A 1,153,433-nucleotide genomic window follows, 5' to 3' on the forward strand; every position below is an offset into this window, starting at 1 on the left:
GCGTGCTTATATTTTCATTTAGTGTCTAGAAAGAACCCTGATCTTGAAATTCAGGTCTTAATTATATGCTCTCCAGAAACCACATAATCTCTCACTGATCCCCAGTTTCTTCATCTGTCAGACAAGGGCACTTTTAATCTTCAAGCTGATTGAGATTCTGTAAAATGAGGGAATTAATTCTTGCCTGCAAGCTCACTGAGTTTTGTGAGGGTCTAAGGAGATCATGCACACGTATGTGCTTTGAAAACAGTAAAATATATACAAATATATGCATACAACAGACACACATTCCACCTGAACTGTATGGCAAACAGTCAGCTAGGTGCTAGCCAAACAAAGATGAATAAGACGTGGCCCTTTTTCGAGACAGTGCTCAGTACAAGTTGGGAGACAAATAATGAGCAGGCTGTGAGAATATGAGTAAGCTCTGAGCAAAAATGAGAGCAGTAAGTACCCTAAGCACTATGGAAAGGATATACTGGGAGAGAGAGAAGCAACAATTCTGGCTGATTATCATTATTCACATCCCCTAAATCAAACAATAGAAAGAAGTTGAATCATGGACAATAACAACAGAGTATGTGCCAGGGCTTTGCACAAAATATCAAACCTCATTCAATAAGTTAGGGTGAAAAGAATATACAGATCCTTTGGCCACTTGAGTAATTCTTAACAACATATGTTATCATGGATATACATTGGAGTGGCTTGATTTATAATTCTAAAAGCCATTTCAACACAAATCCCAGACTGTGAAGTCCAAGAAAGTTGACTTTTTGTCTTTTGGTTTCCTGATGTATTCTCAGCACCAAATAAATAGCATGTTTCTGGACTTAGGATTTGAGCTCCCTAATTGAAAATTTACTCTATCATTCTCCCCTTGTGTTGATTCTGGAGAGTTATTTTAAGGACTGAAAGAGAAAGTAAGAGGAAGTACAAATCACCATATATCTTTGCAAAGAGTCGGACATTTTAATTATTGTTTCTAGTAGTGGCAAATTCAATGCTTTTAGCTTATGTCTACACAGGTATAGAAAATGAATAGTAAATAACTTATTATCTGTTATGAAGGATGAGTAACTATTGTCTCTGCAATAACATTTGTGACTTTCTATTTGAGATATGTATAAATGTAAAATAAAAGTCACTCAGTCGTGCAAGAAAAGCTATGACCAACCTAGACAGCATATTAAAAAGCAGAGACATTACTTTGCCAACAAAGGTCCATCTAGTCAAAGCTGTGGTTTTTCCAGTAGTCATGTATGGATGTGAGAGTTGGACTATAAATAAAGCTGAGCACTGAAGAATTGATGCTTTTGAACTGTGGTGTTGGAGAAGACTCTTGAGAGTCCCTTGGACTGCAGGGAGATCCAACCAGTGTATCCTAAAGGAAATCAGCCCTGAATCTTCATTGGAAGGACCAATGCTGAAGTTGAAACTCCAATACTTTGGCCACCTGATGTGAAGAACTGACTCACTGGAAAAGACCCTGATGCTGGGAAAGATTGAAGGCAGGAGGAGAAGGGGACAACAGAGGATGAAATGTTTCAATGGCATCACCGACTCGATGGACATGAGTTTGAGCAAGCTCCAGGAGTTGGTGATGGACAGGGAGGCCTGGCGTGCTGCAGTCCATGGGGTTGCAAAGTCGGACACGACTGAGCAATTGAACTGAACTGAACTGATTTGAGATATGTAGAAACATTTTTTTAAAATGTCCTTAATCTCTTTTATTGCTTTGGTAGATAATGACCATTCTTGTGCTGTGCTTAGTCACTCAGTCGTGTCTGACTCTTTGCAACCCCATGGACTGTAGCTGGTCAGGCTCCTCTGTCCTTGGGGATTCTCTAGGCAGGACTACTGGAGTGGGTTGCCGTGCCCTCCTCCAGGGGATTTTCCCAACCCAGGGATCAAACCTAGGTCTCCGGCATTACAGGGGGATTCTTTACCGTCTGAGCCACCAGGGAAGCCATACTTAGGTCGCTTGAATAACTGTCTGGATCACTCCTGTACCAGCCACAGTGTTTCATCAAGGTCAGTATACTTGATCTATTCAAGTATACTGAATATGCTTTGCTGATTGTGTTTTAATTAGGAAATTATCAAAGACACCTGTGATTATACTTTTATCTTAGCTATTTGGTTACACAGTCAATGCACTTTTTCATTAAATTATATGTAGCAATATACTTCTGTGGCATCTTTATTTTCAATGAAATTCATTAATTCAGAAATACTTACTGAACACTTTCTGTGTGCCAGGATTGGGGCTAGGTTGGTTTCTCTTTCCTTATCTTTTCAGCCTAGAGGATTAGGTATTATTATACTGTTTTATAGATAAGTAAACTGAGACTCAGAAAGGCTAAACAACTTGCTTAAAAATAGTAGCACCTGTATTCAAGAGTCCCTGTTTGTTCTACTGAAAAATACACTTCATGTTGCACTATTCAAGATTTAGTGATTTCAGCCTTTTATTTCAGAGTGTGTGTGTGGGGTGTGTGTGTGGAGGTGTGTGTGTGGGTGAGTGTGTATACTTTATCTTTTCATGTTATGCTTGAGATATATGCAAAAGAGAGAAGAAATGCATGGAGGAAATTTAGGTCAAACAAGGAAAGAACTACAATACTGGTTCCATTTTATATAAATACAGGTTAATATTAAAATGACTATCTACTTTGAATATAAAATCTGTTCTTGTTAAAAAATTCATTCAAAGTTACGTTAAGGTCTGTTTCACTTGTTTGAATCTTTGTGAACTATATGACAAAATCTAGAGAAGGTTTGCATAAAGCATTAGCATACTAAGAAAATGTGTTTAGTTAGATTATAAATGTAGTATAATAAGCACAGTTTCATATGAGGAAAATAGCACCTTCAAACTGGAATTCTTTCAGCCTTGGGTGTTAGAAATTATTTTTGACTGATTCAAGATATTACGTTATCTTCTTTAATTCTCACAGCTTAGTCAAAATAGTGCTAGATTAAGATGAAGTGCCAACCTATACTTTGGAATATAAATGTTTGTGTGTTTCTTTTTAAAATAATCATTGAGACTCTTATTGTATTTATTTTTCCTTAGACTTTTTAAAAACTGAGTGGCAAATATATTCATGGCAAAATATCTGAATCTTAGACTTGTTTAATAACTATTATCTGTTTGTTCATTCAATAAATACTCTACTTACTGTATCTCAGATGCTGTTCTAGGGCACCGCTATATTGTAGTGAACACGAAAAGGCCCTGTTCTCACATGGCTTATATTCTATAAGGGGAGAAAGACAATAAACAAACTAAGAAACAAACAAGAAAGAGATTAATTAATGACTATGTGTTGTGCCAAGAATAAATAAAGATTGAATTGAATCTAGAATAATGTCGGAACTACAAAAGACAGAGATAAGGGAAAGGGGCATTCTGAGAAACAGGAGAGAAAAACCAGGGATGGAAAAGCGGACATGGTGTATGTTTGGGCAAAATAGGCAGTTCAATTTGGAGCATAAGAAAGGAGCCTAGAGAGGGCCATGGAGGGTCAGGTTGTGACAGATAATGTAATTAACAGAAGTGTAATGAACCTTTCTTGAATTGCTTTGTGCCCATCATACAATGAAATGAATGAACTGTACAAAGACCATCTAGGTTAAGAAGAAAAAAATTGTGTTGTAGAATCTAGATTAAAAATTACTAACATCAGAATGAGTTACTAATTCAGTGTTGGATGTTAGAAAACGGAAGATGCAATAAAAATATAAAATGTCAATTTAAATTATTTTTCATTTCCTTCAAAAGCAATTTTTTAAAACTCTGAACGAAATATGAAATCTGAGTAATGAATCTTCACTTGAGGGTCTTATTTGCATTATTTTACATTATCTGTTATGCAAATAATGAATATAATAATGTTTGCTCTAATTCTACCATAGGCAATAGCACATATGATAGGTGCAAAGGCTTCTTGGTAATAAAATGTTTTATTTATGCCTGTTTAACTCATAAAATATAAAATGATGTTTTGTTTCATTTTGAGATGAGCATTTTTCTATTTTCACAGTTAGAAGTTATGGCTGATATTTTATAATGAGTTCAAATTCAAAGCTTGTCACTTTCTTTATGCATTCCATCCTCGTATTTTCACCTTTGGGAAAGCCTAATAGACACAGAGAGGCAAGAAAAATGACTTTTAAAGGTGGTACTGGACTCATCTCTTTCTCACATCTACTCAGGAGATGTTTCTGAACTTTTAGAATCCACAAATTTTAATGCCTTTTTAAAAATATTTGTATTATCATTACATTAAAAAATTTTAATATATTCAATTTTGACTCTATTAGTTATACTTTTATCCAGCAAATGTTTATGATGCACCTGCTATAAACCAGACACTGTTCTATGTTCAATGGTATACACAGGGAATGCCTCTCCTTATGGAGCTTAGTTTTTATGAAGAAACAGATAAAACACAAATAAACAATAAATCAGATTATCTTCAGTTCAGTTGCTCAGTCGTGTCCGACTCTTTGCAACCCCATGAATCACAGCACACCAGGCCTCCCTGTCCATCACCAACTCCGGAGTTCACTCAAACTAATGTCCGTCGAGTCGGTGATGCCATCCAGCCATCTCATTCTCTGTCGTCCCCTTCTCCTCCCGCACCCAATCCTTCCCAGCATCAGACTCTTTTCCAGTGAGTCAACTCGTTGCATGAGGTGGCCAAAGTATTGGAGTTTCAGCTTTAGCATCAGTCCTTCCAATGAACAACCAGGATTGATCTCCTCTAGAATGGACTGGTTGGATCTCCTTGCAGTCCAAGGGACTCTCAAGAGTCTTCTCCAACACCACAGTTCAAAAGCATCAATTCTTCGGTGATTAGCTTTCTTCACAGTCCAACTCTCACATCCATACATGACCACGGGAAAAACCATAGCCTTGACTAGACGGACCTTGGTTGGCAAAGTAATGTCTCTGCTTTTTAATATGCTATCTAGGCAATGGTAAGAACCACAAACAGTGATATGCCTGTTTACACTGTTATGTGAGGTCCCGTTATTGTGCCTCTTGCCCCAATATCATCTTTTGTGACATCACATTGGTATCTTTAAACTGGCCAAGGTAGGAGTATTTACCTTTCCTTCTTTCTTCTGGAAAGCTGGTTGTTAAATATTTACCAGCATAACATAAAGTCCACAAAGAAAATAAAATAGAAAGTTGTGATGGAGTATACAGCAGGGAACAGGCAACATTAGAATGATCAGAAAATAAGTCACATTGCGCTTGATAGAAAATTTTCAAAAATAACATATCTATCCAGTATTTGACGGAGTATTGACTAGAACTCTGGACCTGGGATGGAATTAGAAGAAATAGGAGTCATTCATGTTATTTTTGAGGAATTACAAAACATTTGGAAAGAAAATAGAAGCATCAATGGAAAATCAAAGATTTAATTACACAATGATATATCAACAAGAATAAGGGGCAGTATAAATCTCTATGTGTTAAAGGCATACAGAATCAAAGGAAAGTCCAGATTCTTTGAATGCTTCCTGGAGGCAGTTTACAATCACTTTTAGAGGAAACTTGGATGTATTTTCTCTGCTGTATGCAGATAATAAAATATCACACCTTTGAGGAGAAAGCTACACTGTGCCATTTTGAATCAAAAGATTGCTAACCAAGTGGACCAGGATCTTCTACAGGATTTTCTGAGAACTAAAGAAAAGGAGGGACATGATTATTGTAATTGAGTGTCTTTGTTGCTAGAGAATCTTACCATGGTGAGGGAGAACTCTATTTCCTTGACCCGTAAAAAGGACACTAATTATGGTTAAGACTTAGTTGTTTCGGACTTTGGCTTTATTTAAAATTTGGTTTCAATGGCTTTTTCTTTTCAACTTAATTCCTGATTTTTTTTTCTTAATCCTGCCCAATTTATTCATTTCTCTCAAATTCTGGTACTATGGAATTAGTTAGAAATAGTAGGAACAGGTGAAAAGCGCATCTTCAAGGTCTTCCCAGATTGTGACACTGTACAGTAATTGAGGCAGTAACAGAATTTACTGTAGGTGTGCTGAGGGCCATACTGCCAGTAATTAGCAAGCTTGAGAGCAAAATGCAACATTAACATGGACAGCATGTTCAGGAGAGAGTTATAAACTCTTGTTTTTATCCTCCAATGCTCTAAGCAAAAATGATTACAAATTTAATTGGTTTAATATGATCTTTCTGAGGCTCAAACTGAAGCATAAAGATCAATTTCCTAAACTTCTCAGTAGAGTCAAATTATGCTTTTATTAAACTAAGTGTCTCATTCTCTGCTTCTCTGTCTTCCCTCCTTTCCTGGTCCTCGATTAACTCTCATCCCCTTGCTCAAGCAGGTGAATCTTTCTGTTGCCTATAGTCTTATTGTGCCATTCCCCGAGTCCACAGTTATGCAAGGTAGATCCACTTACTGAAATACCATCCCTGAGAAATTTCCTCTTTCAGAGATTTTTTAATTTTACTTCTTGCTCAAAGCATTGACTTGTATCAGTTCAGTTCAGTCACGCAGTCATGTCAGACTTTTTGCAGACCACAGGACTGTAGCACACCAGGCCTCCTTCCATTACCAACTCCCGGAGCTTACTAAAATTCACGTCCATCGAGAGTCAGTGATGCCATCCAACCATCTCATCCTCTGTCGTCCCCTACTCTTCCCGCCTTCAATCATTCAGAGCATCAGGGTCTTTTCCAGTGAGTCAGTTCTTCACATGAGGTGGCCAGAGTATTGGAGTTTCAGCTTGGGCATTAGTCCTTCCAATGAATATTCAACACTGATTTCCTTTAGGATACACTGATTGGATCTCCCTGCAGTCCAAAGGACTCTCAAGAGTCTTCTCCAACACCACAGTTCAAAAGCATCAGTTCTTCGGTGCTCAGCTTTCTTTATAGTCCAACTCTCACATCCATACCTGACTACTGGAAAAATCATAGCTTTGACTAGATGGACTTTTGTTGGCAAAGTAATGTCTCTGCTTTTTAATATGCTGTCTAGGTTGATCATAGCATTCCTTCCAAGGAGCAAACGTCTTTAATTTCACGGCTTAGTTTTCTGAACGTTGAACTTTAAGCCAACATTTTCACTCTCCTCTTTCACTTTCATCAAGAGGCTCTTTAGTTCTTCTTTGCTTTCAGCCATAAGGGTGGTATCATCTGCTTCTCTGAGTTTTGATATTTTCCCGGCAATTTTGATTCCAGCTTGTGCTTGATCCAGACTGGCATTCCGCATGATGTACTCTGCATATAAGACAAATAAACAGGGTGACAATATGCAGCCTTGAGAGGAGAGTGAAAAACTTGGCTTAAAGCTCAACATTCAGTAAACTAAGATCATGGCATCTGGTCCCATCAGTTCACGGCAAATAGATGGGGAAACAGTGGAAATAGTGACAGGTTTTATTTTGGGGGGCTCCAAAATCACTGCAGATGGTGACTGCAGCCATGAAATTAAAAGATACTTGCTCCTTGGAAGGAAAGTTATGAGCAACCTAGACAGCATATTAAGAAGTAGAGACATTACTTTGCCAACAAAGGTCTATTTAGTCAAGGCTATTGTTTTTCTAGTAGTCATGTAAGAGTTGGACTACTAAAAAAATTGAGTGCCAAAAATTGATGCTTTTGAACTGTGGTGTTGGAGAAGACTCTTGAGAGTCCCTTGGATTACAAGGAGATACAACTAGTCCATCCTAAAGGAGATCAGTCGTGAATATTCATTGGAAGGACTAATGTTGAAGCTGAAACTCCAGTACTTTGGCCACCTTATGCAAAGAGCTGACTCATTTGAAAAGACCCTGATGCTGGGAAAGATTGAGGGCAGGAGGAGAAGGGGGAGGCAGAGGATGAGATGGTTGGATGCCATCACCGACTCAATGGACATGAGTTTGAGTAAACTCTGGGAGTTGGTAATGGACAGGGAGGCCTGGAGTGCTGCAGTCCATGGGGTCGCAAAGAGTTGGACACGACTGAGTGACTGAACTGAACTGATGTACTCCTTTCCCGATTTGGAACCAGTCTGTTGTTCCATGTAATGTTCTTACTGTTGCTTCTTGACCTGCATACACATCTCTCAGGAGACAGATCAGGTGGTCTGGTATTCCCATCTCTTGAAGAATTTCCCACAGTTTGTTGTGATCCACACAGTCAAAGGCTTTGGCATAGTCAATAAAGCAGAATAGATGTTTTTCTTTAACTCCCCTGCCTTTTCAATGATCCAACAGATGTTGGCAATTTGATCTTTGGTTCCTCTGCCTTTTCTAAATCCAGCTTGAACATCTGGAAGTTCACAGTTCATGTACTGTTGAAGCCTGGCTTTGAGAGTTTTGAGTATTACTTTACTACCTTGTGAGATGAGTGCAATTGTGCGGTAGTTTGAGCAGTCTTTGGCATTGCCTTTCTTTGGGATTGGAATTAAAAACTGACCTTTTCCAGCCCTGTGGCCACCTCTGAGTTTTCCAAATTTGCTGACATATTGAGTGCAGCACTTTCACAGCATCATCTTTCAGGATTTGAAATAGCTCAACTGGAATTCCATCAGCTCCACTAGCTTTGTTTGTAGTGATGCTTCCTAAGGCCCACTTGACTTCACATTCCAGGATGTCTATCTCTAGGTGAGTGATCACACCATCCTGTTTGTCTTGGTAGTGAGGATCTTTTTTGTACAGTTCTTCTGTGTATTCTTGCCATCTTTTCTTACTATCTTCTGCTTCTGTTAGGTCCATACCATTTCTGTCCTTTATTGAGCCCATCTTTGCATGAACTGTTCCCTTGGTAGCTCTCATTTTCTTAAAGAGATCTCTAGTCTTTCACATTCTAATTTTTTCCTCTATTTCTTTGCACTGATGACTGAGGAAGGCTTTCTTATCTCTCTTTGCTATTCTTTGGAACTCTGCATTCAGATGCTTATATCTTTCCTTTTCACCTTTGCTCTTTGCTTCTCCTCTTTTGGCAGCTATTTGTAATGCCTCCTCAGACAGCCAGTTTGCTTTTTTGCATTTCTTTTTCTTGGGGATGGTCTTGATTCCTGTCTCCTGTATAATGTCATGAACCTCTGTCCATAGTTCTTCAGGCACTCTGTCAGAACTAATCCTTTGAATCTATTTGTCAGTTCCACTGTATAATCGTAAGGGATTTGATTTAGGTCATACCTGTATAGTCTAATGGTTTTCCCTACTTTCTTCAATTTAAGTCTGAATTTGGCAATAAGGAGTTCATGATCTCAGCCACAGTCAGCTCCCGGTCTTGTTACTGCTGACTGTATAGAGCTTCTCCATCTTTGGCTGCAAAGAATATAATCAATCTGATTTCAGTACTGACCATTTGGTGATGTCCATGTGTAGAGTCGTCTCTTGTATTGTTGGAAGAAGGTGTTTGCTATGACCAGTGCGTTCTCTTGGCAAAACTCTTGGCAAGAATTATTAGACTTTGCCCTGCTTCATTCTGTACTCCAAGGCCAAATTAGCCTGTTACTCCAGGTGCTTCTAAATTCCTACATGTACATTCCAGCCCCCTGTAATAAAAAGGATATCTTTTTTTGTGTTTTAGTTCTAGACAGTCTTATATGTCTTCACAGAGCTGTTCAGCTTCTTCAGCATTACTGGTCGGGGCATAGACTTGGGTTACCATGATATTGAATGGTTTGCCTTTGAAACGAACAGGGATCATTCTGTCATTCTTGAGATTGCATCCAAGTACTGCATTTCAGACTTTTTTGTTGACTATCATGGCTACTCCATTTCTTCTCAGGGATTCTTGCCCACAGTAGTAGATATAATGGTCATCTGAGTTAAATTCACCCATTCCAGTCCATTTTAGTTCACTGATTCCTAAAATGTTGATGTTCACTCTTGCCATATCCTGTTTGACCACTTCCAATTTGCCTGGATTCATGGACTGAACATTCCAGGTTCCTATGCAATATTGCTCTTTACAGCATCAGACCTTGCTTCTATCACCAGTCGCACACACAACTGGGTGTTGTTTTTGCTTTGGTTCTGTCTCTCCTGAAAAATGTAAGGCTTGATAAATGCCAGAGCAGTAAAACATGAACAAGGGATTTCATGGAACATGGTTGGCATCATGAAAGAGAAGGCATTTATCCTGGGTTTTTAAGAATAGAAGGATTTCTTTAAAAAAAATTGTGTATTTGGCAGCATCAGGTCTTAGTTGTATGTGGGATTTCTTAGCTGTGGCATGTAGCATCTTGTTTCTTGACCACAGATTGAAATCAGGACCCCTGCATTAGGAGTGCAGAGTCTTAGCCACTGGACCACCAAGGAAATCCCAACAAAAGTGTTTCTTAAGTGGAGGCAGAACTGAATAGACTTTCAGTTGAACTGAACAGAATGTATAAATGTATGCCTCAGAAAGCAATGGCATGTATGTTATTATTGAAACAGTATGAAGATGTGAAGGAAGTAGTAAAATAGTAAAATTAGGAAAAAGCTGGTAGGGAAAAGGTACCATAGAGGGCTTGTGAAGTCACTCAAAAAAGTTCAGAATTTATTCAAAAGGCCATTAAAGCTTTTTAAGCAGGCAGGTGATATGAGGTTCTTCTTGAAATTGTATATTAAAATTTATTATATAAAATGATTATAAATGCTGAATAGAAGAGCAGAAAGTCAAAATTATCCCTATCAACTGATGACATTCTCGTCACACATGAAGAGAACAGACCCATTCTGAGGTCACACAGACAGGCCTTCACACAGGACTATAGCTTGGTTGAATGGTTGGAGAGCACTCAGTGCCATCTTCTTCACTGTCATCATGGCAGATCAGCAGCCCACTCTGGTATGCTTGCCTGGATAATCCCATGGGCAGAGGAGCCTCATGGGCTACATACAGTCCACGCGGTCACAAAAGAATTGGACATGACTGAGCAACTAAAAAGCAACAAGACATAGAAGTAATGCTGGTATACAAAGGAAAAGTGATCAGTGGCTTAAATTTGAAATTCTGAGGACTCAGAATGTCTTAACACCTCACACCTTTCCTAAAACATCACTATTTATACCCCAAGTAACTCTCTGCTCTTTTGTGAACTCCTACTAACTGTCGTAGCTTATCTTCAGGTAGTCTAAAAAGAACAATGAAGTAACAGGAAAAAATATGAGAGATTCTGTTATAGGTAGGATGTGATGCAGATACTGGTATTACATCAATAAGAAGATATTCATTAGGACAGATTTTAGGGAATAATTCAGAAAACTTGTTCATTCCAGTATAAGTTTTGAAGTAATGATATGTTAATTCAGTTGAGATGTTTTGAAGAAATGAACTAGATGAGGACAGGAAGTGGTTATAGAGATTTAAATGGTGGTGTCTATACTGGGTCATTTATGTCCATTGTAATTATTATTAACACCAGTTTTAAAATTAGAGACAAACCCTGAAGAAAAATATGGAATATATCACAGAGCCTGTAGAAATCCTAACATCAGGTGGGAGGTATTTTCCTTTCCTTACCCCAAGTCTTTTTGTACAACATTCCCACGCTTGATTTTCAGCATCATAATGTTAGTGTATAGTGACTGGCATTTTTATCCAGATTAGTTGTCATAGAAAACTAAGATTCATAGGTGTGTAAGACATATTTTAAGCATAGATATGAGATTTTTAATCTTGTATTTTCATACTAGGTATATATAAATGTTATGATGTCAGTGGAACTTTTACAGTAGGAGATGAGATAAAATATTTAGGGACTAGGAGAGATGGTAAATGAGCAAGTTAACAGTTTTGTGTTATGTGCGGCTCATAATTGTAGCTCTGTGAAGAGCTCCCACTGAGTCAATGGGAGGTGTGGGTGGAGGTTAGAGCCAGGTTAATTGTTGCATTCAACATCATTCAGGAGAAAAAGTGGAGATAAAATTGCAGCATTTATATTTCTGCCCTTCAATTTTCCTTCATCTCTATACTTGTATTTTCTTCACTCGTTATTATTTATTTCCCATGTCTGAATTTTTTCCTCCCTTGACTCCTTTAGGTTATTGAAGAAATGCAGTCCATAAAGTTGACTTTCAAGGTGTTTTAAAAATAAAGAAAATGCCAGTCATCTACTCATTTTCAGTACAGTGTTGGAAATATAGTTCCTCAGAAAATATTACCAAGTAATCTGATTGAAGAATAGATTTTGGGAGGAAAGAGGTACTTTGCTACATGTCTGTCTGGCAAGCTGGGGACTGCAGTGCGCCATCACTGCTAGGCCTGCAGGTATTTTAATTATCATCCGACAGGTCATTTTTCTTTTTTAGTAGTTCTCTAGTCCTTCGGGATCCACCTTCTCAGTGACTATTAGTTTCTTCTATGTAAGGAAAGAACCTCTGACTCCAAACATGCAGCTTCAGGAGTTCGGCCTTCGTCTTCTCTGCCCTGTCGTCTTCACAGCGTGATTTAGATCTGGGTTATAGTACAATAATGTGTCAAGGATACTATTGCCTAATTATCACCAACGCCAGGTAGCAATTCTCTTACATTTGAGACTTTAAAATGTTATCAGTGTTCTTTCACTACTTTGTTAGTTTAGAAAGTTAACATTTGTGTAGATTAAAGAATGCCTGTATTTTGCTTCTTGTCTTCTTGAGAATTATTTTATTCTTCTCACTCTTCAAATTTTCAACTTCTGTGTTGGCTTTTATTTTCACCCAGGTTATTTTACCAATATTAATATTGTCTTTTGAAATTTTTTTGAGATATTCCATTGCTAAATTTGGAAAGCATTTATACAAATCCTGAGGGAACTGAAGGTATCAGAAAGAAATATAAAACATTTTATGGACTGTTAAGTTGTCATGCTTATTAAATGCAAAAAATCCTTTCAAAGAGGAATAAACAAAAGTTTCTTTTGTGTCTTCACCTTTCAAAGAGAGCCCTGGAAAACAACTTTCCATCAAGTTACAAATTTTATTGTGTAATTTAGTGAAACAATCACACAAACCAAGTTTGTTAGCTTTGGGCATTAAATGCACATGTGTATAAATTTATCATTACCTTGTTTATCACACAATTTAAGTTTTTTGACAGAAAAAGTCTATATTGATTTTTAAAAAATCACTGAAAATTGTCTTTTAATGTTTACAAACCTGAATGTATTCTGTCGTAAAAAGGGTTGTATTTGTGTCACTGGATTATTGGTAACTTTCATTTTTTTTTAACTTCATAGAATCCATGAGTCATACATTCGTTTTCCTGGATATACAACATATAAGCTCATTGTAAAATTTAAACAAATTAAATATATTAAAATGTCTTTCTAAAACTTGGCAACACCTCCATTAGATGAGATCTTCTCAGATGGGCATTACTTTATGGCACTTAAGAACTGTTTAATTGTGTTTCCTCCAGAATGAGATGTAGGTTGAACTTCCTCATCTTATTGGTCTAGAATCTCCATCTCCTACAGAGTTTATTTAATAATATTCTAATGTTACTCATGTCTTAGAAGTTTTCATTTGTACATGGTAGCATTTGGGCATCAAACTTGTCTGATTTTATTTGTATCATTGGAACAGTTTAGAAGCTAAAATCCAGGAATTTTTATTAAGAAAACTTTAAATGTAGAAATTTAAAAGCAGAATATAGAGAACGAAACTAATTTCCCCAGCTTGATAACAGATAGACATTTTTAGGGCTAAACACATTATTTCTACTATCTAGAATTAAAAGAAAATATTGTGATGACAAACACATTTACCCAATTCAAATAAGATTTTTATAATCCTTATCTTGTACCAGAATTTTACCCATTAGAGTTCTAAAATATTAATATGAAAGCATAATTCTATGCATTTAAAATTTTTGTGTGGTTTTAGGCAAAAGATCCAGTTCCACTAATGAACACTGGGCATGTTTCTAAGAGTTAAGCCAATATTGAAAACTATGAAAGCTCCTTATTCTTTTGAACGACATAAGCTGAACATGGACAAGACTATGTTTGCGTTTCATTTTTTTTGTTTTAATTTGTCTGCATACCTAACATATAGTAGTGAATGAATAATAAATAGATCGAAAGAAGGAAGGAAAAGAGGAAAGGGACAAATGAACAAACAAATGAAGAGTGATCAAAACTTGTCTGAAAAGGCAACACTGCTAATAAAAAATATTTCTAAGTATTTATTTTATATCTTAAATATCATACACTAACTGCAATACGGCAAGTGGACTAGTGTTACCTAAAAACTTCTGAGTCCCAACAAATAGATAAGTTATCTGTAATTGGCATATCCCAGCACTGTGTTAGGGAGGACGGACTTCCACTTACGTTTCATTTTCTTCACAGGCTGGCAGTGATCTTGCAAATTACAGCGAGATCGCTTCTTTCTAGGGTTAAGTTCTAAAGTCAGCTAGTAAGATAAAAAATGCCCTTGAAAAATCCTATCATCTATAAAACTTGATTTGGGGTCTATATCCTTATACAGTGGACTTCCCTGGTGGCTCAGACGGTAAAGACTCTGCCTGCAATGCAGGAGACTCGGGTCTGATTGCTGGGTCAGGAAGATCCCCTGAGAAGGGAATGGCCACCCACTCCAGTATTCTTGCCTGTATCATTGCTTGGACAGAGGAGCCTGGCAGGTTACAGTCCATGGGGTCACAAAAGAGTCAGACTCAACTGAGTGACCCACACTCACCTTCACCCTGATGCAGGCATTAAAGTTTTAGGAGTACTGTGCTAAACTTAAGTCAAAACAAAGCTGAAACCCTCAGGAGTGAATGAGCCAGTGCTCAGTGAGATGGCTTCAAGATAAGAGTCTCTGCTTTGATACCAGCCTGCTGTCTGAATCCTAGATCCAGTGATTAGAACCTGTGTGACCTTGGCTAAATGATGGTTTGTCTTACTCTGTTTCCACATCTGCAAAACTGGATTACCTAATAGGTTGTTATGACCTAATAGGTTGTTATGAAGGTCAAGTGAGATAATCTGTGTAAACTGTTTGAAATGGTCTGGCATGCAGTAAGGGTGTTTGCTATTCTTCCTGACTTTATGACAACTATAAAATTCCTAATAGAGAACAAATGATGGATGAGAATTAGAAAATGTTTTTGTTTGCCTGAAGGATTTACTCCTTTATGTTTTAATAAATCAGCCTCTGTAAACTTAATGAATGTAAATAAATGTGTCTTAGGAGGAGGTAACAAGATAAAGTGTCACTGGCACACAGTAGGCAACGCTCACTGGATTTTAACCAGAATTTTGCATGTGAGCGGTTGGACATACATGCCATTTTTGAAAAAGATAGGGCGATGACCTTGACAGCTTACATCTATCTTTCCGGACTGTCAGTATCTATGACGATTAGGTTCTAAATTCCACTCAAAAGTTGTATTCCTATTAATATAATTTTCCTGCCCGATTCATGGGGTCGCGGAGAGTCGGACACGACTGAGCGACTGAACTGAACTGAACTGAACTGAAAATGTACCGGTTTACTCCTGCATATATATATATATGTTTTGGCTACTTGACCAAAGAGCCTCCCCTACCATTACACCTGGCCAAGTTTCAATCACATATGTAGCCCCAGCTAGAATTCCAAAAAATGGTTCCATTATCTACTCTGCACCTCCCTACCTAACACACACACACACACACACACACACACACACCCTCTGTAACTGTAGCTCTTAAACTTCAGTCGTGTCAGACTCTTTGCAACCCTAAGGCTGTGACCCTCCAGGCTGCTCTGTCTGGAAGATTCTCCAGGCAACAATATTGAAGTGGGTTGCCATGTCCTCCTCCAGGGGATCTTCCCAATCTAGGGATTGAACCCTCATCTCTTGAGTCTTCTGCACTTGCAGGCAGGTTCTTTGCCACTAGCGTCACCTGGGAGGCCCAAACTTCTACCCCTTTGTCATATCCCCTCCCTTGAGCTTTTGCCTGAGGAGTGCCTGCCTCTGCATGTGTGTAAGGACAACCTGTATCTCTTCCTCCTGAAACACGGTAGCAGATGTGATCCTTGCATACCTAGTCTGAATATTTCATTCATTCAACCAGTACTAAGTCAGTATGGCCGCACACCAGGGATGATACGGTACACTTAGGATACTGACAGGTGAAGAAGGTACACTGGTCTCATGGCACCTTTGAGCTGGGAAGAAAGAATGAAAATCATATTAGTGAAAATTTCCCAGAACATATGTCATCAAAGCAAAGCTGTAGCTAACTTTCTTTTGTAGGATAGCAAGACTGGAATACATCCTGCATAATTATGAAATACTTGTGAGCATTCCGATACACTATTTGTATTTGAGTGGCAAGTGTAGTCATTTTAAAAATAATCATTTTTCTGTGTTCTACTTTTCATCTATGAAGAAGAGAAGGTCCAAAAGAATTTGACATTTTTCTCATTCTACTAGTTGTTATATGATCTCATTTGGAGTGACTGTTTCTTTTTTGTTTTTTAAGTGAGAAATGAGGAAAACACTGTTTCATGGACACTGTACCTCTGGCGTATTTGAGTAGAAATATTATTTTTCCTCACTTTTTCTCATGCAGGTCGGAGCCAAGTTTTTAGGATATGAAACTGTTGACCAAAGCTGATCGTGAATTTTTAAAAGTATCTGGACATCTTATAACATCACAAAGTGTTGCTTTTTTAACTGATGTTTTTAGTTATATTATAAAGTAAGGTTCCAAAATAACAGATATAATGATAGTGATAGTGACTGAGGGCCCATTATGTGGCAGGGACACACAGATATTAACTACTTTTCATTTAATCTTTGCTGAATCTCTAGGAAGAAGATATTATTACTCTTTATTTACAAATAATAAAATCAATACCCAGAGAAGCTAAGGAATATAACCACCCTTTATCATGAGCCTAATTTCAAAGCTTACCTTTTCTCATTCTGCATTACCCACCCCTCCCAACCAAAGTGACATTTAAAGACTGGCTATGAACCATATCAACCTTTCACCATTATTCAAAAACTAATTTATCTATTGCCTTCCCAGTCTGTTTCATGTTGATAGTTCTGATATTAATAGTCAAGGTTGGCAATTGTTTAAATGCCAGCAGGTTGCCTGGCCAAGAGGATCTGAATTGATATGAACACTTGTTTGAATAAGACTCTAATGTGGACAAAGCAGATAGAGACCCTGTAATTATATAAGACAATGTAAATCAGTGAGGAGATTGATTTATTTGATGGTACAGTGGATTAGTTGTGGAAAACTAACACTCTCAAAAATATTTTTCTTAGCTTTTGTTACATATGTACCTTGGCTTCCCTGGTTGGTAAAGAATCCACCTGCAATGCAGGAAACCTGAATTTGATCCCTGGGTCGGGAAGATCCTCTGGAGAGGAAGTAACAGTCACTCCGATATTCTTGCCTGGGAAATCCCATGGACAGATTATCCTGGGCTACAGTCCACGGAGTCACAAGAGTTGGACATGACTCAGTGACTAAACCACCACCACCACCAACAACAACAAAGATGTATATAATTTGTCCTAAGAATTGCCTAGCGGTTTGAATGCACCACATACATGGAGGAAAATCTTGTTTCTTTTACATTTCGATCTCTTTACTCATTTAAACAGTGTCCATATTCTGGTTTCTGTTGTAAAACCTTCAAGTATTCTCAAAGTGCAGAACCAATGCCTTAAAAATTATTTGCATTTTACATTCAGCTATTTCAACTACAGTGAATGACTTCCTTTAGTTTTTGCTCTGTCTTTATGCTTTGTTCTGTTACCCAAATTGCTTTGAAAAGTTTAGCGTGGAAAACAGCAAAGGACCAGATGCTTTAATTTTCTTAGCTGGCTCCATCTATCTTAATAGTATTTCTTGTCTGGATTCAAAGTAACTTTTGTCATATTTATGTTCTCTAATGTGATAGCTTTAAACCAGTATAAAGCAGGGACATAGATGTAATATCTCCAAGATGTTCTCTGAAACTATTTCCTCACAGAATCCCTTATTCATGTCTCTCCTACCTTATTTTTTATATTCTTTTAAACATTGTACTGTGTAACTTCATTATTGCTAAAAATGCACTGAATGAATTCAATTCATGTGTTTAAATCTTAACCCCCAATATGATGGCATTTGGATGTGGGGCCTTTGGGAAGTGATTAGGTCACGAGGATGGAGCCCTCATGAATGAGATCTGTGCCATTATAAAGGAAACCCTAGAAAGCTCCCTCTCTCTCTCCACCATATGAGGACACAGAGAGAACATGGCGATCTGAGAACCAGGAAGAGGGCCCTCCCCACAGACAGAATCTGCTAGCACCTTGATCTTGGACTTCCCAGACTCCAGGACTGTGAGAAATATATTTCTATATATGTCACCCAGTCTCTGATATTCTAGTACCAGTCTGAATGAACAAGACAATTAAGAAATTTTATGTATCAACATATCAAAAATAGTTAACAGAAAACTTTTTAACTTGCAGTCAAACTTATCTGTCCTATAAATGCCAAACATTCAAGTTTATCATTTCACCCTTCTTTTTGTATTTTTTTTTATTTCCTCAATGTGAAAATTTTTTATAATAGTTTTATTGAGATATAATTCACATGTCTTAAAAATTACCCATTTAAGTATTCAGTTACGCACACTCATAAAGTTCTACAGCCATCACTACTATATAACTTCGGGCTTCCCTGGTGTCTCAGATGGTAAAGAATCTGCCTGCAATGTGAGAGACCTGGGTTCGATCCCTAGGTTGGGAAGATCCCCTGGAGAAGAGAATGGCAATCCACTCCAGTATTCTTGCCTGGAGAATTCTATGGACAGAGGACCCTGGTGGGCTACAGTCCATGGGGTCACAAAGAGTCAGAGATGACTGGGTGACTAGCACTTTCACTTTCACTATATAACTTTAGAGCATGTTCCTCACCACTCCCCATTTTCACCTTCCTAGACCCTAGTCGCTAAGGGTCGGACACGACTGAGCGACTTCACTTTCACTTTTCACTTTCACACATTGGAGAAGGAAATGGCAACCCACTCCAGTGTTCTTGCCTGGAGAATCCCAGGGACGGGGGAGCCTGGTGCGCTGCCGTCTATGGGGTCGCACAGAGTCGGACACGACTGAAGTGACTTAGCAGCAGCAGCAGCAGACCCTAACAACCACTAAACTTTTACCTCTCTAAATATGCTAACCTGGACACGTAATATAAATGGAATCATACAATATATGCATTTTTATGTTTGGTTTTACTCACTTAACATGTTTCAAGGTTCATCCATGTTATAGCATAGGTACTTAATTCCTTTTTACTGACAAGCACTATTCCTTTATTTTTTAAAATAAAGTATATTTTAATATGTAAATTATTTGTATATATGTTGCTGCTTGTGGGCTTTTTCTAGTTGTGGCAAATGGGGGCTACTCTTTGTTGCAATGTATGGCTTCTCACTGCAGTGGCTTCTCTTGCTGCTGAGCCCAGGCTTTCAGGCACCTTGGTTTCAGCAGTTGTGGTTCCTGGGCTCTAGAGCACAGACTCAATACTTGTGGAGCACAGGCTTAGTTGCTCCGCAGCATGTGGGATCTTCACAGACCTGGGATTGAACCCATGTCTCCTGCATTGGCAGGCAGACTCTACCACTGAGCTACCAGGGATGGCTTAGTCTTTACCTCATACCTGGGCAGAGAGCATCAGTGTAAGTCAAAGGTGAAATGTTAGGGCATTCCAAGGTCATTCCTGGGGATATGCACAGTCCTGCATATGAACATCACCTTCTAGATTTTTAGGAATTTTTGGACTCTTTCAAATCCCCCAATTGGGGATTGGGGAATCTCATTCCCCTTTTCTTTTTTTGAGATTTCTGGTCAACCTCTTGTTAGCTACAGATGGTATCACTGCCTCAGCTAGCTATAATATCAAACAATTACTTTTAAATATTTTCTACAAGTATCCTGGAGATAAGAGTCACACAGAGGGAGTTCTGGGTTAAGTCAAATAAAGGCAAGTTCTAAGAATGAAACTTTGCCTAGGAACTGCTGCTGCTGCTGCTGCTGCTGCGTCACTTCAGTCGTGTCCGTCTCTGTGTGACCCCATAGACAGAAGCCCACCAGGGTCCCCCGTCCCCGGGATTCTCCAGGCAAGAACACTGGAGTGGGTTGCCATTTCCTTCTCCAATGTGTGAAAGTGAAAAGTGAAAGTGAAGTCGCTCAGTCGTGTCCAACCCCCAGAGACCCCACGGACTGCAGCCCACCAGGCTCCCCCGAAAGGTCAAATAATAACATTTCTCTGGAGATGAGACTTTAGGAAAATCCAAGCCAGATTTTCCTAAATTTTCTATCAAAATCCAGATTTAAGAAAATCTGTCCCTCCAGTGGCTGCTAGACTTCTGGTTGCTACAGCTGTGTAGTTGTGAGTCTGCAAGTTTTCAGTTCTACAACAGAGCTGAAAAGGGTGTCATGGGAGTCAGACAAGGTAAAATGCCACAATGCTTATTCTTCTTACTGAGATCTAGTCATTTTTATTGCATAATAGCTTCTGTAATTGTTGCAAGCCTTTAGTTAATTTCAGGAGTCTTTAAAAAGTTGACTTTGAGAATAATTGCTAATGTTCTCATTGTTTTTACATGGAGCAGATTTTTGGAGATCTTAACTCTGTCATTCTGGAAGTGCTCCTTTCATCATCCCTTCTTGTATGTTTCAGTGGTATCTTAAAATGAACATCCCAAAATTGAATCATCAATTACACACCACATTTCCCCATATGTTAACAATCTTCTTTTATAGGCTATCTTCAATACCCATGAGGCTGTACTAACCAGAAGTCTCTTTTATCTCCCACCGCCTTATTCAACCCATCAGCAAGTCCAGTGTATATTATTTCCAAAATGACTCTCAAATCTATCCATTTTTAGCAGTTTCAGTAAAAACATCATGCCTCCTCTTCTCAAAAACTGACTTCTAAGTGCTATAATAACCCTTTGAGCAATCTACCTGCATCCAACCCAGCCTTATCTCACCATTTAGCCACACATAGACTGCATGACATTTTTTTAGATGCAAAAATAATTATGTAACTTTGGGTAACACTCTTAAAACACTTTCCCTGTCCTCTTAAAGGCAAACATTTTTACCATGATATTCAAAGCTTATCCATGGTCCAAACTTTTTCTGATTTTGTTTACAATTGCATCCTCTGAGTTTTAGCACAATAGCTGATGCAAATTTTGCCATCAGTAAACATTTGCTAAATAAATGAATGTTAATAAATGATCTATTTTAAGGCTATAATTGAATAAGCAAAATTAATTCCTTTAAGCCAAGAAGTTAAACAACATAACTATCAAGCAATCAAAGGAATCAGTCTGTCTATTTCACCTTTAATGCTTTACTCTTCATTGAAAGAAATATTAGTTGTTTTAAAAAAAAAAAAGTTCAAACTGTGGACATCAAGCCACATGTGGACAAAACAAGCATATATAGAATTTATATATTCAATTTGGAGTTAATCAGTGAAATCAGATTTTGAAAATTACTTTGATAATTAAGTTCATAATAGCACATTGTATAGATTTTCTACACTTAACAAATAGCATAGAGTACCAATAAACTAATAAATATATTCTATTTAACAGATATTATCTGATCTAGCATCACAAAATAGATACAGTTAAGTCACTTGAGTTGCTTGAGGACTATCCATTTAAAAAATCTAATTTCTACACAATGGCAGGGTGGGTCTGATTTTTTTTTTCTGTTATGTCAGAGGAAACCCTTGAAATCACTCATTGTGGTTAACTACATTCCTAATAATATGTCTTTTGAAAGGACTATCATAGGTCTTCTAAATGATTAGATTGCTTATCTTCAGGTAGATTGAAAAGAGAGTTGGACTTTAAAGATGCTGAGTGCCAAAGAATTTATGCTTTTGAACTGTGGTGTTAGAGCAGGCTCTTGAGAGTCCTTGGACTGTAAGGAGACCAAAGCAGTCCATCCTAAAGGAAATCAGTCCTGAATATTCATTGGAAGCACTGATGTTGAAGCTGAAGCTCCAGTACTTTGGCCACCTGATGCAAAGAGCCAACTCATTAGGAAAGACCCTGATGCTGGGAAAGATTGAAGGTAGGAGGAGAAGGGCATGTTAGAGGATGAGATGGTTGGATGGCATCACTGATTCAACGGACATGAGTTTGGGTGGACTCCGGGAGATGGAGAAGGACAGGAAAGCCTGGTGTGCTGCAGTCCATGGGGTCGCAAAGAGTCAGACACGGCTGATCGACTGAACAAGATTGAAAAAGATATTTGCTGAGGGTTAACTCAGGGTCTGTCACTTTGCCTCTAGCATCAGCAGCCCGGGATATCCATGATACCTTATTCCAACTTGATATGACTTAGCACTTGTGAAGTATCAGTTACTCTTTCAGTAAGATTGCTGGGATCACTTAATTTGGCTTCAGACCATCAGCATGTTGTCACGGATTTAAAATGCTTCAGATGACAGCTTTGGATTTCTTTGCTTAAGTTAAAAAACTTAAGTATTCAAACTTTAGCAATCTCTTCACTGAATTGTGTGTCAATTTTAGATGTATTCTTGACATAGAATTGCCCTTGCATTTCAAGCAGCACATTATAAGCTGCATATTTTCTACCTGGGAGATATTTATTTGGGAAATATATTCATGATGTCGACTATTTTTTTCCTTTAAATGTGGAAAAACTTGTTTTCTTTCTTATTATGCTGATTCCCGCCCACCCCCACCCCCGCAAATATACAAATGTACTACCATTCTATTGTAGCACTCTGATTTCCCAGATGTTACGCTAACTCTTACTGCTTTTGGGTAGTTTCCAAAACACAATACTTGGATTAAATGTGTCCCTGGTACGTTTTACCCTTTAGCTGTGTCCTTCTCTCCTTTTTATATTGCTATGATATAGAACCTCTCAGTGACTTTATTATATTTCAGCGTATTACTGCTATTTCCTGTTATTTTTGTATTTTCTACTTGAAAAAGAATTTCTTATTTCTCTAAGATTTTTAGGATTGGAGACTATTAGTTATATATTCAAAAGGCACACATTTTTCATGTAAAACATGTTAGTATGGTATATGACTGTGAAAGAATAAACATATTTGGAATTCTGTCTTCATTTTGTTCTGCTTTGTTGGATCTATATGGTGAAATAATTTCTGTATCAAAATGTATAATTTATGGTCATCAAATCAAGCATTCTGCCAAATATTAAAACATATTGTGTTACAATAGTTTTAGATTTGCAGAAAAATTACAAAATAGAGCAGAGTTCATGTATACCCCAAACCTAGTTTCCACTATTATTAATAGCTTATATTAGTATTAAACACTTGTTACAATTAATGTGGAAATAAATCAAAACATTATCATTAACTAAAGTCTATAGTTAAAGATTTCCTTAGTTTTTACCTAATATTCTTTTTCTGCTCCAGAATTACATCCAGAAAAACACGATGCATTTAGTAGTTACATCTTCCTAGCCTACTCTGGGCTGGAGACACATTCTCTGATTTTCCTTGTTTTTGATTACCTTGACAGTTTTGAGGCATATTAGTCAGATATTTTGCAAAATATCCCCCTATGTGTTTTTCTTATGATTAGACCTGGGTTATATATTTTGTGGAAAAGACCAGAGAGGCAAAGTATAATTCTCATTATATCATATCAAGAGTACATTCACATCAATCTGACTTATTATTGATGATGCTGACCTTGATCATCTGGCAGAAAGAGTGTTCTTCAAGCTTCTCTACTGTGATGTTACTCTCTTTTCTTTCCCTTTTCTCTGCTGTAATTCTTTGAAGGAAGTCACCATGCACAGCCCACTTTGAGAAGTAGACAATTCCGCTTCTCAAGAGCAGAGTATCTACATAAAGTATATGGAAGTTTTCTGTACCGTAGATTTTTCTACCACCCCCATCATTTATTTATTGAATCACTTATCGATATCAGTATGGATTCATGGAGATTTATTTTAGACTTTGAACTATAATTGGATAAAATCTATTTATTTATTTACTCAAATTGTTAGCTTTGAGAATTGTCTTATGTCTCCTGTGTCTTGTTGACACACTCCTGCTTTTGTCTGTTTAGTTTTTATTTTTTGCATTTCTTTAATTTCTGAAACTACAAGATGCTCCAGGCTCATGCTACGTATTTCCTGCCTCAGCCTATAGAATCAGACATTTCTCCAAGGACCTCTGGATCCTTTTATTAGAAACCAAGATCTGGGCACTAGATGTTCTGTTGTATTGTTTTTGTTGCTGAAGAAATGAGACTAAAATTTCTTGAGCTTCTACTATTATTTAAGCCAGAGATAAGCAAATATGTTCTCTAAAGGACCAGATCGTAAATATTTTAGCCTTTGCAACCTATCATCTCTCACAATGACTTTGTTGTGAAAACTGACTTTGATGTGAAAACTGACTTTGATGTGAAAAAACAGCCTTAGGCCATATGTAAACAAGTGGATGTGACTATTTTCTAATAAAGTTGTATTTACAAAAACAAGTGACAGGCTGAATTTGGCCTGTGGATCATAGTCACCTAACTTAAGATATAAGCTGTAGGTGTGGCCTATGTGGTGTTTATGTGTAATAAGGAGGGGGATAGAGGGAAAGGGAGAAGCAGGTAAACAAGATGTGAATTCATCCTTAGAGTGAAAGAGTCAGGGACTGAGCTCAAATGATCTGATTACAAAGACGGTGTTATTTTTCTTTTGCCATACTGTCTTCTGGGCTTCCCCAGTGCCTGCCAGTGAAGGAGATGTAAGAGACACTGGCTCAATCCCTGGGTCAGGAAGATCCCCTGGAGGAGGACATGGCAACCCACTCCAGTATTCTTACCTGGAGAATCCTATGGTCAGAGAAGCTGGCAGACTACAGTCCATGGGGTCGTAAAGAGACATGACCGAAGCGACTTAGAACAGCATACATACTGTCTTCTAATCAATGATTCTTCAAATTATATCCCAGAAGTTCCTTGTATTTTGTTTTTGCAGCTTGCAGAAAGTCTCACGCATAGACTAATCAGATGTCTCAAGTGGTATAACTATAATAATGATGCTGGCTTACATGTCATACCTGGACATCAATCTTATTTACTTTTAGTCACACGTTGTATAGTTACAAACTCTAGGATATTAATAAAGAGGTCAACATAGCCAAGCAAGTTGTTTGCTGAAATAAACTGTTGGAAAAATTTCATTCAAAGTAAAGACATTTTCCAACTGACATGGTTCGTGACCAGCTATATTGTGTAACTGTGTAATGAGGAGTCTGTTGCTTGCCAGCAAAAACCAGAGTAAAGAGATGACAATTCAACAATAGTCTTCTCCAGAGACTAACAGAGAAAGACAACGAGAAAAGATAAGTATGGCTGTTTCAAAACAGAACTCGACCATTCAAGAAAAGGAAGAATTAGAATAAAGGAAAAACGTGAGCCAGATCGATCTCTTTGAACATTTCAAGTTAATCGTTGAGGTACATTCCCTTTAAATCAATTCTGTCTTTTACAGACCATTTTCCAAATTATTCTCCAGTTTTAAGCTCTCACATTCACAAATCCTTCTATGAATTTGTAATTCTGGATGTTAGATCCATTGATCATAGTTTCTCTTACCAAGGCATTTTCCCTTACTACGTCAGCTTCAGCTGTGAAACAAAGTTACTTAATGGTATATGTTTTCTCCTTCAAACTGTTATAAGTCATGGGTAATCAATAAAGAGCTGGAGAAAGATAATGTATTAAAGGTTAATCACACAGTATGCCTTATATAGGACATAAGAACTCTCCTGTTATTGATTATACATTTTTTAAATTGCTTATAGTCCATTCTCCAAAATAATATGATCTTTCTTAGACTGATGTCTAAGAAATAAATCTCCCTACTTACTAGGTCATCAATCAGTGACAGATATACACCTCAGTTCAGTTCAGTCGCTCAGTCGTGTCCGACTCTTTGCCACCCCATGAATCACAGCACGCCAGGCCTCCCTGTCCATCACCAACTCCCGGAGTTCACCCAAACTCGTGTCCATCGAGTCGGTGATGCCATCCAGCCATCTCATTCTCTGTCATCCCCTTCTCCTCCCACCCCCAATCCTTCCCAGCATCAGAGTCTTTTCCAATGAGTCAGCTCGTCACATGAGGTGCCCAAAGTATTGCAGTTTCAGCTTCAGCATCAGTCCTTCCAATGAACACCCACTCAGACGCGAGAGACGTGGGCTCTGGCCGCGCAGACGAGAGAGACTCGGGCGCAACCGACCACGCTCGGAAGCGCGGCCGAGAGGAGCTGCCCCATGTCCAATAGGCGGTGGCAGCGCGAGCGCAGGAGGGCCGAGAGGAGCTACTTCACGTTCAGGTCGGGAGGGGCGGCCCTGAGGAGATACCCCTCGTCCAAGGTAAGGTGCAGCGGCTGCGCTTTGCTGGAGCAGCTGTGAAGAGATATCCCACGCCCAAGGTAAGAGAAACCTAAATAAGACGGTAGGTATTGCGAGGGGGCATCAGAGGGCAGACACACTGAAATCATAATCACAGGAAACTAGTCAATCTGATCACATGGACCACAGCCGAATGTGGTCCACTGGAGAAGGGAATGGCAAACCACTTCAGTATACTTGCCTTGAGAACCCCATGAACAGTATCAAAGGGCAAAATGATAGGATACTGAATGAGGAATTCCCCAGGTCGGTAGGTGCCCAGTATGCTACTGGAGCTCAGTGGAGAAATAAATCCAGAAGGAATGAAGGGATGGAGCCAAAGCAAAACCAATACCCAGTTGTGGATGTGACTGGTGATAGAAGCAAGGTCCGATGCTGTAAAGAGCAATATTGCATAGGAACCTGGAATGTTAGGTCCATGAATCAAGGCAAATTGGAAGTGTTCAAACAGGAGATGACAAGAGTGAATGTCGACATTCTAGGAATCAGTGAATTAAAATGGACTGGAATGGGTGAATTTAACTCAGATGACCATTATATCTACTATTGTGGGCAGGAATCCCTTAGAAGAAATGGAGTAGCCATCATGGTCAACAAAAGAGTCCGAAATGCAGTACTTGGATGCAATCTTAAAGACGACAGAATGATTTCTGTTCATTTCCAAGGCAAACCATTCAATATTACAGTAATCCAGGCCTATGCCCCAACCAGTAATGCTGAAGAAGCCGAAGTTGAACGGTTCTATGAAGACCTACAAGACCTTTTAGAACTAACACCCAAAAAAGATGTCCTTTTCCTTATAGGGGCTGCTGCTGCTGCTGCTGCTAAGTCACTTCAGTCGTGTCCGACTCTGTGTGACCCCATAGACGGAAGCCCACCAGGCTCCCCCGTCCCTGGGATTCTCCAGGCAAGAACACTGGAGTGGGTTGCCATTTCCTTCTCCAATGTGTGAAAGTGGAAAGTGAAAAGTGAAAGTGAAGTCGCTCAGTCGTGTCCGACCCTTAGCGACCCCACGGACTGCAGCCTACCAGGCTCCTCCATCCATGGGATTTTCTAGGCAATAGTACTGGAGTGGCTTGCCATTGCCTTCTCTCCTTATAGGGGACTGGAATGCAAAAGTAGGAAGTCAAGAAACACCTGGAGTAACAGGCAAATTTGGCCTTGGAGCACGGAATGAAGCAGGGCAAAGGCTAATAGAGTTTTGCCAAGAGAACGCACTGGTCATAGCAAACACCCTCTTCCAACAACACAAGAGAAGACTCTACACATGGACATCACCAGATGGTCAACACCAAAATCAGATACACCAATAGTAGTGTATTTAAATTATAAACCAGTTCATATAACGATTGATCATTCACTCTATATGCTTCTGGCTCAAGGATGAAATCTGTAGAAAAAATTACTAGAGTGGTATATTGGGAAAATTGGGTAAAAAGTTTATATTTTTAGAATTTTTGTTCATAGATAATGTTTCAGAGGATATTAATAATAACATCAATAGTATAATTGACATTAATAATGGAAATAATTTATAATATAATAATGGACACAGTAGTGACTGTGTCCATCAGTCAGACAAAAACCACTCTAGATATTTTAAGTGTAAAGGGATTTAATGCACAGAATTAGTTAAAAAATTATTGGAAAAGCTGGGTGAACCAAAGAGTTTAGTGCTCTATCCATTGATATAGAGCTGGTGCCATTCCCGGGCTGAAGCCTTGCCATGCCACTACTGTGACAGAGGCTATGTCCCCGTTGGTACTGCAGCTGAGTGGGAACCTGGGAGCCGCATTCCCACTGCAGAGCCTGGGTGGCATGACCACTACCCCTGCTGGAGGCATCTCCAGAAGCAAAGAGAGACAGCGTCGCTCTTCCTCTTGCTTTCCAACATGCTGTACCCAGCTAGACAGGGAAATGCAGTTTGCAGGCTCCTACTTCTACAGCTCAAAAGTGAATGAAGGATCGGAACTTATGCCAAGAGATTACCAAAATGCATACAATATGATGGGCACCATTTTAACTATTTTTCAGATAGATTTCATAACAACCCTGTGTGGTAGATATGCTTTATACTTATTTCACCGAGGAGGAAACTGAGGCATAAAGAAGCTAGATAGTATCATGCAACTATTAAGAGGTGGAATTAGGATTTGAACCAGGACATAAAACTAGTGTTCATACCTAAAATCATGGTACTACAGTTCAACAAGCCAGGTATTCTGACCCTGTTTCATTTGTCCAAAGTAAAAAGCTAATCTTTTTCTAGGACCCCAATCCAAGTATTTGATACATACCTGCCCAAGTAGCTCAGATACATGTCTGCCCAAGTATTTCAGGTGACTGATATTCGCTGGTATTAGCCACACTTGATCAGCATAGCGCCTCTTTTTTGCATGGCCAACAATTTCAATGGTGAGTAATTTCTCTTGCTAATCATCCCCTTTAGCCACTGCTGCTGTCACTATTCTGGCATCAACATGAAGAAAACCACTGTCCTTCCCCTTTTACTTCATGCCTTACATGGATACCTCACACAAACAGAAAAGAGACCCTCTCTTTAAGTTCCCACAACACAGCTAAATATGAGGCTATAATACTACTTGGCTGGATTTTATTGAAGGTTGGAGATAAAGGATTTGAAAATACAGAATAAATTGTAATTACACTATAACAAGGTTGCTCTTGGAGTGTGCCCGTCCAGGCTCATCTCTGAAGAGTCCCAGTCCCAGGGCCCCTCCTGGTATTGTGTCAGACCTGTCTCTAAATGGCTGGGACCAACTTCCTCTTACCATGTGGCATGTTTTTGAGTCTGTCTCCATTCACAGAGTCCTGGCCCACTGCCCAAGCTCCAGTTAGAGAAGTCCCTCTCAAGACTGAATTCCCAGCTTTTCTTTCTTTTCCTTTACTAAAAAAATATCCAAAACTTGGGATGCAATATTTAACAGGTCTGCTCGAGGCTTATCTAATTCTCTAAGAGGACTCAGATTTGTCTGATTAACAATTTACTATTGATAAAGTTCTGCACTCTATGCAGTTAGAAGTTAACCTTTGAAGTTAAAGTGAAAGTGAAGTCGCTTAGCCATGTCCGACTCTTTGCGACCCCGTGGACTGTAGCCCACCAGGCTCCTCTGTCCATGGGATTTTCTAGGCAAGAGTACTTGAGTGGGGTGCCTTCTCCAGGGGATCTTCCGGACCCAGGGATTGAATCTGGGAGTCCTGCATTGCAGGCAGATGCTTTACTGTCTGAGCCACCAGGGAAGCCCTTGTTAACCCTTAGAAGATTGTTAAATAGTTAACGATTTTTGTTCATTTGAGATACAAGTGATTTCTGTCTAATTGAAAAGATAATCCTAAAGGTTACATTTTATGGTCATGGAAGCTATTAAACAGTTTTGCATTTCATTCAGCAATGTCATTTCAGTATTTTTCTTTCTCTGACTAATATATACTTTGTCCTTTCTTGTATTGCATTGAATCACTTTAACATTTGACTTAATCCCTCACTAATGTTTTTGATTTGAGTTTACTTTTTGTTTCTGTGAGTTATATTTTTAACTTTTAGAAAATTATACTTTGATACTTTGATTAGTTTCTTCACAAGATTAGTAAAAATAGAAATGACTACTTCCTTCAGAGCAAATCATCCTGATATTTATGCCTAATATTTGTGGGACTTGGAAAATATTACAAATGTAGGTCTATATATAGTAAGACTAAATGTTTGAAACATAATTTATGACTACAGGCTATTAAATGAAATATATTCTTCTCTCCTCCTTTGACAAGTGTCACTTCATAATAGGGCTTCCCTGGTGGCTCAGACAGTAAAGAATCTGTCTGCAACGCAAGAGACCTGGATTCAAACCTTGGGTTGGGAAGATCCCCTGAAGAAAGGAATGGCAACGCACTCCAGTATTCTTGCCTAAAGAATTCCAAGGACAGAGGAGCCTAGCAGGATAAAATCCTAGGGGTCACAAAGAGTTGGATGTAACTGAGCAAATAACACTTACTTACTTTATAATCAGTTCAGTTCGGTTCAGTTCAGTCACTCAGTCGTGTCCGACTCTCCGCGACCCCATGAATCACAGCACGCCAGGCCTCCCTGTCCATCACCAACTCCTGGAGTTCACTCAAACTCATGTCCATCGAGTCGATGATGCCATCCAGCCATCTCATTCTCTGTCGTCCCCATCTCCTCCCACCCCTAATTCTTCCTAGCATCAGACTCTTTTCCAGTGAGTCAACTCGACGCATGAGGTGGCCAAAGTATTGGAGTTTCAGCTTTAGCATCAGTCCTTCCAATGAACACCCAGGATTGATCTCCTTTAGAATGGACTGGTTGGCTCTCCTTGCAGTCCAAGGGACTCTCAAGAGTCTTCTCCAGCACCACAGTTCAAAAGCATCAATTCTTCGGCAGTCAGCTTTCTTCACAGTCCAACTTTCACATCCATACATGACCACGGGAAAGACCATAGCCTTGACTAGACAGATCTTGGTTGGCAAAGTAATGTCTCTGCTTTTTAATATGCTATCTAGGTTGGTCATAACTTTCCTTCCAAGGAGTAAGCGTCTTTTAATTTCCTGGCTGCAGTCAGCATCCACAGTGATTTTGGAGCCCCCGAAAATAAAGTCTGACACTGTTTCCACTGTTTTTCCATCTATTTCCCATGAAGTGATGGGACCAGATGCCATGATCTTTATTTTCTGAATGTTGAGCTTCAAGCCAAGCTTCCTCTTTTCACTTTCATCAAGAGGCCTTTGAGTTCCTCTTCACTTTCTGCCATAAGTGTGGTGTCATCTGCATATCTGAGGTTATTGATATTTCTCCCAGCAATCTTGATTCCAGCTTGTGCTTCTTCCAGCCCAGCGTTCCTCATGATGTACTCTGCATAGAAGTTAAATAAGCAGGGTGACAATATACAACCTTGACGTACTCCTTTTCCTATTTGGAACCAGTCTGTTGTTCCATATCCAATTCTAACTGTTGCTTCCTGACCTGCATACAGGTTTCTCAAGAGGCAGGTCAGGTGGTCTGGTATTCCCATCTCTTTCAGAATGTTCCACAGTTGATTGTGATCCACACAGTCAAAGACTTTGGCATAGTCAATGAAGCAGAAATAGATGTTTTTCTGGAACTCTCTTGCTTTCTCCATGATCCAGCGAATGTTGGCAATTTGATCTCTGGTGCCTCTGCCTTTTCTAAAACCTGACTGAAAAATATCCATTAGGCTCTGGTAATTTTTATTACCGAAGGTCAGCAAAATACCAAAAATAAATAAGTTTAAACATTATGATGCATACTTGGTTAGTCCGTTGAAAAGAGGAAGATATTTGGATGAATAATAAAGCAAAGCAAATTGCAAATTATATATTTATTTCCTATAATTTAATATTTTAGCCCTCAGCAAAATTACTTATTACATTGTTATAATCAAGGTTTTCATATAATTTGTATTCTATTGACAGTAATGCCAAATTGGAGTTTCAGCTTTAGCACTTCCAATGAACACCCAGGATTGATCTCCTTTAGAATGGACTGGTTGGATCTCCTTGCAGTCCAAGGGACTCTCAAGAGTCTTCTACAGCACCACAATTCAAAAGCATCAATTCTTCGGTGATCAGCTTTCTTGGTTGGGGGCAGGAGGAGACAGGAACGACAGAGAATGAGATGGCTGGATGGCATCACCGACTCGATGGACATGAGTTTGAGTGAACTCCGGGAGTTGGTGATGGACAGGGAGGCCTGGCGTGCTGTGATTCATGGGGTTGCAAAGAGTCGGACATGACTGAGCGACTGAACTGAACTGAACTGAATGCCAAATTAGATCTTGGCTGAACATTATAGTTCTTAAATATGTTTATTTGCTTTAAAAACTTCAATTTGGAAAATTTTGTCTGGAATTGTTTATAAAGTTATAACGCAATACTTGGAATTAGTCTATAAGTTTCATGTTCGAATAGTTTAATGGAGGTAACACTTGAAAAATTAACACTCCACAGAAACTCTCATCATCTTATGTGACCCTGACTTGTCATTTTATTTCATAAGTAACTTTCCAAAGAAGAATACACAATGTCTACAAAGCAAATACTTTGGCATTGCAGGGCATCTTGCTGTAGACATATTCAAACAAAAGAGAGAAAGACATTTTGGACAAAAGAAAAATCAAGTAGAGCTTTGATTTAAAAGGTCCAAATAATTGTACCAGTTTCCCTCAAGAATAAAAAATAGGAGGCAGAGTGCTTGCTTTATTTATGTGTAACTGAATAGCCTAATGAGGTGTTTCCCTTCCCCAAGAAAGCAATCAATGTCTTAAAGGACTATTTGAATTCCATCACTTTCTCTAAAGTTCCTTTCCAAGCCTCTCTTTCTACTTTTATCTAATGCCAGAATAAAAGAGTAACATTCTTTTCCAAATTGAGATCTAAAATGGTCAATGAATTTTTTAATTCATTCATTCAAATATTTTATATTACATTAATTCTATCCCACCACTACTCTAGTTTCTGGGGGTTAAACTTCACAATCCATGTTTTTGATCTTTTAAAGGATATACGCCATTGTCTGACTTATTTATTTGTCCAAGTTAAAATATTTCTGAAGGCAAGGTGCCTTGGGAGAAGAAGGATCTATTAGACAAGCAGGCATAACATCCATTCCCAGTGCTATTTCTCCAGAGTAATGAGAATTAAATTCAATTCCCTATATTAATCTGCATTCATTTTCTGACTGTTGATGACCTTGAAACCATGAATAGCCACTGGCAAGGGGGTTGAAGAGCACAGATGGGACTCCCCTTCAATAATATACTAAAGACATAGAAAGAAGAAATTCATCCTAGTAACAGTCACATTTTTACAGTCCCCATAATGGTCCCCACTGTACACAACTGCTTATTCTGTGGAAAGGATCAATGGATTATCTGTTGTTTCTGATAACTTACATCATTATTTCTCTCTATTTAGAAATAAAATGGTGGATTTAAAATAAGATTAAGATTGAAGTTAACACAATGACTTTTAAAAGTTAATGTGAAGAATATAATTTGTTAACTCTAGATAGCCACTGACTTAACTGTTGATAGTTGTAACTCAGGGTAGGAGGGTATGGGTGTGTTTCTGATCTAGGCTCAACAGACCATAAAATGTGCTAGTGAGTGTTGGCCTGTGAGGACTTCCTAGAAGGATCAGAAATAACAAAGTCAGGAGGAAATGAATAGCATTTATTCTGAATCACCTGAATCAGGGGATGTGTTACGCCACTGATTCTTTTACTGAAATATGTTGAATATATTTGTGAACTTTTCTTTAAAGTATAAAAATCTTATTAGATGCTCATTCTATAGCTCCTCAACAAAAATTAACGTTAGCCACATTCTAATTTATATATTCTTTCAAATTGTCCCCAAAGCATGCTCACATACATTATTCCAGGTATCTTTACAGCAGCACCTAGGAGATACAGAGGGGTTATTATTATTACCACTTCCTTGGAAACAGGAATGTGAGGGAACAATAGCTTAAATTAATAGAGGCAAGCATAAATTGATTCACAGTTTCAAAGCCCTGCAAAATAAAAGCATGCTTAGTTTACAATTTATTTTTAGAAATTATAGTTTCCCAGGTGTTTTAAAAGCAATATTTATCACTTAGACTTTATCTGATAATTGTAAAATGTAGTGGCATTTCAATTTCCCTAGAGGCTTTTATTTTATTTCTGGAGACACACTGCACATAAGAAAATAATGCCAGAATGATATATATCTTAATATTAACAAGCTCTTGGTCAATAATTAACATAAGAAGATAATTCAACAATTTTTCCTCATGCATGAATACTTGAGTAATTAATTTATGGATAAATGTCAAAAACGCAATCCACATTTCCCAGTACAACTTTACTATTCTAAACATACCTCACACAATCATTCACTTTCAAAAGTGTCATATTGAGAGATTTCATGAGGATGTAGAATGGCTAATATACAATTCAGATCACTTTTATAACCTTGGTTCAAATGAAAACATAGGAGAAAAAAGTCCATTATACTATAGTTACAAAAAGAAACAACAAAAACCCAGACAATAAATAAGTCCCTCAACCTTGCATTAATAGACAGTCTGCTCTTGTGAGGCAACCCTTGGGGGATGGATTAATTCATGTCCTAGCCTAAGGGTGTACGCTGCAGAGGCTCTCAACCGGCATTCCAGCGTTTGGTTCTTCCCTTCATCTCCTCCCAGTATTGACATTATCTTTTCGTTGCTGATCTTACCTTAGAAAATGCCTTTCTTAAAAAAATTAGAGGCAAGACAATAGAATCCTTTGTTTCCTTTCTTGTCCTTTATTTTCTATTTCTTTTATCATAGATATTATGCATGTATAATTTGGATGTGGTTACAGCACAGAATTCTCCATCTCTTAAATACAGTCTCTATATTGATTCTGTAAATATGCACTTTTAATCTTTTATGAGTTTGTATTTACTTGTCTTATGGGAATATGCACACTGCCCTCCTGAACTGATAAACTATAACTGCAGCAATGGAGCCTCCCTGTCCATGTCCCAGTAAACGCTGCAGAATGACCTGAACACAACTGAAGAGTCTGTGGAAGGGCCAGGGTTGATACCCTGGTAAAATATTCCAGTTGGAAATGGAAGGGCACCTGGGATGAGTAGCCACCAAAAACACTAAATAAAAAGTGGTTATCTTTTCCTTCTTTCCTTCAGTCTGTAGGTGTCAGCTAAATGATTGTCCAGCTTTTGAAAAGTCATCCTCTGTATGAGCATGAGTGAGAAATTCAGAGGGAGATTTTTTAGCTTTCCACGCACTTAGGCTCAATAACTGCCCTCCTAGATGTCAATGAAAGACTCAAATCCACTGTGCATTAAGTCTTGTTGACCACGTAATCCACACGCTGTTAGTTTTTCTAAAGGACTATTTCATTTACTGTTGACACAGAACAAAATGTCTTTGGTAGCCCCAAGGCACTTGAACTTTTTTCATTAACTTTTTTAAAAGTTTGGTTTTGATTAGAATAATATGCCTTTTCATATCTGTCAGTAAAAGCTCAGTGATGAAGTTGAGGGTCTTTAGTTATTATAATACTGATGATATTTTCAGATCTGAAGTGAATTGGCTTTACACGTCTCCAGGCTTGGGGCATCACTCAGAGCCAAATGCAGGGTCAGAATGCAGTATGATTCACCACTTTCATAAGTCCTGATCTTGTTCTGGTGGAAATTTGTGGCTGGATTTGGATCAGGCCTGACTGTTGGAAGGTGGGCCTGGCGTGCGTAGTAACACAGATTCTCTGGAGTCGATCTGGTCCTAGTTCTTCCCCAATTCACTAATATCTTGGAGGGTAGTTTTCTATCTGCTACTATTTTTGTTTTGCTTCCAGGTGTGTACTCATCTGGATGAGCCCACAAATAAAGCAAGGAGTCTTTGCTGACCACCCAGTCTAAAGTGACCACCCCCAGGCACTGCCTAGTCCAATAACTGTTCCATTTTATTTGTAACCCATATCACTATCTGACATTTTCTAGTTCCTCTGGCTTCTTGTGTAGCATTTATCTGTTTTCTCCATGAGGGCAGGACCACCAGTACTTAGAAAGCTACCTAAACTACTGTCATTAAAGAGCAAGTACTTATGTCAATAAATAAATGAAGAAAGCAAAGGGGTTTAAGGGTTTCCTCCATAGGAAAGTAATTATTGTTGTCAGGCTGATGGGGTTAATTTAGTTTAGAATGGTTAGGTAGTTAGAATAGCAAAAAGGAATCCAAAATGGCGGTGGCTAAAAGAAAAAGAAGGCAAAAGCCCACAAAAATAGAACAAAGGAAGGTCCGAGGACCTCAGGCAAAACAAACAGCCCTCCTGGATAGCCCAATTTACATAGGGTAGGCTCTTGGGGAGGAGAGAAAACATATAAAAAGAGGAACCAAAATTGAGCCAGGGGCTTCTCTTCTCTTCATGTCTTTTGGGTCGGCCTGGCCTCATGCCTCGAGGATATATTTTCCTTTGCTTGCCAATAAAACCGAGCTATAACGCTGGTCCATCTGTTGCTTCAAATTTTTGCTCCGGCAAGACAGAACTGAGGAAATTACAAACTCCCCCAACAGAACTATAGACACATCCCTGGGAAACAAGGAAACAGTTCTGCTCCTGTTACACTCTTCATTTTCCTGCAGTGAGAAAAAGGAAACCAGAATAACCTAGCCTTCTACATTTCTTAAAATCTGTAAGTAACTACAGCCACATTTAAGTACTATGAAACAGAAACCAAAGGAATGCTGGGCTATATCAGATCATAGGAGCTAGGCTGGAACTGAATATAATTAGAAATGCAAAGAACCCAAAAAAATGATTGATGGTAATTATTTTGAGAAGGTAGAATTTATTTGTTAAGAAGGGTGCTGGATAGGAAAGCATTCTTTTAGTCATAAGGCTTTGTCTTTTATCAGGGTAAAAGTTAGAATATCAATAGAGAGAAATAGTGGCTATTTAATGGGGCATGCAACCTTCCTTTTCACTCACAAGTATCAAAAACGTTGATAAAGAATTTCTGCCAAGACACTGAGAGATAGACCAATAATACTGTGTGGTCAGGCTGAAACTCAGTGTAACTAATGACTTGTGTAGCCCAAGTCATCAACTTTATGAAAGATATATATGTCTAGGAAGTTTCAATAATGTTTACTCTTTATTTATGTTACATATATGAACTTGGGTTAGCCAGAAAACTGTGCATTTCATGGTGACACAAGGATATGCTAGTTTACAAGTTGCTCTCTTAGCACAATGCTTCCGTATTCACCCTGGCAGGGAAGAGACAATGAACATTTGCTCTCTGTTTGGAAATGCTTCTATCCAAAAGAAGAAAACAGACACTCATTACTGCTGCTCACATGTAACGGACCTAAGCAAGTCACATGGCTGTTCCTGATTTTAAGAGGACCTGTTTTCTTCTGGTCTATCCAGGAAAGCTCTAGTTATGTCTGCCATAACAGCTCTGAGTATAAAAGAATAGTTACAAGAGAAACTGGCTGTTGCAAGGTAGCATAATGTAAAAAGATGTGGAAGGAAAAAAAAAACAAAACACTCTTCAGCAAACAATCCAGAGGTATAGGCAACAGGAAAGTGAAGGTGGGCATGGTGAATTCAGTAAAAGGGAGAAATGTCACCTCCAACCATCTCTTCCTTTCCTTTCTTTACCTTGACTTTCTTTATTTCTTCCTTCCTTCCTTCTTTCTCTTTCCATTTGTCCCTCTTCCTCTCTCTTTTCCCCTTTTTTACTTTTATCTTTCACCCAATGTCTGACGTGGCACAAATATACTGCTAAGAATTGTGGCTATAAAGATTTTTTTTTAAGTGCATTAGTGATGTCTAAGGATGTTACTCAGGTTACAGACCTGACTCCATGTCTGTGTCAAGTTCTATGCTTTAGTCAGATGATGATACCTTTATCAGCATGTTGTCATGGCAGCCAAGGATCAGGCAAGGAGCTTTTGTGGCTCCATTAAGCTGTTTCTGAAAGCAGGTCTGGTACCACCACCTTTCAGATAGCTGAGCAATTGAAACCATGTTTCTCCTCTGGATGACCAGAGATGCTGAGCTGGTTCACTTCAATTCTTCCCAGTCCATCATGCTATTTAAATACAAAGCAACATGTACATCCTCATGTACATGCATTGAAGACAAACTGTCTTCAATAAGAGCCTAAGGGACTTCCTTGGAGGCTACCTTACAAATGCAGGGAACAAGAGTTCAATCCCTGGTCTGGGAACAAAGATCCCACATGCCGCAGGACATCTAAGCCTGCGCACCACAGTAAAAGACCCCGAGTGATCTGACAGAGGTCCCATCCCGCAGGTCACAACTAAGACCCGACGCTGCCAATAAATAAACCTTACAAACAGGGGCCTAAGAACGTTTTCAAAATTTTCAATTTCAAGTTGCCAAATTTGTCAACCATCTAGACAGTCTTTGGCAGAGGTAACTATTAGCCATCAAGCCCTGCCTAGAATATTCCCAGGATTTTCTCTGGTCAGAAACACAAATACTATGTAAAAAGAATTTGTAATATAAAAGGTAGAAAAATTAAAAGGTGGAAAGCTATAATAAGGGCTAAAAATTTCAATGTGCCAATTTTATATTTTTGGATACTGCTTATAATAAAAACACAAATAATAACAAATATTTTGATGAGCATTTACTGAGTGCTAGGCATTCTGTTGAGTCTTTTACATGGACAATTAATTTCCACAGTGAACTTATGACCGAGGCATAGTTTGTTTACACACATATACAAGAAGCTGTGAGAGCAGAGGAAAAGTTCTGTCCAAGTTTCCCTGAAGAAATAAAATCATAAGAACCTTCACAGAGAAGGTGCTCTTTGGAGGCAAGACATGAAGAATGATTAGGAGCTTGCCAGTCATGTAAGAATTGCAAGACAGAGGGAAAACATGGTAGAATAAGATATAGTTTAGAGGAAGGAAAAGGAAGTAGACAGTAGGTTCTGGGGGTCAAATAACTAAGTGTGGTATGTATAGTATAGTATAGAATGAAATTTAAGCCATACTAAAGAGTGTAGGTGGTAGGGAACCTCTGAAAATTTATGAGCAAGAGGTGACTATATTAGTTGTTTATGAAAAAAAGCATCCCATGATAATGGAGGATGGATCAGAATAATATAGGGGGAAGGCATAAACTTCCTTAATAAAGTCATAAATATAGACTCAGTCCTCCCATAAGGAGTCAGAGAAGGTTCTATATATCATTCATGAGAAGACATCTGGTGAAAATAGAAAGAACATTCTATGGACTATGGCTTTTCAGGGGATAGAAAGCTAAACCCATTATGCCACAGGGACTAAGACTCTGATCTCAGCAAGGCATATGAGTGGAAATTTTCTTCTCTTTTGTTGATATTCCAGATGAAGCTACAGCAGTATCAAGGCAAGGGAGATGGCAGCAAGAGAAAGCTTCTTAAGATAGTTAAGGCTTAAAAAAATCTTAAATGTGGGAGTATAATTTTGATTCCATGGTACTTAAAAATATGTGTGTGGCATATCTTTCAACATAAACATATCAGTTATCCTTGAAAAATAAACACAAAAATTACTTTAAATAATCTAAGAGGAAGAGATTTAATATAAAGAATTAGAAGCTTGGAAAATCATCGTCTATGTTGGACGAGTAAAGGTAAGAAAAAACTACCATAACTTTCAGATTCACTGCTAGCTTTCTGAGAGGCCATTTCAGGAAATTGTAGGAATCTACTATGTAGATTTACAGTTGCCTGAAGCTCCAAGGCAGATAATTTGCAGAAAAATTCTTAGAGGTTATTGCAAAATTTCACATCCACTGAAGCTCAAATACATCCCACTGTTGATCAGGAGCAATGCTTTCGTTTCTCACATGAGAGGCTTTCTTGGTAAATCTAGGCCACAATCTTGTTGGCAAGGGAAACAGACAGTGAATAGAATGACTCAGAAATGGTCCTAAGTTTCCAAAAAACATAGATGAGGGAAAATGACATTTATACTAATCCAAGTAGGTACACGCTAAGCAAGATAAAGGCATTCACAAAGTTTTGGCCTTTTTTTAAAAAGAGAAGAATTAAATTTACTTTTACTGATACACGTACTTTCAGTATTATTTATTTATACTGTTATGTTAAATATATATATATATTTCATAGATAAATAACAAGCAAATAGAAATGCTGGTTGTAGGCATTAACAATTAGGATAGTCTTTCAGCAGAAAAACACTAGGAAAAATGGATATCTACATGCAAAAGAATGAAATTGAACCCCTACCTCACATAATATACAAAAACTAACTCAAAATGGATCGGAAACCTAAATGTAATAGCTAAAACTATAAACCTCTTAGAAGAAAGCATAAGAGTGAATCTTCAATTTTGGATTAGGCAATGGTTTCTTAAATATGACACCAGTAGTATAAGTAGTAGAAGAAAAAAAATGGTAGAAGAAAAAAAATGGATTCAGTTCGTTTTCATAAAAAAAAAATGCTTAGCTTCAAAAAACAGAATCAATGAAATAAAAAGACCACCCAAAGAGTAGGAAAAAATATTTGCAAGAGGGAATAAAATTTGCGAATCATATATCTGATAAGGGAATTGTATCAAGAATATACAAAAGACTCTTACAACTCAACAATAAAAAGCCAAATCATCTAATTCTTAAAAGGGCAAAAAATATTTTAATATAGATAAACCAATGAGAAAACAAATACACATGAAGAGGCACAACACCATCATTCATTCATTGTGTGTGTGTGTTAGTCACTCAGTCGTGTCCAGATCTTTGTGATCCCCATGGCTGTAGCCCACCAGGCGCTCTGTGCGTGGAATTCTCCAGGCAAGAATACTAAATTGGTAGCCATTCCCTTCTCCAGGGGATTTTCCTTACCCAGGGATTGAACCCAAGTCTCCTGCACTGCAGACAGATTCTTTACCATCTGAGCCACCAGGGAAATGCCCACATGTTAGCGAAATGCAAATTAAAATTACAGTGAGGTACCATTTCACACTCACGCTGCTGCTGCTAAGTCGCTTCAGTCGTGTCCGACTCTGCGACCCCATAGACAGAAGCCCACCAGGCTCCCCCGTCCCTGGGATTCTCCAGGCAAGAACACTGGAGTGGGTTGCCATTTCCTTCTCCAATGTGTGAAAGTGAAGTTGCTCAGTCATGTCAGATTCTTGGCAACCCCATGGACTGCAGCCTACCAGGCTCCCCCATTCATGGGCTTTTCCAGGCAAGAGTACTGGAGTGGGGGTGCCATTGCCTTCTCCATCACACACACTAGGAGGGCTTAAACAAAACAGATAATGCCAAGTGTTGGTTAGAGTGTGGAGGAACAGGAACCCTCATATACTGTTGATGGGACTGTAAAATGCTACAACCACTTTGAAAAACTGCTTCACATTTTCTCAAAATGTTAAACATAGAGTTACAATATGATGTAGCATGTCCAGTCCTACCTACATATAGACATACTCAACACAATTGAAAACACAAGTCCACAGAAAAGCTTGCATTTGAATACTTATAGCAGCATTATTCATGGCAGTCAAACTGTGGAAACAACCTAAATGTCAATCAACCGACGAATGGATAAACAAAACGTGGTATAATCCTATAGTCCTATTCACCCTAAAAAGAATAAAGTACTGATACATGCTAGAGCATGGATAAGTCTTGAAAATATCATTGTAAATGAGTGAAACTAGATTAAAAGATCACATACATGATTTCAAGCCAGTCAATCCTAAAGGAAATCAACCCTGAATATTCATTGGAAGGACTGATGCTGAGATGAAGCTCCAGTGTTTTGGTTACCTGATGCAAACAGCCAACTCATTGGAAAAGACCCTGATGCTGGGAAGGATTGGGGGCAGGAGGAGAAGGGGACGACAGGGGATGAGATGGTTGGATGGCATCACCGACTCGATGGACATGAGTTTGGGTAAACTCTGGGAGTTGGTAATGGACAGGGAGGCCTGGTGTGGTGCAGTCCATAGGGTTGCAAAGAGTCAGACATGAATGAGTGACAGAACAACAAATATGCGATTTCATTTATATGAAACATATTGAATGGAAAAATCCACGGAGACAAAAAGTGGATAGTGATTTCTAGGGACTGAGGTAAAGGAGGAATGAGTAATGATTGCTACTAGGTTTCTTTTGGGAATAATCAAATGTTCTAAAATTAGATAGTGGCGAATATGCGAAAAACTACTGAATTTTACACTTTAAGTAACTGAATTTTATGGTATGTGAATTATATTTCAATATAATTGTAATTTTAAAAATGGCAAAGCTGAAATCTGAAAATAAAAACAAAGAACAGACTGCTAGTCATTTAACCTTCTACTCTGACAAACACTTAGAATTGTAAGCTATAAAACACAAAACAAACTATAAAACAATGAAATGAGATTCTAAAATTTTATTTACTCGTTTTATATAAAATGAGGAGGGATATGGAGTGGCTTATAAATTTGATTACATGCTACCAGATGAAAATGAGCACTTATGCTTTATATTATATTTAACATGATGTCAACTCTACAATATGGATGCTTAATATGAACTTTTAATGATGCTTCTCTCTCAGCTTCTTCCAGCACTGCAGTATTAAGAATGTGAAATTCTGAAACTTTTAGACTTAGTGAAATTAAATAATCTAGAAATATATTCTGATTTTTAATAAGTCCGCTATTTGCTCATTACCATAAAATAAAGGTATAAAATGTGAATTTTAAAATAAACAAAATAATTATTAAATAACATTAAATTGGAAGAAACTGGGGAAAATATGTTTTTGTCTGTGTCATGTTAAAGCTGAACTAAAGAAATCTTTTTTTGAAACTAGCAATATCTTTCTGATTATGACAGCATGAAGGTGACTAACTTTACTAGGAGAGAAGGACATTGAATTGTTCAAGAGAAATATTTAAATTTTTTAGAACAATGGCAACTAAGAAAGTGAAATAATGCATCAGCATATTTCAGTTTTAAATATCTACATAAAGATGAACACTGGGCACATTTAAATTTCAAATAAAACCTATGATTTTGCTGCATCAGCATTGTAGCAAAATGTTAATTTTTTCCATACCAGTCATATTTGCTTTTAGCACCGGGGATATTTTCCCTTTCATAGACACTAATTTTTTAAAAATAATTATAGTAGACAGAATAATTCATAAGTGGATTATCCCAGCATTCTTTATAATCATTGCTTTTTTTTCCCTTGCCTTACCCACAATTTTGCCTTATATTCAGTTCAGTTCAGTTCAGTTCAGCGCTCAGTCGTGTCCGACTCTGCAACCCCATGGACTGCACCACACCAGGCTTCCCTGTCCACCACCAACTCCCAGAGCTTGCTCAAACTCATGTCCTTCGAGTCGGTGATGCCATACAACCATCTTGACCTCTGTCATCCCTTTCTTCTCCTGTCTTCAATCTTTCCCAGCTTCAGGGTCTTTTCTAATGAGTCAGTTCTTCGCAACAGGTGGCCAAAGTATTGGAGCTTCAGCTTCAGCATCAGTCCTTCCAATGAATATTCAGGGTTGATTTCCTTTAGGATTGACTGGTTTGATCTCCTTGCATTCCAAGGGACTCTCAAAAGTCTTCTCCAAATTCATATTCATTCTCTCTCTAAAATTCAATTTTAATTTCTAACTTCTATCCTATGATCCTATTTGTTAGCTCTTGCCATTTTACATGCTTACTTTTTCTTTTTACATAATACTTTTATCCTATTCTTAGATATCACTTTTATTCACTGGCTTTATTTTGAAAATCTGCTTATTAGATATGAAAATATTTTTTCATCCAGCTTTGAATCTTTCTAAAGCAGTAATTCACATAAAACCCTGTAGTCTGTCTTTGAAGTTAAACTCATAAAAAATATTGCTAGTAGCAGTTTTGGCTTTTTTTCACCTACCAGGATTATTTTAATTTTCTACCTCACCACAGGAATTCTCTATAAAAATCTTAATCATCTCTTCAACCCATAGTGTTTGGGGTTTACTAACTGATAACATCCTTTGAACATCTAGTAGGTTGATATACCAACAAATATCTCAGATGCCTTGGCATTACAATGTGCCAGAAGCTGAGTATTCCAGGACTATTCCAGGACTTGTTATCTTGGTGAAGTTTCTGAAGTGTCATTGGCCTATGTCTTGGTGACATGGTCCTTCCAGAGTAAAAGACCCATTGCTTCATCTTGCATCTCAACCACTTATCATTGAGAAAAAGGCTCCTCTAAATTTCATAGGCAACCTGCATTGCCACAACTCCCTCCACATGCTTTGTGACCTCGTGGGAAGGTTCTTAGAGCTAGTTGTATGAGAGAAGAAACTTTGAAGGATGGTTTACACAAGAAAACAGAACTCAGCCGGTCAGAATGATACAGTATACCATAACAACTCCCCTCAGTTGGGGTCCTAGAAGACACAGTGAGACCTGCCTAGTGGGCAGAAGCTTGAGCTACAGTATACTTAGTGTTTCACTTGGCTGGTAATAGAAATAACAAGATACATGGAAACACATCTTCCTTGTCTTATAATGGCATTACATCTTGATAAATCCACTGTAAATTGAAAACACTGTAAGTTGAAGATGTTTTTAGTGTCCCTTACCTATCAAAAATCATAATTTAACCTAGCCTATCTTAAATGTGCTCAGAATACTTATACAAGCCTACAGCTTGGAAAAAATCATCTAATACAAAGTATATTTTATAATAGAGTGTTGAATATCTCAGATAATGTGTTGAATACTGTAATGAAAGTGAAAAACAAAATGGTTGTATGGACACAGAATGGCGGTAAAATTGTCCATTGCTTATCCTCACTTGACTGACCAGCATCGCTGGAGAGTATCAGATTGCATATCACTAGCCTGGGAAAGGGAGAAGGTGATGGCACCCCACTCCAGTACTCTTGCCTGGAAAATCCCATGGATGGAGGAGCCTGCTAGGCTGCAGTCCATGGGGTCACTAAAAGTCCGACACAACTGAGTGACTTCACTTTCACTTTTCACTTTCCTGCATTGGAGAAGGAAATGGCAACCCACCCCAGTGTTCTTGCCTGGAGAATCCCAGGGATGGCAGAGCCTGGTGGGCTGCAGTCTATGGGGGTTGCACAGAGTTGGACACGACTGAAGCAACTTAGCAGCAGCAGCAGCAGCCTGGGAAAAGATCAAAATTCAAAATCTGAAGTAGAGTTTTTATTGGATGTGTATCCCTTTTGCACCATCATGAAGTTGAAAAATCATAAGTCAAACCATCATAAGTCTGTATATACCAATTAATAGATGGTCTCAATGAATTTACTGAGTAGAAGGGGACGACAGAGAATGAGATGGCTGGATGGCATCACCTAATCTATGGACATGAGTTTGGGTGAACTCCGGGAGTTGGTGATGGACAGGGAGGCCTGGCATGCTGTGATTCATGGGGTCACAGAGAGTCGGACACGACTGAGTGACTGAACTGAACTGAACTGAATGAATATGGAAGGAACATAATTGGAACATAAGTAATAGGGAAGTCAGAGGAGGAAGAAAATGGGAAATCAGCAGAAGAGAACCTGTTAGGTAATTACTGAGTGTGAAGGAATTTGTATCCCATATATACCCTGTCTCATCAAAGGGCATACAGTGCCAAGACTCAGTCATCAAGTAGATAAGATGACATGACCTATAGATGTTAATCAGTCTCTCTCAACAGCCACCCCAGTGTTTACTCAATGATTAAAGGACAGTGTCCAAGTCCATTCAGATGGAAGTACAAAAGTTGAGCCACATGGGCATCCTTTCTCTAAGGGCAATCTGGCCAGTGAACACTATTGCTGAATACGCAGTCTGTCAAGACTTGAGATGAAAGCTGAATCCCTAGTATGGCACCATTTCTCAGGACCTGCCACTCACCTGGGGACAAACTGACCTGTTGAATTTTTATGTCTTATTAAGGGTGGCAATTTGAGTTCTGTGAAACAGACATTTCAGTTTAGTTCAGTTCAGTCGCTCAGTCATGTCTGACTCTTTGCGACCCCGTGGACCGCAGCACACCAGGCCTCCCTGTCTATCACCAATTCCCGGAGTTCACCCAAACTTATGTCCACTGAGTCGGTGATGCCATCCAACCACCTCATCCTCTGTCGTCCCCTTCTCCTCTTGCCTTCAATCTTTCCCAGCATCAAGGTCTTTTCCAGTGAGTCAGTTCTTTGCATCAGGTGGCCAAAGTATTGGAGTTTCAGCTTTAGCATCAGTCCTTCCAATGAACACTCAGGACTGAGTTCCTTTAGGATGGACTGGTTGGATCTCCTTGCAGTCCAAGGGACTCTCAAGAGTCTTCTTCAACACCACAGTTTAAAAGCATCAATTCTTCAGTGCTCAGCTTTCTTTATAGTCCAACTCTCACATCCATACGTGACCATTGGAAAAACCATAGCCTTGACTAGATGGACCTTCGTTGGCACAGTAATGTCTCTGCTTTTTAATATGTTGTCTAGGCTGGTCATAGCTTTTCTTCCAAGGAGCAAGTGTCTTTTAATTTTATGGCTGCAGTCACCATCTGCAGTGATTTTGGAGCCCACAAAAATAGTCTCTCACTGTATATGACTATTCCTTATTTCTGTAATCCTTTCCCAAAGTTTTGAGCCCCTGAATGTCTTATTCATTGTCATGGAATCTCAAGCATTGTTTCTGACCAAGAAGCTCATTTACTGTGCAATGTGATGCAATAAAATAAAACCCTAGGATTCAATGACCTTACCGCTCCCCAATCATCTAAAAGTACAATGAGAACATGTAGGTGTGGAACTAACAGATTAAGTGGAAATGATTCAAATCAGTACTGTTTCAATTCCTGTGCTAATAACTTCGGGCTCCCTGATAGGGAGGAACACTCCTACCCTGGAACTAAACAAACTTTCTATAAAACTAGAAGGTGAGATAGCCAATGAGCCAGCAGGCAAAGGAGAGGCTTAGTGAATAGTCTTAGATAAAGGGTCCCAATAAGGAAAAGTAGGTTTTCGCTACACAGTGGAGTGGCCTGTGATGTAGAAGGGATTCTCTGGCAAACTCTTATTGCTTCCATTTAGGGTGGAAGAAATGAATGGAGAATTACAGCCGCTAAGTGAAGGTGGGGACCACAGAATTCTTTCCCTGGCACCCCACCAGATAAAGAGTCAGAAGAGCAGCCGAGGGAGAAGGGGACAAAGACCAGCTACCGAGAAAGGAAGTAACTAATATCAACTGTGGACTCACTTCCAGGTGCAGAAATCACCATAGTGCCCAGGTATGGTTTACTTTCTTGCTTAATTTGCTATGAATATATTTACGTATATTAACCTATGTCATTTTCTCACTTTCTCCTATTTCAAGTATTTTGGTGGTGATTAATTTTATCACTTATTCTTTAAAGTTTGGGCTATTTATACCAAAAGAATTGTGACCAAGCTAGAAGGATAAGTATATCACCTAATTTGGATAAAGTAACTGATGGAATTTGGGACCATACCTTTACAGGGAGAGAACTAGCATATATTTATTTGAAGAAGAAATAATTATAATATGTCAGAGTTAATAATGTTATTTTAAAATTTGAATATGGGTAGAAGCTTCTATTCCAGTACTCTTGCCTAGAAAATCCCATGGATGGAGGAGCCTGGTAGGCTGCAGTCCATGGGGTCGCTAAGGGTCAGACACGACTGAGCGATTTCACTTTCACACATGGGAGAAGGAAATGGCAACCCACTCCAGTGTTCTTGCCTGGAGAATCCCAGGGACAGGGGAGCCTGGTGGGCTGCAGTCTATGGGGTCACACAGAGTCGGACATGACTGAAGTGACTTAGCAGCAGCAGCAGCAGAAGGTTCTATATGAATGCTGAATTATTTTAGGGGAACCAACCAGCCTGCACTCTAGTTTCTTTTCTTTGCTGTCCTTATGCCACAGTGACTGGAAGCCTAAGAAATACATTTCCCAGAATCTCTTGTCAGTAGGTTTCTGGTTTAGAGTCCACCAGGTAGAGGCCACAAAGTTTGAAATGCCAAGGGAAACAGAAACCATTTCTCTTCATCAAATCAGGAGACCTCCTGGGCTTCAACAGGAGATGTTTGCAGCTCCACTGCATCCTCCCGGAAGTTGTCTGGTGTAGCGGTGACCTGAGATCATCACTGGAAGTTGCCTGGGATCCTGGAAGTTCCTAATGCCCTTATGGCTGGGGATGCAGTAGTGACTAATAATGAATGCTTTCTATGGTCACTGCTTCTCCAGCCCTTCTGATGTATTTTTAAGCCACTAGTTCACTGTATTAAATGTCTTCTTGCTTGCAATACCAGACTTATTCATTTTTATGATTGAATTCTGACTGACACCATGTAATTACTTAAATCAATTAAAAAATTTTGAGGTTTGGCAATACTGCTTATTTTAGCCTCAATTTTGAAATGAAGATTTTATAGATCAATGCTTACCACACTAAACAAAAGCCTTAAACAGGCTTTGCAGGGTAAGAAATGAGAGAACACTATTGATTCTTGGGGAATATAAAAAATCTATGATATTTTATAATTATATTGAGTTAATGCTTACTTTGTGTTGGGCTGTTTTCTGAAAGCTTTACAATCCTCACAACAATCCTATGAGGCAGGCACTATTTTTACTCCTATTTTAAGGATATAGTAACGGAGGCTCAGATAGGTAATTTGCCTGACATTGTAGAATTTGAAAATGGTACAGACTACATCTGTGATTCATGGGGTTGCAAAGAGTCGGACACGACTGAGCGACTGAACTGAACTGAACTGAACATCTGTATCCAGGTATTATGACTCCAGAGACGTGACTTGTATTTAAAATTTTTTTACATTTATTATTATTATGATGTTGGTTTTAAAACAGATATTTATTGCTTCACAGTTCTGGAGGCTCAAAGTCTAAAAGTCTCAAATCGAGGTGTCAAGAGGTTTGGCTCCTGAGGGCTCTGAGAGAAAGATCTGTTCGAGGCCTCTCTCCTTGACACCTTCTCCCTGTGTCTCTTCACATCATCTTCCCTCTCTGACAGCTTCAGTGTCCAAATTCCCCTTTTTACAAAGACTCCCATCCTGTTGGATTTGGGAACACCCAAGTGACCTTGTGTGTGCGTGCTAAGTTGCTTCAATCATGTCTGACTCTTTGCGACCTCATGGGCTGTAGACAGCCAGGCTCCTCTGTCCATGGGATTCTCCAGGCAAGAATAATGGAGTGGGTTGCCATGTCCTCCTCCAGAGGATCTTCCTGACCCAGGAACTGAACCCAAGCCTCTTATGTCTCCTGCAATGGCAGATGGGTTCTTTACCACTAGCTCCATCTGGGAAGCCCCGTGCATGCTAAGTTGCTACTCTGCAATGCTATGGACTGTAGCATGCCAGGCTCCTCTGTCCATAGTTTTCTCCAGGCAAGAATATCAGAGTGGGTTGTTGTGTCCTCCTCCAGGGGATCTCCTGACCCAGGGATCGGACCCACGTCTATTAATATCTGCACTGGCATGTGGGTTCTTTACCACTAGCGCCACTTGGGAAACCCCACAAAAAGGAAGGGGTTTAGGGAATCCCCCTAGTGACCTCATTTTAACTTTACTTCTGTAAAGACCTTGTCTTCAAATAAAGTCACACTTTGGGGAACTGGGAATAGGACTTCAGCATATGAATTTGAGGGGCCACAATTCAACCCTTAACATTTCTCAAAGGAAAAGTCTCTAGCACTATGAGAACTCATAAGAAGGGGTTTGATGTAGTTAGAGTGACTGAGGAAGGCTTCCTAAAAGAAGTAAAGCTGAGTGGAAACCTGAGGATGAATGGGCATTTACTAGCAAAAGCAAAAAGAGAAGGTCGCTAGCCACAGAAATCTTTTGGCGAGTGAGAGCACAGTGACCACAAGCAGCTGAAAGAAGGCTAGAAAAGCTGCAGCAAGGCAAAAGAGTGATGTGACTTCCATGATTTAAAATATTTTTTAGAAAAGCTTGTTGCTGTGGTTCAGTTGTTAAGTCATGTCTGACTCTGCGACCCCAAGAACAGCACACCAGGCATCCGTCACTCTCTCCCGGACTTTGCTCAAACTCATGTCCATCGAGTCGGTGATGCCATCCAACCATCTCATGCTCTGTCATCCCCTTCTCTTCCCACCTTCAATCTTTCCCAGCATCAGGGTCTTTTCCAATGAATCATTCTTCCCATCAGGTGGCCAAAGTATTGGAACCTCACCTTTAGCATCAGTCCTTCCAATGAACATTCAGGACTAATTTCCTTTAGAACAGACTGGTTTGATCTTCTTGCAATCCAAAGGACTCTCAAGAGTATTCTCTGGTACCACCATTCAAAAGCATCAATTCTTTGGCACTCAGCCTTCTTCATGGCTCAACTCTCACATCCATAGATGATTACTGGAAAAACCATAGCTTTAACTATGTGCACCTTTGTTGGCAAAGTGATGTCTCTGCTTTTTAATACACTGTCTAGGTTTGTCATAGCTATTCTTCCAAGGAACAAACGTCTTTTAATTTTGTGGCTGCAGTCACTGTATACATTGATTTTGGAGCCCAAGAAAATGAAATCTGACACTATTTCCACTTTTCTCTCAACTATTTTCCATGAAGTGATGGGGCCAGATGCCATGACCTTCATTTTTTGAATCTTGAGTTTTAAGCCAGCTTTTTAATTCTCCTCTTTCACCTTCATCAAGAGGCTCTTTAGTTCCTCTTCACTTTCTGCCATTGAAGTGGTGTCATCTGCATATCTGAGGTTGTTGATATTTCTCCTGCCATTCTTGATTCCAACTTGTGAGTCATCCAGCCCAGAATTTTGTATTATTTCAATTTAAATAAGCAGGATGACAATATACAGCCTTGACATACTCCTTTCCCAATTTTGAACCAGTCCCTTGTTCTATGTCCAGTTCTAACTGCTGCTTCTTGACCTGCATATAGGTTTCTCAGGTAAGGTGGTCTGGGGTTCCCATCTCTTTAAGAATATTCCACAGTTTGTTGTGATCCATATAGCCAAAGGCTTTAGCATAGTCAATGAAACAGAAGAAGATTTTTTTTTTTAATTTCCTTCCTTTTTCTATGATCCAGAATATGTTGGCAATTTGATTTCTGCTTCCTCTGCCTTTTCCAAATCCAGCTCAAATATCTGGAAGTTCTCAGTTCATGTACTGATAAAGCCTAGCTTGAAGGATTTTGAGCATAATATTGCTAGCATGTGAAATGAGTGCAACTGTGGGGTAATTTGAGCATTCTTTGCCATTGTCTTTCTTTATGCTTGGAATGAAAACTGACCTTTTCCAGTCCTGTGGCCACTGCTGAGTTTTCCAAATTTGCAGGTATAATAAGTGCAGCACTTTAACAACATCATCTTTTAGGATTTGAAATAGCTCAACTGGAATTCCATCACCTCCACTAGCTTTGTTCATGGTAATACTTCTTAAGGCCCACTTGACTTCACACTCCAGGAAGTCTGGCTCTAGGTGAGTGACCACACCATTGTGGTTATCTGGGTCATTAAGACCTTTTTTTGTACAGTTCTTCTGTGCATTGTTGCAAAAGTAGGAAGTGAAGAGATATCTGGAATAACAGGCACATTTAGCCTTGGAGTACAAAATGAAACAGGGCAAAGGCTAACAGTTTTGCCAAGAGAACGCACTGGTCATACTAAACATCCTCTGCCAACAATGCAAGAGATGACTCTACATATGGACATCAACAGATGGTCAGTACCAAAATCAGACTGATTATATTCTTTGTAGCCGAAGATGGAGAATTTCTATACAGTCAGCAAAAATAAGACCTGGAGCTCACTGTGGCTCAGATAATCAGTTTCTTATTGCAAAATTCAGGCTCAAATTGAAGAAGGTAGGGAAAACCACTAGGTCATTAAGGTATGACCTAAATCAAATATCTTATGTTTATACAATGGAGGTGACTAATAGATTCAAGGGATCATATCTGGTAGACAGTGTGCCTGAGGAACTATGGATGGAGGTTCGTAACATTGTACAGGAGATGGTGACCAAAACCATCCCAAAGAAAAAGAAATGCAAGAAGACAAAGTGGTTCTCTGAGGAGGCCTTACAAATAGCTGAGAAAAGAAGAGAATCGAAAGGGAAAGATATAGCCAACTGAATGCGGAGTTCCAGAGAATAGCAAGGAGAAATAAGAAAGCTTTCTTAAGATAAAGAAGCTTTCTTAACTGAATGACGCAAAGAAATGTAGGAAAACGATAGAATGGGAAAGACGAGATCTCTAAGAAAATTGGAGATACCAAGGGAAGTGAAGTGAAGTGGCTCAGTCGTGTCCGACTCTTTGTGACCCCATGACTACAGCCTGCCAGGCTCCTGTGTCCATGGGATTTTCCAGGCAGGAATACTGGAGTGGGTTGCTATTTCCTTCTCCAGGAGATCTTCCTGACCCAGGGATCGAACCCAGGCCTCCTGCATTGTAGGCAGACGCTTTACCGTCTGAGCCACCAGCGAAGTCAAAACAAACATCAGATGGTAGCTAACTCTACAGTGAGCTGAGCCACAAGGGAAGCCCAAGAATACGGGAGTGGGTAGCCTATCCCTTCTCCAGGGCATCTTCCTGACACAGGAATCAAACCGGGGTCTTCGGCACTGCAGGCAGATTCTTTACCAACTGAGCTAGCAGAGAAGCCCTACCAAGGGAAAATTTCATGCAAAGATGGGCACAATAAAGGATAAAAACACAAGACCTAACAGAAAATCTTACCAAGACCTTACTTTTAAACATTGTAATGTGCTGCTTTTTTATACAAGCGATAAAGTTAATCCACAGAGGTATAGTCAATGAAAGTAGTTAAAATGTATAATGTAGGTGAGCATATTAAGTTGGAATGTTTTCAGAGACTGTCTCTTGTAACATAATTATGCTCCTTTGCCCGTCTTTATGCACCCTCCTTCTCTTGATTCCCACCATTATTCTGGTATTGGCTATTTTTTAAAAAATGATGATGGCTGTGTTAATAATTAATGTTTATTGAGCAGATATTGGCCAGGTACCATGCCAAGCATTTCAAAAATGTGTATTATTCAACCTTATTACTGCTCTCATTTTATAGACTAAAAAGTTGAGGCTTAAGTGATTGAGTGATTTTTCCATGTAGATGACAGTATCAATAATAGCCCAGCCTACTCTCTCCAGAGCCTGGCACTTAATCAGACTATCATGTTCGGAAAACTGTCACCATGAAGGAAATCCATACATTCCTGCGCCTAAGAGAAAGCCTCAGTATCTTGAAGGCATTGCAGAAATTAAAATGTAAACTTCTCTCGTTTTTCTTCTTCCCTTTATAAATAAACTCTGTGAAAATAAACTCATGCCCAGGGCCTAGATTAAATGAAAGTGGCAAAGAAAATGAGGACAGGAGGCCTAAAAGAAAATCTACTTTCTGCTTTGTGGATAGTGAGATTTTTATAGGACACTGCTTCTTAAGGAGAATTTTGGATTTATTTCGTGTAGGTGAGAACTTTTATTCGCTTAGTTTAAAGAAAGTGGAACTAACCAGGGGAGGCTGCGGAGATATATATAAGGCAGAGTTTTGCAGATATCTTGATGTTTGAAGCAAGCAGAAGGCATGCATTTGCCTTTCCTTTCCTCTCATTCTCAAGTGAAATGAACACCTATTTGGGGCTGGTGAGGGGAAGAAACCTGGATCTTAGCTCTTTGAGGTTTCAGGTTCCAGAACTCCAAGAGGAAGTGAGGATTAACACAGCATTTTGATGTCAGCAAACTGGCACACCACACATTAACCTGTGCCTCAGTTTGATCTGCATTTAACATATCAGCTGGATAAGCCCTGTACCCGTCAGCTGCCAGCCTTAAGAGTGATCCAGATTTCATCTTAGCATTCCCCTGAAACACACACTGCTTCTCGCAGAGGCAGTTATCTGCCAGGTGTCTCGTTACGTGATCCCACAGCTCCCTATTAAACTTTGTGGCACTTGCTGCAATTGTTCCATTTGTAAAATTATTCTCTCTGTATTTGTCTCCCCTTTGGCCTGGAGATCATGTTCTACTGTAGACTAAAGAAATTGATTTAGTTGTAACTGTTGTAAATTAACAATCAAAGGCAATAATCATATGGTTAAAAATAAACAGGAAAAAAACACTTTTTCAGGGGATGAACTAGTGAACGTAGGTTTATGTTTTAGAACTTTGGTGACTATATCACTGAGCAGGAAAGTGAAAAACAAACAAAGAGATTTTAGAGCAGGCTTTATCAATAATTCTAATTCTATTGACACATTAGTATTTGGGAGCTGTCAAACCACTGGGTTAAAAATAAAAGGAGTTTGGAGATGCTACGTGTAGATTCAGTTATGGTGTAAAGAATAAAGAATTTTAGGCTTGGAAGCTAGCCAAATGATGGTCAAATCTTCTCATTTTACAAGTGAAGAAATTAGGTGCTCAAAGTCACACAGTTATTTAGTTTCAAAGCTGAAATTAAAAGTAGAGAGGACTTCCCTGGTGGCTCAGTGGCTAAGGCTCTGAGCTCCCAATGCAGGGTGTCCAAAGTTTGATCTCTGGTCAGAGAACTAGATCCCAAATTCTGCAATTAAGAGTTCACATGATGCAGCTGAACATCCCGCACGCCACAGTGAAGATCCTGCCTACCGCAGCCAAGACCTGGTGCAGCCAAATAAACAATTATTTTTTAAAATGATGACTGTATTCAACCAGAATGAAAGGCAGTAAAAAAAAGTTAAAAAAAATAAAGTAGGTGTATTCATATTAACACCAGTACCTTTTGCAATCAATGAAAGAGATCGGTAAGTTCCACAGATCTGCATCAGCCAGTGAGTGCCCTCTATTGTAAGCTATAGAAATGAACTCCAATTTCACTCAAATGAAATTGACAGAACAGTGTCAGGAACTGTGAAATAAAATCACCGTGGACTTGTCTTCAGTTGGGCCATCCGAGAGGCAGACTTTGGCCGGAACGCAACCAACCATTTGCCTGCAGTTAACTCTTATTCTCACTCTCTGTAGGGGCAGTCTGGGATACTGGGCATTAACGTGGCTCAGTTCAATTGGGTAACCAGTCACAAGTCATCTCCAGGGGAGCAAATGAGTAGACCCATATGAGCAGATTGAGGCCGCACACTGAGTGAACCAGGACTCTGAGAAGGGTGCTCGCGGTGCTCCCTCCAGCGCAGTCTCAGGGTACACTGCTCCCTCTTTTGTGGGGCATCCTCTGTTTCCACACATTTGCACACATACATATCAAAGCTCTGAAGCTCTCTGAGTCTGTGTGAAGCATGCTGATATACGGCTCCAGTTGGAAGCCTGGAGATCATGAGTATGATTGGGCCATTGGATATGAGGAAATTGATTTAACTGTCTACAGGATACTCTCATGCAAGGTGATTAGTTGTTAAGCAAATGAAAAGGATTTTTTAAATCTGGTTAATAGGATTGGATAATGAGGGTACGTTTTCAAATCCTAATAATCTCACTTATATAACCATACTTACTACATCTTTACTCTTTCTGAACCAGGGCCATAAATTTTGAGCCAGAAATGTGAGTTTGGCACCCTAATGTTCACCACAGCACTATTTACAATAGCCAGGACAGGGAAGCAACCTAAATGTCTATCAGCAGATGTACGGATAAAGAAGATGTGGTACATACCCACAGTGCAATATTACTCAGTGATTAAAAAAAGAATGAAATAATGTCATTCGCAGCAACATGGATGAACCTAGATTGTCACACTGAGTGATGTAAGTCAGACAGAGTGAGACAAATATATGATAGACACAGGGCCTGAAGAACAGGGACAGGGGTTTGTAACATTTTACAGGATCGGTGAGCAAAGCCAATCTCAAGAAAAAGAAATGTAAGAAGGTAAAGTGGTTGTTTGAGGAGGCTTTACAAATAGCTGAGGAGAGAAGAGAAGCAAAAGACAAGGGAGAAAGGGAAAGATATACTCAAGCGAATGCAGAGTTCCAGAGAATAGTAAGGAGAGATAAGAAGGCCTTCTTAAATGAAAAATGCAACAAAATAGAGGAAAACAAGAATGAGAAAGACTAGAGATCTCTTCAGGAAAATCGGAGATACCAAGGGAATATTTCATGCAAGGATGGGCATGATAAAAGACAGAAACAATAAGGAACTAAAAGAAGCAGAAGAGATTAAGAAGAGGTGGCAAGGATATACAGAACTATACAAAAAAAGGTCTTAATGACCTGGATAACCATGATGGTGTGATCACTCACCTAGAGCCAGACAACTTGGAGAGTGAAGTCAAGTGGACCTTAGAAAGGATTACTATAAACAAAGCTAGTGGAGGTGATAGAATTCTTGCTGAACTAAGTAAAATCCTAAAAGATGATGCTGTTAAAGTGCTGCACTCAATATGCCAACAAATTTGGAAAACTCAGCAGTGGCCACAGGACCAGAAAATGTCAATTTTCATTCCAGTTCTCAAGAAAGGCAATGCCAAAGAATGTTCAAACTACTGTACAGTCTTGCTCATTTCACATGCTAGCAAGGTTATGCTCAAAATCCTTCAAGCTAAGCTTCAGCTGTACTTGAACCAAGAACTTCCAGATGTATAAGCTAGATTTAGAAAAGGTAGAAGAACCGGAGATCAAATTGCCAACACTCAATGGATCATGGAGTAAGCAAGGAAATTCCAGAAAAACATCTACTTGTCTTTCACTGACTACACTAAAGCCTTTGACTGTGTGGATCATAACAAACTGTGCAAAATTCTTAAAGAAATGGGAATACCAGACCACTTTACCTGTCTCCTGAGAATCTTGTGTGCAGGTCAAGAAGCAACTGTTAGAACCAGACTGGGACAATGTACTGGTTCAAAACTAGGAAAGGAGTACTACAAAGCTGTGTGTTGTTACCCTGCTTATTTAACTTATATGCAAAGTACATCATGCGGAATGCTCCGGGAGGTGACTGACAAGCTGGAATCAAGATTGCCGGGAGAAATATCAACAACCTCAGATATGCAGATGACACCACCCTAATGGCAGAGAGTGAAGAGGAACTAAAGAGACTCTTGATGAGGGTGAAAGGGGGAGTGAAAAAGCTGGCTTAAAACTCAACATTCAAAAATATAAGATCAAGGCATCCAGTCCCACCACTTCATGGTAAATAGAAGGGGAGAAAGTGGAAGTGGTGACATATATTATTTTCTTGGGTTCCAAAATCACTGTGGATTGTGACTGTAGCCATGAAATTAAAAAATACTTGCTCTTTGAAAGGAAAGCTATGACAAACCTAGACCACATATTAAAAAGCAGAGACATCACTTTGCTGACAAATATCCATATAGTCAAAACTATAGTTTTTCCAGCAGACTTGGGTTCTATTCCTGGGCCAGGAAGATCCCTTGGAGTAGAAAATGCCAACCCACTCCAATACTGTTGCCTGGGAAATCCTATGGACATAGGAGCCTGGTGGGCTACAGTCCACGGGGTTGCAAAGAGTCGAACATGACTGAGTGACTAGACAGCAGCAGCAGCAGCATGTTGTTAAATACTTTCAATTTTAAAAATTATATTTTGGTTTTAATAAGTCAAATTTTAAAAAATCATAATCCTTCATAAGGTTGCCAATGTTAATAGTTTGGTAGGATTTTTTTTCTGTGCCAGGAGTAAAATTTTAGAGGCTCTCTGACTGAATTATTTTGAAGTGATAAACAAAGCCTTCATAAACTCTTTATCTTTGTAATTTTGATGTTTTCAGAATTTTAAAGTTGCTAAGAAAAAATAATTTAGTTTTGAAGACAGCTTTAAAAAAGCGTTAAAAATTTTTGTTATGATATAAAGGCAATGGTATTCAATAATTATTTTTAGTGCAAGAGGAAGACAGTCACAGAACTTACCATTTATATTAATTTCAGTGTCACTGTACTAGGATTTCAGAGAAGCCAATGGCAATCCACTCCAGTACTCTTGCCTGGAAAATCCCATGGACGGAGGAGCCTGGTGGGCTGCAGTCCATGGGGTCGCTAAGAGTCGGACACGACTGAGCAGCTTCACTTTCACTTTTCACTTTCATGCATTGGAGAAGGAAATGGCAACCCACTCCAGTGTTCTTGCCTAGAGAATCCCAGGGACGGGGGAGCCTGGTGCGCTGCCGTCTATGGGGTCGCACAGAGTTGTACACGACTGAAGCGACTTAGCAGCAGCAGCAGCAGTACTAGGATTTAAAATGCATTTTTATTGCCATTTGTCATGTTGTCAGTTTCAAAGGTTAGAAAAAATGATGTATATTATGCCCCAATCTTTCCCATGTTTCGTTTTCTCCATGTAATGAAATGTAAAATTGACAGGACAGTGAGCTCTGTAGGATCAAGGGATCCCACATCACAACCTCATCACAACCAACTAATAAAGCCTCTTAATCAAGAGAACTGTATACAGGACATGGCACAGCTGAAGTGTGATTCGGGGGCTGGCAGACATATAGCAGTGAAGAACTAGGGACATTTAAAAATGAGTTGCAATCCAGTCTTGATTGACTCTAAACGGAAAATGACACAAGGAAATTCAGGTGCTAAGTGTTGGAAGCTGTAGTCTGTTTTGTTTCAGTACAGATTTTCAGGTAATCAAAAACATTCATTGACACCTAACAGAGTTTACGATTAGGACAATACTGCAGAGTCATAATGTAAAGATAAGTCTAGCATTACCAAGAAACCAGTTATGATTTTATTCTATTTTTTATTAAGTGCCTGCTATGAGTACATACCAAATACATAATGTTAAAACCACATACCAAGGTAGTTAATTCCACTTCCTTGCAATGGTTTAAAATGCCAGTTTGGTACATGTGTCCCAGCTGATTACAATGGGAGTGATTTGAGGTACTCAGCCAGCTAAGTGACTGCCCCCCACCTGGCATCTGGCTGCTTTCTTCATTGTGTACTAGTGGCACAAAGAGCCATGGTTTTAGCTGCTCTGCTACTGATGCGCCTGCCTTCTCAGTTTTAGAACATTTTGCTTCGTGAAACCCCAAGGAACACCTTAAATACTAGGGACTCCAACTATATCAAGGGTTTTTATTCCCCAGAGTACCGTCCATGCCAAAGACAGGAAAAGAATCAGCCGGATCCGAGCTGTCTTGTATCTTTCAAGCAGAGTATTCTTTACAGTGGGAGGCAAGCCATGGTGAGGATGAGCGAATGGGACCCAGCATCTGAAGGGAAAAGGAGAAGCAACCTAAGACAAGCATAACTGAATCAGTTTTCTGGTTCCTACTACATTCTCAGCCCTTCATAGCCCATGCTCAGATCACCATTTCACTACTAACTTCACATCTGTATTGTAAACACGAATCCAGATTACTGAGATTTCATTCGTATTTTCTATCTCAAGATTATGCCAAACGTTGCTGCTGCTGCTACTGCTGCTGCTGCTGCTGCTGCTAAGTCACTTCAGTCGTGTCCGACTCTGTGTGACCCCATAGACGGAAGCCCACCAGGCTCCCCTGTCCCTGGGATTCTCCAGGCAAGAACACTGGAGTGGGTTGCCATTTCCTTCTCCAATGTGTGAAAGTGAAAAGTGAAAGTGAAGTCGCTCAGTCGTGTCCGACCCTTAGCGACCCCACGGACTGCAGCCTACCAGGCTCCTCCATCCATGGGATTTTCTAGGCAATAGTACTGGAGTGGCTTGCCATTGCCTTCTCCGCTTTCTTTATAACACCCCTGACACTTTCAATGTATCTTTTTCTGTAAGGTCCATATTATTCTGCTTTTTTTTTTTTTTTTGGCGTGTGTGTGTGTGTGTGAAGTTGCTAAGTCGTATCTGACTCTTTGCGACCCCATGGACTGTAGCCTACCAGACTCCTCCATCTGTGGGATTCTCTAGGCAAGAGTACTGGAGTGGGTTGCCATTTCCTTCTCCAGGGTTTTTTGGTTTAGTCAACAAATATTTATTGAGCACCTACTGCATTCCAGAAACTATTCTGGCAGCAGAGACCGGAACATGGACAGAGCACATATTATTCCTGACATCAGAAAACGTAAATTCTAAAGAGGAAAGGCAGACAACAGATAAGTAATTAAGTAAAACAGACATTATCAGAGGATGCTAAATGCTACCAAGCGGGCTTCCCTGGTGGCTCAATCGCAAAGAATCCACCTCCAGTGCAAGAGACGTGGGGGTTCGATCCCTCCTCTGGGAAGACCCCATGTGCCATGGAACAACGGAGCCTGTGCACCACAGCTTCTGAGCCTGTGCCCCCGAGCCTGGGAGTCACAGCCTCTGAGCGCATGTTCCGCCGCTGCTGAAGCCTGCGTGCCCTAACACCTGTGCTCTGCGACAAGAGGGGTCACCGCAGTGAAAAGGCCACACACTGCAATCAAGAGCAGCCCCTGCTCATTGCAACTAAAGTCCTCACAGCAGGCCCAGTAAAGCCAAAAACTAAAGAAATAAGTAGAAAATTTAAAAAAGATGCTATGGAGCAAAATATTTCAGGATAGAGGATATGGGACATTGGAGGTGTATTTTTAAATAGGATGGCTAAGAAAGATGTTGCCAAGAATATTACACTTGAGTTACGCCGTGAAGGAAGAGAAGGATTGAACTTTGTAATCACAGTTATATTATTAACAAGAAAATGGGTTTGTGCGATTGGTGTGAACTGCATGAAAATGTATTAATGAAGGTATTATAGAAATTATTAATGTAATTGCCACAATGCTATTGTAATACTTTTGACAGAAGTATCCAGTTTATTCTTAGCAGAGTCCATAGAGCCTCTGCAAACTAGTAATCAAGTTAACCATGTATGTGTATGCGTGTGTGCTCAGTCAAGTCTGGCTCTTTTGTGACCCCATGGATTATAGACCAGCAGGTTCTTTGGTCCATGGGATTTTCCAGGCAAGAATATTGGAGGGGGTTGCTATTTCCTCCTTCAGGGATCTTCCCGACCCAGGGATTGAACCTTCCTCTCTTGAGTCTCCTGCTTTGGCAGGTGGATTCTTTACCACTAGCACCACCTGGGAAGCCCCAGGCAAGTAACCATGAAAGGTATGAATTAAAATTGTAAAATAAGTGTAAAACAAAACAAAACACAATATGTTGTGTTCAAAACTATAACCAAGGACTTTCCTGCTGGTACAGTGGATAGGAATCCGCCTGCCAGGGCAGGAGACACTATTAAGATTAACATCCCTGCGCTAAGATTCCACGTGCCTGGGGCAACTAAAGCCCTTGTGTCACAACTACTGGAATCTGTGCACTCTTGTCCTGGGAGCCACAACTACTGAGCCTATGTGCTACAACTACTGAAGCTCTCGTGCCTAGAGTAGGGGCTCCACAACAAGAGAGGCCGTCCGTGTATCGCAACCAAGAATAGCCCCCAATCATCACAAGTAGAGAAAGCCCTCATGCAGCAAGGAAGATCAAGTGCAACCAAAAATAAATAAATTAATAAAAAAAACCCGAAACCAAAATATAGTGTTGGAAGTGAGCCAAGAAAAAGGTTCAGTTCAGTTCAGTTCAGTCGCTCAGTCATGTCCGACTCTTTGTGACCCCATGAATCACAGCACGCCAGGCCTCCCTGTCCATCACCAACTCCGGGAGTTCACTCAAACTCATGTCCATCGAGTCGGTGATGCCATCCAGCCATCTCATTCTCTGTCGTCCCCGTCTCCTCCCACCCCCAATCCCTCCTAGCATCAGACTCTTTTCCAGTGAGTCAACTTGTCGCATGAGGTGGCCAAAGTATTGGAGTTCAGCTTTAGCATCAGTTCTTCCAATGAACACCCAGGATTGATCTCCTTTAGAATGGACCGGTTGGATCTCCTTGCAGTCCAAGGGACTCTCAAGAGTCTTCTCCAACACCACAGTTCAAAAGCATCAATTCTTCGGCGCTCAGCTTTCTTCACAGTCCAACTCTCACATCCATACACGACCACGGGAAAAACCATAGCCTTGACTTACTTGGTTGGCAAAGTAATGTCTCTGCTTTTTAATATGCTATCTAGGTTGGTCATAACTTTCCTTCCAAGGAGTAAGCGTCTTTTAATTTCCTGGCTGCAATCAGCATCTGCAGTGATTTTGGAGCCCAAAAAAATAAAGTCTGACACTGTTTCCACTGTTTTTCCATCTATTTCCCATGAAGTGATGGGACCAGATGCCATGATCTTCGTTTTATGAATATTGAGCTTCAAGCCAACCTTTTCACTCTCCTCTTTCACTTTCATCAAGAGGCTTTTGAGTTCCTCTTCACTTTCTGCCATAAGGGTGGTGTCATCTGCATATCTGAGGTTATTGATATTTCTCCCGGCAATCTTGATTCCAGCTGGTGCTTCTTCCAGCCCAGCGTTCCTCATGATGTACTCTGCATAAGTTAAATAAGCAGGGTGACAATATACAACCTTGAGGTACTCCCTTTCCTATTTGGAACCAGTCTGTTGTTCCATGTCCAGTTCTAACTGTTGCTTCCTGACCTGCATACAGGTTTCTCAAGACGCAGGTCAGGTAGTCTGGTATTCCCATCTCTTTCAGGATTTTCCACAGTTCATTGTGATCTACACAGTCAAAGGCTTTGGCATAGTCAATGAAGCAGAAATAGATGTTTTTCTGGAACTCTCTTGCTTTCTCCATGATCCAGCGGATGTTGGCAATTTGATCTCTGGTGCCTCTGCCTTTTCTAAAACCAGCTTGAACATCTGGGAGTTCACGGTTTACATACTGCTGAAGCCTGGCTTGGAGAATTTTGAGCATGACTTTACTAGCGTGTGAGATGAGTGCAATTGTGCGGTAGTTTGAGCATTCTTTGGCATTGCCTTTCTTTGGGATTGGAATGAAGGCTGACATTTTCCAGTCCTGTGGCCACTGCTGAGTCTTCCAAATTTGCTGGCATATTGAGTGCAGCACTTTCACAGCATCATCTTTCAGGAGTTGAAATAGCTCAATTGGAATTCCATCACCTCCACTAGCTTTGTTCGTAGTGATGCTCTCTAAGGCCCACTTGACTTCACATTCCAAGATGTCTGGCTCCAGGTGAGTGATCATGCCATCGTGATTATCTTCATCGTGAAGATCTTTTTTGTACAGTTCTTCTGTGTATTCTTGCCACCTCTTCTTAATAACCTCTGCTTCTGTTACACAGAGATGCTGGCTCCATGCAACCGACCGCGCAGAAGCGTGGCCGAGAGGAGCTACCCCACGCCCAAGGTCAGGGTGGTGGCCGAGAGGAGCTGTCCCACATCCAAGAGGTGGTGGCTGCACTGGCACAGGAGGGCCGAGAGGAGCTACTCCACGTTCAAGGTCAGGAGGGGCGGCCTTGAGGAGATACCCCTCGTCCAAGTTAAGGTACAGTGGCTGCACTTTGCTGGAGCAACTGTGAAGAGATTTTCCACAACCAAGGTAAGAGAAACCCAAATAAGATGGTAGGTTTCACGAGGGGGCATCAGAGGGCAGACACACTGAAATCATAATCACAGGAAACTAGTTGATCTGATCATATGGACCACAGCCCTGTCTAACTCAGTGAACCTAAGCCATGCCGTGTGGGGCCACCCAAGACGGAAGGGTCATGGTGGAGAGGTCTGACAGAATGTGGTCCACTGGAGAAGGGAATGGCAAACCACTTCAGTATACTTGCCTTGAGAACCCCATGAACAGTATCAAAAGGCAAATGCAAAAGGTAACAACTTTTAAATGTAATCATATATGATAGTTTGAAATGTGCATGCAATTTAATATTATGAGACAGGCTAGTGCTCACTAATATAAATCTTCCACTAGAATTTTTAAAGACAGTTTTCTTAGCTGGAAGAGAATTTATGTTATTGTGTTGAATAATAAGTTTATATGTAGCAGGCTCATGTGTAGCTTTGGTTAGAGTGGATCTTGTGTATAGTTCACTATTTATAGCCTGTAACCTAAAACTTGAAAATCTGGATCTCAGTAATACTCTTTTAGTGAAAGATATTTTTAAACTTACATTAATAAATATTAATACCTTTCCTCCATTTAGAAATCTGGATGGACTTTCATTTTATATTTAAAAGCTAAAAAAGTCTAAAATACATGGTGATTTGATCATATCATACATACAAATTAATCAAATCAAACTCAGAAGTCAAACAATAATACTTCACTAAGTCATGTAAATAACTGAGTCCAGGATAAAAAATAGATTATTCTAGCCATTTACTTAGTTTTCTAAGCATTAAAAACATTCAGACAAAATGCTTTATAATCTAGCTACCACTGTTGGTATAATTCCCTAGGTATAAAATCGATTTAGTTTTTAAAATGTTAATCATACATTCTCTGAATAGATACAGGATTCCTGAACATTAATTAAGGTTAGATTAGTTGATGAAAAAGTTTAATTTAACATTAACTTTAGTAGTAATGAGACACTATAAAAAGTATATTCATATATTCAATGAGCAGAGACTTTGGTGGAAAGAAAAGATTCTTTTTGCAGTAGCAGATTTATTAAGTTGCTATAAATATTTTACAAATTCAGTCTCCAAAAAATAGCAGCAACGGCTTAGTTGTTGATCTTCTCATTGCTCTTCTAGAAACCATAGAGAGCATCAGGGAGAATGGAGAGGGGAAAAGGAGGAATTTACAAACCATATTTTCAACAAAACTAGGAAGATTGGAGATTGTGGAAACCACACGTGCATATAAAGAAAGCATATGAGGACTGTGGAATCTGAAGGAGAAACTGCTGGGTGCAGGATGTCAGGGGAGAAAAGGAAGTTCTGATTGGCTAGTATTAAACATTGATAGGAAATAATCTCTCTCAGGAGAGAGCCCTTCAAAGGGTAAGAATTTAAAATTTTAATTGAATTGTTCAAATAGAAAATAAGATCTGCATTAAAAAACTTCTTAGACAAAAAGAAAAATAAGAATTTAGGGGATACAGTCAAATGTATACTCAGAAGTAAAATAACATTCTTCAAAGAGGGCATCATGTTTTAAAAAAGAAAACATTAATAAATTATTCAGATAAAGAATATAGAAGAGATGAAAATAGTTTATAGAAATATGAGAACAAAAATAAATGGGATCAAAGTGGAAAGATGAAAATTTTGTAAATATTAGAAGAGAAACAATTCATAAGTAAATCCAGAATTTGTGATTTCTGTTGTGCTTGTCTTTGTTTTTGTGTGTTTGTGGAGAGGTGGGATAGAAAGAATGTGTAACACACAGAGCATAAGCTCTATAACAAATGTGATGAAAGAAAAGGTTAAGTTTAGACATAAAATAGGAGATAAAATCAGCGATATGAAATTTGAGACCCTTCATAGACCGACTAATAAATTTGAAAATATTATCAAAATTGGCAATTTTCTGAAAAATTACCAATATCGACTCCAGAGTAAAATAAATAAATGGAATAATAACCATGGAAAAATTAAAAAATACATTATTAAATTTATTAAAGAATTCTTTCCTTAATGGCTTAATTGTAGATGCAACTGATTCTATACAAACTACCACAGGTTAGAAAAACAGAACGTTTTTCTGTCATTTTCAAAGTGAACATCCTCCTGAGCTCAGATTATTGTAAAATTCTCTCTCCCTCACTCACTGCAGACAAACCTGCTTATGAATATGTAGAATAAAAAAAGCACCTTCGGGATTCATTAAAAAATCACAACACAAACAGATACAGACTCACAGAAAATAGCCCTGTGGTTGCCAAGGGGGACAAGAAGGTGGGGAGGACCGAATTGGGAGTTTGGAACTAACAGATGCAAACCATCATATAGAGAATAGAGGAGCGACAAGGCCCCATTGCAGAGCACTGGGGACTATAGTTAATACCCTGTAATAAGCTATAGTGGAAAAAGAAAATGAATCACTGTGCTACACACCAGAAACTAACTCAACACTCTGAGGTGGCTCAGGGGTAAAGAATCCTCCCACCGAGGGAGACACAGGAGACCGGAACTCAATCCCTGGGTCAGTAAGTTCCCCTGGAGTAGAAAATGGCAACTCACTCCAGTATTTTCACCTGGATAATTCCATGGACAGAGGAGATTGCGAAGAGTCAGACACGACTGATCGACTGAGCACATGCTTCAGTAAAAAAATCACAACAAGTTAGTAACCCTCTACAACCACATAGAATTATCCATAGGAATTCAAGGATATATTAGTATTGTGAAAGATATTGATACTACATAATCAATGTATTACAAAAAAACATCACCATCTCAATAAATTACCAAAACTATGTGATAGAATTACACATCTAGAAGTTGATGAACCGGGAGGAAAATTAGGCAAATATGGCATTATAGAAATGTACAGAAAAATGGTTCAGTAACGGGTTGGGTTTTGGTTCTAAAAGTTGAAATATTATGAAGATAGAAAGAAAGCAATTGCGTTAAGATGGCAAGAACTGTGGCCAAGATAAGCAGAGTTTCGGTGGGATGCAGGGCACAAAAGGGAGAGGAGAGTACAAACACAGAAAGGAAATATAGATAAACCTATGATATTGGCTATGAGGTCAACAACATATACATAATGGGATTATGTGGCAAACAATACAACTACTTTAATACCAAACTTTGGAATAGCTAGAATTTAGAGGATTGTACACCCAACTGGTGATGGACCCGGAGGCCTGGCGTGCTGTGATTCATGGGGTCGCGGAGAGTCGGACACGACTGAGCGACTGAACTGAACTGAACTGAACACCCAACTAGAGATTCTATCATCTATCATATTCACTCATTCTTTCATTCACCAACAGCTGAGCAGCTACTCGAGAGAAAACACTGTAGCAAAGGATTCCAAATTATATTCTGTTCATGAGGAGTTTGTATTCCAGTTTGGGAAATTAAGATAATAAAAAAACATAATGGAAGGTTTAGGGGTATAATAAATTTTGTCCAGGCCAAACACATACATCCATGCTCATGCAGCAAAACACTTTTCATAATTATTTCCTCCAGACCATAGTTTAAAGCATATTCCAGAAAAATGCACACTAATACTTTTAAAATCATATTTTAGCTCAGAAAATAAAGGTACAGATATTTAAATATATTATACCATGAAAAAGTGTAAGTCTAAACAAAAGGCAATTACTTGGATGCTTCAGGCATAGTGAATGATTAAATGAAGTCATGAATCTTTCAAGGAAAATTGTTGGTTGTTCAGAATTTGTTTGGCTATCACAAATCTCATTTTCTATTTAAATATTGACCTAACTTTAGTAGTTTTTTGAAGAATATAAGTAAATCAAAACCTAAAAATGCCAGGAAAAACAGAACTGGACTAGGAAAACAAAATTGTGTAAGCTGGAGAATGATAGGATCCATAGTGCAGATAGCTAATCCAGAACTACTTTTTATTTGTTAATTAACTGCAAACATGGATTCTGAAAAGATTGTTTATTATTACCTGTGTAAGCTATTGTAACATGCAATAGGAAGAATACATAAAGGAAGCAAAAACAGTCTGTCCAGTCACATTTTACAAAGTCTTCAGCATTTCCAGTAGTGTAGATATCTGAAATGAATTCAGTTTTGGCTTATCTGAAAAAAAGTGTTTTTTATTCTTACTGTTAAAAGAATAATTTTCAAAACATCAAATTCTGATTTCTTAAAGCACATAGAATTCTGATTTCTCATTAAAGATGCTATTGCATTTTGTTTTTTTTTCCTAATGAGAAACAAGTCCACTTAATTAGCTATTCCTCTGAATGTAATGTATCTTTTCCCCCCTCTTGCTACTTAAGACACTTTCTTTGTTTTTGATACTCATTTGTAGGTTGATTATGATGTCTCTCGGTGTATTTTCTTTGTATTTATCCTGTGTGGAGTTAGCTGAACTTCTTGTTGGTTTCCACACTCGTGAAAAATTTCTCCAATTAATCTGCCCTAAAGAGTCGGACACTGAGCGACTGAAACTGAACAGAACTGAACTGATTTTCCCTCTTAAATTTCTAGAACTTCATTTGCATGTACGTCAGATCACGTAGTATTATCATAGTTCAGTGATACTCTTTATTTATTTATTTATTTTACAGTTTTTTCCCTCTATCTGCATATTGGAGAATTTCAGTTGATCTATGTTCAATTTCATTGACATCTTTTTCTGTTGACTCCAATCTGCTGTTAAGCCCACTGAACATATGTAAAACCCTTATCTGCTATGTTCAATACATCAGCCATCTTAGAGTTTTTTCCTACTGAATACTTAAAATTCTGTTTCTTGACAATGAATCACTTTTTCCTGATTCTTTGAGGTCGAGTACTTTTTTAGTACGTGTTAGACATTGCGGGGGAAAGATGTAAAAACGGAATTCTGTCATCTTCCTCTAAAGTGTTTACTTTTGTTCTAGCAGTTAAATTATTGTTCATTCACCTTGACTTTATGGAGGTTTAATACATTACTACTTTGTTTTAAAATCGGAAACTTGTCATTTTAATGACATATTTCAGTAAATCTAAGTAAGATACAGTTAAGAGCAATTACAATAACAATAACGAAAACACTTGACAATCACTTTTAAAAGGTATTCAAATAGAAAGAGAGAAAAGAAGAAAGAAAACAAGTCGGTTGCCTTCCCCTTGCCCTTAGGATAAATGCAATCTCCCCAAATTGAGATATATCACTCTTTATAGTCCCATCTCAGAGCAACATTCCAGTTTTCCAGTCTTTTCTGTCTTCTAACACCCAGCAGTAGAATCTAACTCTGTTCAAGCCTCAAACTTTTGCAAATGCTGTGTTCTACACCAAGAATAGGCTTATGGCTAATATCTTTTCAAAACTACTCACAAATTACTTAAAAAAACATGTAATTCTATTAGACAAGGTTAGGTCCTGCATCCTGAGACCCTCAACAATACTTTTTCTTGTGTCCATAACAGATTTTATCTCATCATATCAGTTCTCTAGTGGAATTCTTGAACATTTATTCATTTATTCAACAACAGCTATTCCGTACATAAGATGTAAGAGGTGTTGGTATAGGTGCTCAGGATACCATGATGAAAACAATGCTGCTGCTGCTGCTAAGTCACTTCAGTCGTGTCCGACTCTGTGTGACCCCATAGACGGCAGCCCATCAGGCTCCCCCGTCCCTGGGATTCTCCAGGCAAGAACACTGGAGTGGGTTGCCATTTCCTTCTCCAATGTGTGAAAGTGAAAAGGGAAAGTGAAGTCGCTCAGTCATGTCTGACTCGTAGCGACCGCATGGACTGCAGCCTACCAGGCTCCTCCGTCCATGGGATTTTCTAGGCAAGAGTACTGGAGTGGCTTGCCGTTGCCTTCTCCAGATGAAAACAATAGAAATGACTTTTTACCTCAGAATGTATTGGGTGTTGTGTTCAGATTTTCTCTTGAGAATCAGTACTAGGCAATGGTTAAGGGAACAGACTTTGGAACTAGACTGCACTGTTTGAAGCCCTTCTCTACTATTTACGAGATAAATAGCCTTGAAAAGTTACTTCCCTGTGCCTCATTTTCACCATTTGATAATTGTCAATAGTATTTCATAGTTTCCATGTGAGCTTAAAATATGTAAACCAGTAGAATGGAGCCTGGCATACAAGAACTCAATAGATATTTGATATTATTTTCCTCTCATGCCTATATTATGATGTCTAAAATATTGTAGGTGCAGACAACATATTGTTGAATGAATGAATACCTATGTTTCTGTATTAAAAGATACATATCACTTATTGAAGAAATTTTATATTGCTTCTCTGTTTTTTTCTTAACCAATAAGGAGCTATATAAGAAGTCAGAACTCAGGCTAAGAAATATTAAAAGTGGATTTGTTAATAAAATAATAGCATTTGTTTCTTTTCTACTTGCTCATTCAACAAAATTTTTTTGCTCTTCATTAAAAACAAAAAACGTAATTGTTCTTTTCTTTGGGAGTTTATAAGTTAGATGGGAAATTGATATATATTTAATTACATATAATAAAATGTAGGATACAATGAGGATGTGACGGAATGAAATAAATCACACATTTGAAAGCATGCATGAACTGCTTGGCATATATTAATTTGAATTATATAAAACTACCAATATGTATGGATGTGAGAGTTGGACTATAAAGAATGCTGAGCACAGAAGAATTGATGCTTTTGAACTGTGGAGTTGGAGAAGACTCTTGAGAGTCCCTTGGACTGCAAGGAGATCCAACCAGTCCATTCTAAAGGAGATCAGTCCTGGGTGTTCATTGGAAGGACTGATGCTGAAGCTGAAACTCCAATATTTTGGCCACCTCATGTGAAGAGTTGACTCACTGGAAAAGACCCTGATGCTGGGAGGGACAGGGGGTAGGAGGAGAAGGGGACAACAGAGGATGAGATGGCTGGATGGCATCACTGACTTGATGGACATGAGTTTGGGTAAACTCCGGGAGTTGGTGATGGACAGGGAGGCCTGGCGTGCTGTGATTCACGGGGTCACAAAGAGTCGGACACGACTGAGCGACTGAACTGAACTGAACCAATATTTTAATGGTTTGACTAGTCAAATGGCAATTTTATATGATTCAAAACAATAGCAGATAATAAATACATTCATGTATCAGAATAATATGTTATTCAGAAGAGGGGAAAACTTTCAAGGATTCCACTTTTCAGGATGACGAATAAAGCTTTAGAATAAGATGCAATTGGAATAGATTTGAAGAAAAAGTAGATAAAAATCAAGTGATTCAGTGATTCTTAAAATGTGGTCCCACAATTTTAGATGAGCATAGGAAGTAGTGCCCATAATACAGCTAACCTGAAAGAACAGTGGTCAGATATTTTTTAAAAATATTTCTTTAATTTCATTTACTTTATTTTTGCCATAGTTTCCCATTTTCTGAAGTTGGAAGGGGAGAGGAAAATTGCTCAAGACAGAGTCTTTCTAACTAATAAATGTTCCTACAATTAAATTTTATAGATCTAGAAATTTTATAAATCTAATATTTTTACTTTTATGTTTGGAAACTCCACACAGCTGGCGGGATTTTGGTTCCCCAACCAGATGTTGAACCCAGGCCCGCCAACAGCGTGAAGAAAGTGTGAAGTCCTAACCTCTAGACTGCCAGAAAGTAGCCTATAAATCTGACAATTTTACACGTCTATGTCTATGTACTTTATGATAATATTTCCTCCCAGTTATTCTTACATAATATAACTTCTAAAATATAGTGCACTAAAATATTCTGTGTTAAATCAGAAGAATTTAAGTTTATTTTCTTGATCTACTTAGTCATTCACTTAGTAAAATGCAACAACGTGCATTTCAAGAGTCAGTTCTTTGTTCAAAATATTCATTTAATGAATAAAAGAATACAGAGCTGCAGGACACTCAATACTTAAAGCTGCATAAAATTAAAAACACTGAGTGAATTTAAACTAAGGATTTTAGTAACGTTTCATGCTTTAAAGTGCAAGTAATTTGAACTGTAATTAAAGACAGATGGTTTATTAATATTTCTCACCTCACTTGAATACTTGGATTTATGCTTTTTAAAATGGAAATTCCAAATGATATATGTGTTATGTATAAGTCCACTTAGCCAAGGAGAATTTTGACTAGATTTTATATTAATTTATATGCATTTAATACTGATAATGTCATTTCAGCATCTTCACATGACACGAAAATAAGTAAATAATTACTTAGTCTTTGAACAAAATATACACTAAAACATATGATTTCTACCTCTGATACTAATAGCTAGTCAATTTCTACCTCTGATACTAATAGCTACTTTGTCTAAAGCACTTCCTCAAAAATTACCCCAATATGCTAACTAATTTGAACATTATTGTCTTATAGATATTAGTTCCATCCCTGAAACAACTATAAATAAAAATAAATATGCAAGGGAGACAATGGCATTTTGATGTTGTGGAATCACCTCTGAACTGGGATTTAGGAGATTGTTCATCACTTGGGAAATGAGGGCTGTAAATTAGATTGTCTTTATCAGCTCTAAAGTTTCATGACGCTGATACTAGATTGCAAAGATTCTGAAACAAGGGCTTAATGGAAAACACAAAGGGTTTGCCAGAAGGTAAGCTGTGTATCTTACCTTTTTCTTTCCCATAGTTTAATCTCAGTCTGTATATATCTACTGTGTTTAGAAAAAAATCTTTTATGCACAAAGAAGAGGTATTTGTTTAACTGAAAATCTTTCAAATATAGCAGAGAGGAGAAATAACTCTTCTCTTCATTTAAAATAACCCATATGAAAGGATTAAAAATATAATCTGCAACTTTTATCAAAGTGTCTTTTTTAGTTGATCCCACTTGCAAAATAAATGTATTTTGTCAAAATCAACATAGGTAAATACATGACAAATCTGCAGGAAGACAGCTTTCTGCATCCCAAACATTTAATCTTCATGCTGGGCTCCTCCATTATCAATATATTTTCTAACCTTGGCAATAAGGTTTTTTGCCCACTGACACTAGTTTTCAAATGATTCCTCTCTATAAGGCAAGTGTTCAGCAGTGTAAGGTAATGAACCTACCCTGTGAAATACACGTGGATTTTAACAATGAGGACAAAAAGGGGATGAGTACTTAAGTGGTGGAATCTGAATACTATAGTATATTCAAGCAGTGTTCTCGTTCATCAGGCCACCAAATAGTTACTGACCGAGAAAGCTGGTCATATATTTGCACCTCTGTATTAAACAGTTACAGATCTATTTCCTTGGGTTTTTAGGCACCAACTCAGGTTTACCTTGGCATAAGAAAATAAATGGTGTAAACCATTTAAGCATTAAAGATATGGGTAATGAGGGACTGAGGTCTAGACAGAGGCCATCAAAGGAATGTTTGGCAGCAAGCGGAAAGAGTAGTTGGTGTCAGCTGAATATCAGCCGGAACCTACCCAGGCAGAGGGTAAAGCATTGAAGTGTACAGAAGGGACAGCCTTTTGTCGGGCTTCAGAGCAAACACAGTATATGTACCTGGTGTGTGAAACGCTGATGACACTTATGACACAGCTCAGAATATTTAACTCATACATATCCTTGTCTGAGTATGCATGCCCTCCATCTGATCCCTCACTAACCCAACAGCTTGCTGTATCCTTCCAAGAGTACCTAAAACAAAGCAAGAGAGTGAAAACACCAATCAACCAATAAACAAAATCAGGTAATTTTTATTTGCCTGACTTTTGTTTTTTACTTTATATGGAAGAGTATAAACTGAAACTTTGTTTCTTTATACTTTGTAAAAATAAGTATCTCTCTAGTTGATTAGACAAAAGGATGATATAGTATTCTAAGATTAGTTTCAAACAAGTAAAATTTTGGTACAATTATAAGTGTTGGTAATAAGTAAAAACTAAAACACATAATAAAGAATTAAAACTCAAAATTCCCAAATGTTTAGTCTAATACCGTCATTTCACAGATTCATAAATTATTCCCAATCTTTAAAAAATATTAAAATAGTATTTACATAAGCATTAACTATATGGTAATAAGTGGCTTCCCTAGTGGCTCAGGCAGTAAAAAATCTGCCTGCAATGTGAAAGACCCGGGTTTGATCCTTGGGTAGTGATTCTCTGGAGAAGGAAATGGCAACCCACTCCAGGATTCTTGCCCGGAGAATTCCATGGACAGAGGAGCCTGGAGGACTGCAGTCCACTGGGCTGCAAATAACTATAACAGTTAGTTGAACTGAGCAACTAACACACACACACACACACACAGTAACAAATTCCAGATTTCCCCAAATTCAAGTGTGTTTGCTAAGGTGACTCCATGGTAAAGAATCTGACTGAAATGCAAGAGATGCAAAGACGTGAGTTCAATCCCCGGATGAGGAAGATCCCCTGGAGCAGGAAACAGCAACTTACTCCAGTAATCTTGCCCATGGACAGAGGAGCCTGGGGACACAAAAGAGTCAGACAAGACTCAGTGACTAAACAACAACAACATATGGTAACTAATTCCAGATTTCCCCAAATTCAGGTATATTTCCTAATACTCCAGTACCCATGTATGGAAGTATCTCTAGAATACTTAATAATATATATCCATATAATGAATGGACTAGTCAAAACATCATGTATTTTAGGTGGAAGCTATCAATATTCAAATGGTTATTCAGATTTTTCACTTTTTATTAGGACGTTTTGACATTATGAAGACATGAAAAAATTCATTTTTATTATAAGGTATATCCACATTTGGTGACTTATTGAGAGGATATTTAGATGACTAATTCATGACAAACTGCAGTGGATGGAGTAGCCTGCAAAGAACAGCCTGAAATCCTTTCAAACTTTTCACTAGCTCTCTGACTTTAGCTACTGAGATTTCACTTAGCAAAATTCATAGAAACAAAAATTTCTTTTAAAAAAAGGATTTAAAAGACACTAAATATAAACAAAATTTACTTGATTATTGTTTATGGTCAATACAGAAATGGAAAAATTTCAAATATATCAAACATTAATAGTAAGCTTACTTAACAGCTTCAAAAGAGTTTATGTCAATAATTAACTTACTCTTATTGGTAGTTGAGTAGGGGTGGAGATTCTAGAAGCCTGGACTGAGACTAACACAGAAGGATGATGGGGTAAATGACAGGAAAAATCCCTTAACAAAGATAATTTACAAAAGATAACATAATAAAAAACAGTTTCTGAACAGTTCTATATCTATGGAAGACAATGAATCTATAAATTAACATTCACAAAAATATAAATACCAGCCGATACTTGTGAGTCCTTCTAAATACACAAAAAACACATAGCATTAATCAAAGCAAAACCTTCCTTGGCATATAAAGAAAGGGACTACTTTCCAGTGTATTTTATGAGGTCAGAATAAATCTGATACTAAAATATGACAAGGACAATGTAACAAAGAAATATTACAGGCCAGAAACTCTCATGACATGTAGGCAAAATCCTTAAATAAACATTAGCAAGTCAAATAAAGTAATATATAAAATATATGATGTGTTATCATGATGAATTGTGATTTGTTTCAGGAAAGCATGTTTGCATTAATATTAGAGGAGTTAATATAACTAACCACATTAAGAGAATGAAAAATAAAAATAATTTAACTAAATCAATAAATGCAGAAAAATCGTTTGACAATATTCAACATCAATGATGATAAAAAAAATTCTATGAATTGCAATGGAGGAAAGCTTCTTAAATTTCATAAAGGATATTTATTTTAAAAAATCCGCAGCTATGATTACATTTAATGATGAAATATTTAACATTTTTTCCTTAGGTTGGAAAAGGCAAGAATGCCATTATTACCACTTCTATTAAACTCTGAATTGTAGCTTCTGTCCAAGTCAAAAAGTATTGGAAAAGGATAAAGATGGAGAGACTAAAGGGAAATGGATGACATGATTGTGTATCTTTATAAAATCTAGTAATATTTCCAGATAAACTAGGAGAAACTTATATTATAATTTAAATTTGGCAAGATTCAAAACTAATAATAATATACAAAAGTAAATTTTATTTCTTTATGTTGAAGACAAAAAATAGGAAATAATATTGCAACTATCACAATATTTGTTCATTGGTTATACTTGAATACAAAATAAAAAGTTTAAGAAAAAAGGAAAATAACAACAAAATGTCATTTATAACACCAGAATGTAGAAAGAGACCAAGGTCTCAAATTAATAAAGAGAAATCACATAACCCATGAGCTGATAAGGCCCTTCATAACATTTACCATGTTTGATGCAGGGGTCAAGTAAGTATTATTGCCCCCAATGATTCAGGTCACAAGCAACTCCCAGATTCACCCTACACTGACAGTTCAGGAGATCCTAGAGCTCATTAAGAACTCTGTTTACTGTGTCCAGTTCCACAGGTTGAGTGCCTTTGACCCCTATTCATCATTCAACTTGATGACCTAGCTTTGGGCTACCAACTGCTCTATCAGATCATGCAATCCATATTCCTGTAGGTCAGTTTTAGCCCTTAACTACTACTGTAGTTACTACTGTACCACAGATGTTGTTGTTCAGTCATCCAGTCAGGTCCGACTCTTTGGGATCCCATGGACTGCAGCACACCCGGCCTCCCTGTCCCTCGCCATCTCCTGAAGTTTGCCCAAGTTCATGTCCACTGCATCAGTGATGCCATCCAGCCATCTCATCCTCTGATGCCCTCCTCTCCTTATGCCCTCAATCTTTCTCAGCATCAGGGATTTTTTCAATGAGTTGGCTATTTGCATCAGGTGACCAAAATACTGGAGCTTTTTCAGCTTTAGCATCAGTCCTTCCAATGAGTATTCAGGGTTGATCTCTTTTAAGACTAACTGTTTTGTTTTCCTTGCTGTCCAAGGGGCTCTCAGGTGTCTTCTCCAGCACCACAGTTCAAAGGCATCAATTCTTTGGCACTCTGACTTTTTTACAGCCCAGCTCTCACAACCATTCATGACCACTGGGAAGACCATAGCGTTGACTATACAGGCCTTTGTCAGAAGAGTAATGTCTCTGCTTTTCAACACACTGTCTAGATTTGTCACAGATTTCCTGCCAAGAAGCAATCATCTTCTGATTTCATGGCTGCCGTCACCATCCACAGTGATTTTAGAGAGCAAGAAGAGGAAATCTGTCACTTCTTCCACCTTTTACCCTTCTATTTGTCATGAAGTAATGGAGCCGGATGCCATGATCTTATTTTTTTTAATATTTAGTTTTAAGCCAGCTCTTTCACTGTCTTCCTCCACCCTCATCAAGAGGCTCTTTATTTCCTCTTTGCTTTCTGCCATTAGAGTAGTATCATCCGCATATCTGAGGTTGTTGATGCTTCTCCCATGTGTCTTACTTCCAGCTTGTAACTCATCCAGCCTGGCATATCTCATGATGTGCTCCACATACAGGTTAAACAAACAGGGTGACAGGAGACAGGAGCCCTGTCGTGCTCCTGAACCAATCAGCTCTTCCATACAGGGTTCTAACTGTTGCATCTTGACCTGCATACAGGTTTCTTAAGAAACGGATAAGATGGTCTGGTAATCCCATCTCTTTAAGAGCTTTCCACAGTTTGTTATGATCCACAGAGTCAAAGGCTTTAGCATAGTCGATTAAACAGAGGTAGATGTTTCTCTGGAATTCCCTTGCCTTCTCGATGATCCAGCAAATGTTGGCAATTTGATCTCTGGTTCCTCTGCCTTTACTAAATCCAGCTTGGATGTCTGGAAGTTCCTGGTTCTCGTAATGCTGAAGCCTAGCATGCAAGATTTTAAGCATGACCTTACCAGCATGGGAGATGAGTGCAACTGTCCAATGGTTTGAACTTTCTTTAGCCCCACCCTTCTTGGGAATCAGGATGAGGACTGACCTTTTCCAGTCCTGTGGTCACTACAGGGGCTTCCAGATAGCTGACACATGAGCTTCACTACGAGCATCTACCACTTCAACTTGGTCCGCCTTCAGCCTTAGGGCTTCAGGAGCATCCAAGAAATCAACAATAAAATCACAGTCCAAGTCTATAAGACCCAGGTGAAATTAATATTTGAGTTGATCCAGAGTATTAACATATGTTTGGGGCCACTTTCACACATTCACAAACTGTGAGGTTGAAGAGCCAACTGTATTAGGGGTACCTGACCCTGGCACAGGACTAACCTAAAAGGGAAAGCTTATGTTGATGAAACTGTTAGTCAAAACCTCATTGTAAAAAAAAAAAAAAGCAACAACCCTCATTGTAATACTTTGCCTACCTGCTTACTTCTAAACTCATCCAAGAACAAGATCAGGAGGTAAGGGAGGGCAGCGGGAACCTGGTTCTCCCTCCATCCAACTTCTCCACCCCTCAAGTTAGTAGTTTTCTGCCCTCCCACCTCCATCTTAGAGGGTATCTGGCTTCTTTGCTTTATGCTGGTTATTTAACTACTCCACCCTCCAGGTCTGACTTATCAAATGCAGATTTGAAAAATCTGAACCAGCTTTTACCTGTTGAAAGTGTTTAATTCAGGTCACTCTTGCTGGGTGGCTTTCTCCAGGGCTTATATATTTCCTCTTGCTGTAAATTCCTTTCCTCTTTTGATCTCCTCTCTTCCAGGATTATTTAGTTGTCTCTTCGTTTGTTCTTTACTGCTCTCCATTCCATCCCCTATCCTCCAATTTATTTTACGTCCGGAGCAAATTGTGATGTTACCTCAATTGTTAAAACAATCAGTCAAATAAAGTGCTCTATGCAGCAAAAATGGTAAACGAAGGAAGAAGAAATGAATACTTAAAAGAGGACCCTGAGTTTGTGATCAGATCCCAGACTCTGCCAGCAATTTGACTGCAGCCTTGTGAGCCCTGGCTTTGGGTAGAGCACCCAGATAAGCCATGCATAGACTTTGAATTATGGAAAATGAGATAATTAATGAGTGTTATTTTAATTCCCCAAATTTGTGGTAATTTGTTATGCAGCAATAGAAACCCAAAGCGCTAACATTTCTAAATCACACCCAAGTTAATCTATAAATTTAACAAAATTCCAATAATAATCCTAGCAGCTTTTTAAAAAATTAAAATTAACAAGCTAATTCTAAAACTTTATTAAAAAAATGCAAAAAAAAATGAGTCAAGGAAATCTTGAAGAAGAATAAAGCTGGATTACTTATATTCTCAGACATCAATGCATAAATCTACAGAAATATTGATGCAAGGATAGATATACAAATTAAAGAAACACAACAGAGAGTTCTCAGATAGATTCACATGTGTGTGCTCATTGAAATCCCAGGTGGCTCAGCGGTAAATGATATACCTGCCGTTGTAGGAGACGCAAGAGATATGGGTTCCATCCCTGGGTCAGGAAGATCCTCTGGAGAAGAAAATGGCAACCCAGTCCAGTATCTTTGCCGGGAAAATACCGTGGAGAGAGGAGCCTGGTGGGTTGCAATTCATGGGGTCACAAAGAGTTGGATACGCCTGAGGACGCAGGCACTACGACTCCATGTTTGGTGATGAGAACGTCACTGAAGTTTGTTGTACAAAAATAATCTTTTCAGTAAATGGTGCTGGGTCAGTTGAATATTCATAAATAACGTGGATAAACCTTGACCCATAAAAATTTAATTTGAGATGGATCATAGATATAAAATGATCATAATAAACCTTTCAAAACAAAATATAGGAGGTCTTCAAGTGCTTGAGGTACTCAAAGATCCCTGAAACAGTTCACAAAAACCAAATGATGAAAGAAAAAAAAAAAAAGTTGGTTTTGATGAAATTAAGAAAACCTGTTCCACACTGTTTTGAGGGTGGAGAGATAACCCACTGGCTGGAATAAGATAACTGCCTCACATACATCCATCAGAAAACTTGTCTTCAGAATACATATACCTCTTATTCAATAGAAATCAATCAATAAGATTAAGAAAATCAATCAATAAGAAAACCACAGATCATGATTTTATAAATGGGGAAAAGGTAAAGGCTTACAAAGAGAGGAGATTCAAGTGACCAAAAATGTGAAATCATGTTCAGCGTCATTCAGTTCAGTTCAGTCGCTCAGTCGTGTCCGACTCTCCGCGACCCCATGAATCACAGCACGCCAGGCCCCCCTGTCCATCACCAACTCCCGGAGTTCACTCAAACTCATGTCCACAGAGTCGGTGATGCCATCCAGCCATCTCATTCTCCGTCATCCCCTTCTCATCCCGCCCCCAACCTTTCCCAGCATCAGAGTCTTTTCCAGTGAGTCAACTCGTCGCATGAGGTGGCCAAAGTATTGCAGTTTCAGCTTTAGCATCAGTCCCTCCAATGAACATCCAGGATTGATCTCCTTTAGAATGGACTGGTTGGATCTCCTTGCAGTATAAGGGACTCGCAAGAGTCTTCTCCAACACCACAGTTCAAAAGCATCGATTCTTCGACGATCAGCTTTCTTCACAGTCCAACTCTCACATCCATACATGACCACGGGAAAAACCATTGCCTTGACTAGACGGACCTTGGTTGGCAAAGTAATGTCTCTGCTTTTTAATATACTATCAAGGTTGGTCATAACTTTCCTTCCAAGGAGCAAGCGTCTTTTAATTTCATGGCTGCAATCAGCATCTGCAGTGATTTTGGAGCCCAAAAAAATAAAGTCTGACACTGTTTCCACTGTTTTTCCATCTATTTCCCATGAAGTGATGGGACCAGATGCCATGATCTTTGTTTTCTGAATGTTGAGCTTCAAGCCAACCTTTTCAGCGTCATTAGTCATCAGCACAATGCAAATTAAAAATATAGTGAGGTGTCACTGCACAGAAATAGAAATTGTTAAAATTAGAAGACTAATAATACCAAATGTTGCCTTCTTTAAAAGAACATGGATAAGAGATAAACTTCAGATTCTTGATTTGAATTCAGTTTAAATTGATAATGCAGGCTCTCCAAGGGTCTTATTAAAATTTATTGTGTTGGTTTTTGCCATATATCAACATGAATCAGTCATAGATATATGTATGTCCCCTCCCTCTTGAAACTTCCTCTCACCTGCCACCCCATGCCACCCTCTACGTTGTCATAGAGCACCAGGTTTGAGCTCCCTGCACCATACAGTAAATTTCCACTGGCTATCTCATTTTACGTATGTTAGAGTGTGTATTTCAATGCTACTTTCTCAATTTGTCCCACCCTCTCCTTCCACCTGCATTCATAGTCTGTTTTGTATGTCAATGAAGGGTTTTTGTTTTTGTTTTTAATTGGAGGCTAATTACTATACAATATTGTATTGGTTTTGAAATTCATTGACATGAATCCGCCCCAGGTGTACATGTGTTCCCCATCTTGAACCCCCCTCCCACCTCCCCAGTCCCTATCAAGCTACCAACGGTATTTTTCACAGAGCTAGAACAAATAATTTCACAATTTGTATGGAAATACAAAAAACCTCAAATAGCCAAAGCAATCTTGAGAAAGAAGAATGGAACTGGAGGAATCAACCTGCCGGACTTCAGGCTATACTACAAAACCACAGTCATCAAGAGAGTATGGTACTGGCACAAAGACAGAAATATAGATCAATGGAACAAAATAGAAAGCCAGAGATAAATCCATGCACCTATGGATAATTTATCTTTGACAAAGGAGACAAGCATATTCAATAGAAAAAAGACCATCTCTTTAACAACTGGTGCTGGGAAAACTGATCAACCAAGTGTAAAAGAATGAAACTAGAACACTTTCTAACACCATACACAAAAATAATGCAGGGTTTTATTCTTTCTTTTACTGCACACGTTAATATTCTCAGGGAACACTACAGATGCTAACTAGTAAGCTTTTTTGGAAGGAAATCTGTGGTTCTTCATGTTAACAAAGAAAACTCTGGTATTCTTCAGTCAGTGGGGAGAAAGCGCAAACAAGACCGGAAGAGAGGGGTTCACAGGAAGCTTCCGAACAGAACTCAGTCACCGCGTATATTTCTCTCCACGAAACGGTGTGAAGAGACTTCTACAGGCATCATGTCCAGGGAGCGGATTATTGCACTTCTGTGGTTTGCTCGCCTTTACCATCTTTCTTCAATTCTTTTCTTGTAGAAACTAAAAAATAATAAGTATAATGGCAGAATACTTGCAGACAGCAATGTATCATCACTGCAGTGTTCTACAAATTCTGCTAATTATGTCATCTGCGCTAGTATAAGAATATTAGCTATAATTTCTGATGGAAGTTTCTATTCCAATATAAATTTATGACAATATTAGGATAGTTTCTTTGACTCAAATTATGAGAAATTGAGTGAGAATGATTCAACTCACACTACAGAGGAAAACAAGTGTGCTGTGCAGTTAAACACAATTAAATTACTTGAAATAATTCATACATTTTCCACGCTCGTCACTAAAGCACTTGCTCAGACCCTTAGACATAAAATGAAGGACTCTGCCTTATAAAGTATCTTTCCTTTTCCCTTGTTCAGGCTCTGCTGGTTTCTTGTATGTCCCAATTTCCTACAGTCCCACTAAGCACTGATATAAAATTGCTTTCTTTTATCAGAGGCATTATTACTAACAGCAAAAACTGATGAATCTATAATGTATTTTCTCCTCATCCTGCTCCTTTCTGTCCCCTTTCTTCTCCTTCTTCTTCTTTTAAACTATAAGAGTCCTCCTCCTGGATATAGCTGAGTGACTCATATATGGACACTTGACCTAGCTAGGTCAATTTGATTCTCTGTTCCAGGAACTTGAAGCTATGATTCAGGGACAGGTAGGCAGTCTCCGTGTGTCAGTCAGTTCAGTCACTCAGGGTTAATCTGTTAATCTCTGCAACCCAAGGACATGCCAGACTTCCCTGTCCATCACCAATTCCCAAATCCTGCTCAAACTCATATCCATTGAGTTGGTGATGTCATCCAACCATCTCGTCCTCTGTCATCCCCTTCTCCTCTTGCCTTCAATCTTTCCCAGCATCAGGGTCTTTTCCAACGAGTTAGTTCTTGGCATCAGGTGGCCAAAGTTTTGGTGTTTCAGCTTCAGCATCAGGCCTTCCAATGAATATTCAGGACTGAATTCCTTTAGGACTGACTGGTTTGACCTCCTTGCTGCCAAGGGATTCTCAACAGTCTTCTCCAATACCACAGTTCAAAAGCATCAATTCTTCATGTGTTCGTGGATCCAAAGTTGTAACTTCAGGAACTGCAGAGCTCCTGTGTATGGAGATCGACGCTAGTTAAAGAGCTCGAAACTTGGAATGAAGTAACTCAGAAAGAGAAACGCAAATAGCACATATTAAAACATGTAAATGGAATCTAGAAAAATGGTACAGACGAATTTATTTGCAGGGCAGGAACAGAGATGCAGACATAGAGAACAGACGTTTGGGCACAAGTGGGATGGATTGGGAGATAAGGACTGACATATATTCAGTGCCATGTGTAAAAGATAGCTAGCGGGAACCTGCTGCACATCACAGGGGGCTCTGTGATGGCGTAGGTGAGTGGGATGCGCAGGTGTAACGGAGGTCAAGAGGGAAGGGGCACATGTGTTCATACAACTTATTTAGTTGTTTGTTGTACAACAGATGCTAACACAGCCAATAAAAATAAATTAAGAGCTGGAGACTTACTACATAGAATTGATGCATGCATGTGTGTCTGTGTGTGTTTGTGCTAGAGGACGACTGTGAAAGCACTCTCTCTCATAGTAATTGATTCAAACTTTAAAGATAACTTCGTAAAGCATACATTGTATTAAAAGATAGACATACTCAAGGGTTCACAAATAACAATGTGTGCTACATCATAAAGGGCCATAACAGCCTTTCACCAGAAAGGTCACCAGTTTGAGGTTTAAAGGAATCAACGCATATCAAAAATTTTAAACGGTCTGTGAGAAGTAATGGGTACTCAATAAATTTTAGCTGTTATTATCATTATGGAAAACTGGATTTGGTGAATCCCTTACAAACGTAAGAAGGAAAGTGAAGAAGAGAAAAATGACATTTTCATCAGAACATGTGACAAATTTGCCCTGCAAGTCCACGAGAGTGTGGTGGCCACAGTAGAAAAGCTCTGAAGTGGATAGCCGAACAACTGTGAAATGAGGGTTTTCGTCCCTTCAATTTTCTGAAGTGTGCTTTAAAAAAAATCCCCCATTTTCTTTTAATCCCTTTAAGTATTCAGCCAAAATTGATGCATTTGAAAGTGTATCATGAATACATGCAGTTTGAGAACCAACAGACTAGTTAATGAAATTACTGTGGTTTTTATTGGCAAAGCAACTGTTGCTGAAAGATTAATTTAACATATAAATATTTTTCATGGAATAAATGAAGGAGGATGAGAGCAAAAAACAAAGCCCAAATCCAACACATAAAGTTACAGCAGTCTAATTTAGTTATATAGAATTCCCAGGGACGGAGGAGCCTGGTGGGCTGCCGTCTATGGGGTTGCACAGAGTCAGACACGACTGAAGCGACTTAGCAGCAGCAGCAGAATTATATCCTAGAACAATTATTTTTAAGATACTGCATCTAATCTTTCCTTCAATATATTCATCTGCCTCCTAATAAAATTATCAAATCAACTAAAAATAAAAACAGTAGCAGGATATTATCTGACATTTCTGTGTCTTTTACTGTGTATCGAAAGCTCTGCTTGGTGCATCACATACATGATTTCTTTCAGTCTACAACTGCCCTCATACAGCAGGCCGCATGGGACACTGATTTGGGCGTCCTCAGCGATCGTTTCTCTTTTGTCACTGTGAAGCTGCTATGTGCTTAAGACTGAACGCAGCCCCAGATCAACACATTGCTCTAAACCTGAAAGAGCACTCTTTGCCATTTTTCCTCTGACAGAAGTGATTTTAAAGGGTAGGCATGAGCCTCTAGATGATTAAATCCAGATGAAGTCTGAAGGACTTATATTTGACATTTGTGGGAAGAGTAGGGCTCTCTGACTCTGGAAGGAACAGGGTGGAACAAGAGGATCACAACAGCTAGACATTTGCCTAGTCCACAGTCAGCCAGCACTGGCACACAGCCTTGTAAAATTGGAGCCAGAGCTGTGATCAAAGCATTCTTGAAACTTTTGAAATCTCAATTTACCCAAGCTAATACATTTTGGCTATTCAAATTAGGGGGGGTAGTTTTTTGAAACTTATAATCAAGAATCCAAAATGATTCAGAGATGTATTATTATCTCCATTATACACATGGGGAAAATTAAATTTGCTATGTCATTGCCTAAGAATGTAAGTTCTAAAAGTAGAATTTGGATTCTGGAAGTCAGAACTCTAGAGTTATAGTGTTCAGCCATTACAATAGATGGTCTTTTTAATGATGCTGGGAAACATTGTAGCATTTACTATCACATTCAAAAAAGTTTAAAGAAGTATTCTTCTATTATTTCTTCATCTAATTGAAAAAATTTTGATGGTGAGGTTGGTTTTTGTTTGGGGTTTTGGGGTTTTAGGTTTTTTGTTTTGTTTTGTTAATTTCTTGGAGCAATGTGAAATAAAGGATAGACATAATGATTTGGATGCTTTGGAATTCAAATAGTTGGACCACTCTGTATAAAAAAAGGAATTTTCAAAGTATGAACAGTCATAACACTTCTTGCATTTTTCTAACTTTGAATCATTGTTGGGGTCTTGCAAGTCCTCTCTATTTGATGTATTGAGCAATTGATTTGAAATAGTGGAAAGAGCATGAGTTCAGAGGAGTTTGGAGACCTTAGATTAAATTCTGATAAATCCCTGAAAGGCTCTATGATGTTGATTAGTCTTTGAACTTCAGTATCTTCTATAAAGAGTGGTTAATAATACTTTTAATAGTTTTTCTTTTCTTCACTGGCATGTTGAACAGATGAAATGTGATAAAAGGACTGTAACTGGCAGAAAATGAGCCTTCAGTGAATGGTATCTAAATCATAAAAGATTTTTGTAAATTCTAGTAGGTTAAAAGTACCACAATTGCTTTTGTGCCAACCTAATATATACTCCAGGAGTTGGTGATGGACAGGGAGGCCTGGCGTGCTGTGATTCATGGGGTCGCAAAGAGTCGGACACGACTGAGCGACTGAACTGAACTGAACTGAATATATCACTGTGTGAAAGTGAAGTCAATCAGTCATGTCGGACTCTTTTGAGACCCCATGGACTGTAGCCTATAAGGTTCCTCCATCCATGGAATTTTCCAGGCAAGTGTCCTGGAGTAGCTTGCCATTTCCTTCTCCAGTGGGTCTTCGCAGCCCAGGGATCAAACCCAGGTCTGCCACATTGCAAGCAGACGTTTTACTGTCTGAGCCACCAGTGTTCCTTAGGTAAATGGTGTTGGCATATATTCATTTCTTCTCTACAATATAGAATAGCATTAAGAGCACACTTATGCTCTTAATGAACACATTTGCACATATTATCACCCTTAGTCAAAATTTCCTATTTACTTCTGCTTGTTGCATGGTGTTTTAGATAGGATAGGACACAGGCTTTGTGCTCATACAGACTAAATATTTCAAATCTTGATTCTGATCCCAACTTTGATACCAACCATGCAAACAAAGGAATTGCTAACTTGTCTCAGGTCTTTTGTCAAAAGAAGAATGCTTTTTTCTTTTTAATGAAATGAGTGGATTACAAGAGACAGAATCAACCACAATAATAATATAAATATGTGTAAAGTGCTCAGCATAAATTAGTCATTAATGTTCATTTCTATTTGTTTCTCTTGTCTATCTCCTTCCCCATTGTCAACCTAAGCACCACATCAGGGTATTTTATTTTTATGTGTGGAGGAATCAGCACTTTTCTCCTTTAATGAGTGAACGTTATTCCCTTTGAAATCTAAGGAAATTGAAAAATTTAGAGTTATACATCTTAAAGATACCCACTTAAAGTGTTCAAAGTGACCAAAACTAAATCAGACAATATTTCTCCCTATGTTTAAGAGAAATTAATGGATTCCTTCCAAATACCACTGGATAATGTTGCTTCCAAAACTACACTGGGCTTAAAAAATGCAGGGTTCTTTGAAAATCTTTTATTTACTGTAAAATTTAAGATCAAATTTATCATGAGCATTGGAATATCAAGATTATAATTTCATGTATTTTGCTGTGTATGCACATGCACACACACAAAAAGGAAACTATACATAAAATGATGTATCCAAATTATATAGAACTAAAGTCTTTCTCTTTTTATTTATATTTTTATCAGGATTTTTAATCTGAAAAGCAGGAGTAAATTACCTTAGTTCTCCATTTTTATGCATTTCATAGATCAACTTTAAATTTCGCTTTCAAATTAACTTTGCTTGCTGTCCCAATAGAATAGTACCACATAGCATATATTAAATATGTAAAAAAGGTGCTTTATAATGCATTATCTTCAACAAAGGAAATTAACGCTCTATTCCAATGGAAAAGAATGTCTGTGTAGAATGCTAATAAGTTAAATGTTTGATTTTATGGCAACCATTTCTATTATAAACAATAGTGGTTCTTTAAAAGGAAAAAGAAGAAGAAGGAAAAAAAGCAGCAGAACAAAGCAGTAGTCTATAAAATAAAACCTGAGCAGGTGCAGAGAAATACAGTAACCTCTGCCTTTGGGTATTTGTCATCATTTAAATACTTGGAATTAGTGTGGTGTCTGTAGGAGATTAATTTACATGAAGAAAGCCAGATTGGAAGTAAAGGCCTCTCTAAAGGAAATGTATATTACGTAGGGACTATCTATCATTTTGTGTTCTGAGATTGGTTCTAACAAGGGGCCATATTAGTATGCAAGCCCTTGTGTTTTATTCCTTTTCTAGTTTTTATTCTTGGAATGAGGTATTCCCATGAAACTCATTAAACTTCCATTTCTACAGCTGGCACACCACTCAGGCATGAATAATCTAAGGGGTAAATAGAAAGTTGATATAAATATGCAAATATTTTTGATAAAATATAAAATAATAGGTAGCTAAAAACTGGAAGTGACTCACTGACACAAAAAAAGAACATTTTATCACTTTTCCTAAGATTTAGTTATGAGACACTCTGATCTGAGTTTTAAATTCTTGTCTAAATGAATGTTCAGTTCAGTTCAGTCGCTCAGTCGTGTCCGACTCTTTGCGACCCCATGAATCACAGCAAACCAGGCCTCCCTGTCCATCACCAACTCCCGGAGTTCACTCAAACTCATGTCCATCGAGTCGGTGATGCCATCCAGCCATCTCATTCTCTGTTGTCCCCTTCTCCTCCTGCCCCAATCCCTCCCAGCATCAGAGTCTTTTCCAGTGAGTCAACTCTTCGCATGAGGTGGCCAAAGTATTGGAGTTTCAGCTTTAGCATCAGTCCTTCCAATGAACACCCAGGACTGATCTCCTTTAGAATGGACTGGCTGGATCTCCTTGCAGTACAAGGGACTCTCAAGAGTCTTCTCCAACACCACAGTTCAAAAGCATCAATTCTTCGGTGCTCAGCTTTCTTCACAGTCCAACTCTCACATCCATACATGACCACTGGAAAAACCATAGCCTTGACTAGATGGACCTTTGTTGGCAAAGTAATGTCTCTGCTTTTTAATATGCTATCTAGGTTGGTCATAACTTTCCTTCCAAGGAGTAAGCGTCTTTTAATTTCATGGCTGCAATCACCATTGCAGTGATTTTGGAGCCTCAAAAATTAAAGTCAGCCACTGTTTCCACATCTATTTCCCATGAAGTGATAGGACCAGATGCCATGATCTTAGTTTTCTGAATGTTGAGTTTTAAGCCAACTTTTTCACTCTCCTCTTTCACTTTCATCAAGAGGCTCTTTAGTTCCTCTTCACTTTCTGCCATAAGGGTGGTGTCATCTGCATATCTGAGGTTATTGATATTTCTCCCAGCAATCTTGATTCCAGCTTGTGCTTCTTCCAGCCCAGTGTTCCTCATGATGTACTCTGCATATAAGTTAAATAAGCAAGGTGACAATATACAATGTTAGAACTCTTAAATATTGTCAAGGGCTGAGGACACAGCAGGGGAAGGAGAGGGCGGGACATATTGAGAGACTAGCATTGAAACATGTACATCACCACTTGCGAAACAGATAGTGGGGAGCTGGTGTATATCGCAGGGAGCTCATCCCAGCGCTCTCTGACAGCCTAGAGGGGTGGGTTGGGGTGGGTGGTGGGAGGCAGGCTCAAGAGTGAAGGGGTATATGTATACTTATGATTGATCCACAATGTTGTATGGCAGAAACCCACACAACATTGTAAAGTAATCATCCTCCAATTAAATATTCTTTTAAAAAAATTGTCCAGTGCCCATGCAGATATGTTAGTAATAGTAGTATGAATATTGAAAGCATGGGCATGAGAAAATTCAAATAAATAATCATAAATTCCTTTTCCTTGATCTTCTGTAAAACAGTGTCTTACATACAAGGTAACAATGCAGGGGAGAAATGCTTAATACCTTCTTTGGGATATTTGCTTATGACTCTGAAAGAAGTAGACTAGGATTCACAAATCATACAAATTCAGAAAACAGACAGCCCACTTTGAATTTGAAGTAATTATATATTTCAAGAAAACAAATTGAAAGAAACAATCTTTGTAAAATGACTACTGGTAAAACAATTAGTATTCATCAGATTGGTTCAAATTAACGTCTGATGACACTCATAGAGAAGCAGAATTCATACTTTGTTAGTGATTGTGTCAATTCAAAAATTCCATTAGGTGAATAATTTCTTAATAGCTACTGAATGAAAAAATGTGCATCCTTTGCATCCCCTCCCTCCACTTCTAGGTGCTCCCATAAGGAAGCACAGCGGTACCAGCTGCAGCATTGTTTGTATTAGTGAAAATTGGTTTCCATGTGGTTATTGATATGCAAACATAAATTATTAGAACCATACCTTACATTATACCTAACATCTATTCCACATGGGTTAAAGACTCTAATGTAAAAGCAAAACTTAATAAAAATGTTCAAGAATTTATAGGGCATTTATTTTGGTTACTAAGGTAGGAGAGAAAAAAAGCACAAAAACGTTATACCACAAACCATGTATGAAAACTTACTGAAATATACACTATATTAAAATTACAAGGTTTATTTTGAGAAGAGATATTATAAACTAAAAGGATGTACTTAAAAAGATCCTTAGCTTAAAAAAATACTTAAAATCTATATCACAGAATATACTGTTTTTCAGAATAAATAGAAGAATTATTATGAATCAATAAGAAAAACAGAACCAACACAGAAGAAAAATAAAGGATGTGAGCAGATAACTCAGAGAAAGCTTGATAAGATTACATTAAAAATGCTCATTGGTAATCACAGAGATAAAACTTTAAATAATATTTCGATACCGTTTCACACCCAATCGATTGGAAACACCACAGCAGGCTGACAGAAGAGGCGGGTAATAAGTACAGAACTGCTGATTCTCTAAGACACTGATTGAGTGTGAACTAGCGCAGCCATTTTAAATGGCCACCTGGGAACATTGAAACGAATCTGAAGACGTTCACATTCCTTGATAGAGCGGTCTCCCGTCTAGGCACACGCCTCGGTCAGACTCTAGCACATGTGTTCCGAGTTAAAGGTACAAAATATTTATAAGAGCATTTAAAAAGTCAAATTGAGGTTTTTTTTTTAGTTCTGTCATATCATTGCTGAGAGTTTCCAATTCTGATTCCATGTTGCATCTTTATTAGTGTATTTATTATGTCTTTTTCTTGATATCTTCTAGCTCACTCAGCATGGTTTTAATATTTATCTATCTATGGTATGTCTTTTCTGGGGTCTTTGAATTGTGTAGATGTTCTTCCATTTCTTTTTTATTCTTTTTATTTATGAGATTCACACATTATTTTTCTCTTACTCATCTTTTTTCTGTGAAATTAATTTTCCTCAATTTTTAAAGGAAGCTTTCATTTGATTTCATTGGTTCTCTGATCTCACAGAGCTCACTCTTCTGTGGTTTCCTGTAGCAACTTGTTTGCTGACATACCTGCCTCTCTTCTCTCCCCGACTATTACCTGAACACCACTTTTCCTTCCTCTCTGTTATCTATGTCATGCTAAATTTGGGTTCCACTTTCAGAAGTTACTCCCTGGGGGCCCTGCCCTGGAAGGTGGCCTTGGCGGGTCAATTTCAAGCCTTCTTCGAATGTCCCCACTCCTTCAGACCTTGCTCCAGCTCTTGCACTTTCCCACATTTGGAGCATGCCGACACGCCCCACAGCATCAGTTCTGGTTGTTGCTATCTTGCAGGGTTTTCCCTTCTCATGCCCTGTCCTGCCTCCACTGCTTGCTTCTACTTCCCCTCCACTGGCAGCCTCTTCAACCATACACAAACACACCCGTGCACGTGCATTATTAACGTATTTCTTATTCTGTGTAGCTCCTTATTTACATTACATTCTCTCTCTGTCATAGAGCCCTTGTTTTAGAAGAAGCAAGCTGCTATGTTATTGGCTTCCCTATAAAGAGGCCCATCTGGCAAGGAAGTAAGGAAAGCCTCTAGCCAGTAATCCATGAGGAACTGAGGCCCTCAGTCTAAAAGTCTTTAGGGATCTGAATCTTACCAACAACCATGTGAATGAGCTGGAAAGCAGATCCTCCCAGGCAGGCCTTCAAATGAAGACACAGAACTGGCAAATCTAAATTTGTACAGTCTTGTGAGACTTACTGAGGCAGAAGACTCTAGATAAACTCTGCCTGCATTCTGGGTCCACAAAAAATGTGAGATAATCAATGCTTATCAATTTTAAAATGCTAATTTATTATGTTATAATAAATAGCTGATATAACTCATATGAGGAGGACATGGAAACCCACTCCAGTATTCTTGCCTGGAGAACTCCATGAACAGATGAGCCTGGTGGGTTACAGTCCATAGCGTCACACAGAGTTGGACATGACTGAAGAAGTGACTTAGCACCCATCCATGACTCATACAGGCAAAATTATATATGTATGTCATATGTTGATGCATTATTTATAATTGCTAAAAAATAGAGGCAATATAAGTGTACATTAATAGAATAGTAGTTAAATAATTGGAGGTTCATTCAAAAATAAAACACGATGCTACACCAAAAAAGGATAAGAAGGCTCTTGATGCACTGATATGAAAAGATAATCAATAAGTTACTAAATGAAAGAGCAATGTACAAAATAATACATAACATGCTAACATTTATTTATGCCTATAAAACTGTTCTGGAAAGACACAGAACAAACTAGTAACCATGGGTACCTATTTTGGGGGACTGAGGTGGGTGGAAACTGAGTGGCTTGTCAGTACAGAAGTGGGAGGGAGACTTTCAACTCTGTAGTTTTTATGCTAATTGACTTTGGAATCCATGTGAATGAATTAGCTGTTTCACAAATTAATTAAAGGTTTAAAGGGAAAAATAAGTAAAATGTTTAACAGAAATTCATTTTCTTTTTCTAAAACAAAACATAAGATTGAATAAGAAAAAGAAACTTGCATTCTGTGTGGTGCATGTATATTTTTTTACAGTAGGCAAACATTACATAACTTACTGACACTGTTTATGTTTTATATAAGTAACCTTACTGGATGTATGTAAGGCTTATTGCTCCTGTGCCCACCTTCTCATTTTCCAATCCGCATTTCAGTCCTTTCTACTGCCCAATCCTTTGATGCCACTCACCAGTCCATCCTTCTCTGATTTCTCACTGTCCACTCCCAATTCTGCTCTTACTGTGTCCTCTCTCCTTGCCTAGATCAAGATATAAAATAACACTTGTTGCATCTTAAATAATAGCAGCAGTAAAATTAATAGTCCAAGCTAAGCTGGAATCAAGATTGCAGGGAGAAATATCAAAAACTTCAGCTATGCAGATGACACCACCCTAAAGGCAGAAAGTGAAGAGGAACTAAAGAACCTGTTGATGAAGGTGAAAGAGGAGAGTGAAAAAGTTGGCTTAAAACTCAACATTCAAAACATTAAAATCATGGCATCAGGTCCCATTACTTCATGGCAAATAGACAGGGAAAAAATGCAAACAGTGAGACACTTTATTATCTTGGGCTCCAAAATCATGAGGACAGTAAGTGCCGTCATGAAATTAAAAGACGCTTATTCTTTGGAAGTAAAGCTGTGACAAACCTAGATAGTGAATTAAAAAGCAGAGACATCACTTTGTCAACAAAGGCCCATATAGTCAAAGCTATGGTTTTTCTGGTAGTCACATATGAATGTGAGAGTTGGACCACAAAGAAGGCTGAGCCCCAAAGAATTGATGCTTTTGAACTATGGTGCTAGAGAAGACTCTTGAGAGTACCTTGGACAGCAAGGAGATAAAACGAGTCAATCCTAAAGGAAATCAATCCTGAATATCCATTGGAAGGACTGATGCTGAAGCTGAAGCTCCAATACTTGGGCCATCTGATGCAAAGAGCAGACTCATTTGAAAAAACTTTGATCCTGGGAAAGGCTGAGGGCAGGAGGAGAAGGGGCTATAGAGGATGAGATGGTTAGATGGCATCAGTGACTCGATGGACATGAGTTTGAAGAAACTCAGAGAGATAGTGAAGGACAGGGAAGCTTGGTGTGCTGCAGTCCCTGGGGTTGCAAGGACAGGACTGAGTGACTGAACAACAACAATATATAACTCAATAATAATATGTAATCAATAATATGCAACTTGATACTTGCTTCCATGATAATAACTTTTAATGCATGGGAATGATAAATTCCAAATTTAGGCTAACAGTTATTTCTGGAAAGAGAAAGATATGAATAAAATTGGAGAAGAAGCGAGGTGACTTCAACTGTATCTTTCACATTCTCATTTCAAATTAGGTCACACAGATTGAAAAAGTACAGAGATGTAAAGAAGTGGGGAAATACTTCATGCTTTTGGGTAAAGGAATTATTGCAGGAAAGCCACTTAAACATATTTTATGTCTTGATGATGGAATTCTGTAAAAATCAGCATGAATTTAAAAATGGCTATACTGTATAGTTATTGGACCTATTTTGAGGGAGTTCACATGAAAAACATAAAAGCTCATGTATCTATTTTTGATATTAGGAACTATCAAAGTAAAAACACATCATTCTGACATACTGGGTGAGAAAGTGAGCACTGAGCATGGGTAATTTTTTCGATAGCCACTCCTTGAAGTTACAAATCTACACTTGATAGACTGAACTCAATCAAACAGCCCTGCCTAATTTATTGGGAAATGTAACTGAGTTGTGTGCACAGGGAAGGAAATGAGATTTCAGTTCAGTTCAGTTCAGTTCAGTCGCTCAGTCGTGTCCGACTCTCCGTGACCCCATGAATCACAGCACGCCAGGCCTCCCTATCCATCACCAACTCCCGGAGTTCACTTAAACTCATGTCCACAGAGTCGGTGATGCCATCCAGCCATCTCATTCTCTGTCATCCCCTTCTCCAATAATCTCAGATATGCTGATGACACTACCCTTATGGCAGAAAGTGAAGAGGAACTCAAAAGTCTCTTGATGAAAGTGAAAGCGGAGAGTGAAAAGGTTGGCTTGAAGCTCAACATTCAGAAAACAAAGATCATGGCATCTGGTCCCATCACTTCATGGGAAATAGATGGAAAAACAGTGGAAACAGTGTCAGACTTTATTTTTTTGGGATCCAGAATCACTGCAGATGCTGATTGCAGCCATGAAATTAAAAGACGCTTACTCCTTGGAAGGAAAGTTATGACCAACCTTGATAATATATTAAAAAGCAGAGACATTACTTTGCCAACCAAGGTCCATCTAGTCAAGGCTATGGTTTTTCCCGTGGTCATGTATGGATGTGAGAGTTGGACTGTGAAGAAAGCTGATCGCTGAAGAATTGATGCTTTTAAATTGTGGTGTTGGAGAAGACTCTTGAGAGTCCCTTGTACCGCAAGGAGATCCAACCAGTCCATTCTAAGGGAGATCGATCCTGGGTATTCACTGGAAGGACTGATGCTGAAATGAGATTTAGTAAGCACAAAGTATTGTCTCTTCCACAAGCAATGACAGCTGCTCAGCACATGGAATGCTGACCTGTGAGGCCAGGCCTTTCTATTTTTTAAGAACAGATAGAGATTCAATTTTCTTTTCTTTTTTTTTAATTGGAGGCTAATTATTTTACAATATTATATTGGTTGGTTTTGCTATACATTGACATGAATCTGCCCCGGGTGTACATGAGTTCCCCTTCCTGAACCCCCCTCCCACCTCCCTCCTCCCCTTATCCTCCCTCTGGGTCATCCCCACTCACCAGCCCCGAGCATCCAGTAACATGCATGGACCCTGAACATGCGTTTCGTTTCACATATGATAATATACATGTTTCAATGTCATTCTCCCAAATCATCCCACCCTCACCTTCTCCCACAGAGTCCCAAAGACTGTTCTATACATCTGTGTCTCTTTTGCTGTCTCGTATACAGGGTTCTCATTTGCATCTTTCTAAATTCCATATATATGCGTTAGTATACTGTATTGGTGTTTTTCTTTCTGGTTTACTTCACTCTGTATAATAGGCTCTAGCTTCATCCACCTCATTAGAACTGATTCAAATGCATTCTTTTTAATGGCTGAGTAATACTCCATTGTGTGTATGTACCAAAGCTTTCTTATCCATTCGTCTGCAGATGGACATCTAGGTTGCTTCCATGTCCTGGCTATTATAAACAGTGCTGCGATGAACATTGGAGTACATCAATTTTTCTTTAAAATTTGATATCTCTGATTTTTATATGTTGGCAACTAAATCATTCTTTTAATGACCTTATATGAGTCAAACAAAATGTCTCCAAGCTGGATCCGGTCTATAGGGCAATAGTCTACAAACTTTGATGGTACTAAATAAAATATCCTATAAATGAACACGGGGCGGGGGGGGGGGATCAGAGTTCAAGATCTCTTTTCCTGTGGATTTTGGGTACACAGTGTTCCAAAATTACCACATTAGTTGGCACTTATAAGAAGAGTTGGGCAGTGATGCCACAGAAGCCAAGGGGTAAGACAAGATTACCCCCAGTAAATTAGGATGTGGACTCAAAGACCATTGGATCGATCCAGCAAATCAAAACCTAGGGCCAGCCACAGCCCTGTAATAAAGTTATACTGCCTTGCTTCTTGAAACTTGCAATGCTGTTGTAGAAAGGCCTCACAGACACAGAACCATCTATGATACAGTATAGCTCAGACTTTGCGGTATAGTCTGGACATCAAAATTAGAGAGCTATATCCTCATTTTGAGATGTGGTTGTTAGGAAAAACTTCGTGAAGTAGGGGAGATGTGAATTACAGTTTGAAGAAAGTAACAAAAAAGAACCTTGAGTATATTCACAGAGTAAGTGGAAATGTGAGAAAGAAAGAAAAAACAGGGCTTCTAATGAGCTGAATTAAATCTCAAGTTCTGCCTTCAGTAGCTACCTGAGTACAGAGGCTTCTAATTATCTCCTAATTACTATTCTTCCTTTATTCTCAATGTTTAGCTGGGCACGGAGCTTCCTTGCCTTTAAGTATGATCGTATGTCTAAGTATTAGCAAATGACTATAAGGAGAACAGGCTGCACAACTTCTAGAAAATGCTTTTAAAGAGGATCCTTTTATCCTTCTCTTCTTGCTGGTTAAAATAAGCACCTAAATGCTGAGACTCTAACAGTTATCAGGGACCTTGAGGTGGCCTTGGGAATGGAAGTCCTTTTTAGCATAGTAAAAAGAAAGGCAATGTAAGCCACTCCAGTACTCTTGCCTAGAAAGTCCCATGGATGGAGGAGCATGGTGGGCTGCAGTCCATGGGGTCACTCAGTTGGACACGACTGAGCGACCTCACTTTCACGCATTGGAGAAGGAAATTGAAACCCACTCCAGTGTTCTTGCCTGGAGAATCCCAGGGACGGGGGAGCCTGGTGGGCTGCCGTCTATGGGGTCGCACAGAGTCGGACACGACTGAAGCGACTTCGCAGCAGTCGCAGCAGCAAGAAAGGAGCCTAGGCTGGAAACCTTTGGGCTCTCTGGGTGTGTGAAAGACATAAGCTTCTCTCATTTATGCCATTTTGCTTTAAAAAATACTTCAAACTTGAACATATTTTACCTCCGTGAGCTGGAATTTCCTTAAAATGATGGAGGTAAGTTTGTTAAGATAGTCCCATTGATATCTTCATACTTAACATTCTGTATGATTTGGCAAGAAATTTTTAAAAAATCTATTCAAGCAACTGCGCCATGTCACAGTTTACATCAACACATCTCACATAAAAGTAAAAAGTTCAATTACTCAGGTATTCTCAAATGTAGGGAAGCTTCTCTTTGAGAAAACACACGATAACATACAAAACACCTAAATGGAATACAACATACAGGTGTCTGCCTCTTTTCAAGTTTGCTTAATACCACTTTTCTTTTACAAAAGACCCACATTAACACCTGTTTTACAAATCTTAAGAAGGTTTTCCTTTTAAGAAAATGAAAGAAAAAAGGCAAAAATGACCTAAGTACTCAGTATTTGTTTTACAGGGATCCAGGTGGAGAGGCAGTGCTTACCCCCCAGCAGCAAAAGGGCACCTCGAAACTCCTTTCCTGGGACTATGCTCAACATCTCCATGTCAGGCCACCATAGCTTTGAACTGTCTGTGAGCATCTGTGTTTTATCTCTATTTATTTTTGTATGCTGTTAACAAGATGTGCCCTAGGGTAATTGCTTTTTTACTTTACTCTATTTCTGCTAACCAAAGTTTTCACAAAAACATTCTACTTTTAGATAGCGAAAGAAGATAGCAATAGAAGTTGGAATAGAAAATTATTTCAAGTGTGCTCATTCATTAACATCACACTTCGAACAAAAATTACATCATTAATGATACTATAGAAAACTTTTATAATTGATTGCTTAAAATAGATGATTAATATTACCTCCCTCATGGTCAACTTTTCCCAAAGTATATTCATTTGAATAAAAATCTTGACAAGAAATCAACAAAATACATATACTGGGGTGAAAGAACTGTTTATACTACTTCAATCCATATTTCCTTTTGAGAAATTCACCAGACACATTAGAATAGAAGTCCTGAGCCATGGGGTCACAAAGAGTCGGACACAATTGAGTGACTGAACTGAACCTGAGCCATCTCAAACAAGCAGATAAACAAAAATGTTTATCTGTGTTTAATCAGTTATTTCTACAATACATTTGACCATAATAATGTTTTTCTTTAGAAGAGTGGTTGGGAAACAGTTCTAGATGGTATACTTTTCCAGGATTCTTTCTTTACATCCTGCTGCTTCTCCATTTAGGAAAGTAAACACAGCCCCAAGGTAACAGATAAGTTAAATTCCATTTGCTATTTCACAGCACTCCCTGCAAGAAAACTGTCTGTAAACCACAGCTTGAGAGTCTCAGAGGGAAAGAAGAATGATCAGTGAGCTCAGTTTAGACACTGCACATTTAATTTTGTCTTCTGGGCTCTGTCTCTTGTAGCAAAGATCAGCTTTAAATTAGAAGTACCATTATCATATTATGAGCCTTAGAAAGATATTTGACATTCACCCTGGACTTAAATGTCCTTGGGGAGAGATTTCAAGAAGAGAATTTTAGTGATTGATTTTAGACCTCTCCTTGTCTATAAACCTTACAGTTTACATAGGCAATAAATATTTTTTGAAATCAGTAAAAATGGAAGCAAGAGACTAACAAGTGAGGGAAGTACAATACAAAAACAAGCAGTGAGTACATGGAAATGTCTCCTTTTCGGTATAGCATAATTTTTCTGCTGTTCTTTTAAATGTTTTGTCTACCAAGAGAACAGAAATCTTCTGACCAGAAGATGCCATCTGGTGATTTCACACAATATCATTACTGAAAAAAGCTCTATTTTCCCAATTATAATCGGTCTAAAAATGCATTCTTTTGAGATTTCAGTGATAGGGTCCAGAAAAACACATTTTTCTTTAATTCTTTTTTAGCATTAAGCAAAATAAGCTAAAAGTTATTTTCATTATTTAAAATACTTGTATAATTTATAATATAAAATAAGGAATGGAAATCAAAACTCATCAGATCAAGAAACATAAATTCATAAAATTGCTGAGAATCCAAAATAACTTGAGAATATAATAAAAATTATATTAATATATTTCCTCTGGAAATCATAGCTATCAAAAAGCTATAAAAGGCCATGTTACAAACGTGTGGATTTTTAATCCACAGAACAGATGGCAGGTTTTCATTTTATTCAATTGTTTTACAAATGGATGAATCAAACATCCAGTAGAATTTTTATTATTTCATTTGAACTTATAACTATAATTATAAATAATGGAGTGCTAAGAACAGTTAGAATGTTTTTACAGGAACATAACAATAACAATGTAGGATTATTAATTCAAAACTGCCATTTCTGGGAAAAGTCTAGAAACCAGTAGGTGGCAAGTAAAAATGAAACATTTGCTCAGAAACAGTTGTCAGCTTTACATATCAAAATATATGGATGGTCATGTGTAGTTGTTTTTGTTAATGATTAGTACTGGTGCCTGTCGTTAGGTTAAAACAATGGATATATTGTACAGAGAAGAAAGGACATTTATAGAAGATCAGATTGCCAATTTTGGTTTTTAGCCAAATTCAATTTCACTGGGTTGTTAATAACTTGATTGGAGGTAACTGTTGTTTATTTCGGGAACCTGTGAATTTTATATGGTCACAAAATGGGTTAATGTATATATAGCTCAGACTGAAAAAACACGATGCTGCAGATCTGAGGGATAATTTTTCCATTTTGATTTAAACGTTTTCTTGTACACAGTGGTATTTTATGAAGCCCCTGAACTTATGAACCCATGCCCGTCTACATGGTTGGTTTAACATGTGCCATGTTTGATTGTTCTTCTGAATGACCACTAATATTATTTTGTGTACATAATTCACAATATTCTATTTTGAAATCCAGCATAACATTTCATTTCAGTCTGGGGATTTAGTCCTCTAGGAAGGACAGAGACTTAAATTTTCAAAGCTTCACAGTGCTATTCACGTATCTAATAGAAATAGCCAATTGAAAATAACCGCTGTGGTTTCTCCTGGGAACCTAGCTGTGCTTTGTCTCACAGTGTCCATTTTCTGACACATAATGCAATCAACATTAATCTCAAGCTTATTAACTTTCTGAACCAGCCTTTAGGGGTGACTATTTTTATAAGAATACACTCTGCTGCTGCTACTGTTGCTAAGTCGCTTCAGTCGTGTCCAACTCTGTGTGACCCCATAGACGGCAGTCCACCAGGCTCCCCTGTCCTGGGATTCTCCAGGCAATAACACTGGAGTGGGTTGCCATTTCCTTCTCCAATGCATAAAAGTGAAAAGTGAAAGTGAAGTCGCTCAGTCATGTCTGACTCGTAGCGACCCCATGGACTACAGCCTACCAGGCTCCTCCATCCATGGGATTTTCTAGGCAAGAGTACTGGAGTGGCTTGCCATTGACTTCTCTGAAGAATACACTCTAAAAGTTCCTAAAGAAGCAGTGAGACACTGCCTGTTACTAATGTCATACACCTGCTGCTGTTATGAATTACTTTGCTTCAATCAATGAACTTCAGATCAAACTGTTTCTTTAAGTATGAAGAATAAACTTTTAAAATAATATGTATTCCAAGTTATGAGTCTACTAACCTGAAAATACAATATTATTTTTTACTAAAATAAAGACACTTACCTGCTTTTTTTAAGCAGAAAATATCAAGCATAATTTAGGTCTTCTAACAATTAGAGTCATTTTTACAATCATCAGTTTTAAGCTTGGCTTTAGTATGGTTGCTTCTCTATTTCCTCTCTTACTATTATTTAGTTATTAAACAAAAATTTAGTTTGTCAGTGAAGTGCTGAGCACATGAGAAGTTTTAAAAAATATTTATGGAATTAACACACAAATTCTCAGATGAAGCTCTTACTAATGTAATGTGGACAGAGAGGTAAGATACCCAAGTGTGGAAAGTGCACACTCATTTTATCTGACGTTGACTCAATGGTCTGGCCAGTAGACAAGACACATGAATCTTAGAATACTAGGCATTTCAGTCAATCAGAACTTTATCCATTTACTATCAGGTTCTCAGATTTGTTAGATGTTGAATTTACCAAAGATTGATCACTGAATATATCAGATGTTATTATCAATGAGAAATGACACGTGGAAATAATACATAGTGCTCTTGGGCAATCCTACTACATTAACAAGTATATGAAAAGTGAAAGTCGCTCAGTCGTGTTCCACTCTTTGTGACCCCATGGACTGTATAGTCAGTCCATGGAATTTCCCAGGCCAGAACACTGGAGTGGGTAACCTTTCCCTTCTCCAGGGGATCTTCCCAACCCAGGGATCAAACCCAGGTCTCCCACATTGCAGGTGGATTCTTTACCAGCTGAGCCACCAGGGAAGCCCAAGAATACTGGAGCAGATAACCTAACCCTTCTCCAGAGACTCTTCCCAACCCAGGAATAGAACCTGGGTCTCCTGCATTGCAGGTGGATTCTTTACCAACTGAGCTGTGCTTTGCCTTAAATGAATTTTATATTTAGCTATTGATTTAGCTATAAAGAAAAGTCACACATCAACTTTACAATTTGCTGTCTTTCCATGTGTAAGGCCAGAATCAATAGTATGCAATGGTACCCTGAGAGGATAATGTGGTATATAAGTTGAAAACTGCCATTAGTGAGCATCCTTTGGGAACTCTCTGACTTTCTTTATATATTCCCAAACAATTCTCTGTTTTTACTCATACTGATATCTGCAGGGCTGAAAATATTACCTTGTCTCTGTAATATCTATGTTACAGAGGACTTCAATGTATCTCTAATACTCCTTTGTTTTCACGTACATGAAGACTATTCCTAGACCCTAGTGATGTTAATTTGATTAAGTCAGTGATAAATCAGAAAACAGTGACCAAAAAACAAGTCAAAAAAGCAATGTGGTTAGATAATTAATTTTAGAAAACATTTGTGTACCGAAGCAATACTCTTTTCATCTAGATTGTTGGAGTCCCTATGAAAATATAATTTAATTAGAACAATTATATTTCTATATTTTTATTCATTCTCTTGTAGTTTTGGTACATTTATTCTTTAATAAAGTTTTTAAAAACTGAATTGATACCAAAGTACTAAAAATTGTTCTGAATTTTAACCTACAATATTGGTTTTGATAATCTTAATTTTCCTCATGATTTTTCTTGAAATTTCTCAATAAACTGGCAGATTACTTAGAAATGGTCATAACTATTTTGATATTTTTAATGCATCTCCAATAAAATTCATTTTATGAACAGTAGTATAGACTTATTCTCTGGAGAATAATGTAATCTCTAGTTCATGACTGTCTTGGGTTTAGATGGCATCTGTCTAAAAGTTGGGATGTGCACTGCTTATCCTGAAGTTAGGATCTTCAGCCCACCTGGATCTGAGGAGGTATTCTGTGGTTTTTAACAATCATTTCACTGTACAGTTTTAAAAAATTTGTGCTGCATTCTGTGTATGTGTGCTGAGTAGCAATGTTCTTATTAAGTCCTAAATTCAACAGCAAAAAAATGAAAGTTGAGAAAAAAGCAGCATCAATTTTCTGCATTTTAAAGAATGTTGAAAATAACAGAGGCTACAAGCTCTCTGATGGCTGGTTCCCACTGCTCATCATTCCTAGTCTCTATCCCAACCCTAGATTGTTTTAAGCACAACCCTGCAAACAGGGAGAGCTGAAATGTATTTAAGTTGTGAATTATTGACCTAAAGAAGAAACTATGGATTTTCACTTCCTTGCCTTAAGAGTGAAGAAATGGTGTTTACCAAATCCATGAGAGAAGTCTCAAGAAGTGCCACCACCAGAAATAGGAAGTCAATACTGGTATCTTCAACAATATTGGTATCTTACTACCCAGGTGATTTGTTTTCTTATGCAGCATACTTGTTGATTTATGCATATCTGTTCAGAGGTAAGAGAACTAGATTATGGCTATAAAGTGAATGTGATTTACTTAAAATTTCCTATAACTGTACACTTACCATGTATTTTTTCTAGAACCAGTTGGTTCAATATGATCTGTAATTCATCAAGATGCAATAACTATAAGTACATTTTATTAAAATATATAATAATTTCTTAGAAATGTGTCTCGGTGAGATTATTTAAAAATATTAGTTAATGTATGCAAAGATGACTATGTCATATTTCTTAGTGTTAGAATATTTTTTATGTTACTTAGCATTAGAATGCAACAAGTTCACATCAATTCTATTTCAAATTTTTATAGTTGTATAGATCAAAAATGGCTTTTATAAACATTTTGGTAGGAATGACAGTATTTTTTAATATAAATATCACTCAACTTTTTGAATTCTTTTTCTTTTTAATTTTTATTGGAGGCTAATTATTTTACAATACTATATTGGTTGGTTTTGCCATACATTGACATGAATCTGCCCCGGGTGTACATGAGTTCCCCTTCCTGAACCCCCCTCCCACCTCCCTCCTCCCCTTATCCTCCCTCTGGGTCATCCCCTCATACCAGCCCCGAGCATCCTGTAACATGCATCGACCCTGAACTGGCAATTTGTTTCACATATGATAATATACATGTTTCAATGCCATTCTCCCAAATCAACCCACCCTCATCCTCTCCCACAGAGTCCCAAAGACTGTTCTATACATCTGTGTCTCTTTTGCTGTCTCGTAAGGGTCGGACATGACTGGGCGACTTCACTTTCACACATTGGAGAAGGAAATGGCAACCCACTCCAGTGTTCTTGCTTAGAGAATCCCAGGGACGGGGGAGCCTGGTGGGCTTCCATCTATGGGGTCACACAGAGTCGGACACAAATGAAATGACTTAGCAGCAGCAGCAGCAGCATACAGGGTTATCATTTGCATCATTCTAAATTCCATATATATGCATTAGTATACTGTATTGGTGTTTTTCTTTCTGGCTTACTTCACTCTGTATAATAGGCTCTAGTTTCATCCACCTCATTAAAACTGATTCAAATGAATTCTTTTTAATGGCTGAAAAAATACTCCATTGTGTATATGTACCAAAGCTTTCTTATCCATTCATCTGCAGATGGACATCTAGGTTGCTTCCATGTCCTGGCTATTATAAACAGTGCTGCGATGAACATTGGAGTACATGGGTCTCTTTCAATTCTGGTTTCCTCGGTGTGTATGCCCAGGAGTGCAATTGCTGGATCATATGGAAGTTCTATTTCCAGTTTTTTGAGGAATCTCCACACTGTTCTACAAAGTGGCTGTACTAGTTTGCATTCCCACCAACAGTGTAAGAGGGTTCCCTTTTCTCCACACCCTCTCCAGCATTTATTGCATGTAGACTTTTGGATAGCAGCCATTCTGACTGGTGTGAAATGGTATCTCATTGTGGTTTTGATTTGCATTTCTCTGATTATGAGGGATGTTGAGCATTTTTTCATGTGTTTGTTAGCCATCTGTATGTCTTCTTTGGAGAAATGTCTGTTTAGTTCTTTGGCCCATTTTTGATTGGGTCATTTATTTTTCTGGAATTGAGCTGCAGGAGCTGCTTATATATTTTGGAGATTAATCCTTTATCAGTTGCTTCATTTGCTATTATTTTCTCCCATTCTGAAGGCTGTCTTTTCACCTTGCTTAGAGTTTCCTTTGCTGTGCAGAAGCTTTTGATTTTAATTAGGTCCCATTTGTTTATTTTTGCTTTTATTTCCAATATTCTGGGAGGTAAGTCTTGGAGGATCCTGCTGTGATTTATGTCGGAGAGTGTTTTGCCTACATTCTCCTCTAGGAGTTTTATAGAATCTGGTCTTACATTTAGCTCTCTAATCCATTTTGAGTTTATTTTTGTGTATGGTGTTAGGAAGTGTTCTAGTTTCATTCTTTCACAAGTGGCTGACCAGTTTTCCCATAACCACTTGTTAAAGAGACTGTCTTTTCTCCATTTTATATTCTTGCCTCCTTTGTCAAAGATAAGGTGTCCATAGGTGCATGGATTTATCTCTGGGCTTTCTATTTTGTTCCATTGATCTATATTTCTGTCTTTATGCCAGTACCATACTGTCTTGATGACTATGGCTTTGTAGTAGAGCCTGAAGTCCGGCAGGTTGATTCCCCCAGTTCCATTCTTCTTCCTCAAGATTGCTTTGGCTATTCGAGGTTTTTTGCATTTCCATACAAATTGTGAGATTATTTGTTCTAGTTCTGTGAAAAATATCATTGGTAGCTTGATAGGGATTGCATTGAATGTATAAATTACTTTGGGTAGTATACTCATTTTCACAATATTTATTCTTCCAATCCACGAACACGGTATATTTCTCCATCTATTAGTGTCCTCTTTGATTACTTTCACTAGTGTTTTATAGTTTTCTATGTACAAGTCTTTTGTTTCCTTAGGTAGATATATTCCTAAGTATTTAATTCTTTTCGTTGCAACCGTGAATGGAATAATTTCCTTAATTTCTCTTTCTATTTTCTCATTATTAGTGTATAGGAATGCAAGGGATTTCTGTGTGTTGATTTTATATCCTGCAACTTTACTGTATTCATTGATTAGCTCTAGTAGTTTTCTGGTAGAGTCTTTAGGGTTTTCTGTGTAGAGGATCATGTCATCAACGAACAGTGAAAGTTTTACTTCTTCTTTTCCAATTTGTATTCCTTTTATGTCTTTTTCTGCTCTGATTGCTGTAGCCAAAACTTCCAGAACTATGTTGAATAGTAGTGGTGAGAGTGGGCACCCTTGTCTTGTTCTTGACTTTAGGGGAAATGCTTTCACTGTTGAGGATAATGTTTGCTGTGGGTTTGTCATATATAGCTTTTATTATGTTGAGATATGTCCCTTCTAGTCCCACTTTCTGGAGGGTTTTTATCATAAATGGATGTTGAATTTTGTCAAAGGCTTTCTCTGAATCTATTGAGATAATCATATGATTTTTATTTTTCAGTTTGTTAATGTGGTATATTACGTTGATTGATTTGCAGATATTGAAGAATCCTTGCATTCCTGGGATAAAGCCCACTTGGTCATGATGTATGATCTTCTTAATGTGTTGTTGGGTTCTGATTGCTAGAATTTTGTTAAGGATTTTTGCATCTATGTTCATCAGTGATATTGGCCTGTAGTTTTCTTTTTTTGTGGGGTCTTTACCGGGTTTTGGGATTAGGGTGATGGTGGCCTCATAGAATGAGTTTGGAAGTTTCCCTTCCTCAGCAATTTTCTGGAAGAGTTTGAGTAGAATAGGTGTTAGCTGTTCTCTAAATTTTTGGTAGAATTCAACTGTGAAGCCGTCTGGACCTGGGCTTTTGTTTGCTGGGAGATTTTTGATTACAGTTTCAATTTCCGTGCTTGTGATGGGTTTGTTCAGATTTTCTATTTCTTCCTGGTTCAGTTTTGGAAAGTTGTACTTTTCTAGGAATTTGTCCATTTCTTCCAGGTTATTCATTTTATTGCCATATAATTGCTGATAGTATTCTCTAATAATCCTTTGTATTTCTGTGTTGTCGGTTGTGATCTCTCCATTTTCATTTCTAATTTTATTGATTTGGTTCTTCTCCCTTTGTTTCTTGATGAGTCTGGCTAGTGGTTTGTCAATTTTATTTACCTTCTCAAAGAACCAGCTTTTGGCTTTGTTGATTTTTGCTATGGTCTCTTTTGTTTCTTTTGCATTTATCTCTGCCCTAATTTTTATGATTTCTTTCCTTCTACTGACCCTGGGGTTCTTCATTTCTTCCTTTTCTAGTTGCTTTAGATGTAGAGTTAGGTTATTTAGTTGACTTTTTTCTTGTTTCTTGAGGTGTGCCTGTATTGCTATGAACTTCCCCCTTAGCACTGCTTTTACAGTGTCCCAGAGGTTTTGGGTTGTTGTGTTTTCATTTTCATTCATTTCTATGCATATTTTGATTTCTCTTTTGATTTCTTCTATGATTTGTTCATTATTCAGCAGCGTGTTGTTCAGCCTCCATATGCTGGCATTTTTAACAGTTATTCTCCTGTAACTGAGATCTAATCTTACTGCATTGTGGTCAGAAAAGATGCTTGGAATGATTTCAATTTTTCTGAATTTACCAAGGCTAGATTTATGGCCCAGGATGTGATCTATCCTGGAAAAGGTTCCATGTGCGCTTGAGAAAAAGGTGAAATTCATTGTTTTGGAGTGAAATGTCCTATAGAGATCTATTAGGTCTAACTGGTCTATTGTATCATTTAAAGTTTGTGTTTCCTTCTTAATTTTCTATTTAGTTGATCTATCCATAGATGTAAGTGGGGTATTAAAATCTCCCACTATTATTGCATTGTTGTTAATTTCCCCTTTCATACTTCTTAGTAATTGTCTTACATATTGCGGTGCTCCTATGTTGGGTGCATAAATATTTAGAATTGTTATATCTTCTTCTTGGATTGATCCTTTCATAATTATGTAGTTTCCTTCTTTGTCTCTTTTCACAGCCTTTGTTTTAAAGTCTATTTTATCTGATATGAGTATTGCTACTCCTGCTTTCTTTTGGTCTCTATCTGCATGGAATATCTTTTTCCAGCCCTTCACTTTCAATCTGTATGTGTCCCTCATTTTGAGGTGGGTCTCTTGTAGACAACATATATGGGGGTCTTGTTTTTGTATCCATTCAGGCAGCCTTTGTCTTTTGGTTGGGGCATTCAACCCATTTACGTTTAAGGTGATTATTGATAAGTATGATCCCGTTGCCATTTTCTTTATTGCTTTGGGTTCGAGTTTATACACCCTTTCTGTGTTTCCTGACTAGAGAAGATCCTTTAGCATTTGTTGAAGAGCTGGTTTGGTGATGCTAAATTCTCTCAGTTTTGCTTGTCTGTAAAGCTTTTGATTTCTCCTTTAAGTATGTCTTGCCATCCCCTCCTGGCCTGAAGAGTTTCTGTTGAAAGATCAGCTGTTATCCTTATGGGAATCCCCTTGTGTGTTATTTGCTGCTTTTCCCTTGCTGCTTTTAATATTTGTTCTTTGTGTTTGATCTTTGTTAATTTAATTAATATGTGTCTTGGAGTATTTCGCCTTGGGTTTATCCTGTTGGGGACTCTCTGGGTTTCTTGGACTTGGGTGATTATTTCTTTCCCCATTTTAGGGAAGTTTTCAACTATTATCTCCTCAAGTATTCTCTCATGGTCTTTCTTTTTGTCTTCTTCTTCTGGGACTCCTATGATTCAAATGTTGGAGCGTTTAACATTGTCCCAGAGGTCTCTAATATTGTCCTCATTTCTTTTAATTCGTTTTTCTTTTTTCCTCTCTGTTTCATTTATTTCTACAATTCTATCTTCTAGCTCGCTTATCCTGTCTTCTGCCTCTGTTATTCTACTGTTTGTTCCCTCCAGAGTGTTTCCGATCTCATCTATTGCATTATTCATTGTATACTGACTCTTTTTTATTTCCTCTAAGTCCTTATTGTCTGCACCGCCGGGGCCGGCATCTCTCACGGGCGCAGGAGGGCTGAGAGGAGCTACTCCACGTTCAAGGTCAGGAGGGGCAGCCTTAAGGAGATACCCCTCGTCCAAGGTAAGGTACAGCGGCTGCACTTTGCTGGAGCGGCTGTGAAGAGATTTTCCACAACCAAGGTAAGAGAAACCCAAATAAGATGGTAGGTATTGCGAGGGGGCATCAGAGGGAAGACAAACTTAAATCATAATCACAGGAAACTAGTTGATCTGATCACATGGACCACAGCCGAATGTGGTCCACTGGAGAAGGGAATGGCAACCCACTTCAGTATACTTGCCTTGAGAACCCCATGAACATTATCAAAGGGCAAAATGATGGGCTACTGAATGAGGACTTCCCCAGGTCGGTAGGTGCTCAGTATGCTACTGGAGATCAGTGGAGAAGTAACTCTAGAAAGAATAAAGGGACGGAGCAAAAGCAAAACCAATACCCAGTTGTGGATAACACCGGTGATAGAAGCAAGGTCTGGTGCTGTAAAGAGCAATATTGCGTAGGAACCTGGAATGTTAGGTCCATGAATCAAGGCAAATTGGAAGTGGTCAAACAGGAGATGGCAAGAGTGAACATAGACATTCTAGGAATCAGTGAACTAAAATGGACTGGAATGGGTGAATTTAACTCAGATGACCATTATATCTACTACTGTGGGCAGGAATCCCTTAGAAGAAATGGAGTAGCCATCATGGTCAACAAAAGAGTCCGAAATGCAGTACTTGGATGCAATCTCAAAAACGACAGAATGATTTCTGTTCGTTTCCAAGGCAAACCATTCAATATTACAGTAATCCAGGCCTATGCCCCAACCAGTAATGCTGAAGAAGCCAAAGTTGAACAGTTCTATGAAGACCTACAAGACCTTTTAGAACTAACACCCAAAAAAGATGTCCTTTTCATTAAAGGGGACTGGAATGCAAAAGTAGGAAGTCAAGAAACACCTGGAGTAACAGGCAAATTTGGCCTTGGAGCACGGAATGAAGCAGGGCAAAGGCTAATAGAGTTTTGCCAAGAGAACGCACTGGTCATAGCAAACACCCTCTTCCAACAACACAAGAGAAGACTCTACACATGGACATCACCAGATGGTCAACACTGAAATCAGATTGATTATATTCTTTGCAGCCAAAGATGGAGAAGCTGTATACAGTTAGCAAAAACAAGACTAGGAGCTGACTGTGGCTCAGATCATGAACTCCTTATTGCCAAATTCAGACTTAAATGGAAGAAAGTAGGAAAAACCACTAGACCATTCAGATATGACCTCAATCAAATCCCTTATGATTATACAGTGGAAATGAGAAATAGATTTAAGGGACTAGATCTGATTGATAGAGTGCCTGATGAACTCTGGACGGAGGTTCGTGACATTGTACAGGAGACAGGGACCAAGACCATCCCCAAGGAAAAGAAATGCAAAAAAGCAAAATGGCTGTCTGAGGAGGCCTTACAAATAGCTGTGAAAAGAAAAGAAGCGAAAAGCAAAGGAGGAAAGGAAAGATATAAGCATCTGAATGCAGAGTTCCAAAGAAGAGCAAGGAGAGATAAGAAAGCCTTCCTCAGTGATCAATGCAAAGAAATAGAGGAAAACAACAGAATAGGAAAAACAAGAGATCTCTTCAAGAAAACTAGAGATTCCAAGGGAACATTTCATGCAAAGATTGGCTCGATAAAGGACAGAAATGGTATGGAACTAACAGAAGTAGAAGATATTAAGAAGAGGTGGCAAGAATACACAGAAGAACTGTACAAAAAAGATCTTCACGACCAAGATAGTCACGATAACATGATCACTGACCTAGAGTGAGACATCTTGGAATGTGAAGTCAAGTGGGCCTTAGGAAGCATCACTACGAACAAAGCTAGTGGAGGTGATGGAATTCCAGTTGAGCTATTTCAAATCTTGAAAGATGATGCTGTGAAAGTGCTGCACTCAATATGCCAGCAAATTTGGAAAACTGAGCAGTGGCCACAGGACTGGAAAAGGTCAGTCTTCATTCCAATCCCAAAGAAAGGTAATGCCAAAGAATGCTCAAACTACCGCACAATTGCACTCATCTCACACACTAGTAAAGTCATGCTCAAAATTCTCCAAGCCAAGCTTCAGCAATATGTGAACTGTGAACTCCCAGATGTTCAAGCAGGTTTTAGAAAAGGCAGAGGCACCAGAGATCAAATTGCCAACATCTGCTGGATCATGGAGAAACCAGAGAGTTCCAGAAGAGCATCTATTTCTGCTTCATTGACTATGCCAAAGCCTTTGACTGTGTGGATCACAATAAACTGTGGAACATTCTGAAAGAGATGGGAATACCAGACCACCTGACCAGCCTCTTGAGAAACCTGTATGCAGGTCAGGAAGCAACAGTCAGAACTGGACATGGAACAACAGACTGGTTCCAAATAGGAAAAGGTGTACGTCAAGGTTGTATATTGTCACCCTGCTTATTTAACTTATATGCAGAGTACATCATGAGGAACGCTGGGTTGGAAGAAGCACAAGCTGGAATCAAGATTGCTGGGAGAAATATCAATAATCTCAGATATGCTGATGACACTACCCTTATGGCAGAATGTGAAGAGAAACTCAAAAGCCTCTTGATGAAAGTAAAAGAGGAGAGTGAAAAGGTTGGCTTGAAGCTCAACATTCAGAAAACTAAGATCATGGCATCTGGTCCCATCACTTCATGGGAAATAGATGGAAAAACAGTGGAAACAGTGTCAGACTTTATTTTTTGGGGCTCCAAAATAACTGCAGATGCTGATTGCAGCCATGAAATTAAAAGACGCTTACTCTTGGAAGGAAAGTTATGACCAACCTTGATAATATATTAAAAAGCAGAGACATTACTTTGCCAACCAAGGTCCATCTAGTCAAGGCTATGGTTTTTCCCTTGGTCATGTATGGATGTGAGAGTTGGACTGTGAAGAAAGCTGATCACCGAAGAATTGATGCTTTTGAACTGTGGTGTTGGAGAACTCTTGAGAGTCCCTTGTACCGCAAGGAGATCCAACCAGTCCATTCTAAAGGAGATCGATCCTGGGTGTTCATTGGAAGGACTGATGCTAAAGCTGAAACTGCAATACTTTGGCCACCTCATGCGACGAGTTGACTCACTGGAAAAGACTCTGACGCTGGGAAGGTTGGGGGCGGGAGGAGAAGGGGACGACGGAGAATGAGATGGCTGGATGGCATCACCGACTCTGTGGACATGAGTTTGGGTGAACTCTGGGAGTTGGTGATGGCCAGGGAGGCCTGGCGTGCTGTGATTCATGGGGTCGCAGAGAGTCGGACACGACTGAGCAATTGAACTGAACTGAACTGAACTGAAGTCCTTATTAAACCTTTCTTCCATCTTCTCAATCCTTTTCTCCATGTTATTTATCTGTAACTCCATTTTGCTTTCAAGATTTTGAATCGTGAAAAAATTTGAAATTCTTTATCAGGTAGATTCCCTGTATTTCTTCTTTTGTTTGTGTTGGTGGGCATTTATCTTGTTCCTTTACTTGCTCGATATTTCTCTGCCTCTTCCTCTTGCTTATATTGCTTTGCTTGGGGTGGCCTTTCCCTCTTATGGCCGTGTGTGGAGTTCTCTTTATTATGTAGTTTCCTCGCTGTGTGTGGTGTTGGATGGGTGACTTGTCAAGGTTCCCTGGTTAGGGAAGCTTGTGTCGGTGTTCTTGTGGGTGGAGCTGGAGTTCTTCTCTCTAGAGTGCAATGAAGTGTCCAGTAATGAGTTATGAGATGTCAGTGGGTTTGGAGTGACTTTGGGGAGCCTGTATATTGAAGCTCAGGGCTTTTTTCCTGTATTGCTGAAGAATTTGCATGGCATGTCTTGCTCTGGAACTTGCTGACCCTTGGGTGGTTCTTGGTTTTAGTGTAGGTATGGAGGCGTTTGATGAGCTCCTATCAATTAATGTTCCCTGGAGTCAGGAGTTCTCTGGTGTTCTCAGGATTCGAGCTTAAGCCTCTTGCCTCTGGTTTTTGGTCTTATTCTTGGAGTAGTCTCTAGACTTCTCTATCTGTCATTTCCAAGATGATTCCCTCTGTTTTAGCTTCTGTTTGCTGGTCTCTTCAGTGTGTAATTTCCACCCTGACACTAGGGGGCGGGTGGACACTTTAAGGCTCAGTTGTTCAGTCCTGTTCTGGGAAGGGAGGAACGCTGCAGACAAATATCTCTGGCATCTGTGGGGAGTGCTCGCAGCGTCTCGGCCACACTGGGTCTGCCCCCACTCACAGCACGTGTGCTGTCCCAGTCTACACTGCACAGGCTCTAGGTTGCTCTGTTGGGAACTGTCCGAGGCCAGCGCTGGGTTGTATGCACTTCCCAGGTCTGAGCGGCTCAAGTTCAGGTTCTCGGGTAGTCCACAAAGGCACAGACTTGGTTGGGTCGTTTTGTGCCTTCCCCGATCCGAGCAGCTCAGGTGACCAGGTGTTTGGCAAGCGCGGTCGCTGCGACTTATCGCCTCCCCAGTCCCTGCCACTCGGTTTTCTGGGTGTACAACTGGCGCACCTTCTCAGGCGGATATCGACTGGCCCATGCCCAAGAAGTCTTGATTAGCAACGAAGCCTGCCTGCAGTTTGGTATCAGATGCCTTTCTGGGGCCGCGGTTGCCCCCTCCAGCTCTTGGCTGCCGTCCCTTGCCTGTCTTGGTGGGGGGATGGGGGATGGGCCAACCGCATCTGGCTCGTTCTGCTCAGTCCTTTGTTCTGTAAGTGGGGCTGGCCGAGTCTTAGTTTAGAGCTTTCCACCTTTTCGTGGGGAAGCTATCCCAGTCTGCTTTGCTATCCCCAGTTCTCTCAGATTGTTCTCGCAGCAGTCAAGCCCAGTCCTGTCTCTAAGCAGTTCAGCCGGCTCCTCCCTGCCCAGCCCCCGCTGCTAATGGCGTATGCAGGTGTCTGCACTGCTTCTCCTCTGGGAGTTACCATTTGGCGGGTAATCTGTGGGTTTTAATTATTTCTTTCTTTCCCCTCCCGGTTATGTGGCCCTCTGAGGTTCCAAGGCTCACCACAGACTTGCCAATGAGAGTGTTTCCTGGTGTTTGGAAACTTCTCTCTTTTTAAAAGCCTCCCTTCCCGGGACGGAGCTCTGTCCTTACCTCTTTTGTCTCTCTTTTTATCTTTTATGTTTTTTCTACCTCCTTTTGAAGACAATGGGCTGCTTTTCTGGGTGCCTGATGTCCTCTGCCAGCATTCAGAAGTTGTTTTGTGGACTTTACTCCATGTTCAAATGTTCTTTTGATGAATTTGTAGGGGAGAGAGTGGTCTCGCTGTTCTATTCCTCCGCCATCTTGTTCCTCCCCCTTGAATTCTTTTTATAAGTAAAAATAACATTATTATCAAAAATTGTTGTTAATTATCTATTTTCTCATAGCTCAATTAAGTCCTCCTTCAATTTTGTCAAATCTAAACATTTGAAAAACACTGACCAAAAGAATTTATTACCTCATGGTCAAAATCATTTACTTTCTTCATTTCTGGGAAATATATTAGGAATACTAATTATATTCCTGAAACTCCAATACTTTGGCCACCTCATGCGACGAGTTGACTCACTGGAAAAGAGTCTGATGCTAGGAGGGATTGGGGGTGGGAGGAGACGGGGACGACAGAGAATGAGATGACTGGATGGCATCACTGACTCAATGGACATGAGTTAGAGTGAACTCCGGGAGTTGGTGATGGACAGGGAGGCCTGGCGTGCTGTGATTCATGGGGTCTCAGAAAGTCGGACACGACTGAGCGACTGAACTGAACTGAACTGAATTATATCAGGAATCATATGAAATTGCTATAATTATAGGTCAAAAGTGATTGAACACAGAAATTTCATACAATTTAACCTATATCTTAACCTTTCACTCCTTGTCACAGCCTTATGGATAGGTCCTGTTGATATTCCATTTTAAAGACAAAAACTGAAGTACAGAGAGGGTAAGTCATTTGCTTGATATTTCTTGGCGAGAAAGAAATAAACAGGTCATCTACTCTGGTTTGTTCTCTTATCAATGAATTAAAAGTTGCTCCTCAGTGTACTCAGAAATATTTGGAAAATAAAAGCATTCTCAATTTCAATACATACTTACCAATATAATAATTTTTGATAAAAGGTTTTTATCTTGCCATGTGCTTTAAATAGACTTTAAGAAACTTTGGAGTGCAGATTTAGCTAAATTTGATTACCAAGCAATTTAATTAGTAAAGTCAGTTCTCATTGTCAAAGTAAAAAGCCACTATCATGGAAAGCCTAACTTAATTTTTCTAGTCAAATAAGTATGTCAATACTTATTTTGAAAAGTATTTCAAAACCACTGAAAAATATAGTGTATAACATATAAGATAGCATCCTCTTAAGACAAGATTAATTCATACAATTTTATAGTTCATAAAATAAAATTATAAAGCAATATACTATTTCTTATTAGTTATTTTTAATAATGCAATGTATCACACAGTTCAGATCATAACTAATTTATTTACCTAGAAATATTTCCTTGTTAAATCTACGTATACATGTATCAAACTCTGATGCTTGGTCATTTGAATAAATAAAGAATGTGTAAAACCAGAAGGAACTCCATTAATTTTACTAGCTATCATGATCAAACAAACTTATCCTGTATCTAAACAGAGAAACTTCTCTATAGCCAACACTAACAAGTCTGGCTAGCATTTACTTTTACTTTTTATTAATAGAAGGTAGAAAATATAGTCATTTCATAAGATGAAATAAGAGGAGAATTAAATAACTCACAAGATGACTTGACTTGATAAAATAGGTTTTAACTACTTTGAATAATACATACCAAATCTGAAAGAAAGCATAAAGATTTTTGCCCATGAGTTTTATCCAGTGTATCTTGACAATTTTGATAATCTCAAAAAATATTCCAATTATGTTAAAAATATTCCAATTATGATCTACTTCATTAAGCTAGAGTGCTCCAACTCTTCAAAGTTTTTTTTTTTCTTTTTTAGCTAATGATGTTTCCCAAGGATGAGTCTTAAGAATAGCTGAAAAGAACAGATTATATTTAAATACACGAAGGAAAAAAAAACTATTTTTGTTTTTTAATGTTTCTTAAGTATGTTATTTGCTTTGCTCTTCTGGAACTACCATAAAAATTGATGCTTTCTTTCACAATATGAAAAGCTGGAAGAAATGAAATCTTTAAGCAACAATTATCAATACTGATGCATTTTAAACACCAGTTTTTCACTTGTAACACATTATTGAGCTGAGACGTATTAATGTCATAGGCATTAGTTTCTGGAAAAATTCCCCTGTCAGTAGTAATGTGTTAACAGAAATATCTGCAAGAACGAAAGAGACATATATCCTGAGGTGGTCTGTATTTCCTTAGCTATCCATTGCTACTGATTTTTTTCCTTACACCAATATTTTGAAGTCACTTTCTTGGATGTCCAGAGAGATTTTTGATATGTGTGCCTTTCTTCTGTGAAGCAGGATAGAAGAGATAGGGAGAGGAAAGTGGAAGGGAGGAAACTGCCTCGAAGTCTTTTCTACAGTCACTCTCAGCTATATCTGTCCAGGAAAGAACACATTATTGCTCCATTATTCCTTTTAAAGTCTTGGCATTATAGTGGTTTGCATACAGAGGTTTAAAAACTGCTCCAGAGAGTATTGTTAAGCTGGTGATTTAAAAAAACTAAAGCTCTCTATTTGTACCCAACGAAGTCTAGAGTCTTCAATAACTGAAAAAACAGATAGATTTGCATGTATGGGAGATCCAACCAGTCCATTCTAAAGGAGATCAGTCCTGGGTGTGCATTGGAAGGACTGATGCTAAAGCTGAAACTCCAATACTTTGGCCACCTCATGCGAAGAGTTGACTCATTGGAAAAGACCCTGATGCTGGGAGGGACTGGGGGCAGGAGGAGAAAGGGATGACAGAGGATGAGATGGCTGGATGGCATCACCGACTCAATGGACATGAGTTTGAGTGAACTCCGGGAGCTGGTGATGGACAGGGAGGCCTGGTATGCTGTGATTCATGGGGTCGCAAAGAGTCGGACACGACTGAGAGACTGAACTGAACTGAATACACACATTTTAGATCATCTGATGGATTATTTTTTTTCATCTGATAGACTATTTTGTCATCATGCAATTGTGTTGTACTTTCCATGTAAATTTGTGTTTCTGGTTTTATTAGACCAAGATATTACCAAATGAGACATATGTGCTGAGTAGAAATTTTAAACATGTGTTTAATATTTAATTACAGTATTTCTCAATCTAGAGTCCATAGACTCTTTGGGATCCACAGAAACATTCTCAACAATCTGTAGGGCTTCAGGTCTGAGAAATTTTGGTTAATGGACTGTCATTAAGAGCTCCGACCATCAGAGTCAATCTCAAATTGCAGTTCCCCACCTTACCAGCTGTGGATCCTTGGGGAAGTTTCCTTCCTTCTTTGAATCCCAGTTTTCTCATCTGTAAAATGACAATGTAAAATGCTCATATCCTCTTAGGTTGAATTAGTTAAGAGAAATACTTCATTTACCCATAAAATCAATAAGTCAAAAATGCTATTTCAGAACAACAGAGACTTATTATTTGGGTTCTGTGTATAATTAAGTCAAAGTAGTGCACACCGCTTCAAAAATATCTGTACTATTTTTGTTAGCCATCAGGACCATTTTTTGTGTGTGCATTTAAAGAATAAGAAACTTTATATTGCTAAAAATTAATCAGTCTGATAGCTAGCATAAAATTGTGGTTTTCTAATAGAAAATATATTCATTTTATAAGTGCAAATAAATTGAGGGTTAACTCTAATGGAAATGAGTTTTAACTACCAATACAACTTTTAATTAAATCAGACTCCCAAGAATTCCAAATTGTGCTTTTTCTACTGATAGGAAATTGTCTTAGCAGAAAATATGGCGCTTGTGCGAGAGGAAAACATCAGTAATCTTTAACAAAATCATTTCAGTGTTTTGTGGCACAAATGGAATATTTTAGCCCTATGGTAAGCACTGTATAATTATAAATTAGACTTACATTTCTTATTGCAGAAATGCCGGAAACAAGTGATAAATAGATTTCCTAGCAATATCCAGATCAAAGCTACTCTTATTTAGACCAACTGGTGCATAATTGGGGCTTCCCTGGTGGCTCAGAGGTTAAAGCGTCTGCCTCTAATGAGGGAGACCCAGGTTCGATCCCTGGGTCGGGAAGATCCCCTGGAGAAGGAAACGGTAACCCACTCCAGTATTCTTGCCTGGAGAATCCCATGGACGGAGAAGCCTGGGAGGCTACAGTCCACGGGGTCGCATAGAGTCGGACACGACTGAGCGACGAAACGGAACGGTGCATAATTAATGATACTTTCATATGCAGCAAGGTTAAGGATGTTGAGAGGAAAACATGAGACACACTGAATCTTTGGGGTTTTCCTCACATCCTCTGTATTATTCAGGTTAGACTACCTACCAAAACAGACTATCCCTAAATCTTAATGTCCTAACACAATAGAGGTTTATTTCTCACTCACGTCCCATCTAACCAAGGAAGCGGTAGACTCCTAGGACATAGATTACTGTCAGGCAGCTTTACCATTTTCTAAGGTCTTAGAGTCTTCCATAGAACTTTTGCAGGCAGACAGCAGACATAGAAAAAATTATTGAGAGTATCTCATTCAAGGGTTTGGGACCCAGCTTAGATAGTATGCCTGCATACATACTAAGTTGCCTCAGTTGTGTCCAACTCTTTGCGACCCTAGGACTGTAGCCCACCAGCTTCCTCTGTCCGTGGGATTCTCCAGTCAAGAATACTGGCAAGGGTTGTCATGTCCTCCTCCAGGGGATTTTCCTGACCCAGGGATTGAACCCCATCTATTACATCTCCTGCACTGGCAGACGGGTTCTTTACTGCTGGCACCACCTGGAAAGTCCTTGGATAATACACATCATTCCAAACAAAGATAACATTGATATTAGTCCCAACTGGATGGGCTCTGCTAATCCTCTATAGAAAGTCAGGATTTGGTTTAAATTCAAAGATTCTTGTTGATTTTTGTTTTCTTTACAGATGTTTCTGTTACATTTGGAAACTTTTTATTTAATCATAATTGATATTAATTCATTCATTTCTAACTCTGTGAGATTCTGAACAGCCTTGTATACATATTGACTTAATTCTACTGTAAAGAAATTGCATCTGTTATAACAAGATCAATTAAGTAATTGCCAGCTGGTTAAATATGAATGATTTAAAAATTTAATTTCCTAAAAAGAATCCACAAAGATTAAGTACAATTTTCCATAATACTCAAGTAAACAAGCATCAAAGCTCAAGGTTAATAATAAAAATGACAATCATAAAAGTAAAATCTCATAAGAGACCTTCTTGCAAATAAATTACTATATTTATGGGTGATAAGACATAAATCTTATGATGACAGGATCTAACAAGAAGGAAATAACACCCAAACCTTGCTAAGTTAAAGGTATTTGAAGTATAGTCTTCATCATCTATTGTACTACTATTTACCAGATGTTAAAGCCCAGTAAATACAAAAAAAAAATTTGTATTTTCAAAATATTTGTATCAAGAACTTTAAGTTTTACTTTAATTCTCTCAATATTCTACTCACTCAAGCTTGGAGGTGTCATTTACATTTATTTTAATTAATGTGCATTAAAAATATTAGAGATATAGATTTTTAAAAAATACCCACTCCTAAAAATATGTTTACTCTGAGTAAAGCCAGACAAATGCTGTTGGTTAAAAATGGTGATATTTGTTTATCAGCAGATGTAGATTTGTTGTAGTTGTTCTGTTGCTAAGTCATGTAAGACCATTTGTGACCCCCATGGACTGCAGCACGCCAGGCTTCCCTGTCTCCTGGAGTTCAGTCAAACTCATGTCCATTGAGATGGTGATGATATCCAACCATCTTATCCTCTGTCCCCCCCTTCTGCTCCTTCCCTCAATCTTTTCCAGCATCAGAGTTTTTGGGTCAGGTGGCCAAAGTATTGGAGCTTCAGTTTCAACATCAGTCCATACAGTGAATATTTAGGGTTGACTTCTTTTAGGATTCACTGGTTTAATCTCCTTGAAGTCCAAGTGATTCTCAAGAGTCTTCTCTAGCACCACATTTTGAAAGCATCAATTCTTTGGCGCTCAGCATATTTTATGGGCCAGCTTTCACATCCACACATGACTACCGGGAAAACCATAGCTTTGACTTTGCAGACTTTTGTCAGCAAAGTGATGTCTGCTTTTTAGTATGCTGTCTAGCTTTGTCATAGTTTTCCTTCCAAGGAGCAAGCGTCTTTTAATTTCATGGTTACAGTCACTGTCCAAAGTGATTTTGGAGCCCCAAAAATTAAAATCTGTAACTGCTTCCACTTTCTCTCCTATTTGGCTTCTCTTGTGGCTCAGTTGGTAAAGAATGAGCCTGCAATGTGGAAGACCTGGATTTGAGCCCTGGGTTGGGAAGATCCCCTGGAGAAGAAAATGGCTACTCACTCCAGCGTTCTGGTCTGGAGAATTCCATGGAGTGTATAGTCCATGGGGTTACAAAGAGATGGACACGAATGAGCAACTTTCACTATTTGTCATGAAGCGATGGGACTGGATGCCATGATCTTAGTTTTTTGAGTCTTAAGGTTTAAGCTAGCTTTTTCACTCTCCTCTTTCACCCACATCAAGGGGCTCTTTACTTCCTCTTCACTTTCTGCCATTAGAGTGGTATCATTTGCATATCTGAGGTTGTTGATATTTCACCCAGCCATCTTGATTCCAGATGGTAATTTATCCAGCCTGGCATTTTTCATAACATAATCTGCATAAAAGTTAAATAAACGGGGATGGGGTGGGGTGTGACAATATACAGACAGCCCTGCCGTACTCCTTTCCCAATTTTGAACCAATCTATTGTTCCCATGTCCAGTTCTAACTGTTGCTTCATGACCTGCATGGTATTCCATCTCTTTAAGCATTTTCCACAGTTTTTTTCTCATCCACATGGTCAAAGGCTTTAGCATAATAAATGAAGCAGAAGTAGATTTTTTTTCTGGAATTCCCTTGCTTTCTCTATGATCCAACAAATGTTGCCAGTTTGATCTCTGGGTCCTCTGATACACATGGCCCTGCACAGGTTAGCTTATAGCTTCACTGATTTATGCAACCCCCTTTACCTTCACAAGGCTGTGATCCATGAAGGGGAGATGTAAGATATCTGGGGCTGAATTTCCAACTCTCAGCTTTCCCACAGTGAAATAAATCATGATCACATGACTCACTGTATGCTTTGGATCATGTGGTCCATGACCCACTGTTTGTTTGGGTAAAGCATTTACTCAAGATCCAAATACTAGGTGGACTACAATACTTTTACCCACATATTTTCAAACTTAAAAAAATGCAATAATTTTATCATGTCCATAAAACTGTGTAAAACCAAAGTTTATACTCATATCAAAGGTGACCATATTTATTTCACTGTAAATATCAATACATGTGAGTCTACTTAGTAATCGAAGTTCTACTGCACTTAACAATATTTTTGTATTTACATTTTACTCTATAACTCAAAACCTTTTCATTTCTGATTTGATTCTAGTCCAAGCTCTTCATGGCAAATAGATGGGGAAACAATGAAAACAGTGACAGACTTTATTTTCTTGGGCTCCAAAATCACTACAGATGGTTACTGCAGCCATGAAATTAAAAGACACTTACTCCTTGGAAGAAAAGTTATGACCAACCTAGATAGCATATTAAAAAACAGAAATATTACTTTGCCAACAAAGGCCTATCTAGTCAAAGCTATGGTTTTTCCAGTAGACATGTATGGATGTGAGAGTTGGACTATAAAGAAAGCTGAGTCCCCCAAAATTGGTGCTTTTGGACTGTGGTGTCAGAGAAGACTCTTTGAGTCCCTTGGACTGCAAGGAGATCCAACCAGTCAGTCCTAAAGGAAATCAGTCCTGAATATTCATTGGAAGAACAGATGCTAAAGCTGAAACTCCAATACTTTGGTCACCTGATGCGAAGAACTGACTCACCCTGATGCTGGGAAAGATTGAAGACAGGAGGAGAAAGGGATGACAGAGGTCAAGATGGTTGGATGGCATCACCGACTTGAAAGAAATGAGTTTGAGCAAACTCTGGGAGTTGGTGATGGAAAGGGAGGCCTGGTGTTTTGCAGTCGATGGGGTCGCAAAGAGTTGGACGCGACTGAGAAACTGAATTGACTGACTGACAAGCTCTTCTAATACTATGAGTTTAGTCTTTAGCAAGGTATTGATTTTTCAGATACCACTCTAATGACAGAACTTGAATAGGAAGTTAAAGAGCCTTTTGATGAAGGTGAAAAAGCTGGCTTGAATATCAACATTCAAAAAACTAAGATCATGGCAACCAGTCCCATCATTTCATGTCAAATAGAAGTGGGAAAGGTGGAAGCAGTGACAGATTTTATTTTCTTGGGCTCCAAAATCACTTCAGACAGTGACTTCATCAATGAAATTAAAAGAGACTTGCTCCTTGGAAGGAAAGCTATGACAAACCTAGATAGCATATTAAAAAGCAGAGACATCACTTTACCAGCAAAGGTCCATATAGTCAAAGCTATGGTTTCCCCAATAATTATGTATGGATGTGAAAGTTGGACTATAAAGAAGGCTGAGCACCAAATAATTGATGCTTTCAAATTGTGGTTCTGGATAAGACTCTTGAGAATCCCTTGGACTCCAAGGAGATCAAGCCAGTCAATCCTAAAGGAAAGCAACCCTGAATATTCATTGGATGGTCTGATGCTGAAGCTGAAGCTCCAATACTTTGACCACCTGAAGAGCTAACTCATTGGAAAAGACCCTGATGCTGAGAAAGATTGAAGGCAAAAGGAGAAAGAGGAGGCAAAAGATGAGATGGTTAGATAGCATCATCCACTAAATGGACATGAATTTGAGCAAACTCTGGGAGATAGGGAAAGACAGAAAAGCCTGGTGTGCTGCAGTACATGGGGTTGCGAAGTGTTGGACATGACTTAGGAACTGAACAACAACAATTTTTCTGAGGTTTAAATTCCTTGCCTATAAAATAGGGATAAACCTATCATTTTAACAAGGTTTTGTAAAACTTAAATAAGATGAGCGGTAAACGCTTTGTAAACACTGTGGGCAAAGCATCAAGAGTGTCTTGCTTTTTCTTTTTTATCCATGCTCTTGAAGTTTTTTTGTCATTTTGATTTTTGACTTTTTGTGTGTGGTTTTTTTTTCCTTATCAATTCACTCACCCATTAACTCAATTGGCAAATCAGATATGGCCTCCAAAAACACTTACTAAATATCTACTATGTAACAGTACCACACTAGATATCATGGACATCAAGGTAAGCTTGATGATTACCCTCACAAGATGGAGTTTATTCTGGCAGAGGGTGGAGTGTGATGAGTGCTAAGACAGTGGAAGCAGAGGAATCTGCTGTATTTAGAGCTTCTTGGAAGAGGCAAAGTATAAGGAGAGATCTTAAGGCGATGGAGGAATTATCTCAGAAAAAAAAAATAAGTCAGGCAAAATAAAATACTGTGTATTAGCAGAGAAGTATGAGAACCAGCCATAAAGAAACTGAAAGTCTAGGGAACCACTTGGAGATGTAGTAAGAGATGAGGAAGGGGACCTAAAGAGAGGTGAGGTCATGGAGGGTCTTGTAAGTCAGGTTGAAGAATTTTTAGTCTATTTGGAGTGCAGTGTTGCTGTTGTTCAGTAACCCAGTCATGTACAACTCTTTGGGATCCCATGGCCAGCAGCACGCCAGGCCTCCCTGTCCCTCACCATCTCTCGAAGTTTGCCAAAGTTTATGTCCATTGCATCAATGATGCCATCCAACCATCTTATCCTCTGACACCCTCTTTTCCTTCTGCCCTCAATCTTTCCCAGCATCAGGAACTTTTCCAATGAGTTGGCTGTACACATCAGGTGACCAAAATACTGGAGCTTCAGCTTCAGCATCAGTCCTTCCAGTGAATATTCAGGGTTGATCTCCCTTATGGTTGACTCGTCTTATCTTCTTGATGTCCATCCAAGGAGTGGAATAGGCAAATCAAATCATTTTTCCAGTTCCTCTTCTGTATCTGACCTGAATTTCTTGGGTCATAATTTAGCTTTGGTAGCTCAGACAGTAAAGAACCTGCCTGCAATGCAGGAGTCCTAGGTTCAATCTCAGGGTCAGGAAGATCCCTTGAAGGGAATAGCAACCCACTTCAGTATTCTTACCTAGAGAATCCCACAGACAGAGGAGCCTGTTGGGCTACATCCACGGGGTCACAAAGAGTCGGACACACTGAGTGACTAACACTGTCGCTTTAGCATAAAGTCCTCTGTGAGTTTTCTTAGGGTAAAGTCATGTGTCTGTTGTCACTGCCATAGCAGTCAAAAAACTGAGATCCTGGCATCCAGTCCCATCACTTCATGGCAAATAGAGGGGGAAACAATGAAAACAGTGACAGACTTTATTTTCTTGGGCTCTAAAAATCACTGCAGACGGTGACTGTAGCCATGAAATTAAGACTCTTGGTCCTTGGAAGAAAAGCTATGACAAACTTAGACAGCATATTTAAAAGCAGAGATGTCACTTTGCTGTGAAGGTCCATATAGTCCAAGCTATGAGTTTGAGCAAGCTCCAGGAATTGGTGATGTCCAGGGAAGCCTGGCATGTGGCAGTCCATGGGGTAGCAAATTGGACACGATTGAGCGACTGAACTGAACTGATATATTCTGCACATCTAAACATTTGTACCCTGTTGGGTACAGTTTTCATTCCTGATTCACATTATCGGTCTAGTATCACAGCAGATACTGTTTTCACATTGACCGTGGACTAATAAAGTATAATGGGGAGTATAACCCTCCAAGAAACAACACTGTCACACACACACAGCTACATGCACATGTATTTTAAAAAATTTCAACTTCCTGTGATTTTGTAGATAAGTTCCATATAATTTTAAGTGGCTTAAAAGGCATTAATATTAGGTTGCTGCAAAAGTAATTGAAGTTTCTGCATTTTTGAACTTTGACATTTGATACTGGAATACATGCTTAAGTGATTGTGGTTACGTTATTTTAATGTATATTTCTTGCTTTATGTCTTTTTTCTAATAACTTATTTCTTTTTGCTAGGGAAATGATGTTAGACAAAAAACATATTTGATCGATTTTCTTATTCAAGTTCAAAATGGGTCATAAAGCAGTGGAGACAACCGGCAACATCAGCAACGCATTTGGCCCAGGAACTGCTAATGAACATACAGTGCAGTGTTGGTTCAAGAAGTTTGGCAAAGGAGATGAGAGCCTTGGAGGTGAAGAGCTTAGTGGCATGAAACAGCTGGATAAGTGGGTACCTCATGAACTGACCACAAATAAAATAAATCATTGTTTTGAAGTGCTGTCTTCTCTTACTCTACACAACAACAATAAACCATTTCTTTTTTGGGTTGTGATGGATGATGAAAAATGGATTTTATATGACAACCAGTGATGACCAGGGTCAGTGGTTGCACTGAGAAGAAGCTCCAAGGCACTTCCCAAAGCCAAAGTTAGTCACTCAGTTGTGTATGCCTCTTTGTGACCCCATGGACGGTAGCCCACCAGGATCTTCTGTCCATGGGATTCTCCAGGCAAGAATACCGGAGTGGATTGCCATTTACTCCTCCAGGGGAATCTTCCCAACCCAGGGATCTAAACCAGGTCTCCTGCATTGCAGGTAGATTCTTTATCATCTGAGCCACCAGGAAAGCCCAAACTTGCACCAAAAAAAGGTCATGATCACTGTTTGGTGGCCTACTGCTTGTCTGATCCACTACAGCTTTCTGAATCCTGGCAAAATAATTACATCTGAGAAGTATGCTGAGGAAATCAATGAGATGCATAGAAAACTGCAATGCCTGCAGCCGGTACCAGTCAACAGAAAGGGCCAAACTCTTCTCCACAACAACACCCTACAGTAAGCTGCACAACCTAAAGTTGAAGGAATCGGGCTAGGAAATTCCTAGCAACCCATATTCACTCATTCACCATATTCACATGACCTCTCGCCAACCGACTACCGCTCCTCCAAGCATTTTAACAACTTTTGCAGGGAAAGGGCTTCTGCAATCAGCAGGATTCGGAAAGTACTTTCCAAGAATTTGTTGAATCCTGAGGCATGGATTTTTGTGCTACAGGAATAAACAGACTTATTTGCTGTTGGCAAAAATGGGTTGATTTTTACAGCTCCTATTTTGTTTAATAAAGATGTATCTGAGCCTAGTTATAATGATTTGGACCATTAAAATTCATGGTCCAAAACTGCAATTGCATTTGCACTGACCTAAGGCAATCTTTTAAGTCCTGGCCACATCTTCACTTGACCATTAGTGACAACCTCTGTGTTACAGTGAGTGTGCAGAGGGAGAGTACAGCGCGGCTCAAGTGTGCTCCACACAGAGGTTACAGCACATGAAAATGGCCAGAGATGAAGAGGAGAGAAGCATATGCCTATCTGAATCTCGAAAAAATTACAGCCGTTTTCATAAGCTTTTTCCTCTGTCTGGAACACTCTTGCACCTTGTTTCCCGCTCAACCCGTCTGTCCCTGCATTTCTAGCTTAAAAATCATCTCGTTCAAGCAGACTTCTCTGGCTTACCTCCTTTCCCAACTTTTTCAAGAATTATCAAGTGCTTCCATACTCCCACAGCCCTTTTCTTGTAATTGATTATTTTAATTTATTCTTATTAAACTATAAATTCATGACAACAAGAATCTTGCTCCTGTGATATTCCAAGTAGCCAAGAGAAAGCCTGACATATCCCTGATAACTAAACAAAATATGCTGGATGAATGAATAGGAAGAACCGTCTGTTTAGCGCCAATTATGCATTAAGCTCTTTACCAAGCGCTTTATCTACACTCTCACCTAGCTCCCAGGTAGTGTTCCCATTTTACACGTGAGGAAACTGAGTCTTAGAATAAGAAAGTGAAAGTCGCTCAGTCATGTCCGACTCTCTCCAGGCCAGAATACTGGAATGGGTAGCCATTCCATTCTCCAGGGGATCTTTTCAACCCAGGTATCGAACCCAGGCATCCCACATTGCAGGTGGATTCTTATTAGAATAAGAGACTTGTTCCAGATCATACAGCTAGTAAGCAGCAGAGTAAGGACTGAAAGCAAGGACTGTCTTACCCAAGAAACTGAACTTCCGTCCTCTCTATTACAGAATTTCCCCTTGTTCTTCCTGTTGTGTGTGCTTTGTGCTTCAGTCGCTTAGTCGTGTCCCACTCTGTGTGACCCCATGGACTGTAGCCTGCCAGGTTCCTCTGTCCATGGAATTTTTCAGGCAAGAATACTGGAGTGGGTGGCCATTCCCTTCTCCAGGAGATCTTCCCAACCCAGCGATCGAAACCGCATCCCTTGTGTCTCCTGCACTGGCAGGCAGATTCTTTACCACTAGTGCTACCTATTAGGCTTCTGGGTTCTTTTTCTTAAGAGGACAGGTTACAGCTAAGTTTAGAGTTAAAAGAGTTATGCTCTTTTGCTCTTAATAAATCTGTTTTGACTGCATATCAATTGTATTATTATTTTTAAATGTTTTTTAACCTATGTTCCATTTCCAAAGAGAAATCTGAAGTGGGTTGTGTTCGTTCCTTGGCAAGCTTTTCTGATTGTTATCTTTCTAACCTGAACTGATTAAGCATATTTTTGTGAGACAGAACAATACTGCCTGCAAATCCCAAATCTCTTAAATCTAGATCTTGCACAAAAATCTTGGTCAAATTGCCAAAAGTAAAACTGCAGCAAGTTCAGTTAAAGATTCACAGGATTATTTCTTTTGAATTGATTTAAAACTGTACTGCAATAAGTCACTTAAATGATGCTTTCTAATAATATCTGTGGAGAAACAAGTCAACTTTGGGGTTATCATAACAATCATGAAAATATTTGGTTACCATTCAGTTATATACAACGTAACTAAAACCCCTAGGATAGATTTAATTTAGTTTTTATTGTAACTATCTTTACTCTGCTCTACAGGGATATTTTGAATTTCATAGAAATTTAAGAATTTTGTTACATATGTTAATTACACCTTGATTATAATAGTTTGGTCATTCTAATTACCACAAATGCACTTGCAGTGTGAAGGCTCAAATTTGTTTTACTTCTATAGAGTCTTATAGAGTGCTACTACATGCAGCATTGTTTGACTCAGTGGGCACTGCACATGAAGTAAGTAACAAACAACACAGAGCAAAAGTTAGGCACTTTTCTATTATTGCTTATTACCTAATTCTGAAAAGAATAAATGTGTATGTTTAAGAAAACTGTGTTTTTTGAGTTAAACTTTTAATTCAGATATTGATTGTGGTCTAAGTGTCATTCAAAACAGTATTGTTCAAAGACAAAATAAAGGTTTAGTTCAGTTTTCAGTGCACCTGATCTCTTCAATTATAAATTACAAAGGAGGCATCCACTTAACTGAGTTTCTGCCTCTTCCGTACTTGTTTATACAAAGTGACTCCTGTTTGTTTTCACTGTTTTCTCATCACAGAGAACATACATGCGAAAAGCATGGTCTTGATAATGTTGCCTGTGACTGTGGTTTCAGTCTGTCTCCCTCTGATGCCCTCTCTCAGCGCCTACTGCCTTACTTGGGTTTCTCTTACCTTGGACGTGGGTATCTCTTCTGACTTTATATTTCTGGGCTTCAAAATCACTGCAGATGGTGATTGCACCCATGAAATTAAAAGATGCTTGCTCCTTGGAAGGAAAGTTATGACTAACCTAGATAGCATATTAAAAGCAGAGACATTACTTTGTCAACTAAGGTCTGTGTAGTCAAGGCAATGGTTTTTCCAGTGGTCATGTATGGATGTGACAGTTGGACTGTGAAGAAAGCTGAGCACTGAAGAATTGATGCTTTCGAACTGTGGTGTTGGAGAAGACTCTTGAGAGTCCCTTGGACTGCAAGGAGATCTGACCAGTCCATCCTAAAGGAGATCAGTCCAGGGTGTTCATTGGTGGCACTGATGTTGAAGCTGAAACTCCAATACTTTGGCCACCTGATGTGAAGAGCTGATTCATTTGAAAACACCCTGATGATGGGAAAGATAGAGGGAAGGAGAAGGGGACGAAAGAGGATGAGATGGTTGGATGGCATCACTGACTCAATGGACATGAGTTTGAGTGAGCTTCGGGAGTTGGTGATGGACAGGGAGGCCTGGCATGCTACAATTCATGGGGTCGCAAAGAGTCGGACATGACTGAGCGACTGAACTGAACTGAACTGAATATGGACAAGACAAGAGAATCAGCAAAGGCTGACAATGATTGAAGAATTAAGTGCCTGTCTATACAACGGGTAAAACTGGGATATAAGGTCTAGGAGAAAGAGCTTCCTAAACTTGAGTCAATGTGGGACTCAGTATTAAAATTTTGTGAAATGCAAACATCATAGATAAAAGGAGACAGTGTGTCACTAGCAAACCCAAACTCCCTCTTTGAAGGCCTTTCGTTATAGACATAAGGACCAGAATGTGTGTTTGTGCTCATTCATGTCCAGCTCTTCACGACCCCATGGACTGTAGCCTGAAAGGCTTCCCAGTCCATGGTATTTTCCAGGCAGAATACTGGAGTGGTTGCCTTCTCAGGATCTTCACCACCCAGGAAGTGAACCCATGACTCCTGCATTGGCAAGTGGATTCTTCACCACTGAGCCCTCTGGGAAGCCCCAAGGACCAGAATCAGTTCAGTTCAGTTCAGTTCAGTCGCTCAGTCATGTCTGACTCTCCGCGACCCCATGAATCACAGCACACCAGGCCTCCCTGTGCATCACCAACTCCCAGAGTTCACTCAAACTCATGTCCACAGAGTCGGTGATGCCATCCAGCCATCTCATTCTCTGTCATCCCCATCTCCTCCCACCCCCAATCCCTCCCAGCATCAGACTCTTTTCCAGTGAGTCAACTCGTCGCATGAGGTGGCCAAAGTATTGGAGTTTCAGCTTTAGTATCAGTCCTTCCAATGAATACCCAGGATTGATCTCCTTTAGAATGGACTGGTTGGATCTCCTTGCAGTACAAGGGACTCTCAAGAGTCTTCTCCAGCACTACAGTTCAAAAGCATCAATTCTTCGGTAATCAGCTTTCTTCACAGTCCAACTCTCACATCCATACATGACCACGGGAAAAACCATAGCCTTGACTAGACAGACCTTGGTTGGCAAAGTAATGTCTCTGCTTTTTAATATGCTATCTAGGTTGGTCATAACTTTCCTTCCAAGGAGTAAGCGTCTTTTAATTTTATGGCTGCAACCACCATTGCAGTGATTTTGGAGCCTCAAAAATTAAAGTCAGCCACTGTTTCCACATCTATTTCCCATGAAGTGATGGGACCAGATGCCATGATCTTAGTTTTCTGAATGTTGAACTTTAAGCCAAATTTTTCACTTTCCTTTTTCACTTTCATCAAGAGGTTCTTCAGTTCTTCACTTTCTGCCATAAGGGTGGTGTCATCTGCATATCTGAGGTTATTGATATTTCTCCCAGCAATCTTGATTCCAGCTTGTGCTTCTTCCAGCCCAGTGTTCCTCATGATGTATTCTGCATATAAGTTAAATAAACAGGGTGACAATATGCAGCCTTGATGTACACTGTTTCCCATTTGGAACCAGTCTGTTTTTCTGTGTACAGTTCTAATTGTTGCTTCCTGTCCTGCATACAGAAATCTCAAGAGGCAGGTCAGGTGGTCAGGTATTTCCATCTCTTTAAGAATTTTCCACAGTTTATTGTGATCCACACAGTCAAAGGCTTTGGCATAGTCAATAAAACAGAAGTAGATGTTTTTCTGGAACTCTCTTGTTTTTTGATGATCCAGCGGATTTTTTAAAATCACAACCCACATCTTTATCTCAAATAATATTTATGTATTGTGTTATAGTGTATGCTAGGTTATTTTTTTCTATATCTAATCACTAGAATGTAAACACCATGAGATCTAACAAAAAGTTTCTGTTTTCCATATACTCCTGACATAAACTGATATTCAATAGCTCTCTGCTAAAAGGACTGAAAGGTTATTGCTGAACCATGAAAGACCCTGGGATTCTTGGCCTCCGGAGGAGAAGAATTCAATCCAGAGCCAGTGATGAGGCTTGATCGCTCAGAGCTTTTGTGTAATGGAGTTTTATTAAAGTATAAAAGAGATAGAGAAAGTTTCTGACATAGACATCAGAAGGGGACAGAAAGAGTGCCCAATTTCTAGTCTTTAGCTGGATGTTATAGAGCTACTGCTGCTACTCCTAAGTCACTTCAGTCGTGTCCGACTCTGTGTGACCCCATAGACGGAAGCCCACCAGGCTCCCCCGTCCCTGGGATTCTCCAGGCAAGAACACTGGAGTGGGTTGCCATTTCCTTCTCCAATGAGTGAAAGTGAAAAGTGAAAGTGAAGTCGCTCAGTCGTGTCCGACCCTGAGCGACCCCACGGACTGCAGCCTACCAGGCTCCTCCATCCATGGGATTTTCTATGCAAGAGTACTGGAGTGGCTTGCCATTGCCTTCTACTAGTAAGCTGTTAATTATAGAAAGGAGATGTCTCAAAACTCGGAGTGGCACCAGGCCCCTCACCCACAACAGGCATTTTGAGATAACATTGGCACCAGGTGAGTCCTCATGGGCAATAAAACATTTGGCATGAATCTTGAAGAGAGGCAGGTTTCCAAGTAAATATATAGTTTCATTAACATAGGTTAGGAGAACAATGTATGAGTGAAACGTGGTTTGTTGAGCCCTTATCAGTTCTGAGTCTTCAGTGGAAACAACTTGAAGAAAGACAGAGTCTAGGTTAAATACAAAGTTCATTAACATGACTTAAGAAAAACATTTCCATAAGAAAAATACACTGGTTAGCTAAAGGTTGAGAACAGTGAAATTCAGGTGGAGTTAGGTGTCATCCTGGCAACACAGAATTTTAAGCAAAACCTCTTTTTAAATTTTTATAGAGAAGGGGAAAAATCTAACACTTGTTTGCTTTCTCCTGCCACTAAAGAGAAATGAAAAATGTCTGACACTTGCAGCCTCTTTCCTCCGTTTGGAGACCCCTGGCCTTCCTGTCTGTTACCCTCTCAAGATTACCTGAATAAATGAGTTAGGCAGTTAGAATAGGAAAAACGAGTCCAAAATGGTTCTGGCTTAAAGACAAAGAATGGAAAAGCCAGTGAAAAAGGAACAAAGGAAGGTCCGAGGACCAGAGTGAGAACCTCAGGCAAAACAAACAGCCCTCCTGGCTAGCTCAATTACATAGCGCAGGCTCAGAGGAGAGGAGACAAATGTATAAAAGGAGGAAGCCTAGAAGGATTGGGGGCTTCTCTTCGGTTTGTGTCTTTTGGGTGGACCTGCCATCACACCTCTAGGATGTATTTTCCTTTACTTTCTAAATAAAACTGAGCTGTAATATGGGGCTGTAACACTAGTCCATCTTCGCTTCAAATTTTTGCTGTGATGAGATAGAACCGAGGACATTACAAACTCCCCTGACATCTATGGTGCTGTTACTCAGATTTAACCTGGCTGAAACAACCTCAGCTTGGCCACTGGGAGGCAGAGGTCAAGCACAGCAGAAGCCCAACACGGCAAAAGCTCCCGCGGTGAAAGGAGAACACAAAGAAAACCCAGCGCGGGGAAGTGACAAGAAGCCCAGCGTGCTGGAAACCAGACAGCAAAAACAAACTTGGCAGAAAGCTCACGTGGCTCAGTCTCAGATTCCAGAAGACCTCTGGTTAAGGTAGGAGGTCCTTGCTCCGATGGCTGGAAGGACATGTGGCTAAAAAAATCTTAATTACTTTACAACCTCGTGTCTCTTGTTTCCTCAACCCCCCCCCCCCCATGAACAGGTGAGAAGCAGTGGGTGCAATTGAGGGACTCTGGCAGGGGCTACTCCTCAGTGTGTCCCAAAGGCTCCACTATCTGCTGGGCCCCAGTAGCTGTTGCCCAAGTGGGTAGGGGCCCTTCTGTCCTTACTTTTCTTTATACCAAGGATCAAACCAATGAAAACTGTGGGCCTGGGTCAGGTATATAGCAGATTTTCTGGCAGTAGTTATGAAGGGGATTCCTCAGCACGTTTTTCCCACAGCTTTTTCCTCCCATCCTTCAGCTCCTCTCTCCCGGGACTTGACCCCAAAGAAAACCCACAGTGCCTGGCCTCAGGACCTAATGAAGCTCAGGCTCTGATGTCTCATTGCAAAAATTCAGTGAGTGACACAGCATAGGTAAAAGGTAGATTTGTTTGGATTTAGAGAGAAACACACCCCACAGGGTGTGGGCCATTGCAGGAGGAGAGTGCTTCAGTCATGGAATGTGGTGTGATTTCCAAGCTGGGTGATCTCATACACTAATGAGTAGCAGGATCATTCCAACAATTCCACCTACTCCTTGGAACTGTCCTGGCACCTCTGGGTGTGTCTTTTGGCTTACAGATAGGGGATCAAGGCTTAGTTTAATTTCACTGTCATCTTGGACCCACTTGATTTTAATCAGTTTATGTTATGCCCTTGTGCTATGTCATTCTTTCAAAAGTTGTGCCCTGCCCCCTTCCCTCCTGTTTCATGCTCTTTTCCTGAGCCCTGTCCAGGCTCACAATGTTGCCTCTACAATCTTCTGGAGGAACAACCAGAAAATAGCTGACCCTTGGGAGGGAAATACTGTATAATATCCAGACCCTCTAGATATTCAGGACTTCATCTTCCATGTTTCCTACAACACGTGCAACAACAGCATTTCTCAGTGAACCTGCTAGGGTGGGTGACAGGCACGCCTGCTAGAAGTCCATCTGTTGGCATCCCTTCAAGAGCAATTGGGGTTCCAGGGATAATGTTTGCCACTTTGGGAGTTAACCTTGCAAGCTGTTTGGGCCCACTTACCACCCTTCTCCTAAAAGTTACAAACATACCCCTGGATCAAATCTCCACTCCACTTTTATGGAACATTTGGTCTGTTGCCTCTTATCAATTTGTTCTTAAGCCACTTACTAACTCCTACAACCAGGACTCCGCCCACATGTAGGCAACATCACTCCACCCCACTTATTATTAAAATACTCTTAATGCCCCTAACAGGACCAGATAGCCCACTCCTTTGCCATTACTTCTGTTATTACCTAGAATGGGTCTATGACAATGTTTACCATTGGAGACACCCTAACCTGCTCTTATGGAAGATTAGGGGAGGAAATCAGTGACTTACATTCCCCCAGAGCAATAAGAGGATAAGGCTTATGGCTATTTCTCCAGGTTCCCAGTCTCAGGGACGGGCTTGGGTTGCTTTACATCATGGTATCTATTCCTATCTGTGGTGGACAAGCCAGCAATAAGTTAAGATTACAACCCCTTAATCCTACCCAATGCTAGTCACATTGGAGACTCTGGGGATGCCCAACTCCAGCCTGGGGATCCCAGGAGGTCGACCTGCCTTGAGCTGACTAGGGATCTGGTCCTCAAAAGGTTGTCATGCCTCAACCTGCTCAGGGATCTGCCAGTCCAGGGGTCCCAGGAAGTCGACATGCCTTGACCTGCCCAGGGATTCGAGCTCCGGGAGGCTGTCATGCCTCAGTTTGCCTAGGGATCTGCACCCTGACCTGGGGATGCCTGGCTCTCAGGTTGCAACAATACTGGGTAGGATAAGCTTCAAAAAGTCTCACCCCTAAGGAAGTCCACCCATGGAAACTGAAGGAGGCCTATTAGTTTTTTCTTTTCCTCCCTGTCATCACTCTCTTTCAGAGGGGAAATGAAAGAGGGGAAATCTGTCACTTCCCAACAGATGCCCTTGAGATGCATCCTTAATAACTGGAAGTTGTTTGATCCTCTGTCTCTAAGAGTGGTGGTGGTGGTGGTCTAGTCGCTAAGTTGTGTCCGACTCTGCGACCCCATGGATGGTAGCCCACCAGGCTCCTCTGTTCATGAGATTTTCCAGGTAAGAATACTGGAGTGGGTTGCCATTTCCTTCTCCAGGGGATCTTCCCGACCCAGGAATAGAACCCGGGTCTCCTGCATTGCAGGCAGATTCTGAGGAGATTCTATCTCTAAGGAGAAGTTCCTTAAAATTCTTTGGTACCACTGCGTGGCCACGGTATCCTCTGGGGGACAAGGAACACTGGCCTGAGGATGGGAGCTTAAGTTACAAAACCATCCTGTAGCTAGACTTATTTTGCAAAAGACAAGGGAAGTGCACAGAGATCCCCTATGCCCAAATTTTCTTCCAACTAAGAGACATGAAGGAACTCTGTCTTAACTTATGGGATTGTTTTATGCCCTAAAAGTGAGAGTACCAGGCAGATGGTGTCAGGCACAGACAACCAAGAGAAGGAACTTGTGGCCCCCAAGTTGTATGGTCCTCCTTCCTTGTATCCAAGCGTGCCCCCATATCTGGGAGCACTCCCTCCACAAAAGCCAACTCGAGTATGTCCCTTAGTCAAAATTGGAGCTGAAATTGGACCAACCCGGGTCTGTAAGCCCTTCTCCCTCTTAGAACTAAGACAGATCAAACAAGACCTGGGCAACTATACAGATGACCCAGACAAATATATAGATACATTCCAACACATTACCTTGGTCTTTGACTTGAAGCGGAAGGACATCATGGTCATATTTCGTCAAACTTTATCTGACACTGAGCATGCTAGGATCTTAAAGGAAGCTTGAAGGTATGCTACGGGGCTTCACATGTCAAGTGATAAATGCCCTGTAGGGAAAACTTTGATCCCCTCCTCACATGCTCATTGGAATTATAACGACCCTGAGCACATTTGGGAAAGGGATCATTTTCTGATCTGTGTAAAGGCAGGACTAAAAGCATCCCAGCAAAAAGTAATCAGCTATGCCTCGGTCTCAGCAATAACTCAGGAGCCCAATGAGAACCCGATAGCCTTTCTGGAAAGGCTAAAAGAGGCCCTCCAAAAGTTTACTAATATGGACTTGGACTCTTACGAGGGACAGGTGATTTTAAAGGACAAATTCCTGTCCCAGTGTGCATCAGACATCAGGATAAAGTTACAACAGCTACAGCAGCAGGACTCTGTTGCCTCTTTAGATGAGATGGTCCAGACAGCCACCAATACCTTTTATAACAGAGAACAGGAGAGGAAGGCCAAGGCCCAGGAAAGGGAGAAAAGGAAAGAGACAAGGCATGGCCAGACACTGGTCGCCCTCCAGGGAAGCCCTATGGCAAACCCTGAGACCTTGAAGGACAAGGCACGAGGCAAATGCCTAATCTGTAGACAGGCAGGACAATGGGCCAAAGAGTGTCCAAACTGAAACAAGCCTCCTAAAACGGCTTGTTACAAATGCCATCAGTTCGGACATTGGGTGGCACTGTGCTCTCAGGACCCAAGAACCTCCAGGTCAAGCGCCAAGACTTCCCTCACGATGGTTCAACAAGACCTTAGCTGAAGCTGCCAGCTCTAGCCAGCCTGCCTGGCACAGAGAACCATCATGGGGCTGGGGCCAAAGGTGCAACTGCATATGGCAGGTAGGTCCAAGAATTTCTTGGTTGACACAGGGGCTACCTACTCTGTCCTGACCTCCTACTCCGGAGCCTTCTCCTCCCAAACCTGTACTATTTTGGGTGCTACAGGGAAAAAATGACAAAAATATTCACCTGAGCACTTCTTTGTTGCTGGGGTGGACAAATATTTTTCCACCAGTTTCTGGTGGTCCTTGAGTGTCCTATACTCCCTTATTGGGAAGAGATTTTTCCCTGCCTTCGAAATCTTGCAGATATTGCATTCCTGATAGAAGATGCTTTAAAACTCTCGCCTGGGGGCAAACTGACTATTTTTACCAGCCAGCAAGTGAAACAACTCCGAATGGGAGAAGCCATTTATAGATGTCTGATCAAAGGACCCTCAGATATGCAGTAGTCTCCAATTTTGAGACCATAGCAGCTAAACCTTTGCCACCAGGTTCAGTTCAGTTCAGTCGCTCAGTCGTGTCCGACTCTCTGCGACCCCATGAATCACAGCACGCCAGGCCTCCCTGTCCATCACCAACTCCCAGAGTTCACTCAAACTCATGTCCACAGAGTCGGTGATGCCATCCAGCCATCTCATTCTCTGTCGTCCCCTTCTCCTTCCGCCCCCAACCTTTCCTAGTATCAGAGTCTTTTCCAGTGAGTCAACTCGTCGCAAGAGGTGGCCAAAGTATTGCAGTTTCAGCTTTAGCATCAGTCCTTCCAATGAACACCCAGGATTGATCTCCTTTATAATGGACTGGTTGGATCTCCTTGCAGTACACTTCACCCCAATAAGCTGAGTTCATAGCCCTGACTCAAGCTTTAGAGCTGGGAACAGGAAAAAGAGTAGCCATTTACACTGACTCCAAGTTTACCTTTCTGGTGCTACATGCACATGTGGCTATTTGGAAAGAAAGAGGCCACTTGACCACCTGAGGGTCCCCAATCAAGTATGGTGATCAAATCCTTAGGCTCTTGGAGGCAGTCCACCTGCCTACTGAGGTTTCCGTCTCCCACTGTAAAGGACACTGAAAAGGGAACACAGAAGTGGCACGATCAGGCAGCTGATCAGGCAACTAAGAGAGCAACATTACAGAAAAATGACCTAATAGATGTTGCTACCTTAGTTTCACAGACTAATTTGCCACAAACTCCTTCATATACTGAAGGTGAGACTCTTAAAGCTAAAAATGAGGGCTTTTCAAGAAGATCATATGGGGTGGTTCCAAAAGGAGGGATGCCTTTTTCTGCCTGGGAACCTCCAATGGAAGTTGGTTAACTCCTTACATGCCACCACTCACTTAGGGGAAAAGGCCCTCCAAAGATTACTAGAAAGGTCCTTCAGAGGAACAGGCCTCCAAATGACTATAAGGTAAGTGGTCCCCTCTTGTCCCACTTGCCAGCTAAACAACCCCCAAGGAGCTCGAAGAACCCAGCTGGCCCAACCCATACAATGGTGTGGGACCTACCCAGGAGAGGACTGGCAGATGGACTTCACCCAGATGCGAGTTTCTCAAGGGTTTAAATACCTATTAGCCATGATAGATACATTCACATGATGGATTGAAGGCTTTCCCACCTGGACTGAGAAGACTGAAGAGGTGGTAAAAAACTGCTCCATGAAATCAGTCTGAGATTTGGTCTGCCCAGGTCATTACAAAGTGACAACGGGACATCATTTACTTCTAAGGTCACCCAAGGGGTCTCTAAAGCATTGGGCATTACTTATTATCTCCATTGTGCCTGGAGGCCTCAGTCTTCAGGAAAAGTAGAAAAAGCCAACCAATTCTTAAAATCAGAGCTCAAAAAGATAACCCAGGAGACCTCCCTGGGATGGAAGGAGGCTTTACCAATAGCTCTCCTCCACACCCATATTGCCCCTAAGGAACAGGTTGGTCTTAGTCCTTATGAGATGCTATATGGGAGACCTTTTGTTTATGTCAATGACCTTTTCCTAGATCCAGAAGCTCAGACCACCCAGTCTTATACCATGGCCATTGGGCAATTCCAACAGGATATACACTTGTGAGGTGTCAACCAGGACTCAAAAGATTCTAAAGAGCCACCACTGTATGCTCCATGGATTCAAATCCTAATTAAAGTCTAGAAAGATGGGTCCCCAAAGACTCAACTCCAGCCCACATGGATGGGCCCCTACCCTGTAATACTTTCTACCCCCACAGCAGTCACAGTTCCAGGACATGACTCTTGGATTCACTACTCATGGAACTGTGGAAGAAAACAGAAGAGGACACTCAATCCACCTGTGAGCCCCTGGGAGAGCTCAGATACCTATTCAGAACTAAAAATGAGTTCCATTCCAATGAACACCCACAAAATCAAGTTTCTGGGGATAAGAATTCTCAGGATAGAGATAAAGAGCCAACACAGCTTGGCAGGGGTTGTACTCCAAAATAGAGAGGAGATAGATTTCCTGATCCCTGAACAAGGAGAGACTTGAGCCATCTTGAATGAGACGTGTTGTTTCTGGGTAAATACCTCCAGCTAAGTTAAAGAAAGTCTATAGTTCAGTTCAGTTCAGTCACTCAGTCATGTCCGACTCTTTGCCACCCCATAGACTGCAGCACGCCAGGCCTCCCTGTCCATTGCCAACTCCCGGAGCTTACTCAAACTAATGTCCATAGAATCAGTGATGCCATCCAACCGTCTCATCCTCTGTCATCCCCTTCTCCTCCTGCCTTCAGTCTTTCCCAGCATCAGGGTCTTTTCAAATGAGTCAGTTCTTCACATCAGGTGGTCAAAGTGTTGGAGTTTCAGGCCTCAAGAAAAACATTCTAGATCTTGCAGTACCTCAAAGAATGAGCTGGAGAGTTCTTGGGGTGGCTACCATCTCTCTTTGGGGGGTCCTCCTGGCGATGGGAAATTTGGAGTTGGCTAATGCCCCAATAGTCCCTGTCATCACGATATTGATGCTGCTTATGATTGTTCCATATATTAGCACTTGTCTAACTTGTTTTGTCTGCCCAGGTCAACAAGCTACAACATGCAGTGCCAGTTCAACAAGGATATATAAAACTACACCTGACCACAGAAAATATCACTCACCCTTAGATGGACACTGCTATATGGACTCTGAGGCTTGAGACTAGCAAGAGGGGGAGGTCCAATGCCCCTCACTGTCCCAGTTCAGCAGGAAGTAGCTAGAGAGATCTCAACGCCCCTATTCCCAAAGAACTGGACCTCCCATCTCTTGAGAGGGAAATGTTAGGTAGTTAGAATAGGAAAAAGGAGTCCAAAATGGTGGTGGCTAAAAAACAAAGAAGAGAAAAGCCCACAAAAATAGAACAAAGGAAGGTCCGAGGACCAGATTGAGGACCTCAGGTAAAACAAACAGCCCTCCTGGCTAGCTCAATTTACACAGGGCAGGCTCAGAGGGGAGGAGACAAATGTATAAAAGGAGGAAGCCTAGAAGGATTGGGGGCTTCTCTTCTCTTCACGTCTTTTGGGTCGGCCTGTCGCCCCGCCTCTAGGATGTATTTTCCTTTACTTTCTAAAGAAAACTGAACTGTAATATGGGGCTGTAACACTGGTCTGTCCGTAGCTTCAAATTCTAGTTGTGATGAGACAGAACTGAGGAAGTTACAAACTCCCCCAACATGTTGAGCCAGTCATATCTCCAAACTGAATATCAGACGTATTTTGAAGCAGGTGAAGGTCCAGGAAGTCACCAACATCTGGAACATTTGACAGAAGTTTGTCAGGGTACATTCATGACTGGCAGGCTGAATCTTTCATAAAGAGAAATTCATGAAAATGGACAATTCTGGAATCCAGCACAAGGAGCAAAACTCCGAGCCCTGGTAGGATATTAAATTATTCCTAAATAGCATAGGTACTTTTGTTAATAAACTAATCCTAAGGTAAATGCATTTGGATATTACATTAGCTCTTTTAGAATAGAAAACTTCAAGTTTCATAGCTTCAGATTGCTCTTGCCCATAACCTGGCCCATTTGGTGCTTGTAATATCTCTTTTAGGATAGTAACCTTTTGATCTATTACTGCAGATTCATTTTAATAAATTCGAGTGGCTGTAGCAGATTTAGAATTTGTATTAACTCTTTGAGCTTAACATTTAAACATCATTAAATGCACTGAAGCAGAATTATTCTTTCTTGATTTAGAGAGGATCTTAAATTCTTTACCACGAACATTTTCTGAAAAATAAGTATATTAATCAGGTAGTGCCTCCTGAAATTCATAGACATGTCTACGAAAATATAACTTTCAGCTATCCTTTTGGCAAAGATAGAAAACATTTATTTAAAAAATAGATTATGGGATATGAAGGCAAATTTGTACTTTAATAGGAAACAAATGGAACAAAGCAGAGTCTGCATTGAAACAGAGCAGATCAGCTGTTCCCAAGCTTTTGCATTCTGCAGTTCTCCCTTAAGTGGCATCAGCCTGGCATGCTCACATGCACAAACACAGACAGCATGCCACTAAGTTGGTTATTCATTTAACTAGCTTTTTTTATTGTTTTCCATGTGTGGTAACTGTGTAAGGCCTGGGGACACTGACAGTAAACTTGTAACACACATTACTGCAGAGGCTCACAATCTTCTGAAGGAGAAGGTAATAATTACAGCAGTGTTATAGATTATATAACAAATATATGGATAGGGCAGAGAACAGCAAGGGCTCATCTGCTTAATGCCATCAGGGGACACATTCATGAGATGGAGAGATTTGCAAATATTAAATCCTAAAGAGGAAGTTGGAACGGTTGCCAAGGTGAAGAAGGCACTGCAGTTGAAGGAAGATTTGTGGAAGTTGAAGGACTGGGATTTTATAGGGAACTGTAAGAAGCTAGGTACAAATAGAGCCAGGTGTGAATATGTAGGAAAAGGTAGTGTACACAAGTGTAGAATAAGAATTTGGCAACACTGTTGGCAGCTCGCTAGGGGGTCATAATTCTTTCCTGTACAAGATTTTAATATCCCTGGTCTTTGCCCATGTTAATAAGTAAACTCCAATCATTATGAAAAGCCAAAAGTGCTTGGCAGCCAGCCTCTAAGATGGTCCCCAACCGTTCAAACACTTCCTACTCACACCCTTGTATAGTCTCCTTCCACACTGTACCAGTTTGTCTGTGTGACCTACACCATAAAGCAGAAGTGATAAACTGACCTTCTGAGGTGGGGCTGGGAGTACAAGATGGTGGAGCAGAAGGACGTGCACTCATCTTCTCCTGCGAGAACTGCAAAATAACAACTTGCTGCTGAACAACCATCGACAGGAGAATGCTGGGTCCCACCAAAAAAGGGCAAAGTAGAAGCCCCAGCAAGATGGTAGGAGGGGTGAAATCACGTTTATAATCAAACCCCATACCCACCATAGACACTTGGAAGGCTCAAACAAAACATTGTGCACTCCGGGAAACCCCACAGAGACTGAGCCAGACTTGCCTTTGAATGTCTCCTGTGGAGGTATGGGTCAGCAGTGGCTTGCTGCAAGGGCAGGGGCTCTGGTGCAGCAGACCTGGGTATGGCATAAGCTCTCTTGGAGGAGGTTGCCACTAACCCACCATAGAGCCACCAGAACTTACACAGGACTGGGAAACAGACTCTTGGAGGTCACAAACAGAAACCTGTGCTCACCAGGACCCAGTAGAAAGGAGCAGTGACCCCACAAGAGACTGACCCAGTCTTGCCCATGAATGTCCAGGAGTCTCCCACGGAGGTGTGGGCTGGCAGCACTGAGGTCGGCAGTGCAGGCTGACCTCCTTCAGAAGGAGGTGTCTTCATTACCTCCACAATAATTTGGGCTCAGGTCAAACAACAGGGAGGGAACACTGCCCTGCCCATCAATAGAAAATTGCATTAAAGATTTACTGACCATGGCCCTGTCCATCAGAACAAGAATCAGTTTCTCCCCCAGTTAGTCTCTCCCATTAGGAAGCTTCCCTAACCTCTTATCCTTATCCATCACAGGGAAGACAGAATGAAAACCACAAATACAGAAAACTAATCAAGCTGATCATATGGACTACAGCCATGTCTAACTCAGTGAAACTATGAGCCATACTGTGTAGGGCCACCCAAGATGGACAGGTCATGTTGGAGAGTTCTGACAAAACGTGGTCCACTGGAGAAGGGAATGGCAAATCACTTTAGTATTCTTTCCTTGAGAACCCTATGAACAGTTCAGGTCAGTTCAGTCGCTCAGTCATGTCCGACTCTTTGCGACCCATGAATCACAGCACGCCAGGCCTCCCTGTCCATCACCAACTCCCGGAGTTCACTCAAAATCATGTCCATCGAGTCGGTGATGCCATCCAGCCATCTCATTCTCTGTCGTCCCCATCTCCTCCCGCCCCCAATCCCTCCCAGCATCAGAGCCTTTTCCAGTGAGTCAACTCGTTGCATGAGGTGGCCCAAGTATTGGAGTTTCAGCTTTAGCATCAGTCCTTCCAATGAACACCCAGGACTGATCTCCTTTAGAATGGACTGGTTGGATCTCCTTGCAGTCCAAGGGACTCTCAAGAGTCTTCTTCAGCAACACAGTTCAAAAGCATCAATTCTTTGGTGCTCAGCTTTCTTCACAGTCCAACTCTCACATCCATACATGACCAATGGAAAAACCATAGCCTTGACTAGACGGACCGTTGGCAAAGTAATGTCTCTGCTTTTTAATATGCTATCCAGGTTGGTCATAAATTTCCTTCCAAGGAGTAAGCATCTTTTAATTTCATGGCTGCAATCAGCATCTGCAGTGATTCTGGAGCCCCCCAAAATAAAGTCTGACACTGTTTCCACTGTTTCCCCATCCATTTCCCATGAAGTGATGGGACCAGATGCCATGAACTTAGTTTTCTGAATGTTGAGCTTTAAGCCAACTTTTTCACTCTCCTCTTTCACTTTCATCAAGAGGCTCTTTAGTTCCTCTTCACTTTCTGCCATAAGGGTGGTGTCATCTGCATATCTGAGGTTATTGATATTTCTCCTGGCAATCTTGATTCCAGCTTGTGCTTCTTCCAGCCCAGCGTTCTTCATGATGTACTCTGCATATAAGTTAAATAAGCAGGGTGACAATATACAACCTTGACGTACTCCTTTTCCTATTTGGAACCAGTCTGTTGTTCCATGTCCAGTTCTAACTGTTGCTTCCTGACCTGCATACAGGTTTCTCAAGAGGCAGGTCAGGTGGTCTGGGATTCCCATCTCTTTCAGGATTTTCCACAGTTTATTGTGATCCACACAGTCAAAGACTTTGGCATAGTCAATGAAGCAGAAATAGATGTTTTTCTGGAACTCTCTTGCTTTTTCCATGATCCAGCAGATGTTGGCAATTTGATCTCTGGTGCCTCTGCCTTTTCTAAAACCAGCCTGAACATCTGGAAGTTCACGATTCATGTGTTGTTGAAGCCTGGCTTGGAGAATTTTGAGCATGACTTTACTAGCATGTGAGATGAGTGCAATTGTGCAGTAGTTTGAGCATTCTTTGGCATTGCTTTTCTTTGGGATTGGAATGAAGACTGACCTTTTCCAGTCCTGTGGTCACTGTTGAGTTTTCCAAATTTGCTGGCATATTGAGTGCAGCACTTTCATAGCATCATCTTTCAGGATTTGAAATAGCTCTGCTATAATTCCATTACCTCCACTAGCATTGTTCGTAGTGATGCTTTCTAAGGCCCACTTGACTTCACATTCCAAGATGTCTGCTCTAGGTGAGTGATCACACCATCATGATTATCTTGGTCGTGAAGACCATTTTTCTACAGTTCTTCTGTGTAGTCTTGCAACCTCTTCTTAATATCTTCTGCTTCTGTTAGGTCCATACCATTTCTGTCCTTTATCAAGCCCATGTTTGCATGAAATGTTCCCTTGGAATCTCTAATTTTCTTGAAGAGGTCTCTTATTTTTCCTATTCTGTTGTTTTCCTCTATTTCTTTGCATTGATCACTGAGGAAGGCTTTCTTATCTCTCCTTGCTATTCTTTGGAACTCTGCATTCAGATGCTTATATCTTTCCTTTCCTCCTTTGCTTTTCGCTTCTCTTCTTTTCACAGCTATTTGTAAGGCCTCCTCAGACAGCCATTTTGCTTTTTTGCATTTCTTTTCCTTGGGGATGGTCTTGGTTCCTGTCTCCTGTACAATGTCACGAACCTCCATCCAGAGTTCATCAGGCACTCTATCAGATCTAGTCCCTTAAATCTATTTCTCACTTCCATTGTATAATCATAAGGGATTTGATTGAGGTCATATCTGAATGGTCTAGTGGTTTTCCCTACTTTCTTCAATTTCAGTCTGAATTTGGCAATAAGGAGTTCATGATCTGAGCCACAGTCAGCTCCTGGTCTTGTTTTAACTGTATAGAGCTTCTCCATCTTTGGCTGCAAATAATATAATGAAACTGATTGCGGTGTTGACCATCTGGTGATGTCCATGTGTAGAGTCTTCTCTTGTGTTGTTGGAAGAGGGTGTTTGCTATGACCAGTGTGTTCTCTTGGCAAAACTCTATTAGCCTTTGCCCTGCTTCATTTCGTGCTCCAAGGCCAAATTTGCCTGTTCCTCCAGTTGTTTTTTGACTTCCTACTTTTGCAGTCCAGTTCCCTATAATGAAAAGGACATCCTTTTTGGTTGTTAGTTCTCAAAGGTCTTGTAGGTCTTCACAGAACCATTCAACTTGGGCTTCTTCAGAATTACTGGTTGGGGAATAGGCTTGGATTACTGTAATATTGAATGGTTTGCCTTGGAAACGAACAGAGATCATTCTGTCATTTTTGAGATTGCATCCAAGTACTGCATTTCGGACTCTTTTGTTGACCATGATGGCTATTCCATTTCCTCTAAAGGATTCCTGCCCACAATAGTAGATATAATGGTCATCTGAGTTAAATTCACCCATTCCAGTCCATTTTAGTTCACTGATTCCTAGAATGTCTACGTTTACTCTTGCCATCTCCTGTTTGACCACTTCCAGTTGGCCTTGATTCATGGACCTAATATTCCAGGTTCCTATGCATTATTGCTTTTTATATCATATGAAAAGGCAAAAAGACAGTACACTGAAAGATGGACTCCCTAGCTGGGTAGGGGTCCAATATGCTACTGGAGATAAGTGGAGAAATAATTCCAGAAAGAATGAACAGATGGAGACAAAGCAAAAATAACACCCAGTTGTTGATGTGACTGGTGATGGAAGTAAAGTCCAAGACTGTAAAGAACAATATTGCATAGGAACCTGGAATGTTAGGTCTGTGAAACAAGATAAATCGGAAGTGGTCAAACAGGAGATGGCAAGAGTGAATATCGACATTTTAGGAATCAGCGAACTAAAATGGACTGGAATGGGTGAATTTAACTCAGATGACCATTATATCTACTACTGTGGGCAGGAATCCCTTAGAAGAAATGGAGTAGCCATCATAGTCAACAAAAGAGTCTGAACTGCAGTATTTGGATGCAATCTCAAAAACGACAGAATGATCTCTGTTTGTTTCCAAGGCAAACCATTCAATATCACAGTAATCTAAGGATATGCCCCAACCAAAAATGCTGAAGAACCTGAAATTGAATGATTTTATGAAGACCTATAAGACCTTCTAGAACTAACACTCAAAAAAGTTGTCCTTTTCATTATAGGGGACTGGAATGCAAAAGTAGGAAGTCAAGAAACACCTGGAGGAATAGGCAAATTTGACCTTGGAGTACAGAATGAAGCAGGGCAAATGCTAATAGAGTTTTGCAAGAGAACATACTGGCCATAGCAAACACCCTCTTCCAACAACGCAAGAGAAGACTCTACACATGGACATTACCAGATGGTCAATACTGAAATCAGATTGATTATATTCTTTGCAGCCAAAGATGGTGAAGTTCTATACAGTCAGCAGTAACAAGACTGGGATCTGACTGTGGCTCAGGTCATGGACTCCTATTGCAAAATTCAGACTGAAATTGAAGAAAGTAGGGAAAACCATTAGATCATTCAGGTATGACCTAAATCAAATCCCTTATGATTATACAGTGGAAGTGAGAAACAGATTCAAGGGGTTAGATCTGATAGACAGAATGGCTGAAGAACTATGGACAGAGGTTTGTGACATTGTACAGGACCATCTTTCTTTACCATCCTCAAGAATAAGAAACATAAAACAGCAAAATGGTTGTCTGAAGAGGTCTCACAAATAGCTGAGAAAAGAAGAGAAATGAAAGGCAAAGGAGAAACGGTAAGATATACCCATTTGAATGCAGAGTTCCAAAGAATAGCAAGGAGAGACAAGAAAGCCTTCCTCAGCGATCAATGCAAAGAAGTAGAGGAAAACAACAGAATGGGAAAGACTAGAGATCTCTTTAAGAAAATGAGAGCTACCAAGGGAACATTTCATACAAAGATGGGTTCCATAAAGGACAGAAATGGTATGGACCTAACAGAAGCAGAAGAGATTAAGAAGAGGTGGCAAGAATACACAGAAGGACCATACAAAAAAGATCTTCATGACCCAGATAACCATGATGGTGTGATCATTCACCTAGAGCCAGACATCCTGGAATGTGAAGTCAAGTGGGCCTTAGGAAGCATCACTACAAACAAAGCTAGTGGAGGTGATGGAATTCCAGTTGAGCTATTTCAAATCCTGAAAGATGATGCTGTGAAAGTGCTGTACTCAATATGCCAGTAAACTTGGAAAACTCAGCAGTGGCCACAGGACTGTGAAAGATGAGTTTTCATTCCAATTCCAAAGAAAGGCAATGCCAAAATATGTTCAAACTACCACACAATTGCACTCACCTCACACGATAGCAAAATAATGCTCAAAATTCTCCAAGCCAGGCTTCAGTAATACATGAATTGTGAACTTCCAGATGCTCAAGCTGGATTTAGAAAAGTCAGAGGAAGCAGACATCAAATTGTCAACATCTGTTGGATCATTGAAAAAGCAAGAGAGTTTCAGAAAAAAAAAAAAAAAACATCTATTTCTGCTTTATTGACTATGCCAAAGCCTTTGACTGTGTGGATCACAATGAACTGTGGAACATTCTGAAAGAGATGGGAATACCAGACCACCTGATCAGCCTCTTGAGAAAGCTGTATGCAGGTCAGAAAGCAACAGTTAGCACTGGACATGAAACAGCAGACTGGTTCCAAGTTGACAAAGGAGTATGTCAAGGTTGTATATTGTCACCCTGCTTATTTAAGTTATATTCAGGGGACATCATGAGAAATGCTGTGCTGGAGGAAGCACAAGCTGGCATCAAGATTGCTGGAAGAAATATCAATAAACTCAGACATGCAGATGACAACACTCTTATGGCAGAAAGTGAAGAAGAACTAAAGAGCCTCATGATGAATGTGAAAGAAGAGAGTGAGAAAGCTGGCTTAAAACTCAGCATTCAGAAAACTAAGATCATGGCATCCAGTCCGATCACTTCATGGCAGATAGATGGACAAACAGTGGAAACTGAGAGAATTTATTTTTGGAAGGACTCCAAAATCACTGCAGATGTTGACTGCAGCCATGAAATTAAAAGACGCTTGCTTCTTGGAAGAAAAGTTATGACCAACCTAGATAGCATATTAAAAAGCAGAGACATAACTTTGTCAACAAAGGTCCATGTTGTCAAAGCTATGGTTTTTCCAGTAGTCATGTATGGATGTTAAGAGTCGGATTATAAAGAAAGCTGAGCACTGAAGAATTGATGCTTTTGAACCATGGTGTTGGAGAAGACTCTTGAGAGTCCCTTGGAGTTCAAGGAGATCCAAACAGTCCATCCTAAAGGAAATCAGTCCAGAATATTCATTAGAAGGATGATGCTGAAGCTGAAACTCCAATACTTTGGCCACCTAATGTGAAGAACTGACTCCTTGCAAAAGACCCTGATGCTGGGAAAGATTGAAGTTGGGAGGAGAAGGGGTTGCCAGAGGATGAGATGGTTGAATGGCATCACTGACTCAATGGGCATGAGTTTGAGTAAGCTCCGGGAGTTGGTGATGGACAGGGAAGCCTGGCGTGCTGCAGTCCATGGGCTCACAAAGAATCAGATGTGACTGAGTGACTGAACCGAACAGAACTGATGGGACTGGGTTATATACAATATTGTGGGTCTGTCTGGCTCTCTCTCTCTCACACCCACACATAGCACATCATTCAATCAATCCATCACTCAGTCACTCATCTTGGTCAGGGGGAAGTCAGTTGTCAAGTTTTCTGAACAGCCCCATGAACTGAAGCTTCCTGGCAACAGTCATGCTAGTGAGCATGAAGCTGATCCTCTTGCCCATTGAGATGATCTTAGTTCTGACCAAGAGACCGCCTGTCTACCACTTCATTAGAGCCAGAACCACCCAGCTAACTGACTCATCCTGATTCCTGATCCACAGAAGCTCACATGGGAGAATAAACGTCTGTTGTTTTAAGCTGCTTAGTTAGGGAATAATTTATTAAACAGCAATAGATAATAATATACTACTCATTTCCAAATGACTTCTAAGCTTCAGACTTCTCACTGTAGGGAGTGGGAAGCCACTGATGGATTTTAGGCAAGGGAGTGATACAACTGATCCATGTTTTAGGATGATTACTTGTGCCTTAGTTATAGGGTTTTTCCATTCCATTTTGGGGTCCTTCCTCCACTGTTGCTTTTTCATCTACCTCTGAAGAACCTAACAGTATATGACACTTGCTATCTCATTTTCCTGACCCTACTATGAGCTACTCAGGAACAGAAATGTATCTATTAGTGCCTCTTAGTCATTTATAAATCATTTTTGGTGCTCCTAGAACCCTGCTGAGCAGTAGGAGGGAGAGGACTCAGTAAAGGCTTGTGAATTAATTGAGTGATAGGAGGTGGTGGAGCCTGCAGAAAGGCAGTTGGGCTAGCAAGTTACTAGATTAGCTGCTGAAGGAGTGGTGAAGGAATGGCCTTTAGAGATGTCAAAGGTGAAGAAAGGAGAAATCAGTCGTTTCACACACAACACACACACGCTGCTAGCTAGTTTTGTAGGTGCAAAAAGCTTAAACCTTTGTACCGCCTCCTGGTGTTGTCACAGCAGAGATCAAAGGAAGAGAATTCTGGTAGCTGGAATGGTCTGGCAGAACCCAGTGATCTTACTTGTGGTTCCTAGATATAAAACAATGCTACTAAAAGCTGATGAAAAGTAAAAATAGCAACAACCGCTGTTTTTCTCTTTCAAAGCTTATGAGTTGGTTTATACTAGGCTAATAAAAGTTTCAGTGGGAAGAAGCAGTTAATATTATAAAGAAATAAACCCTGTATCATATCCACATAGTTCTCAGTATACAGATACAAAGAGACAAATTTTATATTCACACCAAGTTATAGGAATATCTGGATTAAGCAAAAAAGCAAGTGTAATCAAGTAACAAAGAGAAGTCCACTGAAATACTTTCTATGCACAAAATATCTTCATTCGAGATTCTGAACACACCCTAGGACTCTAAATATTCAGTTGTTTACTTTTTCAAAAGGTAGGGATTTGAATCAACAGGTAACGCATACGAGTATCACAGAATCAGCTAAACTCTTCTCATTCAGAATGATGGCTGGAAAAAATGTCCAAATACTTTAAAACTGTCTTATGCATATAAATGAGATATCCATTTTTATGATCTACTAAAAGTAATTTCTTTGTTTTCATATTTTCTTCCATTTTAAAACAGTACTTCATGTGAAATACTTGTGTTGTCTTTAAAACCTCAAAGTGATTACCCACTTCCTTGTTATGTAACAGCAACTCTTGTTTTGGACTTGTTTCATTTTCTGGTTTAACTTTGTATCTTCCAAACACACACACACACACACACACACACACACACATGCACACACATGCACACACAAACTGGGAACCTGAAGTAATGTTAGGTAATCAACTACATTTTACAAAAAGTTTTATTATAAAGGATATTTCTTTTCCTTTTCATCATTTGCTCCCTGATAATGAGATCCTTTCTTATATAGAGTTTTATCATTAATACAAAAATTGAGTAACAAGCAGTGGTTTTGGTTTAAGACTAGAAAATAGAAACAATACTTTCTAAGGAATTATCTCTGAAGAATTAAAATGATCTTTCAAGGATTTTGGGGATCTGATTAAAATATTAACCATTTTTATTCACAGCTCCATTGATGAGATTTCCCCCCTCTCAACTGTAAATTGTTATACAGAGAAAAACAAACACAAACAAACCCCCGAAGGACTTGAAAAAAAAATGATTAGAAGTATTTGCCTAGGTTGTTCCTTTTCAGTTTTTTTGCAAATAAAAGCAACTATATTTTTAATAACTTTTACTAACTAAAAATAAATTTTAAGATGTTTTATTTTTTACTTTAAAAATTTTTAAATTTTGTGTTGGGGTTAGCCAATTGACAAACAATATTGTGATAGTTTCAGGTGACCAGTGAAGGGACTCAGCCATATATATACATGTATCCATTCTCCTCCAAATGCCCCCTCATCCAGGCTGCCCCACATAACATTGAACAGAGTTCCATGTGATATAGAGTGGACCATTTTTGGTTATTTAAAATGGATAATGTGGCGCTAGTGTTAAAGAACCTGATTGCCAATGCAGGAAACATAAGAGACGGTGGTTTGGGTCGGAAAGATCCCCTGGAGGAGGACAAGGCAACCCACTTGGGTTTTCTTGCCTGAAGGAAAATCCCCATGGACAGAGGAGTCTGGCAAGCTACAGTCCATGGGGTCGCAAAGAGTTGGACATGACTGAAGCAACTTAGCACTCATGCAACTGATAAGGATGTTTTTAAAAAATAAAAATTATGCTGGTGGATGAATCCCATACCTTATATTTGATTGCTGGGATGAACTGAAGTTGTAGAGCTCTTCCCATCCACCGAAATATTATTTGTTTTAAAACAATTCTTTCATCTGCCTTTTCTTCCTTGACTTTACTGCAGTTACTGTGTGAGTAAAAAATAAGAAAGTTTCAAAACAGGAGTCTATAATTACATTACTATTAGCTATTTCACTTCAGAAGTTTTAAAAATATTTACTGAGCTATGAAAACTAGCATATTTTCCAGAAATTCTTACGAATTAATCTGCAGTGTTTCTGCAGGCTCAAATTTCAGCACAGTCTGTACCTGCTGCAGAAATAATTTATGCAAATACTTCCGTGCCAAGTTTTCATAATATCCAGGAAATCTGATATATGAGAACATTATTACTATTGTTGGTAGTAAAAATCTTGGTAGTTCCAATACACAAAAGTAGACATTAACTCTAAACAAATTTATGTGAAAATTCTGTAGCCAGCAGAATACATGATCAGGGTAGTCTACACTTATTTTTAAACTGTGTACTTTTTAATTCCTTTTACTTTCTCTGTTAACAAAGGCCTGGATAGCCAAGCTATGATTTTTTCAATAGTCATGTATGGATATGAGAGTTGAACCATAAGGAAGGCTAAGATGCTTTTGAAGAACTGATGCTTTTGAACTGTGGTGCAGGAGGACTCTTGAGAGTCCCTTGGACTGCAAGATTAAACCAGACAATCCTAAAGGAAATCAACTCTGAATATTCATTGGACTGATGCTGAAGCTCCAATACTTTGGCCCCCTAATGTGCAGAGCTGACTCATTGGAAAAGACCCTGACGCTGGGAAAGAGTGAAGGCAAAAGGGGACAGGGGAGGCAGAAAATGAGATGGTTAGATAGAATCACCGACTCAAAGGACACGGGTTTGAACAAACACCAAGAGACAGTGGAGGGCAGGGAAGCCTGCTGTGCTACAGTCCATGGGGTTCCAAAGAGTCAGACAAGACTTAGCGACTGAACAACAGCTCTGCAAAAAAGTTTAGCCTGTACTAAGAATGACTGATCAGGGGCTGACGTTATAATCCTAGGAAAAAGTAGGATTCCTGTATCTTTTAATTCTAATTCTACCCTGCCTTCCTAACTTTCAGCATCTTTTTCTTAGGCAGTAAGTGTTCCAATTCCAATTTCCTTCCTTTCTCTCATTCTTTCGCAAGCAATTTTTCACACTTTTCTGATTCTCTATGAGCTTTCCCTGCATGCCTCTTCATCATATGAAAGTTTCAGATAATCTTGATCTACTAATCTTTGCTCAAGGTGTTTAATATTTCATCTTGAATAGCATATTAAACATACCATTTATTGCCATACAATGAAACAAATATTGTACTTATTACAAAAAGTTAGAATTTTAGAGGGCGTGAAAACTGAAAAGACTGCAACCACATTGCCCCCAAATGAGTTAAAAATATAACTTTGCTTTTTTTGAAAAAGTACAGAATGTATATGCATGCTTCAATTAAAATAATTTCTTGCAAAAATTTCCGACTAAAATTTTAAGGGTGTTAGAGAAGTTGGAGATTTGAAGGATTGATTTTTTGGACTGGGTGTTGGTTTGCTAATGCCTAGGTGCTATGCAGTTTATACATATTTAAATCTTGTAACAATCCTGTGAGATAAGGATTATCAGCCTCAAATAACGTTTGGTTAAAGGTGAAAAGGTCTAACCTGAGGCAGACCTGCCTTTGACGCTACTTTCTAGCTTCCTATATGGCTCAAGTTTCTAGTTTTACCGCTCACTCCAGTTCTCATCTCCACCACTCTCCTCCTGTGGACTGACTTTCATGTACGCTCTTCCCTTTTCTTGAAATGAAACTGGTAATCACAATCTATTTCAAAAAATACTTAAACCAAGACAGCACACTGCAGGGTCCAGAAAAAACAGTTTAATCCAGCAGTGTGGGGATCTAACTTGTCTTACACATCTTTTAATCAGCCCTTTTGTTTTTACGTCCTTAAACTTAATCCTGAACTTTCAGAGGAACTCAGGGCTTCCTAATGCTGAAACATTTCAGGTTTCTGAAAAGGAAATCCATTTTCTCCTTTCAGCTTCCCGCTGCCACCCTCCTACCCCCTTAAGTCATACACCGTGAATTTACTTTCTTTCCATTGTCTCATTTGGTTTGTTGTCCTCTCCTGTTTTCTTCATTCTTATAGATTTTTACCGCCACCATCACAGTCAGATGAAGAAGGAAGATGAAGAAGAGGAATGGATGTGGGTAGTCACCTTGTTATATTTTGCTGGAAGTCTAAAATCTTTCTTCTTTTGAATCATTAGTCTGGTGTGAAAATCATGGACCTTGGAGTCAGATTCCCCACCTTTTCTAAGTTGGGGTGTGGAGAGAAATGTATTTGTGTGGTATGCTGGGTAAGTAGCAGCACTAACACGGCAGGTCAGTGCAGCCTGAATTACAGGTGCGCCAAGGTCTCCCTCATCACACTGCCTCAAGGTGGTAAACACGGGGATCACAGTTCCTGCTCCTCAGTACCGGTGGGGAAATACAGGAGCTAACATATCTGAAGGTGCCAGCACAGTGTTGACAGAGAGCAGGAGACGCAGAGACCTGCTCGCTTCCTCTATATCCCCCGCCCCCAAGTCAGTCTCTACTTACACAATGCAGGGGCTAAATGTTTGTTAATCAGATGACTAAGACGGACATCACTGTACCACCACCGAGGCTGATCTAGGGTCAGAGCATCCTGTAGACCAGACAGCAGCATCCTACAGCTGGGCAGAGGAGAGAAGGCTGCCGGGAGGTGATCTGGCTTCCTAACTCTGCACTGAAGTGACAAGTGCCTTTGCTTTTGGAAATCACTGGCCGTGAGGCCTTAGGAAGAGTTGGCTGCAGGTGTTAAGGAAGAGTCTAGTGTCTTGTTTTTTAGATGAAAGGAAAGAGCTGAGGTGATTAAAGATGTGTTCTTTATTATATTTATCCCTGTCTGTTTAACCTTCATTTTCACATTATTCTTTTCCTGCACACAAAACATCTGTGTTTACAGCTTCTCAAGTTTGCAATCTTCCTAGGGTCGGGGCATTCATTATTTGTTATGCTGGATTTGGGCATACTCATCTTTACAGTTAAAAGTGCAAATGCAGTCACACTAAACAGCATGTGGCATAATATAAGGCGAACGAGATAGACTCTGAATTTCACTAATGGGTAACAAAAACAAAACCAAGAAACCCAAACCCCAAACCAAACCGAACAGCGAGGAGTTTAAAGAATGTTAAGCCCACCAGACAGTAACTCACACCTCCTGCCTTTCTTAAGTTTCCTCAGCTTCCTCTTTTTTTGATTCATTTCATCTTGACTTTGCTCTTCCTTTCGACTTAAATTTTTGTTTTGTCTCTTTTGACTCATCAAAAACAACAACAACAACAACAAAAAACACCTCAGAAACGGGCCAAAGAAACTCCAAAGAGGCAAATGGGAAGGGAGCGAAAGCAACAGGTCGCCCTGCTCTCCGCCGAGCTCGCGCCGGGAGTCGGATCCGAAGGGCCGGTCCCGGGGGCGGGGGTCCCGTCTCTGCGGCCTGTCAGTCACCCCCACGAGGCTCTTCCCAATTCGGTGGGGCAGCCTCCCTCTACGCCTCCTCTCTCAGCTGTCAGGAAATCCTGGAGCCGCCCTCGCCCCGGAGCCGCTTGTTTTCTCAGTGGCCGGGGATGGAGCTTTGTTTTCAGAAAAAGAAGTAAATAAAAAACCCCTGCGACTTCAGGGGCCCGAGGGCCGCAGAGCGGGGCTCGGCCGACGGCTCGCGGCGCCCGGGGCGAGGCGGCCGGTCCCGCGGGTTCTCGGAGAGCGACCCCGAGCAGCTGCCGCGACTGTTTGCTGGAGACAGGCGGGCCGGGCCGGCGGTCCTCGCCTCGGGGCTCCCCGGGGTGGCGGAGGGCGCCCCCGGCGGGGTCGCGGGGCTGCGGGCGCGCGGGGCTCCTCTCCGGGACGCGGGGACCCCCCACCTCTCCAGCCCGGGGCTTCCCCCTGCCGCTCCAGGTCGGTTTTTCCCGGCGACTCTGGTGGTGCCTTCCAAAGTCCCAGGGCGCCGGGCACACCTCGGGGCTTTCTCCCGCCTCCCGCCCGCTCTCCCTGGGGCCCCAGGAAGTTCGAGCGCCCCACGGGTGGTGCGCTGCGGGCGGCGCGCGGCGGAGCCCGCGAGGAGCCGGGGAGGAAGCGGCGAGGCCGCCGGCCGCGATGAAGCCGTCTTGGCTGCAGTGTCGCAAAGTCACGGGCGCGGGGGGCCTCGGCGGGTCCCTGCCTGCGTCCTCTCCCGCGCGCGGAGCCGGCCCGGCCCGCCGGGCGTACGTGGCCCCCGGCCCGCGGGCCGCTCTCGGGGGCCGGGGCTGCAGGGCGCTGTCCTCGGGCGGCGGCGAGTACAAGACCCACTTCGCGGCCTCGGTGACCGACCCCGAGAGGTTCTGGGGCAAAGCCGCGGAGCAGATCAGCTGGTACAAGCCCTGGACCAAGACGTTGGAGAACAGACATTCGCCTTCCACCAGTTGGTGAGTGACTTTTGCGCCCACCCCCATCTCTTTTGGGCGTCCAGGCTCGACGTCCCCTGCATCAGAACCTGGAGTTCTTTTGGGAAAACAGGATGAGACTGGAGGTGTGATCACAACTTTTAAATCCGTGTTTAATTTCAAATTCATAAGTCAAGCTCTCTTGCCTTGTCTTGAGGGATTCGGTTACCTAGGGTGAGAGCCCTGGTTCCTGTAGACCGGAAATTTACCTGTATGGGCAGGCTCTGCTTAGTTGAGCAAGAGCTAGCCCCCCAGAGACCCACAGTCTAGAAAGGGAAGCAACCACGGAAACAGGTGCAAGCAGAGTGATGAACTAAGGGAGTTTCTAAGTATCCTCAGGCTGTGGGGAGGAAGAGAGTTGGTGAAAGACTTCAGTAAGATCACACCTAAGTAGAGATTGGAAAAATGGATGTGTCCTCTCAAAGTTGACAAGGCCCCAGTTATTAAAGTCCAGGAGGTGAAACACAGGTTGAAATTTGACTGTTGATGTGACTGCGAATAATTGTGTTGGTGGGAAAGGGGACTGGTGAGTCAGGGGTTGGTTTGGGGAAGGATTTGTGCATCACACCAAGTAGCTGGGATCGGGTCCACAGCCCTATGCTGTATGTGAAGCTGCAGTATATTCCAGAGAGAATAGGTAGTATACCTGCCTAGTAGGTGCTAGGAATCATGGTAGGAATAAAGGTGTGTTTTTATTTTTTCTTTTAGAGTTACGATTGTAAGTAGTTATAAACATTGTTTTTGTGTTATAACAAACAAAAGATGCATTTGTAGAATATATGCCAAACTTGTCAGATTCTTAAGGGTGAATCATACGGGAGGACTCAAGTTCATGGCTGCTCTTTGGTTCATGTGCCTAGCCCTTAAGAATGTGGTTGCTTTCCTCAGCCATTCCTGAGGGAGAGATGTTTTCTCTAAAAAAGTCTGCAAAACACTGCAGTGGGGTTTCCCACTGCAATTTCCAAGTCCCCAGCAGTGAAATGGGAGAATGACATGGTCAGGTTTGCATTTGATGAATGTCTTCTTGTTGGGAGTAGGAATCTGGAAGGGAGAATGACCTCTTGACCAGAGATTGTTCTCTGTCACCACCATGCTCTGTCCCCTCTTGATTGTTTGGAGCTGTTGACATGGTTTTACCTTTAGAGTCTAGCACATTTCCCCATCCAGTTCAAGTTTTCCAGTAGCGTTTGATTGATCCTCTCTTGTGTGCCCGTTTGGTATGCATGTGCAAGGGGGGCGGGGAGGCTTCATGATGGTTAACAGCCTTGTCTCTGGGGCCAGAATTTTGTGTTTGAGTTCTGGCTTTTATCGTTACTGGCTGTGTGTTCATAGGCAAGTTGCTTAATCTCTCTGATCTTCAGTTTTGTCATATATAAATGTGTAACTAGTAAGATTAATTTAGTGAAGGATTAAGACCAAGTCATAAAAGAAATAGACCCTATGAATGTTAGAGTAAGAATAGCTATCTTTTCACTCTCCTTCCACAGTTATTTAACAGCAGGAAATCTCTAGATCTGAGAACATCAAAACACAGAGATTATTGTCTCACCTAAGAATGTGAGACAAAGTTCTGTGTCTATATAAATGTCAAAAAATATGGAACTGAAATTATTTATGGGACCACCGTCCCATAAGACTATGCAGAAAACTCAAGAACTCACTGGGATACTTCAAGTAAAAACCAATGTGGGCCAGACATAAGGTAGTGGCACTGGCACTGCAAAGAACCGGTTTCTAGAGGATTAGTTGAAGTTGGGGAGGGCTCAAGGGAGTACAGACAATGTGGAACTCAAAGTCCATCAAATCGACCTTTAAGATCTGGAGATTTTCCCTCTATGTTTTTCTCTTCTTAATTTCTAGTTGCTTGTCTGAATTTTTAAAAATTGTATGCATAAAATGTCTACTTTTAAAGAGGTTTTTGGCCAAAAGGTCGTTGTATGTATTTTCAAAAATTCAGTACATTGTAGGTCACGGTATTTGATAATATTGTATCCGAATTCTTCATCTTTGTACTCTTGGAATCATGTGGCTGTACCTGTTTTATAGCAGCCCAACAGATCAAAGTGAATAACAGATAAGTCTTTGAGTCTGTATTTGTTTTAGCAGTGTGATTCAGTCTTACTGAGGAGTTTGGTTGGCAGAGCAGAGTTGGAGAGGCAGGCAGGCACAGAAGACCATCCATCCAATCTGAAACTCCATTCAAAAACTGGTTTCAGTCTGAATCCTATTTGCAGGTATTGTTCATTGGTTAACACTTTTCTGCAAAGGTAAACTCGACTTCTCTGGTGGTGCAGATGGCAAAGCATCTGCCTACAGTGCGGCAGACCTGGGTTCGATCCCTGCGTTGGGAAGATCCCCTGGAGAAGGCAGTGGCATCCCATTCCAGTACTCTTGCCTGGAAAATCCCATGGACAGAGGAGCATGGTATGCTACAGTCCATGGCGTCGCAAAGAGTGGGACACGACTGAGCGACTTAACTTTCACTTTCAAACTCAAGGTCAAGAGGCAAATGTCCACCCGCGACCCCTCCCCTGCCCCCTCGCCCTTTTATATCCCTATATTCTAGGGCAGAACAGACATGAATTTAAAAAGTGATAGGTTAACAGGATACATGGACTTGATGATTTTTGATTCTGCATGTCTTGGGAGGTGGCAAGTGGATACAGGCCCCATTTGATGTGAAGGTGCTTTGCTTACTTGTTTCTGAAGCTGGGATCTGGAGAAGGGAGACGTTGACCACCAATCCTTAAGTAAAATGAGGAAGGGTTGCTACAGCTAGCTGTTCTCTTCGAGGTGGAGCTGACATAGGTGTGTAGTCAAGATCTCTGAAGCCCCCTGGTTTCCCAGAGGTCAGACAGATTCTTCCTCATTATACGCTTGTCTGTTTATTTGTCGTGGAGGCAAACTCCCCTCTGAATCTACAGGCCTACCAAAACCCCCAACACATAAATAGTAATGCATATTAGCTTTCACAGTGGCATAAACTACCCAATAGTAGTTTACACATGCAGTAGTATGAGCATGGGATAGAAATCTTTGAGGGTGATACATTAGGGACATTCCATTGTAGTGAATAGCCCTGTAAAATAGATTTCTGGGACTGAAATCTGAGATCTTTGAAAAACAAATTACATGTAGGTGCTTTAGGAACATGTGAAGAATTACCTTTCCTCGTGGTTTGTTGGTTCATTCACATTGTTGACACCTAGCTTTAGGGAGAATAAAGTCTCTATTATAGAGACTTCAGTGGAGAACTGAATATACAGTGAAGCAGTTAGAACCCCTAGTGATTTCTCTAATCCTGGAACCACAGAATGGATGTTTTGGTTGTTTTCTTCTGATGAATTAGACATCCTACTGCCTTTCCTGAAACTGAAATCCAGCTACCCCTCTCTGAAGAATTAGGCAATTCACTTTTGCATTATGCATTGTGGTTAATTTTTTCGGTCTGGGTCATTAATTATCCCTTTCTCTGGAAACATTGCAGTCCTATTTTAGTTTATTTTTATTTAAACAACATTCAATGATCAGACTGTCACATACTGTTTGATTTAGAATTTAATATGTATTAACAGTGACCATAAGCTAACAAAGAAAAGTCTAAATGCAGATGATTAGAAAATGATTTCTGCTTGGTTAACATATCTACAATGGAAATTGTGTAGGTACTTTTTTTTGACATGCAAGATCTCAGTTTCTGACTAGCTATGAGATAAAGGTTGCTTAAGTCTCCAAGTCTTAAAATGGCTTATAAGTGTTAAAGATATCAATTATTCGCTCATTGTGTGTATAGTACAGAGAAAATGATGAAAGAGATGGGAGACATACAGTAAATTATTACAAAACTATTTCTTTAGAGTTGTAGTAAATGCTAGGAAATAATAAGGAGATTTGCCGTAATCTTTTCTGGAAGGATCGTGGTAGGAGTCTTGAAGAAATGATGGTTAAACTGAGATCACAGTGTGTAGGGATTAGACTCAAAAGGAGGAGGGAACATGCCAGACAAAGAGAACAGCACATGAAAAGGTCGTGAGGTATGAGGTAGCTCAGTAAGTTCTAAGAACTGAAAGAAGGCTAACTTGGCAGGTAATAGTTAAGAAACAGAAGAAGAAAGCCATATTGTGAATGGTCTGGTGAGTCATGTTAAGGATTTAAAATTCTTTTCCTGGCACAAACAGGTCCCATAGTGGATGATCAAAACTTGAACTTCCTACTCTTCTTTCTGCACTGGAACAAGAAATGTTTGGGTTCAACCCCAGCTCTGCCACTTTGGATAGGCTTCAATATCCGTATTGGTAAAATAAGAGCAACAACAGTATCAATTTCTTAGAATTATAAAGGTGGGTGGGAGCATAAAGTGCCTAGAACTGTACTTGACACACAGTACAAGTTACTGATGTTTTTGAAATATGGAAGAGAGATTCCCAGAAGCTAGTGTGGACCAGAAGATTTTCAGAGAAATGGTAGCATTTGGACTCAATCTTAAAGTAGGATTTAGAGAGAAAGACAAACACTTTTTGTGTGCAAAAGAAAAACTTTTGTGTGCAAACCAAACATGACAGAGGCACAGAGGAGAGAAAAAACCAAATATGCTTGAAGGTCAGAATGGATAGTAGATCAGTTGGCTTGCAGTGGTTATTTTGGAGTTACAGGTACTCCAGGAGGAAGTTTGGATGGTTTTGGAAAGCTTGGAATAGCAAGCATTCACATTTGCATTCACTTTTTAGGCTCTAAGTCATAGCCTGTCTGTATTGATAGGTTTTGTGCTGGGTTTTTTGTTTGTCTGTTTTTGAAGTAGTTGTCAGTATTTAAACATTGAAGCATTTCATCTAAAATTTAAATTTCCTTTAATGATTCAGTCGCGTGTGGGGGGGCTTCTTTTGAAAAAAAGTGGATTAACTGTCAGCACTTGGTCAGCATTTTCGCATGGCAACACTTGGCTGGAACTGAGTGGCTGCTGTCCCAGGTGAAATTAGACATAACGATCCCCAGGTGGGGTGTAGGGAAGTAAGGAAGTTATGATAAACCTGAGAATTTGACTCAGATACCCAGGTGGAGGAACTGATTGTGAATTAAAGATGATTTGAAGACTTGGCAAGGGCTTATGGGATTATAGATTTGACTGAAATTTGTAAAGACATGAGAGCTAAAGCTTGGTGAATGTTGAGTGCGGGGAGAGGGAGAGAGCAATTTAGAGAGAGAGAAAGAACAAAATACTAGAAACTGAGCTGGGAAGATGAACAGAAGAGGGGGAAAGCCTGAGAGTGGATGAGGCTTGTTCGGAGAAGTAGGATAAGGAAGAGCAGAATGTTTTGGTGCCATGGAGTAAGAGGGAGAGAAGAGATAAAAATAGGGAAGGTCAATAGTGGTCAAGGGCTCTAGAGAAGTTTTGAGGCTATTGAGGACTGAAAGGTAACAGTTTTGAAGCAGAAATCTTCAGTGATTTTTAATAATGTGATGTCAATGGAGAAGTGAAGGTCAAAACTAGGATCCCGAAATACAGAGGGAACTGGTAACAGTCCAGGAACATATTGACAATGACAGGAAGGAGGGGCAAGATGACAGCATGTGGAGGTGTCTGGGTTACCTGAAAAGAAGTTTCCTCATTGTCTTTCCTTTCCCCACCTTCCCCTTTAAGAGCATCTCTTGTTTAAAGGAAGAAGTGAAGAAATCTGTGAAATAGGAATGAAGGGAATTTTGCTTATTTTGAAACCTGTTCCTCATTAACAGGACTCCTTGTTTTTACAAGTTGAACTTTGTGTGGTTTCTTATCCATTGTTTTCTTTAGATGCCGGAAGTTCATGGAAAAAACAAAATGGAAAAGTCTGAAAGATGGAGTAAAAAGCTACTTAACAGATTTACATGTTCTTGTTATGTGTTATCTAAGCATTTGATGGTGCATTTGACAGGGAAGATAAAGAGACAGTTAAAAAAAAAGATGAAAGAACTAATATTTGTCGATTTGTTAAATTATTCTGGGGTTTCAGACCTGTCAGTGAGTGGTTCAGAGGGAAAAGGTTCTTTATCTTTTACTTACAACTTAGCTGAGTTTGACATTCTTTCAAAGGAAAACAAATAAGGAAAATATAATGTGGATTTTATATAATCAGAAAGTAATTTATTCCTCTACTGAATTTTGATTCTTTGGCAAACAATTAGCCACATTAAGTTGTCTTGGAAATTCAGCCTCCCTCCCTCTCTTTCTTTTCTCTAATAAAATTTCCTTCATATTTATCAGATATTATTAAAAGTGTATTTACTTATAGTTGAAAGGTGAGAGTTTTATCTTGGGATGAAAAAAATGCATCCCCTTCTGACAAACTCTAAATGAAATGAATTTATTCATAATACTGTGCACAGTACAGATACATTTAAATTTTAAATTATCATTTTTTATAAATGAAAAAATATTTTATGAGGTACATGGTGAGCATGAAAAATGGCCTGTTAGCAATACTCTGCCTCAGATAGACTCATCAAGAAAGACCAATTTAAAAAGATGGGCTTTATATTCTGAAGGTCAACAGCTTGGTGCTGTGCTGTATCTAATTTTCTCAGTCTGTCATGCTGCTGAAAGTTCAGGACAGAACAGAGTGAACTGCTGGAATGCTGCGATTACATAAGCAAGGATGGATTGCCCGACAAATTTCACAATCAATGAACAATGGAAATTCAATCAGCTGTGACCAATCTTCTACCAAGTGTGGGGTAAAGTCCACACTCTTAGTACCTCCTGGAAGGTGGCTTACTTTTTCCTTTGTTCATGCCATGTACTATTAGTTGAGAAAAAAATCCAGTAGTTGAAGTTATTTTTCTCTTCTTGTTCTCCTTTCCCCCTCCAACTCCTCCTTTTTTTCATTTTCCCCTTCCCCTCCCCTTCTCGGCATCCTTCCTTGTTCTTCTCCTTCTTTTTTTTTTTTTTAAAGAATTTCCACTTAAGCAGTGACTCTGTGAAGGTGGAATCATTCCTTTATATTGCGTGAAATTTGTGAGGGAAACATGTGGGAGGCTAATGGATATTTGTGATAATGTATGTGAATGTAATAACCTCTTTACAGTTTTAGGAAACATATCTGAAAAACTTATATTCTTTATGTAAACCATGTGGTTAGAGAGCTTATAAAAGTATGAATTATATGTACTTTTGCTGGCATTACGGCCAAATGAGGTAAGGGACAATACATAGAAAGGAGAAGTATTATTCTTATCTAGGAAAATTGAAGTTTAAGAATTTCCAGTTTGAAATAGTCCAGCTGAAATTCTTAGAATAGCTGAAAACAGATCGGGTAACTACGTTAGAGGACAGAGTTTGATTTATAACTTTTAGGTAAGTAGTGAATTTTACTGATTTAAAATATTAGTTGCTCTAAGTGGGATAAAAGCGTCTGAAGTCTGTAGGTCTTGACTTAAGAGATAACTCTAGCCAAGAGAAATACCTTCTCCAGGTTTTGATGTTAGAATAGCAACATTTCCCAAGTATAATTTTTGAGATGTCTCTCCCAAGTGACATTAGTTAAGTAAAAGAAATTTGGGAAGAGGAAATAAGGGAAAAGACACTCAAGATCTGTAGACATGATCAATATAGATATCTGTGCAAAAAAAAGGAGTACAATAAAATGATAAAAAAATTTAGTAGCCCAAGGGATGTAAAATCATTATTATTGACTGTTTGCTAAAATAACTGTCAGCGAAAGTACTGGAACTTAGAAAAGTCTACTTTTGCACTAACCTCTTTGCTTTCTCTCTGCACTTTTAAAAATTTTCAGGTTCATTGATTCTCAGTTGTGAGTTAAGTGATTTTCTAAGCCACAAATGCCCTGACATTGCCTTGCTCCCAACTCTCCCTGCTTAATCAAGGCTGAATGAAGTTTGCCATTGTTACCGATGCAAATTTGTACAATATTTTCCCCTTGGGTAAAACTGTGGGTAGGGGAGAAAGTGTTGAGGATTGTTATCAGTGGAGAAAAACAAATTTTTCTGGGTTAAAACTTAGGTCCCCAGTCCTCGAGCAGTTTACTGTACCGAAATGTGGACTGTGGTGAATACTGCTATTCAGCAGTGTCTGTTCTCTTCCTTTGAGCCCACAGGAGGGTCTGGCTTCCCCTTCCAGGGGTGGTTATGTGATTAGCTTTGGCTAAAGCAACCAGAGAAAGGCGTGTCACTTCCTGTGAAACAGTTAGTGGCTAGCGCTTCAATCTTTAGTCCTCCCTGTCTGTCAGAGCCACTGTGGAAGCGTCGATAGCCTGGGGAACCGAGCAAATGCGTAGGTGATGGTTCTTTGGGGAGTCCACTTGAAGCCTCATTAAGGGTGTATGAATGAGAAATAAACATTGGTTCAAGTTATTGAGTGTTCGCTATTGTTACTGTGTGTAATCCAGCCTATTTTATGGATTGTGAAATCATTAATGTATATATTAATAACAGAACTTTCTGAATGAAAGTGTCCAGCATATAGTGAAAACAGCTAGCCTTATGGTATCTGTTCTATGAGCCAGATAGAATGCTAAGTACTTGAATTCATTTAATATTTCTGACAACCCTGTGAGGTAGGGGATCTTTTACTCTTGTTTAGTGTGTATGGAAATGAACAACAGAGAGTTTAAGAAAACTTGCCTAAACATATAAAACTAATAAGTAGCAGATCTAGGGTTTGAACCCAGGCAGTCTGAATGTGGGCTTCCTCGGTGGCTCAGTGGTAAAGACTCTGCCTGCCAGTGAAGGAGACTCAGATTCAGTCCGTGGGTGGGGCAGATCCCTTGGAAAAGAAAATGGCAACCCACCCCAGTGTTCTTTCCTGGGAAACCCCACGGACGGAGGGCCCTGGTGGGCCGTGGTCCAGGGTCTCAGGGAGTCGGACACGACTGAACACAGCACAGCACAGTGCAGGTTGAATTCAGTGTCTGCGCTCTCAGTGTACACTGCATTATATTGTTTCCATAATAACTGTCTTAGCTAATTTTGGCTGGTTTTTTCTTTTCGTACCCCTTCTCCATTGAAACTCCTAAAAGTAACTTTAAAAATCTGGATTTGTATCTCAGAAACATTTGGAAAATATCTCTTTTATTTAGAATTATAGATTGATGTTCTTTGAAAAAATAAACTGTATGTTTTATGTAAAATATTTAAAATGTATACAACAGTCCCAAAAGTGGTGGGAGAAGGACTTTATATTAATTGTTACCTACTTTTGAAATGTTTCCTGGACAGTAGAAAGCAACATTAATCCCTTCCCTTAAGAATGCTCTGTTGGTTTTCTGTTAAGGAAAATCTAATGACCACATTATTACTCACTGCTTGTAGTGTGCTTTAACATTATTTTTATGAGAACATGTGATAAATAGCCTAATTAATTCATCTAATTATGAGTACTTGAAAAATTTCCTTTCCTCCAACTTCTCAGGAAAAAATAACAGGGCTTGTTACATGTTTGTAATTATGGAAGTTGTTTGTTTTGATTACTTTTTTTAAAATGCATTCAAGTATAGTATTCTTTGCTGTTTTGCTTCCATTGCTTTTCATCTTGATCCTAACGCAGGTGGACAGACCTTGACACATAACATATGTTTAGTGCAGAGATGAGGTTTTTTCCCAAGGAATCATATTGCATCCATCTCTCTTGTTTCTAACATGAATATCTTATTTTTGAAATCCAGTACAAGGACCATGAACTGTGGGCTCTCTCACTAACCTGTGTTATTCCATAGGTGTTGCCAAACTTTAGGGAACAAATGATCTAAAAATGTTAAACCTTCCTTTGAGTGTTTAAGGGATGAGCCACAGCAGTATCTGAAGGGTGTGTAATGGATTGAGGAGAAAACACACATGATTGTTCTCTAGCACATGACTGAGTTATTCATTCTTTTCTTTAAGACTGATGACTGTGTTTCAGTAATGATAGTAACAGTAATAACAATCATGGCAATACAACAGAGGTCACTGTGGAGCACGTGTGCTGAGTCAGACTCTATGCTAATACTGTACGTATACTTTGAATCCTTCTGACACCCTATGAGATACGTATAATTATAAGCACTTTTATGACTATAAACTGAATGACAGCGATTAAATGACTTGTAATATAGTGGTAGACTTAATTTTTCACACCCATTGGGTCACACTGTAAGAGCCCAATTTCTGTAATGAACTGTGACTACACTCTTTAAAACTTCTTTTGCCTGATTGTCACATGACAGTACCTGGAAAGTACAAAGGAATGAGAGCAATGTTTGAATTAAAAAAAATTTTTTTTAATCAGAGATGCAACTTCCTTTCTCTCATTTGTCACCTATGTTTCTATGTGTCTTCCATTTTCTTCTCTCATTTTAGTGGAATTTAAATCTTCACTATTTTCCCAGAGTCACCTTGTACCTGTCTTCTTGGTAAATGGTTCCTTCCTGAAAAGCCTATCACCTTGAATCTTATTTCCCTTTAAGCTATTTTGGCAAAGAATGCTCAATTCCCATTTGCGTTTAGTCACTATACATCCATTATGTAAGCTCATACTCCACTGATGCTTTCTTTAACCAGTAACTTAAAAGATCACAGCTAGGTGACAGAGAGCAGGGATCAGATCTCAGTCATCTTTGTCGTCTCCACAGTGGGATGCACCTGACTTTGTATCTGTCTGTCAAACTACTTCAGGCTTAAGAGTTGTATCAATGTCATTTTACCAGATTGTCATGTTTTAGTCACCTTAGTTAGTAAACATAGTAACAGATAAACAAAAGAAAACTCACTGTTTAAAAGTAATAAAAGAAGAATACCATATGATCTAACTTATGTTGTTTAGTCACTAAATTGTGTCTGACTCTTTGAGACCCCGTGAACTGTAGCCCATCAGGCTCCTCTGTCCATGGGATTTCCCAGGCAAGAATGTTTGAACTGGGTAGCCACTTCCTCCTTCAGGTGATCTTCCTGACCCAGGGATCAAACCCATGTCTCCTGCATTGCAGGTAGATTATTGACCACTAAGCCACCAGGGAAGCCCTGATCTTACTTATATGTAAACTCTAAAACCATAACAAACAACAAAACAAAACCAGATGCTGAGAACAGATTGGTGGCTGTCAGAGGAGAGGGAGTTAGGTGCAGGTGAAATGGGTGAAGGGCATCTTAAATACTTAAGTACTTGCTTGAGTGTGTGTGCATGCACGTATGTGAGTGTGTGTGCTAAAGCATTCAGTTCAGTTCAGTTCAGTCGCTCAGTCGTGTCCGACTCTTTGCGACCCCATGAATCACAGCACGCCAGGCCTCCCTGTCCATCGCCAACTCCCGGAGTTCACTCAAACTCATGTTCATAGAGTCGGTGATGCCATCCAGCCATCTCATTCTCTGTCGTCCCCTTCTCCTCCTGCCCCCAACCTTTCCCAGCATCAGAGTCTTTTCCAGTGAGTCAACTCGTCGCATGAGGTGGCCAAAGTATTGCAGTTTCAGCTTTAGCATCAGAACGCAAATATGTATTATTACAGTAACAATAGCACCAGTAATATTCCTTACCATAGTTTTTTAACTTCTCAAGAGCATGTGTTCTTAAAGAAGAATTTAGAGAAAGGTAAGTAAATTGCTCATGTTTACTTAGAAAGCAGGTGGCAGATATGGTATGAAAAACGAGATCTGTTAGACATCAGCTTCTCATTGTGTCATATTTCATCTCCAGTTAATCCTATTTTATCCTTGTAATTCCAGTGTTAACAGATTAAAAACATGTCAGGTGCGTACACACACACACACTTATATGCTTGCACACATACACACACACACACACACACACACACACTTATATGCTTGCTGACCTGTTATAAAAGTGGCGTTTTTTTGGCTCTAGAATTTATTCATTCTTAATCTGTTCCTTCATTTATTCTTCCTTTCTTTCTATTGTTCACTCATTAAATGTTTACTGAATGCTCATATAGGCCAGGCACTATTCCAGGTGCTGAATAAGACTCCAAGTAGAGTATAACATTGAGGAGTGATTTCATACATCAAAGGAAAAAAGTGTTTTTGCTGGTAATAAGAGCTTTCATTTTTCTATTTAATAAAAGGAGAGTAGTCATGAGTGATATGGACTATCTAGTTATTTTCTGAAAATATGGGCAATAAAATTTGCTTTATTTTGCAATCAAGTCTACTCTGAATTACCTTTGACCATTCAGGTGTGAGTAACTAGAACATACAGGCTCACGTTATGGTGAACCGTGGCCATTTTCTAACTAATAACTCCTTTGATACATAAAATAACCAATTTTAATTTTATCCCTTTGTGCAGCTTCTTATTTTCTGCTAGAAGTGCTAACGCCCAGAAAAGTAAGGAAAAGACAAGTAACACAAAAAGAATAAAGAGAAATAATGGGCTTGGTTAGCATCAGCTAGATAATGAACTCTGGGATAATTGAGCAGGTTGCACTGCATTCAAGTTTCAAATTAACGAAATGTGAATGGAAAATGTTTAATCTATGATATTATATGTCAACAGTGAGGGGAGGGAATTGGCAAGGATAGAGCAAAGACATAGTTTGTGACCTTGTTAGATTATTTTGAGGATAAGACTAGGGAAAAAGACAATAAAAATTTTGTCTACTTTTCTTAATGTTTTAATTTGCACTCAGTGGTATCTGGTTGGTTAAGTTGGCTTTAGTTTCCAGCTCTGTGTTAAGGTTGTTTTGGCAAGAGTGAAGGTGGAAAATTGGAAGAGATTTGGTGGGGTTTAATTAAAAGAGCAGAGATTTTATCATCCAAAAGCCTTGGTTTGAGACATAGATTTTGAATTACTTTTCATTGACATTTCTTATTCAAAAGTAATTCTGACTGAAATTTAGGTTTATGCTTTTTTTCCCCCAAGAAATATGCAGTGTTACTTTAAATTTTAATTGTGTAAACTCAGGAAAGCCAGACTAGATGGAATATCAATTATAGTTCAATATCTAATCTCATATATATCTTGGTATAGTTGGTATATTTCCCTTCAGTCTTTCATTTTCTTTTAATATTTTTATTTTGGAATAATTATAGACTCAGAAGAAGTTGCAAAAATAGTACGAAGAGGTCATTTATATCCACCACTTAGCTTCCTCCAATGGTAACACCTTACATGACTATCGTAAATTATCAAAACAAAATTGACATTGGTTCAATACAATTCACTTGACCAACCAACTTATTCAGATTCACCAGGTTTTGTTTTTTGTATGTGTTGTGCTTTTAAAAAATCTAGTATCTATTTCTGTTTGTCAGTTTGTTTGACTCTAGATCACTACTGTTTTTCTTACAGAAAAATAGAATTATAGAGTTATACTGTTCATATTGTTTGATAGCTTATTTTCCCAGGTGGAGTAAGTTGTGGTTTTTATCATACCTCTGTTCTTCTAGTCCATGATTTTAATGTATGCAGAATATTTAAACATACTGGGTGAATATTAAATTATTTTTTTCACAATCCCTTCCTGTTGAATTTTAGGTGATTTCTCTTTACTTGCAAGAATACTTTCTTCTTTGGAGACAGCATTCTGAAGATCTCTGTATCTCTGTGTCTGTCTATCTGTCTGTTTCTTTCCTTCCTTCTTGCAGATGAATTCTTAGATTTCTGAGTCAAAGAGAAATTATATGCTTTCTGATATATGTTGTCAAAAATTTTCTCCAAAAGTGTTAATAAATATTGTGAGTAAGTCTCCACAGCCTTTTTCCTTATGAGATATTTAGGGAATAAATAAATAATTTAGTGGACTGACCATTCTAAAGGAGATCAATCCTGGGTGTTCATTGGAGGGACTGATGCTAAAGCTGAAACTGCAATACTTTGGCCACCTCATGCGACGAGTTGACTCACTGGAAAAGACTCTGATGCTGGGAAAGGTTGGGGGCGGGAGGAGAAGGGGACGACGGAGAATGAGATGGCTGGATGGCATCACCGACTCTGTGGACATGAGTTTGAGTGAACTCCGGGAGTTGGTGATGGACAGGGAGGCCTGGCGTGCTGTGATTCATGGGGTCGCGGAGAGTCGGACATGACTGAGCGACTGAACTGAACTGAACTGAACATTGGGTGTTTTAAGATCTTAACATTGTGTCACATTTGTTTCAGATCTTTTTATTTTAAGAAATAAAACAAAATTGATGCTCCCTGTGTATCTCCCCCAATTACATAGTCTTTATAGAAACAATCTCAGAATAGTTTAGAAGTCTCAATGGGAAGAAAAAGTTCTTTTTAGACATTCTAAAATGATTGATTGTATTCTTCCTCTTTAATAAGAGCTTGTATAGACCATTTCTCTGCGGACAAGAGCTAAGTGTGTAGAATGAGTTAATAGATGTGGTGTCTGCCTTCTGGGAGCCTCAACTGCAGAGAATAATTTCCTCAGAACATTGCAGTGTGTCATTCTGCCCGAGTTATAGCCTTAAGGAGAAAGAAATGGAGAGTTACGATGAAGATGTAATGTGAACGTAGAAAAAATACAGCCCAGAAGTCCTCAGGTTTAGAGCACATTAGCTTCAATCCTCTATTTCCCCCCTCTCTTCCCATTTCTCCCTAACCAGAGCAAAATAACACCGTGTCATCAAACTGGCTTTTTCTTCCTTGCATGGTGCTGGGGTTGCTCCCTCTTTCTCTCCTTTCCTTTCTTTATCACGTCATCACGTTCTTTCTTTATCATGTCATCATCACTGTCATCAGGATTAAATGCTAAAAGGCATCTTCTCTTTCTTCCATCAGATACAGGTTGGCATTGGAGAGCGTGCACCCTCTTCGGCCTGCTCTGATTCTCTGGATGGTTTGGAGATTTTAGGGTTACCTGCTTAAGGTCTCCATGAGCATCCTGGTCTGTAGGTCTGGTTTTCCAGGAACCTGCTCTGATTTGGAGTTCTGTTCCTTATGAGCTCATTGTGATCTGTTTCTGAGTTGGTTGACTGAGGACCACTGCTCCTGAGTGCCCTCAGTAGTTCTCTTGAAAATGGCTCACTGATAAAGTTAACTTTCCTTTAGAATGTACTTTTAAATATATATTTATTGAGGATTATATTTAGATTTTAATAAATTTATGCTTTGAAATTTAAATGTCTTGATCTTAACTTTTACATTTGACCTTAATTTAATTATGATTTTAGTTTTTCCTTTTTTGAATTGAGTTGAATCCTACTCCCTTTTGCTTCAATTCTTCATTTTTCCTACATTTCCTCTAGAATAAAAAAAAACCAAGCAAGGTAAAATTGTGTCATCTTCTGCTTTGAATTTAGCTGCCAGGCATGACTCACAACCTAGGGCTCTTTAGGATCACTCATTCATGCCTTTTCTGTCTATTGACAGTGGATCCAGTTCAGATAACAGGTATTGATTTCTTGAAAGCCTTTCTTTTTACTCTTTTTCCTGTTGGCTGCATTTCTCACCACTGGCAGTTCTCTCTGTTTTAATCCGAGATGATCTGGCAGGGGTGCAGATCATTATTTCATGTCCTTTCATGCTGAGATGGGACAGTCTGTGGCGAAAGCTGGTAGGCTGGGGCCAGGTTCTGAGTGTATTTACTAGTGTGGAAATTATCAATAGGGCTAAAGAGCACCTCTCACTTTATGTTAGGTTTCTCTGTAAAAATATTGTCCTATAGAGAGGTGTGCTTCCCAGCTTCTTTTACAAACACAGTATCCCTAGTGGTTAAATGAGCATGAGGTTATTATGCTGCCCCAAGTAAGCAATTACCCAATTTGGAGGGTTTCCTGGAACAGTCAGTTGATACTGTCTAAGGCCAAGTACCTGTAACTTAGATGAGATGTCGCAGTGTGAGAAAAGCAACATGATGCCCTTTTAGAAATGTGTAAAGCCTTCTCTGTGTCCAGTAGTAGCCTTTTGAGCTAGTCATTGTTTTTGCTGAGCAGTTACCTCATGAGACCCTTATTCTTATTTGTGTTAATGTGTCAGAAGAGTGCTGTTTCAATATACATTCATTCACACTTGCAGCATTAATTTAAAAATAATAATTGAGCATTTGCAATATGCCATTAATGAGCTAGCACATGGCCTCTGCCCATAGGAAATGGTGTCTAGTGAGGGTACAAGAGTTACTCAAATTGGCACACAGACATGGAAAATTGGAAATTCATCACATTTTCCCTGGCGTCGGAAAGTACTGGGTTCTAGTCTGTGATGTGTTAGTTTGATAATTCTGGGAAGCTTTTTGACCTCTTCCCATCTATAAGACAGATATAATATTGTCTTTCTCAAGGGATACTGCATGGATTAAATGCTTTACCAAACTCAGTTTAAATGACCAAACTCAGAACCTGGCCCATTATCGGTAATTAACAAAATTGCTATCCCCTCTCTTACTTCAAAAGTATTTATTTTTCTTTTTTATTTCAGCTCTCCCATAAAGAGAACAGAAAGTTGATACCCAGAGATGATAAACCTCAGTTTTCTTTGGTACACCCTTCTTCCTCTTTCAGGCTTCTTTGATGTGTTTCTACACTTCCCCCCTTTTTTTTTTTTAACTTCCTGTGATGTTCTGCTGCTGCTGCTGCTAAGTCACTTCAGTCGTGTCCGACTCTGTGTGACCCCATAGACGGAAGCCCACCAGGCTCCCCCGTCCCTGGGATTCTCCAGGCAAGAACACTGGAGTGGGTGTTCTAGGCTAGTCAATAGATCCAAACTGATTATCTTTCCTTGTTTGCCTCCCAGTGTGACCTGAAATCCCATTCTGAACAGGGCATTCCCTTTGAAAGACCTCCCCTTCCTCGACGAGGTATTCAAGGCTTTTAAGGCAAGGCTTCCACTGGTCTTTCTTGCCTTAGCTCTTGTTATGCCCCCACCCCAGCCACACAGCTCTTCTTTCCTCTGCACTGATGCACTTGTAAAACAGAACCTGAACGTTGCCCTGTTTTTCACTTTCCCACTTGCAGTGCCATTAAAAAACAAACAGTTATTTCCACTAGGGTTCAGTCCTTCTCCCCTCAGCTACCTTTGCGTTTTACCCTTCTCTTTTAATGCAATCCAGCTGAAAGATCGGCATAAATAAAGAGACACTTCTCTTCACATTGTAACGCCTTGCCCTGTTGTCTGTTTTCCTTACACTCCTGCATCCACTGAAAGGTGACCTCAGGCCTCATCACTCGATCCAGATTCCTCTTCCAAATATTCATCAGTGTCAATTTGTTGCTTAATTCTACGTATTGACTTCAAGTCCTTAGCTTGTTTGATCTCTCTTTAGTATTTGACTCTGGGGACCATCTCTACCTCGGAAGTTCCCCATGGCTCTGTTGTCCAGGATGGTAGCCTATAGCCACATGTGGTTACTGAAATTAGTTTACTTAATTAAAGTAAAATTTAATTTACATAGGTAACATGGCTATTGAGTATTTGAAAGGTGGTGAGTGTGACTGAGGAACTACATTTTAATTTGTGTTTTAATTAGTTTAAATTTAGCCAGCCACTGTGGCTAGTGGCTATTCTGTTGAGCAGTGGAGATATAGTACAGTTCCATCATCACAGAAATTTCTGTTGGATAGGGCTTCTCTGGAGTAAAGATTGGCAGAATTTTTCTTTAAGGGGCAAAATGGTAAATATTTGGCTTTTCACACCAGATAGGCTCCATTGCCACCGCTTAATTCTGCTGTTGTCAAGCAAAAGCAGCTACAGAAAATATATAAACAACTAAGCGTAACTGTTCCAATAAAGCTTTATTTATACAAAGAAGTGTCCCGCTGCAGTTCATTGTACCCATTACCACAGAACTGTTCTTTCATAATTCATCCAAGTCGGATCATCGTTTGTCAATGTATGTAGTGATGGTAATCACCTCATAGGCTTATTGAAAGGGGTCAATGAAATGTGTATAAATGTGCTCATGGTGGATTTAGATTTCTAAATTAACTCATCCACATAGAATAGTGTTTGTGACCCAGGGGGTGACATCCTGACATCCAGTTCCAGCTTGTCAAACTCCACTGTGGACCTGGCATAGGCCACATAAGCTCTGTGTACCTCAGTTTCCTCTTCTGTAAAGTGAGGATATTAGTATACACATAAAATTTTGGGGAGAATTAATTTGTATTAAATGCTCATAGTATTATGTTGATACAGAGTAAGGGCTATTTAGTTGGTTTTCATTTTATTTTTCAAGTTTCATAGGTGATTGAAGAAAGACAGGTACATTAATATGCCTGCATTCATGCAACTTGTAAACGACATGTCTGAGATTTGACTTTAAAGCCCAGGCTTACTACATTCATTTCAACATCCACCACTCCTTACCACATGTCCATAGTTGGAATTAATCTCTTTTTGCTGTGCTTTCATCATACTTAGTTTGTACTTCTGTCAGGAAATTTGCCACATTTTGCTTCTTATTATAGTTGTTGCAAATTAGTCTGCCTTTCAAAGTAGAGAACATGTACCCAGTTATATTTTTCCCCTTCTTCACAGTCTCAGCTAATCAACAACAAATTATTTTTAAATTTGTTGAATAGAAAAATGTTTTAAAAGTATTATTGACAGTTAATAGTGGAGACTGTAATCAGCTATGGTCTTCTTATAAAATAACGAATTATTATAAAGATTATATGTTTATTATTATTTTAGGTTATAGATTTAGTATTTTAGTATATAGATAACTAATTGTATTCACCATCATCAAATTGTTTTCAGTATGTTGCTTCTGGTTTATTTAATTTTTGAAAAAGAGCTTGGAGTTTCTTTTTTTCCCCTGAAACTATGATGAAATGAAGACCCACATAGGAGATCTTCAAAGAAGGAAATTATAATTTGATCCAAGGAAGAAAACTCATATCAGAAGGTAAAGTATAAGTTAGACTTTCCAGTTATTTAGTAATGAAAATTTACAGAATAGAGAAATCAGTAGCTGAGTATATAGAGAGGATTATAACGTTGTCACCACTAAATATGGTTTTGCTGGAGGAAGCTTTCAATAGTTATTTCATGGAAACTGAAATATTGCAGTTTGTGAAAGAGTTTCATAGGTCACACTGTTAAAAGCATTGCTTTATTAAATTTTATTCTTGGCATGGGAGGCAATGGTAGAATTGAGAGAAACATTTGAGACTTTACTGATTTAACTTTTCATTGCTGGATAATCAGATTCACAGATTAAATTTCTATCAATTTCCCCTTCTGAAACAAGGATTTTTATTTTTTTGAGTGTCAGAGTTTCTTTTTCCTTTTGTAATGTTTGAAGACTGACTTAATAAATACATCCTTAAAAAGGAAAAGTTAGCCTTCAACAAAGGGAAGGGTGGTGGTGATGAGAACTGATGGGAACAGAAGAATCATGCACGCATTTGCCACTAGCTTTTTCTGGCTTCAAGAGATCAAGACCGTGGAACTTGTTAGGCTCCCTGCTTCTGAGAAAAATTTCAGACATCCATCCACATTCACCAACTTAGCCCACTGTGTGGGCCAAGTACACACTCCAGTCTAACTCACGTGATAAAAACACTGAAGTCAAATACACCATTGGCTAGAATCAGCTATTAGGACAGACAGGGAAGACTCCGGGTAAGCTGAAGTGAAGAGACAGAAGAAAAACACAACTCAAGGCAGATTGTTTTCGAAGAGCTGAGTCTAAGATTTTATGCTAGATATTAGCTAGCAGGGGTTGATGAGGAAGAGGCAAAGAAAAGTAGTAAATTATCTTCAGGAAATCTAGAAGGAATTTTAAGATGTTTCTTCTTTCCAGAGCCCCTTCTAAAGGGGGAATTTCCAGAGTCCCCCTTAGTCCCGCCTCTGTGAGCTCAGACACTGATAATAGCTCACTTCTGACTTCTTTTCAAGGAATCTAACATTACCGCTACAGAATTACACTAGCTGAGATTCCTCCCATTTTGTTTGTCCTAGAATTCATTCCTTTGGCTCTTAAATTATAAAATAGGACAGTTTTTAAAACTAGTTTGAATTTGTGAAAGTGTGTGGATCTTAAGACTTGTATCAGGATAGATTAAGTCATCCTGCAGGAATAAACAGCCCTCAAATCTCTGTGTTTTAAAATAGCCCAGGTGTATCTCACTCATATTACAGGTTTATTTTGGGTTACCCAGGAGATTCGCTCCATGTCATCCATCCTAACTCAGGGATATAGGCTGATAGTGCAGTTGCCATTTGGAGTATCCTTGTGGCAGGGAGAAGGAGAAGTTGTCAGCGTGCATTTGCTCTTGAAGACTCCGTATACTACCTCTGTTGTCATTTCATGGGCCACAGCAATCTACACAGCCATACTTCATTTCAAGTGGGTATGAAAGTGCAGTCCTTCAAGTGCTTGGAATGAGGACAGCCAAAATCATAGTGGACAGCAGGAATAATGACCACAAATTTATGACAGATCTCCTGATTTGAAGTTTCCATCTAGCTATTTATTATTGCCTCTTCAGCTGCTTGAGGTTAATTCTGGTGAAAAAAAATAAAAAGAACAAAGTTTTTATGGCCCAAATTTTGGTTTCTTAAAACTGAGTTTAGATGTTATCATATATATAAGAAATGCTTCTTTTTTACCAGAAGAATATTCAAAAAAGATGTTTTTATTATAAAATTTTTCACTGATGGTAGCTATGCTGATTACAGACTTGATGATTCAGTCAGATCAGGAGAAAAGCCATCTAGACAAAGCATTTAAAGTTATTTAAATATATTTAAATCATCTATTCAATATATAAATACATGCTCATGAAAATTAAATAATATAGGAATGCTGCTACTGCTAAGTCACTTCAGTCGTGCCCAACTCTGTGTGACCCCATAGACGGAAGCCCACCAGGCTCCCCCGTCCCTGGGATTCTCCAGGCAAGAACACTGGAGTGGGTTGCCATTTCCTTCTCCAATGTGTGAAAGTGGAAAGTGAAAAGTGAAAGTGAAGTCGCTCAGTCGTGTCCGACCCTTAGCGACCCCACGGACTGCAGCCTACCAGGCTCCTCCATCCATGGGATTTTCTAGGCAATAGTACTGGAGTGGCTTGCCATTGCCTTCTCCGTAACATAGGAATATTTATCATATAAAAATATAGACTATTCCTATCGCTTCTCGGCCTTTTGGCTAAGATCAAGTGTAAAAATATAGACTATTCCTTCTCCATTCTGTCCCTCAACTTTCTCTTATGCAGTGTTTGCCACTGTTGATATTTTCCTGTCCATTTTTCTAGACTCCTTGTGCTTTTATGCAACACAGAGACGAACATGTAAGCAACTTGCTGTGGCTATGTTAAAAGTACATTTTGTGAGTGTGTGTGTGTGTGTATGCATATTCCTAAATTGCTGAACTCCTTTATTTGCTCACCTACTTTATGTGAGAATGCCAGTTTCTCTTTACTCTCACCAACAGTGTGTATACTATATTTTTTATACCAGTTGACTCAGACGGTAAAGCATCTGCCCACAATGCAGGAGACCCGGGTTCGATCCCTGGGTCCGATCCCTGGGTCAGGAAGATCCCCTGGAGAAGGAAATGGCAATCCACTCCAGTACTCTTGCCCTGAAAATTCCATGGATGGAGGAGCCTGGTGGGCTACAGTCCATGGGGTTGCAAAGCGTCCAGACGCGACTGAGAGACTTGCTTTCATTTCAGTGTAGAAAAATGACATCTCATTATTGTTGTAATGTTCATTTTTCTGATATTTGTAAGACTGAGTACCATTTTTATGCTTATTGGCTATTATCCTGTTTTTCCTCTGTGGATAGTGTGCTGAAATTCTTTGCCTATTGGATTTTTTTTTTTTCTTATTGACTCGTAGGAGCACTTTGCATATTACTGAAGTTGCAAATGTACCTTTCCCCTTGTTAGTTAGGGCTTCTCAGATAACTCAGATGGTAAAGAATCTGCCTGCAATGCAAGAGACCCAGTTTTGATCCCTGGGTTGGGAAGATCCCCTGGAGAAAGGAATGGTTACCCACTCCAGTATTCTTGCCTGGAGAATTCCATGGAGAGAGAAGCCTGGCAGGAGAGAAGAAGAAGGAGAGAGAAGCCCATGGGGTCACAAAGAGCTGCACACAGCTGAGCGACTAACACACACTTACTTGTTAGTTATGTTAAGAGTATGCCCATCCCACCCTCCCCACACCTTGACTTTATCTTGTCTTCTATTTTATGCACACACAAACACATAATATACACACACACCTGCGTATACACCCAAACGTGCTCATCTGAGTGTGAGGTTCAGCAGGTAGCTGAGTGGAGAACATTTCAAAATCCAAGTGAGGATCCATGTTCACTCATCAGTGGATGCAGGTTTTGATTGCTACAGTCCTTCTTTCTGTAATTTTTCAGGGAGAAGAGGGAATTTCCAGGTGGCAATGGTATACAGAGTTTCTGGGCCTCTTGGAAGTTATATAGAGCATTGTTCCTATTTTACAGGTCTTAAATCTTCAGGACAGTTATGCATGCAGAGATTATACTTGTTTCAGAAAGACTCTAGGAAGGTAAATTTTGCATGATGCATATGTGTGTGTATTATTAATTTTCCACCTAAATACCAATGACCCATTCTTTATTCCTACCTGCCTCTAATCTGGGAGTTATTTGAGAGCTTTATTAAAAGAGAGGTTTTCTGTTAAGTGTTTGTATTTCCTGCTTAGTATTTATAGGTTCCTTATGAATGTATCCTGTGGTAGGGCTGTATACATGTTTCTGCTCCTTCTTTTTCTTTCTTTTATTTTAGCTTATAAAATGTCACAAATTCCGTGGCTCTGCCATGTTTCTCGTGATTTCCGGATTTAGCAGTCATTGATCCTGTCTGTTTTATAAATTAAATTTTTTTCCACTTTTCTGATCTAGTGGTAGCACCATTTCTAGTGGTTCCATATTGCTTTCAATTTTATTTCAGTTTTATATTTTTTCCGTTATTCAGATAGATATGGCAATTTCAGATTGCTTCCAATTTTCTGCAGAAGGAATTCAGGGCAGGGGTTGGGTAAGAAAAAGAATATGAAGTTTTTTCCTTTTTGCAGCAGAATTAAATCTGACTGAGTTTATATATACACACACTCTATTTCTGTGTGATACATGAAATACTAATACATCTGGGAAGACTGGAGCATCGCAAATGAATGAAAACAGGATTGGTCAAAAAAACAATGCTTGGCAAGTTGACTGCTGATGAATAAACAAATTTAACTGTACTGCCACAGCTATATGTATGTGTATATATATATATATATATACACACGTACACACACACATACAAACATATATATATATCATAATGTGTCAAGTCACTTCAGTCATGTCTGATTCTTTTCAATCCCATGAACTGGAGCCTGCCAGTCTCCTGTGTCCATGGGATTCTCCAGGCAAGAATACTGGAGTGGGTTGCCTTGCCCTCCTCCAGGGATCGAACCTAAGTCTCTTATGTCTCCTGCGTTGGTAGGCAGGTTCTTTACCACTAGCACCACCTGGGAGGCCTATATATCATAATATAAACATTAATATATAATATATACCAGATTTTACACACAGATTATATATGTATATAAATATGTTAATGATACCTTTAAGACATCAGTATAAAAAATTAAATCAGAAGAGAGTAATATGAATTATCTTAGAGGGGAAATTGTGATGGAAAATTGTGGATTTATTTGATGACATACAAATTTAAAATATCTTTCTGTCAGAAAATACCATAAATTAAAATTTGTGAATAAATTGAGAAAATAATTTATAAGTGTTAGACTTAAATTCAATATCCTATATAAAGAACCTTTAAAAATTGGCAAGACATCACATAAAGCAAAACTAAAACTATTTTTTACTTCTAAAATTGAAGAAGATGGAGAACAATCTTTGTTTAGAGGAGTGTGATAAAATGAACTTTCAGGTAATGCTGATGGTAATATAAATTGATTCAACATGTCCAGAAAGCAATTTGGTCATTTGGTGTGTGAAAGTATGTGTGTGTGTGTGATTGTAGGAATTTTGTTGGCACACATAATAAAAAGCAATATGACCAATATTTCTCTAAAAGAAACATCATCCTGGGATCATTTAAAATAATGACAGTATTGTGAAAAGCAGTTTGCCACAATGCAGGGTAACTTTGTGCTTAAATAGTACTGCAGAAGCTATTGATGAATAGCAATTGAATGGAATAGAATGCCTTGATTAAACATGTTTTGAGAATTTTTCAGTTCATTGGAAAAAACTTATAATGTGTTCTTAAATAGAGGCAAAATATTTACATGTAGAAAAAATAAAAGAAAATACTCCAAAGTATATTATCTGGGTTTTTTGCAGTGAGTATTAGTGATTTTAATAATCTGGACCGGCAAACCATTTAAAATCTTCTCATAAATTTTTAGAAGGTGTAGTGAAGAAATAGCGCACAGAAGTCATCCAGTTGATCTTTACTGAAATGATTTGATTTGAAATGAAATAAAATCTTGTAACAGTAGAATACTCAGATCTTTGAGCTGTGAGGCCTTTTGCAGGTCACTTGGTCCCATTATCCGCAGTAATCCAGCCCTTAAGCTTAGCCAGTTTATAGCAGTATATTCATTACCTGTAACCACCTCTGGAGCCACGCCAACATGTCACTCCATTCAACAGTTCTTGCTTATCATTGCTTGCAGGCTTTTCCTTCTGTTTGAATTTCTTTCTTGTCTGTCTCAAAGGGTACCTTAAAATTCTTTAAATCTCTCTCAGGGCATCCTTAAAAAAGAAAATGCTAGTGTGCAAATAATTTAAATTTTAAGCCACCCAAAATTTGCAAATAATTGGGAAAAAAAATAAAAATTCTTTGAGTTAGGTGAATTTTGGGTGCCTTCTATATCTTGGCTATTGTAAATAATGGTGAAGTGAACATAAGGGTGTATATATCTTTTTGAATTAATGCTTTTATTTTCTTCTGGTAAACACCCAGAAATGGAACTGCTAGATTTTGTGGTAGTTCTGTTTTTAATTTTTTGAGGCGCCTCCATACTGTTTTTCATAGTGGCTGAACCAATTTCCATTCCGACTAATAGTGCACAAGGGTCCCTAGGGTTGTTTTTTGATTAGATGACTTTATACACATTTAATATTGGTCAAGAGTAGGCTATTAATAAATATTACTCAGAGATTTTCATGACAAGGTGGACAAAATGTACTTTTTCCTATTCATTCTGTTAAATATAGCTAAAAACATAGGACATTACATATAAAATACACATAAGAAGACTCTGAAAGGAAGAGAGAAGAAACCAGATGAACTCAGATTTGGGACCGGAGAAATGACATGACACTTGAATTCCCCAAGTTTTCTTTTCTGCTTATATGTCCTAGACTGAGCTCAGGAGAAGGTGGCAATTCAGAAATGCCAATGGGTGTGCAAAAAAAGTTCCAGCAAATTTTCTCTTTGGATCTCTGCCCCTATCCCCTAAATAAAAAGGGGTAGGGAAGGGCAGCCTGCCAAGACAGGACGTCTTTGGACAGTAACCACCCTAATCCAGTCAAACAGTATGGCAAGCTGTGATCCCCATCCCATCCTCATCAGTGAGAAGATGGTGAGGAATCTAAACTTCTACTTTGCCAGGCTGTATCAAGGGTGTCCTAAATATTGCCAACCCCCCTAGCGATATCAGAGAAGGTTTTTATCAGGAATTGGAACTTTCATTACAGCTGAGTCTCACTGAGGTGCCATTCCCCCTGTCATCCAGGATGATGTAATGGAAGCCTAGTGGGAGCCTGCACTTTGACCCTAGCTCAGTGGTAAGGAGCTGGAACTTAAGCCTGAGTAAACATGTTTTACTTTTTTCTTGATGTGTTAGTTAATTATGGCCTTAATTATGCTTCATATCACCACAAAAATCTGAGTCAGAAGATGCGTATTCATCAGTTAATCTGTAGGTTGTCATGGGATTGGCATGACTGGAAATGTTGCTCTTAGACATCTAAGACATCTGGCTGGCTGAGTTGGGCTCCTTGCTTCTTTTGGGGCTCTGCTTCCACTTGCAAATATTCATTCCGGGCTCCAGGCTGAAGGGGAGGCAGGAGGAATGCCTGGAGGCTCTTCTCCGGGAGAGGGTGGAGGTGCAGGAGAGCGAGCCCAATTATGTCTGTTGTGTCAAGTGCTTTCAAGTAAGTGCTTGCCTCATGTCTGCTGACTTGCCAAAGCAAGTCACATGGAGGGCCCCAAAGTCAGGGGAAGTATTCTCCACTGATGAAAATGGAGGCAAGAAGAAGAGAGAAAATATTTTTAATAGAAGAGGCGAGGAGAAGAGAGTGTTTTTGAACAAATGTGGAATCTATTGCACTTAGCAATTCAGAATCATTGTGTTAATTACTCACTGTGCTGTACTATAAGGTCATCATTTTCACCATCACTGATGTGTGCAGCATCATTTGATGATGATTAAATGATCCCTCCTCCTACTGTCTTCTGTATCTGTTATTTCTTATTTCTTCCCTGGTGGCTTAGAGGGTAAAGCGTCTGCCTGCACTGTGGGAGACCCAGGTTCAATCCCTGGGTCAGGAAGATCCCCTGGAGAAGGAAATGGCAACCCACTCCAGTACTCTTGCCTGGAAAATCCCATGGATGGAAGAGCCTGGTTGGCTACAGTCCATGGGGTCACAAAGAGTCAGACACAACTGAGCGATGACATGAATCCACTCTATCTATAGGTGTATTCAGTTCAGTTCAGTTCAGTCGCTCAGTCGTGTCCGACTCTCCGCGACCCCATGAATCACAGCACGCCAGGCCTCCCTGTCCATCACCAACTCCCGGACTTCACTCAAACTCATGTCCATCGAGTCGGTGATGCCATCCAGCCATCTCATTCTCTGTTGTCCCCATCTTCTCCCGCCCCCAATCCCTCCCAGCATCAGAGTCTTTTCCAGTGAGTCAACTCGTCGCATGAGGTGATTACCTGCTTTCATTCACACAGGGCTATTTGAATGAGTCCCTGATGGTGACACTAAGTTTTATAGGGGACTTTTTCTTGTCACTTCAATATAATCCTATTATTTTGCATTTTTATAATATTTGCTAGTCTGATGTTGGAACAAATGAAGCTTTACTGTACTTGTATTTTTTAATCTAACAGTCTCTTCCTAAAAAAGTGGAAAATTCAGTTCTCAGGGAAATGAGTTATATTTTCTTAAAAATTATCTCCATCTATCTACATTATATCTGTATTTTCAAAGGGATGCACTCAGCAATTAAGAGATAAGGTAGTGAATTGAGAAGTTTAAAAAATTTATTAAGCATATGTGCATGTTGACTGCTTATTCAAATTATGAAGCATCTCAAAATTCTGAAAAGATCTTACCTATACTTTGTGAAATTGGGGGTATTACATTTAATTAAAGCAAATATATGTCTTTCAAGGAATATAAATGTTTCACAGAATTGATTTATTTCCAGTCAGTCTCTTTTTGTAGCAGACACCCAGACTTCAGTCGTGCACCTACTATTTGCCCTCTCAGCTTAGTGCGTCTGTGCTGCAGGTGGATACAGTTCATTTCATCCATGTAAAGCAGATTATTTTGGGGCTGTATACTCTAGTTTCATCCTAAGCAATAAAATCCACAAAACTGTCACCTTGAAGTGAAGTGAGTGAAATGAAAGTCACTCAGTCGTGTCCGACTCTTTGTGACCCCCTGGACTGTATCGTACATGGGATTCTTTAGGTCAGGATACTGGAGTGGGTAGCCGTTCCTTCTCCAGGGGATCTTCCCAACCCAGGGACTGAACCCAGGTCTCCCACATTGCAGGCGGGTTCTTAACTGTCTAAGCCACAAGAGAAGGCCCCCTTGAAGTGCGAGGTATATTTTCTTCTAGTGTGCATGAAAATAAATACATATTTATTAAAATCAAAATGTCACTTCTGTACCATCTTAAATAGTTTACAGCCATCATTACTTGGTATAACATGCACGGGAAAACACTGTTTTAAAGGCAGCTCACCAAACTAGAACTACGGAAACCTAGTCAAGCAACGTATATGTTTTGAAAAGAGTCATTCACTTTTACTTTCCAATTATTTTTCAGGTTTGTGGAAGGGATGCTTAACATTTGTTACAATGCCATCGACCGTCATATTGAAAGTGGTAAAGGAGATAAGATTGCTATCATTTATGACAGTCCTGTTACAAACACTAAAGCCACTATTACCTATAAAGAAGTCCTGGAACAGGTAATATTATTAACTTTCTATACATGTTCTTTGGAAATCATACAGAAATTAATTTAAATAGCATACATTCTCATTGCATAGCCTTAATTCTCTTAATTCATTGCATGTTATTGTACTTTTAGTGCACACTGTAAATAGATGTGTTTACTCATTTAAATTGTTTTTATTCTTTATATTTTACAGTACTAAAAGATACTCATTTTATTATTTTTAAACGTTTTTTATTGCATTATAGTTGCTTTACAGTGTTGTGTTAGCTTCTACTGCATAGCAAAATGAATCAGCATATATTCATATGTATATTCATACATATATCCCCTCCCTTTTGGATTTCCCTCCCATTTAGCTCCCCAGGGTGTGTTAAATAGAGTTCCTTGTGCCGCACTGTATGTTCCCATCAGTTGTCTATTTTATATATCGTATCAATCATGTAGCATTGCCCTGGTGGCTCAGTGGTAAAGAATCCACCTGCCAATGCCGTAGACGTGGGTTCGATCCCTAGATGAGGAGAAGGAAATGGCAACCCACTCCAGTATTCTTGCCTTGGAAATCCCATGGACAGAGGAGCCTGGGCGGCTGCAGTCCATGGAGTTACAAAAGAGTTGGTTGGACACGACTTACCGACTAAACGACAGCAAGTATCAGTAGGCTGTATGGATCAGTCCCAAACCCCCGGTCCTTCCCACCCCACCCTTTCCCCCTTGATACCCATGTTTGTTCTCTACCTGTGTGTCTCTGTTTCTGCTTTGCACGTGAGATCGTCTACACCATTTTTCTAGATTTCACATATATGCATTAACATACAATATATTTTTTTTTCTCTTTCTGACTCCCCTCACTGTGTATGACACTGTCTAGATCCATGGAATCGGACAGAAATCCCAGAGATAAACCCACGCACATGTGATCACTTAATCTATGACAAAGGGGGCGAGAATATACAGTGGAAAAAAGACAGCCTCTTCAATAAGTGGTGCTGGGAAAATTGGAAAACTCTATTGTAAAAGAATGAAAATAGAACACTCCCTAACATCATACACAAAAATAACCTGGAAATGGGACCTTATTTTAAAGGAAGAGGTTAACAAATCTCTAACAGTGTGCTTTTATTCTCTCTGGCCTTCATTTTCCGTCCATCACCTGGCCACTCTTTCCACCCAACCCTTGTGCTGTTACAGCGGTCCCCTTGCCTTCTGACTCACCTGCTACCAGGCTGTGCTCCTGTCACATTGTCACCTAAGATGACAGTAAGATTTTCTTCCTAAGAAACGACTTATTACTCTACCCCCACTTAAAAACCTCTTCTGTAAAAACTACTGTTATTTAGAGATCAAAATCTGGATTCCTGTGATGTATAAGACACTTTGGAGTCTGATCACAGCATCCCTCCAAGCTTCATTTCCCAATGCTCTTGGCCATGAACATAACTCTTTTTCACCCTAGACATCCTTACACTCCCTCAGGCACTCCTGGCCCTTTAAAGATCTTTGCACGTGCTTATTCTTTTCCTTTGTTTGCTCTTCCTTTGCCCCGCCGCCCCCAGTCTGGGTAGTTTTCAGGTGAATCATGATATTGGCAGATAAGTTATGAGATTCTTTTCTTCCAATATTAGGGTAGAAATGAGATGTCATAAGTAATTATAAAAGTATTTGGGTATTGTGGACTGTAGGAGACTTATTCTTGCTCTGGGGGAGGGCATTTATTTATTTGTGATTTGAAGGGAGGTAGATTGGAGGGCAAGGTTTCTCAGCCTTGATACTGTTGACATTTTAGGCCAGGTAATTCTTCTGTGGGGAGCTGTCATATACACGGTAGGGTTTTTAGCAGCATTTCTGCTCTCATTCATTAGTTGCACCCCTTTCCCAGTTGTGATGACCAAAAATGTCTGAAGGTATTGCTGAAATTTCCCATGTAAATACCTTTACTTTTATATGGAGGCTTTTTGAATCACATTCTTTTATTTTGCTTTTTTTAAAAAAACTCATGTAGAATTTCCATGCAAGTTTTAGAGTATTTGGTCAACTCCCCCGGCTCTCTGAAATAATATCCTTTTGCACCAGCATTGTTTCTGTTTAGCCTTCTAAGGGATTTCAAAAAAGTCAACTGAGAGAAAACTGCTGCAGGCAATAACAGGAGGAAACAGGGAGGGTTTGCAGCCTGGCTAGAGCAGCAAAGTTTACCCTCAGCTGACTGGCACATAAGAGGAATTTATGAAAAGTGAAGACCCCAAGGGAGAAGGGGTAGCAGTGAGGAGTTAAGGAGAAGCCACAAATTGCCTAAGAAGTAGAGCTGCTGACTTGACTTCTAGACTGCCAGAGTAAGCACACTAGTTGGCTAACTAGCTTACACGCCCCCAGTCCCAGGCAGCTGGGAGGAACTGCCTTGCCTTTTCATTTCATAGTAGGAATAGGGCTTTGCCTCTTTCTGGGACTCATACTAGGGAAATTCCAGTCTAATAAGAGAGTTCAAATACTGGGCAGCTGACTACAGAAGAAAAGAAAAGAATGCTGCGAATACAGTGTTGGATACTTTTCATGAGTCTGTGCGTGGAACTGTGTATTTTCAGAATGAAGTATCCAGAGATAGAGCTCACACTGGTCTGAGGATGAAAGGCAGTCTGTTATCAAATGATTTTGTTTTTCATCTGAGGCTGTGTTTTATTTTAAAAGATAATGTAAATCTCCTGATAACCTGTTACATTCTGTGTTTTACTTTAGGTTTGCATTTTCAGCTTTTAGATAAGGTGTATAGCCTGTGTTCAAAACCTTAATCCTATGATTTGGGTGTATGGTCATAGTCGCATTAATAATTAAGACAGGTTGATATTAAGATGGGCTTCTTAGGTGGCTCAGTGGTAAAGAATCCATCTGTAATGCATGAGACATGGGTTCAATCCCTGGATCAGGAAGATCCCCTGGGGAAGGTAATGTCAACCCACTCCAGTCTTCTTGCCTGGAGAATCCCATGCACAGAGGAGCCTGGTGTGCTCCGAAAAGAGTCAGACACGACTTAGTGACTAAACAGTAACAACAATAATATTAAGATCCAGGTTAATCTTAATTGCTATCCTGATTAGGAAACTTACTTATGTATTTAACATATATGATCTATATCAGTATGTTGAATTTGATACATGACCAAACATCAGAGTTGGAAACATAAACTAGGAAGTGTTAAATCAGTTGTTCCTACTCTCATTTTCTGTTGTTTTGTTTTTAATTAGTAAGTGTATCTGATAAGTATACACACACATTTTGCTTAGAGGCCATTCTGCTAACTCATCTTGGTTTTCTCATGTGGAGTCTGGACTCTTAGACCCTTTTGAGGTTTGTACTGGTTCATTGGTTTCAGTTTGGCCTGACATCAAAGTACTTAAAAGGCCTGTTTCTCTCACCTGCTGACAGCTTCTGATTCCCCAGGGTTTTCTTCTTTAAAGTACTAAAGAAAGGACTGTTAGGAAAGAGGGGAGCATTGTGCTGTATTTTGATTACCTGCTCCTGGTTCCCTGTGGCTTTCACTTTATTAAGTAGAGAAGACAGGGAAAGAAAGATTTAATGGGTAAGGCCATTGAGAACAAACAAAAAGAAGAGCCTTTGTACTTTATTTGTTTTCATTTCTGCTGGGAGTTTCTGTCTAGGTAAAACTAAAGTTTGTACTTCTTAATTAGTGAACCAGAACATTTTAGGGTAAAGTGTTTCAGTGACGTGAAGGATCTGAAGATTTTATAGCATGATTCAGAAGTAGAGCTTTTCTCAAACTGTCATCTCTTGTGGGGAGCTGATAATGAAACGCTTATTTAAGGTATTTGTAGAGAGATGGTTTGGTTCAAGATCCCGTCTGCATTCAACGCATACTTGGTTTGCATGCCACACCTTCCTTGGAAGAAGGAATACAGGTAAATGAACTTATTCTCTGTATTTAAAGAGCTAAAAAAATCACAGAAACATAACATCGGTTATGTAGAGTAGTGTAGTATTTTGCGGTAAGGCACCTAGCTCAGCCGGGGAAAATAGGGCGTAGGAAAACTTTTGCAAGAGTCAGTGTCTTATATGAGTCCTGAGACTTCCTCCCAGCACCCCCTTGCATTACACTGCACACCCCAGCAAGCACCGCCGCCCCCGCCACCTCCTGCCGTCAGCTCCCCAGGCTTGCTGTGCCCACCTTCGAGCCTTTATACTGCCTGCTTTCTGCTTGAGATGGTCTTTCTTCCAGATAGCTTATGATTCATGGTACCTGAAAATTACTCTCTCAGTGAGATCTTTCTTGGCCATGTTAAATACAAACGTTCCCATGCACCCCACTTCATAAGTCCTTTTTCTGCTTTCCTTTATTCCTTTTAAAATTTACCTATTTATTACTGAGTACCATTCTTGATATTTTATTTATCTTTCTTTAGTATTTTTCCTCTTCTAGGATGTCAGTTCCTCCATTTTTGTTTTGCTCACAGAATAGTGCCTGGCACATAGTAAACATTTGTTGACTGGCAAAGCAATGAATAAATGAACGGGCTTCCCAGGTGGGCACTAGTGATAAAGAACCTTCCTGCAGCGCAGCAGACATAAAAGACGCGGGTTCCATCCCAGAGTCAGGAAGACCTCCTGGAGGAGGGCATGGCAACTCACTCTAGTACTCTTACCTAGAGATTCCCATGGACAGAGGAGCCTGATGGGCTCGTCTATAGGATCAGAAAAAAAAAGTCACTTCAGGGCATGACTGAAGTGACTTAGCATGAATGTGCAAAAAAATTAATGAATTAGCTACCATTTGGAATTTCTAAGTGACTGTAGCTTCCTTTATTGTGGGGATTTTTTATCTTTGAATTGTATCAGTAGTTTAACTTGATCTTCTTTCCAAGTAAATTCTAACTTCTTACTATCTGTGAAAGAAATTTTAGTTTATTACATTTGGCTTGGAAGTTCAAGATGAATGTTTCTTTCTTGAATTTTCCACACGAGCGACTCTAGTGTCCACTCCAGGAGGTATGTGTTTATTGTGTCCTTCTCTTCAGTTCAGTCACTCAGTCATGTCCAACTCTTTGTGACCCCATGGACTGTAGACGCCAGGACTCCCTGTCCATCACCAACTTCCAGAGCTTACTCAAACTCTTGTCCATTGAGTCAGTGACGCCATCCAGCCATCTTATCCTCTGTCAGCCCCTTCTCCTCCTGCCCTCAATCTTTCCCAGCATCTGGGTCTTTGCAGATGAGTCAGTTCTTTGCATGAGGTGGCCAAAGTATTGGAGTTTCAGCTTCAGCATCAGTCCTTCCAATGAACACCCAGGACTAATGTCCTTTAGGATGGACTGGTTGGATCTCCTTGAGTCCAAGGGACTCTCAAGAGTCTTCTCCAACACCATAGTTCAAAAGCATTAATTCTTCGGCACTCAGCTTTCTTTATAGTCCAACTCTCACATCTACACATGACCACTGGAAAAACCATAGCCTTGACTAGACGGACCTTTGTTGGCAAAGTAATGTCTCTGCTTTTTAATATGCTATCTAGGTTGGTCATAACTTTCCTTCCAAGGAGTAAGCGTCTTTTAATTTCATGGCTGCAATCAGCATCTGCAGTGATTTTGGAGCCCAAAAAAATAAAGTCTGACACTGTTTCCAATGTTTCCCCATCTCTCTGCCATGAAGTGATGGGACCAGATGCCATGATCTTAGTTTTCTGAATGTTGAGCTTTAAGCCAACTTTTTCACTCTCCTCTTTCACTTTCAAGAGGCTCTTTAGTTCTTCTTCACTTTCTGCCATAAGGGTGGTGTCATCTCCATGTCTGAGGTGATTGATATTTCTCTCGGCAATCCTGATTCCAGCTTGTGCTTCCTCCAGCCCAGTGTTTCTCCTTCTCTTAGCTTTTTTCAGATTACTAGTTATATCAAAGCTCAGTGAAATAAAAGTGTGTGTATTTATCTTGCATGTGTGTGTGTATATTATCTATACTTATTATTTTTAGAAATTCCTACTTTATCTTCTCTGCATCTAATTACATTTTAAATTTACTTCTACATGTGTCAAGTTTGGGTTTTTTTTATTCAGACAGTTGTAAATTTTTATGTGTGTATTCAGTAAACAAAAATATGACCCCCTAAAGGGCATTTGAGAAATTTTCATAAAAATATGCATGCAGGGAAAATGAAGCCCAGTGTGTACTACATTTTCCTGATTTGATTCAAACTGAAAGTGTCTATTATCTATTCTAAAGGTAGCTTTTGAAATATAATTACGGCAGGAGCTGTAGTTATAAAGGCTGAATAATTTAGAGGAGAAAATTACTCTGAAATCAAGGGCTATATCCCATGAGAAGTCCTCCTTCCAACCTCTGGCCTCTTTAGGAAACTCTCTTCAAAATGTGAATTTCATCTTCTCAGAAACATGTCAGGGTAAGATCATCTCATATTTCTTTGTTTGCCACATCATCAGTATTTCAATAAGCAAACCCCTAAATCACAAAAACCGGAACACACAGAAGTTCAGCCCTGCCAGAGTTTGCCTTATTGAGGTGAAGATATACAGCAGTGTGTATACTTAGTTTTCTTTTCTTAAACTTCCTAAATAAGCAATAAATACTTCAGTTGCATTATAGTTTGCACCACTAAAAATTGCATCTCTGTAAGATAGGTTATGTTTTCCATGGTTGGTGAATTGTGAACGAGGCTACTATGAGATTGAATTTACAGTGGTTCATGTATTTTTCTAGCATGCAGGTTTTTAAACTTCTATTGAAATGTGACATACATTTAGAATAGTGTACAGGTCATAAGTATAAACTTGTTAGATTTTTACAAACAGAACATACACATGTCACCAGATCAGGAAACAGAGTATTCCCAGCTCCCAGAAGCACTTATGCTTCCTTTTAGTCATTTCTCTCTCAACACTCACATGATTGTTATCCAGACATCTAAACACCATCTATGATGAGGTTGTCTTGCTTTCTTGAACTTTGTGGAAATGGAATAATCAATATACTTTTTTTTCTTCAACTTTTTGTTTATGAGACTCTTTCATTTCATTGCAAGAGGCTTAGTTGGGTCACTTGAGTAATGACTAGTTTGGGGCTGTTACAAATAATGCTGATATGAATATATCTTTGTGCAAAATTTGGTGACAATATGTGTGCATTAATTTTGGGGACATGCTTAGGAGTGAGATGGCAGATGACGGGGCAGGCATATGCTTGGCTTGCATAGATAAGGTCAAACAATTTTCAGAGTGGTTGTACCGACTTAACATTCTGAGTGGTGGTGGTGGGAGAATGGTAGTTGCCAAAACTTGATGTTGACCACGCCAAGTCTTTTTAGTTTGGGCCTTTCAAGTAGCTGTGCCGTGATATTGCCTTCTGGCAACAAATAAATTTTAAATATTTATGACTTGTTTGGCTGAATCGGGTCTTAGTTGTGGTCTGCGTGAACTTCATTGCATCACGTGGGATCTTTTGTTATGCTGCCCAGACTCAGGAGTTGCAGCACGTGGGCTCAGCAGTTGTGGTTCATGGGCCTAGTTGCTTCATGGCATGTGGGATCTTAGTTCCCTGACAGGGGTTTGAACCGGCGTTCCCTGCATTGCAAAGCAGATTCTTAATACCAGACTCCTGGAGAAGTCTGGATTTAATTTCGTCATCCCCAGTGGCTAATGCAGTTAACCCCTTGTTCTGTGCTTTGGGGCCATTTGTTGTTCTGCTTTTCTGAAGAGCCCAGTCAGGTCTTCTGTGCATTTACTTTTCTTTTGGATCCTTACCACATCAGGAAGTTTTGGTGAGAGATTTTCTCACAGTTGAAGAGAATAGCTTTATCAATATCTGAAAACCTTAAGAATAAAAGATGATCCTTTAGCAAAAATGATGATGAAATAGTTTTATAAATCTAAAGATGAGGACATTGTCCCCTGGTTTAAAAATAATTAATGTGAAAGTCTATTCTTTACTCATCTTGACTAACCTTTTTTTTTTTTTAAGAAAGTTGGGAAGCAAATTCCTTACAGTAGAAGCAGGAAGCATGAGCCCCAGTGTCAAGGCTGTAAATGATCTACTGAAGATGATGCTGTGTTAGTACTTTCATGGATGTTAAAAGGCTCTACTTACATTGATTTTTAAGTGGTCTGGCTTCATCTAATTTTCCCAGAAGACTTGTTATTTTTGTGAGCTAATTTGTGCAGTGCAAAGTTGTATAATGTGGTTTAGCAGAGACACATATTTCATTGGAAATTGAAGATGTTTATATATGAACTACTGATTTAAGTTTTTATCTGAATTGTAACTGGAACTTTATTTGAGTAACTTTTCAACTTAATGAAATTTAAGTTAGATTCTGAGAGTACTCCACAGAAAGAAAATAGGTATTAGATCAATCTAATAGATAATATAGAAGGGAATAAATTAAATGAGAAAACAACATTTTGGTGTTTCCTGGCTTCTTTTTTCCCCATGGTTAGAGCCATGCATTCAAAACTAGAAATGTCTAAAGATAATATTTACATCAACCCAGAATAGCAACAATATGGGCAACCCTTTTGAATTGTCTCAGCCAGGTTTTTAAAGAAATTATATTTCTCTAATTTTCTGAAATCAATTTTCTGTCTGCAGTATAAACTCGCTTCTTTCCCATTCCCCCTATGCCAGAAATCCTCACCGTGCTTCGAAGTCCAGACAACTTTCAGTTCAGTTCAGTTCAGTTCAGTCGCTCAGTCATGTCCGATTCTCCGCGACCCCATGAATCACAGCACGCCAGACCTCCCTGTCTATCACCAACTCCCGGAGTTCACTCAAACTCATGTCCACAGAGTTGGTGATGCCATCCAGCCATCTCATTCTCTGTCATCCCCTTCTCCTCCCGCCCCCAACCTTTCCCAGCATCAGAGTCTTTTCCAGTGAGTCAACTCATCGCATGAGATGGCCAAAGTATTTCAGTGTCATCTTTAGCATCAGTCCTTCCAATGAACACCCAGGATTGATCTCCCTTAGAATGGACTGGTTGGATCTCCTTGCAGTCCAAGGGACTCTCAAGAGTCTTCTCCAACACCACAGTTCAAAAGCATCAATTCTTCGACGATCAGCTTTCTTCACAGTCCAACTCTCACATCCATACTTGTACCTTCCTCTAAGCACTGGTTTCTTTTTGCTTTTTATATTACTTGGCAGTGTACCTACACTATTGGTGTACCTATTTATTTATTAATGTACCTCCTGATCATAATGAAAGCTTCCTGAGGATAAGGGTTTATGAATTTATCTATACAATGCTTTATCATTTATACTATATATATTCCAATATATATATCATTGGAAGGACTGATGATGAAGCTGAAACTCCAATACTTTGGCCACCTGATGCAAAGAACTGACTCACTGGAAAAGACCCTGATGCTGGGAAAGATTGAAGGACGGAGGAGAAGGGGATGACAGATAATGAGATGCTTGGATGGCATCACCGACTCAATGGACATGAGTCTGAGCAAGCTCCGGAATTTGGTGTTGGACAGAGAAGCTTGGAGTGCTTGACATGACATGACTGAGCGACTGAACTGAATTGATTCAATGTTTAATATAGGCCTCATAGCATAAGCTCATATTATATAATGAATTCATAAATAGAATATTCAGTGAAAGTGAAGTGAAGTGAAGTCACTCAGTCGTGTCCGACTCTTTGTGACCCTGTGGACTCTGTAACTTTCATTAAAAAGTAAAGAAAAATTTAACTATTGTCTAAGAGAAATAATCATTTCCAAAAATATCACTTGTGTCTTCCACATTATAATTTTTTTATATTGGGAAATTAAAAATTTTTAATAGGGCGAAAATCTTCTTTATTTTAATGTGTTGCTTGACTGAAAGTTTCTATCTGCATCTAAAAGCTCTGCTTAAAACATTTACCTAACTTGGTCATTTTGGAAATGTAGAAGTCTGGTCTCTAGTAGTTTTTATTCCTGCACTTGCTTAATGAATTTATTTTTATCATTCATTGGTAGGTTCTCGTTAGATGATTTGTCTTGTCTATAAGGTGGTTAAACTCTGACCTTTTGGAAAGTTAACTCAGTAAGATCAGTGGATGATCTGCTTTCCATTTATTTTCTTGTACTGGAATGATAACGGAGCCAAGTTTATTTGTTCAAAACATACTTTTAGAATACCTAATATGTATTTGGCACTTCTGTGGACACCATGCATTACCGTAGTGAATGATACAGTCTTTGCCTACAGAAAATTGCATTCTAATTGGGGAGATAGGTTATGAATAAAAAGATAATACAAGTGAAAAGATAACAGGACGTAAGGGAAGAAAAGCATAAGGCTAGAGTGACCTGGCCTCTCTTTTATATAGATTTGTCTGAGAAAACTGCTTATCACTGAGGAGATAACCCAGTGACATAGACTCAGATAAAGGCTGGAAGAAACCATGTCAACATTTGGAGGAAATGATATCAGGCAAAAGGCTTCCCAGGTGGCAGTAGGGGTAAAGAAGTGCCTGCCAGTGCAGGAGACGCAGGAGACGTGGATTTGATCTTGAGTCAGGAAGATCCCCTGGAGGAGGGCATGGCAACCCACTCCAGTATTCTTGCCTGGAGAATGTCGTGGACAGAGGAGCCTGGTGGGCTGCGGTCCATAGGGTTGCAAAGAATCGAACATCACTAGAGTGACTTAGCACCTGTGCAACAAATACCAGATTTTAATATATAAATAATTGGAACCTGTTAATGTTATCATCGACATTTTGTTTGAACAGTAAATAATTCTGCAGGGAGACAAATAATAGCTGAAAACAAAGTCCCATAGGTGGCACACGAGAGACGGAGAAGGAAGACGTCATCCGTGAATGTATATTCAATCATATATTGAATGCTTATTGTACGAGGCAGTGGGCTCAGAAAAATGAATGTTTCCTGCTCTCAAGGAACTCTTAGTTTGCCTGGTGAGAAGAACACAAAAGCCACTGTGTGTAATGGGACAAAAACCTTTGTAGCACAGAGGAAGAAGGGACTAATCTGGCTCCAGCAGTTGAGAGAAGGCTTTGCTGTGAAAGCATTAGTTGTATCATAAAAGAAGGAAAGGTGTGCCACCGTCCTGGCTGTTGTAAATAGTGCTGCAGTGAACACTGGGGTGCATGTGTCTTTTTGAATTTTGATTTTCTCAGGGTGTATGCCCAGTATGGGGCTTGCTGGGTCATATGGTGGTTTTATTTTTAGATTTTTAAGGAGCCTCCATACTGATCTCCATAGTGGCTGTATCAATCTACATTCCCAGCAACAGAGCAAGAGCGTTCTCTTTTCCCCACATCTTCTCCAACATAGAAAAATATTGTGTATTAATGCATATATATGAAATCTAGAAAAATGGTTCTGATGAACCTGTTTGCAGGGCAGGAATGGAGATACAGATGTAGAGAAATCTGTGCCCCATACACAGATGGCCTCCCTCCAGGTGTCCCTGGTCTGCAGCAGATGTGTCCAAGAGTTGACCTGACATGGTTAATAATGATGGTGTGCACTGTGAAGGCAAAAATGATTGTGTTTGCTGACCCAAGTGAGGCCAACAAGATGAATGAAATGGGATCCCAAATAGAAAGAGGGTTGAAGAATAAGAGAGAGACAGTTATTGAAGTCAAGATGGCACGGAGTAGAAAGAGAAGCCGTGTGCTCCTGCAGGCGGAAGCGCGAGGAGCTGGTGACAGTTATCTTTCTGTTGACCAGCACCGGCACGTGTGTGTTGTCAGCAACTTTAGGACAGCTGAGCGTGCTATCAGCTTTCAGCTTCTGACCTTTAATAATAAATGTGTGAAACTACGAAATTATTTGACTTGATAGAATTTTCAAAGCAAGTTGAGGATAAAGCTGCTGCTGCTGCTGCTAAGTCACTTCAGTCGTGTCCGACTCTGTGTGACCCCATAGACGGCAGCCCACCAGGCTCCCCTGTCCCTGGGATTCTCCAGGCAAGAACACTGGAGTGGGTTGCCATGTCCTTCTCCAATCCATGAAAGGGAAAAGTGAAAGTGAAGTCGCTCAGTTGTGTGCGACTCTTAGCGACCCCATGGACTGCAGCCTACCAGGCTCCTCCATCCATGGGATTTTCCAGGCAAGAGTACTGGAGTGGGGTGCCATTTAATATAATTGAAGACATTGATCGGCTTAAGTGATGCAAATAAAGATATGAGGATAGAATCATATTTCAAGTGTATGAAATGAAATATTTTGTTAGACTTTGAAATCAACAAAGATCTACACATGGGAAATGATGCTATTAACTTTAATTCATTTGACAGCTTTATACTCATATTTTTGACATTTGTACTAGTTAAGTAAAATGTTAATAAATCAATGCATGTTACATTCAGTAGAGTTATTGTGAAGACTGGAGATCGTGGGGGAATTGATCATTTTTTCATGCTATACTTGATTGAAGATAATTTCATTTTCATTATAAAGCTAAATTATGTTAACTTTATCATATATAGTTTTTATGGGAAATTTTATCTATTTATGGGTATTTATGATATATTCTGGGCATTTGTGATGATCTACATTGCTTTGTTTATTAGCTACTGTGCATGCATGCATGCATGCTCAGTTGCATCTGACTCTTTGTGACCCCCCTGAATTGTAGCCCACCTAGCTCCTTTGTCCATAGAATTTTCCAGGTAAGAATACTGGAGTGGGTTGCCATTTCCTTCTTCAGGGGATCTTCCTGATTTGGGGATTAAACCCATGCCCCTGTGTCTCCTGCATTGGCAGGCAGATTCTTTTAACACTGAGCCACCGGGAAGCCCTTATTAGCTACTAGTGTGTGCATTATATTTGTGAATTTTTCATTTTTTAAAGATATGCGTGCCTCTTTTTGGAGAGTGATATTAATGCTATTGGGAACAGACCCAACTATTGCAATGATCTTGTGTCCTTGTACAACTCCTGGGATATTGAACAACTTCTCTGTGAGCTATTTGTATATATTCATTGACTTCTAGATTGTATTGACCAATGAAATCATAAAGGTTAACAGGAACACAGGCAAATTCTGGGAAGTATGATTGGTGTACCCGGAGTAGTTGTCATGTTTATGTACTGTCTATAAAAATGCTGAGGGTGTTTGTTTAATTAAAGCTTTGATTAAATAATCAGTGTAGAATCGATCTAAGTGATGCAAGATTCCTGTTGACATCTCTTGCCATCTCTTGCTGCTTTTATGTTTGTCTTTATGAGAAAAAAAATCAATGAAGCAATTTTTCTCTTAAAAATGGAGACATACAAATACTTCATAAAGGAAAAGCATTCTTACATACTTTTTGTATTGACACAAATTATTTTTTTAATGTGCAATTAAAACTAGGTTTTAATATCTTTTCTTTATAGCTCAATACATACATAAAGCCGTCTATGATTTATAAGCCAGGGTAAAAACAAATCTACAAAGTCAACCAAGCTCAGATTGACAAAATTAGTTTCATATAGTGAGTAATGTTGAGGTAGAACTGAATGTCTGAATGCAAGGCGCTTATGGTTTGAGTGTGGGGCCCTGGGTCCTTTGAGTTTTGGCAACCTGTTCTCTGTGGTGCCTCAATTCTTCTGTCACGTGTGTGTGTGTGTGTGTGTGTGTTAGTTGCTTAGTCGAGTCCGACTCTTTGCAGCCTCACAGACTGCAGCCCACCAGGCCCCCCTGTCCTTGGGACTCTCCAGGCAAGAATGCTGGAGTGGGCTGCCGTTTCCTTTTCCAAAAGGAACTATAGAAAGAAAGTGAAGTCACAGAGTAGTGCTTAAACTTTCATAAAGCCTTTTCTTTTACAATTTTATTATACAGAAATCATTACATCACCTGGCTTTTACTTAATATGCGTGATTATAAAAAAATTACAAATAAATACAGTGAAATCACATGAGTGCTCATAAATCCAGAATATGCTTTACATTATTAATTTTAAAAAAATTGTCATCAAAATCAAAACACCAAGTTTAAAAATTCTCGTGGAGAATTCATGGATGACCGTGAGAATGTCTCCATAGACCCCAGGTTGAGAAACACAACAGTAAACAGTTTGTTAGACTGAGAAAAAGGAATCTATGGAAATCAGTGGAATCAATGGAAAAAAATATTTTCCACTGGTCTTTTAACAGGTGTTTGTAGCAGCCACACTGTAATTTCTTTTTAAATATTAACTTGGTTTTGCATTTTGCTTGTTTACTACTCTATACACAAATATGTAAGGTAGTGATTTTTTATCATGGTCTTTATGTTCATTGAAGAATATAGCCGTATCCAGATGATTTACATGAATTTGTATTTAATTGAATGTTCTTTATTAATAGAGCATAGTAGATTCTGTACCTTTTAAACATATAGTACATTTGGAAAAATGTGTACAATAACTACATTATACTGTAGTTTTTTTAGAATATCTTTGTAAAGATATGAGAGTGCAAAATTATGAAAAGGGACTTCTCTAATAGCTGAATTCTGTTTCATTGTAGTCCAGGTGGGTTATATTGTAAAAAATGTAATAAGACTTGCTTTAGAACCTGGAATATTTCCCTTAGAAATGCTCTAGAAAGCATACAGAAAGTAATCAACTTTGACTTGAGCTATGCATTAAAAATTCATTCGAGAAGTCTTTATTTGGAATCTGTATAATATTTCTCCATGTGTCTCTGAATGGTGCATTTCTGAGTGGCGCTTGGGTTCCAGGCTGGCTACCAAACTGTTTAACACATAATTTAGCTGGAATACAGCGCATTAGCAGTGACAAATAATACAGTCAATATGCTTGCAGTACTTGTAATTCAGGGATTAAGGGAGGAAAATAAAACGAATGAGAATTTATTGGAAATATTGGTGCTAGAGAAAAACACGTGCAGTTAGAGAAGAGTGTCGAGATAGAGACTGACGAGTTAGTTCTGAGAAGTGTTTCTGGGCGTTTTAAAGAGTTACAGAGGTAGATGTTATTGTGAAGACAAGTGGAGGTGGTCTGTGAGAAGGAGATTTGCCTAAGGTGGGTTAAACTGAGAGGGTAAACAGTGCAGGGAAAGGGGACATGGCGTAATGTCCCAGGGACAAAAGGAGGACGTTGTGAGGATCAGCTGGAAATGGAACCAGGAAGGGACCCTGGAGTTTGGCCTTTTGGTGGATGGAAGGTGGGGAAAGGGTCACGATCACATGTAAATTGGGGTTTACAACTTTCATAGTGTCTGTTTTAAACCTCTCGTAGATAATGCAACAAAACCACATTTTCAGAGAGTCTGCTTATTTAGACACAGTATCATTTTTTTTTTCTTGTTGTTGGACGAAGAGTATGACTTTGTTTAAAAAGCTGGCTGACCGAGAAGATGGCAGACAAATGTCTCAAAGTTTTAATATCATAGTTTTAAATGGTTCTGTGTGTAGTCACCACCTAAGGGTTCTTCTGTTTTTATCTCTCAGCTACTCTGCTTAGACTCTTTAACAACGCAGCCCTCTTGCTAATATCCTCACCTGTCTTACCTGTTGTTCGATCTCACCTCCATGATGGAACTGCAGACCTTGATCAACCTCGTTCTTTGCATCTCCATTTCTGTACCTTAATGTGCTGAATGCATGCTGTAAGTCACCTCAGATGTGTCTGACTCTGTGCAACCCCATGGACTGTAGCCCGCCAGGCTCCTCTGTCCATGGGATTCTCCAGGCAAGAATACTGGAGTGGGTAGCCATTCCCTTCAACAGAGACTCTTCCTGACCCAGAGATTGAACCCACATCTCTTATGTCTCCTGCATTGGCAGGCAGGTTCTTTACCACTGGCGCCACCTGGGAAGCCCACCTCGCTTGAAAACTGTTGAACAAAAATATCCTAACTGCAAATACGGGTTTACTACAGATTCATCATCCTCTGTATGCACTGGGATTTCAGTGCTATATCTTTTTTCCTTTAGCATTTCTTTGATAAGTTTTGTCTTCTGCCCTCCAAAGCCTATTTTAAACCTTTGACTGTCCCATTTCCATGCTTCAAGCTTAACAGGGAACTTGGATTCAAGCCTAGCAACCAATTTTGTGGATGAAATTATTTGCCAACCAATTCTTCGAACCCAAACGTGGACCTGTTCTCTTTCCTACCTTTACTTCTTGCATCCTTCAACCATCGCTCCCTATATGGTCTACACAAAGTATTTCTCAAATCATATCATTTATTTTTTATCACCACTGTCACAGCCCTAGATCTTGCAAAAATAATTGCATTGTAAGGATAAGGGAAGTGCCTACTTCTACAGAGATCTTAATCTGAATATAAATCTAAGTTAACAAAGCTTAGCAAGGTTCTAAAAGATGCATGGTACTGAATCTCTATATCTTTCCAAGTCACCTCACAACATTCTTCACCCTGAATTCTTGCTCTGTCTATTCTGAACTGCTTTACTTTCTCAGACAAATACCTAATCAAAATAGCAAATTTCCTGAGGATTAGGAATTTTGGCAAAAGCTATCAAGTGAGTAAAAGCAGGAGGAAGTCATTATTACTCAACCATTAATGCACTGAGTGAAAAGATGTTAAAATGATAAAAAGTGGAAGCAATCCTTAATTATTCTTTTCTATATATAGTTTCTTTCCTTTCAGTTATACATACAGTAGTCATGTCATGAGTAAATGGTGGGCGTCAATTACATTTTCTGTTCTTTTGGACCTTGGACTTCTCCTTGATGGAGGATTATTTTCTCCATGGCCTGAGAACATTGTTGACATGTCAGGTCAACAATGGCCTGACTGAAATAGAAGTACTATTTTTAAATGAACAAGATGTTCTTTTTAAGATGTGATAAATCTTGATGATCTACTTATAAATTACAGCTTATCAATATTAAAGAAATGGGGAACATATTCCTTATCAAGGAATTCCTTATCAAGTCTCTGAGCACACACGCCTAGAAAAGTATAGGATTGAACTAATTTTCTGTGAAATACAGTCTGAAAATCACATTAGTCTTGAAAGCACAGAGATTATTGAAATTGTGGTTATTTTGAGCCTGAACTAAATAGATTAAACAATTCTCCATTTCATTCTGCTTGCTAATACACAGCCTTAAAATGACCAAATATTGATTGAAACCCACTTGTGAAGAAAGTGGGAATGAGAAAAATGATTATTTTCAGGAATGATATTTATTCCTTCATTTGGGGAAAACTATTTGAGAAGAAATGTATTAGTATATATTTTTTAGTTCATTATCAGATAACTGTTTTGAACATGAAATACTACTTTATATTCTTTTCTAAAACTCAATAGAATTCCATTTAAAAATATGAATATATATTGTTTTAGATAGTAATAATGCATTTTACTCTTGAATATAAATGGTATAGTTTTATCTTTTGAGGAAAGGTTTATTTCTCTTCTTTTAATAACATCACATCACCTCTACTTTCTATTGAAAGGCATAGCTCACAATTGAATGGACTTAATATAGCATCATATTTAAAAGAGAATTATCTCAATGTCATATCCAATAAGTAGTCACTGTCTTAAAAAGTTACATTTGTAGAAACTTCTTATGTTAGATGAAAATATTTTCATTCCTGAAAGGTTCCTTTCAAATAGTTTTAGTATTATTTCACATCTTAAGCAGTTTTGATATAATTTATTCTTTTCACATATACTTATTTACCTGGATGCATGGTTGGTGCATGACCAAAAGAAGAAACAATTCATTAGAGATAATTTTTTACCTTCTTGGTGGCTCTTTATGTATGTACAAGTAAAGAAAAAGCAAAAACATGTCTGTACGATGTGTGTGTACAAAATATGTGGTTAACTTATGTGTTTAAAAGTAAAATATAGGTACTTTAGGTACTTAACTCTTTCTATGGGAAATTATGTATAGTCTGAAGAGCAGATCATTCATATCCAACTTTAGTAAACCGTTTCCTCAGATATTATAATTAATTTTTTTTGGTAAAGAGCTACTTTTTTAATACTAATTTTATTTATTTGTTTTGGTTGCTTGTGGCCTTTGCTGCTGCATGGGCTTCTCTCTAGTTGGGACTTTTCCCGCGTTGTGGTCCACAGGCTTCCCTTGCAGAGCACAGGCTCGAGGGCACACGGGCTTCAGTAGTTGCGGCCCCTGAGCTCTAGGGCGCAGAATCAGTAGTCGTGGCGCGTGGACTTTGTTGCTCTGCAGCATGTTGGATCTTCCCAGATCAGGGATCAAACCCACGTCTCCTGTATTGGCAGGCAGATTCTTTACCACTGAACCACCAGGGAAGCCCCTATAATTGATTTTTAAGCTACTTATATTTTCTGATATTGATTCAAGCAGGGTTTGCAGAGTAACATCATTGCTGTTTAGAAATATGCTTTCTCTTGTCTTCTCGTTCATATAATTTTCTTTGACATGGCCCTAAGGTTGCCTCTGATTGTTATCTTTTTACTATAATTTGGACAACAATGCTCTCTTTGTCTTACAATGATTTTCCTTAGATGGATACACTGGCAGTTTGTGAAGCAAGCGCTGATTTACTCTATGAAACATAATCTTTGATCAGTTTTGACTCATGTTTATATTTGTGTTGGAATATTTTTTAATGAAACATTATCAAATGCTTTCATATTAATAAATCCCATTATTTTCTATGAACTAATATTTTATTTTTCATGAGTGTATTTATTAGAAGTCTTGAAACCTATTTCCCCATTCAGTTTCATATTTATAAAAATATATTAGTTATATTTATTTTATAATTTACAAGTAACGGTGGAAAATTTTGCTGGAGTAACATTTAGTCCCAAAAGGTACTAAAAAAGGTATTTTCTCTATTGATCATATAAAATGTGTGTCTTCATAGCAACTCAAGTGTGGTTAGTATAGCATCTAAACATTGAGGAGTAGCTGCCTGGAGGGAGGTTAACAAGGCCAGATGTGCACCATCTAGTGGTGACACAGATATAGTGCAGCTTAATTTGGCTGAAGATAGTCTTCCCGGGCCGTGGTTAACAACTCAGATGCCTGAAGGAAACCGGGGGAAATGGATGGGAGAAAAATCAGTTATCCATCAGTTATCACATCTCTGTGGGCTTCTGTGGTGACTCAGTGGTAAAGAATCCGCCTGCCACTGCAGGATATTTGGGTTCAGTTCCTAGGTTGGGGCAGATCCCCTGGAGAAGGAAATGACAACCCAGTCCAGTATTCTTGCCTGGGAAATCCCATGGACGGAGGAGCCTGGCTGACTACATTCCCCGGGGGTCGCAGCGCCTCAGACACGCCCTAGTGACTAAGCAACAACAAAACTCATATCTCTTTAATTTTGGAACTGTGATGTAAGCACATGACAAAATAAACAGGATTGTAGAAGAATATATTTTAAACTGAGAAGGAAAGAACAATGCAAGCTCTGTTAAGAATAGCCCTAGGGAATGGCAAGTTCATGGCAAACCCAGCAGCTGATCTTTGGGTTCAGCTGATTGTTGTCATTCAAGAACACAGAGCTACTCTGACTAGACCTTCCAGTTTTTTAAGAGAACCTAGAAATCTGAATTTGCATATGAAATCTTCTTATTTTAATATGTTGGCTCTTTGTCTTTTTTAGGTGTGGCATGACCTCACCTTAAATACATCTTGGGGTTACACTGTGAGATCTTTTCTTTTTTTTAAAGGAGCTGAATTTATTGATCTTCATTTCTTTAAGAGGACAGAAAAATTTTAGACATCTTCCAGCAATGTTGTGAAGTGAGACTGGATTTTAAAGTTACTGAATCACTGCTGGATTGGGTTTTGGTTGAAAATTCTTTTTATTCAACACTATTTAAGATGCCAAGACTATAGTTGTGAATAGGACAAACTCTTCTCATTGGGCTCTCCCAGTGCTGCACCTTAAATGGAACACCCAGAAATGCAATCCCAGAGCGTGGCCACTTTCTGCAGGGTTTACAGTGAGAGGTTTGGATATAACTTTCAGTGTTATCTTGGTTCTTGAACTCCATTAGGAATTTAAGTTCATCATTGATGTTACTTTGATTTATTTTTCTTATAACTTCCTACTGGGCAACTTGGGGTTCTTAAAAAACAGCACACAATTAGAGTTTGCAATACAGGGCAGGATGAAACACTGAGGTGGCTGGTTGTCACTTTCTGTATTTCCCCAGAGCCCTTAGCCTTGACCACAGCTTTGCCGTCTGCACAGAGGAAGTGAATAGAGAGAAAAAGGAAGAATGATCAGGATTCAGAATCCTTTGACCTTGTTCAAAAAGTAGGAGAGGCGGAGTGAAATGAAAGGAACCACCAATAGCGGTGTGGCCTAAATTCCTTCTCCCAGGCCGCCTCTGTTCACTCTTTTAAACGTCACATTTAAAGGCAAGCAGAGTCCTTCCATTTGCCCAGCGGATTCCTCCCACCCCTTACGTTCTCTGACCTGATATGTGACTACTTCCTCATTTGTTCTTTCTGTTTCAGCGCCCCTGGTCTCCTTGTTCCACAATCACGTCACTTGTGATCCCTTTTACGCCACCGTACTGGTGTCCTGTCTGCCTGGAATAGTAGACTCACAGACGGCCACTTATCCTTGGCCTCCTACATGTCGTTGCTTGAGTGTTGCTTTCTTCGGTCTATCCTGACTGTCCCGTTGAGAATCATACCCCCTGTATCCCAGTCCCCTCTGGTTTGCTCCACGCCCCCCATCAAATAGCACTCGGTGCCTTTTAACGTCATATATGATTATTACGTTTATTTCGTATCCTCTGTTAAAACAAACATAAGTACTCTGGGGGTAGAGATCTTTGTCTTGTTTGTTTATTGATGTATCAGAAAACAACGTCTGTGATGTATGGAAACTCAGTGTATATTATTTAGATGAAAGAATGTTGAACTTCTTGTTCACTTAAATCTGTGCATACTTCCTGCAGTCTGCTGCAATGGAAAGGTTTGTTGCAACGAACCACATCATGTGTAGGCTTATGATCTATTTTTTCTTTGGACTTGGACTTGCGTGTGTGCTCTGTCGTGTCCAGCTCTTTGCGACCTCATGGACTTTAGCCTGCCAGCCACCTCTGTCCATGGAATTTAAAAGGCAAGAATACAGGAGTGGGTTGCCATTTTCTTCTCCAGGGGATCTTCCCTACGCAGGGATCGAACCTGTCTCTTTGTGTCTCCTGCATTGGCAGATGGGCTCTTTACCAGCTGAGCCACCAGGAAAAACCCGTTTTTATCTTTATTGCTAGAAATACATGTTAAGATGAAAGAAATATTTGTTTGTTTCCTAAATGCATGTTAGAAGTAAAAAAAAATGTTTGAATGTATGCTCTTAATATAGAGGGCAGTCACTTTGTATAGATAATTAGTATTAAAAACTGCAAAGAAAAAATATTTGGTTTTAAGGCAACAGAAAGAACCAAGAATATGAGGTCAAAAGGCTTGTAATTGATCCTGGTTACACCTAAGGTTAGCTATTTATTATTTCTGAGCATCAATTACCTTTTCTTTAAAATAGGAATAATAATAATAATAGACTCTGTCTTATTTACCTTATAAATGTTTGATGATATGTTTTCCCTGTTAATCCATGCTTGTTTCCTTCAACAATTAACCCAACATATATCTGAATTTGAGACTTGTTTATTTATCTGTTCACATGACAGATCACCCTTTAACATACAAGCTCCACAGGGAAAAGCCAGTGTCTTTGTTTTTTTGGTGTTGTTCTCCCAACCTTAAACACAATGGCATATGATAGTTGTTTAGTAAAAATATTGTTGAATGAATAATTAAGCAAATTTAAGCCATGAAATTCACGTGGCATAATAATAGTAAATCGGCTTGTAGTCAAGTGAAATGAAGTGAAAGTCACTCAGTCGTGTCCGACTCTGTGACTCCATTGACTGGACAGTTCATGGAATTCTCTAGCCCAGAATACTGAAGTGGGTAGCCTTTGCCTTCACCAGGGGATCATCCCAACATCTCCCACATTGCAGGCAGATTCTTTACCAGCTGAACCATAAGGGAAGCCCAAGAATACTGGAGTGGGTAGCCTATCCCTTCTCCAGCAGGTCTTCCTGACCCAGGAATCGAACCAGAGTCTCCTGCATGGCAAGCAGGTTCTTTACCAATTGAACTATCAGGAAAGCCCTGTAGTCTATTACGATAGTCCAAATGTCTGTTGTTATTGTCACCATCTAAACTCTTATCATCATTATCAATATGTATTACTCAGGCTTCTATAATCCACTACCAATGGGGTGAGTGTCTTCTAGGGTTACTCCTATAACTTACAAGTTTAGTGAATTAATGCAGAGAAAACTTTGCTGATCTGATGATGTTGTTACAGGTCTCTAAGCTGGCTGGTGTTTTGGTCAAGCATGGTGTCAAGAAGGGTGACACAGTGGTTATCTACATGCCCATGATCCCACAGGCGATGTACGCCATGCTGGCATGTGCCAGGATAGGAGCCATCCACAGTCTCATATTTGGGGGATTTGCATCCAAAGAACTAAGCACTCGCATTGATCATGCAAAGGTAAGTGCTTTGTTTGGAGAAATCAAGCAGTAACCACATACAGTACAGGTCTGTTCATCTGCAAATGAACCATGCAAGAGTGATTGTGTTTACTAGATCCTCTTATCCAATGAGATAACCTCTTATCAAATGAGATAAAGTTGATTTTTTACTTGGCATACACTATTAACCAAAATTTTATTTTTGAATCAGTCCTTTGTGAAAGATATCATTCTAAATACTGTGAAGAGTATGACATATAAGGTGCAAGTCTTTCAAGTTAACTTGCCATTTACATTTGGATGTATAAGACATTTAAGAAAAATAATGACTAATATACTCATTCAGCATATATTTATTAAGCTTCCACGCTATGTCTGGTACTCTCCTTGGAACTGTTTAATAAATGATACTTATCACATGGATGGGGCACGTGACTAGTTTTATAACCTATACATTTTCATGGATGGTGGTATATAGCACAGTGATTAAGAGGGAGTGGCAGGGAAGGGTGAAGTTATACATTTAGATGGGGTACTGCCATCACAAACTTGAAAGGCTGTTGAGATATTGAATTTAAAACACTTAACATGGTGTCTGGCATATAGTACCCATTAAAACAAGGTTAGCTGTTATTATTCTATGAATTTAGAGCAGGGATTGGCAAACTTGTTTCTGTGAGTTACCAGGTAGTAAGTATTTTAGGCACTGTGGGTCACACGTGAGCTTCTGTTGGAACTACAGAGCTGTGTTGTTGTAGCTCTTAAGCACTACAGAAGCGAAGGACATGCAGTGTCCCAACGACACTTTACAGAGTGTAATTTGGGCAGGATTGGGCTCTGAATCATAGTTTGCAGACCCCTGATTTAGAGGCAGGAATGATATCTCTTAGTTGGGGTGGCTGAAGAAGGCTTCCCAAAAGAGGTGAGATTTGAGTTATGTTATATCCTGGTTATGATTCATCTAGTTGAATGATGTAGTTGGATCCAAAAGGTGAGAAAAAGAATAAGAGGCTAGCACTAGAGGCAGGAAAGGGTAAGATCTTTTTGAAGGACAGCAAATAGATCATTGTGATTGAAGAGGAAGAGAAGGTGAGCTTGCAAAGGCAGTTTTTGTCTGAGTTGCATCCTGTCGATGCTGACCAGTCAAGTTTTTGAGCTGGTGACTGTCATGTTTTGAGCAATGTTAAGAGGAGGCAAGTCTTGCAATATGGTGTGAGTGGGAGAAAGGCTGGAATGGGAACCTTTGGTCGCTGGTCTCTTTGTGAATCAGTGGCCAGTGAGCAAAGTGCAGGAGAGGACTAGCAGTGGGAAGGTTAAAGAAGGACTGCCATTATGGGAGTAGGAGATGATTGACCTTGAGAGTTTTACAAGCCCGGGATGAGACATTCTTAACAAAAAGGGAACTAATGTATACTGAGAGTCCCCTGAGTTCTAGGCAGGGAGTGAGGTGTTACATATGTGACTTCATCTGGTAAAAAATAGATCAGTTATTAGGAAGCTGGTTTGCAGACAAATTGGCTGGATTCTTTTTTTTCCTCTCTCCTTTTAAAAACATGTTGAGTTAGTCCTTTGACTTCCCTGGTGGCGCAAATGGTAAAGCATCTGCCTACAATGTGGGAGACCTGGGTTTGATCCCTGGCTCAGGGAAGATCCCCTGGAGAAGGAACTGGCAACCCACTCCAATACTCTTGCCTGGAAAATCCCATGAACAGAGGAGCATGGTAGGCTACAGTCCATGGGGTCTCAAAGAGTCAGACACGACTGAGAGACTTCACTTTCACTTTCTTTAGTCCTTTGAGGGGAAGTCTAGGGGGAAATGTGTCACTGATCTGCAAATCAATGGGCAGTTGGAGACTTCTCTAGTTTTTTAGCTACAGAAATTCTTAAACAGCATTTGGGTTGGAAAGATCTGGAGAAAGGAATGGCTACCCTCTCCAGTATTCTTGCCTGGAGAATTCCATGGACAGAGGAGCCTGGCAGGTTACAGATCATGGGATCAAAAGAGTCAGACACAGCTGAGCAACTAACACATGAGATACAGTGTTTTTTATAAAAAGCTTTATATGACATGGGGAAAAATATATATACACACACATGTAATGAGAATTTATAAAACTTATGCTGCATCACTGGCATTTTTCATTCATAACAGGACACACATATACACACGTACCCTACGCTTGTTAAGGAGTTTAGGCAATAAATGTGTGTTCTTAAGGACAAGACTTTTGATCAGGTGAAGTTAATGATGAGAAGATGGAGACAGCAATACATTCCTGAGATATGAATATAGTTAATATCTGAAACCAGGAGAGATTTTGATGTCATGATTTTCAACTAAATAGCTTGAGAAGAGTTTTAATAGATGAAGATGGGAAGAATGTATTCCGATTGAGATGGAATAAAACCTGCAATCAAAGACTGTTAATAGAAATGCAAAAAGAATGATTTTCTAGAGGAAGAATCTAATTTTGACTTTATTAACTTATTCAACTTTTGATATATTCCATACATGCTTTTAATTTGATGTGTAACTTTCATTTATTCAGAATTCTAATTGTAGGGAGTGTTATATAGAGTTATTTTTGTACATATTACAGACATTAATATGTGAATTATATTCAAATATCTGACCTTTAAAAATATAATAAAAGGATACACGATTTACTTTTTCATTTCTTTCCTTTTTTTTGCTTTTAAAAGGCAGCTTGAAATAGTGGAAAGAGGAACATTTTGAAATCAGTCAGAACTGGCCCTCTTTCTGATTCCACCACTTATAAGCAGAGGCTCACTATGCCACTGGCGCTGGGCCTCAGTTCTGTGAATATTAAATGATATTGAAAACTAGAAAGTGCTATATATGCATATATCTGGCACAATATAAACCTTCCCTAGAGGAAACATATTGTAACCAGAAATCAAAATTCAGGAATAGATGCACCTTCTGGGATTGATTTTTCTGTCTCCTGAATAATTTATCTGTCTCCTTTGCTTCGGATTTCTCTGTGAAGAAGCAGTGTACTTAAAAGAACAAAGACATGTTTGTTTTGTAAATTACTGAGAATTTTGGTTCCATGCCACAAGTACTTTGTTGAGAGCTTCTGTTATGACAAACATAGGAGACAGGGAGGTACTGGGCCCAGATTTGTCCGTGGAGAGCTTCCTTTGCGGAGGTGGGGGTGAAGGAACACCTTGCCTCTAGATGGATGTCTGAGGCCTGCTCAGAATCTGCCCAGGAGGGAAGACTCACCTTGACTCTTTCGGCTTCACCTGCACATATCTTGAAGAATGACTAGCCAATTGTCGGGCAAAGAGAGTGCCAAGTGCATCTTCATGACAAGAGCAGACTCAGACTCTGTGGGACTTGAATAGTTTGAGGACCCTTTTAAGAAACATATGACAAGTTTGCAATGTATTTCGTGAAAATGAGTATGCATTGAAATGAGAAAGAATCATAAAAAAGTATTAGAGATTCCAATCTCTTCCTTCTGAGGTCACTTTAGGTGTTTAAGCGAGACGCTTACATGAAGAACCTTAGAAATGCTTACTGATAGCAGTCAGGCTGGGTCTCTTCCCTCTAAGAAATGCTACAACTTCAGTAACAACCAGCTGTTATGTGGGCGTATGCAAGTGAGGGGACTCTAAGCTTCCGTTTCACTGATTTATGGCAAATTTACATCTACCTGGCTTAATGAATTCTTTGGAAAGTATTTTTTTTTAACAGCTCCTGTTTGTTAGCCAAAAGCGTCGTTGAATGTGGAATTCTAAACAGGTAAGTGAGATTTATGTGGAAGTGGTTAGGGTTATAACGTTTAAAAATAGTTTGTTGGTTTTCAGGCCATTTATTCAAGAGAGAACAGAATCATTCAAACGTTTCTTTAGAAATGTTCAGTTGTCACCCTATACCTGAAATATTGTGATTACCTTAACTGGGATGGTTCAGCTTTGTCATTTGTTTGTTTGTTTTTCATTGTAGCCCAAGCTGGTTGTTACAGCATCATTTGGCATTGAACCTGGAAGGAAGGTAGAATATATACCACTTGTAGAAGAAGCGCTGAGAATAGGACAACACAAGCCAGATAAAGTTCTCATCTATAATCGTCCAAATACGGTAATCTGAATATTGAATTTGGTTCTTGCTTATGGCGATGTGCTAAGGATGATTCTTGTTGACTATCGGAAAGGAACACTTGACTTATAAACTCTTAAGTATCCTTTATGAATGTCACTATTTGGGGCAAAAAAGAATGATATTTTCTGTCTTTATAAAAATCTAATTTAAAACGATTGAAATATAGAAATATCTGTAATATTAATGAATTGGAACCGATGAATAGTCTATTGTGGTGTCCTTTATTAATTTACACTATAACTATAATAATAATACAGTTAACCCAATGCAGGGTTTAAGGACACCAGTCCCCGGAAAGTTGAAAATCTGCTTATAACTTCTGACTCTCCCATGAATTTAACTAATAGCCTGTTGTTGACTGGAAGCCTTACCGATAATATAACCAATCTATTAGCATATTTTGTATGTTATATGTGTTATATGCCGTATTCTTACAATAAAGTAGGCTGGAAAAAGAACTGTATTTATCTGAATTATATTTATCCATATTGTAAGTTTATGTCTGTTTATAAGATGAATTGTCTATCAGTACCTGCATCAATATTGTCTTATATGATACAAAACATTGCAGATGTACTATGTCTTACAACACTAGACATCAAAAATGAAAAGATAATGTGAAAAAGAAATTCATATTTAGTTACAGATGTAATGATTCATGCATTCATAGCAAAGAAGCAACAATACAGTTGCTTCATGATAGCCCGCCCTATATACTAATGAATGAATAAGTACACAGTTTTTATGGCGTATGCAATGGCCTTATAGTCATATTCATACTACTATAGGGGACACATTCTTAAATTAAAAAAAAATCACTTCCCTGTGATGATAGGCTGATACCCAGTTTCTCTAAGTACCAGAGATAGAGGTATACTGTACAGTAATGTATTCTAAGTTAGGAAACAGTAGGAAAACTACCACATTATTAATTTTATATTAACTATCACTTACTTTATGCCTATATAAAGACAAACTAGTATCTCCACATATGCATTCATGACATAACTTTTTCTTAATTTTTTCAATACTTCTAAGTAGTATGGTTCATTTGAGAGTTTTTCAGTTCAGTTCAGTCGCTCAGTCGTGTCCGACTCTCCGCGACCCCATGAATCACAGCACGCCAGGCCTCCCTGTCCATCACCAACTCCCGGAGTTCACTCAAACTCATGTCCACAGAGTTGGTGATGCCATCCAGCCATCTCATTCTCTGTCATCCCCTTCTCCTCCTGCCTCTAACGTTTCCCAGCGTCAAAGTCTTTTCCAGTGAGTCAACTCTTCTCATGAGGTGGCCAAAGTATTGCCGTTTCAGCTTTAGCATCAGTCCTTCCAATGAACACCCAGGATTGATCTCTTTTAGAATGGACTGGTTGGATCTCCTTGCGATACAAGGGACTCTCAAGAGTCTTCTCCAACACCACAGTTCAAAAGCATCAATTCTTCGGCGATCAGCTTTCTTCACAGTCCAACTCTCACATCCATACATGACCACGGGAAAAACCATAGCCTTGACTAGACGGACCTTTGTTGGCAAAGTAATGTCTCTGCTTTTTAATATACTATCAAGGTTGGTCATAACTTTCCTTCCAAGGAGTAAGCGTCTTTTAATTTCATGGCTGCAATCAGTATCTGCAGTGATTTTGGAGCCCCCCAAAATAAAGTCTGACTCTGTTTCCACTGTTTTTCCATCTATTTCCCATGAAGTGATGGGACCAGATGCCATGATCTTCGTTTTCTGAATGTTGAGCTTCAAGCCAACCTTTTCACACTCGTCTTTCACTTTCATCAAGAGGCTCTTGAGTTCCTCTTCACTTTCTTCCATAACGGTGGTGTCATCTGCATATCTGAGGTTATTGATATTTCTCCCAGCAATCTTGATTCCAGCTTGTGCTTCTTCCAGCCCAGCGTTCCTCATGATGTACTCTGCATATAAGTTAAATAAGCAAGGTGACAATACACAGCCTTGACATACTCCTTTTCAAATTGCTATAAATCTTCAGAAATTTTTCCAACATATTTACTGAAAAATATCTACATGTAAGTGGACCCTTGCTGTTCAAACCTGTATTGTTCAAGGCTCAACTGTACTAGAAACATTTACTGACAGCTTACTGTATAATTTTTAAGACACTCCATTCTTGTATAATTTTTTTGAAACTTCCTGATAACTTTATGAGCTTGGCATTATTCCATCTGATATGAAGAGCTGACTCATTGGAAAAGACCCTGATGCTGGGAAAGATTGAGGGCAGGAGGAGAAGGGGACGACAGAGGATGAGATGGTTGGATGGCATCATTGACTTGATGGACATGGGTTTGGGTGGACTCCAGGAGTTGGTGATGGACATGGAGGCCTGGCGTGCTGCGGTTCATAGGGTCACAAAGAGTCGGACATGACTGAGTGATTGAACTGAACTGAAATGAAAGAAGAGGAATCTAAGGAAAAAGAGAGATAAAGTAACTTGTCTAGCTAGCATCAGGGTCGTGATCTGAATGCATGCATTCTGACAGTATGCTTAATCCTTAATCTGTCAGCTCCCTAGTCTTATGGTGAGGTGTGATTAATTTCTTTTTAAAATAAAAATGTCTTTTAAAAACGGTAGAAAAAGTGATCAGTCTGGAAATAAAAACTATGTTCAGGGAAACAAAATATGAATATTCTAAACAGATTATCTGTGATCCATGAAGGAAGAAAAAGCAGTATAATACATAAATGACTGTATTTTACAATGCTTTTCCTAGTAAACTTGCCCAAATAATCAGCTTGTTTCTACATCCCAAGCTAGGTCTCCAGCTATTTATAGTTAGACTGACTTGGGTTTCTAGCAGATTAAATTTTTTTACAGAAGGAAAATTTCAAGTGTGCAAAGAATCATGTATAATTTGTAGGACTCTTTGAGAGGTTGTCTGGAAAATGCTTAAATGACGAGATATAAGAACGGAGAGCGTTAGAGCTCTCTCTCTCTGATTACCACCTGGGAGGTCCCATCACCACGTTACGTTCCAGTGTAGTTTGAGCAGTCTGGGGTTCTTCACGAAAGGCTGCACTCAGTGATTCTAATATGTTCAATGTCTTGAAGAAGAATTTTAAATTTCTTTCAGATGACCTCCAGCATGTTTTTAAAAAAGGCTTGTTGCTGTTGAGTCAGGGAATGTAAAGTCAGTAATACAGAAGGTTTTGAGTAAGAAAAGGTTAGGGGAAGGGTAGGAACACAGTAACACAAGTGTTCATTGTGTGTGTATGCTATCCACACATATATGAATTCATGTAGAATTTACAAAGAACTTAAGGCTAGGCCCAAAGTACTTTCAGATATTCTTTATTCAATTCTTACATTCTTATAAACCAGTAAAGTAGATGTTATTACTGGCCCAGTTTTACAGATGAAAAAACTGAGTCATGGACCGGTCACACCACAAAGTCACAGTCAATAAGTGGTAGAGCCAAGATTTAAACTCAGTTTAATGACTTTTAACCAATGAGATACACGCTGTTTTCTTTTGCTTTATAAATGCTGTGGATATGGATATGTTTCCAATCAGATTTTTCTCAAGCAAATATCATCTTTTACCTTTTTTATCATTAATATTTGTATACATCTCTATTTAACATTCACATCTTAATACAATATTATGCATATTGTAGGCACTCAGATTATTATTATTATTTTAATTTTTGAGATATAGTTTAATAAATTAAGATGGACAGATCATAAGATTACATTTTGATGCATTTTCAAAATTGCATGCACCTGTATAACTCAATCCAAATCAAGGTAGAGAATTTTTGCATATTTATTCCTTTTTCCCATCAACAATTCCCCATTCCTAGAGGCACGTGCTTTCTGATTTGTACTGTCATAGATTTTTTGTTGTTGTTGCTTCATTCCCAAGCTTCAGATAGATGGAATCATACCATGCATACACTTTTATGTCTCCCTTCTTTTGTTCAATATAATGTTCTTAAGATACACTTCTTGTATGTCATGTATCAATAGTTCATTGTTTTTTACTTTTGAGTAGTATTTCATAGCATGAATATATATAAAAATTATTTTTTATCCTTCTATTTATGGAAATTTGGGTTATTTCCACTTTGGAGCTACTATGACTAAAGCTGCTATGAACATTCTTAATCAGGTCTGTGTGTGGATCTTGTGTTTCCATTTCTCTTATGTAAATATCTAGAGGTATTATTGCTGATTCATATAGTAGATGTATATTTGACTTTACTAAGAACTTTGACACAGTTTTATGTAGTGGACACAATCATTTTACTATTCCAGCAGAAAATTATGAGAGTTCTAGTTGTTCATTTTCTTTATCATTTGATATTTTGTCAAAATCTACTTTGATATATAACTATTTAATCTTGTACTTTCTGTTGCATAATGTAACTTTTCCCCATGTCTTTCTTTTTAACAGTAATGTGTTTGTAATTTTTTAAAAAAACTCTCATAGATAACATTTTTGGATCTTAATTTTTTCATCCAGTCTGACTGTCCCTGCCTTTTAAATAAAGCATTAATATTAAATCCATGTACATTTGATTTAAAAAGATGATAGCCTTCTCTTTCCTCTTAATAGGTAGAGATCCACTGTCACTTTCCCCCATCCCATAACTAGCTCCCTTTCTCCCTCTCCTTATTTTTCCTGAGACCTCTCCTCTGTTTTGACTTTCCTTTATTTCAGTTGGATGTCTCTTGTCCTTCATATCTGACCTTCTGTTGAGGCAGTAATTAAGCCCAGTGGATTGGCTTTGCTTTGAGTTTAGAAAAGATACAAATTATGAGACTCGGTGATGCATCTCATAACTAGGATTGCTTTATTGCCAGAGGAGATAAAAACCTGGCTGCCACTCCTAAGCCTCAGGGAGGCTGTGACGGCTCAATTGGCAGGTCACATCAGTCACCTGCTGTGCTCCCGAGGACTGCCTTTTAAGAGGGATAACAAGTAGGAGGGATACGTCTATAGAAGTGAATGCATGTGCGAAAAAGCTAATGTTGATTTGTCCCGTCTTCCTCTCATTAGATCTTCTTTAAACATGCCTGTATTTCGTAGCCTGAAGAATAACCTTTCATTCACATCCTCATTTCATTTGAACTGCGGTTATTTCTGTGATTACTCAATTGACATTTTTTTATTACACAGTGTGATGATTTTTTTATAGATCGGTAACTGTGATGCCCTCGGCTTGATAATTTGAAATGAGTGTGCTTATCTGATGCATAAAAACAGATGGAAATGGAAATATGCAGTTTGATCACAGTTAATTATATTTATTTATCTAAATGGTGCCTCCAGGACACATCCATGGTGGGGCTGGAAAAATCATTTGGGCCTAAAACTTCCCCTTCTTGAAAGTCAATTCAGATTATTGTCTATCAATGTGCTTATTCATATAGGCATTATATTTGTGATACTATTAATATATTGAAGTATCTGTTTGTAATTGTATCCATTTAAATATATGACCTTTTTTTTTTTACCACCCCGATCAATAAATTAAGGAACCAGAGAAGCGGAAATGACCTGGCTTTTGAAAATCTGTCAGTGCCTCTGCATTTAGTGGAGGGATTACCTGGATGGAGTGTAGTGGTTACATATGCTGTCTAGGTGGTGAACATATTCTCAGTGAGGAGTGTGTAGTCTTGCCTTGTGCCTTTACTAACAGGTTCACCACCTGTAAATTTCCTGTTTTGTCATCTTGAGATTAGTCAACATTTCGGAAAATAACTAGACATGTACTGGATCATAACTCTAATCAAATAGCTATAACTTTCCGCTACAGTAATTTTTCCGTAAATCACTTTTTCCTTCTTCACTGGCTTGTTTCACTGGCACCTTTTAAAGACACCTGTCTAACTTAAGATGTGTCTGTCCAATTCATGGCTCTATTATCATAAGTTTGCAACACAGAGCTTGGTTCTAGGAACAAAAAAGAAAACACGCATTTCTACCATATTAGTATCATTGGTGGAGAAAAACTTGGATAGCTTTGTATACGTGTCTCGTACTCTCATTAATTTCAGAACTGATTTTTGTTCTTAAAAAAGTGAAAGTAGATTACCCCTCCTCCCCTAGAAGTGATTTAATATTCTTCTGTTTGGAAAAGTGGCCACAGTATTACCCTTAAATGGCCCTTGTGTGAAGAGAAAATTTAGTAGGTTAGTTGAGATTTCATTGCGAAGACAGTAGTTCCAAAGTAAAAAGAAATAGATTGTGATAAATAGAAGTTAGTTTAACATGAACCTCTGTTAGTTAAACTCTTACTATTGATGAAATCATGCCTGCATCACATTTAATTTCTTAAATATATCTCTAGGTTTAAATAAAACATTTTCTGTGATAAGTTCAGTTGAAGTCAACATCAAACTGTTGAATTTCTTGTGAACGTTTAACTTAACTCATGACCCTGAGATATTGAGTTATAGGTCTGATATTTAGCTGTATAGGGCTAGATTTCAGTCAGACAGTCAGACTAATAGAGATTTAGTTACTCTCCAGCGTTTTCCTGATGTAATCGCCTTTGTTCAGTGCATCTTCCTGTGTTTTCTTTCGTAGGATATGGTTCCTTTGGCTCCAGGTTGTTACCTTGATTGGGATGAAGAGATCGCAAAAGCACAGTCACATGACTGTGTTCCTGTTCTCTCTGAACACCCACTGTATATCCTTTACACATCTGGAACGACGGGGTTGCCAAAGGTATGCTCTCTCTTGCTGTGCCCTTCAGCCACTCACTCGTGTCTGACCCTTTGTGACCCTGTGGACTGCAGCACACCAGGCTTCCCTGTCCTTCACGATCTCCCGGAGTTTGCTCAAACTCATGTGCACCGCGTCGGTGATGCCATCCAGCCGTCTCATCCTCTTGTCGCCCCTCCTCATCCTGCCCTCAGTCTTTCCCAGCATCAAAGCCTTTTCCAGTGGGTCAGCTCTTCCCATCAGGTGGCCAAAGTAGGCATTCTCTTAGGGGTAGTTATAGTGACAGATTTTCTTCACCAAGAATATTTGATTACTGATTGAAAATGTTTGCAGACTTTATTTTGAGGTTTGGGCTTAAGTAGTTTATATCTTAAAGAAATACTGTGTCTAAATATATAGAACGATTCATTATATTTAATGCCAAATGCTTTTTCCTTATTTCATTAAAAATCTTCACAAATATCAGAAATATTCAATTGCTTTGCCTCTGCTGCTAAGTCACTTCAGTTGTGTCCGACTCTGTGTGACCCCATAGACGGCAGACCACCAGGCTCCCCCGTCCCTGGGATTCTCCAGGCAAGGACACTGGAGTGGGTTGCCATTTCCTTCTCCAATGTGTGAAAGTGAAAAGTGAAAGTGAATTCGCTCAGTCATGTCTGACTCGTAGCGACCCCATGGACTGCAGCCCACCAGGCTCCTCCGTCCATGGGATTTTCCAGGCAAGAGTACTGGAGTGGCTTGAGTAAGCTATTAAAATTAATATATATTTGATTGAATATCAGTTGGATTAATAGAATTTTATAAAATATATTTTAAGTGAAATATTTTTATTTTTTAAACTGAGGTATAACTTTCATACAGTATGAAATTGATTTTTGATTTAGAGGAATTCAATTTATCATTATAAATGCAACTTTGAGAAGTGGCCTAGACAGTTTGAACAACAGGTAATTTATCCAGATTGCTGAGTTATTTGATTTGCAACACTGAAGACACTCAAGGATTTTTAAGTCTTTTTACCCTGAAAGGTGTTTTCACAAAGCAAAGTTAAAAATGTCAATATTCTTGAACATGTCAGATATCAAACCATTACCACTTTTGCCTGGTATCTCCAAATAACACTGTTTCTTTATATAACTTTATAAAGATTTGTGCAATCATCTTTCATCTTTATTAGGGAGTTCAATATTCATTGAATTACAGGATGTTACTGGGCAAAGGGACTTTTCACAATCACTCAAATCCTATATGACATTGGCCTCTATTAATATTGGAGCTCTATAGCATCAGAATTCTGAACCATGACCTGTTAATATTCTCCAAATCGTCATTCTGTTAGTTTAGATTTAAATAAAGGAAGATCAGGACTTAAAACATTTTATATGAAATTCACTCGCTTGTGAAAAAGAAAACATTTGGTAGAAGGATATATTCTCTCCGACTGCAGACAATGTTTTGCTACATTTTGATCTACCATCATGTTTTGTATGTAGTTGGTGCCCACAATTTTGTTGTATGAATAAATAAATTAATGCATATACATAGAAATATTTGTGTCGTTGTAGACTCAAAGCCCTGTGCTTTTTTAAGAACTCTGGTCATCTGAAAAATAAATTTTTCTTATATTGCAGATTTATCTGTTTAAGCAGTCCAAATGATTACTGGATGCAGTCTGTACCTTCCACTTTTTGCAGTTAAGCATTAGATCAGCCACAAAGAATCCAAATGAACATTTGGCTGTGAAATAAAAGGGACTCAGCAAGTTATAATCTAATATAAAAGTATCAACATTAGAGGAAACCACTGACCCTGAAAACATAGTATAGCCTAACCGACCCCCCCCCCAAAAAAAATCACTTTAGCTTCTTAAAAGCCTGAAGGAATCTTATAAAAACTTTAGGTGCTACCTTGAGACTTTTAATCACTGAAATTCACTGCTCCCTGGACAGGGATCTATATGAGAGGGCAGAAGAAGAGTTTGCCATCAGTTTAAAACTGTCTCAGCTAGTGTAGTGGAAATAAAATAAGAGCAATATATAGGGCATTAAATCTGAAAAGCAATGATTCCAAATAAGAAAGAAACCTAGATATCCCATGTTTTCTCTGGCTCAAGAAGTACTTTGTGGAATTCTTAGATGCCCAAACAGAAGATTGCTTGATGTTTTAATCATCCTCATTTTTTTATTGCATTAGTAGTCCCATCCTGAAGATAAATCTATTCTATAGATTGGAGAAAACTTTAATTGTTTGAAGATTTCTATTCACATTGAATTTAATTCATGGATGTTCATTAGGTGCTAAAAGAGATAAAAAATTAGTAAACCACAGTGCCTTCAGCATAGTGGGGTTGCAATCTATATTAACACAGATAATGTAAGATAGACTGTGATCTTTCCCTAAGAGGAAAAAACCCTACTTCGGTCTCTTGAAGAAAAGATGAGTTTGAATGCCATCTGAAGGATTAAATTCCATTAGTTCAACGAATATTACTGAGCACCCAAATACATATCTGACCATGTTTTTAGAGTTCTGTGGCTGGATATAGGCACTGAACAAAGAGCTATGCAAGAGGTGATGTGTTATGAGGAAAAATAAAGCAGAGTGAGTGTGATGGCAGAGTGAGAGTGCTGTTTGATCAGGGAGATGTCAGGGAAAGCGCTCGATGGTATGACATTTGAAGGATGAGTAGAAATTTTTCATCAGGTGACCTCATGGGGAGGAGGGCATTCTAGCTTGATTGGGTCAATGTAAGTAAAGACAGGAGCGTGTAAGGTTCCAGGATGGCTACTGCAGTTGGTGCAAAAAAAAGTAGAGAAATGGCCAGATTTATAGGCAGGGGCCAATTGTTTAAAATTTACCCAAGAAGTTTAGGTTATATTCTACCTGTAAGGAATGGAGAGCACTAATGTTTCTTAAGAAAGAGACAAAAATATGAAGGAAGGTAACCCTTGCACCGTTACACAATGGAAGCAAGGAGACTGGATTTCAAGCTGTGCTTAGTTTTGGGCCATTTATTAGGGAGCAATCAAGGATAAGAGGAAGACAGAGGAACAGTCCAAGACTTTGAACCTGAGAACATAGGAAAGTGGTTTTGTCTATTTACTAAACTAGAAACAAAGGATAATGGTTTGGGGCTGGGAAAACCGGGAGGTTTTGTGTGTACTGAGTATGATGTCTCTTTGGGACATTAATATGGAAATGCCCAGCCAGTAGTTGGAAATGAAGGTCTGGGTCCAAGAGTACATCTGGATTTGGAGATAGACCCTTGAAATATCATCAGCTGTAGAGGAATAGTGTTTAATTCATGGGATTGAGTAGGTTTTACAGAGCAGGTCAATTTTCAAGGTCTTTCAGAAATGTTTCTCTTATCCCTTCAGTGGACTTTAGAATTTCAATTGCATTGAAAATATATGTTGCCAACAAATACTTTTGCCACTTATTCTACTTTTGAAATATATTACTTTTCATTTACTTATCTTCATAACATTGCATGTTCTCTAACATTGTATATATTTCATACACCTTTGAATCTTCTATGGCACTAATCTTAGAACTGGGCCATAGCAGATCCAAAATGTTTAATAATCTACTTTTCCAGTTAGCTCCAAATTCCTCTTATTTTTTAAATTGAAATACAGTTGATTTATAATATTATGTTAATTTTAGGTGTACAGCAAAATAAGTCAATCATATATGAATATATATATGTTAAAATCAATTCATAATTTAATAGCAATTACATGAACCAAAAATCCGATATATATATAAATATATGTTCTTTTTAAATTTTATTTTCCATTATAGATTATTATAAAATATTGAGTATCCTGATGCCTCTTTATTCATAAGGTTCTCACTTCATTTTTGGTAGGTATAATCAGGATTAATAGGATCTGAATTTTTAATATTGAGATTCCAGGAATAGAAATACAGGAAAGATGAGCATACATGAATTTATGAAACATTTAAATATAAATTTCATGTCATAATTTAGTTTGTTTACTTGATCTTCATGAAGAAAAACAGTGTTGTGAACCCATAAAAATATTCTACTTAAAACTGCTCATTTCCCATAGGTACATATAAGACACACACAATTCAGTCTGTTCTTTGGCTGGAATTTGCAGATATATTTAGGGCATATTTGCATTTCTGTATCTGCCAGCTCTGGATTTGTCAGATTATTGTATGACAGGTTGATCTGCTAGCTGCTGCACATATTCTAGGATATTCTACAAGTGAGCTGCTTTGCACACATTTCTGTATTGTTATCCTTGTTTATTCTGTTTGGTTTGGTTGACTGTATTCAAGTTACTTCAAGGAACTACACAACAGAAGAATACCTCATCCGGATCGGGTGTCATTTTGGGAATGGGAGGTTTAGTGATGGTCATATTTGTCTTCTTTCAGCTTGCTGTCATGAGGTATGGTGATAACCAAAGAAAGAAAAAAGTGCCACGGGAGCACAGGGGAAAGAATTAGAAAGAAAGACATGACAGGAAGGTGGTGATTAAGGCCTTTGTTCTGATGTGAGTTTCTATAACTTACATCAACTTTTATTCCTACATGTTAGCTGACTTATTTATGTTCTAGACCATAGAGAAAAATAAGAGAAAGTTAAATAAAAAAATCTGTGAAAAAAAATTTTTTAATCTTTAGTACAATTCTTACAATTTTTTAATCACAAGTACAATTCCCTTGTGGCTCAGCTGGTCATGAATCTGCCTACAATGAGGGAGACCTGGATTTGATCCCTGGGTTGGGAAGATCCCCTGGAGAAGGGTAAGGCTACCCACTCCAGTATTCTGACCCGGAGAATTCCACGGACTATACAGTTCATGGGGTCGCAAAGAGTCGGAGATGACTGAGCGACTTTCACTTTCACAATTCTTGCAGCTAAAGGCTGAATTCACTGCACCTTTGCCCCTGATCTCACAGTTGCTCAGATCCATAAAAAATTATACTGCTGCTGAAGTATCATCCATAGAGGTGGCTTCAGAGTCATCAGAAAGCCTGCAGCAAGAGATTTTATGTTTGAAGAAATATACCAAATGAAATCATTCCATTTCTACTAATATGGCATTAAGTTCTGTAAATTTCAAGGATTTCTCTTGAATAAAGAATAATCTTTTTTTAATTATAGTTTTCATATATTGCTTATTCATTTAATTGTTCACTTTTTAAATCAGTTGACATATGTATTAATTGTCTACTCTATGCTGAAGATACAAAGGCGTTCTTATGTCGCTGAGAGTGGAGGAGACTGAGCAGTGGGTGGATGTTGTTAGTGCCCAGAGGCTCAGAGAAGTTTGCAGGACTTGTGGCCGTGAAATAGGAGGGAGAGGTTTTTAACTCAAGCAGTGGGTTTGGATGGCTTCCAGAAGAGGCGGCATTTTCACAATGTTGTTAGGTACTCCTATGATGAAGTAGGAGGTAACCAGGTGCAGAAAAGGGGTAAGGGTTCATTTTACGAAGAGGGGATATCATCTGTAAAACTACTCTAAGAACAAGAATATTGTTGGTTGTTGGATTTTATAAGTAAGCAGAGCCATACCTCAAACTTTTCAACTCATTGACTCCAATGGTCCCATGGTGGTGGATTTCTTTTTTTCAGGTAGTATTTTTGTTTCCCCTTTCTTCTTGTTTTATTTCTACTTAATTTGCCAGACTGAATTGAAATGTTTATATAAACATGCATACATACAAAGCACATGCATATGTGTGTGTACATATAGACATATATGCATATGTATTTACATATGTATGTGTGAATAGATATATATTATATGTATGTATATTTGTGTGTTTGTCTTGTACAAGCCTTTATTACTTCCCTGATGGCTCAGCAGGTAAAGAATCTGCCTGCAGTGCAGGAGACACAGGAGATGTGGGTTCGATCCCTGGGTTGGGAATATCCTCTAGAGGAGGTCATGAGAACCCACTCCAGTATTCTTGCCTGGAAAAATCTCATGGACAGAGGAGCCTGGTGGGCTGTCCACAGGGTCACAAAGAGTCAGACACGACTGAGTGACTAAGCTCACAGCACACGTTAAGAGTGGGGCTTAACTTAGAAAGCATGTTTTGTTGGTTACTCTATGTAGACTTTCCTACCTGAATGTTTTGAAATTTGCCATTCAAATTTTTATAGATCTGTTATAAAACATTTTTCAGATAAGACTCCCAAACTCTTAATCTTACCACACATCTCAATCTTCCTTCCTTTTTGTACTCCAGCTGATGTTATTCCAACTGCATTCTTCTTAAATTGTAGCACCCAAACAGTACATACTTGATATAAACATGTTTTCTGTTTTACGTTAATTGACCCATTTATGATATTTTGTGACTTTCTTTGTTCAAAGACAGCTCATGAAACCAGAAACCATAAAGAACCATCTGTGATTAACCGTTTTCTCATTCCTGGGGGATAAAAAATTAGCCTTTAGTTTCATTTGTGTGGATTTAATTTTTTTGAGTATCTGTATACATTAAAAGTGTTTTGTGTTGTTTAAAGAACAGGTCCACATTGTCTACTTTTGTACTGAGATAGAATTCACTTTTGTGTCTTTATTTGGGGCACAGAGTTTTATTCCCACCTTAATGTCTTTAATTTTCCAGAAGAATTTAAGTATTATGCTGATCCTACAAAAACCAAAGCAGTGTATTGGGAGGCTATAGGGCTTTTCTGAAAATATATTAGGTCATCTAATGTCTTTACTTTTAAGGAAGGTAGGATATAAGTGCGTAAAGTAACAGATTCAGAAGAGTGAAATGCAGCATGCTTGTGTTGTAGGGGTAAGCACTGATGGTCAGCAGTATTTTTACCTCATACTCAAATAGACTTCAAAATGCTATTTTTTGTCTATGGTTAATTTTGCATACTGGAATATAATGATTTGTGGGGTTTTGGGTTTTTTTTTTGAGCACGGTTTATGTATTTTCAGAGGTTGAACAGAGTTTATCTGTTGCATTTTAATAATCACTACCTGGAAATCATGATTAGAAACAAAAATGCTTTATCATATTAATTTTAACAACATGTTAATATTATAAGAAAGAAACTATCTTTTTAAAACTAATCTTTAAGTGTTTTTACTCTTGAGCTTCTTATGAAAGATCTACATGGAGAGAACGATATTATGCAGTTTTTCCTACACTGTACTAAATAACCAGAAAATTGAAAGCTGTCATTTGAATGTTTTAGAGGCAAGGCCAAATTTCATATTGAGAATCTAGATTAATGAATAGCAAAATGATGCCAGATGAAAATTTTATATTCATTGTTAAAAAATTAAAAATAAGTGGATATTAAAGATCAGGGATAACTAGACATGGCTTTTCTGTTTCTGTTAGCTCTGTTTTCATTGTTTTTAATGAGAATCTCTGATAAAAACCGCTAATTTTTGACATTTCTATCTTTTGTGTGGGGAAAAATAAAAAACAGTAATTACTAGAATTAAGGAAGTAATTTTGCGAGTAAGACGTTAAATTATTGACTGTATAATTTTAAGTTTTTTCATGCAAATTTTCATTTTTAAGTCTAACTTTTTTTGGGTCAAATGGATTTAAGTAGCCACCATTTTATAGACAAAGCAACACTGGTAAATAACCTTTAAAGAAGGGTTCACTTCTTTAAAGTAAGTGGAAATTTGACAACCTGTCCTTTAAATTATCTTCTAAGTTTTATAAATGAATTACTACTCATTTATGTTCTCCTTAGCCTTTTATTCCTTTCTGTCACTTCCAGTTGATTACTCTTACTCTCTATCATTTAATATAAGAAACTTACCCTTTTGTAATGATATTTAGAATTATTAATTAAAAATGACCTCTAAATGCAGGGACAACAGACAGGTGAAGAGAAATTCTAAAACATCTTAAGTGAAATCATGCCTGACATTAAATTTCACAGAATATTGATAGCATATTGTCTATGAAAAAACCTCCTATTTTATCCTTTACCAAATGAATAAAATTTTTTAGAAAAAAGTGTTTGCAAGTTGATTCATGTCAAATTCATCAAGATTTTGAACAGTAGGAAAAGACCTTCTCAATAAGACAAAAAATTAGCAAAGTGCGTGGAAGACGTGTACAGTATATACTGGTTGAAGATCTGCTCAGTTTACATGGGAAAATGCATGTGTGAAAATTACTGGCAGGAGCTCAGGATTTCTAATTCTCCCAAGATGATCAAAAGAGCCAGCTGCATGCTACCCATGTCATACAAGCTAGAAAGCATACCTGTCAAATGCCAGCAAAGCTCCCTGTGACATTTGCCAAGAGACCAGGTGTTGCTGCTGGTAGATAAAATGTATTCCACATCTTGATACCTATGTTTTATTAGTGGTACCTGAGGAAAGCAGCAATTTTAGCAGCAAACAGAATGTCAACTTCTTTTTCATTCTCCTGATTCATGTATGTGTATTATAGTTACAGAGCTATGCCCAAATAATTCAACCAGTAGCACATTCATTAATTAGAGCCACGTGTGCCCTTTCAGCTAAAATAATTATTTTCTTCACAGAGTGATTATAGCTGCTCTACTAAGAGATGTTTGAAAATACTTGTGAGTGAACTATAACATATTTCTTAGCAAGCATTCACTTTCCCGTTCTGAATATTCACATCCTTAAGTCATTGTGAGCCAATAATGATTTATGTTTATAATGAAGCAATAAATGAAATTAGTTATTAAATTTGCTGTCAGTTATCTGTGATGACTCTTGCACTTAGTTTTCAAATATTAATCTTGTATTAACATTGAATACATTCACTCTCAAGAATATCTGCTGACAAACTGATTCATGAAAGCTATAGTGCTATGCTGTAACAATCAAATCTGTCAGCCTTAGATCTAACTCATCAGGAGTTAGATCTAAAGAACTGCTCAGCTCTAATACTGTGATAGCATGGTCCTTCAGGTTAGCATTTTAAAAAGACTCCAGTTAGAATATGACTTTTCCTTTAGGCATCCTATTATTATTTAATACTATTAAGGAATAAATATCCTTATGGTAGTCTGTATCTTAAGGCACACAGCTATCTTTGACCTTTCTGTGGACTTAATTTTGAAAGTTTTCATTTTTGTTCTGGAAATATGTGTTAAAATGAAGTGTTGATAATTGATGTTACCCCTGGAAATTTTTTTTTTTTTTTTTTTACTGCATGTGATTCTGTGAAATCATGTTTTCTTTAGAAAGTCCAGAGTGGTCTGTGAGAAGGAATTCTACAAATGGACTGGTATGAACAGATTTTTCTGTGTTTGTTATTGGAGGTTTCAAAGAAATAGTGATTCAGATATAACTAGTAATACATGAAAGCCAAAGTCATTTATAGCTTTAGAATATGAAATACTTTAAACAGGAGCTTTTCTTAAGTGGATAGTGTGAAGAAAGAGCATCTTTTAACACATTGTCTATGGATTTTAACTTCATCTCTTCTTTCCTGTAGGGTGTGGTGAGGCCCACTGGAGGATACGCTGTAATGCTTAACTGGTCGATGTCTTCCATATATGGACTTAAACCTGGAGAGGTAATCATGGTTTCAAATTCATATTATATGACATTTATCTGATTAAGACATATGCATTTTATTTTCTTCTTATTGTTTAGGTGTGGTGGGCAGCTTCTGACTTAGGCTGGGTTGTCGGACATTCCTATATCTGTTATGGACCTCTTCTACATGGAAATACTACGGTTTTGTATGAGGTAATAAAATTCATACCACACATACATAGTGTTAATTTTGCTGAAAGTTTCTGAGAAGTAGTCTAAGTAGGAACAAAAAACAATTGAATGGGGACAGGGAAAATTTTTATGTCTTCTTCCAGTTTAAAAATATGATTTCATAAGATAGAGAAATATATAGAAAAAAATAAAAAACTATATTGTGTTGAACAAAGCCATAAAGTTTTATTCTGAAAAATATACACTAAAAAGCTTTATGTCTATCCCTTTCTAGAAAATATCATTGGACTGATCCTGATTTAGAACCTTAGAAAACAGTTATCACAAAACAAACAGAGATTGACTTTTTTGTGTTTTTAGAGAATTAATCAGAGAAGGCAATGGCAAGCCACTCCAGTACTCTTGCCTAGAAAATCCCATGGATGGCGGAGCCTGGTAGGCTGCAGTCCGTGGGGTCACTAGGGGTCGGACACGACTGAGCGACTTTACTTTCACTTTTCCCTTTCACACATTGGAGAAGGAAATGGCAACCCACTCCAGTGTTCTTGCCTGGAGAATCCCAGGGACGGGGGAGCCTGGTGGGCTTCTGTCTGTGGGGTCACACAGAGTCGGACATGACTGAAGTGACTCAGCAGCAGCAGCAGCAGCAGCAGCAGCGGAGAATTAATGGATTTCAGCTATATGGTTTCTTGATCTTAGCAGATATTTTTGGTAGTTTCTGATGATTGTTATATGTATAAGGCAGAGACTCCTAGACTGATCAGATTGAATCTTCATAGCTTTAAGATTCAGTTGCATGGATTAATGTTACTCAGGAATAATATTTTTGTGTGTATACTAGAAAATTCTGCTCTTATACCTATTCTATTTAACTTTAGTAAATGCCTTGTATAAATACTTAAGACACATATGCGTCAGATTTGTAGGATATTGGAAGTTGAGAGGAACAGTAAAATGGTAGTTTGCTAAATCAGTACACAAAATAATCTTGGACTTTCAGGATAAAGCACATGAGATGGGGGAATATGGAAATCCTTTTATAATTATATTAAAAATATAATTGCAAAAATGAAGTCAGGGAAATTTGAGTTGGTTGCAATTTATGTGGTTAAATCCCTGTGATTATAATTGTTTGTAGTTCAGACATCAGTGGTTGATAGGATGACTTTAAAAAATAGTCACCATATGCAATAGTCACTATATGGGAATATTTTCCCTTTTCACATTTGGAAATTTATGTTCAGTTTAATGAGGAGGAGAAAAAAATAATTAACTTATTAGAAAACATTTGGATGAAAGGGACTGGAGTGAAAATGTCATACAAGAAAGTGATGAAGGAACTGTGAATGGTTAGTCTGATAATAGTATTATATTTAGTGTGCATATATGTTAATTATCTTTTGACATTTATAGAGTTGCCACATAGTAAAGTAGTAATGTGGAATTCCAGAAACCTATCTTTTGGGCATAATCAGAGAAAATGTAACTGTTCATTAGTAGAATAGGCAGCTTCTGAAATAGAAGGCTCTCTTTCACTTAGTCTTTCAACATCAAGAGAGGAATCTGAAGAAGAGAATTATGAAGAATTATGAAGAATATATGTGAGGTGTGGATAACAGTATTAAATTATGTCAAAGTTCTTTAAAATCTTAATATTCTGCAAGTCAATGATTCTGAAAAAATCAGAGACTGTTCTTGATCTTTGTGGCAATCTCCTAGTCCCAGCCAACATTTAAAAGCGTGATTATTCCTGCATTTTCAGCTGGCTGGTTTTCTGTATTGAAATGCTCAGAGATATTAAGGCAAACTTTGACCATTTTGTACTACTCCTCATCTTTTATACTATGCCTCTGTCCTTTGTAGACTGAATATGCCCTGTGGTATTTGCAACAATTAAAACATAAAATAATCTTGATAATTGTGTTCCACACTGAAGTCCTTACAATAGAATAAGTGTTTTTTATTAAAATAATAATTCCCTTTGAAGTAAACAAAATAAGCCTTAACCATAAATACTTATAATGAATTGTGGAATTGCTAATATAAAGTGACAAAGCCAAAGATGTGATTATATTGATAAGTATTTATAAGTATTAGTTTGCCTTTAGGACTATAGTACATGTAATTTTTGTGCATTTACCATTGGCCTTTTTTATTTTTTAAAGCTTATTTAAAACATAATTGTAACACTGTTAAAAGGGTTCTGTTGTTTGTCTTTATCTTGAAATGATGAGCTCAAGAACAGTGTAGATGTTCTATCAGTATTTGTTGTACAAAAGAGTGATTATTTTTTCTTTTTGTTACCTTTAAATTTTATCTATGCACTCGGGTTTCTTTCCTACAACTTATAAACATCCTCAAATCTCTCTTATCATAAAACAAAGCCTGTTAGACTTCTGCACATTTCTAGCTAGCCCATCTTTATATTCTTCTCCACTGAATCCTTGGAAAAAATACCCTTCCCGTATTGTCTGAGCTTTATATTCTTCCAGTTATTCTCCATCCCAGTGAAATCCAGTGTTTCTCCACATTGTTCCATAAAGCTACTGTATCAGAGGTCAGCAGTGGCTTAGTGAGGGACAAAGTCAAGGATTTCCTTCAGTTTTGATTTTATTTTTTCTCTCTGGCGCATCAACCCCGGTGATGGTAATTCTCTCCGCTCTCTTGAGTCCCCTATATCGTTTTGCTATTGTCTGCTGCCGCTGCTGCTAAGTCGCTTCAGTCGTGTCCGACTCTGTGCGACCCCATAGATGGCAGCCCACCAGGCTCCCCCGCCCCTGGGATTCTTAGGCTGTTTCTTTTGCCTCACACGACTTTCCCTCTGTCTTCCCTTGTCTGGTTAATCCCAGCTATCTTGTAGACTCTGATTAGATGTAACCATCGCTTGGAAAATTTCCTCAGAGCCTTTGACTGCTCAGTTCTCCTTTCTGTGGTTCCATTGCCCCCTGAACATATGTCTGTTCGTTAGCTGACCACACTATTCCGAAGTTATGTCTAGTAGAGTGTGAGGGCCTCACAAGCCAGCCTCAGCGTAGTAGACGATACACACTAACCGTGTAGTAAGTGCTTATGGAACTGAATTGGATGCTGCCTCTCTGTTCTCGTTCTGCCTCTCTGCCATCCTGTCTTCCGTTTCCTCTCTTGGTTTCCTTTACCTTGATCCTCAACGTTGGGTGATGGTAGAGTCTTGTTCTTAGCCCTCTTTTCTCATTCTGCTTGTATTTCCTGGGTAATTTCCATGCAGTTGGATTTGAGTATTACTAATTAAACCCAGGCTCCTAACTCCTCCTACCTATATCTAACCTTCCTGCTAAGCACCAGCTTATTATTAGGGATTTTCAGATGGTGCAGGCATCGCTTGTGGTCGAGGTGCTGTGAAATGAACTGTCAGTCTCCACTTTTCCCTGTAAAGACATTTCTTTCCGTGTACTCTGCAGTGTGAATGGTACCTGCTTTTACTCAGTCGGCTAAACTAAGAATCAAGGAGTGACTCTGACTTCATTCTCCTTAGGAATCATGGTCCATTGCTTACTACATTTTCTTGATTTACATTTTGTTGTTATTCATTTGCTCAGTCACGTCTGACTCTTTGCAACCCCACGGACTGCAGCATGCAGGCTGCCCTGTCCTTCACTGTCTCCCAGAGTTTGCTCAGACTCATGTCCGTTGAATCCACGATGCCATCCAACCACATCATCTTCTGTCACCCCCTTCTCCCTTTGCCCTCAGTCTTTCCCAGCATGAGGGTCTACTCCAATGAGTCAGCTCTTTGCATCAGGTGGCCGAAGTATTGGGGCTTCAGTCTCAGCCCTTCCAATGAATATTCATAGTTTATTTCCTTTAGGATTGACTGGTTTGATCTCCTTGCTGTCAGACGTGAAATGACAGGGTAAAACATGTTTGAAGAACTTTCAATGAATCCTTGTGTTGGCTGCTATAAGATGCTATTTGAGAGGAGTCCAGCTGCCTATAAGAAGTCTGGCCAGATTTTGGAGAACAAGAAAATGAAGTCTGTTACTGTTTCCATTTTTCCTCGTCTATTTGCCATGAAGTAATGGGGCTGGATGTGATGATCTTCATTTTTTAAATGTTGAGTTTTAAGATACCTTTATCTCTCTCCTCTTTCACTTTCATCAAGATTTCCTCTTTGCTTCTCCGATTAGGATGGTGTCATCTGCATATCTGAGGTTATTGATATTTCTGCCAGCAATCTTGATTCCAGCTTGTGATTCATCTAGCCAGGCATTGCATGTGATATATCCTTATTTAACATAAGTTAAATAAGGGTGACAATATACAGCCCTGATGTACTCCTTTCCCAATTTTGAACCAGTCAGTTGTTTCATGAACAGTTCTAACTGTTGCTTCTTGACCTGCATATTGGTTTCTCAGGAGGCAGGTAAGGGGGTCTGGTATTCCCATATTTTAGCACCTGTCAAAAGTGTCCTCTTGCTTCCATACCTCATGCCACATAGTCAAGGCTATGACAGTTTGGTAAGTATGTTGTTGACTGGTGTGCATTCTGTGTTTGGCCTCTGATCTCACTTGTGCCTGTGCATTTTAGTTTTATATTTCAGATAGCCAGTCTAGACCATGTTCTAATAAATACTCCTGTCTTCAGATGTCTTTCCAGGCCATCCCTACCCCAACTCTAATTTCTGAGCTCTCCTCACTGTTCATCTAAAATGCAAAGATGAATGCAGAACTTCGTAGTTTAAATTTTTTCAAAGGGTTGAGTTCTGCCTTCAGGAAGTTAAGAGATGGCATACTTTTCTCTATTCCTCCCACTAAGTAGAACTGAACATTTTAGGCATTATGTCTAAAACAAATGTAAGACTAAAAGATGGAGATAAGAAGGAAAACTGACATTAGGGACCTTGTGATTTGAGAAACAACAGAGTGATGAGACCTTGGCTTTATTTTTCCCTCACATGTCTTAGATTTGTGTCTAAAGAAGCTGACAACCTATAAGTGCCAACAACTGCAGACAAAGCAAATCACAACAAAACTAAACCCTCTGAAAAGAAAACAACAACAACAAAAAAAAACAACAAGCCTGACCTCTCAAGCCAAAGGTTTAGGAAGGAGCAGCTTAGGACATGAAACTTTTAGATGGCTCCACTCCATAAAAATGACAGACAAACCCATGGTCCCAACCCCACTGCCAACAGCAAAGGCTGAGTGGGAAATTTAGACTTCCACAATTGTTAGGCTTTAAGGAAGCGCTTAATCCTAATGCTCTTCCCACAGGGTGGTGTCAGAGGAGTTTGAATAGGGAGCCAAGATTTTCCTTCCTGTTAGATTGTAATGAGGGTCTGTTGAACAAGTAGTAACAGTAGAGACCAAATGAGGAGCCTGGGCTTATCCCCCTAACCTACCAGTAATGAGATACGCCTGCCATTCTCCACTGGGATAGAGTCAATGGAAGCCTAGTAGAGAGTCAGGATTTGGGGGATTTTCAATAACAAGACCACCTGTCTCTTCCCTGTGATATCAGTGGAGGCCTTGTTGGGAGCAGTAGCAGGGAGCTCTTACTTTGTCCAGGCAGGGAGGTGCCTTTAGAAGCCTACAATTAGAACGGGAACCAACCCAGAGTAATGAGGAGCATTCTCCCAAGCTAGTCTCTTCTCCAGGGGATCTTTCCCACCCAGGAATCAAACCCAGGTTTCCTGCATTGCAGGCAGATTCTTTACCATTTGAGCCACCAGGGGAGCCCCAATTGGGTATCAGTGGAGATCAAATGAGGAACCTGAATTTTTATCTTTATGTTTTGCTTCTTTGCTGGAGTGAAATCTAAATAAGCCATCTGAAACAAGATTTAAATACGAGTCTGTCTCATAATGTAATACCAAGAAACTGTCCAGGATTTGATGACCTCATACCAAGAACTAAAAATATCTCAAGCTGAATGAGAAAAGACGGTTGATAGGTGCCAGAACTGAGATGACAGAGGTGTTAGAATTATCTGACAAAGATTTTAAAGCAACTGTGGTAAAAATGCTTCAACAAGTGATGATGAACATTCTTTAAACATTCTATTTTTTTAAGGTCAAAAAATAGTTACAGTTAAGAAATTAAAAGTTCCAGCAAAGATAAAGATGCTATGAAGAATAATCATAAGAAAATTTTAGAGTTGAAAAATGTAATAAATAACAAAGATAAAAACTCAATGGATGGGCTCAATATCAGAATGGAGGGGACAGAGGAAACAATTAATGAACTGAAAGAAGCAGTAATGGAAATTACCCAATCTAACCAACAGAAAGAAAACAGACTGAAAAGAAACAACTAACAGAGTCTCAGGGATATGTGGAATGAGAACAAAAAATGTAGCATTTGTGCTTGCAGTCACGAAAGGCGAGGGGAGAGAACAAGCCTGAAAAAAATAATGGAAAACTTCTGAAAACTTCTCTTCTTCTCAGATTTGGCCAACGAAATAGATCTGTTGGTTCAGGAAACCAAGTAAACCCTCAGACAACGTTACTATAAAGAAATCCACATACACAAAAAAAAACCTTAATCAAACTTCTGAAAATTGAAAGCAAAAAAAAAAAAGGATTTCTCATCTGTATGGGTAAAGCCCTTTGAATGATAGAATTTTTTAGAGACTAGGGAGGTCAGAGGAAAGTGACAGAATGTTTTTCAAGTGTGAGAAGAAAGGAACTGTCAATCCAGAATTCCTTATTTATGCAAATATATTTTGAAGATAAAGGAGAAATAAAGACATTCTCAAGGGAAAGAAAAATTTGGAAAATTTGTTACCACTTTCTTATTGTTTAGTCATTAAATTGTGTCTGACCCTTTCACAACACTATGGATTGTGAAGCCTTCCAGGCTTCTCTGTCCATGGGATTTCCCAAGTAAGAATACTAGAGTGGGGTGCAATTTCCTACTCCAGGGGATCTTCCTGACCCAGGGATCGAACCCGCGTCTCCTGCACTGTAGGCGGATTCTTTACTGCTGAGCCACTGGAGGGGCCATAAGCCTCCCTAAAAGGGACAGCTAATGGCCAGTAGTTAATAATGAAAGACAAAGTATTTCTTATGTTTGAGAACAAAGCAAGGATGTCCATTCTCTCCTCTTTATTTAATATACTTCTGAAAGTCCTAGTTAATTTGATAAGGCAATATATGGAAACAAAAAGAGAAACATATCAGAAAGGAAGAAATAAAATTGTCTCTATTTGCCAATGGCATGATTGTCTAGGAAATTATAAAACATATTTTAAAACCTGTAATTAATAAGTGAGTTCAACCAGGTCTCTGGATACAAGATAAACATGCAAGCATCAGTTGTTTTTCTACATACTGCAGTAAACACCTTTGGCTACAAAAGGGCAACATCTCCTTGTAGAGATGGAAATGTTCTTTATCTTGATTATATCGTGTCCTAATTGTGATATTAAGCTATAGTTTTGCAAGATGTTACTGATAGGGAAAGCTGTTAAGGGTACATGACATATTTCTGTATTATTTCTTACAGTTAGTTCCCTGTGAATCTACAGTTATCTCATATAAAAAACTTAATTAAAAGTTACTAAAAAAGACTTCAAAGAACAACTGTCAAAGAACAAAATTCAAACTTATTTGCATGATATGAATGATCTGTAGTCATCTGCTTTTTGCACACCTTTAAACTCTGTCTCTTGTTCTGACCTCTAATTCAGCTTCTTACTCAGCAATCCAGTCATTATTATTAACACTTACGTGAACAGGTGAAAGTGAAAGTCGCTCAGTCATGTTCGATTCTTTGCCATCCTATGGACTATACAGTTCATGAAATTCTCCAGGCCAGAATACTGGAGTGGGTAGTCTTTCCCTTCTCCAGGGGATCTTCCCAACCCAGGGATCTAACCGCCAGTGATTAAATTGTCTCCTCTGCTGAAATTCCACTTTTGTTCTGATCACGTAGCAGAGTGGTTCTTTTTCTTAAGGAATCAACTTGAATTTCATCTTCTCTCTGATATTTTTGTGTCTTCCTCTGGCTGAAGTTCTTTATAATTCCATTATACCATCTAGATTCCTTTGGTCTTGTGAATACAGGCCTGTGATACTGTAAACAGTTTGAGGACAGGGGATGTTTGTCATTTCTGTACCCCCAGTGTCCAGCACAGTGCCTTTCAGGAGATACAGAAAATTCATTGTGTAAATGAATTTCTAAGAGGATTAATTGACAACTGGAGCATGCAGAACACAGGGTGAAAACTTGCTTGATTAATTAAAGCAAAACTAAAGTATAACAGAGTCCTGACTTGTCACTAGGCCAGCAAATGAAAAAAGTCTTTGTTAACTTCCACAAAATAATTGTCCCACTTTTGCCCCAATTTTCGTTAGATTGCTAAATTAGCATTGTTTTATTTTAGTGTTATTATTATTTTTAATTTAGGAAGCAAAAATCTTCCATTACATAATATAAATACATTCCTTTTATAGTGAACAGAATAATTTAGTAGATCATTCATATCTTCATAGGATTATTTTTTCTGAATAAACTCATAAATTTAGTTGATCAAAGATTTATTTTTATTCTTAATGAATTATAGCATATCAAAACTATAGTATGAGGTAGACAGTGAACTGGTATCTGTGATGATATTTTTCCCTAGTGATGCATTTTAACAAAAATTGATGTTCTGAAGTATTAGGAGATTTGCAGATCACTCTGTGCCAAATCATCTAGAGTACAAAAATCAGCTCATGAAACATTTCTCTTTTATTGAGTACAAATGGCTTATGATATTTTATGAATACATAATTACATTAGCTGAAAAAAGATTAAAAGTGGTTATAATTAAGTTGGATATTCAGTGAAACCTCCAAGTACAGAAGAGTTACCCACTTGAAGCAATCTGTTTCACCATAAAACTTACAATGGATATTTAAATAAGATTTTCTTTTTTGCCACAGAACAGCAGTCCCCAGCCTTTTTGACACGAGTGGCCAGTTTCGTGTAAGACAGCTTTTCCATGGCCAGGAGTTGGAGGATGGTTTCAAGTGATTCAAGCACATTATACTTACTGTGCTTTTATTTTTATCATGACTACATCAGCTTCACCTCGATCATCAGGTGTTAGGTCCTAGAAGCTGGGGATCCCTGCCACACAGGCCACTTAGGCCTACATCGTCCTGGTTGTCTGCTTTGATTTTAGCTTCCTGATAATTGCCAAATTTTCAACACATTCCTGTTTCTTTCAGTAAAGCAGACAAACAGCAGCAAAACCCCACATAGATCATTGATTCCCTATCCCCATGCAGTTACAACTTTCTTCATCTTTGAAGGCTCTTCTTGCCTATACACAATAGCTCCATTTTCTAACCTAGAACTTAATTCCACAATCCTCTCAAACTGACCTCTGTCATCTTCATTTCATAATAACAGCTTTTGATAATTTCCTTAGTGACTGGAAAAGTCAGTTTTCATTCCACTCCCAAAGAAAGGCAGTACCTAAGAATGTTCAAATTACCATAAAATTGCACTCATTTCACATGCTAACAAGGTAATGCTCAAAATTCTTCAAGCTAAGGTTAAGCAGTACATGAACCTAGAACTTCAGATGTATAAGCTGGATTTAGAAAAGGCAGAGGAACCAGAGATAAAATTGCCAACAGCCTCTAGATCATAGAAAAAGCAAGGGAATTTCAGAAAGACATCTGCATCACTGACTGTGCTAAAGCTTTTGACTGTGCGGATCACAACAAACTGAAAAATTCTTAAAGAGATGGGAATACCAGACCCCCTCACCTGTCTCCTGAGAAACCTGAATGGAAGACAAGAAGCGTCAGTTAGAACTGGACATGGAACAATGGACTGGTTCCAAATTGGGAAAGGAGTACATCAAGGCTGTATATTGTCACCCTCCTTATTTGACTTATATGCAGAGTATATTATATGAAATGCTGGGCTGGATGACTCACAAGCTGGAAACAAGATTGCTGGGAGAAATATCAACCTCAGATATGCAGATGATATCATTTTAATGGCAGAAAGCAAAGAGGAACTAAATTGCCTCTTGATAAAGGTGAAAGAGGAGAGGGAAAAAGCTGGCTTAAAACTCAGCATTCAAAAAATTAAAGATCGTAGTATCTGGCCCCATCACTTTATGCAAATAAATGGGAAAAAAGTGAGAACAGTGACAGATTTTATTTTCTTGGTCAGAATCACAGCCTATGGTGACTGCAGCCACGAAATTAATAGACGCTTTCTCCTTGGAAGAACGCTATGACAAACCTAGACATATATTGAAAAGCAGAGCCATCACTTTGCCAACAAAGCTCTGTATAGTTAAAGCTATGATTTTTCCAGTAGTCGTGTACGGATGTGGGAGTTGGACCATAAGGAAGGCTAAGTGCTGAGGAACTGGTGCTTTCAAACTATGATGCTGGAGAAGACTCTTGAGAGTTTCATGGACAGCAGGAGATCAAACCAGTCAATCTTAAAGGAAATCAGTCCTGAATATTCATTGGAAGGACTGATGCTGAAGCTGAAGCTCCAGTACTTTGGCCACCTGATGCAAAGAGCCAGTTCTTTGGAAAAGATACTGATGCTGGGAAAGATCGAGGGCAGGAAGATAAGGGGGTGACAGGATGAGATGGTTGGATGGATCACTGATGCAATGGACGTGAGTCTGAGGAAACTCAGGGAAATAGTGAAGGACAGGGAAGCCTGGCGTGCTGCAGTTCATGGGTCGTAAAGAGTTGGACAGGACTTAGTGACTAAGTGACTTAGTAATTACATTTTTCATATGCCAGTGGACAGTTTCAGTCCTCTTCATATTTGTCTCTGCAGTGTTTGAAAGTTTTGACTTTCATCTATCTTAGTTACTTTCTTCCCTTCTGAGGAAAACATGCCTCTGTTTTTCTGAAGTTATTCTTATGCTCATATCTGCTACAGGAATTTTCTGACTCGTTGCCTGAAATATATTCCTCTTATCCTTTACAGCACAGCCAAGTGTCACTTCCTGAGAGAAGCCTTCCTGGCCCTCTCTGACTAGGGCAAATCTACGTAGTCTTTCTTAAGCACCTGGGGTTTTTCCTTCTTGGCTTACATCGCTGTTGCCATTTCACTTTAATTTTTATGCTCCTCTGATTTATCTACCTTTCTCTGCTCTATACTCTGTGAGGGAAGGAATCATGTTAGTGTTTGCTCACCATCAAGTCTCAGCTTCTTGCCTTGTTCTGGACAGATTTTCATTTTTCAATAAATATTTGTTAATAAATGCCTGAGTGAAGATATCAGGAAAAAAAAAAGCTTGATTTGTAAGTAAAGACTTTTTTTCCCTGAGAAAGGAAAAAGTAATTCTAATTTTCTCTTTAGTAGAGAACTTCATGAACAAATTAAGTAATCCATTGTATCTTTTTTAAGAAACAAGATTTATTTTTGTTCACTGACCTGTACGTATTTAATATGTGCAATTCTGGAAGCCACATTGAACTGCCCAATTAAAATATGCAAACCAATTCTGAATAATTCAGCCCTTTATTTCTCATCTATAAATATTAATATTAATAGTACCTTTCTACATGACGTTAAATTGGTTAATCCATTGAAATACCTTAGGATAGTTGCCAGAATATAATTGTGCCATAAATGCTAGATATTATAAGCTACTGTTATTCAAAGCTATGACTATTTTCTTTTCCAGAATAAACTTCTACAGTATAAACACCAGCCATTCATTCCCATGCAGTCCAGCCATTGTAATGCTTGAATTTTCACATATTCCACATTTCTTCTTTCAAAGTGTGTTTGTCCTCCCAACTCTGAAGTGGTCATCAGCACATTAGAATCTGCTCCCTTTGGAGCCCATTGATTCTCTTCTGAGCACCAGTCAAGGGAATCAGCACACAGGGATGTGTTGATCCTGCTCCTGCCATCTTTGAAGAATGGGCAGCAGATGTGGAAAATAACCCTGTGGTCTCTCCCCTCAAGAATCTGTCCTTTCAGAGTAGAACTCGTGATTGAAATGAGAGTGGCCTGGAAGTCTTTTCATCTGCAAATAGTATAGAACATTTTATGTTTCATTATTATCCAAACATATATGACCCTTCACTTCTACTTTTTGATGGGCTTTATCATTACAAGCCTTTAAACTGCCTGTATATCTTTGAAAACTTCAGGGTATTCAGCTTGATAGTCTCTTTCTGAATGTGCTTTTCCTGATTTCATGGGAGGAAGGAAGAGTTTAAATAGCCCTATTTTTTCTTTCTTTGCAGTATGATTAGTGTAGAAATGAACTCTGCACTCTCCTTTATTTGTGTAAAAATTTAGTAAACTAATGTACATGAAATCAGTTTGATAGCTTCAAAGAAATATTATGATATGGGAATGTATAAAATATATAAAAAATACCATGTACAATATCAATTTATATAAAATAGTGATATTATCATCACCATATATACATGGATCAAAACATTGAAACATTTTGCAATATGAAAGCCTCATGTTGGAGAATATTGAGGATACTTCTTTGAACTGCTTTCAGGTTATTTTAGTGTTGGACACTCTTGTTAGGTCATCCCCAGTGTTTCTTCACTGTCATCTACTCGGTTCGGCTTTGTGTCTGCAATCTCTGTGAAGACATCCTGTGATGTATTTTCCACACGTGGATGTTCTGAATTCTCAGCGCCTCCCAGGCTTCATTTTAACAGTGTAATTGTTACTTGCATGTATAGAATTATAACCTTTTTGTAAGAAATTTGCACTTCCACCTATGTTAACCTGTTTTCTTTATGGATTATCCCCTTTTCAAGGACAGAGATTTGCTTCTTTCAAGTATGAAGTCTGTTACTTTTTTTTTAAACCACTAATTGCCATAATATTGCTAACTAATACACTCCATAGGCATACACCAAAGACTTTCTCTCTTTTTCCTCATATAATGGAAATTTCTTTCTTTCTTTTAAATCTAGTATAACAACAATGTATTTTTTGCGTTTGTATGACATGAGAAAAATGACTCAGTTATTACTTTGATTCAGGCTATGTAATTTCAGTATCTCAATTGGAACGGATTGTAAACCTGATGCTAGCATCTTTTAGGTTTCTTACAAGACTAGTTGTTGAAAGATTCCTTTTTTTGAGTATTTTTCTCTGTGTGGGCCTGTGTTTTATGTTAGAACAAGCAAGTGCACCTATTGTCCAACAACAATATTTATTGGGTACCTATTGTGAGCATAGTGTCTTGCTAGGATTGATAGAGAAACAGAGAAAGTATCAGATGCCCTCCTTGCAATGAAAGCACTGACAATATAGTCAAAGAATTAAGAGTAGTGTACAGGACAGAAAGCAAACAAATTGAAGACACCACCTAAGAAACATATTGCAGTGTGTAGAAAATGTGAAAAAATTTCCAGAAGCTACATTGAACCATTGACACTCTACATTAAATGCTTGCACCTGGTTTGATGCAATTTTCTGATGACAGAACTAAATGAAGATCAAAGAAATTAAATAAATTGCCTTAGGTCACCCACCTTGTAAATGGATTATATCCTGGCTCAAAAATCTGTCTATTAGTCCCTTAGGAGAAGTTTAGGACTACAGTAGACAGGTAAAGCTTTGTGGATGATACAGTACGAGTAATAACAGCGGCTACTACGGATGAGTGTTGGGTGACAGGAACGCCTCTAAGCAGCTTATATGATTTTAATTAATTCTATCTCCAAACTCATGGGATAAATATTGTGCCTACCTATTTACAGTTGTAGGAACTTAGTTTTGGAGAGATTAAATAACTTTGCCAATAGCAAAAGAGCGATGGAGCTGGGATTTGAAGCAAGGTTTTCTGGCTCCAAAGTCTCTATCCTTGGGTTCATAATTTTGAGATGAACAGTCAGGAAACTTGAGTAGTGCAAACTAGTTTGCCCTACTATATGCCAGAACCAGAGTATCAGTGATCTAAACATAAAGGAGAAGGCAGGATGTTAGAGTGTCAGGTGGATATTGTAAGACAATGGTAAAAAAGGAAATTGAAAATAGTTTAGATGTCTTCAGCTAGGACAGCTGCTATAGTGGCAGTTGTCAACTGAAATACTATAGTAGGAGCGACAGCTATTGTGGAGGAGAAAACGGTACTTTTAGTTTTGGTAATGTTGAGTTTAAAGGAGCTACTCGGACATTTGTGTGATGTTGGGAAGTGAGGTTTGAAACTCAGAAGAACTTTCAGAATTAGAAATGTGAAAGAGTTAATAAGTCAGGTACCTAAAGTGATCAAGTTATGCAGAGAGGTGAAGTCTGAGAAGGGAAAGCAATATAAATTGAGAGTGAGAAAGTTAAAAGTGGTGGAGGAAACAGAAAGCAGTGTCCTAAAAACCAGTGGAGGGGAGGTTTTTCAGAAGATGAGGGATTGGCGAGTCAAGTGCTATGCAGAGAGGGCTGGTAGGACAGAACTGAAGAGAACTTTGGCAGTTTGGGTGTAGCTTGTCACCCTTATGAGGGCAGTTTCCTAAGAAAGTTTGTGTGTTCATTTTATTTTTTAACATGGAGAAATATGAGCATGCCGAAGTTTGTATTTGGTAAATTATGGAACGGTGTGCAAGAGTTAGACTTTGTACAGCCTCAGGTTGAATTGCAGTATACATATGGAATAGTCACACTTTATTTTCTGGGCAGAAATCTGTTGGTGTAATAATGCAAGACACCATTTAATTTCTCTAACAGTGAATTCTCACTCCTTGCTATGAGTAAAGAGAGCCTGAATTTGTTTCTTCATTATAGGATATAGCAGAGTGATTGCTCATCAGCATGGAGGAATTCAGAGGGGAAAGCAGTCCTGCTTTTATCTAGCCTTGAACTACCAGCTATCCTAGTGATAAATGTTCTCTGATTGCTGAGAATGGTACATATGTCAGAGTCCCTAATTAGCTCAGCACTGGGTCTGTGGAATTACCAATTACTGTGCTCTGCTTCATTTACTTGGCATTAATAACTTTTGAAAGTAAGCATCTTTTTAATATGTTTACTACCTAGGTGAAAGAAATGGTTTATCCCATGGAGGGTAAGATCTTCAAAAGTATCAGTATGGTCGACTGTCAGAGTTGGGAAAAGGAAGGGGAAGAAAACAAACCAAAAGGGACAGACCTATTTTTGATTTTTTAAAACTCTATTGAGGTATAATTGGCAAATGAAATTTAGGCTATCTGATACATGTGTACATCATAAAGGGCTTCCCAGGTGGCTCGGTGGTAAAGACTCCACCTGCCTATGCCGGAGATGCAAGAGACGCAGGTTCGACCCCTGGGTCAGAAGGACTCCCCAGAGGAGGAAATGGTAATCCACTCCGGTTTTCTTTCCTGGAGAACCCCATGGACAGAGGAGCCTATGCAGGTTACAGTCCATGGGGTCACAGACAGTCAGGCATGACAGAACGACTGAGCGTGCATGCCCGCATGTACATTATGAGAGGATTTCTCGCATCTACTTAACTAAAATATCTCACATATTAATTATTCTTTTCCTTTTGAGAATGTTTAAATTCTACTCTCTTAACAAATTTCAGTGATACAGTATTGTCAACTGTTAGTCACTATATTATATATTAGATCCTCAGATGCTATTCACCTTATAGCTGCAAGTTTGTACAAAAGGGATAGATCTAGATGAGGTTATAGATCAACATAGACAGCCTGAATATAGTCATGGAGAAGTCTTACCTTTTAAGGCTGGAAGCTAGAGCCTATCCTTCTTAACTGAAGAAAGGCAAGGACTCAAACCTGAGGAATTGCAACTCTGTGGTATCGACCTCAGGAGATAGTGAAGAGGGATTGTCAAAATAGCAAATTTATTGAAAGCATTAATTTGAGCCATATGAGACTGCTGATATTTGACTGGCTTTGATTTACAAAAATGGCAAATTCTTGTAATCAAAATAATAGGAGGATAAAGAAGACAGTTTGGTTGGGGACCTCAGACAGGACACTAAGTTTGGATTTTGAGACTATTTGCAGCCTTTTGATGAAAGTGGATTAAGAGGATAGCAATAGGGAGGCTTATCCACCCCGTGGGGTGGAAAATGAACTGAGTTATGATATCTGCCTGTTCATCTGCCCTCTAGCTTCATCAAGCTGTTTCTCAGAGTGAAACAAAATCTTAAAGAGATTTTACCTAGAAACCTAGGGATATATGTAGAGATCTTTTGCTTACGAAGGATTTCAGAAACTGATAAAAGCAATTGACTTCCTTCCCTAGGACAAAGAGCATATACACATTAAAAAAAAATCAGAATATTTATGAACCCCTCTGAAATTCAGGTCAGAAACCCGTCATTTAAAGAAAACGGTATATTGCTTTCAAGCAGTAATAAAACCAAAGTAAAATCCCAAACTAAAACTTAATTTTCAAAGGTCTCTGGACAACACATTAACCTCTGTTGAGCAGGGGTTAATCATTTCATCTTTGTGGATAAGACAGTTTTACACAGGGTGCTAGGTCTATAAATCATGATATACAGATGTAGATATCTCCAGTCTGGAATCTGATTTAGGGATCAAGGCATACGTAATTGGGGGAATAAGGCATTTCTGTCCAATTGTTTTCTCAGTAAATGGCCTCCTATTATCAGATTACACTTATATTAGTATATTCTTTTTACCAGTAACTTAGATTGGCTCATTTACTGATAACATATGGAAAAAAGCAGCTAAATTTAGTGTTCAATTCTAGGCTCATCTACTGGGATAACCAGGCAGGTAGATATTGGAAAAATAGCCGAGCCTTAGGTACTGTGTTCAATTGTTTCAGTCATGTCTGACTCTTTTGCGACCCCATGGACTGTACCCTGCCAGGCTCCTCTGTTCGTGGGATTTTCCAGGCAAAAATACTGGAGTGGGTTGCCATGTCCTCCTCCAGGGGATCTTCCTGACCCAGGGATCAAACCTGCGTCTCCTGCAACTCCTGTATTAATAGGTAAATTCTTTACCACTGGGCCACCAGAGAAGCCTTAGGTAATGCTTAGTATATAAGGACTAGGCATTGGTTTCTCAATCCTGGCTGTGGATTATATTAATAATTACTTTGGGGACACATAAAACATAACAATGTCCAACCCCATATCAAGGTTGATTAGATCAGACTCTCAAGGAGTGGCCCAGGCATTGGTACCTTTCACAGGAATTCTGAAAATTTCTAATATATATCTAGGTGTGGCAGTCACTGGTTTAGAATTGATTTAGAGGGTGGGGTGGATACAATGGGGGCTTCCCTGGTGGCTCAGCGGTAAAGAATCTTCCTGCAGTGCAGGAGACCCAGACTCAGTGCCTTGGTCAGATCCCCTGAAGGAAGGCATGGCAACCCATTCTAACTTTAAGAATCCCACAGACAGAGGAGCCTGGCAAGCTGCAGTGCTTAGGGTCGCACAGAGCTGGACATGACTGGAGTGACTAAGCAGCAGCAGCAGCATGGATACAGCGAAGGAAAGCAAGATAAAAGCATATTCTCACAAGTGAGCCCCATGGACTGGTGAAAAATCTCTAGCAAATAGAGTCAGTCGGTATAATTTTTTAGTTATTAAATTGTCTTTATAGGTATATTTACTCCCTGGGTCAGGAAGATCCTCTGGAGAAGGCAATAGCAATCCACTCCAGTACTCCTGGTTAGAAAATCCCATGGATGGAGGAGCATGGTAGGCTACAGCCCATGGGGTTGCAAAGAGTTGGACACGACTGAGTGACTTCAGTCACTAGTTACTCCTTAAAAGGGAGTCTGCTATAGGAACACAAAATCTTATGTCTGAGCATCTTAAAGCATAGGGCAACCATCCCATCTGGCTTTAAAGCAGTGGTAATATTTTCAAAAGCAGAACAAGATAATATGAGTTATCAAGAGAAGAACTGTAGGGAAGAAAAAGCCCATCTTTAAAAGAGGTTATGCACTCATGTGGGCTTCTCTGGTGGCTTAATGGTAAAGAACCCGTCTGCCAAGCAGGAGATACAGGTTTGATCCCTGGGTGGGGAAGATCCCCTGGAGAAGAAAACCGCAGTCTACTCTAGTATTCTTGCCTGGGAAATCCCATGGACAGGGGAGCCTGGCGGGCTACAGTCCATGGGGTCGCAGAAGTTGGACGTGACTTAGCGACTAAACAACAACAAAGCATATAGTCACTTGGCACAGATTTCAGAGCTCACAAAAGGGTGAAGAGCATATATCTCCCTGTTCTCTGTTCTCAGCCTTCCAGTTTCTCTTACTTGGAAGCAGTCAATCTCTTGTTTACAGTAGTTCATTCATGTATAAACCATGTCTTTTCTTTTTGTCTACAAACAGCCTTGTACAAATGGTATGCACACTATTCTATGTTTGGCTTTTTCGCTAAATAATACACCCCGGAGAATTGCTTATGTTCTGACAAGTCTCCAGTTTAGATGTTGCATGCCCAAACTTGTATCCCTTGATAAACGCACCAGGCATGTAGTAGGAACTCAACAAATACTATTGCCAATTTCATCATTCTCCCCAAATAAATAAGCTAACACTGTTGCACCTGTCTCTGGAAATGAAATTCAGGAGTAGGCCATGAGGGATTTTTGCTGTCTTCACTTTTGAACTGCAGTAAAAGCATGCCTTCAGTGACATTCTCAGAAGTAGTGTTCAAAAAGAGACCAAATGTATTTCAAATCCTGCCACAAAAAGGCAAAAACTGTAGTTGACTCAAAAATGTTATGTCAGAGTCTAAGAAATCAGACATACTCTTGACCACCAAGCCTTGAATAAAATGAAATCATAGGATTAGCAATTAAGTCAATTAATTTATTTTTGCTCAAAAATTTAATATTTAAGTATACCTTTGTTTTAAGTTGTATTCCACACTCTTCTGTGTTGAAAAATTAAGCTATTGGAAACTGTGTGAGGTCTAGATATTACCTGTTTTCTAACTCTGAACTTGCACTTGTGGTCCATTAATATTAATACCTTGAAGCAGTAAGACTTAGGTGGTTTATAAGTGAAGGTTAATTTTATGATATTTGGCGTCTAAGAAAACTGTCATGTTCTCCATGCTTTGTACCGTTGCTAACCACAATGTAAATATAAGCAGTTGATATTTTATAAATCTCCGATGTTAAAAATTCATGAATTGTAACAGCTGAAAGCTCATAATCTCTGCTTTGCCATTTAGCGATTGCTTTCTGCCTTTGTTTTCTGGGTAGCAACCAAAGCACTGTAGACTTTAGAGGAAGGAAATCAAAGCAAATGGTAATGACATTGAATTTTAAAGAGAGTTTCAGTTATTGTTACCATTTAGCTGTATTACTCCTTTGATGTGTGTGTTTGTTGAAAATTCCTATAATCTTAGACTCTTCTTATAAAATTGAATGGGTTTGGGACTATGGCCCTTATTGAAGATGCAAGTTCTGGAGTCAGTGTCTCCAAGCAACTCAGCATGCCTGTTGTATTAATGGTTAATTTTTAAAAGCTTTGTAAAGGGGTTGTATTATTATGTGTGCACACATGTCTGTATCTGCACACGAGCCTATGATGTGCAGAAGGGCAGGAGCCGAGACTATTCCGTCAAATCAATAAGCCATTTGATTATTATTAAGTCATTTTCATTTGGAGTTTATGGTTAAGGAGGCTTACTAGCTTTGCTTCAGTTTTCTGAAGCTATTAGTGCTGAAGACATATGGGTCCTATGTTTATTATGATGGTCTTTTCCGTTATTAGACACAAAATAGCTTACAGCGCCTACTATGTAATTTTTAATAGTATTACTACATGAAAGTGAAGATGTTAGTCATTCAGTCATGTCTGACTCTTTGCAACCTCATGGACTGATACCTGCCAGCCTGTCCAGGCTCCTCTGTCTACTGAAGTGGGCAGCCATTCTCTTCTCCAGGGGATCTTCCCAACCTAGGGATTAAATCCATGTGTCCTGCATTGTGGGTGGATTCCTTACATCTGAGGCACCATGTCCTCCCTGCTGCTGCTGCTGCTGCTGCTAAGTTGCTTCAGTTGTGTCCGACTCTGTGCGACCCCATAGATGGCAGCCCACCAGGCTCCCCCGTCCCTGGGATTCTCCAGGCAAGAACACTGGAGTGGGTTGCCGTTTCCTTCTCCAATGTGTGAAAGTGAAAAGTGAAAGTGAGATCGCTCATTTGTGTCCAACCCTTAGCGACCCCACGGACTGCAGCCTACCATACTCCTCCCTAACCCCCAATAATTACTAGAGTAAAAGTTCCTTTAGAGCAGGACCTTTCCTGGCTTGTTCAAAAAAATATCCCTAGAATTCTGAAGAATATCTAGCCTAAAGTAGATGACCAATAAATATTTATTAAGTTAATGAATATGTTAGCACGGTCTAATGTATTATGATTGTATGCAACAATGGTTTCTGAAGACAGATCTTATTTTGTGCTGTGTTGTATTTGCTGAGCTGTTATATCATTCGGAACCTAATGTTTATGTTAATCAGCAGGCTGTTTTGGGAAACAATAATTTCTTTGATATAACTTATTTTAATCAAGATTTGAGATCAAATAGAAGTTTTAAAAAGTAAATAAATAAATTCATAAATATTAAAGTAATTCTGAAATAAGGAATTCATGAATTCCTTATTGCAAAATTCGGACTTAAATTGAAGAAAGTAGGAGCTGCTTGTATATTTTGGAGATTAATTCTTTGTCAGTTGTTTCATTTGCTATTAATTTCTCCCATTCTGAAGGCTGCCTTTTCACCTTGCTTATAGTTTCCTTTGCTGTGCAGAAGCTTTTGATTTTAATTAGGTCCCGTTTGCTTATTTTTACTTTTATTTCCTGCTGTGATTTATGTCAGAGAGTTTTTTGCCTATGTTCTCCTCTAGGAGTTTTATAGATTCTGGTCTTACATTTAGATCTTTAATCCATTTTGAGTTTATTTTTGTGTATGGTGTTAGGAAGTGATCTAGTTTGATTCTTTTACAAGTGGCTGACCAGTTTTCCCAGCACCACTTGTTGAAGACACTGTCTTTTCTCCATTTTATATTCTTGCCTCCTTTGTCGAAGATAAGGTGTCTATAGGTCTATAGGTGCCTGGGTTTATCTCTGGGCTTTCTATTTTGTTCCATTGATCTATATTTCTGTCTTTATGCCAGTACCATACTGTCTTGATGACTGTGGCTTTGTAGTAGAGCCTGAAGTCTGGCAGGTTAATGCCCCCAGTTCCATTCTTCTTCCTCAAGATTGCTTTGGCTATTCGAGGTTTTTTGTATTTCCATACAAATTGTGAGATTATTTGTTCTAGTTCTGTGAAAAATATTGTTGGTAGCTTGATAGGGGTTGCATTGAATGTATAAATTACTTTGGGTAGTATACTCATTTTTACAATATTTATTCTTCCAATCCACGAACATGGTATATTTCTCCATCTATTAGTGTCCTCTTTGATTACTTTCACAAGTGTTTTATAGTTTTCTATGTACAAGTCTTTTGTTTCCTTAGGTAGACATATTCCTAAGTATTTAATTCTTTTCGTTGCAACAGTGAATGGAATAATTTCCTTAATTTCTCTTTCTATTTTCTCATTATTAGTGTATAGGAATGCAAGGGATTTCTCCAAAATATAAAAGCAGCTCCTGCAGCTCAATTCCAGAAAAATAAACGACCCAATCAAAAAATGGGCCAAAGAACTAAACAGACATTTCTCCAAAGAACACATAAAGATGGCTAACAAACACATGAAAAAATGCTCAACATCCCTTATAATCAGAGAAATGCAAATCAAAACCACAATGAGATACCATTTCACACCAGTCAGAATGGCTGCTATCCAAAAGTCTACATGCAATAAATGCTGAAGAGGGTGTGGAGAAAAGGGAACCCTCTTACACTGTTGGTGGGAATTCAAACTAGTACAGCCACTATGGAGAACAGTGTGGAGATTCCTCAAAAAACTGGAAATAGAACTGCCATATGATCCAGCAATCGCACTCCTGGGCGTACACACCGAGGAAACCAGAACTGAAAGAGACACATGTACTCCAATGTTCATCGCAGCACTGTTTATAATAGCCAGGACATGGAAGCAACCTAGATGTCCATCTGCAGATGAATGGATAAGAAAGCTCTGGTACATATACACAATGGAGGATTTTTCAGCCATCAAAAAGAATGCATTTGAGTCAGTTCTAATAAGGTGGATGAAATTGGAGCCTATTATACAGAGTGAAGTCAGCCTGAAAGAAAAACATCAATACAGTATACTAACGCATATATGTGGAATTTAGAAAGATGGTAACCTTGACCCTGTATACGAGATAGCAAAAGAGTCATAGGTGTATAGAACAGTCTTTGGAACTCTGTGGGAGAGGGTGAAGGTAGGATGATTTGGGAGAATGGCATTGTAGCATGTATATTATCATATGTGAAATGAATCACCAGTCCAGGTTTGACGCATGACACAGGATGATTGGGGCTGGTGCACGGGGATGACCTGGAGGGAGGATATGGGGAAGAGGGAGGTGGGAGGGGGGTTCAGGAGGGGGAGCACATGTACACCCGGGGCGGATTCGTGTCAATGTATGGCAAAACCAACCAATATATTAATGTAAAGTAGTTTGCCTCCAATAAAAATAAATAAATAAATAAAGTGCAAGTTGATCTTAAAAAAAAAAAAAAAGAAAGTAGGGAAACCACTAGACCATTCAGGTATGACCTAAATCAAATCCATTACGATCATGCAATGGAAGTGAAAAATAGATTTAAGGGATTAGATCTGATAGAGTGCCTGAAGAACTATGGATGGAGGTTCGTGACATTGTACAGGAGGCAGGGATCAAGACCATCCCCAAGAGAAATAAATGCAAAAAGGCAAAATGATTATCTGAGGAGGATAACCTTACAAATAGCTGAGGAAAAAAGAGAAGCTAAAGGCAAAGGTGACTGCAGCCATGAAACAAAAAGACACTTACTCCTTGGAAGAAAAGTTATGACCAACCTAGACAACATATTAAAAAGCAGAGACATTACTTTGTCAACAAAGGTCCATCTAGTCAAGGCTATGGTTTTTCCAGTCATGTATGAATGTGACAGTTGGACTAAAAAGAAAGCTGAGCGCCAAAGAATTGATGCTTTTGAACTGTGTTATTGGAGAAGACTCTTGAGAGTCCTTTGGACTGCAAGGAGATCCAACCAGTCCATCCTAAAGAGATCAGTCCTGGGTGTTCACTGGAAGGACTGATTTTGAAGCTGAGACTCCAATTATTGACCACCTGATGTGAAGAGCTGATTCATTTGAAAAGACCCTGATGCTGGGAAAGATTGAAGGTGGAAGGAGAAGGGGCCGACAGAGGATGAGATGGTTGGATGGCATCACTAACTCAATAGACTTGAGTTTGAGTAAACTCCGGAAGTTGGTGATGAACAGGGAGGCCTGGCGTGCTATGATTCATGGGGTCGCAGAGAGTCAGACACTACTGAGCGACTGAACTGATATTGATACTGAAAGGCAAAGGAGAAAAGGAAAGATACACCCATCTGAATGCAGAGTTCCAAAGAATAGCAAGGAGAGATAAGAAAGCCTTCCTCAGCGATCAATGCAAAGAAATAGAGGGAAACAATAGAATGGGAAACACTAGAGATCTGTTCAAGAAAATTAGAGATACCAAGGGAACATTTCATGCAAAGATGGGCTCAGTAAAGGACAGAAATGGTATGGACCTAACAAGCAGAAGATATTAAGGAGAGGTGGGAAGAATACACAGAAGAACTGTACAAAAAAGATCTTCATGACCCAGATAAACACGATGGTGTGATCACTCATCTAGACCCTGGCATCCTGGAGTATGAAGTCAAGTCGGCCTTAGGAAGCATCACTACAAACAAAGCTAGTGGAGGTGATGGAATTGCAGTTGAGCTATTTCAAATCCTGAAAGATGATGCTGTGAAAGTGCTGCACTCAATATGCCAGCAAATTTGGAAAACTCAGCAGTGGCCACAGGACTGAAAAAGGTCAGTCTTCATTCCAATGCCAAAGAAAGGTAATGCCAAAGAATGCTCAAACTACCGCACAATTGCACTCATCTCACACCTTAGTAAAGTCATGCTCAAAATTCTCTGAGCCAGGATTTAGCAATATGTGAACCGTGAACTTTCAGATGTTCAAGTTGGTTTTAGAAAAGGCAGAGGAACCAGAGATCAAATTGCCAACGACCGCTGGACCATGGAAAAAGCAAGAGAGTTCCAGAAAAACATCTACTTTTGCTTTATTGACTACTCCAAAGTCGACTGTGTGGATCACAACAAACTATGCAAAATTCTTAAAGAGATGGAAATACCAGACCACTTTGCCTACCTCCTGAGAAATCTGTATGCACATCAAGAAGTAACAGAACTGTATATGGAACAACAGACTGGTGCCAAACAGGGAAAGGAGTATGTCAAGGCTGTGTATTTTCACCCTGCTTATTTAGCTTATATGCAGACTACGTCATGCAAAATGCCAGGCTGGATGAAGCACAAGCTGGAATCAAGATTGCTGGGAGAAGTAGAAATAACCTCAGATATGCAGGCGACACCACCCTTATGGCAGAAAGCGAAGAAGAACTAAAGAGCCACTTGATATATGTGAAAGAGGAGAGTGAAGAAGCTGGTTTAAAACTCAACATTCAGAAAACTAAGATCATGGCATTGTGTTCCATCTCTTCATGGCATATAGATGGGGAAACAATGGAAACAATAAGAGACTTCTTTGGGGGAGGGACTCCAAAATCACTTCAGATGTTGACTGCAGCTATGAAGTTAAAAGATGCTTGCTCCTTGGAAGAAAAGCTGTGACCAACCTATACAGCATACTAGAAAGCAGAGACATTACTTTGCCAACAAAGGTCCATCTAGTCAGAGCTATGGTTTTTTTCAGTAATCGTGTATGGATGTGAGAATTGGACTATAAAGAAAGCTGATCACTGAAGAACTGATGCTTTTGAACTGTGGTGCTGGAGAAGACTCTTGAGAGTCCCTTGGACTGCACAGAGATCCAACCAGTCCATCATAAAGGAGATCAGTCCTTGGTGTTCATTGGAAGGACTGATGATGAAGCTGAAACTCCAGTACTTTGGCCACCTGATGCAAAGAACTGACTCATTTGAAATGACCCTGATGCTTTGAAAGATTGAAGGCAGGAGGAGAAGGTAATGACAGAGGATGAAATGGTTGGATGGCATCACCACCTCAGTGGATATGAGTTTGAGAAAGCTCCGGGAGTGGGTGATGTTACAGGGAGGCCTGGCGTGATGCAGTCCGTGGGCTTGCAACGAGTTGGACACGACTGAGTGGCTGAACGAACCTGAATTCCATAATAAAAAAAAATCACTCATTGCCTCATGTTCTTCTGAGGAATAGACAATCTAATGTAAGACAACTGAACCTTTTGTAGTTCAACTAAGTTACAAAAAAGCATGAGCATTTATTCCTCACTTCCATTAGTATCCTAATTGTAACGACATGTTATCATTTTTTATGCTTAATAAATATAGTATTGATGGAATTTTGTTTGATGCAGGGTCAGAATTTATTATCTATAAAAAATTGGTACAGTTTTTAACTATTATTTGTAATAAACTATTGTTTCATTATCCTTAGATATAATTAACTTGAAGGTGCTGTAAAATACAACCGATAGTGTCCTGAGTGTAGGAAGTCATTGTGGTATAGCATTTTCCTTATGACTGGTGTCAGTCTTCAGGGAGTATATTATCATTGTCTCGTGACATGGCACTGTAGTGGAATTCAACTCAAATTGGCTATAAAATAACCTTCTTCAGTAGAGGTCAAACCACTTTAAAATATTATCTCAGTGCTTTTAGCTTATCAAAGACTTATTGGAAAAGTGATTTATTCTTATTTAGCAGACAAGAAAATGGCAGCATTGACAGGGCAAGTCAATTGTGTGAGAAGGTCAGCTGAAAAATCATTTATATGGGGGTGAGGTGAAATTTCCAAGGTTACAGTCTACCTCCCCTGGTGGTCAGTGCCTATGACAGACTGAAGAAATAAAAGTCAAATCTTTGTTGCTGCTGATATGCTCATACATTCAAAATGTAAAAGTTAAATTACATACATGAGTTGCCTGAATGTATTTGGCAGCTCTTTATACTACATCAATGTGTTGACCTGTGTAGGATGGTAGTGAAATAAACTAAAATCAGGTTTTCAGGGTAGTTATGATAATAAAAATGAATTTCTAATTGCAAGAAGTATCTTTGGTATTTAAAGAGCAAAAGGAGAAGTAACAGAATATAATAAAGAGGTAATTAAAAAAAGGAAAATATAACTATATTAAAGAATATTGAGAGTAACTTTAAAAAATACGTAAAAACTAAATAGTACCCTAGGAGAGATCCAATTAGAAGTGGATAGTGAATCAAAATTATTAAATGGCTATGGTTGGCCTCATATCATCATACACTCCTTGATTAGTTGTTTGGGGGACACCTCTAAGTTGGCTTCTAGCAAATTCTTTCCTTCCTTCTTCCCTCCCTCCTTCTTTCTTTTTCTCTTCTTTTCTTTGCTTACCATAGTTCAGTGTTTCCCAGGTGTGTTTTCCAGGATGTAAAGTCCATAGCATGCTTATATGCTCTTCAGTTTTCAAGAAACGGTCCAAAATAGGAAACCTAATCTCAACCACTTCCAAAAGGATTTGACTGTGTGATTCATGGGGTTGCAAAGAGTCAGACGTGACTGAGCGACTGAACTGAACTGAATACATTATATACATATAAACATTCCAGGATCTGACTTCAGAAACATAGGAAGCAGTACCAGTGATGAGAATGGATTGAGGAATGAGGGAATAGAGTTGGGCCAACATAGATTTTATGGGATACTTTGAGGTTTTCTTTACAGAATTACTGATTTATTTATGCCATGCTCATTTTCAGTTAAAAATGTTTTGTGTCCTTTTGAATTGCATAGTCCATAAAGATTGTTAAATTTTTGTGAGTGGATTATCTGTTGAACATGCATAATGTTATTTTGAGGCTGTGGAAAACCTACATTTTGAGATATCTTATTAGATTTTTTTAAATTGTTATAAATTGGTTTTATTGAAGTGAGACATTTAATTGAAAAGGTCAATGCTGAGAAATCACTGTGATTCCAGGTTTTTCTGTCTTCTCATGTATTTTGAGATTGCCGTTGTCATTTTTAATGGAGATCATGAAAAATGCGTAATTTTAGAAATTTATAGCAACCACATTTCTCATTTAGTCTGCCAGACGAAACAATATGTTTAATTGCTTGGGAAATAGAAGACTGTTTTATTGACTTGAATTATATATATATATTTCTAGTCCTTTATGTTTCAAAACTTAAGAAAGGAAAAGTTGCAATTTGAAAAGCTTTTAGGATACAGTATTGGAGCAAATCACTTGTCTTATGCCTGGGCATTTTGTTTATTTATGATAGAACATGGGAACATATTAAATCTAAGATACATTGAGAACCCCATTTTATTAATATTGCTATGTTAAATGTGTAAGTATTGAACAGTCAATGAAATAGGAGACATTTTATCCAGTGACATTTTGAATGAATCTCGTTGTAGGGGAAGCCTGTGGGAACACCAGATGCTGGCGCCTATTTCCGTGTGCTTGCGGAGCATGGAGTGGCTGCCTTGTTTACAGCGCCAACTGCAATTAGAGCGATCCGTCAGCAGGACCCCGGGGCAGCCTTGGGGAAGCAGTACTCTCTGACAAGGTGAACTTGGGATGCACAGGGCAAATTACATTAAAAACTGCAATCACAATGAATAACTGAACGCTGTATATTTTTTCTAGCACGGCAGTACCGTTATGGAAAAAGTCAGAGGTTCTGAATGTTAAGAATGGCTGTTCTAAATGTATTTTTGAAAGAGTTGGAAATTTAACTATACAGTGAATATTTTTTAATACCGTGTCCTGTTTATTTCTGTTCAAATTTTCTCAAAAGAGTTTTCTTTTTAAAACGACTCTGCTTATATTTTCCTTAAAGCAGAAGGCTAACTGTGATAGATACATATATGTATATGAATGTGTGTTTGTAATCTAGTTCCTTACCACTAGCGCCACCTGGGAAGCCCCACTGTCTCTGGTAGTAAAGAAACCACCTGTCAATGCAGGAAACAGAAGAGACGCAGGTTTGATCCCAGAGTCAGGAAGATCCCCTGGAGGAGGTCTTGGCAGCCCACTCCAGTACTCTTGCCTGGAGAAGCCGCCCATGCACAGAGAAGCCTGATGGGTTACAGTCCATTGGGTAACAAAAGGTCAGACAGACTGAAGCGACTTAGCATATATATGTATATATATAATATCTACCTTTTGAAAATACACTAATAGTCTAAATAGAGGGAAAATACTTGATTTTATTTGTAAAGATAAAATGTGCAAATTATAGTCCAAATTACCTATGTTGAAAGAGTGAAGGAAATTATTTTCCTGTTGTTTTGTAATAATGTGCTCAGAATAGATACGTTTGTGCTGGTTTATTGCATTCATTTTAGTTTAATGATATGTACATTCAAAAATAATTATAGCAATTTGTGTCTTCAAGGCAGTTTCCAGCATCACTTCTCATTAAACCTTTCTGAAATAGGTCACTGCTATCATAAACTAAAAGGATTTTGTAATTTCTTCAAGTCAAAATTGGTTTTAAATTAAGTCAGTTTGAAATTTTTAAGTTAAATGCCAGATGTTATGAATTTTATGCTGCTATGGCCCAAAGAAGGGGTTAAAACAGATACCATACAGCAATTGCAGATGTAAGCAAGAAGATTTCAATTTGAGCAGGGTCAATGATTTGGTTCATTTGTTTCTTTTGGGGGAAAAAAAAAAGGGATCTGGATTTACATAAAATGTTCATAAAATGAGCATACAATGTGTTAATAAAATAATCTTATATTGTATTTCTATTCACTTTGTTTACTGGATTGTGATTTAGTTTTCTCCATTTCAGTAAAAGAAGAGAAACATAGGTTTTGGTAAAAACATCTGAGGCTGTGTATAGTCTCCATGTCTTAACACAATTCCAGGGGTTTTGATGAAATAGTGACCTTGTTCTTGCAGTGTCCCTTTTCTGACAAATACATTCTGATTACAGGGCATGGAGGTGTGTGACGATCAAGCTAAAGTCTGTTGTTTGCTATCTTTTCCCATTTGTTACATGGGTTTCAGATGATATCCTTTACTGTAATGGCAAGAAACCATTTCTAATTTGCCTGAGGTATTAAAGCATCAAATAATATCAAATGAATACCTATTAAATCACCAATAAATGGATACCTATTAAATGCCAGATTTAATAGGTACTCATTTGGTATTGAATGAATTTCAATACCAAAATACCAACTCTTTCAAACTAATAGGTATAGACATAGAGTATGAGATTTTAGTCCGTGAGATTTTAATGTAAGAGATACTGCGATAAACTCCCCTGATCATGCCCCTTTGTCTTTAGGCATTTAAGTTATTCATGATGATGTGAACCTATGTTTTAACTATCTGTTTAGGAATGCAGACTCTAAAACAGCCTCAGTTATTCAAATGACTACTATTAATAAATGCCAACACTTGCTGATCACCTACTATGTGCTAGGCGTAAGCAGTCATAGTTTGTTGTCTCACTGGTTATCACAATAAGGAGGAATTGTGATTATTCTCATCTTACAGGTAAGGGAAGTTAGGGCCAGAAGTTAAGTGACTTCTTAGGAAGAAACTAACTTAGGTGATCTAACTAGAGCCTACACTCATAACTAAATAGCATGAACATAACTCTTCCTATGAAAAGTAAGTTAGGAGACTAACTTGACCTAGGGATTTTTGTCATTTGTGGGATAAATGCAGCTTTTCCTTTTCATATATTCATAGTCTATACAAATAGTACCTTCACTGACCTACTTTGATAGATTCTGACTTGTGGACTAACAAAATGTTAGAAGAGACCTCCAAAATCCAACTTTCTTAGTGGAGGCAGCCGAGGTTCAAAAAAAGTTAAGTTTGAATTAGAGACAGAATGAAAACCAGAACCCAAGTCTTCTCATATAATTATACCTTCAAGTTTATATTTATGTTCAAGACAATTTCATGCTGACTTACTGAATGGACATTTCTTAGATATTATAATCTCAACCTCGTGATTGATTTGCAGTTTGCTTCTCTCTCCTTTTACAGAAAGTGTTGTGATGAATTTTCTTTTTAAATGTTACATAGCTTATTAAAGATTGTTTTAAAATAAATTTAAAGATGTTCCCCTAAATTTAAGAGGGTATTCTGAAATAGGTAACTAACCAGAACTATAAATTATTTTATCAGACAACTAGAGTTTGGAAAAAATAGGAAAGACATCGTCTAGTGAAATCATTTCATTTCACAGTAGAGAAAACTTTGCCATAAAAAGGTAAAATAACATTCCCAGGATTACAAAGCTACTATAGGGCAAAAGCTGGGCTAGGCAGTACTGTATGGTAATTTGAATTCTGACTATGGAGTTAGACTCCCTGGGTTCAAATCTACCATTTACTGACTATGTGACTTTCAGAAAGTTATGTAGTCTCTCTGTTCTGTTTGTGTGTGTGTGTGAACTAGTATAATGAAAATAGAAGGTACATAATCCATGCAGAGCACTTGGAACTGTTCTTAACATAGACTGTCTTAGCTATTATTATCATCTGCTTTCTAATTCACTGCTCTTTTTCATACATCATAGTGATTTTTTGACCCCCATGATCTTCTAGTTCAATTTTAGTAAAGTCAGAAAAATAATCTGTGCTGGGATTTCCATTCATACTTTGATGCAGCCTTTCTTTTCCAATTATATAGCAATGAGAGTTAATATGAAAAAGAAGAAGCAGAGCATCAGCACTGAGCTGAAAAATAAACTTTTCTGTGGACTATGGATTAGAGTGGCAAAATGGTAAGGGTGGCTGAAGCCAGAGGCTTGCTAGGTGTACGGGCAGGTGTTGGCTGAGTAATAGGGACTCAGTGTTGCCTTGTACTCCCTATGGAGTCAGAGTTTGCTCAGTGATTGAGGATGGGCTGGGGTGTTAACACACCACTCAGAAAAGGTGGCTGATAATAATGACTGTCAATTGTTTTCTGGGACTGTGACTTATAGCAGACGTTGGTCTAGGGGTCTGAATAAGACAAAGGACAGCCCAGCAATCAGAGACTGAACCAAACTGCCCATCTGTCATCCTGGTATAGGATCTGTGATAGCCCAAGTATCGCTGTGGATTAATAATTTTGAACCATCATTATGGCACTGGATATCACAAACCTATTGAACAGAGAAGGTGATCATAGGAAAGAGAGAGAGAGAAAGAGATACAAATGACAACACAGAACTTCTATTTTGAAAAGATCGTGGGAAATAAAATTCTAAATACACGAAGAACTCTAATGCTATTTAAATCAACAGAACGTGGATTCATTCCAATTGACCTTATTTTTGTAATATAGTCAAACCAATTTGAAAATAAGTATTTTGAGGATAAGCAATCATAAACTAATAACTTTTATGTAAAATTATTAAACTTGGATGTGAAACAATAAAAAAGTACAGTGGATAGTATAAATAAATAAATATATGGACACAATGAAAGACTGTTAAAATTATAGGATATTCCTGAGGAAATTACTCAGAATGCAAAGCAGAGAGGCAAAATAAAAAATCTGAAAGAACAGTTAAGAGACTTAGAGGGAAGAATCAGTTCTGTCTGAACAGAAGCCAAAGTAACAGTAATAAAATGGTGGAGAGTTTTTTTCAAAAGGTTATTTGAATTTTCTAGTGGGGAGAAAATAGAATGAAGGAAAAAGAAAGAGATAACCACTGGGACATTGATGTAAAAAATAATGATGTTCTGTTGTGTGAACTAGAAGTTGATGAGGCATTACTGAAATAATATATTTTATTTAAACCTATTTTGGCACACGTGAAGAGTAGTTTTGTCTTGTTTGGTAGTTTATGGACCTTGAAAGAAAATATTCATTTTACTTTTCTTCTGCTTATACTTTATTACCAAAAATTCTTCAGCATAATTTGGCTTTGGCTTTTTATCCATTGCTATGCAGCTTCCTATGTATTTTGGAATAAAATTAATTTAACAACAATACCGTTTTACTGTTTCCCTTATTGCTTAATTTTCAACTTCATTTGAGTGTCGAATTGTGCTTGAGTTTATGTAGAAATAGGGAAAGATGTGTAGGTCTCATCCCCATTCATCTCTCGCTCCGTTTTCTCTCCTCTAGATGCTGTATGTTGTCATTTTGGTTGCCTTTTTAGTATTGCACGTTTGGAAGTAGGTTCATCTTTCCATGTGTTGCCATCATCAGAGAGTCTCTCATATGTTGAATTACTCAATACCAATCTAGGGCAGCACTACCCAGTAAAACTGACATCTACAACAAAGTAACTGCTAGCAACATGTCACTACTGAACTCTTGACAAAGGGTTACTACTGTGAAGAAATGGATATTTTTAATTTTTTTAAATTTTAACTAAATGTTAAATAGCCAGAGATAGTTAATAGCAAGGAAAGATATAAGCATCTGAAATCAGAGTTCCAAAGAATAGCAAGGAGAGATAAGAAAGCCTTCCTCAGCAATCAATGCAAAGAAATAGAGGAAAACAACAGAATAGGAAAGACTAGAGATCTTTTCAAGAAAATTAGAGATACCAAGGGAACATTTCATGCAAAGATGGGCTCAGTAAAGGACGGAAATGGTGTGGACCTAACAGAAGCAGAAGATATTAAGAAGAGGTGGCAAGAATACACAGAAGAACTGTACAAAAAAATCTTCACGACCAAGAGAATCACGATGGTGTGATCACTCACCTAGAGCCAGACATCGTGCAATGTGAAGTCAAGTGGGCCTTAGAAAGCATCACTATGAACAAAGCTAGTGGACGTGATGGAATTCCAGTTGAGCTATTTCAAATCCTAAAAGATGATGCTGTGAGAGTGCTGTACTCAATATGCCAGCAAATTTGGAAAACTCAGCAGTGGCCACAGGACTGAAAAAGGTCAGTCTTCCTCCCAATCCCAAAGAAAGGCAATGCCAAAGAATGCTCAAACTACCGCACAGTTGCACTCATCTCACACGCTAGTAAAGTCATGCTCAAAATTCTCCAAGCCAGGCTTCAGCAATACGTGAACTGTGAACTTCCAGATGTTCACGCTGGTTTTAGAAAAGGCAGAGGAACCAGAGATCAAATTGCCAACATCCACTGGATCATGGAAAAAGCAAGAGATTTCCAGAAAAACATCGATTTCTGCTGCATTGACTATGCCAAAGCCTTTGACTGTGTGGATCACAACAAACTGTGGTAAATTCTGAAAGAGATGGGAATACCAGACCACCTGACCTGCCTCTTGAGAAACCTGTATGCAGGTCAGGAAGCAACAGTTAGAACTGGACATGGAACAACAGACTGGTTCGAAATAGGAAAAGGAGTACGTCAAGGTTGTATATTGTCACCCTGTTTATTTAACTTCTATGCAGAGTACATCATGAGGAATGCTGGGCTGGAAGAAGCACAAGCTGGAATCAAGATTGCTGGGAGAAATGTCAATAACCTCAGATATGCAGGTGACACCACCTTTATGTCAGAAAGTGAAGAGGAACTGAAAAGCCTCTTGATGAAATGAAGGAGGAGAGTGAAAAAGTTGGCTTAAAGCTCAGCATTCAGAAAACTAAGATCATGGCATCTGGTCCCATCACTTCATGGGAAATGGATGGGGAAAAAGGGGAAACTGTGTCAGACTTTATTTTTCTGGGCTGCAAAATCACTGCAGATGCTGATTGCAGCCATGAAATTAAAAGACATTTACTCCTTGGAAGGAAAGTTATGACCAACCTAGATAGCATATTAAAAAGCAGAGACATTACTTTGCCAACCAAGGTCCTTCTAGTCAAGGCTATGGTTTTTCCAGTGGTCATGTATGGATCTGAGAGTTGGACTGTGAAGAAAGCTGATCGCCAAAGAATTGATGCTTTTGAACTGTGGTGTTGGAGAAGACTCTTGAGAGTCCCTTGGACTGCAAGGAGATCCAACCAGTCCATTTTAAAGATTAATCCTGGTTTTTCCTTGGAAGGACTTATGCTAAAGCTGAAACTGCAATACTTTGGCCACCACATGCGAAGAGTTGACTCACTGGAAAAGACTCTGATGCTGGAAGGGATTGGGGGCGGGAGGAGAAGGGGATGACAGAGAATGAGATGGTTGGATGGCATCACCGACTCGATGGACATGATTTTGAGTGAACTCCGGGAGTTGGTGATGGACAGGGAGGCCTGGCGTGCTGTGATTCATGGGGTCGCAAAGAGTCGGACACGACTGAGCGACTGAACTGAACTGAACTGATGGTTTTCTTGATGGAAATGTGGCCTCTAATGTCCATAAAGTACTTCCTTTTTGGTATTCTTTGCCTATAGTATTAGAATCAGCCTAACCTATTCATTTCATAAATTTTAATAAAAATTATCTAAATGTATATTAGTCTTTTTTTCAGACATCAGACAGTTGGATATTTACTTCTGCTCTTAAAGAAAAATTTGAGACTAATAAATTCTGTTACATGTGTTATTACAAAGAAAGGAGGTAGAAAGGTACAATATGCTCTAGAATATGATTACACTTTCAATGAAATACAAAATATAACTCCTCTGTTGTTTAGTAAGAAAACCATGCTTGAAACCTCCTATAGTCATAAATGGCAAAAATACAACAGAAATCCTAGTATGTACATATACCTGTATGTGTTCTTTCTGTTCTTCAAATTTCCTGTAATATTATACAACACCAAAATGATTCTGTAAAGTTAATCTAAATTGTGAAGCAAGTTTCCATCACCAGTCATTAAAGGTGTCTGTTTAGCATGGTTTGAGGCAGCCCCAAGACTGTGAATAGTAGACCTTTACTTTCAGTCTTTTTTGCTTCTACAATTCATCATGGATACATGTGTTTTCCTTCTAATCCTGTTTTCTTGAATTTTTGATTTAGGATCAGGTATTTTAAAGTTTTGGAGAAGGCAATGGCACCCCACTCCAGTACTCTTGCCTGGAAAATCCCATGGATGGAAGAGCCTTGTGGGCTACAGTCCATGGGGTCGCACAGAGTCGGACACGACTGAAGTGACTTAGCAGCTTAGAAGGAGCATTTTAAAGTTTGGGTTTGGCATTTGTTTATGTATCAGTGATATACAACTTATTTCTAAAAGGCTTTTCAAGGAAACAGGAGTTGTCGGTGGTGATAAGTCCTTTTGCTCAGACTTCTCAGATAATCTGCCCACCTCCATCTTTTCCCCCCGGGGCTGCCCGGGTTCAGGACTCACCACTTCTCTGTGATGGGAATAGCCTCCCAAACCCGGGGCCCCTGGTCTCCTGCCCTGACCTTTCCATCCTCCCCACTCCTGCCAGTGGTGTCTTCCTAAACCAAAAATCTCACCGTGCCACCCTCCTGCTGAAAATCTTTAATTGGCTTTAATTAGCCTCTCACCACTTTCGGGATGAAATCCAAATTCTTTAGAAAGTTCTATAAGCTCCTTTGTGACAAGGCCCAGGACTGGCTCTCTAGATGGCTTCACTTGCTCCTCATTTACCCTGGAAAGGTATAATATACTTAATCACAGAAGTTTTAAAAAAAGTTTTGATAGTTTGAATAAGATACAATTAAAATATGTTTATGTTTTTCAGTCATAAGATTATCAACAGTATGGCATTTATATCCTTATTTTGTCTTGTTTTTTTTATAGCATCTAAAATCATAGATACATCAACCTTATTTTAAACTTTAAAACTTTAGTCTTTGTTACATTTTCAGTTCAGTTCAGTTCAGTTCAGTCGCTCAGTCGTGTCCGACTCTCCGCGACCCCATGAATCACAGCACGCCAGGCCTCCCTGTCCATCACCAACTCCCGGAGTTCACTCAAACTCATGTCCATCGAGTCGGTGATGCCATCCAGCCATCTCATTCTCCGTCGTCCCCTTCTCCTCCCGCCCCCAACCTTTCCCAGCATCAGAGTCTTTTCCAGTGAGTCAACTCGTCGCATGAGGTGGCCAAAGTATTGCAGTTTCAGCTTTAGCATCAGTCCCTCCAATGAACATCCAGGATTGATCTCCTCCAGAATGGACTGGTTGGATCTCCTTGCAGTATAAGGGACTCTCAAGAGTCTTCTCCAACACCACAGTTCAAAAGCATCGATTCTTCGGCGGTCAGCCTTCTTCACAGTCCAACTCTCAGATCCATACATGACCACGGGAAAAACCATTGCCTTGACTAGACGGACCTTGGTTGGCAAAGTAATGTCTCTGCTTTTTAATACACTATCAAGGTTGGTCATAACTTTCCTTCCAAGGAGCAAGCGTCTTTTAATTTCATGGCTGCAATCAGCATCTGCAGTGATTTTGGAGCCCAAAAAAACGAAGTCTGACACTGTTTCCACTGTTTTTCCATCTATTTCCCATGACGTGACGGGACCAGATGCCATGATCTTTGTTTTCTGAATGTTGAGCTTCAAGCCAACCTTTTCACTCTCCTCTTTCACTTTCATCAAGAGGCTTTTGAGTTCCTCTTCACTTTCTGCCATAAGGGTAGTGTCATCTGCATATCTGAGGTTATTGATATTTCTCCCGGCAATCTTGATTCCAGCTTGTGCTTCTTCCAGCCCAGCGTTCCTCATGATGTACTCTGCATATAAGTTAAATAAGCAAGGTGACAATATACAACCTTGACGTACACCTTTTCCTATTTGGAACCAGTCTGTTGTTCCATGTCCAGTTCTAACAGTTGCTTCCTGACCTGCATACAGGTTTCTCAAGAGGCAGGTCAGGTGGTCTGGGATTCCCATCTCTTTCAGAATGTTCCACAGTTTATTGTGATCCACACAGTCAAAGGCTTTGGCATAGTCAATGAAGCAGAAATAGATGTTTTTCTGAAACTCTCTTGCTTTCTCCATGATCCAGCGGATGTTGGCAATTTGATCTCTGGTGCCTCTGCCTTTTCTAAAACCTGCTTGAACATCTGGGAGTTCACAGTTTACATACTGCTGAAGCCTGGCTTGGAGAATTTTGAGCATGACTTTACTAGCGTGTGAGATGAGTGCAATTGTGCGGTAGTTTGAGCATTCTTTGGCATTGCCTTTCTTTGGGATTGGAATGAAGACTGACCTCTTCCAGTCCTGTGGCCACTGCTGAGTTTTCCAAATCTGCTGGCATATTGAGTGCAGCACTTTCACAGCATCATCTTTCAAGACTTGAAATAGCTCAACTGGAATTCCATCACCTCCACTAGCTTTGTTCGTAGTGATGCTTTCTAAGGCCCACTTGACTTCACATTCCAAGATGTCTGGCTCTAGGTCAGTGATGACGTTATCGTGACTATCTTGGTCGTGAAGATCTTTTTTGTACAGTTCTTCTGTGTATTCCTGCCACCTCTTTTTAAGCCTACTTTAATAGCTTAATGTGTTACTATTTATTTCATCCTGCTATAACATTTCTGTCTGATGAGGTCATAACTGATAATCCAGAATTTAATTTCAAGCAAGTTATAAGTGAATACATATTTGATTACCTAAATTTCAGGTAATTTTAGGTAATATATTTGCTTGATTTGTAAATATATATGTAGTTTGCAAAAGTTTAAGTATCTCAGATATTTTGATTGGTATTGATGTCATAAAGATGAGTGATCTTAAGGAGCTGTGAGAAATAAGCAAGAAGCAAGTAATTATTGAATGAGATATATGTTTGTAGCAGAGGCAGCATAGAGACTTCATAGTTGTGGAGCATAGTGTGGGAATATTTGAATCTTCATGAGCTTTTTATGAAATAAGTTAAGGGAATGATAAATCTTCTGTGGCTATTCTACATCGTATAGGATGGGTAGGCAGGTTTTTACATTTGATTTGTTTTTATTTATGTTTTTATTTTAACGATAGTGAATTAGCTTTTCATATACACCTTCTTTGTTTTGACAGACAGGCCACTGGGGCATTGAGAATGGAAGAAAAAAATAGTTATTATCTTAATGAACCACCAATGGTGTCAAGCCAATTCTGTTTTTTTTTTTTTTTTTTCTATTTCATCCTTTAAACACTGTGGCATAGTGTTCCCTGCAAAGGATTGTTCATCTCTTAGTAATCATTTATTCCTTTTGATAAGAGCGTTTTTATCCTGGAAGGCCACAATGCCATTTCTTTTTAAATCACTTACTTTTCACCTACCTTTCCTATATGTCCTTGGAATAGGAGAAATATATGTTGAAATCAGAGTAATGTTTATTGAAGAAACCCGTGAGAAGGAGCAAGTGCATCATATCTATGAGCACATTTGTTGCCTTAGCTGATACTCTAGAGTATATTTTTGTGCATAGACTTAAATAGAATACAGCAATCAAATTTGGAGCTAAAATTAGCAGAGGTAATGTCAAGGAGGAAAAGATTTTTCATTTTTTGATTATTAGATGAATATGACAGATATATTACAAAGATCAAGTTGCTTTGCTCAAAACTGAAAAGCTGTAACTGTGAATTCTGCTTTTGAAGCGTTTCTCTCTGGTGCTGTGATATACATTTAGTTATACTGGGGCCTTCTTGGGTGGCCCTAGTGATAAAGAGCCCACCTGCCAATGCAGGAGTCTTAAGAGACATGGGTTCAAGTCCTGGGTCATAAAGATCCCCTGAAAAGAGTGCATGGCGACTCACTCCAGTATTCTTGCCTGGAGAGTCCCACGGACAGAGGATCTGGAGGGTTACTGTCCATAGGGTTGCAAAGAGGCAGACACGACTGGAGTGAATTAGCACTGCATAGCATGCTGGGTCCAGACAAATGATGCCTGCATTCTACAACCATTCTACGGTGTTTTCCTCTGAGGATTAATGTGATTAGATTCTACAGTGTTTAAAAGAAGGTAAAAACTGAAATTATTTTGGTTTATTTTCGAGGAATAATTTGAATTCACTCTCCCTCTAATACTCAGGTTCAAAACACTATTCGTGGCTGGAGAACGATGTGATGTGGAGACGCTGGAATGGTCCAAAAAGGTCTTCAGAGTACCTGTGCTAGACCACTGGTGGCAAACTGGTGAGAATTTTCCAAACATGTACATAAATATTGTAGAAATGCTGAGAAACACTGCAGGGATGGGAGGAAATTCTGAATTGTGACCATTACGCACAAACTCAGCGATCAGGCGGTTCTGGCTTCAGTAGAAGTAAGCAATTATTTGATTATCCTTTTGTTAAAAAATCTTCTTAAATTACATTGATACTATCATTCTCTTGACCTTGGATATAAAGCCCTGAGACCTCTTTTGATTTTTCGTCCTCCTTGTTTCATATATCTGGTGAGTCACTAAATCTCAGATTTTCCTTTGAATTCATCCCACCCTCTGCGCTCCAATTGGCTTTGAGCTGCAGCAGCCACACTGTCACCTACCCTTATTGAAATTATCATTGTCACTCATCCCTGTTCTCTCTGCTTTCTGATAACTGCTCCAAGAGTACTTTTCTAAAACTCTGTTTCTTTTATAGAATTTCCTGTGCTTCTCTGGTCCTTTCTAAGGATCAAATCTCTTCTGCTTAGCACTCGACAGACAAATGTATATTTCTCCTACACACTTATCATTATATGTGTAATTATTTATTTACTTATTTATTCTCTATTTTCATCCCACTGAGTGATGCTTGGGAAACAGCTTGTCATATTAAGTGGATAGAATAAAACTTTGGTAACTTCTTTTGAGGGATGATTGTGTACATATGTGCAAGTGAGTAGTTCATCTGGAATTTCTTTTCCCTCTCACCGAAGGTAGTGATTTTGCTGGTTTTGCCATTTGGCTCATTGAAAGTAGCTATGAGTTATGAGAGCCTTGTAGCCTTCATATGGATATATTTCAGTTAAATCGTAGGTTCAGTTCAATTTTAGTTCAATTCATTAGATCAACAGTTGTATATGACTGTTTTCAGAATTTACATCTTCTGAACATTTTAGGCAGGGCATCAAATTTGAATTAAAATAATAAAATTTCTTAGCAAAAATTAGGTCTCATTTTAAAATGACTCAGTCTAGAAGATTGAGAGACTAAAACTGAAGTTTGGTGTTTGACATTTTGGAACTCTTTGATTCTGATAAAATATACTTTTTGTATTATCTTCTTGGATATTGCTCTTTTGGAAAAATTGTGTTTTCTATATTCTTTGCATTTGAAATATAAAATGAATGATCAGAGAAGAATACACATTCTTTAAATAAGATGAAAATCAGAAAGAAAGGTTCTATTCTGTCTAATTTGATTTGCTAGGAAAGAAATTTCTTACCTAAATTCAGATTTGTAACTATTTGGGAAATTAAAAAGATAAGATTGAATGTGGAGAAAGCAATGCTCTGTGTAAAATACATGTAGAAAACAAGTGAGGAATTACTGCTCTGTATGAGCAGACTATAGACTTGATGCATCTCCTATTCACCAGGAAAATTCCAACAGTTATTTTCCTGGGCATAAAGAGGAAAATATTTGATTACCTTTAAGATTGCTTTCCATGATGGTTTTCCTTTCCAGGTCAACATACAATTTGTTTCCAATATACAAGTGACCTTACACAAATACTTGCAGAAGAGTTCTGTCCCCCACCCCTGACTCCATTAAAGGTGACTGTGCTGAAGATTGTTGAAGGAAACCAGCGCATTAATAAATTATGATTCTTTTACTTTTTCTTACTGATATTTGCACATAATAGCCTGTGCAGATGTAAGCAGTTAGTGAATCCAGGCTTACAGTAAAGCTCACTGAAGCCTGAGAAACAAGCATAAGAGGTCTCTGGTGAGTGCTGAGCTCCATGTGAGTTTGCAGCTTTTCTTCAATGTGTCATTCAGAGGGAATTAATCACCACATTGTGTTGGTGTGCCTCACCTTAATCAGCTTTTAATGGCTGCTCGTTAGGGTGGAAAACATAGTGAATTTCTACTAACAATAACTGATTCTTTCCATCCACCACATTTATTTTTACAGCATTTGATACTGTATTCAATTGAGTACCCAAATGCATACATAGGGATAGGTTTGTAGGTGGGTAAGTATCTAGCTGTGCTTCCCTGGCGGCTTAGATGGTAGGTGAAGAATCTGCCTGCATTAGCCTCCAAAAATAAATAAATAAATTTTAAAAAAGATCAAGTTGGAAATGGTCCTAGAATAAAGGCTTACATATTTTGATTTTGAAAAAAAAAGAATCTGCCTGCAATGCAGAAGATCTGGGTTCAATCCCTTGGTCGGGAAGGTCCTCTGAAGAAGGGAATGACAGCCCACTCCAATATTCTTGCCTGGAGAATTCCATGGACAGAGGAGCCTGGCAAGCTACAGCCCATGGGGTTGCAAAGAGTCAGACATGACTGATCAACCTACACTTTCACTTTTTGCTTTCAGTTAACTAGCTAGTTGAGTGGTTTTAATCGTTATATAAAAAAAATTCATCCTAGGTGGTGCAGGTATCTGCAACTAACAGAAAATTTAGTTAGAATCTTTATTCATTGGCATTAAAGAAATTAGTTCACTATTTTCAATGATATATGCTGTGGTAAATAATTGAAAAATGATACCGAAGTTTAATGTTTGCAACTGTTCACCTTTCTTAAGATATCAGATTACTAGGGGAAAAGGTAGACACTTTATGGGTCATTATTAACTCAGAAAGAAGAGAAGATTTGATATTTCTAGCACATTTATGTGTTTCCTAATATTTTGCATATCAAATAGATGATGTATGCTTCTCCAAGAGGTATATCAGTAAAGATCTGATAACATTTCGAGGAAGGTTAATCTTTCACCAAAGGAATATTTTTCTTTATTTAAAATTTCAAATTTTTTACAAGGTTGTTCTTACTTGTTAATTGACTTAGAAATTGATATTATTTTATACAATCATACACTTTTATGAGCCTCAGTTACAATGCATAATTTATGAATTTGCTCTCTGATTACATTAATATATGTATACAAATGAGCTGTTAACAAACCGTGATGTATAATTTGGAATTAGTAAGGGATATGTTAAGTAACTAAAACATATGAGTGAAAATTGATTAGTTCCTGTGACTTGGGTTCTAAGAAGGCATTCTGCAGTCAATCCGTTTATATTACGGCATTGTTTTTGTTGGGCTTCCCAGGTGGCACAAGTGGTAAAGAATCTGCCTGCCAGGGCAGGAGATGTAAGGGTTGCAGATTCGATCACTGGGTTGGGAAGGTCCCATAGAATAGGAAATGGCAACCCACTCCAGTATTGTTGCCTGGAAAAGTCCATGGACAGAGGAGCCTGGTGGGGTGCAGTCTGTGGAGTCAGAAAGAGTTGGATATGACTGAGCATCTCAGCAGCAGCAGCATTTTTTGTTTGTTTGTTACTCAAGTGAAATTTTTATTAGCAACAACAGATATCTATTGACTCTTTTGATCTGTTAATATCAACACTGTCTGATGTCTGATTTAAATAACACCTAAGATTCTAAACTGCGAACTAATCTGTAAAAAAATCCAGGAACAGATCAACTCCTTGTAGGGGCATTTAATAAAGAACTGTCACTGTTCAACACCACTGAAGCATTAAACCCTTGTTTTGGATTGTAATAATGTAAACGTGAAATGCTTTCCTGAAGGAAATTGGTCTTGCTAGTTTATATAGGAGAGTTGTATCTACATAATTCATAATTCTGGGTAATAGATGAATTGTCATTTACCCAGGTGCTTTATCTTCACAGTAATTTATCCATAGAATGATTGAAAGTATCTGGATTATTGACTGAATTTTTCTTTTCTTTTTTTTTTAACATGGAGTTTGAGAAACAGAGGGGTCACAGTCATAATCTGAGAAGGGGAAATTAAGAGAACTGATGATTTTCCCCTTAAGATATGATAATTTGTGCACAAAAATATAAACAGCCAGAACTTCATTATCCTCAGTTGTACAATCACTAGATAAAACACTGTACCGTTGTAGATCATTTTTAGTCCTAAGATGAGCTTTTCAAACAGCACAAAGAAAGAACTCTCAATGCAGTACATTGTGTCTCTAGCAAGAATTTTTTTTTTCTGACTTAAGATGACTGTGAAGGGAATGTTTTCCTTATGAGTGAATCACCTAGTATAAGCAACTAACTACTAAAACCCAAGACGTAGAAGACCTTATTCCTTCTTGAAGTTTCCTCCTTCCTTTTCTCCTTCCTTCCTTTCTGCCTCCCCTTCGCTTCCCTTTTTCTTTCCTTCTTTCTCTCCTTCCTCCCTGTTTACCGTAAGATGTGGCACAGTCACTTCCAAACCTGTGCCATGCGCGCTCAGTCACTTCGGTCGTGGCAAAGAATTGGAACATGACCGAGGTGGCTGAGCACGCATGGCACTGGTTTAGAAATGATCATAACAAAAAAGTTGGGCATCCTGCTTTGTTATGTTGTTTAATTTTAAGTAGAAATACTGTATTCTTTCATTTGCTATCAATCAGTTAAAGGTATTGACTGAAAAGGTGAATACTTGAGTTCCACAGTCGCTTTTATAAGAGGCAACTCGGTGAAGGGTTTAGATCAAAAGAATCCATGATTCTTTCCACCTGCTAGCAGAACAAATCTCTGTGGTTTCCATCAGAAGATACAAAGCTTCTGTTGAAAGTATTTTAAGTGATGCTCCGGTAGTGATGAAGTAATTGAAATGAGGTAATGACCGCCAACTTGAGTAGCACTGGGTGCTTTTGTTCTTCGTTTTGTTTCCATCACTTTAATGAAGGAGTAAACTTCTTCCTAGAATTTTTAAAGCCTCTAGGAGGGATTTCAATGAGAAAATGGTAGTCTTCTAATGAATTGAGACATTGGTGGCGATTGAAGTTATTGATCTTACTTTAGCTGCCTTGAGCCATCTTTGCTGAGTTCTTATATTTTAATGTAATCACAGTGTTTCTCTCTCTGTTTGAACTGCTGCAGTTTTAATTGCAATTGCTACTTCTGAAGTAAATATACTCTATATACAGCCTAAATCCTCCTCCTTTGAGGAGGAATCTGATAATTCTAGATTTTATTAAAGTAGACCCACAGACGCCAGCAAACTTTAATCAAGCTGGCTCTTAAATCAAAATCATTGATCCTAAAGGCACATACATCCTAACACCATATTATTAAAATATGTCAAGGCTGTCTGATCCAGTAATCCTTATTTATGTAGTATTCAGTAGGATATACTTCCTGAGGGCCACGAAGATTGGTTAGGTTGACCAGATTCAGTTGTTACCATTAGGTGTATCTGGAGAATATCCATTAGCCCAGGATTTTTTAAAGGCAGCAATGTTTTTTATTTACAAGAATCAAAACCACAGAATGGAATAGTTCATTGTAGTTTAACAACAGTTATCCTAAACAGAGAGCTCTATGAGAAATGATACAGACTCAAATGTAGTACTGTCTCCCTCCTCCTGGGTAGAGGCATTGTGACTTGATACTTGATAGGCAGAATGTCAGTTTGTTGTGCTTTTTTTCTTTTCTGAATCATTCTCTTTGTTACCTTTGTGTTTTCACACATTCCACCTTCAGGCATCTGAACTGATACACTTGTTGCAGAGGAATTTCAATCTGTCAGTGTGTAGTCCTGAGTTTAGTCTGTGATAGGGCATTTTCTTCATCCCTGGAAGTCTGCATTGGGAATTTTATGAGTCTGGTTATCGTGCTTTTGAAAAAGCCATGTTACAGCTTTGGGCTGGATGTGTGACTTTCTTCTATCTTAATATACCTAGCTTGGCCCCATGCAAAATCCTGTATATTTTCCTGCAAAATGGCTTCCTAGGGCTAAGAGATAAAAAGCTCTGTGTGGGTAACAATACGGCTAGGAAAAGTATCTTCCTGGTAATTTGATCTTGATGACACTATCTTTAATTATTCATAAATCTGTTTTCTGTGGTTTGGATGCCTATAGTCACTATCAAACATTCCTTTTGTTGCAGATCTTGAAGTAAAAGATTTCTGTATACAACCAAATGCTGCCTTCCTAGATTTTAATACTTGTAAACTGGCATTCCCTGTTTTCTGGGTTTTCCTTAATATTTTCTGAGCCCATCAAATTTGGGCTGTGGTTGTAGGGTTTGTTTAAAGTATAGGCCTACATTTTTAAGACAGTGGATTGCACTAGACTTCTGAAATACACATTATGGAACTCAGAGAGCTGTGTCAGACTGAACAGACAAGGCCACTGCCCCATGAACTGATTTGTCCAGAATACACCCTATGATGCAGAGTGTGAAGAGTCTTGAGTAATATGGATGAATCAGGACTGTCTGATGCATTTTTGTTTTTCTCAACATAACCATAGAAAATAAATTCATCTCTTCTTTTATTCATTCATGGGAAAGAAATTGTAGATAGTTTGGCATGAGAAGTTGTAACTGGGAAGAACCATCATACAGACACAGAGTCATCTTGCAACGTTCAGCTAGTGATGCTGTGATAGTGTTCATCTGGTGAGAGGGGAAAAATTTGTCTTGATGTCGTCTTTGTTGCCTGGCAACTGGATTTTTTCTCATTTAGAGCAAGGCTTCATTAGTCTAAAGTAGATAATTTTTACTGATAATTTGCGAAGACAAGCTTAGAGGTAAGCTACATGAATTTGGTTTGTGGAAGGAATAATCTTTTCTCAAATGTTAGACAAGCATGATGAGGCTTTCTCTTTTTGAAATGAGTAATTGTTTACAGATTGTTAATCCACCTGAAAATGAATATCCCAAGTCAAATAGCAGCCATTGAATCAGACATTTTCATCTTAACAGCATTATAATGTGGGAAGAACACCATGTTGTTATTTTTTCAGATATGATTACTATACATGAAACTGTTCAGATATGTATAATTGCTTTTTAGAATCTCTATTTATGCCCATTATTATATTAGTGATAATCTTTTTGGGTCATTTTTAAAGTCTTTGGTGAATTTGTTATAATATGCTTCTGTGGGGTTTTTTTGTTTCTTTGTTTTTTTGTTTTAATTTTGGCCATGAGGCATGTGGGATATTAACTCTGTGACAGGGAATCAAACCCATACCCCCTGTATTTGAAGTCTTAACCACTAGACTGTCAGGGAAGTCATTAAGTGACTAAACACTGAGAAATTAAGACTATAAAATTAATCTGATCTTAGAAATATCATCTATTTTAATTGTCCTACCCTTGGCAAGAATCACGTTTAATCCATTCTAGAAGGGTTAAAATATGTAGTGATTTTGTAGATCTTTATAAGGAAAAGAGTTCCTAAACCCTCCCTTGATAAACATTATTGTCTGGATTTTTACTTTTCCCCTCTTGCATGTAATTCTTTGCACTGTGGGCCCATTGGCCCCATGAGGTATTAGTTCCCAATTCCTCTTTTGTTGTCAGTTCTAATTAGAAAATAAAAAGTGACTATTCTCCTGAACAAGCAACATGGGTAGTAAAAAGTGACACTGAATCTCAATAAGACTGTTTAAATCCAGGTTTAGCCACTTACTGTGTAGCCACTGGCAAGTCCTTAATCTCTAGTGCAGGTGTGTTTGCTCAAAGGTTTGTAGAAATCCTGAAATGAAGTGGAATATGTGTGAACAATGTGGCAAGTTCCTGGCTTATACTAACACTCAATGAACATTTTTCTTTTCCTTTCATTTCTATGAATAATAACCTTTCATGAATATAAAGGCCATCTTTTAGCATTCTGGTCTGTAGGTAGTTCAGACCCAAGAAAACTTAGAACATAAGAGCTTAATTCATAAAAGAAAATAATCATAGAGAATTTAATTTCTTAGCGTCAACTAGTTAAGATTAGGACCAGAGTCTCATTGTTCTATGTTGATTAGAGCCCCTTTCTTCGTATGTTTTATCTTATGCCTTCATTAATTCAGCATTTCTTATCTAATTCAGCTGCAGGTTATTTATGAAAGTCTCTAAGGTGAGAGGCAGCTTGCTGGGAAGAGAGTAGGATAAGACCAGTGTCTCACAGCTTGAATTAATGGTCTACTCCCAGTACCCAAAGTTAGGCTGCTTTGAATTAAGTATTTTAAACTGTAATCGTCCTATCTCGTGAACACAAAAGATTAAATTGATTTTCTTTCACTGCGGTGCATCTCACTGTTTCTACTTGCTTTCTGCTACCACCATTCAAGTTATTTATAGCTCACAGTGTAGATTTAGAGGTGTAGAGAATGATTTCTTTACAAATTGCTTCTGTGCCCGTCATGATGCTGTGATTAATATGACTCAAGGGCCCTGGGCCACTGCATTGATTTATTTCCAGGACTTTAACTCTCTGCATGGGCCACCAACCTCTAAAATCCATATTGCTTAAATGTAGTGTTTCTAGAGCCTCGGTGGGAGCACGGCGGCAGACTTCCAGATATAGCAGGAGCTCTTGTCTGTAGATCTAAGCCTGCATAACGTTCTTCCTCTTAGCCCTCACTCACATCCGCTCCTCTTTCTATGTTGTTGTTCATCTGTAAACCAAAACCCTGGCGCTTGTCCTGGATTTCTCCCTCTTTTGCTGTCTCTGTATCCAAACCATCAGCAAGGCCTGTACTGCTGAACGTAACTCCAAGTTGGCCTCGTCGTGTACTGCCGCTGCCCCGGACTGCTGGCATCTGATTGATTTCTTGCTCTGGCTTGGGATTCTCATTTTAGTGCTCCAGTTTGCAATTGAAGAGCTTTTCCTAAAATGCAGTTCTGAACAAATCTCTGTTACAAATCCCCGAGTCCCCCAGTGTTCCCAGAATAATAGCCGAACTTCTTAACATGGTACAGAAGGCACTTAGTGACCCTCCCTTGCTCCCCTCTCTCATTTTGGTCCTTTTCGCTCTTACTTCACCTCTTCTTCTCACACTCGACCTCCCCCAGTTCCCGCAAAGTTTGCTGTGCTGAATAGCTTGAAGTCAGTCCCTTGGTGGTTGGTCTAACTTCTCAACTTTGCACATCCTTCTATTTCTCTTAGGCATATCTTTCTGCCTTTAACACTCCTTTTTCCCCAAAAGAAATGCATTAAGTAACTCTGATATATCTAATAAATATTTATTGAAGGACTGACCTTTGAATATCATTCTTAGAATAATAAAAAGATTGTAGCAGAATCATAACAGTAATATACAGCTTTTTTTTTTCTTCCTCACTTACCTGAGTCTTCTGTTTGTCTTACTGTCTCATCCATTTTGGGATTGGATTGTGTGATTTCCTGCTTATCTTTTTAAGAACCCTGATCTTAACATTGGGAGCCCAAGCCTAAATTATGTAAGTATGTATTTACTAGTCAGAAAACATTTCCTGAGCACAAAATGTCAGGGATCACACTTTGGTCCTACTGACACAAATGATTCTCAAAGCATCGAAAGAAGCATCTGGTTTCAGCAGCGGGCTAGGAGAGTGCTTTCATATAATTACGTACACTACTCTTTTCTGAAAGACTTTGTCACATTTATAATGGCAAGCGTTCCAACTATCTATTGTTGTGTAGAAAATGCTTTAAACCTAGGGCCTTAAAACAGCCACCCTAATTCATGATTTTATGGATCAAAGATATGAGTTGAGCTCAATTAGGGATTTTGTACGATTGATTGAGACAACCCAGAGAAAACTGTGTGATGAATGAGCTGGTCCAGAGGGTCCAAGATGGCTTCCCACTCATGCCTGGGATAGGCTGGAAGGCTAGACTCAGATAGGACTGTTGTCTGGAAAGCTTGCAAGTGGCATTTTTAGCCTGGAGGAGTTGGAATAGCAGACCGTCTTACATGGTAGTTCACTCTTGAGACAGTATTCTGAATTGCTTAGGGTCTGTGCTTAGAAACTGACAAAGCATCACTTTCACTCTTTTCTGTTACTCAAAGCTATCGAAAGCCCAAAGTAAATTGCATCCACCTTTAATCCACCACCATGCAGAGATGTCAGGGTTGTAGATGTAGCCTCAGGACTCTTCAGTGTAATTTCCCCTTTGCTCATCATTCATAAGTGGTGTTCAGAGATTCTGCTAATACTTTAATGTGTACCTTGCGAAAATATATATTTTCCCCTAATGTATAATATTTATAAAAAACTGAAATCATAGTATGCATTGTTTTACAACTTTTATCTAAACAGTGTTTGGTGAGAATTGTTTCCTATCACTAGACATTTTCCTATGATATTTGAATGATTTTGCATTACTCCTTAATATGGAATAATTCCTATTTTTTGGATAATCTTTTAAACTCTAATATAAACATTTACATGTGATAAACATCCTCAATACTTAATGTTTTCGAGCTCTTTCAAATATTTCCTTGTGTATATCCCGTAAAGTGGAACAACTGCGATAAAGGCTATGATGAGTCTTTAAGAGTTTTTATAAGAATTGCCATATTGCCTTTCAGAAATGCTGCATGGACAGAGGAGCCTGGTGGGCTGCATTCCAGGGTCACAAAGAGTCAGACATGACTGAAACGACCCAGCACGCATGCGCATATTGGTGACAGTGGTAAAGAACTTGCCTGCCAGTGAAGGAGATGCAGGAAATGTGGGTTCGATCTCCAGTCAGGAAGACCCCCTGGAGGAGGAAATGGCAACCCACTCCAGTATTCTCGCCTGGAAAATCCTGTGGCCAAGGAGCCTGATCAGCTGCAGTCCATGAGGTCGCAGAGTCGGACACGACAGAGCATGCACACACGCACAACACTTACATAACAAAAATGACTGTCTGGCTTGTCTGGGCAGTCTGGTCTCCTGTCTACCACCTAACCGGGCTCTCATGTTTTTATCAGTCTTTTGAATTAGTTTTTGATGTTCAGGAATCCACAGGAATCTCTACCATTAACCAACCATGCTAAAACAGCTCACATCTGTCCATTTTCTCCCATATGCTGCTGCTGCTAAGTCACTTCAGTCGTGTCTAACTCTGTGTGACCCCATAGATGGAAGCCCACCAGGCTCCCCTGTCCCTGGGATTCTCCAGGCAAGAACACTGGAGTGGTTTGCCATTTCCTTCTTCAATGTGTGAAAGTGAAAAGTGAAAGTGAAGTCGCTCAGTCGTGTCTGACCCTTAGCGACCCCACGGACTGCGGCCCACCAGGCTCCTCCATCCTCAAAACCCCAGATAGAATAAACCTGATCATAGAACCCGTATGATGCTCAAATATTTAAGTAAATTCTATTTGCATTGTTATTCTTGTTCAGTTGCTAAATCAAGTCTGACTTTTTGCAACACATGGACTGTAGCCTGCCAGGCTCCTCTGTCCTCTACTATCTCCCAGAGTTTGCTTAAATTAATGTCCCTTGATTTGGTGATGCTCTTTAACTATCTCATCCTCTGCTATCCCCTTCTCCTTTTGCCTTCAGTCTTTCCCAGCTTGCATTGTTGTGATTCATTAACTTCTTTGTTTGAAAGTCTTCATTAGCTTGCAATGTTAAGTTCAGTTCAGTCACATAGTCGTGTCTGATTCTTTCTGACTCCATTGACTGGAGCTTGTCAGGCCTCCCTGTCCATCACCAACTCCCAGAGCTTATTCAAACTCATGTTCTTTGAGTCAGTGATGCCATCCAACCATCTCATCCTCTGTCGTCCCCTTCTTCTCCTGCCCTCAATCTTTCCCAGCATCAGGGTCTTTTCTAATGAGTCAGTTCTTCGCATTAGGTGACCAAAGTATTGGAGCTTCAGCTTCAGCATCAGTCCTTCCAATGAATATTCAGGACTGATTTCCTTTATAATTGACTGGTTGGTTCTTCTTGCAGTCCAAGGGACTCTCAAGTCTTCTCCAACACCACAGTTCAAAAGTATCATTTCTTCAGCGCTCAGCTTTCTTTATGGCCCAACTCTCACATCCATACATGACTACTGGAAAAACCATAGCTTTGACTATATGGATATTTGTTTAAAAGTAATGTCTCTGCTTTTTAATATGCTATCTAGGTTGGTCATAGCTTTTCTTCCAAGGAGCAAGCGTCTTTTCATTTCATGGCTGCAGTCACCATCTGCAGAGATTTTGGAGCCCAAGAAAATAAAGTCTGTCACTGTTTCCATTGCTTTCCCATCTATTTGCCATGAAGTGACAGGACCAGATGCCATGAATTTAGTTTCTTGAATGTTGAATTTTTAAGCCAGAGTTTTCACTCTCCTCTTTCACCTTCATCAAGAGGCTCTATAGTTCCTTTTCACTTTTTGCCATAAAGGTGGTAGCATCTGCATATCTGAGATGGCATCATTACTCAGACTAAAAACTTAAGGCCTTACGGGAACTTTCTATGACTGTGGTTTTCAGTCCGTCTGCCCTCTGATGGAGAAGGATAAGAGGCTTATGGAAGCGTCCTGATGGGAGAGCCTGACTGAGGGGGAAACTGGGTCTTGTTCTGATGGGCGGGGCCGTGCACGCACTGCGGCACTCGGTGCCCCTGGCCCTGCAGCAGCCGCCACTGACCCGCGCCTCCGCTGGAGACTCTGGACACTCAGGGCACGTCTGGGTCAGTCTCTTGTGGGGTCACTGCTCCTTTCTCCTGGGTCCTGGTGCACACAAGCTTCTGTTTGTGCCTCCCAGAGTCTGTTTCCCAGTCCTGGGTACGTTCTGGTGGCTCTGTGGTGGGGTTAATGGTGACCTCCTCCGAGAGGGCTCATGCTGTACCCAGCTCTGCTGCACCCAGAGCCCTTGCCCTGCAGCAGGCCGCTGCGGACCCGAACCTCCAAGGAGACACTCAGACACAGTTCTGTCTCAGTCTCTGGGGTCCCTGCGTCCTGATGTGCACAAGTTTGTTTGAATCCTCTGAGCGTTTCTGGCGGGTAAGGGGTTTGATTCTAAATGCGATTTCACCCCTCCTACCATCTTGCTGGGGCTTCTCCTTTGCCCCTGGATGTGGGGTATCTTTCTGGTGAGATCCAACGTTTTCCAGTTGACGGTTGTTCAGCAGCAAGTTGTAGTTTTGGAGTTCTCACAGGAGAAGATGAGTGCACATCCTTCTGCTCTGCCATCTTACACCACAAACGTTCCCTTGGTGTCTCTAATTTTCTTGAAGAGATCTCTGGTCTTTTCCATTCTATTATTTTCCTGTATGGATTGATCACTGAGGAAGGCTTTCTTATCTTTCCTTGCTATTCTTTGGAACTCTGCATTCAAATGGGTATATTTTTCCTTTTCTCCTTTGCCTTTAGCTTCTCTTTTTTTTCTCAGCTATTTGAACTGTGGTGTTGGAGAGGACTCTTGAGAGTCCCTTGGACTGCAAGGAGATCCAACCAGTCAATCCTAAGGAAATCAGTCCTGAATATTCACTGGAAGGACTGATGCTGAAGCTGAAACTCCAATAATTTGGCCACCTGATGGGAAGAGCTGATTCATTGCAAAATACTCTGATGCTGGAAGGGATTGAGGGCAGGAGGAGAAGGGGACGACAGAGGATGAGATGGCTGGATGGCATCACTGACTCAATGGACATGAGTTTGAGTGAGCTCCGGGAGTTGGTGATGGACAGGGAGGCCAGGCGTGCTGCAGTCCATGGGGTCACAAAGAGTCGGACACGACGAGACCGAACTGAACTGATGAGAACTTTGAAGAAGTTTTCCTGCCTTGTCACCATCTCTCTTACCTTATTTCCTGTTAATACTTTTTCTCATTTGTTCTGCTTCAGTCACGTTTAATGCCTCACTATTCCTCAAATACTCTAGGAATATATCTACCTCCAGGACCTTTGCACTTGCAGTTCCTTCTTCCTGGACTCTTTGTCCCTAGATCCAAGGCACATGGCCTCTCTTCTTCAGGTCTCACTCAAAGGTCACTTCTCTGGGAGTTTATTTTCTGGCTACCCAGTTTAAAATTGCAGTCTCTTCCCTTCACATCTCATCTCATATCCTGTCTATACTGTCTTTATTTTCTTAGTAGTGATCACATTTTAACACGCTATATATTGTACTTTTATCTGTTATTATTGTTTGTTTCCCCAAATGAACTGTGAACTCTATAAAGATAGAGATTTTGGTCACTTTTGTTTATTGCTCTATCCCCAGTTCTAATGACAGCGCCTGGCTCATAATAGCTGCTCAATAAATATTTGCTAGTAAGTGATATTTGCCCCCGTTACTTCCATTTGCAAATATGAGAGACTGGACTCACTCTCTGTCAGAAAGATTTTTCTTCCTCTGCTGTTATGTAGTCTGGATGAGCTCTCTCTTCTTCTTATCGTCTGTATTCTATGTGAGAGCCTTCCAAGTAGTACACTTGTCTGTTCCATTCTGCTCTTTCTCTGAAAGAATTCTGCGGACTAGGGTAATGGTTTAAATTTTCTATGTTAGGTTTCAATACTTTAAATCTGTTAAAATGATATTTCCTTTTCTATCAGCTTATAGTTGAGTTCAGTACAATAATACAAGCAAAAAGCACTTATACATGGTACACAGCATAATTCATATTTGAGAAAATTATGTTTACTTGTTCTCTTTCTTTTTCCTACTTTAGAGTTAGAGGTTTTAAGGAAAATTCATGGGGGTAATAGCTCACTGATGCAATAAGGCGGAGTGAGGCAGTAAAAATACTGAAATAATAGTGAAGTGGCTGTATTAGCTTCTAAGGCAGTATGGATATGAACACACCCAGGTGACTTATTCTTCACAACTTTCAATCTCCACCGATCTTCTTCCTGGTTGTCTCTTATCTCAAGAAATTGTGCTGTGCGTTGCTGAGCATTGTACCTTTCTATGGTTGGATGTCTTTGGAAAGAGTTCTCCAAATGAAGTGTCCAGTTGTTTTCTTCAAAGAGAATGCTGTGGTTTCTTCACTGTAGCTATTTCCCAGTCCGCATGTTACATCTAGATTTCCTGTCGGGTTAGATTACTGCCAGCCGGTTAATTACAGCCTGCGCAAGGTGAAGCAGGTGTGTTTATCATATCTTTGAAATGGAGCTTTGGGAGTCCTTTGGGGTTTGATTAAGGACTGCAGCATTCCTGCGGGCTTTCCCCAGCTGGAAGCCTATTCTGTGTATGGACCCACTGGGCAGCCAGGGTGGTTATACAATCAGTGGGTGTGCAGGGATGTGTGAGCACGCACCTGTGTGCCTCCAGTGATGATGGGTCAGCTCTCAGGTCTCAGGACACTCAGAGGTATAGGACAGAAAGCACAGTCTCTAACAGCCAGTCTTCGCTGGGTCTTTCGCATCCCATTTTTGTCCTGACTGTGGCTCCTTATTAGACTTCGATTCCTAGGATCTGTCATTTTGAGTGTGCCCTTTGTATGTCACTACAAACAGGTCTTTTTTAATCCCCAAAATGAATATCCAGATAAAGTCAATGAGTGCTGTCTCAGCACATACACTAATGTCGAAAAATCTGGAGAACATGAGCATGGCCCTGCACAAAATAAAGCCAGCACGGTACTGAAATTACTAATTTTCAAAGTATAAACTTATACTATCTACTTGAAGTAACTGAATGCATAATCCTTTCCATTGCCCTTAAAAGTCAGTCAACATGACCATACAGAAGAAAAGAATACACTTTTTAAAAACTTATTTACTTTTTAATCAAAGGATAATTGCTTTACAGAATTTTGTTGTTTTCTGTCAAACCTCACCATGAATCAGCCACAGGTATACATATGTCCCCTCCCTCTTGAAGCTGTCTCCCACTTCTCTCCACATCCCACCCCTCTAGATTGTTATAGAGCCCCTGTTTGAGTTCCCTGAGTCATACAGCACATGCCCATTGGCTATCTATTTTACATATGGTATTGTAAGTTTCTACTTTTCATAGTTGTTTTATACTCATAAACAAGACAGTTGAAGGTTGAAGATTATGAATATGTAATCACTGTGGAAAGATGCTTAAGAATCTTGGGAAGGGTGTATATATAATGTCAGCTTTGTTGTTGTTTAGTTGCTAAGTCCTGTCCGACTCTTTGTGACCCCATGGACTGTTGCCCCCAGGCTCCTCTGTCCATGGGATTTCCCAGGCAAGAATACTGGAGTGGGTTGCCATTTCCTTCTGCAAGGAATCTTCCCTACTGAGAGATCAAACCCGCATCTCCTGCTTGGCAGGCAGATTCTTTACCACTGAGTCGCCTGGAAAGCCCCATAGTGTCAGCTTCTGAGTGCTCTGGTTTCTTGTGTCTTTATTTCAGAGTAGGTTTTCTTCTCACCTCTCCTTCCCGTCCTCCCTACTTCAAGTGTTACTAGAAGAACAGAGAGCCCACGTCCTTTATAAAAATCCACACTGAGAGGAGATGAAGCAGGGTGCAGTTAAGAGTTTGGTTATGGTAGTTTGTTTGCTTTGCTTGTAGGCAGCAGATTCTAAAAGCGTCGAAAGGCATTAGAGCCACTGGAAGGTACGTTTGTAGGTTCCGGAGCCGTCCACTGATAAGTTGCTGAGAGGCCTCATAGTGTTGAGAAGTGTGGTGAATTTGAACTTCAGATGACAGGAGTGGCCTTACTCATCAGCTCGACTTGACAAGATACGCTTCAGAAACAGCAGACTGACTTCAGCAGCTGCTTCTCTCCAGAGTGGGAGGGGGAGCAGCAGCATCTCGAAGGGACATCTTCTTTCCTACCGTGTCTTAGCAGCTCCTGTTCCTCTTGTCACTTTGTTCTGAGTACCTTCCTTTAAGCTCCTCATTCTGCAGGGCTGCCTCCTGTCATCACCACGGCTCTTGTCTCACTGCTCTTCTAGGGTAGCTGAGATGAGATGAGATGAGTACTCAGTTCAGTTCAGTTCAGTTCAGTCGCTCAGTCATGTCCGACTCTCCGCGACCCCATGAATCACAGCACGCCAGGCCTCCCTGTCCATCACCAACTCCCGGAGTTCACTCAAACTCATGTCCACAGAGTCGGTGATGCCATCCAGCCATCTCATTCTCCGTCGTCCCCTTCTCCTCCCGCCCCCAACCTTTCCCAGCATCAGAGTCTTTTCCAGTGAGTCAACTCGTCGCATGAGGTGGCCAAAGTATTGGAGTTTCAGCTTCAGCATCAGTCCTTCCAATGAACACCCAGGATCGATCTCCCTTAGAATGGACTGGTTGGATCTCCTTGCGGTACAAGGGACTCTCAAGAGTCTTCTCCAACACCACAGTTCAAAAGCATCAATTCTTCGGTGATCAGCTTTCTTCACAGTCCAACTTTCACATCCATACATGACCACGGGAAAAACCATAGCCTTGACTAGTCGGACCTTTGTTGGCAAAGTAATGTCTCTGCTTTTTAATATATTATCAAGGTTGGTCATAACTTTCCTTCCAAGGAGTAAGCGTCTTTTAATTTCATGGCTGCAATCAGCATCTGCAGTGATTTTGGAGCCTCCAAAAATAAAGTCTGACACTGTTTTCACTGTTTTTCCATCTATTTCCCATGAAGTGATAGGACCAGATGCCATGATCTTTGTTTTCTGAATGTTGAGCTTCAAGCCAACCTTTTCACTCTCGTCTTTCACTTTCATCAAGAGGCTTTTGAGTTCCTCTTCACTTTCTGCCATAAGGGTAGTGTCATCTGCATATCTGAGATTATTGATATTTCTCCCAGCAATCTTGATTCCAGCTTGTGCTTCTTCCCGTCCAGCGTTCCTCATGATGTACTCTGCATATAAGTTAAATAAGCAAGGTGACAATATACAGCCTTGACGCACTCCTTTTCCTATTTGGAACCAGTCTGTTGTCCCATGTACAGTTCTGACTGTTGCTTCCTGACCTGCATACAGGTTTCTCAAGAGGGTATTTCCCAAAAGGCAAAGGGAAAATGCTCCTGAATATCCAAAACTGTGGATTTCCTCCCATGCTTTGATTGTGCTGTGGGGAGAATGCTCATAGCTGATAGAATGCCATGTCATAAAATACCTCCTGATTTGTCATCATATGAAAATATTTGAGAATTCTTTGTTAAACATCAGCAATGTCTGCTCTGCTTACTCACTGCTTCTGCTCAGCGGTGACCATCTGGCTTAGCATCTTAAGCACTGGACTGTGACTCAGGAACTGGGTTTTAATGTTTGAGAGTTCTTCCTCTGTTACTGATACCAGCTGAGCTGCCATCAAAATGTGAATAATAAACTGAACTGCTCTAGAAGGTCAAGAACAGTAATAAATGGATTCTAAGATCCTGGGTGTTCATTGGAAGGACTGATGCTTAAAGCTGAAACTCCAATACTTTGGCCACCTCATGCGACGAGTTGACTCACTGGAAAAGACTCTGATGCTGGGAAAGGTTGGGGGCGGGAGGAGAAGGGGACGACGGAGAATGAGATGGCTGGATGGCATCACCGACTCTGTGGACATGAGTTTGAGTGAACTCCGGGAGCTGGTGATGGACAGGGAGGCCTGGTGTGCTGTGATTCGTGGGGTCGCAGAGAGTCAGACATGACTGAGCGACTGAACTGAACTGAACTGAAAGTGACACAAATATGTGATAAATCATGGTGAAAGAAACACATTCTGGGTCCTTAGGAAGATAGATGTTATTAACATTTTAGATTACTTTGTATCTCATTATTTTGACAGTCAGCCCCTTGCATGTATGTAGGTGTATATTTATGTATGTAAAATAGTTCTGAAACTTTTCAGTATCAGTACCCACTTGCCCCTCACAGAAACAAATCTTATATTCAGAATATTCTGGTAACTTCAAACTTGCACTTGCCAATAATAACAAATGCATTGTTTTATAAAAAATTATAAAAGTTTCAGAACTTATGATTATCATGTATTAATAATAGCTGCTATTATTCTGTTATAAATTGAGACAGAGAAGACAACTTTAAAAGTTTTTGATAATCAATGCCGACTAATTGTAAGTATCTCTGGTCTAGAGGAAATAATCAGCATAACATAAATAACTTCCTCCCTAGATTTTGGGCCTTCAGAAGTCCAGGAGCATCAGAATAAGAGGAATTTGATAAAACATTGATGAATTTAGTTTCCAAAGCAAGGTTTCTAGGCAAAGGTAGTTCTTAAAAAATTAGAATATGATACTGCTCATATATATTTTTAAAAATCTTGGCATTACCTATTCCAGAGACTAAGTTATAAATTACAGAAATATTTTTCCTATTGCTGTTACTTACCCTGATAAAATAACTTTAGGTGAATTAAAGGAAAGCATCTTTCCTAGAGATTTTTGAGTTTTTATTGTGTTTTGTAAAACTGTCACAGTCACATAATTCTCCATTCTTCAAGCCTGCTGATTCACAACTGAGAACACTAAAGAGGCCTCTCTTTAAAAGGAGCACCTCTGTGCATATGATTCTAGATTTGTATCCTTGAGTTTTAAAAATGTCAATATGATATAGATTGCTGCATTTGTTTCATTTTTAAAAATAGGCTTGCCCTGTTTATTCCTCATGCAGTGAAATTCTGTGGAGGGAGAGGGGCAGTGCAAGCACCAAAGAAACATTATGATCTCAAGTTGAAATATTGAATCATAAATATTACTTGTTTCTCCAGAGACTGGATCCCCAATTACGGCGTCTTGCATTGGATTAGGTAACTCTAAAACACCTCCTCCAGGGCAAGCAGGAAAAAGTGTTCCAGGATACAATGGTGAGAAATTACCTTGATTACTTGAAATATTTAATGTTAATAAATTTGGTGTTTTTCTGGATTTAGTGTGAATCATATTGATTGAAACATAGTAGGTGCTTAATAAGTATTTGATTGAGTGAATGCCTTGTATTAAAAACATCTTTTTGTGATAACTTTTCTTATTAGCCAATTTTATCAGAAGTAGTATTGTAGACTTCTTAAGTGCGTGTTGTAAGTGTCTGTCAAAATATAAGCAAGTTAAGGACCTATGGGCTTCCCAGGTGGCACTAGTGGTAAGGAACCCCCTGCCAGTGCAGGAGACATAAGAGACACGGGTTCAATCCCTGGGTCGGGAAGATTCCCTGGAGGAGGGCATGGCAACCCACTCCAGTATTCTTGCCTTGAACAGAGGAGCCTGGGCTATAGTCCACTGGGTTGCAAAGAGTCAGACACGACTGAAGCAACTTAGCATGTGTGCAAGGACCTATGTGAGAGATTAATACTAGGTGCTGAGTACTTTGCATACATTATTTCAACTAATGGTGAGTTTATTTAATTTAGTGTTATTATTCCCATTTTAGCGATGAGTTAGCTGGTGCCCAGAGAGACTAAATAACTTTACTAAAGTAATTTAGCTGGTAAGGTCCTGAAGACAGTGCAGACCGTTGTGTTTTACTTTATTTGTTTCTGTATTAAAAGCTGCAGTTGTTCCCATTATATATACTATCTTTTATTTTAGGGGTGATAATAAAGTTTTTGAAACTTGTTGGCTAGAAGATGAATATGAAGAGTAGAGATTCTAAAAAGAAAAATAGTTTCATCCTTGTTGGCAGTATGTGACAATAAGAAACACTGTCTTTTCCATCTAAGTTTTTTTAAGTCATCAGTAGTGATTATAATAGTTCAGTAATTTCCTCTGGATTTCACCTCTTAGTTGTATATGTTATATAAAGTGACTTGTGTAAGTTATGCTTTATTGTACAAGTCGAACATTCAATTTCCTTATTTCTAAACAGGAATAATAATTCTGTATGCTTTGTAGGGTTGTTTTTTGTGATGGAACACAATGAAGCGCCAACACAGTGCCTGGTGGTAGGAAAACTGAACTAAGTCTTAGTTAGTAGGGTCATTAATATTTCAGAGAAGCCAGAAGGACTGACTTGTTTTAGATGTACACATTCATTTTACAGACAAGAAAAATGAGATACAGAAGTTATGCTATTTGCATAAGGTCACACATTTAGCTTAAACCCAGCATCTGGAAAGAGAATAATTCCTGCATACAGTTTATATTTGCATGTAAATTACAAAGTTTAGAGATTTGTATTTTACTTCTCTAATATAAAAATACTGTATTTTCTTTCTAGGACAATGACTGGTTAAGGATTATTTGGTTTAGCCTAGCAGATATATTTACAGAAAGACACCAAAGTATTTTTTTCTTTAAGTATAAGAATAGATACTTTGTGAAGTCAGTGACTTCTCCAAGCATGGAAGGGTGAACCCAACTTCAGTGAAATCCTCCCTTTGAACAGTTCGATCATCTCTACTCCTTTTATCAGAAAAAATGCTTTTGTGTTGGGCCGTTTTTAGGGGCTGATGACTGTGGGAGATGTTGACTACATTTCACTTTCAGTGTTTCAGTGCCATTTTTATATCCAGTTATAAGAAAGAGTTAAAGCTTTGATGCCTCATGGAATTTCAGTACAGACATTTCTCATTGTCTGAAAAGTCATTGGCTTACAGACAGCACAGCTTAAGCACAAGAACTAAAGTATAACCAAGGAAGTAAAGACTTTATGACTCATGATTTTTATGTTTGTGGTTATTCAGAGATTCAAAAGTATAATGTAACGTTTAATATTATAATGAAAAAGCCATATCCTTTTAGGAAAGGATAGAACACGATTTTGTGTAAAAAATATGCAGTGTAATGTAATACTTAATTTCTCATTCATTTAGTACATTATGCAAGATTGTCACTGAGTTTTCTTTTCAAGTGATTATTGTACAACACTATTAGAAGGGAATCATTTCCAGTTTTTAGATAGAGAAATCGGGGGTGGGGGGGGCATAACAGAATAAGAATATGTTCCAGGGCACATAGTAAATTGGCCACTGTGCTGAGATTTGGGGAAACAAAGATGAATTATCATGCATCATGGCCTCACCTTTAATGAGCTCACATCTAGTGAGAGGCAGATCCTGACACTGCTAATAACTGTCAGAATAGAATAGTGCTCTGGGAACAGAGAGATGGGAGCGATTAACTTTTTCTGGAAGCAATGCTCTTCTTTTCTGATCGCTTTTTTGAGTAGAATAACGTGGATGGATGAAGCCACAAAAAGGATCTGTTAAAGCTTAAAACATAATGATATGTCCTTATTTCTAGTTTGTACTAGGTTACTGCTATGGGTCCAAGCTTTGGTTCCCTAAAATCCTTCAGGGTTTTAACACTATAGCATAGAACACATTGGGATAATATTTGGGAAGGTTAAATTGACCTTTAAAGTTCATAAGTGGATATTAAGCCTTAAATCAGAAAAAAGTTTGCTAGGCTTTTAAGTTCTTTATTTTTATTGTTCAAAATGTGTTTTGGTTGTATTTTAAAACTTTGTATCCTTTAATTTTGAAAAGCTGTACATATTTTTAATATTTTTGACAGAATGAGAGGTTATGTTTGAATGGGTATAAACATAGATTTTAATATTACCAGCATGTTTAAGATACTGTGTCTTTATTTAAGGAAGGCTCTGAAGAAAATGAATTATCTAATTAAAAATCAAAAACATGTACACTTTACATTTTCTGTGAGACATTTTAGCATATTTATATATGTTCGTGATCTCACAGGAGTGAAAGGATGCCTTTTTTAAGCTAGAGTTGGGAGATTAAATATGAAAACTTTCAAGCTTTAAGATTATTTGTTTTTATTTGTTTATCTATATTTTACTTTGCAGTTATGATTTTGGATGACAACATGCAAAAACTGAAGGCTCGGTGTTTAGGAAACATTGTGGTAAAGTAAGCAAAATTTGCCATCCATTATTTAAAAGAGCAAGAATTGATATATAAGATTAAGAAAAAATAGAGTGGTTGCAGTGGTGTTACTAGTGAAGAGGTTGCAGAAGAAGCTTGTATTGTTTGAGAATACTCATTGCCTGGTCTTGTAATTTAAACATGAGAGCCCCATAAACTGGAACCAATTTAGATATGATTTTTAAAAAGATAAATCTTGCATCTTTTAAAAAATGTTTCTGATTATATGAGTAATGCACAGATGATAAAATTAATATACCAAAATACCAAATATATAAAGAAGTATATAAAGTTTTTATACTGCAACCCTTCAGTAATACAGTGTTAATTTTGTAATATATATGACTTTTTTTTTGACAAGCAATTTAGATTGTGGAAATTAGCTTATTCTCATGTATTCCTATTTTTTCTTAACCCTATCTCACAGCATTTTAAATTTTATCTACCTCTTAAAAATGTGTATCCCCTTTCTAGGCCTCTTAATCTTTTTTGATTATTATGATTATAAATAATGCTGTATTGAATATCCTTTTTGTGTTGTCTTTTCTGATGATTACAGTGGTACTGAATGAATTTCTAAATGTGTAATTAGTAGCATGGGTCAAATAGCAGCATGACATGTAATTCCTGACTCTTCAGGTACCACAGTTCCTTGCTAACAGTTTTCATCATTGTTCATTTGACAGATAAAGTGTTAGAATTTATCATAAAAATATTCAAATTTACTTTGGTTGAATCAATACTTTGAAATCATTAAGCTTGGAGCAGCTGAAATGGAAGTTAAGTTAGAGACACACAATATGTGACATTTTAATAACTGAGGCAGGTAGCTTTAGTGCCTCTGATTAGCACAATGTTGGCATCTTTACTGACATGTGTTAAGTAGTAGAATTTGCCAGAATGAGCTGTTACAAGTAAAGAACATTGCATGTGTTTTTTTTAAGTTTTATTTTCTATTTATTTAAAAGAACTCATTACTTGGCATTCTGAGATTGGTATAAAATTTTTCTCAGGTTAATGAACATTTTAAGTTCTTAGTACTATTGCCTAGAAAATCCCATGGATGGAGGAGCCTGGTAGGCTGCAGTCCGTGGGGTCGCTAAGGGTCGGACACGACTGAGCGACTTCACTTTCACTTTTCACTTTCCACTTTCACACATTGGAGAAGGAAATGGCAACCCACTCCAGTGTTCTTGCCTGGAGAATCCCAGGGACGGGGGAGCCTGGTGGGCTTCCGTCTATGGGGTCACACAGAGTCGGACACGACTGAAGTGACTTAGCAGCAGCAGCAGCAGCAAAGACTAAATGATAAGTAGTAATTTTTAAAAGCATGTGTTTTTTCTCAGGGAGAGATGCTGTAACCTTACAGAAATCTATAGAGGAGATACACCTTATGATACAGTTCTTCTCAGATTCCTATTGTAATCAGTAAACACGAAACGCTTTATCACTATTTTAATTTAAAGTTTAAGACATGTTGACAAATGGAAAAGTTAATTCTGAATATGCCATTTGTATTCATATTTTTCTGAATAGGAATCCATATTAACATAGAATTGATTGAAATCTTTCAGTTGATTGAAATTGAAAGGGGAAAAGTGTTGGGGACAAGGGGAGGGCTTCCTAAATAATAAATCTGAACAAAATTGTGGGTGAATGTTTAGCTCACTTAGGGAAGTACATGATTTGTAAGAATTTTTAAGAGCACTCCAGCAGCTTACATTTTTATATCACCCCTAACTGTAAGTGAGTCATTGTTTCATAAAGCAGTGCTTGCAAGGTCCCAGAGGTAGTGTTTGATGCCAGCGTAGCTTTAACCCCTCATGCATACTGTCTGTTACGCTAATTACTGGTGGCTTCACCCCCCCAACCATTCCAGAATAATGAAGCAAATAAACTATAATTTTTTTCTCTCATAGCCGTTAGTGTTACTTCAAGTACTTGAAAGTGACTCAACTATTGTCTTAAAACATTCTGTGCTTTAGATTGTCTCCAATTCAGAATGATTTTCCCCCCTCTCTGTTCTTAAACAGGGAATTTTATTGTACACATTCGGCATTCTGAGATTTCATTATAAATTATTTGATGATACAGAATATTATGACCTGCAGGGGACTTGGATTCCTCCCTTAGGTTAACAGTGAAACTAGGTGTTTGTAAATATTATATATATATATGTATATATACAATTATATTCAATATATATATATGTAATCATTTTCAAAAAATAAGGTGGAAATAATGAAAAAAAAAACACCCCAAAAACAGTTACCACCAAGATCTCTCTTTTTTTAAAAAATCTCAGACTCTTGAAACCTTATTTCAAGAATTCATTTTTACCTGTGATAGTAAGGATTTCATTTTGAAACTCTCATCTGCAGTAGCCATTCCATTCTGACTCATTGACCTGAAAATTATTCACACATCCCAATAGTTGCTTGCAGTGTGCATAGGGTATTTCATATTTAATGTCTATCAAGACTTGTGTGTATTCATCTAGAGCTATTCTGTGTGCCTTGAGGGGACATATCATTCATCCAGAATGGAAAATGTCCAATGAATGCTTTTTAAGAGCACACAATAAATATATGTTTAATTGAATTAAGGGAAAAGCACACCTTCTTGACTTACAAACATTACCGTGGCTTAAAAAAACTGTGTAGTTTGAGGAGAGAATAATTTTCCAGGTAGATCATATTCTAAAGAAGGTCTGTGATCTGGAAAGCAGGGTCCTTTCTAGGGACCAGCAGCTACCTGGGTCCCCAGAACCGCTTGGTGGCTGTGGGCTTCCCTGGTGGCTCAGATGGCAAAGAATCTGCCTGCAGTGTGGGACACCTGGGTTCATTCCCTGGTTCGGGAAGATCCCTTGGGGAAGGAAATGGCAACCCACTCCAATAGTCTTGCCTGGAGAATTCCATGGACAGAGGAGCTTGGCGGGGCTACAGTCCACGGGGTCGCAAAGAAAGGACTGAAGTGACTAACTCTTTCACTTTCGAAAGGTTTTTGGTTAAAGATTATATATGGTGTCTAAGGTTCACAAAATATCTGAGCTTCTAATCTTTAAGACATGTATTGACTCAATACATTGTGTTTCTTAACTGTACCGAGAAATCAAAAATTTATAACATTTAGCATCATAGCAACTTCATTGTTAATATAGTCTTCATAAATGTTTCATTTTATTTACAAACATGTAGGTTGTATTTTCTTCCCATCATTCCTGAATCTGTACAGTGATTGTTAAGAAATAATAATCAGTGGTAAACTATAGGTATGTCTACTTGCTATATGATTTCAAAAGCAAAAATATAACCTTTTCTTTTTTAGAAAATGTTCTAGTTTATATGGTGTATTGCTATATTTTATTATCTTTGCATGGATATAAAGTAAGGCCACCAATAATAAGAATGACTCAGTCCATGAAGGGCTTAAAACTGATCTGGCGTTAAAAGCCATTGTGGGGAGTGACTGCCAGTCAGAGTTGTATGTCGTTCTTTTCCATTATTCCTACTTACACTTTTTGTTAGTACTTATATAATAATTAAGAGGAATATTCTTCAAAAGAACAATATTCTGTAATGCTTTTCATGTTCACTAATTATACTTGTAGTGATTAGAAAGAATAGAGATAAAAATCTATATGGAATATTTGAAATGTATGGGGCTCAAACTACATTAAAGTAATTCAGTACAAATATATATATTATATCTCACTGTTTTAATCCCAAATTTGTTTGCTTTTTGTAAATACAGCTGTAGCTTCTTGTTGCACTATAAAATCTGTTATGACTAGTATAAATGATATTTGAAATGATCTTTCTCTGTCAGTTTCTTTAAAATCTGAAGCTATAATCATATGTCCATGTTTTACAAGTTAGCACCATTGTATGATTCATTTTATCATGTTATGATGACTCATCCCCAAATCAGAAATAATAATATGTGGTAATTTTGGAAAAAACCTCTTGATCCACTTTTGCTCTTTTAACTTCCTTTGTTATGGCTTTCTAAAAATCTCTACTTTTCTCTTGAGGATCCCTAACGAGAAGGTAGACATTTTAGTGATTCCTAAACTACTGTAGATCCTATGATGTAATAAACATGAATCTTACAGTTCTTGTAGATTTCTAGATTTCAAAGAATTTATCTTTCTGTAAGAAGAGAAAATGACATGCCAGCATGGAGGTAGAAAATTCTTTTGATTTTGAAACTTACTCCAGGCAGTTAATTTTGTGGCTAAGTTATGATATCTGAATTGCTATGAATACAGAATGTTCATGAATTTTAGAAGGTTTTTCTGTAATTGCATCCAGAGCTCCAAAGTACAGAAATAAAACTATGAGTCAGTAATTTCCAGGCAACACCGTGCAGGGCATGAAAGAAAAGTTGAACTGCAGTTGCTTTCCTTGGTGCCACAGCGCTCACTGATATTAAAGCCGTAGGTCTCTGACTCTTCCAGACTCGTGGACACACATTTTTCTTTGACCAGACAGGGTTGTTGCTATCGGAAGCGCAGCTCATCTGCTTCCAGCTGTGTCCCGCTGGCCTGTGCCCTGCAGGCAGTAGTGGGGTGCAAGGGAGTTAGATGGCCTCGCCTGAGCGGCTTTTACGCTGGTGCCTGCCGGTTTCTCAGCCTCCAGATATTGAACACTTGGTCCTTAATGATGTTTGTTCGCATCTTTATAGTTTGGCAAGAGTGACTTGGTCACTCACTGTGTCGCCGTCTCGGGAGAAGATCAGGATAGCTTTCGTTCACCAGTGTATCCTTTGACTAAACCAGGGGTGGCATGGGGTTGTTATCCCATTCCTTCCTACATCTCCTATGCAGATTTTAGTATGATCTTTCATTAGCCTTAAAACAACACTGTGAGTTAGGCAGTGGGACATATATTATCTCATTTTTTATCTAAACATTAAAATCTAAATATCATTAGTAGTTATACAGCTAGAACTCATATTTCTTACCCAGTTGTCTACCCAGAGAGAAAGAAATTGTGGCCTACTAAGTCACTTCTGGGGAGATGAAAAAATAGCTTCATAGGAAAATCTCCAGTATAGCCTAAAGACCTCACAGGAAATTCTGAGTGTGCAAAGTTGGGATCTGACTCTAGAATTCTCTAGGGAACAGGAGTTTTGTCTTCAATTTCTTTCTGATACAAATGGACATTCCTGATGGAGTATTGAATATAGATCATCCTTTATGTGGGATTGGAGGCACCTCGGAGTTTTATTTTTCAGATTGGTCAGGGATGTTTACCTTCTACAGTGATGGATCTTCTCTTCCTTCATTAGCTATTTAATGATTTCCTTGGGAAGAATGGGCTTCCCTGGTACCTAAGATGGTAAAGAATCTCCCTGCAATGCAGGGGTCCCGGGTTTGATCTCTGGGTCAGAAAGATCCCCTGGAGAAGGGAATGGCAACCCACTCTGGTATTCTTGCCTGGAGAATTCCATGGACAGAGGAACCTGGCAGGCTACAGCCCATGGGGTTGTAAAAAAGTCAAATACAACTGAGCGACTAACACTTGGAAAAATTATTCTTTAAGAGGAACTCCACATTCACAATTGGATGGATTGTAACAGAACTCTCCTTTTCACTCTGGGAAGACTTAGGGAAGATATCACAGGGTGGTAGCATTTGACCTTATATTTGAAGGATGATAATCAACGCCTCAGATCTGGTAGACAGAGTGCCTGAAAAACTATGGATGGAAATTCATAACATTGTGCAGGAGACTGTGACCAAAACCATCCCAAAAAAAAGAAATGCAAGAAGGCAAAGTGGTTGTATGAAGAGACCTTACAAATAGCTGAGAAGAGAAGATACACAAAAGGCAAAGGAGAAGGGGAAAGGTATACCCAACTGAATGCAGAGTTCCAGAGAATGGCAGGAAGAGAAACGAAAACCTTCTTAAGTGAACAATGCAAAAAATAGAGGAAGCAATAGAATAGAAAAGACTAGAGAGCTCTTTGAGAAAATTAGAGATTGCATGGAAACATTTCCTGCAAAGTTGGGCACAATCAAGGACAGAAGCGGCAAGGACATAACAGAAACAGAAGAGATTAAGGAAGAGGTGGCAAGAATGCAAAGAAGAACTGTACAAAAATGGTCTTAATGACCCGGATAGCCACGATGGTGTGATCACTCACCTGGAGTCAGACATCCTGGAGTGTAAAGTCAAGTGGGCCTTAGGAAGCATTACTATGAACAAAGTAGAGATGATGGAATTCCAGCAGAGCTATTTTGAATCCTAAAAGATGATGCTGTTAAAGTGCTGCCCTAATTATTCCAGCGGATTTGGAAGACTCAGCAGTGGTCACAGGACTGAAAACGGTCAGTTTTCATTCCAATCCCAAAGAAGGGCAATGCCAAAGAATGCTCAAACTACCATACACTTGTGCTCATTTCATATGCTAGCAAGGCAATGCTCAAAATCCTTCAAGCTACGTCAACAGTATGTGAACTGAGAGCTTCCAGATATACCAACTGGATTTAGAAAAGGCAGAAGAACCAGAGATCAAAGTGCCAACATCTGTTGGATCATAGAAAAAACAAGGGAACTCCATAAAAACATCTACTTTTGCTTCATTGACTAAAGCCTTTGACTGTGGATCATAACGAACTGTGAAAAATCTTAAATAGGTGGGAATTCCAGACCACCTTATGTGCCTGGTGTGTATGTGGGTCAAGAAGCAACAGTTAGAACTGGACATGGAACAACAGACTTGTTCCAAATTGGGAAAAGAGTACGTCAAGGCTGTATATTATCACCCTGCTTATTTAACTTATATGTAGAGTAGTAGTAGTAGTAAAGTTGCTCAGTCGTGTCCGACTCTTTGCGACCCCATGGACGGTAGCCTACCAGGCTTCTCCGTCCATGGGATTCTCCAGGCAAGAATACTGGAGTGAGTTACCATTTCCTTCTCCAGGGGATCTTCCTGACCCAGGGATCGAACCCGGGTCTCCTTCATTGGAGGCAGACACTTTAACCTCTGAGCCACCAGGGAAGCCCCATATGTAGAGTACATCATGTGAAATACTGGCCTGGATGAATCACAACCTGGAATCAAGATTTCCAGGAGAAACAGCAACAACCTCAGATATGCAGGTGACACCAATGACACCACTCTAAGGAACTAAGAGCCTCTTGATGAGGGTTAAAGAGGAGAGTGAAAAAGCTGGCTTAAAACTCAACATTCAGAAAACTAAGATCGTGGCATTCAGTCCCATCACTTCATGGCAAATAGAACAGGAGAAGTAGAAACAGTGACAGATTTTATTTCTTTGGCTCCAAAATCACTGAGGATGGTGATTGCAGCCAGGAAAAGAAAGGAATCTTGATCCTTGGAAGAAAAGCTATGACAAACCTAGGCAGTGTATTAAGAAACAGAATAATCACTTTGCTGACAAGGGTCTATAATAGTCCCAGCTGTATTTTTCCAGTAGTCATGTGCAGATGTGAGAGTTGGACTATAAAGAAGGCTGATGCTTTTGATTTGTGGTGCTGGAGAAGACTCTTGAGAGTCCCTTGGATAGCAAGGAGATCAAACCAGTCAATCCTAAAGGAAAGTGAAAGTTGCTCAATCAAGTCTGACTCTTTGCGACCCCATGGACTATACAGTCCATGAAATTCTCCAGGCCAGAATACTGGAATGGGTAGCCTTTCCCTTCTCCAGGGGATCTTCCCAACCCAGGGATGGAACCCAGGTCTCCCACATTGCAGGTGGATTCTTTACCAGCTGATTCATAAGAGAAGTCCATCCTAAAGGAAATAAACCCTAAATATTTATTGGATGGACTGGTACTGAAGCTGAAGCTCCAATACTTGGCCACCTAATGTGAAGAGCCGACTCATTGGAAAAGACTCTGATGCTGGGAAAGATTGAGGGCAGAAAGAGAAGGGGTGACAGAGGGTGAAATGGTTGAATGGCATCATCAACTCAATGGACATGAGTCTGAGCAAACTCTGAGAGATAGTGAAGGACAGAGAAGCCGGGGTACTGCAATCCGTGGGGTCACAGTGAGTCAGGATTTAGTGACTGAATTTGCAAACAGCAAGGCATTAACCAGCATGTTTCTTAGTATTTTCAGAAAATTTCCTTCCGTTTACCTTTCCAATGACTTTTTATATTATTGTAACTATGGAAAAAAAAAGTATTATTTTTCTATGTAAAACCCGAATTTAATATAGAATAAGCATTAGGTTAGCAACAAGAAAAGTGTTACTTTTGAATATTGCAAAAAACAATTCTGCTCTAGCTCATATACACCTAACTTTTTTTCTGGAGACTATTGCTTCTCTTATAACATATTTTATACATATTCGTGTACAAAATCACCAATACTTCCAATTCTAGAACTCCCTCTTCTTTCCTGCTTTGCATTAGGGCCGTTAAGTGTTACCTTCCAAGGTTCCTTCTTTAGAGTCTCTTCAATAGTCAGTTAACATTTGCATTTTGCAATTCACCAGACTTTGTTAGTGAAGAATGGGTAGCATTCTTTTCCTTTATCTGACTAATTATCAACTACAACTTCGTATCTTGCTTTCCTGCCTGTTCCTCAGTTAGATTTGGGGATAATAAAGAAGTTTCCTAGGGGCATCTCAAAAATGACTTAGGACCAGACACATAGGCCATTTGCCACGTATCCATACCTTGGCTGGTGATAAACTTCCCTTCTGAGAGTTCCTGATAGTATAGGGTTTAACCATCTGCTGTAAAACTTGCCTGACAAATATCTTGAATATAAACACTCAAGATGTTTTGATGTTATGTCATTAATTTAATGGAATAGACATCATTCTTTACAGTCTTTCTCCCTACATGTATTCTAAAAAAATACTCAATTTCCCGTAATATGCAATTTGCCAGAATCTCTGTGCATCTTGGAAAATAGTTTATATATATTTACCATTCGTGTCTAACACAGTGGCTGAGGAATGCCAGACACTCCACAAATACTTGACTGAATGCAGAAAATAAATGCGTGAGTTAATGTGTGCATGAATGAATAAATTAATTAAATGATCAAAGAATTCTTCTGGTGTTTTCTTCTCTAACTCTCAAATCTCCACCCTCTCTCCATTGTCTAAGTATTTCACATCTCAAATCATCCTGTCTCTTCATTAAACCCTGATTTGCTTCTTTCCTTCTGGTCACCCACAAACTTTTAAAAAGTAGAGTCTAACCTTAGCGTCTGCACTTTCCTGACTACACCCTGATCACTGCAGTCATTTCAGCTTCCCTCTGACGAAATGGTGATCCTGGGGGTGATTCACAATATTTGGTCACTGAGTTCCATGACCTCTGTTGAATCCACTTGGAAAATAATTTGCCCTTCACTTGACCTTGTTGAACACTCAGTATTACTAAAACTCTGCTTGGGAGGCTCTTCACATACTAGTGTCTCCTGGTTCTCATACAACTCTGATTTTCTTCTTTTTCTTCGTGGTCTTTTATTTTCTTTTTCTTGGTCCCTCTTTAAGACTCGTATTTGACCTTGTATTTCTCCTTAATATTCTATACTCCTCTCCATGGATCATACTCTTGCTGTGTTATACTTAATTCCCAGGGTCTATAGGTGTATCCAAACTTAGGCAGACCTTTCTCACAGATGATATAAAAATTCCTGCTGTCCCTCTTCTTCAGAAAATTTGTGCAGATATTTAAAGTTTTGTGCAGTGGCTGAGAAAGCAAGTATCCTTAAAGCTTAATTTTTCTGAAGAACTTGCTATCTGTACTTGTAACCCTCTAGGCTTTAATTAATTTTAAGAATATAATCTATCTATTGGGCTTCACTGGTGGCTCAGGTGGTAAAGAATCTGCCTGCCATGCAGCAGACCCGGGTTGGATCTCTAGTTCAGGAAGATACCCTGGAGAAGAGCATGGCAACCCAGTATTCTTGCCTGGAGAATTCCATGGACAGAGGACCCTGGCAGGCTACAGTCCAAGGGGTTGCAGAGTAGGACACATCTGAGTGACTAACACACACAGTATATATGTTACTAATTGCTATTAGCAAACTTTTTCAGGAAGTAAGAGAAAACAGATCATCAGGACGTCCTCTTTTAAAAGTAGAGATCGCAAACTTAATCAACTTCTGGAAAGTGTCAGATTTCCTTTTCTCTCCAGGAACACTCTTACCAGAAAATGCTAAACTCTTGGTCCTATGTGCACACATTGAGTTAGGTATATTCTAGGCCACTAGGAAATGCAGTCAATCTTAAAGGAAATCAGTCCAGAATATTCACTGGAAGGAGTGATGCTGAAGCTGAAACTCCCAATACTTTGGCCACCTGATGTGAAGAACTGACTCGTTGGAAAAGACCCTGATGCTGGGAAAGATTGAAGGTGGGAGGAGAAGGGAATGACAGAGGATGAGATGTTTTGATGGCATCACCGACTTGATGGACAAGAGTTTGAGTAACCTCCAGGAGTTGGTGATGGACAGGGAAGCCTGGTGTGCTGTAGTCCATGGGGTCGGAAATAATTGGACACGACTGAGCGACTGAACTGAACTGAGGAAACACAGCTCACATTCTGTACATGAAGTACTAACTCATTTGGATTATTATTGCAGACACTCAGAAGTCTTTATTTACTGGGAAGAGGCAGTGCATGGATGTTGGAAATCTTACATTTGGGGTAGATACAATGGATGAGATACTTGAACAGCATGTCCTTCTATACGCATTGTTCTTCGTATGGGCTGTGTTATGTTTAAGAATTTGGATCAATAGTTCTGTGTGTCTCTGCATCAGGTGGAACTAAGTAAAAACTGCTTCCCCTCTACCCAACATGTACATTCAAATTTACCTCAGATCCCACTCTGCTCTGTTGTCTCCAATACAGCCTAACATAGAAAAGTTAGTTAAAGGACCTGAAGGGATGATATGCTTCAGCTTGCTGCCTTCCTGCAAGTTAGCGATGGACAGTAATAGTAACAGCAGTAACAATACAGCAGCATCTCTGTAGTTTTTAATTTTTCAGGTTAAAAAATGCTTTCACATGTGTTTTATGAAATGATACGAGGTCCAGAAACACTGGGGTCACAATTTTCCTCCATCTTAAAATAGTACAAAAAGGAGATTTAGCAAAGGAAGAGTTGTGGGCAGGCTAGACATGGTGGAAAAGGATGATCCTAGCAGGGTGGCTGATCCCACCGGGGACAGCATTTTCTCCTGACAGAATGTGAGAACACAATTCAGTGTCCCAGAGGTCTAATACTGGGGTTGGAAGCGGGTGATGTTGCCTCATGTTGGCGGTCACCGTGTCTGCTTCACTTTCCATTGTCCCACATCAGCACTGTGAAGTCACTGCTTCACTTGGTGTCTTGTGTGAGTACCGGAGGGTAGGTTTTGAAAATCTTTAAATTTTATAGTATCTAAATTTACAAACTATAAAGTATCTCAAAGGTTTCTGTGTCCAGAAAATACACTGAGTGATTATTCTTGATAGGTGATACTTCCTACAGGGAACTGATGTGAGAATTTACTTATTTATTTATGTAAAGATAGATAGATATGGGCTTCGCAGGTAGGGCAGTAGTAAAAATCCACCTGCCATTGCACGAGGCACAAGAGACGCAGTTTTGATCCCTGGATCTGGAAGATCCTGTGGAGTGGGAAATGGCAACCCACCCCAGTATTCTTGCCTGGAAAACTCCGTGGACAGAGGAGCCTGACATGCTACTAAGCCCACGGGGTCAGAAAGAATCGGACATGACTGAGCACACACGCATGCACACAGAGAGGTGAGCCCTTGTCATATGTGTGTGCTTAATTGCTCAATCGTGTCTGGCTCTTTGCGACACCATGGACTGGCTTCTCTGTCCATGGGGACTCTCCAGGCAAGAATACTGGAGTGGGTTGCCATGTCTTCCTGCAGAGGATCTTCCCAACCCAGGGATTGAACCCAGGTCTCCTCCCAGGTAAATTCTTTACCAGCTGAGCCACAAGGGATCTTCCCAACCCAGGAATTGAACTGGCATCTCCCACATTGCAGGCGGATTCTTATGTATAATCCCTGTTTAATACCATGGAAAAAAAGAAAGAAATTGAAGAGGAAATTGATTACAAAGAACAGATATATGCTATCTTCTATTTTATATGCTCACATGTCTTCATGGGTTCATAGGAGTGAGAAATAACATAGGTCTGGATTGTCATGAAAAGGAAGAATAGGAGAGGGAATAGTGGGGGGCACATTGATTCTGAAGATAAGACTCTTCATGGAATGTGTCATTGGATCATCTCACTGCACAACGAGACTGGCAAAGGTGGCAGTTGGTACCTGATAGTTCAAAAGAAATTGCTTTATTTCCCTATGGTGGAAGGAAATTTCCCTTAAAAAGTAATATAATGATGCATTTCTGGTTCCTTTTTGCAGATGTTATGCTTCTTATCAAAACAATGATTGATGCTAACCCCTATCTGAACGTCAAGATGGTGTGCCTTTTGTGCCCTTCTCAGAAACCAGTTACCCCTCCATGACCTTGCTATGTCTTGCTCAGCTGCTTCACCCACAGTTTAGACGTGATCTATCTGTCAGGTTTAGGGGTTACAATTCGATGTGGGATTTGAATTGTTCTTACCCATCATGGCAGAAAATTATTACTTCGAATCAATCTGTCTTTATTACCGCTTTCATCCTAATTCTTGTGCTCTGTTTTTATATAAGGTTGCCATTACCACCTGGAGCTTTTTCAGGACTCTGGAAGAATCAAGAGGCATTCAAGCATTTATACTTTGAAAAGTTTCCTGTAAGCATTTTATTATTCTTTTTTGAAACTCACCTTATGTACTTCTCTGTATTTCTCTCCTATTACACTGAGCAGCTTACTCTTAGAATCATGGATCACAAAGTTACCCTTAAAGGTTATCTGGACCAGTTTCCAGATCTCAGAGGGAAAGAGTGCCCAAAGTTCAAATGTCTAAATAAGTCATTTTAATATTTTTTCATCAGTTTCTGGACATAGAATATCTCAGTTTCTTTAATTTTTTTCTGAAAGTTAACAGCCTTTCATTTTAGGAAAGGTTTTGCTAAACTAAGACTTTTGGAGACTCTCTATATGATATCTTCATTGGATTCCTCCTCACGGACTGAAAACACCTGGTCAGAACTGGACGGTTATCATTAGAACCTCATTAATGGTAAAGAACCCACCTGCCGGTACAGGAGACATAAGAGACATGGGTTCGATCTGTGGGTTGGGAAGATCCCTTGGAGGACGAATGGCAACCTACTCCAGGATTCTTGCCTGGAGAATCTCATGGACAGAGGAGCCCAGAGGGCTACTGTCCCTAGGGTTGCAAAGAGTCGAACACGACTGAAGCAACTTAGCACACATGCACACGTCCTCTGTATGAGCAAAATCTGAGGAACATTTGTTCTGCTTGCCAGAAATTGTATTTTTTAATCCCTTTGCCTATTATTGGCATTTGTTCCTGAGCACCCTCTGAGTTCTTTATTTTGAAATACAAATACAGGATAAAGACAGTATACTAACAAAAAGTATCTTTGTGCATTGTGTTCTATCGTTTACCTGTTACTCTGTGGTTTATGTTTATGATAGTACATAATTGATAATACGCAAAAGGGTCCCTCTCTCATCTTGCTGCTGTCTTTTCACCTCTATTTCTTTCCCTTAGAGATATACCTGGTCCTCATTATGCACTGGGTAAAAAAAGAATGAATGATTAGAATTGCATTAAAAAACAAAGGTGAGTCTAAGTACTTAGCATTCTATCCTTATTATTTGTGAGTGAAGGACACCTAATCTAATCAACTAGACAAATGACAAGAATTAAAATAGCTTCCTTGAGAAAGACATCTCAGGGTTAAATGACCTCAGTAGCCAAGATTAAACATGCCCCAAGGGACTGTGGCAGAGAAGATTTGTCTAGACTTGCTGCCAATAAGCCCCGTCTATCTGCCTGATGGGCCCCAGTCAAATCATCAGAGTACTGATGTGATTAATTGCAGCCTGACAGTGACACATGAGATGTGCGCGTGGTTTTCAACATGACCACCTTGAACACAACCGAAAGCTCCTTCGAAGCCCCATAAACCGTGGTTTATGATTAAACTAGATACAGTGAATCTTGTTACCTCAGCCCCGTCAACTGGACAGCTCAGAAGGACTGAGTAACTTGCACACTGTTTAGAGTAACAGAGCTGACCTTGGGACCCATCATTTCTGGCTCCAGGGCTCATGTTCTTAACTGTATTCTAGATTGCCTTTCTTATAGTAATTTCTGTAAGAGTTGCCAGTTATTGAGGATTTATGATGTGCCTCAGTCTGCCCTCTTTATATGCTCCATCTCATTTATGCTTCTCATAGCCTTATAAGGCACAGTCCATTACCCTATTTAATCGATGAGCATACTGAGTCTTAGGAAGATTAAGAAACACAAATAGTGACGTGCCTGGATTTATCTGGAAGCCCAACCTCCAGGTATTAACACAATTCTGAAGCATTAGGGGAGGGAAAATTTCTTTCTTTCTAATTCTTATTCTTGATTTTTCATTCTTTTTTTGACATCTGGACCAGTGAAACTGTACTGCTACTCTGAGCTGACAAAAAATTAAGTTTTATGCTTACTATTTAACTATAATTTCACTGAAGCTCGAGTCCAATCCAAATCTATGTTAACACATTAGTGATCTATTTTGTAATTATTAATAGAGAGCTTTAACACCTTTACAAATTAACACAAGAAATCTATCAAAGAACTACTTTTGCAATACCAAAGCATACTGGAAATATTGAGCTATTACTTCTCCATTAAAAGAAGAAATTGGGTTTGTAAACTTTGAAACTCTCAGTCCAAATGCTTAGCTTCAACATATATAAGAACACTTTAATTTATTCCTGGATGTCAAGGGAGCAAAGAGATTCTATTAATAGTAAGCTTTCAAAATCAGAAGTAATGGAATTCAAAGGCTAGTTGTGAGAAAGCCAAATGCAAACCTATTTTTATCCTATTTTCTATTTTACCAAGATTAAAAATAATTACATTACCTAAAACTAGATGCTCATCAGACATTGTTTATTCTTATTTTCAGGGATACTATGACACCATGGATGCTGGGTACATGGATGAAGAAGGCTATGTTTATGTAATGTCTCGAGTTGACGACGTGATAAATGTTGCAGGTCACAGGATTTCTGCAGGTGCCATTGAGGAGGTATTGATGAATATTGGTCTTTTATTCTAGATAGTGCTTAGGGACAGAACTAAGTTAAAGTCAATACTGAGGTTGTCATTCAGCCTGAAAAATGATCAGGCCCTTCCTTTGAAGCAGAGGCTCGGTGGTCACTCAGTTATTTCCTTCACCTTCCTTTCTCTCCTGTGGGTTTTCCTGTTCTCCATATTCCCTTGATTTCTGCCTGCATGATAGAGAGGAATTTTAAGCACTTACATATATTTGTAATTTATGGGAGAGTCTGTATACATTTGTACCTCGATCTTTGCTACTTGATTGCTTCTAGAATCTTGATTTGCTCTTGTTTGATACCCAGGTTTGTATATAGTCTTTACATGGTATGATAGTTAAACATTTTATTGTACTCTTAAATCCTGAGAATTTTCTTCCAATGTAAATTATACCAAGTCTCCAGAAGAGTGTTTTAAAATGTTCTCTCTTTTTAAAAATTTACCTTAAAATAGAGTAAAATGCTCCTTTTTATTGTGTAATGCTTGTGCTAAGTTGCTCAGTCGTGTCTGACTGTTTGCAACCCCATGGACTGTAGCCCACCAGGCTTCTCTGTCCATGGGATTCTCCAGGCAAGAATATTGGAGTGGGTTGCTGTTCTCTTCTCCAGGGGATCTTCCTGACCCAGGGATTGGACCCATGACTCCTGTGTCTCTCCTGCATTGGAAGTGGATTCTTTACTGCTGAGCTACCTGGGAAGCCTTTATTGTGTAATACTAGGAGCTTTTTACTTGTGTAGATTCTTGGAACCATCACAAACAAAGAGGATAAAGAGAAATTTCAGGACTGCCAAAGAGTTCCCCTCTTTATTCTGACCCTTCCCATGCCTAACCCCTGGGAACCACTAATTTTATTCTGTTCCTATGTTGTTTTTGCCTTCCCCAATGTTGTATAAGTGGAATAATGTCAAATGTCATATAAGTGGAATAATGCAGTATGTAACCTTTGGAGACTGGGTTATTTCATTTGAGATCTGTTCAAGTTGTTGTGTGTGTCGATACTTAGTCCTTTTATGTTTCTGTGCAGTATTTCATTGTGTGGATGTACTAACTCATTTGTGTTTCTTTTACCATTAAAGGGTGTCTAGTCTGAGGCAGTTGTAAATAATGCTGTTGTATACGTTCAAGTTTTTGTGCAAAAATTAGTTTTCATTTCTCTAGGTTAAATACTAATAGTGAGTTTGCTGGGTTACACTGGTAAGTGTATGTTTAAGCTTATAAGAAACTGCCAGATGGTTAATAGAGCGGCTGTGCCATTTCACATTCCCACCCAGAGAGGCTGAGTGCTCCTGTCTCCTCTCTCTCTATCAGTACTTGGAGCTGTCATTACTCCTGATTTTAACCATTCTAATAGATATGGAAAGGTGTCTCACTGTGCTTTAAATTTGCTTGTCTGTAATGACTATCTATTTCTGCTTCATTGACTATGCCAAAGCCTTTGACTGTGTGGATCACAATAAACGGTGGAACATTCTGAAAGAGATGGGAATACCAGACCACCTGACCTGCCTTTTGAGAAACCTGTATGCAAGTCAGGAAGCAACAGTTAGAACTGGACATGGAACAACAGACTGGTTCCAAATAGGAAAAGGAGTACGTCAAGGTTGTATATTGTCATCCTGCTTATTTAACTTATATGCAGAGTGCATCATGAGGAACGCTGGGCTGGAAGAAGCACAAGCTGGAATCAAGATTGCCGGGACAAATATCAATAACCTCAGATATGCAGATGACACCACCCTTATGGCAGAAAGTGAAGAAGAACTCAAAAGCCTCTTGATGAAAGTGAAAGAGGAGAGTGGAAAGGTTGGCTTGAAGCTCAACATTCAGAAAACAAAGATCATGGTATCTGGTCCCATCACTTCATGGGAAATAGATGGGAAAACAGTGGAAACAGTGTCAGACTTTATTCTTTTGGGCTCCAAAATCACTGCGGATGCTGATTGCAGCCATGAAATTAGAAGACGCTTACTCCTTGGAAGGAAAGTTATGACCAACCTAGATAGTATATTAAAAAGCAGAGACATCACTTTGCCAACGAAGGTCCGTCTAGTCAAGGCTATGGTTTTTACAGTGGTCATGTATGGATGTGAGTGTTGGACTGTGAAGAAAGCTGATCACCGAAGAATTGATGCTTTTGAACTGTGGTGCTGGAGAAGACTCTTGAGAGTCCCTTGGACTGCAAGGAGATCCAACCAGTCCATCCTAAAGGATATTAGTCCTGGGTGTTCATTGGAAAGACTGATGCTGAAGTTGAAACTCCAATACTTTGGCCACCTCATGCGAAGAACTGACTCATTTGCAAAGACCCAGATGCTGGGAAAGATTGAAGGCAGGAGGAGAAGGGGCTGACAGAGGATAAGATGGCTGGATGGCATCACTGACTCGATGGAGATGAGTTTGAGTGAACTCCGGGAGTTGGTGATGGACAGGGAGGCCTGGCGTGCTGTGATTCATGGGGTGGCAAAGAGTCGGTCACGACTGAGCGACTGAACTGAACTGAACTGAATGACCAATGGGGCTTTCCAGGTAGCTCAGTGGTAAAGAATCTGCCTGCCAACACAGGTGATGTGGATTTTGATCCCTGGGTTGGGAAGATCCCTAGAGAAAAAAATGGCCACCCGCTCCAGTATTCTTGCCTGGGAAATCCCATGGACAGAGGAGCCTGGTCCATGGGATCGCAAAGGAGTCAGACATGACCTAGTGACTAATCAACAGCAACAATGACTAGTGATGTTAGAAACCTTTTTTTGTGTTTATTTGCCATTCATATATCTTCTTTGGTGAAATGTCTGTTAAAATCTTCTGCCTATTTTTAAAAAATATATGAACTTCTGGGGAGATATGATGATGATGATCATCATCATCTAGTAGCTAAGTTGTATCCAACTATTGCGACCCCCTGACTGTACCCTGTCAGGCTCCTATATATATATAAACTCTCAAAACTAAGTAGTAAGAAAAAAACCCAATTTTTAAAAAATAGGCAAAAGATTTTCACAGATATTTCACCAAAGAAGATACATATATGTGTGTATATATATATATATATTCTGGATACAAGTCCTATATTTTCTAGTCTGTGACGGGTCTCTTTATTCTCTTAAAAATGCTCTTAATAGCGCTTGCTTGCTCAGTCATGTCTGACTCTTTTGCAACCCCATGGTGTGTTGCAAAAGCCTGCCTGGTTTCTCTGTCCATGGAATTTTCTAGGCGAGAATACTGCAGTGGGTTGCCATTTCCCACTCCAGGGGATGTTCCTGACCCAAAGATCAAATGAACCCGCATCTCCTGTGTCTCCTGCATTGGCGGGTGAATTTTTTACTGCTTAATGAAGCGAAGTGAAGTGAAAGTCGCTCAGTCGTGTCCGACTCTTTGCGACCCCATGGACTGTATACTCCATGGAATTCTCCAGGCCAGAATACTGGAGTGGGTAGCCTTTCCCTTCTCCAAGGGGTCTTCCCAACCCAGGGATCAAACCCAGGTCTCCCATATCGCAGGTGGATTCTTTACCAGCTGAGCCATAAGGGAATCCCAAGAACATTGGAGAGGGTACCCTATCCCTTCTCTAGTGGATCATCCTGGCCCAGGATTAAGCCATCTTAATAGAGCAAAAGTCTAATTCACCATTTTTTTTTTCTTTTATGGATCATGATATTTATCTAAGAACCCTTCCCTAAAGCAAGGTCATATTTTCTTCTTTGTTTTCACCTAAATGTTATGTAATTTTGTCTTTTACCCTTAGTTTTATTGTTTTACATTTTATATCAATTTACATTTACATTTTGAGCATTTTTTTGTATATGGTGCAAGGTACAGGTTGAGGGTTTTTTAAAATATGGATGCTAATTATTCCATGTGTCATTTGTTGCAAAAACTGGACTTTCTCCATTGAATTGCCTTTCCTTCTTGGTAGAAAATTAGCTGACAATATTTGAGTGGGTCTTTTCCCAGAGTATCTTCCATTTTTTTAATCTCTGTGTTTATCTTGTCACCAATACTTTTCTGTCTTGATACTATTGCATTGTATAATGGCTAAGAATTGAATAGTGTCCAGTTTTCAAAATTGCTCCTCTTTTTCAAAATTGTGGATATTCTGTTCCTTTACTTTACATATCTATTTTAGAATGAGCTTTTCTATAGTTAAAATTAACCCTGCATGGATTTTTAATTGCAATTATGTTAAATCTGTAGACTGATTTGAGAAAAATTGATATCTGGACTATAGTGAATTGTCTAATCCATGAATTTCATACATCTCTCCATTTATTTAGTCTTTTTTTTTTGATGTTTCAATAACATTTTATGTTTAAGTATGTAGAATATTTTCTTAATTTATACCTTAATATTAAGGTTTTTTTTTTAGCTACTGTAAATAGAAGTTTAAAAAAAAAAATCGGTTTCCAAATTTTCTTGGGCTTCCCTGGAAGCTCAGCTGGTAAAGAATCTGCCTGCAGTGAAGGAGATCTAGGTTCAATCCCTAGGTTGGGAAGATCCCCTGGAAAAGGGCATGGCAAGTCACACCAGTATTCTTGCCTGGAGAATCCCCATGGACAGAGGAGCCTGGTGGGCTAGAGTCCATAGGGTCACAAAGAGTTGGACATGACTGAGGACTAAGGACAGCACAGCACAGTGGATATAAAAACACTGTTGACTTTTATGAACTGATATGTATCTTATGATCTTGTTAAATTTGCTTATTACTTCTAAAATTTGTGTGTGTGTTATAGATTCCTTGGGATTTTCTGTGTAGACAATCATGTTGTCTGTCATTAGAGATAGTTTTATTGCTTTCTTTCCAACCTGAATGTGTTTTCTTTCTCTTGCCTTCTTGAACTGGCTCGAACCTCCAGTATACTACTGAGTACGAGTGATGGTGGCAGTTACCCTTGTCTTTTTCCTGATTTTAAGCTGAAAGCCTTCAGTCTCTTACCATTAAGAGAGATGTTATCCGTAGGTGTTTCTAAAGATTACCTTTATCAAATGAAGAAATGTCCTACTATTCCTGATTTGCTAGGTTTTTTCTTATCTTGAATGAATGTTCAGTCTTGTCAAATGCTTTTTCTGCCTCTATTGCTTTGATTGTATGGGTTTTCTTTTTAAGCCTATTAATATGGTGAATCACATTAATTAATTTTTAACTCTTGAACCAATCTTGCACTGCTTGGGATAAGCTTTATTTGCAGTATATTATTGTTTTAATATATTGATTTTTTAAATTATAGTAATTTTTTTTCTTGATCTGAAATCAACTACTATGTAGTAAACATTTTTTAATAGTGTTAGTATTATTGTTTCCATTTGGATATATATGGATCATTTTATTTCCCGTGATCTTCTTGTAGATAACATATAGTTGGGCCTAGTTTTTATTTTAATCCAATTTTACAATTTATATCTCTTAACTGATGTTTTTAAGACCATTTACATTTAAATCAAGTACCGAGACTTAATTTTTTGGTGCTCCAAAATCACTGTGGATGCTGATTGCAGCCATGAAATTAAAAGTCGCTTACTCCTTGGAAGGAAAGTTATGACCAACCTAGATAGCATATTAAAAAGCAGAGACATTACTTTGCCAACAAAGGTCCGTCTAGTCAAGGCTGTGGATCCAGTGGTCATGTATGCATCTGAGAGTTGGACTGTGAAGAAAGCTGATCGCGGAAGGATTGATGCTTTTGAACTGTGGTGCTGGAGAAGACTCTTGAGAGTCCCTTGTACTGCAAGGAGATCCAACCAGTCCATTCTGAAAGAGATCAATCCTGGGTGTTCATTGGAAGGACTGATGCTAAAGCTGAAACTCCAATACTTTGGCCACCTCATGCGAAGAGTTGACTCACTGGAAAAGACTTTGACGCTGGGAAATGTTAGAGGCAGGAGGAGAAGGGGACGACAGAGAATGAGATGGCTGGATGGCATCACCGAGTTGATGGACATGAGTTTGAGTGAACTCCGGGAGTTGGTGATGGACAGGGAGGCCTGGAGTGCTGTGATTCATGGGGTCGCAAAGAGTCAGACACAACTGAGTGACTGAACTGAACTGATATATTTATGTCACCAGGTTTATTATTAACTTCCTTTTTTCTTTTTCATTTCCTTCATGTTATGTTTTCTCCTTTTTATTTTTTTTTAGTTATTTATTTATTTTTGGCTGCACCGAGTCGTCCTTGTGGCATGCGGGCATTCTCTAATCGTGGCAAGCAGGGGCTACCCCTTGTTGCCGTGCGTGGGCATCTCATTGTGGCGGCTTCTCTTGTTGCAGAGCACAGGCTCTGGGCATGGGGACTTAGGAGTCATAGTACACGGACTCAGTGGCACACGGACTTGGTTGCTCTGCCGCACGTGGAATCTTCCCCAGACCAGGGATTGAACCCATGTCTCCTGAATCGCAGGCAGATTCTTATCCAATGTACCACCAGGGAAATCCCTCTCCCTTCTTTTAAGTCATTTGGTTGTTTTTTTGTAACTTCCATTTCTTTGCTGAGAACCTTTCCATTCATTCCAAGGGTGCTTGCCCATACTTTGGGGCCATGCTGCTGTGGGGTTGTTAATATTTATGTTTGTTAATTTTACCCTTAATGTGTAAATATGATGTTCTGGGTCAAAAACAGATTTCTTAATGGTAAGTGCTCTCCGACTCTAGGTCTTATCCCTAAGTGACCCAACAAGAACCAATGGGAAATTTCCCTAGATAAACACACTATAGATGAGAGACAAGGAAAATAACTTTTCTCTGCTTATAAAGAGTAAGGAGGCAACTATCTTTCACTTCTCATAAAGAAGTCTCCTTGGTAACATAATGGCCTGAATCTAAACTCCAGCTCTTTGATATGTACATAACATCTCTCCAGGAGGCAGATAGTCCTGTGTGTCTCAACTTTTATAACGTAGAAATGTTTCCAACTTCTAAAACCGTCTTTTTTGACATGTAAATACTGAGGAAGATAGTGAGCCAGTCTGCTCAGCACCTTATGAGTTTAAACTAGGGATCTAGTCTGTGCTTGCATGCTAACTTGCTTCAGTCTTGTCTGACTTCTTGCGACCGTATGGACTCTTTCCCATGAGGCTCCTCTGTCTGTGGGATTCTTCTGTCAAAAAAAAAATGGAGTTGGCATTTCCTCCTCCAGGGGATCTTCCTGACCCAGGGATAAACCAGCATCTCTTAAGTCTACTGCATTGGCAGATGGATTCTTTACCACTAGTGCCACCTGGGAAGCCCCAGGGATCTTGTCTAGGCTTAAGCATTTTGTAGCCCAGGAAAATTAGAAAATTTTATTATCCTGTCATATCAGAGCAATAAATTAAACCAACAGCTATTGATCAAATTCTCAAGGTATTTGAAGAGTCTCAGAAGGCTAGGTTTTTTATAGGAGCAACGAGAAATCTAGAAAAGTTTTATTTCCCTGCACTGGAAGGGTCCCCAGCCTGATGATCTGAGGTGGAACTGATGTAATAATAATAGAAATAAAGTGCACAATAAATGCAATGTGCTTGAATCATCCTGAAACCGTCCCCCCTCCCCCCTGCCCCTGTTCCATTGAAAAATTGTCTTCCATGACACCAGTCACTGGTGCCAAAATGGTTGGGGAACATTGCCCTACAGATATAATAGCTACATTAAAATTTTTATCTGGTATTTCTAATACTTGGATCATCTTGGGTTTGGCATTTGTTGAGCATCTTTTTTAAAGAGGTGTTTCAGTTCAGTTCAGTCGCTCAGTCATGTCTGAGTCTTTGCAGCCTCATGGACTGCAGCATGCCAGGCCTCCCTGTCCATCACCAACTCCCGGAGTTTACTCAAACTCATGTCCATTGAGTCGGTGATGCCATCCAACCATTTCATCCTCTGTTATCCCCTTCTCCTCCCACCTTCAGTCTTTCCCAGCATCAGGGTCTTTTCAAATGTCAGTTCTTCGCAACAGGTGGCCAAAATATTGGAGTTTCAGCTTCAGCATCAGTCCTTCCGATGAATATTCAGGACTGATTTCCTTTAGGATGGACTGGTTGGATCTCCTTGCAGTCCAAGGGACTCTCGAGAGTCTTCTCCAATACCACAGTTCAAAAGTATCAATTCTTTAGCACTCAGCTTTCTTTATAGTCCAACTCTTATATCCATACATGACTACTGGAAAAACCATTGCCTTGACTAGACGGACCTTTGTTGGCAAAGTAATGTCTCTGCTTTTTAATATGCTATCTAGGTTGGTCATAACTTTCCTTCCAAGGAGTAAGCGTCTTTTAATTTCATGGCTGAAATCTCCATCTGCAGTGATTTTGGAGCCCCCAAAATAAACTCAGTCACTGTTTCCACTGTTTTCTCATCTATTTCCCATGAAATGGTGGGACCAGATGCCATGATCTTAGTTTTCTGAATGTTGAGCTTTAAGCCAACTTTTTCACTCTCCTCTTTCACTTTCAACAAGAGGCTTTTTAGTTCCTCTTCACTTTCTGCTGTAAGGGTAGTGTCATCTGCATATCTGAGGTTACTGATATTTCTCCCAGCAATCTTGATTCCAGCTTGTGCTTCTTCCAGCCCAGCGTTTCTCATGATGTACTCTGCATATAAGTTAAATGAGCAGGGTGACAGTATACAGCCTTGACGGACTCCTTTCCTAGGTGTTTAGGTTTTCTGAATTCCTTTACATTATGATTATAATCTTTCCTTATGATATTCTGGGTCCTTTTAAAGTCATCTGGCTTTATGTGCCTATGATTGTTCCTTTTAGCAGATTGTCAGCCCAGTTAAGATCAGACCACGTGTCCTTACTCACTCTCTGTGGACTGTGGTTCCAGTGTCAGTCTTGTTTTCAAAGCCTTTACAGGGCGATTCTGGTCCATCTCACTGTGTCTTTCTCCCAGAGGCCAATCTGAAACTCAAGTGCTCAGAATTTTTGTTGTGCTGATTTTGGTGGGGTTCATGCATGCACAGTTTTGGGGGTAGGCTCAGGACATCGTACTCGGATTTAAAGTATCCCTTTTTTAGCGCCTTTCTCTCTGCGATCTTCTGTTGAGTCTCAGGGCTCTCCCCTACTGTTGTACTCAGTATAAAGTCAGGGCTTCAGCCTCCTGGCAGCCCTCCCAGGGTTCAGTCCTGCACAGTCTACCTGCACAGTGTCCCTGAGGGGAGGAAGGAACTCATCTCTTTGCCTTCACTGGCCTCCCATAGGACAAAGCGAGTCAGTAGGGATCCACTCTCAGGGACTGGATGTTCTCCAGTGGGGAGGGAAAGTGGCACGGAATCTTCCCAGGCTCTCTTGGTGTGGGATAGGGGAGTGCCTGGTGCTCCATCCCCAGGATCTGCTGCATAGTGATGGTGGAGAAGGGAAAGGACACGGCTTTGTGTCTGCGTTCACCTGGTGAAAGGTGTGGAGTGTCAACAAGGTCACTACATCTCTATGGGAAGGAAGAGGGGCACTGCTTCTTGGTTGGTGTCCATCGGGGTTGGAGTAGGGAGGATAAAACCAAATGATTCTGTGCCCCAGCTCCTTTGCTCCTTTTCCTGGACCTCTGGGTAGACCCTGCAAGCATTTCTAGGGCTTTTTCTGTCTGCAATTATCCGTATTTCTGACTGCTGTAGAACCCAAGCCAGAATATATAGGAGGCAAAACCAACAAACCATAACCACAACAGAACCCAGAAGCTTCTGAGCAAACAGAAAACAGGGGACTCGCCACCAAGTTGCCTCTCAAGTTCTGATGGAGTCTTCTTATACAAATTATGGCCCAGAATATTCCATTGCAAGTAGGGGAAGTGATAGGGTGGAATGTATCTACTCTGGTCTTTTTGGAGCCAAACCCATAATCGTTTTTGAATGAAATGGGGAACACTGCCATATAGATAAAAGAAAATGCTTAAAATAGTATGGTTGATAATGCAGTATGATCAGAGTATGCAGATACATACTTTAGTTCTCCTTTCTCTGCTTAAAAGATGGTCACTTTCTCTAAAGGTTATACTTCAGCTCAGACTTACTGACTTAACACTACTTGCCATGTAGGACTTCTTTTCCCCTTAGTGACAGTCAGTGTGATATTATTTGAGTAAAAGGAAAGAATTTTATAAAATATTTTGGAACATGTGACTTTTACCTGCTATTATAATATTGTCTTGTTTTTAACCAACTGTGAATTTTGTGATAACCTGAAATTGAAATTTACGCTTCATGTATTTTGTCGTGTTGACAAAAGGTGGTTCCAGGTGCATGAACTTTTAATTTCTTACTCATAGATTGCCTCTGATATTCACCTGCGTTTCTGCCAGACTCAGCTGATAAAATACAGAGCTTACATATGCATAACTCTTATCAGTCGAAATTCTTAGTTCTTTTATTTTTAGAATGAAAAATGCCAACTTATTCAAATATGTATTGTGCTTTAATATGTTTCTACTGACATGCTTCTCACTGTATGTAACAGCAGAGTAAGGCAAGCAGAAGATAGGCAGTTAAAAATGGCAAAATTGAAAAAAAAAAAAAGGACAGGATCCATGGCATCTAATAAGAATTTTGCCAGTGGGTCTTAAGAATTCTTATAGCACACAACAGGACACCTCTCGGGGTTAAACCTTCTTGAAGTGAAGGTCTCCCTTCATATGAATGAAATGATTCTCTTTACTGCATATTTATGTCTAATAAGGAAATTATTAATAATATCTTAATTCATATCAAGTTTGTCTTCTCCATAATAGAATCTATTAGGGGGTTGTGAGCCAATTTTTTACTGACTTTTTCCTAGCACCTAGAAAAATTGCTTAACAAATTGATAACATGTGTATGAGATGTTTATATTGATGACATTACCAGCTTTTACTACAGTGCCCCAAATTTTATCCTTAAGTGCTTTTTCAGGATTCTCAGCAATGAATACTGGATTCTACTCTGATTTTTTGAAATAGGACTTGAGTGTCTTAATCCGCTGGGAATATTATTTGTGGAAATAAAAATACTGTTGTTTTTATATACAGTGAAAATATCTGAGCTTTTTTAATTTCCCATGGTAACATTTGACAGTTTATTACCTCATATAAGACTAAATCAAAGAGAAATTCTACTAAAATGACTACATCAAAAATATATCAGGGAACTATTAATATGTGTTTTTCTCTACTCAACATTGTTATTTAGTTACTGAGTCATGCCCTACTCTCCGAGATTCCATGTACTGTAAGCCTGCCAGGCTCCTTGGTCCATGGGATTTCCTAGACAGGAATACTGGAGTGGGGTGCCATTTCCTCCAGGGGATCGTCCTGACACAGGGATCGGACCTGCGTCTTCTGTATTACAGGCGAATTCTTTACCACTGAGCCACCAGGGAAGCCCCACCATAAGAAAACAGAATTCTAGGATGGCTTTTAGAAATTTAAGAGGACATTATTCTTGCCGATCTCAGCACATGCCTTCTATAAATATTAGGTAATAACCAAATCCGGTGTGAACAGTTGATCTTTGAAAGCCTAGCATCTAGCTGGATACTACGGACTTCTGGTGGAAGTTCAAGATATTCTTAAAAAAGTTGTATCCTGAATCTCCTAGTTCAGGTCTTGTGGGCCCAAATTACTAGGAGTCAGTGTGGTCCTGCTTAGCTCTCTTTTACTTCTGACAGCAGATCTTTTCATGCAAAGTCATCTGCAGGGAGCAAATTGGGCTCCCTGATTTTGTTCTTTTGCTTGTAACTTAAGTTTTAGTTTGTTAAAGAATCCTAGCAGTATCCTTGGGAACTTGGAAATCTGGTATAAAAATACTGTACTTGAAGCCTAGGGGTTCCCTAGTGGCTCAGACAGTAAAGAATCTGCCTGCCATTCAGGAGACCCAGGTTTGATCCTTGGGTCCAGAGGATCCCCTGGAGAAGGGAATGGCTACTCACTCCAGTATTCTTGCCTGGAGAATCCCATGGGCAGAGGAACCTGGTGGGCTATAGCCCATGGAATCGCAGAGTTGGACATGACCCAGCGACCAACACTCACATTCAAAGCGTAGGGGAGCATTCACATAAAATTTGCCCTTTGTTCTGACCAAACTGACTGTTACTGTTTGTTTTTCCAAGTTAGCTATTTTGTTTGCTATTTTAGGAATGATTTCTTCAAGATTGGATACATTTCTATAAAGGATGCATTCAACAAAGATGCCATGCAATTTCATTTCCACACAATATTAAATGAATATTGATTTAAATAGTTGTGAAATTGCTGAATATTTTTCTAGGCACTGGTGTGAATATTGATGAAGATGTGGAAGCTGACGGTTTTCTAGATCACTCCAGTATCAGAGCAAAGAAAGCAATATTCCTCCTCTTCCTACTGCAGAGGCAATTTTCCACTGCAGAGTGGCTCCTTGCATCTTACCAGGGTGCTTGATTTAAACTAATTTTTCTAAAATTAAAATATTTAAAGCATAATTGAGAAACCTGTATAATTTAGCCAGCTAAAACCCTAAAATTCATTAAAATTTATGCAAAAAATAGCAGTACCTCAGAAACAAAGAAAGACAATTTGTTACCGTAGCATTTATGTGCTCACTTTGGGCGGAACAATCACCTTTTAAGTTGTATCACATTTTTGGTACTTGAGTGCCAGTTCACTACAGATGCTTCATGGATTTTATATGGAGGGAATATATGAATGTGGCTTTTGATTCCCCCCCGTAGGACATTTGGTTGGCTTCTGTCTCTTAAATGTTGCCAAGACATATTTTGATTCTTTTCTTTTTAACGAGTCAGTTGTTGAAATCATTATTTGGCATGCAAATACTGTTTGTGGAGCCAACATAGAAAGCTGCCTCCTGCCTGTATGGGCTCTTTTTAGCACTGATAGATTAATAGAATGTTTTGTCCACTATAATGAACTTTATTTACAGATGACGTGGAATTTTGGAAAATGACATGTTTTTCACAGATTTTTAAGAATTTGTCTTCAGTTTGCAAAAGTGGGATGCTTTGATACTACAATTGTGGTATATGTTACTTCTGATTTTAAAATACTCTCTGCCCTTATAGAAAAACCAGTTAGCATTTTTCCATCCTATTCTAAAAACACTGCAACTGAGGATGGAAATTAAAATAACAAGGTGAAATAATAGCACATTAGAAGTTTTTGTTGTTCAGTTAGAATCACAGTCATACTGGTTAGGTGACAAAATATCTGGATGTATGATTTTTTAAACAGTGATTTAAACTAAAACTTTTAAAAAACTCAGGTATAGAAGCACCAGTGAACACTTCAGTAAATGAGTTTTTGACAATTAAAACTCTGGCTGGCTAGGTTAAATTATTTTTCTCTATCCATGAAGGGAGTGTTAAATTGGAATGAAGGATTTGAATCTAGCAACGCTGTGTCCTCCCTGCTATCGAGAGGGTATTGTCTTCCATGATTGGCGACTGTCAACACCAACTGCCCAGACAGAACTCTCGCAGTAAAATGTGTCTCTACTCTGAACATATGGACTGAAAAGTAAATAAGACCTTAACAAATGGGAAAGCTATAGGAAACGTTTTGAGAGTTCACGCTCAAGCAGTGAGAGAAGGTGGTATTGTATCATCTGCATAGTGTGTTTTGCAGAAGCTTTTGAGTCTGTACCAACTGAAGGAGAGGGTGTGGACACATTTACCTCAGCAATGAAGTTAATAAAACAATAGTATAAAAATCATTTATTTAACTTATACTAACCAGAGCACTGTAGGAGTCAAAGACTATGTGGATGGCAAGCCTCACAACTGAATATCTCATGACCGACAATGATGATAGGATATGGGAAATGCTGATTTGCATGCTTAATTAGGGGCAGTGTGAGAGTCCACTGGGTTTCTGCCAAACATTCTAGCAGTTATCAAGGCTTCTGGGAGTTTGGAGAAGAGAAAGCTCCTTTTCAGCTTGGACCAATTCTTAACTTTTTTCTGTGGAAAGTTAGTGGCATGTCAAATTTTGTTGGTTCTTCTCTTCCCTCTCTGAATGTACCTTTTTAGTTGAGTTTTTCAGCTTTTCCTTCTTCATATGGGTCATTAGATATCAGAGTTCTTTAAGGCTTTTGCCCTTTTTTCTCCCTGCTTTTTCCCCAAATAATTTCATCCATGTCCATAGCTTTCATGATCATTAATTGCATTCAAATACACATTTTAAGGTAAAGACTCTCTTCAGATCCAACTCTCTTAACTTGGATATCTTTAAAAGTACTTCAAATGGAATATTTCCAAGACTTAATACATTATTTTTCCTCCCAAGCTTAGCCCTCCACTAGCATTTTTTTGGCTTAGAAAATGACACCAGCTATTCAAGCCAAAAACCATAGAATCATCTTTAACCCCTTTGATTTCTTGCTTCATATCCCATTTATCATCAAATTTTGTCCATTTTACCTCTAAAAAAACCCTGGATCTTTTCATACCCCCTCCTATGACCTCAGTCTCTCTGACAGCCTCTCTAGGGTTTTCCCTATGTAAACTATAGCACCCACCTTCAACAAGCCTTTGTTTATTCTTCACACTGAAACCAAAGTAAGCCTGTGTTTCTCAGAGTCCACACTGAAGTGAAAGAAACCAATCAGTAAAGGCTACATATTGTACAGTTCCAAATATATTCATGTTCTTGATAAGAACTTTGTGGACAGTAAAAAAGATCAGTGGTTGCCAGGAGTTACTGAGAAGGGAGGGATGAAGAGGCGGAACTCGGGATTTTTAGGGCAGTGACTGTACTCAGAATACTGTAATCATGGCTGTGTGGCACAGAACCCACTGACTGTACACCAAGTCTGATGTCAGCTCTGGAGTGGGGTGCCAGTGGTGTTCGTGGTGGCTCCCCCGCTGTAATGACTGCACTGCTCTGGTGAGGGAGTTTGATGATGTGGAGGTTGTGAGTAAATGGGACAGGAGATACATGGGAACTCAGGACTTTCTAATCAGTTTTGCTATGAATCTAAAACTATTCTGAAAAAAAACAAAGGCTTAAAATATCCATTCTGACCTTGCATAGCCGCCTTACTTCCTGAAAGTGCTTTACCGTCTTCCAGTGCTACTAAAGGGAAGCCCCAGTTGCTCAGGAAGAATCTGCCTGCAATGCAGGAGACTCAGGAGACAGGGGTTTGATCCTGAGGTCAGGAAGATCCCCTGGAGGAGGGCATGGCAACCCACAAAATGGGAGAAAATAATAGCAAATGAAACAACTGACAAAGAATTAATCTCCAAAATATACAAGCAGCTACTTCCAGCTCAACTCCAGAAAAATAAACGACCCAATCAAACAATGGGCCAAAGAATTAAACAGACATTTCTCCAAAGAAGACATACAGATGGCTAACAAACACATGAAAAAATGCTCAACATCCCTCATAATCAGAGAAATACAAATCAAAACCACAATGAGATACCATTTCACACCACTCAGAATGGCTGCTATCCAAAAGTCCACATGCAATAAATGCTGGAGAGGGTGTGGAGAGTAGGGAACCCTCTTACACTGTTGGTGGGAATGCAAACTAGTACAGCCACTATGGAGAACAGTGTGGAGATTCCTTAAAAAACTGGAAATAGAACTGCCATATGATCCAGCAGTCGCACTCCTGGGCATACACACCGAGGAAACCAGAACTGAAAGAGACACATGTACTCCAATGTTCATCGCAGCGCTGTTTATAATAGCCAGGACATGGAAGCAACCTAGATGTCCATCTGCAGACGAATGGATAAGAAAGCTTTGGTACATATACACAATGGAGTATTACTCAGCCATTAAAACCAATGCATTTGAATCAGTTCTAATGAGGTGGATGAAACTGGAGCCTATTATACAGAGTGAAGTAAGCTAGAAAGAAAAACACCAATACAGTTTACTAATGCATATATATGGAATTTAGAAAGATGGAAATGATAACCTTGTATACGAGACAGCAAAAGAGACACAGGTGTATAGAACAGTCTTTGGGACTCTGTGGGAGAGGGCGAGGGTGGGATGATTTGGGAGAATGGCATTGAAACATGTATATTATCATATGTGAAACGAATCACCAGTCCAGATTCGACGCATGATACAGGATGCTCGGGGTTGGTGAACGGGGATGACCCAGAGGGAGGATAAGGGGAGGAGGGAGGTGGGAGGGGGGTTCAGGAAGGGGAACTCATGTACACCCGGGGCGGATTCATGTCAATATATGGCAAAACCAACCAATATAATTTTGTAAAATAATTAGCCTCCAATAAAAATAAATAAATTAATTAATTAAAAGAAGAAAATCCTTCACAGGCACAGCCCTTTTTCTGCCTCTGTAGCTTCATTTCCTCTTGCACCATTCTCACTTTTGCTCTAGGCTTTCCAGAGATCAAATTGCCAACATCCGTTGGATCATTGAAAAAGCAAGAGAATTCCAGAAAAACATCTACTTCTGCTTTATTGACTGTGCCAAAGCCTTTGACTGTGTGGATCACAAGAAACTGTGGAAAATTCTTAAAATGATGGGAATACTAGACTACCTGACCTGCCTCTTGAGAAATCTTTATGAAGGTCAAGAAGCAACAGAACTGGACATGGAGCAACAGACTGGTTCCAAAAACAGAAAGGACTATGTCAAGGCTATATATTGTCACCCTGCTTATTTGACTTATATGCAGAGTACATCATGAGAAATGCTGGGCTGGATGAAGCACAAGCTGGAATTAAGATTGCCGGGAGAAATATCAATAACCTCAGATATGCAGATGACACTACCCTTATGGCAGAAAGTGAAAAACTAAAGAGTCTCATGATGAAAGTGAAAGAGGAGAGTGAAAAAGTTGGCTTAAAACTCAACATTCAGAAAACTAAGATCATGGCATCCGGTCCCATCACTTCATGGCAAATAGATGGGGAAACACTGGAAACAGTGGCAGACTTTATTTTGGGGCTCCAAAATCACTGCAGATGGTGACTGCAACCATGAGGTTAAAAGACACTCTTTGGAAGAAAAACTGTGACTAATTTAGACAGCATATTAAAAAGCAGAGACATTACTTTGCCAGCAAAGGTTATAGTCAAAGCCTTGGTTTTTCTAGTAGTCATGTATAGATGTGGGAGTTGGACTATAAAGATAGCTGAGCACCAAAGAAGTGATGATTTTGAACTGTGGTGTTGGAGAAGACTCTTGAGAGTCCCTTGGACTGCAAGGAGATCCAACGAGTCCATCCTAAATGAAATCACTCTTGAATATTCATTGGAAGGATGGATGCTAAAGCTGAAACTCCAATACTTTGGCCACCTGATACGAAGAACTGACTCATTGGAAAAGACCCTGATGCTGGGAAAGATTGAAGGTGGGAAGAGAAGGGGACGACAGAGGATGTGATGGTTGGATGGCCTCACTGACTCAGTGGATATGAGTTTGAGTAAACTCTGGGAGTTGGTGATGGACAGGAAGGCCTGGCGTGCTGCAGTCCGTGGGGTCGCAAAGAGTCGGACATGACTGAGTGGCTGTGCTGAACTGAACTTCCAGCCACACTGATCTTTATATTTTAATGGTACATGTCCAACCCTTCCCTTGGACTTTGGCCCCATCTTCCTCTTGGTCTAATCACATCTTTGCCTGCTCAGTTGCTTCATCTTGTCCAGTTCTTTGTGATCCCATGGGCTGTAGCCCCCAGGCTCCTCTGTCCATGGGATTCTCCAGGCAACAATACTGGAGTGGGTTGCCATTCCCTTCTCCAAGGGATCTTCCCAACCCAGGGATTGAACCCAATTCTCCTCCTCCTTCTGCATTGGCATGGGGGTTCTTTACCACTAGTGCCCCCTGGGAAGCCTTCCTTTCTAAACTGCAAGTACCATTAAGAAAGTACCCAACCTATTTTTGCTCACTACCGAGCCTACTGCAATATAGGGGGGTGGAGGTTAGGAGGTATTCGTAAATGTTTGCTGAAGAAAGAATGGGGACTGCCACGCTAGCCCTTGGTTACCAGTTTGCTTACTGTTTTCTCCAGCCACTAAGGTTTTGGAGTCACTGAAATGTATATCACACAACTCATCTAGGAGAGAATCCCTATAAATGTAGTGAGTGTGGGAAAACCTTCCCTGAAAACTCAGTCTTCGATGGGCACCAGCTGTTTCCCATAGGGGAAAAGTCGTAAGAAATGTATATTAATCTCATGGAAACGAAATTTTTGAACATTCATTTTTAAAAGTCCCATCACAGCAGAATGTTTTTTTTTTAATCCTAAGCTTCTGTATTTCATGTGGTTATCTATTCTGTGGGTTCTCATGACTCCAGATAGAAATTGCTTTGCTCTTTAAGGCATTTAGGGCTCGTGCTGTGCTGTGCTTAGTCACTCAGTTGAGTCTGACTCTTTGCAACCCCATGGACTGTAGCCTGCCAGGCTCCTGTGCATGCGGATTCTTCAGGCAAGAATACTGGAGTAGGTTGCCATGCCCTCCTCTAGGGGAACTTCGCAACCCAGGGATCTAACCCAGGTCTCCCGCATTGCAGGCAGATTCTTTATAGTCTGAGTCACCAAGGAAGCCCATTTTCTAGAGCTTAGGGCGAGCATATGAAAATGGGTGCTCAACAATGGTGATTATCTGATGTCAGGGCTTTCCTTTCTGTCCAACTTCTTTCTCCACTTCTTGGAAATCCTCTCTGGATAGGTGGGCACTCAAGAAGAGAAAGTCACTGTTTATTCATGATTTGGGGTTCTTCTGGTATCCAGCACTAAAGTCAAATCACCATGAGGCCATCTGTTTTCCAAGGCCTGCTGCAATTTGTTCCCAAGTGGTATCCATTGCATAGTTTCCCTGACGTCATTAATAAACAACTGAGATGAAGAAATCATTCCCTTACTTTCCAGGTAAGTTAAGCAATTTGTCTTAATTACTGCCCGTCTTTAGTGAGTGACTACCTGGGGATCTTAACCATTCACCCCAGTCATAAAGATATGAATAGTGAATTGATAGTCATTTTCACAGAGGCAGCTCTGGGTTTTTAAGTTCCCTGTCATGTACTTTTTTTCCCCAGTTGAAATTATATATACTGCATATATATGTGTATAGATATCTAAATGAATGCTTTTTTAAATTACAGTCTATCCTTTCCCTTGGCATTGTGGCCGACTGTGCTGTTGTTGGGAAGGAAGATTCTTTGAAAGGTCATATCCCATTAGCCCTCTGCGTGTTGAAACAAGGTAAGCTGTCTGTGTCCTGCCTGACTGTTGGGGCCCTGACTGATTATGGTTAATTCAGAACTTACCATCTGAACTTTCTCCCTAGATATAAATACAACAGAGGAACAAGTTTTAGAAGAAATTGTGAAACACGTTAGACAGAGCATTGGTCCCGTGGCTGCTTTTCGGAAAGCGGTGTTTGTCAAACAGTTACCCAAAACCAGATCTGGCAAAATTCCCCGCTCAACTCTGTCTGCCCTTGTCAATGGCAAACCATATAAGGTAAATTATCAAGCTTGTTTAGTGCTTGGTTCTGAAATGTTTTCCCCCACTTCTTTGGTGTCAGCAAAACTCTTTAATGGTTCTCAATCATGAATTATATTCCTAAAAAATACATAATAGTACTTTTTTTTTTAATGTTAAGGAGGAGATTGCATAGCCATTCTCTCTGTAGAAATGAGGTTTTTGGAAGAAACACATTAAGATCATATTCTTTGATTATAAGAACTAGTATGTGAAATATTTCATTTTTTTATTTAAAAAAATTTTAACTTATTTTTTAAATAAAAATACTTAAACTATTTTTATTATTTAATGAAATATTAGTGAATATGTCAGTTAATTTCAAACAAACTTGTGGAAACTCAGTCATTAAATTAAGGATAAATTTTGCTTCATTGTAGACAATAGCGACTATTAGTGAGAAAACAAACACTTGAGACTGGCTATAGATATTTTAACAGTTCTAATTTGCTATATATGCTCATTATCTTTCCTGTTTTGAGTGAAAATTATTTTAGGGTATTTAAGCTGATTCAACCCACTGCAGGGTTCTTGCCTGGAGAATCCCAGGGACGGGGGAACTGGTGGGCTGTCGTCTGTGGGGTCACACAGAGTTGAACATGACTGAAGCAACTTAGCAGCAGCAAGCTGATTCAAGCATATGCATTCTTTTAATCTGTGTGCACATTATATATGCATAGATATACATATTTTTAATCATAAAAATCTTGTAAAAAGTGATACAACAATAAAGAGTGGTTTATGGGCAAAGCAAAAAAAAAAACCAAGAAAACATCTATGAAGGCTCTTTGAAAGACCGATAAAAGAAAGTACCATTTAGGACTGACAACAGACATGACTGAAACATTTATTTTACTGTTAAAATGTTAATCGCTCGGTCATGCCGACTCTTTGCCACTGCATGGACTGTAGCCCACCAGGCTCTTGTGTTCATGGGATTCTCCAGGCAAGAATACTGGAGTGAGTTACCATTACCTTCTTCAGGGGATCTTCCTGACCCAGGGATTGAACCCAGGTCTCCTGTTTTGCAGGCAGATTCTTTACTGTCTAAGCCACCAGGGAAGCCATTTTAAAATATTACGTTCAAGTTTGTGGTTTTTGAACCTTTCCATTTGTATATGATAATAGGGAATACAAAAGTGCATTGAATTGCTTAATCGTATAGAGTGTGGAAGGGGTTCACGAAAGCACCTTCATCGGACTCTAATCTTCTTTCCAGGTGTCTCCTACAATTGAAGATCCTGGAATTTTTGGGCACATAGAAGACATGCTGAAGCAGGCATCATGACTTTTTCTTCTTTTTTCAGTCACTTTCCTAATTGGAGTAAGTTTTTAGAATTACTTCCCAGAAATAAATATAGAAATAGAAATAATATGCAAACTGAAATGTAAATTGTAGGGCTTAGTCTAAAAAAATGTACTTGAAGACTAATAAGACCTGTGCTTTCTGTTTGATTAGCCCAATTAGCACTGTTACCAGTTGCCTATATCATGCTCATTATTATATTTTCCAGAACTTCCATTTAAGAAAAATATATCTACTGTGTGATTTTTATAAATTGTAACCCCCCCACCAAAAATATGATACTAATATCGAGCCACTTCCTGAAATTAGTGCAGCTAATTCTGCAGCTTTGATCCAAGACCTAAAACTCAAGTTGAAGTCAGAAAGCAGTTATTATTTTCTTATAGAAGTTCTGCGTATCTTTGAATATTCTTGAGATGCCCACAGGCTTGGTTATTTTAAATGAAATGGGTGAAATGGGAAGTTTCAGATAGTCACTGAGACATGATTCTCTAGGTAGGAGAATCTGTCTCGTCGCACACCGTGAGGGAGCGCTGGGAACAAGGGTCCAGATCTCTCCGTTCCTGTATCACTTAGTCTGGGGAGGTCACAGGCCAGGTAGAGAGCATAGTTGGTTAATCCAGTCTCTTTTCATGCAGGTGAGGCCTGTTTGCAGCCCCTCTTACTCTTTCAGGTTCAGAGTTGACAATATACTTTGCCATGATCTCAATTTTTGGAAAAAAGGAAATGATATAGAAATGGGTAAACTGTCAAGGAAAGCTCTTAAGGAAGAAATGTAAATTTTTTACATTTTACAACTGCTAAAAACCAGGAGGAGTTTTAAGAGAAACCAAAATTCCAGATTTTATGTGAAATCTCTAATTTTAAAACAACTCACTGAAAAAAAGTTGTCACATCCAAAGTACATCTTTCTGTTTAAACTTTTGTAGAATTATTGAGCATTAACAAATAACTAGAAATGAATCTTTGTGCCAGTTAACCAGAGTATATACAGATAATTAAACATTTGGTCTACTTAGGGTTCTACATGGTATCAGGTATTAAAGAATCCATTCAAATTAAAAAAAAAACAAACAATTCCATACCTATTGAGTCTTTGACGGTTCTCAAAGTATTCCTCAATCTTTCAGTACATCAGTAACGTTATTTTAAGAGCAATTGTCCTAACATAAAAGTCTGATAAAACATGAAGAAATATATATGAGAGATAATAGATGGGCTTATTTACTTGTTTGTTCCATAAAAATTGCTTACAAATCGTATGAAGACATTCTGAAAATGTTAGGATATTTTGGATCATAGACTATAAAACAAATGGCTTCTCAAAGTAAATTGTTATTTGCTAAAGTTGACTTTTTGATTGTTACACCTGAAAAAATATATTCATCTAATTGTTCCCTTTATTTTAGTAGCCTGAGTTAAACTGATTAGATAGATATTCAATTTATAATTTGAAGCTGTTAGTTTCCTTAAACTGTCTCTTCTCTTTGGTACATTTGATCTATTATCCCAACTGTAATCTTAACAAATAATACACTTTTTAATGTCTTAGCATTAAGATGCATTGCCTTGTTTTTCATATAAAATTCAGTTAATTTGAAATGGCACATTCTTTAGCACTTCATTTGTGAGGTATAAACTCAGGCAGATCCAAGAATTGTGTAAAGATTGTCTTTGATCCTCTTGCACATTTTTCCTGGAGAAGACACTTCAGCAAGCAGGCTTGAGTTATTTTCCCATTGAGTGGGATTGGAAAACAGTGCACAAGACTGGACAAGTAATGTTTTCTTATATCTGGTTGAGGAAATTGATCTTTGCAGGGTCAGAGAAAGTACTGTTATTCTCACAAGACTGAATGTGGGGCAAGAAAGATACAGTCATCAGATTGCTTAAATTTTGAAGGAAAAAAAGGAATTTTCTATCTTAATACTGACTACAAGGTACTTTCACTCAATAGTATTTAAAATACTTTGAATTAAATGTGTCTTTAAAAATAACACCAATAATGTTACTAAAAATGTAATTTGCTGAAATAAATTCTGTATGATCTTCTTTTGTCATTTTATAGAATTTTTTTACTGTAAGGTATTAGAAAAATTAAAATGTAAATATTTAAAAATTTATAGAAAAGTGTTTGCCAATTAATGAAGCTAGTTTGCTTTTTAAAATATACTAAGTATATATAAATGAGAACTTTTACATTTAAGGAGCAGTTTTATTTATAGGAAATTATACTTGTAAAAATTCTGATTATTAAAAATATAAAAATTCATGATGATGGTGGTTAAAAGCAAGAAAACCGAGGTTCTAAGCTTGATCAATTAATTGGGTTTTAGAATCTGACACAAAATGATCGTATACACTGAAGAATATTTTATGGGTTTTGAGGTAAGTAACTGGATCTCTTATTTCTCTGTATGTTAGAGTCTATTCTAAATGATTAATATGTCTTGCTAGGTGATCTCTAAAGGGGAAAAACTATTACACAATTAAGTTGTGCATAACAGTAGATACAAATCTAGTTTGTTATTAAGATACCATAATTTCTATGTTATACGTCATTTCTATAAGTCAAGATCCCTATATTCAGATGAACTTAAAAAGTTCTTTCCCGTTGTTTCCAATCAAGCAGCATTTTTAGAAAATTTAAAATCACTTTCATAAGCAGGTTTAGTGCACCCTCTTGTGGCAGCCTCACTTCTGTAGATAAATATTAGATTGAGAATCACTAAAAAGATTGATTTTCATTGTAGTTTGAGTAAAATCTTTATATGTGACTAGAAAACAAAGCTTAAACAGAGAACTGGAAGTATTTTTTTTATTGACAATGGAGAGGTTTTCTGTTACCATTACCTTTTGACTGAGTCTGTTAAACAAAAATTGACATCCAAACAAATGTAATGTACGTGCAAACATAGCAAATTAAATACAAAAAAAAAAAAGAATTACTAATGACAGGTCTTGCTCTTAATAAGATCAAGCAGCAGAAAATCAGCAGTTAGATAAATGATATTATTAAATAGATTTTACTTTGAAATTTCCCATATAAACAAAGAATAAACAACAGTTAACACCACCAAATAAAGCCACAGGGAAGAGATTACTCTTCTATACTTTTATACACTATATATGTTAATCATTCTGTCTTTCAGTTATTTCCTCTGATAAGACTGACTTCAGGGAAGTCCCAACAAGGCCTTCTGGGCTAAAAGCTTATAACATTAGACATGAGTCTGGCTAATGCCCTGTTATATTGACAAAAAGGAAGGGTTTCTGGGGATTTTTGTTTTTTCCAGTGGAGATGACCTCAGACTGCAGTGGTTGATAGTCACTGAACAGTGCTGCTGCTGGCTGGCAGTTCAGGATATTTGGATGAATGTGTGGTTCTTAGTAAAGAAAGTTTTTGTTCCTTGGTCCACAGGTAACAAGAGAAGATAATGTTTTTTCTTTATAAATTTTTTTTTTTTTAATAATTGCTTTGACGCTTGTAAACAGTTTGGCTTTGTTTTGTATCGAAAAGGAGATCGAGCCATCACAGTGCTATTTCTAAAGATATAGGACATCCCTGATTGCCTTTAAAGGTCTATTTTTGGCTCCAGTTCCAGGTTAAATCATTCTTTTTTACATGATCAGAGGCAGGTTTTCAGCTTTAAGGATTGACAGACTTGAAGGAGAACCATGTGGAAGCATGAAGCATGCTTCCAGGAAACATACCGATTTGACCGTTACAATTCAAAAACTGTAAAAATGGTGGAATGGTAAAATACAAACAGTACTTGGAATTGTCAAATGTTTGCACTCAAGACTCCATGAACCATATATTTTATTTTTTAAAAAATCATATTTATATCCATTTACATAAGACTTACACATTTAAAAAGAAATACATACACAGGAATACATAAAGGCCTAGTATATTACAATAAAACATGAAAAAACAAGTGGCTCCATTTCATAAAAGCCTCTGTTGTACAGAATTTATGATGTGGATGATGCTTATTATTCAAATGACTTAAGCATTTTCTTACAATTGTAGTAAACTAATCAAACTTAACATCTGACTCCCCCCAAAATCACATTTTCAGTTAGTGAGCCATTACTTGTGGTCATTTCCTTAGAATTCGGTCTTCACAAAGGTTTTCACTGCTTGTCTTCTTAGATGGTAGTGCACTTTAGGTAGAGTAGACTGAGAAGACGACATCTAAAATGTGTAATGGACAGCATTAGTTAACCGAAAGACCGCAGGCTGCAAAATCTCCCTCTGCTATTCTTGGTGCACTTCCATGCATCTTGCCCACTTTTGTCCTAAGAGATAATGAGTAGGGGATTATCTTGGGGCTAACCAATAGCTGTATGTAATTAATATTTGCTCCTCTCTAATTTTGTGCAGGCAAGCTTCAAAAATAATATTTGCTCAATTTCATGGAAAGTATGGCAGTAATACAAACAAAGGTATTCAGAGAAAATATCAGCAATCCTTTTTGAAAAATGTACGGCTTGCTCATGAATACACTGAGCTGACCTATTCCATGGAATAGATCTGTTTTCTAACTTCTATATGCTCTTCAAAAGATACCGTTGTTTAATCAGTAACATAAAGAATCTGGGTCAGTGATGTGTCACCACAGATTCTTTCCAGTCATGATAAGGAAAAGGTCACAATTACTATCCCAACACAAGAAAAATATTGGCTAAAAAGTTCATTCCGGTTTTCCCATCCATGAGGTTTCATGGGAGCTTCCTAGGTGGCGCTAGTGGTAAGGAACACTTGCCAATGCAGGAGACAGAAGAGATGTGGGCTTGATCCCTGGGTCACGAAAATTCCCCTGGAGTAGGGGAAAATGACAGCCTGCTCCAGTATCCTTGCCTGGAAAATTCCATGGACAGAGGAGCCTGGAAGGTTACAGTCAATGGAATCACAGAGTTGGACGCGACCGAGTGCATGCGTCACACATATGTACACGTCAGAGCTTATGGAAAAAGCAGAATGAACTTTTTGGCCAACCCAGTACGTTCTGAATTACGTTAATGACAGAAGTGCTAATAGTTCCTCAAAACAGAAATTGGTCGTCCCAGATTAATTTACTGGAAATAAATATGTTTATCCCATTTAATGGTAAAAGCTAGGAAATATGAACTAGAATGCCATGCACAAAATACAGATCGCAAATAGTTAAAGAGTAGTTCTACCCATCAGTTAAGAGCTAAGAAGCAAGCAGTACTCAATATATTAAATAGTCATTTGTAAATTAGTGATGTATTCAGTTCCTGGTAAATTATTATGTGTGGAAACTATTAAAAATGGTTATTTTGGAAAACCTCTCATTTAGCCAAATTATTAATTGTATACTGTAATTAAATTTTTAATGTTAGGGTTTTACAGTCTGAAATTAAATCTCTTATCTGAAAGCTTTTGTTTTATCATTAGCAGCTTCACACAGTGACCCAAGTAAGGCAGCGTGGCAGCTCCTGTGTCAGGCCCCAAGGCCCCTCAGGAAACCGCGTGGAGCGTTTAGTTCACGGCGATGAATAAACAGCACAAGATGAGCTGCTCCTCCCCATCCCTGTGCGCACATTCGATTCTAAATATTGCCCTAAAAATACTTTCCCAAAATACTGATCCATTGTCCATGGTAGACTATTTTAGTAGAGTTGTAGATTAAAAATGCCCTTGACATTTATGTTCTAGGAAAACTTAGTTTTACTAAGACTGTTCTTTAATAAAACTTTGGAAGTAGGTTCCATCAACTAGTATTTCTCCAAGTACAAATACCTTATATCTTAATGATTGTACAGGCATGGTTTTCTATTCTGTCCACCACTGTTATAAAGTTATTTCACGTTGTTCCTATGCTGCACATCTGAGAAACTTAAAATTCCTATGTATTTCAAACAGATGTAAATCATACTGATGAAAAACAACATACCAGAAGTTCAATTTTCTCAGTTATGTTTTTGTTTTTTAATATGAAATCACCTCCAAGTCATTTGCCTGTCTCTGCTACTATTTTGCGGAGAAGGCAACGGCAAGCCATAGAAAATCCCATGGATGGAGGAGCCTGGTAGGCTGCAGTCCATGGGGTCGCTAAGGGTCGGACACGACTGAGCGACTTCACTTTCACTTTTCACTTTCACACATTGGAGAAGGAAATGGCAACCCACTCCAGTGTTCTTGCCTGGAGAATCCCAGGGACGGGGGAGCCTGGTGGGCTTCCGTCTGTGGGGTCACACAGAGTCAGACACGACTGAAGTGACTTAGCAGCAGCAGCAGCAGCTACTATTTTGACTCTGGTTACCTACTAGAATACTGTTTGCCTATTTCAGCTTCCCCTATATAAAGTACTCACTTAATAGTGTCTTATTCTGTAAATGCCAAAGTCTCATCAATCAAATGCTATGTGCATCAATATAAAATGCTCCTAAAAAGTAGAAGCCAGGGTGGTAGCAACACATTGATGTGAAATAAGACAGTGACGGGCCTCCAAGAGACAGGCCTTAAACCGTAGCAGACAGACAGTGATAGAAAATCCTAGATGAAGAGTTACATTATGAAGGGGCCTTTGTACTCTCTAGAAATTCAAAGCGGTCATTATTTCACTTCTGTTCTGCTAGGCCATACCAAAGAGTATCGTGTAGATTTACTAGTCTGTGTAGGTTCCATTTTTCTTTTTTGGCGGTTTGTTTTTTGTCAGCCAACGAAAACTACTCACAGCAAGTCAGTGCTGCCTCCTTTGAGTGGCTTGTCAACATGAGTATGTGCGAACAGTGGAGTTGTCTAACCTCTGCAGTCTTGATGAAGCAACTGCAAACGGAGAAAAGGGCTTTAGAGGGACTCAGGTGATGGGAGTACAAAATTTCAGATGAGAAAGGTTTACTTTCCCTGCATAAAGGGATCTGGACATATTAATAGATCTTCTTTTTCTCAGACACAAGCCACTCATATTCCTTTTCTTGAGACCAAGCTACTAATGAAAATGTATTCCAGTGTGACTCAACTGAGCTTTCAACTTGTGTATTCCTTCTAAGATGAAGTCTGTTAATAGGAACAGTTCCCTTGGGTGCTCCTGTTTTTGAAGCAAAGATTGCTCTTGGAGAATTCAGTATGATGGATGTTCTTCCCCTCCAACATTGAAAACCTTCTACACTCATTTTAATCATATTAACTTCCTCATGAATTTTGATACTGTATTCCATAATAGTAACATATTAGAAGAAATGTAGATCAAAACTCATGGCTTATACTAGAACTGATTTTAAGGGCCATGATAACTATCACCTTAAAAAGAAGTAATTTACAGGTGATTTTTCTCAATAAAAGAGGGGGACTTTTTTGTTCATTGCCTACCAAGCAGACAAAACTTTGTGACTACAATTTCAGGGTTGTCTCTCTCCTCCAGAATGGCTGTTTTCCTTTGTGAAATATATAACACAGGTCTAATGTCCACAGAAGGAAATACTAATTGGGAATTACTGTCGGTTTTGTGTTTGTTTAATTCTCTTCTCATGGTTGTGCTTGTTTATTTAAGGCCTTCTGCCTTGGTCAGAGATGAAAATATCTGATGAGTCCAAGCTTTTAAGATGAAATATAAAACTTTGCAATATTCAAGCATATAGGGCAACAGTGGAATTAATTTCCATTTATTAAGGACAATTGGTCCAAATCCAAACTCTAAACAAATTATTTACTTGGTGAACAGAAGAGTAAAGAAACACAAATCATGCAGATGTTTTTCTTCCTAGATGTGGACATTAGTCAAAATTGTCCTTTTTAGGATTTAAATTATTTTTTAAATGTGAATAAAGTGCTGTGAGTTCATGCATTAGCAATTTACAAACGAGAATAGTCTGATGAAAGCAAATCAAACTTCAAGCAAAGCAAACCAACTTAAGGAAAGAATCAATTTCAGAAAGCTGTGCAAGATCAGAGAATGATAGCATTTGCTAAACAAGCGTTTTACTTTATAAGCACTAATGCAAAACTACTGTACCATCCGTTGTCATTTTCCTCGACTGCCCAGACGTTGTAGTTAACCTGAATCCAGCCGGCAGTGTTTCTGAGGACCCGGGCATCATGCTGATTCCATGTACTTCACGGGGAGGAAACTGCCTTCTCCAGGTTGACCCACGCCTGAAATTCTTGTCCTCACTCTGCCAGTACAGAGTTATAATTTGATGTAATGAAAACAAGTAAACTAGTCCAGGTGCTTAAAACTGTGTGCTTAGAAACATGTAACAGAAAGTTAATGAGAACGATAAGCAGCAACATCACAGGAAAAGGTTTCCATGAGAGGATTTTAAAAGATACGCTCTCTAATCTCAATTGAGGATATGCTCTCAGTGGCGTCTATAGAAGCCCAGGAGATTATTTCAGTGGGATATGAATAATCAGTTTCTCTCAGAAACAAGTCTGTTCTGGCTCTAGCTAAGTTGTTTAGATAATGTTGTTCACATTCAAAGAACAAAACCAAAATCAAGCACAGCAACAAACAAAACACTAAAACAAGAGGGTTTCAGTGATAAAGTCACTTGCTGCTCTTAATAATAAGAAAAAGAGGCAGCATATTTTAAAGGCAGATAGTCACGTTCCATTTAGGCTTTTCAGCTTGTCCACTACTTTCAAGCAGCAGCACTAGAACCCACATAGACGTGTACCTCGGCCTAGACCTCTACTTCAGGTCAGTCTGTGTTTTAGAATCTAACACTGTGACAGATCTTTAACAATTTTTATTAAAATTCATTTTCTAACTTTTAAGTAAGGATGACTGTATTTAAAAGCATGTATGGGTTTATGTAGACTATCTTTTTGTTTAAACAAGAATAAAGATTAAAAGCAGATACAAACTATTTTGTACAAAATATATAAACAGCAAGGTCCTACTATATAGCACAGGAAACTATATACAATATCCTATAATAAACCATAATGGAAAATGATATGAAAGAATAGATATAGAACTGAATCACTTTATTGTACGCCAGAAACCACAACATTGTAGATTCGCTATACTTAAATAAATTTTTTTTAAAAAGAATAAGAATTGAAAAGACTATCCAACATATTATAAAATTAAGGTCAGTTAAATATCAACTGGTTTTTAAAAATGGTAAATATTATCCTAACTGGACAGGAGTAAGAATTTTAGGAAGCTAGCTGAGGTTCAGATCGTAGAACTTATCTACCTCTAACCTCCTCCACAAAGGACAGCTTGAGTTTTATAAAACCAAGATCGTGTTCCCTGCCCATTTGAATGTGGTATTACTGTGCCATTTTAAGAATTGTTGGGTTCACTCATAAAACTATTGTAATCAGCTTTTCTTTACAGCCTAGAAACACCTGCATTTTGCAACACATAATTATGCATCTCTGTATTTTCCACCTCATACTCAGATTTTCCTCCCCATTTCTTCCAGAAAATTCCCTGAAAAACTCCAAAGGACTATTAAAATCCACAGTTCATCAGTGCAGAGTGTGATAAGGTCGCTTGTATTCCTTCATCTCAGGAGGCTACTTACCTGTTTGCTATTTTCAAATCATTTAAACATGCATATTCTTTGTATAGAGATTCTCATACTCAATATAGGTTTCAGTTCCTATCACTGTTAAGATGTTACACATATGTTTTTAAGGAAAACACAATAACGATGTCTAAAATAAAGCTTCCCATTTATTGAAAGCAAGTTTTCTGTTTCCTTAAATATCCTAAAATTTCCTGTGAAGATAAACTGGTATTTAGAAATAAGCACATTCCTTATTAAAAAGCTGAATTTATCAGGACGTGTGTTACCATTACTTATAATTTAAAAAATGTTGCTCAACAGTATTTTGCTGTTACAACTCATGTAAAATGGCTGATTCTGAATTATTTCTTACTGTATCTAACTGCTGATATGATAATACTTATGAATTCATAAAGTTCTTTTCTAAATCAAATGAATAACAAATATCTAAGTGGAGGAAATTCTAGAGTCCATCTACACAAGCATCTGGATAACTTGAGCAGTGGTCCTTGAAAGCCAGTTTGCTTGCACTTAAGGCCCCTTTTGAGTGACAGACAAGGACTTACTTCATCCAGCCGCCGTTCGGTTCCCAGAGCCAGGAGGTTATTGTATTCCCTTTCGAGAATCTGCCTTGCCTGTTGACATCCAATTACAGTTACCATCACTGAAGTCACGTTTTACTTGAAAAATCATAGCGATTATATTTACCTCAGAAAATATCCTAATACCCTGTTTTATTTACAAGGGTTTTATTTTTTTTGTCCTCCATATATAAGCCATTGTAAATTTTAACTGTAAACACCAATTTTCTTTAGTCTGTGGACAGCAGACATATAGCCTCACATAAACATCTGAGGTAAAGGGGTTTGACCTCACTTATTACTTTTTCTAATTGAATCTTTGATGTAAACTTTGCAATATGTAAAAATGAATTGGAAAGTAAAGTTAGACTGCCACATTTTTATTAAATCATGCAGATAGTTCTCAAATCTGACCAAGGATCATCATTTGGGGAAACTAGATAATTAGGATTTCTGTGCCCTCTCTCTTGATAGCTGATTTCTTAGGCCTGTGATGTAGATTGCAGATTTTCTTTTAAATTTTTAAGGAGCTCCCGTGATTCAAATAATTACCCAGAGTTGGGAATCAATGGCAAAAAGCAAAGCTGCTTGTCTGTATAATTCAGACATGTGAATAGGAATGACTGGCCCACAGAGAGGCAGAGACTAAAGGCCATCTGTCAGGGACATTGCTTGGGGGAACATGGCATTAAAGTGGGAGGGTGGACCACATCACTTCTAAATCCTGTGCTGCTTCATTTTATGATTTTGTTTTGGCTAGAAATCCAGTGGCTTAAAATTAAAGCCTTTGACATATTTCAAAGGTTGAGCTAACGCCCATTAAGAATCATGAATACACAGCCAACTTTTTTTTTTTCCTAAAAGTTTACTTTGTCCTTATATACAGCTTCCGTGGTGGCTCAGCTGGTAAAGAATCCACCTGCAATGTGGGAGACCTGGGTTCGATCCCTGGGTTGGGAAGATCCCCTGGAGAAGGGAACAGCTACCCACTCCAGTATTCTGGCCTGGAGAATTCCATGGACTGTATAGTCCATGGGGTTGCAAAGAGTTGGACATGACGGAGTGACTTTCACTTTCACTTATATAAGCTAGGACACAGCACAGCTACAGCACAGAGGGGCTTGCCTGTGTGTTCTGTGTTGGAATCTGTAGTAATAAAGCTAAGCTGCTGTAGTCAAAGTTCTCATCCAGGGCTATAAGTGAGCCATGCACACCACTTTCAAGAATATTATTTGCATATTCTCGAAGTCCAATTGCTTGTATCCAGCGAATAACACGATCATTGCTCCACACCAACACATCTAGGAAAAGAGGTGCAATATTTTAGGCTTCAGTATTTTGCATAATAAATAAAAAACTGCTAACTAAAATGAGCCAAGGGTGTCTGGCCAGATCATCATTTATGCTAGCTTCTTTATTTACTTCCTAAGGCACCTGGCACCCTTGTGTTACATGTATTTACTGTTCTAATAACTATACTTTTAGCCTAGAAAAATTTTGTCATTTTAAGAGTCCTTATTATCACTGAAATGAGAGCATTTCCATCACATGGAACATAATGTCTCAAAGCATTTCTTCTTTTCATTCTCTAGAGGTCTGTCTGAAGTTCAGTCCTTTTACCACCAGATGGGGAAATTTCTTGATCATCTGAGTTAAATTCGCCCATTCCAGTACATTTTAGTTCACTGATTACTAAAATGTTGATGTTCACTCTTGCCATCTCCTGTTTGACCACTTCCAATTTACCTTGATTCATAGACATAACATTCCAGGTTCCTAGGCAATATTGCTCTTCACAGCATCAGACTTTACTTCCATCAGCAGTTACATCCACAGCTGGGTGCTGTTTTTGCTTGGGCTCTGTCTCTTCATTCTTTCTGGAGTTATTTCTTCACCGATATCCAGTAGCATACTGGGTACCTACTGACCTGGAGAGTTCATCTTTCAGTGTCCTATATTTTTGTCTCTTCATACTGTTCATGGGGTTCTCAAGGCAAGAATACTGAAGTGGTTTGCCATTCCCTTCTCCAGTGGACCACGTTTTGTCAGGACGCTCCACCATGACCCATCCGTCTTGGGTGGCCCTACGCGGCATGGCTCATAGTTTCATTGAGGTAGACAAGGCTGTGGTCCATGTGATCAGATTGGTCAGTTTTCTGTGACTGTGGTTTTCAGTCTGTTTGCCCTCTCATGGAGAGGATAAGAGGCTTATGGAAGCTTCCTGATGGGAGAGACTGACTGAGGGGGAAACTGGCTCTTGTTCTGATGGGCAGGGCCATGCTCAGTAAATCTTTAATCCAAGTTTATGTTGATGGGTGGGGCTGTGTTCCCTCCCTGTTGTTTGACCTGAGGCCAAACTATGGTGGAGGTAATGAAGATAATGGAGACCTCCTTCAGAAGGTCCCATACACACATTGCCATACTCATTATTAAGAGGTGGCAAGAATATACAGAACTATAATCACTGCAGATGCTGATTGCAGCCATGAAATTAAAAGATGCTTAATCCTTGGAAGGAAAGTTATGACCAACCTAGATAGTATATTAAAAAGTAGAGACATTACTTTGCCAACAAAGGTCCGTCTAGTCAAGGCTATGGTTTTTCCCGTGGTCATGTATGGATGTGAGAGTTGGACTGTGAAGAAAGCTGATCGCCGAAGAATTGATGCTTTTGAACTGTGTTGCTGGAGAAGACTCTTGAGAGTCCCTTGGACTACAAGGAGATCCAACCAGTCCATTCTAAAGGAGATCAATCCTGGGTGTTCATTGGAAGGACTGATGCTAAAGCTGAAACTCCAATACTTTGGCCACCTCATGCAACGAGTTGACTCATTGGAAAAGACTCTGATGCTGGGAAGGATTGGGGGCTGGAGGAGAAGGGGATGACAGAGAATGAGATGGCTGGATGGCATCACTGACTCGATGGACATGAGTTTGAGTGAAGTCCGGGAGTTGGTGATGGACAGGGAGGCCTGGAGTGCTGTGATTCATGGGGTCACAAAAAGTCGGACGTGACTGAACTGAACTGAACTGATACAAAAAAGATCTTTATGACCCAGATAACCATAATGGTGTGATCACTCACCTAGAGCCACACATCTTGGAATGCAAAGTCAAGTGGGCCTTAGGAAACATCACTATGAACAAACTTAGTGGAGGTGATGGAATTCCAGTTGAGCTATTTCAAATCCTAAAAGATGATGCTGTGAAAGTGCTACACTCAATATGCCAGCAAATTTGGAAAACTCAGCAGTGGCCACAGGACTGGAAAAGGTCAGTTTTCGTTCCAATACCAAAGAAAGGCAATGCCAAAGAATTCAAACTACTGCACAATTGCACTCATCTCATATGCTAGCAAAGTAATGCTCAAAACTCTCCAAGTCAGACTTCAACAGCACGTGAACTGTGAACTTCCAGATGTCCAAGCTGGATTTAGACAAGGCAGAGGAACCAGAGATCAAATTGCCAACATCCACTGGATCATCGAAAAAGCAAGAGAATTCCAGAAAAACATCTACGTCTGCTTTATTGACTATGCCAAAGCCTTTGACTGTGTGGATCACAACAAACTGTGGACAATTCTTCAAGAGATTCTTCTTGAGAAATCTGTATGCAGGTCAGGAAGCAACAGTTAGAACTGGACATGGAACAACAGACTGGTTCCAAATCGGGAAAGAAGTACATCAAGGCTCTATATTGTCACTCTACTTATTGAACTTTTATGCAGATTACATCATGAGAAATGCCAGGCTGGATGAAGCACAAGCTGGGATCAAGATTGCCGGGAGAAATATCAATAACCTCAGATATTCAGATGACACCACCCTTATAGCAGAAAGTGAAGAAGAACTAAAAAGCCTCTTGATGAAAGTGAAACAGGAGAGTGAAGAAGTGGGCTTAAAACTCAATATTCGGAAAACTAAGATCACGGCCTCTGGTCCCATCACTTCATGGCAAATAGATGGGGAAACAATGGAAACAGTGACAGACTTTATTTTCTTGGGCTCCAAAATCACTGCAGATGGTGATTGCAGCCATGAAATTAAAAGATGCACTTTGGAAGAAAAACTGTGACCAACCTGGAGAGCATATTCAAAAGGAGAGACATTACTTTGCCAGCAAAGATCAACAAAGTCAAAGCTGTGGTTTCTCCAATAGTCTTGTATGGATGTGAGAGTTGGCGTATAAAGAAAGCTGAACACCAAAGAATTGATGCTTTTGAATTGTGGTGTTGGAAAAGACTCTTGAGAGTCCCTTGGACTGCAAGGAGATCCAGGCTATCCTAAAGGAAATCAGTCCTGGGAGGACTGATGCTAAAGCTGAAACGCCAATACTTTGGCCACCTGATGTGAAAAACTGACTCACGTGAAAAGACCCTGAGGCTGGGAAAGATTGAAGGCAGGAGGAGAAGGGGACAACAGAGGATGAGATGGTTGGATGGCATCACTGACTTGATGGACAAGAGTTTGAGTAAGCCCCGAGAGTTGTGATGGACAGGGAAGCCTGGTGTGCTGCAGTCCATGGGGTCGCAAAGAATCAGACATGACTGAATGATTGAATTTACTGAACTGGGGACATTTCTTATTTGTGTTGATATACAGCTCTTCTGTCAAGAGAGCAAGATGAGAATTTAATATGGTTCTTCATTGTAAGGTCGAAATGGACCAATGATGTTAAATAAAAGAACCCAGACACCAAATAGATAATGTAACAGGCTTTAATGGCTAGGCGCCCCCGGGTGGGATTCCTGGACCTAACAGAGCGAGGTCAGGCAAGTCTGCGCCGAACAAAGGCAAGAGGCAACTTATATAGCTTTAGGCAAGATTTGGAGTGGTGGTCTCTCATAGGTCAGTTAGCCGGGGGGCAAGACTGGGTTGGTTGCCCGGTCTGCTCAAGGTTGTGCTGACACAGCGGAATAGTTCTTGCTGTTTCTGGGCAGAATGCTGTTTCTGGACAGGAGGGTAGGAGGGGGTTGATTTCTACCAGGACACTCCAGTAGTAGGGGAGGGAATGAGAGAACAGAGCACAATAGTCAGAGTCCAGCAGGGCAGGACTTTTTCCCGCCAGCAGGAAAGGGAAGAGGGGGAGAAGTCCAACAATGGCCACTGAGGTCCAACCTTACATTCATCAGAGTGGTTTTCCAACTACTACCTAATTATTACTTACAGACTAGAAGAAACTCTTTTTTCATCTGAAGCAATAAATCAGAATAAGATAGAACAGATATTGAATAGTTTAATACTTACCCTACTATTTTGTCAACCCACTATTTCTCAATTACATATTAATCCAAAAATCAATGACTCTTAAGTCATAATTTTTTTTTTCCTTTTAGGTTGAAAAGCAATATTTTACTGAGGTACAAAATACTTTGAATTTTATTTTCTAAAACTAAAACCTTCAGAGAAAAATATTAGGGACATCCTTATTTGAACCAAAGCATATCAAAGTATCAAAAGTATCAAAACATATCAAAAGTTTTATCACTTTTTCCTCATTTCCTTTCATTATGTGTGACAGAAATACATCAAAATAGAAGTACCAGAATGTTTCATTGAAAAGAAAGAATTTTTAAGAACTTAGGGGAAATGAGGAAAAAAAAAAAAGTTTTTCTCAATCCTGTAGAAAGGGAAATGGCACCCATAGTTTACTAGTACAGTAAAAGTAAGTTTTCCTTACTTTTATTTTTTTTCTTTCCAAGTGAAATTTATACCTTATTCACAAAAAGTATAAAGAATACTTTGAGAAATATTCTTCAACTGCTTATTTCCTGAATTATCTGCAGCAATCTTATTTTCTTCTTAATGTGTGTGTGTGGGGGTATTTATATATTAATTTCAAAAACATTACACTAATTTGTATAATAAATTAATAACCAATTTAGGATTTCTTGTATAATATTAAAGCAGTAAAGTGATGCCTCAGTGCCAGGCCTTCATGTCCTTTCTGTCACTATCCTCACTCCAGCAGTAACCAATATTCTGACTCTTCTCACCACAGATAAAGTTTATCTGATTTCTTAGCTTTTTATAAATGAAATCATGCAACATGTATTTTTGTGTCCGTGTCTTTCACTCAGTAGTTCACCCATGCTATGGTTATTTTCATTGCTATTTAATATTCCATTGTATGATTATGCCACGATGGATCTACTCTACTGTTGATGGAAATGTGGATTCTACTGTGGGTTAAGAATAGTGCTGCTTTGAACACTCTTATTTATGTATTTTGGTGTATATTGTGAATATATATATATATATCTGTTGAGTAACAAATGATAGAATTGATGTCATGTTATATACATACATTTAATGTAAGCAGATATTGCTAAATAAATACCCACTCTCACAATTTAAAACACCCAGTGCTACAGGCTTACCTCTCAACACATTTCTCTCTCAAGATCATGGCCTCTCAAGGCTTGGGTGTCTTAGTTGCTTTCTGCTGCCTTCCAACAGCTGTTTATTGATTGACCTAGTTTTTCTACTTGTTCTTGGTTGAAGACTGATCTGATTGAATGTATTCCATTTATAGTCAGAAGCAGAAATTCCTCAGATTAGTTTGTATTCTTTTTGTTTCTGCCAATCCACGGTGATGGTGTAGTATTTGCATGTGAATCTGGAGGGCATATCTACTTCACATACCTCTCCTTAACTCCTACTGTGGCTTGAGCAATCTTCAAGCAAACAATCTTCAAAACAAAGCCCCTAAGATTCGGTTTAATGAGAGACATGCGAGGAAAGACTCAAAATGCCCACTTTTCAGAATGACTTTACTCTATCTTGCTCCAGCCCAGGCAGAATGAATTTCTTCAGGAAGTAGGATGTTTATTGTCTCAGAATTCTCGCTCTTTCTTTCCCCTTGTCTTCAGCAAAGCAGAGGACTTCAGTAATCATCTTGACTGTCTAAGGACATTTTATATTATGCATGTTCACTGGTCTCCCTGGGTCAGTCCTAAAGTAGACACGTTCCTCTGTGTTCATTAACTTTTTCCAGTGAGGTGTTGGACCTCAGAAAACACGATGTAAGTTGGTGGTGTTATATTTTGGTTACATTTAATCAGTTACTGTCGTTCTAAATTATTTTTACTAATGGCACAACAGTTCAACAAAAATGTCGAGTTCTCTTTATGCTAAACAAATGTGTAAACAGCGTTCTTTTCTAGAGCTGGGTTTATGTTTTGTTAGTCCATGACATATATAGTTACCATATTTCTATAAATATATGCCTATCAAAAATTCCATTGACATACCTGTAGCTGTTTATGAAATAATAAATATAAAATAATCCATTTATTTACAGGCTGAAGGTAAATAAGATACTAATCCCAAATTCTCTTCTACAGAATATCATAGTTTTGTTTTGTTTTTTTCATTTTGTAAATTAGATCCCATTCTATAAATCTGTTATGAAGCAAAACTTATGCTCTGACTTTAAAGCTTTGTAAGGATCCTCTTGACCTAAACAATAAATGGCTAGAGATCAGTGTTGATGGTTTCCTAGCAACAAATTAAATGCTTGTAGATCTTTGATATGTACGTGGTCTCTTCACTTCAGAAAGCTGTTTATTAAGGTCAAGGTTAATTAATACTTCAGATAATAAGAGACCCCTAGTCACAGTCAAGAGTTATTCCTGTAAATGTCATCAGATCAGTCATAGGAAATAGGCTATTTTTATGATCTCACTCACAGCTACATCACACATGGAGTTGCCTGTGTATAATCATGGTGAATCATGGCAGTTTTTCTCAGAGTATGCTTACAGTTGCCAAGTACTAATATAATATTTGATGTAGTGCCAAAAACATCTATATCTGAAGCATTCCGTGGTGGAACCAAGCATAATAAAATCAAATTGGAAAAAAGTACTTCAAAAAGAAAACCAGAAAGGCATGTCCCATGGTAAAGTCTATTTGTGTACTAAAGCATCTTCTGTTAGGTTAAGCACAGGCTTCCTTTTGGGGTTTTTCTTGGCCAATTAATCCCCAAATTTCAATTCAACTGAACAGCAGTGGTCTAAAGATAGCTTGCAATTTCCTGGGTCCCCAAAACAAAGTGAAATCAAACAACTCAATTTTGATAATGGAAAAACACTTTCTTGCTCCTAAGCAATGAGTCAAATGAAGTGTTACAAGAAATCCATTGTGTCTGTCTAGTCTCCAATGAACCATTTATAGAAAAATATTTTTAATCAATCACCTTCACAGGCATTCAGACCCATTCTACTACAACTAATGTACTGTCCAAGAACTGCCAAAGGTAAAAGTAATTTCTGACAATGCTTTTCACAAATGAAAACTACAGAAGTCTAACATCTTTCTGGAGAGTTTTTATCAAAAATGGATGTTGAATTTTGTCGAAGGCTTTCTCTGCATCTATTGAGATAATCATATGATTTTTATTTTTCAGTTTGTTAATGTGGTGTATTACGTTGATTGATTTGCGTATATTGAAGAATCCTTGCATTCCTGGGATAAAGCCCACTTGGTCATGATGTATGATCTTCTTAATGTGTTGTTGGATTCTGATTGCTAGAATTTTGTTAAGGATTTTTGCATCTATGTTCATCAATGATATTGGCCTATAGTTTTCTTTTTTTGTGGGGTCTTTACCAGGTTTTGGGATTAGGGTGATGGTGGCCTCATAGAATGAGTTTGGAAGTTTCCCTTCCTCAGCTATTTTCTGGAAGAGTTTGAGTAGAATAGGTGTTAGCTCTTCTCTAAATTTTTGGTAGAATTCAGCTGTGAAGCCGTCTGGACCTGGGCTTTTGTTTGCTGGGAGATTTTTGATTACAGTTTCAATTTCCGTGCTTGTGATGGGTTTGTTCAGATTTTCTATTTCTTCCTGGTTCAGTTTTGGAAAGTTGTACTTTTCTAGGAATTTGTCCATTTCTTCCAGGTTATTCATTTTATTGCCATATAATTGCTGATAGTATTCTCTAATAATCCTTTGTATTTCTGTGTTGTCAGTTGTGATCTCTCCATTTTCATTTCTAATTTTATTGATTTGGTTCTTCTCCCTTTGTTTCTTGATGAGTCTGGCTAGTGGTTTGTCAATTTTATTCACCTTCTCAAAGAACCAGCTTTTGGCTTTGTTGATTTTTGCTATGGTCTCTTTTGTTTCTTTTGCATTTATCTCTGCCCTAATTTTTATGATTTCTTTCCTTCTACTGACCCTGGGGTTCTTCATTTCTTCCTTTTCTAGTTGCTTTAGATGTAGAGTTAGGTTATTTAGTTGACTTTTTTCTTGTTTCTTGAGGTATGCCTGTATTGTTATGAACTTCCCCCTTAGCACTGCTTTTACAGTGTCCCAGAGGTTTTGGGTTGTTGTGTTTTCATTTTCATTCATTTCTATGCATATTTTGATGTCTCTTTTGATTTCTTCTATGATTAGTTCATTATTCAGCAGCGTGTTGTTCAGTCTCTATATGTTGGCACTTTTAACAGTTATTCTCCTGTAATTGAGATCTAATCTTACTGCATTGTGGTCAGAAAAGATGCTTGGAATGATTTCAATTTTTTTGAATTTACCAAGGCTAGAATTGAAGGGACATACCTCAACATAATAAAAGCTATATATGACAAACCCACAGCAAACATTATCCTCAATGGTGAAAAACTGAAAGCATTTCCCCTAAAGTCAGGAACAAGACAAGGGTGCCCACTCTCACCACTACTATTCAACATAGTTCTGGAAGTTTTGGCCACAGCAATCAGAGCAGAAAAAGACATAAAAGGAATACAAATTGGAAAAGAAGAAGTAAAGCTTTCACTGTTCGCTGATGACATGATCCTCTACACAGAAAACCCTAAAGACTCTACCAGAAAACTACTAGAGCTAATCAATGATTACAGCAAAGTTGCAGGATATAAAATCAACACACAGAAATCCCTTGCATTCCTATACACTAATAATGAGAAAATAGAAAGAGAAATTAAGGAAACTATTCCATTCACTGTTGCAATGAAAACAATTAAATACTTAGGAATATATCTACCTAAGGAAACAAAAGACTTGTACATAGAAAACTATAAAACACTAGTGAAAGTAATCAAAGAGGACATGAATAGATGGAGAAATATACCGTGTTCATGGATTGGAAGAATAAATATTGTAAAAATGAGTATACTACCCAAAGTAATTTATACATTCAATGCAATCCCTATCAAGCTACCAACAATATTTTTCACAGAACTAGAACAAATAATCTCACAATTTGTATGGAAATACAAAAAACCTCGAATAGCCAAAGCAATCTTGAGGAAGAAGAATGGAACTGGGGGAATTAACCTGCCGGACTTCAGGCTCTATTACAAAGCCACAGTCATCAAGACAGTATGGTACTGGCATAAAGACAGAAATATAGATCAATGGAACAAAATAGAAAGCCCAGAGATAAACCCACGCTCCTATGGACACCTTATCTTTGACAAAGGAGGCAAGAATATAAAATGGAGAAAAGACAGTCTCTTTAACAAGTGGTGCTGGGAAAACTGGTCAGCCACTTGTAAAAGAATGAAACTAGAACACTTCCTAACACCATACACCAAAATAAACTCAAAATGGATTAAAGATCTAAATGTAAGACCAGAAACTATAAAACTCCTAGAGGAGAACGTAGGCAAAACACTCTCCGACATAAATCACAGCAGGATCCTCCAAGACCCACCTCCCAGAATATTGGAAATAAAAGCAAAAATAAACAAATGGGACCTAATTAAAATCAAAAGCTTCTGCACAGCAAAGGAAACTCTAAGCAAGGTGAGAAGACAACCTTCAGAATGGGAGACAATAATAGCAAATGAAGCAACTGATAAAGGATTAATCTCCAAATTATACAAGCAGCTCCTGCAGCTCAATTCCAGAAAACTAAGTGACCCAATCAAAAAATGGGCCAAAGAACTAAACAGACATTTCTCCAAAGAAGACATAAAGATGGCTAATAAACACATGAAAAAATGCTCAACATCCCTCATCATCAGAGAAATGCAAATCAAAACCACAATGAGATACCATTTCACACCAGTCAGAATGGCTGCTATCCAAAAGTCTACATGCAATAAGTGCTGGAGAGGGTGTGGAGAGAAGGGAACCCTCTTACACTGTTGGTGGGAATGCAAACTAGTACAGCCACTATGGAGAACAGTGTGGAGATTCCTCAGAAAACTGGAAATAGAACTGCCATATGATCCAGCGATCGCACTCCTGGGCATACACACCGAGGAAACCAGAATTGAAAGAGACACATGTACTCCAATGTTCATTGCAGCACTGTTTATAATAGCCAGGACATGGAAGCAACCTAGATGTCCATCTGCAGATGAATGGATAAGAAAGCTTTGGTACATATACACAATGGAGTATTTCTCAGCCATCAAAAAGAATGCATTTGAATCAGTTTTAATGAGGTGGATGAAATTGGAGCCAATTATACAGAGTGAAGTAAGCCAGAAAGAAGAACATCAATACCGTATATTAGCGCATATATATGGAATTTAGAAAAATGGTAACCTGCACCCTGTATAAGAGACTGCAAAAGAGACATAGGCATTTAGAACAGTCTTTGGGACTCTGTGGGAGAGGGTGAAGGTGGAATGATTGGAGAGAATGGAATTGTAGCATGTATATTATCATAAGTGACCAGTCCAGGTTCGACGCATAAATTTTCCTCTGTTCAAAAAAAAAAAAAAAAAGAAGTCTAACATCTTAAAGAATAAAACAGTGCTAAACTTTAATATAGGGAAGATAGATAACATGTAATACATACTGTTTTCATATTTAAAGTAAGCCCTAAAGGCAGTGAAAATAACAACAAACTCATGCCTAATTTTGAACAATTAATTACAAATACTTACTGAATTCAATGAAATGCTTCTAAATATAAACTACCAGGAAATAGCAAACAAATAATAACTTACAAGGAGTTCATTTTGCTTATACTCAAAATTTTTTTCAAAAACTTTGAACCTTTTTTCCATTAAAAATAGACATAAAATGACATGATTTCCCCCTCCTCCAAAGTCCATAGATAACTTATATCAAGTCATTAAATTTTCCTTCAACAACAACAATAATAAAAATAAAGTGGTCTCTAACAAGTGTAAGACCTAACACGCTGTTCTTTTTAAACAGTTCTTTCCTTTGTATACTAAGGTATATCTCAATGTTTAAAGGTCATTTACTAAATATAGTACTTTTCTAATAAGTCTGTTATAGGGAATGTCTTTTCTTATAATTCAAATCAAATATTTTCATACAAATATTAGTTGCAGCAGCCAGTAATCTTTCTAAAATCATTTCTAGTTAAAATTATTAGTGAACTAGTCTCATGGGGGAAAATCCCTCTGTAACTTCTATATAAAAATTCCTATATAATTTCTGTGTCTTACAGAAATAAAATCTCTGGGCACTGAAGTAAAATCAAATGATACAAGTCAAAGATGAACTGATATAAATAAATTATATACCATGTTTCTTTGAATCATAATGAGAAGGTTCTATTAAAAGTTTGACAAAAATATCTATGTGGAGGCATCTGTAGGATACACAGAATGTATAATTAATAGGTTCAGAGGAATAGATCTCAATTCAGAAAATCAAGAATATGCCCCTCAATGGGATATCTATCTTACATAGTGATGATATCCCTTTCTGAGTTTTAATCAGAAAAGTTACGAAAAAGAAATAATGATGATACTTCTAGTCGAATATTTATGTTATTTAATGACAATTGTAATGCATACAACATTTTACGTTCATAAAAATGAAAACTAAAAATCCCCCCCAAAGAAAGACTTATGATTTGATATGAAAGAAAGACATGGTACCTTTTATTTCATGTTGGCTTGCTTCTCGTCTTCTTTCTAGTTCTTTTCTGTCATAATTCAACCTTTTTAAGCACATAATTCCATACTGTAAACTTGTTCTGTTATTTTTTTAAAAAAGGAGAAAACACAGTGAGTTTACTCAGTAGATGATTAAGCATAGTCAACACTATGCCTTACTTCTTCGACAATACGTTAATGTTATATCTGTAATTAAATTATTTAGGATTATAGGGAAATAAAATTATAGTTATTTTAAGCACTCAGTGTTTCTAAAGAGTAAAGAAAGTATTTTTGAAATAAATTAAGCATGGTCTTAAAATAATCTTGGATGTTGTTATTCATCTACATTTTTGTTTTCTGTTAAGCTATTTTAGCATTGTTTGAAGACAAATGAACATCTTACTCATTTGAAAATAACTTAAAGAGAGTCACTATTATGGAGTCAAGAAGGAATTTATAGGAAATGGTTACCCCCCTTTTCATGATGAGAAAAATAATATAAAAATATGAGTAAGTAAAGTATTAACATATAGAAGCAAATAAAAAAATAGCCACCAACTCTAAGTGATAGAGAAGTATGTGAAAGGAAAAAGTCAGCAAATAGTGGAACTCCCTATGGAAAAGATACTGTGGAGGAACAGAAAACTGATCCTTGAAGATCAAGCAGAGAAATATTACAGGGCACCATGAACATAGGTTTGCTGATGAAATGTTAAATACATGGTGACAGTGAGACCCACTGTCCAGAGTTGAGATTCCATGTCAGGAAATAAGGAGGAATGTGATTTCACTTGGAGAATGGGGTTACATTAAGAAAAGAGTGCATTCAGAATAATGTGGGACACATCAAGGTGACAGAAAGTTACTGGACAATTTTCAAAGGAGAAAAACATTAAAGGTTTTAAGAAAGAATGAATCTGATAGCAAAACAGGAGTTAGGAAAAATAGGTAATTCTAGGTAACGGGGAAATGAGTTGAGGAATCAGTGCTGTCAAAATAATGATAAAGACAATAAGCATGAAAAGAAAATCCAAAACCCAGGGATGTTTGAAGAGAAGAAAGAAGACTTAGTGATACTATATATAAAGGTTATGAAAGAGTATAAAAGGTAGAAAGAATCTCTAGGCCTCAAGAATGAAGAACACTGATTATTAGTGATTTCTTAAATGTTTAGAATCATAGACAAAGACATACACTGGAGAAGGAAATGGCAACCCACCCTAGAATTCTTGCCTGCGAAATCTCATGGATGGAGGAGCCTGGTGGGCTATAGTCCATGGAGTCTCAAACAGCTGGACATGACTTAGTGACTTTCACCTCACTTCCCATAGACACGACACACTAGCCAGGCTACTCTTATGTGCTAGATGCACTTCTAAGCCCTGCATTTTTAATAAAACAATGCTGAGTTCAAATAGTTCAGAATCAGAGGAAAATGAAAAAAAATCTATATTAATTGCTACTATTGGATGAATTGTATTTTCCCAAATTCTTGTGTTGAAGCCCTAACCCACCCTACTTCAGAATGTGACTATAATTGTAGATTGGGTCTTAAGAGAAGAAATTAAGATAAAATAAGGACATCAGGGTAGACCTTAATCCAGTATGACCAGTGTCCTTATAGAAGAGAAAATTTGGAACACAGAAAACTGGGAAGTAGTCATGCACAGGGAAGACCATGTGTGGACACACTGAGAAAGCAGCCATCTGCAAGTCAAGGGGAAGAAACCAACAATGCCGACACTTTGTTTTCTAGATTCCAGAACTTTCAGAAAGTAAATTTCTGTTGTTTAAGCCACCGTCTGTGGTATTTTATTATGTTAGCTCAATTAAACTTATTCAGTGGATACCAGATAATACCTTCCTTTCCCCTAGACGTCTGCCACCCTATCAGTTTAATATCCATAAATGAATACAGTTTCTTGTTGTCATCTCACCACATAATAAGGCTTTTATTGTGACTGCCAATAAACACAGTACGGATAGGCCCTGTCAAGCCATTAACCTGAACTGAGACTTTTGTGTCAACTATAAATAACTTATCTTTTTCACTTGAACTGCTTTTAAATAATGAATTCCCAATCCAGCATTTTAAAAATGGTATTGTATTTATCTCTACTAAATTTAATCCAATAGTGTCAACAACTGTTAAAATTCAAAAGATTTTGATAAATTTGAAGAATCTCAATTATTATCTCTTTATCCTAACTCTATGTCATTAACATAAATGATTCTTATACCATTTTAACTTCAGTCATTAAATGCTGGACAGGATGTGAGCAAATAGTTTGTCAAATTGTCTAGATTTATGTTTATTAATTTACTATAATTAACTATATATAAAATGATCATAATACAACTGACAGTTGTGCAGATGACTTACAAAGAGATCAGGCTATAACATAACATTTATGACATGGTATTATAAGAAGTGTTTTTTTACCCCCTGGATAATAAACAACTTGAAAAAAGAATTTTCATGTTTTTAATCACAGCAATTTACTTCTCTGTGTTCTTACCACTGTCTCATGTCCTATTCAGTGTTTTTTCCCTGAAAATTAATGCACAAATAAGCAAAAGCACTGAAAGATTTATATAAAAACAAAAATGTTTTTCAGAGGAGAATTCCTTCTCAATTTTTTTTCTAGCATATCCCTAAGTAATTCATAACTACATATATCTATAGTTGAAATTGATGAATTTATTCTTAATAAATATTTTTCTACAATGAACACATAGATTCAAATTACAAACATGAAATTTCCTAAAGATACAGGGGGGAGAAAAGATCCACACAGTATGAGAATTTTGTCCTAATTCTGTAAACTTTGGGCATGTAATGTGCACCCAGCTCTACATTAGACAGTCCCTGCAATTTATTGCATGAAGATATTTTTGCCAAGTAGATGTACACAGATGTTTCAAAGAGCACATACTCTATATTTCTTAAATATCTCTTTATGTTCTAGTAATATATACATTAATTACTTTTTCACTTAAATTATTTCAGAAAAAACCTAAAACCTACCGATGGAAACTATCCACCATTTTTAAATGGACGCGGAGATCTTTTTTTGTTAGGTGATCTAGCATTCTTGCATCTACCAAGCATTCCATAAAATAACTTCTGTACTGAGGTAACCCCAGGCTGGGAAGCCATTCATTTCCAATCCACTCATGGTTCATATCTCCATATGCCAGGGTCTGTAGAAAAACCGGACACTAGAATTGTTTTATAGCAGTCAAGTTTCTTAACCAATAAAATGAGATGGTAATTGGAGGATATGGGCTATCATTTTAATTGATATTTAATTATTTTATATATCAAAATGAAGCAAAAATAATATTTAGCCTCTAAATTTGATTTATTTTGTACAAAGTGGAAGTCTGGGTCCTTGCCTACAGGGTCCTTGCCCACAACGAATGATTATGCTTTGTTTTCTCAAAAGGAATTACATTTTATACAAAATACATTTTAAATTCAAAAGTTAAAATGAATTATATAAACAAATGCTGAGCTGAAAGATCCTTGCTTTGTATAGATAGATTTATTAATTCAACTTATTTTATCTGTCAGCCAGTATGCCACTATTTCCTTCTCTTCAATGCTACTGTTATATTGCTGGGGTATAATGGCAAATCTTGATGTGAAAACAAAAACCTCAGTAAATGGAAAGAAAGGAGCCACAAGGCTAGGGGGCAGAATGCTGAAGCTTTATGTGCCCTCTGCTGTTACCTAGTGAAGCATGCAACCAGTACTCTATAAAAACTGATGCAACCTTTTATAGATATCAGTCAATATAGACTTTGTATTTAAAGAATCAGAGCATGACCAAAAAGGTAAAATATAATCTAATTCTTTAATATAACAATATAAACGGATCTTACCAAACACTGTTTGTAAAAGTCAAAAGTAAAACCCAAATCAACCATCGCCACTAAAGCAATTTTTAAAAAGAATTATTACTCTCTATTAATTTGACAATATTTTCCATTCAGATCCTTATCAAAGTCACAATTAGAACATGTATTTAAAATTGAGGTGTTCCTCTTATTTTGTGTGTTCTTAAAAAATGAAATGCTTACCAAAATAAAGACCTAATGCAACCCTAATTTGCTAAATGTAGGTCCTAGTAGTATCTGGGCTTCCCTGGTGGCTCAGTGGTAAAGAATGGGCCTGAAGTGCAAGAGACACAGGAGACGCGGGTTCAATCCCTGGGTCAGGCAGATGCCCTGGAGAAGGAAATGGCAACCCATTCCAATATTGTTGCCTGGGAAATCCCATGAACAGAGGAGCCTGGCCAGCTAGAGTCCATGAGGATACAAAAAGTTGGACATGACTGAGCAACTAAACAGCAACAGCAGAAAGGTCCGAGTAATAACTACCGAAATTTTTCATACAGTCAAAGTTTGAATCACATTACCTATAACACATTAATTCTTTTAGTTTAGCAGTATAATGCAAAAATGTTGAAAAAGGAATAACTTCTCTACCTCAATAAATGGGAGTGACTTCTGATGTGCAGTTGCAAAGCTAACCCATGTCCCTCCATCTCCATTTCTCACACACTTTCCATTATACTATAAAGCTTGTGTGTGCTTAGTCATTTAGTTGTGTCCTACTGTGTGTGACCCCATGGACCGTAGCCTTTCAGGCTCCTCTTCCATGGGGTTTCTCAAGAATACTGGGGTGGGTTGCCATCGCCTCCTTGAAGGGATCTTCCTGACCCAGGGACTGAACCCATGTCTCTTATATCTCCTGCACTGGCAGGTGGATTCTTTCCTACTAGTGCCACCTAAAGAATAGGTGATTCCAAACAAATTTTTTGAAATCTCTCCTCTTCCCCTTACATCCAACATAAATGATTCCTGATTAAATATATTCAAAGGGCGATTTCCAAGAAGTTTAAGTTGTAGTTCTTTTAAAGGAGGAAGGAAGTTTTCCTTTCAAAAGAGGCCAGGTGTAAAATGACAATCATCTTCTTGACTGCAAATGGTGATTTAAAAAGACCTATATAGTATTAAATATAATAAAGTTGAATACACGATTAAGCTAATCTTAAACTAAGTGAAGATTTATAATCACATACAGTTTTCTTACTTTATATATTCATAGCCTACTAAATGATACTGTCTTAAAGCGTATGAATTTCCTACCTGGGCCCAGCTTCCTTCCTCAGATTCTTTCTGTGTTAGCAGCAGGAAATGATTAATAAAGCAGATAAATATAAATTAATCTCAAATTAATACAGTAAATTTTTTCTAGTAGAAGTAAAATTGTTTTGCTATTAAAATGTTAATTAGGACACAGGCAAATAAATACACAATCCTTATTCAGATCCACAGCAATCAACTGAGGAGCTCAAGGGCGACTACAAGGGCATCTATGTAATTTCTAATTTAGGCTAATTAAATACACACATGTGACATATGGAATTTTCATGATACATTTGATCTGGTCTTTCCAAACCTTTTTAATTCTTAAAACTGTGGGATTTTTCAAAATAAGTTATAAAAATTTTTTGATTATATACATACAAATATACAATGCACAAATGTGTATACATACATATGATGGAGAAATCCTGTACAAAGTAAGTGAATGGAGTGGACAAAGGAATTGCGTCCTTCCAACTAAGCTTTATGGTAATGAAATGGGTCTCAACAACGAGCAGCAACAAACAAGAAAAGACCAAGGACAACAAGCTAAAGTAAAAATGTAATTAGTAAACAACATTGGCATTTTTATTCATCATAAGCTAAATAATCAATTTCAAATGAATAAAATGAAAAGGACATTAAATTAAAAATAAGTTGCTCATAATAAAATGCATGGCATGCCCAACTTTGCTACTTCAAATGAGAAATGACTATACATATATTGTATTTTTAAAAGCTGACAATTATGAGTCACCATGAATTTCTTTAAGCATGTACTTTTAATACTTTAAAAAAATGAACACTTTTCATGGGAGTGATGAGGAGGAAGCTCTGTATCTGAGATGGGAAAGTACAAGAAGTTAAATGATTGCATTTAAAAAGGATATTCAATCTATACATTCTATTACAAATTTAATTGGGTTTGGTAACATGCATTACCTGGGAATATGCTGAGTTTTAAGTGATATTTGCTATCAAACATTTCCAATGTTGTGAAATAGATAAATATTATTAAATTCTTGATTACTTGTTTGCATGTTACAAACTCTTATATTAACCACATTATGACAATCTAGTATGGCTTTAATTAAAAATATCTAAGTGCAGTGAAATTAGACCATAATCATTGCATATCACTGTGTAAACATACCCATTACTCTGATCCTACAGTAAACAAAATAGCTTTTTCATCCAAATAGCAGCAAAATAATGTTTTTGCATGTTCAACAAAGCTGCAAAGACTAACCGTTTTTGCTGGAGCTGCAAGATTTTCCATTTCTTCATGGGTCACCCAAACGTTGCCTGAAGGCTAGTGAGGAGGCCCCGGGGGAAGCAGTGGGATCCATGGGAGGAAGCAGCGGTAAAGAAGAAAGGCAGCGCCACTGTAAGTTAACGGCACCATAGTAACACCACTGTGCTCGTGCTTCTACACCATGTGCAAGAGACAGCGTTGCTGGCTCCTCACAGCTCTCTTTTGCTTCTACTTCAAAAGATTAAATAGAAAGAGGCATGCTGTGAAGCTCACATGGGATAGATTTAAAATGATACTTCTGTAATTATTAATCAGGAAAAAGGCTTAATCAAAATTTGCATTTCAAAGGTATGTGGCTATTGGAGCCATCTTTTTGTAATCATGGAGAACTGAATAAATTTGATCTGTAGAAGAATATTTTTTCTTCAGTAAACAAAGACACGAGTGATTTGTCATGTTATTACTAATATTTCCTTCACAAAGTTTTGATTCTTCAGTGTCCTTGGAAAGAGAAAATTGGTTGTCAATACAAAGCTGAAAGTACTATCATAACCTGTCTGGAAATCAATATCAGTTTTTCCCAAATGACCTCTTCCTTTCACAGTTCAGTAAATATGTTGTTTTCCTATATTCAAAAAAAAAAAAAGGAAATGCTATTTTGGATGTAATAAATTTTTTTTTTTTTAGTAAATATTATCAGAAGTCACAAAACTTGTGTTACCTGGTTTTTCAGCAGTATCCTACACCATTATAGAGAAGAGCATGTTGTAAAAGGGAAGTTTTCCTCTAGCAGGCACTATTCTATTATGAAGTCTCATTTTCCTTTTAATAAAAACAACCCATGATATTTCTTTTATACACCAACTTACATACAACTACTAAACCAAAGTCCATTTAGTAACATACAGATCACTGGGAACCACTTCCCATCAAATTCCACCATTTAACTGGGATATCTTTATGAACATTTCAACATTGTCTAAGTACATCAATTCTATAGTTACAGTGAAATTTATATCCTATGTATTACTTGTTACTTATTTTGGAAGGGGTCTCGTTTTAAAGAATTGGAGGTAGCAAAATTGATACCCCAATATAAGTCATTACCATAATTTTCTCTGGCCTTTTCTACCAGTACAGTACCATGTTAACTTAGCTTCTATGATAAATAATGCAATTTAACGTAATTTTAAAAATAACTGCATATAAACTAAATTGATGAGTATAATTCAGCATATGGTAAATCTCATGTATAAGAGAATTACTCATGGTTGAGCAGTGAAACAGTAAATATTCATTATCATAAGTAAATCATATCGACATAAAGATCTCAAAGGATAAGTATCATTTATACATATAGAATTCTCATTTTCCTACCATTTTGGAATTCTGAGTATAAATGAATTTTTCTCTTAAAAGATAAAACTGCACAACTGTAAAATATACTTGGAAAACAGCAGCCATCCATGTCATTAAAAGCCCCTCCCTCTATCCCAGCTTCTAAAAATGGTGCTCACTATAAACAGAAAGTTGCATATGAATACATGATTATTAAATCACGTGGCAGCAGCTGCTTTCACTGCCTCTTGAGGAGTGCACTATGAAAAAGAGTTTTTACACTCATCTGTCACGTTCCCTTTACACTCAGGGATGACACTGAGCGGCTGTACGGTCTCTTCATCACGAGCTTCAATGACGGTTATCTGAGAGGAAATTCATTTAAGCCAGATTGTTTTACAATGATGTCTATAGATTCCACCTTGGTTGTGAATCCAAGAAATGAAGGTCTCACTCCTCTGTAAGAAATCTGACCAGTATTATTTCATACTGAAATGCAGACATGTACAATCTCTTTCCTTGTGGCTCAGCTAGTAAAGAATCCACCTGCAATGCGGGAGAGCTGGGTTCAATCCCTTGGTTGGGAAGATCCTCTGGAGAAGGGATGGCTACCCACTGCAGATTCTGGCCTGGAAAATTCCAAGAGGAATTTTGGAACACAGAGTTGAACATGACTGAGTGACTTTCACTTCACTTCACATAATCTCTTGCACAGGTTATTTAGAGTCTGTATCTGCCAGTCTATCACCATATTCTGGAGCGAGTAGGATTCAAGGAGCCATGACTTAATCTGTATCTTTGCATGCAAAATAAGCATATATCCAGGACAATTTCCTAAAGCATGGTTGGCAAACTTCCCGAAGTTGTAAGCTGGTTGTTCACTTGTGCTCTGCAGTTTTACTTGTGAGGAGCACTGCCTGCTCTAGAGTCTTGAAAAGTCACTCATAAAATGACTCCTATACGACCCAACCACTTAGGCATTAGTTGAGGTTTTCAACAAGTTTACTTTATAAGCAAGCCCACGGGTAGTAAGTCAATTATTTAGATTTGTTTCTTTTTATCACCAGTTTCAAGGATGGAACTTTCGACTGGGTAAGTCATAAAAAGGGTGCTTCAGAGCATGAGCATTTCAGCAAAGAGCAGAGAATAGCTAGAGTTGGGACACTTCGAGAAGCAAAGGACATAGGACACTGAAGCCTTGAGTCCAGGGATAAAGGCTGCGAACAGTGGCCTGGAGAAGCATCAAGGGCAAGCATCATATCATTTGGCCGTGGCTTTCTGAGAGCCACTGAAAATCACTTACTCACTGCCCTTGGTAGTCCATGCTGCAACCCCCAATAAATGAACTGGAGAATGCAAACCAGTAAATGATTTTGTGTGTGTGTGTGTGTGTGTATCACAAATGCCATTTGAGCCTAGAAAATGATTTCTAAAATTTTAGTTATCTAGAAATTTACTAAATTATAATCAAGAGGTTTGAGTTCTAGCTGTGCCACTTCTTAGTAACTAGGACATTTCCTAAGCTTCCCTAGATTCGACATCTGTCAAGTAGGCTAAAACTACATACTCATAAAAGACACTAATAATTTTAAATTATGATGCAATATATTCTGATCCAGGGCTGGGACTAGGATGAGGTAGGTGAGGTGTCAAGGGGGCTTCATTTAGGGAAGCACTCACTTTCAGGATCATGCAAGTGAAAGGTTGCAACTTACAGTGAGACCCTCATTCAGTTTTGTTGGAGGTGCCTTGCTAGCCTTACCTTAGGTCAGATGCAATAAAATATTCAGCTAGTATTATCAATTGAAATCTAGAAGGAAAGTTCCTAAAGGAGGTTAAGAATTAAAGCACTTACCTAATTAAATCATTCAGGAGAGAGTTATGATATAAAAATAAATATTAAAATGAATTTAAGGGATAAATTATGAAAACTAATTGGGGGAAAATAATTCTCTTGCTGTCAGAAATACAAAATAAATAAAGCAGCCACACCTCAGAACAACCCTGAACCTTATCTAGCTGTCACTTCTGTAATGACTTACACGCATTTTTTACTTTATAACTGAACTTCAAAGTAAATCAATTTGAAATTTACTTTCCACATTTAAAATGGCCTATATCCACATCTCTCCCTAATCTGACTTGATGTTTCTCTACCATAAAAGGAAAAACATTTCTCATTATAATATGACTAGTTTAACACAACTGTATTTCACCTTATTTACTTAAAGGTTGAGGCTTAGGAGGTTAATAATTATGTAAAGGGGAACCAAAGAAGACTGAAAGAATGTGAAAAAGAAGGAAAACTGGTAGAGTGCTGGAAGCAGGAAAGTACCCTTGTTAGGAGCACAGACCATGGGGCAAAACCACCTGGGGTGCGACCTTAGGACAAGGCACTTAACCTCGCTGTTCATCAATTCCTCCCATCTGTAAAACAGGTATCATCAATTCCTCCCATCTGTAAAACAGGTATCATGAAAGAACCCATCTCATAGCACTGTCCGCACTCACATCAGTTACTGCACGGAGAACACTTAGACCAGGGCCTGGCCTTCGTTCTCCACTGATGTTGGCTGTTACTACAATTTTATGAGAATTCTCATTAAACAATCTCTACCCAAGTAAATCTTTAGTTTAATAAATGTTCGTTATTTCCCCTGTACACTGTGTTGAAGCTGACTTATGCCTTCCATGTCTGCTCAAAACTGCTAAATTATATGTTTACCAAAGATCATTTGTTTTTGTTCCCAAACCTTTTTACTTTCACAGCACTTCTGAAAAAAATTAGGCAATTTAAGTAAATATTATATAGAGCCAAAAATTAAATAAAATTGGCTTATGTCTGAACACTAAGCTGAATTATTTGGAAAGACTAGATAGGGCAAATATTAAAATACATTATCTATGAGAAATAGAACTTTAGCAAAGTCTAGGGAAGAATTTATAAATTTCCAGGAGGATTCTACACTCGCATAGCTTTTCGAGTATCTCAGTTATCACTTTAAAAAGAAACTCAAACTAAAAAAGTTGAAAATGTTTAAAGGATGATGCTATCAAATAAACATAATGTGAAACTCCAGGCACTGGAACTATACTAAAAGAAAAGTCCTAGGGTTTCATCTGAATTTGCAAGTGCCTGAATATTTACATGTTTTTACTTAAGATGAAATAAAGAATTTATGTGTTCTTTATGATATACCTCTTAAACCAAATATTTCAATTATCTGATAGCTCCATCTGTATTCTACTGTATAGGAGGCTTTCTATAGTAACTATAGTAACAGCTTAGGAAAAGGAAACAGAAAGCTGGAAGAGAAAGCTGGAAGATCAGGGCCCAGAGAAATAATAAATGTAAATAATAATAATGAGTGAAAACATGAGATTTTTCGAGTCATCAATTTAATCTAAACAGAAAAGGAGGCAGAGTTCTCTTCAGTTTTGTTTTTTTTTTAAATCTAAGTGTCTTGTTTTTTTCTCTTAAGAACTTGAGTGAATAAACGAGGTACATCTTTCTCAGGAACCCAAACCTAAACACAAGGAATATCTTGTATGATCAGAACTGTTGGCAGTGTTCCAGAAGACATGATAACATTTCTTTAAAAAAACAAGCCAACTCCTTTTGAAATTTCAAAGAGTGAATCCTAGTATATAATTTTAGGTGATGACTTTAAAATGTTTTCATCTTCACTTTATGTAGTGGATTAAAATCACATGTAATTTTTTTGCAAAGCAAACCATATTTGAAATATATTAAAAATAAGTAAATACTTTCATGTAGATAGAGTTAAAGAAATATTTACCAAAAGTACTCAGTAGATTATTTTTAAAGCAAATAGAGACAACTTCTCTCTTGTGTAACTTGTATCGATATTTAGCTAAGGGCATATGTCTTCTGTGAATAAAAAGCTTTTACACATTAGAAAAAAAATGAATATTCCTATAATCTAATAGAAAAATGAAAAAAGCTATGAATAGGAATTCATTTAAATGCTAATATAAGTATATGAAAACATTTTAACTTTACTAGTAATTTTTAAAATGTAAACTTAAGCAATGTAGTCATTAACATTGACAAAGGGGAAGAAAAGACTACACAGTACAATCTGGCAATTAAGGTTCAAAAGTAATAAAAATATAAATGCCCTATATAAAATATTGCTATAACCACAGTTAATGTAATAATATAACTACATTCATACTCACTATGGTATTGTGAATACAATGAAAATTGCTAAATAAGCAAAATGTCTGATATTAGGGGATTGGGGAACTGAACTGAGCTGAACTAAATAAATTAAAGGAGGTATGCAGCAATTAACAATGATACAACAATTACATATTTAATATTAATAAAATGGGAGAAATACTCATGTTATATTACTGAGTTTTAAAAGTACAAAATAATATGTGAAATAACTTATTTTTGTAAAAATGAGAAAGTAGAATGAAAAGGTCTCTATCAAAAAGTTAATAGTGAAAATATTAATGATTTTAATAATTAACAATATATTCCCTGTCTTTCAAATGTTAATTTCTGTTTGAGCCTTAATCAGAAGCGACTTTTCCCTCATTGGCATGCCAGAGCACTCTGCTTCTGTCTCACATTAAGGAATAAGACTCTGTCATCTTCTCCTCAACCTCTGGTGAACCTGTCTTCCTTTTCTTAGCGTGGGTGCCCGCTCTGTAATCAGCACGTTCATATTTCATATCTTGTGTAGTAGTGGGTAGTGTGGCTTATAAAGTCATCATTTTAGATGCATATTTATTGACTATTTACAATTTGGCAGGCACTGAGTTAAGGCCCAGGGACCTTAACTCTAGTGTGGAATGAATCAAGGAGAGAAAATTATGTAGTAGTTTTTTATAAGTATACAGAGCGTTGACTCAGGAAGGGAAGCAAACCCAGACTTTGGAGTTTGGTGAAAACTTTTTAGAGGAAGGACATTCAGGGATCATCAGAGGAAGGAAGAATTGGAGGACAGTGACCCTGGAGTGGAAAGAATGCTCCAGGCAAAGAGAAGAACAACTGAAAAAGCTATTGATCAAGTCAAATCATAAAAGTTTAGGAAACTGAAAGTAGTTCTGTGTTCCTGGGATCCTGACCTGAGGAAATAAAGCCTTTGAGGTGAACTGAGAATAGGTGAAGAAGGGTCTCATAAGCTCGCTTCGCATCTGACTGTTCTTGAAAACCTGAGTGTGCTCTTACCTTTAACAGCTTGTGAAGTTCCTTCAGTTTGCTTAGACAGTTTTAGAAAAATAGTGCTTAATTATTCAATTTTCCTTTAAGAAATAGGATGCTAAATATAAATAAATTATATGCTACTTTTAATTTTTAAGTTGGGACTTCTGTTGCTTTTATTTTTGCAAGATTAGGAATTTTAAATATTTTTGTTCAAATTTGCTCTTGGGAGGAGAATGTTAACATAAACCAGTCATGATACTTCTCTCTCAGTTGGAAGTTACTCAGGAAATTCATCATCAGATCTGAATTCTGTTTATAGTCACTATTTTAATGGCCTTCTCAGCTTTTATTTTAAATATATTCTGAATTACTCTTTTAGCTTCAGTAATACTTCAGATATAGTATATAACATTTATATACATTTTAATATGCTATCAGTTCAGTTCTGTTGCTCAATCGTGTCTGACTCTTTGCGACCCCATGGTCTGCAGCAAACCAGGCCTCCCTGTCCATCACCAGCTCCTGGAGTTCACCCAAACTCATGACCATTGAGTCGGTGATGCCATCCAGCCATCTCATCCTCTGTCATCCCCTTCTCCTCCTGCCTTCAATCTTTCCCAGCATCAGGGCCTTTTCAGAAGAGTTAGTTCTTTGCATCAGCTGGCCAAAGTACTGGAGTTTCAGTTTCAGTATCAATCCTTCCAATGAATATTCAGGACTGATTTCCTTTAGGATAGACTGGTTGGATCTCCTTGCAGTCCAAGGGACTCTCAAGAGTCTTCTCCAACACCACAGTTCAAAAGCATCAATTCTTCGGCACTCAGCTTTCTTTATAGTCCAACTCTCACATCCATACATGACTACAGGAAAAACCATATCTTTGACTACACAGATCTTTGTTGGCAAAGTAATGTCTCTGCTTTTGAATATGCTATCTAGGTTGGTCATAACTTTTCTTCTAAGGAGCAAACATCTTTTAATTTCATGGCTGCAGTCACCATCTGGGGTGATTTTGGAGCCCCCAAAATAAAGTCTGTCACTGTTTCCACTGTTTCTCCATCTATTTGCCATGAAGTGATGGGACTAGATGCCATGATCTTAGTTTTTTGAATGTTGAGTTTTTAGTCAACTTTTTCACTCTCCTCTTTCACTTTCAACAAGTTAAATATAAGAATTTGTTAAAGTATATATTTTCTCCTAAATATATCTTAGGAAAAAGTTAAAATGGAATTATTTAAGAAAGATAAACACTTTTAAATTTTGACTTTGTGTTTGTAGCACTGGAATCTAGTACACTGGGGAGGAATATAAGAATATATATAATAAAATGAGGCAAATTCTCCAATTTATGGTGATATTTAAGACCATATAAAATAAAGTTATACTCAAGTTAGCTGTGTGCCTGAAAACTGAAATAATTTTGCTTTCCTATCTTCTGCCCAATGTTTGAACTTACCTCATTTTTCCTTTTTTTTTTATATAAGACATGGGACCAGAAAAATCCAATTAACATCAGAAGTCACATCCTTCATCAGAAAATGATATAATTTGGAGAAGGACTAAGGAAAGAATGAATGTTATTTGCGAGTTTTTTTCAATGTTTGAATTTGACATCTGGAATTCCTTTTTAAAATATTTTGTTGTTTTCTAATATTAAGACAGGGACAAACTTATGAGGGAAAGAGACATTTATAGATAAAAAGCAAACAGGTTTTGAGGGCAGGTAATTCACATGGTATTTATAAAACATTAAATATCAAGGTACTTTCAATTATGCAAACTGCTTAAGAGGTTTGAGTTTAGCATTTCATCTTCAAAAAGTACTGCTGCCTCGAGTTCATCTCTTGAGATGCTGCATTACATTCAAAAGGAAAAATCTCATGAAAGAATAAACTCTTGGTCTTGATTGGGAGAAAAATCTAAACTTTAGAGGCTAGCTCAAAAGTCTATTTTGGTTGCAGCCTTCAAGTCTGATAGGAATCACAGCTCTTCAATTGAAAACCTATTAAAAGTAGCAGCAAGGTTAATGAAGAGCAAGCTAGACCTCCTGAGAATAATGCATGCTGACATTGACATGCTTGCTGCCACAGTTCTGCTCTGTGGGCCTGGGGAGGCTGCTGTCTGGCCAGCCCTGGGAGAGGGAAGGAGCACAATCGGACTCACAGTTCTGGATGTCGGAGGAGCTGAAGGACTGGTTAGGGAAACCATCTCCTGGATTGCTAATCGGAGCTTTAAGCGATGCAGAGGGTTGCTGATTCCGATTTCTCTCTGGATCTCAGTGTCCGATAAAGCAGACATAATGGCACCGCTCTTCACATTGGCTCTGCAGGCTGCCACGTACCAAGCAGGCATTCCCAACCAGAGCTGTTGGATTGGGGAAAAAACGTACCCAGATTATAATCATAGTTAACCATTAACGCTATGTGCTAGATAGTATTCTAATTACCTTACCTGTATGAACTCATTTATTACCACAACCCCATGAAAGAGATGCTATTCTTATTTCCCCCAGAAGAGAGAGAGGCACAAAGACATTAAATAATTTATTCAAAGAACCAGTTAGGCAGTAATGGAAATAAAGATTGGGAAGGTAGCCTTCAGGGTCTGCAATTTAACAACGAATTTATGAGGGATAAATATAATAGCTGCACCTCACCAAATCTCCTCAAGAGTTTAAGGACAAGAATGGCTACAAGCTGCATTTGGTAAAGGCTCAATTAACACATTTGTTTAATGAATGACTTCAATTTATAATTCTCCTATGGAATTCTGAGTGCTTTTGATCAAAGGGTTTAATGTGGCTAAGCGACATTTCCAACCTACCTGCCTATGCTATGTGCTAATTTGTATGTGCTCAATTAGATGCTAAATAGGAAAATACTTTTTGGAGAATGAAATGATGGGCTAATGGAAGAGGCTAACGGTATTAAGCACCTGTAAAATATTAATTAAAGAGAGTTATGAAACAAATAATGCTCTAGGAATTACGGATTCTGATTTTTCAACTTTGCTGTGAAGCTCTGGAAAGACAGTTGAATTGGTAGGGCAATGAACACAGCATAATGCCCAGCACACATCTGAAGCCCAGGGTGGATGCACTGAGTTGTAGCATCAGAATCACACACGTTTAGTAAGGAATATTCTTGCCATTCCTCTCCCCTGCTCCTTCGTCATTAGCTATGAAGAAGAAGCGGGGCACATGCCTGTGAGTTTAAATTTTTAAAAAGCTAAAGTACTGTTTGGGGGGAGGGGAGTCTTTTATTTGTTGGTATGAAAAGACTGAGCAAAAGGAGAGAGAGCACTGAGAGTGAAGGCAGTGAAGGAGCAAGAGAAGAAAAATTATAAATCAGCAATACACAGCGTCAAGACCTCTAGACCAAGAACCAGAGGCTTGGGCCTTCCCTGTCACTGGTGAGTTGTACAAGTCCTCTGTACCTCAGCCCTGTTTCCCTCCTTTGTAAAACGGAAGGGATTTGGCTTTATTATTTCTAAGACTTTGTTTTAGGCAGCTGCTAAGATGGTTCCAAATAATCTCACTTCCTGATATTCCTGCCCTTGTATCACCTTCTTCCTCCAAGTCGGGGTTGGACCTAGAGACTCAGACTGTAATGAAAAGACTGTGATAAAAGTGACTGCGCTGGTGGTGAAGAACCCAGCTGCCGATGTGAGGGGCGCCAGAGATCCAGGTTCGATCCCTGGGAAGATCCCTTAAGGGAGGGCATGGCACCCCACTCCAGTATTCTTGCCTGGAGAATCCCATGGACAGAGGAGCCTGGAGGGCTACAGTCCGTAGGGTCACACAGAGTCAGACACGACTGAAGCAACTTCGCACACGTGCAAAAGTGATGGATGTGACTTTCTAGGTTAAGTTACGAACAGACGGGCTTCATTCCAGCTGGTCCTCTCTGCCTCTCTTCTCTGAGCTCTTGCTCTGGGGGAAGCCAGCTGTCGAGCTGCGAGCAGTCCTGTGAGATGCTCACGTGGAAAGGAACAGATGTCTCTGGCCAACAGCTAGCAAGGAACGGAGTCAGCTCAGAACTGGATTATTCCCCAATTCAAGGCTTAACACGACTGGGGCCCTGGGCTGACACTTTGCCTGCAGTCTTATGAGAGACTTTGGATAGAGGCTGCAGGTAAACCATGTCCAGTTTCCTGACCCACAGAAGTCGTGAGGAAAAGAAATGCTACGTGTTTGGATAATTTGCTACATGACGATAAATAACTAATACTGATTTTTTTAATTTTAAAAATTCTTCTGTGTTAAATGGTTGCTTGCTTCTGTAGAGGAATTAAAAAGTCAAATCGTTCAGCCAGCGTGGCCTGGGCTGTGACTGAGATAAAAGGAAGGAGACAGGTGCAGTGGGTGACTGGCGATAGCATCTCCTACATGCTAGGCACGGGAATTGATCTTGCCTTGACAGATATGATTATATATGAGAAAAGACGGGATTTGAATTCATAGTTTGTCAACTGAAGTTCAAAATAACTAAACATCTAAATATACCTTCACTGGACCTGAATGATTTTCACTTCTTTTCACCTCCTCTATACGAAGATATTTGGACTTGCATACTGGTTAACATTATCAATACATGGTTGCCAATACCTGGTTACCAAGGTCATTCCTGATTGTGCTGATGCACTAAGTCGCTTCAGTCATGTCCAACTCTGTGTGACCCTACGGACAATAGCATGCCGGGCTCCTCAGTCCATGATATTCTCCAAGGCAAGAATACTGGAGTGGGCTGCCATGCCCTTCCCTAGGGGGATCTTCCAGACCCAGGGATGGAACCCACGACTCAACATCTCCTGCACTGGCAGGCAGGTTCTTTACCACTAGCGCTACCTGGAAAGGCCCCATCCCTGATTAGACTTTCACAAAGTTCTTGGTGTCTATAAATGGTGTGTGAAGCATCAGACTTATTTGTACCCATCGCTCAGTGGGCTGTGCACTCAAGGAGGTAATAAAGGAGGTGAAAGTTAAGAGCTCTCATTCATTGGCTCACCCACCTCATTCATCGTGTTTATTCCATTTGATAATTTGTCACTTCAGGAGCACACCAGGAGCAATTTCTGTGTGCTCAAGATAGTTTTAATTAGCAGGAACGTCACTGCCTGTCATTTCCTAAGCCCTTAATGTCAGTAAATCTTTTTTTTTTTTTAATAAAGGATCTGTTCATCACTTGCCAAAATAGCAGCTAACTCTGTGAAACTGTAGCTCATTTCACTGGAAAGAAACTGCACAATGAGTTGCTCTCAGTTTTGTGGTGGGCTTTCTTAAAATTTTGTCTTATAAATTGATTTTTAAAATATAGTAATTTTAAAGACATATTTGGAAGAACACCTCTGATTACTAATAAGCTAAAAAATTTCCTAACTGATATGAAAGAATAAAATAAAGCAAGACACAGGCTTCTTTCACTCAGTCCAAGAAAAAATGCAAAGCATGTTTTCATATTTATCTGTGTAAGATAATTTTTTAAACTTAAATGAGGTTTACTGTCCCTCATTGATTAATTTGTTAGCTCTGGATTTGATATAATAATGAAGGTGAACGATTTTATAATCCTGAACCTTTTAAAACAATGGGTTCTGATTGCCTCTGCCAGGCAACAAAAGTTTATACAGTCAGTCCCTTGGTGTGCTTGGGCTACTGGCTCCAGGATGTTGCAGACCAACATCTGCAGATGCTAGAGTCCCTGTTGGGCCTGACTATCCAGGGCTTATCATCCACGGATTTGTTTCAGATTGAACGTGTTTGGTTGAATCCACAGACGGGGAACCCATGGAGATGATGGACTGACTCTACTCCCTTCGTCTTGACATCAGCATATCCTAGCAGCTGCCAACAGCCCACTTTAGAGAACTGAATGGAAGGGGCGGTGAAACTATTGATAAGCGGTATAAAAGGGCCCTTTGTGGGCAAATACATATTTCCTTCACCATCCTCGTCTGCTTCTGCTGATGAGGTATTGATTCATTTATCCAGGCCCTTGTGTTGTGCAGGATATGATAAATGTAGTTCTTATTTCATTAAAAATATTCCGTCTAGACACCGAAGGGAACAAGGGTTTGTGTATTCTTCTGCAAAATTCCAAATGTCTAAATCTAGCTGGCTCTTTCATGTTCAGGAATTATACTGCAATTAAAGGAATGGCTGCAAATGTCGTGGATCACCCAGAAGTGTTAAAAACATGGAGATGGCTCTTTTTCGTTAACCTGTTGATGAGGAAGGGCTCTGGACTAATGTACTGGACAGATGCTTCCTAGCAACAACACAGTGAAAGTGTCAGTCGCTCAGTTGTGTCTGACTCTTTGTGACCCCATGGGCTGTAGCCCCCCCAGGCTCCTCTGTCCATGGGATTCTCCAGGCAAGAGTACTGGAGTGGGTTGCCCTTCTCTTCTCCAAGGGATCTTCCTGACCCAGGGATCAAATCCGGGTCTCCTACATTGCAGGCAGATTCTTTACTGTCTGAGGAGTGTCACTCAAGAACTGCTTCTTGATTTACTCTAGATATAAAGAGCACAGAATTTACTAAAACTTTCTTTCATCCCACTGCCTGCTGCTTCTGCCACAGTCATAAGAAAGCATCAGAGTAAAATCACAGCTGACTGTGGGTCCCTAGCTAAACATTCTCTTTATAAGCTATTCAAGACTACCAGAAAAATTATGACAGGAACCTGGCTTTACTTGTCTCTAAAAATTGGATTGGATTGAGAGTCTTCTGATTTAATGCTCTTACCTCTAGCCATGCGACTACAGTGGGCCCATCCCACTGGGCAAAAGGTAATCCCTTTCTCCGAGCTTCTTCTAGAAGTTCGTGCCTGAAGTACACAGCAAGGATTATTAGTCAGGTAATATGGGAAAAGATGGCTGTGATTATTTTGAATGACAGTATTTTTTAAAAGCCCAATCATCCTTTATAAGCTTTTTATGAGTTAATACAGAATAACAGAATTCTTCCTTCTTTTGAATAATACATGCAAATCATCCATTGATTTCATTAGAAATGAAATATTGATATCTAAAAGTAATTTTCCTAAACACTGGTTCACTGAAATTCAGACATTAAATGTTAATGGACTAAGAAAGTGAATCATATTATCAGCAAATATCTTTATCCCTTAAACAAGACAGTGGCCCACATATACACATTCCTGCGTGCATTACAGGATCTAAACGAAGTTTCTTCCATCTGTCTTGTCTGCTTCTCTTTTCAATAGTTTTCAATAGTAGGAAAAAATGCCTGTTTATAGAGGCAGAAGATCAAGTCAGTCATTTTAGCCCCATTCAAATGATACACTTGATTTTAGTATGCTTTCTGGGTCCAGGCAGCTATCTTAGGAGTCAGTTTTTTGTATAGACTACAACATTTCTTCTCATTTGAAGGGAACTCCGAGGTACATTGACTTCTGTCTCTGATAACAACATAAGGTATAAAATTTAATAGTACACTTATTTTCATTTACAATCATTACTGGTTTTAATAAAAGCAAAGCAACTCAATGACAACAAATGGTTGTTTCTGATAACAAAAATATGTGAAGAGCCTAGGCAAATGCATCTTTAATCACTATCCCTACTACTGACCCTTGACATTCATTTACAAAACCATTTTCAGCTTGTTCATGATGGAAATAGCAACTTTGTGTTTCTTTGCAACTCAAATTGATATACACCTGGCCAGGACTATATTGGAAAATATATTCTCTATTCCTTAGATACATAGATCTTACACACACATTTTATACATATTGTTTTATTTTGAATGTGTGTCTTTCATGCTTAGAAACTCTGAAATGAAGCATTTGATTATTTCCTGCTATCAACTGATTAATTGCTTACTGTGGTGGGCTATAACATGTTAGAATATATAATAAAGATGTCTTCTAACACAAAAGCTTTCCATGTCTGTGATAGATGCTACCACAAAATGAAGTGCAACAAAGAAATAAGGAGGCAAAACAAAGATTAAAGTTAATAGTAGCTGAAGAGACACATAAATCAACTGCTTTTTCACTTCATGGGATAGTAAAGAAAACGTGTGTAAGCTATTCAGCACCTGGGAAGGGGAACAGCGACACTGGCTCCCTGACTCCAGAGTGAAACTAGAGTAGTTTCCTCACCTGGTTTGCTCTCTCTCACCCATCCCCTCAGACTTTCCAATGACATTCCTGCATTGAGAACTAGGCTTTTTGAATAGCCTAGTCTCACTGTGATAGATATATTGAATAGAAATGAGTTGAAGGGTTAAACTACAAACCATCAGGTAATTATTGAGCAACTATTGTGAGCTGAGACCTGAGACTCACTCAGACAAGCACCTTGTTTTACAGGAGATCCCTGGTTAAATAGAAAAAGCAAATACATGAAACTGTTGAAAAACATAGTACAATTCACAAATAGATGCTAAACTCGATGACGCACATTCTGAGTGTGATGTTTTGGAGAAGGGGTTAATATTTGTAGCAATGGAAATGAACAGTGGAGACTTTAGAGCAACTGAACTGACTTTGAAGGGCTGGTTGAAAGGAGTTAGGGATGACATTCCAAGCACGATGAGCAGTAAGGGTGGAGGGGCAGAGGCAGAACTGAACACAGGACACATGCAAGAAAATTTAGAGTAGGTTTCCACAGAGCCCAGGAGCATTATCAATAGTTGTAACATTATATCCATTGGGGGGAAAACACTTCAGTTATGTGAGTAGCATTAAAGGGGAAGAAACAAATACACATATACAACTGCTTTTTGCTACATTTAGCAAAAAAAGCAAGTCAATATGCACTCATAACCTAGAAAGCACATAACATTTTCACAAGGAAATTACATAAATTGTGCATAAGCCATTTTTGAAAAGTAGAACATTTCAATTGTGAAACTTCTAACCAGTTCCCTAATTTAAAAAGCACAGCACAGGAACTGGAGTGATCCTGTTAAAAGTTAAATCGGATAATGTAACTTCTCTGCTCATAACTTTCCATTACTATCTGCCTCACTGAGAATAAAAGCAAAAGCAGCTATTAGGATCCACTCTACCCTCTGTTCTCTGACTCAACTCCCATCTCAGCAAGCAACACTGGTTTCCATGTTGTTCCCTGGACACTGCCCAGAACTTTTTCTGCCTCAGGACCTTTGCATCTGCTGTTGCCTCATTTTGAATGCTTGTCTCCTCTATCTTCACATGCCTTACTCTTTGCATACTTTTAAATCCTTACTCAAATGTCACTCTCTCTGTCTCTTCCCTCTGTCCCATAATACCAAGCAGACATTCCGTATCCCCATTCCTTGCCTTATTTTTTCCTACATCACTTACCTTCTAACATAACATATCATTTATTCCTTGACCTGTCATCTCATGAAAGAAAATAAGCTCAAGGGGGACCAATGCCTCAAGTACCTACTCTGTTCAGAGGTGCATCTGAAGCCTCTAGAACAAAGTCAGGTGCCAAAGAGGTGTTCTGTAAGCAGTAGTGAATGTTGAACATGTCAGCCAGTATTTATTTACATTTAGTTGATTCTGGTTTCAATAAATTACGTCTCATAATATGTTTTTAGTACATTCTTTCCAGTCACTTTATGAGAACCGCATCCATTCCAGATGATTCTAAGAGCTCAATCTGGTTTGCGACCCCTGATAGGAATCTGATTAAGAGGCAATCCAATGAGCTCAAATAATCCTATTCTCTTTTTGAACAAAAATTTATCATACAGTTGTTTGAGAAATCATTGGACATTATATCCCATGGAAAATTTTTCTTTGTGCTTTGTTATGTTTAAATCACAAACGCTCACAGCACAACAGCTTTAGTAAGAGTATGCACATGTCGTGGGGAGCGTGTAGTTTCCTTGGTTCTGTCTCACCGCAAAGATTTGAAAAAGCAGACCAGTGTTAGAGCTCAATTACAGCTCAGAGATTTATTTGGCAAGCAAAGGAACATACACCCTCGAGACACGAGGGCAGGCTGACCCTAAAGGAAAGGCGAAGGGAAGAGAGGCCATAGGCCCAATTTTGGCTCCTCTTTTTTAAATGTTTTTTCTCCTCCCCCTGACCCTGCCCTATGTAAATTGGGCTAGCTGGGAGGGCTGTTTGTTTCACCTGAGGTTCTCACTCTAGTCCTTGGACCTTCCTTTGTTCTATTTTCGAGGGCTTTTCCCTACTTTGTCTTTTAGCCACTGCCATTCTGGACTCCTTTTTCCTATTCTAACTACCTAACAGAAAGATAAAGAGATAGGGTCCAGGGGATTCTGCCCTTTGGCCCTTAGCTGACAGGCTAAATCCCAAATAGAGGCCTCTGAACTGAGACACTTGAAACTGTGAGAAACAGACCAGACTGGAGTGGATGACTGGTTTTTACTCGAGGACCGTGTGTTGCATATTAATCCAGATATGCTTTTCCTTAACCCAAGGGCTGTATTAACTATGTAAAGCAATGCACTGAAATTCTCAAAGCAATATTTCATTTATTTTTTCTCTATTAAAAAAATCTGCATCACATGGAATTTATTTAAGAGACATATATCTGGACATACTGGCTTGGGAGAGAGGCGTGGTTAGAAAAACAAAGCAATACGGTTACTGCTAAAATTCTTGGAAATCACTGAGTTTAATACATGGTGATCTCATGAGAGATTATTAAGGGTGAGTATAGCACTAATTTCATGAAGGCATGCTTGTGGTCATCAGATATTTTGAAGATACTTTCAGAGAAACAGTGACCTGCACTATTAGGAAATACTAAATTTAAACAAAGTGATTTGGGATAAACTGGCATTCTGGATACACTGGTGTTCTTTGCTTTGCCCTCCTTCCTTCCTCCCTTGCTCCCTCCCTTCCGTCTCTCTCCCTCTGTTCCTTTGTTTCTGTCTTTCTCCCTTCCTTCTTCCTTTCTCTCTTTTAGGTAATCTAATATCTAATCATCCTTTCCCCTCAAATCACTTACATTTATCCATCACTATAAACATGGGCACCCCTGCATGAAGTGAAGTGAAGTGGCTCAGTCGTGTCCGACTCTTTGTGACCCCATGGACTGTAGCCCACAAGGCTCCTCGGTCTGTGGGATTCTCCAGGCAAGAGTTCTGGAGTGGGTTGCTATTTCCTTCTCCAGGAGATCTTCCCCACCCATGGATCGAACCTGGGTCTCCTGCATTGTAGGCAGATGCTTTACTGTCTGAGCCACCAGGGAATATGGGCACCCATATTTGTTTTAAATTTTAGAACAGATTTTAGAGGACAATCAGTAGCACTTCCTTCTACAGGAAGTTTCAGGTACGAGACTGTCATTTCCTGTGTGGAAACAAAGTACTAGTTATAAGGGAAGGTCATTTTTGAATCAGAAAAACTTCTGAGTCTCTGAGTCTTTTCGGCAAACACATTCTTGTCTGCAATAAAGAACGCCGTTAGATTTCCCCAAAGGCCTCGGACTCTCCTGAGAAGGGTGTCAGTGAGTTACTGCAAATGGCACGCAGCACGTCTAGAAGGCCCAGCTTGTGGGGAACACTCAGGGGTGTGAGTAATTGGCAAGTTCATAGGGAAACAAGCAGAGGGCAGCTTGCACTTGCCGTGCCTGATCCGAAGACAGGAGCAAAGCATGGGCACCCTAGTGATATCTACCACCAAGGACATCAAGATAAAAGGCTGAAAATGTCTAACAAATGTAAATCCATCAAGGGCATTTTCTAGGCTTGTAGTTCCTAAATCCTAATCCAAACTAATTTAAGCAAGTATGGTTTTGCTTGAATGAGTCCATCCAAATAGAAATGTCTGGTTCCTCCTTTATAGGTTTTATATCTTCAACCGTTTCAGTTTTGGCCTCATAGGTAGAGTATGTTTGCGTTTCTTAGCTTTGTGTCTTTCCTACTAAATGATATCCAAATGCTTTCCTGTCTTGTCTTCCCACTGTGTCTTGTTTTTCAAGACACAACAAAAATTCTTTCTCTCTGAAACTATCCTACCTGAACCTGGAGGCAATATTTAGTACTTATTTTTTTAGGCCCCTCAGTACCAAGCAATTTTCCCTAGAATATCTTTAACATTTTGCTGAGTCAGAAATTTTGTTAGTTTTATTTTTTGTTTTGAGGTCGAAAACTCAACACATAGTAGGTCTATAAGAATCTACTGACTGACTGCCGACCCTAGTCCCAGGGCGTACACAGTCCCTGATCTCATGCTCTTACAGTTTGGGAGAACAACTTGTAAATCAACAAATGCACTAAGATGTTAAACGCTAAGAAATGAAATTCATTATTCAAAAATCTACAACCCTGGGGTCAGTGAGGTCTCTTTCTCCATATTTTTCCCAAGGTGGATGGTTCATTGCTGTCACTGAAGAGAGACTTTATTCTCGGACCACTTAGCCTAGGAGGCTATCTTGGAACTGCCAATTTGTAATGTGACTATTTGAATACCACATGGTACCATTTCCTCTGTCACTCAGGCTGGCCATTTCAGTCACCTTCCATTTAATGCCTGTCTATCTCCATTCTTACTTCTTATTGTATCTTCTTTCTTTCTGTTTTCACTGCCACTGTTCTTTTTCTCAGTCTTGTAATTGGCCTTACTCTCCAGGTTTCTTACCCTTGCAGTACATTGCCATGAAAAACAAATCTGTAAGAGCAGACCAGGTAATAAATACAATGAGCTCTGAGGTGGGAATGCTGGGGCTGGATTCCTGGTGCCCTGCTTCTTAGCTGTGCATCCACAGACAAGTCACTTTACCTTTTTGTAGCTCAGTTTCCTCATGTGTAAGATAAAGCTGATAACAGTACCTATCTCAGAGGGTTGGTATGAGAGTTAAACAAGAAAATACATTTAATGCGATGACAACTATAACTTGTACAAAAGAAACAGTCAATAAATGTGACCTATTTGTTATTGAACTGTCCTCTGAAAATCCTTCAATAGTTCCTCAAATGCCTACAACACAATCATCAACTTGGATTACAAAGACTAAACCTGTTTTAGTCGAGATCTTCCTTTCTAATAATCTTCCCTGACTTCTAATTAGACCTGGAAACTTACTTTGCCAAATAATTTGAACATGAATAATTCCATCTTTGCAAGTACCATTTTCCAGCAATAGTAAGTTGTTTCTCATCTTTAATGATCAAAATCTTGAGTGCTCGTTAAGTTGCTTCAGTCAGGCCTGACTCTTTGCGACTGTAGTCTGCCAGGCTCCTCAATCCATGGGATTCTCCAGGCAAGAATCCTGGAGTGGGTTGCCATTTCCTTCTCCGGGTTATCTTCCCGACCCAGGGATCGAACCCAGGTCTCATGCCTCAGAGGCAGATTCTCTACCATCTGAGCTATCAGAGAAGCTCTGGGACACCTAAATCATAAAACATCCTCTTATTTTTGATCATCCCAGATCCCACAATGACTCTTTTATCCTTCAAAATCTGGAAATTCATATTGTGAGCGTCACTCATAAAGACTGTTCCCTTCCTGCCTGCATGTGTGTTCAGTCATGTCCGAGTCTTTGTGACCCCATGGACTCTAGCCTGGCAGGCCACTCCATCCATGGAATTTCCCAGGCAAGAATACTGGAATGGGTTTCCATTTTCTACTCCAAGGGATCTTCCTGACGCAGGGACTGAACTGTGTTTCTTGCGTCTCCTTCATTGACAGGCAGATTTTTTACCACTGTGCCACTTAGGAAGCCCATTAATGGCACCAAAAGCATAACCTTCATCTCCCTCCCAAGACTAACATTCAGGAGTAAGAGTTTACTCTTCCACTGCACCATGCATCTTTGCTTGATCTAGCCAAGAATATATTTTGAGAGATTGCTATCTCGTAATCCATGAAACGCTCAGTGTTGAAAACCACCCACGATCGTTGATCGAAGGTTGACTTTTAAGTATTCTATGTTTTTGTTAAGATCCAACTACTTATTACATCTTAATAAGAAGTAAGACTTTTGCTTAGCAGTTACACAGATTGGCTGCAGAAAGAGATTAAAATGTCCTCTCTAAAATTAAATATGATATTTTATAAATTGATTGGCTACTACCAAAGCTTTTGTTCAAACTCATTTGTAGATCATGGCAGTGAACTCCCAGTCTGCCTCTTCGGTGGTATTCCCTACTTCTCATCCTTGTTCCAACTCCCAGAAAGACCTTTCTAAACACAAATATTTTTTTAAGGGTTGTCTGCTTTAAAAACTTCCCTCCCCCTTTGAAGTTTTTAAAGCAGGCAACTGAAAACAAGCTTCCCAGGTGGCACAGTGGTAAAGAATCCACTTCCCAATGTAGGAGATATAAGAGATGCAGGTTCAATCCCTGCATCAGGAAGATCCCCTGGAGGAGGAAATGACAACCCATGCCAGTATTCTTGCCTGGAGAATCCCATGGACAGAGGAGTCTGGTGGGCTACAGCCCATGGGGTCACCAAGAGTTGGGCATGACTGAGCACACACACACAGCTGAAAATAAAGGTCACAACTAAAAAGACCCTTGGTGAAATGGCCCTTGGATTTCTCCCAGCTTCTTTTGCTCAGTCAATATTGCAGTGCTTGCTATGTCCCAAATACCTCATTCTATTTTTTTACCCTCCATGACTTTGTATATGCCTTCATCGTCTGCCTGGGACATCCTTCCTTGCATCATAATTGTGGCAAACTCACACTTATCTTTCTGACTCAGTTTAAACTTTATCCTTCCTGTTAAGATTCCAAGATCTTTCCCAGGCAGAATTCATTTCCTCTTCTACACAAATATTATAACTTGTAAATATTCTAGTTATTGTACTTGCTATATTTCTCATTTATGATTTAATATTGTATTTAAATGTAATTAAAATGTATTACAATTGAATACAGTGAGTAATTGAACCTGTTGTACTTTCTTATGTATATGAACCACCTCATATTCTGAGATAAAATATCATGGCTTGAAAAATTAAAGTTTCTGTAAGCAGATGAATCAGGCTTTGGATATTAGATAACGATTGCTGGCATGCATTTATCACTTACTCTGTGATAGTAAGTGACAGTGTGAAGCACTATCCTTAGTGCTTTATATGTGTCAGTCATTGAATCTTCACCGCCATCCGATAAGATCCATGCTGATACACATTTGCAGATGAGGACACTGAAGACGAGAGATCACTTGGAACACAGAGTCAGGGAGCCAGAGCCAGAATGTGAGCACCAACAGCCCGGTGAGAGTCAGCCTCTTAACCCCACATCATCCTCCAGCTAGCTAGCCTCTCTGAACTTTCCACAGCCATGAAAGGAGGATGGCAGCAACCACCTCTTTGTTAAAATGAAAGGTAGTGATACTCTCCCACTTTTACTTCTCCTCTCATTGTTCATTCACGTGTAGACACATTGATTTGACTTCTGGCAACATGGATAGTCTTTACCACCTCCACCATCACACGCTTCAGTCCCCAACACTATAGACAAAAAAGGAACCTTCCTCTTCTTGCTGTTTCTTATTAAAAACAGGTTCTGCATCTTGGCCAGAGGAAGAAAGTTAGCCCCATTTGTATAATCAGGATGGAAAAGCTGAATTTGTAATTTGTTTCACTTTAATTTTGCATTATTGTAATACAAAGTAATTCTCTGATTGAAAAATTTATCTTTAGGGTTTATTTATTTACTGTGGTATACAGCAAGTACTTACTTACTGATATAACCAGGAGAAATAAATGACTTGATAAGAACCAAGAATGAAATGTAAGTCAAAATAATTTAACAGTTGAACCTACTTCTTAACAGTATAGTACAGAGAATAAATCTTCTGTACATAGTTCTAAAAGCAAATTTACATAACTTCGCACTATTGTTAATTACAAAATGTATCCTGTTCCTATAAACTTCAACAGTCAAGAGGGTAAAGAAAACATGATCTCTTCGAATTTCAACCAGACAATGGGTTATAATGCCATTATTCAGAAATTTATATCTATTGACCAATTCTGTGAGAATCAAAAGTACAAAAAAACTGTTTCAAATTCTGGTCAGTAAATATGAAGGAAACAGCACCATGTCAATTTTTTTAAACATATGCAAGCTGAAAATATATATCTTAATTAACATAATTATTCTAAATAGAAATATATTACAAATCCCAATCAACTGCTTCAGACATTGATTACCTAAATATACACATTTAGCTCCACAAAATTAAGAGTTTCAAATCCAACATTAGCAAGGTTGACTTGATTTTGAAAGGGCAGCATGCTGTGATTCTGTATGTGGGTAAATGCAAGTGTATGTGCAGGCAAGTCCTATTATGGCACATTTTCACTTGTAGTATATATAGAAGTCCATTGCACATTTAAGCAGTGCTTTATTTAGATCCTCAGATACAGGCTACATTGCTTGGAACTGAAATTATTTGAATACATAAACATTAAGTTCATTCATGTTGAAACATTTTTTTTTTTCCTGCAAGCTACTTGAAATGGAGTGCACAGCCTCAGGAAAGAAATATATTTGTGAATTTGAGTTGGGATTTACATGATTTCACTCCTCACTTTATTTTGAATTTAATTACTTTCAAAACCATTAAAAAGGTGTAAAAACACACATGCATGCACAAATGTGATGGAGCAATGCAATTACTCATGCTGTTATTGAAAGCTAGAGGGGCTTGTATTTCTTTCCAGTAAACAATTTCACTTTTGCAATACACTGTGGTCTGGTCTTCCCAGTCCCTTCTTGATTGTTAAAAAGGAACTTACTGGAGAGACATTGGTACGTTTTCAGGTTTATTTGGAGGCCATTTAGACTAAATTGCTTTGGTGCTTCATCTAATTTTGAGTCCTCCTTAAATCAGATTTGAAGTTTATAGTTCTAAGCTTCTGAGATTATTTTTTTCTCATACTCTTGTGAGTATTAGGAAGTTGGCAGAAAGTACAGATAATATAAGTCATTCACTCAAAGGTATGCAGAAAACACATGGAGCTTAAAGTCTTGTCTTCTGTTCCTAATTCAATATTTTCTTTCCACCTCAAATCTTCCCACGTCTGTACTATGTTTGAACAGTCTTCTCCTGACATTTAACTTCCCAAGCTTCCTTTTAGCAATTGGACCAAGGAAATTATTTTGAGGTCTTAAAAAGTAGGAGCATGGGCAAGACAAGAAATTAAATTTTAGAATTAAGGTAATTATATCAGTTTCTTAAAGTCCACAGATACTGATGTATTATGAATTTATTATTTTTCAATATTTCATTCAAAAAGAAAAGGGAGAATAAAGTTTTATTTCTTGGCATTATTTTCCTCATGAAACTTAAAATCATTAGAAAACAGAAGGCCACTATTACATGATGACATGTAAATAATTCTTTAAAATCCAGTGCAGAGTATTGAATATTTTTTAAAAGTAAGGTCTTACAACTTGCATTGGCCAATGTAGTTGAATAGTACTCCAATCACAGCTTGCCTTGCATTTTCAAGAACACTTTCTAAAGCTTTCCTTAATATCATAAATTATCCTAACTTAAGAAAACATTGCATTGTTAAATAATTAGTAGTAGTAATTATATCTTAGAGTAGGAAAAATATAACAAATGTAAACCATACTAATAAAGCACATGACCTTGTATTGGTATATAAAATACTAGTGACACTTCCATAGCTTCCTGAATAATTGCATCTCATTGGAGCCATTTTTATTTGCTCCCTCAAAATGTTTTGCTTAAGGTGTAAAAATCAATACCTCTCTCATTCTAAAGTGTTTTACAGCTCATCATGTTGTACATGTGGGCATTTATAGAAATGTTAATACTTTATATTATGCATAAACTGAAATCCACTTGGTTTTAGAAGTAAATAACATATTCTAAATTTAGTTCAAAAAGCAGGATTTGAAATTCGGAACAGTAATCTTAGTCATACACCTTTCAAAGCTTTAAGAATTAACTTGTAGTATAGGAAACAGGGGAAAGAACACACAAGACCAAAGGGTTCAGCCAAAACCAAGGATTACTTTGGAATCTAAATGTATAAGTTCTACTGGGGGAGATTCAACATTTAACCCTCTTCATCAAAGGGCAGTTCTAGTAACTGACAAATACATTTATCTCTTGACTATAAAGCTAGTGGAGAACCACAAAGAACTTCGAAACACACAGGCAGTCAGCCATGCAGCACAGTCAAAAATACCCGAGAGACCTGCAGCTATTACTTAAGCCTCACTGAATGTCACACTAACCCCTGGAGAGTGACTTAAGAACGAGGGAAAATGTCATCTGGACTGTTTTTTGATATGTGTCTAGTAGAACCCAAGAAATTGAAGTGCCTGAAAGGCCAATATGATTCATTTAAATGTGAACATTTCTCTGAACCAATGATTCCTTTTATGGTAAGAAAATGAATACACTTCACAATTTTCATTTTAGGTCAGAGGCAGTGCAGCTTGTGTTACAACTGAAAGGAGAAATACTAAAGATAAAAGAAAAAGAGGATGGTGCTGAAAATAAACATGTTCAGCAGCCATTGTGATTCAACTTACCCTGATGTGCTTTTCATGAGATGAAGGAGGACAGATGAAAAAGAAAAGCACACAAATGTTAATGGATACATTTCAATCCAAAGAAAGCCATGGAAAAAAACAAAAGCATCATTTCAGATGTGCTGAAGCTCAGATACGAGAAAGACATGGTGTTCTCTTTTATTTTGTTTTAATTTCACCATGACACACTTACTCACTGCATCCAAAAGCATAATCAGGCTGAAGGCAGTTCTAATAGTTGACCAGTAGTCTGTCTCTTGAAAATGAGCCACTCTGAAACATGCATGACCACATTTTCCCAGCCTATAGTAAACCCCGGGAGGAAGTCAGGCAGCTTGTTAAAGAATATTCCTCACCTCAGGCCACTCAGGTTATTTTACAAATAGAAGCAGTAACCTATTAAGTGGTGCTTGGGATCTCAAACAGATTTATAAGCTTAGAGCTTAAGAAAAATACAGACTTCTGGAAAGGCAGTGACTCGCAGAAAGCATGGGCTTGAGGGTGGGACTATCTGGATTCTAGTTCACATACATGGTTTGGTCAGAATCACTGGTAAGGTTCTGATGCTCAATCTCCCAAACTTAATTTGAGGCAAGAAGAAATTTTCACACCCCAGATCCATAATTTTATTATTATATTACACAAGTTGTATAACAATAATAATAACTATGTGCCAGTAATCAGGCCATGAAAACGTTCTAAAACATTGATCACTCTTGTCCCCTTGCCACACTAATTCTTCCTCCTCTGTTTGAGCTGGCAACTGGGTGTCTTTAAGTAGACACATTTATTTATCTGGACAGATGTTGATAAACATTGCTCTGAGGGGGAAAATGAACTAGATTAGTTAACCAATGTTACCAGATGTCATCACAAAAATGTGGATTTAATTGTCGTGTTTGAAGTAGCCCACTTGTTCCCTGGGTAGAGTAGTGGCACTGGGAAAATATGGAATTTAAATAACCCAATAAAAAGCCATGAGAATATTATTTTAAATTTTTTATAAAAGCATACTAGACTAATTCTTAGAAAAATAAAATTTTACTACATAAAATATAGTCAGTGTAACAAAATATGAAGCAGAGATTCCTACCTAAGAAATGAGGCAAGTTAGAGAGTTCCTTTTTTAAATTACAGAATCATTATAAAGAAAAGCTGAAAGTGCAATGAACACCCTGCACGTGCCTCCTCCAAACGCATTCATTCAGAGAAACTGTGTATACTTTCACTAAATGTGCATTTTGGAGAAATGCATGTTCTTTGACCTTTGCTTTAGAACAGCTGTGACAAGTTTTTAAATTTTTCACATAAACAAAAACATAGTGGTCCATACAAATTGACATCGCAATGTCCTAAGAAATTTAAGGCATATTTCTTGCATCATATAAGCAACAAAAAGAAAATTAAGACCCAAAGAAATACATTATAGGTAGTTAGAATGATTTTCCTGTCAACATACCTGTGAACTCTTTGATGAGTTCTGAGAAAAAAGCAATTTCTGAGCTTTCTATGAAAACTATTTTTCATGAAGTATTTGGGGCCAGTTATTACCATGGACAAAATAATCTTCCTTAGCCTACAAGCTTCCTAGGCACTGCTCTCCAATAAGTTGAATAAATCTGCACACAGTGGAATATTGATATTTTTCACATATTTATCATTTTTAAAATGGGAAATCTATACTTAAAGAAATACCCTAAATATAAAAAATAAGAGAAATTGTGTAAAGAAACAGGAAATACAAACATATGACTCAAAAAGTATTGCTTAAAGTTCTAATATGTTTATCAGCATGTGTAAGTTATCTGACTTCTCATAATTTTTACTAACTTTCTTCTCCTCCACAGCCAATTAATTTAAGAGCAATCTTGACTAGCTATTTCACTTTAGAATTAAGTATTTCAGCTCATGACTTTCAAAAAGACATTCTGCAAAGGACAAAAAGCTGTAATTATAAATGACTCTTAAGAGAGTTTGTGATAATATAAATTCATATCAGAGGTAATATATATTTGCAGTGCTTTTGGTCTAGAGAAAGACAGTTTCTTCTTATAAAAATTGATATTCTTTTCTACATGCAAATATTTATAGGAACATATAACTTATTTTTTTCTTTCTACTCCAGATTGTCAAAATAATGAGAATACCAAAGAGATTCTGTCAAAAATTAATCTTCTTCAGTTAAAGACCATTTAGTATATAATAGACAAATATCAATTTTTCACTGACCTAGAAAAAATAGGTTTTAAGTTACCCTCTAACCAATAAGAACAAGTCAGTTATTGGCACAATATTTTCCTTGGTAACATCAGCATACATCCAGACACAAACAAGAAGATATTATCAACTAACATATATCTTATATTCAAAAACAGGATTCTTAAATGTTTAATTGCCTCACTTTAATCTTCTAGATCTTCCACTGAATGAATGGGTCTTCTATTTATAAACTAGTTAACTGTGAATGCAAAATTTCACATTAGAAATATTAAATGAACCTCATATGTGGAATGTAGTTGCCTTTTGCTTCTTAAAGTTCAAGTTGATGACTCAGAAACTGTTTAAATCAATTGTTAACACCAGATTGAGGAGTGAACAGGTAGAGACTGAAGTGAAGAAGTAGAAGGAAGAAATGATTTCTTTTAACAGGTGAGACTTGAGAATGTTTAAATGCTGGTGATGACCACAATCCAGAAGAGAGGAGAATTTGAAGTACAAGTGGGAAACTGGCACAACCAGACAGACAAAATGAGCAGGGATGGTCTTAAATGAGAAGAAATTAACCTAGTCTTCTGTGTTAAAGCAGGATGGGGGCAAGAGTTAGTGTGAATTCAGCAGCAAATAATTCAGAGGACTGAGATGGTCTCTTTATCTCTCCCTCTAGAGCAGAATGTGAACGCACCTGCAGAAGATACAGGTCTGAGGACAGTGGAGGTCTTTGACAAAGGTTGCAGAGAGGAGAAAGAAGACTGGTGACAGAAAAATATTGGGATTACCTGGCAGTGTTGAATTCCCACATGAAGCTGATTCAAATTCTCTTGCATTAATTTTCTCTTGTAGCACTCAGGTAACCCAAATGTAGCCATGGAGAAACAAAATTCATGGTAGCTCTAGTTATGATATGGACATAACCAAATGAAAAAAAAAATGATGGGTTTGGAAATTTTGAGCATGGTGAAATTATGGTCAGAGGATCCAAGCGAAATAGGCAGATAATAGAAGAGGACTGAATGCAGCTGATGCACTAAAAAGTGATAGAAGTTTTTAAAAAGATGATAATAGAAGAAGTTGATAAAACAAGCTGAAAGGAGGAGATAGGAAGGAATGATATGCATGAATAATTAGTAACTTTTGAGTAGGGGTGATTTGGGAGTGATGACAAGATTCAGAATATAACATGGGATGTGTCTGACTTGGAAGAGAGAATGACATTGGAAGTAATGAAGCCATGAACTTAAAGGTTAAGTTGTGAACAGCTGATTTATGTGGATAAAACAGCACCCAGGGGTGATGGCAGAAACTGCTTTATACAGTGATGGGATACAGATAAAAATGAATAGCCAAGCACATTTCTAGTGATCCTTATAAATGAATGAAAATGATTCAGAAGTGTTAAGTATGGTTTATTATACTTCTTCAGAAATAATTTTTCTTAATTATTAATTAATCAGTTCAGTTCAGTTGCTAAGTCGTGTCTGACTCTCCACAACCCCATGAATCACCGCACGCCAGGCCTCCCTGTCCATCACCAACTCCCGGACTTCACTCAAACTCATGTCCATCGAGTCGGTGATGCCATCCAGCCATCTCATTCTCGGTCGTCCCCTTCTCCTCCCGCCCCCAATCCTTCCCAGCATCAGAGTCTTTTCCAGTGAGTCAACTCGTCGCACGAGGTGGCCAAAGTATTGGAGTTTCAGTTTTAGCATCAGTCTTTCCAATGAACACCCAGGATTGATCTCCTCTAGAATGGACTGGTTGGATCTTCTTGCAGTCAGTATTGAATCCAAATAGCTGAAGTATTTAAGACTTTTTAAAAGAGATTGAGAAATCTTTGTTTTTTCAAGAATTTTGTTATTCTTTTGCCTGTGATTATATCCCAGTCAAGCCCCAAATTAAAAATTTAAGTATGTAGAATCTGAAATAAATACATTTAATTGTATGCTGTATATATATGTATATGTATATATATATGTATATATATATGTACCAGTCAGTTCAGTCGCTCAGTCGTGTCTGACTCTTGCGACCCCAGAGACTGCAGCATGCCAGGCTTCCCTGCCCAATACCAATTCCTGGAGCCTACTCAAACTCATGTCCTTTGCGTTGGTGATGCCATCCAACCATCTCACCCTCTTTCATCCCCTTCTCCTCCTGCCTTCAACCTTTCCCAGCATCAGCGTCTTTTCCAAGGAGTCAGTTCTTTGCATCAGATGGCCAAAGTATTGGAGCTTCAGCTTCAGCATCAATCCTTCCAATGAACACCCAGGACTGATTTCCTTTAGGATGGACTGGTTGGATGTCCTTGCAGTCCAACGGACTCTCAAGAGTCTTCTCCAACACCACAGTTCAAAAGCATCAATTCTTCAGCACTCTGATTTCTTTATAGTCCAACTCTCACACCCATACATGACTACTGGAAAAACCATAGCTTTGACTAGATGGACCTTTGTTAGTAAAGTAATGTCTCTGCTTTTTTAATATGCTGCCTAGATACATACGTCTGTGTGTGTGTTCAGTCACTAAGTTATGTTCAACTCTTTGTGACCCCATCGAGTGCAGCATGCTAGGCTTCCACGTCCTTCACTGTCTCCCAGAGTTTGCTCAAATTCATGTCCATTGAGTCAATGATGGTATCTAACCATCTCATCCTCTGCCAGCCCCTCCTCCTTTTGCCTTTAGTCCTTCCCAGCATCAGTTTTATATATATAAAATATATATACATGCATACATACATTTTTTGAATGAAAAGTCTCTTGTAATCTATTTTTTTAAAAAAATAAAACCCTGTCAATAGGATATAGAAAATCACTGACCTTAAAAATGTGGAAACAAGGTAGGTAGAGAAGCTTGCTTCTGAAAGGCTAACTTTAAATAACTATGGGGAAAAAGCACATTTTCAAAGGCCTTATAAAAATACCATACAGAGCTAATATAAGATTCTATATTACGGAAACAAATATAGAGAACACCTTTTAGATTAAGATGTCAGTCAGCACCCCACTACAGTACTCTTGCCTGGAAAATCCCATGGGCGGAGGAGCCTAGTGGGCTGCAGTCCTTGGGGTCGTGAAGAATCGGACATGACTGAGCGACTTCACTTTCACTTTTCACTTTCATGCATTGGAGGAGGAAATGGCAACCCACTCCAGTGTTCTTGCCTGGAAAATCCCAGGGACGGGGGAGCCTGGTGGGCTGCCATCTATGGGGTCGCACAGAGTTGGACACGACTGAAGCGACTTAGCAGCAAGCAGCAGCAGCGGCGGCATTATATTTAAATGTACCTTAATTAGTCACTTCTTTCTTTTAATAAAAGAACTTAATCATCCTTGCTGTTAGACACTGACTTTGAAAGTTTTATTGGGATAAATAATGTTATATTGATTCAAGCATTTACATTTCTTACATAACTTATTAGTAATCATTACTACACTTATATCAAACTTTGGTGATAGTATGTGTGGCTAATTACATCAGAAAAAAATCAACTTTATAAAGTAACTGCACTACTTTGAAATTACCTCTGTTTCTCATTCTTAAATAAATGTTTGATTTGAATACATTTGTTGCTCATTTGGAAGGATGGGATGGGGTCAGCTAAGAAACTATTCCCGATGGAAAAAACTATGGTGCTCTTTTCAGAGTATAAAGAGAGAGATTCTTTTTTGACTCCCCATGGAGACCATTTAAAATTAGATAGAGTACTCAAGATCCAGCTGAAAGTTTGGACTACATAGTCTTTAAATTGCAGCCTTATCCTGAGATTCTAAATAATTCAGTGAAAATAGGGCTCCGGAGGTCTGCACCTCTGTACACCACAGTGCTTGGAAAGCTGTGTTTCTTCATGTGTGGAAGCAACAGCATTTCTACCTCAAAGGCTTTGTGAAAACTAAAAGACACAATACCTGTAAATGTATAGAACAGTGTCTAGCATACTGCAACTACTCAATGTGGTTATTAAACATTTATTACATAGAAAGAAGATCATTATTATCATTACCACACAAAGGCTGAGGAGGAAAACAGAACAGGATATACACACACAAGGAGACAGAAGTAGTCATAAAAAAGACAGAGATATTAAGTATATTAAGAACAGAACTTGCAAGATGGGAAGCAGAGACAAAGGGATAGATAGGAACCAGATAATGTGGGGATTTAGGGACGATATGAAGGCATTTGAAGGTTATCCTAGGGATGCTAGGAAATGATTGAGGGATTTTAGGCAAGTTTAGAAATAATGATTTAGATAGATTTCTTTAGTTGAAGTGTGAAGAATGAATTCGAAGAAGGCAAGACTAGAAGATACTGTTTTAGTATGATGTTTTAGTATTTAGATGGCCTGAGCAAGAAAAGATGAAAATCAGCAAGCTTGAGAGATTTTAAAGAGCTAGTATCTAGAGCCACAGGGAGGTGACAGTGACCTTGTGTGGAAGCGCACAGAGGGAAGAGCAGGGGTAAGGCAGGGTGAGGGCAGAGATGAAGCCCTGGTTTCTGGTTTGGTTAGTTTGTGGAAGTCACTGCCCTAGTTCCTGTTCCATATTCTTAGGTTTTTGTTCTTCTTTTTCCACCCAGATTCTATTTATGTGTTCAGTTATTCAGAATGCATGTCTTGAGTACCTACACTGCGCCAGGCACTGCACTTGTTTTAAAAAGCGGAGGTTCTCTGAGTCCAGCTCTTTGAATTATATAGAGAAACACAGGATCTAGGGCAGGGGCAATTTGAAGAGCATGTAATTCAATTTCTCAACTGAACTCTGACTCCCTCATATAATAATCTTGCCACATTCATATGCTTGGCAGGTCTATGTTGGACTTAATCACGAGAAATAGCTCTCTTTCTTGGGGGTCAATTCTTTCTTCTCAGATCTGTGACTGCTGGCAGTCCTCACTTATACGCAGCTCACATTTATCTGTTAACAGCCTTTCACTTTGGGCCCAAGATCTTCTCATGCAGCCAAAAGAACACATTTGATTGCTCTTTTTTCTTCGGAGCATCTGGATCTTTGTTATCCGTAACCCACAGATCCCTAATTGTTTCCAACACTCCTTGAAGGCGTCCAGTGTCATCTTGCTATGCTGATCATGTTCTTCTGAATATATGCTTGTTTGAATATATCTGCTTCAAGCATATTTCCCAGAAATTAACACAATATCCAGCTATGTTCTGGTCAGTACATAAAATTTTGGCCTTATCAACTGCTTTTTGGGTACTTAAAATCATTAATATCTTTACCAGGCATTGGCAATTTGTCTTTTTTTATAGAAACATTTTTCTCAGGAGTTGCAGTTAAATTATTTAGAGCCCCCTATACACAGGCATTCAGTATATACGAAGTTGGATGCAGATTTATTAACATATTAATGACCCTGTTAAACTTCATCTTCTTAGATTTGCATCTCTCTTCAAAGGTTTCCCTTAAACAAAATTCTTTATCTAAACTTAACTATGTCTTCCAGCTTCATGCTTTCACAAATATCATATTCATATTTAAGTCAAATATTAAACTGCCGAGTCCACCAACTTCCATTTCACCCAGTCATCATGAATTCACTTGTCTAGCCCCTGTGATTACAATGACTCCACCAGTTATATTTTCGTGTTTTTAGTCTCATTCCAATCTTATGTTCGTTTAGAAAGTAATGAAAACACTTTGCTGAACTCAATATGTGGTATTTCTACGGGCTTTTTCTCATCTACATGTTTAGAAAATGTCTGAAAAGTTTAAGGGCACAGTTTATTCTTAAGGAATTCCATTTATTCTTGGTGATTGAAAATCCCTTTCTTACTGTTCAAAAATAACCTATTGGATGTTTTATGTTTATTTTGAAAAACCAACCAATCTAAGCAGGGTGTCAATATACAGCCTTAACTTGGAGAACATCCTTTAAATAAGAATATTAAGTGGTTTTAGGCATATGGCACTCTTCTTATTCTGCTCAAAGGCCAGAGATTTAGAGAAAGGATCATGGACACTGAAATACTAAAGTGCAATAATTAGTTTTCATGACTGTCTCTCTACAAGCTCTTTGAAGAGTAGAAATGTATAATTCAAATATCAGTCGTTTCTAACACAGTTCTTGGAAAAAAATAGGCACTAAGCAAATGACTGAAAAGTTATCATTTGCATGTTTCATTAATCCAGGATTTACTTCAGTCAAGAAAATATGGATCTTTTTATAAAAGGAGGTCATTTTTCTGGTACATGTAACTATCTTGAGTTTTCACTTACTATTATTAATTTTTATTTTATTTTTTTCATTTTCCATGGGCAGAAAATACAGAGGCTATACAGGGATTCTGATTCTATTGATACTTACTCTGTAATCTATTAACTTTGCACCACAGCTTCATAACAATATCTCTATTTTTTCCATGTTTTTTTTCCTTCCTCCAAGAGGGCACATTGGTTTTCCTTAGATTCCTTTTTTCCTAACAAATTTCAGTAGATTTTGGCCTTTAGCCTTTGTCTATTATTATTTTTTAGGTTCAGGGAAGTCTTAGAACTGCTCGTGGCAGGAGCTTGGCAGGACATGCATGATCAGATGGTAAGGCAATGATAGCTCTAACTCAGTGCAGGCAGAGAGGGCAAATTTCTGGAGCTCAAAGCTGAAAACTGAGATATATTTTCCCAGATAAATACTGAGAACACTGGGTTTAGATTCTGAAATAGTCTACTTTATTAGATCTTTTTGAGTTGATTACCCTAGAGTGCTCCCTTTAACCATGTCTGTACTAAAGGAACGCTTGACTATAACTAATTGATTCAAGTACAGATATCTCTTCCATGTTAGGCCAACCAGATTCTTTCACCCAGGAGCTTAAAATGTATTGACAACACTCGAGAAAAGCATTTCATAATCTGTCATGGTTGAAGTTTTAGAGTGGTCCTGGCTCTGTTGTTTCGGCAATTTCTGAGACATTCTAATATCCTACAGGTGAATTTCTTTTTTTTTTTTTTTTGGCTTTATTCAGCCAAACTTAGTTTCTGTAACATTCTTCAAAACATATTTTTGTGGAGGGAAGCAAAGACATTTACCTTCCATGTATATGACCTTACTTAGATGGAAAAATGTATTCAAAGCCTATAACACATGTCTTACAGATTAACCTCTGGAATACAACTCTTTTATAAGTTTAACTTGGCACCCAGATACTTAATAAATATTTATTGAATGAAAGAATGTTGTGGAGATTCTGTGATATCTTTAGTTATGAATATTTTCAGTGATATTTATTTTGCTTAGAGATATGCAAGCTCTGAAACTTCCAAATGCTAAAGATTAAAAATGCCAAGTCTCAAAACACATTAATGTTTATGCACTGAAGGAGACCCTTAGGAGTGCAATAGAAGTAAATTAACTAAATCTATAGAGCTTCCCTTTTATGTCTTTGATGTTCTAACATAAAGATTCATTGGTAGTGATTGACTGTGACTGTTATGCTCCAAGGGTAAAACTGCTTCTCTGGAGGATGCTGCTGATTGCCAAGTTGGAATGTTAATTTCATTTTAATGATGTTGAAAAATAGATTTCAAATTCAGAATCCATATTCACTTCATGTGGTATCCATTCAGGAGAGCATAACAAATCTAACATATGATAATATATTACCTATACTGTAACTAAAGATTAAAATGATAAATTAATATATTAATATTCAAATCGTATCTTCCAATTTAGTCTCAAAATACAGATTTCAACATGCATATATGTTTTAATAAAAATTACACTGTATTAAAGATGTGAGAGGAAAACATTAGCAGGTAAAAAACATACAAAAATTTAGGATTTATATTTCTGGAGCTCAGTAACTATTCACTGGGTAACTGTTGATTTTAATATGCTTACTATCAAGAGCTGTCATGAGTGTTAGACAAGTGTATTACTACTGAAACAGACAACTGCTCTTTAATCTCGTCAGTCTCTGTAAAAATAAGCTTCTTAGAATCAAAGTTAAGCCTAGAAATAAAAATCTTTTAAGTCAAATATATGTAAAACAGTCTAACAAGTCTTTAGATTGAAAGTAGAAAAATGAAACATAGAAATTATTTGAATATAAATGTCTTATGACATTTCTGAACCTCAGGATTAAATGAGAAATCAAGCTTTCAGGGAAAGAGAAAGGAAAATTCTGTATGTTATACCAGGAAACAATGACAATCAACTGACATTAGACATAAGTGGAAGCCTAAAGAGTAGTATGTTTAAAGCTTGAGGGGAAATTATTTAAAACTAATACTTTGACAATTTTCAATTAATTCAGGTATAAAATATATTTACAGATCTCATGTATGGATGTGAGAGTTGGACTGTGAAGAAAGCTGATCGCCGAAGAATTGATGCTTTTGAACTGTGGTGCTGGAGAAGACTCTTGAGAGTCCCTTGGACTGCAAGGAGATCCAACCAGTCTATTCTAGAGGAGATCAATCCTGGGTGTTCACTGGAAGGACTGATGCTAAAACTGAAACTCCAATACTTTGGCCACCTCATGCGACGAGTTGACTGACTGGAAAAGACTCTGATGCTGGGAGCGATTGGGGATAGGAGGAGAAGGGGACGACAGAGAATGAGATGGCTGGATGGCATCACCGACTCGATGAACATGAGTTTGAGTGAACTCCGGGAGTTGGTGATGGACAGGGAGGCCTGGAGTGCTGTGATTCATGGGGTCGCAAAGAGTCAGACACGACTGAGCGACTGAACTGAACTGAACTGAACTGAACTGAACTGAAGGATATAGGAAGTTTGTCATAAACCTTATCAACACATTTATAGAGATGGTGATATGGGAAATTAGCAGCTAAATATATTCCAGGAGGAAAAAAAGGGTAAGAAATCTGAAGAGGTATTAACACATATAATGGATACTTCTAAAGCTCTTTTATAGGCAAAGACGCTAAGGACAAAACTTCATTTCTTTTTTGATGAGTTCATAGTTATTGATTCTAGAGTAACATATTTATGGAATCATAATGATGCAAATGCTATTTTTAAGAAGAAAATCCCATGGACGGAGGTCCAAGGGGTCACAAAGAGTTGGACACAACTGAATGACTTCACTACACTACATATACCTTACACTTGTACATCCTGGAAACGTGCGACTAGCATTTCTTTCTGTGTCAAGTGACTTTAGCTTGGGGGTTCAGTTTTAGGAACCTCCTTTCATTTCCATATACCTAATCTGTGTTCTCACAGCTGCATCAGTAACAAAGCTGACTTTTTGATCTCTTATTGTCTAACTCCTCTGTTTATCAGCAAATAAATTCTAAACTTTGGCAAAGAACAGAGTTTCTATTTACTGGGTACTAAAATATTAATACCAACAACCAGATTCTAAGAGAAGTTCAGGGAGTTAGGGAATCAAAGAATACTTATAAACTAAGGTTTCTGGTGAGCTAGGCCATGTACATTTTGGATAAACTGCAGTAGCTTGTTTTATAAGGTGCAGTTATTTTAGAGTTGTGTGGTTGACTTTAACTGGCCATCCTGAGAAAGAAGGTTTTGGGTTTAGTCTAAAAAAAATGCTGGAGAGTTAAGATAGGGAAATAGGTTCTTGAAGATCAGGATGGAAGGTAAAAAAGGGAAGAAGTGAAGTTCTCAGGTTTAGTTTAAGCATAACAAAGATAGTCAATTGATATTAAATTAGAAAATATGCTTGCCATCCGATGAAATCAAAGGATGATGGAAAAGACCTCACATAGTAGTGACACATTAAGAGAACTGGAGAATCACAATTTTAATATGGAGACATACTGAAAAAAATAAATGACTCAATCCTTTGAGACTGGGAGAACGATACCACAAGGCTACAGAAACACTGGCCCAATTTTAAAGGGGAAGACTAGACAAATTAGTGTGAAGTACCCTGAGTACTGGAAGGACTGATGCCGAAGTACTTGGAAGTACTGATGCCGAAGCTGAAGTTTCAATACTTTGGCCTGGGAAAGAGTGAGGGCAGGAGGATAAGGGGACGACAGAGGATAAGATGGTTGGATGGCATCTTGGATTCAACAGACATGAGTTTGAGCAAACTCTGGGAGATAGTGAAGGACAGGGAAGCCTGGAGTGCTGCAGTCCACGGGATTGCAAAGAGTCAGACACATCTTAGCTACTAAACAACAACAGCTCAAAGAATCACCAGATGAGTTTCAGTTTGACATAATTATCATAGGTATTAACTGTATTCCATATAAGCCTGCTGAAGAAATTTATGGAATTGAAGCTTTAAAGGAAAGTATAACAAAGATAAGATGTAATAAAAATGAACCAGGAAGAACAAAAATAGGTTGACTTTAGACCTTCAGGTTAGATGCTGTTCTGAGGGAAGAACAGCACTTGTGTTGTTAATATACAACTCAGGAAGATAATACTCAACTCAAGAATTTTTAAAACAGTAGATGGTTTAGCAGATCTGGTAGTCTTGATTTCCTATTTCTCATCATAGGACAGTAGCTAGAAATAGAAGAAAAACAAATGTCTGTACCAGGAAGCAAAGCAAAAGCAGAACAAAGTAGGAACACAGACCTATAAGATGTTTTAATCTCTCTGTCTTTAGTTGCAGGATGGTAAGTGTACCTCAAATTAGACCTTTGTCTGGGACTGCCAACGTTGTAAATTTCTGAACTTGGCAAGCATTTAGACTATCTTGAATTCTGCTCTCTGATTTCTCTCCCATATGGTTTTCAAAATGTGTCATAAGTAACTTATTTAAAGATTTCAATCAATTAAATTTAAATTCACAGACTGTCAATCAGAGATACCTGATATCTTAGTAAAGTTAAAAATAAGATTTTCCAGCTGTGCTGTTTCCACAGGGAGACTAATGGAATGAATCTCTGATATGAACCTTGGTACAGTGATCGTAAGTACTGTGTCCTGGACACGTCATTTGGCTCGGTCACTGGATAGAAAAACAACTCGTGGGAAACCATAGTCATTGCAACCATGTGTGTACAAACTATCGTGTTTAAAAATTTGAAATTGTTTTCTCCATTTTTGTGTGTGTGCATTATTTTTTTAAAAAAATGTACTTGAATTTTTTTTCCATCTTGAAAGTAGATATATGAAATTTGAACACAGAAAAGAGTAGGATTCATTGAAGCACATTTAAAGAGGATATAGTGTCTTTTAAACAAAATACATGAGAATTGTTTAAAGAAAATTTTAAATGCATCAGAAAATTTGAGAACATGACCAATGTTTAAGCATGTAATTAGAAATTTGATAGAAGTAAAGCTTGAAGCTGTATCATTTAAAAATAATTTACCTTGCTTATCGTGTAAAACCCATTACATGAGGACACGTGACTTTTTAGTAACCCAGAAACCCAGGCATGATGCCAGAGAAGGCACGGATAAGTGTTAGCACTTCCTTATATGTCTTACAAATATAGGCTGAATATCTATGCTTATTGGTCTTTTGCTATGAGATGGTCAATAATAAGAGAGATGCTTTGGTCTGTTCACTAATTAGCAACACTTTGCCTTGTATCCATTTTAACTCAGATACTATTATTCTATAGGAAATAGTTGTGCTAAGGAATGTTAGCCTTTGTTGTATTATGGTTTGTTCTTAATATTCTTCTTGATGTTCAAGCCAAGGACTCTATGTACTACATTTTAAAATTATATTTTGCCAAAATGTATTTCAAAATGAAGTAATGAAGTCAAGCACAGGAAGATCTTTAAACCAAGTCCAGAACTTAAAATCATTTTTTTTTACTGTGAGGATACTTAGGATTTAAGGAATAATTCCATAAGATTAATATCCAATCAATCTAACAGTGTATAAACTTAACAATTCCCATACTTTAATTCTAAATTTATGATTTTGTTAGATCTTGGTATAACTGGAATTTTTAACTTTAGTAGCTGTTAAAATTGACATTTAACTTGGGCTTATAAACAACAAATGAATTTTGTGAGGCATTGCCTCCATACTGCCTTATATGTAAGATGAAAAATGGCCAGATTGCCATTATTTTTAAATATTTCATTGTGGGAAAAATGAGAATTAACTTTTTAAGGGAAATAAACTAAGTGCATTAGCCTGGCTAGGGTTTGATTATTATTACTACTTTAGACATAAAGCAATCTCAAATAAATACATTGAAAATCCTTTAGACTTCAAATAAATTTAATATTTAAATATATACTTTGAGTGACCAGTAATTAAAAAGGTAATATTTATTAGTATGGAATGTGATTGAGCATTTAATTGCATGCAAGAAAGAATGTTCCCAAGGTCACTACTTTTATCTGTATAGCATTTCTACTAAATTTGGATATACAATTAATTTTAGTAAGTAGAAAGTTAATGCAACAGTTATACTAGTGGATTCTTCTACAACTTTTAAATACACATTTTTTTTCAATATTAGCAAACATCTGCAAAGCAAGTGAAAAGGGAAAATATGAGGTAAATTAATTAGCATAGTATAGACACATGCATGTCAACAATAATGATGACTAGAGCGATGAACATACTTTCATAGGAAAGAAGGTAAGTATGAAAACTACAAGCCTAACATAATAAATATTTGTGAGGGAAGAAAAGGAATAACCAACCAATAGATCCTGGAATAAAGAGAAATTCTTTGTATTTTAAAGAACATGGTCTAAAGGTGCTATTTCATCACTGAAAATGTTACTATGCATTTAAAAAATATGTTATATAGAGACCCAACTTGTGTCTAACAGCTGCTGAGACTCCAAAATTGCCAATTTTGCAAGTTCATTTAAATGTTCCATATTATATGTGAATGAAAAAATATACTATCAGTTTCCTGACAGATGAAAAACAATCTGTTGTGGTTCTAAAATAAGTTTACATTCAATCAGTCAGAGAAACGGTCTCCTTTTAAATACTCCATTTTAAGAGGAGGTTCTTTAATTGTACAAAGTTGGATGGTATAATCTCCATTTTATCATACCAGTTCGGTAGTGATTTCAACTTCAAATGGAATATCACATTATTTGTAAGGCTACATTTAAATATTTTAAATATATTTGAGTTTTGAAATAAAAGCTTTGATCTCTTTAAGAAAAACTGTTTCTTTATACTAAGGACCAAAATTTTTTAAAAGATGATCCTAACCGTAACACTGAACACCAAATAGTTTCAGGGAATACCAGGATAACACTGGCCTCAGTCTATTGTTTTGTTTCCAATTACTCTGTTTTTAATTCCTCACAAACAATGATACAAAGTAAGTAAAAGTTAGACAGAGAAGGGAAAAAAAAATCTCCAAACCTACTTTTTCTTCAGTCTTCTGTCCTTCTCAGCTTGAGTTCCCAGTTTGCCTAACCCCAGGGACTCCTGAGCTGCAGCTTCCGTCTCCATAAAGCCTCCTGTGAGGAAGTAACCATTCGTATTAGGTTGGTTACACTGTGTCAATTCTGAAATCACATTTTTAAAAGCTTATTTGAGCAACTGTTTAGTGTCATTGTTTTTTCTGTTTTGGCTGGTCTTTGTATTTCCAAGTCAATATGCATCAGTGGCATGGGTGTACACATAAACACACACCGAGAGAATGGGGGAGAGCACCTGTTAGAAAAAGGTAGGCCATTCAGTCACACCTAGCAGCAACTAATGCATGTGGCCTGCAAACTGAAAAACACTTAAATATATAGTCTGCAAGCTTCAAGGTTTGTTTTTCTACTTTTCTTATGAAAAATGAAAAAAAATCTGTGCAGTGTGTGAGGGTTTTTTTCCACTGTTTGAAATATTTGAAAATTTTCATGTATGATGGAATAAATGATAGCCCAATGAGCACAAACTCAAGTGTATGTCTTCTATTCCAAATTGAGAGAATGGAGAGATATTTGCTGAGTTAAAACTTTTTGTCTTTTGCCCTCCTCTGCTAACCTGGCTGACTAACCTGGCTACTCCTTCAGTACAAACCTGACTTTCAGAGCTTACTATGTTCTGGAAGGCTTTGCTTTGTTTTGTACTTTTAATCAAATACCTGAAAAAAATTCTAAATCTTTCTTCAAAAGGCCCTGGTAAGAATTGTTTTCGCCAAGCAGTTCATAAACTATTTGATGTAGTGTCGGAAATGGCAACCCACTCCAGTGTTCTTGCCTGGAGAATCCCAGGGAGGGGGAGCCTGGTGGGCTTCCGTCTATGGGGTCACACAGAGTCGGACACGACTGAAGTGACTTAGCAGCAGCAGCAGCAGCAACATATCATTGATGCTAAAGCTGAAACTGCAATACTTTGGCCACCTCATGCGAAGACTTGACTCACTGGAAAAGACTCTGATGCTGGGAAAGGTTGGGGGCGGGAGGAGAAGGGGACGACAGAGGATGAGATGGCTGGATGGCATCACCGACTCTGTGGACATGAGTTTGAGTGAACTCCGGGAGTTGGTGATGGACAGGGAGGCCTGGCGTGCTGTGATTCATGGGGTCGCGGAGAGTCGGACGCGACTGAGTGACTGAACTGAACTGAACTGAACTGAACGTATCATTGTTCATAAATTATCTGTTGTAATTGAAAAATGAAAACTTAAACCTGGGCTCTGTTTTCTCTCTTCTATGTGTGGAAAACATTAAGTCAAAGTAAATGAAAAATGCTCATTATTTTTAAGTGGGTTAAGGTATACATAAGCCTTTAATTAAAAGAGATTTAAATTCCATTTAAACTCAAGATTAGGTAGAGAGATTTAAGCTAATACTCTTACAAAGACTACAAAAAAACATTCACCAATATATCAGTAAGCATGTACTATTAAAGACAATTATGTTGTAATTGTTTTTCATAATTTATTTTAGAAAATAATTTAACTACTCAATACTATTAGTTTGGGAACACTGTCATAAATAAGTTAACTTCATAGCCCAGTTATTCTGTTATTGAACTGAATAATTGCAAGAAAGTCATCTTCAACTGAAAACATATTGATTGCTATCTAGATCTTACTCAGGGATTCAGAGTTTGAGGAATGAAATTTACTTTATTCAATTATGCACATAAGCAATTAAAACTTAAAGAGCTTTATATTGCGAATCATTTTCATTATTGGTATCATTAGGGAAGTCATCTACTAGTTGACTAAAGTACTCTTAGGGAATATTTTTAAACGTGGAAATTTCCACTATGCAGAATGAGTGAATATTTTCATTTTATTTTTCTCATTGGTATCCTTGCCCTACTGTACATCCATAAATTACTATTCACCATATGCAATTAAGAATAAAATTGCTCTCTGGTAATATAAATGTAAATGAATAGTGATTCACTTAAAAGTCACAAAATTCTTCATCAGTCCAGATGGGGACACAGAGATTGATGAGTAGACCTATTTCATAAAGAATGAGATATTCTCAACCACTACATGGTTGGAAAAATCAGACTTTTTATTCTTCTGAAGAAAGAATATATAAATTATGATTTAAATTTTTTACATTTTAACTAGAGAAAAGAACATTTAAAAAAGTTTAATGTTCTAGAAGAGAAACAAAGAGCTCTAGAGTAATTTTGTAAAACAAACTAGATCCAGAAAAAAACAGTAGACTTTCCTTCTCATAAATACAGATCTAAAAGTAAAAGGCATGAGGGGCTTGGAAATACTCTGATCACTTCAAAATCTAATATCCTTTAAAGAAATCTGATAAAGAGTGTTGCTACATCGTGTTTGAAAATGCCAATAGAAAATGACACATAAGTCACAGTAGGCAAAATTAGTTTCAAGTGGCATGGGCTGTACCCTTAAGCAGGAACAAAAGTCTCATTATGTGCACTTTTAAGCCCAAATAAAACTTTTATAGATGAGAAAAACATTCTTTCATAGCACTGATCCAGGAGCCCCATAAATATCAGGTTCATCTCTCCAACCATCTGACAAGATAACCATAGGGTTACCTTAGTCAAACCTTCTAATGAACTATGAGTGATTATATAAATCTGATGAGAGTCTGTCTCAATTTTTCCTGGGCATCAGTGGGCTCCCGTGGCCATGTGGACTTTAGGAAAATCTATTCATCTAGATCCATGTTTTATTCATTTATCACATATAGCTATTGAATACCTGAAATATGGCTGGTCCAAATTAAGAGCTCTGAGTATAAATTACGCTCAGATTTTGAAAACATAATGCAAAAAAGAAAATAATATATCTACTTAATAATTTCATATTGATGTCTAGTCAAGGCTATGGTTTTTCCAGTGGTCATGTATAGATGTGAGAGTTGGACTATAAAGAAAGCTGAGTGTCAAAGAATTGATGCTTCTGAACTGTGGTGTTAGAGAAGACTCTTGAGAGTCCCTTGGACTGCAAGGAGATCCAACCAGTCCCTCGTAAAGGAGATCAGTCCTGGGTGTTCATTGGAAGGACTGTAGTTGAAGCTGAAACTCCAATACTTTGGTCACCTGATGCGAAGAGTTGACTCATTTGAAAAGATCCTGATGCTGGGAAAGATTGCAAGAGGAAAAGGGGACGACAGAGGATGAGATGGTTGGATGGCATCACCGACTCAATGGACATGGGTTTGGGTAGACTCCAGGAGTTGGCGATGGACAAGGAGGCCTGGCACACTGCAGTTCATGGGGTCACAAAGTGTTGGACACGACTGAGAGACTGAACTGAACTGAACATGTTGAAATGATAATTTTTCTATATTGGCTTAAATAAAAGCATTATTAAACTTAATATCACCTAGAAAATTGAAAATTACCTATGCAATTTGTATTATATCTCTGTTGTATTCGTTCTATACAGGAGACAATACCAAGTTTCAGAGGGAGTGTAAATATTTGCATATGTTGGTGGGGGAAAGGGGGCAAATTTTTATATGTCACAATGATTGCAAACTGTAACAGATACACTTTAGATAGGAGTCAAGAATTCTAAACACCCTTGAGTAAGTAGAACATTCTTTAGTTTACCCATCTTGAAATTGCAAGATTGTGCCCAGTGAGAAACACTCATTCTCGAGGAGACCTCTTAGTAATATGGAGTATGTACATACTAAGTCACTTCAGTTGTGTCTGACTCTCTGTAATGCTATGGACTGTAGATGGACAGGATCTTCTGTCCATGAGTTTCTCCAGGCAAGAATACTGGAGTGGGTTGCCACATCCTCCAGGGGGATCTTCCTGGCTCAGGGATCAAATTCACATCTCTTATGTCTCCTACATTGGCAGGTGAGTTCTCTACCACTAACGCCACCAGGGAGTGAAAGTCGTTCAGTTGTTCTGACTCTGTGACCCCTCTGTACAGTCTAAGGAATTCTCCAGGCCAGAATACTGGAGTGGGTAGCCTTTCCCTTCTCCAGAGGATCTTCCCAACCCAGGGACTGAACTCAGGTCTCCTGCATTGCAGGCATATTCTTTACCAGCTGAGCCACAAGGGAAGCCCAGTGCCACTTGGGAAGTGCCTAGTGATGCGGCAAGAGCATCGTTAACTACACCCCATCTCATGGCATAAGGTGTTTAAGCATAGAAGGCTTGGGTCCCATGAGTCAGTGGATACTCAGGTAATATATTGCTTATCACCTTGTCAGTGGCCCCCTAGAGGTGGCACATGCAAAAGCCCAAGGCAAAATCCATACCCTCTGTGAAGTTCTCTGGGCCATCAGGCACTCCGCAGACTCTTTTGTGAGGTTTTCAAGGACTTTGAAGTGTTTGAGACAGGATCACTTATAGGGTGTGAGGGGCCTCGTCAAATATTTCTTCCAGTCCCCTTTCTATACAAATATTTTGAGTAACCCAAAATTAGTGGAACAACAATCTACTGTGGTCCAATCTCATATGATACTATTCTGACAGCAGGAGTGATTCAATTATTAGGCCATCCTTCTGGAACCAAGGTCAGGCAACAAGGTCAGGTTGTTTGGGCCCAGAGGAACCCTACAGGTAAAGCCTCTAGGTTCCCCCAGGAATCCGGAGAACAAAAGATACAGTACAGAGAATTAGGGAGAAACAGGGACCCACGTGCACATGGTTTGGTTGTATTAGGCATCGTGCCCAGATGACATTGCCTTCCTGTCTGGTTCCATCTGAAAGGTAACAAACAATTTGAATGCTTCTAGAGACTTGACCTGGAGCTTCCCTGGTGGCTCAGTGGTAAAGAATCTGCCTGAAATGCAGGAGACCCGGGTTCATTCCCTGGATTGGGAAGACCCCCTGGAGAAGGGCATGGCGACCCACTCTGGTACACTTGCCTAGAGAATCCCATGGACAGAGGAGCCTGGTGGACTGCGGTTCATAGGGTCATACAGAGTCAGACACAACTGAAGTGACTCAGCAGCAGGAGAGACTCGACCTACACAGGTACAGGTCTGGGGAAAGAGTGTGCTGCTGAGATAGCATTGCCAGTCCCAAGCTCTCCTAGGCACCAGAGAAAGGTCTTAGAGAAATTTCAGGAAAGGTGCTACAAAGTATATTTCCTAAGATCCAGGCTGAGAAATTTACAAAAGGATGTGCATAGGCCTAGATCTATGAATGGCTTTGTTACTGTTCAGTCGCTAAATTGTGTCTGACTCTTTTTGACCCCATGCACTGTAGCCTGCCAGGCTCCTCTGTCCATGGGGTATTCCAGGCAAGAATACTGGAGAGGATTGACATTTTCTTCTCCAGGGGTACTAGATAGAGATATCTGTTCATCTGTTCATTGGGATTGTGAAGGTAAATATCTCTATGTTGCCTGGGCCTTAGACTCTATTAAGTATAATTTATTTCCTGTTGTCACTTGAGGTAAGAATCTGTAGGAAATTCAGGTCAAGACTCACATGGCAAGGTCTCTATATTTCCATTTGTCCAGCAGAGTTCCTTGCTATCATATTAAAAAGAAAATCTAATCCCAGAGAGATTAAGACTATAATCTGCAGCTGATTGGTAGTTCCATCTTTCATCTAGTTGACCTCTCTTCAGAATGAATCCATACTACTCATTTTGATTTTAAACACACTTGAATTTATAAATGATGACTTGTTTCATGACTCAGTTATTAGTTCTCTGGAGGAGGGCCCTAGGCACTGTGCATGGCTCCTAAATGGCATGTAATAAATGCATTCATAACTGAACCTAAACACTGCTTTCTTCATAAGAAGACCTTTTCATTATGTAGAGCATGACACATCTCTAATTGATGCTTTGAGAATTTATATTATATTTGCTACTTCTGTAACATCTAGGAACAATCTAAATTTGGAGGTAAAGGCTAGCACAGCAACCCAGATTTTATGTGTAGAAACATGCTTGCTAAATAATGTTTCTCTGATGTTGAAGTTGCTTCTGCCCATTATTTTCTTATGCTGGTTATAATAAATAATAGAAATCAGACCATTATGATAAAATACAATCTGACAGACGACCATGAAGAGAATTGCAATTTAGCAGGCAAAAACGTGTCTTTGAAATGTATTGCTTCTCATATTCAATTAAGGGAAAATTGCAAGAGTAGTTTTTATTAATTTTTCTACTCAATAATATACGAATTTTATGTATCTGTAATTAGGGATACTGCCTGTTTGATTTACACATATTTTTCTGCTTTTACCATTTTCCCACCTGCTAGGGTAATCATGTGTGCCCTGTTCTTTTTTGTTTATGGTCATTACTATGAGGACTATGAAGATCCGGGTATGAAGATGACACCATCCTTATGGCAGAAAGTGAATAGGAACTAAAAAGCCTCTCGATGAAAGTGAAAGAGGAGAGTGAAAAAGTTGGCTTGAAGTTCAACATTAAGAAAACTAAGATCATGGCACCTGGTGCCATCACTTCATGGGAAATAGATGGGGGAACAGTGGAAACAGTGTCAGACTTTATTTTTTGGGGCTCTAAAATCACTGCGGATGCTGATTGCAGCCATGAAATTAAAAGACGCTTAATCCTTGGAAGGAAAGTTATGACCAACCTAGATAGCATATTAAAAAGCAGAGACATTACTTTGCCAAAAAAGGTCCATCTAGTCAAGGCTATGGTTTTTCCAGTGGTCATGTATGGATGTGAGAGTTGGACTGTGAAGAAAGCTGAGCGCCGAAGAATTGATGCTTTGGAACTGTGGTGTTGGAGAAGACTCTTGAGAGTTGCTTGGACTGCAAGGAGATCCAACCAGTCCATTCTAAAGGAGATCAGTCCTGGGTGTTCATTGGAAGGACTGATGCTAAAGCTGAAGCTCCAATACTTTGGCCAACTCATGCGAAGACTTGACTCACTGGAAAAGAATCTGATACTGGGAGGGATTGGGGGCGGGAGGAGACGGGGATGACAGAGAATGAGTTGGCTGGATGGCATCACTGACTCGATGGACATGAGTTTGAGTGAAGTCCGGGAGTTGGTGATGGACAGGGAGGCCTGGTGTGCTGTGATTCATGGGGTTGCAAAGAGTCGGACACGACTGAGCGACTGAACTGAACTGAACTGAACTGAAGACCCGGGTGGGTCTTCTACCTGGGTGTTTCCCAGCTAGTAAATGTGTTAAAATCACGTGGAACAGATGACCTACCAGAGGCAATGAACGTATTTAGCATCACTACCTCCTGACGCTCTGCTGCCATCTTCCAACCTGGCTGACTGCCTCTAAGCATAGCCTGGTGCACGACTGCTCTGACTCCTCACTCTCACTTGTGCCGGACACTTGACCCTGGGACCCATGTCATTTCCTTTGTGGGCTGGGCCTCTTTCAGGTTGCTGCCCCTTTAATCTATCCGTTTCCAGTCTCTCCACAGCTAGGCAACTTCATCCTCAATCCTGATTACTTCGTTGGCTTGATAATTTGGTTTCACACTTCACACCCCAGCCTGGCATCCACTTCCGAACTAACCATATAAAGACCCAGGTTCCTTTCCATCACATCTCCCATGGAGATTATCCTTTCATCTGGCTTCAGTACTTTTGTTTTGAGAGATAAGTCTTATTTGAAACTCAAGTTTTATACCTTTTCAATTCTAAAGGAAAACTGCACTTAGATGTTCCAAGTAGAGTCAAACATATCCAGGGAGGGAAAAAATTAATAATTTGAACACTTTACTGACCTTATGGCTATATGTTCTATAAGAAAGTTTATAATATATTCTGTGATGTTTTTATTATTGCCTTGAACAGTTCTTTACTTTTTATGCATTTATGTGTAATACCCTCAAGAAGTTATAAACTTTTTGAAGAAAAAAGTTTAATTTCATTAAGTTTCCAAACATGTTCCAAGAGACTATGAGCTCAGTGAAGCACTTTTTGATGGAAACAGTCCCAAGAGTATATTGTCTGGAGCATTCGCTCAGGAAGTGAGAGCTGGGAACCACTGCCAACCCTCCTACCAGTGGCTGCTTTGCCTGGATGATTGTTAAAATCATCTGTTTCTATATAGTATAGAGCAGGGGTCATTACATGGTCTTTAGATATCTTCTAGCTCTAAAAGTCTGTAATTTGAAAAATAAAATGCATTTTCATAGTACAAAACTCATGTTACATATTTTATAGAAAGAAGAGCTGCTGGGTCTAAGGCTTAAATGTTAGAGCTTCATAGATTCAGGACTACTAGGTTTGAAATAGATCTTAAAGATTATCCTGTCCAACTGCCCTTCCAATTCTTGGACCCCTTTCTACAACAGGTCTTCCTACTATTTACCTAGCTTCTGCTTGATGATCTCCAGTGACTAATAACTCATTATTTCCCAAGCCAGTTTGTTTGTATATAACTCTGATTCCCCAGTGTTCTCTTTCTTATTGAGATGAAGTTAGTCTTTTAACACTTTGGCTAGAGTTTTGTAGCCTTACTAAACAATGAAAAGGCCAAAGATTCTGCATATAACAAGCTTTTCAAATATTCGTAATCAGCCATCCAGACAGGTCAGCAAAGGGAACAGATGTGCCCTTCTACTTAGTTACTCCTCGCATAATTTCAATTCTCCTTATCTTAATATTTCCTTCCAAACTTCCTTCGAAGTTATGATATGCCTCTGAAAGTGTAGTTATCAGAGATGGATTCTATTCCCCGGCTCATGTTTTACAAAAGAAGAACAGGATGAAAAAGTCTTCTTTTTTCTCAATACTGTATGTCTATTAATGTGTCCTAAATTCATTGATTATTAACTTTAAATTTACATGAATATCCAAATTTTTCTTGCTAAAAATACTCCCAAGAGTTACACTTTTAATAATAAGATATTTTGGACCTTCCATGTCTCAGGTTTTTGAGGTAATCCTAAAGGAAGAACACTTATTTTTCTTTCATTTATGATTTCTTTCCATATCACCAATTCATAAATCAGATCATTGTGCTATTGAAATATTCATGTTCAAGTGATTGGGGGATGTGTTGATCAAAAACAGTGACTCCTCATCAAGCCATTAGAAACCTGGATTCAGGGTGTCATCACTACACTCATCATTACTATTAAAGGAGGATTATTTACCTGGCTACAAATTCCACCTAATTTTTCCGTTACTCAGGCTCCATTTTGACATCTTGTGTACAGGGCTGCCATGAATCACAGCTCACCCAAATGCCTTAACTGTTCTATTACTGAGTAACTTTGTCAAAGAAACAAACAGGCTTCATTTGACATGGCTATTTTGAACACAATTTAATTTGCGCTCCTTCAAAACAGGTTGATGCCTTTGGATAAAATTAAATGTCAAGCCAGTCAACATTCTGATTACTGATGCGTAATTGTGGATTTTGAGATTTAGAACCTCTGTTCCTGGTTGTCTTGAGTTCAGACAATGTAGCACGTAAAGCTCTTTGGGGCCTGAAACATACTGAAGTGCGTGTTTGTTTGTTTTTTAAATGAAAGGCTATCTATGTTTATATACTCTCCACCTTGCTAAATTCAGTGCTCTTTGATGTCAGCACCATGCTTTCACCATTTTTCTAAAGTCCATGGTCAGTACTCTGTACTTCACATTGGCTCATCATGTGCTATTCATTCAAATAGGAGTAAATAAATGACTTTGGATGAGCAACATTCTACCTGCCTCTACCCATCAAAATATCAATTCTCTTGGGCTTCCATGTTCTCTTGTTAATGCCTCTTTTCTGGCTGAAGTTTTCCGTAAGAAGATAGAGGCAAAATTGTTTTGGAATAGTTGCGCTTATTTGCATATTTTGTTCAAATACATTAAATCTTTTTTTATTCATTTTCTTTAAACTTTAAAATAACTAAACAAAAATAATAAAAAATAAGAATTTTATAATTCCCCTTTTGACCTGGGCAGTTTTTTCAATTATCACTTTACTTTGGTTGGTGACTTTTTGGACACTATTCTTACTTATCTATGACATTCAACTATATCTGTCATTCACATAGATACAACTTATGTAAAAAATCTTTTAGAATCTGTTTTTAGGAAGAGGTCACCTATTTTAGATATTCTGCTTAAGTTTACATCATCATAAATATAATTGTGAATTTGTTATAATCCTCAAATTTCTTTGATAATATCTAGCTTTGATGTCCTAACCAGTCTTCCATGTTGGTTAAGACTGAACTTGTGTCTAGAATATTATGCGTGGAAGTCAGCATATGGAAGGTTGTAATGTGACTGACAGATGAGGAAGAAAAAACTCACTTAAGCTTGGATGATACGGGTAGGGAAAAATAAGTCAATATTTAGGGAAGATGGCAGGATCAAGTAATGACTTTTAAAATGAAGATTAGATATGAGTATGTTTAAACATTTATGGAAACAACAGAGATGCATTGCATCTGGATGCATAAATCAGGGGGGCAAAACTGTGGTCACTGGGCTGTTGAGCCTTTTACGACCGAAATACTTTAGCCACCTCATGCGAAGAGTTGACTCACTGGAAAAGACTCTGATGCTGGGAGGGATTGGGGGCAGGAGGAGAAGGGGACGACAGAGAATGAGATGGCTGGATGGCATCACCGACTCGGTGGACATGAGTTTGGGTAAACTCTGGGAGTTGGTGATGGACAGGGAGGCCTGGCGTGCTGTGATTCATGGGGTCGCAGAGAGTCGGACACGACTGAGTGACTGAACTGAACTGATATAGCCCAGGAAACTCTACTCAACACTCTGTATTCATCTATATGGGAGAAGAATCTAAAACTGAGTGGATATATGTATACATTTAACTGATTCTCTTTGCTTAGAGCAGAAACTAACACAACATTATAAATCAACTATACCTCTAATAAAAGCTAATCTAAAAAATGTATGTTATTACATCCTGAATCCATTCTATACTCTAGGAAGTAAGCAGAGATATTTATCGGTCTGCTTTCTCCAAGTCTTTCAACGAGATTATTAAACCTTTTTTTTTTTCATCTTTTTTTAGGGGTTTGTAATATAGAAAGAAAGTGAGAGAAAATCAAAGAAGAAAAAAGAGAGAGAGAAATCTAAACCAGACTCCCAAGTCTGCTAAAACAATATTCCCTCTGTCAGGACACTCTCCCTAAATTCAACTGTGACCTTCAAGGAGACAAGGCTAATAAATATGCTTTATCGTTTTAAATCCTTTATTTGTAAAGTATTTTTAGCTTTATTCAAATGCTTTTCAGTGTGTTGCTTCCTTTGAGTTTTGGAGTTTCCATATTTATACTGCCTCTGATAGCAATATATTCGTAAAAAATAGATTTGTGTATATTGAATTGATGCTCCATGGTTAGCAGTTATCAATGCAGTCACATTGACTGATTCATCACATCTGACGTTCACTTTATTACCTTAGCTTTTCAGACTGTATATAACAATCTATAGGGTGAATAACACCCCCTTTACAAATATTCTATTCTGTGAATTACTAAGAATTTCTCCCTTGTTGTTTGTCAAACCTGACAGAATTGAGTGAACATTTTCATAGTTGTATTTAGAAAGTTTCCTTCCCCTGCACCACATTTCCTTTAAATGCATCTAGCATAGCTACTGTCAAGTTAACTTACATTTCTTTGCCTTTATGAGCTAAACTCTTCAAGAGTTCTAAGACCTGGGACATGGTCCAAAACTTCAAATTTGGTTCTTTGACACCATCATCCCTCTACCATGTTACTTTCCATGGCATCATCTTCTATCTCCTATTTCTATTTTCACTGATAAAAGAGAGAATATTGGCACAGTGTTCCCATGTCTGAATTTTCTAAATCCAGTTATTGAAATCATGATCATTAGAGATGTTTCCCTAATTCTTTCTAATGTATGAATCAGCAGCACTAAGTGGCAACCCCTGGACTTGGTTAAGCTGTCACGGTCTACCCTTTGCAATGGCGATGACCATTTTTCAGGACAGAAGTAAACATGAGTCTGTATTCCTCAACCAAAGCACTAGTGGCACCAGGTACCATTTCTTCAGGAAAACAAAACAAAACAAATCAAATCAAAACATGATTTACTGAGACTCACTTGTGCCTGTGTTTTCTCACTTTCTCAAGTATTATATCCAATGAAGACCTTTATTTTTGGTTTCCGCAGGAACTCTGTCCCACCCTCAGGGCAGCTTTGCTATAGCTCCTGAAGTATGGATTTTGTCTGTCTTCCTCCTCAGCACCGAAGCTCTTACTCTGCTGCTGACACTCGCTTTGTTTATACTCTATTGTTCTACAGAGCAAAACAGAATTGCTCAGAACTCAGAAATCTTCTCAGGTTTACAATGTGATCTTGAAAAACCATTGCTGTTTTCTGATTTGGATGGAGCTGATAAGAACATATTGTAATTGATTCTCTTCTCATCTTATCCATTCTAACACAGAGACACACAGTCACTGAAAATGAGTAAAAAGGCCAAGTTTCCAGAAGCTTTTATATTTTTGCAGGCTTTAAATTTTATCCTAGATATCTTGATTCTGACTGTAAATAGTTGTCAAGTGAAACAGATTTTAAAATAATTTCTTGGTGTGCACATTTTATATCCCCCAAATAGTCACCTTCTTTTAGCCTGAAAGGTCCTTTCCTGAGAGAGAAGCCCAAGGAACATTTTATTCATCTGTTGGGTAACACTCAGTCACAGAGCTGACTGCCCATGTACTAGGAGATGGGTTTCCTATGGCTTCTGATGTTTTTTGTGGGTTTCACACTGTGGAACTTGGGAAGGTATTTTTGAATAATACTATAGTTGTAAATCTGCAAATATGAACACTATTCTCAGAAATTCTTGTATAGCCAGGGCAATAAACTAATTCTGGGGGATGGGACATTCTTTGTGAATAATCATTCCTATTTGAGAACTCAAAATGAGTATTAAGGGAGTGCCGTATTCTGTTCATCACTTACCATCAGAAGCAGGAGCTAAATTTTTTTCTAAATCTTTTTCTCTGTAATTTAACTCTAGTTCTGAACTCAATAGAATGAGAAGAGCAGGGAAAAAGTAAAGATAAGCATAAATAATCAAGATGATGAAAAGGATTTCAGGAGAAAAATTCAATATGTAAAATGACATCAAAGGAAAAAAAAAAGCCAAGAGTATATATCATCATTTAGCAAATACAATTCACACATTCTTTTCATTTCAGACTATATCTATTTATCAACCTATCTATATATTTATCTATTTACTTAGGGTCATCTCAGATGTACTGATCTATATTTTATTCAATTAGTCACTGACAATAATTCTAATGCAACTCCTATTGCCCCTTCCTCTGTCTTCCCATCTATATGCTATAGAGTTTGTTAATACAAAGTTGTGATACTTTAAAACAAAGAAACCTTACCCTTTACATCTAGGTACTTTAAATGCTTTATTTTGACCTAAAAAGAGCTATTTTGGATTTTTTGTAGGTTTCTTAATTTTATCAAGAGAAAAACTTTTAACATTCGCACAGCTAAGTTGTTATAAACATCTATGCAGTGTGCTCAGTGGTTTCAAGCTGGTTTTGAAACATGGCCTTGGACAAATATTTCAGTTTAGCAAATTATTAACACATTGCTTACTTATCAATAAACAAGGATGACACTAGTAACTCTTGTCTCGAAAGTCCTTGTGTCTATCACAGTGTTAGAAGTACCTATATTCAAGCTATTATTATTAGCAGAGAAACCACAAGGATCGGAAGTTTTATAATATCTTCCTTTGAAAGTTTTACCAAGCATTATTCAGCTAAATCAGTCACAAAGACGATTAAAATAGAAAGTTTATCTGGTAGGGGAAATAAGATGAAAGATAGACGGGTATTAAGAAGTAAGGAAAATGAGTGGCAGTGGAAAGTCAAACATGCATACTTACGGAGTTGCCCAAGACGAGCTTTTTCTTTTTTACCAAACAAACGTCCTATTGAAGACTTGATTCCTTTCTTCTTGGGGGCTTTGTGAAGAGAGTCTTGGCTGCTGTTGGCACTGCCAAGCCCAAGGCTTTCGGGCTCAAGGGAGGCAGATAAACTACTGAAAACATAAAAGAGGGAAAACTGCTTGCTTTGGTGCAACATTCACCAGGTACACAGGATAGTGTACCTTGTCACAAGACAATTCTGCAACATCCACAAGGTGCGTGCGTGCTAAGTCACTTCGGTCATCTCTGACTCTTTGCGAGCCCATGGACTGTAGCCCGCCAGGCTCCTCTGTCCATGGGATTCTCCAGGCAAGAATACTGGAGTGGGTTGCCATGCCCTCCAGGGGATCTTCCACAAGGTGCATAAGACCTAACTCCTTGATCAAGGCACAAAAGAAGGAACAAGCACACTTGAAGGTTACTTTCTCCTTTTCTTCCCTCGTTTCTTCTTAAGCACATTAAAGTATGATTTCCTCAGCCTTAGGACCCTAAGCCTCCAAATTTTCTCTAGAAAATATTTTTCCTAGTATTTTTTCCTTATTTTTCATACAACATCAAACCAATCAGTGAACATGGATTGGTTTATTAAGTTCATGTGAAGTGACCTTCTATACTTTAGTCCTTGACCCTTTACATATTTCCTTCTTGCAGTTTATTTTTTTAGACCTTTAACATAATGACCTATGACAAGAAATTTAAAGGTAACTAATGAAGTTTAGGGCAACCCACTCCAGTGTTCTTGCCTGGAGAATCCCAGGGATGGGGGAGCCTGGTGGGCTGCTGTCTATGGGGTCGCACAGAGTTGGACACGACTGAAGTGACTTAGCAATGAAGTTCATGCTCGTATTCTAGCCCATGGTTTAACTGGATTTTTTTTCTTGGTATCTTTCTCAGTTTTTGTGCTTAATTTGTTGAATTTTAAATCATCTGGGTGAGATTTTGAAGTAACAAATCATATACCCTAGTTATCACTGTATATTTTCCTTAGAGTTCTTGGGTCTTCTTGTAGGTACATGATAAGCTGAAATGATTTGCAAGCAAGCTGATCTAGGTTCCATTCTTGGTCAATGTATTTAACACTTTTAATAGGATAGGTTCGATGATACTGTTATCATTTTTATAGCTGTTAATTTGACAGTATCATGATGAATTATTTAACTGGAGTTGGTGATGGACAGGGAGGCCTGGCGTGCTGTGATTCATGGGGTCGCGGAGAGACGGACACGACTGAGCGACTGAACTGAACTGAACTGAACTGATTCATCTTAATTAATCTGAGTTCAGTAAGACAGTAAGGAATCTGTCTGCAATGCAGGAGACCCCAGTTCAATCCCTGGGTCAGGAAGATCTACTGGAGAAGGGAAGAGTAACCCACTCCAGTATTCTCTCCTGGAGAATTCTATGGACAAAGGATCCTGGCAGGCTACTGTCCATGGGATCACAAAGTGTCAGACACGACTGAGTGACTAACACACACAACACACTAAGTATAAATTTTGAACCTGGAGTAACTTTTCACATTAGGAAGTAAAAATAAAACAAAGAAAAAATGTTTGCTATCAAAAAATCTTTTCAAAAATGTTTATTGTAAAACACATTATTTAGAAGATAGATTCTTACTTAAATCATTAAATCATTATATTCAGTTATATCAATTACATGTTCAGAGATGCTATAAATGATGACAGTGAAAGAACATACATTTAAGATGTAAATTGTATGCTTAGATTTATTTATTTATGGCATTAGTTATTATAGAAATCTGCTTCAATTTTTAGGCAGATGAAAGGACAGTATGAAGAGTTGCTATGACAAATAGGGTATTTTCCCATGTAAACTTATCTTTCTTTTAATATTTCAGGTTTTTTTTTTTTCCTTTTCTAAGGAGGAGCTTTATAGCTGGCAGTAGCAGCACCAATAGGGTGATTTACACACCTGTCTGTTAAAAGTAGCTGGGGTACAATCATGGACTTTATTATCTTCACACTGGAAGCCAAGTTTAAAGTCTTGCCTTGGAATCTCTTTAGTTTTTGGTAACTAGTCCTGACCAGTACTTCCGATACTTTGACTACATTTTAATAGAGAAAGGCTACTCTCAAAATATTGACAAGTAACAAGATTAAAAATATACAGTTAATTCTAAAAATGAAAATTTGATATCAGAATGACTATTTGGCTTTTTCATGAGTGATATTGTGAAGAGGAAGCAGGAGAACTACCGCTCAAATAAAAGTCTTTATATACACTTTGAGCAGTCTGATAACACTAAGGGAAGAATATTGGGCAGGCGTGGGGGGAGGCATACCTCCGGGCGTCGGTAGGGTAGGAAGCAGGCAGGGTGTGAGTCATCCTGGCGGCTCTGGGGGTGGGGGGCGGGGAAGTCTCACATTTAATGGTCGCCTTGTCCTCCCGGCCATCTCCTTCTGCCACTGCGATCTGGGAGCAAACACACTAGATTCACTCTTTCTAATTTTAACTGAGACCCATGGAAATAGAGACTCATTAAAGCAAGGCTGTTTGAGAAACTCTAATATAAAAGCAAAACAAGAAATTTCAGGCATATAAGTCTACACATTAAAAACTCACATTATTAAAGAGTAGGAATTTCGTAACTATTTAAAAGTGAAGACACTCCAGTTAAAACACACAAACACAGACATAAATAGACTTACTACATAAAAATATTAGTTAAGTGTAAGTAAACACCATACATCAATATCCAGGGACTATGGAAAAGCTATCTTGGAATCCATTAAATATACCAGAATGTAAGAGCTTTACAAAGTTACTGAATACATATTTGAACTAATTCACTAAAAATATGCATAGTCAGGTTATCATACCATGGACATCTTTTAAGTGGGAGATTTTTGAAGTGAGAATTTGACAAAATGTTATCAGATAGGGTGTTTTAAATCAGGCTAATTAAATGTGTTCCCAGAAAAAGAGCTGCAGTTCATAAGGAAAAAACTTTCTTTTTAAAGTGAGAATAATAAAAGGTGAGAATGGAATTTTTGCAAATTGTTTAATTTCACTACTTCTCATGGGAAAATTGAGAAAGGCATACAGATCACCATAAGCAGATGGGATGAAAGGGATTTCTTTAAAGAATTTAGTTCCAAGTCCAGAACAATTCAAGATACCATAAATTTTGCCAGAGACGGATATACCGAACTGTATTAAAATAAGACTTTTCAACAACCAACTGAATTGTACAATAAAGATTTTTTAAAACAATACTGCATTTTTCATAGTACCATCGCAAAGAGTCGGACACGACTGAGCGACTGAACTGAACTGATTGTGCTTTCAACCATATATATATATATGGAGAGAGAGAGAGATTATGGAAAACATAGCTGAAAGATGTATGGTTCTAGAAGTTCTGATGAAGAAATGTCTCAATATGGCAATAACAAAAAGTTTAAAAATATGTTCTCATCTTTTGTCTATAAATGTCTCTCTAGTTTCTTTATATTAACCTATTATACATAAGTGCGTTTATATTTGATACTTCATGTACTGGAGAAATAATACAAATGTCTGTCTGGGCTCTTGTCATTCAAACCTAGGTTACTTTTACCAACATAGTGCATGTGTTCTCAGTCGCTTCAGTCGTGTCGGACTCTGCAACACTATGGGGAGTTTTTCCAGTATTTTTCCAGGCAAAAATACCGGAGTGGGTTGTCATCTGTTGTTCCAGGGGATCTTCCTAACCTGGGATCAAACACTCATCCATCTCCTTCTCCTGCATTGCAGGCAGATTCTTTACCACTGAGCCACGTGAGAGGCCCTTAACAGGATAAGAGATCTTAATAAGATCTCTATTCTCCATTTCAATGAATGTAGTGCTATTAGAATAATCTTTTTCAAGAACTGCTTTCAGAATAATGTTGATACTATGGAAAACCCTTTCTAAACTCAAATCTCATCTAAACTTGTAAAGCGTATTTCCAAACTCTTCCTAATACATATTTATGTTTCCACAGTTCCATTATTTTACCAAGATTGTTTTCCACAATTGTTTCTGGGAAGCCTGATTATTTCTGTTTCCAGACTTTTTCCTCTGAAACACCCTCTTACAAAACACCTTCTTCTCTCCAGATGGCAGGTCAAACTAGGCCAGCTTTCAAAATATCAGCTTTTAAAAACATCATACACAAACCCTTTCGCTGAATAATACTTAAATCTCAAACTATATGAGTAAAATGGAGGAGAAAGACTTCAGAATCAGAGATGGATTTGAATCTTGACTTCTCTTATTAAGTGACATGTAGTAATTACTTATCTACTCTAAGATTAAATTTCCTTATCAATAAAATAGAAGCGAATATATTCAGTTTAATTTCTTTTGAAGTGCAAGTTAAATCATTCATATAACTTCTTACCCTGATATACAATAAATGTTACAGTTTGTGGTTTTCTTTCTATAACCTACCTTTCTTTCTTTTTTTTTTTTTCAATTCCACAACTTTAATGACATGACATATGGAAGAAGACAAAAAAAAAAAAAAAAAAGAAATCACCTCAGTTTTTCAGCTCTTTGGAGAGATCTGGAGCAAAGGAATCAGAATTCAACAGTAGGATTTTCTCAGCTGAACTAAGGATAGAGAATAGATGGTAGGGAGTCAACTCCCTGGCTGACTGGTCTTTGGGGCAAATAAGGAAAATGCCTTCTACAGCCAAAGGGTGATGAGAACCTTCTTAGGTGGATAGACTTCAGGCTCTGCACTGACATTAACTTCATTTGGGATGTGGACATCTCCTCCCGGTCTCTGTTCTAGGATACTGAGTTGATTATGAGTCTTAAACACTTAATGAATCCCATCCTGATCTCTTCCGTGTCGTCCTCAAGATTCGAGTGCACCAGCTTCAGCTTGTTCAAGGATGGCGCTAGAGCTGGGTTTTCTTTGTCTCTTCCGGAGCCTGGTTTGTGGTGTGCAATTAACAGACATGGGGTATTCTGTAAGAACTGCTGCTGGACGAAACAGGAATACCACATCTCAATTTCCTTCAGGTGACTTAGGATGCTGGCATTGAAGATGATCACCACCCCATGGGAATTCTTCATTAGGGCTGGCCAGTAAGGCTAGAACTCCGGATCACCGAAACAATCCCGGAGCTCAAATTCACACCCTGCGCCTTTGTTGTTTGCTGGTAACACGTGGGTTCTCGGATTCCAGGATCCTCACTCCTTGGGTTGGGTTGTATTCAGTGATGTCAGAAGCTTCTGTCAGAAAGTTGGTCAAAATGGTTTTTCCACTCTCACAGGGCCCCCCAAGGAGGACCCTGGCCCTCAGCAATTCGGACCCGGGCCCACGCAGGCACCGCTTGAGTCCGCGCCGCAGTCTGTGCAGAGCGGAAGTCATCGCACTATAACCTCCTTTTCTTACCAATCATCTCTCTGTATTCCCTAAATTCCCTGAGGCTTTATTTCTGCACTAGATCTTCCTTTAGGTTTTTTCCCCTCTTATACACACTGAAATTGTTTCACATATCATATACTCAGATTTCTTCCTGTATTTCCAGTATAATCCTTTTAAGTGGTGAAGGAAGTCATAGACAAATATTAACATTATGCGTGATAAATTTGGCACTTGAGAACTAACTGATGGTGTCAAGAAGATAATAAAAGAAGATAGATGATGGACAATAAATAGAAAATTCAGTTAATTTAGGTCATGTCCAGTGGTCTTGTATGGATGTGAGAGTTGGACTGTGAAGAAGGCTGATCACCGAAGAATTGATGCTTTTGAACTGTGGTGCTGGAGAAGACTCTTGAGAGTCCCTTGGACTGCAAGGAGATCCAACCAGTCCATTCTAAAGGAGATCAATCCTGGGTGTTCATTGGAAGGACTGATGCTAAAGCTGAAACTCCAGTACTTTGGCCACCTCATGTGACGAGTTGACTCATTGGAAAAGACTCTGATGCTGGGAGGGATTGGGGGCGGGAGGAGTAGGGGACGACAGAGGATGAGATGGCTGGATGGCATCACCGACTCGATGGACATGAGTTTGAGTGAAGTCCGGGAGTTGGTGATGGACAGGGAGGCCTGGTGTGCTGTGATTCATGGGGTCACAAATAGTCGGACACGACTGAGTGACTGAACTGAACTGAACTGAACTGAAGCATAATATGGATTCCCTTAATTTAAAAAAAAAAGTTCCCTAGTTCCAGAAGCATTTGGGCATAGGCCGACTATCACATCTTGAAGATGCTGAAAAATAGATTTATTAATGCACTGGATAGTAGGTTGAATCTTTAAAATTTGTCCCATCTGATTTCCTGAATCTGAGCTCTGCCACCCTCAATTATCTAACACAATGTTATTTTGTGAATCTGCACTTTATTCCATTTCGTTTCCAACCCAGGGATCAAACCCAGGTCTCCTGCATTGTGGGCAGATTCTTTACCAGCTGAGCCACAAGGGAAGCTTGTTTCCTATACCCAAGATTTATTCTCTTGACTTCATTCTAAACAGGAATGTAGTATCTGGAACCATGCTGAGAATGCCCCACCCTGGGCTAGCTAATTCCTAGAGATAGCAAACTATGTTCCTGGAGTGTGCCTTCCATATGCAGACCAAACACTCTAGTATCCCAAATCATCTTTTCTATCTGGCTCTTGCACTCTGATTGTGGTTCAGTCATTAAACTGTGTCTGACTCTTGCAAGCCCCTGGACTGTAGCCCACCAGGCTCCTCTGTCCATGGGATTTCTCAGGCAAGAATACTGAAGTGGGTTGCCATTCCCTTCTCCAGGGGATCTTCCTGACCCAGCGATTGAACCCGGGTCTCCTGAACTGCAGGCAGATTCTTTACAAACTGAGGTAGGAGGGAAGCCCTTACCCTCTAGAAGGCACTATTCCTCTGCCTTAATAATCACGAGCCAGGTGTCAGACAACTAGAGATAGACTGTAGACCCTCTGACCCACTGAAATTATTCAAACTAATCAATCCTAAGCCTGCTTACTTTACCTTCACAATAAACATTCCTGCCCATGATTTCTCCTCACACTTTCTGAGTCCTGACCTGGCGCCTCCCCTTGGCCAGGCATAGCATGGTATGCCCAGGCTCTTGGTAAGTATGAGTAAGAAGCTATCTTTTATTACTAATTGTTTCTTGATTTGCTTATCTTATGTAACTAAGTAAACTCTGGGAGATAGTGAAGGACAGTGAAGCCTGGTGTGCTGCAGTTCATGAGGTCACAAAGAATCAGACATGACTTAATGACTGAACAACAATGTTAAAACCTACATTTTAAAACAAGCATCACTGTTTAGAACAGTAAACCATCTAATTCTACCAAAAGAGGTCTAAAAATTCAGTGGAAAATCGGGATAATTTAGTCCCCACATTCTAAACATTACCCTAGGAAGTATAAACAATTTTATCTTTAGACATTTGCTCTTAAGCAATTAAGCAATTCAAAAGCACTTAAATACTTTTAATTTTTTATGTTAATAAAACGCTTCAATTATCAGAAAGATAATTTTAAATCTTACATAAAAACAACAACATTCAATTAGTAATCATACCAAAGAAATGTACAGTACCTTTCTCCGATGTTTCCTTAGATCACTTGGCTATGATTGGCAGTAATAAAAACAACACAAAACAGAATCAGTTAATGATTATCATTTGACCATGTTACAAATTTAAATAGTAGCTATAATTTAACTTTCTGTTTTTAAACTTTCATTCCATTCTTTTCAAAATAAATGTCTTTTAATCACTATAAAAGCATTCCTCCAGGGAGCTACTTTCAAGAGGAAACTTCCTAGACAGCATGGAAGAGGGGCATGTCTTCCTGAAGGGATCATGTGTACGTGCCTGTAACATGAGGCCTGAGACACGGATCTTAGGGAACATAAAACATATATGAAGTGACTAGCCGGAAGTCAACATGGGACTATATCCTCCCAAGGAAATACAGATGGGAGTGAAGACGACTATGTGTGAAGGGAGAGCCAATGAACACACAAGTAGTTTATAAACGTTCCCTTTTATCTTGCCTATGCAGGGCCATGGACCTCCTCTGGGCAGTTATGCTGTTCCTATGTTATCTCAAACTTTCTGACGTCTGAAATACTGAAAGCTTCTGCTTTCTCAGATGCTATTTCCCAAACACCGAAAACTCTGGCTTCAGTAAGTACAGCATATATCTGGGGCTTCTGTTTTCTTCATAGTGCTCTCTTACAGAATTAAAAAAAATAAAAGTTATTTCTTTATGACCTCAGATAAAACTTATATACTTAATATTTGTTAATTTTTCTTACGTAAGGAAAACACTTTGTTAAACTATTTCTTTATACATTACATTTCTGTTGCTATTGGAAAATGGGTTGATTTACCTCATTCAATATTCTAAATAACTAGGTATCACTAATGTTATTTATGCCTCCGGCTTTGTGGTGAGGCAAAGGTAGATATCAATAGGTTTTATTACCAGAACAAATAGCTATGTTTGCTAAATATGTAAATATAAACAATATGAGTGAATACAATGTCTTTTAAATCTCTGCTTGTCTGTCCCTAAAATTTCAAATTTTGCTTTGATTTCAAATTTATATTCAAACATGAATTACATGCAACAAAATTATTTTTTTCTCCAATATTTTCTACAGGTAAAGGAAAAATCTGTCTTTCACCGTAACAATAATGAATTTGATGACAAAGTTCTACTAGGTGATAAGGACCTCCTGGATTTTATTTTTTGCTTTATTGAGTCAGATATTAAACATTTTAAATGTTTAATTTTTGTTTACTTTTTTCCTTTTTACCCTCAGAAAATTATCTAAATAGCTTTTAAGTACTCTAATTATAGTATAATAATGTTCATTTACCATTGTTTTATTTATAACTGCTCAAGAAAATGTATGAGAGCAGTAGCATCCTATTCATACACAACCAAACATTATGTCTAAATGGATACAAATATATTATTTCATTATTATAAAAATAACAACACTGCCAAGGGTTATAATGCTAATATATAATGAAAATACTTAAAAGGTCAAAATAATAGGTTGAAAAAGTGTAGAAAATAATAGCAATACAGAAATAACCAAAGTTCTCTTGGCTTAAATGCTAAGTAAATTATACCCTTGTGGGCCAATATTCTTACTACAGATTTGATTACAAGTAGATTATCAATATACATAGCATAAATTACACATGCAGAAACTAAGCCAAATACAATATCATTTTTAATGACTCTAATCAGATGGATGGTTCCCAGATTTTAGAGGCTAGGGCATACCCCATAGCCTGTGGGATTTCAGTTCCCTAAGGATAAAAATTGTGTTCCCTTTAGTGGACATGTGGAGTCTTAACCACTGGACCATCAAGGAAGTTTGGTTCCTAGATTTGTAAAATAAGGAGATCATAATTTGGTCATAGATCAAAATGTAGCTCAGTATATTGGATTAGTTTATCTTAGTACATTGGTTAAAAGGTTGTGCTGTATCTAGCTGGGATCCACTTTGTTTAGTTGGTCTTTATTTGGATTTTCCATCTGGAAATAAACAAGGAATAGGATACTCAATGGTTGAAGGAGATATTTCCTTTTTAATTTTTTTCATCATTTCTCTTTTATAAAGATTTAATTGCCTGGAAGTTTCATAATTGTAAAGACACACTTTGGATATAGGAAATACTGCCTCATAAATAGCCTTCTGTTCCAATTTTCAGTTGCAAAATTAAAGAAAAAGATACCTAAACTGAGATAAATAGTAGAAATTTTATGAAGATAAAATCTAAAAATAATTTACTTACAAGATAGTTTTCCCCGTGGGGTAAGAATATTATACACACACACACACATATATGCACATCTGTGCATTTATATATATAAATTCTAATGCCATTTTTTGCCACAATACACATTATTGCAACATGTTATTTTTAAAGATTTATTTAATGATCATTTAGAAATTGAGTTAAACTTCATTGTTCATATATTATACACACGTTCACAGATGTAGGCATTGTGACACTTTTTATAGAGGCTTCACAGTCTTCTGACCAGAAATACTATATACACTTAATATTCTTCTGTCCTATTATTAATTTCTTCTCCATTTGTTATACTTGTACTAGATTTTTGCAGTATATCATCTATTATTTGATCTATTTGTGTTTTAATTAGTGTCCATCTCCAAACTTTTATTTTTAATTTAAATTTTATTGTTTTAATATAGTTCTAATATTCATGACAAAACATAGATTTTCCCCTCATAAAGAGTTCAGAATATTTAAATCTTCATTATTGTTTTCCTTTCAATTATTTACCAGGTAATCACAGAAAATATATTGAAATATATTTCCCAAGACTCTTGAGAGTCCCTTGGACTGCAAGGAGATCCAACCAGTCCATTCTAAGGGAGATCAATCCTGGGTGTTCATTGGAAGGACTGATGCTAAAGCTGAAACTCCAATACTTTGGCCACCTCATGCAACGAGTTGACTCACTGGAAAAGAATCTGATGCTGGGAGGGATTGGGGGTGGGAGGAGATAGGGACGACAGAGAATGAGATGGCTGGATGGCATCACTGACTCGATGGACATGAGTTTGAGTGAACTCCGGGAGTTGGTGATGGACAGGGAGGCCTGGCGTGCTGTGATTCATGGGGTTGCAAAGAGTCGGACACGACTGAGCGACTGAACTGAACTGAATCACTGAAAACAACAAAGATAAAGTAGTATATGTTTTTGACTGAGCAAATCTGAAGAAAAATTCAGCTCCTCTTTACTAGCTGTGTTGAACAGGACATTTATCCATACTCTCAATATTTCAATTACTTATGCTCAAGATAATGTCCTCAGATTTTCAAATGTTATCATGAGAATAAAGTGACTAAACATCATGACATTCAGCAGTCACTCTACCTACATCATTTCTGGCAAGGGGTATTTTAATTTTCTTTCATATGTTAAGAGTACTTCATAATTTAGATTTCTGACTTTTAATCTCAAATGAAGATCAGTTCAGTTCAGTCGCTCAGTCGTGTCCGATTCTTTGCAACCCCATAAATCACAGCACACCAGGCCTCCCTGTTTATCACCAACTCCCGGAGTTCACTCAAACTCATGTCCATCGAGTCAGTGATGCCATCCAGCCATCTCATTCTCAATAAAAAATTAAAGGATAAAAAAGGGTGAAGCTATTGACACGGAATTATAAAGCTCAGGAAATTGCTGCTATTGATTTAGAATTTAAGCTCTTCTTTTAGAATTATAATTTTATGTTATAAAATTATAACATTCTATGTTGGTTTGTTGAAGCAATTATAAAAAATAATTTTGAAACTTACTGTGTTAAAAAACAAAAACAGCCAGTCTCAATGTACTTCATCAAGATAACATCAGTAAAAATGAACTTAATGGTTTAAATTATTCAGATTTCTGATGCGATATTTAGATTTCTGCTCTTCCATTTACTAATTATGTGACCTTGGGAAATTATAGCTGTGTAGGCTCCATTTCCTTATTTTATAGTTGGATTAATATTTTTACTTATCACATAGGTTTTTATTAGGCTTTGTTTCCTCATTTCATAGTTGGATTAATATTTGTACTTATCATATAGGTTTATTAAGAAAAAAAGAAAAATGATAAAACACACAGAAAGCTTTTAGATGAGAAGAAATATCCAATAAGTTTTAGCTAATGCATCAGTAATTCTAATGGAAGCAAAGGTTCTCTGGACACATCATACCAGTGTCATGACTCCCATCCGATCCATTTCCCTGGCAGGACTTCGAGGTGTGAGCTTTGGTGTTGAGTGTCCACTAGGGGGAGACGAGCTGGCCAGCGAAGAAGCTGTGACCGAGGCAGTGATGGAGGTACCCGGGTGGACCCTTGCTAAATTCAGGCCTTCCAGACTCACACTAGCCACTCTGTTCTCAATTTCTTCAGCACGTAACTCTGTAGATTCTTTTTCTTCTTGAATTAGTCTAAAAAATAATAGTTTAATTTTGATACATTACATGTTGTTATAAAGTTATTAATATTTGGAATTCATCAAATAAATAAATGAATAAAAAACTCTGAATATTTTTATATCAAATCTAATAGTTTTAGTTTTTCCCTAGAAAATATAACTTTCAATAAATGAGACTTCTTGGCTGAGAACTGGAAAATCTTTCTTTCCAAATGACATATAATCCCTTGGGTTTCCAGTTTGATACTTTTTTTATACTGCTGCTGCTGCTGCTGCTAAGTTGGTTCAGTCATGTCCGACTCTGTGCGACACCATAGACGGCAGCCCACCAGGCTCTCCCGTCCCTGGGATTCTCTAGGCAAGAACACTGGAGTGGGCTGCCATTTCCTTCTCCAATGCATGAAAGTGAAAAGTGAAAGTGAAGTCACTCAGTCGTGTCAGACTCTTAGTGACCCCATGGACTGCAGCCTACCAGGCTCCTCTACCCATGGGATTTTCCAGGCAAGAGTACTGGAGTCGGTTGCCATTGCCTTCTTCACTTTCCATACTACTACCTGTTAAAACTCTTTTAAAACTTTGAGTGTCTAGTTAATTACTGCCCCTAATCTTAATCTTACATTTGTACTTAGGGACTAATATGTGGGACTTTTAAGAACTCAACTCTCAACAAGGTCATTGACTCTTACCTCCTATCCAATGAAAAACTATGATTGATATACTTCTCAAAAAATGGTCATTCATAATTATAATTTGACTAAATAAAACCCTGACTTAGCCAACTTGCTTTTACATAAGCACAAGCAATTTAAATAATTTATATATGCTAGATAGTTAAATGTTTTAAGAAAGACTGTTGCTGTAAATGCGTTTGAGAAGACAAATCACTATTACTCTTTTTCTTTAATCAGGGAGAAACTTCAAGAATATACATAAATTATTTATTACAAAGACACAAAGAATAAAGAATTTTAGCAGGGTTGCTGCAAGATCTTATTTAAGCTGAATCTATACACAATTTGCATATTGTTATAATAAAACTGTGTACCCACATAGTTTATTTGAAAAATGAGGGTTAGAAACATCTCTCCTGAGATCAGTTCAGTTCAATAGCTCAGTTGTGTCCGATTCTTTGGGACCCCATGAATCACAGCACGCCAGGCCTCCCTGTCCATCACCAACTCCCAGAGTTCACCCAAACTCATGTGCATCGAGTCGGTGATGCCACCAGCCATCTCATCCTCTGTCGTCCCCTTCTCCTCCTGCCCACAATCTCTCCCAGCATCAGGGTCTTTTTCAGTGAGTCAGCTCTTCGTATGAGATGGCCAAACTATTGGAGTTTCAGCTTCAACATCAGTCTTTCCAATGAACACCCAGGACTGATCTCCTTTAGAATGGACTGGTTGGATCTCCCTGCAGTCCAAGAGACTCTCAAGAGTCTTCTCCAGCACCACAGTTCAAAAGCATCAATTCTTTGGTGCTCAGCTTTCTTCACAGTCCAACTCTCAGATCCATACATGACCACTGGAAAAACCATAGCCTTGACTAGATGAACCTTTGTTGGCAAAGTAATATCTCTGTTTTTTAATAGCTCAATTAATGCTATCTAGGTTGCTCATAACTTTCCTTCCAAGTAGTAAGCGTCTTTTAATTTCATGGCTGCAATCACCATCTGCAGTGATTTTGGAGCCCCCCAAAATAAAGTCTGACACTGTTTCCACTGTTTCCCCATCTATTTCCCATGAAGTGATGGGACCAGATGCTATGATCTTATTTTCTGAATGTTGAGCTTCAAGCCAACTTTTCCACTCTCCTCTTTCACTTTCATCAAGAGGCTTTTTATTCCCTCTTCACTTTCTGCCATAAGGGTGGTGTCATTTGCATATCTGAGGTTATTGATATTTCTCCCAGCTATCTTTATTCTAGCTTGTGCTTCTTCCAGCCCAGCGTTTCTCATGATGTACTCTGTGTATAAGTTAAATAAGCAGGGTGACAATATACAGCCTTGACGTACTCCTTTTCCTATTTGAAACTAGTCTGTTATTCCATGTCCAGTTCTAACTGTTGCTTCCTGACCTGCATACAGGTTTCTCAAGAGGTAGGTCAGGTGGTCTGGAATTCCCTTCTCTTTTAGAATTTTCCACAGTTTACTGTGATCCACACAGTCAAAGGCTTTGGCATGGTCAATAAAGCAGAAATAGATGTTTTTCTTGGAGTCTCTTGCTTTTTCAATGATCCAGTAGATGTTGGCAATTTTATGTCTCCTGAGATATCTTCCTCTTAACTATAAATGGATTATTGTGATTTCCCATGATATATAATCTTTAATTTCAAGGTAATGATCACCACAAAGTTTTCTTTTTACATATTTACTTTGGAAAAGTTTGTCAATTTCTTACAAAACTAAACATACTCTTAATATATAATTCAGTAATTGTGTTCCTTGATATTTACCCAAAGAATATGAAAGGTGAGGTCCACATGAAAACCTGCACATAGACATTTAGAACAACTTTATTCATAATTGTCCAAACTTAGAAAAAACTAAGATATCCTTCAGGAGGTAAATGGATACATAAACTGGTACATTTATACAATGGAATAACATTCAGTGCTAAAATGAAATGAGGTATCAAGCCATGCAGAGACATGGGGGAACAATAAATGCATATGACTGAATGAAATAAACCAATTATGAAGAGGCTACATATTGTATGAGTCCAAATATATGACACTCTGGAAAAGGCGACCATGGATACCATAAAATGATTAGTGATTTCCAGGGGTTGGGAGGGGGAGAGGGATGGACAGAGAGAGCACAGTGAGTTTTTAGGACAGTAAAAATATTCTGTCTGTATGACATCATGATGTTGGGTATACATCATCATACATTTTCCAGACAACCAACAGTGAACCAAAATGTGCAAATACTGTTTGATTCCTCTGATATGAGGTATTTAGAATAGTCAAGTTCATAGCATCAGAAAGTACATTGGTAGATGCCAGGAACCAGGAGGTGGGCGGAGGGTGGGGAGGGTGAATGGAGAGTTAGTGTTTAATGGGGACACAGTTTCAGTCCAGGAAGGTAAAAATTCAGAAGATGGGTAACATTAAGAGCTGCAAAACAATGTGAATGTACTTTGTGTTCCTGAACTATACAGTTAAACATGGTTAAAATTGTTATTGTTCAATTGCTCAGTCATGCCTGACTCTTTGAGACCCCATGGACTGAAACACACCAGGCTTCACTGTCCTTCTCCAGCTCCTGGAGTTTGCTCAAAATCATGTTCATTGAGTCAGTGATGCCATTCAACCATCTCAGCCTCTGTTATCCCCTTCTCCTCCTGCCTTCAATCTTTCCCAGCATGAGGGTCTTTTCTAATGAGTTGGTTCTTCATATCAGCTGGCTGAAGTATGGGAGCTTCAGCTCCAGCATCTGTCCTTCCAATGAACATTCAGGACTGATTTTCTTTAGGATTGACTAGTTTGATCTGCTTGCGGTCCAAGGGACTCTCAAGAGTCTTTCCAACACCACAGTTCAAAAGTATCAATTCTTAGGTGCTCAGCCTTCTTTATGGTCCAACTCTCACACCCATACTTGACTACTGGAAAAACCATAGCTTTGATTATATAGACCTTTGTCAGCAAAGTAATGTCTCTGCTTTTTAATATGCTGCCTAGGTTGGTCATAACTTTTCTTCCAAGGAGCAAGCGTCTTTTATTTAATGGCTGCAGTCAAAGTCAGCCACTGTTTCCACTGTTTCCCCATCTATTTGCCTTGAAGTGATGGGACCAGATGTCATGATCTTTGTTTTTTGCATATTGAGTTTTAAGTCAACTTTTTCACTCGCCTCTTTCACCTTCATCACGAGACTCTTTAGTTTCTCTTTGCTTTCTGACATAAGGATGGTGTCATCTGCATATCTGAGGTTATTGATATTTCTCCTGGAAATCTTGATTCCAGCTTGTGCTTCATCCAACCCAGCATTTCACACAATGTACTCTGCTGCTGCTTAGTTACTTCAGTCGTGTCCGACTCTGTGCGACCCCATAGATGGCAGCCCACCAGGTTCCCCCGTCCCTGGGATTCTCCAGGCAAGAACACTGGAGTGGGTTGCCATTTCCTTCTCCAATGTGTGAAAGTGAAAAGTGAAAGTGAAGTCACTCGGTCATGTCTGACTCGTAGCGACCCCATGGACTGCAGCCTACCAGGTTCCTCCATCCATGGGATTTTCTAGGCAAGAGTACTGGAGTGGCTTGCCATTGCCTTCTCCGAATGTACTCTGCATATAAGTTAAATAAGCATGGTGACAATATACAGCCTTGACATACTCCTTTCCCAATTTGGAACCAATCCATTGTTCCATGTCTGATTCTACCTGCTGCTTCTTGACCTGCACACAGGTTTCTCAGGAGGCAGGTTAGGTGATCTGGTATTCCCATCTCTTTCAGAAGTTTCCATAGTTTATGGAAATCCACACAGTCAAAAGCTTTGGCATAGTCAATAAAGCAGAAGTAGATATTTTTATGGAACTCTCTTGCTTTTTCAATGACCCAGTGGATCTGGCAATTTGATCTCTGGTTCCTCTGCCTTTTCTAAATCCAGTTTGAACATCTGGAAGTTCTCAGTTCACATGCTGTTTTAGCCCAGCTTGAAGGATTTTGAGAATTACCTTGCTAGCATGTGAAATCAGTGCAATTGTGTGGTAGTTTGAACATTCTTTGGCATTGCCTTTCTTTGGGATTGGAATGAAAACTGACCTTTTCCAGCCCTGTGGCCACTGCTGAGTTTTCTGAATTTGCTGTTATATTGAGTGCAGCACTTTAAAGCATCATCTCTTAGGATTTGAAATAGCTCAGCTGGAATTCCATCACCTCCACTAGCTTTGTTCATAGTGATGCTTCCTAAAGCCCACGTGACTTCATAGTCCAGGATGTCTTGCTCTAGGTGAGTGATACACCATCATGGTTATCTGGGTCATTAAGATCTTTTTTGTATAGATCTTCCATGTATTCTTGCCACCTCTTCTTAACATCTCCTGTTTCTCTTAGGTCCATATAATTTGTCCTTTATTGTGCAAATTTTTACATGAAATGGTTAAAATAGTATGTTCTATATTATATGACTTTTACTACAATAGTGTTAGTCATTCAGTCATGTCCAACTCTTTGTGACCCCACGGACTGTAGCCTGCCAGGCTCCTCGGTCCATGGAATTTCTTAGGCAAGAATACTAGAGTGGGTAACCATTCTCTTCTTCAGGGGATCTTCCCAATTTACAGATCAAATCCAGGTCTCCTGGATTGCAGGAAGATCTTTTACTGTCTGAGCCACCAGCGAAGCTCCTTTACCACAATAAAATGACATTAAAAAAAAAAGGGTGAACCATAATGTAAATTATGGATTTGAAAAATATGCTGTATCAATGTAAGTTCATCAGTTGTAACAAATCTACTCTTATTAAGGATGTTGACAATGGGGGAGGATATGCATGTTTGAGGCCAGGAGGTATATGGGGACTCACTCCACTTTTCTCTCAATTTTGCTCTGAATCTTAGACCTCTCTAAGAAATTACATTATTAAAAATACTAATATAATTACTCAATTATTTCACTTACACGAAGTATATGAATTCTGTTACTCTGAAGTTTATTTTCATGGTGCCTTTTAACTTCACCCAAAGATCAGAATCCCAAAGCAAGTTTTAATAAAGCAACATAGTACAACATTAACAATGTTTAAACACATTCCAATGAAAAAATTGCCTCCTCTTAAAAAAAAAAAGAAATTTTATGCTTTAAAATGATTGGTCACACATGACTCCAGAAAAACCTGGTGAGAGGTGACATGGTTTTGCTAAATAAAAAAATACAGTTTTAAACTCTAGGCATTCTATTAATTGTAAAGGAAAATCAAATTAGAGGAACTAGTTGAGTAAGAGATAGATTGAAGTTTAATCAAACTAAAGATCCAGTGCTACTCAGATATTCAATTTATTTGGAAAATTCATCTAAGATTTCACCTTTACCTGATTCAGTTATATTGCTCTAATATCATTAATCTTCATTTTTCACATATGTTTCTTATAAAATCTGTCCTAAGTTTATCCTGGGAAACCGTGAAACTGCACATTATAATTTGGTAGGTGCAGGGTGAGGTCTGAGTATCTGGATGCCAGTGCTTCTGATCTGATGATCACAATTTTAGAATCAAGGTCTTCCAATCCCTTGAGACCATCGGAAATCATTGAACTCACCTGATTTCCTTGTTGATCGCATCCAGTTGTTCCTGAAGCATCATGGCCAGTGTCTGGGCATCAGAATGACCACTTGGAGAGAGAAGATCCATTGAGCTGAAAATCGTTTCTCTATCGTCGTCATCAATGTCAGACATCTCTGTGTCACTTTCAAAAGGGTGGCTGCTTAGCACCCCAATTTGCTGAGTTCTATTCCACTCATGATCTCCAAGAGATTTCACCTGGAAGGCAAAGCAAAAATTACAGTATATTTCATCTTGCTCATTTTCAAAGCACTATTTTGAAAATAAAAACCAAAAACACACATGCTTTTATAGCTTCCTTGGCAAAAGCAGAATTGATTATTAACATTTTATTTATCATGTCAATAAAATAGTTCCTTGATACTTAAGTAATGGAAGGTACTAATTTCAGCATAAATATCAATATTTAATAGGAATAAAAATTTTAAACTTCTGCATGACTTTTAGTTCAACCTCAATTCAAGGTAGTAATTATTTTAAAGCATCTATGTTGCCAATATTTTCATTTTGTAAATGTAACAATCTCTATTCATTTGTACTTAAACATTTCCATTTCTTATACTGTTAATAATTAGATTGAGGGTACAAATATTATCACACAATAAATTACACAGGAATTCTTTCTCCTGTATTCTAACAAAGTATGAATAAAAACACTGCAAAGATTTAATTTAATCTCCACTGCTCTGGTTGCTTAAATGCCTCATTGATTTTTTTTAAGCCCAAGGCACATTATGACTATGTTTTTAAAATTAATACAATAAATCCTCCATATGAGTAACAGTTTTAAGTAACCAAGGGACCAGTGTTTTTCAGGCTATGACCTGAAGGCAGGAGATGGCTGAAAGAAAGAGAGCAGTCCTAGATTTCCTGCTATTTACAGGGTTTTCATTTTTGTGATGATGTAAAATGATTTTTGGAGGCACTACAAAAGTGATATTTCCCAAAAGCCCATGTATTTGGCCACATGGCATAATTTGAAATTACTCAAACACAGACACATGTTTAGACTCTTATCACTTGGCTGACTATGTAAGGTAGGACACATAAAATTCTTGAGCTTCAATTTTTTTCATACATGAAATTAGTATAAAATAGTACTCCATTTATAAGGTTACATGAATAAATACTTGACACATGCTTAGTTCAACTTTTGCTACCCAGTAGGTGTTTTATGTTGGACTTCCCAGGTGGCGCTAGTGGTAAAGAACCTGCCTGTCAAAGCAGGAGATATAAGAGATACGTGTTCGATCCCTGGGTTGAGAAGATCCCCCTGGAGAAGGGGATTCTTGCCTGGAGAGTCCCAGGAACAGAAGAGCCTGGTGGGCTATAGTCCATAGGGTCATAAAGAGTCAGACATGACTAAAGTAACTTAGCACATGCACAGGGGTTTTATGTTAGCTATAGTTAAAAAAAAAAAAAAAAATCTGTCACATATCACACCTGAAACTAATAAAAATGAATGCTTTCAGTATAAAAATACTATCCACAATGGAAGAGTGTATTTACTTAAACCATCAAAGACTTGAAATCAAAAGTTTAACCTTTGTCTCATCTCTTCTCACACCCATGCGGCCTCTCCTTGGTCTTCTTATTACTTTAGTTGTTCTGTAATCAGACTGGCTGTCCACTAGGGATCCAACAGAATACCGCAAATCGGCTGAGGTGTCTAGATGAGTTCTGGAAATAAGGAAAACTTATCAGCAAATCACCATCCACCACTTAATTGGCAACAAAACTCAAACTCTCAAAGGGGAAGAAAATATGTTATAAATCTTAGAGGTCTCTTCAGAGGCTTGTGTCATAAATTCCAGACTCAGGTTCATTCGGAAGATCAGGTTCATTTTAGAACGTTAAGAAGAATTTCTGTTCATTCATTATCATTTCAAACTCACTAGTCAATTGAAGCATGTTAAGATTGACAACCAAAATCCATTGGCTTACATTCTGACAACTTTGTTTTATTTTGAGTTATTTAGTGGATAATCCAATACATTTTATTTATCATTGTGTTTGTTTCAAATATTCTTCATTAACCTAAGAGAAAAATGAGTAAACTTTTTGAGTCACAGCATTATCTACTTTCCACTGTTTTGCTTTTCAATTTAGGAAATTAACAAAATACTTAAAATCAGATTGACCTAAGGTTAATAATTATTTTTTTTAAAATAAAATAGGATAGTCAACCAGAACAGTTTTTCAGGTTTGATAAGACATTGTTCCAAAAATATTAAGAAGAATCTTTTAATAAGCACATTTGATTCTGAAATCTGCTTAGAGATGAAACACTTTGAAAATTCTAATTGGAAAATATCATCAGACTAGTTTTCAATAAACATGAAAATAAAGTACATTGTAATTGAAGTACACTAAAGGTTTCTCCAAGTATATTATTTATATATGGATTTATATAAAATTAAGTTTACAGCTACTGTAATGATGATAATAACAAATGCAACATTCTGCCATATAAAATGATCCATCATCAGTAGGAAATATTCTTAAAGCTGTTTTCTCTTGAACTTGGGGCTTCTGTTGATCTACTATGCTCTAACTCTCAGTGCTCTCTGTGGACAAAACCAGACATCTCCAAATACTTGGCAAGACTATAAAAGGTTAGGTGAGTTCTGGGTTTTTGAAGAAGTAGAAGACACTGACTTAACTGATGCAGGTTCTCATTTAACCCAATTGGATGTTAAAGCAGATGAACTAAGGAATCATCCTCCAAATGGATGACAGCTATTGTTTCCATAGCAGCAAACTCTAGGCTTAATCAGGCAAAATAGCTTCATTGTGAGTTAGTTATATATTAAAAACCAGCCAGTCAGGCCATAGCCATTAAATGACACAACTTTCAGTCTTTATTTATAGCAGAGGATATATCAAGACAAAGATCAGATTTTAGTCACCACTGTGTGTTCAAGGAGATATTCCTAGAATATAATAAGAACTTGATAAATATCTGGTAAGACAAGAAATGAATGCAATTGATTATACTAATAATATAGTCCAAACTGTCCAGGTCAGCATATTCCCTAAGGACTTTTATTAGTCTGTGACTGCTTAGGGTAATGTGTCTTTAGGCACCAGAGTTTCTAAAATTATAACTCTTCATGCTAAGAGTACTGCTTTCTTGTTTTATCTCTCAATTCCAGGTCATTAACAAAAACATTAAACAAACACAGATCTGGTCCCATTGATGCCCTCCTCAAAACTCTTCATTGTTCTTACAAGGCCCTCTTCCTGGTCTTCCACTTTCCAGTTTCATTTCCATTTACTCTCAAACTCATACTTTCTTTTGCTTCAAGCTATTGAACATGCTATTCTTTCTGTCTCTTCATATATTTGTGTGATTACTATTTCTTAAGTTTCTATTTAAGTTGAGGCTTAAAAGTCTCAACGTCATATACTATTCTAGCTCCTGGTATTCCCTGTATGAATGTGAATTACCCCAGTGAATGTGAGTGTGTTAGTCGCTCAGTCGTGTCCAACTCACAGAGAGTCCATGGACTGTAGCCTGCCAGGTTCCTCTGTTCATGAAATTTTCCAGGTAAGAATACTGGAGTGGGTAGCCATTCCCTTCTCCAGGGGATCTTCCTTACCAGGTCTCCTGCATTGCAGGCAGGCTCTTTACTGTCTGAGCCAACAGGGAAGCCCTGTAATCCTCAGATTCTTATTTGTGCATTTTGTATCTGGAACATGTATTCTTCACGACCATCACCACTATATCTATAACGTCACAGCATCTCACAAGTAGAAAGCAGTTAAGTTGTCTTGAAAGAACAAAAGACCTGAACCACCACTAACTGTAGGACAGCATTGCTTATACTTTATTTGAAGCGGTTACTCCTCATCTCTCTGCTTTTAGTCAACTCTCATCTGTCAGAGGCAGTATTTCCATATATTTCCACTTTAAAGTCATTTTTGGTGTACGGAGTTTTGAGAGGCATTTCCAGAGGTAAGTTACAACACAGTCACTGGTTCCTTTAAACAAGGACCCATGTAGTTTCCCCTCCAGAATCTCCTGGGCCTCCTGACTACAATCTCATAAAGGAACTTGCACAGATGAGTAGGTATGAATTTTCTTGGAGAAAACCTGCTGCTCATTCCTCTGCTTCCTGGGATATCCTTCATTGTCCTCTGCAATTATCCAGATCCTAACCTTTCTCCAGAGATGAGCCAAATAAGGCCTTTTCCAGTCACTTTGGAACACCTTTTTCTTTCTTATCACCATCGTCACCATATATATCACTGAATTAATAACTTCAGTTCAGACATAAAAATCATAATAAAACATTAGAAAAATGAACATTATTTTTGAAACACTGTATTAGTAGAGGATATCAGTCACTGTCTCACTCACTCTAGCTCACCTCTTCCTACTTCCACACCTGTAAGATCAAAAAATAGTAGATGAGGTTCTCATGTACTTTGTTTTCTTTATTTCTTTTTCAATTGTGTGCACTCAGAATATAATTGTTCAAGAAATAATTTGTTTAATAAAGTTTCAGTTGTCTCTTGAGTTCAGTTCAGTCGCTCAGTCATGTCCGACTCTCTGCGACCCCATGAATCGCAGCACACCAGGCCTCCCTGTCCATCACCAACTCTCGGAGTTCACTCAAACTCATGTCCACAGAGTCGGTGATGCCATCCAGCCATCTCATTCTCTGTCGTCCCCTTCTCCTCCCGCCCCCAATCCCTCCCAGCATCAGAGTCTTTTCCAGTGAGTCAACTCGTCGCATGAGGTGGCCAAAGTATTGGAGTTTCAGCTTTAGCATCAGTCCTTCCAATGAACACCCAGGATTGATCTCCCTTAGAATGGACTGGTTGGATCTCCTTGCAGTACAAGGGACTCTCAAGAGTCTTCTCCAGCACCACAGTTCAAAAGCATCAATTCTTTGGCGATCAGCTTTCTTCACAGTCCAACTCTCACATCCATACATGATCACTGGAAAAACCATAGCCTTGACTAGACAGACCTTGGTTGGCAAAGTAATGTCTCTGCTTTTTAATATGCTATCTAGGTTGGTCATAACTTTCCTTCCAAGGAGTAAGCATCTTTTAATTTCATGGCTGCAATCACCATCTGCAGTGATTTTGGAGCCCCCCAAAATAAAGTCTGACACTGTTTCCACTGTTTCCCCATCTATTTCCCATGAAGTGATGGGACCAGATGCTATGATCTTAGTTTTCTGAATGTTGAGCTTCAAGCCAACTTTTTCACTCTCTTCTTTCACTTTCATCAAGAGGCTTTTGAGTTCCTCTTCACTTTACGCCATAAGGGTGGTGTCATCTGCATATCTGAGGTTATTGAGGTTTCTCCCGGCCATCTTGATTCCAGTTCTTGCTTCTTCCAGCCCAGCATTCCTCATGATGTACTCTGTTGTCTCTTAACTTATTATAAATTAGCTGTCTTAATAATTCCTCTAATACTTTATATTTGTGAATTGATTTACTGTTTACAAAACACCCTTTTCGTACTTGTTTCATCTTATCTGCAAAGTAAACTTGTCATAAAATGTTATTTTATATGTAATTAATGTATATATATATATATATATTTAATTTGAATTTATTAAGGGAAAAAAGGGTTTCCAAAATCAAACAGTTAATTTGTTATTTTATGCCTAACACCTAGGGAGGTCAACTTACTTATTTTTAGTCTAGGGTTGCTTCCACTACACCCTGTTGTACCAAAGAACAGTTGTTCCCTATGTAGTTCCCAAACTTCCCTGATGATTCTTCATTGTCAATAAATGTCACATTGCTAGGCTGCCATGATGACTCACTACAGTGATAAACCTTTGACAGCACTTTTACAACTCTGTATTTCTGATACTGAAGGTAAAACAGACAATGAAATGGCCATTTGGTCCTAATAAAATGCACATTTGTTGATTGAATAATGCTAGCTCTGTGTATTTACTCTGCTGGCATTTTCCTTCATCTTTACCATCATCATCATCACCATGGCTATCACTGAATCAGTAACGAGTTCAGATACACAAATCATAATAAAACATTAGAAAAATAAACATTATTTTCAAAATCAAAGATCTACATATCTAAAAGTTCCTTGGCTGTATTTACACCTGTAGAACTGTGTTTCTTATATTAAACTGAATTCAAAACTCTGAATTTTGTTTTTACTCACATTGAAGAGAATTGTAAGTACTTTTAGGATTTTTTTTAATTTGGATTTTTCACCTGAATGCTTGAAAAATGCTTTACTAGATATGCATTTCTTCAATAATATCTGTTGAGAATCTAATATATATATTTTTGGGGGGGTGCTGAATACTCAAAACAGGCAAAAAACTCCAACCCTTGTGGAGCTAACATTCTTAGGATAAGCTTAAGACCAAAAAAAATGCACTTTTATAATACAAGTTTGTGGTGGTCTAAAGTTTCAAATGGCTGATACTATGTTGTTTAACAAATAAATGCTTGTTATCAAGTTAGATATGTATCTATCTACATAGTAAATAAGCATCTCTTTGCTTTTTTAAAAGATGAAGTATTGACTCAAAGCAGCTGAGTACAAATAAATTTACTTGAAAAAATTTTAACATATTTCTCCTTCCCTCTTTTGCCTTGACAAAACAGATCATTACCAATGATGAGTAAATATAAGTAATCATAACCAATGATGTTTCTTCAGTAACAGGAAACACTGAAAACTTTTCTGCATATAGAGAAAATGACCGATGCCTCTTCCTAGAAAAACATGTAATCTCTGTATCTATAGCTCCACTGCTTAATGTAAGAAGACATATATTTCTATATATATTAAATGAAGAATACAAAAGGTAATGATTTATATTTTATTGCATGTTTGAGGAAAGAATTACTAATTTAGAGAATTATTTTGGAGCATAGAAACTATAATCAGTAAGGAATCAAAATAGGGCATTGTCTGCTGACCAACAGAAGGCACTTAGATATTTTATTTGAGGAGATACAAAACCAATAAGAAAATTCACATTGATTTTTGGTGAACTATAGATAAATTTTTAATTTAATGTTACCTTGATATTGTGGGTTCAATTAAAGATCCAGTTCTCATTTTCAACTGTTCAAGTTCGGATCTCAGCTTTTCAATTTCTTCTGCTAACCTTTCCTAAAAGTCAAAGAGGTGTTACTTGGATGATAGGCATATACCAATGATACCAACATTCAGTTATGATAAACCAACTACTAAGCTTAATAACTTTCTAAAAATGGAAAAATAATTAATATATTTTTACTAAGTATTGTTAGATATGACAGCAAAAAATGCCTGACTTTCCCCTTCAGATGAAAATGTGAAAGCAGAAATTAATACAATTTACCCACATTCCCTAGTACTCACTAATACTAAATCTTTCTAAACATATGGGAAAACTAAGGTCATGACTAGCTGTATATACATCACTTCAGAATCAGAGTAGAAAACACAGCAGTTTAAAAAATCAAGAAAAGGTTAAGAAAAGGATGATAAAAAGTCATCACATGATATGAACTAAAATTATTAGCTTGATATTGGTACAATAACTTGTACATCTGAGAATTTGGTGAGGGAGAGGGCAAGGAGGCTTTTGTGTCTAGACTGGAAAAGTTAAGGAGAAAGGCAAGTGGTAATGGGTTTAGGAAAGCACGCTAACAGGATTTGGTAAGGGTAGGCCTGAAAGCTCTGTAAACCATCTTAAAGTGTCTGTCTTTTAATCCAAGTGAGATAGGAAATGACTTGGGGACTTTTGAGTAGAGAAGTGGCCTGATGATTTTGATGGCTGTGATGTGAACTGATAAATGGTTTGGAAGGCAGGGAACAAATAAAATTATTACCACTCTTCCAAAAACAGGCAAGAGAATTATGGCATGGACAACCACGGTGTCAGAAGAGAATGGCAAGGATATTGGTTGCATTCTGAAGACAGAACTGAGAGAATTTGCTATTGTTCTGGCTAAAGGGTGTGGATAAAGAAAGAGGTCAAGAATAGCTCCAAGATTTCTAACCTGAATAATTAAGGGGGAGAAATTGTGATCGACTGATATGACTGCTGGGTGTTGATTAGGCTAGTTGGTAGTGGTGTTTTGGGAGTTGAGGGGATTACTTGTTAAGATTGAGATGACCATGAGTCCAAATAGAGATACTGAGTTGGCTCTTGAATAAATGAACTCCTTTAGGAACAAGGACCCAGTAGGTGATCTAAATTTGTAAGTACTCAGTTTACAGATGGTATTTAAAATCCATGAACTCACCAAGGACTGAACATACAGAAGATATCCAAGGATGGTCCTAGGAACTTTAGAGATCAAGATAATGAGAGAAACATGAAGAAAAGAAGCTGAGTATATGAAGGATTTTACTCATAATGGACTTTGCTGCTTCTGCTAAGTCGCATCAGTCGTGTCTGACTCTATGCGACCCCATAGATGGCAGCCCACCAGGCTCCCCCATCCCTGGATTCTCCAGGCAAGAACACTGGAGAGGGTTGCCATTTCCTTCTCCAATGTATGAAAGTGAAAAGTGAAAGTGAAGTCATTACCAACTCTCAGCGACCCCATGGACTGCAGCCCACCAGGCTCCTCCGTCCATGGGATTTTCCAGGCAAGAGTACTGGAGTGGGGTGCCATTGTCTTCTCCATAATGGACTTTGAGTTATAGATAACTGAGTGGAAATTTGAGGAGTTATAGGAGATATGGTTAGATTAGGAAATGTGTTCAGCTATATGGAATGAAGTTCAGAAATGACGTATGACCTGGGATTTGCCTCCTCTAGACACTGACATGAACAGGGATGTAAAGCATGGGAAGATGTGTACTGCTGATTGCCTGGGCAGATCGTTGGAGTTAAAAGGTTCAGTAGGTGGTTAGGGAGTGGGTGCTGGGGATCTTGCCAGAAGCACACAGAGCTTTGAATAACAAAACATTCCATAATAGGATCGAGTCCAAAATTCACAATCTGGTAATACTCTAGTCCTTTAAACACATACCAGTCACAGCAAACTTCTGGTGATTCAGCAAATCAACCGTCTTTGTTTTTTTCTCCATGCTATTGCATAGGTATGTCCTCTTCCCTACCCTTCTCTGTTGGTTAAGATCATATGTGCCTTCAAGAGCATAATTCATTCTGAACTACTCCAGAAAGAATTAGATGCTATCTTCTAGGCACCATAATGAATTGTTCTAATACATCTGTCTTTCAGGGGATAAGAGTATGTACATCCTGACTGTGGGACAAAAATAGCTATTTTTAAATCAACATCATAATATGTAGCATCCAATACGGTTAGATGTTCAATTATTCCTTCTTTATTCTCTCATCTTTTCCAATACCTTCCAAATGTCCTATGTCGTCAGATCTTCTGTCCCTTCCTTCCCCCTCTCCCTTCTTTCCTTTCTTCCTTCCGTTTCTTCCTTCCCTCTATTACTCCCCCTTTCCCTCCCTCCCTCCCATCTCTATTTCCACTCCTTTCATCTTTTGTTGAGCACACATTTAATAAATCACTTATTAAGACAGTGACTTGGTATTATTTCATTTACCTATGCTGAACAAAATAAGACAAAATTGCTGACAAGAATTTTACATGCTAAGGAAGGAGGAAAAGACATTATCAATGACAGCTTTTAACATTTCATAATCTGGTCCTTATCTGTCTAGTCTATCATGTATTCTACAATAAGAATAACTGATTCCAGTAAAACTGTTAAACCCATTATTATTTAAGGTCTCAAACCTAACTACTCATCCTCTCCTCACTCTAAGCACCTGCAATCAGGGCACAGGTACTGTATTTGAAAGACTTTCACCACAGTCCTGTGTTTCCTTAAAGTTTTCTGAAACCTTCTTTAGAGCATCACTGTATGCTGATCTCTCTTACCTGTAGTTCTTATTGTCTATTTCCCTCATTTGGCACTTGGCATCTGATACCCTACAATTCATTGCTTTGTGCTTTTTCTCCTGAGACTTTTTCAGATACTTGAGAACTAAGATTGTGTTTGCAAAGATGTAACTTATCACAACTGTTATGCAAAATAGTTATTTAATACATTTCAGCTAAAATAATCTCAAACTAGACACAAATCAGTGCATACATTTTTATATAAATTTCAAAAAAGTCAAAATAATTTTTCTTTTTCTGTTAGTAGTCAAGATAGTGATTATCCCTTAGGATAAGAGTAGTGATTACAGGTTAACAACGGGGGGCTTCCAGGATGTTGATTTTTAGTGTGCTGGCTTGTAAAAATTTATCAGGCTTTCTTTCTATATGTACACTTTTCTGTATGCATTATATAAAATTTAAACTATTTTAAAAGATAACATCCTAAAATTATTATCAAATTTATTTTACAAAAAAACATTCGGCACTGTAAAATAGAACAGTGGACAAATGTAATCTTCCATAATACCTTATCATGTAAAGATTCTTCCAGATTCTTTCTGAAAGTTTCTGATTCTTGAATTAAAACATTCTACAGAAAAAGAAAGAACAACAGATAAATAATTAATAAACTAAAGAGAAAATCACTCAATGTGTAGATTAATTTTATATGACTCAAGAATTTTATTTGATTCCTACCCTGGCACCATCTATTTTTTGGTTTCCATGGAAACTAAGTTTCAATGAATCTTTAAACAAGACACTTGAACATATTTAGAAATACATAATTAAAATGGGAAATGTCATTTTGTAACAGTTGGATTGACAAATAAGATAACTATTAACTTTTAAACTGTTTTTGTCAACCTCTTCTTAGTCTTTTTAAAATTTGAAATAATCAGTTTACTCTTTAAATGAGAAAAAGTGAATAAAAAGCAAAACATTAGCCAAAGCTGTCACAGAGAAGAATTCAGATGAACTCATTTTTATTACCTGAAGAAAGAAAAATTTAAGATCATATATTTTAAAGATTCAATTTCTGAACCTTTATTTCTTATACAGAATGAACAATTTCTAATAATGATTGAATTATTAAATAAAAGTAAATATTTAAAAATTAATGTTACATGTCATGATGTAAAATAACTTGCATGACAGATTTTTAAAAATTCCTTGCCATAAAAGTATTACTATTTTTAAAATCTTTATTTTTTCTTGTAGTATTACAAAGCATGATTTATAAAATGCATTCTTTTTTAAATTTATAGAGTAAAATTAGAGTTTGGTAATTGGCATGCATTTGGAACTGAATAGGAAGAAGGTATGCCTTATGACTTGATGGGTAAACTGATCAAATTTCTTTAACATTTTCTTGAAACATTTTTCTTGTTTTGGTTTACTGTATGGAGCAGGGGGAAATGTCTAGTTTAAGTAGTGACTGGCATTCAGTCTAAATTTCCAAAATGATTTCTCCACTTGGTTTTAATCCCTACCTTTTTTATACCATGGAACTGGCAACCAGCTGACATAACTTTGTTGATCTGGTAGTTGCCAACTATTAATGAGACATATAAATTGTGAGTGAAATTGCAGATTGTACAAAAGCCCATTTTTTGAAATAATATGGCTGAAAGTATTGCATTTCTAAATTCTGTGGTGAGATTGACACTGGTTTTATTGGTGATATAAACTCACTCACATTTTGGCTTTTAGATTAGTAGCAGATTCAGATACTTGAAACGTTTGAATGATTCATATCAAACCTCCCTACCCTTCATTCCAAAATACTATTTTTTGTCTTAATCTTTTTTGTATACCAGGTGAGAAATAAATGAAACACTTTCAACAGAAAAACGTACCACATTTTAATACATTTGTCTATATGATCATGCTACACATATTATATAACATGTAAATTCCTTTATTCACTAAAAAATTGACCTTACATATTTTGTAGAAGCCATTTGTTCACTTTTAAGATGTATCAGGCTCCTTTCAAATTAAAGAAAGTAAATGGATTCTCTGACCAATACTATGATTGCAGCAGAGCAGAAAACTAGCATGATCATAAGAATATAGCTAATAATCATCTGATTCTACTGTTGGTCATTTTACCTTCTCTTCTAGAGCGGCCATCCGTTCCTTTAAATGTAGCTGTAAGCGTTCATTGGATTCTGTCAGAAGTCTGTCCACAGTATCAGATAATCTTTTGTTGTGCTCCTCATTCATTTTCTCTCTTTGCCTAGCCTTATATCCAAATAAATAAATTTAACATAAGAATCGTTTAAAAATTATTTGGGTTTGTTTTTATATTTTTTCTAGTTTAAATATTGGATTTAATTTTATGCCTAATTTGATTAAATTGGCAGAAGCTCTTTTTTTTAATGCACAGGGCATATCCATATGATTTTAAATATAACCCATAATCAAGAAAGGCATTCATTTCTTATATGTAGAGTAAAAATCCATAAATCGATGCTTGAGAGGGATGGCTCTTAAAATACATACTCTTTGGAGTTCTTGATTTTTCTCTTCGAGTTGACCTTCGAGATGCCTCATCCTTTCTTCAATGTTTCCATGTCTTTCTTCAGCCTGTTAAGAAATATGAAGAATGCATCTGACACGTAAGATGTGGTTAAGACTTTTCCTCTAAATAAACTGAAATAAAATGTAAAGCAAGCTACTACCAACTGCAAATGTAGTTTTCAAAAAATAAACTTTCTTTCAACAGGCAGCTGAACAGCATTGCTTGAAATGTGTCAGCTACAAAGGCCTGTCACATCCAAGCATCAGCAAAACATTGGAGTTATTTATGAGCAATGAGATCAGCCAAATGTAACATGCAGACTGTGCATGGTTTGAACACAAACCTGCCATTGTCCAATCTTAAGCTCCTGAAGCACTCAACTGCACAGATGGTCGATTATCAATAAATAAAAAGTAACAAAATTTTTAGAAATGAAAAGAAAAAATTAGATGAATTCTATTTAGCGATAGAAAGTAAAGTCCAGTAGGACTACCTTCCTACGTATGGAGATCATTTCTTGTAGTTTAGCTTCCATAACATATTGATAATCATCAGATGAGGTAGAAGAGGTTGGATCAGACTAACAAGTCAAGGAAAAGGAGAGGGACAAAATTGAAAAATCAGAACTAAAGACACTGACACTGAACAGAACATAGCACAGAATGCTTAAAAGAAAAGTGTGACAGCAAATTTAATACTTTAATAGACAGAATCTTATGTGGAAAGAACTACACTGATATTTGGTGAACATGATGCAGTTGATGGTTGTAAGTGAAAAACAATGGTATGCTCAAACAAAAAGCTACCAACCTAAGGTATGAAAGGTTAGTGATGGCTGGCGATGAAAGATTACTATAGAACGAATTACAGCAACTCTGAGAGAGTCATGTAATAGAATTATGGGAAACCAAACACTAGAATATGCTTCTGATACACTGTCAAAAGTTTTGTGTTTTGGTTAAAATAATGGAAAGAGTGTACCTCAATGTTGTGGAGTAGGCCAAGGCAATGATCTCAGGTGAAATAAATTTGGAACAGTACTTATTATAAACCCAACCCAGAAATCAGAGAAGCTAAGCTATGGGGTTAATTATTATGGGGTTAATTAATAATTGGAGTATTCTCCAATTCAAGCAGGATTGTGTTTCCTCAGCAACAGTGGCAAACTTACAAAGTGACTTCTGGTCTCTGAATACACACTACAGTTGTAGGTATAAAACCTTAGCATCTACTCTTAGACATAGCCTTAATTTGACATTTTAAATGAAAATGATTAAAAGTCCCCAAATTGCCAAAGTGACAATAGTGCTGTGAGGACAAGAATACTTATAGTGAACTTTTCTGAATGACACCAGGGGTCACTCCAAAACTGATTCTGCATTGATTTGCTGCTTTGGAAACTAAAGAGTGCCCTAAAGTGAAAAGGCGGCACAGTGCCTTTGTGAGCTAATGTTTGCCCCATGACAAGGTTAGTTACATGTCTTGGAGGTGAATGTCAGGTAACCACAGATGCAGAGTGTTCAACACATGACATTGCTGATAGCTGAATTGTATTAGTATGTTATGCACAGTATGTTATACATGTAAAGTTACATCAACATTTTAATCATAATTACAAGTTAATAATCACAATAGCCAAAGTACCTTATGTCAGTATAAAAAATATTTAACTCCAGAGCATATTATATTACATTTTAAAAGTTTATTCTAAAACAATGGAACTCACTTTATGCAAATATAAGACTATATATAAACATGTCATGCAGTACCTGAAAAGAAATAGTAACCTATTCACGTATTGGTTCATATGCATACGTACTATTTTATGCAACAAATTCCAACTTAATCTATAAAATGAACATTGAACATTTAACTGATGGGCTTATGTGAAGTATAACTGAACATTTACATTTTGTAAGATTTTCCTTCTGATATTCTTATTTCATAAATTGGCAAAGTAATGAAGAAAAAAGAAATCAACAATTTCTTTCCCCAAATCTCCAACCAGAAGCAATACAGATTGCTACCATAGTCTTCAAATGTTACAAAACAATGTTATAATATTATTTAAAATTTATAATTCAATTATTAATACTGTATATAGGTCAAAATATTGCTGAAATTATATACTTTAAATTCTTAAACATATTTATAACCTCTTGAAATTAAATTTTAATAAGTAATGTTATGACAATTAGTCAGGTGATTGATTCAAGGTAGTCAAAGCATGAACATTTCTATTTCTAAAACTGTTCATTCCAATATACAAGTAAAGTTAGTATATCTTTCAAAGGTCCTTAAAACTTCTAGCTGTTTACATCTTAACTACTGAAGACACACCAAACACTGTGAAACTTCAATTCAGAGATTAAACAAGAATTCTGTCATGTTTAAATCACTATGTTTTTTGATAATTTTTATTGGTACTAAAAAATGGATGAAATACCTTATGAAATTCAAGATGAATTATGTCCTTGCTGAAGGAATATGCATTTTAATTAAAGAAGTAAACATCATAAATCAAAAGATTGGGAGCCCAAAATGTTTATTAGTTGCGTATTCACTCACCAAAGTCAAATTTTTCATTTTATTCCTAGACACGAGCATTCAAAACTTTTGACTTTCTGAGAGCCTTAAATGAGCTTTAGCTACCTATTTTTACACATACGCACACACATACATACACACACACCACCAGCAGAAGAGAAGATTGTCTTATCAACCAAATGGTAAATTCAGACATCATCTCTAAACAAGCACTGGATAAATGTGAAAGCACTACTGATTTATGTTCATTGTAACCTGAGGAAGACTGCATTTAAGGAAATGATGTAAATACTAGAGTCATGGAAAAACAGTCTGCAATATTACGACTCCTTGATGGGATATAGGGTTTATCTTGGTTTCACTCTCTAATGTGACAAGACAATTTTCAAATGAGCTAAAGTTTTAGAAAAAATTATAGGAAGAAATGGTTTTGAGAAGAATGTGAATATATTTGGAAATGGAGAAGGAATTAAGATTAAAGAGAGGAGGGCCAAAGAGAAGAAAAAATACATAGCAGATAATAAAAGAAAAAATACATATAGACCAAATAAAATATATGAAAGATTGTTGACAACATCATTCAAAACATAGGATAGGGAGTCTAGATTTAAATTAAGCATACATCATAAATGAATGAGAAGTCAAAAATATTATGAAGTAGAAAAAGACTATGGAGATCAATAGTAAGATATTGAAAACAAATGGGTATTGAAACAATGAACAACTAAAACCAGTTTTAGAGACAGTCACTTTAGGTCTTGAGAACAGAAGATAAGAAAATGCTTAAAATTATTTTAGCCATAAAACTTGGGGGAGCAAATGAAATGTTTGCAAATCTTCAAATGTTATAAAAGGGTTACAAGCAGAGGGAGTACAGTGAAAATAAAATCTCAGGACCAGAGGAGTGTGAATAATGAATTAAATAAGGCAATCTGAAAACTATATATCTGAAATAATGTGTTGATATACAGCCAGTCAGTAGAGAAAACAGCAAAAAGGACAAGCAGAGTGAATTCTAGCAGGTTCACACATTTTTAAGAGAGATAAAACTGCTCAAAAAGTCTAGATGAAGCAGAATTTTAGCAATGTATTATTAGGTAGAAGTAAACTGAGGAAATACTTTTGGTGCATAAGTGAATATAGGCATCAACTATGATCCCAATACAATTAAATGGAGGGCAAGACAGATGAGATACCTACTTTAAGTTATTTTTGCATTCTAAATTAAGGATTCTTAGGGATATTTAATTAAAGCTTCATATGTCAAGTATTAAATATTAAATTATGCTTTATTCTCAATCAGAGGTTAATTTGGGACAAATCTGCTGAATTTTAAATTGTGTTTTGGGGAGAGAGATTCCAGACTTTCTTGTATTTTACTCACACAATATTGATAACTATTTTATAATAAAATATCACAAAAGTTACTTTTATTATTTAACCACTTGCCTAACTCCTTCTAAAACATTTCAATTCAATAAGATAACTCTATAAAAATCCTTTATATTCCTCAGATGAAAAGCCTAAGTATACATATCTTAATTCATATTACAGTAATTTAAAATGTGCTTCCAAAAAAATAGAATACTACCAATATGTTTGCACTTTTTATACAATTTCAAGAATATTTCTCAAATTAGGTTATATTTATTTTAGAAAGCATACATTTCTCAAACTGCCAGAATGGTTTATGGTACTCTGATCTGTGACTATAGAAGGATCCACATTGTATCACCCTAATCAGACAAAAGTTCTATTCAGCTAGTTAACCCAGTAACTCTACAGACACCCAACCATTTCAATACTTTCTACTTTGTCAACTGTTTGTCCTTCCACTCTCTGATTAACTACCCTGTTTTAATGAACAGGCATCAGTTTACTGTTCCTCTCTAATCATCTGCTTTTTCTGAAAGTAACAATGTGTGCCTACTTTTACTTTGCTGTATCAGTTGTTTTGGATAATCCCTAATATCAGAGTTTATAATTTGCAGTTCACATATCTAACTGAGCCATTTACTACAATGGCGTGAAAAAAAGCTTCCATGACCTAGGAGCCTGGCAGGCTACAGTCCATGGGGTTGCAAAGAGTCAAGACATGACTGAGTGACTAACACTTTCACTTTTCACCAACAATGTTTAAACATCTAAAATGTGTGTACATTTTTGAATTGATATTAAAATTCAAACATGCTTTTAGTGACAAAATCTGGACTTTTATCTAGTGACAGGCATATACACTTTGAAGCAATTGCCATTTCCATTTAACTGTGAAAGGTAAGAATAGTCATTTGGGCTTCCCTGGTGGCTCAGCTGGTAAAGAATCCACCTGCAATGCAGGAGACCTGGGTTCAATCCCTGGGTTGGGAAGATCCCCTGGAGAAGGGAAAGGCTACCCACTCCAGTATTCTGGCCTGGAGAATTCCATGGACTATTCCATGGGGTTGCAAAGAGTCAGAAATGACAGAGCAGCTTTCACTTTACAACATTATAATGGTTGCTAAGTTCTAAAATAAGCAAATAATTGCAGAATTTAGTGTCCATAATGGAGCAGTTTCTGACCATTCTTCAGAATATTATTGATTTTATTGGTTCAGAAGAAATTTCAGCTATTAAAATCACTTTCTGTATTTATTTATTTATTTTTGTATGCAGTGTTTTTATTAACCGAAAAGCAGAAAACCAAATGAAAACTATTTTGGGAAGAAAAAAAGCACAAAGGTAACATAAAAAGAATAAGTAGCTTTTTTCTATCGTCGTACTTTACCCCCAAAGTTGCTACTTTGAGTCACCATTATTAAAACAACTTTCCAAAAACATGATAAATCATGTTAACTGGAGTTGACTGTATTTGTAGTGCAGGAGGAAATTATCTCAGTTTTCGGTTGAAACTTTTTTGCTCACTCCATGATAAGTAAATTAACTAAAATATGAAGTGTAGTATAAAGTCCATAAACTTTGACCTCTGCTTCCAATCCCCTCTTTTATTTAATACCTTTAGATTTTACAGCTCTACAAATCTAATTTTCAACTTCTAACAAATTTTTTCATACTGTAATCAGAAAGCAATCAACTGCTTATGATACTTCCTGCATTTAAAAAAACTGTACAATTTATATTAAGCTTACTAAATTATTATGTCTCATGTATATCCATGTTAATATCATCATTATGTTTTTATATTTGGTGATTATTCTTATGTACAAATATTACCATGGAAAATTAGCTATAAGAACATAAAACTTTTTTTTGCTAATGTTTAAATAGGCAAATAATCACATTCATTTATCAATCATTCATTTAAGCATAAATAAGATATATGTAATATAAAAAGTCATCTAAGCAACAGACCAATATAACATAAGCTCCATAAAGCCTAAAGAAAATCTTTATAGATTTCATCTTGATTACTAGTCATTTCTATAAGTATTAATATATCTAGGTTGACCAGTTGTTTTATTGTAGTACCTTTGTCAGGGCTGCAATTCTCTGAGCCAATTCAGCCTCTACTTCAGGTAAGGTCTCAGCTTTTCTCATAGTTTGCTGCAACTTTTGCTCAGCCAGCTCAAGACGCTCTTGTAACTGTCTATTCTTCTCTTCCATCTGAACCAGGGAAGAAAAAAAGAGACTTAAATGGTCACAGTTAGGATAGCAAACACCAGTCACTAGGCGCTGTGGGCTTCAGCCTTTATTCTAGAGTTAAAATCAGCTACTACTACCACATGTTTTCATATATTGCTTATCAATATTCCTTAATAAATTTAGCACATAAAAAATGAAAACCTTTTACCAACAACAGCAAAAAGAAATGAAGTTAATAGTAAGAATAAACTTGGAAAAATGAGACACAACTTAGTACTTAAACCTCAAATGTACCATAATAACAACTGACTGAAAATCTTAACATTAGCTAGAGTAGGAGAGGGAATGGATCTTAATGATTGAGAGTTCAGGCTCTAGAGATGAAGTTGGCAAACTTTTTCTGCTAAGGACCAGATAGAAAATACTTTAGGCTCTGTGTATCACAAAGTCTCTGATCCAACTATTCAATTCTACTACTGTAGCACAAAAGCAGTCAGAGATGATGATTAAATGAATGGGTATGGTTATGTTTTGATAAAACTATACTTGTAAAACAGAGCCATAGTTTTGGCATGTGGGCTATAGTTTGCCCATTCCTTCACCAGAGCCGGATAGACCTAGGCTTCCATTATTGACTCTGCAATTACTATATGTGTGACCCTGGGAAAGCAGTCATGTTCTCAGAATCTGAGTTTCCTCAGTATAATAAATGTACTTACTTTACTCTCAGTAAAATAATTGTATAATAATTATTATACTTCACACTATAATAATTGTACTTACAGGTGGTGGTTAGATTTAAGTAAGGTTATATATATATATATTGGTTAGCAAAGTTTCTGGTTCATGTCCAGATCCAAAGTAAATATTCATCATTATTTTTATTATTTTTAAGACAAATTTCTAGATTATATACTGAAAATCACATTTGTTTAGTTAATGTGATTCTAAATTGCAGAGAATAATTTATTGCTAAGGAACACCATATTTTACGTACTCCATGTTTTGTGAGAAATGTGAGAACACATATAGACCAGAAGGAAACAAAGATGGAGATACTGAACCTGCCGTAGGATGGCCTCTTTATTTGCTAACTCATTTTCTAGCTTGTCATTCATGTCATGTATGGAGGTAGATTCTCTCTGAGCACTGAGGTAACGCTTCTCAAGGGTCGTGATTCTTTCTTCCATGTCTTCCTTTTGTGCCATAGCCTAAAATTAAAATAATTTAAAAATCAAATCAGATTCTCAGTTTGTGTATTGTCTTATTATCATTTAAATAAAATAGTAAGATAGTAAAAAAAAACTATTGTTTTCTTGAGGTAAATTTTTTTCTTTTCATAAAAGGGATGCAGGATTTCATGTGTGTTTTCTCAGCTTATCTGTCAGAATTCTTACATCTTAGGTTAGCAAAAAGCATTGTCTCTTTGAGAATAAAACAAAGTATATTTAAAATCTCCCTATTGCACAACTTGTATTCTTAGAAAAGAAGTGGCAGAAAAAATAGCTCGTTATACAGTAGAGATAAGTACAAATACGGATAGAGTTACAAACCATAAAATTGGCACAATGGTACCTATAGTTCCAAACTGCAAAGGAATCGTCAAATGAAGATAATAAATATCATCATTGGAAGAATCAATATAATGAAAATGAGTATACTACCCACAGCAATCTATAGATTCAATGCAATCCCTATCAAGCTGCTGCTGCTGCTAAGTCACTTCAGTCGTGTCAGACTCTGTGTGACCCCATAGACGGAAGCCCACCAGGCTTCCCCGTCCCTGCGATTCTCCAGGCAAGAACACTGGAGTGGGTTGCCATTTCCTTCTCCAATGTGTGAAAGTGAAAAGTGAAAGTGAAGTCGCTCAGTCGTGTCCGACCCTTAGCGACCCCATGGACTGCAGCCTACCAGGCTCCTCCATCCATGGGATTTTCTAGGCAAGAGTACTGGAGTGGCTTGCCATTGCCTTCTCCACCCTATCAAGCTACCAATGGTATTTTTCAGAGAACTAGAACAAATAATTTCACAATTTGTATGGAAATACAAAAATCCTCCAATAGCCAAAGCAATCTTGAGAAAGAAGAATGGAACTGGAGGAATCAACCTGCCTGACTTCAGTCTCTACTACAAAGCCACAGTCATCAAAACAGTATGGTACTGGCACAAAGACAGAAATATAGATCAATGGAACAAAATAGAAAGCCCAGAGATAAATCCATGCACCTATGGACACCTTATATTTGACAAAGGAGGCAAGAATATACAATGGAGAAAAGAGAATCTCTTTAACAAGTGGTGCTGGGAAAACTGGTCAACCACTTCTAAAAGAATGAAACTAGATCACTTTCTAACACCATACACAAAAATAAACTCAAAATGGATTAAAGATCTAAATGTAAGACCAGAAACTATAAAACTCCTAGAGGAAAACATAGGTGAAACACTCTCTGACATAAATCACAGCAGGATTCTCTATGACCCACCTCCCAACTAAAAGCAAAAGTAAACAAATGGGACCTAATTAAAATCAAAAGCTCCTGCACAACAAAGGAAACTATAAGCAAGGTGAAAAAACAGCCTTCAGAATGGGAGAAAATAATAGCAAACAAAGCAACTGACAAAGAATTAACCTCAAAAATATACAAGCAACTCCTGCAGTTCAATTACAGAAAAATAAATGACCCAATCAAAAAGTGGACCAAAGAACTAAACAGACATTTCTCCAAAGAAGACATACAGATGGCTAACAAACACATGAGAAGATGCTCAACATCATTTATTATCAGAAAAATGCAAATCAAAACCACAATGAGGTAACATTCCAAGCCAGTCAGAATGGCTGCTATCCAAAAGTCTACAAGCAATAAATCCTGGACAGGGTGTGGAGAAAAGGGAACCCTCTACACTGTTGGTGGGAATGCAAACTCGTACAGCCACTCTGGAGAACAATGTGGAGATTCCTTAAAAAACTGGAAATAGAATTGCCATATGACCCAGCAATCCCACTGCTGGGCATACACACTGAGGAAACCAGAATTGAAAGAGACATGTGTACCCCAATGTTCATTGCAGTACTGTTTATAATAGCCAGGACATGGAAGCAACCTAGATGTCCATCTGCAGATGAATGGATAAGAAAACTTTGGTACATATACACAATGGAGTATTACTCAGCCATTTAAAAGAATACATTTGAATCAGTTCTCATGAGGTGGATAAAACTGGAGCCTATCATACAGAGTGAAGTAAGCCAGAAAGAAAAATACCAATACAGTATACTAACGCATATATATGGAACTTAGAAAGATGGTAACGGTAACTCTGTATGTGAGACAGCAAAAGAGACACAGAGGTATAGAACAGTCTTTTGGACTCTGTGGGAGAGGGCGAGGGTGGGATGATATGGGAGAATGGCATTGAAACATGTATATTATCAAATGTGAAATGAATTGCCAGTCCACGTTCAATGCATGATACAGGATGCTTGGGGCTGGTGCACTGGGATGACCCAGAGGGATGGGATGGGGAGGGAGGTGGTAGGGGGGTTCAGGATGGGGAACACATGTACACCCAGGGCGGATTCATGTCAATGTATGGCAAAACCAATACAATATTGTAAAGTAAAAAAATAAATTAATTAATTAAACATAAATAAATAAATAAATATCATCAGTATCCTTATCTTCATGTATAAGTAAGAATAACACAGTGGTTAAAAGAGAAGGTAAAAATGAAATAAAAAGTAAACTTGAGTCACACACAAATGAACTGACAAATTTACTTTGGAACTTAACCATTTCCCTTGTTTAATTGGAATATGATATTTTTAAATTAAAAAAGAATTTAGAGACTTCGATGAACACAGATCTCTAGGGGAAAAATCAACGGTGCAAAAGGAGCAATAATTCTAAATATTACATTATAAATATAATATTAAATATTACATTAAGCAACAATTTTAAACTATATAATTCACAGATAACATGGACATAATTTTATCTTCCAAAGAGCCTATATGAGAATTTATTAATAGGCAGATAACCTATTTCTTTGAGAAATTGGGAAAAATCAGCTACAGCAGTGAACACCTTGGGCCTGGTGTGGTTTTCAGATAATTTGGAAAACTCTTTTACAAGGTGGTGATTTAGTCTCTAAGTTGTGTCTGATCCTTGCAACCCTACGGACTGTAGCCTGCCAGGGTCCTCTGTCCATGGACTTCTCTAGGCAAGAAAGCTGGAGTGGGTTGCCATTTCCTTCTCCATTTTTGTATAAGAAGCCTAAAACTGAGGAGATGGCAGTAGTTTCCATATATTACTATCAAGGTCTCTTTAATCACTTGTTCCTAAGCAGTCTCTGTTACTCCCCTTCAGGCAGAACCAATCCTGCCACACCCACAGAATAGATAAATTCTCTTCCTATTTTCCAAAAGAAATAGAAGCCCTTAAATGGACAGCTTTTCAGCATCCTGAACTTCCCTCACCAGCATCTGGAAATTTAACCACATCCACACATCCTTAACTTCTACCTTTCACTTTAGAACAGGTGTTCTGCCTTCCCTCAAAGTTTACTCATTATATGTATTCTGGGTTTCATGCTTTTTCTACTGTAGAGATATTGATCACTTTTTTCTCCTGAATTTTCAAGCTGATAGTAGAGGCAAATCCCAAAACAATAGCTGAAAGAATGAAACAGGCTTATAAAAGTTTTGGTATACATTAAAGGTGGAGGGCAGAGGAAAAAGAGATGATTCAAAGAAAATAAAAATAAAAATGATAAATCATTTGCTTGACCACTGTCCATAACTGAATTTAAACTATGAAACCAAACTGTTGGAGAGGGTAGGAAGATTCACCATAGCTTTAAAAATAAATAAGCAAATTAATTTATCAGGTAATTAATAAAATCCTAGAGAAACAGAAAGCTGTTCAAAAGAAAATATTATTATTGAAAACCGCTACTTGGATCATTTGTGGAAACTATTTACATAGTCATAATAATGATGAACATAATAAAGAGTCAGACATGACTGAGCAGACACACACACATACACACAGTAATAACACTGAATGTGATTTGGGGATGATTGTAGTAGAAGGATGGATGGAAGGGAAAGGAGATGAAGGAACAAAACAGATAAAATCCTCACATTATATGGCAGCAAGACAAAGTGATAGTGAAAGTTGGTCAGTCGTGTCCGACTCATTGTGACCCCATGGACTACAGAGTTCATGGAATTCTCCAGACCAGAATACTGGAATGGATAGCCTTTCCCTTCCCCAGGGGATCTTCCCAACTCAGGGTCGAACCCAGGTCTTCCGCATTGCAGGTGGAATCTTTACCAGCTGAACCACAAGGGAATCCCAAGAATACTGGACTGGGTAGTCAATCTCTTCTCCAGCGGATCTTCCCAACCCAGGAATCAAACCGGGGTCTCCGCATTGCAGGCAGATTCTTTACCAACTGAGCTATGAGGGAAGCTCATACACATTTCTTAAATCATATCAATTTATACACAGAAAGGTTTTATTTTATTAACTAACAGTTTTAGTTTTATAACTAAAGTTGTTGAAAGGAATTGTTTTATTTTTAAAGTATACAACGCTTCTGCTGCTGCTGCTGCTAAGTCACTTCAGTCGTGTCCGACTCTGTGACCCCATAGACAGAAGCCCACCAGGCTCCCCCGTCCCTGGGATTCTCCAGGCAAGAACACTGGAGTGGGTTGCCATTTCCTTCTCCAATATGTGAAAGTGAAAAGTGAAAGTGAAGTCGCTCAGTCCGACCCATAGCGACCCCACGGATTGCAGCCTACCAGGCTCCTCCATCCATGGGATTTTCTAGGCAAGAGTACTGGAGTGGCTTGCCATTGCCTTCTCCGATACAACACTTCTAGACCTCACAAAAAACATATGCCAAACTGTTGGCATTTTTTTTTTAAACAAATTACCACAAATGTAGCAATGTGAATAATAATTCAACATCAGTTTCTATTTCTAAGTAACAAACATATTTTTAGAGAAATAAATTCATGGATATGGCTCTTCTTTTACAAGCATGCTTTCATGATATATAAAAACATGTTTAATTTTATATTCATTAAAATAAATGAATATATTTACTTAAGGGAAAGGCTATCCATTCCAGTATTCTGGTCTGGAGAATTCCATGAACTCTGTAGTCCATGGGGTCACAATGAGTCGGACACGACTGACCAACTTTCACTATCACTTTGTCTTGCTGCCGTATAATATGAGGATTTTGGGTATTCTTTTAGTAATAGCAAAATCCTCAATCCTATCACCCACTAGTTCAAATAATTTTTAAGCTTATCAAAAAGGAATACAATTATTTGCTAAAACTACCTATGTTAAAAATACCCTTCACATCCAAAGTCAAATTTATTTAAGACAACATCTCATATTGGAAAATTACACTTTATCACACTAAACTGGTATAAAGAAAGTTATAACTGACATACTAATAGGGCTTTTTAAGCTCACCAAAAAGAAGTCAGTGAAAGTTTCCTTTCAGAAAGTTGGTTCTTTTTAAAGTAAAGGTAAAGAACTTTAAAATTTTAAGAACTGGTTTTATGATCATATCAAACTGTTTTCTATACTTGTTTTAAGTTAATAGGATTTTGACCTACTCTAGTTTAGAAATTATATGCCTCAAATATAAAATATAGCTCTTTAGTAGTCTTCAATAAATATCACTTACACAGGCAGTTACATAAGACTAGAAGCAGTTCTAGAAGACAGCGGCACTCCTCTGAAAACTTGTCTGCCTGTGGAAGCTATAAAGCTGCAATAGAATCTCAGACCCCAACTGCACTCCTAGAGAATGTACACACCCAGAAGGAAGGAACAAAAGGTAAGTGATCACACAATCACAACCATATACAAAGCAGAAGTGCAACAGCATATCTTCCTTCCTGTAGAACACGGCAAAATGATTTTTTTGTTTTAGAAATCAAAAAGCACTTAAAGGTTTCTGTTAGGTCTCCTTTCTTTCATTACTACTACTAGTAATGCTTCCTTTTTAAATGCAAGCCTTTGATCGGCACGAACCAGGTCTCAAAGTACTTCAAATAACTCTCACAGAAGCCTTTAACTTTACAAAATGTCAAACAACAATTAATATAAAGGTAACATTTTTTTGGCTCAGAAAGTCTCAGAGCATTTCAGTCTTTAAAACCACAGCTGATAATTTTCTTAGACATCTAGGTTAAGTTTAAATAAGTGAGAAATACCAAAAGTGCTTACTCCTTGGAAGGAACGTTATGACCAACCTTGATAATATATTAAAAAGCAGAGACATTACTTTGTCAACAATGGTCCGTTTAGTCAAGGCTATGGTTTTTCCCGTGGTCATGTATGGATGTGACAGTTGGACTGACTGTGAAGAAAGCTGATCGCCGAAGAATTGATGCTTTTGAATTGTGGTGTTGGAGAAGACTCTTGAGAGTCCCTTGTACCGCAAGGAGATCCAACCAGTCCATTCTAAGGGAGATTGATCCCGGGTGTTCATTGGAGGGACTGATGCTGAAGCTGAAACTGCAATACTTTGGCCACCTCATGCAGCGAGTTGACTCACTGGAAAAGACTCTGATGCTGGGAAGGGTTGGGGGCGGGAGGAGACGGGGACGACCGAGAATAGATGGCTGGATGGCATCACCGACTCTGTGGACATGAGTTTGAGTGAACTCCGGGAGTTGGTGATGGACAGGGAGGCCTGGCGTGCTGTGATTCATGGGGTCGCGGAGAGTCGGACACGACTGAGCGACTGAATTGAAATGAACTGAACTGAACCAAAAGTAATGGCTCAAAGGATTGAAATTAGGTTTTGTTGCCTTCTTTGACTACCTTAATCCTGCTGAACTTCAAGACCAAATTAACACCTACTTGGTTATTTATGTTTATACTAATGTTCAAAAGTGTGAAAGTGTGAAACTCAATTAATCCATCAATATGGCAAAAATTATCCAAATTATTTTTTTCAACAGTATATACACTTTCCTAGATCATAGCCATCCAAACAAAAGCTACTATTTAAAAAACTTTTCCTTAAAATTTAGACTTACTCTATTTTCTATATTTTTTAGTTCAATGATGGTAGGGTTTTCAGAGTATTCCTTCAGAGTGTCTAATTGTATTGCTATATATAGTATTGTTAATTTCATTTTCATTCAGAACTCTGGGAATGTTATGTCAATTTTGTAGCCCAAGAAAAAATTCTAAACCTAGTTTACATATATAAATGTCTTACAAAATTCAGTTAAAGGTATACATGTGCTTCTTCAGAATGTGACTATGAAGTAGCACATACTTGCTTTTAATCCTAGTTTTTGATACTTATTAGCTCTGTTCTAGGTAAGCATTGCTTATTTTTTCTATGTGTCATTTTCTTTTTCTTAAAATTTGGTCTTTGGTTGGGATATTAATACCTACTACATATCATTGTCATGATATAATATTGTAAGTGCTTTGCATGATGTCCTATATATAATGCACACTCAGTAAATGCTAGCTTCTTTTTTATTATCATGTACAATACCCACTCTCAATAAATAATAGCTTTTTATTATTATTTATGTATTATTTTTATTACTGTTATACCTACACTTATTAATAGCTGATCAGACTATGACATATGTTACATGTAAGAGTCATTGGATGGGACGTTGGTATTTCACTTTTAATTCAATGATTCATATAGGAGATTCAATTTATAACTGCAGGCTGTGTTGCCAAAAATAAGTTTTGAATTTACAAGTTGGAGAAATAACTTTTCCCTGTGTATTACTAAGAAATTCTAAACAAGAAAGCTTTTCCTAGTTCTTGAAAACAAGCCTAAAAAAGGGAGAAAAACTGCATAATTAATTTTCTCTTGACTTGAAGGTTGTAAACTATATTGTATTATATCAAATAAATGTAATTCTATAATAACTTAGAGTTAATAAAGTGAAAAAATATAACTCCATGTTTCAGATAGCAGAAAAGATTAAATTATATGTACTCATTCATATAATCACTTAGTGAACATTCAAAGAGCTCTTAAGAAGTTGGAGTGATGAGCTGTTTTTATTCATAAAACAAAATATAACTGAAATACTTCACAGAAAATTTTAACTCTTTACTTATCAATATGTTTAATGAGATATTACTATTACTCATTAAATACCTAACTAGTAGCCTTTTTTAAAGAGTGGAGAGGTAATTCAGTCTCCGTCATGAGACTGACTATATTTTCTAGTGTAAGTCCTGTGCAAAGCTTCAACCAAGCCCCTACTATAACAGGCCACAGTCAATTTAAGGAGTACTTAAGATGAAACTTCAAACAAAAATAAATTTTGAATAGGTTTATTTCTTGACAAAGAATATTTGCTAAACTACAGTCTGAAACCATTAATGAAAGATAAGCACACAATTTGTTTCAGGTATATTTGCCTATGCATATGTACAGCAACTGCATTGCAGTTTTTAATTTTATGGTCAATTTTTCCTATTCTCTATTTTTTCTTAATTAGACAAATATTTATTGCATATATCATATATAAATGACACTGTGCTGGCAGCACTATAGAGACAATAAGGAGAATCACCTTATTTTGTTTTCTACTTAAAAATCTTGCAAACTAGTAGTCTTTGTAGCTTGCAAGCTAGTAGACAATGGTACAAAGCAAAGCCTGAAATTTTTAATGTTTCTATGATACCTTTTGAAAGTATATGATTTTCATATTTTCTTGCTTATAGTACAGGTAAAAAGCTTGATAATACAAGAAGTAGTTATAGTGAGCTGCATCCTTTTTGATGGCTGCTATCACTGAATAAATGATTGCATCTTCCTGATTTCGAAGCTACCCCTGGTGGAAGAAGCACAGATTCTGCAGCTGGAATAGTCTTGCATTCTTTATGGTGCTGGGAAGTGGGGAAGTGGTGTGTTGGGAGAACAGTGGGTAGGCCTTGGACAAGTTATTTACATAACCTGAGAAAAATGGCACAATTAGACGTATCTTCCCTATAGGACAGGAGAAATTAAAGAAATTAAACATAATGCATCTGTAATAGATTCCAAGGTTGCTTCTCAAGTGATTTCTAGCAGCAAACCAGAGCCCCAGGTCCTGTGACCTGGATCTTATGGGAAATAATTTATTTGGCCTTCACAGTGTCCTTAATACACACACGCACACACACAGACAATGCATCCAAAAGACAGGTAGAATATAGGTTCCTTGTTCAGATCTCATTAACCCTATTATTTCCTACTACATGTAGCTCCTCTTCACACAGTTATATTGTTTGCCTGGGCTCTGGAAGCATTTGTGTTTGCACCATTCTCCCTCAAATGTGAATGATGATAAATATTCCTTTCTTATGAAACCTTTCTAAATTATAACTACATAGAAATTATAGAGCTGATAAGAATAGTTATATTTTAAAAGAATCCCTTGTGAAAGCAGAACACACCTTAGCTATTGAAAGGAATTCCTAATTTGAACAAAAACATCTGGCATCAGATATGTGACTGATATTTTAAATTTGACTCAAATTTTTGTCACCTACATCCAAAGACTATTTAGAATCAAAGTTTAATGTTTACACAGATCATAAGAAACGGGTAGCTGGGGATATTGGGCTCTATCTGCAAGTGACACTGGATTCAGTTCAGTTCAATTCAGTCACTCAGTTGTGTGTGACTCTTGACCTCAGTACGCCAGGCCTCCCTGTCCACCACCAACTCCCGGAGTCCACCCAAACTCATGTCCATTGAGTCAGTGATGCCATCTAACCATCTCATCTTCTATTGTCCCCTTCTCCTCCTGCCTTCAATCTTTCCCAACACCAGGGTCTTCTCAAATGAGTCAGCTCTTCATATCAGGTGGCCAAATATTGGAGTTTCAGCTTCTAAACACCAATGAACACCCAAGACTGATCTCCTTAGAATGAACTGGTTGGATCTCCTTGCAGTCCAAGGGACTCTCAAGAGTCTTCAACACCACAGTTCAAAAGCATCAATTCTTCAGCACTCAGCTTTCCTTATAGTCCAGCTCTCACATCCATGCATGACTACTGGAAAAAACACAGACTTGACTAGATGGACCTCTGTTGACAAAGTAATGTCTCTGCTTTTTAATATGCTGTCTAGGTTGACACTGGATTAAACAAGTGTAAATAGAACAGGTGGGTGTTAAGTGAAAACAAAACACTGCTAATTCTGTGGGACTAAGAGATAAAGAAATAGAAAATGATTAAAAGTTCAAGAAATGGTCCTGGTGGTTTACTGCTCAAAAATCAGCATTCCATAACAGTAATATAGAAGAAAGGTTACACTTCACCTACTTTATAAATTCTCTGAGCTTGAGTGGTAGAAGGAGTGAAGATGAGAGATGCATTTGTGAACTGTTAATTCATATAAAGGCAGGCATGCATGCTAAGTCGCTTCAGTCATGTCTTACTCTGCGACCCCATGGACCATAGCCTTCCAGGCTCCTCTGTCCATGGGATTCTCCAGGTAAGAATGCTGGAGTGGGTTGCCATTTCCCTCTCCAATACAAAGGCATAGAGAGCAGAAAATCATTATCTAAGCGTTGGCAGATTGGTCTCTCACTTCATGGATCATCTAGCTTACTCTGAGATAGCATTGTTTGCGGACATATTCTGATTTGCTATGCCTTGCGATGTTTACACCAAACACTCATAAATATCCATTCTTTCAACAAAGAGCTTTTGAGTGCCTATTATATACTCAATAGTTGTATATGTGATTAAAATAGAGCAATGAACAAAACTAGACAAAACACAGAATCCCAGCTCTTATGAATATTTATGCACACTGGAGAGGGAGGCCTATGACAAACAAGTAAATCAGTAAAGTATATGCTGTTGTCAGATGGCAGCAATTCTGTGAGGTTTTTTAAAAATGAAAGAAGGAGAGTGTATATTTATAAACACTCGGTTTAGAGAACACTCCACTGAGAAGACATTTGAGTAAAGAGCATAAGGAAAAGAAAATGCAACAGAATAATCTGGCTTGTTTAAGAGTCCACAGTAACTGAACTGAATGGATTGAAGTGAAAGAGTAGAGTTCCAAGAGGTCAGAGGGTGGTAGTGGAGATGGTATGATTGCAGACCACCGCAAAGACCTTGTTTTACCATAAATGGAATAGGTAGTCATTGAAGAGCTTCAAGGAGAAAGTGACGTGAGCTCACTTACACGGTAACAGGTAACTCAGGCTGCAGTGTTGAGTACAGACTATGATACTCCAATGAGAGGTGATTGCTGTGTGGAATAAGAAAGAGCCATGAAGACTGTGGCAAGAGGTCATGTGACAGACACATTTTGAAGCTGGAAGTAATAAGATTTGTGGATGAATCAGATACAGTATGAGTGAAAGAGAGGTACCAAGGACAGTTCCAAGGTTTTTGGTTTGAACACCAATAGTAGTATTGCCATCAGCTGAGATAAGTAAGGCTGCAAGTAAGTCTGACTTCTTATGGGGAATATCAATAAACCAGTCTTGAGGATGTTAACTGAATACATAGAAATGTATAGGAAAAGAAAGGTTCCCACTGTCACGCATGCACATTCACATTCATAGATGCAAAACCAAAATAAGAGAGAACATTTTAAAGCAATGTCTGTGGGTATTCTCATCTGCTAAGAGTACAGCAATTCATTATTTATATGCACATCTAGGGTTATCTCCAGTGTTCTTGCCTGGAGAATCCCAGGGACAGGGGAGCCTGGTGGGCTTCCGTCTATGGGGTCACACAGAGTCGGACACGACTGAAGTGACTTAGCAGCAGCAGCAGCAGGGTTATTTAAAATTAACAGCTTAAAACTTTAAAAAATTCATTAAAAAACTATTTATTACTTCTGAGACTTGCTACCAACATTTTCTTTCTGTACATATTTAGAGGAGTGATGAAATAAATTATTTTTGCATTAGTGAATAAGTTTCATAACTAGCATAATGTATTCCAATTTATGATCTTTTGAGAAAATATGAGTATATGCCATTAGGGGAAATTATGGAAAAATAATCTCAGAGGCCGCATTTACGAAGCAGAGACTGAAAGTGCTATGAATCACTTACCTCCCTAATGTCCCTTTGATACTTAGTGTTCATTTCTTCTGTTTTAATGAGATCCTTTCTTGCTGTCTCAGCTTCCTGTTCCACCTCTCCCACTCGGGAAGAAAGGGCTGCTAAACGTTCTTTCATTTGGGCCATTTCATAGTTTTGTTTTTCAAGCAATTCTTGTAGTTCAACTATTTGACTTGTTTCATCAGTTGAATCTATAGAACCATTGGACAATCGCTGTGGGAAAAGAGAAAGAAATGACACTTAGAATTGTCTACCTATTTAATTTGAAATCCATGAACTGAAAGATCTAAGACTGATAAAGATTTCATACTGAACAGTAAGAACTCTAATAGAACTAACTTTGGAGGAAAACTAAGCTTCTGAGAAAACTCTTAATTGACATTAAAATATAAAAGTAGACCAGGAATTTTCAAATAGGTTAAAAGGCGCATTTGAACTGGAAGCTACTATATATACATTATACAGTTTAGCACAAAACACAGGTAAACCCTAAACATTCAGTAAGTGGCAGCTATTTTTAATCAATTACATATGAAATTTATTATAAATAAATAGTATTACACTTATGTAACACAGCCTATCATTAGTAAGAAACTATGTAATATTTTCTATTTTTATTCAAGATCCTTTATGAATTTGCAATTAATTTTCAATGATACCCAGTAAAAGAGATCACACAACATTTTTCTTTTAAAAAAGATTATTTCTATTGTGAATCTGACCTCATTGGAACAAAGGTATAGCATAGAAAAGTCTTGCTTTCTATATTGCTATCAACATAAAAGTCATGAGTATGCACAATCCACAGGAAAGAGGCTGAAAGAGTTTAAATAATTTGAGACTGATTTTTCCTCTTTTTGAAGGGGCTGCCTGGAAACCAGGGTGATCCATGTCTTCAGAAGGATGCCCTACAGCCAAGCTGCCCTGGAGTTTTGTGGTGAAGACAGTGCAGGAACTGGGTAGAAATAAGTGCTAAAAGAAAAAGATCATAATCGAGCAGGAAAAGGAAAGAATGGAGAGAAAGCAAAGAGAGTATTATCAATTCTGCTAGAATGTCTGTTTGAGAAATGTGAATTTGTTCTAGCATGATAAATACATTAAGGAACAATTTGAACATAATGTAATTTGTGTTTTCTTATGTACAATCTCATTCTTGAGAATCACTGGCCGAACGCAGAAAAACAGATCTTGCTGAATCAATCAGTGTAGGAATATATTAATCAAATTCCTCAAGCACCGAACATCAACCTCACACTTCACTGAGCGGTTCGGGTTAGCCCATCCATATCTGTTACACTGGCCTGATTTTACTTACCTCTCCCTCCATCACTTCACTACAGTTCACAGTTACACCCCTTCCGACACCCACTTTAATAAGCAAACTTCACATTGTTTTCAAGGTAAAGAGTTAAATTTATCACAGTAGTTATGCAATTCTTAATCATTTAACATGGGTAAAACTGTGCTACCAGTTTCACTAGTATTCTATTTCTTTTTGAAGTCATTAAGCTGTGCTGCAAACCCCTTTCCCCCAAGAGCTCTGTGTTTTTTATTTTGCAATTTTGCATAACTCATGACACTTTGGAATGCAAATGTCACATTAGACAAAAGGTGGTGCTAGTGGTAAAGAATCTGCCTGCCAATGCAGGAGACGAAAGAGACTCAGGTTCAATCCCTGGGTTGAGAACATTCCCTGGAGGAAGGCATGGCAATCCACTCCAGTATTCTTGCCTGGAGAATCCCTTGGACAGAGGAGCCTGGTGGGCTACAGTCCAAAGGGTGGCAAAGAGTCAGATACAACTGAAGGGATTTAGCACGTGAGTACATAGGAAAAAAGGAGGACTGTAGACTACAGGACTATCATTTGAATCACAAAAGATAAGTGAGAAAGATAAAACAGAATGGCAAAGCAAACAAATGGCAAGGCATGTTGATAAGCCCAGTTACCTAACACGTGGAGAAGCAGCTAGACACATCAAGATTAAAAGGGCAGAGAAAGACAGACAGCATCTTAAGATACCAGCTGGATCTGCGGTTAGTACTTCAAAAATATTACTGAATTTCTGTATTGCAGGTGTCAAACTTCTAATTACCTAGTAAAATGGGTAAGAAATGTTACAATTAGGTAGGGATTTTGAAGAGGAACCACAGATCAGTCGACCAGATGCTCCTTCAGTCTTGATTCCCTTAGCTGCTGGGACGGATGCTCACTGAGGGATCAGCGCTGAGAACAAGCCTAGGAATTGCTGTTGGTGGAAGGGAACTGCCTTTCCAAAGTTAAACGTCCTTGTTGGTGTATGCATTACCACATACAACACAGACCAGTATTGTGTTTGTGCTCAGTCATTTAGTTGTGTCCAACTCTGTTTGAGATACTATGGACTGTAGCCCACAGGCTCCTCTGTCCATGGGATTTTCTTCCAGGCAAGAATACTGGAGACGGATGCCATTTCTTACTCCAGGGGATCTTCTTGACCCAGGTTGATCTTCTTCAAGAGTTGCAAGAGTGGCATCTCTTGTGTCTCCTGTATTGGCAGGTGAATTCTTGACCACACAGACCAGTAATATTGTGAAGTCAATAAAAATCCAACATTCTAGACAGTTTTTAAGAACACAAAACTGAAAAAACATTGATTGCAACCTTTATATATGACATTCATGGGCAAGTCTGGATCAGTGTCTTTTGGGGTCACTGCCGTGAGTGTCCAGGAGTCTTCAGCAGAAGAATGGGTCAGCAGTGGTCTGCTGCAGGGTTGGGAGCACTCAGTGCAGCATATTATAAAGCAAGGACATTACTTTGCCAACAAAGGTCCATCTAGTCAAAGCTATGGTTGGATGTGAGAGCTGGACTATAAAGAAACCAGAGTGCCAAAGAACTGATGCTTTTGAAATATGGTGTTGGAGAAGACTCTTGAGAACCCCTTGGACTGCAAGGAGATCCAGTCAGTCAATCCTAAAGGAAATCAGTCCTGAATATTCATTGGAAGGACTGATGCTGAAGCTAAAATTCCAATACTTTGGCCACCTGATGTGAAGAACTGACCCTGATGCTGGGAAAGATTGAAGGCTGGAGGAGAAGGGGATGACAGAGGATGAGATGGTTGGATGGCATCACCGACTCAACGGACATGAGTTTGAGTAAGCTCTGGGTTTGGTGATGGACAGGGAAGCCCTGCATGCTGCAGTCCATGGGGTCACAAAGAGTCGGATAGGACTGAGTGACTGAACTTAACTGGTCTGAAATATGATATAATTTTCTGTACATTGAACTGGGAAAAGCCAATTTACATTCATTAGACAGTTAGCAATTGAGAACTGATTTAGGAAGAAAAGCTAGAGCCAATTGCCAGGCAGTTATGTCCAAATTTGGGATCACTGAGGTATATTACTGGATTTCTATGATAACAGCAAATTTTTTTGGACTCTGTATACAACCTATAAGTAAGGAGGAAACCTTGAGTTTTAACAGAATTTCTACCTCTTCACATTGAGGATTTTCTCTAGTCAACTAGAAAAAAGGAAAATTTTAGAAACTATGAAAATTAGAAAATAAATTTTTTTTTTGGAAAAATGTATTGTTATTGAAATACTACATTCAAGATTAAAGTCCTTAAGAACTTTGGAGAAACTGAGACTTAGGTAATTACACAAAGCTGACTCGAATTAAAATGCAGAACTTTGAATTCACAGTTCATTTCATCTATACTTTATTATTTTTAATTAGGACATATAACCTAAAGGATAAATAATACATGTTGGATGGTATTGACAAGTACCAAGAATACAGTTGTGTGTGTGTATATAGCCATATGAACATACATAAAACAGCACACACACATGTACACAACCACACACATATGTATATAAATTCTGCAAATATTTGTTCAGTGCAACTGATTGATCTTAATTTTCTAATTAGAAAAATGATTATTCCAATTTTGTGCACCTGAAGTCCATTAAAATCTTACCTAAAAATTGCATAGTTTTAATGGGCTCAAGGTAAGAGAAATTTAAGTAAACATAAACAGTAATCAGACAACGAAAATAAAACACATTCATAATGTTAACCTCCTCAATTCCTTTCAGTTCCATTAAGTAACAGATGTGTATTACAAAGTCTTTTTGCTACTTTGGAATTTTGGACTATCCATGGAAATTTTTTGAACTCTCATTTTTATCTTCTGAAGCACATGAAAGTGAAAGTTGATCAGTCGTGTCCGACTCTTTGTGAATACATGGACTGTAGTTTTTGCCAGGCTCCTCTGTCCATGGAATTCTCCAGGCAAGAATACTAGAGCATTATATGTTTAATATATATATATTTCATCTATTCAAATAGTCTTAAATATATTCTGTGCTGAGTTAAATATATGCTTTCATAATTTCAGAGTAGAAAGGTCATTTTAAACCTGTGATTTATGTCTTGAAAAAAGAATATATAGCTTTTGTTCCAAATCGTTATTCTCTTGATCTGATACCTTCGCAAATATTTCCTTTTATTCCAAGAGATCACTGTACTCCTCATTTTACTTTAAATTTTCAGATTTGGATTTGCCTCCAAATCCAAACTAAGACTGCATTTTCAGTAGAATGATGAAAATTATAGCTTCCAGGTATACATATATCCCCCTCCTTCTTGGCCTTCCATTCCACCCCCACCTCTCGTCCCATCCCAACCATCCAGGTCACCACAGAGCACAATGCTGAGCTCCCAGTGCTGTACTGGAGGTCCCCACTAGCTATCTGACTTATATACGGCAGCGCACATATATCAATCTCAATCTCCCAGGTTATCCCACACCTTATCCCTACCCTAGCGTCCACAAATCCATTCTCTATATCAACATCTCTATTCATGCCCTGAAAATATGTACATCTGTACCATTTTTCTAGATTCTACATACATGTTAATATGCAATACTTGTTTTTCTCTTTCTGACTGACTTTATATGACAAACTCGAGGTCCATCACAACCTATTGGATGCAGAAAAGGAAATGATACACAGAGTGTAAATATCTCACTTAGGGTCAAATTACTGAAACGTTTAAGATAAAGATTTGAACGAAGGCATTCACGTTTCTGGTTCCTAGGAGTCTACTCCTGTCACTCTTTTCTTATTTCTTTTGTTGATTTTCTCTCTTTCTATGTTTTTGTTCATTCTCTTTTGTTCATTTATTGTTTTATTTAACCATTCATTAAATCTACTTGTTGTTTCATTTATGCATTCATTCAATCACCAAGACTCTATTTGCTTTGTTTCTACCATATGCCAGACAGTAGGTTGGAAGTGCTGTGAAACAGGAATATGAAGATTCCTGCCTAAATACAACATAATGTGGGAAAAAAAATAAATCAAATAAAGCAACCAATTAATAAATGGCACCACCCTAATGACAGAAAGCAAAGAACTAAAGGGCCTCTTGATGAAGGTCAAAGAGGAGAGTGAAAAAGGTGGCTTAAAACTCAACAGTTAAAAAATGAAGATTATAGCATCTAGTCGATGGCAAACAGATGGGTAAAAATGGAAACAGTGGTGGATTTTATTTTCCTGGACTCCAAAACCACTGTGGATAGTGATTGCAACCAAGAAATTAAAAGACACTTGATTCTTGGGAGAAAAGCTATGATGCACCTAGACAGTATATTAAAAATCAAAGATACCACTTTGCTGACAATGGTCCGTATATTCAAAGTTATGATTTTTCCAGTAGTTATATATGGATGTGAGAGGTGGACCATAAAGAAAGCTGAGAACCGAAGAATTGATGCTTTCAAACTGTGGTGCTGGAGAAGACTCGTGAGTCCCTTGGACTGCAAGGAGATGCAACCAATTTATTCTAAAGGAAATCAGTCCTGAATATTCATTGGAAGGACTGATGCTGAAACTGATGCTGAAGCTTCAATACCTTGGCGCCCTGATGTAAAGAGCCAACTAATTGGAAAAGTCACCTGATGCTGGGGAAGGTTGAGGGCAGGAGGAGAAGTGGGTGACAGATGATGAGGTGGCTGAATGGCATCATCGACTCAATGGACATGAGTTTGGGCAACTCTAGGAGGTAGTGAAGGACAGGGAAGTCTGGCAGGCTGCAATCCATGGGGTAGCAAAGAGTCAGACACAATTGACTGAACAACAACAAAATAAAATTCATAAGGACCAGATAGCATTTAAGCAATGTGGATTCCTAATGCTTCAAGATTCTTGCTTTCGGGCATCTTAGCCTGCCTAGACTGTTTTTTATTCTTTTAAATCTCCGGCACACATATTGTTTTTTAGCTCTCAAAAATCAGGCTTGACCTCAATTATTTCAAATATTGCTCAACAAATAACATTTTGTCTTTGATTTGAAATTCTCCAGTACAGATTTCACAGCTGTTACTGCCAATTCCACAGTGACTCTTTAAACCTGTTTTACTATATATAAATCATCTATTTACAATCCCTACAAATCTAGAGCCTAGAACAAAGCACTAACATTTGTACTACATATCAGTTATTCTCAACTATGACCACACATTAGAATCCCTGGAAGAACAGAATAAAAATATAGAATGGAAATCACTCTATATTCCACCCAATGGTGGGGTCCAGACATACAATTGTTTTTAAATCTTCCCAAGTAATTGCAATGTTTAGTTGAGGTTAAGAACCACAGAATTCTATTACGCAGGTACTTTACTAATAACTATATCCAATTTATTAAACCTAAAAAACTCTCTGGCCCAAAGAGGAAAGCTTCAAAGTAATAAAATAATAAAAGGATAAGGATTGATGAAATGAATTTTAATAAAAGATCTGGTATCAGTTCAGTTCAGTTCAGTCGCTCAGTCGTGTCCGACTCTCTGCGACCCCATGAATCACAGCACGCCAGGCCTCCCTGTCCATCACCAACTCCCGGAATACACTCAAACTCATGTCCACAGAGTCGGTGATGCCATCCAGCCATCTCATTCTCCGTCGTCCCCTTCTCCTCCCGCCCCCAACCTTTCCCAGCATCAGAGTCTTTTCCAGTGAGTCAACTCGTCGCATAAGGTGGCCAAAGTATTGCAGTTTCAGCTTTAGCATCAGTCCCTCCAATGAACACCCAGGATTATAGACCCAATAAATTAGTATTTTTTATTCTAATATCAACTAATTATTTTTAATGTACTATTTCAGATGGAATGACTTGACTTTATCTCTTATTCATGAAAGATGAGAAGAAACACACCTCTGTAATAGAGTTGGCTAAATGTTGCTCTGCTTGGAAGGTTTCTAGACCAGATGATTTCTTATATTAATAGTTATTTCTCCATTAAAAATTTTATTGTTCAAAACAGATCTGCAAACTCTTATGATATATTAAATTCCTGATAATTTGATTCAATCCAAACACCCAGCAATAGGCCTTTGTCAGTTCTTAGCTTAATGTGATCAACAGTGTTTATTAATAAGTATAAAAGAGTTTTATTATTTTTACAGAAATTCTAAGCCATATAAATTTCCACAAAATTGAAAAAAAGGATCATTTCATCAGAGGAACCTCAGTTATTCTGAAGTTCCAGTGCTCTCATGACATTTAAATTAGAACACAAATCATTCACTCTCTGATGTATGTGGCTTAATAGAAATAAATTTCTTTTTTATAGTCTTAAGTCTAAATAAAATATCAAGAAATTTCTAGTCAATGTTCCTATGATCAAGATTAATAACACTCATAAATGTGAAATGTAGCTGTTTCTCATATTATATAAAATACAAATATTAAAATATTAATATGGAAAAACATTCCTCTGTAAAATTCTAAATAAACTATATAATTAGAAGTTATAAGGAGATGAAGAGTACATAAAGATTTTTTAGTCTGATTTTGTCTTTTATTTTTGTTTTCAATTAAAAGTCTTCTTGTGTTTCTTTGTTCAGCTGTAGAACAAAGAAGTAACAGTGACAAGGATCTTTCCAGCTACAAGAATTACTTAGCAGTCCATTTAGATATGTAAATGTAAAAAGTATACACCCTGTGCTAGAGGAATAATATTTAGTGGAGCCTTGATAAATTATTTCTTCCACTAAGTCTTGATGAGAGGAGGGGCATTTGCATAATTACAATGAAACCTCCAAAGGGAGAAGGCAAACCAGAGTTTCAATTACTCACCATTTAATTGTGAAGTTTACTGTTATTCCAAATTCTCTTACAGACTAAGTCAATTGACTGGATCAGAAAAGTGTCTAAGGGTTAACAAGAAGACCCTGTCATGAGGGAAGTAACAGTATAACCTTCCCGACTCAGTCATCTTGATGCATTTGGGAACTTAACTGTGAAACAAAGCCTCAATCTAGCATAACTTGTAAAGAGCAAAAGTTTTCCAAAGACCCACTCTGTCAGGGAATGACCCTATTGCTGCAAAACTTCAAAATCAGAGCAGTAATTAGTATAGTTTTCTAATTCTAATTAGTAATTAGAATGGTTTCATTGAGCTTGTATATCAGTGGGTTATTGTAATAGTACGTGGATGGCATTTGATTTTCAGGGGCCACTGATTTTCAAAAGTGAAACTTTGAAGACTATAAAATTAAGCATGACATTCTGACCCATGCTATTCACACTGTATTGAACGACTGTATAAGAAGTAAAATGAAAATTGAGAAGGAAGAGAGTAAAAATCCTTATTTGATTAACTACTTAGAAAAGTTCCAGAGCACAGCTCTTAGAACTACTAACAGGTTAGCAAGTTTGTTGGATGCCATACTACTATTTAGAAATCAACTGTACCTTTATAGGCCTTTATTAATTTATTAGAAAAAATTAAAAGGAACTAACAATCACAATAGCAACAAAACTGTAAGTTCAGTCACTCAGTCATGTCCGACTCTTTGCGACCCCATGAATCGCAGCACACGAGGCCTCCCTGTTCATCACCAACTCCCGGAGTTTACCCAAACTCATGTGCATCGAGTCGGTGATGCCATCCAGCCATCTCATCCTCTTTTGTCCGCTTCTCTTCCTGCCCCCAATGCCTCCCAGCATCAGGGTCTTTTCCAATGAGTCAACTCTTCACATGAGGTGGCCAAAGTATTGGAGTTTCAGCTTCAGCAGCAGCCCTTCCAATGAACACCCAGGACTGATCTCCTTTAGGATCTCCTTGCAGTCCAAGGGACTCTCAAGAGTCTTCTCCAGCACCACAGTTCAAAAGCATCAATCCTTCGGTGATCAGTTTTCTTCACAGTCCAACTCTCACATCCATACATGACCACTGGAAAAACCATAGCCTTGACAAGACGGACCTTTGTTGGCAAAGTAACGTCTCTACTTTTTAATATGCTATCTAGGTTGGTCATAACTTTCCTTCCAAGGAGTAAGCGTCTTTTAATTTCATGGCAAAGAATGCTTGTGAACTGTGGTGCTGGAGAAGACCCTTGAGAGTCCTTTGGACTGCAAGGAGATCCAACCAGTCCATTTTAAAGGAGATCAATCCTGGGTGTTCATTGGAAGGACTGATGCTAAAGCTGAAACTCCAAAACTTTGGCCACCTCATGCGACAAGTTGACTCACTGGAAAAGAGTCTGATGCTGGGAGGGATTGGGTGCGGGAGGAGACGGGGACGACAGAGAATGAGATGGCTGGATGGCATCACCGACTTGATGGACATGGGTTTGAGTGAACTCCGGGAGTTGGTGATGGACAGGGAGGCCTGGCGTGCTGTGATTCATGGGATTGCAAAGAGTTGGACACGACTGAGCGACTGAAATGAACTGAACTGAACTGAATTTCATGGCTGCAATCACCATCTGCAGTGATTTTGGAGCCCAAAAAAATAAAGTCTGACACTGTTTCCACTGTTTCCCCATCTATTTCCCAAACTGTAAGTATTTAGACATAAATCCAACAATCTTTAAGACCACTATGTGAAAAGTGAAACAACTGTATTGAAGAACATAAAATAATACACAAATAAATGGGTATTCCAACCATATTACAAATGGCAAGACAATGTATCATAGAGGTGACTATTCTCCCAAAATTCATTTATTTACTTAAGCAATTCCAATGGAAATATGATAAGGGACTTCAAAAACTGTTATTATAATTAAGCTCTAATAATCAGGATTTAAGAAATACTAGTTAAAATGGTGTGGCATTTAGTTATTTAACATATTCTTATTGGGCTTCCCTGGTGGCTCAGATGGTAAAGAATCTGCCTGCAATGCAAGAGACCCAGGTTCCTTTCCTAGGTCGTGAAGACTCCCTGGAGAAGGGAGTGGCTACCCACTCCAGCATTCTTGCGTGGAGAAGTCCATGGACAGAGGAATCTCATGAGCTACAGTCCATGGGGTTGCAAAGAGTTGGACACAGCTGAGGGACTAACACTTTCACACTTTCACTTTCAGAGCTTACCATGTGCCAGGAGCTGTTCTAGGTACTTAAGCCTGATCAGGAATAAAACAGAAACTTTAAACCTCACGGAGTTTATTCTTAGCTAGAGTGACAGACTTAAATTATAGGCATTATAAATAAATGAATTATACTCTATATTAGAATATGTCAATGGCACTTGAACAAAGGCTCGATGGAAGAGAGGGAAATAGCTACACAGATATCTGGGAGAAGTGCACTCTAGACAGAGGGGAGATCAAGTCATAAGTCAACAGGAAAATGGTACTGATGAACCTATTTGTAGGGCAGAAATAGAGATGCAGACATAGAGAACAGACCTGTGGACCCAGTGGAGGAAAGAGAGGATGAGACGAATTGAGAGAGTAGTACTGAAACATATATTATCATATGTAAGTGTTCATTGGAAGGACTGATGCTGAAACTGAAACTCCAGTACTATGACCACCTAATGTGAAGAGCTGACTCATTTGAAAAGACCTTGATTCTGGGAAAGATTGAAGGCAGGAGGAGAAGGGGACGACAGAGGATGAGATGGCTGGATGGGCTAACCGACTCGATGGACATGAGTTTGGGTGCACTCCAGGAGTTGGTGGTCTGGCCTGCTGTGATTCATGGGGTTGCAAAGAGTCATACACGACTGAGTGACTGAACTGAACTGAACTGAAAATAGACAGCCAGTGGGAAATTGCTGTATAACAGAGGAAGCTCAACCTGGTGCTCTGTGACCACCTAGAGGGCTAGGATGTGGTGGGGGGATGGGAGGGAGGCTCAGGAGAGAAGACGTATGGATACTTATGTCTGATTCACAGTGTGGTGTGGCAGATATCAACTGCCGTAAAGAAGGCAACAGGAGGCCAGGGTAGCTGAGGTGAGGGACAAGATGAACTCAGAAGATAAGGGAAGTCACATCATGTAGTGGGCATGCTTAGTCGCTCAGTCTGTTTCTACTCTTTGCCATCCCGTGGACTGCGGCCCGCCAGGCTCCTCTGTCCATGGAATTCTCCAGGCAAGAATACTGGAGTGGGTGGCCATTTCCTACCCCAGGGATCTTCCCAAACCAGGGATTGAACCCACATCTCCTGCAGCTCCTGTTACTACCGCACCACCTGGGAATCCCCATACATCATGTAGAGTCTTGTGGTAAATAGGAAACACTTGCAGAGTTTTAAGCATATGATTGACATGTTCAGATTTAGGTTTTAAAAATCATTGATTCATGCCATGTTAAAAAATAAACAGTAAGAGCCCATGAGAGAAGCAGAAAGCCTTGGAAGGAGTCTGACTACAATAATCCAGGTGAGAGATGATAGTGGTTTAGAGCAGAGTGCTAACTGGAGGTGGTGAGAAGTGGCAGATTTTAGACATATTTTGAAAGTAGAACAAACAATTTCTTTACAGTTTGATGTGTGGTATGAGACATAGGTGGCTTAGCTGGTAAAGAATCTGCAATGTGGGAGACCTAGGTTCAATCCCTGGGTTGGGAAGATCCCCTGGAGAAGGGAACGGCTACCCACTCAAGTATTCTGGCCTGGAGAATTCCATGGACTGTATAGTCCATGGGGTCGCAAAGAGTCAGACATTACTGAGTGACTTTCACTTTCATGAGACATAGGGAAGACCTAAGAGCAATTCCAAATTCTTTAGATTTAGCAACTGGAAAGCTGAGATTAGTATCATCTGAGATAGACCAGATGCAGGGAATTTAGGAGGGGAATTTCAAAAGATAAGTTTTTTGACATTTTAAGGTTCAATGTCTTTTAGATATATTAGTGGAGATAGATGTTCAATAGGCAGGTGAATATATATGCTTGGTTGTAGGGTCTGAACTAGAAGTAAAGATTCGTAAGTCATTTGCACACAGAAAGCATTTTTGATATATGGCTGATTGAAATCACTGAGAGAAAAGATGGAGGACTAAACCCTGGATTATCCCAACATTAAGAATTCAAGAAGAAAACAGGAAGCAACTCTAAATAGAGTATAATCTATAAAAAACACTGAACCACGATGCTGTACATCTGAAACTCTAATATAATATTTGCATCAACTCTACTTCAATAAATAAATAAACATTAGAGCAAGGTCTGACCATGAGAATGTGATCTTTCTGGAATTTGAAAAAATCTTGGAAAGTATATAGGAGTTTCCATTTTATGGGAATAGGAGTGTAAAGCAAATTTAATGTAACTCTTAGGATAAAATACTCTCATCAAACATGAATATCTGCTGCTGCTGCTAAGTCACTTCAGTTGTCTCCGACTCTGTGTGACCCCATAGATGGCCTCCTACCGGGCTCCCCCATCCCTGGGATTCTCCAGGCAAGAACACTAGAGTGGGGTGCCATTGCCTTCTCCGTGAATATCTACATGCTTTAAAAAAAATTCAAGAAGAATATGATCCAGGAAAGGAGACTGAGACAGAATAACTGCTGGGGTAACAGAAAAACAGAGTATACTTTCCTATACTGCAAATGAAAAATAAAAATGAATCTAGAAGGAAAGAGTAAATTAAACAGCTCTACATGCACGCATGTATGCTCAGTCGCTCAGTCATGTCCAACTCTTTGTGACTCCATGGACTGTAGCCCACCAGGGTCCTCTGTCCATGGGATTGTCCAGGTAAGAACACAGGAGTAGGTTGCCATTTCCTCCTCCAGGTGATCTAACCAAGGATCAAACCCTCATCTCCTATGTCTTCTGCATCAACAGGTGTATTCTTTACCACTCAGCTACCTAGGAAGCCTTGAACAACTATGGCGTTAACTCAAAAAAGGGCTGAGCACTGGTTACTGTATTTAGCAATATAAAATCAGTGATGATGGTAACAGGAGATGTTCCTGTGCAGTGATGGAGCAAAGACCTTCCTGGAGTAGGTTTATAAAGAAAGCAATCGTGGACAGTGAGTAGACCACTACTTTGAAGAACTTTGCTACACAGGGGAGTAAAAAATGAAGCAATAGCTGATTGTATAAGTAGGACCAAAAGAGAATTTCTTTTAAGTTGAAGAACTTAGTATGTTATAGCAATGGGATATATGAAGAAAAAAGGAAAGCTCAGTAAGAATTGCTGGAGAAGGACATGTGACTAGGGGACTTCGCTGATGGCTCAGCAATAAAGAATCCACTTGCAATGGAGGAGATGCAAGAGATGTGGGTTCAATCCCTTGTGGAGAGGAGCCCTTGGAGGAGAAAATGGCAACCCACTCCAGTACTTTTGCCTAAAAAATCCCGTGGACAGGGGAGCCTGTCACATTACAGCCAAAGGGTCGCAAAGAGTTGGACACAACTGAACATGAGCAGGCACGCCTGACCAGATGACTGGGGGAACATTGACATGAGTGTAACAAAGTTTTCTTTGTCCGAGGCCTTTTCTTTACAGTTCTTAAAGGCTTATGCTTCTGTCTAAAAAGCTCTTTCATGCTTCTAGATACCTGGCCAGATTTCAGACTTCATAAATAGCTGCATATTTCAAAATTCATGAAATCATGTAGTTTTTAGTGATACCTTTTTCACCCATGTTCAGTTTTAATATTTATATACTTGTTACACTGTTTATCTTGGCTCCTCCTTCTCACAAGCTATGTGACTTTAGAGCCAATAATCCTTGTTCTACAAATCTCACAGGGTTATTACAGAGATCAAATAAAACAACTATATAAAAGCACTTTTGGAAACTGTAAAGGGCTTTACAGAAGTTATTTATCTTGTTCTCATTGGCATGTAGCCCTTTTGTTAATGAGGTTTACGGACAACTTTGAAGAACAGTCTGCCTATCTTTAAAAGTCCAGAGCCACCATTAGGGAATCTTTTTCAGAATACTCATCTTGGCATGTGCAATTCTCCTGCAGATTAATAAGATTTTGGTCACACAAATTTAGGAAACACTGAATATGTTGTCCTGGGGAATTCGAATAAATACTACAGTAAAGATAACAGTTCAAAATTGTATAGTATATCTTAATACTCTCATCCCCAAGAAATCTCTTTTTTCGGGGAAATGGGTTCTATAAAACATCCATTAAATTTCTGGAGAACTATCACTTTATGAGAAATGTTAAGATGGATAAACCCTACCAAATTGAAAAATAAAATTAGATCAATTGCAGAATATCTGAACGATAGTCTTAAAAATTCTCCTGAATTGGCTTAAAGATCAGACAAAACAATGTCAAGGGAAGGAAAAGTACTTGTTCTTCTCTATATCCCTATATGAAAGCAGAGTCCCTGGCATAAGAGAGACACTCAAATTATACCAATAGAACAGAGGTGAATGAACAAACTTTCTGTCAAACTCTTGAGAATCAGTCAGCCTTTTAAAGTCTGAAATTATCCTGCTTCAGCAAAGACGTGTTTAGCCTGCTTCCCTTGGATCTGGGCTAATGATACAAATGGTACTAAATCTGTTATTAAAGATAGAGGAGTCAATTTCTCTTCTCATCTATTAAAAGTATGCTGCTGCTGCTGCAAAGTCGCTTCAGTCATGTCCGACTCTGTGCGACCCCATGAATCACAGCACGCCAGGCCTCCCTGTCCATCACCAACTCCCGGACTTCACTCAAACTCATGTCTACCGAGTTGGTGATGCCATCCAGCCATCTCATTCTCTGTCGTCCCCTTCTCCTCCTGCCCCCAATCCCTCCCAGCATCAGAGTCTTTTCCAGTGAGTCAACTCTTTGCATGAGGTGGCCAAAGTATTGGAATTTCAGCGTCATCTTTAAAAGAATGGCATTTGTGTTAATTATCTTTAATAGTATTTTGAAAATAGATATGTAGTATATTCATAAGCCAAACATTTAAATGTATAGCTAATAGGTTTGAGTGAGACTATGTAGAATCTGTATATTACAGTATTTCATAATACAGTGCAGTATTATTAGGAAATAAAGCCCTTTTGTCATCACTGAGGGGCACATTGTTCATAAAGTTATATTAACTTTTTCTAAGTGCCCATTTTTGTTATTGGTGGTTCAGTCTAAAAGTCTTGCATCACTAAAAATCCACAAAACCCTTAATTTTGGCAAAGGCACATTCCATATTTCATCTTTTATAAAACTTCAGTGTCCTTTATGCACAGAACGCAGCCATTAGACACTTAATTGCTAGATTTTTTGATCTGAGTATTATTCTTGCCACTGATCCTTCATTTTGTTTTACATGTTTTTGGCCAAAGCTCTTCTGCCTACCTGGAAGGAATTAAAGAACTGAAAAAAAATGCGAACAAAATCTGTTTCTGATTTTATATTGACTCAGCTTGCACATTTACATTGACTGTTACCCAATTATTTTATTGCATTTTATTAAAGAACAGTCACGAATGAATGTCAGATTCTAAGAGGAATGAATAATGAGAGCAGCGCTGTTGAAAAGAGAAGCATCCGTTCGGTTCACTAAGAGTACCTAAGTGCAAAGTCGGGTGACAAGCAGAGATGCTTGAGAGGTGAGACGAGGCCAGCCAGTTGGGAAAGGATCTCCTATGATGTGCCAAGGATGCACTGTGTGATCACTTGAAAGACGGGCCACCCACTTCATCCTGAGCTCTGAGAAGAACCACAGTAATCTCTCAGTCACTAATGAACAACAAATGTCAAAATGTATTGTGTCAAGTGTAACTACTGGTTTGTGAGACTTCAGTTTCACACACACACAGATATATATATATACATACATACAAACATAAAAGTGCACAGTAAAATGTTGCAGCTGAGTTACATTTTTTACAGTGGGTAGCAGACAGGTGGGTCCTTAGTGTTTGTGGAACCCAAGGCAAAAGAACAAAGAGGCTTACATGCCATAAATCCAAATATATAACAATTTTTTATTTGACAGCCAAATAAAAAGTCATCCTACTATCTTCCTTGAAATAATACCTTTCACACTGACTTTCAGGCTAGGTTCTAATGAATAATTCTAATGAAGTTCCACAGCTAAACTTAGTTACCCAGACACGGCCCTGGACTGTAGCCTGCTCTCTGTCTCTTCCCAGGCTCAGCTCCTTCCAGAATCCTGGTCGCTTTATCTGCACAAGCAGCGCTTCGAAACACACGTGTCCCTTAGCCTCTTTTGAGGTCCAGGGATGGTAGCACTGGAGTGTTGGCAGAGACAGACATTGTTCCTAGGAAGAAACTCACAAAGGCTCTAGAGGGTAAGGTCTCTTTGGTCAGAAAGTCTGGGCTGCTAGGAACTTGGCAGGTTATCAGGAAGGGGTGCTGCTGTGACTCACACCTGTGCAACTTCTCCCCATGCCCATCCTCAGAGAGGGGCATGAAGGGCTAGAGAAAGACCCCGCTCAACTGTGGACCCCTCTTGCCTAGGTTTAAAAACCATACTCATAGCAGTCAAATTTGTAAATGCCACTATCCTCAAGCACCTATTCAGAGTAAAAAAAGAATATAACTGGGAGATTTGGAGGGGGGGAATTGAAGAATGTTTTTAAAAGCATACTCTTAAATAGATTAAAATAATTCTAGAAAACAAGTACATATGTATAATTATGAAAGACTAAAAATTCAGAAAAAAATAATATTGGAGTAGAATGACTTTACAGAAACCAATAATAACATCTAGAGAAAGCATCCTGGCATGAAGGAACATGAGAGCACAAAGGAGGTGAGAAGATCAAAGTTCTGGTCCTGCTCTGGACAAATAAGAGTAGGATTCACTCAATTCTACTTAATCTAAGCAGACCTCAATTTCATTGGCGATAAAATTAAGAAAAGGGAAAAAAAATCTCTAGTTCAGAAGTCTGATATGAGAAAAAATGACAAATGGATATAAAGATTTAGTACAAATGATTCTCTAAAAAATATCTAATCAAGATGCTTCCACGTTGAAAACCCTTCCCATTGCTCTGAAAATAAAACTGGACTTCCTACTGCAGCCAAGACTGATCGTCAATGGTCTGGCACACACACTGCCCCTGTGTGCCATGTTTCCTGCTTCTCCCTCTCCTGACAACTAGACTCCAGTTGCACGGCCTTCCTTCCTTCCCAAGAATGTGCCCCAGAAGGACTGTACCATTGTCGGAGCATGCGCACTTAGCGTTTCCTTCGTCTTAAGAACTGTTGAAGCTTTTCCACGGACTCCCTGTGCTCTGTTCAAGCACCACCTCCTGAGAAACCATTCAGTGCCCTGCCTACTTAGCAACCTTCACATCGACCTTGCGCCTGCCCCTTGATCACATTCATTTCCCTTTATGTGTATGCGCTTATTTTACTTACATCTGCCCTACTCATTAGCATCCCAACCACCCAGAACAGAACATATTTCTGAGCACTTCAGTAAGTTCACCACTAAATATTTACTGAAAAATGAATGATCATGAGGACACGGTATTAATAAACAAAATGGCAGTTCAGTTCAGTCGCTCAGTTGTGTCCGACTCTCCGCGACCCCATGAATCGCAGCACGCCAGGCCTCCCTGTCCATCACCAACTCCCGGAGTTCACTCAAACTCATGTCTACAGAGTCGGTGATGCCATCCAGCCATCTCATTCTCTGTCGTCTCCTTCTCCTCCCGCCCCCAACCTTTTCCAGCATCAGACTCTTTTCCAGTGAGTCAACTCGTCGCATGAGCTGGCCAAAGTATTGGAGTTTCAGCTTTAGCATCAGTCCTTCCAATGAACACCCAGGATTGATCTCCTTTAGAATGGACTGGTTGGATCTTCTTGCAGTACAAGGGACTCTCAAGAGTCTTCGCCAACACCATTGATTATCTATTGCTTGTATTCTTTACAACGAAGTTACCAGCAAGGCATGACTAGTTACCTGTAACTGATGCTCAGGGAGGTTCAGCATAAGGACACCCAGCTACTATTTAAATGGCACAGACGGGATTTGAATCCAGGTCTACCGACTTCAACCGAATTACTATTCCACGCTGCCTCACTGACACCTCCTATCACAACTGGTGCATCTCTCCTCTAAACTCTATTATCATTTTTGACATCACTTTATTCATCACGTTTTGCAATATTAGTTTGGGCAGATTATTTTCACTCCTGCAAAATTTAGTGACTATGTCTTCTGAATCTCAATCACTGTCTAACATTCTCCTCATCCACTCACTTGGCAAACATTTTCAGCTGAAAAAAATAATTGAAAGTAGAGTTATAAGTCAGGAGCATTATTGCCTCTTTTACCAGAGCAGTGTGTCTACTAAATTTTTTCCACACGTTAGCTCCCCTGTAGAAAGCAACGGGAAGAAACTTATTGGTCCTAGTCTGAACTTTTAATGAGGCAAAATTTAGTGTTCTGAAAAATTGCTATTATCCTGCTATTTATGTTCTTCTAGAACAACTGATTAAATATGTGGCATAAAGAAACAGACCTGTTTCAGTTAAACTAATTTTTTCTTTTAATTTTTATTTTTTAAATGTTGGTAATAATTACACAACTTTTCTGTGAGTAATAGGCCTGTTTCAGAGTGTGCTTTGTAAGACTATTTTTATCGACTATTTTGTCAACAGAATGTTCGAGCCACTGACTTAAAACATCTCCTCTTGGCTAATAACCCACTCTGACCATGTAATTTAAATAGCTTTACTGCCCTAAACAAAGAGTAATCCTTGTGACTAGGATTTACCAGTCACTTTCTGACAGTTCCACAGTATCTAGTAATAGTTTTGTGTTTTCCTCCCGAACAACCAATTTGCAATTTATACACTAATACTACAGTCATCCTACACTGATAACCTTCATTACATAGACACTCCCCCAAATAATATTCTCTTTCCTTTGCTTTAATATACTTTCTAGATACTCCTTATAGAAAAATTAGTTTAAGGAATTAAACTACAACCTTATAACACTTGTTATTTAATGGTATTAACACACTTTAAATAATCCTGTTATAAGGGATACTTTTGAAAAGATTTATAATGTTCATGTATATAATTTAAGTGTTTATATAAGGATGATAAAATAATATTAAGATATTATGTCATCTTTTATCAAAAAATGTAGGCAGCTAGAAGATAAATAAGTTCTGGGGATCTAATGTATAAATCGGTGACTATAGATTATACTGTAACTATACTTGAGAATTACTAAGAGAGTAAATCTTAAAGTTTCTCATGACATACACTCACACACATAGAGACACGGTGATGAATGCATTAACTAATCTTAACATGGTAATCATTTTACATAATTATACAAAATCATCACACTGTATACCTTAAACTCATATAATCTGTATACCAAACCACCATATTGCACACCTGAAACTTACATAATCTTATATGTCATTATATCTTAATAAAGTTGAAAACAAAAGAAATGTCAGGCAGAGAAATGTGATATAAATTAAAATTTAAAGTACTTTCTTGAATAATCTCAAGATTAATACGAATTAAAGCACAGCTTGCTTATTTTTAAAATTAAAAAAAAACAAATGACATATAGTTTAGGATTACATTTCAGGATAGGTACATGATATTTTGAAATACCCTAGTATATCATTACTTTGAGCATTTGGAAATCACTCTTCCTACAATTCAGGGAAATTGAAAAACAGAATACTGTTAATTACAATATTTAAAAATCTTTAATCCATTTACATCCATTGCTTACACCCGTTTAAAAAGAGTGAGTTAGCAATGGCACAGAGTTTCTCTTCTGCACTGGTTGAAATGCCTTCACCCAGAACTGGAAGGCAAAGACAGTTAAAAACAAGTTCTCTGAGTTTTAAAATATTCAGAATCCTCCACATATACACCACTATCTATTGAGTCCAACAGAGATGAACATCATTTATTTGCAGGTTCTCATCCTAATTCTGTAATTAGGTAATTAATCTGACATCGATTGTCTTACATTCTGTAATGCCTGAATATTTAGGGGTTATATTTCAAAGAAATAAATTTGAAAACAAAATACATTTAAGAGTACTTCTCACTCCCCAGAAGTACTAGAGAAATGCTTTAAGCATCAAATGGTTTGTTAGCAAAGAGATATGGTCTTAAACTTTTTATACCTTTGAAAGCATATTTCTTTAATTTAATTTGTATTAGCATAATGTGGCATGGTTATATTTTGAAGATTTATAAGAAAAAGACTAAATGACCATAAAGTTTATTTTCACATTCAAAACTGTGATTGTGTAATTCTCTGAGGAAAGGTATATCACTGTATCACTGATGACATAATTAAACTGAAACCGTAATAGAAAAATGACATGCTAGTTTCCTAAACTGAATATTTCATGTTGATGCCTTATTCTTGAGAGCTTGGTGGTTTATTTATTGAGTTAATGTCAGTTATGTTATCTAAAGAAAAGAGAAATAAGTTTTATTCAAATTTGCAATATAGCTCATAAAATCTGGCTGTCAGATTGTAGCTTATTTTTAATACCTAGCTTAAGATTTCTATAAAATACATGGATAAACGCTAAAATGCTGCTGCTAAGTCACTTCAGTAGTGTTCGACTCTGTGCGACCCCATGGACTGAAGCCTCCCAGGCTCCTCTGTCCATGGGATTTTCCAGGCAAGAGTACTGGAGTGGGTTGCCATTGCCTTCTCCCAAAGGCTAAAATACTAAGGCCTTTAATGAAGAATTGTTTGCTTCTCAGCCACCAGAATTGATGGTGTTCCTGGGAAATTAGTTTGATTTACCTGACTTATTTTTCTTTAACACTTAAAGGAGGAAACATAAGAAGCCCTTTCATTTGTTTCAACTGGACAAATGAGGAAATGTGCAATTTATTTTATGGTAAGAAGTCTAGGGCTACCCTGGTGGGTCAGCAGTAAAGAATCCACCTGCAATGTAGGAGATGCATAGATGCAAGCTTCATCCCTGGGTCAGGAAGATCCCTTGGAAAAGGATATGGCAACTCACTCCAGTAATCTTGCCTGGAAAACACCATGGACAGGAGCCTGGCAGGCTACAGTCTGTGAAGTCTCAATGAGTCGGACACGACTTAGTGACTAAACAGAGTTCTAGTACTATTTGTATTATGGTCCTTAATCTCTATGTTTGAAAACCTCTTGATATTCACAGTGATACCAGTTTTTATACCTGCTTCATGAGCTCTTGATGATTAAGGAGTTCAGCTATCCAAAGCCATAACTTGCAAATACCCAGGAGATGGTCCAAGCCTCATGTGCAGGATGTACAAATACCTATATTTAATATTCATGTGATTCCAGATCTACCAGCAACTGACCTTCTTTCTCTTGTGCTGGGAACAAGTGGTTCAGCACAGAAAAGCGCAGAAAGGCACCAGAAGAGACTGTACGAAAGTTTCCTTGACCTTGGTCTATGCCCCACCCGCAAGAAAAATCCATTCCTTCTAAAAAAAGTAGCAAAAGTTGGATGACTTCAGATATCCTTTCATGTAATTCTCATTAACAGAGGTACTGCTAGAGTACCTCTAGCATCAAACACATGGAAAATGAAAAGTCAAATAAGATATATCAACATTTTTTGCAGTGATAGGCCACAGATAAGTCACCAATTATACATAGAACCACTTATAAATCAAACTTATTTTACTTTAAACAGTCCCGGATATATATTACTAATATATATATACACAGACATATTTATTCAATTATAGATATGTTCAGTCAGATATATAATTAAATTCTTTTTAAAAGAATCAAGTTAATAACAAGTATATTTGAATTATATCAGTTCAGTTCAGTTCAGTCGCTCAGTCGTGTCCGACTCTTTGCTACCCCATGAATCACAGCACGCCAGGCCTCCCTGTCTATCACCAACTCCCGGACTTTACTCAGACTCATGTGCATCGAGTCGGTGATGCCATCCAGCCATCTCATTCTCTGTCGTCCCCTTCTCCTCCGACCCCAACCTTTCCCAGCATCAGAGTCTTTCCCAGTGAGTCAACTCTTCGCATGAAGTGGCCAAAGTATTGGAGCTTCAGCTTTAGCATCAGTCCTTCCAATGAACACCCAGGACTGATCTCCTTTAGAATGGACTGGCTGGATCTCCTTGCAGTCTAAGGGACTCATATGTGCATAAATATATATATATATATGTACATATATATATGTGCATAAATCCACATATATAATATTTCTGAGAAAATCAGATTAGGAGCAATTAATTATAAGGGAAATCATAAGGCACTTTTGACCAAGTCAAGACATAGTAATGTTTATTAAAAGAATTACACAGATATTTCATATTCCTGTCAAAGTAAATATTTCCATATAAGAGCATGTCATATGCATGATACCTTTTCATGGACTTTCTGACCAGGTTCCATCCCTTCAAGATGTTCAGATTCTGTGGATCCCTCACTTGATACCATTTTTCTTTGTATATGAACATTTTGTTCACGCAAGGCAACAATCTGCAAAATAAAAACATTGTGCCTTTAAAATCTAAAATACCAACATGAAGTATAAAAAAATTGAGTTTACTTGAGTGTGGTTAAGAACTAGTGAATACAAACAAATAATCATAAAATAACCATTAAATTTTACTCATTATTTCATAAATATTTCTAACATTTAGATTAGCATTTTGAAAAATATTTATAATATTTATAGAATGTAAAATTTACTTAAAATATTTTCTTGTCGGAAAATGTATCTATCAAGTTTGAAATGTTCCTAAAGTGGTAGTATCTTTGAGTTTTTAATTCAGAAATTAATTCTTAGTTTATGAGATGTAATAAGATTTGTATTAGTCTGAATCCTTAAAGTATATAAAAAAATAAATACTGAATACTGAAGACCAATTATGAGCACATTCATCTTCCCTAAGAGACAGTACATCTGCAGTTTTAAAACAAGCAAATAAATAAGCTGGACTTAATTTTGTACCACTACCATAAGCATTTAGAGTTAAATTGGTCTCACTGTCATTATATTAACAGCCATTATCTTAGTAGTTCTAGTCCAAATATGGTTAATTTACAAAAAGAATTCTCAGAAGGCAATTAATTCTTGTAAAACCTTAGCTCAGTTTGATAAACATGATACTTTGAACTAAGAAACAGGTTCTCAGATAGTTGTAGTTTTAAGTGATCTTAATAATGTACAGAGTGGAAAATCATATTCTAGCATTTAAAAATATATTTGCTATTTAAACATATTATTTCAAAAGTATTTTACATCAATACCACAAATTATTCATTTCTTAGCAAGTCTTATTATAATATCAACTCAGATAGTGAGTCAGTATTGGTTCTAGGGGAAATTAATGTCCATAGTATTCAGTACACAATAAAAATTGAATCATATTAAACTTATATGTTGAAATTATAAGATGAACATGTCACATAGACAAATAATTATCAAATAAACAAAAGACATCAATAGACTGGTTATTTGTTCTACTGTCTGCCACTGCTGCCTGTATGCCAATAGTGTATTCTTGAGAAAAAGTGATTTTGCATATGACCTCCAGCAGTTCAAAACACATTTCTTAAGGGCATATCAACATAATGAAGAACAACTCTGAAAAGGTTCATCTCTCTTGCAGTACTGCGATCACCAAATAATTGGTTCCCTAAAATATCATTCTTGCCCATCTACAATCTGTCATCCACAAAGCAGCCAGATTTATCTTCTAAACTTAAGTTATATTGTGTCTCTCTTTTGCTTTCCAAACAACCTCTCTGTTTTTCCCTATTTAGCATAATTTTAAACTTCTTGATCTTCAGGATCCTTTTGACTACAAAGGCTTCCTTTCAGTCCCTCAAACAGACTGGACTCTTTCTCACTCAGAACTAAGGAACTTGCTCATCTTCCTATCTGAAGCATTCTTCTCCAGCTCAGATTACACCTGTCACAATCATATTTCAAAACTCAGCTGAAAAACATGCTCCTGAGAGAAAGTGTATCTAACCACTGTATGTTTTATAATATATCTGTGTTTATTTCAGTGTGCATCTTACTCATTAAAATCTAATATTTTATTCCTTTATTTACTGACTCACTTTGCTTGTTTATTTAGCTATCAGAAGTCCTAATGACATCTCATGGGAAAATAATTTTCAAAGGAATACATTATTGAAAACAACATCTTCAAATGAAGCAGCGCATCACATTAGTAAGTGCAAGGAATCAATATAAACGTTGAATTAAAAAATGGATGGTTATGGAAAACCAAAGAATATAGATCTAACTTATTCAGAAATAACCATAGATAAAGATTTAGAGTGCTTGAGACTCTTCAGAGACATTCCTCTCATGTTGGCATAGAAATGAATTACATCAAAGGAAAAACAGGAGTGAAATAGTCTCTGAATATATCATTTTTATATCACATTCTTAACGTCTTGTCTCTTGCAGAAAGCAATAATGCTACACTACTATCAGTACATAATAAAGCTTTATTATGAATTTTTAAAGATTAAAGAATTGTATATTGAGATCTCATTAAGACAACATCCAGCACCAGTGTTAGTCGCTCAGTCTTGTCTGACTGTGCAACTCCATGGACTGTAGACCACCAGGTTCCTCTGTCCATGGAATTCTCCAAGAAAGAATACTGGAGTGGGTAGCCATTCCCTTCTCCAGGGGATCTTCCCAACTCAGAGATCGAAGTAGAGTCAGGTGCACTGCAGGTAGATTATTTGTCATCTGAGCTACCAGGGAATCCCAGATGACATTCATGAGTTAACAAATAATGTTAAGGCAAACGTAACAATAAATTTAAAAATCCTTTGCATTTTCTTCCATTATTTAATTTACTTAGAAGTGCATAGAGACTTTTTAAACAAATTGCTCACTTTACAGAATAATTTCCATTCATATAGTAATTCAGATAAATATCAAATATACCCTAGTGCCTAAAATAAAGTGATCATCTGTAAAGATTTACTGAAATGACTCAGTGAAAGGATTAATTAATGACCTTAACTAAAAGACTCAAAATGTCAAATTCATATAGAAAACTTATGCCAATATGGTTGTGCCACTATGTTAAAAATTGCAAACTTCCAGTTTTTCATAACATATACTCATGATAATTCCAAGAAAGACAAACTTTTCAGCCACTAATGTGCAAACTCTGCTTTTTCTAAAAAATTCAGTCTCAGATTTGTGAGACTGGAGAACTGATGCAAAATCCTCTATATTCTCTATCATTCTAATATGGTTATATTCCCTTCTAATTTTGCCCAACAACAAATTATCCTGAGTAGTTCTGAAAGCAAAGCTTCAACCTCTGATTTAATTGTAAGTGTTAATCAGCTTGATTCTTCCTTTCACACTGGGGAAAGTGAGAGGTTCTCCCCTGTGAATACCACTTTGGGGGTTGGGCTCGCTCTTCTGTGTGTGTTCAAAGGGGCAGAGAAGGTCACCTAGAAATCTGCAGCTGAAGGTAACACAGACCTCTTTAGGAAATTCTCTCGGCTGGCTTCACAAACGAATGCAGAAGGTGGCTTGGGAAGTAGTTTACAAATAGCAAGTGGAATGAAAAGTGACTGATTCTCTGGGCTGTACTGACAGCGGATGCTCTTAAAGAGAGGACTCAAGTGACTTGTCTGGAATACTAAAGTAGGACTGAATCCCTCACTGGTAAACTGCTAAACCTACTACAAATAGGGTGGTGTGGTGGGTAAGAGGAATCATTCCTGGGGAGTCTCTGTTGCTTACTCCGTTGCTATGTAAATGCAAGAATGTACTGGGAACCCACCATTTTAAACTATTTTCATCTGCAAATTAGGTCTTATGATCCACATTTAGCAAGTGATTAAGTTGAGACAAAGAGAACTTAATGAGAACTAAGGAATCAAATAAAAATCGTTATCTTCAGGTTTTTTATTCTATTACATTGTCTTGCATGGCTTTGCATTTGGGCTCTGATAAGTCGGGGAAAGTTAAGTGGGTGAGGGTGGGTAGGAAGCATTTCTTTTCCAAGTGCTGTTGTCTGCCCACCCTGGGCTCCTCTGTACATCATTAAAGTTATGGACCCCTCCTGGAGAGATGCAGAACTCTGTGCGCATTTTTATGCATATCAGTCCACTGACGGCCCATGACACTTTGGTCAAGAGTCTTTCCACAATCATTTTAACTGATAAACCATGATTTGTCAAGTGTTTGCTGACATTTGTTTTTAAATGCCCAGAATTCATTCATATTTCTCTTGGTGAAGACATCTTACATTTTCACTGGGGAATTTTCCTTCTCAGTTCTCATCCTGGACTTCCCATGCAGTGCTAGAGGTAAAGAGCCTGCCTATTGATGCGGGAGACGTAAGAGATGCTGGTTCGATGCCTGGGTTGAGAAGATCCCCTGAAGGAGGGCCTGGCAACCCACTCCAGTATTCTTGCCTGGATAATACCATGGACAGAGGTCTCTGGTGGGCTACAGGTCACAGGGTTGCAAAGAGCTGGACTTGACTGAAGCAACTTAGCACACACTCTAATCCTAGAAACATTGTCAGTCCGGCAGCCAGTTCAGTAGAGTTCAGTTCAGTCACTCAGTCGTGTCTGACTCTCCGCGACCCCATGAATCACAGCATGCCAGGCCTCCCTGTCCATCACCAACTCCCGGACTTCACTCAAACTCATGTCCACAGAGTCGGTGATGCCATCCAGCTATCTCATTCTCTGTCGTCCCCTTCTCCTCCCGCCCCCAAACTTTCCGAGCGTCAGAGACTTTTCCAGTGAGTCAACTCGTCACATGAGGTGGCCAAAGTATTGCAGTTTCAGCCTTAGCATCAGTCCTTCCAATGAACACCCAGGATTGATCTCCTTTAGAATGGACTGGGTGGATCTCCTTGCAGTACAAGGGACTCTCAAGAGTTTTCTCCAACACCGCAGTTCAAAAGCATCAATTCTTCGGCGATCAGCTTTCTTCACAGTCCAACTCTCACATCCATACATGACCACGGGAAAAACCATAGCCTTGACCAGATGGACCTTTGTTGGCAAAGTAATGTCTCTGCTTTTCAATATACTATCAAGGTTGGTCATAACTTTCCTTCCAAGGAGTAAGCGTCTTCTAATTTCATGGCTGCAATCAGTATCTGCAGTGATTTTGGAGCCCAAAAAAATAAAGTCTGACACTGTTTTCACTGTTTTTCCATCTATTTCCCATGAAGTGATGGGACGAGATGCCATGATCTTTGTTTTCTGAATGTTGAGCTTCAAGCCAACATTTTCACTCTCCTCTTTCACTTTCATCAAGAGGCTTTTGAGTTCCTCTTCATTTTCTGCCATAAGGGTAGTGTCATCTGCATATCTGAGGTTATTGATACTTCTCCCGGCAATCTTGATTCCAGCTTGTGCTTCTTCCAGCCCAGCGTTCCTCATGATGAACTCTGCATATAAGTTAAATAAGCAAGGAGACAATATACAGCCTTGACTTACTCCTTTTCCTATTTGGAACCAGTCTGTTGTTCCATGTACAGTTCTGACTGTTGCTTCCTGACCTGCATACAGGTTTGTCAAGAGGCAGGTCAGGTGGTCTGAGATTCCCATCTCTTTCAGAATGTTCCACAGTTTATTGTGATCCACACAGTCAAAGGCTTTGGCATAGTCAATGAAGCAGAAATAGATGTTTTTTCTGGAGCTCTCTTGCTTTTTCCATGATCCAGCGGATGTTGACAATTTGATCTCTGGTGCCTCTGCCTTTTCTAAAACCTGCTTGAACATCTGGGAGTTCACGGTTCACATATTGCTGAAGCCTGGCTTGGAGAATTTTGAGCATGAATTTACTAGCATGTGAGATGAGGGCAATTGTGCGGTACTCTGAGCATTCTTTGGCATTCCCTTTCTTTTGGATTGGAATGAAGACTGACCTTTTCCAGTCCTGTGGCCACTGCTGAGTTTTCCAAATTTGCTGGCATATTGAGTGCAGCACTTTCACAGCATCATCTTTCAAGATTTGAAATAGCTCAACTGGAATTCCATCACCTCCACTAGCTTTGTTCGTAGTGATGCTTTCTAAGGCCCACTTGACTTCACATTCCAAGATGCCTGCCTCTAGGTCAGTGATCCCAGAGCCCATGGCAAATGGGTGAGCATGTGATCTAAGTCAGCAGCTTCCTTGAGAGAAGCTTCTGGCAGAATTATAGGGTAAGAGGCTCTTTCTAGTATGGAAGGTGGGCTAGTGGGATATGATCAGAGTACTGTTTGCCATCAGTTCCTCCTCATAGAGAAGTAGGTAGAAATGATGGAGCCCTGATGAATGACTTCTATTGCTGGTTTTAGCCATTCTTGAAGGAAAGTTATGACCAACCTAGATAGCATATTAAAAAGCAGAGACATTACTTTGCCAACCAAGTAAGTCAAGGCTATGGTTTTTCCCGTGGTCATGTATGGAAGTGAGAGTTGGACTGTGAAGAAAGCTGATTGCCGAAGAATTGATGCTTTTGAACTGTGGTGCTGGAGAAGACTCTTGAGAGTCCTTGGACTGCAAGGAGATCCAACCAGTCCATTCTAAAGGAGATCAATCCTGGGTGTTCATTGGAAGGACTGATGCTGAAGCTGAAACTGCAATACTTTGGCCACCTCATGCGACGAGTTGACTCACTGGAAAAGACTCTGATGCTGGGAGGGATTGGGGGCGGGAGGAGAAGGGGATGACAGAGAATGAGATGGCTGGATGGCATCACCGACTCGATGGACATGAGTTTGAGTGAAGTCCGGGAATTGGTGATGGACAGGGAGGCCTGGCGTGCTATGATTCATGGGGTCGCAAAGAGTCGGACATGACTGAGTGACTGAACTGAACTGAAATCAATTCTATTCCTGGCATCTTCATAAAATGAGCCCCAAATTTTGTCTTTGTGATTAAACTTTGTATTGATTTTCTGTCACTTTCAACTAAAAGTGTCCTTGCAAATATAACAGAGAACATGGAAGGCAACACAACACATTCAATATCTAAATGGGGATTTGGAAAAATGACTAAGAATTTATGAAAGAGACAGTAGAAGGCAACTTTTCAGTAGTCAGAAGAGCATGAACTCTTTGTGTTCCTAGTACTGCAGGCTGTTTAACATTCCTGTGGCATAACACATCTGGAAGAAGATAAAAGAATGACAGTGACTCAGAAAGCTAAAGTATTTCAACTAAAACTCAGGCATCTGTGTGATTCTTGCTCTTCAGCTTATTGGCTTGCCTTGACCCTTCTTTGTGTTTCTTGATAGGTTATTAAGCTTCTGACAGCCTGACTCTGCTTCTAGGCACTCCCAAACACACTATATTTCCAAGGCAACCTTGCAAGTTATTATTATTTTTTGTTCTTTTAACCTTTGCCTCTGTCAGGTTACTTCTGGCCCTTATCAATCTCCGATAAGCTCTGGTCTCACGTAGTGGACTACGGGTGGTCGTGGTGGCCTATCTTCCAGTCAGGAAAATTCCCCAGTCCCCATTCCTTTATTTCTATCAGACTATTTCAAGGATCCTAGCATGCTTTATGACAGATTCTCTTCTATCCTCTTTCTTTGAAAAACAGTTTTCCTTTATGGCCTGGAGACATTCATTCACTTCACAAATATTCGTTGATATTTCACTGATGATGTATCAGGTATTAGGAAAATTATTAGGGGGAGAAAGCTTAAACACTTTACTTCATTCTTGTTGGCTGAGAGAAACTATAAACAAAAATAAGTGAAATACATTTTTAAATGGTGATAACTGTAAAGGGAAAATTAAAGCAAGGGAGGGATGCAATGAGGCACAGCTTAATTAGGAATTAGGTGCTTTCTGAGTATAAATCTGAATGAGAGAGAGGAAGCAATGTGGATATCTGGGAGAAAACTTCTCAGGCAAAGGGTTCAGAAAATGAAAATCTTTATTGAAAACAAAAGTCTGAGATTCATAAAAGTGTTTTAGTGAGTTCTTCATATGATGTAAGATGTCTTTTTCAAAAGATAGCTGAAAGTTGACATCTTGAAAACTGATACCTTCAAAAGATCACTGAAAATTGATGTCTTGGAAACTTCAGGTGTCAGGAAGTGCACAAGAACATGTGATTCTTTAGATAAAGGTGATTTGGAAGAAAATAATAGAGTCTATTCCATATCTCTATATTCTCACATTCAGGATTTCTCAAGTGTTGGAACTATATTAATTCATTCATTGAACAAATATTCATTGATCATTGTTCTAAGCATGAGACCCCATGGGAAAAAAGTCCTTCTCTCAAGAAGCTTACATTCTAATAAAGGAAAACAGAAAGAAATAGTAAGACAACAGCAACAAGTACCAATAATCTAATGAACTCTTAAAATGTGCCAAAATCTGTGCTTAACACATTATATAAATTTGCTTCTTTACATCTTTTCATCTATAGTATCTTTTCTTTCCAAGTTCAAGATTTCTTGAAAGCAAACCCTAAGACGAATAATTGCACACAAGTAGTTTATTTGGGAGGTGATTCCCAGAAGCATAGCATTCTTAAATATTCTTAAAAGGCCTAGGAGGAATCATGGCCCTTCTAGTTGTTACCAGTTTCTGACTCTATTTTTTTTTTTCATTTTTCATTTACTTTTAATTAGGGGAAAAGGTTGTCTGACTTTGTACAAGTTTCTTAACCTCAAGGTCATGTTCCTCTGTTATAAAATGAAGGATAATAATACCTATGCTTTAGTGTGTTTGTAATGTAAAGTTCTAAGTCAAATATGATGTACATTGTTTATTATGTAAATATTCATAATGTAATAATGCTGCTGCTGCTAAGTCACTTCAGTCGTTCCCGACTCTGTGTGACCCCATAGACAGCAGCCCACCAGGCTCCCCTGTTCCTGGGATTCTCCAGGCAAGAACACTGGAGTGGGTTGCCTTTTCCTTCTCCAACGCATGAAAGAGAAAAGTGAAAGTGAAGTCGCTTAGTCGTGTCCGACTAGTAGCGACCCCATGGACTGCAGCCGACCAGGCTCTTCCGTCCATGCGATTTTCTAGGCAAGAGTACTGGAATGTCTTGCCATTGCCTTCTCCGAATGTAATAATGAGGATCACCTTTATCTTCTTATTCATACTTCACATTCTAGCTGATGAAGGACTTGGAGTCACAACACACTCAAAATGCCACCTTGGCTGTATGCTTTTATATTCATTTTGAATGCTCACACATAGAGATCCTAAAACTCTTGTAAATTCCTCAGTGATAATAGTACTCATTCAGAGCATCTTTTCTTCTAATGGGGGATTCTGGGTGGGCTTCCGGATGGAGGTTCATTACCAGAAGGATTAAGTCATTATTACAAGCTTGGAATTTTTAGGTCCACCCACCATTCTCCAGACAGGGAACAGGGAAATGAAACAGTGATTAATTACTCATTCAATAAGTGATTGATCATACCTATGTAATGGAGCTTTCATACAATTCCCCAAAGTACAGGGATTGGGGAGCTTCCAGGTTGGTGCACATATCCACACAGTGGGCAGTGATGCATCCCAACCCCACAGGGACAGAAGCTCCTGAACTCAGGACCCTCCCAGACCTTATTCATTATGTATCCTTTCATCTGGTTGTTAATCTGTATCCTTTACTATCATGTTGTTGTTCAGTTGCTAAGTCATGTCTGACTCTTTGCAACCCCACAGACTGCAGCACTCCAGGCTCTCCCATCCTTGACTAGCTCCCAGAGTTTGCTCAAATTCATGTCCACTGAATCAGTGAGTCTATCTAACCATCTCATCCTCTGCTGCCCACTTCTCCTTATGTCTTTTCCAGTGAGCTGGTTCTTTGCATCAGGTGGCCATCAGTTCAGTTCAGTTCAGTCACTCAATCGTGTCTGACTCTCTGCAACCCCGTGAATCGCAGCATGCCAGGCCTCCCTGTCCATCACCAACTCCCAGAGTTCACTCAGACTCATGTCCATCGAGTCGGTGATGCCATCCAGCCACCTCATTCTCTGCCGTCCCCTTCTTCTCCTGCCCACAATCCCTCCCAGCATCAGAAATTTTTCCAATGAGTCAAATCTTTGCATGAGGTGGTCAATATATTGCAGTTTCAGCTTCAGCATCAGTCCTTCCAATGAATACCCAGGACTGATCTCCTTTAGAATGAACTGATTGGATCTCCTCACAGTCCAAGGGACTCTCAAGAGTCTTCTCCAACACCACAGTTCAAAAGCATCAATTCTTTGGCGATCAGCCTTCTTCACAGTCCAACTCTCACATCTATACATGACCACTGGAAAAACCATAGCCTTGAATAGACGGACCTTTGTTGGCAAAGTAATATCTCTGCTTTTTAATACGCTATCTAGGTTGGTCATAACTTTCCTTCCAAGGAGTAAGCATCTTTTAATTTCGTGGCTGCAATCAGCATCTGCAGTGATTTTGGAGCCCAAAAAAATAAAGTCTGACACTGTTTCCACTGTTTCCCCATCTATTTCCCATGAAGTGATGGGACCCGATGTCATGATCTTAGTTTTCTGAATGTTGAGCTTTAAGCCATAAATGTAGGTAAATGTTTTCCTGAATTCCACGAACTGCTCCAATAAATTAATCAAACCCAAGGAGGGGTTAGTGGGAGTCTCTGATTTATACCCAATCAGCCAGAAGCACAGATGACAAATTGGACTTGCAACTGGCATCTGAAGGAGGCTGGGAGTGGTCTAGTGGAACTGAGCCCTTAACCTGTAGGATCTGATGCTACCTCCAGTGTCAGAACTCTTGGCAGTGTCAGAACTGAGTTAAACTCTCGGACATCCTGCTGGTGTTGCAGTGAATCTCTTGGTAGGAGAAGTGTTGGTGTCAGAAGTATTGGTGAGTATGATAGTAGTGTGAGAGTAAGTTGAATCAAAGGAGGAAGAAGAGAGTTTTTCTTCCATACCTTTCCTCCTTAACTGCCTCTCATCATCTTTTATGACTTAGCCATCATAGTCAACAAAAGAGTCCAAAATGCCGTACTTGGATTCAGTCTCAAAACCGACAGAATGTTCGTTTCCAAGGCAAACCATTCAATATCACAGTAATCCAAGTCTATGCCCTGACCAGAAATGCTGAAAAAGCTGAAGTTGAACGATTCTGTGAAGACCTACAAGACCTTCTAGAACTAACACCCAAAAAAGATGTCCTTTTCATTATAGGGGACTGGAATGAAAAAGTAGCAAGTCAAGAAACACCTGGAGTAACAGGCAAATTTGGCCTTGGGGTACAGAATGAAGCAGGGCAAAGGCTAATAGAATTTTGCCAAGAGAACGCACTGGTCATAGCAAACACTCTCTTCCAACAACACAAGAGAAGACTCTACACATGGACATCACCAGATGGTCAACACCGAAATCAGATTGATTATATTCTTTGCAGCCAAAGATGGAGAAACTCTACACAGTAAGCAAAATCAAGACCAGGAGCTGACTGTGGCTCAGATCATGAACTCCTTATTGCCAAATTCAGACTTAAATTGAAGAAAGTAGGGAAAACCCCTAGATCATTAAGGCATGACCTAAATCAAATCCCTTACAATTATACAATGGCAGTGACAAATAAATCAAAGGATTAGATCTGATAGAGTGCTTAAAGAACTAAGAATGGAAGTTCGTGACATTGTACAGGAGGCAGGGATCAAGACCATCCCCAAGAAAAAGAAATGCCAAAAAGCAAAATGACTGTCTGAGGAGGCCTTACAGAATAGTTATGAAAAGAAGAGAAGTAAAAGGCAAAGGAGAAAATGAAAGTTATACCCATTTGAATGCAGAGTTCCAAAGAATAGCAAGGAGATATAAGAAAGCCTTCCTCAGTGATCAGTGCAAAGAAACAAAGGAAAACAATCAAATGGGAAAGAGTAGAGATCTCTTCAAGAAAATTAGAGATACCAAGGGAACTTTTCAAAGATGGGCACAATAAACCACAGAAATGATATGGACTTAACAGAAGCAGAAGATATTAAGAAGAGGTGGTAAGAATATATAGAACTATACAAAACAGATCTTCATGACCCAGATAATCACAATGGTGTGATCACTCACCTAGAAACAGACATCCTGGAATGTGAAATCAAGAGGGCCTTAGGAAGCATCACTATGAACAAAGCTACTGGAGGTGAAGGAATTGCAGTTGAGCAATTTCAAATTCTGAAAGGTGATGCTGTGAAAGTGCTGCACTCAATATACCAGCAAATTTGGAAAACTCAGCAGTGGCCACAGGACTGGAAAAGTCAGTTTTCACTCCAATACCAAAGAAAGGCAAAGAATGCTCAAACTACTGAACAACTGCACTCATCTCACATGCTAGCAAAGTAATGCTCAAAACTCTCCACGCCAGGCTTCAACAGTACATGAACTGTGAACTTCCACATGTTCAAGCTGGAGTTAAAAAAGGCAGAGGAACCAGAGATCAAACTGTCAATATCTATTGGATTATCAAAAAAGCAAGAGAGTTCCAGAAAAATATTTACTTCTGCTTTATTGACTATTCCAAAGCCTTTGACTGTGTGGATCACAACAAACTGTGGAAAATTCTTCAAGAGATGGGAATACCAGATCACCTGACTTGGCTCCTGAGAAATCTGTATGCAGGTCAGGAAGCAACAGTTAGAATTGCATATGGAACAACAGACTGCTTCCAAACAGGAAAAGGAGTATGTCAAGGTTGTACATTGTCACCCTTCTTATTTAACTTATATGCAGAGTACATCATGCAAAATGCTGGGCTGGTTGAAGCACAAGCTGGAATCAAGATTGCTGGGAGAAACATCAAAAACCTCAGATATTCAAGGAACCTCAGTTCAAATGGAGAGTGTCTTATGAGTCCTAGGTTTAAGACAGATGACACCACCCTTATGGCAGAAAGCAAAGAAGAACTAAAGAGCCTACTGATCAAAGTGAAAGAGGAGAGTGAAAACATTGATTTAAAGCTCAATATTCAGAAAACTAAGACCATGGCATTTGGTTCCATCACTTCATGGCAAGTTCAGTTCAGTCGCTCAGTCACATCCGACTCTTTGCGACCCCATTGATTGCAGCACACCAGGCCTCCCTGTCCACCACCAACTCCCGGATTTCACTCAAACTCATGTCCATCGAGCTGGTGATGCCATCCAGCCATCTCATCCTCTCTTGTCCCCTTCTCCTCCTGTCCCCAATCCCTCCCAGCATCAGGGTATTTTCCAGTGAGTCAACTCTTCGCATGAGGTGGCTAAAGTATTGGAGTTTCAGCTTTAGCATCAGTCCTTCCAATGAACACCCAGGACTGATCTCCTTTAGGATGGATTGGTTGGATCTTCTTGCAGTCCAAGGACTCTCAAGAGTCTTCTCCAGCACCACAGTTTAAAAACATCAATTCTTCGGTGCTCAGCTTTCTTCACAGTCCAACTCTCACATCCATACATGACCACTGGAAAAACCATAGCCTTGACTAGACGGACATTTGTTGGCAAAGTAATGTCTCTGCTTTTTAATATGCTATGGGGTAACAATCGGAGAAGGCAATGGCACCCCACTCCAGTACTCCTGCCTGGAAAATCACATGGATGGAGGAGACTGGTCGGCTGTGGTCCATGGGGTCGCACAGAGTCGGACATGACTGAAGTGACTTAGCAGCAGCAGCAGCATGGGGAAACAATGGAAACAGTGACAGACTTTATTTTGGGGGCTCCAAAATCATTGCAGATGATGACTGCAGTCATGAAATTAAAAGACGCTTGCTTCTTAGAAGAAAAGTTATGACCAACCTAGACAGTATATTAAAAAGCAGAGACATCACTTTGCCAACAAAGGTCCATCTAGTCAAGCCCTGGTTTTTCCAATGGTCATGTATGGATGTGAGAGTTGGACTATGAAGAAAGCTGAACACCAAAGAATTGATGCTTTTGAACTGTGGTGCTGGAGAAGACTCTTGAGAGTCCCTTGGACTGCAAAGAGATCCAGCCAGTCCATTCTAAAGATCAGTCCGGGGTGTGCATTTGAAGGACTGATGTTGAAGCAGAAACTCCAATACTTTGATACCTTCTGTGAAGAGCTGAATCATTTGAAAAGACCCTGATTCAGGGAAAGATTGAAGGTGGGAGGAGAAGGGGATGACAGAGAATGAGATGGTTGGATGGCATCACCAACTCTACGGACATGAGTTTGGGTAAACTCTGGGAGTTGGTTGATGGATAGGGAGGCCTGGCATGCTGCAGTCCATGGGGTCACAAAGAGTCAGACACAACTGAACTGAGTTGACTGAACTATTATGTCACTCACTTTGGGATGGGTGGCACCCCAGTGATTTAAGTTACATAATTCCTTAGCATTCTCCAGTAACTCATATCATACAAATTATCACTCTTCAGCATGAATGACTGGCTGTTTTGTTTTTTTTTTCTGATCGCCCATTTTGACACTGAGTTTCCTGAAACCAGAAACTGTATGTGATTGCCTATTTCCAGTTCTTGTAAACTTGTTGACAAGCAGAGAGTGCTCTAGAAATATTTATGGAGTGTTGAATGACAGCAGACTGTATGAATGGAAAAGACCTATGGGGAGTTGGAAAAATACTCAAGAATGTATATATGGAGAAGATAATGTTATCCACTTTAAAGACCATATGAACTTGAAGTCTTCCTAATGTTCATATTACATGATTCAAGGTTAAAAAAGGCCCTCTGGGCAAGGGAGAGCTCACTGGGTGAGTAAAGAAAGAAAAGAACAAGAAATATTATCATAGTCATGCAGAGTATTCTCGTCTCAGTGTGAGGAGGCAGACAAAGTAGACAGCACAGGCAACTGCACAGGAGGGGCGGAATAGGGTCATGGAAGGGCAGTTTAAGGAACGTCTGGAAGAAATATTATGTAAATACAAAGTAATAAGAAATATCATTGTGTCTTAAAACATTAAGAAACATTTTCAATTGTATTGTAACCTAGGTAATGTGATTCAGGGGCAGTGAAGCACATACTGAGCTTAAATGCTTTAGATTTAGAAGAGATTTACATTAGATGCAAAGCAGAATTTCAAGGGTATCTAGGAATTTATTTGTGCCAAAAAATTCTTACATTGGACACAGAAAAGTAATGTAAACTAACTGTCACTTTCCCCCTTTTTCATCAAATTTCTGAAAATGTTAATGCACAGGATGTTTCCCTGAAGTTGAACGAGGAAGGAAGACAATTAGAAATAGGAGTTTAGAGATTAAATTTCTAATTAGGAACTGCTAACAATAATCACAGTTGCTGAATGTTGAAAGTTAATTATATGCCATATATCCCTGGTGGCTCAGAGGGAAAGCGTCTGCCTGCAATGTGGGAAACCTGGGTTTGATCCCTGGGTCTGGAAGAGCCCCTGGAGAAGGCAATGGCAACCTACTCTAGTACTTTTGCCTGGAAAATCGCATGGATGGAGGAGTGTGGTAGGCTATAGTCCATGGGGTCGCAAAGAGTTGGACACAACAGAGCAATTTCACTTTCACCTTCCATATGCAAAGCATTTCATATGCACTTACTTTGTTTCATTTAATCTTCCCAGGAACCTTATATATTTGGTATTATTTTTATTTTACAAATAAGGAAACTAACATAAGGGGAATAAGTAATATATTTAAAGTCTGTGACAAGACAGTTTTCCAATCCAGGTATGATACCTTTAAAAGGGGTGGTTTTTAAGTATTATGTTATAATACCTTTTGAAAATTAATGAAATCATTCACTGTATACAAAATCCAAATATTTATCTAGGTCAGGACCACAGTTCTGTGGTCTGATGACAGGGGAATTTACCTGCCCTGATTTGGCAAACAATTTAGACACAATATATGTCTTCAATTATTTTTCGGAATAAAAATCATGCTGTTTACACTACTTATCATTTTTATTTATTATTTATAACTCTTTTGTGGCACAGGTATTTCATTTTATGTTGAAAGCTTTCCAAACTTTTTAAAATAAATCATGTCTGCCATCCTCATGCTAATTCTCTAGGATTTTCATTCTGATGCTTTTAAATTCATATTTGCCTTTACCTATTCAACAACAACTTCCAGACAGTGCCCACATCTAATTAGCAAGATTCTTTTCATCTATTTTTACTCCAAACTCAATTAACAATTCCAAGAGTGAGACTTAGAGAAGTCTCACTACACCAACACATAATTTGCTTCTGCACAAATAACTTATTCTAATTTAGCTGAATTCTCTGCTTAGATTACACTGATGTTGCAACAACGAAAAACAGACAAGAAACTAGTAGAGCAGTAGGGATTCACAATTTACATTTAAGCAGCTCTCTAGACACAACAGTTTGGATTTGTGTTGTTATATATTAATTGGGAAACCAAAAAGATTGAGACACTTATTCAAAGTAGAACTAAGGACACTAAACCAATAACAATTTCACTTTCCAACTTGGCTTTTGGAGATGAGATTTATAAGCATCACTGAAGCATATTAAAACCAGTGTAAAGTAACTTCATGTAGTTCACTGCAGTTCGATCAGTTCATGTGTAATATTCATTTTCAGTGTTTGTCAGTGAGAATGGATAGACTAAAAACTTGTATAACAGAACTGATTCATTGAATGATCAAACTGTTTTGAGATGAGAATCAGAGGTTTACACTGTGAGGATTCACCTCTTGTCAAGTTTAAAAAATAGTTACTTAATTAATAATTTAATGAGTGAATCCATTTATCCTAATCAATGACTGAATAGCTTAGAAGTGGGAAGTATAGTTTAAGTTGGTGATTGCTAGGAATTTGTACCACTGCTCTATCTCTGTTCAGTCAATAAATATTTATTGAAGGAATGAGAACACACTATACATCTTTTTAAAAAAAAAAATTCCTCCATTTTGACTGACGAATCTCCCCAACTCCCATTAGATGAATTGACTAGGAACTATAATTTCGCTCAGTCATGTCTGAACTTTACTACCCCATGGACTATACAGTCCATGGAATTCGCTAGGCCAGAATACTGGACTGGGTAGCCTTTCATGTCTCCATTATTTAAATGCACATAACCAGTAATTTTCTGGTGAGCTTTTGATGAAAATTATAGTATATGAACTACATGAATTTTGACTGCTTCCAAATATTATATCTGAATGGCTTTGGCTTATCTCTAAAAACAAGGATACTGTGTCTGACCATAGAATCTAAGCTTATTTAGTTATTAATGATGAAAAAATTCCTTTAAAAATGATATTAAACATTTTAAGACCAATTCTTAAAATAATAACAGGCCTGGAAAACTGTTATTTTTAGTCTAAAGTTTAAGATAACAGTAGCAATAGCAAAAAAACTTCAGATGTTTGCTTATAATTGCTTATAATGTTTATAATTGCTTATAATGTTTGCTTATAATTTGCTTATAATGTTTGATTATAATTTCTATCTCCAACATTAAGTAAAGCATTCAAAATAGCTATATTTTTAATATAGTTATTGACATATGATTCTAATATAAATTCAAGTCCCTATCAAATGAATCTCTATTCTGTTCGTCTAATTGGTATTTGAATCATCACATTTTTGGATACTTGGTTACTCTTTATTATTTTTATTTATTTCCACTATTCAAATTGTCGTCTGATATTTAAAATGACAATAAAATCAAATGCCAGCATTTTCATTAGAAGCATATAAAAGGCTTCAGTAAATACAAACCACTTAAATTGGACAGAATTAGTGGATATTGTTAAGGCACTGTAGAGCTATTGTAGTAGATTAGCAGCTAAGAACGGGAAAAGATGAAAGAATAGGAATAAAAATGACTGAGGAAACTGCTAGTGTGATAAAGTACAAGAATTAGTCCAGAGAACAAAAGCAAAAATTAAGTCTTAAAAGAGTTTTCCAAAGGTATCAGTAAATAGGAAAACACACATTGGAAAAAAGTATTTTTCACTGAAAGCAAGAAAGCCTCCGTTGAAAATATAAATAAGGAAATAAACAAACTAGGACAGGTGGAAAATATTCACTGAAGTACACAAAAGACACTGTGAAGTGCAACACCACACATAAGAGCCAAAATTTGGTGTTGAGTGCTGAGAAGCTGGGCAGCCACTTAGCTGAAGGTTTTGAATGTCATGGAAAAAATACATGACAATCTCTATCACCCAGGAAGATGCCATTGCTGACTACTTTCCCTGCCCAAAGAGGACAGCAGAATTCTACTTAAAAATAAACTGGTGTCTGTTTAATTAGAAAAGAAGACCAGAAAGGTGAGGTGGCTTTACTGCCAGGGCCACCTATAGAAGTAAAGCAAATTTAAGCCTGTAACTCCTCGAGGTTGCAAAATTGAAATGCTTAGGATAACCAACCATGGACAGCCAATCAGGCTTTATTTTTTAAGCTATCATCAACTGAATACTGTAATTTCTCTTCTTTGTTTCTGCACTGTATCTGAGGCTCTCCCTTGGCTCCTGTGGCGGAGCACTTCTGATCGTGCATGCCTGGTTTGACATTGCTTGGTTTGAGTTGATTTGTTTTCAAATAAACACTTACAAAGTTTTAATTTGCCTCAGTTTATCTTTCAACTCTTGTGTCACAATGAAAAAAAGCAAATAGGACTTACTAAAGGCATTGATTATGATAAAGTATCAATACTTCTTGACACAGAACAAGGCTTCCTTCTTCATATTTGCCACAATCACTTCCCCTAAGGACCATTATTCTGTAAAGTCAGAAGTATCAAAATATGCTAATTTGGTTTGGGCTTCAGCCAAAAGCAGAGGAATGACTGAAGTAATTATCCTTCCTCCTCCAAAGAAATAAAAAAGAGGGCAAAATAAGGCGACCAAGTTATGCTGAGAAGGTCACAGGAAACTGAACAGTCCAATGAGTCCCTGCTGCTGCTGCTGCTAAGTCACTTCAGTCGTGTCCGACTCTGTGCGACCCCATAGACGGCAGCCCACCAGGCTCTGCCGTCTCTGGGATTCTCCAGGCAAGAACACTGGAGTGGGTTGCCATTTCCTTCTCCAGTGCATGAAAGTGAAAAGTGAAAATGAAGTCGCTCAGTCGTATCCGACTCTTCGCGACCCCATGGACTATAGCCTACCAGGCTCCTCCGTCCATGGGATTTTCCAGGCAAGAGTACTGGAGTGGGTTGCCATTGCCTTCTCCCAATGAGTCCCTACATGGTGTATTTATGCAGTAGAAAGTACACTCTGAGACCTAAGAGTCACTGTCTTCAAAACCCTCAATATTTTTATGAATTATGCTGACATGAATAAAAGCTTCTTTAGTTATTTCATGTATATTAAACAGTATTAAAATTCATTAAGCAAATACTGATTATTAAATTAATCAGGGTAAGTCTACATAATGTTAATCACATCTCTGTCATCTGTTTATTCAAGTGCAGCCCATCCGCTGTTAGGAAATTTGAGATGTTTTAGAATGAACATTCTGTTTTAGTAATCCAAACATGCTATATTTCCATCAACAAATATTTGAAAAGACCGCATTAAAATTCATCCCTGTGATCTGAGTACTAACTAGGCTTGGATTCTGCTTCAGAGATCAGACAAAATATTGGGACCTTCTGGGGTTTGGGGGTAGGGGAAAAAGGGAAGTTGCTGCTTGATCGGTATGAAGTTTCACTTACAGAAGATGAATCATTTCTAGAGATGTGCTGCATTACATAGGGCCTATAGTCAACACTATGATATCGTGTTCTTTAAAATATGGTAGGTGCTGAAATAACTTCGTAGGTCCAAGATGAAGCCACTTCAGCACACCAGAACTTAGGTAACTTTTGTGTCCTTGTAAATGCTCTGAAAAGCAGCATGACTGGTCAGCCAATGCCAAATGCCAAGCCAACCCCAGGTCTTCTCACTCCTATCAAGGTGACACATGTGACCCCTGCCAATCAGATGCTTTCTATTACTTGTTCTTTACTCTTTATCTTATAAAACCTTCTTGCCTTCCATCTAATTTTTCAGTTCTCTGAAAAGAGACTATTTCATGGGGTGTTAAATAAAGTTGGTCTGTATTAGCTTAGTTGTTTCCTTAAAAAAATTTTAATGGAGGATAGATCTCATCTCAGTGTTCTTATGACAAAAGCAAAAATAAAAACAAAACAAAAAGAAGAACTGAGGGGAATTTTTGGAGGTGATATGTAAGTTGAGTACTTTGATTGTGGTGATGCTATCCTGAGTGTATGCATATGTTCAAACCCATCAAAACACATACTTTAAAGTGCACTTTTATATATCAGCTACACCTCAATAATGCTTAAAAAATAAAAATGGCCAACAGGCATATGAAAAAAATAAATCTCTTTGGAAATGGACTATACTATCCTTTCAGCACCATGAGAAACGACGTTTTCACTTTTTTCAGCCAGGCAGGGCTAACACTATAAGAACACGGTTGATTTTTTTCCCTCCAACAGGGCAAAAGTGACAAAATTATAAGCTATGTCTTGCAACAATTCCTTTTAGCTCTGTTATGCCAAGGGAAGGAGTCTTAAGGCAAAGAAAAGCATTTCAAAGTTCTTGAAAGTACTTGAAAAAATGTAGAAGGCAGAAACAATATCCATTAGTATTTCTTGCATATAAAAAAGCAAGCCAGGGTAACAAAAAGGACTTATCCATTTAGTTCCTTCCTTGGAAATCACAAAAGAAGTATACTAAACCCACTATTCTCAACAATTCCTTTTAAAGCAATCCATTTAATTGGCTTCTAACAGTAATAATATTGTGTTATATTCATTTGCATGCATTCTGGAGAAGGCAATGGCACCCCACTCCAGTACTCTTGCCTGGAAAATCACATGGACGGAGGAGCCTGGTAGGCTGCAGTCCATGGGGTCGCTGCGAGTCGGACACAACTAAGCAGCTTCACTTTTACTTTTCACTTTCATGCATTAGAGAAGGAAATGACAACCCACTCCAGTGTTCTTGCCTGGAGAATCCCAGGGACGGGGAAGCCTGGTGGGCTGCCGTCTATGGGATTGCACAGAGTCGGACACGACTGAAGCGACTTAGCAGCAGCAGCATGCATTTTAATTTTGTATTTATGTGACTTTAAAATGTGTACATATTATAAAATGTCGAAATGGGAAGTGTTCAGAACTTATGTGGTCTTTATATCTTTTTTTTTAATGGATGAAGAAAATGATATTTTCAGAGAGTGAACGATAAACCACGTCCCAAACTCAATAATTGCCAGCTGGTCAGTCCCACTGTGGACACAAACTCCACCACTTCAGATCTCAATTCCATCATCTTATTAAACAGAAGCCTAACAATATCAAGGCTGAAAAGATCAATTTCAACATCAGTAACAATAACATTTACTGAAAAATACTATGTGCCCAGCACAGTTTTAAGCAGTCTGTGTGTGTTACCCACAAATTGGCATTGCCATTGGCACTTGCAATCTGCAAGGTATGAGCTCCAGAAGGTGTTAGCTTCAACATCTCCTGAAAAGAGTTCAGGGTGGGGATTGAGAGTGAGGTACTCTGAAAAAAACTGGCAGAATAGGTCTTCAGATGGTTAGATATTTTCAGGAGAAGATTTTATGAGCCCAATTCTCACATTTCCTCATATCTAGAAAAGCACTAAAATCCTTCATGACTAGCAATAACCTCCTGCAAAATAAGTACTGGATTGCATGAACTCCCCCTTCACAAAAATCACATATTTTCCGACTTTCCCCTTGACTCTTTGGAGCTGTTTCTCAGAGCTATCTGAAATGCTGTCTCCCAAGCTATAGTCTTCATTTTGCCCCAGATTAAACTTAACTCACAACTCTCACATTCTGCATTTATTTTCTGTCAAAAATGTGTTAACTCACTTAAACCTCTTGACAACCGGATGAGAAATATTCTATTAGAACTGAGGTATTGGGCTTCCCAGGTAGCGCTAGTGGCAAAGAATCCTCCTGCTAATGCAGGAGATATAAGAGGTTCAGATGGCATGGCTACCCACGTCAGTATTCTTGCCTGGAGAATCCCATGGATAGAGGAGCTATAGTCTGTATGGTCGCAAAGAGTGGGACACGACTGAAACAACTTAGTACGCACACAATTGAGGGAAACAGGTTATAAGGAAATTGCCTGTAGTCACAGACCTAGCAAAGAACAGAACTATTGGTTGGGGGGGCAGTAAATTCCCCCGGGTGGAGATCACAGCTCCTGTCTAGAGTGTGCTCAGGCCTTTCTTGTCATTGGCCAGGGCAGGATACATTTCACAGCACTCAGCTGTGAATAATCTGGATAGAAGGAGGGTTTTGTACAACACATGCTACTTTCTCTCCACTTGCCAATACTGACTTCTGACTGCTCTTTACTACTCACTTTTCACAGAACATTTCATATTTCTGTCTCTTCCTTATTGTGATATATATCTCACTGTGTTGCAATCTGCTGTTTATAGGTTTTATGTCCTATATTTACGTTATATTTAGATCAAGATTCTTAGCAGTTCAACATCATCGTCATGCTTCTTTAACCATTTTTCTAGATTCCACATATACACCTTAGTATATGATATCTGAACTCTACTTAATGCACTGTGGTATCCTAAATAGGAGGGAAATCCAAAAAGAAGGGGATATATGTATATGTACGGCTGATTCATTTTGCTGTCTAGTAGAAGCTAACAGAACATTGTGAAGCAACTATACTGCAATAAAAATGAATTAATAAAAAAATAAATTTAAAAATGAATAACTCATTGTAAAACAAATCAATTAAATGCAGACCCCATTTTATGAATCTACATTTTAATATTCTTTCAGTGGATTTTATTATTAATATTAAATTAACAAAATTAATATTTTAATATTCTAACAGGGGTGACTGTTATATACCCCTTTTGTTTGAGGACCAATGCATATGAAGTCTTCAGGTGCAGAGGGTTTTTCCTGTCTATTACTGTATGGAGGGCAGAGGCAGCAGCCCAGTGAAAGACTGCTGAAGGCTGTGACAGAGTAAGCCTCCGGACACGACCCAAGTGATCATGTATTGTGCGGGTGGCCAACTACAGTCTTCAGGCTGCCTATTTTTGTCAGGCCCTCAAGCCAAAAATGGTTTTCACATATTTGAATGGCTACAAAATATCAAAAGAAGGATAATACTTTGTGATACATAAAAATTAAGAGAAATCAACTTTCTACTGTCCATAAATACATTTTTATTGGAACAGGGCCAAGCTTATTTATTTACATAATTGTCTGATTTCTTTTGCTCTGTAATGATAAAGAAGTTGTGATAAAGAACTTCCAGCCCACAGAACCTAAAATATTTACGAGCTTGTTCTTGAAGAGAAATCTGCTGATCCTTGGTGTAGCAGCTCATGCCCATCTCTTTCTTTAAAACTATTCAAGTGGACTTAGGGAAGATGAGAATTATAACTCTACTTCCTGATTTTTAGACTTATGCTTTCTGTTCACTTTCACACATTATTTCTAATTTCATTTAAATCAGTAGAAACACAGAATAAATTATCCCTGAAAAGGAATTATTTGATGAAGTGGAGTTTTTTCCCACATACTCTTTGCTAAACTTGTGTCTAAATAGGAATATTTTAGATGACATTGGTTAACATTACAAATGTAAGAACTGAGAGAATGTAGGAAAAAAACAAAAATAAGTGTAGATTATATTTGCAATGCTTTCTATTCATAGCTCTGTGTAATTTGCTTTATAGAATCTTTCCCTACCTAAACTTAATTTTAGATTTATAAATCTCTAACAGCTCCTAGAAAGCAGGCAGTTAGTTACTCCTTACTTAGTCACCGGTATGTCCTCAAGATCAAAAGCAGTACTTGACAGCTGTCCAGTAGATTCTGCAGAGTACTCATTAAGATCATGAACTAGGAAGCAGAATTCTGGTTCTATCACTTCCTGACAGTATGATCTTATTTACCTTCTCTGTGACTTTCTCCTTTTCTATAAAGTGATAATATTTGTAAAAGCCACATGGTTTTTTAATTGGCAGACTGAGTCAAACCTATGTCTGTCTGCTATAGTTTTTCTCTACTATATCCCTACTCTAGTTCTCAAATCAGAATTAAACTATATAATTTTTAAGTGCAGATAGTCAGGCTTCATGTTAACCATGAATCAGAATTTCTTGACGTGCTTGTATTTTACAAAAGCTCTACAGGCGAAGCTGGTGTTCAGTCGAGATTGAGAACTAGTGCCCTAAGGTGGACAACCTTCCTATTCTTCCTCTGTATGACAGGTTTCTGTGTGTTAGAAAGAATATTTTTTAAAAGGATATCAGTAGGTTTCTCTTTTTCTAATATTGAAATATTATTTTCCTCACCTAGTCACTTTGTTCTTGATACAACAGAAATATCAGCAAGGGTGCAAACCCATCCAATTCCTTGGATAGAAAATGGCTATTCCTTTGGGAATCAGTGGGAATTAATCACTAACTTGTGAAGAAATGAACAGACTCAAAGAAAAAACAGTTGCTTGAATGTTTACTAGCTGTGCATTTCAGGTGAGTTACTTTCTGCTTCAGAACCATGTTTTCCACATCTTTAAAATTGTGACACAACATTCTGTCTTATAAAGTGATGACGCATTAGCAGGATCTCAATAAATTCTCACTGCTAATAGCAGCAATTATCTCATAACGTGGAGTTCCATAAACCTGAAGGTGAGGAGGGTAAATCAGTGAAATTTCCTGGAAATGCGTTAAAAAGCAGCACCTAAGTGCTTGACCCAGTCCACTGACCCCAAATAGTAGGCTCCCCTAAAATATTTCTGAGACTCTAACTGTATGGCAATTTTATCTTAAGAAAATTATATTTTCTTTCTCTCACTCCTTTCCAGGCTTTTCTCCCTTCCTCTCTTTCTCTCTGTCCCTCTCAGTTTCTTGTTAACTGGTTTTTATAAAACTTTCTCAACACATATTCTGATTCCACTTACAGGTTTTTTCTCCCTCCTTATCTCCCAATCTCAGTACTTTCTGAGTAGAAAATAACATATTGGCTTTATGAGCATGTTATTAAATAAGGAGATATTATCAATACTAATCATTCATTAAAAAATCTTCAGTTAGGATAGACAGTTAAGATGATCTCTCTCTGTTTAGTGAAAAATTTGGCTCTGCCTGAAGAGAGGTTAGGCCTGTGCTTATAGCTTTTGGAGGTAATCTGCATCAAACTTGATAGGAATGTCTTCATTTAGAATGAGGTCTAATTATCTAATTACAGAGGATCATAGGATGGGGTTGGTCACACTTAATATTCTTAATTCAGGACTGATAATGTCAGAAAGACCAACCATATGATTTAGGAGGGCTTGTCTTTTGACCTAAAAGCAGAGATAAACCACATGGACAATCAAACTATCAGTTATGTTTATGTAATAAGTAAAATAAAACTCAATAAAAACTCTGGAGAGTTAAAGCTTGAGTGAACTTCCCAGCTTGGAGAATTATCTCACAGTTCTAGGAGGGTAATGTATCCTGGGGACAATGGAAATTTAGCATTTGAAACCCTTCCAGACTCTGCCCTACAGATTTCTTTCCTTGGTTAATTTTAAGCTGTATTATTTCCCTGTAAGAAGCCATAATGGTAAATGTAATAGCATCCAGTGAGTTCTGTGAGTCTTCCTAACGAACCCTATAAACTTGGAGTTGGTGTCAAAAGTGAGGCCAGTCTTATGAATGACTGTGTCCCTGGACTTTGAAGTTTGGCTAAATGCTGGTAATGGTGTTAACGGAGAAGGCTTATGCGCCCCCCCACCTCCCAAATCCGTATCTTGAATCCAAACACCCAATGTGATGGTTATAGGAGGTGAAATCTCTGGGAGATGATTAAGCCATGAGGGTGGAATCCACATTAGTGGGATTTAGTGCCCTTACGAAGGGGACTGTAGCAGTCTCTCTCATTCATTCCACCAGAGTAGGCACCATCGATGAACCAGGAAGCAAATTCTTATCAGATACCAAATTTACCAGGTCTTGATCTTTGATTAGGTAGCACTGAGAACTGTGAGAAACAAACAGTTGTTTAAGCCACCCAGTCTACAGTAGTTTGTTTTAGCAGCCCTAAAGGCTAAGAGTCGGTCACGACTTAGTGACTAAACCACCACCACCAAAGGCTAAAACAAACAAATAGTATATGGCAAATATAAGTTGATCACACTTGTGATGTTTTCTGCTACCAAGGTTTTAAAACATAAAATTATGAGCAATCAAATTAATAATTACACACACATTGACATATACACACAAAGCAGATTAAAGAAATCCATGCAAACTTTCTGTCCATATATTTCCTTTCAGTATCACCATAGCTTACCTATTTGGAACTTCCAAATTTCTCAACATTTGAGATCCATTGTCCTTCCCTGCCAAAGTGAAATGGGAATAGAGAAGTGCTACAGAAATCCTCTGATTTTGTTTTGTAAAAGTGAGGTCTCAAATTTTCCACACTGAAAATTTAGGGACCAATACAGTGCTCTCAAATTCAAATTCAAAGTAATGCTCAAAATTCTCCAAGCTAGGCTTCAATAGTACAAGAACCAAGGACTTCCAGATGTTCAAGCTGGATTTAGAAAAGGCAGAGGAACCAGAGATCAAATTGCCAACATCTGTTGGATCATCGAAGAAGCAAGAAAGTTCCAGAAAAACATCTGCTTGATTGACTATGCTCAAGTCTTTGACTTTGTGGATCACAATAAATTGTGGAAAATTCTTAAAGAGATGGAATACCAGACCACTTTACCTGCCTCCTGAGAAATCAAGAAGCAACAGTTAGAACTGGACATGGAACAATGGACTGGTTCCAAACTGGGAAATGAGTACATCAAGGTGTATACTGTCAATTTGTTTAACTTATATGCACAATACATCATGCGAAATACTGGGCTGGATGAAGCACAAGCTGGAGTCAAGATTGCTGGGAGAAGTAACAATAACCTCAAATATGCAGATAACACCACCATTACGGCAGAAAGCCAAGAAGAATAAAGAAGTCTCTAGATGAAGGTGAAAGAGGAAGGTGAAAAACCTGGCTTAAAACTCAACATTCAAAAAATGAAGATCATGGCATCTGGTCCCATCACTTCATGGCAAATAGATGGGGAAACAATGATGACAGACTTTATTTTCTTGGGCTTCAAAATCACTGTCAATGCTGACTGCAGCCATGAAATTAGAAGACACTTGCTCCTTGGAAGAAAAACTATGACAAACCCAGATGGTGCAGTAAAAAGCAGAGACATTACTTTGCCAGCAAAGGTCCACCTAGTTGAAGATATGGTTTTTCCAGTATTCATGTATGGATGTGAGAGATGGACCATTCAGAAGGCTGAGTGCCAAAGAATTGATGCTTTTGAATTGTGGTGTAGGGGAAGACTCTTGAAAGTCCCTTGGACTGCAGAGAGATCAAACCAATCCATCCTAAAGGAGATCAGTCCTGAATATTCATGGGAGGGACTGAGGCTGAGGCTGAAGCTCCAATACTTTGGCCACCTGATATGAAGAGCCAACTTACTGGAAAAAGACCCTGATACTGGGAAAGATTGAGGGCAGGAGGAGAAGGGGAAGACACAGGATGAGATGGTGGGATGGCATCACTGACTCAACAGACATGACTTTGAGCAAGTACTGGGAAATGGTCAAGGACAGGGAAGCCTGGCATGCTGCAGTCCAGTTCAGTTCAGTTTAGTCGCTTAGTCGTGTCTGACTCTTTGCGACCCCATGAACCGCAGCACGCCAGGCCTCCATGTCCATCACCAACTCCGGGAGTTCACCTAGACAGCTGCAGTCCAAGGGGTCACAAAGAATCGGACACAACTGAGTGACTGAAAACAACAACCATGATGCTTTCATGCTGTTTACTTCAGGATTCCGGGCAGAGTTATACTGTAGTTTACACCAAGGGAAAACATTTAGATGCAAGGTCTAAAATCTAGTAATTAAATTTATCCAAATAATTACAAATAGCATCTAGATGTTTTAATGTGCTTTTTTCTATACAGTGAAATGTTTAATTTCAACACAATATAAGGCAGTTCAAATGCACGTTAATTTAGCTAATTGATTTGTGTATGTGTGTTCAGTTGCTGAACACTAAACACTGTGTCTAACTCTTTGTGATCCCATGGACTACAGTCCTCTGAGCTCCTCTGTCCTTGGTATTTTCCAGGCAAGAATACTGGAATGGGTTGCCAATTCCTACTTCTGGCAATCTACCGGACCCATTGATCAAACCTGCGTCTCTTGCATCTCCTGCATTGGCAGGCAGATTCTTTGCCACTGTGCCACCCAGGAAAGCCCGCCACTGTGCCACCCAGGAAAGCCCAACTGATTTAATGAATGCCATTAATTAAAGTCTGCTGCATCTTTCTGTCAATATAGAAGCCACGATCCTTGAAGTAATCCACAGAAACACAACAAATATAAAGATGTCATGATGAATTTAAATAACTACTAATAAGTAAACTGTTGATTTAGAAACAGTTTTCATATATAAAGAAATTTTGTCATTAAGAGAAAGGCCAGGTGGTCTTGTGGTTACTGTTAAACACTAAAATATGAAGTCTTCTGACATCCTGGCTTTGGATCCCTGCTGAGTAGTGACAACATGCTAAACAATTCACTTATTTCCTTGAAGTTTCAGTTTCAAAATGCAAGTAATAACTATACTTTCTCACAGGTTGTAATGATTAACTGAAAAATATATCTGTGTGTGTGTGTCTAATGGGGGGTAGGTACAGTGCCTAGCATAATGCCAGGCACACAGTAATCTCCCTCAAATTTACAGGTGCTATTATTTTTACAAACTGCATAAATGAGTGAATTGAAAAGTCATATATAATATTCATGTAGTGCTACAGAATCATCCTATGGATTGATGTAATATTTGTTTCTTTAATAAAAGGGGATGTTGTTCTGAGTTTAAATAAAGCCCTGCTATTATATCATCAAGTTTGCACTGTCAACAGAAGAGAGTTTTCATCTATTTAACTAGTTAACTGATATTCACTTTTTAAACCTAATAAAAGTAATACATCTTAAGTACTTCAAGTTTACAAAGTGTTTACTCGTATACTATTTTATCTAAATATCGTGACTCCCTTGAAAGATAGGCTAGTCCAAAATTTATTAATATTCCATTTCACAGATGAAAAAGCTGAGGTGCAGAGAGGTTAAATAAATTACCATGGGTTATAGAATCAATAAGTGATAGATACAGGAATCAAACTGAAACTGAAATCTTTTGACTTGAATTTAACATTCTTTTTTAATTTTTACTTTGTACCTTGTCTCTTACTAAATTCAGTTCAGTTCAGTTCAGTTCAGTTCAGTCGCTCAGTCGTGTCCAACTCTCCGCGACCCCATGAATCACAGCACGCCAGGCCTCCCTGTCCATCACCAACTCCCAGAGTACACTCAAACTCATGTCCACAGAGTCGGTGATGCCATCCAGCCATCTCATTCTCCGTCATCCCCTTCTCCTCCCGCCCCCAACCTTTCCCAGCATCAGAGTCTTTTCCAGTGAGTAAACTCTTCGCATGAGGTGGGCAAAGTATTGCAGTTTCAGTACTACACTTAAAAAGGATAAGTAATCTTGCTCAACTTTTTAACCTTTAAAGTTAATAAGAATATGCTAATAAACACATGGGTAAAATAATATCCATCAATTATGATGTTTATGACCAAAGTATTAATGTTAATATCAAGCATGGTTTTTCTACTAATAGAAAAAAATAATTCATGATCTCCATATGCAAAGATAAAATAACCAAGTCTGCTATCACAAGAAAAACAAACTTTATATTTTCATCAAAGAAAAGATTCTAACCAAAACAGAGACTTTTAAAAGACTTGAAGACAGACTTCAAACGTCTCATAAACAACAGGAGACAATTTTAAACTATATTTTAAACAATTGCTTCACACCGGTCTTGAAAATAGTAAAAATAATGAAAGTACCAAATAGCAGTTTCTTTAGCTCTCTTTTCACTGCTGAGATTTAACATATATTGTTGTAAGATGTCTTGATTCCTTTCTATTTGGGAAATATTCTTTGTACTGGAACAGTACAATTATCAACAACAAAGAAGACATTTTCTATTGATGATGATAATTTGGGTAATTTACAGTTTCTATACTTATGTTCATAATGCAGTATAATCACAAAGGAACATCTAGAGGTGTCATAGGGAATTGTAAGCCTTTGTAAACAACTATAGGTTTGACAATGCTGAAACTTCGAGTTGATCAATATCAAGCAAAAAAAGGACATCCTTCACTGTGATCAAATGCTTCCATTAAATAAAATCAATTAAGAATTACACAATTTTCTAACTCCAAATGATACAACTCCAACAGGAAGAGCAGGTTCCCAATAAGTGGCTTTACGGAAACTCATAACAGTTTGCAGGCAATCTAAAAAGACCATGTCAGAGGATTTTTCATTACTTTCAAGGGATCTAAGTTTGCAGCTGCAAGGATGGTATTATCTTATGCAAACACTGTTGTCATTTACAAAGTTTTGCTGATGAAACTATCTGCAGAGAAGCAATGGAGGCACAGATGTGGAGAACAGACTTATGGACACAGTTGGCGGGCGGTGGGCAAGGAGAGAGTGGGATGTATGGAGAGAGGAACATGGAAACATATATTAGCATATGTAAAATAGACAGTCAATGGGAATTTGCTGTATGACTCAGGGAACTCAAACCAGGGTTCCTAACAACCTAGAGGGGTGGGATGGGGAGGAAGGTTCTTGGGATGGGACATGGTTAAACCTATGGCTGATTCATGTTGGTGGTAGAAATCAACACAATACTGTAATGCAATTATCCTTCAATGAAAAATAAATTAAAAAAATAAAATCCAAATAAATTTCTAGAAAAAAAAGTGAGCCATGACGACTCAAATGCTAATAAAACATGAAACTTACATTAGACTTTCTGTTGGAATGAGAATTCAAGTTGATCAAGGAACTTACTGACAATGAAAAGTTTCATTTACTAATGATGAAAATAAACCAACCAGTTGAATTAGGATATGCTGTGTATATAAACATATAGGAAATCAGAAAGTTGTTTTAAGATTAATCATTTTAATAAAGGCAGTGAGAGACATAAAATATTAAATCTGCCTTTATCTCATAGAACTGGGAAAGAGATAGAACGAAATGAACCAAAAAAATGAGTAATTGGCAAAAGGTCTATCAAAATAAATAATTACCAATTTCAGGATTATGAAATAATTTAACTCAAGAATTTTTTCAGTGGTGTCCTTTTCTGTATCTGGAGTTTTCCACTCACAGAAATGGCAGGTTTAATTTAAAGAGAAAAATTACTTGGTCATTTCATTAATTCTGCAAATAAGTGATCCTACAAATTTCAATAAGGGTTGCTATCAGTTCCCCCAAGGCAAATTTTTCTAATAAGTATTGCTCAACCACTTTTCCACTTTCCCCCTGGTTCTTCTGGTTTATCTTTAACAGATTTCTTTCTAATTATTTAAACACTGAGTTGCTCATGAATTTCAGAAGCTTCCTGAATTTTACCCCTATCAAGTTTTAGGGTAACATTTTACCTCTGAACCAAAGTCACCTGAGACAACTTTAGTTTTATATTTGTATCTCTTTCTTTCAAATTATGATGAATAACAGAACAGAACTTCATAGATTTAGAAAAGGAAATACCATGATGAATCCATGTTGTTTCAGTTCATAAGCACTGTGGAAACTGGCTTTATTTAATTTGCCAGGGTAACTTAATGAGAGCTTCCTCTGAGTCTACCATCCCACCCCATATTGTCCTTGCTTAGTCTTATTGACTCTTTGCCATATTCTACATTATGGTGTTCTCAACCTTTTTATTATTATTATTTTTTTTTGTAATAAATGTTTTCAGCAAAACTCGCCTGGGGCTGTGGCCAGGGTTGGGGCTATAAGGTCCTTGGCACTTGGGCAGAGAAGCAGCCCCTTCCCTCCAGGTAGTGACAGCCTGGCTCAGCCCTGGGGGCTCTTTATTGAAATGACTCACAGCACAGCATTTCAGACAGACAGCGTGCGGCCGAATCCCAGAAGGCTAAGAAACTGAGGTCCCAGCACTCTTCCCTGCCCTCCTGGCGGAGAAGGGAGCGATTCCTCCACGAAGGCAACCAGGCCTGAGCAGCCCAGGGCTGGAGACGGGGTGGTCCATACACAGACAATAAGAGCACTTGGAATCAGGGTGGCCCTGCAGCACAGCCCAAGGCTGGGCCCCCAAAGTCTGACAGTCGTGGCTTTCCTGGGGGGTACAGGGGAGAGCAGGTGCACCCTCAGCTGCTTTTATGTGCCCTCTCTTCTACGTAGAGCTGCATCTTTAAGATGTCTGATGTCATGGTCTTTAGAGGTATCAGTCGGGGGTCGTGCATGTGGACATCCTGCTCGTCTGCCAGGATCCAGGGGAAGTCCTTGATGACCTGGATCTTCTCCATGTTGCAAGTGGCAGCTTCTCTCGTGTGCACTAACACGGTGAAGGTACAGCCTCGGGGGTTGTGGTCCAGAACAGCATCACACACACTGATCTTCAGGATGAAGGCTCGGAGCAGCTGCTCCACGTGAGACAGCAGGGAGTCGGAGCTGATGGACAGCAGCGGGGGCTGGGTGATTTCAAAGACAAATTTCTCCACTGGGCGGTGCTCCTTGTCCAAAATTACCACCACCACTTTCTCCACATCATTCTTCTCCAGGAGCGGCTTGACGCAGTGCAATGTGTCCTGGATATACTGGTTCAGCTCCGGGTGACAGGACATCTGGACAGGCACGTTGTACTTTTTACGCTTCTGGAAGATGCCCACCGGGTAGACCTCACGCACGTAGAGGATCAGGTGCACCGCCACCTCCAGGAACTCGCAGAGCACATCGGCCACCACTTGACCAAAGTTGAGGTCCTGTCGCGTGAGCGTGGTCATCCTTCCCGACACCTGGGGGGTGGGGCAGGAGCTAGTTCCAGAGGCCCAGGCAGCCGCAGGGCCCGCCCACTCCCCTCAACCTTTTTAAACTCACAAAAGTAACTCTGTTTCCACCTCCCTTAGCACATAATCCATTTCCTTGGGATGACCCTCTGATAAAATTCCTATGTCTTCTTTCCTCTCCAGATCAAAATCTTCATTCATGTCTCTACTACACATTTCATTTTCCTTCCCACAATTCTCAAAGGAAGGAGTTCTACTACTTGCCATTGATCTCCAAATCACTCTTACCCTCTTCCCTGTTGTCCATCAATAATCCCATCTTTCTCCTTTTTTTTGTAGTGGCTGTAAGCATCTTCAACAGGCTGTCCCTGAATATTGCCTACTTATTTAGCTTTCATCCTTCTCTCTCCTTCAATGCCAAACTTCTCAGATGAGTATTCCTCACTGTCTCCCATTTTTCAGTTCAGTTCAGGTCAGTTCAGTTCAGTCGCTCAGTCGTGTCCGACTCTTTGCGACCCCATGAATCACAGCACGCCAGGCCTCCCTGTCCATCACCAACTCCGGGAGTTCACTCAGACTCATGTCCATCGAATCAGTGATGCCATCCAGCCATCTCATTCTCTGTCGTCCCCTTCTCCTCCTGCCCCAGTCCCTCCCAGCATCAGACTCTTCTCCAGTGAGTCAGCTCTGACTTCTAATTTACGCAAATTCTTTTCATCGCAGCTATTCCATTATAGCACCATTATAGTTTCCTTCCATTATAGTTTACTATGTTGTCTTTGCAAACATTTTCAGAGACTTTCTAATTGCAAATCTAATAAATTCACATTAGACATAATCTCACAGTTTTCTATGAAACATTTGATGCTGCTGACACATCCAATCTCCACTTAAAACTCTTTGTCTTTCTCTCCCTCTTTCTATCATTTTTTTTTTTTTTTTTTTGCTTCAAGGATTCTTGACTACTTTTTGGTGTAGGTTTCACCTTTGCCTGTATCTATTTACCTTTTCCACATCCATGGATTCAATACAGTACCGTTTCTTAACTCAAAAGACTGTAGTGATGATTGAAAGTGTAATGTACTTAAAACAATGGCCATATTCCAAGGTTCCATAAACTCCTCAAATGTGAATGTCTCTAGTCCTTCTCATCATCTTGATCCAGTATTCTGAATGTGAATGATACCTGGTTTGCCCATAAAGTTCTTTAATTTTTCCTTAGGAATTAAGACTTCAGGAATAAGGCTGGTTGTAGATGAAGTAACATGAAATGCTAATTTCCTTAAGATAATTCTTATTGAAAGTTGATAGATTCAGTGGCTGGAATAAAATAAAAATATAGAATAAAAGCAACATAAAAATACAGTCTACAACTAAATGTGCTAGTTCTTTTTAGATATAATACAATCATGTAGAAAAGCTTTTAAAATAAGGACAGCTGTGTACTCAGTGAAATTAGTCTGTCAATTGAACTTTTACTGTAGCTTCTGAATAATCCATTTTGTCTGGCTTAATTAAATAATTAAAAAAGCATATGGGCTTCTGCTAAAAGAGAACACATTGTTAGAATGTAATCTATTTATTCCTCTGCACTTCCCTTTATTGTATTTTTTTTGGTAGTTTTCCAGTTTTAAGCAGTAACAAAAGTACTGTTCAAGAAATAAAGGCTTGATTGCATTTTCTCTGTCTAAAGAATCTGGACTCACTTTTTTAGAACAATGGCCTGAAAGATGTATTCAATGTTAACAATATAGTCTGCTCTTGCAGGGCTATTCAAAGAGGCATAAAATAACAGCAAATTTTCATTATGTATATGTATTTATTTACAATGTTGTTTTGATTCTTTCATTTATTAGTATTTCCCATTAGTAAAAGTACTTAAGAAATACCAGATTGTTCAAGTTCTCTATTTTGCAATACTAGTCCTGTTTCTTTAAAGAAGCAGTAGTGATTTTGATCTGAACTATAAACACGGTACATTGACTCAGACATATATTTTTTAGCTGTAAATTTTATATGCTAGTCTGCAACATTAAAAATCTGATTATATTTCTTCCCTTTAAAAAATCTTGTTGCTGATTCACCGTTGTCTACAGGATGAAGCCAGGCTTGAGGCATCCCAGACGCAGGTCTGCCTTTCTCTGCAGCCTCATCTGCATCTCTAATACCACCTGCTTCTTGCTTCCTCCTTCCAGCTTCATCTGACAACCTCTTTGCAGCCACCCAAAAATTCTAAGTAAATATTTTTCCCTAGGAATATTTAAATTTTTTCCCAGCTTTATGGATATATAACTGATGAAAAACATTTATAAGTTTAAGGCATACAATGTGAATATTTGATATATGTATATATTATGAAAGATTACCACAATAAGGTTAACTAACTGGAGTGGGTAGCCTTTCCCTTCTCCAGTGGATCTTCCCAACCCAGGGACTGAACCCAGGTCTCCTGCATTGCAGGCAGATTCTTTACCAGCTGAATCACAAGGGAAGCCCAAGAATACTGGAGTGGGTAGCCTATCCCTTCTCCAGCGGATCTTCCAGATCCAGGTATTGAACCAGGGTCTCCTGCATTGCAGGCAGATTCTTTATCAACTAAGCTATCAGGGAAGCCCTAACTAACATATCTAACACTTCACATTTGTGTGTGTGTGTGTGTATTGAGAACATTTATGACCTACTCTTAGTAAATTTTAGGTATACTGCACGAATTTGAGCAAGCTCCAGGAGTTGGTGATGGACAGGGAAGCCTAGAGTGCTGCAGTCCATGGGGTAATAAAGAGTCGGACATGACTGAGTGACTGAACTGAACTGAACTGAACTGAATCTTAATCATCGTATAACAGAAAGTTTGTATTCTTTGACAAACATCTCCCCTTTCCCCCAAACTCTAGCCTTTAGCAACACCAATCTAGTCTTTCTGTGTGTTTGATATTTTTAGAATCTGTATATAAATGAGATCACATAGTATTTGTCTTTCTTTGTCTAACTTATTTCACGTAGCATAATGCCCTCAAAGTTCATCATTATCCATGTTGTAAATGGCAGGATATCTCTAGGAAGTCTTTTGTAATACCATCTGCTTTTCCTCATTCATGTCCATACAATTAATTACTACTAAAGCTTGTGGTTTCATTTTCACTTTAGTATTATTGTATTATAATTAGTTTTGATTGTGATAAACAGTATATAAAATCTGCCATTTAAAACATTTTAAGTGTACAGCTAAGTGGCAATAAGTAGATTTACATTGTCATATAATCATCACCACCATTCAACTTCAAAAATTTTCTTATCTTCCCAAACTGAGATTCTGGAGCCCTTAAATAGTAACTCCTCATTATAGTTAGTTTTTACTGTGGGTATTTTCCATAACAGATTTGAAAAAAATTGTTGCTTTATTAATATCTGAGTTTCTCAATATATTTATACCTAGTACTTAATATAATGGCTGGTAAACAGAAAATGCTCAATAAATGTCTGTTGAATTGATGTATCATGATCAAAATCACATTTCATTATGTCACCTAACCGTATCAGATTGTCAACTTTCCAGCTCTACTCCACCCTAACCCCACAGTTTATAAAAGAGAAAAAAATGAACACATTTTCAGTGGATTTCACTTTACCAACACAAAAACCAAAACCAAAAATAAAACACTACAAAACAAATACAAAACTACACCTCAGTGCTTTTTTAATTTCATAAAAAGTAAATTCCACATTCTGAGCATGGCATTCAGGGTTTTCTAGAATCTGAGTCCTGTTATCCCCTCTTCCCTCCTCTTCCACACTTTTTCATACCTAAATTCTTACCAATACAATATCATCCATTATTTCTGAAACAGGACATTTCAGGTTTCCTTAATCATACCGTTTGCTCAGCTTAAAATGTTTCCCCACTGTTTTGAAGCCAAATCATAGTCTTCCTTCATGGGTGAAACTTTCTCTGATAATTTGGTTCAAAACAAATTATCTTCATCTCTCTGCTCTTTCGCACTTTGTTTGAGTCTCTATTTTATATTTATTTAGTTTTGTACCAAATTACATTTTACTTATATGTTTATATGTTTGTCTTCATCACTGAAGGACAAATTATATAAACATTTTGTTGTTGTTGCTTAGTCATTTAGTCATGTCCAACTCTTTGAGACACCATGGACTGTAGCCTGCCAGGCTCCTCTGTCCATGGAATTTCCCAGGCAAGAATCCTGGAGTGGGTTGCCATTTCCTTCTCCAGGAGATCTTCCTAATCCAGAGATTAAACCTGAGTCTCCTGCACTGGCAGGCTGATTCTTTACCACTGAGCCACCAGGGAAGTCCATATAAACATTTGCATAATGCTTATTTATCATTTCATTTTTTTCTATTTCTATCATCAGAGACTCACAGAATTTTCTGCACATAGTAGTTACTCAATAATTATATTTTAAAAGGACAAACATCCTTATTTTATACACATGATCAATACAGTGCTGTTTATTGAGCATGACAAAGGTTGTTCCAACTACCTAATTAAGGAAATACCCAAGAACAATGTGAAAACACTAAATAGAAGGAACTCTACACAAGCAAGCTGACAAATATATATTGATCACAAGGTTGATATCACCGTACTGAGTGAAGTAAGCACAAATAAGCAAGACATAGCTCACTTTCACAGGGAACTAACAACCGAGACTTAGATAGGTATATAATAAACTCTAGTACTCGTTTAACAGTCAAAACAAATGCTGAACCAATGAGATTAAGCAATTTAAATTAAGCAATGATTATTGGCTAGAAATCATAAAAGATTTCATTAGAAAGCTGATGTCTGAACTTGAGTTTAAATGGGGAAGTACCATTTCAATGGGTGAATTGGGGTTGTACACATTCCAAGAGAGAGGTAAGTAAGTAAGATTTAGAGTCAGGGAAAATGCTGGCTGCTTTCAAAAACAATGAGTACTATAATTTAACAAGATGTTAGAGTGACTCAGAGAAATAGTTTTTAGCCCTAGTAGTAGAGATCATTATATTATTAACATTCATAAATATGTAAATTTTGGAAAAAGCAAGAGAGTTTCTGCTTTATTGACTTTGCCAAAGCCTTTGACTGTGTGGATCACCACAAACTGTGGAAAATTCTGAAAGAGATGGGAATACCAGACCACCTGACCTGCCTCTTAAGAAATCTGTATGCAGATCAGAAAGTAGGTCTAGTTAGAACTGGACGTGGAACAACAGACTGGTTCCAAATAGGAAAAGGAGTACATCAAGGTTGTATATTGTCACCCTGCTTATTTAACTTATATGCAGAGTACATCATGAGAAACGCTGGGCTGGATGAAGCACAAGCTGGAATCAAGATTGCCGGGAGAAATATCAATAACCTCAGATATGCAGATGACACCACCCTTATGGCAGAAAGTGAAGAAGAACTAAAGAGCCTCTTGATGAAAGTGAAAGAGGAGAGTGAAAAAGTTGGCTTGAAGCTCAACATTCAGAAAACTAAGATCATGGCATCTGGTCCCATGACTTCATGGCAAATAGATGGGGAAATAGTGGCAGACTTTATTTTTGGGGGCTCCAAAATCACTGCAGATGGTGACTGCAGCCATGAAATTAAAAGGTGCTTACTCCTTGGAAGGAAAGTTATGACCAACCTAGATAGCATATTAAAAAGCAGAGACATTACTTTGCCAACAAAGGTCCATCCAGTCAAGCTATGGTTTTTCTAGTAGTCATGCATGGATGTGAGAGTTGGACTATAAAGAAAGCTGAGTGCTGAAGAATTAATGCTTTTGAATTGTGGTGTTGAAGAAGACCCTTGAGAGTTCCTTGGACTGCAAGGAGATCCAACCAGTCTATCCTAAAGGAAATCAGTCCTGAATCCTGAACATTCATTGGAAGGATTGATGTTGAAGGTGAAACTCCAATACTTTGGCCACTTGATGTGAAGAACTGACTCATTTGAAGAGACCCTGATGCTGGGAAAGATTGAGGGCAGGAGGAGAAGGGGATGACAGAGGATGAGATGGTTGGATGGTGTCACTGACTCAGTGGACTTTTGTTTGAGTGAACTCCAGGAGTTGGTGATGGACACAGAGGCCTGGCGTGCTGCAGTCCATGGGGTCGCAAAGAGTCAGACAGGACTGAGCAACTGAACTGAACTGAATATGTAAATTATATCATTATGTTAGTAGTATATTAATATGGCATATATTACATTATATAACAGAAAATATTATTATAATAATCAATATGAATGGAGCTTTGCTTAGTAGATTTAATCTTGAAGAATTATACAGCAGAAACCCTACTTTAATATCCCAGTTGAGAATAATGAAGATCTGAACTATGGTGGTTTTGATGTATATGGAAAAATGAGAACAAATGAATGTAGGATAGACTGTGGATAAGGTTAAATGTATGTATTGAAACCCCTTGAATGCATAGAGCTAAGTTAAATTCAAAGGCAATCACACTTTCAAGTAAGAGAGAATAGTGGTACATTAGGAGAAATAATCTCTCTGGGTTCACTTGTAAAATAATACTAGTAAGCCTGGCATACTGCAGTCTATCGAGTTGCAAAGAGTCAGACATGACTAAGTGACTGAACTGAACTGAATTTCCAGTATTATTTTGCTGATATATGTGTATCCCTGGTGGCTCAGATGGTAAAGCGTCTTCCTGCAATGCGGGAAACCCGGGTTCGATCCCTGGGTTGGGAAGATCTCCTGGAGAAGGAAACGGCAACCCACTCCAGTACTCTTGCCTGGAGAATCCCACAGATGGAGGAGCCTGGTAGGCTACAGTCCATGGGGTCACAAAGAGTTGGACATGACTGAGCGACTTCACTTTCACTTTCACGTGTATGTAGCCTAAAGCCTAGAGATTTAAAGCACTCAATAAATATTAGCTATTGCTATTATTAACATACCAATAGAATAATCTAATATGGAAAATAGTATCTGACTCTAAAATGTTTATTATTTAATTATTTATAAATATAATGAAAAGTTATTAAAAAATCAAAGACTGTAGAAATATATAGTGCATGTTTGCAAACGCCAAAGACAACTAATGGTAACAGTTTGGCTAGTATTTTTTTTCTAGTTCTATAATAATGCATTATTTTCTCAATTAATTTTTTAAATTGCATTATTATTACTTGTAGTTGTGCAAAATTGGGAGCATTCTGTGTAGCTTCTTCCTTTTTCCATAATAGAATGCTTTGGAGCTTTCAGAACAGAACATATAGATATCTCATACTCTTTTTAATAAGACTGCTTATTTCACTTCATTAATGTGCCACAGAGAATCTAGGGGGCACTAGGGAAACCTCGGGAGGCCTGTCAGCACACATGGTAACTTTTTGTTAACTAGAAAAATGGGTGCCTATAAATGTTTACAGTCCCTTTAGTGCCTGTCTTCATTATTAAATCCTAAAATGGTTTAATCCTTGATTAACGTTTGTTGGCCACCTGTGGCAGAGAACAATCTATACAAACATTAGCAGAGCCCTTGAAGATGCCAAACCAATTTTTAAAACCTTTAGTGAAGCTCAGAAAAGAGCATGAACACTGAGTTATAGATTTGGTTTCTTTTTCACAGAAGTCATGGTTGAAGTCTTGGATGAAGGAGATATGGATGAAGTCTCTGAAGAATAGATTACATAAAGAAAAGTGTTAAAGGGTGCTAACTCCAAAATCATCTGTGAGAATAGGAAATGCATTATTTTTGAAGTTTAAATTGTTAAACCTAGAACAAACAAAGGTCTATTGAAGCTCATTTCATTAGCCTAGCTAATTTTAAAAAACAAGGGAGTTTGTACCAGACAAGATTTTTAGCATGGTTGTAAATGTATACTTGTTTGTATGTGAAATGTACATGTATTATTTTGTTAAGAATCTCTTGGTAAACCTATAATTAGGGACACTGACCTCCCACTTGCCTAAGTATTTAAAAGTAGGAAGATTTTGCTAAATTGTAATAATAATACCTGTATTTACATTCCTGGAACAGACTTCTGAAAAAAGGTAGCCTTGTAAATATTTATCGGAGAGAAGGAGAGAGACAGAGAGAGATGGGGCTATTTTAGTGGCCTATATACATTTAATTTGAGATCCATCTATCTATCTAACACTCATCTATATCTGATCCAATGACTCAAAGTTCATTGGTAGACAAACAACCAAGGAAGTAAAATATTCTAAAGGAAAAACAACTCTGTAAATCTCATGGATGATTATAAAATACTTAACGTCGTGAATGAGAGCAAAAGAGTGGATTCAATGATGCCACAAAACATGGGCACAATGCTTCATTTGTAACAATTTCCTAATTTAACAGATACTTGACATGTTTTCCAGTTTGGGAGCTGTGCTTTACTTCTTAAAAGAACTGGCATTCTGACTGCAGTCTTTCTAAATCCCCATCTCAGTAGCTCTCATATCACTAGCTCTTGATAATTTTCCTTTCATCTCTTAGTGACAGATCTGAATCACCAGAAATCAGAAAACATGACTCTGACAACTAGTTTGAACACGCCTTGTTCAGTGGCATATATAGAATGTAATTTACTTTTTGTGACAGTTTTAATAAACGTGATGTGAAACACAAGGGATATAATGTTATCGATATTGCACCTCGAAAGAGGAGAAAGTTTGGTATGTTACCTCCTGATTAGCAGCAGCTAGTTCTTCTTCCAGTGCAGAGACTCTTTCTAAAGAAACCCTCAGTCGCTCCCTTACCTAGAAGAAAAACCAAAATATGTGCAGTAATGTATATCCCATACATATTGAACTGTGCTGAATCCATTAATATTACCAGAGACAGTCACATTTGGCAAACTATTAAACTATTTATAGCCTGAAAAGCTCAGGAATACTATGACTATGTTGTCACTTTACAATATGACTGTATCAAGGGATTTTTCTTGTAAGCAAGTCCTTCTAGTCTTTCGATTAAGATCAACTCCTCTTGTACTGAATTCTGATACATAGTAAGTGGAGGCAAAGTTCAAAAATTTATTATGAATTCATCTGAAAAACAGTCAACGATTAAGCATAAGATACAGGCAAAAAGCTTTTACTGCTTTAAAAAATAAGTTTTTTTTCCTTTGATGTTTAGTACAAAATAATTTGTCTAAAAGTAAAGGATTCTTGGAACCTGAAAACTGTTGCCCATTGCTCACAAAATTAATTTTATATTAGTTAGAGGTCTACATTGTTATTGAGGGATCGGAAAGTATGTAATTACTCCGGAATTCCTAACTACTTTTCAGATACCAAAGGTTAAACCATTATATTTTACAGAACCAAAGAATGCACATTCAGTTTGAAAGTAATGATTTCCAAATATTTCATATACAAATGAAACTCAGAGAAGAGTTTCTTTGATCTTTGTTTTCTTAGAACTTCTAAAATTGTTTTAGTTATCATATGTTCAGATTTATAGATATGCTTCATATTAAATGCATCAAAAGTAGAAAAGCTCAGAGAAAGAGTTTGGCTAAACTAGAATAAATGACTACAGCGGTTTAATTTTCCTTAAAAAAATCAGCAAAATTTATAGATTTAATTTAAAACAGAATTCATGGTGAGTTTTAGATTGTTTATGATTAACATTGATTTTCCATGGGAATATCACAGTAATCATTTTAATATGTAATTATATAAATAAATTATATAATAAAATTCAATTTTATTAATTTATTAGTGGTATAGTTTAATTAATAGTCTTTTTCTTTTTTAAAGTAAGATTTAACTGGGGATATAAGTTAAATACACAGAATATCTAGAAACCTATATACATAATAATTTTAAAATTGAAGTACATTTTCTAGTTAGCAGACATAAAAAAACAAGTGATGGCTTATGAATATAGACTCTAATTAGAATTTTAAAAAAATCTCAATTATTTTAATATAGCATAATGAGAACTAAAATTATTCAGGTGACTGAGATACTTAACTCATGAAATACATCTTAAATAAGAAAGAATTAATGCCTGAGTGGAGTTTTAATATTAATTTCATTGATATTTTCATTATATTTCATTATGTTTAAAATCTGAAAATTAATAATACATGCATAAATGGATATTTGATATAAAATGTAATTACACAAGATCCTTCATGATATTTAAGTATGCCAGATTGGCTACCAATGCTGTTAGACAAATATCCAACTGTTCATAAAAAATGCATGAAACTTATGTTGATTAATAACTGAATAAGAGTGACTTAAAAGGAAATCATTGATGATTTGACTTGGAAATACTTTTTTTTATGAGTGCTTGGAAAGATGCAAACAAAGCAAATATTCCAAAGGCATGAAAATGAGGAGGGCTGCTGATACATTGAATGCAGATATCAACAGAAATCTTAGTAGATGTTCTTGATATTTAACAGGGACGACTGTAATGTTTTATGCACCATTTCCTAAAATACTAGATATAAAATATGGGTATTCTGATAAAAATCTAAGAACCTTGGTTGATGAGAAGAGCAATATGAAATAGTCAAAATGTAAATTAATCTCAACATATGCAACACTAATCTGATCACATTTAGACTGAAATAAAGAGGTTAGAGTATTATATTTAAAAGACATACATTTTTCATTTCCTCTAGCCCACAAAATTGGTAAACATATTGGAGAACTGTGTCAAAATCATTGCTGGTCTTAGCTAATTGGTGTGTTTTCTACCCTGCAGCGCAGTGAATATATAAATGAGGACATTAATAATGAAGACTGCCAGTCATTGCAGTTGTCCAGAGCTATCTCAGTCTTTGTATTTTATTTTGCTCTTTTTATGTTCTAAACCTTCTGTGGCAAAGTAGGTAGTTTCCTATCCTTGATATGATTAATTACATCTTCTTCTGATCTTTCATATATGTTTTATGTTAATAACCATAGCACTTAAAATAGAATATTGTAAGTACTTGTTTATATGGGTCTCTCCTCACCTGTCCTGATCTCCACAAGAAGCTGTGAGCTATTCTTAGTTAGGAAAATTGTTTATGAAGGTGCTTAGGCACATGTCAACCCCTCAATAATTAAATGAAATGCTAATTTAAATAAGCATGCGAATCAACAGTGATACTAATACCTTTACATAGTTTGTAATTTTTGTCAAGTGCTGAAATTTATCATTAATAATAACATTCATTGACATTTACTGAGCATTTGTCATTTACTAAGTACTGGCTAGGAGCTTTACATGTCAGACAACTCTACGAGGTAGGGTAGGTATTATTATTCTCTTCATTCAAAAGAAGAGAAAACAGCTTAGAGAACTTAAGACACTTGTCTAGTTCAGTCTAACTCCAAAGTCCAAGCTCATAATACTTTTCCTTTAGGCTATTTGTTATTACTTAGTTGATAATCAGTTCAGTTGCCCCTGAACTTAGTAACATCCAGGGTAGTTCTGGTGAGTTACTAAACGCTATTACAGTTCCTATGGTCACCGTATGAAATATCTTATGCTAAGCTCACTGATCTTTAATATGTACTAAATTACTTTCAGATCCTAAGTTGTACAACAATCATTTTCTTCTTAAATGTACTCATATTTGTACGAAGTGCTGTTTTGTTTATTGCCTTCTATTCATTTTTTCATAAGAGCATCCGTCACTTAAGTGATGTGGGAGCACATCTGGGAAACAGCCAAAATTATTCACTCTCTAGACCCTCATTCAAGTCACTCAAAACTGTTAGATTTTCTCTGAATAGGCCATGCTCTTTTCAAAGCTCTTGGTTAGTTCACATATTGAGCATATTGCTTAGAGTAGCTTTACTTCTCTGCCTAACAACCCTTACACATTTTAATACCCAGATCAAATGTCACCCCCTCTGTGAAGACATTCTTGACGTTCTTATTACTTCTTCAAGCACAATTAGTTGCAACTTTTCCTGTGACTCCATATCACATTGTATATATCTTAGCTTCACATAGCCTGTTATTTACATGTGAACTCCAGCTCTATGAACTCCTTACTTGTAAAGAAAGTGTGCCAAATGTATGCCAAGGAGTCTAACGCATAATAGCTATTCTATAGCTGTACAATCTTGCTAATTCGTATTAATGCAGTTTTATAATAAGAAAAGAAATATAATAAGAAAGTAAACATTAAATATATTAAATTACTATTTGATATTAATTGATATTATAGATGGGAATTTTTATATAATATCCATTTGTGTTTTATTCAAAATTATTCATAAACTAATTGCTTCTCATACTAAAATTAAAAATAAGATACAGCTTCTTATTAATAATCTTGAAGACAGAATTGTAGTTATCCTTATACATGCACAAAATCCCCTGCTCCAAAAACATCTGAAAGACTGATGATAAAAATATGTACGAATATAAATATTAAATACAGCAAAAGTATCTGTATGCTCAAAATCTATATATAACTGAGTAGTAATCCCTAGTTTGGATTTTAGTGCTCAGAACTTGTCAGATACTTTACAATGAAGTGCCCCAATTCCCACTCTACAAAATCCTAAAGCCTTATTAATTTTAAAAATTTCATCTTTGAAATTTTACAAAATTGAAATCATGTCATAAGCATTACTAATCTCCAGAGAATATAATCATCATATTGGCTTATTAATGTCCACAGAACTTATTTGAGTAACAGTTAAGAGAACTTACAGTTACTTTAAAAAAGACCTAAAGCAGATTTTGCTACTAATACCTTATGCTGCCCCATGTGGAGACTCTTAAAAATGTGTGTTCAGTACTAAGCTATTAGAAATCCCCAAAATAAAACTGTAAACTTCTAATATGAATCTCTAAAGGTTAAAGTATATCCAGTTTACATCTCAAGATGTTTTACTGTCAGCTGGTAGTCTTCTATACGGTGACACACTTCAAAGAGGTAGGGAGGAGAGAGACTGTGGGGTGGGGGGAGAATAAGAAAGGGAGAAAGAAATGCTAAATGACAATATTAAATTTCAAATGGCCATCTAGGCTAGGACTATAGTGTGCCATAATAGGAGTCTTAATAAGCCATAGATTCAGTGGTATTAAAAAAAAGAATGTGGTTATGAATATTACTAATATACATGAAACAGTCCAGTTGCATTTTTTGAGTGATTTTTTTCCTGTAACTCAAATATGTTCCTCTGAACTGACTGACTACAGCAGTCAGCTGAGTCGTGGATGAAGACAAGGAGCTTGATGATGATGACAAAAGCATAGCTAAGCTTGAAATCTATACCTTTTAGCTTAATTTTTAATTTCAGCTTTATTGAAGTTATAACTGACATATCAAATTGTAACAGTCCTTTCACAGTACTATACCTTTTCATCCAAGGCCTTGTGGTGCTCAAATAAAGATTTCAGCGCCTTGAGAACCTCAACTTCGCTGGACACTCCCGAGGGTGACTGGGCTTGTCGCTTCACCACCGTCATTCTTAGTGACCTTTCATGTCGTGACACAAGGCACTCCAAATGCTCCAGTAATAGCTATTGGATTTAACAGAAAATGTAATTGCCTTATGAGTACAGGCCACTAATGCACAGAGATGATTTCTATTTTAGCAGACTGCAGATTTATATATTATCTAATGATAACATCAGATTATACTATAGGTAGCATCAATGAAGCACAAACCTGAGTTCATAAACCAGGGCTCAAAAATATACTAAAAGTAAATTGCATTTCTATCACATAACACTTTATTAAATTTAAAAGAGAATGTGAATTATATGCATTCTTTTATAAGATTTAATAATTTCAGTGTAAGTTGAAGAGGACTAGAACACACCATATATGAAGTGACAGCCACTCAGTCATGTCTGAAGCTTTGCGACCCCATGGACTATACAGTCCATGGAATTCTCCAGGCCAGAATACTGGAGTGGGTAGCCTTTCCCTTCTCCAGGGGATCTTCCCAACCCAGGGACTGAACACAGATCTCTTGCTTTGCAGGTGGATTCTTTATCAGCTGAGCCACAAGGGAAGATCCAATGAATAGGGTAACTGTTGAAAAATGTTATACAATCATGACTTTGTTAGAAAACAGAATTCAAAGTCAAAATTAATTTCACTTATATCTGATCATTTAAATTTTTTAAGTTTAAGGAAATGAGCATAAACTTCATGTTGTTTTAAACTTGATTATAATGACAATCACATGGTGCTATAGTAATTAATGTGGTAACACTAATGATTTTATTCACAATTAAATTGTTGGATTACATAATAGAAAAATATATGCAGCCAACTGGAATATAGTAATTGAGACCAGCAGTAGTCATTTTGGGAAAAGAGATTAAAGGACATAATTATTAAACTGTTTACTCTGGAATGTACATTCACCCAGAGTAGTCTCTGGTGCCATAATAGAAACTAGGGGAAAGTCCAGTGAACAATGTTTCATTCTGTCACAGACTTTATGCTCTGACTTTTCCCAAATAAATTTTGCTTTCAAATGTCTTGTGAATTGGAGTTTCACAAAACATTTTATTTTATAAGGCACTTTATTTTATAAGGCAGTTCTTATATGGAATACTTTATTTTATAAGGCAGTTCTGCAATTAAAAATAAAGATATATGAAAAAAAAACTGTTATCAGTTATTAAAATTTTGTTAGTGAAGAACTGTGGTGTTAGAGAAGACTCGAGAGTCCCTTGGACTGCAAAGAGATACAACCAGTCCATCCAAAAGGAAATCAGTCCTGAATATTCATTGGAAGGACTGATGCTGAAGCTGAAACTCCAATATTTTGGCCACCTGATGGGAAGAACAGACTCATTGGAAAAGACTCTGATGCTGGGAAAGATTGAAGGCGGGAGGAGAAGCGGACAACAGAGGATGAGATGGTTGGATGGCATCACTGACTCAATGGACATGAGTTTGAGTAAACTCTGGGGGTTGGTGATGGACAGGGAGGCCTGGCCTGCTGCAGTTCATGGGGTAGCAAAGAGTTGGACACGACTGAGCAACTGAACTGAACTGAACAACATATGACTAGTAAGGAGAAAAGATTTTCAGAAGGTTAGTGAAAGCATAGGCTAACAAATGGTGTCTAGGCAAAACAAGCAGGATTACTGAAACAATAAAGGAAAAAGCAGATATACTGAATTGGAAAGATGTAAAGAAAAACTATTATCTTTCAAGAGTTTTCCTAAAGTTCACACTACAATGAAAAATTTAGTTTTTCCACAATACTACTATTAATTTCAGTGTCACATATTAGTGTCATGTTCTCAGTTCTTAATAAGTTAATTTTTCTGTATTTACTGTCATTAATTATGGTTCAGTGTGTCAGAAAACTTTGCATATTATTAACACAAAAAAACACACAAATATCTGAGATCCTAAATGTATATAGATCAGTCAGTAGGAATCATATTTAAGCATCAAAATAATATTTAAAGTTCTTCAGGATGAAGATGATACAATCAATATTTTCAAAGAGCTTTTATTTACCAACTTCTTATTATAATCATGGTATTCTACTCCCCTGAATTATACAGATTCTATAGACACATCTATAGATGTGTGCACTGCTTAAATCCAAGCTGTTTCACGTAAGTTATAGAGCTCTGTCTATTTCTCCGACTTTATCTGATATTAGTTTTCCCTTCTCGGCATTTGTCTATATCTAATTCACCATTTATTTTACACATTTACCTTGTTTAAGTCTGTCTCTCAAAAAACAATGTAAGGTCCATCAGAAAAGGGAGTATTTTTATTTATTAATATTTTCCCTATTTTGTCCATTGCCATATCTCTTAGTGCCTAGAAGATTGGCACATAATAAATGTGCATAAATTTTTGTTGAATGAATAAATGAACCCTGATTAAAAGAGCAGTTTGTAAGAGCTATGTCTATAAGTAACAACTCCTCAGACAAATGAGAATCTGGTATATCTGACCCAGATAGATTTGACAAATCAATAATTAGATTAACATCAAAAGAAGGAACATTATCTTCTATGATTCATGGATAGTTAAATGACCACCTGAGTTATCCTGAAATGAGGTGTCTCTAAAAGTAAGGTTTTGATGGACTGAGTCATAGGGACAATAGAACATTTTGAAGGGCAGGAAGAATATAAGGACAATGAGGTGAGTTGGCTGCTTTGAAGTGCATTGAAGAGTTAAAAGAAATAAAATGACTAGCACAACGTTTTAAAATTTAGGTCAATGCTCAGAGAACCCAGAAGTTACTGTGGCTGCTCAGAAGAGCCTCTTATTGAGGTCCCAAGACAAAACAGAAAAAAAAGAGAAAGAACCTGGTCTAGGAGAGGTCACTGAATTACAACGTATGATGAATTCAGAGCCTTACCAGATATCTTATTCGGAAACCTTGGAACTATTCTGAAAATAAAAAGGCACCCTCAAGAATTAGAAAAAGGAAATTTAGAAAATACTCTTATTCCCCAAACTCAAATGAGCTTCCATGCTTCACTGATAAGTGACATCTTATTTGTCTTGATGACCATGCATGACTTCACTTAGAGCAGTTACCTTGTAAAACAAAGCCTATGCTCCCTCTTGAATCTGTGGAGGCCTGTGTGACTGTTCTGACCAACCTGTGTTGTATGGTGAAAGTTACAGTTTGTGACTTTTGAGTCTACGTCCTAAGAGGCAAGGCAGTTTCCAGCTAGTTCACTGGAACACTTGCTCTTAGGTCCTGGAGCCACTGCATAAAAACTCACTACTCTGAGACCACTGTGCAATAGAGCTCATGTGGAGGTTCTTACATGTAAAGTCCCAATTAAACCTGTTTATCTTTCAGTCACTCCAGCCTAGGTGCCAGAAATAAGAGCAAAGAAGTCATCTCACAAGTAGGCTTTTCAATCTCCAGATATTTGAATCACCACCTGAAGACGACACTGGAAAAGACTCTGATGCTGGGAAAGGTTGGGGATGGGAGGAGAAGGGGACGACAGAGAATGAGATGGCTGGATGGCATCACCAACTCTGTGGACATGAGTTTGAGTGAACTCCGGGAGTTGGTGATGGATAGGGAGGCCTGGCATGCTGTGATTCATGGGGTCGCGGAGAGTTGGACACGACTGAGCGACTGAACTGAACTGAACTGAAGACCATAGGCTAAAGTTGGCCCATACCTTCTTATGAGAAAGGATAATTTTCAGAAATCTTGTGAGCTTGTGATTTAACACAGTTAGTTAAAGCTTAAATTATGTAAGTTTATGATCCAATGGACATTAGTCTGAGCAAACTCCAGGAGATAATGAAGGACAGGAAGGCCTGGCGTGCTGCAGTTCATGCGGTCGCAAAGAATCAGGCATGACGGCGAGAGACGCCCGGCTCCGGCGGCGCAGGCGCGAGAGACGCCCGGCTCCGGCGGCGCAGACGCGAGAGACACCCGGCTCCAGCGCAACCGACCACGTGCAGAATCGTGGCTGAGAGGAGCTACCCCGCGCCCAGGGTTAGGGCGGTGGCCGAGAGGAGCTGTACCACGTCCAGGAGGCGGTGGCTGCTTGGGCACTGGAGGGCCGAGAGGAGCTGCTCCACATTCGAAGCAGGAGGGGCGGCCTTGAGGAGATACCCCTCGTCCAAGGTAAGGTACAGCGGCTGCGCCTTGCTGGAGCAGCTGGGAAGAGATACTCCACGACCAAGTGGAATATAAGAATCCAGTGTTCTGGGGAGGAAGGAACAAGATGGCGGAGGGATAAGATGGCAAGACCACTTTCTCCCCCACAAATTCATCAAAAGAACATTTGAACGCGGAGTAAAGTCCACAAAACAACTTCTGAATACTGGCAGAGGACATCAGGCTCCCAGAAAAGCAGCCCATTGTCTTCTAAAGGAGAGAGAAGAAATCCAGCTCCACCCACCAGAACACCGACACATGCTTCCCTAACCAGGGAACCCGGACAAGTCACCCGTCCAACCCCACACACAGAGAGGAAACTACATAATAAAGAGAACTCCACAAACTGCAAGAAGAGGGAAAGGCCACCCCAAGCAAAGCAATATAAGCAAGATGAAGAGGCAGAGAAAGACCCAGCAAGTAAAGGAACAAGATAATTGCCCACCAACACAAACAAAAGAAGAAGATATAGGGAATTTACCTAATAAAGAATTTCAAATTTTGATGGTGAAAATGATTCAAAATCTTGAAAGCAAAATGGAGTTACAGATAAATAACCTGGAGAAAAGGATTGAGAAGATGGAAGAAAGATTTAATAAGGACTTAGAAGAAATAAAAAAGAGTCAATATACAATGAATAATGCAATAGATGGGATCAGAAACACTCTGGAGGGAACAAACAGTAGAATAACAGAGGCAGAAGACAGGATAAGCGAACTAGAAGATAGAATTGTAGAAATAAATGAAACAGAGAGGAAAAAAGAAAGATGAATTAAAAGAAATGAGGACAATATTAGAGACCTCTGGGACAATGTTAAACGCTCCAACATTCGAATCATAGGAGTCCCAGAAGAAGAAGACAAAAAGAATGACCATGAGAGAATACTTGAGGAGATAATAGTTGAAAACTTCCCTAAAATAGGGAAAGAAATAATCACCCAAGTCCAAGAAACCCAGAGAGTCCCCAACAGGATAAACCCAAGGTGAAATACTCCAAGACACATATTAATCAAATTAACAAAGATCAAACACAAAGAACAAATATTAAAAGCAGCAAGGGAAAAGCAGCAAATAACACACAAGGGGATTCCCATAAGGATAACAGCTGATCTTTCAACAGTAACTCTTCAGGCCAGAAGGGAGTGGCAAGACATACTTAAAGTGATGAAAGAAAATACCCTACAGCCCAGATTACTATACCCAGCAAGGATCTCATTCAAATATGAAGGAGAAATCAAAAGCTTTACAGACAAGCAGAAGCTGAGGGAATTCAGCATCACCAAACCAGCTCTCCAACAAATGCTAAAGGATCTTCTATAGACAGGAAACACAGAAAGAGTGTATAAACTTGAACCCAAAGCAATAAAGAAAATGGCTACGGGATCGTACTTATCAATAATTACCTTAAACGTAAATGGGTTGAAATTTTCAAAAAGGCTAGGAAACAATTCTCATAGCCATCAATAGTTCAGTGTTGAGTTCATGAATAGTTTTTAAAGTTTGGGACAAACTGTAGTATTTGCTATTTGAAGTACTATTTGTAATTGGCATATTACGATGTAACATTGGTCTTCATTTCCAACTTAAAACGCCTAAAAATGCCTAACAGGTTTTTAGATTTGTGAATTTTAGTTGAAATGTATTTTACGATGTTACTAAACCTGCAGAAATATTGAAATATTTCAGAGAACGTATTCACTGTACATTTAATTTATTTTATTTATAAAAGTTATGAACTGTAGAAAGTTTTACTTGTTGGGTCAAATGCTTGTTGCTTCAAATGCTTGTTGCATTTGAAGTGCTAGTTACAAGAATATCAAATTCCTTCAATGTATAATGCTATTAAGTTTTTAAAGGACTCTGGAGTATAAGTAAGTTTGTTTAAAGAAATTTAGTCTGTTCAACTTGAATCAGCTCTGTCAAACATTAATTAAAAGCCTCATTTAAAAAATAAAATAAAGATTCAAAAAAAAATAAAAAAATAAAAAATAAAATAAAATAAAATAACCTACATATTATTTCTTATCATAAAGTGAGATATAAATTAACGTAGTACAGGAAAAGATAACTTGGTACATAACTAGAAGATTTTAAAACAAAATATTTTCCTAAATTGGACACCTGAGAGCTTGAAATAAAAGACTAAATTTGTTAAAAAAGGGAAAAAAAAAAAAAGAATCAGGCATGACTTAGAGACTGAACAACAATAAATAATTAAATATTAAAAAAAAAACAGTAACCACTTAAAATATATCACTTCCTAATTATCTTACTGTATTTTACTATTACCAATGTCCACGGGGTTGTTTACTCCCATTGTATTTGAATAATAGAAATACTGTATAATGGTTCACTACTGTGCAGTTTTTCCCAACTCTGCATTCAGTGACAGCATGTTGGTAGTTTGAAATCAGCAACAGTGGGAGTATTTTCACTGTGGAAAATAACTAACACTATATATAAGTATTTGCTTTTTCAGATAAAAAAATCATTTACCAGTCACTGAGTGTGTGCTCAATCGTGTCCAACTCTTTACAATCCCATGGGCTGTAGCCTGCCAGGCTTCTCTATCCATGGGGTTTCCTAGGTAAGAATACCGGAGTGGGATGCCATTTCCTTCTCCAGGGCATCTTTCAGACTCAGGGACTGAAACTGTGTCTCCTGTATCTCTTGCATCAGCTGGCGAATTCTTTACCACTGAGACACCTGGGAAGCCAACTAGACCTCAAGTCATCCCAGCAGAGAGCCCAAAACTTATGGAGCAGAAAAGCGCTGACATACCCGTGCCCTTTCTGAATCTCTGACCCAAAGAGCTGTGAGTGTAGTAAAATATTGCTTGTGTCATTATATTTTGGGGTGGTCTGTTATGAAGCAATAGATAATCAGAAAATCTTCCCTAAAGGGGCCTGCAACCATGTAGGAACAGCTAAGGAAAAGAGAAGACAAACATTTCTTTGGATATTCAGTTCAGTTCAGTCGCTCAGTCGTGTCCGACTCTTTGCGACCCCATGAATCACAGCATGCCAGGCCTCCCTGTCCATCACCAACTCCTGGAGTTCATTCAAACTCATGTCCATAGAGTCGGTGATGCCATCCATCCATCTCATTCTCTGTCGTGTCCGTCTCCTCCCGCCCCCAATCCCTCCCAGCATCAGAGTCTTTTCCAGTGAGTCAACTCGTCTTTGGATATTAGCTCTAAGCTAAAACTACATTTTTGGTGCTCACTGGTGTAAAGCTTTTCAGTAATCTGGTAGACAAAATAATTCATCCTGTGGATATTGGCTTATTTGTTTGACACCACAACATTTGCTCAATAGGCATAAAATAGTGACCATGGTTTCAGGGATAGGACTTATTCATTGGCCTGACAAAATGGACTTCTCATCATTAAGGCTACTACTCCAGACCAATAGCCAACCTATTTGCTGTAGCCATCAACTTTGAACCTCTGAATACAATATACTTGGAAACCAACTATTCATCTTGAAGAAAGCAGATGAAGTCAAATCCTCCCATCAAAAAAGCAGCTGTTTTTTGTTACTATAATAAACACTTTTGCTGAATATAGATTTGCCTTCTCTAATGGCTATGCCTCTACCAGTAACACCATCTTATTAGATTTTTGCTAACAATCCTGTTATCATACACAACACTACTTTAACACTACCTCCTAAAAAAAAATACAGTGGAAGTGCTAATGCAATTGACTGATGCTCTCAGCCCTGGTTTTACCATGCCATCACATCCTTCAGAAGCTGCTAATTCTAAAGAATGGTTAAGTCATCCAAGGAAGAATCTGTTGATTTAAGCTGAGAGATAACACATTGCTAGGCTGGGATGCTCTCTTTCTGTAGTAAGTATACACTCAGAATTAGTGATAAAAGCAAGGTTCCATTTTTCTTAGGATATGTAGGGGTCTATATACCTAGGTCCAGGAATCAAGGTTTAGAATTGGAATTTACATTTGCTAACAGGACTTTGTGACCAGTTGGAGAGAAAAAGATCTTTCTACTTTATTGTATCATATACACAGAATATATTAAATTACTTTCCCATTTTCTTGTTATATTTTTACATTTTATTCTATTTGACACTCATCAAAAAAGCAAGAGAGTTCCAGAAGAAACATCTATTTCTGCTTCATTGACTATGCCAAAGCCTTTGGCTGTGTGGATCACAGAAACTGTGGAAAATTCTGAAAGAAATGGGAATACCAGATCACCTGACCCGCCTCTTGAGAAATGTGTATGCAGGTTAGGAAACAACAGTTAGAACTGGACATGGAACAAAAGACTGGTTCCAAATAGGGAAAGGAGTAAGTTAAGGCTGTATATTTTTACCCTGCTTATTTAACTTATATGCAGAGTACATCATGAGAAATGTTGGGCTGGATGAAGCACAAGCTGGAATCAAGACTGCCGGGAGAAATATCAATAACCTCAGATATGCAGATGACACCACCCTTATGGCAGAAAGCAAAGAAGAACTAAAGAGCCTCTTGATGAATGTGAAAGAGGAGAGTGAAATAGTTGGCTTGAAGCTCAACATTCAGAAAACTAAGATCATGGCATCTGGTCCCATCACTTTATGGCAAATAGATAGGGAAACAGTGGAAACAGTGGCAGACTTTGTTTTCTGGGGCTCCAAAATCACTGCAGATAGTGACTGAAGCCATGAAATTAAAAGACACTTGCTCCTTGGAAGGAAAGTTATGAGCAACCTAGACAGCATATTAAAAATCAGTGATATTACTTTGCCAACAAAGGTCCATCTAGTCAAGGCTATGGTTTTCCCAGTAGTCGTATGAATGTGAAAGTTGAACTATAAAGAAAGCTGAGTGCCAAAGAATCGATGCTTTTGAACTGTGGTGTTGGAGAAGACTCTTGAGAGTCCTTTGGATTGCAAGGAGATCCAACCAGTCCATCCTAAAGGAAATCAGTCTTGAATATTCATTGGAAGGACTGATTTTGAAGCTGAAACTCTAATACTTTGGCCACCTGATGCGAAGAACCAACTCATTTGAAAAGACTCTGATGCTGGGAAAGATTGAAGGTGAGAGGAGAAGGGGATGACAGAGGATGAGATGGTTGGATGGCATCACCAACTCAATGGACATGAGTTTGAGTAAACTCCAATGATGGACAGGGAGGCCTGGCGTGCTTGAGTCCATGGGGTCGCAAAGAGTCGGACATGACTGAGCAACCGAACTGAACTGAACTGATGTTGATTCTGATGAATACTTAAGTAGTCCATAGGTTACAAAGTATTAGGATAATATTGATATTTAATGAGAGCATAACTGTGCACCGAAGAACCATATGCCTGTGGCTGATACAGTAACACGAGATTATGACTCTTCTTTTTTGTGAAAAAGAGATTTTATTTTTGTCTAAGAAGTCTGTTTGTATTGTTGGATAGATACATATGAGTATTGCTGCTTTTTGGAATTTTAATACGAAAACAAGTATGATAAAATCTGGGTGGTAATGGAGACTGACATCTCAGGTTGCCCCAAATCTTGTGAATATAGCTTCCATGTTTGATAGGTCCCCACAGTCTGAATGCCATCATTCCAATGCAAAATCCAAGAAACACTTCTCAGGCATGTTTACCACCAGGTGGCAGACATGTGACTTAAGAGCCAGCACCCTGCACAGGAGAGATTCTGAGGGGAGTCAGGTGAGGACACGTGCTGAGCAAGGGCCATCCATCTTGCTGGCAAAGGTATTAGCAGAGGCTGCGTGTTTCTGGGACTTGGGATGGAAGGAAAACTTACAAAGCTAAGAATGTGGTCCTAGAAATTTTGCACTTAAGCTCAGTTTAGACATTTCTCATAGGCTTTAATTAAAGCCTTCTTGATTAAAATAGCAAAACTGTACTGTTTTGTGCAATTGGGAACTCTCATCCATATAATAAAAAAAAAGTTGTGTTTTTAGTGATTTAAACCAGACTCCTTACGGGTTTGACAATTTAACTATTCTGAACACTCACTGATGCCTAGAAAAATATTCTCTATAATAGAGGCTTAATACTTGTTGAACTGAAGTAATAATGCAGGTAAATTATGTATCTTGGAGAATGTGGCCAAAAAATGTTCTAATCTAGAAGGTATCTATGGATTTTAAGCTTCAAATGAAAACATATTACAAATAAAAAGGAACTTACCTAAGATGCCACTAACAGTCTACTAGTTTGTACACCTTTGTTAGAAACAAAACTTTAATGTTTAATAAATCTTGCAGAAGGCACCCTTTGGTATACACTCAAAGGACTGGAGGGACTAGGTGAGAGGCCATTAATTTATGTTGGAATTCACTTTAAATGACCGCAGCCTACATATGTATACACATAAACATATCAAATCCTACATCCATAGATACTCACTGTGAATTTTTAAACTAAATTTCTAAAACTGTAAGTCTTTCTACAACATCACCTTGTGTGCAATTATCTTCAATAACATACAGTATTCAAGTAGAAATGTATTCTGCCCTGTAAACTAATTTGACCTCTGTAATATGGTCAGATAACACAATAGTAACATCGGAAAATGAAAACATTCAAGTCGATTGCTTTCTTAATCAGTCTACCTAGTATCCTTTACTCTCAAACATGGCTTAGATATCCTACAGGTTCTTGTTTTCTTTTCACATTAAGAAAAGAGTTCCTTGGAGAAGGAAATGGCAGTCTACTCCAGTATTCTTGCCTGGGAGATCCCATGAACAGAGGATTCTGGTGGGCTATGATCCAAAGGGTTGCAAAAGGGCTGGACATGACCTAGTGACTAAACGACAATGTGTTTTATGTACGTTTGAGTCCCACACTGAATAGCTGCAGGGAGAACATATGTTGTACCTTACTCATCTTGTGTTTGTCATATCATATTGTAGCACTTCATAGAAAATATACATGAACCCAAACACACACATATTTTACTTGCTTTTAACCACTCGGGTCTTCCTTTTCTCAATTGGATTTTACTTTCTACTCCTCATGGAAATAACTTTAGAGGGATTTTAACTTGTACAGACAGGCTTATCAAGAATGGGAAGCTTTTCTTTAGTATATGATTGTATTTGAACATTCATTTAATATAATTCTTTTGGCTCAAAACAAAAGTAAGGGAATAGTAAGGAATGTTTCAAACTCAGTCTTTAATTCAAACTAAGGATAATTGTCATTTTTTTTTTTAGTTTATGACCTGTGAAATGAAATTGTAGTGTCATTATTCATGATTAACATTAAGACTAGTTCTTGAAACCCTAACTTCTCTTTCCAAGTCACACAATCAGTTCAGTTCAGTTCAGTCGCTCAGTCGTGCCCGACTCTCCGCGACCCCATGAATCACAGCACGCCAGGCCTCCCTGTCCATCACCAACTCCTGGAGTTCACTCAAACTCATGTCCACAGAGTCGGTGATGCCATCCAGCCATCTCATTCTCTGTCGTCCCCTTCTCCTCCAGCCCCCAACCTTTCCCAGCATCAGAGTCTTTTCCAGTGAGTCAACTCGTCGCATGAGGTGGCCAAAGTATTGCAGTTTCAGCTTTAGCATCAGTCCTTCCAATGAACACCCAGGATTGATCTCCTTTAGAATGGACTGGTTGGATCTCCTTGCAGTCCAAGGGACTCTCAAGAGTCTTCTCCAACACCACAGTTCAAAAGCATCAATTCTTCAGCGATCAGCTTTCTTCACAGTCCAACTCTCACATCCATACATGACCACGGGAAAAACCATAGCCTTGACTAGACGGACCTTTGTTGGCACACAATAGCTGCATTCTAAAAACATTGTTAATAAGTTATCTTTGTGCTCTTCAGGTACCAGAGCAGTTGAAACAACAAACAGCAAAAGTGAAACAACAGCAAAACTTTTCTACTCTCATATTAAGAAATAATAACTATATCAATATTTATATTTTCCCCTCACCCTTTCATTAATTCAAATAATTCTGCAAAAATATGGTAATTTTCAGCAGTTGATTTCAATATGTTGAAATAATGGCAGGGATGCTGTTTTCTTGCCTGGGTATGGTTAGAGAAATTTTAGGAATAACAAATTTTGTTTCATCATTTTTTCCTACATTCATTTTAGTGTGGAAACATTAAACAATAAAGATTTTTGAATGTTTCTGTTAATATGCACTACAATTTTTGAAGTTTTTATTTTTGTACAATCATGAATAACATTAACATGACTTTATTTGGATTTTCTCAATTTAATTACTTGAGGCAGTTGGGTTTAAGAGCAACTCTAGTGATTACTTTGATTTTTTCTTGTACACTTTTATTTTGGGGGCAAGGATCATGTTTATCTGTAGTGAAAAAATGACAAATGGCCACAGCTTTTACCTGTGACATCAGAATAAATACCTAGCACATTACTTTCCACACAACTGATAGAAAATAGATTACTAAACAGATTGGAACTGAATTACAAGAAATTGAACAAACTCTGCTCCTGCCTAGAGATAATCCCTTAGGTCACACATTACTTGTGAGTAACAGGAATGTGCTTTTTAAAAATATATAGCCATTGATTAAGCCACAGAGCAGACTCTCTGGGTGTGTCACTTACAAGTTGTGTGTCTTGGGGCAAGTTACCATTGCCATGTTAGTTTTCTCATCAGTTAAATGGGGACAATAGGATTGCTGTAAGGATAATGTAAGTTAAACACATAAAACATCGAGAAAGACATTTCACCTTTAATTAATATGTTACTATATTATTATCATTATTATTATATGATATACAAGATAAAATTTATTCATTCATTTTCCTCTGAAAATTCTATTTTCTATTTGAGAACAGATATAATTCACTCAAATATCATACCTTTTGATCTGTTATTTTTGCTAATACTCAAAATTAACAACAAAACCTCCATCACTTATGAGTTCTCTTTATGAACTGTGTTTTCTGTGTTATATATTTCAGTTTGTGAGCATATGTTAACCTCTCAATGTGGAAAGAGAGAGTCACAAGTTTATCAGTACCCTGGAAATTGAGACTCAATTCTACTCAAACTTTCCCACAAACTAATAAAAAATTATTTTCGGGTGTGAGATCACACTACTTTGTTGCTTTCTCTCCGTGACCAGTAAGTGGGTGTTTACAGCAAGAAGAAAAATACACCACATAGAAGGAGAAACTATTATGTAAATCTATTTAAAAATCTTATACTTAGCAACACTTAATAGGGCATTATGGGGGAAGAGAAAAGATTTTCTGATTTTTCAGACCTGGATATTTTTGAGGTGGTGGGGGAGGTGATTATGTAACTAAATTGTTATATATAAATCAATGTTTGCACAAGGAAGCCTTCATAAATCTATTTTCCTTGATGTAATCAACAACAAAAATCCTCCACATCATTGCTTTTAGAAAGGGAGAAAAAATGTTTTCCAGGTTTATTCATGCTTTGTCTTACAATATTGAGTTGTCATTTTTATATTACTATCTAAGACCAAGCATACAATGAATACACAATTAACATACCTTACTTTATCAGTATTAATCTGCCAAAACTCTTAACACTTCAAATATTTTCACTTACTTCATATTGAAATTGAACTACAGTCACACCCAAGTGGTTTTACTTTACATTATTTTACTAGAAAAACTTCTCTCATTGATGAGTAATAAGACAGTTTATACAGTCTGAAATTTAGTAAATTTTTCTTCTGAACTAGAAAACAAGGTACCGCTGATGATAGCAAGTCATGTGATTAAACAAATACATGGGTTTTCAAGAGCAGAATATTGTAATTTCCCTCAGGTTCATGAAATAAAAATATCATAACTGGAAGTCTCCTTCATGAGCTTCTAAAATAGAGAAGGTACGTCTCTTTTAATTAGGAGAGTCCTCTTTCAGTGATTTTATGTTTTTAACATCTTTTCTAAAAATTATTGTTTTTCTGGGGTGAGGTGAGGATGAATGTCAGGCCATTCCCTCATAGTACCCAGAAGGCAAAATCATGCTCCCCTTTCAAACCTATGACCCTACCATCTTACCCACTCCCAGTCTCTGAAGCATGACCCACCTCCCCCTTTGCAAAACTGCCTGGAACTCACTATTGAAATGCAACTCTTCCTTTTAAAGTCAAAAAAGCAAAGGTCAGAAGAAACACTAACATTTTTTAAGGCAACACCATGATTTAGTAGGCAAGGCTGTAATTTAGGTTTCTGGTCTTCCTGTTCAGAGTTTTGTAGTATATTCTCTTTCACTCTAAGTAACAGACAATGAGTTGGTGTCTGCTTGAAGTCTTCCTGAAGTTTTTAAAGGCTTCTATTTTTGTGAATGTATTAGAGATAAGACACTGAACTATGGAATTACTTCCAAGCAGAGGCAGTTTTATACTTACTCTTGTATTGTTTCTTTCAGCTTTAAGTTCAGAAATTTCTTCTTCTTTTTCTAAAAGTTGTTCCCTGCAAGCATTTAATTCTTTTGTCAGAGCAGCAAATTCCTGAAAGGGGAATAAAAACAAAATTGAAGACATATACCAGATTTTTAAAAAATGTATTCCAGCAGGAAGAAAAAAAAACAACATCAAAATATCAACTTTTGAGTGTAAAGAATAAAAAAAAAATTGGCCTAGTTGATTATACATTGCTGATATGTATACATACATTACTGTCATTAAATCAACCTCATTCCAGCATTGAACAAATGCTAGTCCAGGATACTTAACATCCACCTATTATTATAATACACTGTTCAGATGAGAGTATAAAATATATTTCAGAATGTATCAGATATAGCATATTGAATTTAACATTAGTTTGATAACATATTGATAATATGGAACAATTTAAACTTTGCTAACTTTGTGAACAACTCTGAAGATCTTGCACTCTTACTCCATATCACAAAGTTTAGACTGAGTATACTACATCATAAGGAAAAAACAGCCACCATCAACACCAAACTAAAATGCTTAAATATACTATTTAGAGATTAAGAAGTTTACTTATTAAATAGGATGAAGAAAGAGAATGCACTTGTATCCCACAAAATAATAAATGCATCTAAGACTTGATAACATTATCTAAGATTCTCCTATTAATTTATGAATTGTTCAGTTTTTCATTCTGAAAGGTAAGCTCCATGTGAACTGGGACTTCAACTGACTTCACTGCTAAAGTCCTAGTGTCTGAGACATAGGGTGCTCAATTAGTATTTATTTTAAAAAAATGAACACAGGTAATATATTCTGGAGGACTTCCCAGGTGACTGACTCAGTGGTAAAGAATCTGCCTGCCAAGCAGGAGATGTGGGTTCAATCCCTGGATCGGGAACATGCCCGGGAGAAGGAAATGGCAACCTAAGCCAGTATTCTTGCCTGGGGAATCCCTAGACAGAGGAGTCTGGTAGGGTACAGTCCATGGGGTCACAAAAGAGTTGGACGTGCCTTAGCAACTAAACAACAACAACATATTCTGGAGCAATCCTTTCTCCATTACAAATGACACTTTGGAGTAATCATCAATGGCTTCCTTCCCCAAAGTGGGATCAGAGATTAAATAATGTGGGTATTTCTACCATTAGGTAGAATTTTTAGACACAATAAAGAATGTTTAAAAAGAAGGCAAAAACACCTATTGAACTATTCTGTTACTCCAACTTACAAATAAATATTTTTAAGTAATTTTAACATATCCATATTATTATTAAATTCTTCACAGTGGTTCTTTAATAAAATTGATGGCTGTCAAATGTGTTAAGTATTTGGGAAAATTTGGCAGTAGACTGGGAAAGCACTGTCAGAATATCAAAAAGAAAAAACAGAAATGGAGAGACAGGTTTGGTTAACCTAACCTCCGCAAAGGCAAATTTAGTAAAAAGTAAATGAATACGATGATTATGCAAAGCTGGGAAAGGTTTAGGGTTTATATTTTTGCCTGCTTCAACCACTTATTTTGCTGATTCTCTGAATGGCTTCAAACCAAGTGGATACTTCAAAAACCTCAGAGCAGCCACTTGGAGTTTAGAATCAAGATGAAAGAGTTCATTGTTTCATTTGGCTGACATTACAGATAAATGTTTTCTCCTCTGATTGCTGCCTGCTTAAATGTTGATATTATCTGAGTATATTATTCAAGTGGAGAATGGAAATAAGCAACAAGTAGAAAACAAAAAACGCTTGCATAGAAAACAAAATTTTCTTCATATAAACTGCATAGTTTTGATGCAGAAAAGAAGAGAGTAACAAAGATCCTGCACTGCTTTTTAAAATTAATCCTATATTCACGAATAGGGCTTCCCAGATGGCGCTATGGTAAAGAACTCGCCAGCCAATACAGGAGAGAGAAGAGACATGAGTTCGATCCCTGGGTCAGGAAGATTCCCTTGAGGATGGCAAGGCAACCCACTCCAGTATTCTCGCCTGGAGAATCCCATGGACAGAGAAGCCTGGAGGGCTATAGGCCAGAGGGTTGCAAAGAGTCGGACATGGCGGAAGGGACTTAGCATGAACACATGCATACTTATGAATATCATAAGACAAAATATTAATCAAATCTGTAAATTTAATATCATACCATTTTTTAAGTGAAACATATATCTGGATTATCTTTCTAGCGGTTTAACTTACTATCTTCAGAAAGAAAAAAGGTCAGAAGAAAATAATTTATAATTTTAACATTTCTTATCTCCAGATGGTAAAATTATAAGTGAATTTTGGTTTTTTGGCTTTCTGCTATGTATTTTGTCATCAAAACTCTCTAGAATAAATATGCTTTTATGCCTAGTGAATAAAAGAAAATGTGAATCTATAAATTCACTGAAACAATCATGTGTTCATAACCAATGACAGATATTATTCAAGATGTTACTGGTGACAGACGACTTTGAATTTTTAATTTACTATCATGGCACTGACTCTGAACAAGCTATTTAGTGACTCCATGTATTAAGATTAATCTTACATTTATTAACTTTCTCGCAAACTCCAGGCACTATTTTCACATTCATTATCTTATCTTACTCTCTCAATAACAAGTGAGGGAGTCTCATTTCCATTTCATGGCTGAGGAAACTGAATTACCAAGATAAAAGTTCCAAGTTCACAAAGCTCATAACCTATAGTGAGGTATGTTGTGAATACAGCTCTCCAGACTGGACTTCCAGTGCTTTCCCACTATACCATTTTGACCTGGCATGTATGTATGGTTCAGGGTTGGAGTACATTCAGCAATCCTCTTCTTTATCTGGATATTTACATAACCATTACTTATAATTACCTGATATGAGCCTTCTTAATTAGTCCAAAGGGAGTGGGGGATCTAGGGAGTGGCGTATTTCTTCCATGCAGGGTTACAAGTGTGAGGCAAGAACATCCTGAAAATCTAGGAGAACAGTAGATGCAGCTGTCTTGTATGGAGTTAATCATCAAATGTTTTTACACTTTTTCTCTGACATTTCTCTATTCTGTACCAACTTATCCACCCATACTGTCACATGAACTGAGTTTTTTAAATCAACTTTTCCTAGATATCATTAATAATAATAGCAGAGGTAATTAACATTGAGTGAGCCCTTACCAGATGCCAGGTACTCTGCCAAGCAATTTGTATTGATTATCTCATTAACCCTAATGAAACTCTATAAGGTGATACTAAAATCTTGCTAAACAAAGCTAAACGCTTACCATACAATTCAGCAAATCTCACTCCATGGTATCTCATTCCAAAGAAATTTCACTCCAAAGAAGTTGAAAACTATGTCCACACAAAAACCTGCATACATCGTTTATATGCACAATTGCTAAGACTTGGAAGCAATCAAGATGCCTTTCAGTAGGTGAAGGGGTAAATAAACAGCAGCACACTTAGACAAGGGAGTATTATCTAGTGCCAAAAAGAAATGAGCTATCAAACCAAGAAAAAACATGGAGAGACCTTCAATGTATATTAGTAAACGAAAGAGGCCAATCTGAAAAAGACTGCTATTGTGTGACTCCAACCATATTAACATTCTTAAAAATAAAATTATGGGAATAGTAAAAAGATGAATGGCTGCCACAGGGGTTGCAGGTGTGGAAGGGATGAATAGACAGAGGACAGAGGATTTTCAGGGAAATGAAAAAGCTTTGTGTGGTATCTGATGACCTATACATGTAATTAAACATTTGTCCAAACCTCTAAACATACAACACCGAAACTATGGGCCAGCGGTAATAAAAATGTGTCAATGTGGGTTCATCAATTGTAGCAGATGTACCGCTCTGATGTGTGATGCAATTAATGTTGAGGGTAGAGGTTACATGGGAGACTTCTGCAACTTCCTGTAAATTGTGCTATGACCGTAAACTACTCTATGAATATAAAATCTTAAAAAAAAAACCACTGAGGGTTGGATAAGTGAATAAAATTTGCAAAGTTGGACACTTAGTCATGGAATAGCTGGGTTCTGAATTCAGACAAGCTGTTTCACACTGGATGACTACAATAGATAGTGTTTTGTTTTGTTTTTTTTCCCTCTCCTGACCATATTCTTTCCCCTTCTAATTTGCCCTTCCTTAGTCTGAAAAGTCATACTTTCCTCAAGCTCACAAAACTTTTCAGAGCTTCCTACTTTTAAGCACATCAAATTTAAATATATTTTTAACTTTTAAAATCCAAACCATCCAAAACATGACCCTTTCTCAATTAATTAGCTTTCTTTTTCGTTGAAAAATAGAAACTACCATTTTGAGCAAGACCACTTCGTGCTGAACTTAGTATTTTATATGAATTACTTCATCTCTTTCCTATTTTTCAGATGAGAATATTGAAGCTTAGCATGGATGAATAATTTGCTCAAGGTCACACAACTAAAAATAATTCACCTTGATTACAAAACTCCAATTTCTGCAACACTGCTTCTTTCTCACTGAAAACGGAAAATCATCAAATTTTTCAATAGTAATGATCGATATAAACATATTATCCCTCTAACTCTCCATCCACACATACAACATTTATCGTGCACCTAGACCTGTGTAGATGTGAGAGTTGAACCTTAAAGAAAGCTGAGCTGAAGAATTGATGCTTTTGAACTGTGGTGCTGCAGAAGACTCTTGAGAGTCCCTTGGACTGCAAGGAGATACAACCAGTCCATCCTAAAGGAGATCAGTCCTGGGTGTTCATTGGAAGGACTGATGCTGAGGCTGAAACTCCAATACTTTGGCCACCTGATGCGAAGAGCTGACTCATTTGAAAAGACCCTGATGCTGAGAAAGAATGAAGGCAGGAGAAGAAGGAGAGGACAGAGGATGAGATGGTTGGATGGCATCACTGACTCAATGGACATGAGTTTGAGCAAGCTCCGGGAGTGGGTGATGGACAGGGAAGCCTGTCCCATGCTGCCGTCCATAGGGTCTCAAAGAGTCGGACAAGGCTAAGTGAATGAACTGAACTACACATACCAGACCCTGTGTTAGGCGCTGAAGATACGGAAATAACTTGGGCATAGTTGTTGCGCTTGACCTCATAGGTCTTTTGGAATTCACATTTCAGGCAAGGAGCTTTCATCATTGATAAGCACTCAAAACCCATCACCAAAGTGCCACACAGGAGGTAATATTGGTTTATGTGCTTAGAGGCATTGTTGACTAACAGGTAACTCTTGCTTTCTGGTACCTTCCTCTTAGCAGGTCCATCTTCTGCCTCTACCAAAGATTTCTCCTTCCTGTTTCTATCTCTGCTACTGCTACTGCTAAGTCACTTCAGTCGTGTCCAACTCTGTGTGACCCCATAGACGGAAGCCCACCAGGCTCCCCCATCCCTGGGATTCTCCAGGCAAGAACACTGGAGTGGGTTGCCATTTCCTTCTCCAATGTGTGAAAGTGAAAAGTGAAAGTGAAGTCGCTCAGTCGTGTCCGACCCTTAGCGACCCCACAGACTACAGCCAACCAGGCTCCTCCATCCATGGGATTTTCTAGGCAATAGTACTGGAGTGGCTTGCCATTGCCTTCTCCGGTTTCTATCTCTACTTTTAGATTTTCTCATCTCTCTTATTTTCTACTTCTTTCACATACTATTTCCTTTACCAATAATACTTTCCCTATCCTCTCTGACTAACTGACATATTTGTAAAGTACCTGCTTGCCTTTTAATGATCTATTATAGCTTGTTCAAGATCTAGCAATGCAGTTACTGTATTTTTCATAATAATTGAATTATTTGTTCGTCTCCTCCAAATTAACAGCATGATCCTTTAAAACAAAGTTGTTACCTTGTTTATTTTTATAGCTTTAGAACTTAGCAGAGTTTTGGACAAATTGCAGATATTCAGTAAATCCTTGTAACAATAAGTGAATAGTTCATTTCCTAAATGCTGGCTTTAATAGCAAAAACACTTTTTAAAAAGTATAAATAATTAAGAATCATTTATTTTTTCTGAGATCGTTAGAACTTGATCATTTATAACATGCCACCTGATGCCAAGAACTGACTCATTTGAAAAGACCCTGATGCTGGGAAAGATTGAAGGCAGGAGGAGAAGGGGACGACAGAGGATGAGATGGTTGGATGGCATCACCGATTCAATGGACATGAGTTTGAGTAGGCTCCAGGAGTTGGTGATGGACAGAGAGGTCTGGCATGCTGCAGTCCATCGGGTCACAGAGAGATGGACATGACTGAGTGACTGAACTGAACATGCCCAATATTCTTTTTGCTTCGTTTCTGTTGTTTTCTCCAATATCTGAAATTATCCTGTTCTATGCTCTATATTCTACATAGCAATGGTTTTACTGTCGGCTATATTTTATTGCATGTATATGAAGTAATACTATTGTTCCTACCAAATCACACATTCATATTTATCATTTCTTCACTGGACATGCTATTTTAGTCTTATTCTCAAAAAAAATGCATATCTAACTCATATGTTACTTCTTGAATCTAGAGTTTCTTAAACTATATTCCATAGAACAGTATTTCCACAAGTTTCCCAGCCAAAAGAAAAGGCCAAATAGATTTGAGAAATTATTTATGGTATATATTTTGCTCTTGAAAATATACTATAGACTTCAGCACATAAGAGATTATGACAAAAGCTGGTTTTGTGGCCAAGAAATGGAAACAATCTAAATTTCTATCTACAGGAAAATAGATTAATCAAATATAGTAAATGTACATGTGTAAAAGGCAGAACAAGTTGGCTAGATCTTTCTATAATAACAGGTGAAGGTTTCAAAAATACAATCTTGCATGAAAAGAGGTAAGTTACAGAACATAATGTATAACACAGAGTACTGTCAGAAGCTAAAGGCAGTGAAGGATAAATTTTAGATGAAAACTTCATTTCTGCCTCCCCATCTAAAGTCAAAGGAGATTGCTTTGAATCACTGACACAGAATTAGTAGGTCAGTTGCCAATCACAAGCCATATTCAACAACTTTTCAAACTAGTCATTTTGTTCCCCAAACATAGCCTGCCAAATTTCTTACTTTTCCCAAGAACCAAAATGACCTTCCCCACTCTGCACTTTTTTCTTGGAATTTTAAGAGCGGTCAGGACACAGTGCCACAGACATCCTCCCAGACAGAAGGGAGTGTCCGGTGTCTTTTTTGCATGCAATCATGCACACCACACCACACACACACAGACATTCACATGACTACTCCCTCTATGCTAGGGAGACGACAGTGAAAGAAGCAAGTTAAAGTCCCTACTCTCAAATGTGTATACACTTTCAGGCACTAAGCACTCAAAATACTTTTATTCAGAGCAAATCATTTCTAGTTATGTCAATCCCCTCTTAATACAAATTCAACTCATGATATAGAGCATTAGTTCCTTTAAAAAGAGAGCAAAATAAAACACATTTCTTAAAAAAAATTGAAGGTATAATTTCATTTTTCTTTTGCCTTCTCTTTTTCCTACTTTCCTTTTTTTAAAATCAGATTATAGTTGATTTACAATGTTGGGTTAGTTTCAGTTGTACAACAGAAGAATGTATCGCTTCTTAGAAATCAGCACAAGTTATCTAATTTCTGTGCCCTCCTAATTCTAAGTTACAAGTTTCAGAAACTGCATGAAATTTAGTTTCTCTATTGTCAATTTTTAACACTAACTTCTCGGTATTACCTCTGCCCACCTCATCCTTTCGTAAGCTATTGTTTCTTGAGCATTTATTATAGGTTAGAGATAGTGTTAGAATCTTTACATTTGTTATATCATTTATGCATCATGACAGCTTTATTCTTTCTGGATGAGAAAACCTGAACGAAAGAGACTAAATAACTCTAGCAAGGCTCATGCTGATACACAGCAATATCCGTGCTGGTGTCAACATCCCTTAAGCTTGTCAGCTCCCCAGAGAGAGATAACCTGCCTTTGTATCTTAACTGTGGTTTTGCTGGCTCATGCTGGCAAGTGAGCTAAGGAGGGTCATCAGGATATTATGCCTGAGCTGCTAATACTTCAATTAATATCCCTTAGGTTAGTGGGGCAATGGCAAGCCACTCCAGTACTCTTGCCTAGAAAATCCCATGGACGGAGGAGCCTGGTAGGCTGCAGTCCATGGGGTCGCTACAAGTCAGACATGACTGAGCGACTTCACTTTCACTTTTCACTTTCACACATTGGAGAAGGAAATGGCAACCCACTCCAGTGTTCTTGCCTGGAGAGTCCCAGGGACGGGGGAGCCTGGTGGGCTTCCGTCTATGGGGTCACACAGAGTCGGACACGACTGAAGTGACTTAGCAGCAGCAGCAGCAGCAGGTTAGTGGGGGTGTTTCAGTTTACTGCAAAGAAACTTCTCCTGTTTTGGGCCCTCCATGTGTATTTTCAAAGGAAAAGATACATCAGCAAAGTATAGATTGATTCAGATTCTGTGCCTACTTACATTGTATAGAGGGAATCTGGTCAGGTGAAAAGTGTATAGATTCAGAGCTTCCTCAGGCCATCCTTTCTCTTCTCTTCTCCTTATGTCTCTTTCCACCTTGTAAATCACCACAGGCTACAGACTGCCAGCTTCACACAGATACGGAACAGTATGCATGTTCATCTTCAAATGCATTTTTTGATAGCCAATATTAAAGATGGAAGGATGGAAAGAGAGTACTGACTTTTTTGCCTCATTTCAGGATGCTGTGCTTACTTGAGGAGATTTATTTGAAGAAAAAATGATATATTTTCTCACTAACTAAATGTCCGAAATGTCTTGACTTAATAGATGAGTCCTCACCTCCTAAAAGCAGGTCAGGAGAAGCTTCGTGACTGGAGGGGAATTCAGCTTTTTAATTTCATGTCATTGACACCAGGCAGCAGTCTCCAGAGTAATCTATGACAATCCATTCATCATAATTACAATTTTAACACTCTTTATCTTTCAATTAAACCTGCATTCTGTGGGCCACTTAATTAATGAACTGACAATGGCCTTATTTCTGCAACCGTATATCTGAGTAAGCGCTGGCTGAAAAATCACGAGGGCAAATCAGACAGAGAAGGGAAAACATAAAGGATGAGCTAAAATGCAGCATTCCTACCTACCACCAACACCCTCCCTAACCACAGAGAGCATTTTTAAAATTTATTCTCCAAGCATCTAACATTTGTGCAATTCAAAAATAGCTCTGAGGAAAGCATATGGCATGAAAGCATGCTGACTTGACCATCTAGCATTTAAATTAGACAAATTAACTACTTCAACATGTTTTTATAATGACTTCCTTAGGCTGTGCCCCTAACTTAGTATATTTTGGTTTCTCTTCTTTTGAAAATTGAAAAGTCTTCAAGCAATTCTATTTGTAATACTTGGTGGAAAGCTCTGGATTTTAACTTTACATTTATATGGACATTAATTGTCATAAGTTTACAGGTATAAAGATATACATCTTCTCCATACATCCTGGAATTAATAATGGAAGTATTACACTAGAGAGATGAAAACAAATCAGCTAAAATAATTGATATAATCCCTAAATTTTATATCTGTACAAATCTCAGAATATTTGTTGCTATAAATTCACAAGAGTCTTTATAAATTTAGTTTGGAAACAAACAAACAAAAAAACACATTTATTTCCTAGGAATCCCTATCTCTTCTTCTCTACATATATTGTTTCCTATTTTATTATGTTATGTAATCAAATGTGGTGTTAATGACCTCTGGTCTTATAATTGCCTCCTAGACTTGCATGAGCCCAGGAAAAGCTGTCATCCAAAATTACTGTGTGAAACAGCCCCATCTCATAGCCAGCCCTGGGCTAGACAGCTCGAAGGTAGAGTTGCCTGCATAACTAATACAATTTGACAGGCACAACTGGACTTCTAGAGTCTTCACAGAAATTGTTGAGTAAGTCTGCTCAATTTAAAAGGAAAACTAGATTCAAACTTTATGCAAATACTATTTTGTATCCCTTTGATTTTTATGTATGCCTGTTTCAATAAGACACTGTTTTGTCTTTTTGCTAAAACTGCATAATAGATTATGTTAATGTAAGAAGATTCTGTTAATAATGACCTGAGAGATGCAGGTGTGTTTAACCCCAAACATGCTTACAAATGACACTGTGGTAAATGTGGACATGGGTACTGGGTGATTTCGTTTTCAAAAACCTTCCAATGAAGGTAATTGTCATTATCCAAAAGTGGATGTTTGCTGACTCAGATACAGGGCTGTCAGACTGCGTTAGGGTCTCTGACCAACAAGTCATGTTCCTATCATGCCTCACTTACTCACTCCCACTGAAATGTGCCTGTCTTATATATTACCCCTGCTTGTTTTCCCGACTGTAATTTGTCAGTGTCTGTATAGAGCTTCCCCAGGTACTGGGTGCTCTTTAACAGCATCATTTGTTTGACGTGATTCAGCTTTGTTGTTGAATTCTCGAGAGCAGGCGATGTATATATTGGAAATAGCCAAAAATGTCCTTCAATAGGTACAAAGATAAATAAACTTTTAAAAAGAGAAATGGTACATCCACACAATGGAATATTATTCAGTACTATAGAGAAATGAACTACCAAACTATAAAAGGACATAGAGAAACCTGAAATGCACTTTACTAAGTGAAAGGAGCCATCTAAAAAGACTACATACTGTGTTATTTCAACTCTGTGACATTCTGAAAAAGTTAACACTGTGGTGACAGTCACTTTTATCATCAGTGGTTACCAGGATTTGAACTGGAGTGGACTGTGATGAATAGACAAAGCACAGAGGATTTTTAGGACAGTGAAAATGCTCTGTTACGATACTGTGATGACTAATACATGTCATTATACATTTTCCAAACCCCAGAATGTACAATATCAAAAGCAAACTATAATGTAAACTATAAACTTCTAAATGATAATGCGTCAAAATATCATCTGGTGGTGGCTATATGGATAACAGGGAGGCTATCCATGTAGGGAGACAGGACTATACGGCAAGTCTATGTACTTTCCTCTCAATTTTGTTATGAATTTAATATTGCTCTAAAAAATAAAGTCTTAAGAATAAAAAAATGAGACATTAGGAGAATTGTGAATAGCATAGGTCTTCGTTATAATAGATATTCATAAGTGATATATATATAGTAGTTTTGGAGCTACATGTAGTTATTTGACAGTTAATACTTTTTTAAAGACAAAATTTTCCATGTTAGGGTGGGACATTTCATTAGATACTTCAGGAAATTAAAGAAAATGCATGTTTTTTTTCCTTTATGGTAATTGAAATTGTGTGAATCTCATTGCTAATTGTCTAGCCCTCTTTTTGAGGAAGATCCTGATATCACTCCTGATATCAGGGACAGAAAGATTGTTCTCGAGAGTAACTATAAAGAAGAGAGGGTTTTGCTCTATCATTAGTGGACTAGATGATAGAAAATTATCAAAAGTAACGGGACACAGTAAACTCAGCACATTTTTGCAAGAGAAAGTGCTTATTTTACCCCTCTGTTCCTTTGCACTTAGTAAACTATTGCTGATCAATTAATCAGGTTATTAGGCAGCACACTGAACACACTGTGTTCTCTTATTAAACTAAGCCATAATATTACATCTGTAAAGATAGAAACTATGAGAAAAATCACCGAACAGCACAAAATTGTTCTTTAAAGTTTCTTAGAAAACATGTCTCTGACCTTATCTGCTGTTATTCTTTCCGCATTTTCTTGGATTGTATCTATTACCATTACCCTGGGGCTTACACAACTCTCAAGACATTGTCTGGTGTCAGATGTGAAATGACAGAGTAAAACATATTTGAGGCGCTTTCAATGAATCCTTTTGTTGGCTTTGATAAGATCCTATTTCAGAGGAGTGTGGCTGCCTATAAGTCTGGCCAGAATCCAGGCTTATAATGTAAAACCTTTTATAGATTCCCTGACCCAAGAGATGAGGATGAACGATGTTTAATGAAGAGCTCTCCTCTCTGGGCTCGGTCTCTAAGCATGAGTAGCTTCTCTGACTCCTGCATCCTGCCCTCTGCCTAGTGTTACAAATTAGATTGAGAAAGACAAACTCATAGGCCTAGAATCAAGACTAGAGTTACCCACTTCACAAATCCTTTCCCTTTAACCTCCTCCAGCTCCCAGGGTAGTTTTAGTCAAACAGAAAAAGCCCTTGGGCCTGATCTTATTGTATCAGATGTATGGAAGTGGAGAGAGGGAGATCACCAGAGAGAAATCCTCACGGAGGAACCAAGGCTTCTAGTTTTTAACCCAGTTAATGATCTTGTCCTTGATTTAGACTCATCTTTATGGAAAGGGGGAAAGAATCTTTTTTCTCCACCAATGTCCAAAATATACCTGCTTATTTGGTGCTTGAAAAATTTGGACACTTACTAAAATTCAACATTCTGGATATATTACTAAAATCACCTGGCCCAGCAAGCACTGTAGCTAAAGCATGTCAGGCTTAGTCACTCCCAGCCAAAAACCCTGTTGGCAGGAAAAGCCAATTTTCAACAGCTCTGACAGTGTAAAGCAGGAGGCATGTTTGACAAGATGCTGCGTATTAATTTAAAAGGCTTTAGCATCTGGTTAGGTAACACCTGCTGTGGCGAGCACCCCCAGGCACATAAAATAGCATTCAAGCTGAATATTTAAATTTCCCAACATAGCCCAACGAAGCTCTAACTCTAAATAAAACAAAACTAAGTCATGTCTCTCTAGAAATCAACAATAGTTATAATTATATAGCCAAAAATATTTGCTCTATGACATTGTTTGCATAGTGGTAAAGAATCTGCCTGCCGTTGCAGGAGACGCAAGAGAGGTGGGTTTGATCCCTGGGTTGGGAAGGTCCCTTGGAGTAAGAAATGGCAACCTACTCAAGTATTCTTGCCTGGAAAATTCCACAGACAGAGAAGCCTGGCAGGCTGCAGTCCACAGGGTCATAAGAAGGACACAAATGAATGATTGAGCATGTACACACACAAACTAAAATACTGCAGGAGGTGTTATAGAAGTTATAAAATATATTAAAACATGCTTTCCTGTGTTGGAGAATTCTACTGTGTGCAGTATTTAGAAGAGGATCAAGACCCAGAGAAAAACACTTTGTGTTCTATGATGTTGTATTGATATATAACTAAAGCGGAAATTGGCACTGAAAAGGGGGAGATGATGGCACCAAATAACAAAGAAAAACAGGCCATAGGACAGGAAGAGCTGGCAGGGGGCTCTTCTAAGTACTCTGTCTTTGAAAGGGAGTCATCAGGGAGAGGGGAGAGAGAGGTGGAGTTCCAGAAGTCTAGAACTGTCAAGACACACTACACTACTTCGTACCATTAAAAGTCCAGTAACACACATATGCAGAGTACATCATGAGAAATGAGAAATGCTGGGCTGGGTGAAGCACAAGCTGGAATCGAGATTGCAGGGAGAAATATAAATAACCTCAGATATGCAGATGACACCACACTTAGGGAAGAAAGTGAAGAAGAACTAAAGAGCCTCTTGATGAAAGTGAAAGAGGGAAGTGAAAAAGTTGGCTTAAAGCTCAACATTCAGAAAACTAAGATCATGGCATCCAGTCCCATCACTTCATGGCAAATAGATGGGGAAACAATGGAAACAGTGAGAGACTTTATTTTGGGGGGGTTCCAAAATCACTGCAGATGGTGACTGCAGCCATGAAATTGAAAGACGCTTACTCCTTGGAAGAAAAGCCAAACTTGACAGCATATTAGAAAACAGAGACATGACTTTGCCAAGAAAGGTTCCTCTAGTCAAAGTTATAGTTTTTCCAGTAGTCATGTATGGATGTGAGAGCTGGACTATAAAGAAAGCTGATCGCCGAAGAATTGATGCTTTTGAACTGGGGTGTTGGAGAAGACTCTTGAGAGTCCCTTGGACTGCAATGAGATCCAACCAGTCCATCCTAAAGGAAATAAGTCCTGAATATTCATTGGAAGGACTGATGTTGAAGCTGAAACTCCAATACTTTGGCCACTTGATGCGAAGAACAGACTCATTTGAAAAGACCCTGATGCTGGGAAAGACTGAAGGCAGGAGAAGAAGTGGATGGCAGAGGATGAGATGGTTGGATGGCATCACCGATTCTATGGACATGGGTTTGAGTAAGCTCTGGGAGTTGATGATGGACAGGGAAGCCTGGTGTGCTGCAGTTCATGGGGTTGCAAAGAGTCAGACACAACCGTGTGACTGAACTGAACTGAACATGTTCTGAGTCCATGGATACCAAGAAATATTCTTAGAATAATTGAATTTTCTGTGTGGTTTCCTACAGTGAAGAGATCTGTCAGCCCAGTTTGGCTACCAGGTTATTTGATATTTCCTTCTCACTGTAAATGAATAAACTGATATTTTGAAAATTCCTTTATTAGCTCCACAAAATATTATTTACTGCCCAATATGTAGGGGATTCTGCAATTTTTTCAAATGTTGCAATGTGAACAATGGTGTAAAAGACATAATAAACCAGGGTAAGTGAAGCAATTACAATATACTATGAGAAACACTACACTGGAGCTATAACCAGGGTATTCAGCATGCACAGGCATGTTTCCACTAACCCCTGGAGTGGTTATGGGTATGGAGGGAGCATGTAACACAACACGTGAAAAATAAGTAAGAGTTAGCCAGGCAAAGTGTCTGTTGAGTAAAAATTTTTCCAGATCAGAGGAGCAGCACAAACAACACTCTCCCCTCCCCCCGTCAAAACAACCCTTAAAACATTAAAATTATAACACTTTTAGAAAAAGCCACAAGGGTAAATTAGAATCTTGGATTAGGCGATGGCTTCTTTGAGATGACACTGCAAGCTCAAGCAACACGTGAAAAAATAGATAAATTGTACACCATCTGCTATGGCCTGAAATGTGTTCACCCAATTCACATGTTTAAGCCCTGACCCCTGATGTGATGGTATTTGGAGATGGGGCCTTTGGGAGATGATTCAATTTAGATGAGGTCATGGCAGTGGGATTATTGGCCTTTGTAAGAAAACAAAGGGGCAGTAAATTGAGATTTCTTTCTCAGGCATTTGAAGAAAAGCCAGAAAGCAGCCATATGTAAGCCAGGAAGAGGACATGGCCATGCTGGTATCATGAACTCAGATTTTCAGTCCCCAGAACTGTGAGGAAATAAATGTTTAAGCCACCAAGTCTATGGTATTTAGGTATGGCAGTCCGAGCTGACTAATACACTATCAAAACTATTAAATTTTGCACTTCAAATGAAATCATCCAGAAAAGGCAACCCATACAATGAAAGATCATTTTTGAAAATCACGTACCTTATTATAAGTACAGTTACAATTCAAGAATAAAAACACAAATAGCCCAATTTAAAAATGAGAAAAGAATCTGAATAGACAGTTCTCCAAAGATGTTCAAATGGCCAATAAGCAAAAGAAAAGATGTTCAACATCATTAACCATCAGAGAAATGCAAATCAAAACCATAATGAGATACCACTTCACATGTACTAGGATGGATATAATAAAAAAGATAAATAATAAATGTTAGCGAAGATGTAGAGAAACTTCATACACTGCTGATGGAAGCGTAAAATGGCACAGATGCTTTGAAAACCAATCTGGTCATCTCTCAAATGGTAAAAGAGATATCAGATGATCCAACAATTCCACTACTAGGACTATACCCAAGAAAATGGCAAACATACATCCCCATAGAAACTGGAACATGAATGTTCACAATAGCAGTATTCATTACAGCTAAAAATGGAAACAAACTAAATGTTCAACAGTTGAAGGACTGATGAAAAGGGTAGTATATACATAAAATGGAAATTATGCCAAAATAAAAGAAACAAAAGTCCTAATACCTACTATATCATTCATGAACCTTAAAAATCTTGTGCTAAGCTAATGAAGCCAGTCACAAAGGATGTATATTTTATAATTCGATTCATATCAAATGTCCAGAATAGACAAATATATAGAAACAGGAAATTCACTTCAGTTCAGTTCAGTTGGTCAGTCGTGTCCAACTCTTTGTGACCCCATGAACCACAGCACGCCAGGCCTCCCTGTCCATCACCAACTCCCGGAGTTCATTCACACCCATGTCCATCGAGTTGATGATACCATCCAACCATCTCATCTTCTGTCGTCCCCTTCTCCTCCTGCCCTCAATCTTTCCCAGCATCAGGGTCTTTCCAGTGAGTCAGCTCTTAGCATGAGGTCTTGGTGGTTGCTAATACTAGGGGAGATGGGAAAGTTGGAGGAGGTGATATTTGGGGTTAATAAACTGTTCTAAAATTGATTGTGGTGATAGATGCACAGCTCCATGATTCTACTGAAAGCCAATGGACTGCATTTTAAGTGGGCAAATTAGATGGTATGTGAATGATGTTTCAATAAAACTGTTTAAAAAAGACAATTCAGTATGAATTCAGTGTAGTATGTATGTGTGCTCAGTTGTGTCTGACTTTTTGCGACTCCGTGGACTGTAGCCCACAGACTCCTCTGTCTTTGGAATTTTCCAGGCAAGAATATTGAAGTGGGTTGCCATTCCCTACTCCAGGGGATCTTTCCAACCCAGGGTTCGAAATTGTGTCTCCTGCATTGGCAGGCAGATTCTTTACCACTGAGCCACCTGGGAAGCCCTTCAGTGTAGCAACAGTTCAGTTCAGTCCAGTCGCTCAGTCGTGTCCGACTCTTTGCAACCCCATGAATCACAGCACACCAGGCCTCCCTGTCCATCACCAACTCTCGGAGTTCACTCAAACTCATGTCCATTGAGTCGGTGATGCCATCCAACCATCTCATTCTCGGTCGTCCCCTTCTCCTCCCGCCCCCAATCCTTCCCAGCATCAGAGTCTTTTTGAGTGAGTCAAATCGTCACATGAGGTGGCCAAAGTATTGGAGTTTCAGCTTTAGGATGAGTCCTTCCAATGAACACCCAGGATTGATCTCCTCTAGAATGGACTGGTTGGATCTCCTTTCAGTCCAAGGGACTCTCAAGAGTCTTCTCCAGCACCACAGTTCAAAAGCATCAATTCTTCGGTGATCAGCTTTCTTCACAGTCCAACTCTCACATCCATACATGACCACTGGAAAAACCATAGCCTTGACTAAACGGACCTTGGTTGGCAAAGTAATCCTCTGTTTTTTAATATACTGTCTAGGTTGGTCATAACTTTCCTTCCAAGGAGTAAATGTCTTTTAATATCATGGCTGCAATCACCATCTGCAGTGATTTTGGAGCCCCCAAAAATAAAGTCTGACACTGTTTCCACTGTTTCCCCATCTATTTCCCATGAAGTGATGGGACCAGATGCCATGATCTTTGTTTTCTGAATGTTGAGCTTCAAGTCAACCTTTTCACTCTCCTCTTTCGCTTTCATCAAAAGGCTTTTGAGTTCCTCTTCACTTTCTGCCATAAGGGTGGTGTCATCTGCATATCTGAGGTTATTGATATTTCTCCCACCAATCTTGATTCCAGCTTGTGCTTCTTCCAGCCCAGCATTCCTCATGATGTACTCTGCATATAAGTTAAATAAGCAAGGTGACAATATACAGCCTTGACGTACTCCTTTTCCTATTTGGAACCAGTCTGTTGTTCCATGTCCAGTTCTGACTGTTGCTTCCTGACCTGCATACAGGTTTCTCAAGAGGCAGGTCAGGTGGTCTGGGATTCCCATCTCTTTCAGGATTTTCCACAGTTTATTGTGATCCACACAGTCAAAGGCTTTGGCATAGTCAATGAAGCAGAAATAGACATTTTTCTGGAACTCTCTTGCTTTCTCCATGATCCAGCGGATGTTGGCAATTTGATCTCTGGTGCCTCTGCCTTTTCTAAAACCTGCTTGAACATCTGGGAGTTCACGGTTCACATATTGATGAAGCCTGGCTTGGAGAATTTTGAGCATGACTAATTAGCACGTGAGATGAGTGCAATTGTGCGGTAGTTTGAGCATTCTTTGGGATTGGAATGAAGACTGACCTTGTAGCATATGATATGCTAAATATTTTAAAGTTTGGTAAAGGGCAATGGCAGCTATGGGAGAGATTTAAGCAGAAGAATGACATTATTAATTTTATCTTCCTTCTTATGAGTTCAGCAACTACTCAGAGATAGTAGAACAATGAAATTCTGGACTAGCCAAGCTAAAGGAAGGATTCTGGTTCTTATTAAACGTATCAAGGTAACAATACCCTGGCATATTCCTTTCAATAACCATTCAGTCTTCTTACAGGCATCCAATTCTTTTAATTTCAATAACATTCATTGATTGTTATCATTAGAAATTTTTCCATTCCTGTTTTTTGGACCATCTTGATATCCTTTCTCCAGTAACAAAACATGTTAGAACAACACTTTACATAAGAATTATGTCACTTTCACTTCTCCTTCAAGGAAACATCCCCTAACATCTGAGTATCTTTCTGGTCAGTAGATTCAGGAAGAAACTCAGGAGACTACTTTCTCGGGAAGTACCTTTAATATAAATTTTTCAAGAAGAAAATATGTGGAAAATATTTCACATATATTCTTAACCTCTGCAACTATCTCACGTATGTTCTTAACCTCTTCAATTGCTCATAAGAAATCTACAAAGACTTAGCCAAAGCTAGGAAAAACTTTTGAGTTTCCTCTACCCTATAGATATTTATTTATAAAACAAATCTTATCATTACTGAATTGTCACACAAACATACATATGCATAAAATTACATATGGAGTGTAATGTATAATGCTGTATATAATATAGATTTTTTTTACTATCTTATAAGGTCTTTCTACAACCTCATGAAATAAATCACATGTGTGTTGGCACCATATCTCCCCTTGCCTGAGACAACATGAAACAATCACTTATTTATTGAAGCAGTCTTGTAATACTCCTTGATGTTGAACTTTAAGTAGCAACTACTTAGTTACCCAAACTGGCACAGGAGATGAACCCTATTTGCCATCCTGTTTTCTTGCCTGGAGAATTCTATGGACAGAACGAGCCTGGCAGGCTGCAGTCCATGGGGTTGCAAAGAGTTGGACACAATTCAGAGTTTCATTTTACTTTCCATTTTTGAAAAGTGGACCAAAAAATTGTACATTTTTTTCATGTCTTCTTAAAAAAATAAAGTATTGCAAATAGTCCAAACCATTAACTTCTATAGAAATTTTTTTCCACCGTGGAACCATATCTTAGATTATCACATAAATTGAATTAGAATGATTGACTCTTGTCCACATTTTGCAGATAAAGCAACGCTGGAAAATCTCTTTATTTGACTGAAAGTCCATAGCACTCCTTGTTTTTAATTTACTTAAGCTAATGTTTCTTGGGAGAATGGAAAATAGCTATGGGTCAAAGTAAATATTCAGATGTTCCTTTTCCCCAATTTTATTTTTCAGTGTGGAAATCGTTTAATATTAGTTTGCTTAATTTGTTTAATATTAACTTTCAATGAGGAAATAGTTTAATATTCCTCAAAAGGAAGATTATATTTTATGAGTAAGAATTCTATACAGCGAAAAGTAAAAGGACATTATTTTTTCAGGGAAGAAAACATTTTCCACACTTCCTTCATGCTGAGTTTTTACATTTTCATTTAACAGCCCCACACTTGTGAATACATACTAGCACTCAGACTCACTGTAATAGCATTAATTACCGTGAAATATATTACCTCCTTTGGCTTTACTGTGTTTTCTTAAAATCTTGTATTTATACTTCACAAGTAAGCAAAAATCAAATTAACGGTTCTATTTATCTACTTTTAATGCATTAAAGAAGATTTAGTCTTATTCGGCCATGGGTTTGCTAGTTTTGAAAAGAATTACTCTTAGAATTATTTAAGTGGTGAAGTCAATGGAACAGGCAAAGGGAGGACCCAGATTGGTTGAAGAATCTTCAGAGATGTTAAAGATAAATTGTTTAGAGCACAATGATACATATAACATTAAAATAAAATGTTCTTTTAAAGTTAATGAGATTTTCTTTAGGTGGCTTATCTCATTTAAATTAGTCATGCCACTCCTCCTTGAATTTTTGTTATTCAAGGGTAATAACTCTTCAGATCCCAGTGAGACAGTAGACCAGAAGTTTTCATTCTAATCCAACATGATAAATAACTCTGCATCTAGGTGGTAACCTCTGTGAGGGTCAGATCTAAGGCTTTCTTCCCTCAGTTATAGCGCCAATTCCTCACTCTGGGTCTGTCAAAGAGATTATATTTGTTAAATAAAGACAGTGTTAAACTGTTCACTTTTAGTAATGAAAACTTTAATGCAGATTAATTAGCACCAGAAAAAAACACAACTAAAATATTCTGATAAAGCTACTGAGGTATGAATTTTAAAACATGCCATACCAGGTTCATTCTTTTAAAAGTTCTATTCCTTAAACATTTTGAACACATATTACATTTTTTATAATGCTAATACTTGATATCCTTGAGAATAGAAATTGTTTTTTCTGATTTTTGCATAGGGCAACTTAGTTCTTGGGATTTAAATAGTGATTGCAAGCTCATGTTTGGTTATTTTAATGTGTGGGAATTCTGTGAGGTCTGGCTGAAAGAACTTATTTCAGAGAGGTATATTCTTCCTTCTGGTAGTTCCTGTGAAGCAGGGGCTAGTAATTTAAAATCTGGAGTTCAAAGACAGCACTGTGGTAATCGCTGTTTTTTCCCAAGCCTTCACTCAGGTTCACAGTGACAGTCTGAACATCTTTCTGCTGATGATCGTCTTCTTCTAGGCGATCCTGTCTTTGAGGGTATAGCCCTTCAGTGGCTCTAGATTTATACAGGGGTTTTCATTTTTTTCTTCCTAGATTCCAGGCCCTGCTCCCAGCACACACCATTGACAATAAGCCTAGAGTTTTTAGCTCCTGGGATCAGCAAAGGTCATCAGAATGCTCGAGTCTTCAGAAAACACTGCATTAGTTTTCCAACAGCTTATCTAATTGTTTATCCAGGCTTTCGTACTATAAAGGTCCTTGAGGCTTTCCTATTTGCTACATTAGCAGATAGTGGAAGTTGAAAATGATAAAATATTCATAGATGCTTATTTCCCATACTGAATTAACATTAAAGATAATTCAAGCCATCCGGGAATTATCATTGGGAATTTTTTGTTTTTTTTCTCTGCTGGTTACCTGGTTTGTGAGACACAGGATCAAATGTGACATAAAAAATTAATGAGTTAATAAAAGAAAACACAAGGAATCTAGGTTTGTATAACAAAATATGATCTGTATTTAAAATAATTCAGTCAACTAAAATATTCATATTTCCTCAGTAAAAGTGCTTTCTGTTAAGATGTTTGGTCTGAAGAAGAAAAACAACACCTCAGGACTGAGAGAAGGGGATGGGAGCTACCTTCAATTTGAAAAATATCAAAATGGAAAATGACTTTCATAGAAGACAGTTTCCCCAGTTTTTGAAATCTAGTATTTTCAATTCTATAGGATTTGGTGAAAGTAGTGTTAGTCACTCAGTCCTGTCATACTCTGCGACCCCATGGACTGTAGCCATGGGGCCTTTGAAGGGCCTTTGGGGTAGGGATCACTTTTAAAACACCATACTGCTTCATCTGTAGTCATATATTCCTAAAAGACACTGAAAAAAATTAAATGTTGGATTGCCTGGGCAAAGGTCATTTCCTTATTAATAACTCCATTATATTCTAATAATTTTAGTTTCATTTTACTGCCCTATTTAAGACCAAATAAATGGTTGGAAATGCCACCAGGGTAAGAATCAAATACTCTTGAGGTAGGTATAAGGCCCACATTAAAATAAATTAGTCCATGTTGTTTTATGCCTGACTCTCTGCTAGACATTTTTGAGTAAGATGTAGTTTCAACCACATTGATTCTGATTATCTACTGGGAAGAATAAAGCAGATAGCTGTATACTTGGGATAGGGCCTTATGGTTAAGTCTGTCATTGAGTCTCTCATTAGTTTATTTACATGAGAGAGAAAAGTGACTTCTGGAAAGCTAAATTAGGAAATTGATTAAAATCTCCAGCTCTGGAGGCAATCGTTTTTGTTAGAATCCCGGCTCCATTCCTTTAGCAGCTGCTTAGAAATTTACCTTTTGTGTTTCATACTGTATTATCTGTAAAATGGAGGTGAATCACAGAACTAATCTCACAGTCTCATTAGCTGCTGTGAGAAATTACTACTTTATTCATGTAAAGTGATTCAGTTCAGTTCAGTTCAGTCTCTCAGTCGTGTCCGACTCTTTGCGACCCATGGACTGCAGCACACCAGGCCTCCCTGTCCATCATCAACTCCCAAAGTTTACCCAAACTCATGTCCATTGAGTCGGTGATGCCATCCAACCATCTCATCCTCTGTCGTCCCCTTCTCCTCCTGCCCTCAATCCCTCCCAGTATCAGGGTCTTTTCTAGTGAGTCAACTCTTCGCATGAGGTGGTCAAAGTATTGGAGTTTCAAATTCAACATCAGTCCTTCCCATGAACACTCAGGACTGATCTTTAGGATGGACTGGCTGGATCTCCTTGCAGTCCAAGGGACTCTCAAGAGTCTTCTCCAGCACCATGATTCAAAAGCATCAATTCTTCTGCGCTCAGCTTTCTTTATAGTCAAACTCTCACAAGTATAAATACTTTCTGATTAACACTATTATTATTAATTGTTTTTATTATTACTAGAACAAACTCAGAGCCTGTATCTTTAAGGACAGATCTCATGTCACAGGTGATTATAGGAGTAAACTTTATATTCCTAAGTCCCACCTATCAGTAGGGAATGATACTGTCACATTAATCACCAGCTTCCGTGGACAATATTTCACATCCATGCTCTCAAGTCCCTCCTCAGAATTCTATGATAGTCAATTTCAGTTAATTCTGTTATACAGAGAAAAAATGGTGGCATTTGGGTCGAATATCAAAAAAATATGATGTTCGATGGTCAACCTGATGTTTAAAGGATCTGTACAGACCTGGACAGAAAAAATAATTAATATAAATGACCACAGATATAAAAGGTAAAAAATATATCATACTAACAAACAATTTAGAATGTTTGTGAGGGTAATGAGTCTCATAACCTGATATTGATTAGCATTGGCATTTGCATTTAACTTTTTATTTATTTTCATATTTAAATTAGAGATTTAAAATACATTAACATTGTTAAATGCTTTGTGGTTACATTACTTATTTCTGAGAATTCTAGCACTTATCCAAAGAAAAGTTCTTTTATGTAACAACACTACACAAAATAAATTACAGAATTGAGAGTTTATCTTTCACTGTCTTTTCCTGTTATTTTATTATTCCAAGTTTTAAAAATATTTGCATTTGGAGAATAGGATGGGACAAATGTGAAACATTTGTCACATACAGAGGGTATGGCCATATTGAACCAGAATCCACTCCAATTTTTATGAGTGAATTAGTAAAAGGCACTACTTTGTCATCTGTTTCCTCCCACCAGCACTACTGATAATTTGCATCACCTGCCATTATGACATTTCAGGATTTTTAAATTAAGGTATAATTAACATATAACATTATATTAATTTCAAGTATACAACATGATTCAATATTTGTATATATTGTGAAATAATCACCACAAGAAGTCTAGTCTGGTTTAATGTCTCAGCAACTCTCAAATATATGCAACAGAGTATGGCAAACTATTGTTACCATGCTGTACATGACACCCCATGCATTTCTAACTGTAAGTTACCTTCTCATCACCTGCATCCACTTCGCCTGTCCCTCACCCTGACTGTGGCTACCTCCAATCTGTTCTCTGTATCTATAAGCGCCTTTCTTTTTTTTTGACTCCCTCTATGATTGAGATCATACACTATTTGTCTTTCTCTGTCTGATTTATTTCACTTAGCATAGTGAAAATCAGTTTCAAGTTCCATCTATGTTGTTACAAATGGCAAGATTTCCTTCTTTCTTTTGGCTGAATAATAGTCCATTGTGTGTATATATACATATATATATATATATTTGAAAGGGAAAAGTGAAAAGTCGTTCAGTCATGTCTGACTCTTTACAACCCCATAGACTGTAACCCGCCAGGCTCCTCTGTCCATGGAATTCTCCAGGAAGGAATACTGGATTGGGTAGTCATTCCCTTCTCTAGGGAATCTTCCTGACCCAGGGTTCGAGACCGGGTCTGCTACATTGCAGGCAGTTTCTTTACTGTCTGAATCATATGCTAGTTCAATTTTTAGCTTTTGGAGGCACGTCCATGATCCTTTCCATACATAGTAGCTGCACTAATTTACAATTCCACCAGCAATGAACAATAGTTCCTTTTTCTCCACATCCTCTCTAACTTTTGTTACTTGTAAACGTTTTCATAACCGTTTTGATAGGTATGATGTGGTATCTCATTGTGGGTTTTGCATTGCTCTGATGATGAGAGATGCTGAGGTTTTGTTTCCCATGCGCCTGATTGGCAATTTGCACAACTTCTTTGGAAAAATGTCTATTTAGTCTTCTGTCCATTTTTAATTGCGTTCCTTGTTTTTTAAATATTGAGTTGTTTGAGCTACTTATAAATGTTGATTAATAACCCCTGACTGGTCATATCATTTGCAAATATTCTCTCCCATTGGTAGGTTATCTTTTTGTTTTGTCTGTAGTTTCCTCTGCTGTACAAAAACTTTCACATGAACTAGTCCATTTTATGTCATAGAGTGTTCTGCCTATGTCCTCTTCTAGGAGTTTCATGATTTGAGATGTTATAATTAGGTCTTTAATCCATGTTGAGTTTGTATTAGTTTACAGTGTGAGGAAATCTTCTAATATCATTGTTTTATGATGTTCAGTTTTCCTAGCACCACTTTTTTTTTTGGCTGTACCATGGGGTCTGTGGGATATTAGTGCCCCAGTGAGGGACTGAACCCAGGCCCAAGGTAACAAAGGTGCTGAGTCTGAACCACTGGACCACCAGGGAACTCCCTAGCACTACTTACTGAAGAGACTGTCTTTCCTTAAAAATATATACTATTTCCTGCTTTGTTGTAGGTTAATCAATCATAAATAAGTACATGGGTTTATTTATGAATAATTTCCTATTGATACAGTACCCATCTTTCAATGTTCATTTTGTCTTCTACCACTATAGACAGGCCTACTCAAATATACTCCTAGTTAGAAATAAGTAGTCCTATATTTCTCTTTCATCTACTGATCTATCTATATCACTTATTCTTATTATTTCAGTCTTTCTTTTGCATATGTGTCCAGTTTTCCCATTACAAGGTCTTTCCTGTTATAAGACTTAACATTCATTTTGGTATTATGATAGACATGTTAGCAGTGTTGAGCATATGGTAGATCACTAATAAATTCATACGGTAATTTAACTGATTAATTAGTTTGGAAATACAAATCTCAAACTTATGACATCTGTTGATTTATAGTTGGGTCTACCCAGGGAATTTTAGGAGCTATAAGGTCACCTTTCAGGAAATTCTGATTTTTTGTCTATGTGGCTAATTTTATCCTGGGCATATAGCTTTGTAGGATATTTCTATCATAGAAAGGCAACCCACTGAAAATTGCAAGTGTAAATATTAGAAACTCAGCATAAACATAAACATCTGCCTCAGTGGAAGCTCATAATTGTCAAAGAGAGAAAAGGGCATCTGGGCATCAACATCGTTCTTTTACATTGTTCTATCACCATTTTGCAGCCAATAATGTTTCTAAATAAGCACATACTATTTCTTCTAAATCGGATGCTTATATTTAAGAAAATGCAAAAATAAGAGAACTAAGTACAATAGGAGGTTAGATTAAGTTTGTATATTTAGATATTATAGGAATTCTGTGTGTCATATTCATATCAGACAAAAGTAATTTTTGCTACATAGCTCTATGCAAGGGAAAGAGCAACAAAAATTTCTTCAGATTTCTTAGACTTCCAAACCCTCGTATTCTTTATCACAGAACTCTCCCTTACTTTTCCAATATGCATTTTCCTTCAGTCTCAATAGTCTTTTCCTGCTTTCTTCTTTTGAAACTCAGGCATTTGCTTAAACATGTTCCATTGACTTCACGCATGCTCACCCTCAATTCATCCTTTCCTTGACATATTATTCCTCTACTAAGAATCTTTCAACGCAAGGAAACGGCAGCCTAACTTGTCAACTGTAAGCGATTATTTGACTTCATTTTTTCAAGGCCTCTGACCACTTCTGGCCTCATCTGCTGCCATTTCTCACTTGAGCATATTGCTACTTTTACCCATTGCCCTGTTACATCAGTTCAGTTCAGTCGCTCAGTCGTGTCCGACTCTCCGCGACCTCATGAATCACAGCACGCCAGGCCTCCCTGTCCATCACCAACTCCTGGAGTTCACTCAAACTCATGTCCACAGAGTCGGTGATGCCATCCAGCCATCTCATTCTCTGTCATCCCTTTCTCCTCCCGCCCCCAACCTTTCCCAGCATCAGAGTCTTTTCCAGTGAGTCAACTCGTCGCATGAGGTGGCCAAAGTATTGCAGTTTCAGCTTTAGCATCAGTCCTTCCAATGAACATCCAGGATTGATCTCCTTTAGAATGGACTGGTTGGATCTCCTTGCAGTACAAGACTCTTGCCTAAAGATAGCTTCCCATTTGCTTTTCTTTAAACTTGGAATGCTCTTCTGTCTTCAATGCCATCTTCTGAGAGAGGGCTTCCTTTCCACCCATTCTAAGTTAGGTTTCTGCAGCCTCTCCATAACAGTTTCTCTCTATTCTGTCATGCTTTTGGAAAATTACCTTCTGATATTTTCTTTGATTTAGCTTTTTTTTCCCCTTTATTCCCACTCTACTAAAATAATTGCCAATCTGGGTTTTCTGCTTTCAATCTTTCTTATGTTTAATTCATCTTACAGTTAGAATGCGCTGATCCCAACACTTGCTTAACTATCTCATTCCTCCACTCTCCTACTAAAATATAATAAATATCTGATAAATACCCCATGCCTAGAGGATAAAAGTAAAAGTCCTTATCCCTTTGTTCAAAGTCACCATGTAGAGCCTCTATCTACAGCCCTAAAGCATAACTTGTTGTTTAGTTGCTAAGTTATGTCCAACTCTTTTGCAATCCCATGAACTGTACCCTTCCCCAGGTTTCCCTTCGCATGATTTCCCAGGCAAGAATACTGGAGTGGGTTGCCCTTTCCTTCTCTAAGGAATCTTCCCAACCCGGGGATTGAACCCGAGTCTCCTACATTGGCAGGCAGATTCTTTACCACTGAACCACCAGGAAAACCTCAAACTGTAACTTTTATTAGTCCTTTAAGAGGAATGCTCTGCCTCAGGGAATAAACTATGTTAACATACATTCTTGCCTGTTCAGTTTCACATCATTTCTATTGCCTCATTCACTCCTACATTTCTGAATCTTTGTTCTTTATTTTAGGACTAACACTTCAATGAACACTTCAACTGTTCCAGAACTTAACGATCATTCCCTTTTTCTTCATACCTACTCAGATCTAATCAGAAAGATTTTTGTGTTCCTAAATATTAAGATAATTTAAAATAGTCATAAATAGTTGTATGAAAGAATCATTATGCTGCTTGCATTTGATAAAGTTGTAAAAAAAAAAAACACCTCTCAATTATCATATTAAAAAAAATTCATCACATTTACCCAGAAACACTGATAGGCTTCCAAACTGAGGATCCAGAACTCTGTCAGAAAATGGAAATAGAGCAGCAGACCATATTCAGTCAAAACAGACAAAAATCGTTGCCCTTAGGGAGCTTACATTCTTGAAGAGATGGTGGTAGGGGCTAAGAAGACAGAGAGTAAAGAAGACAAATAGGCAAATATAGAGAAAAAAGCAGATGGTGGTGAGTGCTAAGTGAAAGTCGCTCAGTCGTCTCTGACTCTTTGTGACCCCATGGACTATACAGTCCACGGAATTCTCCAGGCCAGAATACTGCAGTGAGTTGCCATGCCCTTCTCTAGGGGATCTTTGCCACCCAGTGATCGAACCCAGGCCTCCCACATTGCAGGCGGATTCTTTACCCTCAGAGTCACCAGGGAAGCCCTGGTGAGTGCTAAAGAGTATAACAAAACAGGGAGGGATGGGGTTGCAATACAGATAGGGGGCGCAGAAAGCACTCAGGGAGAGTGTGACATTTGAGGAGAGGCCAGAGATGATGAGGGAGTTAGACACGAATATCTAAGGGGTGGGTGAAGTGCTTCTGGTACGATGGAAGGGGAAATATAAAGGATGGAGTATTCTGAGCAATACTGGTGGTTCAGCAGTAAAGGCAGGAGGAGGAAGAGATGTGGGTTTGATCCCTGGTTTGGGAGATCCCTTGGAGGAGGGCATGACAACTCACTCCAGTACTGTCACCTGGTCCCAGGTACAGAGGAGCCTGGAAGGGTACCAGGCAACTAGAGTTGCCAAGCGTTGGACACAACTGAAGCGACTTAGCATGCATGCATAGTCTGAGCAAAGGGAGCAAGGAAGAGAAGGCGACCAAGTCCCAGAGGTAACTTGGGGCTGAAGCATGTAGGATTTTGTAGGCCACTGTGAGGACTTGGCTTTAGGGATGCATTTGGAAGCAACATGATGGGATTTCTGTGTTAATGGAATCCTTTGAGTAGCTGCCTGAGAGAGAGCAATTTAAGTGCAGCAAGAAAAGAAGTAGACCAGTGAAAGGGCTCTTGCAAAAATCCAGAGAAAGGCAATGGTGACTTGGACCAGACTGAAGCAGCCAGCTTCAGGAACCAGTGTCTAATATGAAAATACTTTGAAGATAAAGCTAATAGGATATGTTGCAAAAATATATCTGGGTGTGAGATAAAGAGGAAAGTCAAGGATGATGGGTGATGATTTGGAGGATTTGGGCCAAAGCATCTGAAAAACAGAATAGAGATCTGGAAAATTATGAGAAGTGCAGGTTTGGAGCAAGGACAGGGAGTGAGGAAGTAGTTTTTGACGTCTTAAATGCAGATGTCATTTAGAAAACTAAGGTGGATTTTTTTGAAGTTTGGAGTTTAGCAGAGGAATACACGTTGGCAACACTAATGTGAGAATCATTACATATAAAATGGTACTTAAATCTGTGATTTAGCCATGATTATCAAAGGGATGAGATAAAATGAATAAAATTTGAAGAGGTTCATAGTCTGAAGCTGGGGCATGTCCCAGTGTTTGGATGGGGGAGATGAGGAAGGAGTCAATAAAAGAAACTAATAGAGTCTAAGAGGCAGCAGAAGAAAAAAACATAGAAATGTTATTACTAGAAGGCTGGGAGATGTTGCAAGGAGAGAGTAATCAAGTCTGCCAAATACCCCTGAAGACTAGAAACTAATCACTGGATTTGGCATCACTGAGATTACTAATGTTCTTAATATTAGCAGTTTCACTGGAGAGCTGGTGGCAAGAACTGAGAGAATTAGAAGAAATTGGAGACAGCATTCACAATTTTCCGAGTCACTTTGCCGCACAGGAAATGAGAGAGAGTGGGGTGGGGTGTAATTAAAGCCACAAGTGGAGTCACGAGAACTTGTACTAATGTTATTATTAATACTAGAAAGTAACAGAGTTCTGAACATTGATGGAAAAGAAAGGGAGAGAGAGGAAGAGTACAGAAATTGTCTCTGAGCAGGCAGCTGGGGCTGGGGGTGCCACACACTTTACAGAAAGTGAAGGTGTGGAAGTGTTGTTTAGGACAAAAGTCTTCAAATATATTTGCTCAATTATCCCCTAAAAGAAATTTAGAGAACATACCTCCTCACACATCTTTAGACTGATGTATAAAGTTCGTTACTCTACGTAAATTGGAAGCAAAGTATGCAGTTTCTGATATATCACAAATTCTAGCTTATTAAAATAAAATTGTTACACCATTCTTTTAAATATATCAGATTAAATCATAATCATAATACCTTCTCAATTTTATATCACCATTATCTACCAAACAACAAAAAACACATATTCTTCCCTAAGACAGAAATTTGTACATTTCTTCTTCTGAATTTCTATTTCCATTTTTACTTCTCACCATATAGAACATATATTTTAAGCTTAAAGTCACTAATTGATTACCTAACATAATTTTCTGCAATAAATACATTTAAATAAATTGAATTAAAAGTGTGTAATATAGGGCTCCAATTTCTAAATCTTCCTTTTAGTTTGAGTTCTCATAAATTGCTATTAGTCAAAATTGTTGATTATTAGTCAAAATTCCTATTCAAAGAAAAACAACATACATAAAATATTTAATTATAAAACATTTCATAGGAAGTAAGTTTTATTTGCAATGCATGGCATAATTAAAAAGATAAACAGGAAATATTGTAACTTAATTCAGGAAAGCTTCACAGATGCCAAAGCATGTTTTATCTTGTTTGGTGTTTCAAGAGTTTTTCTAACTTAGTGCAATGCACCATGAAAAATTTGGGATGAAAGTGATGCACTGTCTTTCTCCCTCCCTCCTTCCTTTCTTTCCTTTCTTTCTCCTTCCATATTTCTTTCTTTCATACAGATGGAGATAAGTATTTGAGAAATGGGATGTGAGAAAGGAGAATCAGCTTGATTCTTCAATAAGCAAATCAGTTTGAGGAAAGGGAACTCATGAAAGATACAATTATGGATCAATGTGTGATCCTTGATTAAATTCTGGACTGAATTAAAAAGCAACCAAGCTGGATGGCATCACTGACTCTGTGGACATGAGTTTGGGTGAACTCCGGGAGTTGGTGATGGACAGGGAGGCCTTGCGTGCTGTGATTCATGGGGTCGTGGAGAGTCGGACACGACTGAGCGACTGAACTGAACTGAACTGAAGCATATGAATGTTTTGGGGAAAATTGGAGAAGACAGTATGGATTATTTCCTTGATACCATTGTATCATGTGAAATTTCCTTGGTGTGGTAATAGAATTGCAGTTATAAAAGGAGAAAGATATGCTGTTTTTAGGGTTGGATTGAGGCACAATGTAATTTGCCACTTAATTTATAATGTTTCAGATAAAAAGTCAGAGAAAGAAACAAGTGAAGCAAATGTGCAAAATATCATAAATGTAGGTGAAGGGAGAACTTGACAAGAATAAACTTTTGACTCTATATGTTTTATCAGCTTTAATACACATGGTCAGAGTTCAGTATTTCTATTAACAGCACCCAACCTGCTGTATAGTATGGGATAATTCAACACTCAGCAATGAAACAGAAGGGATATGCCAAGTATTAATGTATGTGTGTCACAGAATGTTGATGATGTTATGTTTATATGAGTAAGACTAGATGGACGGTTTAGTACAACAGAAAAGGAGACAGATTTGAGGCATAAAAATAAACTTGAGAAGCTGGTATATTATGCAAGGTACCACAACTTGCTTTTCTTGACTATAGCATGCTTCAGAGCAAATAGAGCTGACTTAATATTAAAATGGGTTTAGTCCTACTGGCGCACTGTCTCCCTGGAGAGTGAGGGTACAGATTGTTTTCTAAAATGCAACAATCAGTAGTGAAAATCTGCCATAATGAAAACTCCAAAGTCATAAAGGTCAAAATATATGCTCTAACCCATGCTTAGTCCCTCATGCATATGAGCTGCTTGGCAGCAGCCCCACTTCCCTAGAGACAACCAAATGCTTTATTCACCAATGACAGTTGTGACTACAGAAATAATCCTCTTACAGATTGCTCTTTGTGATTAATAGCAATGAAAACAGAAGCCATTGCGCTGAGGCTACATTTTCAGGTCATTTGATGATTATATTTGGTTCAACAATATTGAAAATTAAGGATGCAAAAAATGAGATGTCTTTGAATTCCTAGGATGAGACTGGTGACTTGAGATCTTTTCTTACCGAGGTTATTTGTAAATTAATCTTTTTACTAGAACACAGGTTTCCCTATGTGTTTTTGGCATATGGGTTATGTAAGAAAATGTAATAGGGATGAACTATAAAAGGCCTCCTCTCTGCCCTCATAGCAGTCATGATGATCTTGTGTCTAAATAAGGCCCCATAACTCACAGTTAGGATCCTTTTTGATCCTCTTAAGCACAAACTTAAGTTCTAGACTTAAAGTGTTTCTTTCATATTTCATGGGTCATGCTCAATTTCTTTTTTCCATAATTTTGCTTTTCCCAGGCTCTTCAATAAAATTGATTTGGAGGAAGGGGGCACAGTATTCCAAATTCTTATAATACAAACAAAAAACCCTAACAGATGTTTCTCTCACAAATTTACATAAAGTTGGCTTGGCTGGTGAGGGCATACAGTGGTATATGCCACAGAGGACTTTTTTTTTTTCTTCAAATGTAGTGTGAACTAATTCTAAATTTATAGAAGAGTTACAAAAATAGTACAGAGAATTCCCATATATCCTGTACCCAAGTTCACCTACTGTTAACATCTTACATAAGCATGGAATATTTGCCAAAGCTAAGAAATTAACGCTGGTACAAAATTATCAACTATTCAGATTTCCCACATTTCTCCACTAATAGTCTGTCCCAGATCCAATCCGAGACACCATGCTGTATTTAGTCATAGGGTCTTCTTAGCCTCCTCTAATCTGTGACAATTTCTCAGTCTTCCTGTGTCTTCCATGATGTTGACATTTCTGAAAAGGCCTGGCCAGATATTTTGTAGAATGACCTTCGATTTGGGTTTATCTGATGTTTCCTCATGATTACGTGGAGATGATGAATTTTTATGCCCCTCTTATTGCATCCTCAGGGCATGCAGTTATGGAGATTTAAAAATGCATGTTTCCCCTTGGGAAAGAAAAGCATAATGCATGAAGCAGTGGAAGAAAAAAGTTATTATGATACTCTTTCTCTGCTGGCATTTTTGGCCTGCTCCCATAAGCCAACACTAGAAGTCAGCAGGTAGGGTGCTGAAAGGCATCTCTACCACATTCACCTTTGCAGGCCCTCCTGCCCCTGCAGTGAATGCATGGAACGTTTCCTGCCAGGACACACATCCCGAGTTGGCGCGGTGACTCTGCAATGCCTCTTCACAGGGTGCAGCACTACACAGCTGCTCTCCGTCTTCCACTATCAACAGTGGCAACAATAAAAGGAGTCCTGGACTGCTATTTGTTGTTGTTGTTGTTCAAGCTAAGAAAATTGCTGACAACTTCAAGAAAACGCTATTAACTTTTATTTTGTCTTTCATTTTCTCAATCATCTCTTTTAATCTACATCAGAGCAGAGAGACAGTCAAAAGCTGTGCCCCAAGGGAGTCCACACTCTTCCCTAAGTTAATTCTCACCTTAGAGATAGTGGCTCAGCTAACAACAATTATATTGCTGAAGAACAACAAAAGGGGAGGAAGGGAAGATGAATCATGACGGGTGCACCAGGCTCAGCACTTTCCATCAGATCCCACTGAAATCTGAGAACCTATGAGTGAATATTATTTTCCCTGTTTTACAGATGAGGAGATAAGAGTTCAGTAGGATTAAAAGAATTCTTCAAAGACAGTCAGGTAGCAAGGGGTAAAGACAAAGGTCCCTCCCTATTACCGGAGACATAGGTCACGCACACTCTCTGAGTTCAAGGGTAAAAGGCACACATCTTCATGCTATCACCAATCAGATCCAACCCTGATACCATTCCCCTAGAGGGTGAGTACCCAGATAATCACCCTGAGATAACCGGTAAAGGCTATTTCTATGGCTCTGATCCCTTTTAAAAGGAAGAGATGGATGTAAACAATAATATCCATAGCACAAAGGGTCCCACAAAGTTATTATTCAATTCTGTTTGATTGTATATGGATTGGACCCTGTTAGAAGTCTGAGAAGGATTTTGTTTATCTCCCTTAAGAGTTCAGTGCCTCTCCTTTCACATGGCTAGTCCTACTCTAATACAAAAAAGTACAAACAAAAATGTTTTTTCCCTGTTTCTGATGGCTCCTTGTGTCATATACAACTATAACTAAGAATTCCTTGTAGGAACGTGGCAAAATAAGAAACTAAAGACAAAGATTCTGACCTTAACTCTTGGTTTTATTTATCTATAAAGATCTTAAGTTTAAAGAACAAATTTCTTCATGCTCAAGGCGTTAAAGTGCTAAAGTGAAGAGTTAGTCACTCAGCCGTGTCCAACTCTTTGCGACCCCAAGGACTGTAGCCTGTCAGGCTCTTCTGTCCAAGGAATTCTCCAGTCAGGAATACTGGAGTGGTTTGCCATTTCCTTCTCCAGGGGATCTTTCCTATCCAGGGATCAAACCTGGATCTCCTGCATGGCAGACAGATTCTTTACTACTCGAGGTCTTAGGGCTCCCTATTTCTCATGGCAGCATGGGCAGACCAGCACTTTCTGAAAACTTCATTTCTTAAGAGATTCCATGTCTGAGTCTCTGATTATTCTTATGCCTAAGTGCCTATGTTATAATCTCTCCAGAACACTACTCTTGCAAAATTATGCACTGTGATTTTGAGTCCTTACCAGGAAACTTCACTTACTGGGCTTCACTAGTGGGTGGCTCAGCATAAAGAATTTGCCTGCAATCAATGCAGGAGATGTAGGCCAATCACTGGGCCAGGAAAATCCCCTGGAAAATAAATGAGATGGCACCCCAATCCAGCATTCTTGCCTGGGAAATCCCATCCCTGGAGGGCTGTAGTCCACGAGTCACAAGAGTCGGACACAACTTAGCAACTAAACCACCATCCCCAGGAAACCTTACATCTAAGGACATGATCCTCCTGATCTGACTTACTTCAGCCAGCGCAACTCTGATCAGCCCCTCAAGGAAGCCATCTGTGGATGTCATTAGGGATGCTTACAAATGTCCCAGGTCTTGTTTTCTTTTGGGCACATAGCAACATGCACTTCCCTTCCCTCTTTGAAGTTAGCCGTGGTTACCTTCAAATCCTAATTCTTCCCTTTGCTAGTAACCTGGAAAAGATAGTTAACATTCCCAAACCTTAGTTTCATCTGTGACATGAACACATACTTGATTCATAGGTTTGTTGTAAGGGTTAAGAGAGTATGTAAAGCATCAAGAATGGATATTGCAGGATTTTCTTTTCATTTTCTTTTTCTCATTATTGCAAACATATTCAAACGTTACCTTGTTGCCTCTCCACTCTCAGGGCATATAACTTACAGGCAGATTTGGAAACATACATTCACATAGTTTAACAGTTGATATTTTACAAGTTCTTTTTCTCATCATAATGGAAAAGGGTGGGCAAAGATTATTTCTTATAAAGGTTTGTATTTTCAGTTCCAGTTTTAGGATATAGCATACACAAGATAAGTGCATGTTAATTAAATGACTGACAATGAGTGAATGATGACCTCCACCCGGAAACTCAAATGCAGTCTTCAAAATTTGGCTTATTGGCTCCCTCCTGACATCTTTCTTGATTCCGCCAGACAGCTTTAGATAACTTTCTTCCAATTACATTGAGGCATCTATCAGTCGTGTCTGACTCTTTGTGACCCCATGGACTGTAGCCCACCAGGCTCCTCCGTCCATGGATTCTCCAGGCCAGAATACTGGAGTGGGTTGCCATTTCCTTCTCCAGGGAATCTTCCCGACCCAGGGATTGAACCCAGGTCTCCCGCACTGCAGGCGGACGCTTTAACTTCTGAGCCACCAGGGAAGCCCTCTGTATGATACTACCCAATCTATTTTATAACACATAACACTGTGAAATGTAGAGTTTGCTATCATAACTTGTAAATTCTTAAACTCAGACAAAAAACAGCAACAGAGCAATTAGCACCATTAACTGAGTCTCTATGATGTGCTGAACTCTTTATGTACTTTATATAATTATATAATCTTCCATCAGCCCTATAAAACAAAGCTCCATTTACACTTGAGGAAACTGAGGTTTAAAAGATTAAATTATTTACTCAGTGTCATAAACTACCCAGTAGGTGTGCTGAATTTCTAGTCTCTTTGGCTGAAAACCTGACTTCAGAACCACTGCAGTAAACATGCTCTGTCCTGTGCATGCTTGCAACATCCAGCCCTGCCCAGCCCCTTCTTGTAAGATCCTTGGAACACAATGAGCATTCCACCAATTTGGTAATTTCCATAAGCTTTCATTTTGAGTTCATTTTTTAAGTTCGTTTTTCATTTTGAGTTCATTTATACATTTTACCCCAAATTTCAGCCACTTCAGGTTGGAAAGCTTCCAGATCAAAGAACACAGTCCACGTACAACACTACTTTTGGCAAACAGCATCCAACATCTTGCCATGCTAAAAACCTGCTGCCACTGATACACAGGAGAAGCTGCTCACTTTCTATTTTCAAAAAATACAGTAAATTATTTGTTTTAAAAATCTAACAACATAATTCACATATTTGTCTTACTTGGGTATCATGTTACTTAAATAGCATTAAAGATGCTATTTACTGAAATAAGCATTTAGGGTGTTACATGGTCACTCATTCACTTGTGCTAATAATGTTCAAATCCTGACCTGCTGTATGACCCATATCTTTGAACTGTGGGCTTTTCTGAATTTTATCTGTTAATTAGAGGCTGATTTCTCAAATGCTGTTTCAGTTTGTCCATGGACTTAACTCCTGTACTCCCGATTTCTGCTACTCATAATCAGATTAATTCAGATAAAGCTGCATCAGGGAAGAGGTCAAAACCATTGCCAATAATAGTAGTTGCCCTACTTCAGTCTATTTTCAACACTAGCTGGGTGGTTCTGTTCACACCAAAGTGAGCTCAGCACCTCCACCCACTGCTCACAGTCTTTGAGGGGCCTCTTTCTTCACTCACAGTAGAAGAAAGACAAAGTCACTGCTATTGCCTACAACGTCCTACATGATCCGTACACCTCTCCTCTGATTTTATCACTGATTACTTTTCCCCTAATCTATTCTTTTATAGCAGAATTATCCTTTTTTGCTCAAACATTCCTGGAATGCTTTCACCCCAGACTTTGCACTTGCTATTCCCCTTGCCTTTCCCAGAGCATTTCTCCCTCATGTCATCAAGGCATTCTGTCACCTTACTTAAATTTGTAATACTTCTTCTTCGCTTTATTTTCAGTAAGGCTATTTATCACTATCCAACACATTATATATTTGCTTAAATTGTTGTGTTTATTGTCTAGTCCCCCTGAACACTGTAAACTCCATGACAAAGGCACATTTCTGTATTTTGACCACTGTTATATTATGGAGCCTAGAAAAATACCTGGCACCTAACAGATGCTTGAAACACATTTATCAAGTGACTGAATAAATAAATGGACATGTCATTATCAACTTTTGCAAATGTTTGTGGCATGGATTATTTTTACTAAATAATATGAGCCAGTTCTTAGAAGCTGATAGGTGGTCTTACTGTACTAAATCTTTATACTTAACCATTAGTATTTTTATTTTTTAATGAAAGTTTTAAAATAATATGCTAAAGGCAGTATTATTTCCAAGATGAAGATGCTCTTTTAAGTATATTTAGTGCTTCTAATACTCCTATTGTCAATTTGCTGCTCAGGGAGATCAAAGAAGAAGAAGCTGAAAGCCACGGTGCCCAGAGCTAGAGACATTAGTGTGGCTTTGAAGAGAGAGAGACCTGAGCACTGGCACGGAGGAGAAGTTACATAATCAGGAATCTTTTTCTCTCAGAAAAAGGGATGTGCATTTGGGGGGCACTTCTTTGTTTCCCAGTGGAATACCGTATTTTTGTGGAATCCATGCCTTGACCTGATTTATAATTTTAAGAAAATAGGTAAAATGACCTTTTCTTATTATAAGCAAACCTTTCAGTCTTTCTTAGTTTCAGCCTTAGATAATCAGAACTCAAGCTAATTTACAGTTATTTTTCATCATTAATCTAAATAAGATCTAACATTCATAAACGCAGGCCACTGTCTCATATCTAATAATACTTATACTTTCCCTTTACTTGGTAAGTCCTCTAGGAAGAAGCCCAGCCTCCATCAGAAGCTACCTGCCTTCAGAAACTTCAAAAGAATAAAGATAGAGACAGGGAGATAAAGAGAGACAGACAGACGGAGAACAGTTACTTTAAGACCAACAAGAACACTTCAATTATTTTGCAATCCTGTGTGTGACTTTTATTCTCCAAACTGAACATTTCCATCTCCCATAACCACCTTTCTTAGTGCATCCTTTTCTCTCATTTTCCCCTCACTGCCACAGCCCTGGTCCAGACTGCTTCTTCTGGTAAGGGTTATGGTAACAGCCTTCTAACTAGTTTCCTTTCTAGAATCTTTGCATTCCAGATAACCCTTCAGATCTCCAAAGGATATCGCTGAAACTCAGATCTGCTCATCACACTGTTAAAGAAAAAGAAGTCCAACAAATTCCCATTGTTCACATGATAAAGTTCAAAGATTAAGAGGTTTGGCATGATGTACAAAGTTTTCCATTACTTGACTCTGATCAAATTTTCTGGTGCAACTCTAGCTAGCCAAGTCTAGATATACAGAATTATTCTCTCCTTTGTTGTTTTGTAAAAAGAATAACCTTTATTAACTGAAAAAACAAACCAAAAAGATGCACACAGTACTTTGTCAATGCATTCTTGATAGCCTTTTGGTAAAATATGAAATGAAATCTCAATCTTGGTATAGAAATTTATTTTCCTGGGTCCCTGGTAAGTTGAGAAGATTGTTCATTTTTTCCTATGTATCTTACATTTAAAAAATTGACCTCAAAGGCCAAGTAGTCATGCCAAAGCTCATAAATAAAGATACACAAAAGTTATTTTAATCTGAATCTACAATATATAGAAAACTGGGTCAGACTTCTAAGTAATACTTGGTATAAAACTCATTAGAAAGAAATGAAAACTCCATTTTTTTTTTTTTTTTGTTATAGCAGCCCCAAAGAACTGAACAGATCCCATATATTTTTATAACTTTTATATACTTTGCTCCTGGGTGCCTTCTCTTAGAATAATTTTTCTTTCTTGTCTTCCTAGCAAATTCCAAGGTGTTTTGTTTTGTTGTTGTTGTTTTTCACAGCTCAGGTCAAATGCCTACTCTGTATAGAACTTTTCCCATTTCACCAACAGAACTAAATTACCTTTGGATACCACTTAGCGTATAACTCTACCTTAACATTTCCACATAGCATTATATTTTTATATATATTTTCTCTATTTAGGTATTAGTTGATTGGCATTGAAAACATGGATTGCGGCTCATTCTTTACTCCAAACAAAATACCGTACTGTTATATACTAAAGATATTATTTGTGGATAAATTGATATTAGGTTTACTATTCCTATACTGTTCTGTTCATCTTTATCTCAAAACTAATGTTTGTAGATGTCTTTTGTGATAAATGTGACATAATATTTAGATTTTTTATATAACCAGAAAGGTCTACAGTCGGTCTATTATTTTCATTGATCCAGACTATCAGTTGGATAGGAAAGGGCGAGATAGAAAATATTTTCAGATTTGCAGACCATATACTCTCTTTCCCACCACTCAACTCTACTATTGCAGCACAAAAGCGCATGGATATGATGCAAATGAATGGGTGTGGCTGTGTTCCAATAGATGTTTATTTACAAAAACAGGGGACCAGACAGATGTGGCTCTCCTCTAAAGCAGTTTTCCTCAATCATGATTGCACACAAAATCAGGCATTTTAAAGAACAGAAACAAGACCGCCTCATTGAGGTTTGAACTAACGCAGCGCTATCTGTCCATTAATTTCCAGTGAAGTGTGGGTGTAGAGATGGTGGAAATCTGGGTGGTGCCCCTCACAGTGGTTCTCAGACTTCAGATATGACACAGAAATTGGAAAATAGTAATGGAAAAAAAAATTTTTAACATTAGCCCTCCTGCTGCTGAGAGAAGACCTTCGAGTTATATTACTAGTGCACCTGCTCCATCATCCTCTTCTCCTACCTCTGGTCTGAGATCACACATCAAGGCCAAATCCAAAATATAATGCCAAGGTGAACAAGCTTTTATTTACAATGATTTATATGAAGTCCTCTATGTCCTAGGGATCTTAGGACTCTTGATATGACCCTGAACCATGTCCTCTCCTTCAGGGAACACTTCCAGGTCTTGCTCTCTGAACCTGCTTACTCTACCTAACCCCATATAAGGACCCTTCACTTCAAGTTTAGTTTTTGATTTTTTAAAAATTTAAACATAATATTTTAATTTTGTGTTGGGGTAAAGACGATTAACAATATTGTGATGATTTCAGGTGAACAGCAAAGGGACCCAGCCATACATATACATGGATCCATTTTCTCTTTAAACCTGAAATTGTAGAATGCCTTCTTGTGTGAAATTCAGTCTTTGCTTTCTCTCTGCCCTAAGTTCAAAGCTCCAGGTCACCTCTGCTCATTCCCCTATCAAATGTGGCTCCTTTCAATCCAGGACAGGTCAGGTTCTGAAAATGGAGCTTGAACAAAAGAGAAAGACAGACACCACCTTTAAAGAAAATATTCTCCCTTTTTCCCTGACAACAAAGAACTCAAAATCCTTTCTGTGAGAACTCAACTTTGTGTTTCTTCATCAGAAGTAATATGAACACTTAAAAAAGCTCAGAATCATTATATTCTATCTATTAGATGTTAAGGAAGACTAGAAGAGGAAAAAAGAAAGGTACATATTCCACAAATATAGAGCAACCTAACTATTGTAACTACCTGATTGCCTATGCCTTATAATTTGGTTTCTTCACTTGGCAGATTGCAAATTATCTTAACACATATTCCAAATCTCAGCTAAACCCCCAAAAGTTGAATAGTTTTCAAACAGCTATTTGATGTGTATTCCCATAATAATATATATATGCAAATAGACACATAAGAGATGCATTTGTGTGTATGTATACATATTAAATGTATAATAAATTTCCTCAGAAATATACCATTCTCAGGTAATTTGAACCTCAAATGTCTATATATTAATGTTTCCAATTTTTACATATGAATTCACATTTGTTTTTAAGTTTGAATTTGATACTTATGTAACTTTATCAGTACAGCCATAATAACATCATTGACTACTGAACAGAATTTTAAAAGAAAAATATAGAATACTATATCTAACATGATTTACCATCTGTTAGATACAAGGTAGTATTCAAAGCTCTTTACAAATTTTAATGTGTTTAATTCTGAAAACAATGCTATAAGTTTCATTATACCAATTTTATACCAATTTTAGTGAAAACAAAAGAGGTACAGAAAGTTACAAATATGTATGTCATGGCAAGGCAGGGATTTAAACCCAGGCTATGACCCAAAGTTTTCATTCAAAACTACTTTTGCTTTTTTTTTTCAAATCAATATTATGATACACTAATTTTGTACAGTTATCATAAAAGAAGAGTCTTCAAAGAAATTGCTATTGCAAACGAAATATTCATGACAAGGAAAAATAAAAAATGCTAAGTCTGAACAAATATCCACTCAGGCAAAACTAACTGAGCTTCAGCTAGTGAAGTTTATGTACTTTTTAAAGGATTCTATTTAGATCTCTTCTGTTTTTCCTTTGTTTTCCATCTTTATTTCTTCCATAGTCGTCAGAAGGAAGTGGGATGGATATGTATTTGTTAAATTCAAAATAATAATTTACTAGTAAAAGGAAAAGCCACATAATATAAGATTTTCATTGCAGAATATATGACATTTTCTGAAAGTAATAGCAACAGAAAATTCTAAAAAAAGTTCAAATAAAACAATGAAAGTGGAAAACTCTCTGGCATACAAAGAAGATTCTGTGAAATCCTAGCTCAGTTGTGTGACCACTTCTGACCCATCTTTGAACATTTCCCAACAATATGTCAAGAGAAAATATTTACATTTGAAAAACCATTTTACAAAAAACCCTCTTATCCTCGCTGCTGAACACTTTGTGGGAGGTGTTAACTGGTATAACCTTATGAAAGTGAAAGAGGAGAGTGAAAAGTTTGGCTTGAAGCTCAACATTCAGAAAACAAAGATCATGGCATCTGGTCCCATCACTTCATGGGAAATAGATGGGGAAACAGTGTCAGACTTTATTTTTTTGGGCTCCAAAGTCACTGCAGATGCTGATTGCAGCCATGAAATTAAAAGACGCTTGCTCCTTGCAAGGAAAGTTATGACCAACCTAGATAGTATATTAAAAAGCAGAGACATTACTTTGCCAACCAAGGTCTGTCTAATCAAGGCTATGGTTTTTCCCGTGGTCATGTATGAATGTGAGAGTTGGACTGTGAAGAAAGCTGATCACTGAAGAATTGATGCTTTTGAACTGTGGTGCTGGAGAAGACTCTTGAGAGTCCCTTGGACTGCAAGGAGATCCAACCAGTCCATTCTAGAGGAGATCAATCCTGGGTGTTCATTGGAAGGACTGATGCTAAAGCTGAAACTCCAATACTTTGGCCACCTCATGCGACGAGTTGACTCACTGGAAAAGACTCTGATGCTGGGAGGGATTGGGAGCAGGAGGAGAAGGGGACGACCGAGAATGAGATGGCTGGATGGCATCACCGACTCTGTGGACATGAGTTTGAGTGAACTCTGGGAGTTGGTGATGGACAGGGAGGCCTGGTGTGCTGTGATTCATGGGGTCGCAAAGAGTCAGACATGACTGAGTGACTGAACTGAACTGAACTGAAAGGGAATCACCATAAGAATAATCAGAAATGCAAATCAAAATTTATAAATGAAAATATCCATAATAAAAATTGACTAAAATACAACTTATAATCATTCAAATTTAAATAGTTTAGAAAAATATTCCTAAATAGTAATGTTTTATAAAGCATTGGACCATAAAATGTATATGTATAAATAAAATTTTATTTCAAATACATAAAAATACACTGAAAGCTGCATAAAGCTCCCCTCTATACTGGAGAGTCTTTGAGGGAAAATTGTGCTGTTCACTTTCATTTCTCAGGCATGTAATTTACATAATTAATGCTCAATGAAGAGTACATCATGAGAAATGCTGGGCTAGAGGAAGCACAGGATGGAATCAAGATTGCTGGGAGAAATATCAATAACCTTAGATATGCAGATGACACCATCCTTATGGCAGAAAGAGAAGAACCAATAAGCCTCTTGATGAAAGTGAAAGAGGAGAGTGAAAAAGTTGGCTTAAAACTCAACATTCAGAAAACTAAGATCATGGCATCTGGTCCCGTCACTTTATGGGAAATAGATGGAGAAACAGTGGAAACAGTAGCTGACTTTATTTTTGGGGGCACCAAAATCACTGCAGATGGTGACTGCAGCCAGGAAATTAAAAGACGCTTACTCCTTGGGAGGACAGTTATGGCCAACCTAGACAGCGTATTAAAAAGCAGAGACATTATTTTGCCAACAAAGGTCCATCTAGTCAAGGCTATAGTTTTTCCAGTGGTCGTGTATGGATGTGAGAGTTGGACTGTGAAGAAAGCTGAGCGCCAAAGAATTGATGCTTTTGAACTGGGGTGTTGGAGAAGATTCTTGAGAGTCCCTTGGACTGCAAGGAGATCCAACCAGTCCATTCTAAAGGAGATCAGTCCTGGGTGTTCACCGGAAGGACTGATGTTGAAGCTGAAGTTCCAATATTTTGGCCACCTGATGTGAAGAGCTGACTCACTGGAAAAGACCCTGATGGTGGGAAAGCTTGAGGGCAGAAGGAGAAGGGGACGACAGAGGATGAGATGGTTGGATGGCATCACCAACTCAATGGACATGGGTTTGGGTGAACTCCAGGAGTTGGTGATGGACTGGTAGGCCTGGCATTGCTGCGGTTCATGGGGTTGCAGAGTCAGACACAACTGAGCGACTGAACTGAACTGAACTCAATGCTCAATGCAAAAAAATAAAATTAACAAAACGAATGTTTATAGTTGGATATCTGGTAAGGGGGCTTCCCTCATAGCTCAGTTGCTAAGGATCTGCCTGCAATATAGGAGACCCGGGTTGGGTTCGATTCCTTGGTTGGGAAGATCCACTGCAGGAGGGATAGGCTCCCCACTCCAGTATTTTTGGGCTTCCCTTGTGGCTCAGCTGGTAAAGAATCTGCCTTCAATGTGGGAGACCAGGGAGACCTTGGTTCAATCCCTGGGTTGGGAAGATCCCCTGGAGAAGGAAAATGCTACCCACTCCAATATTTTGGCCTGGAGAATTCCATGGACTGTACAGTCCATGGGGTTGCAAAGAGTCATATATAACTGAGCAACTTTTATTCACTTCACTTCATCTGGTAAGAAGTCCTTTAAAGATCTTACCATTTCCAACTCCTCCACTGATTGTTTTATCTTGAAAGACCAAGCACATCTACACACGCAGATACTCTTGCATTCTCTTTCAGCATTGCAAAATTAAGTTCCTGTTGTTGAGCTGCTAAATCCCGTCTCACTCTTTTGCAAAATCAAGTAGTAAAATGTTTTTATTGGCTCATGAAACATAAAAGATAATAGCCTCGTTACAACCTATAAAATTTTTGTGCAGTCTAGAAGACAAAAGGCACGGAAAGCATTTTACACATAAAGATACAGCATGAAAGAAATAAGTGCTGCAGTTACTGTGGTACAGTTGTCTCTTGGTGTCTGAGGGGAATCCATTCCAGCACCCCACAGATATCAAAATCTGAGGATACTCAAGTCCCTCATATAAAATGGAATAATATATGAATATAACCTGGGCACATCCTCCCACATGCTTAAAGCATTTCTAAATGATTTATAATACCTAATAACAAATAAATATCATGCAAATACAGTGTAAATAATTTCCAGCTTGTGGCAAATTCAAGTTTTACTTTACAGAATTTTCCTGATTTATTTATTTATTTTTTTAGTATTTTTGACCTGCCCTAAGTTGAATCCTGCAAAGCAGAATCTGGGGATACAAACTGCTGACTGTAAATGGAAGCCCTTAGGGCTTACTGAGATGCAATGTTTTCTGCCTGCTTTCAGTTCTGTTTTCCATAGGGTCTATCAACGTCAGCATGTTAGCTAACAGTGTATTCAATACTTAGTAAGTGTTGCCTTATCATCCTTCATTTAATATCCCATAATATCTCCCCAGTGTTTGTGTGACAAAGTCTCAACTCCTCATGCTGACACAAGACACCCTGGATGGCCTGGCACCTCCCGACCCGTGCTATCCCGTCTGCCACGAGTAGGTGCCCTCGGCCAAACCACATTACTTATATTCCCTGACTTCTCTCCTCTGTGGACTTTGCCATGCTGTACCCCAGCTTAGAATACACTTTTCCCTTGACCTGATTTCCAATCTTCCTTTAAAATTTAAAACTGCCACCTTTTCTTTCAGCTGGACTAGGGGTCTTTCCTCCATATTTGCATGTTTGCATGCTAAGTCACTTCAGTCCTGCCCGACTCTTTGTGGCCCTATGGACCATTGACCGCTAGGCTCCTCTGTCCATGGGATTTTCCAAGCAAGAATACTGGAGTGGCTTGTCATGCCCTTCTGCAGGGGACCTTCCAAACCCAGGGATCAAACCAGTGTCTGTTAAATTTCCTGTGCTGGCAGCTGGGTTCTTTACCACTAGCACCACCTGGGAAGCCCAGACGTGCCTCCAACGTACTGCAGCTTTCCTTGACTGTCCTCCCCTAAACTGGCACACGTTCAGTCAAGTTCTGTGTTATACTCTCTTTTCCAGTGCCCAGCACAAAGATTAGCCCCAGATAGAGATTTGTGAAATCATTTCATTGATGTGCTGCTACACTAAATTAGTTTAAAAATTACAGTATTCAGTTTCAGAACCAAAAAAGGCTTACATTTTCAGAGAAATTTTAATTCTTTAAGGCAGGGTTACCAAAGAGACAAGTTAAACCCAACAGCACTCTCAACATGGATCTAGCTTTCCAAGGCACTTTGCAAATTAGAAATGAAATACTTTATGTTCATGAGGATTTCATTGGCATGCCTCTTTTCCTAATACAGTACTTTATTATTACAGGCTTTGATCATCTGCCTTTTTTCCATCATAAGTATATGTGTAACCTTGTGTGTGATAAAGTCATTTATCATATTTCAAATACCATTAAGACTTCTTTCCTAAAATAGTCTAACAGCTAATGGGAAGGCCTTAATACTTTCTAATAAAACTAAAAAAATGATATTTGAGAGTACATGTAACTTACTCCCTAATGTCTTCAAAGAGGAGACTTGGGAAAATATAAAATAAGGAAACCAAAATGTTAATACTCTCGTTCATTATTTTTTATTGAGATTTGTGAATAGTCTTAATATTTAAATAGATACATAAAACCCATCGTAGAGATATTGGCAAACAGTGTCAGTGGCCATCAGTGAAAAACAAGGGCTTGGCAAGATTAACTCAAAACAATCAAAATTTAGAGATAAATTTTAAAACATGAATTCTTTCCCTTTTTAAAAAAACTAAACCAAGTTTGTTTTGTAAAATTGGGTAAAAGGCAAAAAAAGAGGCTTTATCAAGTAATACAACAGGTCAGTAAACAAAAAATAAATATCCATATGACTATATATTTTCCTCATTTATAAAAGGAAGCCAGTGTTTCCTCATAGTATAGTTGTCACATATAAGATCATAAAAGTCACAAATATCATTTATAAGGTGATTTAGGCATAGGAGGCATACATTCAACTAGTGAAATGTAAGTCACACATTTCTTTGGAAAACAACTTAGCAATACTTATCAAAGTTGAAAATGCAGGTATTCTTTAATTCTAAAAATTTATCCTACCATATAATTCTAAAGAAGAGGGCATGGCAACCCAATCCACTGTTCTTGCCTGAAAAATGGACAGAGGACTGGCAGGCTATTGTCCATGGGTCTTAAAGAGTCAGACATGACTAAAGCGACTGAGCATGCACACATATACTATTAAAATTATTTAAAAGGTATGTCAATAGTAGCTTACTGCACTACTTTTTCTGTCAGCAAAAAACTGGAAACAACAGCCATTATTCACATATGATTACATGCAAGACTATATATATATATATATCCACACAATGGAATACTATACAGTCATTAAAAGAAGTAGATAGTGTGTTTTAGTTTTTACTGAGTTTTCATTTATAACTTTTGTTTTAAAGCATGTTTACTTTCTTAACTGTTTATTACAAAATTAGATTTATAGGAGACCTCTTTCCATCAACATGAAATATTTCTCCATTGATTTAGTTATTTGATTTCATTCATCAGTTTTGTATTTTTTGTTATATTAATCTTGTATATATTTTATTTCATTAATAACTAAACATTTCATTTCCGGGGAGCTAATGTAAACAGTGGAAACAGTGTCAGACTTTATTTTTGGGGGCTCCAAAATCACTGCAGATGGTGATTCCGTTCCGTTCCATTCCGTCGCTCAGTTGTGTCCGACTCTTTGTGACCTCGTGGACTGTAGCCTACCAGGCTTCTCCGTCCATGGGATTCTCCAGGCAAGAATACTGGAGTGGGTTACCGTTTCCTTCTCCAGGGGATCTTCCCGACCCAGGGATCGAACCCCGGTCTCCCGCATTGGAGGCAGACACTTTAACCTCTGAGCCACCAGGGTTAAAAGACGCTTACTTTTTGGAAGGAAAGTTATGACCAACCTAGACAGCATATTAAAAAGCAGAGATATTACTTTGCCAACAAAGGTCCGTCTAGTCAAGGCTATGGTTTTTCCAGTGGTCATGTATGGATGTGAGAATTGAACTATAAAGAAAGCCAAGGGCTGAAGAATTGATGCTTTTGAACTGTGAGACTCTTGAGGGTCCCTTGGACTTCAAGGAGATCCAACCAGTCCATCCTCAAGGAGACCAGTCCTGGGTGTTCATTGGAAGGACTGATGCTGAGGTTGAAACTCCAGTACTTTGGCCACCTCATGGGGGCGGGAGGAGAAGGGGACGACAGAGGATGAGATGACTGAATGGCATCACCGACGACGCACATGAGTTTGGTTGAAATTAAGGAGTTGGTGATGGACAGGGAGGCGTGGTGTGCTGTGACTCATGGGGTCGCAAAGAGTCGGACACGACTGAGCGACTGAAATAAACTGAACTGAATGTGAATGTTGTATTTTTAATCTCAAATTTCACTTGTTCATTGTTGGTATATAGGAAAGCAATTGACTTTAGTGTGTTAGCCTATCACCTTGTTTATTAGGTCCAGAAGTTTTTGTCAGGATTCTTTTTTATTTTACTTTATCCAGAGACTATTATGTCATCTTTGAACAAAGACAGTTTATCTTCTTTACAAAGAGCTCTAAATATATAGTTCCCATATACTCTTAATATCAATATCTTACATGATGCTATATATTTATCAAACTAAGAAGTGACTCAGATGGTAAAGCATCTGCCTGCAATGTGGGAGACCCGGGTTAGATCCCTGGGTTGGGAAGATCTCCTGGAGAAGGAAACGGCAACCCACTCCAGTACTCTTGCCTGGAGAATCCCATGGATGGAGGAGCCTAGTAGGCTACAGTCCATGGGGTCGCAGAGTTGGACATGACTGAGCTACTTCACTTTCACTTTCATGTATTTTTAAAAAGCTATATCATTTGAAATAGATCAGTAACATATAATGCTGCTGCTGCTGCTGCTGCCAAGTCACTTCAGTCGTGTCCAACTCTGTGCGACCCCGTAGACAGAAGCCCACCAGGCTCCCCCGTCCCTGGGATTCTCCAGGCAAGAACACTGGAGTGGGTTGTCATTTCCTTCTACAGTAACACATAATAAATGTAGACTAACCAAGCATAGATCGGAGAAGGCAATGGCAAGCCACTCCAGTACTCTTGCCTAGAAAATCCCATGGATGGAGGAGCCTGGTAGGCTGCAGTCCGTGGGGTCACTAAGGGTCGGACACGACTGAGTGACTTCACTTTCACTTTTCTCTTTCACACATTGGAGAAGGAAATGGCAACCCACTCCAGTGTTCTTGCCTGGAGAATCCCAGGGATGGGGGAGCCTGGTGGGCTTCCGTCTATGGGGTCACACAGAGTCGGACACGACTGAAGTGACTTGGCAGCAGCAGCAACCAAGCATAGATAGGTAGACTGATCTCAAGATCAGTTTTCTAATAGCAATTTATCAGAGAAATCTATATTTACTTCTCATTTGTGGCATTTAAATAACAATAAATTGCTTCCCTGGCGGCTCAGAGGTTAAAGCGTCTGCCTCCAATGAGGGAGACCTGGGTTCAATCCCTGGGTCGGGAAGATCCCCTGGAGAAGGAAATGGTAACCCACTCCAGTATTCTTGCCTGGAGAATCCCATGGACAGAGAAGCCTGGTAGGCTACAGTCCACGGGGTCGCAAAAAGTCGGACACGACTGAGCGACTGAATGGAACGGAACGGAACGGATCTTATATATGATTTTCCCTTCTGTGCCACAATTAAACCACATTGCTCTATAAAGGTAAACAAATGAAACAATAAATATAAAATAAGTGTGATATGCAAGCAATTGTGTTTCATCTTCTCATTTATTTGTATGATTATTTCTTGAAGACATCCCGAACCAGTACTACATGAGCAGACTGAGTTGGAATTGTGAGTATATACAGAAAATCTTTTTAAGTTCTGTCAATAGAATCCTTAGAAGGATCTAAATAAAACCTATATTTGTTCATTGGTCTTGCCCTTTTCTGTCCCAGCCCAGATTCCTCCCTTTAACCCTTTGACACAAATTAAATACACAGAGTCAGTCTAATAAGCAGATCTGCACAGAAAATTTTTTCTTTTCTTTAAGCCCTACCCACATGTACAATCCTATTGATGCTATCATTCAGTATACATCAACCTTCTTTTTACCCTGGGGGCAGACTAATTTACAAGCAAAAGGAAGGCCTTAACTTTTACATCCTATGACAGTAATTCACATACTGAATTGCTAAATAATAAAGGCCTGTAACTTATCTTTTGCAATCATCTGAGAAAATGAATTAATTGTGAGGATACTCTATTTTAATCCTTTTGAAGTATCTTAAATGAGCATTTTCACCCACACAAAGTTAGGATCTTTATGGAGAAAACACTCTCTCATAGGGCTTCCCAGGTGGCGCTAGTGGTAAAGAACTCACCTGCCAATGCAGGAGAGGTAAGAGACCTCTGGGTTCAATCCCTAGGTTTGGAAGATCCCCTGGGAAATGGCAACCCGCTGCAGTATACTTGCCTGGAGAATCCTCATGGACAGAAGAGCCTGATGGGCTACATTCCATAGGGTTGCAAAGAGCTGGATACAACTGAAGTGACTTAGGACGTAGGCAGGCACTTTCTCATAACTTATTCGCATATCAATAAACACTTTATTGAGGCCGGGAAATTAGGGAGAAAAACATCTTTAAGGAGGTAGCATAGTATTCTGAAGCAACTAAACAATACATCATTGACAAAGTTGGAAATTCAAAATAATCACTTTTATACAATAATAATAAATTTGATTTATATTGCTTATAGTAAACATACTAAACTATGGTGCATGGTTCAGTTTTTTCCTTTCTGCAATCCTTGTCCTTTCCTTGATAACAGATTGTGGAAATAAATTAACTCATTTGTTATCCTATGTCATTCTAGTATTTAAGCTGTCACCAATGTTTTTATTATAAAGAAGAATCACTTGTGGATTCTGTGTTTTTCTTCTTACATATTATTTTGGCATTCCTTCAGTGTTCTTTCCTGCTATTAACTTTAATCTGTGAGATGATATACATGGAAACTAAAAGGGATTTAATGAGAGAAAAAATATAATATGTTCCTATTACTGACATCTCCATGAATTTTATAACACTCATTTGCTTTTAAGTATTTTAAAATCACTATAAAAGTGGACTGACAATTAAAGTTATACTTTATGTGTAATGAGCAGTATCTGACACTTGAAAAATAACTGATAATGGTAACTCAACAGTAATGTAATCTACAACAAGGCTACTTGCCTCTTTCCTACCCCCTTGATGTGCTGGATCATCGGCAAAGGGCAAATCAAAAGGAAACATGCATGGAGGACAAAACCTGTTGTTTCTTAGAAATCTGGAGTATCAACTAACGTGCATAAATGCGCTTTAATGACTATAAATCATACACAAATCCAAAAGGATATTTTTTATGTTGATCAACATACTTTGCTTACTTAATAAAAAAGGAAATGGCAAACCATTCTCAACACCGTGCCACAATTATGTCAGCTTCATCATCTATTTCTCTGATTTCTGACTCATATATGGAATCGGCTGCTTTTCAGCATTTACTCCAATGTTCAGTCCAGGCCTGCAAAGACCATCACCAGCATCTTCCATCGGCTCAGATTCTCATATTTGAACTCAGTGCACATCGCCCGAATGTGTCAGTCCTCTCAAACTCAATGTCCTCAAAACTTACTTTTTCTGCATCTTCTTTTTGAATAGTTTTATATATACATGAATGCTTTTATGACTGAGAGAGAAAAGAGAGAAAGCGAAGTCATTCAGTCATGTCCGACTCTTTGCAACCCTCTGGACTGTAGTCTATCAAGGTCCTCCGTCCATGGAATTTTCCAGGCAAGAGTACTGGAGTGGGTTGCCATTTCCTTCTCCAGGGGATCTCTCCGACCCAGGGGTCAAACTTGGGTCTCCCACATTGCAGGCAGACGCTTTACCATCTGAGCCACCAGAGAAGTTTGTGACTGAACTTTTTTCAAATCAGAAACTTGGGAGTCATTCAAAACCTTTTTTTTCTCATTGTTACACATCCAATAACTCATCAAGACTTATAAACTTTACACCAGATACATTTACAGGATCTTATTCATCTCACCCTCCCCACAATCATCACCTTTTACCAAAACTCTTACCAGAGTTTCCACACAGTAGCATCACATACCTGGAAGGACCTTAAATTCTCAGCATATCAAATTTCCTGTTCCTCATGCTTGAAACTTCCCTGCATGGACTTCCCTGGTGGCTCAGATGGTAAACTGTCTGCCTACAATGTGGGAGACCCAGGTTTGATCCCTGGGCTGGGAAGATCCTCTGGAGAAGGAAATGACAACCCACTCCAGTACTCTTGCCTGGACAGTCCCGCACACAGAGGAGCCTGATAGGCTACAATCCATGGGGTCGCAAAGAATCGGACACGACTGAGCGACTAAACTTAAACTCATGCTTGAAATAGTTCTCACAACATTATTTTTTCCATGAATACTGTGAAAATCAAAGAAATATGCTTTCTACAGTAGATTTGTAATTCTTGTGTAGATTTATACTTGGGGAGAACAGTGTTGAAGAGTAGAAAAGTGAATTGGATTTGTTTCAAATAGACTAACTTTAGAACTTTAGAGTTCAAATAGTTTTATGTTTTATTTAAATTTGGCTAAATAATGCAAATACCCAGAATGTCAACATCTTATATAATCTTGGTACATTTATCAAATTAAGAAATAATATCCTGACAGTCTAGTCATTAATAAAATAAGGATGATATTTTCTGACAGACTTCTTATGGAGATTAGTGAATTAGATATAACATACAATCTTGTCTCTTTATCAACTCTACTATACATTTCCTTTTCAGTAGCCAGACATTTACATTTTTACTAGGTTTTTGTTCTGGGATGAATTGTGTTCCCCCGAAAGATGCTAAAGTACTAATACCTAGAACCTATAAATGTGGCCTTGTTTGGAAATAAGATCTTTGCAGATGATCACACTAAGATAAGGTCATTTGATTGGATCCTAATGCAATATGCTTGTGTCCTTATAAGTAGAGGGGAAATTCGGGTAGACAGACAATTACAGAGGAATGACAACGTGAAGACACAGGGAAAACACTATCTAAAGCCATGGAATCCCTGAGGAAATAAGGATGGATCAGATTCTTCCATATAACTCTCAGAAGAAATTAATTCTGCCAAAAGCTTGATTTCAGACGTTGAGCATCTAAACTGTTAGACAATAAATTTCTATTGTCTAAGCCACCCAGTTTGTAATACCTTATAAGAGAAAATCCAGCAAAGTAAAGCAGCAGTTTTGTTTCATGTAAATGTGTCCATTCTTGTATTAACCATTTTAGAAGGTTAAGTAAGAAAAAAGATACACCTGAATATGTAGATCATGTTCTCGTGTCACCTAGAACACAGGTAACTAGATAATTCAAGATATTTATAATGTCACACATGAAATTCAATAAAACTCAGAGGGAAACATGTCAGAATAATTACACTTACATTCTGCCAAGCCAAAGCAAAGCCTTCATGATCAAAAGAGAAGCTGAACAAAGTCATTCATGTAACATTTTCCTTAACTCCTTTCTGTATGACTACCATTGAAATTCTGTGTAATTTTTCTAACTGCTGGATTACTGTGCGATTAAAGAGGCTTCTATCAGAAAGACCATTTTAAGTGAATCACTGAGAGGGTGAAATAAACAAACTTTAGATTAAACATGTAGTAACTAACCCTAAAGCAAACCCAAAGAACACAGATCCAGGGGACCTGCTCTCTTTTCCCAGTCAGGAAGTATCCAGCTTTCAGACAACACATAGTGATCAGGAAAACGACAGCGGCAGCAGCTCCAGAAGCCCAGCCTACTTGCTAGAGCCAGCACCAGTGAGATCTGTGCCTCACGTCCTGCCTCTAAGCATCCACAAAGTGCCGAACAGGATGCTGAGACCTTTGCTAACTCCGCCACAGAAGTCCTACATTCCTCTCTGCTGTGCATTCCAGCTGATAGGACAGAAGCCACAGAGAGAGATCATGACATTGACAGAACCTGAATCAAATCACATTAGCAGCTCTGACTGCAAGAGAATCTTGAAAATGTAGGTTGTAGTTGTCTGCCTTCTGCTAGTCATCAAGACCCATTAGAAGTAGGATGGTGTTGCACACCAATCTACCATGCCACCAGATACACTAGCAATGTCGCTTTAATATGGAAGCAGCTTAGGTGCACAGTGAAATTTCCTGTATAGCAGTTCTTACTCTGCATTGCTGCTGTCAGACTGTTTCCTTCCTAAAAGCCTCCAGTTTTGAAACCCAACTCTTAGGTTACACTGCCAGCCACACTTCTTTGTGTAGTAATTTAAAGATGTGATGTAATTACTTTCTTTCATACATTAAATATTTTAACATCTGGCTCAAAATAATTTTTTTTCAATCAGAATTTTTGATGCATACAAAATCTTGACCTATTTTTCAATGATTTGATCCTCAATTGTACCTTAGTCACCCATTTTTGATCATAGATAAAGTAATGGAATTCCAAGAAACATCTACTTCTGCTTCATTGACTACACCAAGGCCTTTGACTGTATGGATCACAGCAAACTGTGGAATATACTTAAAGAGATGGGAACACCAGACTACCTTACCTGCCTCTTGAGAAACTTGTATGCAGGACAAGAAGCAACATTTAGAACTGGCCACAGAACAAATGACTGGTTCCAAATTGGGAGAGTAGTACGTCTAGGCTGTATATTGTCACTTTGCTTATTTAACTTATATGCAGAGTATATCATGCAAAATGCTGGGTTGCATGAAACACAAGCTGGAATCAACATTTCCAGGTGAAATATCAATAACCTCAGATATGTAGAAGAACCACTTTAATGGCAGAAAGTGAAAAGGAACTAAAGAGCCTCTTGATGAAGGTGAAAGAGGAGAGTGAAAAAGTTGGCTTAAAGCTCAACATTCAGAAAACTAAGATCATGGCATCCGGTTCCATCACTTCATGTCAAATAGATGGGGAAAAAATAGAAATAGTGACAGATTTCATTTTCTTGAACTCCAAATCACTGTAGACAGTGACTACAGCCATGAAATTAAAAGACATTTGCTCCTTGGAAGAAAACCTATGACAAACCTAGACAGCATATTAAAAAGCAGAGACATTACTTTGCCTATGAAGGTCCATGTAGTCAAAGCTATGTTTTTCCAGTAATCATGTATGGATGTGAGAGTTGGACCATAAAGAAGGCTGAGCACCAGAGAATTGATGCTTTCAAACTGTGGTGCTGGAGAAGTCCCTTGGATTGCAAGGAGATCAAACCAGTCAGTCCTAAAGGAAATCAACCCTGAATATTCATTGTAAGGTCTGGTGATGAAACTGAAGCTTCAATACTTTGGATACATGATGTGAAGAACTGAATTGTTGGAAAAAACCCCTAATGCTAGGAAAGACTTAGGGCAAGAGGAGAAGGGGGCAACAGAGGATGAGATGGTTGAATGGCATCACTCGCTCAATGGACATCAGTTTGAACAAACTCAGGGAGATAGTGAAGGACATGGAAACCTGGTGTACTGCAGTTCATGGGGTCGCAGAGTTGGACACAACTTAGCAACTAAACAACACTACCACCTGCTTTCAAGGCCATGCTTTGTCTTGCTAACATTAATAAGTGAGTGAAAGTCACTCAGTCACGTCCGAGTCTTTGTGACCCCGTGGACTGTCCTTGGAATTCTCCAAGCCAGAATACTGGGGTGGGTAGCCTTTCCCTTCTCCAGGGGATCTTCCCAACCCAAGGATTGAAACTAGGTCTCCCACATTGCAGGTAGATTCTTTACCAACTGAGCTATCAGGGAAGCCCACTGCTGACATCAATAGCTACACCCTAATATCATAATCTAAATTCTAAATATCTCATTTCTATATACCATCTTCTAGACTTATAACTATTCCCTTATATACCCAAGACTCAGTAATTCTCCAAAGTGAGAAGGACCAGAATCCACTGCATATCATCTCTTCATTGCATCTCAAGTCCTTATATCCCTACACATCCATCTTAGATACTGTAATTCATAATTAAAATTGTGCAGACATCTACATCTTTCCAAGCATCTCCTTGTCTTCTCCAGCACTTTCTAAATCACTTTTTCCTGACGTATAATTTTTCCCTAACACCTGTGTAGCCATCTATCTATCTATCTGCTTCTCTTTTCACTTGACTGCAATTGCCATGAGGCGAAAAACTGTTTTATTCACTGCTGCTGCTCCAGATTGTACAGTAAATGTCTGGCATGTAATAAGAACTCAAATAATATTTTCTGAGTAAATAAATGACATAGTTATCTTATAATAATTCTTTAATTTAACTAGAACAGTGGCTGTCAGATTGTAGGTGCTCAAATACTTTTGTGAATAAATAAATCATAAAGAACTGCAATTCTAAGATGCAGTAAGCCCTTACAATTCTATTTGGTATGTCAATTAAAGGTAAGTGGAACAGACCATTTTGTAAAGTCAATAATACTTAAGGAATACAAAGTTATCTTGATCTTTTATCTATATTTAATGAAATTTAAAATTTCATATAAAATTAAATTTTTCAAAATTTAAAAATTTTCCTCTTTTATTTTCCCTTATAAAACTTCCCACCATTTTAATGATAATTACTTCAGCTAAAGTAACAATGGGCTTGCCTGGTAGCTCAGTTGGTAAAGAATACGCCTGTAATACAGAAGACCCTGATTCGATTCCTGGGTTGGGAAGATGCCCTGGAAAAGGGATAGGCTACCCACTCCAGTATTCATGGGCTTCCCTGGTGGCTCAGATGGTAAAGAATCTGCCTGCAATGCAGGAGACCTGGGTTCAATCCTTGGGTTGGGAAGATCCCCTGGAGGAGGGCATAGCAACCCACTCCAGTATTCTTGCCTGGAGAATCCCTATGGACTGAGGAGCCAGGCGGGCTACAGTCCATGGGGTCACAAAGAGTTGGACACAACTGAGTGACTAAGCATTCAAAGTAACAATATAATTTCTAAAGATTAAAAATATGTGAGATAACTAAATGAATGAATTCTCAGATTGGCCAATTAAAATAACTATAGTTTTATTAATGTTGTACTGAAACTCTTATTCTTTTCAAATTGATTCTACTCTCTTCAATTTGTCTTTAAGAAAGGAAATTAAATAGCTTGAAAATATTTAAAGATTCATTTTAATGATGCCTTTCAGCAGTCATACTGTAGTTCCCAAGCTATTAATTACATCAGGTAAGTCAACCATGACAATCCGTTAATAGGAAATGAAGAAGAAAATTGAATTAGTGGAAACTACTTAAACTGATTACCTAATTATAGAGGCTCACATTACATAAGTATGCAAAAGGAGAGCCTATATTTGTACACTTACATGCACCTAACTTTGATTGCTGACAGTGATGTTGCTTTCATTACTCTAGTGAAACTTCCAGAGATCTATAGTATGTCAAATTGCATGAAGTAGTCTATTAAAAATTTTTTTTTCAAGTCCTTTTGTAATTAACATGTTCGTAAAACCTACCCAATCTTTAGCTGTAGAAGCATATCACAACAAAATGCTATTTAGAGATTATCGTAATAACATTTATAATAGGTTATTTAAAGAATGGAATTATCTGATTTTATGTATTTTGTAACCTCTCACACTACAAAAGGCAACTGCTTCTTTCTTCCCCTTTTCCTTTCTGATTTCTTTCTTTCCTTCCTTCCACGAATATTTTTTGTTTACCTGCTACGTGCCAGGTACTTTAACAAGTTTGGCAGGATAACACATAGCAAGACAGAAAAAAGTGTCTGAGATCTGAAAGATAAGAATCAGTCAATTAAGAGAAGAGCTGTGAAGAAGGGGGTCAGGATGCTTTCCTGTTTTTCTGGTGGGAAAGCATAGCGTATTCTGAGTTAGTGTGTTTGGACAGAGGGATGACAGTAAGTGTGTGAAAGGACGGGGGATAGCAGGTGGTCAGCATTCACACCATGCAGTGACTGGTGGCCCAGAGAGTCTGCATTCTACTGTATGCACAATGAGAAGCCAGGACAGTGCTTTCGGGTCTTCCCCCTGGAGCAGTGGCTGAGTGGTAAAAGAATCCCCTGCAGTGTAGGAGACAGATGCAGGAGCTGCGAATTCTATCCCTGGATCAGGAAGATCCACTGGAGGAGGACATGGCAACCCACTCCAGTATTCTTGCCTGGAAAATCCCATTAACAGAAAAACCTGGCAGATTACAGTTCATGGGGTTACAAAGAGTCAGGCAGGACTAAGGCGATTGAGCACAGCACACAGTGCTTTTCAGGAGGGAGCCAAGTTGGGTTAGTGTCAAATTATCTAAGTAGCATAAAAGATAATAGCAGAAACTTCTGTTTATTATATACTGCCCTACTTTGTGTTTAATGTTAGAGAATGACATAAATCCAAAAACTATAGTATATATATATTTTAAATAAGGATGGTGCTAAATATTCATAGATGGATTGCTAGAGTAAAACCTTGTATTGTTAACCCTTACAAATTTAAGGAGTCACATGAAGAAAAATGTGGCCTAATGATCATTTACAAAAGATCAAAGTGAGTTTTGAGACTTCTGCATACCCTAGATAACAGTCCTTAAGAAATACTGCTTAATGCATTAACTCTGGTGAGTGGTAATTTGAGATATTAATCATCTAATTGAGTGAATGAAGGTTTATTTTAATCTTTACTAATCATGAATTCTTGGAAAAGAACCAATATATTGCAAGTTCTGCAAGAGCAATGTATGTATCAGTTCAGTTCAGTCACTCAGTCGTGTCCGACTCTTTGCATCCCCATGAATCACAGCATGCCAGGCCTCCCTGTCCATCACCAACTCCTGGAGTTCACTCAAACTCATGTCCATCGAGTCGGTGATGCCATCCAGCCATCTCATCCTCTGTCGTCCCCTTCTCCTCCCGCCCCCAATCCCTCCCAGCATCAGAGTCTTTTCCAGTGAGTCAACTCGTCGCATGAGGTGGCCCAAGTATTGGAGTTTCAGCTTCAGCATCAGTAAGCACTCAATATGGCTATTTTCTTAACTGAAGCATTTTAAGTAGTGACAAGGCATCCAAATGAAAATAAAAATTTAAAGTTAATAGGTGGTGTTAAAACTTTCACATTTTATATATTTATCAATTTTTTATCTTATGAAGAAGATAAATTATATCCAGGACTGCTTGATTCTGTAACATAAAATTTACACTATAGGTTGTTTTTTTATTAAATTTATTTATTTTAATTGGAGGCTAATTACTTTACATTATTGTATTGGTTTTGCCATACATTGATATGAATCTGCCCCGGGTGTACATGTGTTCCCCATCTTGAACCCCTCTCCCACTTCCCTCCCCATCCCATCCCTCTGGTTCATACCAGTACACCAGCCCTGAGCATCCTGTATCATGCATAGAACTTGGACTGGCGATTCGTTTCACATATGATAATATACATGTTTCAATGACATTCTCCCAAATCATCCCACCCTCGCCCTCTCCCACAGAGTCCAAAAGACTGTTCTATACATCTGTGTCTCTTTTGCTGTCTCGTATACAGGGTTATCATTATCATCTTTATAAATTCCATATATATGCATTAATATCCTGTATTGGTGTTTTTCTTTCCGGCTTACTTCACTCTGTATAATAGACTCCAGTTTCATCCACCTCATTAGAACTGATTCAAATGTATTCTTTTTAATTGTTGAGTAATAGGTTGTTATTAATATGTAAAGAAAACAGCAAGTATTGATTTTTGTAGTGGTTCTTATTCCAATCAAACATAATCAGAGAATACATTTCTCTAAGGGAATAATTGTCATGCATTAAGGAAAACACCAAAAATATAGCTTCTTACAGATATTTGATCCATCATGACTTTTTCAAAATATTAAATCTGTAGATTTGAATATAGGAGAAGGCAATGGCAAGCCACTCCAGTACTCTTGCCTGGAAAATCCCATGGATGGAGGAGCCTGGTGGGCTGCAGTCCGTGGGGTCGCTAGGGGTCGGACACAACTGAACAACTTCACTTTCACTTTTCACTTTCACACATTGGAGAAGGAAATGGCAACCCACTCCAATGTTCTTGCCTGGAGAATCCCAGGGACAGGGGAGCCTGGTGGGCTTCCGTCTATGGGGTCACACAGAGTCAGACACGACTGAAGTGACTTAGCAGCAGCAGCAGATTTGAATATATAAGAAATGTGAACTGGACTGTGAGCATCCATTATTCAAGATATTTAAAGCTAGCTATTTCACTGATTCAAAATAATCTATTGCAGGTTATATTTTTCCTTTGATTCCACTGCCTACACCTCCCTCCGAAATGGACATGTACTCTCATAGGTATACATTTAATTTCATCCAAGAAATATGCATTGACTCTCTACTGTGGATTCTATACATAAACACAATATAGGAAAAATTTGATACAACTCTATGTGTCTTTATGTTCAGAAGGTATGATACATTAAAATTGACTATCATTCCCATCTGAAGGTTGCATGCCTGTTAAGCCGCTCATTTGGGTCTGACTCTTTGTGATCCTATGGACTGTAGCTGCCAGGTTCCTCTGCCCATGGGATTCTCCAGGCAAGAATAGCTGAGTGAGTTGCCATTTCCTCCTCCAGGGGAGCATCCTGACCCAGGGACTGAACCCATCATCTTTACCAGAGCCACCTGGGAAGCCATCTGAAGTTTAGCTCTCTAAAAACTAGTACAGCCACTATGGAGAACGCTGTGGAGATTCCTCAAAAAACTGGAAATAGAACTGCCATATGATCCAGCAATTGCACTCCTGGGCATACACACCGAGGAAACCAGAATTGAAAGAGACACATGTACTCCAATGTTCATTGCAGCACTGTTTATAATAGCCAGGACATGGAAGCAACCTAGATGTCCATCTGCAGACGAATGGATAAGAAAGCTTTGGTACATATACACAATGGAGTATTACTCAGCCATTAAAAAGAATGCATTTGAATCAGTTCTAATGAGGTAGATGAAACTGGAGCCTATTATACAGAGTGAAGTAAGCCAGAAAGAAAAACACCAATACAGTATACTAACGCATATATATGGAATTTAGAAAGATGCAAATGATAACCCTGTATACGAGACAGCAAAAGAGACACAGATGTATAGAACAGTCTTTGGGACTCTGTGGGAGAGGGTGAGGGTGGGATGATTTGGGAGAATGGCATTGAAACATGTATGTTGTCATATGTGAAACGAATCACCAGTTCAGGGTCGATGCATGTTACCGGATGCTTGGGGCTGGCGTGCAGGGATGACCCAGAGGGAGGATAAAGGGAGGAGGGAGGTGGGAGAGGGGTTCAGGAAGGGGAACTCATGTACACCCGGGGCGGATTCATGTCAATTATGGCAAAACCAACCAATATAATATTGTAAAATAATTTGCCTCCAATAAAAAATAAATTAATTTAAAAAAATAATAAAAAAAATGTTTTAACAATTCTCATGCAGAGAACTTCAGATATAAAAACTTGAGTCAATCATTCTACATCTGTCTCAGTACACATAGAAGTATTTCTGACTCAGAAATCACACAAGCTTTCTGCCTCCAAGCTCCTGCTAATTCAGTAGTACAGTCCATCCTACATATTACTGTAAATGCTACGTCAGTTCTTTATTTCACCCCACTTTATTTCCCTCCCATCCAAAATTTTCCTTAGAACCTCTTTTCCGCAAGAATAACTCTCTTTGCTTTCCTTACAAAATACTTTTCCAATTGCCTGCCCTTACTGAATGAAACCAAGCTTTCTTTAGAAGGCATCACTCTCCTTTTCCCTTACTTGTGGGGATAGTATTCCATATCAGTTAAGGGAATGGTAGCTTCTATAATAGTCAGTTCAGTCACTCAGTCGTGTCCGACTCTTTGTGACCCCACGGACGGCAGCACACCAGTCTTCCCTGTCCATCACCAACTCCTGGAGCAGAGAAAGTCTTAAATCTCAATAGAAGCATTTTCTGATTAGTGGGCTGGGAACTTCACTCCACATCCTCTATCACGGACCCAGGGTGATGGAGGTTCTGCGGTTTTTAACATGTTGCTTCTAGTTTGCTTGGGGAATCAACACCCACCTGTCAGAAGATCACATGGGATTTTATAGGCCAGAAACTGGTGTTTGCTTTTGTGGTCACTAATTCATTGGCCATAAATCTGTCAGTTGGCTGCTCTTAAGAACAAGGGAAGAAGGGACATATGCTATAGCCAAGTGCCTGGAAGGAAAGGAAACCAGTTTTGCTCAATAGCTAGGCAGTCTCGCAGTATGCTATGCTTTGTGTACAACAGGCATATGTTGCTGGCATTTTCTATTTAAAAAACAGTTCTTTATTCATTGAGACTTTCGGAATCACATCTTAGAATTGACTACCTTCTATATTTTCATCAATGTGAGAAGTTTTAGTCTTTATGTGGTTGACCCATTCCAAAACCTAGCTTCCAGATTTTTTTTAAAATTTATTTCAACATAAGTAATTGTTCTTTACCTTTCATCTCTTCTGCCACCCATTTTCATGGACACTTGTGTGAACTGCTTTATGCATTCTTGTCATTTGGACACTTGAATTATTGCAGTTCTTGAATTCTGCAACCTTTTTCTCATCGGCATCCCTCTTGAAACTGTTATTAAGCTCTATTTACAAGGGATTCTTTCCTGGCCTTTCCTTCCATTGTCTGAAGATGGGTCTGTACCCTGTGTTATCTAAGAAATTAGAACTTAACTCTATAATGTGAAGGATTTTCAAAAAGAAAATTTTCTACTAACTTCAGCAAGTTAGTCTGAATTTTTCCACCTAAATCTCTTGTCTTGCTAAAGCCATACTGACCCATCCATAGCTGCTAAACCATGGCTCCAGTGATGCGTTTTCTATATTCAGTTTTAAGTTGCTAAGTTTGTGGTAAGGTATTATTCAACACTGAGGAACACTTAACATACTGTAAGTATGACACCTTCATGGCTTTCTTCATGGTGAGACTCTTAAGTTCCTTGATGGTGGGAAGCACATTTCATCTATAAAACTTAATAAATCTGTAAATATTTTCTTGCTGAATTAAATAACATACTTACATGTCTGAGAAATCTAGTCATTAGTAAAAGAGATAAAATTTAAAAATCAAGAGGTTCTAATAAAATCTAGGTCTCAGTAGTGGACACTACCGTGTCCTTTTCTTCTTTCTGAATACCCAGATTTTAGAACAGTTATTTCTCCCTCCTACATGCATCCCAGGGAGCCCAGGAAAAGCTAACTAATCTCCTAATTTCAGAGTACGTTTTTGACTTGAGATAACCAGAATTTTCTTTTCTCTGTTCTCAGATACTATCCTAGGGATGTACCCTTAGTGAATCTCTTACTTGGAATCCTGGAAACAGAAAGTGTTTTGTCTTCTACTGGATGTGAATAAATATTCATGTGGTCCTGCTTGCTAATGGAAGATAACTCTTGGCTCTGAGTTTTGCCTGTTTGGGGATGGTGACGACATTTCTGGAGGGCTGAGCAGAGAAACACGAAACAGTGTTCTTGGTGATACAGTTGAAGCACTATACTACCTAATGCTGAATCCTACCTTATTTTTGGATGAGTTACTGGGAAATATCTTCATGGTTTAAAACTAGTCTTAGATGAGACTTCATTGCTTTAACATATTTACAATTTCTTAAATGATATTCTTAGGATATAAGCATTTATTCATTCAACTAGTTGTTTATAGAACGTCAGATAAATGAATTGATAATTTTGACATGTTAATACAGTCCTCATATGATAATGTAAACAGAAAATAATGCATTTCTTGCCTTCGTGTTGCTATATAACTAGAAATAATAAATATCAGATATTTTAAATATGCTTAATATTTTAATATGCTTAATTTCTTAATAGTGTTTATCTCTAGCTCCTCATACTCAAGTGGTTCTGCATAAGTTTAGACTACATATGGTTTATATCTGTTTTAAATGATATAGTTATTCATATTTTTGAATTCCAATAATAAAATTATACTTACGCTTCTAGATGGGAGTATTACTTAACAGTTAAACTAAAGAATTTATCTCCATGAGAATTTAAATTAGCCCTTGATTAAAACCAAGGTATTGATCTAATAGCAAAACTGATGGGAAATTCTGCTAGTTTTATAAGAAAACACATGCAAATTATATGGTCAAAGTGTTTAAGCCTTGATCTATTTTTTAACCATAATATAGGAACTGGGATAATCAATATTTAAACTTAATAGGTGTCAGTACTACATGAAAACAGACTAATTAACCAGAATTATACATCTAATGCATCATGACTTTTCTCTTTTCACTTTTAGGATCATTTCCATCCTAAAAGATGCTTTATTTATCCTTCTGTCTCCTCCCACCTACTATCTACTCCTACCATTTTTCTACTTTCCTTTAAAATAAAATTCTTTTAAAAAATTGTCTCTGCTGATGGTATTTACCTACACTCTTTCTATTCCCTCTTAAATCCTCTTGACCAAAGCTTATTTTTGACAAGGTACACAGTGACACCACACACACACACTCTCAAATATCTGCACAGTACCTTCCTCACCTCATTTAACTTCATGCCCAAATGTAACATTCTTAGATTAGCCTTACCTAATACCTCCAGCACCCCTGCTTTACCATTCTCTTTAGTGCTTAATAATCATCTGATATTCTCTATATTTTATTGACATATTTATCATCATCACCAGTCACTTTCACTAGAATGTAGGCTCCACCAAGGACGCTTCTACTGTTTTTTCATTTCAGTATCACAGGTCTTAGAACAATGCCTGGCCATTTGTAGACACACAATAATTTTTGTTGAATAAAGGAGAGAGAACCATTGATCAAGTAAGCAAGAATTAGGGAAGCCACTATTGGTAGACAGAGGACGTCAGGGTACAGTCTAAAACACACAGGCTGATTGAAAAGGATTAAGAAGTCAAAAAATAGTATAGGTAGCAGGAATTCAGATTCTACAAAAGACAATAAAATGAAAGAGCAGAATTAGATAAAACATCAGCTTTCTACTGAAAATAATTTTCATACATACTTCATATATTCTAAGCCAGAACTTATTTTAAGCAGAGGTTTTTTTTATAAGTGGAAGCAGGCAAATATAACTTCTGTGGGGTGAAATAAAAATGAGTACCTGACAATGAGAGGGAATCTACATTCCATTCAAATTACGGGGTACTTATGTGTTCAACCCTAAGCAGTAGTGACTTATAGCTGTCTATGCCCACAAAATACAATTTAAGTTCACAAATTTGCAAATAAGTAAGCTGAAATATTATACAGCAACACAGTTACCAAAAGCATGATTAAAAGTACTTCCAGAGCAACATCAGAATAATTATCTCTATAATCAGCAGCAGAGGGAATGCACTAAAGCCAAGTTTTATTTTTCTCAGATTCATGGGACTGTGGAGCTTACTCACACAACAGAATCAGTAGCATGAAATTATATTTTACATATAAATCAGTCATTGTGCACTCTAAAATTATGCAGAAACCAATGAGTGTAAAAAAAATACTTTATAACAATAGCTATGAAAAGAAATAATAGTGGTATTTTTCAACATCAGTAAAATGGATCATAATCCAATTTTGTATTATTTCTAAAATTAAAGCATTGCAGCAAGAGTTTCAGTTTTAAAAGATGACATGCAAGAAATCATTTTCATTTATAACTAATTTGGGAAACTATTTTCTTCTCAGCACAAAGAACAACTCATCTGAAAACAAGGAAGGCCCAGACTAGCAGAGTCAATGTGTCAGAGAAATAAAAAAAAAAAACAAAAACTGACCACCAATATGAGAATTATTTTCATTTTAATGAACAACACTAACAAAGAAAACATTTCTGTATATTAAATAAAGATTTAAGAAACAAAATATAAAAATGAGGTTGTTATAGATTTCTCCAGCCAAAGAAGACTTCTGAGCCTAATGCTAATATCTTATTTTCCTTTCCAGGATCAAGTGATGAGCTAACATCTTAATTTCTTCAAAATTATATTTTCCTATTCTAAAGGAGATCAGTCCTGGGTGTTCATTGGAAGGACTGATGCTAAAGCTGAAGCTCCAATACTTTGGCCACCTCATGCGAAGAGTTGACTCACTGGAAAAGACTCTGATGCTGGGAGGGATTGGGGGCGGGAGGAGAAGGGGACGACAGAGAATGAGATGGCTGGACGGCATCACCGACTCGATGGAGGTGAGTTTGAGTGAACTCTGGGAGTTGGTGATGGACAGGGAGGCCTTGCGTGCTGTGATTCATGGGGTCATAAAGAGTCGGACACGACTGAGCGACTGAACTGAACTGATTTTCAATATAATATTCTTAACGTTTTATTTTACAATTCTAAATTAATGAGTAAGGCATTAAAAAACAAAAAAATAAAAAAGGGGGGAAGGAGAGAAAAAATATGTGAGGTCACATGAGAGTACTAATCCCAATCCTATAGTCCACCAAGAAGGACTCACCTCTAGGAAGAATATAATCTGCATATTTATTCCAGTTATAGGTGTATATATGGAGGTGAGAGAGGAAGAGGGAGACAGGAATAGAAACAGAGAGACAGAGAAATTATCTATGTAACAAGACTGTTCTAGCTACAATGCTGACCAAGGTTATTTCTAATTCTATGTCAATCAGAATTATTATTTCAAGTAAAATATTTACTAAGTTTGCAATATTAAAATATTTAAGGAAATTTAGAGTTGCATATATTATACTTATTAAAGTGTAATTTAAACAATTTATAATGTTATCTTTCAAGCAATTTACATCATCAAAGGGAAATCAAGGTATTCACTATACAAATGCAAACCAAAATATAAAAAGGTACTAAGTTTGTAAATGACAACATATAAATTTAACAAAGCTCTGTAAAGGTGAATGTTAAAATCTGCTAGAATTATGAGCAGAAAAATATGATTGCCAATTAAAATTTAAGGTTTATAAATGAGAGATATAACTTTAAACCAATGAATACTAATTCTTAAAATTAAAATAATCATCTAATAAATATTTTATACATGTCTCCCTAGATATTTGTGAAGGGTGGGAATGAAACAAAAAAACTCCATAATCATAATGCATATTATTTTACATATTAATGTATATTAAAAGAAAGTGGATCACAGTATGATGAGAGAAACATGAATTGAACTCTTGACCAGGGAAAGCGGTGGTAAGGAGGTGCCGTTTAAGAGTGAGTCAAAAATCTGGGGGCAGAGCACTCCTACCATGCATGAGCAGAGTAGGGGAGGACTAGGTAGGCCAGAGTCAGGGCCTGAAGTCTTTTTACCAGGCACCCTGGAAAGCCTTAGAGGGTTTAAGTATGGAAGCCAGGAGACTTGACATGTATTTTAAGAGACCACCTTGTTTGCTATAGTAGGGAGACAAAATGGAAGCAGGGAAGGCCTGCTGAAAGGCTATTCTATTTCACTGAAGAGTTGACATTGTCTTAAGCTGGAAGGGAATTAGAGTATTTGGATGTATGACATCAGGTAAAGCTGACAGAATGTGCTCATTTTCACTGAGAATTGGGTGATGAGGTATACACAAGGAAAGGGTGAGATCAAGAATGAATCCTAAAAAGGAAAAAATGAACCCTAGAGTTCTGGGAGAATCTGAAAGAGACAGTGTTATTTACTGAAATGGAGATGGCTAGAGGTACACAAGGGAGAAGGCAATGGCAACCCACTCCAGTACTCTTGCCTGGAAAATCCCATGGACAGAGGAGCCTGGTAGGCTGCAGTCCTTGGGGTTGCTACAAGTTGGACGCAACTGAGCAACTTCACTTTCACTTTTCACTTTCATGTACTGGAGAAGGAAATGGCAACCCACTCCAGTGTTCTTGCCTGGAGAATCCCAGGGACAGGGGAGCCTGGTGGGCTGCCATCTATGGGGTCGCACAGAGTTGGACACGACTGAAGTGACTTAGCAGCAGCAGCAGCAGAGGTACACAAGGCTTGAGAGTGGAAAATCCTCCTTTGAGGATGTCTGACATCTCAGTAGAGACGTGAAGTATTGCACTGGATATACACGTTATGCATGGCTCTGTGGAAGTCAGGGCAGGAGAAATATATATGAGACTTATACCTGTTTATTGGTTCTTTGTTTTAATACGCTTCAAATTCATTTGTATCAGTTTGGTCATAAGCCTATAGTGCAACTGTCTACACATAATTTAGATTTCAGTTCAGTTTAGTTCAGTCACTCAGTCGTGTCCAACTCTTTGTGACCCCATGGACTGCGGCATGCCAGGCCTCCCTGTACATCACCAACTCCTGGAGTTTACTCAAACTCAAGTCCATTGAGTCGGTGATGACATCCAACATCTCATCCTCTGTCATCCCCTTTTCCTCCTGCCTTCATTCTTTCCCAGCATCAGAGCCTTTTGAAATGAGTCAGTTCTTCGCATCAGGTGGCCAAAGTATTGGAGTTTCAACTTCAGCATCAGTCTTTCCAATGAATATTCAGGACTGATTTCCATTAGGATGGACTGGATGGATCTCCTTGCAGTCCAAGGGACTCTCAAGAGATTTCTCCAATACCACAGCTCAAAAGCATCAATTCTTCAGCACTCAGCTTTCTTTATAGTCCAACTCTCACATACATACATGACTACTAGAAAAACCATAGCCTTGACTAGATGGACCTTTGTTGGCACAGTAATGTCTCTGCTTTTTAATATGCTGTCTAGGTTGGTCAGAACTTTTCTTACAAGGAGGAAGTGTCTTTTAATTTCATGGCTGCAGTCACCATATGCAGTGATTTTGGAGCCCCCCAGAATAAAGTCTGTCTGTTTTCACTGTTTCCCCATCTATTTGGAGTAAGTGATGGGACCAGATGCCATGATCTTAGTTTTCTGAATGTTGAGTTTTAAGCCAACTTTTTCACTCTCCTCTTTCACTTTAATCAAGAGGCTTTATAGGTCTTCTTCACTTTCTGCCATAAGGGTGGTGTCATCTGCATATCTGAAGTTATTGGTATTTTGCCCAGCAATCTTGATTCCAGCTTGTGCTTCATCCAGCCCAGTGTTTTTATTAAAAAGCAGAGACATTACTTTGCCGACCAAGGTCCGTCTAGTCAAGGCAATGGTTTTTCCCGTGGTCATGTATGGATGTGAGAGTTGGACTGTGAAGAAAGCTGATCGCCGAAGAATCGATGCTTTTGAACTGTGGTGTTGGAGAAGACTCTTGAGAGTCCCTTATACTGCAAGGAGATCCAACCAGTCCATTCTAAAGGAGATCAATCCTGGATGTTCATTGGAGGGACTGATGCTAAAGCTGAAACTCCAATACTTTGGCCACCTCATGAGACGAGTTGACTCACTGGAAAAGACTCTGATGCTGGGAAAGGTTGGGGGCGGGAGGAGAAGGGGACGACGGAGAATGAGATGGCTGGATGGCATCACCGACTCTGTGGACATGAGTTTGAGTGTACTCCAGGAGTTGGTGATGGACAGGGAGGCCTGGCGTGCTGTGATTCATGGGGTCGCGGAGAGTCGGACACGACTGAGCGACTGAACTGAACTGAACTGAACTCTGCATATAAGTTAAATAAGCTTAAATAAGTTATATATAAGTTAAATAAGTTAGAAGAAATGGAATAGCCATCATAGGAAACAAAAGATTCCAAAATGCAGTACTTGGATGTGATCTCAAAAATGACAGTAATTATCTCTGTTCGTTTCCAAGACATACCACTCAATATCATGGTAATCCAAGTCTATGCCCCAACCAGTAATGCTGAGGAAGCTGAATGGTTCTATGAAGACCTATAAGACCTTCTAGAACTAACACCCAAAAAAGATAACCTTTTCATTATAGGGGACTGGAATGCAAAATTAGGAAGTCAAGAAATACCTGGAGTAACAGGCAAATTTGGCCTTGGAGTACAGAATGAAGGAGGGCAAAGGCTAATAGAGTTTTGCCAAGAGAACGCACTGGTCATAGCAAACACCCTCTTCCAACAACACAAGAGAAGACTCTACACATGAACATCACCAGGTGGTCAATACCGAAATCAGATTGATTATATTCTTTGCAGCCAAAGATGGAGAAGTTCTATGCCTTCAGCAAAAACAAGACCATGAGCTGACTGTGGCTCAGATCATGAACTCCTTACTGCTAAATTCAGACTTAAATTGAAGAAAGTAGGGAAAACCACTAGACCATTCAGGTATGACCTAAATCAAATCCCTTACAATTATACAGTGGAAATGAGAAATAGATTGAAGGGTTTAGAACTGATAGGCAGAGTGCCTGAATAACTATGGACGGAAGTTCGTGACATTGTACAGGAGGCAGGGATCAAGACCATCCCCAAGAAAAAGAAATGCAAAAAGGCAAAATGGTTGTTTGAGGAGGTCTTACAAATAGCTGTGAAAAGAAGAGAAGCAAAAGGCAAAGGAGAAAAGGAAAGATTTACCCATTTGAATGCAAAGTTCCAAAGAATAGCAAGGAGAGATAAGAAAACCTTCCTCAGTGATCAATGCAAAAAAAATAGAGGAAAACAACAGAATGGGAAAGACTAGGGATCTCTTCAGGAAAATTAGAGATACCAAGGGAACTTTGATTTACCATAGCAATAATTGTGATTAAAAAAAAAAAAACCCACTGATGTTAGTACTAAACCCTAAAAAAGTAGTATTTTTCTATAATGCCAATGTTTTAGTGTTGAAAACTTACTAAAGATTATTTATTCCTTGCTCTGTATCAGTGAGAAATCTAAGGTGCAAAAAGTCATAATTCTTTGGAAATAAAAATATAAAATAGAATATTAATATTAAACTCTGCCATTCACCTTTCTCAAGGGAAAATTTTCATTTTTCTAATATCTAGGAAATGGAAACCATGCCAGCAAATCAAACTGGCCTAAATAGTATTATAGCATTTATTCACTAAAAAATGCATGTTGAGTAATTCAGTAATTACTTACTATGTTCCTGGGATTCAGCAAGACTCTCAGTTCAGTTTCTCAGTTATGCACAACTCTTTGTGACTCCCATGGACTGCAGCACACCAGGCTTCCCTATCATCACCAACTCCCAGAACCTACTCAAGCTCATGTCCATTGCATCGGTGACGCCATCCAACCATCTCATCCTCTGTCATCCCCTTCTCCTCCTGTCTTCAATCTTTCCCAGCATCAGGGTCTTTTGCAATGAGTCAGTTCTTCGCATCAGGTGGCCAAAATATTGGAGTTTCAGCTTCGGCCTCAGTCCTTCCAATGAATATCTGGGACTGATTTCCTTTAGGATGGACTGGTTGGATGTCCTTGCAGTGCAAGAGGCTCTCAAGAGCCTTCTCCAACACCACAGTTCAAAAGCATGAATTCTTTAGCACTCAGCATTCCTTACAGTCCAACTCTCACAAAGATAAAAGATAATAAAACTAGAGAAAAAATATGATGATAAAGTAGAGTATACCATGACATCACAGAAAAGGGGGAAAAATGCAACATCAAAGAATCAGAGACTTTCACAATGAGTGAATGTTTGGATGGAATTCTGAATAATGAGTTCCGTAGGTTATGACTTGATCAGTCATACTGAAGAAAAACAAAAACCAAAGAAATGATGAAGATAATCATGGTCAACCAGCAAGTGATCAGATGATTGACACTGGCATGTGAGGATATGGCAAGATATGAGATAGGAAGGAAGAAAGTCTTCATTCCCACATATCTTTTAGGATATGAAAGGGAAGATTTCTTCCGAAGGGTGCTGGGGAGTTTTGAAGGACCTTTTTTTTTTTTTTAAGAGAATGACACAGGAGGAGTAAGACTGAAATGGACCAAGACTCGAGGCAAGGAGGTGATTTTAAGGGCTATGATAATAACAAATTTGGTAAGAAACAGTGAGAACAACAGAATCTGAAAATTAGTAAGAAACTCAGAGATCAACTCCCAGGCTTATATCACTTCTGGGAATAACAGATTTATAGATGTTAATTAAGAAAATAAACATAATAGACACATTTTGGGAACTGTGTTGCTCAGTTTTCAAAATGGTCAGCATTATCTTTAAGGTAAGCCTGTCTCCCCTACCATAACCTTTGGTCACAGTTAATTGGATAAAAATAGTCTTCTGAAATAAATTCAGCCAGGACATTGGCTGGACAGACTTTATGACTTGGGTGGTCTGACTTTAACAGATGAGTTAATCCAATCACATTAGAGATTGAGAGATTTTTACTAGTGAGCTGTAGACTTTATAGCTGGAAGAGTTTGTATCCTTAGGTTCTGGGGTGGATATTTTCAGGCTTGTGCAAACTGATGACTAAGCCAACTTGTAGAGAAAGGAGGATAGAGCAGACATAAAAAAGGAAGTGAGATAATATTCATGCAGTCCCAGAGAGACTGTTTATGCAGCTCAGCTCCCAGCCTGAACTGGCTCATTCTGCTGGTTCTGAGTCAGTTAATCCTTTCACTCCTATCCTTGGATTTTGTGAGGTCCTTTAATGCGTTATGGGCTTCCCTGGTGGCTCAGAGGTTAAAGTGTCTTCCTCCAATGCGGGAGACCCGGGTTCGATCCCTGGGTCGGGAAGATCCCCTGGAGAAGGAAATGGTAACCCACTCCAGTATTCTTGCCTGGAGAATCCCATGGACAGAGAAGCCTGGTAGGCTACAGTCCATGGGGTCACAAAGAGTCGGACACGACTGAGCGACTTCACTTAATGCTTTATAATTAATATTCTCTGTTATTTGATCTAGTTCACATGCATTTGTTGCTTGCACCTAAAAGAACACTGGGTGAAAAATGCAAGAAATCAATAATCAAACACATAAGATGCTATGCAGTTAAGATTTCCTTTTATTTTATGTACAAAAGAAAATCCAGCTTCTTTGTGAATATCTAGTTAATAGAAGTATATCTTTTTTGGATACACTATTTTATTTTTAGAATTTTAGGAATCAGTTATTAGCAGTTTCTTGATATTATGATGAAATTATCAAAGCATGAACTATGTTTATTGCTTGCTTTTTTTCCTCATCCCCAAACCACCTATCTTTAGCAGTATGCCTTAGAAAGTTTTAAAATTTGTTATCTGCATCTTCCTCTCTTTCAACACATTAATAGAAGTAGCTTCTCACTAAGAGAAGCAAAAGCCCCTTTATCTCAATTAAGTTGTCTCCATTTATCAAATATCACTTAAGAATTTTCTATTAATAGTGTATGTCTCATGTATCTGGTTTTAGCCAAAATGTAGCTGACATTCCAACTTTGTATCATAACATTGGTGTGAAATGCTGTCGAGGGACACTTAGCTTTCTGAGCAAAGTAGGGTTCAGTTTCATATTCAATGTCACCAATACCTTGGCTGAAGAAAAGGATGAATGAAATTCAGTGGGTAACCGGATGGAAGGGAAGGGTCACTGGTCAAAATGTTCAAAATGTTTATACGTATTCAATTTGGTACTGTTATAAATGATGCTGCAACATTATTTTTACATCATTTACAGCATTTTACATCAATGCTGATGTAAAAGGGTATTCTATAAAGGTACTAATCTCCTCCAAAGTTCATATATAAATCTAAGGTCTATCAAATAGATACGTATATTTTTTAAATGGTGTGTGTCCCTTTTTATCCTCTTCTTTAGGTACAGTTTATTTAAAAACAAACAAAAAATACAACTGAGCAAACCTCAAAATCTATAGCAATAAGGGCTTATAGATTATACTGAGTTATAGACTTTCCACAGTGATTTTCACTACTTTAAAATTTTTACTACTTCTACTACTTTTTAGTTTTAAAATTTGTAAAAATTTTGAGTGGGAATGAAATTGGGTGCAAAAATTTTGACTTAGAATAGTACTATAGTGACAAATGTGTGAAATATAAAATACAGCTTATTAATATTATGACAAAGATCCTCTTCAATTACAATGGTTCCTAAACTTACATTTCCTTGCTTCAAATCATTGTTCCTTCTTAATGCCTTATCCTGGTTCTCAATGACCTTGAAAAATGTCATATTTATCTTTCAATCATCACTTCCTAGCTGGATATTTCACCAAATAAGGGTGCAATTAAGAAGACCCAAAGTTCTGAAATATTTTCAATGCATTTTCCCTTCTTGGAAATTAAATCACTTTCTTGTTGCTTTTCATTCCTTAAGAATTATTTTAGGGAAGACCATTGCTGAAGTTTGAACTTCAAACTGAACTACAAAAATCATAGCTAAGCAGACTTTCAAAAGAGTAAAAGTTTTCTCTTGAAGCAATCAAAGGAGAGTTGATATCTATCAAGAAACAAAGTTTAGATGATAGACCATGATGTCAGAACAAAGAGCAGATAAAGTAACTGACATACAAATAGATTTAGGTATATTGAATCAACTCAAGGTGATTAGAGAAACTGATCATCTTGGGGAAATTCCCTGCTTTCTCCTGTGTAGTCTTGGCAAGCCACAATGTCCTCAGAGAAACCCCAGTGTTACCAGGTGCAACCGTCCCCACAACACAACATCATAATTAATGACTGGAGAGGCTGTCTAGATGAATAAAGATGCGAGCATCCTCAGCAGATCTGGCACAGTCCAGTCTGAAGTACAACATATGTACTCAAAATTGGGGTCCAGAACAATGGACACCAATGGCTACATATACATACACACACATCTTATATATATATATATATATATATACACACACACACACACACACACACATAATATATAGAAGTTTTGAGAATGCTGGTGGATTTCAAGAGGTCTGGCCTAAAGAAAAGGGCATCCCCGTGGTTGGAAACTCTTGACCACAGGCAACGGCAAGGTCTATAGTCATTAGCACTGGGTTCCAGAGCAATACTTGAAAAATCAGTTGGGACCAGCCACACTTTAATGGACACCAGGTCACGATGACCAATTTCCTGGAAAATAAAATTTAACTGCAACTGATGTGATGAGATCATGGAGAGACACCTGAAACAATAGGAATTTAATTCACAGTCAAAAAATACCTAAGATTTCCTCTCCATCCAGACACTCTCTGAGCAAGGAGGGAAGGAAGAAGGTCCGTGAGCATGAACCCCTCCACTGCATCCTCTCCTAAAACTGAATCGTTATGTAAAAGCTATTCATTTGGGCTTCTTTATGATACTATCACAAGCTTCTTCATATGAAGAAATGAAGGCTCAAGAACAAGAATATACTCACTGTTAGATAATAAGGATGTTCATATGACTTTTCTTTCATATTTAAGGATTTTATGAAAATTTAAGTTCTATTATGAGACTCATAACTTGAAAAACTCACTTGCGTTCTTTGTTGTAGCTCAGTACAAATCTATCTTTTGTATATGAAACCAGAATAAAAATATAAGGTAACAACTAGGAAAAAAAGCATTAGCGTTCAGTCACATCAGTAAATTAGGCAAGTCATAAAAGACAAGCAGAGTCAGATTTTCAGATCTGTTCCTCAAATTCATTTTCATACATCATTAAAGCTAACTCTTCAGTGAAAATATGAGTATTATAAATATAGCAGGCATCTTAGCATGTGTAGAATACACTATGAGAATCAAATGTCAAAGCACTTAAAATTCATCAATTATCATGACAAAGCTAACAGCTATTACTTATTTCCACATCAGATTAACTGAAGAAAAACATGAAACAAGATAAATGGATCATCCATTCTGAATTATCTACCCAGCAATCCTCACTGACTCAGCATAACTCCTAAATTTTAATCTAACATAGTCAGATATTTAATATTACACATAACTATAATTTAAAATCTCAGATTCTTATTGTACTTTACAAATAGTGTTTAATTGTATATTCCAAACTACTCAAGTACCATATTAAAAATTACTTTTAGATATCAGCTAAAGACTTCTTGTATTCCCCTCAGTGACTTCATTAGAGAAAATAAAAAATATAAATATTTTTTAAAGTCATGTGTGGTTCCCTGCCAGTGCCTGACAATTTTATATCAGTATTTATATCAGTAACTACTAATTTATGAGGCATGCAGTATTTGTAAAATACAGGCCCTAAAACCTGGGTGGAAAGTAGAAGGAGAAAGAATTAAAAATAAGGATCTTCCAATAAAGCACTTAAATATGTACATATGTACTTTATAGATGAAATACAAAGTTTAATCTGAAACAGGCATAGAGAAATCAGCAACAGAGAATAATTATTTGATGTGATTTGAGGTTTAAATAAAATCTCTTCTGGGACAATTAAGTCATAGATGACATTCAGCATCTAGACATTTGACTGACTTTTATCATTTTTTTCACAAATCCTTCCCACTGGCCATCCAGACACTATCTCTAAATCCTTTACTCCCTAACATGCAAGGAAAAAAGATCAAGAAGTAAAGGAGGAGACGGAGGGAGGGAGAGAAAAGTACAGAGTGGCCCCAGCTAGAACTGAGGATGTCTAAGAATATATCAGCTTTTCTCAGTCAGTCTCTTTGACTATGCAGAGCCCTGTAGTTAGATTCCCTCTCCAGCTTTCAACCAACATTTTCTGGATAATTTACTCACCTAACCCAGATCCCTGAGGTGGCTTCCTGTATCTCCTGGTAAATGTAGATGCCCTTGGTAGAAAATTTATTCTACTGTCAACACACCTCTACTAGAGTGCAGATCACAAAGTATTTTAAGAATCCCATCTTGTTAGTGAGTAAATTCTTTGTTTCACACTAATGCTCTCCAAGGTCTGACACAGTGCATATATTAATGCTTTTACTTATTTTCATATTCCTTATTCTCTCATTTTCCATTTCTATTAGGCATGATTGCTTGGAGCTGGTTTTATCTTCCCAAAGTTTTATTAACTTCTATTTAATCGGATTAAATTTGATTAAAGCAACTAAAGTTAACTACAGCTTTATTTAACCAGAGGTGAGTAGCATTCCAAAACAGGACCTCATTTACCCAAATGAATTCCCATGGCGGAAGGGAGGGCAGAGAGCCAGAGAGAGGGTAAGTGAACAGCAGAGGCTTGAGTAAATGGCCTACTTTACACAGACTTTACACTTCTCATCAGCTACCACTTCTGCCTTACCAAAGCAAACAAACCAAATAAAATGGCCAATAGCAAGAGAATAAGCACACAAATCAGGGACAGACCTTTTGAAGTTTTCTCTAATGTTTAAGGAAGGTAGGATGATTTATTTTAAGAGTTAGCAAGTAAGAATGAAAAGAACTGTGTTGGATACTAACTCAATGACTAATCTGTGGAAAGTGGTTTATCGTCTCAGAACCTCCTCACGTTCAACAACAAATATGTATACAACTAGAAAGCCTTTCCTGCAAACCCACCATGAAGGCTAAGACGACTTTCTCACATGACAAAACCTTTTCAAGCTAGGAACTGAGTAAAGGTTGCTGCTACTGCTGCTAAGTCACTTCAGTCGTGTCCAACTCTGTGCGACCCCATAGCCGGCAGCCCACCAGGCTCTCCCGTCCCTGGGATTCTCCAGGCAAGAACACAGGAGTGGGTTGCCATTTCCCTCTCCAATGCATGAAAGTGAAAAGTGAAAGTGAAGTCACTCAATCGTGTCTGACTCAGCGACCCCATGGACTGCAGCCTACCAGGCTCCTCCATCCATGGGATTTTCCAGGCAAGAGTACTGGAGTGGGGTGCTATTGTCTTCTCCACAGTAAAGGTTAAGTTGCTATTAAAATAGATGGAAGAAATTATCTTTCATTAAAAAAGGAAACTTTGACATGGGGAATTTATCAATCATTTAATATTAAATAAATATAGCTCTTTGTGGCTTTAAAAATATTTTTAAGTGTATAAAGCATATATCTATGCATTTATTTGTGCTATTATTGATAAAAACAGGGAGTGTTCAAAACAAAAAATAAATATCACACACTCAAATAAATATCCATATTTTAAAAATATTACATTTTAGAATTCTAAGACATTTTGTTCCATTTCAATGAAAGTAACAGAAAAGCACAGAAATAATATGACAGACAACCCATACATATCAAGACTTTAGAAGTGCTTCATATTTCCATATTAACTATAGATCTCTCCTTAGGAAAAAGATTACATGTCAGACATACAATTAAAGCCTGTACCCGCTCAGCTCATCCTCCTTTTTCTCTTTTGCAGGGATATCCACTATCCTGAAGATGAAGCATATTAGTCCCACAATAATTCTTGCATATTATAGAGATATACATGTATTTATAAGTACCATATAGTATTGTGTCCAAAATTTGCATAAATAACTTAGTTTTTTTACTTAACATTACATTTTTGAAATTTATCACTATGGATACATGTAGCTGTCATCCATTTGTTTTCATTGCTAAACAGTCTTCTACTACAAGAACAAAACAGATTATTCTTTCATAAAGAAATCAGGTCATTTCCCACTGTTTTTTCTTCTCGCATTGCAAACAGCTCATTGGCAAGTGTTTTCTCTTTTTAATGAGTGCAATTCAAATGAACTCAGCTGTAGGAAACTTTCCATGGCACAGTCAAATCTGACAATCCTGACCATAAGCCCCACCTCAACAGCTGTCCATACTAATGCAAGATAATTTTATGTATAAATTAATGTTTCTGTAAGAAGTTTCCATGAAAAAAGTTGTCTTCTGTGGTGGGAAATCAAGGGCCAAAGGAAAATCATAATCTCCAAGAAGAAATATATAACACAGTAAATTTGTTTTGGTGGCTTTCCACGTGATGTTTACAGTATCAATGACAATTTGAAAAAAGGCTTTATTTTCTTTTGTGCAAAATGAAACAGACTTGTGAAAAAAATATTATAGCTCAACAAAATAACTCCTTTTTAAAAAAATATTAATCAGATTGATTTTGTCTTTAAAGTGATCAGTAAACAAAAGACTATTATTTTCTTGAGTATTTAGGATAACTATGATCAGGCTTCCAATTAAAATAAATAAATTTTAAAAAATAATTTTTTTTTTTTAAAAAAGGAAAAAAGCACTTTTTTTATGAAGGAGAAATCAAAAGCTTTACAGACAAGCAAAAGCTGAGGGAATTCAGCATCACCAAACCAGCTCTCCAACAAATGCTAAAGGATCTTCTATAGACAGGAAACACAGAAAGAGTGTATAAACTTGAACCCAAAGCAATAAAGAAAATGGCTACGGGATCGTACTTATCAATAATTACCTTAAACGTAAATGGGTTGAAATTTTCAAAAAGGCTAGGAAACAATTCTCATAGCCATCAATAGTTCAGTTTTGAGTTCATGAATAGTTTTTAAGTTTGGGACAAACTGTAGTATTTGCTATTTGAAGTACTATTTGTAACTGGCATATTACGATGTAACATTGGTCTTCATTTCCATCTTAAAACGCCTAAAAATGCCTAACAGGTTTTTAGATTTGTGAATTTTAGTTGAAATGTATTTTATGATGTTACTAAACCTGCAGAAATATTGAAATATTTCAGAGAACTTATTCACTGTACATTTAATTTATTTTATTTATAAAAGTTATGAACTGTAGAAAGTTTTACTTGTTGGGTCAAATGCTTGTTGCATTTGAAGTGCTAGTTACAAGAAAATCAAATACCTTCAATGTATAAATGCTATTAAGTTTTTAAAGGACTCTGGAGTATAAGTAAGTTTGTTTAAAGAAATTTAGTCTGTTCAACTTGAAAAAAATAAATAAATAAAATTGGAAAAAAAATATTAATCAGATTGATTTTGTCTTTAAAGTGATCAGTAAACAAAAGACTATTATTTTCTTGAGTATTTAGGATAACTATGATCAGGCTTCCAATTAAAATAAATAAATTTTAAAAAATAATTTTTTTTTTTTTAAAAAAGGAAAAAAGCACTTTTTCTTGAGTTGACTTGCTCAGGAATTGACCTTCTCCAGGCTCTAAATTAACAGTTTTGAAACCACTGTAGACACATAATGAAATTGAACAATTAAGTAATGTTTGGCCAACGGGGGCAGCTAGGTTTCTCTCTTGGATTGATAGGTTATGGAGAAGCAAGGGAAGAAGACTAGAATGATCAATATGAAACTGAATCAGGTTTAGAGACATTAGTATAAATTCACGCTTAGTTAAATAAAGAGGAACATTGTAGTGAAATACTTGCGTGTGTCCTAAGTCACTTCAGTAGTGTCTGACCCTTTGCAACCCCAAGGACTGCAGCCCACCAGGCTCCTCTGTTCGTGGGATTCTCTAGGGAAGAATACTGGAGTGGGTAGCCATTTCCTTCTCCAGGGGACCCAGGGATTGAACCCGAGGCTCCTGCCACGTCTCCTGCATTGGCAGGCAGATTCTTTACTGCTGAGCCACTGGAGAAGCCTTGAGTGGGACACTTAATGAACCCTAAAAGGATACTTTTGTCCTAATCCTTGGAACCTATTAATATTACCTTAGTTGGGAAAAGATGTAATTAAGAATCTAGTTGTGATAGTTTAGTCACAAAGTTGTGTCCAACTCTTTTGCAATCCATGGACATAGTCCACCAGACTCCTCTGTTCATGGGATTTTCCAGGCAAGAATACTGGAGATTCCTTCTCAGGGGAATCTTCACTACCCAGGGATCCAACTCAAGGCTTCTGCCATGTCTCCTGCATTAGTAGGTGGATTCTTTACCAGAGCCACCTGGCAAGCCCCTAGCTTATGCTAGTTTATCCTGGTGGCCCTAAATGCAGTCACATGCATCTTTACAAGAGAAAGCAGAGGAAGTTTTGAGACAAAAGACGAGGAGGCAATGATATGACAGAAGCAAAGACTAGAGTGATGTGGCCAAAAGTCAAGGAATACCTGGACCCACAAAAACTGGAAGAGGTAAGGAATGAATTCTCCTCTAGAGTCTGGAATGGAGCGTGGCTCTACCTCAGTTTTGGGCTTCTAGTTTCCAGACTGTGAGAGAATATATTTCTGTTTCGGTATTTTTTTTTTTTTTTTGCTATTCAGTTTATGACAATTTATTGTAGCAGTCTCTGGAAATGAATATAGATCTGTATATCTACATTATCTATCTAATTTATCTAGACAGATATGTAATACATTTCTCTGTGGACAGACAAACAGACATTAATAGATAGATTAGCGTGCATATATTTAATTACTCTTTCAGGTGAAAGGGCCTAGAAGTAACAATACCCTGATAGCAAAGGGAATACTGACCAGACCCTGTTTTATACGAAAACATTTTGGAAAGCCTAACTACCAATGACTCAAGTTACCAATATAACATGTTTCATCAGGCATAAACACAGAGATTCTATATATAAGTTAAACATTCATTATATCTGGACATGCCTGAACATTTACATATTAAAATATGTGCTATATATTACTGCATTAACTTTCTTTTACATTTCTGGAGAAGGAAATGGCAACCCCCTCCAGTATTCTTGCCTGGAAAATCCCATGAACAGAGGAACCTGGTGGGCTACAGTCCATGGGATCGCAGGAGTTGGACATGACAGCGACTAAACCACAACATTTCTTTTATACTTCAGTTAGAGTGTTACATTGACTTTTTAAAAATTTAGATGAATTATATTTTGTATGAATTTCACTTAAGGAGATAAAAAAAAGAGCATCATATTGGAAAGCACTGGATTTATTATAAGTCAGGGTTGTAGGGTCTCGGAAGTCTGAACACCACTGCTTCAGTAGCTTCTGACCTTTTTTTTTCCTGCAGTAAAGAGACAGCAGGCTGTGACTCCTCAGTCTCGAATCATGCCCTAAGCCTGGCAGTGATAAGTGTGGCAGATGCTGGGGGTGGGTGTGCTGGAAGGGAAAAGAAAATAATATTTTCCAGTATCTAGATTTTGGTGTTGGCAGTAAAATTATTTGTCCATGACAATCTGCATTTATCTTCTGTGGAAAGTGTGCTCAATTTATGGAACCATGCTCACTTTAATTGCAAACCTAAGTTATATTGTTTAAGTTTCACTGGCATTTCATTACCAAAAAATGTATTGATCAATAATATATTTTGAATGATTTCAAATCCAGGTATCAAAAGTCCACTTCTGAGTCTCAGTCCAAAACAAAGTTACACGCTCTTCACTTTATGGTAACTGTTAACTTGCTGACTAATAAATGGATGTAATGTATTTAGTGAAAGAGGCAACAAAATTAGAGAAAGAATGAAGAGAATAGCAAATTTGAGCTATATTTCACCATAATTTGTTCTGGAACAAATTTAAAATTCTTTGACAAATAATGTAACTTCCATGTGACTAATATTTTACTCAGGAAAACAGGAAAAATAAGTGATCTTTAGTTAAAAGTATCTAGAAACAATAAAAGCATCTAGGAAAATGTAATAAGGAAATGAAGTGGAACTCTGCTGTGTTTTACCAGCTAAGGACTATTATTACTTTTTAAAAAGTGAGAGAGAATTAGAATATCTACTTTCCTTTAAACAATAACAATATTAATTCATGGCTCCTGTAGCCTCAGTTAGGAATTATGAGGTCGGTCATTAAACTAATGTTACAACAGGTACTATGATTTATACACAAAGAGACTGCAGGTGCTTTTCATACAACTATAACACTACATTTGCAAAGAAGATATTTCTTCCATTCCAAAGACTTAGGTGGTAAGCTTTTAATTAGCAAAAAATATAAGGAAGCTTAGTTTCTCACAAGAGAAATAAATAGCAAAATTCTATGTCTTTGAGCCATAGCTTGCCTCCACACAAGTAGTGAATCATGCTCTCCCATCTGTCCCAACCCGACTGCATCCTTTAGAAACACATGCCGCTTTGGAAAGAGCATTGTCACATATATTTATTATTCCTTTCGTTTATATATAGTTCTAGCTTTGCACTATATTCTGAGAGCCTTCTGTCCTTTAATGATGTTGAGTAAGTTTTGTTGGAAAGATGCCAGTCACTACCATTCATAAATGGAGATAATATTTGAATTGACAAATGAAATATTAATGTATTCTATTAATTGAAAAAATATCAACTTTTAAGATACCTGATGATATAGGTTATATACTAGAGAAACTGAGAGAGATTTTAGCTTCTAGAAAAATATGACCTAGATGTCAACTGAGGCCTTTTACACTTTGAGGTTTAAGTAATATTGACGGTTACTCCCACATCATGTCCAGTGGGAAGTGTTACACATTCCTTGATGTTTTTAAAGACATGGGCATGCTCATTCTCATAACAGCCTCTTTATTTCAAAATTCTTGTCTCACCGAATTCTTGAATATGGCCCTTTCCCCCAGTCTCAAAGCATTATTTATGACTTATTTGCATGTTTCATAAATAATAGTAATAGGATAAATAATAGTTACGCATAGTAACAACAGAATAAATAGTAGTAAACGATGAGTATGAGTCTTATTCTGAAATGCTATTTTAGCTACTTCTTCCCATATCATTATGAATTTGTTGCTGCCAAAGTGACCAGTTTTCTGTTGGGAGGTTTATTATTTTCTCTCCATATCCACAGATCCCAATTAACTTATTATGTAAAGCAATTAACTTGTCTCTGCCTATCTCAAATCAGCCTCAGATCATTTTATCTTAATTTAAGAAAATTAGTCATTAAGAAACATTCTGAAGCAAATAAGTAGTTTTCTTTCTGAGATGAGTTTGTGAACTTCTTGGTAAAACAGATAATTTTGTATAAAAACATTAAAAAGTTTTTAATCCCAAATAAATGAACCAATTATACAATTAGCACAAGACACAGGAGATATAAATTTTGCTCTTTCAGAATTCACAGTCTAGGGGTTTCCCTGGTGGACCAGGGGTCAAAAAAAAGCCTTACAATGGATGGGACACCAGTTTGATCCCTAGTTCAGGAGGATAAATCCCCACATGCCTTGAAGCAGCTAAGCCCATTGGCTGCAATAACTGAAGCCCATACACCTAGAGTCAGTGCTCTGCAAAAACAGAAGCTCATGTATCACAGTTGCAGAGTAGCCCTCTCTTGCTGCAACTAGAGGAAGACCATGGGCAGCAATGAAGACCCAATGCAGCCAAAAATAAATAAAGTTGTTAAAAAATTCATAGTCTAGCCAGGAAGAGGGAAAAGTGAAAAAATGATATAAAATTAATTAAATACTGTAAGAGGGTTGAACGGGGTGTTTAAGAAGCTGGGAAAATACAGAGATTATCAAGCTCATGGCAAAAGGGGGGGGATTCACGTACAGAAAACATCTGATCTGAGCTAAGTCTTCAGAGATGGAAAAGAATGTGTTAGGTATTGGGGAAGTTAAGGCATTCCAGATCTAGGGAAAAGCGTTTGTAAAATCATGAAAGTGATTTATCTGGAAAAATAATAATGGAATATCTTTGATAGGGTATATACAAAATGATATGATGCAATTAGCCAGAAGGTCTGATCGCCGAAGAATTGATGCTTTTGAACTGTGGTGTTGGAGAAGACTCTTGAGAGTCCCTTGGACTGCAAAGAGATCCAACCAGTCCATTCTAAAGGAGATCAGCCCTGAGTGTTCATTGGAAGGACTGATGCTAAAGCTGAAACTCCAATACTTTGGCCACCTCATGTGAAGAGTTGACTCACTGGAAAAGGCTCTGATGCTGGGAGGGATTGGGGGCAGGAGGAGAAGGGGACGACAGAGAATAAGATGGCTGGATGGCATCAGCAACTCGATGGACATGAGTTTGAGTGAACTTCGGGAGTTGGTGATGGACAGGGAGGCCTGGCATGCTGTGATTCATGGGGTTGCAAAGAGTCGGACACGACTGAGCGACTGGACTGAACTGAACTGAGTAGGCTAAAGTGATATACTCAGATGATCTTGGTAAGGCAGAGAGAGGAAATAACTAGTGCTTAGAGGATTTGGACATAAACAAACTTCCTACTCAAAATACATTTGAATCAGTTCTAATGAGGTGGATGAAACTGGAGCCTATTATACAGAGTGAAGTAAACCAGAAAGAAAAACACCAATACAGTATACTAACGCATATATATGGAATTTAGAAAGATGGTAACGATAACCCTGTATATGAGACAGTGAAAGAGACACAGATGTATAGAACAGTCTTTTGGACTCTGTGGGAGAGGGTGAGGGTGGGATGATTTGGGAGAATGGCATTGAAACATGTATATTATCATACGAGAAATGAATCGCCAGTCCAGGTTCAAGGCATGATACAGGATGCAAAAAAAAAAAGTAGGGGCCTTGCTGATCTTATGCTTTTCAGTTCAAACACTGTGTCCGGAACATCTTAGATATCCTTCACCCACATTGTTCAAAAGCTGTCTGTATTTCAGGCTCAGTCTACCCTACCTTCAGCTAAACCTGTCTTCCAGCTCTGCTCCCTCATACGAAATTTATAGGTGGGCATTCTCCATTCCTATTTGTTTTCTTTTAAAGTCTTTACTCCTTTTACTGTTATGAGAAATGACCACCACCTTCTTTCTTCAGAAAAAAAAAAAAGAATCTGTATCCAGTGGACTAAGAGGATTCTGGCTGAGGTCTCCACAGAGCAGTGTAAAAGTAATGTTTAATGGAGTGTTGTATTTGCCATTTAAGTTTAACTAATATGCATACACAGAAGAACTGTACAAAAAAGATCTTCACGACCAAGATAGTCACGATAACGTGATCACTGACCTAGAGCCAGACATCTTGGAATGTGAAGTCAAGTGGGCCTTAGAAAGCATCACTACGAACAAAGCTAGTGGAGGTGATGGAATTCCAGTTGAGCTATTTCAAATCTTGAAAGATGATGCTGTGAAAGTGTTGCACTCAATATGCTAGCAAATTTGGAAAACTCAGCAGTGGCCACAGAACTGGAAAAGGTCAGTCTTCATTCCAGTCCCAAAGAAAGGCAATGCCAAAGAATGCTCAAACTACCGCACAAATCTCCCACGCTAGTAAAGTCATTCTCAAAATTCTCCAAGCCAGGCTTCAGTAATATGTGAATCGTGAACTCCCAGATGTTCAAGCAGGTTTAGAAAAGGCAGAGGCACCAGAGATCAAATTGTCAACATCCGCTGGATCATGGAGAAAGCAAGAGAGTTCCAGAAAAACATCTATTTCTGCTTCATTGACTATGCCAAAGCCTTTGACTGTGTGGATCACAATAAACTGTGGAACATTCTGAAAGAGATGGGAATACCAGACCACTTGACCTGTCTCTTGAGAAACCTGTATGCAGGTCAGGAAGCAACAGTTAGAACTGGACATAGAACAACAGACTGGTTCCAAATAGGAAAAGGAGTGTGTCAAGGTTGTATATTGTCACCCTGCTTATTTAACTTCTATGCAGAGTACATCATGAGGAACGCTGGGCTGGAAGAAGCACAAGCTGGAATCAAGATTGCCGGGAGAAATATCAATAACCTCAGATATGCAGATATACCACCCTTATGGCAGAAAGTGAAGAGGAACTCAAAAGCCTTTTGATGAAAGTGAAAGAGGAGAGTGAAAAAGTTGGCTTGAAGCTCAACATTCAGTAAACAAAGATCATGGCATCTGGTCCCATCACTTTATGGGAAATAGATGGGGAAACAGTGGAAACAGTGTCAGACTTTAGTTTTTTGGGCTCCAAAATCACTGCGGATGCTGACTGCAGCCATGAAATTAAAAGACGATTACTCCTTGGAAGGAAAGTTATGACCAACCTAGATAGTATATTAAAAAGCAGAGACATTACTTTGCCAACAAATGTCCATCTAGTCAAGGCTATGGTTTTTCCCGTGGTCATGTATGGATGTGAGAGTTGGACCGTGAAGAAAGTTGATCACTGAAGAATTGATGCTTTTGAACTGTGGTGCTGGAGAAGACTCTTGAGAGTCCCTTGGACTGCAAGGAGATCCATCAGTCCATTGTAAAGGATATCAGTCCTGGGTGTTCATTGGAAGGACTGATGCTAAAGCTGAAACTCCAATACTTTGGCCACCTCATGCGACGAGTTGACTCACTGGAAAAGACCCTGATGCTGGGAAGGATTGGGGGCAGGAGGTGAAGGGGACAACAGAGAATGAGATGGCTGGATGGCATCACTGACTCGATGGACAGGAGTTTGAGTGAACTCCAGGAGTTGGTGATGGACAGGGAGGCCTGGCGTGCTGTGATTCATGGAGTCACAAAGAGTCGGACATGACTGAGCGACTGAACTGAACTGAATATGCACACAAGATGATTCTTTAGTAGAAATAAAATTTAAAAATAAACTCAAGATGCCTTTGCTATCATTAGAACATAAGAAGGAGTGAAGGTAAATATGTGAGTAAAAATGTGAGGAAAGAAAATTTAAGTGGAAAGATTAGTAGACTAAGAAGTGAACTCTGGTGGAAATTGACGTTTAATGGCTAAAGAGATGAAGGGTCTGAGACAAGAAGAAATCTGAGAAGGAAATCTCATTAAGTATGATAACTAAAGAACATTGACACTAATTTTTTTCCTATCTTTTCCAAAAGGGATTGCATGTGTGCTAAGTCACTTCCATCATGTCGGACTCTTGGCTGACCCCATGGACTGTAGCCCACCAGGTTCCTCTGTCCCTGAGGATTCCCCAGGCAAGAATACTTGAGTCAGTTGCCATGCCATCCTCCAGGGATCTTCCCGACTCTGGGATCCAGCCAACATCTCTTAAGTCTCCTGCACTGGCAGGAGTGATCTTTATCACCTGGGAAGCTCAGAAGGGATTATGCCTCACTAATCTGAGATTCTTTGAATTGACAATGTAAATCTTAATAGGCGTAATTTTCAAATAGTTACAGAATTCATGAAAGGAGAAAACAGTCCTTAGTCATGGGTTTCTGTTATTTAATCTTTTTGCTGATACTCTGGCAAGAAACAAATCATTATAATTCCATAAAAGAACAAAAATAATACTTGAGCACAAATCAGCAAATCGGTTAGCTTGATAGACTTGAGATAGTTTTCAAAATAAACAATAGAACTTTAATTGCAAATGAGAAACAAAAACATATCCAGAATCTCAATCCATGTCTGAAGAACACAAAGCGTAAGGTTCAGGGATGTATATACTACACAGTTACACTTCTGGGTGTTTAAATATGACACTGATAAATATTGTAACAGAACACAGTCAAATTCAGTGGCTCCTATACATTGCTGCCTGTCAGGATACTTCAAATAGTCTTTAGAAATAGAGACTTCCAGGGTTTAACTCTAGATTAAATAAACTGAATAACAAGTTGTTGGCATGGAGCTAATAAATTCTTGTATTCAGAAGCACCCTCGGTGATTCTTACAGCACTTGTCTATGACTAGCCACGGCATGAGGAATCGCTAGTCAGACACGACTGAGCGACTTCACTTTCACTTTTCACTTTCACACATTGGAGAAGGAAATGGCAACCCACTCCAGTGTTCTTGCCTGGAGAATCCCAGGGACGGGGGAGCCTGGTGGGCTTCCGTCTATGGGGTCGCACAGAGTCGGACACGACTGAAGCGACTTAGCAGCAGCAGCAGCTCATTTTCCAATGGTTTCAAAACATTTTATGTACATTATATTGGTATACTTTCCAGTTATCAAGGCTTATTCATCATAATGAAAACTTACTGGTTAGGCAAAATACTTTGAGGCGAAGATTGTCCAATAGAGAGCTGTCATAGCTCAGTCAGTAAAGAATCTGCCTGCAGTGCAGGAGACCAGGGTTCAATCCCTGGGTGGGGAAGATCCCCTGGAGAAGGAAATGGCAACCCACTCCAGGTTTTTTGCCTGGAAAATTCCAAGGACAGAGGAGCCTGGTGGGCTATAGTCCATGGGGTCGCAAGAGTTGGACATGACTTTGTGACTTAACCATCAGGATAGTCCAGTAATTATTCATTTATAAATGTGTCCTGGTTATTTTACCAAAATTAACCCAAGGAATAAACAAAAATCTATGGCTATCAGATGAATAATATATCTTACTATGAATAACAGGATGGGTTTATTGACATTCCAACATTTTAAACAGGCTCCTTGTTGAACCTCATTCACTTTGGTTTTGTGATTATTTATAGAATATGAGTGAACTCCGGGAGTTGGTGATGGGCAGGGAGGCCTGGCGTGCTATGGTTCATGGGGTCGCAAAGAGTCGGACACGACTGAGCGACTGAACTGAACTGAACTGATAGAATATTTTCACACACAAAAATAAATAGGATTTATTTATTTTTTAATAATTTTCATGCATTTTAAAAGATGCAAAATTCTGTACTGTTTTTAACCAATTAAATGTAAAATGTGTTGATTGGGTATAATAGATCATTCTATGAGTGAAGGCTTATTGCTGAAGGTGAGATTAGGTAGGCAGTGAAGTGGAAATGGGGAAATTTGAGCAAGCTTTCATGAATGTTAGGTTGTTTTGATTCAGTTTATCTTCCCCCTCCACTAACTTTTGAGATCAAAAAGAATATAATTATGTTTACATATGGAACCTTTTCATGTTCCCTCTACAAATGAAAGGAGACATTCTGACATATTTTTATAGAACTGAAATTTTTTCTGTGATCTACAGTTATATTATTGTATTTAGACTGATTACTGTCTGCCAGCAGGACTGAAAGAAAGCTGCATAAATGAAGCAAGCAGGTCTAATATCTTCATTCATCAGGATATTCCCAGATCAAGACAGTTTCTTGAACAGGAGAGACTCTCAAAACACCTAAATACCAAAACCTTAAAGGAATATTTAAAATATTTTCTGTTACAGGTATATAAAATCCCTTTGGTTAGAATTTTTGCATATTTTTTTTTCTGCTTACCTGAGCAGAATAGGATCTCTAAAACTTATCAACTTTTAAAAGTTATATATTAGAGTTAATGCTTTCTTATTCAAAGTTCTCATCACAAAGGCTATCAATTATTCTGGGAAGCAGCATTATTTCAGCAATTTCTACCAGCTATCATTAAAGTTAGTCTTTGAATAGGTGCATGGATACAATAATTTCCTTTCTCTATTGTTAGAACTAATTCCTGAAAATACAGAAAGTCTAGGACATTACTCAGTTAAGTAATTTCAGATCATAACTGAGCCTTCTCAAATTAAACAGCATTTAGTTCACTAATTGGGTGAATTAATGGTTTGAGAAAATTAATGCTCATGGTAAAATGCACTTACAAAGTTTCTGACCATAAATTATGCCTCAAAAATCATCAGAGGCTCAGAAAAGGAGTCTCTAGAAAAGCCATGGTCTAATTTGTATGAATGTTTGTATGAAAAATATAATTATTAATAAATGTACTAAGCCTCACACACTCACATGTGACTAACATATTATGTTTCTCAAGAGCCAAATGAATTATCATAGAAAAAGGGATCAACAAACTCCTTGAAGTACAGTGGGTTTCCAGCTATAAGTTATGGGAGTCAGTGGCCCTGGATCATAATTTTACGTTTACACAACAATCCTTTTCTAATTGGATTTATTTGGCTCATACAATATGGTTGGGCATAAAATACGGTGTTTTATTTCATCAGATAAGAAACATGTTAGTGATACTGTTTAAAAATATGTTCAAATGATTCATGTATTTTAAAAAGATTTTGCATAACTAATACAAACAAAATATAATGTTCATTGTGCTTTTCTATCTTATTAGGTAAAAAGTGGCAAAGAAATTTTCTGTCGTGATTTTCTAAAATCTGAAAGGTAGAAATATGGAACTGTACTGGGTCAAATTTTATGACAGCTGTTAACATAACTCTCAAAGAATTTGTTAAATTAATATGTTTATATTGAATAATTCAATTTTGTTACAGTGTCAACATGCAGAAGTAGAATACCACACATTTCATTTATTTTGAATAACAAATTATTTGATTTTTACTGGAGTAAGAAAATATACCAGATTTATCTAGATTTGCAAATATTGGTATTATAATAAAAATTATATTGCACATTTTATTGACACTATCTAATACAGAATGCAAATAAGTAATATTTTAATAGGAATCTACAATGCATCTTGAAAATAGTATAGAATGAGATATACATTTTCAAAGATATACATTGCAGAATGCAGAGGAAAAGCTATAATTGGAAAAAAATAGTTGTAAAAGCTAAATCACTCTCACTGACAAGAAATGTATATATTTTATTAAACTAAAGAATTTCTTAAATAAGTCATAGGATGGCACAACTATAGGGTCTCCCCTGGAACCAAGTGCTTCTGGCTGAAATCTGTCAGTATAGGAGGAATAACAATAATGTTTAAAATATTTTTGAGTCATTATATTGTTATTCTTTTCATACTGTTCATGGGGTTCAGGAGATGGGATTCCAGTTGAGCTATTTCAAATCTTAAAAGATGATGCTGTGAAAGTGCTACACTCAATATGGCAGCAAATTTGGAAAACTCAGCAGTGGCGGAAAAGGTCAGTTTTTATTCCAATCCCAAAGAAAGGCAATGTCAAAGAATGCTCAAACTACCACAAAGTTGCACTCATCTCACACTCTAGCAAAGTAATGTTCAAAATTCTCCAAGCCAGGCTTCAACAGTACGTGAACCATGAACTTCCAGATGTTCAAGTTGGATTTAGAAAAGGCAGAGGAACCAGAGATCAAATTGCCAACATCCATTGGATCATCAGAAAAGCAAGAGAGTTCCAGAAAAACAACTACTTTTGTGTTATTGACTACGACAAAGCCTTTGACTGTGTGGATCACAACAAACTGGAAAATTCTTAAAGAGATGGGAATACCAGACCACCTTACCTGTCTCCTGAGAAAACTGTATGCAGGTCAAGATGCAACAGTTAGAACTGGACATGGAACAATGGACTGATTCCAAATTGGAAAAGGAGTACATCAAGGCTGCATACTGTCACTCTGCTTATTTAACTTATATGAAGAGTACATCATGAGAAATGCTGGGCTGGATGAAGTACAAGGTGGAATCAAGATCGCCGGGAGAAATATCCATAATGTCAGATATGCAGATGACACCACCCCTATGAAAGAAAGTGAAGAGGAACTAAAGAGCCTCTTGATGAAGGTGAAAGAGGAGTGGAAAAGCTGGCTTAAAACTCAACATTCAAAAAACAAAGATCATGGCATACAGTCCCATCACTTTATGACAAATAGATGGGAAAACAATGGGAACAGTGTCAGACTATTTTCTTGGGCTCCAAAGTCACTGCAGATGGTGACTGCAGCCATGAAATTAAAAGATGCTTGCTCCTTGGAAGAAAAGTTATGACCAACCTAGATAGCATATTTAAAAGCAGAGAAATTACTTTGTCAACAAAGGTCCACACAGTCAAAGCTATGGTTTTACCACTTGTCATATATGGATGTGAGAGTTGGACTGTGAAGAAAGCTGATCGCCGAAGAATTGATGCTTTTGAACTGTGGTGTTGGAGAAGACTCTTGAATCCCTTGGACAGCAAGGAGATCAAACTAGTCACCCTTAAAGGAAATCAACCCTGAATATTCATTGGAAGGTCTGATGCTGAAATTTCAATACTTTGGTAACCTGACATGAAGAACTGACTCATTGGTAAAGACCCTGATGCTGGGAAAGATTGAAGGTGGGAGGAGAAGGGGATGACAGGATGAGATGGTTGGATGCCATCACCGACTTGATGGACATGAGTTTGAGCAAGCTCCGGGAGTTGGTGATGGACAGGGAAGTCTGGTGTGCTGCGGTCCATGGGGTTGCAAAGAGTCAGACACGACTGAGTTAATGAACTGATTGTTATTCAAAGATATCCTTTTAAACATAATCACCCTAAAAGATAATATTCTACTGTTTTTATCAATAGGTTCTTGAGATCCCAGATGTTGGCTCATTTCTCAAAGGAGATATAGATGATTCACTCTATAATAAGTAAGAAACACTATTGTATCATGCCCAATTCTTCACACAACTAAATTAAAATATATAGAAAATTAAATTCATGGTTTGCCAATGCTCTCTATACTTAATTTCTGGAGCTTGGATTTCAACCAGTATTTAGAACAAATGCAGGACTGATACATAGTTAATATGATCTATATTTCTTTACCCAAATGTGAGTATATTTTCTTATCATTTATAACATGAGATAAGCTCACTGAGAAAAGTCAGGAAAACTAGACAAGTAAAACACATGGGAATGCTCTTTCTGGACCTCCCAGAGAAAGCATTCCCATCTTTCAGCATAGAACATAGCATAGTCCTGGAATACTGGTGATAGTGGAGACAAGACCATATAAATATGATCACAGAGCTATAGAGCAATGCACATTATAGAAACTGGGACAGCCAGTGAAGGTAACAGTAGCTAAACAAATTTATTTGGAACTCCTGAGATGTCTCTGGAGAACTTTAAAATACTTAAAGATGTGGTTGGTCCTATGCTAAATATTTAAAGTCCTGCAACGGCAAATGAGAGCATAGCTAGTGAAATATATGTGTTAGTTGCTCAGTTGTGTCTGACTCTGCGACCCCATGGACTGTAGCCCTCCAGGCCCCTCTGTCCATGGGATTTCCCAGGCAAGAATACTGGAGTGGGTTGCCATTTCCTTCTCCAGGGGATCTTCCCTGACCCAGGGATCAAACCCAGGTCTCCTCCATTGCAGGTAGATTCTTTACTATTTGAGCCACTAGGGAAATATGGGTTACTACTGCCAACAATCGGAGAAGGCAATGGCAAGCCACTCCAGTACTCTTGCCTAGAAAATCCCATGGATGGAGCAGCCTGGTAGGCTGCAGTCCGTGGGGTCGCTAAGGGTCGGACACGACTGAGCGACTTCACTTTCACTTTCACTGCCAACTGGGGTTCCCATATGGCACTAGTGGTAAAGAACCCACTTGCCAATGCAGGAGATGTAAGAGATGCAGGTTTGATCCCTAGGTCAGGAAGATCCCCTGGAAGAAGGCACGGCAACGTACTGCAATATTCTCGCCTGGAGAATCCCTTGGACAGAGAAGCCTGGCAGGCTTGAGTCATGCACACACTTGTCAGTTTAAACTCTGGCTGGAGTTGTCTGTGGAAGCATGCACTGCAATGCATGTTATGTACCATAAGCATGTTCCCATTCTATCTCACATCTATCTCCCACATGTTTTCCATTCTATCTCACATTCTATCTTCCAGTCTATCTCTCACAATGGACTTAGTGCCATTTCTAGATGAGAAGTTACGTATTAAAATAGCTGAAAGTTAGTCCTTTTTTGCATTAGAAAAAGCATAAAACTTGCTTTATAAGTTCTTGAATTTCAGCAAAGGGCTATTTGGCTAGTTTAATCTCTTTTTTAAAACTTATCTCAGAATTAACACTCCTGAAAATTAAGAAATTTTGAAACTTTAAAAAAATGCTACATTTCATGAAACAGTTGAAAAACTTTTAAAACACAGGGAGAAAAGGTCATTTCCATTTCACTAAATGAATCAAGAATTGCTTTATGATTCTAAGACTGGTACAAAACTCAGATAGTAACAGCTTTAGTTCAAAAATAAGTGTTAAAGAAATTTGTTTTTCTTTTTTAAAAAATGGAAGGTGGGTGAGATGACAGTAGTGTGTGTATGTATACGTGTGTGTGTGCACATATTTTAGGTAGTAAGACAATTAAAGGCCAAGAAAAGATGATCCAAGGTTGGAATTTTACGGAGTTGAGTGGTATGGGATTCCATAGTTTTATTCATTTGAAAGGAAAATAATATTTATCCCAAAGTTAAACTACTTGACCAAACATATGATTTCAAGCTAAAGAAATTTTATAAAGATATGGAAAATTATACCCAAGATGCCATTAAAAGACTCTTTGTTTGGGGCTCAGTAATTCTAGACTTAAGAATAAATTCATGTGTTACTATATCAAAGAGTTCACAAGAACATCAAAAGTAAAGATTTTCTTATTTAAATAGGATGTTCTCTTTAAAATTGCAAAGTAAAAATATTTATTAAATGATTTTACATTTTTCTCTTATCCAATACTTTTTCCATAATGCTAAGTTCTTTTGTAGTCTTTTGGCTCATTTATTTCCCCAGAGTGATGTTGACATACATCTGCTCAAATTAATTAACAATGTATCTCAGTAGACTCATTTAGCCTGAATAAAAAGTTCAAATGCTAATTTGTGGGCCGGTGTAGCTTCCTTCAACCAAAGTATAACTTGTATGCTTCACACCGACAGAGGCAGGAGAGTTGTACACCTTCTTTCTTGTTTCTGTCTTTTTAAATGACACTGTGGCTCAGACGGTAAAGAGTCTGCCTGCAAAACAGGAGACCAAGGCTCAATCCCTGGGTTGGGAAGATCCTCTGGAGAAGGGAATGGCTACCCACTCCAGTATTCTAGCCTGGAAAACTCCACGGACCGAAGAGTTTGCCAGGCTACAGTTCATGGGCTGCAAAGAGTCAGACACGACTTAAGTGCCTATCACTTTCACTTATTGGGCTCTACTTGTAATCATGAGAAAGACAGGTACCGGAGACTGAAAAAGTACTGGCATCTCTCTCTTTTTTTAAGAAAAATAACTGCGTATGTGAGGGACAGACAGAGGAGAGAGAATTCCCTAGCATTGTTTTAAGAACTACATGTGAAAAGCAATGTGTACTCATGTATTAGTTACAAGTATTGCCATGACCTCACAATGTGGTTGTTCTTATAAAACGTGAGCAGAGAATCTGATGTATTTTGAAAAGAACTAGAGTTATCCGAACACTTATTTATTCCTTAAATAAAAACTGAGCTGACTTATTTTTGTCAGGCAGAAAACTGGGCTCTCTCTCACAGAAGACTTTTTCAGATCTTAAATGTATAGCTGTAAATATTTTAACTTGATTTAAAAGTGTCAACAATTTGCCTTTACTATTTTTAAACATCATACAACCTCGTATTTGTAAGCAACAGAAAGCGTAGGATAGGAGAAGGCAGCCACATTTGGAACCACAGAGACCTGTTAACTTTCACCTCTAGTACAGGTGCCTCTTATTCTATCATCATAAAAATGATTTCGTGGTGACTATAGAGATTAACGTTTATAAAATTTAACAACATATTTCTGTCTAAAAACAGCTGATAAACTTAATTAATTGAGATTTCTGGTCATGAAGAATATACATCCACAAGCCATCTTTTATGCCAAAGACATTCTGCACAAATTATAAAAAATGAGTTTTGATTCTGAAACTGAAAAGCTAATTGCTGATTTCTATTCACATTTTTACAAATACACAACTAAACTCATAATTTATTAAAACTTTCATATGAGGCTTACCTCACGTATGAGACTGTGTATAGGAAAGATATGGCTTTATAAAGTGTGGGTCAGGAGAAAATCAGTGTGTAGAGACATTGCTGTAGGCACGTCAGGGGTTCCTAAACCTATGCAGATAAAAGGTTTGGCTTCTACTGGTGATTAATTTTTGTATTCTCTGGAGAATTTACTGACACAGTTTCACAAACCACTTTGTCCTAATTACAACAGAGTTCTGATGGAATTAGTCTCAGATGCAAGCCATTAACTTTTGTTTTCTAGGCTGTGTGTGTGTATATATATATGTGTGTGTTTCTGTGTGTTTCCTAGGCTGTGTCTGTATATATACACACACATATATATACATACACACATATATACATACATATATATACACATATACATACACACATGTACACACATATATATACACACACATATATACGAAACAGCACCTATTTTTGCTGCATGGTTCAGTTAAAGTCAAAATGTCTGTCTTTCGATACTTATTTACTTCATCAAAGGGAGAGTTTGTATATACTGAGCACCAAATAACTATCTCAAAAGTTAACACAAACATGAAATTAGATGACATCTGTACAATGATGGATACATTTTAGGTGGTTTGTCATTGTACAGATGTCATTTAATTTCATGTTTGCATTAACTTTTGAGATAGTTATTAGGAGATGATACATGGAGTTCAGGGAAAGGAGAACACAGTGTGGGGAGAAAATCAAGGATGATTCATGGAGGAAGTAAGACAAAACAGACGTAGAGTTCATCTTACAGATGATGTAAGAGGGAACCAGGGGCTTGCTGATATAGAGAAGCAACCCACAGAGTTTGGAATAGGGACTCATTGTGTTGAAAAGCATGACATCATCGTTCTGAAAAAGTTCCAGGTGGGTACTTTAAAATAACTAAAAGAATAAATACGGTCATACATTAAAGTTTAAAAAAAATTTAAAAAATATCTACTCTTCTTCCAATTGCATATTTATGAGTTAAAAAGCAATAACTTTGATAAAAATAATTGCAATAATAATTCAGGAATTGTGAGTATAGCTCAGCATCTTTTATTTAAAAAAAGCTGTTATATATCTAGTGATAATAATTCAAGAATTGTGAGTACAGTTCAACATCTTCCTTAAAAAACTAGCTGTTATATATCTACAGTCAAGAGGATACGAAAAGCATGAATGCATTTTAACATCAACAATTATCCAATTTAAAACTCTGCTTTCAGTATTACTCTAAATACATAGTTAAAAGTTCGGATAAATGTTCTGAAAGCTTTTTAAGAAGAAGCCCCTAAAATCCAGAGAGAATTATAGTGTGAAGATTAATTGAAAAGTTTAATATACCACACAGATATATAAACCGGTGGTTAATTTCAGATATTTTCTGATCATAAAATTATAACTTAAGTAAGAGATGATTGTCAGCATATAAAATGAAAATAATTCAAGAACGTTAGTGCACTCTTTTTAGTGTCCATGGATAATTTTATTCTACAGATAATTGTAGAAACAATACTATTAGAGAAAAAATTTAAAATTCTTCTTTATGACTAAAAGTGATAGCTGAAAATAATTCATTGAGGAATATTTCAAAGTGAATAGCCATTTTAGGGGCTTCCCTGGTGGCTCAGATGGTAAAGAATCTGCCTGCAATGCAGGAGACCTGGGTTCGATCCCTGAGTCAGGGAAGATCCCCTGGAGAAAGAAATGGCTGTCCACTCCAGCATTCTTGCCTGGAGAATTCCATGGATAGAGGAGCCTGGTGGGCTACAGTCTGTGACCCCGTGTCTGCAAAGAGTCGGACATGACTGAATCACTAAGACTTCACTTCATACTTTATAACCATTTCATAAGAGAGTTTGTGTTGGCTGAACAATAGCCACTTACTCTGGAGAATTCCAATATGCTAACATAAATTCAGGGTATCAGGCAAGGAGAGAAATTCTAATAAGTCACTGTTCATCGCAATGGACAATGAATATTGCCTACACAGAGAAGTCATGGTTTCCATTTTTAGGTTTGAATATCTTTATCTTATCCTCTTCTCTATACATGTATTCATTTTACTTTTAAAGTTTCTTTAACAAAGAACCTGGTCCTTTCCACACATATCAATTTGCTTATGAGTTACTTTTATCTTCCTCTACCTCCTGTGAGGTGTCATACCTTGGGTACCTTCTTCTCCCAGGGTCTCCACTGGATCCTTCTGCATGATGACCTTCAAACATTATATATCATTAAAGAGGCCTTTAACATATATATACAACCTCTATTGCCTTAGATTTTTGCTTCTTAAGTAGTCTAACTTCACTGCTTCCACTTGGTTTAATTTGTTCATTACGATCTGGCTTCATTTCTAATGAATTAAATCCGATGACCCTTTTAGTCCACTTCTAATAATCTGTTGTTGATACAATTGATTGCTCCTTTCTTTAAAACTGTCTCCACTCTTGCCTTCTATAATAACACATTCTTCAGCACTATTTGTTAATTTTTTCCACTTAACAGATATTAAACCATTATCATTCGGCAGCCATTATTGTAGATGCCAAAGTATAAACTTTAGTAAGCTGTGGTCCTTGTAACTTTGAGGGGAAAAAAGCACACAAATAATTGTCATAAAATGTGATAAATGCTGTAGTAGAGATATTTACATTATAATACAGTATAAGGGAAGAAGAATCATTAAAAAAATTTTAATATAAATCACTGCTTCAATTCCACTATATAAAATCAACGAAAGTTACTCAATATAAAGCTCATCCTTTAAATAGAAATAATGGCTTCTAAAGAGTTCTGTGTGATTGACATAAAAATTACTCATTCATTTTGTAAAATAGACTTGGGTATGAAAAATGATTATTTTGAATGATATTAGTTCTGATTAACATTGCAAACAGAAAAGATTCATTTTCATTGAAAATTTATGAAATTAATCATTATTCAAATGGAACTTCAGAGGTGGTATATTTGAACTAAAAAAAAAAAAAACCACAAAAATATAGTCTTTTAAAGCTGAAAGGATCTTAGAGACCATTTAGCCCCAGCCTATTATTTCACAGGATTTCCCCGGTTACTCAGCGTTAATCCACCTGCAGTCTGTTGCAGGTTTGATCCCTGGGTCAGAGAATAGCCCCTGGAAAGAGAAATGACAACCCACTAAGTAGTCTTGCCTGGGAAATCCCATGGACAGAGGAGCCTAGCGGGCTACAGTCCATGGAGTCACAAAAGAGTTAGACACAGCTTAGTGACTAAACCACCACCATTATTTTATAAAGAAAGAACTGGTCTCTGGAAGGTACTTGCTCCACATTACACAGATTTTAGGGGCATAATTGAATTAGAACTCAGGATGCTCTTTTCTAAACGATCTTTGTAAAACAGGAAAATTGAGCACAATAGTAACTCTATATAGTGAAATACACACATCCCTTTTTGAAAGTTTTTATGATAGTCTAAAGTAAAATATTTTAATGAGTATCATATATGTTTTTGAACCCCCACCCCGCACAATTATAAAATGATAGGCCAACTCCTAAACACAGTGTTAAACTCCCAGGAATGATTAAATAGATGTTACTTAACATAACTGAAACTATGTTGCCCTAAGAAACAAGAATGAGAGAATTAGATTCCTAAAAATGTCTTTCATATAAAAAATTATGAGCTGTGTCTCAAAAACTGTCACAGGCAATGCAACAAATATTTATTTTACCTGTCATCTGGTCACTGTATTTTAGGACAAATCTGAAACTATTCCCTCTTTTTCTTTTTTAATTAGTTGCCTAAGGCTGACTTGTCTATGGTGTCCTCAATCCTGTCATACATATATGTTTACAGGGAAATCACATCTTCTCCGTGAAGAGGGTTAGGATTTAAAGTCAGCTCATAAGGCAAAACTGAAGCAACTTAGCAGCAGCAGCAGCATAAGACAAAAACTGATTTATTGAAGACCACTCTAGACAGTACCTCAGGGAAGCATCACACTGGAGATCAACATCCTACCATTCACTAAGTCTGCTCCAGGCAGTTCTCCTCCCAACTTAGAACATGACTCCACTGGAGAAGAGCACCGGATGGATGAACTGCCCTGCTATGGGGTTTTGTGGAATGGAAAGGATAGTGTGTACTTTTCTTTCTTTTTTTTTTTTATGTCTTTTTTATTTTATTTTTTAAAATTTATTTTAATTGGAGGCTGATTACTTTACCTTATTGTATTGGTTTTGCCATACCTTGACATGAATCTGCCCAGGGTGTACATGCGTTCCCCATCTTGAACTCCCCTCCCACCTCCCCATCCCATCTCTCTGGTTCGTCCCCATACACCAGCCCTGAGCATCCTGTATCATGCATCGAACCTGGACTGGCGATTCGTTTCACATATGATAATATACATATTTCAATGCCATTCTCCCAAATCATCCCACCCTCGCCCTCTCCCACAGAGTCCAAAAGACTATTCTATATATCTGTGTCTCTTTTGCTGTCTCATATACAGGGTTATCATTACCATCTTTCTAAATTCCATATATATGCGTTAATATACCGTATTAGTGTTTTTCTTTCTGGCTTACTTCACTATGTATAATAGGTTCCAGTTTCATCCACCTCATTAGAAGTTTTCGATGGGTGAGAAGTATCTTTTAAAACAGGGATTGCATTCAGCCTCACAAGGCGCTCACACTATAAGAAGCACAGGAGCTATTATAGAAATTGTTTAGGTTTCCCATATCACAGTCACTTGGGGGATATGCTCATTGCATAGCATCTTCTGTATATTTACATCTCTATTTGTCTCCCTTTCTGCTGTTGCAGTACATGAAATGTTGAATTTCCTAATATACATGTGCAAATGGTGCCATCATGCTTAATACACACTTTGTTCATATATATATGTGTGTACATACTCTGATATATATATATTATACTATGATACCATGTTTGTATTATGTATATGCACACAATGTATATGCATACCATTACTCAACTATACGCATGTATGTAGTGCAAAAAATATTTTAATGATTTGTTTCAGAAAGATGTTTTGTTAAAATTCTAATAATAAAATTTCTAAAATATGTAACTATTACATAATAACAAATTTGTCTGATCTTTTGTCCCACCCTCCTAAGCTGCTGCTGCTGCTAAGTCGCTTCAGTCATGTCCGACTCTGTGCAACCCCATAGACGGAAGCCCACCAGGCTCCCCCGTCCCTGGGATTCTGCAGGCAAGAACACTGGAGGAAGCTTCTAAAATTTTGGAATGTGCCCAGTGATGAGTCTCTTTATTATTCATGGTGGGTCCCAGGGAGTACACCTGAGTTTATGCTAATGAGGTGACTCAAGAGAGTCCCTCAGGTAGTTTCAGGGTCAGAGCAATCCAGAAGGATCAATCATGTGATTGATTAGAAGACTGGGGCTTTGAACCAGGTGCTATTAGCCTGACCTCCAATGAGCAGATGAGATTGTAGATCAAGTTCAATCACCCTGCCAATTATTCAATTAATCATACCTGCATTATAAAACCCCAATAAAAATTCTGGACATCTGAAGCCTTAAGAACTTCCTGATTGGTGATACACATCAGTGTGTTGAAAGGATGATGTATCCTCAGAACACAGAAGATTCACAGCTGGGAACCTCCCAGGTCTCACCCTACTGTCTCTACTTTTGGCTGGTCCTGATTTCTATCCTTTGCAGGGAAACTTAAGTTAAATAGAAGTAGAGGAGCTTCCTGAGTTCTTTGATGTGTTCTAGTGAGTTACTGAAACTGAGAGGGTAGAGAGGACCCTCAAGTTTAGAGACAGCTTGTCTGACGTGTGGGAGGATCGGGAGCCCCAGCGCTCATCATTTGCGTCTGAAGTGTTAAGAGTCTTGTGAAGGTTTATGCCCTCAGCTATGAGGTCTGTGCTAATGCTAGGCAGTTGGTGTCAGAATGCACTACAGCACCTTTGCCATAAATGTGACCAGCACCATGTCTGAAGGCAGAGTGAGCTGTCTGTTTATTATGTAATTCGTCTAATTTTCCTCAAGAAGCTACACACATTGGGTGATTGATAAGAAGTGAACTTAAACCAGTCTGATAATTTAAACTGTCCCTAGTTGAGGGAATCTCATCTCAGAGTAACTAATAAGAAGTCCATTATGGTCAAAACATCCCTCTGCCTTATATGCCACTCTTTTACCTACCATATGTGGACTGCTCAATTCTTGTCTATCCTTCCTTTTATTTTCCCTCTTGTTGGACAGGATCAGGCTTTATCTCATTCTCCACATCATTATTCAGTGTCAGAGGTCAGAAGGTACCAACGAAACTATGGCTTGATGGGTAAATAACTTTTTTCAAAACAGTATTTTTATTAAATAAGGATATAGATTTTTCATTATTTAAAGTAATAAAATATGTGTAGCCAAAAATAGAGAACCACTGTTTAAAATAAAACTGAACTAGGTATTTTTATACTTTTCTTAATAATGATATTCAAATAGAATTGTTTAAAACAAACCAATGTTTGAAGTATTTACTTCAGTCACCAATATGCATTTATCTTGAATCATGCCTTTTCATTAATACTACTGAAAATTTACTTACATGGTATTACAATTTGCATAAATGATGTCATCTTTCTATGCTTCGGTTCTATAGGTTTATTTAGGTCAGAGCGAAACAATAAACAAGCTCACAATAATATTATATAGACTAATAGTATGCACTGGTGACTATAGAGTTGTTATGTTCTTTTATCTTTAATAACCAAAATATATGATAAATACCTAGAAGGCTTTCCTTGATTTAAAAGAATTTTGGACCTTATTTCTTAACTATGTTGTACAAGTGAAAAATTACAAGGATGTTTTAAGATTAACTCTGTATGCAAATTTTATCTCTCCCAGCAAAAAAGTAAACTACATTTACTCGAAAACAAATTAAAAGTATAAATAAACAAAAACAAAATAAAAATTATTTAAAACTTTAGCAAATCTTACCAAAAAATTATTTAGTATTTTGTGACATGTAAAATCACTTAAAACCTTACAGGTTTGGAAAGAAAGAAAACTGGCTTCAATATCTTTCAGGGCATACTTGCAGAATTTTTAAAATACAGTAACTCAAAAAATTTATAACAATAGGATTGCACTGTACATGGAACATTATGCCCTGCTCAGTCGGTCAGTTGTGTCTGACTCTTTGCGACCCCATGGACTGCAGCATGTCACGCCTTCCTGTCCATCACCAACTCCCAGAGTTAACTAATGTCCACTGAGTCAGTGATGCCGTCCAACCACTGTATTCTCTGTCATCCTCTTCTCCTCCTGCTTTCAGTCTTTTCCAGCATCAGGGTCTTTTCAAATGAATCAGTTCTTTGCATCAGGTGGCCAAATTATTGGAGTTTCAGCTTCAGCATCAGTCCTTCCAAAGAATATTCAGGACTGATTTCCTTTAGGATGGACTGGTTGGATCTCCCTGGAGTCCAAGAGACTCTTAAGGGTCTTCTCCAACACTACAGTTCAAAAGCATCAATTCTTCTGCATTCAGCTTTCTATATAGTCTAATTCTCACATCTATACATGACTACTGGAAAAACCATAGTCTTGACTAGATGGACCTTTGTTGGCAAAGTAATGTCTCTGCTTTTTAATATGCAGTCTAATTTGGTCATAACTTTTCTTCCAAGGAGCAAGTGTCTTTTAATTTCTTGGCTGCAGTCACCATCTGCAGTGATTTTAGAGCCCCAAAAAATAAAGTGTCTCACTGTTGCCATTATTTCCCCAACTATTTGCCATGAAGTGATGGGACCAGATGCCATGATCTTAGTTTTCTGAATGTTGAGTTTTAAGTCAACTTCTTCACTCTCCTCTTTCACTTTCATCAAGAAGCTCTTTAGTTCTTTTTTTTTTTTTTTTGTAATTATTTTTTATTGGAGGCAAATTATTTTACAATATTATATTGGTTGGTTTTGCCATACATTGACATGAATTCGCCCCGGGTTTACATAAGTTCCCCCTCCTGAACGCCCCTCCCACCTCCCTCCTCCCTTTATCCTCCCTCTGGGTCATCCCCGCATGCCAGCCCCGAGCATCCTATAACATGCATTGACTCTGAACTAGTGATTCATTTCACATATGACAACATACGTGTTTCAATGCCATTCTCCCAAATCATCCCACCCTCACCCTCTCCCACAGAGTCCCAAAGACTGATCTATACATCTGTGTCTCTTTTGCTGTCTCGTATACAGGGTTATCATTTGCATCTTTCTAAATTCCATATATATGTGTTAGTATGCTGTATTGGTGTTTTTCTTTCTGGCTTACTTCACTCTGTATAATAGGCTCCAGTTTCATCCACCTCATTAGAACTGATTCAAATGCATTCTTTTTAATGGCTGAGTAATACTCCATTGTGTATATGTACCAAAGCTTTCTTATCCATTCGTCTGCAGATGGACATCTAGGTTGCTTCCATGTCCTGGCTATTATAAACAGTGCTGCAATGAACATTGGAGTACATGTGTCTCTTTCAATTCTGGTTTCCTCGGTGTGTATGCCCAGGAGTGCGATTGCTGGATCATATGGCAGGTCTATTTCCAGTTTTTTGAGGAATCTCCACACTGTTCTCCATAGTGGCTGTACTAGTTTGCATTCCCACCAACAGTGTAAGAGGGTTCCTTTCTCTCCACATCCTCTCCAGCATTTATTGCATGTAGACTTTTGGATAGCAGCCATTCTGACAGGTGTGAAATGGTATCTCATTGTGGTTTTGATTTGCATCTCTCTGATTATGAGGGATGTTGAGCATTTTTTCATGTGTTTGTTAGCCATCTGTATGTCTTCTTTGGAGAAATGTCTGTGTAGTTCTTTGGCCCATTTTTTGATTGGGTCATTTATTTTTCTGGAATTGAGCTGCAGGAGCTGCTTGTATATTTTGGAGATTAATCCTTTATCAGTTGCTTCATTTGCTATTATTTTCTCCCATTCTGAAGGCTGTCTTTTCACCTTGCTTATAGTTTCCTTTGCTGTGCAGAAGCTTTTGATTTTAATTAGGTCCCATTTGTTTATTTTTGCTTTTATTTCCAATATTCTGGGAGGTGGGTCATGGAGGATCCTGCTGTGATTTATGTCAGAGAGTGTTTTGCCTACGTTCTCCTCCAGGAGTTTTATAGTTTCTGGTCTTACATTTAGCTCTTTAATCCATTTTGAGTTTATTTTGGTGTATGGTGTTAGGAAGTGTTCTAGTTTCATTCTTTTACAAGTGGATGACCAGTTTTCCCAGCACCACTTGTTAAAGAGACTGTCTTTTCTCCATTTTATATTCTTGCCTCCTTTGTCCAAGATGAGGTGTCCATAGGTGCGTGGGTTTATCTCTGGGCTTTCTATTTTGTTCCATTGATCTATATTTCTGTCTTTATGCCAGTACCATACTGTCTTGATGACTGTGGCTTTGTAGTAGAGCCTGAAGTCTGGCAGGTTAATTCCCCCAGTTCCATTTTTCTTCCTCAAGATTGCTTTGGCTATTCGAGGTTTTTTGTATTTCCATACAAATTGTGAGATTATTTGTTCTAGTTCTGTGAAAAAGATCGTTGGTAGCTTGATAGGGATTGCATTGAATGTATAAATTACTTTGGGTAGTATACTCATTTTCACAATATTTATTCTTCCAATCCATGAGCATGGTATATTTCTCCATCTATTAGTGTCCTCTTTGATTGCTTTCAGTAGTGTTTTATAGTTTTCTATGTACAAGTCTTTTGTTTCCTTAGGTAGATATATTCCTAAGTATTTAATTCTTTTCGTTGCAACAGTGAATGGAATAGTTTCCTTAATTTCTCTTTCTATTTTCTCATTATTAGTGTATATGAATGCAAGGGATTTCTGTTCTTCACTTTCTGCCATAAGGTTGGTGTCATCTGCATATCTGACATTATTGATATTTCTCCCAGAAATCTTGAATCCAGCTTGTGCTTTATCCAGCCTGGCATTTTACATGATGTACTCTGTATATAAGTTAAATAAGCAGGGTGACAATATACAGCCTTGGCGTACTCCTTTCCCTGTTTGGAACCAGTCTGTTGTTCCATGTCCAGTTCTAACTGTTGCTTCTTGACCTTCATACAGGTTTCTCAGGAGGCAGGTCAGGTGGTCTGGTATTCCCATCTCTGGAAGAATTTTCTACAGTTTGTTGTGATCCACACAGTCAAAGGTTTTGCCGTAGTCAATAAAGCAGAAGTAGATGTTTTTCTGGAACTATCTTGTTTTTTTCATGATCCAACAGATGTTGGCAACTTGATCTCTGGTTACTCTGCCTTTTATAAATCCAGCTTGAAAATCTGGAAGTTCACGGTTCATGTACTGTTGAAGCCTGGCTTGGAGAATTTTCAGCATTATTTTGCTAAGACCCGATGCAACCAAATAAATATATATTTTTAAAAACTCTATTGCATTTATATATTTTAATGAGGAACTATCAGAAAAACAAATTAAGAAAATAATCCCATTTACGATTGCCTCAAAAAATAATAAAATATCTACTAATAAAATTAACGAAGGATCTGAAAGACTTGTATACCAAAACTATAAGACAGTGATAAAAGAAATTAAGGAAGACAAAAATAAAGGAAATATATTCTTTGTTCATTAATTAGGAGAATTAATATTACTAAAAGGATTCCCAGGTGGCACTAGTGGTAAAGAATCCATCAGCCAATGCAGAAGACATAAGAGATGTGAGTTCCATCCCAGGGTTGGGAAGATTCCCTAGAGAAGGAAATGGCAACCTACTTCAGTATTCTTGCTGGGAGAATACCATGGACAGAGGAGCCTGGTGGGCCACAGTCCATAGGGTTGCAAAGAGTCCGACACAATGAGGGTGAGCACACATGTACAATATTGCTAAAACCCAAGCAATCTACAGATTCAGTGCAATAAAAATTCCAATAGCATACTTCACAGAACAAATTTCTAACACTTTAATTTGAGACCACAAGAGATCTGAATTGCCAAAACAATTCTGCGAAAGAAGGACATAGTTAGAGATATCATACTCTTTGATCATCTTCATAAGGGACAAATAGATTCAAGGGATTAGATCTGATAGACAGTGTCTGAAGAATGAGAGACGGAGGTTCATGACACTGCACAGGAGGCAGTGATCCAAACCATCCCCAGGAAAAAGAATTGCAAAAAGGCAAAATGGCTGTGAAGAGACCTTACAAGTAGCTGAGAAAAGAAAAGTGAAAGGCAAAGAAGAAAAAAAGATAACATCCATCTGAATGCAGAGTTCCAAAGAACAGCGAGGAGAGAGAAGAAAGCCTTGCTAAGTGAAAAGTGCAAAGAAATAGAAGAAAACAATAGAATGGGAAACACTAGAGATCTCTTAAAGAAAATTAGAGATATCAAGGGAACATTTATGTAAAGATGGGCACAATAAAGGGCAGAAACGGTATGAAGCAAACAGAAGCAGAAGATATTAAGCAGAGGTGACTAGAATACACAGAGGAACTATACACAAAAGATCTTTATGACCCAGATAACCACAATGGTGTGATCACTCACCTAGAACCAGACATCTTGGAGTGTGAAGTTAAGTGGGCCTTAGGAAGCATCACTACGAACAAAGCTAGTTGAGGTGATGGAATTCCAGTTGAGGTATTTCAAATCCTAAAAGATGATGCTGTGAAAGTGCTGCACTCAATATTCCAGCAAATATAGAAAACCCAGAAATGGCCACAGGACTGGAAAATAGTTTTCACTCTAATCCCGAAGAAAGGCAATGCCAAAGAATGTTCAAAATACTGCACAATTGCATTCATTTCCCATGTCAGCAAAGTAATGCACAAAATTCTCCAAGCTAGGCTTTAACAGTACATGAACCAAGAGCTTCCAGATGTTCAAGCTGGATTTAGAAAAGGCAGAGGAACCAGAGATCAAATTGCCAACATCCACTGGATCATAGAAAAAGCAAGTCAATATCAGAAGTACATCTATTTTTGCTTCATTGACTATGCTAAAGCCTTTGACTGTGGATCACAACAAACTCTGGAAAATTATTAAGGAAATGGGAATATCAGACTTACCTGCTTCCTGAGAAACCTGTATGCAGGTCAAGAAGCAACAGTTAGAACCGGACATGGAACAATGGACTGGTTCCAAATTTGGGAAAGTAGTATATCAAGGCTATATATTGTCACCTTGCTTATTTAACTTATATGCAGAGCACATCATGAGGAACGCTGGGCTGGAAGAAGCACAAGCTGGCATCAAGATTGCCGGGAGAAATATCAATAACCTCAGATATGCAGATGACACCACCCTTATGGCAGAAAGTGAAGAGGAACTAAAGAGCCTCTTGAAAGAGGAGAGTGAAGAAGTTGGTTTAAAACTCAACATTTAAAAAACGACGATCATGGCATCTGGTCCTATCACTTCATGTCAAATAGGTGGGGAAATAATGAAAACAGTGACAGACTTTAATTTTCTTGGGCTTCAAAATTACTGCAGATGGTGACTGAAGTCATGAAAGTAAAAGACATTTGCTCCTTGGAAGAAAAGCTATGACAAACCTAGATAGCACATTGAAAAGCAGAAATATTTCTTTGCTGACAAATGTCCACACAATCAAAGCTATGGTTTTTCCAGCAGCCATGTGTGGGTATGAGAATTGGCCTATAAAGAAGGCTGAACTCCGAAGAATTGATGCTTTTGAACTGTGGTGTTGGAGAGAGTCCCTTGGACTGCAAGAAGTTCAAACCCAGCCAATCCTAAAGAAAATCAGTCCTGAATATTCATTAGAAGGACTGATGCTGAAGCTGAAGCTCCAATACTTTGGCCACCTGATGCACAAAACCGACTCATTAGGAAAGGCCCTGATGCTGGAAAAGACTGAAGGCAGGGGGAGAAGGGGACGATAGAGGACGAGATGGTTGGCTGACATCACTGACTCAATGGACATGAGTTTAAGCAAGCTCTGGGAGACGTGTAAGGACAGGGAAGCCTGGCATGCTGCAATCCATGGGGTCGCAAAGAGTCAGACCCCACTGAGCGACTGAACAGCAACAATTACGAAGCTACAGTAGTCAAAACAGTATGGTACTGGCACAGAAACAGACACACAGGTCAATGGAGCAGAACTGAAGGTCCCCAAAAAAATGCATACATACATGAACAACAATTTATGACAAAGGATCAAAGAACGTACAATGGAGAAAAGACATTTTCTTCAATAAATGGTGTTGGGAAAACTGGACAACCACATCCAAAAGAATGAAACTAGACCACTATGTTACACAATACACACAAATTAACTCAAAATTAATTGAAGACCTGAATATAAGACCTAAGCCATAAATTTCTTAGAATAAAATGTAGATAGTGCTCACATTGACATCAGATTTAGTGATGTTTTGTGGATCTGATTCCGAATGAAAACAAATGAAAGAATAAACAAAGGGGACTACATCAGACTTAAAAGCTTCTGCATATCTAGAAAACCATAATCACAATGAAAAGGCAACTTACTGAATAGAAAAGATATTTTAAAATCATATATCCAAATTTTGTGAGGCAACTGAGTTGTCAACCTGCAATGCAGGATATCTGGTTTGATCCCTGGGTTGGGAAGATCACTTGGAGGAGGGCATGGCAACCCACTCCAGTATTCTTGCCTGGAGAATTCCCATGGACAGAGGAGCCTGGAGGCCACAGCTCATGGGGTTGCAAAGAGTTGTATAGGATTGAGTGACACAGCACAGGTGTAACTCCAGCTATATTGATTGTACTATGTCTAAAATGATTCCTGTGCTATTTTACATTTGAGAAATTTCACCTATAAAATCTCGATCCATGTACACATACAAAATAAGAAAATTTCTATAGCATCAGTTCTTTAGTCTATTGGTAATTCAGACGAACTCTGCTATTAGGTGGAACCGTAGTTCATCCACAGTTCATAAGAGAAAGCCCTTCTTTACAGTGGTTTCCCAGCTAATAAATAGATGAAAAAATATAAAGTTACTGTTTCATAACTGTCAAAGAAAAACATGACACTCAAGGACAATGGATCCTTGAATGCTAAAAAAGTTGGGTAACTATTCTAGGATAAAAGAGACTAAAAAGACAAAAATACAGTGTCATACTTGATTATTCTTCAAAAGAAAAAGTCATAAAGAATATTTCTGGAACAGCTGGAAAAACTTGAATATGAGCTGTGTATTAGGTGATAGTGTTAATATTCTTACATGTGATGGTGGTTATAGAAGAGAATATTTACTCTTAGGAGCTCATGCTGAATTGCAATGAATGTATACAGCTTACTTTGAGATCATTCAGAAAAAGGAAAAATAGACTTAATATGACCAAATATTGCACAAAGAGACAATATTGAATCAAGATATGGTAATTCAAATCTTCATTATACTATTCTTTCAATTTCACTGTATTTTAAAATTTTTCATAACAAAAAGTTGAAATATTAGTGCCAAAACTTGAATGGCCTAAAATAGGCATAATGACAATACATAAAATACTATTTATATTCAATTTTAAAATGCTAATGAAAATCAATTCCTAACCTTTGTGGAATACAACACCCTATTTGAGATTTCTCTATCTTGGCAACAGTGACATTTTGGATAGCTTTCTTGTGAGCAACAGTCCTGTGCATTGTAGAATGTTTAAAAACATTTCAGCTTGTGTCCACTACATGCTTGGATATTGTCCTTTTACCCTTCACCCCGAAAAAAAAATCCCTCAAAATGTCTATAAAAATTGTCATAAGTTCCCTGGGGGAGCAAAATTTTCTCTGGTTGGGAAACACTGCTTTACATGTTGATTTTTTTAAAAAAAATTTTGGCCATTCCTCCAAATTGCTACTTTTCAGATATTTAGAAAATAAAAATTAATTCATTTTTACTATAAACTTTGTTTGTTAAAATCTAACTCTTCCCATTAAACATACTCAAAGTACATGTCTCTACTCTGATACTTGTGGATAAAAATGGTTGAATGGATTGCTAAAAAAGAGTATTTTTGAACATGCAATTTAAAAATGCTTTTATGAAAAAGCCTCTGGCAAATTTTTAAAAATAAAATCTTGCCTTTTCCCACAGCATTATTCTGAATAGAGATCAAACAAAAATTTTTTGGCCTGGTAGCTTAAAGCTTGCCGCTTCTAGTAAGAGATATTACAATTATAATTTGGTCCATGGCATATTTACTAGGAAAAAGATACAGGCATTTGGAACAAAAATTACCACCAGAACTGTGTATAAGAAGCTTTTAAAAGCTTGCATATTATTAATACATACAACTACTTGAATGAATCTCTATAGGTATTAGGTTGAATGAAAGCAGGTATTCCCACAAGGTTAAATTATGTATGATTCCATTTATACGACATTCCTGAAGGATAAAAGTAAAACTATAATGATGGGGAACAGATCAAATTGCCAGGGGACAGAGACAGAGGGAGAGTAGGATGACTTAGTGATAGCACGAGGGGTGTTTTCCAGGTGATGGAACAGTTCTATACCTGAACTGCAGTGGTGGTTACATGAATCTATACACATGTTAAAATTCACAAAACTGTATACAAAAAGTCAGTTTTACTGTTGTTAATTTATAAAACATAATAAGAATTTTCTTATAATCCTGATTATAATCACATAAAAAATTCAATGCTTAACAAAGCATGTTCTTTTTCTAGAAAAGTCTTTCAGTTGCTTAATAATAAGGGTGAGTTATTAACACATTATATGTGAAGAAAATACTTAAGGAAAATCAACAAAAAATCATAACCTAAATTCAAAAATACTTATAAAATATATGATAGAAACTAATATAACTTGGTTGATATCAATAAGAAGGAATCGATAAGCCTGATTAACTAATTTATTGATTAAATTAATGATGAGTTTAATTAAATATCATACTCCAAATGTCAAACATGAGTATCTTTAGATTATCAGATTGTGTTGCATATTGATGGGAAGAAACAGCACAGATGTTCTAGTGTTCTAGTGCTAGTGCTAAGCTGCTTTCAGTCGTGTCTGACTCTCTGTGACCCCCATGGACTATAACCCGCCAGGCCCTCTGTCCATGGAGTTCTCCAGGCAAGAATACTGGAGTGGGTTGCCATTTCCTTCTCCAGGGGATCTTCCTGACTCAGGGATCAAACCTGTATCTCATGTCTCTTGCCTTGTCAGGCAGGTTCTTTACCACTAGTGCCATCTGGGAAGCCCATGCCTGGTGTGTAAGTTCCCAATTATAATAAATGGTGACAGTCAAAGACCTTATGAAAAGAAGGGGTACCAGTCAAAGCAGTAGCATTATCTTGGTTTGTCTTTCCCTTATCAATTGACTCCCTAAGGGATGGATACACAACTGCTATCACATTCTCTGTAGTTGTGAGGAAATGGCCAATTTCTTTCTAATAACAATATAACAGTGTTTTATACTTAGACCTTATGTCATCATTCTGGAATGCCAACATTCTATGTGTGTCCATTTAAAAGATGTTTACAGACTCCAATTCTTCTGATTTTTGACCCACACTTGGCTTTAGCAAGACTATATCCTCAAAGGGGAAATAAAGGAGTTAATAACTTAGATTTCACAAGCTGTCTCTACTTCTAGGCTCTTTCTGATAAACTTGAATCCCCACATTCCATTCTGTCTCTAACATCAGAGCCTTAACCTGGTGATTTTGATCCTGGGTTTGGTCTGACAATCAGAAACCCTTTCTTCACTCTCCCAAGAATTTATAAGCCCCGTAGAGCATGGTTTCAATCACTGATGCTAGAAGGTTCAGAACTGTTAATTACAACACCCCTGTGGAATAGCAATTCATTATAGTCCTTAAATGTATTAAAGTATTTTTAAAATGTACTGCTGTTAAAGTTTTAGTTGACCCCAAGATCCTAGATTGATCAATATTTCTTTCTAGCTTAAAAGCACTCTAATATATTAACTGAAAGAAAACATAAATCCAGTCTGTATACTGTTCTAGGCTGGAAGCATTCTCAGCAGGAATTGTACCTCCGACTTTCACCCTATCATTACATTAGAGCTTTATTTAATATGCCTGATCTGTGATCATGATTTTGGCTTGCAATTAGACAGATGGTATTCAATTGCACATTTAATGTTACATCTTCTAATACTGCAATACAAAAATAGTTATCATGGGCTGCATATCCATTTTCTGTAGACACCCAGGAAAAATAACTTTCACATTTCCTCTTTTATCATCTACTTCTGTGCAGCCAGAAGGTTGCATGTCAGCCTTACCATCTGCTGATGTATTGCTTATTAATATATTTTTGTTTTAAATCAGGGAATTAATGGAAAATTCTAGATGATAGAAGATTACATTTAATAGCAATTTATTATCTTATTTTAAAGAAATTAAAATATATCTAAGACTAAAACTTCACGAACTATTATTAACTTTTTTTTTTATGTTTCAGAAGGACCATCAGAATTTTAAGATACCTTGTATTAAAAAAAATCTTAGAGAAATCCCAATAAATAGAAAATGGTAAGAATTAGAGGAGGATGATTCTTATTTTTATGCCACTGTGTTCAGCTTCCCAGACATAAATGTTTATATCTTTCTGTTAAGACTAAATGAACACAATGATAATAATTTGTAATTATCAACCTACCAATTACCTCTTTAGTAATATGAACCTCAGAATAGCCTTCAACTTCCCAGTTCCCATGAACAAAATACAGATTCATTTCTACCTGTAGTTACCATGATACCTCTATAAACTTTGTTCTTCTTGGGGGGAAAATCCTCTATTCCCCTAAGAAGGCTTACCTTCATGTCTAATTACAGAAACAAAGTCCTAATTTAATTTATTCTTTTGTGCTTCACACTGCTTTTACATTTGCAAAGCTTAAATTGCTTTGGTAAGGCTTTGTGTTCCTGAGGTTAGATGACAAGAAACACAATTTCTTTTGATATTTTCTACTGTTTTCGTGAGACTGTATCAAAACTAACATGAATGCTAAACAAACTAAAACTAAACTGTGGGGTCTTGGTTCTGAAAACTCAGAATTCTCTTGAAGCAATAAATATATCTATATATATACACACATATATGCCGGGAGCCAGCGAGGGAATCCTACCTGTGGCAAAGGTCAATTGGGGAAGAGGCCTGACAGGCAAAGGCTAATCAGGACTGGAGGAACCCCCTGGACTTACCCGAGCATCTACCCCAAAGAAAACCGGAGTCTGACTGCCTTACTATCTTACACCTCTTACCAAGTCCTCTAATACTTATGGGGGCTTCCCCCCAACCACCTTTCTCTGAAAACATTAATTCAGAGCTGTAGTTTAAAAGTTCTCCTCGGCTTAATAGGAGTGTTCCAATCCAAGCCCCTCTGATAGCTTTCTAACTTGCATGACAAGTTTGTCCGGGCTCTTACAACTACAAATGTGACTGTTTATAGCCTCCCAGCCATGCAAGGACAGAAAGCCTAATATTCTAAAATACAGAAATCTGTTGAAGAAATTAAAATCATTAGAATAGTACTAAAAAAGATTTCATTGTTGAATCAATGCTTGCTGCAAAGTTTCCTCTATTTATTGTATCCTTGGAAATATATTAATCACATATAGAGAATATAAGTAGTAGCCTTTGATTTAACCACATCAGATCTTAAGTTAATAAATTCCTTTCTTGTAGCTCACTACACCTGTGCCTTATAGGAATGTAACTTTCTTATGTGTCTAGCACCTGACTTTAGGAAAGTCACCTTAAAAGAATATAAGCCTTTTACTTGCTAACTAACCTATTGTTAGGAGAGAGGGCCATAAACTGTTAGCAGGCCCCCTGGCCAGAAGATGATGTAAACCACCTAAAACTTTTATCACAAGACACACAAAAATAAGCCCTGATCCTGATAAGGGTCAAGACTGCTGACCCCACGTGATTTTGGCGTGACTCTATACCTCCCTTTCTCTGTTTCTTATGCGCATAACTTAGGGTATAAAAGCAGCACTGGAAAATAAAGTTTTGGGCCTTGCTCACTGAAGCTTGGTCTCCCCGTGTCATTCTTTCTCTTTTTCCGTCCTTTTCTCTATTCTCCTTTTTCTGGTTGAGATCCTTGGAGCTCTGGGCCCTCTGAGTTTACTTATCTGCCTGGGCTTCTAAGACCCACTCGAGGGGGTGCCCTGGTGGGGTGCCTCCAGTGATTCGAGAGGGCACCTGCGGCTTACGTAAACAGAGCAAACCCCGTGCTGGGGTTTTATTGGTTTCCAGCGTAAACCAAGGAATCATCAGCCCCTATCTCTCTCTTTCTCTCTCTCTCTGACGCCGACGCCGTTCATCCCGAGGATACCCTGGGCCATATCGAGGCTGGTCCCCGATACATATATACATATATAAAGATATACAAACACACATATATATATTTAAATTATCTTCAAAATTTGTAGGAGGTTGAAGAATATCCTCTAGATTTAAGTATGCAATGTTTGTGAGATCACTGATTTTATTTTATTTTATTTATTTATTTTTTTATTTCTAAAAAAGAATTTTATTAAAAAATTAAAATCTCCTTAAGATTGTTAAATTTCTCCTTACTGTAGATTTGTGAACTTCCACTTAATAATTCAGTTCAGTTCAGTTCAGTTCAGTTGCTCAGTCGTGTCCGACTCTCTGAGACTCCCTGAATTACAGCACGCCAGGCCTCCCTGGCCATCACCAACTCCCGGAGTTCACTCAAACTCATGTCCACAGAGTCGGTGATGCCATCCAGCCATCTTATTCTCTGTCGTCCCCTTCTCCTCCCACCCCCAACCTTTCCAAGCATCAGACTCTTTTCCAGTGAGTCAACTCGTTGCATGAGGTGGCCAAAGTATTGCAGTTTCAGCTTTAGCATCAGTCCTTCCAATGAACACCCAGGATTGATCTCCTTTAGAATGGACTGGTTGGATCTCCTTGCAGTACAAGGGACCCTCAAGAGTCTTCTCCAACACCACAGTTCAAAAGCATCAATTCCTCGGCGATCAGCCTTCTTCACAGTCCAACTCTCACATCCATACATGACCACGGGAAAAACCATAGCCTTGACTAGACGGACGTTTGATGGCAAAGTAATGTCTCTGCTTTTTAACATACTATCAAGGTTGGGCATAACTTTCCTTCCAAGGAGTAAGCGTCTTTTAATTTCATGGCTGCAATCAGCATCCGCAGTGATTTTGGAGCCCAAAAAAACAAAGTCTGACACTGTTTCCACTGTTTTTCCATCTATTTCCCATGAAGTGATGGGACCAGATGCCATGATCTTTGTTTTCTGAATGCTGAGCTTCAAGCCAACCTTTTCACTCTTCTCTTTCACTTTCATTAAGAGGCTTTTGAGTTCCTCTTCACTTTCTGCCATAAGTGTGGTGTCATCTGCATATCTGAGGTTATTGATATTTCTCCCAGCAATCTTGATTCCAGCTTGTGCTTCTTCCAGCCCAGTGTTCCTCATGATGTACTCTGCATATAAGTTAAATAAGCAAGGTGACAATATACAGCCTTGATGTACTCCTTTTCCTATTTGGAACCAGCCTGTTGTTAAATGTACAGTTCCGACTGTTGCTTCCTGACCTGCATACAGGTTTCTCAAGAGGCAGGTCAGGTGATCTGGGATTCCCATCTCTTTCAGAATGTTCCACAGTTTATTGTGATCCACACAGTCAAAGGTTTTGGCATAGTCAATGAAGCAGAAATAGATGTTTTTCTGGAACTCTCTTGCTTTCTCCATGATCCAGCGGATGTTGGCAATTTGATCTCTGGTGCCTCTGCCTTTTCTAAACCTGCTTGAACATCTGGGAGTTCACGGTTCACATATTGCTGAAGCCTAGCTTGGAGAATTTTGAGCATGACTTTACTAGCGTGGGAGATGAGGGCAATTGTGCGGTAGTTTGAGCATTCTTTGGCACTGCCTTTCTTTGGGATTGGAATGAAGACTGACCTTTTCCAGTCCTGTGGCCACTTCTGAGTTTTCCAAATTTGCTGGCATATTGAGTGCATCACTTTCACAGCATCATCTTTCAAGATTTGAAATAGCTCAACTGGAATTCCATCACCTCCACTAGCTTTGTTCGTAGTGATGCTTTCTAAGGCCCACTTGACTTCACATTCCAAGATGTCTGGCTCTAGGTCATTGATCACTTTATCGTGACTATCTTGGTCATGAAGATCTTTTTTGTACAGTTCTTCTGTGTATTCTTGTCACCTCTTCTTAATATCTTCTGCTTCTGTTAGGTCCATACCATTTCTGTCCTTTATCGAGCCCATCTTTGCATGAAATGTTCCCTTGCTATCTCTAATTTTCTTGAAGAGATCTCTTGTTTGAGGAGATACCCCTTGTCTAAGGTAAGGTGCAGCGGCTGCGCTTTCTTGGAGCAGCTGTGAAGAGATATCCCACGCCCAAGGTAAGAGAAGCCCAAATAAGACAGTAGGTATTGCGAGGGGGCATCAGAGGGCAGACACACTGAAATCATAATCACAGGAAACTAGTCGATCTGATCACATGGATCACAGCCGAACGTGGTCCACTGGAGAAGGGAATGGCAAACCACTTCAGTATACTTGCCTTGAGAACCCCATACAGTATCAAAGGGCAAAATGATAGGATACTGAATGAAGAATTCCCCAGGTCAGTAGGTGCCCACCATGCTACTGGAGATCAGTGGAGAAATAACTCCAGAAGGAATAAAGGGATGGAGCAAAAGCAAAACCAATACCCAGTTGTGGATGTGACCAGTGATAGAAGCAAGGTCCAGTGCTGTAAAGAGCAACATTGCATAGGAACCTGGAATGTTAGGTCCATGAATCAAGGCAAATTGGAAGTGGTCAAACAAAGATGGCAAGAGTGAACATAGACATTCTAGGAATCAGTGAATTAAAATGGACTGGAATGGGTGAATTTAACTCAGATGACCATTATATTTACTACTGTGGGCAGGAATCCCTTAGAAAAAATGGAGTAGCCATCATGGTCAACAAAAGAGTCCGAAATGCAGTACTTGGATGCAATCTTAAAAACGACAGAATGATTTCTGTTCGTTTCCAAGGCAAACCATTCAATATTACAGTAATCCAGGCCTATGCCCCAACCAGTAATGCTGAAGAAGCTGAAGTTGAATGGTTCTAAGAAGACCTACAAGACCTTTTAGAGCAAATTTGGCCTTGGAGCACGGAATGAAGCAGGGCAAAGGCTAATAGAGTTTTGTCAAGAGAACGCACTGACACCGTCTTCCAACAACACAAGAGAAGACTCTACACATGGACATCACCAGATGGTCAACACCGAAATCAGATTGATTATGTTCTTTGCAGCCAAAGATGGAGAAGCTGCATACAGTTAGCAAAAACAAGACCAGAAGCTGACGGTGGCTCAGATCATGAACTCCTTATTGCCAAATTCAGACTTAAATTGAAGAAAGTAGGGAAAACCACTAGACCTTTCAGATATGACCTAAATCAAGTCCCTTATGATTATACAGTGGAAGTGAGAAATAGATTTAAGGAACTAGGTCTGATAGATAGAGTGCCTGATGAACTCTGGATGGAGGTTCGTGACATTGTACGGGAGACAGGAACCAAGACCATCCCCATGGAAAAGAAATGCAAAAAAGCAAAATGGCTGTCTGAGGAGGCCTTACAAATAGCTGTGAAAAGAAGAGAAGCAAAAAGCAAAGGAGAAAAGGAAAGATATAAGCATCTGAATGCAGAATTCCAAAGAATAGCAAGGAGATATAAGAAAGCCTTCCTCAGTGATCAATGCAAAGAAATAGAGGAAAACAACTTAATAATTACTTTTCAGTATTCCCATCTAAAAATGGAAATAGTTTCTGAAAGTAAAGATAAATGTAATTAAGAAAACTGGAAACTGAGAACTTCATCAAAGTGATGAGGACACCAAAACAGAGAATATTTCACACTGCTTTTCTCATTAACTAGGTCTTATGACAAACCAGTCCATTCTAGGGGAGATCGATCCTGGGTGTTCATTGGAGGGACTGATGCTAAAGCTGAAACTGCAATACTTTGGCCACCTCATGCGACAAGTTGACTCACTGGAGAAGACTCTGATGATGGGAAAGGTTGGGGGCGGGAGGAGAAGGGGACAACAGAGAATGGGATGGCTGGATGGCATCGCCGATTCTGTGGACATGAGTTTGAGTGAACTCCGGGAGTTGGTGATGGACAGGGAGGCCTGGCGTGCTGTGATTCATGGGGTTGCGGAGAGTGAGACACGACTGAGCGAATGAACTGAACTGAACTGAACTGATGACAAAGCAGATAGTTATAAATCCACCACTACTGCTGGACAGGCAACCAGTACAAACATGAGAATCTATGAGAAATTTAAATGTCCACTTAAGCTTGTCAATCTCAGATCATACATACTAACCTTCCTTATAGAATAGATATTTATGAAATATTGACTTTGTGGTCAGCATCAAGATAGGCTTCAGTTAATAAAAGTGAGCAAAGACACACACGGGCTGTGTTCTCTGGAGTTTTCAATTTAAAAAACCCAATATACTTATGTGTCTAATTATGTATTGAGATAACTAGCATCAAAGAAAAGAGTGTGGCGCTTATAACGGTGTAAAACAGAGGAACTTGACATTATCTAATGAGTTAGCAATAGCTGTTTCACTAGTTAGAATAAGGTCCAGTTGACATAAAAATTACAAAAAAGTGACAGAAGCAAGAAAGAACTTCACTGCTGTCTCATATAAAAGACTGATAGATGTATGTGGTCCAAAGCTAATTGTGGAAGTTCCAATAAGACAGAGGCCCATACGCCTTCTCTTTTTTTTTCTCTCAATCTGAGCATTGGCTTTTACCTCATCATCAAATATAGCTGTGTGAGCTCCAACAGTCAGCTTTGCATTCCAACTATCAATAAGGAGTAAAGTCGGGAATGGTGCCTTTCAACTCTTTAAATGAACTTCCTAGAAGTATTGCACAACTAGTCCTATTGCATTAGTGGGTAAGAACTTAATCATATAGTCATACCTAGCTTTGAGGAAGGATGATATAGCCACATAAGATATCACTAGTTAAGAATTGAGCTACTTAAATAGAGAAGATAAAAATAATACATATTGGAGGCAAGTAACAGTATTTACCATAACTTGCCTGGGAAAATGACTTTGAAAATGAGGTTTGCAGAATGCATAAATGTTAAACAAATGGTGGGAGGAAGGGGAAAGTGAAGAGAATTCCCGGCTGATGCACAATCCACATGACTACATCAGCCTCCAATGCAGTTGGACATAGACTACTTGTATTCAGTATCCTTTTAAGTAGGAGAGAAAAGAACTTCTCTCTTGTAGGCAATGCTTTTTTGAGAATTTAGAGATATGCAATTCAGCTGAATCCTAACTGTATCTAAAATAACAGCCTTTGCTAACCCCTTAGACAAGTTCCATGTTCTCTATTTTACTATTTTGAGCCTGGCACATCATTAGTGCTTTTTGCTTTTTTGCTAACTACGTTACGTTTATTCTTATGAATTTATATAAGCTTCTAACATTATTACAGATACATAGGAAATAAATCTAGTCAAGATCACATAAATGTCATCAGAATGAGTACATATATATACACACACACATATATATACATACAAACACACACATAAACATTCTATAAGGGGATCTGCTTGAAATACTTTTTGTTGAGCTACAGCAAAGATTTTGAAAATATTTAGATAAGAAAATCTCATATTTTAGGAAATATTTATCTTAAAACATATGCTAAAATAAGTCAATTTAAGTGCATATGTTTTCTTCTGATATATACATTCTCCAAAAATATCCCCGCCAACATATTTTTTGAGGAGAGGGGATTAGAAATTTATCGAAAACAATTTCAAATACTTTTAGGCTAATCATTTGTTTGTTGACAAACCCAGAGTTGACAGGTATAGTTTTAAAGTACAGCTGCCGATACTAAAATTTCACATAAACACTATCAAACCTCAAATATGAGAATTCATGCTATTCCGAATGTTGTTAGGATAATAAAATGCATTACTAACCAGGCTATTTCAATATGCATATTTACTTAATAGAGGTTCAATTTTTTTCCAGGCAAAATGCTATTTTATTCAAGTAAGATAAACATTAGTATATCTTATCTTTCATAAAATAATTAACTATCCAGATTACTAAAATAAACATTCCTCCACTTAGGGAAAAAAAAAAACAACAAACTATAAATTAATCAAAATATTCCACTGTAAAAAAACATCTTATAGAAGGTTGCTTCTTTTTTCTTCCAAATTTCCTCTTTGGACTGGCTATCCACTGCCTAAAGAGCTTCTGTCCTACTCATAATCTTAGCAAGCAAACGTGACCTTCAATTACATGACTTTTTTACTAAGAAAAGTCATTGGTAAGTACCAGAGAGCATATATATATTTATTTGACTTCTATAAATTGAGATTACACCAGATGAGCTGCCAGGAGAGTACAAAAAAGAGAAGTTAAGGTACTTGCTGATAAGCAGTGTATACATGTATTTTGTAAACATCTTAGAAAAGACTTTCTGAAAGAAAGGCCAGTGAAGTAGTTTTCATGTGAAAGATACTGATGCTGTAAGACTGAAGTATTTATGAAGTAAAACAGGCAGGTAAGTGAAGAGCAAAGATAAATTAAGTGGAGAAAGAGCAAGTTGGTTTGGGTAGGAAAGTTCTGTGAGGGGTGATGAGATATATATAGACAGAATGACTTACTACGAACTTGCTTAGAGATGACAAGGTTGCCTCGGCGGTTGTGTTAATCATCTAGTAAGTACTAAATCAAATCCTAAAATTTAGAGTCTTAAAACAATAGTGATTATTTATTATCTCATTATTTTGTGAGTCAGGAACTTGGGGATGGCTCAGTTGGGAAGTTCTACCCTGGGGCATCTCAGAAGGTTGTGGTTACAGACTGATTCGGGCAGCAGCCATTTAAAGGCTTGACTGCAGTACCAGAGGATCCACTGCCAAAGTATTTCAATTGCATGGCTGGCAAGTTAGTGCTGGCTCTTGGCTAGGGGCCTCAGTTCTGTGGGCATCTCTACAGGGCTTCTGGAGCACACTTACAGCATGGCAGCTGGCTTGTGAACAATTCCAAGAAAACAAGGTAGTAGCTACAATGAACTCACAACCTCATTTCAGAAGGCATATACTTTTACTTACGCCACATTTTATCCATATAAAAGCATCTTTAATTTAATGAAGGAGAGGTCTACACAAAAGGCATGCATTTTAGGAGGTGAGAATCACTGGTGGTTATCCTCGCAGTCAGAAACCAAATCAGGGATCAAAACATCTACCTCTGCTTTACTGATTATGTCAAAGCCTTTGACTGTGTAATTACAACAAACTGTGGAAAATTCTTCGAGAGATGGGAATACCAGACCACTTTACCTGCCTCCTGAGAAATCTGTATGAAGGTCAAGAAGCAACACTTAGAACATGACATGGAACAGCAGACTGGTTCCAAATGGGTAAGGAGTACATTAAGGCTGTATACTGTCACCCTGCTTATTTAACATATATGTTGAGTACATCATGAAAAATGCTTGACTAGATGAAGCACAAGCTGGAATCAAGATTTCTGGGAGAAATATCAATAACCTCAGATATGCAGATGACACCACCTTTATGGCAGAAAGTGAAGAGGAACTAAAGAGCCTCTTGATAAAAGTGAAAGAGGAAAATGAAAAAGCTAGTTTAAAACTCAACATTCAAAAAACGAAGATCGTGGCATCTGGTCCCATCACTTCATGGGAAATAGATGGGGAAACAATGGAAACAGTAAGACACTTTATTTTCTTGGAATCCAAAATCACTGCAGATGGTAACTGCAGCCAGGAAATTAAAAGACACTTGCTCCTTGGAAGGAAAGCTATGATCAACCTAGAGAGCATATTAAAAAGCAGAGACATTACTTTGCCAAAAAAGCTCCATATAGTCCATATAGTCAAAGCTATGGTTTCCCAGTAGTTACGTATGGATGTGAGAGTTGGACTATAAGGAAAGCTGAGCACTGAAGAATTGATGCTTTTGAACTGTGGTGTTGGAGAAGATCTTGAGAGTCCCTTGGACTACAAGGAGATCCAACCAGTCCATCTTAAAGGAGATCAGTCCTGGGTGTTCACTGGAAGGACTGATGTTGAAGCTGAAGCTCCAATATTTTGGCCACCTGATGCGAAGATCTGACTCACTGGAAAAGACCCTGATGCTGGGAAAGATTGAGGGCAGGAGAAGTGGACGACGGAGGATGAGATGGTTGGATAGCATCACCGACTCGATGGATATGAGTTTGAGAAAGCTTTGAGAGTTGGTGATGGACAGGGAGGCCTGCATGCTGCAGTCCATGGGGTCACAAAGAGTTGGACACAATTGAGTGACTGAACTGAACTGAAACCAAACCCAAAATAGTACTTTCTTCATGATGGTTTTAACATAATCTTTCTATGAACTTGTAACTTTGAATTTGCGAATATATTTTGACATAAGGGCAGATATTTTATGAAAGCACAGTGATACTTCGTAGGCCTTATTACTAAAATTCAGCTGAAGGCATAAAGATAATTATCAAACACACAAGGGGTGTGTTCTTGGTATTCAAGAATTAGGTAGTCAATGAACAGCAATCATATAACACCACCTTTCTAATGAACATTTATTACTTTAATCAAGTTCTAATTTGATTTAAAAAAATTTTAAATAGAACTGATCACATTTACTATGGTAGATAATTTAAAGGTTTTATTTCATTTTACACAGCTTCTGGGTTATAGATAAATCATTAACTAAATGGTAACCCACTCCAGTATTCTTGCCTGGAGAATCCCATGGACAGAGAAGCCTGGTAGGCTACAGTCCACGGGGTCGCAAAGAGTCGGACACGACTGAGCGACTGAACGGAAGATGAACGGATGGATCTTTCTTAACACATCAATATATTAAGTCTGAAGTTGGAAAATTCCCTGACAAACACATGCCCTAAAGGGGAAGTAAGGTAAAGGTTATCATTACTGAGGGCCAGTCCTTGATATAATTAACTTATTTTAATAAAAAAAAAATGATTTGGAATCTTCACAATTAGTGCCTCAATTGGAGTTATAAATTGGTTCAAGAAGAAATAACTAAATGACTTCATCACAACAAATCAAAATCACGCCTTTCTAAAACAGAATACTTATTTATAACTAGAAGAAGGCCTTGTGGATTTTTAACCTACCCAGCAGCTGTCTTTCAAATAGAAAGTAGCATTTACAGTGCTGGAAGAACTCTGTCCCCTCCTGTCCACTGTTTCTCAACATGTGACACTTCCGCACTGACATCAGCTGGAATTCTGTTTAAAAATGAAGATTCCTTGGCCCTTACCAGATTTTCTGAATCATCTCTGGGGGTGGTAACATGGTAGCTTGAATTTCTGGATAATTATATATTCTAAAGTTTGGCAACCCATATGACAGCTCTTTATTATGATCCACAACAGAGGAAGAATAAAATAAGCTGTAGTCAATAACATAAAATCTGAAAGCCCAATTTCAATTTCCAGAGAGAATTTGCATTGACAGTATGAAGTTTAGCCTTGGAAAACAAAGTATTTCATTCAACTATTTGATACTTTAATAAGAATAATACTAAAAATTATGTTGTAAGTACTACTGTGTTGCATCTGTACGTGTTGAGCCCCATGGTAAACAATTCACTTGACCTTAATGACAACCCTTTGAGGACAATATTCCAACTTCATTTATAGATGAAACAACTGAAGTTAACGATGTCACCTGTTTAGTAGGTGGCAGAGAATGATTAATACTTAGGTCTATCTGACTTCAAACTGCTATACTATAGCACTATAACGAGTGGGTTGCCATTTCCAACAGTCAGTAAAGAATCTGCCTGCAGTGCAGGAGACCCAGGTTTGATTCCTGGGTCAGGAAGATCCCCTGGAGAAGGAAATGGCAACCCACTCCAGTATTCTTGCCTGGAGAATCCCATGGACAGGGGAGCCTGGCAGGCTACAGTCCATGGGGTTGCAAGAGTCAGACACGACTTAGCAACTAAACAACCACCACCACTACTCAAACCTGATAACTTTAGGAAAATATTAGATATTCAAAGAAAATTGAAGCTGATGTACAGCATGGTAATATAAATATAAAAGAGATTGAAATGGAATGTCTAAGTGTTACATGCAGTTCACATGAAGTGCATTGATCCTGACATCATTTGGTAGACACCCTGCTTATTTAACTTATATGCAGAATACATCATGAGAAACACTGGACTGTAAGAAGCACAAGCTGGAATCAAGATTGCCAGGAGAAATATCAATAACCTCAGATATGCAAATGACACCACCCTTATGGCAGAAAGTGAAGAGGAACTCAAAAGCCTTTTGATGAAAGTGAAAGAGGAGAGTGAAAAAGTTGGCTTGAAGCTCAACATTCAGAAAACTAAGATCATGGCATCTGGTCCCATCATTTCTCGGCAAATAGATGGGGAAACAGTGGAAACAGTGTCAGACTTTATTTTGGAGGGCTCCAAAATCACTGCAGATGGTGACTGCAGCCATGAAATTAGAAGACGCTTACTCCTTGGAAGGAAAGTTATGACCAACCTAGACAGCATATTAAAGAGCAGAGACATTACTTTACCAACCACGGTCCGTTTAGTCAAGGCTATGGTTTTTCCCATGGTCATGTATGGATGTGAGAGTTGGACTGTGAAGAAAGCTGATTGCCAAAGAATTGATGCTTTTGAACTGTGGTGCTGGAGAAGACTCTTGAGAGTCCCTTGGACTGCAAGGAGATCCAAACAGTCCATTCTAAAGGAGATCAATCCGGGTGTTCATTGGAAGGACTGATGCTAAAGCTGAAACTCTAGTACTTTGGCCACCTCATGCGAAGAGTTGACTCATTAGAAAAGACACTGATGCTGGGAGGGATTGGGGGTGGGAGGAGACTGTGACAACAGCGGATGAGATGGCCGGAATGGCATCACATACTCAATGGACATGAGTTTGAGTGAACTCCGGGAGTGGGTGATGGACAGGGAGGCCTGGCGTGCTACGATTCATGGGGTCGCAAAGAGTTGGACACAACTGTACAACTGAACTGAACTGAAATAAGAAAGAATATATTTATTTAAAATTTTGGAATATTTGAAATTTTTTCTTCCAAAATTTTTACAAAAATTATTTTGTTAATTATATCTTGTCTCCACCCAAAAAACAAAGAAAACAACATCAAAAATAACATACACATGTGCTCACATGCACGCGCATACACAAATACTCAGGCAACATAATGGGGTTAATCACCTATCTTCTCTTGGATAATTCATATTATATAGCCACAATATCAAGTTTAATTGACATAGTCTCAACAGAAATCTTGATATAAAAGGTAACTTGCAACTTTTGAGATAATGACTTGCATCCTTTATATAGTCAGCTATCTGTTAAGCACTCACAATTTGTTCACCTAGCAAATGTATATGGTGTTCCTTAAGGAACACATAGTATAATGGGGAAACAGACACACCTACTTAAATTTTTTGTGTATGTGCTCAGCCTCTAAGTTGTGTCCAACTCTTTGCAATCCCATCGACTGTACCCCGCCAGGCTCCTATGTTCATCAGATTTTCCAGGCAAGAATACTGGAGTGAGCTGCCATTTCCACCTCAGGGAATCTTCTCAACCCAGGGACAGAGCTCGTGTCTCCTCATTTCCTGTATTGGCAAGTGTATTCTTTACAACTAAGCTACCTGGGAAGCCCCTACTTAAATTAGATTGGTGTCCATTTTACAGGATCTCACCAAGGATGGTGGTGAACCTAACTGGGAATTGAGACACATTCATGAAAGACACATACTGCATTTCGTTTGAAAGAATGAGTGAGTTTGTAACAAACAAGCAGAAAATGGGGAAAGAAAGTTTTAGGACCTCTGAGGAATATAGAGATGCAATTGCTAATTTTTTTGTCTTAAAGGAAGCCTAAAATCTGTTTGAGCACCATAGTCTTTCGATAGTATACCTCATTATAGTAAATAAAAAATTGCTGGGACCTAGAAACTTCAATACTTTGGCCACCTCATGCGACAAGTTGACTCACTGGAAAAGACTCTGATGCTGGGAGGGATTGGGGGTGGGAGGAGACTGGGACGACAGAAAATGAGATAGCTGGATGGCATCACCAGCTTGATGGACATGAGTTTGAGTGAACTCCGGGAGTTAGTGATGGACAGGGAGGCCTGGCGTGCTACGATTCATGGGGTTGCAAAGAGTCAGACACAACTGAGCGACTGAACCGAACTGAACTGAACTGAGGTTGAGCAAGCCAGATAGAAGGTTAATACATATAGATGATGGCATGTTTATGATTAAGCGAGATCCAGGTTGGGTAAAACAGCCTTTATCTCTCTTGAATTTAAATCTTGGGAATGGAGAGAATACATATAGAGTTAAACTATTTGGTGACAGCACTGTGAAGAGAATACTCTTCGATTTATTCCAGTACGAAGATCCAAAGCTGTTCTGATTCATATGTCCTCTTCTTCAGAATATCTTCTCTGTGCACTTTGATGCTTCCTATCTGCTTCCTATATTCTATATTTATCCTTAGCATTTATCAACATCTAACATACTATACCGGAGAAGGCAATGGCAGCCCACTCCAGTACTCTTGACTGGAAAATCCCATGGACGGAGGAGCCTGGTGGGCTGCAGTGCATGGGGTCACGAAGAGTCGGACATGACTGAGCGACTTCATTTTCACTTTTCACTTTCATGCATTGGAGAAGGAAATGGCAAACCACTCTAGTGTTCTTGCCTGGAGACTCCCAGGGACGGCGGAGCCTGGTGGGCTGCTGTCTGTGGGGTCGCGCCGAGTCGGACACGACTGAAGCGACTTAGCAGCAGCAGCAACATACTATACATAAATCTATTTATTTTACTATCTGTTTCATCCAGCTAGAATATAAGCTTCATGTTTCACTTACTCACTGCTAGACATTATCCTGTTTATAATCCATTTTCCCCCCTCCTGAATATAAGGTGAGTTTGCACTTGCTTACTAATTTATCCAGTGCATAGAATAGAGCCAAGCACTTAGCTGACTGCAGGAGTCAATAAACGTGCTTCCCACGTCATTCAAATAGTTCTCTTTTGAATAGCATACCACAGTCAGTTTCTGTTGCTTGTAAAAGAGCCTTAACTGAACTGTGTTTTTAAACGTATAAAATGCTTTCAAGTACATTTTCTCATATCAACCCTGCAAAACGTATTTATTATTCTCATTACTTAAAGGTGAAGAAACAATCTCAGAAGTTTAATAATTTGTATATGTACACATTTCAAGTTGCAGATATGAGACTCCAACAGTCTCACTTGCACCCTGCTTTTTGTACTCTGCCTCATCTCGAAAATCCCCAATACAAATGTTCCATTGAGATGTCACTGACAACTACCCGCTTCTGTGTTTTATCACTCCAACAGACTCTTTTTCTGTTTTCAATTGAAACCTCTTCTGTTTTCATTCAGACTCACGTATTCCTGAAGTTTTCTTACCACGTATGCGGAACAGTTTCATTGTATTCAAACCAAAAGAACATTTGTTTTGAGTGGCAATGAAAGTGAATGGGAAGTTGCTCAGTGGTGTCCAGCTCTTTGTGACCCCATAGACTGCAGCTCACCTGGCTCCCCCATCCGTGGGATTCTCCAGGCAAGAATACTGGAGTGGGCTGCCATTCCCTTCTCCAGGGGATCTTCCTGACCCAGGGATTGAACTCAGGTCTCCCACACTGCAGGCAAACTCTTTACTGTCTGAGCCACCAGGAAATCCTAGTGGCAAAGACGGTGTCTTTTTTTCCACATTTCTTTCCCTGACTACATAACATCCACAGTTTTTTCCACCTTTTCTTCAAAGATCTATTTTTCAATAATAAATTATGTTGGCAGCATTCTGTATTAAACATTTATTTCTGTATTTAATTTAAAATGCTGTACCCCAACAGGCTGTATATAATGAAATTACATTAATGTGATGTGAAAAGTAAGAGTAATTTTCTGGATAATCTAGTTTGTGGCATTCCATGTATATGATTATAATGCTGACCTTTCTCCACAAAGGCACAAACTCTCCTACATTTTCTTTAGCTTATAATAAGTTAGCATTGTACCCTTATTATTTACAATGTTTTATTTGCTCCATTTAATCTTTAATATTACATACAGACAAAATATTTAAATAAATTTGAGAATTACCTAGTAGTGCTAACTATACTAAGTTTATTTCAGTTGTAATATTTCATGAGGTAAAAAACCCTTTAAATTTATATTATTAAAGAACATCTATTCAGTCTACTTATATTTTTGGAGAGCTTACCAAGTGCCAGGCATGATAGAGTGCTCTGGGAATCACTGTTAAATAAAATATAATTTCTTAGAATTTATGTTTCTAACAGTATATTATAGAAACATTGAGTAAAGTGTAATTTTTCAGGGAGTTTGTTTTTTTTCTTAAAAAGTGAAATTTGAATCAATTGCTTCCTATGTTCATTATGACTGAAGACTGACCCACGCTCAGGCAGTTCAACCTTAATCTCGTTAGCACTTTGATTGCTTGATTTTTTTGGCCACATTTGCCAATATTTATTCCCATTCCAATTTCCATTTAGGGAAATTAACAAGAAACTCATTTATTAAGACTGATCCGAAACTATGCTTCCAATCCTGGCTCAATTCTCTGTTCTACTTGATGTCTACTATCTCAGGCTCAGCCATCTTCCTATCTCTTGATCCATTTTCACTTTGTTCACTTTACCTCTTAGAAGACGAAGCATTCTTCCTTCCAAGGCCAATGTTGCAGTTCTTCCTTTACCCTCACCTTTCTTGATTTCCTTAGTTTTCTCTACCCTCTGTCGATATATATGTACACGGTCAAAGGAACTGCATAGTTTCTTTCTTGTTTTGCAAAATAGTTTTTGCTTTAAAAAAGAGGAGAAGTTGAATGTTTAGGATATAGTAAAACAAAGTCATTGCTCTTTTCAGAATACGATGCTAGCTCAAGAATGAGACTATTTATGAAAGTCTCTTAGAAGAAGTATTTTTTTCTTCATGATCACCATCATCCTAAGGTTGTACTGAATAAGTACATGAAATTACATAAATTATAATAGTAATATCTATATAAACAACCTCAGCTATGTAGGTGATACCACTATAATGGCAGAAAGTGAAGAGGAACTAAACAGTCTCTTGTGGAAGGTGAAAGCGGAGAATAAAAAAGCTGACTTAAAACTTAACATTCAAAAAGTGAAGATCATGGCATCCAGTCCTATCACGTCTGGCAAATAGATGGGGGAAAAGTGGAAACAGTAATAGATTTCATTTTCTTGGGCTCCAAAATCACTGCAGATGGTGACTTCAACCACTAAATTAAAAGACGCTTGCTCCTTGGAAGAAAAGCTATGACAAACCTAGACAGTTTATTAAAAAGCAGAGACATCACTTTGCTGACAAAGATCTGTAATGTCAAAGCTATGATTTTTCCAGTAGTCATGTATGGATGTTCTTGAAAGTGAAAGTCACTCAGTTGTGTCTGACTCTTTGTGGCACCAGTGAGAATTGGACCATAAAGAAGTCTGAGTGCTGAAGAATTGATGCTTTTGAACTGTGGTACTCGAGAAGACTCTTGAGAGTTCCATGGACTGCAAGGAAATCAAACCAGTCCATCCTAAAGGAGATCAACCCTGAATGTTATTGGAAGGACTGGTGCTGAAGCTGAAGTTCCAATACTTTGGCCACATGATGTGAAGAGCTGATTCACTGGAAAAGACCCTGAAGCTGGGAAAGATTGAGGGCAGGAGGAGAAGGGGACGACAGAGGATGAGTGGTTGGATGGCATCACCAACTCAACGGACATGAGTTTGAGTAAACTCTGGGAGACACTGAAGTTCAGGGAAGCCTGGCGTGCTGCAGTTCATGGGGACACGACTTAGTGACTGAACAACAACAATGTATAAATCTTAACATCAAAGTATTTTCAGAGAAACAAACAATGTGCTATTATTATTTTTGGATAATTTTCCACAAGGCTACTCTTTAAGAGTTTTGAGCATAGACATCTGGTGTTTTGCTCATTATCACTAAAGTTTGGCATAATGGGGATGTAGAACAAGGTGTGTCAAATGATTTTACAAACTAATATATAGAATTAATTTTAGGTACTCTTCAATTTACACACAAATTCATTCATTCAGAAAGCACATACCATCTATAGGATAAGCATCAGGCTAGGTGTCAATAAACAAATACGGGTAGTTAAGTACAATAAATTTTATGCTTTTCTGGAGTTCAGGGGAAAATAGTCAATGGCGGGATCGCGGTGGGGGATGCCGGAGGGGGCTAAAAGGAAGTGTTAGTTTCAAAAATGTATTTACAAAATAATGCAAAGACACACACAAAGAGGCAGGAGCATCTAAATTAGATTCAGAGGTGATATTCAAGGAGAGGTAATTAGGAATAAGCTTTCAAACTGTATTTGCAAAATAAACCAAGCACACACACTCCAACTGACAGTAATTCTGGGAAGTCAATAGGTTCAAGGATTTCATGCCCAGCCCCACACTCCTCCCCCATTCTCCTCATTCTCTGCCAAGGTCATTTCATCCACTTCCAGTTTCCCCTACCCTGTAAACAGACCACTCCCACATTTACGTCTCCTCTTCAGACAGACCTCTCTCCTGAGAGCCAAACCCACGTTTCCAACAGTCTACTCAATCTGCCCAGAACCAAACTCAATACATTGCTTTTTAAAGCTGCTCTTCCTCTATATTTCTCTCTCCCTCAATAGAAACTTCGGAGGTAATTTTGCCTCTTACTGTCTTGTATCCTACATTCAGTATGTTAATGAATTTTTAAAATCTATCTCTTAATGACTTTTCCCTCGTCCTTAACATCTCTTAGTTCATACTCTTGCCACCTCTAGTGTGTTTTGCAGACCCCACCTTTGGCTCCTGATGCTGTTGTGACTGCAGCTGACTGACCTCTTACTAAGTAGCAGGCACCATGCTCCATGCCTTAAATACTTTATTTTAAGTTCACCCTGATTAATATCCCTACTGCCAATTTCCATACCCTTCAGTCAATAATTGAGAACTTAAGTTATTGTAGCTAAGTATATAAGTGAAATACATTTGGGGACCTCACGCTGGGAATTTTACCACCACTTGTATATTCCTATGGGGAAGTCTCCTTTGGCCACTTCATGCGAAGAGTTGACTCACTGGAAAAGACTCTGATGCTGGGAAGGATTGGGGGCGGGAAGACAAGGGGACGACCGAGAATCAGATGGCTGGATGGCATTATCGACTCTGTGGACATGAGTTTGAGTGAAATCCGGGAGTTGGTGATGGACAGGGAGGCCTGGCGTGCTGTGATTCATGGGGTCGTGAAGAGTCGGACACGACTGAGCAACTGAACTGAACTGAACTGAACTGATGGGGAAGTCATTCTAGATGAGGATACATTCTTTTCAGTGTGTAATTCAGTTCAACACCTAATTACTAATTACAGTTGTGTGCTGCACAAGGTCTTGGTGTTAGTGATTCAACAAAGAAAGAAAAAGAGGACACAAGGGCCTGTCCTCACAGAACAGATAGCCTAGCCAACATCCATTAAGCAGAGACCTCTACAGGTGGAAGAGATATGATTGCCTATGGGAAGCCCAGGAGCTATTCATTGTTTTTGTCTTTTTAATGTATTTATTTTAATTGGAAGCTAATTACTTTACATTATTGTATTGGTTTTGCCATACATTGACATGAATCTGCCCCAGGTGTACATGTGTTCCCCATCTTGAACCTCCCTCCCACCTCCCTCCCCATCCCATCCCTCTGGTTCACCCCAGTATTCATTGTTTTCTATGGTTGGTCTCACTAACGTAAAGAGCATTCTTGTATAAGCAAAGGTGTGTATTAAGTGAATACTTCCCCCCTTGATTTCCCTTTTTACCTTTCAGCACAATTTGATTGGCAATTTGATTACTATAAAAACATATTTTTAACTAGAAGGAAACTGTCAATAAGGATTAAATGAGGAGATGTAACTAAACAAGATTCCCAAGTTTAAAAACTCAGTGAGTCTGCAATACAATGTTTTGAAGAAGTAGACCTAAATGTCTATAAGTTTTTGAATTAATAGATCAACAGAGGAAAGACTCTGATGCTGGGAGGGATTGGGGGCAGGAGGGGAAGCGGGTGACAGAGAATGAGATGGCTGGATGGCAATTTTGCTGTTGTATTTAATCATCAACAATTTCAGCAGAAGAACATAGGGGAAAGAGTATGGAATTTTGGGTTCAATAACTCTGGATTCAGACATATATCTTATATTATTAACAACTACTTAAGTACATTTTTGAGCACCAGTTTTTTCTACCTTTAAAGTGGGGAAATCATAATTCCTCTAGTTTTGTTATTTTTACTTTGGAAAGCCACTGAATAGTTTTTGCTGTCCCATCAACCAGCCAAGGCACAATCCAGTATTCCAACTAAACAGTTAATTGAAGCCTATCATTTCTCATTAAAAATTATTGAATCCTAAGTTCAAGTTCCTAAGGATCTGGATTTGACATTCAAACCTACCTTTATGTTCTTGAGTTTGGACACTGACTTTTAGCCATTTCCTGTCTCCAGCTTATGTTTTAGTTATATTAAAGTCTGCCTTTCCCACACACCAAGAAGTACATTTAAATTTGTCAGTCTACTTGCTTGAAAGACTTCTTGTATTGTCTCTACCATTCGTAATCATAATCATGACTGCATATAATTGGATGACAGAGAAAAAGCTCAGTTCTCTCATTGAGCTGGGGAAGTCTGCCTATATTACTCTATAACCCTAGAGCCAAAGGGTCTGTCTTATTTCTATTGGGCTACTTTGCTTTCATTTCTTTAATTAAATACATAACGTATTCCAAGCATACTGATAGATATATTCAGTGCATTTTTTAAAACTATCAACAGTAAGAAATTAATATAATGTGCTTCAAATAATATAAGAGTAACAGTGGATTCCCAGGTATAAAAAAAAAATGATAGAATATGAAAAAATCTGTTTTTTTCCCCTGAAAAGCCAGAATTACCTCAACCTCATCTGATCACAAAGATATGGTGCCCCACGTTAATTATCAGTAATATCTTTTGAGTGAAATTCTTCATGCAATCGAGATTTCCAATTTGCCTATTAATCTTCTACATATTTCAAGTAATAGTATCTGCTTAATGAAAAATTATACATTAAACAATGTTAAAGTTCTTTTGATAAAGTATAAAAAGCCTCAAATACTAAGGAATTATAAATAGGTATAAAGAAAAAAATCTCAAAAATGTTTTGTCTAGCTATAAAAGAAATCTATTACAAAAACAATGAAATTAAAACTTTTCTGAGACCCATAATGTAACTGTTCTTTGTTTTGAAGAACCCAATGGTGGTACTCAAAGGCTTAGTTTTAAATACATCTACTTTTAAATATCTTTAGCTACTTCTCTAATACTATATATGTCTCAACAAATGCATATATAGTTTAAAAAAAATTATAGTTTTTGTGTTGAATTTTCAAAGTTTAATCATTTACTTTCCAATAAGCCCCACTTATTATACAGGGATAATAACTATATCCATTTGCTAGGGATGCAGATTAATAAAATGTTCTCAGTGATTAAAACAAAGCATATTAAGTACTCCTGTAGTGATATAAACAGGCAAATGATCAAAGAAAATGTGCTTAATACATCATGAATAAATCAGGTGAATAAGTGAAGCCTTCATGGGGAGGTAGCATTTAAAATTAGTCTTTAAATAAAAAGAACTTTTCAATAGACAGGTTCAGTGAAGAGGCAAAGAACAGAAGCATACAATTTTCTGGGAAAGCAAGTCAAGAAAGCAGTATGTTGCATGAGCTCCAGATCAGGAAGAACTTCTTTATAACAAACTAAAGAAATGAATTTTACTCTTTAAGGACAGGGGACACATAAAGTATTCTAAACATGGAAATGGCACATTAATATGTTTCCATGCTTTCTGACAAAGTGTCTTTCTCTTGTTTTCAGTGGGTACCAGCGGGCAACAGAGTCAAATACTTTCACACATTCTTGGCAGTAAATATTATAAATGTTAGGATTACATGGCAAAGAAATATAACTTAAGCAGAAATAATTGCTCTGTGGGTTCAATAGATCAAAACTGGTCCCATCAGAAATTAACTCCTTTGGTTTGAGGAAGTGGTTTGCACACCACTTTTGCTTTGTTTTTGAAAGGAGTGTGCCATTTGTTACTTGCTGTGCCTGAAAGCTTGCATAGAGTTCCAATGAATAAAACGGGTAAATGTAGAATAAGGAAGCATGAACTGAAGAAGCTCAACTATCTAGTCAAGGCTATGTTTTTTCCCGTGGTCATGTATGGATGTGAGAGTTGGACTGTGAAGAAAGCTGATGGCCGAAGAATTGATGCTTTTGAACTGTGGTGTTGGAGAAGACTCTTGAGAGTCCCTTGTACTGCAAGGAGATCCAACCAGTCCATTCTAAAGGAGATCAGTCCTGGGTGTTCATTGGAAGGACTGATGCTAAAGCTGAAACTGCAATACTTTGGCCACCTCATGCGACAAGTTGACTCACTGGAAAAGACTCTGATGCTGGGAAAGGTTGGGGGCGGGAGGAGAAGGGGACGACCGAGAATGATATGGCTGGATGGCATCACCGACTCTGTGGACATGAGTTTGAGTGAACTCCGGGAGCTGGTGATGGACAGGGAGGCCTGGCGTGCTGTGATTCATGGGGTCGCGGAGAGTCGGACACGACTGAGCGACTGAACTGAACTGAACTGAAGAAGATCAAAAGAATGTATTCCTCCTCCCTACTGTCTCTAGCAACTACTGACAAGCACCCCTCAACTCTTAGGATTCTGCAGACAGTGTGAAAACCTCTAGATGAAGATACTTAATTTTTTAGGAAATGACAGGGTAGCTTGGTGGTCATCAATACTTCTGGAAGAATTTACACAGTATGTCATGGTTAGCTTTTCTAGAGATTTAGTAAAATATAGTAAATAGTTTTACTTGCAGAAATAGAGCTAAATATGAAATGATGTTAGGACATCATCTTTTATGGACATTAAATTAAAAAGAATTTATTGCATTCATATATATAATTTAATTTTGTTTTAAAGTAGGTTTCCCATTTGTACATATTTGAGGACCATAAACTGACAGCTTTAATCCATTCAAATATTATAATTAATTTTAAATTTTGTCAATCAAATATCATTCTAGACAACTATATTCTAGAACTTGAATTTTTCGAGGCAAGTTACTCATTAAATATATAGTGCAAATTGGGTGTTGGCATCATTCAGGGTGCAGGGACCTCTGAATGAAAAATGCAGATTCAAGTATTTTCATAGTATATAGAAGTGAGATCTCACTTATAAGGAAATTAATTTAAATTAAGTGTTAGTCTATACAAGATAGTATTTGCACATGTGAATAGAAGTATAAATGTATCTGGCTAAATTAAAATGCAATGAAAAATATAGGCTTGTAATTAGAATATTCTTCAGCTTCTTATTTGTTGTCTTTTTACCTTTAAACAGTTCAGGTCAAATATGTTCTAAGTCTTACTTTTAAAAATTGATATTGTACAATTTCAGCAATAAATGACAGGATAGTTTAAACATTTGATGAGAAGAAGGAACTGAAATTCAATATTATTCATGCTAAGCTATCTTAAATGTTTTTGCATATGTTAACTCTTGTGCTAGAATAATTTTAAGAAGGTAAGCATTAAAATCTCAATTCCTTGATGCAGAATCATTTCAGAAATGCATTTACGCCATTCCATAATGAGAACCACTTTCAAAAATTTAACTAATCATTTCCACAAGATACACTTTTGACAAATGCCCTGTTATTTTACAGCGTCTCATTTCTCATGACAGTTCTACAATCAAAAGTACATCACCTTAAAATAGGCTAATGTATATGTAAATAAGAAAGATAATCATGTATGATTCAGTCCCTTGAAAATAACAGCAAAGAGGTAACTTTTATAAGCCAGTTATCATGCTTTAAAAACCATCCTTCTCTTCCACCAAAAGCAGAAACAAACAATAGAAACAAAAAGTTAAACACACAATGCCTGTTACCACCAAATGTCAGGATCAAATACCTTTTTGTGATTTTTAAAATGTAGCAAAATAGAGCTCATATTTGTCAACATTTCTATTTTATCTGAAATCTTAGTGCTTTTTACATGAATTGTTATAACAACAGCAAAAAAAAAAAAAAAATGAGTGGTTAAAAATCATTCCAGTGTGTTTTCAAAGAAAATCACCTGTCAGGAAATGTGTCAGCAAGACCTGCTGAAAGAATTGTAAAAAGCCTGTCATGACTGAGCATATGGAATTTACTGACCCTTAAGCTTTAAGAGACTGAAGCAGAATACCCAATGTCAAAAACTGCCCCTAAGAGGCAGCTACAGGATATTGTAAGGAGTGTTTATATCTCAGTGTATGGAGAAGAAAAAAGTAATAATTCTGTACAAGAGCCCCAGGGCAGTTGCATTTTGAATCACTGCCACAATAAGCTGATTGCCACTGGGAAGCAAAAATACTCTGTAACAGCACAGACTTGCACTATCAGTAGACATCAGTGTAAAGCAGGAGAGGCAACAGGATTAAAAATAGAAGTATAAGAAGGAGGGGAGAGAGAGAGTAATTATATCTACTGCTCTAGTGTGCAAGGGCAAGAGATTTTAATAAATCATCTGTGCATTTATTCAGAGCTCCCTTTTAGAAGACATATTATCTCTACTACATTAATTCTCTAGGTCTTTGCATTTATTTTTTAGTACATTATAACTCTATAGCTAAAATAATTAAATGCTAGGCTGTTCATATTCCCATAGTGTAAAACATACAGAGAAGAGTTTCATTCCCCCTTTTAATCTAATGATGATATGATAGAACTACAAAGTAAACCTTAGTACTGAAAAATGCAATTTGAGGATAAAAATGAGGTAGAATATGATTTACTTTAGACTTAACCATTTTCTAGACTGATGACTGATTTATTCAAAGGCAACTGAAAGTCAGTAACAGCTTTGTAACACACATTTACATTTATATTGTAAATCATTTTGACTTTTTGATAACACAGAAAATCTTCCATCTTAATGAGTTTCTACTTTATCTCAAATAGAAAAAGCATACTAAAGATGACACTTAAGCTACTGTATTATTGATTAATTGTATATTGCACTCATAAAAGTAAATAACAAGTCATGTTAAGCTACGTATAAGAAATACAAATTTTTTCTAAGTCTACAGAACATAGTTTGCAAAGTTCCATAAAATGTCTTTTAATTCTGTTTTCTCTGTAATACATCAGGGAAGTAACTTAATAATTTTCACCATATTTTATCCATAAAGAACAATTTCAGGAGACTATCTCATAAACCCTGTAAATATGATAATATAGCAGATTTAAAAATCCTTGTGAAAATTAGTTCACTATTATTTGGCTTGAATTCACAGAGAATCGTAATGCTATCTCATTTCCATATCAAAAAACCTGGATTAAAAGGACATGCACATTTTCCCCATCTTATATCCTCTTTAATACTTTCATACTTTGCAGTTTTCCTTCCCTTATTTTTCTCTTTATTAAAAGTTGGACTATGGATTAACTCCCTAGGTAGTGAAGCCATTTAAAGCACACTTACTTGAAAAGTATAAAACCGGGTCCCATTAGGAGGATGCACTTTAGGGGAGCCAGAAACGTTGTTCATATCCGAGAAGATCATTTCTGATCAGAGAGACAATATAATCCACAAGGAGCTACAGATGCAGAGCAGAGAGCTTAGCGTACAGATAAATCCGTGCATGCATTGAGGGAGGCTAGAGTGTAAAATGAAACCTGCCCCATCCTTCTTAGATACACAGTGATAGCATTTTGAATCTTTCTTCTACGTTTGAAATCTAAGCTGAAAGGTCATCAGCTACTGACCTTTTGTGCAGCTAGTTCTTTAGAACATACAGTGTTTTTTTAGAAAAAAATTAAAACACCGAAGCAAAAAAGCAAGAACCAACAATAAATGGAGCTTGTGCAGAATCTGGCAGTGCTGTGGACCTGCCCATCTGTTCTCAGTGATAATCACCTCCCTCCACCACAGTCTAGCGAAGTGATTATGCTAAATATCCTGGTTAACCAATAACATACAGTTTCAATTCAGGGAAACATGCATGGTGTAATTCTGAGGACCTCTCCTGACTAACCTGAAGAGTGTTTCTTTCCTACACCATTTAAAGATATATCTAGTAACAAAGCATAGTTTCATCATGATTATTTCTGTACCTTTCTAAATCTCTTTGTTACTCCGGTATTTTCAACATGATTTTAAATGTTAAAGCCTTTAAAAAAAACAGCTCTTTTAAAATTGTATAAATTGTATAGATCAAATCATATTGTAGCTGGCTAAGACTTTCTGGGGCAAGGCATATAATTCAGTAATGCTGTATAATCTAGGCATATTATCAAATGTATCAATTATTTTTAATTTTCTGCTTTTAAATAACATCATGAATATGAATGTATCACTGCTTTCTTATTTCCCTCACCTTAATTCAAAAAATGATTTCACAATAAATGCTTTACAAAGTATCATACATTTATTCTAAATAATTACAACTTTATATCATACATGTAGAAAATAATTAAAAACATACTTTAGATACATGAAAATTTTGACCCAAACTGTCAAAATATTGATTATAAATATGTAGATTGTGTTGTGATGCACGTCCATTTTTCTATGTCTTTTTACACAAATTGTTCAGTCTGTCTAAAGGATCATATTCAGATGACTTTACACTTTTCAAAGGTAAAAATAAATGTTCCATTTACACATGGTTCAAAGGTGGAGACTTCAGGAGGACAGAGATTAAAAGGAACCAAAAAAGATGTCTTTAGAAATGTATCTAAGATGACATAGTTATTCACAACCAACAACCAGGAACTAACTGTTCTGAACTTGAAGACTATAAAAGTAATATGTTGGTGATGTGCTCTTACAACTTAAATTACTATTCCTTTTTACTTTTGAATTTCTAGTATAATTCAAATTCATAATATCAAAGAGTAGAAAGTAGAAAGAAATTCTTAATTCCTGGAATTCCTATATTCTGGCAAGTTATGTAGGTAGGTAACTGCTTACTTACCAAGCTACTAAACAAATCAGAAGATAATGTGTTAAATTAATGCTGAATTGGGGGATAACTTCAGATTTATAGAAAAGTTGCAAGGGTAGTACAAAGAGTTTTCGTGTATCCCTCACCTAATTTCTCTGATTGTTACCATCTTACATTACTATGGTATATTTGTTGAAACTAAGAAACCAGTAGAGCGGGATGCTATTGAAACTTTAGACGTGGCTTGGATCTCACTAGTCTTTCCACTAGTGTCCCTTTTCTGACCTGGGTTCCAGGGCCGGGTACCACAGTTATTCGCTTTCTTTATTTTTTGCTGTAGTTTCCTCTGGCCTGTGACAGCTTCTAAGCTCTTCCATATTTTTCATGATCTTGAAGACTGTCAAGAATTTCTGGTCAAGTGCTGTGCAGGGTATCTCTCAATGCTTGGTCTGACGCTTTCCTCAAGATTAGATTAGGTTTACGGGTTTGGGAGAAGCATACTACAGGGGTGAAGTGTCTGTCTCATCACATCATATTATCAGTGAAGTGACCTCACCACATCATGTTAGGCATGAATGATATCCACATTTTACTAGCGATGTTAACGTTAGTCATTTGGTTAAAGGAGTACTTGTCAGGTTTTTCAACTATAAAATTACTCATTCTGTTTGCATACCCTATTTCTTTGGAAGTTATTCGCTCTATTCTTTGGAAGTTGCACACTCTCAAAGAAGAAAGAGGAAGAAGTGAAATTACGCTTTACCTCCCTGAGGAGAGAGTATATACATATATTACACGGAATTCTTCTGTACAGAAGCCTTGCATCTCTCCTTCGATTATTTTTTCAATCATTTATTTATGTAGGCATGAACTCAGGTATATTTATTTCATACTTTGGATTATAATACAATCTATTTGATGCTTAAATTGTCCTAGCATTGGTCACTGGGAAACCCTTCAGGTTGCATCCTGTTTCCCTTTGATATGTTTCCATCTTTTTTTTTTTTAGCACAAATGATTATTTTTAAAAAATGTGTTTTTTTTTTCTAGTGTAAATATTATTTGCTAAGATTACTTTTAGTCTCCTTAACTCTAATTACTACTGCAAGTGTACTTGAAAAGTCATGTTTTCCATTTCCATTTCTATGTTAAGTAGCCATATTATTTCATTCCTCAAATTAACTGCTTTTCCCCTTATGATTTCTTAGCCCACGTGGGATTTGTTCCATTGATGCTTAAATAACTATACACATATACTAGTTTTGGTAATCAGTGATGTATATATATATATATATTTTTTGGTTCTTCCCTTTTAACGATAAATGTTGGGATCATATTTACTCTTAAGCATGGGGTCATGTAACTCATGCTCCCCAAGAGTTCTGAGTGTAAAAATGTCTCAAAAGAGATAAAGAGAAAGATGCATGTGTAAAAAGGCATCAGATGGCATAGAAGTAGAGTGACTGGGAAAGTATGGCTGAAAATATTGCAGGGCGTAAGAAGTAACCCTGCTAGGTGTTTTTTTTTTTTTTTCATATGGAAACATTTGCTCAAGTGAAATTAGTAAAGAGACTTAGTCAATACCCTTTTCCTACAAAATCCAGTGAAATTAGAACATACTTGTCTTTTAAAAATATAAGAAATGTAGAGACATATTCTCTTACTTATAGTTAATTAGTTTTCCAAATAGCTTTCCAGAATGATTGTGGCTTGTCAAAAAATTTCATACTTAGCTTGACTGTTTTCGAATTAAAATAAGACTATTTTAAGTATTAACTTAAAAGTTTAAAAAGTACATGATTGTTCTGTAAAATAAAATTTAATACACTGTTGGTAGCAATCATCAGTTTCCAGGCAATATTAACCATAGGATGGGTAAATATGTCTGTTTCAATTACTACACACAGATCACTCCCTTAAATCTCTCGAGATCTATCTTTCACAAAGAGAAGTAAATTAACAATATTAACTCTAGACGGCTTAATGCCAGCAATCTCAAGAGCTTGAATTTTTACAGAAAAAAAAAACTGAAAATAAAACAGGATAAATAAATTACACTTTTTTTTTTAATGAGTAAAATAAAAGTCTTCAAGCCAGACACTTGTTTTTAATAGACTTACAGAGATGAATCCCAGAAATCATATAATACACCCTTCTGCCTCTGGGAATAATTACTCTTAAGTCTTCTGAAATATAGGTTATCAGTTTGGTTTATAAAAAGTTCAAGAATAGTTTAAAGCTACCATTTCATATCCTGTCAGGAAGATTAAGCACAAACATTTTTATATCCCTTCAACACATTATTTTTTCAACAAATAACATATCCTGCTTCAAGACAAGCAATTCAATATAACTTGTCTTTCATTCACGAATAGGCATTGGATAACACACTCAAACATTTGCTAGAATAAGAATTTGAAGAGTTAAACGGGTACACTGAAAAGGGCTGTTCATTCGCTGTTAGTTTCCAATAAGTGCTCAGGGGGAAATGTCATCCTGGATGAAGAACAGGACAGAGAGAGCAGAAGCAGGAAGAGAACTAAGAAAGATGAGGAGGAGGTGGAGGAGGAAGGGAGAGAGGAGAGATATCAATACGGTTTTCATCATAGCATTATAAGGCAAGAGAGAATTTTGTAGCCCAACATTCAGTTAGAAGTCATGCCAGATGGAGTGAAATTTACAGCCCAGATGGGAACTACGTCCTAGTGAATCCATATGGACAGCATATGGAAGAGAGTCAAGTATATATTGCTCTCTATCTATCATGTATCTATCAAACGTCTATTTATTTATCTAAATATATATTCATAATTATGCATCACTATCCATATCTGTATTGTCTTTATATCATGAGCTTTTCAGGAAATAGCAAAGATGACCCTATACAGATAGCCAAAACTCTAAGGTTACTCCACATCCTGCTTCTGAGTTTTCTATTTTCTGACACTCACAGCACGTTCATTCATTCACTCATTCATTAATTCAACAAATCTTTATTAATGAAAGACAGACGAACTGAGGGGAGATACTCATTTAGTAGCACGTGAGTGAGATGATCGAGCCAACAGGTGTCATCAAGTCTAGCAATGAGAACTTGATTAAAGTATTTCAATTAAAAAAAAAAGTTTCTAATGTCTCAGAGACAGTTTGCCAAGTTCAAGACTTTTTTTTAGCTAATTAATCATTCATTCATTGAGGTTGTCCAAAATAAATCAAGACAATCCCTGGTATCCTTCAAGATTTGTGACCATGTAGACCAAGAAAAAAAAATGAGCATATTGAAATAAAATTTTACAACCTTCCATTTATAACAAAACAAAAATATTAAATTTGACTTTAATCCATATCTTGATAATAGTATGTTGCATTTTCTCACATTATCTCATAAAGTTTTATATATGTCTGCATATATATGTGCATGTATATATGTGAATTATATACATATATACATATACACATGTTTATACACACGTGCATATATGCATATAGACACACATATATGCAAGAATATTGTCTTCAAAATTCAAATTAGAACATTTAAAAATATTATCTTTTTATACTTTTTATTCTCTTTCACTTTAGTTTCTCTTTACCTGAACCACATTTTCCACAAATGTTTACCTGTATTATGATGATAGCCTATGAATACTTTAATTCTTAAATTATAAATATTAATTGTCTGAAATTCAGCATTCAGTTTTGTTTTGTCTTTTAACAGAAAAATATTAGTTGATTAGAACTCTAAATTTTACGTCAGTAATTTCATTACATTACGTTATGTTCTGAAATATATATCATCAATTTGATTTTATAAAAATCACATTAAAGTTTTATAACAGGATGTTATTTCCTAATCTACCACTCTGGATATCAGATGCTCACATAGCTCAAGTTTTTATAATAATACTTGAAAAGATTTCAGAGCTCTGGCTTTATACTTATAAAAAGTTAGCTGAGAAATTGGGTCCATTCTATGGCATGATAACTTCATATATAGTATTATGTGTTGAACCTGAACTTGGATATGTCCTACATGCTCTACTATATAGTACAGTTTTTGCACTAAATTTCACTTTTCCTTAAAAATTGATAAAATTCTTATCCATTCGTGATCAAACACTTTTACTCTGGACAAATTTGTATTCTCTTCTTCACTGTCCAGCTTCCATATATGTTCTCAGATACTATGCACTGAAATTATTGCATCAAGATTCAGAGAATTCTCAATTGCCCATAAAGGGTCTGAATTTTAGTCTTTTTTAATCAGGAAGTACAATGCCTTGTTAAAGTTTGAGATAAAAGAATCTTCCTTAGTGTGCGAAGTTGTGACTTATATGGAACTTATCTTCTGGTCTGTCCTTAACAAGAGCCAGCACCATGAGGACCATAGAGTTGTTGTTTGGTCACCAAGTCGTGTCCGACTCTGTGACCCAATGGACTGTAACTCGCCAGGCTCCTCTGTTCATAGGATTTCCCAGGCAAGAATACTGGAGTGGGTTGTCATTTCCTTCTCCAGGGGACCTTCCCAACCCAGAGATCAAACCCATGTCTCCTGCATTAGCAGGTGGATTCTTTACCACCACTGAGCCACCTGGGAAGCCCGTGTCACAAAATAGGTATCCAATAAATACTTGGGTAATGACTGAAACATTCCCCTATGACTGGTTTGCTTCTCTCTTTTCAAAGATTACATTTTAATAATATCTCATTTTGACTTGTTGACTAGTCTGGACCATTAAAAAAATCTGTTTTCTCATTCTCAGATACAGCTAGTATGTGGTATGTTTAATGTTCCAACTTTGGGCTGAATTCTATCAACTTATACTATTTTATTAAATAATGCTGTATAGTGGTTTAGAAAATATTTAAAAATATATGTTGAGAAACCTCACTTTATACACTTGTATGAATGCACTCACACAAATGTACACATAGATAAATTCATCTCCATGTACACATTCACAGAGCTTGGAGAGAAATATCATATTAAAGAAAATAAACATATACTCCAAGCAAACAAGACAGATATTCTAATGCTTTTTTTATGCAGTTCACTTTACACTAAACATCTTGATTATATCATCCCAGAAGAAACAGATTTAACTGATAGGATTAGAGAAATCATGATGGTAACCAATTCTATGCAAAGACCTTCAGGATGGCATTACCATGATTAGCTTGGAATAATAAGATGATTTAAAAAAAACAGTACTTATATGGATACACATGCCATTCATAATCCCATGTTCAATTAGAAAGACAGCAAGATTACAGGAAAAAGGGCATTATTATGCAAAACTGTGGAATAGACTATCTAAACTTTAGAATATCTTATTTCTAACTCTTTAAATTCTCTACTGCCACAGTTGCCATGGTAGCAAGTACATTATTTTCTTCTTAATTATACTTTTTCCAAGAATTTTCCTTGAAAGCTAAAGCCAATCACTGTCCTGTTTTATTTTCTTTTAAGACCAAGAACAATGGCTCAATAGTTACCATTTACTGAATGATATTATATGTCAGTCATAGTGTGGCCTTTTTCAAAATCTGTTAAAGGAGGCATTTTATTTCTCAGTTATACATAAAGAATACGAATCTTAGAAAAATTATAACTTGTCTAAGGTCACACAGCAGGTAAGTGAGAAAGTCACTTACTTTCAAGTTTCAGTTCAGTTCAGTCACTCAGTCGTGTCCGACTCTTTGCGACCCCATGAATCACAGCGCGCCAGGCCTCCCTGTCCATCACCAACTCCCGGAGTTCACTCAAACTCATGTCCACAGAGTCGGTGATGCCATCCAGCCATCTCATTCTCTGTGGTCCCCTTCTCCTCCCGCCCCCAATATTTCCCAGCATCAGAGTCCAGTGAGTCAACTCGTCGCATGAGGTGGCCAAAGTATTGCAGTTTCAGCTTTAGCATCAGTCCTTCCAGTGAACACCCAGGATTGATCTCCTTTAGAATGGACTGGTTGGATCTCCTTGCAGTCCAAGGGACTCTCAAGAGTCTTCTCCAACACCACAGTTCAAAAGCATCAATCCTTCGGCGATCAGCTTTCTTCACAGTCCAAGTCTCACATCCATACATGACCAAGGGAAAAACCATAGCCTTGACTAGATGGACCTTTGTTGGCAAAGTAATGTCTCTGCTTTTTATTATGCTATCTAGGTTGGTCATAACTTTCTTTCCAAGGAGTAAGCGTCTTTTAATTTCATGCCTGCAATCACCATATGCAGTGATTTTGGAGCCCCCCAAAATAAAGTCTGACACTGTTTCCACTGTTTCCCCATCTATTTCCCATGAAGGGATGGGACTGGATGCCATGATCTTAGTTTTCTGAATGCTGAGCTTTAAGCCAACATTTTCACTATCCTCTTTCACTTTCATCAAGAGGCTTCTTCACTTTCTGCCATAAGGGTGGTGTCATCTGTATATCTGAGGTTATTGATATTTCTCCCGGCAATCTTGATGCCAGCTTGTAAGTCTTCCAGCCCAGCGTTTCTCATTTTGTACTCTGCTTTCAGCTTTATCTGATGGCGAAACCACAATAACTCAAGATTATATGTTGGCATTGCTTATCCACCACTGATTTTAATTCAGTACAGAAATATAAAAAAAGGAATAAAAAACTCTGATTGAATGATTGATTTCATACATCTAAGACTCTCTAGTGATGGGCTATCTGACGAACTACTTAGTTTAATGTTATTAGCTGCTCAGATTTTCCTAATGGATCAGCTGTGGGTTGTGAAAGAAAAGAATCTACAACTTCAAGTCTTTTGACCTGAGCAATTTTTCAAGTGTTTGGTCTGATCCATGCAAGGGCCTTCCCTGATGGTTCAGAAGGTAAAGAACCTGCCTGCAACACACGAGACACAGGTTCGATTCCTTGGTTGGGAAGATACTTGGAGAAAGGAACGGCTACCCACTTGAGTGCTCTTGCCTGGAGAATTCCGTAGACAGAGAAGCCTGTAGGCTACAGTCCATGTGGTTGCAAAGAGCTGGACAACTGAGCAACTAACACTTTCATTGTGGTTTTTTTGGGGGGGTCTTATCCATGGAAGAATGAAATCGCTACCAACTGAGATGAAGAAGACTGCCAGAGAAGCAGGTTTGGGAACAATTCAGTTGTTTAGTTTTGCACATGGTGAGTTTGAGGTTTCTACTAGTTATCTAAATAGGGATTTACAAAGGCACTTGAATATACAAATCTGCATACCAAATAAGCATACAGACTAAAACCAAAAGATTGGAATGAATGCAAATAGAAAAGAAAAGAGGTCAGAGTCGAAGCCCTAGTGCATTCTTTCTATAAGCATATTGGGAGACCAGCAAAGGAGTATGAGCAGAATTAATCAGCAAAGCAGAGGGAAGACCAAAATGATGTGTCTGAAAGACCGCTGATCAACATGAATCCACGAAGTGAGAGTGATCATCTGTATCAGATGCTGGGACCAAGTAAGGTGAAGATTGGCTCTTGGAGTTATTAATAACAAAGCAGAGGTTGGCTTCAGTGGAAGGTTGGAAGAAAAGCTGATTAAAGTAAACTTAACATAAAATGGGAGCAGAGAAATTGGAAACTGTGCAGCAATTTAAAACATATTGCTGCAAAGGGAATTAAAGAAATGGCACATTGGCTGACAAAGAGAAAGGAGAGAAATAAGAACACGTTTTGCTGAGGGAAAGCCTCTAGGAAGATGATGAAAAACTAGCAATCACACTTCTGGGCATACACACCGAGGAAACCAGAATTGAAAAAGACACATGTACTCCAATGTTCATTGCAGCACTGTTTACAATAGCCAGGACATGGAAGCAACCTAGATGTCCATCTGCAGACGAATGGATAAGAAAGCTTTGGTACATATACACAATGGAGTATTTTTCAGCCATCAAAAAGAATGCATTTGAATCAGTTCTAATGAGGTGGATGAAATTGGAACCTATTATACATGGTGAAGTAAGCCAGAAAGAAAAACATCAATACAGTATACTAATGCATATATATGGAATTTAGAAAGATGGTAACCTTAACCCTGTATACGAGGCAGCAAAAGAAACATAGGTGTATAGAACAGTCTTTGGGACTCTGTGGGAGAGGGTGAGGGTGGGATGATTTGGGAGAATGGCATTGAAGCATGTATATTATCATATGTGAAATAAATCACCAGTCCAGGTTCGACGCATGATACAGGATGCTCAGGGCTGGTGCACAGGGATGACCTGGAGGGAGGATATGGGGAGGAGGGAGGTGGGAGTGGGTTCAAGAGGGGAAACACATGTACACCCAGGGCAGATTCATGTCAATGTATGGCAAAACCAACCAATATATTATTGTAAAGTAATTAGCCTCCAATAAAAAAAAAAGAAAAAAAAACCTGATGATGTAGAATGAAAAAAGGCAAACTTCTGCAGTAGGTGAGAGGAGATAGACTCTATTAGAAAAGAGACTAGCTTTAGAGAGGAAGAGGACCCCATCTTTGATAATTTGTGGAAGGCAGAGTACTGAATACCCATTCTGGTAACTGTGGTGATGGGAGGTGGTGCAAGTCTTCAGGGACTTAAGAAGAAAGGTTATCAGCTGAGAGTAGATTGGGGAAGGGTGCTTTGAATGTTGGAGATGTGACAGAATGGTATAAATTAATCATGTAGGAGAGAGAGAATACTAAATACATCCATATTAAAGAACACAGATTAGATATGTGAGCAAATCAGTTGACTTTACTTCTTTAAATTAAAGGCTTTGGCAATAGATGCGTGGGCTGAGAGAAGCTACAAAGTTTTCAGCTTGGCAAAAGGCAGTTTAGAATGGATGTTCACTGGAGGCAGGCAGTTTGAGAGACTGATAAAGGGACGGAAGAATAAAACGAGCCATGATTCCGGTTAATTCTCTCAGACGGGCTTACCCAGGAAATCAGTTCTGCTTCGAAGAGTACAAGTTAGACCAGAAGTAAGAAGGGAAAGGCTACCCACTCCAGTATTCTGGCCTAGAGAATTCCATGGACTGTATAGTCCATGGGGTTGCAAAGAGTCGGACATGACTGAGCAACTTTCATTTTCATTTCATTATTATAATGGTGTCCCTGCTACACGGGGAGGACTTCCCTGGTGGCTCAGCAGGAAAGAATCTGTGTGCAATGCAGGAGCCATGGGTTAACCCCTGGGTTGGGAAGATCCCCTGGAGAAGGAAATGACAACCCATGCTAGTATTCTTGCCTGGAGAGTCCCATGGACAAAGGAGCCTGGCTGGAGTCCAGGCTTTGTGACTCTCTGGGTCAAAAAGAGTCAGATACAATTTAGCGACGAAGCACACATTCACACAGGCACTCACAATGCCTCATAAACTAGAAGGGATTTCCCAGGACAAACATGCCTCATTCTTTCATTCTCATATTCTAATTTGTTGGTGTTTAGTCACCAAGTCGTGTCCAACTCTTTGTGACCCTCATGTATTGCGGCACACCAGGCTTCCCTGTCCTTCACTATCTCCCTGAGTTTACTCATACTCATGTCCACTGACAGCAAAGCCATCCAACCATTTGTCCTCTGTTGCCACTTTCTCCTCTTGCCCTCAATCTTTCCCAGCTTCAGGGTCTTTTCCAATGAGTTGACTCTTCGCATCAGGTGGCCAGAGCAGTGGAGCTTCAGCTTCAGCACCAGTCCTTTCAATGAATATTCAGGTTTCATTTCCTTTAGGATGGACTGGTTTGATCTCCTTTCTGTCCAAGGGACTCTCAAGAGTCTTCTTTAACACCACAGTTCAAAAGCATCAATTCTTCGGCGCTCAGCCTTCTTTATGGTCCAACTCTCACATCCATAGATGACTATTGGAAAAGCCATAGCTTTGACTATATGGACTTTTGTTGGCAAAGTAATGTCTCTAGTTTTTTAATACATGGTCTAGGTTTGTCATATCTTTTCTTCCAAGGAGCAGGCATCTTTTAATTTAATGGCTGCAGACACCATCTTCAGTGATTTCAGAGAACAAGAAAATGGAATCTGTGACTGTTTCCACTTTTTCCCCTTCTATTTGCCAAGAAGTGATGGAACCAGATGCCATGATCTTTGTTTTTGGAATGTTGAGTTTTAAGCCAGCTTTTCCACTCTCCTCTTTCACCTTCATCATGAGGCTCTTTAGCTCCTCTTCTGCCATTAAAGTGGTATCATCAGCATATCTGACGTTATTGATATTTCTCCCAGCAATCTTGATTGCAGCTTGTGCTTCATCCAGCCCAGATAATTCACACGATGTACTCTGCATATAAGTTAAATAAGCAGGGTGACAATATACAGCCTTGACGTACTCCTTTCCCCATTTTGAACCAGTCTGTTGTTCCATGTCTGGTTCTAACTGTTGCTTCTTGACCTGCATACAGGTTTCTAAGGAGGCAGGTAAGGTGGTCTGGTACTCCCAACTCTTTAACAATATTCCACAGTTTTTTATGATTCACTATATTTTTTTCCTGGACATCTTAAAAATAGGAATCATCTGACCCAGTTTTCTCCTAATTTATAAGTTAATGTTTGTTTCCATTCTCTCTGTACCTAACCAGGAATCCATGGTATACTACGTCTTCCATTCTCTTGCTATTCTCATCCCATTTTCCCAATACATTTTTATTTGATTCATTCAGTAAATAATTTTTAACCCAGCAGTCCGTTTTGTCTGCCACAGCCTGAGTGGGTGTGCGCTGCTGGAGTGCATCACACGACTCATGCCTTTCAAGCTGGCCATCCCCACCTCAGTAGTACTCCCTGTGCTGCCTTCCCGTCCTAGCCTCCCACTCGCCTCCCTGCACAGCACCGCCACAGACTTGCCTCTCATCTGTTTACGGCCTTCTCCACTGCTCGCTCACTCACTCTTCACAAACTTCCAGTAGCTTTAGACTGAAACCCCTTTCTGTGGACTCTTCCCTGCATTTGCACCCACGCTTATCTTTGTGTCCCACCTCATCTCAAAGTCTGAGGCTGATCTTTGCACTCGATTTTGTCACAAGGAGAAAGAGACGCTTCCTGGCAATTTCAAGTCTACGAGGGATCTTCCTAAGCATCATTCTTTTACGGTATCTTTTATCCATATCTCCTTCATGGATTTTCCTTGATTGTCCCTTTAAAGCATCCAATTATTCATTGGCCTCCAAACTTAGCTTGCTATAGACTGTCTCCAAACATTATTTAAAGTTTCAGATGGTTAGGGACACAAAAGGCCCTAGCAATCATCCAGGACAGTAGAATCTTCCAACATTGGAATTCTCAAGGGTACTTTTAAAAATACTAACATTTAGGCCTTACTTCTAGCCCTCTTGGTTTAATTAGTTTAAGGCTGACAAATTAGTATTTTTCTAAAGCTTCCCTGGTGTTTTTCAAAGTGCAGTCAACATTAAGGGATCATTGACATAGTGCAATTCTTTTATTTTGCAGTCAAGCTGAACATAAGAGAGAAAAATATCCTGCTCTTCTTGGTCACACCATGAATCATTCTGAGCTAACTAGGGCAGAGCATCTCAACTAGTGTGCTGCAAATAGGTTACAAGTACGCTGCAACGCCAGTCTATCGGCTTCAGGGTGACTCCTCAAAGTCTCGACGTCCTAGGCTCCCGAGGTTGCTCAGTTCTAGGCTTGAGCATCCTCCCCTGCCTACATTAGTGTGACAGAGAAATGCCATGATTTTCTCTTTGTGTCATTATGTGAACAAGCTTGAGAAAAACTGACCGAGTATACCCTTATCCTCAAAATTTGCTGACTAATATTTCCTCTCTGAGAAGATTATCTTTCTCCTTGTTCTCTATTAAATTCCATTTTTTTATGTTGATCTTCGTTTCTAAACCCAGGTCATGTGACCAGTTTTGTGTTATTAGTACATTCTTCAGTCCAATAAGTAAATAAGGAATGAATGGTTGACGACCACTGAGATAAGGAATGACCTCAGTAAAACGTTATTTTGAACATACTGGCAGTGAATTATTATTCCAGAATCCAATTTCTTAGCTGGAAATGTGGACAGATACCTGAACGACTGATCAAGTCACAGTTTTGTAGCTTGTTGATTAGGAAACTATATAAACACAGAATTAAGAGTTTATTATTCCATGATGAATTGTGGGCATTTATTAATCCCTTCAATTTATCTGCCTTGTACTTGACATCCACCACACATAAATAAATGAAAGGAACATAAATATTAACTTCATAATAGAGGCAGAAATTTTTATTATAAATGTTTTGCTTTAATTATCAAAAGGGCACATAATCAACAACATAATTTTAGTGTCTTGGGCAGCATTAAATACACTGGCAACTCCAGTCATACAAAAAATGTTAATTTGATTGAACTGATTAAGTTCAAGGAATTGGATATTTCTTGGAATTATGATTATATTATCATTAAATAATTGACTCAGTACAAGGGCTCTTGGTCAAACAGAGTGAGAGCAAGCTAAGTCACTTCAGACATCTCTGACTCTTTCAGACCCTATGGACTATAGCCTGCCAGGCTGCTCTGTCCATGGGGATTCTCCAGACAAGAATCCTGGAGTGGATGCCATGCCCTCCTCCAGGGGATCTTCCCAACCCAGGAATGAAACCCGTATCACTTATGTCTCTTGTATTGGCAGGCAGGTTTTTACCACTAGTGCCACCTGGGAAGACCGGTGTCAAACAGACCCAATTTCAAATCCACATGCTTCTACTTTCTTGACCAATAAAACTTTGAGCTAGCCTCTCTGAGCCTCGGTTTTCTTTGTCTCCAAAGTGAGGATTAAAATAGGTTTTAACAATCGGTGGTGTTGTAAAAATCAAGTAAGATTATGTAGGTAAAGCTCTAAGTGTCATCACCCCTCTCAATCAAAATCAAATCTACATTCTAAATTTCTTTTAACCAATAGATTGTATTGCATTTACACCTTTCTTGATTGCCTGTTATTACCAAGAATTCTCTTTTCACTGAAATTCAGGGGCCAATTCCAGTGCCCATTTCCTATGAAGTCTCACCAGTCAAGAATCTTTATTTTCACACCACTAGTCTGTACTTCAGTTGTAGCGCTTATAAAGGCCTGCAGTGGGTGAGCAATTAGCATATAGGTGCACCCGTCCACTCAACTAGCTCCTAGAAAATATGAATTGCTTTCTTCATACGGAAATCTATAATATCTGTAAATATGTGAATCAGACCGTGCTGTTCTCTTCCTCTCATCTCTTTAGTGCGTTTCTATCACACTTCAGAGGAAATCCAAAGTCCTTCCCAAGCCTACAAAGCCATGCAATATTTGATCCTGGCCCTGCCTGCCCACTGCACTCCACCATGCCCTTTCACACTATCCAGAGGCCACACAGTCTCCTTCTCCACCCCAGAATATAATATCAATTGATACAGTGAAGATCTACTGATCAGAAGCTATGAGTCAGATGTCATTCTAGGGATCTGGGGAACATTGGTGAATACAATTAGCAAATACCCTTCTTTGTAGAGCTTTCACTACAGTGGAAAGAAGCGTGGAAATCAGCAATATAAGTAAATTATATCGTATTTCAAAAGGGGACAATAGACAGAAGGGGACAATAGAAAGAAGTGGAGCAGGGTAGGTAAAGGGAGAAGAGCCAGGGAAGAAGGTATTAGTTGTGATTTCAAATCCATGCTAAGCTTGTTCTCCCACAGCACCTGCAACTGCCAATCATTTGCCTGGCTCTCCCCCTGCCAGCCCACACAATACTCACATAGTTTCTTATATCAATTATTTAAGTGTCTCCCTAAATGTCAACATTTCTGAAAACCGTCATCTGAAGAGGATAAAACGTATGCTCCCGCTCCCACACTGCAGTTCTCTACTCCCCTAATTAGCTTTATTTTCTTAACTACATTATATATTTATTCATTTTACAATGAATATATATATTTATTTATTAGCTGTTGTATTTCTAGTGCTTAGGACAGTATTTGCCATAGTTATAATAGATATTTATTAAATAAATAAATGCAGGTAATAATTAGCTTCAGCTCATGGCTATTAAATGTAAAAGGTAGTGCCAAGAAAACTGAAGTTAATTCAATAATAATTTATTCCTTGACAATTGGGAAAACAATTTCTATTTAAAAATTCTGCTTTTTTTTATGCCCATGGCACTTTTTATAGAAAACAATGACCTGCCAAACTTCTTTAAATGAGATACCTCTCCATTCATTCAATAGCTGTTGAGTGCTCCTAACATTCTAAACTTTGCACTAAGCATAGAATATACAAACATTCGGAAGATGGATATAACTATTTTTAAAAGGGCATCTTTAATTATTAACAGCCTTGCATATATATATATATAATTATAAAACTGAAAACACAAAGATTGTGGACATCATCACACTACTTCTTTGGAGTTAAGTCACCATTCAATAAGGATGGGTTGAGAACAAAAGCATGGAGAAGGGTAGTCAGAGTGGAACAAGGAAACAGGCTAGGAGTCTGTTCAGGTGAACACTGAAGGTGGCTCAGACCAAGGTGGTAGAGGGAAGCTGGTGAGACTTACCTAGGCTCTAAAATATTCTGAAGGTAGGTTTGGATATGAGGAAAATAGGAGACAAAAAAAAAAATCCAAGAATTTTACCTGCATAAATGGAAGGATAGAATGACCATAAACGGAGATGGGAAGACTATGGTTGGATCAGGTTTGGAAGGATGATCCAGAGCACAGTGTTCAACAAGCTATGTTTTAAATATCTACGAGACATTCATGGGGAGATGTCAAGTAGGCAGTTAGACGTATGAACTTGGATTTCAGTGGAGAGTTCTGGCAAGAACTGTACATTTGGAAGGCTTCAGTGTATATGAGTAAATTTAAGGTGAAAAGAGGAGAGTTCAACCACAGAATCTTCCACCCCGACATCACAGAATCCAGTGAAACGATCAAGGACTGAAAAAGTAGCTGAAGGGGGCTGAAGGGGGGTGTCAGCAGTCAGAATGCTGGGACTAGGGCTCCACGGGTGGAGCAGTCTAATCCTGAAGAAAGAACCTCCTATGTAGAGCAGACAGCCTTTCTATCCAAGCTGATAACTTGGACAAAAAGCTAGGTGGACTGAAAACGGAGGTTGCCTCTTTCCAGCCAACCAGGTCAGCCAAATCCACAATAGTGACAATGAAGTGACAAATTATCATATGATTGTTATCCTATTCTGAATTAAATGGAAGGCAGGATGGAAATACATCAGTAAACAACACGTGCTTGCACTTTGATATACAGAGTGCAAGTGCTAAGTAGCTTCAGTCGTGTTCAACTCTTTGCGATCCTATGAACCGTAGCCCAGCAGGTTTGTTGTCCAAGGGATTCCCCAGGCAAGAATACTGGAGTGGGATGCCACGTCCTCCTCCAGGGGATCTTCCCACCCCAGGGATCAAACCTGCATCTCTAATATTTCTGCATTGGGAGATGGTTCTTTACCATTTGCACCACGTGGGAAGCCCATAGACCTAAACTCCAACACCAAAATAATCTGGAGGGCCAGATGTCAGTGCTATGGGGCACATTATAGATTCTTAGAATAAAATGTTGATATAGTCCAGTAACTAGTAATTTAGACTCTTTTCTAAACAGAATAATGTATGTTAAATAAAATTAAACGTGGAAACCCATGATATAGACATATAAAAGTGAGATTTCTTTGAAGCAGAGGTAGCAGAATCAGAGACATGCTTGTTCAGAGCTCCTACTGGACTGTTCTTGGGCATCTTGACATAGTCCTAGAGCCCTGGTAAACATGGCTTAAGAACACTGGCAGGGACTTAAATATAAAGCAGGTTAGACATGAAAAAAATATTGTCATTTGAAGCTCTCAGGAAAGGTCTGGGGAAACAGGACCAGACAGACAGATTGAACCCAGGTTGTCAATGTTTTGGATTTTCCTGCTTCCAGAATTGTGACATCTCAGTTGTAAAACCTCCAAACTAAAGAAAACATCTTGGAGATAACCAGAATCATCTAGCAATAGTGTTAAATAAACTATAATTTAAAGGAAGAGATAAAATGTATAGTCCAGAAGAAAATGAAACCTGATGTGAATAAGAATACACATATACAGTGAGTTTCATCCATTTCACGAATACGTTGACTCTAAAGTAAAGGGGTTTGAAAAACGTATTTAAAAGTTTTTAAAAACAAAAGGAAAACAAGACAGTGAACATGCTTTTCCACAACCACCTTGGGAAAGACAGAAGTGATGTAGCACACTCGATAATGAACTTACAATTGCATCCAATATTAATCTATTTTAATCAAATGGGAAATTAGCCTTCCTGCCAGTACTAAATAGAAGTGTGAATAAGAATACAATCTTGCAGGGTCCCTCAAGAGGAATATTCCAACTTATTTAGAGATGTGAGACTGTTAGGAGGTATTCAAAACAGGGAAAATAGAGACACTCAAAAGGCATGGACTATTTTAAAAGAACAGATAAGAAAGAATAAGAGTCATGAGAAATACAAACTAGTATTTATAAATGCTTACTTAAGTGATGAGGAACTTTGGCAACTTTAATAGCCTAAATGATGCAACATGAATTTTGTCCATATACTGCATTGGATTGGGACATTATTTCTTCTAAGGCTGAAAGATGTATCACTAGTTTACAGATGTGAGCAGTGAAATGATCTGCCAAAGATGTCATAGACTTTAGTCCACCAGGCTCCTCTGCGCATGAGATTCTCCAGGCAAGAATACTGGAGTGGGTAGTCATTCCCTTCTTTAGGGGATCTTCCCGACCCAGGGCTTGAAACTGGGTCTTTTGCCTTGCAGAGGGTTTCTTTACCATCTGAGTCATCAGGGAGCCCTAAAGATGTCAGAGTAACTTACATTAACAAAACAAGATATCAAAATATATAGCCTATGTTATTGTGATACATGTACATTTAGAAAGCTTATACAAGAAACCTTAAACAAGTAGAATTCAAGTTAGATGAATCAGGACGCCAAGAAATTTTTGTGTGAAAATGGAAATTATTATGTGCTAGCTAAAGATATCATGTTTTGAGTTTGGAGTCTATTTTGAATAGAGAAGTGTTATCCACATCATTTTCCACCTAAGATGTGATGAAAGCAAGACTGTGATATTGGGGTTAAAAAAGGTAAATTTTACTTAGTACTCTTTTATCTCCTGTAAACACATCAGATAAATTTTGGGCACAACTTAAATAACAACATAAAAAGTAAAAGAACAGACACACAACCAAAAACAATATTCCTTATTTCCTTGATCAGAACATTATACTAATAATCCTTTATGTAATCGCATGTCATATTATTTTGTACTAACTGGTTACTGTGATCAATGTCTTCCTTTTGCCAAAGGAAAAGATTCCATGTGAAACAGTACACAGGAAGGAACAGGTTCAGTGGAAGACAGATAGGCTGAAAAATGGATCTTCATTTCTACAAGCACTAAAGATCAAAATACACTCAGAGTAGTTGATAATCATATGTCACCTTGCAAATCCAAAAAGTACACAGTAGATATGTGGCTGTTACTACTCTCTGTATACCCCATTTTTTAATTATAAATTTCTTAGGTTCAGAACCAGGCCAATCCTATAATTCATACATTGCTTAGCACTTATCTCAGGCCACACTTTTATACCTAATATCTAATCATGATAAGGATTGTGATGAGATATCCTAAAGGTTTACCCCTCAAAATCTACCATAGACAACAAGAATTAAGATAATGACATACACTTTACTGGTTTTGGCCTTTCACAAAATTTTGATAGAAGTAATTACTTCCAAGTTATAGGTTGTAAACATTTTAAAATCTCTCCATTTGTTAAATATGATATCAACTTGCAAAAGTCAAGGAGGTTAGGCTATCTTGCAATGAACTGCATTATTAGCCAAATACTTCAAAGTAATTAATTAGTTAATTAAATGTGAATAACTGAGCAAATTTCATGTAGAATGACATCAGCTCAGCTTGTTAAAGCATAGAGGTTAATGATGGTACGATGATGCTCATATAAACTAATCACTCTCTGAAGTGGTACTGTCACTCCATGCTCACCACTGTCTTACAAACAGTTGTCCTGCGCCATGGAGAAACTTGGCTCAAAACTATGCTCATTTAAATAAAAATTCATGACAGAATGGAACAAGTCAATATCATGTGCTTACACACTTTAGGGTAACGGTTGGAGTCTAACCTTGTCAATCTCTGTAACTGATATGTCAAGGTTGCCTATAATATGTCCGATTTGCATGGACATGCCCTAAGTAGTTGTTAGAGATGTGAAAGAGGATTCAAAGCCTATGTTTGCATCCTGAAATATGAAATTTAACAAGAAAAATTATGCTTGCACTCAGATTCATTCCTGAAATTTGAACTCCCTTTGGAGGGCTCACCAACAAGGCAGGAAAACTCAGTGTGAAAGGAAAGAGCTGAAAGCTATGTATTAAAATCCTCAGCTGGTATCACTGATATAGTAATGTCACGGCACGATCTTCTTTGGTTCCTTGGTCAGACTTAACAAAAATCTCTCAGCTTTAAAGAAAAAAAAAAAAGCCTGAGCCAAAGGCCAAATTGCTTTCAAAATTTAGCTAAAGTTGATTGACATAGCTGTAATATCTGAGAGGAAGCCTTATCACGTTTGCACACTGCTTATGCACAGACCAGAAGGGATGACAGCACGGGCATAGAGCAAGGACGGAACACAGGTGAGCAAGAGCATCTGTGTGGAGAAGGGGCTTCTATCCATTATGCCCTGGGGCCTCTCCAATACAGAACCCCAGATTCTCCATCTCCAGTTCTGGCAAACTTTCCCTCTCTTTAGCTCTAACTGTTTTTCCTCCTTTTACGTTCCTTCTCAACTTTTTCTATCAGGCCAGGAAACTTGCTGGTCTCTAGTGTTCAGGTAATCTAGTGACTGTCATTAGAAACTTTCACAACATGAATAAAAAAAAAGATCACCCAGCTTGGACTCAGATGACATGAATCTTGGCTCTGCTACTTTGTATAGTGGCTATTTTGTGTCCCTGGGCAAGATTCCTGACTTGCTTTGTTTTGATTCTTGACTTTGAAAGTCATGGTTTCTAAGGCTGTAAACTGGCTACAGTAATACATATCTGACAGAGTTCTTGAGCAGATTGCATTCGAACATCTTATTTGAAAATAATTATCATGATAGGTAGTAAACTCATTCCTGCTATTTCTATTATTCTCCTGTATTTTCTAAGTATTATTGCCATTTCCTGAGTTTTTCTCTCTTTTGTTTTTACTCCCCATAATTATTTTGTATGCTATAACTTAGCTGTTTGTGATAGAGAGAAATATGATTCATAAACCATAGAAAGAGGAGAGACCAATTCTCAACAGCAATCACTCACATTTCATTAAAATCACTCTCTGAAGTGGTACTGTCACTCCATGCTCACCACTGTCTTACAAACAGTTGTCCTGCACCATAGAGAAACTAGGCTCAAAACTACATTCATTTAAATAAAGAGACTTAATTGACAGAAATGTCTAGTTCCCATAGCAGAATATGTAAAGCTAGTTTTTGTTACTCCTTTTCTAAATTAGACTTTCAACTCATGCAGATAGCATTTATAGCAAGTTTGTAAATGTAATTTATATATCCTACCTATTTTAGGAACATTAAAGTCAGTGGAGAGGACTTATTCTAGGTCAAAAAGGACTCTAAAGTTGAAAGAATTCTTCTCTGTAAACTGAAAAGGAAGCTATTTTCATCTTTCTCCATTGCACATGAAAGGGATGTATTTCTACTAATAGCCTATTTCAACTTACAAAATCTAAATCACTGCAGATGCTGATTGCAGCCATGAAATTAAAAGACGCTTACTCCTTGGAAGGAAAGTTATGACCAGCCTAGACAGCATATTAAAAAGCAGAGACATTACTTTGCCAACCAAGGTCCGTCTAGTCAAGGCTATGGTTTTTCCCGTGGTCATGTATGGATGTGAGAGTTGGACTGTGAAGAAAGCTGATTGCTGAAGTATTGATGCTTTTGAACTGTGGTGCTGGAGAAGACTCTTGAGAGTCCCTTGGACTGCAAGGAGATCCAATCAGTCCATTCTAAAGGAGATCAATCCTGGGTGTTCATTGGAAGGACTGATGCTAAAGCTGAAACTCCAATACTTTGGCCACCTCGTATGACGAGTTGACTCACTGGAAAAGACTCTGATGCTGGGAGGGATTGGGGGTAGGAGGAGACGGGGACGACAGAGAATGAGATGGCTGGATGGCATCACCGACTCGATGGACATGAGTTTGAGTGAACTCCGGGTGATGGATACGGAGGCCTTTCCTGTTGTGGTTCATGGGGTTGCTAAGAGTCGGACGCGACTGAGCGACTGAACTGAACTGAACTGAACTGAAGGCTATATTACATGGTATGAGGGACCATCAAAAATATAAATCCATAAACTATTTAATCTAGTATATTATTACATCCTCATTAAATTAAAAAATCATATAATCTTCAAAATTAAGGTATGTAACCAAATAGACACAATGTTGGATATAAATAGAAATTCTCTCTAGCTATTTGAGTCACCCTGCAGTGTGTCTGGTAGAATGGGCAGAGTACTACAAACAGCAATGAAATTAATACACTGGGAATTGGGTTCTGAACATTATGTTCTTGGCAGGAATTAAGGTGATGCTATCATAAAGTACACCTGCTTCCAGAAATTCAATTGAGAAACGATTGCATTATTTCTCTGGGAACAAAGTAAACATGCATTTTGAATGATGTGCATTATTTTGGGGATTTGAGGTTAGCATGGACAGAGATTTTTGAAGTACTCAATATATTAAATCTTTCTTTATCCTCTAAATACTTTTTCTTCTTTGTCCTAGAAAAAGTAATTATTTATGCTACATTACCTTGAGTCATGGGGATACAGACAATATTACTAATCAATCTCCTTTTAACTCTCAAAATAGATCTTAATTCATAAATGATCTTTTTTTTTTTTTGTCTTGGTCTTAGACGATGTGCTCGAAAGCAGGTAACTACATACATCATCAGCGATCAGGCAAGGGTCATCAATATCCATGACAGTCTTTAAAAATTAGAGTGATTCTGATCACTGAAAGACTGCCAGTCTCCTGGGAGAGTACTGGCTGTTCATTCCAACTCTTTTTCCACTACATCCTTACAAGAGGGATGTACTTTTATTCTAGTATCATACATGGGATGATGTATCAATTGCATGACTGTGAATATCACAACTTAAAGGAAAAGATTGAGCTTAATTTGTCTTCATTTCCAACTTAAATACTATGGAGCTTTATATTGTCAGAACTGACAATAATGTTAAATTCATGATCAAAGATAATTTACAACATCCTCACATTATATGCAGCTGAAATAATCCTTGGAATTTCAATTATTTTCTTTGATCGCCCTCTTGTGGCCATATGTTTGCTGCTACTAAAAACAAAATGAAAATGCTATATGTATTTTGTTTTGTTCTGTCTAAAAGCCTTGAGATTTTATTAACATCTGAAAATTCACTCTATAGTTAAAGATAAATAACCATGCATATTCTTCAATTTAAATTAGAAGCAAAATCTTGATTTCTAAAGATTCAGTATTGGAAGCAATAAAATTTCTCAAGAAATATAATCAGTAAAATGTTTGCTCTGGTTATTTATTAGTTCTGAACTATGAACATGCATTGATCCATAAAACTAATATAATGATTTAATATCATAAAATAAAGTTTTAGTGTTATATTTGATATAATTTTCAGGAAAAGGAAATTTTAGAATAGAATAGTAATATCTAAGATTAGTATTACGGAGAAGGCAATGGCACCCCACTCCAGTACTCTTGCCTGGAAAATCCCATGGATGGAGGAGCCTGGAAGGCTGCAGTCCATGGGATCACTGAGGATTGGACACGACTGAGTGACTTCACTTTTACTTTTCACTTTCATGCATTGGAGAAGGAAATGGCAGCCCACTCCAGTGTTCTTGCTTGGAGAATCCCAGGGACGGGGGAGCCTGGTGGGCTGCCGTCTATGTGGTCGCACAGAATTGGACATGACTGAAGCGACTTGGCAGCAAGATTAGTGTTAAGTACTGGTTTTGGTGTTAGAATTTCTTCTTGGTTCTCTAACATATTTACTAAAGCATGTTTATTCTCAAAGATACCATAAAAATAATAACAATATACAATCAGGTACACCAGGCACATAAGCTGTTGAAATGTCTTGATCCTGGGCTACTATTTAAGGTTTCTAGGCCTCGGTTTCCTCATTGGTCAAGTAAGAAATTTGAGCCAGGTGATCTTGATTAACCCCTATTTTAGATACCTCTATTAATATATCCCATTCACAAGCACTAGCTAGCAGTCAACAGCTCTGTTCTCATTTTTCCTCTCTCCACCTGATTTCTAGAATGCAAGTCAAAACATCTACTGAGTTCTCATTTTTTTTGAGGTTGCTGCCTCCAGTTCACGTTTGCAGGCTTCAGAGATGGTTCTTTTCAGAACAAAGGAATTCAGTGACACACAATGTTTATAGTCTCTTGTTGTTTTCAGTGCTAGTTAGCAAGGTGTGGCCCAGAGCCCAAAGAATGAAAGAAAAGGACCACAGGCAGAGGGAGGCTGGGCAGGCTCCTGTGGGTAAATGAAGTTAGTTACCTTTCTACCTCTTCCAGAAGGGATATATGCCAAGAAGAAAGGTAAAATAAGCTCTGTGCTAACACGAATAAAAAATGGATAGATTAGATCACCTAAGCTTTGCAAATATTTATATAACACAGATCTGAGAACATGTATCTGTCTATAATATATACATTGATTTTATAATGCATTGATTATACCAATAATATTCATATTGCACTGAGTGAGCTTTGATAGTACAATTTAACTGGACAGGAACACAAAACCTATGCATCACTAAAAAAAATTTTAGATGTAAAGACTTAGAAAAATCTGATTAATCTCTAGTACGTTTAAAACTCCTGGAAGAGAACATAGGCAGAACACTCTTTGATGTAAATCATAGCAATAATTTTTTGGATCTATCTCTTAAGACAAAAGAAACAGTCAAAATAAACAAATGGGTCCTAATTAAACAAAAGGTTTTGCACAGAGAAGGAAACCATGGACAATACAAAAAGACAATCTATTGAATGGGAGAAAAATTTGCAAATAATATGACCCATAAGGGGTTAACATCCAAAATATATAAACAGCTCATACAATTTAAATGATATGGAAGCAACCTAGGTGTCCACCAATAGATGAATGGATTGGATAAAGAAGGTGCGGTGTGTGTGGAAGAATCCTCTACCTCACATAACCCAAAGGTCTGATAGTGTGTTAAAATGAAGGGAAAACAAAATGATAATGATAATGCTGTATGAAATTACGAAACTGTCATATAAAAATACAGATGCAAAAGGCAAAACTCAAAATGGTCTTTCAAACTTTTTTCATATTTTCTGGTGATAAATACATAAATCTAACTCATGAACTGCTGAATTTTAACTTGGAAGATAATTATCTCAGTCAAGTTACAACATAATTACCACAATGTCTACTACTCAGTATTTATGTTTCCATAACACTGTCTTGGAGGATGAGATGGCTGGATGGCATCACTGACTCGATGGACATGGGTTTGGGTGGACTCCGGGAGTTGGTGATGGACAGGGAGGCCTGGCGTGCTGCGGTTCATGGGGTCGCAAAGAGTCGGAGACCGCTGAGTGACTGAACTGGACTGAACACTGTCATTCCAATACTGCATTACAATGGCTTCTAAACATTTAGGAAGTATAGAACTGTGTTCTATGGCAAAGACTTCATTCCTGACAGACCTGACACCCGGTTTTGGCTCTCACCTAGTTCCGATGTCCCAACAACCCTCTTCACATATAAAATGGTAGTAGTCACAGTACTTACCTCATAAGTTAGAAACATGACTTAGTGACATAACGCTTTAGTGATTTGGTGCATTTTCTAGTAGAGGATAACTACTCAGTACATGTTAGTTATAAATATCAGTAATGTTAACTCAGGGCTGAGTCAATCTATATTGAGTGAATTCCAGTTGTGTCCATTATTAGGGACACACACTATGTTTATTTAGTCCATATGTTTCTACTGTTGTAAACCATTAACATGAACAAGTAATAGGTGTTTTATAATATATTGCATTTTTCTCTTAGAAATACCTTTAATATATGTTCCTTTACATAATATATTGCATGCACCACAATCTGGTGAGCACATTTTTCTTCAGTGAAATTAGCAGATAGGAAAACAATTCTAATACAATGTGATGCATGGTCACCTAGGAACTCAGCTAAGATATGGCTGTAGTCATGGTTAGGTTAGGATGTTTTTTCTTCTTCTTCTTCTTTTCTTTTTCTTGTAGGACAGCAAGAAAATACGTGCAAAGATTTCCCAGAGGAGGTGGGAAATCTTTTAAATTTGTTCTTGAAAGCTAAAACAGAAATGGCTAATAGAGAAGAATGGGCTTCCCTGGTGACTCAGACAGTAAAGAATCCACATGCAACGTGCGAGACCTGGGTTCAATCCCTGGGTTGGGAAGATCCCCTGGAGGAGGGCATGACAACCCATTCCAGTATTCTTGCCTGGAGAATCCCCACGGACAGAGGAGCCTGGTGGGCTACAGTCCATGGGGTCGCAAAAAGTCGGACATAACTGAGGGCTGAGCGACTAAGTGCAACATGGTAGACACAGCAAAAAAGTATTCCAGGCAGGAGGAACTTTATGATCGAAGGAGAGAAGTCTAAATAAACCAAAGATCACACATTTATACAAATAAAAACTGTATAAACATAAGAAGATAATAAGAGTAAGTGAAGACTATTAAACAAGATAGGAGAGTATAAAATGAGTCATAATCCCTTATTATGATGATATCTAAGGTAATTTTACTTTTATTTTGTGCGTGAGTGTTTGCGGGGGGTTATACACAGATTGTTTCTATTTTTATTAGGATCTCAGGAAAATTCATGCCAAAAATGAGAGAAAGTGAAAGTCACTCAGTCATGTCCGACTCTTTGTGACCCCATGGACTATACAGTCCATGGAATTCTCTAGGAGTCCAGGCCAGAATACTGGAATAGGTTAGCCTTTCCCTTCTCCAGGGGATCTTCCCAACCCAGGGATTGAACCCAGGTCTCCTGCATTGCAGGCAGATGTTTTGACAGCTAAGCCACAAGGGAAGCCCCAAAATGAGAGAATCAAGTATTCAAAACTCTGCTGGACTCTTTGGCAAAGTTTGAAAGTCTACTTACAAGTACTCACTGTGGTAAGCTGGTGTTCACTTTGGAATGGCTTGGAATATACATAAAAACAGTTTTTGTGCCCTTCCACAGCAAGTATGAATGCAAATAGGAGTTGGAGCTTCTTTCACTTCTAGATATATCTGTAATCTTTTTAATAGGTTTTGATCTCATGAACTGCTGTGTATAAATTGTTGGTTTGAAGGTTGGCATCTTTCTGTGGCTTGAAATATGAATTCTATAGCTAAGGGTTAAAATTATGGATAAGGCAAGAAGTCTTCTCCATTCTGTCTTTGAATGTTCTTGCTGCAACTAACTAACCTTAATTTTCACAGCCAGAATGAATTTCTGTAAGCTTATTTTGTGGAAAACATTTAAGCTTTCATTTTGTATTCCTCATAGCAAAGGGGATATTTCTGGTCTTTAGGTGATTTGATGAAGTGGTCCAATTCAACTGTAACTTTGCTGTTCCTCAAATCAGGGAAGGCTGTTAATAACTTTCTGAAATCTAGTCATTTTCTTGTCTTACACATTAATTATCCACAGTAAAAACAAGTTCCTTCCCCCCAAGGCTCTTGCATTGCCCTCTTGTGGATAATAGTAAAATATTTTTCCTTTAAGGAACATGCTGCACATTATGATACAATTTTCATAGATATTACCTGTCATCATAATTAGTTTTGAGAACCACATCAGAATATTTTTTATTCCAAACATCAAACATAATTTTGAATACTCAAGAGGAAAAAGAAAGTCTATATTTATGCCCTTTCCATGTTTTTGTTTTTTTTCCTTATGTTCCAAGTTTCCTTCTTTTATTATTTCTTTTCTGTTTAGAGAATTTTCTTCAGACATTGGTTTTTAGAGGAAGCCTGCTGCTGCTGCTGCTGCTAAGTTGCTTCAGTTGTGTCCGACTCTGTGTGACCCCAGAGACGGCAGCCCACCAGGCTCCCCCGTCCCCGGGATTCTCCAGGCAAGAACACTGGAGTGGGTTGCCATTTCCTTCTCCAATGCATGAAAGTGAAAAGTGAAAGTGAAATCGCTCAGTCGTGTCCGACTCTGAGCAACCCCATGGACTGCAGCCTACCAGACTCCTCCGTCCATGGGATTTTCCAGGCAAGAGTACTGGAGTGGGTTGCCATTGCCTTCTCCAAGAGGAAGGCTATTGGTGTCAAATTCTCTTACTTTGCTCTCAACTGAGAATTTCTTGATTATCCCATGTTTTTAAAGGGTATTTTTATTGGATATAAGATTCTCTGTTGACAGATCTTTTATTTTCAGCATTTAAAAACATACTACACTACATTCTTAGACATCTAAGGTTTTTTATGAAATTCCACTGTGATTTGAATTGGCTTTCCCCTATTTATAACATGTAATTTTTCTCTGGTTGCTTTCAAGATATCTTCTTTGTCTTGTTTTCAGAAATTTAGGTAGAAAGGGAAAAGGTGAAAATGTCAGCTATTATTTTTAGAAGACCTTTTCCAGCCCACCCTCTTCTTCCTTTCTTTTTTGGATTGCATTGACATGAATGATAGAGATTTTGTTTCAGTTACATATGTGTATGAGACTATTTATGTTGTTTTTCAGCTAATTTACACTTTTCTTTTCAGATTAGGTGATATCTATTTCTTTTTTAATCTCCAGATTCAGTGATGCTTTCCTCTGCCTTCTCCATTCTGCTGTTGAATCGAGCCACTTGAGATTTTATTTTTGTTATTGTACTACTCAGTTCTAAAATTTCCATTTGTTTCCATTTATATTCTCTATTGGAGAAGGAAATGGCAACCCACTCCAGTGTTCTTGCTTGGAGAATCCCAGGGACGGAGGAGCCTGGTGGGCTGCCGTCTACAGGGTCGCACAGAGTCAGACACGACTGAAGTGACTTAGCAGCAGCAGCAGCATATTCTCTATTAAAGTTTCCCAGGTGGCTCAGTGGTAAAGAATCTGTCTGTCAAGCAGGTGACGTGGGTTAGACCCTGGGTAGGGGCAGATCCCCTGGAGAAGGAAATGGCAACCCACTCCAATATTTCTACATGGGAAATCCCATGAACAGAGGAGCGTGGCAAGCTATAGTCCAAAGTGTTGTAGGAGAATCAGACAGGACTTAGCAACTAAACAACAATGTATTTTCTATTACTTTGCTGAAACTTCATTATTTCTTTGAGACACTTTACTTTTTGTTTCAAACATGTTTATAGTTGCTCATTGAAGCATTTTAATGATGGCTGCTTTAAAAAACTTTACAAATAATTCTAACAATCGTGACATCTCAAGATTGATGTCTGTTGATTGTAATTTTCATCCAGTTTGAACTCTACCTGGTTCTTGTTATGCTAATAATTCCCTATGGAAACTTGGACATTTTGGGTATCATGGTATGAATCCTGAAACTTATTTTAAAAATTTATATTTAGCAAACCTCCATGGACTACTCTCCAGTGGGTTAAAAGGTTGCTGCCTCATAATTCCAGGCAGGAACAGAAGTCCAGGCTCTCCATCTACTCCTACCGCCATGTTTAATAGCTTAAAATATGAAAGGAAATTCATTCAAAAGCCTCCTTTTCTAGTTTAGTTTTCTCAATCTCTTTGCCTGCATTAGTTTGTCAGACACCCATACTCATATGGCAGTACTTGATCTTTCATCACTGGTGACTGATCTTCTAAGGCCAAGCTTGAGGAATCTATTTGACTACCATCTCCTGTGCTCCAACTCACTGCTTCCAGTATTCCATTGCAACTGGTGCTGTGATCAGATTTACATTTCACACGACAACTTAGTATAGAAGTTTGAGAAAATTTCAGGGAATGAAGCTGTGTGTAGGGAGCCTAATGAGAAGGTTATTGCAGAGGTCCAGTTAGGAGACGGCAGGTTGAGACTAGGTTTGTAACAGTGGAAGGGATGTTTAGGTTTGAGATTTACTTTAAAGATTTAATTGATGAAGCTTGGAGAATACAATGATGCAAGTTGTGATGAAAGAGTGGTTCAGGAAAAAAAGATTCCAGAACAATATTTAAGTGCTTCACTGAAACCACTTGACTTGGCGGTAGAACCATTTACTGAAATATAAAATCTAGGAGGAAAAAAAAAAAGGGCAATACCAGATTTGTACTTGAGGTGCTTGTGACATGAAGGCTATAAAGCAGATCTAGAACTCAGGAAAACATCCTTTGTCTATGGAATTCTCAGGCAAGAATTTTGGAGTGGGTAGCCATTCCGTTCTCCAGGGGATCTTCCCGATGCATTAATTGAACCCGTCTCCTGCATTGCAGGCAGATTCTTTACTGTCTGAGCCATCAGAGAAGCCTAAGTAATAAATAATAAGTAATAACTAGCATATGTTGAGATAAACTTATCTTTATAATGATACATAATTTTTAAAGCTATATTTGCAGTCACAGGTTTAGATGATTTATGGAGAGATGATAAGTAGAGACCTGAGGAGGAATCTTTGAGCAATATTTGTCTAATTGATTTCATCCACATATGATCTATCTAGGATGATCATCATTTATGAACGTGTGGAATCTCTATTCAAAGATTTCTTAAAGCTCCAAATATGGCATGGTAAGATGAAGACTGCAATTTCAATTTTTTCTTTACTTGTTTTACTAAATTTTTTTCTCAGTCCAATATATTTTGAAGTCTCCTTCCCATATTTTTTCTCTAGTTTCCTGTGCTTTTCCCTTCTGTCCTTTGAAGGAAGTAATTGCTAGCAAGGGGACTGTCAAAGCCCTTCTTATGTCAAATAGGAAAGCCAACAATCTGTTCATCACTATCCATCTCCTGAGGAAACAGAACTAGAGAAGCAGTCACAACTACCAGATGAGTTGTGTAGGAGGATGTTTGACGGGTATCAATTTTCCCCTCTTTTTCTCTTAAAACATGCTCCTCTGGATCACATTTTCAAATACCACTTGCAACAAAAACAACATCCAGCAGATTTCTGACAAAAGAAAACAGAAACTACAATAGAACATTCACTCCCAAGTCTTGAAATATCCCCCAATATATCAACATACCACCTACAGCCTAGAAAAATAAAATACAACCACCTACAACACCCTCCCACAGCCAACATGACTCAAGCACATGCTTTCCTTTTAACCTCACTTACAGAGAATGTCTACTCAGTTGAAAAATTAAATTTTCCTAAAGTCAGCAATAAAATATAATAGATTATTCAGCCACAATAGGTTTTACCAATGCTGAAAGATATTTTTGGATTTAAACTAAGAAAGTTAAAGTACACGCGTTTCACGCAAAGGTTATACATGTTTTCTTAATTGATAAACAAGAACATCCTTCACAGAATATAAGCTCAGTAAATGTCTATTAAATAGGACCAAAACTGTCATATTTCACTAAAGAGTTTACACTTGTAATAACCTATAATGGAAAATATGAAAAAATATAAAAATAATATATATAATAGAAAATAAACTGAAAATAATATATACATATAATACATATATGAGTCAGTTAAAAATAACTGAATCACTTTGATATAAACCTGAACTAGCACAACATTCTAAATCAACTAGACTTCATTTAAAAAAAGAGCTCACACTAAGATTATAATAATTATATAGGAGTCCAAAATTGTTAACAAACTAGACAGTGTTCTGCTGTATGTTGAGCCATTAATAAAATGAATGTAAGGTTGTTTTTGAAAGAACCAGATGATTCCATGTTTTTCTATATTAACTGCAATTAGTTACTACCATTTTTATCAGGTACTGTTAATTTTATACTCAGTTACTGGGAATAACTATTTGTTTTTTAAAATAAATATTTGAGTTTTGAGTGTAGGGGAAGCTTAGCTATCTATGATGTTCCTCAAATGTGAACATGATTATGTAAAAACATATACAGTTAGATATGTTTAGATCGAATGTTTATGCAATATGAAGTACAATCATAACATTTTTGGAACTTTATTTATATTATGAACCTTGCATCTTCTCTTTTAAAATTAATTAAAGTATTTCCTGAGCTATTGTTACTCACCTACACTACACTTCAGGCTGAGATCATTAAGCATGGAAAGTTGGGGATGTATGAAATGTCACTACAGAGGAAAAAGATTCTAGCAGTTGACAATTCTAATAACTAGAAATATGATGAGCAAAAATATAGTGCCAGAAAAGCAAACAACAAAATACCATCTTATTCTATGGATTTGATCAAACTTGCCAAATTAATCATGATCTAGTCTTCTAAAATCCTAAATATTTAGTTGTGACTGCCTGCTCTTTTTCTTGTACAGATCTTTGCTTTAAATTTACCTCACTGCCAAGGATTTTACTGTCATCTCTACGTGGACATTTCTATCTGTGAGTTCCATCTAAAATCCCAGTTTTAAACTTTCAATGCCCCAGCAATTATTTCCACTGGCAATGCAATCAAATCTTGTACAACACAGATTACACTCAAGAGAGTTTTCTTTCTGACATGTGTTTTTGTTGTAATCAGAACACTATTCATAATACTAAGGAAATTATTAATTCTATAAATAATATACTAATGGTATGTTCTGAACATTTACTATATTAAGCAAACAGTCATGCACTTGCATGGTTTCTTTTAATCCAACCAATTACCTGATGAGATAACTATTATCATTTCCAGTTTTTTGCAAATAAACAAATTTGAACTTATAGAAAATAAATGACAGGTCTAAGGTCAGTTTTTAGGAAAGGGAAGTCAGTGCTGAAATGAACAGACTTTTAATCCAGGGCAATCTTACTGTTAATCTTTAAACACATAAATTATTTTGCTTCTCATTAACAAAGTCACTTAGGTCAAATGATTTAACCTTTTCTCACTTCTTCAATGTTTTCCCTGATATCAGGTACCATTGATTATTATCTCAGAGGGTATATCATAATACTGTGACATATATAAATATACACACACATACATACAGACAGACACAGACACATACATAGTCATTCAGATGACGAAAATATACACATACATTTGGTCTCTGTGTGGCTCCTGGCTCACAATTTCCAAAGCCCTTGTAATTTCCTAAGTGTGGATAGTGATAAAGTTGTCTTTTGGTTAGCTCCTAAGAAAGTGGAGCCAACCAAACAGAGGATTTGAATTTTCAGTCCCACTCACTGACCTCTGAGGAAGGTGATGGGCTGGACATTGAGTTCAGTCACCAATGGCCGAAAAGCTAATCAATCATGACTATGTAATAAAGCCTCCATGAAAATCCAAAAGGACACAGTTTCAAGAGTTTCCAGATTGGTGAACAAGTGGAGATTCAGGGAAAGTGGTACACTTGTGAAACTCCACAGCTTTTCTTTATGCTTTGCCATATGCATCTCTTCTGTGTAGCTAACTGTTCTTAAGTTAAAGCCTTTTATAAGAAATGGTTCAGGTCAGTCACTCAGACGTGTCCAACTCTTTGTGACCCCATGGACAGCAGCACGCCAGGCCTCCCTGTCCATCAGCAACTCCCGGAGCTTTCTCAAACTCATGTCCATCGAATTGGTGATGGCATCTAACCATCTCATCCTCTGTCGTCCCCTTCTCCTCTCACCTTCAATCTTTCTCAGCATCAGGGTCCTTTCTAATGAGTTAGTTCTTCGCACCAGGCTGCCAAAGTATTGGAGTCTCAGCTTCAGCAACAGTCCTTCCAATGAATATTCTGAACTGATTTCCTTTAGGATTGACTGGTTTGATCTCCTTGCAGTCCAAGGGACTCCCAAGAGTCTTCTCTAATATCATGGTTCAAAAGCATCAATTTTTCAGTGCTCACTTTTCTTTAAAGTCCAACTCTCACATCCATATGTGACTACTGGAAAAACCATAGCTTTGACTAGACCTTTTTTGGCAAAGTAACGTCTCTGCTTTTTAATATACTGTCTAGACTGGTCATAAGAAATGATAATCCAGTGAGTAAACAGGTTTGATGAGCCACACTGGCAAATTTATCAAAATCAAGGAGTGGGCCGTTGGAACCTCCAATTTGTAGCCTTATTGGTCAGAAACCCAGGTAATGCCTAGGTTTACAACTGACTGGTATCTGAGTGTGTGTGTATGGGGTGGAGGTTGGGGGAATCTTAAATGAATGAACCCTCAACCAATGGAGTCTGATTTATCTCTGGATAGACAATGTCAGATCTGAGCTAAATTGTCAGACTGCCCCCATTCCCTCTTCACACACACACGCACTGGAATTTGGTCCAGGAATACAAAAAGAGTACCAGTTCCATTTTCATTGCTACAAACCTGGCTTCAGTAGATTACAAAAGTGATCACCATTTTTTGCAGGTATACCCACTAACAGTGAAGTACAGTTTGCTGTTGTTTTAGTTGCTAAGTTGTTTCCAACTCTTTTGCACCCATGGACTGTAACCTACCAGGTTCCTTTCTCCATGTGATTTCCAGGCAAGAACACTGGAGTGGGTTGCCATTTCCTTCACCAGGGGATCCTCCTAACCCTGGGATCAAACACACAGCTCCTGCATTGGCAGGTAGATTTTTTACCCACTGAGCCACCAGGGAAGCCGGAGTACAGTTATATACACTGTGAATCTGGGCTGGCGTGTGATTTATTCTGGGCTGGACATAGAATGGTCCAGAAATGAGGTTGAATGAGTTCTGAATCAAAGTTTCAAAAGACTTCTCAAGCTCTGCTCTCCATCTTCAAACCTCTGCCACTGCTGGCTACTGAACACACCTGCCCTATCTAAAAACTAAAAGAAAAACATCAAAGACCTCTCAGCTACTAAAACACCTTCACAGACTCCTGTCCTAAAGTTACCACGAATTACCCTATCTAATGATGTCTGAAATCATGCAAAATCCAATAAATCTGTGACTAGTTCTTCAGAATCATACTTTAATTAGACACAATGAATTATTAATGCACGAAAAATGTTTATTTGAATTACAATTTGTTATAAGAAAAGAAAGATAAAGATTCAGTTCAGTTCAGTCGCTCAGTCGTGTCCGACTCTTCTCTGTCATCCCCGTCTCCTCCCACCCCCAATCCCTCCTAGCATCAGACTCTTTTCCAGTGAAGATAAAGATTGCTATAGTGCAATAATCCTGGTGGGTATGATTATCTGAATTGAGGCTTTTGGAGAAAAGATCAGGCATGAATAAGTGGATTACAAGTCACCTGAATGTTGGTCCCCAGAATAAGACTCAAGTTTTTTAACTGAACCATTAATAGTTTGCTGTTGCTGTATATAAAGACAGAGAGGCACCTTTACAATTTATGTTTATCACTCAAAGTTATAGAAATAAGGAACAAAGAACAGAAGCAAGATATATAAAGATTCTAACAAACTAGAAGAATGAAAGTTGCATTGCTTAGACTCATTAGAAAAGTCACCCAACTCAAACATGTTAGAATAGTAGTGAGGAAAACCTGGCTTAATAAAATTCGATGTTTAGGGACTTTCCTCATAGCTCAGTGAGTAAGGACTCTGCCTGCAATGCAGGAGATCCGGGTTTGATTCCTGGGTCAGGAAGATCCCCTGGAGAAGGAAATGGCAACCCACTCCAGTATTCTTGTCTGGAGAATCCCATGAACAGTGGAACCTGGCAGGCTACAGTCCAAGGGGTCGCAAGAGTCAGACAGGACTTAGTGACTAAACCACCAAACAATAAACTATTAAAAAGCAAAAACCAGAATGGATTTTATTCTTCTACAGCTTCAACACAGAGGAGTAATATGACTTATAAAACACCGTAAGGTAATTTGGAATCCCAAAACATGAGTAAAATGTTTGAGTTTGCAAGATGATGAAACCCATGTTCTTTTTATATTCATGAGGAGGAAATACTTTTCAGCTGGGGACTCTCCATTGAAAGAGTAGCCTCAAACTTTAGTTCAACCTTTCAAAGTAAATTGAGATGAAATAATGTCACACATGGAAACTTTAAAAGAATCAGCATCAATATAAAAATAGTTAAGCTTTTTCAAGTTAAATTCCATGAAATACTAGATAAACTACTTGTTCTTAAAAAACTGGGATAATGCACCAGAATCTAGAAAGATGCTAGAAAAGTAAGTTTTATCTTCAAGTACACAATAGTATATGTGAGCATTGCTTTATTATTAAGATAACAAAATTTATTTTTGTTAAATAATCTAGTCCCCAGTAAAGGTCAATGGATTCCCCAGTGCTGGTCAATGAACTATTACTATATTCTAATATCTGACAATTGATCAAAAACGAGTCAGGCAGACAAGACTGATGTTTTCATGACCATATTTAGCCCTCCATTGGTTATATGTAACTTGGTGAACACAATAAATTCACTCCCTCAATTTTGTTTTCCTTATTTTTAAAGTAAGGCTTTTTTTTGGATCAGGTCTTAATAGTTTTTTATAATTTATTATATTATGCTAAATATTAGTTCTAAAATAATGTTCATATAAAAGGAATCATTAGTAGTATAATTTTACAGATGATTTTCATTGATTCACTAAACGAAAAAAGTTGATGTACAATAAAATTATTTTATATGGTTACAATAAAATTTTTCTTTTATCTTTCCATTTTTTAATTTTCCTTAGGAAAAAGCATGAGGTTTTATTTCTATGCTAATAACTTAGTATAGTACAAATTAAAGCACTGCTTTTTAAATGAACTGTTATTAACATTCCTGTCTTCCAGTACATATAAGCGTATATTCCCACAAGGTGGTGCTCTTTATTTAACAATTCCAATGGGAAGCAGCTTTTCTGTATTTGCATAGTGCTCAAAGACATAATACAGGCTTCACAGCATATTGTAAATGATCAAATGAGCAATCAAGTTGTAGTAGCAATTCAGTTATTGAAAATTTAGAGGTTTTAAGATTTAGATCTGAATGGCAAAATGCATTCTATTCATAAGCAAAAACATGGCAGGAAAACATAGTAAGAATATGTTTGTATGCAACAGAAGTTCTTCTCTGGAAATAGAAGGAAGCTAGAATACAACATGGAAACTGTCTAGAAAATCTCCATTATTAAGTACAAAGAAGTCATACATTAAGCACATTTTATTAACTAGACTTCAGCTATCAGGGAAAGAGGGAGGAAAGCAAAGAGACGGGGAGAGAAAAACAGAAAAAGTGAGAAAGAAGGAAAGAAATAAAGAAGAAATTGAATAATGACAGTGATTATTTCTATCCATCCATCTTGAATATGAGCTAAGAAGATTGAATTTGCTATTTCTTAAGTGCCCTTAGTTCCCTCAAGCCTCTCAGAATATTTTACATTTCACCTTTCTGAGGCTCAAAATAATATTCAAATTTTTTTGTTATTTGTTCACATCACTCATCAGTACAAGCCAGAGTTTATCCAGTAACCTCTACTTGATTCTTACTCTCAAGGCCAGCTTCCAAGGTGATGATTCACAATTGTGATACTTTAATACTGCTATTGAAGGCTACAAGAGGCTCAGAATCTTAATTATAGTTACTAAAGGAATATAACAAATCCTCAAACAACAGTGAAATGTGGGTTTAATTTTACAGATGAGAAAACTGATGCTCTGTGAGAAAAAGTAGCTGGTCTAAAATCCAAACACTTATTAAGGTGATAAAATTGGGATTAAACCCTAGGGTCATTTCTTAAGATTTTATTTCTATCTCATATAATCATGGTATTTAATAAATATTCCCTCTCAGAAAGAGAGAATATTTAGTTTCCCTCAAGGAAACTAAAATCTAATATTGCATTTTAAAGAAAGCATCCCCTTGAGATTAATTTCAAAGAGGAGTTTCCAGTTACAGTTTTGACCAGACAAAAGAAAACCAGTGATCTTAGTTCCACTTCTGCCACTAACAAGATATGACCACCACGGAAAGGTTGTCTTTCTGAATCCTGATACCCTTAATTGTAACGTAAAGGTATACAGTCATACAGTCTGTGAGGCCAATTCTATTTCTACAGTATATAAACATAAAAATTGACTGCAAAAGACCAGTTCTACCATGTAGATGATCCAAAGTTTGGATTGGGTATAGGTTTGTACCCACCTTTTTTCCATTTGGATTTTATATATAAACATTTTAAAGTTTACTATTTGAACTGGCTATGAAATTAAGAATAGGATGCTACTGAAATTTATTGCTCATAGAAGCTATCAAAAGCAATGTGAATTAGATTTGTGGATTTACAAAAAATGTCATCGGCAATTTGTCTCAGAATTCTTTATCCCATTTTAAATAGTAAAAAGCAGCATAAGGACTAAAAACACAGAAGAGGCAGAGACTACTCTGAATGCAGTATTAAGGGAAATTCTCGAGATGACAGGCAAGCAGTCCTAAACGTTGAATCATTTGACTCATGAATCCCTTGTCTATACACAAATAAATCTGTTATAGTCACTATATAGTGGGGGATGGAACTTAGTTCCCTACTTAACTCTATTTCTATAACATTCACAAATATTCATAAATTTTCCAGCAGGAAGCTTCTTATTTAAGGTCCTGTATTGAATATCTTGGGGTTTTCATGGTGACTTAGAGGGTAAAGAACTGGCCTGCAGTGCAAGAGACCTGGATTCCATCCCCGGGTCAGGAAGATCCCCTAGAGAAGGGAATGGCTACCCACTCCAGTATTCTTGCCTGGAGAATTCCATGGAGAGAAGAGCCTGGCAGGTTACAGTCTATCGGGTCCCAAAGATAGACTGAGCAACTAACACACACCAAAAAATTTGCATATTTTCCTCTAATTTTCTTCAGTTTTGGCTTGGACTTCTCTATTTCTACACTTTCTCCCTAAATGACCTTAGCTATTCATATGCCTTTCAATATTATTTACATACTGGATTCCCTAAAATTTAAATCGCAATCCATATCAAAAAACCCTCACCTATGTCAAGCTAAAAAAAATCCTTTTTTTCTCACTCTTCCCCAATATTTATCTCCCTCATGTTCTCTGTTTTGGTAAATTTCATGAAAGTGTATCCATTAGCTCAGTCGTATCCGACTCTTTGCGACCCCCATGAATCACAGCACGCCAGGCCTCCCTGTCCATCACCAACTCCCAGAGTTCACTCAAACTCACGTCCATCCAGTCGCTGATGCCATCCAGCCATCTCACTCTCTGTCGTCCCCTTCTCCTCCTGTCCCCAATCCCTCCCTGCATCAGAGTCTTTTCCAGTGAGTCAACTCGTCGCATGAGGTAGCCAAAGTATTGCAGTTTCAGCTTCAGCATCAGTCCTTCCAATGAACACCCAGGACTGATCTCCTTTAGGATGGACTGGTTGGATCTCCTTGCAGTCCAAGGGACTCTCAAGAGTCTTCTCCAGCACCACAGTTCAAAAGCATCAATTCTTAGGCGATCAGCTTTCTTCACAGTCCAACTCTCACATCCATACATGACCACGGGAAAAACCATAGCCTTGACTAGGCAGACCTTGGTTGGCAAAGTAATGTCTCTGCTTTTTAATATGCTCTCTAGGTTGGTCATAACTTTTCTTCCAAGGAGTAAAGGCATTTTTAATTTTTACCCAACATGTACTTACAATCCATCAGTAAGTCATCAGTTCTAACTTCAAAATATATCTCAGCCTGCTTTACTTCTCTGTTGCCATGACTCTACATCAAACTCCCACCATCTCTAACCTGGACTTCATGGTATCCTATCCCCTTACCAGTTTCTTCTTGCTTTAATTCTTTTCATATTCTACTCAGGTTTTAAGAGCATCCAGCATATTATTTTAGCACATAAGTTTTTTTTTTTTTAATGTAATTTTCTGTCCGAGAGTTGGACCATAAAGAAGACTGAGTGCTGAAGAACTGATGCTTTTAAACTGTGGTGTTGGGGAAGACTCTTGAGAGTCCATTGGGCTGCAAGGTGATCAAACCAGTCATTCCTAAAGGAAACCAGTCCTGAATATTCATTGGAAGGGCTGATGCTGAAGCTGAAGTTCCAATACTTTGGTCACCCTATATGAAATGCTAACTCATTGGAAAAGAAGCCTGATGCTGGGAAAGACTGAAGGTAAGAGGAGAAGGGGATGACAGAGGATGAGATGCTTGAATGGCATCAATGACTCAATGGACCTGAGTTTGGGCAAACTCCAGGAGAAGATAAAGGACAGGGAAGCCTGGCATGCTGCAGTCCATTGGGTCACAAAGAGTAGGATATGACTAAGTGACTTACCAACAGCGACTTCCTATAGCATTTGAAATAAACTCCTGTAAGACCCAGTGTGACCAGGCTATTGCCTCTTATTCCAATCAAATGCAATAACTCCAAGCAAATGTACTTTGTTGTTAACTAACTAAGCTTTTGTAACTCTTAATCTCTGTCTTAATTTCCCAAGGGTGCTATAATAAATTACCAAAAGCTTGGTATCTTCAAATGACGGAAATGTATAGCTCTGGGTGCCAGAAGGCTGAAATCAAATTATTGGGCAGCTTTGGTTCTTCCTGGAAATTCTGAAGGAGAATCTATTCCATGACTCTCTCTGAGTTGCTGGTGATTGTTAGCAATCCTTAGCAGTCTTTGATTTATAGGTGCCTAATTCCAAATCCTGTCTCCATTTTGACAAGGCATTTTCCTTTGTGTCTTTCTTTGTGCTCTCCTCTTCTCATAAGGACACTAACGACTGGATTCAGAGCCCACTTTATATCCGGGATGTTTTCATCTCAAAATTCTAAGCTATATCTATGAAGACTATACTTCCAAATAAGGTCACATTCCAAGACGTTGGGTAAACATGAACTGGAAGGGGACATTATTTAACCCACTACACTCCTCAGGTTATTACATCTGCCCAAATATTCATCAACTGCTCTTCTTTTTTGAAGTCACTTCCTCAAAGAAAACGTCCTTGACTCGTCTTCCATTCTGCTGTTTCCTTCACAACACCAGCCAAACATGTATAATTTCAATACTTTACTTAAATGTAGCATATAAAATACATACGTACATATGGACATATATATATATATAAACTCAATGTATAAATAGAAGACATTCAGTAACATGTGTTTGTGTGTCTGATATTATGTACATAAATATTTAACATTTCTGTCTTCCTGATATACCATGATGTCATACCTTATGCACTGCTTCATTTAATTAGCCAACATTTTAAGTTAATATATCATGCTTTGCTTCAAGCTTTTTTGCCCTTATATCACAGACAGATCGAAAGCTGGCCTCCATGTTCATTCTTTCCATAATACCCTCTTTTTGAGCAACTGCAGGGGGTTGACAAAAGGGATGAATATGGGGGCCACTGTTGAGCATTACAGGGTCTGCAATTTGCTTCTAATTAAATAAAATATGGATATAGACACATGTCTATCTATGTGTAAGCACATACGCATGCATGTCCATATAATAATATCACCTAGCCCACAACTTGATTGCAACCAGTTAAAACCCTCAACAGAGGAGTCACCTAAGCTATTCTCAGATGCCTGATCCACAAACTGAGATAGTATGAGTGCTGTTTTGAGCCTATTGTGAGTGTTTAGTTGCTAAGTCGTGTCCAGCTCTTTTGCTGCCCCATGGGCTGTAGCTTGCCAGGCTCCTCTGTCCATAGAATTCTACAGGCCAGAACTCTGGAGTGGGCTGCCATTTCTTCTCCAGGGGATCTTCCTGACAACAGCGATCAAACCCACACCTCCTGCATCGCCAGGTGGATTGTTTACCACTGAGCCACCAGGGAAGTCCCTTTAATTCTATTAGATTGTATAAATTCGTTACATAGCAATAGGAAATTGATATATCTCATAAAACAACTTGAGAAGTGCTTATTCTCTTAGAACTTTAATAGTATAATTCCTTTCTTAAATGATTACAGAATTCACAGGTGAAGCCATCTTGTCCTGGATTTCTCTTTGTGAGATTTTTTTTTAAATTGAAGATTCCATTACTTTCATACAAAGTATTTGTATTTTTTATTTCTTGGGTTAACATTGTTAAGATGTGCTTGCTTAGGAATTTTCTCATCTACAGTTTTAAATGCACCCACATCAACTGTGGTCAAACTTCCATTATTTTAAATTTTACCAACCCACCAGGGAATATCAGTTAATTCTTAAAAAAAAAAAAGTTTTGCTTTGCTTATACTCTATATTAAATATTTCTACTTTATTAATTTTTGTTGCTAGCTTCATTTTTACTTCTTTCTCTACACCCTAGGTTTTATTTGTTGTTTTATTTCTAGTTTCTTGAGGTAATGCTTGGATCATTGATTTTTGGCCTTCATCTTTTCTAATCTATATTAATGATATAAATATGTCTCTAAGTGGAACTAACTTCATCCTAAGATTTTTCAGTATGTAGTAGTCCAATATCACTAAATTCAACATTTTTTTATTATTTTTATTTTGAATTTTCTGACCATGAGTTAATCAGAAATATACAGCATACTTTCCAGAAACGTATATACTTTCTATTTATCACTTTTAATTTCATTTTTATATTAATTTCTAGTTGAATTCTGACATTGTAAAAGAACACACTTTGTATGATTTCATGTCTTCAAAATTTTTTGAGTCTTTCTGTAAGACCCATATTTGTTCAGTTTGGGAAAATAAAATGCAAGATTCTTTATACCTTACTGAGGAAAAGTTTATCCCACTGCTCAAATTATCATTATCTTTACAGTTTTTATCTTCTTGTTCAGTCAGGTATTGAAAGAATTATTGAAATGTTCCACCACGACAGAGGACATTTTTATTCTGCTTTTATTTCTGCTAACTTTTGTTTTCTATATATTTTAAGTGTTTGTTAACCATGCACATAAACATTTAAAATTTCTATCTTCCTGGTATACCATTTTTTTATATTTAAGTTTCTCTTTTTATATTTAGTAATGTTAAGTGAAAAATAAGCATATGAGTGTTCATTTGAAAAAGACAATCTTTACTTTGAAGTTGCTTTCCTTCCAGATGAGTATTCTTTCACATAGAGGCACAAGTTCCTAGACAGGATCAGAGGACAAGGAAGCCTTATGCTGCATCCTCTGGAAGACCAAGGAGGAAAAAGGGGAGCCACAGAGTTTGCAGTTTCTAACTCCGCTAAGTTTTGATGAATACTAATGGCAGAAAAGGGCAAATCCTCAGAAAATGAGCTCATTTCTCATTTTGCCAGAGGAGGTGGAGTATCACCTCATTGGGATCCCTGGGAAAGCAGCAGCAGCAGACCTAAATCTGTGCAAATCCTATTGTCTCAGGTTATCTAGAATGGCCCACCAGTTCAGTTCAGTTCAGTTCAGTTCAGTCGCTCAGTCGTGTCCGACTCTCCGCGACCCCATGAATCACAGCACGCCAGGCCTCCCTGTCCATCACAAACTCCCGGAGTACACTCAAACTCATGTCCACAGAGTCGGTGATGCCATCCAGCCATCTCATTCTCCGTCGTCCCCTTCTCCTCCCGCCCCCAACCTTTCCCAGCATCAGAGTCTTTTCCAGTGAGTCAACTCGTCTCATGAGGTGGCCAAAGTATTGGAGTTTCAGCTTTAGCATCAGTCCCTCCAATGAACATCCAGGATTGATCTCCTTTAGAATGGACTGGTTGGATCTCCTTGCAGTATAAGGGACTCTCAAGAGTCTTCTCCAACACCACAGTTCAAAAACATCGATTCTTCGGCGATCAGCTTTCTTCACAGTCCAACTCTCACATCCATACATGACCACGGGAAAAACCATTGCCTTGACTAGACGGACCTTGGTCGGCAAAGTAATGTCTCTGCTTTTTAATATACTATCAAGGTTGGTCATAACTTTCCTTCCAAGGAGCAAGCGTCTTTTAATTTCATGGCTGCAATCAGCATCTGCAGTGATTTTGGAGCCCAAAAAAACACCAGACCTCCTTTTAAGAAAGCCAGCTGTGTGCAGTCATGGGCTTCCCTGATAGCTCAGTTGGTAAAGAATCCACCTGTAATGCAGGAGACCCCAATTTGATTTCTGGGTTGGGAAGATCCCCTGGAGAAGGGAAAGGCTACCCACTCCAGTATTCTGGCCTGGAGAATTCCATGGACTACAGTCTATGGCGTCGCAAAGACTCAGACATGACCTAGTGACTTTCACTGTTTGCAGTCATGACTCTTCTATTAAGGAATAGCCAAACAACCCTTGGCCTGAAGCCTAATCTTGTTGAGGCTGAACAGGTGTTTAGCCATTAAGCTGCTCAGGCACATGGAGGGTGTCTGGGATTTCCTAAAAAATAAAACCATATATACTTAAAAAAATACTCCAGACCCCTTAAGTCATCTATTCTAAGCTTCAGTAATTGCATTTAAACTGATATACTGTACATAAGTTGCAGTAGTCAGTTTTATGAGTTGCTGAAGTCTGTAGAATTGAACTATTTTTGGATACAAGAGAAAGACAGATCCTTAATTCCTTCCATCCAAAATAAAGGTTTTAATTAAATGCAAATTAGATCTTCAAGATTTGGTTCAACATTCACCTCTCAAAATAAGTCTTACAAAAAATAAAAATAAAATACCCCCAAACACACTTATCATGGTTCTTCCCATTTAAAAGAAAAGCAATTATTTATCTATGTACCATTTTTACACTTATCAATCATGTTTTAAAAAGAAACAACTGCTAACCAGTTAAAGTACAAAAATCTATAGAGCTTAATTGGTATCTTTCATTTCTTCTCAAGTGCCCAGAATAGTATTGCACACATAATAGGCATTACAAATATGTTTCCTGAATAAAACTTTATTTTTACTTTATATTTTTCACATTTTAATGAGCAGTTACATGTATAAAGCTGTATTCATCCATCTGTCTTTTCAGATAAACATCCTAAATTATAAGCATCTTTGATCAAGAATAAAAATAGTTCCAGTTTATTATGTTGGATAAGAACAGTCTAATTAGAAACCAGCCTCTTGTTTAGTCAAGAAACTAAAAAAAATCCCATTTTTTGTAGGGTGAAATATATATTAAAATGTATATATATATATGTATATGTATGTATATAAATAAATGTATGTATATATGCTTATATAAATATACACATATATATATAAATTCATGTATAATAAAAATAAAGAGAAAAGAAAAGCAACTAGGAAAATAAAATAGTACATGGTGGCTCAGAGGTTAAAGCGTCTGCCTGCAATGTGGGAGACCTGGGTTTGATCCCTGGGTCAGGAAGATCCCCTGGAGAAGGAAATGGCAACCCACTCCAGTATTCTTGCCTGGAGAATCCCATGGATGGAGGAGCCTGGTGGGCTACAGTCCATGGGGTCGCAAAGAGTCGGACATGACTAAATACATGTACAATATCTATAATCGAAATTATATTACTATTTTTGACAGAATTATTATATATATTTTAATGAACAAATAAATGAAAATGATTCATATTAAGCTTTATATGATCAGAAAACTGAGTATATATTAATATATAGTTCAATGTTTTAGTAACAAAAATAATATATCTTTGCAATAATGCAAGTTCCTATTTTACTATGTTCTTTTTCATTAACATATTGCTTTTGCCTCAAAAATTTCAAGTACTATATTTTTATAGATTAGAAATTAATAGTAAGTGGAAAAGGAGTACGTCAAGGTTGTATATTGTCACCCTGCTTATTTAACTTATATGCAGAGTACATCATGAGGAACGCTGGGCTGGAAGAAGCACAAGCTGGAATCAAGATTGCCGGGAGAAATATCAATAACCTCAGATATGCAGATGACACCACCCTTATGGCAGAAAGTGAAGAGGAACTCAAAAGCCTCTTGATGAAAGTGAAATAGGAGAGTGAAAAGGTTGGCTTGAAGCTCAACATTCAGAAAACAAAGATCATGGCATCTGGTCCCATCACTTCATGGGAAATAGATGGAGAAACTGGAAACAGTATCAGACTTTATTTTTTTGGGCTCCAAAATCACTGCAGATGCTGATCGCAGCCTTGGAATTAAAAGACGCTTACTCCTTGGAAGGAAAGTTATGACCAACCTAGATAGTATATTAAAAAGCAGAGACATTACTTTGGCAACCAAGGTCTGTCTAGTCAAGGCTATGGTTTTTTCAGTGGTCATATATGGATGTGAGAGTTGGACTGTGAAGAAAGCTGATCGCCGAAGAATTGATGCTTTTGAACTGTGGTGCTGGAGAAAACTCTTGAGAGTCCCTTGGACTGCAAGGAGATCCAACCAGTCCATTCTAAAGGAGATCAGTCCTGGGTATTCATTGGAAGGACTGATGCTAAAGCTGAAACTCCAATACTTTGGCCACCTCATGCAACGAGTTGACTCATTGGAAAAGACTCTGATGCTGCGAGGACTGGGGGCAGAAGGAGAAGGGGATGACAGAGAATGAGATGGCTGGATGGCATCACCGACTCGGTGGACATGAGTTTGAGTGAACTCTGGGAGTTGGATGTACAGGGAGGCCTGGCGTGCTATGATTCTTGGGGTCACAAAGAGTCGGACACAACTGAGCGACTGAACTGAACTGAACTGACTGAACATGACCTTTATTTATATTAAGTTGTTTTATTACTCTCAGCTTCTCACATAACTTTGCCTATAATAGAAAAGCCATTTCTAAAATGTCTCTTATCCTATGAAAACACCAGTGGAGCAATATTCTGAGAGATCTCAAAAAAAATGCCTCTATATGCAGTGTTATTCTAATGCAATCTTTGGATGTTAGTCTATAATTCATATCTTTTTTGCTCCTTTTCATATTTAAGATGATTCAAATTTTTGAATACAGGAAACCATGTTCAGAGGTGCCCTCTGATTAATTAGTGTTGAAATACATATATTTACATTGGTCTAATCAATAGAGCATTAATGAACAGGAAAGTCTCTAACATGTGAATCTTCTGGTATCATTTACACTAAGGATTACATTTCTCTCGTGATAAAATCCTAGCATATGAGCTTTCATTATTGCCGCCACATATTTATGACAGTAATAATTTAAGCACCTATTCTGACTAGCTAAAACATTAATAAATTAAATAATTAAAATGAAGTTATGACTCCTTTTTTTCCTATCCCTTTCCATATTTGCATAGAGGAAGCACACATCTGATTCAGTGGTTATGTGTATCTCCAAACTCTAAGGGATACACTATTTTTTTCCCCCTTGCCTTATATCCCATGGAATTGCCTGCTGATGTAGCTGCTGAATAAATATCCAAACAGAGATAGCACTGATTTCTTCCACTAGTCATTGCTCTGGGTCCATTCTCATTTGGCTTAGGAGAAACACAGCCTTCTCTTTATCATGAGAGTTAAAACTCTGCCCCAATTCTTACCAGCTGAAATTCTGCTAATAAGTCCTGTCTGGTCACCACTTAGAGAGGCTAAAGGTAGTGAATCACAGTGGCAGTACTGTCATTACTATAATTATTAATTAACAAGTCTATGGTGAGTATGGTCTTCCCTGGTGGCTCAGAAACTGCCTACAGAGCAGGAGGCCCGGGTTACATCCTTGGGTCAGGAAGATCTGGAGAAAGAAATGGCGACCTACTCTAGCATTCTTGCCTGGGAAATCTATGGACAGAGGAGCCTGGTGGGCTACAGTCTATGGGGTCACAAAGAGTAGGACATGACTTACTGACTGAGCACGCACGCGTGGTGAGTGTGTCTAGCACTTCTCCATGCAGTGTGGAGATACTTACCACCAATAATACTATGCCTTGAGGCCCTAAGTATAACTTTAAACCAACAATGAAAGTTCCATTTCTTTTCTTTTACTCTCTTATTTATTGAAAAATTTCAATACCTGGTTCACATTAATTCTGTCTGAAGACCTACTAGATTCTTCTTCATTAATTTGTTCATTGGAGTGTATATTTATAAACCAGACAGAAATTTCTGCTTTCAAAGGGATTATACTTAGTGATATTAAATGAGACAAATAAGATATTCAGTATCCAAATGTATCCTTATGCTTTGGCATTACCATTATGTTTCCCAATGGTCAATATTTGAAGTTACCCTTGAGTCCTAGTTCTTTTCCCACTGGAAGATTCTACTAATACTGCCTTTATAAGGTTTTTATTCTCTAATTTAGTTCCTGCTATCACTAACATATTGTGAAGTACACTCATGTAATCTCACTCCAGAATTATTATAAGAGGCTCAATCCCTTTCACCATGCAGTATTTTGCTAGAGTTAATACATCAACCACACAAATATGATCATATATATCATGTGTTTGAGTTTTGTTCTTATTCATTCAGCAAATATACATTGAGGGACTCATGTGACCGGTATTATTCCAGATCTTTGCAATATAATAGTGAACAAATGAGACAGTCTCTAACTATATGGAGTTTTTATTATAATAGAAGAAAACAAACAATTAGCACATAGGAGCAGAGAAAAGAATATTAGATGATCTCTCTGATAAAGTAGCTTTTGAACAGAGACCTAAAGAAAGTGAGGGAGTAAGCCTAGCGGTATCTGTGGAAACATCATGGTAAGCAGAAGGAATAATGGCAACAGCATGCCCTTGTAAAGGGCTAGAATATTATTAGTGCCATCAACGTGGAACGAACTATGGAAAGGAAGCGATGACTTGAGTTTCTAGAGTCACTGTAAGGAAAGAAGTCATGAAGGGGCTTAGAAACCACACCATGGGCTTTGGGAATTTTATTCCGATGGGAAGCCAACAATGATGTAAGCCCTGATGTGACACGAGCTGACATATTCTAAGAAACTTATCCTGCCTGGTTCACTGAGAAAGGATATATGAGAAAGTATGGTGATTCAGACCAGGGCAGTAATTTTGTAGGGGTGGTGAAAACTGGTTAAATTATGAATAAATTATGAAGACAAAACCTACAGGATGATTCTAAGGTTTTGACTTCTGGAAACAGTGGTATGAAATAGACTTTAATTTTTAGGGGTAAAATACAGATTTGTTGAAACTGACAGAGAAGACCAGAAGCTCAGTTTTTAATCCATTGTGCTTTAAATTTCTATTAGATATAAAAGTAGGTATGTCAAATATTTAGTTGGACTATACAAGTCTGAAGTTCAGGGAAGTGATCAGTCTAGAGATGTAAATTACTCAAAATCAGTGTCTAGATGGCAGTTAAGCTGTAAAATAGGTTAGGATTATCAAGGGAGTAAATATGGATAAAAAAGATTACAGGGTCCACATAAATAATCCCTCAAACTGGCTTCTCACTTCCTCGATGTCATCAGCTCCAATGAACTTCATGCCCTCTATACTTCATCTGTTTCCATAACCACGGCCTGGATCTTACCAGCACCTGGGAATGTTTTGGTGTTACAGTGCTTAAATCAAGCATCCTACTCTCTTGTAATCTCTTCCTACACTCACTGTACCAGTTTTTCAACTTATTGAGATCCTTTCCTATATTCGCTGCAATTCTTACTCAGCTTAGACTTTATGATATTCTTGCTAATGTTTTCAATTACCTTGCTTCATTGGTCTTCCACAGTAACTGCCTGTCAGAACAACAACCTGAAATCAAAATGACTGCAGGTACTTCCCTGTCCCATACTTGAGCTACAGAGCACTGTTGAAGCAAAAGCAAAAACAGCTTTATTTACATATTTATAACCAGTAAAAATTCACTATCTACAACCAGTAGACCCTAACACTTTCCACTAATCCATCTATGGTTTGCATAGTTCTTCTGCAATCCATCAGTTCAGTTCAGTTCAGTTCAGTCGCTCAGTCGTGTCTGACTCTCCGCGACCCCATAAATCACAGCATGCCAGGCCTCCCTATCCATCACCAACTCCCGGAGTTCACTCAAACTCATGTCCACAGAGTCGGTGATGCCATCCAGCCATCTCATTCTCGGTCATCCCCTTCTCCTCCCTCCCCCAACCTTTCCCAGCATCAGAGTCTTTTCCAGTGAGTCAACTCGTTGCATGAGGTGGCCAAAGTATTGGAGTTTCAGCTTTAGCATCAGTCCTTCCATTGAACACCCAGGATTGATCTCCCTTAGAATGGACTGGTTGGATCTCCTTGCGGTACAAGGGACTCTCAAGAGTCTTCTCTAACACCACAGTTCAAAAGCATCAATTCTTCGGTGATCAGCTTTCTTCACAGTCCAACTTTCACATCCATACATGACCACGGGAAAAACCATAGTCTTGACTAGACGGACCTTTGTTGGCAAAGTAATGTCTCTGCTTTTTAATATATTATCAAGGTTGGTCATAACTTTCCTTCCAAGGAGTAAGCGTCTTTTAATTTCATGGCTGCAATCAGCATCTGCAGTGATTTTGGAGCCCAAAAAAATAAAGTCTGACACTGTTTCCACTGTTTCCCCATCTATTTCCCATGAAGTGATGGGACCCGATGTCACGATCTTATCTTCTCTATGTCCTTGAACTATCTTAACTCATCATTTCCTCACCACTGTCAAATAATTAGCTCTTTTTTACTTTGTGGGGAAAATAGAAGTCATTCAATGGAAATCATCTCAGCTTTATAAGAGCCCCCCAAAAAATGTTTGCATCAGTTTCCATAATTTTTTTCTACCCTTATTTCACATTTGAACTGACATTGCTCTTTCTATATAACATGTCCTGGAGTCCATCTTATTCTGCTTCATCCAGTGACCTATTAACTACTCTTGCCTCAGTAAATTCTTTTCCCTCTCTATGAGTTTTGCATAGATTTCAACACATTCAAACTTTCTCTCCTTAAAACAATTTCTCAAGCTCATCTCTAATGTTGGCTATTATTTCTTTTCACTTCCTCCATAATTAAACTCTTTGCCAATTATTTCCTTAACTGTAGAATTCAATTCTTATCATCCTATGGTTCACTTCAGTTCACTCGCTCAGTCGTGTCCAACTCTTTGCAATGCCATGAACAGCAGCACGCCAGGCTTCCCTGTCCCTCAGCAACTCCCAGAGTTCACCCAAACTCATGCCCATTGAGTCAGTGATGCCACCCAACCATCTCATCCTCTGTCGTCCCCTTCTCCTCCTGCCCTCAATATTTCCCAGCAACAGGGTCTTTTCAAATGAGTCAGCTCTTCACATCAGAAGGCCAAAGTATTGGAGTTTAAGTTTCAACATGAGTCCTTCCAATAAACAACTAGGACTGATCTTCTTTAGAATGGACTGGTTGGATCTCCTTGCAGTCCAAGGGACTCTCAAGAGTCTTCACCAACACCACAGTTCAAAAGCATCGATACATCGGTGCTCAGCTTTCTTTATAGTCCAACTCTCACATCCATACATGACTACTGGAAAAATCATAGCTTTGACTAGGCGGACCTTTGTTGACAAAGTAATATCTCTGCTTTTAAATATTCTGGCTAGGTTGGTCACAACTTAATTCCCAAGGAGTAAGCGTTTTTTAATCTTGTAGCTGCAATTGCCATCTGCAGTGATTTTGGAGAACCCAAAATAAAATCATCCACTGTGTCCACTGTTTCCCCATTTATCTGCCATGAAGTGATGGGACCGGATGCCATGATCTTAATTTCCTGAATGTTGAGCTTTAAGCCAACTTTTTTACTCTCCTCTTTCACTTCCATCAAGAGGCTCTTTAGTTCTTCTTCACTCTCTGCTATAAGGGTAATGTCATCTGTATATCTAAGGTTATTGATATTTCTCCCAGCAATCTTGATTCCAGCTTGTGCTTTTTCCAGCCCAGCATTCCTCATGATGTACTCTGCATATAAGTTAAATAAGCAGGGTGACAATATACAGCCTTGACGTACTTCTTTTCCTATTCGGAACCAGTCTGTTGTTTCATATCCAGTTCTAACTGTTGCTTCCTGACCTGCATACAGGTTTCTTAAGAGGCAGGTCAGGTGGTCTGGTATTCCCATCTCTTTCAGAATGTTCCACAGTTTATTGTGATCCACACAGTCAAAGACTTTGTCATAGTCAATAAAGCAGAAATAGATGTTTTACTGGAACTCTCTTGCTTTTTCCATGATCCAGTGGATGTTGGCATATTGATCTCTGGTTCCTCTGCCTTTTCTAAAACCAGCTGGAACATCTGGAAATTCACAGTTCAGGTACTGTTGAAGCCTGGCTTGGAGAATTTTCAGTATTACTTTACTAGAGTGTGCTGCTGCTAAGTCACTTCAGTCGTGTCCGACTCTGTGTGGCCCCATAGACGGCAGCCCAGCAGGCTCCCCCGTCCCTGGGATTCTCCAGGCAAGAACACTGGAGTGGGTTGCCATTTCCCTCTCCAATGCGTGAAAGTGAAAAGTGAAAGTGAAGTCGCTCAGTCGTGTCCAACCCTTAGCGACCCGACGGACTGCAGCCTACCAGGCTCCTCCATCCACGGGATTTTCTAGGCAAGAGTACTGGAGTGGCTTGCCATTGCCACAGCTAGGGATTGCTGAAACGCTTCTTGTAATAGCAGATGCCATCAATGGCAAACCACTCCTGGTGGGCTTCCGTCTACGGGGTCACACACAGTCGGACACGACTGAAGTGACTTAGCAGCGGCATGTTCTTTAGTTCGGAGCACAATGCTTTTCCGTGGAATTGCTTCCTCTTGCCCTGTGTTATCTTTTACCTTCTATCTCATTACCACCTACCATCCTCGGCTTATTTCATATACTAGCCACTCTATTTTCTAATTTTTCACTTACACGTATAATATTTCCTTATGTACTGGTATGAACCAGAGGGATGGGATGGGGAGGGAGGTAGGAGGGGGGTTCAAGATGGGGAACACATGCACACCCAGGGCAGATTCATGTCAATGTATGGCAAAACCAATACAATAATGTAAAGTAATTAGCCTCCAATTAAATAAATTTTTAAAAAAATTCCACACTTGACTTTTTTCAGTTGGCAAACTTCAACTCATTCTACAGCTAGACATTGTTTTCTTTTATTTGCCTTCTTTGATACTCCAGCACCTCTTACTCCCAACTTGGATTACATGATCCTCTTACTTACTTTCATTTCAACCTGTGCTGACATTACATTGTAATTATTTTACCAACCTGTCTCTAACTATATTATAAGATGCTGAAAAAAGAAACTGTGAATTGCTTACCACAGTATTTCCAATATCTAAGTAAATGTCTAGCACATGGTGTACACTCAAATATACACTGAATTCTGACAAATAGGACAATGAAAGTAAGTAATAAAGCAATAGAATGTTCAAGGTGAAAGAAGTTAAATTAGATCACAGTTCAAACTCACATTTTGTATTGCCATATCTTTTGAAGTAAGTCATTAGAACATTGGCATTTTTTGAATAATCAAATTAAAATCAGTTTGGAGACTTTAAAATTTTAATGCTATTTACAATTTGAAAAATATATAACCTGATCTAAACAGCACCCTCAGGAAAATGAATTGGTTTTAAGTTCTGTGGCGTGTTTACTCAAATTGCTATGAACCATCAGGAAGACCATTAAAAAGAGAACAGAAAGTACAAAAATGTGGAATGTACAATTCTGGTTCCACAGTGGGAAAATAAATTAATACAGCTGGAGAATATTCAGGACAGTGTGCATATCAAGCTAAGGAACAGTTTAGATGGATAGTCACTTATTCACCATACTCTAGAATAAAGAGAACCAGTAGCATTTGAATAAAGGAAGCGCAGAAAAATTAAAACACTAAGTGGTGTAGGAAGCAAATTTATAGATCTTATTACACCAAGGTAACAAATAGAAACTAAGGGATCAACTGGAGAGCCCCAGCAGAACTATTGTGTTAAGTCCTGGGGGAGCCAATGACGTGGACTTAATTCAAACACTGATCATAGCACTCTGAACTATCAGGACCCTTTGACATTTGACCAGTGTGCTCAGAAATTTGTTTCACATAGTCTATCTAGGGTTTCTCTCACATTACTCCTTATTCGATTTTGTCCATTTTAACTCTTAAAAATAGTCAGAAACAATAAGAAAGTGAATAGCTGGTTTATATCAGCATATAAATTGTAAGAACATTTCTTAAACCAAATGACAATGAGAAACTCCTCTCACTGTGTACATTAGTCTGCTTAGCTCTGTATCACTAAACTTAACTTTTGTGGCCAAAGCTTAGCTACTAAATGCCCCCTGAAGACTTAGACGGAGCTAGCAGTGTGGGACAAATCCTGGCTTTCGGGCCAACGGTTGGCCAAAACCTCTGCATCATTGGCTCATGGGCTGAAAACAAGACACAGATCTGCCACACTGCTGATTCCGCATGGTCCTGCATAGCCACAGCTCTCCAGATACAAGGTTCAGCTGGTGTAGCAGTTTAACTGTTTCATACCTGCTTTTCAGCATCCAAAATCCCCTTGGCCATCAGAAACCGAGTTGTTTAGACCTTACCCTGGCCTTCCTATCAGCCGGCCTGATGTCTGGACAACTTGATAATGTGAGACATCCCTGACATCTAACATTTCAAAAGTTTTTCACTTTTAATAATTCTAATATTTAAAATTTAAAACACTATCGTGAAATGGTGTATTTAAAAAGCACTATTTAATTTAATAATGACATTTTAATGATCTATTTTTCTTTTATTTTATATGGGTGTGTCACTCAGTCATGTCTGACTGGGAGGAGGAAATGGCAACCTACTCCAGTATTCTTGCCTGGAGAATCCCATGGACAGAGGAGCCTGGTGGGCTGCTGTCCATAGGGTCGCACAGAGTCGGACACGACTGAAGCAACTTAGCAGCAGCAGCAGTGCATCTGACTCTTGCAACCCCATGGACTGTAGCCTGCCAGGCTCCTCTATCCATGGAAATCTCCAGGCAAGAATACCGGCTTGGGTTGCCATTCCCTTCTTCAGGGGATCTTCCTGACCGAGGGATCAAACTTGGGTCTCCTGCATTGTAGGCAGATTCTTTACCATCTGAGTCATAACGGAAGCCCCAAGAATACTGGAATGGGTAGTCATTCCATTCTTCAGGGGATTTTCCCGACCCAGGGATCAAACCTGGCTCTCCCATGTTGCAGGCAGATTTTTTACTGTTAAAAAGTTTACTTATTTCTATATGCGAATATACGCAATGTGCTTACACTAGAGGTTAATCTGTGGTCTAATTTTTGTGAATGAAAAATATATGCACAATATAAAATACAATTTTTCAAAGATAATTTCAAGTTAACATAATAGGCAATATTTTTCTCAGTGATTTTGTCTAAGATAATTGTGTGGTTTAGAAAAATCTGTAAGTTCTATATGAAGCAATAACAGTTGTCCAGTTTATGAATTTAAAAACATACTTCCTGAAATTCTTTTCAGAAGAAAACCATTATAAAACATCTTGAATTGTCCCCTGAAAATAATGAATGAGCCAGTCTCCCTTTCATTATTAGAATTACAACTGAGACTACTGTAATTTTCAAAATACCTCCTTAACATTTAGAGTTAAAAATATCAGTGCAAACTACATTCCTAGAGTTACACAAATTTATTCTTACCAGATATGCAAATGTATAAACACATTTGCAAATTTGACAAAAATTTTTATATATGCTTACTATCTCAAAAAATGTAACATTCACTTTTTTAAGGCTTCAAAAATAATATTTATATCTATTCATAGAAAAATTTTCAAGCTTTAAATACACTCATACTTAAAGATGTATCTGGTATTTCTATTACACTGGTAAAGACATTACTCCACAGCTATGCATTCCTGTGAGATACCATTCATTCAACATTTTATATTACTCTGTTCAATGAGTAAAAATTATAAGACCTTGAATTTCTTACCAATGAAAATTTCAACACAGAATGGCTTTAGTAATACACTGTAAACATTTATTAAAAATACATAACTTCATAAATGGTTAATGAATAATAGTATTTAGATAATCTATTATAAAGACCCTTCTTAAAGAAAGAAAAAAGTAATATGAAACTTCAAATGCACTTAGGTTATGTATAATTTAATCTGACTTTCAGTTTTCTAATCTGGGTGCAAAAATAGTATCTTAATTCAAAGTCTCAAATGACTGAAGCAACTGTAGACATTATTACCATTTCACCTTCATATTTGGACTACTTTTATAAGCTATATAGAATATTGAAAAGTGATTTTATTACATAGCTCTTGGTAATATGCTTTGGATATCTCTTTAACAATGGGAAACAGTAAATATATGTACACTGTAAACACCCTAGACTGTCTAAGCGCTTAAAACTCTGACATTTGTGTGATGAATTTCCACTCTACAAAATGTTATAAAATAAACACATCTTCATGGTAGGAGATGCCAAGAGAGAACTTCTATCCTCGTTACGTTATAAATTATTTCCAAAGAAAAGACAAACACATGTGTGGTATAAAACACAGACTCATATTCTCTTCACTGTAGCTCTTAGAAATGAAGTTGGTTATGTTTGCCTTCAGGTCATCAACTTTCCTTTCTGTGACCTTTTTGCTACAGGGGCTTCTTTTAATAACAAGGCTTTAATGCTGACTCAATCTTCCACATTTTGAAATTTGCCTTCTTGAAAGGATGGGATTAACTTGTTTTAACATGAAAATAGCAGGTAAGAGTTTTATAGTCACATGTAGAAGAGAGGTATTTTGTTTATTTTTGAACAAGAGACAAATCCTCTTAAAACCAACTTATCTCTAATTGCAGAATTCTTTCAGGAATCAGTGAACAGTGAGGGGAGGTATTTTAAAGGGAATGGACTTATTCTTCTAATAAAAGGGGGATGCTATGCACAAACATAATGCCAAACAGCAGGGTGCAATTACATCACAGAAGCAGTGACCTATACTACTTGCATATAGACTGGCCAAAAATCCTGTCATAATATACTTGCTGGGCTGACTTACAGTCCATCTTTTCTTATGTTTCAGTAAGCAGCTATCTGAAGAAAATACATTTTATTTTCTGCATAAATTCAGACAATGAAATCAAAGGACAGGCATGGACTAAACTACATTGTTTAGCCTACTTTAGGAGGAATTTGATAAAGATGAGACATCATCAGGAGATACGTGACAGTAAGACAGGAGAGGAAAAGCTACAGTTAGTTTAACACCTCAGTGATGTCTGGATGTAATTATGGGCTTCACATAGATGCCTGGATGAACTATAGCTAAGAATGGATAACACAGGATTCTGTTTCACATTAAACCTCACAGAGCTAAGAGAAAAGGAAGCAGTGATAAAAAAAAATTTATACATTGGCTATCTGTTGAAATACACTGAATTTTATCACTTGAGATAGTGCCATGAGCTTATGTTTGTGCCTGAAGCGTGAAATCACAGGAATGTTATTTTACGGAATGTTTTCTGAGATCAGACATCCCAGAAAAGACTAGTGTTCCAATATCAGACTATCAATATCTTGTTATTGTCTAAAAATAATAATCTTCTAAAAATTTCATGCATTTCCTGGCTAAAGTAGGAAAGAAACAGTGATATCAAGAATCAACAATGTGAAAAAAATGGCCTGAAAAAAAATTTTTTTTCTCAGTAACAAGAAAGTATATTGCAACCAAAATCATACACTTATTTGAAATAGTAAACTCTCAAGTTCCAAAATGTTTTAACTTTTGTGGTAGCCCATTAGGATGTAAGGTTTATACATTCTGATGAAGCTTTCATTCTTATTTTTAGAGTCAATATAGGGATGAATTTTATGAATTATTAAAACTTTTTAAAAGACCAAATGACACCTCAAAGCACGTTCACATTTTTATATTAGTTATTGCAATAGCTATAAAGTTTGTAAAGAACCTATTCCAAAAAGCCACCTGTACAACTACTTGTATACAAGTAATGCTGATGATCTGGTATGTACATAATTCAATTTGTCAATAGTTAAATTTAATGAAGAATCTAACTTACCGGTGGATCAGCCCCCTTAGAACCAGCCAGCCCTCCTGTTAGGGATTCGATATCCTGAAAAGGGGAGAGGTGTTGATTGTAAAATGCTACTGAACAGCATGGAGAATTTCCCAATCCCACAGTGTAATAAATTTTTTAGCTACAAAATGAGGGCACTCAACTACATTTTTGTTTTGTCTTGAAATAATTTTGCTTATGGTAAAGCTATGCCTATTGTTGTTATCTAAAGATCTAGATATTTTCTGTACAATCTGTAAATAGAAAAAAAAAAATACAAACAGTTAATTATTCTTGAAATATGCAAAGAAAATGGCCCTAGGTTAGAAAGCAGATGTTTCATTCTCTTAAGAAGCTGAAGTGAGGGTGGAAGTGAATAAAGAAAATTGAATGAAATCACAATTTGACACATTATTTGCAAGAATATTGACCTATGGAAAAATGCTCAAACTGCAAAAAAATCTAATTATCTACAGTTCACTCAATTATTTACATGTTCAGTCACTAAGTTGTGCCTGACTCTTTGCGACCCCAAGGACTACAGCTCACCAGGCTCCTCTGGCCATGTGATTTTTCCAGGCAAGAATACTGGAGTGGGTGGCCATTTCCTTCTCCAATTACTACATATAGAAGATGAAAATTTAAACAGATCTGGATAGATTAGCTATTCTTTCACAAGTATTGATTTCTAATCTTAAATTAGTAGCCACAGTAGTTCAGGCCTGAATAAAGATTACAATTGACAGAGATATCACAAATGAAGACATGGGTGATGCTGTGACAGACTAGAAAGCAAGTGTCCTGTTTTAGGGACAACTGCAGATCTTTTTTATCAGTTGTATGGCTTTGGTTTCAGGGTTACTAATCATGACCTTTTCAAAAGAAGCTAGAATTGTAGATTTTTAAGTAAAATCTCTCGGGATATTAACATTTGCAGCTTTTAATTTTTAAACCAGTCCCCTCTCCTCCCAAATAAAAAAAGAAAAAGAAAACAGTCTGCTACTCAGAGGTAGCATGAAGTTTAGGGTTACATAAAAAATCACACTTTTTGCTAAAATGTTTCTTTCTTGAGACCCTGGTCACTTATCTGTTTGCATCTAGTTGAATGCACAGCACAGGTTTGAGGAATCTGGGGAAGTGTAGTTGCAGCTAGAAATGGGAGATGAAAGAAAGGCAACTGAGTAAAGACAGAAGGCAAAGAAATTTAAACATCTATGATCAGAGAATCAGCCAAACACCTGGATTAAGAATTAAGAATTAATTATTAAGAATGCTACTACTTCTCACGGTCTTGAGAAAAATTAACAAGAGAATTCTGAAGATGCATGGAAAAGGCATTGCTATTCAAGATTTTTAACATGCTGAATGAAAGCAAATTATGAATTCATGGCTCTGAAGAGAATACAGATGTATTCTTTTACTCTTCTAATTAAAAAACAATTCGTGAGCGTATATCCTACTTTGAGTGTAAGTTGAGACAGTGTCCTACTTTCATAGAAACCCAAGTTAAACACAGCTTGCCCATCACTTGATGCAAAAAAAAAAAAAAAAAAAATTTCAGTTGTGAACAAGAAGAGAAGTATCCGTGAATGCATTTATGTTGTAAAATTAACAGGTGACATAAGCAAATCCCTTGAGAAACTCTGAAAATAGTTGAAAGGGAGTCAGTCTTTCAGATGGTTGTTGAATACTTTATCTACCAAATGTAACTGTCTATTTTGTTTTTACATGTCTTCATAAATAACAAAAAAGGGAGACACTAGAAAGTAAAAACATTAATTTTATAGATAGTTTTAAAATTTGCTATTGCAATAATGCTATTTGATTAAAACATTCAAATCAAACTTTGAAATTTTTTTTAGGTTATGGAATTTAGATTTAATAGCTAATAAAATAATTACTACTTACTGAACATTTACTACATGCTGATACTCTTTACATGCTTTGTATATGTTATAAACAGTCTTATAAAAGACCTCTCACCCTAGTCCTGGCCTTTCTAGGGATGTGGAAAGCTGACACAGTGACTCTGTTCATGCTGTATATGTAATGTACTCTTTCAGTCCCTTTGGACTCGTCTCCTCAGTCAAATCTATAGAAATGTGGAAAGCTAACCTGGCACCTGCCATGTGCTGCTCGGGGATGGCTTGCTGCTAAAAGTCAGCATTACATGGCCTCTTTTATATGGACTGTTATCACCTACACAGAACCAAATAAACTAGGATTAATGAACCGCATGAATTATGTAATCAGCGTTCTTAGAAAGAAAATCCAGGTGATGAAAGTTTCACTTCCTTCTCCAAGGTGTCAAACACCTGAGTGAGGTTATTAGCCAGTATTTGACACAAGCTATATGGGAAAACCCTGCTCCTGAGATGGAAGGTTGGTAACTCAAGGCTGATCCAGGAATCAGAAATCTTGGGAAGGTTGAACTGCAAGTGGGACGGAGCAATCAGTGTCAGAGCGCTGAGCACAGTGAGATTTGAGGGCAGCCCTTTGAGGGCAAGTTTAAAATAAATTCCACTTTGTGCTACACTGAGGCTCTTGGTTGCCTATCTGCACCCGCTTCCCATGGTCAAAAAATTGATATATTTTTTTCCCTTTGACACATAATTTGGTTTTTCATGCAAATCATTAATTTCAGATGTTGAATATCCTGCTTCTTCTGTGTGGAGATGGGAAAAAGGAGTACTTTGGGACTTGAGATTTTCCTCAGGGCAATTCAGTTCAGTTCAGTTCAGTCGCTCAGTCGTGTGCGACTCTCCGCGACCCCATGAGTCACAGCACGCCAGGCCTCCCTGTCCATCACCAACTCCCAGAGGTCACTCAAACTCATGTCCACAGAGTCGGTGATGCCATCCAGCCATCTCATTCTCCGTCGTCCCCTTCTCCTCCCGCCCCCAACCTTTCCCAGCATCAGAGTCTTTTCCAGTGAGTCAACTCGTCGCATGAGGTGGCCAAAGTATTGCAGTTTCAGCTTTAGCATCAGTCCCTCCAATGAACATCCAGGATTGATCTCCTTTAGAATGGACTGTTTGGATCTCCTTGCAGTATAAGGGACTCTCAAGAGTCTTCTCCAACACCACAGTTCAAAAGCATCGATTCTTCGGCGATCAGCCTTCTTCACAGTCCAACTCTCACATCCATACATGACCACGGGAAAAACCATTGCCTTGACTAGACGGACCTTGGTTGGCAAAGTAATGTCTCTGCTTTTTAATATACTATCTAGGTTGGTCACAACTTTCCTTCCAAGGAGCAAGCGTCTTTTAATTTCATGGCTGCAATCAGCATCTGCAGTGATTTTGGAGCCCAAAAAAACAAAGTCTGACACTGTTTCCACTGTTTTCCATCTATTTCCCATGAAGTGATGGGACCAGATGCCATGATCTTTGTTTTCTGAATGTTGAGCTTCAAACCAACCTTTTCACTCTCCTCTTTCACTTTCATCAAGAGGCTTTTGAGTTCCTCTTCACTTTCTGCCATAAGGGTAGTGTCATCTGCATATCTGAGCTTATTGATATTTCTCCCAGCAATCTTGATTCCAGCTTGTGCTTCTTCCAGCCCAGCGTTCCTCATGATGTACTCTGCATATAAGTTAAATAAGCAAGGTGACAATATACAACCTTGACGTACACCTTTTCCTATTTGGAACCAGTCTGTTGTTCCATGTCCAGTTCAATTGGTGGATACTTATTTTTATCCCTGAAGAGTAGGATCAGCCAGTTATGGTTAAGGAGAAGATGATAAGGTAATCTGGGTATTAAATATGCTAAAATGAAAAAAATAGTCTTAAACAGTCAACTGAATCTAACATTGCACATGTCATCAGAATCAGAACATCTTAGAACATAATAGCTACATTTAAAGTTAATATCAAGTATTATTCTTTTAGTTACTTTATATAATATGAAAATACTTAAAGCAATACAATATTGTTACCAGCTATGAGTATGTTAAAATTTGATTTATGCATATTTTAACTTGTAATTATTTTAGAAACTTTTTAGAGGAAAGCAACCATATTTCAATATAGAGTACATTTTTGTGCACAAAACAATCTATGAAAAATGAATTAGTACAGTGAAATCAATATAAAATAGTAAAACATCAACCATATTTATTGAATGATTATATATAAAATTTCTTTCAAGGTCTTCAAAAATATGATGAGGTATCTTATATTTGTAGAGACGTTTGCACAATTCATATATTTAGAATAACAAAATTTAGCGTTTCTCTTATCTCTTTTATGGAAAAAGCCCCCAAATGTCCCTCATGTTCCATTTTCTCTCAATGCAGACTTCTGTCCCCAATACATCGTTACTATCCCTCTTATCAAGGTTACTAATGACATCTAATTGGCTGAATCAACGGTCAGTGTTCCATCATCATTTTTCTTGATTTCTAAGCCACATTTGACACAGTTAACCACTCCATCCTTCTTGAAATACTTTTCTTCCCCTTAGTTTATTTAGTACCATGGCTTTTATTCTCAGATATTTACACTGCCTACTCCAATTTCCACTTGGCTATATTACAGTCATCTAACACTTAACACTGCAAAATCAAACTTGGTTTTCACCTCAACGCCTCCCTCAAAGTAGGTTTATGTCCCATCTTGACATCACCATTTATAAAATTTCTCAGGTCCAAATCCATCAGCAAATCCTGCCAATTCTATGTTTAAAATATGGCTGGGAGTAGACTATTTCTTATTACCTCCATTGCTGCTGTTAAATCTCTAAGCCATGTCTGACTCTTTGCAACCCCATGGACTGTAGCCCACCAGGGTCCTCTCTCCATGGAATTCTCCAGGCAAGAATACTGGAGTGGGTTGCCATTTCCTTCTCCAGGGGATCTCTCCAAACAAGGTATTGAACCCGCATCTTCTGCACTTCAGGCAGATTCTAAAGGATCACTGAGCCACCGAGGAAGCCCCGCCACCTATGTTGCTACCATCCTAATCCCTTGGACCATATCAACAATATCCTCCCTTGGGCTAAAGAATTATTTTCCTAACTGTTGTCCATTCATGTGCCCTTCTTTCCCCATATATTCTCCACATGCAGTCAGACTATCCATTTAAAATGAAGGTTAGGTCAGATTACTCCCATGATCCGAACCCCTCCATGCTTTCCCATTAATCTTAGAATAAAATTCAAACTTACTACTATGGCATGCAGGCCCTCTGATGATCTGGCTTTGGCTGTCCCACTGATCTTGTCTTTTGCCATCATCCCTCTCTCTCATGCCACCCAGCCATACTGGCTCCACTGCTGTTTGAAAACAACCCAAATACAATCGACTGTCTGAATCAGTGAAGGTGCCACCCAAAAGCAACAGGCAAACTCAAAAGCAAGATGCTTAATCCGAGGGTCTTTTACAGAGATGTGGATGGTTGAATGTATCCAGTGCAATGGTGAAACGTGGAGACTGGCAAGAAGTCGTAACCACTCGAGGCCCAAAGGAGTTCGGTGCAAGAACAGAGTTGTCTGGAGTTCAGCAAGGGAGGATTACCACTCACCAGCCTCTAGAGCTGTTTGCCATACAGTGGGAGCTCAAGCAGTATTTTGTAGATGAATGACTGAATGAATAAATCAGGTAATATAATTTATACTTAAAAAAGGCAAGTCTCAGAGGCTGTAATTGAAGTATTTCTCATTTTTGTATAAACGTGTCACTTTGAAAGCATGGCTCAAGGCAATAATGTCTTCATACCAAGTATTTTTAGTATGCCTGAATGAACAAATTAATGAATGACTTGTGTAAGAGCACACATCTGGTAAATGCTCCAAAGAACCTTTGAAATCCTGGGTGTTATAACTTCAAGCACAGTATATTTTTTTTCCATCATACATCACTAAAGAGATATCTTCCTTCAAAAAAGACACTCAACTCTATATTATCTTATCTTGAGGCAATACATTTCTCTATATCCATGGTTTCTAGTTCAAAGAAGGAAAATACACAAAATGATTTAATAGAGAATAAGAGACACGACTAAGTGACTCAACTGAACTGAAACATTAAATTCATCTTCTGGTGAAATACTGCTGATACTTCAAATCAAAGACCTGACACCCTAATCATTGTACAATAAATAAATCAATGGTTGAAAACTTTACATATGTGCTGAACGTTAATAAACAGTTCAAATACATTAAAGTAAAAATAAAAAATGCTCATTTCTGTGTAACATTGCAGAGTGTAGGTACATAGTAGTGGATATGAGTAAAAGTCAGAAAACAAAATTTCCCTAAAAAATCATTCAGTTTTTTACAAAAGGCTTAATGGAAACAGTCTTTCATCACAGAGCACGAGCTCCCTGAGGCAAGCATCCAAATAATCAATCTGAGTTTATTAATGAGGCATCTTTCCTCTTTCACCAGACTTAAGCTGTTAGTGTTTCCTTGGCAACTTTACAGGGTACATTTCCTGGGAGGCAGAGAAGAAGAAAGAAACACAACCAATTTCATAAATCGTCTTTCTTAAGGAGGCCAGAGAGAGTCCTATTTAGTACTTCTTTAAAATTTTTATTAGAGGAAAATAGCTACATTTTTACTTTGAACATAATCTGGCCCAAATATGAATTTTCTCCAAGCCACAGAATTAATTCCTTAACATGAGAATGACTGAACACCTGTTATGACTGGGGCACTGGGCTGGACATAGACAGCATGAGGTTGAATAAGTCAAAGTCACAGCTCTCAAAGAGTCCAGGGTCTAGCAGAGCATCAGAAAGACAATGGTCAACAACATCGCACACAAAATAAGCATAAGGCACCACATTGAATCTGATGGATGGAATCCAGAGACGATGGCGTCCTCTCTGACTGCAAGGATCTTTCAGTGTATCAATCTGAAGAACAACATGGGGACGAATTCAGAGGAATAAGGTGCTAAATTTACAACACACAGGGGTTATAGGGGTAAATTTCATAGAGAGACAGTAAGTCTGAGTATTTCATGTTGCTGGAATTGTATTTATTCTTGAATGCATACCAGGTAAGTCTGCCCTAAGATCTTGGTTGGGTAACATAATAATTAACATTTATTAAGCACCTATTGTACCAGACGCCATGCTGAGAGCTCTACTGTCTCATTTAAAGCATCCCAGCTCATTTAGCTGTTAATATTTTCCTCATTTTTCAGATGATGAAACAATCTTCAAGACTTTAAACGATTTGACAATGGTTACATGACTAATAAGTGTTCAAATCTAGACAGGCTAACTTCAGAGGCAATGATCTTTAACAATAAGGCTCTCTTGACTAACTGGAGGTGTGGAGAAACTATGGAGGACATCTTGGCCCACCACTCAGAGACTTAGGAGAAAACATATTTATTTAATGTCTGTATAAGGAATGAATAAAATTACAAGCAGAATTCTCCTGAAGTGAGGTGGATATTTTCTGATGGGGTAAAAATCATCCTTGTTTGACCTACAGATATGAGCGTTAACACCATTGGATTTAGCAAAAAAGTAAAATTCCAAAGATTTTTGCTCCATATTTCTAAATTCAAAGTATCCTCCTCAAATAATTTAAACCTCGATAGGAACGCCACATAAATTAAAAACAGGATTGTGTCAGTGTTGCATGGAATAGGGTTTTCTGAAGAAAGCACTGAAGAGATTTAAGGTTCTGCCTTTTCTATGGAGGGCCCTCTTTAAAGCAGTTTCCACTATGTGTGTGTGTGTGAAGCAGTTTCCATTACCAGTGTGTGTGTGTGTGTGTGTGTGTGTGTGTGTGAAGCAGTTTCCATTATCAGTGTGTGTGTGTGTTACTTTTTTCCTGTCTATTCCCTTGCACATGGCTGAGGTCGTAAAGGGAAACTTTGCTAAATCTTGACTCAGACTCAGCTCTGTTTTCGCCAGTTTTTACACACTGATGGGTCCTTGTTATCTCAAATTCAACATAGCCAAATCAGACAGCCTCTCCTCTCTTCCTCTCTCATTACTCTGGCCGACTGCCTCCACCCAGTTTCTTCCCTCAGCATTTATCTCTGTTGGCATTTCCAAAAAATAGTCGATCAAGATTTCTGGAGGTCAACAGAGTATTCCCTCACTCTGGTATTCAAATAACAATGTCAGTCAATTTTTTCCCTCTGGGTTTCCGCTTAGTTCATTCTACTGCCTCCTTTCATTATCCACTCCATTCACTACCTTCATTCAAAGCCTCATCTAATTTTCCCCCTATTCCTAGCTTTCTCCAAAATAGTGTCTTTCTTGAGTTCTTTTTTTTTTTCTGCTCTCATTCTTATATTAATATGGTCTTTTCTCCAGAGAAGTGCTTCTTGCAATGGGACCTGGAAACCAGGAGAATCAGTGTCACCTGGAAACTTTAGAAATGCATTTTCTTGGGCTTTACTCTAGTCCTGTTGAATCAGAAACTGTGTTTAATGCTTGTTTAGCCCTCCAAGTGAGTTTTGGTGCAGGGTAAAATTTAAGAATCACTACTTCAGAATGATGTGTTTCAAATGCAAACATGTATATGTTAACTCTTATACTCTATCTTTGGAGAAGGAAATGGCAACCCACTCCAGTGTTCTTGCCTGGAGAATCCCAGGGACAGGGGAGCCTGGTGGGCTGCCGTCTATGGGGTCGCACAGAGTCAAGACTGAAGCGACTTAGCAGCAGCAGCAGCATACTCTATCCTTAATCATAAGATCTTATTCTTCTTAGAAAGAGACACATATCAAGTATCTTTATGCATGGTTTTTCATTATATGGTTCTAGACTACTTTTCCTATTTCACTTTTTACCAGCTTCTCAAAAGAAACCATATACTCCCATCATAATGAATCCTGTACTTCATTTTGTGACAAGTGTTTTCTTACTTCCGTGCTTCTGTACCATAGATCCTTCTGCCTAGAAAGCCATCCTTCCCTCCTCTGGATAAATCTTACCCTTTGAAACTCTACCCAGGCACCACCTCTTCTCAGGAGACTTTCCTGAGTCCCGAGAGCTGGGGGTAATGGTTCTGCTGCTACTTCCAAAGCATCTTGCACTTAACTCACCCACAACTCTACCAAATCATTTTATAATTGTTATTCTCCTCATCTGCCTTTGCCATTTGAGGGATAAATTAGCTCAGTGAGGCACTTGCCATCTGTGTATCTTCAATAGTTATTATGAAGCATGACCAATAAATGTTAAAGGAATAAATCTATGTTGAATTTAGCCTCCCGTGAACTGCTATAAGGAGAAGGCGAGCTGAATGGCTGACAGTAGTATTTGGGACCGCTCTGAAACGTGCATTATCCTATATTAGTCCATTTTTATTTTGGATATATATATGAGTTTCGTTAGTGTATACCAGCCATTGAGAAGCTGGTTATCTTTGAGTTTACTGCAAAATTTAAACTTCTGGATGACAAAACTGATGATCAGATATCTTTGTTAACACAATAGAGGACCATCCAAAGAGAACCTGGCTGAGTAGCCAGTAGCCCTTTATTTCTACCTCATGCCTACAAAATGTAACAGACATGCAAGTAGAAATATCTTAGTGATCAAGAGAACATGTTCAAGCCTAGCTTTACTACTTACTAGCTATGTTCAGTTCAGTCGCTCAGTTGTGTCCAACTCTACGCGACCTCACAGACGGCAGCCCACCAGGCTCACCCATCCCTGGGATTCTCCAAGCAAGAACACTGGAGTGGGTTGCCATTTCCTTCTCCAATGCATGAAAGTGAAAAGTAAAATTGTAGTCGCTCAGTCATGTCTGACTCTTCACGACCCCATGGACTGCAGTCTACCAGGCTCCTCCGTCCATGGGATTTTCCAGGCAAGAGTACTGGAGTGGGTTGCCATTGCCTTCTCCGAATACCTTGGGCAAATTGCTTTATATGTCTAATATAAGTCAACTTATGTCTTACTACTTTACCCTAGAAGGACCTTGGGTTATTAATTATAATAGTTCATAGAAAGTTATATTGATAAGCTATATAGTAAATTATCAATTAAAAGTAGCTATTATTATGCATGCACAGGTATAGATTAGATTATACATGTATAAAATAAAGATGGGCTATGGATACATTACGTATTGATATACATTGAAACATAAGCATTAGCAAGCATGTAGATGAGATCCAGACACAGATTAATTCTAGGTATGAATCCCCATTAAATTTCTAGAATGTATTTTCCCTGAAAGGCAAGAGATCCTAAGTGTCATGTTCTACCTCCTCAACTATCCCTATTTTACGTATTTCTATGATTTCAGTTCTTATAAATTTTTCACCAGTATCTTTTTTTTAATGCATAATTTTTATTCTCTCTAAGTTTGAACAATCTTTTTGCAGCAGAGTAAGAATGACTTTTTTTTTATAAAATTCATGAATGTATACACAATTTATTCCTCTTTCAGTGTTGTGTCATATGACATCATCACATATTTATATGCCATAGTGGACAGCTTTAAGTCTGTTTGGAAATGCACTATAGCAAGTGAGAGGAAGAATCCAACATTTAAAAGAGGATATCAATGCTATGATCCTAGGTACACAAAATTTGTGAAAATTTATCTTATTATCCTTCATTGGTTGAGACTCAATTTCTGTGATCTTAATTTACAATTAAACCTCCAATTATATGATGCTTCATCTTTTCCTATCTGATACAAACACAAGTAAATAATTAGAAAAAATACTATACTCTAACTATCCTTTTTACAAATCAGGTTTTATTTTTAACTCAGGAAATAACTGCTTAAAACTTTTACTGGGTTAAAAAAAACCTGAATATTATCCTGAGGTGACTCTTTTAGAGAAAAGAGTAAAATATAACTCTTATCCAACTATTATCTGACTATAGTATCTCATAGACATGTATCCTTTTGATTTACATCAGATATTTCTAACAAATATCTAACAATATCTCTCTGAATTTTATGTATTAGGGCAATTAACATATAGAGTTTTTAAGGTAACCATGAGAAACTGGTGAGAATGCAGATGAAACATTTTCAAATTCACTAAGTTCATGCTTCCAGAAAAGTCTGACACAGGATTTTCAGCTAAATATTAAATATGTATAGATAATACCTTAATTTTGGAAATAATAATCATGAAAGAATCAGAGAGATGAAAAATAGATAAAGCAGTAATAAGTAGCATTACCTAAAATAAGACATGCAAAATTTTCAGAAAGAAGTCTAATTTGAATCTAATGGAGTTCTCGTCATAATGCTATTTTTAAGAGAAAAACTTAAGTTCTAAATCACAAGAGGTAAATTTTACGTTCATTTCCTGTTTCTTCTGCTTTTGAAATAAAGAATGATGACTATAATGGTAATCAGAAATAGCAAGAGGATATATAATTTTTCTATTTTTCTTATGGGCAGCTCTATTTCAATTGATGCTAACAAGATTCTGATACTAATCAATGTTCACAATATCACATTTAAAAATACTATTAAATAAAAAGAAATAAAGGAATAAAACTGACTGAAATCAGAGCATGAATGCACGGATATTATGCTACTAAATGAAATGCCATTATAGCGTAGTACAAGAGTCCTCCAACCTGGAGATTCAGAGGCAATGACAAAATGTTCTATAGTCAGTATATGCTCTATAGGTAGTCTTCTTTTCTTCTATTCAATCGAACAAGTTCAAAAAAAAAAAAAAAATCAAAACCAAGTTTCAAAGTTTATAATAAATATGCTTTGATTTGTGAGACACAATAAATCACATAAAATTTGAATCTTTTCTCTCCCCTTCCTGTAATATTTCTGGAACTTACTTTTCCTTATTTATCATTCCTCTTAGATGTAAATGAGAGCAATTCAACTGAGTCACACAGCCAAGAACCCCAAAGTGAAAAGAATTCTAAGTCTCTTGAGGTGAGCTCAGTGGCAAAGGAATTTGACTCTTTCTCTTAAATAATGCCACCCAGGCAGAAGATGGGCTTCCCTGGTGGCTCAGAGGTTAAAGCGTCTGCCTCCAATGCGGGAGACCCGGGTTCGATCCCTGGGTCGGGAAGATCCCCTGGAGAAGGAAACGGTAACCCACTCCAGTATTCTTGCCTGGAGAATCCCATGGACGGAGAAGCCTGGTAGGCTACAGTCCACGGGGTCGCATAGAGTCGGACACGACTGAGCGACGGAACGGAACGGAGGCAGAAGATGTAGACAGCCAACACTTTGCTCGATACAGTGTTAATCAAGCCTGGTGAGTCTAAGAGCCACGCCCTGGTTTTCAATGGCTCGGTCTGTGACGATTCAGCTGCTGTGAAAAGCAGGAGTACAGCTGCTCTGTTTCCAACACACACTGGTTTCAGCTAAGGTCATGGCATGCAAAGTAAGAACTGATTGCAGTTACTTTTTAATGGTAGATTTAGGCTTTATTCCTTTGCCTCCAGCATCCCCAAAACTGGAATGTGAATCCTGAACACATAGTGCAATAGCTATATATAACCAATATTAGAATTGGAATCCTTCCCAATTTTAGCTTGGCCCAAAAGCCAAGAACAGTGCTATGGTAACAGGCATCCCCACAGCCTCAAGCAAGGAGCTGTACCAGGTCTTGCTAAAATAGTGTAAAGAAAAGTTCTGCCAGAATCGAAAAGCATCTTCTCTTAATGGGGGCATTATTATCATTATTGAAAGGAAAAAATATATATACATATATATCATTTTACGTACCTTAAGCACTTTTAAAGTGGGTTCTAACCCCTCTTACAATTTTAAGTGCACAATACAGCACTAGTAACTGTGGGCACAATGTTGCACAGAGCTCTGGAACTTACTCATTTTGTATAATGGACATTTTACCCTTGTTGGTTGGCAACTCCTCATTTCCTCATCTCCACAGCCCCTGGAAACCACTAATCTCTCCTATGACTTGAACTATTTTAGGTATTTCATATACATGGAATTATGCAGAGTTTGTTCTTCTAGGACTGGCTTACTTTACTGAGCATATCCTCAAAGTTTATTCATGTTCTTGCATTTAGCAGGATTTCCTTCTGAGTCTGTATAATATTCCCTGTGTATATGTGTAAGTCTCTGTGTGTAAACATCACATTTTCTTTATCCATTCATCCATGTGGATCTTCTGCACATCTCAGCTGCTCTGAATAGTGTCACAGTGAAAAATATTTTTGAGATTACGATTTAAATACTTGTGGGTAAAGATCCAGAAATAAGATTTCTGGATCACATGGTACCTCATCTTTAATTTTTTGAGGAATCTCTACTGTTTTTCTTAGTTGGCTACACTATTTTGCATTCCTACCAACAGTGTACAAGGGTTCCAATTTCTCTATAACTTGACCAAACTGTGTTGTCTTTTTGTGTGTACAGTATGCTATCTTTGTTTTTCAGGATGTTTGGCATCTTCAGACACGGGCACCAAAGCCTGTCTGTCTTTCTCACTCCCTAACCTCTAAGCACGCATGTGCACACATGCACACATGTGCACACACACACACTCATTTTTAGACTAGCTGTTGGCTGCAAAGGAAGAAGTGCATCCTGAAATGTAGTGGACCCAAGAGGACTGCCTAGACGGATGAAGCAAACGAGCCTGGAGGTGGATAAAAGAACACCCAGGGGGAAGACGCTTATTAAATTTCTATTGCTGCTTTAACAGGTTACTACAAATTTGGTGACTTAAAACCAAACAAGTGTATTTTCTTACAGTTTTGGAGACCAGAAACCTGAAAATCAAGGGGGTGGCAGGGCTGTGTTCCTTCTGGAGTCTTCAGTGGGGAACCTACTTTCTTGTTTTTTCCAGCTTCTAAAGGACACCTACATTCCTTGATTCATAGTCCCATTCTCCAACTTCAAGGAACATCAGTTTGATTTCTGGTTGCACATTCACATCCCCTTTTTCCGACTCTAACCCTCTGGCCTCCCTCTGAGAAGGATTCTTAGGATAACACTGAACCACCCAAGTAACTTAGAACAATCTCACCATCTCAAGATCCTTAGACATAATCTACAAAGTCCCACTTACCATGTTAGGTAACATATTTTCATGTTCTGGGATGTGGACATCTTGGGGGACCATTATTAAGCCTACCAAAGGGGATATTAAAAGTGCAAGCTAGAGTAGGCTTGGCCTGAATCACAGGATGGGTGAGGACACTACAGATTCAGAACAAACAACACTTTCTTGACCAGCCCAGCCAGGAGTTTGTTAGGCTGTTTTTGTACCCTAAAATAAAAACGCCAAATATAATTTTTAAGAAATGTATCCACTGAATTTCTATTATATTCATTTATATATATATGCCTATATCATCATTCTATGTGCTTTCTTTCCATATAAATTCTCTCTTAGCAGAGATTTATCTACCTCTCTATGTTACGTGGATTCTCAAAAATAAATTGGTTAAAAAAAACCCAAAGTCATGGAAGGAGGCTTGGAGTTAACAGCTGTCTTTATGGTTGTAGCAAAGCTTTCTTAAGGCCTCTGCCAAAAAGTAATCTCCTTCAGGCCCCAGCAACTTATATTCTCCCATTATAAATTATTTTTCTATTCTAGGGCATTGAAAGATGACACATTATTGGAATTAGTCATTAACACTAAGTGAATCATTTCCACAGATTCTATCCAATCTCAAACATCTCAAGTGCAAACTCAAGGGGAAGAAGTCGATCCTTTTTCATTGCCCACAATGCATTTGCCAAATGTCTTACATATGAAACATTACTTCAACAAGTACCTACTGATGGATAATAGCTCAAAGCAAATTTTCATCAGTCTTGGGAAGGAGGTGCATCATTTCAGACCAGAGGTAACACTCTGGGAGAGAATTCCATAAAGGAGAAAATTATCAAAATGGGAAAGGGGAGAAAAGATACATCTCACTTATTTTGCAATATTGTTTAATATATCTTTGGAAATTGAGGTAGAGAGACTCTAAAACGAATCTCAATGATCTCATCTCCTAAATTCCATAGCTTTGTGTACTAGTCTCCCTTTGAATACGAGTTGGATCTGTTGAAAACATAGTAAAAGCAATGAAATGGACGATTCTACGATTAGGCTGCAAAAATTGTGATCTCCCTCTGTGTCTCTGTCTTCCTCTCTCAATCCTTAGGGGAAGCGGCCCCTTACAAGTATCATTAACAAGCGGCCAGGACATAAAGCTTGTGAGCTCATGGAAGTGAACTCAGAAGCCACTGCTTCCCTTTGTGAGACTGAGATGGCTGCAGCCCTGGCTGATGCTTTGATTGCAGACTTATGAGAGACCTTGAGTCTGAGGACCCTGCTAAACCACCCCAAATCCCTACCCACAGAAGTCATAAGATAACAAATATTGTTGTTTTAAGTCAGCTGGTTTTGAGTTTTATAAAACTGCATAATTGTGTATGCAGGGATGGATAGCAGCTAAATAAGAATGGATAACTAATACAGCAACTAAACTCAATATACATTTCTAATACTTTCTGCCACATAACGTCTCAATATAACATAGAATTATTTCACAGAATTAAAATTTTTATACCAATGAGTCAATAAAGTAAATAACATCTTTCTTGTTCTGGTTTTTATGCATTTATACAACTCTATCTAAAATCAGTCTTTCTAAAAATATTCTAAAAGGAATGTTGGGGTATAAACACTAAGTGATCAACCAATTGCTTACATTGTTATTAACAACTCTCAGTATGAATCATAAAAGTATGCAAAACTCACAATACGTCTTCTTCCACACACATTTCTGTTGTCTTAGCCATTTCTGAATATTTAAGAATTCTTAAATTTCTAAGAAAAACAGTTTTTGCTGTGATTACTACTAGGTTGAATTTTGATACCTCAAAGCCACTTGTAACTATCAGCTATGACATGGAATCCTATTTTAAAAAAAGCAATTTCTTTTCAATTATGTATGAATGACTCAGTCAAACTGACACAAAAGAATATTTAAAAAGCACCGTGATTTTTAGATGCTGAATATACCATCATGGCTGATGACTCATATGTTATTTTTAACCAGAGATATTTTATAACAGATTAAAAATATTCCTCATTCAGTATCTGATCACATATTAAAAATATGAACATACGCATCCAATTTATTTCTATCTAGTGCTTGAATAATAAATAAGGTAATTAAAAAGCATCCATTCAAGAAGGCACAAGGAAGTATATGACATGTATAGCATTCCCCCCTCCTCCATAGGAGCTTTTACAAATGGTCTAGTCTCACTCTAAACATACACACGCTAGTCAAAGAAATATGTTTCCCTTAGAAAAATACATTCTGCTCCAATAACCACCTCTACACTTCGACTGATCTCTGCTTCTTTTAAATGGTTTTGCATTTATATTCCTCAACTCTAATTTCCTTAGGCAGCTCCCTGACCTCATTCCTAATTCCCATGTTGTAACGGAATTGTCTGAATAAGCAGGACCCCCCAAAATGACAAAATTTATCCAGAATTTCACAAGCGGAAATTCAACAAAGGTGCTAATTTAATTTCAATATATTATGGTTTTGTCATTTAGTTCATGTTGGTGTTTTATTAATACATGGGTCTGGATAGCTTACTTAGAAACATGAGCTTTAGAGCCAGGATCAGTTCAGTTCAGTTCAGTCGCTCAGTCGTGTCTGACTCTTTGCGACCGGATGAATCGCAGCACGCCAGGCCTCCCTGTCCATCACCAACTCCCTGAGTTCACTCAAACTCATGTCCATCGAGTCAGTGATGCCATCCAGCCATCTCATTCTCTGTTGTCCCCTTCTCCTCCTGCCCCCAATCCCTCCCACCATCAGGGTCTTTTCCAGTCAACTCTTCTCATGAGGTGGCCAACGTACTGGAGTTTCAGCTTTAGCATCAGTCCTTCCAATGAACACCCAGGACTGATCTCCTTTAGAATGGACTGGTTGGATCTCCAGAGCTTTGCTGGAGCAGCTGTGAAGAGATAGCCCACGACCAAGGTAAGAGAAACACAAATAAAATGGTAGGTATTGCATCAGAGGGCAGACACACTGAAATCATAATCACAGAAAACTAGTTGATCTGATCACATGGACCACAGCCCTGTCTAACTCAATGAAACTAAGCCATGCCGTGTGGGGCCACCCAAGATGAGCAGGTCATGGTGGAGAGGTCTGACAGAATGTGGTCCACTGGAGAAGGGAATGGTAAACCACTTCAGTATACTTGCCTTGAGAACCCCATGAACAGTATCAAAAGAGCCAGGATACCTAGTTTCAAATCTTGACTTTGATGCTGATTAGATATGTAATCTTGGCTAGCTACTTCACATTTCTGTGCTTTAGTGTCTCATATATGAAATTTATCTAATAAGAGTAACTGTCTCACATGATTGATGAGGGTAGTAAATGATTGCACATAGCAAGTAAAAATAAGGCTTAGCTGGCAGCAGCATAAGTAGCCAGAGTAGAAACAACAGTGGTCATTGATGTGCTTTTTTTTAAATCACATATTGATGCTGTGCTGTGCTTAGTTGCTCAGTTGTGTAGGACTCTGCGAACCCATGGACTGTAGACTGCCAGGCTCTTCTTTCCATATGGATTCTCCAGGCAGGAATACTGGAGGGGGTTTCCACACCCTCCTCCAGGGGAATCTTCCCAATCCAGGGATCAAATCCAGGTCTCCGCCATTGCAAGGGGATTCTTTACCATCTGAGCCACCAGGGAAGCCCATGAATACTGGAGTGGGTAGCTTATCCCTTCTCCAGATCTTCCCAATCCAGAAAGGACTCTTTACCAGCTAAGTTACCAGGGAAGCCCCCACATACTGGTAGGGGGAGAGAAAAAGCTGGTTTTTCCATTCTTCTACCAGGTATATATATATAGCCTATAGGCTCCCCTTTCTTATAATCCAGTCATAAAGAATGTGGCATCATAAGTAAAGGACACAAAATGCATCTTTTTACATTTAAACCTTTTATATTTGACTTAAAAAACTATGAAGAAACTGGGTTTATCTAAAGAAGCACAGACACAAACCAAGGTGAGAAGATCTCATGATATTTTTGCAGATTTAATTGGGACGTACAATTAAGTATGGTGTCTTAAAGTCTTCTTGATATGTAATGGCTTCAGCAAAACTTTTTATTGATAATACATGTTACTATATTTTCATTTATTTGGAATTCATTATTGATCAAGAAATTTTTAAGCCATATCATGAATTCTTCTCTCAGGAAAGGAACTAAAGATTTTTTGGACAGTTTTTTGAAAATACACAATAAAAAAGTTAACCTATTAAAATGGGATCCAATTAGTCTTGACCTATTTGATCCCCTGCTGTTTTTCTCCATTAGATGAAAAGACAGTCTTTTATCCTTAAACCTCATACACTTAAAAGGATATAGAGTTCTTATTTTTGACCTTCATTTTTTCGCTTAAGAATCAAAGACTTTTTTACATGTGAAAGTAAATGATTTTAATCTCAAATATGGGTTTATAATGAATATAGAATCATTTTTATTATTGAAATAAATCATAGATAGACATTACCTAATGGGAGAAGTGTCAGGCTTCCATATGAAATGTAGATTTTCCTCTGATTTCTAAATTTTATTTAATGAACATGTTTCTAATTGTGTAATGAATTAAACATAAAAAGGAAGATATCTTTCCTCCTCCCTCTCAATTGGGAGGTCTTACTGGAAAGTATATATTCCAAATGAGATAATTTATCAGTAAACAATTTTTAAGACCTTAAGGCTGCGTTTATTCACTAAATGATATAGTATATACTGATTGGAGGGACTGATGCTGAAGCTGAAACTGCAATACTTTGGCCACCTCATGCGACGAGTTGACTCACTGGAAAAGACTCTGATGCTGGGAAAGGTTGGGGACGGGAGAAGAAGGGGACGACCGAGAATGAGATGGCTGGATGGCATCACCGACTCTGTGGACATGAGTTTGAGTGAGCTCCGGGAGTTGGTGATGGACAGGGAGGCCTGGCATTCTGTGATTCATGGGGTCGCGGAGAGTCGGACACGACTGAGCGACTAAACTGAACTGAAGCTATTTAAAACCAACTTACAAAGTATTATTATTTACTGCAGTCACAATTTTATTCCCTTACAACAACTCTCAGCTCAGACTTAGGGAGATATATCCAATTAGTTTGGGGAAGAAAAGGAAAAGAAAAACAGAGAAATTAAATGTTATATTTGTAATTATGAAGAGTTTTATAGGCCACTTCAGCTGAAAAATCTATACATAATTATATCATACTATTGGATTTAGATTTACATTATTCAGAAGAGGGCACTTTACACTCTCTAGCAATAACATTGACCTAGAAACTGCAAGAGAACATGGATTTTCTTTAGTAAAAATAAAATCGATCAATAAAAACTTCTAAAATATTACAAATGATCTCAAGTTGTCTCTCCCCTTCACTATTCAGCATGTTTCCTCAAGGCAAAGACTTTGTTTTGTTCACTGCTCAATTTCCAGAATCTGAATCAATGTGTACATAAGACAGGCCCTCAATAAATATGACTGAGTGACTGGGTGAATATACTCTTTGAATTCAAGTCAGGCTAGAATGATCAATCAAGGAAACAACTGACATTAATTTTTTAAACAAATCTATATATATGATGTTTAAAAGTCTGCAATACAAGGAACTATAACCAATGTGATAAGAATAGTTCTATTCAGATAAATTAACTGAGGGACATTTTAAAATAAGTCACATAAAATATAAATAAATTTCATCATGTATATTACTATTCCAGAAGAGAAACAGGAGGATGAAAAAAATACTGATGCCATGTCTTACTCAGAGACTTTCTGATTTAGTAGAGCAAGAGTTGAAAATATTTGTTTCTAAGAAAAGAGATTTGTTTATGTAGGACTGCTGTGGGTAGAGTCAGAAGGAGGATCATGAAGATATAGGCCCCTGAGGATAAAACACATTTTTATCTAATTTGAGGCAAATTCTTTAATTTGTATAACTTTTGACCATTTCCTGCATCTATGGAGGAGTGGTGTTCAGACAGTGTGGCTTAGAGTTGTTATTAATCTAACCTACCTTATCCTTTTCATATATATGCACACACTTACACACAAACAGACACACATACACACCGTTATGGAAACAGATTCATTTCTTTTCTTCTTTAAAGCAGTGGTTTTGAGTAACCTGAATGCAAGTTATCTGTTGCATGTTCCGTGATAATTACCATGTACTATAATAAAATACATTGGAGCACAGGAGATTTTATAACAAATATTTTCAGAGCTGATATTTGCCAGCTTTTAGTAACTGTGGAAAGAAAGTGAAGTCGCTCAGTCATGTCTGACTCTTTGCACCCCAATGGACTGAGGCCTACCAGGTTCCACTGTCCCTTGGATTTTCCAGGCAAGAATCCTGGAGTGAGTTATCATTTCCTTCTCCAAACTGTGGAAAGCAGAGTTATTTTTTTCTAACTCAGAAAAGCCTTTAGATCAGATATTCTACCATCATAGGATATGCAAAGTTAAAACCTCAGAAATAAAATATTACAGGATTCAAGAAATTATAAAGTTACTAAAGGTGGTCATAGTGTATAAACCTTTTTTAATGGGAAGGTTTATCCTCAAAGCTAAAACCAGGTCAACTGACTACAGATTTGATTTTGATTTGTTTCAATAGCAGTTTAAAAATGTGATAGGATGATCAAAGGATCAATCCAAAAAGAAGATATAAAAATTATAAATATTTATGCACCTAACATAGGAGCACCGCAATATGTAAGACAATTACTAACAAGTATGAAAGGGGAAATTAACAATAACACAATAATAGTGGGAGATTTTAACACCCCACTTACATCTATGGATAGATCAACTAAACAGAAAATTAACAAGGAAACACAAACTTTAAATGATACAATAGACCAGTTAGACCTAATAGATATCTATAGGACATTTCACCCCAAAACAATGAATTTCACCTTTTTCTCAAGTGCACACGGAACCTTTTCCAGGATAGATCACATCCTGGGACATAAATCTAGCCTTGGTAAATTCAAAAAAATTGAAATCATTCCAAGCATCTTTTCTGACCACAATGCAGTAAGATTAGATCTCAATTACAGGAGAATAACTGTTAAAAGTGCCAACATATGGAGACTGAACAACACGCTGCTGAATAATGAACTAATCATAGAAGAAATCAAAAGAGACATCAAAATATGCATAGAAATGAATGAAAATGAAAACACAACAACCCAAAACCTCTGGGACACTGTAAAAGCAGTGCTAAGGGGGAAGTTCATAACAATACAGGCATACCTCAAGAAACAAGAAAAAAGTCAACTAAATAACCTACCTCTACATCAAAAGCAACTAGAAAAGGAAGAAATGAAGAACCCCAGGGTCAGTAGAAGGAAAGAAATCATAAAAATTAGGGCAGAGATAAATGCAAAAGAAACAAAAGAGACCATAGCAAAAATCAACAAAGCCAAAAGCTGGTTCTTTGAGAAGGTGAATAAAATTGACAAACCACTAGACAGACTCATCAAGAAACAAAGGGAGAAGAATCAAATCAATAAAATTAGAAATGAAAATGGAGAGATCACAACTGACAACACAGAAATACAAAGGATTATTAGAGAATACTATCAGCAATTATATGGCAATAAAATGAATAACCTGGAAGAAATGGACAAATTCCTAGAAAAGTACAACTTTCCAAAACTGAACCAGGAAGAAATAGAAAATCTGAACAAACCCATCACAAGCACGGAAATTGAAACTGTAATCAAAAATCTCCCAGCAAACAAAAGCCCAGGTCCAGACGGCTTCACAGCTGAATTCTACCAAAAATTTAGAGAAGAGCTAACACCTATTCTACTCAAACTCTTCCAGAAAATAGCTGAGGAAGGGAAACTTCCAAACTCATTCTATGAGGCCACCATCACCCTAATCCCAAAACCTGGTAAAGACCCCACAAAAAAAGAAAACTATAGGCCAATATCACTGATGAACATAGATGCAAAAATCCTTAACAAAATTCTAGCAATCAGAATCCAACAACACATTAAGAAGATCATACATCATGACCAAGTGGGCTTTATCCCAGGAATGCAAGGATTCTTCAATATACGCAAATCAATCAACGTAATACACCACATTAACAAACTGAAAAATAAAAATCATATGATTATCTCAATAGATGCAGAGAAAGCCTTCGACAAAATTCAACATCCATTTTTGATAAAAACTCTCCAGAAAGTGGGAATTGAAGGGACATACCTCAACATAATAAAAGCTATATATGACAAACCCACAGCAAACATTATCCTCAATGGTGAAAAACTGAAAGCATTTCCCCTAAAATCAGGAACAAGACAAGGGTGCCCACTCTCACCACTACTATTCAACATAGTTCTGGAAGTTTTGGCCACAGCAATCAGAGCAGAAAAAGACATAAAAGGAATACAAATTGGAAAAGAAGAAGTAAAGCTTTCACTGTTCGCTGATGACATGATCCTCTACACAGAAAACCCTAAAGACTCTACCAGAAAACTACTAGAGCTAATCAATGATTACAGCAAAGTTGCAGGATATAAAATCAACACACAGAAATCCCTTGCATTCCTATACACTAATAATGAGAAAATAGAAAGAGAAATTAAGGAAACTATTCCATTCACTGTTGCAATGAAAACAATTAAATACTTAGGAATATATCTACCTAAGGAAACAAAAGACTTGTACATAGAAAACTATAAAACACTAGTGAAAGTAATCAAAGAGGACACGAATAGATGGAGAAATATACCGTGTTCGTGGATTGGAAGAATAAATATTGTAAAAATGAGTATACTACCCAAAGTAATTTATACATTCAATGCAATCCCTATCAAGCTACCAACAATATTTTTCACAGAACTAGAACAAATAATCTCACAATTTGTATGGAAATACAAAAAACCTCGAATAGCTAAAGCAATCTTGAGGAAGAAGAATGGAACTGGGGGAATTAACCTGCCGGACTTCAGGCTCTATTACAAAGCCACAGTCATCAAGACAGTATGGTACTGGCATAAAGACAGAAATATAGATCAATGGAACAAAATAGAAAGCCCAGAGATAAACCCACGCTCCTATGGACACCTTATCTTCGACAAAGGAGGCAAGAATATAAAATGGAGAAAAGACAGTCTCTTTAACAAGTGGTGCTGGGAAAACTGGTCAGCCACTTGTAAAAGAATGAAACTAGAACACTTCCTAACACCATACACCAAAATAAACTCAAAATGGATTAAAGATCTAAATGTAAGACCAGAAACTATAAAACTCCTAGAGGAGAACGTAGGCAAAACACTCTCCGACATAAATCACAGCAGGATCCTCCAAGACCCACCTCCCAGAATATTGGAAATAAAAGCAAAAATAAACAAATGGGACCTAATTAAAATCAAAAGCTTCTGCACAGCAAAGGAAACTCTAAGCAAGGTGAGAAGACAGCCTTCAGAATGGGAGAAAATAATAGCAAATGAAGCAACTGATAAAGGATTAATCTCCAAATTATACAAGCAGCTCCTGCAGCTTAATTCCAGAAAACTAAGTGACCCAATCAAAAAATGGGCCAAAGAACTAAACAGACATTTCTCCAAAGAAGACATAAACATGGCTAATAAACACATGAAAAAATGCTCAACATCCCTCATCATCAGAGAAATGCAAATCAAAACCACAATGAGATACCATTTCACACCAGTCAGAATGGCTGCTATCCAAAAGTCTACATGCAATAAGTGCTGGAGAGGGTGTGGAGAGAAGGGAACCCTCTTACACTGTTGGTGGGAATGCAAACTAGTACAGCCACTATGGAGAACAGTGTGGAGATTCCTCAGAAAACTGGAAATAGAACTGCCATATGATCCAGCGATCGCACTCCTGGGCATACACACCGAGGAAACCAGAATTGAAAGAGACACATGTACTCCAATGTTCATTGCAGCACTGTTTATAATAGCCAGGACATGGAAGCAACCTAGATGTCCATCTGCAGATGAATGGATAAGAAAGCTTTGGTACATATACACAATGGAGTATTTCTCAGCCATCAAAAAGAATGCATTTGAATCAGTTTTAATGAGGTGGATGAAATTGGAGCCAATTATACAGAGTGAAGTAAGCCAGAAAGAAGAACATCAATACCGTATATTAACGCATATATATGGAATTTAGAAAAATGGTAACCTGCACCCTGTATAAGAGACTGCAAAAGAGACATAGGCATTTAGAACAGTCTTTGGGACTCTGTGGGAGAGGGTGAAGGTGGAATGATTGGGGAGAATGGAATTGTAGCATGTATATTATCATAAGTGACCAGTCCAGGTTCGACGCATAAATTTTCCTCTGTTCAAAAAAAAAAAAAAAAAATGTGATAGGGTTGAGCAGACCCTACTCTGCTATATATTGCAAGCTTTTTAAAGAATAAATTTAATAACATTGTGCTGGCCAAAAAATTCGTTTGGGTTTTGCTGTATGATGTTATGGAAAGACACAAATGAATCTTTTCATCAACTCAATACATAAAATTATTTTAAATTTTTTATGATGTTATAATTGGGTAAATATGACTTTTTGCAGATATTTTCTTCTTGGTTTAATTCTCTTTAAATGCTTATTGTGAATATTTGATGTAAAAAATTGTGCAGTGGTAAAATTACTTTATTCATATTAGCAATATAAGCTTTTGTTGAGAATATATAAATTAAAAATTATGAAACATACACTTAAAAAAAGTGAGTTTCTTCCTTGATTATTAAGAGTTAAGTGTAACTCTTACAGATTATAAGAGGTTAATTAAGTACAGTCATAATGAAAGGAGAGCAAATGATTGGATTCTGGATAGTTCTATAAATACAAAAGTTTGCTTTCAGTGGATTTTATTACCATGACGATTCTCCAACTTATAATATTGGAATAATATTAATTATTGTCTCTGAACATATGAATCATCCCCAGGTATCTCCCTATCTCTCTTTCCAGTGCATCCTTTAGATGTAGTATAAATTTTTATCTCTCCATATCTTTACTAATCATTCAGTCCTAAACCTGTTTCTGCCTCAACAGTTGTACAGAAGCGTATCCTGTCAAAGGCACACTGATCACAGTATGCTGCTAAATAAAATTCTTACTGGATGTCAGTACTACTATAACATGGGTGAATCTTTGCTCCTTAAAATTTTAATCCATGAAACTTTTCTTCCATAAAATATTGGACTTCTACTCTTAACCCCATGATTACTTCTTCACCTGAGTGCCCCTGAAACTGGTACCCCATAGAATTCTATCCTTGACCGATCTTTCTTGAGCTGATTCCCTGGGATGATCTCATTCATTCATAGAGTCATAACCACTAGTAGTAATATATACTGATGGTTTCTAAATTGTTACCTGTCCTGGTGCTTAATGTCATCAAGAAATCTCAAATACACTGTATCCAAACTGAAGTATTCATCCATTCAACTGTCCTTCAGTTCAGTTCACTCGCTCATTCTTGTCCGACTCTTTGCGACCCCATGAATCACAGCACGCCAGGCCTCCCTGTCCATCACCAACTCCCGGAGTTCACTCAAATTCATGTCCATCGAGTCGGTGATGCCATCCAGCCATCATACCTCAATTAATATCATCATTCATTCAGTTCAGTTCAGTCGCTCAGTAGTGTCCGACTCTTTTTACCTACAGCAAACTTTGAAGAACCCCTGGATTTAAGCAGCTCTGTTGTAATTAATTACTCAGTCCTGCTACTTTTATCTTGTAAGCCAGTGTCAAATTTCAGTGCACAGAGAGTAACTTGGAAAGCTGATAAAAAGACATATCTCACATCTCATCCATAAGTTTTTGATCCAGAGGTTCTGGGGATGAAAATCTACATTTTTAGTACAGGAAGTTTGTGTTTTAGGATGGGCAAGATCTGAACACTCTTACAGGCTGAAGATTGGCTGTGGATAAGGAGACACCAAAGAAGAACAGAAGGAACTAATGTTGTTAGGCATGTAGGCACCCCTTTGTTGTGCAATCAGTCCTGTAACATTTGGTAATGCACAACACGTGGAAAGTAGTGGAGGTGTGGGGGATGTATTAAGGTACCTTGTCTTTTCTTAGCCGTATAAGCCAGTAAGATACCTTTTTCTGCTTCTTTTTCAAGTTTTATTCTTCTATTTTATACTGCATTAGAAAAGACTATTCTTTATTTAAAACAAGAAGCCCAAAATGGAGTGGTTAATGCTCAGCACATCACCAAGCAGTGCCGCCTCTCCCAGAAACAGCATCAGCAACACCAAGTCAGAAATCAGTCGCCAGATCAGAGCTAGTTATCTGCCTGACAGACCCCTGCCATCCCTTAAAAGAAAGCAATTCTGCTATAACCAATGCGCTTTTTGGCCTATTTTTCTTGTTCCTGCTCCCTTCTGCATTTTCAGCTTGGAGCCCCTTTTTATTTGTCACAGAGGATGCTGCCCGATTGAATCTACTTTTGCTCCTATAAACGTTTATAGTTTTTAACACGCCTCAGTTTATCTTTCGAAGGCTCTCAGTGTGAGAGCCGGACTCCCATGGCCCCGGGAGCCCCCGGGAGCCCCCAGCAAGCAGGCGCGGCGCCTGCGGAGAGCCCAGCGCTTCTGCCCCGCCGCATCGCCTCCAGAGGCCCTGGGTCCTTCCCTCTCAAGGTCTCCCGGCCTTCAGACCCCGCGCGGAAACCTTCTGAAGTCGGACTGGGTCCAACATAGACACAGGACCAAACTAGGGGTCTGACGGTGGTCCGGCTCAGATACGGGCCGGGTTTGGGGCCGGACCTCGGACAGGTTAGAGACAGGACTGGTTCCGGGTCAGCGTGGAAGCTGAAGCTGGACTGGGCCCACGTGAAGCATCCCTGAGTCCTATTGTGTTTGAGGCCGAGAAAGCTGGTTGACCTTATCCAGGATAATCCTGAGTTACAGCGGCCAACGCGAGAACTTTTAACCTGGATAAATTTCCATTTACGATGAGCTTTACTGAAAAAAACTACCGCACAATTGCACTCATCTCACACGCTAGTAAAGTCATGCTCAAAATTCTCTAAGCCAGGCTTCAGCAATATGTGAACCGTGAACTCCCAGATGTTCAAGCAGGTTTTACAAAAAGCAGAGGCACCAGAGATCAAATTGCCAACACCCGCTGGATCATGGAGAAAGCAGGAGAGTTCCAGAAAAACATCTATTTCTGCTTCATTGACTATGCCAAAGCCTTTGACTGTGTGGATCACAATAAACTGTGGAAGATTCTGAAAGAGATGGGAATACCAGACCACCTGACCTGCCTCTTGAGAAACCTGTATGCAGGTCAGGAAGCAACAGTCAAAACTATACATGGAACAACAGACTGGTTCCAAATAGGAAAAGGAGTACGTCAAGGTTGTATATTGTCACCCTGCTTACTTAACTTATATGCAGAGTACATCATGAAGAACGCTGGGCTGGAAGAAGCACAAGCTGGAATCAAGATTGCTGGGAGAAATATCAATAACCTCAGATATGCAGATGACACCACCCTTATGGCAGAAAGTGAAGAGGAACTCAAAAGCCTCTTGATGAAAGTGAAAGAGGAGAGTGAAAAGGTTGGCTTGAAGCTCAACATTCAGAAAACAAAGATCATGGCATCTGGTCCCATCACTTCATGGGAAATAGATGGAAAAACAGTGCAAACAGTGTCAGACTTTATTTTTTTGGGCTCCAAAATCACTGCAGATGCTGATTGCAGCCATGAAATTAGAAGACGCTTACTCCTTGGAAGGAAAGTTATGCCCAACCTTGATAGTATATTAAAAAGCAGAGACATTACTTTGCCATCAAAGGTCCGTCTAGTCAAGGCTATGGTTTTTCCCGTGGTCATGTATGGATGTGAGAGTTGGACTGTGAAGAAGGCTGTTCGCCAAGGAATTGATGCTTTTGAACTGTGGTGCTGGAGAAGACTGTTGAGGGTCCCTTGTACTGCAAGGAGATCCAACCAGTCCATTCTAAAGGAGAGCAATCCTGGGTGTTCATTGGAAGGACTGATGCTAAAGCTGAAACTCCAATACTTTGGCCACCTCATGCAACGAGTTGACTCACTGGAAAAGACTTTGATGCTGTGAGGATTGGGGGCAGAAGGAGAAGGGGATGACAGAGAATGAGATGGCTGGATGGCATCACCGACTCGATGGACATGAGTTTGAGTGAACTCTGGGAGTTGATGATGGACAGGGAGGCCTGGCGTGCTGTGATTCATGGGGTTGCAAAGAGTCAGACACGACTGAGCGACTGAACTGAACTGAACTTGGTGAAAAAAAAAGGGGGGAGGGCGAACACTCAGTAACAAGAGTAGACTCAAAACTATTTTTCCACCTCCTCGTGAGCTCCTGGCGAACAGGATAAGGCCAGCTGGGATACCCACTCACTCTAGAGCCTGTGGAATCCTGGGGGAAACTGGCAGAAAACAGCAAAGAGTAAGAATGCTTATCAAAGTCAGCTCTACTAGAGTTCTATAAGTGGTGCCTAGTAGAGAGAGGAAAGTAAAATTTCAGGTGGTCCTTTCCTTCCCCAATTCATAGTGGCAGGCAGAAACCCCTAGTAAGATCTTTGAACTGACTTGGGAATTTTCTTTTGGAGGTTGATTGGTTGTTGATTCTTTCCCAGGAAAGCTATTGCCTTCTTGATTGTCTTATTGGCTTCCTAATAGTCAGGTTGGCGCGGGGTGTCGGGGGGGTCCCCAAAACATGGCTGGACAGAAATGTGGTTTGCACTCTCCAGCTAACGTTCCTACTGACTGTTGGGAATTGTCTGAATCCTTTCTTGTTGTCTTTAGGAGTGGCACTGGATTTGGGAGGGTAGTATTTTTTTGATTCTCTTTGGAGACACCTCTTGCATCCACAGGGTTGTTCCCTACTGCAAGCCATGTCCGTGGGTAAGGGCCAAAATTACAAAAAAAAAAAAAAAAGTAGAATGTTCTATCTTTGCCATCTAGCTATTTCTGGGCTTGCTTGTTTATAACATTATCTGGCTCTTTGAAGCTACCCTCTGCTTCCCTGGTGGCTCGGAGGATAAAGTGTTTGCCGGCAATACAAGAGACCTGGGTTTGATCCCTGGGTTGGGAAGATCCCCTGAAGAAGGCAATGGCAACCCACTTCAGTATTCTTGCCTGGAGAATCCCATGGACAGAGGAGCCTGGTGGGCTACAGCCCACGGGGTTGCAAAGAGTCGGATACCATTGAGCGACTTCACTTTCACTTTCTTTCTGCAGACCAAAACAGCCTTTGAAAAGCAAAGATAAATCTATGTAACTGTAAGAGTGATAACAAAGATCACTGTACTTGATGTGTAAATGAAAACGTTTTGAAACATTACAGTTGTTCATCAAAAGCAAAGTTTTACTATCTCTATAGCTTTCAAATTAAAAAAAAAAAAGTTATAATTCATGTTCTTTGGCTTTTTTTTAAGCTTTCTTCTGCCAAATATAAAATTTGTCATCAGTTCAATTCAGTTCAGCTCAGTCGCTCAGTCGTGTCCGAGTCTCTGCGACCCCATGAATCACAGCACGCCAGGCCTCCCTGTCCATCACCAATTCCCGGAGTTCACTCAAACTCATGTCCATCGAGTCGGTGATGCCATCCAGCCATCTCATTCTCTGTCGTCCCTGTCTCTTCCCACCCCCAAACCCTCCCAGCATCAGAGTCTTTTCCAGTGAGTCAGCTCGTCGCATGAGGTGGCCAAAGTATTGGAGTTTCAGCTTTAGCATCAGAGCCTCCAATGAACACCCAGGACTGATCTCCTTTAGAATGGACTGGTTGGATCTCCTTGCAATCCAAGGGACTCTTAAGAGTCTTCTCCAGCACCACAGTTCAAAAGCATCGATTCTTCGGCAATCAGCTTTCTTCACATTCCAACTCTCACATCCATACATGACCACGGGAAAAACCATAGCCTTGACTAGGCAGACCTTGGTTGGCAAAGTAATGTCTCTGCTTTTTAATATGCTGTCTAGGTTGGTCATAACTTTCCTTCCAATGAGTAAGCGTCTTTTAATTTCATGGCTGCAGTCAGCATCTGCAGTGATTTTGGAGCCCAAAATAAAATAAAATAAAAATTTGTCATAGCTTGTGAAAAAAATAAACGATGAGCTTATTCTTATAAGGAATAAAGATTCTTATTCTTTATAGGAATAAAACATGGAACCTGAAAATTTCTCTGTCCAAAGTTTTGTTTTGTTTTATTCACATTCCAAAGCATATGGTTCTAGAACATGTGTTTCAAAACAGTTTTATATTACTATATAAAAGATTACTAGTCCCACTTCTGGCATTATGCATTATGTTTGAATTTACATTTCAAATGTATACAGTGTTGAGAATGATATAAAAAGTAAAGTGACGGCTAAAAATTACTACAGAAATATTTTACAGGACAATTACCAGTAAAGGCAGCAGGGAAGAAGAAAACAAACAAACATAAAGTCCAAATAGTTGACTATTAAAATTGAGTAAAAGGAAACATTTTGAATCGAAATAAGCTTCACTGAGAATGCTCAAAGTATGGACTTTCTATATTTTGCTTTCATTAAAAATCAACAAAATGTCACCTACAAATGGCTTCCAAATTGAGATTAAAATGTTTAGAAAATAGAAATGGACTATGGAGAAATGGCTATACTCAGTAAGAATTTTGAACAAGTATCCAAGATTTTGAGATTGACAACTTAAACTGCAGAGTAATATTGAATCCTCCTACACGTTGTGGCTAGGTTGTGGATTACTCAGCCACTGTGAATCCCATTTCCCTCCTCTGTGAGATGAAAATCGGCATGAGCCCTCTGCACAGCATTGTTGGGAAGATGAAATGAAAATACCACAAGTAAAGTGGTTGGGACCGAGCCTGACACTTAGGCACCATTCATAGGATAACTGTTATTGAGAGAAGCTGCTACAGCTGCTGCTATTTCTACTGCTTATAAGTTTTAGACAGAGACACGGTTCTCTCCATTTGGCACTTCGAGCAAACTGATCCTTTCAGAAAGCACCATCTCTGAGGAACCACATGATTCTGAACTCTGCTTGGACCTCCATCCATACCATGTAATGATTCCTCATGTAGTAGAATTTAAGGGTTAAAGGTTAGGCTTTGTGTCAGATTACTTGAATGAACTCCTGGCTCCAAGACTTCCAAATGCATAATCTTAATTCACTTAACCTCTTTATTTATCTATACAATGAGGATGCAAATAATAGCTGACCGAGTTACTGTGAAATTTAAATAACATTTCACATAAAGCACTTATGCCAGCATATGAAACATAGTGCTCCATAAATAAATATCAATCACTGCCTAATCTACCGTTTTCTCCTTCAAGTGTGTTGTAAAAATATTAATGAGGTTATCCATTAAAACTATCTAAATAGAGGCTTATTACTTATGCATCATTACATCACAAAACTGTTCTGGTAAACCCTGAACTGAACTTTTTCTGATTTCCATTAACCTCATAAGAGTAAGCTGTATATATTCTGGGAAGGGAAAAAGAATAAAAAATAAAGTGGCTGAAAGCTAAGACTTTTACGAGTTGGATAAGTAAGGAATGAGAAAGAAAGAGCAGACTGGTAACTGGAGAAAGTGAGGGAAACGTGAGATGTCAGCAGGAATTTCCTATCACTTGCTCCTAGCTGCTGGCTGCTGGGTAGGAACACGAAAAATAGTGCAGGTGGCAAACATCCGACTGTAGCTTCTCTTTCTGAGCCTGACTCCCACCACCAAGGGCACTGCAACTACTCTTACCTAGGGACACACTTGAGCCCAGCTTTTGCAAGCTGATGTTGCTCTGCATACACCCCACTTCCGTATGGAAAGGCGCTAGAGCATGTCCGTGTCTAAATGTATCTTTTCTCTGTCCATGATCTTTCCCAGTCACCATGTTGGTCTCTTGCCACTGACAGCCCAGTTATAACCTTGTCTCCACTAGCTCCCTCCTCTGTATCACCCAGTTCAGGCCAGTCTGGCTTCAAATACCTTCACTCCAGGGAAGCCAGTCTTATTGACATCACCAAATTATTTAAGTCCATTTTGCTAGATTTCAGCAGCATTTCTTGGAGTTGTTCACATCGTTTTTCAAAACACTGGGATTTATACATCAAATAAGCCTTTTGATGTTTTATCCAAAGTGCACTACAAAACCACAGAAAGATTTTTGGGGCGGGAAGACTCCAATGACACTATACTGTCTGGGATTTATGCCTGCTTCTACAGTGCAGCCTCCTCAAACAAAACTCTAAACGCCAGTTGTTATCAACTCAATGTTTTCATCTCCCCAAAATTTACATGTTGAAGCCTAATCCCCAGAGGGATAGTATTAGCAGAGAGAGCTTTGGGGATGTGATTAGCTTTAGATGACATCAGGAAAGTGAACGTCTCACGATGGGATTAGTGCCCTCATAAATAGAGGAGGAACACCAAAGCTCTCACTCTCTCCTCCATTTGAGAAGACAAAGAAAAGGTAGATGTCTGCAAACCGGAGAGAAGGCACTCACCAAGAACCAAATCTGCTGTCAACTTGATCTTGGATTTGCCAACTTCCAGAAATAAATGATGTTAAGTCACCCAGTCTATAGTATTTATGATGGCAGCCTGAGCTCATACACAGATGTTCCCAGGGTTCAGTCTGGAGACCCCCTCCTTCCTTCTCTAAACTTTTTATCCAGAGGTTTTCATCCAGTTTCATGAATTTTAAAGACTATCTACCTGTGTCAATGAAGTCCAGATTTTTACTTTTGTCCTCCTAAATTTCCCCTGAGCCCCAGATTTTTATAACAATGTGTTTATCCTGCATTTTATTGGGTATCTCACAGATAACTCAAACTTAAGTTTCAAGTATTTTTTTTTTTTTTACAGCCTCCTAACTGTGGTGCTGGAAAAGACTCTTGAGAGTCCCTTGGACTGCAAGGAGATCCAACCAGTCCCTTCTAAAGGAGATCAATCCTGGGTGCTCACTGGAAGGACTGATGCTAAAGCTGAAACTCCAATACTTTGGCCACCTCATGCGACGAGTTGACTCACTGGAAAAGAGTCTGATGCTAGGAGGGATTGGGGGTGGGAGGAAAAGGGGACGACAGAGAAAGAGATGGCTGGATGGCATCACCGATTCGATGGACCTGAGTTTGAGTGAACTCCGGGAGTTTGTGATGGACAGGGAGGCCTGGCGTGCTGTGATTCATGGGGTCGCAGAGAGTCGGACACGACTGAGCAACTGAACTGAACTGAACTGAATTGTGTTCTTAGTCTTGCCCATTTAAAAAAAGAAAAGGCTTTAACACACCCACAAGTTGCAAAGCAGAAGCGTGTTAGTCATTCTTGATTCTTTACCTGCCTTTAATCCTCCCATACTATCCCTTAAGTCTTTTCCAAATCAATCCAAAATATGTTGTCTTCTCTCTTCATCACCACTGCTATGACCAAGTCATCATCTTCCATCCTAGGAGTGTGCCCCTTATTCTTACTCTGTTTGCTCTCTTGCCCGCCTCCACTTGCTTCTGCAGATTCTTCTGTTAAATATTAATGATGCCCTCATTACACAAAATCTTTTAAGTAAAAACCTATTGTTGCCTACAAATCTCAGCTTAATCCTGTGTATTGCGCATTCTTCTACCTTCATGTCAAGTCACCGAGTCTTAGCTGCAGTGGCCATCTCTGAAATCCCAGCAGGCACCATGCTCTGTCTTACTCATGCTGTTGGCTCTCCTGGGAATGCTCTCTCTTCTGATCTTCATATAGCAATTCTGTGTTAATCCTTCAGGTCCGTTTAAATGTCCCTTACTCATGGAGGCCCTACCCACTTCATCTATGTGGATTCCCCTTGTTATTCTTTCTCAATCACATGCTCCCTGTTGAATTAAGAACACTATATGTATACATTTGTTACTTATTTGCTATCTGTATTTCTCATTACACTGTAAAATATAAAAGGGCAGGATCTTGTTCCTTGTATTCATTAATGCACACTCTGTCTCCAGCACATTTGCTAGACTTGTAGCACTCAATATGCTAAATGAATGAATTCAAGTATAAAATAGGCATTCTGCATGCACTTGAATAACTAAGTAGGGTTTATTATAAATTAAACAATATAAACATATTTAACTATATTGCCAATTTAGTTATGTTAAAATATTATACATAACTGTTATGGAGAAATATTTTGAGTTCACCAATATGTTTTTATTGAAACTAGTATCCACCTTATGCTTGTTTTTTGGTGTTACAGGGAGAGTTGAATAAAAATAAAGATAATCATTGCTCTTGAAAAGGGTTCCAATCTAGAGGAGCTAATATTTAAATACACAAACAACATGGAAAAGATGTATAAAATTATTTCCTACTGTGAAAAATAGCTATAGATTATTTAAGGAAACTTAACTGAGGAGGAACTAAAAAGCCTCTTGATGAAAGTGAAAGAGGAGAGTGAAAAGGTTGGCTTGAAGCTCAACATTCAGAAAACAAAGATCATGGCATCTGGTCCCATCTCTTCATGGGAAATAGATGGGGAAACAGTGGAAACAGTGTCAGACTTTATTTTGGGGGGCTCAAAATCACTGCGGATGCTGACTGTAGCCATGAAATTAAAAGACGCTTACTCCTTGGAAGGAAAGTTATGACCAACCTAGATAGTATATTAAAAAGCAGAGACATTACTTTGCCAACCAAGGTCTGTTTAATCAAGGCTATGGTTTTTCTAGTGGTCATGTACTCTTGCCTAGAAAATCCCATGGACAGAGGAGCCTGGTGGGCTGCAGTTCATGGGGGTCACTAAGTCAGACACGACTGAGCGACTTCACTTTCACTTTTCACTTTCATGCATTGGAGAAGGAAATGGCAACCCACTTCAGTGTTCTTGCCTGGAGAATCCCAGGGACGGGGGAGCCTAGTGGGCTGCCGTCTGTGGGGTCACACAGAGTTGGACACAATTGAAGTGACTTAGCAGTAGCAGCATGTATGGGTGTGAGAGTTGGACTGTGAAGAAAGCTGATCGCCACAGAATTGATGCTTTTGAACTGTGGTGCTGGAGAAGACTCTTGAGAGTCCCTTGGACTTCAAGGAGATCCAACCAGTCCATTCTAAGGGAGATCAATCCTGGGTGTTCATTGGAAGGACTGATGCTAAAGCTGAAACTCCAATACTTTGGCCATCTCATGCGAAGAGTTGACTCACTAGAAAAGACTCTGATGCTGGGAGGGATTGGGGGCAGGAGGAGAATGGGACGACAGAGAATGAGATGGCTGGATGGCATCAGCGACTTGATGGACATGAGTTTGAGTGAACTCCGGGAGTTGGTGATGGACAGGGAGGCCTGGCGTACTGTGATTCATGGGGTTGCAAAGAGTCGGACACGACTGAGCGACTGAACTGGACTGAATGATAATGAATGTCTTTTTGATGAATAGTCATGGCCCTTCAAAAAGTGACCACCTATGAGAGGTCCCACTGAAGTGTCAGAATCTCATCACATATGTGTGTATACATGCAAAGTTAATATGCCTTGGGAATTTTTAATACCTGCAGAAAATTTATAAGAAAAATTCAGAATTGTAGTTATCTGAAGAAGTCAAATAACATAATACTTTGGGGTGGCAAAATATATAGACAATAGTAACCTATCTTGCCTGGAAAATCCCGTGGATGGAGGAGCCAGGTAGGCTGCAGTCCATGGGGTCGCTAAGAGTCGGACACGACTGAGCGACTTTCATTTTTTGCTTTCATGCATTGGAGAAGGAAATGGCAACCCACTCCAGTGTTCTTGCCTGGAGAATCCCAGGGACGGTGGAGCCTGGTGGCTGCCGTCTATGGGGTCGCACAGAGTCAGACACGACTGAAGCGACTCAGCAGCAGCAGCAGCAGCAGCAACCTATCTTGATTATGTCAGACTGGAAAAAATGAGTAACGTACACTACCTACACACAGTGTCTCCATAGTGCAGGTGGAAGGAGAGGAAAGTGAAATAATCATACCAATACCAAATTAACAGGTGGTATAGAAATACACACAGATCTTATGCAAGTGCCACATTTGAAGAGTCAACTAATTTGCTTGTGGGAGTCTACAGTGAATTTACACAGAGTAAATAGCACCAATAGTCTTGTTTGAGGGTATGTCATTTGAACCAAGCCTTGAATATAAGTAGAGTTTTGACTTCTTGAAAAATGTGTGTGTATGTTAGTCTCTCAGTCATGTCCAACTCTTTGCAACCTCATGGACTGTAGCCCACCAGGCTCCTCTGTCTGTCGGGATTCTCCAGGCAAGAATACTGGAGTGGATTGCCATGCCGTCCTCCAGGGGATCTTCCCAGCCCAGGGATCAAACCCAGGTCTCCCACATTGCAGGCAGATTGTTTAGCATCTGAGCCACCAGGGAAGCCCTGGTGTTTTGACAGCTCGAACAATGGGAGAAGCTTATTCCAGGTAGAAGGAATGACTCATTCAAAGTCAGTGACTCAGACAGCAAAGAATCCTCCTGCAATGTGGGACACCTGGGTTTGATCCCTGGGTTGGGAAGATCCCCTGGAGGAGAGAATGGCTAGAGAAGTGGAGAGAACTCCAGTATTCTGGCCTGGAGAATTCCATGGTCGGAGGAGCCTGGCATGCTAGAGTCCATGGGGTCGCAAAGAGTCAGACACAATTGAGCAACTTTCGCTTCACTTATTCCAGGTAGAAAGAATGACTTGTTTAAAATCATAGGCCATAGAGGAAATGAGAAATCTGTAGAAAATGGAATACAAAGAAGTCTCAGTGAATTAATACAATAGGTTCTTGGAACATACAAGACTTGGCCTACCCAGGCTAAAACATCCTACTTAAAGGAAAAATGCAAAAACTCAAACCAAATACTGTGATACAGCTGGTTGTTTTATCACAGTGTAACACTGCCTAATCAGTCATTTAATTTCTTTCTGTCTTGTTAACTATCTTCGTTAAATGAAAAATAGTTTACCTTTTAGAGAACTATAGGAACTCTTTTAAATCATAGATCAGTGCATGTTCTAAAGCTTCACTGCCCGATTGGGAGCTGCAAGCCACAGGTGGCCATAGAGCACTGGAAATGTGGCTATTACCACATACTGAAATGAGAATATTTTGGATACATTGGCTTAAATAAAGCATTATTGATATTATTTCACCTATAGGAATGCCTCAGAGATATTGCTAGTTTTGTTCCAGACCACAGCAATAAAGCAAATATCACAATAAAGTGAGTCAAACAAATATTTTGGTTTCCCAATGCATATAAAAGTTATGTTTACACTGTAGTCTTTTAAGTGTGCAATAGCATCATGTCTAAAAAACAAATAAACATACAATATACACACCTTAATTTAAAAATACTGTGTTGCTAAAAAATGCTAACCATCATCTCAGCCTTCAGGGAGTCTTAGTCTTATTGCTATATTAATATCAAAGATCACTGATCACGGATCACCACAATATAATAATAACGAAAAAGTTTGAAATATCAAAATGTGACAGAGTCAGAGAGTGAGCAGAGGCTGTGGAAAATGGCACCCACAGGCTTGCCTGAGGTAGTGTTAGCTGCTCAGCCTGTCCGACTCTTCAGGCTGTAGCCCGCCAAGTTCCTCTGTCTGTTATATTCTCCAGGCAAGAATATTGGGATAGGCTGACATTTCCTCCTCCAGTCAGGGATTGAGCCTGGGTCTCCTGCATGGCAGGCAGATTTTTTACCTTCTGAGCCACCAGGGAAGCCCTGCTCAAGATAGCGTTTCCAAAAACCTTCAATTTGTTTTCTTTAAAAAAAAAAAGATCCACAACATCTGCAAAGCACAAAAAGCAAAAGTGCAATAAAATGAGGTATGCCTGTATTTATTTTTCCTGTTTTAAATGACTTCTAGGAAATTTTAAACTACAAGTGCAGCTATTTCTATTAAAGAGTACTGTTCTAAAAAAGGTTTATAAAACAAATTAATAGTATTTTCTAGGAATGGACAACACCAGTTTAGAAGATTAGGGATTATTCAACACTGAGCACATAAAATCCTTTCTAAAATTTATGTGATTAGAATGAAAGCCCTAGAAGTTTAGTATTGTATGACACAGAAGTATTCTCTCATACACGTGGGAAAGCACTGAGCATTTTTTTAGAAGTGGTTTCACCTAGAGAAGCTGTATTTTGTAATTTTAATTAAACTTGGAAAGCGGAGAATTTCATGCCCCCTTTAGTTTTTAAATGAGGCTATTTATTGTGTTACTTTTGTTATTTCCACAACCATAGAAAATTAACATACAAAAATACATTTCTGATCCATGTATGATACCCTTCTTTTGACTCTGTTTATTTTTAAAAGCACTTCGTATATGTGAAAGGTAAAATTAAAATAAGGTAGAAATGTAGAGCAATTATTTTTAGTGTGACTATTTTTTTTTAATTTTGAGAAATATGAAAGTAAAGAGGATAACATAATTTAGAATCAAATTGAAAATGGCTTAAAATTGTCAATATTTATTGGCTAAAATTAGAGATTTGGGCGCCCATCTACCAATTATTATAAAATTAAGAAAATACACCTAGAAATTACTTGTAATAAACCTAAAATAAAAGGTATTCTGTTTGACAAAATTATTACTTATACAAAAATTACAACTAATATTTATTTAGCAGAGTTAGCATGAAGCAATAGTGACATTCAGTAACATTTAACTAATCACATAGACCCACTAATTTCTGTGAAATTCCTTAAAATAAAGTGGATTGTTAGTATTTACTGTGTTTAGGGAATCTCTGCTAACATAAGAAACTCAGTCAGCTTCTTCAAATGATCAGGAATAACACAGCTTTTAAAATGCATGAGATTACACTGTAATGGCATCTTTTACTTAGTAACAAATCAGGCCAGAAAAACCAGTACACATAATCACTGGGCCCTTAATGGAAGATTTCTGTTAATTTTGAAAGCTTTACAATTAGCTGGGATTCAGTGAACCTGATCCCCTGTTAAACTGTTGGGGAACACAAAACAGTCTTGTCTTAAGAGGGCAATGCTGAAGATTCTATGTGAATTTTTACTTGCCAAGGCAAGGTAATTTTAAAAATAAAACTGTTTCATTGTTTCTGTAACTATAAAAAATTCATAGGCTGCACTAAGATTAAAGTACACTTTTTCTTTTAAATACTCGGGACCCAGCAGAGCCATTATTCTCCCAGGATCTCAGACTTTCTCTCACACACTTCTCGGGGTGCAGGGACCCCCATCATAGAGGCCTTTTTCTGCTGCAGCCCTCCCTGCAAGCTTATTTGGGTCTGAGAATCCTCGTCCTTGCTGTTCCTTCTCCCAAGAAGGCAGTGTTTTCAGATCTCTCATAATTAGCTTTCTTTTCATTTAAGTCTCCATTCAAACATTACTACCTCGAAGGCCTCTTTCCAGAGTTCCCTTATTAAAGTGCCATCATTTTCCTAATACAGGAATTATTCTTTTCTTTGCCTCAGAATAATCATCAAATTAGAATTTATTTTGTTAATTTGTATGCAGCGTTTGTTGTTAGCCTTTCCTTTGCAGAACACACACTCCATGAAAGCAGAAACATTATTTGGGTTGTCCACCTCTGCTAACAAACTGATTAATAAAATGATGATATACGTACATACAGGCTACACACATATATTTATAAATACATAAAAAGTATTTATTGTCCTATTGCTCCTGATATTTGGTAGCATATTTTTTTCTATTAAAAGTCTATTAGCTAGTCAAAGTTCATAAGCATATCTCTGCAGAATGTGTTTTAATGATTATAGGGTGTTCCACCATTTCAATATACTAGAGTTTGTTATCACATCTTCTATTGTTGGATATTTAGGTTTTATCATTTTTTCACTGTTATAAACAAAATTTTGAATCACAATGTTGTAGCTAGATATTTGAACACTTGCCTGATTATTTCCTCCAGATAAGTTCCCCTAAGATAAACTGAGTAAAAAAAAAATATATATATATATATATATATACAAAATTAAAATTTTGACTCATGTTACCATCAGTTCAATTCTGTCGCTCAGTCGTGTCTGACTCTTTGCAACCCCATGAATCATAGCATGCCAGGACTCCCTGTCCATCACCAACTCCCGGAGTTCACTCAAACTCATGTCCATTGAGTCGGTGATGTCATCCCACTATCTCATCCTCTGTCATCCCCTTCTCCTCCTGCCCCCAATCCCTCCCAGCATCAGGGTCTTTTCCAATGAGTCAACTCTTTGCATGAGGTAGCCAAAGTATTGGAGTTTCAGCTTCAGCATCAGTCCTTCCAATGAACACCCAGGACTGATCTCCTTTAGGATGGACTGGTTGGATCTCCTTGCAGTTCAAGGATCTCTCAAGAGTCTTCTCCAACACCATAGTTCAAAAGCATCAATTTTTTGGCACTCAGCTTTCTTCACAGTCCAACTCTCAAATCCATACATGACCACTGGAAGAACCTTAGCCTTGACTAGATGGACCTTTGTTGGCAAAATACTATCTCTGCTTTTTAATATGCTACCTAGGTTGGTCATAACTTTCCTTCCAAGGAGTAAGCATCTTTTAATTTCATGGCTGCAATCACCATCTGCAGTGATTTTGGAGCCCCCCCAAAAATAAAGTCTGATATTGTTTCTACTGTTTCCCCATCTATTTCCCATGAAGTGATGGGACCAGATACCATTATCTTAGTTTTCTGAGTGTTGAGCTTTAAGCCAACGTTTTCACTCTCCTCTTTCACTTTCATCAAGAGGTTTTTTAGTTCCTCTTCACTTTCTGCCATAAGGGTGGTACTTTTCTACAAAAATATTTTACCATTTCTACTTATATCAACATTGTATATAAATGACTATTTTTCCATAGTCTTGCCAATATGGAAATTATCAATACTTGTCCATTCAAAAGGGGAGGATATATCATGTCTCTTTAAATAAATTGTTTATGGCCTTTGGAACATTGGGAAGTTTATCTTTTTCAATGGTTTCTGAGATCTATTTACATATTAAGATTATTTAACATATAGTCAAATAACTGTCAGTTACATATAAATTTTTCCAATTTTTAATATGTATTTTATCTTTTATATGTGTGTTTAGCAACCCCATGGACTGTAGTCCACCATCCAAACCCACAGATAAAACCCAGGTCTCCCAAGTTTCAGGAGGATTCTTTACTATCTGAGACACCAGGGAAGCCCAAGAATGCTGGAGTGGGTGGCCTATCCCTTCCCCAGGGGATTTTCCCAACCCAGGAAGCAAACCAGGGTCTCTTGCATTGCAAGTGGATTCTTTACCAGCTGAGCTACCAGAGAAGCTCATTCATATATTAAGATTATTTAATATATAGTCAAATAACTCTCAGTTACATATAGTTTTTTTCCAGCTGTTTTATAGTAAAATTTGTTTCCTTCAAGTTTTTTATTTTTACTATCAAGTTTTAAAAAGTGCCACTTTATCCGAAGATGATGAAAATCACACACACGTATAAAATGTGTATATGTTGTAATATGTCTCACACATATATACACTTTATATTTTCTAACTTACATCTTTATTCAAAAAAATCTATAAGTATCAGAAAATTCACTTTGCAAGTTTGAAATATTAAGGCTTATATCAATATATCATTCTAATAGTCTGATACAAAATGGTAAATATTTTCTATTGCTCTCAAAGAGGACCTCACAAATAATACTGTTTCTCTATAGGACAAAAATGATAAAATCTCTTAATTGCAATTGTGTCTTTCCCAACTGACTTTAATTTTGGTTTATGGGGATATGCCTTGAAAGAAGCTGCCTAGACTTCAAAACTGGAGAAGGCAATGGCAACCCACTCCAGTACTCTTGCCTGGAAAATCCCATGGACGGAGGAGCCTGGTAGGCTGCAGTCCATGGGGTCTCGAAGAGTTGGACACGACTGAGCGACTTCACTTTCACTTTGCACTTTCCTGCATTGGAGAAGGAAATAGCAACCCATTCCAGTGTTCTTTCCTGGAGAATCCCCGGGACGGGGGAGCCTGGTGGGCTTCCGTCAATGGGGCCACTCAGAGTCGGACATAACTGAAGCGACTTAGCAGCAGCAGACTTCAAAACAGACTTGGAGACTTAGAGTAAGAGTCTAGTAATAAGTACCAGTTGTTCAGGCTGCACTTCTGTGCCACCTAATGTTTTCAGTTATGACTAAGGAACAGCCCACTCTTAAATATATTCTGAAGGTAGATACAATTTGAAGCATCATGATTTAACAGGGGACTTAGTGAGTGACTCAGCCCCCTCACTCTGGCTCTGACAATAACATAAATGGATTTTTAGAGGACATGGTTGTTCTTTTTTTGACACCAGCCACACACAGAAATGACTGAGTTATACTTCCAATTATTCTGACTGTCTTTAACTTGGATAATGAAGCTACCATCCTGTCAGTGCCTAAGACTTCCTTAAATGTTGTGTTATTTTCAACCACATCTCCAAGAGAAGTGATGATGTGGCTAGAGTCCCACTGTGTAAGTAAAGTTTGCTTCTATCATAAACTCATTATTCAAGACAAGGGCTGGAGCCCAGCTTTGGAAACTTGAAATACTGCATTTTTCATTTTCATGATTAACATTTTTAATTTTCTTGCTCTTTTTATGCATAATGGAAATTAATCATAAGACAAATTTTCACCTGGGTGATTCATGGCCATGATTAGTATTTCTATGGTCCCTTTTAATATTTCAGTACAGATTTGCTAGACAATACCGTAAATAATAATAACAAAGTTGTTGTGAGGACTGACTGTATACTCAGAGTTTTAAGGATATTAATTCATTTAATCATCATAGCGAACTTATATTATATAAATATATATATATATTTATATATTAATTCATTTAATCATCATAGCGAATTTATAAGGTTAGTACTATTTTCATTTCTATTTGACATGCAAGAAAACTGACCCACCAGAAAGTAAACTACTTACTAAAGGTCACACAGCTAGGAGCAGCAGAGCTAAGACACTCAGGCAGGCAGACTACTTCTACACCACCTCCAAAGAGTACTCTCTCCACTGCTTCATACAACTTACACTTTTCTCCAGCTCCATAATCTGAAGTTATGATGGGGTTATAATGAAAGGGATAGACATTTCACCGATTGAGCAAGACTAGCTTCTCCAGTTCTACAGCAACCTAATTGCAGTTACTCCTAAGAAGCTCTGGAAACCCTAATGCATTAAGGTTGTATCATGGGCTCACCAATGCATTTAGTCTAAGCCATATTTCTCACGTCATTGCCATGAAGTTTTCTGCTATGTATACTAACTCCTAGGTCAGCCTGGTTCTATTCATCGAAATTTATTCAATACTTACTATGTATCTGTTACTGTTCTAGCCGCTGGGAAAATAGGAAAGAATAAAATAAAATCCCTTGTTCTTGTGAAGCTTATATTCTAGGTAACAATGCTAAGTGATAAATAATTTGTGAGCAATAAGTGCTGTGGGTAAAAAAAATCAAAAATGGGAGAAGTGATTTTATATGAGATGGTAAGGGTAGGACTTAACAATAAGATGATATTTGATTAAAGACCTAAATGAAATAAAGGCATGATCCAGGTAGATTTCTGAGAGAAGACCTCTTCAGGAAGAGTTCTGAAGAATATCCAATGTAATTGGAGGGGATAAAATAGAAGAGAGTGATATGATCAAAGGGGCTTCCCAGGTGGCACTAGTGGTAAAGAACCTTCCTGCCAATGCAGGAGACATAAAGAGACTCCGATTTGATCCCTGGGTCAGGAAGATCCCCTGAAGGAGGACTTCACAACTCACTCCAGTATTCTTGCCTGGAGAATCCCATGGACAGAGGAGCCTGGTAGGCTATAGTCCATACGGTTGCATAGAGTTGGACACGATTGAAGCAACTCAGCACGCATGGTCAAAGAGATAGAGGGGCATATGAAATGGGAAATATGTGTATGTACATGCATATATGCAAACATGCACCCATTTGTATGTATTTAAAGATTTAAAGTAGAGCTAGAAATATTAAATGCTGGTTAGCATTTAATCAAAGATGTTGAGGGCAAATGGGTGAGCAATTTAGGGTGGGGGTTTGGGGTGGAAGTTAGATACTCAAATTATGGACATGTTAAATTTGAGATTCCTATTCAGTGTCAAAATAGAGCTATTGTAATAACCAGTTGCAGTTGTAAATTCTTCTTGAGGAAGTAGTACTAGCTGGAGATGCAATCTGGGAGGTGTAACATTATGAACTGTATTCAGTGCCATGAGACTGAATGAGATTACCCTCAGAATCCATGTGAAAGGAATAGACAAAGGACCAACTTTGATGTCAGTTGACATTTAGAGGCTAGGAATATGATAGAGAAATTACATTGTTTGAATGAAGAAGAAGAATTAGAATATAAATTCTGAAAGAATAGGATCTGAATATCCTTCAGATTATATTCTATGACAATATGTGTATTATGTTTTGCAACTACACTTTCATAAAAGATTCATGGTGGAGTTCATGGAGATAATGAACTTGAATAAAGGAAAAGCCTTTGGCATTTCCAGGGAACTAAGAAGAATATGAAGTTGATATTATTTTATGAAAATAAAGGCAATAAACAGGGATACGCATGTTAATTCTTGGCACAGTATTGGACCAAGAGCACATGTCAACACTTAACATTTCCAAGAGGTAAAGATGGAGAATTTGTTATAAAAATCTTTAAATGGTCAAGTGATATTAATGGAGAGGAAAGTCTGTTTACAAATTTCCCTGAGTCATTTTTCTTATTATTAATCTGGCAGGCAGTAGGAGGTACAGTTGTGGAGAAGTGAAAGTGCTCCTTGGCCCTGATCTCACAAAATGGCACAAGAACCTGGTACAGAAAATTTCCTAATATACACAACAGACCATAGAAATAACACAATTTTTACATAGAGTTCTAGTTCTAAGAACACTTTCTATACATTGATAAGACAGAATTTTTTAATCTTCATTCACCTATTTCTCTTTTTTACTTATATTAAGAGAATTTGCTACATTCATAGCTACATATTAGTAGCAGAATCTGGTATATGTTCTTAAAGTCATGCTTGTATTCTAAGTTTTATATAAGAAACATTTAACATTTTTAAAATAGGGGCTAATAATTTAGGGTACATTTTTATCAGATGATTTTATGTTGAATGTTCAGGTGCAAAAAAGCTACTGGAGATAGGCAGATTAGATAATAATCAAATGTTATATGCTTTTTTTTCCCCTCATAACATTAAGGTGAAGGCCGTAACATTAATGAGAGGAATGCAGCATTTGCTCTCAGATTTTATGAACATAAACTTCACTGCTAGGGTGAATAATGAAAACTCATTTGTAATTTAAATAGTGCTTTGCAAGCTGTATGTACAAAACTTAGGCAAAGAAATCTAAATTATATAAATGAAATGAACAACTACTGGAAAAAGTATGTAATTCACATGCTGCTTAAGAGAAGCTAGTAACTTATACATCCTTAATATCATTTTACCTTGTATATTTTAACATTTAAAAATAAAGGGTAAAAATTTACAGTTATAAACAAGTCATGGGGATATAATGCACAGCATGGTGACTATAATTTAAAATATATTTGAAAGTTGCTAAGAATTGATGCTTTTGAACTGTGGTGTTGGAAAAGACTCTTGAGAGTCCCTTGGATTGCAAGGAAATCCAACCAGTCCATCCTAAAGGAGATCAGTCCTGGGTGTTCATTGGAAGGACTGATGCTGAAGCTGAAACTCCAATACTTTGGCCACCTCATGCGATGAGTTGACTCACTGGAAAAGACTCTGATGCTGGGAGGGATTGGGGGCAGGAGAAGAAGGGGACGACAGAGAATGAGATGGCTGGATGGCATCACCGACTCAATGGACATGAGTTTGAGTGAACCCTGGGAGTTGGTGATGGACAGAGAAGCCTGGCGTGCTGTGATTCATGGGGTCGCAAAGAGTCGGACACGACTGAGCGACTGAACTGAACTAAAAGAGTAGATTTTAAAAGTTCATCAAAAGAAAAAAATTTGTAACTATGGTGACATATTAACTAGATATATTGTAGTGATCATTTCACAATGTAATATATAAATATCAAATCACTATGTTATAAACCCAAAATGAATACAAAGTTATGTATGTCTATTATATCTCTATAAAAATAATTTAAAACAAAATTAAGTATATCATTATCAACATAATTATATCTCAATACTTAGGATTGACTTTATACATAGATAATTTTTCCAGCCTTACTGAGATAATTGACACATAACATTGTATAAGTTAAACGTATACAAGGTGATGATTTGATAATCATATATATTGTAAAATGATTACCTCAATAAGGTTAGATTATTTAATACATTCATCTCCCCACATAGTTACTTTTTATTGTTGTAGAAATTTTAATATATAATACACTAACTATAGTCACTATTTTGTATATAAGATCCCCAGAACTTATTCATCTTATATGAATAAAGATATAATAAAACACTAAAGACCATCAGAAACCTGTTAGAACTAATAAATGAATTCAGTAAGTATAAGGATAGCATCATCAACTCAAAGGACATGAGTTTGAGCAAACTGTGGGAGATAGTGAAGGACAAGGAAGGCCGGTGTGCTGCAGCCCATGGGATACGACTGAGCAAATGAACAACAAAAGTCTAAGGATACAAAGTCAACATATAGTAATCAATTGCATTTCTATATACTAACAGTGAACTATCTGACAATAAAATAAACAATCCTGCTTACAATACTATTGACAGCAATAAAATATCTAGGAATAAATTTAACCAGGGTAGGGAAAGATCTCTACAGTAAAAACTGTAGGACATTGATGAAATAAATTAAAAAGAACACAAAAAAGTGGAAGGATAGACTTTGTCCATGGATCAGAAAAGTTAGTATTGATAAAATGTCCATGTTACCTAAAACGATCTGCAGATACAATGCAATCTCTATCAAAACTCCAATATTATTCACAGACAGAGAAAACATATCCTAAAATTTGCATGGAACCATAAGTTTTAAATTTCAACTCATAGTTCAGTTAAAAACTTTGGATATAACCGAAGTAAATTTCTTTAATTTTCTTTAATAAAGCATTATTGAGTAAATAAAATAATAACATTTAACATTGACATAGTTGGTTTAGTATTGCTTGTCATAGCCTTAATTAATAATAATGACTAACTGTTCACTTTTACCTTTGATTTTGTATTTATCAACATGTGATCTAGAATAACGTTTCATAAATATTAAAATGTAATCTAAATTTCTTATATAAAATTTCTTCTAGAATATGATTACATGCTATGTAATTAAACTTAACCAATTTCATCCACTCTGTTGCCTTATTCTCATAAACAAACAGGACGAAGAGTGTCAATGATCATTCTCTTCTACACAGGGTTAAGTCACAACCCACTTCAGTCACCCTCTGCCAGTACTCCCTGAGGGGACTTTAAAATGAAAAAAAATAGGACGCATTCTGTGCTTTTGGATAAAGGGACTCATGGATAAGATGCATATCTAGGGGAGAATTTCAGTGACCCCAGATTCTTGCATCTTCTCATACGTGGAAAAACACTAAAATCATTAACTTGAGATATCTGTTCTTTATGATTAACAGTAACTGCTTTATGCCTGACTACATGTACTTCCCAGATTCCCCCCCACAAAAAAATATCATATATATATATGCTGCTCCTCCCCCACCTCTGCAGAACAGTTCCTCATATCTATCTGAGAGAGAGTCCCCAGGTTATATTTCTCAGTAAGTTCCTGCTGCTGCTGCTGCTAAGTCACTTCAGTCGTGTCCGACTCTGTGTGACCCCAAAGATGGAAGTCCACCAGGCTCCCCTGTCCCTGGGATTCTCCAGGCAAGAACACTGGAGTGGGTTGCCATTTCCTTCTCCAATGTGTGAAAGTGAAAAGTGAAAGTGAAGTCGCTCAGTCGTGTCTGACCCCTAGCGACCCCACGAACTGCAGCCCACCAGGCTCCTCCATCCATGGGACTTTCCAGGCAAGAGTACTGGAGTGGCTTGCCATTGCCTTCTCCGAAGTTCCCGCTATAACACTGAAACTCACTGATCTTACATTGTGCTTTCTTTCCTTCAATTGACATTTTCTATCTCATTAAAGAAATGGACCAGCAAAACATTTCACTGAATTCAAGTTATGTGACCAAAGAATAGAGAGCTAATAGCTTAGAGAAAATTAGCTCATCCTTTTCAACTCATTAGAATCATGGTCTAACTACTGAGATAGTTAAATCATAAAGCAGTTCCTAAAGCTGCCAAGACATTTATTTTTAATATAAAATGTAACCCATGGTTATTGTTTGAGATTCTATTTCTTGCCTAACAGTTCTTCAACTAGATAATAAACTACCTCTTAGAAAGCCAACACACACACACACACACACAGATGTGCACTTTTTCTTCTCTATATACTGTGTAGGAAGAAAAATACAGGTGATCTAAGAAATGCAAGTTGGAGGAGATGCAGATAAAATTAGTTTTATTTTGGAATGAAGTATTGTGGGACACACGCATGACAAGAATAAAGACTTCTTAGAAGAAAAGTGCCACAAATGGGAGTCTTCTGTTCATGTTCTATTTTTTTCTTGTTTCTGCTAGCAAGACTTGTGCTGGGGATGTTTTCCTGGGTAAGACAGCAAATGTATTCAGTTGTGAAGGCTTTGGATAACTAGGAAGGAATACTAGCTGAACAAGTAGCAGCTGGTAACAAGGAATGGAATGAAGCTTATTCAAGGAAAGAAAAGTTTGTCTTAAAGAAGTCAGAAAATGATGCTATGACAAAGGATGACATAGGTCTTATTGAACTAAAGACATTTCATGATCTGAAATAATGCTTATAAGACTCCAAGAGATAGTGAAACATCATGACAGTCTAGGTCTGAAGAAGAAAACAATCAGCAAATGTTTTCTGCAGTGAGCCAGACGGTAAAATTTTAGGCTTTGGGGGCCGTATAACCTCTGCTGCAATTACTGAAAATTCTGCCTTTGTATCATGAAAGTAGCAATAGACCATACATAAGTAAATGGTTCTGGTTGTGTTTTGATGCAACTGTGGGCACTGGAAATTGAATGTCATGCAATATCCATGTGTCACAAAATCGTATTCTTTGATCTTTTTGAATCCTTTAAAAATGTAAAAAGCATTTTTTATCTTGTGGACAAAACAGGACTGTATTTGACTCACAGGTTTCAGTTTGGCTTAAATTATCATAGAACTTCAGAAAATGCAATGTTAGTTGAAAATATTAGTAAAGATTTATGTTAACGAACTGTTTCTAATTGAATTTTAAGATGCTTGCAAGGTGGTAGGTGGATGTTTTGTTTGTTTGTTATTTAATTGTCTTCATTGTCTTAATTGCCTTCACCCAATGCAGAATGAATGTTGTAACCACCTAGGGTGTTGCTCTACATAAAATAATGAGGGTTTTCAAGTTCAAAACAGTCATTCAAAATCACTTAAGCACTCACAGTGCCAGCCTGGGTGCCAAGAGTATGGCAGTAAATATAGGAGACAAACTGTGTAACTCTGAGAGCTTACATTCCAAAGGGATGTCTTGGATCAAGTTCTCCAGAAGCAGGAGCCTGAAGAAGAGCGTAATGGAGGAAGCAAGGTTTTGTAGGAAAGTAAAAACTAAGCAAGAATTATAGTGTTAGGTAGAACCTGGCTTCAGATCGATCCCATGGAAAAGATTTGAAGTAGGAATGCACAGTTGGCTGTGCCTTGAGGGAAGGGAACTGGACTTCATTATTCCTGTCTTGGAGTGAGCATGGCTCACTGGACGGACAGCTCCTATTTAACCTGGGGGCAATTCTCCTAAGATAAGGAGATAGGCAGGTCAGGGAGAGGTCAGTAGAGGGATCCGGCCAGGGAACTATCACCATCCACTAAAAGGGAGAGATGAACACTAAACACATAAACATTGAATCTGTTGTGTGGGTGGAAGAGGACAGATACTGAGGTTGGTGAGATGATTGCTTTCAGCCAGGGTGGTCAAGGAAGGCCTCTACAATAAGGTGAAATTTAAGAAGAGATATGACGGCATTGGAAATCATGGACATGTAGCTATCTGAAAGAAGAAAGACATTAAATGAAAACAGAACTAGCCTTGGAATGTTCTAGGAAGAGTGAGAAGGTGGATGTGGCCGAAGTGGTTAAGAATGGATAGAGAGATAGGAGCTGAGGCTAGAGAGGAAAGGGGTGGTGACAGATAGTACACAGCCTTGAAGATCATGGTAGGATATTAATCTCCTACACTAAGAGAACAAATGCACCAAGTTCTATAAGATACCTGCATCAATGTTAGAAACAGAAGGGCTCTCAAAGCCATCTGGTCTGACTCCTAAATTTTAGAGAATTTCTACAGTAGAAAAATCTCATGAAGCTAAAAGGCAAAAGTAGAATTCTGAAGGATGAAAAGCAACTTCCCATCTAATATGTTTGAAGGAAATTCTGCTATAAATGTTGGAACAGTTTCTATATATAGGTTCCATTTGTTTAAGTCTTAAATTGTAATGTCATCCTATCAATGGCAAAACTGTTGATGATGAGAGCTAGCTGGCTGATATACAGAGAATGTATGCTCACAGTCTGACATTAGCCTGGCATTTATTCTAGCTGTAATTCCATCACTTTGGGGAAGAAAAATAGTGATAATGGTTTCAAGCAAGCAGACCATATTTTCCTTACATGCAATGGTCAGATACTGCCAGGATAATTATAGCTCCATAAAATGCCAGTTCCACCAAGTCCAAAGTATTTTTTTATGTTCAAGTTGATGAGTGGAGAACAACAGATTACCCTTGGAGGATCTGTGACTAGTTATAAAGTAATTTGAAAATAACACTGCATATGAATACGCAATAACACTAATGATATCCCGTCGTTTCTATTAGTTTGAGAGAAATATTCCATTTCATTAGTATTAGCCTTCATAGAAATATTTATTAGTGGCTTCAGCTCTCTGATGTTGTTTTTGCTTAATATAGAGTTACTATATCCAGTGCAATTTATATATTAAATCAAAACACTTTTATATCCTCCAGTGTAAAAACCATATTTTGTTTTCTTGAAACACAATGTCTTAAGTTTCTGGACATTTACTATTTTCTTTAAGTAGCCTACATCTTACTCTGTTAATTCTCCCCTAATACAAATTTCTGATCCTAATAGTGTTTCCTGATTATGTACCATTAAAAGCTTCTCAATGTGGTGATTTTGCCTTACTGAGGGGATGTCCTTGGAAAAGAAGGCCAATTTTCATCTCTGTGTCACACTTCTGCTTCTTTTTTTTATAAACATGTTGAGATACCAATGATATCAGAGAAAAACTTGGCACACTGATGCATTTGGAGGAGTTAACATTTTTACCTGAACACCTATATCTATCTTAGTTTAATTAAATCAATCTTAAATCAACATTCAAGCATAGATCTTAAAAGGGTCATTGAATAAAAAATTCATTACTTTCCTACAACTGTATATATTTTAATATCTTGGTGGGACAAAGTCATTTCAAAATAGTGTGTGTGTGTCCACTGACTTTTAAAATAGGGTGTTTCTGATAAATAACATCATGACATACTTAGCTTAATTTATATAAATACACTGTTTTAAATATAAAGAGTATTTGAGCGTGAAAGAACACTATTTCCTTTCCTTACGGTTAAAGTATTTTTGCTTTATTAACAAATTGTAACCATTCTAATGTATTTAAAGTTAGTAAACCTCAAGAAAACTTAATGCAATTTAAATATAGTCTGGCATTCTCTTTTTAAGAAGTTAAATATGATTCCTGTGAACCAATCTGTGGTATAATTGGTGAGAAAGCATAGCCTACATATGCCCACATCTTAAATTTCAAATAGAATAAAATCCCTAATTGTTACTCTCTTCTGTGAAGACAGTTGCTCTCAACAGGATTCTTTAATTAGGAAGAGAAATGGTTCTGGAAAAAGCTCTAACTGATTTTAAAATGTTTTTTTGGAAGAAAAATGAGTTGAAATTACTGGCACTAAATACATTTGGGTCTGCATGTCAAATGCATATACACAATAAATTCTTTGGCTAAGAGCTACATGTATATAAATGGAACTAAAATGGATAAATTTAAGACTACAGCAGAAAGGTTATCTATGGATTTTCTAGCACCGCATTAATTCCCTTTTTCTGTTAATGAGACTTCAAATTCTTTGGAACACTACCCTCTCCAATACAGACACTTGGACCTTGAATTAAACTATTGATCCCTTGTGGCCATGATGTGAGCTTTGATTCAACTTGGCCTGCTTCAGTTCTTTCACTTGGGTATGTGAATTTTGAACAGAATTTGCCAAATTCTTTTGGCATGAAAAGAATTGAAGGTGATAGAACTCATATGCAAACACTCCATTAACTGTTCTTTTGTTCCTGCTCACATCCCTGGATTTTCCTTGGTTCCTATTCTTTCTGAGACCTAACTATTAAGTTTTCTTTCTGAGACCCTACACTGCCTTGCATACTTTGAATAAATTCTTCTTTGGCTCTAGTTAGCCAGAATCAACTTTTGTTACTTATAAGCAAAAATCTCTGGCCAATGAAAGCTCACAAAAAATGATAAAATATTATATGTTAAGAAAAAAATGTTTCTGTATGGAAATACAACTAAATAAAACTAAATAAAATGTGCCATAGACCTTAAGTTGGAAAGAGAAACAGGAAGTTGATTAATGAATAAATCTTGACACTCTATCAAGAAAAACAAATTGACAGTTTTTATTGCTCAGCTGCTGCTATTAGAAATTACATTAGTTCAGCAATAAAGAAAAAAGTAAAATAGGGATACAGGTGTAGATGAAGCCAAGTTTGGATATCCTTTCACATTGATCCCAGAGATTTTCCTAGAAAAATTCCACTGATCCATTTTGCTGTCCCCTCAGCAGGGGGGACTTGTTTTCCGTGTGTTCTAAGCTCTTTTGCATTCTTTAAAGCATTTTTAAGCTGAAATTGGACAGAGCTTTTGGTTACTAGGTTTTCTATACCTAGTAGAGTGACTCTTGAAGAATTTCTATTCAATTAACACATGTTGACTTCATTCCTGTTAAGTACACACACACATATACACATTTAGTGACAATTTGATCACTAACAGTGCCCTGAATGATTAAGTAACTGTTGTTGAGACACAATTTCAGAAGAATTGGGGGTCTCACAAAGCATATTTTGTACCATTTTACCATTAGAAAAATATTATTTTCCTACAATTCTTTTCTAAAGGCAACTGTACCACTTTATTCATAATCTCATATGTAACACTGGTACTATACCAGCCAAATTACATAAACTTCACATACTTAAAGAAAGCATGGTGGAACTATAGAAGTTCTAATACTCTTCAATGCCAATCTATTTAAATTATTTATGACAAAATGTATGTCTGTTTAAATCCCAAAGCCTTTATACAATTACAGAAGAGATTCAGCACAGTAGTCAAAACATCCTATGAAGCTTTGCCATGCCTAAAAATAAACGCATACAAAAATTTAGTGAACTCTGAAGATTAAAATTCAATACCAGAGGGGGAAAAATTACTAGTCACAAACATCATTCTGAATATCCTGGTGACCAAAACAAAGAGGAGAACATGATCACTTTTACTATTTAGAATCTCAACCCCCGTGAGTGTAAGCAGTTGTGAGAGCGCTGCCAAAAAGGGTCTAAAGGGCCACTTGGCTCTCCTCTCACATTTACCGGTTCCATGAAGAAATGCAGACTCTAGTCACCAGATTGCCCAATTTTTTAGAGACTTATAATTTCAGACTTTATGTGAAATCTCCCAAATTTGAAGCTTGGAAATTAACCTATAATTACAGGTTTAAAGTAAAAAATTAGCTCTGGGATCAGACTGTTGGAGCTCATGCCTTGACTTCATCATTTACTATTGTTTTTCCGTGGGTAGGACAATCATTCTCTTTACACGTCATGTGGAAGAACAATAGTATCAGCTTCATAGAGGTTTTTTAAGGATATCAGTGAGATAACAGAGTATCTGATATAAGGATTTAATAGATATTAGTTATTTTTACTATTTAAAGCAATGTGTAGTAAAACAATATATCTGTAGTGTTAGATATAGGTCACTAGTTTAGATCTGTGCTTTATAATTGTTCCTATTGTCCAGAAGGGCAAATACCCATTTTTCAGAGAAAGCTCTTTCTTATAGCATTTGTCTCTAAAATAATGTTTTTCTGCAGAAATTCATAGAGACAATGTAATGAATAGAGCAGGTATAACCCAGAGTTCAGTGATACGACACACCCTCACTCTCTTCCCCAGCACCTACTCCCCAGCAAAGTTTGATCTTAACCAAAAATCAAGTGGTATCTTGAACCTTGCATTTGAATTGAATTAGAATTCACTATGCAATAATCAACAATAAGAACTTGATGTCATATATATCAACCCATTTCTGATATAGACTTTTCTCTAAACAAGATTCATTGTCCATCAAGTCATATGAGAATTCTCACAATGTACATATATCTTATTCCCAAATCTCAACTGGCTAGATCTGAGATTAAACTTTCTGGAATACTTTAAGATAAAAAGTAACAGTGCTTCTGTAGTTTCCTTCAAAAAAACATTTCTTTTAATTTCTTATTTATCAACAAAGGATTGTCTAACATCACAGAACCACATGAGAGAAAGAGCACCCATCTCACTTTTTATGAAAATTCAGCTTCCCACAGCAAAATCGCTTAAGAAATAGGTACTATATCTTCTTCTCCTTCTCTCCCCAAAGACGGGTCAGGATACCATCTCAGCAAGCTCTGGTTCTATGGAGGAATTTTTTATTATTCAAAATTTTGGTCTTGATACAGATTTTATAGATTGTTTCATTCCAACACACATAAGGAAGATCTCTTTTCTGAAAACCTTGCCTACTTAATGCTTATCAAAACTGTAGCGGCTTTGCCATGGCATGATTTATTTCCAAATTTCTCTTCTGATAGTTCACAGAGTGCTTCATGTCAGACATAAAGGATACTAATTACCTCTACAACTTGTCCAGTCTCCGAAACACATGAATCACATGTCCATTGGCATTCAGTTCAGTTCAGTTCAGTCGCTCAGTCGTGTCCGACTCTTTGCGACCCCATGAACCACAGCATGCCAGGCCTCCCTGTCCATCACCAACTCCCGGAGTTCACTCAAACTCATGTCCATCGAGTCGGTGATGCCATCCAGCCATCTCATTCTCTGTTGTCCCCGTCTCCTCCTACCCCCAATCCCTCCCAGCATCAGACTCTTTGACTCTTTTCCAGTGAGTAACACCAAACAACAGAATCTAGCCTGAGGACATAACTTTCTATCATCTGTGCCTAGCCTCAATTAAAAATTTAGTTGCACACGTGTACAGGTTAAAGCATATAGGCAAACACGTTCAGGAACACAAAGGTTAGAAATATGCTGTGCCTTTCCTTGACTGCCTCATATTTCACTGCACCACTAACTCCACGCAACCTCTTTGAAACCTATAATTAACACTTTGAAATACTAATTCACTGCACTCTTTCTGCCTGTAGTTGAAAACATAACGATATGCATTGTCAGTACACAGAAAATACACAGGCAAGATTGCACAAGCTGCCTCAGTTTATGGTGATGAATAATTGAAATAATATACAGCACACCTACAGTTCAGTTCAGATCAGTTGCTCAGTCATATCCTACTCTTTGTGACCCCATGAATTGTAGCACACCAGGCCTCCCTGTCCATCACCAACTCCCGGAGTTCACTCAAACTCATGTCCATCGAGTTGATGACACCATCCAGCCATCTCATCCTCTGTCGTCCCCTTCTCCTCCTGCCCCCAATCCCTCCCAGCATCAGGATCTTTTCAAATGAGTCAGCTCTTCACATCAGGTGGCCAAAGTATTGGAGTTTCAGCTTCAGCATCAGTCCTTCCAATGAATATTCAGGACTGATTTCCCTTAGGATGGACTGGTTGGATCTCCTTGCAGTCCAAGGGACTCTCAAGAGTCTTCTCCAACACCACAGTTCAAAAGCATTGATTCTTCGTTGCTCAGCTTTATTTATAGTCCAACTGTCACATCCATACATGACCACGGGAAAAACCATAGCCTTGACTAGACGGACCTTTGTTGACAAAGTAATGTCTCTGCTTTTCAATATATGAAGTTAAAGTGATGTTAATAAAATGTTAATAATTTGCTTTTTAGTTTCATGAAAACAGTGACCAAAGACTATCACTCTGTTGAAAGCTGTCCATATTGATGTACTTAGGAGAATCAATGAGATCCAGTCTTATCTATCAATGCAATTACCTATTCTGTCATTGGTATTTTAATTCTAACAGTCTCCAGGTGTCCAAGAAAATAATTACTCTTCTTCGTAAACAAAAATCATGTCATAGCTTAATAGAATACAGTTCTCTGTACACATTAAAGAGCTGCCAGTTCAGTGCATTGTTTTGCAAAAAACATCTATTATAATGCAAATTATGAAATATAAACACTCTCTAGAATTTCTGTCTATAAAGCAGCTCATTGAGAAAAATTTTCATATTACAGTGGGATAATTCCTGCCACTTAAGGTGCTTTATATCTGAAAGCACAAATTAGAGGATAAAATTGAAGACATTTCTCAATGAGATGAATTATAAATGATATTTTATGTTAATTTTATCTAAATTGTCAACTAAAATGTATAAGATTGAAGCACATTCTAGGGAATATCATACTATTATTGCTTTGTTTATTTTAAATAATGGAGTTATCTGCAAACATTAGCAAGAAAGAAAACTATAACTTATTTCATATGAGAGTATTTCCAATTATATTTTGGTTTGGCCATAACTGTTTATCTATAAATTTGAATAATCTTAAAAATAATACTAAAGATTTGTACAATATCTTCTTTTAAAAGATTGTGTTTGACATCATTAATAGTGATTGTCTTTTCATACTTATTATGTTTCAAAATGACAGCTGGCTGATATACCTGGCTGATAACTTCAAAGCTCTGTAGTTATTAAAAATGTCAAAATGTTATTAATTTTCCTATATAATTAATTCAGCCTTTTTCAATTCATGTGAGGTCAGCTATACCAAAATTAAATATCAATTTAGAAGAACTGCATAAAAAGATATATGTACATAATATATAATTAATTTTACCTTGAAAACAATAGCATGAAGTTTTTTTCCCCAAAATTACTTTAGAAAGGTCACAAGTTTTACCATATAAGAATATTAAAAAATCCAATAATTTGAAAGTTGGCACTAGTAAAGATCATTTTCTGATTAGAATATATTAAAAATAAAAATAGTAATAAAACTAGATAAAGTAGCCAAAACTATTTCATCTGAAAAGTTCAAAACTACTTACTCTATACTTTAATTTTTAAAAATTGCAGCATACTAATATTTTGGACACTACATACCAGAATCTATTGATGAGAAACCATCCAATTCTCAGGGGAAAAAAAAATCCTTACTTCTGAAAATAATGATGAGAAAAACTGAAAATAATTGCATTAAACATCCAACATATAAATTTAGAAAAATAACAAGATAATAAAGCTACAGGTGAGAGAACAAAGTATTTGAAAATGATAGAAAATAAGTTGATGAATAGGGAAACATAAATATTATACAGCTAATAAGCCAAATAATGGAGAAGAAAGTCACAACCCACTCCAATTATTCTTACCTGGGAAATCTCATGGACTGAGAATCCTGGCAAGCTTCAGTCCATGTGGTCCAAAGACAGGGATTTTACTGAGTGACTAAATAGGAAAAGGAGTACGTCAAGGTTGTATATTGTCACCCTGCTTATTTAACTTATATGCAGAGTACCTCATGAGGAACACTGGGCTGGAAGAAGCACAAGCTGGAATCAAGATTGCCGGGAGAAATATCAATAACCTCAGATATGCAGATGACACCACCCTTATGGCAGAAAGTGAAGAGGAACTCAAAGGCCTCTTGATGAAAGTGAAAGAAGAGAGTGAAAAAGTTGGCTTGAAGCTCAACATTCAGAAAAAGAAGATCATGGCATCTGGTCCCATCACTTCTTGGGAAATAGATGGGGAAACAATGGAAACCGTGTCAGACTTTATTTTTTTGGGCTCCAAAATCACTGCGGATGCTGATTGCAGCCATGAAATTAAAAGACGCTTACTCCTTGGAAGGAAAGTTATGACCAGCCTAGATAGCATATTAAAAAGCAGAGACATTACTTTGCCAACCAAGGTCCGTCTAGTCAAGGCTATGGTTTTTCCCGTGGTCATGTATGGATGTGAGAGTTGGACTGTGAAGAAAGCTGATCGCCGAAGAATTGATGCTTTTGAACTGTGGTGCTGGAGAAGACTCTTGAGAGTCCCTTGGACTGCAAGGAGATCCAACCAGTCCATTCTAGAGGAGATCAATCTTGGGTGTTCATTGGAAGTACTTATGCTAAAGCTGAAACTCCAATACTTTGGCCACCTCATGCAACGAGTTGACTCACTGGAAAAGACTTTGATGCTGGGAGCGATTGGGGGTAGGAGGAGATGGAGATGACAGAGAATGAGATGGCTGGATGGCATCACCAACTCGATGGACATGGGTTTGAGTGAACTCCGGGAGTTGGTGATGGACAGGGAGGCCTGGTGTGCTGTGGTTCATGGGGTCGCGGAGAGTCGGACACGACTGAGCGACTGAACTTAACTGAACTGAACTAAGCACAATACACCAGCCAAATAAAAGTCAGTTAAGGTGAAGAGAAAAACAAAAACTAAAACACAAAAGATAACCTTTTGAGTACTCTAATCAAGAAAAAAGGAAGGAGGAGAATGCATAAGCAAAGAGAACAACAGCTAAATAACAATAGGTACTGTAATAAACTTTAAGAGGATCTGTGAATGCTCTTTAGCAACCATACTCTAATTCAGATTCATTTTTTTTCATTCTCTTAGAAAAGTATTTCACATCTATTCTTCTATCCTCAACTTATCACCCATATTCAGTCTTAGTTGATTGCCTTGCTCTCTACTGGACTAAGAATATTGAAGCAACCAGCAGAGAACTTTCACAGGCTTTCTAGCATCTCTACTGATATACTTTAACCTTTCATTTACTATCATAGAAATAAAACCTGTGTATTCATCTATGTAAAATACCATATATTCTCCCATTCCCACAACTTTCTTAAAGATGGAACTCCAGGAAGGGCCCCCATCTTCATACATCACAAATTTTTGTAGGTTATTTCCATCAGTACCAACAGTATAAAAAATCCTGTTATTCTATCTGCAAGAAAATAAAATATTTATTTCTTTTGATTCCACTTTATCTATCAACTACCACCTGTTTGTATCTTCCTATTTATAGTAAAGTTTCTTGAAACATATCTTTGTACTTGAAATCTCTCATTCTATTCAATTCATTTTCTCTGAAACTCAGAGAAACTGCCTTTTGCCCGTGCTGCTTCACCAAAAATTTGCATGAAAATTATCAGTGTGCTAGACAATGTAAAATGCTGGACATACCCAAAGTTTAATTAGATACGGGCTTTGCTTCTGAGAAATTTCTAGTGTAAAACAGTTGTTACTTTCCCTGGGATTATAAATAATTAAGGTAAAAAACAGATACCATTAACTAAAGCAAATTTTTTACAAGGAACAGTGAAATTGTTATACACGCAAATGGTATTCTTTATTGATAGCAAAAAAGAGTCAACAATCTCTGTAGCTCCAGACCTCCTGGATCTGCTAACTCTGACTGAAACCACCACCATTTCCATTGACTAACATCACTGCCACCACTGCTCCAATGCTCAGCTAAATTCAGTTTTTATCCTCAGAAGTCTTGCTTTGGATGCTAATCCAGTGGACTGGTAGTGGCTGCTGTCTTCTCTTTCATTCCCCTTTCTATTTTTCTTCTTTGAATTCAGCAGTTAAAAGAAAACTATCTCTGGTCTGTCTGGGAGAACTAAGAACTATGACAAAGTGAAATACTTGAATTTGGAGGCTCAGTCCTTGTTGCTGATTTTCTTGGCTATGGATGTGAACCTTAGTAACTATTAAAAAGTGAAAAATCTGCAGCACAAAGTTTGGCTAGATTGATGTAACTAGAAATCTAAACTTCAAATTTCATAGGGAATGCTTTTTTTTTTTTTTTGTATATCATGGTCTAGAGTCTGTAGACCTCGGTGTCTCAGGTTTGCTAAAGGGCTTTATTTTGCTAATATCATAACAGGAAAAACCTTAAACTTTCCTTTGGGGATAAGTTTGAAATAGTTACCAAAATGTGTAAATCATATATGACTATACCAATGTAGACTGATGGTCAGTGTGAGAGTTCAGAAATTAGACTTTGTTACAAATGGAACCCTGACTTATACTACCTTTGCAACCTGAAGAAGGTGAATGAAACTTCCATGCCAATTTCCTCACCTATAAAAAAGGAATAATAATAGTACTTTTGGTCCATAGGGTAGTGGTTCCTATTGAGTGTTATATATGCAAAGTCCTTAGAACTGTCTCTGGAACATAAGTTCTTAAACAATAGCTATCATTTCTGTTTCTGATTCTAGTCACCACTCTGAAGAGTTTGTGGTCCAAGGGTGCATGAAGAGCAGTTATAAAACATTTCAGAAAACATGATAAATAATGAAAATCAATTATTAAAAGCTATGTCATGATATGATGAATATATATGGAATTTTACCATATAAAAAAGTCAAGAGAACCTGTTGAATATGTAAGGACTGAGAAAATATATCACTCTCAAATATCTTTCATAGAAAATTTACTTAAGATTACATTCCATCTGGCCAAGAAATGAAATCAAAGGTAAAATTATAAAAATATATAAGTGATGTATTCAGGAATTATACAAATATTCAAACATATTAAACATAAGTGGCATTTAATTAGCTGCTAAACACTTAAAGTGAAAAGGTTGGCTTAAAGCTCAACATTCAGAAAACAAAGATCATGGCATCTGGTCCCATCACTTCATGGGAAATAGATGGGGAAACAGTGGAAACAATGTCAGACTTTATTTTTGGGGGGCTCCAAAATCACTGCGGATGCTGATTGCAGCCATGAAATTAAAATACACTTACTCAAGGAAGGAAGGTTGTGACCAACCTGGATAGTGTATTAAAAAGCAGAGACATTACTTTGCCAACAAAGGGCCGTCTAGTCAAGGCTATGGTTTTTCCAGTGGTCATGTATGGATGTGAGAATTGGATTGTGAAGAAAGCTGATCGCCGAAGAATTGATGCTTTTGAACTGTGGTGCTGGAGAAGACTTGAGAATCCCTTGGACTGCAAGGAGATCCAACCAGTCCATTCTAAAGGAGATCAATCCTGGGTGTTCATTGGAAGTACTTATGCTAAAGCTGAAACTCCAATACTTTGGCCACCTGATGAGAAGAGTTGACTCACTGGAAAAGACTCTGATGTTGGGAGGGATTGGGGGCGGGAGGAGAAGGGGACGACAGAGAATGAGATGGCTGGATGGCATCACCGACTTGATGGACATGAGTTTGAGTGAACTCCGGGAGTTGGTGATGGACAGGGAGGCCTGGCGTGCTGTGATTCATGGGGTCGCAAACAGTCGGACATGACTGAGTGACTGAACTAAACTGAAACACTTCATTGCAGCCTTGAATACAATTATACACAATATGTGTTGTTTTTCAGTCCCTAAATTGTGTCCAACTCTTTGCAACCCTTTGGGCTATAGCACCAGATGCCTCTGTCCTCCACCATCTCTCGGAGTTTGCTCAAATTCATGTCCATTGAGTTGGTGATGCTATCTAACCATCTCATTGACTGTTGACCCCTTCTGCTTGTGCCTTCACTCTTTCACAGCATCAGGGTCTTTTCCAGTAAGTTGGTTCTTCACATCAAGTGGCCAGAGTATTGGATATTTAGTCTCAGCAACCAATGAATATTCAGAGTTGATTTCCTTTAGGATTGACTACTTTGATCTCCAAGGGACTCTCAAGAATCTTCTCCAGCACCACAATTCAAAAGCATCAATTTTCTGGCGCTCAGCCCTTTTTATGGTAGAACTCTCAAGTAGATACATGACTACCAGAAAATCCACAACTTTAATGATACAGACCTGCTTCAGCAAAGTGAATTTCTGCTTTTTAATATGTTGTCTAGATTGGTCATAGCTTTCCTTCCAGGGAGCAAGCATATTTTAATTTCATGGCTGCAGTCACCATCTGGAGTGATTTTGGAGCCCGAGAAAAGAAAATCTGTCACTGCTTCAGCTTTTTCCCCCTTCTATTTACCATGAAGAGCTGCAGGGCTGGGGGCACGGAATGTAGCAGTGCATGCATGGGACCTTCTGAAGGAGGTCGCCATTATCTTCATTACCTCCACCACAGTTTGGCCCCAGGTCAAACAACAGGGAGGGAACACAGCTCCACCCATCAACAGAAAATTGAACTAAAGATTTCCTGAGCATGGCCCTGCCCGTAAGAACAAGACCCAGTTTCCCCTCAGTCAGTGTCTCCCATTAGGAAGCTTCCATAGGCCTCTTATCCCTCTCCATCAGAGGGCAGACAGGCTGAAAACCAGTCACAGAAAACTAACAAATCTGATCACATGGACCACAGCCTTGTCTAACTCAATGAAACTATGAGCCAGGCCGTGTAGGGCCACCCAAAATGGACGGGTCATGGTGGAGAGGTCTGACAGAATGTGGTCCACTGGAGAAGGGAATGACAAACCACTTCAGTATTCTTGCTTTGAGAACCCCATGAACAGAATGAAAAGGCAAAAAGATAGGACACTGAAAGATGAACTCCGCAGGTCAGTAGATGCCCAATATGCTACTGCAGATGAGTGGAGAAATAACTCCAAAAGAATGAAGAGACGGAGCCAAAGCAAAAACAACACCCAGTTGTGGATGTGACTGGTGATAGAAGCAAGGTCCAATGCTGTAAAGAGGGATTGGGGGAGGGAGGAGACGGGGACGACAGAGAATGAGATGGCTGGATGGCATCACCAGCTCGATGGACATGAGTTTGAGTAAACTCTGGGAGTTGGTGATGGACAGGGAGGCCTGGCGTGCTGTGATTCATGGGGTCGCAAAGAGTCGGACATGACTGAGCGACTGAACTGAACTGAACTGAAGAAGATTAATAATTTATTTTCCAGATTTGTGTTTTCAAGTCTAATTATATGAGTTATCTAAGGTGATTATTAAAAATATGAAATTGAAATATCCAGAGATGAAGATGTCTTTGGCAACAAGCATTGTGATTCTTATTTTCAATGAAGTTTCTGAGGACCGAGAGCCATACAAAGATATTTTCTAGTGCCTCCATTGAGGAATAATTTAAATACAACAAAATTAATCTAAGTATATGGTGCCATGATTTTAATGGATAGAGTTATATAGTCATCACCATAATACAATTTTAGAATAGTCCCATTATCCTAAAAAGATCTCTAGTGCTCACTTGGAGTCACTTCATTTTCCTACCTCTGTTCAATTCAGTCACTCAGTCATGTCCAACTCTTTGCGACTCCATGGACTGCAGCATGCCAGGCCTTCCAGTCCATCACCAACTCCCAGATGTTCCTCAAACTCATGTCCATTGAGTCGGTGATGCCATCTAGCCTCTGTCGTCCCCTTCTCCTCCCACCTTCAATCTTTTCCATCATCAGTGTCTTATCCAATGAGTCAGTTCTTCACATCAGGTGGCCAAAGTTTCAGCTTCAACATTAGTCCTTCCAGTGAATATTCAGGACTGATTTCCCCTAGGATGGACTGGTTTGATGTCCTTGCAGCCCAATGAATTCTTAAGAGTCTTCTCCAACACCACAGTTCAAAAGCATAAATTCTTTGGTGCTCAGCTTTCTTTAGAGTTCAGCTCTCACATCTACACATGACTACTGGAAAAACCATAGCTTTGACTAGACAGACCTTTGTTGGCAAAGTAATGTCTCTGCTTTTTAATATGCTGTCTAGGTTGGTCATAACTTTTCTTCCAAGGAGTAAGCATCTTCTAATTTCATAGCTACAGTCACCATCTCCAGTGATTTTGGAGCCCCCAAAATAAAATCTGTCACTGTTTCCACTATTTCCCCATCTATTTACCATGATGTGATGGGACCAGATGCCGTGATCTTAGTTTTCTGAATGTTGAGTTTTAAGCCAGCTTTTTCACTCTCTTCTTTCACTTTCATCAAGAGGCTCTTTAGTTCCTCTTCGCTTTCTGCCATAAGGGTGGTGTCATCTGCATATCTGAGTTTATTGACATTTCTCCCAGCAATCTTGATTCCAGCTTGTGCTTCTTCCAGCCCAGTGTTTCTCATAATGTACTCTGCATATAAACTAAATAAGCAGGGTGACAATATACAGCCTTGACTCGCTCCTTTACTGATTTGGAGCCAGTCTGTTGTTCCATGTCAAGTTCTATAACTGTTGCTTCTTTACCTGCATACAGATTTCTCAGGAGGCAGGTCAGGTGGTGTGTTATTCCCGTCTCTTGAAGAATTTTCCACAGTTCATTGTGATCCACAGTCAAAGGCTTTGGCATAGTCAATAAAGCAGAAGTAGATGTCTTTCTGGAACTCTCTTGTTTTTTTTATGATCCAGTGGATGTTGGCAATTTGATCTCTGGTTCCTGTGTCTTTACTAAATCCAGCTTGAACATCTGGAAGTTCATGGTTCATGTACTGTTGAAGCCTGGCTTGGAGAATTTTGAGTGTTACTTTGCTATCGTGTGACAGGAGTGCAATTTTGTGGTAGTTTGAGCATTCTTTGGCATTGCCTTTCTTTGGGATTGGCATGAAAACTGACCTTTTCCAGTCCTATGGCCACTGCTGAGTTTTCCAAATTTGCTTTCTTAGTGAGTGGAGCACTTTCACAGAATCTTTTAGGATTTGAAATAGCTCAACTGGAATTCCATCACCTCCACTAGCTTTGTTCATAGTGATACCTCCTAAGACCCACCTGACTTTGGAGTACAGAATGAAACTCTGCAAGGCTAACAGAGTTTTGCCAAGAGAATACACTAGTCATAGCAACCACCCTCTTCCAACTTTTCTAGATATTTCATATACATGGAATCATATGGTTTGTAATCTTTTGTGTTTGGCTTCTTTCCCTTATCATGATGTTTTTAAGTTTTATGTATACTGTGGTATCAGTAGTTCGCTATTAGTATTTCTGAGTGGCATTTTATTACACGGATATACAGTGTTTTGTCCATACATTTGCCAGTTGAGGGATATTTATGCCACTTCTATTTTTGGCTGTTATGAATAATGCTTTTACCAACATATATAAACAGGTTATATGTGAACATATGAGTTCATTTGTTTTGGTAGATTTCTAAATTTATGTTTATCTTTATAGGAAACTGCCAAAATATTTTTGATAGTGGCTGTATTATGTTAGATGTCAATCTAACATAATTTATGGAAGTTCTAGGTTGTTTAGAGTATCATCAGCACTTAGTATTGGCTCTGTTTTTGATTATAGGATTCTCATGGATGTGAACTGTAATCTCATTTTGGTTTAAATCTGGAATTCCTAATGACTAAAGGTACTGAGTATATTTACATGTGTTCATTGATATCCACTTATCATTATTAGTGAAACATCTATTCAAATTGCCACTTTTTGAAAGTTCCACTATCTTAATTTTTTCCAGATTTATTGAGATATAATTAGCATATAATATTGTGTCAGTTTAAAGTGTACAACATAAAGATTTGATATACTTATACATCATAAAATGATTACCACAGTAGGATTAGTTAATACCTCCATCACCTCAAATAATTACCATTTCTTCCTTGTGCTGAGAGCAATTTTCAGGAATGTAATACAGTGTTATTAACTATAGTCACCATGCTGTACACTAGATCCTGAGAAATTATCCATCTTATAACTTGAAGTTTTACCCTGTGACCAACATCTCCCTATTCCCTCTTCACATACTGCCCTCAATCTCTGGCAATCCATCATTCTATTAATACAATCTATGATCATCTATTTCCTATGGTTTCAACTTTTTTAGATTCCTCATATAAGTAAGATCATTTAGTATTTTTCTGTCTCTATGTGACTCATTTCACTTAGCATAATGCCCTCAAAGTCCATCTGTGCTTTTACAAATGACTGGATTTCCTTCTGTCTCATGACAAACATGAGTCAATTGCTGGATTATATGATAGTTCTATTTCTACTTTTTTGAGGAACCTCCATACTCTTTTCCACAGTGAAAGTACCAATTTTCTTGGTGCTGCAACCTGTCTACTGGAATTTTGGATTTCCAAAAAGTCTCTCTTGATTACTGGTGGTTGTCTAAGACAGTGTTCTCTAATGCCTTACATACCACAGTCAAGAGGCATGTGTGCTTAGTCGCTCAGTCATGTCTGACTCTATGCAATCCTTTGGGCTTTAGCCTGTAGGTTCCTCTGTCCATGGGATTTTTGTGGGTTGTCATTTCCTCCTCCAGGGGATCTTCCCAACCCAGGGATCGAAACGGTGTCTCCTACGTTGCAGGCAGATTCTCTACCTGTTGAGCCATCAGGGAAGCCCACAGTCAAGAGGGGCTGGAGACGGTTCACGGACCACTGCATGAGCTGAGTTGGACGCAGGGTCTATATGTCTATTACTCAATGCACAGAGGGTGAGACCCCTTTCAGGTCTCGGCATATAGTGCTGAATCCCATAGCTTCCACAAAGGCATTTTAATGCATGAATTGATGCCAAATTGTTGTTGTTGAGGGAGCAATATGAGTGACTATATTTTTGACATTACTTTCTATTTGGGAATAATTTAAATATCTCATTATTGAATTGTGAGAGTTTTTATTATTTTCTGAATACAAGTCCTTTATCAGATAAACATTTCGGGAATATTTTCTCCTAGTTGTCTCTGTCTTTTCATTTTTCTTTATGGTCCTTTTTAAAGTATGAATTTTAAAATTCTGTTGAAGTCCAATACATCAGTATTTTGTGAATTGTTTTTAGTACTATGTATCTTCTCCTAATCCAAGGCCTCAAACATTTTCTGCTAAAATGTGTACTGTTTTGCTCTAATATTTACATCTTTGGGTCAGTTGAGTTAACTCTTGTGTATGGTATGAGATAAAGGTCTAAAATAATGCTTTTATGTGAATATCCATTATCCCAGCATCATTTGTTGAAAAGACTGTATTCTCCACATTAAACTGTCTCATTATTTGTTAAAAATCAATTGACCATAAATATAAGAATTTGTTTTGTATTCTTTCATCTTCCATGCTCTATCCTTAAGTCTGTGCTTATTATATCTTAAGGACATGTTTATTCTTAAGCTAGCTTGATTATAGCACTTTTAGAATAAGTTTTGAAATTAGTAAGTCCTTCAGTTTGTCATTATATTTCAAGATTGTTTGGCTATTTGAGGTTTTCTGCCTTTCCATATAAATTTTAGAATCACTTTTTTCCCTTCCTGCAAAATGTCTGCTGACATTTTGATAGGAATTGTGCTCAATATGGAGCTTCCCTGGTGGCTCAGCAGTAAAGAATCCACCTGCAATGCAGGAGACATGGGTTGGCAGGCAGCCCACTCCAGTATTCTTGCCTGGAGAATCACATGGACCGAGGAGCCTGGAGGGCGATTGTCCACAGGGTTGCAGAGTTGGACATGACTGAGCAACTGAGCATACACATGTGCTCAGTATACAGATCAGTGTGTGCATATGTGTTATCTTAATTTTGAGTCTTTGAAATGTGGACATGGAATGTCTCTGTTTAAATTTTCTTTAATTTTTATTAGCAATATTTTGTAATTTTTAATGTGTTTTTCAGTATTCACTTTCAGTACATACAAGCTATGTATTTTGCTAAATTTATTCTCAATTATTTTATTTTGATGTTATTGTGGATAGAATTGTTTTCTTTTTATTACTTTTTGATACTAGGTAGGAACATAATCAATATTTGTATATTCACCTTTTATTCTGTAACCTTGCTGAACTAGTTTATTGGGTCCGATAGTTTTAGAGGTTTCTCATTGTCTTCTTTTGCACATGAAAGAATTTTAAGAAAGAGAGTTCAGTTCAGTTCAGTTCAGTTCAGTTCAGTTGCTCAGTCGTGTCTGACTCTTTGCGACCCCATGAATCACAGCACGCCAGGCCTCCCTGTCCATCACAAACTCCCGGAGTTCACTCAAACTCATGTCCATTGAATTGCTGATGCCATCCAGCCATCTCATTCTCTGTCATCCCCTTCTCCTCCTGCCCCCAATCCTTCCCAGCATCGGAGTCTTTTCCAGTGAGTCAACTCTTAGCATGAGGTGGCCAAAGTATTGCAGTTGCAGCTTTAGCATCAGTCCTTTCAATGAACACCCAGGATTGATCTCCTTTAGAATGGACTGGTTGGATCTCCTTGCAGTCCAAGGGACTCTCAAGAGTCTTCTCCAGCACCACAGTTCAAAAGCATCAATTCTTCGGCCATCAGCTTTCTTCACAGTCCAACTCTCACATCCATACCTGACCATTGGAAAAACCATAGCCTTGACTAGACGAACCTTTGTTGGCAAAGTAATTTCTCTGCTTTTTAATATACTATCTAGGTTGGTCATAGGAGTAGCATAATCATATTTGAATTTTAAATAGATAAGTTTGCAGCTGTGAGGAGTATGTATTTGCAGGAGGAAATGCTGGAGCAAAAGAGATTATTTTTCAACACAGTTGGAATAGTTACTGACAACAAGAATCCAGCACGAACATGTAACAAGACTAGAAATACATAAGAAAATGAATTAAGAAAGATAATTGCTTACTTTTTTTCCACAGAACCAGTTATGTTTACTTTAAGAAAATTGTTTTAAGCTGTCTTTTCAATTAATTACATTTTGAGCTCATTAAAGCTCATAGACTTCTGCTTCCAATAATGGCAGACTGCAAGTAAAATCAGCTTTGTTGATAAGGAAAACTATCAATGTTCCACATTAAAAAAAAAAAAAGTTCACCTATAATCTAATATGACACAAAAGATAGTAAAGAACAGAGAGTATGGGATCAGGAGAAGGTTAGGTTTCAGACTTTTAGTTGCTTTTTTCCCTAATTTTAGAGGGACTGAATTAGCACATTTTGCAGCTTCATGAGGCTAGACAGACAGATACTAGAGTCAATTCCTGACAAGGCAGAAAGGCCCTGGTGAGTCCTCCTCATTTGAAGTTGAGACTCTGAAGGGCTACAATCTAGAAGGATCTTCCCAGAAATTATTTGAATGGAGGTAATTAAGGATTGCTATGTTTCCTAGGCACCTTGCCAAAATAAACTGATATTTCCTGTAGAGGAAGATAATATAATCCTAGAACTAAAATGATTTCCACTAACAATTTTTAAATAAATGACTGCCACACAGTCAAAAATATCCATGCACATGAAATGACAAGACAATAGGAATGAGCAATAACAAAAAATAGAAAATAGCAGAAATAGGCATAGGAGGTACAGACATGGAAGACAAAATAACTATGCTTCCAGTACTCAAAGTGATAAAAGACAAGATGGTAAATTTTCATAGGAAACCAAAATTTAAAAAGCAAAACAAATGGAAGTTGTAGAATTAAAAGGAAAGTAAACACAATAAAGAACCAAATAAATGAACTCAAAACAGATTAGACACAGCAGAGAAAATTAGTGAATCAAAAGGTAGATACAAATAAGATTTTTGACAAATCATAGACAGAGATGTAGATAATACAGACTGGCTATATGAGGCATAGAATACAAAATGAGAAGAATAAGCATATGGGAAGTAGAACTCAAGAATTAAGGAAAAAAAAAAAACCTTTCCCAAAATAAATAAAAGGCACTAAGTTACAATGTCAGTAATCCCTATGAACACAAAACAAGAAAAATACATTTCATTGTAAGGATCATCATTTTAAAATTCTTTAAGAAATTCCTTAAAGCACCCTAAAAGAAAAACAAAAAGTGCTATTTATCCTTAGTGAAAGTCACTCAGTCTTCTCCAACTATTTTGACCCCTGGATTGACTGCTAGTCTCCTCTCTCCATAGAATTCAAATCAGAATACTGGAGTGGGTAGCAGTTCCCTTCTCCAGGGGATCTTCCCAACCCAAGGGTTGAACCCAGGTCTCCCACAATGCAGGCAGATTCTTAACCATCTGAGCCTCCAGGGAAGCCCAAGAATACTGGAACAAGTTTATCCCTTCTCCAGGGATCTTCCCAACCCAGGAATCAAACTGGGGTCTCCTGCATGGCAAGCGGATTCTTTACCAGTTGAGCTACCAGCGAAGCCCATTTATCCTTAAGGGGGCGCCACAATTAAATTGGCGACTACCTTCTCAATAGCAACGAGGAAGTTCAGAATGAAATGATATGTTGAGTCATCAAAAAAATACTGCTAATCTAAAATTCTATATCCAGTGAAAATATTCTTCCTTCAAGAATAAAGGTGAAATAGAGGCATTTTCAGAAAGTCCTAAGCTGAGAAATAAGTTATCTTTAGATCAACATTACAGGAATTGTGGAAGGACCGCTCATTAAGTAGAATAAAAATGACCTCAAATGGAAGATCTAAGATCCATAAAGAATGATTAGTAACACAAATGGCAAGTGTATAAAAAAAAATAAAGGAATAAAAATTGCCTATAGACAACTACAAAATAATATCTTCATATCCTACACATGGAAATATAAAGCAGGAAAAGTACACATTAACAGTACACTTTGGTACACTGAAATAGATGTTGCAAGCTATACATTAACTATTAGAAGAATAGCAAAGGAGTGTAAAACTGCCAGAGTAATACAAGGTGAAAATGGAATGATTAAAAAAAGCATTGTTAATCAATTCAAAAGGAGACATGAAATGTTAGTGACAGAAACACAAAACATACAGAGAAAATGAAAAGCCCTCAGTAAGACAACAGATTAAATGCAAACATACAGGTAAACATGGTAAATATAAAAAGACTAAATCATTTTAAAAGGAAAATTGACAGACTACGTAAAAACAAAATCCAGAAATTAAATGCTGTTTGTGAGTGATACGTGTGTAGACGCAGACACATTGACAGCAAAAGGACGGAAAAAGATGTACAGTGCAAAAGCTAACCACAAAGAAATCTGCTACAATACTATTAAACACAGAGACAACACAATTTATGAGAAAATGCCTAAGAAACTTCATGATGACATAAGATAAAATCGACCATGAAGAGAACAAGGACACAGCTGAATACAACTAATAAAAGCCTCAAAACATACGCAAAAAATTATAGAATTTTGAAGAGAAATGGTAACTCTATAATCATAGTGGGAGCCAATAAAATCTGAATTTATACCAACATAGAACTTTAAACTTGGAATTGTAAAGTGAAGTTGAATTTTTAGAAGAAAAATTAAATTTACTTAACAATGTTCTGAAAAATAGGATTTTAGAGATCAAATATTTTTTATGAAAAAGATATTAGTAGGTAAAATTTTCTGCCTCTGGCAACTCAAACTGCGATGGAATATTTTGTACAGAATATATTGTATAGTTCATAAGACCATACTCTGATGACAGAATATAACAGGCAATAAAATATTTTTAAATGGCATTTTTAATAGAATTATTAAATAATGTTTCTCATATATAAAAATAACAATAGTCTTGCTATTCAGTTCAGTTCAGTCCCTCAGTCTTTTCCGACTCTTTGTGACCTCATGGACTGCAGCGCACCAGGACTTCCTGTCCATCACCAACTCTGGAGCTTGCTCAAACTCATGTCCATGGAGTCAGTGATGCCGTCCGACCATCTCATCCTCTGTCATCCCCTTCTCCTCCCACCTTCAAACTTTCCCAGCCTCAAGGTCTTTTCTAATGAGTCAGCCCTTCTCATCAGGTAGCCAAAGTACTGGAACCTCCCCTTCAGCATCAGTCCTTCATATGAGTACTCCAAATTCATTTCCTTTAGGATTGACTGGTTTGATCTCCTAGCAGTCCAAGGGATTCTCAAGAGTCTTTTCCAACACTACAGGTAAAAAGCGTTAATTCTTCAGTACTCAGCTTTCGTTATGGTCCAACTCTCACATCCATACATGACTACTGGAAAAACATAGCTTTGACTATATGGACCTTTGTCAGCAAAATCATGTCTTTGCTTTTTAATATGCTGTCTAGGTTGGTCATAGCTTTTCTTCCAAGGAGTCAGCATCTTTAAAATTCACGGATGCAGTCACTATCCACAGTGATTTTGGAACCCAAGAAAATAAAATCTCTCACTATTTCCATTTCTTCCCCATCTATATGCCATGAAGTGGAAACTAAGATCATGATCTTAGTTTTTGGAATGTTGAGTTTTAAACTCAACTTTTTCATTCTCCTCTTTCATTTTCATCAAGAGGCTCTTTAGATCATCTTTGTTTTCTGCCATAAGGGTAGTTTCATCTGCATATCTGATGTTATTGATATTTCTCCCAGCAATCTTGATTCCAGCTTGTGCTTCATTCAGCCTGGCATTACTCATCATGCACTCTGCATGTAAGTTAAATAAGCAGGGTGACAATACACAGCCTTGACATACTCCTTTCCCAATTTGAACAGTCTGCTGTTCCATGTTAAGTTCTAACTGTTGCTTCTTGACCTGCATAGAGATTTCTCAGGTGGCAGGTCAGGTGGTCTGATATTCCCATCTCTTTCAGAACTTTCCACAGTTTGTTGTGATCCACATAGTCAAAGACTTTAGTCAATGAAGCAGATATTTTTCTGGAACTCTTGCTTTTTCAATGATCCAGTGGATGTTGGCAATTTGATCTCTGGTTCCTCTGTCTCTTTGAAACCCAGCTTGAACATCTGGAAGTTCTCAGTTCATGTACTACTGAAGCCCAGCTTGGAGAATTTTGACCATTACTTTGCTAGCATGTGAGATGAGTGCAATTGTGGATATTCTTTGGCATTGCCTTTCTTTGGGATTGGAATGAAAACTGACCTTTTCCAGTCTTGTGGCCACTGCTGAGCTTTCCAAATTTGCTGTCATATTGAATGTAGCACTTTCATAATATCATCTTTTATTTATTTGGAATTAATTGATCATTATATAAGAACTCCATAATGAAAACTTTCAAATTAATAACCAGTATTTTTTAACATATCCAATTAAACATATACTAAAGAACCAAAACATAAGTGAATTTTCTAAACTCTAACAAGAATTAAAAAAAAAAAAATGAGCCAAATGTTTGTCCTAAAGAAGCTTACCCTAAAAGTGGGCATAAAAAGAAAGAACTGTAGGTAAAAATAATCCAGAAAAATTAGCTTACTGTAGGACACTGTAGTGTAAAATTCTAATCACACTCATTCTTGAGCAGTTTCCTCTAACATCAAAATTAACATGGGCTTACAGGCAAAGGAACACTTAAAAGCAGAAGTCTTCTGTCAAATACTCTAGGAATAACTGTCAGTTCTTATGCCTGCTTTTGAAAGCAACCTGAAATCTCTTCAGCACCTCCTGAAAGGAGAGGGAGGAGGATATAAGAGCCAGGAGAGATGAGATTTACTTTGTTCCCATAGTACCCATTCCAAGTTCCAGGATAAGGGATCTCAGTACGGGAGGCAAAAATATTTTAAAATTTAATTCTGGGAGAAATCTATCCTAATTCATGGACCAAGAAAGAAATTAGCTATTATTCAGAATCTTATGAGGCACCTGGAGTAACAGGCAAATTTGGCCTTGGAGTACAGAATGAAGCAGGGCAAAGGCTAATAGAGTTTTGGCAAGAGAACGCACTGGTCATAGCAAACACCCTCTTCCAACAACACAAGAGAAGACTCTACACATGAACATCACCAGATGGTCAACATTGAAATCAGTTTGATCATATTCTTTGCAGCCAAAGATGGAGAAGCTGTATACAGTCAGCAAAAACAACACTGCAAGCTGACTGTGGCTCAGATCATGAACTCCTTATTGCCAAATTCAGACTTAAATAGAAGAAAGTGGGGAAAACCACTAGACCATTCAGGTATGACCTAAATCAAATCCCTTATGATTATACAGTGGACGTGAGAAATAGATTTAGGGGACTAGATCTGATAGACAGAGTGCCTGATGAACTATGGATGGAGATTCGTGACACTGTACAGGAGACAGGATTCAAGACCATCCCCAAGAAAAAGAAATGCAAAAAAGCAAACTGGCTGTCTGAGGCTTTACAAATAAAAAAGAAGAGAAGTGAAAAGCAAAGGAGAAAAGGAAAGATATACCCATTTGAATGCAGAGTTCCAAAGAATAGCAAGGAGAGATAAGAAAGCCTTCCTCAGCTATCAATGCAAAGAAATAGAGGAAAACAACAGAATGGGAAAGACTAGAGGTCTCTTCAAGAAAATTAGAGATACCAGGGGAATATCTCATGCAACGCTGGGCTCAATAAAGGACAGAAATTGTATGGACCTAACAAAAGGTCCGTCTAGTCAAGGCTATGGTTTTTCCAATGGTCAGGTATGGATGTGAGAGTTGGACTGTGAAGAAAGCTGATGGCCGAAGAATTGATGCTTTTGAACTGTGGTGCTGGAGAAGACTCTTGAGAGTCCCTTGGACTGCAAGGAGATCCAACCAGTCCATTCTAAAGGAGATCAATCCTGGGTGCTCATTGGAAGGACTGATGCTAAAGCTGCAACTGCAATACTTTGGCCACCTCATGCTAAAAGTTGACTCACTGGAAAAGACTCTGATGCTAGGAAGGATTGGGGGCAGGAGGAGACGGGGACGACAGAGAATGAGATGGATGGATGGCATCACTGACTCGATGGACATGAGTTTGAGTGAACTCTGGGAGTTGGAGATGGACAGGGAGGCCTGGTGTGCTGTGATTCATGGGGTCACAAAGAGTAGGACACGACTGAGCGACTGAACTGAACTGAACAAAAGCAGAAGAAATTAAGAAGAGGTGGCAAGAATACACAGAAGAACTGTACAAAAAAGATCTTCATGACCCAAATAATCACGATGGTGTGATCACTCACCTAGAGCCAGACTTCCTGGAATGTGAAGTCAAGTGGGCCTTAGGAAGCATCACTACGAACAAAGCTAGTGGAGGTGATAGAATTCCAGTTGAGCTATTTCAAATCCTAAAAGATGATACTGTGAAAGTGTTTCATTCAATATGTCAGCAAATTTGCAAATCTCAGTAGGGGCCACAGGACTGGAAAAAGTCAGTTTTCATTCCAATCCCAAAGAAAGGCAATGCCAAAGAAGGCTCAAACTACCACACAATTGCACTCATCTCACACTCTAGTAAAGTAATGTTCAAAATTCTCAAAGCCAGTCTTCAGCAATACGTGAACCATGAACTTCCAGATGTTCAAGCTGGTTTTACAAGAGGCAGAGGAACCAGAGATCAAATTGCCAACATCCGCTGGATAATGGAAAAAGCAAGAGAGTTCCAGAAAAACATCTATTTCTGCTTTATTGGTTATGTCAAAGCCTCTGATTGTGTGGATCACAATGAACTGTGGAACATTCTGAAAGAGATGGGAATACCAGACCACCTGACCTGCCTCTTGAGAAACCTGTATGCAGGTCAGGAAGCAACAGTTAGAACTGGACATGGAACAACATACTGGTTCCAAATAGGAAAAGGAATATGTCAAGGCTGTATATTGTCACCCTGTTTATTTAACTTATATGCAGAGTACATCATGAGAAATGCTGGGCTGGGAGAAGCACAAGCTGGAATCAAGATTGCTCGGAGAAATATCAATAACCTCAGATATGCAGATGACAGCACCCTTATGGCAGAAAGTGAAGAAGAAGAAAGAGCCTCTTGATGAAAGTGAGAGGAGAATGAAAAAGTTGGCTTAAAACTCAACATTCATAAAACTAAGATCATGGCATCTGGTCCCGTCACTTTATGGCAAATAGATGGGGAAACCATGGAAACAGTGTCAGACTTTATTTTTCTGGACTCCAAAATCACTGCAGATGGTGAGTGCAGCCATGAAATTAAAAGACGCTTCCCCCTTGGAAGGAAAGTTATGACCAAACTAGATAGTATATTAAAAAGCAGAGACATTACTTTGTCAACAAAGTTCCATTAGTCAAGGATGTGGTTTTTCCTGTAGTCATGTATGGATGTGAGAATTGGACTATAAAGAAATCTGAGCGCCAAAGAACTGATGCTTTTCAACTGTGGTGTTGGGGAAGACTCTTGAGAGTCCCTTGGACTGCAAGGAGATCCAAACAATCCATCCTAAGGGAGATCAGTCCTGGATGTTCATTGGAAGGACTGATGTTGAAGCTGAAACTCCAATACTTTGGCCACCTGATACAAAGAACTGACTCACTGGAAAAGACCCTGATGCTGGGAAAGATTGGGGGAAGGAGGGGAAGGAGATGGCAGAGGATGAGATGGTTGGATGGCATCACCGACAAATGGACATGAGTTTGGGTAAACTCCAGGAGTTGGTGATGGATAGGGAGGCCTGATGTGCTGTGGTTCATGGGGTCACAAAGAGTCCGGCATGACTGAGTGACTGAACTGAACAGAATCTCATTTCATAAATTCTGTCATGTTTTGGGAAAATTAGTAGACTTTTATGTAAAAAAAAAATCACTGGGATCACAAATAAAACTTGGATGAGAATACAATGAGTATTTTAAAATTTGAATCCTATGCACCTTTGACCTGCTAATCTTCAATAAGATTAAAATTGCATAATCTTTATGACCTTTAAGTTGTCGAACGAGAAATATTAAGGTCTTACTAAGGACCAGACAGAATAAGCTAACAGAGCTACTACTTTGTAAATTAAATTTTAGAGATCAATACGAAGATGTATGATATAATTACCCATGGTGTGATAGTTATGTTTTAGAAGAATTTCACTATAGTCTAAACTCTCTTTTCCCAAACTACAGCATTCTTGTTGTAGCTACCTAGCTTTGAGCCGTAAGGCTCTGAAAAGAAATATCCAGGAAAAGTAAATAGTGTGAATTTCAATATCTTTGTTATTTAATCTAGATTTTCTCTTCAAAGATTAACAAAAAATGAATCATATGGATGCTAACATCAAGTATACCAAAGTAGACTATAAGATTTAGTGGAAGATTCAGGTTAGAAATTCATCTTGTGAATATTAATCGCCTTTTTCTCTTAATATTTTCTTTTTTGAGAGAATGAGAACGAGCAGAACAATAAACTACTTCAAAAAAAAAAAAAAAAACTAACGCAAACATTCTACTTTTATTATTGTTTTCTCATAATGAAAGTCAGATATAGATACCAGACAGTGGTAGTAGTTTTATAACATCAGAAAGCTATTTTTACCACTTCTTTTATGAAAGTTGACTTGATTTAGGAGCTAAACTCCTTAGTAAAAGAGCATTAAAATGCAAAAAGAAATTTGAAGTCAAAAGAATATATTCATATCTTCAAAGAAAGTTATTTACATTCTGATCTTCCATGCTCTGATTTGTAAAATATTCAAAATACCACCACCTCTTGATATAAAACTCATTTCATTATATAAGGGGGTTTGAGGCATAGTATTAACACCAGCCTCATATATACTATGACTTTAGTGTTATAAACACTCTAGCCATAGGCTTTATAAATTATATTTGTTCTTCTGTTTTATGAAGATACTTAATATATGCTGTCTAACATGTTTATGACTATATGACTTACCAAATAAGCACAGAATATAGAGAATGTGTTCAAAAAGCAAGAACTGGGTTTTGTGTTCATTTTATTATTCAGTATTTTTGAACAACTAAATGCCAGATACTGCTGTAGGCAGAAAACACAGCTGTGAACCATTAAAAAAGAATCTCCTGGCTTCACAGAATAGAATATAGGGAGGGAGAATGAGATAATAAACAAGACAAAGAAATAAAATATGTACTATGATGGATGCTTATAAGTGCTATGGAGTAAATCTAGATAAGGACTGGGGGTGTTAAGGAGGCTGTTCCCAGGTGGTGCTGGTGGTAAAGACCTTACCTGCCAAGGCAGGAGACATAAGAAACCCACAACTTCAATCCCTTGGTTGGGAAATGCCCTAGAGGAGAGCAGAACAGCCCACTCCAGTATTCTTGCCTGGAGAATTCCATGGATAGAGAAGCCTGGCGAGCTGTGGTCCATAGGGTCATAAAGAGTCAGACACAACTTAGCAGAAAGAGAGATTATAATTTTAAATAGGGTGATCAGGCAGGGTCCCACTGAGAATGTGATATCTGAGTAAAGCCCAGAATGAGCTAAGAGAGCATGTGTTTATGGAGAGGCAACTTTCCTAGGCTTTGGGAGGAGTCATGACAAAGTCCCTAAGGCACTTGAATGCCTGACATGTTGAAAAGAAAGAACATCAGGATGGTAGGAGTAAAGCTGAGTGAGCTAGATAATAGCAGGAGGTAATATCAGACAAATAAAGAGGAGGGGACAGATGTTAGGCCTTTGAACCAGTTTAAGGACCTGAGCTTTTACATTGAGATGGAAAAGCATTTCAGAGATTTGAACAGATGCGAAACAAAATCTGCCCTACCTTTCATCAGAGTCAGAATCTCTCTTGCTGTTCTTTCTGCAATAAACTGATAAAGTACAGGGATTAGAGCAAGAAGACCAGTTAGGAAAATCCTAGTCTACTTGGAAAAGAGAGTAACTCTTCAGATGCAGTTGTAGAGGTGATTATAGTGGTTCAGTTCTACATATACTTTGAAGCTAAAACTGAAATGTTTAACTGCTAAATTGAATACAAATGTGAAAGAAGAAAGACACCAATATTTTGGCCTAAACCCACATAAGATTGGGCTTCTCAGGTGGCTTCGTGGTAAGGAACTTCCCTGCAATTCAGGAGACCTGGGTTCGATCCCTGGGTCAGGAAGATCCCTTGGAGGGAAATGACAACCCACTCCAGTATTCTTGCCTGGAAAATCTCAAAGAACAGAGGAGCCTAGTGGGCTATAGTCCATGGGATTGCAAAGAATAGGACACAACTGAGTAACTAAGTGCACACACACACACACACACACATAAGATTAGCATTGCTATTAATTGAGATACATAAGACTAACCGAAGAATTGATGCTTTTGAACTGTGGTGCTGGAGAAGACTCTTGAGAGTCCCTTGGACTGCAAGGAGATCCAACCAGTCCATTCTAGAGGAGATCAATCCTGGGTGTTCATTGAAAGGACTGATGCTGAAACTGAAGCTCCAATACTTTGGCCACCTCATGCGATGAGTTGACTCACTGGAAAAGACTCTGATGCTGGGAAGGATTGGGGGTGGGTGGAGATGGGGACGACAGAGAATGAGATGGCTGGATGGCATCACCAACTTGATGGACATGAGTTTGAGTGAACTCCGGGAGTTGGTGATGGACAGGGAGGCCTGGCGTGCTGTGATTCATGGGGTCGCAAAGAGTCAGACATGACTGAGTGACTGAACTGAACTGAACTGAAGACTAACTGAAGATCACAAACTCTGTTTTGGACATTTAAAATTTCTACATATTGACAATATGAGTGTGAAGGTCGGAGGAAATGTTTGGATTAGAAATGTAAATTCCAGTGTTATTAATATTTAGATGTTATTTAAAACCAGGAGATGGAAGAAATAATCAATGGTGTGAATAGAGATAGAAAGAGAAAAGGTACAGGTATTGAGCCCAGGGAGTGATCAAGTATTAATGAGTCAGGGGGATGAGAAGCAACTAACAGCAAAGACTGGGGAATAAGCAATGAGGTGGAAGGAAAATCAGGCGAGTGGGCTGACCTAGAGCCAGATGAAGAAAGTATAAGAAAAGTGTCTAATGACAAAAAAAAGGAAACTGAAAACTTATCACTATATTTAGCAATATGGAAGTTATAAATAATATATGCAAGAGTAGTTTAGATGAAGTTGTTGGGGTGAACACCTGAATGATGTAGATTCAAGAGAAATGAGAGAGAAATTAGAACAAGTACAAAAAAAAAAAAATTAACTTTTCCTGCAAAGGGAAAGATAAATGTGTTGACAGCTTGGTATGGCAGGGTTGTTAAGATATTTTTAAATGGAAGAAATACAGGAATATTTAATGCTGTGGTTATAATTCATTAGCGATGGACACATTATTGTTGAGACAGGAAAAAAGAGGGAAAATATTTTGTCCTAGAATAGCAAGAAGGGAGGAGATCTAGAACACAAAAGGGGGAACTAGCCTATTATAGAAACATGGACAGTTCATCACAGATGAGAATAAAAGGCAATAAAATAACTAGAAATGATAGTTTCAAAGAATTTACAAATAAATATAATATTCAGTGGATTATAGACATTATATTCTTATTACCATAACCAACTCCTAGAAACCATAATTGGGTAAAGTCTTAAGAAAAAAAGTACGTATCAGCCACACTATACTGTAAACACAGAACCTGACTCAGAGTAGGCCCTAAAATATTGTTGAATAAACAATAATTGTGTATTAAGTAACTGAATAAATTAGTAAAGCTGAGGTGCATACCCTTTATAATCATTTGAAATTGACAAATGTATATAACATATTAAACGGTACTAGAATTCCTTCTTTTATATGTAAGTAAACAGAAGCCTCCGAAGTTCAGTGGTTTTCTATTGTCACAGGGTTTGGAAAAATTGAAACTAGAATCCAGGTATTGTAATTTCTAATGAAATACTTTTCCATAAAGCCTATACTGTCCTACTCATTAGATGAACCTAATGGGCTATAAAGTATGCTGAGTACATAAAAAGGCAAATTCATGGTAACATAAATATGAAGATTGGGGTCCTTGAATACTTATATTCAGTATAATTATACCAGCTCTAATAATCATTTCACATTTCCTTAATGGCAACCCACTCCAGTACTCTTGCCTGGAAAATCCCATGGACAGAGGAGCCTGGTAGGCTACTGTCCATGGGGTCACAAAGAGTCGGACACGACTGAGCGACCTCACTTTCTTCCTTCCTTCCTTGTTAGAACTTAGGAGTATTTCTGATGAGTGCTTTCTGTGGCCCATGTCTCTTAAAGGTTTCTGTCCATAGGATTTCTAGGCAAGAATACTAGAGTGGGTTGCCATTTCCTTCTCCAGGGTATTTGCCGAACCCAGGAATCAAACCCAGGTCTCCTGCCTTGCAGGCAGATTATTTACTGACTGAGCTACAAGGGAAGCCCTAAAAGTTTCTAGAGAAGTTAAATACTTCTTTATGAATATAATGAAATAAAGAGGACTTAGAGTAAAACAAAAGTAAGCCATGAATAGAACCCTGGTTGAACAGGTTACTTAACCTGTCTATGCTTCAGTTTTATCATCTGTAAAATGGGAATAACACCCTCATTGGAATATTTTAAGGATTGATTCAGAAATTAATATTACTATATCTCTTCTGATTCCCTCAGGTAAAGAAATTGGCCCCAAATGAAATTTCAGCCAAATGTCTTAAGTTTTTTTGCTCATGATTAGAAAACAAACTATCTTTCCTTTTGTTCTGAAATTATACAGTCTCACAATTCTATAGTGCTAGTTCAATAACATACTAGTTCCGAGCTCCTATTCCAACCTAAAGTTGTGCTCTGTCCTTCCCAGCCCCTGCCCCTGCCATCCTACCCACCCACCCACCACACATAGTTCAGGCTCGCTTCAAGCCTTGAAGCAGGTCTGCACTGGAGGATGAGGGCATGGTCTCTCTTTACTCTGACGTCCCCTACTCTTAGCAGTAGTTTCTGACCCTTCTAAGAATCGGGGCCATGGAAGGGGAAGCTGGGGAGAAACATCACAGTGGTATGGGCTGACCTACATGCCATCCATGACTGGGGCTTTCTGAATGGCAAATAGATAATCAGTGATCCTTCTTCCACGGTGCACTCGTGGCTTCCTCAAAATTCCCTCTGTAGATTCTTCTTGGGTTTTCACTGACTTGCTCTCAGTATCTTCTCTGAAGTCAATATCCCACTTTGTCACTCATTGCTCACCATTTAGAAACTCGGGGTTTTAACATTCTATTTTGTGGGTTTACACAGAAATTACCCTAAGGAATATCCCCTTTCAAGGGAACTTCTTGCTCTTCAAAAAACTTACCTTTGTGTTGATATTGGAGGAGTTGCAGTTTATCTGACAGGTGGCTCTTCAACCGGCCATAGAGACAGGGGCATTTCCGGCCACAACTGTGGCTTTTAGACTTCAGCCTCTATATTCTTCAACTTCTGGAGGCAGCACATCAAGCTCTCTGAACATTGCCCATGAAGCCCTTCTCACTTGACTAAGTTGAATAGGAATCACCCCATGGTTCATACATGGTGTGGTAGATTATGCACAGCAGACCAACTGCCATGCGAAACAGTTCTGTCTCTCTTCTAGCTTTACCAACTTTTGTAGAGTCTTAAATGGAGCTTTAGCCAGTATTCGACTAATTAGTTGGATTATATCTTAGCACCTCCTGCAAATAAAGTCTTGCACCTCACTTATTTAGACTCTCCTCAAACAGAAAGACAGCCTCTCATTTTAATATCTGGATGCTTAAATGAAACATTATCTGGTGTAGGTGGAGTGTTCAGAAATGTTAGGTATTACTGTCATGCATCTTCTATTTATTATTTAGCATTTTAAAAGTGGCTAAGTGAGGAATTACTCACGTAAAAAAGTATTAGGAGAAAAAAGTTTGAAAGATTTAGGAATGAAGACAATGTGGTATCATGAAAGTTAAGAGTGAAATGTGTTTTTGTTGTTCGTTTATTTTTGGAGGTATTTTTTGAGAAGGGTGTTAATCACAGTGTCAGATTTTGCAGTGAATTTTTATAAAACAAGCCTCCTACATTAATCAGTTGGTAACTGGTAACATAATTTTTAGTAAGGTTTTAGAAGAAAAGCCGAACTGCAGTTGGCTCAAAAAGTGAACAGAAGATGAAGACATTGAGACAGTGAAAATGGACAAGTCGGGAAATAAAGGAAAAAAGAGATTGGTATCTAAATGGAGACCCAGTGTTAAGGAACTCTTTTGCTATTATTGTACTTACCATCACTGTACTTTTAAGGAATAGATTTGAATATGTTACCAAAAAGCCAGTTGAGAAGGAGAGGGAGAAACTGAAGATACAGGAGACAAAAAAAAAAAGTCAAAGGAGGAGATAAAAAGAGGGGATCAAGGATTTGGAGGGAAGTATTAAACCAGTGTAGTGCATAAGATTGGAGAACATAGGTGAATAAAGATGAGTATGGATATAAATAAGTACATGAGAATATGTAGGAAAAGAGTGAGCACTAAAGAACAACACACCTTGTAGCCTACAAGGGGAATGGTTATGAAGAATCAAGGACATGAGAATTTCAAGATGAGATAATTGATAGCATATTTTGGCACAAAGAGGCCATGAACATGAAGAATGAAAGAGGATCACTAGATTTGCAAAATGTGCACGCATCGGTGGCATACAGGAGTGTGTTTTTAGGAGAATGGTGATGATAGAAGCCTGATTATGAGTTAGAAACGAGCGGGACTTCCCTGGCAGTCCGATGGTTAGGACTCCACCTTTCAACTGCAGTGGGCATGGGTTCAGTCCCTGGTCAGGGAACTAAGATCCTGCATGCCTCACATCATGGTCACACACAAAAAGTTATAAATAAAGGCAAAAGGCTATAAATAACAGGAAATAAAGACTGAGGGTAAATACCATTTCATTTGGCTAGGGGAAAAATAACTTGAAGAAAGAGAAACACATTTAAGAATAGAATAACCATAATCAGAGATAGCAAAAGATATAGCATCTTTAGTTTTGACAGGAGTGAGGGATAAAACCCTTCTGTATGTGGTATGGTGGCATTAGGTCTCACTGAAAAGGAAGGAGCTCTCAATCCAGATGTGATCTTCTTAGCACAACAGGAAGGCTGTTGTTTGACTTAATCAAGAGACGTGAGACTGGCCATCAAGGAAGTGAAGAAATTGGGAAAACAATTTAAGAAAATGCAGTTAAGATTTTTTTTTATAAGATCAATCGAAAACTTACAAAATTTAATAATGATTGTGGATAGTAGGATTTTTAGTGCGTTCAATTTGTGCTGGTGTTCATTATTACCCAGGAAAATTGTGCCATTAAGATTGGCTAAGGATAATGATGGTAATATCTATGGTAATAATAATAACATCAATAGCTGCATTTAACATTTATTGAGCATGTACTATCTGTGAGGTACGGAACTGATCATTTGACATGTTCCAGTTCATTTATGTCTTATAATGACCTTATGAGGCAGGTTCTATCATTATTTGAACTAATTACTTTGACCAAGGTTATTAAGCTAGTAAGTAGTAAGTAGCAAGCCAAAAATATACCTAGGTACAGCATCTCTGGAATAAGAATGACTTCTGTCACTTCCTGTAAGTTTCACTTAAATATTTTGTTTTTTAAGATGTTAAAGCATAAATGTTTCCCTCTTTCCCACAAGTAGCCTCTTTTAACTTAATTCCTCATCAGAGTAGATACTGGTACATCTCAATTTATGAAAAATACCAAGTGAGATTTAATAATGACGGCATCACCGACTCTATGGACACGAGTTTGAGTGAACTCCGGGAGTTGGTGATGGACAGGGAGGCCTGGTGTGCTGTGATTCATGGGGTCGCAGAGAGTCGGACACAACTGAGCGACTGAACTGAACTGAACTGAACCGAACTGAAGGTTTCTGAAGCACATACACACAGCTCCTTTTAACCACTCATATGCTAGATATCATCCTCTCCTTCCAGTTAAAAAAACAGAGTTTCAGAGAAGTCAGTCACTTACCCTTGACAGCTCAGCTAGTAAGTGGAAGAACTCTAATTCAAATTCAGATCTTTTAACTTAAGTCCAAAGTCACAGCCATTTAGTTCATTTTCTGGCTATGTCCATTCTCTCTCCTCAATATTCTTTACATCGACATGTCTTTCTTAGTTTCAAGGTTCACAGTCCTATTTGAAATTCCCACACCTCATCAGAATGATTACATTATCACAATAAGCTCTTCTAACATAATAATGACCCAATGACTCTTTTAACATCTATTTGTGGCAGGTTAGTTAACTGATGGTAACTGTGTTTCATCCATCCTTGTAATTTTGCCATGTAATATTGCTTTCCACTCTGTCTCTTGGCTTGGCCAAGGAGTATTACAAAAAAAAAAAAAAAAAAGACCCAAGCAGAAGCTTAAAAAGTATTTGCTTTTTTTTTTTGCTTTGCCCTTACTGTTTTGCCATCACCATGAAAACATGCAGAGACTATCATATTGAAGGATCATATCCAAACAGAGTTGACAGGCCCAAGTTGGTCCAGCTAAGGCCATCCTAGATCAAACAATAGCCAGTTAACACACAGTTAACTGAGTCAACTTTCAGATAACAAGTGGCCTAGTAAGCCTAGCCAAGCTTAACCAATCCAAGTCAAGGTCAGGCTCAGGCACTCAGTCTTGTCCAACTCTTTGCAACTCCATGGACTGTAGCCCACCAGGCTTCTCTGTAGATGGGATGCTCCTGGCAAAAATATTGAAGTAGGGTGCCATTTCCTCCTCCAGGGGATCTTCCCAACCTAGGAGTCAAACCCAAGTCTCTTACATCTCCTGCACTGGCAGACAGATTCTTTACCATTAGCACCACCTGGGAAGCCCAGTAAAGGTCAGCTGAATTCCTTAAACCCATTATATTGCATGATAATGAGGTTTTATGTTGTTTGTTACTTAGCATTATTTTAGCCATAGATAACTGATACACAAGTATTATATAACCTATCCTGAATCAAAATGGCAGAATAATATACCTTCATTATTGCCTTATCACGTCACTAGTTCACTCAAGCTTCTACTGATTACTCTGTGTACAAATGTCTGTCCTTACCTTTCACCACACATATGAACAGGCTAGAATCCTCCACTGTCACTATACAAAAGATGCATTCCTACCCTACAACAAACCTCTCAGTCACTCTCCTTATTTAATCCCTATTTACTCTTTTTTTAATCAGGGATACTGCTAGCTCAGCTGGTTCCTTTATGAGAATTAGGAACACCTCGCCTAGCCTGGAGCAGAGCACAGGCTGAATTCCAGTCCCCACATATCCTTCAGCAGGATCACCCCTCCATAACTGTACTGTCGATACAAAATATCCTCTAGTCCTTTCTAACCTTCTCTTAAAAATATCTCTAATATCATTTTCCACATGAAACTTTATGTAGTTTATTACATATCAGTGTTGTGGTACAAATACTTTTAGTACCTCTGTAATCTTCTGGTACTATATTAATTTCGATCTATTAATGTTATACCTATTTCCTAAGTTCTCTGGGAAAAAAAACTATTCTATCCCCTTTACAAACATATGTAATCATTCAGTAATACACAGAAGACTCTCAATATATGCTAAATAAGATGCTGAAAAAGGGCTTCCCTGATACCTCAGTTGGTAAAGAATCTGCCTGTAATGCAGGAGACCCTGGTTTGACTCCTGGGTCTGGAAGATCCACTGGAGAAGGGATAGGCTACCGACTCTCGTATTCTTGGGCTATTCTTGGGCAATCATCTATGAGGACTAGCAAGTGTCTGGGTGAAGAGTTAGAGAAGCTTTGGTTGAGTGAGAGGCAGATGATAACTGAGTTTGGGCATCTTGAATCTCAGATTCTATGGCTCATTAAAATGGATCTGTGCATTAGACATCAGTGTATTGCTTAGAAACATCAGGCCTAAAATATGAAATGATGTGGAATTATCAATTCTTGTTAAACACAGTTATCTTTAATTACATAAAGAAAAAGTAAACAATATGACTACAAAATATTTTCATGGTTAGGACTGTAAAAATCACCGCTGCATTTGTTCCTAAAAAAATGATAGGAGAGAAAATGACTAATTCAAAGCACGAAATCATCAACTAAAAAATATTGTATAGCGATTGAAAACATAATATGTCATAAAATTTGACTCAGCTTTGAATTCTATCCCATGTTTGCTAAAACAAGTTTAACTTTTATGTTATTGTAGTTTTTATTTTATATATTTTATTTCTGTCTAAAAACTCACAATACCAAGGGAACATTTCATACAAAGATGGTCACAATAAAGGACAGAAATGGTATAGACCTAACAGAAGCAGAAGACATTAGGAAGAGGTGGCAGGAATACACAGAAGAACTATACAAAAAAGATCTTCACGACCCAGATAATCATGATGGTGTGATCACTGACCTAGAGCCAGACATCCTGGAATGTGAAGTCAAGTGGGCCTTAGGAAGTATCACTGAAAACAAAGCTAGTGGATGTGATGGAATTCCAGTTGAGCTATTTCAAATCCTAAAAGATGAAGCTGTGAAAGTGCTGCACTCAATATGCCAGCAAATTTGGAAAACTCAGCAGTGACCACAGGACTGAAAAAGGTCAGCTTTCATTCCACTCCCAAAGAAAGGCAATGCCAAAGAATGCTCAAACTAACACACAATTGCACTCATCTCACACACTAGCACGAAGGCAATGGCAACCCACTTCACTACTCTTGCCTGGAAAATACCATGGACAGAGGAGCCTGGTAGGCTGCAGTCCATGGAGTCTCAAAGAGTAGGACACAACTGAGCGACTTCACTTTCACTTTTCACTTTCACGCATTGGAGAAGGAAATGGCAACCCACTTCAGTGTTCTTGCCTGAAGAATCCCAGGGACGGGGGAGCCTGGTGGGCTTCCGTCTATGGGGTCGCAGAGTCAGACACGACTGAAGTGACTTAGCAGCAGCAGCACACACTAGCAAAGTAATGCTCAAAATTCTCCAAGCCAGGCTTCAACAAACAGTACATGAACCATGAACTTCCAGATGTTCAAGCTGGATTTAGAAAAGACAGAGGTAACCAGAGATCAAATTGCCAACATCCGCTGGATCATAAAAAAAGTGCGAGAGTTCCAGAAAAACATCTATTTCTGCATTGCTGACTCTGGCATAGACTTTGACTGTGTGGATCACAACGAACTGTGGAAAATTCTTCAAGAGATGGGCATACCAGACCACCTGACCTTCCTCCTGAGAAATCTGTATGCAGGTCAGGAAGCAACAGTTAGAATTGGACATGGACCAACAGATTGGTTCCAGATAGGGTAAGGAATATGTCAAGGCTGTTTATTGTCACCCTAATTATTTAACTGATATGCAGAGTACATCATTAGAAATGCTTGACTGGATGAAGCACAAGCTGGAATCAAGATTGCTGGGAGAAATGTCAATAACCTCAGATATGCAGATGACACCACCCTTATGGCAGAAAGCGAAGAGGAACTAAAGAGCCTCTTAATGGAAGTGAAAGAGGAGAGTGAAAAAGTTTGTTTAAAGCTCAACATTCAGAAAACTAAGATCATGACATCTGGTCTTATCATTTTGTGGCAAATAGATGAGGAAACAATGGAAACAGTGGCTGACTTTATTTTTTGGGGGCTCCAAAATCACTGCAGATGGTGACTGCAGCCATGAAATTAAAAGATTCAAAGAAAAGTTATGACCATCCTAGAGAGCATATTTAAAATCAGAGACATTACTTTGCCAACAAAGTTCCATGTAATCAAAGCTACGGTTCTTTCAGTAGTCATGTATAGATGTGAGAGTTGGACTATAAAGAAAGCTGAGCACTGAAGAATTGATGCTTTTGAGCTGTGGTGTTGGAGAAGATTCTTGAGAGTCCCTTGGCCTGCAAGGAGGTCCAAGTAGTCCATCGTAAAGGAGATCAGTCCTGGGTATTCATTGGAAGGACTGATGTTGAAGCTGAACTCCAATTCTTTGGCCACCTGATGTGAAGAGCTGACTCATTTGAAAAGACCCTGATGCTGGGAAAGATTGAAGGCAGAAGGAGAAGGGGACAACAGAGGATGAGATGATTGGATGGCATCACTGACTCAATGGACATGAGTTTGAGTAAACTCTGGGAGTTGGTGATGGACAGGGAGGCCTGGCGTGCTGCAGTCCATGAGGTCGCAAAGAATCAGACACCAGACATGACTGAGTGACTGAACTGAACTGAAAAACTCACATTTGTGGGAGTCATTTTCTTCTCCCAAGTGGATGTAAAATGTAGTGCGACCAAACAGTTCAGGTACATTGCTTACAAAATATTTTAAAAGGTTCAAGGATGCCAATTGAAGAAGTTTATATTCCTCTGTTACTTGCAGAAAACTTAAATCCCTGAAGTTGTAGATTAGGTTATTAAATATTTGCTTTAACAAATGTCAGGACCATCACTATCTTTAATGACCTGTGGATTGCTAAGGGTATTAAATATTTCTAATAGTAAAATACAAATAAATATTGAAAACTGTGTCAAAATGTTTATAAGAGACTAGAACTATACCCATGTAAATGTACAGGCTCCTAATCCCTAATCTATAATTCCAAAACTCAAACACTCTGAAAACTGACATTTATTTGTAAGTATGAGGCCATTTATAGTTTGAGTATTTTTCACACAGTAGGAATTTCTCATATTTCTTCAGAAATATGAAGTGTATAATTATATAGTATTTCCTAGAATCTGGCTAGAGGAGATCATGGTTGAAGTTGTACAATACATACATAATATAAATTAGGAAAATTCTGAACTTTAAAACATAAGGGGTTTGGATAAGAGATTATGTACCAGTATAATGAAAAGTCAAAAATTTAAATTTAGGTGTGGCTCAGACAGTAAAGAATTCACCTGCAATGTGGGAGACCTGGGTTCGATCCCTGGATTGGGAAGATAACCTGGAGAAGGGAATGGCTACCCACTCCAGTATTCTGGCCTGGAGAATTCCATGGACTGTATAGTCCACGGGGTAGCAAAAAGTCAGACACAACTGAGTGACTTTCACTTTCAAATTTTGATGATATAATACAGATTTTCAACATAACAATGCTATAATTAAAATATTTTCATTCGTATACCATTCAAAAAAGGTTTATCTACACAATATATTTATATATGATAAATTTTCAGTTTTCTCCTTTCCCTCCCGAATACCTTTTTCTAGCATTAATATTTTAATTTTACAACATCTTTATAAAAGATTCACCCATGTCTCTATCATGTCATGATAGAGGAAAAAAAAGGTAAGACCCAAATTATTCTTAGAATCATCTTAATTGTGTTAGGATCACAAGTTGATAGCATCAAGCTTAAATAAAATATAAAAAGATAACTTTAGGAGGGGTATCTGTATAGTCCTACACTTACGACCAGAGAGTCAACTTCTAAGAAGAGTGTGGGAAAAACACATGGCATTTTTGCAACTCAATTATAATCTTCAGTTTTTTGCCATTCTAATACATAATAAAAGTATGTTGAACTTGCCCCCCAAATAATAATATAATACAATTCTAAGATTCTTAATGAAACACTCCATCCGGAAAGAGAAATGATTGCCCTATTCTATGCTCATCACAGAAGGTAGTGAATAGTGTGATTGGTTATAAGACCATATTTTAACAAGAGCATTAACCAACTCAGATAATTTTAGAGGTGAGTAAGCATGATGATAATCATTCTAGAAATGACTGTATGAAGAACAGTTGTAAACACTGAAATGTCTAGGTGAAAAATATAATTCTTGGTGAAGGTATGACAGTTGTCTTTTGAAATGAACCAATACAATACAGTCTGTGTAAACAAATTAGTGTATGTCAAGAGGTTAGAGATATTGGAAATATTATTGCACCTCAACACAAAAAAGATTGAAAATGAAAAGAACTGGGACAGGAATTATGGAATTACCTAATGGGAATGTGACAGAGCAACCTAGGTGATCCTTTATTCTGAAAGTCATAAATATCTCAACATCATACTACACGTTTATAGGATGGCTGGTTTAGAATTTTATCAACATTGATTATGTAATTTTAAGTATTTATGAAAAGATATTACCTACAAGACATAAATTTATAGAGAAAGATCAACTCTTCAGCATTTGCTGTACTGTCTTTTAAGTAAAGGGCGAATCAAACTTGTTTTTAAAAGAAAAATATCATTTATTGAGGGGTGATTATTAAAAAACTTAATTCATATTCTGTGATGCTTCTCATGCCTAAAATGAGAATGCTATTCTTAAATAAGAGAACTAATTATTAAATTTGTATATAAATTAGCTGAAAATCCTTAAAATACCTGTTTTTCCTATAAATTAAGTATATGACAATAATAAAAAAAGTTATTTTATATTACTACATATAATAGTAATATTATTATTATAATACATATACATAATGCATATAACATGTTACTACACAGCACATAAAATAATTATTTTCTAAATATTTACTTATAAATAAAATTGTTAAAATCTAACAATTTTAAGTTTGTGAGAATAAAGCTGAACTTTTACCTATTCTCCTATCTCCAAAATACTTTTCTTTTTTAAAGAAACTGGTTGAAATGTTTTTTCAAAGGGAGAGTAATACATCAAAATTCAATACTTTTAAGCAGTATTAACCTTTAAAGAAAGACAAATAAAAACTATTGAACAACAGACTTCCAAGCACTATCATTTCCAAAGTTAGACCAAAAAACTGAAAATGTAAAATACATCTTTCCAAATGTCATCTGTGCTAAGTCGCTCAGTTGTGTCCAACTCTTTGTGACCCCATGGGCTGTAGCCCCCAGGCTCCTCTGTCCATGGGATTCTCCAGGAAAGAATACTAGAGTGGGTTACCACACCCTCCTCCAAGGGAATCTTCCCAATCAGGGAGCAAACCCAGGTCTCCCACAATCAGAGCCACCAGGGAAGCCCAAGAATATTGGAGTGGATAGCCTCTCCCTTCTCCGGGATCTTCCCAACCCAGGAATCGAACTGGGGTCTCCTGAATTGCAGGTGGATTTTTTTTATACCAGCAGAGCTACTAGGGAAGCCCAAATATCATAATAGTGTTTAAAAAGCAAGAAAGAGAAAACTATCTATTCTCACACTCTGGTAATTAAAAGCTGGTCAACAGGTGACCTCCACCAAAAAACAGATAAAATTTTCAAGAGAAACACCAGATAGGGACTCATGCTTCAAATCTCCCACCACCAAAGTGCCACTATTTTGTTTGAGGCAAAGTTGCATGTGAACTAATTATCTATTCTTAAATTTTTCTCACCATAATTTGCATACCATATCTACTAAGGGCAAAAATAATTATCAGAATGGAAATAAAGCAAAGCTTATTATATCTTATCACATTTTCAGCTGCAGTAGGAAGGACAGAAGTTCCCAGGAGGCATACCTGTGGCAGGGCTGAATTGAGCTGTCTCTGGAGCGAATCTCTGTCATAGATGACATCCTGCAGTCTTTGCTGGGCAAGTGAGAGGCTTTCTTGGGTTTCCCGAAGGGTGTCTAGAAGACGATCCCTTTCATCTAGCATATTCACCATCAGCTGCTCAAAATGGGAGTCTGAGTCCGAGCCACTGCTTTGAGAACCCCTTTGGCTCATTGGGGTGTCCTCATTAATCGTGGGCATCACTTCACACATCATTGCTTAAAGAAATTAAAGGGGAGAGAAATCTTAGTAAAAAAAGATTCCCAAGCTCACCCAACTCTTTGCAGCTCATCAACTTTTCTTCTCTCCCCATTGCCCCAAATCCTACCATACTAAAAATCTGACCTCAGTGAAATATGATTCACTGACTTCCTCAAACTAACATGCTTTCTCTTTGCATGACAATCTACATATCTCCTACCTACAGAATCACAGCTTGATTTCATTTACTTCTCAAAGTTTGTTTTTTTTTAATGATTTACCCCACCTCATTCAATTTATAATAAGATGTCACAGCACTTATTAATTGATCACCTTTCTTCCCATTCAAATTTACAAATCACTTAAAGCTAATACCTCCATCTTACCTTTATTTGTTATTACCTTGTTAAAAGCAAGCATAGTGTCTGACATTTAACAGGTAGGAAGCAAATGATGTTTGTATTACTTAAGTAAATGAATGAATGAATGTTCATTCTTTCATTTAGAAGATCTGAAAATAATTGAGTTTTCATTTATGCAAAAATCAGCTTTTTAATTTTATCAAATTTTTTCATACAACTACTTTAAAGCTTCTTGACTTTACAACTCCCATTTTATTATTACAAGCTCTCTTCCTGAATTCCTGCAATATTCTACACAGAGTAGATAAGTTATGCTGACTGAATTAGACATATGCTTTAGGATATAGACTGAAATGCATAAATTAGTTTAGATTATTATACTACTAATTATACTTATTCTTTTGTTTCCTGCTAATTACTTTGTCTGCTTTCTGTCCAAATAATACAAACTAACACTCTTTCAAATATTCCACAAAACAGATGCCATAAATTACATTAGCTAATGTAGAAAGTTTACATCCTAACTGCTAATCAGAAGCAGCTAGTTATAAAATAAATGAACTCTTCAGAATATTTTTAAATTAATTTATTTAAAATAGAAAACACAGACATTAAGATGTAACATTGACCTGTTGTGCAGCATTTTAAAAATCAGAAATTATCTCATTTACTCTTTTCTTTCTTATGTTTAAGAAAACATCAAATCCATCTCAGTTTCAGTTGTACTGAAGCCAGAAGCTATTAATTAGAGGGCTTGGTTTTGCAAAAGTCTGATGTGGAGAAAGGCTGGTTTGGCTGTTGATCCTGGAGCATTCTTTGGTTTTATAATACAAGGTCAATTTATTTTTCTGCCTACATAATCCTGTCCTTGGGGAAAATATTTCTGGTGATATTTTCAAATAAAATGTCAAGATTTAACAGTTCAATAGTTAATTACTTTTTATGTAATTCTTCATATAAATTGAGTTATTGAATAGAGAAATTCAATTATCTGTGAATTATTTGGTTAAGGCCCACTGAAAACTAGGAGAAACTTTTAAAAAGATAAAAGGAAGCATTCTGTGACTGACAGCCTATACAGAAGAATTAAGGCAGGGGTAAATTTTAGAACAATTCAAAGTAATGCTTTGAATTACTGTTCATCATTCAAAACACTGGGCTCCCTGAAGGCAAGAACTTGACTTGTTCAATTTTTTTTTCACCCTAAACTAAAATAAGTGATTCAGATAGGATTTAAAAACACACATGTACACACTCAGTCACACTCACGCATTTGCTAATATTGTTAACCACTTTATGGTTGCAAATAAATTATTTTTTATTTTTCTCAACCTGAATTTCATTCAAACGATATTACAAAAGTGGGGAAAATGAAACTTTTCTGTTATAAATTTCTTTACATTAATTAAAAAGAAATTGGAAAACAAACAAAAAAGCTCCAGTACATTTGAATATTGGTTCACATGCCATGCATAAAATCCACAACACTGAACAGCTGTGTCATTCTGAGAAATCATTATCAAGAGCCAATGTGTTTCTTTCTGACACTTAAGGTTAAAACAAAATACTGGGCAAAGAAATGGTAGCACAGTGACAATCAGTGCCAAAACACTTACAGGGTTTCAGTTTAAGGTTGGTTAGACATTTTCAAAGTTGTTTTCTAAATGTGTCCTTCCTGAAAGAAAGCTCTAAGACAACCTCTACTCTAATTCACTCATAATAACTTTAAATTATGAGGAAAAACTTAACTGCAGCAATTACCTCAGCTACAGTTTTCTTCTGAATATGCTACTCTAGTTCTGACAACCATCGTCATCAGGAGACATTAGACATTCAGAAACTTTAGGCTCTTTGATCAGTATAAAAGTTGGTCTTTGACATAGTTGGAAGATGCTATGATGAGAAGCAGCTAAGGGATTTAGAAAGTCCATTACATTTACACTCAAAAGAACTTGATTCAATTCAATTCCCAAGGCATGTGAGCCAGAGCAGTTCACTTCATATCTCCAAACTTCAGTTTTCTTTTCTGTAAAGTGGGAATAATAATGTAGCATTTAAAAAAAACAAGCCCATAGTTCCAATAGGATACCTGACTGAGAACACACAGTAAAATTATAAAGCACTGTTGCAGATTCAAGTATTTATTCCTATTATAAAATGGCCAACATTCACCTTTGCAAAAAGAATATTTTACCTGTATGATTTATTCTGCTTCTATGCCTAAAGGTTTAATTCCAGTGGATGCTCTAAACTTTTCAAATCCAATTGAAAAAAAAAATCAAAGTATGCAAAAGTTACTTAGAAAATAATATGAACACATGGTACATGCTTTTTCCCCTCACAGTCAACACGCATGAGTAAATCTAAAGTCTTCTCATCAAAATTAGAAGGAAAACATTTGTCTACAAAAAACAAGGCAACTTTCATGAGTTAACTTAGTTTCTTGCAATAAAACTGATATTACGTCTAATATAAATTACAAAATAGTTGTATATTCTTTGAAATATACTATAACTTATTAAGTGCACATTTTAGGTGTTAAAAGCAATTAAAAATCTGTATTCAGTGTAACTTGCATAGCACAGAAGGCTGTGGTCATTCAACTTATCTTCTATTTCATCCTCATATCGCCACTTTTAACTTTTAGAATCATTTTCAATATTGAAAACTTCATTGTATGACATCATTCCTGATAAACCAGAGAGACCATACTAACAATTTGCTTAGATATTTGCCTTTTCATCATTCCCTTCCCAAAATCAACTGATTCCTGAATTATGTTATACTCTTCTAGATGTTGATGCCCTGGTCATTTAATTACTGAAGGTTTCAAGGGCTAGTTAGAGGCATTGTTTATTTTTTTGTTAAAAAAGAAAAATAGTGTTTTAATTATCTCAGTGCTGAAATTTAGCTTGAAGAATTTTATACCAGGAAAACCAACTCCCTTATTCTTAACACATAACCTTGACTGTCTTCTAAATCTCTGATTTCAAAATCAAACTTTTGAATGCCCACTGGAGTCATTACCCAAGGGCTTTCAATATCCAAAGTGTTTCTTAGCAATATATGCTGTTCAAACAGTATGTATCCAGATATGACAGTGCTACAAAAGCCTTTTTTTTTTTTTCTGTCAATGACTCACTTTATTCAAACAGATAATTAGGATTTAGATCCTACTGGAGACAAAAATCTAATTAATCTCTGTAGTCAGTTTCTTCTGCAAAGATTTAGTCTTTAGAACCTACCTATCTCCACCTCAGTTAATCCATAAGGAATAATTCGGTGAAAGAAATCTTAGCCATTGTCTGATTACACTACATGAATATTCCTCTTCCTGTTTAACTCTTTGAAGTCCCCTGTCCTCGGGAAGTATTATATTTTTAATGCCAGCATTTTGCACTTTCTTTACCCTAGTGCATTTACAGCTGGCCAAAGAGCCAGCGCACCCCCATAAGGCTGGCTGGACAGTTCTCTCTCAGCCACACCCCCCCACCACCCTGAAGAAGTTGACTTCATAATTTCCACACCAAAATCGTCCATCCTGCCCAACGGGAGACAGCCAAGGTAGAGGAAATAGGAGAAGGGAGAGGGTGGGGGTGGAAAGCAAAAGGTAAGGAACAGTAATTGACAAGGAGGGAATTTGCATCTCATCTTCCCTGGGGGCGGGGTGGGGCCGGGGCTGGGGAGGGGGAAGGGGTAAAAAAAGAAAGCAGATGGGAAACCTTGTAACTCAAACACAGTCTCTGTACCTAATGTCTGTAATTTCGAGTCCCGCTTCTTCAATTGAGCAATGACAACCGCAGTCTCAGGCTTGGCGAGAGGGCAGGCTCACAGCCGGCACTCCTGGACCACTTCCCTAGCAACGGGAGGAGAAAAGCCGCTTAGACACTCGGGTGCCCCGGCGTTCTCCCGGAACGTGCCCCGGCAGGCTGGCGTGGCAGCAGCTCGGCATCTTCCCGCGGCTCCGTCAGCAGCCAAAAGGAGAAGCGTCCATCGGAAAAATGGCATATTACAAATTTTGCTTTGGGAAGCAGAGCTCGGCTCAGACCATTGTCAAAGGGAGGAGAGGGGGAGGCGGCTCTTAAAGCAGCAGCGACCCGTTTGCCAGAGCAGCCGCAGCTCCTCGCGTGCAGCTGGAGACCCGGGGCGGGGAGTCGGCAAGTGGGCACTGCGTTAGACTTGTAGAAACTTAACCAAGCGGCGCTACTCCGCGGCCGGGCCACCTGGAGGGTGTCATCCCCAAACGTGAGCTTTGGGAAGAGGTGTGAGGAGAATCTGGAAGGGAATTTCTCCAACCAGACCCCGACCCGGAGCCCCTCTGGAGTTTATGGCTACCTCCAGGAGCTGAAAGCTAAAGGGAAGCGAGTCCGCAGGGATGCGAGAAGCAGGGCAGATCCCCTCCTGGCCCCCTGCCTATTTCCAAGCTAAGGGTGTCTTATTTCACTTTTAAAAGAGCTGCTGCTTCTCCAGAAGGGCAAACGGTCAGAATCCCCACACCCAGCTTCGCCTCCCAGCCTCTTTGCAAGCATCGGTTGGCCGGGAGAACCAACCTGCTGGGCGCCAGTGCGGATGCTACAGCATCTTACTTGCCTGTGCTGTCGCTGCTGCCGCTCCTCCTCCTCCTCCGTCTGTCTCCCCTACCTCCACCCCTTCCTCCTCCTTGGCAGCCGCCACCTCCTCTTCCTCTGAAACAAGGGCTTCCCCTGGAAGCTGGTGCAGTGGTTTCCACCGGCCCTTAAATAAATTCTGAAGTAATCACGTCTTTGCTCTCCTCCTCACGTACACGCGCTCGCGGATACACACGACTCCCCCAAAGCTGCTGAGGCTTGCGCTGGGCCCAGTGCCCCCGGCAAAGGCGAGGGCTGGGGCTGGGCAGGTGTGACAAGGCGGGCGCGTTCCTCCTTGCCCTGGCTTCACGCACAGTGGTCTCTACAGGAAGACGTGTGTTGGCCCGTACTGCTAGGGACAGGACAGTCTTGAGCATCTTCTGGCTCTCTGGCTTTCCGTGCTTGTCATTTCTTTTACCAGCTTCCTTCTCTCAAGACCAAGGGCATGGTAGTCGCGGCTGTAGAGACCTGAGTGAATCTAGGGTGTGGCGGCATCTGTCACTTCTCATTACCTCTCCAGCTCTTTTCCATTCATAGCTTTGGAGATGAGAATTGTGTATTAAGTACTCCCTGCCAGAGTAAATTTTAGCTTTGAGCGGTCTGCTCCCTGGATCTTTTCCAGTTCTCTCATACCTGCACACCCCTTAGCATATTTTCCTTTCTTTCTGCCTCTTCTGCCCGTTCATACAGACCCATCAGGGATAGAGACGAAGCAGAAGACAAAACTGGTACCTGCTCTAAACAAAAAGGAAAGGTTTCAGTAAGGGAAATTAAGATATCCTAGTTTTAGTATAAAGAAGAAGACTTGCAGGAGGGCTTTGGGAGAAGGGTTCAACATTATGTATAATTTGGAAGTTAGTGCAAATACTCTTACGATGTAGTGCAATAAATCCAAAAGATATGTTTCACTTTTGTGTTACGCAAATAGTCCAAAGCTAACTATAGAAATACTATTAAAATAACAGCTCACGTACACTAAGTACAGTATTCAAGAAACATACCATTTTATGTTAGGAGTAGCATTTAATTAAGTTGATGACCTCACAGTAGAAGGTGAGCTCAAGCTCACATATTTACCCCTTTCTCTTCTAGACTGTTACTCAAATTCTGCATCACAACATAATCCTATTAGAATTAAGTATAAGAGTAATGTAAAGATTCATTAGATGTCAGCTGGAGCACTGTTTCTCAAACACAGCATACTTATTACTGATGTTTAAGTCACCAAGTCATGTCCAGCTCTTTTGGGACCGCACGGACTGTAGCATGCCATGCTCCTCTGTGCATGGGATTTCCCAGGCAAGTATAATGGTTGTCATTTCCTCCTCCAGAGGATCTTCTCCAACCCAGGGACTGAACCCATTTCTCCTACATTTGTATGCGGATTCTTTACCACTGAGGCACCTGAGAAGCCCCATAGATCACCCATGGATCTTGGTCTATTGTAGATTCTGACTCACTTGGACTGGGGTGGACCCTGCGATTCTGCACCTGTAACAACTCCCAGATGAAACTACACTTTGGGTAGCAAAGATTTAGATCACCCAATCAACCTACCATTTGATGTTGACTTAAATATTCTTAACCACAGAAAACTCATTAAGTCACAAAGCACCCCAGCCCATTTTCAGATAGATCTAATTTAATAACAGATTTTTCATACTGATCATATATCAGTACTCATAATTTTCATCCTTTGGAATTCCCCTGGAAGATATAAAATGTTCTTTATACCTCAGAAACGTTCTTATTTTTAGAGACAGTTGACATGTCTTTTTGTACAAGAATTTCTTCCTTCCTTCCTTACAATTTCCTTGGTAATCAACATTTACCAAGTATAGCCACAAAGTTGTTATTAATAGTATTTCCAAGAAAAGTCTTGATTTGTCTGATTCCTATTCATATAAGAAGTATAAATATTAATTCTAAATATAATGCCCACATATAGTTGACACAACAGAGTTGAAGGCCAACTCAGAATTAATAGCACAAAAGAGAACAGTTTGATAATGGATGGCAGGAAACATATAGTAAAGAATATTTTACAGAGAATAAATTGTCTTTATGGTCATTCTCAGCTTAGAAACTGTATGTTCGCACATTCTCACCCTTAAAACCACTGCAAAGAGTGTAAATAACATTCAGGTGATACAGTCAACCCTACGCTAGTTCTTGCTAGTGGCTCTCAAGTTTAGCATGCATGAGAATCTCTATAGGAATGGTTACAGAACAGATTTGGGGGCCCCATCCCTAAAGGTTCAGATGTGCCCAAAATGCTACTGGGGAAGAGCACAGAAATAGTTCCAGAAAGAATGAAAAGGCTAAACCAAAGTGGAAACAGGCCCAGTTGTGGATGTGTCTAGTGGTGTGAGGAAAGCCTGATACTGTAAAGAACAATATTGCATAAGAACCTGAAATGTTAGGTTCATGAACCAAGGTACACTGGAAGTGGTCAAACAGGAGATGCAAGTGTGAACATCAACATTTTAGGAATCAGTGAACCAAAATGGACAGGAATGAACAAATTTAATTCAGATGACCATTGTATCTACTACTTTGGGGAAGAATCCCTTAGAAGAAGTGGAATAGCCCTCATAGTCAACAAAAGAGTCTGAAATGCAATACTTGGGTGATGTCTCAAAAATGACAAAATGATCTCAGTTCATTTCCAAGGCAAGTTGTTCAGCATCACAGTAATCCAAGTCTATGAGTAAATAGGCAAATGAAATTGAATTTGAGTGGTTCTATGAAGACCTACAAGACCTTCTAGAACTAACACCAAAAAAGAAGAAATACTTGTATTAACAGGCAAGGTTGGTCTTGAAGTACAAAATGAAGCAGAGCAAAGGCTAACAGAGTTTTGCCAAGAGAATGCACTGGTCATAGCAAAAACCCTCTTTCAACAACTCAAGAGAGAACTCTACATATGGACATCACCAGATGGTCGATACCAAAATCAGATTGATTATATTCTTTGTAGCCAAAGATGGAGAAGCTCCATAGAGTCAGCAAAAACAAGACCTGGAGCTGACTGTGGCTCAGATCATGATGAACTCCTTATTGTGAAATTCAGACATAAAGAAACCAGGGAAAACCACTAGGCCATTCAGGTATGACCTAAATCAAATCCCTTTTGATTATTCAGTGGAAGTGACATATAGATTCAAGAGATTAGATCTGATAGAGTGCCTGAAGAACTATGGACAGAGGTTCATACCATTGTATAGGAGGCAGTAACCAAAACCATCCCCAAGGGGGGAAATAATGCAAGAAGGCAAAGTGGTTGTCTGAGGAAGCCTTACAAATAGCTGAGAAAAGAAATGAAAGGCAAAGAAGAAAGGGAAAGATATAGCCAACTAAATGCAGAGTTCCAGAGAACTGCAAGGCAAGAAAAGAAAGCCTTCTTAAGTGAACAATGCAAAGAAATAGAAGAAAACAATAGAATGGGAAAGACTAGAGATCTCATCAAGAAAATTAGATATACCAAGGAAATATTTCATGCAAAGATGGGCATCATAAAAGACAGAAACAGTAAGGACTTAACAGAAGCAAAAAAGATTTTAAAAAAGTAGAAAGAATACACAGAAAAACTATACAAAAAAGGTCTTAATGACCCATATAACCGCAATGGTGTGATTACTCACCTGGAGCCAGACATCCTGGAGTGTGAAGTCAAGTGGGCCTTAGGAAGCATTACTACAAACAAAGCTAGTGGAGGTGATGGAATTCCAGCTGTTATTTCAGGTCCCAAACGATAATGCTGTTAAAGTGCTGCATTCATTATGCCAGCAAACTTGGAAAATTCAGCAATAGCCACAGGACTGGAAAAGGTCAGTTTTCAATCTAGTCCCAAAGAAGGGCAATGCCAAAGAACATTTTAACTACTGTACAGTTGAGCTCATTTCACATGCTAGGAAGCTAATGCTCAAAATCTCTTAAGCTAGGCTTCAAGAGTATGTGAACCAAGAACTTCCAGATGTATATGCTAGATTTAGAAAAGGCAAAGGAATGGGAAATCAAAGTGCCAACATCCATTGGATCATAGAAAAAGCTAAAGAGTTCCAGAAAAACATCTACTTCTGCCTCATTAACTACACTAAAGCCTTTGACTGTGTGGATCACAACAAACTGTGGAAAATTCTTCAAGAGATGGGAATACCAGACAACCTTATCTGCCTCCTGAGAAATCTGTTTGCAGGTCAAGAAGCAACAGTTAGAACTGGACATGGAACAACTGACTTGTTCCAAATTGGGAAAGCAATATGTCAAGGCTGTATATTGTCACCCTTATTTAACTTATCTGCAGGGTACATCATGGGAAATACCAGACTAGATGAATCAAAAGCTAGAATCAAGATTGCTTGGAGAAATATCAATAACCTCAGAAATGCAGATCATACCACTCTAATGGCAGATAGTGAAGAGGAGCTAAAAAGCATTTTGGTGGAGATGAAAGAGGAGAGTGAAAAAGCTGGCTTAAAATTCAACACCCAAAAATGAAGATCATGACACCCGGTCCCATCACTTCATGGCAAATAGATGGGGAAACAGTGGAAACAGTGACAGACTTTATTTTCTTGGGATCTAAAATCACTGGGGACAGTGACTTCACTCATGAAATTGAAAGCCACCGAATCCTTAGAAGAAAAGCTCTGACAAACCTAGACAGCATATTTTAAAGCAGAGATATCACTTTGCCAGCAAAGGTTCCTATATTCAAAGCTATGGTTTTTCCAGTAGTCATGTATAGAAATGACAGTTGGACCATAAAGAAGGCTGAGTACCAAATAATTAATGCTTTTGAACTGCGGCGTTGAAGTCCCTTGGACAGCAGGCATATCAAACCAGTCAATCCTAAAGGAAATCAACCCTGAATATCCATTGGAAGCACTGATAGTAAAGCTGATACGAAGCTCCAAAACTTCGGCCACCTGGTACGAAAAGCCAACTCACTGGAAAAGACCCTGATGCCGGGAAAGATTGAGAGCAGGAGGAGAAAGGGGCAGCAGAGGATGCGAGAGTTGGATAGTATCATTGACTCCATGGACAAGAGTTTGAGCAAACTCTAGGAGATGATGAAAGATGGAATCCTGGCGTGCTGTAGTCCATGGGATCGCGAAGATTCTGACACAACTGAGCGACTGAACAACCACCACAAACCTCTGGTATGACCAGAATCTGCATTTCTGATAAGTTCCCAGGTAATAGAATACTGCTTGGTCAGGAATCCCACTTTGAGAACACGAAATAAATAAATCTGAAGAAATTTGGGAACAGGTTGATTACAGAACAATAAAACAACTGATATTTTATATTTAAGGCAAAAAGTCCCCCACACAAATATAAAACTAATTATTATGCTGAGGTTATCTTCTACTCCTACTGGTTTTTGAAAGCCAGGGGAAAATGGTTAAGATAAAATATGCTTATCTTCTAAGAAGTTAATTATATTTAGGCAGAAGTAGTGGAACTCACCTCTTTCATTAATTTTAGTGTCTACCTTCGATGAAAAAAAGTAATTCATAGAGGCATACAGTGTCACTAACTACACTTATTAATTCTTATTCTGCATGTTTTATTTCAAATACCATTTTTTTTGTCTATATATTCTTTCAAGGGGAGCATGTCATATAGCTACTCATGTTTACTGTGGTGGCACACCCTTCCATCTCTTTGGATATTCCAAATATCACATGGTATATTAGTAACATAATAGCATAATAATACAGAGAAGGCAATGGCAAGCCACTCCAGTACTCTTGCCTAGAAAATCCCATGGATGGAGGAGCCTGGTAGGCTGCAGTCCGTGGGGTCGCTATGGGTCGGACACCACTGAGCAACTTCACTTTCACTTTTCACTTTCACACATTGGAGAAGGAAATGGCAACCCACTCCAGTGTTCTTGTCTGGAGAATCCCAGGGATGGGGGAGCCTGGTGGGCTTCCGTCTCTGGGGTCACAGAGTCGGACACGACTGAAGTGACTTAGCAGCAGCAGCAGCAGTAGCATAATAATAATGAGCACTTGTTCTATTTAGACAAATGATGGTTTTATATGTCAAGATAAAGTGTACTAAGATTGGGCACCAAAGAAAATGAGTAATTAAGTATGGCCATGACAGTAGCAAAGATTGAGTAAATTGCAGTAAATTGTCTTTTAAATGCAAATATAATTTTGATGAAAAATAAAGCAAATATTTATGGTTGTAATAGACATTTTAATTTCAGTGTTACATCATTTCAGCCATAGAGTTTACCATTTATGAAAATAGTTTGCCTATATTCACAACACTTTATTAACTTATGAATATTATTCATATTGTTATATATATTAATGCTAACATTATTGAAAGAATTAAATTGCATTTTCTTATTATGCTTACTGACATTATGCTTACTGTTGAATTTAAAATTTAACATGGCTTAGACTGATAATATAAATAAGTTCCACCATATACTTTACCTACCTATAGTTTTGCGGGAAACATGAATTTATTTCCATTAAACAATAAGACCACATAATATTATTATGATGTATTATTTAGAGCAAGCAATAAAACAATCCCAAATGAATAATGAGTCACAAACTCAAGTGAACTTTATTTTTTACTTTTTCAATATTCCAGGGTAAGAATTGGTCAGTGGGCTACTCTCATCCATGCAATAATTTAGGGTCCTTGTCTGATCTCTACCATTTCTTTGGGTTTTGAACCTACATGGTCCAAAAAATGGGAGAAATAAGCACACCATTTCTAAAACCCTTGGTCCAGAAGTGACAAATACTTTTTTCATTTGCCACTGGTAAGAATAACTCACATGGCAGCTTTCAATTACAAGAGACCCTGGGAAGATAGTCTATCCTTAAGGTTGGAAAAAGAATAAAGAGCCTTTTGGTAAAAACTTAGCCAGTTTCTCTCATATACTGTTTGTGAAAGTGACAGTGAAAATAAAAAGTATGTAAACAATATGTTATGTTTAAACTTTCTGTTATGTGTACATTAAAAAAATGCAATTAATTGGAATCAATGGTCATAACAGTCAGTACACAATTCTCTCACAGTTAGCATTGTTTATTATAGAGGTTTCATGTATCTTGTGTTTATCCTACGCATTTTTCTTTTCACCTGTCTAAAGGAGCAAACTGAAGAATATGAGTTATTTAAACACATAGTTGCTGACTCTTGTGCTTCCACACAAATGTATGAGTATCAATTTTCACAAAATAAATTTTTTGTGAGGCTACATTAATCAGCCTTTATCTATGCATTTATATGAGATTATTACAATATATGGCAATTTGACAAATAGTCACAGGGATTTAAATTTATAACTAAGAAATTTTAGTGTTGTAGGAGAGCAAAAACTGTTATTTTTTGAAGTCAAAATATGATAAGAGTAGACAGGTCTCCAAGAACTTTACTTTGCATCTTTCAATACTATCTAACATCAAATCGAAGAGCAATATAAGGGCACTGCAAACAAATAAATTAGAATAGCAATGTCTTATGAAATAACATTTTCTCCTTTTCAAGGAAAAAATATCATTTCATGGGAAAAAATTATCTTTCGTTACTCTTTAGACTACTGTGAGGGAAAATATTAAAAGAAACATTCTAAATGCATTCAGTAGTTGTTTTATTATCTAGAGAGGCAGTTTATTCTAACATAAAGTTCCATAATAAAGATTTTAATTTTTCTGCTATTCCAATACAGGGAGCCTTGCTTTATAATTGTAGAATCATGGAATTTTATGCTGAGAGTTCTGTTATAACTCCATTCTTACAGATGCATATAGTAACACTAATTCCCGGGTTTTCTAGCTCAAGTACCTAAAGAAACTAAGCAAGCACTGGTTCAATTTTGATATCTACTTTTTGACACCTACTATTAAATATAAATCTTCCAGAACTTGACTCAGCCTTATTCATGATTACCTACCTACTTTGATCATTGGTATCACTGATATTAATCCAGTTATTTCTTTGAATCAATTGGCAGCACAAATAAACTGCATGAAGTTGAGATCAGTGATCACTGCTGTTCTTTGGATGAGAAATCACTGGAAAATAATAATCACCAATGTGAAAATGAGCTTTACCTTAATGCTCACTACTTCAGTACATGTACGAGCTTAAATGATGAAAATAACTGATATGGGTAATCCTCATTTTTTGATATAGTTTAAAGATTCACAAAATGAATACAAATGTAGGCTTTAGAAAGATACAAATGCACAAGATACACATGAGAATTATCTTTCATGAAGTTTTTATTTGGCCACCCATTGGTGACTTCAGTTGTGACTCTATATGTCTTCTGCTCAAGTAACCATATAAAATCCATAGCTATTTGTTAGGCTAATTGGAAAGCTAGAGCTATTGGCCAGGTGTATTCGTCCCTGCATCTCTACTAAAACAAGTGTGTGTCATTTACCCAGAGCATCTTTTGGCATTTTGCCACCAGCTCAGACTTTATCTCTGGCCTTCGTAACCACATCGTCAGTCAGTGCAGTTGATACGGCAGAAGAAGGAAGAGGACATTTGAACATAGATTACCCAGCATTCAAATAGTGTGGTCCTTTCCCATTGCACCTTATCCTATGTAGGTTAACATATTTTATCTCTTTTTCCTTGCTTTGGTGTGTTTTTAATAGACTTGTTAAAATGAATGGTTTTCAGTATTTTTGTTTTGTGAGCTTTTCTATTCCGTGACCTCTAATATCATTTGCTGGTAATGTACTTGGAGGCTACCATTCCCTCAGGGTGATGTCTCATATGACACTTTGTCTTGGGAAGTGGGAAGGGAAATTTGGGGATCTTTATATTTTTCCCGTGTTAACTCGCTGGATTAGATTCACAACAACAACAACAAACTAACTAAAAGCATCAATAACAGCAGCAACAAAAACCCCTGATACTAACCAGGTGCCACCCTCCTGGATGCTCTCTGAAATCTCATTCAGTCACAGAATGCAAAATCATTCCACAGATACATATGTTGTGGAAGACAGCTACCATCAAACAGTGCCAAACTGTAACTAGGTCCGACTTAGATTTACACAGGGAAACCATAAAGTGGACTCCGACAAGCAGGTGTTAAAGTGTCATTAGGATCCCTTTGAGTAATCTTGAAATTATGCAAACTGGCATATTGTGTAACTAAATTTATTTTAGTAATCATTTCACCATGGTTAGTAAATAACTGTTGCTGCATACATCAGTGTTTTATTTGCATTTACTTTCCCAGTGAATTTTAGAGTTTTGAAGTTGTAAAATGGGTCTTTGGTACTGACACTTATGTTATAATATTATACATTTGTAAATAAAGGTTTCATTCATAATTTTAGGTGTCCATGCATCATCTTGGAACTGGCTGTGTAGGAAGTCAAGAGTCACACAAAACGGCGAGATATAATGGAAGTGATATAGGAGCATAGCAAGTAACCATCTAATCTACTTGTGGAAGACCAGGATGAGAAGTGTTTTCTAAATAAATCTGTGAATGAATAGTGTGAAAATGTAACAGCAAGGGCAAGTAAGCAGAGGCAGATAATCTATAGATTGCATAGGAAACAGGGGAAAGTGCCAATTTAGCTGCTGTGTAGAGATAAGACAGGCTTAGACTGACAGAAGTGAATGGAAATCTAAGCAGGGACCATGTGTGAAAGAATATGTAAATCTTATTAAAGAGCTTAGAATGTATTGAAGGGAATGCAAAGTCTAGTAAAGTTTTATTTTTTTTTATTTTTATTTTTTCCAGAGTTCTAGGACTTTTAATCTGTCCCAAAATTGCTGAAGCAAAAATCATGATAAAACATTCTGCTTTCCTTTACACCCCCCAACACACACACAAAAAAAACTCTGTAGGAAAAAAATGGTTTTGTACATGGGAAGAAACAATATAAATTCAAAACTTACAGATAAGGGTTAGCTCTATCACTCATCTCTTTAAAAAGTTTATACGAATATCCAGTCAACACCAACAGGGTTATCTCCCTTGAAATGTTATCTATACGGATTTCCAAGTAGACCACAGGGCTGTATACTGTCTTGGAATGTCCTCAGAAGGCTGTCATTGATCAGGTAACAGAGTAAAAACCCCAGAGTCCTTTCTTCAAATGGAAGAGGGAGAGACAGGGATAGAAGAAACTACTCAAACTTCGTCTTTTTCCCTTGTGGCTTGTTATCTCCTCCTCCTCCTCTACCTCTTCGGAAGCCTCCTCACCCTCCAAAGCCTCCCTGGCCTCTACCACCAAATCCACCTCAGCCACCTCTGCCACCACCTCGGCCTCCAAAGCCACCTTTGCCTCCTCCTCGGCCACCTTCACCCTTAGGTTTGGCCCAGTCCAAAGTGACTTTGTTTCCATCGATTTCACCATCTTCCATGGCCTCCTTGGCAGCTTTGGCATCTTCCTCGCTGTTGAAGTCTACAAAACCAAACCCTTTGGAGGATCCAGTTTCCCGGTCAGTGACTATCCTTGCTCGAATAGAGCCATCAAACGACTCCTTTAACGTCTCTTCTGTAGTATCCTCAGAGAGACCTTTGACAAAGAGAGTTTTGGATGGCTGGCTTCTTGCATTAGGTGATCCCCTGGGTCCTTGCAACTCCAGTCTGATGGCTCTGCCCTCAATTTCCCTTTTATTACATGAACTTAAAGCTTCTTTAGCATCTTCAAATGAAGCAAATTCTATAAATACATACCCTTTAGATTTGCCATTTTGGTTTTGGGGCACCTTGATATGAGTTGCCTTCTCAAATACTTCCTGAAGTGTTTCTTCTGTTGCACTATAGGAGAGGTTGCTTAAAACCAGAGTTTTTGATTCACCACTCCAAGTGCTATTCTTTCCACCTCTATGGTCTTGACTTTGACCTTTCTCTCCGGTGTAGTACAGAGAAATGGATCGCCCATCTATCTCTGTTCCCTGCTTTTCTTCCAAGGTTTTTTCTGCATCAGCTTCTGTCTTAAATTCAATATAAGCAATCCCTTTACTCTTTCCATCCTTGCTGACTAATCTGATCTCCACAGCATGTTCAAACACTTCTTTTAATTCATCCTGAGTAACTTTGTAAGGCAGATTTTTAGCCAAAAGTGTTCTTGCATCTCGATCTTTCTTACTGTCTTTTCCCTTTGGTTTTTCTAGTTTAATTTCATTGCCAAAGACTTTTAAGCCAGTGAGTTCCAAGGCTTTTTCCAGGTCTTCGGCAGATTCAAAATCCACATAGCCAAACTTCCTAGACACACCAATTCTGACATCGACAACAGCAAGATCATTTTTAGCAAAAAGATCACTGATACCCGTTTTCAATTCAGGAGCAGATTTATTGAAGTTCAGGTTTCCAACAAAGAGATTGAAAGATGTAGTTGGTTCAGTGCCTTCCACTTTTTGTTTCTTGGCTTCAGGAGCTGCTTTTTGTTTGGCCATTTCCTTCTTTCGTTTTCCAGGTGCTTCTTTGACAGGCTCTTCTTCCTCTTCCTCCTCTTCTTCCTCATCCTTCTCCTCTTCTTCCTCCTCATCGTCGTCCTCTTCATCATCGTCATCCTCTTCCTCCTCCTCTTCCTCCTCCTCCTCTTCATCTTCATCAGTGCTCTTAGCCTTCACAGGAACAGCTTTTACTGGGGCTTTCTTTCCTTTGGCTGGTACAATCTCCATAGGTTCTTCTTCAGAGTCATCTTCGTCCTCGTCATCCCCTTCCTCCTCCTCATCATTGTCATCTTCATCCTCCTCATCCTCATCATCTGAGGCAGGAGCAGCACCAGATGCAGCAGCTGCCTTCCTCACTGCCGGCTCCTCCTCCTCTTCATCGTCGTCGTCGTCCTCTTCACTGTCATCTTCATCTTCTTCATCACTGTCTCCCTTCTTGTCATTCTTGCTTGCTCCCTTGCCTGGGGCGGCTGCTCCCTTCTTACCAGAGGTTGCTACCAATGCTTTGCCTGGGGTGGCTCCCTTTTTGCCAGGTGTTACCACTGCTTTGCAGGGGCAACTGTCTTCTTGGTTGGCATAGCTGCTGCCTCTTTGCCAGGGGTGACAACTGCTTTCTTTGCCGGTGTGGCAACTGCAACCTTTTTTGTTGGGGAAGCCATCATCTTCTTTGCTGGAGTTGTGGCAGCCTTCTTGCCTTTTTTCTGAGGGACAACCGCCTCTTCTCCACTGCTCTCATCGTCTCCATCTTCTGACATTTCCTCATCTTCACTATCTTCTACCTCCTTTGGGGGAGGAGCCATTTTCTTGGAGGCACCTTGATTTTTACCGGCCTTTGTGAGCTTTACCGTGATGGCCGCTTATGACGGCGGAGTGTGTGGCGAACGAGTGGTGCAGACGAGCCCAGAAGAACCTAAGCACCGTCGATGGCGGCCGCTAATCCCTGAGCGCGTACGCTTGGCTGCCAGCTAGCCCTCGAGACTGAGGCGAAAGACTCTATAGTAAAATTTTAAATCAAGAAAAGTTAGAGCACATTTTGGAAGGAAAAGGGTAAAAATTGGGAACTAAACAAGCTATAGTTAAGATATGAAGTTTGAACCATCCTTCAAGGGGGAATGAAAGAGGCAGGAGTATTTTCGGTAAAAACAGAGTAAATTCACTTTTGATCATGTTGAATTTTGTTATCTGACTGTGAGCCATCCAATTAGAGATACTAAAAAAGAGCTGAAAATGATAATCTATCAAATGAGAAACCCGGGCCAATGATAAATGTTTGAGGATCATTGGTGACATTTGAAACAATGAAAGTGAACAAACTCATGTCCACTGAGTCGGTGATGCCATCCAACCATCTCATCCTCTGTCATCCCCTTCTCCTCCCACCTTCAATCATTCCCAGCATCAGGGTCTTTTCCAATGAGTCAGTTCTTTGCGTCAGGTGGCCAAAGTGTTGGAGTTTCCGCTTCAGCATCAGTCCTTCCAATGAATAGTCAGGACTGATTTCCTCTAGGAGGGACTGCTTGGATCTCCTTGCAGTCCAAGGGACTTTCAAAAGAGTCTCTTCTCCAGCACCACAGTTCAAAAGCATCAATTGTTTGGCGCTCAGCTTTCTTAATAGTCCAACTCTCATTTTAATATTAGCATTAATACTAATATTAAATATTAATAATCAAAGCAAGCCACTTCAGTCATGTCTGAGACTCTTTGCAACCTTATGGACCATAGCCCATCAGGCTCCTCTGTCCATGGGTTTCTCCAAGCAAGAATACTGGAGTGGCTTGCCAGGCCCTCCACCAGGCAATCTTTCCAACCCAGAATGGAACCCGTGCCTCTTATGTTTCCTGCATCTGCAGCTGGGTTCTTTATCACTAGCACCACTTGGGAAGCCCAATCAGAGTTGTATATAGTATATTATTTAAATAAATACCCATTAGTTTTATATACTATTTGTATAATCTTTATAACTTGCATAGATGAGTTTATATATGATGACAATATATTATTGAGACTATTTTTTTGTTGTTTGGGACAGGAAAACAAATCTTGTTACTTTACTGTAAAACATATCGTGGTATATTTTATTACTGTTTGCTATTATTCACAATATTCCCTGAAGAAGATTATAAATCACAGAATGTTGCAATGCTCATTTTATTGCCCTTTGTGGGAGAAGTATGTATCCCTTCCATACTGACACGGACCTTGTCATGTTGCTTGTTTCTGTTCATGGAATATGAGCAGAAGTGGCCATGTCAAGACCTAATAGAAACGTGAAAAATCATCAGAATTTCCTGTACCATTTTTCCGTCTGTCATACATCCAAAATAGTTGCTATTCTTTCAACCCAACTAGTACATAAATATACTCTTCAAAACTATACCTTTTCTAATGTGTTCACATCACTATTATTTGGATATTGTTGCCATTTTTCAGGTGTTTTCCACCTTCCCATTCTATATAAGTAATGAAAAGGAAGGACTACATCAAGAAATTTTTCACAGAACAAGTACATATTGAATGATGACATTATGGTACTTAATATGAACAATGCAAAGAGAAAACTGGGGTGCCTCAGTCCCTGGCCCCTTAAGGGAGAAATAAGACAAAATCACAAGGGACTTAAGCATGAAAAATCAAAATTATAAGCCAATAAAAATTTATGCAAATCAATGTAGTAATGTCTCAAGTAAATATGAATTTGGTTTTAACTATTCTTTATGAGTTACAGTAGGAAACTATAAGGGAAAGTATGAGTACATAACTTGAACAAATACACAGAATTTATTTGGGACATGAGAGAAGCAGAGAAAAGGGTTAAATAATGAGAAAGATCATTTGACTGAGAGAATGACCTGTGTACAGAGGAGTGAGGCATCTAAATTATCAGACATGAGACTATTAACTTATTCACATAGGTGACCCTAAAGCTTAGTGATGAAAAAAACCAAAAGACATTTGGTGTAAATAACTTTTGACATTATGTTAATTTTATATGAAAATAAATACAGGAGAGGAAAAACAAGAAATTAAGTTAGAAATCCAAGGTGTTACTTGATACTTGGTTGAGAATGAAGAAGATAGGGATTGGAGGGCAGTGTTAATCCAAGTAGACTGAAATACATTTTTGTGCTCAGATAATTTTCCTTGTTATTACCTTTTATTTATGTTTCATTTCTTTCATCCTGTGTATGCTTTGTTAAGCATCTGTGATATTCCAGACAATGTTGTAGATGCTGAGAATGTAGCAATGAACAAGCAAAACAAGACAAAGCAAACTTGTGCTCATGGAGTTTGCATTCTAATATTCATTCATCCCAACATATTTATCATAAATCCTTTCATCAGATGATTCATCAGTAGTATGGGACTCAGTTATAAACATCAATTTATAGTTATAAATATCGATTATTATATGGTACTTTTCAAACCATAGACCCACAGTCTCTCTCTGTGTGTGTAGAGAGAGAGAGAGAAAAAAAAAAAGTTGTTTTGACCCTGGAAACATGTAACAAGTATCTTACTTTTAAAATGCAAAAGGCCTGAATGGGCATTTTTCTAAAGAAGACAGATGGCCAGTAGGCACATGGAATGATGTTCACCATCACTAATCACCGGGAAAATGAAAATCAAAGCCACAAGATATCCCTTCACATCTGTTTGAATGGCTATCATCAAAGATGCAACAAATAGCAAGTGTTGGAAAGGATATGGAGAAAAGTGCACTGTTGATGGGAATGTAAATTGTTGCAGCCATAATGAAAAGCATCATGGAACTTCCTCAGAGAATTAAAAATAGAGATACCAGATAATCCAGCAACTCTTCTCTTGGGTTTACATTTGAAGAAAACCAAAACACTAATTCAAAAAGATATATGAATCCCAGTGCTTATTGCAGCATTATTTATAGTAACCAAGATACGGAAGCAACTGAAGTGTCCCTCAGTTGACACTGAGAGTATCCCTCAAAGATGAATGGATAAGGAAGAAGCAAGATACATGCATACACGCACACACACACATACACACACTGAAACACTACTCAGTCATAAAAAGGAATGAGGTTTTGCCATTTGCAGCAACATGGATGGGCCTGGAGTGTATTATGATTAGTGAAATAAGTCAGACAAAGAAAGACAAATAATATATGTTTTCACTAATATGTGGAATGTGAAAATAAAAATAAATAGAATATAACAAAACAGATACAGAGAACAAAAAGTGGTTAGCTTTGGAGAGAGCAAAGCAGAGAGGGGCAAGAAAGGTGTAGGGGATTAAGAGATATAAACTACTGTGAATAAAATAAATAAGAAACAAGAATGTAATATGAAGCACAAGGAATATAGTCAATATTTTATAACTTCACATGGAGTATAATATATATTGAATTACTATGTTATTCAAGTGAAACTATTATAATATTGTAAGTCAACTACATTAAAAAAAAGCATTTCACTTCTCTATTCCTATGAAGTTACAGAAAAGCTTAAATGCAAAATGAGCTTCTTTTCAAAACTGTTCTTTATTTCTTCATTGCATTTGCTTATTTTCATATGTGATTTTAAGACTATTATAATACTTCCAGGTTTTAATAAAATTGATAAATTTGGAATAATATTTTAAAATTTTAAAAAGCACAAAATTATACTAGTGTTGTTTAAACCCCTTCAGAATCTGAGGGCATTCAGTTTTAAAGATATAGAAAAGAATATAATTCTCCTTTAATTAATTTCTGTTGAATTGGATTTCAGTGTTTGAATTAAATAACTCAAAGAGAGAATGACAAAAAGTCAAAGAAAACAAAAATTTTTTGCTCTATAAGTATTAATGCATTAATTATCAGGAATAAATCTTAAAATGCCTTCTTTCAAACCTCTCTTTCTTTATAATATAGAATTCTATATTAAGATATTTGCTATAACATCTAAGATACTTAGTATGACCTCTAAAAATTACCTGCAGTTAAGACCTAAGGTCATTAGTCAGGAACTTTTAGACTGATTTTTTATTTCACTTTAAAGTTATTAAAGTCACAAATAAAAATTAACAGTATTCTTAAATTTGACACTGAAAGTTTTTGAGATGAATTGAATATATCTGTAAAGCAGATTCTGCCTTAGTGAGAGCATTTGATGTATTTTTTTAAATTCATTATCAATTGAGTATAGCAAAATGACAAGAGTAGATATCATCTATGTCTTTGTTTAATAATTACAATTAAATTTACAATGAAATTTCTGAATATTGTATAGATTTTAGTGCAACTTACAAGCTCCTACTTGATCTATCTATGAAATATTTAAAAAGTAAAAGAAAAAAATCATGATATCATGCAGAGTGATTGATAAACATGTGAACATGGTGGTGTCAAGATACTCTGCATGAATTTCTCTTTTTCCTCAAACTTAATGTAGACAAAACCAAATTTCTTTTTTTTCTTTTTTTATTCCTAACTCCTTGTGGTGTCCATTTTCTGAGTATGACACATCCATCCTTCCAATAAGTAGGATTCATAATTTTGGAATCTCCATTTAGTTCTAAATTTCGATCCAGTATCTAATGTGATACTTAGATTTGTTGGGTTTTAACTACAAAATATTTCTCAATTTTTCTTTCTGTTTTTACCATCACGACTCAATATTCATTCCACATTAGCTGCCGTCTGTGGGGTCGCACAGAGTCGGACACGACTGAAGCAACTAAGCAGCAGCAGCAGCACCTAACAGTTGTTTTTAATAATCTTGAAGGAGTTCAGCAAGTGTAGGAGGAAGTCAGGATATAAAGAGAGTCTTGGGACTAAAATCAGGCAGAGAGATATACCACTAAGGTGCAGTGATAAACTATACACAAATATTTCAGCAAGCAGAGCATCTGACTCATCATGTCCGTACATAATAGGTCACAATCCAGCAGTCAAGTAGGGGCAAGTAGAATGCCTGGCAGCATGTGGGCTTTACTCCAAAATAGAAGCAGAATTTCAGTCCTTCAGAGGTTGAAAGAGCAAGGGAGAGCATCTGCCTAAGTAAGGAAATAAAGTATAGTACTAAAAGCATCATCTAAACAGAGTGCCTGGTTTCACGTCTTCTCATAGGCCAGCTTACCTTAGGCAAATTATTTAGATTTTCTGTATTTCCCATTATATTATGTGTAAAATTGGGATAAAAGAATATCTGCATCATAGGATAAAGGAGATCATTTATATACAGAGCTAAATAAATGCCAGCTATTCTTAGCACCAGTAATTCCAGACCTGAGAAATGAGGCAAAACCTAGTATTTGCAGCTGAGATAAAAAGTAGAGGTCACACACAGTAGAGCAAATTTGTGTAAACAGATAAAAGTCAGGGATGGTCTTGATAGATAAACATTGCTTGCTTTACCCTCTCAGTTCTGAGATTTCATCTAGAAAATACCTAGCTAAATTATGTAGAATTTATGTTAGCATGTATGCCACCAACATACCATTTAGTTTATTAATGAATTTGTAAAATGCTTTTAATATAGTTGTCATTTCCATTTTATCAGAATATAAGTACTTGAGCAGTATGAAGTGTCTTTAAAAGACTAAAAATAGGAGTACCATATGATCCAGCAATGCCACTCCTGGACATAGATCCAGAAAGGATGAAAACTCTAACTTGAAAAGATACATGCGCCCCAGTGTTCACAGCAGCATTCTATACAGTAGGCAAGACATGGAAGCAAACTAAATGTCTACCAACAGATGAGTAGATAAAGAAAATGTGGTATCTACACTAAGTCTCCTACATACAAACATTCAAGTTGCAAACTTTCAAGATGCAAACTTGCATCTGGTTCCAGCAAGGAGCCAGAACCTGTGCCATCATTGTGAGTCAGTGAGTAAAATTGCAGACTGCCCTCCATCTCCTGCAAAATGTAGGCTTCACAGTGTGTGAACTGAGAACTTTCAGATGTACAAGCTGGAGTTAGCAAAGACAAAGGAACCAGAGATCAAATTGCCAACATTTATTGGATCATGGAGAAAGCAAGAGAATGCCAGAAAAACATCTATTTCTGCTTCATGGACTATGCTAAAACCTTTGACTGTGTGGATTACAACAAACTGTGGAAAATCCTTAAAGTGATGGGAATAACAGACCATCTTACCTGCCTCTTGAGAAACCTATATGCAGGTCGAAAAGCAACGGTTACAAGAAAGAGGAGAGTGAAAAAACAGTTTAAAACTCAACATTCAAAAAACTAAGATCATGGCATCCGGTGCCATTACTTCATGGCTAATAGATGGGGGAAAAGTGGAAACAGTGACAGATTTTATTTTCTTGGGCTCCCAAATCACTGCAGATGGTGACTGTAGCCATGAAATTAAAAGATTCATGCTCCTTGGAAGAAAAGCTATGGCAAACCTAGACAGTGTATTAAAAAGCAGCAACATCACGTCTGTATAGTCAAAGCTATGGTTTTTCCATTAGTCATGTAGGGATGTGACAGTTGGAACATTAAGAAGGCTGAGTGCCAAAGATTCGATGCTTTTGAACTGTGGTGCTGGAGAAGACTCTTGAGAGTCCCTTGGACTTCAAGGAGATCAAACCAGTCAATCCTAAAGGAAGTTAATCCTGAATATTCATTTTAGGACTGAGGCCGAGGCTGAAGCTCCAATACTTTGGCCACCTGATGCGAAGAGCTGACTCTTTGGAAAAGATCTTGACTCTGGGAGAGATTGAGGGGTGACAGAGGGTGAGATGATTTGATGGCATCACAGATTTAGTGGACATGAGTTTGCACAAACTCCAGGAGATAATGCAGGTGGGGAAGCCTGGTGTGCTGCAGTCCATGGGGTTGCAAAGAGTCAGACACGACTGAGCAACTGAACAACAACTCCATCTCCTCTTGCTGACAGTCCTTGAGCTCTCCCATCTCCCATCTCCTCTCCCTCCTCCAGTCAGTACCTCTTCTTGCCTATTGACCCGATGCCAGCCTCTATATGCCAGATATTGTACTGTACTTCAGTACTTTTCAAGGTACTGTACTGTATGATTAAAAGGTTTTTTGTTTTGTTTTTATGTATTATTTCTGTGAAAAGTATTATAAACCTGTTACAGTAGAGTACCATATAGTTGACTCTGTTAGTTGGGTACCTAGGCTAAATTTGTTTGGCTTAGGAACAAATTGGACTTACGGGCTCTTAGAATGGAACTCTTTCATATGTAGAGTTACTATATATGCAGTGGAATACTATGCTGTACTGTGGTTAGTTGCTCAGTCGTGTCCGAATGTGACCCCATACACTGTAGCCTGCCAGGCCCCTTTGTTCTGTCTGGGGATTCTCCAGGCAAGAATACTGGAGTGGGCAGCCTTTCCTTTCTCCAGGGGATCTTCCCAACCCAGGGATCAAACCCAGGTCTCCCATATTTCAGGCAGATTCTTTACCATCTGAGCCATGAGGGAAGCCCAAGAATACTGGAGTGGGTAGCCTATCCCTTCTCTAGGGGATCTTCATGACCCAGTAATCAAACCAGGGTCTCCTGCATTGCAGGTGGATTCTTTACCAGCTGAGCTACCAGGGAATCCCAGTGGAATACTACTCAGCCATTCAAAAGAATGAAAATGCTATTTGCACATCATAGATGAACCTAGAGATTGTTGTACTAAATGATATAAGTTAGAGGAAGACAAATAGCATACGACATCTCTTGTAAGTGAGATCTGAAAAAATGATACAAAGGGACTTATTTACAAAACAGAAATAGACCAACAGACATAGAAAACACTGATGGTATCCAAAGGGGGAAGGGTGGAGAAGGAATAAATTAGGAGTTTGGGATTAGCAGATACATAAAGCACAAGCTGGAATCAAGATTGCTGGGAGAAATATCAATAACCTCAGATATGCAGATGACACTACCCTTATGGCAGAAAGTGAAGAGGAACTCAAAAGCCTCTTGATGAAAGTGAAAGAGGAGAGTGAAAAGGTTAGCTTGAAGCTCAACATTCAGAAAACAAAGATCATGGCATCTGGTCCCATCACTTCATGGGAAATAGATGGAAAAACAGTGGAAACAGTGTCAGACTTTGTTTTTTTGGGCTCCAAAATCACTGCAGATGCTGATTGCAGCCATGAAATTAAAAGACGCTTGCTCCTTGGAAGGAAAGTTATGACCAACCTTGATAGTATATTAAAAAGCAGAGACATTACTTTGCCGACCAAGGTCCGTCTAGTCAAGGCAATGGTTTTTCCCGTGGTCATGTATGGATGTGAGAGTTGGACTGTGAAGAAAGCTGATCGCCGAAGAATCGATGCTTTTGAACTGTGGTGTTGGAGAAGACTCTTGAGAGTCCCTTATACTGCAAGGAGATCCAACCAGTCCATTCTAAAGGAGATCAATCCTGGATGTTCATTGGAGGGACTGATGCTAAAGCTGAAACTCCAGTACTTTGGCCACCTCATGAGACGAGTTGACTCACTGGAAAAGACTCTGATGCTGGGAAAGGTTGGGGGCGGGAGGAGAAGGGGACGACGGAGAATGAGATGGCTGGATGGCATCACTGATTCTGTGGACATGAGTTTGAGTGAACTCCGGGAGTTGGTGATGGACAGGGAGGCCTGGCGTGCTGTGATTCATGGGGTCGCGGAGAGTCGGACACGACTGAGCGACTGAACTGAACTGAACTGAACTACTGTATATAAAATACAGGAACAAGGACCTACTATATAGCACAAGAAACTATATTAAATATCTCATAATAAACTATAATGGAAAAGAATCCAAAAAAATATATGTATATAACATATGTAACTAAATCATATTGCTACTAATACTTCAATTTTTAAAAAACAAGTCTATCTAATCAAGCTATTATAAGGTATTATTTTTGCTTTAAAAAGGTATGTGCTTAAATGTCACCCTGCTAATGCATAAAGTAGCTGACGAACTGAACTTACTCATGAAAAGAAAAAAAAATTACATTTTAGATCTGTAAATTGAAATATGCAAAGATAGTTTAAGTAAATAACTTCAAAACTGCTTCACTCTCAGTCAGACTTGGTTGTATTTGTTAAAACTCAGTTTTATTTATTTGTTTATTCCTCCTTCTTCACCAAAATGTCACTTATTTGATGGAGCATGATAATAGTCTCAGGTTAATTTCTGATACCATCAAGGATATCATTTATGAAAAAATATTTTCATCTCCAAATCTTTGGATCTTGCCTTTTCTTAGAAGGAAACATTTTCAAAACTTTAAATAAAATGTGGGCTACTAGAAGTAATTGCTTCACAGAAGCTACTGTTCCAAACAGAAGAAATTATAGGAAAATCTCTTAAGACTCTAAGATGATTTGAATATTTCGGCTTGTATTATCAAACAGTGAATATTAAAATTATATTGGGATTAAAACTGGGAGTTTGTTTTTCTAATATGGGAGAATGTAATTTAATTTAATTTGTCCATTAACTGTAAGAAAAGACTCAGTATTCCTATCAGTGTTTAAGAATATCATTATATCGTGTTATGTTTATTGCCATAAACATTATCTTAAAAGAATTTAAATGTGTTGTTTATGTTTGGTTAATTTTAGAAAAGACATTACATTATACTTATATCAAAAACTCTAATTTTAATGAATAAATTATAATATTTCATATGAATATAATTTAAATAGAAATGAAAACTGTACATAAGTATTATGCATATTTAAACTTGGATAAATAGCTGAAGATATGACTAATAAAATAAGTACTTATCATGACATTGTAAAATGAGCCTGCAACTAAAGAATATCTTTCATTTATCAATAACTATCTCTGTGAAGTATTTTACCCAATCTCTTCATATTATAGTTATTTCCTACATGCACACTTATTTTAGGTATTTACGTTTGCATGCATGCATGCTCAGTCACTTCTGTCATATCTGACTTTTTGCGACTCCACGGACTGTAGCCCGCCAGGCTCTTCTGTCCATGGGATTCTCCAGGCAAGAATACTAGAGTGGGTCGCCATGCCCTCCTACAGGGGATCTTCCTGACCCAGGGGTCGAACCTGTGGCTCTTATGTCTCCAGCATTGACAGGAGGGTTCTTTAGCACCACCTGGGAAGCCCATTTAAGTTTATATCTTCCTTTATATTATCTTATAAACCCATGTTATACATTACATGAAGATTTTCTGAAATAATAGTTGTACTTATTTATTTTCTTGTCTTTTACTGGAATAATATATTTACCATGTAAATTGAAGGCTGCATTTCAAGATATGCTTAAACTTATTCAAGAGGGAAAACTATTCAAGACTCCAGGGTTGCAGTGATGTCATTTTCTTGAAAAACTTTAGAAAAATCTATACTTGATGAAGGAAGAACATCTTTTAAAAAGGAGCAACCACACTGGCCAATCTGGCCAAGATTAATAAAACACCGAAGGGCATAATAGGCTGCATATGTTTATGGGGCAGGCACCAGGTGGACATCAACAAGAGTAATACAATATTCCCTTCCTTTGTCAATTACCTATTGGGACAAAGGAAATCTACAGATGGACAAGGTGATTTAGTTTAGACTAATTTACAATGATTGTTTTGTGATCACTTAGACAGTGGGTGTTAGATGAAGTAGTTTGTCCTTTAGAAATTAGATCAAGATATTGAGGATAACCTTCAGATGGTGACCTTTGTTCCTTTCAACTTTGGCTAATTATAGATCTTGGTTTCAAGGTTAATGATGTTATATCCATTACACTGTCAGTTTTCTAAGATAAATCAATTCCTAAGTGATATCACTGTAGTGCAAACTTTTCATATCAGGAGCTAATCTGGCCATGCACTTTACAATTTAATTATTGTAAAAGGAAAATGCATTAAAATGTAGTCATTAAATGACACCTTTAAACAGAGGGCTGCCACTTCACTTTCATTTAGATCTTTGAAAATGAGTAAAGTTACTTTAAAAAACTTTAACTTAAAAGTGCACAGAACACACAGAAGAAAACAAATCATTTGCTTATCTTTGTATCATGCACACACACATATGGGCTTCCCTGGTGGCTAAGCAGTAAAGAATTCTCCTATAGTACAGGAAACATGGGTTCTATCCGTGGGTTGAAAGATCCCCTGGCAAAGGAAATGGCAACCCACTCTAGTACTCTTGCCTGGGAAATCCCATGAACAGAGGAGACTGGTGGGCTATAGTCCATGGGGTTGTGTCAAGAGGGAAACAGCTTAGTGATTAAACATGCTTGTGTGCATGTGAAGACCAACAACACACGTATATGTATATACACACAAACATATATTTTATATTTGTGGAAGATAGTAAAGCTAATTATATTGCATGTCTTCAAAGAATTTCAAGTATGATCAGATAAAATGTTAAGTAATAGATATAGTATGGGAGGGCTTGAAATACATTTGTAAATTTCTAACTCCTTCATGTGCAAATAATTTATTCACATGTAAGGAACTTGAGAAAAATGTGATTTCCATAGTAAAACCAATTCTTGCCTACCACGACACATGACACCATTTCATTATCTTATTGTGAACTAAAAAAAAAAAAAAAAATCCACTAGTCATTGGTTAGTAATACTGGCACAAATAATAATAAAACCTTCTCTTTAAGGTAGTCAGGCCATTAGCATTAAATTACTCTTTTCATTTTGCACAGTGCTTTAGGATTAAAGCTAGAACTCAAATACAACATTTACTCCTGTAATCTGCATCTCTGATTAGTTAAGAAATGTTTTCCAATACTAAACAATTTAGGAAATATATATGTAAAGTCTATAGTAGCTCAAAATGTCATGGGCATTTTAAAATGCCACACTGAGATATTTTTCAAGAAATTATTTAACTGAGTTGGTCATTATATCATCATTATTATATCTCAGTTTAAAGAATTTTTTAAAACTTGCCAAAACCTAACTAGGAACTCTGATACAGCATTCTAAAGGATAAGGTTGGAGGGTTTTGTTTATTTGAATGTAATTTGATGAGGGTAAGGGCAACATAATTGAAAAAGAAGTATCCTTTTCTGTGTCCATCGATGTTTGACTGATATGTCAAAGGGAAGTTAATTTACTATCTTTGAAGGTTTTTCTCTGGGAGCTTTTAAATTTAAACTTCACATTACAGCTATTAATTTAATCAGCATGTCACAAATCTGTCCATCAATATAAATGATGTGTAATTTAACTTCATCATCACATAGTATTGTTCAATATTATTTACCAAAGAAGCTTGTGTTTTTATTTTACATATTTTTAGATTTACTCTCTTCCAATTAACGTGTGAAGCTGGTGTATGCCTAAAATTTCCCTGCCACTGAGTGAATTAAAAACATAATCTGTAATTTGCATCTTCAATATTTTCCCCACAGGTTTGCCCTCTTTATTTTTTTATACAAAATAAACCAACAATGAAAATACCTACAGCATATACATAAGTCACAAGTCTATTGATTGTTGCTATCCATTTTATACCACATTTTAGGGACTGTATTATTTGAACAATAAATTTGCCAGCAAGTAATTCAAGCAAAATGGTCTGTACCCTCAAATAGAAACTATAATCACAACATTTAAGCATTAGTACTGACAGTTTGCCTTAATGTTTTATCATGAATTTCATTCTTCACAACAGATTATAGTTCAAATTAGAGGCACTGCTTTGGCATAGGAATCCATATCACCTTTTGGAAATTAAGATGTATACTTAAATCCATACTCACATAAAGCTCAGCTAGAAGACTCTTGAGAGTCCCTTATACTGCAAGGAGATCCAACCAGTCCATTCTAAAGGAGATCAATCCTGGATGTTCATTGGAGGGACTGATGCTAAAGCTGAAACTCCAATACTTTGGCCACCTCATGAGACGAGTTGACTCACTGGAAAAGACTCTGATGCTGGGAAAGGTTGGGGGCGGGAGGAGAAGGGGACGACGGAGAATGAGATGGCTGGATGGCATCACCGACTCTGTGGACATGAGTTTGAGTGTACTCCGGGAGTTGGTGATGGACAGGGAGGCCTGGCGTGCTGTGATTCATGGGGTCGCGGAGAGTCGGACACGACTGAGCGACTGAACTGAACTGAACTGAACCTTCCTTTTATATTTTATTCTGTTATTTTATATTCATATTATCCTGGTATCAAAAAGTCCTGCAGTTTTGCCTTCCTCCATTAAACAGGGAACTAACAATAGAAATGTTCAATGATGAAACCATGGTTACATTAGAAGAAGTTCTGTATTAGTCAGAGATTCTATTAATTTGTGTTATGTCCATCATTTGAGACATATTCCAGTATTTTTAAAGCAACTTCTATTCATGAGGGAGATACAATAAGAGATAGGGTTTTAAAAGATCAACTAATTATATTAAACAATATCAGAGGCTTCTAAATAGAAATGAACAAGGTATACTCTTTAATTTAATGTGTAAAGTAGCATTCTGCAGATAAACATTATCATCACATAAGTTTAGTGCTAGCACAAAACCAAAAATGCCTCTCATGTAGCTAGAAATATTCTTCTTCATATCCACAGAAAACAACATTATTTTCTCTGTTATGATTATATATTGCTAACACATAACATATATTTAATTATTTTATTCAATGAAATGAGTTTTAAACTTTTGACTATTATTCATTGGCTGCTGCTGCTGCTGCTAAGTCACTTCAGTCGTGTCCGACTCTGTGTGACCCCATAGACGGAAGCCCACCAGGCTCCCCTGTCCCTGGGATTCTCCAAGCAAGAACACTGGAGTGGGTTGCCATTTCCTTCTCCAATGTGTGAAAGTGGAAAGTGAAAAGTGAAAGTGAAGTCGCTCAGTCGTGTCCGACCCATAGCGACCCCACGGATTGCAGCCTACCAGGCTCCTCCATCCATGGGATTTTCTAGGCAAGAGTACTGGAGTGGCTTGCTATTGCCTTCTCCAATTCATTGGCTACAAGAAAATATATGTTCTTTACATTAGGAACTGCAAGCAAAATAACCAAATGAACATGCTAATTTTTGTTGTACATGTGTAAAGAAATTGTCATATTTTAATGTATATATGTACACATTTATAGATAGATACTAACATCCACATGTGTAAAGATAAAGAGTATACAGATATACACAGAGATACCTACATAATATACTTTGAATTCATACAATCATATTTTTAAAATAATGGCTTGATGAATAGTCTTCCTTGACATAGTCTCTGAATATACACATATTTATTTATACAGAAATCAAATTCTTTAACAATAACAATCATAGGTATAATTTACTTAGTAAGTGCACGTAAAATAAAGATTGTGTTCTAAAGCCACACTTTCTAAATTCACATTAAAGGTAAATTTCTTGCTGGATAAACTAACTTTCAGTATTTAAACTCTCAGTTCCCTCATCTTTAAATTTAGGAAATTAAGATGACAGTGACAATAATATAAAACATCTATATAATATTTTCTACAATGTGAACACTATATAAGATATAAATATATACATATCAACCTATGTAATGGTCTCCTTTCATAAAGCCCTTGAAGACTAAATAGATGATACAGAGTTTCTAGAATATATGGTACATGGTGAGCAATCAGTGCACGTTGCCTTTCATTACTGACAACCCAAGTCTTTTTGACTGATATGTTACATTCATCCTCTCATTTAATTCTCATGATAACCCAGTGGAGCAAACAACATCTGCTTTATTTAGAGATGTGGAATTAAGACTTAAAGAAGTTAAGCCATTTTCCTGTAGCCCCTCTTTGTCAATTGTACAGCTGTAACTCAAGTCAGACTCCAGAATCTCTAAATTCAATGATTATGATTTACTGCCTCCCATACTCAGCTTCCCAGGTGGAGTTAGTAGTAAAGAACTCACCTGCCAATGCAAGAGATGTAAGAGACGTGGGTTCAATCCCTGGGTTGAAAAGATCCCTTGGAGGAGGGCATGGCAACCCACTCCAGTATTCTTGCCTGGAGAATCCCATGGACCGAGGAGCCTGGTGGGCTACGGTCCATGGGGTCACAAAGAGTCAGACATGACTGAAACGACTTAGCACTGAACACTTAGTATTTGGCAGCTTGCTTTTGTTATACCAAACAATATGTATTTCCTAGGATTCTACCTGGCTACCTAAACAATTCTAGGAGAGATTAATAAAGGGAATCTTCATAAAGTTATTTAGAAAAGGCGGAGGCACCAGAGATCAAATTGCTAACATCCGCTGGATCATGGAGAAAGCAAGAGAGGTCCAGAAAAACATCTATTTCTGCTTCATTGACTATGCCAAAGCCTTTGACTGTGGATCACAATAAACTGTGGAAAATTCTGAAAGAGATGGGAATACCAGACTACCTGACCTGCCTATTGAGAAACCTATATGCAGGTCAGGAAGCAACAGTTCGAACTGGACATGGAACAACAGACTGGTTCCAAATAGGAAAAGGAGTACGTCAAGGTTGTATATTGTCACCCTGATTATTTAACTTCTATGCAGAGTACATCATGAGGAACGCTGGGCTGGAAGAAGCACAAACTGGAATCAAGATTGCTGGGAGAAATATCAATAACCTCAGATATGCAGATGATACCACCCTTATGGCACAATGTGAAGAGGAACTTAAAAGCCTCTTGATGAAAGTGAAAGAGGAGAGTGAAAAGGTTGGCTTGAAGCTCAACATTCAGAAAACAAAGATCTTGGCATCTGGTCCCATCACTTCATGGGAAATAGATGGAAAAACAGTGGAAACAGTGTCAGACTTTATTTTTTTGGGCTCCAAAATCACTGTGGATGCTGATTGCAGCCATGAAATTAAAAGACGCTTACTCCTTGGAAGGAAAGTTATGACCAACCTAGATAGCATATTAAAAAGCAGAGACATTACTTTGACAACAAAGGTCCGTCTAGTCAAGGCTATGGTTTTTCCCGTGGTCATGTATGGATGTGAGAGTTGGACTGTGAAGAAAGCTGAGCACTGAAGAATTGATGCTTTTGAACTGTGGTGCTGGAGAAGACTCTTGAGAGTCCCTTGGACTGCAAGGAGATCCAACCAGTCCATCCTAAAGGAGATCAATCCTGGGTGTTCATTGGAAGGACTGATGCTAAAGCTGAAACTGCAATACTTTGGCCACCTCATGCGACGAGTTGACTCACTGGAAAAGACTCTGATGCTGTGAGGGATTGAGGGCGGGAGGAGAAGGGAATGACAGAGAATGAGATGGCTGGATGGCATCACCGACTCGATGGACATGAGTTTGAGTGAACTCCGGGAGTTGGTGATGGACAGGGAGGCTTGGCGTGCTGTGATTCATGGGGTCTCAAAGAGTCTGTCACAACTGAGCAACTGAACTGAACTGAAGGTGAAGGAAAAATCTCAGATTTACCCCAAGATTACTGTATCTTGGAGTCAGTAATTGCAAAGACTGGTAAGGAGCAGGACAGAACACTCTCATCTCCCCAGACCTGAAATGGTACCTCCTTCCCCCCAAAAATAGAGTGGATAGGATAGAATTGCTTCATAGGAAACCATCTAGTCTAGTCTAGTATTAGTCGCTCAGTTGTGCCCGACTCTTTGCAACCCCATGGACTGTAGCCCGCCAGGCTTCTATGTCCAGGGAATTCTCCAGGCAAGAAAACTGGAGTGGGTTGCCATTCCCTTCTCCAGGGGATCTTCACGATTCCGGGATCGATCCCTGGTCTCCCGCATTGCAGGCAGCTTCTTTACCAGCTGAGCCATCAGGGAAGCCTCCAACTAGAAAACAGATGGATCAGTTACAGCCCTTCCCACAGAATCCAGCTGCCTTCCCTTAGCCGCCAGCATCACTTTCATGTTATCCAGAGTGTTTCTCCCCCATGTTCCTACCTCTGCAACACTTGGCTAATTGTTAATGAAGACGGGGCAATGGCATTTTGTCTCTGGCATCTAGCTCAACTGCAGTCAGTTAAAGAGATTCACCCATGCTAAATTTAATGCTTTAGTGGGGATGACAGAAAACCCTCACTCAGTTTTTCTGTACTAACTGGAAACCAAAGGTCAAAGTAGTCTCTCGGTGAAATTTTTACACAACTAGGAAGCACAAACTTAGTGGAGAGAGATGGAGAGTGGATCTGGAAGGGCAAAAATTTTTTCATACCGTATTCTTTTAAAATATTTCAGAATGTTACTTGTATTTTAAAACCTTAATTTATTAACGCAGCCCCTTATAAATGGTCATTAAGTTTTCAGTTTTGCCTATTATAAAAAATGACTATACTTATATTATTCCAAACTTTTGCAATTGGAATTTCTAGTTTTTTCAAAGAATAATTTCAACATTCATTGTCTTATTAACAAAAGTGTTGAATCCAGTTATTACCAACTGTTTGATAATTTCTGTTTTATATAGCAGATGTAAACACTGCTGTTTATCAACTGTATACTTTTACAAATCAGTTAGTATAATCATATATAATGGCCTTTGATATGTGATTTTCTCATATTTATTCATTATTGATATATAACTTTATAAACTTCCATTTTATCTTCTTTTTATATTATAACAGTATATTTATTATAATTTTTACAAGTGTAGGATTATACTATATTGATATTCTTCAGTTTTGTTATTTCCAAAATAATCTATCTTATTTGTCTCCTCATATCTGGATATAGATATTTTTCTTGTTCTTTTTATGTGCTAAGTAATATTTCAGTTTGTGAGTGTACCAAAATATATTCAACCACATATTTCTTGATAGAATATAGAAAAATATTTTTTAAAATTATAAATGATCCCTTAATAATCACATTTCCACATACTTTGCAACTTTCCAGTGTTTTTCATTTTCCATTGGGCTGTTATCTTTCTCTTAACTAATTATGGATTGTTTTGCATATTTAGGAGACTGGCCCTCATCTGTTTAATGTATTGCTTACATTTTTATCTATCATTATTTGTCTTTTGACTTTTTTGATGTAGAGTATTCTCAGCTATTTTGCAAATAAATCCATTAATCTATTGCTTTTAGGGTTACTGTATTTCATGTCATGCCTATAAACAACATCCCCATCCTTTAGGGCATTTCTCTCCCCGGTCTTAGGTAGTCTTCTCATAGTCATGCACTGATCAGTATTGACTTCAGTACTCAGGGAAACCACCGCAGACCTCTGTGCAGGGTTTTTTTTTTTTTTCCTGGTGTTCTGATTTGCAGAATTCTTTCCATCTTGGTGGAAAGACCTCAGCTCCGACTACTTAGCTCAGGGAGACGGCAGTCTCTAGCTAGGTCCCCCCTCCCTGTGCACACAGCATGAAAGCTCTGTTAAGGCAAAAAGCTGGGAGAAGTCTCACCTCAGTTTTGTCATATCTCTTAGGGATCACTGTCCTTACTTGCTTTATGTCCAATGTTTTGAATATCTTTGATATGCAGATTTTGTCCATATGTTTTTCATTGTTTTTAGGTTAGATTGGGTTTCTGTCACATCATCTTGGCCAGAAGCAGAAGTCCACACATAGGTTTTTTATTGTTATTCACTATAGACCCAGAGCTTCCCCGGTGGCTCAGTGGTAAAGAATCTGCCTGCTATGCAGGTGTCATGGGTTCTGTCCCTGGGTGGGCAAGATCCCCTGGAGGAGGAAATGACAACCCACTCCAGTATTCTTGCCCGGAGTATCCCATGGATGGAGGAGTCTGGCGGGCTACAGTCCATGGGGTCACAAAGAGTCAGACAGGAGTGAATGACTGCATGCCCTAGAGACTCAGCAATATTTTATTTTATCTTTTCCGTTCCGTCGCTCAGTCGTGTCCGACTCTATGTGACCCCGTGGACTGTAGCCTACCAGGCTTCTCTGTCCATGGGATTCTCCAAGCAAAAATACTGGAGTGGGTTACCGTTTCCTTCTCCAGGGGATCTTCCCGACCCAGGGATCAAACCCGGGTCTCCCGCATGGGAGGCAGACACTTTAACCTCTGAGCCACCAGAGATTTTATCTTTTATTGAAGTATAATTGATTTACAATGTTATGCCGGTCTCTGGTGTACAGCAGAGTAATTCAGTATATACATAAAAATATTCTTTTTACAAACATATCCTTTTCCATTATGGCTTAGCACAGGATATTGAATATAGTTCGCTGTGCAGTGCAGTAGGACCTTGTTGCTTATCCATCCTGTACATAATAGTGCACATAGTTTGCATCTGCCAGTTTCATATTCCACATCCTTGCCTCGCCTGCCCTTCTCCCCTTTGGCAACCACAGGTCTGAAGATCTACCATAATCCCTTGGATGGCTCCAGTCCCCTCACAGGGTTGGAGTTCTCCCCTGAACCTCCACCCATAGAGCTCTCGGCTATACTCTGTCTGCTGCTGCTGCTGCTAAGTTGCTTCAGTCGATACTCTGTCTAGTGCTCCTAATTCCCACCTCCTGGAAGTGGCTCATCTGAGTTAAATTCATCCATTCCAGTCCATTTTAGTTCACTGATTCGTAGAATGTTGACGTTCACTCTTGCCATCTCCTGTTTGAACACTTCCAATTTGCCTTGATTCAGGGACATAACATTCCAGGTTCCTATGCAATATTGCTCTTTACAGCATCAGTCCTTGCTTCTATCACCGGTCATATCCACAGCTCGGTGTTGTTTTTGCTTTGACTCCATCCCTTTATTCTTTCTGGAGTTATTTCTCCACTGATCTCCAGTAGCATATTGGGCACATACCAACCTTGGGATTTCCTCTTTCAGTATCCTATCTTTTTGCTTTTTCATACTTTTCATGGGGTTCTCAAGGCAAAAATACTGGAGTGGTTTGCCATTCCCTTCTCCAGTGGACCACATTCTGTCAGACCTTGCCACCATGGCCCGCCTGTCTTGGGTGGCCCCACACGACATGGCTTAGTTTCACTGAGGTAGACAAGGCTGTGGTACGTGTGATTAGATCGACTAGTTTTCTCTGATTATGATTTCAGTGTGTCTGCCCTCTGATGCCCTCTCACAACACCTACCATCTTACAAGGGTTTCTCTTACCTTGGACGTGGGGTATCTCTTCACGGCTGCTCCAGCAAAGCTCAGCCACTGCTCCTTGCCTTGGACAAGGGGTATCTCCTCAGGGCCTCCCCTCCTGACCTTGAACATGGAGTAGCCTCTCTTGGGCCTCCTACACCCCCACAGTCGTCCCTGACCTCGAACATGGGGTAGCCCTTCTCAGCCACTACCCCTGACCTTGGGTGGGGTTAGCTCCTCTCGCCTGAGCTTCTGTGAGGTCAGAATCCCTTAGAAGAAATGGAGTAGCCATCATGGTCAACAAAAGAGTCCTAAATGCAGTACTTAGATGCAATCTCAAAAACGACAGAATGATCTCTGTTCGTTTCCAAGACAAACCATTCAATATCACAGTAATCCAAGCCTATGCCCCAACCAGTAATGCTGAAGAGCTGAAGTTGAATGGTTCTATGAAGACCTTCAAGACCTTTTAGAACTAACACCCCAAAAAGATGTCCTTTTCATTATAGGGGACTGGAATGCAAAAGTGGGAAGTCAATAAACACCTAGGGTAACAGGCAAATTTGGCCTTGGAATATGGAATGAAGCAGGGCACAGGCTAATAGAGTTTTCCCAAGAGAATGCACTGGTCATAGCAAACACCCTCTTCCAACAACACAAGAGAAGACTCTACACATGAACATCACCAGATGGTCAACACCGAAATCAGATTAATTATATTCTTTGTAGCCAAAGATGGAGAAGCTGTAAACAGTTAGCAAGAACAAGACCAGTAGCTGACTGTGGCTCAGATCATGAACTCCTTATTGCCAAATATAGACTGAAATTGAAGAAAGTAGGGAAAACCACTAGACCATTCAGATATGACCTAAATCAAATCCCTTATGATTATACAGTGGAAGTGAGAAATAGATTTAAGGGACTAGATCCGATAGATAGAGTGCCTGATGAACTATGGATGGAAGAGCGTGACATTGTACAGGAGACAAGGATCAAAACCATCCCCATGGAAAATAAATGCAAAAAAGCAAAATGGTTGTCTGAGGAGGCCTTACAAATAGCTGTGAAAAGAAGAGAAGTGAAAAACAAAGGAGAAAAGGAAAGATATAAACATCTGAATGCAGAGTTCCAAAGAATAGCAAAGAGAGATAAGAAAGCCTTTCTCAGTGATCAATGCAAAGAAATAGAGGAAAACAACAGAATGGGAAATACTAGAGATCTCTTCAAGAAAATTAGATATACCAAGGGAACATTTCATTCAAAGATGAGCTCGATAAAGGACAGAAATGGTATGGACCTAACAGAAGCAGAAGATATTAAGAAGAGGTGGCAAGAATACACAGAACAGTACAAAAAAGATCTTCACGATGGTGTGATCACTGACCTAGAGCCAGACTTCCTGGAATGTGAAGTCCAGTGAACCTTAGGAAGCATCACTACGAACAAAGCTAGTGGAAATGATGGAATTCCCGTTGAGCTATTTCAAATCCTAAAAGATGATGCTGTGAAAGTGCTGCACCAGCAAATTTGGTAAGCTCAGCAGTGGCCACAGGACTGGAAAATGTCAGTTTTCATTCCAGTCTCAAAGAAAGGCAATGCCAAAGAATGCTCAAACTACCACACAATTGCACTCATCTCACACATTAGTAAAGTAACGCTTAAAATTCTCAAAGCCAGTAGAGATCAAATTGCCGACATCCACTGGATCATGGAGAAAGCAAGAGAGTTCCAGAAAAACATTTATTTCTGCTTTATTGATTATGCCAAAGCCTTTGACTATGTGGATTACAATAAACTGTGGAAAACTCTGAAAGAGATGGGGATACCAGACCACCTGACCTGCCTCCTGAGAAACCTGTATGCAGGTCAGAAAGCAACAGTTAGAACTGGACATGAAACAACAGACTGGTTCCAAATAGGAAAAGGAATACGTCAAGGCTGTATATTGTCACCCTGCTTATTTAACTTATATGCAGAGTACATCATGAGAAATGCTGGGCTGGAAGAAGCACAAGCTGGAGTCAAGATTGCTGGGAGAAATGTCAATAACCTCAGATATGCAGGTGATACCACCCTTACGCAGAAAGTGAAGAAGAACTAAAGAGCCTCTTGATGAAAGTGAAGGAGGAGAGTGAAAATGTTGGCTTGAAGCTCAACATTCAGAAAACTAAGATCATGACATCTGGTCCCATCATTTCATAGCAAATAGATGGGGAAACAGTGGAAACAGTGTCAGACTTTTTTTTTAATGGGCTCCAAAACCACTGCAGATGGTGATAGCAGCCATGAAATTAAAGGACGCTTACTCCTTGGAAAGAAAGTTATGACCAACTTAGAGAGCATATTAAAAAGCAGAGACATTACTTTATCAACAGAGGTCCGTCTAGTCAAGGCTATGGTTTTTCCAGTGATCATGTATGGATGTGAGAGTTGGACTGTGAAGAAAGCTGATTGCTGAAGAATTGATGCTTTTGAACTGTGGTGCTGGAGAAGACTCTTGAGAGTCCCTTGGACTGCAAGGAGATCCAACCAGTCCATTCTAAAGGAGATCAGTCCTGGGTGTTCATTGGAAGGACTGATGCTAAAGCTGAAACTCCAGTACTTTGGCCACCTCATGGGAGCAGTTGACTCACTGGATAAGACTCTGATGCTGGGAGGGATTGAGGGCAGGAGGAGAAGGGGACGACAGAGGGTGAGATGGCTGGATGGCATCACCGAGTCAGTGGACATGAGTTTGAGTGAACTCCGGGAGTTGGAGATGGACAGGGAAGCCTGGCGTGCTGCAATTCATGGGGTCTCAAAGAGTCGGATATGACTGAGCAACTGAAATGAACTGAACTGAACTGGAAGTGGCTCTGCTGCCTGACTCCAGCTTCTCTTCATATGTTCCAGGAAGCTAGATGACCTCTAGGACTGGAAAACGACTCTTGCCTGGCATGAAGCATTGCTATGGGCTAGGAATTCCCCTTGACATGCTCTGGCCTTTGGCTACCATCACCATTCCCAATTTCTTCTTATTCACAAGCACCCTTCCTTCTTCATCCCCACTTTAGGATAGATGCCCTCTACACAAATTATTTTCCCTGCATTTCTTGCTTCCAAATTCATTTGAAATAGAAATTTCGCTTAATGTGTTATTGTGTTGGAGAATTATTCCACTTTATATGCCATACTGAATTATCTTTCAAGATATTTTTTCCCTTTCCTTTTACATTATATGATTAAGTTCTCAGTGAAAAACAAAAAGATGCTTTAAGGAAAGCTATTTCAGTAATATGAGAAAATATTTATTCAATTCTATGAAGCCACTGAAAGAATTATTTTGTAATTAGGGTTTTTCAAAACCTAATTAATGCATGTAACTTAAGAAATGATGAGCTACAGTTAATATATGCTTTTATAGCATCTGTTAGTTGTTCAGTTGTGTCTAACTCTTTGTAACCCCATGGACTGTTGCCCACCGGGCTCCTCTGTCCACGGAATTTTCCAGGTAAGAATAATGGAGTGAGCTGTCATTCCCTTCTCCAGGGGATCTTCCCAACCCAGGTATCAAACCTGGGTCTCCCACTGCAGGGAAATTCTTTACCATCTTAGCAACCAGTGACCCGTCTGGTTTTATAGTACCTAGTCCATCACAAAAATAATAAACACATTATTAATTAACTAATAATGTATTAATTAAATAATGAATGCATAAAATAAGCTACTTCAAAAGAGTTTGGTGTCAGGATGTGTGGTATGTAATTATCAATCTTTATGGCAAATGAAAATAAAATTTCACAGTTTCATAAAATCTATCCTAAATATTTATTTTCCTGATATCACAAGTTTTGATAAAATTATTAATAACTGCCAGAATGCAAATATACTAATAAGAAAATCTTTGTATACAGCTTTACAGTCTATGACAGGTTTTCACATGTGGATGATTACTATAATAAAAAGAGTAAAACTAGTCAAAATGTATGTTTCTTTAGTTTACATTGCTCTGCCTTTTCTTGGACTAATCTTAATAATCAAACTGAAGTCACACATGAAAATATGTTTTATTTCAATTAAAAGACATATTTAATTTTGAAATCCGCCTATTATTCTCAAAGTGTCTGCAGATGTGGCATTGCTTATGTTCAGTCTTTCACTGCATAAGAATTAGTTTCTTACCCACATTGTAACTTTTTCACCACTATAAGTAAAAATCATTTCAATTATGTTGTCTCACTCTGACAGCAAGTGAAAACTATTTCATTAAAAATTTGAACACATTGGATAAAATAAATAGTAACATTAGTGACACTATATCATTGATAGTAATAGTATCATTAAAATGCCTAGGAGGATAGGATAGCTGTATTTTTGTAGAGAAGAAAACTCATTCAGTTTCACTTACAGCAGTGAAATATCAAAAAGATAGACTGATGTTTGTATTGTTACTCAATGAGAAAGTCACATTCTTATAATACGATATAGGGTTTCTCGTTTTTAGATTTTTTACTAGAGTCACCATATCAGGTACCTTAATAATGAAGAAACCTTCTTTTTATTGGTGATAGCATATAAACAGATACTGATTTCTTTCTACTACTGGCATAAATAATAAAAGGATGGAATGTCACAGCCAAATGTAGACAATAAACTCAATCTTTATTGAGTTACACTGTTATGTGAGAAGTTGAAATAATGACTAAATTGAATCAAAGTTTTAAACAAATGAATTCTTCAGTTATATCTCATTTGAACAGCAGTTTCACTGGTTTTCAACTCTTTAAAAGCATTTTTTTTTCTTTCAATTCTGGAAGAGTTAGAAGTTCTCATCCAGAAACTGTAAAAAATATAAAACAGAATTTTAGTTTCTAGAAAAACATTTAGAGGCCAATTTTATTGGGATTTATTAGGATCCTAAAATTTATTAGGATGATAAATGAAAACTCATTATTTTGAGCCAGAGTTATATTTATTTGAGTACTTTAATGATATCCTTGTTATAAGTTCCAGGGATATTTTGCATCTCTAAGGATGATCACTCATTTTCCACTTGAAAATTTTGTCCTAATTATCACAGCATTTCATAAAACTTAAAACCCACTACTGCCGTGATCAATCTTCTTAATATTTTCTCATTTGTTTAATGTATTTTATAAGGAAATTCATTTCAAACTGCTGAAGGCTTGTCTTCATAACTTATTATTTTATCCCTTCTTAATAAGAGTAATAAGAGTAAATTTTTCTGCTATTTCTGTTGGTTCTAATTCACTTTAGGTTTGTTTCATACAAGTACAAATGAACTTTTTATAGAATGTTGAAAATTTATTTAAATAGGTTGAAAATATATTCCTGTGTTTTGGAGCTCTCTCTCTGTTTTGTTCTATTGATCTTTCTCTCTTTCATTATCATCCTCTTACTTTCTTTTGACTCCTTATTATTTGAAACAAATAAACCTGCTCAAATCTCATCTATCTTTTAAATTCCCTTCAAGGACCCATCTCCTCTCCCAATTACTACTCTAGGTCTCTTCCTATTTACAACCAATCTCCTGACATATTCATCTATACTCTCTCCATTTTATTAACTTCCACTCATTCTACAACCCACAGTGATATTCTCTACGTAAGATTAACTTTGAGCTTCATATTGCTAAACCAAATGGCCATTTGCAATCTTTATATAAACAGAAGGTTGAGATTTCTTGGTTTGCTCTGGAGAAACCTGAATTATGCTTGCTGTTATGGTGTCATATTCCACGACTGACTGACCAAACAACAACAAATGGTGTCAATCCACTTCTATATTTGCCCAAGACTTTTCATCTTTTGGTAAAATCTAACTATTAACTCTTGCATTAATTATGGCAAGGTGTCTTTGGTAAACTGCTCTTGTGAAATGTTTAGCTTCTGCTATCATCTAGCCTATCAGGTGAAAAACGTGGGCAATGCACAGACTTCTCATGTTAATAATACTTAAACATTATTATTATGGTATTGTCATATTAAAATATCCCTGGACAAGGTCTCATATAGGCTATAGGTTAAATTTATATTCACAACATATTTGAACAGACCAAAAGATATGTAGCACTTTCCACAGCATCATCTTTTAGTATTTGACATAGCTCATCTGGAATTCCATCACCTCCACTAGCTTTGTTCGTAGTGATGCTTTCTAAAGCCCACTTGACTTCACAGTCCAAGATGTCTGGCTCTAGGTGAGTGATCATACCATCGTGATTATCTGGGTCATGAAGATTTTTTTGTACAGTTCTTCTGTGTATTCTTGCCACCTCTTCTTAATATCTTCTGCTTCTGTTAGGTCCATACCATTTCTGTCCTTTATTGAGCCCATTTTTTCATGAAATGTCCCCTTGGTATCTCTCATTTTCTTGAAGAGATCTCTAGTCTTTCCTATTCTATTGTTTTCCTCTATTTCTTTGCACTGATCACTGAGGAAGGCTTTCTTATCTCTCCATGCTATTCTTTGGAACTCTGCACTCAGATGCTTATATCTTTCCTTTTCTCCTTTGCTTTTCGCTTCTCTGCTTTTCACAGCTATCTGTTAGGCCTCCTCAGACAGCCATTTTGCTTTTTGCATTTCTTTTCTTGAGTATGGTCTTGATCCCTGTCTCCTGTTGTGGTGGTGGTGTCCTGTACAATGTCACAAACTTCTGTCCATAGTTCATCAGGCGCTCTATCTATCAGATCTCATCCCTTGAATCTATTTTTCCCTTCCACTGCATAATCATAAAGGATTTGATTTAGGTCATATCTGAATGGTCTATTGGTTTTCCCTACTTTCTTCAATTTAAGTCTGAATTTAGCAATAAGGAGTTTATGATCTGAGCCACAGTCAGCTTCCAGTCTTGTTTTTGCTGACTGTATAGAGCTTCTCCATCTTTGGATGCAAAGAATATAGACAATCTGATTTCGGTATTAACCATCTGATGATGTCCATGTGTAGAATCTTCTCTTGTGTTATTGGAAGAGGCCATTTGCTATGACCAGTGTGTTCTCTTGGCAAAACTCAATTAGTCTTTGCACTGTTTTGTTCTGTACTTCAAGGACAAATTTGCCTATTATTCCAGGTATCTCTTGACTTCCTACTTTTGCTTTCTAATCCGCTATAATGAAAATGACATCTATTTTGGATGTTAGTCAATACGCCAGCAAATTTGGAAAATTCAGCAATAGTCACAGGACTGGAAAAGGTCAGTCTTCATTCCAATCCCAAAGAAAGGCAATGCCAAAGAATGTTCAAACTACCACACACTTGCACTCATCTCACACACTAGTAAAGCAATGCTCAAAATTCTCCAAGCCAGGCTTCAACAGTGTGTGAACCATGAACTTCCAGATTGAAGCTGGTTCAAGAAAAGTCAGACGAACCAGAGATAAAATCGTCAACATCCATTGGATCATTGCAAAAGCAAGAGAGTTCCAGGAAAACATCTGTTTCTGCTTTATTGACTATTCCAAAGCCTTTGACTGTGTGGATCACAATAAACTGTGGAAAATTCTTAAAGAGATGGGAATTCCAGACCACCTGACCTGCTTATTGAGAAACCTGTATGCAGGTCAGCAAGTAACAGTCAGAACTGGACATGGAACAACAGACTGGTTCCAAATTGGGAATGGAGTATGTCAAGGGTGTGTATTGTCACCCTGCTTATTTAACTTCTATGCAGAGTACATCATGAGGAACGCTGGGCTGGAAGAAGCACAAGCTGGAATCAAGATTTCTGGGAGAAATATCAATGACCTCAGATATGCATATGACACCAACCTTATGGCAGAAAGTGAAGAGAAACTAAAGAGCCTCTTGATGAAAGTGAAAGAGGAGAGTGAAAAAATTGGCTTAAAATTCAACATTCAGAAAACTAAGATCATGGCATCTGGTCCCATCACTTCATGGCAAATAGACAGAGAAACAGTGGAAACAGTGAAAGACTTTATTTTTGGGGGCTCCAAAATCACTGCAGATGGTGATTGCAGCCATGATATTAAAAGACACTTGCTCCTTGGAAGAAAAGCTATGACCAACCTTGACAGCTTATTAAAAAGCAGAGACATTACTTTGCCAACAAAAGGTCCATCTAGTCAAGGCTACGGTTTTTCCAGTAGTCATGTATGGATATGAGAGCTGGACTATAAAGAAAGCTGTGTGCCGAAGAATTGATGCTTTTGAGCTGTGGTGTTGGAGAAGACTCTTGAGAGTTCCTTGGACTGCAAGGAGATGCAACTAGTCCATCCTAATGGACATCAGTCCTGAATATTCATTGGAAGGACTGATGCTGAAGCTAAAACTCCAAACTTTGGCCACCTGATGTGAATAACTGACTGATTTGAAACAACCCTGATGCTGGGAAAGATTGAAGGTGGGAGGAGAAGGGGACAACAGAGGATGAGATGGCTTGTGGCATCACCGACTCAATGGGTATGACTTTGAGTACACTCTGGGAGTTGGTGATGGACAGGGAGGTCTGGAGTGCTGCGGTCCATGGGGTCACAAAGGGTTGGACATGATAGAGCAACTGAACTGTACTGACTGAAAAGATAGAGATAATATGATTAAGTCTTAATTATTTCTATACCTTCCTGAAATATGATGTTTAAACTTTTAGGAAATGTAGTATTAATGAAAATCTTGGAATATTTGCTTTGAAATTCACAATGCTTTACAGCACTTATTAAAGTCATTTCCAATTTTTTTTAACCTCAATTGTTCATCTGTACTAATATTTTTTCCCCTTATACACAGAGAGAGCGAAAGAGCAAGAGAGGGTAAAAGACTCTCTATTTCACTTGTTCTTGGCTTCTCATGCTTTACCAGTGATATCCTGTAGTTGAAGAGCTGAATCTCCACTCATCCACTCAATTTCTTGTTAGAAATGCTGGTAGCTACATTGCGACTTGCATAGCTCATCTTTATTAGAGTTGATGATAAACAAGACATGCTTGTCAACTTTGGCATTTGTCCTTAAGGATGGATGCTGTGTTGAATCACTTTTAATACTCAGAGAATACTTATTCTTTTCAGTGTCAGAGTTTACAGTCCTAGAAACTACAATCTTTCTGTAAAGACTTATGAAAACATATTTATGTTACACTGATGCACTAAAGAACCTGAATTGAGATATAGGGAGAAATGCTACTGTTTTCTCTATTGCCCAGAATCTTCAAGGCCCTATTTCAAACACTTCATTTTGATTTCTTAAACAAAATCCAGATCCTTCATACTTCTGTTGTCTTTCCTACCAAGAAACATAATTATTCTGACTTAACTTCAGCTAATATCTCTAAAGTAATTTGAAAATACGGACATCTTAAATGATCTTTTAAATTTACTTCTCAGAAAAAAGCCTCTAATAATATGTGAATGTTATATAGCCTTTGAAAAAATAAAATATTTTTGAAAAATATCCTTCGGAACTTAGGAAGAGACAATAACAACCACTGAAAATGTATGTGACTGCACTTTGACAACTGCAAAGTCCTAAGCAAATGGAGAATAACACAGTTATTGTATTACTCTACCGGCACTAGAATTTGTATATCTTTTCAACATCTGCGTGGGAAGGCCAAGAGTAAATGGAGGACTAAGAATTTGGAGGAGAGCAAAGATGAGGTACATTCTGTGGATATTACATATCCTGGGGAAATGGTCTGGATAGAGCCCTGCGTGGCCTCCCTCAGCTCTGCAGCTAAGCTTCATGCTTCAGTTGCCACAGTTTCTTTCATCCCATTTTATTAAATTCAGCACTAGCACCAGGGTGTGAAGTTGCTAGGGAAAAATTTTGGAAAGATACTTATTCATAGCCCCAGTTGGTTTTCTATGGATTAATAAGTAGCTCAGTGCAATTTAATTCATTTTAAATCAATGATGCTGCCCATCTCTCTGTGGAAGAAAATTACACTTATCTCTGTGTAACATTTGGTGAGCGAATTGCCTATTTGTGCTGCTTGCTGCCCTCAGTACTTAAATGTTAATTTTAACGTAAACAGAATTATCTTTCTGTGCAGTTCCGGCCTTTAACACCTTGTTAGATTTTTGCAGTAGCTTTCTGACTTTCCACAGCCCCAGCAGCTGTCTTGGGACAGCTGTTGTCAAGAGAACCTGCCTAAGACAAGAATTTCACTGTTGTGTTTTTGGCTCAGAAAAGGTCACTAGATTAAGAATGCCATTGAATCTTTTTCTTGGGCTTCTAAAATTCCCTAGTCACCATCCCTATCGATCATTTTGCGAAATTATGTCCTGTATTCTAAAACTGATTGGGTGTATGCATGGCATATTTCCAGTTATATTCTAAGCTGCTTAAGGACAGAGAAATTAAATTTTACTTTTAACTTCTAGCTATCATTTAAATCATGCCTGCAGTATTCTAAGAACATTGTATATCTCATATGTCTAATTACACAGCACCTCCTCCTAGGTGTTATTATCACCATTTTATTAGGGAAACTAAGTCACAGAAGATATGTGACTTGCCTAAGTCCATACTCCCAAGTAAATGATAAAGCCACTTTTAAACTGAACACTCGGCTTTAAAACCCTCCCTCTTCATTTTACAACATACTGCATTTAGTAATTTGTTTTTGTTTTTAATGATATTTGGCCTCAAGAGAACAAAATTATCAACCAGGTGATACATAGTGGATGAAAGAAAAACCACTGAGATTGCTGATACCTTTCTGTTTGCTTATTGCTGACGCTGCTAAGTCGCTTCAGTCGTGTCCGACTCTGTGCGACCCCATAGACGGCAGCCCACCAGGCTCCCCCGTCCCTGGGATTCTCCAGACAAGAACACTGGAGTGGGCTGCCATTTCCTTCTCCAATGCATGAGAGTGAAAAGTGAAACTGAAGTCGCTCAGTCGTGTCTGACTCTTAGCGACCCCGTGGACTGCAGCTTACCAGGCTCCCGTCCATGGGATTCTCCAGGCAAGAGGACTGCAGTGGGGTGCCATTGCCTTCTCCGCTGTTTGCTTACTGGAGTCATATAAAAGAAGCAAAGTGAAGAATCATGAAACAGATGGCAGGGCAAACATTCAGTAGGACTGGGGACACTCTACATTGATCTTGTATGACACAGTTCCCCTGATTCAGCAAAATATTCAGAAATAGTATTGTCTGCCTTATTTAAACACCAGTCTGTAAGGCAAACTGAGGAGAAAAAAAAATATGATGAGAATTGGCACCTGTTCATTAACATTCTTTCTAGACTAATGAAGAAAATAAAAGGCCTCCTTTAGGCCACCTTCCTTGAGTGTTGAAACTTTTCCCAGCCACTGGTTGCTGGGAATTTTTGGTGGTCATGGTCCATAGACGTGTAGAAGGCAGTATATACGGCAAGGGTACTTTCCTGAGACATATGTCCATACTCTAAAAAGGAGGAGGCACTTCAGCAAATATTCCCTTTGTGTCTATTGAATGTTTTCCCTGATTTCATGTGCACTCCATTAGGAAAAAAAAAAGATCTCTTCATCCCAGTGGCAAAACAGTAGAAATCTTTTTCATCACGGAAAGTTGTAAATATGAATTCCTTAATTTAAAAAAGGACTGTTTTTAGTACTCAGTGTCTGTGCTACGTAACCAGCTCTTGACAGCAAGACAAAGACCAAAAATTGACTTTTTTTGGTAGAAGATATAAAATGAGTTAACTGTCATTTTTTAAAATGTTGGAATTAACAGTGTTTAAAGTTCATGCCTTTGAAAATCTCCACTGAAAACCTAAACAACGTGTTCCATCAAGACTCTTGCTTTGACACCTAGGTTCTCTATGAAAATCATCTCCTTTTTCACCTGGCAGCGCACTGACATCCCTCCCATTAGCTCAGTTCTCCCCAACAATAATTTTAGCAGTAAGTGTGTGTTCCTTTGTGAGTGTACATTACAAAGATTTTACATGCAGAGAAACTGGTAAACATCTTGAAATTCTTTTGATAGTAACTTTAGGTGAAAGTCGTTCTTTTGTGAGAAGGAAGGCAGGAGTTATCTATGAGGGACAGTAGTTCAGTAAATTTTGTCAGTTTCTAGACCTATAGAAAAGAAAACATTAGAGAATCAAGGGAAGATTAGTGATGCACCACAATAAAATGAAATTTTTAAGCATAAAAGTGTTGATAGTACCCTTTGAAGGTGGAGCATTCACTTTTTTCAAAAAGAAATGTCAATATAAAAAGGCAATTATTACTATTACCATTTAGTCCTATCAGTATTCTTTGCTGGACATAGTAAAACACACTGCCTCTTAAATTAAATTATGTACATTGAGAGGAAAAAACAAGGAGATCAAACAAGTAGGTCAAACAAGTAGGTCAAATAAGACAAATCCTGCTTTGTAAATATTGATTAAAAATAGCAAGTGACCTCCTATTTAAAGATGATTTAATAACAATATGAATATGATGTAGCAAAAAAAGACTAATTATCAAAGTTAAGCCCAAATCAAATATAATCTAGTATAAATCTCACATGTCTACATTTTAGGGAAGTATAGTAGACTAGAAATATGACATAATTTTACTTTTGCAATAAATACATTGCTATAGAGCTATAAATCATTTTTTATTATTTACTGAAAATGCAACTGAAAAACATTAATAGCAGTGCAGATATTAAGTTAGAACTGAAAGTGCAATGTGGTTCCCATGGTCATCATCTCATTTATTTTTCCCATCCTGAGTAAGAACGTTTTGCATACCCTTCCCCAAAGTAGATACAATTCTAGAAAGCAAAAATTGCAGTGAACATTTTACTGAAAATGGTAATTTATGACAACCACATAGCAGAAATTCAGAAATATCTTTTTAAGCATCTTCTATTCCTTGCCCCCCTCGAAATGGAGCTCTCTCTTTCCACACAGGCCTCTCCAGCCTCAGAACTCGTGCTTTTCAACCTCTGGAATCTGCCCTCGGGGTTTCCTTATTTCACAGCTTTTCTTCAGCAGAATACAGTTACCCCTCAGCTTCTCAAGTCTTGCAATTTCCTCATTCTTATCACCCAGCTCAACAAGCAACACATGTTCTTTATAAAGCTTTGGGGTCTTGAAATATTTAATATTTTCCTGCCATGAATGTCTTTTTATTCACAAGTAAAATAGATATCTGAAAATAAAATATATTTAGGGATTGGAACAGGAGAATAAAAGGAATTTACAGCACAGATTTACAGGAACTTATGGGCACAAACTGGTTAAATAGGCCATCAGAAAAGGAAAGGGGAGGAGGAAATACTGAGGGAGAAGGGAACAGTCCTGTAGATATTTCTTTTAAGTTCTGCTGCATGGTAGCACTGTCTCTCCATTGGCAATTCATTTTTTAAAAAAACTTATTTATCAAAAGGCACTGTGTAAAGCCAAGCTTCCTAGAGATGATGTTTGTAATACTTGTAACTAAAGAGAACTTTCATTCAGAATATTTCAAATTCAAAAATCCAGCAATAAAGAAATAGATGACCCTTTCAAAATTAAAACAAAACAAAATGATAGACAAATGATTTGATCAGGCTCTTCAGAAAAGGGGAAATCCAAATTGCCTTTAAGTGTGTAAAGTAGTGTTTCACATCCTTAATCATCAGGGAAAAATAAAATGAAAACCAATAATGAGATATGACCCTACACCCAAAAGATGGCCTTAAAAATAGTAGGTATATCTGGCAATGCTGTGTCCTTGAGGATAAGGAAAAATTTGAACTCTCATATACTGCTGCTGGGGCATATATTGGTACAATCTCCCTGGAAAACTGGTTTCTGGTTTCTAAAAAAACAGACTCTAATCATCTCTTCAATTCCATCCCCAGGTAGATATATTGTGTAATACACAGTGGAACTGAGAAGAGAACTATGTAATATGAATACATTGCTGTATGTTCATGACAGCACTCTTCATAATAACACTCAGCTAGAAAAAACAAAGAACCATCAGCAATAGAATAAGCAAATAGTGTCACATTCTTAAAGCGGACTATTACAAGAGCATAAAAGAAAAAATCACTGTCACGCACAACGGCATGGGTCATGTTAGATGTATGATGTTGGACAAAATTAATCCAAACAAAAAACATAGACTGTATGATTCCACTACTCCCATAAAGTGCAAGTTCAGTTCAGTTCGGACTCTCAGTCGTGTCTGACTCTTTGCAACTCCATGAACTGCAGCACGGCAGGCCTCCCTGTCCATCACCAACTCCCGGGGTTCACCCAAACTCATGTCCATTATTTTGGTGATGCCATCCAACCATCTCATCCTCTGTCATCCCCTTTTCCTCCTGCCCTCCATCTTTCCCAGCATCAAGGTCTTTTCAGATGAGTCAGCTCTTCACATCAGGTATCCAAAGTATTGGAGTTTCAGCTTCAACATCAGTCCTTTCAATGAACACCCAGGACTAATTTCCTTTAGGATGGACTGGTTGGATCTCCTTGCAGTCCAAGGGACTCTCAAGAGTCTTCTCCGACACCACAGTTCAAAAACATCAATTCTTCTGCGCTCAGCTTTCTTTATAGTCCAACTCTCACATCCATACATGACTACTGGATACCATAGCCTTGACTAGATGGGCTTTTGCTGCCAAAGTAATGTCTCTGCTCTTTAACATGCTGTCTAGGTTGGTCATAACTTTCCTACCAAGGAGTAAGTGTCTTTTAATTTCATGACTGCAATCACCATCTGCAGTGATTTTGGAGCCCCCCAAAATAAAGTCACCCACTGTTTCCACTGTTTCACCATCTATTTGCCATGAAGTGATGGGACCGGATGCCATGATCTTAGTTTTCTGAATGTTGAGCTTTAAGCCTACTTTTTCACTCTCCTCTTTCACTTTCATCAAGAGGCTCTTTAGTTCTTCTTCACTTTCTGAGTAAGGGTGGTATCATCTGCATATCTGAGTTTATTATTATTTCTCCCAGCAATCTTGATTCCAGCTTGTGCTTCTTCCAGCCCAGTGTTTCTCATGATGTACTCTGCATATAAGTTAAACGAGCAGGGTGACGATATACAGCCTTGATGTACTCCTTTTCCTATTTGGAACCAGTCTGTTATTCCATGTCCAGTTCTAACTGTTGCTTGCTGACCTGCATACAGGTTTCTCAAGAGGCAGGTCAGGTGGTCTGGGATTCCCATCTCTTTCAGAATTTTCCACAGTTTATTGTCATCCACACAGTCAAAGACTTTGGCATAGTCAATAAAGCAGAAATAAATGTTTTTCTGAAACTCTCTTGCTTTTTTGATGATCCAGTGGATGTTGACAATTTGATCTCTGGGTCCTCTGCCTTTTCTAATTCTTCCTGAACATCTGAAAGTTCATGGTTCATGTGTTGCTGAAGCCTGGTTTGGAGAATTTTGAACATTACTTTACTAGCATGTGAGATGAGTGCAATTGTGCAGTAGTTTGACAATGCTTTGGCATTGCCTTTCTTTGGGATTGGGATGAAAACTGACCTCTTCCAGTCCTGTGACCACTGCTGAGTTTTCCAAATTTGCTGACATATTGAGTGTAGCACTTTGACAGCATCATCTTTTAGGAGTTGAAGTAGCTTAACTGGAATTCCATCACATCCACTAGCTTTGTTCATTTGTGATGCTTCCTAAAGCCTACTTGACTTCACATTCCAGGATGTCTGGCTTTAGGTGAGTGATCACACCATTGTGATTATCTGGGTCATGAAGATCTTTTTTGTATAGTTCTTCTGTGTATTCTTGCCTCCTCTTGTTAAAGACTAGAGATCTCTTCAAGAAAATTAAAGATACCAAGGGAATATTTCGTGCAATGATGGGCTTAATAAAGGACAGAAATAGTAAAATGCAAAAAAAGCAACAATAATAGTTTTTGGTGACTCAAGTCAGAATAGTGATGATCTGTAGAGTGAACATTGGAGGGTGATGTGGAAGCATCTTTTCAAAGTGCAGGGTCTCTATTTTATGCTGGTACATATGGTGTTACATAGGCGTGTTTATTTTGCTACTTAAGCAATACAGTTTGATTTCTGTACTTTTATATATGTACCATATAGTTTGGTTGTAAAAGTTAAAAAAGAAATGTAATGAATTCTGTGACTTTTTGAATTTTTTTCCAATCTTGTCATTCCAACAAAAGCAAATGTAAAATGTCTCCTGCTTCAGTTTCTGTGTATTTGAGACATAAATGCTTAAATTTATTCACTTCTTGCTATTCACTGTGTTGTCCATATCCTTGGATCCACGTGAAATTGTAAGGGAGAGAGTACTTATATCGGTGCTTTCTTTACCTAGAAGTATATGGAGCAGAGTAATTTGTAGAGGTTTGTCCAAGCAACAGAATAAGATGCTGTATCTTGAGGAATATTAAACATGAAATATTTTAAATCATGACCTAAACAATATACCCACAGAGACAATATGAAGGGTCATTTCTTTTTTTAATATTTGTGACTAATAGGAAACTTTCATGATGAAGTCATCAAGGAATGGTGATGTATCAAAACCCATTTTTCAACTGTAAATATTAGAATGTGGGGGGGGGCAGTCAGGAAAATTATGGACAATTGATCTCCTGTTGGTCACTTATTCTACAAAATCATAGCTCTTCTCTATTAAGACTTGCCTTCATTGGGCCCACCCATGTGGTACATTATGCCTGTGTCCATGCTGGTGAAGGGAACAAAGTTATCAAAATTCTGAGATGGAACAAATAGCATTGTCAAGGAAGTATGAGTTATTAAGTTTATTCAAAGTAGAGACTTAAGACATTGAGAGTCATAAGATCAAGATCAAGGAAGTCAACTGGGCTCAGATCCTGGAAGATCTAAATATAATTGCCATGAAAGAAATTGGGCTTCCCAAGTGGTGCTAGTGGCAAAGAATCCACCTGCCACTGCAAGAAACATAAGAGACATGGGTTTGATACCTGTATTGGGAAGATCTCCTGGAGGAGAAAATGGCAACTCACTCCAGTATTCTTGCCTGGGAAATTCCATGGACAAAGAAGCCTGGCGGGCTACACTCTGTGAGGTCACAGAGTGTTGGACACAACTTTGTGACTACTAAACACTACTAAAGCAACTTAGCATGCATGCCTGAAAGAAATTGTACTTTTTAAAATAGTTACCGTGATTGGAATAAAGAAAGGAAAGTCATTCCTAATGTTGCTTATTTTGCCAGAAAGGAGAAAAGATTTCATTCTCCACCCACCTCTCTATACACACAAATGTTGTTTGAAAAGATATATTATAGGGCATTCAAAACAAATGTGCTAACAAATGCATAGTCACATCCTGAGAGTAATCATTTGATGGTAGAATAATTAGATTGATGGTTTCTCTCCATCACTATATTATTTGGAAATCCAAAGTCTAATTTCTAATTTTAAGAAGATGGTATATGAATTTTCAAGGGCCTCTTAAGGGAGATGGTTAATATCATGCGTGTACTTAATTGTGGTTGAGGCTTATCTGGAGCATACCAGAAAGCTTTGGTCCCCACACAACCCCAAACAATGAAGATACTTTCAACTCTCACCATGGTGGAGAGCTCATTGTTTCCTTACACCTTGAAGACTTACCAGCTTTTTATACTCCCCTATGAAAATCAAAAGGAAGTACTATATGTGTGGGTATATATATATATGTATATATTATATGTAATTAACTAAATATAATTATACTATATTTAATTAAAATCTCCCTAACAGCAGAAGAGGAATAAGGATCCCAAAGTTTGTAGAGGAATATACTAAAGTGGTCATGCCAAAGACATTTCTTTGTATCATCGAGCTCTAACAAACCATGATTTTTTACTTTCTACCATTCAGTACATCATATTCATGTTTCTTTTAAAGTGTACTTTAGTTTTCTAAATTGTTTAAAATTTGCTTACCAAAAATGTAAAGCAGATATTTAAAATTGTGTAAAATTAATGCCATAAAAGAGGTATCCGTGAGTTTTGGACTCGGATGTTGCCTACTCACTTGATTCTTTCCATCTTACATTGTTTTTAATAGCACTATTTCAATAGAAATATTCACCACCCTAGACCTTCTCCCAGGCAGGGGAAGCCATGTGACCTATTTCAGTTTTATGTTCTATAAAGAGGTTCTGGAAAAGCTATTATTTTTCTGGGAAAAAAATGAGGACAGAATCAGCTGTAAACAGATTTTTGGCTTTTACTCTTTCCCTTTTTCCTGCCTGCAGCATTGACATGAGCCTGAAGGTGAGAAGGTCACTTTGAACTGTGGAATCATGGATAGGTATACATGAACAACTTAGTCAGAATCTAGTAGGAGTCTGAGTGTCACCCGTGATGTGACTGAAATTGTTGTCCATTGGAAATTTCTGCTTTGTTAGGAGCTGTCCAGTACATTAGCCATTGTCCTCACGGAGTTACAGAGCATTTGAAATATACCTAGTAAGACTGAAGAGTCAACTTTTAATCTAAAGCATTTTAAAATTTAAATAAGAGCCACAGATATCTAGTGGCCACTATATCAGATAGCACAGCTAGACTATATCTCTATTTAGTTGAATAGATAGGCTGGTTCTTTAACATGAAATTAACTTCCCTCCTAACTACATTTATTCCAGAGCTTCAAATTCTCTTTACCTCTTGTTGCACACACACACACACACACACACACACACACACATACATGTAGTCTGAAAATCTTCCCTTAAATTATTCTGAGATCAATACCTTAGTGGGATTGACCTACAAATAACTGAGATTTTCTTTATTGTGGGACACAGCATGGAGAAAAAAAATGGAGATGTGGAATACTAAAAAGAGAGTGATTTACCACAGGCAAATTCCAATCCCTGAAGGAAATATCCCTGATTCCGAATGCAATCAAGCTTCTTCATCTGATGAAGCTTCTTCTTCATCTCCTCAATGAAGACAACTAAATAACACAGAAGGACATGTGTTCCTTGCAGGTTAAGCCTTTCCTTCTCAAAGAAAACGGGCTCTGCCTCTCCTCAAGGGATACGTCACACCCTACATGTTATGCTGTCTAATTTGTCTCACTTCATATTCACTCACAGTACCTCTTCTGACGTGGGCTTGTTTTATATTAGGGCAGAAAAGGAAAATGAATAGACAGAATGCCTTGACTGATGGCTAGCAGTACACACATGTTCAATTTCTTGTGTCTGAATCATTCACACAGACCCGAGAAAGGGTCAAGATCAGTGTGACACCCACCAGAAGGAACAGAAAGCCAGCTTTGGACAATTGAAAGGATTAGCTACTGCTGACAGGCAGTAGGCAGGAAACAGTGTATGAAAGGTCTTGTCTTTGAAGACTGTGAAAAAATAAAAAGATTTGAGTCTTGGACTCCCAATCATAACCATAAATAAGACTTTCTGTGAACAGAAAGTATTAAGAACATTGCTGTGTTTATCATTTTCACCCTAGGTTGCTAATGGAAATACAGCCTGATAGTGTTTCATACAGAGAAATTATTAGGCACCCTCTGTAAAAAATGTCTTTGGGAAATGAATTATTGTACACTTCATTTTAAACATTAAAAGATTTAGAAATTACCTTTACCCAACTATGGCCTTAATGTGTGTCTGGTACTAACTGAAGCCATGTTATTACACGGCAATTGCTTATTTTCAATCACAGAACTTCATTTGATATACAAAATATGTAAGAAATAGTAGGGCATAAAAGCGTTTTAAACATGTTTTTTTTCAAACAGAAACTATGAAAAATATTATAAGTGGACTTGTGAGAGTGTATTTCTTTCCATCAAACACAGTTCTGTTCCTGGTTGGTTCAATGCAGCATACAACTAAAGGAACTTAACTAAAAGAAAAAAAGAAAAAAAAAAGACCAGACCACTCTGACACGTAAAATCTAAATCATTTGATAATATACAGATATTTCAATTATACTGGAAATGATAGTGGGTAAATAATAAACCTAAGGAAAATATCAAAGCCCCAAAGTAAATCCAGCACAATTAAGTACTTTGCTTTAAAGGCTTCCTTAGCTATAGAGTGAATGCTTACTTGGCATCTGTTAGCCACTTCATAGATAATAATAGCAAATACTTACTATGTGCCAGACCCTGTGCTAACCACTTATATTTATTGTCTCATTTACTCCCTTTAATCAGCTGTTATAAAATTTAATATAATCAAGGCAGTTATTTTATCAGCTTTATAAAGGATTCACATTATGTCATAGTTTATAAAAATATATATCATATTAATTTGTAATCATTATCTGTAATATGAATGATAACCTCCATTGAGGTAATGTCTATGTTGGAAAAAAATTTAAACTGCAGATTCACAAGATTCACATCCTTACATCCTGAGCTCTACCACTGATATATCAGTTATATGACTTTGAGCAAGCCACTGAAAACACTGCTAACAATTTGCCTTATATTTTGAAAATTGATTCAAAATAATAGCTGAGTGAGGAGGAGGAAACAAAATAGAAGAAACTCTTAAATCACAAATTGTTGATCCAAGAAAATAGAAACAGGACTTCATCATGTGTGCCTCTTAAAGATAAGTGAAGTGGAAGGAATGGAAAATGATTAGGATTTTTTTTTAGAGCCAGTGTAACTTTTATCTGAATTTTCATGAAGAAAAGCATAGTAACTAATTAGGAGTGATTGGAAACTATAGAGCAAAATGGTAAGAGAGGGAACCTTGACTCTAACAAGTCAACCTACAACCACTGATTATGTCTCACAAAGACATTATAGTGCTGGGTTCCGTGAAGAGAAATAGATAGGAAAAAGTACAAAGCCTGGGCAAGAAATAGGCAGAACTTTTGCATTAGCTTGCCTGAAATCATGAACTACATCAGTTCTCAGGGAAACGGATTGAATGGATGCATCACAAGTTTGTAGCTCTCTGTAGTTTGTGTAATATTAGAACTCTTATACCTCCAGTGTTCTTGCCTGGAGTATCCCAGGGATGGGGGAGCCTGGTGGGCTGCCATCTGTGGGGTCGCACAGAGTCAGACCCGACTGATGCGACTTAGCAGCAGCAGCAGCAGAACTCTTACACAAGTATGGCTTTTCTCTTATGTTGGTGACTAACACTTCTCAATGATTGACTCATCTGCCTCCTCTACTTTCTCTTCAGATTGCCCATGAAATCGCAAGTGTCCGAGTCACGATGGCTCTGGAAGGGAGAGTACTGATTCTGATTCGCCATATTCTGGGAGGCATTCCCTCTGCTACACTGCAGATATACCAGACTCTGCCAATACTCAGAGCTGCTCTATATTTTGGTGGATGGAACAAACACCACTGCGCAGGGAAGTTATGCATTTGAAATTCAGGCCCAATCACATGAATGGTGCCCTTGGAGCAACACGATCTGCACCAAAGCTGAATCTGTTTTCTTCAGTGTTAGGTCATTACTAGACCTGTCTCTAAGCATTTGCTCTGGAGACTAATTACCCATGATGTGGCTTGGCCAACTGAGAAATTTTCCTGACAGGGATTCAGTCCTGGGACATGAATGGCATTGTATGTTGGGGCAGCCATTCTGGAGCTAGCAAAACAAATATCATTTATCTCAAAATATCTGGGGTCGGGGGGGATGCAATCATTCAGAGTAGGGAGAACAGACAAAATGAGAAGAAAAAGCCCATTCCTTAATCTTATAAGCCCATACTGGCTGCTGCTGCTGCTGAGTCACTTCAGTCTTGTCCGACTCTGTGCGACCCCATAGACAGCAGCCCACCAGGCTCTGCCATCCCTGGGATTCTGGCTAAAGGCTGACAAACACAGGAAATGCATACATTGAACTGTCCTCGAGCTGAAGATCTGAGAGGAGTGTTCTAGCAGCATCCAGGTGGACCTGAAGAGCCCAAGGGGAAAATGCACATCTTGTCTGTGCAAACTACTAAGAGATAGCTTTATTATTCATGAAAAAGGAAACTATAGGAAGTGTTGAGGGGAGGAAATTGCCTTAGGGTAATTAAAAGACTATTGCAAGGCATATTGGGGACATTGCCTTAAAAATGTAGAAGACATTTGACTCTAAAAGTGTAGTACCTCAATAAATGTGAGAAAATGTTAGACTGTGTTTACTATGTGCTGTCACTAAAATAAATGAACAATGCATGCTATCTGAAATAAGAAGGAAAGTAAAGGAAGGAAAATAAACTGGAGACAGACAGGCATGATGACAGCTACATGGCATTATAGCTTGAAAATTTGCACTCAAATCCAGGTTTGGCCACATCAGTTATCAACTCTATGATTTTAGTTGGTTATTTAGCTTTATTGAATCATAAGCATCCTTGCAGATAATAAAGGAAAATTAAAATGATACAAAAATTTAGAAAGATAGTACAAAAATATAAAAAGAAAAGTAAAGGATAATGTCTGTAATATAGGCTTAATTAAAAGCTTTAATAAGAACTACTGAGAATAAATCAATACATGACATAGCTACAGAAATGTGAGAAAAAAACGTGTATTCTAACCTTAAACTGTTGCAGGAAAGGGGACCCCTTCCAGGGCCTGAAACTGGGCTCTTGTCTAACACTAGGAAAAGGATTGTCCCAGGAGACACGTGATGACAAAGCAAGAGATTTTATTAGGAAAGGGCACCCGGATGGAGAGCAGTAGGGTAAGGGAACCCAGGAGAACAGCTCTGCCGGGTGGCTCGCAGTGTCGGGTTTTATGGTGATGGGATTAGTTTCCAGGTGTCTTTGGCCAATCATTCTAATTCAGAGTCTTTCCTGGTGGTGCATGCCTCGCTCAGCCAAGATAGATGCTAGCGAGTGGGATTCTGGGAAGTGGATGGACACCTGGTGTCTCCTTTCAGCCTTTCCCGAACTCTTCTGGTCGGTGGTGGCTTATTAGTTCCGTATTCCTTATCAGGATCTCCTGTCATAAAACAACTCATGCAAATGGTTACTGTGGTGCCTGGCCAGGGTGGGCGGTTTCAATCAGTGTGCTTCCCCTAACAATACCATGTAATAATGCCAAGCAGTTTGAAGAATTATATGTAAACATATAATGATCTTGGCAAGGCGACAGTGAGTGGACTTTACAGCTTCTACTGTGAAGCCAGATCGGAATTCTCTGCCCAAGAACTGAACCTGTGTAACCTGGGTGAGAATCAGGAATCCCAGCCACCAGATCAGCAAGGGCTAGAGGCTAGAAGCTGTTTTTTCCTGGATCTCAGGTACCAGTCTGAAATACATTTATCACGGAGGCAGAAACTGCAAATGCAGGTACAGAGTTTAATTATGAGAGGCATAGCACAGCAACAAGTGCACGTAGAGAGATGGTTTATTTAGTTAAGACAGAAGCCAGGCAGAGATGCACACCTGGAGAGAAAAGTTGTGGGCACTGCCGCCCGTGAAGAAGAGCAAAATAGGAGGCGATTACATCATTCCCGTCAGTTCTTTCCGATCTTCGTCTTCTTTCAGGCAAATTATCTGCTTTCTTTTTCCACACCTGACCTACCCTGGGAACCTCCTGAGTGTGCATGCACCCTTCGGCCAAGATGGATCTCCAAGTGAAGGGTTTGGGGAGGAACAAGACTCTTTATGATCTGGTGTTATCCCTTGACTTTTGACTCACAAGGGGCCTTTCTGCACATGTGTAGTGAGTGCCTCCCTTGTCCCGAAAGTGGGGGGAGGAGAGATAACCCTTTAGTCAAACAGGATTTTACCCCTCTTTGTCCTTGGTATGACTATTACCTTGACTATTGCTGTGACTATTACCTCAAAGTTTTTGCAAGTGACAAACACTTGCTATTTACCCTGTTTCTGCATCCATTTTGAAGGGCAGACAGGAGGCTGATTGTAAATGTCTTAACTAGAGCACACCTATCTGCTGTCCCAGAAAATGCTAACAGGTGTAAGTATCCAGCCTGAAACCCTCTTCTTCGTGCCTCATGAATTGTAAACTAGAGGCCAGTTATAAATGTCTAAGCTGGAGTCCATCTAGCTCCTACATCACAACTGCAAAGGAACAAGATGAAACTATGGAGGAACACGTGTGTGTGATCTAGGGGAGAGAGATGATAAAGTGTCCTAAGCACAAAATCATGAAATAAATCATAAAGGAAAAAATTAATGTGAAAATATTATTAAATATAATTGCCTTTTAAAACAAGGAGACCATCATAAAATTTAAGCATGAGAATTTAAGCAGATATAAGCTACCTTACGTAAACTAGATATAAGCAACAAAGATTTATTGTATAACATAGGGAATTTTAAATTGTGGTGCTAGAGAAGACTCCTGACAGTCCCTTGAACAGCAAAGAGATGAAACCAGCCAACCCTAAAGGAAATCAACCCATAATATTCACTGGAAGGATTGTTGCTGAAGCTCCAATACTTTTGGCCACCTGATACGGAGAGCTGACTCACTGGAAAAAAAACAAAAACCCTGATGCTGGGAAAGATTGACGGCAAAAGGAGAAGTGGATGGCAGAGGATAAGATGGTTTGATAGCATCACTGACTCAGTGAAGATGGATTTGAGCAATCTCTGGTGTATAGTGGAGGATGGAGAAGTCTGGCATGCTTTACAGTCCATGGGGTCACAGAGTCGGACATGGCTTAGTGAATAAGCAACAACAGTATAACATAGTTAGAATAGGGAAAAGGAGTCCAGAATGATGGTGGCTAAATGCAGAGAAAAGCCCATGAAAATAGAACAAAGGAAGGTCTGAGTTATTGATCTTTCTCCTGGCAGTCTTGATTCCAGCTTGTGCTTCAATCAGCCCAGTGTTTCTCATGATGTATGCTGCATATGAGTTAAATAAACAGAGTGACAATATACAGACTTGATGTGCTCTTATCCTGATTTGGAACCAGTCCATTGTTTCATGTCCAGTTCTAAATGTTGCTTCCTGCCCTGCATACAGATTTCTCAGGAGACAGGTATTCCCCTTTCTTTAAGAATTTTCCACAGTTTGTTGTGATCCACACAGTCAAAGGCTTTGGCATACTCAACAAAGCAGAAGAACATGTTTTTCTGGAAGTCTCTTGCTTTATTGATGATCCAAAAGATGTTGGCAATTTGATCTCTGGTTCTCTGCCTTTTCTAAATCCAGCTTGAACATCTGGAAGTTCACAGTTCACATTCTGTTTAAGCCTGGTTTGGAGAATTTTGAGCATTACTTTGCTAGCATGTGAGATGAGTGCAATTGTGCAGTAGTATGAACATTCTTTCAGTTCAGTTCAGTTCAGTTGCTCAGTCGTGTCCGACTCTTTGCAACTCCATGAATCACAGCACGCCAGGCCTCCCTGTCCATCATCATCTCCCAGAGTTCACTCAAACTCGTGTCTATCGAGTCAGTGATGCCATCCAGCCATCTCATCCTCTGTCGTCCCCTTCTCCTCCTGCCCCCAATCCCTCCCAGCATTAGAGACTTTTTCAGTGAGTCAACTCTTCACATGAGGTGGCCAAAGTATTGGAGTTTCAGCTTTAGCATCAGTCTTTCCAACGAACACCAAAGATCGATCTCCTTTAGGATGGACTGGTTGGATTTCCTTGCAGTCCAAGGGACTCTCAAGAGTCTTCTCCAACACCACAGTTCAAAAGCATAAACTCTTCGGTTATCAGCTTTCTTCACAGTCCAACTCTCACATCCATACATGACCACTGGAAAAACCATAGCCTTGACTAGATGGACCTTTGTTGACAAAGTAATGTCTCTGTTTTTTAATAAGCTATCTAGGTTGGTCATAACTTTCCTTCCAAGGATTAAGCTTCTTTTAATTTCCTGGCTGCAATCAGCATCTGCAGTGATTTTGGAGCCCCAAAAAATAAAGTCTGATACTGTTTCCACTGTTTCCCCATCTATTTCCCATGAAGTGATGGGACCAGATGCCATGATCTTAGTTTTCTGAATGTTGAGCTTTAAGCCAACCTTTTCACTCTCCTCTTTCACTTTCATCAAGAGGCTTTTTAGTTCCTCTTCACTTTCTGCCATAAGGGTGGTGTCATCTGCATATCTGAGGTTATTGATATTTCTCCCAGCAATCTTGATTCCAGCTTGTGCTTCTTCCAGCCCACCGTTCCTCATGATGTACTCTGCATGTAAGATAAATAAGCAGGGTGACAACATACAGCCTTGACGTACTCCTTTTCCTATTTGGAACCAGTCTGTTCCATGTCCAGTTCTAACTGTTGCTTCCTGACCTGCATACAGGTTTCTCAAGAGGCAGGTCAGGTGGTCTGGGATTCCCATCTCTTTCAGAATTTTCCACAGTTTATTGTGATCCACACAGTCAAAGGCTTTGGCATAGTCAATGAAGCAGAAATAGATGTTTTTCTGGAGCTCTCTTGCTTTTTCCATGATCAGATGAATGTTGGCAATTTGACCTCTGGTTTCTCTGCCTTTTCTAAAACCAGCTTGAACATCTGGAAGTTCACAGTTCATATATTGCTGAAGCCTGGCTTGGAGAATTTTGAGCCTGACTTTACTAGCGTGTGAGATGAGTGTAATTGTGTGGTAGTTTGAGCATTCTTTGGCATTCCCTTTCTTTGGGATTAGAATGAAAACTGACCTTTTCCAGTCCTGTGGCCACTGCTGAGTTTTCCAAATTTGCTGACATATTGAGTGTATCACTTTCACAGCATCATCTTTCAAGATTTGAAATAGCTCAACTGGAATTCCATCACCTCCACTAGCTTTGTTCATAGTGATACTTCCTAAATCAACTTGACTTCACCTTCCAGGATGTCTGGCTCTTCTTTAGCATTGCTTTTATGTGTGTGTGTGTAACAGATATGAGTAGACAATCATAGAAGAGATATGAAGGGCTAATAAACATACGAAAAGTTTCATCATCATCATGACTTGCTTAAATTAATATTCTGTTACCTGTCAAATTCACAAAGAGAAAAGAATAGTAGTGTGGGTTCAAGTGCACAAAATAAACACTCTTACACCTACTGGGATTATGGCCCAGGACAACTTTTCTGAGAAAAAAATCTCATCTCATATATATACATATATATAAAAAATCTTTAAAAATACTACATACACTTTGACCTAGTGTGTTACTTTGTACTATTCTATCTAGAAGCAATAAAAATTGTGAGAAAGATTAATATACATGTGTATCATTGTGGCATTACTTCTAACCGCAAAATATTGGAAACAACCTACGTGCTCAATGTTTGGAAAATGATTAAAAGCATATTGACACATCTTCAGCTGTTGGGAGATTAGGTAGGCATAGATTAAAATCCTGATTTTCTCCTTTATCTGTGCCTTTTTCGGAGTTACCTAATTTATCTTCATCTTTGTTTCTTCAAATGTAAAATGGGGTTAATAATATCTATTCCAGGGTATTTTTTCTAGGGTAAATATGATGATGCATTCTAAGTGTTCTACACATATGCATATGTGACACTGGACTGTCACACTTAAGAAAAGTTATCAAGATAGTGTTTATGAAATCAAATTATATGAACTGCTGTGAACATTTTTGGAAAAAAAAACTATCCATAAAATTCAGAATATTTTGTTTGTTTCTTTCCAGTCATGATTCTGGCATGCTCATGTAGGGTGCTTTTTCCCCTCCCCATGCCTGACTGAATTAGGAGTCTGGATTCCATGTGAACTGAGCTCCATTAGATATTTGCCTGAGAGTTATCATGGCAGATGGCATGATAACTTGGAGAAGGAAAATGGCAGCTTCCTTGGAGCTGGAACTTCCTTCCTTGGAAAAGGAAATGGCAACCCACTCCAGTATTCTTGCCTGGGGAATTCCATGGACAGAGGAGCTTAGCAGGCTATAGTCCATGGGATCACAAACAGTTGGACACGACTGAGTGACTGTGTCTCCATCATGGCAAACAAGGCTCCTTTCCCCACAATAGAAACAAATTTACACACAAGTGGCAGGCCTGGGATGTTGCCCCCAGGGAAGCTTCCAGAATTGCAAAAGCCTCTCTATCACCGAGCACTGTGTCGCTGAGTTGAGTGACGGGGCCACCTAATAGGGGATCTTCCCCAGGGGTTTATGGGATCCAGGCTACACTGGAACACACAGTGTAGTGACAGGCCGAAAGACACAGTAACATCACATCTGATTACTCAGGTTTTAGTCACTGCTAACTGAAAGGGACGGCATCACCGACTCAACAGACTTGGGTTTGAGTCAACTCGGGGAGTTGGTGATGAACAGGGAGGCCTGGTGTGCTGCAGCCCATGGGGTCGCAAACAGTCAGACATGACTGAGCGACTGAACTGAAAGGGAAATGTGCAACCTAACAGCTGCAAGTTAAGTTGTATTCAGGGACCTAACCCAGGAATACAGCCGGGAAACTGCCTCTCAGATAGCTCTGAGGCTACTCCAGAGAGGTAAAGGAGGAACCAAACTGCATATGATTTTTTTTGCTGAGGAAAATAATGTAGTCCAACATCAAATGATTACTGCTAATCACAAAGAACAGACAAACTCAAGATAATGATTTTAGTGCTTTATTGTGTAGGAAGATGCAAGAATCTGGGTTCACTGAAATTGTTTTCTTTAGATATACATCTTAACTATCTGGGCTTCCCTGGTGGCTCAGACAGTAAAGAATCTGCCTGTAATACAGGAGACCTAGGTTTGATCTCTGGGTCAGGAAGATCTCCTGGAGAAGGAATTGGCTACCCTCTCCAGTATTCTTGCCTGGAGAATGCCACGGACACCATGGGGTCGCAAAGAGTTGCAAACAATTGAGCAACTAAGCGTTTTACTTTTTGCAGTTCAGTTCAGTTGCTCAGTTTTGTCCAACTCTTTGCAACCCCTCTCTCTGCACATCAGGCCTCACTGTCCATCACCAGCTCCCGGAGTTTGCTCAAACTCATGTCCATCAAGTCGGTGATGCCATCCAGCCATCTCATCCACTGTCATCCCCTTCTCCTTCCACCTTCAGTCTTTCCCAGCATCAGGGTCTTTTCAAATGAGTCAGTTCTTTGCATCAGTTGGCCAAAGTATTGGAGTTTCAGCTTCAGCATCAGTCCTTCCAATGAATATTCAGGACTTTTTTGCTTCACTTAATTACGTAGGGCCAGTATCCGTAGCATAGAAGGCTTCCTGTTTTTCAAGAGGAGAGTGAAAAGGTTGGCTTGAAGCTCAACATTCAGAAAACAAAGATCATGGCATCTGGTCCCATCACTTCATGGGAAATAGATGGAAAAACAGTGGAAACAGTGTCAGACTTTATCTTTTTGGGCTCCAAAATCACTGCAGATGCTGATTGCAGCCAGGAAATTAAAAGACGTTTGCTCCTTGGAAGGAAAGTTATGACCAACCTTGACAGTATATTAAAAAGCAGAGACATTACTTTGCCAACAAAAGTCCGTCTAGTCAAGGCTATGGCTTTTCCCGTGGTCATGTATGGATGTGAGAGTTGGACTGTGAAGAAAGCTGATCACTGAAGAACTGATGCTTTGAACTGTGGTGTTGGAGAAGACTCTTGAGAGTCCCTTGAACTGCAAGGAGATCCAACCAGTCCATTCTAAAGGAGATCAATCCTGGGTCTTCATTGGAAGGACTGATGCTAAAGCTGAAACTGCAATACTTTGGCCACCTCATGCGACGAGTTGACTCACTGGAAAAGACTCTGATGCTGGGAAAGGTTGGGGGTGGGAGGAGAAGGGGACGACGGAGAATGAGATGGCTGGATGGCATCACCGACTCTGTGGACATGAGTTTGAGTGAGCTCTGGGAGTTGGTGATGGACAGGGAGGCCTGGCGTGCTGTGATTCATGGGGTCACGGAGAGTCGGACATGACTGAGCGACTGAACTGAACTGAACTGAAACTCCCCTCAGGGGCACTGTCAGTGGATAATATTATCACTGATAATAGGTTCAGGATTTCTTTTGGTGGCGGATAAAAACTGATTGCTGTGATGGTTACATGACTCTGTAAAACTACTGAAAAAGATTGAATTGTAAACAAGTAAAATGTAAATGGCTAATACATTTTGATCCATGTAGAACTAGAACGGCAGCCATGTGGGTTTGTTTACAGTACCCACATATACACAAAACTCTCCAGACAGAAAAGTTGAGACCCTCAGATGTGGTAAGGTAGAGAATTTAAAGTAATTCTTCAATAAATAATATGGGGTATTAAAATTTACAAAACCTCTAGGTGCTTCACGTGACTCTTATTTCAGTATCCTTTATTTTTAAATTAATTTTTATTGTAATGTAGTTACTTGACAATGTTGTGTTAGTTTCTACTTGCAGCAAAATTAATCAGACATACATATTTGTATTCCGCCTCCCTTTGGACTTCCTTCCCATTCAGATCGCCACAGTGCATTAAGTAGAATTCCCTGTGCTATACAGTATGTTCCCCTTAGTTGTCTATTTTATACATACATAGATACCAAGGAGGAAAGGGAGGGAATGAGAGGAGTTAGGATATTGGGATTGATACATAGACACTGTTGGTACTATTTTAAAATGTTTATCCTGTCGAAAACTGGAACACATATACGCTGCTTGTAGAATGTAAGATGTTACATCCACTTTGGAAAATAGTCTGTTATTTCCTCAAAAGTTTAAACATATAGTATCATATGACCCAGTGATTCCACTCTTAGATATATGCCCAAGAGAAATTAAAACACAATGCTCACAAAAGTGGTTATAGCAAGCAAGAGTAAGAACAAGTAAAATGTAAATCAACTGATGAATGGATAAATAAAATGTGGTATATCCATACAGTAAAATATTATTATATGACAATGAAGGAGATGAGGTAGTGGTAAATGTTATTACATGGGTGAAGCTTGAAAGCAGTATGCTAAGTGAAAGAAGCCAGTCACAGAGGATCGCATATTGTATGATGATGCCATTTATGGTAGATACTCAAGAGTATGCAAATCCATAGAGATAGAATCTTGATTAATCATTGCCTAGTCTTCATTTCAATCCCAAAGAAAGGCAATGCCAAAGAATGCTCAAACTACCGCACAACTGCACTCATCTCCCATGCTAGTAAAGTCATGCTCAAAATTCTCCAAGCCAGGCTTCAGCAATATGTGAACCGTGAACTCCCAGATGTTCAGGCAGGTTTTAGAAAAGGCAGAGGCACCAGAGATCAAATTGCCAACAATCGCTGGATCATGGAGAAAGCAAGAGAGTTCCAGAAAAACATCTATTTCTGCTTCATTGACTATGCCAAAGCCTTTGACTGTGTGGATCACAATAAACTGTGGAACATTCTGAAAGAGATGGGAATCCCAGATCACCTGACCTGCCTCTTGAGAAACCTGTATGCAGGTCAGGAAGCAACAGTTAGAACTGTACATGGGACAACCGACTGGTTCCAAATAGGAAAAGGAGTACGTCAAGGCTGTATATTGTCACCCTGCTTATTTAACTTATGTGCAGAGTACATCATGAGGAACGCTGGGCTGGAAGAAGCACAAGCTGGAATCAAGATTGCTGGGAGAAATATCAATAATCTCAGATATGCAGATGACACTACCCTTATGGCAGAAAGTGAAGAGGAACTAAAAAGCCTCTTGATGAAAGTGAAAGAAGAGAGTGAAAAGTTTGGCTTGAAGCTCAACATTCAGAAAACTAAGATCATGGCATCTGGTCCCATCACTTCATGGGAAATAGATGGAAAAACAGTGGAAACAGTGTCAGACTTTATTTTTTTGGGCTCCAAAATCATTGCAGATGGTGATTGCAGCCATGAAATTAAAAGACGCTTACTCCTTGGAAGGAAAGTTATGACCAACCTTGATAATATATTAAAAAGCAGAGACATTACTTTGCCAACCAAGGTCCATCTAGTCAAGGCTATGGTTTTTCCTGTGGTCATATATGGATGTGAGAGTTGGACTGTGAAGAAAGCTGATCGCCGAAGAATTGATTCTTTTGAACTGTGGTGTTGGAGAAGACTCTTGAGAGTCCCTTGTACCGCAGGGAGATCCAACCAGTCCATTCTAAGGGAGATCCATCCTGGGTGTTCATTGGAAGGACTGATGCTAACGCTGAAACTGCAATACTTTGGCCATCTCATGCGACGAGTTGACTCACTGGAAAAGACTCTGATGCTGGGAAAGGTTGGGGGTGGGAGGAGACGGGGACGACCGAGAATGAGATGGCTGGATGGCATCACCGACTCTGTGGACATGAGTTTTAGTGTACTCCGGGAGTTGGTGATGGACAGGGAGGCCTGGCGTGCTGTGATTCATGGGGTCACGGAGAGTTGGACATGACTGAGCGACTGAACTGAACTGAACTGAACTGAGGGCCAGAAAGAATGGTTTGAAGAAAGTGGTGAAAGACTGCTTATAGGTTCAGGGTCTTTTTTTTTGTGGGGAGGGGGTGGATAAAAATTGATTGTTGCGATGGTTGCATGACTCTGTAAATCTACTGAAAATGATTGACTTAGTAAATTATATCAATTATAGAAAAATGAAGCTCTTATAAAAAAAGTACTTGCCTAGACTTTCACTTATATCAAAGTCTACAATGGCAGTTAGTCCTTGACTCTTTAGAATAAGAATCAAATTTTAGAATAGAAAGAGACATTAAATATTTTATATTCCAATCTCAGTTTATGTATCACAAAGTACAGTATAGTCACTGTCTCTATCCACATGTCAAAGCTAGATTTCCAAACTGTTTTTTTAAACTGAAGATTATTTTTTCCCACCTACTATTTATTTAATATTGTTAGCAGGCAGTTCCAACAACCTTGGTTTATGTACATTTTACCAAGAAGAGCTCTCCAATCCTGTTGATACCTGGAAAAAAAAACCTATCTGATATAATTAAAAAAAAACACAAAACATGCTTCAGTTCCTTTCCTTCAGATCTTGGCTCAACCATCATTCACTCAAAGGCATTCTATGAATACTCAATAAAGTAGTTTCATATAGACTGTTACCAAACTCAGTTCCAGCTGCTTGCCACTCTGAAGCAAATACTCAAGAGAAAAATGCTGTAGAAAGGAAGAGTTGCTTTATTCAGGAAGTCTGCAACCTGGGGGGAAAGCCAAGGTCCCCTGTCAATCAAGGGGAAGCAGTTTTTAAAAGGGAGTTTCGGGTGTGTATCCAGAGGAGGCTACATGCGTAACGGTGTAGTCAGCTCTGATAGTTGTCTTGAAATTGGTGAGGTGGTGGTCTAATCAGCACTATCTTGATTTTTCTAAGTGCAATATCTTTGCCATCACGGATTGGTTTTTGTGCCATTTCTGTGAGGCCAGTTCTCAGAACTGTAGCAGTGTGTGTGTGGCTCAGTCTAGTCATTATGCAATTAGCTTCTTCCACCTGGTGAGGCTTCCAGTCTCTACGAAACGGCTCCAAGGATATGGCTCAGAATGTTATCTATAGCCCTTGAATTTCTTTAATGACTAAACTATTATTTTGACCCGTTTTGACTTAATTTATTCTTTGATGAAGTTTTCCTACAGACACAATGCCGGCTGTGGACATGCAGTGGGGCAGGGAGCTGTCCTGGGAAGCTTCCGTAAGCCTTGCACTCTTTCACCGTACTTTTGTGTATATCATTCATTGCTCTTAGAATATAAGGTCCATAGGGTAAGATGTTTTTCGTTGTCATCGGACCTAAGTAGATTTGGTCACGCAAAACGTTTATGTTTTTATTCTTTTAGTTTTACATTTGTAGATTACAGCGCCTGGCAAAGAGGTTTTTGAAGTAGGCTAGCCTTCCTCAGCAGTCTTCCTTTTCTTTCAGCTCTCTGTCCTTTTAGGGACGGCAGCCTCACATTGCGCAAACGGCTGATGAAAGAGTGTTCTATCATAGTTATGGTCATCTTCAGGCAGCAAGCCAGCACCCTGCCTGAGGTTGATTGTAGGACACAAGATTCATGATTTGCTAGCCTTTAATGCTCTATTGTTCAAAGGAGGGGAGTATATATAAGACATTTTAACCTGTGGATATTTCTAGAACATTATTAGGTTTTCTGCTAATCCCCAAATGTAGTATTCACACAATAGCCAAGAGCCACACTTGTCACTAAAATAAACCCACTTCTGAAGTTCAGTATGGCAACTAGAAAAGCATTAGTTTCTCAACACACTGATATCCAGACCTTTTATTGTAGCCACTGCTGAAGTGCTGTTCCTCTATCACAATGGGTGATCCACCACCCTAGACTGTGATTCTTGATTACCCTAGCTAATGGCCCCTAAACTCAGGATGCACAGTTATATCATGTTCTGTAGGCTGAGTTCAAAGTATGGCTCAAAGATCTTGACATGGTTCTCCTTTGCCACTGTACTCTCATCACTAGGTGTCTGTCACTGTACAGTCAGCTATTTCAGGCAAATTTAAGATGCCATCTGACCCTTATCCTCAAACTTCCCATCCTGTCATAGTTATAGTGCATAATCCAGCATAATTCCTTTAACTGTAGCTGAAATAAAATCAATCTTGGGTGTTCATTGGAAGGACTGATGTTAAAGCTGAAACGCCAGTACTTTGGCCACCTCATGGGACGAGTTGACTCACTGGAAAAGACTCTGATGCTGGGAGGGATTGGGGATGGGAGGAGAAGGGGACGACAGAGAATGAGATGGCTGGATGGCATCACCATCTTGATGGACATGAGTTTGAGTGTACTCCGGGAGTTGGTGATGGACAGGGAGGCCTGGAATGCTGTGATTCATGGGGTCTCAAAGAGTCGGACACGACTGAGCGATGGAACTGAACTGAACTGAACTTAATAGGAAATAAAGAAACTAAATATGACGTTCTCCTGAATAAGTTCATCCTCATTCATGAATTTTGCCTTTTCCTTTTATAATTTTTGTATTCCTTTGAATATGCTGACCAAAAGATTTTTTCACTGAGGCTCAGGAAGAATTTCAGTTGAAAATCAATTGCTTTTGCTTCCTGGGAAAAAATTAATATTGGGCACCTTAACTTTTCATTATAACTGATAATATTGTCAGCTTACTATGTTCTTGACTGAGAATTTGGGTCTCAGTCATGAAGAAATTTTGCCATGATAGATCAGAATTAGTTTTTAATTATACAAGATGCTATGTAGCGTGTAAAATGGTTCAGTCAGTCACTAGTTAATGTACTCTTTACCCCAAATCACAAACATTTGCTCTATATAAATCTTTGTCATAGAACTGTGATTTGTAATTTCAAAGATCCTTTAAGTGTGAACTCATGCCAAAAGACAGCTTTATGCCAGTGTGGGCTGCTGGCAGTTGGCTCACTCATAACTCACTGAAAACCTTTCTACGTTCCTTTACTGTTGACTAGGAAGCAAAGCACTAATTACTCCAGTCTCTTTACAACTTCCTTACAGAGTTGGTCAGGATATAGAGTTTTGACCAGTAGAATGTAGGGTACCCCAGGATTTACCTCATGCATGAAATGTCAGAATCACTTGAAAATAAGGCCTTTTCCCCTCTTTTTTTTATCACCTTTTCATCTCTAGAACTTGAAAATGATGATCAGAAGTTCAGCACCTTTCTTAAGGTCAGGGAAGAAAAAGTATATGTTAGGGGCAGAAGAGAAGGATAGAAGCATGGTTCCCTGAAGATATTTTTAGGTAGCTCTGCTGGACTTGGACCCTGTAACCTCCAGATTTTTGATCTTGAAAAAAATTAACAGCCTCATTATCCCAATAGAGCAAATATCTAATATAAATAGTTGCAGTGATAGAAAAAATAATTTTAAAAGTGATTTTCAAGACAGAATTCTTCCCTTTCTTCCTATCACAGAAAATATGACAAGAGCTAAGGGATGTTTTTATTATATTACTTTTAGACATTGGAATAACAGAATTTTCTGTGGGATGAGTTGGGACTCTGTGTTACCATTTGGTACTTTAACCTATACAGTTTATTTTTATTAAATATGTATTTAAAAGAAAATAAATCAGAGATGTGATTTGAGAGTTATGCTGTAAGTTCTGACAGAGTACTGATATTATTATTTTTATTCATATGCTTAAAAGTTTCAATACTCTTATATAGGCATTGTTTCTTGGACTTTGTTCATGAAAGTTATTTTATCCCAGGAAATTAAAATTCATGGTTTCAAAGGGTACTAACAATGGATGGAGCAGAGATTTTATTTTAATTTAAAACTATCAGTTTTATATTATATACTCCTAAAAAGTGTCTCAGGATTTATTTTATCATTTTTCTGTTTCCAGTCTGAAAAAGAGGGTTATGAACAAGATAAATGAAAAAGAAAAGCTGTTTAAAGACACAAGCTTGTGTACCATGATTAATATTTTGCAAATGATGACCCACATGCATTTTAATTTCCCCCTTAAATCAGGTTTGAGTTTTCCACCTCCCACCTCCAGAACTAAGTCAGGAAGTGTATACATCCTGGGAAGGAGAGGGTAGAACCTTCCTGTTTTTAGCAAGACATTGAACATGAAGAATGGACTCTATGAAGAGAGAGAGAGAAAAAAAAAAAAAATGACCAGACTGTTTCAGCTCCCACTTAACATTTTGAGGGCTTCCCAGGTGGCATAGTTGCTAAAGAGTCCGCCTACCAGTGCAGGAGATGCAAGGCATGCGACTTCGATTCCTGGGTCAGGAAGATCCCTTGGAGTAGGAAATGACAACCCACTCCAGTATTCTTGCCTGGAAATTTCCATGGGCTGGGGAGCCTAGCAAGTCACAGTCCATGGGGTCGCAAAGAGTCAGACACAACTGAACATGCAATAAAGTACACAGCCATAGCAAACAGAAGATGCCTCTTCCTCCTGTGACAACTAGGCTTAAAGGTTCTTTGTTCTTACTAGAAAGGAGTTAAGATATAGAGAATGGGAATAAGCCAATCCTTCTCTGTCCCATGCAATTGTGGAAGCAGGGAGAGAGAAGAAAGCAAAATTGCTAAAAATCCTCTTCTGATTTTTCTTTCTAGTCTTTGACGTGGAATGTAGAGTCAGATAATGAAATAGAGAACATGCCCTAATCCATTTCCTTTTGGATTAGTGTATAAAACTATCTCCTAGGTGTTTTCTCCCACATCAATCTTGGGTCCCAATATCAGAGTAGATAGTCATATAACATAGTCAGGCAATAATGGTAGGGTTTGATTTTTCAAAATTCTTGCATGAATTGAGGTGGGACCTGGAAGGTAGTGAGAGTGCTAACTGCTAGGTTTTGAGGGTGGTATTGAGGTCACTGAGGCAGGTGAGTCACCCAAATAGGAAGTCATAGAAAGTACTGAGATGAGACTAAGTCTATAAGGAAGGACCGTCATGCTTTAACCAAACTGAAGGGAGATGGATTTTGAGTATTAATGGTCTCCGATTTCAGACCTAACTCTTGGTAGCATTGTTGCAGGTTTGTGCCCTACAAAACTGGACTCTGATCAATTCTATGTCAAGCATAGCATTGTTCCACATGCTGCTGCTGCTAAGTCGCTTCAGTCGTGTCCGACTCTGTGCAACCCCATAGACGGCAGCCCACCAGGCTCCCCCATCCCTGGGATTCTCCAGACAAGAACACTGGAGTGGGTTGCCATTTCCTTCTCCAATGCATGAAAGTGAAAAGTGAAAGTGAAGTCGCTCAGTCGTGTCCGACTCTCAGCGACCCCATGGACTGCAGCCCACCAGGCTCCTCTGTCCATGGGATTTTCTAGGCAAGAGTAGTGGAGTGGCTTGCCATTGCCTTCTCCGTTGTTCGACATAGAATCTCATGTGTATTGAGAGATAGGCAGAGACAGACAAAGGCAGACACAGAGTGGAAGGTGGACAAAGACAGATAAAGAGAGACTCCCTGGGCAATTTTATAATTTGATAATTGGAAGAAATTTTTAACAGATTAATTTCTGGCTCTGAACATATAATACATTATAGACTTTTTCTCTTCCATTAATACCCACACACTTCTGATCTCTGCTGCCATCAGACATGTTCATGTGATGTTAAATCCTCTTGCCCTGCATCCTCATGTCACGAAGTAGGTTGCACTATCACAGCAGAGAGTAGTAGGAGTGATTCTGGGAAGCCATTGCTGCATTGACATAGCTAGCATTGCAGAACTCTATATGACAGTCAGGGTGATCTTCAAAAACATATCCCCTTAACCCAAAGCAAGGGGGTTCCAAAGACACAACTACTTCTGCTTCATTGACTACGCTAAAACCTTTGACTGTGTGGAAAGCCTTTCCACACCTAAATGAAAAATTCTTAAAGAGATTGGAATACCAGACTGCCTTCTTAGAAATTAGCTGTCTTCTAAGAAATTTGTGCAGAACAAGAAATGACAGAACCAGGCATGAAACAACGAATTGGTTCCAAATAGGAAAAAGAGTACGTCAAGATTGCATCTTGAGAAGGAACAAGATAGCGGAGGAATAGGACGGCGAGACCACTCTCTCCCCTACAAATTCATCAAAAGAACATTTGAACGCGGAGTAAAGTCCACAAAACAACTTCTGAATGCTGGCAGAGGACGTCAGGCACCCAGAAAAGCAGCCCATTGTCTTCGAAAGGAGGTAGGAAAAAACATAAAAGATAAAAAGCGAGGCAAAAGAAGTAAGGACGGAGCTCCATCCCGGGAAGGGAGGCTTTCAAAAGAGAGAACCTTCCAAACACCAGGAAACACTCTCACTGGCGAATCTGTGGCGAGCCTTGGAAGCTCAGAGGGCCACATAACCCTCTTTTTTTTTTAAGATTTTTTAAAAACCCACAGATTACCCGCCAAACGGTAACTCCCAGCGGAGAAGCAGTGCAGACACCTGCATACGCCATTAGCAGCGGGGGCTGGGCAGGGAAGAGCCGGCTGAACTGCTTAGAGAGAGGACTGGGCTTGAATGCCGCGAGAACAATTTGAGAGAACTGGGGAGAGCAAAGCAGACTGTGGGATAGCTTCCCCACGAAAAGGCGGAAAGCTCTAACCTACGACTCGGCCAGCCCTGCTCACAGAATAAAGGACTGAGCTGAGCCGGCTGCGGCTGGCCCATCCCCCATCCCCCGCCGAGACAGGCAGGGAGCGCAGCCAGAGCCGGAGCGGGCAACCGCGGCCCCAGAAAGGCATCTGATACAAACTGCAGACAGGCTTGTTGCTATTCAGGACTTCTTGGGCTCGGACCGGTCGATATCCCCCTGAGAAGGTGTGCCAGTTGTACACACAGAAAACTGAGTGCCTGGGACTGGGGAGGCGATAAGTCGCAGAGACCGCGCTCGCCAAACACCTGGTCCCCTGAGCTGCTCGGACTGGGGAAGGCACAAAACGCAGGCCCAACCAAGTCTGCGCCTTTGTGGAGTACCTGAGAACCTGAACTTGAGCCGCTCAGACCTGGAAAGTGCATACAACCCGGCGCCGGCCTCAGATCATTCCCGGCAGAGCAACCTAGAGCCTGTGCAGTGTAGACTGGGACAGCATACGTGCTGTGAGCAGGGGCAAACCCAGTGTGGCCGAGACGCTGCGAGCACTCCCCACAGACGCCAGAGATATTCGTCTGCAGCGTTCCTCCCTTCCCAGAACAGGACTGAACAACTGAGCCTTAAAAAGTGTCCACCCACCCCCTAGTATCAGGGCGGAAATTAGACACTGAAGAGACCAGCAAACAGAAGCTAAAACAGAGGGAACCACCTTGGAAATGACAGATAGAGACGTCTAGAGGCTACTCCAAGAATAAGACCAAAAACCAGAGGCAAGAGGCTTAAGGCCGAATCCTGAGAATACCAGAGAACTCCTGACTCCAGGGAACATTAATCGATAGGAGCTCATCAAACGTCTCCATACCTACACTAAAACCAAGCACCACCCAAGGGTCAACAAGTTCCAGAGCAAGACATACCACACAAATTCTCCAGTAACACAGGAAACTAGACCTGAGCTTCAATATACAGGCTGCCCAAAGTCACTCCAAACCCAATGACATCTCATAACTCATTACTGGACACTTCATTGCACTCCAGAGAGAACAAATCCAGCTGCACCCACCAGAACACCGACACAAGCTTCCATAACCAGGGGACTTTGACAAGTCACCTGTCCAACCCCACACACAGAGAGGAAACTACATAATAAAGAGATCTCCACAAACGGCCAGAAGAGGGAAAGGCCACCCCAAGCAAAGCATTATAAGCAAGATGAAGAGACAGAGAAATACCCAGCAAGTAAAGGAACAAGATAAATGCCCACCAAGACAAACAAAAGGGGAAGATATAGGGAATCTACCTGATAAAGAATTTCGAAATTTGGTGGTGAAAATGATTCAAAATCTTGAAAGCAAAATGGAGTTACAGATAAATAACCTGGAGAAAAGGATTGAGAAGATGGAAGAAAGGTTTAAGAAGGACTTAGAGGAAATAAAAAAGAGTCAATATACAATGAATAATGCAATAGATGAGATCAGAAACACTCTGGAGGGAACAAACAGTAGAATAACAGAGGCAGAAGACAGGATAAGTGAGCTAGAAGATAGAAGTGTAGAAATAAATGAAACAGAGAGGAAAAAAGAAAAACAATGAGAACAATATTAGAGACCTCTGGGACAATGTTAAACTCTCCAACATTCGAATCATAGGAGTCCCACAAGAAGAAGACAAAAAGAAAGACCATGAAAGAATACTTGAGGAGATAATAGTTGAAAACTTCCCTAAAATAGGGAAAGAAATAATCACCCAAGTCCAAGAAACCCAGAGAGTCCCCAACAGGATAAACCCAAGGCGAAATACTCCAAGACACATATTAATTAAATTAACAAAGATCAAACACAAAGAATAAATATTAAAAGCAGCAAGGGAAAAACAGCAAATAACACACAAGGGGATTCCCATAAGGATAACAGCTGATCTTTCAACAGAAACTCTTCAGGCCAGGAGGGAATGGCAAGACATACTTAAAGTGATGAAAGAAAATAACCTACAGCCCAGACTACTGTACCCAGCAAAGATCTCATTCAAATATGAAGGAGAAATCAAAAGCTTTACAGACAAGCAAAAGCTGAGAGAATTCAGCATTACCAAACCAGCTCTCCAACAAATGCTAAAGGATCTTTTCTAGACAGGAAACACAGAAAGGGTGTATAAACTCGAACCCAAGGCAATAAAGAAAATGGCTACGGGATCGTACTTATCAATAATTACCTTAAACGTAAATGGGTTGAATGCCCCAACCAAAAGACAAAGACTGGCTGAATGGATACAAAAATAAAACCCCCATATATGTTGTCTGCAAGAGACCCATCTCAAAACGAGGGACACATACAGACTGAAAGTAAAGGACTGGTAAAAGATATTCCATGCAAATAGAGACCAAAAGAAAGCAGGAGTAGCAATACTCATATCAGATAAAATAGACTTTAAAACAAAGGCTGTGAAAAGAGACAAAGAAGGAAACTACATAATGATCAAAGGATCAATCCAAGATGAAGATATAACAATTATACATATTTATGCACCCAACATAGGAGCACTGCAATATGTAAGACAATTACTAACAAGTATGAAAGGGGAAATTAACAATAATGCAATAATAGTGGGAGATTTTAATACCCCACTTACATCTATGGATAGATCAACTAAACAGAAAATTAACAAGGAAACACAAACTTTAAATGATACAATAGACCAGTTAGACCTAATAGATATCTATAGGACATTTCACCCCAAAACAATGAATTTCACCTTTTTCTCAAGTGCACACGGAACCTTTTCCAGGATAGATCACATCCTGGGCCATAAATCTAGCCTTGGTAAATTCAAAAAAGTTGAAATCATTCCATGCATCTTTTCTGACCACAATACAGTAAGATTAGATCTCAATTACGGGAGAAAAACTATTAAAAATGCCAACATATGGAGGCTGAACAACACGCTGCTGAATAATGAACAGATCATAGATGAAATCAAAAGAGAAATCAAAATATGCATAGAAATGAATGAAAATGAAAACACAACAACCCAAAACCTCTGGGACACTGTAAAAGCAGTGCTAAGGGGGAAGTTCATAGCAATACAGGCACACCTCAAGAAACAAGAAAAAAGTCAACTAAATAACCTACCTCTACATCTAAAGCAACTAGAAAAGGAAGAAATGAAGAACCCCAGGGTCAGTAGAAGGAAAGAAATCGTAAAAATTAGGGCAGAGATAAATGCAAAAGAAACAAAAGAGACCATAGCAAAAATCAACAAAGTCAAAAGCTGGTTCTTTGAGAAGGTAAATAAAATTGACAAACCACTAGCCAGACTTATCAAGAAACAAAGGGAGAAGAACAAAATCAATAAAATTAGAAATGAAAATGGAGAGATCACAACTGACAACACAGAAATACAAAGGATTATTAGAGAATACTATCAGCAATTATATGGCAATAAAATGAATAACCTGGAAGAAATGGACAAATTCCTAGAAAAGTACAACTTTCCAAAACTGAACCAGGAAGAAATAGAAAATCTGAACAGACCCATCACAAGCATGGAACTAGAGGCTGTAATCAAGAATCTTCCAGCAAACAAAAGCCCAGGTCCAGACGGCTTCACAGCCGAATTCTACCAAAAATTTAGAGAAGAGCTAACACCTATTCTACTCAAACTCTTCCAGAAAATTGCTGAGGAAGGGAAACTTCCAAACTCATTCTATGAGGCCACCATCACCCTAATCCCAAAACCTGGTAAAGACCCCACAAATAAAGAAAACTACAGGCCAATATCACTGATGAACATAGATGCAAAAATCCTTAACAAAATTCTAGCAATCAGAATCCAACAACATGTTAAAAAGATCATACATCATGACCAAGTGGGCTTTATCCCAGGAATGCAAGGATTCGTCAATATCCACAAATCAATCAACGTAATACACCACATTAACAAACTGAAACATAAAAATCATATGATTATCTCAATAGATGCAGAGAAAGCCTTCGACAAAATTCAACATCCATTTATGATAAAAACCCTCCAGAAATTGGGAATAGAAGGGACATATCTGAACATAATAAAAGCTATATATGACAAACCCACAGCAAACATTATCCTCAATGGTGAAAAACTAAAAGCATTTCCCCTAAAGTCAGGAACAAGACAAGGGTGCCCACTCTCACCACTACTATTCAACATAGTTCTGGAAGTTTTGGCCACAGCAATCAGAGCAGAAAAAGACATAAAAGGAATCCAAATTGGAAAAGAAGAAGTAAAACTTTCACTGTTCGCTGATGACATGATCCTCTACACAGAAAACCCTAGAGACTCTACCAGAAAACTACTAGAGCTAATCAATGATTACAGTAACGTTGCAGGATATAAAATCAACACACAGAAATCCCTTGCACTCCTATACACTAATAATGAGAAAATAGAAAGAGAAATTAAGGAAACTATTCCATTCACTGTTGCAACGAAAAGAATTAAATACTTAGGAATATATCTACCTAAGGAAACAAAAGACTTGTACATAGAAAACTATAAAACACTACTGAAAGCAATCAAAGAGGACACTAATAGATGGAGAAATATACCATGTTCATGGATTGGAAGAATAAATATTGTAAAAATGAGTATACTACCCAAAGTAATTTATACATTCAATGCAATCCCTATCAAGCTACCAACGATATTTTTCACAGAGCTAGAACAAATAATCTCACAATTTGTATGGAAATACAAAAAACCTCGAATAGCCAAAGCAATCTTGAGGAAGAAAAATGGAACTGGGGGAATTAACATGCCGGACTTTAGGCTCTACTACAAAGCCACAATCATCAAGACAGTATGGTACTGGCATAAAGACAGAAATATAGATCAATGGAACAAAATAGAAAGCCCAGAGATAAATCCACGCACCTATGGACACCTCATCTTTGACAAAGGAGGCAAGAATATAAAATGGAGAAAAGACAGTCTCTTTAACAAGTGGTGCCGGGAAAACTGGTCAGCCACCTGTAAAAGAATGAAACTAGAACACTTCCTAACACCATACACAAAAATAAATTCAAAATGGATTAGAGAGCTAAATGTAAGACCAGAAACTATAAAACTCCTAGAGGAGAACGTAGGCAAAACACTCTCCGACATAAATCACAGCAGGATCCTCCATGACCCACCTCCCAGAATATTGGAAATAAAAGCAAAAATAAACAAATGGGTCCTAATTAAAATCAAAAGCTTCTGCACAGCAAAGGAAACTATAAGTAAGGTGAAAAGACAGCCTTCAGAATGGGAGAAAATAATAGCAAATGAAGCAACGGATAAAGAATTAATCTCCAAAATATACAAGCAGCTCCTGCAGCTCAATTCCAGAAAAATAAATGACCCAATCAAAAAATGGGCCAAAGAACTAAACAGACATTTCTCCAAAGAAGACATAAAGATGGCTAACAAACACATGAAAAAATGCTCAACATCCCTCATAATCAGAGAAATGCAAATCAAAACCACAATGAGATACCATTTCACACCAGTCAGAATGGCTGCTATCCAAAAGTCTACATGCAATAAATGCTGGAGAGGATGTGGAGAGAAAGGAACCCTCTTACACTGTTGGTGGGAATGCAAACTAGTACAGCCACTATGGAGAACAGTGTGGAGATTCCTCAAAAAACTGGAAATAGAACTGCCATATGATCCAGCAATCGCACTCCTGGGCATACACACCGAGGAAACCAGAATTGAAAGAGACACATGTACTCCAATGTTCATTGCAGCACTGTTTATAATAGCCAGGACATGGAAGCAACCTAGATGTCCATCTGCAGACGAATGGATAAGAAAGCTTTGGTACATATACACAATGGAGTATTATTCAGCCATTAAAAAGAATACATTTGAATCAGTTCTAATGAGGTGGATGAAACTGGAGCCTATTATACAGAGTGAAGTAAGCCAGAAAGAAAAACACCAATACAGTATACTAACGCATATATATGGAATTTAGAAAGATGGAAATGACAACCCTGTATACAAGACAGCAAAAGAGACTCAGATGTATAGAACAGTCTTTGGGACTCTATGGGAGAGGGTGAGGGTGGGAGGATTTGGGAGAATGGCATTGAAACAGGTATGTTGTCATATGTGAAACGAATCACTAGTTCAGGGTCAATGCATGTTATAGGAAGCTCGGGGCTGGCATGCGGGGATGACCCAGAGGGAGGATAAATGGAGGAGGGAGGTGGGAGGGGGGTTCAGGAGGGGGAACTTATATAAACCCGGGGCGAATTCATGTCAATGTATGGCAAAACCAACCAATATAATATTGTAAAATAATTTGCCTCCAATAAAAAATAAATTAATTACCAAAAAATAAAATAAAATTTAAAAAAATAAAAACAAATTAAAAAAAAAAAAGATTGCATCTTGTCATCCTGCTTATCTAACTTATATGCAGAGTACATCATGTGAAATGCTGGGCTGAATGACTCATAAGCTGGAATCAAGATTGCTAGGAGAAATATTAATAACCTCAGATATGCAGATGATACCACGATAAGGACAGAAAATGAAGAGGAACTAAAGAGCCTCTTAATGAAGTTGAAAGAAGAGAGTGAAAAAGATGACTTAAAACTCAACATTCCAAAGATGAACATCATGGCATCCGGTCCCACTGCTTCATGGAAAATAGAAGGGGAAACAATGGAAACAGTGACAGACTTTATTTTCTTGAGCTCCAAAATCACTGTGAATTGTGACTGCAGCCACAAAATTAAAAAAAAAACAACAACAACACACTTGTTCCTTGAAAGAAAAGCTATGACAAATCTAGATAGTAAATTAAAAAGCAGAGACATCACTTTGCAAACAAAGGTCAATATAGTGAAAGCTATGGTTTTTCCACTAGTCATATATGAATGTGAGAGTTGGACCATAAAGAAGGCTGAGTGCTTTTTTTTTTAATGCTTTTGAACTGTGCTGTTGGAGAAGATCTTGAGAGTCCCTTGGACAGCAGGGAGATCAAATCAGTCAATCCCAAAGGAAATAAACCCTGAATATTCATTGGAAGGACTGATGCTGAAGCTGAAGCTCCAATACTTTGGCCCTCTGATGCAAAGAGCCAACTCACTGGAAAAGACCCTGATGCTGGGAAAGACTGAGGCTGAGAGAAGGGGGCGACAGAGGATGAGATGGTTGGATGGCGTCACTGACTCAATGGACATGGGTTTGAACAAACTCAGGAAGATGGTGAAGGACAGGGTAGCTTGGAATGCTGTAATTCATGGGGTCACAAAGAGCTGACATGACTTAGAACCAAACAATAACAACAGCACGTTCAGCGGAACCCCTAAATACCAGCAGCCACTCTCCTTTCACTTGAGACGAGGAAAGTGCGATGGAAATATTGTTGGAGTGAAAAATATAGCAGTCTGTCAGGAAACATCTAACAGGAGGTTTCCTGTGTGCTGTTTTGGATCTGTCAGGAATTCTTTGTTCCTTATTAATTCCTGAATATTCAGGAATTAAGAGGAGAGGCAAGCCTCTCCTGGGGGCTGAGGAATCTAGGCATTTCCTTCAATAGTTTTTCTATACGGTGATAAGTACCCTCTTCCTTTTTGTGAACTATATGGTAAAAGTGACTATTTACAAATCTCTCTCTTTCATGTGGATGACCTCATGTTTCCTTGATAACTTGTAAGTTTTGATTTTATCTCTGCTGAAAGTAGCTATCTTGTAAGACAGTATAAATACCTACACAGTGTTGAATAAAACGCCTTTGCTCCATCAGAGCTTTGGTCCCCGTGTCTTGCTTTCTCTCCCCCTCTCTTTTTCAGGCTAATTCCTGGAGCGTAGAGGCTCTCTGGGTTCACTTTCCTGCCCGGGCTTCTAAGACCCACTCGAGAAGGCGCTCTGTGCCTTCACCCCATCGAGAGGGCGCCTGAGGCCTTCGTGCACAGAGCAGGCCTCGTGCAGGGGCTCTATTGACTTTCTGCGTAAACCAAGGATATCAGCCTCTTTCTCTCTGCTTTACTTTCTCATCGGTCAACTCTGGACCACCAGGTTCCGGTCCATTAAAGGACCAACAGCAGTCTTAACTAATTAGAATTGACTGAACAACACCACCAATAGTACTACTCTTAAAATTCTGACAAAAAGTCAACCATGTTAAAACACTGCAAATAGTTCACAGTAAATATTCTTCTGAATGAAAAAGTAAAAAATGTGAGAGACTGAGCATTGTGTTTCATTGTGTGTCTCTTGATTAAATTATCTTCATGGGAGAGGGTTGAAACTGAATAAAACTAAAATTTCTCCCACTGAATAGTGGCTGCAAGGTCAGTAATAAAGAGAAACAGATTTGTTATTTTAAAAAATCCATATTTAACCTACATCCAAACTTTAATGTGATTTTCCTACATACAGTATAAACACATTTTGAATAAACTTCATTCCATACATCTTATCTCTATTGAAATCTTCCTCTTTCTTTAAGATCTGACATAAGTGTCACCTCTGCTTTGAAGCCTTCCCTGGTCTCCAGGGAGAATTGAACTGACCCAATTATGAATTGCAAAAGTACTAGATTTGTGCTTATTTCCTAATAGTTATTACTTACCACTTTATATTTTAGTTATTGGTTATGCATTATCTCTAGGGTGACCAAATAATTTATTGACATGGCAATGCCACCTTTGAAAGTAAATGGAACATCTTGTTAATTAAGCCAGGTGCACAGGTACAAATTCATGCTGCCTTGAGGAAACAGGGAAAGATGATTATTCTTTATCTCTCTTATTTGAATGAAATTTTCTGAACACATAGATTGGAGCTTTGATTTTTTTTCCTTTGGGGTTCTTAGTAATTTCATTAAAATCACTATAGAGGAATTTAATAGAATTTGTTAGATGATTACTTTAGTTGATACTTTTAAAAACTTCCCTTTATTGACTTAAAAACACCTTTCTGGTTTATGGACAATCAACTCGTGACATAGACACAGTTCATATAAGCAAGAATTTCACAGGCAGTTTAAGTTAATAAAAATTACTCAATAGCTTGTTCAATAAATATACATTCTCATATATAAAGTGGGTAGACATACATCATTATATACAGAGATTACTCTGAATTATAGAACAGATATTTCTGCTTTATTAGATGGGTCACAATGCAAATTTGAAAATGTGGATTTCCAAAATGGACTAAATCAACAAAGTTTATCAGACTACAAAAAGGAAAATCCAAGTCATTCATTCCCCATTCTAGAAAATTGTGATTATTAATTTTAATATCTGGATCATGCATCATTTTAATTGATAGACTTGACTAAAATAATCTCATGTTTTCGTTATTGATAATGATGATTTTTTATGTTTTATATCTCTAAAAGATTATATAAACAAAATTTGAAAATTGTCAACAATTTTACATTATATTCATTTTCCTATTATTTTGAATTTAGCTTACATGCTTAGATTTTACATAAGACTTTTGGATCCTTTATGTATTATCTTTTGTAGCTTTTTTTTTTTAACTAGGTTTTGTTCATTCAATAAATATTGATTGTTTATTATCATTCATGAAAAATAGGTCATTCACTGTGTTATACCCTGGGGGAAGAAATCGTGAAGATGATACATTTAATCAGAAACTTCCCTGATAGCTCAGTTGGTAAAGAATCCGCCTGCAATGCAGGAGATACCAGTTCAATTCCTGGGCCAGGTAGATCCCCTGGAGAAGCTCTAGGCTACTCACTACAGTATTCTGGCCTGGAGGATTCCATGGACTGCAGTCTATGGGGTTGCAAAGAGTTGGACATGACTGAGTGACTTTCACTTTCCTTTTCCTAAGAAAATAATCTTAATTATATTTTTAAAATATTTTAATTGACTCTTGAGAAACCTATATGCAGGCAAGGAAGCAACAGTCAGAACTGGACATGGAATGACAGACTGGTTCCAAATAGGAAAAGGAGTACGTCAAGGCTGTATATTGTCACCCTGCTTATTTAGCTTATATGCAGAGTACATCATGAGAAATGCTGGGCTGGAAGAAGCACAAGCTGGAATCAAGATTGCTGGGAGAAATACCAATAACCTCAGATATGCAGATGACACCACCCTTCTGGCAGAAAACGAAGAGCTAAAGAGCCTCTTGATGAAAGTGAAAGAAGTGAAAAAAGTTGGCTTAAAGCTCAACATTCAGAAAACTAAGATCATGGCATCTGGTCCCATCACTTCATGGGAAATAGATGGGGAAGCAATGGAAACAGTGACAGACAATTTTGGGGGGCTCCAAAATAACTGCAGATGGTGACTGCAGCCATGAAATTAAAAGATGCTTGCTCCTTGGAAGAAAATTTATGACCAACCCAGACATTGTATTAAACAGCAGAGACATTACTCTGCCAACAAAGGTCCATCTAGTCAAAGCCTTGTTTTTTCCAGTGGTCATGTATGGATGTGAGAGATGGACTATAAAGAAAGCTGAGCGCTGAAGAATTGATGCTTTTGAACTGTTGGAGAAGCCTCTCAAGAGTCCCTTGGACTGCAAGGAGTTCTAATTAGTCCATCCTAAAGGAAATCAGTCCTGAATATTTATTGGAAGGACTGATGCTGAAGCTGATAGTACAATACTTTGGCCACCTGATGCGAAGAGCTGACTCATTTGAAAAGACCCTGAGCTGGGAAAGATTGAAGCGGGGAGGAGAAGGGGATGACAGAGAATGAGATGGTTGGATGGCATCACCAACTCAATGTACATGAGTTTGAGTAAACTCCAGGAGCTGGTGATGGACAGGGAGGCCTGGCGTGCTGTAGTCCATGGGGTCGCAAAGAGTGGGACATGACTGAGCAACTGAACTGAACAGATGATGAATCACTTTTGAAGATGGAAGGATTTTTAAAAAAGTATTTCTTTCTTCATAATGAGTAGCAATTTTACCCCATAATAGTATCCTTAAGTTGTTACTTCCTTTTTCCTCTCAATAGGAGACCCACAGTTAATCTGGGTGTGCTTCTCAAATAGCAGTGTCGTGTGGAGCTTGTCTCTAGTCATTTGTAGTTTTCCGGATGCCTACCATTCTCCCATCTACTCTCATATTTTGACATCTCTTTAAAAATGCTTACATTGATTTATTTTGTTGCATACTTAATTTCATAGTACTGATAGGCTCCTATTTTTGTGATACAAGTGAATGAATTGAACATATTTCTTGTAATGTGTGTTAGTCGTTCAGTCATGTCCAACTCTATGTGACCCCATGGCCTGTAGCCAACCAGGCTTCTCTGTCCTTGGGATTCCCCAGGTAAGAATACTTGAGTGGATTGCCATACCCTCCTCCAGGGGATCTTCCCAACCCTGGGATCGAACCTGGGTTTCCTGCATTGCAGACGGACTCTTTACCATCTGAGCCACAAGCCACAAATGTATGATTTCACGTAATACTTGTAAAACTTGAATTGATGTACAAAAAAGAAATAAAAGATAGTTTATTAACCTGATTACATTTACATTTATTTTTCTGAGTTGCACAAGAAAAACTTTTAAAACCATGAGTGTCAATTATCAAGTGAAATATGTTGAATTTCTTAGACATGTTAAGCTGTATGTTCTATCTCACATAAAATATTTGACTTAATAAAGCTTTTTCTTTGATATAATCAAAGCAAAAGGCTTTGCAGAATAAAGAAATTTAAGGAAAATTATTAAAAGTATAAACATAATTTAAAAGATAATTATTCTCTTCTTTTAATGTATCTATTTGGCCATAATATACATGAGGTGAGTTGAAAAGTAAGCAATACATTTTTAAATTGCAAGTTACTTCAAAAGTGATAAATTCTACTTGAAAACTAAATATGATCTGAGTTTAGCAAAAATAATTAATCAACTGGAATATGATTTATTTTCAGATTTGTGAGTCAACATAAATATTCACACATCCAAAATATCATTCAAGATTAACTATTATCATTTTAAAATAATTTTTCTTACTATTCGTCCTACTTATCACCTTACCTCTACAAACTGTTTTCTCTTTCAGTCAATATTTAATATAGGATATTAATATAGTGTTAATTTCTAACATTTATCATACTTTTCTATTACTAATCCAAAGATCTTGCCAAGAAATAGAAATTAAATGAAATTGATTTGAGCAGGGACTTTTAAGGCTCTGGGTTTTGAAACATTGCCTACAACTACTGCCTTCATACTCCATGGTCCCTTTGGTTATGCCCTTGCCTATAAGTAATTCCACCTCCCCTATACTGAAAATCCATTTCTTGATTCTTTCTCCTTTCATGTTCTTCTATATCTTGTTTTGATGAGTGTAACTTTCATAATGGAGAGTCAGGATTTTTTGCTTAAATTGGGAGAACAAGCAAAGAAGGAGACCTAATGTCAAAATGTGGGCAAAATAGTAGACTGAACTTTTATACTGACCTTTAGCTCACTGTTTTTTCCTTAATTCAGTCTATTCCCCCCAAATCATGTTTAAATGGAAATATGATTATGGTACTTGAAATGTCTTCAGTCTTTCTTTTGATCTAAGGATTGAATTCAAAATCTTCAACATGGCCTACATCATTTGGTACCTGCCTAACAAAGTCGGTGTTCTACAGGCTAAGTAGCTTTTTTTTTCAGAAACATATATTCAGCTAATCACTTGAATGAAGCAAATTAATTGGAGTAAAAAGTCAGATGCCTTCCATATTCCAAAAAATACTAAATAAAATGCTTTAAAATGAGATATGATCCTGACCAACTCCTCCTTCTTTTCATGCAAGTTTTATACCTAATCCTGTTGGGCTTATGGAATTAAAATGCATTTAGCATAGCAAGGGTGTTATGGCTATGGAAATCTCTTCAAAAATAGATGCTAAACAAATAAGGAAAAACAAATATTAAAAGCAGCAAGGGAAAAGCAGCAAATAACACATAAGGGGATTCCCATAAGGATAACAGCTGATCTTTCAACAGAAACTCTTCAGGCCAGAAGGGAGTGGCAAGACATACTTAAAGTGATGAAAGAAAATACCCTACAGCCCAGATTACTACACCCAGCAAGGATCTCATTCAAATATGAAGGAGAAATCAAAAGCTTTACAGACAAGCACAAGCTGAGGGAATTCAGCATCACCAAACCAGCTCTCCAACAAATGCTAAAGGATCTTCTATAGACAGGAAACACAGAAAGAGTGTATAAACTTGATCCCAAAGCAATAAAGAAAATGGCTACAGGATCGTACTTATCAATAATTACCTTAAACGTAAATGGGTTGAAATTTTCAAAAAGGCTAGGAAACAATTCTCATAGCCATCAATAGTTCAGTGTTGAGTTCATGAATAGTTTTTAAAGTTTGGGACAAACTGTAGTATTTGCTATTTGAAGTACTATTTGTAATTGGCATATTACGATGTAACATTGGCCTTCAGTTCCAACTTAAAACGCCTAAAAATGCCTAACAGGTTTTTAGATTTGTGAATTTTAGTTGAAATGTATTTTACGATGTTACTAAACCTGCAGAAATATTGAAATATTTCAGAGAACTTATTCACTGTACATTTAATTTACTTTATTTATAAAAGTTATGAACTGTAAAAAAAAAATTTAAACCTGTTTTATAACAATATATATTTAAATAAATTAATAGCTCCATGATATTCTAAGATATTCCATTTCAACTAATAATTTATTTGAATGAAACACTAAGTAAATAAATATCTATATATATTTATTTAGTATATAATATTTATTACATATAATGTTTAAATAATTGTTTCTCAGGTATCCTTCCTTGCAGGTGTTCATAGATGTATTCAGGACATAAGAGCTAAATATAGAACGAAATAATACTTGTTCATGTCAACTATCAGTAAATATCAATGACTTAAGTCCTTCAGAATTCAATAGAGACTTAACAATCTGTTTTTTCTTTTTTCATTCCAGATATAGTCTAAAGTGTACCATTAGCTATTCTCCTGTGACTAAAATTTTCAAATCTCTTTTTAGTGTTTGGTGATATAGACATATTTTCCAATAAACCTCAAAATCAAAAACTTACTAAGGTTTTAATAAATGTTTGTGAGATATATATGTGAAATATCAAATACCATACTAGGAAAGTTTGGAGAAATAAAATTAAATAGGTTTCTGTACTGCAGGACTTCTTAGACACTTTAATAGTGTAATAGCTTATGTGTGTCCTATACAATAGCTCAGTTGTGTCCTACTCACTCCTCTGTCCATGGAATTTTCCAGGCACGAATACTGGAATGGGTTGCCATTTCCTACTCCAGGGGATCTTCTTGACCTAAGGATCAAACCTGTGTTTCCTGAATTGGCAAGCAGATTCTTTACCACTCTGAGATTTAGTAATAGTAAAATAAAGTATGCTACAATTTCTGAAGTGATTTAATAAAAAAATCTACTGAAAAAAAAAGAGCACTATTTCATGAAACTTTGAAAGGGTGGGCAGAAATGCACATTGATAGGTAATTTGCTTATTGTACACTTTCATAACTAAAATATTTCTTCTTACTGATGATTTATTTAGTATATGAATAGAATTATCTTGTTACATCTGTTCTCATTGAAATAACGGAACACTGAAATCATCTTTCACTTGGAAGTTCTCATCTTAAATGTTATTCCTTGTGTAAGACATATTACTCTCACCATACAGTAAGTACATGGTCTATCTTCTCCCACAGTGCCATTTTAATTTCCTCATAACATATATTAAAACATCCTCCCATCTGTTTCCTCTCACTGGAGCTGTTATCTAACTTCATTACTATAGTCCAGATATCTAGTCAGTGGTTGACACGAAGTAAGTTCTCAATTAATATTTATTAAATAAATGAAAGAATTCATTAGGGCTTTATAGCTTGTAGAAATTTAAACCAAATAGTTGTATACACTGTGTGTTTAGTCGCTCAGTCATGTCTGAATCTTTTGTGACCCATGAACTGAAGCCCACGGGGCTCCTCTCTCCATGAGATTTGCCTGGCAAGAAATCTTAAGTGGGTTGCCATTTCTTTCTCCAAAATATCTTCCTCTATCAGGGATTGAACCCACATCTCTTACCTCTCCTGCATTTGCAGGCAGGTTCCTTACTGCTGAGCCACCAGGGAAGTCCAGTTAAGTACATAAAAGCAGTCTAAATCAGGATTAATGATCACACGCCCTACTAAAGGATAGTATCATTTGATTTAGTTACACTTTTACCAATATTTTAGTGAAAAACATCAAGTCAGTAGGCACGATATCAAAAGATGTGTTTCTGTGGAAAAAGTCAAGAATCTGTAGCAACCATGGCAGGTTGTTGGTTGGGAGCCTAATGCCTTCCGTGTGATAGTTCATCCTCCTTTGATGGTTCATCATTTCCTTTAAAGCCAATCAGTACTGAAAACTATGAAGTAACTGGAGAATGCTGTATTTGCTATTTTTGGAACCCATTGACAATAAAAACTTAAAACACACATTTAAAATTTACAAACCCAAAGCATTTCACTTCATAGGAAGAAGCTTAAAACTTGGATATTTATAATATTCTTAGCTATATAATATTATCTCAAGATCAAGATGTATTTATTTACTAATGGGAAAGAAAGCTTTTAAATATAAAAGAAGTAATTACAAAGGTTCTTAAGAATAGTTAGCCAAAAACCTCAAATAGGATTCTTTCATTCTATAATACTTCAATGTAAAGCATTTTGAATGTTATGCAAAAGCAATAGCACTGTGTTAAATTATACTTGCACAGTAATATTTTAAGCTATAGTTTCAAATATGGATAATTTTAGTATTCAAAATATTGAATTACGTTACTATTTCTTTTTCAATATTATTTGCCCATTAAATAAAAGAGATTTTAAAAAATGAATCATTTTAGTTTTTGAATCATTTTTTGTGCTTCTGATTACTCACATGAAATTGGATTCGATTGCTATAAGGAACATTTTATTTTCTCTTAATGCTGCATTTTGAACTGTATTCAACTTGAGTTACATTCAAAGAAAATTTTAAATCGCTGATACATTTTATTCACAGTAAATAATTATTTCCTTTTACTTGGGGAACAAAACGCACATGCAACAAAATAATTGTTTCTTGTTTGCAGACTGATAAAGTAGAAAATGTTATTATTAGTGTGGTCATTTATTTTATTGTTGAACTGGGACAGTTTTGAGAGGATAAGAAGACCTAAAATTAAATCAATATTTATATACTGACTTGCAAAATTCTTTTATTACTTGTGGTGGATATATAAAATGATTATAACCATAACTACAATCATATGACCTTGTGACTTCTACTTATATACTCAACAAGCCATTAATATATTTTCAAAAACATACATCAAAATATTCATAAAGCACTTTTATGCACTAGCCCAAATGAAAATTACCAAGATGTCCATCAAAATTAGAATGTATAAGTACATTTAGTATATTCACATAATGGAAATCTACAGAGCAATAAGAATGAAATACCCACAAGTATATCTATTAGGGAATATGAAAAGATTATTATCAATATTTTGAGATAAGAAGCCAAATGAAAACTACATAGTATATAACTCCATTTATGTAAAATCTGAAAACTGACAAGACAAATATATAGCTTAATAACAAGTAGAGCAGGGCATAAATAGCGCTCACGTCTTTCGGTAGTGTTTTGTTTCTTGATTACATTATTGGGTTCAATTAGTGAAACTCTCTGGAGATGTACACATATTTGTGAACTTGTACACATATGCTTCAAATGACAGTTTCTTTAAAATCACTGGTATACTCCATAAGCAAAGTTATTCTTGGTGAGCGTGCATAATCCTTAATGTGATCCATGAATGTGTCTTATTCTAATGTCATGTCTGCTATTTTTCTGAAGAATAAAGGGTCTTTTTAAATTTTTCATAAAGTTGTCTTTTGGAATTATCTTCAAAATTGCATTTATGGTTAGTACATTTGGTATGGTTGACATATTTAACTGAAGTTCTTCTAGAGACCATAATCTACCTTGAGAAAATAATCTCCATATAGGCACTGAGGTAAAGGAAGCTCAGAGAAGATTCTAGTAAATGGAGGCTCTCACTACTTTTTTTTTTTTATGCCGAAATAGTCATTTCAACCCACACATTTTCAAATGTCTCCACTCACAAAAATCTTTTCTTATAGTTTACAGCAGACAAACAATAAATGGGCTTCACTGGTGGCTCAGTGGTAACAAATCCACCTGCCTTGTAGCTCAGTTGGTAAAGAACTTGCCTGCAATGCAGGAGACCTGCTTTCGATTCCTGAGTTGGGAAGATTCACTGGAGAAGGAAATGGCAACCCACTCCAGTATTCTTGCCTGGAGAATTCCATGGACAGAGGAGCCTGGTGGGCTACAGTCCATGAAGTCACAGGAGTTGGACACGACTTAGTGACTAAACCACCACCAAAGCAGGAGACATGGGTTCAATTCCTCAGTCAGGAAGATCCCCTACAGAAGGAAATGGCAACCTGCTCCAGTATTCTTGCCTGGAGAATCCTATGGACAGAGGAGCCTGGTGGGTTATAGCCCATTGGGTTGCAAAAGAGTCGGACATGACTTAGTGACTTAACAACAAACAATAAATAAATTCTATATTTACTTCTTTGAAAATGACACAAAATTTAGATGCTACAAAATCATTAGGATTCTCCAGCTCATTCAGTTTTGGCATAGAATATAAGTTTATTCAGTTAAGTATACCAATTCCTTCAAAGAGCTTTAAGACAAATCAATATATAATAATAATGATCCTTTTTCAAAACTACATCTCATATACTCCTTATGTTGCTGCTGCTGCTAAGTCGTGTCAGTCATGTTCAACTCTGTGTGACCCCGTGGATGGCAGCCCACCATGCTCCCCTGTCTCTGGGATTCTCCAGGCAAGAACACTGGAGTGGGTTGCCATTTCCTTCTCCAGTGCATGAAAGTGAAAAGTGAAAGTGAAGTTGCTCAGTCGTGTCTGACTCCTTGTGACCCCATGGACTGCAGCCCACCAGGCTCCTCCATCCATGGATTGTCCAGGCAAGAGTACTAGAGTGGGGTGCCATTGCCTTCTCCTACCCCTTATGTTTCCATCATCTAATTTGTTCACTTCCTCCCTTGCTTTGATAGGAAACATCCATTTCTGTTTGCAGGTGTCAATTTCAGTAACTGTAACTTATTAAAATCTCCAAAAGCTGTAGATTGTTAATGCATCATTTGGTTTTAGACTTCTAAATAATGTTGGCCAAATGCAACCAATTTAAAACACAAATTCATAAAAAAGCTCATTATTATTCTAAGGCACTTAATTTACAAGGTAGTTTCATCAAAGGCTCAACATTTTAAAAATCCAGTTGGTGATGGGCAGCAAAGAAAGCAAGCATGCAATGCTATGCTGAAGTATCAGTATTTAATATCAGCTTCTGGCTCAGATGGTAGAGAATCTGTCTGCAATGCAGGAGACCTGGGTTTGATCCCTGGGTCATGAAGGTCCCCTGAAGGAAATGGCTACCCACTCTAGTATTCTTGCCTGGAGAGTTCCATGGACAGGGGAGCCTGGTGAGCAATAGTACATTGGGCCACAAAGAGTTGGACACGACTGAGCAACTAACAGTTTCACTTGCCATTGCAAAATAGTTTAAGTAGTATAAACAATGCATAAACTTGTGAATGTTGACAATTTTATTTCAGTTGATAGAATATCACAGCTTATTTCTATGCAATCATAAATTGGGGTGTTCCATAATCAAAATCAAACCACATTCCTCCTCAAAAGGTGCTGAATTTGATAAGAAAACAAGTTTTCTACCACTGTGCTCCATCAAAATTTGTGCTTATCTTTCCCTACAAAACCACTAATTTTATGTTTAATGCTGAATTTTAAACTGAAATACTTTAGTATTAATAACTATGTCAGGTACTTCACTTTGTACAAAATGAACTTCTAATGTTTTACTTTGATTTCATGAAAACTGTAGATTAACTCAACAGCTAATTTTCTCTCTGAAGCACTGACAAAAAATTAATTGTTGGTATGAAATTATCATCCTTTACCTGTTTCCAAAGTTCTGCTAATGAACAACACATTAGCAGTTAGTGTTTCGTTTCTGTATGTAAAATAAATTTGGGGCAAAATAGGAAATTAATTTAGAAGAATACTTACTTACTTTAAATAAAAAGTCATGGTTCAGAGTGAAATCTCATCTTGTGGAACACCATCTTCTTAAAATGAATACTTATATTTGAAGTAGATGCTGATGCCTCTTAAGCAGATTTTATGACTTGTAATTTTCATGGGCCATTGATATCATCATGAGACCCATGGCAGATGTTAAATGTAAGCAAACAAAATTTTAAAATGTTAACAAACATGCAATAAATTAATATTTTATACTATATATTTATACCCAATAATAAATGGCAAAGCTATAGAAGCAGGGATATTCGTTTTCTCTGTGCTCTCTAAACCACAGGGCTCAGACTCTTTTTCTTGCTCATATTTCATATAGCTAACCTATAATTTCCAACGGATAATGCTCTTTTCACAAAGCTTCACACACCTGACAGTGAATGGGCCATGACAGAACTGATGGTCACATCAGTGCCCAGCAGAGGCCCAGAATATCTTCATGTGGTGTTGTTTAATCACTAAGTCATGTCAGACGTTTTTGTGACTCTGTAGACTATAGACCACCAGCATCCTCTGTCCATGGGGTTTCCCAAGTAAGCATACTAGCATGGGTTGCATTCTTTCTCTTAGGGAAATTCCTGACCTAGGGGTGGAATCCATGTCTCCTTCATTGCACTGAACCATGTGGGAAGTATTGTTCTTCATACTGTCCGTGAAGAGAGGTGCTTATTCTCTTGTGCCTGGAAAAAGGCAGCGGGAAAGAGGGAGATTGATACTAGTTGTTTTTCCATTTTGTGTGCGCTTTAAAGTGAAAGCTCTGTGCACTGCACATTTCAGAAACTGACAGAAAATATGATGGCAAAAAATGGGCAGGGTAAGGTCAACCAATTGCATGTCAGTTTATTTTAATGTACTATTGGTAATAACTAAAAAGTGAAAACTCTGGGACATATATTAGGTCAGTTGAGATTCCAGGTCAACAGTCATAAACAGAAGAAATGTTTTGCTGACTGTGATCATGAAAGAATTCTTAGAAGAGGTAGCACTAAGTTTGGGATTTAAAAGGTGAAGAAGTGTTTAACAGGCAGAAATGGCAGTGAAGATACTTGAGGCAGAGAGAATGGCTGCAGCAAAAATTCATGACCTATTTTACTGTCAGTAAGTAAACCAATTTTCTCATTCTCTGTAGCAATAACACAAAAGCTCAAGATGTAGTTAAATTCCCTTAGAAACACTGATGCTTTCCATACCAATAAAATCTCCAGTACATTTTCTTGATATATCCCTATTGTGGACCACACCACTGGTGGTAAAAGATGATTTCATTTATGTGAACACGATGTTAAAAAATTAAATAAAATACTAAGACAAATATTCTCTTCAATGTTTATAATTATTTCAAAAGGAAAATCTCACTTTACTGCTTGTTTTTAACACCTTTCTAGACTTGATATATATACTTTTTAAGTAATAATTATCTGGAAAAAAATTGAATATTTGTTAAATTTTGAATAAATTTTATTGATTAAACTTTTTATTTACATTTATATTTTTTGCAAAAAGTAATGCTTTTTTCTTTAAAAGCATGATATAAAATTTTCCTTTAAGTCTAAGTGAAAAAAAGTCAATTTAAATATAGTATTTAGTAGATAATAGTTAATAGAGTTTCCAAAATGGTAAAAATTTCAAAGGTCATATGTAAGTGCCTCAATTTGGGGAAATAGCAGGTTCAAGATTTGAAAGCAAGCTATAAAGAAAATTCTAAATTCAACCAGCACAGTGACCAGGCATTTCAATGTGTCAAAATAAGGACCACTTAATTTGTCTTTTGCAAAGGCATTACTTTTCCAGATGTCTTATGTAAAATTCAGCGTTCATATAATTCCAAACTTTTTCTCTATCTTTTCAACATGTAGTCAACCTATAAAGTTTTAGAATGGTTCATATAATTTTTTTAATATTTCCATCAATTCTACAATTACAATATGATCATATTTTAATCTGACCCCTCTCTTCCAAAAGAACATATTCAACACATTTGCCCATTTAAGTCTAGATTTAAAGTATTCTACAGAAGTTGAAAGGGAAACATTGTATTAATATAAAATATTTTAGAGACTATTCAGTAAGTTAACAACGTACTTACTGTGGCATATTTTTATTACTACCTGCATAATAAATTTGGTTCCTTTATTGGAAAAATGCTTCTGTTGTTTCTGAAAAAAATTACAAGTGTATAGTTATTCATTTAGTCAGACCTTGATGCTAAAGCTGAAGCTCCAATACTTTGGCCACCTCATGCGAAGAGTTGACTCCCTGGAAAAGACTCTGATGCTAGGAGGGATTGGGGGCAGGAGGAGAAGGGGATGACAGAGAATGAGATGGCTGGATGGCATCACCGACTTGATGGAGGTGGGTTTGAGTGAACTCTGGGAGTTGGTGATGGACAGGGAGGCCTGGCATGCTGTGATTCATGGGGTCGCAAAGAGTTGGACACGACTGAGCGACTGAACTGAACTGAACTGATGCATTTAAAAAATAACCTTAAGCATTCTATAGCAATCATTCGTTTATTTATCATACAGCATGAATAGCTTATTTAGAAAGGATCTTTTCAAATGATACCAAAAGAAAAAGTTTAGTTGTATTTTATGTCACATGCATCATATCCTTGGTTAGATCAGAAATTGTGCTAATAGTTTAACTTGGTACATGGTAATTAATTTCTGAAAATATACCAGGATCCCTTAACTCACTGATTACTACCCTTCCTTTCTTATGTCAATTCTTATATCATACCCTAAGTTTCTAAATTAGGTTCAACATTAACCTGTAGTCAGATCTTCAGATAAAATTTATTGAACATTAATTATGAGTTGATCTCAGAACCACAAAGATATTAGAATATTACAAAAATAGAAAGAAGTGAAGTCTCTGTCGTTGAATATAAATGCTATCTAGGGAAATGCAAAATATAAACATGAGAAAACTAAAGAAGTTTAAAAAGCAACCTGCAATTAACTATAATTAAAATAGTAATTGATAATTAAAGATATAGGAAACAAAAAGGCAACACATTCTCAACAAAATCACTTATTAGCCGTGTAATCTTGAGCAAGTTTCTTAACAATTCTATAACTCAGTTTCCTCATCAGTAAAATGTGGATCACATTAACACATACTATGCAAGCAGGTTGGCTGTTCAACTCTCCAAATGCATGTTAGTCAGGTTTTGCTGGGCAAGATTTGCCCAACTATAGACTCCATTTCTCAGTTACTGTTGTAGCCAGCTCTGGCCATGTTATTAGTGTAGCTTTTACTGAAGAAATCTGGACAGAAGTAATGCTCGTCTCTTCTGAACCAAGATTATTAAAAAGAGAATGTTTTTCCCGAATGATTTCTCTCTGATTTCACTGACTGTTGGCAGGTCAGTGTGTGGAGTACCTTTCCACCTACCATAATAATCTCCTTTGACTATTTAGCGAAGCCATTGGGATGAGCTATCTGTTAAAGTAATATTTTCTACTTTGTGTATGTGTGCTTGACTGTGTCCAACTCTTTGCATCCCCATGAACTGTAGCCTGCCAGGCTCCTCTGTCCATGGGATTCTTTTGGATCGAAATTGTGTCTCCTGCATCTTCTGTATTGGCAGGCAGATTCTTTACCACTGAGCCACCTGGGAAGCCCCTAAAGTAGATTACCCTACTCTAATACAAATGACCTAAAGGTTGTTGTGAGGAACAATTCAACATATAGCCTCATCCATAATAAAAGCACAATAAATGTTATAAATAGTGCTTTTACTGTGAAATATTTCTGATATTTGGTTAGTTGCCTCATCAATCAGTTCTTTCTATAAGATAGCTGAAAAAATGTCAATCAACTCTAACTTGAGAGAATTAAATAATAAATCCAACTTTTTAGGCCCATGTTACCTGTATGCCATTTGATCCAAAAAGTATTTTGTATTAGTCAAAGAAAACAAGCTATTCTGACAAAGGGGAATCTCCAGGGTTTTGCACAATGCTTTTTTATGTGGTTATTGTCATTTTATAAATGAACAAATGCATGATCCAGATTGATAATCATCTCCAAAGCTAGCATGTAGCAACTCTGCTTATTAGTCTCAGATAATGCACTAAAAATGGCTGGACAGGGAGTTCAGCAATTGTTTTGCCACTTCATGTATGTAGAAGAAAGACTGTGTCTAAAATAACCAAATGTTTACTCTGACAAAGTGGTAACACTGCATTTTCTGGTTGCCCTTTCAATGGAGTCTAATCACATCTTCAGTAATTCATTTCATAATCAACAATCTATCAATTTTGTTGGGTGTAGAAATCCTACCTAACATAGAAGTTGTTATTTGACAGCTTATATCAGACATGTTATTTCTTAGGAGTTCTCTTTGCCTTGGCTGCCACTTTGTGGCTTTTGGAGTATCTGTCATCAGTTTCTTGTTTTCACAGTAGCACCCTTTTATATGGGTGCTACTAATACAAACCATTATTCTCTAGCTCCTTACAATCATATAGGATTACTGTCATCCACAAGCCAGATATTTTCCACTGACTCAAAGTATTTCACAACCAATTTACTGGCAAATGATTGTTACTTTTTTGTTGTAGTCTATAGGAAGGATTATAAATCCAAGCGAGTGTACTGATTTTAAGTTCAAATTAAGCACCTGCTTTTGCACTGTAGTGAACAACTTATATGCACCATATTTGTCACTTTGAAACTTTTTATAAATTGAAAAAATTAAAACATTTCCCACAGATATACTCAAAGAAGACAATAGTCTGAAGAAGAATGGACTAAATATAAGTATTGAAAATTCTTTGTTTTGAGTCAAAATTTGGAAGTTGAAGAACTAACTGTTCTCTATCAATAATCAGGATGATTTAACCTATAGATTTCTCAGAAGTATCTGCTTATAGATGAATGTTTAGAATGGGATAGCAATGATAAAAAGACAAATATAAGTAGGCAATTACTCCAAAATCCTCCCATAATTGATTTATAAATGAAGAAATAATTATAAATACCTTGGTAACTTATCATCCTGAAATAAATAATGAACTTTTACACAGACATATTCAACAGTAATTATCTTCTGACCAATTATGCTTCTACTACTGATGATGTTTCCTGAGAAATTTAAGTAAACTGTTTCATATTTATTATGATTGAATTCTCCATGCATAAATTGAACAACAAACTTGTGTTTCCCATAAAGAAAACAAGTATTTTATTTCTTAAATTTTGCTTAATATCTTGAAGATTAAGAAAATGGAATCCCCAAATCCTATTTTATTATAAAATATAAGACATGAATATATGAAATAGTACAGCCATCTGGTGTTGACCGTGAATGTAATACATATAATTTTGTTTCAATTGTGAGTCTGTTCAATCTGACAGTGATTTACCTAAGATAAATGAGTGAATGCTATTCTAAAACAAGAGGCCTAGAACACCTATATTAACTAAAGCACTATGCTTCTAATCAAACAGATTACCTCAGTCTTGCAGTTCTCACATGATTCAAAATCTAATTCCTTCCTCACATTAAAAAAAATTGTATTACTATATTCTTGACCAAGTAATGTCTGAATATTATTTTTCGAAGTCTTTTGTTCAACATAACCTATTCCTACTGAAATCAAATGCCAGGAAAATCCGCCTACAAGGTCAACATCATTTCAAAGGACTCCAGGTGGTCTGGGTGATTATTTGGCTTCCGATTTACACAGAAAAATCAGGTGAAAATTTGAACACAACTAAATAGAAAAAGGTGTCTGTGATAGGCCAGTGCTTCTGGATCCACTAAATCCTGTCATTTTGCCTAGCTGAGCAGCTTTTGCTCATCCGTCCTTTCCATCGGAACGAGATAATGAAGGCTAACATGTATTCATGTGCATCGTGTGACAGGTCCCCTTCAGAGCACGTTACATGCAGCGAATTCTCTCATCCTTACAGCAACCTACAAAAGTAGGTGCCGGTATTATCCTCTCTTACCATTTGACAAACGATGCTGCCAAAGTTAAATATCGTCCATAGTTATAAGTTAATACATAATTTGCTGCCTTTCTTCAGACACTTTGAGAATTAAGGTATAAATCATAAAGATAAGACAGCAGACATAAACTAGACAACCCCAGACACATGAAAATAGATGGTCATCTCCCCTATATTTCATAACGAATTTTAAAAAGTAGAAGTTATGCTACATGTTAGTCATTGTTTTTCCAGCATTTAAATATCTATAATTCTAAATTTTTTATTTCACTAATTCCAAATCCTTGGGACTGACTGTATAGTACCCACTGAGTAGGAGCATTGAGAAACAGTTTTCAGCAATGTCTGTTTTGTACTTCAAATAAGCAAGAAAACAACTTAGCAGAGAAGCGAGATAGGAAACATATAGAGAGTTTTATATTCCCTTTATATATACAGAAATGTCAAACTTTTAAGCAAAATTGCTTGTCATTTCTTTAACAGTGGTAATTGAAAAACAAATTAAAGGACTGTATGTAAACCTAAATCCATTTGCAGAGGTTAATTGTTCATCTCTGAAATGTCAACATGAAATAGTACTAAAAGACATTATGCTTTCCTTTCCACATTTGTTCAGGACACACATGGAAGCTAATATTTTAGACTTAGTCTAAATGCTGCACTATACATACTCTCACTTATTTAGAGAATTTGATTTAACTGATATTTATGGACTACTTACTGTTTGCCAAGCAGATAGGGATGGTAGGAACTAAACAGTCAAATTCTATTCAGAGGTGTTTAGGGGGAAAGAGAGAAAAAGACTAATAATTATAAATAATCACAACATGTCAGGTATTAATAATTGCTATCAGTCAGTCAGTCAGTTCAGTCACTCAGTCGTCTCCGACTCTTTGCGACCCCATGAATCACAGCATGCCAGGCCTCCTTGCCTATCCCCAACTCCCAGAGATCACTCAAACTCATGTCCATCGAGTCTGTGATGCAATCCAGCCATCTTATTCTCTGTCGTCCCCTTCTCCTCCTGCCCCCAATCCCTCCCAGCATCAGAGTCTTTTCCAGTGAGTCAACTCTTCCCATGAGGTGGCCAAAGTATTGGAGTTTCAGCTTCAGCATCAGTCCTTCCAATGAACACCCAGGACTGATCTCCTTTAAGATGGACTGGTTGGATCTCCTTGCAGTCCAAGGGACTCTCAAGAGTCTTCTCCAGCACCACAGTTCAAACGCATCAATTCTTCGGTGATCAGCTTTCTTCACAATCCAACTCTCACATCATATATGACCACTGGAAAAACCATAGCCTTGACTAGATGGACCTTTGTTGGCAAAGTAATGTCTCTGCTTTTTAATATGCTATCTAGGTTGCTATAAAATTCATTATTAACATAGTGATGGCAGGGTACTTTTGTTTGGATTATTAAGGAATTCCTTTCTCAAGAATAAACATTTGAGCTGAGTGTTTTTATTCTAGGAAGGAATCAATCATGAGAAGGCTGGGAGAAGTGTATAATACAGAGGAAAGAGCAGATTCACAGACCTGAGATTGGAAACGAGTTGGTAGGTGAAGAGGATGAAGAGACCAGCGCTAGAGCTTAGGCGCAGCAGGAAGGCAGAGGATCAGGTGAGTCTAGGGACGTCAACCCTGGCCAGAACACCAATCCTGTGGACCCTGTTACTGGCTGTGGGTTTAATCAGAGTGCAGTAAAATGCCTTTAGAGTTTTAACCAATGGTACCATCAATTGGTATACTTTTAAGACAGATCACTCTGGCTGCAATGCAGAGAATGGATTATAGGAAGGCAGAATGGAGACAGTGATACAAACTAAGAGGTCTTGTAGGTGGCCAAACAGTGGTTTAGGTCTGGGAGTAGGCTTTGGAAGTGAAAAAAGTGGATTGATTTGGAATTTATTTCAGAATTAGAATAAGTGAGATTTACTGGTAAACCTTCTGGTAAAAAATTACAGCTTCTTTTTTTCTGCAATAATTTTTACTTAATTAATGAGATTAGTTTTTGCTGCTTTGTTTTGCTTTTTACTCGTCACAGGATTCAGTGAGTCAATTAACAGATTTCAGGTTCTTAGTGAGCTGTCTAAAATTGTGTACAAAATAATCAAGTACATTTCTTAATATATACAATTTTGAAGGGAAGTCAGTTAATTTGTTTTGTTGGATGAGAAGAGGCCCATGACCCGAAGCAAGAGAGAAAATATTGAGCTTATTTCTCTAAATATTGTATATAAGCTCATCCATGACCTGAATATCTATCTCCCTGCCTTCATCTCTTACTACAGATTTCTGGTAGTTTACATTATAATAATTCCAAACTACCTCTTCCATGAAATTTTTTTTTAATATCTCTTCTCATGCTGTATTCTCTGACTCCTCGCATTTCTCATCCATCAAGATTTGGCTGAGATATAAGTTCCTCCAGAATATATTTTCTAAACTCCTAAACTCAAGTAACTTTTTTCCTGTATGTCCCCCAAACATATATATTTGTTCTTATCAGGATTACTTCATTAGATAAGATCCACAGCACAGATATTATTAGATCAAAGGTTATGAACATGAAGATTTCTTTTAATAGTTGCCTAATATATTTCTAATACAATTGTATGATTACAGTGTCACCATCAGTGAAGGATAAAACTCTTTTGTATCCTATTCTCCTGAATGTTGTTGCTGTTATTCAGTCACTGAGTTATATCTGACTCTGCGATCCCATGGACAGCACCACACCAGGCTACACCGTCCTCCATTATCTCCCAGAGTTTGCTCAAACCATGCCTATTGTGTCTGTGATGCTATCTAACCATTTCATCCTCTGCTGCCCGCTTCCCCTTTGCCTTCAATCTTTCCCAGCATCAGGATCTTTTCCAATATAGGCTCTTCACATCAGGTGGCCAAAGTATTGGAGCTTAATTTTATTTAAAGAGTACATAAGAATTGCTTTTTCATTTTGTGTTTGTTTGATAATGGCCGAGGCTGAATTTTTAAAAATAAACATTTAAGTGCTAATTATATTTCTTCTTTTGTTTGCCTACTTATATTATAATTATAATTTATTTTATCTTTTCCCATTAATTTGTAAGAATTATTTATAAAACAAGCAATTATTTCTGCCATATTTGCAACTTTGTTTTAAAACTAGTTAACTCTTTTTGAATGCTAATTAAACTAGTTTATGTCATAACCACCATGCCTAGGGGTTTACATATGCTAGCTCATTAAATTCTCAAAGCTAATTATGAGAAAGGTGCTATTGTCGCCCTCATTTTAGAATAGGAAACTTATGTGTAAAATAGTTTAGTAGTAAATTCTAGTAAGGAAAACCAGAAATCAGATTAAAACAGACTCCCGAACTCTTACTACTTCCCTAGAAAGATCTAACCTATTCCAGTTGACATATTGCTTTTGGTCTGTCTTTGAACATATTTAAAGCCCTGACTATGTAAACTTCCCTGGTGGCTCAGATAGTTAAGAATCTGCTGGCAATGCGGGAGACCTGGGTTTGATTCCTCAGTTGGGAAGATCCCCTGGAGGTGGACAGAGCAACGCATTCCAGTATTCTTGCCTGGAGAATCCCCACGGACAGAGGAGCCTGATAGGCTACAGTCCATGGGGTCACAAAGAGTCGGACATGACTGAGGACTAAGCACATGTGTAAGATTATATTATTTCTTAATTTGTATTTTAGTTCCTTGATTCAGTTCAGTTCAGTCCCTCAGTCGTGTCCGACTCTTTGTGACCCCATGAATCACAGCATGCCAGGCCTCCCTGTCCATCACCAACTCCCGGAGTTCACTCAAACTCACGTCCATCAAGTTGGTGATGCCATCCAGCCACCTCATTCTCTCTCTGTCATCCCCGTCTCCTCCCGCCCCCAATCCCTCCCAGCATCAGAGTCCTTTCCAGTGAGTCAACTTGTCACATGAGGTGGCCAAAGTATTGGAGTTTCAGCTTCAGCATCAGTCCTTCCAGTGAACACCTAGGACTGATCTCCTTTAGAATGGACTTGCTGGATCTCCTTGCCGTCCAAGGGACTCTCAAGAGTCTTCTCCAACACCACAGATCAAAAGCATCAATTCTTCGGCGATCAACTTTCTTCACAGTCCAACTCTCACATCCATACATGACCACGGGAAAAACCATAGCCTTGACTAGACAGACCTTTGTTGGCAAAGTAATGTCTCTGCTTTTTAATATGCTATCTAGTTTGATCATAACTTTCCTTCAAAGGAGTAAGCGTCTTCAAATTTCATGGCTGCAATCAGCATCTTCAGTGATTTTGGAGCCCAAAAAAATAAAGTCTGACACTGTTTCCTCTGTTCCCCATCTATTTCCCATGAAGTGATGGGACCAGATACCATGATCTTTGTTTTCTGAATGTTGAGCTTCAAGCCAAACTTTTCACTCTCCTCTTTCACTTTCATCAAGAGGCTTTTTAGTTCCTCTTCTTTAGTTCCTTGATTAGGAGAGAGTAAATACTAATTCCTGGTTATTTTCTGCTTAGTGAGATACATAGAAAAGGTATGGGTTGCAGTGCTAGCTCTTTGAATCAAAAGTCTAAAATGTGTTGGCAGTACGCATACAGAAGTTGGGTATTTATTAATAGTGTTTCATTTCAGCTACACAGTATGCACCATGAATGATGCCCACTAGAATTGTGTGTACAGCGCCACAGTTGTGCATTGTTAACCCTGAGTTGCTATAGTTAGGTATACAATTAATAGCTTATAAGATCAGGTAAAATAAACATTTAAACTTATCTACTAGATATTTTTAGTTCTGTCTTTTGGAATATTGGGCCTTTTACATATTCATGCTACTAGATTGTGGGTACGATGCTGTGTGCCCATATAAACAGTTGTTATGTTTCTCTTGAAAGCATTCCTTAAACCAATTAAGTGATGTACATATTAATTCCTCATCGTAAATAGTGGTTTAATAATGAGCATATAGGAAGTCAGCATCACAGGGGTGAAAAATCTCAGGCTCTGAATTAGAAAGACTGTAGAAATTCATGTTCTGTCATTTACTGTGGGACCTTGGGCAAATGAATAAGCCTTTGTTGCCTTCCATTTAAAATACGCACCATAAGAGCATCAACCTCTGTCAGGTATATTTTGGTGATTAAATGTGATATTTAATGTACCAGAAAAACAAGTTAAAGTGATAATGTTAGTTATTGATATAAAATAAGATAAAAAATAAGTATTAATCTCAAAACAGTGCTATTAAATAGTATCTAGCAACTGTCAATATAGAACTTTGTGAGTTTTATTCTTAGGGCTCTGCTTTCAGGCCCTCTGAAGTCTCCTTCACTTCAGTGGATATGCATACCAATAAATTAGGCCATTGTAAAAAGTACACACTTGACCTGGTTGTCAGTGAACTACAGCTTTTTTTCAGCTGGGAGAATGCTTGCTCCTTTCGCATTAACTGTTTTTCAGTTAAATCAAAATTGAAACAATGATTTCAGTTTATTTTCCAGAATGTTGAAAGTGATGACTTCGTTTATTATTAAGAGCAACATCTGGTAACATTTCAGAGCATGCAAATCAGTTAATCCCCTTTGATTTGGTTTTATTCTCTCTTTTCAAGAGGGCTATAGCTTTCTTATTGGTCCAAAATGGAATTATGTTTAATACAAAAGAAATAATCAGCAGGTTGTTTATCAATATCAAACAGATTATGCACTGTGAGTATATAGATAGTTATGAGTGCATAGAATAAGAACTCCTCGCATATTACAAGAACTCTAATATAATGGATTTACTTTTATCATTAAAAAATAGTTCTTTAATGTGAAATAATTTTAATGCTGCTTTGCTTATCACTGTCACCTGAATGAGTTATATTATAATAATGGTCAAGGCTAATTTTGGCTAACATCTCTAGGAAAACAAAATAAATGAACCTGATTTATTTTAGGGAATTGGCTTCATGTGAAATATTATTATTTAAAAAAAATTTAAAATATAAGCTGGCTTTAACTAGTGTTTTAAAATCAAGATGGAGTTTTTTGCATAAGAGTATCATACTTAATAAAATCATAAACCATTTCTTCATTAAAAATTTTTACTACGTCTTTAGTGATGGCATTTATATTTTTATCACTAGAGACAGTTTTTCATGTTCATGTTATCTAGTCTTTTTGCAGTGTAAAGAACCAAGAAAGTGATAAACTTTATAACTTATTATAGAAAGAATAAAATATTTCCTACTCAAAAAACTTGGTTTTCCTATTTATCATCTACTGTTTGATTCCAAAATAATTATAATTGTTTCTACAGAATTTGCAGCGTATTATTCATTTATTGCTAAGCATGTTTGGGAATACAAAACTCCTATCATTCTCCTGGAACTATTATAAATATTAGATATATATTTCATAAGTCTGTTCCAGTAAGAAAAGTATGATTAATAATAACTAAAACTCTAGCACTTTCCTAAATTATGCCAATTACTTGATCTAGATTTTATTTTTCATTTGATTTATATTGCATGCACTCATGACAATACTTTTAATTATTATTTTCAGAAAGTATAATGGATAAATAGTATATTATCTCCACCATCATCATCACATTTGCTGTATTATGTCTGTTTTATAAAATAAAATTCATAACCTAAGACACTGCTGAATTTTAAAATACACAGAAATATTTTAAAAGCAATAAAATGAACATCTGCATTTGGAGAGCCAAATGAGAGTTCTTAGTGGCCAAAACATCCTGAATTAAATTTAACAGTATTTCAAAGAAATTGATTTTTAAATATTATTTCATCATATTGGAAGCTGTTTTCATTTTAATTCATCCATATAGTTAATTACTCACATTTCTACTTTTTTCATAAATTAGTTCAAAAACCAGAGAATCTGGTGTCATTAAAATTAAGCTATTTTTTCTTTCGACCACTTTTAAAGAGAATATATTGCCAAATATCTTGGCTACTGTAAATAGTGCTGCAATGAGCATGGGAGGGCAGATACGCCTTTGAGATCTTGATTCCAATTTTTTGGATATATACCCAGAAGTGTTACTACTGAGTTGTATGGTCATTCTGTTTTTAACTTTTTGAGGAGTCTCCATTTCATTTTCCATAGTGGCTGCAGCATTGAACAGCCCCACCAATAGTTACATGGTTTCATTTCTCCACAGTCTATCCAATATTTGCAATATTTGGGGTTTGTTTTTGTTTTTTTTTGATAATTGCCTTCTTAAAAGATGTGAGGTGATAGCTCATTTTGGTTTAATTTACATATTCTTGATAATTAGTGATGTTGAACCTCTTTTTATAATATTGGTCATTTGGATGATTTCTTTAGAGAAACAACTATTCACGTTCTTTGCCCATTTTTAAAACTGAGTTATTTTCTTTTTTGCTATTGAGCTGCAGGAGTCCCTTATATATTTTGGATTGTATATATCTCCTAGTGCAAATATGCCAACATTTGTTTTCGGTATATGTCATCTGAAGTGGAACTACGGGAGAGTATGTAAATGTTCTATATCATAACACAATGCCAAAATGATTTGTGGAATGGTTTATTTATTCAAAAAGTATTTATTGAAAAAAATACTGTGAGAAGCATCATTGTGTACCCATAATATATTAATGAATGAAAATAAAGGATATTTCCTTCATCCAAGTTTACAGGTAGCTGTAGAATACAAACGATTCATATAACAAGTAAATTACAGAATATGCTAGAAGGTGATAAGCATTATGGGGGAAAGTATAATAGTCTTAAGTATACTGAAAGGACTGTTGAGCAAGGACTGGGAAGAATTTAATTCCATTGAAAATTCATTTAAGCAAGAATTGAATACCCGTTTTCACTATCCAAAAGAAATTCAAAGAGTAGTTTTGTTTTATGGAAAAGTCAGTGTGTACTAATGTATTTAGATCTTTCACAAAAGTGAGATGGACTAGTGTAAAATTTCAGAAAGTGGAAGATATCTGCACTTGAATGTTAAGCAGACAAGGATTTTCTAAAAAAATGTATGTGGTGTTTAAAGATATGTAGAAGTCAAATATAACCCCAGGACTTCTATCCTGAGCTACCAGAAATTTGAGTTGCCATCTCCTGAAATGATGTCTAACAGAAAAGGTTTGTTGAAGAAAGACCGGGAACATAGTTTTGGGTATGTTCATATAAGTTTAAAATATTCATTTGGCATCCAAGTAAAGATGTCACATATACAGGATTTTTCAAACCATTATGGTTTGTTATGGGATACTGAACACAGTTCCCGGTGCTATATAATAGGATCTTGCTGTTATCCTCTCTGTATGTAATAGTTTGCATCTGCTAGTTCTAAACTCCCAATCCAACCCTTCCCCACCCCCGCTTCCCCTTGGCAGCCACAAGTCTGTTCTCTATATCTGTGAGTCTGTTTCTGTTTCATAGTTCATTTGTGTCCTATTTTAGATTCCACATTTAAGTGATATCATATAGTATTTGTCTTTCTCTCTCTGACTTATTTAGCTGAGTATGACAATCTTTAGGTTCATCCATGTTACTGTTCAGTTCAGTTCAGTTCAGTCGCTCAGTCGTGTCCGACTCTCCGCGACCCCATGAATCACAGCACGCCAGGCCTCCCTGTCCATCACCAACTCCCGGAGTACACTCAAACTCATGTCCACAGAGTCGGTGATGCCATCCAGCCATCTCATTCTCCGTCGTCCCCTTCTCCTCCCGCCCCCAACCTTTCCCAGCATCAGAGTCTTTTCCAGTGAGTCAACTTGTCGCATGAGGTGGCCAAAGTACTGCAGTTTCAGCTTTAGCATCAGTCCCTCCAATGAACATCCAGGATTGATCTCCTTTAGAATGGACTGGTTGGATCTCCTTGCAGTATAAGGGACTCTCAAGAGTCTTCTCCAACACCACAGTTCAAAAGCATCGATTCTTCGGCGATCAGCCTTCTTCACAGTCCAACTCTCACAACCATACATGACCACGGGAAAAACCATTGCCTTGACTAGACGGACCTTGGTTGGCAAAGTAATGTCTCTGCTTTTTAATATACTATCAAGGTTGGTCATAACTTTCCTTCCAAGGAGCAAGCGTCTTTTAATTTCATGGCTGCAATCAGCATCTGCAGTGATTTTGGAGCCCAAAAAAACAAAGTCTGACACTGTTTCCACTGTTTTTCCATCTATTTCCCATGAAGTGATGGGACTGTAAAAGGCACTATTTCATTCTTTTGTGTAAGTGAGTAATATTCATCTTCCTATCCATTCATCTGTCAATGGAAATTTAGGTTGTTTCCATGTTTTGGCTATTGCAAATAGTGCTGTTTTAAAGATAGGGATGCATGTGTCTTTGTATAGTTTTTCCAGATACATGCCCAGGAGTGGGATTGCTGAATCATGTGGAAACTGCATTTAAAGTTTTTTGAGGAAATTTTATACTGTTTTCCATAGTGGTTACACCAACCTATATTTCCATCACCAGTACAGGAGGGTTCCCTTTTCTCCACACCTTCTCTGGAATTTGTTATTCGTAAACTTTTTAATGATGGTCATTATGACCAATGTGAGGAGGTACCTCCTTGTAATTTTGATTTGCACTTCTCTAATAATTAGCATTGACTATGCCAAAGCCTTTGACTGTGTGGATCACAATAAACTGTGGAACATTCTGAAAGAGATGGGAATCCCAGACCACCTGCCCTGCCTCTTGAGAAACCTGTATGCAGGTCAGGAAGCAACAGTTAGAACTGGACATGGAACAACAGACTGGTTCCAAATAGGAAAAGGTGTACGTCAAGGTTGTATATTGTCACCTTGCTTATTTAACTTATATGCAGAGTACATCATGAGGAACGCTGGGCTGGAAGAAGCACAAGCTGGAATCAAGATTGCTGGGAGAAATATCAATAACCTCAGATATGCAGATGACACCACCCTTATGGCAGAAAGTGAAGAGGAACTCAAAAGCCTCTTGAAGAAAGTGAAAGAGGAGAGTGAAAAGGTTGGCTTGAAGCTCAACATTCAGAAAACAAAGATCATGGCATCTGGTCCCATCACTTCATGGGAAATAGATGGAAAAACAGTGGAAACAGTGTCAGACTTTGTTTTTTTGGGCTCCAAAATCACTGCAGATGCTGATTGCAGCCATGAAATTAAAAGACGCTTGCTCCTTGGAAGGAAAGTTATGACCAACCTTGATAGTATATTAAAAAGCAGAGACATTACTTTGCCAACCAAGGTCCGTCTAGTCAAGGCAATGGTTTTTCCCGTGGTCATGTATGGATGTGAGAGTTGGACTGTGAAGAAGGCTGATCGCCGAAGAATCGATGCTTTTGAACTGTGGTGTTGGAGAAGACTCTTGAGAGTCCCTTGTACTGCAAGGAGATCCAACCAGTCCATTCTAAAGGAGATCAATCCTGGATGTTCATTGGAGGGACTGATGCTAAAGCTGAAACTGCAATATTTTGGCCACCTCATGCGACGAGTTGACTCACTGGAAAAGACTCTGATGCTGGGAAAGGTTGGGGGCGGGAGGAGAACGGGACGACGGAGAATGAGATGGCTGGATGGCATCACCGACTCTGTGGACATGAGTTTGAGTGTACTCCGGGAGTTGGTGATAGACAGGGAGGCCTGGCGTGCTGTGATTCATGGGGTCGCGGAGAGTCGGACACGACTGAGCGACTGAACTGAACTGAATAATTAGCAATGAGCTTTTTTTTTTTTTTTATGTGCCTATTGGCCATGTGTATGTCTTCTTTGAAGAAAATCTATTGAAGTCTTCAGCCCATTTTTTGACAGTTGTTTTTTGGGTCATTGTCGTTTTTGAGTTGTAAGAGCTGTTGGATATCAAAGAAACAGTTTTATTCTCTGTTTGAGAAAGGGGAGTTTGGAGTTAGAGAGTAAATTCTCTGCAGGCAATATAAATTTGGAAAAAGTTATAATATTCCAAATATAAATTTGGAAAAAGATAAAACTATAAGGATGTGATTGTATATAGAGAAGAAAATATAAGGTCAAGAAGAAGAGGGGCTGGCAAAAAGTAGGAATTAGACAGGAAAGAAATCAAGAGTGTGGTGTCCAGAAAGCCAGAAGCAAAAGTATATTAAGTACACAGTGATCAACGTTGTTAAACACTGCTACGAGGTCACATAAAATGAGAACAGAATTAACCATAAGGATGTAGCAACGTACAAATCATTGATGTCCTTCCCAAGAACACTTTCAGTGGAACAGTGGAAGTGAAGGCCTAATTAAAACAGCATCACAGAAAATAGGAAGAAAGAAAGACCAGTTTATAACCCCAGCAGTGATATATGAGATCCTACATAGAACAACAGAAATAGCCATGTCATTTACCAGGTCTCATTCAATGATAACCATTCTCTATTCATATTATCTTCCACATTTGGTCAGCAGCTCTTCTATTAATATCACCTGCTGTGATTTGTGACTCATTTATAAATCTCTTCCCTGCACTCCATACTCACTCACTTAGCTTCTCTTATTGATACTGTTGAAATGCATCCTGTGGGCTTCCTGCCTTACCCCATCCAGCCCCCGACACAATAACTGTAGCTTTTCTAAACCAAATCTGACATTTTATAGATTCTTTGGTCCCCTACATACCATACACTCACAATTTTAAATGGAAATTTTTATTTCCTCTCATCAACTTATTTAAGATTGAGCAACTTTAAATTATTTTGAAAATTGCCAGCAGCCTTAAAAAGAATAAATAACATTTATTGAACATCTCTAGGAATAAGTTGTGGAATTTCTGACTTTGACAAAAAAGAGTAACAAAGATTGCATAATATGTTATACAGGATAGTAAAGTTCTTGAAGCTTCTCAGAAGTGAGAACAATGTACAAATCAAATCAAGATACGATGTCAGGGGCATGCCAGTTAGTACTTTTGATGTAGTAGAACAAAGAAAAAAATAATGATAATGACAAAGTGGGCCAAGAATGGAGGCTGATGAACGCTTATGTGATGTCTGAAGGTGTTATTGAGAGAAGACTAATATTGATAAGTCTTCTTTCCAGTATCATGTTGCATCAGGGTAAAATATCCTTAACAGCAATCAGTAAATTGAAGTAGCAGGCTATTTGTTTATTTTTTTATTAAACAATGAGATTTGAATGTGCTCCATACTGAAATTTCAGAATCTCTTGATATATTGGTTTGCCATGACCTTGGGTTATTACTATTAGGGCAATCATGGAAATTTGAAAATACCACTCTTTTGCTTAAAACCCTGATTATAGGATAAAGTCATTGCTCCTTTAGCAAAATGAAAATCCTTCACACACAGTAGCTTCCTTTTCTTTTTAGTTACTATCTTGTGTATTCTGTGTCACCAGTGTCCATAAATAAACAGTACATTCACACAGGTAATTGTGGAGAGTTTAATAAAAATGTCAAACATATGTTAGGTATCATAGTGAGAACAATTCAATAAAATAATTACCAGAGATACTATAATAAAAACACAAATAAACGTTGTAGTTGGTTTATGAAGGATTTTATGTTTGAAAAAATTTTGCCCAATTGAGACACAAACCCAGTTCAGGGCAAGTTATAAATAACCAAATCAAATGCAAACAATCAGAGATGACAATGTACAATGCAAATTAAAAATGAGTAATAGAGTTAATAAAATTATCCAGATCTATAAATTAGTCTCAACATTTTAATAGCCATACTCCTGTCCTTGGCAACCTCCTTAATTTTACTGAATGATTGGTTCTATAGAAAAGTGTATCAGTTAATATTAGTGGACATAGCTTGTTTTGTTTTTGATAAAAGAAAAAGGAATAAGACTGTTTATTTTGCCAACCAAGGTTGACCTTGTAAAATCTGAGTCCTATAATTTAGTATCACTTGGTAAAGACAGCTCTTGGCTGATTAGAAAGGAAGCAATACTTCTGTGGTAAACCAAAAGGCTTTCATTCATATTATTGCACTAAATAGACCTTAGAGGTCAGCAGGGCAGAGAATGTTATGATCCCTATTTCAGAACTGAGAGATCATAGTGTCAGTGTTTGCAACCATTTCAGTTTCCCACAGATTATTTATAGAAGAGATAGAATGTGAATTTAAGTCTCCTAAAATCAGACTCCAGAAGTCTTTAATGCAGTTCAGTTTAATCCAGTCAAGCAGCCGTGAGTACCAGGTACTGACTGATGTGCATTCAAAGTCAGATGGAAAGGAGTTCTGTCCTTTAGGAATTTATAACATGGTTTGAGAAAAGAAACCTACACATTTGATGACATGATGCAGAAACTCATTCTGAGACCTATAAATTTTTTTAAATATAAAGCCCTATATATAGAAACAACAAAACATTGTGATTATTGTGTACAGAGAGGGATTGCATACAATAAACACTGTATAGTAAACCCTTTCTAAACGGGTTTTCTCCAACTTATTGCCAAGATTTTCCCCAAATAGTTTATAAAACACTGATTAAAACACTTCTCAGCCCTTTCTCTGATGTGTTAAAGTTATAAGTGAATGTATGAAATGGTTTTATACAAATTTAGTGTATAATTATTCCTGTTACTTGGTTGAAATTACTGTACTTAATTGAAAATTAGATGGAATTCAGGAATATTCCTATAATGTGGTAAAATTACCTTTAATATTTTAATCCTTAAATATCTGTCATTATGCTTTTCAGGGCATTCTGTGGCATAAAGGTACACTCCTGTGTCTTAAACATATATCCATTCAGAATGTACAAGTATTTTAAATACTAAAGTACTCAAGGAAATTGTAGTCATTTTGTTCCCTCCTTCACCTTGCAAGGGCTTCCCTAGTTGCTTAGCTGGTAAAGAATCCACCTGCAATGCAGGAGATCTGGGTTTGATCCCTGGGTTGGGAAGATCCCCTGGAGAAGGGAATGGCTACGCACTGCCATTTCCTGGCCTGCAGAATTCCAGGGGCTCTATAGCCCATGCAGTTGTAAAGAGTCGGACAGGACTGAGTAACTTTCACTTTCACCTCGCAAAATGCTGATTATTTGGTATGTTATAGAATGCCTTGGAAAAAAGTATGAATGTATGTTGTAATGTTTTTCTAAAGGTCATGAAGATTTGAGGGAAATGCAGAAATGAAGTTGAAAATTGTATTTTTCCTGAAGTATCACCGCTAGCTTTACCTTGATCAACAGTGCAACCATGCAAAGGGAATAGAAATATGAAGTAAATTTATTTTAGTTAGGTTGAATGATATACTATATGCTGAAAAATAAATATAAGTGCAATGATAACATTTATTGATTGTTTACCATCAATAACACAAAGTGTTTGCTAAAGGTGTCACACATATAATCTCATATTTTACTTGCAGTTGTTAACTGTTTTCTCCATTTTATAGTTGAGGAAACTGAGTTTTAAATAAGTTAATAATATACCCAATATATGCAGTGGATATAAGATGAAAACTCACAATTTTCTAGTTTTAGCACCTCATTTTTATGCTTTGATTTCACCACCTTAGTTTCAGGGTAATTTAACAGTAGGAAAAAAAAAAATTAAGAAGAGTTTTTCTTTCCTTAAAATTCTAGAACTAATGTGAACTAATTGATGATACCCAAATAATTTTTTCTTGCCATCTGTTTCTTGGATAATTTTTGGCTAGTAGACATCATTTTATATTGTTTTACTATTTAAAATAATAATAATAATATGTCCAGGGCTAGTTTAAAAATATTAGTTTCTTGTGAATGCCTAGCAGCTTTTGTCTCTGACATAATTTAATTTTTTCTTTTGATCATACCTTAAAGAAAAGATGTATTATCCATGAAGTATTGCTGAAACAAATGAGGAAAATAGTTAACCAAAAAATTATATTTAAAAATTAAGTTCCTTTTCCAAATTATCATACATTTTTTATGGATAAGATATGCTTATATATGTTTCATTATTCCATAAAAATATTCCTGAAAACTTCACTGATAAACGACGAACCTTGAAAGACATTAAAATGTAAGGAGGATTTCAGCTAAAGTTTTCAAATTCTTTAAACATGCAAATAAAACATTATAAAAGCAAAAATACACTTTTTTTCTTTTACTAATCTAGGAAATGCAAAGACATAAAAGCCAAACAATATGGATGGAATTCTTAAATGAAAGTAATGAATCATGTCAGCACTAATAAGACAAAAGATCTCACAATATTTTTGCATCTTTTTATCGATGAAAGCAATTACTTTGCTTCGCCATGTGTGGTCGGCTCATTTTTTAAAACCTGCATGATTTTTTTCTCTTCCTTAGTTTCAAAATTATAGCTTCAAAGAAAGCACTGTTCTGTAAATTCCTATGGCAAAGTAGGATTTATGAAATCTTATGAAACTTGCAGATGGTGGGCAAAAGAAGGGAAACAAGGCTATTGGCATTGTGCTCGAATCCTTAAAATCATTGATCAATTTGCATTAGGCATTATTGTCACCATTCTGAAGATAAGGAAATGAAGGCCAGAGAAAGATCAACTAGAACAATTCAGCAACTATGCTTCTTCCTTAAAAAGAAGAGAAAGCAGCATAGTGTTCACTCGTAGTAGACACACTTATAATTTCTGGAAATTGCTTTCAAGCCTTGAATATATCCTTGAAACCATTGACTGGCATTCTTCTTAACTTTTAAACTTGGACTTTTAACCACAAGCTCCGAACTTAATTTTTTTTAAAATACTCTACCAGTCTCAGTCATTATTGGATAAATACAGACATGATTATCTATTAATTTAGTAAACTAATTTTCAAACTATATTAGAAAGTATTGGGCTTCCCCGGTGGCTCAGTGGTAAAGAATCTGCCTGCAACGCAGGTGACTCAGGAGACACGGATTCAATCCCTGGGTCAGGAAGACCTACTGGAGGAGGGCATGGCAACCCACTCCAGTATTCTTTCTGGGAATATCCCATGGACAGAGGAGCCTGAGGGGATATCCAAGAGATTTCAAAGAGCTGGATATGATGGAAGTGACTCAGCACACACACATAGATTTAAATTTCATTCATTATATTGTGCAAAAACTAAATATTTAACCAATTTTGCAGTTGGCTTTTTGTTTCCGGTGTCAGAAGGTGTCCAAAAAATATTCCTGCAGGAATTCTACCACAGCAGCTACATATTTCTAGAATGCAGTACTCTCTTATGTCACTCACTGTTCCCCTCAGTTAGCAACCCTTATGTTTCCGTGGCTTTCATGGGAACAACAACAAAAAATAATTTTACTGGATGATTTGAACTTAACAAATGATCTGATCAGCAACAAGAAAGTGTCTTCTCTTTTGTAGAAGGTGTATTAAACATTTGTTTCCATCTTAACACATAAGATTTTGAAAGGTATCTTTTATTCTGTGTACATTTTCTGCAGTTTCTCACACATGAAACATTCAACTAATTGTTAATGCAATTCAATTTAATATCAGTAACTAATGATCAGGATGGTTTGAAAATGATTTACCATTTTTAAAGATGTTTTTATGTTATTTTGAATAAATAGTGGCAGTTTTATTCATTACTATGGCAACCTGAAATTCTATTTAAAACTGTGACATTCCATTTTCTCAGAAGGCATTTTAATTAAAACATACTCAAGTGTTTACTGAAATGAATATATAATCTCACCATCATAGCAGGAGAGCATATAATATTGCTATGACTGAAATACAAGGAGTACCTATCACTGAAAATGAATTGAATTTGGAAAAATGTCTTTTTCTACCTGATAAACTTTTTTTGTTAATTAGGTTTGCTTAGTTTTATTACTGCTACCTGTAGTTTAATGCTCTTATGCTTTTGACTTACTGAATCTATTGAACTTGCTGTAACTTTAATACCAGATACTATTTCATATTTCTTCTCCTTCACTCTGAGTCTTACAGTAAGTCCATAATGTAAGCAAGCATCTTTTGTTTTCAGCACTCAACTCAGATAGCCTTCCTTAAAGTTTTAAACCATTTTCCCCCTTTAGGAAGAATTGCCCATTCCTCTAAGTACCCCTAGTGTTTTCTATATAGGTCATGAATATGTTTTACATATATATTTAATTCTGTTTCCTCTTCACTAAGCTGGTATGTCTCAAGGGCAGAGCTACATTTGTTTCCCAGCATCTAGTTCTAGCACTCAAAATAATGGACTCTCAATAATAGAATTAATGCCTGATTATCAGTGCATGCAAGAATGAATGAAAATCAACCGAATTACAGATGGCAATAGTTTATAAAGGCACAAATTTGAAAGCTCTCTTGAAAAGATAAGAATAAATATGATACAAATAAAGTTTTCACTGTCTCAACTAAACTATCCTCTTGAGTTGTTTCCTCATTGTAATTTAAAAAAAAAAAAATTGTTCCAGTGCAGTTTAGAACATAGAGAAAAGACTAGTTACAGAACAGCGTGAATATCATCATATTATATAATATGCTATATATGGAAATGGTGTGTGTGTTTGTGTGTCTCTATTTAGAGATCTCGAAAGTGTTTATTAAAGTATTAGAGTGATTACATAAGGGTGCTAAAATTTTGTGTCATTTTTTGTTTCAACTTTTAAAGTTTATTTGAACTGCTAGGTTGATCACATGAACTTATTTTGAAATATCTTTCCTAAAGGAAAATATGTTATTCATATTAAATGAAAAGATATTAATAACAATGCCTATGTATTCCGGAACTGAATAATTCAAAATGATAATGGTATTTTGCCAATATCCATTGGATTACAAAAGAAGCAAGAGTATTCCAAAAAAAATCATCTACTTCTGCTTCACTGATTACACTAAAGCCTTTGACTGTGTGAATCACAACAAACCGGAAGAGTCTTCGAGAGATGGGGATACCAGCGAGCCTTACCTGTCTCCTGAGAAACCTGTATGCCCATCAAGAAGCAACGGTTAGAACTGGACATGGAACAATGGATCGGTTCAAAATTGGGAAAGGCGTGTGTCAAGGCTGTATACTGTCGTCCTGTTTACATAACTTCTACGCAGAGTATCATGCATCATGCAAAACCCTGGGCTGGATGTAGTACAAGCTGGAATTAAGATTGCCAGGAGAAACATCAACAACCTCATATATGCAAATATAACACTCTAATGGCAGAAAGTGAAGAGGAATTAAAGATCTTTTTGATGGGGGTGAAAAAGGAGAGTAAAAAACCTGGCTTAAAACTCAACATTCAGAAAACTAAGATCATGGCATCTGGTCCCATCACTTCATGGCAAATGGATGGGCAAGCAATGGAAATAGTAACAGACTTTATTTTCTTGGGCTCCAAAATCACTGCAGATGGTGACTGTAGCCACGAAATTAAAAGATGCTTGCTCCTTGGAAGAAAAGCTATGATCAACCTAGACAGCATATTAAAAAGCAGAGACATTACTTTGCCAACAAAGGTCCATATAGTGAAAGTTATGATTTTTTCCAGTAGTCATATATGGATGTGAGAGTTGAACCATAAAGAAGGCTGACTGCTGAAGATTTGATGCTTTTGATTTAGAGTACTGGAGAAGACGCTTGAGAGTCCCTTGGACAGCAAGGAAATCAAGCCAGTCAATCCTAAAGGAAATCAGTCCTGAATATTCACTGGAAGGATTGATGCTAAAGCTGAAGCTTCAACACTTGGCCACATGATGCAAAGAGCCAACTCATTGGAAGAGACCCTAATGCTAGGAAAGATTGAGGGCAAGAGGTGAAGGGGGCAACAGAAAATGAGATATTTGGATTAGATCATTGACTCAATGGACATGAGTTTGAGGAAACTCAATTGGTAAGATGAAGCTATAAAGTCTATTAAAGATCATCGAATGTGAAAGAAGTAAAATGGCTAAAAGTCAAAGTCATGAAACAATGAACAAAAATATGTTTAGATGTTCAACCATAAAAATATTGAATTTCAGATATTAGAGCATCTACATATCAACTATTTTTAAATGGTTAATGTCTGCACAAAAATCCCTGAATAGGAGATAATTTCTTAACCTTATGAGATACATAAAAACATACTCTCCTTCTATACCAGTGACTATTAAGATTAAATCATGAAGCACCATCCCTCATTATCTATGTAACTTACGTGTATTAGGTTATTGCTATTACCTTATTTTTCCACCTTTTAGTTTTAAGAGAATGACTTCAGCACCACAACACTCATTCCTCTCTTTCCCCAATCTCCAATTGTTTCTGAAGGTCGCCAGTTGTATTTTATATGATTCCAAAGACATTCTCTCAAGTTCTTCTACTTATTTCCATCTGTATGTGAAGCTCTCTTGGACATTAATAATTTCAGTTCTCATGGTGTCAGAGCTGTAGTATGATCCTCACAGAAATCGAAGTAAGGTTTCTAATCACTCAACATCATACGTTGTCTCCTAAGCTGAGACAACACTGTATATTCCCTGTATTCTAAAATCCCTTTGACAACATTTACCCTCACTTGTAAATTATAGGATTCTTTTTAGAGATTTCAAAAGTAGTAAATGGAAGCATTTGAGCATAAGCCATCTTGTGCTCTTTTTCTCCCCATCCAATTTTTCACTGCCTCCAGACACTTTTCAAGAAACTTCCTTTCTCTCCCCTACATTAACTGGTATCTTGTTCCTGATAATATTTCACTTTATTATTAAGCTTTAAAAAATGATAAAGTTCAGTGTTTTTAGAAGTTTGTTTGTCAAAAGAAGTACCTGAATAATCGGAACACCCTGTTGGTACGTCACATTGGCATATATTAGTACCAGCTGAATCATATAGCTATAGTATAAAACTCTAGCAAGGTTAGGTTTCATCTTATGGTGGCTTGAGCAGGTTGTCAATATTCTTCATGGTTTTCTTGTTGTCATTGTTGCTGATTCTATATCTATTCTCTAGTGTGCTGTCAAAAATAAGAACTCAGAGGTTTTTGATACTTTGATAGTAAGTGAGTTACAGTCCTAGTAAAAAATGTTACAGCTTTATAGTATCTGCAGAAGTGCAAGTCTTTATTAGCTGGATCAGGTTTACAGTTTTATATATTCTGTAGAAACAAAAGGCTAACACTCCAAGTCAGGCTTCAGCAATATGTGAACCGTGAACTTCCAGAAGTTCAAGCAGGTTTTAGAAAAGGCAGAGGCACCAGAGATCAAACTGCCAACATCCGCTGGATCATGGAGAAAGCAAGAGAGTTCCAGAAAAACATCTATTTCTACTTCATTGACTATGCCAAAGCCTTTGACTGTGTGGATCACAATAAACTGTGGAACATTCTGAAAGAGATGGGAATACCAGACCACCCAACCTGCCTCTTGAGAAACCTGTATGCAGGTCAGGAAGCAACAGTTAGAACTGGACATGGAACAACAGACTGCTTCCAAATAGGAAAAGGAGTACGTCAAGTTTGTATATTGTCACCCTGCTTATTTAACTTATATGCAGAGTACATCGTGAGAAACGCTGGGCTGGAAGAAGCACAAGCTGGAATCAAGATTGCTGGGAGAAATATCAATAACCTCAGATATGCAGATGACACCACCCTTATGGCAGAAAGTGAAGAGGAACTCAAAAGCCTCTTGATGAAAGTGAAAGAGGAGAGTGAAAAGGTTGGTTTGAAGCTCAACATTCAGAAAACAAAGATCAGGGCATCTGGTCCCATCACTTCATGGGAAATAGATGGGGAAACAGTGGAAACAGTGTCAGACTTTATTTTTTGGGGCTCCAAAATCACTGCAGATGCTGATTGCAGCCAGGAAATTAAAAGATGTTTACTCCTTGGAAGGAAATTTATGACCAACCTAGATAGCATATTAAAAAGCAGAGACATTACTTTACCAACCAAGGTCCGTCTAGTCAAGGCTATGGTTTTTCCCGTGGTCATGTATGGATGTGAGAGTTGGACTGTGAAGAAAGCTGATCGCCGAAAAATTGGTGCTTTTGAACTGTGGTGTTGGAGAAGACTCTTGAGAGTCCCTTATACTGCAAGGAGATCCAACCAGTCCATTCTAAAGGAGATCACCTAAAGCTGAAACTCCAATACTTTGGCCACCTCATGCGACGAGTTGACTTACTGTAAGAGTCTGATGCTAGGAAGGATTGGGGATGGGAGGAGACAGGGACGACAGAGAATGAGATGGCTGAATGGCATCACCGGCTCGATGTACATAAGTTTGAGTGAACTCCGGGAGTTGGTGATGGACAGGGAGGCCTGGCATGCTGTGATTCATGGGGTCTCAAAGAGTCAGACACGACTGAGCGACTGAACTGAACTGAACACTCAAAATGGCCACTAACCTTTTATTCATGGCCAGTCTATTGTGTGATAAAATAACTTTTCAATTCTGAGTATCATGGTGACTGATAAAGTTCTTTAATGACTGGACGTCAGCAGGCATGAACACTCTGACATGGGCTCTTGCCATAGTCACATTAATTTATATTATAAGCAAAAGTAAATATTTAATATTCAAATATTAAACAGAGAAGAGTAGAGACACAATATATCCATGTCCTTTATTTCTAAGACAATTTCATCATATCTTTTTTGGACTAAAACCATATAGTTTGCTATGAAGACAAAATTGCAAATGCTGAAGGGTTGTGTGTAGTGGGGGTATACATGTATATAAACATACTTGCATACACTAAGAGTTTGAAACAGTCCTTGGGAACAAACACATTTCTGTATATATGCAAACTGATTGGGAGGAAGGCAGGAAATAGAAACAAGTCTCATATTTCAGCATTTCAAATGTCCTTATATAAGCTCAATTAGGATACCCACTTACCCTTGATGCCTTCATTTTTCTTCCTCTTTACTAGGCTAAATTAACTCCATCATCACCCAAATGTATCCAGTACCACAATTAGACAAGAATGTAGAAAAAAGATGACATAACACATTTTTCCATTTATACTTCTTGCTCATTTTTATCTCAGCAACCAAAAATTGGCTTAAGCCTAGAAGCCAGTGGAATATTTTAATATAAGGGTTAGGAAAGATGAGTGAGAGAATGAATGGAAGAGACTGCAAGTGGCAGCTGGAAAATGTACGAATACGCGTAGTCCTAGCACCTCTGCCGTAATTTTTAAAGTGTACATACTGGGACAGTAGAATATTCTTCTTTTTGCCATAGGGTAGAACATAAATCTTTAAAAGAGGAATGGAAAATATCATCACCTCTGTTATTCAACTCCAAACCAGCAGCAGTAAGACTTTTATTAAATTATGTCCTCTGCAAAATTCTGCTCATATCAAATATTACAGAACAAACTTATAACATGATCCCTAATATACAGAGATTGGCCTACTTATATGCCATCAAGATCATGCACAACTAGTCCAGAAGTTGAGAGACGTTTGCACTGATTTAATCAGAGCATTTCATAATTTTTTTTGCAAATGACATTCTTTATAGCACTTTAAAATTTACAAGTATATTAATATATATTTAAATTCTTGAATTCTCAGTAAGAGACAAATAAAAATACTTTTCTCTGTTGAACCAATTAAGAAAACAGGGATACGAAGACTTAAATAACTTGCAAATTGCATGTAGATAGTAAGTGGGAATTAAAATTCAGATTCTCTTAATTTCAAGTTGCATATTTTTTTTTCTGTATGAAGTATTATCTTGTAATTACAGAATAGTTTTTAGTCATGAAGATAAAATGACTAACAGGGCCATATGAGCCTTGAAACTAATTAATTCAAAGTGAGACATTACAGGAAAAAAAAACAGACTAAGCTTAGAAGCTTAGTTATTTCTCCCAAAGGATGCAGTCCAAAAAAATAGAGGAAAGTTTAATGCAGATGGATATTAGAATGTATTTATTATTATTAATTTTAAAATTAAAACACAGTACATTATTTATGGAAAAATATATGATTTATTGGATTTGTTTTAAAATGTTTATGCCAAAAAAGTGTATGTCAGGAAAATAGATAAAATTAAGCAGTAGAATATTTATATACTTTAATTGATGTTTTCAAAAGAATATAGGGAAGTTTATTAATCTATTTGATGAATGTTTGGAAATTTTGCATAATAAATGTCTTAAAACTCAAAGTAGTACATATCTACTTTGTCAGTGAACTTGAAAACTTAGGTAATACGGGCAATTTTTCCTAGAACACATCAAACCTCACTTTTAAGAAATAAAAATCTCAACTGGTATATGACTATTAAAGAAATGGAATCAATCTTTTAAAAATTTCACACATACATACCTAAACCTAATGATCTCAAGTATTTTTTCAGGTGAAGCCTATTTTCAAGAAACAAGATAATTTCATTTACATGTAAATCCTTTCAAAGCATCATAAAGTGAGTATACTTTTGAATTCACTTTATGAAGTTAATACATCATTGATCCTCAAATCAGAAATGGGCAATAGGGGAAAAGAAATTTATAGATTAATCTCATATATATCATAGATGAAAAATTCTCAATAAAATAGCAGCAAATCTTATTCAGCAAAGCCTTAATACAAGTAATTGAAAAGTTTAATATGAGAAATATATCCATGTGCTTTGCATTAGTCATAAGAGGAAAATATAATAATTTTAATTTTAAAATGAAGAAAAATAATTAAACATGATTAAATATGCATTTATAATAAAATAAGAATAATAGTCATAATAATAACAATAATAAATCCTCAGGAAACTAGGGATAGAAGACAATCCCTTAATCTGACAAATGTTTCAATACAAGCCCATAACAAATAATCATACCCAATGGTGAAATATTAAGATGGTCCCTTTTATACAAAAAACAATAGTGTAGGACTTTCCTAGTGGTCCAGTGGTTAGGAATCCACCTGCCAATGCAGGGTTCATGGGTTCAGTCCCTGCTCCAGGAAGATCCCACGGTGAGGGAAGACTAAGCTAGGGCCACAACTACTGAAGTCCACACACCCTAGAGCATGTGCTCTGCAACAAGAGAAGTCACAATTAAAAGCCTGTGCACTGCAATTAGAGAGTAGCCAACAGGCAGCAACAAAGACCCAGTACAGATAGAAAATAAAATAAATTAATTAAAAAAACAGAAGTGTAACATAGCACAATTTTACTAAATATTTTTCTGGAAATCCTAAGCAAATACCATAGAAAATTAGTCATTTTATGATCACTAGCAGGATAAGCACAAGTACTCCACATCCTAGACAGTATGATTGCCCAAGTAGAACATTCACACAAATCTACAAGTTATCACACTTCAGTTCAGTTCAGTCGCTCAGTTGTGTCCGACTCTTTGTGACCCCATGGACTGCAGCACACCAGGCTTAACAACAGAATTTAGAGTGCACTACACAGGCATTATGCGACGAGTTGACTCACTGGAAAAGACTCTGATGCTGGGAGGAGAAGGGGACGACGGAGAATGAGATGGCTGGATGGCATCACCGACTCTGTGGACATGAGTTTGAGTGTACTCCGGGAGTTGGTGATGGACAGGGAGGCCTGGCGTGCTGTGATTCATGGGGTCGCGGAGAGTCGGACACGACTGAGCGACTGAACTGAACTGAACTGAACTGAACACAGGCATTGGAGGTCAGTGATTATTGCTTCCCTTTACTGACACTTGGGCTTCACAGGTGGCACTACTTGTAAAGAACCTGCCTGCCAATGCATGTCTTAAGAGACACAGGTTTGATCCCTCAGCGGGGGGAAGATCCCCTGGAGGAGGAAATGGCAACCCACTGCAGTATTTAGGCCTGGAGAATCCCATAGACAGAGGAGCCTGGTGGGCTACAGTTTATGAGGTCGCAAAGAGTCGGACACTACTGAAGCGAAAATACACAGCCTATAGAGAAAATATATTTTGCTGCCTGTTTTTTAAGAACTGTGTGCTAAAAATGATTTAAAATGTAAAAAATTTCCTAGCTGTTTCTTGAGAATAATTACTGGATTTTGCTCCTTGGTCTACAAAGTTAAAATATTCACTAACCAAACTTTTACAGAAAGAATTTGCTAATCCCTCTCTCTAAACAAAATCTTCTCTAGTGGACCACATGCTGTCAGACCTCTCCACCATGACCCATCCATCTTGGGTGGCCCCACACGGCATGGCTTAGTTTCATTGAGTTAGACAGGGCTCTGGTCCATGTGATCAGATCAACTAGTTTTCTGTGATTATGATTTCAGTGTGTCTGCCCTCTGATGCCCCCTTACAAGAATATACAGAAGAACTGTACAAAAAAGATCTTCACCACCAAGATAATCATGATGGCGTGATCACTCACCTGGAGCCAGACATCTTGGAATGTGAAGTCAAGTGGGCCTTAGAGAGCATCACTACGAACAAAGCTAGTGGAGGTGATGGAATTCCAATTGAGTTATTTCAAATCCTGAAAGATGATGCTATGAGAGTGCTGCACTCAATATGCCAGCAAATTTGGAAGACTCAGCAGTGGCCACAGGACTGGAAAAGGTCAGTCTTCATTCCAATCCCAAAGAAAGGCAATGCCAAAGAATGCTCAAACTACCGCACAATTACACTCATCTCACATGCTAGTAAAGTCATGCTCAAAATTCTCCAAGCCAGGTTTCAGCAATATGTGAACCGTGAACTTCCAGATGTTCAGGCGGGTTTTAGAAAAGGCAGAGGCACCAGAGATCAAATTGCCAACATCCGCTGGATCATGGTGGAGAAGGCAATGGCAAGCCACTCCAGTACTCTTGCCTAGAAAATCCCATGGATGGAGGAGCCTGGTAGGCTGCAGTCTGTGGGGTCGCTAAGGGTCGGACACGACTGAGCGACTTCACTTTCACTTTTCACTTTCACACAGTGGAGAAGGAAATGGCAACCCACTCCAGTGTTCTTGCCTGGAGAATCCCAGGGATGGGGGAGCCTGGTGGGCTTCCGTCTATGGGGTCACACAGAGTCGGACACGACTGAAGTGACTTAGCAGCAGCAGCAGCTGGATCATGGAGAAAGCAAGAGAGTTCCAGAAAAACATCTATTTCTACTTCATTGACTATGCCGAAGCTTTGGACTGTGTGGGTCACAATAAACTGTGGAAAATTCTAAAAGAGATGGGAATACCAGACCACTTGACCTGCCTCTTGAGAAGCCTGTATGCAGGTCAGGAAGCAACATTTAGAACTGGACATGGAACAACAGACTGCTTCCAAATAGGAAAAGGAGTACGTCAAGGTTGTATATTGTCACCCTGCTTATTTAACTTCTATGCAAAGTACATCATGAGGAACCCTGGACTGAAAAAAGCCCAAGCTGGAATCAAGATTGCTGGGAGAAATATCAATAACCTCAGATATGCAGACGACACCACCCTTATGGCAGAAAGTGAAGAGGAACTAAAAAGCCTCTTGATGAAAATGAAAGAGGAGAGTGAAAAGTTTGGCCTGAAGCTCAACATTCAGAAAACAAAGATCATGGCATCTGGTCCCATCACTTCATGGGAAATAGATGGGGAAACAGTGGAAACAGTGTCAGACTTTATTTTTTTGGGCTCCAAAATCACTGCAGATGCTGATTGCAGCCAGGAAATTAAAAGATGCTTACTCCTTGGAAGGAAAGTTATGACCAACCTAGAGAGCATATTAAAAAGCAGAGACATTACTTTGCCAACAGAGGTCTGTCTAGTCAAGGTATGGTTTTTCCAGTGGTCATGTATGGATGTGAGAGTTGGACTGTGAAGAAAGCTGATCGCTGAAGAATTGATTCTTTTGAACTGTGGTGCTGGAGATGACTCTTGAGAGTCCCTTGGACTGCAAGGAGATCCAACCAGTCCATCCTCAAGGAGAGCAGTCCTGGGTGTTCACTGGAAGGACTGTTGCTAAGGCTGAAACTCCAATATTTTTGCCACCTCATGCGAAGAGTTGTCTAGCTGCAAAACCTCTGATGTTGGGAAGGATTGGGGGCAGGAGGAGAAGGGGACGACAGAGGATGGGATGGCTGGATGGCATCACCAACTCGATGCACATGAGTTTGGGTGAACTCCGGGAGCTGGTGATGGACAGGGAGGCCTGGCATGCTGCGATTCATGGGGTTGTAGAGTCCGACACGACTGAGCGACTGAACTGAACTTAACTGAGATCAAATAACATTCTAATATTTTGGTCAATCTCTGTGGAGAAAAATTTGACACTTTCTACTGACGTTAAAGATATGTATAAACAATATCTGAGCAATTTCATCAGTGGAAATTTGCTCCAGATAAATTCATTTTTATTTGTAAAAGAGGATGGATTTATACTAGAACATAAACTTCAGGAGGACAGCAAATTCATTTTCCTCATGTTTTTGATGCTCGATAAATATTTCTTTAATGAAGGATAAATTAATGAAATATAATCAGATACGAATTAAATATCCACCAGCATTACAATGGATTCTTTCTGATACACAAATAAAAATGCATACAAAAGAAAATATAAATGATCTAGAGCTACATGAACCAACAGAATGAGTCCCAAAGGCATAATATGGCAGAAAAATAAGTTATAGAAGGATACGCACAGCATAAATACAAAATAACAAATGTAAAACTGATGCCACGTATTTTTAAAGATAGAAACATTGTAGAAATATAAAAACATTTATGAATCTGGCTTTCTCTGAGGTTTAAGAAAGAAGGTTAGATTAGGGAGGGCACATAATGAATATCTGAAGATATTTTTAATGTTTTATATTTTATTCTGGGTAATTAGTATATAAGTATTCATCATATTATCTTTTAAACTTTTTCCTACATCTAACATAGTTATTAAAAATAAAAATAATGGAATGAATTATTATTGGAGCAACGAAGACAGTTTATTTAAAAATTGAACCACAATATTTGTTTAGCAGAAGATGAAATGCAAACACAGACGGCCTTTTTTTCTTTTTTGCTATGTTCTCTGCCTTGAGAATATGGAAATCAACTTTGGTTGCGAAATATGAGTTTGGGAAACTAAATATTAGTTTCAAAAAGAGTCTTGAATGTCAAGTTTAACAGTTTAAACCAATTTCTGAAAACACTATTTTCTAGCAAGGTAATGACTTGCTCAGAAAAGCATTTCAGGGAGCAGCTAAGTTTATAATAAACAGGAAAACAATATGGAGACCATCAACATAGTCTAAATTCTGTTCTATGAAAATCTGAACATACACCCAAAATATATAAAAAAAAGAAGAAAATAGAAAAGCTAAAAATGAGTTGAAGCTTTGGTATCAAATTGAAAGGGTTAAAAAATAAAATAACAGCATTCTTTGGCTAGGGAGTAGTCTTCCTGAAGGGTTCATGCTGCATTTTTTTTTAAAATCATGAGTTGGTTATTTCAATGCTAAGTTTTCGTTTACCTGGTTTATAGAAAACAGACTAGATCTGGGTAGCTGTCATAATTGGGGAGTATATCACAGAAAACAACAGTACCTAGACTTTTATTTTCATTTCAGTAGCTAGTGCCTCTGCAAGCACGCAGAAGCGACGCCGGCTGTGCAACTGACTGCGCGCAGAAGCGTGGCCGAGAGGAACTACCCCAAGTTCGAGGCCAGGGGCGGTGGCCAAGAGGAGCTACCCCACATCTAAGTGGCGGTGGCTGCGCGGGCGAGGAGAGGGCCGAGAGGAGCTACTCCACGTTCAAGGTAAGGAGGGGCAGCCTTGAGGAGATACCCCTCTTCCAATGTAAGGAGCAGCGGCTGCGCTTTGCTGGAGCAGCCGTGAAGAGATACCCCACGACTAAGGTAAGAGAAACCCAAATAAGACGGTAGGTATTGCGAGAGGGCATCAGAGGGCAGACACACTGAAATCATAATCACAGAAAACTAGTCGATCTGATCACACGGACCATAGCCTTGTCTAACTCAGTGAAACTAAGCCATGCCGTGTGGGGCCACCCAAGATGGGCGGGTCATGGTGGAGCGGTCTGACAGACTGTGGTCCACTGTAGAAGGGAATGGCAAACCACTTCAGTATACTTGCTTTGAGAACCCCATGAACAGTATGAAAAGGCAAAATGACAGGATAATGAATGAAGAATTCCCCAGGTCGGTAGGTACCCAATATGCTGCTGGAGATCAGTGGAGAAATAACTCCAGAAAGAATGAAGGGATGGAGCCAAAGCAAAAACAGTAACCAACTGTGGATGTGACTGGTGATAGAAGCAAAGTCCGATGCTGTGAAGAGCAATATTGAATAGGAACCTGGAATGTTAGGTCCATAAATCAAGCCAAATTGGAAGTGGTCAAACAGGAGATGGCAAGAGTGAACATCGACATTCTAGGAATCAATGAACTAAAATGGACTGGAATGGGTGAATTTAACTCAGATGACCATTATATCTACTACTGTGGGCAGGAATCCCTTAGAAGAAATGGAGTAGCCATCATGGTCAACAAAAGACTCCGAAATGCAGTACTTGGAGGCAATCTCAAAAATGACAGAATGATCTCTCTTCGTTTCCAAGGCAAACTATTCACTATTAAAGTAATCCAAGCCTATGCCCCAACCAGTAATGCTGAAGAAGCCGAATTTGAATGGTTCTATGAAGACCTACAAGACCTTCTAGAACTAACACACCAAAAAGATGTCCTTTTCATTATAGGGGACTGGAATGCAAAAGTAGGAAGTCAAGAAACACCTGGAGTAACAGGCAAATTTGGCCTTGGAGTACGGAATGAAGCAGGGCAAAGGCTAATAGAGTTTTGCCGAGAGAATGCACTGGTCATAGTAAACACCCGCTTTCAACAACACTAGAGAAGACTCTACACATGGAAATCACCAGATGGTCAACACCAAAAATCAGAGTGATTATATTCTTCGCAGTCAAAGATGGAGAATCTGTATACAGTTAGCAAAAACAAGATCAGGAGCTGACTGTGGCTCTGATCATGAATACCTTATTGACAAATTCAGACTTAAATTGAAGAAAGTAGGGAAAACCACTGGACCATTCAGATATGACCTAAAACAAATCCCTAAAACACAGTGGAAGTGAGAAATAGATTTAAGGGACTAGATCTGATAGAGTTCCTGATGAACTATCGACAGAGGTTCGTGACATTGTACAGGAGACAGGGACCAAGACCATCCTCATGGAAAAGAAATGCAAAAAAGCAAAATGGCTGTCTGAGGAAGCCTTACAAATAGCTGTGAAAAGAAGAGAAGCGAAAAGCAAAGGAGAAAAGGAAAGATATAAGCATCTGAATGCAGAGTTCCAAAGAATAACAATGAGAGATAAGAAAGCCTTCATCAGGGGTCAATGCAAAGAAATAGAGGAAAACAACAGAATAGGAAAAACAAGATATCTCTTCAAGAAAATTAAAGATAACAAGGGAACATTTCATGCAAAGATGGGCTCGATAAAGGACAGAAATGGTGTGGATCTAACAGAAGCAGAAGATATTAAGAAGAGGTGGCAAGAATACACAGAAGAACTGTACAAAAAAGATCTTCATGACCCAGATAGTAATGATGGTGTGATCACTCACCTAGAGCCAGACATCCTGTAATGCAAAGCGAAGTGGGCCCTAGCAAGCATCTCTTCTAACAAAGCTCGTGGAGGTGATGGAATTACAGTTGAGCTATTTCAAATCTTGAAAGATGATGCTATGAAAGTGCTGCACTCATTATGCCAGCAAATTTGGAAAACTCAGCAGTGGCCATAGGACTGGAAAAGGTCAGTCTTCATTCTGATCCCAAAGAAAGGCAATGCCAAAAAATGCTCAAACTACTGCACAATCGCACTCATCTCACACGCTAGTAAAGTCAGGCTCAAAATTCTCCAAGCCAGGCTTCAGCAATACGTGAATCGTGAACTTCCAGATGTTCAAGCTGGTTTTAGAAAAGGCAGAGGAACCAGAGATCAAATTGCCAACATCCGCTGGCCTTGGAAAAAGCAAGAGATTTCCAGAAAAAAATCTATTTCTGCTTTATTGACAATGCCAAAGCCTTTGACTGTGTGGATCAAAATAAACTGTGGAAAATTCTGAAAGAAATGGGGATACCAGACCACCTAACCTGCCTCTTGAGAAACCTGTATGCAGGTCAGGAAGCAATAGTTAGAACTGGACATGGAACAACAGACTGGTTCAAATAGGAAAAGGAGTACTTCAAGGTTGTATATTGTCACCTTGCTTATTTAACTTATATGCAGAGTACATCATGAGGAACGCTGGGCTAGAAGAAGCACAAGCTGGAATCAAGTTTGCTGGGAGAAATTCAATAACCTCAGATATGCAAATAACACCACTCTTATGGCAGAAAGTGAAGAGGAACTAAAAAGCCTTCTGATGAAAGTGAAAGAGGAGAGTGAAAAAGTTGGCTTGAAGCTCAACATTCAGAAAACTAAGATCATGGCATCTGGTCCATCACTTCTTGGGAAATAGATGGGGAAACAGTTTAAACAGTGTCAGACTTTATTTTTCTGGGCTAAAAAATTACTGCAGATGCTGATTGCAGTCATGAAATTAAAAGATGCTTACTCCTTGGAAGAAAAGTTATGACCAACCTAGATAGCATATTATAAAGCAGAGACATTACTTTGTCAACAAAGGTCCGTCTAGTCAAGGCTATGGTTTTTCCAGTGGTCATGTATCAATGTGAGAGTTGGACTGTGAAGAAAGCTGGTCGCCGAAGAATTGGTGCTTTTGAACTGTGGTGTTGGAGAAGACTCTTGAGAGTCCCTTGTACTGCAAGGAGATCCAACCAGTCCATCCTAAAGGAGATCAATCCTAGGTGTTCATTGGAAGGACTGATGCTGAAGCTGAAGCTCCAATACTTTGGCCTCCTCATGTGAAGAGTTGACTCACTGGAAACAACTCTGATGCTGGGAAGGATTGGGGGTGAGAGGAGACAGGGACGACAGAGGATGAGATGGCTGGATGGCATCACCGACTCGATGGACATGAGTTTGAGTGAACTCCGGGAGTTGGTGATGTACAGGGAGGCCTGGCATGCTGTGATTCATGGAGTCGAAAAGAGTCAGACATTACTGCGTGACTTAACTGAACTGAACCAAACTGAGATAGCTTAAAATGTTAGCCAATTATGTGAAAAAAATCCTTCCTTAAGCTTACATTTGATTCTCAAATGTCCTCTGAGGTAGTATATCAGTTTGTTAGGACTGCTTTACCAATATACCACAAACTGGGTGGTCTAAACAACAGAAATACATTGTCTCACAGAACTGGAGGGGAGAAGTCTACGGTCAAAATATCCCAGGTTTGGTTTCTTCTGACGGCTGTAGGGAGAATCTGCCCCCTGTCTGTCTCCTGGCTTCTGTGCTTTGTTGGCACTCTCTACCATTCCTTGGCCTGAGATCCATGCCTCCATCTTGCTGTATCATTCTTCCTTTGTCCAGGTCTGTGTCTAAATTTCCCCTTTTATAAGAACACCAGTCACATTGTATTGGGTGCACACTCTACTCCCAAGTGACATCATTTAAATAATAATTAAATGATTATTACTTAATTATATGTGCAATGATCCTATTTCCAAATAGGGTGCTATTCTCAGGTACTAGGGGTTATGACTGGAGAAGGCAATGGCGACCCACTCCAGTACTCTTGCCTGGAAAATCCCATGGATGGAGGAGCCTCATAGGTTGCAGTCCATGGGGTTGTGAAGAGTCGGACACGACTGAGCAACCTCACTTTAACTTTTCACTTTCACGCACTGGAAAAGGAAATGGCAACCCACTCCAGTGTTCTTTCCTGGAGAATCCCAGGGACGGGGGAGCCTGGTGGGCTTCCATCTCTGGGGTCGCACAGAGTCAGGCATGACTGAAGCGACTTAGCAGCAGCAGCAACAAACTGAGAGAGCTGACTCATTTGAAAAGACCCTGATGCTGGGAAAGACTGAGGGCAGGAGGAGAAGCGGGCAACAGAGGGTGAGATGGCTGGATGGCATCACCGACTCAGTGGACATGGGTTTGGGTGGACTCCACGAGTTGGTGATGGACAGGGAGGCCTGGCGTGCTGCAGTTCATGGGGTCACAAAGAGTCGGACATGACTGAGAGACTGAACTGAACTGAGAAGGGCTAAGTTTATTGCCAAAAGTCACCCAGGTAGAATATGGTAGAATATGGCGGAGGCAAAGTTCGCAGTCAAGCTGACTTCACATGCCATTTTTTAATATAGAATCTAGAATGAATAAAAGAATTTCCTTTGATAGGAGGTTGTCTTAGTATATACTAGATATACTAAGACTCACATTTTACATAAACATTATAAATTAGTCCTGAAAAATGTAAATAAAAAGTATGAAAAATAGATACCAAAGGGTGGGAAATGAAGAAATGGATACAAATGCAGAAACCTAGCTCTCTCTCCAGAAGACTCAGTTGTCAACCAACCATTTCCCCCAGGCTTCTGAGTCTACTGACTTTTTCACAAGTGATTAAAGTCAATGGGAATATTGCAGATGGGGATGTGAGAAATACTTAAGTCTTGAAAGAATTAGAGACATTGGAAGCTGGTCTCTGTATAACTGAGTTTCCTTGAACTATAAAATACTATCCTTGAATATCAAGTCAGTTCAATTCAGTTAAGTTGCTCAGTCGTGTCCGACTCTTTGCGACCCCATGAATCACAGCACACCAGGCCTCCCTGTCCATCACCAACTCCCGGAGTTCACTCAGACTCATGTCCATCGAGTTGGTGATGCCATCCAGCCATCTCATTCTCTGTCATCCCCATCTCCTCCCACCCCCAATCCCTCCCAGCATCAGAGTCTTTTCCAGTGAGTCAACTTGTCGCATGAGGTGGCAAAAGTATTGGAGCTTCAGCTTCAGCATCAGTCCTTCCAATGAACACCCAGGACTGATCTCCTTTAGAATGGACTGGTTGGATATCCTTGCAGTCCAAGGGACTCTCAAGAGTCTTCTCCAACACCACAGTTCAAAAGCATCAATTCTTTGGTGATCAGCCTTCTTCACAGTCCAACTCTCACATCCATACATGACCACGGGAAAAACCATAGCTGTGACTAGACAGACCTTGGTGGGCAAAGTAATGTCTCTACTTTTTAATATACTATCAAGGTTGGTCATAACTTTCCTTCCAAGAAGTAAGCGTCTTTTAATTTCACGGCTGCAATCAGCATCCACAGTGATTTTGGAGCCCCAAAAAATAAAGTCTGACACTGCTTCCACTGTTTCCCCATCTATTTCCCATGAAGTGATGGGACCATATGCCATGATCTTTGTTTTCTGAATGTTGAGCTTCAAGCCAAACTTTTCATTCTTCTCTTTCACTCTCATCAAGAGGCTTTTGAGTTCCTCTTCACTTTCTGCCATAAGGGTGGTATTATCTGCATATCTGAGGTTATTGATATTTCTCCCAGCAATCTGATTCAAGCTTGTGCTTCTTCCAGCCCAGCGTTCCTCATGATGTACTCTGCATATATGTTACATAAGCAGGGTGACAATATACAAACTTGACATACTCCTTTTCCTATTTGGAAGCAGTCTGTTGTTCCATGTACAGTTCTAACTTGTTTCCTGACCTGCATACAGGTTTCTCAAGAGGCAGGTTGGGTGGTCTGGTATTCCCATCTCTTTCAGAATTTTCCACAGTTTATTGTGATCCACACAGTCAAAGGCTTTGGCATAGTCAATGAAGCAGAAATAGATGTTTTTTCTGGAACTCTCTTGCTTTTTCCATGATCCAGCGGATGTTGGCAATTTGATCTCTGGTGCCTCTGCCTTTTCTAAAACCTGCTTGAACATCTGGAAGTTCACTGTTCACATATTGCTGAAACCTGGCTTGGAGAATTTTGAGCATGACTTTACTAGCGTGTGAGATGAGTGCAATTGTGCAGTAGTTTGAGCATTCTTTGGCATTGCCTTTCTTTGGGATTGGAATGAAGACTGACCTTTTCCAGTCCTGGGACCACTGCTGAGTTTTCCAAATTTGCTGGCATATTGAGTGCAGCACTTTCACAGCATCATCTCTCAGGATTTGAAATAGCTCAATTGGAATTCCATCACCTCCACTAGCTTTGTTCGTAGTGATGCTTCCTAAGGCCCACTTGACTTCACATTCCAAGATGTCTGGCTCCAGGTGAGTGATCACGCCATCGTGATTATCTTGGTCATGAAGATCTTTTTTGTATAGTTCTTCTGTGCATTCTTGCCACCTCTTCTTAATATCTTCTGCTTCTGTTAGGTCCATACAATTTCTGTCCTTTATCGAGTCCATCTTTGCATGAAATGTTCCCTTGATACCTCTAATTTGTAGGTAATTCTAAAAGTGTGTTCTAAATTTCCACCCCTATTCCAGGCTCCTGTTGTTTCCCATTTAAAGATTCTTCCAAATTTTTGCTTCTAGATAAGCCTGTGAGTCACATTGTTGCTGCTGTGCCAGACTCTATCTAAGTTGTTTTCTTAGAAAAAAATTCAGTACATAAAATTGTTCAAGGTGTATATAACTTCTGAGACTCTTGGACTATTTTGCAATTGTCCTCAATTTTTCTTCAACAAGGTCTCAGTATGAAATGTGCTATCTGGCTTCAATACCCTTTTACGGTCTTCTCTCTCATTAAAGTTATATTTTAATCATGAGTTTGTTTATTGGCTCCCTGAACCTACTTAATGTGCTTTTTCTATATCCTGTGACACCTGATAATATCATAGTCTTCTAACTCTAATTCACGGTTATTAGGTTTGGGGGGAAACTCTCTGATTCTCATAACAATATTAATTTATCCTTCCCCTGTGCTCCCTCTTAGAGAAGGGAATGGAAAACCAGTTTATTATTCTTGCCTTGAGAATCCCTCAAACAGTATAAAAAACCAAAAAGATAGGATACTGAAAGAGGAACTCCCCAGTTCAGTAGGTGCCCAATATACTACTGGAGATCAGTGGGGAAATAACTCCAGAAAGATTGAAGAGACGGAGCCAAAGCAAAAACAACACCCAGTTGTGGATGCGACTGGTGATGGAAGTAAAGTCTGATGCTGTAAAGAGCAATATTGCATAGGAACCTGGAATGTTAGGTCCATGAATCAAGGCAAATTGGAAGTGCTCAAAGAGGAGATGGTAAGAGTGAACGTTTACATTTTAGGAATCAGGAAACTAAAAGGGACTGAAATTGGTGAATTTAACTCAGATGACTATTATATCTACTACTGTGGGCAGGAATCCCTTAGAAGAAATGCAGTAGCCATCATAGACAACAAAAGAGTCCAAAATGCAGTACTTGGATGCAAACTCAGAAACAAGAGAATGCTCTCTGTTCATTTCTAAGGCAAACCATACAGTAATCCAAGTCTATGCCCCGACCAGTAATGCTGAAGGGGCTGAAGTTGAATGGTTCTATGGGAACCTACAAGACCTTCTAGAACTAACACTCAAAAAAGATGTCTTTTTATTATAGGGAACTGGAAATCAAAAGTAGGAAGTCAAGAAATACCTGCAGTAACAGGCAAATTTGGCCTTGGAGTACAGATAAAGCAAGGCAAAGTCTAATAGAGTTTTGCCAAGAGAATGCACTGGTCATAGCAACACAAGAGAAGACTACACATGAACATCACCAGATGGTCAACCCTGAAATCAGATTGATTATATTCTTTGCCGCCAAAGAATTGTACAGTCAGCAAAAACAAGACTGGGAGCTGACTGTAAAAAAACATAATTATTGTATCTTGAAGAGAAAATAACAGACTCCAATACTTTGGCCACCTGATGTGAAGAACTGACTCATTTGAAAAGACCCTGATGCTGGGAGGGATTGGGGGCAGGAGGAGAAGGGGATGACAGAGGATGAGATGGTTCGATGGCATCACCGACTCAATGGATATGAGTCTGAGTAAACTCTGGGAGTTGATGATGGACAGGGAGGCCTTGTGTGCTGCAGTTCATGGGGTCATGAAGAGTCAAACAAGACTGAGTGACTGAATGAACTGAAATGAACTGTGCTCCTCCTGTACTTGCCTCAAGAACATTACAACAGTTATTGGGTTGTTCTAGTTAGCTGACTTCTTGCTTGTTTAAGGTGCTAGCTCCTTATGAATGGAACAACAATATATATAACAATGATTATATATATATAATCTTCTCAGCAAGGAGTAGTTTAAGTAATATATAATCAAGTAATCAGGTTTTGATAAATGTTTTTGAATGTGTAATGAGAGCATATACTCTGTTTCCTCAAATTAGACCTATATTCTCTGAGTCAGTTTTCATCATCTTTTATTGCAGCAAATGATTCTAATAATGGTGACTATGGTAAATCTCAGCTCCAAAATTATTTGAGACAAAGTTCAAGGAGTTGAATAGACTTACAGAAAGAACTACGTGGGAATTTTAAAAAATAGATTTAATTCACATTTTATTAATGGCTGTAGGAATGGTTTCATTACCATTTAATCATATTTACTCAATGTAAAAAAAAACATAATTATTGTATCTTGAAGAGAAAATAACAGACTTCAATTTTTTTTTTCTATTGAAAAGCAAGGGAAACATGAGAATTAAAAAGCACTTCTGAGATCAATGGACCATAGAGTATTAAACATATTATTGTATATTTTTAAATCATTTAACACTTTTGAAATATGTAAGCCAAAGAAAACGTGACTTCCATCAGGGTGTGACAAGAAGGTATCATGTTTGCAACCTTTGTGATACATAAGATGTGTCAAAAATACAGCCCCTTTGGGCTAGAGGCTCTAACCCCTAAGCCAACATGCCTTTTGGGGTTCAGAAAAGTTCCAAGTGAAGCATTCAAGTTGGGAATCCACTGCAGCATCTTCTTCTTTTAAAAAAAGATGTATATTTAAGCACATATTTTAAAAAATCTGCAATGTACTCAAAGTAGTTCAAAAGCCAATGTAAGCAGCTCTGTAATCTGCTCCTATTTGTGTTCATCTATGTCAGGGAATTGTTACCCATTAACTTGTATGCATATACAACCTTGACGTACTCCTTTTCCTATTTGGAACCAGTCTGTTGTTCCATGTCCAGTTCTAACTGTTGCTTCCTGACCTGCATACAGGCTTCTCAAGAGGCAGGTCAAGTGGTCTGGTATTCCCATCTCTTTCAGAATGTTCCACAGTTTATTGTGATCCACACAGTCAAAGGCTTTGGCATAGTCAATGAAGCAGAAATAGATGTTTTTTCTGGAACTCTCTTGCTTTCTCCATGATCCAGCGGATGTTGGCAATTTGATCTCTGGTTCCTCTGCCTTTTCTAAAACTGGACATGGAACAACAGACTGGTTCCAAATAGGAAAAGGAGTGCATCAAGCTTGTATCTCTTCACCCTGCTTATTTAACTTATATGCAGAGTACATCATGAGGAACGCTGGGATGGAAGAAGCACAAGCTGGAATCAAGATTGCCGGGAGAAATATCAGTAACCTCAGATATGCAGATGACACCACCCTTATGGCAGAAAGTGAAGAGGAACTCAAAAGCCTCTTGATGAAAGTGAAAGAGGAGAGTGAAAAGGTTGGCTTGAAGCTCAACATTCAGAAAACAAAGATCATGGCATCTGGTCCCATCACTTCATGGTAAATAGATGGAGAAACAGTGGAAACAGTGTCAGACTTTATTTTTATTTATTTTTTTGTGCTTCAAAGTGAATTTTATTTTATTTTTTCTTTCTTTTTTTTATTGGAGGCTAATTATTTTACAATATTATATTGGTTGGTTTTGTCATACATTGACATGAATCCGCCCCAGGTGTACATGAGTTCCCCTTCCTAAACCCCCCTCCCACCTCCCTCTTCCCCTTATCCTCCCATTGGGTCATCCCCGCTCACCAGCCCCGAGATCCTGTAACATGCATCGACCTGAACTGGTGATTCGTTTCACATATGATGATGTTCATGTTTCAATGCCATTCTCCCAAATTATCCCACCCTCACCTTCTCCCACAGAGTCACAAAAACTGCTCTATACATCTGTTTCTTTTTTGCTGTCTCGTATACAGGGTTATCATTTGCATCTCTCTAAATTCCATATATATGCATTAGTATACTGTATTGGTGTTTTTCTTTCTGGCTTACTTCACTCTGTATAATAGGCTCTAGTTTCATCCATCTCATTAGAACTGATTCAAATGCATTCTTTTTAATGGCTGAGTAATACTCCATTGTGTATATATACCAAACCTTTCTTATCCATTCGTCTGCGGATGGACATCTAGGTTGCTTTCATGTCCTGGCTATAATAAACAGTGCTGCGATGAACACTGGAGCACATGTGTCTCTTTCAATTCTGGTTTCCTCAGTGTGAATGCTCAGGAGTGAGATTGCTGGATCGTATGGCAGTTCTATTTTCAGTTTTTAAAGGAATCTCCACACTGTTCTCCATTATTAAAAGCCAATGTAAGCAGCTCTGTAATTTGCAAACTAGTGGCTGTACTAGTTAGCAGCTCTTTAATCTGCAAACTAGTGGCTGTACTAGCTTGCAGCTCTGTAATTGGAAAACTAGTGGCTGTACTAGTTTGCATTCCCACCAACAGTGTAAGAGGGTTCCCTTCTCACCACACCCTCTCCAGCATTTATTGCATGTAGACTTTTGGATAGCAGCTGGTGTGAAATGGTATCTCATTGTGGTTTTGATTTTCATTTCTCTGATTATGAGGGATGTTGAGCATTTTTTCATGTGTTTGTTAGCCGTCTGTATGTCTTCTTTGGAGAAATGTCTGTTTAGTTCTTTGGCCCATTTTTTGATTGGGTCGTTTATTTTTCTGGAATTGAGCTGCAGGAGCTGCTTGTATATTTTGGAGATTAATTCTTTGTCAGTTGTTTCATTTGCTATTATTTTCTCCCATTCTGAAGGCTGTCTTTTCACCTTGCTTATAGTTTCCTTTGCTGTGCAGAAGCTTTTGATTTTAATTAGGTCCCATTTGTTTATTTTTGCTTTTATTTCCAATATTCTGGGAGGTGGGACATGGAGGATCCTGCTGTGATTTATGTCGGAGAGTGTTTTGCCTATGTTCTCCTCTAGGAGTTTTATAGTTTCTGGTCTTACATTTAGATCTTTAATCCATTTTGAGTTTATTTTTGTGTATGGTGTTAGGAAGTGTTCTAGTTTCATTTTTTTACAAGTGACTGACCAGTTTTCCCAGCACCACTTGTTAAAGATCCTTTCTTTCCTCCATTTTATATTCTCGCCTCCTTTGTCAAAGATAAGGTGTCCATAGGTGTGTGGATTTATCTCTGGGTTTTCTATTTTGTTCCATTGATCTATATTTCTGTCTTTATGCCAGTACCACACTTTCTTGATGACTGTGGCTTTGTAATAGAGCCTGAAGTCCGGCAGGTTGATTCCCCCAGTTCCATTCTTCTTCCTCAAGATTGCTTTGGCTATTCTAGGTTTTTTGTACTTCCATAAAAATTGTGAGATTATTTGTTCTAGCTCTGTGAAAAATATCATTGGTAGCTTGATAGGCATTGCATTGAATGTATAAATTACTTTGGGTAGTATACTCATTTTCACAGTATTTATTCTTCCAATCCACAAACACGGTATATTTCTCCATCTATTAGTGTCCTCTCTGATTTCTTTCACCACTGTTTTATAATTCTCTATGTACAGGTCTTTTGTTTCTTTAGGTAGATGTATTCCTAAGTATTTTATTCTTTTCGTTGCAACAGTGAATGGAATAGTTTCCTTAATTTCTCTATTTTCTCATTATTAGTGTATAGGAATGTAAGGGATTTCTGTGTGTTGATTTTATATTCTGCAACTTTACTGTATTTGTTGATTAGCTCTAGTAGTTTTCTGGTAGAGTCTTTAGGGTTTTCTGTGTAGAGGATCATGTCATCAGTGAACACTGAAAGTTTTACTTCTTCTTTTCCAATTTGCATTCCTTTTATGTCTTTTTCTGCTCTGATTGCTGTAGCCAAAACTTCCAGAACTATGTTGAATAGTAGTGGTGAGAGTGGGCACCCTTGTCTTGTTCTTGACTTTAGGGGAAATGCTTTCAGGTTTTCCACCATTGAGGATAATGTTTGCTGTGTGTTTGTCATATATAGCTTTTATTATGTTGAGGAATGTTCCTTCTATTCCCGCCTTCTGGAGGGTTTTTATCATAAATGGATGTTGAATTTTGTCGAAGGTTTTCTCTGCATCTATTGAGATAATCATATGATTTTTATGTTTCAGTTTGTTAATGTGGTGTATTACGTTGATTGATTTGTGGATATTGAAGAATCCTTGCATTCCTGGGATAAAGCCCATTTGGTCATGATGTATGATCTTCTTAATGTGTTGTTGGATTCTGATTGCTAGAATTTTGTTAAGGATTTTTGCATCTATGTTCATCAGTGATATTTGGCTTCAAAATCACTGTGGATGCTGATTGAAGCCATGAAATTAAAAGACGCTTACTCCTTGGAAGGAAAGTTATGACCAACCTAGATAGTATATTAAAAAGCAGAGACATTACTTTGCCAACCAAGGTCCGTCTAGTCAAGGCTATGGTATTTCCAGTGGTCATGTATGGATGTGAGAGTTGGACTATGAAGAAAGCTGATCGCCGAAGAATTGGTGCTTTTGAACTGTGGTGTTGGGTCACCCTCTCCTTCCATTCCAGGTCAGGTCTTTTAGTAGTTACACTTTCACAATACTTTGTACTTCTCTTCTATAGAATTAATGCCATTGTTATTAAATTATTGAGAGTCCCTTGGACTGCAAGGAGATCCAACCAGTCCATTCTAAAGGAGATCAGTCCTGGGTGTTCATTGGAAGGACTGATGCCAAAGCTGAAACTCCAATACTTTGGCCACCTCATGCGACGAGTTGACTCACTGGAAAAGACTCTGATGCTGGGAAGAAATGGTGGCAGAGGAGAAGGGGACGACAGAGGATGAAATGGCTGGATGGCATCACCGACTCTGTGGACATGAGTTTGAGTGAACTCCGGGAGTTGGTGATGGACAGGGAGGCCTGGCGTGCTGTGATTCATGGGGTCGCAGAGAGTCTGACACGACTGAGCGACTGAACTGAACTGAACTTCAAAAGTTAACTCTTTTATTTTCTGTGAACTGATATGTTAACTCCCCCAGCCTGACCACTCAGACTTTTATAGACATTTGGTACCTACTGCTTCTAAGTGCATCCCTTGTGAACACTTACATATTCTCTCTACCGCTATCACTCAGAACTCCGCTCCCTACTCGGGCATTAACACACCAATCTTTGTTAACATGAGGATGAAGTTATTAATCTTTTTCATGATACACATCTGCTCTCTGCCTGAAAACTCTGTAGTTTCATAAACCAGAAAGTGTCTTTATTTATGGAAATTTGATGACATAGCAAGTGCTTTGGGAAATCATTTTCTGTCAGGCAAGACTTCGGACATAGATTAAAGAAGTGATCATAAATTCAAATTCTGTAAAGTAGTCTGACAAGTAAGATGCACAAGCAATGCAGATATTGTGCGGCAAACTTAAATGTGAAGCCCTCATCCGGGTAACCCTCAGTTCAGTTCAGTTCAGTTCAGTCGCTCAGTCGTGTCCGACTCTCCGCGACCCCATGAATCACAGCACGCCAGGCCTCCCTGTCCATCACCAACTCCCGGAGTACACTCAAACTCATGTCCACAGAGTCGGTGATGCCATCCAGCCATCTCATTCTCCGTCGTCCCCTTCTCCTCCCGCCCCCAACCTTTCCCAGCATCAGAGTCTTTTCCAGTGAGTCAACTCGTCGCATGAGGTGGCCAAAGTATTGGAGTTTCAGCTTTAGCATCAGTCCCTCCAATGAACATCCAGGATTGATCTCCTTTAGAATGGACTGGTTGGATCTCCTTGCAGTATAAGGGACTCTCAAGAGTCTTCTCCAACACCACAGTTCAAAAGCATCGATTCTTCGGCGATCAGCTTTCTTCACAGTCCAACTCTCACATCCATACATGACCACGGGAAAAACCATTGCCTTGACTAGACGGACCTTGGTCGGCAAAGTAATGTCTCCACACAGTTGCTTTATTCCAGAAGAGTTGTTTGTCATGCAGGATAGTAAGAATGGAGGTGAGAATCTCAAATTTCAGTTGCTATGAAATGAAACATTTTAAAATTGTTGTTTAAATACATTGTCAACCAAAGAAAACATGACTTCAAGCATGATGTGATAAGTGGACATCCCATTTGCAACCTCTGTGACATAAATTATATGAAAATACTGTGCCTTTGGGACTAGAGGCACTAACTCTTAATACAACATGCCTTTTGCAGTGCAGAAAATTTCCAAGTGAAACATTCAAGTTGAGAACCCATTATAGATCCAGATCAGATTATCCATACCTATTCAGAAATGGGAATTTTGAAACTTTTGGAAATGTTCAAAGTTTGTTGTAAATGGAAAAATCCAAGGAAAAACAGGCTTTTGCTTCAAAATCTTTTAAATAGTAGGTGAGAAACACTTTTCCAAATAAATCAGTGAGGCATATTTAGCATGATCAACTTATCAGTTCTCCCAGTCCCTGCTTAAATTGTTTTGTACAATTTTCACATTTCCCATATGGCTATATTTTAATTGGAAATAAAAGAAATTTAATGTGTTATGTAATATTCTTAGAAGTTCTTACCAGTTTAATCATCACTGACATTATTTCTTTTTCTTTTGTAATGTAGTTGATTTGCAATGCTATATTTGTTTCTGCAAAGTGATTCAGTTATATATATATATACACATTCTTCTTCCTATTCTTTTCATTATAGTTTATCACAGGATATTGAATACAGATCCCTGTATTATACAGTACAACCTTGTTGTTTATCCATTATATATTGTGTGCGTGTACACACACACACACACACATCTATCTATCTATATATATATAGTTTGCATCTGCTAAACCTGAACTCCCACTCTGTTCACCCCTCACCTCCCTCCCCCTTGGCAATCACAGGTCTGTTCTCTATGTCTGTGTGTCTGTTTCTGTTTCACAGATAAGTTCATTTGTGTCATATTTTAGATTCCATGGGACTTCCCTGGTGACTCAGACGGTAAAGAATCTGCCTGCAATGCAGGAGACCTGGGTTTGATCCCTGGGTCGGGAAATTCCCTGAAAGAGGAAATGGCAACCGGCTCCAGTACTCTTGCCTGGAGAATCCCATGGACAGAGGAGCCTGGTGGACTGCAGTCCACGGGGTCACAAAGAGGTGGACATGATCTAAGTGATGATCACTTTCACTTTCATTCACTTTCACTTTTAGATGCCACATATAAGTGATATCATATGGAATTTGTCTTTGTCTTTTTGACTTAGTTCACTTAGTATGATGATATCTAGGCTTATCCATGTCACTGCAAATGGCATTATTTCATTCTTTTGTATGGCTGAGTAGTATTCCATTATATCTAGGTACTACATTTTTTTCCCCATTTATCTGTTGTTGGAGATTCAGATTACTTCCACGAGTTGGTCATTGTCAATAGTGCTACTGTGAACATAGTGGTGCATGCATCTTTTTGAATTATAGCTTTGTCCAGATATATGCCCAGGAGTGGGATTGCTAGATCATATGGCAACTCTATTTTAAGTGTTTTGAGGAACCTGTAAACTGGGTTCCATAGTGACTGCACACAATTATATTTCCAACAGTATAGGAGGATACCCTTTTCTCCACACTCTCTGTTTTTATCTGTAAATATTTAATGATGGTCATTGTGACCAGTGTGAGGTTCTACCTTCTTGTAGTTTTGATTTGCATTTCTCTAATCATTAACAGTGATGAGTAATTTTTTATGTGCTGGTTGGCCACCTGCATGCCTGAAGAAATGTCTATTTGAGGCTTCAGTCCATTTTTTGATTGGGCTGTTTGTTTTGCTGTTGTTGAATTATATGAGCTGTTTTTATATTTTGGAAGTTAAACCCTGTCAGTCACATCATTTGAAACTATTTTCATCCATTCTGTAGGGTCTTTTCATTCTGTTTATGGTTTCCTTGGCTGTACAAAATCTTGTAAATTTGATTAGGTCCCACCTGTTTATTTTTGCTTTTATTTCTATTTCTTTGAGGAACTGAACTAAGAAAATATTGATTTGAATTAAGTGACATTATTTCTTAACATTCCAAACCCAAAGAAAGGCAGTGCCAAAGAATGTTTGAACTACTGAATAATTGCACTCATCTCACACGCTAGTAAAGTAATGCTCAAAATTCTTCAAGCCAGGCTTCAGCAATATGTGAACCATGAGCTCCCAGATGTTCAAGCTGGTTTTAGAAAAGGCAGAGGCACCAGAGATCAAATTGCCAACATCTGCCGGATCATTGAAAAAGCAAGAGAGTTCCAGAAAAATATCTATTTCTGCTTCATTGACTATGCCAAAACCTTTGACTGTGTGAATCACAATAAACTGGGGAAAATTCTGAAAGAGATGGGAATACCAGACCATATGACCTGTCTCTTGAGAAACCTATATGCAGGTTAGGAAGCAACTGTTAGAACCGGACATGGAACAACAGACTGGTTCCAAATAGGGAAAGGAGTACGTCAAGGCTGTATACTGTCAACCTACTTATTTTACATATATGCAGAGTACATCATGAGGAACGCTGGGCTGGAAGAAGCACAAGCTGGAATCAAGATTGCTGGGAGAAATATCAATAACCTCAGATATGCAGATGACACCACCCTTATGGCAGAAAGTGAAGAGGAACTAAAGAGCCTCTTGATGAAAGTGAAGGAGGAGAGTGAAAAAGCTGTCTTAAAGCTCAACATTCAGAAACCTAAGATCATGGCATCTGGTCCCCTTACTTCTTGGGAAATAGATGGAGAAACTGTGTAAACAGTGTCAGACTTTATTTTTTTGGGCTCCAATATCACTGCAGATGGTGATTGCAGCCATGAAATTAAAAGACACTTACTCCTTGGAAGGAAAGTTATGACCAACCTAGACAGCATATTAAAAAGCAGAGACATTACTTTGCCAACAAAGGTCCATCTAGTCAAAGCTATGGTTTTTCCCGTGGTCATGTATGGTTATGAGAGTTGGACAGTGAAGAAAGTTTAGTGCCAAAGAATTGATGCTTTTGAACTGTGGTGTTGGAGAAGACTCTTGAGAGTCCGTTGGACTGCAAGAAGATCCAACCTGTCCATCCTAGAGGAGATCAATCCTGGGTGTTCGTTGGAAGGACTGATGTTGAAGTTGAAACTCCAATACTTTGGCTACTTCATGCGAAGAGTTGACTCATTGGAAAAGACCCTAATGCTGGGAAGGATTGAGGGCAGGAGGAGAAGGGGATGACAGAGGATGAGATGGCTGGATGGCATCACTGACTCAATTGACATGGGTTTGGGTAGACTCCAGGAGTTGGTGATGGACAGGGAGACCTAGCGTGCTGCAATTCATCTGGTTGCAAAGAGTCGGACATGACCGAGCAGCTTAACTGAACTGAATAAATATAGCCCTAACAAATTACTCTTTCTCTTTTGTTGAACTTAATTTTTTCTGTTATAATAATGAATAAAAACTCACTGCAGAAAATATGGAAATAAAAAATTATTAAATAAAGTTTCAAAATAATTTTGAATACCCTATGCATAGAAACTTCCAGGTTGATTGTAGATATACACATTCAAATTTGGACATTGTTTTACTTGATAGGTTAATAAATATGGATACACAGTTGACCCTTGAACAATGAGAGTAAGGGACATCAGCATCCCAAGGAGTTGAAAATTTGCATATAACTTTTGACTTCTTCAGATCTTAAATACACTGGGAATAGACTCTGGTTTACCAGAAGTCTTACTGATAGTTGATTAGCACATATTTTTTAAGTTATATGTATTATATGCTATTATGTGCTTTATTCTTACAATAAAATAAGTTAGAGAAAAAATGTTATAAGAAAGTCATAAGGCAGAGAAAATGCATTTACAGTCTTTTTTTTGATACTGTGTTTACATTCTCTGTTTTCAAAATGAATCATTCGTCAGTACCTACATCAATACTGTCTTATATGATCCAAAACACTGTAGCTGTTCTACATATTACTAACACTAGACATCAGAAATGAAAAGATAATGAGAAGAGAAATTTATGTTTATTTACAAATAAAATGATTCATACATTGATAATGAAGAAGTAATACGATTGCTTTAAGATAGACTAGTATAATCAATACAATTGTTTCAAGATATCCTAGCCTATACACTAATGAATGGATTGTTGCATAATTGACATACAGTACTACACTCAGATTATTATTACATTATTGGATACATTGTTACTTTCTTTAAAAAAGATACCTACTGGTGATGCTCAGTTCAGTTCAGTTCAGTCGCTCAGTCGTGTCCGACTCTCCGCGACCCCATGAATCACAGCACGCCAGGCCTCCCTGTCCATCACCAACTCCCGGAGTACACTCAAACTCATGTCCACAGAGTCGGTGATGCCATCCAGCCATCTCATTCTCCGTCGTCCCCTTCTCCTCCCGCCCCCAACCTTTCCCAGCATCAGAGTCTTTTCCAGTGAGTCAACTCGTCGCATGAGGTGGCCAAAGTATTGCAGTTTCAGCTTTAGCATCAGTCCCTCCAATGAACATCTAGGATTGATCTCCTTTAGAATGGACTGGTTGGATCTCCTTGCAGTATAAGGGACTCTCAAGAGTCTTCTCCAGCACCACAGTTCAAAAGCATCGATTATTCGGCGATCAGCCTTCTTCACAGTCCAACTCTCACAACCATACATGACCACGGGAAAAACCATTGCCTTGACTAGACGGACCTTGGTTGGCAAAGTAATGTCTCTGCTTTTTAATATACTATCAAGGTTGGTCATAACTTTCCTTCCAAGGAGCAAGCGTCTTTTAATTTCATGGCTGCAATCAGCATCTGCAGTGATTTTGGAGCCCAAAAAAACAAAGTCTGACACTGTTTCCACTGTTTTTCCATCTATTTCCCATGAAGTGATGGGACCAGATGCCATGATCTTTGTTTTCTGAATACTGGTGATGCTAGGCTGATATAAATTACACAATTTCTCAATTATGATAGAGAGAGCCATACTATATAGTAACGTAATCCTTTGAAAATAAAGTTATAAAACTGTAAGAACACTAATACATTATTAATTTTATATTACCACTCACCTTATACCTATGGGAGATAGACTGGTATACACATATATTTTATGCATTCATGATATATCTATTTATTTTCCTTCAGTATTTCTAGGCTATGCAGTTCATCTATGATTTTTTTTAAAATGCTGCAAATTTCCAATGTTTTTTTCCAAAATATATATTGAAATAATCTGCATACAAATGGACCCTCCAGTTCAAATCCATGTTGTTCAGAGGTCTCAGTTCAGTCGTTCAGGTGTGTCTGACTCTTTGCAACCCCATGGACTGCAGCACGTGAGGCTTCCCTGTCCAACACCAACTCCCAGAGTTCACTCAAACTCATGTCCATCAAGTCAGTGATGCCATCCAAGCATCTCATCCTCTGTCATCCCCTTCTCCTTCCACCCTCAATCTCTCCCAGCATCAGGGTCTTTTCAAATGAGTCAGCTCTTCGCAACAGGTGGCCAAAGTATTGGAGTTTCAGCTTCAGCATCAGTCCTTCCAAGGAACACCCAGGATTGATCTCCTCTCAGTTCAGTTCAGTTCAGTTCAGTAGCTCAGTCGTGTCCGACTCTCCGCGACCCCATGAATCACAGCATGCCAGGCCTCCCTGTCTATCACCAACTCCCGGAGTACACTCAAACTCATGTCCACAGAGTCAGTGATGCCATCCAGCCATCTCATTCTCTGTCGTCCCCTTCTCCTCCCACCCCCAACCTTTCCCAGCATCAGAGTCTTTTCCAGTGAGTCAACTCATCGCATGAGGTGGCCAAAGTATTGCAGTTTCAGCTTTAGCATCAGTCCCTCCAATGAACATCCAGGATTGATCTCCTTTAGAATGGACTGGTTGGATCTCCTTGCAGTCCAAGGGACTCTCAAGAGTCTTCTCCAACACCACAGTTCAAAAGCATCGATTCTTCGGCAATCAGCTTTCTTCACAGTCCAACTCTCACATCCATACATGACCACGGGAAAAACCACTGCCTTGACTAGACGGACCTTGGTTGGCAAAGTAATGTCTCTGCTTTTTAATATACTATCAAGGTTGGTCATAACTTTCCTTCCAAGGAGCAAGCGTCTTTTAATTTCATGGCTGCAATCAGCATCCGCAGTGATTTTGGAGCCCAAAAAAACAAAGTCTGACACTGTTTCCACTGTTTTTCCATCTATTTCCCATGAAGTGATGGGACCAGATGCCATGATCTTTGTTTTCTGAATGTTGAGCTTCAAACCAACATTTTCACTCTCCTCTTTCACTTTCATCAAGAGGCTTTTGAGTTCCTCTTCACTTTCTGCCATAAGGGTAGTGTCATCTGCATATCTGAGGTTATTGATATTTCTCCCGGCAATCTTGATTCCAGCTTGTGCTTCTTCCAGCCTAGCATTCCTCATGATGTACTCTGCATATAAGTTAAATAAGCAAGGTGACAGTATACAACCTTGACGTACACCTTTTCCTATTTGGAACCAGTCTATTGTTCCATGTCCAGTTCTAACTGTTGCTTCCTGACCTGCATACAGGTTTCTCAAGAGGCAGGTCAGGTGGTCTGGGATTCCCATCTCTTTCAGAATGTTCCACAGTTTATTGTGATCCACACAGATCTCCTCTAGGATGGACTAGTTGGATCTCCTTGCAGTCCACGGGATTCTCAAGAGTCTTCTCCAGCACCACAGTTCAAAAGCATCAATTCTTTGGCGCTCATCTTTCTTTAGAGTCCAACTCTCACATCCATACATGACTACTGGAAAGACCATAACTTTGATTAGATGGAGCTTTGTTGGCAAAGTAATGTCTCCACTTTTTAGTATGCTATCAAAATTTGTCACAGCTTTTCTTTCAAGAAGCAAGTGTCTTTTAATTTCATGACTGAAGTCACCATCTGCAGTGATTTTGGAGCCCAAGAAAATAAAGTCTGTCACTGTTTCCATTGCTTGCCCATCTATTTGCCATGAAGTGATGGGACCAGATGCCATGGTCTTAGTGTTTTGAATGTTGAGTTTTAAACCAACTTTTTCACTCTCCTTTTTCACTTTCATCAAGGGGCTCTTTAGTTCTTCACTTTCTGCTATAAGGGGGGTGTCATCTGCATATCAGAGGTTATTGGTATTACTCCCAGCAATCTTGATTCTGGCTTGTCCTTCATCCAGCCTGGCATTTCACATGATATACTCTGCATATAAGTTAAATAAACAGGGTAACAATATACAGTTTTGATATACTCCTTTCACTATTTGGAACCAGTCCATTGTTCCATGTCCCATTCTAACTTTTGCTTTCGACCTGCGTACAGATTTCTCAGGAAGCAGGTCAGGTGGTCTGGTATTCCTATCTTTTCAAGAATTTTTAACCTTTTGTTGTGATCCACACAGACATTGGCTTTAGCGTAGTCAATGAAGCAGAAGTAGAAGTTTTTTTGGAACTCTCTTGCTTTTTCTGTGATCCAGTGGATGTTGTCAATTTGACTTCTCGTTCCTCTGCCTTTTTTAAGTCCAGCTTGAACATCTGGAAGTTGTTGCTTCATTTACTGTTGAAGCCTAGCTTGGAGAATTTTGAGCATTACTTTGCTAGCATATGAGATGAATGTAGTTGTGTTCAGAGTTCTACTGTATATTATTTTTTGAGAGGGCAAAATATCTAGATGTACACTTATTTGGGGGGCTCAGCATTAAAGAATTCACCTGCAGTGCAGGAGATGAATGTTCAATCCCTGGGTTGGGAAGATCCCCTGGAGACGCAAATAGCAATCCACTCAATTATTCTTGTCTGGGAAATTCCATGGACCGAGGAGTCTGGTGGGTTACCGTCCATGGGGTTGCAGGAGAGTCAGACACAACATACTGACTAAACAAGAAAAACAACAACCCTTATTTTTAATCCATATACTTTTAGAATGTATCCATATACTAATTCATAAACTTTTAGAAATTTTCTGACTTTCTTACTATTATATACAGTACCTCAATTTGTATAAAGTGAAGAAGTGAAGTGAAGTCGCTTAGTCATGTCCGACTCTTTGTGACCCCATGGACTGTAGCATGCCAGGCTCCTCCGTCCATGGGATTTTCCAGGCAAGAACGCTTCAGTGGGTTGCCATTTCCTTCTCCAGGGGATCTTCCCAACCCAGGGATTGAACCTGGGTCTCCCACATTGTAGGCAGATACTTTTATCTCTCAGCCACCAGGGAAGTCCCTATATGTATAAACTTCTATTATAACATGTGAAAGATTTCAAATGTGGTAATTTAGAGTTTGAGAACAATCCAAGATAAACATAAGACTACAAGACCAAATCTTATCAACACTACTAGTGCATTCACTAGTTGAGCTTTTCTTTTTTAAGTTACTTTCTCTATAAATTTTATTTTTAAAAAATTCAATATAATGGATTTACACTATGATATAAATTTCAGGTATATGACAGGGGCTTACAATTTTTAAAAGTTATACTTCATTTATAGTTAATATAAAATATATAACTCATAATCCCCTCCCCTGATCTTGCCTCTCTCTCCTTCCCATTCTCTACTGGTAACCACTAGCTTATTTTCTATATTTACTTGTTTCTTTTTGTTTTATTCACTAGTTTGTTTTATATTTTAGATTCCACATATAAGTGATAACATATAGTATTTGCCTTTGTCTATTGGACGTATTTCCGTCTCTGTGGTAACCTCCAAGTCCACCCATGTTATTATATATGGCAAAATTTTATGATTTTTTACTACTATGTTGTATATATGTATCACATCTTCTTTATCCACTCATCTGTCTACGTACACTTAAATTGCTGCCTTGACTTGGCTATTGTAAATAGTGCTTCTGTGAACATTGGGGTGCCTACATATCTTTTCAAATTAGTATGGGAAACTGCTATTTTAGATGGCATGGTCAAGAAGGTGCCCTTGGAAGAGTGACACTTGAGCAGATGCCTGAATGAAGCAAAAAATTAATTACATGAATCTCTTGGAAGGAAGGTTTCTAGCCATATGAGTGGCTCAGATAAGTATATTCATATTATGTATTCTCAGTTGTAGAAAATATAAATTATACACATCTCTTAAAGACTGACAACACATCTGTGGTTTTGTGGTATCCAGTGAACCATAGCACTAACTAAAAAAGCATTTTTATATGATAAAAACTATTTTATCCCTTGTGTGTATTATGACCATGCTTAATGTTATGCGAAGAGTTGACTCACTGGAAAAGAGTCTGATGCTGGGAGGGATTGGGGGCAGGAGGAGAAAGGGATGACAGAGAATGAGATGGCTGGATGGCATCACTGACTCGATGGACATGAATTTGGGTGAACTCCGGGAGTTGGTGATGGACAGGGAGGCCTGGCGTGCTGTGATTCATGGGGTCGCAAAGAGTCGGACACGACTGAGCAACTGAACTGAACTGAACTGAACTGAACTGAACTGAATGTTATATCCATGGGTCTTAGAATATCTGGTTAGTTAGGTGGTCAGTATATCTGCAAGATGTCTGCTTCCACTTGATTACTAGGTATTCATTTATATTCTGATGTTGCTGACTCAGAGCTGTTACAGCCTGGTTGACAAACTGTTACTAGTTTTACACTTCTTATACTTTCCTGCAATTAAATCATGTATAAATCATCTTGAATTATGGGTTCAAATATATATAAGCCTACATAATTTCTATTTCATATCTTTTGATAGCTTTAATATAAATATATGTGAATAAGGGAAGGACTATGCACTAGCAAATTTCAAAACCCCTATTAAATGTCAAGTATTCAATAGACTCTTTACATACTGTATTCCATTTGCTTATCTTAACAACTCATGAAATATTATTAGCTCCATTTTGCAAATGAGAACCTAGGATAGATGGAGCTTAAGGAACTTGTACCAGACCATTCAGATTATGACAGATGGAAAAATAATATGAATCCAGAAATGACTGACTCTTAAATCCTATCTGCTTTCTAGCTTGTTCTCTTCACAAAACTGAGAGCTGCTTCTAAAGAAAGTAGTCTGCTTGTGCTGCCTCGATGTTCAAGAATTTTGAATGTTTTTTCTACTCTCCATGGGACTAAAACAAAACTTGTTAATATGTTTTACATACCTTCGGAAACTAGTCCTGCACCTGCCCTGCCATAGGCTAGCACCCTTCCTTCATGTGCCATATTCCCAAATATGAAGCACTTTGATTTTCTTCTAAAATGTCATGTACAGGAAAAGTATTTTTAAAATTGCAGTTTATTTATTTCCCTCTGCTTCATTTCTAGTCACTGAAAGCACATATTCTCTCTTTATTTGACCTTTTATATCACCAGAGGATACAACAAAGTCAAGTATTATTTTAAATAAATAATCATGTAAGAAGGATATTTTATATTTTTCTCAAAATTTTCTTAAGCTATGCATATTAGGGGAAAACTTGGTTATGTTGGGATGTAATTTTAAATATATTTCCTGTACTTAATAAAATCATGGATGTAATGATTATAATTTTATGTATCAACTTGGAGAGTAGTTTTGGTTGAAATTGGCAATTAATTCAGTAAAGTGTAAGTAAGCAGATTGTCCTCCATAGTGTGAGTGAGCCTCGTCTAATTAGTTACAGGCCTAATTAGAACAAAAAGAATGGCCTTCCCTGAGCAGGAAGAAGCAAATTCTCCTGCAGGCTAATTTTGGAGTTTATTTGTACCATTGGCTTTCCTGAATCTTCATCTTTTGGCCTTCAGGCTAGAATTGCACCACCAGCTCTCCTGGCTTTTGACCTTGCTGGGCCACACTAGACATCTGCCAGTCTCCGTAGCTGTGTAAGCCAGCTCCATATTCCCTCTATATAGACAGATAGATAGATAGACAGACAGGCATATTTACATAAATACACATATCATATTGGTTCTGTTTCTCTAGAAAACTCTCATATGATGGACTGTTAGCATTTTGAATTTCCCATGAGTGTGTCTTTTTCAACATTATCTTTTCATATTTTATCATCTTTGTGATTATAGACTTTCACCAGAGAATCCAAAAACAATGATAACAAATTTATGAAAAAAGAAAAAGTCACTAACTTTATGAAAATATAGTCAAGAAAGAAAATATAAATCACAATATACTCAACAGTGAATAAAATTTAACATTTACATAGCCATGGTATTCTGAACACTGAATACTGATTTAACTAAAAAATATGAGTTTTTTATTGTGTGAAAGAAAGGGAATAGCAAGAATACAAGGAAACAAAATCTTTACCTGCAATAAAAGTAAATCAATATTTATTATACAAAGACACAAATTAATAGGTAATGATATTAACATGTTACCTAGAAATTTGTAGGTAAATATCATGAGACGACTGGGTGAATGAGAAATTATTACTACTGTGGTTTAGCAATGGAGACTGTGATTTGCAATATTATGTATTTTTAAGTTGCATTCCATATTAGTTTGATAAATATCTTTATATGAAAGCAAAATTGGAGTAGTGAGTAGTCAATGAAGAGAAAAATGTAACAGCCTATGAATTCCTTAAAAAAAAAAAAACTTGGAAAGGAATGTTATAATATGCCTGATGCAGCACTTATCTCAAAACTTCATTTTATTATAATTGCTGAATGTGTATGTAAACATCACTGTCTAGGCAGAAGAGCAATTAAGTGAATAACTTAGAGTATAATCTCAGGCCCCAGACTCTTCAAGCCAAAAGACACCATGGAGATCATCTATATATTTCTCATTGCTCTTTCCAGTCCATCCACTTTCCCTTTTATCTCACAAACAGGCGTAAGCCTGAGGTATTACAGCTTAGCAAAGGGATGTGCCACAGCTGTTGCCCCTCTGACTAGCTTCCAGTTGGTTAAGTGGGAGTTGCCAAAGTAGGGAATCTGAATTCTATGAGGAGAAAAGATCATATGGTCTGATTAATAAAGTTTTAATAAAATTATTGAATTAAGTTATTGAGTTAAAAACAATTATTGATCTTCTTATTGACTTCATTTGAATCTATTTTAGTATCAATAAATTTAAATTAACTTTAAGACTCTTCTGTAGACTTTCATTGAACTTAGACATTTTAGATCTTTAAAAATGCAGGTGGATTAGACAAATTAAGATGAACACTCACAACAGTTAGCATTGTTTTTGTTGTTGAGTCTCTAAGTCATGTCCGACTCTGCAACCCTATGGATTGCAGTATGCCTGGCTTCCCTGTCCTTCACTATCTCCCGGGATTTGTTCAAACTCATATCCTTTAAGCCATGATGCTATCCAAGTGTCTCACCCTCTGTCACACCTTTCTCCTCCTGCCTTCAGTCTTTCCCAGCATCAGGGTCTTTTCCAGTGAGTCAGCTCTTTGCATTAGGTGGCCAAAGTATTGGAGTTTCAGCTTTAGCATCAGTTCTTCCAATGAATACTCAGGATTAATTTACTTTAGGATTGACTAGTTTGATTTCCTTGCTGTCCAAGGGACTCTCAGGAGTCTTCTCCATCACACAATTCGAAAGCATCATTTCTTCATCACTCAGTTTTCTTTATGCTCTAGCTTTCACATTCATACATGACTACTGGGAACACCATAGCTTTGACTATATGGACCTTTGTCAGCAAAGTAATGTCTCTGCTTTTTAATACACTGTCTAGTTTGGTCATAGCTTTTCTTCCAAGGACTAAGTGTCTTTTAATTTCATTGCTATAACCACTGTCCTAGTGATTTTGGAATCCCCCTAAATAAAATTTGTTACTGCCTCCACTTTTTCCCCTTCTATTTGCCATGAAATGATAGGACCCAATGCCATAATCTTAGTTTTTGAATATAGAGTTTCCAGCCAGCTTTTTCACTCTCCTCTTTCACCCACATCAAGAGATTCCTCTTCACTTTCTGCCATTAGAGTGGTGTCATCTGCGTATCTGAGGTTGTTGGTATTTTTCCTGGTAATCTTGATTCCAACTTGTGATTCATCCAGCTCGGCATTTAGCATGATGTACCCCAAAGGCCTCTTGATGAAAGTGAAAGAGGAGAGTGAAAAGGTTGGCTTGAAGCTCAACATTCAGAAAACAAAGATCATGGCATCTGGTCCCATCACTTCATGGGAAATAGATGGAAAAACAGTGGAAACAGTGTCAGACTTTGTTTTTTTGGGCTCCAAAATCACTGCAGATGCTGATTGCAGCCATGAAATTAAAAGACGCTTGCTCCTTGGAAGGAAAGTTATGACCAACCTGGATAGTATATTAAAAAGCAGAGACATTACTTTGCCAACCAAGGTCCGTCTAGTCAAGGCAATGGTTTTTCCCGTGGTCATGTATGGATGTGAGAGTTGGACTGTGAAGAAAGCTGATCGCCGAAGAATCGATGCTTTTGAACTGTGGTGTTGGAGAAGACTCTTGAGAGTCCCTTATACTGCAAGGAGATCCAACCAGTCCATTCTAAAGGAGATCAATCCTGGATGTTCATTGGAGGGACTGATGCAAAAGCTGAAACTCCAATACTTTGGCCACCTCATGAGACGAGTTGACTCACTGGAAAAGACTCTGATGCTGGGAAAGGTTGGGGGCGGGAGGAGAAGGGGACGACAGAGAATGAGATGGCTGGATGGCATCACTGACTCTGTGGACATGAGTTTGAGTGTACTCCGGGAGTTGGTGATGGACAGGGAGGCCTGGCGTGCTGTGATTCATGGGGTCGCGGAGAGTCGGACACGACTGAGCGACTGAACTGAACTGAACTGAACTGAACCCTGGGTTGCGGAGAAGGCAATGGCAAGTCACTCCAGTACTATTGCCTAGAAAATCCCATGGATGGAGGAGCCTGGTAGGCTGCAGTCCGTGGGGTCACTAAGGGTCAGACATGACTGAGCGACTTCACTTTCACTTTTCACTTTCCCACATTGGAGAAGGAAATGGCAACCCACTACATTGTTCTTGCCTGAGAATCCCAGGGATGGGGGAGCCTGGTGGGCTTCCGTCTATGGGGTCACACAGAGTCAGACATGACTGAAGTGACTTAGCAGCAGCAGTAGCAGCAGCAGCACCCTGGGTTGGGAAGATCCCCTGGAGAAGGGAAACACTACCCACTCCACTATTCTGGCCTGGAGAATTCCATGGACTGTATAGTCCATGGGGTTGCAAAGAGTTGGACACAACTGAACAACTTTCACTTTCATCTGCATAAAAGTTAAATAGCATAGTAGTCTTTATTTTACTCTGGAGTGAGAAATGTTCAGAATTAAACTCCCTGAAGCATAAGACGTTTCCTTATCCTAATGATCTGTGAACGAACTTGACTTGTGGCCATTTTTATCATTAGACTGGAGAACTGGAATGGCCTTTCATTCCCAGAATCAACTTTTTGTGGTGTGATATCGTGGGTACCCACATTTGTAGTGGTAGTCAGCCTTATTAATTCTATAATGACATTAGATGTGCACTTACCAAATGTTTTTGTAGGATTTTAAGCTTGTTTATCTTACCTATCAACAGAGAAATCCTACTTTCCACACTACCCAACTCCAGTGGAATCCCAAGCAGACCCTACAATTGTGAAATGTGGCTATGGGTCTGCCCACATTCTCAAACAGTTAGCCTAGGCAGAAATGAGACATTAGATGAAGATTTGTCAAGGACATTGTGTACTCCAGAGCTGAATGTCAGTGACAGTCAGAAAGTATGACATTGCTAGCTCCAAGATATAACAATATAGAGAACAAAATTTCCAGACAGGGTGGGGGAAAAAAAAAGAGATATGTTATTTGTTGAAGGTGCAAATCAATTTGGAGGTTAGATGAATAGAATATAGTTTTCAACATTTTTTGTGTATAGTGAATATTAAAATTTCCAAAGTTTATTATTCATCATCATATTCCAAGGCATCAGTGATTTTTTTTTTTTTTTTGAGGTGAGATATTGTCACTGGGCTTAAAGAATTGGAAAGGATAAAAATTGGAAGCAGCTGGTTGGTTTCTGTGTGCCTGGAGTAAAGAGATGCCTGACAAATTGCTTGACTATAAATCTAGAAGACAAATGTCATAGGTAGTTGACACAGAAGAATTTGAATTAAAGGAATTTATGGAAAATAGGGAATATGATTTTTTTTGCCTTTTGTAATCATAGTGAATAGGAATGATAGAAATATAGATTCCACATGGATTTATTTGGAATGTCTCAGGGACATTTGGCCTTAAACAACATCAGGTTTTTTGGAATCATATATTTTGTACTGCTGATAAAAGTAAATGTCTAGACTAAATGACTTAAATTATTAATGACTAAAATTATTAATTATGTAGTTTAAAAATTATAATTATAACATGAAATAAATTACATGATGTAGCTATAGAAGTAAAACTATGGATTTTTTTTTTTAATCTTTACCAAAGACCCTTGTCTTTCCTCTTATGAATTTTATCTCCTTGACAGTGAAGAGCTTGCAAGATTCCCTGTAGTCATCCGCATAATTCTTATCTAAACTCATTAAAGATCTTCTGGGGTTCCATGCAATGTCTTAGAGATTACATTTTGCTCAGGTGTGAGCTCGAGAGGAATTCCATATAGAAGGCTGCAACTTTGATTTCTTCACTAGGGAGAATTTGTAAAAGTCATAAATAGCATCATGTAGATTTTACCTTACATATATATATATATATATATATATATATATATATATATGCACACACACATATATATACACACAACATTAAGTAGAAGAACACAGAATTTGAAACCTACCTTTAATCATTGAATTCCCCAACTCAGATTGCTGACATGTAATTGCTGGCTATTTTTAGAATCATTGTTCTATGATTTATCTTTTTCTTCTTGCATCATAAGTTGAGCTGTATTTGAACTATATTATTGTACACAGAGAAGTCAAGTAGTTGACATAAAACAAAGTAAATATATTTTTGCCTCTCCAACAGTTTTAGAGAATGCATTTTATAAAAGGACAGCAAATTAATCATTAAGACCTATGTCTTAATAAAGTTGTTACTGTATTACGTTCTAGTTATTGATGACATATTTTAATCTGGGAAAGGGCAGATGGAGTTAGTAAAATGCTATGCTGCATGCTATAGTAAATTCTAAAATGTTATACTGTATAAAATATGCTATACAGAATTTATTAAGATGCCAACATTGAGAGTACATTTTGGCTTAATAATTAGTACCATTTATTGAGCATTAACAGTGTACTTAGAAATATACCATGCTTTACCCATCTAATTTTCCTAGAAATAGCTTTATTAACAGGTTTTTTTTTGTCTTATTGTTGAATGCTTAGTTTATCAGTCAGCATCCCTATAGAAAATAGATGGCATACTCTAGTGAATAACTGAGATTTGATGAAAGGTAAATGACAAGGATGAAAAAACCAAAGAAACAGGATGAAAACCTAGGAATTCAGAGACATGTCCCCTGAGAGGCAAGGACAACTAGTAGTTACCTGATCTGGGGATGCTACAACCTTTGGAAAGGTGTTATGGGACAGCTGTGGCCTTAAACAGAGAGCACAGCTTCTAGCTACTTGGGTATTTTAAAGGGAATAAATATCCATCCTAATTTTCTTGTCTCCTCTGAATCTCTGAAAGTATTTCCCACTGGCAAAATTCCACATGGCTAAAGCCAGAGGGTAAGGAAGTCCAGACTGGCAATCTGTAGAGGCCAGCCTCCCACAGCAAAGAACATTTAAGAAAAGAACTTGAAGCAGAGCTGGTAAAGCAAATGGAGAATATGTAACACTATGTTTTTGGTAATCTTTCAGGCTCTATGTTATTGCTAGTAACAGAGAAAATGTCTTCAGGCAGGAAGATTACATCCCACTGGGACAGTGCACAAAAGAAACAAAATAAGCAAAATATATAGCATACAAGATAATGGCCTCGGAGAAAAACTAGGGGATTGAAAGAATAGAGGGAACAATAGGAAGTGTAGAAGCTGGGGTAAAAGTTTTAATTTTAAATAAGGTGGCCAAGGAAGGTCTCACTGAGGAAGTGATATTTGAGCAAAGACCTTAAAGAAGAATCTACACGGTCATTTAAGGAGAAAATATTTTAAGCAGAGGGACTAGCAAGCATATATCTCGGTGAGAACAGGATACAGGCAAACCTCGTTTTACTTCATAGATACTGCATTTTTTTTGCAAACTGAAGGTTCATGGCAATCCCAAATTGAGCAAGTCTGTTGGCACCATTTTTTCAGCTTTGTGGCACATGTTGGTAATTTTCATAATATTTCAGAACTTTTTGTTAGTATTATACCTGTTATGGTGATCTGTGATCAGTGGTCTTTGATGTTGCTACTGTAATTGTTTGGGTACACCATAAATAATACCCATACAGGATGGCCAATATAATTGATAAATGTTGTGTGTGTTCTGACTGCTCCGTTTACCAGCTAGCAGTTCCTTCATCTTTCTCCTTCTCCTCTGACTCCCTATTCCCTGAGAGATAGAAATTTTGAAATTAAGACAATTTGTAACCCTGCAATGGCTTTTAAGTTTCTAAGTGAAAGGAAAAGTTGCATATCTTCCACTTTAAATCAAAAATTGGAAATGATTAAGCTTAATGAGGAAAGCATTAATGTTGAGAGCCGAGACAGGCCGTAAGCTCGGTCTATTGCATTAAACAGTTAGCCAGGTTGTGAATGCAAAGAGAAAGTTTTTGAAGGAAATTTAAAGTGCTACTGCAGTGAACACATAAATAATAAGAAAGTTAGCTTGCATTCTTAATGATATGGAGACAGTTTCTGTGGTCTGGATAGAAGATCAAACCAGCCATAAGATTCCTTTGAGCCGAAGTCTAATCCATAGCAAGTCTTGAATTCTCTTCAATTCTGTGAAGGCTGAGAGAGTTAAGGAATCTGCAGAAGAAAAGTCTGAAGCTAGCAGAGGTGCGCTCATGACGTTAAGGAAAGAAGCCATCTTAATATCAAAGTACAAGGTGAAACAGAACTGATGTAGAAGCTGCAGCAGCTTATCCAGAAGATCTAGATAAGATCATTAATGACAGTGGCTAAACTGAAAAACAGATTTTCAACGTAGATGAAATAGTCTTATATTTGAAAGAAAATGCTGTCTAGCACTTTCATAGCTAGAGAAGAGAAGTCAATGCCTGGCTTCAGAGCTCCAAAGGACAGGTTGAGTAACTTTCTTGTTAGGAGCTAATGTAGCTGGTAACTTTAAGTTGAAGTGAATGCTCATCTACCATTCCCAAATAAGGCTTTTAAAAATTTTACTAAATCTGCTCTTCCTGTGCTCTCTAAATGGGACAACAAATCCTGACTGACAGCATACATGTTTACAATATGGTTTACTAAATACTTTCGGCACACTGTTGGGATCTGTTGGGATCTGCTCAGAAAAAGATTCTTTTCAAAATATTACTGCTCACTGACAATACACCTGGTCACCCAAGAGCTCTGATGGAGACATACAATGAGATTAATGTTGTTTTCATGCTGCAAATACAGCATCCATTCTGAAGCCCATGGATCAAGGAGTAATTTCAACTGTCAAGTCTTATTATTTAAGAAATGCATTTCTTAAGGCTATAGCTGCCATAGATATTGATTCCTATGATGGATTTGGGCAAAGTAAATTGAGAACCTCTGAAAAGGATACACCATTCTAGATGCCATTAAGAACATTCATGATTCATGGGAAAAGAACAAAATATCAATGATAATAGGAGTTTGGAAGAAGTGTATACCAGGACTGATGAATGACTTTGAAGAGTTTAAGACTTCAGTGGAGGAAGTAACTGCAGGTGTGGTGGAAACAGTGAGAAAACTAGAATTAGAAATGGAGTCTGAAGATGGGACTGAATTGCTGTGATAATTCATAATAAAAATTGAATGGATGAGAAGTTGCTTCTTAGAGATGAGCAAAGGAAATGGTTTCTTGAGATGGGAATTTCTCTCGGTGAAGACTCTGTGAATGTTGTTGAAATGACAAGAGAAGATTTAAAATATTACATAAACTTAGTTGTCCAAGCAGTAGCAGACATGAGAGGATTGATTCCAGTTTTGAAAGAAGTTCTACTGTGGCTGAAATGCTATCAAAGAGCAATTGATGCTACAGCAAAATCATTCGTGAAAGGAAGAGTCAATTAATTCAGCAGACTTTCAGTTCAGTTCACTTGCTCAGTCGTGTCCAATTCTTTGCAACCCCACGAACTGCAGCACGTCAAGCTTCCCTGTCTATTGCAACTCATGGATCTTGCTCAGACTCAGGTCCATTGAGTCAGTGATGCCATCCAACCATCTCATCCTCTGTTGTCCCCTTCTCCTCCTGCCTTCAATCATTCCCAGCATCAGAGTCTTTTCTAACAAGCCAATTCTTTGCATCAGGTAGCCAAAGTATTGGAGCTTCAGCTTCAGCATCAATCCTTCTAATGAATATTCAGGATTGATTTCCTTTAGGATTGACCAGTTTGGTCTCCTTGCAGTCCAAGGAACTCTCAAGAGTCTTCTTCAACACCACAGTTCAAAAGCATCAATTCTTCAGTGTTCAGCTTTTTTTATGGTCCAACTTTCACATTCATACATGACTATTGGAAAGACCATAGTTTTGACTAGACTGGACCTTTGTCATCAAAATAATGTCTCTGGTTTTTAATATGCTGTTTAGGTTGGTCATCCTTGGAGAAGGAAATGGCAACTCACTCTAGTTTTCTTGCCTGGAGATCTTATGGGCAGAGGACCCTGGCTAGCTACGGTCCATGGGGTGGGAAGAGTCAGACATGACTTAGTGACTAAACCACCACCACCACCAGGTTGGTCATAGCTTTCCTTCCAAGGAACAAGTAGTGTCTTTTAATTTCATGGATGCAGTCACCATCTGCAGTGATTTTGGAGCCTAAGAAAATAAAGTCTGTCACTGTTTCCACTGTTTCCTCAGCTATTTGCCATGAAGTGATGGGACCAGAGTCCATGGTCTTAGTTTTTTGAATGTTGAGTTAAACCAGCTTTTTCACTCTTCTCTTTCATTTTCATCAAGAGGCTTTTTAGTTCCTCTTGAGTTCAGTTCAGTTCAGTCATTCAGTCGTGTCCAACTCTTCACTTTCTGCCATAAGGGTGGTGTCATCTGCATATCTGAGGTTACTGATAATTCTCCCGGCAATCTTGATTCCAGCTTGTGCTCCTTCCAGCCCAGCGTTCCTTATGATGTCTTCTGCATATAAGTTAAATAAACAGGGTGACAATATACAGCCTTGATATAATCCTTTCCCAATTTGGAACAAGTTCATTGTTCCATGTCCAGTTCTAACTGTATTGCTTCTTGGCCTTCATACAGATTTCTCAGGAGGCAGATAAAGTGGTCTGGTATCCCCATCTCTTCAAAAGTTTTCCACAGTTTGTTGTGATCCACACAGTCAAAGGCTTGGCATAGTCAGTAAAGCAGAAGTAGATATTTTTCTGCAAAGATGTTCACAGCAAACTTAATTGTTGTTTTATTTTAAGGGATTGCCACTGCTACCCCAACCCTCAGCAACCACCTCCCTGGTCAGCCAGCACCATCAGCACCGAGGTGAGACCCCCACTAGCAAAAGAGGTTCAGGTGATGCTTAACATTTTATAGCAATAGAGTTTTTTTTTTTGAAGTAATGTATATACGTTGTTTGCTTAGATGTGATGTCATTGCACAGTAAAATGTAGTGTAAACCTGACTTTTATAAGCATTGGGAAAGCAAACAATCTATTTTATTGCAATATTCACTTTATTGCAGTAGTCTGAAACCAAGTTTACAGAATGTATGACTGTATGTAGTTTGTTAGTGAAATGGTAAAAAAAAAAAAGTAACATAAAGCCAGTGTGGTTGCTGAGAAACAGCAAAGGAGAGAAAGGCTGGCAAGATAGGACTCTTGAAATTCATAGAAATTAATTCTGTTTTATTTAAAATCAAATAAATTTTCCTCTGTTCATTTCTTTGCATTTGTGCTTTTTTAATAAAATTCTTTTTTAGATATAAAAAAATAAAATAAAATCAAAGGGAAGCCATTGAAAACTTGAAAGAAGAGGTAGGTGTGGCTGTTAGCTCTACATTCCAGAAAACTTCCAGCTGTAGCGAAAAGTGGCAAAAACACTTTGGTTCAGGAGGTGATGAAAGGACAAGGAGGAAAGATAGATGGTCTGGGCAGGCACAGTGAGGTAGATGTCAAAGGATGCTAGTTCGGATGAAGGTGGTGGCAGTAGCTTCCCTGGTGGCTCAGCTGCTAAAGAATCCACCTGCAATGCGGGAGAGCTGGGTTCGATCCCTGGGTTGGGAAGATCCCCTGGAGAAGGGAAAGGCTACCCACTCCAGTATTCTGGCCTGGAGAATTCGCAAAGAATCAGGAACAACTCTTTGGCTGAGCAACTTTCACTTTCAGTACAAACGGTGAGAAGCATAAAGGTTCAACAGATATTTAAAGCAATGTAGCCATCACAGGTAATGGGAAAAGCACTGGATAAAGAGGGCAGTGAGAGAAAGGGAAGTGAGAAGGGTGCTGCCTTTCGCAGAATAGAGAGCAATGGCAAAGGATTGCATTTGGTTTTAATTCAACTTCAGATATGCTGAGGTGCTTTTCTGATACCCAGAAGAAGATGCCAGGCAGACTGTTGGTATTCGTTTTGAAGTTTAGAGTACAGTCCTTGATCAGATATGCAAGTTGTGGCTCATCCACTCATCCTTCATGTGATTAAACAAACAAAAAACAACAAAAAGCCACAGTCACAGATGTATTTGATAGGGAGAGTTTTGGTACACTTTGCTTTGGATAGCTTCAAATTTAGCAACAGATAGAATGAGCTTGAAAAGGAAAAAAAAAGCATTATATATATATATTTATTTAATGTGTAACCTTATACTAAAAAGAGCTATACTTTATGTTCTAATGATTAACTTAAGCATGAGCAGTTACATAACTCTAAATAATAAAAGGCTAAATCTGTAGAGTTGTTCTAATATTAATATTCAGTTTCTCATTGAGATACAGAGTGGACTTCAGCATTTTTAGAAAATGGCTTCTGCAACTTTTCATCATAATCCTTCGTTGACTTTTTCTTTCTTATTTCCTTTTGCAAATGTACTTTCTATACCTAAATAGTCATTCTTTTGTTTTATATAAGCATATTTATTCCAAATGCCTTTAATTGCAGCATTTTTGGTCATATTGAAGAGATGATAACCTTAGATTTGCCCTTTCTTTGTTCAAAAATACCACGTATTTTTCCTTTTTCCGAGAGATTTTATAGAATTATTCTCTCTTAAATATTTTAACAACATATTTCCTTATGTACTTTCACATAGCTTAAAAAAAAAGACAGCTCAAGAGGCAGAAGGTAAAAAGTTTTAAGCCAAAAGAGACTAGAGCCTTTTGGGATACTAATTGCATCTCAAACAGAAAAAGCGAGAAGAAAACAGTTTTCTGATAGATTTTATTCACTGAATTGCCTGAAAGAATTTTTTTTTTGTCATGCAATGATTTTTTTTTGCTTTGATTTACAATTTATGGTTACGCCAATCCTCCCACAAAGGAGCCCTGCTGTACAGAGTTCCTTTCTAGTTAATAGGCAGACCTATTACTTTTTCAACATTTGGGTTGCTCCTGGCCCCTCATTATCTGTAACAACAATTTGGTTGCTTTTTCAGTGTAGAATAGAGTCCTCACATCCTTTTGCCTGTTATATGGAAGCCTTATTTTTATGGAAGTATAGCTCTTTGAAGTAAAACAAAATGTCCAACTAACAAGATTCTCTCAAGGTTAAACATAAGATTAACTTTGAATAGTGATATATCCATAAACGCCTTGAACAACATCAAATATGAAACACATTGTTTTACGGCATCCTCATCTCTACCCAGTATTTAGAATATTGATATAGTTGACCAAGATGGACTTTCCTTAATGTTTCCCTCAGCTTGTCTAAACACAAAGCATGTTTCCTCCTGAGTATATGCCCCTGACCTCCCTACTCAGAGCATTTAATTTAGAAAACTTGCAATTGTAAATTATTTTTCTGTCCTTTTTAAAGGACAGAAAAGATTTCTGTAAATCTTCTACAGCCCAGAAATGTCTTTCTCAAGGACCTGGGATTCATTTTTATTTTTGAAATGTAATCAGAAAAGATTTCATTCCTGTCTCCCCATGTCTGTGGAAGAATGGTAACCTAACTTCTTTAAGTGTTAATTAGTAAACACAGCTGGCCCGTTCACCTTGACTGAGTCTCCCTTCCCACACTAAGTCCTTCAATACTTTCCAATTTTCCTTTCAGTGGAGTCGAATTCAGTATTTCTGCCCTGTTGAAACAGTCTCTTTTCCATTGTAATTGTGTTGAAGAAACTCTTCATTGCCTGTTTAACTGCCCTGGTGTAATTTCTCTTTTACTAAAAATTGTGTGAATATACTGGAACACGGCATGGCAACCCACTCCAGTATTCTTGCCTGGGAAATCCCATGGAGAGAGGAACCTGGCGGCCTACAGTTCATGGGATTGCAAAGAGTCGGACTCGACTGAGTGACTAACATGCATACGACTATATGGGTCAGATGGACAAAGATTCAATGCTGACTTGTAACGTAGCTTTTATTCAGTCAGTTATATAGCCCATGAACAAAATTGAATGGGACTGTGATACTCAGAATCTCTTGACCAAAGTCATTCTTATCTTGCTAATTTAGTACTGCTGCTGCTGCTAAGTCGCTTCAGTAGTGTCCGACTCTGTGTGACCCCATAGACGGCAGCCCACCAGGCTCCCCTGTCCCTGGGATTCTCCAGGCAAGAACATTTCCGTCTCCAATGCATGAAAGTGAAGTTGCTCAGTTGTGTACGACTCTTAGTGACCCCATGGACTGGAGCCCACCAGGCTTCTCCGTCCATGGGATTTTCCAGGCAAGAGGACTGGAGTGGGGTGCCATTTCTTCTCCAATTTAGTCCAGTTTTGAAATCAAAAGAAATAGCATGGTCTTAGTCAATGTAGTTTTTGCCAATATAGTTTCCAACACATGTCTTTTATTTAAATTATTGTCACATTCATGTCACAGTTTTTAAAATGATTGTATGTTATTTTTTCAGGGATACCTTCATTTTAGAGTTCTGTAAATTATCATTTGAATTAAAGATTAACAGTTATTTTAGCTTTGGGTTTCTTTCAAGTGTCCATAATTATTTAAACAAAGATTAAAATGTATTATCATTAAGAAGTTTGGCCATTAATGGAGAAAGTATAACACTGGGAAAAAGGACATTTTAGTATACTCTAAAATAGCATTGGCCACAGGACTGGAAAATGTCAGTCTTCATTCCAATCCCAAAGAAAGGCAATGCCAAAGAATGCTCAAACTACCGCAAAATCACACTCATCTCACACCCTAGGAAAGTAATGCTCAAAATTCTCAAAGCCAGGCTTTACCAGTATGTGAAATGTGAACTTCCAGATGTTCAAGCTGGTTTTAGAAAAGGCAGAGGAATCAGAGATCAAATTGCCAACATCCGCTGGCCTTGGAAAAAGCAAGAGATTTCCAGAAAAACATCTATTTCTGCTTCATTGACTAAGCCAAAGCCTTTGACTGTGTGGATCACAATAAACTGTGGAAAATTCTGAAAGAGATGGGAATACCAGACCACCTGACCTGCCTCTTGAGAAACCTGTATGCAGGTCAGGAAGCAATAATTAGAACTGGACATGGAACAACAGACTGGTTCCAAATATGGAAAAGGAGTGCATCAAGGTTGTATATTGTCACCCTGCTTATTTAACTTATATTCAGAGTACATCATGAGGAACGCTGGGCTGGAAGAAGCACAAGCTGGAATCAAGATTGCCGGGAGAAATATCAATAACCTCAGATATGCAGATGACACCACCCTTATGGCAGAAAGTGAAGAGGAACTCAAAAGCCTCTTGATGAAAGTGAAAGAGGAGAGTGAAAAGGTTGGCTTGAAGCTCAACATTCAGAAAACAAAGATCATGGCATTTGGTCCCATCACTTCATGGCAAATAGATGGAGAAACAGTGGAAGCAGTGTCAGACTTCATTTTTTTGGGCTCCAAAATCCCTGCAGATGGTGATTGCAGCCATGAAATTAAAAGGCATTCCTTAGAAGGAAAGTTATGACTAACCTAGACAGCACATTAACAGCAGAGATATTACTTTGCCAACAAAGGTCCATCTAGTCAAGGCTATGGTTTTTCCCGTGGTCATGTATGGATGTGAGAGTTGAACTGTGAAAAAAGCTGAGCACCAAAGAATTGATGCTCTTGAACTGTGGTGTTGGAGGACTCTTGAGAGTCCCTTGGACTGCAAGGAGATCCAACCAGTCCATTCTAAAGGAGATCAGTCCTGGGTGTTCATTGGAAGGACTGATGCTGAGGCTGAAGCTCCAATACTTTGGCCACCTCATGCAAAGACCTGACTCATTGGAAAGGACCCTGATGCTGGGAGGGATTGGGGGAAGGAGAAGAAGGGGACGACAGAGAATAAGATGGCTTTACCAACTCGATGCACATGAGTTTGAGTGAACTCTGGGAGTTGGTGATGGACAGGGAGGCCTGGCGTGCTGTGATTCATGGGGTCGCAAAGAGTCGGATACGATTGAGCTAATAAACTGAACTGAACTGAAAATATAAATATAGTGATCAAATATTATTAAAATGTAACATGTTAGTAATTCCACACAACGCAATGAATGATTTTTTCACATTTATTTTGATATGATTTACAAAATTGTAAGATATATAAAGTATAGATCATGATGATTAGATATATATATCCATGTGAAAGAATTCCTCCCATCTAGTTAATTAACAGATGCATCATCTAACACATTGATCATTTTTGGTGAAAACTTTAAAGTTCTAGTCTCTTAGCAATTTAGACTATACAGTACTATATTATCAATTGTAATCACAATGTTATTCAGTAGAACCTCAGACTTTGCTCATCTTTTAGCTCAAAGCTTGAACCAATCTCTCCTTATTTATCCAATCTCCTAGTCTCTGGCAACCACTTTTCTGCTTTATGTTTCTATGAGTTTGACTTTTTATTTACATTCCACATATGAGTAATCCCATGTAGTACTTGTCTTTCTCTTTCTGGCTTATTTACTTTAGCATAATAACATTAAGGTCTATCCATCTTGTTTCAGAAGAGCCAAGATATGGAAATAATGCACAGCTTATGGACTACAAATGCCCAAATTTGACAAGTATTACCCATACTATGAAGCTTCTGAAAAACTTGTAAAACTTCACCTTCAGTTCAGTTCAGTTCAGTTGCTCAGTTGTGTCCGACTCTTTGCAACCCCGTGAATCACAGCACGCCAGCCCTCCCTGTCCATCACCAACTCCCGGAGTTCACTCAAACTCATGTCCATTGAGTCGGTGATGCCATCCAGCCATCTCATTCTCCCTTCTCCTCCCACCCCCAATCCCTCCCAGCATCAGAGTCTTTTCCAGTGAGTCAACTCGTCTCATGAGGTGGCCAAAGTATTGGAGTTTCAGCCTCAGCATCAGACCTTCCAATGAACACCCAGGACTGATCTCCTTTAGAACGGACTGGTTGGATCTCCTTGCAGTCCAAGGGACTCCCAGGAGTCTTCTCCAACACCACAGTTCAAAAGCATCAATTCTTCAGCGATCAGCTTTCTTCACAGTCCAACTCTCACATCCATACATGACCACTGGAAAAACCATAGCCTTGACTAGATGGACCTTGGTTGGCAAAATAATGTCTCTGTTTTTTAATGCGCTATCTAGGTTGGTCATAACTTTCCTTCCAAGGAGTAAGCGTCTTTTAATTTCATGGCTGCAATCAGCATCTGCAGTGATTTTGGAGCCCCCAAAAATAAGATCTGACACTGTTTCCACTGTTTCCCCATCTATTTCCCATGAAGTGATGGGACCAGATGCCATGATCTTTGTTTTCTGAATGTTGAGCTTTAAGCCAACTTTTTCACTCTCCTCTTTCACTTTCATCAAGAGGCTTTTTAGTTCCTTTTAACTTTCTGCCATAAGGGTGGTGTCGTCTGCATATCTGAGGTTATTGATATTTCTCCCAGCAATCTTGATTCCAGCTTGTGCTTCTTCCAGCCCAGCGTTCCTCATGATGTACTCTGCATATAAGTTAAATAAGCAGGGTGACAATATACAGCCTTGACGTACTCCTTTCACCTTAAGTTACCTGAAATTATTGCAAACCCAAACCAGATTTTTAGTGTAATGAACACTTAATCTTTTTCTCTATTGCACTTTTCCTCACCTCCCTCATCTACCGTCTGTTCTTTGCCCACTTCTGCCTTTCTCTGTGCTCCTGAGTCTGCTCTCTGTGGACTGCTGCCTCTGCTCTTTGTGGAGATGGAAAACAGCAGCACTGGATTAAAAGATGATGCTTTGCCTGCACGCACCTTGTTTCCACAGTCCCAGCTGCTTTCCTGTGGCCCATTTGCAGGGCTTCAGCTCTCATAGAGTCTGTTAATACTGTTCCATTCCCTGTTCTTGTATTTTTCAGGCCCATGATAATACTGGCTTCCATAAATCCTTTCAGTTCCATTCTGTTCATTCGCTCAGTCATGTCCGACTCTTTGCAACCCCATGGACTGCAGCATGCCAGGCCTCCCTGTCCATCATCAACTCCCGGAGTTTACTCAAACCCATGTCCCTTGAGTTGGTGATGCCATCCAACCATCTCCTCCTCTGTCATCCCCTTCTCCTCCCACCTTCAATCTTTCCCAGCATCAGGGTCTTTTCAAATGAGTCAGTTCTTCACATCAGGTGGCCAGAGTATTGGAGTTTCAGTTTCATCATCAGTCCTTCCAATGATCACCCAAGACTTATCTCTTTTAGGATGGTCTGGTTGGATCTCCTTAGGCCTCACCATTCCTTGGTATCCTTCACCTTGATCTCATCTCTGAGAATAATTCATCTCTTAACGTTTATCAGTTAATTCTTTAAGGGAGTCTTCATTCCAATCCCAAAGAAAGGCAATGCCAAAGAATGCTCAAACTACCGCACAATTGCACTCATCTCACACGCTAGTAAAGTCATGCTCAAAATTCTCCAAGCCAGGCTTCAGCAATATGTGAACCGTGAACTTCCAGATGTTCAAGCAGGTTTTAGAAAAGGCAGAGGCACCAGAGATCAAATTGCCAACATCTGCTGGATTATGGGGAAAGCAAGAGAGTTCCAGAAAAACATCTATTTCTGCTTCATTGACTATGCCAAAGCCTTTGACTGTGTAGATCACAATAAACTGTGGAACATTCTGAAAGAGATGGGAATCCCAGACCACCTGACCTGCCTCTTGAGAAACCTGTATGCAGGTCAGGAAGCAACAGTCAGAACTGGACATGGAACAACAGACTGGTTCCAAATAGGAAAAGGAGTACGTCAAGGTTGTATATTGTCACCCTGCTTATTTAACTTATGTGCAGAGTACATCATGAGGAACGCTGGGCTGGAAGAAGCACAAGCTGGAATCAAGATTGCCGGGAGAAATATCAATAACCTCAGATATGCAGATGACACCACCCTTATGGCAGAAAGTGAAGAGGAACGCAAAGGCCTATTGATGAAAGTGAAAGAGGAGAGTGAAAAGGTTGGCTTGAAGCTTAACATTCAGAAAACGAAGATCATGGCATCTGGTCCCATCACTTCTTGGGAAATAGATGGGGAAACAGTGTCAGACTTTATTTTTTTGGGCTCCAAAATCACTGCAGATGCTGATTGCAGCCATGAAATTAAAAGACGCTTACTCCTTGGAAGGAAAGTTATGACCAGCCTAGATAGCATATTAAAAAGCAGAGACATTACTTTGCCAACCAAGGTCCGTCTAGTCAAGGCTATGGTTTTTCCCGTGGTCATGTATGGATGTGAGAGTTGGACTGTGAAGAAAGCTGATCACCGAAGAATTGATGCTTTTGAACTGTGGTGTTGGAGAAGACTCTTGAGAGTACCTTGGACTGCAAGGAGATCCAACCAGTCCATTCTAGAGGAGGTCAATCCTGGGTGTTCATTGGAAGGACTTATGCTAAAGGTGAAACTCCAATACTCTGGCCACATCATGAGACGAGTTGACTCACTGGAAAAGACTCTGATGCTGGGAGTGATTGGGGGTAGGAGGAGACGGGGACGACAGAGAATGAGATGGCTGGATGGCATCACTGACTCGATGGACATGAGGTTGAGTGAACTCCGGGAGTTGGTGATGGACAGGGAGGCCTGGCGTGCTGTGGTTCATGGGGTTGCTAAGAGTCGGACACGACTGAGCGACTGAACTGAACTGAACGTTTTTTCACATTTTCTAAGACCTGTTCTGTCTTGGTGATTTGTCTCCATCACTGAAAAGGATGAGCGGAGTGGAGTTACATGTATTGTTAGTTTGCTTCTTGTGCAGTTTGTTTTGACTACCAATGAAATTATTTTGCATTCTCCTATCTTTGTATGTAACAGAATCTCTTTTGGTGATGTACATGTTCCTGAGATTTTTTTTAATATTAATAATAGCTACAAAAGCAGAATAGAGGTTTCTTTTCTCCAATTTATAAAGATTTCTCAAGTATTATTGAATCTCCTATTTATGGATAGCATCAAATATTTATCTGCTAATGTTGTAACATGTTTGTTAAAGTTAAGCTGTTGATTTATAAATAACCATAAACACTAATAAAATGGCAGACTACAGAATGTATTTTCCTAGTGTAGAAAAATGGAAAAGAATTACTTATATTCAGCAGCATCTGTACAGTTACTTTCTGACATTGTACTATTTTCAAAATGAAGATATTTTACCTGAAATTCAAGGCTTGTGAAAATAGTAGTGCATTTTTTACATTAAACATATGGTGTGTTGTCAATTTCAAAAATTATAAGTAATTATTTGGTATTAAATTGCATAATAAAATGGATGAATTAGCAAATTAAGACATATTTTGAACTCTAAAAAATACATATTAGTTTCTAAGTGCCCTCCCTTAGGAATTGCCTGTTGAATACTTACAAGAGTGCCAACGTGTTCTTAAGTCCTTGAAAACTGAAAATAAAGAAAGCTTATAATAATTATTTCCAATTATTATCATAAAATTTACACCCTAGGAATGATGTTTGGCAAAAACCACCACAGTATTATAAAGTAATTATCCTCCAATTAAAATAAATATTAAAAAAATAAAATAAGTACCTAAAAAAACATATTAATGTGAATTTTTCATTAAAATGAATTTGAATAGGTTTTCATGCTTGTGGTTTTCAATTGTTTAAGCAATGATGAGTTATGGAAAGAACAGGGAGTCTAAAGTCAAACAAACTTTTGGGCTAAATATTGACTTTGTCATTTCAACGTATCATGTTGGACAAAGAGCTTATTGTCTCTGTCTCTCAGTTTCTTGTCAACAGAATAGTCACACTAATGCCTTTATTTCAGGAGTTTTATGAGGATAAAATGTGACAACAAGTAAACTTTCTTTAGAGTGTGTGGAATGTAGTAATATTCCATAAATGTTGGTATCCTTATTCTCTGTCCATTTCTCTCTCATGAAACAAGAAAGCTCAAAAATCAGATCTTTTTCAGAATTTTCAGAGAGTAGGAAGTAAAGAGATATATCCTAGTCTGTCAGAATATTCTCATTCTCTCACCATGGTATCCTTCAATCTCCTGAACTAATACTTGTATTCTCTACCTGACTTCCATCATAAGAAATGGACTACTTGCATTTTTATCAAAGATTTTATCTGTCATTTAACAACTGCATTTTAACTGATTTTTCACAGTATATAATTTTGCTCCCAATGTATCCCTCCCTTTCACTCCTTTATTTCCCTTTTCTTCTGAATTATCTTTCTTAACATATAATCTTGCCCTTGGGTGTGTGCGTGCATGCTAAGTCACTTCAGTTCAGTTCAGTTCAGTCACTCAGTCATGTCCGACTCTTTGTGACTCCCATGGATTGCAGTATTCCAGGCCTCCCTGTCCATCACCAACTCCCGGAGTTCACTCAAACTCAGGTCCATGGAGTCGGTGATGCATTACAACCATCTCATCCTCTGTTGTCCCCTTTTCCTCCTGCCTTCAATCCCTCCCAGCATCAAGGTCTTTTCTAATGAGTCAGTTCTTCACATTGGTGGCCAAAGTATTAGAGTTTCAGCTTCAGCATCAGTCCTTCCAATGAACACTCAGGACTGATCTTCTTTAGGATGGACTGGTTGGATTTCCTTGCAGTCCAAGGGACTCTCAAGAGTCTTCTCCAAAACCACAGTTAGAAAGCATTAATTCTTCAGTGCTCAGCTTTCTTTATAGTCCAGCTCTCACATCCATACATGACTACTGGAAAAACCATAGCTTTGACTAGACTCACCTTTGTTGGCAAAGTAATGTCTCTGCTTTTTAATAAGCTGTCTAGATTGATCATAACTTTTCTTCCAAGGAGTAAGCATCTTTTAATTTCATGGCTGTAATCAGCATCTGCAGTGATTTTCAGTTCAGTTCAGTTCAGTTCAGTTCAGTCGCTCAGTCGTGTCCGACTCTCCAAGACCCCATGAATCACAGCATGCCAAGCCTCCCTATTGGAGCCCCCCAAAAATAAAGTCTGTTTCTGTTTCCACTGTTTCCTTATCTATTTTCCACGAAGTGATGGAACCAGATGCCATGATCCTAGTTTTCTGAATGTTGAACTTTAAGCCAAAATTTTCACTCTCCTCTTTCACTTTCATCAAGAGGTTTTTTAGTTCCTCTTCACTTTCTGCCATAAGGGTGGTGTCATCTACATATCTGAGTTTACTGATATCTCTCCCGGCAATCTTGATTCCAGCTTGTGCTTCATCCAGCCCAGCGTCTCTCGTGATGTACTTTGCATATAAGTTAAATAAGCAGGGTGACTATAAACAGCCTTGATGTACTCCTTTCCTGATTTGGAACCAGGCTGTTGTTCTGTGTCCAGTTCTAACTGTTGCTTCCTGACCTGTGTACAGATTTCTCAAGAGGCAGGTCAGGTGGTATGGTAGTCACATCACTTTAAGAATTTTCTGGTTTGTTGTGATCCACATAGTCAAAGGCTTTGGCATAGTCAATAAAACAGAAGTAGATGTTTTTCTGGAACTCTCTTGCTTTTTCCATGATATAACGGATGTTGGCAATTTGATCTCTGGTTCCTTTTCTAAATCCAGCTTGAACATCTGGAAGTTTACAGTTCATGTACTGTTGAAGCCTGGCTTGGAGAATTTTGAGCATTACTTTGCTAGCGTGTGAGATGAGTGCAATTGTGCGGTAGTTTGAGCATTCTTTGACATTGACTTTTTTAGGGATTGGAATGAAAACTGACCTTTTCCAGTCCTGTGGCCACTGCTGAGTTTTTCAAATTTGCTGGCATTTTGAGTGCAGCACTTTCACAGCATTATCTTTCAGGATTTGAAATAGCTCAACTGGAATTCCATCACCTCCACTAGTTTTGTTCATAGTGATGCTTCCTAAGGCCCACTTGCCTTCATATTAAGTTGCTTCAGTCATGTCCCACTTTTTGCAGCCCCATAGACTGTAGCCTTCAAGGCTCCTCTGTCCATGAGATTCTCCAGGCAAGAGTACTGGAGTGGGTTGCCATGCCCTCCTCCAAGGGATATTCCCAACCTAGGGATCAAGCCCGCATCTCTTACATCTCTTGCACTGCAAGCGTATTCTTTACCACTAGTGCCTGGGAAGCCCAATCATGCTCATAGAGGTTAACAAAAATTCTTCAGTGGCCCTAACAGTAAAGCCTGACCTCCAAGCCCAGGTTCCTCCCATTATACTGTATTATTGCAATATTTACTTATACTCTGTCAATCCAAGTCTCTTCTCTTTCAGATATCTTATAAGTATGATTTCCACAGACTTCTTAGTTTTACAGGTGTACAGCTCTGAGTCCAATATACTTAAGTACACACACACACACACACACACACAATATATATTCTAAAAGGTAACTATTTGTTCTCAAATAAGAAGGTAAATATTTACCTGAATATTACCAAAGTTTATATGGAATTAGAACTCATAAGCATGCAAATTATTTGTACCAAATACTTAGATTCTCACTCTCATTTCAAGTAGTTTTCCTTGGCCTTGCTGAGAATGAGAAATAAGCTGATTTTTGAACCTCATGCTTCATCAAGGCTACTCAAATATCAACAGAAATTTCCAGTCAAAGCTGAAATGACTGTCTAGTTCCACATCTTAGTATCTGACCTGCTTACAGGGAGTAGGGCTCACTGAAGCCCTGGCAACCATGGTTTTGTTCCTGTGTTCATAGTTTTGAATTTTCCAGAATGTTGTGTAGTTGGAGTCACACAGTATGTAGCATTTTTAGACTGGTTTCTCTCACTTAGCAAAATACTTCTAAGGGTTCTTTATGTCTTTTTCTGGCTTAACAGTTCATTTCTTTTTATCACTGAATAGTACCTCATTGCGTGGATGTACCACAGTTTGCTCATCCACTTATCTATTGATGGACATCTTTTTTTCCACTTTTATTAAGAAAGAATTGACATACATCACTGTATAAATTTAAAATTTATAGCTGAAGGACATGTTGGTTGTTTCCAAGTTTTGGCAATTATGAGAAAACTGCCATAAATGTTCATGTTCAGGTTTTTGTGTGAACATAAGGTTTCATCTCCTTTTGGTATGTATATATTTAGGAGCAGAATTAATGAATCATATGGTAAGACTATATTTAAGTAATTATCAAACTGTCTTCCAAAGAGGCTATGTCATCTTGCATTCCCACTAGAAATGAATGAACGTTTCTGTTGCTATACATGCTCAGCAGCATCTGATATTGTCAGTGTCCTATATTTTAGCCATTCTGATACATGTGGTGTGGTAAGATGGCATCACACGTGATTGTAGGTACACACACACACATCCATTCACACATGTACACACACACATATCTTTGCTGCTTAAAGAGTTTTCCAATGTTATTGCCACTGTTTAGGTTCTAAAAATACCTGTCTCTGCCAGCTTTTTACGACTTTGAGTTTCTGGGATATATAGTCCTGTTATTTCTTACTTGAAGAGTTAGCAAATTCTTTTTTAAGCTCATTTCCTTCTGTGATTCCTGGGCAAATGTGATCAACAAAAACCAACATACACATTGGTATTCTGTTTTCTGACTTATTCCCCTCAAGCTAAGTTCTGTGTGTACATGGTCTGCCTCCCAAGTTTCCACTGGAAACAGACTCACCAAATATTTTGCTACAGAATAGCATGAATTGTCACCACATAACCTGATGGCCTTCTTAGCCACCAGCTACTAAGCCAACATCATATATTGCTTTTAAGTTTTTATGGAAGACCCCTACTACTCATGACCAATTCCTTTATAAGTAAAAATGAGCTAGTTTCTTATTTTTTAACGAATCTCCAAATCAGAGTGATTTAAAGCAAAGCTTATATTTCATTCGTGCTGCTTGTCCATCTTGGGAGGGGTGCCCTACTTCATTCTCTCCTTAGGGCTTCCCAGGCGATTCAGTGGTAAAGAATCCTCCTGCCAGTGCAAAAGCCACAGGAGACTCACGTTCGATGCCCAGGCTGGGAGGATCCCCTGGAGGAGGAAATGGCAACCCACTCCAGTATTCTTGCCTGGAGAAACCCATGGACAGAGAAGCTTGGTGGCCTACAGTCGATGGGGTCACAAAGAGTTGAACATGACTGAAGTGACAGCACATTCTCTTTTAGGGTTGCAGCCTGCTGGAGAGACCACCTCCTGAAAGGTTGTAGTTTGCCACATAAGGAAAAAAGAACACAACCAACAACGTCTCTGTCCTCAAAGGCTTCTGCTCTCAGGTTACACATGCTAATTCTGCTTACGCTACAGTTCCCAAATGAAGTCATGTCCATGCCTGTTGTCAAGAAGGCTAAGAGATAAAACCCTACCCTATGTTTGGAAGGAGAACCAGAAACATTGATAAACAGCACCAATTATAATCACAGCAGCAGAGGCTGAATTTAGAGAAATATAAAAGCCCTGTTTCAAAATAAAAATATTATTAATTTTTTTAATTATAAAAATATTTTATATCAGCCTTTTTTCTCTAAAATAAATATATTGGCATTCTTTAGAGGAACAGAACCAATAGGAGATATATATATATATATATATATATATATATATATATATATATGGCTTTATATATAATAATGTATTGACTATATAATAATTATATTATTATAATAATTATATCTTATGTGTATATAAGAGATTTATTAACGGCTAAGTCAGACTGCTGTGGAGGCCAAAAAGCCCCACAATATGCCATCTATAAGCTGGAGAGCAAGGAGAGCTGGTAGTGAAATTGAGTGTAAAGGACTGGGAACCACCAGAGCAAATAATATAATTCAGAGCCTGAGAACATAAGCTTGAGTGCTGTCTGAGGGCAGCTCAAGAAGAGAGGAGAGAGAATTCATCTTTCTTCTACCTTGCTTTTTCATTTTATTTAGACCCACAGAGAATTGATGATTCTCTCCCTTACAGAGATGAGAATTTTACTCAATCTACTGTTTTGAATACTAGTCTCTTCCAGAAACACCCTCACAGAGCTAATTAGAAATAATGTTTTACCAGCTACCTGGACATAGCTTAGTTCAGTCAAGTTGACACAAAATTAACCATCACTGGAAACTGTCCCTAACAGGTGCCCCACAGAAACTATATTACTATTATAACTTTGGTTTCTGCTCTATGCAGGGAGGCCAAGTGCAATTAAAGTAACAAAATTACACTTCTTTTGATCTACTCCCCTGTATACTAAAGGATCTCCAACCTTTTGCAATTTGAAAATAGATTTCTGGGCAGTTTACTTTTTTATTCATCAGAAAGGGTCTATTAAACAGAGTGTTCCAAAGATAGTTTCATTATGAGATAAAACCAGGCAATATGAAAAAGTTCAGGACCAATGTAACCTGTTCTTCAGTTGCTAAGTTGTGTCCAACTCTTTGAAGCCCCATTAACCGCAGCCTGTCCATTAATGGACAGCCTCCCTGTCCATCATCGTCTCCCTGAGTTTTCTCAAACTCATGTCCATTGAATCAGTGATACCATCCAACCATCTCATCCTCTGTCATTCCCTTCTCCTCCTGCCTTCAATCTTTCCCAGCATCAGGGTCCTTCCAATGTCAGCAATTCACATCAGGTGACCAAAGTACTGAAGCTTCAGCTTCCATATTAGTCCTTTCAATGAATGTTCAGGGTTGATTTCTTTTAGGATTGACTGATTTGATCTCCTTGCTGTCCAAGGGACTGTTAGACGTACAATAAAAATAAAGCCCATTCTAAATAGTTGCTTCTGCCTGCCTTAGATTAAAATTCCAAGATAATTAGGGAATATGATTTTGTTTCTGTTTGTTTTAAAGAACAAAGGTGCAGAAAGTGAACATTAGTATTTTAAAAAGATATGTATACATGTTTTTTCTAAAAACAAAAAAAACTAAAGGTTTTTTTTCAAACACAGCCACATTTTAATTGTAGCAATGGAAATAAGCTACTTTGTTTTCAAACACAAGATGCATTGCTTTAATAGTCATGCTTAGTTTAAATCTTGCAACTGTTAAAATCATGATAACTTATTTTAATAATGCTGATTGTTCCAAAATAAGAAAATTGTATCAAACTACTTTAATTAATTCACTTGTAAATGAACATTAGAAGCAAACATTGAAAGATATTCCCAATTATTATAATTCTTTATTCACACAGAACACTATTCTGAGAATTTAAAAGAACATCAAACACCTATTATCTGATTTTCTTTTCTCTTTGTAGTGTGTGAGGCAGAATCCCATATTGTCCCCTTCCTGCAGAATAGAAAGGTTTTAATGGAAAGAAAATTTCATCTTCCTGAAAATATATCCCTCTCCTTGTACTGTGGATCCTGGCCTCTCCCAAACTTGAGTAAATCATCCACCTGTTCATTCATTTATTTATCCTTCCACATATTCTGCAAAATTGTGTGGCAGTCCAACTATGTACTGAGCACTATGCTTGGCGGTGAGGATACAGTAATCCTAGAGAATGTGCTTGAGAAAAGAGGAGAAGCATGCAACCCAGTGGTCCTGGCAGTAGGCTCCTGTCCTCCATCCAGCTCCCCTTCTCAAACTAAAGCAGATCAGAACTTTTGTTTTCTGAGGGGAAGAGAAGTATATGGGAGGGGGTTGGAGTCAGGCAAGGAAACTGCAAGCACTGCAGATTTTTATGCTTTCAGTGTTTTTCAGTCCTGGTCTCAGGGGCAAAATGACGAGGAATATTGGAATTACAAGTGCTATCCTGGCAATCACAGCCAGCTTCAGGCCCTAGAATCATCTTAATGTAGATTTAAACCAGAGTGGGGAGCAGCTATAAGATGGTACTGAACAGCAGCCAGAACAAACTGGACTTGTACCTTGCAGACAGATCCCTGGAACTCAAGATGGTTGCTGTGCAGGCTTGGACTTCATTTCATTAATCTTGCAGTAAAGTGACCCCCATATATTATGTTATTTAATTTGGGGATCTACTTATATGAGAGTGGGGTAAATTACCTGAGAGACACCTTTTTCCTTTGTGACACAGTACAAAGAAAAACAAAGGAAGGGACAAAGATGCTGATAGCTCCAGTGTTGGTGGCAAGGAGTTGAGGAATTTTCTTCCTTGGTGGTGGTTGTGTCTAGTCACCAAGTAGTGTCCGAGTCTTTGCAACCCCATGGACTGCAGCATGCCTGGCTTCCCTGTTCTTCACTATCTCCCAGAGTTTGCTCAAATTCATGTCCATTGAGTGGGTGGTGCTATCTCACCATCTCATCCTCTGCCATCCCTTTCTCCTTCTCCTTTCAATCTTTCCCAGCATCAGGGTCTTTTACAGTGAGTCAGCTCTTCACATCAGGTGGCCAAAGTATTGGAGCTTCAACTTCAGTATCAGTCCTTCCAATGAATATTCAGGGTTGATTTCCTTTAAGATTGACTGGTTCGATCTCCTTCCTGAGTTCTATTTTTTTCTGTGGTTCAGGAATCAAGTTCATCTGGTGAGAATGGTGAGGCATTTACATTAAAACATTATGACTTTAAAACAAAACAAAACCTTTCCCAGTCGGTATGCTTTTTGCTCCTCAACCTCCTCCAACAGTTGCTTCTTTCTCTGCTGAGACCCTTTGCTGCTGCTGCTACTGCTGCTGATAAGTCACTTCAGTCGTGTCCGACGCTGTGTGACCCCATAGATGGAAGCCCATCCGGCTTCCCCATCCCTGGGATTCTCCAGGCAAGAATACTGGAGTGGGTTGCCACCTCCTTCTCCAATGTGTGAAAGTGAAAGTGAAGTCGCTCAGTCGTGTCCGACCCCCAGCGACCCCACGGACTGCAGCCTAACAGGCTTCTCCATCCATGGGATTTTTCTAGACAAGAGTACTGGAGTGGCTTGCCATTGCCTTCTCCAGCTGAGACCCTTTAAACTCTTTTAATTCCCGACTTGTTCCTGGCTTTATTTGTACTTAGTTTGTTTCACTTGTTTGTTTTGAACCAGCATGTCGTATGTGGTATCTGTGTCTCTCAATTCTAAAGTTTCAGTTTATTGGAGAAAAGAACCTGACAGGGCCAGCTTGGCTCAACTGGACCCACTAAAGCATTCAGCTGTGGCCAGGAGTCAAGTCATATAATCCTGGCGGCCATACCTGAGTATAGAGACTACTTCTGGACAAAGAGAAACTGCTGTAAATTAGTCAGAAAATATATGGCACATTAATCATTCCCATGGACCCCGTGTTCCTAGTTTTCTTTATTTTCAGGAGACTCTTCCTCAGGCTCTTTGCTGGACTACTTTCCCTCATCCTGAAATTTTGCTAGTGCTTTCCAGGATTCTCTTCAAGGTCCTCTTCTCCTCTCTCTCTGGGACCCTCTCCTGGGTGATTCCATCCTTCCTCAAGGATATAATCAACACTGATCCAGTGATAATGCCTGAATTTATTCCTCTTTTACAGATCTCGTTCCTAAGTATCAGGCCAAGAACAGAGCTAAGAGAGGTAGAGAAAATTTTGATGATATCAAAAATGTCAAAACTCTGGATTTAGGTGACCTGAAACTAGATCTGTCTCTGGGTTGTTTTGTAATAAGAATTCTTGCTTAAGTCATATTGAGCTGAGTTACTATTACTTATAAACAAATGCTTATCTGGCTGATTCAGGGATATTTTTTAGACTGGTTTCTTCCTCAATGTTTCCTCCTGCCATTTGCCCCAGAGTTACTGTCTTGGTCACGTCTTTCTTTTTCTCCCAAGATCAGGCAAACAGCAATCACAGGAAATATTCTTATGCTCTTCCAGAACCATTCTCACTTTCTTATTATCATGAACTTTTCCTAAGTCAACACACGCATGCATATACTGACACGATGAAACAAACTCAAAATGCTAGTTATCATTTTGCTCTTAATTAATAAACGATTCTTTTGAGAATGTGTAGCTCTCAGAGTTAATCTAAACACAGTTCTCTATTTTAACTAGAGAAAGAGATAAGGTATAAGCATGACCGGCAGTAAAATATAAACTCAAGAAACCTGGGATTCATCCCATCTATTTTGATAATAAAATGAGCTGAGAAAACACATATTTAAAAAAATTACTTTTACCTTTTTATCTCTCCCCTAATAAAAATTATAATACATACCCCTCATAGTGTTGTGTCTGTGCTTAGTCACTCAGTTGTGCAGGACTCTGTAAACCTTTGGACTTTAGCCTGCCAGGCTCCTCTGTCCATGCTATTTTTCCAGGCAAGAATACTGGAGTGGGTTGCCATTTTCCTCCTCCAGGGGATCTTCCTGACCCAGCAATCAAACCCGCATCTCTAGTGTCTCCTGCATTATAGGCAGATTCTTTTTACCTGCTGAGCCTTCAATGTTACAAAAGTCTTGAGAGTGCCTTGTACTGCAAGGAGATCCAACCAGTCCATTCTAAAGGAGATCAATCCTGGGTGTTCATTGGAAGGACTAATGCTAAAGCTGGAACTGCAATACTTTGGCCACTTCATGCGACGAGTTGAATCACTGGAAAAGACTCTGATGCTGGGGGTGACTGGGGGTGGGAGGAGAAGGGGACGACAGAGAATGAGATGGCTGGATGGCATCACCGACTCGATGGACATGAGTTTGAGGGAACTCCGGGAGTTGGTGATGGACAGGGAGGCCTGGCGTGCTGTGATTCATGGGGTCGTGGAGAGTCAGACATGACTGAGAGATTGAACTGAACTGGAATAATTGAACCATGAGAAATTGTTCTTTGACAATGACATCTCAAAAGAATTAGATACACATTTAAAAGTAAAAGAAAATTAGGAGACATTAAATGGACAAAGTCTTAAATACCTATATAAATACTTACCTATATGTCATTTTCACCTTGAAATTTGCAACAACTTTTGTATTCTTGTTCAAATAACCATACTTTTGTAAATAAAACTGCAAGTTCTTTCATGTATTTACAAATATAGTAAACTGTATAGAATTCATATGCATTATAGCACTTGAGTGTGCTTACAAAGGATTTACTTTAAAGGGAAAGGAACTCAGCTATTCTTTATTACTATACAGATATACTTATATGTTGGCTGCATTAATAGTGATCTAGCCAGAACTGCAAAATAGACTGATCATAAATATACTTAGTTTTATATATAGATTTATTTTATTTTAGATACTGAGTGCAACGTAAGATGTAGGCAGATCCAGAAAAATGGTTTAGAATACTTCCAAGCAATTCTCAATGCATCAAGTAAAGATAAAATTCAATACAAATTAAAAATAGATAAAACATTTTACTTCCAAGATGTATTTTGCCTACAGTTTATATCCCAAAATAACCTCTCAATAAGACTTACAATCTTCATAGTAACATATGTTAATATTAATTCCTCTTGTTTATGCAAAATACCATGAAAAAGAACGCTTTTTGAAATTAGGACAGGGGGAGCACGGGAAGATGATGGAGGAATAGGACGGGGTGACCACTTTCTTCTCCACAAAATCAGCAAAAGAACATTTGAACGCTGAGTAAATCCCACAAAACTACTTCTGAATACCGGCAGAGGACATCAGGCACTCAGAAAAGCAGCCCATAGTCTTCGAAAGGAGGTAGGAAAGAGTATAAAAGACAAAAAGAGAGACAAAAGAGGGAGGGACGGAGCTCCATCCCGGGAAGGGAGGCTTAAAAAAAAAAAGAAATTTCCAAACACCTGGAAACACTGGCGAGTGGAACCTCAGAGGGCCGAATAACTGGGAGACAAGAGACATAAATAATTAAAACTCACAGACTAAGTGCCAAGAGGAAACTCAGTGGAGAAGCGGCGCGATGCCCGCGCCCCCCATTAGCAGATGGGGACTGGGCAGGGAGGCGCCAGCAGTGCGCTTAAAGGGAGAACTGGCAGCGGCAAACCGGACTTGAACGCCCCAGGGCAAACTGAGGGTGTGAACTTAAGATAGCGAGCAGAAGTTGCAGCTAAAAGGCAAAAATCCTGCGAAAAGCCCCAACCCAAGACTCCACCAGCCCCGCTCACAGAAAAAGCACTGAGCAGAGCCAGCCGGCAGCAGGCGGCCCATCCCCCAGCCCCCACCGACACAGCGCCAGAAGGGGCAGCCGCGGCCCCAGAGAGGCTTCCCATGCCAAGCTGCAGGCAGGCTTCCTTGCTGGACAGGACTTCTTGGGTTCGGGCCGGTCAATATCTGCCTGAGAAAGTGCACTGGTTGTACACCCAGAAAACCAAGTGGCAGGGACCGGGAAGGCGATAAGTCGCAGCGACCGTGCTGGCTAAATGCCTGGTCACCTGAGCTGCTCGGACCTGGGAAGGCACAAAACGCAGGCCCAGCCAAGTCTGCACCTTTGTGCAGTACTCAAGGACCTGAACCTGAGCCGCACAGACCTGGGAAGTGCATGCAAACCAGTGCCGGCTGAGGACAGTTCCCAGCAGAGCAACCTAGAGCCTAAGCAGCATAAACAGGGAAAGCACACACGCCTCGAGCGGGAGCAATCCCAGTGTAGCTAAGACACAGTGAGCACTCCCCACAGACGCCAGGGATATTTGTTAGCTGTTCCTCCCTCCCCATAGCAGGATTGAATAGGTGAGTCAGGAAAAAAAAAAGTGTCCACCACTGCATCCTGGTGTCAGGACAGGAATTAGACACTGAGGAGACCAGTAAGCAGAAGAGCTTTTTCAACAGAAGGAACTGCTTTGGAAGTAACAGAGGGAGAAGCCTTGAGCCTACTGCAAGAATAAGACTGAAAAACAGAGGCAGAGGCTTAAGTCCAAATCCTGAGAACACCAGAGATCTCCTGTTCCAGAGAACATTAATTGATAAGTACTCATCAAATGCCTCCATACATACACTGAAACCAGGCACCACCCAAGGGTCAACAAGTTTCAGTGAAAGACCTACTACACAAACTATCCAGCAACACAGGAGAATAGCACTGAGCTTCAATATACAGGCTGCCCAAAGCCACTCCAAACCCACTGACATCTCAAACTCATTACTGGACACTTCATTGCACTCCAGAGAGAAGAAATCCAGCTCCACCCACCAGAACATCAACACAAGCTTCCCTAACCAGGGAACCTTGACAAGTCACCCATCCAATCCCACACACAACGAGGTAACTACATAATAAAGAGAACTTCACAAACTGCCAGAAGACGGAAAGGCCACCCTGAACACAGCAATATAAGCAAGATGAAGAAGCAGAGAAATACCCTACAAGTAAAGGAATAGGATAAATGCCCATCAACACAAACAAAAGAAGAAGATATAAGGAACCTACCCAATAAAGAATTTTGAATTTTAATTGTGAAAATGATTCAAAATCTGGAAAGCAAAATGGATTTACAGATAAATAAACTGGAGAAAAAGATTGAGAAGTTGCAAGAAATGTTTAATAAGGAATTGGAGGAAATAAAAAGAGTCAGTATATAACGAATATTGCAATAGATGAAATCAGAAACACTCTCGAGGGAACAAACAGTAGAATAAGGGAGGCAGAAGACCGGATAAGCGAGCTAGAAGATAGAATTGTAGAAATAAATGAAACAGAGATGGAAAAAGAAAAAAGAATTTAAAAAAATGACGACAATATTAGAGACATTTGGGACAATATTAAACGCCCCAACATTCGAATCATAGGAGTCCCAGAAGAAGACAAAAAGAAAGACCATGAGAGAATACTTGAGGAGATAATTGTTGAAAATTTCCCTAAAATGGGGAAGGAAATAATCACCCAAGTCCAAGAAACACAGAGTCCTTAACAGGATAAACCCAAGGCGAAATACTCCAAGGCACATATTAATCAAATTAACAAAGATCAAACACAAAGAACAAATATTAAAAGCAGCAAGGGAAAAACAACAAACAACACACAAGGGGATTCCCATAAGGATAACAGCTGATCTTTCAACAGAAACTCTTCAGGCCAGGAGGGAATGGCAAGACATACTTAAAGTGATGAAAGAAAGTAACCTACAGCCCAGATTACTATACCCAGCAAGGATCTCATTCAAATATGAAGGAGAAATCAAAAGCTTTACAGACAAGCAAAAGCTGAGAGAATTCAGCATCACCAAACCAGCTCTCCAACAAATACTAAAGGATCTTCTCTTGACAGGGAACACAGAAAGGGTATACAAACTCGAACACAAAACAATAAAGAAAATTGTAATGGGATCTTACTTATCAATAATTACCTTAAACGTAAATGGGTTGAATGCCCCACCAAAAGACAAAGGCTGGCTGAATGGATACAAAAACAAGACCCCCATATATGTTGTCTACAAGAGACCCACCTCAAAACGAGGGACACATACAGGCTGAAAGTGAAGGACTGGAAAAAGATATCCCATGCAAATAGAGACCAAAAGAAAGCAGGAGTAGCAATACTCATATCAGATAAAATAGATTTTAAAACAGAGGCTGTGAAAAGAGACAAAGAAGGAAACTACATAATGATCAAAGGATAATCCAAGAAGAAGATATAACAATTCTAAATATTTATGCACCCAATATAGGAGCACCACAATATGTAAGACAATTACTAACAAGTATGAAAGGGGAAATTAACAACAATGCAATAATAGTAGGAGATTTTAATACCCCACTTACATCTATGGATAGATCAACTAAACAGAAAATTAACAAGGAAACACAAACTTTAAATGATGCAATAAACCAGTCAGACCTAATAGATATCTATAGGACATTTCACCCCAAAACAATAAATTTCACCTTTATCTCAAGCGAACATGGAACCTTTTCCAGGATAGATCACATCCTGGGCCATAAATCTAGTCCTGGTAAAGTCAAAAAAATTGAAATCATTCCAAGCATCTTTTCTGACCACAATGCAGTAAGATTAGATCTCAATTACAGGAGAAAAACTATTAAAAATGCCAAATTATGGAGGCTTAAAACACGCTGCTGAATAATGAACAAATCATAGAAGAAATCAAAATATGCATAGAAATGAATGAAAATGAAAACACAACAACCCAAAACCTCTGGGACACTGTAAAAGCAGTGCTAAGGGGGAAGTTTATAGCAATACAGGCACACCTCAAGAAACAAGAAAAAAAGTCAACTAAATAACCTAACTCTACATATAAAACAACTAGAAAGCAAGAAATGAAGAACCCCAGGGTCAGTAGAAGGAAAGAAATCGTAAAAATTAGGGCAGAGATAAGTGCAAAAGAAACAAAAGAGACCATAGCAAAAATCAACAAACCCAAAAGCTGGTTCTTTGAGAAGGTAAATAAAATTGACAAACCACTAGCCACACTCATCAAGAAACAAAGGGAGAAGAAACAAATTAATAAAATTAGAAATGAAACTGGAGAGATCACAACCGACAACACAGAAATACAAAGGATTATTAGAGAATACTATCAGCAATTATATGGCAATAAAATGAATAACTTGGAAGAAATGGACAAATTCCTAGAAAAGTACAACTTTCCAAAACTGAACCAGGAAGAAATAGAAAATCTGAACAGACCCATCACAAGCATGGAACTAGAGGTTGTAATCAGAAATCTTTCAGCAAACAAAAGCCCATGTCCAGACGGCTTCACAGCTGAATTCTACCAAACATTTAGAGAAGAGCTAACACCTATTCTACTCAAACTCTTCCAGAAAATTGCTGAGGAAGGGAAACTTCCAAACTCATTCTATGAGGTCACCATCACCCTAATCCCAAAACCTGGTAAAGACCCCACAAAAAAAGAAAACTACAGGCCAATATCACTAACGAACATAGTTGCAAAAATCCTTAACAAAATTCTAGCAATCAGAATCCAACAACACATTAAGAAGATCATACATCATGACCAAGTGGGCTTTATCCCAGAAATGCAAGGATTCTTCAATATCCGCAAATCAATCAACGTAATACATCACATTAACAAACTGAAAAATAAAACTCATGTGATTATCTCAATAGATGGTCAACACCGAAATCAGATTGATTATATTCTTTGTAGCCAAAGATGGGGAAGCTCTGTGGCTCAGATCATGAACTCCTTATTGCCAAATTCAGACTGAAATTGAAGAAAGTAGGGAAAACCACTAGACCATTCAGATATGACCTAAATCAAATCCCTTATGATTATACAGTGGAAGTGAGGAATAGATTTAAGCGACTAGATCTGATAGATAGAGTGCCTGGTAAACTCTGGATGGAGGTTCATGACATTGTACAGGACACAGGGACCAAGACCATCCCCATGAAAAAGAAATGCAAAAAAACCAAATGGCTGTCTGAGGAGGCCTTACAAATAGCTGTGAAAAGAAGAGAAGCAAAAAGCAAAGGAGAAAAGGAACGATATAAGCATCTGAATGCAGAGTTCCAAAGAATAGCAAGGGGAGATAAGAAAGCCTTCCTCAGTGATCAATGCAAAGAAACAGAGGAAAACAACAGAATAGGAAAAACAAGAGATCTCTTCAAGAAAATTAGAGATTCCAAGGGAACATTTCATGCAAAGATGGGCTTGATAAAGGACAGAAATGGTATGGACCTAACAGAAGCAGAAGATATTAAGAAGAGGTGGCAAGAAAACACAGAAGAACTGTACAAAAAAGATCTTCACGACCAAGATAGTCACGATAACGTGATCACTGACCTAGAGCCAGACATCTTGGAATGAGAAGTCAAGTGGGCCTTAGAAAGCATCACTACGAACAAAGCTAGTGGTGGTGATGGAATTCCAGTTGAGCTATTTCAAATCTTGAAAGATGATGCTGTGAAAATGCTGCACTGAATATGCCAGCAAATCTGGAAAACTCAGCAGTGGCCACAGGACTGGAAAACGTCAGTCTTCATTCTGATGCCAAAGAAAGGCAATGCCAAAGAATGCTCAAACTACCGCACAATTGCACTCATCTCACACGCTAGTCAAGTCATGCTCAAAATTCTCCAAGCCAGGCTTCAGCAATATGTGAACCGTGAACTCCCAGATGTTCAAGCAGGTTTTAGAAAAGGCAGAGGTACCAGAGACCAAATTGCCAACATCCGCTGGATCATGGAGAAAGCAAGAGAGTTCCAGAAGAGCATCTATTTCTGCTTCATTGACTATGCCAAAATCTTTGACTGTGTGGATCACAATAAACTGTGGAAAATTCTGAAAGAGATGGGAATAACAGACCACCTGACCTGCCTCTTGAGAAACCTGTATGCAGGTCAGGAAGCAACAGTCAGAACTGTACATGGACCAACAGACTGGTTCCAAATAGGAAAAGGAGTGCGTCAAGGCTGTATCTTGTCACCTTGCTTATTTAACTTCTATGCAAAGTACATCATGAGGAACGCTGGGCTGGAAGAAGCACAAGCTGGAATCAAGATTGCTGGGGAAAATATCAATAACCTCAGATATGCAGATGAAACCACCCTTATGGCAGAAAGTGAAGAGGAACTCAAAAGCCTCTTGATGAAAGTGAAAGAGGAGAGTGAAAAGTTTGGCTTGAAGTTCAACATTCAGAAAACAAAGATCATGGCATCTGGTTCCATCACTTCATGGGAAATAGATGGGGAAACAGTGTCAGACATTATTTTTTTGGGCTCCAAAATCACTGCGGATGCTGATTGCAGCCATGAAATTAAAAGACGCTTACTCCTTGGAAGGAATTGACCAACCTTGATAATATATTAAAAAGCAGAGACATTACTTTGCCAACAAAGGTCCATCTAGTCAAGGCTATGGTTTTTCCAGTAGTCATGTATGGATGTGAGAGTTGGACTGTGAAGAAAGCTGAACGCCGAAATTGATGCTTTTGAACTGTGGTGTTGGAGAAGACTCTTGAGAGTCCCTTGTACTACAAGGAGATCCAACCTGTCCATTCTAAGGGAGATCGATCCTGGGTGTTCATTGGAAGGACTGATGCTAAAGCTGAAACTGCAATACTTTGGCCACCTCATGCGACGAGTTGACTCACTGGAAAAGACTCTGATACTGGGAAAGGTTGGGGGCGGGAGGAGAAAGGGATGACCAAGAATGAGATGGCTGGATGGCATCACCGACTCTGTGGACATGAGTTTGAGTGAACTTCGGGAGTTGGTGATGGACAGGGAGGCCTGGTGTGCTGTGATTCATGGGGTCGTGGAGAGTAGGACATGACTGAGCGACTGAACTGAACTGAACTGAACTGATCTCAATAGATGCAGAGAAAGCCTTCGACAAAATTCAAGATCCATTTATGATCAAAACCCTTAGAAATTGGGAATAGAAGGGACATACCTCAACATAATAAAAGCTATATATGACAAACCACAGCAAACATTACCCTCAATGGTGAAAAACTGAAACCATTTCCCCTAAAGTCAGGAACAAGACAAGGGTGCCCACTCTCACCACTACTATTCAACAAAGTTCTGGAAGTTTTGGCTACAGCAATCAGAGCAGAAAAAGACATAAAAGGAAAACAAATTGGAAAAGAGGAAGTAAATCTTTCACTGTTCACTGATGATATGATCCTCTACACAGAAAACCCTAGAGACTCTACCAGAAAACTACTAGAGCTAATCAATGATTACAGTAAAGTTGCAGAATATAAAATCAACACACAGAAATCCCTTGCATTCTTATACACTCATAATGAGAAAATAGAAAGAGAAATTAAGGAAACGATTCCATTCACTGTTGCAATGAAAAGAATTAAATAATTAGGAACATATCTACCTTAAAAACAAAAGACTTATACATAGAAAACTATAAAACACTAGTGAAAGTAATCAAAGAGGACACTAATAGATGGAGAAATATACCATGTTTGTGGATTGGTAGAATAAATATTGTCAAAATGTGTATACTATGCAAAGTAATTTATACATGCAATGAAATCCCTATCAAGCTACCAACGATATTTTTCACAGGACTAGAACAAATAATCTCACAATTTGTATGGAAATACAAAAAACCTCGAATAGCTAAAGCAATCTTGAAGAAGAAGAATGGAACTGGGGGAATCAACCTGCCGGAATTCAGGCTCTACTACAAAGCCACAGTCATCAAGACAGTATGGTACTGGCATAAAGACAGAAATATAGATCAATGGAACAAAATAGAAAGCCCAGAGATAAATCCACGCACTTATGGACACCTTATCTTTGACAAACTGAGGCAAGAATATAAAATGGAGAAAAGACAGTCTCTTTAACAAGTGGTGCTGGGAAAACTGGTCAGCCACTTGTAAAAGAATGAAACTAGAACACCTCCTAACACCATACACCAAAATAAACTCAAAATGGATTAGAGAGCTAAATGTAAGACCAGAAACCATAAAACTCCTAGAGGAGAACGTAGGCAAAACACTCTCTGACATAAATCACAGCAGGATCCTCCAAGAACCACCTCCCAGAAATATTGGAAATAAAAGCAAAAATAAACAAATGGGACCTAATTAAAATCAAAAGCTTCTGCACAGCAAAGGAAACTATAAGTAAGGTGAAAAGACAGCCTTCAGAATGGGAGAAAATAATAGCAAATGAAGCAACTGATAAAGGATTAATCTCCAAAATATACAAGCAGCTCCTTCAGCTCAATTCTAGAAAAATAAAACGACCCAATCAAAAAATGGTCCAAAGAACTAAACAGACATTTCTCCAAAGAAGACATAAAGATGGCCAACAAACACATGAAAAAATGCTCAACATCCCTCATAATCAGGAAACGCAAATCAAAACCACAATGAGATACCATTTCACACCAGTCAGAATGGCTTCTATCCAAAAGTCTACATGCAATAAATGCTGGAGAGGATGTGGAGAGAAGGGAACCTTCTTACACTGTTGGTGGGAATGCAAACTAGTACAGCCTATAGAGAACAGTGTGGAGATTCCTCAAAAAACTGGAAATAGAACTGCCATATGATCCAGCAATCGCACTCCTGGGCATGCACACCGAGGAAATCCGAATTGAAAGAGACACATGTACTCCAATGTTCATTGCAGCACTGTTTATAATAGCCAGGACATGGAAGCAACCTAGATGTCCATCTGCAGTTGAATGGATAAGAAAGCTTTGGTACATATACACAATGGAGTATTTTTCAGCCATCAAAAAGAATGCATTTGAATCAGTTCTAATGAGGTGGATGAAACTGGAGCCTATTATACAGAGTGAAGTAAGCCAGAAAAAAAAAAACATCAATACAGTATTCTAACGCATATACATGGGATTTAGAAAGATGGTAACCTTAACTCTGTATATGAGACTGCAAAAGAGACATAGGTATATAGAACAGTCTTTGGGACTCTGTGTGAGAGGGTGAAGGTGGGATGATTTGGGAGAATGGCATTGTAACATGTATATTATTATATGTGAAATGAATCACCAGTCCAGGTTCGACGCATGATACAGGATGCTTGGGGCTGGTGCACAGGGATGACCTGGAGGGAGGATATGGGGAAGAGGGAGGTGGGAGAGGTGTTCAAGAAAGGGAGCACATGTACACCCGGGTGGGTTCATGTCAATGTATGGCAAAATCAACCAATATATTAATGTAAGGGCAGAGTACATCATGAGGAACACTGGGCTGGAAGAAGCACAAGCTGGAATCAAGATTGCTGGGAGAAATATCAATAACCTCAGATATGCAGATGACACTACCCTTATGGCAGAAAGTGAAGAGGAACTCAGAAGCCTCTTGATGAAAGTGAAAGAGGAGAGTGAAAAGGTTGGCTTGAAGCTCAACATTCAGAAAACAAAGATCATGGCATCTGGTCCCATCACTTCATGGGAAATAGATGGAAAAACAGTGGAAACAGTGTCAGACTTTATTTTTGGGGGCTCCAAAATCACCGCGGATGCTGATTGCAGCCATGAAATTAAAAGACGCTTGCTCCTTGGAAGGAAAGTTATGACCAACCTTGATAGTATATTAAAAAGCAGAGACGTTGCTTTGCCAACCAAGGTCCGTCTAGTCAAGGCAATGGTTTTTCCCGTGGTCATGTATGGATGTGAGAGCTGGACTGTGAAGAAAGCTGATCGCCGAAGAATCGATGCTTTTGAACTGTGGTGTTGGAGAAGACTCTTGAGAGTCCCTTATACTGCAAGGAGATCCAAGCAGTCCATTCTAAAGGAGATCAATCCTGGATGTTCATTGGAGGGACTGATGCTAAAGCTGAAACTGCAATACTTTGGCCACCTCATGCGACGAGCTGACTCACTAGAAAAGACTCTGATGCTGGGAAAGGTTGGGGGCGGGAGGAGAAGGGGACGACCGAGAATGAGATGGCTGGATGGCATCACCGACTCTGTGGACATGAGTTTGAGTGTACTCCGGGAGTTGGTGATGGACAGGGAGGCCTGTCGTGCTGTGATTCATGGGGTCGCGGAGAGTCGGACACGACTGAGCGACTGAACTGAACTGAACTGAACTGAATTTGCCTCCAATAAAATAAACAAATAAATAAAATAATGATAAAAAAAAGAAATTAGGACAAGATAGTAATTGTCTTGTATTTTTTTTTTTTACATGTTTCAGGTTTTCTTTTTTTTTTCTTTTTAATTTTTTATTTTTTAAATTTTAATTGGAGGCTAATTACTTTACAATATTATATTGGTTTTGCCATACATTGACATGAATCCACCCCGGGTGTACATGTGTTCCCCATCTTGAACCCCCCTCCCACCTCCCTCCCCATCCCATCCCTCTGGTTCATCCCAGTGCACTAGCCCCGAGCATCCTGTATCATGCATCAAACGTGGACTGGCGATTTGTTTCACATATGATAATATACATGTTTCAATGCCATTCTCCAAAATCATCCCACCCTCGCCTTCTCCCACAGAGTCCAAAAGACTGTTCTATATATCTGTGTCTCTTTTGCTGTCTCAATATAGGGTTATCGTTGTCACCTTTCTAAATTCCATATATATGCATTAGTATACTGTATTGCTGTTTTTCTTTCTGGCTTACTTCACTCTGTATAATAGATTCCAGTTTCATCCACCTCATTAGAACTGATTCAAATGTATTCTTTTTAATGGCTGAGTAATACTCCATTGTGTATATGTACCACAGCTTTCATATCCATTCATCGGCAAATGAACATCTAGGTTGCTTCCATTCCCTAGCTATTATAAACAGTGCTGCGATGAACATTGGAGTACATGTATCTCTTTCAATTCTGGTTTCCTCGGTGTGTATGCCCAGAAGTGGTATTGCTGGATTGTATGGTAGTTCTATTTCCAGTTTTTTAAGGAATCTCCACACTGTTCTCCATAGTGGCTGTCCTAATTTTCATTCCCACCAACAGTGTAAGAGGGTTCCCTTTTCTCCACACCCTATCCAGCATTTATTGCTTGTAGAATTTTGGATAACAGCCATTCTGACTGGCGTGAAATGGTACCTCATTGTGATTTGCATTTCTTTGATAATGAGTGATGTTGAGCAAATTTTCATGTGTTTGTTAGCCATCTGTATGTCTTCTTTGGAGAAATTTCTGTTCTTGTATTTTTAAACAAATTCTTCTTAAAAATAATTTAACTAAGCTAAATTGCTCACTCCTTTTAAAATGTATAGCTACCTTTAAAACAATTTATAGTCACTAAGAAATCAGAAAGATGATACCAAAAGAATAATAAAGAATAAAAATATATGTTGATGTAGTAGAAAGAATAGAAAGAGACTGATGTCTTAATATCTAGTTTAGTTCTTGAATTAAATACCTTTGTTGACTGAAAAAAAAAATGCAACCTAAAAGTTAAGAATCATGTTTTATTTTGTGGACTTACTGAGAACTTAACCCCAGATACTGCCTCTCTGACAGCTGTGATGGACTGTTCTAAAGACATAGCAGAGAAGCCAGGATATATACGAGTTTTTTATGTAAAAGTAGTAAAACATCAAAAGACTACTGTTAATCACAAAAACACTTAAAGTTAATGATTTTAGTGCTTTTCTATGTATGGGGGAACTCAAGATGCTGAGCTGGTGGAAATCACTCTCCTGATAGGTACCTGCTTTTCTCCACCCTGTTCTCCCTTCAGGGTGCACCCTCAAGGCAGTCACAGTGGGTGATGGTTTATGGCACTGACATCCTTTTTTATGGAAGTGGCAAATGATATTCTTTCTCTGCAGCTGTATGACCTTGTCACATGGGTTCCTTTGGCCTCAGTTTTCTCTCCTGAATAAAAAGAATGTCCGTTTTCATCAAGGATATGAAAACGGACATTCTTCTCCTAGGTTGCATTTTAGTGCAATAAGGAGAGGAATTAATTAATACACAATGGAAGCACATGCTCCATCTTAGGTAACATTACAAAGAAAAGTAAGAGATAAAATTTTTCTAAAAAGAATCCACTCATCTTCTGAAATTATCAAGTGTATTTATGAAAGGATTAGCTCCAGCTTACTCTTAAGAAATGGGAAATTGTGCTTACTCATATTGTGCATTATTTGTGATAAGTCTGCTATATTTTTCTTTACTAAATTGTGTTCCTTTTTGTTGCTCTTCCACTGGTTAAGAATCTTAAAATTTGACCTACAGCTGGGAAATAGGGGAAATCCCTTGGTGACCTAAAGTTGTTTAGAATGCATTTGTATTCCACTTTAAGAAACACAGTAAATCAAAGAAGAGTAAGTAAAAAGTTGCCCAGGGCTACTTTAACTGATGCACCATGGCTCACACAGGATTCACGTGGTGCTTTGTACAACTATCACTTTTCTCTTTCTATTGAAAAACAAATGAAGCAGGATCCACTTAAGCACTAGCCTTGTCAAATCGATGCTGGATTTCTCTTCTTTCCTGGAGGCAGATATACTGACAAAGTATCATTATTATTAAAGAAGCTGAGGCTGGCTTTGTGCTCAAAATGCCAAAATAATTTAGTCATTACCAAATGAATTGTTTGGCATCATACAAACATAGCTTTATTTGGAGTAATCTGACTCGTTTGAAATTGTTTAGGAATAAAATATAAGCCATCTGTCAAAAGGAAATGAAGTTAAGCTTTAGTCCAAAAAAATAAAAAATAAAAAGGTTAGGACAATAGTCATTTGGGGATAGAGTAATACCAAGCTCTCAACAAAGTTAAAGAAAGGCAATTTAATCCATTTAGTGGGGCAAACTCTAATGAGACTTTAATAATAGAAGAAATATACATCTCCAGGCTTACACAGGATACTTCATCAAACTCCTGGCTATGAATTTGAAAGCTTCATTGCCTCCACACCTGTGATCCTGCCTCTGTCTAGTCACATAGTAATTATGAAATATCTACTACATACATGCTAGATGCTTGCTGGTCTAATGAAGATGAAAATGGAGCATGGGATCTGTAGATTGATAATTGTTGTGACAGGTTTATGCATACAATTAAAGGGAGAATGTTTGACTAATGATGGAACATCAAAAAGGATGTCCTAGAGAAGGAAATTATTGACCTAAGCCTTAAAGACAGGTAGAACCAGGCCAGGTAAAGAAGGGATATCTGGCTATTCCAGGTGAAATAGACATTTTTCAGTAAATAATACAGAGAACTCCTAGCAAATAGGTTACATGTACCAGAAGAGTGATTGATGAAGTTTCAGAGGCAGGGGTGAGATCACAGAGCCATGAAGATTAAACTAAGAAACTTTAATTTTGAACACTTTGGGGAGCCATTGGAAGAATACAAAAAAGCAGAGTAACAAGATTTTGATTTTTTTTCAAAACATTCTTTGTATACAGAGTTTAATCTTCTCTTCATATATTCAGCAAATATTTGTTGAGCATCTGCTGTGAGAATGTAGTGTATCAAGAAATAAAAGTGCAATTATAAATTAGAAAGTCAAGGTCCCTGCCCTCATAGAGTTTATAATTCCTCAACAGAGATAGATAGCCAACTGCTTATAGTTTAATAAGTTATTTCAATAAATGTGATGAGATGGGGGTCACAGTTCAGTCAGTAGCAACAGGTACTGCTGAGAACATAGAGAAGAAATAGTGCAAAATAGGAGTAGAAATAACTGGATTTGGTTTTTCTGTTTTTTCCAGTAGTCATGTATGGATGTGAGAGTTGGACTATAAGGAAGGTTGAGTGCTGAGGAATTGATGCTTTCTTTCTTTCTTTTTTTTATCAAGAGGCTTTATTGGGCAATCGCTCTCGGGCAGAACTCCCAGGCGCGAGCAGGGAGGGGCGGGAGTCTGCCGGGATTGATGCTTTCTAATTGTGGTGCTGGAGAAGACTCTTGAGAGTACCTTGGGCTGCAAGGAGATCCAGCCAATCAATCCTAAAGGAAATCAACCCTGGATATTCATTGGAAGGACTGATGCTGAAGCTGAAACTCCAATACTTTGGTCACCTGATGCTAAGAACTGACTCATTGGAAAAGACCCTGATGCTGGGAAATATTGAAGGCAGGAGGAGAAGGGGACTACAGAGGATGAAATGGTTGTTTAGTATCATTGACTCAATGGACATGAGTTTGAGGTAACTTGAAATAATGAAAGACAGGGATGTCTGGTAAGCTGCAGTCCATGGGGGGCGGGGGCAAAGACTGAGCAACTGAACAACAAACACAGGTAAGTTTTCTTTTCTTTTTTCTTTTTTAACTGAAGGATAATTGCTTTACAGAATTTTGCTGTTTTCTGTCAAACCTCATCATGGATCAGCCATAGGTATACATATATACCCCCGCTTTTGAACCTCCCTCCCATGTCCCTCCCCATCCCACCCCTCTAGGTTGATACAGAGCCCCTGTTTGAGTTTCTTGAGCCATACAGCAAATTCCCATTGGTTATCTATTTTGCATATGGCAATGTAAGTTTCCATGTTACTCTATCCATACATCTCACCCTCTCCTCCCCTCTTCCCATGTCCATATGTCTGTTCTCTGTCTGCTTCTCCATTGCTGCCCTGTAAATAAATTCTTCAGTACCATTCTTCTAGATTCTGTATATTTTTTAACAATAGCTATGTAGCTGACAGGAGAAGGAAATGGCAACCCACTCCAGTATTCTTGCCTAGAGAATCCCATGGACAGAGGAACCTGGTGGGCTGCTGTCCATAGGGTCACAGAGTCGGACATAACTGAAGCAACTTAGCATGCATGCATGCATTGGAGAAGGAAATGGCAACACACTCCAGCATTCTTGCTGGAGAATCCCATGGACAGAAGAGCCTGGTGGGCTGCCGTCTATGGGGTCCAAGTCGGGCACGACTGAAGCGATTTAGTAGCAGCAGCATGTCGCTGATAAACAGGTACATCTATTGAGTGGCTACTCTTAGTCAGGCACTGAAACAAGCACTGTATTTTACTCAATGCTCATGAAAACTCTAAGGTATATATTATATGTTAATCTTATAAAAAATTTAGGATGTGTCGATTTCAAATATTGGCAGCTTCTCCCGTTAAGAGATGAAACCTTTTATCCTCACAGGGCTTGGTCATGTAGCTTGCTTTGACCCCTTGAATGCATCGGGAGTGATGTCATACCAGTTCAGAGTCTGGACCTCTGTCTTGTGTGCCCTCCACCGTCCGTACACCCCTGATCCAAAGCACACGTTAAAGATAATGGGATGAATGAACAAAACTGGCAGTGGACCCCAACCACGAAGCTTTCCAAAATTTGTATTTGGGAGACTTACTTTCAGGTTTCTCAGAAAAGATCCTACTCTGCACGTATATTTTATTTCTTGCACACATGTCACTCCCCACTTTTACTGTCATAGCATTCTGTTCTTCAGACAAATCCAGAAACCATTTAGATCAACTCATGTATGTGGATAAATCAAGATTTACTAGTAGTTTTTAGGATCCTGTGTCAGGTTCTTGTGGTCCAACCTCTCTCACTGGCAGTGAACCTCTGATGCGGTTTCATAGATATTTTTAATTGTCATTCTCTGGTTGTGTGATTGTTTATGGTAATAACCATAAAGCAAGAATTATGCCACAGAGTCATTCATAGAAGATTTGGTGAGAGCTAGGAGGGTAACTAAAGAAAATGTATTTTAATATATTTCACGGATGAGAAAACTATGATGAGTTTCAGAAAACAGATGAGGTTCAGAAATATTGTGACCAGCCCAAAGTAATACCGTTCATTAGTTAGAGAGTTAGAATCAAATACAGGTTTTCTGAGGTTCTGTCCAGTGCTTTTTCAACTATCAAAAGTACTACTTAGAATCAATGACTGGTTAATAAAAAAGGAAACCAAAATAGGCACTTTCATCTCCCTAGGAAATTTTCAAGTCCTACAACATAAAGTGTTAACCTACAAGTGTTAGTCGCTCAGTTGTGTCCAACTCTATGTGACCCCATGGACTGTAGTTTGCCAGGCTTCTCTGCACGGAAATCTCCAGGCAAGAATACTGGAGTGGGTAGCATTCATAAAAGTACAACTAAATGAAAAAGAATTGAAACAGTGCAAGAGAACATGGGGAAGGAAACAAAATGAAACAGTCTTTCCTTAACAAACTACCTTTTCAACACTCATCTTGAGAAGCAAAACTCAATTTGTACATAGTTCACTAGAGAGGTAAAACTCTGTGGAGACTATTTTTAAACAAAATTACATATCCAAGAGAGCAGTTAATATATACTCTAAAGAATTGTTTAAAAATAAACATTATAGAACAATAATTAGTACCAAAAAAGGAATCATTGTTGAAATAAATGATTGTGATTATTATCTTTCCCAAGGTAGATTACCTGCAGTAATCATTCTATGCTTTTTAAAATAGTAACAACTTTTGAAGTTTAAACAACTGCTCCTATTTTAACTGAATTTTAATATATACAATTGAACCACCTAAAACTAAAAGAAATTGGGCTTTTTCTCAGATTCTCAAAATGATGCAAACAATTATCTCATTTATTTTTACAATGAGAATGTTTGTAATTTTGCAATTATGGGGTGAAAAGTTTCCATGGCCTTTTGAAATTGCATAGAAGACCTGGAATAAATACAGAAATAGAAAAAAAAAAAAAAAAAACCTAGGGATTCTATAAGTATACTATGGGGTATCTTCCCAGCCAATACTTATCTGAAAAGCCTCCCCAGACCCAGGCTCTGATGAAGAGTTAAACTGCCCTCCTATGCACCTGTGACTTCCCTGAAAGCACTGCTAATGAGAACAAAAGTGGGCATAAATTCCAAAATAACCTAACCTTATTGTTTCTTTCAGAAGTTTATATTTTCCGATTTAGGGACTTACTTTGTTGGTATTGGTTCTTGGAGTTATAAGGTATTGTTCAGTTCAATTAGTGTTTGAACCAGTGTCATAGAAACCTAGAGTCACCATGAGCTGCAAAGAGACTCATTGACAAGACTGCCTATCTGAAGAGAAAGAATGAAGGCAATGTGTAGTACACAGCCTGAGGCAAATAATTAGAAGAGAGAATTTGAGTGAAAAAAAGAAAAAAGAAAGAGGACAAAAGAATAGAACAGAGGCTACTTATTAACCATATACATGTGAAACTATCTGTTTTCTTTACAACATGTATGGATGTGAGAGTTGGACTGTGAAGAAAGCTGATTGCCAAAGAATTGATGCTTTTGAACTGTGGTGTTGGAGAAGACTCTTGAGAGTCCCTTGGACTACAAGGAGATCCAACCAGTCCATTCTAGAGGAGATCGCTCCTGGGTGTTCATTGGAAGGACTGATGCTAAAGCTGAAGCTCCAATACTTTGGCCACCTCATGCAAAGAGTTGACTCACTGGAAAAGACTCTGATGCTGGGAGGGATTGGGGGTGGGAGGAGAAGGGGACGACAGAGAATGAGATGGCGGATGGCATCACCGACTCGATGGACATGAGCTTGAGTGAACTCTGGGAGTTGGTGATGGACAGGGAGGCCTGGTGTGCTGTGATTCACAGGGTCGCAAAGAGTCGGTCACGACTGAGCTACTGAACTGAACTGAAGTGTTTCACAGACATATCACAATGGTACAGAGCTAATTGTATAAGTTGTTTCCTTGTCTGAGGTAGTTTTACAAACAGTCAAGGAAAAAAGAGAAGTAAAAGGCAATACACAACTGAACGCAGAGTTCCAGAGAATAACAAGGAGAGATTAGAAAGACTTCTTAAATGCAAAAATGCAAAAAGAGGAGAGCAATAGAATGGGAAAGACTAGAGATCTCTTCAAGAAAATTGGAGCTATCAAGGGAATATTTCATGCAAGGATGGGCACATAAAGGACAGAAACAGTAAGGACCTAACAGAAGCAGAAGCGATTTAGAAGAGATGGCAAGAATATGCAGAAGAGCTACACAAAAAGGTTTTAATGACCCAGTTAACCACAATGATGTGATCACTCACCTATAGCCAGACATCCCGGAGTGTGAAGCCTTGGGAAGCATCTCTATAAACAAAACTAGTGGAGGTAATGGAATTCCAGTTGAGCTATTTCAAATCCTGAAAGATGATGTTGTGAAAGTGGTGTATTCATTATGCCAGCAAATTTGGAAAACTCAGCAGTGGCCACAGGACTAAAGATCAATGCCAAAGAATATTCAGACTATCATACAACTGCACTTATTTCACATGCTAGTAAGCTAATGTTCAAAATCCTTCAAGCTAGGCTTCAACAGTATGTGAAACAAGAAATTCCACACTAATTCCTACAAAAAATGGAAACAGTGGCAGATTTTATTTTGGGGGCTCCAAAACCACTCCAGATGATGACTGCAGCCATGAAATTAAAAAACGTTCTGTTCTTGGAAGGGAAGAAATGACAAACATAGTGTATTAAAAAGCAGAGATATCATTTGCCAACAAAGTTCCATACAATCAAAGCTATGGTTTTTCCAGTAGTCATATACGGATGTGAGAGTTGGTGCATAAAGATGGCTGAGTGCTGAAGAACTGATGTTTTTGAACTGTTATGCTGGAGAAGACTCTTGAGAGTCCCTTAGCAGCAAAGAAATCAAGCCAGTTAATCCAAAAGAAATCAACCCTGAATATTCATTGGAAAGACTGTTACTAAAGTTTCAATACTTTGGCCACCTGATGTGAAGAGTTGACTCACTGGAAAGACTGTAATTTGGGGAAAGATTGAAGGCAAAAGGAGAAGTGGGTAGCAGAGCATGAGATGGTTAGATAGCATCACTGACTCAATGGACATGAATTTGATCAAACTTCAGGAGGCAGTGGAGGACAGAGGAGTGTGGCATGCTGTAGTCTCTGGGGTTGGAAAGAGTCTGACAGGACTTAGCAATTGAACAATAATTGAGCTCCCTAGCTTAGAACCAATGGAGAGACAACCTTGGAAGCATAACAGAGACCAAATTGTTAGCTTTAATTAGTAATAAAATCTAAGAGAAGGGCAATCTAATAAATTATCCTAAATTTGTCAGATATACATACCCAGTTACAAACCTAAAAGGAATACTGTAGGTTTCACTCATGAGGTCCTGATCCTGAAGAAGGAGGTATAGGTAATACATTTCTCTGCACTCAAAGAAAGGAATGGGTAATCTATATAGATTCAATGTGTTCTCCAAAATTCACTAAATAATGTCATGTCAACTTGTCTGTGATGCTAGTTCTCATCAAATTTAGTCTTCTTTCATTAGCCTGGGTGTTAATAAGACATTGATACTATCTGAAGTTCTCTGGGTGATTCTAATATACAGCCCATCCTGGAAACCTCCTTTCTAGGGAAGACTTGCTAGAGAAAGAAGTGGCCATTGTCAACCTCCCAGGACTTTTTTTTCTCTGAGCTGTAGGACTTCATCATCTGACTTATGACCTACCTAGTTATGGTTTTCCCTCTCAGGCAAGCATATCAGCAATTTCCTCACGATTATCCCAGTGTCATACCCAAGAGGCTACAACCAAAATACCAATAACTCCTATTTAGACTATCTTTGATCTTATGGTTTGTAAGGTATATCCCAGAAAAAACTGCACAATCCATCCTAAACTCATCCTAATACATCAATCAAATTAACTCCAAGTGTTTCTCAATCCAAAGTAATACCCTTTACTATTTCCCAACCCAAATTACGTCAGTTCATGTCATTATAGCTCATCAGCTTTGGCAATAAGATTAAGTGACTTTAAGTATACTAGTTATAAAATAACAACTAAGATCTGTGCCATATTTGAATATAATTCTCTTCCATTATTAATTCATAGGAAAATGTGAAAAAGCAGTGCAAAGAAATTTTATATTTAAAACTAAAACAATTTTTTTCAGATGAATTTAAAGCCTAATTAAAGTTTTACCCAATTTCATAAATCATTTAATCTCTGCAAGAAGAGGTCTCAACACCTGCAGCTATAGTTTCAGTTTTTGTCTACTGAGTAAAGTATAAATCCCACAGCACCAATAAAGTTCAGCTTATCTCAGCCGAAGTCTCTTGTGTGCTTTATTAAAAAAATTTTATGTGTATCCACCATTACAGTATTGTACAGAATGGTTTCACTGTCCGAAAAATCCCCTGGGTTCCTCCTATTCGTCTCTTCTTCCCCCACCCGCCCTCTAGAAACCACTGATTCCTCTACTGTCTCCATAGTTTTGCCTTTCCACATGAATACCCTGGTTGGAATCATATAGTGTGTTCACTCACCACTAAGCATTTGAGATTCTTCCCTGTCTTTTTATGATTTGAGAGCTCATTTATTTATTGTTGAATAAACTTCCAACACAAAGATATATCACAGTTTCTTTATCTATTGACGCATTGAAGGACATCATGACCCAGGGTATTTTAATGTCCAGTTAGAATTTTAAAAAAATCACTTCCATAGACCACAGCAGAAATTTAATTGGTTTTGAAGGAAGGAGAAGAAACTGGGAAACTTTTATTTTAGCCATGGCTGGCTGTCAGACTACTCATTGTCAGTATATATTTAAACACACTTGTAACAAACAAAATCAGGAGAAAGCTCCCATTGAGGGATTGATGTTTTCCACTAAGTGTTTTTCATGTGGAGCTGGGAAAGCCACCTACTCACACTGTCTTTTCATGCAACATTTCAGCTATTGTTGCATTCCTATGAAGCCTAGAAATCTGCTGTCAGTCCCAGTCACTGTATGCTGTCTTACTCCTTCCCTGCCTAGCCTTTAAATCTAACTCAACCCCTTCTAATCTGTTTCTCTTTGGGGCTGCATGCTCTCACACTGTTATGTAAGCAAGCATTTTAGCTTCGTACTGTAGGTCATTTAATAAGGGTAGATGCTTTTGAAATCTGTGGCATAAGAAACGTTTTCTCTAGTCTTCTATTGTGTTTCAACTGGAGAATCACTGTCAGCATATTTCTAAGGTTAAACTTACCTGTGTGTGTTTTTTCCCCCCAGTGGCTTGTAACCCCAGAGGCTTAGAATGGGCCAGCTTCTGCCAGGCGGTCTTAAATACATTGTCTTGTACAGCTTTGGAAAGTCTAAGGCCTTGTATATCATTGTTCTTCTTGCTGTTTTTTGTTTTCAAATAGCTTTACTGAGATGTAATTAACATACTTATATGTTATCCATTTGAAGTATACAATTCAACATTTTTCAGCATATTATGAGTAGCCCTCATAAGCAGCAAAAGAGTCCAAAATGCAGTACTTGGGTGCATCCTCAAAAATGGCAGAATGATCTCGGTTCATTTCCAAGGCAAACTGTTCATTCAACATCACATAATCCATATCTATGCCCCTACCACCAATGCCAAAGAAACTGCAGTTGATCAACTCTATGAAAACCTAGGAGACCTCCTAGAACTAACACCAAAAAAAAAAAAGATGTTCATCATTGACAATTGGAACACAAAGGTAGGAAGTTAAGAGATACCTCGAGTAACAAGCAAGAGTACATTTTGGTCTAAGAGTACAAAATGGGGCAAAGGCTAACTCAATTCTGCCAAGAGAATGCATTGGTCATAGCAAATACTGTTTTTCAACAACACAAGAGATGATTTTACATATGGACATCACCAAATAGCCAATACAGAAATCAAATTGATTACGTACTTTGTAGCTGAAAATGAAGAAATTGTATACAGTCAGCAAAAACAAGATCTTGGAGCTGACTGTGGCTCAGATTATCAGCTTCTCATAGAAAAAATAAGGCTTAAACTAAAGAAAGCAAGGAAACCACAAGGCCAGCAAGGTATGACTTAAATCTAATCCCACATGAATATACAATGGAGGTAATGAATAGATTCAAGGGATTAGAACCTGTAAACAGTGTGCTTGAAGAACTGTGGATGGAGGTCTGTAATATTGTACAAGAATAAGCAAACAAAACCACCCCAAAGAAAAAGAAAAGCAAGAAAGCAAAGTAGTTACCCGAGGAGGCCTTACAAATAGATAAAGAAAGAAGAGAAGCAAAAAGTAAGGGAGAAAGGGAAAAGCGTATCCAACTAAATGCAGAATTCCAAAGAACAGCATGGACAGACAGGAATGCTTTCTTCCATGAATAGCGTGTAAACCTAGAAGAACAGAAGGGGAAAGACTAGAGATCTCTTTAGGAACACTGGAGATATCAAGGGAATATTTTGCCCAAAGATAGATACAATAAAGGACATAAACGATAGAGACCTAGTAGACGTTGAAGAGATCAAGAAGAGATGGAAAGAATACATGGAAGAATGGCAAAAAAAAAAAGATCCAGATGAACAGGATGACTATGATGGTGTGGTCAGCCACCAGAGTGAGACATTGTGGACAGCAAAGTCAAGTGGACCTTAAGAAGCACTGCTGTTTGTAAAACTGGTGGATGTGATGGAATTCCAGCAGAACTTTTCAAAACCCAAAAGGATAATGCCGTTAAGATTTTGCATTCAATACGTCAGCAAAGCTGGAAGCCCCAGCAGTGGCCTACAGGACTAGAAAATGTCAATCCTCACCCAGTTCCCAAGAAGGACAATACTAAAAAATGTGATAAACACTGGATAGTTGCACTCATCTCCCATGGTAGTAAGGTCATGCTTAAAATCTTGCATGCTAGGCTTCAGCATTATGCAAACCAGGAACTTTAAGATATCCAAGCGGGGCTTAGAAAAAGAAGAGGAACCAGAGATCAAATTGCTGACATTTGGTGGATCATAGAGAAAGCTAGGAAAATTCACTCTTGCTTAATTTTGCCTGATTCTCTATTTTTCTTTCTAAGTATCAGGTAGGTCATTTATTTTCTCAATCTTGAAGAAGTGTCCTGATGTAGAAAATGTCCTATGGGGTCCAGGAGCACACTCCCCTCTGTTTATCAGAGCTTTATGTTCTAGAGGTTTTCTTTATGTGGGTTGTGTTGGCCCCTCTGTTGTGGTGGGACCAACTTCTGTGGGTGCACTGGTAGGTGTGGTTTGTCCCTGGTCCTGTTTGTTGTCTAATATATAGATACCAGCCACTGGTGAGTGGAGCTGGTTCCTGCAGTGGCTGGATGTGGGGCTCAGTGTGTCCCAGAGCCAGCCCACTGGTAGATAGGGTCAGGTCCCAACTTGACTGCATGTATGGTCCTGGAGGATCCAGAGATAGTGCTGACCCATTGGTTTGTGTCACTGGGTGCTGGGTCATATGGTGGACAGTGCTAAGTCCCAGGGTGGGTGGGGTCTTGGTGGGGGTGGGGAGCTGTGGCAGCTGCCAGCCTGCCAATGGGTGGGTTTGTGTCCCTGTGAGGCTGGCTGGAAAGTCCCGAGAGTTGTGCAGACAGGCCGGAGTTGGCGCTGGATTCTGACACTAGTATGCTAAAAGGAGAACTCTAATATGGTACTTGCTAGCACCAGTGTCTTCATGGTAGAATGAGCTTCCAAAAATGAGTACTGCCAGCATCTGTGTCCCCAGCGTGAGTCCAAATTGTCTCCTGCCCTCTCCAAGAGGCTTTCTAAAATCAGCAACTGAGTCTGCTCCAGTCTCCTTTGAATTATTGCTTCTGCCATAGATCGCAGAGCATGTGAAGTTTGTGTGTACACTGTAAGAGCAGAGTCTCCCTTTCCTGCATCCTTTTGGCTCCCAAAAAGCAAATCCCACTGGCTTTCAAAGCCAGACATTAGGGGAGCTCATATTCCCAATGCACAAACCCTGGGCTAGGGAGCGTGATGTGGAGCTTAAACACTTCAGCCTTTGGAGAGAACCTTAGAAATTGTGATTATCCTCCTGCTTGCCAGTTATCTACCAGGAAATGTGGATCTTGACTGTACTATATCTCTGCCTCACCTGTCTTGTTGTGGTTTCTTCTTTATATTTTTAGTTATAGATATGTTCTGCTAGTTTTCAGGCTGTCTCATCAATGATTGCTCTGTAAATAGTTGTAATTTTGGCATGTCCATGGTAGGTCATGTCCTGAGGGTCTTCCTACTTGTGTCTTGGTCTCTCCCCTAATGACCTCTTTTATATTAAGCAGATTTTGTTTAGTGTAACATTTTAGTCACAAACAGATTTTAACCACATTTTTGAGTAATTTTTATTAGATATTACTTTCTCAAGGATTTATAATACACATCTTAACTTACAAGAGTCTACTACACATTTATACTGATTTAATGTAATTCCCAAGTAAGAGAGTAGGTGCTGAGAGAGGGCATCAGAGGGCAGACAGACTGAAACTACAAACACAAAACTAGCCAATCTGATCACATGGTCCATAGCCTTGTCTACCTCAGTGAAACTAAGCTATGCAATTTGAGGCCACCCAAGATGGACGGGTCAGGGTGGAGAGGTCTGACAGAATGTAGTCCACTGGAGAAGGGAATGGCAAACCACTTCAGTATGAAAAGGTAAAAAGATAGAACACTGAAAGATGAACTCCCCAGGTTGGTACGTGCCCAATATGCTACTGAATATCAGTGGAGAAATAACTCCAGAAAGAATGAAGGGATGGAGCCAAAGCAAAAACAATACCCAGCTGTGGATGTGACTGGTGATAGAAGCAAGGTCCGATGCTGTGAAGAGCAATATTGCATAGGAACCTGGAATGTTAGGTCCATGAATCAAAGCAAATTGGAAGTGGTCAAACAGGAGATGACAAGAGTGAGCATCAACATTCTAGGAATCAGCGAACTAAAATGGACTGGAATGGGTGAATTTAACTCAGATGACAATTATATCTACTACTGTGGGCAGGAATCCCATAGAAGAAATGCAGTAGCCATAATGGTCAACAAAAGAGTCTGAAATGCAGTACTTGGATGCAATCTCAAAAACGACCGAATGATCTCTCTTCGTTTCCAAGGCAAACCATTCAATATCACAGTAATCCTAGTCTATGTCCCGACCAGTAACACTGAAGAAACTGAGGTTGAATGGTTCTACGAAGACCTACAAGACCTTTTAGAACTAACACCCAAAAAAGATGTCCTTTTCATTGTAGGGGACTGGATGCAAAAGTAGGGAGTCAAGAAACACCTAGAGTAACAGGCAAATTTGGCCTTGGAGTATGGAATGAAGCAGGGCAAAGGCTAATAGACTTTTGCCAAAAGAACACACTGGTCATAGCAAACACCCTCTGCCAACAACACAAGAGAAGACTCTACACATGGACATCACCAGATGGTCGACACCAAAATCAGATTGATTATATTCTTTGCAGCTAAAGATGGAAAAGCTCTATAGAGCCAGCAAAAACAAGACTGGAGGCTGACTGGAGCTCAGATCATGTACTCCTTCGAGACAAATTCAGACTTAAGTAGAAGAAAGTGAGAGAACCCATAGACCATAGACCATTCAGGTATGACCTAAATCAAATCCCTTATGATTATACAGTGGAAGTGAGAAATAGATTTAAGGGACTAGATCTGATAGACATAGTGCCTGATGAATATGGACAGAGCTTCGTGACAATATACAGGAGACAGGGATCAAGACCATCCCCAAGGAAAATAAATATAGAAAAGCAAACTAGCTGTCACGAGGCCTTACAAATAGCTGTGAAAAGAAGAGAAGCAAAAAGCAAAGGAGAAAAGGAAAGATATACTCATTTAAATTCAGAGTTCCAAACAATAGCAAGGAGAGATAAGAAAGCCTTCCTCAGTGGTCAATGAAAAGAAATAGAGGAAAATAATAGATTGGAAAGACTAGAGATCTCTTCAAGAAAATGAGAGATACCAAGGGAACATTTCATGCAATGATGGGCACAATAAAGGACAGAAATGGTATGGACCTAACAGAAGCAGAAAATATTAAGAGATGGCAAGAATACACAGAAGAACTGTAAAAAAAATACCCTCATGACCCAGATAACCAAGATGGTGTGACCACTCACCTAGAGTCAGACATCCTGGAATGCAAAGCCAAGTGGGCCTTAGGAAGCATCACTCTGAACAAAGCTAGTGGAGGTGATGGAATTCCAGTTGAACTCTTTCAAATCCTAAAATATGATACTGTGAAAGTGCTGCACTCAGTATGCCAGCAAATTTGGAAAACTCAGCAGTGGCCACAGGACTGGAAAAGGTCAGTCTTCATTCCAATCCCAAAGAAAGGCAATGCCAAAGAATGCTCAAACTACCGCACAATTGCACTCATCTCACACGCTAGTAAAGTCATGCTCAAAATTCTCCAAGCCAGGCTTCAGCATTATGTGAACTGTGAACTTCCAGATGTTCAAGCTGGTTTTAGAAAGGGCAGAGGAACCAGAGATCAAATTGCCAACATCTGCTGGATCATGGAGAAAGCAAGAGAGTTCCAGAAAAGCATCTATTTCTGCTTTATTGAATATGCCAAAGCCTTCAACTGTGTGGATACAACAAACTGTGGAAAATTCTTAGAGTTGGGAATACCAGACCACCTTACCTGTCTCCTGAGAAAGCTTTGTGCAGGTCAGGAAGCAACAGTTAGAACTGGACATGGAATAACAGACTGGTTCCAAATAGGAAAAGGTGTACGTCAAGGCTGTGTATTGTCACCCTGCTTATTTAACTTATATGCAGAGTACATCATGAGGAACGCTGGGCTGAAAGAAGCCCAAGCTGGAATCAAGATTGCTGGGAGACATATCAATAACCTCAGATATGCAGATGACACCACCCTTATGGCAGAAAGTGAAGAGGAACTAAAAAGCCTCTTGATGAAAGTGAAAGATGACACTGAAAAAGTTGGCTTAAAGCTAAACATTCAAAAACCAAGATCATGGCATCCAGTCCCATCACTTCATGGCAAATAGATCAGGGAACAGTGGAAATGGTGGCTGACTTTATATTTTAGGTTCCAAAATCACTGCAGATGGTGACTGCATCCATGAAATTAAGCTAATTTTTCTCCTTGGAAGGAAGGTTATGAGCAACCTAGACAACATATTTAAAAGCAGAGACATTACTTTGCCAACAAAGGTTCATCTAATCAAGGCTATGGTTTTGCCCATAGTCACGTATGGATGTGAGAGTTGGACTCTAAACAAAGCTGAGCGCTGAAGAGTTGATGCTTTTGAACTGTGGTGTTGGAGAAGACTCTTGAGAGTCCCTTGAACTGCAAGGAGATTCAACCAGTTCATCCTAAAGGAGATCAGCCCTGAATGTTCATTGGAAGGACTGATTTTGAAGCTGAAACTCCAATACTTTGGCCACCTGATGGAAGAGCTGACTCATTTGAGAAGACCCTGATGCTGGGAAAGATTTGAGGGGAGGAGGAGAAGGGGAAAACAGAGGATGAGATTCTTGGATTGTATCACCTACTCAAGGGACGTGAATTTGGGGAAGCTCCAGGAGTTGTTGATGGACAGGGAGGCCTGGCGTGCTGTGATTCATGGGGTCGCAAAGAGTCAGACACGACTGAGTGACTAAACTGAACTGAACTGAACTTGCTTTCCTCTCCTTGTGGTAGTCCTATTACATACATATACATTTGTGTTTTTAATGGTCTTCCACATTTCTCTTGAGGATCTGGTAATTTTTTTTTTCATTCTTTTCATGTCTTTTAAAAAAAGTATTACTGAAGTATAGTTGATTTACAATGTTGTGTGTGTGTGTGTGTGTGTATACCCTTTCATACTTTATTCCATTATGGATTATTACAAGACATTGAATATAATTCCTTGTTGTATACTGTAGGATCTTGTTGTTCATCCATGTTATATATAATATTTTGCATCTGCCAGTTACAAACTATCAATCAATCCCTCCTTCACTACCCCCCTGGGCAACCACAGGTCTGTTCTTTATATCTGTGAGTCTGTTTCCATTTCATAGATGAGTTCATTTGTGTCATATTTTAGATTCTAAATGTAAGTAATATCATGTAATATTTGCCTTTGTTTTTCTTTTTTCTGATTTACTTCACTTAGTATGATAATCTCTAGGTCTATTTATGTTGCTGCAAGGTGGCATTATGTTATTCTTTTGTATAGATGAGTAATATATACATAAATCACATTTTTATACACATAAATCACATTTTCTTTATCCATTCATCTTTTGATGAACATTTAGGCTGTTTCCATGTCTTGGCTGTTGCAAATAGTGCTGCTGTGAATATATGAAGCTTGTGTCCTTTTGAATGACAGTTTTATCTGGGTATATGCCCAGGAGTGGGATCACTGGATCATATGGCAACTCTAATTTTAGATTATTGAGGAGCCTACATACTGTTTTCCATAGAGGCTATACCAATTTACATTCCCACCAAGCGTGTAGGAGGGTTTCCTTTTCTCCACACCCTCTCCTGCATTTGTTACTTGTAGACTTTTTAAAAATAATATATTTATTTACTTATTTTTAGTTGTGCTAGGTTTTTGTGGCTGCGTGGGCTTCTCTCTAGTTGTGGCGATCAGGAGGCTACTCTTTTATGTGGTGAGCAGACTTCTCACTGCAGGGGCTTACCTTGCTGCTGAGCATGGGCTCCAGGGTGCACAGGCTTCAGTCCTTGTGGCACATGAGCTCAGTAGTTTTGGCCCCTGGTCTCTAGAGCACAGGCTCAATAGCGGTGGTGCACAGGCTTAGTTGCTCTGTGGCATGTGGAATTTTTCCAGCCCAGGAATCAGACCCATGATTCTTGCACTGGAAGGCAGATTTTTTTTTTTTACCACTGAGTCAGCAGGGAACTCCCTATTTGTAGACTTTTTAATAATGGCCATTCTAACTGGTGTGAGGTGGTACCTCATTGTAGTTTTGATTTGCCCTTCTTAATAATAAGTGATGATGAGCAACTTTTCATGTGTCTATTGACTCTGTATGCATTCCTTAGAGAAATGTCTATTTAGGTCTTCTGCCCATTTTTCAATTGGATCGTTTGGGTTTTTCTTTTGTTGTTGTTGTTGAGTTGCATGAGCTATTTGTATATTTTGGAAATTAAGTCCCTGCAGGTCACATTATTTGCAGATGTTTTCTCCCAGTCCACAGATTGTCTTTTCATCCTATTTATGACTTTCTTTGCTGTGCAGAAGCTTATAAGTTTGATTAGGTTCCTTTTGTTTATTTTTGCTTTTATTTTTATTACCTTGGGAGATTGAAATAGCAACCCACTACAGTACTCTTGCCTGGAAAATTCCATAGACAGAGGAGCCTTGTAGGCTACAGTCCATGGGGCCACAAAGAGTCGGACATGACTGAGCAACTTCACTTCACTTGGGAGATTGAACTAAGAAAACTTTGGTACTATTTATGTCAGAGAATGTTTTTCATATATTTTCTTCCAGAACTTTTATGGTGTCATATCTTAAATTTAATCTTCAAGCCTCTTTGAGTTTATTTTTGTGTATGATGTGAGAGTGCATTTTAACTTCATTGGTTTGTGTCTCTCCAACTTTCCCAACATCACTTACTGGAGAGACTGTCTTTGCCCCATTATATATTCTTGCCTGAAGTTGTTGATGTTTCTCCCACCACTCTTGATTCCAGCTTGTAACTCATCCAGCCCAGCATTTCTCAAGATGTGCTCAGCACGTAGGTTAAATAAACATTGAGACAACAGACAGCCCTGCCATACTCCTTTCTTGATACTGAACCAAACAGTTGTTCCATACAGGGTTCTAACTGTTGCTTCTTGACCCGCATACAGGTCTCTCAGGAGACATCTTACTTATAAGTATGATGGTCTGCCTGTCAACAACCTCAGATATGCAGATGATACCACTCTAATGGCAGAAAGTGAATAGGAACTAAAGAACCTCTTGCTGAGGGTGAAGGAGGAGAATGAAAAAGCTGACTTAAAATTAAATATTAAAAAAGCTAAGATCATGGCATCTGGCCCCATTACTTCATGGGAAATAGAAGGGGAAAGGTGGAAGTAGTGATATATTTCCTCTTCTTGAACTCTAAAATCACTACAGATGATGACTGTAGCCATGAAATCAGAAGACAGTTGATTCTTGGCAGGAAAGCTGTAACAAACCTAGACAGTATGTTGAAAAGCAGAAATATCACTCTGCTGGCAAATGTTCATATAGTCAAGGCTATGGTCTTCCCAGTGGTCACATATGGTTGTAAGAGCTGGACTGTAAAGAAGGCAGAGTGCCAAAAAATTAATGCCTTCAAACTGTGGTACTGGAGAAGACTCCTGAGAGTCCCTTGGACAGCAAAGGAGACCAAAGCAGTCAATCTTAAGGGAAATCAATCCTGAATACTTGTTGGAAGGATTGATGCTGAAGCTGAAGCTCCAGTATTTTGGTCATCTGATGCAAACAGCCAACTAATTTGGGAAGTCCCTGATGCTAAGACTGAGGGCAGAAGGATAAGAGAGTGTCAGAAGATGAGATGGCTAGATAGCATCAGTGATGCAATGGAAATGAACTTGGGCAAGCTTCAGGAAATGGTGAGGGACAGGGAGGCCTGGGTTACTGAAGTCCATGGTGTCACAAAGAGTTGGACACAACTGGATGACTGAACAACAATATTCGTATTTCCTTTGTCAAAGATTGATTTACTATAGGTGTGCGGGTGTATCTCTAGGCTCTCTATTCTGTTCCACTGATCCATATGTCTGTTTATGTATCAATAGAGTGCTGTTTTGATTACTATAGCTTTGTAGTATTGTGTGAAGTCTGGGAGGGTTATGTATCCTGCTTTGTTCTTTTTATTCAGGGTTACTTTGGCAGTTCTTGATCTTGTATGGTTCTATATAAATTTTAGGATTATTTGTTCTAGTTCTGTGAAAAATGTCATGGATAATTTGATAGGGCTTGCATCAAGTCAGTAGACTCTCTGTAGTATGGCCATTTTAACAATATTAATTCTTTCAATCCAACTGCATAGGATATCTTTCCATTTTTTTTGAATCATCTTTAGTTTCTTTTATTAATGCTTCATAGTTCTCAGCATATTAGTCTTTCACTTCCTTAGTGAGGTGTATTCTTAAGTATTATATTTTTGATGCAATTTTTTAAAGGGATTATTTGCTTACTTTCCCTTTCTGATATATTATTGTTAGTGTAAAAAAATGCAGCTTATTTCTGTATGTTAATCTTGTATCCTGCTACCTTGCTGAATCGTTTATTAGTTCTAGAGGTTCTATGTGGGAGCCTCTGTTATCTTTTTTCTTAATTCCTTATTCTTTGTCTTAGATTACATAATCTCAATTGATGTGCCTTCAAGTTATTTTATATTTTTAAATTCTGCCAGTTCAGCTCTGTTGTTGAGCCATTCTAGTGGTTTTCATTTCACTTACTGTATTTTTCAACTATAGAAATTTAACTTGGTTCATTTTAATAATTTCTATTCCATTATTGATGTTCAATATTTTATGAGATGTAAAAGAGATTCATCATTTTAATTCTTTAAGCTTTGTTTCCTTTAGTTCTTTGAATGCATTTGTAATGTCTGCTTTGAATTTTTTTTCTGCTCAGTCGACTATCTGGACAATTTCAAAACATATGTTATTGCTCATTTTTTCCTTTGTTTATAAGCCACACATTTTCCTGTTTGTTATCATGTTCCATTATTTTTGTTGAAAACTGGACATTTTTGATAATGTTCCATTTTCCATTTTCCTGTTTGTTATCATGTTACATTATTTTTGTTGAAAACTGGACACTTTTGATAATATATTGTGGTTTATTTGTTTAGTTACTTGAAAGAAAAAAAAGATTCTATGAAGTGTGTTTACCCTGCAGTCTGTAGCCTCTTATATGTTGCTCATGTTGTCACCCTACCTTTTTTTTTCTTAAGCCTGGTCCTTTCTGCGGCTGTTGCTAAGTCGCGTCAGTTGTGTCCAACTCTCTGTGACCCCATAGACTGCAGCCCACCAGATTCCCCCATCTCTGGGATTCTCCAGGCAAGAACACTGGAGTGGGTTGCCATTTCCTGGTCCCTTCTAGGTCATCATAAATCACTTACTGGTTGGAGGTCATACTTAAGCCTCCTTAGCCAGTTAACTTTTTGTTGAATGTGCTCGTCTCATTTGGAGACTGTAACATTTCATGGATTTTTATATTTCTTCCCATGTCCAGCCAGGAATAATAGCTTGAGGTTTATTTCTCTGATCATTCCTAAGAGAGTGCAGCCTTGGGCATGCACATAGTCTTTGGGATTTCCAGGGATGACTGTGATATTATCTAAAAACTTGGTTTTTGAGGAGTCACCCCTGGTTAGAGTAGCTTATTCTGTCAGTGTTCAGTCAGAGGCTGTGTTTTAGCCCCTTTGCTGTGAAACTTCAGATACTGTTGATCTGTGTGAGGCTTGCGGTATATTTTCAAGTCTTGTTCTGACTGCTGTTGAGCAGGCTCAGCCTAGTAGTATATATGCTTTCCTAACCCTAGAGTTGTCTATGATCCCAGGAGGGCTTTTATTGGCTGTCTCTTTCCCTGGTTCTCTTTACTCAGCTTTTGACTATCTTGTTATTTTGTTAGTATGAGAGCTACTGGTGTCTTATCCTTGAAGCTTGCAATAATGTCATTGTGTTTTTTTTCCCACTGTTACAGCCCTGAAAGATGGATTTTCTAGATTGGATATTTTTTTTTCCTTTTATTTGCTTACTAATAATATCTACTAGTCCATTGTGAGTGAAATAACACATTGAGGCTCAGATAGCTAAAGCTATATTCAGAATTCAGTAATTAACAATTCCAGAGCAGATTGGTTGACATTACTCTTGACTTTGAGGCAAGATACACTTCGCATGAACAATCTTAATTTAAAATGTTATCAGAACTCTATAGCACTATGGAACTCAACTCTCTTTGTGAATAAAAACCTAGGCCTCAGCTTGTATATTCAGCTGAGAAAAAAAATAAGAAGCTGGAAAATTATTCCTCACCTCATTATCTAAAGACTTATTTAGGAAAGATTCCCTGAGGTAGGCAGAATTGATAGGAGTAATAAAGCTTCTGTCCATGATTTCCAGCCCTTGGTGTGCACACCTTCTTTCAGTTATTCAAGCACTAATATAGGTGAAGGGATGTAGCAGGTAATTAAACTCCCTAATCAACTGCCTTTAAATTGGGGAGATTATCCTAAGGGAGCCTGATCCGATCAGTAAGTCCTTTAGTAAAGTGAAGTGGTAGGATTTCCTTTCATTTTAAAGGCTAAAATAATATTCTATTAGTGCATATACCAGATTTTCTTTACCCATTTTATCCATTCATCTGTTGGCAGTCATTGAAGTGGTCTAAATCCCACCTGCCATTGGAGATAACAGGTAATGCCATTATGCTGTACATGCCATTATGGAGATAGCTGTTGTGAATAATGCTGCAGTGAACATAAAAGTGCACATATCTCTTCAACATCCTGATTTCAACTCTAGGACATATATTCAGAAATGGGATTGCGGGCTCATATGATACTGCCTTTTTTAACTTTTTGAGGAACTTCCACATTTCTGCACCATTTTTCTTTTCAATGAATAGCATTTAAAGATCCTAGTTTCTTTATAAGCTTACCAACACTTGTTTTTTTATTTTTAATATGTAATAGCTGTTATAACTGGTTTGAGATATTTTCACACCTTGGTTTTAGTTTGCAGTTCCCTGAAGACTAGTGAGGTTGGGCACCTTTCTGTACACCTGTTGGTTATATGTATGTTTTTCTTGAAGAGATATCTATTCAAGGCCCTCACCTACTTTTTAGTCATTTTTTTTTCACTATTGAGTTGTAGGAGTTCCTTATATGTTTTGAAATTAATCCCTTATCAAGGATATGATTTGCAAATATTTTCCTCTCATTCTATAGGTTGCCTTTTCACCCTGTTGATTGCTTTCTTTGCTGTGCAAAACTTTATAGTTTGATGCAGTCCCACTTGTCTATGTTTTCTTTTATTGTATTTTCCTTTGGTGTTATATCCAAAAAACTCATTGTCATAAGGCTTTCCTCCTATTTTCTTCTAGAGATTTTAGAGTTTTAGATTTTATGTTTAAGTCTTTAATACATTTTAGCTGATATTGTGTGTGGTATCAAATAAGGGTTCAATTTCATTCTCGCACATGTGAACTTTCACCATTCCCAGCACCATTCAACAAATGGATGAAGCTAAAGGACATTATGATAATTGAAATAAGGCAGTCACAGAGGGATAAACACTGCCACTTATATGAGTATCTAAAAAACTCAAGTTTAGAGAAGCAAAGGTAGAGTAGTATTTGCCAGGGGGAGGAAAAGGGGGAAATAGGGATTTGCCAATCAACGGGTGTAAAGTTTCAACTATTCAAGGTGGATAAGTTGTAGATGTCAGCTATACAGCATTATGCCTGCCATTTATAATACTGTATTGTGCACTTAAAAATCTGTCAAGAGAGTAGAACTTATGTTAAATATTCTTACCACAATAATAAATAATATGTAGATATATACATAGATAACTAGACAGACAGCTAGATGAGTAAACAGATAAATGAGTAGATAGATAGGCAGAGACACAGAATAAAATGAGGTATAAGAGAGATTCCCCTGGGTTGGTCTAAAAGAAAAACTGGAATATGCCATGAATTCTGCCAATGGATTTGGAAGAGGTCTTCAAGCCTCAGATAAGAAATCCATCTCCTGCTTATACTTTATTGGAACAGTTGAAGACCTGAGCAAAAGATTCAGCCTGCACTTGCCTGGATTCCTGACCCTGGAAACAGCGAAATAGTACATTTGTATTGTTTTAAACTATTAAAATTGTGGAAATGTGTTGACACAGTCACATAATCTAATTACTCTCTATTTGTCTGTAACTGAATCCTTGCTTCTGCTGTGCCTGATTGCTAAAGGCAGTATTGTCCTCCTGCATTTCCTAATGCTGCTGCTGTAGTCCTACTGATTTAAAGGTAGCCCCTTGCCTGCATAGAACTTGTTCACCTAAATAAAAATTGCCACAAGCCTGTGAATAAAGTGTTTCTAAAGTGTAGTAACCTGACAAATTCATAAAATCATACTGACAACCCTTACAAAAGGCTGAGATCAAGGCAAGCTCCCCAGGCTGGATGATAAAAAGTCAACTGCAAAACAGGAAACACTGACTTCAAGAACCACATAGGCTTTTGAACACTCAGTTCAGAACACTATCAAGGTCAAAACTACCACAATTCCCACATGCTAATCTAAGGCTTAAAACCTCAGTCAAGCTTCAACCAGAAGATGTCAGACCTTGGAAAATGTACAAATCTTAGACGTAATAATATAATTGAAAAAAAAAAACAGATCTGTACAATTCTTAAAGACTGAGTTATCTGTTTTAAGCATGGTTATCTGCATATGTGTATGCATATATGCATGTATACATATGTGTATCAGCAAATTTGTTTGGAAGGAAGAAACCACTGAAAATGTAATTAGGCAATAATTCCTAATCTTGAGATCAGTACTTTATTTACCATTCTGGAAGAGTATCCTTTGGATTTTTAAATGATCTCTGAAGAATTCCATTTTACTCAGGTTCAGTTCAGTTCAGTCGCTCAGTCGTGTCTGACTCTCCATGACCCCAATAATCACAGCTCGCCAGGCCTCCCTGTCCATCACCAACTCCCAGAGTTCACTCAAACTCATGTCCACAGAGTCGGTGATGCCATCCAGCCATCTCATTCTCTGTCGTCCCCTTCTCCTCCCGCCCCCAACCTTTCCCAGCATCAGAGTCTTTTCCAGTGAGTCAACTCATCACATGAGGTGGCCAAAGTATTGCAGTTTCAGCTTTAGCATCAGTCCTTCCAATGAACACCCAGGACTGATCTCCTTTAGAATGGACTGGTTGGATCTCCTTGCAGTCCAAGGGACTCTCAAGAGTCTTCTCCAACACCACAGTTCAAAAGCATCAATTCTTCAGCAATCAGCTTTCTTCACAGTCCAACTCTCACATCCATACATGACCACAAAAACCATAGCCTTGACTAGATGGACCTTTGTTGGCAACACTGGAAAAGACTCTGATGCTGGAGGGATTGGGGGCAGGAGGAGAAGGGTACAACAGAGAATGAGATGGCTGGATGGCATCACCGACTCGGTGGACATGAGTCTGAGTGAACTCTGGGAGTTGGTGATGGACAGGGAGGCCTGGCATGCTGCAGTCCATGGGGTCGCAAAGAGTTGGACATGACTGAGAGACTGAACTGAACTGAACTGAGCTGAACATATAAAAACATCATTTGGCAGATGAATCCTTTGAACTTCCCTATAATGTGAAAATATACACAGTTTATTTAGGAAAAAATAGTCCAATGTTAGTATTTTAAAATGTTGTCCATACATTATCAAGCTTTAGAAAAATTGCAATATATGAAACAAAATTCTGTACTTATTTAGAAATTTATGATACCCTCTTTTCCTTAATAATCTTGACATTACTAATTACTAAGCTACTATAACAAAGAAATCCAAAAATATAGAAACAAAGAAAGTAGATTGATCTCTCATCTCTCTGAGATTAGAAGACAATCTGTAGTCCTAAATACGTGACTTCCATCCTTGGGACAAAAGATGCTGTTTCAGTACTTACTGTCTGCCACAATCAGGAAATAAGGAGAAGGTAAGGGACCACAAACATAATTCCTTTTATGGATGTGCCTATAAATGACATTCTTTATTTCCAGTTACGCCCTGTTGGCCAGAACTTAGTCACCCGGGCACACCAACTGTGGAGAAAATTGGGAACATATCCTGTACATGATAACCATATGCTCTGCTAAAACTTAGGAACTCTAAAATTAAAGAACGAGATTATGGATAGATATTGGACTTTTAGTATTTGTCTTTAGCTCTTTCCTAATCTTTCTACATACAGTAACTTATTGTGTTGCCATCTCCTATTTTCAGTGGTTGTATTCCAAAATTACTTTTCAAGAATATACAAGCCATTTATTATTTCAAAAATAAATTAGAGTGCAAAGTTTAAAAATTCTGGTCTTCAAAGGAAACTATAAAAAAGAATGAAAATACAAACTACAGATTGAATGAAAATATGTATGTCATATATCTGATAATTTACATCAATATGTAAAGAATTCTCAAGACTTAATAAGAAAACAGAAAACCCAAATTTGTAAAAAATGAGCAAAAATTTTAGCAGACATATTACAAGAGATACACAGATCTCTATCATATACACTCAAAATTTTCAGCATCATTATTCATTAAAGAAAGGCAAATTTACCACAATGATATACCACACCTATTAAAATGGCCAAAATCAAAATTAGAATGATTGACTATAATGCTGATTAAGATGTGGAGGAACCGGAACACTCATACACTGCTACTGGGAATGTAAATGGTATAACTATCACTTTGAAATGTTTAGAAATTTTTTAAAAATGTGAACATATAGCAAGCATATGATCCAATTATTCTGCTCCTGGATATTTACCCAAAAATAATTGAAAATGTATGTCCATACAAGTCATATATACAGATGTTCACAGTAGCTTTATTTTGTATTAGTCAAATACTTGAAACAAGTGAAAGTTCATCAATGGTGAAAAGGATTAATAAGCTATGGTATATTCATATAATAAAATATGAATGATACAGGGATAAAAAGTGATGATCTGTTTATACTTATAACAAGATGAATAGATACCAAAATAATTATTCAGTACAAAAATCCAGACCTTACCTCCTCCCAAAATAGTATCTCCTCATTCCGTGATTTCATTTGTTTAAAATTTTAGAAAACTCAAACTAATCATTAGTGATAGAAACCAGATCAGTTGCAGTCTGAGGATGGAAAAATACTAAGGAGAAGTAGAAAGGGAATTACAAGGAACCACAGGGAAGTTGTTGGAATTGATATTATCCTGATTGTGATCATTTTATAGGTGTATCCATATAATGACACACTAAATTGTATGCTTGAAGTATGCACAGTTTATTGTATATCATTTATGCTCACAAAATTTTTTAATAAGTGAAGAACAACAGATTCAGGAGTATTATTGGGTTTTGACATGACAGAGAAGGGTGCAAGCTACCATTTGGATATGGAATAGTCCATAATCCTATGTACCCCTCTGAGTTGGTATTATGAATGTGAATGTCATCTGTCATTTGTGTCTCAGTTGGAAAAACCTGGAACTTCTGTTTGAGTTTTGTGCTTGGACTAAGGACTGTTGAGCAAGACATGGTTCCTGTGCTACAGAACTCTTAACAAAAATTGCAGGCAATGCTACTCTTCTCGGTGTACATCTCAATTCAGTTGTGAATTCCTCAAGGAACACAGTATTCTATACTCATAAAATATTGGAAATAAGATCAATTTAGGTTTATGTAGTCCAACCTAACTATTTTCAGAAATGGAATTGAACGTACACAATAGCACAGAGAAATATATTGGCAGAGTTGGGATTAAACCTACCTCTCCTGGCTCCCTGCCCAAAGTTTTTTCCATTACATCATTTCTCTTTTACTGAACACTGTACTCTGAGCAAAGTCAGTGATCAATAAATTTGCTTAACAACTGCTGATCAAAATTGACAAAAAGCATGAAATAGTCTCTTCATAATTACATTCTTTTCTGAGGTTTAAGTGATGAATAGTTCACAGGAATAAGAAATAGAGGAAGATTCTGAATCTTCCTGCTTACTTCTTCTTTTCCTCTTTAAACGGAGATATGTTTACATGTAAGTTCTGTAAAGATATCAAACAATAAACAATTAAGAGCCAGTACCTACAAAGAATAAGCAAAAATAGTTGACACTTTGATGGGAAAAAATTTAGAAATGACTGCTAAAATGTCAATTTATGAATTAAGACTCTTTGTAGAGGTTAAATTAATCTGGTTCACAATCAGTGGGAGACTTTTGAGAGACTCCATGCTATTTATAGTAAAGGCTATGAAGCTATGCTGTTCATTTATATCAGGTAACAAAGTCAGTACCGCAACAGAAGCACTTTGCAGGATCTATGGCACTTGGCAGGAAAAGAGTATTGATACCAAGCCAAGGAAATGACAATACAGTGGAGCTGCTGCTGGATTGAAGAAGGAAAAATAAAAAAGAATAGATAATAACAGATGCGTGTGGGCAGTGAGAAGTGCAATCAGTTCAGATTAATTATGAGCCCAATATGTGTGCAGAGACGAATTTTGAAGAAATTAAAAATAAAAGATTTTAATTAGATCCCATTTGTCTATTTTTGTTTTTATTTCCAATCTTCTGGGAGGTGGGTCTTGGAGGATCCTGCTGTGATTTATGTCGGAGAGTATTTTGCCTACGTTCTCCTCTAGGAGTTTTATAGAATCTGGTCTTACATTTAGCTTTCTAATCCATTTTGAGTTTATTTTGGTGTATGGTGTTAGGAGGTGTTCTAGTTTCGTTCTTTTACAAGTGGCTGACCAGTTTTCCCAGCACCACTTGTTAAAGAGACTGTCTTTCCTCCATTTTATATTCTTGCCTCCTTTGTCAAAGATAAGGTATCCATAGGTGTGTGGATTTATCTCTGGGCTTTCTATTTTGTTCCATTGATCTATATTTCTGTCTTTATGCCAGTCCCATACTGTCTTGATGACTATGGCTTTGTGGTAGAGCCTGAAGTCCAGCAGGTAGATTCCCCCAGTTCCATTCTTCTTCCTCAAGATTGCTTTGGCTATTCGAGGTTTTTTGTTTTTCCATACAAATTGTGAGATTATTTGTTCTAGTTCTGTGAAAAATATCGTTGGTAGCTTGATAGGCATTGCATTGAATGTATAAATTACTTTGGGTAGTATACTCATTTTGACAATATTTATTCTTCCAATCCATGAACACGGTATATTTCTCCATCTATTAGTGTCCTCTTTGATTACTACTAGTGTTTTATAGTTTTCTATGTACAAGTCTTTTGTTTCCTTAGGTAGATATATTCCTAAGTATTTAATTATTTTCGTTGCAACAGTGAATGGAACAGTTTCCTTAATTTCTCTTTCTATTTTCTCATTATTATAGGAATGCAAGGGATTTCTGTGTGTTGATTTTATATCCTGCAACATTACTATATTCATTGATTAGCTCTAGTAGTTTTCTGGTAGAGTCTTTAGGGTTTTCTGTGTAGAGGATCATGTCATCAGGGAACAGTGAAAGTTTTACTTCTTTTCCATTTTGTTTTCCTTTTATGTCTTTTTCTGCTCTGATTGCTGTAGCCAAAACTTCCAGAACTATGTTGAACAGTAGTGGTGAGAGTGGGCACCCTTGTCTTGTTCTTGACTTTAGGGGAAATGCTTTTAGTTTTTCACCATTGAGGATAATGTTTGCTGTGGGTTTGTCATATATAGCTTTTATTATGTTGAGGAATGTCCCTTCTATTCCCAATGAGGGTTCCTCATTTCTGGAGGGTTTTTATCATAAATGGATGTTGAGTTTTGTCGAAGGCTTTCTCTGCATCTATTGAGATAATCATATGATTTTTATGTTTCAGTTTGTTAATGTGGTGTATTACATTGATTGATTTGCGGATATTGAAGAATCCTTGCATTCCTGGGATAAAGCCCACTTGGTCATGATGTATGATCTTCTTAATGTGTTGTTGGATTCTGATTGCTAGAATTTTGTTAAGGATTTTTGCATCTATGTTCATCAGTGATATTGGCCTGTAGTTTTCTTTTTTTGTGGGGTCTTTACCAGGTTTTGGGACTAGGGTGATGGTGGCCTCATAGAATGAGTTTGGAAGTTTCCCTTCCTCAGCAATTTTCTGGAAGAGTTTGAGTAGAATAGGTGTTAGCTCTTTTCTAAATTTTTGGTAGAATTCGGCTGTGAAGCCGTCTGGACCTGGGCTTTTGTTTGCTGAAAGATTTCTGATTACAGCCTCTAGTTCCATGCTTGTGATGGGTCTGTTCAGATTTTCTATTTCTTCCTGGTTCAGTTTTGGAAAGTTGTACTTTTCTAGGAATTTGTCCGTTTCTTCTAGGTTATTCATTTCATTGCCATATAAATTGCTGATAGTATTCTCTAATAATCCTTTGTATTTCTGTGTTGTCAGTTGTGATCTTTCCATTTTCATTTCTAATTTTATTGATTTGGTTCTTTTCCCTTTCTTTCTTGATGAGTCTGGCTAGTGGTTTGTCAATTTTATTTACCTTCTCAAAGAACCAGCTTTTGGGTTTGTTGATTTTTGCTATGGTCTCTTTTGTTTCTTTTGCATTTATCTCTGCCCTAATTTTTATGATTTCTTTCCTTCTACTGACCCTGGGGTTCTTAATTTCTTCCTTTTCTAGTCGCTTTAGATGTAGAGTTAGGTTATTTAGTTGACTTTTTTCTTGTTTCTTGAGGTGTGCCAGTATTGCTAATTAATATCAAAAGCTTCTGCACAGCAAAGGAAACTATAAGCAAGGTGAAAAGACAGTCTTCAGAATGGGAGAAAATAATAACAAATGAAGCAACTGATAAAGGATTAATCTCCAAAATATACAAGCAGCTCCTGCAGCTCAATTCCAGAAAAATAAATGACCCAATCAAAAAATGGGCCAAAGAACTAAACAGACATTTCTCCAAAGAAGACATAAAGATGGCTAACAAACACATGAAAAAATGCTCAACATCCCTCATAATCAGAGAAATGCAAATCAAAACCACAATGAGATACCATTTCACACCAGTCAGAATGGCTGCTATCCAAAAGTCTACATGCAATAAATGCTGGAGAGGGTGAGAAGGGAACCCTCTTACACTGTTGGTGGGAATGCAAACTAGTACAGCCACTATGGAGAACACCGTGGAGATTCCTCAAAAAATTGGAAATAGAGGTGCCATACAACCCAGCAATCACACTCCTGGGCATACACACTGAGGAAACCAGAATTGAAAGAGACACATGTACTCCAATGTTCATTGCAGCACTGTTTATAATAACCAGGACACGGAAGCAACCTAGATGTCCATCTGCAGACGAATGGATAAGAAAGGTTTGGTACATATACACAATGGAGTATTCAGTTCAGTTCAGTTCAGTCGCTCAGTCGTGTCCGACTCTCTGCGACCCCATGAATCACAGCACGCCAGGCCTCCCTGTCCATCACCAACTCCCGGAGTTCACTCAAACTCATGTCCACAGAGTCGATGATGCCATCCAGCCATCTCATTCTCCGTCGTCCCCTTCTCCTCCCGCCCCCAACCTTTCCTAGCATCAGGGTCTTTTCCAGTGAGTCAACTCGTCGCATGAGGTGGCCAAAGTATTGCAGTTTCAGCTTTAGCATCAGTCCCTCCAAAGAACATCCAGGATTTATCTCCTTTAGAATGGACTGGTTGGATCTCCTATTACTCAGCCATTAAAAAGAATGCATTTGAATCAGTTCTAATGAGGTGGATGAAACTAGAGCCTATTATACAGAGTGAAGTAAGCCAGAAAGAAAAACACCAATACAGTATACTAACGCTTATATATGGAATTTAGAAAGATGCAAATGTTAACCCTGTATAGGTGACAGCAAAAGAGACACAGATGTACAGAACAGTCTTTGGGACTCTGTGGGAGAGGGTGAGGGTGGGATGATTTGGGAGAATGGCATTGAAACATGTATGCTGTCATATGTGAAACGGATCGCCAGTTCAGGGTCGATGCATGTTACAGGATGCTGGGGGCTGGTGTGCGGGGATGACCCAGAGGGAGGATAAAGGGAGGAGGGAGGTGGGAGGGGGGCTCAAGAAAGGGAAACTAATATACACCTGGGGCAGATTCATGTCAATGTATGGCAAAATCAACCAATATAATATTGTAAAATAATTAGCCTCCAATTAAAAAAAAAAACTACGATGAGATATCACCTCACACTGGTCAGAATGGCCATCATCAAATATCTACAAACAATAAATGCTGGAAGAATGTGAAGAAAATGGAAAAAAATAAATAAAAGAAAGTAAGCAGGTAGGATGGCTGTAGGGAATTGATATTCAGACAAAAAAGATTACATTCACATCAGTTAGGATAAAGGATCTGTCACAAGAGGGACATCATGAATGGCTCTGTAAGCAGGAAGAGGTGATCTCGGGCCCTGGCACATGGAGACACATTGAATCTGCTCAAGGGACTAACTTCTAGTTCTTGTCATCATGTGATGTTCATTTTTCTTCAGCCATTTTGAGAAATGCATTATGGTAAACAGGAGTACTGATGACTTATTAAGGAAGCAAGTGCTGAAAACAAACTATAATTTCAAATTGAGTCACACTGTCATATCCCAAAGTCACATATGTAATAAATTTACCATTAAAGATTACAGTCCATAGTTACAATTATAAAGAAAACAAAACCAACAAAATTGCTTTGTCCTAAATGGATATCATAAAACCCATCCATTCTGATCATCTGAGACATCCTCATCAGATTTTATTGCAGCAAGTTTGTGTTCTCCAACAGCAAATATATAGTAGAAAGTTCAGAGGGAAGGAACTGCTATAAAAAGGTTATCAGATGAAAAATATTTGTAAAGCCATAAAGATAAGGTGGTTTCATAAAAATTATGAGATAAAATAAATCTTAATCAGAGGTTAATCTATGTAGAAACATACACTTCTGGACCTCGATTGATCATGATACCAACACATTCTATTATGTAAGATGATTTACATTTAGAGTGATGCCTCAAAAATCACTGAAAGAATGAAAATCATCTTCAGTACCCTCTACCACAAAGACGTGAAAGTGAGAAATACAGTATGGAAATGCCTCCATGCAAAATATTAAAATGTAAAAAAGTTACCACCTTGATTATAGAAGATTCCCTTCTGTGAAACATTTCACTGGTCATGAGGCATTTTCTAGACAAGCCACAGTACACTCACTGGTAAAGGTAAGAGATATATATTTGGCATATGGCTTTTGCATGGAAATGAGAGAAATCCAGCTAAAATGATTAAAGAATTTTTGTTAGTTTACGCACCTGAAAAGCCTAGTGTATTCAAATATAGCTGGATGGAGGTACATAAAGTGCCAGGAATCTATCGTTCTTTATCTCTTAATTCCATTTCTTTGCATTTTTTTAGCCATTTTATTTTGCAAATCGTATTAACTTGCAAGAAATTCAGAAGACTATTACAAAGAGTTCACATATATCCTTTATTTAGCTTTCCCTAATGTTAACCATTCAGATAGCCATAATGCAATTGTCTAACTGGGAAATAAACGTTGAAACAATACTATTATGTAAACTATAGACCATATTTGAATTTTACTAGGGCTTTATTTGGGGCTTCTCTGGTGGCTCAAACACTAAAAAATCTGCCTGCAATGTGGGAGACCCAGATTCGATCCCTGGGTCAGAAAGATTCCCTGGAGAAGGGAATGGCAACCCATTCCAGTGTTCTTGTTTGGAAAATTCCATGGACAGAGGAACCTGGTAGGCTACAGTCCATGAGGCCGCAAAGAGTTGGTTTTCCCCAAAAGTTTTTTTTTTCTTTTCCAAGATCCAGTCCAGACAGCTACCATGCATTTAGTTACTTTGTCACTTCAGTCTCTTCCTATTGTAAAAATTCCATTCTTATTTTTTAGTTTTTTTTTTTTTTGGAGGCTAATTATTTTACAATATTATATTGGTTGGTTTTGCCATACATTGACATGAATCTGCCCCTGGTTTGTTTTCATTACCTTGATACTTTTGATGAATATTGATCACTCAATTTTGTAGATAGGTTTCAATTTGAGTTTTTCTAGTATTCCTTATCTAATGATTAGGTTGAGGTTATGCAATTTTGGTGGTAACACCATAGAAGTAATAACTTTTTTCTTCTCCAAGTATATAATATTGAAGGAACACAATGCCAATATATCTTATTTCTAAAGATGTTAACCTTGATCTCTTGGTTAAGGTTTCCTCTGGCAGGTTTCCCTGTTAGTTAATATTTCTCTGTTTGTAATTGATAAATAACTTGGAAAAGACACTTTTGAGACTATGTAAACAACTTGTTTCTCCTCAAACTTTCACCCAATGATTTTATCACTTTTCAGTAGGTATTGTCTGGAAAAATCATTCTGTGTTGTCTGCTGCAGCTGTGTTTCTTCATTAGCTTCAGTCTCAAAGAGACAGTGCTAAAGAAATATGGACTACAAGTTGCTCTTAGTGATATCCAACCAGCTCAGCAATCCCAATGAAAGAAGTAGTTCCTCCAGTTGCAACAAATCACCTAGTGCCACCAGCGGTCTCCTTCATTTAGATCATATATTCGTTGCTGGATTGATTACCCAGGATAACCAAGGGAAGGCCCCTGTCACAGACCAGGCCTGGATCATGTTCCCACACCTGCAGCTGGAGGATGGATTGGGTTGTCCCACTATACACACATGAACTGAGAGGAGAGGAGAGGAGAGGAGGTTCCCCAAGATAAAGACAGTGTATTGTTACCAGGAGAGACGGGAGATGCTGCAGAGGCACCATCAGGATTCCCACCACACTAAGATACCGCCAGTTATTCCTGATATATTTTGAGATCCAAATTTCTGAAAGACAGTTTCTAAACCCATCAATATAAAAGTGCTTAAAAATATAAGCACTTAAATTTATCTTATTTATCACAATTCAGTTCAGTTCAGTTCAGTCACTCAGTCGTGTCCGACTCTTTGAGACCCCATGAATCACAGCATGCCAGGCCTCCCTGTCCATCACCAACTCCCAGAAGACTGCAAACTCTTGGTCACTGATTTCAGTGCTTTCCAACACTTACTGTTGCTGGAGTGTAAGATTTCCTTCTCCTCTGTCCTTGATATAAATAGGAAAAATAACCATACTTCTACAGTTGAAATAGAGTACTTGATATAATACATGACACATAGGTACCTGCTCAGACATATCATGGTTGTTATTATGATTATTACTATTATTAAAGACTCAACTTGACACGTATTTACGTAGTGTCTGTTATACACAAGATTCTGCTAGGTTTAGGAACTCAAAGATGAAGAAAGTGTTCTGACTTTACGGAACACAGAGACTAGTGTGGAGGATAAAATATGCACAAAACTCTACCAGGCAGGATGTTACAATTTTCCATAATAGGAATAAGTGCTGCATGTATAATATATGCTTATGTTTTTATATATTAAGTCCCAACTTAATCTCTTCTTCAGGCAATACAAAAACAGAAAATAAAGGAATGCATTTTCAAACAGCTTTTTCTTAAAAGGTTAGTCTGTCTATACACTCTTAACCTTTCAGATATAAATTGGATGTCGCATTAACCAGCAGCTGAATAGAGTGAAGAACAATTGACTTTATTGTTATTAATATCTTAGAAAGACTTAAAGATCACAAGTAATCTAGTCAGAATGTTATTTTTCACCATTGACTATTATAGCTCTTCATGCATGACAAAAGACCTCTGCATTTTTTTCCCTATACATGAAGAAAATCAGATAATTTGATTTGTTTGACAAAAGGCTTTGTGATTTAGAAATCACTTTTGAACCAAATGACCAGACTGTTGCTAAGCAACTGTGTAAAACAGTTCTTAAATACAAAAGACACAGCTAAAATACAACCTTATAAGGTCTATGGTAGTTTGTCTGACATTTTTGTATAATCAGTCTAATATTTTCAAAATAAATGTTTTCAATATTCTCTTTCATAAATCAATTATATATGTGTGTGAGTGTGTGTGTTCAGAGAAAGTAAATAGATTGAATGTGAAATTGAAAGCAAAATCTCAAACCAATTATGTGAATTTACAATAATAATTTTTCAGGTCTGTTTGGCCCTGTTAGCCTGCCACGACATAAAATTTTTCTAAATATTTTTAGAAACTCTTGAAGCTTCTGCACAGAGTATTATTCAGATGTTCTGGATCAATGACTGCTCCGCAAATAGATTTTACATTTCACAAATCTTATTTCTGGAAAAATACCAAAACAAGAAAGTATTACCTGACTTGACAACATATATTCCAATTTAGAAATTATTATATAATTAATGTAATTTTACTGTGAGGGTAGTTACTAAAAATTCAGCAATTTATTACTTAGTAAATGTAGATATTCATTACTAACACTACAGATGCTGGGAATATACTTGTCATTTCTTAAACAGAAAGAGAAGATACACTATTCTTGTAAAGCTGTGACAAGTGGTAAGCCTGCTCCTTTGAAACCAGAGAAAGAAGCCGTTGAATTACTTTCCTATGAAAATACTGCTTTACTTTTACAGAAGTAGCTCTATCATCAGGTAAACTTGGCAACTGATGAAGCCAACACTGTGAGGAGCTAAATTAACCACTCACCTCAAGATGCCTGTCCCCTGTGGACCTAACTAGAGATTGTCAAACACTTAGCTATTACAAGGGAACCATTTCTGTTTCATTCACATAAGAACATTCCTTTCACAAAAGTCAAATGGACAGAGGACAAACAAGGACTTACCCTGGAAGGCAAAGGTCTTTGAGTAATTTCCCTGCTAAGCTACTTTTTGTAAAGACTGAGTCCAAGGGGATATTCACTTCAGCTCATTTCAGTCTCTCACTATTTCCAACTCTTTGTGACCCCATGGACTGCAACAAGTCAGGCCTCCCTGCCCATCACCAACTACTAGATTTTACTCAAACTCAGGTCCTTGGAGTCGGTGATGCCATCCAACCATCTCATTCTCTGTCGTCCCCTTCTCCTCCTCCCCTCAATCTTTCCCAGCATCAGGGTCTTTCCAATGAGTAAATTCTTCGCATCAGGTGGCCAAAGTACTGGAGTTTAAGCTTCAATATCAGTCCTTCCAACGAACATTCAGAACTGAATTCCTTTAGGATACACTGGTTTGAGCTCCTTGCAGTCCAAGGGACTCTTAAGAGTCTTCTCCAACAGGACAGTTCAAAAGCATCAATTCTTTGGCACTCAACTTTCTTTAAGGTCTCACATCAATGCATGACTACTGGAAAAAACATAGCTTTGACTAGACAGACCTTTCTTGGCAAAGTAATGTCTCTGCTTTTTAATATGCTGTCTAGGTTGGTCATAACTTTTTTTCCAATGAGCCAATGTTCTTTAATTTCATAGCTACAGTCACCATCAGCATTGATTTTGGAGCTCCCCAAAATAAAGTCTGGCACTGTTTCCACTGTTTCTCCATCTATTTGCCATGAAGTGATGGGACTGGATGCCATGATATTAGTTTTCTGAATGTTGAGCTTTAAGCCAAACTATTCACTCTCCTCTTCACTTTCATCAAGAGGTTCTTTAGTTCTTCTTCACTTTCTACCATAAGGGTGGTGTCATCTGCATATCTGAGGTTATTGACATTTCTCCCAGCAATCTTGATTCCGGCTTGTGCTTCATCAAGCCCAGCATTCTCATGATTTACTCTGCATACAAGTTAAATAAGCAGGGTGACAATATACAGCCTTGACATACTCCTTTCCCTATTTGAAAACAGCTTGTTGTTCCATGTCCAGTTTTAACTGTTGTTTCCTGACCTGCATACAGATTTTTCAAGAGGCAGGTCAGGTGGTCTGGTATTCCCATCTCTTGAAAAATTTTCCACAGTGTGTTGTGGTCCACACGGTCAAAGGCTTTGGCATAGTCAATAAAGCAGAAATAGATGTTTTCTGAAACTCTCTTGCTTTTTTGATGATCCAACAGATATTGGCAGTTTGATCTCTGGTTCCTCTGCCTTTTCTCAATCCAGTTTGAACAACTGGAAGTTCACAATTCACGTACTGCTGAAGCCTGGCTTGGAGAATTTTGAGCATTTCTTTGCTAGCATGTGAGATGAGTGCAATTACGTATAGTTTGAGCATTCTTTGGCATTGCCTTTCTTTGGGATTGAAATGAAAACTGACCTTTTCCAGTCCTGTGGCCACTGCCGAGTTTTCCAAATTTGCTGACATATTGAGTGCAGCACTTTCACAGCATCATCTTTTAGGATTGAAATAGCTCAATTAGAATTCTATCACCTCCACTAGCTTTGTTCATAGTCATGCTTCCTAAGGCCCACTTGACTTCGCATTCCAGGATGTCTGGCTCTAGGTGAGTGATCACACCATCGTGATTATCTGGGTTGTGAAGATCTTTTTTGTACAGTTCTGTGTATTCTTGCCACATCTTCTTAATATCTTCTGCTTCTGTTAGGTCCCTACCATTTCTGTCCTTTATCGAGCACATCTTTGCATGAAATGTTCCCTTGGTATCTCTCATTTTCTTGAAGAGATCTCTAGTCTTTCCCACTCAATTGTTTTCCTCTATTGCTTTGCACTGATCACTGAGGAAGTCTTTTTTATGTCTCCCTGCTATTCTTTGGAACTCTGCATTCAAATGGGTATATCCTTCCTTTTCTCCTTTGCCTTTTGCTTCTCTTCTTTTCATAGCTGTTTGTAAGGCCTCCTCAGATAACTGTTTTGCTTTTTGCATTTCTTTTTCTTAGGGATAGTCTTGATCATTGCCCCCTGCACAATGTCATGAACCTCTGTCTATAGTTCTTCAGGCACTCTATCAGATCTAATCCCTTGAATCTATTTCTCACTTCCACTGTATAGTCATAAGGGGTTTGATTTAGGTAATACCTGAGTGGTCTAAGGGTTTTCCCCACTTTCTTCAATTTCAGTCTGAATTTGGCAATAAGGAGTTCATGATCTGAGCCACAGTCATCTCCCGGTCTTGTTTTTGTTGACTGTATAGAGCTTCTCCATCTTTGGCTGCAAAGAATATAATCAATCTGATTTCGGTGTTGACCATCTGGTAATGTCCATGTGTAGAGTCTTCTCTTGTGTTGTTGGAAGAGGCTCTTTGGTATGACCAGTGCATTCTTGGCAAAACTCTATTAGCCTTTGCCCTGCTTCTTTAGTAATAGGCTAAACTTGCCTATTACTTCAGGTATTCTTTGACTTCCTACTTTTGCATTCCAGTCCCCTATAATGAAATGGACATTTTTTTTTGGGGGGGGGTGTTAGTTCTAGAAGGTCTTGTAGGTCTTCTTAGAACCATCACTGGAGATTATTTATTATCTTGTAAATATCTTTCCACATTAGAACCTATTATAGAAATAGTCTATAGCATGTAACTTTTGAGGATAATAAAGTAAAACACTTTAACTTTTTTTATCAAGGTCCCATTTCTGTAGACCTTGAATTCAGTTTGAACTGGATTTGTTTCATGTACAGTGATTCCTTTACTTGTTCTTATGTTTTGGGCTTCCCTCATAGCTTAGTTGGTAAAGAATCCGCCTGCAATGCAGGAGACCCTGGTTCGATTCCTGGGTTGGGAAGATCCACTGGAGAAGGGATAGGCTACCCACTCCAGTATTCTTCAGCTTCCCTTGTGGCTTATCTGGTAAAGAATCTGCCTGCAATGTGGGAGACCTGGGTTCAATCCCTGGGTTGGGAAGATCCCTTGGAGAAGGGATAGGCTACCCACTCCAGTATACTGATCTGGAGAATTCCATGTACTATATAGTCCATTTGGCCGCAAAGAGTCAGACACGACTGAGCGACTTTCGTTTTCACTTTCACTTTGTATTTCCAACTTGCTATACAAAATATGACAATGCTCATTTTTACTTACCCTATTATTACAATTTATCTTCACAGTGTGTTTCAACTGAATAAAATGACAGCTACTCTGGACAGTTTTTCCTCTCATTATGCTATTATTCTTCATGATGCAGCTGGTAATGGAATTAGAGCAGATACACAGGCCTCAAAACACATTGAAAGGTGTAACATATTTAACCTTGACAACTACAGTGAAACTCTGATAAGGAATCCTTTAGTCTATAACATTCTTCAGGATGGAACTATCATCTATCTTTTTCATTGTTTTATCCCCACCATATACTAAACACATAGTAGGTGCAAAATAAAATTTAAGAACTTATCGGCTGCTGCTGCTGCTAAGTCACTTCAGTCATGTCCGACTCTGTGTGACCCCAAAAACGGAAGCCCACCAGGCTCCCCCTTCCCTGGGATTCTCCAGGCAAGAACACTGGAGTGGGTCGCCACAGAAATGTCACGTCCAAATATGTAGAAAATTGTTTTCTTATGTATTCAAGATTTTAAAATATATCAGATTTATGTTTATTCACACTTGATCTTTAATAAATGAATCACAGGAAAAAATATTCCAACCATTCTACTTTCTAGTTTGGGCAATCTCAGCAAAATGTCTTTTTGAAGGCAAAAGATAACTTTTTGCAGAAATACCATATTAATTGTGTTTTTCACAATTTACTAGAAGCTCTAATGGCTCAGGTAGTATATTAATCATGTGTTATAGTATATTAAATATTAAGTTATTTTTATCTTTTTGCTTTTTTTTTCTTTTTATTTCTTTTCTTGCAATATTAATTTAAATATCCAAGACTATCAATGAGAATTTGAATGGAAAATAATTTTTATTGGAATTTTATAGTTTCAGTTCAGTTCAGTTCATTTCAGCCACTCAGTCGGGTCCAGCTGTTTGTGACCCCATGGACTGCAGCAAGCCAGGCCTCTCTGCCCATCACCAACTACTGGGGTTTAGTCAAGCTCATGTCCATTGAGTTGGTGATGCCATCCAACAATCTCATCCTGTCATATCCTTTTCTTCCTGTCTTCAATCTTTCCCAGAATCAGGATCTTCTCCAATGAATCAGTTCTTCCTATCAGGTGGCCAAAGTATTGGAGTTTCAGCTTCAGCATCAGTCCTTCCAATAAATATTCAGGACTGATTTCCTTCATGATAGACTGGTTGGATCTCCTTGCACTCCAAGGGACTCTCAAGAGTCTTCCCCAACACCACAGTTCAAAAGCATCAATTCTTTGGCATTCAGCTTTCTTTACAGTCCAAATCTCACATCCACACATGACTACTGGAAAAACCATAGCTTTGACTAGACAGACCTTACTTGGCAAAATAATGTCTCAGCTTTTTAATATGCTCTCTAGTTTGGTCATAACTTTTTTCCAATGAGCAAGTGTCTTTTAATTTCATGGCTATAATCACCATCAGGAGTGATTTTGTAGCCCCCCAAAATAAAATCTGTCACAATTTCCACTGTTTCCCCATCTATTTGCCATGAAGTGATGGAACCTGATGCCATGATATTAGTTTTTTGAATGTTGAGTTTTAAGCCAACGTTTTCACTCTCCTCTTTCAATTTCATCAAGAGGCTCTTTAGTTCTTCTTCATTTTCTGCCATAAGGGTGGTGTCATCTGCGTATCTGAGGTTATTGTTATTTCTCCTGGCAATCTTGATTCTGTCTTGTGCTTCATCCAGCCCAGCGTTTCTCGTGATGTACTCTCCATATAAGTTAAATAAGCAGGGTGACAATATACAGCCTTGACATACTCCTTTCCCTATTTGAAAACAGCTTGTTGTTCCATGTCCAGTTTTAACTGTTGTTTCCTGACCTGCATACAGGTTTCTAAAGAGGCAGGTCAGGTGGTCTGGTTTTCCCATCTCTTGAAAATTTTTCCACAGTGTGTTGTGGCCCACACAGTCAAAGGCTTTGGCATAGTCAATAAAGCAGAAATAGATGTTTTCTGGAACTCTCTTGCTTTTTTGATGGTTCAACAGATATTGGCAGTTTGATCTCTGGTTCCTCTGCCTTTTCTAAATCCAGTTTGAACATCTGAAGTTCACGGTTCACATACTGTTGAAGCCTGACCTGGAGAATTTTGAGTGTTACTTTACTAGCATGTGAGATGAGTGAAATTTTGCAGTAGTTTGAGCATTCTTTGGCATTGCCTTTCTTAGGGATTGAAATGAAAACTGACCTTTTCCAGTCCTGTGGCCAATGCTGAGTTTTCCAAATTTACTGGCATATTGAGTGCAGCACTTTCACAGCATCATCTTTTAGGATTGAAATAGCTCAACTAGAATTCCATCACCTCCACTAGCTTTGTTCGTAGTCATGCTTCCTAAAGCCCACTTGACTTCGCATTCCAGGATGTCTGGCTCGGGTGAGTGATCACACCATCATGATTATCTGGGTCATGAAGATCTTTTTTGCGTAGCTATTCTGTGTATTCTTGCCACCTCTTTTATAGTTTACTCACATTTAAAACAATCTCAGCTGTTCCAGAGTTGCCTGCCTAATGAATAGTAAGACAATAAATGCAGAGTGGAAGACTTGACACTGTCCCATTCTCTCAGAGCTGCTGCAGAGAACAGAGTGGACTCACACTTCCAGATGCTGCCTCTCTGAGTTTCCATCCTGTGGGCAACACTGTTAGTCTGCTCAGGTTGCCATAACATAACACCACAGACTGGGTGGCTTAAAAAACACAAATTTATTTTCTCACAGTTCCTGAGGCTAGAGTCCAAGATGAAGCTACCAGCTTGGTTCATTGCTGGTGAGATCTCTCTCCTGGGCTTGCAACTGACACCTTCTTACTGTGTAATCATATGACCTTTTTCTGAGTTCTGGTTTTTCCATCTGCTTAAATGGATCGCAGTCCTATTGGATTAGGACCCCATCCTTAATGACCTCATGAGTGCCTGCTTACCTGCTCACTCAGTGTGTCTGACTCTTTGCAACCCCATGAACTGCAGCCCACCAAACTCCTCTGTCCATGTAATTTTCCCAGCAAGAATACTGGAGTGGGTTGCCATTTGGTGACCTTGACAATGAACCATGCAGAGCATAACTGATGGACAGCTGCAGTTACTATGTCTCTGATCTGCATTGCACTGAAACTTTTAGAACTGCCTTACAGTTAAAACTCTTCCTACTCCATCCTCTTTCCTTCCTACGCTCCTTCCCTGGGATCAGGCCTGCATCGTGATCTAAAGATTCCCCATCTTCTTCCCTTTGTCCTGGCACAAGCATTTCGTCCAGTAAATCTCTTGCATGTCTAGCCCCATCTTGACATCTACTTCTAGGAAGACCTGAAACAACACATAAGGATATGTGGACACAAAGTTTCTAATTATAAAGGGAAGACATGGTAACAGACTGGAAATAAAGAATTGTTAGTGATTTAGAGATTATAGGAAATTTTTATAATTTTTTAAATATATCTTTTTAAAAATTGTTCAGAATGGAAAAAAATTTTCGTAATCAGAGAAAGCAGGGAAAATTAAATAATACCAATTTTAGCAACATGGATAGGACCTAGAGATTGTCATACTGAGTGAAGCAAGTCAGAGAAAGACAAATATATATTGCTTATATGTGAAATAAAAAATTAGGGTACAAATTAATTTATCTACAAAACAAAAATAGACTTATGGATAGAGAAAATAAACTTCATTTGCCAGGGGTTGAGGAGGGAAAAGGAGGGATTGGGAGATTGGGATTGACATATACAACTATTATATATAAAACAGATAACTAATAAGAATCTGCTGTGTTGCACAGGAAATTCTACTCAATACTCTGTCATGGCCTATATGGGAAAAGAATCTAAAAAGAGTGGATATATTTATGTGTATAACACATTCACTTTGTTGTACACCTGAAACTAACACAACATTGTATGTAAGTCAACTATACTCCAATAAAAATGTTTCTATAAAAAGCCATCAAAAGAAACCAGAAAATGATGCTCCAGCAGCCAGAGCCCTTTGAGTGCCTCGAGAATGGAGGACAGAGGAGTCTGCCTCCGATTGATTGAAAGACTCAGCCCACAGTTTGCCCAGAAGGCAAAGTGAGCTCTTAATGCTCTGGGTGATCTGAGTTGTGAGTGGAAGGTCACAGGCCATGCCCTGTGCCCCCATACGCTGCCCAGGAGGGTATGGAAACTTCCACCTCAACACATTCTGAGGCAGTTCATTCCTGTCTTGATGGCATTATTGACCGCCAGGTGACTGGCTGGTACTCCCTCCCCCACCCCCCTATCCAGATCTGAGTAAATATCTTTCAAGAAAGGAAGGAAGGAAGAAAAATAAAACAAAATGCAAATGTTTAAATAAGGAAGGAATGAGCAACAATATGGGCAGGAGAATTCTGGGTAGAAGTGAAGGAAGATCCTGGGGAAGAACGAAGACTTCAAAACCTGCCTAGACTGTGATCCCAGCAAATAGCAAGTAGATGGTGGTCCACAGACTCCTCTGTGGAGAGGGAAGGAAATGCTCGTCTTTTTCCCTTCTGAAAGTCACAAAGTCCATTGAACAGATTACCTTGATTGTAAGTCTAATTCCACACTATTTCTTCACTCTTTGCCTCCATCACCTCATTTGTAAAAGAGAACTAAGAAGTTCTAGGATTAAATGAGATAATGTTCATTATCTTACTTAGAAAAGAAGGTCCTGGCACATGATACGAACTTAATTAATATTACTTTGTCATCGTGACTTTCCGCAACTGTCTTTCATATACTTTGAACAAAATATGAGGTTACATCATGAAGTAGTCTTACCATCAAAAATGTGGTTAAACAATAATAAAGACTATGTCACATGGAATTTAGAAGGCAACTTTATTCTAATGCTTTTCTGATTTATATAATCACTTTGTATGACTCTAGGTTTTAGGGTTTTGAGACTAAATTTAAAATAATGCAGACAAGCAAAATATATATTATTTTCAATAAAGAGGTTCAAGTAGAAAGTATACTTGAGCTGCTTTCAAGTGAAACCATTGAGATTTGCCAAATTGAGAAATAAATCTTATAGATTGCCATTTCTGCCATGTATTTGAGCCTTCTAAAACTGATGGAGATACTTCACAGATCCAAATATTTGCAGGAAAAAAAAATCTGTCACTGAGTGAAAACAGTCTCAGCATGTCCAGTCCTCCTCAGTCCAGCTGCTAGAGAATAGGGGGAGAAGACATTCCTAGGATATCTATTCACCAACTCAGAAAGTACAGCTGAGGCTAATATCCAGCACAATATACATACAATGGTTTGTATAAGCCATTGTACTTTTTTATTTCATTCAGTAAAATAACAGTAAAAGGTGTTAACTGAGAGCCAACTAGATTTTGTCATAGAAAGGAGAAAAACAATCAATGTGACAAACTAGTTTACCCTCAAGGAGCGTACAGTCAACCAAAGGAAAACAAACAGGAAGTAATTAAACTAATAAAAAGAAAACAAACTAATTAGTGTAATTTGTGTAAAGCAAACAAAGAAATAATGTGATGAGGCGATTGGGTGGAAACAAAAGGAAGTAGTCTATTATAGACTATTATTTATTAAAGTCTTCTCTTTAGCTTTATTTATGAAGAAGAAGAACCAGCCATTTCAAGATTCTCAGGGACACTTCCCTGAAAAGGGAGGAGTGAGTGCAAAATCTTGAGAGGAAACCCATTTTGGTCATTAGAGGAATAAAAGATTTGTATTATTGGGCCCAGGAAATGAAAGGGAGAATGGTGGGTGGGGAGGTCAGAGGAGTTAGGAAGACCTTAAATTAGGGGAGAATTAGATATCATGAAATAGATTTTAGGTTCATTCCGAATTCAGTGGGGAGCTTTTGAAGGGAAGGAAAGTTATGACCAACCTAGATAGCATATTAAAAAGCAGAGACATTACCTTGCCAACCAAGGTCCGTCTGGTCAAGGCTATGGTTTTTCCCGTGGTCATGTATGGATGTGAGAGTTGGACTGTGAAGAAAGCTGATCGCCGAAGAATTGATGCTTTTGAACTGTGGTACTGGCAAAGACTCTTGAGAGTCCCTTGGACTGCAAGGAGATCCAACCAGTCCATTCTAAAGGAGATCATTCCTGGGTGTTCATTGGAAGGACTGATACTAAAACTGAAGCTCCAATACTTTGGCCACCTCATACGACAAGTTGACTCACTGGAAAAGACTCTGATTCTGGGAGGGATTGGGAGCAGGAGGAGACAGGGACGACAGAGAATGAGATGGCTGGATGGCATCACCAACTCTATGGACATGAGTTTGAGTGAACTCCAGGAGTTGGTGATGGACAGGGAGGCCTGGCGTGCTGTGATTCATGGGGTCACAAAGAGTCGGACACGATTGAGCGACTGAACTGAACTGAAGGCAGTGGAGATATGATGTCTACCGTTTTGAAATAGAAAATTTTCATGTGCCCATTTAACCTATTAGGAGTCTAACTAAATGTAAGCTACGTGAATGGCATTTTAAATTATAGCACATGAAATAGCAGGAGTAATTTTATCCACATTGCAATAAAACAGCATAGAATTTGCAGGGAAAAAATACTGGAGAAAACAACAATCGTTATTTTACAAGCAAAACATAATAAATAAAGACACTATCAACTAAGGTCTGTGTTTTCTTATGAGAAGTTATTGATCTAAGAAAGAGTTGAAGCCTTAGAAATTTAGTGAAACCCTGGCCTGCTTCTGATGTTCTTCTCTTTACACCTATCTAGATGGAAGAGCAACAAATTATTCTCTACTTTACAAATGTCTAGGGTTAGAAGTTCAGATTAGTTCTGCAGGAAGTTACATCTCACACAACTGACACCAGTGAGAACCAGGGATCGAAGAAGGTCAGCCTCTGCAGCCACACTTCACAAGTTTTCCGCTGGCAAACACAACCGAAGTTCACTCAGTGCATTCGTTCTGCAATATGTTTTCAATAAATGTCACCATGCACTCAGAAAACAACTCTAAAATTAATCCTACCTGTGGTAATATGTCTTGCAATCAGACAGGCTAAAGGCTCTCATAAGGTCTCATGTGATATTTAAGCCTCAGATGTGGCCATTCAGTGTAATTAGGAACTTGTTATTTGGAGGAGTGTTGACTTTATGTTCAATGTATTTGTATGTTGTTTTGGTTCAGAAAAGACTTAAGATATACAGTAATTTTAGACATCATGTCATATAACAAGGTAAGATTAAATTCTACAATAAAACGAGAAGAGAAATGGGCATGGGGAAGTAAAATGGAGCCAGCATGAGCTTAACAAAACATAAATACCATTAACCTTTCTGAAGGGTCACAGATTGGCTCCAAGTTTTCCAGAAAAATGGTATTTATACGACTATGTTCTCAGTATGTGAAGATAAAAACAACTAATTTCTCAAGAAAAGCAGTAATAACTCTTTGTGGTTCTGAGATCAGAGTGAAATTTATCCCACGGACCCTTTCAGGTGGACTGAAGACCCTCTTTAACGCACTGAACAACACCTTCAATAACATTTTTGTGGGACATGTAAGCTATGTGGAATTGTTTTTATAAGGAAATGGATGAATGAGACTTCTATATCTACACATGCTAAGATAATAATTCCTCTTTCCCAGTTTAAACTGCTGTTAGCATTTTAACATTTAGCATTTTAGCAAGTAAATAGTTTAGACTGAGGTTGCTAGGGGTTGAAAATAATGTTTGTGAATAAACCTCAATCTCTCAAATGCTTTTTCTTTGGATGAACACTTAAGCAAAGAAAGGTGGAAGAATGCAAGCATGTATTTATTGAGTGGGACTAATTCGAAAGGAGGCACGGTTCAGATATGGAGGAGTGTGCAGAAGAGAACATTTACCTCTCTAAATTTCTATAATTGGTGGATGAGGAGGTCAAGGCTTTGAAACAGAGAACACAAAAAAGTGTCCCAAGGGTGCGTGGGGCCAACTATATTTCCTTCCAAAAAAAGGCGGTGGAGGGGGCGTGTTAAGTCAGAAAAAAAACACCAAAGAACACAAATTTTCATATTTATTTTCTGGGTCAAGAACTCCTTTACGATTCAGATAAAAACTATTTATTTTCTCATGGTGGAGAGGGGACACATTTTAATGTAGCAGACATGATCTCTCAACCTGTTCTAGCTGTAGAAAAATTTTGATGATGAGGATCTAAAGCAAGGGGGAAAATTCGTCATTTTTATCATCTCCATTTGTACATCTGCATTAAGAAGAAAGCTGGCAGGCTACAGGTATGTACACATGGAAAGTATTTTGCCTAAAGCAAAGAGTGTAATAGTGTAAAACTGACAAGAGTTTTAGAGTTGAAATGGCGACCGGCATACAACGGTGACAATAGAGAAAACTCGAAGAGTGGATCAATAGAAACTTGCAGGGGAGGGTTGAAGGCAGCCTTGGTAGTGACGGCAGCACAGCACAGGGAGCAGAGTTGGCTTCACGTGGTTATCTTGTGCAGCACTGCCAGGAATTCAAGTACCATGAGGCACAGGGAAGACAGAGTAGGTGCGAAAGTTAGGGCTCTCCCGCCTCTCAGCCGGGACTACAGAAGGAGCTGGAGCATTCTCCCCGGAGCCTGTAAACAGAGAAGAGGTGAGAAGGATGAAGCCTCTACTGGGTTAGTTAACTGGGGGAGTGCAAGCTTTGAAGTCTTTACGCCAACATCAACTTATTGATGCCATCTCTTCTGATAGCCTCAGTTCAGTTCAGTTCAGTCGCTCAGTCGTGTCCGACTCTCCGCGACCCCATGAATCACAGCACGCCAGGCCTCCCTGTCCATCACCAACTCCCGGAGTTCACTCAAACTCATGTCCACAGAGTCGGTGATGCCATCCAGACATCTCATTCTCTGTCGTCCCCTTCTCCTCCCGCCCCCAACCTTTCCCAGTATCAGAGTCTTTTCCAGTGAGTCAACTCGTTGCATGAGGTGGCCAAAGTATTGCAGTTTCAGCTTTAGTATCAGTCCTTCCAATGAACACCCAGGACTGATCTCCTCTAGAATGGACTGGTTGGATCTCCTTGCAGTCCAAGGGACTCTCAAGAGTCTTCTCCAGCACCACAGTTCAAAAGCATCAATTCTTCGGCGTTCAGCTTTCTTCACAGTCCAACTCTCACATCCATACATGACCACGGGAAAAACCATAACCTTGACTAGATGGACCTTGGTTGGCAAAGTAATGTCTCTTCTTTTTAATATACTATCTAGGTTGGTCATAACTTTCCTTCCAAGGAGTAAGCGTCTTTTAATTTCATGTCTGCAATCAGCATATGCAGTGATTTTGGAGCCCCCAAAAATAAAGTCTGACACTGTTTCCACTGTTTTTCCATCTATTTCCCATGAAGTGATGGGACCAGATGCCATGATCTTTGTTTTCTGAATGTTGAGCTTCAAGCCAACCTTTTCACTCTCCTCTTTCACTTTCATCAAGAGGCTTTTGAGTTCCTCTTCACTTTCTGCCATAAGGGTAGTGTCATCTGCATATCTGAGGTTATTGATATTTCTCCCAGCAATCTTGATTCCAGCTTGTGCTTCTTCCAGCCCAGCGTTCCTCATGATGTACTCTACATATAAGTTAAATAAGCAAGGTGACAATATACAATCTTGACGTACTCCTTTTCCTATTTGGAACTAGTCTGTTGTTCCATGACCAGTTCTGACTGTTGCTTCCTGACCTGCATACAGGTTTCTCAAGAGGCAGGTCAGGTGGTCTGGGATTCCCATCTCTTTCAGAATGTTCCACAGTTTATTGTGATCCACTGTCAAAGGCTTTGGCATAGTCAATGAAGCAGAAATAAATATTTTTCTGGAACTCTCTTGCTTTCTCCATGATCCAGCGGATGTTGGCAATTTGATCTCTGGTGCCTCTGCCTTTTCTAAAACCTGCTTGATAGCCTAATAGGATTAAAATTAGCTTTCAGGATGTAAAACTAATATCTATATAAATATATATATATATATTAATATCTACATTTCTAGCTTCTTAAAAAAATTTGACAATGGTGGACTCCAATTTTTGCACGCAACAATCATTCCCTCACAGCACCAAACTTTGTTTTTCCAACACTGAGATTAAGTTATCTTTAAGCTTGAGAGGTGTTTCCAGTAACCAGGCTGCCTATTTTGTTAATTTATATTACCTGCCTCACCTCTATAGCTTTGAGTTCATAATCCACTCCTCTCCACCCCTTGAACTAATATGTTGTATTTTATTCATCTAATGTGGCAGCTATGAGGTTGCAACTACAAACCTCCAATTCTAGGGAGCTTAATTGGCCAAAGGTATCAAATGCTGCACTTTGAATCTACCACTGTAACTTCACCAGTGCCATACTCCTTATTGGCTGTTCCCAGTCAATGATTGAGTGCAACCTGAAATAGCTCCAGGACTCTCTAGTGACTTTGCCGAAGCTTCTAAAATTCCCTAGGCAGAATAAGATACTTTCCTTCAACCTTCCTTTACTCTGGGTCATAATTGCTTCTACCAGCTTTTTCTAGCTCCCTCTCATTTTCTGTCTTAACAGCATTTTCTCTACTAAAGCCCTTGCCTATTTTTAACGCTCCTCACTACCTGTTCCTTGATGAACCTGGACTGTTATAAGTGATATCAGAAGTAGGATTTGAGAAAGAGGGCAATAAGATGGGGATTTGGGATTGGCTCACCCAGTGCCCAAAAGGTGAAGAGAGTGCCACTGTGGTTGATAAATGAGGCATGGACAGTCATTGGCACAAAGTGGCAGTGTTCTTGCTAACAATTTCACCTGTAGTGACTTGAAAATTTAAAAAGTGAGAAAACAGTCCCAATGGAGATTTTAACTTGGCAGATGAAATAATGTAGGCAGTTGAAAAATTTGGGAGTGGGAGGATACTTACAAAGGCAGTGAACTTAACTGAGTACAGCTAAATTATACTGATACTTTATAGAAGGATAATGAGAGACTGAGGGCTATCTTTTAAATTAATTTCTATTGGAATATAGCTGATTTACAATGTTGTGTTAGTGTCTGCTGTACGAAAAAGTGAGTTATGCATATATATATATATATATATCTACTCTCTTTTAGATTATATTCCTACATAGGTTATTACAGAGTTTGGGGTAGAATTCCCTGTGCTATACAGTAGATTCTTATTAGAGACTGAGGGCTATTCAAAAGCAGTTAATGGCTAAGTGGGACAGAGAGCCTCTGTGATAGAGATTATCACCTGGACAAGATGAACAGACATAGCACCTGGATGAATTGAAACCCCAGAAATACTTAAATGCTCAGTCAAGGCAAGTCTATTTTAGAAAGCTTAGGGCCTGGCAGAGAAAACTGAGACATTAAACTATGACTTGGATACCTCTAGATGGAGACTCCTTGCCCACTCAGACTCTCTGGTCTAGCAGAGAGGTGATCCACCCTTCACTGGGAAGAGCTAACATGTCACTCTGCTGGAATATGCTGCCAGAACCTCTCCCTCTCATGAAGCACCAAGTATTCTTCCACCTCTCCTGGACACCAAGATGATAATGAATGTTAAATTCCAACATAATCCAGCTGAGGATGTGCTCAGGCTGATAAGGGGGGAAAGAAACAATATATAGTATGGAATTGGAAGATTTAGCAGGCATTTACCAGAAGGAGCCAGGGGGTGCTCCTGGGATTGCATTTTCAGAGGGCTTGTTCAAGAGTGCCAGAATGTAATACAGGATAAGGAAGAATTCATTGACTGAGGAGGCAAGGCATTTTCTCGGGATGTGGATTTAATACGACTGAGCGACTGAACTGAACTGAACTGAAGAATACCATCAGATGGAGCAAAGTTCTTCCTGCAGTGGCTCTTAGATACTAGGAAAGAATGATATTTGAGTCTAAGTGAAATAAAAATGCCTAAGTTACCCTGGAAGATGACTGAGGAAGGAATTAAGAAGCTGAGAGAAGTGGGCATACCGAAATGGCTATATTATGTAAGGGCAAAAAATCCACCAGAAGATTACAATCCATGAGAAGATCCAAAGAACACACCATTCAGCTAGTCTTTCAGGAATGTTTGGTGAGAGGGTTATCATCACTAAGAAGTACCTGATGCATATCCTCTCTAGTCCAGGAAGGACTATGTCTCCTGCATTGGCAAGTGTGTTCTTTACCTCTAGAGCCATCTGGGAAGCACATACTAGCACTTAATTGCCAGAAACCGAGAGGCAGCAATTACTGCAACTGTCAGTCAGGTCAGGGAGAAAGTTTGGCTTCATCACCTCCCTTCCATCATGGAAAGATCAGTTCTTTGTCCTCATCTGTTCCGTTCCGTCCCTCAGTCGTGTCCGACTCTATGCGACCCCGTGGACTGTAGCCTACCAGGCTTCTCCGTCCATGGGATTCTCCAGGCATGAATACTGGAGTGGGTTACAGTTTCCTTCTCCAGGGGATCTTCCCGACCCAGGTATCGAACCCAGGTCTCCCGCATTGGGGGCAGACGCTTTAACCTCTGAGCCACCAGGGAAGCCCTCTTTGTCCTCATAGCGTGAGAAATTTTTGTGGGTTGGGTTTGCCTTTCCTCCCTGCAGAGCCTCAGGCAAACCTACTGTGAGGGGCTTATGAAATGTCCAATTTGTAGACATGGAATCCCACACAGCATAGCAACTGATCAGAGGACCCTCTTCACAGTAAAGGCGATATGAGATGATTCATAGAATCATAGAATTCAAGATCATAAAATCCATTGATCAAGTCTTGCATCATGCCTTCCAGAACCAGCTAGTCTCATACAAAGCTGCAAGGGTCTTCTAAAGGTGTAACTGAAGAAAGTGCTCTGAAAAGATGATGTGTTATCCCCTCGGGACATAGTGCATTTGTTAAATCAGAGACCATGCTATAGCGTTATATTCTCAAATAAGAAAAATACATGTGTCCTTCCAGAAAGCAGGAGTTCTCCTATATACCATCCCTTACAAAGACTCACTGGAGGATTTTGTGCCTCCTGGCCCCATCACTCTGGGTTCATCAGTGCTGGAGGCTTCAGTGCCCAAAGGAGGCACACTCTTGTCAGGAGATGCCACAAGGGCCCACTGAATTTTAAGATATGGCTGCTGTCAGAGCTTTAGATTTCCAATATCAAAGGAACAACTGGTAAAAAGGGATGTTCACCGTCCTCCACGGGATACTGACTCCATTCAGTAGGAAGCAGAGATGCTTTTACACAATAGGACAGTGAAGGATCTGTGTAGAAGTCAAGTGATACACCTGGGTGCCTTCGGGTGCTCTCTTGTCCCATTGCTTCTGTAAGCAGGCACATACAGCAATCCTAAACTGAAAAGACTTGATGATCAGGAGCTCAAAACCTCCACTCCCTTGAAGAAAAGCAAAATATGGTAATGCCCTCTATCACAGTGGAACTGATCTGTAGCAGTATCCTGACCTCTGTAACCCTCTGATTTTGTACTGATCATCACACTTAGCAAGCTTTTGCTGTATACTTGAAATGCACTTTCCTAGGAAATTGACGTTGTTTTCTCACCCCTTTTTGTGTTTTTTCAAATATCACCTTCTTATTAGGAGCTCTGTGACTGTCCTATTTAAAACTTCATATTTGCTTCCTATTTATCTTTACTCTATTCCTGCTTTGTTTTTCACATGGCACTTAATAACACCTAAAATACAACACAGTGCACTTTTATTTTCATATTTTTTATTGTCTCTCAGCCCAAATGTAAGCTTCAAAAAACTGGGATTTTTGTTCACTTTTTACATTTACATTTAAAGTTGCTCAGGTGTGTCCAATACAGTCCATGGAATTCTCCAGGGCAGAATACTGGAGTGGTAGATCCCTTCTTCTAGGGATCTTCCCAACCCAGGGATTGAACCCAGGTCTCCCACATTGTGGGCAGATTCTTTACCAGCCGAGCCATCCATTTAAATAGTGCCTGGTGTGTATTAGAATGTCTTATTGACTGATATGATGAATGGTTATCGCTATAGGCAGCAATTGTTATGTATGTAAAGCAATGTAGGCAGAAGCTAGATTGCAAGGGTGTTGCCATGTAAATGGGCATTGGAAAAATAGCATCATCATTATTGACTTCATTATTATTCCAGCAACCAACGTTTATGAATGTTTATTATGTGCTATACACTTTGCAATCTGTTTTACATGCATTTTATTACTTAATCTTCCCAACTTAATGACATGGGTTCTAATAGTATTCCTATTTTCTCCACAGCTTAGAAACATTAAATATCTTAATCAAGATAGAACTAATTGGCAGATATTATTCTAACTGGATCTGACACTAAAGTTTTGATTCATAATTTTAGCTCTCTGGTGAACACAGAAATCACAGAGAACAGTTTTAGAACTTTGTAGTACACCAGAGAACTGGAGAAGGACAAAGAACTATTAAAGTAACTCAGCAATATGAAATGTAAACTTTTCTCATTTTTCAAGTGTAATTTAATAAAAAAGTAGATGTTTTAAAGATATCAGAAAAAAATACAAAATTTAAGAAAAGAAAGTTTTATGGCATATCTTAGACATACACCATTGCCTTTATTTAGAAAACAGTGACTTTGTTCCCGCATCAGTCTTTATAATCAATTTTAATGGAAGTTCAATTAAAAGTTGTTCCCATAATAGAGCAGAGTAATCACAGGAAGAAGTAGTAATATTTTAAGTCCAGCAAAGAAAAATAAAGATTTTTATAAATTTCTAGTTAATAATATATGTTCTAGAATATAACAGAGAATTTTCGAGTCACTACCTTTAGCCCACTGTTAAACACACACACACAAACATACACATTCATGAACCAAATGAAAGTTTATTATGGTTTTTTGGGGGTGTCTTTTGAGGTGTATTTGAGACCCAGGTGCAGAATATCATAGAAAAGTCTGTTATCTCAAAAACATACAGCTAAAGTACTCAGTTACTTTAAAAACTTTGAGATTTCAAGGACAGTTCTGTTGCTTAAATGAAAAACAGGTGAAAATTCTACAGAAAAGTAGCAAATCATAAAAGAATCGCAGATATGAAAGTCACTTGGGTCAAGGCTAAGAAACAATGGTAGATAACACGTACGGACTAACCTCGGCTAATATGGAAATAAAGGAAATGTTTCCTGTGAAAGCTCTCGCTTCATTTTTGTTTCTATGCTTTCACATTTGTTGGAAGCAATCTTCACTATGTAAAAAATTGTAAGAAACATTTGCCATGCTTTGATGTACACATATTCAAATTTTAATTTTACCACATGGCTAGCTTACTCATTTGTTTCTACACACATACACATTAATCGAAAGTCCCTTGAGTACTAGATATTACTAGGTCTTGCTTAAACACAAATGAGAATTTTCTTTGTCCTGGAAGCCTACGTAGACACTAAAATTTGCAGTACAGTGTGAGAAGTGATGCTGATCTAGGTAGACTCAGGGTCCTGGATGAAAAACAGTTGGTTTTAAAGGAACAGATTTTAGGGAGTGAGGGATGTTAGAAGGTGGATGTTAGTCTTGAAAAATCTTGAGGGACTTGAAGGGCTCAGTGAGATATTCATATGTCTGGAGCATGAGCTGCTGCAGTGAAGCCAAAGGTGGAAGATAGTACTGGAAAGTGAAGTGTTTCAATCAAGAAAGAAATACAACTGGGGCTTCCCAAGTAGCCCAACTGGTAAAGAATCTGTCTGCAATGCAGGAGACCCTGGTTTGATTCCTGGGTCAGGAAAATCCCCTGGAGAAGTGATAGGTTACCCACTCTAGTATTCTTGGGCTTCCCTGGTGGCTCAGACAGTAAAGAATCCACCTGCAATGTGGGAGACCTGGCTTCAATTGCTGGGTTGGGAAGACCCCCTGGAGGAGGGCATGGCAACCCACTCCAGAGTTCTTGCCTGAAGAATCTCCATGGACAGAGGAGCCTGGCAGGCTACAGTCCATGGGGTCACAAAGAGTCGGACACTACTGAGCAACTAAGCACAGCACAAGAAGGAAAACTGAAGACATTTTCACCAGGAAATGATAATATCAACTTGGTTATTCAGTAGAACAGTGTAGTGACATGCAGAGTATACTTGAGTTATTGGAAATGGAAGGCAGAGGCAATAGATGCTACAAGTTAGGCAAACATGAAGATACAGTCTAAACCAAACTGTTAAAACTAGTCTCAACCAAGGTGTGATCTGTTTGGGCTGTTTGTTAACAGCAGCAGTGAAAATAGGTAGATGCCATGCATGGGATTCATAAACACATTTATTGTCTATTACTCTACTCTCTTCCCATTTATGTTAGCAGTTAATGTTAGTAGAGTTAGTATGTCAGTACCGTACCCTTAGGCATTTATGCTTGTGAGACCTGGTCTAAATTTAGTATTAACAGAGAATTAGAGAGACAAGGGCAGAAGTCTTTTCTTTGTCTCAGGTTAAGCTGATTTTCCAAAAGCATATTTGTTATTTCCTCATTCATCATTAATATATATATGTTAATTTCTTCCATGTTTAGATAATATTTGAGCAATATTAGAATTATGAATGTCTGTGACTATAAAGCAATTTTTAATTATAAGGGTTTCATGGAATTTGCTAATTGCAATGTTATTTATGTCATTATGCAATATTATGTATTTCATTATATACCAGGCATTTTATTCTTGGGTCATCACGAATATCTCCCAATCCTATACAAACCATTAACTTTTAATATATAAGCCACATTCTCTGACAGCCAATTACTAGAAGAAGCACACAGAGGTGAGTCACAATCAATGAGGCAATTTCAGGTCAGGCACTTAAATCCAAAAATGAGAAATCAGTGAACAGTTTAAAGAAAATGGACAGCCTGATGCAAGTTTATTTTACTATAGCTACTTTGTACTTCACAGTAAGAAATAGTTGAAAATTCTGAAGATCATCACTAAAGGTATAAAATTTCATTCATCATGCACACAGTTTTAGAGATATTGATTTTGATGGAAAAATTCCACAGCATATTTTGAATCAAGATCATCTTCCTTATAAGTAAGATAGCTTACTCTGTCAATTCAAGACATGGAGTGAAATGAAGTGAATGCTGTGTATGATCTCTAAATTGATAAAACGATTGCCCAGTTATTTTCTTCTGTGAGACCCTCTGTAATTGCAAATGCCGATAATGTTTTTCCGTTGTTAACTTTTGGTCTATTTTGCTCTTCTATTGGAAGAGAAAGTGGACCCATCTTTCCATTAATGTTATCACCTTTAGCAAATATTTACGTTGACAGTACTAAGGAGAGAATAAACATATTTTAGAAAAGGAAAAAAAATGTGTCTTTTTACCAAACACAAGATAAAAACATTACAAACTAAACTGAGAGTTCCAAAGAATAGCATGGAGAGATAAGAAAGCTTCCTCAGTCATCAGTGCAAAGCAGTAGAGGAAAACAATAGAATGGGAAAGACTAGAGATCTCTTCAAGAAAATAGGAGATACCCAGGGAACATTTCATGCAACGATGGGCTCAGTAAAGGACAGAAATGGTATGGACCTAACAGAAGCAGAAGATATTAAGAAGAGGTGGCAAGAATACACAGAGAATTGTACAAAAAAGATCTTCATGACCCAGACAGTAATGATGGTGTGATTACTCACCTAGAGCCAGACATCCTGGAATGTGAAGCCAAATGGGCCCTAGCAAGCATCACTACGAACAAAGCTAGTGGAGGTGATGGAATTCCAATTGAGCTATTTCAAATCCTGAAAGATGATGCTGTGAAAGTGCTGCAGTCAATATGTCAGCAAATCTGGAAAGCTCAGCAGTGGCCACAGGACTGGAAAAGGTCAGTTTTCATTCCAATCCCAAAGAAAGGCAGTGCCAAAGAATGCTCAAACTACTGTACAATTGCACTCATCTCACACACTAGTAAAGTCATGCTCAAAATTCGCCAAGCCAGGCTTCAACAGTACATGAACTGTAAAATTCCAGATGTTCAAGATGGATTTAGAAAAGTCAGAGGAGCCAGAAATCACATTGCCAACATCTATTGGATCATTAAAAAAGCTAGAGAGTTCCAAAAACATCATCTACTTCTGCTTCATTGACTATGCTAAAGCCTTTAGCTGTGTGGACCACAATAAACTGTGGAAAATTCTGAAAGAGATGGGAATACCAGACCACCTGACCTGCCTCTTGAGAAATTTGTATGCAGGTCAGGAAGCAACAGTTAGAGCTGGACATGGAACAACCGACTGGTTCCAAATAGGGAAAGGCTGTACATTTTCACCCTGCTTGTTTAACTTATATGCAGAGTACATCATGAGAAATGCTGGGCTGGATGAAGCACAAGCTGGAATCAAGATTGCTGGGAGAAATATCAATAACCTCAGATAGACAGATGACACCACACTTATGGCAGAAAGTGAAGAAGAACTAAAGAGCCTCTTGATGAAGAGGAGAGTGAAAAATTTGGCTTAAAACTCAACATTCAGAAAACTAAGATCATGCAATCTGGTCCCATCACTTCATGGCAAATAGATGGCAAACAGTGTCAGACTTTATTTTGAGGGGCTCCAAAATCACTGCAGATGGTGATTGCAGCCATGAAATTAAAAGACGCTTTCTCCTTGGAAGGAAAGTTATGACCAACCTAAATAGCATATTAAAAAGCAGAGACATTACTTGGGCAACAAAGGTTCATCTAGTCAAAGCTATGGTTTTCCCAGTAGTCATGCATGGATGTGAGATTTGGATTATAAAGAAAGCTGAGTGTTGAAGAAGTGCTTTTGAACTGTGGTGTTGGAGAAGACTCTTGAGAGTCCCTTGGACTGCAAGGAGATCCAACCCGTCCAACCTAAAGGAATTCAGTCCTGAATATTCATTGGAGATACTGATATTGAGGCTGAAACTCCAATATTTTGGCCACCTGATACAACGAACTGACTCATTTGAAATGACCCTGATGCTCAGAAAGATTAAAGGCAGGAGAAGAAGGGGATGACAGAAGATGAGATGGTTGGTTGGCATCACTGATCAATGACATGAGTTTGAGTAAACTCCTTGAGTTGGTGATGGACAGGGAGACCTGGTTTGCTGCAGTCCATGGGGTTGCAAAGAGTCAGACATGACTGAGCAACTGAACTGAACTGAACTGAATTATATACATGCTTTGTTCTCATTATAAAATCCTTAATGTGAAGGGGACATGAAAAATATAATTTGGAAGAAAAAGATGAGGTAATTTGAAACTAAGACAATTTAGCATACAATATAACTATATCTGTGACATGACGAAATACTTTAAAAGGAAGATTTAATGAGACTGACTCTTACAGTTAAAAAATGAGTACTTATTCAATAGGTCATTAATATAAAACTAATCCTTACAATTTGTTCATGAGCCTTGATTATAGAATGAATTTTTTCTCTGTTCACCAAATAACTGACTAAATTTCTACTTTGCTTTACATAGACATTACCCAAAATAATAGAAATCTACCATTTTAAGGCTAGAAAGGACTTAAATTTTACAAGTTGAAAAGGCCAACGTGTATTGAATGCTTTCCTGAATATTTTACATTTTACTGAAGGCTTTCTCTGTCAGCAGAATTTTACATATTCTATCTCATTTAAACCTCAATCAACCTCTGATCAAGTACCCTTATTCTCCCCACTTTTAGTTCAGTTCAGTTCAGTCGCTCAGTCGTGTCCAACTCTCCGCAACCCCATGAATCACAGCACACCAGGCCTCCCTGTCCATCACCAACTCCTGGAGTTCACTCAAACTCATGTCCATCGAGTCGGTGATGCCATCCAGCCATCTCATTCTTTGTCGTCCCCTTCTCCTCCTGCCCCCAATCCCTCCCAGCATCAGAGTCTTTTCCAGTGAGGACTGACAACCAAAAGTTTAGTTTCCTTCCATTCATCATCATATAACTGACCCTCTTTACCCATTTTATTCTTCCCCTACCCTTCCCCTGTGGTGACAACTAATTTGTTCTCTGTATCTACCTGTTTGGTTTTATTTGGTTTGTTCATTTATTTTATAAAGCCTAAAATAAATGGAATTCCATCATAGCTCAGTCAGTAAAGAATCTGCCTGTAATGCTGGAGACCCAGGTTCAATCCCTGGGTGGGAAAGATCCCCTGGAAAAGGAAATGGCAACCCACTCCAGTATTCTTGCCTGGAGAATTGCAGGGAGAGTGGATCCTGGTGGGCTACAGTCCAGGCTTTCAAGGGTCAGACACAACTTAGCAACTAAATAACCACCACCAAATTCTTAACTATTAAATCATACTACCTCCCAGCTCACAGTGAAAATGACAAGAAACAGAATTCAGTAGCATGAGAAACGTAGTTTTAAAAGTTGATGTCTGAAATTTTGGTCACAAAGAATTTTTCAATTCTTTATAATGTACTATATTCAACCAGTCCATTCTAGAGGAGATCAATCCTGGATGTTCATTGGAGGGACTGATGCTAAAGCTGAAACTGCAATACTTTGGCCACCTCATGCGACGAGTTGACTCACTGGAAAAGACTCTGATGCTGGGAAAGGTTGGGGGCTGGAGAAGGGGACGACGGAGAATGAGATGGCTGGATGGCATCACCGACTCTGTGGACATGAGTTTGAGTGAACTCCGGGAGTTGGTGATGGACAGGGAGGCCTGGCGTGCTGTGATTCATGGGGTCGCAGAGAGTCGGACACGACTGAGCGACTGAACTGAACTGAACTGAACTGATTGAAAAGACTTGTGAATGGATGCCAGAATTTTTACTTAAAATTAGTTAATAGTTAATCATTCATTTAGTTATCCTATAAGCTACTGAAATAATTGGAATTCAGTTTTATTTATGGAAAGTTCACTATATAAAAAGCAAAGCAAATGCATTTCCAGTTTTATTCTTTTTATTCTACACTTGGCCAATATTTTTTGTTTACTTATGCCTTTTCAAAAATTTATGCTAACTTACTTAGCTATATAAATACAAGATACAAAAAATTTAGAAATGAGGTGATGTCTGCTACAACTCTTCAATGATTATTGGATTTTCTGAGTCCAATAGGAGCCCATATAAGAGGCTGATAGTGCGCACGATGACATACACTTGCCACAACATCCTCTTCTTTAACTTTTTAATTTTATATTGGAGCATAATTGATTAAAAATGTGACAGTTTCAGGGGTACAGCAAAGTGATTCAGTTATACATATTACAGGTATGTATCAGTCCTGGGTGTTCACTGGAAGGACTGATGCTAAAGCTGAAACTCCAATACTTTGGCCACCTCATGCAACGAGTTGACTCACTGGAAAAGACTCTGATGATGGGAAAGGTTGGGGGCGGGAGGAGAAGGGGACAGCGGAGAATGAGATGGCTGGATGGCATCACCGACCCTGTGGACATGAGTTTGAGTGAACTCCGGGAGTTGGTGATGGACAGGGAGGCCTGGCGTGCTGTGATTCATGGGGTCGCAGAGAGTCGGACACGACTGAGCGACTGAACTGAACTGAACTGAACTGATTGAAAAGACTTGTGAATGGATGCCAGAATTTTTACTTAAAATTAGTTAATAGTTAATCATTCATTTAGTTATCCTATAAGCTACTGAAATAATTGGAATTCAGTTTTATTTATGGAAAGTTCACTATATAAAAAGCAAAGCAAATGCATTTCCAGTTTTATTCTTTTTATTCTACACTTGGCCAATATTTTTTGTTTACTTATGCCTTTTCAAAAATTTATGCTAACTTACTTAGCTATATAAATACAAGATACAAAAAATTTAGAAATGAGGTGATGTCTGCTACAACTCTTCAATGATTATTGGATTTTCTGAGTCCAATAGGAGCCCATATAAGAGGCTGATAGTGCGCACGATGACATACACTTGCCACAACATCCTCTTCTTTAACTTTTTAATTTTATATTGGAGCATAATTGATTAAAAATGTGACAGTTTCAGGGGTACAGCAAAGTGATTCAGTTATACATATTACAGGTATGTATCAGTCCTGGGTGTTCACTGGAAGGACTGATGCTAAAGCTGAAACTCCAATACTTTGGCCACCTCATGCAACGAGTTGACTCACTGGAAAAGACTCTGATGATGGGAAAGGTTGGGGGCGGGAGGAGAAGGGGACAGCGGAGAATGAGATGGCTGGATGGCATCACCGACCCTGTGGACATGAGTTTGCGTGTACTCCGGGAGTTGGTGATGGACAGGGAGGCCTGGCGTGCTGTGATTCATGGGGTTGCGGAGAGTCGGACACGACTGAGCGACTGAACTGAACTGAACTCCCTTGTTACTAGATCCACTGAATCTAGGGGTGGAGAAAAAAGAGAAAATATACAGCACACTCTCTAAGACCAAAATAAAAAGATAGAGAGAAAAAGTTAATGGAAGAATGTCATGGTATTGACTTTACTACAAAAGAGATCCACAACTGATCTGCTATTTTACTTTAATAGGTTTTCTAAACAAAGCCAGATGCATATTGTGCAGTTGTCAGAAAAATATTGTCAAAAAAACTTCAGTGTTGGTGCATTGGCTCAATAGAAATATTTTGCTTTCTTTCTAGACAATGGAAATCAATAGATCATGCCTGTAGCTAATTCATGTCTTAAACCAATGATAGGTTGAAAAGAACTGATGAAATGGTACAACTGATGAGTGGATTCTGATCTGGGCTACATTTGTATTATAATGTCAGGTAATTCTTACATGTGTGATTGTGTTCCATAATCATTTTCCCCGATTATTTCCTTAAGGCAATGTATAACACATATTAGTAGAATTTAAATTCAATATAAGAAATGAAACTTTAAAAAAAAATTTTTTAGTATTTCAAGTTTTCTTTGTTCAAATTTATATGCAGCCCATATTTACCATACTAAAATTTCAGAATGCTGTTTTGACTCTAAAAATATGGGTATAATTTCAACTATATTTCCATTATTTATTCGGGCTTCCCTGGTGTTCCAGATGGTATAAGAATCTGCCTGCAGTGTGGGAGACCCAGGTTTGAGTCCTCAGTTGGAAAGATACCTTGGAGAAAAGAATGGCTACCCTGTCCAGTACTCTTTCCTGGAGAATTCCATGGACAGAGGAGCCTGTCTAGCTACAATCTACTGAGTGACTAACAATATTACTATTACTTCATTGTATATGAAGCCTAACAGTGAGCTAATTATTTTATCCATAATTTTAGCTCCAAAATAATTTTGAAAAGGTGCTCTAAAATATTTTAAACATTGCATATAGTCCCCGATGGTGATTATTTTCTAAGGGAAAGCTGACAATATAATTATAATTCCATTTTTAAGTTTCATGACCTCACCTTCTCACCTTGTCTGCTTCTTCAGGAAAAAAAAAATCAAGATCACTAGTAAAACTGTATGTGATTGTTGAAGAAGTCTGACACTGTTTTCAATTAGTTGAATTAGTCATAAAAATTTGCTATGTATATACATCGGAGAAGGCAATGGCAAGCCACTTCAGTACTCTTGCCTAGAAAATCCCATGGATGGAGGAGCCTGGTAGGTTGCAGTCCGTGGGGTTGCTAAGGGTCGGACATGACTGAGCGACTTCACTTTCACTTTTCCCTTTCACACATTGGAGAAGGAAATGGCAACCCACTCCAGTGTTCTTGCCTAGAGAATCCCATGGATGGGGGAGCCTGGTGGGCTTCCGTCTATGGGGTCACACAGAGTTGGACACGACTGAAGTGACTTAGCAGCATGTATATACATATGTATGTAGATATTTATATATAGAGAAAGGGACTCCAGGCATAGTTTTCCTCATGCATATAAAAATGTAAAAACCAGTGAAATGGAGTGATTCACAATTCAGTTTCATCAGGCTAGTTCTTTTATTGCTCAAAAACTTGACTCTAAAACAGTATCATAAAGGTGCTCAAATTATTTTGTAACTTTTCCTTAAATACATAGGGAACAATGTATAATATCATAAATTATAACCCAATAAAACCTTAGAATCTTAGAGCATTTTCTGAGTAAACAAATATACCTCTGTTAACCAGAAGCAAGGATTATTATAAGTGTGGTATTATTTTTGTAAATGAAATACTGTAAAGAGCTCATCTAAAATATGTCAAGTATAATTCATAAAGAAAACCAGTTAAAAATTCAGATAAACTTTGCAATAATCTGCCATTAAAATTATGCAACTAGAATTGCCCATTTTGTTATTTTCTTACATTTTCCGCTTTTAGTTTGTGAGTTAGCAGGACTCTATTTTGAGCTAGCCAAAGATATCTGTGAATTATTTATAGACTAAGCAGGCATATGACTTAAATGAGATATTTCCTCTCTATAGAATAATGTGTACCATTTATAATACTCCTTAAGTTCAACTTCCTTTGCATATTTAGCAGAATTCTTAAACAAATACACAGATGAATCTGAAACACTTATAGCATTATGTCCTTTTTTTTTTCTGTAAAGGACTTGTGAGGACAGAAAAATACAATTGGAATAATACGTGTTTATAGGATTTTGACAAAGAAATTATTTGAAGAGTATATTTTCTAGTGGGTTAACTTGCAACATCAGGGATACCAATTATTCTATGGAATAGTATTTTATTTTTAATTATGAAATCAAGGTATAAAAATAGATTTTTCGCAAGAAAACTGTGGACAACTTGAAAAATGATTAGAAGCTAAAATATGTAAATGTGTGGCTAAGTCTGGGGCAGATCATATTCTACTCTAAAAAGAATTCATTTGAAATAGTGAATTTTCTCCCAGCTTTATTGAGATGTGATTGATAGGTAAAATTGTATATACTTAAAGTGTACAGGTTAATGTTTTGATACACATCTACACTGTGAAATGATTACCACAATCAAGTTCATTAACACATCCATCACTTCACAGAGTTACTTTGTGTATGATGAGAACACTTAAGATCTACTCTGAGCAAATTTCAAGCATATAGTACAGAATTATTAACTACAGTCACCATGCTGTCCTGTGAGTTCCTCAGAACTTGTTTATCTTATAACTGTAATTTTGTTCGCCATCCTCAGTCCCTGGTAACCGGCATGCTATTCTGTTTCTATGAGTTTGACTTTTCTTAGCCTAGATTTCACATATAGGTGATGGTGGTTTAGTTGCTAAGTTGTGTCCGAGTCTTGCAACCCCACGGACTATAGCCTGCCGAACTCCTCCGTCCATGGGATTCTCCAGGCCACAATACTGGAGTGGGTTGCCATTTCCTTCTCCAGAAGATCTTCTTGACCCAGGAATCAAACCCGGGTTTCCTGCATTGCTGGCAGATTCTTTACTGACTGAGCTATGAGGGAAGCCCACATATAGGTGATAACATACAGTATTTGTCTTTCTGTATCTGGCTTATTTCACTTAGTATAATCCCCTCAAGGTTCATCCATGCTGTCAAAGATGGCAGTATTTCCTTCTCTTTTAAAATTGAATAATATTCCATTGGACATATATACCACATTTTGTTTATTCATCTGAAAACACTCAGATTGTTTCTATGTCTTGGCTATTGTGAATAATACTGCAGTGAACATGGGAGTGTATGTCTTTTTGGGATATTGATTTTGTTTCACTTCATTAGTAGAAGTGGGATTGCTGGATCATACAGCAGTTCAATTTTAATTTTTTTCGATAATGGTTATACCAATTTCTGTTCCCACCAACAATGTGCAAGTGCTCCTTTTCTCCACATCCTCACCAACATTTGGTATCTCTCTTTTTTTTTTTTTTTTGATAATAATTATCATGACAGATGTGAGGTGATTTCTCATTGTGGGTTTTACTTACATCTTCCTGATGATCAATAATCTTAGGCACCTTTGCATGTATCTATTGGTTATTTGTATATCTTCTTTGGAAAAACAACACTGAAATTAATGGGGAAAGAAATATGTTCAGATAGAAGAAATAACAATATATTTGTATACTAATCCACCAGCAAGTAAAAAATTATCATATCAGAGAGGTGAGGATTTCTAGAACAATGGCATTGAGTAGGTGACAGAAATGGCATCTAGAGTAAAAACAGAGGAGTAGTCTTTCGATAGAAACACTTGAAATACTCATATAGCAGCAAGCAGGAAGACTGCAGTAGGAATGTGCTATACTGGTAAACGGTTCATAGTGGTTCTCACGTGAAAATTCCCTGATACTTGCTACAGTTCTCTCTGTGAACTAGGAATTGAGCTGAGACTGAAGAGGTGTTGAGATTTTAGGAGGAGAGAAAATAAATAATTATCTAAAACAGAGGGAATATGAAATGAATAAGAATGCAGAGTAGGAGAGCTGAGCAGAATGAAGGATTCATCTGTGACTCAAAGTCATGAATATAAAGTGAGACAAGTTAGCATAGCTGTGCTTTTGTTCCCCAGCCTTATGTTGCACAGGTGGAAGCCTGGTATAGGAGGATAGTTTAATTAGACAAAACTTGTGTTTTCCTAAGGAAGTAAAATAAAGCAGGAAATAACATAAAATAAAGGGAATAGAGAATATACACAAGGAATTAAAATCAGAGATCACAATTTTAATCTGAGTGGAAAAAAGATATGTAGAGAGTGAAGAACAGTGAAATGAAGGTCATATGAATGCAGTAAGTACTGGTTAAATTGAAGGAGGCTTAATAATAAAAATAGAAGGATGTGGTTAGGGTGTGGAATACATGAAATTTCAATTTGGAGTGGCTGTAACTGTGGAAAGGACAGGACCTTAGCAGTATTTCCATGGAAACTCATGCCTGAGGTAGGATAGGAGACAAGATAGATGGGCAAGAGGTCAAATCCAGAGCGCATCAGTTGGTGGAAAAATTATCTACACAAATATTTTTAAATGCTCCAAATTAAGTCACAAGAGAGTGACTGCAAAAGAAGAAATAAAATTCTCGAGAAATGAATGTCATATGTAACAATATTGGTTCTGATGATTGGTGTAAAATTTGTGTTCTTCAATATCCCTCTTAATAGAAAGCTTTGTTGTTGGACTAAAAGTTAATTTAGTTAATTGCATTATTTCTGAACCTTATTGCTCAACGGTGTTAAACTGCATGACTTTGTGAATCAACCCCCAAAAGAATTTAGTCAGTGTTGCCAATTGAAATGAAACAGAAAGTCTTCCCCATGGTATAAATGGAGGAGGGAAAACTTCTTTTCTGAGTATGTGAGAACAGCTTCTCAGAAGACTGATATATTCCTCTATTATAAGCAGTGGGATGAGTATGCATCAGTTCAGTTCTGTTCAGTCGCTCAGTCATGTCCGACTCTCCGCGACCCCATGAATCACAGCACGCCAGGCCTCCCTGTCCATCACCAACTCCCGGAGTTCACTCAAACTCATGTCCACCGAGTCGGTGATGCCATCCAGCCATCTCAATCTCTGTCGTCCCCTTCTCCTCCCGCCCCCAACCTTTCCCAGCATCAGAGCCTTTTCCAGTGAGTCAACTCGTCGCATGAAGTGGCATCAGGTGCACCAATTTATACAAGACATTCATTAATTTTAAGAGTCAGACATATGGTCAGTGGAGGCTCTCCTTAGTATTAACTGCCAAGGTTATATGAAAGCATGATGGCTAAGACAATAAAGTCAGAGAAGATATGAGTATGATGTGAACAATTGGTAGTGTTAAGTGGTAAGTGAATTCTCTTAGAAGTTGAAACAAGAATGAGAATTATGAGGAATGTAATTTAATGATACAATACCATATGATGATTGGAATAACAAAACCAGTGTGTTCCAACAAAATATTTGTTAGAAATTTTAACAAATTATAAATCATTCAGCATCAGTTCAGTTAAGTTGCTCAGTCGTGTCCAACTCTTTGTGACCCCATGGACTGCAGCATGCCAGGCTTTCCTGTCCATCACCAACTTCTGGAGCTTGCTCAAACTCATGTCCGAGTCAGTGATGCCATCAAACATCTCATCCTCTGTCATCCCTTTCTCCTCCTGCCTTCAATCTTTCCCAGCATCAGAGTCTTTTCCAATGAGTCAGTTCTTCATATAAACTGGCCAAAGTATTGGAGTTTCAGTTTCAGCAGAGTTCTTCCAATGAATGTTAAGGGTTGATTTCCTTTAGGACTGATTGGTTTGATCTCCTTAAAGTCCAGGGGACTCTCAAGAGTCTTCTGCAACACCACAGTTCAAAAACATCAATTCTTCAGCACTCAGCTTTCTTTATGGTCCAACTCTCACATCCATGCATGACTACTGGAAAAACCATAGCTTTGACTAGATGGACCTTTGTCAGCAAATTATTCAGCATACATGGAGATATATTTGTAAGACAGAAATCATGAATATTAGGATAAGCCAGGGATAGCTAAGCGAGGCTGCAGTATCAGATAACCCACAAGTCTCCATGGTCTGAGACAGTTAAGTGTTTCTCTCTCATGCTACATGTCCAATGGTGGTCAGCAGAAAGGCTGTTCACGGGGGTCACTCAAAAGACCCAGGTTGACAGAGTCTGCATCCCGCATTGGTATGGTAACATGTGGTAGTTATGCATACTCTATCTGGTCACAATTTCCCAAAGTTCCAAACGCAGAGAAATGAAAGATTTGTGAATAGATGTAATGACCACAACAAAATTATAATGAAAATAATCCAGCCAAATAATGTTGCCAAAACTTGGCCTCTGTTCACTGATATCAAATAAAAACACAGAGACAGAGCTTTGGGTGAATAGAAAGGTTTGGCTTTTATTGTTTTGCCAGGCAAAGGGGGCCATGGGGAGCTAATGCCCTGAGAAGCATGTAACCATCTTGAAGTGGGTAGTGAGGAGTTATATAGTGTTCAAGGAGCAGGGCATGATCAGCTCATGGTTCTTGAATTGGTTGGCATGAAGGTGAAGTTTCAAGCATCATCAACCTTCTGGTTTCAATCAGTCTAAAGTCTATATTCTTGTGGTCAGCAGTTTTCATCTGCAGGGGGTCTGCTTCCTGTAAAAACAACTTAGGAATGTGTGTCAAACCTTTATCTATATCTTTCAGGAAACTAGGAGCTCGGTGATTCTGCTATGCAGCAGAATTATAGTCTTAATTGTTATCTCTAACCCAACAGCTATTTTTTGTTACATCTTCCTATTTCCCAATCATTAACTCTTGAGTTAACATTTTACTTCAAAAGACAAGGACACAGGTGCTTGTACATGGTTTCAATAGCACATTTTCTCAAAAATAGGCATATATATACACATACACACATATTTATAAGCAGTTAAACTAAACAGTTAAAATCTGTAGTTCCTGACAAATCTATAAAACTATTTTACGACTTGCACCCTATGAAAAACATAGAGACTGACACCAAGTAGTCCTTCCCATCTGCGGCTGCTGCTAAGTTGCTTCAGTTGTGTCCAACTCTGTGCAACCCCATAGACAACAACCCACCAGGCTCCTCCATCCCTGGGATTCTCCAGGCAAGAACACTGGAGTGGGTTGCCATTTCTTTCTGCAATACATGCATGCATGCTTAGTCACTTCAGTTGTGTCCAACTCTGTGCGACCCCATAGACGGCAGCCCATCAGGCTCCTCTGTCCACAGGATTCTCTAGGCAAGAATACTGGATTGGGTTGCCATTTCCTTCTCCAGTCCTTCCCATCTAGCTCATCAATAAGTGATTAAAATTGCCCCTTGCATAAAATTTAATGTAAAATACCATATATAGGATCTCCCCTGTCAGGTGAGAAGGACTAAATCATGCTTCTAGACCTTTATTCTTCTTAGAATAATTTTAAGAACATCTTCCTGTGGCACCCTCCTTTTTCTTTCATTTTCCTTTCCTTTTTCTTTCAGGTGACTCAACTTCTGATTAAACATGATCCAAGGATTTGATAACTTGATATAGGGCTTAAAATAAATACCTAATTACAATGATAGGAATGGATGTAATTTCCAAAGGAAGCTGAGATCTTCCAAAAAACTTTCAAAATCTTAGTTACTTTTCTTTCCAGCAATATTGTTTAGCTTCTGCTATGTAAGGACAACTGGAAACTGTATACAGAAGTATTTTGGTCAAGCACAGCTGCATTCAGACACAGTTAGCAAAATGTTGCTATTGAGGAAGATAATGTGGGTCAACACTTCCAGAGCACTGATGAAGACTTTTCCTTTTTGTAAAAATCACAGTTACTCTTTTAAAGAAGGGTTTGGTCCCAGAAGAGGTAACATATCACTAAAAGATTCTTGGTTTTGATGGGAGTGACAGGGAAGGTAGGAGAGAAGCCAGGAAGAAGAGCCCAATAGCTATCTAAATGTCACATAGCTGAGGCACACAGTGCTGAAACAGACAGGAAGTCAGTTTTCAGATGGATCTGCATGAGGCCAAAAGCTTGATGTTATAACTTAGATATACAAGATAAATCCAGCATTTTCTATGGGGCTGCCAAGACAGCCCCATAGAAACTTTTTTTCTGAGCATTCAACTGGAAAGAGTAAGGACTAACAGGATTATCAATTGTGGAGAGTAATTTATGGAGTATATATTATGACAAAAAAATAGAGTGATTTCTTTCTTTTGTGTTTAAAAGACAGAGAAGGAAAAATAAAGGGAGCATTATGATGTAATAGAAATTTTCTTTAAAACCTTTATGATATTTAGAATATTTTCAATTAAGAACCATAGTTTTAATTAAATATTGATAATATAACATAGTACATAAAAACATAAATAAGACTGTCTGGATTAAAACAGCTTTTGCTATCTAGGTGACATGATTTTTCACATTTTTTATCTGTCATTCAGTTTCCTCGTCTATAAAGTGAAAAAAACTGTAGGCTTTTGTCATAATGATTAAATAAACTAACACATGTAAATCACTTAGAAGAGGGTTTGCTGCATAGTGAGCATGCAATAATTTATTATAAGCACTCACAGTAATTTATTCATTATTGTTATTATTCAAGTTAATAATATCTTATTTTAATAATATATTCCATATAAGAATCTTATAGATTATTAAAATAATTTATAGGTAACATTGAAATATTCTCAGTAAATTGAATCAATGGAAAAAGCAGCTACTGACAGTAACATATTTAAAATATATCCATTGGAAATATGTTCAATGGTTCTACTCATATTAATACTTATGTAACATGAGGTTGAGTGAACTCTGGGAGTTGGTGATGGACAGGGAGGCCTGGTGTGCTGCGATTCATGGGGTCACAAAGAGTCGGACATGACTGAGTGACTGAACTGAACTGAACTGATGGCACATTAATTTAAAATGATTTCTCAAGGTATACCCTTACTTTTAAAAATATATGTTTATACTTGCAAACACATAGAATACTACTTCCAGAAAAAAACCAAAAGTCTATTCATGGTGATTTCCTCTGAGGATGGTGGTATTGTGGACATGTAATGATGCTGTGAAAGTGCTGCACTCAATATGCCAGCAAATTTGGAAAACTCAGCAGTGGCCACAGGACTGGAAAAGGTCAGTCTTCATTCCAATCCCAAAGAAAGGCAATGCCAAAGAATGCTCAAACTACCGCACAATTGCACTCATCTCACACGCTAGTAAAGTCATGCTCAAAATTCTCCAAGCCAGGTTTCAGCAATATGTGAACCGTGAACTCCCAGATGTTCAAGCAGGTTTTAGAAAAGGCAGAGGAACCAGAGATCGAATTGCCAACAACCGCTGGATCATGGAGAAAGCAAGAGAGTTCCAGAAAAACATCTATTTCTGCTTCACTGACTATGCCAAAGCCTTTGACTGTGTGGATCACAATAAACTGTGGAAAATTCTGAAAGAGATGGGAATCCCAGACCACCTGACCTGCCTCTTGAGAAACCTGTATGAAGGTCAGGAAGCAACAGTCAGAACTGGACATGGAACAACAGACTGTTTCCAAATAGGAAAAGGAGTACGTCAAGGCTGTATATTGTCACCTTGCTTATTTAACTTACAGGCAGAGTACATCATGAGGAACGCTGGGCTGGAAGAAGCACAAGCTGGAATCAAGATTGCCGGGAGAAATATCAATAACCTCAGATATGCAGATGACACTACCCTTATGGCAGAAAGTGAAGAGGAACTCAAAAGCCTCTTGATGAAAGTGAAAGAGGAGAGTGAAAAGGTTGGCTTGAAGCTCAACATTCAGAAAACAAAGATCATGGCATCTGGTCCCATCACTTCATGGGAAATAGATGGAAAAACAGTGGAAACAGTGTCAGACTTAATTTTTTTAGGCTCCAAAATCACTGCAGATGGTGATTGCAGCCATGAAATTAAAAGACGCTTACTCCTTGGAAGGAAAATTATGACCAACCTTGATAATATATTAAAAAGCAGAGACATTACTTTGTCAATCAAGGTCCGTCTAGTCAAGGCTATATTTTTTCCTGTGGTCATGTATGGATCTGAGAGTTGGACTGTGAAGAAAGCTGATCGCCGGAAAATTGATGCTTTTGAACTGTGGTGCTGGAGAAGACTCTTGAGAGTCCCTTGGACTGCAAGGAGTTCCAACCAGTCCATTCTAAAGGAGATCTATCCTGGGTGTTCATTGGAAGGACTGATGCTAAAGCTGAAACTGCAATACTTTGGCTACCTCATGAGACGAGTTGACTCACTGGAAAAGACTCTGATGCTGGGAAGGGTTGGGGGCTGGAGGAGAAGGGGATGACAGAGAATGAGTTGGTTGGATGGCATCACCGACTCGATGGACATGAGTTTGAGTGAACTCCGGGAGTTGGTGATGGACAGGGAGGCCTGGCGTGCTGTGATTCATGGGGTCACGGAGAGTCGGACACAACTGACTGACAGAACTGAACTGAACTGAACTGAACTGAATGGAAACAGCCTTAATTTTCATTGTATTAGCCTTTGTGTCAGGGTTTTTTTTAGTATGTGCTAGGATATCAATAAAAAATATATTGAAATATTTCCTTTCCTCATACAGAGCAGTTTATTTGCCTCATGACATATAGTTTTTTCTGTTTCAGTGATTTTTTTTTTCTTTTGCTACAATAGGCACAGTCTAGGGAAATCAGATTGGAGAAGGAAATGGCAACCCATTCCAGTGTTCTTGCCTGGAGAATCCCAGGGACAGGGGAGCCTGTTTGGCTGCCATCTATGGGGTCTCACAGAGTTGGACACGACTGAAGTGACTTAGCAGCAGCAGCAGGGAAATCAGAGGACATGAGTTGAATTGTGCATGAATGTTAAGGGATCTTTTAACTCTTACATTAACAGCATGTCCTACTGGGATAGGGCAGGAAAACACCCCACTCATTGATGACCTGCCAGAGCAAGACTGCATCAGTGCATATTGCCAAAAGGAGTACTCTCAGTTCTAGATTACTTTAAATATATATAGGAATCCCAACTAGAAAGCTATATTGGGATCTCATTACCATTTTTATCTCTGACATCAGTGAGTCAAAGACTGTTTGGTACAATTGCAAGTGACATATCACAAGGTTAAAATGGAAGACTGTGGTTCAAAAACATGGGGGATCCCTAAACTAAGAGTACAATTTTATCCTCAGAAGAAAGGAAGCAAAAAGTACCACTTTTTTCAATTCAGTTTCTAGGAAAGTTGTGAAACAACCTTCTTTTTATAAAGTGTTGAAACTGTTGACTATACATATTAAAGGAACACATTTTCCCCCATCTTTTATTTTTAACAACTTGGCATCAACTATTATCTAATTTTAAATTTGTCATGCAAAGTTTCATCAAGAATAGCTATTTCAAATCATTAGAGTTAGCTCTAATATTGTGAGATGTTTTTACTTTTACCTATGTCCTATAAAACATATCTTAAGGGACATAAATTGCTATCTTTAAGAATTTATTTGTCAAACATTTTTGGAAACCATGTGCAAAATTAACTGTTTTACTTCCTTCAGAACAATCAAGCCATGTATGTTCATGAAATAATGAATGTAATTATTTCCGTAATTTTCTAATCATACCAATTCTGAAAAAAAGACATTTTTCTGACTGTATAGAAAACTAAAGGTCTAATTCAAATTTTTCTATGTTTATAAGGAAAGCAAATTTACTTCAAAATAGACTACATTTTAATAAGTACAACATAATGGTTGAACTATTATAAATTTTTGTCTTCTTTTTGAAAGACTGCTTTTTTAAGAGCCGTTTTAGATTTATAGCAAAATCGAGAGGGTACAGAGATTTCCTGTATACCCCTTCCTCCACAAAGACGTAGCATCTCCCATTATTAACATCCCCCAGCAGGGTACTGCTTTAGTTACAACTGATGAACCCAAACTGGACACATCATAGTCACTAAAAGTTCACAGTTTGCTTTAAGGTTCATTCTGAGTGTGGATAAATATATAATGACATGTATCCATCATGCAAAGTATCTTCACTGCCCTAATATAATATTTTGTATCCTCTGAAAATTTGATCACAAAAAACTTACATCTGGCAATACTATTTGAAATACAAATTCCAAACTATTTTTTTAATTTAATTAGTATATTTAGGATAATTAATAATTATATATTAATATAATTAATAATTATATATATATAATTATACAGTATATATATAGTACGCATAATGATTATATAATATATAATTAATACTAAAATATAAAATGAAAGTGATAGTCGCTCAGTCATGTCTGACTCTTTGTGACCCAGTGTACTATAGCCCACCAGGCTCCTCTGTCCGTGGAATTCTCTAGGCAAGAATACTGCGGTGGGTAGCCATTCCCTTGTCCAGGGGATCTTCCCAACCCAGGGATCAAAACCAGGTCTCCCACATTGCAGGTGAATTCTTTGCCATCTGAGCCACCAGGGAAGGCCTAGTTATATATATATATATATATAATTCCCTATACTATACAATAGCTCCTTGTTGCTTATCTGTTTTATATATAATAGTGTGTATTTCAGTTCAGTTCAGTTCAGTTTCTCAGTCATGTCTGACTCTTTGCGACCCCATGGACTGCAGCATGCCAGGCCTCCCTGTCCATCAGCAACTCCTAGAGTTTACTCTAACTCATGTCCATTGAGTCAGTGATGCCATCCAACAATCTCATCCCCTGTCATCCCCTTCTCCTCCTGCCTTCAATCTTTCCCAGCATCAGAGTCTTTTCCAATGAATCAGTTCTTCTCATCAGGTGGCCAAAGTATTGGAATTTCAGCTTCAGCATCAGTCCTTCCAATCAATATTCAGGACTGATTTCCTTTAGGGTGGACTGGTTGGAGCTCCTTGCAGTGTGTATCTATTAATCCCAAACTGCTAGTTAATTCTTCCTCCCTCCTCTTTTCCTTTGGTAAACATAAATTTGTTTTCTATGTTTGTGACTCTGTTTCTGTTTTGTAAATGAATTCATTTTATCATTTTTTAGATTCCACATATAAGTGATATCATGTGAGATTTATCTTTCTCTGACTTATTTCACTTAGTATGATAATCTCTCGGAGAAGGCAATGGCAAGCCACTCCAGTACTCTTGCTTAGAAAATCCCATGGAGGGAGGAGCCTGGTAGGCTGCAGTCCATGGGGTCGCTAAGGGTCGGACACGACTGAGCGACTTCACTTTCACTTTTCCCTTTCACACATTGGAGAAGGAAATGGCAACCCACTCCAGTGTTCTTGCCTGGAGAATCCCAGGGACGGGGGAGCCTGGTGGGCTTCCGTCTATGGGGTCACACAGAGTCGGACACGACTGAAGTGACTTAGCAGCAGCAGCAGCATGATAATCTCTAGTTTCACGTATGTTGTTACAAATGGCATTATTTCATTCTAAGACAAGAGATCTTAGTATTCCCTTCTATCCTGTAGAAGAACATGGCAACCCACTCCAATATTCTTGTCTTTTCCAGGTACATGCACAAGAGTGAGATTGTTGCAATTCAGTTCAGTTAAGTTCAGTCACTCAGTCATGTCCAACTATTTGCGACCCCATGAATCACAGCATGCCAGGCCTCCCTGTCCATCACCAACTCCTGAAGTTAACTCAAATTCATGTCAATCGAGTCAGTGATGCTATCCAACCATCTCATCCTCTGTCATCCCCTTCTCCTGCCTTCAATCTTTCCCAGGATCATGGTCTTTTAAAATGAGTCAGCTTTTCCCATAAGGTGGCCAAAGTATTGGAGTTTCAGCTTCAACATCAGTCCTTCCAATGAATATCCAGGGCTGATTTCCTCTAGGATGGACTGATTGGATCTCCTTGCAGTCCAAGGGATGCTCAAGAGTCTTCTCCAACACCACAGATCAAAAGAATCAGTTCTTCGGCCATCATCCATGCACGACTACTGGAAAAACCATAGCTTTGCCTAGATGGACCTTTGTTGGCAAAGTAGTGTCTCTGCTTTTTAATATGCTGTCTAGGTTGGGGATAACTTTTCTTCCAAGGAGCAACCATCTTTTAATTTCATGGCTGCAGTCACCATCTGCAGTGATTTTGGAGCCCCCCAAAATAAAGTCAAGCACTGTTTCCACTGTTTCCCCATCTATTTGCCATGAAGTGATAGGACCAGATGCCATGATCTTAGCTTTATGAATGTTGAGTTTTAAGCCAACATTTTCACTCTCCTCTTTCACTTTCCTCAAGAGGTTCTTTAGTTCTTATTTGCTTTCTGCCATAAGGGTGGCTCATGATGTACTCTGCATATAAGTTAAATAAGCAGGGTGACAATATACAGCCTTGATGTACTCCTTTCCCTATTTGGAACTAGTCTGTTTTTCCATATCCAATTCTAACTGTTGCTTCCTGACCTGCATCGAAGTTTCTCAAGAGGCAAGTCAGGTGGTCTGGTATTCCCATCTCTTTCAGAATGTTCCACAGTTTATTGTGATCCACACAGTCAAAGTCTTTGGCATAGCCAATAAAGCAGAAACAGACATTTTTCTGGAACTCTCTTGCTTTTTTGATGATCCAGTGGATGTTGCCAGTTTGATCTCTGGTTCCTCTACCTTTTCTAAAACCAATTTGAACATCTGGAAGTTCATGGTTCACGTATTGCTGAAGCCTGGCTTGGAGAATTTTGAGCATTACTTTACTAGCATGTGAGATGAGTGCAATTGTGCAGTAGTTTGAGCACTCTTTGGCATTGCCTTTCTTTGGGACTGGAATGATTGCCACATCGTATGGAAAATCTAATTTTTAAAGGAACCTCCATACTATTCTCCACAGTGATTGCACCAATTTATATTCTCTCCAACAGTTTAGAAGTGTTTCCTTTTCTCCTCACCCTCCCCAGCATTTGTTATTTATTAGTTGATTATGGCTATTCTGACTGGTATGAGGTGATACCTCATTGTGGTTTTGACTTACATTTCTCTAATAATTAATGATGCTGAGCATCTTTTCAAGTATCTCTTGGTCATTGCATATCTTCTTTGGAGAAATGTCTACTTAAGTCTTCTGCTCATTTTTTGACTGGGTTGTTTGTTTTTATGATGTTAAGCCACATGAACTGTTTGTAAATTTCAGAGACTAATCCTTTGTGGATCACAGCATTTGCAAATATTTTCTGCCATTCTGTGGAATTTTTGGTTTGTTTATGGTTTCTTTTGCTATATAAAACCTTTGACTTTCATTAGGCCTCATTTGTTTATTTTTTGTTTTTATTTTCATTACTATGGTAGATGGATCAAAAAAGACATTGCTGCAATTTATGTCAGAGAGTGTTCTGCCTATGTTTTTCTTTAGCAGTATTATAGTACCCAGTCTTACTTTTAGGTATTCAATTCATTTTGAGTTTGTTTTTATATATGATGTTAGAGAATGCTTAAATTTCATTCTTTCACATGTGGCTGCCTAGTTTCCTGAGTACAACTTATTGAAGATACTGTCGTTTCTCCATTGTATATTCTTGCTTTCTTTGTGGTCTGTTAACCGACTGTAAGTTTTTGGGCTTATTTATGGGCATTCTATCCCATTTGATAGAATGGATATGATTCTATGTCTGTTTCTGTGACAGTATTGTAGTGTTTTGATTAGTGTTGCTTTGTAGTACAGTCTGAAGTCAGGGAGCATGATTCCTCCAGCTCCATTCAGCTGTCTTTCTTGAGATTGTTTTCACTATTTGAGACCTTTTGTGTTTCCATACAAATTTTTAATTTTTCTCTTCTAGTTATGTGAACGGAGAAGGCAATTGCAAGTCACTCCAGTCCTCTTGCCTAGAAAATCCCATAGATGGAGGAGCCTGGTAGGCTGCAGTCCATGGGGTCGCTAAGGGTCGGACATGACTGAGCGACTTCACTTTCACTTTTCACTTTCACACATTGGAGAAGGAAATGGCAACCCACTCCAGTGTTCTTGCCTGGAGAATCCCAGGGATGGGGGAGCCTGGTGGGCTTCCGTCTATGGGGTCACACAGAGTGGGACATGACTGAAGTGACTTAGCAGCAGCAGCAGCAGTTATATGAAAAATGCTATTGGTAATTTCACAGAAATTGCATTGAACCTGTAGATCACCTCAGGTAGTATGGTCTTTTTAAACAATATTGACTGTTCTAATCCCATAATAATGTATATTTTTTCATCCTTTTGTGTCATATTCAACTTATTTTATCAGTGTCTTATATTTTTCAGGTTTTGCCTCCCTCAGTTCAGTAGCTCAGTCATGTCCTATTCTTTGCAACCCCATGAACGGAAGAACAACTGGCCTCCCTGTCCATCACCAAATCCCAGAGCCCACCAAAACTCATGTCCATCGAGTCAGTGATGCCATCCAACCCTCTCATCCTCTGTTGTCTCCTTCACCTCCTGCCCTCAATCCTTCCCAGCATCAGGGTCTATTCAAATGAGTCAGTTCTTCGCATCAGGTGGCCAAAGCATTGGAGTTTCAGCTTCAGCATCAGTCCTTCCAATGAACACCCAGGACTGATCTCCTTTAGGATGGACTGGTTGGATCCCCTTTCAGTCCAAGGGACTCTCAAGAGTCTTCTCCAATACCACAGTTCAAAAGCATCAATTGTTTGGCTCTCAGCTTTCTTTACAGTCCAACTCTCACATCCATACATGACCACTGGAAAAACCATAGCCTGGAGTAGATGGACCTTTGTTGACAAAGTAATGTCTCTGCTTTTTAATATGCTGTCTAGGTTGGTCATAACGTTCCTTTACCTGTTGTATATTGTCATCCTGCTTATTTAACTTATATGCAGAGTACATCATGAGAAACGCTGGGCTGGAAGAAGCACAAGTTGAAATAAAAAATGCTGGGAGAAATATCAATAACCTCTGATATGCAGATGACACCACCCTTATGGCAAAAAGTGAAGAACTAAAGAGCCTCTTGATGAAAGTGGAAAAGGAGAGTGAAAAGGTTGGCTAAATCTCAACAGACTTGATGTACTCCTTTTCCTATTTGGAACCAGTCTATTGTTCCATATCCAGCTCTAACTGTTGCTTCCTGACCTGCATGCAGATTTCTCAGGAGGCAGGTCAGGTGGTCTGGTATTCCCATCTCTTGAAGAATTTTCCACAGTGTGTTGTGATCCACACAGTCAAAAGCTTTGGAATAGTTGATAAAGCAGAAATAGATGTTTTTCTGGAACTCTCTTGCTTTTTCCATGATCCAGCGGATGTTGATAGTTTGATCTCTGGTTCCTCTACTTTTTCTAAAACCAGCTTGAACATCTGGAAGTTCACAGTTCACACACTGCTGAAGCCTGGTTTGGAGAATTTTGGGCATTACTTTACTAGCTTGTGAGATGAGTGCAATTGTGCAGTAGTTTGAGCATTCTTTGGCATTGCAATGCAGACTGACCTTTTCCAGTCCTGTGGCCACTGCTGAGTTTTCCAAATTTCCTGGCATAATGAGTGCAGCACTTTCACAGCATCATCTTTTAGTATTTGAAATAGCTCAACTGGAATTCTATCACCTCTACTAGCTTTGTTCATAGTGATGTTTCATAAGGCCCACTTGGCTTTGCATTCCAGGATGTCTGGCTCTAGGTGAGTGATCACACCATCGTGATTATCTGGGTCATGAAGATCTTGTTTATATAGTTCTTCTGTGTATTCTTGCCACCTCTTTTTAATATCTTCTGCTTCTGTCAGGTCTGTACCATTTCTGTCCTTTATTGAGCCCATCTTTGCATGAAATTTTCCCTTGGTATCTCTAATTTTCTTGAAGAGATCTCTATTCTTTCCCATTCTATTGTTTTCCTCTATTTCTTTGCATTGATCCCCAAGGAAGGCTTTCTTATCTCTCCTTGCTACTCTTTTGAACTCTGCATTTAAATGGGTATATCATTCCTTTTCTCCTTTGCTTTTCGCTTCTCTTCTTTTCACAGCTAGCCTCCTCAGAAAGCCATTTTGCTTTTTTTGCATTTCTTTTTCTTGGGGATGGTCTTGATCCCTGTTGCCTCCCTAGGTTTATTTCTAGGTATTTGGTTACTTTTAATGGTATGGTAAATGTATTGTTTCCTTAATTTATCTTTCTAATATTTCATCATTCATGTATAGAAATGCAACAGATTTCTGTATATTAATTTTGTGTCCTGTAACTTTATAGGATTCATTTATAAACCTGTCATTGTTTGCAGATGACATAATACTATATATTGAAAATGTCATCAAAAAACTACTGGAGCATAGTAATAATATAATATCAAATGAAATGATGAAATGTTAAAATCTGTGGATGAACAAATTGCATCTGAATGAAAATCATTGGTGTTGCATGAGAAGCCTCATGGCACTGTGCAAACTAAGTCCATGTTTAGTTCACAGTTGAAACAGAAATTTACTCTTCCTTCCAATGGAGTTTTAAGTACCCTTTCAAATACCTTGGATGGCATAATACTAATCACTGAGGAGAAGACAGTTATTCAGTCAGGGGTAAAAATAAGTTCCTAAGTGTATTTAAAAGAAAGATACTAATATATGTATTGTATAGCCATTCGTGATAACAAGTAAAACAGGCCGTTACTATTTTTACATAGACTCCTGAAGGCAGGTCACGATTCTGTAACGTCTGTGAACTTTGAGCATTTGCTATAACAAAAATCAAATGTGTTAACTGCAGAGGGATAACTCTACCATGATGTCCTGGTTAACTTGCACATATCCAAATAGACAGAGGTTTGAATCACAGCTTAGATCTGAGTCTTGACAGGATGCTTTATGATTCTCTTAGAATACAAGACTCTAAGGATCTGCTATGAGGCCATTGTTGTCCCCCTGGGAGGCAGTCTACAAAACAGTTTCTCAGTGTCTCTGGGTTTTGATGAAGTTTGAGTCTTTATACCCTATCTCCCTCAGTATACTGTCAGAATATAAACCCACATAGATAGTCTGTCTTTGGTTCCTCAGCAATGGTGGTCCAACAGATCTTATTGCTATCTCCAGCTCCTTTTGTTTCATTATTATCCTTCTCAGTGTGTGGAACATGAATCACTAGGAATGGGCACCTTTGGCCTAATCTTCTTTTCATTGCCTATGTTAGTAATAAACAGTCTAAATCTACAAGTGGCTCATTGTATCCTTATGAATTGGATCAATCAAGCCTTGGGCTTGGCCTTGCCAGTCTTGTCTGTTAGCGAAACAGTAACAGGATCTCAAAATTGAGTATGTCGCATTTAAAGATAGAACATTAGATATCACCAAGCATATGGAAAGTCCAAGAGAACTGACACAATGAAAAGATATTTGGGGTGGAGATCCTGTAGTGGTTATGTAATATTTTCTAGCTGATTATAACCATCACTTTAAAAAATTATTTATTTTAATTGGAGGCCAATTACTGTGCAATATTGTGGTGGTTTTGGCCATACATTGACATGAATCAGCCATGGGTGTACATGTGTCCCCCATCCTGAACCCCCCTGGCCACCTCCCTCCCTATCCCATCCTTCTGGGTTGTCCCAGTGCACCGGCTTTGAGTGACCTATTTCATTCATTGAACTTGGACTGGTGATCTGCTTCACATATGGTAATATACATGTTTCAATGAGATTCTTTCAAATCATCCCACCCTCGCCTTCTCCCACAGAGTCTAAAGTCTGTTCTTTACATCTGAATCTCTTTTGCTGTCTTGCATATAGTGTCATCATTACCATCTATCTAAATTCTGTGCTACTGCTGCTAAGTCACTTCAGTCGTGTCCGACTCTGTGTGACCCCATAGACGGAAGCCCACCAGGCTCCCCCGTCCCTGGCAGTCTCCAGGCAAGAACACTGGAGTGGGTTGCCATTTCCTTCTCCAATGTGTGAAAGTGAAAAGTGAAAGTGAAGTCTCTCAGTCGTGTCCGACCCTTAGCGATCCCACAGACTGCAGCCTACCAGGCTCCTCCATCCATGGGATTTTCTAGGCAAGAGTACTGGAGTGGGTAGCCATTGCCTTCTCCAATCTAAATTCTATATATATGCATTAATATACTGAATTGGTATTTTTCTTTCTGACTTATTCACTCTGTATAATAGGCTCCAGTTTCATCCACCTCATTAGAACTGACTCAAATGTGTTGTTTTAAATAGCTGAGTAATATTACATTGTATATATGTGCCACAACTTTCTTATCCATTCATCTGCCAATGGACATCTAGGTTGCTTCCTTGTTCTAGCTATTGTAAACAGTGTTGCGGTGAACACTGGGGTACACATGTCTCTTTCCATTCTGGTTTCTAATGTGTATACCCAGCAGTGGAATTGCTGGGTCATATGGCAGTTCTATTTCCAGTTGTTTAAGGAATCTCCACACTGTTCTCCATAATGGCTGAACTAGTTTGTATTCCCACCAACAGTGTAAGAGGGTTCCCTTTTCTCCACACCCTCTCCAACACTTATTGTTTGTAGACTTTTTTATTGCAGCCATTTTGACTGGCGTGAAATGGTACCACATTGTGGTTTTGATTTGCATTTCTCTGATAATGAGTGATGCGGAGCATCTTTTTATGTGTTTGTTCAGTTCAGTTCAGTTGCTTACTCATGCTTGACTCTGCAACCCCATGGACTGCAGCATGCCAGGTTTCCCTGTCCATCACCAATTCCTGGAGCTTGCTTAAACTCATGTCCATCTAGATGGTGATACCATCCAATCATCTCATCCTCTGTCATCACCTTCTCCACCTGCTTTCAATCTATCCCAGCATCAGGGTCTTTTCCAATGAGTCAGTTCTTTGCATGAGGTGGCCAGAGTATTGGAGTTCCAGCTTCATCATCAGTCCTTCCAATGAACATTCAGGACTGATTTCCTTTAGGACGGACTGGTTGGATCTCCTTGCAGTCCAAGGAACTCCTAAGAGTCTTCTCCAACATCACAGTTCAAAAGCATCAATTCTTCAATGCTAAGCTTTCTTTATGGTTCAACTCTCACATCCATGCATGACTACTGGAAAAATCATAGCTTTGACTAGACAGAACTTTGTTGGCAAAATAATGTCATTGCTTTTTAATATGCTGTCTAGTTTGGTCATAACTTTTCTTCCAAGGTCCAAGCTTTTTTTAAATTTCATGGCTGCAGTCACCAAATGCACTGATTTTGGAGACCAAAACAATAAACTCTCTCACTGTTTCCATTGTTCCCCCGTCTATTTGCCATGAAGTGATGAGACCAGATGCCATAATCTTAGTTTTCTGAATGTTGAGTTTTAAGCCAAATTTTTTGCTCTCTTCTTTCACTTTCATCAAGAGACTTTTTAGTTGTATTTGTTAGCCATCTATATGTCTTCTTTGGAGAAATGTCTGTTTAGTTCTTTGGCCCATTTTTTGATTGGGGTCATTAATTTTTCTGGTATTGAGATGTATGAACTGCTTGTATATTTTGGAGATTCTTTGTCAGTTGTTTTTTTTTTTTTGCTATTATTTTCTCCCATTCTGATGGCTGTCTTTTCACCTTGCTTATAGTTTCCTTCATTGTGCAAAAGCTTAAGTTTAATTAGGTCACATTTGTTTACTTTTGCTTTTATTTCCATTACTCTGGGAGGTGGGTCATAGAGGATCTTGATGTGATTTATGTCAGAGAGTGTTCTGCCTGTTTTCCTCTAGGATTTTTTTACTGTCTGGTCTTACATTTCGATTTTTAATCCATTTTTAGTTTATTTTTGTATATGGTGTTAGAAAGTGTTCTGGTTTCATTCTTTTACAGTTGGTTGACCAGTTTTTCTAGCACCACTTGTTAAAGAGATTATCTTTTCCCCATTGTATATTTTTGCCTCCTTTGTCAAAGATAAGGTGTCCATAGGTACATGCATTCATCTCTGGGATTCCCATGTTGTTCCACTGATCTAAATTTCTGTCTTTGTGCCAGTATCATACTATCTTGATGACTGTAGCTTTGTAGTATAGTCTGAAGTCAGGCAGGTTGATTCCTCCAGTTCCATTCTTCTTTCTCAAGATTGCTTTGGCTATTTGAGGTTTTTTGTGTTTCCATACAAATTGTTAAATTATTTGTTCTAGTTCTGTGAAAAATACCATTGGTAGTTTGATAGAGAGTGCATTGAATCTATAGATTGCTTTAGGTAGTATACTCATTTTCCCTATATTGATTCTTCTGATCCATGAGCGTGATATATTTCTTCATCTGTTTGTGTCATCTTTGATTTCTTTCATCAATGTTTTATAGTTTTCTATATATAGGTCTTTTGTTTCTTTAGGTGAATTTGTTCCTAAGTATTTTATTCTTTTCATTGCAATGGTGAATGGGATTGTTTCCTTAATTTCTCTTTCTGTTTTTTCATTGTTAGTGTATAGGAATGCAAGGGATTTATGTGTATTAATTTTATATCCTGAAACTTTACTATATTCATTGATTAGCTCTCATCACTTTTAAATGATGAAGAAATAGAAACAAAAAAAGAGGGAAAAATAAAAATAGTTATATAACAGTCAGAGTACATAGTATTTAATAAAGTTAAGCTACCATACAAAAAGAGTTGTTATGTGAAACACGTTTCAGTTGTTTATATAAATATTCCTCTGTATTGTTAACTATAGCTACAATAATTACACATTTACAAAGATAAATCTCATCAGCACACAATAATGTTTTTCAGTTCACTAGTTGTGGGTTGTTGTTGTTATTGTTCACAAGTTGTGAGCTGGCTAGGGTCTACTCTAGTCTAGGCTTCACTGAGTGCCTCTGCTGGTGTCAATTGGCTCATTCTTTGGAAAAGGTGAGAGTTGACTGATCTGTGGTCAACCTGGCTTTGTTGGTTCTGCTCCATATATCCGTAATCCTCCTCCCAGGACCAGAGTATTGACATGGCATGTTCTTCCCATGACAGTGGAAAGAAAACACAATTACACATGTTTTCCATGTCTCTGTTTGCATTATATCTGCTAATATCTGGTCAAAGCAAGTCATTTGCTAAACGCAGATAAGGGACAGGAGAGGGGAGTCTTCCCAGAGTGGGAGGGACTGTAAAGTTGCCTGGTACAGGGTGTGGATGTCTTATCCTGTTACTGGAGAGAGAGTGAGGAGCTGAAACAGAAATCCATTTGGCCACATTCTTTCCAGCTCAAATTTCTCTATCTGAATATGTGCTTCCATGGAGGGCTGTCATGTAGAATCAGTTTTCTATATCTAAATAAAAAATCTTTGCAGTGAATATGTATTCATGTGTTAACAAAAAAAAAAAATTGCTTGTGAATCTGAAAAAGGAATTAAAAATTAACTTATCCTATTTCAGCTTTTCTTCCAAAAGGATCATGTTTTGCATTTCTGTCATTTAAATGTATTTCGGCTATTATCTCCCCCACATTATTAAGTTAAAAGATGTCTTCAAAAATGAGTAAAAGGTTTTAATGGAAATAATTGAATTAAGAGCCCTAGAAAAGCTCATGTGCTGGAATAAAAAGTTACACTTAAAATTAAGTTAAAATTAAAAGTTGTAAACTCTAGAGGAAAATACATGAAAGTTGAAACTTCGATCTACATATGAATAAGACAATTAACAAAAATGGTGGAAATGTATTTGATTCTAGAAAGTTTTCCCAGAGTACAATATAATCTTTTTGCAATATCTAGGGAACACTGTGTGCTGTGTATTAATGACTACAATTAGCATAGAATAGCTTCGAGCATCATGTACATATAACAGAAAATGTTCAACATACTAAAAAAATCTGAGGAAGGAGGAAATGGAGGAGGGATTTGGCTTAGTGAAGGAGATGGATTTCAAAGGAAAAACTGGATAAGTCAAATGATCTAAGAATTGTTATAAATATTCATTTCATGAAGAAGCCTGTAGCTTACTTGCGTCTGTATAGAACGATGATGACCTCACCTTTTTCTTATCTCCAGTAATGTTTCCCCATGTTCCCTATACTTCAGACTACCCTGCTTCCTAAGTTTATGTATATCCCGAGCCCCTGTCTTTTGGGGAGGCCAATCTGAGGCTTGTTCTTCATTTCCTCACTTAGCTGCCTCGTGAAAAAACCTTTTCTCTGCTGCAAACCTCAACATCTCAGCGTTTGACTTACTGAGTGTCTTGCAAACAACAGTGAAAGTGTTACCACTTTCTCATAGTGGTAACAGAGAGAAACATAGCCCCTTAGTGACCAGACTCAGGCAGTTTCCTCACCTGCCATTAGCAGCACAAGGTCACTTTTCCCCACTTGCTAATTCTTTCAAATCTTCCATCAGCCTAATACAGGGCATTTCTAAATATGTAAGTTCAGTTCAATTGCTCAGTCGTGTCCAGCTCTTTGCAACCCCATGGACTGCAGCACGCCAGGCCTCCCTGTCCATCACCAACTCCCAGAGTTTACTCAAACTCATGTCCATTGAGTCTGTGATGCCAGCCAAACATCTTATCCTCTTTAATCTCCTTCTCTTGCCCTCAGTCATTCCCAGCATCATGGTCTTTTCAAATGAGTCAGCTCTTCGCATTAGGTGGCCAAAGTATTGGAGTTTCAGCTTCAACATCAGTCCTTCCAATGAACATTCAGGACTGATTTCCTTTAGGATGGACTGTTTGGGTCTCCTTGCAGTCCAGGGGACTCTCAAGAGTCTTCTCCAACACCACAGTTCAAAAGCATCAACACTTCAGCACTCAGCTTTCTTTACAGTCCAACTCTCACATCCATACATGACTACTGGAAAAACCATAGCCTTGAGTAGACGGACCTTTGTTGACAAAGTAATGTCTCTGTTTTTTAATATGCTGTGTAGGTTTGTCATAACTTTGCTTCCAAGGAGTAAGCATCTTTTAGTTTCATGGCTGCAGTCACCATCTGCAGTGATTTTCAGTTCAGTCGCTCAGTCGTGTCCGACTCTCTGCGACCCCCTGAACCAGAGCACACCAGGCCTCCCTGTCCATCACCAACTCTTGGAGTTCACTCAAATTTTGGAGCCCCCCAAAAATAAAGTCAACCACTGTTTCCCCTTCTTTCTGCCATGAAGTGATGGGACCAGATGCCATGATCTTAGTTTTCTGAATGTTGAGCTGTAAGCCAACTTTTTCACTCTCTTCTTTCACTTTCACCAAGAGGCTCTTCAGTTCTTCTTCACTTTCTGCCATAAGGGTGGTGTCGTCTGCATATCTGAGGTTATTGATATTTCTCCCAGCAATCTTTATTCCAGCTTGTGCTTCATCCAGCCCAGCATCTCTTATGATGTACTATGCATATAAGTTAAATAAGCAGGGTGACAGTGAACAGCCTTGCCGTACTCCTTTTTGTATTTGGAACCAGTCTGCTGTTCCATGTCCAGTTCTGCTGCTTCCTGACCTACATATAGATTTCCAAAGACAGAGTAAATTCCCTGGTACTTTTCAAGCTACAGTCTTTAAAAATTCCTTAATAATTACCAAGAATCTACTCAGAATGTAATATTGAAGCTCCTTCAGTTCAGTTCAGTTGCTCAGTCGTGTCTGACTCTTTGCGACTCCATGAATCACAGCACACCAGGTCTTACCTAAGTTCAAAAGTTTGGGATTTGTATGGTTGCTTCTTGAGGCTTGTTTAGTTTCAGTGATCTCAAGCTCAGAAAGAAAAGTTTTCAGTATCCTTTAAGCTTTCAGTCGGTTCCAATGGAATCTCTGCAGCAAGTAGCACTAATAACTGTTTCCAGAAATAAACAAGCAGTTTTTTTCTTTCTCTCCCTCTCTCTCTCTGGCTATGAAAAGTAAACAGGGAAAAAAACACTACAAATAAAAATTGAAAGCATATTAAAATGTTCACATTCCCCAAGATAATTGCATTCAGAGTATTATAATTTCAGAGTATTGATCATTTATCTATGAGGATTTCTACTTATAGTCTATTAACTTGCTGCTGAAAATATTGCTTGCTCTATCAGCAATCATTTCGTTCCTAGTAACTCCCTAATAAAATCACTATTTGTAATTGAAAACATTATCTAAACTCACTCAAGACTCAAGTTTATATAATGGAGGAAGTTTTTTAATGTGATAAATTTAGATTTAATGTTTACTTCCAATAAGTAAAAGATAGTTCTGACATCATTTTTTTTTTCTTTTAAGACTACTTTTGAAGGCCAAAACCAGTAAGTCCCATTCCTATTTCAAAAATAAGTTGCTCCCCAGACTACATGGAAACTTGTTAGAAATATGTATTAGTTTTGTGTATGTGTGTGTGAAAAGCTACTTATAGTTCATCTCTTAAACCTTTGTAAAAGATAGGTTCTCTTTGAAGAGAGGTTACTTTAAATGTGGCATTTGGAATATTCCATTAGTTCCTAGAGTATAGGGCAATGAGGTGTGCTGCATTGTTGGTCTGAGTGAACAAAGCTGTGCAAAATCTTACAGAGAGCAGAGGGCCATACTTGAGTTCTTACACGTATTGGATTTATTTAACTCTTTTCTTTAGTACCACAGTGGGGAGGAACCTGTATTCAAAGATGAGTTACTAATATAGACTATCACCTTCTTTCCTACCATTGGAATCTAATGAAAACCAACTGAATTGTAATTTGATTTTTCACATTTTTTCATAATGCATGGCATTTCTTTTGCACTTCTTTGCATTTTCTCATTTTATTAAGCTTACATTCATAAATTCTTTACTGGAGATTATACTAATGCAACATAAATGTAAATGAAAAGGCATATCCCAGATGTATTGAAGTTACTTATATTTGAGACAAGATTTTCTGTTCACCTCCACACCTGGAGTGGCACAGTGCTAACTGAACACACTTAATTAGCATTCAGCGAGTGTCAGTGGAATAGAAAATGAGCCATTACAGTTATTTATTTTTTAAGCATAATGATATAAGAAAGAAAATAGGATTTTCAGTCAGAACATCTAAGTTTGACTGTCAGCTCTGATATTTAGCAGCTTGTATTGTCAGAAAAGTTACTTAACCTCACCAAATCTCAATTTTTCTTGATTAAAAACAATTTTCTAACAGAATTATCGGTAGAATCAAAGAAAGGTAAAGCATATGTAAGTTTCCTCAAATGAGATATCCAAATATTTTCAAAGGTAGGTAGAAATAAATAAAACATTAAAAACAATTTTTACCCACAAATATGATGAAAAAATTCTAATTAGTGCTACTATACCAATGGTTTTTTCCTTCTATTGTATCACAGAATAAACATCAGTTTCAGTGACAGTAAATTGAATTAAATAACTGAGTAATACTGACACCACAAGAGTGCACTGTAATTAAATAACATAAAAATATTCACAGATTAATCATTTGTCCTCTCATTGCAATTAGTTTATTCATTTTGCCTTTTCTTTATTGGCAATTTTTCTATGTAATTTCCTTTCATTCTTAGGACATTAGTGTATAATGAGAAAAAAGATTTCCATTCATCAGAGAATATGTACTGAGGTTTGATGAAATCATGTTTGATTATGTTTAATTTTAGTTTAATTTTCATCCTACACATTTCACCTATAGGGACAACAGAATAATCTGAGGGAAAATAGAAAATGTTAATGCAATAATTTGGAAAGATTCAAGGTTTAATAGCAGTGAGGAAATGAATACCAGATTAAAAAAAGGGATTTCTGGGTAATACTAGTGTCTTGTAGCTGCAAGGACATATAATAGCAACGAAATACATATTTCATATAGTAGCAATGAAATACATTGTAGCAATAATGTTACTGTAGCAGTTAATTAGGTTTGAACTAGCCAAACCCACTGCATATAATGAAGAATCACTGTCTTCCTGAATCTCTTTGACTAAGTAAATATTGTTTGTTAATTAAACCAGGAATGGAGCAAATTATAGCACTTCAGAAATCTCAAACAGCCTTTACATGTTGATCACATCTGAAGGCCATTTTAGCATTTGACACATTGTCTAGAAATTATTTTTAAATACTGTTCATAAAATATTTCATTCCCACTTTAGAACTTATCAATAAGTAACACCTATAATTATAATAATCTTTGCATTTATTATGCCTTAATATTTTCTTCAAAATATTGTAGCTTCAGGTTCATGTGGCTGGTCTACTGTTGTTAGTCTGCAGTACTCCTGAATCTCTGCATTCAATCACAAAGTCCTGCTGGTTCCACCTCGAGTATCTTTATAATTTGTCCATTTAACTAGGCTCTCTGCTCTTTATCTTATCACCTTCCACAACTCAACACATCCCCCAAAGTGAAGCCAGAGTAAAATGATCTTTCTACCACCCAATTCTGAGTATCATACCCCTCTTTGAAGTCTCCTGGCAGCTCACTGACTTCACGACTTGGTCCAGACTTCTCAGAAGCTGTGTAACCATCCCCCTCCACACAATTCAGGTATTGGATCTCCCAATTTACTGTCACATAATCCCAAGTCCCACTCCATACCAACACATATATTCTATTTTAGTAATCCTTTATGCTTTCCTAAATCACTGAACTTCTATACATACTTTTTCCATTGTTTAAAAAGCTCTTCCTTTATTTCATCTAGCCATCTGATCTCAGATTAGGTGTCACATGCTCCAGGAACACTGCAAACTAGAACAGTTTTCCTGTCTGTTTGCCCTCATCTCACCCTCACTTATTTATCACCATACCCCCATAGACATTAAGTAAACAAACAATGAATGAAATGAATATTTTATACAAAATTAAGTATCATGTAGAGCCAATCATCAGGCACTCTATCTATCAGATCTACTCCCTTAAATCTATTTCTCACTTCCACTGTATAATCATAAGGGATTTGATTGAGGTCATATCTGAATGGTCTAGTGGTTTTCCCTACTTTCTTCAATTTCAGTCTGAATTTGGCAATAAGGAGTTCATGATCTGAGCCACAGTCAGCTCCTGGTCTTGTTTTTGCTAACTGTATAGAGCTTCTCCATCTTTGGCTGCAAAGAATATAATCAATCTGATTTCAGTGTGGACCATCTGGTGATGTCCATGTGTAGAGTCTTCTCTTGTGTTGTTGGAAGAGGGTGTTTGCCATGACCAGTGCGTTCTCTTGACAAAACTCTATTAGCCTTTGCCCTGCTTCATTCCGTGCTCCAAGGCCAAATTTGCCTGTTACTCCAGGTGTTTCTTGGTTTCCTACTTTTGCATTCCAGTCCCCTATAATGAAAAGGACATCTTTTTTGGGTGTTAGTTCTAAAAGGTGTTGTAGGTCTTCATAGAACCGTTCAACTTCAGCTTCTTCAGCGTAACTGGTTGGGGCATAGCTTGGATTACTGTAATATTGAATGGCTTGCCTTGGAAACAAACAGAAATCATTCTGTCGTTTTTAAGATTGCATCCAAGTACTGCATTTTGGACTCTTTTTGTTGACCATGACGGCTACTCCATTTCTTCTAAGGGATTCCTGCCCACAGTAGTAGATATAATGGTCATCTGAGTTAAATTCACCCATTCCAGTCCGTTTTAGTTCACTGATTCCTAGAATGTCTACGTTCACTCTTGCTATCTCCTGTTTGATCACATCCAATTTGCCTTGATTTATGGACCTAATATTATATTCTTTGCAGCCAAAGATGGAGAAGCTCTACACAGATAGCAAAAACAAGACCAGGAGCTGACTGTGGCTCAGATCATGAACTCCTTATTGCCAAATTCAGACTTAAATTGAAGAAAGTAGGGAAAACCACTAGGCTATCCAGATATGACCTAAATCAAATCCCTTATGATTATACGGTGGAAGAGAGAAATAGATTTAAGGGACTAGATCTGATAGATAGAGTGCCTAATGAACTATGGCCGGAGGTTTGTGACATTGTACAGGAGACAGGGACCAAGACCATCCCCATGGAAAAAAAAATGCAAAAATGCAAAATGGCTGTCTAAGGAGGCCTTACAAATAGCTGTGAAAAGAAGAGAAGCGAAAAGCAAAGGAGAAAAGAAAAGATATAAGCATCTGAATGCAGAGTTCCAAACAATAACAAGGAGAGCTAAGAAACCCTTCCTCAGCCACCAATGCAAAGAAATAGAGGAAAACAACAGAATAGGAAAAAGAAGAGATCTCTTCAAGTAAATTAGAGATACCAAGGGAACATTTCATGCAAAGATGGGCTCGATAAAGGACAGAAATGGTATGGACCTAACAGAAGCAGAAGATATTAAGAAGAGGTGGCAAGAATACACAGAAGAACTGTACAAAAAAGATCTTCACGACCAAGATAATCACAATGGCATGATCACTCACCTGGAGCCAGACATCTTGGAATGTGAAGTCAAGTGGGCCTTAGGAAGCATCACTACAAAAAAAGCTAATGGAGGTGATGGAATTCCAATTGAGCTATTTCAAATCCTGAAAGATGATGCTGTGAAAGGGCTGCACTCAATATGCCAGCAAATTTGGAAAACTCAGCAGTGGCCAAAGGACTGGAAAAAGTCAGTCTTCATTCCAATCCCAACGAAAGGGAATGCCAAAGAATGCTCAAACTACCGCACAATTGCACTCATCTCACATGCTAGTAAAGTCATGCTCAAAATTCTCCAAGCCACGCTTCAGCAATACGTGAACTTTGAAATTCCAGATGTTCAAGCAGGTTTTAGAAAAGGCAGAGGAACCAGAGATCAAATTGCCAACATCTGCTGTATCGTGGAGAAAGCAAGAGAGTTCCAGAAAACCATCTATTTCTGCTTCATTGACTATGCCAAAGCCTTTGACTGTGTGGATCACAACAAACTGTGGAACATTCTGAAAGAGATGGGAATACCAGACCACCTGACCTGCCTCTTGAGAAACCTGTATGCAGGTCAGGAAGCAACAGTCAGAAATGGACATGGAACAACAGACTGGTTCCAAATAGGAAAAGGAGTGCGTCAAGGCTGTATATTGTCACCCTGCTTATTTAACTTCTATGCAGAGTACATCACGAGGAATGGAAGGAGCACAGCTGGAATCAAGATTGCTGGGAGAAATATCAATAACCTCAGATATGCAGATGACACTACCCTTATGGCAGAAAGTGAAGAGGAACTCAAAAGCCTCTTGATGAAAGTGAAAGAGGAGAGTGAAAATGTTGTCTTGAAGCTCAACATTCAGAAAACAAAGATCATGGCATCTGGTCCCATCACTTCATGGGAAATAGATGGGGAAACAGTGGAAACAGTGTCAGACTTTATTTTTGGGGGTTCCAAAATCACTGCAGATGCTGATTGCAGCCAGGAAATTAAAAGACGCTTACTCTTTGGAAGGAAAGTTATGACCAACCTAGATAGCATATTAAAAAGCAGAGACATTACTTTGCTAACCAAGGTCTGTCTAGTCAAGGCTATGGTTTTTCCAGTGGTCATGTATGGATGTGAGAGCTGGACTGTAAAGAAAGCTGATTGCCGAAGAATTGATGCTTTTGAACTGTGGTGCTGGAGAAGACTCTTCAGAGTCCCTTGGACTGCAAGGAGATCCAACCAGTCCATTCTAAAGGAGATCAATCCTGTGTGTTCATTGGAAGGACTAATGCTAAAATTGAAGCTCCAATACTCTGGCCACCTCATGCAACAAGTTGACTCACTGGAAAAGACTCTGATGCTGGGAGGGATTGGGGGTGGGAGGAGATGGAGACGACAGAGAATGAGATGGCTGGATGGCATCACCAGCTCGATGGACATGAGTTTGAGTGAACTCCGGGAGTTGGTGATGGACAGGGAGGCCTGGCGTGCTGTGATTCATGGGGTCGCAAAGAATCAGACACGACTGAGCGACTGAACTGAACTGAATATTCCAGGTTCCTATGTAAGATTGCTCTTTACAGCATTGGACCTTGCTTCTGTCACCAGTCAAATCCATAAGTGGGTGTTGTTTTTGCTTTAGCTCCATCCCTTTATTCTTTCTGGAATTATTTCTCCACTGATCTCCAGGAGCATATTCAGCACCTACCGACTTGGGGAGTTCCTCATTCAGTATCCTATCATTTTGCATTTTCATACTGTTCATGGGGTTCTCAAGGCAAGAATACTGAAGTGGTTTGCCTTTCTTTTTTTCAGTGGACTACATTCTGTCAGACCTCTCTACCATGGCCCGCCCGTCTTGGGTGGTCCCACACAGCATGGCTTAGTTTCCTTGAGTTAGACAAGGCTGTGGTCCATGTGATCAGATTGACTAGTTTTCTGTGATTGTGATTTCAGTGTGTCTGCCCTCTGATGCCCTCTCACAATACCTACCGTCTTACTTGGGTTTCTCTTACCTTGGTCGTGGGGTATCTCTTCACAGCTGCTCTAGCAGGTTGGCTTAAAGCTCACCATTCAGAAAACTACGATCATGACATCTGGACCCATCACTTCATGGGAAATAGATGGGGAAATAGTGGAAACAGTGTCAGACTTTATTTTTTGGGGGGGCTCCAAAATCACTGCAGATGCTGATTTCAGCCATGAAATTAAAAGACGCTTACTCCTTGCAAGGAAAATTATGACCAACCTAGATAGCATATTAAAAAGCAGAGACATTACTTTGCCAACCAAGGTCCGTCTAGTCAAGGCTATGGTTTTTCCTGTGGTCATGTATGGATGTGAGAGTTGGACTGTGAAGAAAGATGATCGCCGAAGAATTGATGCTTTTGAACTGTGGTGTTGGAGAAGACTCTTGAGAGTCCCTTGGACTGCAAGGAGATCCGCCAAGTCCATTCTAAAGGAGATCATTCCTGGGTGTTCATTGGAAGGACTGATGCCAAAGGTGAAACTCCAATACTTTGGCCACCTCGTGTGAAGAGTTGATTCACTGGAAAAGACTCTGATGCTGGGAGGGATTGGGGGCAGGAGGAGAAGGGGATGACAGAGAATGAGGTGGCTGGATGGCATCACCAATTCGATGGATGTGAGTTTGAGTGAACTCTGGGAGTTGGTGATGGACAGGGAGGCCTGGCCTGCTGTGATTCATTGGGTCTCAAAGAGTCCGACACTACTGAGCAACTGAACTGAACTGAACTGAGAGCCAATCAAACTGTGGCTCTCATAACCTTTTAAACTAGAACATTTATGAAGTACTTGCTAAACTCACTATTTTATGGGATTAACTAGTGATAAAATAGTAAAGTATGTACTGAAAAATTTTCAAGGTAAAAGAGAAGATTTTTTGAAGGAGTATTGGACCACAAAATTTGTTAAATATATAAAAGAATTGTTTATGACTTTAAATAAGTTCAGCCAACGTTTTAACAGAATTTGTTACCAAATGCGCATTGAGGAAATAAAATAATACACATGGCTCAATGGGAAGCTAAAAAATGTGGCATATAAGTTAGTGTTTCTGAGTGAAGAGGAAATAAGTTGGAAAAAGTCTGAACCATAGAAGCCAAAAAAATAAAGGATCAAATTCTAATTCTACCCATTATTAATTGATTAACTTCAGAGGACAAAAATTCTTTGAATCTCTGTTCCCTCATCAGTAAAATGAGAATGACAGTAATACATCCTTCCATGCACAATTTGAAAAATACACCTTCCAAATCTAAAGCACCTACTATGTTATCTAGCACAAAGTGGAAATGCAGTGTTAGTTATATAGTTAATATTATGAAATATAATGGAATTAATGAGATTGTTCTGAAGTATAGTCAATAAATAAAACCTCATGTAAGAAATTGTTTTGCTCTGGGCTTTGAAGATGGATGAACACTGAGATCAAAAAACACTGTGGATAGTGACTGTAGCCATGAAATCAGAAGACATTTGCTTCTTAGCAGAAGAACTATGACAAACCTAGATAGTGTGTTGAAAAGCAGAGACATTACTCTGCCAACAAAGTTCCAAATATTCAATGCTATGGTCTTCCCAGTGGCCATGTAGGGTTGTGAGAGCTGGACTGTAAAGAAGGTGGAGCACCAAAGAATTGATGCCTTTGAGCTGTAGTGCTGGAGAAGTCTCCTGAAAGTCCCTTGGACAACAAGGAGATCAAACCAGTCAATCTTAAAGGAAATCAATCCTGAGTACTCATTGGAAGGATAGATGCTGAAACTCCAGTATTTTGGTTATCTGATGTGAACAACTGACTCACTGGAAAAGTCTCTGATGCTAGGAAAGACTGAGGGCAGAAAGAGAAGAGGGGATCAGAGGATGAAATGGCTGAATGGCATCACGGATGCAATGTACATGAACCTGATCAAACTTCGGGAGATGGTGAGGGACAGGGAGGCCTGGTGTGCTGCAGTCCATGGGGTTTCAAAGAGTCGGACACGACTGGGTGACTGAACAACAACAAAACACTGAGAAAGTGATGGAGACAGGATGGGGGCAGGTTGCGTTTATAATTCAATTGCATCTTTACTATGCAACATTTATTACGAATTAACTTGTGTCATTGTTACCTGTGTTAAAATTTTTCTTTACTACATTCCAAATTTCTCAAAGAAAGAGAGCATATTTTGACCAACTCTGCTAAGTTTTGGCAACTAACTTAGAGTACCTTCAAAGTAGTTTACTGCTGTTATTAATTTAAATAGCTGTGTGGGTGACTCAGGAATAGAGTCTGATTGATCACTGAGGCAGGGTTAAATAGTTTGAACGAAGTTATATTATGGACAGTCTTCAAAACCAGGAAAAAATGTATATATTCAGTTTTGCTAAAAGTCTTAAAATAAGCCCTGAGTAGCTGATGAGTTAGACAATAGAACTATCCAGTTTTCCTAAATTAATGTAAAAAATCACATAGAAGAAGTATGCATGTATTGGTAGTAATGTTTTTAATGAAAAATCATGAAAGGAAGTATTGATATATACTGTTTATAAAATTTGCCCTAAAGTAAGTATAATCGAAACCACATGACACAGACAAATAGGTGGAAGATGTCTAAAGCCTAGGCACAGATCCAAAAGTGGGTTGCTTTAGCTACATTTTGAAAGACTGAAGGTCAGAAACTAAAGAAAATCTTTTCAGCCGGTGGAATATTGGCTGATATATACCTCATTGTCCACTTTGCTTGCAAAGATGGATTGCCTGAGGGAAGGAGCTGTACCAATTGTTATTAGGCTATGGCTAATGATTAGAGACTTGTAAGAAACAAGATTAAAGACTTGTGGCCAAGAACATTAAGGAAGAAATACTCAACAAAACATTTCCACAGTGAAGCCAACCATTAATAATCTGACGTACATATTCCCCTACTCTGAGTGCAGGTTAGCCTCCTTCTGAGCAAACTGGAGCTTGCTCAGTAGGTGCATAAGGTGGGCAGCCATCATGACATGAACATAGAACACACATATGGGCATAGCACCATGGGGTTGTCTTCATGAAGACTGATCTGTATTCTACCACTGTCACCCAGTTTCTTAGAAATGATGACTAACTCTAGGACCTCAGCATTCTATCGTGCCCTAATAAAATCATCCAGCTAGAAGGTGACAGATTGACTACACTGTATCTCTTCCATCATGAAGGAGGGAGTAAAAAATCCTTGTTGAAAAAGGCACTTATTATGTTTTTGAATAACCCTTTCTTCCTCATCATACTTCTCTCAGAATCACCATCAGTGGACTTACTAATACATCGACATTTTGTCCCACACAGCACTACTTCTGATTATCAGACAAATGGCAAAGACATAGGCAAAGGGCTAGTGTCCTTGGGATTGTGGGTTTTATCATCTGTAAAGTGGTGAAAAGGCCTAGTGAAGATATGATTATGTCCTCAACTAGAGGACATGGTATCAAGCTATTACTACCCACTAACTCTTAGCAATTACTCACTCTATACTTCTAACGTAATTATATTCTTGTTAGACGTCCCTTAGACAGGAGATTTCTTCAGGCCTAACTCAGACACTGAAACCATACTGCTTAATATAGAGCAAACCCTAAGAATGGTTGGAATAAATGGAATGGCATCTACTGAGTACCTAGTATGCACTAGGCATAGTGCTAAGTCTATTTTGAAGGTGAGGAGATAGGCCTATGAAAGTTTAAGTCACAAATATGATGTATACTTGAGTGTACATAGGAACCTAGGTGTGTTTTATTCAGTTTTCTAGTGTGCAAAGTTGGGAGAAGGCTAAATAATTTCCTTACTAAAGAAATTTATATAAATTTGGAAAATACTGAAGAACAGTAGATTTTTCACCTGCTTCAAAGAATGTGTAGGATCTCTCAGAGTTGAGAAATTAAAGGTGTTAATAAACACCTTTAACGAATGTATTCAATTCAGTTCAGTCACTCAGTCCCGTCAGACTATTTGCGACCCCATGAACCACAGCACGCCAGGCCTCCCTGTCCATCACCAACTCCCGGAGTTCACTCAAACTCATGTCCGTTAAGTTGGTGATGCCATCCAACCATCTAATCGTCTGTCATCCCCTTCTCCTCCTGCGTTCAATCTTTCCAAGCATCATGGTCTTTTCAGACGAGTTACCTCTTCTCCTCAGGTGGCCAAAGTATTAGAGTTTCAGCTTCAATATCAGTCCTTCCAGTGAACACTCAGGACTGATCTCCTTTAGGATGGACTGGTTGGATCTCCTTGCAGTCCAAGGGACTCTCAAGAGTTTTCTCCAACATCACAGTTCAGAAGCATCAATTCTTCAGTGCTCAGCTTTCTTTATAGTCCAACTCTCACATCCATACATGACCACTGGAAAAACCATAGCCTTGACTAGATGAACTTTGTTGACAAAGTGATGTCTCTGCTTTTTAAAATGCTGTCTAGGTTGGTCATAACTTTTCTTCCAAGGAGAAACCATCTTTTAATTTCATGGCTACAGTCACCATCTGCAGTGATTTTGGAGCCCCCTAAAATTAATTCAGCCACCGTTTCCACTCCTTCCCCATCTTTTTGCCATGAGGTGATGGGACAGGATGCCATGATCTTAGCTTTCTGAATGTTGAGCTTTAAGCCACCTTTTTCACTCTCCTCTTTCGCTTTCATCAAGAGGATTTTTAGTTCCTCTTCACTTTCTGCCATAAGGGTGGTGTCATCTGCATATCTGAGGTTATTGATATTTCTCCCAGCAATCTTGATCCCAGCTTGTGCCTCTTCCAGCCCAGCGTTTCTCATGATGTACTCTGCATATAAGTTAAATAAGCAGGGTGACAATAGACAACCTTGACGTACTCCTTTTCCTATTTGGAACCAGTCTGTTGTTCCATGTCCAGTTCGAACTGTTGCTTCCTGACCTGCAAATAAGTTTCTCAAGAGGCAGGTCAGGTGGTCTGGTATTCCCATCTCTTTCAGAATTTTCCACAGTTTATTGTGATCCACACAGTCAAAGGCTTTGACATAGTCAATGAAGCAGAAATAGATGTTTTTCTGGAACTCCCTTGCTTTCTCCATGATCCAGCGGATGTTGGCAATTTGATCTCTGGTGCCTCTGCCTTTTCTAAAACCAACTTGAATATCTGGAAGTTCACGGTTCACATATTGCTGAAGCCTGGCTTGGAGAAGTTTGAGCATGACTTTTCTAGCATGTGAGATGAGTGCAATTGTGCGGTAGTTTGAGCATTCTTTGGCATTGCCTTTCTTTGGGATTGGAATGAAAGCTGGCCTTTTCCAGTCCTGTGGCCACTGCTGAGTTTTCCAAATTTGCTGGCATATTGAGTGCAGTTTAACAGCATCATCTTTTAGGATTTGAAGTAGCTCAACTGGAATTCCATCACCTCCACTAGCTTTGTTCATTGTGATGCTTCCTAAGGCCCACTTGACTTTACATTCCAGGATGTCTGGCTCTAGGTGAGTGATCACACCATTATTACTATCTGGGTCTTGAAGATCTTTTTTGTGTAGTTCTTCTGTGTATTCTTGTCACCTCTTCTTAACATCTTCTGCTTCTGTTAGGTCCATACCATTTCTGTCCTTTATTGAGCCCATCTTTGAATGAAATGTCCCCTTGGTATCTCTAATTTTCTTGAAGAGATCTCTAGTCTTTCCCATTCTTCTGTTTTCCTCTATTTCTTTTCACTGATCCCTGAGGAAGGCTTTCTTATCTCTCCTTGCTATTCTTTGGAACTCTTTTATTCAAATGGGTGTATCGTTCCTTTTCTCCTTTGCTTTTCAAATGAATTCAGGTAAATACAGTTCTTTTTATTTCTTTGCCTGCTTAATCCCTATGTATCTTCTGTAAGTGAAAATGCCATGAGAATAAATACATGTCTCATGCATTATTATAGCCCCACCTCCTCAGTCTGTGGCACTTGGCAGATACTCCATAGATACCTATTATATGAATGAATGAGTGAGACAAAACTTGAATGACTTCCAGTCAACTGTCTCCTACTCTCCCGCAGATTCCACCCTTCTACAAATTGAGGTTCGAAGAGTAACTACCTAGCGGGATCTTTGGTGCATATTAGACTAATATGATGTTAGCGTACAGTTGAAGGACTTCTTCTTTTGAGAAATGACTATATCCATATAATCAGGAAAATGCATTTGGTATCATGAGAGAGCACTGAATATTAGGAGTCTGTGATCCTGGTACTGACTGTCCCTAATAAACCATGAGATCTTAAACAATTAACACAATGACCTAAGCGATGTATTTCTTTATCTTTGAAATAAGTAGATTTAAGCAATCAATCTCAAACGATCTCTATTATCTAAAATTCAATGACTCTGAAAATTACATTGTCAATTGTTTAGTTTTTCATATGCATGGGATATTTTTATTCAGCCTATAATCTAACATGTCAGCACATTATGGAATAGGGCATATCTATTTGTATCTTAGTTTTTATTTGTAGTACATAAAAGTATATCATAATGTAAATATAAAATTTGAAAATAGAAAACACGACATGCATTTAATTTCATTGAATAAGATGATTAGCTTTTCTTTTTTCTGATTATATATATATAGAAACATATTTTTTAGTTCCTAATCAAAAATGTTACTCTATAACAAAACTGCTTAAGACATTCAATTTTCCCTTAAAGATAAATTAAGCAATATTTATTGCATAGTATCAGGAAGCAAGCTCTTTTTACTGTATCTTAGGGAATCATATAAGACTTGCACTTCAACAGACAAACAGCTTGATTACTGTTATTCATTACTAAATTGATAACATTTAAAGGTTCATGGCATTCAGTTTTTAAAATGAATTAAAAATACATAGAAGATATTTTGTTTTTACTGACTTTACAAAAATCCGTGATTAACATGCCAGATGCTACAGCTCTTCAAGCTGATGAAGGCTCCCAGAGTTATTGTCCTTTCAGCAGTTGTTGTCAAAGAACTGAAGCAGATTGTGCAAGGCTGCATAATCATATGATTTTCTTCCTATTGAGGAGCTAGTGACACAGGAAAAACCACTGTCTTCATGAAAAAAAGTTTAAAATAATAAAATTCTGAATAATGAAAAATTTTAAATGCAGATCAGTAGTATGGTATCCTTTGACATTCTAATTCTGAAGCCTGTATTTCAGTTTCTTCTCATTGAAATGAAAATTGTATATTTTATCATCATGAAACAAAAAGCTTTATAGCAGCATGGCTGAAGAAAGAGATGTTTTAGTGAGCACAGTTTGTGTGGGTGGATGATATAAATGAAAATAAGAGAAAAAGAAAATTAAATTGCTTGAGAAACTTTAGTTTTTAATTGCATTTTCACATCCTTTTAAGTTGCATATTCATTAATTAAGGCTATCACAATCATGGACATAAATCAGTCAGTGAAGCAGCCCATTTACACCTAAATACAGAGTCACAGAAACCTGTGTCACTTGGATCAAAATGACTACCTTTGGAATACACTGTTCATTCTCCCTTCTTCTGTGGTAGCATTATGATTTTATTTAGGGAAGCAATGTGGTTCCCTAGTTATGAGTCATGATACTAAATCATGACCATATTTTTCCCTGAGCTCCCAGCCTCCCCTCAAGGTAGGATGACTTTGGGATCTAACTCTGGTCAAGAAGACTTAAAACGAAGTCTGCTGAAGGAATTTCTGGGAAAGTGTTTCCTTTCATGGCAAAAAGGCATATATGGACCTCGCAGGACCCTTTTCTCTTCAGCTATTATCCCACATCACATTGGTATTCAAAAGAAAACAAGCATGAAATTTTCCTAAGAACTACAAAGATGCTGGTCCTTATATCACCAAGTTCTGAACTAACTTCATCCACCATCTACTGTTAGGAGTTTGTTTGTTAAAATAATAAACTAGACATTTACCACAGCAAGATAGGTTTGCTACTACTTACAGCCTAACATTAGCATATTGCTTTATTTATACTACTTTCTAACATGCCAACCATTCAGAGTTACATCCTAACTCCAGTGATTCTTACTAACAAACCAGCATCTCTTGCTTGGATCAGCTGTAGATTCAGTCTCATTGCGTCTAGTTTAATCCATTTACTATCAGACGACCTCTCTGTAATCTGAAACTGAGCTGTTCATCTCCTGTTTAAGACTCTTCAGTGGTTCCCCAGGTCTGTTAGGATAATATTTAAAAGCCTTGTCATAAACTGAATAACTGGTTCATAGTTGCTTCCCCAGCTTCATTAATCCATTTATTAATTTTTAATTATTTTTATTTTTAAATAAGTAAAAAATGCTAAAAAATTTTACTATTTTAAATTTATATATTTATTCAGTTCAGTTCAGTTCAGTCGCTCAGTCGTGTCCGACTCTTTGCAACCCCATGAATCACAGCACGCCAGGCCTCCCTGTCCATCACCAACTGGGATCTAATAAATATGGAGCCAACACAAGCCTGCTGCTATGTAGCTTCTTTTTTTAATCACAGTTTCCCATTCTTTAGCTGTAAGTATGTACCCTGCCCCACATTCCGTGTTAGAAGCCTTAACCAGCCAGCTGTGTGACCTCTAGTCTTAACACATTATGAGTAGATACAAAATAAATTACTGGTCTTTTGTGTCACGGAGCTCAAAATAATTTCAAAAAGAATTTAACAAACATCTCTGTATAGGAATACTGAGATCTAATCTGTGGCTCATGAAAATTACAAAGCAATTGTTGAGAACCAGCCAAACTTCCATTTCCAGGTTTTTTCACTCAATTCTTCACTTCCCTATACTAATCAATAGTTTACATGTAGCATTATTCAGTTGCTCCCTTATTTAACTAGCTATCACCATAAGTTAGTAATCTTTGTCTGTAAATATGGCTGCTTTTAGAATTGACATTGTTTTTCAATAAAAGTACAAATATGCCACCAAACATTCAGTTGAAAGGAACAATTTCAAATCTATTTTGATATTAGTCAAAACAAATCATTCCCAGAAATGCACATTGGTAATGCCTCAGCTAAAGTTAAGCAGTCAGAAAATGATATACACTTCCAAATCCAAGTGGCAAAAATAAGGCAAACTAAAGTAACCAAACTGACATTAACACATAGGTTTTCAGCAATTTAAAACTCTTTCATCAACACTCTTGTACTTCAGACTGTGTAGAATGAAGATTATTTTTATACTTGAAGATTATTTTTTCTCTCACAAATTTTGTATGTATAGAAATATTTAAAAAATAGATTCCCAAGTGTAAGAAATCAGTATACATTGAGTATATGTATATAAAAAAAATTATGCTGTCTTGTAGAAACATGTAGATTATCAAGCTAATATGTATTAAAAACTATGAACTCAGGACCTACAGATTATGAGACTGATGCACTGCCTACTGTGCTAAGGAGGCAACTCATTTTTTTCATAGAAACTGTTAAAATTCTACTCAGCAGTTTTTTCATGAATAGATAATCCATCACAAAACCTACAAAAATCGTAAGTCTAACATTGCCTTGTGCTTTGCAGTGGTAAAAGCTTTATTTGCATTTGCTTTCTCATTTTATCCTTAAATCTGTCAATACAGATATTTTCCCCCTTTTATAGTGGATTTCCTAAATATTTAAAATCAACTGGACAAAATGGCATTCATCTACCGTGGATTTAAGTCAATGTTTTCACTTAACAGCCTTGTATAATTAAAATCAGTCATTGGACTCAAGCATACCTGTGCTTGAATTCTGGTTGTGAAATATTTTAGCTGCATGATGTTATGTAACTTTTCTATGCAAAAAGGAAGTTGGCAAGATTAGTTGACATTGTTGATAAGATTAGATAGGTTGTCTAGTACAAGGTCCAAAATATAGAAAGCCCTTAAGATGCACGCCCTCCGCAATCCCTCTTTCAAGTTCTCTCTCCTTCTTTTCCTTCCTTAAAGACGTGTCCATGGGTTTAAGAAAAAAAAAAAAAAGCTGAAAAAAATAAGCATTTTCTACTTCATGAAAAACATGGCAAGTGTCTAAGTTTTCCTGAGTTTGCCCTAAGAATAGATTTGAATTATTGAAAATTCATTATGCTGAACCTGTGGCCTAGCTGGGCTTCCCTGGTGGTTCAGATGGTAAAGGATCTGCCTGCAATGTAGGAGACCTGGTTCAATCCCTGGGTTGGGAAGATCCCCTGGAGAAGGGATTGGCTACTCATTCCAGTATTCTTGCCTGGAGAATCCCTGTTGGGTTACAGTTCATGGGGTCACAAAGAGTCAGACATGACTGAATGATGGTTTCACTTTCAAGTTTCATCAAACTGAGGGAAATATTGTGATCATCTGGGTCAAGTATCAGATGTCTAGGAAAATAAACCACAAGACAAAAATAATTTACAGGTGTTTTAGTTATCTATTACTGTGTAACAAAAGCAAAAGTGAAATTGTTAGTCACTCAATTGTGTCCAACTCTTTGCAGTGCCATGGACTGTAGCCCGCCAGGGTCCCCTGTCTATGGAATTCTCCAGGCAAGAATACTGGAGTGGGTAGCCATTCCCTTCTGCAGGGGATCTTCCTGCATTGCAGGCAGATTCTTGACCATCTCAGCCACCAGGGAAGTCCACTATGTAACAAAATATCCTCCAAATCATCAGCTTACTTTGAAAAACATGTATTCAGTTCAGTTCAGTTCAGTCGCTCAGTCGTGTCCGACTCTTAGCGACCCCATGAACCACAGCACGCCAGGCCTCCCTGTCCATCACCAACTCCTGGAGTTCACTCAGACTCATGTCCATCAAGTCGGTGATGCCATCCAGCCACCTCATTCTCTGTCATCCCCATCTCCTCCTACCCCCAGTCGCTCCCAGTATCAGAGTCTTTTCCAGTGAGTCAGCTCGTCGCATGAGGTAGCCAAAGTATTGGAGTTTCACCTTTAGCATAAGTCCTTCCAATGAACACCCAGGATCGATCTCCTCTAGAATGGACTGGTTGGATCTCCTTGCAGTCCAAGGGACTCTCAAGAGTCTTCTCCAGCACCACAGTTCAAAAGCATCAATTCTTCGGCGATCAGCTTTCTTCACAGTCCAACTCTCACATCCATACATGACCACGGGAAAAACCATAGTCTTGACTATATGGAACTTGGTTGACAAAGTAATGTCTCTGCTTTTTAATATGCTATCTAGGTTGGTCATAACTTTCCTTCCAAAGAGTAAGCGTCTTTTAATTTCATGGCTGCAATCAGCATCTGCAGTGATTTTGGAGCCCTAAAAAATAAAGTCTGACATGGTTTCCACTGTTTCCCCATCTATTTCCCAAGAAGTGATGGTACCAGATGTCATGATCTTCGTTTTATCTCAGCATAATTTAAGAGGGTCAGGAATTCAAGCAGGGCTTGACTGTGTGGTTTTGCCTCAGAATCTCTTAGGGCATTGCAGTCAAATAAACCAAAGTTGCTCAAAATTCTCCAAGGCAGGCTTCAGCAATATGTGAACCGTGAACTCCCAGATGTTCAAGCAGGGTTTAGAAAAGGCAGAGGCACCAGAGATCAAATTGCCAACATCCGCTGGATCATGGAGAAAGCAAAAGAGTTCCAGAAGAGCATCTATTTCTGCTTCATTGACTATGCCAAAGCCTTTGTCTGTGTGGATCACAATAAACTGTGGAACATTCTGAAAGAGATGGGAATACCAGACCACCTGACCTGCCTCTTGAGAAACCTGTATGCAGGTCAAGAAGCAACAGTCAGAACTGTACATGGAACAACAGACTGGCTCCAAATAGGAAAAGGAGTGAGTCAAGGCTGTATATTGTCACCTTGCTTATTTAACTTATACACAGAGTACATCATGAGGAACGCTGGGCTGGAAGAATCACAAGCTGGAATCAAGATTGCTGGGAGAAATATCAATAATCTCAGATATGCAGATGACACTACCCTTATGGCAGAAAGTGAAGAGGAACTCAAAAGCCTCTTGATGAAAGTGAAAGAGGAGAGTGAAAAGGTTGGCTTGAAGCTCAACATTCAGAAAACAAGGATCATGGCATCTGGTCCCATCACTTCATGGGAAATAGATGGGGAAACAGTGGAAACAGTGTCAGACTTTATTTTTTTGGGCTCCAAAATCACTGCGGATGCTGATTGCAGCCATGAAATTAAAAGATGCTTACTCCTTGGAAGGAAAGTTATGACCAACCTTGATAGTATATTAAAAAGCAGAGACATTACTTTGCCAACCAAGGTCCGTTTAGTCAAGGCTACGGTTTTTCCCGTGGTCATGTATGGATGTGAGAGTTGGACTGTGAAGAAGGCTGATCGCCGAAGAATTGATGCTTTTGAACTGTGGTGTTGGAGAAGACTCTTGAGAGCCCATTGTACCACAAGGAGATCCAACCAGTCCATTCTAAAGGAGATCAATCCTGGGTGTTCATTGGAAGGACTGATGCTAAAGCTGAAACTGCAATACTTTGGCCACCTCATGCGACGAGCTGACTCACTGGAAAAGACTCTGATGCTGGGAAAGGTTGGGGGCGGGAGAAGAAGGGGACGACAGAGAATGAGATGGCTGGATGGCATCACCGACTCTGTGGACATGAGTTTGAGTGAGCTCCGGGAGTTGGTGATGGACAGGGAGGCCTGGCGTTCTGTGATTCATGGGGTCGCGGAGAGCCGGACACGACTTAGCGACTGAACTGAACTGAAACCAAAGCTGCTGTCCTCTTAAGGGGCTGAAAATCCATTTCCAAGTTCATTCATGTAATTTCTGATGGAAGTTTTAATTCTTTACCACCTGGGGCTCTCCATAGAGGCCTCTCCTGCTTACACAGCATTATGACTTTCCCCAAAGTGGCATTTGAGAGAGAGATTGAGAGAAAGGTCCTAGGACAGAAGCTCCTGTCTTTTACACTTAACTGTGTGACATACCATCACCTCTGCTAATTACTATTGATCACAGAGACAACCCTGGTACAATTCATAAAGGTATGAATACAAAAAGGCAGGAATCATTAGGAATCATCTAGGAGGCTGGCTACCAAACTGCCATGATCCACCATGTAAGCTGAGCCCTACTTGTCCCAGTAGCCCAGACAATGTGTACTGAGCAAGCAGGAAATTTTAGAGGCATAGGTTTTATTCTAACCTGAGTATGCAAAACCAGCAGAGAAATCCGAAAGCCTCACTGTTGCAAAGTTGAAAGAGTGAAGTAGCACAAAATGTCACTTTAGCACTATGCCTCTCACACTGTTACCAAGTAAGTAAATATTTAAGCAAACTTTTTATACCGTCTCATGTCCATTTAAGTCGAGATACTCTTGAGGGTTCTCCAGTTTAGTCATATTTATCGTCTGGAAGAAACATCCTTTCTCCCTCTGCCCTTTAAGTCTCTGAGCTACAGAATCCGTCTCCACTTTACAGAGAGATTTCCAAGCAACCATATAATTTTTACTTCAATGATATAACTTAATTAGACTCTAATTGATATTTTTAATGTTATATTTATATTCTGACTCAAAAAATTGACAGTAATTTTCACATAGTAGGCATCATAAATTATTAATTAAAGATACCTTTCTACTATGGTGAGATGTTAGATTTTTTGTTAATATTGCAAAGGAATGTGGACCTCCTTAAAATAACTATAAATCAATAAACATCAGTATGTAAATTTTAAAAGGCATGTGCACAGGACACAAATATTGCTATCAAATTAAACACTTATATTTACAAATACCTATAATTTGAAATATTGGAAGTTTTTTGTATCTTTTAAAAAGGTCAGCATTCATAAAAATAGTAACACAAACCTCTTTCCTTTATTACATAGCATATGTATCTAGTTTCAATGGATTTTATATCAGGACTCAAAAGCTGAAATTACGATGATTTAAAACCACTTCAAAGATGTCATGAACTACCTCTTTTTCAGGCCTGTTTCATAGCTATTTCCATAGTATAATTTATAATTCATGATTCTGGAAAGAAAATGAGAAAGTAACTGAGATATCATTTTAAAGGCGATTTTAAAGTAACAACTTATTCAAAGATATGATTGAGGAATTTAAATATTCATAAATAATCTTTAGAATTTATTATTTTAAGTTATAATAACCTATACTTTAATAATAATCTGAGCTATTCAAACACAATGAACAAAAGTCTAAGAAGGTGACTGACAGATTCTTAGGACTTCATCATCACATTGCATTAAAAATGTAGAGCTGGATGGAGGTTGAAGAGAAATGTCAGTAGATGATGATTAAATAAATAACTAATGAATATTTATTTTAAAAAGTAAAGCATTTTCTTTAGAAAATAATTTTAGGGACAGTTTAAGTTTGTAAAATATTAAACATAAACATCACTAGAGTCAAGAGACCAGAAGGGGGAGCTCTCACATCCTTTGACAATAGCCAAGCCCAGTTGGAAGGAAAAATGACACTTCTTTATTGGCAAGTTCTCACCCAATGAAAATCCATGGACTCTGTTTGTTACAACCATCCCAACTTTCCTTCCCCCTCTATGAAGTGTTCTCCTCCCCTTGCCATAGGGTGGCACGCTGGCAAACACAGCTGGCCATGGTTGTGTACCCTCAATTGCAACTTTCTGCCAATCCCAAATAAACCCATCTTTGCTGGGGAAATATGGCAATCTATTTTAGGTCAACTATATTCAGAATAATTAAGTTTCTCAAATTAGCATAATAAACAAACAAGCAAACAAAAAGCCCAATTTCTTAAAATTTATTCATCCATTTACTCTGCTTTCCCCCAATTTTTTCATTTTCATAGCCATTATCACCACCTAACATATTATATGGAGAAGGCAATGGCACCCCACTCCAGTACTCTTGCCTGGAAAATCCCTTGGATGGAGGTGCCTGGTGGGCTGCAGTCCTTGGGGTCGTGAAGAGTCAGGCATGACTGAACAACTTCATTTTTCACTTTCATGCATTGGAGAAGGAAATGGCAACCCACTCCAGTGTTCTTGCCTGGAGAACCCCAGGAACGGGGGAGCCTGGTGGGCTGCCCTCTATGGGATCTCACAGAGTCAAACACGACTGAAGCGACTTAGCAGCAGCAGCAGCAACATATTATATGGCTTCCCAGTTGACTCAGCGATCAAAAATCTGCCTTCCAAACAGGAGATGTGGATTTGATTCTTGGGTCAGGAAGTTCCCCTGGAAAAGGAACTGGCAATCCACTACAGTATTCTTGCCCACGAAATCCTATGGACAGAGGAGACTGGCAAGCTACAGTCCGTAGGATTGCAAAGAGTCAGACACAAGTTTGCAACTACAACAGCAGTAGCAGCAACCTGTTATATATTTATTGTTTTATTGGTGTGCTGTGTATATCCACCCACTAGAATGTGAGCTCTATGAGAAGAGGACTCTCTCTGTAATACAAACAATTCTAAACCCAGATCATAGAAGAGTCCCAGGTTTACATTCAGTTCAGTTCAGTTCAGTCGCTCAGTCACATCCGACTCTTTGCGACCTCATTGATTGCAGCACACCAGGCCTCCCTGTCCATCACCAACTCCCGGAGTTCACTCAAACTCATGTCCGTCGAGTCGGTGATGCCATCCAGCCATCTCATTCTCTGTTGTCCCCTTCTCCTCCCACCCCCAATCCCTCCCAGCATCAGTCTTTTCCATTAGGTACTTTATAAATATTTACTGAGTGCATAAATAAATGATGATCGTGTGCCATGTACTGAACCAGGTGCCAAAGATGTAGTAATAAATGATATAGGGATGATCCCTATAATGAAAGCGCTTAATTTTACTGATGGTAGGACAAGTATACAATTATAGGAACCAATATCACAAATACAGTGGGAGAGAAGAATAAAACAGCAGTGTGAACTCTGAAACTGGCAGAAGGCTTTCTGAAACCAAAACTCAGATCAAAAAATGTTTGGAGATTACCCAAGTGTTTTAAAGGCCATAAAAGAGAGAAAACTGTCCAACATGGGTGAACTGTGCATACAATGACCCAGAAAGGAGAGAAGGAGTGACCTGAATGAAATTCCATACAATTCTATTGTAGAGTTTAAATTAAAGGTAACAAGTATCAATTAAGATGCTTTCAGCATCAAGCAACAGAAAAATCACCTCTAAATCCTCAGTTTGGTGGCAGTCAATTCAACTAGGGCTCACTGTATGCTTTCTTTTTCTTAGATCTGATACCACTGATTCACTCTTGCATAGCCAACACATGCAGTGATAGTCCTAAAGTGATTGCAGCTCTCCAAATCTACTTCTGCTTCCTATTTACACTCAGCATTGAAAAAAGGTGGGGGAGGGAGGGGAAAGTGATTAATGTTTACAGAAAAATCCTGAGATTCAGTTTTGTTGGGTCAATTTAGATCACATGGAAGTTAGGTATCGGCATGGACTGTTTTGTCTTACCCATGTCTCCTGCTCAATGCTTGGACCATGGATGGAATTAATATCCCTAAAATCATAGAGAGCCTATAGAAACCAAGGATTCTTGGAAATGGTGAAAGGAAAATGAATGCATGGGTTTGTTGTATTTATCATGTAACATTAGATTGTATCATAAAAGAAACTAAGATTGAATTGAGCAAAGGAAGGTCACTAAGATTTTCATGTTAGAAATATCACTCAGTGTGAAGAACAGAGGGAACAAAATCAAGACTAGAAACAAGGATGCCAGTTAGCAAGTTGTTGCAAAGTGTAATTTGTAGGGATTGCAGTTTCTGTTCAGTTGCCCAATTGTGTCCGATTCTTTGCAACTCCATGGACTGCAGCACACCAGGCCTCCCTGTCCCTCACCATCTCCTGAAGTTTGCCCAAGTTCATGTCCTTCGCATTAGTGATGCCTTCCAGCTGTCTCGTTCTCTGAAACCCTCTCCTCCTTCTGCACTCAATCATTCTCACATCAGGGGCTTTTCCAATGAGCCGTCTGTTAGCATCAGATGACCAAAATACTGGAGCTTCAGCTCCAGCATCAGTCCTTCCAATGAGTATTCAGGATTGATTTCCTTTAAGATTGACTGGTTTGATCTCCTTGCTGTCCAAGGGACTCTCAGTTTCTATCAGGAGGGATAGGATGACAATAAAATATTCAGGATATATTCAACAGTTAGAATAAGTAGACACTGAAGAAGATTTGGATTTAAGAAATGAAGGAACTAGAACAGTCAAGGATGAGCCATGTGTTGGTCAAGGGAACATGTATGATGGTACCATGGAAACCAAGGACGAAAAACAACTTGTGGTAGGAAATGATTAGGTGATTTTTGGATATGAGTTTGATGGGACTACAGCCTTGAAGTTGTTTGAGTTCCCAGGGCTTTGCCATTTCAGGGGATGTTAAATATGTTACATAATTCTATAAGTAAAACTATAAAATTAGATATAGCATTTATTAATTATTAGCACAGAACCCATTTTCTTTTTGTGTTAAAGTTCTTGCTACAAAATTGCTTAATTTTTTATGCTACTTGCCAAAGCCAATGGTTAGGAAATAAAATTAAGAGACTAGAATCATACAACAAGTCATTTGTGCTTCCTCTAACAAGAAACATGAATGCCTATCAAATGCCACCTGCTACAATGGTGTGGAAATCAAGTAGAATATGAATTAGAAATATCCTAATTCAGTGCATAGAGGAGCAAGCACTGAATTAGGTAACATCAAGGTCAAGTGGGCTTCCCAGGTTACCCTAGTGGTAAAGGACCCACCTGCCAATGCAGGAGATGTAAGAGACATGGGTTCAATCCCTGGGTCAGAAAGATCCCCTGGAGAAGGGAATGGCAACCCACTCCAGTATTCTTGCCTGGAGAGTCCCATGGACTGAGGAGCCTGGCAGGCTACAGTCCATGAGGTGGCAAAGAGTTAGATGTGACTGAAGCGACTTAGCACGTGTGCACACACACACACACACACATAGGGTCAATTAGTGACATACACGATGAGTAAAGATTATACAAAAGTAAAGCAAGATTTTTTTTAAGTTAAGATAAAAAAAAAAACATTATTATCACAACACAGATGCCCTAGATGCTTGTAAAATTGGGGGGACAGGCTTCCTTGTATGGGATAATAGGTACCTGAAACATCACTTGGAGGAAGAGGATGAGGCAATAAGATTAGCAGCTGCAGCATAGAACTGATTCAGCAGCAGATGTGAAGCAAAACTTCTCATTCCAAAATCTGCTAGAGGGATGTAACCTCATTAGGGAGGAAACTGAATCTAGGTTATACAATAATGAAATAGACAAAAGGCATAGCTAAACAGAACTTCGTAATAAACCGATGAGAATTTCAGGGAGAAAGAACAGAAAAGAAAGAAGAAATAAGGAGGATCTGGGTGAGAAATAGGATAAAGAAAAGAAGATGAAGGAAGAGAGTGAGACAGGGCATTGGAGAGTGGAATGGTGCAGAGAGGGGAAGGCAGAGGAGAGAGAGAGAGAATTAAAATGCAATGAAGTAACCAAGGAGAATTTTCTTATGGGTTAAGGGGATGTTTTAGAAATTATAAGCAGTTTTCATTGAGCAGTATTAAAATTTCACGTTTTCAGCATAGTCTGATACACTCAAATGTCGCCATGTGGTAATATTGAGAAGAATAAGAACAGGAACAATAACAGGAAATGTGGTCATCCTCACAACGACCCCTTCTACCAGTTCTTGGATAGATGATCTCTGTCTTCTTAAGAGGAAGGATAGATAGGTGTTTTGGGTTCCATATGTCATGGCAGCTTCCCTTGAGGTTAGACATAGGTTTTATTCTAAATGAATTCAAAGTGAAATTATATTCATATAATGTTATTCATTCATGTATTCAAAAATACAGCCAAGAGCAAACTGAATGACTGCATATAGCATAAATGAGTGTTTTGACAAAGAAGGTACAGTGTAGAGCTAAGAGTGACTTTGATACAAATACACAAATTAGTAGGCAAATTAATTTTGTAATGGCATGTGAACCTAAATGAGGTAAGTCTAACATGGTTGTTATAGTAGAATTCTGTTGTTCGGTCACTCAGAATTGTGTCCAACTCTTTGAGACCCCATGGACGGCAGCACGCCGAACTTCCCTGTCCTTCATTATCTGCCAGAGTTTGCTCAAACTCAACTCCATTAAGCCAATGATGCCATCCAACCATCTCATCCTTTGTCACTCCCTTCTCCTCCTGCCCTCAATCTTTCCTAGCTTTTGAGTCTTTTCCAATGAGTCACCTCTTTGCATCAAGTGGCCAAAGTATTGGAGCTTCAGTTTCAGCATCAGTCCTTCCAATGAATATTCAGTGTTGATTTCCTTTAGAATTGACTAGTTTGATCTCCTTCCTTTCCAAGGGACTCTCAAGAATACTGGAGTAGGTAGTGACTCCATTCTCCACGGGAATCTTCCTGACCCAGGGATCGAACTTGTGTCTCTTGCGTTGCAGGCAGATTCTTTACTGTTTGAGCCACCAGGGAAACCTCTATAGTAGGATAAATCTGTTCAAAGTACACAAAATTTTAAGGACTATTTTTTTCATCATCCATCAATAATTATATATTTTTATGGACGTAGGACCAAGATCCTAAACCTAACTCTGATGCTATGTGTGTGATTTTGATCAAAGCACAGGGTATATTCAGAGTTCAGTTTCCTCATTTTATCTTGAGCGCATTGATTTGATCATTGTGCAAGTTCTTTCACAGCCCAAATAGACTACAGTTCTGATGCCAGTCAGTCTCACCTTTTTCTAATGTGTGGCATTTCTACTATAGTTGTTTTCTTAAAATGTTTCTACTGTCATCTTTTAAAATAAGACAAAATTAAATATAAGATGTGCCAATTCATGAATGTACCTTCTTTTTAATGAAACTTTTTTTTCAGAAAAATAAAAAGATAGTCCCAATATGACTTCTACTGAAAACAATTATCTCTTCTCGTCAGTGTCATCTGCTATCATCATTCTTATTCATGGGATTTCTATCTCAAATATGACTACTCTGTTAGAAAAGTGAAAAATACACTTCTCTTTAATTGCCCTGACAGACCCCCATGTGATAAAGCTTCATTATAAAATCACTTTTAGGAAATTTATTAGGTGACTTATTCAAAAATAGTGTGTGATTATCAGGAGTAAGAGATGATTTTAGCATGATGCAAAACATAATGCACTTTCACTCTCCAGGAGGCTCGTAAATAAGATTTGAACAGCCAAATCATAGAATGTATTTTACAAAAAAACAGTAGAACAGTGTAGAAAGAATGATAGGTTCTACTCTTGTTGAATCATAACACATATAAATGAAACAAGACAGTTGTTGTGGGTATCAAATAAGATGATGTTTGCAGAGCATTTGGCACATGTAATTAATTAATAAATTATTTCACTGTATCCTCTCAACGGAGCAAATACCCGTTTTACAAATGAGGAAACTAGGGCTCCTATCATTAGGCTAGTGAATAGCAGAGCTGATACTCAGACCCATCAATAGATTTCAGAGGTGATAGACTTAACTCATGTACCATAACACCTTCCAAACATACTTTTACCATGCCCACAACTTTGAGCACATGGAAACAAAGAGTTTTATTGACAACTTCCTATGGGATGAGACATTGAAAAAACAGTAGAGCTGTTGAAGATATATATTGCTGAGTATGTGGAGTAAACTAATTTTATCACTTCAGTGAATGTGGTTATCTCTTGATTATTTGCATTTATACTCAGACAGCAAAGTTCTTTACAACAGATGATGAAGCTTAAGGGTTCATGTCTTATTCTAGCATGGAGCGTCGGCACTGGAATGACCAAAGCAGATGAGGAATTCGACACCAGTGGAGTAGGGTAAACCTATTACAGGCAGCGGTCAGAAACACAGGAGGGCTGGTGCAGTATTCAGAGTAACGGTTAGGTGGCAATTCAGGAAGGTGATACCTACATAAAAGGTAATAACAGATGATATCAAGTATAGAAACAGAAGTAGGAATTCCAGTGTCAGGAAAAATGAAACTGTAATAAGAGTTAAAATATAACAAGTACAGTGAAACTGTACATCCTAAAACAGTACCTGAGATCCAAAACACATAACCTTTATAATGTGAAGTTACACTATTTGAAGTTAATGAAATGACTGGCCTAAGGCTGCTGCAGAGGATGGGAGGTGATTGCCAATCACATTTTTATCCAAAATTGCATTGTTGCAGGATGCATTAATCTGAGAGTTTCACTGTGCCTACCACACACCAGAAAAACTAAATACTTTACTTGTAGTACTTCATTCAATCAACAACTCTGTAGCTAATATTACCTACTCCTTCACACAGATGAGAAAACTGAAATGGTTAGTAACTTTCTCAAGATCAATCAACCAGTAAAGGGAGGGCTATAGTTAAAATTTGTGCTGCCCAGCCCAAGAGCCCACACTTAAAACTACCAGGCAAGCCTGCCTCTGCAAAGTCAAGTATCAACCAGCTAAGGTCAGAGACTCTGGCAGAAGGTAACAAGTTTCATGTCACAATGTTGCAATCGGAAGGGTAGGATCAGAGCTCCAGGCATTTTGACACATTAGAAGTGAAACAATGAAAATAGTATCTGGCATGTAAGACATACTCAAAGAGTGTTAGCTATGAACGTAATAAGAATCATGTTGCTGTTGTAAAAAGAAGAAAAGCTGGGCATTGTCATAGGCTGAATTACAGCCACCTCCAAATTTATGTGTTGAAATCCTAAACCCAGGGCCTCAAAGTGTGACTTCATTTGGAGATAAGGTCTTTAAAGAGGTAATTGAGTTAAAATGAAGTCGTTCAATTCAGTTCAGTTGCAAAGGATCGGCACGAATGAGTGACTGAACTGAACTGATAGAGTTTCAAGTTTGCTTCACTATAATACGTTCATCTCCTACTATGAGAACACCAAACTGCAACTAGCTGCTGAGCAACCATCCACAGGAGGATGTTCAGTTCAGTCGTTCAGTAGTTCAGTTGTGTCCGACTCTGTGACACTCCATGGACTGCAGCACACTACGCTTCCTGTCCATCACCAGCTCCCAGAGTTTGCTCAAACCAATGTCCATCGCATCTGTGATGCCATCCAACCATCTCAGCCTAAACTGTCCCCTTCTCTTCCCGCCTTCAATCTTTCCCAGCATCTTTTCAAATGAGTCAGTTCTTCGCATCATTGTGAAATATTGGAGTTTCAGCTTTAGCATCAGTCCTTCCAATGAATATTCAGGGATAATTTCCTTCAGGACTGACTGATTTGATCTTCTTGAAGTCCAAGGGTCTCGCAAGAGTCTTCTCCAACACCACAGTTCAGTTCAGTTCAGTCACTCAGTTGTGTCCGACTCTTTGAGACCCCATTAACCGCAGCACACCAGGCCTCCCTGTCCATCACCAACTCCCAGAGTCCACCCAAATCCATGTCCATTGAGTCGATGATGCCATCCAACCATCTCATCCTCTGTCATCCCCTTCTCCTCTTGCCCTCAATCCCTCCCAGCATCAGGGTCTTTTCCAAAGAGTCAGCTCTTTGCATCAGGTGGCGAAAGTATTGGAGTTTCAGCTTCAGCATCAGTCCTTCCAAGGAACACCCAGGACTGATCTACTTTAGAATGGACTGGTTTTATCTCCTTGCAGTCCAAGGGACTCTCAAGAGTCTTCTCCAACAACCACAGTTCAAAAGCATCAATTCTTCGGTGCTCAGATTTCTTTATAGTCCAACTCACATCCATTCATGACCACTGGAAAAACCATAGCCTTGACAAGATGGAACTTTGTTGACTAAGCAATGTCTCTGCTTTTTAATATGCTGTCTAGGTTGGTCATAACTTTCCTTCCAAGGCATAAGCATCTTTTAATTTCATGGCTGCAATCACCATCTGCAGTGATTTTGGAGCCCAGAAAAATAAAGTCAGCCACTGTTTCCCCTTCTTTCTGCCAGAAAGTGATGGGACCAAGTGCCATTATCTTACTTTTCTGAATGTTGAGCTTTAAGCCAACTTTTTCACTCTCCTATCACTTTAATCAAGAGGCTTTTGCAGTTAAAACGCATCAATGCTTCATCGTTCAGATTTCTTTATTATAAAGTAAGTTCAGTCACTCAGTCTTGTCCAACTCTTTGTGACCCCGTGAATCACAGCATGCCAGGCCTCCCTGTCCATCACCAACTCCCGGAATTCACTCAAACTCACATCCATCGAGTCGGTGATGCCACCCACCCATTTCATTCTTTGTCGTCCCCTTCTCCTCCTGCCCCCAATCCCTCCCAGCATCAGAGTCTTTTCCAGTGAGTCAACTCTTTGCATGAGGTGGCCAAAGTATTGGAGTTTCAGTTTTAGCATCAGTCCTTCCAATGAACACCCAGGACTGATCTCATTTAGAATGAACTGGTTGGATCTCCTTGCAGTCCAAGGGACTCTCAAGAGTCCTCCAACACCACAGTTCAAAAGCATCAATTCTTCAGCATTCAGCTTTCTTCACAGTTCAACTCTCACATCCATACATGACCACGGGAAAACCATAGCCTTGATCAGACGGACCTTTGTTGGCAAAGTAATGTCTCTGCTTTTTAATATGCTATCTAGGTTTTTCATAACTTTCCTTCCAAGGAGTAAGTGTCTTTTAATTTAATGGCTGCAATCAATATCTGCAGTGATTTTGGAGCCCCCCAAAATAAAGTCTGACACTGGTTCCACTGTTTCCCCATCTATTTGCCATGAAGTGATGGGACCAGATGCCATGATCTTAGTTTTCTGAATGTTGAGCTGCAAGTCAACTTTTTCACTCTCCTCTTTCACTTTCATCAAGAGGCTCTTTAGTTCTTCTTCACTTTCTGCCATAAGGGTGGTGTCATTTGCATATTTGAGATCCTTGATATTTTCCCTGGCAATCTTGATTCCAGCTTATGCTTCTTCCAGCCCAGGATTCCTTATGATGTACTCTGCATGCTGCTGATGCTTCTGCTAAGTCGCTTCAGTCGTGTCCAACCCTGTGCGACCCCATAGACGGCAACCGACCAGGCTCCGCCGTCCCTGGGATTCTCCAGGCAAGAACACTGGAGTGGATTGCCATTTCCTTCTCCAATGTGTGAAAGGGAAAATTGCATATATCACTTAATTACAGCTCTTCGCATCAAGTGGCCAAAGTATTGGAGCTTAGCATCAGTCCTTCCAGTGAATATTCAGGACTTACTTCCTTTAGGATTGACTGGTTTGAAGTCATCAGGGTGATCTCTAATCCAATATGACTGGTATCATTATAAGAGGAGAAAATTGCAGCCCCAGAACTTTGAGAAAACAATTGTCTGTTGTTTAGGCCACCCAGTCTGTTGTGCTTTGTTATGGTGACCCCAGCAAGTTAATACAGGTACCCCAAAGTGGGAAGTGCAACATAACCAGAAAATATAAGGGTCGTGTTAAATTCAATATGGAAGCTTATGTGTTCAGTCACTAAGCGTATCCGATTCTTTCTGACCACATAGACTGTAGCACAACAGGCTCCCCTGTCCTAAAGAAATTGGGACAAAATTGTGTTAGGACCCACATAAGAGAGATGGACTTCAGACAAGAGCTTAGATTGTAGGCTCTGAGGTGAAGCTTGTAGCATGACTAGTAGCAAAAGTTGTTAATTGCCCAGCTGTTGTTTTAAAGTTTTTTGAACATCCCTTGCTAAGAATGTTGAAGGAGCTTGAGGATGGGGCAATCTTAATTCTATTTTTTTTTTTCCAAATTAACATCAAACCTATGTTTTCAGTATGTGTTAAACCTAAACTAGATTACTACAGCTGCATTTTGTCTGTAATCTTGCTTATTTCAGTGGTGAATAGCCTAAAGTAATGGTGACAGATTTTTCCAGAAATAATATCTGGAAATATGTAAGACATATAGGGAATATATACCTGCTTAGAACTTCCTTTTTATCTATTAATCTGCTTTAAATAGACACTGATTTCTGCTATTCACTTAGATGTTATTACTTTTTTAAACTGTCTACAGTATATCTTTAATGTTAGCCATATCTAGATGTGGGTGATATGCATTGGGCTGAATTGATGAAATTATTCCAGAAGAATGGTGTCAACAATAGTAGTTTTCTTTTCCTGTTAGATCCCACAGGTATACACACATACTGCATTTAATAATAATGGCATTTAAAAAGCAAGTTCGTTGCTTTGCGTTCTTCATTAATAATTCATATTGTATGCACACAATACCAAAATAGCTTAAATGAGCACAAGTGTAAAAGTAAATTAGTGATGTTATAACCAGTTACAATTGCAAAAAGGAATAAAAAGCATACAGTGGGGAGCAATTGGCATTTGAAAATATTTTGAATGTTGTGGCTTTTCATTATCAAAATTCAATTGCAACAAGAAAACTGGCTAAATGGCACCCTCCTCCTCACTTTTGGAAAGTATTCCACCTTTACAGATGATTCTGTGTGTGATATGCTGATATATTTCACAGGTCTGATGGCGAGACTCAATAGAAACAAATGCCATTTTCCAGAAAGTGCTCTCCATCCCAGATTAATGAAACCTAAATAATGATCGTAGTGCTAATCAGTAGCATAGAGGTCATTGCTTCTGTTTTAAGATTTCTAAGTAAGAAAATATTTAGGGAATTATTTTAAGCTATATTCAAACAGTGATTTTAAGTTAGTAGATGGACAATTGCTATGCATATTAGTCATCCACGATCAAGGAACAATAGCTGTTGTCCAGCTATGCATTCTTCATGGTGCACCTCATCTATTTTATTTTCTATATTTCCTTAGGAAAGGAAATAAACTAATATCAGCTATACGTTGTCTTCACATGATGCTAATGTTCAGGTTGAATTTCTGTGATAAAGAAAATCATGACATGCTCTGGGGAGGACAGTTGCACCATTATTGAAGTTGACCCCGTATACACGGGTATCTGGGATTTCATGGGTATGTGGGGTGACAGAGGAAAAGAGCAGCTTCCTCAATTTCTGTCAGATCATCCTAACAGCTGCTGTCCTATGCTGCCCAATGTAAGGTGAGAAACGTTTTGAGATACCAGTTGTGTGTTATTATATACTAATGAAGTTTTAAATACTAAATCATTAACACGATTTTTTTAATTTAAAGGCATACATATTTTGATTATTTTAACCTTGCTGCTGCTGCTGCTGCTAAGTCACTTCAGTCGTGTCCGACTCTGTGTGACCCCATAGACGGAAGCCCACCAGGCTCCCCCGTCCCTGGGATTCTCCAGGCAAGAACACTGGAGTGGGTTGCCATCAAATAAAATCACATAGATTTCCTTTTATTCTCCTCCAGAATATGCCAAACCTCTGCAGAGATATTTCTAGCTTTTTAGCTACAAAGGAATTATACATTTTTCTCAGACAGTGGTTGTTATTTTAAGATAAAATGCACCAGAGAGTGAGGGTTTTGTGTATGTACAAAAGAATAATCTTAGCTTTCAAAGACATCCCAAGGAAAGGTATGATATGAACAATTCTCAGCTTACTTTTTTTGTTAATGTAAGTTAGAGCCCTATGGATAAATTAAATATTCAACATTTTTCTTCTTGTTATACAGTGTACATAATTTAATAATAAAAGAAAAATTAGCATTTTCTATAGACTTCAGATTATTTATGTTTTCTGTAATCTTTGAGACTTTGAGTGTGCTATTTTTAAGATGAAAGAATGGAAATATTACAGGGAAATTAACTCTTCTAAGTTCACTTTCAGCTCTTCTAGTGGGAAGTCTCTAAACCTCAACCCAGATTTTTCTCAGAAACTTCAAGGCCTCTACACACATAGGGCAGATAAGAAAATCCTAGGAACTTATATACAGACCTTGGCTCTTTCAAGGCCAGAGTAACAGTGCCAGAAACTTCAGAAGTTCTTTTTTTTGAAAAAGAAAAAATAAAAATAAAAAAAGAAAATGGGAGAGAGTCTACATATTCTCCAGCACCAACCAGGGCAAATCAGGGCCAGGACCTACCATTTCTTTTCTTTTTAAAAAAATTTATTTATTTTAATTGGAGGCTAATTACTTTACGATAGTGTATTGGTTTTGCCATACATTGACATGAATCCGACCTGGATGTACATGTATTTCCCATCTTGAACCCCCCTCCTACCTCCCTCCCCATCCCATCCCTCTGGGTCATCCCAGTGTACCAGCCCCGAGCATCCTGTATTATGCATCGAACCTGGACTGGCATTTCATTTCACATATGATAATATACATGTTTCAATGTCATTCTCCCAAATCATCCCACCCTCACCCTCTCCCACAAAGTCCAAAAGACTGTTCTATACATCTGTGTCTCTTTGCTATCTCATATACAGGGTTATCATTTCCATCTTTCTAAATTCCATATATATGTGTTAGTATACTGTATTGGTCTTCTTCTTTCTGGCTTACTTCACTCTGTATAATAGGCTCCAGTGTCATCCACCTCATTAGAACTGATTCAAATGTATTCTTTTTAATGGCTGAGTAATGCTCCATTGTGTATATGTACCAAAGCTTTCTCGTCTATTCATCTTCTGATGGACATCTATGTTGCTTCCATGTCCTGGCTATTATAAACAGTGCTGTGATGAACATTGGAGTACATGTGTCTCTTTCAATTCTGGTTTCCTCGGTGTGTATGCCCAGGAGTGCGATTGCTGGGTTGTATGGCAGCTCTATTTCCAGTTTTTTGAGGAATCTCCACAGTATTCTCCATAGTGGTTGTACTTGTTTGCATTCCCACCAACAGTGTAAGAGGCTTCCCTTTTCTCCATACCCTTTCCAGCATTTATTGCATATAGACTTTTAGATAGCAGCCATTCTGACTGGCATGAAATGGTACTTCATTGTGGTTTTGATTTGCATTTCTCTGATAATGAGTGATGTTGAGCATCTTTTCATGTGTTTGTTAGCCATCTGTATGTCTTCTTTGGAGAAATATCTGTTTAGTTCTTTGGCCCATTTTTGATTGAGTCGTTTATTTTTCTGGAATTGAGCTGCAGGAGTTGCTTGTATATTTTTGAGATTAATTCTTTGTCAGTTGCTTCATTTGCTATTATTTTCTCCCATTCTGAACGCTGTCTTTTCACCTTGCTTATACTTTCCTTTGTTGTGCAGAAGCTTTTAATTTTAATTAGGTCCCATTTGTTTATTTTTTATTTCCAATATTCTGAGAGGTGGGTCATGGAGGATCCTGCTGTGATTTTTGGAGAGTGTTTTGCCTATGTTCTCCTCTAGGAGTTTTATAGTTTCTGGTCTTATATTTAGATCTTTAATCCATTTTGAGTTTATTTTTGTGTACAGTGTCAGGGAGTGTTCTAGTTTCATTCTTTTACAAGTGGTTGACCAGTTTTCCCAGCACCAATTGTTAAAGAGATTTTCTTGTCTCCACTGAATATTTTTGCCTCCTTTGTCAAAGATTAGGTGCCCATAGGTACATGGATTTATCTCTGGGCTTTCTATTTTGTTCCATTGATCTATATTTCTCTCTTCATGCCAGTACCATACTGTTTTGATGACTGTGGCTTTGTAGTAAAGCCTGAAGTCTAGCATATTGATTACCCCAGTTCCATTCTTCTTTCTCAAGTTTGCTTTGGCTTTTTGAGGTTTTTTGTATTTCCATACAAATTGTGAAATTATTTTTTCTAGTTCTGTGAAAAGTACCGTTGGTAGCTTGATAGGGATTGCATTGAATCTATAGATTGCTTTGGGTAGTATACTCATTTTCACTATATTTATTCTTTCAATCCATGAACACGGTATATTTCTCCATCTATTAGTGTCTTCTTTGATTTCTTTCACCAGTGTTTTATAGTTTTCTATATATAGATCTTTTGTTTCTTTAAGTAGATATATTCCTAAGTGTTTTATTCTTTTAGTTGCAATGGTGAATGGAATTGTTTTGGTAGAGTCAGAAAGTATGAATATAATGACTAATTAGACTCCAGAAGCAGAAAAAACTTTAAAAAATTTTCTTTTTCATTCATGGATTAACTTATTCACTTATATGTTCAACTAATAAGGATTAATTATATATTTCTGCCAGTCATTCTTCTAATTACTTTCATGAATTATCACATTAATATTTTTTTAAAAAGCTTATGAGAAAGATATTATGATATATACTTTACATTTAAATGGCTATAACCCTAAGTCAAAATTTTGTTATGGTTAATTAATCTTTCATGTGTGTGGCAGTTAAGTTCTAATCCATTCATTCTTCAAATTATTTAACAAGTGTTTGGTATTGAGGAAACAGTGGAGAAAGCATTTCTTCCCTGGCCGCTTAGAGCTCACAGTGGAGACCGGTACCTCCTTTGGATCCAGGCAAGCGGAGCCCCTGTCCCAGGCTCTGCTCTTTAGGGAGCCCTAGATATTGAAAAGAAGAAGAAGAAAAAGGCAATAGCATCCCACTCCAGTACTCTTGCCTGGAGAATCCCATGGATGGAGGAGCCTGGTGGGCTGCAGTCCATGGGGTCACTAAGAGTCGGACACGACTGAGTGACTTCACTTTCCCTTTTCACTTTCATGCATTGGATAAGGAAATGGCAACCCACTCCGGTGTTCTTGCCTGGAGAATCCCAGGGATGAGGGAGCCTGGTGGGCTGCCATCTTTGGGGTCACACAGAGTCAGACACAACTGACATGACTTGGCAGCAGCAGCAGCAGATGTTGAAAGGTCTTTCTCAAAATTGGCAAAGTCCTCCTCCCCTGCCTGAAGCCTGCAGTGATATCCAGGTAGAAACTCTCAGGCTCAGGCTATGTGTCCTACAGCCCCAATTCCTTGTGTCTCCCCTCCAGGCACTTTCCCAATTTCAATCTTATGCATGGGTTCAACCAGAGGCCCCAAAGAGCTCCAGGACTCATGCCTATGAAGTCACTTTAGGGTCCCCTGGGCTAGGCCTTACTTCCAAGAAAGTAATCTAGAAAGAAAACTGCTCCCTGCAAGCCAGTGTATTATTATTTCTTTCACATAATTGTTTATGTAAGAATAAGCTTCCAGAATGGCCCAGACAACCTGACTGTGTGTGATGCTCTTTGACTTGAGGCATGTGGTGAACTCAGGGCTCTGGGCTGCCAAGAGTACGCTGCTGACCAACCTTTGACTTGAGTTCATGGGTTGGATCTTACATTGGAATCATGTGTCATAGCTCATACGTCTGTGTTCTGGCCACCGTGCTGCCTCTGGTCTGCAGCATCAGAGGGTGACGACAAGCATGCTCCTCGGTGTGCTGCTCACTATGGCACCAGAGAATTAGTGCCCTCCCCCATAAGCTCTGTGTGATGTATGAAGGAGTTTTTGGGGGTAGTTGCACCGAATGCAGCTTCATTCTTTTCTAAGAATCACAACTTAGGTTTTTCATGTTTCTGCTCTCCGATTGCTGTGTTCACTGGGTACATCTGTTCCTGCGCTGATAGCATCAGGGATCAAATATGACTGAGTAAATAAGCCTAGTCATTGAGAACTGAGAGCTAATAGCTTATACAACATCAAGAATAGTTTCCAGTCTCTCAAAACTATAATTATTTCTTCCTTAATTTCCTAGCTGTCTGAAGAGCAGATCCTCTAGAATCCGTTTTGTATGATATGCACATGTTTTCAGATCTTATGAGTTGACCTACTATGCCTTTTTCCAATAATTCATAAGGAGAGAAGGAGAGAGACATACATCCAGACAGGTGAGTTAGGTATTATTTATCTACCAGTAACTGACTCTGTGATTTTCTGTAAGTAATCTGTCCCCACTAAACCCTTTCCTGTGTAAGCTAGCTTGGATTCTTATAGTCATATCCAGAAGATCACTAAATTCCTAACAAATAAAACATTGTCCAAAATATAATAAATGATTCCCCCTAAAAATTCTCTAAGTTCTGCCATTATATAATTTCGGCGTTTGAATATATTTTTGTGTGTGTATATATATTCTATATGTGCATGTGTATACGCGAGAGATGCGAGAGACGCCGGCCCCGGCGGCGCAGACGCGACGCGAGAGATGCCGGTACAACGAACCACGCAAAGAGGCGCGGCCGAGAGGAGCTACCCCACGCCTGAGGCCAGGGCCGGCGGCCGAGAGGAGCTACCCCACGTCCAACAGGCGGTGGCTGCACGGACGCAGGAGGGCCGAGAGGAGCTACTCCGCGTTTAAGGTCAGGAGGGGCGGCCTTGAGGAGATACCCCTCGTCCAAGGTAAGGTACAGCGGCTGCACTTTGCTGGAGCGGCTGTGAAGATATTTTCCACGACCAAGGTAAGAGAAACCCAAATAAGAGGGTATTTATTGTGAGGGGGCATCAGAGGGCAGACAAACTGAAATCATAATCACAGGAAACTAGCCGATCTGATCACATGGACCACAGCCGAATGTGGTCCACTGGAGAAGGGAATGGCAAACCACTTCAGTATACTTGCCTTGAGAACGCCAGGAACAGTAACAAAGGGCAAAATGATAGGATACTGAATGAGGAATACCCCAGGTCGGTAAGTGCCCAGAATGCTACTGGAGCTCAGTGGAGAAGTAACTATAGAAGGAATAAAGGGATGGAGCAAAAGCAAAACCAATACCCAGCTGTGGATGTGACCAGTGATAGAAGCAAGGTCTGGTGCTATAAAGAGCAATATTGCATAGGAACCTGGAATGTTAGGTCCATGAATCAAGGCAAATTGGAAGTGGTCAAACGGGAGATGGCAAGAGTGAACGTCGACATTCTAGGAATCAGTGAATTAAAATGGACTGGAATGGGTGAATTTAACTCGGATGACCATTATATCTACTACTGTGGGCAGGAATCCCTTAGAAGAAATGGAGTAGCCATCATGGTCAACAAAAGAGTCCGAAATGCAGTACTTGGATGCAATCTTAAAAATGACAGAATGATTTCTGTTCGTTTCCAAGGCAAACCATTCAATATCACAGTAATCCAGGCCTATGCCCCAACCAGTAATGCTGAAGAAGCCGAAGTTAATCGGTTCTATGAAGACCTACAAGACTTTTAGAACTAACACCCAAAAAAGATGTCTTTTTCATTATAGGGGACTGGAATGCAAAAGTAGGAAGTCAAGAAACACCTGGAGTAACTGGCAAATTTGGCCTTGGAACACGGAATGAAGCAGGGCAAAGGCTAATAGAGTTTTGTCAAGAGAACGCACTGGTCATAGCAAACACCCTCTTCCGACAACACAAGAGAAGACTCTACACATGGACATCACCAGATGGTCAAAACCGAAATCAGATTGATTATATTCTTTACAACCAAAGATGGAGAAGCTGTATACAGTTAGCGAAAACAAGACCAGGAGCTGACTGTGGCTCAGATCATGAACTCCTTATTGTGAAATTCAGACTTAAATTGAAGAAAGTAGGGAAAACCACTAGACCATTCAGATATGACCTCAATCAAATCCCTTATGATTATACAGTGGAAGTGAGATTTAAGGGACTAGATCTGATTGATAGAGTGCCTGATGAACTCTGGACGGAGGTTTGTGACATTGTACAGGAGACAGGGACCAAGACCATCCCCATGGAAAAAAAATGCAAAAAAGCAAAATGGCTGTCTGAGGAGGCCTTACAAATAGCTGTGAAAAGAAGAGAGGCGAAAAGCAAAGGAGGAAAGGAAAGATATAAGCATCTGAATGCAGAGTTCCAAAGAATAGCAAGGAGAGATAAGAAAGACTTCCTCAGTGATCAATGCAAAGAAATAGAGGAAAACAACAGAATAGGAAAAACAAGAGACCTCTTCAAGAAAATTAGAGATTTCAAGGGAACATTTGATGCAAAGATGGGCTCGATAAAGGACAGAAATGGTATGGACCTAACAGAAGCAGAAGATATTAAGAAGAGGTGGCAGGAATACACAGAAGAACTGTACAAAAAAGATCTTCACGACCAAGATAGTCACGACAACGTGATCACTGACCTAGAGCCAGCCATCTTGGAATGTGAAGTCAAGTGGGCCTTAGAAAGCATCACTACCAACAAAGCTAGTGTAGGTGATGGAATTCCAGTTGAGCTATTTCAAGTCTTGAAAGATGATGCTGTGAAAGTGCTGCACTCAATATGCCAGCAGATTTGGAAAACTCAGCAGTGGCCACAGGACTGGAAGAGGTCAGTCTTCATTCCAATCCCAAAGAAAGGCAATGCCAAAGAATGCTGAAACTACCGCACAATTGCACTCATCTCACACGCTAGTAAAGTCATGCTCAAAATTCTCCAAGCCAGGCTTCAGCAGTATGTAAACCGTGAACTCCCAGATGTTCAAGCAGGTTTTAGAAAAGGCAGAGGCACCAGAGATCAAATTGCCAACATCCCCTGGATCATGGAGAAAGCAAGAGAGTTCCAGAAAAACATCTATTTCTGCTTTATTGACTATGCCAAAGCCTTTGACTGTGTGGGTCACAATAAACTGTGGAACATTCTGAAAGAGATGGGAATCCCAGACCACCTGACCTGCCTCTTGAGAAACCTGTATGCAGGTCAGGAAGCAACAGTTAGAACTGGACATGGAACAACAGACTGGTTCCAAATAGGAAAAGGTGTACGTCAAGACTGTATATTGTCACCTTGCTTATTTAACTTATATGCAGAGTACATCATGAGGAACTCTGGGCTGGAAGAAGCACAAGCTGGAATCAAGATTGCTGGGAGAAATATCAATAACCTCAGATATGCAGATGACACCACCCTTATGGCAGAAAGTGAAGAGGAACTCAAAAGCCTCTTGATGAAAGTGAAAGAGGAGAGTGAAAAGGTTGGCTTGAAGCTCAACATTCAGAAAATAAAGATCATGGCATCTGGTCCCATCACTTCATGGGAAATAGATGGAAAAACAGTGGAAACAGTGTCAGACTTTATTTTTTTGGGCTCCAAAATCACTGCAGATGCTGATTGCAGCCATGAAATTAAAAGACACTTACGCCTTGGAAGGAAAGTTATGACCAACCTTGATAGTATATTAAAAAGCAGAGACATTACTTTGCCAACCAAGGTCCGTCTAGTCAAGGCAGTGGTTTTTCGCGTGGTCATGTATGGATGTGAGAGTTGGACTGTGAAGAAAGCTGATCACCGAAGAATCGATGCTTTTGAACTGTGGTGTTGGAGAAGACTCTTGAGAGTCCCTTATACTGCAAGGAGATCCAACCAGTCCATTCTAAAGGAGATCAATCCTGGATGTTCATTGTAGGGACTGATACTAAAGCTGAAACTGCAATACTTTGGCCACCTCATGTGACGAGTTGACTCACTGGAAAAGATTCTGATGCTGGGAAAGGTTGGGGGTGGGAGGAGAAGGGGACGACGGAGAATGAGATGGCTGGATGGCATCACCGACTCTGTGGACATGAGTTTGAGTGTACTCCGGGAGTTGGTGATGGACAGGGAGGCCTGGCGTGCTGTAATTCATGGGGTCGCGGAGAGTCGGACACGACTGAGCAACTGAACTGAACTGAACTGATATATATATATCCTATATCCCATAGGGTGCCTATAGATAAATCTCTCATGAGAACAAGCATAATATGTAAATTTCCATAATATAGGAAAAAACAGACATTGTCAGTGAGAGTCAATGAAAGCAACATATATGGTAATTACTCTTACAAATTTCAGATAATGTAATTATTAATTTAAAAATCATCAAATGGATATTTCTTTCTTTCTTTCTTTTTTTTTTTTTTTTACTTTCAACTTTGCATTGGGGTATATCTGATTAACAAACAAGGTTGTGACAGTTTCAGGTGAATAGCAGAGGGACCCAGCCATACATACACACGTACCCATTTTCTCCCAAACTCCCTTCCCGTCCAAGCTGCCCTGTAACATTGAGCATAGTTCCATGTGCTATACACTAGGTCTTTGTTGGTCACCCATTTAAAATATAACAGTGTGTACAGATAACCATAAGTTCGTTCATTTAGTCTGTGAGTCTCTTTCTGTTTGTAAGTTCATTTGTATAATTTATGTTTAGATTCTACATATAAGGGATGTCATTCAATATTTCTCCTTCTCTGATGACTTACTTCACTCAGTATGACAATCTCTAGGTCCATCCATGTTGCTGTAAATGGCACTATTTCATTCACTTTAATGGCTGAGTAAGTGAGCCACCAGGGAAGCCCACAATATTCCATTGTGTATATGTGCCACATCTTTATCCATTCCTTTATTGATGGACATTTAGGTTGCTTCCACATCTTGGCTATTCTAAACAGCACTGCAATGAATATTGGGGGTACATGTATCCTTTTGGATAATGTTTTTCTCAAGATATATGCCCAGGAGTGGGATTTCAGGGTCATATGGTAGCTCTATGAAATGTATCTTTTAAATAATTATACAGATAAGTTAATAAAAGGGCTTCCCAGTTGGCACTAGTGGTAAAGAATCCACCTGCCAATGCAGGAGACCTAAGAGACACGGGTTCAATCCCTGGGTCAGGAAGATCCCCTGAAGGAGGGCACAGCAATCCACTCCAGTATTCCTGCATGGAGAATCCCATGGACATGTAGCCTGGCAGACTACAATCCATAAGGTCACAAAGAGTTGGACACGACTGAAGTGACTTAGCACAGAAGCATGCACAGAGTTGAAAATATGAGAAAGAAATCTATAGAAAGTAAAACTAGGCAACTTTGGAAAAGAAGCTGAAG

At 38.2% G+C, this 1,153,433-nt stretch overlaps 4 protein-coding genes and 2 pseudogenes across 17 annotated transcripts; 1 reads left to right on the forward strand and 5 right to left on the reverse strand.

Annotated features, from left to right (window-relative positions):
• Window positions 1-108,975: 108,975 nt before the first annotated feature.
• LOC148777546 (uncharacterized) lies at window positions 108,976-154,165 on the reverse strand. 4 transcript variants are annotated; one of them, XM_088836838.1, is made up of 4 exons: window positions 153,585-154,165; window positions 150,162-150,279; window positions 116,262-116,316; window positions 108,976-113,169 (listed from the first exon to the last, which is right to left on the reverse strand). In XM_088836838.1, exons 2-4 carry the CDS (start codon window positions 150,207-150,209, stop codon window positions 112,982-112,984), a joined length of 291 nt encoding a protein of 96 aa, XP_088692964.1. In that variant the 5' UTR covers window positions 150,210-150,279; window positions 153,585-154,165; the 3' UTR covers window positions 108,976-112,981. The 4 variants fall into 4 exon arrangements, 3 of the variants coding, with proteins under 3 accessions (XP_088692964.1, XP_088692962.1, XP_088692963.1); XM_088836836.1 differs by having other exon boundaries at window positions 153,447-154,165; XM_088836837.1 differs by having other exon boundaries at window positions 152,419-154,165.
• Window positions 154,166-154,257: 92 nt separating this feature from the next.
• Window positions 154,258-388,879, forward strand: ACSS3 (acyl-CoA synthetase short chain family member 3). Of its 4 annotated transcripts, none has more exons than XM_055395766.2 (17): window positions 154,258-154,689; window positions 182,652-182,796; window positions 205,054-205,242; window positions 209,200-209,334; window positions 215,920-216,060; window positions 225,508-225,588; window positions 225,669-225,764; window positions 253,248-253,399; window positions 264,653-264,756; window positions 284,063-284,158; window positions 287,101-287,164; window positions 299,858-299,939; window positions 302,246-302,368; window positions 321,416-321,515; window positions 321,601-321,776; window positions 323,017-323,121; window positions 387,907-388,879. In XM_055395766.2, the coding sequence occupies exons 1-16, from the start codon at window positions 154,382-154,384 to the stop codon at window positions 323,083-323,085; spliced, it is 2,061 nt and encodes a 686-aa protein (XP_055251741.1). In that variant the 5' UTR covers window positions 154,258-154,381; the 3' UTR covers window positions 323,086-323,121; window positions 387,907-388,879. The 4 variants fall into 4 exon arrangements, with proteins under 4 accessions (XP_055251741.1, XP_055251739.1, XP_055251742.1 ...); XM_055395764.2 differs by lacking the exon at window positions 387,907-388,879 and adding an exon at window positions 380,289-380,973; XM_055395767.2 differs by lacking the exon at window positions 387,907-388,879 and adding an exon at window positions 332,515-341,838.
• PPFIA2 (PPFI scaffold protein A2) lies at window positions 327,276-828,144 on the reverse strand. Of its 8 annotated transcripts, XM_088836828.1 has the most exons (31): window positions 827,896-828,144; window positions 735,651-735,704; window positions 539,635-539,736; window positions 525,002-525,166; window positions 520,360-520,434; window positions 479,208-479,324; window positions 456,629-456,850; window positions 444,597-444,743; window positions 443,419-443,553; window positions 437,900-437,986; window positions 437,388-437,471; window positions 436,995-437,126; window positions 435,409-435,471; window positions 432,044-432,135; window positions 426,560-426,695; window positions 424,993-425,213; window positions 418,514-418,751; window positions 414,350-414,379; window positions 409,099-409,229; window positions 406,752-406,906; window positions 392,883-392,976; window positions 365,685-365,766; window positions 361,105-361,305; window positions 352,416-352,478; window positions 351,167-351,196; window positions 349,038-349,231; window positions 346,010-346,107; window positions 334,308-334,483; window positions 333,168-333,236; window positions 331,092-331,251; window positions 329,847-329,905 (listed from the first exon to the last, which is right to left on the reverse strand). In XM_088836828.1, exons 1-31 carry the CDS (start codon window positions 828,142-828,144, stop codon window positions 329,847-329,849), a joined length of 3,861 nt encoding a protein of 1,286 aa, XP_088692954.1. The 8 variants fall into 8 exon arrangements, with proteins under 8 accessions (XP_088692959.1, XP_088692957.1, XP_088692954.1 ...); XM_088836833.1 differs by lacking the exons at window positions 329,847-329,905; window positions 437,900-437,986; window positions 735,651-735,704 and adding exons at window positions 327,276-327,304; window positions 377,405-377,413; XM_088836831.1 differs by lacking the exons at window positions 329,847-329,905; window positions 437,900-437,986 and adding an exon at window positions 327,276-327,304.
• On the reverse strand, window positions 411,394-412,162 carry LOC148777547 (intraflagellar transport protein 22 homolog pseudogene; annotated as a pseudogene).
• On the reverse strand, window positions 510,817-511,703 carry LOC129536713 (mitotic spindle assembly checkpoint protein MAD2B). Its single transcript, XM_055395774.2, has one exon. It carries the CDS (start codon window positions 511,694-511,696, stop codon window positions 511,061-511,063), a length of 636 nt encoding a protein of 211 aa, XP_055251749.2. The 5' UTR covers window positions 511,697-511,703; the 3' UTR covers window positions 510,817-511,060.
• A 15,100-nt stretch (window positions 828,145-843,244) lies between the features above and the next one.
• On the reverse strand, window positions 843,245-845,358 carry LOC129535580 (nucleolin pseudogene; annotated as a pseudogene).
• Between the last annotated feature and the right edge of the window lie 308,075 nt (window positions 845,359-1,153,433).

Source organism: Moschus berezovskii, chromosome 6 (genome assembly GCF_049115385.1).
Source record: "Moschus berezovskii isolate FMDL1 chromosome 6, NW_MosBer_1.0, whole genome shotgun sequence".
In the NCBI taxonomy this organism is placed as follows: domain Eukaryota; kingdom Metazoa; phylum Chordata; class Mammalia; order Artiodactyla; family Moschidae; genus Moschus; species Moschus berezovskii.

Bases quoted from the DNA above. Each gene is read 5' to 3' on its own strand.
- LOC148777546 (XM_088836836.1), bottom strand. From the start codon at position 153,553: ATGAGTCAAAAGAGACAAAACAAAAATTTAAGTCGAAAGGAAGAGCAA. The intron at 150,280-153,446 runs GTGTGAGTTACT...TTACTCACACAG, and splicing joins AAACTTAAGAAAGGCAGGAG to TAACTGCAGTAAAGTCAAGG. The intron at 116,317-150,161 runs GTATGGGATTCA...GTCATTTTACAG, and splicing joins TCCCAGCAATCAAATATAAG to ATGAGAAAACTGGGATTCAA.
- ACSS3 (XM_055395766.2), top strand. From the start codon at position 154,382: ATGAAGCCGTCTTGGCTGCAGTGTCGCAAAGTCACGGGCGCGGGGGGC. The intron at 154,690-182,651 runs GTGAGTGACTTT...ATTATTTTTCAG, and splicing joins CATTCGCCTTCCACCAGTTG to GTTTGTGGAAGGGATGCTTA. The intron at 287,165-299,857 runs GTAAGCAAAATT...TTTTTATATAAG, and splicing joins TTAGGAAACATTGTGGTAAA to GTTGCCATTACCACCTGGAG.
- LOC129536713 (XM_055395774.2), bottom strand. From the start codon at position 511,696: ATGACCACGCTCACGCGACAGGACCTCAACTTTGGTCAAGTGGTGGCC.
- PPFIA2 (XM_088836828.1), bottom strand. From the start codon at position 828,144: ATGATGTGTGAAGTGATGCCCACGATTAATGAGGACACCCCAATGAGC. The intron at 426,696-432,043 runs GTAACATTAAAT...CCTTATTTCCAG, and splicing joins ATTGAACCCACAATATCAAG to AACTCATCTAGACACCTCAG. The intron at 425,214-426,559 runs GTTAAACTTTTG...TTTGCCTTCCAG, and splicing joins TGAGAAGAGATGAGACAAAG to GTGAAATCTCTTGGAGATCA.